General features: G+C 36.1%; 2 protein-coding genes, 5 long non-coding RNA genes and 3 pseudogenes across 11 annotated transcripts; 6 read left to right on the top strand and 4 right to left on the bottom strand.

The window, feature by feature from the left end:
• Nucleotides 1–107,729: 107,729 nt before the first annotated feature.
• Nucleotides 107,730–110,598, top strand: LOC309624372 (ADP-ribosylation factor-like protein 6-interacting protein 1 pseudogene; annotated as a pseudogene). The gene has a single exon. The product of its transcript is annotated as an ADP-ribosylation factor-like protein 6-interacting protein 1 pseudogene (transcript).
• Nucleotides 110,599–174,369: 63,771 nt separating this feature from the next.
• On the bottom strand, nt 174,370–179,798 carry LOC309624460. Its single transcript, XR_014241944.1, has 2 exons — nt 179,712–179,798; nt 174,370–179,675 (listed from the first exon to the last, which is right to left on the bottom strand). It is a non-coding gene; the product is annotated as an uncharacterized lncRNA (long non-coding RNA).
• Nucleotides 179,799–258,539: 78,741 nt separating this feature from the next.
• On the bottom strand, nt 258,540–872,819 carry LOC309624471. The gene is made up of 2 exons (XR_014241954.1): nt 871,900–872,819; nt 258,540–258,838 (listed from the first exon to the last, which is right to left on the bottom strand). It is a non-coding gene; the product is annotated as an uncharacterized lncRNA (long non-coding RNA).
• LOC309624461 lies at nt 402,832–415,096 on the bottom strand. Its single transcript, XR_014241945.1, has 2 exons — nt 414,836–415,096; nt 402,832–414,499 (listed from the first exon to the last, which is right to left on the bottom strand). It is a non-coding gene; the product is annotated as an uncharacterized lncRNA (long non-coding RNA).
• LOC309624463 lies at nt 433,665–458,879 on the top strand. Its single transcript, XR_014241947.1, has 2 exons — nt 433,665–436,835; nt 451,663–458,879. It is a non-coding gene; the product is annotated as an uncharacterized lncRNA (long non-coding RNA).
• Nucleotides 666,821–678,970, bottom strand: ISL1 (ISL LIM homeobox 1). Of its 2 annotated transcripts, none has more exons than XM_082382980.1 (6): nt 678,715–678,970; nt 677,708–677,897; nt 674,715–674,974; nt 672,598–672,884; nt 671,185–671,352; nt 666,821–669,724 (listed from the first exon to the last, which is right to left on the bottom strand). In XM_082382980.1, exons 1-6 carry the CDS (start codon nt 678,740–678,742, stop codon nt 669,710–669,712), a joined length of 948 nt encoding a protein of 315 aa, XP_082239106.1. In that variant the 5' UTR covers nt 678,743–678,970; the 3' UTR covers nt 666,821–669,709. The 2 variants fall into 2 exon arrangements, with proteins under 2 accessions (XP_082239106.1, XP_082239105.1); XM_082382979.1 differs by having other exon boundaries at nt 666,821–669,148; nt 678,715–678,960.
• LOC309624659 (uncharacterized protein) lies at nt 678,812–680,932 on the top strand (the record flags this gene model as incomplete). Its single annotated transcript, XM_082382981.1, has 2 exons — nt 678,812–680,702; nt 680,912–680,932. One exon carries the CDS (start codon nt 678,812–678,814, stop codon nt 679,442–679,444), a length of 633 nt encoding a protein of 210 aa, XP_082239107.1. The 3' UTR covers nt 679,445–680,702; nt 680,912–680,932.
• On the top strand, nt 812,057–894,498 carry LOC309624456. The gene is made up of 2 exons (XR_014241940.1): nt 812,057–812,132; nt 894,261–894,498. It is a non-coding gene; the product is annotated as an uncharacterized lncRNA (long non-coding RNA).
• A 108,905-nt stretch (nt 894,499–1,003,403) lies between these two features.
• LOC309624408 (small integral membrane protein 20 pseudogene) lies at nt 1,003,404–1,004,387 on the top strand (annotated as a pseudogene). The gene has a single exon. The product of its transcript is annotated as a small integral membrane protein 20 pseudogene (transcript).
• A 138,077-nt stretch (nt 1,004,388–1,142,464) lies between these two features.
• On the top strand, nt 1,142,465–1,146,643 carry LOC309624338 (RNA-binding protein 4B pseudogene; annotated as a pseudogene). Its single transcript has one exon. The product of its transcript is annotated as an RNA-binding protein 4B pseudogene (transcript).
• Nucleotides 1,146,644–1,153,433: the final 6,790 nt, after the last annotated feature.

Genomic DNA, 1,153,433 nt, shown 5'->3' with positions numbered 1-1,153,433 from the left:
AGCTCATGCTCCTACCCTTAGACTCTGGGCACAACTAATCTATTTCCTGTCCTTTATAAGCCTGTCTTTTCCAGAATGTCATGTAAATGGAAACATACAATATATAACCATTTGAGTGTGAATACTTTCATCTAGCTCAATATATTTGAGATGTATCCATCTTGCTGCACTTCAGTAGTTTGTTAGCTTTCATTGCTTAGTAGTATTGTATCATATGGATGTACAACATATGTGTTTTTAGACCAGTACTTGTGTTCTAGTTTTCAAATAGACCCTAAATATAAAATAGTGTTTTAAGAACATAGCAGGACGCTAGAAAGTTTTTTTTTTCTTTTCATGTTGTATAATTTAAGAAGGTCTTCAGAATAGAAAATTGCATATGTTCACCCTCTAAAAACATGAGCATCAGTACTTTTGTAGAAAAGCTCTATAATAAATAGAAAGTGCATAGGCTTTCTAATCAACATCAAAATTCGCTCTGAGTATGCTTAACTTTGAGTCCATCAGAAATGACTTTGGCTTGGCCACTGCCAGCGAAATATGTAATCTAATCAGGGAGAAGCTGATTCAGCACAGATAACTCCAGAAAAGACTGTCCAAGACCTTTCTGTATACTTGCAGGCATCATAAGTAAGATTTCTTGGCTCTGGCCTCTGTGATTTTTCCAGTGCCAGTGCTCTTGCTTCTTCCCTTTGGCATTATTCCATTTTGTAGATTTGTTAAAATCTCTGGCTCAAAAATATTTTTTTCCAACTTCTTACTGTGTTTACACCTGAACTGCTAAACACAGATACCACTTAAATATTGTTAAAGGAACAGTGATCTGTAATGGCCATTTTATACCATGAAAGCCCTGAAAAACACTAGTGATCACTGCCAAGTTTGACTCTCCCTGTAGAGCCTACTGTGTGAATTACCAAGCTGAAGACTGCACACTCCAAATTAAATTCTCCAGCTACATTAATCCACAGCTAGAGAGACTCCATTTACCTAGTTCAGCTCTATGCCAATGTCCCTTATGTTTAAATGCACAGCACAGACATAATTCCTCATCCCATAACAATTTTACAATTTCAAAGAAGGATTTTCCTTCCTACTTACAGCATTAATATTACTATTTATTAGGACTGTGTAAGGCATTGACCTTGATCTGCTAAGAGTGTTTTTTTACATTGTATTGATTATTGTGAATGCTTATTTATGTCACGGATGATAGAGGATATCTATCACACAACTTGTGCCCCATACCACCAAAGATATGACATTGTACAATTTCAGATTAATTCTGAAAGGCAGATTACCTTTAGACACAGCTATTTAAATTATGGAAGTAAAGACACAGTAGGTTTGGAATGAGAGAAAAACAAAAGAAGGAATTTCAGAATTTCTCAGAGGGTTGCAGCTTATAGCAATTGATAAATCCTGTGATTCCTTTAAACCCAAGAAATAAACCACTAGGAGGTTAACGATTTTGATAGACTCTTCCATGCTCTACTTTTAAAAAAATATAATACTAAATCTTCTTACCTATAGGGATATTGATCAATTATATATCATTGTTATCAATTAACAACTTGATAAATTTAAATTTTAATAAAAGTGCTTGCATGTTATTTCCATCCTAACTTCAGGAGATTTTCTTGATATTTGCAAAAATTCCTGATCCTACCAGTATTGTTTATTGCAACTCCAGTTTCCATGGATAACTCTAAGTCAAGTTTTATCATAGTTAAATCAGTATTAACTTCTTAAATTAACTTATTATTACAAGACTGGTGGGCATAATGAAAGATAAGGGTGGCTCTAGAAGAGAAATATTAGAGGATCGCTGATTGCATTCATGGCAATCTACTCAATGTTCCAAAATTCCCAAACAAAAATGGGGCAATGGAATTTGAAATCTGGTTTTTGTTCCTAGGTTAGCCTTGGCTCAGTAATTTTCCAGAGCATTTCTGGGCATTGTTTAAATGTGGCAAAATGCAGAGATATATGTGTTACATTAATATACTAGTGAATTTAGGGAATTAAAAGCACATCTTTAGAAAATTCCTTAAAGGGAGAAGAGATACAGAGAGAGCAGTATTTCGGGGGATGTATTTAATTTTGTGTTTTTTCATACATTAAAAAAACCTCAGTGAAATAACTATATATCTACATACACCACAGCAGCTTTTCCATAACCATAAAATCAAGTAGAGTGTAAAGGTTAGAAAATATTTTGCAAATTTAAAATAAAACTCAAAGGTTAAGGAAATAATGACACATGAATATTTTTGTCTAAAATATTCAAGTCAATAATTGATTTTGGATGAGTTTCATGATGAAATTGCTCAGTCTTCATACTGTCAAGATTATAAATTTTATTTGTACCTTTACTATAAAGTTGCTTATATATGCATATATAAGTAGAGAAATTTTTAAAGAGGAGATGAAGGAAGTCATCTTGTAAATAAGCTGATTCAGCATATTTGCATCAAGTGTTTGACAAATTGCTGGCAGACTAACGAGCAGAGGAATGTAAATTTAGATCTAACTAAGGCTTCCATAAATATACCAAGAGAGAAATCAAATGAGAAAACATAGTTGATATGGACATGGGCATGCTTATGTTAATAAGATATCAGGAACTTCTTGTATAATACACAGAGCACATCAGCAATGTCCGTATGTCATGCAGAATGCTTTAAATATAATATCCATACTTTATGTGTAAAAGATTGTACGTAGGTATTTTGTCCATATTAGTTTATTAATTATTTGTATAAACATTTACTGTATTAGTGTTTAGAGTAAAGCAAAGTTATTACATTGTTTATTTTTTCCTCTATCAAATCTATTAATTTAAAATAATTAATAATTAATTAATAATTAATAATAATTAATTTTATAATTATTTTTAATAAGAAAACTGCCTTAACAGTAATTACTTTGTTACTCATTCTTTTCATTTTATACATTTAAAAAATGCAATAATAAATGACAAATATTAGGTAAAATGTCAGTCTTAATTAATAAAGTATCGATATTAGTGATTATTTAATTCTTTTTTTTTTTCACGTAAAATTAGATATGTTAACTTAACATAAGGCAATAACATGATCTGGCTTATTGTTAGCCAAGCTGTGTCCTATAAAATATTAATAGGTGTTCCTTTAAAATAATTATATTTCAGCATTTTTCTTCTAAAATTTATTTTAAATCCATTGTAAATATTATATTACACCCAGATCTTAGTTCCTAATAGTATTCTCCAAATAAAGGAAGTCAGAGTTCCTTGGACAAATGGCTGATTCTGGGACTAAGATAGTTAATTTCAAAGATGATCTTAGAGCATCTTGTAGAGAAAAAAAACTAAGAAAATTGCTGTAAACACACACACACACAAATAATGTCAAAAGAACGAGAAACATAAAACCCAACTGAAAAAGCTCCTAAGAGCCAAAGCTAGAAAAAATTTAGCAACAAATTAAGTAATACTGGATTACAACCCGAAGTATAATACTCATATAAATAAATGACTTTATATACTGTTATAAAGAAATTATTGAATAAATAGGCTAAAAAATTCCAATCCCTTCACATGGGTTAAAAAAATAATTCTAACAAAAAACATTAAAGGCAAAAATGATAAAACTCTTAGGAGAAAATATAATTAAAAAAAATACTGAAGTGGGAAATATCGATATCTTCCAAAACACAAACACATCTCAGAAATGATAAAGAAAAAATATTGATTTCTTTATGTAAAAATGAAAAAGAAAAAACCCAACAGATAGAGCTCCCAATATAAAAATAACAACTAAATATAGAAGTAAAAGTGTATGCCAAATCAATGTTCAGCTTCACTATGGTTTAAACAAATGCGTTTTACAAAACAGTGTAAAATCATTATGCCCCATCAGATTAACACACACACACATACTCACACACACAGTCACACAAAATATGAGAATAAGGTGTAGAGCAATGACCACTTATATATAGTTGTAAGCTGATTCAGTCTCTTGAAAGTGCTATTTGGAGATACTGTTTATAATTTTAAATGAACACGTCTAGGAACCAAATAAACTTCTTCTAGTAATTTACCTAAAGAAATAAGTAATATTTGAACTCAATGATACATCCTCAAGAATAGTCACGCATCATGTTTTACAACCAAAATTTTAATAAATAAATAAAACACTACTTATGTGTCCTTCAATGGAAATAGAATAGAGAACATAATAGAAAACCGCCTTTAGAAAATATTCTGTAGCTCTTAAAATGTCTTAGATTTATATGACATAGAAAGAACTCTCTAGTAATTGAAAAAAATTTTTCAGAAAAACCATTTTAAGTGTAAGAAACTAATTATTAGGAATGGTTACCTTTGTAGAGAGATGTGGAATTGTGCAGGTGAACAGTTTATAGAACTCACTTTTGAATCTTCTATTTCTTCAGATCTGGAAGTTGTTTTGTATTGCATATGCAATTGATAAGGCAATAACATAAAACATGAATTATTATATACTTCCATACCTGGTTCTTTTACTCTTATTTATATAATAAGGATAAATAATTAAATATTAGACAAATTTTGTTTTTAATGATCCAATTTAGATGATTATAAGAAAGGTATCAGCTTACAAGGTATTTCTCTTTCTGACAAAGAAAAGCACAGACTGTTCTTGTCAATTAAATTCAGAAGCCAAAAAGAGTCTTGTTTTAAAATAAATAATGGTACTGTGTTAATTTTATGTTAATCACAATTTATTCAAAAATATTTTCATTCTATTATTGATACTGTAGTTCCTAAAAGTTTATTCAAAACCCCTTGAATACTTTTGTGCATTTTAATTAAAACAACTCCTACCAATAGCACAACTCTGTATTAATCTATATTAATCTTTGTAAGAATCACACATCCAAACAAATAACATTTGCATGCATATTAAAGTCATTTTGCCATTCTAGGCCTAGATAACTGCTTGTCTTTCCTATCTTAAAAATGCCATGAAAAATATGAATTTTTGATACTAATGACCCTGCATTATTCTAGTATACAAGCTTAACTAAAGAACTTTGGAATGAGTAGAGTATCAAGTCCCCAAATACTCCATTACTCCTCTACCTAACTCACTGTTTATTTTATCTTACGGCATTATAAAAATCCAAAGAAACAACCTTACATTAAAGATTAAATTTTAATGAATCAGAAGCAATTATATCTACCAAAATAGTGAACACCATTATAACACAGGTATAGAACTCCTCCGAATAGACTGGGGAAGAACAGAAACATCTATCAGTTACTCATCTGCCATTAAAATCTGTGCCTTTCTACATTCAGGTGTCTTGCTAATGTTTTTAAATAAAATATAAATGTACATGTATGGTATGGGTTATCCATTATTACTGAAGAGTCTTGTCAATATGTTACAATGAAGAAAGCAAATTATAAATATACATAGACTAAAAAGAGACATAAGTTACACCTTTCATGCTTTATATTTTGATTTACTGACACCTCTGGAGTATTGGCAGTGACCAAGAAAGAAAATACACACTAAATTAAAAGCATCCCTTGAAATTTAAAGCATAATGACAAAGACTAATAGATTTCATTCCTGTTTGGTCTCTGAGCTGACATCATATTTAGCCTGGTAATTTTAGCAAGGGACATTGAATCAATAACTCAATGATCTCAGCTTTGTTGATGAACAATTTTATCTTACATCATCTATAAAACATTTATCAGCAACAATTTATAATATGAATGTTTGAATATGAAGCATTTGGGTATAATATCTATTAAAATGATAAACAGCTGTTAGTTCATATATCTCTGTTAAGTAATGTTAAAAGTAAACTAAATGAATACTGCAGAATCATTCAACACCATATGCAGAGTACGTCACTTCATTATATTTTTGGCAGTCGCAACACCAGGCTAATTCAAATTCATGAGAAGTCAACCACACATCTATCCAAACTCGGATTTTTATTAAAATGAAGCATTGAGTGATTCTTGAAGAAAAAGAAAAAAAAAAAAAAAGAAGATGAAAAAGAATAAGCAGTAGCATTATATTTTTGTAAAATTCTTAAACATTATATTCTGATTCTAATTTGGACATAACTTACATTAAAGATATATACATGCCCCCCGATTCTAAATACAATATCATTTTTCCATTATGTTTGTATCATCATTCCAAAGATGTATGTTTTCACTTTTGATTTTCTTCAATTATCAATGCTTTTTAAACACTTTTTCTATAAGACTCGTTTTCCCCCAACCAGTAATAAATGTTACACACTTTATAAATTTTCCTAAATGTTAATTTTTTTACTTATTTACCTTTCCATTATAGTATTCCAATATTCATTTCTGTTTAATAGTAAAAGAACAGAATTGGACATTTTAAAGTTATAAATATAAATTGTAAATATATTTATATTGTGAATTTGTTTCAAATGTAAATATGTTTTATAATTTGTTGAATAAAATTAATATTTGTAATCTTGATTTAAAAAAACAGGGCAAAATAGGCAAGGCTTTATTTCCCATTAATTTTGCTATCTCTAGAAAAAAGTAAATTGTGTGCCAACTTTAAAAAAAGGGTTTTGATAGCAAGAAGATTAAAAATAGATTGCTGGGAGAATCAGATGAAGCAAAAAAACTAGAGGGCTGGGTTTGTGACATAAGTAAAGGCTCTAATATTTCATGATAAATTAGAGAATTGAGCTAAAGCCATATAAGAATGGGACACACATATCAAAGAGGTAGAGTGAACTCAGGTACAGGATATTTAATAAAACCTCTTAAATGAATACTTAATAGCCATCAACATAGTCTCCCATTCATCTATGCTCTCCCAACCTATTCCCATACCCATCAGTGCTCAAATGATGATTTTCCACAGAGGGAGAACAGTCTCAGAGCCAGAGATAGACACAGAAAGTCACCCACATTATATCTGAGCAAATAAAAAGCAACTTCAAGGTTATTCTGGAAATAACCTTTAATAATTAAAAGTGAAAAGAATCATTACATGAGCTATCAAAAAATGCTCAACACAGAATATCATATGCCTAAAACTAAAAGAAATTTCCCACAAATCTTTCAGCTATAGAACAACTAAAGAACAACATTTTTTAATGCAATACAAAGATGAAAAATATAGGAATCAAGTATGGAACCACAAAATAACAAATACTGGAATAAAAAGTACAGTAGAAGTACTAAGGAAAGGAGAGAACTGGAGAGAATATAGAACAAGAATACAAGGAGATAGACAATATAAAATAGAGGTTGAGATGCAAAGAATTATATCATGGCAGAACAGAGAAGGTTGGAGAATGAATCAGGAGAACACACAGAAGATTCCAGAACTATGTAGTAATTCTAAATAATGTTTTATAGCCTATACTACTACAACCAATAATAATAATAATAATAATAATAACCTTAGCTAATTTTAGGGTAAATAAGATAGAAATAAAATGTTGGGCAAATATAGCATATAAAATGGGTGATGAGAGGTAAAGGGGTCCTATATCCTTACTGTGATTAGAAGACAGATTAAGAAAAATTAAAATTAAAATTATAAGCCATCTCACTCATGAAAATAGATGCAAAAAATTTAAACAATATGTTAGCAAAGCCATTCCAGCAATGTATAAAAAATACATATTGGCATATTGTGATTATGAGAGGATTGAAAATTTTAGAATATCAATTATTATGATTAAAAATGTAAGATATTGAAAGAGAAAATATATATAAATATTTGAAATTTGCAGAAAGAAGCATATGATGAAATTCAACTTTTATTTATATTTTAAAAAACCCTTTTGGTAAACTAAAAAGAGAATTCCTCAAATAGATAAAGTAAAGCATTCTATTTGAGTTTCTGATCAAGACTATGAAACATGCTATTTTAATTTATTAATTTTTCATTTTATACATTCAGAAATTATAGAACTTATTCCTAAATAATCTCATACATCAAAGAGAAACTCATAATGAAAATTATAAATAGTTATTAGTATAGACAGTAATGAGAACACCACATGGTTCTTGATGTCTTAGCACAGGAAGACAACAAAAAAAATTTCTGTTTGTAAAACAGTAATTAAAACTAGTTATGAAGATGATATAATTGACTGGATAGAGAATACTGAAAATTTTATGGAAATCTCTTTACAAATATTAAGAAAATTTAGCAGGATGACTGGATTCAAGAAAACTGATAAAAATCAATTGCCCTTTTGTACATTATCTATAAACCATTAAGAAAAATTAGGAACATCATCAACTAAAATATCAATTACTTAGACATGATATTTACAAACATTAAAAGAACTTTATTTAAAAAAATAGAAAACTTTATTAATAGACATCAAAGGAAACCCACACAAACAGAAAACCTTACCATAAACTGAAAGAAGAAGACTCGTATATAGTAAATGCATTAAATTCTGTAAAAACTGATCAAAAATTCACAGTGGTTGCTGTGAGAATCCCAACAGGGATTTGCATGGAAGCAATAAGCTGATTCAAAAACTTACATGGAAACTCAAAGATCCAAGAATAGTCAAGATTTCCTGAAAATAAATGGATAAGGTGAGGGAATGCCTTACCACACAGCAATTTCTTATAAACCAGTAGTTATCAAAGCAGAGATATACTGGCACAAGAAGAAACAAATTAACAAGTAAACACTAACAGAAAACTAAGAAACAAGGGTAGAGGGAAAAGAAAATAATTTTTCAATAAGTTGACAACTAGTTACCTATTCGGAGAAGAAAATATGTGCCTACTTCATACCCCAGAACAATAAATTGACTTCAAAAATATTTTTTACTTAAATGTAAAAGAAAAAAATGTAGAAAATTAGCAGAAATTGGAAAAAATATTTAAAGAATTTCTTAAACAAGACACAAAATGCATAACCTTTGGGGAAAAAAGTACAGTTTCACAATGTTAAAATAATGATTTTTTATCTTAGAAGCAGCACAAAAATTTTAACAGGCTGCATATTGTAAATACCTCCTTCATTCCCTGCATACTTTCCTTGCTTTATATTTCTTCAAAATAATTATCATCTTCAAATTACTATTAGTTCACACATTTATTTTGTGTATTGTCTATAACCCTTCACTAACTGTATAATCTATGAAGGAGGCATTTTTGCCTACTTTGTTTTATATTGTGTTCCAGTAATGAGAAGAGTGTCTGGCAAGTAGTATAGGATCAATAAATATTTGTTGAATGATTACATTAATGAATCAATACAAAAAAATAAAAAGGCAAACATCTCAATAGAAAAATGACCAAAAGAAATGAGTGGCATTTAATAGAAGATGAAAGGTACACAAGGCATATAAATCAACAATGGAAAAATGTTCAAACCTACTAATAATCAGAGAAATGTGAATTGGAATTACAATGACATATAACATTTTATACTTACTATATTTGTTAAATATAAATAGTATATTATTACAAACATTGGTGAGGAGGAGTGTCAATGGGAATCCTATAAACTGCTCACTGCACTATGAATAAGTGTGACCATTTGGAAAATAGTTGGGCACTTTCCTGAAAAGCTGAACTGTCATAAACTTTACAAATGAGCAATTCAATTTCAAGGCATGTACCATAGACAATGTCCTACAAAAGTACCATAAACAAACTGCTAACATAGTTTTAACAACATTGCTCACAAGAGTAAAACAATAAAGGAAGAAACTCAAACGTCTTGATAAAAGAATACATATTTTAATTTTGTTATATTCACAGAATGGAATACTAGACAACTATTACAATAGTTATTGAGTTGCAGCCATACACAACAACAATCATAATGTAAACAAAATATTGAGAGAAAAAAACAAATTGCAGAAATCTGCTGATTTAATGTTCTCCAGAGAAAAAGAACCAATAGGATGGATTTTTTTTCAATACTTTTTGAAGAGAAATATCCTTTTTTAGATATATATTATGTATATGTAATTACTATATTTATTATTTATTATAAGGAATTGGCTCATGCAATTATGGAAACTGGCAAGTCCAAAACTGCAGAGCCAATGTCCCTTTTTGAGTCTGGTGGCCTGAAGCTTCTTTAGAACCAAGAAGAGCCAGTGCCCCAGCTTGGAGGCCATGAAGCAGAAGAATTCTCTCAGGGAAAGGTCAGCTTTTTTTCTATTCAGGCCTTCAGTTGATTGGATGAGGCCACTAAATTAGGGAAGGTAATCGGCTTTACTCTGTCCACCAATTTAACTGCTAATCTCACCCAAAACACCCTCATGACCAAATATCTGGGCACCTTGTGCCACAGTCAAATTAACACATAAAATTAAACATCATACCTGTATATGGTAAAACTCCTTTTTTATGAAACTTAAAACAAAGAAATATTAACCATTCAACTCTTTAGAAAAACATTTATATGTCATAAAACTATAACTGTAAAATCACTACAATAGTCAACACCAACAGGCAACGGACCAACACCTACACAAATCTGAAGGGAAACATTGTGATCCAAATTTGGGGAGCAGGAGGAGGGAGTCCAAAAGCTGGGGAAACTGCACTGTGCCAAATCTACAAATTTTCTATTAATTTTTAAAGCATGACATTGGTACAGAGATCAATAAGGAGACTAATGGAACGAAATTGAGAAACAAGAAAGAATTTGGTAACCCCCCAATTTACACATATTACATATATACAGATACATACATGTATACATATATGTGTACATACTTATATATGCACACAAATAATTTCATGTATTTTACATTTATTAAATATTCTTGGGGAAAAAGGAAGAAGTAAGTCCACATCTGTTCCTTCTGTGAGGTTTATAATCTATCAGAACTGTTAACAAATAAACATTGTTTAATAGACATCATGAGGGAAATAAATTGTTACATGTAATCATATTCAGGAGTAATTAAGTAATGGCATCACACAGCTTGGGAGGCATTTATCAGTAACACTGAAAATTAAGTATAAAAGGCTAGCTGTAGTCACTTAGGTAATTGAATATAGAGGAGTATTACATGTCAAAAAAAAAAAAAAAAGAATGTTTTTCTGGAGAAAATTATTTCACTCTTTTTTTTTCCTCCAGATAAGATATATATTATTTATAATGTAGCCATTTTTAGATTAATATGAAGTTTCAAGTCCAATGTTAATGCTGGAAAAATAAGCATGGATACCTGATTGTACAGTTTTGGTTCCCAGCAGTCACAATTATAACAACTATGTGAAAGCAAAAAATGTTTTATCATTAATAATAGCTTTGATGCCAGACTATATTTGGGTACAAAACAACTATAATCTCCATCAATTTACTATCTGCTGTTAAACTATGGTCCTTGCAAGACATGATGTCAGTATTTAAATGAAGAAAATATATTCCAGAAAATAATGAAATAGAAAATTCTTGAAATAGCAAAAATATTTAAGGGAAAATGAATATAACTTAGGGACAAAAGATATTTCCTTATCTATAAACCATCTGTTTGTAGTTATACATGTATGCAGAGTGACTATAGACCCTACTAACTTAAAATATTGGAGTTGTTCAGTGGTTAAGCAGCATTTTAAATCTTTTCAATGAGATATTTTTTGATCAGTTCGTTTCTTATTTTCACTTAAAATGTTTATTATTAATAAAGGTGTTCTGTGACTTGTTTACCATTTGGAATATATAAAAATGGACTTGACCTCAGAGTACCTTGTGTAAAAATCATCTACATTTTTTTATGTAGAATAAAATGACAAGCACACATCAAAGGATATGCTTAATTCACTGAGCACAGGTATGTAAAGATACAAATACACACATATATCTTCAAGTTTCAGTCAGAAAGCATTTGCTTAATGCTTACATATGACAAAGTACACTGTGGAGAGTTTATTAGAGATAACAGTTGTGAACAAAATAGAATTGATGTTTATGTGTCTATTTACTTTTAACTATTTCTGAAATTTGTGTGGTGATTAATATATTCCAGGTGCTTTATCTCTTATCACCTTGAGGTTGGTACTATCATTATCCTTATCAGAAAGAGAGGAAACTGAGGCACAGAGTGATTAAACAACTTTCCCAATGTTGGACAGTGTCAGTAGTGAAATTTGAATCAAGTCTCACTTGGAACCTGCACTATGAACAATGGTATGCATTATTACTTATATTACTGTTATAATAATGGTTATTGGTACTTATAATAATGCATATTATTCCTCTTTATTAAGATAATATTTGAAAAAAAGACACAAAACCAAGAAAAAAGTATGTACACGTTCAGCACTGAAGAAAATATTCTTAGAATTTTGCTTTGTGGCTTCCAAATTTTTATATTAATAAAATCAAATTATATTAATTTATAGCTTTAAAGTTGGCATTATAATCTATTCAGATTTTGTTACCTATCTTTTTCTGTAAATATTTACCATTATATCAAATCCAGACCCACATCATCCTTTTAATGACTGTCAAGTGTTTAATTGTATGGATACATACTATATTTTCTAACCCACATTGTTAGACATTAGGTTGATTCTTATTTTTTAGTATTATAAACAATGTTTTCAAAGATTCAGCACTAAAAGTTTAGTTTGAACAAATTATTCTCTGCTTATCTTTTTTTCTAGTGCCCAGATAACTAATCTTACAAATGGTCAGACACAAAGAATGGCATGTGCTGCTTCTAACAGCCTATACCTAGACTGGATATACATCTCCAGTCTTCTTATTTTCACATTCTTGTCATATCTAAACTGCAGTGATCAATAACTACCAAAAAAATTACGTTTTGGTTCTAAGGGCTTTAGAGAATGCTAATAAGAATTAGTTAAGTCTGTACACTAAATGAGATTTTAAAAATATCTACACAGAAAGATAATTAATGATACAGCGTGTTTAATTACAAATCACTGTTGGTAAAGACTATACACCTTCCAGTAAAATATAGTATAGTCCTTTGCATGTAGCAGTTATCCATTAAATGCTGTTGAACTAGATTATAAATTAAAACATAAGTTGCCATACATAAAATAAGCAATATTAAGTATTACTAGTGTTTACACAAAAAGAAAAATCAGAATTTTTGTTAAATGCCTCAAATGTCAAACCATGAAACTCAGACTTCATGCTATAAAAATGGAGAGCAACTAAAATATTTTGAGCAGATGAAACCGGCCATAATATTCAGGTTAAATCCACTGAATAATTGCCTAGACACAGGGTTTATTATAACTGTGAAGTATTTAATCATACTGCACCCATTCAAAATTTTAAAATCAAGCAGTAAATAAAGCCATATGGAAAGGCATTAAGCAGGAATAATCAACAAGAAAGATACACGGAAGATGGCAGAATCAAAGATGGTTGTCAAGGAGGGTGATAGTCCTTGCAGGTGGTAAACAAGGAAACAAGATAACCCCAAACAGTAAGTTAAGACTCTTCCTCTTTCTGAACCCCAGGGCATTTGTCAGAGCATGTACTTGTTCAACATGTCATCCCAGTGGCTTCAAATATAGAGGTTCTTCATTGTTCTAACATTCATTACCCAAGTCCCTGCCATCTTGATAAACAGAAGCAAACTACTTATTAATGAGCTAATTCCTTTAGAAAATTAATTCTTATGCAAATGTGTCTCCTGGTTAATAATAAAATTTATGCATACACATTATGTTATTTTTTGTCCATTCTTTTGATGATTATTAATATTATAAACACCCAATAATGCAATATGCAAAGCTGTGCCATATATACTCTAAACACTCATAAATTTTTTTGACAATCCTGTATCACTCTTTTGAATCCCAGAATCTGGTATCCAATGTGTCTTTTGCATGTCTGTTTAGACTTTGTTGTAAAAATTCCAAACTCATAATACTTTTCCTTACAAGTCAATTCCTCTTCCATTTTTGCCAGTCTTGTTGATTAAAACCATTATCAACACGATGGCTCATGTCAGAAATCTAGGAATCCTACTTGACACTTTCCTCTTTCTTTCAGGCCCCACATCCTATTCATCACAGAGCTTTGCCTATTGCTAAAATATTTCAGATTTATATACATATTTCCATTACACCACCACCATGCTACTCCAAGTTACTATTATCTTTTCCCTGAACATCTGCAGTAGGCTTGTACCAGACATGTCACCGCCACTCTAAATCCCTCTACTCAAAACTTTCTCAACACATGATGACACATTGAAAACACAAGTCTGATTGTGTAAACCCCAGCTTCTCACTACCAGATTTTCAAAAGCTATAATTGCACTAGGATAAAATATAAATACCCATTGCAAATTTAAAAACTCTTCATCTAACCCTTAAACTTATCCTTTCTCTTCCTCTTCCTATTCTTTATTCTGCAAGCTCACAGGCCTTCTTACCCTTCCTACTAATAACCATGCTCTTTTCTGCTTCAGAGCTTTCCCACGTGAAATCTCTCACCCCTTCCCCACAAAATAGCCACACAATACACTCAACACATGGATAGTTTCTGCTCGGGCCTAACATTTAATGTACCTTTTCATTGAAGAATTTTCTGATTAGTTAGTGTAGGTATGTCTCTCCTGTTATGGGTAATCTCTTATCTCCCCATTTATTTTTTATTGATGAAACTTACTGCAATTTATAGTCATGTAATATTTGTATAATGTATTAGTTTAAAATGTTTTGTCTGCTTAAAATAGAATATCTTCTAAAAGAGAATTAAAACATAAGAACATTTGGAGTTTGCTTAACAAGAGTCTGGAAGTGGTGAGTCCTAAGTAAAATTTGGTAACTCAAGATATTAAGGCTCTGGAGCCACATTTCTGCAATTCCCTTGACCATTCCTTCAATTTCCAAGAATTGTAGCCACAATTACAAACACTGTGGCCACACGTCAGCTATCCTTCATAGCTATATGCTAAGAAAGAAAATGATATTCTTCTGACAAAACTTTCTCCTTACCAGGGAAGAAAATAACTCCTTCCCTTTATGTAAGAATCTTTCCCTTTAAATCTTCTTGGTAGGAACTGGTCACATGCTCATCCCTAGACTAATCAATGGCAAAAAGGAATGAGAACGTCACAGTTGGCCTAGTTCCAAACATGATGGTAGCATTCTACATAGGAACTTCTAAAAATGTCTAGCTAGCCTTAGATAACTCTCTTGTCACTCTACAACTGCACAATTTCTAAGTGAAAAATTCCATAGGAAGAGAAGGAACTGGTACCAGAAGAAACAATGTAAGATAATTGCTTAGTGTATTAAATTTGAGAAGATGGCCATGGGTTAAACAAGTGAAAATCATAGAAAGGAATTTGAGATTTTCTAAATCACCTCCCGGTTAAGTAACTCATTCTACAACATTCTTAACTGACAATCATGTATTCTCTGCTTAAACACTTCCAGAGATGAAAATCTCATTATTTTCCATACCACTTATTTTACTTTTGAACTAAATTAATTGTTTTAAGATTATTTTTTAAATTATTGTTCTTATTTTTTTCAGAAGAAGTAATAGAATTTCAACACAGATCTGTTAGCTAGTTCTGATGTGATATACTTTTGAGAAGAGTTTCTTTTCTTGATGCTTTGTTTCTGTATACTGTAGTCAATTAATGCCTATCATTAAAAATGTGATTCCTGTAATGCACACAGACAAAAAGGAATTACCTCTTTTTTTCATGAAAGTTTTCTGTATAAAGCCTCAATCATAAATCTACATTAGTTCCACTTTGATTTTCATAGATGCTTTACACTATTAGCATACACTGAACTTGTATCCACCTCAACACTTAGCCATCTTTTACATAAACTGCTTGTAAGCCAGGTTTCAGGACTACTTTTTTGTTGGTGGTTTTGTTTTGTTTATTTTTAATAGATATTTATACAGTTCATGTATATTGAAATTATGATCAACTAACCTCTACCTATCTTTTATAATCCCCATTCATGCCAATTTTCTCATTATTAGCAGCTGTTTCTGGAATTTACAAAAATCTCAAGAGATTTTTAGATACAAAATCTATCATCAAGTATGTTTATAATCTAGTTTTGAATAAAATCTGATAAGCAGCACCTTTTTAAACATTAAGGAAACCATTGATTAGATCTTGACAAGATAGGGACAATGTCTTGTTTTAAATCACTTGAGACCACTCTCCTAAGTGAGTGAGATTCATTAATCAATACCAAATGGGCACTGCTTTTCAATAAGCTTTGAACTCGCAATCTGTACTATTAATCATCTACATTTTCCCCATTTTTCTATAATTAAGGTACTTGATCATTTGACTTGCTGAAATGAAAATACATGCATTTTAGACCTTTCCTTAGATGTGCAAGTTTAGTAAAGTTACTGTAAACAAAAAGAGAAGGAGATTTGGCTGGACTGGATGTTAATGAATTTCTCTGTGAGAGATCCACTTTACTAATTCTTCCAGAGATTAGTGTTAGGTAACCTTAGCAATGTACAGAATTTACCTCTTTGATATTGAGAGACAGAGACAGAGAGAGAGAGGATTCTATCTCGGTTTTTCTGCTATAGTTCCAAAACATTACCATTCTCAAAAATTATTGATAATGGCTTCAAACTAACATCCATAAATTCTTTCAGAATTCTAGGGTTTGAAAGCCTAGGTCTAGCAGTTCCAACCCATTATGAACTTATTAAAATTGTTTGCTTCACCCCTTGTAAAAGAAGCCAAAACATGTTGACAAATCTCCCCTTTATAATGAGTGGAAGTGATTCTCTCTGCAAAAAAAATATTCAGTTGTATCTAAAAATCATGTCTCCTATTCCTTCTTACTTCGTACCCGTAAATATATGCAAATCTAGACTGTCAAACTTCCTTTCTTAAATGAGACATTATAAAAACATTGGCCCATCAAAGTGCAAAGACATTGTTAGTCTATAAACCTATTAATATTTTCTTTGTCCCTGATTTAGGAAAATATAGAAAAGACATCTGAATAGGGTAGAAGCATAAGAACAGATTAAAAAAACAGATTAAAAAAATGTAGCTTACCTATAGTTTATCTGACTGTGACCAAATTCAACCACTGCCAAAACATATTATATGACTGAAAGCATACCACACCATTCTACAGGTTACAAACATTTCTAGGATACTAATAAACTAGAGAAATGAACTGCAGTAATTTAGATGGAGGGAACATGAGAGTCCTTTACGATCTGTTGCTCTGTTCATAAACAGCAATAATGGAGTTTGGGATGATAATTAAGCTCCAGATAGACTGGGGAGAAGGAAAAAATAGAATCAAAGGTGTATTCCTAACTCTACCGCTACCACCCAAGCAGAAAGCCAAATATGGCACTCCAAGACCCCAATCACTTTGTTTTCAAAATGTGAGGTCGGTAAAAATAATTCTAACCTTCCTTCTATCTCTAAAATCTGATAATTCTAAGTTCTCAGCTCCTTTCACATTTAGTTCTCTGATCTGTTTGTTGGATTATATTGACTCTCTGAATAATAAAAAAAAATGTAGCTGGTTAAATATTATGTATAAAAACATCGATACATCCTGTTCTTGACTTCTTTTTTTTCCCGTATTTGGCCACTACATATCTGAACTGATGAACTGAATTTAATCTATGGTACCTAACACATTCTTGCAATGACTAATCTTTATCAATTACCAAGGTTTGTTGTGCTAACTTTGAAATAGCTGTTGATAGTGTAGTTATTTCATCCAATTGTAACAAAGAGAATTTAATGAGTGTTTGAAGTGTGTGTGATTATGCTATTTGAAAATTATACATTTTCCGAGATAAGGATTAAATACAAATCAAAGGAACTCAACATTTCATTATGAATGGGAGTGATTATATGCAATCGGCAAACTTTGAAGCTTTCTGCACTGGCATACTGAATAATCAGCACTGTTGTTTTGTCATTATCAGTAGGCTTGCACTTTTGCAGCTTTTGAAATGCCTGATGTTTGCATAGTTGAAGGTAAAGAGGAAAGTTTGTTTTCCCACTAACACTTCATTGCTTGTTTGCTCTTCACTGATAGTTTGTGACACTTTACCTCCCCAGCAGCTGGACTTTTTACCTGGCTTGTTTTCATTAGGGCCTAATTGAATTTGCAATTGATGAACTCAGTGCTAGTATGTCTCTTATAAACTATTTTCTACATGGACCTTCTTCCTCCTAGTGATATTAGAATAATTGGCTCAGTATTTAAATGGCAGCATACTGAAAAAGTAAAAAGTTACTTTGAACCAATTCCGATGTGGTATTTATCCCTATCTAAAGCAAAGATTTCCTCCATCACTCCTCGCCAAGTTTTACCTCACGAAAGTTGATCATTAAAAGAAGTGATGAATGTTTATGTAACTCATTTCAGATATCAAACAATGGCTTTACAAAATGGGAGGCAATCTCAAAGCATGCAATCTAAAAACAGTCTTATAAACACTTTGATGAGTTTCAGTTCAATGTTTTCTGTTAGGTAAACCATAAAGTTTGTTTCTATGTCTCTAACTCTTACCACTAAATATTTTGTGTGTGTGTTTTTATTTTTTAAGTTTGGACTTTTCCTTGGTGACTTTTCAGCATTTAGACAATATTTTTGGCTCTTTTCTTTATGAAAAATGGTCTTTAAGTCAAAATTACAACTTGATATAGGTGGTAGCTCTTTTATCAAACTCAGTATACCTACTGCCCTATTGTAAGAAAAATACAGCATGTTTGACTTTCCATAAGAAAACCCCAAGACTTAATGAGCTAAAGAAAGTCCTAAGTGAAATCCACTGGCCTATTATTTTGTTGTCCATGGGATTTAATAACCATGTGGAAAGCATTGTTCAGCCTACTAGAGGGGTGGCCCCTTCAGGTGAAATCTTAAATGTACCAGGAAAGCAGGATGGGAACCTCCTCCCTCCATTCAGTCTTAATCTCTTTCTTTCAGGGGCACTAAATTCACAGCTTCAAGTTGATTAAATTAAAAATTCAATTAAATACATATTTTTTAAGTGGACACACTTGCTTTGAATGGAACAGCATCTTTTGAATTATAATCAGTTTTCAGAAGAAATATTCATCAGATATAACCTTGGCCATTTTTAATAAAAAGTTATTTAGCATGTTTTGAATTAGAAAATTTAATATGCACTCCAGAGATCAAAAGACCAATAGTTAAAAGCTAAATATGAATATCTTAGTGTAATTTTCTATTATTCTGTTATATCGAGAATAAAAGACTATCCAGAATGTTATGTCCAAAGAAGTATCCTTTTATCATTTCTATATTTTTAAACTTTCCCCCTGAACGAATTATTCTGTAACGCTTTGCCCTTATTTTTCATTTTAAATCAAAGTACATGATATGTAATTGTTTTACAAAATTCTTCATTATAGGAGAATATCCTGCACTTCTAATGTCAAGAATTATGTTGAAACTAGCTGAGCATTATTATTATCTTGGCATCTGAAGTAAATATACATCTAAGAGGAAAAAATACTCAGAAAAAAACTAAATGGGTCCTAAAGCTGTCTTTTAGTATCTTAGACATGAAGCAGCTTTTAATAAAATATATTTGAAACTGTGTTTTTCAAGGATGTAAATTAAGCGTAGTCTTTCCATAATTAAGTATAAAGCCAAACTAACAAATAAAGAAAAATGTTAACATTGAACTTGTCTGAGGGTTATGTTCCCAGATCTGATAACATAAATTAAACTGAGGTTTTCAGGTACTTGGATGAACAAACAGAATTCTGAAATATATCCTCAATCAATCACCTCCATCTGGGAGATGGAAAGCTCTAGCTTTCATCACACCCTGTCAAGTGGCTTAGTTTATTGAAAAGTCTAAAGTAGATATACTACAAAGTTAACACCCTGAAATACATAGAATTTAGTCGCTGAGATGATCAAAAATTATAATTGAACTTTACATTTTTTAAGGGCAAGAGTTATCTCCTCTGTGAGACTTCTAGCACTTAGTTTATTACTTAGGATTTGCTATGTGGTCAATGGTTAGTATGCACTTATTATGTTTGTTTTGTTGAACTGGTAGCATTTCTTTTCCTTTCTCTCACATATTCTTAGAGCAAATGAAATGTTTCTCTTCCTTTAGAAGAAATATTTTAATAGAATCTTCTCTATCTTAATTCTTAAAGATTTTTAACAGAAGTTTCTTGATTATATAATTAAGAGAAAATACGATGTATTATTTTTAGCTTTCTTAAATATTGTTGACTTTTAAGAGTTTTAGTTGTTATCTTATATATACTAAGCCTTATTAGATACTCAAATAATTTCTTTTTTTTTTTTTATTGGGATAGAGTTGTTTTACAACGTCGTGTTTCTGCTGTACAGAGAAGTGGAGTTCCTTGTGCTATACAGCAGGTTCTTATTAGTTATCTATTTTACACATATTAGTGTATATATGTCAATCCCAATCTCCCAGTTCATCCCACCTCAACCCCCCATCCCCCGCTTTCCCCCCTTGGTGTCCATATATTTGTTCGCTACATCTGTGTCTCAATTTCGGTTCTTCTGTAACATTTTTCTAGACTCCACATATATGTGTTAATATACGATATTTGTTTTTCTCTTTCTGACTTACTTCACTCTGTATGACAGTCTCTAAGCCCATCCACATCTCTGCAAATGACACAGTTTCGTTCCTTTTCATGGCTGAGATAATTCCTTTTGTGAAAAGTTAGAATAAATATTTTTTTAAAATTAATACCATTTTCCTTCTCGCTTTTTCACTGTTACTTCTTGTTTCCCTGCATATCAGACTTTGCCAACTGAGACCTCAATGTCTAGGTTCTCTCTTCCCAAAGATTAAACAATTCTGACAACAGAATTTATATAAACTCCTATTGAAAATTTCTTAAATGTATTATTTTTGTGAGAATTTAGGTGATAATTTTAAGTACTAGTTAAATTTTTTTGAAAATTAAAATAACTTTTTACGGTAGGATTGAGCAATTTTTAAAAAATTATTGGGCTCTATTTTATAGAACACTTCAAACTTTACAGAAAAATTGAGTAGAAAATACAAAATCTGTGTACTCACTCCCCACTCACCCCAATATAGTTTCCGCTATTGTGAACCTCTTGAATTGGTACATTTGTTATAACTTATGAACTGATACTGATAAATTATTATTAACTTAAAGTCCAGTGTTTACATTAGAGCTCACTGTTCATATTTATAGTTCTACGGATTTCTCCAAATGCATCATGTCATATATCCATCATTATCATACTATAGTCTCAACAAAATAGTTTCACATCCCTAAAACTCCCCTGTATTCCAGAACCTTTTCCCCAAACCCTGGCAATTACTGATTTTTTTATTAACATCTTTATTAGAGTATAATTACTTTACAATGTTGTGTTAGTTGCTGCTGTATAACAAAGTGAATCAGCTATACATATACATATATCCCCATATCTCCTCCCTCTTACATCTCCCTCCCACCCTCCCTGTGCCACCCCTCTAGGTGGACACAAAGCACAGAGCTGATCTCCCTGTGCTATGCAGCTGCTTCCCACTAGCTATCTATTTTACATTTCGTAGTGTATATATGTCCATGCCACTCTCTCACTTCGTCCCAGCTTACCCTTCCCCCGCCCTGTGTCCTCAAGTCCATTCTCTACATCTGCATCTTTATTCCTGTCCTGCCCCTAGGTTCTTCAGAACTTTTTTTTTTTTTTTTTTTAGATTTCATATATATGTGTTAGCATACGGTATTTGTTTTTCTCTTTCTGACTTATACTTCACTCTGTATGAGTCTCTAAGTCCATCCACCTCATTACAAGTAACTCAATTTCACTTCTTTTTATGGCTGAGTAATATTCCATTGTATGTATGTGCCAAATTCTCCTTATCCATTCATCTGTCGATGGACACGTAGGTTGCTTCCATGACCTGGCTATTGTAAGTGGTGCTGCAATGAACATTGTGGTACATATCTCTTTTTGAATTATGGTTTTCTCAGGGTCTATGCCCAGTAGTGGGATTGCTGGGTCATATGGTAATTCTAGTTTTAGTTTTTTAAGGAACCTCCATACTGTTCTCCATAGTGGCTGTATCAATTTACATTCCCACCATCAGTGCAAGAGGGTTCCCTTACCTCCACACCCTCTCCAGCTTTTATTGTTTGTAGATTTTTTGATGTTGGCCATTCTCACTGCTGTGAGGTGATAACTTATTATAGTCTTGCTTTCCATTTCTCTAATGATTAGTGATATTGAGCATCCTTTTCATGTGTTTGTTTGCAACCTGTATATCTTCTTTGGAGAAATGTCTACTTAGGTCTTCTGCCCCTTTTTGGGTTGGGTTGTTTGTTTTTTTGATATTGAGCTGCATGAGCTGCTTGTATATTTTGGAGATTAATCCTTTGTCGGTTGCTTCATTTGCAAATATTTTCTCCCATTCTGAGGGTTGTCTTTTCCCAGCCCCCGTCCGCCCTGGCGGCTGAGCAGACAAGCCTCTCGGGCTGGTGAGCGCTGCTCGGCGCCGATCCTCCGTGCGGGAATCTCTCCGCTTTGCCCTCCGCACCCCTGTGGCTGCGCTCTCCTCCGTGGCTCCGAAGCTCCCCCCCCCCCCCACACCCCCCCCCCCCCCCCCCCCCGTCTCCGCCCGCGAAGGGGCTTCCTAGTGTGTGGAAACCTTTCCTCCTTCACAGCTCCCTCCCACTGGTGCAGGTCCCATCCCTATTCTTTTGTCTCTTCTTTTTTCTTATTTCTTTTGCCCTACCCAGGTACATGGGGAGTTTCTTGCCTTTTGGGAGGTCTGAGGTCTTCTGCCAGCGTTCAGTAGGTGTTCTGTAGGAGTTGTTCCACATGTAGATGTATTTCTGATGTATTTGTAGGGAGCAAGGTGATCTCCACGACTTACTCCTCTGCCATCTTGAAGGTCCCCCCTCTACTGATCTTTTTACTGTCTCTATTGTTTGCCTTTTCCAAGACGTCATATAGTTGAAACCATACAGTATCTAGTCTCCTCAGGCTAGTTTATTTCAAATAGCAATAAGAATAGCATTAAGGTTCTTCCATGTCTTCTTGTGGCTTGATAGCTCATTTATTTCTATTGCCCAGTAATTTGCCATTTTATGGATGTTCCACAATATTTTATCCTTTCACCCATTGAAGGCCATCCTGCTTACCTCTGATTTTGTCATGAATAAAGCTGTTACAAACATTTGTGTGCAGGTTTTTGTATGGACTTAAATTTTCAACTCCTTTGGAGTTACTCTTTGGAGTTACAGCTCTTCCAGGCAATTGCTGGATAGTGTGGTAGACTGCGTTTAGCTTTGTTAAGAAACTGACAATATTCTTTACATAGTCTGTACCCTTTTGCATCCCACGAGCAGTGAATGAGGCTTTTCTCTGCTCCACATCCTCACCAGCATTTGGTGTTGTCAGTGTTTGGAATTTTAGTCATTCTCATAAGTATGTAGTGGTATCTCTTGTTTTATTTTGCAATTCCCTAATCACAGATGATGTTAACTTTCTTTCCATACGTTTATTTGCCAGCTGTACGTCTTCTTTAGTGACATATTTGTTCTGACACCAAAAATGTGTGCTCCATGAAAAAATTGTAAGTCAGGCTTCATTAAAATTAAACATTTCTGCTTTGTGAAAGACACTGTTAAAAGAATGAAAATACAAGCTCCAGATTGGGAGAAAAATTTGCAAAGCACATATCTGATAAAGGCATTCTATCCAAAATATACAAAGAACTCTTAAAACTCACAATAGGGAAACAAACAACCCAATTAAAAAGTGGGTAGGGCTTCCCTGGTGGCGCAGTGGTTAAGAATCCGCCTGCCAATGTAGGGGACACGGGTTCGAGCCCTGGTCTGGGAAGATCCCACATGCCGCGGAGCAACTAGGCCCATGAGCCACAATTACTGAGCCTGCACGTCTGGAGCCTGTGCTCCGCAACAAGAGAGGCCGCAACAGTGAGAGGCCCGTGCACCGTGATGAAGAGTGGCCCCCGCTTGCCTCAACTAGAGAAAGCCCTCGCACAGAAACGAAGACCCAACACAGCCCAAAATAAATAAATAAATTAATTAATTAATTTTTTAAAAAAGTGGATAAAACATCTGAGCAATCAAGTTTTTGAATAACAATACACATTCTATACTCGTGAATGTAAAATTCATTATATCACTTCACACAACTACAGACCTACTTAGTTTTGCACATTTGTTTATCAGTCCTTAATTTTAAAAAGATTATTTTCAAGCTAATAGAGGATTAAATAAGTCACTCAAAATTCATTAACTGGAAGAAACAACTCTAACACAGCATTAATAGAAACTAGAAAAAATGCCTTAGTATATATTATTATCAATATAGATTAAGACCAAAAGATATTGTTGATTTTTAAATTATTTTTAAATAACAGCTTTATTGAGATATAATTTACCTATCAAAAAATTCACCCTTTCAAAGTGTACAATTCAGTGTTTTTTAGTAACTCACAGAGTTGTGCAACATCACCGCCTAATTTTAGGACATTTAATCACCCCCCAAAACCCAATATCCATTAGCAGTCACTCCCTACCTACTTTCTCCTAGTCTCTGACAACTACTAACATACTTTCTGTCTCTATGATTTGCTTATTCCAGAAATTTCATATAAATGGAATTATACACCATGTGGTCTTTTGTGACTGGCTTCTTTCACTTATCATAATGTTTTGATGTTCATCCACGTTGAAACATGTATAAGTACTTCATTCCTTCTATTACCAAATAATATTCTATTGTGGTGATTTATCATTGACTTAGAAGCATTTCATGCTCTCATGCAAGTTATCTATTGAGTACTTACTGGGTATAGAAGTTTCTCTTCAGACAGTTGGTAATTCATTAAAAGGGAATGACAATTAATTTTAAAATTAGAAGTATTGTTGTAAGGGCCAGTTGTCTCTTTGATGGGATAAAAAGCAGTCTTCTCAATATGTTAATATTATTCAAGGATGCAGCAGGTATCATGGAAGGACCCAATGAGCCTTCTTTCATACAATTTACACAAAGACACTGCATGAGAAAACACACACAAAATGTGTAAATATCTATGGTTATATGTATGACTGGTGAAAATAAAGCTAATTATTGCAAAAGTGTTGGAATTATTTTTTCAATAATGTGGTAAAAGCATAAAATTATTCAAAATAATTTTAAATGTTTTCATAAATAAAGTATTGAATTTTTATAAAAAATAAATATTAAATATGTTAGGGCTATACATATATATTTTTAATATGTATATACAGTTTTAAGTTTAATCTTGAGAGAAAGCCTGTTAGGAACTCTTATGTACTAACTTGATAACTTATCTGGGTAATTTGAGTGCTATTATTCTGAAATACAAATGTGATTTTAAATGATATACATATAATTATTTTAGCAGATTAAAGACATTTATTTACTGGACCAGTATTATTAAAATAATTTGTTTAATGTATTTAATGCATAGAAACTGCATCTTTTCCCTCAGTCTCTATCCATTAATGACAAATATAAATTCCAAAGAGAATAAAGTTGGTATGAAATCTGCACTAAAGCCAATTTTGGCATTCATAAGAAAAGTTGTTAAATTACACAGAAATGGGCTTTATTGAGAACAAACTAATCAGGAACTATGTTAATTCTTTCCCCGGTGGAACCTGTCTTAGATCATTTGAACATTGTGTTGATTTGACACCTTTATCTGTTTTCATAGGTTTTTATCTGGTGATATTATTGGCTGATAATTCTAGCTTACTTTAGGGAATTTAACACTGAGAAGTCTTACTGCCACTATAGCTCTCTTGGTGTGACCTTAACTTGCCCACATTATGGAAATGTGTCACCCTAAATCAACAGATAACAGATTAACCTTTAGCATTTACATTGCTAATTACAGCTAGTTAGCAACCATTCCTAGTGATCCAGGGGTTTAATATTCATCTTATTTTATATTTGTCTATAATTTTATCATTAGAAAAAACAAACTGCCATGTGATTTGTAACATAGTACAACAAATCATTAGTGCTTTGCAGATAAAGTGAAGAATGATGATTATCAGGACTTTGAAATCTAATATCTGAAAATCATACATTTTATATGGCCCTTATAATACAGGTTTGTTCCTCTCAGATAAAAGTAATTTAATTTACTGATTCTTCATTGTTTGATTAGCAAAATTATTTTATTGCAAGTAATTTAGGAAAAAAGTTCTGAACTAAATAGAGTACTAAATTCCTTATGAAAAACATTGTAAATAACTTATTGAAGATCAATTATCATTATTATAATAACATTCTGCATAAATCAAAATAGTTCTGAAAACAATAGCAGAAAATAACCATTGATGCTGAGGTTTAAGAAAAAGACATTTGATGGAAATGGCATGAGATCTACTTAATAGTTTATATCAGAACAATCCTTGATAGATCCATGAACTTCCAGAAAAATGTAGCTCAGTCAGTAACGACTCCTGGGCAATGCACTGTTGTAAAACAAACATGTAAAAACATATCGAAAGTCAAAAGCCTACAATAGATTCTAAATTCTATGTCTTGACATTCCTTTATATATCTATAGATTTTTAAATTATATTCATATTCTCATAGTACCAAGTGTTAACTTGGAATCATTTTATAAATCGGTTTTTCCATTATAATTATATCAATAGTATTTAACTGAATGTATATACAAGTTCAAGTAGACAATTAAATGCTGGTAATGATTGACTTCCACAAAGGAAATTCTTTTGATAACAACTGCCAATCAAGTATCTTTCTGTATTGCTGAGATTTCCCAGGCTTAATTCCCCCAAACCAAAATTATGTTATTTGGACAAGGGTTGCAGATTGTTTATCAGATTATTTGAATGCACATAGAATTACTCTATTGCTCTGGATTTTAACTGCTTTGCTGTTGTATCCTCCTAGGCACAAAGTAAAACTTGTGGATTTTTTCATTTCATAGTTTTGCTAATTCTGCAAATACTTACAAATTTTATCTGCAACCTTGACCTGTATACTAAGTTCCAAATTGTGTAGCCAAAACAAACTTGGCATTTTAATTGATCCTGACTTTGGCTGAGACTTTCTAATATTTAGGTCTCACTTGAAGCATCATCATCAGATCAAGGGTCTTCCTTAATCCCCCATTTTAAGTTAATCCCTCCCACATGGTCACTCGCCATCACATTAACCTGCTTGCATTGTATTCATATCTTTTATAACAATCTGATATTATTTGTTTTCTTATTTTTTTATTTGTCTGTCTTTTCCAACAGGAAGTAACTTTCCCAATAGCAGGCATCTCTTCTGTCTGGTTCAACATTTTATTCCCAGAACCTAGAACAATGTGTGATATGGAGAAGGTGCTCTTCAGTTACTTGTGGCATGAATAATTTTCTCCTCTCACATGTCTAGCCACCACACTACTCAACCCATTTATTTTCATAGAGATGCTCCCAAACTAATTTCTATTCCAGATTTATGACCTACCTATTCGATACAACCTCTGCACCAGGTAAATTGTTGTGGGGTCTGTTACATGCATTGTGGGATGTTTAGCAACACCCTTGGCCTCTATCTACTAGATGTCAGTGGCACACAGATTCCTCCATGTGTTCTCATACTCCCACCTTAAACCAAATTATGTTCATGGTCTTTCCATAATGTCTTTCCATTCCCATTGACAGTTTATGTGCTCAAGCTCTTTTCAACATTTTTCTGGATTACTGTATTTCCTTAGCACAATTGATTGATTTGCTGAATAAAAATCCAGTACCCAGTTTTTTTCGTTAACCGTGTTTCGGCAAGCTTCAGTAACATGACTACCAGAAGAGTCTGAGACATGTTGATGCAGTCTGTCCTTTCTGAAGGAGTATCCTATTCTCTTTTCTAACATGAAGCTGATGATTTGTCCCTTTGACTCTTGAATGGCTGACATGAGCTATTTCTTCATATGAATGTTATTATTCTCTTTTATTGTAAATGACTGTCACATCACCCACCGAGTCATATACTTCTTGGTCTTCTGTCAGTAATTTTCATCTCTATGCTTGCCACTGTTGGGATTTCCCACATATCTTGAAGCCAGAGAGTCAATATAATTGGTTTTATTTTATCTAACCAAGTAATAATTTCAATTTAACTCTTTAAATTCCATCTTGTGGCAACAGATTTTGGCTGATTCATTGTTAATCACATAAAGGGTGATGCCCTGAGATGGTAAGTGAAAGCATATTGAATGTCTCATACTGACTTTCTGTATTGGTGTTTGAAAAAACAGTCTGTGTTTACACAGAAATATTTAATATTTTTAATTGCACAAAGAAATATGTTCAGAATATTTTTAATTGCACAAAGAAATATAGCATTTTCAAATCCTTGATAACTACCCATGTCCCCATGCATAAACAAACATACACATGTATAACTATTTTTATACCAAAAAAGTTGAAATATATATTTAAATGGTTATTTTCTTCAACTCTAAGACAAAAAAATTTTTAAAATGGTTGTACCAAATTGTCTTGTATTTATAAGGGCAAAATTAAGTTTATTATTCTATAACGATGGATGTATTTAGCAGTTGTTTCTTTAACTTAATTCTTCACTTTTTCTTGTTACATGTACAACTTTATAGACATTATTATATAGTGGAAAGCACATTCATAAAGTTCTTCATTTTGTATATATAAATACTTTATTACAAAATAAAATTTAACATTAATTTACTGAAGGAAAAATAAGTCAAATTATATTTTCCTTTTTAAAGACATTTCTCTAGGTAGAAATGAAAATATCTTTTAAAATTTTACAAACAAGTGCATAATGAAATGACCTACAGAAAGCATAAATTCATAATATATTTGAAGTTAGGTTTATGTCATTCAACTTTGTATCATTTATCAATTAAATATTTTAATCTGAATCATTTAATTAAAATAAGGCTAGGAAGTGGATTTCTCCAATTTTTGTGGAGATCACGTCTATCATATAGTAAAAAGTCAATGACTATTTTTTTAGCTATTAGATTTAGTATGGTTTTAGATTTTTGTGCTCATTTTAAAATTTATATTCAAATAATATTTTAAATTAAAGAAAAAATCAGTTGTTAAATTCCTATCCCAATAAAGATGAAATATACCCAACTATTTTAAAAGGAAAATAATTGCATGTTTAATTTAATAAGGTAATTAAATGTATGAAAATTTATATAAATGTGAATATTTTAGAGCATAACTTATCAAATTAAGATTTTGTGTGTTATACTAATAATTTATTATATATGATTAATTTCCCATTTGCATAAATGATATTTCCTTTGGTTAATGTTCCATATAGTTACGCAAATGGACAGATGTACATTTCTTATTTTTATTAACACATCTGTTTACAAATTAAAATTTTATTCCAAAGACTTGAGTTCCATCAAATAGATACTTTTCTGACAACAGATAATAAAATAGGTTAATTACAAATCAAAATCAAGTTATATCCATTCCATTCAAGCCCACTATGTTATAACTTTATCAAAAGATTTATCAAATATGAAAATGTTTTATTTATAAAATGGGAGATAATCCAATAAAAATGCATTGATATTCTTATAGCTAATTTTTAAAATAAAGAACCCTCAAATTCCTAAATCTCCTACTTAGTTTTCCTTTTTTTTAGATTGTCCTTTCAGGCTTCCTAACAGTTTGTATCTTTTGATTTAACATTAACATGGAAATTGAGTCAAGAGAAATAATTTAAAGTAGCAATTATATAACTAGAAAGATAAATAGTTTTTCTTTTCCACAATTAGAAAAGGTTATAAACATGATCTACCAAATAATATTTGTCCTGAATAAATATATCATATCAGTTTATTCAACTTTTGCAAAATTAATTATGGTCATTTTCTATCAGCTGTTTTCCACCTTATTTTTATTTATAATTTAAATGTTCTATAGAATTTCTTTACTACACAAACATGAGTGTAATTAATTAAGTAAAGTTCTTTGAAAATAGTTTTTTGGCAGATACAAGCAGGCCTTCAATTTGAAAAGCGCACTTGAACAATAATTATAAATAATGGTTTAGTGTCCCAGAGGGTCTTGTCAGTGCAATCATTTATCTGTGTAAGAGTCTGTCGTAAATTTTGAATGAAAATCAAGGCACTAAATGTCTGGCTTAAATGCTGACTTCTCTGAAGCTAAAAAGACATGTCTCCTGAATTTAGTTGCCTTTCTTTTATTTGGCTTTCATACACTATTTCGCCTTCATGTGACTGTCTAAAGCAGACAAAGAAAAATAGGTGCTACACTTTGAGACAGCACAAGTGACAGACATTAGGACCTCTCGACTGCATGTCTTGTGGTCTGGGGCATCCAGTGTACTGCAGGTGGAGATTATACAAGGCTGAGGAACATCTGCTTTGCCCTGATGAGAGCTGATGATAGTGCTCTGTGTTACCCTGTAACAAGCCTACCGGTATAAAAAAATATATATATGGTTGGAGAAATTTCTATTACAAACAGAGCTAATATGCCAGCAGGTGAGAGTGTAGCCCATCTGTGCATGAAGGGCTACCCAATCGAATACAATCATATTTTTCTTTCATGTAATCCACAAAGCTGAAGGGCAAAAAGTGTCATCTTGGATAAGAACATGAAAAAGAAATAACACAAACCTGATATATCCTAAGTAGCACTACCCTATCACTTCTCAGAATATGTATTAAATACTTCATTTCAGCTAGGCATGGACTGAACTATCACTAAAGAGCTGCTATGAACTGGTTTGTTGTAAATATTACACTTCACAAATTGATTAATAGTAGAGACTTATCTCAGAACTTTAAAATAATATGTTGGCTTTCTGAATGTTGTCACCTCTTGGCATATTAACCTTATGATTGCTTGGATTTATTTATTGTGACCCATGCAGATTTCCCTTTCTCGATAGACTGTAGTACTTTTGAGGCTTGGAAGGTGTTTTAGAGATCTCTAGTCACTAATGTTTATGCCTGACAAATAAGTATTTGTTAAGTGAATCTAATAATCTCAGAGGAAAGTGCTCATATTTCTCAGTGACTTTGTTTTGTTCATCAAAAAGTCAATACAAATAACCGAAAATGTGAGCCTGAAAAGATTTTGTTTTATTTTACTGGAAAACTGATGGCAAAATCTATTAAAGATTTAATTTTATTAAAATACGGCACTTTTTTAGTGTTCTTGTTACAACTAACTTGGGTTTCTATGAGGAGGCAAAGGGCATGATATTTTGAGTCAGAATGTACTGATCATCTATTGGCAGCTTCCAAAAATATGAAAAATGTTCTTGTCAAAACTGACATTGTAAAAGTGAATTCCATGTGTCTTGGAGACGCATATGAAATTCCAGCGAACATCTGCACGTCCTATTTTAGCGGTCTTGCACACTGATAAAGAACTGAAAGTGAAGACTGAAGAATTTTCTCTAAATTGATAAAAATAGGTAAAAACTCATTATAGATTTTCAAACTATATTAATACTTTAATACTCAAAATAAGATATTTATGGATTTTAAATTAAGGTAGCATAGCAGCATTTAAAATTTTACACTGACCAACATATTTTTTTTCTCATATTAAAACTTCATAAAGACATTGTATTCTTTCAAAACTAATATTGAACAATTTGGTTCAGCCGATATTGTTATACAGGATAAAATTTACGAATTGTTTTAACTTATGAATATCTTTTGTTTTTAATTGCTTGTTTAATATTTTAAATCAAAGTTCCCAAAACAGATCTTAATTTTAGGGGGGTTGATGAGGAGGTACTGATTCTGAATATTTCTGTAAGTCTTTGTACATATTACAATGCCACTCATGCTGAAATGCACTCTCTGAGCTTTTTAAGCCAATTATGAATCAAGGAGGCCAGGCTCTGCTTCCTGACCAAGAGGAAGTCACCCAAGCGCAATATTCTAACTCCTTAGAGAGTAATTTTTCCTTAATGGGTTTTACTTCAGTGACTCATGCTGATTATGTAAGATGCAACACAATTAAATATGCTTCTGTGTGGCTTTGCATGCGTGTACATGTGTATCTGGAACAATGCAACGACGTTTGCAGTTGCTTCTTTAAATAGCTTTAAAAAAGGAACAAGCAACAGCATAGAGATTACCAAGAGCCACTTGAGTGGAGAAGAGCAGGAAAGGCTGGCTAGGACAAGAAGAACTTTAGCAGAGGGAAACAGCGAGGCTCCGGAGAAGAGGTTGATTGTTTCTGTAAGGTTAGGAATCATAAGGCGGACAGGAGAGATGGGGGCTAGAGATGCAATTTGAAAAGAGTCAATTAAGTCCAGAGAGGCAGGGAAGTGGTTCCAGATGGCAGGTAAAACACAGAAGAAAGAGAAAGTGGTGGAGTGGATAGAGGTGAAGAGGGCGAGGGGTACCTCGAGAAGGAGCTTAGGGAGGCTTTTAAATCTGAATTTAATGATAGAAGAAAATAAGTACAAAGAAGAGAATGTTCTGAAACAACTTTCATTGAGAATCTAGTGTAATTCAAGATCAGAGTTTTAAGTATATTTGCAGCTATTGATGGGATCCAATAGCATTAGTCTTCACAGGAACCTTCTCCTTTCTGCCCTACCATCACCCGTCACCACTGGAGGCTATGACCTCTGTACGAAGAAACTCACGGATTATAGGTTTATAGTCCACATTTCAAAATTTCCCAGTATACTTTTCAAAATTATTTAACTCTATAATCATTAGTTTACATGTATTAACAGAAAATAGAAAACTAAGTTATAAACTTATATTTTCCAGAATTTTCCATGCCAACCTAACAATTTTCTTTATGGGGTTTAAGAGGTAGGAGAGTAAGAAACCTCTTATAAAAATGCTCTTGATTTCTGTCTTCTATTCAGATAACAGCGATGGCAACTCTTAGAATGGCAGAGCTTTCTCCAGTACAATTCGCAATCTGTTACTCCAAACAACAGATTGGAAGCAGTGGGAAGCAAATACCTCTTTGTTCCTCCTCTTGTGTGAGGAGCTCTATCAGCAGCACTGAGTAAATTTGGTTCTCGTTGAGACATTATTTATTTATTAAATACTTACCTGGTTTGAATTTTTATTGAGCATCTATTATGGATTAGGAACTGTGCTGTGTACTAAGAATATAATGATTAATTAGGCAAAGTCTCTACTCTTTAGAAGTGTATACACAAGTGATGGCATTGAATTCAGAAGATAACTACAAAGCCAAATTTAAAAAAAACTTCTGTGGAAATACAGGAGGACATACAAAACCAATGCCTCATTAGTTGTTAAGACATCAAAGATGGCTCCCATGGTAAATGGATCCCAGAGCTGTAAGTAGTCATATCATGCCCAAAGCATTGTCATGTGGTTTCCTGTAAGCGGAGAAGCAATAGCTCCAATGAGTTCCCTGTAACTATTCAAGTTGTCTAGTCTCACAACAGTGTATTTTAGCTCCTTAAAAAAATTTAAGGCCTTGGTAGTGTTACTGAAAGTGGGGTCCAGCTGCTCGCTGCTCGAAAGCCAATACTCGAGAGGCAAGGTTGGTGGAAAGGAAAGTTTGCTTTGTTCTGGAGGCCGGCAACTGTGAAGAGGGTGGACTTGTGTCCAAAGGCCAACTCCCCCAGTGACAATCAGTGGGAATGAGCTTTTAAAGGGGAGTTTCAGGGGTGTATAGACAGAGGGAGGGGCCTACATGCAGAAACAGCACAGTCAGCTCTGAAATTGATCATGCGGTGGTCTGATCAGTGGCATCTTGATTGTTTTAAGTACAGTTAGTCTTCAGTTTCCAGGGTTGGTTTGTTCTCATTTCTATGAGGCCAGTTCTCGGAATTGTGGCAGCATATGTCATGGCTACAGTCTGGTCATCATGTACTTAACTTTTTCCACCTGGTGGGGGTTTCAGTATCTATCAGATGGCTCAAAGGATACGGCTCAGAATATTATCTGTAGCCCTTGAGGAGGAACTAAAGGTCCTTGTCTTTGCTTAATGGCTAAATTATTATTATTTTGTCCTATTTGACTGCTTTCCTTTGATTCTGAATTTTCTCACTTCTCTGATTAAACTTATTCTTTGACTAAAGTTTTTCTACAGACAGAAGTCAGGCAGAGGACATGGCGGGGAAGGACCACAGTGTCCTGCTCTGTTTCAGTAACTGGTCAGTGCATCTTATTATGTCACTCTCAGAATCACCCTCTCAGTACTGCTGCTGGAGTCCAGGATGCTAGAACTTGTCTGAGAAGCCCTTGAATAACAAAAATAGTACTACAACCAAGGTAACAAAGCTTTCCTTAAAGAAATAATCTTGTGTAAGGCAGGGTAATATCATCATTTTAAAAGATCTATCAATTCCCTTTCTTGTGTGGTCTAGATCAATGGTTCCCAGACACAGTTTCACCATGTAATTGTCTGGGGAGATTTTTGTAAGAAGACAGACTTGCACACGCATCCCAGCCATCACTTGGAGACCTATCATTTAGCAGTGGTCAGTGATGAAGCAATTCCTGTGCGTATATATAAATATGTTAGATTCCATATATATTAAGTTCCCCAGATGATTTTCTTATATAAGACCAGTTTGAGATTTGGGAAACACTAGTTTAGAGGGAAACAGTTGGCATTTGGAGCCAATGATAAGTCCTTCATCTATCAGTAAATAGCTGTGTTCCCTTCCCTGTGACTCATGACCTACCATTCAGCCCTGGCACTAGACCACCCTGCGCAGAACCATTCGCTCTCCTGATCCACATGGTTTAGGTTCCAGGGCACAGCTTCTCCACATCTCTTGCCCAATACATTTAAAACAAAAGGAAACTGCATCCAAATGCCATCCATGAAGGTCTGTGAGTTTTGCTGCTGCCAACATCAGAGATCGATCATGCTTCAGAGTGCAGGGAAGACTTGAGCGGCAGAAGAGCTTGGGTAGGAGAAAAGACAAGTTAATTAACCTGTCAAACCATTCCTTTCAGAAAGCATAAATTCAATAGAAACGTGCATAATGAGATGTCATTTCCATTTTCTTGTATCTTTTTGTGTTCTGATTCATTGTTCAAGAGGTACCTACAAATCAGTATGGTTTTTGCAAAAATCACATATTTCTAGGAACTTTACAATATAAAACAATTTATATTATTCTGAAATTTGTATGTGCTGAGGTCTAGCATGAAATGTAATTCTGATCCTTTGCATTGACTACTAGGTTGATATTGAATACTAGAACTCACTAGAAGACATACATGAAAAATGTAAAAAATTGTTTACATTTACTAAATTACATTCTTAATAACGATGTATAAAACTTCATAAATTTTGAATACAATTACATTTTCATTGTTTAATCTGTTAGATCAGAGATGGGCAAACTATGGCCCACTGACTGTTTTGGTAAATAAAGTTTTATTAAAACACAGCTGGGTTTACTATTTTGTTGATAGCTGCTTTTGTGCTATGATAGCAAAGCTGAGTCACTATGAAAGACTATATGCCTTTCAAAGCTAAAATATATACTATCTGGCCCTTTATAGAAAAAGTTTGTTGACTCTGCTTATAGAATGCAAAGTATGTTAAAATTTTAATAAAACAATGCAATATTTGCATTGGAATTAAGTAAATACAATAAATATTATGGAAAATACAGTAATTGATGAATTTTCTGTTTTTTTTTTTTTCTCATACAAACATTGCCAATCAAAAGCCTCCCCAGCCATGGACAAGAATAATTAAATTAAAACCTCTTTAAGAATTTTCTGAATCATATAATGTCTGACACATCTTTTTTTGGTTGCTTGTTTTCTAAGTTTGACAGGTTAGGATGATGGACTGCATTTTATTTAACAACTGATTTTTGATATAACCTTAAATATTAAGAAATATGCTATAGGCCCCATTTGTATTATATCATGGCCTCCACAAAGTTACCACAGGGCCTCTGGGCTGTATTTCACCCCTCACTCATACAGGGAAGTGTGCCATTGTACAGAATGAGCCAGTTGTTAACTTCTGTCAAGTCCAGAGAGCAAGGTTTCCAGATTTCCAGAGCATTATCAACCAACTATGACCTGTCCTTCCCTTCCTACTCCAATTCTGTATGGAACTTGAAATCAATTTCACTAAACTGGGGACACAGGTAGGGAAAGAAGACAATGGTGGGCCATGAATGACTTCCTCCCAGGCCATCTGCACACACAGCAGACAGCTAGGGTCTGATGAGGGTGAAGGCAAGAAGCCTCCACTTTAATCAAATTTTGAGTCCTGATTTTTACCTGAGATTGGGCATTTTAATTACTGAACTGAGACTCTATTATGCAACTTAAAAGAAATGAACTTTTTTTTTTTTTTTGTTACTCAAGAATGACTAGAAAAGTAATGGGGCCTTACGGAATAAAATTAATGGAGAGGCTGAGTGACATAAATAAAAGTGTTTTATGATTACAACCCATAAGTCGTGTTCATGAAACCTAAGTGTCACACATAGACATTAGCACTTTTATAACTCCCAGTGACTTTCTATAATGTAGGCTATAGTACAGTGTTTACGATTCCAGACTCAGGCAATCTTGCCTGGGTTTATGCCCCAGCCTCACTTAACTGTGGGGTCTTTGGCAAGATATGCGTTCTCCCTATGCCTGAAAGGGGCAAAAAACAGGGGTGAGCATAATCGTAAAAGAGAATTGTTGTGAAGATTGAATGAGTTAATATGTGTACGGTGCTTAGAATAAATGCTTGGCACAGAGAAATGAGCTGTGTTTGCTATTTTTAAGTCTTAGTGTTTACTATTTATTGCAGTATAACATACAACTTTTATCTAGAACACAAGTGCACAGCTTGATGAAGTTTTACAGATGTATACACCCATCAAAATCCAGAGATCAACATAGAAAATATTTCTTGTAGAATGCTTCTTATTCTCCTTGCCAGGCAATATTCTTTCCCTACAAAGGTAACCACTATTCTGACTTATTATCACCATAGTTTAGCCTGGCCTGTTTGGAATCTTCATGACCATTAAAACTTACAGTATTCTCACTCCTTGAGGTTTGGCTACTTTTGCTCAATTTTTTTTTTTTTTTTCTGTGCGATTCATCCTTTCTGTTGCAAAGAGGGTAGTCATTCATCTCACTGTTTCATAGTCTTTCGCAGTATGAATTACCACTTTTTAAATCAATTACAATGTTGATGGATCTCTGGGTTGTTTCTAGTTTTCAGCTATTATGAACAAAGTTGCTATGAGCATACTTTTACATGTCATTTGGGGCAATAAGCATTAGACATCACACAACATATACCAAATTCTGTGGAACTTGCTGAATCATAGAATACACATGCGATAGCTTTGTCAGAAGCATTCCATTTACTTAGATCGAGACAATTTAACTCCCACAAGCAGTATATGAGGGTTCCAGTAGTTCCACCGTTTCATCAAAACTTGGAATTGATAGTCTCTTGAATTTCAGCCTTTCTAGTGTAAGTATAGAGTTTTAATAATGAAAGTCTTCAGACTGAAGACTTGAAGCTTAAAATTAAATATGCTTATTATTCATTTGGATGTCCTTTTTAGTGAAGTGCCTGATCAAGTTTTTGCCTCTTTCATTTTTGAATTTTTTGTTATTTTCTTTTTAATATGGAAGGGTCTGTATCTATTGCAGATGTGAAGTCATTTTGAATATATATATGTGTGTATGTGTGGCACATATATCCTCTCAGTCAGTGGCTTGCCTTTACAGTCTCTTAAAAAATGCTCTTTTAAAAATGAAGAACACTGTCCTGAATATTAATGAAGTCAAATGTATTATTCCTTTTTTTTATGGTTAGTTCTTTTGTCTCTTACAAGAAATATTTTCCTACTCAAAAGGCCTTGAAAGATTCTCCTTTGTTTTCTTACAGACAGTTTGTTGTTTGACCGTTCACATTTAAATTTGTGATCTTTCTTAAATATTACATATGGTGAGATGAGTTCAAAGTTCATTTTTTCAAGGTTCATTTTTATATCATTTTTTATCCAAGTGATTCAGCACCAATTGATTGACTAGACCTCCCTCGCCCTCATTGTACCATGTCTTCTTTGTCATAATTCAGGTGACATATATGTGTGGCTCTCTTTCTGGGCTCTCTATTCTGTATCATTTATTTGCTTTTCTCTTGTTGTACTAATCTCACCCTGTCTTAATTAGAGTAGTTTTATGGCAAACTTGATTACTAATAATTTAAGTCTTTTAGGTTTGCTGTACTTCAAAATTGCCTTGCAGTTCCATATAGATTTTAGAAAGTGTTTTTCAATGTACACACACACACACACACACACACACACACACACACGTACATATGCACAATTTGATTAGTATTAAATTTATTCATATATCAATTTCAATTGATATGTCAAAAATATTGACTCTTACAACATGATATGTTTCCACTGATGAGACCTTTGTTAATTACACTCATTCATATTGCTTAGTCTTTAGTATAATGTATTACACATATTTCCTCAGAATTAATACGAGCTGTTTGCATTTTTATACTATTGTAAGCCATATGGTTTTCAATGTGTTTTGTGTTGATCACTAACATATATAAATACGATAGGCAGAAATCCCCAGCAACCTTGCTAAAATCCCTTTTTAATTAAAATAGATTGTAGATATATTTTAGATTTTCCACACCATACAATCATGTCCTCTGCAAATAATGACAATTTTACTTCTTATTTAATATCTATGCCTTGTGTTTTTAGATGGTCTAGAATTTCCAGTACTGTATGTAATACAGGAGCTTATGGTAGAGTTATTCTGTTTTTTTCCCAACTTGAGGAAAAAATTTCAATACTTCTTCATTCAATATAAATTTAGGTGTTTTGTAGACACCTTTATCAGATTTAAAATGTTTCTTTTAACTCTAGTTTTCAGAGGTGTTTTGTCAAAGACATATGTTAAATTTTATTGAATTTTTAAAAATCTTTCAAGATAAGCATGTATATTTGTCCTCTATATTGGAATGTAGTAAGTTACAGATGCACATATATCTATAATTTTCCATATAATCACTATGAAAATGATACAGTGCACAAGTTTTGCTAGTTAGTACTTGCTATTTTTATCTACTGCAATTTACAGATTAGGAAATTGGCATAAAAATGTTTAACAACTTTGTTGAATTATAACATTTAATCAAAATCTGGTCTGATTCCACAGCTCTTGCTTGTAATTACTATTCTGTTTCTGTGTGTATGTGTGTATCTCATGAATAATGTAGTACTTTGTATTATAATTACACTTTACAGGTGAGGTAACAGATACTCAGAATAAAAAGTCACCCATATCTCAACACATGCTACGTCTTCTTTTTTATCAAAGACTATAATATAGGAAATGGTTTAATCAGATTTAGAGTACTAAAAAGGCAAAAATAGAACTTTGAGGTATCAGAGATAATAACTACAATTATAAGTTACCAGGTATAGGATTCGGGGGAAAGGGAAGAGTTCAGGGTTAACAGAACATAGAAGCTTAGAGAAAAGAATATGCAGAGTTGAGCTCCAGAGAGCAAGCACAAAGCTAAATTGATGTTAGTACCTCAGGGAGGTCAGGGTTGGGGCCCTGTGGAACTGGATCTTGGACAGTGAGAAAGGAGTATTATCCATTGTTGCTAATATATCTGTGACTCAAACTATGAGTGTAGACCTGTAAATGTTACCTTATATGGAAAAAGTATAATTACAGATGAGATTAAGTTAAAGATCTTGATATGGAGGCATTATCTTGCCTTACCTGGATAAGCCGTAAATGAAATCACAAGTGTCCTTGTAAGAGAGAGGCAGAGGGAGATTACACACAGACAGAACATGAAGAAGGCTATGAGAGGATGGAAGAAGAAAGAGATTTGAAGGTGTTTTGCTGTTGGCTTTGAAGATGGAGGAAGGGGCCATGAGCGGGAGAATGCAAGGAATACAGCTTAAGAGTTGGAAAAATCAAGGAAACTAATCCTCCTCAAGAGTCTCTGAAGGGAGTACACCCTGCCAACACCTTGGTTTTAGCCCTGTGAGACTACTTCAGACTTCTGACCTCTACAACTGCAAGAGAAGAAATTTGTATTATTTTAAGTAACTAAATATATCACATTTGTTAACAGTAGCTATACAAATCTAATATACAATTTGTTTTAAAAAATCATAATGTATATAGCAATTACAACAAAATCATTTTCTTGTTGTGAATTCAACGGATAAGTGAATCAATCTTTCTGAAAATTATGTAATACAAAAGTGACACCATTAACACTAAAAACATGCTGGGAATGTAAATTGGTGCAGCCATTATGGAAAATAGTATAGAGTTTCCTTAAAAAATTAAACATAGAACTACCATATGATCCAGTAATCCTACTTCTGGGTATATATCCAAAGGAAATGAAAACAGGACCTTGTAAAGATATCTGTACTCCCATGTTCATTGGTTCATTGCAGCATTCTTCATAATAGCCAAGATATTGAGACAACCTAAATGTCTATCAAGGGATGAATGGATAAAGATGTGATATGTAGCTATATAGAGATGATAGATAGATAGATAGATGATAGATACATAGAAATAGATAAGTATCTCTTGCTCTCTCTTTCTCTCTATCTGAATATTATTCATTCATGAGAAAAGAAGGAAATCCTGCCGTTTTCAACAATATGGATCGACCTTGAGGCATTAGGCTAAGTGAAATAAGTCAGACAGAGAAAGACAAATACTGCATGGTATCACTTATACGTGGAATCTTAAAAAAAAAAAAAAAAAAGTAAAACTCATAGAAACAGAGAGAAGAAAAATCATTTCTAGGTCTGGGGTGGGAGGAGAAGAATAAGGAGAGGTTGGTAAGAGGATACAAACTTTCAGCTATAAGATGAATAAGAGCTGAAGATGTAATACAAAACATGGTGGCTGTAGTTGATAACACCTTACCGTATAATTAAAATTTCCTAAGAGAGTAGAACTTAAATGTTCTCACCAACTTAGAAAAACAGAAAATAATTATGTGTGGTGATGGATGTATGAATTAACCAGGTGGGAATCCTTTCTCAATGTATATGTATATCAAATCATCATAATTTACACTTTAAATATCTTACAATTTTATATGTCAATTATACCTCAATAAAGGCGAAAATGAAAAAAAAAAAGAAAAAGATAAACCAAACAGGAAGTTAGAACATCAGTGGGTGAAACACATCAGCAGATCAGGAAGGCTCCAACAGATACATTAATAGTCTGGCACGTGGGTTATCAGGAATTGGTGTAAGATTGACTTCACTTCTCTTTTCTGATGCTTGGTTAGAAATTGGGGGATGTGGGCAGGGAGCCTAGTTTTACCTCACTCATACCTGTCGATGCTTAGCACCTTTCAGGACAGCGGGCTCACTCTCCCTCCACCTCCTTCCATGCTCCCTTTGGCTTCTACAGAAAATGAATTGTGTATTAAAAACAACTGGGGGAATCCTATGTTAAATAATGTTAAATGAACATTTTAAACCAGTGAAGTATCCTATTTGAATGTAGCAAAATTATTATTGGGTTGAAAATTATCTATCTTACTACCACCTTGAAAGGTTTGTGTCCTAGAGAAATCAAAAGTGTATAAATGACCTACTACGTATCTCTTTTCCATAGATTTATTCACGTTTTTGTCAGGCATTTGTATGTTCATTTCATATCATTTTATTCGTTCAAAAACATAGTTTTTATTTTACTTTATCTTTTTATTGGCCTAATGTATAAGTTACAACATCAAAGAATAACCTTGTTATGCTGTTATTTGGTAAATGCTGTCCATACTGTTTACATTTTAAAAATATTTAGGCAAGTCATTATCTATTATTTGTCCATGATAAAGAAGTTCTTTTTCTTATTCTTTCATCTGCCATGATTTTTCATAATAAAAGAATGTTTTTTGTTTCTCTGCTTATATCAAGATCTACCCCTACAACTACTTACACACTTTGATTCTCTGTCCCTGTATAATCTGAGCAATGTGTTGTCTTCTTTTTGAGGGTTAGTGAAATATTTTATGGTATTTTAGTTATCGGCTTGTCACAACTTAGGGGAAAAGATCTGCAGATGACTGCTTTATAAAGTACTTACCAAATATTTATAAAGTTTCTTTATCCCACCTTGTTTATATTTTATTTGGGGTGAAATTTGGTTTCTTCAAGATAAAATGTCTAACCATGATATCAGAAATATGTATTATCCAATTATTGATAATCAGATAAACTCAAGAGAAGATCATGAAGCTCTGAGTACATATCACATCACAACCCACATCTGAAAAAAAGTCTACAGTTATCCCTCATGTTGCATGTCACTGCCGTGCTCTATACCCATGAACCTGCAATCCTAGCCCAAACTGACTGGATCAGGAATTGACAGCCGTCCATGGAATGGTCATAAAAGGAGCCAGTTGCCTGTGAAAAGGTCTGACTTGAAAACTCTGAACCCTAGGAATTCCCTCTTCTGACTGGTAAATCACCAGCTTAGACAGAACTTTCTTGTCGGGGAGCCTGAACATGAATCACATAGAGAAGTAGTCTACATTAAAGTAGAACAGAAGGTGGAAGATACATAGAAACCCATAAGCAGAAGCCCTCAGGAAGAAGTGGTAGTGGAAACAGTAGTAGTTAATTGCAGTCTTTCTTCGAAGCAGACGTAGAAAAGCTGGCTCAAGAGGATGCTCCATCACATGAGGTCGTCCAGTGGGACACAGCTGCCGCTGAGGGGTCTATATTTCCTTATAACCTCATGTAGTCCTAACTTGAACATCTATCTTTTTCTTAAAATCTAAAAGAGTCCTACTAAATACTGGACATATAATTACAATGTTTTACTCTGAAAGCACTTGCAATATTTTGAGCAATTGAAATAATTGAAGACATGCCTCTGTCCATCAGCTAATCTTTTTAGAGTTCTTTGTTGATCCCTAAGAGACAGGTGGAAAACAATCTCAGCCTTAGGAATGGCCAAACTCATTAGTAGTATATTTTAAATTAGCACTGAAAGGGGCATTAAACTTTCAAATTAAGGATGTTTCAAATGTATCTGATTAACTACATTTCATCGATCCCTTTAGATGTTTGATGAAGGCACAGCGGGATAATTGCTAGCACTATAATAAATGGTGTGTTTTTATTATGTTCATTCTTAGGAAGCATAGTGTCAAATCTAATCTTATAATAACAATTATAATGCTATTAAGAGTAGAGAAAGACTCCTGAAAGAATCAGGCTGCCACTAAATTGGTTAGTGTTCTAACGTATAGTAATTTTGTAGCTCTTAGCTTAGAATTTCTTTGTTACCATATTTGTGTCTTGACCCAAAGGACACAGATTTGGTCTGAACACCAAATGATGTAAAAAGATGTTAAGAGATGTTATTCCTAACCTGGTAAAAAGGCACCATATTTCTTAAATTAAGGTCTCATTTTTCAATCTCAGGGGATTTTCTTTGTGAAACATTTACTGGAAGGAAAAATGTTAATTGAATCTTCTCATTTACACCTTCCATCTGCTTTCATTCCAGCTGTGTCTCCTTAGATACTTGAGAAGCCAGTCAGGTTTGCGCTTAATGGTTTTAACTGATTGCAGTTGTAATTTAGTAAAACGGTTACAAATCAAAGGAAAAATGTGAATAAATATTATACACTTTATATTAAATGTACAAAATAATGATTCCACCTTCCTTGGTTTAGTTCTATATGAAAAAATCAACCCAGCACATTGACTTTTTCATCTGTAGGTTATTTGAAGAGCCAGAGAGCATAGAGCATTTACATTTAGTTTATTAAGTCAAGGTTTCCCAACCCTGGCACTATTGATGTTTTGGACTCAGTATGTTTTCTGTGGTGATGGTGGTGTTGTACGCATTGCAGGATACTTAGCAGTATATCCCTGGCCTCTACTCACTGGAAACCAGAAATACCCACCCAACTCCCCAGTCATGGTAATAAAAAATGTCTCCAAACTTTGCCAAATGTCCCCTGGGAGGCAAAGTCATCCTGATTGAGAATTACTGATATAAGTAAATAATGAAAAGTGTTACAGAAGGTTGGATTAGATGCCCCTATGACTCCAGATAATTTGATAATATTTGGTGAGACAGGTCACTAGAAGCCCACAAATTTTAGTGTTTTGTTGTTATTGTTTTTGTTTTCTAGAGTGCCTAGTATATTAAAGGTGAGTAAATTTCTCCCTAGTCCTTTTATAGCCTTAGTTTTGCTAAATTATAAACATTTCACTAACCTTATAAAAATATTCAGATTTATCTACCACTTTGAAGACATGAAAGAAGAAATATAAATATTCTGTCAAGAAAGAATGAATCACTGCTAGTCTAGTACTTTCCATATAGTGGGAATTCCATAAATTTTTGTTGACTATAAATTAATGACCATAGTTCTCACTAGTCCTTGAAATCACCAGAATCAATTGAATCTAATGGTAAAAAATTAAAGAGGGAGCAACTTAATAAAAAGTATGTAGAAAATTTACAGAGTAAAAAATTAGCAAGGAAATAAGGTTAAACAAGAAACTTTTACCCTAGAGATGCTCAAACAGGAAGAAATATGACAACTTCCTCTTTGGACAAAATACAAAACTCACACTGGGATTCCCAGAAGATGTTCAGATGACATCAAGTTAGTGCAGGTGAAGTAAGAGAGAAAAGCATGATTTTCCTAGATTTCCAATAAATACGAGTGAATGAACCACACAAGTTTAGTCTTAGAGGATAACGTAGAATGCCCAGGTTTCCCAGTAAGATGGAATCAGATTATAACTATTTCCTTTCATGAGTACAATTGCCTTTAAAGTAGCCGTGGTAAAATTTTATAAACCTTCCAACTCTCTTTTGGGGGTGTGGGGAGGTGTGGGAGAAAGGGGAGGAAGACAGAGAGTAACAAAAAATTATACTAATGAAATTCTTACAAAATACGCTTTCAATAAACTTTGTGTAGAAATTACAGAACAAACCTTAAATCATTCAAATAAACAACCTTAAGGACTTATTTCCTGCAACAAATTTTTATTAACTGCCTAAGTATACCTAAGGGAAGATACGGTAGCATAATTTTAAAAGACTTTGTTATTAAATTCTTCAGATCCTTTGTGTAAGTAGCAACTCTATAGCAAGTTATTTTGTGCATAAGGTGATTCCAGGGTATCTGACAACGCCTTACAAGAACGTTGTCATAAAATCTAATTATGAGCTATTAGTAACTCATATTTATTTAAAATAAGTGGTGATAGAAAATTCAGGCCGTGGAACTCTTCAGGAATAGCTCATATCATCTTGCCGCTCTGAGAGAGATATTAAAACCATATTAAAGATAGCTACATCTATAATAAGAATAGCCCTGATTATTGATAAAATGGTAATGACTTTCTAATTTCCTAAGTGTGCTAATGATGGAAAAGACTAACTTTGCAAAAATTAGTCTAGTGAATAAATTCCAGAGAAAAGACACTTCTCTGTGGTATTTGGCAAATTATATTTATCAGCACAGGTAAAGAATGCTAAAACCACCATTCTAACGTTACATTTTAGAGGATTTTGCAAGACCATCAATGAATGTTCAAGAATGAGCTGAAATCCATCCTTCTTTGGATATGTGCTAGGACATGAGATAAATTATCTCTAATATATAATTATACAAGTTATCAAAAGCATGTTTTCATGAAGACATAGATGAATGTTGAGAAGGAATCGAGGTTGCTAATAACCTGACCTAAAAGTAGGAAGATTATCCTGGATTATCCAAGTTGGACGAACATAATCACAAGGGTCCTTTAAAGTGGAAGAGTGAGGGTGAAGAGTAGGTTAGAGTGATGCTATATGAAGACTTGACCCTTTATTGTTGGCTTTGAAGATGGAGGAAGGTGGCCAGCATCCAAGGAGTGCAGGCAGTCCATAGCAGCTAGAAAAGGCAAGGAAAGGGATTTTCCCTTAGAGGAGGCAGAAAGGAATACAGCCCTGCTAGCATCTTGATCTTAGCTCAATGAGACCGGTGTTAGACTTCCACCTACAGAACAATAAGTTAATAAATTTAAGTTGTTTGAAGTCACTAGTATCATAGCAATTTGTTACAGCAGCTGTGGATAACTAATACAGTTCTATTATAGCATTTTTATTTCCAGTAAATAGATCATCATTTACTCTTGATTATATGTATGGATTTAAAGCTATTTGTATATTCATAGCACATTTCCAGGCCAATTTCTCTATCCTATATCACCCGGGAATATTTGTGCAGGTAATTGCAAATAAATTTGATGAGAGTGTAAACAAGACTTTATTATGGAAAGAAATATCTGTAAATATATTCCAAATCAAACATCAATAAGAACGGAATTTTCTATTATGAAGGACCGTTTGAAAAGCCCTTATTTCAGTGTGATGGCAAGTGTTGTGAGAAGTAATAAATAGTTCGTATTTTAAAATTTTTCTCTGACTTAAAAAAGGCAAATAAGTTGATTATAGAATATTTGGAAAATCCATATATAAATGCATACAAATACATATATACCTAACCAAAGAAATAAATAGATGGCCTGGATTTCCAAGTCCACTGATAAACAAACATAACATTTTTGTATTTCTTCTATCCGTTCTGCTGAGGCATATATATGAAAATTTGCTTTATTCTGGAATTTTAATTAATAATGTATTCTAGACATATTTCACAATCCAACTTTTAATAGCCATTCTGCCTTACATATTTAACCATTGCTCAATTGATGCAAATTTACTTTTTCTAATCATTTGCTATTACAAAAAGTGCTTAGGTGAACATTGAATTATGTAAGTTGGCATGTTATTAAATAAGTTCCTAGAGTTTAAAAGCTGGGTTAAGGGGACACACAATTCCAATTCTGATAGTCCCAAATTACCAGACCTGAAGATAATCTACAGTAGTGTCTGTTTATCCACACTTTCCAACACTGAATATTTGTATCCATTTTCTTGAATCTGTTAAGAACAAACAATAACTAATTACACACAGTGTCAGATGTCAGATTTCATATTAGGAACTAGAGATTTTATGATGATGCAAAACACACACATTTCTCCCCGTATGGAGCTTATCGTATCATGTTTGAATTTTTTTTCTTTTAAAAATTAGTTTCTTTTTATATTATAATTTTGGTGAATTTTCTGTGCATATCATAATCAATCCTTGAGAAGATGGCGTTAGATCTCATAAATGAAGGATAAGAATGCACAATCTACAGGAGGATCTGGGAAAAGGCCATTCCAGCAGAAAGAAACTCAATTACAGGAGGTCTCTGCCTTCTTGTTTCTTACATTACAAGGACGGAGGCAGACAGTAAAATCATGAATAAAGAAGTAAAGAAAGAAAGAAAAAAAAAAAAAGATGCATAGATTGTACTAGGAAAGAATCGGGAAGCTTCTCTTGGAAGATTAGACAACGGTGAATAATTAATTGCATGTCCTAAACAACAGGATATTGGGGAAGGTCTTCTTTGATAAAATAGCATTTAAACTTGAATGTAAAAAATGAAAAGTTGTCAGGCACAGGAATGGGTAAAAATGAAAATATAAATTAACTGGACCAAGAGCCGGAGGTGATAAAGTGGTGGCACTTTCTAAGATCTGGCTGGAGGGACTGCGCTGTGTTGCGAGAGAAGTGCAGGGACACACGGTAGGGGCAGATACCGGGTCCTGGAAACCAATCTGGAAGGGCCTTTAGAATATTGCATAAAATGTATTCACATGTTATTCTTGAAGAAATGGAAGTCCCTGAATTTATTTAAGCGTAACAGTTATTTGGTAGTATCTACGTTTTAAAATGACAGCTCTGGGTACATATCCTGAGGTCTTGGTACTTTTCTCTGCCCCTGGAGCCCGCTTCCTCCGGCTGTTTTTGTAGTTCACCCTGGAACTTCCACAGATATTCACTCAAGTACCACACTCCCAGGAAGGCTGTCTCTGTCTACCCTATTAAAAATTGTACACCACCATTCCTCATTCACTTTCCATACTTTTTTTTTTTCCAACTTAGTTCTTTCAACCCTGTAAACTGTACGTATTCTACTATTATTATTTTTTGTGTGCCGGCCGCGTTAAGTTCTAGCTCCAGAGGGCAAGGATTATTGTCTATTTCATTTAATACTATTTCCCTATACTTAGAATGATGACAGGCACATAATAAATGTCTCTGTTATGGAATGAATGTTTGTGCCCCTCCCCCACCTTCCCAATTCTTATGTTGAACCCCTACCCCTCAATATGACGGTATCAGGAGGTGGGATGTTTAGGGAGGTAATTAGGATTAGATGGAGACATAAGCGTGGAGCCCTCGTAAATGAGATGAGTGCCCTTCTAAGAGTCAGGAGAGAGCTTGCTTCCTCCTCTGTTCTCTGCCAAGGGAGGATGCAACCAGAAGTCCAGAGCCTGCAACAGGGAAGAAGTCCTCATGAGAGTTTGACCATGATGCCATCCTGATCTTGGACTTCCAGCCACCAGAATTGTGAGAAAAAAAATTTTTTACAAGCCACTCAGTTTATGATATTTTGGTATAGCAGCCAAAATTGACTAAAACAGTCCCCAGTAACAATTTCTTGAATTAGCGAACAGTGTGCAAAATTCAAATCAGGAAAATCAGATAGAATTTGCATCAGTCCATGAGAAGGATTTGACTGAATTGGATTATAAAGTGTCTGTAGTTGTGTAGTCAGACACTGTCTAGGCAAAGCATGGTAAAATGGTCACTACAGTGCCACTGATGCGTTCTATTAATGTTAATTTATACCTTGAAAACATCTCCCACTGTTCTGAGAAGTTATAATCCAGGCATACATTTTGCTTAATGTAGCCATTCATATATGAAAATCCTAGGTCCAGTCTCTTAAATATCTATTGTTCATGCTACTCATAATCAGAACTCTCAACGTTGGGAAAGTAATTCCTTACCTTTTCATCTTTTAAATCCCAATAAAGAATGCTATTTTCAAGATGTTGTAGCACTGAGCATTTCATGTATCATTTCTCACAATCAGACCTCGTGAAGGGATTTGCCACAAAGGAAAAAGCAGTTGCAGACAAAAGAACTGTTTTCTTTCAAGTTAAAATTCATTGTGAAAATGGGGAATTTTGCCTCAGGAAAATACGTGGGCTTCTGTATTCAGTCCCATTTTCGACGGCAAATGTCTTTGTGGACTAATTATAGGCATTTACCATAATAAGTTTGCTTTCTTGTTTTATGCAAGTTCTAAGTCATCAATTTAAACAATGCATTTTTTGTTAAGTGAAGTAAGGGTGTGTCGTGGCTTACAAGAAATAACTAGTTATTATATTTACAAAATAACCATTTCCACTTCCTAGAGCCTTTCTTACCAGTGTCTCTCATATTTCTATTGTAAGATAAGTGCCACACTTGAATGAAGCTCATGAACCCTGTCTTCCTTACAAAACAACATTGTGAACAGGGAGACTGGAGATGTCACTCTAGTTACGATTATTCTGACTTAAATACCATAAACCTTCTCATACTACAGTACTATATCCAAAAACCTCCGAGGGAATGGTCCCTTCCTGATCCTGTTTCCCCTGTTCCTTTCAAGAATATCGACCCATTCCAATAATATCTATATTTTTCCACATTTCTCAGACTGGCTTCTCCTTTTACTCTCCAACTTTTTTCTTTTTAATTTAAACACTATCGATATCTTAGAATGCCTTAACACTGAATACCCACCTTCTTCTTTTTTTTATTTTTTCACTTTTATTTCAACCTTGTTTTTAATTCCTCTCTCACTCCAAGATAGTCATACATTTCAATAAATGTGTCTTTGGATTTGCCAACATATTCACCACTCTCTTTGATCTCCATGACTTTTTCCAGCCCACCCACCTCCTTCATTCAAAATTCATTTTCGTTTTGACCAAAACACATCTTTTGGTAAGACATCTATTAGGCAAGTGTTATTAAGTAGAAAACTTTCTCAGTCTCTGCCTGTTCGAGAATGTATTTATTTTACTCACCATTGAATAATACTGTTTCTGGCTATATAATCCTAGTTTTAAGGTTAAGGTTTTTTCTTTGCTGTATTTCATAGATATTATACAGTTGTCGTTTGTTGCTAACTTGTTGCTAACAAGAGATCGCTATCAGTCTGATTATTACTTCTTTGTAAATAATATCTTTTCTATACAGTATCTTAATAAACATTTCATATTTTGTCTTTTATTTTTCATAATTTCACTGTGCTATGTCTAAATCTAAGTGTGTTTTATTTGCTGTTCTGGACATGGTATGCTTCTTCAAAAATTCTTCTCTGTGACCACTTTTAATATCAATTCTTCTCTGTTTTTTCTTTTCTCTCCTAGAATTCATGCTCTTTATATGTTGATGATGCTAAAAAGTATTTTGCAATTCACTAATTTTCTCTTCTTGACTGGATCTTTGAGCTGTTAATTTTTTTAGGTCTGTCCATCTTTTTTCTTTTCTGGAACTTCTCTGTGTTTGTGTTTTCAAATTGATCTGTTTATTCTTTAGTCCATTATTCTTTTCCTACTGTTTGAATATTTTCTCATGCTTTTTTTTTCTTTTTTGAAACATTCTTTCAAATAGTTTTGCTATCTCTAGTTCTTTATGTATACATTATCATGTTTGTTGTTTCTATTATCTCTCTCCCATTGCTGTTCATATCTTTTGATTAGTATTATTTTTTTTTACCATTTCCATCAAAGGCTATTTTGCTTGAGGCACTCTTTGTTTATGCATAATTGAATCCTACCACTCTAATAAGTCTTTCATCTTTAATAGCACTCTCTGTTGTTAGTCTAAATTCAAAATTTTCCTGATTTGCTTTAAAACTTTAAATTTCATTTTTTATCACCATTTTTCTATCAGGAGATATTTTTTCTTCTCCTGGGGCTCCATAGATGTTTCTGCTTCAGGAATATTTTTATAATGAGCTAGTGATTAGGTCTTTCGCTCCATTATTAGTATGAATTTGAAGGCTATACCACTGGAACTTACAAGTGTAGGTTTCTGATTTCCGTCCAGTGCTCCAGATAGACGTCTAAGAACTTCCTTAAACTGGTCAACAGAGATATTATAGTCCTTGGTTTTTGGTTGAACAACCCTTCTAGCTTGTGACTCTATGCACGTAGCAAAATTCCAGCTCCTTGTCTCTCAAAGACATAGCACCCATCTCAATTTTTACAGGGCCTTCAAAATTCCAACTCCTTGTGGCTCTTAAGCCCAATATATTGTTCCAGTGCACTATGAATTATTTGGCTTCAGTTTCAATTTCTACATCAAATTCAGTTTTGGTCTTTTCTGGTTCCTAGAGTTTTCCCTATTTTGCTCTTGAATTCAGCAATATGTTCAATATCATTGTTATATTCCATTTAGTATTTCTATGTATTAAAAGTGTCAGAAAACCTTAGGAGATCTGCAGTCTCACTAATTTACCCGAAGTCCCCAGTCGTTTTCTTTTCTTTTTTTTTTAAGTCTTTATTGAATTTGTTATTGCTTCTGTTTTATGTTTTGGTTTTTTTTTTTTTTTTGGCCACAAGGCATGTGGGATCTTAGCTCCCTGACCAGGGATTGAACCCGCACCCCCTGCATTAGAAGGCGAAGTCAACCACTGGCCTGCCAGGGAAGTGCCCCCACCCCAGTTTTGTTCTATTTGCTCCTTTTCTGCTCACTTGAATGTGTTGTCCAACATTATTACTAATATCCTGATATCACCTTTATCTGAATCATGTCATCACTTATGAGTCCTCTCTGTTTAATACTATTCTTTCTTATTCTTCTAATTTAAGCATTTTCTGGATTTACAAACACCTTAAACTTTATGGTTTTATCACCATTTCAATATGGCAAAAACAGAACTCAAAATTTATTCCAAAATTTCTCTCTCCTTTCGACCTGTTTCTGGATGTGATGTTTCCACACTGCCAAATCCATGCATAATCTTGATTACTTTGTTTATGTACTAGCAATAAACATCAGCACAACATTCCTGCTGTTTAGGCTGCACCCTCTCTCACACAGTCTTTTTACAATTATACTTCTTTTCTCAACACCAAAAATTAAAATCTTTATCTGCTGCCTGCAGCTCTCTTTTTTTCATACATTTGAAGCTTCTCGTCACCCTATCTACTAATTTCAACATTCTTGGCACATGGTTTACTTGCATTTTCTACTTTTTGCTGCCTAATTTCTCCTTCTCTACAGCATTAATGCCTGTATCTTTCCCTCAGAGTTCATTAACTCTGTTCTCTGTATGTAAGACAGTGATAGTGATGGAGCTGAGTTTATCTGACCCATGTATGTATCTATAGCACTTTGGGGAGAGGTTTCTTGAATCTAGATGGAAAGTTTGGTTATGGATTATGATCTATAATGAGAAATCCAAACACAAGTAAGGTTATTGATTTAAAAATCCATTTCAGAGAAATGTTGAGAAGGCAAGAGTCCCTACAAGTAAAAGCAGGAAACAGGAACATACCAAATCTTAAGAAACTCTGATTTATTTCTATAAAGTTGATCTTATCCCATGCCACTTTGCATTTGGATTAGCAGGCTTCCAAAAATTAGAGACATCACACCAAGTATCTATTAACTTATAAAAAATGTTTCCCTTACATGTAGCTATTCTTACAAAAGATATTTTTTGCCTCCAATAATGTCTGCAAAATACTGGCTGAGTTCTTTGTTAAATCAGAAATAACTTCCAGCTTTCTCCACTCTGAGCATTCAACATATGTATGTTCTATTTTCTAATAAAGTGTGAATATTGGAAAGTTAGTATACTTTTTTTTTTTTTTAAATATCATCCCTTGGTTTTGATAAAGATAAAAATAGATAACCCTTTGGGCAGAAACCTGATTGTCCCCAGAAGTGTCATAGATCACACTATCAACTAGCCTACTCCCAAAAACCGCAGCTGGAGAATGTGTCTTTTAGTCCTGTCATATTGTTATATTTCCTGATGTAATTTGATGTAATTTGTTTCAGAATCCATTGCCAATTTACTGGCACTGACACAGAAACACTCAAATAATGGTCAGTTAGCAATAATAGTAATTTCCTTCCCTTCTATCCAAGATTTATATAAATTATTAAGGTAGGTTGGTAATACACTTAGATGAATTTTTAGTTTGAACAAGTATGTATACTTGTTTTATGTTTCCATTCCAAGAAGCATTTAATTACAACTACTTTGTGCAAGCCACTGTGAGAGACTGATAGAAAAAGATGTCCAAGCGGTAAACAGTGAATAAACAGGGCTTTTTTTTTTTTCAAAAAGATCACTATTAAGAGTTTTGTATATATTTTAAATAATCACATTGAAATGACTCATGCTACGAGGAAATGGCTTGTACTTTGTGGTAGAAAGTATCATCCATATGCTTAATATTGCACAACAACATTGCAATACATAGAGGATATTTACTATTGGGGCAAAACTGTGCCAAATGTTTCCAATAGATTGTGTAATTTCATTCCTATGCCATATTCATGTGTATTCCCATGCCATACCCATGAAGAAACTGAGGCATGAAGTTAACTCACTCACACTAGGCTAGCAAGTGGCAAAGTATCTTGTCACTTAAGGTGGGGGGAGGGCTCTACCTCTAATACCTGATTAAAGAAATTAATTATCATGACTACAATGCCTGTCAGGTTTGTAGTTCAGCTCTAACACTTACTAAACATATAACTTAGGCAAGTCACTGGACTTCTATTGCCTTCAGTTTTTCCATCTATATAAAAAAGAGATCATTTAAAAGAAAAAAAAAAAAAAGATCATTGTCCTAACTCATAGGGTTCTTGCAACAGTCAACTGAATCGCATATATTAATGTCTAATCGTTTTAAGCCATATTGTTAATTTTTACTACTACCTCTATTAATATTTACCAAGACAAATTTGAGGTACAATAGGTTTAGAGAAACTTTCAGACGAATAATGCTGTACATTGATAAGATTAGCTGCCACAAAATGTCCTATGCTTCTTATCACTAGACTTATCACTATGCTTCTTATCACTAATTTTGCATAAGACTGTTATTGCCTTGGGTGGGTGCTGGGCAAGTAAGGAGAGATTCCTTTATTCACTCACAGCGACCAGTTCATTCGTTTCCTTATGTGCTAGTTAACTGAGATAAATTCTGTAAGAAAAAATGAGAAATGAGACACAGACTGTATATTCAAGAAGCTTACTATCTACTAGAGGAGAGCAAAAAGAAACAGGCGATTTGATTATGATGGGGATACACATCATGTTAAGGATATACTCATGAGTTTATTCCAGAATGTAAGAATTACAAGGACAGAGGCATTTTCTTGTTCACTGCCGAAACCCCTATGCTTAGAAAAGTACCTTGCTCATGGCAGGCACTCAGTTAATAGTTGACAAAGAATGAGTTCTCTAGAGAGATGCTAAGCCAAAGGAAGGGGTCAGGGGAAGCTTTTTAACTGGGGTGACAAATAGGAGTAAGGTCAAGAGGAGAATGAAAGTTATTCCAGAAAGTATTTATCATTTGTAGAAAATCCTAGAATCAAATAGTTTCGAGAAAGTGTGAGTAGTTCACCATGGCTGGAGTTTAGCTCTAGAGGGGAAGTGTGAGAAGGAGAAGAAGGAGGTCTTGAGGAGCCTTGCACACCCTGTTAAGGAGTCTGTGGCTCAATGGGAAAATATGCAAGTTTGTCAACAGCAAAGTGACAGAGTTAGATTTGCCTGTTAGAAAAACCAGAATAGCTATAGTGTGGACAGTGATTGAGGTGGGCAAAAAGATAAATGAAAGGAAATGATAAATTAAATATAAATTTTTCTACAGCTTTCATGCAGATCATTTGAGCATATTTAAACATATTTAATTAGGAAGCCCCTTATGACATGTTCATGCTTAGTCTTTGCAATGCTTAGCTGAGCATAGAAGCAGACAAGTATAAATGGTAAAAATTACACTGCTAAGGCTTAATTCTGTTGATACATGATATAAAACACAGTTATGAGATTTCATAGTCTAAGAAGCATTAAATATTTAATTAGAGAAAAGCAATAGACATGTGCAACAGAGAAAAGCAACACTGTGAAAAAAACTATACCCTTTAAGAATTCACTAAAAAACTCTCCTGATTACTACTCATTACAGAAATTGACCTGAGATGAAAATTTTGGATGTAAATTTCTGAAAGCAAAATATTTTCCATTTTAGTAACAAACAGCTGAATTTCATAGGGATTTTGCTTTTTTGAACAATTTCAGCTTTAATGACTAAGAATTGTTCACAGTTTCCGGAAATTAAATATCTACTTTGAACTCAACATTTGGAACCTGGGTCCCTCTTTAGTCAATTTTAAAATAGAAAGCTTTGTGTGATAGATTTTATGTATAATTCAATATAAAGCATATAATCTCTCTTGTATTTTGATTTAATTTTTGACATCTAAAGGTTTCAGCTGATTGAGATGTTTCCAATCTATTAAAAGTGAAAAAGACATTTTGATGCTTCTATTTTTAATATCCTTGTTTCTAAAGTTCTATTTCCTAAATTGAGGGGTTTCCAAACATTACTAAAAAGAATTAAGAGTGCTACAATTTCAATCTGACTGGAGTAGGTTCACAAGGCATCTTTCTCAGGGGAATAATGTTCTTGTTAATATGTCTGCTTCCTGTTATCACTCCAAATCTGAAAGAAGGACTTTGGACATCTGTATACTGCATGCTCTTTTTTTTTTTTTTTTTTTTTAAATAAATTTATCTATTTATTTATTTTTGGCTGCATTGGGTCTTCGTTGCTACGCACGGGCTTTCTCTAGTTGCGGCGAGTGGGGACTACTCTTCATTGCGGTGTGCAGGCTTCTCATTGCAGTGGCCTTCCCTTGTGGAGCACGGGCTCTAGGCGCGCCGGCTTCAGTAGCTGTGACGCGCGGCTTCAGTAGTTGTGGCTCGTGGGCTCTAGAGCGCAGGCTCAGTAGTTGTGGCACATGGGCTTACTTGCTCCGCAGCATGTGGGATCTTCCCGCACCAGGACTCGAACCCGTGTCCCCTGCATTGGCAGGCGGATTCTTAACCACTACGCCACCAGGGAAGTCCCTGCATGCTCTTTTCTATTGATATATTACTATGTCCTAGTAAGCAACATGCATGATACCTGAATAAATATAACTGCTTCCTCTGGGGTAATATATTTGTAAATAATACAAACCCAGTAATTTGCCCTTATCTCAATTAGCAGGGTTATATAATGGTCACGGAACATATAAGAAAATGACAGTGTGAATTTTCAAATTGTGCATAGACCATGAGTACTCTAGTTGAATGATCTATCTTGCAGTCTAGAAATTATGGTAATTTCTTGGGCCATTAAAGGAGTATTACATTCTAGAAAACTTCATAGAGTTGTACAGCCCAACCTTGTATACACAATCTGCATTCATGTGCTTGCTGAATTAGCTGTATTTGTATATCATTAAGGAAAAGGAAAAACTCAAGTTAACTATTTCATACTTCTTCACATCTTTACTACTTTCCTCAAAGAGAAAAAATAATTCTACTGGTTGAAATCCAGTGTACCTAGTAAGTAACTTTACTATTTTACTGTCAAGGAGGTTGAAGTTAGATTATCCTGAATGGTCACAGTATAAACAAGAGTGGGATGATCAAACATAATAAGGAAGTGGTAGAATTTGCAAAAGTCATAGGATTTGTTTTAAAAGGAAATTTTATATTTTATTTTAGTTGTTATTGATCAAATGTACATGTCTGTAAAAATTACAATTGCAATATTTATCAAATATTCTTATTTTTTCATAATTTTGAACATTTATCCAGATATCCTGGGTGATATATGTAGCTATAGTTCAGTTTAAAAGTTGTATAGAATTACATTGAAAAGAGTGCCACAACTTATTCTAGGTTGATATCTTTTTAGCATTTTAAAGATTTTGTTCTTTGACATATTTTTTTCTGATAAAAAATCAGCTATTATTCTTATTTGGTCCTTGATATGTAATGTAGCTTTTTTTTTTTTCCTGTTTAAAGATTTTTCTTCTGTGATATTTTAAAGTTTTAATGAGATATAATTCACACAATATAAAATTCAACCAATTAAAATGTACAATCCAATAGTTTTTTTAGTATATCACAGAGTTTGGCAATCAGAACCACTATCTAATTTTACAATATTTTCATCAACCTCAAAATAAACCCTGTATCTATTAGCAGTGACTCCCATTTAACCCCTAGCCTACCAGCACTACTTAACCACTAATCTACTTTCTGTCTCTATAGATTTGCCTTTTCTAGACATTTTATGTAAATTGAACCATACAGTATGTGGTCTTTTGTGACATTTAGCATAAAGTTTTAAAAGTTCATCCATGTTGCAGTATGTACCAGTACTTTGTTCCTTTTTATGGCTGAATTATATTCTACTGCATGGAGATCTTATATTTTGTTTATCTCTTCATCAGTTGATGGGCATATGAGTTGTTCCTGCATTTTGGCTATTATGAATAATGTTGCTATGAACATTTGTGTACACATTTTTTTCCAGGCATATGTTTTCAATATTCTTTGGTAGATATGTAGTAGTGGAATTGCTGGGTCCTATGGTAACTCTATGTTTAACCTTTTGAGGAAATATCAAATTATTTTACAAAGTGGCTTCATCATCTTAAAAATCCCCTGCAGTGTATGAGGGCTTCAATTTCTCTATATCCTCACCAATACTTATCTCCCTTTTTAATTTTAGTCACACTCATGGGTGTGACATGGTATCTCATGGTTTTAATTTCCATTTCTCTGGTGACTAAGCAACTTTTTGAGCAAATTTCATGTGCTTATTGACCATATATATCTTCTTTGAAAAAATTATCTATGCATTTTTAAATTTGGTTATTTGTATTTTTTATTGTTGAGTTTTAAGTATTCTTTATATATTGTGGATATAAGTCCCTTATCACATAGAAGATTTGTAAATAATTTCTCCCATTCTGTGGCTTGTCTTTACTTTCCTCATGGTTCTGTTTGCAGCACAAAAGTTTTTAATTCTGAGGAAATTCAATTTATCTTTTTTTTCTTTGTACTTGTACTTTGCTACTATATCTAAGAAGCCATTGTCTAACCCAAAGTCACAAAGATGTAATCTTATGTTTTCTCCTAAATGTTTTACAGTTTTAGCCCTTAATTTTAGGTCTCTAATTCATGTTGAGTTAATTTTGTATATGATATGAGGTAAGAGTACAACTTCATTCTGTGCATGTAGATATCCATTTGTCCCAGCACAAATGTTGAAAAGACTATTCTTTCCTCATTGACTTATTCTGGAACTTGTTTCAAAAATCAATTTACCTTAAGTATAAGGGTTTATTTCTGGATTTCTTTAAACTTTAAAAAATTCCTTTCAAGGATGTTTTGTAGTTTTCAGCACATAATTCTTGCATCTTATTTTATTTAATATTATTGTAAATTTAAGTATTTCTTAATTTTATTTTCAGAGTATCATTATACTAATGTATAAAAATAAGTTGACTGTTTTATATTTATTGTGTATTCTGCAACCTTGATGAACCTTGAATTTATAAGTTCTAATAGATTTTTTTTTTGTAGATTCCTTTGGTTTTCTATGCAAAAGATCATGTCATCTATAAAAAGAAATAGTTTGACTTTTTCCTTACTAATTCAGATGCCTTTTTATTTCTTCTTCTTGCCTAATTATCCTGTCAAGAACCTTCAGTAAAATGTTGAAAAAAAGTAGCAAGAGCAGATATATTGAACATTATATATAGTATTCAATAACAACAAATATAACATGCTCAGGAATAATATAATCAAATATGTTTAATAATGATGAGGAAAGTATAAAATGATATTTAAATATATAGATAAGACTCAGCTAAATCTGTTGTAGGGCTCAGTGTGCTTATATAATTTTCCACAAATCAATCTATAAAGATTTACAAGCCTATTTTAAAGGACAAGTTTGTTATTTTAGAAATTGCAGAGAAAATCTTGATATTCATGTAGTATAACAAAAGGCCAAGAACAGAAAGATAATCTTGGGCAAAACAATACTTTAGATCCTATTGGTATCATATAGAAATTATATTTTTAAAACAAGATATTTAAATTGTATGATACTGGATCAGAACTATGTAAACGAATAGTGATCGTTACAAAATTATAGACAAATTGTTTACATTTGTTTAAATTAAATTAGTTCCTGTATCCCATCATAAGCAACTATCAATTCTGTGTGATTTCAGGAACTAACTTTTGCATTACTTTGATGCAGTATGTTTTTTGTTTGTTTGGTTCTTATTACATTAACTCTTGTTCTTACTTTTTATTATTTCATTTATTATAGTGACTAACATATTGAAGAAACCCAGTAATTATCTTTTCAGTGAGTAAGGCAATCAATGCCACCCAACCTGGGTTTGATGACAACTGTGGAAAACTCAGGAATCCATGAAGATTTTAGTCTATAGACTAAAATCTTAGCAGAGCAAAAGTATCAGCATTCCCTCAATTACCATGAAAATATAATCCAATCCCTAACAAAATTCCAGTGAGAGATTTGGTTGGGCCATTAATACATATTTATATTATATTAAATTATAAAGTCTTATAGATTATTTTTAAAAATATTGAGAACGATTAGAAATTTGGGTGGAAAAACTGGAAAGACTTATGCTTTTTTTTTTTACCAGCTATCCAGCACTATTGCAAACAAAAGTTTTAATACAGTAAAATATGCATTAGCATTGGCACAGGAATGGACTGACAGCTCAATGAAATAAAAAAATTCATCTAGATATAGATACAGGTATATATGGGGATTTAATGTGAGATGAAATTGACATTGGTAATAATTCGGATGAATATATGTTTTAATATCATTGGAACAACTGACCCTCCATTAAGGAAATAATATCTATCTATGGTTGGATTTCTACCTCTCTTAAACCCAAATTAGTAACATTTGAATAGAAAAAATATAAACATGAAAATAAAATGATAAAAGTACCAGACAAAACAAATGCAAACATTTTTACATTTTTTGAAGTATATAGTACAATAAGAAACCAGGGAGCAAATTATTAAGACATTTTACTATAATGGAATCTGTACAGTAAAAAAACTTATATAGGAGAGTAATTCATGAGCAAATTAAAATATTTTAAAAATGGGACAAAAATTAATATACATGGCTAGCAAATGATTAACCTTCCTTGAATATTTGCAAACAATGATTCCTCTTCCTTGTTTTATTTCTAATAACACTTATATTATTCTTCATAATTGATATATTTATTTTTTATTGTTTCCCTTCATTTAATAAAATGTGAGCCATAGGAGGGCAGTTATTTTTATCTGTTTAATTTAATGATGTGTTTTCAGTGTCCAGAACATGGGCTGGCTCACTACCGTTTTTAGTAAGTGACATCAATAAGAAATATCCATCACCGTAATATAAAAATGTGCACAGCATTAGAAGAGGAAAAAATGTTTAAAGAAGAAATACCAAGTTATCACTAATGATATGAAATATGCTCCATCTTTTTTTTTAAGAGGCAGCAGCATTTTGTTTTAATTTTTATTTATTTATTTATTTTTGGCCACACCTGGCTAGCATGCAGGATCTTAGTTCCCCAACCAGGGATTGAACCCATGCCCTCTGCAGTGGAAGTACGGAGCCTTAACCATTGGACTGCCAGGGAAGTCCAAAATATACTCCATCTTGACATTTACAAGTTAAAGCATTTACATTTTTTATTATGTATTTGTCAAGCTTTTAATAGCTTAATTATACCAATTTTTATAAGAATATGGAGAAGTATATAGTGACGAACTGCTGGTGGTAGTATGAATTGGGTAGTAATATGGCAAATAAGAAGCATGGTTACATTGGGGTGCAGATATTTGATTTCTGGACGCTTATTCTTAAAGTATAACAAGAAAATTATGCAAAAAATATCTACAAGGAAGAATGTTCAACCCTATGTGTGTTTGTTTGTGTTTGCATATGTGGAGAAAGATATAAAATATATATATGGCACCAGGTAGCAATATATACACAAATTATACATATGTACACACGCATATATATGTACATACACGCTCTGTAAAATTGTTCTTATCTGTATCTCTACATACTTTTATATCTCTAATGTATCTTGATAGTGAGATATACATACATGACTATAGACATAGTATAATGCACCCCCAAACACTAATAGTGTTAGGATTTAGAGCTATTTTCTAATTCTTTTTAGCTGTTATGTTGTAAATATTTACATTGTACAAATGCCAACATTTTATATTCTAAAAGAGAAAAGAGTTAATAGCATTTTTAAGGCGAGCCCCAAAAATCTCAGATTATTCTAAGATTTTGTTATGTTTTGTTAAGGGCAGGAATTGTCCCTATTTACCATTACATTTCTGTGACAAGTAAAATGGTTGGCACCCAGCAGGTGGTTAATAATGATGTACTGAATAAATGAATAAATAGCAAGAGGATGCTTCAAATATGTGTGTATATTCCCACCCCTTCCCTACTTTACTATCTTTGAGGAGAATTGCCTAGAAACTCAATCTGTTACCAATGGTAAAAATTAATTTACTTTTATCTAACAGATTTTTAATCTATTTTTTTTCTTTACCAATGGATATAGTCCCCAGATTTTGATTCTCCATACATGGAGTACTTTCTGATTAGTCTTGAAACTCCCTGTTGTTAGTTGAAATATGGAAGAAACTAAGGCTAGCCAACAATCTGGCTGAAAAATAAGAGAAAAACCACCCACCTGGGGTCAAATAACCCACTCTATTTCATGAAGCCATTCTTATTTCCACACTGAAGTGATTTGGATAGGTGAAAATGACAAGGCTGATTGGCTCAGGTAACTAAGGCCACAGGAGGGTTTCACTTTACAATTAGTTCCACTTGGAGACTCAGCAATGCATCCTGCTGAGAGACTTAAAGCTCCAACTTACTCATGATCCATCTGAGTGAACTGACTGATAATCTATGCTGTCACATCCTGCATCTCTGCCTCCAGGAGGGCTCAACCTATCAGAATCAACTATTCTTCTTGGATAGTGAAAGAAAAAGAAAGAAAGAAAGAAAGAAAGAAAGAAAGAAAGAAAGAAAGAAAGAAAGAAAGAAAGAAAGAGAAAGAAAGAGAGGAAGGGAGGAAGGGAGGAAGGGAAAGAAAGGAAGGAAGGAAGGAAGGAAGAAAAAATGGCACAAAATCGAATGTAATCAGAATCAATTACCCAGTCCTTTTGTTATTAATTTAAACCTCTGAATAATAGAAGTCATTTCTAAAAGATAATTGTTTTGAACCTAAAAGTGATATACTTTTTCAAAGTGATATACCTTTATACTTGAGACAATGAAACCCAGTTTTGATTAATTTAATTAATTAATTTTGATTAAATATCAATGTGAAGGAGTGTTCTACCTATGTTTTCTTCTAAGAGTTTTATAGTATCTGGCCTCCATTTTGAGTTTATTTTTGTGTTTGGTGTTAAGGAGTGTTCTAATTTCATTCTTCTACATGTAGCTGTCCAGTTTTCCCAGCACCATTTATTGAAGAGGCTATCTTTTCTCCATTGTATATTCTTGCCTCCTTTGTCAAAGATAAGGTGACCATAGATGCGTGGGTTTATCTCTGGGCTTTCTATCCTGTTCCATTGATCTATATTTCTGTTTTTGTGGCAGTACCATACTGTCTTAGTTACTGTAGCTTTGTAGTATACTCTGAAGTCAGGGAGCCTGATTCCTCTAGCTCTGTTTTTCTTTCTCAAGACTGCTTTGGCTATTTGGGATCTTTTGTGTTTCCATACAAACTGTAAAATATTTTGTCCTAGTTCTGTGAAAAATGCCATTGGTAGCTTGATAAGGATTGCACTGAATCTGTAGATTGCTATGGGTAGTACAGTCATTTTCACAGTGTTGATTCATCCAATCCAAGAACATGGTATATCTCTCCATCTGTTTGTGTTGTCTTTGATTTTTTTCATCAGTGTCTTATAGTTTTCTGCATACAGATCTTTTGTCTCCTTAGGTAGGTTTATTCCTAGGTATTTTATTATTTTTGTTGCAATGGTAAATAGGATTGTTTCCTTAATTTCCCTTTCTGATTTTTCATTGTTAATGTATAAGAATGCAAGAGATTTCTGTGTATTAATTTTGTATCCTGTGGCTTTACTAAATTCATTGATTAGCTCTAGTAGTTTTCTGGTGGCATCCTTAGGATTTTCTATGTGTAGTATCATGTCATCTGCAAAAAGTGACAGTTTTACTTCTTCTTTTCCAATTTGGATTTTAAAACTCTTAGAAGAAAACATAGACACAACACTCTTTGACATAAATCGCAGCAAGATCCTTTTTGACCCACCTCCTAAAGTAATGAGAATAAAAATAAATAAATGGGACCTAATTAAACTTAAAATCTTTTGCATAGCAAAGGAAACCAAAAACCAGATGAAAAGACAGCCCTCAGAATGGGAGAAAATATTTGCAAATGAAGCAACAGACAAAGGATTAATCTCCAAAATTTACAAGCAGCTCATGCAGCTCAATATCAAAAAACAAACACAATCAAAAAATGGGCGGAAGACCTAAATAGACATTTCTCCAAAGAAGACATTCAGATGGCCAAGAAACACATGAAAAGATGCTCAACATCACTAATTATTAGAGAAATGCATATCAAAACCACAATGAGGTATCACCTCACACCAGTTAGAATGGCCATCATCAAAAAGCTACAAACAATAAATGCTGGAGAGGGTGTGGAGAAAAGGGAACCCTCCTACACTGTTGATGGGAATGTAAATTGGTACAGCCACCCTTGAGAACAGTATGGAGGTTCCTTAAGAAACTAAAAATAGAGCTACTGTATAATCCAGCCATCCCACTCCTGAGCATATATCCAGAGAAAACCATAATTCAAAAAGATACCGGTACCCCAATGTTCATTGCAGCACTAGTTACAATAGCCAGGACATGGAAGCAACCTATGTCCATTGACAGTTGAATGGATAAATAAGATGTGGTACATATATACATTGGAATATTACTCAACCATAAAAAGGAAAAAAATTGGGTCATTTGTAGTGATGTGGATGAACCTAGAGTCTGTCATACAAAGTGAAGTAAGTCAGAAAGAAGAAAACAAATATTATATATTAACACATATATGTGGAATCTAGGAAAATGGTACTGATGAACCTATTTGCAGGGCAGGAAAAGAGATGCACATGTACAGAACCGACTTGTGGACACAGCCGGGGGAGGGAAGGGTGGGACGAATTGAGAGTAGCACTAACATATATACACTGCCATGTGTAAAATAGATAGCTAGTGGGAAGCTTCTGCATAGCACAGGGAGCTCAGCTCAGTGCTCTGTGATGACATAGAGGGGTGGGATAAGGGGCCAATGGGAGGGAGGCTCAAGAGGGAGGGGATATATGTATACATATAGCTGATTCACTTTGTTGTACAGCAGAAACTAACACAACACTGTAAAGCAATTATACTCCAATTAAAAAAATATATCAGCGTGAAAAAGTTTAGTCTATTCTACTGCTAACAGTTCACTCATTTATACGTAGTCAACATTGACATTGAATAAAGGGGACACACACATTCACGTACACAGACATCCACATGCACATGCACCTACAAACGAAAGTCTACAGGCTGAAAAGTAACAAATAGCTTGACACTGCCAATAGACTTATCAGAGTCTAGTCTGATATGAGACAGCTGAGCTGAGACAGAAAACAAAACCTTGTCAGTTCATTATCAATTCTGAGAAATGGGAGGAAACATTTATTTCCTAAATTTGGACAGAGTTGCATCTGTAACAGGGTTCACAACCAAGAACAGAGAGACTTTTTGGGAGAAGTCAGGAATCTACCTGAGAAGGAAAGAGGCTAGTAAGGAACCTGCCAAAGAGATAAGTGTTAAACCATAGAGCAGTTTAGACAGATTTGGATAATTACTTTTTCCTGGTTGGAATGTGAAAGCGTATTATAAATAGTGCATGGCTTGAACAATTGCCCTCAGATCCCTTCCCATACACTGTCACCTTGCCTTACAGGTTCCTATCCCCCTGTTTCAGATTGCCCATCTCCATATTTAGGTACAGCTGCCTTGCTATAGTATAATTCTGGATCATCCCACTGGCTTTTCCTTTGGGCTTCATACATAGCCCTAGACTTTCGGTTTGTTTGTTTGGTTGTTGGTTTTGAAATACATCTTGTCTCTTCTTATACTTCATTTTAGTCTTACAGGCTTCTGTCAGGTGGGGTGGCCCTGGGATACAGCAAAAGAGGTTGGGTTTAAGAAGGTAGGTGTTTTTACATAGAGCTCTCCCTGTTAGCCTAGATGCTGGAAAGACTTCATTCAGTCTTTGACACCAAGCACAATTTAGCCAACCATTTTGAAGCATTTTATAATGGTGAAATTTCATTCCTTTAAATGATGAAGCACATTCAACATAGTTCAAATAGATTGTGAGCTCATTAAGTCCAGGCACCTTGCCTTATTACTTACCACAATCCTTAATACACTATAGGAGCTCAGTGAATGTCAAATGAAAGAATCAAAGAAGAAGAAAAGCCAAACAAACAAATCTTACTTCTTAAATAAATTTGTTCTTTCAAACTATTTAGGTACCAGACAGATGAAAAGTTTAGCCAATTTTTATGCAGCTTTTAAAAATCCAACTATTACCTTGTCCTTTTTATTATTTCTCTTCGGACTCATGACGTAGCACTGGGATATTGCATGTTGAAATTAATTTTAAAATTTAAATCCAAGTTTCCAATATTCCAGATTTTTCCAAGGCTAATAAACCCTTAGTTTATTATTCTTTTTACAAAACTGTACCACACCCACATTTTTATCATTAGGTTTATTTTTCTAACTTACAGCTTTTCTTTCTTTTAAGAAGCATAAATGCCAAAGCTTTCCAAATCATTGGTTCCACCGTAATATTATCCCATCTAGTTGACTTTCTCATGTATTTTTTTATGTAGGTTTTTTTTTCTTCCTATTTGACATTTCAGCAATAATCTTGAAAAAAAAACCCAAAATTCTAAATTTTCTCTATTTTTAACATTACAGATGACTGCTCTTCTTAATTGTGGCATTTAATTGATTGTGTATCCATTTCCTTAAAACCTTATCTTCTGGTTTGCTTTCCAGTTTGACAATTGACAGGTAATAAAATGTTTAGATCAGCACTTTCCTGAAAATTTACAAAAAAGTCAAAGACTCAATGTCAAGTTCTCGCAGACTTATTTAATCACAATGAGTGGAAAGGAAGACGTATTTTGATTAAGACTGGCTAAACCGATCAATAAAGACCTTGAACTTGCTTAAGTCACTACTGGCTATTCCCAATAATGGTGATAGCCTAAAAGTGAACCCTCAAACCATTAACACAAAATGAACAAGAGATAACTTGAAAAGGGGGTTTTTTCCCTTATAATTATTGTTTCAAGTTTGTATACCTACATTGGTATTCTAGATACTGATGTTATTCTATTCTTGCTGTTGTCCCTGTTGGTTTTTTTCTTTTAAAAATATTTTCTCCAGCTTATCCTTTAGATAACTTTATTCCCCAAGCTCCATTAAAAGCACAAATTGGGGAAATCACAGAAGGAATAGCCAGCAGGGTATAACATTTCAGCTTACCATTTTTGCAGATCCTAATTTTGATATAGTAGTTGAAGTTCAAAAGGCAGAGAAGGTCAAGGTGAAGGTGTACTACTTCAAAATCCTCAAGATCCATTGGATATAAGACTTAAACAAACAAGAAATTACTTTCATTGATTAAATGTAGATTGAATTAGGAGGGAAAAATCACAGGCGCTGCTAAGGTTATGTCCCCCACTCATTGTTTAACTCAGCATGACTGATTCAATCTGCTGAGCCCCAAGGAAGGCCAAAGATGTCACTCACGGACTCCACACAATGCAGGAGGCTTAGAAGAGCAAAATCGAAAAGTTGCACTTTATCCATTCACAGCCTGGAGCCACTGTTCTCATTCGGTCTTGTGTTAGCAGAACAATAAATTGCAGCAGGCATTGGGCTGCTCCTCATAATTATTATAGGTATCCCACAGGCAAAGCTGTTGTTGCTTTTAAGACTTGACAGAATGTGTCTTGTAGGCATAACCTAGCAGATGGGGACTTTTTCGTTTCATCTTTCCCCGAAAACCACCTAGGTGAAATATATAAAACATCTTGATAAGGGATATATTTTCTCCTATAGGGGTAGTTTGATCACTATAAGCTGCTCTTCTTGTTCATTCACCTTAAAAATAATTGCCACTCTGTGGTAGAAGAAGTCAAGTACAGCCACAGAGGCAGGGATAGACCTTTTGCTCCATCCTGCTAATTGGTGTCACCTACTGCACTGCCTTATGTATTGATGGTAGAAAAAAAAATGAAGCAGAAAATTAAGTGTGAAAGGATTTTTTGTCCTCCTGTCACTTTGTACAACATTTAGTTCAGTTGACATGACACTGTGCCTTTTGTTACATAAAACTGTCACATTGTCCCCTCTGGTTAGCTTCAGTTGCTGCCCAAATCAATAATAACTGTCAAAGCTGTCAAATAATGAAAGGATCCTATGATATGTTGGCTGCAGTAAATGATATTTTTGACTATCCTTTTCAATGTTACCCAATTAGTTTCAAACACATATTAGAAATGAAGAAATGAGATAAGCTTTGTAAATGATATAACAAACTTGAAAATGAGAACATCGCTTATGTACACTAGTTATATATTATTGGATATAATTCTCATAATTTTTAAAAAGTCAGTTTTAGATGGATCATTTTTATATAATGAGAACTTTAATTCCTAAGCAAAGATGTAACTCAGAAACCCTGAGCTTCTATCATTTCCTCCTGTATGTAATCATAGCATTTAGTTATCAGAGGGATAATTTATTCCAGATTTACATACCTATGGAGAAGCCCCTAAGGTATGGTTTGATCATGGGAGGAAGTTGTCACTTACTGTTATTGTTTTCCATCTAGGCAATATAGCTATTGCCCTCTTATAGTGTTTGTAAGCAGGAAACAAAGTCACAGACAGCTATAGATGGAACCAATGGTCTTAAATATTCCTGGTCAGTCCCTCTAATTGAAAACCATTTGGGGAAAACTCAAGAGTGGTTCCTTAGAAGCCTTGGATGAACTAAAGAACTATATTTGTATTTTAGGTAAACTGAACTCATTCCACTTTCTTCTACTCAGGGATAACATCTCTATGTCTTCATGTTTTTAGTCTCTAACCAAGAAAAGAGCACACATACAGATGATATAATTCCCACTTCCCTGAACCAGCTGTTCCAAGCTTTTTCAAAATTTGTGTGTTAGCCTTTGAGTTTAGCATGCTCTCAGTGACCCTCTTTTCAGACCCCTCTAACCACACTTCACACCCCCGATTTTTAAATTGTCAGAAATGTTCAGAATTAATTTATCTCTTTTACATCTGATGTGACTTAGAGAATTAAGGTTCATGATACCTGTATGGGTTTACCTTGACTCTCCAGTACTATGGCCTATAGAAATCTAAAGTGCCCTCTTCCTCCATATAAAACTCCCACACATACTTAACATTGATTTGGCTCAAATGTAAAACTGAACACCTCTGAGTTCTCCAAAGAATTTATTGCTACATGGAAACATTAAGTATCTGGGTAGACTTTATTAGATATACTTTTGATTAAAGTTTATGAGTTTATATATTAAACATTTTCCAACATCCTTTCACACATATTCTCTCATACTGAGTTAGTGTCATAGACTCCTGCACATAAAGGTAACAAGAATGCATTCCAACAAATTATTATTTAGTCCCAAGTATTCCAAAGCTGTGGCATTCTTTAGTATTTTAATTAAAATTATTTAGATTTTAAAAATAGAAATGAAAAAAATCTGGCTATGGCTTCCCTGGTGGCTCAGTGGTTAAGAATCTGCCTGCCAATGTAGGGGACACAGGTTCAAGCCCTGATCCAGGAAGATCCCACATACCGCAGGACAACTAAGCCCACGCGCCACAACTACTGAGCCTGCACTCTAGAGCCCACGAGCCACAACTACTGAGCCCATGTGCCACAACACCTGAAGCCCACGCACCTAGAGCCCGTGCTCCACAACAAGAGAAGCCCCCGTAATGAGAGGCCTGTGCACCACAACGAAGAGTAGCCACCGCTCACTACAACTAAAAAGAAAGCCTGCATGCAGCAATGAAGACCCAACGCAGCCAAAAATAAATAAATTTATTTTTAAAAAAAATCTGGCTACTATCCTTCATATATGAATTTCAGTAACGGGCTGAGAGAGAACATTTAACTCTCTCATTGATGCACTAAATCAAACCTGTTCTGTAAAATTCTGCAAGGTTTCATAAATGCTTACCAAAAAAAAAAAGAAAAAAAGGTCTTGTATACAAGAACGAGTAGATAGTCAAATTTACCAAAAATGTTTAAAATAACCCTTACAATATCCGTATGCTTTTGAATAGAGTATAGTCACTTACATTGGTAAAAATAATAATACATAAAAATTAAAGATTTACTTAATTTATTATAAAATAATATTCTGACAAAATTCCTCCACTTTTATAAATTCATAAAAATGCAAATATCCTAATCCATCTAAATTTGTTGTTGTAGGAATATTTATCAGTAGAAGTCTTAGCTTGAATCTAGATTCAGGCATTTGTAGGTTAGTCTGAAGGATGCTGGGTTATGCTCACTAAAGCTCTATTTTATGATTAATTGGGGACATTTATGAATAATAATTTATCATGAAGGTAAAGCTAAAGTTGAACTCATGTACAATGAATTATTATCAAAGAGGTTACATGCTTTAGAGATTAGAATCATATCTGTTGCTGATTTCTTTCTGGCTCAGCTTTATTGAAATTATCTAAGTCTTAGGATCAGGAGTCTGCAAGAAAGTAGCAAGGGGAAACTAAGAGTTTATTCAGTCCATAAACAAAGCAGTTGCAGCACAGATGTCAGTAGCTGTAGCAGAGTTTGAACAAAATGATACTAAAAATAAAACATACCTGATTTTTTTGGAAACAGATTAAGCAGTGCTTAGAAGGGAATTTATAGTATTTTTTTTGAAAAGGTTAGTAAAATTAACAGATCTACAGCTCTATTGATCAAGGAAGTAAACAAGCAAAGGATGGCACACATTACCAATGTCAGTTATTTATAGGGGACACCACTACAGACTCCAAAGAAATTAAAAGAAATTAAGAAAATAGTACTATCTACTTTATGCCAACACATCCAACAATTAAGATGAAATGGACAAATTCCTTAAAAATACAAGTTATCAAAAGTGACTCAAGAAGAAGTTGAAGATATGAATAGCAGTATAGTACTGCATTCATTAAGTACATTTGAGTCTTGAACAGTGATATGGTTAGGGGCATCTACACCTTGCACAGTCAAAAATCTGCATATAACTTTGTAGTCTGCCCTTCGTATCTAAGGTTCCACATCTGAGGATTCAACCATCAGCAGATCTGCAGTACTGATGTTCATATTTATTAAAAAAAATCCAAGTATATGTGGGCCCATGCAGTTCAAACCCATGTTGTTCAAGGGTCAACTGTAAATTAAATTTGTAATTAAAAGCTTTCAGAAAGAAAATTAAAGGCCTTGACAGCTTCACTGGTGAATTCTATCAAATATTTAATACAGAAATAATAGCAATCATGCACAAGTGCTTTTACAAAAAAAGAAGTGGGAACATTTCTCAAATATTTTATGAGCCTGAATTATTCCAACACTGAAACCAAATAAAGATATAATGAGGAAAGAAATTACAGACCAGTATTCTTGCATAGATGCAAACAACAAGACAATATTGGCAAATAAAAAATATATATATATATAAGAATATAGTAGTTCATCGCCAAGGGGGATGTATCCAAAAATGCACGATTGATAGCCAAAAAGCAATCAATTCAATGCATTAGCAAAATAAAGGGGGAAAGGATGTGGTCATATTTATAGGTACAGCAAAAGCATTTGAAATGAATCAACGTCCGTTCATAGTAAACCTCTCAAACCAGTATAAAAAGAACTCCCTGACCTGATAAAGAAATCTATGAAAATTTACAATAGTATCATATTTAGTGTCAAAATAAAGAACGCTTTGCCCCTAATATTGGGAACAAGGCAAAGATTTTTACTCTTCTCACTTCTGTTCAACCTTTCATCAAGGGTCCTAGCCAGTTAAGGCAAACAAAGGAAATAAAAGGCATATAAATTTGAAAGAAAGAAGTAAAATTCTTTGAATTCACTGATAACATGATTGTGTATGTGGAAAATCCTAAGGCATCTAAAAAATAATCTACTAGACCTAATTACTGGGTTTATTTTGATAATAAATTTTACCTTCCTTTTTTGGGAGAAAATGGATGTTTTTATTTTTTTGTAATGCAGTTGATTTACGTTTTGTGGGAAAATGTTTTTTATTTCTATTTTTTCTTTATATTAAAGAATAGAAAATAGATTTTGTTGATGTTGGCAGTGAAAAGATAGACTTTAGTGGGTACCCATCATTTGTATCTGGCCTGACATTTTGGATCATTCCTTCAACATTTGGAAAAACGTCTCTGTATTTAAAATTCCTCATTATTTATATAGAGTAAAAAGAATCGGGCTTCCCTGGTGGTGCAGTGGTTAAGAATCTGCCTGCCAATGCAGGGGACATGGATTCGAGCCCTGGTCTGGGAAGATCCCACATGCCGTGGAGCAACTAGGCCCATGAGCCACAACTACTGAGCCTGTGCGTCTGGAGCCTGTGCTCCGCAACAAGAGAGGCCACGATAGTGAGAGGCCCGTGCACTGTGATGAAGAGTAGCCCCCGCTTGCCACAACTAGAGAAAGCCCACGCACAGAAACACAGACCCAACACAGCCAAAAATAAATAAATAAAGAAAGAAAGAAAGAAAGAAAGAAAGAATTACTATATTTACAGGCTTCATTGTCATTTGATATAGGTTTCACCTTCCAGATGAATCAAAGGAAGACTGTGATAAAAAAAAAAAAAACTATCGAGCAATCAAGTAGAGAATGGGGTATCCATCTCTTGACACTAGTGACAGCAGATACTGCATATTTCTATGGGTGAAGAAAAGCTGTGGAAGCTTCCAGCCCCTTCCCAAGGCAGAATAGTTTTGGTGCTGGAGACAGTACCAGATTCCTGGTTCTGACAGATGCTTCGTGGTTTTGTGATTGATGAGAATTTCACCTAAATTAACGGATAAAATCTGAAGTATGATGGAAGTTTGGATTGGCTTTCAGTCACTGGCTTTATTACTTACCTCAACCAGGCACCTTGCTGTGCAGCCTTCAGCCCCCTCCCATCTGCCACACCTCTCTAGGACCATCAGATCTCATTTCACTCTGCAGACTAACATTAGATGCATGAAAACACAAAAGTTGAACTTTGTTTCTTTCTCCCTTGCTTTTATGCTGCACACCCCTGCCAAGAGTTAGCAAGTATATAACCTCTTGCTATGGCCCAACTGATGAGTGTAGGGTGAATATAAACAAATTGGAAGGAGAAATACACATTGGTTTAAGTACCGAAAATTAACCCTGCCTATTTGCATACTTACATATTTGCTCCACATAAGCAAATTATACACCCTTTTCCAATCATCCATACAATACAAATATTTATTTAAAAGCACCTCCCCAAACCATAAATAAGTTATAAAGAAATAAATTGCATAACCATATTTTCTACCTACAGGAAAAGTAATGCAGAAAATTAATTTTTCTAAGTCTCAGTTGCTTAGTAATTGTAAAACATCAAATAACTCTTGGATCACAGCCCAAAATAAACTGATTACAGACTCTGAAAAAATCACTAACAATGAGAATTCTAAGTTTCTAAGTTGTAGCCAAAACGATATCCATTATACTAGAAAATTTATCCATCTTGGTGAGCATTCCAAGTCTCAGTTGGACTTCAATATATTTTTTGCAAGCTTTTAATCATTCACTTTCTTCTTTAAAGGAAATTAATCTCCATTTATATTTGTGGAAATCCTAATTCCAAAAGTTACCTCCTGTGTTCATAAAGGACTGAAATTAGGGTATAAATTGGCTTTTCCATGTTATTGTCTCAGAGCTGGCCACAAGCATGCTCTGTCATTCTGCTGCTTCCAGCTGTAATTAGATAATAGTGAAAGGCAAGTCCCCATAATCCTGAATTTCCCTGAAGTACTCTATATTTTTATCAGGTAAATGAACAACCTCTCAGTAGCTTCTTCATGTTCTCAGTTTTTCTCTGGGAAATGTTTTGCTCTACCTTTTGTCAAAGCACAGACTACAGGAGCCCTGAGAAAGCACCTCTCTGGGGTCTGAAGGCAGCTCCTTAATGCTGAGTGGGCTCTGTGAACAAATGACTTGTGTTGGAACATATATGTTTTCCAACATTTTTTAACCCATTGCATATTCCCTACCCACCAGAAACTGAGCTTCTTTTCAGTAAAATGATCCAGAAACCAATCCAAGTTAATGGCAGACCTTAAATGCCCTTTGTGCAGGTGAGCAACCTGCATCAGAAGTCGCTTTGAAGCTCTCCAGCTAGTCCTTGCTAGTCCTCCCTGACTCAAGCAAGATGTGTTCTTGGTCTTTTCAGCCTAATTCTTTGTGAAGGTGTTACTGATTCTGGAACCTCAGGCTTAGCATCCTTCTCCTTCCTGCCACTGCGGAGTGTAGAGAAGACAAATCTGGTTTTTGGAAACTTAGGAAATGTGGCTTTCTTATGCTGTGTGACGTAGAATAAGCAGCACAAGATATCGCATGACCAATTTCAAGGAGTGGAGTTTAGTTTATGGGTCATTCTATTGGAAATTATACTTCTACTGGAATCTTGGAAACTAGTATACTATATAGGAGGCATGTGAGAGACACTAGAAAACCAAAAACACAACTTTTTGATTTGGGCGAGCATTACCCTTGAAATTTATTTTCCATAATAGTTCTTCTGAAGGAACTTTCAAATTTTGGGAAGTATAGCGCATGCACATGAATTGATTTGGACACTCCAGCCTTCCTGAACACATCCCCAGGTTTCTTCCCCCGATCCATTATCAGCAAGCATGACACAAAACAATGTGACAAATATTCTACATATCAAAGAGGAGAAAGATCATTGCTCTATTAATTCCAAAGTGTTTAAATAAAAGGATATGCTGACCATCACAATGATGCCCGATCTAAACAAAAATACATATAGTATAGGAGGGAATGTAAAATACGAAGCAATGACAAATGTGTGAATTCCAATCGGAATCTACTTTTATATGAATGTAATTATGAAAAATTATTATCCTATTATTACTATATTAATGAAATAAATCAAAGTTTACTCATGTTACCTTCAACCTACTATTTATTTTTTTAAAATATAAACTATATGCAGTTATTAAATCCCTTATTAGTAGTAGTAATTATTTCTGTAATTTGTCTTAATTATACTTACAATCACCAATACTTTTGTTGTTTTTATAAAAAGATGTTTACCCCTTTGTGTCTGACGGTTTTTGTGGATAAAAAACATAAGAGGATTGAATGGCAATAATCAGTTCTATTTAGTTCTAGAAGCTAAAAATCTCTTTCTGCCATTTTGGATATAAGCTGCCTAATGCATCCTCTTCCTACTTATAATTTTATTGCTTGACTCCTTTGCTTTCCCAATTCGTGTTTCATGTATGACTTCTCCACGTAAAAGTCAAATACTCTTGATTTACAGAACTCTGAAAATATACCATATTTTGGTCTCTGCATGTTGTGCCAAGATTCCTCTGACCAGGTTGCTTTAAATTAACAAATTATAATATTCTGATTGGAAGTTCCTTTGATAGTTTATTGTCACCCATCACTTTACCCATGACAAAGTGTCAGCTTTCTCAGAATATATTTCCTGGCTTCAATGTATGTACATATTAAGTTTTTTGTTGTTATATTTTGATAAGACGATTTTGAAGAAAATGGTTTAAAAATGTGCACTCTGTGACTTTGCCTACTTTGCAGTGTTATTAGGTTTGATTTTTATATATTTTAACTGTGTGTCTAATGCACATTTTATATATATATATTATATATGCGATGACATATATCATGTAATAGTATATACCTTCTTATTTCTGTCGATAATAGAGACTATATATATTAAATATATATATTTAACAATATTAGTTCTGGAATTATGCCACCTGGAACTGAATCGAGTCCTTACCACTTAATAACTGTGTGATAGGGCAAGACAGGTAAACCCTCTATGCCTCAGTTTCCTCATCCGAAAAATATGAATGAAGGTAATAACAGCCTTTACCTCATAGCTTTGTTACGAATATTGAAAGAGTTAACCCTTAGAACACTACCAGGACTTACTGAGCACTCAGTTAATGCTTGCCATATGATTACATATTACTCCTCTCTGTCACTTTTAAGGCTTTGTACGCACAATTCTTTTTACGACATAAACACCACTTGTCTTCATCTTATTAGCATTTGCAGAGTATACCTTTTTCATTTTCTTTATAGTCAGTCTTCCATTTTGGTTTTGAATGTCTCTCTCATAGAAAGCAGAGTTTGGTAGGATTTTCAAGTTATGTTTTCCATTTCTATTCTTCCTCTGGTTAACCATTGTTATCGCTGATACTTAAAATCATTTTTTTAACCAGTTAGAAATAATAAGTATTTATTTTATGTGGGATTCTAATTCCAGGTTGTTGACTTTATATAGTCAGTTTACTGAGGAGTAACAAGTAACCATGAGTTTTATTCTTTTTCCCATTTCCACTGCTTCTTGAATCTGACTTCTTCCTCCAGTTTATTTATTTTTTCTTTTCTGAGGTTTTTCATTTGTTTGCTTGTTTTTAGTTTTGTAATATGTTCTCTGGTAAATTTTTCAGAAAAAGTTTTGTCACTTTAAAATAGTCTGAGGTTTTTTTCATGTACTAAATGTTTACTTGGCCTTCATATATAACTGAATATGGATGCCTATATTCAAAAGTGTTTTCCTTCTGAAATTTGCAAGCATTTCTCCACTATCTTGAAGTAGCCAATGATGCTGTGAGAAATTTGAAGTTAATGTGATCCTTATTCCTTTGTAAGTAATCTAGGTTATTACTTTTAGCTTTTGTTTTTATCATGGTGCCTTGTAGTCTCACTGTGACATGTCTAGGTATGTGAGTAATCAACACTTCTGCCCCACATTGGTAGGCTGAATTGTTAGATGATCTCTAAGACCTTAACCCCTTGCTATCATTCTCATGACTGTCTCATGGCAAAAGAGTTTTTGCAGGTGCAGTTAATGTTATTAATCAGTTGATTTTAAGGTAGGGAGATTATCTGGGTGGGTGGAAAGTCTCAGCTGGTAACAGAATGGAAGTTAGAGGTTTGAAGCAAGAAAGGGATTTGACAGGAGGGAGGTTCTCTATTGCTGAGGTAGAGGAGGACACGGGGCAATGTTATGATTTTGTTAAGTCAACATTTGTTGAGTAGAGCCCCTAGGTACCAGACAGTGAACGAACCGAGATTCAACAAAAGATCACAAGAGAAATTGAGATAGAGAAGTTCACAGGTTCTGGAGGAAGTACATGGCCTACAGAGAGGTCAGGGCAGGACTCAGACAGAGAGAGAATCAGGATCTAGGGCACATGCCTTTATTAGGGTAGAGTAGAGAGTTTTGGGGTTCCTAGGCTAAGGACAGATTGATCAAATAAAAAAAAGGGCAGGGTTCTGGTAAGCTCCACACGGGTCTTATATAATGGGTGCTCTGGAAGACTGAGGAGACTCCCACAAGGGCCACTGGGAAATCATATCAGGAACTTACATTACATTACTTGTGACTCTGAGGGCTGTTATCTAGAGCGTGTGTTTGCATAAGAGCCTAGTGTCAGTTTAAGGCCCCTTCAGGTTACTTGGCCAAACAAAATAGATGCTGTGGAAGCAATATCATGGAGTAGCTCAGCTAAACTCTGGACAGGCAAGGACCTGAGAGTGACTTCCAGGAGCTAAGAGCAGTCCCCAGCTGGGAGTGGACCTCAATTCCACAGCCACAATGAACTGAATTCTACCAACTACTTGAGTGAGCACAGAAGCAGATTCTTCTCAGAGCCTACGGATAAGAGCCCAGCTAGGCCCACAGCTTGACTTTGGCACTGTAAGACCCCCAGCAAAGAAGCCAGTCAAACCCATGTTTGACTTTCAGAACTGTAAGTTAGTAAAGGGCTATTGTTTTAATTTACTGCATGTATAGAAATTTTTTACATAGCAATAGAGAAATAATAAACCGCAATACATCCTCTTGGTGGATATGTTAGACATCTCTTGTGCTCTATTTTATCAGTCTATATTTAGCCCCACCATTCCATGGCAACCAGCTTTGCACAGGTGCCCCTTGTCTCAAAGGCACTTTGCATCTCTCACTTCCAGAACCAAGCCTACTCTGAAGCTGTGATGTGGGATGTCCATGGGAATGAACCTGGCAACCCAGAGGTAGAGGACTTACAGGGTACCCTTAACCACTGGGACAGGAGAGAAGCAAATTGTCCCCCAACCTTTATTTTCTAGTTAGTAAATCTGTGACATATTCTATATGGCATTTTAAAAGATCCTCAGGGGGTCAAGTTGCCCAGACTCAGGAACTTACCCTTTTGCTGATTCACTTATCAGTCAACCAGTCCTGATGTCTGCGATCACTGACCAAAATAAACAACCTTTAAGGAATCCCCTGGTTTCAGACTCTGCTTTCAGCTGAGGCAGTAGAGGATGGGCAATGACTTTCTTCTGTGTATTTTTTGGCTCTGGTTTCCTTCTTCTGGTACTAAAGAGTCAACTTGTTTTTATTATTTTCACTGAAATTGTGGAACTACCATTAATCATTTCTTAGAATTTGGGGTGGGAAGATGAGGCTGCCCTATATCTTCCAGTACAGATTCTCCCTGTGCATATGATTTAACCAAGGTGAATCATATCCCAACTTCCAGATAGCATTACTTTTTTTCTATTTTTAGTACACTAAAAATGAATAGATACCTTTGTTTATTTGAATAACTCATCTTTTTGTTGCACCAGTGTGCATGCCTGTGAGTATAGATAGCCCATTTTCTTAATTGCTCCTTGATGAAACTGAGTTAGAGGACTTTACACAGTATTTTCAAAAAGTGGCCTTTTGGATTCTGTCCTAATATGTTGGTACAAAATTATCTAAAGAGTAAGAAGGAGACACTACTTATATTTACCATTGTAATTTCTCTGTTTTTATCATCCTAACTGGCTGGTACCTGGGAAGTCTATAATGGTTTATCTGTATGTGAGATACCTCAGTTTTGTGACAGATACCATTGGTTACCTACAAAACTGACATACCCCACGCCTCTTCCCAGATCTAGAGGTGAATTCTGCTTAGTCTAAATCAGTCATGGCTTTTCCAGTCTCCTTGCCAGATATAGAATTTGCTATTTGACCCAAATTACACAATTTGGAAGTAAGGGGATATCGGTTATGGGGCTTCTAGGAAAATTCTCCTGCCCTTGACACAGGAACAGGAGTAAAGAATTTCCTTTTTACTATTCCTTCACATATATTTTTTTAATTAGTAAAATTAATTTTTCTAGAGCAGTTTTAAGTTTACAGAAAAATTGAATGAAAAGTACAGAGAGTTCCCATATACCCCTTCCCCTCTCCCCTCCTGCATAATTTACATAAGGGTTCACTCTTTGTATTATATATTCTATTTGTCTTGGCAGATGTATGGCCTATATACACCAACATAGTAGCATACAGAATAGTTTCATTGCCCTAAAATTCCACCTATTCATCCCTCTTTCTCTCCCTTCCCTTGAGCTCCTGGCAATCACCACTCTTTTTACTATCTCCATCATTTTTCCTTTTTCAGTTGGAATAATATAGTGTGTAGTCTTTTCAGACTCAGCAACATGAATTTAAGACCCAGCCATCTTGGTAGCTTCCAAGTTTTGGCAAGTATGAATAAAGTTGCTATAAACATCTGTGTGCAGGTTTTCACGTGGACTTAGTTTTCAATTCATTTGGGTAAATACCAAGAAGCGTGATTGCTGGATCATATGGTCTGGCTATGTTTAGTTTAGTTTTGTAAGAAACTCCCAAATTGTCTTCCAATGTGGCTGAACTATACTGCATTCCCATCAGCAATAAACGAACAGCTCCTGTTCCTTCACATCCTCACCAGCATTTGCTGTTATCAGTGTTTTGGATTTTAGCCATTCTAATAGGTGTGTAGTGGTATCTCATTATTGTTTTAACTTACTTTTCAGGAAAGACGTACGATGTTGAACACCTTTTCATATGCTTTTGGGCCTTCTGTATATCTTCTTTAGCGAAGTGCCTGTTATTGAGTCTTCCCATTCATGAACATGGAATATCTCTCCATTTATTTAGGCCTATGCTTTTAAAGCATACTCCTGTAGCCCCTTACTATGTGGGCAATGGAGAATTCATGCTGAGTGCAGGAATCTATCACCCTGGACTTTCTAAATTTCACCCATGTTTCTGGTTCCACATCCTGGGATATACATTGAAATCTTATTTTGACTCAGTTTTAACATATATCAGGGATATAACAGGGACAGAGCTGACTGTACTAACCCTTTGTACTGTAGTCTCTAGTTCCAAGATCACACTGCCTCTGAATTCTTCACTTAACTGCCTTTTGTGATTCATCAGGTCTTTGCCCTTGTTCAAATTCTTCACATATAGTTATAGTTTTCCTTACAGTCTGATGGGTTCACTCACTCCTCACATTAGCAGACTCTGCTATAGAGAATGAGAGAAGGGGGGAGTGAGGGAGTGTGAAAGGGAAAGCGTAAAGGTGAAAGATCCCTGGCACCTGTGTGTGGGTTGTTATTTACACTCTGAGTCTGCTTCAGTGGGCTTAGTAATATTCACTGCTTTACAGTTCACCATAAAATTAGCTAGTGGGGTAATGATTTATAGGTATCCTAATCAGGAGATTCACAGACTTAAAGCAAAAAAGAATTTTTTAAAAAATTCTACAAGCCACCACCAACGATACCCGAAGTAAGCAGAAGGACACAAAAAATATAGGAAGGTTGAGAATCATTTCCGTCTTACACAGCACAAACTTTCTATCTCAGATAAGTGATGAAATAAGCAAAAAAAGACAATACCCATATATTTTTGTGAGTTAAATAAGAATTCTATTTTATGTCAGTTCTGCTATGAAAGATGCCATTGATTGCAAAATATTTCCAAGATATTATTACATTGACAAGGAAAACAGGTCACATACTAAGTCATTTTCCTTAATACCAGCAATTGTGTTTGAAATGCATTAAAATTTTCCCAATCTGGGATTTTATTTAGGATTGATTTTCTTTCTGTGCACCAAATGGAATTATGAGTTTTCTGGAGCACAATGTGCATCTATACTATAAACAGCTGGGTCTTCTGTGTTTGCTCCATGTTCTGCAGAAAAGTAAGAATCTTGACAAACTATAAAATACAGATAATTTTGATATTCAGCCTCATTTTCCTCCTGAACCAATCAAATTCCCCTGGTCACTAACTCTAAGTGAGACCCACCTGGGTAGAATCAGGTTTAATAATCCTGGCCTGAAACCACCCTATAACAAAATCCTCCACAACAAAAACTTTCTAAAACCTAAGCTGCTTGAGTATTCAATGTGAATAAATTCATCTGGTCAGTGGCAAGTTTCCAATGAACTCAATTTAATATTTGATCTCAGCAGGTTTTTCTGGTGGTCTTTGAAGGGAATTTGATATTAATTATAATATGCCATTATGAGATTATTTTACACTACCTAAATTTTTATGCAAGTTTATAGTTCTTAAGAGTTTTAGAAAGATTTCCTTTTCCATGCATATGGTTGTATCTTTTTATATTTCACTGCTACACATGATATTAATTAGTACAATTCATCAACCAATTCCCCTATGTTTAATCTATTCCCAGTCCCATACCATGATTTTATAATTAATACTTTGTAATATAGTTTTAAAACTGATAACTGTCCTTCTTTTTAAAAATTGCCTCATCAATTTTCCCTTTTATCCTTCCACTAATAGCTTGTTAAATTTTAAGCAAAATTCTGTTCTGATTTTTATACAGATTGTACTGAATTATAAATAAATTTGGAGAAAATTGTTTGATAATGGTGAACCTTCCCACTTAGTAACCAATTTATGTTATATTTTTTCAATTCTATTTATATATTTGAGATGGGTATGGTAGGAAGAAAGCTATCAATATCATCTCCTTCAGGATTGAGTAAAGATGTAGAGAAGAGGGAATCAAGAAAAAACATAAAGACTATACAATGTGATTTTTTTAATAAACAGCATATTTACTTATTAAGGGTCCATTTGTGTAAACCACATATATTTCAGATAAATATGTATAGATGTAGGTGAATTTTACCAATATGCTAATAATAATTTATTTGGGGGTAGCAGTTAATAAGGAGTTTTTAATTATTTTACTCATATGTTTTAAATTTCTAAAATTTTCATGATTATTAGAATATTTTGTATAATAAAGAACCATAAACTATTTTATGATATTATAACATGTTATAATCTTAATAGCTATTAATATTTTATAACAAAAATTGTTTTATTTTATTTTTATTTTTCATTAGGTATAAATTAAAATAGTTTTATTTTTTCCAATTACATTTAAACATCTATTAAAATAATAGTGTATTTCATCTCATTCAATTTTTAAAATTGAAAATCATTGCTAGATTTTTTTAATGTTGAACCATTTCTGCATTCCTGAGATAAACTGCATTTGGTTATTATATTTTATTATTTTATGCAAAGATAAATATTAGTTTTCTGAGATTTTATTTGCAAAATTTGCATTGATATTCATAGTTTACATTACTTTTTTAAATATCATACTTACCTTTATGAATCGGTAGCCAGTCAAAAAGTCAAAAGATAGTTCCATCTTTTTTTCTGGATGGGTACTATTTTGATAATAAAGGAATTACCTCTTTCTTCAAAGTTTGCTAGAACTCACCAGTAAAATATACTTGTCCTGGCACCTTCTTAAGAGGTATACACTTGACCTCTTTTTCAATATCATCAAAAAGCTTAAACCATTCATTTTCTCCCTATTTCTTCAGGAAATTTTGATCATTCAATTTTTTTGGAAATGAAACAGTTAATCTAGGTTGATGGTTGTCAGCTTGGGCATCCCTGGAGGATATTTGGAAATGTGTGTAGCCATTTTTGATGTTTATAATGACTAAGTAAGGACACTAGATATTAGTGATGGATTGCAAGCATGATGAACACCAACCAATATATAGGAGAGTCTTAAACACACACACACACACACACACACACACACACACACACAAAAGCCCCAAACAATTATCACACTCAAAATTTTGCACTCTTTGAGAAATATAGGCCTATAAATGCAAATTCATTGCTGTACTGTTGCACATAATATTATTTTATACATATAAATATACAGATTTTATTTTTAAGTCTTTATATGTAGCATTTTTAATACTTTTATTTTACCTCTTCAAAACTCTCTTTCAGACTTGCAAAAAGTTTGTTAACTGCATTTGCAATTTTTTTTAAAACAGCTTTTAGTTGTAATCCTAGTTCTTCCTCTGCTCTATTAACAATTTTTATTTTGAGATAATACATAATATCAATATCAAAACCGGGACACTGACTTTGATATTACCCACTGACCTTAGACATATATCACCAATTTTATATGCACTCATTTGTGTGTGTGTGTGTGTTATATGTGTATGTGTGTTTAGTTCTATGCATTTTTATCACTTATGTACATTTATGTGACCACCACTACAGTCAAGCTATAGAACATTCTACCATAAGTAGCTACAATCACCTCTATCCCTCCATTCATCCCAAACCAACCACTGGCAACCATTAAGCTATTCTCTATCTTTATTCTTTTGTCATTTCAAGATTGTCACATAAATGAAATCATTTATGTGATTTACAGTTGATTCTTTAACAACATGGATTTGAACTGAATGGGCCCACTTATACATGGATTTTATTTTTCAGTAGTAAATACTACAGTATTATACCATCTGAAGTTGGTTGGATCCACAGATGTAGAACCTTAATATGGAACCTCAAATATGGAGAAATCAGTGAATAGGGAGGGCCAACTATAAATTATATGTGGATTTTCAACTGGGTAGAGGGTGGGCATCCCTTACCCCTGCTTTGTTCAAGGGTCAGCTGTATTTGGTATTGGCTTTTTGGTATAACATTTATATGTTATTGGCCTTATTTTTCATTTTGCATAATTCCTTTGAAATCTATCCAAGTTGTATCAATAGTTCATTCCTTTATATCGCTAAGTAGTATTTCATGATAAGGATGTATAACATTTTGTTTAACCATTCACAGATTGATGGCATTGGTTGTTTAAAGTTTTGACTATATGAATAAAACCACTCTGAATATTCATGTACAGATTTTTGTGTTGTCTTATCTTTGAGATAAATGATTAAGTGTGCAATTGCTGGATCATATGATAAGGAAGTGTTTATAAATAAGAAACTACAATACTCTTTTCCAAAGGGGTTATAATATTTTACATTCCTACCAGCAATATTTAAGTGATCCATTTTTTCCTGACTTCTTGATAGCATTTGGTGTTGTCATTATTTGTTTGTTTATTTTAATAGACCCTAGTTTTTAGAGCAGTTTTAGGTTTACAACAACATTGAGTGGAATTTACAAAGATTTCCCATATACACACTGTTCCACACAGGCACAGCCTCCCTCATTATTCAATGTCCCCCACCAGCGTGGTACATTTGTTTCAGCTGATGAACGTACATTGATGCAATTTTATCACCCAAAGTCCACAATTTACATTAGGGTTCACTCTTGATGTTGTTAATTCTATGGGTTTGGACAAATATATATACATGTAATCACCATTATAGTACCATATAGAATAGTTTCATTGCCCTGAATATCCTGTGTGTTCCACATATTCATCTCCCTCTCCCCTCTAACCCCTGGCAATCATTGTTCTTTCACTCTCTTCATAATTTTGCTTTTGCCGGAAAGTCATATAGCTGGAATCATACAGTATGTAGCCTTGTCAGACTGGCTTCTTTTACTTGGTAATCTGCATTTAAGTTTCCTCCATGTCTATGCATAACTTTATAACTCATTTCTTTTTAGAGATGAATGATATTCCATTGGCTGGCTGTACCAGAGTTTATTTATGCACTTACCTGGGGAAAGACATCTTGGTTGCTTCCTAGTTTTGGCAATTATGAATAAAGGTGCTATAAATATCCATGTACAGGTTTTTGTGTGGGTAAGTTTCAACTCCTTTGGGTAAATACTAAAAAGTGCCATTTCTGGATCATACGTTCAGTGTGTTTAGTTTTGTAAGAAACCACCAAATGCTCTTACAAGAGCATTACACCATTTTACATTCCTACCAGCAACGAATGAGAGTTACTATTGCTTCATACCCTTGCTAACATTTGGTGTTGTCAGAGTTCTAGATTTTGACCATTCTAATAGGGATGTAATCCTATTTCACTGTTATCTTAATTTGCATTTCCCTGATGATATATGATGTAGAGCATCTTTTCATATGCTTTGGCCCATTTTTTACTTGAATTGCTTCTTTTTTACTTTTGAATTTTAAGAGTTCTTTGTATATTTCAAATAACAATATCTTATAAGATATGTCTTTGCAACAATTTTCTCCCAGTATGTGGCTAGTATTTTCATTCTCTTAACAGTATCTTTTGCAGAGCAGAAACTTTTAATTTTCATGAAGTCCACTGTATCAAATCTCTTTTTTATAGATTGTGCTTTTGGTGTTGTATCTAAAAAGTCATTGCCAAACTCAAGGTCATCTACATTTCTCCCATGTAATCTTATAAAAGTTTTGTTGTTTTGAATTTACATAGGTCTGTTATCGATTTTGAGGGGTTTTTTTTGTGTGTGTGAAAGGTGCAAGATCTCTGTCTAGGTTTATTTTTTAAACGTGGATGTACAGTTGTTCAAACACCACTGGTTGAAAAGACTGTCTCTTCTCCATTGTACTGCCTTTGCTCCTTCATCAAAGATCAGTTGACTATATCTGTGTGGGTCTATTCCATTGATCTATTTGCCTATTCTATCACCAATACCACACTGTTTTGATTACTGTAGCTATATAGTAGGTCTTGAAGTTGAATAGTGTCATTCCTTCAACATTAATCTTCAATATTGTGTTGAATATTCTGGGTTTTTGTCTCTTCATATAAACTTTAGAATCAGTTTGTCAATGTCCACAGAATAACTTGCTGGGATTTTTGTTGAAATTGTATTGAATCTACAGATCAAGTTGGAAAAACCTGACATTTTGATGATATTGAGTCAAAATGAACATGGAATAGCTCTCCATTTATTTAATTCTTCTTTGATTTCTTTCATCAGAGTTTTGTAATTTTCCTTATATAGACTTGTTTGCAGTATACATTTACAACTAATTCAAGTCACTTTCAAATAACACTATAACACATGTAATGCAAGTGCCTATAGTAACAAAATAACCCTAATTCTTCCATCATTTCCCTTTTATCACTGCTGTCATTCATTTCACTTATACATAAATGTATATAAATACATTGCTGCTAGTATTATTTTGAACAAACTGTTATCTGTTAGATCAATTAAGAATAAATAAATAAATAAATAAATAAAAGTTTTTATTTTACCTTCACTTATTCCTTCTCTGATGTTCTTTGTTTCTTTATGTAGATCCAAATTTCTGACCTATATCATTATCCTTCTCTCTAAGGAGCTTTTTTTGAGATTTTTTATAAGGTAGATCTACTGGCAACAAATTGCCTCAATTTTTGTTTGTCTAAGAAAGTCTTTATTTTTCCTTCACTTCTGAAGATAATTTTTCAGGGTACAGAATTCTAGGTTGGTGGGGTTTTCTCTCAACACTTTAAATATTTCACTTCACTCTTTTCTCACTCGCATGCTCTATGAGAAGTCAGATATAGTTTTACCTTGTTGCTTTATAGAGAAGGTGTTGGTTTTTTTTCTCTAAATTCTTTCAGAATTTTTTCTTTATCTTTGATTTCTGAAGTTAGAATATGATATGCCTAGATTTCTTTTTTTTTTTTTTTTCCTGCTTGATGTTCTCTGCATTTCCTGGATCTGTAGTTTGGTATCTGACATTAAGTCAGGCAAATTCTTAGTCATTATTATTTCAAATATTTGTTCTGTTCTTTTTTTTCTTTCTTTTACGTATGGTATCCCCATTACATCTATGTTACTCCTTTTTGTAGGTGGTGTGCTGAAGACAAAAGAAATACAGCATGGGTAGTGGAAGGCAGTTACAAATATCAGCTACAACCGTGCGACTAGTTAGAGAAACAAGGACTGTAACTGTCATGAGCATATCTTCCTTATTTCGTTTTGAGTGTGTGTGTTTGTGTATAACAAATATCTATATTTTCTTTTCTCTCTTAACCCTTTATCATATAACATAAGATGCATTAACTTTACATCATAGCTTCTAATTATTGTTAACTTTATATCACAGTATTCAGGTTATAGGATATCAAGGAAAAGAATTAACATCACCCAAGGACTTTGCCTTCTCTTCTGGGGAAAGGGTTGGTGAATTTTCACTTGCATGAGGATAGTTGTATCATGTTAGGTGGAAGTATGACCTTATTATTATCTTGATTTAGATATTAAGTATGGTTTCAGGGGATGTGTGTGGATATCAAGTTGTCTAGAGGTGGTTTGTAATGGTTAAATTTATGTGTTAACTTGCCCAGGCTATGGTGCCCGATTATTTCATCAAACACTAGTCTAGGTGTTGCTGTGATGGCACTTTAAAAAATGTGATTAACATTTAAATCAATAAACTTTAAGTAATCAGGCCCACAACTGCCTGATCTCTTTTTAACTTGCTAACTGAAGCTATTTCTTTATGGCTCCTACCTTCAGAAATCTCAAACAGAGGCAAGCACCATCATCTCTGTTCACTTTTGCTCCCAAGTTAGGAAGATCTTGTGAAAGGTCCCTAAGGATTCTGTCAACACATTTTACAAGAGTAAAACCACCTGATGGGATTATAGATTCAACAAGAATCCAGTCTCCCATTAGTGTAGTCAGACAGCTTCTTTGCATGATTTTATGCAGGTCTCTCTGACCTCTTTGCTTAGAGGTGGTGAAAGCCTCTCAAATAAGGCATTCCTCACAAGGCCTATTACTTTCAGCTCTCTCTCTCCTACTATGGTGCTTGTTTGTTCGTTTGTTTGTTTTAAATGTAGACTTGAGTAAATGTTTGAGTGGTAGCTGATGGCAATAAGTCTGATTTCTGTTGCCTCTTAGTAAACCTTAGCTGGAACTTTTTTCTCTCAACTATAACTTCATTTGTAATGTGGAAAACTTAGTACCTCCTACTTTCAGCTTTAAGGTTTACCTAATTCAGTGGCAAAGAAAACAGTCTCATTCAACATCCTTGTACACTCTATAGAGTATGTTGTAAATTATTGGTATGGGATGATTTTGACAGTCTTCAGAAGCTTTTCTAAACGTGTTTTATTTAGTTTTATGTTTACTTTAGTTTTTATTATAGCCTTTTGAAGCTTATATTTCAGCTAAAGTTAACTAATTATATTGTCGGAATCACTCCATGGTGTTGTCCTTTTACATATAATTCCCTTGGCCTAAAATGAATGTTCTTAATCTTCTTGTCTCCTTTTCATGCCATTACTCAGCCTCTCACGCTGTCCACAGCTTGAACCTCTACAACCTACTCATAGAAAGTATATATTCTTCTAGTATAAGGCGGCAGAACCTCAGTTGATCTAAATGCAATGCCAATTCAGTATACAAAACTCCAAATTAAATTAAGGAGATAAAAAGCAGTATATGTTCTCTGAATTTTTTGTGTGTGCTCTTAACAAAATTCAATTTCTTCTTTGTTTCCTGAGTAGGTTGTTTGAGAATTTGTCCATAAAATTCAGGTGTTATCCCCAGTAAAATTGTTTTCTCTCCTGCAGAAAGGGAATGCCATTGAACATGATTTATTTTAAAATATTTTATTGTTTACATGTGTGTCTACATACATGCATATGTATGGACTTTGAAGAAAACTTAGAAATAATAAATGAGCAAATTAAGATGAAATGAGACATAATTGCATTACTTTACTAGTATACATTGTTAATGGAGATTAATGTGGAAGGTGATATAACTATTTCCATATTTTATTCAAAAAAGGACTATACCAGGTATCCGTTTTATTGAATCTTTTTTGTTTACTTTTAATAACATATTTGGAATACAATTTTAATTCAGTTAATTCACTTTAGAATACCACATTTTTAATAGCTGTACCATATTCAGTTGCCTAGAAGTAACAGAGTATACATATTTCATTTTCTGTTTTAGAGCAATTTGGTTATTGTTTCCAGCATTTTAAAAATTATATTAGAAAGTCTAACTGTATTCACATTTTTAACTATATCCTTACTTTTAGTTATAATTTCACAAAAATAGAATTGTACAGTCAAATGTTAATTACCATTAATTTTGTTCTGAATATATTGCAATTAGCAGGTGGTAAGAAGATATGGCCAATGCTATTGCCTGAGCTCCCAGAACAAAGGCAAGATAGAGATCACATGAGAGCTGACATGGTAACACTGGATTAGATCTTTGAGGAAGCCAAGGGAAGATGGAAAGGACAGAGAGGATAGATGGAGAGAGAAGTTTGGAGATCATGTACATTTAAGAAAAGGAAAAGAACTGGCAAGCAGACTGAAAAAGAATCTCAGAAAGAATGAGATACTGTACTTTTTTGTAAAGTAAAACAGAGAGTTTCAAGAAAGATGTGAGCAATAGTTTGAATGATATACAAACAAATATCAAGAAATTGTAAGTAAGCCATACATTCATTCACTGAGGTTTTTTTTTTTTTTAATTCTCCAAGTATTTATTGAAAGCCAATACTATGTTAGGCATTAAGAGCATAAACACATACCAATTAGACATATCTTCTTCTCTCAAGAAGCTTAGGGTTTAGCCATTCCTATTAAAATAAGAATGCAATCAACTCTAATACTGAGTAAGAAGGCAAATGTAGCAAAACAGTGACACTATTACATAATCAAGGAGTTCTGAGATTATTTAGATAAAGGAAAAATATGATAAATAATATTAATTATTTTGAGTAAATGTTTGGTATAGGGTTAAGTGGAAAATTCATGGGTAGATGAGCTGATTAAATGTTGCTTCAAAATTGTGTACTTCCCCAATACAAGTTCTCCAAAATATTGTTAATTGACTTATTTGTTAAAATATCAACAGATCTAATAATTATGTACCATTGGACAACCTTAACTATTACTGAATTGCAAAATTCCTTGAGTTTATATAAAACAAATTTGAATTTTTTGGTAAATGAGGGATAAAAAGAGAAAGACAGTGAAAAAAATCTAATAAATAAATTAATAATATAGATTAAGAAAAAACTTAACTGGATCGTTTGCATCTTTTGTTGCATTTACTAGATGATTTCCAAATATATTCTACGTTCTTCATCAGTAGAAATTATACATGCCTTAAACTTTATTGTTCTTTCTCAAAAGTCCTTTCAGAGCACTAAAAAATAAGTGTTTAACAACAAATGAACAGTTGAAGAGAAATGATTTCAGAGAAAACAATGTAAATTTTACTGTTTTTATTGCTTGAGCCAATAAAACTACTTTGTCAGTGTTTTCATATATAAGAAAAAAAGATAAATGAAAAATAAATCTGTCTGAAGGCATTTGAAAAGAGCTCTCCTTATTTGTGCATTTACATTAATTTTGTTCTCCAGTCCTCCTTATTTTAATTTAGTTTTTAATAGAAACAGTTTTAGAAATAATATCTAATTTTTCCAATTATATAGACTCAGGCAAATAGACATTTATATTTTAATTTTTACTAAACTATATAGATTCCAATATTATTCAAAGCATTAAAGCATAAAATTTTTGAAGATAATTTACAAATTTTGAGTATCAAATTTTAAAAAATGACTCCCACTAACTTTGTTGTTCACCTTAAATTTCACCAGTGAAGTGATTGACCAAGATCCTCTGTCTCCAACATTATAAATCCAGCATACTTCAATTAAAAAATAAAACAAAACTGGGAAGGAGGTAGAGAAGGTAACCATACTTACAAACTGAATAAAGACAATACAATTCAAAAAAGAAGGAAAAGATTCTGTATCTCTATAAAGGGAGGTGAACAACAAAATGAAGCATTGAAGTGACATGCTTTAGAGTTTAGCTTTAAGTTTGATGAGACTCACCATTTAGACTCTCAGCCTGTTGGTCCAAAAGCACAATACTTACCAAATTAACAACAGCAAAAGAACAGAATGTTTAAGGTTCTTAAAATAAAGAAAATGAGATTCTCTCAAACATGTGTTTTCTTTTCCATATCTGCAAAATTGTTCTGAACTCAGATCTGTATACATAATTTTGTAGTTCTTTGTTCTACAATGCAACCATTTGTTACGTCAAGGAAAATGAAATGCTTATGACATGAGTATCAATTTTGGAGATGATGGAAATTTTATACAGACCAAGGTAAGCATGTTTTAATGGAATTTCTGTGTCCACAACAAAACTCTTAAAAACTAATTATGGATAATGTGTTGACAAATTCCTTTGCCAGTGTCTTTTTTCATGCTCTTCAGTTAATGTGGTAAGGAAAAAAATTAACACAATAATTTTCTAAAAACTATACTTCTGGATTCTCATACAAGGCCCGTGGAGGACTGAGGAAAGAGTCCATCCCCAAAAGAAATTGCGGCATCCCCAAGACAATATTTAGCCCACCATTTTACCAATGATAAAGGAATTAATGTATGCAGGGTTTTGGCGTGTTTCTCTTTAGTGTCCAGCATATGTACATGTTCAATGATGACTAAGACAATGAAAGCAAAGATCTTACTTCTAAGCTAGGGTTTCTCAACAGCAGCACTAATGACATTTTGGGCTGAATACTTCTTTGTTGTGCGGGATTATCCTGTGTATTGCTGGATATGGCCTCTAACCACCAGATTTCAGGAGCCCCCTGTTCCCTAATTAAGACAACCAAAATGTCTCCAGAGTTGCCTAACATTTCCTACTGGTCAGAATCAGAGAACTGCTGTTCTCTGTTGAGAACCTCTGATTTAAACTAGTATCTCCTTAAATCAAAATAGCAAGGGCTGGGGAAAGTACCATTCCCAAAGAGAGCATGTATATTTAAATTTCTTATGCTAACAATTCTAAGAGCCTTATCTGTTGATCTGGAACCTATGTCTTACCATTTTTGTGATGGAAACATATTCTCACATTAGTCATACAGTTTGCATACAAAGAGATGGATAATAGTTGAGAGATTTGCCTCCATTTGCCCCAATTCTATAATAAAAGCAGAATTAGAATAGTATTATCAACTCTAGTTCAAGAAGTTTTCCACTAGGTGAAGTTTATAGTAACTTTTAATTCCATTCCATTTCAAATAGAATATCGTTTCAAATCAACCAAATTTCACTCTTTGCACATCCAAAACACACACACTTGGGATGGAAGGGGAGGGTATTTGCATATATTTATTCAATTTTTCACTTTAAAATATATATTACTTTATGCTACTTGAATAAAGGAATAAAAACAAAGTACATCCATAAGTTAAATCCTTCAAATTTTTAAGTGACTATACCATTAATTCCAATTAGTTTATAAATGCTTTTTCACAGATTACACTTTGAGATGGCCATAATTTAATCCAGAGTCATAATCTAAATATTCAAATGAGATTTTTAAAAATAATTTTCGAAGTGTTCTTAGGGAAAATGTTTTAATATACTACTAATAAAATAATACACATATAATCTTAGCAACAATAACATCTTTCAATCACATTTCTTTAAGTTCTTTTTTCCAGTTTTATTGTCTTTAAGTTCTTGGCTTATTATTTATTGTATCTGCATAACAATCTTCTGAAATTTACAATTTTTCCCCATTTTACAGATGTGAAAACTGGGGGGATGAGTGGTCTGCGAGGTTAAGTAATTTACCTGGAATTGCACAGTTATGAAGTTGGAGAGTCGGAGTTTGAACCCAGCTGATGTGGCTGGTATTAGAGCTGGTGTTATAATTAGTGTCCGCTATAGCCTCCACCAAAAAGCTTTTTAATTCATTTGCCTTTGCTCATTCATAAACCGTTTTTTAAGGTTTTGAAAATGTAACTTTACTTTGTTGCTACTCTCACCATGTGCTTTAAAATGAAGTTTTTATTCTTGCATTCTTAGAAAACTGAGGGACGATGTCTGAGTGAAGGGCTCTTCCATTGCCTGTTGGACAGCTAAATGCTACTTCAGTACCTCTAACAGAGGTGTAAGTGTCGAAAAGTTCATTCCTTGATGTTTAAATATGCACGTTCATTGCTCTTCTTTTGCTCTTATCCTTTTATAACCTAGATTTTATTTATGCTATATATATATTTTCACTTATGCTTATCTAACAGCGGGAGAGCTATCTTCAACCTTTAAGCTCAAAATACAATTCAGAACACATACATCCAAGATACCTAAGAGGTATGACATTTTACCCCAGATGCATAGGAGAATAGATGAGAAAAAAGATATATTTCATATACTCTATAGCAACACACACTTTTGAAAATAAATGACCTATATTTAATGCTTTGCAACTGAAAAACAAAATGAGAGAATAATTGACATTTTGGTATGATGTTCCAAGAGGCTGAATAAATTATATTTTTAATATTTAAATTAGATAAACAATTTTACATCCTGAAATTTTGATTCTAAAAATATTATTACTGTGGTTTATCTATAACATTGTATTTTAGATTTTCATGGATTGCAATCTTCTTGCCAATCAAAAATGTATTGACTGTTATTCCAATCTTATACTGTTACAAACAGAAATGTGATGGTCTCACTTGTGACACCACCACTAATAGTATTTATAATACTAACACTACATATGTAAAGCATGATTGTAATAAGGCATATTATTTATACATGTTTGATTGAGATCTTAAATTCTAAAATTTCATTCTTTATCTAAGTCAATAAAGTTATGTTTTACAAATGTATAATTCCTAAGGAAAAATGCGCCCTTTAAAGAACACAACATTTTAAACATCCACGTTAATGATTAGAAGCATACATGCATATTGAATTCACACGGCTTCAAACAAAAAGGAAAATATTAACAACAAAGTAGATTCCCTACAACACAGATTTATGCCATCTAAATACACATGGGGGGATTAGCACAATATATTCTGTTTATAAACAGAAATTTAAGTAATTAAGTAATGGCTTACAGAATAGGATGCTCATATTCTGGAAATATTTGGGAGAAAGCCTTTGACATGCTAAGATATATAAACTATATCATGGCTCAGGAATATTTAGAATATTTCAGATAGTAGAAATGACATAGTCTTTGTGTATGGTATGCCTTCAGTACAATTTAGACCACCATTTGTCCTCAAGTAGGTCTATTTAAAGTATAATTGACTGCCCTAGCAATTATTGTGAATAGCAGCTGTCTGCTGGTAAAAAGGCATATATATAATGAGGGAGAAAGGATCAAATACATGCAATAGAAAAGAAAAGCATGAAGAAAATATCTATATAAGGTATTTTAGCCCAGATTTTATGCTTGAAAGGGACAAGGCCTATTAGCCATTTCCAATTAGGGACTATAAAAAAAAAAATGAATGAAGGTACTCATCTATTTATGAAAAGCAGCTGGGACTCCCTAAATCCAAAACTAGCAAAAGTTTATTTGTTCTAAAATTGTTACAGTTTATAGCATTTCATTTATTTTCATTAGCTATGTTAGGTTTTGTGAAAACCTTTTTTGTATCATGTACCTTTCTGCAACACACAAAAACACCTTGCTTTGTTTTTCTCCTAAATAGCTACATAATTAGATGGATTATTTCATGTGTCTGAGCCTGTGTTTGCTGAAGAGAACAAGCCAGATAAATTAGCACTTAGCAGAACTCACAATAGCACATAATATGCCCTTGTGTTTCATATAAAGCTTTATTTGTCATTCACGGCTGGTTGGCAAAACTGACTTTGCTTTTGAAAATGACAGGTGGTAGGTACTCTGGTGAGCTCTGTGTGGAAAAAGAATCAACCTTCACCAAGACAGTTTCTGTCAATAGCTTCCATGATTTCGTATTCAATCTGGGCTTGTGTTTCTTCTAAAGTTCTGTTTTATTTGCATCTCTTAGGTCCGGCCTCACCGAGGCTCTTTCATAACTGGGATTCTCTACCACAAGGCTGGAAAGGCAGGCTTCCTCTCCTCTCTGCAGGCCTGATTAAAAGACAGGTGAAGTTCAGTATATTTCAATAAGCCTCAACATTCCATGTCAGGAATCAATAGCCCTCCTTCTTTTTTTAGGGGTTATTAAATTGCAGCTGTAACATTAGCCTTCTTTATCTAATTGATTGTCTTTTCACAGGGCTAAGAAAATCAATAGCAGTCAATGGGACTGCCCTGTTTTTACCTAATAGATGTTTTCTCCTAATTGGCTGCTTGGGTGGCTTCACGGAGCTCAGTATGTTTTCAGAAGTCCACAGTATGTTGCAACCCTTGTAAACTATTTTACCCTGTGCAACAGTTATTGATTTTATAATGAAATCTAGAAAAATCAATAGCAATCAGGAATATAGATCAGGATTCCTAGGTACCTTATGACAAAGGGCAAACTCACTTTGCTACCACTTCAAACTGTGATTCAATTAAACATGTCCTTAAAACATTACATTTTCCAAAGACTTTGATCAAAGTCACTTGATTTGTTGTCCAAGACCTGGCTCAAAAACCAAGAATTAAAACATGTAATTAAAAAATAACATAGCAGTTTTTAATGGACTATTTCCCTGTAAAATGAGATAAATCGAAATCATTAGGAGTAAAATCGTGAATTTGCTGGGAAAAAAAATGTGAACTATCAAAAGTTCTTGTTCACAAGATATGGTCAGCTATACTAATTTCCTGAGAATTAATAATAAAATGTATAATTTTAAGTGAAAAAATGTATTTGGTAGAATTGCTTAATTCTTTACATTTAATAGTAAGCAGCATTGCCCCAATATGGGAGAAGCACAAGTATTTTCCAACTGGTCCTGCATCACTGAATCTGTGTTCAAATTCCATCTCTGAGTGCTATTAGATTTTTGTGGCTGTATCTGTTTTAAACACATACCTGTGTAAATAAGACAATGTTATAAATCAGTTTATGCTACAATCAAGTTATGAAATTCTCAGAAACAACCGTTTCCTCTTTTTTTAAAAAAATCACAATTTAAGAGATGTGAATATTAATTATGGCTTTTAAAATTTTAATTTCTCTCCTGAGAGAAAGAAATAGTTTTTACTTCTAAAGATCAATAAGAGTCAGATTCTCTTTACATTTGTTTTTTCCACTTGCTTTGCCATTGCTGACTTCTGTTGTCTATTGCTCACTATTATAGATAGAGTTTAATTTGGAATCATAATTTTTCTTGCTATCCTGAATTCTAGACTGGATATGTTTCTCAGATATATTCTCATTGCTCATTTTTATTCCAACTCTGAGATTTGCATGTCTGTATTCTTAAATCCCACTTGTTTTGATTCCTACCTAATAATAAAACCGAGTAAAAAGTCAGAAATTTCCACCTAAAGCTTGCCATTTTGTAAACAATTCTCCTTTTCCCTTGTTATGACAACAAACTGGACATTGTCATTTTTCAAACTAGAATCATAGGCTACAAAGCAGTTTTCTAACACTTTCCAGATTAGCATGCACGTAGCTTAGTCTTTATCATTCTTCAGTGAATTGACGTGCCCTGCTGAAGTGTCGTGCCATTTAATATGCCTAAGCATGATGGGGATGACAGTTCCATAGCCTGTGACAGTCAACCCATGTGTGTGGAGCTGTCTCCAGCTCTAAAATCACGTGTCTTCTGTATATGTCGTTTTGACCTCAGCGCCACCAGTTCTTTCTCTATTATCTGGCAAATGAATAGATAAAGAAATCACATTATAAACCTAACACCATTTACAAGAATAGGACTTTCATATGTACTATTCCTAAAGAAGCCAGAGTCAAGAAAAATCAAGTAAAGATCTTTTTTTATTTCACCAATCTTTGTACAATGGGGGCAGGGATTGAGGGTGGGGAAGAACACTGAAGATAACGATATCTTTTTCAAGCCTAACAGAGACAAATGTCAAAGAAAGGCACTAAAATATCAACCAGACATTGTCACTAACGTCCACGTGCCTCAGAACATAATGCTGGTTTGTCTAGTTTAAAGAGTAAGTCAGTGTCCTTCCTTGCTTGGAAGCACAGACTAAAGAACAGTGAAATCAGCAAAGTTAGTTTCCCATTCTCTCCCCTCTGCTCTGGTGGCCTCCTCTCCAATCTCAGGCACTTAGCACCTTGGAGCTTCCCTCTCTCCTATCTCCTATTTATAGATTCTCAGGGCAGAGCATGATAAACTGATTCATGCTAAGTATGAATGACTGATAAAGTTAAATATATCACCTCTCCCAAGCCCATCAACTTTTAATATGGATCAAAGCTTAATGCTAGGAGTGTAAATCATCAGTATTGAAACACTTGATTACTGATATAGGGCCTGGAATTTTTTTAGACTCATTTTATGCAAAGCATTAGGTTCTCATAGCATTTTTGAACTAAGAACATGGCATGTCTGTATTTAGAAGGTTACAGCCCAGCATAATAGGAATACATAAGTGTACAGGAAATCAAAATATGTAAAATTGAGTTATGTATTACCAAGGATGTTGTTTTTTTGGTACAGCTATCATAGCCACTTACAAATGTGCGAAGTGTTTTTTGCCTGGAAAAATTTCTTATTTGGTTATTGTGCTAGTTAGGGCCTTACACATCATCAAATGCATTAAAGTTTATGGGCCAGTAAATTAACTTTAATTACCCCATATTACTCTTCATTTTGATAAGTAATCAACAATGTAACTTCTCGAAGCAAGAAAAAGAAAATTCTGTGTGATCAGAGTATTTTGCCATCAGTCTTTACCATTAGAAGGTTTTGGCTGCTCCTTTGATATTTCTTTCATTTGGGCATGTAGTATTCAATGAATCAAACGTAGTTCCCTTTTATCCCCAAGTTGATCTTAGCCCCTTTTAAACAGAAGCACTAACAAAGTCTAAATGGATTAAATATATATATAAATACACACATTACACATATATGTGTATGTATATGTAGTATATTTGTATATATGTTCACAGATATGTGTGTATATATATATATAAACGCATGTATCTGTATATATTTGCTAACCAAATATATGCACATGTATAAGCATCTATTCTTACAATGGGCTCTGGGATTATTCAGGCAAGACAAATTTCAACAAAAAGTTTTTTCCCCAGCATTTCCACTGAAGAGCTCATAAAAAAATGACATCACCAAGTTATAAAATAATGTTCACAGTACAGCTGCTGCTTCTCCGTCTCCTCCTTCTCCTTTATTAACATCATCACTGTCATAATTATTGTTATAAATCCAGTGTGATTATAGTTCTAATGATAAAGATGGTGATTTTGTGGCTTATTTCATTTGAAGGGCTCTAGTTATCTTTTTATACACTTTCTCACATCTGAATTAACCCAACTCAAGAGACCTCTTTAGATCCCCAAACAAAAAATATATGTATCAGAAAGCAGGAGTAAATGAAGGGAAACACTCATCCTTTTTCTTTCTTCTTTGAGTGCCCTTTTTCAGATTGGGAACAAGTATACTGCACTTTAATCCAAATAATCTAAACACTTTTTTGATTCCTTTTTTAAAAATTTCTTTACATAACAAAAAATGAACCATTGCTCTTAAGCTTTTATGGCATTTCATTTTCAAACTGGAGAAAAGAAATGTAGTTTTAAACAAAGCAGTTTTACCTGTAAGTTTAGTTGACCATCTTACATTTAAATTCTAGCATGACAGATCAGAAAAAGTAATGATTCAATCATTTTATTTGTATTTCTAAACCAGGATATATATTATGCTTTTATCAGAAACATATGAATTGGTGATTATCATACAAATATTCACTGGTTTCTGACTGACCATAATCTAGAAGAGGAACAGGCCCCAGAGTCACTCTGTATTGACAAGGTCACAAGAGATGTCCAGCAAAGGACAAGGTGCAGAGCCAAGGAGATGAATGACATATTTTAAGTGAAAGACCTCTTGCTCCCTCCATGGAAGCTAAGTTAAAAGCAGTGTATTCTATTTGGATTGCCTTTTCCTCTGCCTTCATGTACTGTGCTAGATGAAAGCCGTAAGTAATCTGAAGAAGATAACCATTAGAAAATCATGTTTATTATACTGAGAACTGAGAGGAAGAACTCTTCAAGAATGAACACGAACAAGGGATTTATCTGTGATCTCTGAAAGTAAGCCAGATGATTTAGGAACTGAGACAAAATGATGACAGTGTAGGGGCTAAATTCTAACCTCTGCAGGTTGGATTGTCACAGGTTATTGAAAAGCCTGTTGGCAACAACACAGTCTGTCTTGAGTTGGAAATAGTTACTGAATACAGGTATCTCTTTGACAACTTAATGAGCCATAATTGTTACAACACTTGGACTTCACAGGAAAATTAGAGTAACCTTATGCAGTATCAATATGAAGTGGGTGTTCATGATTTTTAAATATTGCTTAGATTTTTGCATCCAAAAGAATTATAGATCATTATAGATCATCTGTCCAGCTGGTTTATCAAGTGAAAACATGTTTGATCATGGCCCTTATTGTGAATATAGGTAGCATATTAAAATCATGAAAATAATTTCTTCCAACACATTTATTTATGTTCTGCTTATGTCACAAAGGGAACATGATTTCAAAAGAAATTAACAGCTCTATTGCGTTACCAGCTGTGACAAAGACACTCTTTGACACTGTGTTGATGCTGTGTCTGTGTTGAAAATTGATCGAATGCCTCATGGAAGACTGACATTGAGAGGTCTAATCAAGTAATTGAAGATTTTTAAACTCTCCCACATTCTCTGAAGAATCATTTAATTTTTTAGCAATTTATTTAGATATACACCAAAAGGTTTGTCTGACCTGTAAAGACAGAATTTCTTTTAAAATATGGAATAAAATTGAATGTTCTATAGAAATGGAAAAGAAAAGGCAACTCTGCTTCCAACTGGGAAAGTGATTGCTAGCTAGCCTTCAATTCCTACTAGAGCTATTCTTCCTTGGTCCCCTAGGGATTAGGATAAAGTGGGGAGAAGTGGAGATTGTGGGACTGGTGTGGGAAGTCAGAGCAGGATGGTATGATACTGGGGTAAAATGAAATCCCCTCTAGGTTCTTACTTCTTGAGGGCAATCATTCTGCCTTAACAACCTCAGCAACTGATGTTTACCAGGATATTCTTATGATGTATGATTGTTTTAATATAATTCAGATGTTCAGTATGTGTGGTGTTTTGGTGAGCTATTTGGGGGAGTTCACTAGAGCCGATGTACTCATTCATTTAACATAAACGTCCAGCATGCTTAAGTTCCGGGTGTTCTTCTACTACTGGGTGAATAAGACAAAGTCCCTGCCCTCATGAATCTTACATGGTAGAAGGTTATTATGAAAAAGAATATTATCATTATTAACCCAATCTCACTGTTTAATGACCGTGAACACTTCAGTGTGTCTCAAACCCAGTTTTAGACACTATGATATGAGAGCTTTTTTCTACTCTATTTCACCACATATTATTTAAATAAATGCTTATTAATATATGTGGATATAATTATATATACTGATATAATTATATGTTCATATAATTCTCGACTGGTAGCCAATGGTCATAAGCCAACCACCCTGCCATAAATTCAGATAACTTTTTCTATTGTCATTATGTTATTACTATTATAATCATACTTGCAAATCCTAAATTATTTTAAACTGGTCTCCATCTTCAGTATCCCAAAGTTAATCCGTCATCAAGAACTGCTATTGATTTCTGTATGTTTACTTTTATATTCTTTTACCTGTTCAGTTTTGAAGTAGACATCCTTTTCAAACTTCGTTGATAAATTACTTCACTAAGCTGCAAGCAAAACCCTGACTTAGTGTCTTCAGAAATGCCAAATGATTTCCTAAACATATTTTTGTAATATACAATGTAAAAAGTCCAACAAGCAATTGAAATTTGCCTTCACTCTATACTTAGCTAAATTTTCTGAAATATATTAGCTTTTCTTTAAATATATTAATATATTCTATTAATTTATTAATAACAGTTTTTTCCAGCTAATATTAATTTGTATACAATTCAGTGGAGAAAATTGAAAAGAAAATCCCCCCAAAAGCTAGGAAACCAAAAAATTATCCATAATACAACTGTAAATTATGATCTCTGTTAATTTTTAATGAATCAATTCTCAATTTAATTTTATACTTATAAAAACAGAGATCATGATATACATACTAAATTTAAGGTATCATTTACATAAAATGAAATGCATCCATTTTAAGTAAACAGGTTAAGAATTCTTTACCCAATTACATTGTGTGTGTTGATGGGGGAGTAGGGGGGGCAGCTCGTCATACCACCAAGCAATGTGCTGCTACATTAAATTTCCTGCAATTGAAGTCAATTCTGACACTAGTGTCAGGTCCCACAGGTTAAGGGCTCAATCCTATAAGACCTCGCCCCCCCCACACACACTTCAGATGCCAGTCACAAGTCCGGGGTGTCACTGTGCTTTTGACTAACTGGCTATAGATCGGAGGTTCCAACAGCCCCTTCCTGGGGTCCGATTAATTTGCAAGAGGAGCTCGCAAAACTCAGAGAAGCATTTTATTTACTAGATTGCTGGTTTATTATGAAAGGATATAACTCAGGAACAGCCAGATGGAAGCGATGCATAGGACAATGTATGGGGAAAGGGCTTGGAGCTTCTGGCCCTCTTTGAGTGGACCACTCTCTCCAAATCTCCATGTGTTCACCATCCTGGGGGTTCTCTGAATCTCATCATTTTTTTTTTGTGGCCACACCACTTGGCTTGCGGGATCTTAGTTCCCTGAGCAGCGATGGAATCCGGGCCCTCAGCAGTAAAAGCACAGAGTCCTAACCACTGGACCACCAGCGAATTCCCAACCTCATCATTTTGGTTTTTTATGGAGACTTTATTATGTAGGCATAATTGATTAAATCATTGGCCATAGGTCATTAAACTCAACCTTCAGCCCTTCTTCCCTCCAGGAAGTTGGTGGGGGCCAGGCCAGGGGATCGAAAGTTCCAATACTAAAATCACTTGGTTGGCTCCACTGGCAGCCAGACCCCATCCTTAGGTACCTTCAAAAAATCACCTCATTAGCATAAATCCAGTTGTGGTGACAGGGGCTTGTTATGAATGACATGACACCCATTTCACCTTTATGGCTCTGAATCTATTTCAGGAACTGAGGACAAGAGACCAAATATTATAATAAAAGGTGCTCCCATTGTTCCTATCACTCAGAAAATTTCAAGAGTTTTGGGAACTGTGAGCCAGGAACCACGGATGAAGACCAAATATATATGAGGAATATATTTCAGTCATCTGAATGACCAAACATATATTTCTTATAAATCACAGTATCACACAGGTTGATGAGTAATGATAGTTTATACACTCATGTAGTCATCATCTCAGTCAAAATATAGAATACTTACATAATCCCAGAACAGTCCCTCCTGTCAATTTTGAGCTAACCCCCCTCCCAGATTTCACCCAAGACAACCACTGATTTTTGTTACTATAATATAAATTTGTCTTTCCTAGCATTTTGTATAAGTGGAATCATATAAACTGTTTTATGTCTGACTTACTTCACTTATCATGATATTTTCTAAAGTTTTTTTTTATTGTGATAAGAACACTTAACATGAGCTCTACTCTTCTAACAAAATTTTAAGTACAAAATACAGTATTGTTAACTATAGGTACAGTGTTGTACAGATCTCTAAGACTTATTCATATCTTGAATAACTGAAACTTTATATCCTTCAAAAGGCAATTCCCCATTTCCTTCCTTGCCCACCACACCAGTCTCTGGTAAACACCATTCTGATACCTGTTTTTATGAGTTTGACTATTTTAGATACTTCACATAAATGGAATCATGCACTATTTGTGCTTTTGTGTCTGGCTTATTTCACTTAGCATGTATTCCAGGGTCATCCATATTGTCTCATATGGCAATATTTCCTTCTTTTTAAGGCTAAATAGTGTTCCATTGTATGTATATACCACATTTTCTTTCCATCATTGGACATTTAGGTTATTTCCATATCTTGGTTGTTGTATTATTATTATATTATTACTGCAGTGAACATGGAAGTGCATATCTCTTCAAGATTCTGATTTCAGCTCTTCTCGATATTACCCAGAAGCAGGATTGCTGGATCATATGATAATTCTATAATTAGTTTTTTGAAGAACTTCCATACAGGTTTTCATAGTACTGTACCATTTACATTTCTACCATTTAAAAAATGACTGAAATTAATGAATATTTAGCAAAGTCACAGGATATAAGCTCAATATATAAAAATTAATTGTATTTCTGTATCTACCAAAGAACAATTAGAAAATGAAATTGAAAATTAACAACAGTTTTAAGGCCCATGAAAAATAATAAGGAATTAGTATAAAAATATATATGCAAATATCAACATTTGAAAGTAGGCAGTATTGCTGAGAGAAATAAAGAAGATCTAAATAATTTGAGGGATATATTATGATCATGAGTTGGAAAAACTCCAAATTGTTAAAATGTACATTTTCCACAATTTGATGTGTAGAATAAAATCAATCTCAACCAGAATTTGATTATAAAAATAAAAATGCTTTTATTTCATTCTCATTTTTTGAAGGGCATTTTCTTAAGCTATAGAATTTTTTTTTAAACATCTTTATTGGAGTATAATTGCTCCACAATGGTGTGTTAGTTTCTGCTGTATAACAAAGTGAATTAGCTATATGTATACATATATCACCATATCCCCTCCCTCTTGCATCTCCCTTCCACCCTCCCTATCCCACCCCTCTAGGTGGTCACAAAGCACTGAGCTGATCTCCTTGTGCTATGCGGCTGCTTCCCACTAGCTATCTATTTTACATTTGGTAGTGTATATATGTCAATGCTACTCTTTCACTTCGTCCCAGCTTACCCTTCCCCATCCCTGTGTCAAGTCCATTCTCTACCTCTGTGTCTTTATGCCTGTCCTGCCCCTAGGTTCATCAGGACCTTTTTTTTTTTTTTTAGATTCCATATATATGTGTTAACGTACGGTATTTGTTTTTCTCTTTCTGACTTACTTCCCTCTGTATGACAGACTCTAGGTCCATCCACCTCACTGCAAATAACTCAGTTTCGTTTCTTTTTATGGCTGAGTAATATTCCATTGTATATGTGGGCCACATCTTCTTTATCCACTCATCTGTCGATGGACACTTAGGTTGCTTCCATGTCAGGGCTGTTGTAAATAGTACTGCAATGAACATTGTGGTACATGACTCTTTTTGAATTATGGTTTTCTCAGGGTATATACCCAGTAGTGGGATTTCTGGGTCGTATGGTAGTTCTATTTTTAGTTTTAAAGGAACCTCAATACTGTTCTCCATAGTGGCTGTATCAATTTACATTCCCACCAACAGTGCAAGAGGGTTCCCTTTTCTCAGCCCCTCTCCAGCATTTATTGTTTGTAGATTTTTTGATGATGGCCATTCTGACCGGTGTGAGGTGATACCTCATTGTGGTTTTGATTTGCATTTCTCTAATGATTAGTGATATTGAGCATCCTTTCATGTGTTTGTTGGCAATCTGTATATCTTCTTTGGAGAAATGTCTATTTAGGTCTTCTGCCTATTTTTGGATTGGGTTGTTTGTTTTTTTGATATTGAACTGCATGAGCTGCTTGTATATTTTGGAGATTAATCCTTTGTCAGTTGCTTCATTTGCAAATATTTTCTCCCATTCTGAAGGCTGTCTTTTCATCTTGTTTATGGTTTCCTTTGCTGTGCAAAAGCTTTTAAGTTTCATTAGGTCCCGTTTGTTTATTTTTGTTTTTATTTCCCTTTCTCTAGGAGGTGGGTCAAAAAGGATCTTGCTGTGATTTATGTCATAGAGTGTTCTGCCTATGTTTTCCTCTAGGAGTTTTATAGTGTCTGGCCTTACTTTTAGGTCTTTAATCCATTTTGAGTTTATTTTTGTGTATGGTGTTAGGGAGTGTTCCAATTTCATTCTTCTACATGTAGCTGTCCAGTTTCCCAGAACCACTTATTGAAGAGGCTGTCTTTTCTCCATTGTATATCCTTGCCTCCTTTGTCAAAGATAAGGTGACCATATGTGCATGGATTTATCTCTGGGCTTTCTATCCTGTTCCATTGATTTATACTTCTGTTTTAGTGCCAGTACCATATTGTCTTGATTACTGTAGCTTTGTAGTATAGTCTGAAGTCAGGGAGCCTGATTCCTCGAGCTCCATTTTTCTTTCTCAAGATTGCTTTGGCTATTTGGGGTCTTTTGTGTTTCTGTACAAATTGTAAAATTTTTTGTTCTAGTTCTGTGAAAAATGCCATTGGTAGCTTGATAGGAATTGCACTGAATCTGCAGATTGTCAAGCTATTGAATTTTTTTTAAGGTGACTTTTTTAGCATTGGTTTTCAGCAGTTTTAATAAGAATTGCCAGAGTATGGTTTTCTTTGTACTTAACTGTTTTGAGGTTTGCTGAGGGCTTGAATCTCTAAGTCAGTATTTCATCAAATTTGGGAAAATTTTGACCATTATTTATTGGAACACTGTTTTCTTCATTTCTTCACTTTTTTCTCCTGAGGCTTTTTAAAAGCATGTATTTTAATCGTTTGTTTTTGTACCTGAATTGCCTGTTCATTTTTCCTCAATTTCTTTTGTTTTTTAGATTGAATTATTTCTATTGATCTTTTGTAGAGTTCAGAGACTCTTTTATATGCCTCTCCAATCACCTGTCAAGCACTTTCAGTGAATTTATTTTATCTCTTTTATAATAATTTTCAGTTTTAAAATTTCCTTTCGACTCTTGTTTTATGGTTTGCATTTCTTTGCTGGTATTCCCTACCTGTTCCCTCACTAATTCTCTGACTATATTTTCCCTTATTTCTTTAACCATATTTATAATAGCTTTTTAAAAAATTTTCCTCTAAATCCAATATTTGGGCCATTTTAATATTACTCTGGAATATTTTTTCTTGACTCTAGGTCACATTTTTCTATTTCTTTGCATATAGTTATTGATTTGCCTTGTATTTTATAGGTGATATAGAGATTCTAGTTCTATTTTCTTCCTCTGAAGGATTTTGATTTTTGTTCCTGTGGTTATTTCTAATAACTGGCTGATCATCTTGATCTTGTTTTATGAGCAATTCTGCAGAAATCTGAATTTTCTCAAACCCCTCTTATTTAGAGGAACTCGACCTTCCAAATCTGTCTTCCCAGAAGATCTTGCCAGGATTCGAATTTAGACTTTGTTAGAGAAGGAGTAGAATAAACTCTACTTTAGGGCATGGCCCTTACTGTTAATTCATAGCCTTTCTGATTTCTATGCTGGTGCCCAGATTTTTCAGTTTGCTAGGATGTTAAAAATGTCTCCACTTTGCATGTGCCTGACTTGCCTTGTCCCCAGCACTGTTTAATCTATATTGCCTCTGTGCTATTCTGTTACAAGCCTACCACAGCCACTCTTTGCTATGTCTTATGTAGTTTTGCCTGCTCTTAGCCAAGGATTCGCAGAAAAGCCTCGCACAATTTCCTCATGTCTCTGTCTGCATAGACCTCTGCCATCTAGAGGTCTGTCCGGTGTTTCAGCTACTCCTAACTTTGTAGGGCTCTGTGTGGACCCTAGGTTTTTGTGCTTATGGTCAAGAAATTGTTCCCTGGTGAGGTCTGGGTAATCATAGGATCAAATCATAAGTTTCTCTTTCTTTGAGAATTATAGTCTTGTTCTGTTGTTGGAATATCTGGAAACAGATATTGGTTAAATATATGATGAAACTGTTTCATCAGTTATAGTCTTGATTAGAAAAGCTAGTCTAGTACTAGCTACTGTTATAGCCAAAAAAAAAAAAAGTCTGTATTTATGGTTTGAGCATTTTTTCACTTGTCAATAGATAATGAACATTTTTCCATGCCAACATGATTTTTTAAAATTTGCACAGTATTCCATTACAAAAGTGAATTCGTTTATATAATATATCCTCTATGTTTGGGGATTTGATTAAATCTAATAATTTTTAGTGTTTTCTATGTGCCATGCATTGGACCAAGAGTTTTACAGAGCAAACTCATTTGATCCTTGCAACAAACCTGTGAAATAGAGGCACAAAACTGAATTTTCCAAATGAGGAAAAAAGCATAGAGAATTAAAATAATTCACTCAAAATCACCAAATTAGTAAAGTGAAGCTGAGATTTAAGTCTAATTATAATATACAATTCAACTCTCATGTGTTTAACTCAATATCAAAAATCTCTTTGATGTATAAAATAATGGTATTACATTTAATTAAAAATTTATTAATACAGAGATTTAAATTTTTTATAGTTTAACTGGTCATAAGTGTTTCAAACTCTGTGACTCACTGGTTTATATCTTTTGCTCCATTTGCCCTGAGATACTCATGTTTTATTTGTTTCTAAGAACTCTTTGTGTATAAAATGCTATCTACCAATCAATTCTTATACACTACCTATGCTTTTTTCAAAAAAAGTTGATCATATTTTAAAATTATATAAATGTTTACCTGTATGTTTTTAGGGTATTTTTGTTTTTTTGTTTCCTTTAAGTTTTTTTTTTTTAATAAATTTATTTGTTTTGGGCTGCGTTGGGTCTTCATTGCTGTGCACGGGCTTTCTCTAGTTGCAGTGAGTGGGGGTTACTCTTCCTTGCGGTGCACGGGCTTCTTATCGCGGTGCCTTCTCTTGTTGTGGAGCACGGGCTCTAGGTGCATGGGCTCAGTAGTTGTGGCTTGAGGGCTCCGAAGTTGTGGCTCTCAGACTCTAGAACACAGGCTCAGTAGTTGTGGTGCATGGGCTTAGTTGCTCTGCAGCATGTGGGATCTTCCCAGACCAGGGCTCGAACCCCTGTCCCCTGCATTGGCAGGTGGATTCTTAACCACTGCGCCACCAGGGAAGCCCCTATTTCCTTTCATTTTAACCATTAATTTTTTATTCCAACAAATCAGTAACTAAAAAGATATCATTGATTTAAAATTAGAATAATTTTATTTATAAAATATTTAAATATTGGTATGTATGTTTCTGAGCTTTCTTTTTTTTTTTGTTCTGGTTGATTATATTGTCACTACAGTAGTACATTTCTTTATTTTATTTTAATTAAGATATCCTTTTATGAGGGTTGTCGTGAGTGGCTCTGAGGAAGGCCAGTTTTGGGGGCGTCTTGCACTAGCTGAGGGGTCACCTCGGGAACGATGGCAGAAGGAGATTCTCGCAGCACCAGTCTGCTGGCGGCAGAGACTGCAAGTCTGGAAGAGTAGCTACAAAGATGGGGAGAAGTGATGCTGATGGCAGATGAAGTCCTCCAATGGGGAAGAGCCTGGTTTCCACCTGCCATCATGGGTGTGGTTTCTTTGGTGTTTCTGACTATCTACTATCCAGATCCATCCATTCTGTCAGGTGTTTCCTGTTTTGTTATGTTTTTGTGCTTGGCTGACTACCTTGTTCCCATTCTAGTGCCTAGAATTTTTGGCTCCAATAAATGGACCACTGAGCAACAGCAGAGAGTCCTTGAAATTTGCAACAATCTAGTAAAAACTCGACGCAGGGCTGTGGGCTGGTAGAAACGCCTCCTTACGTAAAGAAAGAAAAGCCTAAAATGTACTTCATGACCATGATCAATTTCTCTTGCTGCAGTTGCTTGGGTGGGACAGCAAGTCCACAACCTCCTTCTCACCTACCTGATAATGACTTTCTTACTCTTGCTTCCTGGACTAAACCAACATGGAATCATTTCGAAGTACATTGGAATGGCCAAAAGAGAGATAAACAAGCTTCTCAAGCAAAAAGAAAAGAAAAATAAATAATGCATCTGCTTTGTTCAGTGTGATTAATGGTGTACACATTGTCCTTGGGGACAGTGTCTGTTATGCTGTCTGGATACTAAAACGTTACAGATGTAGCTCTTTGCTGTCCCTCATTCTGCCCTTAGTTAGTAGAAACTCCGAATTGCCAAGTAAGGCTTTATGCCCAGTGTCTTCGTGGGTGTGTTCTCATCAACTGGCCTTATATGGACAACTCATTCGTCATTACCACTTGTTTTGGTTTTTCTCACCCAGGGTTAATTGAACTCTTACTTTTAAAATAATATAGTGGTGAACTTCATCCTTTAGTACAGTTAACAGTGGCTTGGGATAACTGTGCAAGTTGATCTTCACTTTAGCTGGATACAAGATCGTGGTCTGCGACTACAGGAAGCTGGTTCTACTGGCTGCTTCCACAGTCTGCTTAAACAACTGCCTGGCTTCATGAATACAGAAACCAAGTTTACCACTTCTGATGAAGAGACCAGTTAAGATTCATTCCTCATTCTGTTTCAATAGTGTGGGAGAAGAATCCTCGTGGAATAAAATGAACCTAATTCCATGGCCTAGTATGTGTTGGCTTCTCCCTTGTGCAGAATTTAGCAATTTGTTGGAAACATTGATCCTTCCTCCCAAATGGGGAATCTGACAGGCTTAGAACTCTTGTTCCCTTGCACTTAAAGTTAGTACATCCTTAAAGGCTTTTTAGTAGCAGGCTTACACATGATGGTATTTAGGATCTTTAGCATACTTTTAATTTCAGATTTTCAGCTAACTGAAACTAAAGTACATGATAGGTTAAGAGTCATGTCTATGACCTTCATTCCAAGACCAGCCAATAAAGAACAAAACTCATCCTGTGTTCAGTCAAGATTCATTTCAGTAGAAAATCCAACTAGTTTTTCAAGACCAGAGTAAGCCTTTAAAGGTAAGCCTCAAGATTCTCATTTTATGGTAACACTGGCTGCTTTTGGTCCCCATAGATGGAGTAGTTGAAATCTGTAGGAATGAACTTCTGAGGGCTGGAAATGTGACATATTTGGGAACAATTCTTAAACTGATTAACTAGCTGTAATATAGTTTTGTGAATTTATTGCACTGATGCTATAAAACCTGGACCTTGTGGTATATCTGTTCCTAAAGAAAAGTTGTTTTCTCCCCTTCAGTATTGCTGTAAACAGTGGCACCATGTAGCATATGTTTGACTTTTCTTTTTTAATATTTCATATACAAACTACCATAATTTACATGTGTTTCCTCATTGTAAATAAGCTTGTCTTCCTATCTGGATTTTTTTGTGTATGTGTGTTCTACCAATTAACTACTTTTGCAGTTTTAATCCTGTATTATTTCTTCTACTTTTTTTGTGTAAAAGGGGAAAAATTAAAAAGCTGGAAACCAAAAAAAAAAAAAAAAGATATCCTTTTATCTACCTTATAGATTTTGTTATATTGTCTTCTTATTAGTTATTCTATGTATTTTGTATTTGAAGAAAACCCTCTAAAAGCTTTCTTTCTTTTTATTTTGGCCGCACTATGTGGCTTGTGGGATCTCAGTTCACCGATCAGGGATTGAACCCAGGCCACAGCAGTGAAAGCCCAGAATCCTAACCACTAACTAGACTACCAGGGAACTCCTGAAGATTTCCTTTTTAATTTATGTAACTTGGCACTTTTGTTTATGTCTTTTTACTAATTCTTAATCTTATGTTACAGATGCCCAAACAATATCATAAATTTTGCTATTTGATTGTCTTTGTAGCTTATATTACATGCTCAATTTCCATAAATATACAATGAGTGTTAGTAGAAAAACTATAATTCCTGCTTGAAGAGCACATTATTTAAGTTATATACCTGAAATATCAGCATGTGAATTAAATAAATAAGTCCTGGGAATGTAATGCACAACATGGTGACTATAGTTAATAATACTGTATTGTATATTTGAAAGTTGCCAAGAGGAGACCTTCAAGATGGCAGAAGAGTAAGACGTGGAGATCACCTTCCTCCCCACAAATACATCAGAAATACATCTACATGTGGAGCAACTCCTACAGAACACCTACTGAACGCTGGCAGAAGACCTCAGACCTCCCAAAAGGCAAGAAACTCCCCACGTACCTGATTAGGGCAAAAGAAAAAAGAAAAAACAGAGACAAAAGAATAGGGTGGGACCTGCACCAGTGGGAGGGAGCTGTGAAGGAGGAAAGGTTTCCACACACTAGGAAGCCCCTTCGCGGGTGGAGACTGCGGGTGGGTGTGGGGGGAGCTTCAGAGCCACGGAGGAGAGCGCAGCCACAGGGGTGCGGAGGGCAAAGCGGAGAGATTCCCGCACAGAGGAGCGGTGCTGACCAGCACTCACCAGCCCGAGAGGCTTGTCTGCTCACCCGCCGGGGCAGGCGGGGCTGGGAGCTGAGGCTCGGGCTTCGGTCGGACCACAGGGAGAGGACTGGGGTTGGCGGCGTGAACACAGCCTGAAGGGGGCTAGTGCGCCACAGCTAGCCGGGAGGGAGTCTGGGGAAAAGTCTGGACCTGGCTAGGAGGCAAGAGACCATTGTTTTGGGGTGCGTGAGGAGGGGGGATTCAGAGCGCCGCCTAAACAAGCTCCAGAGACGGGTGCGAGCTGTGGCTATCAGCGCGGACCTCAGAGACGGGCATGAAATGCTGAGGTTGCTGCTACAACCACCAAGAAGCCTGTGTGCAAGCACAGGTCACTCTCCACACCGCCCCTCCCGGGAGCCGGTGCAGCCCGCCACTGCCAGGGTCCCGTGATCCAGGGACAACTTCCCCGGGAGAACGCACGGCGCGGCTCAGGCTGGTGCAACGTCACGCTGCCCTCTGCTGCCGCAGGCTCTCCCTGCATCCGTACCGCTCCCTCCCCCCGGCCTGAGTGAGCCAGAGCCCCCAAAGCAGCTGCTCCTTTAACCCCGTCCTGTCTGAGCAAAGAACAGATGCCCTTGGGCGACCTACATGCAGACACAGGGCCAAATCCAAAGCTACCCCAGGAAATGTGCGAACAAGGAAGAGAAAGGGAAATCTCTCCCAGCAGCCTCAGGAGCAGCGGATTAAATCTCCACAATCAACTTGATGTACCCTGCATCTGTGGAATACCTGAACAGACAACGAATCATCCCAAATAGAGGAGGTGGACTTTGGGAGCAATGATATATATATATATTTTTTCCTTTTTCTCTTTTTGTGAGTGTGTATTTTTATGCTTCTTTGTGTGATTTTGTCTGTATAGCTTTGCTTTTACCATTTGTCCTACGGTTCTGTCAGTTTTTTTGTTTGTTTGTTTGTTTTTAAGTATAGTTTTTAGCACTTGTTATCATTGATGGATTTGTTCTTTGGTTTGGTTGCTCTCTTCTTTCTTTCTTATTTTTTTATTTCTTTATTATTTTTAATTTTTTAATTTTTAAAAATTATTTTTTATTTTAATAACTATTTTATTTTATTATTATTTTTTCTTTCTTTCCTTTGTTCTTCCTTTTCTTCTGAGCTGTGTGGCTGACAGGGTCTTGGTGCTCCAGCCAGGTGTCAGGCCTGTGCCTCTGAGGTGGGAGAGCCGAGTTCAGGACATTAGTCTGCCAGAGACCTCCCGGCTCCACATAATATCAAATGGCAAAAGCTTTCCCAGAAATCTCCATCTCAACACTAAGACCCACCTCCACTCAACGAACAGCAAGCTACAGTGCTGGACACCCTATGCCAAACAACTAGCAAGAGAGGAACACAACCCCACCCATTAGCAGAGAGGCTGCCTAAATTCATAGTAGGGTCACAGAAACCCCAAAACACACCACCAGACGCAGTCCTGACCACCAGAAAGACAAGGTCCAGCCTCATACACCAGAACACAGGCACTAGTCCCCTCCACCAGGAAACCTACACAACCCACTGAACCAATCTTAGCCACTGGGGGCAGACAACAAAAACAACGGGGAACTATGAACCTGCAGCCTGTGAAAAGGAGACCCCAAACACAGTAAGTTAAGCAAAATGAGAAGACAGAGAAACACACAGCAGATGAAGGAACATGGTAAAAACCCATCAGACCAAACAAACGAAGAGGAAATAGGCAGTCTACCTGAAAAAGAATTCAGAGTAATTATAGTAAAGATGATACCAAATCTTGGAAATAGAATGGAGAAAATACAAGAAACGTAGAACAAGGACCTACAAGAACTAAAGAGCAAACAAACAATGATGAACAACACAATAAATGAAATTAAAAATTCTCTAGAAGAAATCCATAGCAGAATAACTGAGGCAGAATGGATAAGTGATCTGGAAGATAAAATAGTGGAAATAACTACTGCAGAGCAGAATAAAGAAAAAGAATGAAAAGAATTGACGACAGTCTCAGAGACCTCTGGGACAACATTAAACACACCAACATTCGAATTATAAGGGTCCCAGAAGAAGAAGAGAAAAAGAAAGGGACTGAGAAAATATTTGAATAGATTATAGTTGAAAACTTCCCTAACATGGGAAAGGAAATAGTTAATCAAGTCCAGGAAGCACAGAGAGTCCCATACAGGATAAATCCAAAGAGAAACATGCCAAGACACATAGTAATCAAACTATCAAAAATTAAATACAAAGAAAAAATATTAAAAGCAGCAAGGGAAAAACAACAAATAACATACAAGGGGATCCCCATAAGGTTAACAGCTGATCTTTCATCACAAACTCTGCAAGCCAGAAGAGAATGGCAGAACATATTTAAAGTGATGAAAGGGGAAAAGCTACAACCAAGATTACTCAAACCAGCAAGGATCTCATTCAGATTCCACAGAGAAAACCTTTACAGACAAGCAAAACTAAGAGAATTCAGCACCACCAAACCAGCTTTACAACAAATGCTAAAGGAACTGCTCTAGGCAGGAAACACAAGGAGGGAAAAGACCTACAATAACAAACCCAAAACAATTAAGAAAATGGTAATAGGAACATACATGTCGATAATTACCTTAAATGTAAATGGATTAATTGCTCCAACCAAAAGACATAGACTGGCTGAATGGATACAAAAACAAGACCCATATATGTGCTGTTTACAAGAGACCCACTTCAACCTAGGGACACATACAGACTGAAAGTGAGGGGATGGAAAAAGATATTCCATGCAAATGGAAATCAAAAGAAAGCTGGAGTAGCAATTCTCATATCAGACAAAATAGACTTTAAAACAAAGACTATTACAAGAGACAAAGAAAGACAGTACATAATGATCAAGGGATCAATCCAAGAAGAAGATATAACAATTGTAAATATTTATGCACCCAACATAGGAGCACCTCAATACATAAGGCAAATGCTAACAGCCATAAAAGGGGAAATTGACAGTAACACAATCATAGTAGGGGACTTTAACACCCCACTTTCACCAATGGACAGATCATCCAAAATGAAAATAAATAAGGAAACACAAACTTTAAATGATACATTAAACAAGATGGGCTTAATTGTTATTTATAGGACATTCCATCCAAAATCAACAGAATACACTTTCTCCTGAAGTGCTCATGGAACAGTCTCCAGGAAAGATTGTATCTTGGGTCACAAATCAAGCCTTGGTAAATTTAAGAAAATTGAAATCGTATCCAGTATCTTTTCCAACCACAACGCTATGAGACTAGATATCAAGTACTTGAAAAAATCTGTAAAAAATACAAACACATGGAGGCTAAACAATAGACTACTAAATAACCAAGAGATCACTGAAGAAATCAAAGAGGAAATCAAAAAATACCTAGAAACAAATGACAATGAAAACACGATGACCCAAAACCTATGAGATGCAGCAAAAGCAGTTCTAAGAGGGAAGTTTATAGCAATACAATCCTACCTCAAGAAACAAGAAACATCTCAAATAAACAACCTAACCTTACACCTAAAGCAATTAGAGAAAGAAGAATAAAAAAACCCCAAAGTTAGCAGAAGGAAAGAAGTCATAAAGATCAGATCAGAAATAAATGAAAAAGAAATGAAGGAAATGATAGCAAAGATCAATAAAACTAAAAGCTGGTTCTTTGAGAAGATAAACAAAATTGATAAACCATTAGCCAGACTCATCAAGAAATAAAGAGAGAAGACTCAAATCAATAGATTTAGAAATGAAAAAGGAGAAGTAACAACTGAGAGTGCAGAAATACAAAGGATCATGAGAGATTACTACAAGCAGCTATATGCCAATAAAATGGACAACCTGGAAGAAATGGACACATTCTTAGAAAAAGCACAACCTTCTGAGACTGAACCAGGAAGAAATAGAAAATATAAACAGACCAATCACAAGCACTGAAATTGAGCCTGTGATTTAAAATGTTGGAACTTGTTCCTGTTGAAAAAGTATATCTTTGGAAGTCAGATTTACTATTTCCAGAAAGAAAGTTTTCGTTAGAATATATTTAAGCATTCTAAAATATAAATTGTGCCCTTTAGATGACTAAAGGCTGTTTTAAAGATGAAAAAAAATTTAAATGTATGTTGAAACTATGGTAGGTCATGGCAGGCCCTCTGTAGGTCCAATGGTACAGTGAGAAATCAAACATAGAAGGACTTATAGATGATTTAAGAAGTTACCTTACATGATAGTAGGAACACTCTTGAGTGCTGATGTTGTTCCTTCCCCACCCCAGTGGTACAAGGGGAAAGATTCCTTTGATTCTTTTTTTTTTTTAACTGAAATATTGTTGATTTACAATGTTGTGTTAGTTTCAGGTGTACAGCAAAGTGATTCAGTTATACATACATATATATCTTTTTTTTTCAGATTCTTTTCCCTTAAGGGTTATTACAAAATATTGAGTATCGTTCCCTGTGCTATACAGTAGGTCCTTGTTAGTTATCTATTTTATATATAATAGTGTGTATATTTTAATCCCAAACGCCTAATTTATCCCAGCCCCCCTTTCCCCTTTGGTAACCATAAGTTTGTTTTATATATCTGTGACTCTATTTCTGTTTTGTATATAAGTTCATTTGTATCTTTTTTTCAATCCCACATATAAGTGATATCATATGATATTTACCTTTGTCTGGCTTACTTCACTTAGTATGATAATCTCTAAGTCCATCCATGTTGCTGCAAATGGCATTATTTCATTCTTTTTTATGGCTGAGTAATATTCCATTGTGTATATATAACACATCTTCTTTATCCATTCATCTGTTGATGGACACTTAGGTGGTTTCCATGTCTTGGCTATTGTAAATAGTGCTGCGATGAACACGGGGGTGCAGGTATCTTTTCAAATTATGGCTTTCTCTGAGTATATCCCCAGGAGTGGGATTGCAGGATCATATGGTAACTCTACTTTTAGTTTTTTAAGGAACCTCCATACTGTTCTCCATAGTGGTTGTACCAATTTACATTCCCACCAACAGTGTAGGAGGGTTCCCTTTTCTCCACATCCTCTCCAGCATTTATTATTTGTAGACTTTTTGAAGATGGTCATTCTGACAGAATTAAGGTGATACCTCATTGTAGTTTTGATTTGCATTTCTCTGATAATTAGCTATGTTGAGCATCTTTTCATGTGCCTCTGGCCATCTGTATGTCTTCTTTGGATAAATGTCTATTTAGATCTTCTGCCCATTTTTTGATTGTTTGTTTGTTTGATATTGAGCTATATGAGCTCTTTGTATATTTTGGAGATGAATTCCTTGTCCGTCACATCGTTTGCAAATATTTTCTCCCATTCTGTATGTAGGTTGTCTTTTTGTTTTGTTTATGGTTTCCTTTGCTATGCAAAAGCTTTTAAGTTTAATTAGGTCCCATTTGTTTATTTTTGTTTTTATTTCCATTACTGTAGGAGATGGATCCAAAGTATATTGCTATAATTTATGTCAAAGAGTGATTCTTTTCTTTCTGACCTGGAGAGTTCTTTACTCCATGTGGGCTACACTGACCACTTAACTTCAGGCTTTAGTAGATGAAGAACAAAGGAAGTATCAGGGAACCTCATCTATGTCCTTATAGTTATGTCTGGTGTATATTATCTGCACTGCTTTATGATGATTTGATAAGAAAGCAACAGTGGAAAATCTTAACATTAAATGTTGTCAATCTTGACAATATTCAAAGTAGGATCTATCCATTATTGTCAGTCCTAAATTAGAGCATTTGAAAATGCAATTTAGAATTATATTATTACTTTATATTTGAAAAGCTTATGAATTTGTGATTTATATACAAAACTGTGTAAAATGATTGCTTATTATTCATTTTATTTCTGCTACCAGGACATATGAGTTACTGTTATATTTTGAATCATCGCACTGTCACTTAAAATATAATAGAGAAGCCATATGCAAATCATGTCCTACAGAGCTTACTGAAGTTTTATTGTTCGAGGTCTGTGACAAGTTTTATACATTTTTAGTAAAGACTTTTTTAAAGGGAAGATTTGAAATACAGTGGGCGTACTAACGTTTAAACTAAATTTTTTTCTCTACTATTTTTGAATTTTTTTTATCTTCACCAGGTAGCTGAACATGAAAGGTGAAGCAGTTATGTAACCTGAGGTAGACATAATTTCCCCCACCAAGGTATCCATGTCCTAGTACTAATTCCCATAACTGATGAATATGCTACCTTAAATGTCAAAAGGATGTCGCTAATTCAATTAAATTAAAGACCTTGAGATGGGGAGATTAGCCTGGATTATCTGGCCCAATATAATCAATTTAAGTCCTTTAAAGGGGAGAACTTTTCCCAGTTGTGGTCAGAGGAAGATGTGACTGGAAGAACTGTTAGAGAGATGCAACGCTGCTAGCTTTGTAGATGGAGGAAGGGGGCTATGAGCAAAGAAATGAGGGGAGCTTCTAGAATTTTGGAATGGCAAGGAAATGGATTCTCCTCCAGAATTTCTAGAAATAAAGGCAGCCCTGCAGACACTTTCATTTTAGTCTAATGAGACTGATGTTGGATTTCTGACCTACAGAGCTGTAAAATAATAAATTTGTGTTTTTTAGGTCACTAAATTCATAATAATCCACCACAGCAGCAGTATAAAACTAGTACACCACTATCAATGGAAAGTGCACTAAATTTATTTAACAATTGTTCAACATATATCCCCAATTTTACCACTGTAAAATTAAAATATTTTAATACTATTATTTTAATTTCCTTAGAACATGGGCCTTTCATCATAAACCTTCGTTATACTTCTTACTGGTTCCCATGAAACTGACTATTTGCTATATAAATATATGTTTGTACACAAAGATGTACATATATGTATTTACAGATTTTGCTTTTTGATTAGACTTCATTTAAAATGTAAAGGATCAGGGACACTTAAGAAAGCTGTTCTCAGAATATTTTGACTCTGTAGCCTACACAATATTGGGTAATGTAGAATTCTGTCATATACGGCTAACCAGTGTCTTTAAATATATTCCTCTTGTTTTCGTCATTTCCCACGTTCCCAATGCAGAACCTAGAAAAGGTTAATCTACAGATTCCCTTGAGGGTAGTGTGCAGACAACTGACTCAGGTTCTATTAATCAAGGCATCAATGGAAATCTTGGTTTTAGAAGCAAGCAATGTGTGGTGGGAACCCTTTATAGAGGAATTCCCTTCACAGTGGTAGAGACTTTTGGTTATCATGGAATGGCAGATGGTACAGCTTCTAGCATGCAGTCCTAAATGTTATGGATGCTGAGTGGGGAAGGCAGTGATGTGCTTGCTAGAAAGGTCTCTGTAGTTGGCATTGGCATTGTTCTTGACTGCATACCTTCTTTTTCTGCTTCTCTGGACTTACTGTTAATACCCTTCAATAAATTTATTTTTTTCTGCCAAAACGAGCCAGAGTAGATTCTGATGCTTTTAACTGACAATTCTGATTAATTTAGCCATGAAATTTTTAAATACCTCCTGCAGGCAAAATAAGGGTCCCCAAGGGGACCAAATAGGAGAAATTATCTTCTGATTGTAATCAGAAAGCTACTCTTCCAACCAGAAGGGGATGAAAGTATTTGTTAATTTATTAATTTTCTGTTAAATTTTAATTTGTTAATTTTCCATGTAAAGATAAAAGAGATGTCATATAAAAAAGGATGCAATTTGCTTCAGAAATGAATCAGGTGAAAATGCAGGGGCACTCAGAAGAAAGCATTGCTTTGGTTAATAAGCACCGTAGTTTAAATTTTGTCAGTCACATTTGTAGATATGACTCTGCAAAATGTAATAATAAACACTAGATATGAAGGGAATTTTGAGTACCCGATGAGTAATGACTGCGAATAATGGCTTGAAAAATGCAACCACCATTTTAGTACAAATTACTACCTGGCATAGGATAAAATAGTTAAGTTAAAAAAAAAATCTATAAAAATAAACTCTCTATGTTTTAGCCCAAATGACACTTCTGCAGGAAAGCCTTCCCTAATTTCTCCAAGTAGATCAGGAACCCTTGTTACATGTTTCTGAATTACTTGGTACCTATTATTAATATTGCTCAAGCCTTCTAATTATTGGCTGTGAAGGCAAAGACAGTATCTGCCTTGCTTACTGTTGTATCCTCAGCATCTACCATAGGATGTTACATAGAAAGCATTCATTTAAACATTTTTGTCTAATAGACTGAGTAAGAAGACAGCATGTCTACCGTGGCTCTATCACAAAGTACGTATATGAACTAGGGAAATTAAATTGATTTTCTGAGCTACTTTCCTCATCTATAAAACTAAGGGGATTTGAAAAATTGAATGTATTAATTCTTAGTTTCATTTCAGGTTAAATGTTTACATTTATTTATTTATTTATACATTTTATATCTTATATGTAAATGTTTCATATATACCAATGGTATAAAAATGTTTACCAAGAACTCAGATATTTTAGAACATGATGTTATAATTTCCATTTTTTTCTAAATACAAAGGTTATGTAAGTTTGTTATAAAAAATGTAAGAAATGGAAATATTCCTCACGCCCCATCCTTAATTTCTAGAGACAAATGTCATAAGTGATTACATCTGTGATAATCTTTGTGAGCCATCTCTTTAAATAAAACAGTCAGACCAAAATGCTATAACAGAAATTGAGATAATTTTCTTTCCTAGTAATTTTGGATTTTAAAAAAAGCTACAGATCATCTAGCTCAAAGATTTCCTCTGTTTTGTAAAATTTTGTGGTACAATTTTTGATAAGACCTATCTCCCCTTCCACCAAATTCCTTTACTCATAAATGTGTATGATATATAATACTATTTTTAAATGTCTTTATATTTTCAAAATTACTGCAAAGCATATGCTAATAAGTTCTTTGTCTTTTGTTTAATTTAATTTATATTTAAAAATCACTTATCAACAATACTTTTATGACAGTTTCACTTAAACTCTCCATTTGGGGAGAATTTCATCATTGCATTGGTAGAGCACAAGGTAACTGTGGCCGTGGTTGACCACCTTGATTCATCCAAAAGGGTGGCAGCTGAAGGCTGACAGCCAACTCTGCTTCCTACAGAAGGTTCTTTTGAAGGGAGTTCTGAGCAGGAAACTTCATGGCTGCCTCATCCCAAAAGAATCTTTTCAGCAACATCTAAATTAAGAAAGCGAACATATTTATTTGTCAACACGTTAAGTTGTAAATAGTTCATTTTGAATTCTCAGTATTGGAGTAATTGGAAACCACAATAAAGGCCTGAAACAAACATTGCCAATATCTTTAATTTCATCTCATTTTTCAGACACTACTTTTTCTCTCTGACCAGCTACCTCAAAAAGTCTTCATCAAGCAACTCCATCTTCCTTGAAAGCATGCTTTCACAGCCTTTCCACCATTGATACGACCCCCCCAACTTTGCAAACCCCCCTCCTGAATCAACTGTTGTTATACAAAAGAAGTTACAAATTAAAAACAAAGTCAAAATTCTAATACAATTCTAGTGCAAAACATTAATGCATCAATGGATGATGTTTTGCTGAAACCTGATCACTGTTTGCAAGGGAATATCATCCTTGCAGTTTCCTTTCATTTTGGCATACTATTTTACAGTGTGTCACATGCTGCTTTCATGTCCCCATCACTTTTTTCTATTTGACTTCTTGCAAAGCTTTGATTTGCACAATGTGTTGAGTGAGTTGTCTTTCCCTCAGGTATACAACCCATCTCAGGTATGAATAAATTGGTAATAAATCCCAATTTAATTGAAAAATATAAATGTTAACGCAAACACTGACATCTGTTATATGGTCATTAGCTGAATAAAATACTCTTATATATTTTAATATCATCAGTATTTATATATTTTAAATTTTAATATCATCAACACTAGATAAATAAAATAATTTTAAATATATAGATAAACATCTATATCTATCTGTTGATCTAATCGTAAAGATACTATGACTATACCTACTTGCCTCATATTTTGCCTCATTAACTCAGCTGGAATAGTACCACTTTCTTTTTGATTTTAGGATTTGTTGCCTGCATTAAGTAAGGCAACTTGTGCATAGTGCATTCTTTCTGAAGTCTCACAAAGACCTGTAAATCCAAGTGTTTCTGTAGCCTAAAAGTTAGAAAACCCTAAACTTTATCCTGAGTCAACAGCTAATCTGGATTACATTAGTATTTTATATTTGAAATATTTAGAGATTACAACTATTAGTAGCTAAAAGAAATCTTTCAAAGTATCTATTTCTGCCATCTCATTTTACAATAATTTACCATTGATGGGTCACACAGTTAATATTAGCAAAGGAGAAGGTTCTTTTCTTATACACAGGAACCACATGTGAAATTAAATGATTCAAGCAGTTAACAAACTTTTATATGGCTCGTTTTTTTAATCTCTATAAAGACCCCTTGTTGCCAAAAATGTGATGTCATTTGAGTGCTCATTTTCCTAGTACTACTTCCATTGTGAAAGCTGCTGAGACAATGTATGCCACTTAGATTAAAAACTCATCTTTAAATGTTGTACTTTATAGTAGGTATAAGATCACAGTTACCACATCCAAAAGGATGGACGTGTATAAATTAAGTTTTTCTCTTGATTTCTGGTGTAATTCTCTTTGATAGAGGTGGGAGGAAAACCATATGATCAAACTGAATTATTTGAAATTTAGAATATATATACATGAGTGATTGAAAAAGTAAATTAAAAATAAAGATACCTAAGAATGTTTCTGTGTGGCCTGCCAAACTCCAAATATCTGCTAACACTAAACAGGTTATTCTTTAATTGAAAATACTAGCAGGCTGTTTTTTAATGTCATAGGGAAGCAGACATCTGAAAGAACTGTACAGAAAATAATTGATGAAAAGTCGTGTGTTATCCACACTTAACATGTTTATCTAGTCTCCAGAAAACTTCATGTGGCTGAGAAAAATGATATTGTACAGATCATACCTGTTATGTAATATAAAGCAAGAATATCCATTCTTCCCCTCCTTTCTGTTTTTCCTATAACAAGGCCAACTGTGGAAGAATAGTGTGTTGCCAGCATGCCTGCCAAGTTTTAATTGAAATGTTGTGATAAATTTCACTGCCAGGTCAGATGTTATTTTCTGGTTAAGGAGGGTCAAGCTGGTCTCTTAAAGAACCACTTTTGATTTTTATAGTGTCCAGTGATTTGTTCCTGGAAGTTGATTTACCGCAGATCTGACCTCTGTCCTCTCAGTTGACCTCTGCCAACATGTTCAAGTCTCCAGTTCACCTGTGGCCACTGGTAGAAAAAAGTATTTTATTAAACTGGGCTTCTCATTTTATTAGTGTGAAAATAGGCTTTTCCTAATCAATAAAACAGGAAGCATTCACTTTATTGCTTTAGACTAGAGACTAAAGGTCATTTAACATAAATAGAATGAGGCACATAAAAAAAAAGCAGTAAATATTTGATGACTCAGCATCAACAACTTGATTAACACACAAAAAAGTCTACCCTCTTGAGTATATACATGAGGTTAACAAAAATATTAAAATTGTTGACATTTAGGACAATTATATTTTGAATGATAATCCCTACAAATGATTCACTTTAAACTACAGCTTTAGTTTGATTGCTGCAAACATCTATCCCAAGTTTCTGCATAAGGCTTAGTATTTGTTTATAAAGAATACAGCTTCTCTTCCACAAGTTCAGAGCTATAAAACTTCCTTTAAAGAAAGAGTAAATTTTGGAGAAGGATAGTAAATTGCATAGCGAGAGAAACAAAGAAGAAAATGGCAATAACTTTGCCATTTCATTGATGAAAATATTGTGGGGACTTCCCTGGTGGTGCAGTGGTTAAGAATCCGCCTGCCAATTCAGGGGACACAGGCTCAATCCCTGGTCCAGGAAGATCCCACGTGCCGCGGAGCAACTAAGCCCGCGAACCACAATTACTGAGCCTGCGCACCTAGAGCCCGTGCTTCACAACAAGAGAAGCCACCAAAATGAGAAGCCTGTGCACCACAATGAAGAGTAGCACCCCCGTCACCACAACTAGAGAAAAACCTGTGCACAACAATGAAGACCCAACATGGCCAAAAATAAATAAGTAAATAAATACATTTACAGAAAAAAAAAAAAGAAAAAGAAAATATTGTGGAAGCAACATGAGGAATTAAAGAGTGTGCACTCATTATCTTTGTCTGGCTGAGCATTCCTCAAATTGACTGAAGGTTGGTCGGCTGACTGTAATTGTTCAGAATCAAATGCCTCAATCTTATAGCCTGGGTTTGCAAGACCTACAAGATTCCATTGTTCTATTTCAAGCCTTTATCTTAAGCATCTCTGCACCTTAGTAACATTTTCAGTCTTTCATTAATACTTGAAAATATACTTATATTACTTGAACAACAATTTACTTTTACCATTTTGAGACAGCTTATTTAGGTCATTTATATAACATACCACTATATACAAATGCTAATATAATGACAATTTTTTGTCTATATTTCCAATGTTTTATCAGTATTCTTTGGTATTTTTTTTGAAATACCATGTCTTTCTATGACAAAGGTTTTAATCAACATGATAAAAATAAAAGAATGATTGAATCTACATTAAAAAGGCCTTTCTTTGAATAGCGGACAGAAGTTTCTTTTTTTTTCTTTTAACTTAGTTTCCTCATCATTTTCTTTTTCTTTTGAATTTTATTTTATTATACAGCAGGTTCTTATTAGTTTTCTATTTTATACATATTAGTGTATATATGTCAATCCCAATCTCCCAATTCATCCCACCACCACCACCCCACAGCCGCTTTCCCCCCTTGGTGTCTATACGTTTGTTCTCTACATCTGTGTCTCTATTTCTGCCTTACAAACCGGTTCATCTGTACCATTTTTCTAGATTTCACATATATGCGTTAACATATGATATTTGTTTTTCTCTTTCTGACTTAGTTCCCTCTGTATGACAGTCCCTAGGTTCATCCACATCTCTGCAAATGACTCAGTTTCGTTCCTTTTTATGGCTGAGTAATATTCCATTGTATATATGTACCACAACTTCTTTATCCATTCATCTGTCCATGGGCATTTAGGTTGCTTCCATGACCTGGCTATTGTAAATAGTGCTGCAATGAACTTTGGGGTGCATGTGAGATTTTGAATTATGGTTTTCTCTGGGTATATGCCCAGTAGTGGGATTGCTGAGTCACATGGTAGTTCTGCTTTTAGTTTTTTAAGGAACCTCCATACTTTTCTCCATAATGGCTATATCAATTTACATTCCCACCAACAGTGCAAGAGGGTTCCCTTTTCTCCACACCCTCTCCAGCATTTGTTGTTTGTAGATTTTCTGATGATGCCCATTCTAACCGGTATGAGGTGATACCTCATTGTAGTTTTGGTTTGCATTTCTCTAATAATTAGTGATGTTGAGCAGCTTTTCATGTGCCTCTTTGCCATCTGTACTTCTTCTTTGGAGAAGTGTCTATTTAGGTCTTCTGCCCATTTTTTGATTGAGTTGTTTGTTTTTTTAGTATTGAGCTGCATGAGCTGTTTATATATTTTGGAGATTAATCCTTTGTCCGTTGATTCGTTTGCAAATATTTTCTCCCATTCTGAGGGTTGTCTTTTCATCTTGTTTATGGTTTCCTTTGCTGTGCAAAAGCTTTTAAGTTTCGTTAGGTACCATCTGTTAATTTTTATTTCCATTATTTTAGGAAGTGGGTCAAAAAAGATCTTGCTGTGATTTATATCAAAGAGTGTTCTTCCTATGTTTTCCTCTAAGAGTTTTATAGTGTCTCATCTTACACTTAGGTCTTTTATCCATTGGAGTTTATTTTTGTGTATGTTGTTAAGGAGTATTCTAATTTCATTCTTTTACATATAGCTGTCCAGTTTTCCCAGCACCACTTATTGAAGAGACTGTCTTTTCTCCATTGTATATACTAGCCTCCTTTCTCATAGATTAGTTGACCATAGGTGCATGGGTTTATCTCTGGGCTTTCTATCCTGTTACATTTATCTATATTTCTGTTTTTGTGCCAGTACCATATTGTCTTGATTACTATAGCTTTGTACTATAGTCTGAAGTCAGGGAGTCTGATTCCTCCAGCTTCGTTTTTTTCCCTGAAGATTGCTTTGGCTGTTCGGGGTCTTTTGTGTCTCCATACAAATTTTAAGATTTTTTGTTCTAGTTCTGTAAAACATGCCATTGGTAATTTGATAGGGATTGCATTGAATTTGTAGATTGTTTTGGGTAGTATAGTCATTTTCACAATATTGATTCATCCAATCCAAGAACATGGTATGTCTCTCTATCTGTTTGTGTCATCTTTGATTTCTTTCATCAGTGTCTTATAGTTTTCTGAGTACAGGTCTTTTACCTCCTTAGGTAGGTTTATTCCTAGGTATTTTATTCTTTTTGTTGCAATGGTGAATGGGATTGTTTCCTTAATTTCTCTTTTTGATCTTTTTTGTTAGTGTATAGGAATGCAAGAGATTTCTGTGCATTAATTTTGTACCCTGCAACTTTACCAAATTCACTGATTAGCTCTCATAGTTTTCTGGTGGCATCTTTAGGGTTTTCTATCTATAGTACCATGCCATCTGCAAACAGGGACAGTTTACTCCTTCTTTTCCAATTTGTATTCCTTTTATTTCTTTTTCTTCTCTGATTGCCATTGCTTGGACTCCAAAACTATGTTGATAGCAGCGAGAGTGGACATCCTTGTTTTGTTCCTGATCTTAGAGGAAATGCTTTCAGTTTTTCACCATTGAGAATGATGTTTGCTGTAGGTTTGTTGTATATGGCCTTTATGATGTTGAGGTAGGTTCGCTGTATGTCCACTTTCTGGAGAGTTTTTATCATAAATGGGTGTTGAATTTTGTCAAAAGCTTTTTCTGCATCTATTGAGATGATCATATGGTTTTTATTCTTCAATTTGCTGACATGGTGTATCACATTGATTGATTTGCATATATTGAAGAATCCTTGCATTCCTGGGATAAATCCCACTTGATTATGGTGTATGATCCTTTTAATGTGTTGTTGGACTCTGTTTGCTTGTATTTTGTTGAGAATTTTTGTATCTATATTCATCAGTGATATTGGTCTGTAATTTTCTCTTTTGATAGTATCTCTGCCTGGTTTTGGTATCAGGGTGATGGTGGCCTCACAGAATGAGTTTGGGGGTGTTCCTTCGTCTGTAACTTTTTGGAAGAGTTTGAGAATAATGCGTGTTAGCTCTTCTCTAAATGTTTGATAGAATTCACCTGTGAAGCCATCTGGTCCTGGACTTTTGTTTGTTGGAATATTTTTAATCACAGTTTCAATTTCATTACTTGTGATTGGTCCATTCATATTTTCTATTTCTTCCTGGTTCAGTCTTGGAAGGTTATACCTTTCTAGGAATTTCTCCATATCTTCCAGGTTGTCCATTTTATTGGCATAGAGTTACTTGTAGTAGTCTCTTATGATGCTTTGTATTTCTGTGGTGTCTTTTTTAACTTCTCCTTTTTCATTTTTAATTTTCTTGATTTGAGTCCTCTCCCTCTTTTTCTTGATGTGTCTGGATAAAGGTTTATCAATTTTGTTTATCTTCTCAAAGAACCAGCTTTTAGTTTTATTGATCTTTGCTATTGTTTTCTTTGTTTCTATTTCATTTATTTCTGCTCTGGTCTTTATGATTTCTTTCCTTCTACTAGCTTTGGGTTTTGTTGGTTCTTCTTTCTCTAGTTCCTTTAGGTGTAAGGTTAGATTGTTTATTTGAGATTTTTCTTGTTTCTTGAGGTAGGCTTGTATAGCTATAAACTTCCCTCTTAGAACTGCTTTTGCTGCATCCCATAGGTTTTGGATCGGCGTGTTTTTGTTGTCATTTGTCTCTAGATATTTTCTGATTTCCTCTTTGATTTCTTCAGTGACCTCTTGGTTATCTAGTAACATATTGTTTAGCCTCCATGTGTTTGTGTTTTTTACAGTTTTTTTCTCTGTAATTGATTTCTAATCTCATAGTCTTGTGGTCGGAAAAGATGCTTGATATGATTTCAATTTTCTTAAATTTACTGAGGCTTGATTTGTGACCCAAGATGTGATCTACCCTGGAAAATGTTCCATGTGCTCTAGAGAAGAAAGTGTAATCTTCTGTTATCAGGTGGAATGTCCTATAAATATCAATTAAATCTATCTGGTCTATTGTGTCATTTAAAGCTTGTGTTTCCTTATTAATTTTCTGTCTGGATGATCTGTCTACTGGTGTTAGTGAGATGTTAAAGTCCCCTGTTATTATTGTGTTACTGTTTATTTCCTCTTTTATAGCTGTTAGCTTTTGCTTTATCTGTTGAGGTGTTCCTATGTTGGGTGCATATATATTTGTGATTGTTATATCTTATTCTTGGTTTGATCCCTTGATCATTATGTAGTGTCCTTCCTTGTCTCTTGTAACATTCTTTATTTTAAAGTCTATTTTATCTAATATGAGTATTGCTACTCCAGCTTTCTTTTGATTTCCATTTGCAGGGAATATCTTTTTCCATCCCCTCACTTTCAGTCTGTATGTGTCCCTAGGTCTGAAGTGGGTCTCTTGTAGACAGCATATATATGGATCTTGTTTTTGTATCCATTCAGTGAGCCTGTGTCTTTTGGTTGGAGCATTTAATCCATTCACATTTAAGGTAATTATCAATATGTATGTTCCTATGACCATTTTCTTAATTGTTTTGTTTTTGTTTTTGTAGGTCCTTGTCTTCTCTTGTTTTTCCCACTTAGAGAAGTTCCTTAAGCATTTGTTGTAGAGCTGGTTTGGTGGTGCTGAATTCTCTTAACTTTTGCTTGTCTGTAAAGCTTTTGATTTCTCCGTCGAATCTGAATGAGATCCTTGCCCGGTAGAGTAATCTTGGTTGTAGGTTCTTCCCTTTCATCACTTTAAGTATATCATGCCACTCCCTTCTGGCTTGCAGAGTTTCTGCTGAGAAATCAGCTGTTAACCTTATGGGAGTTCCCTTGTATGTTATTTGTCGTTTTTCCCTTGCTGCTTGGAATAATTTTTCTTTGTCTTTAATTTTTGCCACTTTGATTGCTATGTGTCTCGGCGTGTTTCTCCTTGGGTTTATCCTGTATGGGACTCTCTGCGCTTCCTGGACTTGGGTGGCTATTTCCTTTCCCATGTTAGGGAAGTTTTCGACTATAATCTCTTCAAATATTTTCTCTGGTCCTTTCTCTCTCTCTTCACCTTCTGGGACCCCTATAATGCGAATGTTGTTGCGTTTAATGTTGTCCCAGAGGTCTCTTAGGCTGTCTTCATTTCTTTTCATTCTTTTTTCTTTAGTCTGTTCCGCAGCAGTGAATTCCACCATTCTGTCTTCCAGGTCACTTATCCGTTCTTCTGCCTCAGTTATTCTGCTATTGATTCCTTCTAGTATATTTTTCATTTCAGTTATTGCATTGTTTATCTCTATTTGTTTGTTCTTTAATTCTTCTAGGTCTTTGTTAAACATTTCTTGCATCTTCTCGATCTTTGCCTACATTCTTTTCCTGAGGTCCTGGATCATCTTCACTATCATTATTCTGAATTCTTTTTCTGGGAGGTTGCCTATCTCCACTTCATTTAGTTGTTTTTCTGGGGTTTTATCTTGTTCCTTCATCTGGTGCATAGTCCTCTGCCTTTTCATTTTGTCTGTCTTTCTGTGAATGTGGTTTTCATTCCACAGGCTGCAGGACTGTAGTTCTTCTTGCTTCTGCTGCCTGCCCTCTGGTGGATGAGGCCATCCAAGAGGCCTGGGCAAGCTTCCTGATGGGAGCACCTGGTGGTGGGTAGAGCTTGGTGTTGCTCTGGTCACAGAGCTCAGTAAAACTTTAATCTGCTTGTCTGCTGATGGGTGGGGCTGAGTTCCCTTCCTGTTGGTTGTTTGGCCTGAGGCACCCCAGCACTGATGTCTACAGGCTCTTTGGTGGAGCTAATGATAGACTCTGGGAAGGCTTATGCCAAGGAGTACTTCCCAGAACTTCTGCTGACAGTGTCCTTGTCCTCACAGTGAGCCACAGCCACCCCCTGCCTCTGCAGGAGACCCTCCAACACTAGCAGGTAGGTGTGGTTCAGTCTCCTGTGGGGTCACTGCTCCTTCCCCCAGGTCTTCATGGCTCACTACTTTGTGTGTGCCCTCCAAGAGTGGAGTGTCCGTTTCCCCCAGTCCAGTTGAAGTCCTGCAATCAAATCCTGCTAGCCTTCAAAGTCTGCATCTCTGAGAATTCCTCCTCCCATTGCTGGCCCCCCAGCTTGGGAAGCCTGACATGGTGCTCAGAACCTTCACTCCAGTGAGTGGACTTCTGTGGTATGATTGTTCTCCAGTTTTTGAGTCACACACCCAGCGGTTATGGGATTTGATTTTATTGTGATTTTGCCCTTTTTACCATCTCACTGTGGCTTCTCCTTTGTCTTTGGATGTGGGGTATCTTTTTGGTGAGTTCCAGTGTCTTCCTGTCGATGGTTGTTCAGCAGTCAGTTGTGATTCCAGTGCTCTCACAAGAGGGAATGAGCACATGTCCTTCTACTCTGCCATCTTGAACCAATCTCCCTGGACAGAAGTTTCTAATAAAAAAATTTAGATGTTTTAGACAACTTTATTAAAGGTTATGATTGTTCTTGAGTAAATGATTGAGATGACTTCAGAATACATATAATTTGGAATTTAGAGTTGAAGAATTACTACTTTTGAATTTAGGATTGAATGAGCTAATGTACACAAAAATATAAAGCACAGTATATGTGTTATTATTTTTATTATTTCTTGGTGGATTTTGTTCAGGATGCTTACTTACTAAGCTAAATATAATGCTTGCTTTCATTACCAAAAACTGCAGCATGTGCTCTTCAATGCTCTAGTTATTTATGTAAATTATTGATGGCCATAAAAACCCAGAAAAGTTTACTATACAAGACTACAGTAGTGGGGCTTCCCTGGTGGCGCAGTGGTTAAGAATCCACCTGCCAATGCAGGGGACACGGGTTTGATCCCTGGTCCAGGAAGATCCCACATGCTGTGGAGCACCTAAGCCCATGGACCACAACTACTGAGCCTGTGCTCTAGAGCCCGTGAGCCACAACTACTGAGCCCACAAGCCACAACTACTGAAACCCGTGCGCCTAGAGCCCATGCTCCACAACAAGAGAAACCACCACAATGAGAAACCCGCACACCACAACAAAGAGTAGCCCCCACTAGACACAACTAGAGAAAGCCTGTGCACAGCAATGAAGACCCAACACGGCCAAAAATAAAATAAATAAATTTATTTTTTTAAAAAGACCTACATTATTTAAAAAAATAAAAAGAATACAGTAGTGAATAAAGTGCTGTGTGAGATTAATCTTTTTATCATGAAAGGCAAGGCAGAAATTTGTCTTTTTAACAAAGGAGCAGCATTTTACAGCCAGTGGTCTCTGGTCATTCAGAAATAATCAGTCTCAGAGGCTTCAGGTATGCAAATTCAGTTTGTTTAATATCTCTAAAATTAAAGAAATAGATTCTGTGGATCTACATGAAGGGGCACATAATTTGCATTATTCATTTTCAACCAGCTATTTGAACATGATATCAATACCACTCTGGCATGCATTAGGAGAGAGACAATGACAATGAAAAGGATGACCTTGGGTTTGATTTCCTTCAGACTGTGGGCTGAGTTGGAGGCCTAGGGAAACAGGAGTTAGAAGGTAATTTCATGAGGACCTTAATGAGCCTTGGGTCATGAGGAGTGTTCTGGGCCCAGGTGACAAAGTGTGACTGAGAGTTGTAAAAGTGTCCTTTCCAGCCATGTCTACAGGGAATCCACTACAACTTTAGTGACACTGAATGATAAACACTTGGGATCTTATAATAGCAGTGGCAGTAGAGAGTCCCTTTCAAGTAGCTTTGCTATTACTGTATGTGAAATAGAGTAAACCTAAGAAGGAAGGAAAATACATGGAGACAGTGTCATGCGGCAATTGCGGTGGGCATACTGGTGACTGATTGTCTTATAAGCAAATGTGAAGGTACATTTGAAGTCTTTCAGAAAATCATGGGGAGATGGGGTGCATTTGGTGTATGATGGTGGTGTCGTGTGCAGGTAGTGATTATTAAAAATAATATTTAATATCACAGGTAGGTAAGGCCTCAATTTGAAAGGGTCTCAAAAGTCCCTAAGTAGCAGATAGTGAGAGCAAATCATAACACAGTCACTATTCTAAGGGCTATATATAGAATGACTCATTTAATCCACATGACAACCCTATATCCCCATTTTATAGAAGAGACTACTAAGTCAAAGCTATGATAAGTAACTAAGCAAATAGTGGAATTGTGATTCAAACTTAGGTAGTTCATGTTCTGATGTGGTTAGCCCTATACATCTCATTTTTCAAATGAGGACATGAATTAAGTTTAAGTTACTTACCAAGAACACAGAATGAGCAAGCATAAAGCTTGGATTTGAACCTAGGTCATTCTGACTTCAAATTCATTGCTTTTAACCATCCCATTATCCTATAAAGTATGTGAGGAATGTCTGGAGTAGTGAAGGTTCTGAGATTCAGAGCTTTTCTGTACTCTTACCTTAGCTGATAGGGTTTCTACTAGAGGAGAATGTTATGAGTTGCTTGCACATATTTACCAAATCAGCTACAATTCAACCCACTCTGTGTTTCTTAATGTCTTAAGTAACCAGTTACCTCAAAAGTAATTTATTCTAAGTCAGCTATTGGAACCGCTATTGCCTGAGAGCCTGCGATGTATCAGGCACTATGCTAAGCCTGTGTATGCATTATGTCTGTTAGTCCTCAAGACAATGCTGAGAAAAATGTGTTATTAACTTATTAAATTTATTTCCATATGAATAAAACAAATTTGAGAAGTCTAACTCACCTAAGCCTAGCCAGCTGACAAGGAGCAAACTTAGGTCTATCTGAGGATGCCATTAGTTCTACATCACCTTCTGTATTACACTCAAATCCATTCAATCAACTCCATGTTCTGTGGTTTTAGAGACATGGGTCTTCTACAGTACAGTCTTGTCTGAACTTGATTTTATCTTGTCTGCCCTCTTATTTACCTATTTTCTTGGTTGACTTTCATACATAATCAATGACAATGGGAATGAAAAAGATCAAAACAAAACAACAAATACACAATAGTACCTATATGTACATATAAATGTATGTATACACTGTATATATATATATATATAGTCTTGTTAAAATACTTCTTGCATGCTATTATATCCCAAGGTAGATCACAAAGACCAATGATTATTTTGTGAAACAGAGCTCATGTTTTATTTAACTCACTTACTTATTAAAGGAGCTATAAACTTCAGTGTGCTTTCATATTTCTCACCCGTCTTCATATTTCTCACCTTTGTCCTTGGTTTATAAATTAATGAACTACTATTTGAAAGCATGTCTTTTTTTCCTATTTGATGTTTAGCAGATGCCACCTGTCTCCAGAGGACAGGTTGTTTGTTGTTATTAGGGCACCATACAGGGTACAGCACGGATAAACACAGTAGTTGGAGTCTAATTACTTGAGCTCTTTATAGAGGTGGATCATCTCACAGCACAATGCTCAACAGGACAAAGTCAGGCCAACTGTCTTTCACAGCATCAGCTGCAGCCCTGAGTTTGGTGTTTTGCCACCAACACCAAGTCTTCTTTGTTTATCAGTAATTAACAGTAATGACGTCTTGCTGCTTAGCTTTGTTCCTAAACCAAGACTCCTTCTTTGCGGATTTGGGAGGACTCCTAGTCCTAGGTCGGTGGCTTGACTGTCATAAGCACCAGCAGGCAATTCTGGGCTTAATTACCTCCCTTTTTTGTTCTTTACGTTGGGCAATAAACATCCAGTCTAAAGGCAATTTGTGGGAGAGAGGGGAGAGAAAGGGGGAGGGGTGCCTTCTCTTATGGCAATGCATCCATCGAATAAACTAACTTAAAAATGTTTTGACCTTGAGTTCTTAAATACTAATTCCCCATCTTATAAGGAAAATCATTTTAAAGAAAGTTATTCAAATGAAACAACCCCACAGATAGGCAGTCTGTTTATGAAATATGAGGGAATTCAATTACCCATGAATGGATGAATGGCTTTTTTTCCCTCTCTTTGTCCGGTCATCATTGTTACTGTGGATTTCTTTAACAAAAGATATCAAAATAAACAGAAATGTCTTCGAGGAACTGTGAGCCTGCAGTTAAGTGACATATCTAGGGGAGTGTGCTTCTGGGATGTATTTAGCATAGCTATGATTTTTTTAATGGTACATTATTGAATTTTTAGCAAAGTCACACTAAAAAGAAGAAATTACTACCTCAGAGTGAACAAAGATCTAGAAAAACACAATATGTAGCGTTTTTTGTTGTTACAAAAAGCAGGAATACTTATTTCATTAGACATCTTAAATAAAATTTGAGATAATTTTGGTTAAATTCTGTTGACTATAGATAAATTCATATGGAAGCGATATGTATTTGTTTGAGTAATTTTTTAATCTCAGTGACTAATTAACTATTAATTTTCAGCTTTTTTTAGTATGGAAACAATATTTTAAAATAAATGTTAGTATGTAATATTTGCTAGTAACTTTCAGTACTCATTAGTGATATTTGTTGGAACATTTCAAATGCCAACAACCTAAAATTGTAGAGGTAATTTTATTAATTATAAGCTGTAATATTATTACCTGTACTATTTTCTCTAGATAGCTCTTGTGGATAAATGACCAACCATTTAAAATGAAGTTTGCCTCTTCCATGTTTATGAAGCATTTAATTATTCTATAAGGTGTTCCACATTTTGGAATCTTTTCCATTTAATAGAATATCTGGTTTAAATTATAGATTCTGCATGTAACAGACAATATTCAGTACATATTTTAAGTAATGAAACAATTTTCCATCACATTTAACAAATTTAACAAACCTTGTATGGAAGGATTTATATGGAAAGGAAGGGCATTTGTATAGAAATGTAATTTTTTGGGAGGTTTTCTAAAGAAATTTTGTACCAAATATATTCAGTGTTGTGTAATTCCTCCATTATTATTGATTGGAAATGTTTCTACATTTTACTAATGTTCCTCAGATTTTCATGGATGGGATATGTTTCCTAAAAATGATACATAACCTTCTCCCTGATACAAAAGCAAGAAAATTACAGTTTCCTTTGGCACTCAAGTAGTCTTTTCCATTTTAACTACATTTTGAAAAATAAGTTTTACATGCTCCATTTATATGTGGATAGAAAAGAGACTATTTTAAAGTTAAACAGTATCCAACTTATTATATACAAAATATCAGAAATATGTCAGACTTTCACTGAATCTATAATTTACCAAAAGGCTATAGTAAGGCCACTGGGAACATTTACATTGAGAAAAGTGAATTATTTTTCCACTAAATTTACTCATTATTGCATTAGCATCTTTAAAATTTATTCTACTGAAAGTAAAATTAAATAAATTGTTCAAGTCGGGTAGTATGTGGAGGGATATGACTTATAGTATCAGATAGTTTTGAAACCCTATAAATGTGATGTTATATTGATAATCTACCAGAATTTATCTGCAGAACTCTTGAAATTTAGTGGTTCTCTTTCTCTTTTAATGGGAATATTTTCTGTAACCTTGAGGTTCATAGAGGAACCAACATGCTCTTCACATCAGTGTTTCATATTTGCTTCATACATGCAATAAGCATTAAGGCCTTAGACTGAATTGGCTCTTAATAAATCATAGCCATTTTGTTATTATTCATATCATAATGTTGATTATTATTTTATTTGTGCAAAGAGGAGCATTATAATTGTCTTTGGACATGTGTTGTCAACTGGGGAAAAATAATTTTACATCTAGGAAGGATAGCTGTGACTATTACTCTTGGGAAATAATGTCAACATCAACGTGGGTCTGGATGAAGGTTGAAAAGAGAAAAATGTAACTGCTTTAGTTCTAGAACCCTCCCACTTCTCTTCCAAATGACATGCTTTGGGCAATGTTTGCTTTCTACACTCTAAACTACAAAATAATGCCAGGGATGGTAAAGGATGCAATAATTTCTTAACTAAGAATCTATAATACACACTCTACAAATGTAAGAAAGAGATCCCTAACATCATTCGCACCATAGGTCATCTTTTCTTTTCCCAACAACAAAATGCTTTGGCAATCAAATGTTTAGTGAAACAATAACAGCAGGCAAGTCAGCTGATGTTTCTTTGTTTAATTCAATTCTGTGGGATGGAACCATTTAGATGTGGACTTAGTAACTTCATCTGAACATCTATAGACACATGCTTTGTTGATCTGGACAGTAAGGGTATATTCATACACACACAAAAACCCAATTAGAATATTCACAGTACTATTTAAGTATTTTTTTAAACTGAAATTAAATTTTAAACTCAAGAGTCTGAGAAAATTCACATGTGATCAAGTTTTTAGATAAGGATAAAATATCCGAGCTTGATGGAGACAGTGTACAAGTTCTTGATAACCAGCAAATATTAAAGCTGATGATTTGCACACTGACTTTTTTTTTGGCAATTCAACACCGAATTGCTTTTACGTTTTCCTTACAAACCATGGAAGAGAAAGGAAGTAATAATAATAATAATGATGATGATAATCCATTTTGACCATCTTATTATTTTCCCTTTATGCATTTGGGAGCTACAGTGAAGTCTTAACCATCCCATAAATACTTATTTAGTGAAAGGAAACAGAATATATTTTCCCTCAGACTCTCTGCATTGATGTATTGAAATAGGAGGGAAGAAAAAAAAAAAAAAAACGGTCCATAATGCTTCATTAGTTAATTGTGCAGAGTACAGCTCTTTAGGGGTAAACAAGTGAAGGACATTTGCTGAATGGCCCATCCTCGTCACGCATATTATGGCCTAATGATGCTAGTAATGGTAGGAGGCTCCTGGAGAGTCATCTGTCAAATTAGCACATTGAATTATTTATTGCCTCAGAGTAAAATTGTTGAAAGGTAGCAGCTGAGACATGGTTTTTATAAATCTAAAATTCAGGGGAAAAAACTAAAAAAAACTTGCACAGCTGCTTTGTAAGTGCATTTGCTTTTTAACGCTTGTATTTATTTATGAATATGAACACAGTAGTCCTTACTGGATAAACAGATTATTTTTACCTTTAAATCTGATATTTAGTGGGTGTATGTATGTGTGTGTGTGCATGAAATCCTGAGCATTTCATGCCATTAGTTATAATGTATTAACCTGAAATTCAAGATAGTTGTTTTTTTAAGGCTTCATAACTCATTTCTGCTACATCACCTATGTAAAGCAGAAGACAAAATGCCAATCTTTACTAGACCCTGTGCCCAGGAGCTAACATGGAGGGAATGGTTCTTAACTTCCAATCCTCAAAACTGTTCATATTTCTGTTCTTGCACAATGTTGTCTAAGATAAAAGTCTGTCTTCCTGGGACTTTGAGAAGAAGACAAACCTGTACTCAATTCTATGAAACAAGACAATAAGGATGATAAGGAACATAAATATGGAGAAATGTAAGCATCTGAAGGCCTGAGAAAGCTAATAAATTTGGGGTCTTCCAAAAAATATTTTATTATTTATTCAGTATTTATGTAGTGGATGTGGGCAAAAAAATTTTTCTGTTAATAAATATAATATAGAGAAATAAATTCACTTATCAATATCTTCCACTGACCAGTGAAGAGTCACTATTCTGGAGGGAGGATAAACAAGAAAACAGTTTACCAATTCTCTATGGCTCCTGTTATCTCTTCATTTCTTACTTTTAAAATTCTTATCCTGAATTAGACAACTCCTTGAGAAAGGTTGAAATTTTTGATGATAGACCACTAATGTCAGAAAAGAAGAGCTAAACTATGAGTATTTGGTCTCAAAGTTGTAACTGAATGACCTTCTCAAAGATACTAAGTCTGAATCACTATGTGCAATTGAAGATATATGTATAAGTGCATCCTTTTTGGTCAGAAATAGCTCCAATTTATTCTAGTGATGTTCCGGTACCCTGAGAGACTGGGACCTGGCACCTTTGGGTCAGCCAGTCTTTCATTGGGCGAGGGATCATAGAGAAACTCTCATTAGATCAGGGTCTTGAAATATACATGGGCTATTGATGGGCAGAGAATAAGACATGTACAGAGTCATCTTGGAAGATAAGCAGTCAGGAAGGGAGTGTCCTAGAATATATAAAAGAAAATTAAGCTAAAAACCAAATTTGCAATATCATGGAATGTCTTAAATGTTCTATTAATGAGTATACACTTTATTTTTAGGAAAAAAATAATCATTTTCTTTTGAACACTGAAGACACTTAAGCCATGTTAGGTACTACATCTGTAATCCAGGCAAGAAATGGGAAGAATATTTGCTAAGATAATAGTGGTAATAGTTGAAATAAGGAGATAGATTTAGCAGAAGAATCTTTAGGTAAAGATTAAGTAATGTTATGTATAGGAAAGCACTATATAAATTCTAAGAAGTTATATACATTCTGATTTTCATTGTTATCGCCACCATCACTACCACAAATACCACATGACAGTGGAGGGGATGGTAACAAAGAAAGAGAAAAAAATTGAAGTACTGAGCTAAGTAACCTCTGTCCTGGGAGAACAGTGATGTTATTAATCAGGAAAAAAAAAAAAGCATTGGGAGAAGATCAAGTTTGATAATGAAGATAAGCTTCCATTATGGAAATATTGATTTGGAGACGTGGGTGAGGTTTCAAACAGAAATGCCCAGAAAGTTGTCGAAAAGTGGAAATGTAGCTCAAAGCGGGGTGAAGGGAAAATTTACAGATTAAAATTAGAAATGACATTCATACAGAGAAGAAGTCATAGGAATAGCTAAATTGGTTATTTGCTGTGGTTTGGCCAACACAAACGTTGTTTCCGTGCATATTTTACTTTATTTTGAGAAGGTGAGTATGACATTGAGTCAGTACTTTTCTTATTACAGCAACAATTTTCTGATCAAGGTCTGTGTTTCCTGCCGCTTTTGCCATTTCATTCTCGTTTTTTTTTTTCAGCTCCCCTTTCCTAAATTATTTTTTTATTGCCTCTCCTCCTTTGTGTGTCTGTGTGTCTACCATAGCCAAAGGTCTTCATTAATTTTCTACTTCTTTTTTAACCTCTTCAAAGGAACGGTGAAATGAGAAGGTACTTATTGAGTGTTTTAGGATCTTAAGCATTTTATATGCATTATCTAATTTAATTTTTAAAATAATGGGGAAACTGCTATTCCCAGTTTGTAGGACTTGAAACTGATCCTCAGTAAAGTTAAAGACCCTTCCCCAAGTCACAGTGTTAATGAACCCAGGTCTGTGTAATTCCAAAGTTTTGATTTTGCTCTTTTGTTATTTCTACACCACATTGTTTCCTGCATAGACATTTCTCTGCATAGACACCTCTCTACTATTATTTCTAGCATCTCAGCTTTTTACTCTCATCCCTAATCATTATCCTTAATCCTTTACTTCCATTTTTTCTCCTCCTTCATTGAACTCTTATTCTAGATCTACTCCTCTCGTTGGCAGCCTTCCTCATTCTGCCAGGGCTTGGTATACTTAAATCTTCTCTTTGTCTTTTCTTATACTGATCAGCTAAAATACCATCAAGTTATATTAACTCACTAATAGTTAAAACACTTTTAGCTTTAAAACTGACAGCGGCTTTGTAAGTAGTCTCAAAGTCACCCTTCTTTCACCAATACTCAAAAGATAGTGCTGAAATCTCTTGCTTATGTTACAAAAGGCCATACCATAACAACTGAATGGAGAGTATAATTTCAGTTGTATGCCATTTGTCCAGAGAAATCACCAACAGTTTTGCTGCTCAAATGAATACATCTTAACTTGTATTGTTATTCTTCTTATCCGTGTACCTGTAATATGTGGTCCACAAAAATTTAAAGATGAAAATTTTATAAAGATTAGAACTGCTTCAAGAAATCAGATACATGTTTAAAAATATAGCGTTTTTTTTTTTCTTTTTAGAATCATTATCTACTGCAAATCCAATGTGAAAGTTGGATTTGATTAAGGTGGGAAATCCAGCTGATGCCCACTTGACATTGAGAAAACCTCAGTCTCCTCTATTGTACCCCAAACAGCTTGTAAGAGTGACCCCAGAAGCAGTGGCAGCCAAGGGTCGAAGCAGCTCACATTCAGCTCTCTCTGGAGGATGACTAAAATAATTTCGTATCTAGGAGCTTCTCTTGAAATAAATGTGGGAAAGTTTCGTAGACAAACTGGGGTTTTAGTTTTAAAGTCTATAATTTTAAAGGAAAGATATTTACATATACTCTAAGACCTGAGGGAATGGTGTTGACAGTCCAGTAGGTGGCAATCTTCTCTCAGAATATGTGTGAAACCAGGGTCCCAGTTCAGGCTTGGGATGTGCTGCTTGCCTAAATTAACACCAAGGTATTGTTTCTAATAGTTCAAAACTCCAACAAAAGAGCAAACTTCCCCTTATATATTAGAATGCATTCTACACTCTTAGAGGACTAAATTTTAGTGACTCTACTTTGCTTCATCAAACTACATTAGTAATTCTTTGGCCTTTATATTATTTTGTTCTTGTCATTATTAATATAAGGATAGCTGTATTCATGTAACATCTCTATCGTCCTTCTTAAAATAACTCATGTACTATATAGTAGAAACTGCTCTTTGCCAGAGATCTATTTATGACACTTTCCATAGAGTAAATGAGAGGCTGTAAAATGTCATTACCTTTGCAATATTTTTAAGGCAGAAAATTTAAATGATTTTGTGGACTATGTCTGACTCTCCACCATCTCCATTCCACCTGTTAAGGAATTTAGAGTTTAAGGTTTTGAAAAGGCTTGTATCAAATAGCGAAAGTGTTTCTCAGTGGGACATTTAAAAAATAGATTTTATGAGGAAAGACAAAAGCAATCAGAACACCTTATCTTGGAGAGAAAGTTTACAGGAATATTTTGTTATGCCACAATATTACATTTTTGTTGTAAAATGTTCTGGCGATGTGTAATACAATTATTACTGCTTTCATTCTGGGATTTGAATGACATTCTTCCTAGCAGCCACAAGATAGGCTAGCTGCAATCTTCAGTCTTCTTTTCACCTTTTTTGGTTTTATTTATTTATTTTTAAATAAATCCATTATTTTATTTTAAGTTAATTCTTTTGAATTTGGCTCTTAGTCTCATAAATACTAATATGGTAACATTACTACTATGCAGTCATATGTAGCTCTTTTCAACTTCTGTGTCAAAGAGGGAATTGTGTTCCCCTGTTTCCTTGATGTTTATGTGGGTGTGACTCACTTTAACACAAAAATGAGTGTGGAAGTGACATATGTCACTTCTGAGCAGAAACATTGAATCGCCAAAAGTAAGAATTTCCAGATTGTGGCTTCTCTGTCAGCCTCAGTCATTTAGTGAAGTCAAAGCAGAAGGGTGTCCCTAGTTCACCACAACAGATACATAGGGTGATCAAGGAATAGACCTTTATTGTCATAAGCTGCTGAAATTTGGGATTTGTTTGCTAGCTTTGCATAGCTTATCCTAATACCATTAAAAGGAATTGAATTTAGTAGTGTGGAATAGATGATAAGTTATATAGTAAATCATATATTCTGTTTAACTCTCCCCTTCTAGGACAAGAAAAAAATACAATGCCCACATAGACAACATATATTGTGGGAGTATACACATAGGCACTAAAATTACCTCAAATTATCAAAATGTTTTCCTAATTTGGGAGAGGTAATTGGTTCTCCATTCTACCTCACATGTAGGCAAAAGCTGGACCCTTCTGTAATTAAGCAACAGTCTTATTTTTTCAGTAGGTTTGAGAATCTTCTAGAAGATGGTATCCCAGATCAATTTTAGAAAATCAGAGATTTAACTGAAAATATAGATAAGTTAATCTTTAGGATTAAGTTCGATAAGAGATGATTATAATTAGGACGTAGCTAATACAAATGCTTGTTAGCTATATACCAAGCTATACTTCTACTGCAAGACTTCTCAGATACTTCAGTAACCATTGCAGATTTCCCAAAATGGAATATAGAAGTACTGGTAAAGTCAAAGGCTTAAAAATTTCTATGAAATGTTATCTCTTTCTGACTTGTATTTAAACAAAAAATAATGTTTTCTATAAAAATAGTAATGTATTTAACCTTTACAGAGAACATTTCCTTCATAATCATATCCTTTTAGAAGCATGCTTCTGAACGAATCGTAGAAAACTTTGTAAATGATTTTCTTGGTTTTATTTTTTAATAAATCCATGGTTGTCCCTAAATATCATGCTCTCACTCATTCTCATTCTGATATGTTTCCTGATTGGGGGAAGGGAGGAGTTGAGTTTAGTTCCTTGCAAATTGTACCACATCCTAGGTTATAGCCTTGGTGTGTGTTGAGTACCTATATTCCAGCCTCCATTCATCAGGACATCAATCAGAGGTTGCATCCTGCCTTGCTGGAGCACAGCTTCACTCCTGATTTCTATATTTGGTTAATATGTAATGGTCTAATTTACTCATTTACTCAACAATTGCTTATTGCATACCCGACATAGGCCAGACTCTATGTTAAGCACCAGAGATAACAACTTTAAAGAATGCATGATCCTTATTCTAAAAAATGTCATTTTTTAAGTCAGAGAATACTAGTGAATTCAATATACTGTCAAAAATAAGGTATCTTCAAATGCTTTGGATACCAAGACAATAAAGCTATTAATGGGATTCTAGAGAATGATCAGAAGCATAAAATTTGCAAAGGTTATGTGATATTTGGAGAACTATGTGTGATCTGCTGTGGTTCAGAATGGCCCAGGGAAATTTGGGATATAGGACTTACCTAAGAATATTTCTTGATATAAAATAAATACAACTTTACAACCTTGCTCAAAAAGAAACTCTTCAGACAATTAAAGATAGAAAATAACTAAAGATTTTTGAAGCTCACCAGGTAATATGGTGCTGTGAATACTGGCCACAGATGGTCCAAATAAGAGGCAGATTGGAATAGTAAGGTGGAGGGAAGGTGCCATAGTGGAGGTAAGGTAGAGAAATAATCATCTATCTATTGATCAAGTAGATTTTTTTTAGACAAGTTGGTCGTATTTTACACGTATTGTCACATTTCCTATTCATTACCAGCCAGTCAAGTAGGCATCCTAATTCTCATTTCACAAACATGCTCAAAGGGCTCTTGGAGAAAAAGATGAAAAAAAATCATTTTTCTTAATTATGAACACAAGCCCATTTTCAGAAAATAAATTTTATAACTGTTAAATAATCTGTTGTTTCTACTTATGATATACAGTTATAATTTGGTTTTAGAAGTTTTGCATTTCTTGTAAACTTGCTGTAACTAGGGTATTGAATTATTTCAGTGAAAAGAAGTTAACACTATGCATTATCTTAAAAAAAAACATTTTTATAGAAATGGTAACCAAAATATATACATATATACATATACATATCTATATTTTACTTAAGCATGTTTGAGGAAATACTTGTGGCCTTAAATTAACATAAACAGACTTTGAAGGGCAGAAATAGAGGTTACTTTCTTAAATGTACTCCTTAATCTGAGAGTGGATATTTCCATGAAAACAACCACTTTTATTTTTTCTCCATCCTTTTTTTTTTTCTGGCTAATATATCTTGCTATCATAGTCAGTATGGCAGGAAAAATTACTGTTAAATATCTGACATTATTTTATGCAATGTAAAAATTCTTCCCTAATAAGTATCCACCGAAAAACTCCCCCCCCCCTTTTTTTTTCAACAACGCTCATAGATGTATAAACGTTTTGACTATCAGAAAGCCTCCTGCTGCTTTTAGACCTTAAGATTGGGCAGTTTGATAACTCCTCCCATTTTCTGCCCATTTTCTTAGTCTCACTTTTTGCCATTCTCATTCACTGTGCCTAATTTCAGCCTATAGCACTAAAACCACATATAGCCAATACATTTCTCATATTCACCCAAACTTTGACCATGGCTTCAGTCCACCCTTCTTGCGCTGACATTTCTTACTTACTTTCAGTTAATGCTAAAGTTGTTCTACCACAACTTGTACACACTGATCGAAATCTCATGCACAAATATAAAGCAATATGGCTGGCTGACAGAATAGCCTATAGAGAGGCAGTATTTAGTGATAGTTAAGGCTATCTACTGCCTCTATCATAAAATATGGCTTTATAGCAGAGGGGTAAACAGCAACCAAGAGGACAGTGGCAGTAGCACCCTCCAAACTTAGTTGTCATAATCCGTACATCATCAAACTATCCCAGCTAAGTTGGGAAGACTAAGCTATTTCTCCAGTGTTCTTTCTCTCGCAGGGAACTACCTAAAAAGTCAACGAACTCCCGAAGTCCAGATTCAGCCTCTATCCACTTCAGAGAAGATGCAATAAGTTATTCCACTTCAGGGACAGGCACTTATACCCAGTGCTTAAAGATCTGTTTGACATTACTGGCAAGTTTTGCCTGTACTAGTATCTATTTTTACATGATGATACATGGGTATTTGTGGTGCCTAATCAGTCACTGGAGAATGGTCTCAGGCCATTTTGTGTGCAGGCATCTGAAAGAAGAACCAATCAAATCCTGACATTAAAATAACCCATTACAAATACAAATCAAAAAACCTGACATTTAAGCCATTCCCTCTGATTTATACTTCCACAGCAAATTTAACACTGATAATTATTGCACAAACTCTTTCCCTTCGAAATATGAAAAAAACAGTAACCAAAACACCATGTTGTAATGGATTACACTCGTTACACCTAAATATTTAAATAATTTATTGCTAATAAATGCAAATTTGAACGCTTCATTAAAAATAATTTAAAATCAACTCAAGGATACTACTGAACACAGACCTTGAAGAATACTACAGGCCCTAAAGCAGATATTGTAATATTGCTCCAAGACATCTTGATCCAAGTAGGCTATGTCATGAGTGCCTCTGCATTATTCCACTCTGCCAAATGAAAGAACTAACTTCTGGTGGAAAATAAATGCACAAACTGGTTTTATTGTTTTGCATTTTTTAATTGAATAAGAGATTCTTTCAGTTCTATAGTGCTTTACAATTTTCAAAAGTTTCACACACATGATTTTATACAATCACATAGTAACCCTTTTCTTCCTCCTACTGCTATCTTGCCCCTCCATGCTTCCCTCTCCCCGCTGGTAACCACTAGTTTGTTCTCTATATCTGTGAGTCTGCTTCTTTTTTGTTTTATCCACTAGTTTGTTGTGTTTTTTAGATTCCACATATAAGTGAATACATGCAATTCATCCATGTTGCTGCAAATGGCAAAATTTCCTTCTTTTTTATGGCTGAGTACTATTCCATTGTGTATCTATACCACACCTTCTTTATCCATTCATCTGTTGATGGACCTGGTTTACTTTTATAAAAAGAATAATGTAGACCAACTAAAAATCTCTGATCTTAGAATATTTAATCATCATTAAAATTTTTTGATAAAAATAAAAATTATCAATGCCATGAAGCTGAGAACTTCCAACCATCAACATACTGCAATAGCAAATTTAATTTCTGTTTATATTTAAGAATCAGACTTAAGCTAATTTCAGTATGGTTTGTAGAATGGGTATGTCTATAATCCCTCTATAATAATCTGCTACATTAGCTTGATGTACTATAAGAGTAGACAAAATATGTGTGATTTTACTTTAATAGGCAATTATCAACATTCATTCAGCAAATATGTATTGAGAGGTTATTAATTACTAGTCTCAATGAGACCTAAACTACCATATACCAATCCCTTAAGGAGGAAGATTTTTCTCTGCAAGAATTATGGTTTGGTTAGACATAAAATAAGTTTAATAAACATATACCTAAGATTGTAAACTGGCAGCCCACAGGCTATGATGAGAACTGCAGACATTTGGAGGGTGCATGGGGTTTTTTGATATTTGAATTGGAATTCATAAATTGACAAATTTCACATAATAATCTGGATTCCTGGCTTCTTTTGAATTATTAAAAGATGGCCACAAATAGGTGGAGCTGAATAGCAGGCCGTGTACTCTAAAGATTTCAACAGTTCCCACACTTTCTAATACCCAGCTGATTGTACACATTTCAGCTGATAGTACACATTTATGTCACAGGCCTGGCCCCCTGAGATACCTGAGTTTTAGATCCTTGTCTTAGACAAATTCTTTCACAAAAGATGGAATGAATTATGCCTGACTCTGGATGTATGTCTCCCTCTCAGTCATCCACCTCATGTAACTTTTCCTATCTCTTCTCCTATCCCAATTCTTGTTCAAATATCCCCAGGTCTGAAGTGTCTGTTCACAGTATCATCATAAGTCTGATCACATCTTATTTTATAATTAGAATGAATTGAAGGTATTATCAATAAGTTCATTGAATACACATTAGAAACAAAATTTAAATTTAGGTAATTTAAAAGTTCCATGAATCAAAACCGTTTTCTTAATCAACCATTTGTTGTTAATGATTTTATCTGCATAATTCTTTTGGTGTCAAGATATAGAATCAGCTAAGCAATGTCTCTGGATCAGGTTAAATTGTTTGGTATATCATCTAAAAATTCATCACTACAGTCTTTTCTTCCTTGTGGCAAGGGCTGATCTCAGGAACATAGGCTGTTACTTATATCCTACAATGTCAGGAAAAGTGGGAAGGTGCTATTTCCCCTGAAATGCTCATTTGCAGCATCATTTGGTACCTAAATGACAACAAATAAAACTTCATTTCATGAAGGAACAGCTTTTTTGTCATGCCAAAAGTTAAGTGTGTAATAAGCTACTAGAATGATCAACAGTAGACAGAGTCAGCAAAAAGACTCAAAAGGGGATGATGATCTGGGCACAGAGTTAGCAAAGAAACCTTTTAGAAACACAGCAATCCATATGCAGACAAGTCTGGGCAGATGAGTAGGCAGAGCAAGGTATAAGCAAGGTAACTAGATACATGGATACAGGTTTATATGCTCAACAACAAAGAAAAAAAAAGGCAAACACCAACGACCTACGACCAAAAAAAAAAAAACACCCAGGATGTTAGAACAAGCAAGTAGAGTGGTGTGCACCTGTGACAACAAAGAAAGGGGACTAGTGAGAGTAGTAATTGAGGGGAGAGTTAAAGGCATGGGGTCCAGACTGACTGTCATTGTATGAATGGCAAGGAACAAGCCAAATGGGACATCCAAAAGGCAGGATTGACCCCAGGTGTTCAGGTCACAGATGACACAATACAGAGATTTACAAAAGGTGGAGGTAGCTCCAAAGAAGCTGTGTAAGCAAAAGGAATTGTTGGATCTGAACACTATTTGGTGTGTGCTTTATTCAACCCAACTAAACAGGAAAGGCACCACCACATTCACTGAAGTTCCTTTTCTGGATTTTTCAGGCCAACCCAGAGGATTTACTCCATCCAGGGCTCAAACAACCACTTGCATTTGAGGTTCAGGTTGGTCTTCCAGAGCAAGGATAGCAAAGAGTCTTCATCTTATCAAAAGGTAGGATAGCAATGAACACATCGAGCACTAGGCTGACAGGGCTTTTATGGTCAATCACTGATGTCTACCATAAGTGTTGGACTGTGTCATGAGACACAAGTGTCTGCTGTCCCAACACTAAAAGGTATTTTCTTCCCGTTTGGAAGTAATGACTCCAGTCTATAGAAAATAAAATTTTAGCTTTTTAGGAGAAGTGTGAATGACAGAAACAACACTTTAAACCTCATTAATTATTCTTGCAGGGTAGAGCTGTTTATCTGATCTTCTCTAGGAGCCTGGGGGTGGTTTTTAATAGCTGAGAAGGTCTGTATCCAGAAACAACCTGGGAATAAACCCTTTGGGTGGAGAATAAAGCACAGACAGGGAAGGCCTGGGCCCAGAACTTCTTTCCCCTTACTTCAAGTTTACCTGTTGCTGGAAGTACAAGAAGAAACATTGAATCTGTCTCTAGAGGTCTCCAGTTTTTAAGATTTTACCAGTTGTATGTAGTTCTCTTTTGATATAGTATAACCTTTTATTAGGAAAAGTACTTACAGGAAAAACCTTTAAATTTAACATAAAGCCTAATTCTTTTGCTCCTTTTGACGCTTGGAAGACTGGATCCTTATTAGAGTGCATTTCTACAAAGAGATAAACATTTTTAAAAGTAAGCATGAATGGAATCCAGGATAAAATGCATCCATTTGTGCAGGAAAATAGCTTTTACTGAAGAAAATGGCACAAATTCATCATATGGAGAAAAATGTCATTTCAAAGCCTATTTCCAAGATCAAAATGTGGAACTTTTCATACAATATATTAGCTTTTTAGCTACTCTGAATCTACAACTTTTTCAAACCAAAGGGTTTTCTCAATCTTGTTGAAAACATTGACAATTAATAATCCCTATTAATAGAGAAATTGTTAAAAGTGCCTGGGCAGGAACAGCACATAAAAAGGGGCTTTGCCCATTTTTGCATACCAGAGACACTACATTGAGGAACAGTTTTATCAAAGTATTTTAATTCATCTTCATATATAACTGAGTACTAAATGCAAATTACTAACTTTTTGAAATAACTCACATGTCAGGACTGCTGTTTTGTCTCCCTCATGTGAAATGCAATTCAACATGCCGTGACATACAGCTAATAAAAGGGCATCTGTCACAAGGGACTAAGTACCAAAATCAACAATTTGCATAGTGAACAAGGTTTATATTGTGGCGACTCATGTTGCCTTGTACCAAACAATGGGATGAACACTCCCTTATGGCCTCTGCTAAGTACTAGACATGTGGCCTTAGAAAAAGAAATCCCCTCTCAACCCACTTTTTCCCAGTGGTGCTTTGTTGGTTCACAGCAAGGGTTTGACTTCATGCCCTGGTCTCTGTCTGAGAGGAAGTCCAGTTCAATTCAATTTGCATCTCTCTGCCTTTTAGTAATGAAACAGCGTCCATCTGAGCAGGCCCCATGATAATGCAGAGCAGATGGGCAGAGCTTTGTCTAATTAGATCTGGGAGGCCTGTTTGCTATAGTAAATGTGCATGTATTTGCTTATTTCACACTTATTTTGGTGACAACAGCTTAGTCGAGACAAGATAGAAATGAATATGGTAGATAGCCTCACTAACGAGCTACTTAATACAAATCAATATTTTTAATTTAATTACTATTTACTATCACCTATTTAATGAGTTGCTTGCAGGCTCTTTGATCTCAAAAGAATGCAAAAATTCCCTTCATAAAAATTATTTTACTTTTTAGTTTTTCTTCCTTCTTCCTTTTTTTCTTCCTTCCTTTTCTTCCCTACTTCCCTTCATTTCTTTTCTTCTTTCTTTTATTCTTTTTCTGTCCAAAGATTATTGGTAAGGTATCAGGGTCTGTAATATAGATTATTTTAAAAATCCAATTACATAATTGATTTTAAAAATTCAATACCAAGGAAGCCACCCTATTTTTTATGTACTTGTACTCCTCAAAAGGCCCATGTAGATATTTTAAAACATGCCACAGATTTGTATTTTACACATCCACCCAAGTGATATTTATCACCATCTGCATCATTATCACTCGCAGTGGTTTCCTTTGGGTATAACTGTTCACTATTCTTCCCAGTTAGAGAATCACCAAAGAGCAAGCATTCAGGCTGGAACAGTTCCAGTGCTTAATTTCAGAAACAGGATTTTCAGACTCCCAGTCTTGGCCTTTTCCCACTAACTCTGCACTTCTTTATTTTTCCTAAACTCTTCATACGTAAACACATGTACAAAGTCTGGGGACCTAGGCTAAGAGATACTGGAAATGGTGAAATAGAAAACAGCTTATATTTGGGAGGTCACAGTTTGATTCTTACTCCAATGATCTCTCCTTGACCTCCTGTCTCCTTAGTTAGCCAGTGCCTGAGGACTTTCTCTCTCCACCTTCTCAATCAAATAACTCATAATGTAAATTTAAATCAATGTTTTGCAGAGCCAAGACTGTATCCTTGTATTACATAGTAAGAGTCTATCACTTAAAATAATTTCACACTTTCAATAAAAGTAGTCATGTATTAAGACTTGTAAAGCGAGAGGAAGAAAATCTTCTGGATGAAATCTCACCACATACTTGGACTACTTGATGTGCTTACAAAGAAATGACACATAATATTAGGAAATACACATTGGAAAAGCCAGATGTTTAATTTGGATTATGGCTATTGGATCATCAGAGAAGCTCGATTTCCTGAATACATAGGGCCAGTAATATGAGTCCCATTCTTTGGAGTTGCTTATCTGTAAATATTGTTAGGCCCAGTGAGCAGACATCATTAACCAGATACTGAATGTCAAATGCTCAACTCATTTCTCCTGCTCGTGGGCTATTTCAACAGGGAACAGTAAATAACAACAAAAGCAGCAAAACAAAGCACAGTCCATAGTACAAAAGTGTGCAAGGCTGGTTTGGGAATCCGAACAGTCCTTACCTAAATCAAAAAGTGAAAGCCTCTAAAACAATTAAATTGCACTGATAACCCTGGTGAGAAGAAAATGAATCATATTCTCATCGTGGATGCAAGGAAACGTATAGGCTAATCACCTTTTTCCCATCAAGGTAAAGAGGAAGAGAGGCCCCATCTTTGGGTTTTTGTCCCAGTGTGTATTTCAGCATACACCAACATGAATTTATCGTCTGCCCCTCCTCCTCTTGAGACCTGCTTCCCTTCCAGTCTTCCGTATCTCAGTAAACGACACATCCGTTTTATGTCACACAAACCAGAAACCTTGCAGTCTTCCTTGATAACTTCCCCCCCCCCCCCGCACCTTCTCCCCTTATCACATCACTTATTTCTGTTAACATCCTTCTAAAAAGCTCCTGAATCTGTTCCTTTTTCTCCGTGTCCTCTACCAGCCCCAGAGGGGGTCTTCATTGTCTCTCATTGAGAAGAGAACAAAATCTTAGCCAGCTTCCTCAACCCTCAAATCCCACCACAATATTAATATTTCCAGAATGTAAATATAATCCTGTTTTTTTCTGCTTTACAAACTTCACTGATTCCCCATTATCAGTGGAATGAAAGCTGAAATCTATATCATCACCAGTATCTTCTAGCATCTTCTCCCTTTCCAGTACCTGAGGATCCAGCCTCACCACGTTTCTCATCAACACTCCCTAGATGCTAGACACTAGAATGCTCCCTAGGCTTGGTTTCCCTAGGGCTGCAAACACTGCTCTCTGACCTTTAAAGTCTTTTGCTGATTTTCTGGCTTGGGGAGCTTCTATTAATTTTTAATACATACCTCAAATAGACCGTCCTCTGTCACAATTTCTCTGGTCCATCCTCCACCAACTTTTCCTCGTGCCCAGCTTTAATGCTGTCACATTTTATTGTAATTGTTTACAAGAAAAGAGAATCTCTCCCAGAGGTTCTGAGCACCTGAACAGTGGAGACCATGTCGTTTGTTCACTGCAGTCTGGATGACTAAAGAAGCGATATAGAAGAAAATCAGCAAGTGCTCATTGAATCAATGACTCCATGATATCAGTGTCTCCTTTCTAAACTTTCCTTTCTTTGCTAATGTTGCTACCATTTTATTTGTCACCAGGCAGAGAACTGTGCATTTGCCTTGTAGGCAAACATTTCTTCCAGCCCTGACTCCCAGATTTATCCTAGCCTCTAGTTCCTTTACAGTTTAACTAAATTCCTAACCCTGATTAACTTTCTCCCTGTTGATGAGTCACTCTGTTTTTCCGTAACGAATAAAAAGGCTTTGTTAAAATTATTAGCAACATTTCAGAAGAGATCATAATTGATGTTTAATAACACATCTAAAGTAAAATCTGAAATTCTTCTTGTACTTTTAAAGATACAGATTTCATTTTACTTGGTACATGGTAGAAAACAGGAGACATTCTCTTCTGGTCAGAGGGAAATTCTTGAGTCAAGGAAACTACCTCTCAGTTTCTCCTGCTCTTCAACCCACACCCCATGACTCTCTCTCCCCACATCACCTCAACTACCAGATATGATATTTTCTTATCTTTCAGGGAAACCAGTATGCATTGTGGGTAGCTGATCTGCCCCTTCCAGCTTTTTCTCCTTCCAAATTAGATAAAATAATACTACTGCCAAATTAATTCGACTCCTTAATATCAACAAATAAGTGCCAAACTCCTTAGCCTACCCTTTGAAACCGTCCCTGATCTTTCCTTCATCCAACCATTTCAACTTCACCTCCCACTACTATATATAAATACAAACTGATATTCATCTCCATCCTATAACTACTATTGACAAGATCATTTACCCTCTTCCAGATATTTCTTATTCCTTCTCACCTTTTCTCTTCTTTTTTATACCACGCACTCGCTTTATCCAGAGAGCTTCTTACATCCTTGTTTTTAAATAATCGAGATATGAATCATATACCATAAAATTCACCCTTTTAAATATACAATTCAGTGTTTTTTAGTATATTCATGAAGCTGCACAATCATACTGCTATCTAATTCCAGAATATTTTTATCAACTCAAAAAGAAACCCTGTATCCACTCCCAGTCACTCCCTATATCCTTCTCCCCCTCCTCCCTAGAAACCATAAATCTACTTTCTTTTCCTATGGATTTGCCTATCTGGACATTTCATATGAATGGAATCATACAGTACATGGCCTTTGTGTCTGGTTTATTTCACTCAGTGTGTTTTTAAAGTTTATCCATGTTGTAGCGTGTATCAGTACTTCATTCCTGTGTATGGCTGAATAATATTCTGTTGTATGGATATACCACATTTTGTTCATACATTCATCACTTAATGGACATTTGGGTTGTTTCTACTTTTTTGCTATTGTGAATAATGCTAATATAAACATTAGGTACAAGTTTTTGTGTAAACATATATTTTCAGTCCTCTTGGATGTATACTTAGGAGTAGGATGCTGGGTTACATGTTAACTCTGGTTTTAGCTTTTTGAGGAGCTGACCAGCTGTTTTGCAAAGTGGCTGCCCTACGTTATGGTCCACTGGCAAGTTCTGTGTATCCTCGCTAACACTTTTTATTGTTTATCTTTTTTTATTTAGCCATCCTAGTGGGTAAGAAGTGATGTCTCATTGTGGCTTTGATTTGCATTTCCCAAATGACTAAGACGGTGAGCATCTTTTCGTGTGCTTCTTGGCCATTTGTATATCTTCTTTAGAGATCCTAGTTCATTATTAGATATGTGAATTGTTAATATCTTCTCCCATTCCATAGGTTGTCTTTTCATGTTTTTGGTGGTGTGCTTGAAGCTCAAAGCTTCCCCTGTAGCTTATCAATTAAAATTCTGCTCATTCTTCAAGACTATTTTTAAACTCAGTATATTTCTTGATAGTCTTTTTAGTGCTCTCAAATTCACAATATCTCTTTATTTTTTTGCATGGGCATAGCGGTTGGTTAATATCCGCTATTATATTTATAAAATATTACCTTCAGGAAGTCTCCATTCTCTCTACATTTGGATCCTCAAGATCGCTGACTGTGTTTTCTAGAACTTGTATGTTCCATGATATCTTTGCTTGTAGCAAGAGTCCCCAAACACATTTTGTTCATTTATTAAAGAAACAAGGGCCAATAGAGCTGAGACAGGTGGTCTACATATGGTGTAAGTGTATGTGGGTTGGAGGAGCATTTTTAAAATGACCTTCACATGAGTAAACTTTTAAGGAAGCTGCTCCCTCCCAGGGTGGGAATGTCAACATGAGACAAATATACCTGGATACCCTAAACAAGAATGCCAACAGGAATTATATTACCTGATATTTTTTAGTTTATTTCTCAGCTAGATTTTTTTTTTAAGTAAACACAGTTAAGAATGTTCTATTTATCAGCACACAACACAAACAGTTTTTGGCATGTTTCTAATCATATGTTCCTATAATTGCATTTTCTTCAACTGTTCACAACTAGAAATTTGCTTTCTTTAAATGTGTGTTTTTAAAACCATGAGTTCTTGATTGCTCACTTCTCAGGGCAAAATTAGCATTGGTCTTCTTTCCCTTATGACTAGGTAATACTGTACTAATGAAAAACAGGGCCTCTTTATTTATAATGGCCTTGGGGTCAATTATCAATTTATCATCATGTCCTGCAGATTTAAAATAAAATATGCTGTGCAGTATAACCATTGTACAGAATTGACATTAAGTAGATTCTCTGAGTTTGGACTTAATAAAAAATACAAAGAGTGCTGCCTAAAAGGTTTCTCCAACTATAAATTCTATTAGGTAGCTTTTAATACAAGACAGTAGGAAACTGAACAACTAAATTAGAGAGAATTTTTTTTCACTGCTGTTTTTTGTCTCATACATGTGAATAGTCATTGGAGGACAGTGTGCTAATTCACAGAAACAATATTTTATATCTTTATAATAATACTTCCAAAGCTGCCTAAATTTTTCCTTATGTCAATCTCTGTATTGATCTTAAAATATTCACATCCAATGTCAACCTATTTGCAAGAGACATTCTGTAACTTTAAGGAATATATGCATACGATATAAGGAGCAATCATTTCTTTTGTCAAAAGTAGCCTAAGTCCTTCACATTTACCAATTAATCCATGTATTACCAAACTCAGATCATGTTGAGACTATCCTCCTAGAAGTCTGTGAGATGACATAAAGTTTTATGTTTTAATTCCTATTGAAAATAACTCTAATTCCCACGTAGGTCTGTTACTATCCATACTGAGACTCAGGGCCTGTTTGTGTGAGATTAAGATCAGCATATCCTGCCCATGCACGTGTTATTTATTAGACGCACAGCTAAAAGCCACAGACTCAGTGAGAATGTAAAGGCAGAAACAAAGGTGAAGGTCAATTGTACCTTTGAGAGTATGAGATTGTTTGTTAATTTTCAAGGGCAGAGTCTACCTGCTAAGTCCCAACTAGTGAAAAATGAGAAAATTCTAGATACTGCGCTATCAGTCCCTCAGCAGCAGTAGCCCTATTGCAAGTGCTCCATAGGCACATGTGGCTGTGTTGGTTACTCTGTTGGACCGCATGGTTACAGAACATTTCCATCTTCATAGAAAGTTCTATTGGACAGTGTTATTCTAGAAAGGGAGGGACCAATTCCTTATACCTTAGGGTCCCTTACAAAAGTGGCCTCACTTTTGGAGAGGAACTTAGTCTGGAACTGGCATTGTTAATTCTGCCCATTTAGTATCCTTTTCTGTACCTTAGAGTTCTTGTTCTTTGGTGAGAAGAGTAGAAATGGAACATAAAAAAGAAATAGAGGAACATAAATGAAAGGCAAGATATGAGGATACAATCTTAGTGACGCCAAAGGACATTGACCCTTAGTTCAGAAATTTGTTTTTTTAAGAAAAAAGTATTAAATCCACAGAGCCCAAAAGATCCAATATAAAAGTAAATACTATATTGAGAAGTTTTGTTTGTTAGTTTTAAATGGCTGCCAGAGCAGACACATTATATAGTTTCTCAATAACCAGTTTCTTATTTATAATTTTTCATATTTATTGAGATGATAACAATCAAAGCATAAGAAAATTGGCATATATATGTAAATATCCATAGCCCTGTCATAGGAATATAAATAAAATAATATCAAGTTTCCATACTGATATTTTATGTAATTGGAAGCACTGAAAATATTTTACCATAATTCATTTTTAGATCCTCTCTAGAATTCAATTTCTAATAAATCAGTTCATAAAGCATATTAATATTAGAGTAAATAAATGTCATTTTCAGAAAAAATTCTTATTTCAGAGAACTACTTCTGGAAATGCCTGTGTTACCATGAACATCTTAGATTATTTGTGAATAGTCGTCTAGAAAATTGGTTTAAACTAAACTTTATTTTACATGAACTACACAGGTAATGGTCTTCCCCTCATTTTCCAGGAGCAGCCTAGATGGGAAAGAGGTTTGGTTGTACATATCTAGTTCTTTTTAATGATTTTTTTTCACCGTTGACTTTCCAAGTGAGTCTTTTAAAAATGATTATAACAATGTCTGGCTGCCCTGGAAAGAAAGACTTTATATATTCTTCAGGAAGGGGGATAGCTTTCCTTGAAGGAAATACATTACCCATTTACCACTTTCAGTCTGGGTCCACACGCTGGGTGCTGTTATGCAAAGCACACCAACAGGTTGCAGAAACAAGGCAGGTTTTCCAGCAGCACCTTCCGCTAAACCCTCCCAAAGCACAGCACACCCCAGCCCCTGTCTGTGCAGTTGATGAATGTACTTCAGGCAGGGCTCAGACATGGCTCAGTACAGTTCTCTAAGCGGTGATAAATGACCACCTTTGTGTGAAATGGGTTAGGTGGGAGGGCCACCCTTTGACAAGGCAGAAAATGAAATGATTACTATTGGATTCTATTGACTTGTCTGGTTAGAACAGTTGTGCCTCTTCCTAGAGGTTAATTGGACTTGAACTCAAGAAATTAAGAGGTCAGCTGAGGTCACAGTGACAGCAGGCGCACTTTTGCTGCTAATAACATTTGGCAGAAGGAGGGTGAATCTGGGAATTTTAGTCTGGGTGCAGTTCAGTTTCTTTAAGAGTAATGGTTTGTACAAATTATTAAACAAACCTAATTTTCTATCACTTACAAAAATTCAATGTGGTTTCAATTCCTACCAGGCACTCCTATATAACTGTGAATTTTCTTGAAACAGTCAACTGTAGAATACTACATATTGTATACACACACACACACACACACACACATATAATATTCTTAGAATAGTTTTATCTTATTGAAGACTCTCCATTAAGAAATTTGGATGTAAAAAGAAAAGATTCAGAAATGCTTGAAAATGATGTTCTAATGTATTTACTGAGGTCTTTCTTTTTACCCAACACCAATTGCGACTCATTTTTTACCATAGAAAATGTAAGGAAAGTAGAGTGAAGCATTTTGCAATTTATATGTAACATATATGTATATATACAGTAAGGCATATCCTAATGTATAAATTCTCTATTGCACAAGTATGTTTGCAAGCTTCAGACATTTTGATTTGAGAATATGGTAAAACACTTGAATTGTTACTGCTTCCTGAGAAGATATCCCAATTTAGTCACACAAGGTTGACTTCAACTTCACTGTTCTTTTCTTGGTTACTTTACACTGCAGGGTCTCTTGCTTGAACTATCCCTGGCACTTTCCCGTGTGGTACCCAACACACCACTGCACCCCACGTGGAGCTCGAGTGAGGGGCTGAGTCCCCAAGTGCTTTTGAAGGGGGAGGGGCATGGTGTACAAGGCGCCAGAAGGGAGACTTGGGATGGGACTGGGCGGGCGGTGTCATCCAGATGGTGGGGAACAAGACACATCCCCTAATTAATGGTGCCGCTCCAGCAGCTGTGTAACTGGGGCAACTCAGGGGGAGGCAAGCAACAGTCCTGGAAGCAGGGGTCACTGGAGCTGCTCCCCAGCCTCCAGCACTGTTACCAGTTTGTGCCAGTCCGGTGCTTGTACTGCGTACCTGAGACACTCAGGCACCAAGGAGAAATGGTTTTGCTTCTTCATCCTAAGGATAAACCCAACAGAATACAACTTTGGAGATCATACACACAGCTCCTTTTTTTTTTTTTTTCAGCTTTATTGAGATACAGTTGACACATGACATTCAGTAGGTTTAAGATGTACAAAGTGTTGATGTGATATGCTGTTATTTGGCAAAATGATTACCGACATGGCCTTGGTGAACACCTCCAATAGGTCACATAATTACTATTTCTTTTTTGTGGTGAGGACATATAAGATTTACTTTCTTAACAACTTCCAAGCATATAATACATTACTGTTAACTCCAGTCACCATGCTGTGCACTAGGTCCCAGAACATATTCTTCTTCGAACTGGAAGTCTGTGGTCTCTTTGACCAGCATCTCCCCATTTCCCTCACCCCCAAAGCCCCTGGTAACCGCCATTCTACTCGCAGTTTCTATGCATTTGGCTTTCTTAGATTCCATGTATAAGTGATATCATACAATATTTGTCTTTGTCTGACTTATTTCACTTAGCATAATGCCCTCCAGTTTCATCCATGTTGTTGTACATGGGAGAGAATATTTGCAAACTAAATATCTGATAAGGGATTAATATCCAAAATATATAAAGAATTCACACAGCTCAATTAAAAAAAAATTCAATTAAAAATGGGCTGAGGAACTGAATGGATATATTTCCAAAGAAGGCATACGAATGGCCAACAGGTACAACTCCTTTTTCTAAGGAAAACTTATATTCCCTTATATGCTACACCTTCACAACAAAGCTTCAGGAATACTATCGTATCAAAGGAGCACGGTATATTAACCAGATTCAGCCACCATGGTACAAAATCTCATTACCAGTTAACTTAATAAATGACAAAGTCCCTAAAACTATCAGGGGAAATATGTCAGGTTTTAATATATTCTATAAAGGAGAAAGTATTCCGGGCTAGAAATCAGGAAGCTTGCATTCCCTGCCACTTACTAAAAATGATCCTAGACATATCATTGAACTATACTGGTCCTCATCCCCATCTGGAAAAGGAGGACATTGGTTTCACTGATCACTAAAAGCCCTTATAGATTTGAAAATTGGCGTGTCTATGGCAGTGCACAATCTTTGTGCACATTAGAATCACCTGGGGAGCTTTAAATTGAATTAATCTCCGGGGTGGACCTGGGCATTGGCATTTCTTAAAAGTTCCCCAGGTGATTCTAATGTGCAGGCAGGGTTGTGACCTATGGCTCTATGATGTCACCAAATCCAGGCCATGCCTCTAATTATAACCCTACTCACATTTATAGGGCACTCAGTACAGGCACTGCACTTGGCATCAATGACCTAAATTATGTAATCATGGCAGCTTGCCACGGATTAGGTGTTATTAGCCCCATTTTACCCCATTTTATAAGTGAGGAAACTGAGGCTTAACAGGTGAAGTAAATCATCCAAAGATGCCCAGCTAATGAGTAGAAGAGCCAGTCGGATTTGAGCCTGAGTTGGATGCCAGGGCCTGGGCTCCTAACTATGCTGACAGCCTAGGAACGGCTCTAGCCACAGCTTCCCTAGTCAGTCAGTCAGTATCACAGCTGCAATTTGCAACTGGAAATATCAATGTCTGGGACTGGTCGCTGACATCTGTCTGTGCTGATGCCTCCAGAGACAACCTCCGTCCTCCACTTAAACCCCCAACCTTCACAGAACTCTATTTGGACAAGAGCAAGATATTTCTGGAAGCTGAACAAATAAACTACAGGATTAAGGCATTTTCCTATGAAGAAGGATGTTGTCCTGATAAAATCCTTGGAGTCTCTGGTTACAAGGCTAAAGATATCTAGTGATGCCAAGATTTGGATTCAAGCTGTTCATCAATGACAGACAGAATATTGAAGCTTCTACTTAACTTTTTTGTTTCTCATTCACAGGAGAAAAGACAGGGTGAATCCTTAATCATAAAAACTCAGTACCATACAGAGTGAAGTAAGTCAGAAAGAGAAAAACAAATATCATATAATATCGCTCATATGTGGAATCTAGGAAAATGGTACAGTTGAATTTATTTGCAAAGCAGAAATAGAGACAGTTGTAGAGAGCAAACTTACGGACGCCAAGGGAGGAAGGGGGGTGGGATGAATTAGGAGATTGGGATTGACATATATACACTACTATGTATAAAATAGATAACTAATGAGAACCTACTGCATAGCACAGGGAACTCTACTAAATGCTCTGTGGTGACCTAAATGGGAAGGAAATCTAAAAAAGAGGGGATATGTGTATAACTGATTCACTTTGCTGTACAGCAGAAACTAACACAACACTGTAAAGCAACTATACTCCAATAGAAATTAATTAAAAAAAACAAAAACTCAGTACCTCATCTTCAAGCCTATGAAGGCATAGCCTCTTAAAATTAGATTATGTAATTAGATGAAAACATATGCAAATATAGGCACATTTTGCATTTGGAGGTACAGTGAATGTACCAATTACATTCATATTCATTGAAATATATTACTTTGAAGGAAAATGTTTCAAAATATTCAGAACAATTTATAATTAAATCATCCAGTCACTTTTGAGCAAGAACGTTTTGATGTTCCAATAGATGCTTGAAAGTTTTAAAATATGTCTTTAAAGTTTTTTGCACAGTTAGAAAACTTAAATCATGGCAAGAGTAAAGAAACCTGAACTTGCTATTTTCTAGCTTCTCCCACTGGCATCTCATGGAAGGAAGGCTCAAATATTCTCTTGCTGTTAAAAATCATCAGTCGTCCTCAGCTGTGTTGCTGCTCTTTGTGCCAGGAGGGTAACCCAACTGCTTTACTAAATCCCAACTTGCTTTAGAGAGAACTGAGCATTTGCCATCTACTCAGCCTGGATGCAATTCAGAAAGAAAAGAAAAGCATCAACTCATATTTGAAGTTAGGCCCAGGTGGGCACAAATGGATGTGGACACCCATGCATCGGTGCAGAACTTCCACAAAGGAAAGTGAAGGTAAATTCCTCTCCTTTGAACCATAATGCCTCCAATTTATACTGCAGCCTGTCAACAAAGCATTAACATGTGCTTTACCACAAGGCCTGATTGAAGGTAAGACAACAGGCTACAGGCTGCCATGTGTTTATGTATGTATATATATATATATATATATATATATATATATATATATATATATATATTTTTTTTTTTTTTAACCTCAATTTTTAAAAATACAATTTACCAAAATAAAACTAGTAACTTTAGGACATAGAAGCAGGCTTTAAATGATAAAACTAGCTCATTCATTTCACAAATACTGGTTAAATACCGTCTATGTGCCTATACCCCTGTCCTGGGCACTGGCATATGCATCATAACTGCAAAATTATGATGTCCTCCAAGTCGCAAAATTTCTGTCTGGTTAACTGAAACATGTGCATAAATATTTTTGCCAAGTTTTAAAAGAGACTATTTGGTCACTGTATCAGTGAAGTCTGGACTTCTATGCTTGTATATTTATAGCACTGTTCTTTCCTGAGAATTCACAATGCTTTGTACACTTTTCTCATTGTGTCATTAAAACCTTATAACATGAAGAGGTTCTGGCAATCATATTTTTATATGTAAATTGGGAAATCTAGTCATATTGCTTTCTTGTACTTTGAAGAGCCCGTGCAACACATACCATTTATATATTACAAATGTTTAAAGAAGGAGAGATGTAGCAATAGAAGACTGTCTTTCTTTTCCTTCTGTTTCCTTCCCTTTCTTTCCTCTCCCCATCCTCCAAATTGAGCACTTGGAATGCAAGTTTAGAATTAAGACCCAGAAGGTGTTTGAGAAGTGAAGAATTTGGATGTTTCAGAGCACTAGGAGAGTGAGAGTGAGAGCAAGAAAGAGAAAGGAAGTAGAGAGAGAAGTTGGAATAATGGAATGTTCTGGATTGAATTATGCTCCTTCCCCAAATTTTCATACGTTGAGTCTCTAATGTGACTCTCTTTGGAGATAGGGTCTTTAAGGATGTGATTAAGATTAAATGAGATTATAAGGGTGGGACCCTAATCCAATAGGATTGGTGTCCTTGTAAAAGGAGGAAGAGACTCTAGGCAGTGCTCGCTGGTGCTCTCTTTCTCCCTCTCTCTCTCTCCCTTTCTCTTTGTTTCTTGCCTTCTCTTTCTCTCTTTTCCTCTCTTTCTCTTTCTGTTTCTCTTTCTCTTTCTTTCTATTTTTCTCTTCTCTGTCTCTGCACAGAGGAAAAACAGGGTAAGGACACAGCAAGAAGAAGGCAGCTGTCTGCAAACCAGTTAGAGAAATCTATCAGAAACCAACCCTGCTGGCACCTTGATCTTGGGCTCCTAATCTCCAGAACTGAGAAAATAAATTTATGTCATTTAAGCCACCCAGTCTATGCTATCTTATGGCAACCTGAGCAGACTAGTACATTGAAGGAAGGCTAGGTATAGGTGGATGAATGAAAAATTGCTGTTGGCAGGGTACCCAACATGACTTTATGAGAAGGAATGTCTTATGCGGAATTGAGAGGGTTTTTGTGCGTATGAACCATGGGATTCCACCTTGTGACCATAACTTTAGTAGAATCTGCTACAATTATGTATGCTAATTGTTTACCTTTTGTTTTGTTCCTAGCAGCCAAGGAAGGGGCAGAATTTCACACCTGGGTAGACATAATGCAAACCAGGGACAGCCCACACACAAAGAGGAGCCCAGGGGAATCCAAGCTGGGAACAGGGGTGACATTGCAGCAATTTGGGGGATAGATTTAGACTTTGGGCAACCTTATCTAGACCAAGAGATATCTATGTTAAAATAGAGATTGAATGAGGAGCCTCAGAATTTATCTCTAATTTAATCCCTTAATTTAAAGTTGAAGGAATTGGGGCTTTGAGAGGTGAGTACTAAATTCTTCTTGTGCTGCATTCTTGTGCAGCTGGAAAATAGCAACCAGGTTTTGGAACTCCAAATGCAGTGCTTTTTTGTTTGTTTACTATAATACTGCTTCTCATTTGCTTTGGACTATATAACACAATTTTGATATTTTTTTCAACCCTTAGCCCTGTACCACCTCTTTAAGCTTCCCAGTCTTATTGGCATAAATTTGATTTGAAAATTCATATAATAATTATACCCAGTGTTGTTTGAAAAACAAAATGAGACGATTAGATATGAAACTCCTTGCAAACTGTAAAGTTGTATAAAATGTAGGGTGTTATTGTTATTTATTGTTCAACTGTATAGTAAGTTCTTGTAAACATGTTCTTGTTCATCTGATGAGAGAAATGAGATTTCATTTTCAAATCAGAAACTGTTCAGACTGGGGAAATGCGCTCTTCTTAACTAGTACTGGAAACATCATTGATTTTTGTCAGAACACACATACACACACACACACACACACACACACACACACACACACACTTGTAGTAGAAACATCCAACTCATGAGGCAGAAAAATGGAAAGGTACTGGGACTTCCCTGGCGGTCTAGTGGTTAGGACTCTGTGCTTCCACTGCAGCGGGCCCGGGTTTGATCCCTGGTGAGGGAACTAAGATCCCATATATGCCATGCAGCGTGGCCAAAAAACAAAGCAAATCAAACAAACCAAAAAAACCCAAAAAAACAAAAAGGGAAGGGTACCAACTTTGCAGTTAAATGGGCCCAAGTTAATTAAGTAGTTGCTTATCCCAAACTACATTCCTGAACATCTCTATGACTCAGTTGCCCCCTCTGTGAAATGGACCAAATACTGTATTCTCAGGGTTGCTGTGGAGGATAAAGAAGTCAAAACAGATACAGTGTGGTTTTCTGAGTGTTGTTTACAGGAATACATATCTGTGTAATCCTTATAGGAATGACTAATCAATGAACTGGGAATGACAGAGTATTGTCACCACACAGTTGCCCAATACATGACAGGAGAAGCACACACATAGCAAATGTTACTTCCCTTCTCTTTAAAGAGAACCAATCCTAGGTAGACTTAATTCTGTGAAGTGAAAGAGAGCTTTATTAAAAATGACATTCCCAATTATATTAAGACTAAGTTTCCTTTATGTAATAAAAAAAGCAGATATGAGAGATAAACAAAGCTGGGGTAACAAATATATATTTATTTTGTCAAGTGGGTTTCCAGTCAGCCCTTAAAGCTGTTTACCTCAGTAAAGAACTGGCTTACAATTGATCTGATTTTCTGTCAGGGGGATTGTGTTAATGTTAACACAGCTCCACTGGGTCTGGCACATGAGAGTGGCCCCAAAGGGTGAAGGCAGTTACTGAAAGGGAAAGAATAGAAGGGCTTTTAAACTCTCCAGTTTCTAGTACATGTGAGATCATATTGGACGTGGTACAGACATTGCTTTGCCATGAACAGTGGGGCAATTCAAAGACTCATATTTTTGCATCACAAGTACCAAAGAAAATATTTACATTTTAATCCATTTCATTTTTAAGCTTTTTTGTGGACATTTAGAATACAGCAATTTTGTCTCAACCTGAGTTAATGTCAAGACAAAAAATTTTAAAGGTAAACATTCATTTCAATAAATGTTTTTTATTTCATTGGAGATTTAAACAAGAATATCCACGGTAAGTGGAAAGGTAAACCAACTTTTAAAAAACTGAAATAGTAAGAAAATAGAATTATAACAAAGGTATTTTGTTCCACATACTAACTGATGCTTGGGAGGAATTTAATTCTTGACTGGCTTTTAGATACTTAGAAATTCCTTCCCTGTATACTATTTAGCATTTGATAAAGATTCTGACATTTGGGACATAGTTTTTAATTGAGTTGAGTGTGATAAAGAGATTTTAAAGTGCCCTAAAGTTTTGTCTGAGTAAAAATATTAACTTTTGGCAGTGTAAATGTAAAACTAGAATAAATTCTAGGACATAAAATATCTGTAGCAATCTAACTAAAAATATATGTTATTCTTATATATTATTTCTTTTTCTCTTAGTATAAGAATGATTCCCTAAAGTAACATTTTGGAAAATAATGTTGTTATATTCCAAATGCACTGTACATAAAAAGCCACTGCAATAAAAACTAAAATGTGTTACCTACTTAATATTAGAAAATGTATAACTTGTTTCTTCAATATCACTCTAGTTGTATTAGCTAAATTAATTAAGAATACTTTAGGAAAGTGTAAAATACACTACTGTTTTAAAACACTTTACAAAATTAAAAAACAAAACAAAGACCAATAAAGCAAAGCAAACAATTATCTTGAGGTCAAATATATTCCAAGAAATAACATAGCCAGACAGAGGTAGGACTTAGAATAATAAGGTAGTTCTCAATTGTATCCAGTCCTCAAAGCCCGTGAGAACTCCCTTGTTACTCTGATGGACACAATATTTCCAATACCTAACAAACTAGCTAACAAAAAAAGAAAGAAAGGAAGGAAGGAAGGGAAGGAGGGAGGGAGGAAGGAAGGAAGGAAGGAAGGGAGGGACGGAGGGAGGGAGGAAGGAAAGAAGGAAAGGAAGGAGAAGAAGGAAGGAAAGGAAGGAAGGAAGGGAGGGAGGGACTAAGTAGCAGTGTAGAAATAGGCATAAAAATCAATTTTGCAACATTGTCCCAGAAATGGAAATTAAGTCCTTCTACTGAAGTTCCTAGAAGTTGGCTAAATCTAGGCTGTCAGGATAGAAGTTTTTATTCCAATAATATAAACTAAAAAGGATCCAATGTATTGTTCAGGGGAAAATTTTATCTTGAAAAAAATAAACTGAATCTTTTTATTTAAAGTGTTACTTATCCTGACAGCAATATGTTGTTGAAGTTCAGAAGAGAATCTCTCCATTGATCATCTGATCTGAGATTTTAAATGGTCTTTGACCAGCAAAAGGTCACCAGAGTAGCTACATATTGCTTTTAGGCTACCTGGAACCAATGTGCCCTTTCTAACACCCACAATTTCCATCTGTGGTATCACCTTTTCTCTGTTCTGTACCATTTTGGGAAGTTGCTATATCAAGTTGCTGAGTCCTCTCTCTAGGGAAGTCTGGTTTTTGAAAACTTCTTCTGGAGCCTTTCTGTTACCATCTGTACAGCCAAGAGGCAAGAACATGTCTTCAATACAAGCAAATGGTTTTTCTCTCTCCAAGGCTGAGGAATACAAGATTTTTTAAAATGGCTTACATTTCTCCTTCATTTCGACTAAAGATCAGTTCTTGCTTCTGAAGCTTCATCAGTTGCCTGTTTCTTCAGCATTCCTTTGAAATTCTAAGTGACTCCATATTCTTACAGTAATTTTCCCTTGGGCCAAGAATTAGATTTTTTTTCCTTCCCCGCTAGAAACTAAAAGCCATAAATGCCAAGTGTCAACGATGCAGTTAACCTAATTCTTCTCAATCCTTTATCGTCCTAGGCCAACCTTACATATAAGTAAATTTAGACATAGTTAGGCCAAGAGTTAAATTTGGCATGGAAGTGATCAAACATTACTCAGTTTCTGGTACCTGTGAGATCATATTTCATATGGTACAGACATTGCTTTGCCCTATTATTTATTGAGTGTTTGTCATGTGTCAGACACTATGATGAAGACTGGTCATGAGTTACATCATTTAATCCTTACAACAAACCTATGAAATAGGTCCTATTATAATGACCATTTGGCATATAAAAAATTGATCCTTAAATTAGGGCAGTTAAGTAGTTTTCCCATGTCTTGTGGCTAGCAAGTGGCAGACCTAGATGATAAATGCACCTCAGAGAGGAGCTAAAGAAAGTGTAAGCAATGAACAATGTGGTAAGATATATGGATAAATTTTCTCCAGAGTTTTCCTACTGTTAGAAGGAGAAATGCTTCTCTCCCCTTCCTTCTTTCCCTGAAGATAATTTCTTTTTCCTTTTAACTTCCTTGGTTATCTTTTTGGTCATGATAGCCAGATGATATGTCTGGCCAATGATAGCCAGACATTGATTCAGACTTCTCAGTTGAATAGATCTAATCTATTAAAAATTCTGACTTGAGGAATTTAATCTCTTACTCCTTAATTCTTTCTTGGGTAGGCATCTGCTCAAATGGCAGATTTTTTAACTTCTAGACCCAGAGAAAACAGACAGTTAGTGCCTTTTGGTATTTGTCCTAAGCCACAGTGTTTATTTCAACTTTTATCAATAATCAAAAAATCATTTTAATGCTCCAATCTGCAGACCTACTAGCATTATTTTTTAGTTGTTTCTCAACACAGATGAGAGAGAAGTACGGTTTTGTGTGCTTGCTCAAAATCATACATTTTACCATCTTTCAACACTCCCATTCTTTACATAAAGTTGTAGAATTTACCATTTTAATTAATATTGACTCAGACTAGAAAAATGGCCCATAAGAAAATAATTCTCACATTCCTCAGCTCTCCAAAGAGGACACCATTGGAGCCATTGATACTCCCAGCATTCAGATCCCCAAATGATAAATGATCAGCATAGCTATTTTTTTAATAGGGGAATGAGAAAAGTGGGTAGAAAATAATATAGGAGAAAATATGTACTTAAGAATCCCTAAAGTTGGCCACAACTGGTGTAATTATCTTTTCTTCCCCTGTCACCCTATGCATACGTTAAGTGATTTGGAAATTTAAATCTCTTATGAATGTGTAATATTAAGTATACACAAAAAGTGGACCCTTATCAGGATCACTTAGGAGCTCACTGGGGAATTGTCCAAGAAATTAATCCTAGAGATTGAAAGGTACATTGAAAGAATCTTTCAACTCATTAGAAAAAGAAAAAAGAGAGAGAAAATTTCAACCTATAGCTTTATATATAGTTTATGATAAGGTGCTGCTCCTACAACCTATAAACTAACCTCAACTGCCCAAAGGTAGAGTATGTCTAACTAGTTCTTAGAAAAAGAGAAGTCCATGGGTTTTCTGAGCCAGGCCGCTTACAGTAGAAAAGGGATGATTGGTATAGTTTTCTCAAGGATTATCACTAAGAAGTGTGGATTCAAACATTGAGTAGAGCTCTCCCAACTTTTCAGTCAGGAAGTTGTAGGTAACGTTCTTCTGTTTTTTGGAGAGGACAAGAAAAAGATCAGCAAAGACCAGCATCAAATGAATTATATTACCTGAGCACTTTTCCAGATGGGATCAAGGTCATTTTCTGGAGTTGAGATGGCTTTCCCTTTCTCGTTATGTTCTGATTGACTAGGTAAGCCTAGGTCATCAAATAAAGAATACAAAATATTAAGAGATGTCAGGACAATGTCAGGATAAGTTGACACCCTTTTAAAAGAAGCATTATTCAACAGCTTTTACTGTAGTCAACTAATCCCTAACTATCTAATGTCAGTGGACCAGCATAGACTGCTCACTGAGAGGATATGTTGATTTTCATGTAGAAGTTTAAACCAACTGGGAAATCAGTATATTAAAATAAGGCCACTGTTAAAGCGATGGTGTGAGTCACTATTTTCCTAGGAAGACGCCCGTGGTTGTATCAATCCATCAGAAGGTTTAGTATCACCTAATTCATCACTGTAGTTAAGGGCAGAAAATAGAGATCTTTTCCACAAGTATATCTCTTAGGTACTATCTCCTGATCATTTGGATTTTTTATTACAGTTTGTCCAAATTTTGGTGATATTAATAATAGAATGGTTTATTATACAGGCTGTACTGTTCCACAGACTTTCCTTAGAATCCTCACTGTGGACTTAGTAGTTAAATTTTTTGATATTAACTTGTTTTAGTTTCTTCATTGGTAAAATGGAGCTATAATACCTATTTAGTACAGTGGTTGTAAGGCTTAAATTAGACATCAACTGAAAACTATTCAATGTATACCAAGTACTCAATAAATTGCAGCTAGTATTATATCATTGTCATCAATATCAGAGACTATGAGTTTTAGAAGCCTTATATAAGGATCATAAGTCTTCAATAGCACTGCACAGAGATTTTAGCCTTAGGGACAGTTAAGTTACAGTTCTCTTGTGTGTCCTAAACAAAGGATTACTTGAAGAGTCAGGGTTAGAAGAGCTTGATGATCCACCAGTGAAGCCAAAGGCCAGGAGACAGCTGTAAGGCAGCATGAAGTAGTGCTAACAACACCGCATCTGGATGGGGAGGGAGGTGGAGACTTCTATACCACCTCCCAGCATTCAATCACAATGGTTAACACCGTAAATTAATTTTAAAAAATAAGATAAATAATAAAATCAAACAAAATATAAATGGAGAAGTGGAGGTATCAAAACAAAACAACAAAAGAAATATATGCATTTAATAAGCCCAGATATTAGGCAGAGTGAAAAAATCCAATCAAAAAAATGTTATATTATGCATGGTTCCCTTGATAAAAAAATTCTCTAAATGACAAAATTATAGATGGATAAGAGAGTAGTGGTTAGCAGGGGCTAGGAATGGGGAGATGGGGATTGATGTAGCATAGGAGGATCCCTTTGTGGTAATGGAACAGTCCTGTGCCTTGATTGTGGTGGTGGTTACATGAATCTGTACATGTAATAGAATATTGTAGAACTACACACACATGCACACACATGAGTGCATATAAAAATTGCTGAAATCTGAAAGTCTATAGTCTAGTTAGCAATATTGTGTCAATGTCAATTTCCTGGTTTTGATATTGTATTATATAAGATGTTACCATTGAAGGAAATTTGTTGAAAGGTTTATGAGGACCTCTGTACTATGCTTTCAGCTTTCTCTGAGAATCTAATCATTTCAAAATAAAAAGTTTAAAAATTTAAACACAAAAAGGAAGATTGAGGCAATAATCACAAAAGGCCTAAAATAAAATGTAAAATTCTTAATAATTATATAGCAAAGCCATGTAAACATAAAATTAATAATATATAAATAGATGTTATTATATAATTTTTAAACATCTGCATTTCCAAATACACCATGTATAGATTAAAAAAGGAAATATAAGCTGTGAAAATTATTTATGGCAAGATTGACAGACAAAGGGTTGCTCCCCAAAATATATAAAGAGCCCTTACTGTTAAAATAGAAAAAGTCAAAACTCTCAGAAAAAGTGGGTAATAATATGATGATACAACTAACAAAAAATTAAAAATGACAAACATACAAAAAGTATTTAACTCGTGTATTAATCAACTGTTTATTTTGAAAGTAAGAAACTTTTTATATGAATGCATATTCTCATATAGAAGCTGGTATATACACACAGAAATGGGAACTCTCATACATATGAAAATGGGAGTGGGACTGGGTACAACTATTCTAGAGGGCAAATTAGCAAAATATTTGCTAAAAGCTTAAAGAAAAACAATACAATTTTTTAATTTAAGGATTGTCTATTTAGAAATTTGTTCTACCAGAAAACAGATTTATGAACAAAACAATTCATCATAATGGTATTTTTACAAATAAAAAATTAGAAATATTAAAAACAGTGACTGGTAAAATAAATTGTATTATTTCTTTACTATGAACCCATTACAACTGATGTTATAAAAGTATATTTATTAATATAGAAAGATGTTTATGATGTTTATGTTATGAAAAGTGTAATATAAAAATATATTTTGTTAATAAAAACTTACTTCTTAGTTTCTCCTGACTTTCTCTTATCTTTATTAAAGTTAGCAGTTCCAGTATTTAAATTATATTTTGAATGACATGAATTTTATCTTATTGTTTATAATTAGTCTTTCAAAAATCATATTTTATTTTTGTTGTTTCTTCTTAAAATAAATTTTTCTAAATAAAAAGAAATTATAAAGTCATACAAATTCAATATTACAGAAATACATGCTATAGAAAGTAACCCATCACCCAATGAGAACTACTCTCAAATAAATCAATGACACTAAATTAAAATTAAACATAAAAAAGAAAATAAAATTCACCTATGATCTTTTTTCCTATCTAACATAAATATCAACCCCAAATCTTTGCTGTGTCTAGCTGAGTTAATACTCTACACATTTCTTCTAGATCTTATAAAAGCAAAGCACGGAAAAAAATCCAAAAGAAAATCCTAATATCCTCCATAATAATGTAATAATTAGATTACATATAATTGCAATCATTACAATAGAAAAATAATAATGAAACTATTAAAACAAATACTTTATATCTCCTAGTAGCATATACTTTTATTATGGTTTCTCTTGATTGACAATAAAATATTAATCTTGAAGAAAATAAGTTCAAACCATTATGGATATTATTGTTCCTTGTCATAAATTTTGTCTTTTTTTTGAACAATTGGAGAATATATGTTGTCGAGACCATGATATAATCAAGACTATGAAATAATATGAAGATTTTAGAAAGTAACATTACAGCAGAATATTTTCCTTTAATTAGTTTCATGATGCTCATAGATACTTATAAAATGGAAGGTTTAATTTAAAATACATTCTCAATAAAAGGTTAAACTTGGTGGATAACTATTTTCCGTATTTTTGAGGGTAATATAAATCTTCTATATCTACCTTTATGGAAAAAGGCTGCAGCCTTTATTCTAAATTTGCAGTAGCCTTAGTTAGCTAAAGTTTCAAGCTTTTGCATCATGGAAAAAGTTATATTTAAATAGCATCAATATTCTTATTTTTCAATAGCCAAAAATACATTATTTGTGATTGTAATACTAGTATTTTGATTATGATATTCATTAAAAGAAGCTTATCCTTACTGATAGAGAAGTGTAATATCAAAGATTGGGAAACATTAACAAGGAAGCAAGAGAAGAAAACCATACATTTTTATGGTTATTGTTATTCAGCATTAAATTTTTCTGATAATAGACATTTAGTTCTTTAGACATGTGTCTCATGTTTTTTCTCATGATTCTTTTTTCTGTTGTTCTATTATCACAGTATTCAATGAGTAGAAAACCAGAATTTAATGTAACGAATGCTCTGGAAATGTTTCTACAAAACCTAAGAAGAAACCCTGAATAGAATGAATGTAATCCCTGCATCCCACTGAAATATTCACATCTCAAAACAGCCACTGTAACAGATCCTACATTGATATGAAAAGAAGATGTCCCCTCTGTTCCTTGTGAATATTTGCAGAATAAGTTAATAATATCGTATTAAGTGGCTTTTTCAGGGAGCTAAGTCTTATTTCTCACATTTTTTTGTGGGTAAGTTGTGTTAAGGGAGGGGTTTTTTTTTTTTGCTTTTATTTTGTTTTGTTTTGTTTTTTGTGTGTTTTTTTTGCCATTATTCTACTCTATTTTTAAGAGTAAGAGAAAAACTGTTACTGCTCAAGATGACCAAAGAAGTCTGTTTGGGTCATGGAAGAAATGTGACCCTGAGGTTCTAGAACAAAAGTAGAGTCAAGGCATAGAAACAAGATCTATTGTTTTGTCAATGGACAGTAAACTGACATGGTTAAGGTGAGTTTTGTTTTTTTGTTTTTTTGTTTTTTACCCCTTTAATAAACACAGAGCCAACATATGGGCTGTTTGGAAAGTTTCTTCTTCTAGGAAATCATTAAACTATTCATTCAACCAACTTATTAAGTGTTAAACTCTGTGCAAAATATTGAAAATGCAAATATAATTAGGATATGATTCCAATCTTTTTAGAATATCATAAAGGTAAAAGAGGCAGACAATTAAGCAAATTTTTATAATACATTATGATAAATAATGAGAAAAAAATAAAAGGTACAAAAGGGAAGAAAAGGATTGTGATATCTTTTTTTTTCAGGGGAAGTTTCAGCAAGATCTATCCAAAAAAGTAAGAAAGCTTTATTTTGCAGGATAAATGAGATTTTGCCTAGCAATAGGGATAGAAATGATAATCCAAACAAAGAGTATACACAAACATAACATATAAAACAATACAGAACCTTTGGTAGTCCAGTACAGATGGAGCTTAAAAATGGTGGCACCCTTACCCCATGATCCCCACCTCCTCGTCTATACCGTTGTGTTATCCTCCTTGCTTGGGTGTGGGTAGGACCTGTGACTTGCTTTTAACCAACAAAATATGGAAAAGATGATAGATTGCCACTCCTATGATTTTGTTACGTTACCTAAGACGTCTATTTTGGTAGCAGACAGGCTAGGAGATGCTTTCTACTGGCTCGATGAGGTAAGCAGCTATTTTGAGGAAGCCCACATAGCAAAGAACCGTGGGCAACATCCAGCAGCTGTGGGCAGCCTCCAGCTGACAGCCAGCAAGAAGCTGAATGCCTCAGTCTTACAATCATAAGAAAATGAATTCTGCCAACAACCTAAGTGACCATGGAAATGGATCCCTTCCCTAGTGAAGCCCCGGGTGAGAACCTATCCCTGGCCAGTACCTTGATTGCAGGTTTGTGAGATGCCAGAGGATGCCACTAAGGTGTGCCAAACTCCTGACCTGTGGAAACTGTGAGATAATAAATTGTGTTGTTTTTAGCTGCAGGTCTTTGGTAATTTGTTATGCTACAGCAGATAATAAATACAAGACTTGTAGAGAGCCAGATCCCCAGCCAACCCCTAACTCTTCCAGCTAACCCAAGTACCAGATATAAAAAAAGAAGACATCCTAGTCATCTAGCCACCTGATTGAACCAACACTTAACTGCAATCTCCTGAAAAACTCAAAAGAATTGACCAGTTGAGTCCAGTCAACCCACAGAATTGTGACAGATAAGAGTAAATTGTTATTTTAAGCCACTAAATTTTGGGGTGCTTTATGGTGTAGCAATAGATAACTGGAATATTTATTCACTGGAAAAATGGGTTTGTTGCCTTGACTCAAACATTTGCCACCTGTTACTTCATGAAAAGGTTAAGTACAGAGGGCTGAATTTTGCTTGAATCATAATTTTAAAATTTTTTATGCACCCTCATGCATAAGCAAGAACTTACCCATGCCTTTTTGACTTTCAAATAGTTTCACTTCTCATTTGATGAGCATTTTAGCACTGGCAGAAATACTCACAAATATGATTTCAAAAATTGCTTTCTCTTGTTTCTGAAAAAAATCAAAATGTGGAATCATTCTCATAATAGATGCAAGCCTTGGACAAAATTGATTTTCTACTCAAAATTTATCCAAACCTTCAATTTTTACTAAGAAACATATCTTTCTTGGAACACTTAGTTTCTCTTACTTTCCATGCCTGCAGTGGCAGTTGGCTTACTCATCAGGACCATTTACGTCATTTGATTACTGAATACAAGAATTCAGCTTGTATATTTGAGTGGTAATGATATGCCAGACACTACAGTAGGTGCTGGGACTGGAACAGTAAACAAAGTGGACTTGGTCCCTAGTCATCTGGAGCTTACAGATTAGTGGAAATGACCATCACAGAAATTTCCAGATTTTCTCTGTTCATGGACCTCTTCTTTTCTAAAGAAGTTTCCTCATGGTGCTCCTAGACAAAGATACCTAACATTCCATTTAGTGAGTAGTGAAGTCCAAACAATGTAATGAGTACTTTTGTTCTAAAAACTTAGTACATATAAATAATACACAAAAATTTAAAGAAAAAGTAATATGTTAGTTCATTCTTGAATAACCACAACTACTTAGTAATGAGATGCATGCATGCAGCTGCCCGGCATTGCACAAGTTCTCAAACGTGGGAATCAGATCGGACACCACCACCCTCATTTCCTGTTTTGCATTGATTTATACATGGTTCTTTCTTTTTATCGTAGGAACCACTGAAAACTCAGCTTCGTTAAGATATGATGACATCATACCTACTAGCACCATCTAATGCAGAAACTGTGAACTATCTTGGGCTTATAGTTCACAGAATTCCAACAGGTGTCAACTATCACTGTGCTTCTTTCAAACTTTTAAAGTTTTTCGATTTTAAATATCCTATGGCGTCCTTGTGAGTTTACTGCAGTGCCCCAGTGCAGCTGCATGTGCAGTTTGAGAACTTAAGACAGATAATACAGAATAATATACAGTTGATCCTTGAACAAAGCAGGTGTGAACTGTGCAGGTCCACTTATACACAGATTTTTTCAGTAGTGAATACTACAGTACTAATACTGGTTAGTGGGTCAGTGGTTGTTTGAATCACAGATGGGTAGGAAACATGGATGGAAGGCTGACTATAAATTATATGTGATTAATCCCTGCCCCACTTGGTTCAAGGCTCAACTATAGCCTGAAATGTAGGTGTTCGACGACTGCATGGATTTCCCTCTCAAGTTCAGCACAAGAGAGCCGCCAGATTAAAGTTTGATGTGTATTTGCTTCATAGAATAATAACATAGCAAAGTTTATCAATACTCTAAAGTATTTGTGAATGGGCAAAATCCTGTCTATTGCACTCATGAAATCCAATGGTCAATTATATATAAATAGAGTTTGAAGTTAAATGATTAATTAGATATGACAGGAGCTATAAATGCAGAACAAAGGCTATGTAAAACATGTAGAGTACAAGTTTCTCCTCTGGATACAGCACGTTTTGTCTTTGAACATGAAAAAATTAAAAAAACTTTTCCTCACTTTTCAGGGGCTGATTATGATTGTGGAGATTAAAGTCCTGTCTGAGCAGATATGGTACATAGAAAAAAAAGAACTTTTATAACCCATTTATTATATAATATGCAGATTATAAAATATCCTATACCCACTTGGAACAAATTAGTCTTTCTTATCCAAAAGATAGCTCTGGTATTATCTACAAAATAAGATATAAGGATTGTGTTATTATACTAAAAGTAATTAGATGTACAAAAATCTCGTAACAAGGTCCTTTAGGTATAAAGACCTAAAAGAGGAAAGAGGCTTAATAAAAGAGGAAGATCTTGAAGAAGAGGAATTTATTCTATGAAACATCAAATTAAATTAGCTTATATTTTAAGAGCACTTATTATATGTCAGGCTTTTAACATGTATTTACAGCCAACAATAAAGCATTTGCTATTGTTAATCAATTGAATTGTCTAGAGCAGAAATTTCTCATTGCCAACCAGTTGGCCACCTTCACTTAGAAGTGATGTTTTCTGGCCTATACCAATTCTAAATTTATGAATGTGACATTAACACTTAAAATTGAGTTATCTTACTAGAAATCTGGGTTATGAGTTCCTTATGTACATTGGAAGATCTGATAAATTCGGCCTTGAATGAATCAGCTGGTGCTATGTGGAGGTATAGCTTTAAAGGGATGGGAAGTTCACTATCCCGTTTGTCTCATTCTCCACTGTACCCTATTTTATTATACCTGAATTATTTAACTTATTCATAATTCATGCCTGACCATGTAGGCTTTTGAGATTGTGAATCCTGATAGATGATTGTTGATTTATCCAGGTAATGTCTGTATCATAAGGATAATTGCAGAATGACAATGAATGTTTTCATATAAGGCAAATAAAATATACTCTTAGTTTAACAAAGCACACTTATAAGTCAGCCTTTGTTGGCCCCTTTGGAAGAAATGGAAAAGGGAAAAAATTAATATGCCTCTTTAATCACAAGCAAGTTTTATAAACTCAACTTGCCATGTAAACTTCTGGGATGGGAGATTTTTAGGAAAGCAATTAATTAATAAGAAGTAGCGATCATGTAGAAAATCTAGTGAAAAACCTGGATTCACTGTGGAAATTTAAAGACAACTAAAAGCAAATATCATTTTTCCCAGCAGCATTTTTCAAATTATTTAATTTGTGGGTTAAATAAAATATATGAAGATAGAAAATTCAAATGACTAAAAGGAAATAAAAATACCTCACCTCCTCCTTCCATGAAGCTTACCATCCATTCTAAATATAACATAGCATGTGTTAATTCTTATATTCACTTATCTTTGTAGTGTTATTTCTTTTAATTTTAAAAACAATTTGAGGTGATTTGTAAAATTAAGCACAATGTGCAATCGGGTCATTAAAATGCAGAAAGACATAGAACACAAGGGATTAAGCATCCTAGTTGATTCAGGATAATTATTTTATTTGTGCACTAAATTTAAAAGTAAATTTCTTGATATCTAAAACAAAAATTCATGTATATCTATAGATACTTGGTAAACAATTCTGTCTGTGATAGGATGGATACAAGTTTTTCTAAACAAACAATTCTGCATCAACTTCAAAGGAAATATAACATGCAGTGCATTATTTATAATGAGGTTTGGCTGTATATTAAAAAACAAAATAATGATAGTTTAAACAAGGGTGGTAGTTAGAATTCTAAGATGTCAATCAAATTCCCACTTCCTGATGTATGTTCTCTGTAGATCCCTTTCCACTTGAACGTCGGACTATGAGTATAATGGATTTCAATTCCGTGATTCAGTGTACTATATGACAAAGATGAAAGGATTTTGCAGGTGCCATTAAGGTCCCCAATTCAATTGACTTTGAATTAATCAAAAAGGGGATTATTCTGGGTGGGCCTGACTTGAAACAGATGAGCCCTTAAAAGAGACTGAGCCCTTCCTAAAAGAAGAGATTTGAGGCACCACACCAGGGAACCTCCTGCTGGAGTTGAGGAAGTAGGCTACCATGTTATGAGAGGGCCTGTGGAGAAGACCAAGTGGCAGAGACCTCCAAGCCATGTGCAAGATCTGAGAGCCACCCTCAGCTGATGACTAGCATGCCTTTAATTCAGCCTTGTGAGCCTCTGAACAAAGGACACAGCTAACCCATGCCTGGGTTCCTGATTAATGGGATCTGTGAGGTAATAGGTGGGTGTTGTTTTAAGTCACTAAGTTTGTGGTAAATTGTCCTGCAGCAATAAAAATCTAATACAAAAAGATAGAATTTTATTTTTCTTACATGTAAAAGCAGCCCAGCGATGAATAGTCCAGGACTAATATGTTGTCTGAATCATCCGGATCGAGGCAACTCTATCTTATTGCTTTGCCTTTCTTTTTATGTTACTTCATGATGCAAAATTGTGGCTAAAAATTCAGCAATTACATCTACAAGTAAAGAGAAGGAAGAAAGAGGGTAAGAAAGAGAGCATGTCCATTCCCCTTTAATTCCAGGAGCCAAAAACACTTGTTATAAAATATCCTATACCCACTTGGAACAAATTGCAGATTATAAAATATCCTATACCCACTTGGAACAAATTAGTCTTTCTTATCCAAAAGATAGCTCTGGTTTTATCTATAAAATAAGATATAAGGATTGTGTTATTATACTTTTATCTTTTATCTTCTTGGTCATTATTTAGCTGTACAACCATACCAGTTGCATGTGTGGTTGAGTAAGGGAAAGACTGACAATTGAGAAAAGCAGAAAGCTAATGTGTCACTAGGCTGTCCCTTCCTTTTAAATGAAAGCTATCTTAAGGGACTAGATTACAACAAACTTGTGACTATCCTATCTTATTTTTGGGAAAGGGATCCATATGCTGGCAAATTAAATTACAAAGAAGCTCAGGCTTTGTAGCAAATTGAAGTTCCACAATTTATTACGTGGCTTGAGAGACTTGCATAACTTCTCATTTGTTTATGTAATCTGTAAAATTTAGGCAATTATTCCAATGCATAGGCACTGTTGGGAAGAAAGCACAAACTGGCATAGGAGATGAAGGTGCCAGTTGTGAAATATTACACTACAGTATGAAATCTGCATTCACTTGCTAAAGAGTTTGGGTCATGAGGGTACATTAGTGAGAAGTATTATTTTTATCAAATAAGGAGTTTTACAACAGCTTCAGCATTTGAACAAATATGCAATTGAAACCACAGATTACCGCAATACATAACATGGATAGGAAAAACAATGAATAGGTGTTTTTAATCTATAACCTTGTCCACAACTTACCTAAACACTGTAGAAAAATGAAATTGAACTCCAGTAGACTTGTCAAGGATGAATTTGTTCCCAAAAGTATTGCCACATAACTGAACAAAATAATCTATTTGGCAAAGCCACTTAGCATAGCCAATTTAAATATCAAAGAATATCTTTCAAGAATAATGAATTACATTAAATTGATATTTACTTACTTTGTTGATGATTAACCAAGAATTTCTGCTGCTATTTAAGGTTTCTCCTGTTTGGATGTAGTAAACAAACCTGTTCTGTTAACAAAGAGGTCTAAGTTTCCTATTTGCTGGATCTGGTAGACATTCATCTATTTTCTTATTACACAGTGTATATTTTGTTTACTGAGAAAGTTAAAATGAAGTCAGTGTGAGGGGTTTAAAACACAGCTCTATTTTCTTCAGACAAGATATTTAAATCACGTGTTTTATTTGTCAAAGAAATCTTTTCTTTGTATTCTGATTTTAGCTGTAGTACCAGGAAGTAGGCTTGAAAATGTATTAATAGACTGAAAATTATGATAGTTGTATGATTCAGACTTGGGATAGGGATAGTTCCTGTAAGTGGAATCAAAATCTGATGAGAGATTTATGAATGCAACAAGCACATACACTCCCACACAACTATTTCAGTCTTCTCAATCATTTGCCCTATAATATAAAATAATGTATAGCACAATGATCAGAATTCGAGCAACCATAAACCAAACTTGATTCTCTCTCACACAAGATACAAGATTAAATGATCTAGTCTTGTGATTTTGTTCAAAAGAAAGGTGATGTTTTGAGGGGATATGGACAACACTAATTGCTCCTATATATTTTGGCTTAAAATGTTTGTAAATCGAGAGCATTTCTGTGGATATATATCTCTCCAGCAAAAATGTATGTATATATATTGTGTATACATATGTCTATATGTAAGTGTATAAATATAAAATACACATATTTTTCCATATATACACACATATACCTTATACATCTATGTATCTAGGTGTGTAGTACATACATTTGCATTTCAAGGATACTAGCAGTAGTAAATTCTTTTATAGCAAAGGCAAATAGAAATTTTAGGAAATTTATATACATTCATATTCTTATTAATTATTTTTCTCAATTTGTGCTTGTGTAAGACATCAAAACATTAGAGATCTAGAGACAAGAAAAAGCAAACATCAATGAAAAATAATTCAACGACAAAAAATGTTCACCTAGTAATATAAAGTAAGTGTCTATAAGTATGTGGAGAAATATCTTGCTTGATACTGATAAATCCATTAAGATCATTTTTAAAAACCCACAGAATTTGCCTAAAAATATCAGGTAATTGTGGAAAATTGAGAATGAAGTGTCACACTCATTTTTTTCCATTTTTTAAATCATGCCTTATCTTTGTTACATTGGACACGATGAGACTATAATAATTTAAAATTTGTAAATTTTCTGATTATAATTTGTTATTAATTTGCTTCCTTAATGATTATAATTTTGAGCCATTCAAACACCAGTTTTACAGAAAATCCTGTTTTTAAAGAAAAAATATTCCTGGATTATAAATAATTGGGCTCTATTATTGTCTGTGCGTGGGCCAGAGAGTAGGAGAAAGTGGAGTAGTTAGCCTTAATTATCTGGATAATTTATTTCTGTCAACCCAGCCTTGGTGCCCTTTCCTTTCAAAACTGAAAAGTTATATTAGAAATTATAGTTCGTCTTAAAGGAACTATAACATTAGAGATGACATTTCAGCACATTTGTGGATAAGTTATTTTCACTATGTCACCTTTCCCTATGGTAGTTGTGCAGCGTTCCTATCCTAGGATGGAGATTGAGAGAGCGGATGACAGGAGGGTCAGGGGACTCTTCTCTCTCACGCAAAGCCTCCTACCATGGCCATCTGCAATCAGGTTGTTAGCCTGTCAGCTCAGTCTCTCAGAATTCCCCGAATGCTGCTCAGTCAGCTGAGAGAAAATACCTTGTGTATCAGCTGTGGATGTCCCTTAACAGCACCCAATCACTCAGTCATGCAGCCTAAATGTGCCAGCAGACAGCACCTTCACACCAGTGTACGATAACTGAGCTTTCCGTCGATGTGTCTTGACCTTATAAGAAGGCACAGCAAAGGGCCCAGGGTGAAGAGCCCAGAAAGGCTTGATTGCTACTAATCTTCTCTTGTCTGTTAAAAATGGCAGCTTCTTTCACTCCAGTCAGTCAGAAACAAATGTAATAAAACAATCTTTACTCAGAAAAACCAGTAAGATGTTTCTTTTATGCAGTGATGAAATACAACCACTAGATGACACCAAGAGATAGTTTCTATATGTCTGATTAATATCCCACACTCAGTTGCCTGTTCAAAGGTGACATTCTTGTTAAGATTTTCATTGAGATCACAGATGTAGGCCAATTAAGTGAGCTGAATTTTTAGAATTGCCTTGCTTCAATATTATTGATTGCCATCTAATCAGGAAGTCAAAACAAACCCAAACAGAAACAAAAACAAAATAAAACAAAAAAACATTGGATATGGGGTCATTGGGACATCCAACCTTAAACATTTCCACTTTTGTTTCTTACTGTACACACCGTTAATAAGGTATTCAAAAGGAGGTGTTACTGTAACTGTGATTTTGGAAATATTCTGCAGGCATTTCTATTATAAAACCTTCTCAAAAAAAAAAAAAGAAAAAAGAAAAAAAACCTTCTCAGTGACTTGAAATTTAGCTCTAGTACTTCTCTCCAGTCTACATTTTATAATTCAAGTCTCAGCAATATGCATCTTTACATGGTTGTAAACAATTGACCTGCTTAAATGCCTGTATCAGAAGAGGAAATAAACCGTAAATACTAATAAGTTTGTACTCTCAGATGATTATCTATATTTCCTTCAAAAATCAACTAGTGTTTCATCTTGGATTTGGTGTGCTGATGGTTCATGGCCAAATTAATGTAATTTGTACCCTGGGAACAGGCTTAAGCTTTAAAACTGTAGTTTCCCTATATGGTAGAATACTGTTTTAGTAGCAGCGTATCTATATGAGTTGCATACAAACTTCAAAATCTGATCTCTTTACCAGTAAGAATCTTCAGAAGACTGAGATCATGAAGAAACAGTTAATATTAAATACTTCTTAATAATTCTAACAAGTGTTGCTTGAAACTGCTTGAGTAGTTTTGAAAACACAATGGATGATTTTAGTATTTAACTAGCATTGCCACATGGTAAATTAAATTGCATATTTTTCAGAAAAGATTTATCATTAGAAACAGACTGTATACTGGTTACATAAAGGAGAAAATAAATATTCTTAATTGCAAAAGTAACATTTGAGACATATAACAATTTCTAAGAAGTAAATGTGTCAAAATTAACAGAACACAAGGTCATACTCATGTATTGAACATTAATTTAGTAAGACATATGAACATCCATCAATTTACAAACCTAAAATTATAAGGAAAAACAAATACAACCTCACTTTGAAATAACTCATTATTTTTTTGAAACAAGAAACTTTATTCTGATTATTCAGTGCATCCTTTCTGCTTCCTTTTTGAATTTTGAACCATTACATATCTGATTTTTCTGTTTTAAGGGTTTTCTGAAATTATGGTAAGGTTTTTAAAATTTAAATAGCACTCATATTTTGAAATCAATATACCAAGACATATTGCACATTGAGTATCTTTGTTTAAAAATGTTGACTAATTTGCATAAGAAACATTGATACCTATATAGATTTTTTTTCTTATTTTCTTAAGTGGAAAAACTTAAGATGGACCCACTTAAAAACCTGGTTTGTTTCCAATAATTATAGCATTAACTTTTGTGTTAACATAAATTTTATGTGTATAATTTTCACAAGAATTTTTCTGAAATTCCATAAGGATATAGGAAATGAGTCACTCAGAAATGTTTGACTTTCAGAAGAAATTTTTGACTCTATTTATATTCATTTTATTTTATTGGATTGGAATATGTAGGTGAGAGAAAGCTCTTACAATTTCACACCAACTGCTTATTCTCCTTATGGTTCTATTGACTTATATCTTCTCTGTCGAATTGACTGTATTAACTTTCCATTTTTGAGAAAAAATGTGGATTTCAAGTCCATCCATGAAATAAAAAAGGCACACATACACACATGGACACACCTCATTCTAACATGTACTAAATGTATTATAAATTGCATATAGAGAAATACTGTTTTGTAATGCCACGACGTGTTAACTCTTCTTTTGTGTGGGATGTCGTGGAGTAGTGGGTGTTATCTTCTAAATCCCGATAATAGCAGTTATATAGAGACATGGCAATGGAGAGAAAAAGTAGCTTGAGATTGTGTAATTCACAGATGAAATAAGTACATTAAAGATAAAATATGAAGCTTAATTGGGAGTTTTTGTTTATCGTCATTTATTTTTCTATGTCCTAAACTTTGCAGTCACTTAAGCAGAGTTATTTGGTCATTTGATTCTATTTATGGAAAACTTTGAATTATTAACCATCTGAGTTTTAGAGGGAGACCTCACAAAGCAGCTTAAAAATAATTTGGCAAATTTATTTTTCTTCCTTTTTGTTTATTTATTTCTTGATAGAGACATTTTCTTTATTTTTCTCTCCATTTACAGGTGCAGAATTAAAGAACACGTTCGCTCACTATATTATTGATGCACTTAAGTGGAGTGTTCCAAAGCATGTAATTACCGTGTAGGCTTATGGCCCTGATGTAGCCGGGGATAGTGGTGCTGCATAGCCATGATTTGAAGGACATACAGTGATGATTATAGAGGCAGTACTCTACATCCATTCTAGCCCTTTTGTGTTTAGCTGGTTGTCATGGCAAATAATTGGATAGAATTTAAGCCACTTTCTTCCAAGTGGGAAATTCATAATTTTACCCTTCACCTAATTTTGTAGATACTTTTAAAGAATCTTAAAGTTTCTATAGGAATGACGTAGAGCAGTGTGGGAAAAATGTTCTCATATAGCGGGCATCTCAGAAATTAGGCTGCTTCTTTTTGGGGGGTTAAAGATGTCAATTTCTATATGCATCAGTTTGCTTCATTTTCTTATAACTAAGCCACAGACTTTGAGCTTCTTTGGTAAAACAAGTCCAGTGTAGTTTACTTTGACAGCTCCTGAGAGAAATGGAAAAAGAGGGTAAAAAATTGAAATCTTATTAGATTTTAGCTAAAAAGACACTCTGACTCAAGTTGTTCCTGGGAAAGGCAGCGAGCCTTTTCAGAACATGGCTGATGGAGAAACTTGCAAATAGAAATGATTTAAGTTAATAGCATGATAGGGTTGCCATGAGACAGAGAGTCAGGATTAATTAACCTAGAGGACATATAAGTCAAGTAATAATGATGTGTTTTATTTATTACTTTCTATTTTAGTTATATAATATGTTAATGCATGTTTAGTATATTAGATCCTCCTTTCAATTGTAAAATACAGTTATAAAATAATAGAAAGTTTAGATTTGAAAGATGTTCATCATCGTCCAGTCCAATATTCCCTGAGTCATTTAATCTTTATTTAATGAGCACCTATATGATGCCAGCCCCCATCAGCTATTGAGAATATGATAAACTTTTAAAAATGAACAAACACACCTCTGCCCTCAAGAAGTTTATATTCTAGAAACGATGTGAAATATGGAAGATGATGCCTACGAGAATTGTCATCACTTCATCCAAGTGATTATTTGTCTACCACACTAGACTCCAAGACTAAGTTCCAAACACTGTCATTCTTTGGACAAAAAGGCCCCTCTGTCAAAGTTCTTTGTTGTTTAATCGCTGTGTTTCCTAAGCCCTCTTATGTTTAGCAGTATGTAAATGCTAAATCCAGTGATGGAGAGCACATGTAGAAAAAGTGTGCAATCCTGGAGGATATGAAGTGTTCCTTTAAGATTAGAATTCCTGTCTGTGCACAGAATCGTTTACTAAAGATAACACAGCAGATCATTGCTACAAACAAAGTTTTATTTTACAGTGACTATTCTTTTTCAGATTCTTTTCCATTACAGGTTATTACAAGATATTGAATGTAATTCCCTGTGTTATACGGTAGGTCCTTGTTCTTTACCTATTTTATGTATAGTACAGTGTATCTTGAACATTTTGAATATGTTGTTCTCCTGTCTTCTGACTTCCATAGTTTCTGATGAGAAATTAGCTGTTAATCTTATTGAGGATTCCTTGTAAGTTATGAGTCCCTTCTCACTTGCAGCTTTCAAGATTCCCTCTTTGGCTTTCAACCATTTGATTATGATGTGTCTAGCTGTGAATCTTCTTGAGTATATTATATTTAGAATTCATTGAAATTCTTAAATGTGTAGATTAGTATTTTACATCAAATTTAGAAAGATTTCAGCAACTATTTCTTCATTTTTTTTTTTTTTTTGTCCTTTTCCCCCTCTGGTGTCCTTTGGGTCTCAGTTATGTGTTTGCTGTATATTTGCTGGTGTATCCCATGTCTCTGAGACAGTGTTTATTTCTCTTTTGGGAATACACTGCATGGAGCTCCCATGCCAAGGAGGCCCAGAAATGTCTTTTTCCACCCTCTGACCATTCTATTCACTTATGTGTGTATAGCCATTGGTCCCCAGTCAGGAGTCAGGTCAAGGGGCCTAGACCCTCTAATCAATCTTTATCTTGTGGGACCATTGTCCCAAGTGATTATAGGTCATATTTCTCATTGCCATCTTTGCCTTACAGTCTTTTAAATTCCTCCAAACTAAGGTGAACTAGGCAGACTTGTCTGACTTGTTTGAGGCTCTTTAATGTTGGCAAAACATCAGGGACTTCCATTGGCCCATACAACTTCCAAGAGTGCTGGATTAAGACCTTTGTTTTGACCCCATCAATGTTTGCTTTATTCATCCCATTTCTTAATAACCATTTAAAGATTTCCATACTGTTGGGATGAGTCCTTTGACTTACTCCTTTTTCTAGCCTCTTTATTTTGCCCATTATCTTTTGAATCATTCTGACCTTCTTTGCTGACTATTGTTTCAACATAACTTTCCCCTTTGGAAGCAGTTTTGAGACCCAGTATTAAGGTGCACTTCAATATTTTCTTTGCTTTATTTTTAACTTTACCCCTGAGACTAAAGCTTGTAAACTCAGCTGGTCAGGATCCAAGCTTGGCCCAGAGTCAGAATTTGCCTTAGTACGTTTTAATTTTTTATTTTAACTTTACCCATTGATATGAGACCTGAGATTAAAGGCTATAACTTGGAACAGCCAGAATCCAAATTATGGATGTATAAGGTATACATCCAAAGATGTATAAGGCAGAGTCTGGGAGGGTTCCAAACGTGAAGCTCTGTTGTTGCCCAGACGCATTATCCTCCTGGCACTGATATGCGACAGTACATATGAAGTACTGCTCACCAAGGAAGTTCATCAGAGACTCATTGTCCAGAATTTTTATTGGGACTTCATTATGTATACATGACTGATTGATTGATTACCCACTTGGTGGAACTCAGTCTCCAGGCCAACTGATACCACGTGACCCAAGCTTTCCCCCCCCCCTTATTCACATGGTAGGGTTCTGGTGTGACCAGCCTCTGCTCTAAACTGTGAGCTTCCTAGCAGAGTTGACATTGGTTACCTCCCAGAAATTGAGGGCAAAGGACAGCCCTCTCTTTGGACAAGGTCAAATTCTTTACTAGACACACTTGACAGGTCAATAATGACAAATCTTTGGGAATGAGGTTTGAAGGAGCTCCAACCTTATTCTGCACTCTGGTGGCTGCCGTGCTTTTGTTTTTTGCTGTGATTACGGGCTGTTAATTTTCAAGACTACCCCCTGGAGCAGCGGTGGGGATTGGGAAGAGGTCAAGTTAAAATAACCCAAAGCTCACTGTTCTTACTGAAATTTTCAGCCATTTATTTTTCAGTAGATACTCCCTGAATTGCTGCAAGCCTTTGATTAATTTCCAGAGTAGTGAAAAATTCGATCCTGATAATTTTGCCATTTTTCCTTGCTTTTATGGAGGAGAAAATTTTTGGAGGTCCTTATTCTATCATTCACCAATGTCACTCCCTCAGCCTACTTTTCTGAATAAAGGTTTGTTGGAACACAGCCATTCTCATCTGTTCACATATCATCTAGGGCTGCTTTCCCATGGCAGTGAAAAGGTGGGTAGTTGCAACAGAGACCTTCTGGCTCACAAAGCCTAAAACAACTTAAAATTTATACTATATGACCCTTTAAAGAACATTTTTGGCAGCATTTGCTCTAATGTATAGACGTTATTCTGTGTGTGTGTTTGTGTGTATATATACACATGCACATTCCATAGTCCATAGCCCTGTACCCCAAATATATCAGTGGCTTCTCAAAACCCTGGGGGAAAAGTTAGTAATATATTACAAAATTTTATTAAAAGAAGAGAATCTGGGCTATACAATTCTTCTCCATGTTGCTGTTCCTAATTGTTTTTGAACACACAATGGTTTATGACATCAGTAAAAAGGGAAAGAAAGAGTTATAACAAAAGTTCTATCAAATCTTATACTACAAAGACTTGTTAAAAATCTAGGCTTTACCTTCTTTTACTTCTCTGTTTATTTTTCCATGTACCATTTTGTCAGTTTTGTAACAGAAAAATGAAAGACAATTCTTTTTTTTCTCCACCTGTATAAGGTAGAGTTAAAAATAAAAATCTCTATGTCTGCATCTTTAAATCTTAAATACTATTCTCTACCTAATAAAAAAGTTACATTTTTATGTTAATTGATATGATCCATCATATTATTTGCTTTTAAAATTTTGATTTCATTTGTGTAAAATTTTAAGAAAAGTGATTCACTTATTAAACAAGGATTTATTTGCCTGCTCATCACTGCTCAATTATTTGAAGAGAGATTCTTTAGCTTGAGGAAGTCTCTTCCTTTCTCAACATGTCTGTTCCTCAGCCATGGTGAACACACATATCTGATGGAACTTTAGATTCACTGAACTTCTGTTAACCTCCCTAGTCAAGAAATAAACCATATTTCACAAAAGGGTAGTAAACTAGAAATTTTAAAAGGGTAAAAATAAACTCAGGTATTATAGGTTTGAATTACTGGACAAGATTTCATGTACAAAAATAAGTTGTGAGTCTGATTCTAAAATTAATAGGATCTACAACTTGCTTGCATGATTGAGTCTTCTAATTTATTGGATACAGAGTAGGTGTTGTCTTTGAAGTTCCATTATGATAAATTTAATTATCAACCAAAATATTTCTGGAACCAAGATTTAACATATGTGTCAAAATATACAACATATCTCTGCTTATATGCCATTTATATTACATTTATTATTTCATACTATAGGAAAAAATAGATAATTTTAAAATATGGCAGCAACTAAAGGAAATGCTTTACTGCTTTTTGAACTCTTCTACCAGAATAACAGCAACATTTGAAAGTGTAGAAAATTAGATTTTATTGGAAAAACACATAAACTCAGGGTATGAGAAGTCCCTTATGGGCCAGGGATCATAAGAGCATCTAGTCACCCAAAAAAGCTGCCAATATTAATGATTATTGATATGGATGTAAATTTCTACATGTGTTTACTACCCTATCTTCCTGTGACCCAAAACTCTTGGTCCACTTTCTATTGGGCCTCTCTAATGTAGACCCAGGAAGGTCACTCAGTATTTTGTATGTGATCCTCTGGGGACAACCAGATGTCCTTTTTGCCTTGGAGTGGAGAGGAAATATTTATAACAAAATTTTAATGCAGTGTTGTTTTCCCTATTCCTCTGTATTGATCTGGGCCTGAAAGTCATCACCTCTTACTGTAATTTGCACATGTACACATGCACACACAGACACAGACACACACTGTCAAATTCTGTGGTTTCAGAGCAAAATGAAACGCAATTTGGTTAGCCGGCATACCTCTGTTCTGGGTCCCCCTGCTTTGCTCGCCTCCAACCCAGAGATAATTATAAATAAGTTCACTATATTTTATCACTTGACTTTATCTGTCAAATGTTGTTTTAAAATGTATATGCCTCATATATACAATGGAATATTACTCAGCTATAAAAAGAAACAAAATTGAGTTATTTGTGGTGAGGTGGATGGACTTAGAGTCTGTCATACAGAGTGAAGTAAGTCAGAAAGAGAAAAACAAATACCGTATGCTAACACATATATATGGAATCTAAAAAAAAAAAAAAAAAGGTTCTGATGAACCTAGGGGCAGGACAGGAATAAAGAGACAGATGTAGAGAATGGACTTGAGGACACGGGGAGGGGGAAGGGTAAGCTGGGACGAAGTGAGAGAGTGGCATGGACATATATACACTACCAAATGTAAAATAGATAGCTAGTGGGAAGCAGCCGCATAGCACAGGGAGATCAGCTCTGTGCTTTGTGACCACCTAGAGGGGTGGGATAGGGAGGGTGGGAGGGAGACGCAAGAGGGAGGAGATATGGGGATATATGTATATGTATAGCTGATTTACTTTGTTATACAGCAGAAACTAATACACCATTGTGGAGCAATTATACTCCAATACAGATGTTAAAAAAAAAAAAAGTATATGCCTGCTGTTTTTAAGTCTTTCTGCATCCCAGGCAAGGTCTTTGTGCACAAAATGTTACAGTTGTGCCTTTTTTCTTTGCTATCCAGGACAGAAGGAGAAGGTAGGTAACCGTCTGTGAGCTAACGGAGAACTTCAATAACTCCCACAGAAAGAGCCTGTAGGGAGTTTGTATTTTTGGCCATGAATCCAGGGCTTTCATTTTAAGTTTCAGGGTGCATCATGCAGTTGATCACTAATTGAATGGGGGCACTGGAGGCTCTGGGGATCAAGCTGTGACATTTTTCTGAGCCTGAAGTCTGCTCACAGTTATTACTGCACAGGCCTTGCTGACTGCTACTTCAGGGGACACGGGGAGAAGGAGGTTGTGCTTCTGAGTGTGGGTGGTCAAATAAACTCTTTTAGCAGCAGCAGTTAGTCTATTTAGCCTGAAAAAGAGACCACCAGCAGCCCCCAAAGTGCTAAAAAAATTACAATCAATTTTAAAAATATATATTATATTACATAAAAGACTGTAAGAGCAAGTGCTGAGCATTGCTGCACAGAATTACCAGCTGCTAAATGAGGCAGTCACGTGTAGCCAAGCAGGATTTATCCTGTAACCCAGAGAATTGCCAGCTCTCCCACCACTCTACCCTTCTCTCAGGGGAAAGAGAAGGAAAAAAAAAAACTAAACAAAACAAAAAAATAGCAGCAGAAAACAAAAAAACACAAACCAGTTTAGAGAAAATGGGTTGAAGGGAACTACTGAAATGTAGTAGCCTTGGAGTTTATCCTCTGGTTGTAAGTATTTAGGATTTGTTTTTAAAGGGATTGTTAAGGCTCATATGTTTGCCTTATATTTAGACAGTGTTTAAGGACCAACTTACATCTGCAAATTCGTTTAGGGCGTTGGTTGTCAATACTGTTCTTTATCATTGGTGTTAACTCAGTTTTGGATTGTCTCAAAGTTTTTAAAGCCCTAAACTGTGTCCTTTACTTAATTCTATATTTAATTTAAGAAATTCCTGGAATTTTTCTAATTGCTGATTGTCACGTAATGCATAAAGGATACTTCAGCCATCATACTAAATTAAGCACTTGGTTTTTTTAATCCAAGCAATTCAAAATTTTAAAAATATGATACATATACTCTATAAATTTTTAATCAGGATTCATAAATGTGTATTAAGCACCTATTGTATATACTTATCATACAATTAAATGAATAAGACTAATTTTCTGCCTTGAAGACTTTATAAGACTATAAGCTCCATGAAGGAGGGACTATTTCTGGCTGATTCACCACTCTGACACTCAGAATCAACATTGTGTCTGTCAGACGTCAAGTCCATGATGTCCTGTAAATTAATGAGTGGATCTTGGAGAGGAAGCAGGAATTTAAACAACTAATATATTACATTGTAATTAATGCCAATCTAATTTGTATTAAAAATTATGACCACGGGCACAATTACCAAGTCTACAGAGCTTTCTGCTAGAACTTTTGCTTTGCATTTAATTTACTTTAATTGAACACTTCGAGCAAACTACATTTCATCCAGAAGACCCGCCAGACAATCAAGCACCCGGATGAACTCTACATACACTCTGTCCCAAACACTCTGTTCAAAACAGACTCTTGATGCCCAAGTTTAAACTCCCTCTTAAAAATGAAAATTTAATTTTTTTAAACATCACCTGAATATCCTCCTCTTATAACCTAGCCGGCAAAAGTTTTGTAGGACCGAAATAATGAAGAGACAGTTTCTTTAATCATAACTGTAACACTGAACTCACGAATTAATGCAGAGCCTTGTTGAATAGGAAACCAAAGAAAGAAATTGAACTGAGGAAAAGGCCAGAAGTAGGTTTGTTAATCTGATGTCCATATGAGGGCTCTTCATGCTTAAAGAACTATATCAAAGCATGCTAGAAAAGGTGTTATCTACCCTTTGGAAACTGTGTTGGCTTCTAAATGATCACTCTTGATTTTTAAACAAATTTTATTGGAGATTAATTGCAAGTCACTCTTTCTGAGTCTCCCAATCAATCTACGTATCTTTTTGGTAAACCACAGCAATATTTGTTATCTATAGATTTAGTTATTAAATCTATTTACAGGAATTTCTAAAAATGGTCTTTAGTATCTTTGGGTCTATAATACATACCCTTTTCTTATCTGGAGTAATAATTAAGCTATTTTACAAAAATCCTAAATCTAAATAATTATATCATTTTAAAACAAAATTACTATCATATCTAATTCTGAGATTACATGTAGGTTGTTTTATACTCTGCCTAATTTTTAAAACAGACCTTTGAAGACATAGTCTGTTTATAAAGTCATCTTGTGTCAAATCATCTTATAATTTAAGAAATTTATTTAGCACATAACTATATCTTAAATGTTGAGACAGTCTCAGAAACTTATTTATTTCTTTAGTGCAGTGGGTTTCTAATCTACTTTTAAGTGGCTGATCCTTTTCTTCAATGGAAATCTTATATATTTTCAACATTTTAAAAAACAACAATAACGATATTAAAAATAGTTAGCATAATAAATTTCCTGTTGTTGAATCAGATTGGGATTTGGGTCAGAAAATTCTCATCCGTCCAAATGTGTTCACATTCTTTCCATAGTTCTAAAATAGACTTTGGTTATATACAAAGCACTGGTCAAGGAAGAACTGCTTCACTATTTACTGTCTCTGGGTTTGTTAACTATTCTTTGTGTCTTCTTGACCATGAGGTTCCATAGGTCACTCAGGTGAAAGTGACCTCTCCACCAATCAGTGTCAGAACACCTAGACAGCATTTTGGTAGTATTCTCCAAAACCACTCAATGATTCAATGACAGCCATTTTATTGTGTTGACCCCTCACCACACAGAGAATACACTCATTCAGATGTCAAGTGCGTGCTGACAAAGGCCAGCTTAGTTGAGAGTGGTTGTGCTTTAAACCCCTTTTAACAGATTTATCCCTCCATCAGATGTGAATGTTTAAGTGTTTTTGAACAAGTATTATAAAAACAACTATTGTAACAAAATTTTAATCTGGTAAAATTTAATTTTTTTCAAGGTTGATCTACGTAGCTAATATTTTTATTAAATGTACAAAGCAGTATTTTTTTTTGGCTCGATAGCATTTTTCATTTTCAAGATGACTATGCAATGATATAGAATAAAATTAATTGAGCACTAGCCATATCACACAATAGCTGTTCAGTTCCTTTCAGACCTTAGTTTAAAAAAAGAAACATTTACTAACCATTAGATAATTTCCTAGAAAAAAGTAGGTGTATTATTTTATTTTTGTGTATCAAAGACCAAGTAAGAGGGGATTCTCAAACAATGGATTATGAAGAAAGGCTCATAAATCAAAAACAATTATGTGAGTTTAGAGGTGAGATAAGTTTTTATATTTGAATAGTTTAGGTGTGTTCTTGACAAAAGGAAGAAAAATTGATAAACTAGAGAATTCTCAAGATATTTTACTGACAGTCAGAGCTTACATATTTTTTTCCCAGCTATTTTACTTATAATTAAATGTGGCTTAGTTTGAAATTAGAGAGTCATTTTCCCAAACTTATCATTTCCTTTTCCAATTATTATTTCAACTAATAATAATAATAATGCCTGAATAATGTACCTCCCTTTAGGTTTTAGGGATTTATTTTTCAATGATGGTTTATTTCTGTAGTTAGGTGAATTCATTCTTTCTGATGCTGATGGCTATATCATCCAAGTAAATTTGTCTCTGTTATTTATTGTTATAGGCTCATTTATTTTTCTGTGTTTCATCAATGTATGCTTCATATGAAAAATACATGTAATAGTAAAATTATTTTATTTATGACATTTTCTAGTAAGATTTGTGATGAAAGAACTAGAAATGCTCCATCTCTTTCTCATCAAGAAATTCTATACTATCTGGAAAATATTTAATCTCATTCTCAATCTCAATTCAATGTCACATAAAGCTCAGAGTATCATCACTCTTCTCCTCCTCTGTCTTCACTGTTAAGTGTCCTTTTAAAGTTTTCTGAGAATTACTAAGTACTAAAAAGTTAAAGACATATCTCCATGTATTAGATGGAAACCTCTAATTATTAATGTATCACCTGGCTTACATTAAGCTTTATGATAACATATGAGAATGAGAGATAGTAATCTTAGCAGGGGAATGATAACATTGATTAAAATATAAAGCACGTTCATTGGCCAATAGATAATACAATAAGGCTATAGACCCTAGTGATTATTCTGCTGGCCTGGGTTCCAATTCCATTTTTGCCTCCCATTTAGCTATGTTACTTTGAATAAATTACTTAAAATCTCTGTGCCCAATTTCTTCATCCCCCAAAAGGGGATGAGGATGATGTTTCTCTCCAAGGGAGTGTGGCAAGAATGAAATAAGTTAACATAGTAATATACTCAGAACCATGATTGGAACTTAGTAAGTGCTATACACGTTTGTTATTATTATTTTTAAATGTTATGTACATTAAATTGGTATTAGAATTTTCTGGTTGTCTCTGAAAGTCATTCAAACTGAAACATCATTTTAAGATATATATATGCATATATATATATATATATATATATATATTAATATTTCTCACATGAAAACTTGGAGCACATGTAGTCAGTCAATGAATGAATGGTAATAAGGGAGTAAGATCTAGGTATTTGCTAATGGGGCAGGAAAGAAGAAAAGAGGTTGAGGAGTTGGGGGTGGAGTGGAGTAAGATTTAGAACAATTTAGCTACTTTGTTATAATAAGTCAGAGGTCAGGAAAGTTTTTCTATAAAGGGCCCAATAGCAAATATTTTAGGCTTTGCAGACCATAAGGTTTGTCCCGAGTACACAATTCTGCCCTTGTAGTGAGAAAACTGCCATTGACAATATGTAAATGAGTGAACATGGCTGTGTTTCCATAAAGCTTTATTCACAAAAACAGAGCAGTCTGACTGGCCCTGCAGACTATAGTTTACTCACCCTGCAGTAGATCCTTCAGTAATCACAACAGGGGTCAAGCCTTTTTCCTCTTCTCATTGTCCTTGATCAGGTGTTTGTTTGTTTTTTTTTTTTTTTTTAAACATCTTTATTGAAGTATAATTGCCTTACAATAGTGTGTTAGCTTCTGCTTTATAACAAAGTGAATCAGTTATACATATACAATATGTTCCCATTTCTCTTCCCTCTTGCATCTCCCTCCCTCCCACCCTCCCCATCCCACCCCTCTAGGTGGTCACAAAGCACCGAGCTGATCTCCCTGTGCTATGCGGCTGCTTCCCACTAGCTATCTATTTTACATTTGGTAGTGTATATATGTCCATGACACTCTCTTACCCTGTCACATCTCACCCCACCCCCTCCCCATATCCTCAAGTCCATTCTCTAGTAGGTCTGTGTCTTTATTCCCGTCTTGCCACTAGGTTCTTCATGGCCTTTTTTTTCTTTTTTCCTTAGATTCCGTATATATGTGTTAGCATACTGTATTTGTTTTTCTCTTTCTGACTTACTTCACTCTGTATGACAGACTCTAACTCCATCCACCTCATTACAAATACCTCCATTTCATTTCTTTTTATGGCTGAGTAATATTCCATTGTATATATGTGCCACATCTTCTTTATCCATTCGTCGATCAGGTGTTTTGACTACCCGCAGGGGTTCTTGGGCATTTCCAGATTCAAACAAATAATCAAAAGTGATCAAGAACCCTGAGAAGGAAATCAGACAGATACATCTGATAAGAATGTATCAGATCCTTAAAGAAAATATCAGAGATATTCAAAGATTATCTTCTATCACTCTTTACAGTTTAGTAATAATAAATAGTAATCTAAGGTTAAATTCCCTTACAAGACTGTGAAAGAATCAGATACAACTTCACTAAATATCCAAGTAATTTGATTCGATAATTATACATATAACAGTAAAATCTTAAATTTGCTATCATCGTTACATACTTATTATATAAACAATTTGTTTGTATGTATGTAATTTCCAAGTGTAGTTTGCAAATTCTAAACTTCTTTATTCTTCTGTGTTATTGTTCCTTTTCTTTGTATATATTTAGCTTCTTAAATGCCACTTTGGCAATCCATCTTAAATAGGATATATATTCATTAAAGCAATAACCCTACTTCATGTCATTTGTTCTACTCCATCTGTCTCTTACAATCTGAAATTAGCTGCATGATTCAGTATAGCAAATACTCCATCTAGCATCAAAGATTGTACAGACAGTCAATGAAACTAAACTAGCTACATTAGACATGATGAATAAAATGTTTTGAGAACCTATAGCATTCCTTTCCATGAACACAACTCAAGTGATTATGATTTGGCCTATTTTTTATCTTCCTGAGTGCAGTGGAAGCATTCGTCAAAGTAGAGCTACCCTCACATTAATGGGAAAATGTTCATATAACATAAGATGGAAAAGGGCCAGGGAAGACATTTTAGTCTTTGGGGAAGAGGCAAATATGTGAAGGCCAATTTTATTCCTTAAATGATGTTATCTGTGGTATTATTACTACTATCAAGCATTTAGTGAATGCCAGCAACATGGGTACCCAGAGCACCTCATCAGTGCTGATGGAAACATTTTGTTATGAAAAATAACCCCTGCTTAATGCATGTGCTATATGACATTCTTCTTGACAAAAAGAAGCTCAAGAAGGTCTCCCAAAGCACATGCATTGCTAATGAATTTCCTTCAGAATAAAACTGACCAAAAGTGTAATACCAGTAAAATATATTCAATGGCTGCATCTTTCATACTGTTTTCTTTCTTAGCATTTCTAAGTTCCCTTAGTCAATTTTTTTCTTGTATGGGTGTACACGTATGCTCCATTTCTCTTTCTCCTGCTCTCTCTCATTCTCCACCTTTCATGTATTATTTCTGACCTGCTCCAAAGGAACTCTTAAACTTTATTCTCACCTACATTCACTCTTCTCATTTTCTTCTTTTAGAATTTCTCAAATTTAGCAATACAGAAAGAAAAAAAATTATGTGATTAATATGGGGTTATCTAGTTGAAAGGTGTTATGTCTACTGACTTGATTCCAAATTAATAACCATCTTTTCAATTGGAGTATGCAATAGGGAGGGCCATTGAAAATAGTGTAGGATTTATAATGTACACTTTTGGAAATTCATATTCTTATAATATTGCTCTTCACATTATGTAGAATTACAGATTTTTGGACAAAGCACAATGAATATTTAGTTGTAATTTTTAGGTGAGAATACTAATTTATTTCTCAAAGTGATGATCGAACATATTAGAAACAAAGACCTATTTAAGTAAGGTCTTTGTTTAAGTAAGACTTAACTTACTGCGTGCTGTCATAACTCAATAGTAATCAAATTGTGTGCTGTTGCTTTTCTTCAAACATGTTGTAAGAATTAGCTTTTACATTAGTTTCTTTTAACCTAACAATCCTAGAAATATTCAAAATTTACTTTCCTTTTTCCCTTTTGACCTTGGAGCCCCATTTTAAATTCTCATCTGTGTGACCCCTATAAACCCCTCAGTCAGTGACAGAACTGTCACAGAATTCACCAAAGCTGATCTCTTTTCTCTAAGGAGACAGCTGTTCACTTCTTACAGTCTTTTGCCCCAAGCACTGACAACTAGAAAACTTGCTTCTAATGTGGTTACAAATCTTGATCCAGCTGGTGACTCCTTTTCAACAATGAAGGTTACTATGAGCCCCATGGTGGCACTTAGAATTGAAACCATGCTCTTACAGTACTTTCAGCTCCATATGCTGGCCCTTTATCCCTTATTCTGGGCCCAACCCTGGCTCTCAAGTATATGCCTACTACCAAAGTTAGTCCATGTCCCTATGAATGTTTATCTCTTTGTCTCACTGTTTCAATCTGTCTTATATATACCAAGGCAGAAAATTAAAAAACTGTTTAATTTACATTATTATATTGAATTTTTTCCTAAGATTTCTAATCTACTTAGTTGCAGTTATGATGCACAAAGATGGACGTAGAATCTGTCATACAGAGTGAAGTAAGTCAGAAAGAGGAAAACAAATACCGTATGCTAACACACATATATAGAATCTAAAAAAACAGTACTGGTGAACCTAGTGGCAGGGTAGGAATAAAGATGCAGACTTAGAGAACGGACTTGAGAACACGGGGCGGGGTGGGAAGAGGGGAAGCTGGGACGAAGTGAGAGAGTAGCACTGACATATATATACTACCAAATGTAAAATAGCTAGCTAGTGGGAAGCTGCTGTATAGCACAGGGAGATCAGCTAGGTGCTTTGTGACCACCTAGAGGAATGGGATAGGGAGGGTGGGAGGGAGGCTCAAGAGGGAGGGGATATGGGGATATATGTATACATATAGCTGGTTCACTTTGTTGTACAGCAGAAATTAACACAACATTGTAAAGCAATTATACTCCAATAAAGATATTAAAAAAAAATACACAGAATTTGTCTTAGGCTTCAGCTTACCCTGTTTCATGCTGGAAATAGCATTTGATCAAATCCCAATTCTCTTGCAACGTTTTAAGGAATTTGTTTGCTATAACATTCAGCATAGACATCACTTCTAAGAAAAAGTGAATGGCAACTGAAAACATGGTAATACAATTAAAGTTTTAACAAGTTTTTTACATTGCATAGTAAAAGATATTTGTCTTTTATAAGATCTGAATAAAAACTAATGAGCTTAAACCAGCTTCAATTTAGCAGTTGAATCAATTTTTATTTTAGATTAGTTTACCTACATTAAAAAAATGCTATTGATTCATATTCACATATATTTACCCTCTTCTATATTTATTCCATAGTTCATTACAATTGCAACATTTTATAATTCCTTAGGAAAAAGTTTTTTTGTAGCCAGATTTTTCAGTATGAAAATCATGTAACTAGTTGGAATAGATTTGATTTTATGTTTATTTAGAAACTATGATAATTACTAAACTTATTTTTATTTGAAGAGCTATCAAAGACACTAAAGATGTACCATATGTTCTCTAGAATTGAAAATGAGGTTTTTTTGTATAAACATTTGAAGCTGAAGTAAGAATTATTTTAAAATTTGCTTTACAATTCAAAATAACACAAATAAAAACAACATAAGTAAAGTTTTTTATTCCTCAGGTAAATAATTTTTGAAGTCTGAAATATTAACAAAGCTTAGTCATAATTGTGCATTTTTCTTTTGGATGATTCTTAACTATTAACTGCCTTACACATGAAAAAAATCTAGATTTTATATATATATATACACACACACATATATGTATATACATATAAAATATATGTGTATAAATGTCAAAAGAGATACCATATTAATTTTATTTTCACTTTCAATATACATATTGAGGAAAAGAATGAAAACGAGTTCAGTTATCATTCTCAAAACATTTGAAAAAACAAACTGATCAAAATTTCTACCTATATAATTAGTGGAAATGAGGAAAGGTAGTGAAAGAAAATAAGAAACTGGTTTTAATGTTATAATAGGAGACTGTGCTTCTGCAAAGGAATTTAATCTCTATTATTGTTAGAAATTTTTGATTTTTATTTTTCTTCCTTTTACATTCCTATACCAAAAATTTTATGTGTTCAACTGTGGCTGAAAAAAAGTAATACACTGTGTTCAAGACAGGTGCTGCTTGAAACATTTGTGTAAACACATTAGCACATATTTGACACAGCATGAACTGGACAAGTATTTCATCCTACTGGTAGTAAGGAAATAATAAGAAATGTGTCAGAGCCAAGTTCGTTCAGATATTGCAAAATTCAGAACAGATTATAAAAATGCTGCCACTGGTAATTAATCATGAAAATTGCTGGAGAAGTTGCCCTACTATGAAGGATATTGGCAGAATTATTTGCTGCTAATAGACTTTAAGTTTTCACCACTTGTTGAGATAATAGATTACTAGATAGTTGGCATAGAACTTTATATTTTCCCTTCTAATGTTTGATGATATCACAGACTGTTCTGGATTTTGGACTTTAGTACTGAGCTTTGCCATACATTGGTTCAATAGAAAAGTTAAGAACAACCAACTATGCTCCTGAAAGAACACTTCTATTTTCTTTTTTGACCTTTTGTGCCTTGGTTTGTTTTGCTTTGTTTTGTTTTGTTTACATTATATCTTGCTGGAATTTATAAGTTCCTGACATGTTAGTGAATTTTGAAGTTATAGATCTCATTGAATGGAGTTCTGAAACATAAGTGGTAGAATAGCCATCTTTAATTATAAAGATGTTGATGTCACAATAATATTTTCACTTTTGCCTCCATTGTGAATACACATACATATATGTATGTATATAGATGTATGTACACACACATATCTGTGCATTATATATGTATACACACATGTAATTACATATGTATATAAATAATGTATGTAACTATGCCTTTTAAATATTAAAGGAGAAATCAGGCTGATAAATGCCATGAATAGTTTGAGGCAAAGTTCTTTTTCAATATTGACTCTAATAAGTAGCAATTAATATATATATAGATATATGGAGTTTCATATTTTTCATTTTTATGATTAGAGAAGGAATATATGACATGCTTGGAAAATTTAGAAAATTCAGAAAGCTATGAATAACAAATTTAGATCACCAACAATCCCAAATCCCATTTTCTGCTTTTGAGTATCTTGCCTTAGAGTCTATTTTCAAACTAAATATTTTCACAAATTTGAGATACTACAGTACACAGTTTTGTCTCCTGATTTTTAACTTAAAAGTTTTTGTTGTCCTTTGTATTTAAATGTATTTCAAAAACATTTTTGCTTTTTATATTGTAGAATAAATATTTCTAACAATATCATTTTTCTGTATCTGATTATTTTCTTTGGATACATTCTTAAAAGTGAATTCATTAGACTATAGGGGCAAGAGATATTTTTTAAGGCTTCTAATGCATATTGTCAAATTTCTCCTCAGGAAAAAGTCACATCTCTGGCCAAAAGCAGCAAGAGAGAGCATGTCTCCTTGAGTGCTTGGCCATTTTGTATGTAGAAAATAGTCAACTTATGTTGTATTTCACATGCATTTGTTATTAATGAGAATGAATATTGGTAGAGACATTATAGTGACAAAAGCACTAAATATGTGAAGCACTTGCAGAATTTTACTAAGGACCATATAGAATTTCAGTGGCCTATTTGGGGAAATTGAGATATGAATAAAATAATTTACCTGTGTGGCATGTTGGAAACCAAAGGATCCTAAGACTTAGAATATTCAGTGGTCAGCTATACATTTGGATTGATAGGAAGAGGCTTTTTAAAATCCAGGGAAATTCTAAAATTGCTACCCGGAGAAACAAAGTACCTATAGGGAAGAGCTAAAATTTATACTTGAACAGTCCCCTCTTCCAGATACAATTCTAGATTAAACTCTTTCCTGGCTTCTCTCTTGGCCTCCTCTACTCTGACCCCAACTGCCCACCCCTTACCCCTTGCTTAATTCCTTCTCTTCCTTCTGCCCCTTCTACCCTCTTCTTTTTCCTACCAACCTTTCCTACATACATACACTCTTGTTGGTCAATACCCACATACAGTGTCTTATAACATAGTTACAGAAGATGACCAATCTTGCTGGCTTTATGGTTTTAAACCTTAGTCAAGATTAGATTTGAATTATCTCGTTAAAGACTTTCCTAACCCTCACAAGTAAAGGTAAAAATTCACCTAAAAATTTAGTATTGCCCTTTGAACATTTTGTCCAGGAGTCTCCTCTTAGGACCAAAGAAGGTCAAAACTTGATTGGAAAAATAAGAGTGAATTAATTACCAAAATGATATCAAATATATGAATCAACCTGAAACTAACACAGCATATTTATACTCCAATAAAATTAAAAATTTTTAAAATATATATGAATCAAAATTTAGCCAAGGACAGATACAAAAAGAGTATAAAGGTAGAACAAGGTCTGTTAGAGGCAATCCCTGAGGTCTTTTCTGTAAAAATTGGTAAAATATCCAGTCCTATATACAAGGGGAAAAAATGAATACATCCCAGATATTGAGACCATCTCACTAACAGTTTCAGAAAGTATCTGGGTTCCACTCAGAGAGAAGATATTACAACTGTCCTATTCACCTTTCTTGCTGACTGTCTTAAATCTGAGGCGGCAGATTTAGTAAGAAATACAAAAATAGAATGGCAGACTTCCCCATCTCTGCTCTACAAGACCTCACTGAGCATTTTGAAGATACTTTAACTAATATATATATCACTAACTCCTAATAACTCTTCAAACCTAATAACTCTTCAAATTTGGCAATTAGATAAACCTAAAAACAAGGACATCTCTGGGAATACTCTTGGAAAACAAAACAAAACAAATTAACAACAACAACAAAACCCCTCATACCTGTCAATATAGGAAGAACAGGAGACATTGAATAAACAATTGCCCTGCCTTATCTTAAAAGATAAAATCTAAAAAAGATAAAGAACAAACTTTGTCTGATCTAATGATGAATGATGCCTCCTGTTTGACCAAAGTTATCCTTAACAAAATAGGGAGAAATTCTCATACAATGGCAAGAAGAGAATATTTCATTCTTAGTTGATGCTGGAGTTACTGAGCCCTGTCCAGTAGCCATAGATAGGAGAGGAAATGTCTGTAAGGGTAGAAGTTATCTATCTTTTGGAACCTTAATGATGTTGGTGCTTTGGAAGCAACAAGGAGGTGATACTACAATTAAACATGGCAACCATATCAAAACCTAATTAAATGTCTTGCTTCTTCCAAAGGAATTGGTTATAACTAAGGTTAAGGCACCTACTAAAAAGCAGATTTAACAGCAAAGGGCTATGTTTTAGTGAATTTTAATGCTAAATGGGCTGTTTTAAAACACATCTAGACTATTCAACAGTTCAAAAATCAAAGCCAAAACTACATCCTGACTGATGCCATTAAGTCTTGATTCAATGCCAGTTTTAAGTACCTAATTCTGAGGGGGGGAAAAAAAAAGACACTTTGGTAAAGATTTGATTCTTTGTTCCACTCAGAGTGTCTCTCTGGTGGCGTTAAGACTATCTGCCCAAATAGGCTAAAAGAAAGTCTGTCAAAAATGTTATATGTTATAAACCACCACAGAGAGGAAGACCTAACAACAATTATCTTAAATAGGCTTTATTGGTGAAACTTCTGAGATTGCCCAGAATGTCTTTATGTCTTTTCTTTGTTTTTTTAAACTGTTCAAGCCCACAGTCCTAAAAACTTTTAAAGTGGGATAAGAATATAGGCTCAAATTTTAGGCCTGTTTGAATATCTACAAATAGGGTTCACTCTAGACCCTGTCCCATATGGTTATGAATATGCTCTTAATATTATCTGTTTGTTTTCTGGTTGGCTAGAAGCCCTTTTCATGCTCCTCTGTCCTTTTTTGGATTCTTTAACAATAAAACAACTGTTCTCACAGAAGCAAAGAAATTTTAGACCTTACATTTTCCACCTGGGGAAGAATCTCCTACATGTCTGGTAATATGAGTATCAATTTCACTGTGAGAGTAAATAAGGAACTCTATAACCAATAGGCCTCACTGCCATCCTCAGTCCTCAGATAAAACAGAATGAATGAATGGCATATCAAAAACTGAAACTGGCAAAATGAGTTTTCATGGTCAAAGGCTTTGTCAGTAACTCTCATGGACATTAGGTCCACCCAGCAGGAACTCATAAACTATATCTACATGAATTAGGCCCAGATATCACATGAGTATAGAAACCTAACTCCTCTCCTTAATGCTGCTGTTTAAAAGGCTGATATGATCAAATATTGTAGAGGTTTGATGTGCTATATCCAAGCTTATCATTAACAGTTTTGAGTAGCTGTTCCCAAAGGCAAACCACAGGATGGACTACGGACCCTTAGCCCAGAGACCTGAGTTACAGAAAATGGCACCAACATAAAATTACTCTTGAACCTCACCGGACAGTAAAATTCATTTCCTCCAAGGAAAATTATTGGGTATTGTTAACCGTAAACCAAACGTTGTAGGAAAAATCCAAGGAATTGATAAAACCTAATATATATAGAATCTTTCATTCATTATTTTTTATCTCAAAAAATTCAAAGGAAATTTCAAGTTATGACTAAAGGCATTAACCAAAACAAAGTTTTTTCAACTGTGGTAAATAGACATAACATAAAATTTACCATCTTAACCATTGAAAGTGTACAGTTCAGTAGGTTTTTTTAAATTAATTAATTAATTTTTATTTATTTTTTTCTGTGTTGGGTCTTCTTTGCTGCGTGCGGGCCCTCTCTGGTTGCGGTGGGCAGGGGCCACCCTTCGTCACGGTGCGTGGGCTTCTCCCTGTGGTAGCCTCTCCTGTTGCGGAGCACAGGCTCCAGGCGCATGGGTCTCAACAGTTGTGGCACGTGGGCTCAGTAGTTGTGGCTCGCAGGCTCTAGAGTGCAGGCTCAGTAGTTGCGGCACACGGGCTTAGTTGCTCCGTGGCATATGGGATCCTCCCAGACCAGGGCTCGAACCCATGTCCCCTGCATTGGCAGGTGGACTCCCAACAACTGCACAACCAGGGAAGCCCTTAGTTCAGTAGTTTTAAGTATATTCACACTGTTGTGCAGTCAATCTCCAGAACTTTTTCATCTTGCAAAACTCTATCTCTATATCCGTTAAACAACAACTCCTCATTTCTTCTTCCCCGGCCCCTGGCAGCCACCATTCTGCTTTTTGTCTTTATAAGTATGACTACCTTGTATAAGTGGAATTGTGCAGCATTTGTCTTTTTTGTGACTGGCTTATTTCACTTAGCATAATATCCTCGTTTCATCCATGTTGTAGCACACATCAGAATGTCCTCTGTATTTAAGGCTGAATAATATTCCACTGTATGTATATATCACATTTTGTTTATCTAGTCATCTGTCAGTGGATGAGTAGAGCCAGTCAACCAGGACTGTTCCAAGCAAACCAGGCCATATATTTACCTGCTAATAAACACTGGTATCCTCAGTGCCTAATATAATGTCTGATACATAATAACCACTCATTTGTTGATAAAATGATAAGCAAATGATTTAGTCAAAGCTCTGTATCACTGAATATCCTATTTTATAAAATATTTTTCTCCTAGATGCTAGAAGTATCAAACTAAAAATTACCCCAGACCCAGCCTTCTCTCATTCCCACACTTAACACCCATGTGGACTCTTAAGCTCATCTTACCGCCTATACATTCCTAATCTTTGTTATCCTTCCGTATCCCCACAATGACCTAGTTTAGATCCTTATTATCTTTCAAATGGACTGACTGGATAGAAACCTATCAGCTTTTCTTCCAGTCTCTCCTCTATAATCCATCATTCACATTGTTCTCAGCATGATTTTCCCAAAATAGAAATCTGATTACAGCATTCCTCTCTTAAATGTCCTTCAAATCTTTACACCTAAAAAATGAAGATCACGAAACTAAAACACCCACATGGTCTCATGTCAGCCAATTTTTCCAGTATCCACTTCCTACCATCCTCTCCATGTACACTTTGTTTCAGCCACACCCATATTATGCCCCATGGCCTGTATGTGCTGCACTTTCTCTTTCTCATTTCTGTGCCTTTAAACTGCAGTTCTCTCTGCCTGGAATGCCCTTCTCCCAACTGGTCCACCTTCCCTCCTCTCCACACCTCCAACCCTGTCCCCTTCTCCCAGACTCACCTTGGAACAAATCACCTCCATTTCCTTCTCACCCCCACAGTCCTAAAACAAATGAGCGAGAGACAAGGTTAGAAATGTGGCAATGATTTAGTGGACTATTAATACTTAACTCTGGATTTCAGTGAAATTTAAGGCTGTAAAGAACCCTGCTAGGTCATCTAGGCCATTTCTCTTCTTCATCAAAGACTGCACCTTCACAGCTAACTAAAATAAATATGTAAATAAATTATACAACTTAAAGGAGCATGTACATTTTGTAAACCACTCTCAGGAGCCCTTAATGATGTGTAATGAATCTGTTTGCTAAATTATTGTTTAAATTCTATAAATTTTTCATCCAGAGATTTAAACTAATTTCCTCCTCTTAATTCATGGAGAGGCTTGAGATGGGCACTGTATATTTTTAACTTGAGGATTTAAATAACTTCGAAGTTCTTGCCTCCAAGTTGAATAATTCCAGATCTTTTAACCTTTTCTTGTAGGTCTTACTTTACAACCAATTCATTATCTTTGTGGCTGTCCTCTGAACCCTCTCCAAGTTTTCACATTCCTTTTAAGATTGGGAGTCTTCTACATGCTGCAGAGTTCCAGGAAGGGTTTGACAAGTTGTCCGTTCATTAAGAAGATTACCTCATAGTTCTTACATACTGTGTCCTTCATTTTGTAACATAGCATTAACTTTGCCTTTCCAACTGTAATGTTTATACTGCTGATTGACTATACCCAGTTTCTTCTTCATACTTTAATTTTTTCCCATTGCTCCCAAATTTAATCAGTTAATTTTTTTGTTGTTTGTTTTTATTGAAGTATAGTTGATTTACAATGTTGTGTTAGTTTCAGGTGTACAGCAAGGTGAATCATACATATATATATATTCTTATTCAGAATCTTTTCCCTTATAGTTTATTGCAAAATATTGAGTATAGCTCCCCGTGCTATATAGTAGGTCAGTAGATGCTTGTTCATTATCTATTTATGTATACTAGTGTGTATATGTTAATCCCAAACTCCTAATTTATCCCTCCCCCATCCTTTCTTCTTCTTTCACGTCCATCCTCTTCTACTGTTCTCAGTAAAATTTGCCTTGATGAAGCTGTAATCTGTTTATATCTGACTGTCTTTTATATTTACTAAAGTAATATTGAATTTGAAATCTGTCTTCCAAATCTGCCATTTGTAAATCATTGTTAATCACTTATTAACTGGGATAATGGACTAGTGTAAAATAACAACAAAAAATAATAATTGTATCAGACATTTAATATAGATTATCTCACTTAAAAGTATTAACAGTAGTAGTAGTAATTATAAAATATGCAATTTTGTGGTGTCTATATTAATTCATTTATCTTTGCACTTACCTTGTGAGTTACTAGTTTTCATCACCAGGTTACGAAAAGGGGAATAAAGGTACTGAGAGTTAAATAATTTTACCATTGTCATGGACAAAAGGGCCAGAATCATGATAATGCTTGAGTCAGGCATAATTCAACCATGATTTATAATTTACCCCAAAATCTACATTCCTACACAATCATCTAGACATCTGGAAAACCAAAATCTAGCATTGAGGTTTTGAGGATAAAAAGATGCTTCGTATTCCTTAGAATCTTAAAGTTCCAGCACTAGTGGTAAATGAATTTGGATCTCTGGTTACCCTGAAAAAAAAAAAAAAAAAACTGTAGAGAGAGATAAGTGAGGGGAGAGACAACAGACTGAACACTTCTGTCTGCAAAAGGAATTACTGCACTGCTAGAGGAAAGCTCTGTTCCAGACCTTATTAGCAGAAGGAAGCAAAAGTGATGCCTTACTTTGATAAGATAAGCCAAAGCTTACAAGGATAAGCTGATAACCAGGACAGCTTTAAAATTCCCTGAAGCTTCTATGTGCTTTTGTGAGACTAGGAACTGCATTAAGGTTGTATTAAAATAAGCATTTTATAAAATTTGCTAGTTAATTAGGTAGGTAATTCATTTTTTTCTTTAATGATATTTCTATTAAGGTTAACATACAGATGGTGGCAATTATTGTTGGATTCAATTTTTTTAAAGTTATGTTTTATATAAAAACTTAATAGGGTAGAACTATCATACAATCTCTGTAATACTAATGGGATACCCTAGGAGTTAATCTAAATGTTGGAATTATGCTACCAAACTAGTCCTGAATTTCCCTTGTTGCACAGCAGAGAATACAAGCTTAAACTTTCAGAACAAAATAATAAGCCTTTAAATTCAGTTCAGTTCAAAGAACATTTTCTGAACTGTGATTCAATAAAAGACAGTCTGTTTAAATCTAGCCTTATTCAGGAGCAGAAACTATCAAAATTTTGTCTTTAATTCCATCAATTTAAAGTTTGATGACAGAAACCACAAAGGAAGTGGAATGCTACTCTTTTGTGCTGCTGATAAATACATATTAATTAATTAAGTGAATAGCTTCAGAAGGCTTATAGATGTGAAAATGACTCTAACCATATTGTAATTCTTTGATACATCCTTATTTACATTGTTTGCTATTAATAAATGCCACATTCAATGTTTTTAAGTTATCATAAGACCTTCAGGCCTTTTCTTCAAATAGTAGCTATAAGGACACTGATTTTGTCAACAATTTCCCTTAGCACTTAACTTTTACTCTCTGTTTTTAAATGTTACTATCAATTTCTCAAACCCTCATTGACCAAGTGCAGACAATCATGCTGATTTCTAAACACAATCTGTAAAATTGAAATTCTATTTTTGAATCAGCCCGTGTATTTTGAACAGTTTGTAGATTTTGATCTAATTCTAAATCTTACATTTGTAAATCTAAAAAATGCTAAGAATATTGCCTCCTATTATTAGTAGTATTATTTTTATTTTCAGCCCTATGAGTTTGCTTCTATATAAAAACATTTGCCAAAAATAATAGTTACATTTTTATGACAAAAACATTTGCCAAAAGTAATAGTTACATTGTTATGACAGTATTCTTTTATACCCACCTCTCCCCTTTAAACTCCATATATCCAGATAATTGTAGCACTGAACAGGATCAATTAATAGAAATATAATGAGCACGGGAGTATACAGGACACTGTGCTGGATGCTGGGCCCAGCTATTAAGGCTGCTTTTCTGAAGTATAAGAAATAAGTGCACGTGACTATGTGTGGTCTATATTATGAAACTTTGTCTTGACGCCTGGTATGATGGGTATTTGATTGAATAAATCACAATTCCTTCCACCTTTCATTCTAAATCTGGGGCTTATCAACCTTAATTTTAGATCTATCTTTAGTATACCAACTGTTTTTTTTTTTTCTTAATAGTGTTTATGATAGAAGTTACCCTCTAAAAATCTTATTTATTAAGATGAAAAGCAAGGAAATCTAAAAGTTTTCTGTTGATTTCATCTTATTCCCAACAAATCTGTCTCTTCCTGCATCAATAAATGGTGACTAAACTTGGTCAATACATCTCATGATTTCAATTCTTGGTTTAAAAAAAGCTATATCTCTAAAGGTAATTTATAATTGTTTAATTTTAGTACAGGGAAGGAGAACACAGTTGTGACTTACAGTTGTCTACTTATATTGGTAATGGTTTATTTGGATCCAGGTGCAGATGGAAAGAATAATCCTATTTATTATCCTCAATTTTTGAAAAAAAATAACAATTCCTCTCTCTCCAAATTCTAAGGGAAAATATTTTTATCCTTATTGGTAATAAAAATTTAAATAATAATGACATAATGGCTGTTTCCTATTAAATTTTAAAATATTTAAAACATGATAATACCTAGCACTGGGGATAAAATTGAGCAGTGGAATTGGCCCAACCTTTCCTTAGGGCAACTTCATATGTATCTGGAGACTTAAAATTCCCTTTATCCATCGTTGCAGAATTTATCCTAAAGAGATTAGAGATGTTTCCATATTGTGCACCATAGTATTGTGAATAATGTCAAAATATCAAAATGAATTTCAGCGTACAACAATTAGGAATTGGTTAAATGCTTTAAGGTCCAGCAACCCAATGTCTTTAGCAGCTCAGAAACAATGTATGTGGAAATACACCAAATTAGAAACAGCAATCGTTTCTCTATGATATGATTTCTGAGGATTTCTATTTTATTCATTTTACTTACTTTAATTAACACTCACATATTCCCTAGTAATTTTATTTTATAATTAGAAACATATAAGCCAATTAAACTGTAATTTTCTAAGTAATGGTTAGCTAAGAAAATTATATCAAGTACTTGTAATTTGACTGCTGAAACTGAAAAATCATAGGTTGTTTCAAACATTGGTGGTATTTTTAGTCTTCTAATTGTGAAGAAATGTTACAAGTAGCAGCAATAATCATGATTTTAAATATTGATATTGGCAAGTTGAGATGAAATACCTTTTCTCGTCTGCTCAAAATGCCAAATAATTTCACAGGTTTTGGCTTTTGATGTGAAAAGCCCTCTCAACTCTCAGCTCTAATACCTAGCTGTCTGCCCATTTCCCTTCTACTCTTCTTTTACCTTTATTCTCGTTTGTTACCTTCTCTATGAAGACCCAACTTCCCGAACAGTGACTCCTGTGCTCGACAGATATCCCTAATAGTTCCTGACTTCCGACGATTTCCATACTCCAATAATTATTTATATGAGTATTTATTTCTTCAAATAGACTGTGTCTTTCTTATAGTAAAGACTTTTTTCACTTTTGCATCTCTGTCACTTTGTACGTGTCTGACACAGTGTCTTGATTAAGAATACAACTGGGCATAACATTATTTTCAATAATGATAAACCATCAAGAGTGGAAATATTGTCAAAATGGAGTTAAGAATGTAATTTAAAAGATATTTGTTTATAAAATAATCTTTTCTTTTATACTAACTTACAATATTAAACATAATTATTTTACACTCACCTCCAGTGGTGGTAATAACACACTGCTACTAATGACTACTGCTTCTACCCCTAGGAAAATTGTTATTTTCTGAAAACCTACCGTGTGCTAACTGCCTTGATAATTTCTTTATACACATTATCTCTAAATCTTAAAGGAATCTTCCAAAGTTGTTGCTATTCTTCTTCTTATTAGTTCACATTTGAGGAAAATTTAATTAATTAAATATTTCATTCATTAAATATTAATGAATTTTTCCAGAGTCAAAAAGCTATAGTAGTAGGACTTAGATGCAATCCCAACTCTCTGTTGCTCTTTCAAATACCACATAATTTTCCCTAGAATAGTGTAAGAAAAGTTGCAGCTCTAAGCTTTCATAAACTAAGCAGGACTTTCAATTCTTTGCTTTCAGGGAAATGATATACGTAGTGTCTTGATATTAAATTATTTAATCAATTTACATAGTTAAAATCATTTGGAAATTACATCAGAGTGTTTTGAATTAAAAAAGAAACTCCAATAATAATATTTAATATGTTATAATAAAGGTTTTATTATAGATTTATTAGTCTTGCATTTAGGAATGTCAAAGAATAAATGCAAGTTCCTAAGTAATTAGAAAATGGGCCTTTATAGCCAATACAGAGCAGAAAATATGAGCTAAAACTTAAATGACTCAAGATCATAAGAAACTATAATTTTATATTTTTTTCAATTCAACCCATATAGTTGCCTAATTCCTGTTCGTTTTGTTTATATTGTGCACAGGTAATCATAAACTATATGGATAATTCCACCTAGAATTACTAGCAGGGAAGAAAATTCATCTCAGTATAAACCATAGAAAATGAATTTTGTTCCCCAACCAAAAATCCCTCCATAATTTTAAAACAAATGCCATACAACTTTTGTTTGTATTTCACTTCATGGAAATTAATATGCTCTAACAGTGAAGAATATTTTTCTTTAGTAAATGTCCATAATCATCCCATTTCTTTCATAATTTCTGGATAATTAGAGTACAGTTCCACAGGTTACTCTAGTTTCAAGGCACTGGTTGAACGCTTTACTTTTGCAAACCCAGATAATTTCTATCTTAGACCATCAAATGCTTGACTCAACATAATAAAAGATACTTTTGTTGTTATGTGGCTGCTCTTTCTCCCCTCCTGGGTTGGGGGTTCCTAAAGACATATGATTGCTGAAGTTAAAAATGACATAGTCTTTAGTTATTATTTTTCCACTGTCTAAAGTGACTTTCAATTCAGATTTACTTGTAAGTATTTACTTATTCTATTGCAATTGCATTTAGTTTGTTTTGGAGTTATAGCATTTTCAAAAAACAAACAAACAAACAAAAATACCCCAAAACCAAAAACCCAAAATGCCTCGGTGATAGACAGAATTTTTAAACATTCACACATATTTTTACTTAAAATAATTATCTTCTCACTCCACATCAAAGTCTATATAGACTAGAAGAAACACAGTCAAGAGGACTTTTTTCCCTGTTAACAGAGGCTACCTGACATCTTAGCTTTAATGCTAGAAAATAAAAACAGTTTGTAATGTGTCCAGAATTGCCTTTCCTTTTCCCTTGCAGAGCACTTAAGTGTCATGTTAAGCCTGAGGCAGATCTGTCTAGAATTGTGTTTACTGTATTCCTTTCAAAATGCAGCACAGAATCTTATCGGTTATCAGTGCATAAAGTCTAACAGATTGCAGACTCAAATTTCCCCTTCCAGGCAATGTTGGGTTTCACTATTGTTTGCCATGACAAAGGTTTTCATGAATTCTACAGCTTGGATTTCTGTCTTGTTTTCCTTAGCATAACCCTCTAGGCGACCAATCAGCGTTTTTCAACTTCTAGAAATTGTTCAAAATGTTACTACAAAAGCTCCACTTAAGAATTCCATGTCTTGCTTTTGACTCCTTTTTTGAAAAAAGTTATACTGGGTAGTTTCAGTTGTATTGAAAAGAAGCAGCAATTAAACATTGTCTGCAGACGACGCTACTGTAAATGAGGTTGCCTGAATTTGGTGAAAGCAAATATGTTCGCAATTCACATGTGGGCTGCAATTTCGAAAGTATAGGAGGAGGAAACTATCTTGGCTAAGCACAAACTTAGCTATGTAGACGTTTTTCTTTTCAATGTCAGAGCCATCCATGTATGACCACTTTCAGTTAATTTAGAGACACTTTACAAATGTATCAGCTGTGGCTCTGAAGAGTTTCTTAGGGCCTGAGCTAATAATTTACATCCTTCTCATCAGAGAATCAATTCCAACTTTTAGGTACTCTTTAAATCTAATACTTAGTTTATACATGGGCAGAGTACTTTCTGTTGACTGAATTACTATTTTCAGTCCATTCACATAGTCCGGGTTTTACCAAGCCCAGGGGATGTGATCGCCTAGTTATTTCTCTAATCTATCTCCTCCACACTGGCCCCCTTCTACTACCTTAGGTGAGGGCCTTGCAATTTCTTGCCAACCACTTAACTAGTCTCTTTCACTTCTAAATCATCTCCGCACTGCTCTAAGAGCAGGCCTTATAAATCCTTAATTTGATCATATCTTTTCCTCTTAAAATCCTTTAATGACACAATGTCTCCTACACTGTAAAATCCAAACTTCTTAGGAAGACCTGATGTGGCTTTCATGGTCTGACTTCGCCAACGTTTCTAAATTTGTTTCCCACAATGCCTTATTAACTCCTCTGCCACCTCAAAACAAATATGCATTTCTACAATCACATTAACTTAATTTTTCCTCATTCGAATCTTTTTGTAAATCTTGTAGATTTGCTGTTGTTCACTTAGCCGGAAATGGTCTTCTGCTATTGCTTGTCACCCTCGTTGCACCTTATTCCCTTCTATTCATCTTTTAAGTCTCAGTTCCAACGCAGTTGCCAATGGGAAGCCTTCATTAATGTTCTCTGACAAGTCAGAGATACTTTTGCTCTGTGTTTCCATAATGATAGTTACACCCCTGGCTCTTAGCATGCATGCATTATATTGGTGGAATTATTAGTCAACAAATATATACACACAGACATTGCATTAAACTGTAAACTTTTGAAAGTTTGCCAAATAGAAAGAATTTAATACATTTATTTGTTAGATAAATAATGAAAGTAATTGCCTGCTATAAACAAAAATTGAGAAACCTTTGAAGGCTACAACTCCACACATCAGTGTACTATGTCCTAGATATTCTTCATTCATACACAGATTCATTGAAGAGCAATTTATTGAATATCTCCTAACAGAAGCCCTTGTAACTACAAGAACACTGTGTTTATATGTGTGGGTAGTAGAGGTGGGGAATAAAATGAAATATAAGATGCTATCATATCCTCTGTGGATCTACAGTCTACTTTTCTTCTAAGGTCATTGTCAAACCTTAATATGTGTCTGAAATGCTTTCCTTCATCATAGTGGAATAAACTAAAATGGATACGCTATCAAATCCCCTTTCCCTACACACACACACACACACACACACACACACACACACACATATAGGCACATAGAAATGTTGGATCAAATATAATAAAAAGTAATACCTTGCTAAGTTTTAAGTAATGAATGAAAAATCTTTAAAAATGAAAGAGAAAAATCAAAGCCACAGTAGCAAAGAGAAGGCTGAAAACTTCATTAACCCATTGCAACTGGGCTAGATATAGGCCCAGGGTCTGGGCACTAAGATCTCAAGTTCTAATGATCTTACAAAATGAGGAGATGGCCACAGTTATGAATATTGGAGAAGTTACATTGGGCCCTTACCTAAACTCTGAAACTTTGAAGGCTTTCTTATTCTCAGACACTAGAAAAGTTCATCCACCAATGAAAAGAATTGGGAAAGCTTTCAGTCTGTGAAAGGATTTGGGGCCTAAACATAAGTTGTGGGCGTAAAATACTACCTCTTAAAGGAAAGGAAAAAAAAAGATAGGGCCTGTACAGAGATGATCAAGTTAAATGAAGTCACGAGGGTGGGCCCTGATCCAATATGACTGGTGTCATTATAAGAAGAGGAAATTGGGACACAGACAGGGACAGAGGGAAGACAATGTGAGGACATCTACAAGCCAAAAAGAGAGGTCTGGAACAGATCTTTCTTCACAACCCTCAGAACGAACCAACCCTGCCGACAGGTTGATTTCATTCTTCTAGGCTCCAGAACTCAGACAATAAATTTCTGTATCTAATCCACTCAGACTGTGGTACTTTGTTATTGCAACCCTAGCAAACTAATACAGCAAGTTACTAACCTTTCTGAATTGGCAGATTTCTCATCCATAAAAAAAGAAAACTAACTTACTTCACTGTGTTACTAAGAGAAACGAAACAAAAAATGTGTGTGAAATTACCAGGAGCTCAGTAAAAATGAGGGCTTTACCTCCTCTATGGCCCTTCCCATGTACATTTGTCAGTGCGTCTTTAGAAGGTCTGTAGAAGTTTAGAAGCTCTAAGTGGGTCACTTGATTCCTTAGGTTCCTGTATTTAGGAAATGTAAAGGGTAGAAGTCATCCAGTAAAAGTTCCCCATATAACAGATTAAGGATCATAGCTAAAGCCTTTGGTAATAGGCTTATAATTCCTAAAGTTTTAATTATAAATTTAAACAAATATGATGATTCTAATACTTAATATGATGACATTATCATACTTTGTTGGAAACTCTTTTCGTCCTTTTTCAGTTTCATGTGCCTGGTTTGTTTGGAGGAAATGGTCACTCCAGCCACTCCAACCCAAGAGAAAAAGGAAATATGAACACAGGGATTCTACTTGCCAGACTGTCACTCGTCTAAAGATGCTTCTAGAAAAAAAGATCAAGCCAAAAATAAGCAATGTAAACAAGCAGAAATATAATAGCTTTGACCTTCTATTTTCCCCTTTTCATCAATTGTTCTAATTCTTAGAATTTAGATTTTCTTTGAGAATACAGTGAAAACAGCCTCTCCCAAGAATTCAAAATCTTAAAGATACCCATATTTGCTTGTATTCAAAGAAGTGTCGGACAGAGTTCCCAGACTTTAAGAATTGCCAAGTAGCAGGAAAAAATTTTCAAATAGAGACTATAGTTTAGAATGAAAAACAGACTATTTGATCTTCCTCGCCTTTTACCACTCAACCTCTTCCTTTCATTTGTTGTTTGAAAGCCCAATGTAACCCTTTTTTATAGTAGATTCTTGGTTTACAGAGGACTTTCAGATGCTATTAAGAGTCAGAGGTTAAAAAGAAGTCTTAAATCATTAGACACACAAGGCTAGATTTCTGAGGTTGAACAAATGTACAAATGTTTACACACTGTCCCAGGTCTGAATGATTACATCGTCTATAACTCTAGGCTCATGGCTTGAGAAAGATTATTTTTTTCCCATATTTTCCTCATACATATTCTACTCATTTATCCTCTACTACATTGTAAATTTCAAGGACAGTAAATAAGAGTGAAAATCAAGCATTTTTCTCATCAAACTATTTGAAAATATTTTAATCATTTTTGCTTTGTGTTTTAGAAATGGAACTGTATTAACTTAATAGTTAGTAAACATTTTTATGAACACAGCTACTACTCCTAAAATGTATTTTATATAGAAAGCACAAATGGAAATATTTATACAATTTTTTTTTAACTTTATGAAAATATATGGGTCCCCGTAAAGAAAGAAAGGTATGAGTTTTACTTTTGTGACCTTTGGTGGATCCACCATTAAATTTAAAATTGTTGAAACAGTTTGCTGTATTAGAACTTAATTCCAGACTATGATTTACTCTCTCACCTTCTGTCAGGTGTCCCTTATGTGTCACCTTCAGGAGGCCTTCTCTGACTATCACATTTCAGCTCAACCCCTCCTCCCCACTTCATCATTAGACTATGCTACTACAAATTACCTGAATGAATTATTATTGTCCTCCCTGCATACATTATTTTAGATAGGTATTATACCAGTAAATAGCTGAGACAATGAATTTGAAGCTGTCTTATTTAAAATCTCTATTTTAAAACATTTCTTGGGACTTCCCTGGCGGTTCAGTGGTTAAGACTCTGCACTTCCACTGCAGGGGGCACAGGTTCGATCCCTGGTCAGGGAAATAAGATCCCACATGCCATGCAGCGCAGCCAATAAAAAAGAAAAAAAGAAAGTAAAAAAAAAAAAATAAAACATTTCTTTAGGAAACAACCCACATTCTGAGATATGCTTTGTTCATACTGCAACAAATTACTGAAATCTATCTTTTCAAACTGAATACAGCAAAGAGAGAATTTGTGTCCTCTAACATAGAGACTCAATATACAATTAAACCTTACTGCTAAAGCCTAGGGTTTGGTTGAGTCTTTATAGGAAAACTAGAATCAGAGTCACATCCTTAAATCCAATTTTAAAAACTAAGGAAAAAAAATTGCTAAACATGTAACTTTACGCAAATTTTATTGACTTTGAAATGTAAAAAAGCAGATTACAAATTATGCTATATTACTTATAGTTAGAACAATTTTGAAGAAACGCTACTAAAGAATGAATTAATGAATCTAAAGAAGACACTGGCACTACCACAGAGCCTTCTCAGTTGTGAATGAAATGTATTCCTGAGACTCGGATAAAAATTAGCCTCTGTAACATGAATCTCATATGCTTGCTGGATTTCTGTTTCAAATCAGAGACTGTAACATTAACACCACTCAAAATTTTACCTTCAGGACTTTCAAGACCTCAGCAGATTATTGTTATGGATCAACTGTCTTATAAAAATTTTTCTGTAATAACGTTTCTTATTTCGATTAATAACTTTGTAAGTTTATTCAGCAAGATAACTGACATAAACTGGGATTGACATAAAGATAGTAAAAATTATTTTCAGTTTAATCTTGTTTCCTCAGGCTGAGATCTACAGTTGCTTAGTAATAGGGAAGTTTTTCTATACTCAAAGATCAGAAATGATCTCTTATTTAAGATTCGAAAAGATGATAGTACAGGTACTGAAAAAAAATAGATGTATATTTTACATTTATTTTTGAAAACAAAAGCTAAATGTGTGAGATATTTGAAATCTAATCGATGCTCCATTTTGTTTGAGAGGTGGTATTAACACACACTAAACAATGTTTGACAAAGATAGCAGTTGTGTCCTTATTTTGCTTAAACCTAGAATTACTTGAGTCACCAAAATCTGCCAGGCTGGAAGTTGGCAAGCATTACCCTCAAATTTAGTTTTAGTAACTTAGTAAAAGTACTTGGTGTGACAGATTTGCACAGGAACTATTTCTCTGCTAAAGTTACAAAATGATTTTACAGACACAATCTGTTAGCACAATTTGTCTTATACATGCCCCAAAGAAGACACGTGTAAGTTTGCTGCAGATCAGTCAAGGGCTGGGACATATAAGGGACTGAACACACCCCCGCCACCATCACCAAATAAAACTTGAAAACCTTTCTCTTCAGGTATCTCTTACTTGCTGGATTTTTCTTTCTCACTTTATTTACAAACTCCTCTTTTTCTATTCATTTTCTCAGTAGTAGCTCCTTTGCTTTTCTCCATCCTCTCTCCTGCCTTTTTTCCATACTTTTCTTTTTGTTTCCTCATCTCTTTTCTCTTGTCTTCACTTCTCTCTTGATTCTTGGTTCACTCACACACTCACTCAACACTCACACAGACTCACACACTCCTGGGGGTTTGTTTGTTTTTAGGATTTGGATCATTTCCACTGTGTTTTTTCCTGAGCATTCAGGAACTATTTCTTTGCCATCTCTTCTTTTGTTTCCCCTTCTTTTTATAAAACCATTAAAAAGAGAGAAAGATTTGTGGGCAAATTTGTGAATCATTAGGGGGCAGAGATGAATTTGGTAGTTCTTTGTTTTTAATTTTTTTAATTTTTTAAAAATTTATTTTATTTCATTTTATTTTATTTTTGGCTGCATTGGGTCTTCGTTGCTGTGCGCGGGCTTTCTCTAGTTGCGGAAAGCAGGGGCTACTCTTCGTTGCGGTGCACGGGCTTCTCATTGTGGTGGCTTCTCTTGTTGTGGAGCACGGGCTCAGTAGTTGTGGCTCACGGGCTCTAGAGTGCAGGCTCAGTAGTTGTGGTGCACAGGCTTAGCTGCTCCATGGCATGTGGGATCTTCCCAGACCAGGGCTCGAACCCGTGTCCCCTGCATTGGCAGGTGGATTCTTAACCACTGTGCCACCAGGGAAGCCCCGAATTTGGTAGTTTTAAATGCTATGTTTTATTTATGCCCACCTCATTTACATGTTATTGTCACTGAATGAAAACAGCCAACTGAATCAGGTAGAATCATTTAAAAATAACTATTGCAAAATATCCTTATTACTTCTATCAAAATAATTTAAATTTTGCGTGCATACTTTTTTCTCTTTCTACATACTTTTTTTTCTTTCCCCCACTACCCCCAAATTTGAGAGTTGAGATCAGGCCTTACATTTACTTAGTATCCCTAAATGCAAGTCATAAGTTCCAGTATGAGGCCAAGATACATCACTATTGCCTACTGGGCTTGTTAAAAACTATTATTCCATTGAAATACTGACGCTGTGAGTCTGGAGGAGACCAAGGAATTCGTATTCTTCATAAGCTTTCCAGCTGATTCTGGCACGCAGCAAGTTCTGGAATCACTTCCAAGGCCTCAGCTTCTATCTTGTTCCAAAATGAGAGTAAGAAGTTAATAACATAATCGTGGAGATAATGGGACCAGTACTCTTGTTCTCCCTGATGAATAACCTAAAGTTCAGAAGTGAAATTACCTGTTATTGACTAAACAAGAATAACTTTAATATCTTACATGCAGGTAGGAGATGCCCCTATTATTTTTGTTTAAGTTAACATTAATATGCCAAGTAAGAAAATGTTTCATGAAATTTTATAAGTTCAGCTTATGTATTTTCTTTATTAAATTAAAAAAATAATCTATTTTCTCATGAGAAATAAATGCTTAATATTATGAACCACAGAAAGTGTTTGGCTCTGCTGTGAAGAAAAAGACCAATTAGTCAATAATTTATTTTATAAAATGTTACAGTTTTAATTCTGCTTCATATAACAAAAAACATTTTGTATGCCTAAAAGAAAACTGAAAAATCCCTAAGGGAGAACGACAAGAATTTTTGGCCTTACTGCTGAGAATTTCCATATTCACATAACCTATTTGTAATTTTCATAGGGTTTTTTTGAGGTTTAATCGACATATATTAGTTTCAGGTGTACAACATGATTTGATATTTGTATATTTTGTAAAATGATCACCACAATAAATCTAGTTAACATCCATCACCACACATAGTTACAAAATTGCTCTTTTCTTGTGATGATGATTTTAGTCAATTAGTTATATTTTAATTTTTATAAATATATAATTTTGCAATATATTTTTATTCATGTATTCCCAGATTGTGTATATGTGGGGATGCGATTTTCAAAAAAATAAAATAAGGGTGAAACTATTTTTTTTATAAGATTACAACAAAGTTCTTCTTTTGCGACTTAAAGAGTGAGGTGTCCACTTCTCATGTTTATCAAAGGGGGCTGTGCAGTACTCAGACTCCCTTTGTTGCCTTTTTCTTTATTGCTCTGTGTTATACATGTCAGCTTCTAGGATGATTAATCATTTAGCCTATTAGAGTCAGGATGGATTTGGAAGTGTGAGATGGGATGAGTGATAAGAAGACAAACACATGGAAAGGAAAAACAATTTCCTGGCATAATAAAATTAAAAATAACCCACCCGCAAAGCCAGACAGGTGTCGCTGGGTTCTGACTAATGGCACTTTTCTAATAGCACATTAGATGTGAAACAACTTCTTATATTAACAGTGAAAGATTAATATTCACTGAAAATAAACATTAGATGGCGTTAAGAATGCTATGTGTGTATATAACATATATATGAGAAGCATATATGATAGAATGCTATATATATGTGTGTATCATATTATATATGATAGAATGCTATAAATCATCATATATAGTACTCTCTTAGATAGTCTTGTCCTGACCTGATATTATACTTAAATCACCACAGGAAAAAAATCTTGAGGATTTTCCTATAATATAGAAAATGAACATGAAGATGCAACTAAATTTTAAAATAAATTTGTTCCAAGTTGCACTTGAACCATAGTGAGTAAACATGAACAAATCATTGAGTAGGGACATATATAATTAGAGAAGCCCCTTAACTAGATAATTAAGGATTCACATTATCATCTGATGGGTATCATATTCAGAAATTACCCTTGATTATGGTCTAATGTTTGTGGGGCAGAATCATAAAAATTTAGTTCTGAAAGAGACTGGAAAAATAAGCTTTTAGTGTGGGAGATGAATAAAACTGAGAGGATCAACTCTGGTTCAAAGCAGTCAGAGAGATGGGTCTGTGGGAGACGGAAGTGCGAGCTGGGCTTAAAGGTGTCCACATTCATTTCAAATAAATTTAAAAATAAAAACCTACTCTAAGGCCAAACCAAAAATATCTATTGGACCACTAGTTCATGATTTAGTCTCATGCCTTTATTTTTCCTCTAACATCATTGAGTTGTAATTTACATAAATAAAATTCCCCCATGTTAAATATACAGTTTGATGATTTTTGTTTACCTTGTACCTTTGGGTAACTACCACCACAATCAAAATTTAGAACATCTTCCTTCAAAGAGCTCCCTCAAATTGCTTTCATTTTTTTTTTTAACATCTTTATTGGAGTATAATTGGTTTACAATGGTGTGTTAGTTTCTGCTGTACAACAAAGTGAATCAGCTATATGTATACATATATCCCCATATCCCCTCCCTCTTGTGTCTCCCTCCCACCCTCCCTATCCCACCCCTCTAGGTGGTCACAAAGCACCGAGCTGATCTCCCTGTGCTATGTGGCTGCTTCCCACTATCTATCTATTTCACATTTGGTAGTGTATATACGTCCATGCCACTCTCTCACTTTGCCCCAGCTTACCCTTCCCCCTCCCTGTGTCCGCAAGTCCATTCTCTACGTCTGCGTCTTTATTCATTTTATAAGTGAGCAAACTGAAGTGTAGAGAGATTAACTGGATCTGGGATTTGGCAAAAGCTTGTTGCAGTGACTGGTTTAAAATGTATTAAATTTAATTTACAAAGCTTTCATTGTGGTCTGCTGTGCTCCAGTTACCAAGAAGAAAATAAAGGGTGGGGGAGGAGAGAGATGCGGTCACAGAGAAAGAGGTACCTGACATCCTGAAGAAGCAGAGGAAACCAGAGGAAGCTTCACTCAGGAAATGACCCTGGAGGTTAGATTTGACTCCCGAATTAATGAGTAAATACCTTCGGGAGGATTTATTTATTCATTCATATATTTATCCATTCTTTCAAGTAATATTTACTTCAGATTCAGCGTGTGTCAAGCACTGTGACAGGATCTAAGGATTCAAGGGTGAACCAAAACAGGCACAGTGTCTTAAGATTAGCAGTTAGCAGGGGATCGGGATTGGTGGGTTTAAGAATTCCTAAAGCATATACTGATAAAAAGTATGAGAAAATATTAAAGTATCGGAGAAGAAAGCGCATGGCTTAATGGTGGAAGGAGACTTCCTTGAGGAAGAGCATTTAACTTGTGATCTAAACGATTAAGTAAGATTGAATAGAACAAAAGGAGGGAGAAAATAGTCCAAGAGAAAAGAGGTGGAGACCTGAAATAGAAGAGGATATTTAGCTGAAAGAAAGCCAGTATCAAGCACGGTGATTAATAAGGAGCAGGACAAAACAAAAGCCGAAAGAGTGGACATTTCTGTTTATTCAGGATGCTGTTTAGTGCTTGTGAACTTCAGCATTAATTCTGATTCAGTAAGGCTGTGGTGGGGCCCTGGAATATGCATTTCTAATAAGGCCCCAGGTGATGTGGATGCTGTCCTCCACTTACAACACTTTTTACAGTAGCCCTGCTGTGAGCCATCTTAAGCATTTGCAAATGGAAACTATTAGAAGAATTTTAAACATGATTGTATTTTTGGTTGAAAAACATGACCTTGGCTACAGTGTGAAAGTTTTTTCTTAAGGCAGAGAGAAATCAAGTGCTTACAAAAGTATCCCTTTTATTGAACCCAAATGGAGAAATTCAGGTAAGCTCAAATCAAAGTGTACTCTTATATAAATTAAAGGGTTGGCGATCCTTAGATCTTTCATAATGTACAAGAGAGTTTTCATTTTTATAAAAACAATCATGACAGCTTGAATTTTATAAAAGTGACCAAGTAAATACTGGATTATTTCTAGGGAAAAAATTTAGAACAAGCAATGATATTATTTTAATTAAGTGCAAATACGCACATATGGACTAGTTAAAAATTAAGGGCCTCAAATTTATCTGTACGATGAAATATAGCTAGGGGAAAGCAGTGACTGAGAATATTGCCAAGATTGCTCTCACTTTCTGATATAAAGAATGGTTAATATTATTAACATATAAAGAGCTTTGACAAATGAATAAGAATACAGAGATGAAAACCTTGTGAGGGAGGTTTTCAAAGGATTTGAATGGTTAACAGAAAAAAATAAGGCAAATGTCTACTAAGTTCATAAACAGCTATCTATTTGATATAAATAATAATAAAGAGATATTAGACTAATTATCTTTTATTCCATTTAATCAAATTTGTGAAGATTAAAATTATTAATAATAACTAGTGTTGTATATAGTGTGAGGGAATAGGTATTCTTCTACACAGTTCATGGTATTCTTTTTTTTTTCTTTGAAGTATAGTTGATTTTTAATATTGTGTTAGTTTCAGGTGTACAGCAAAGTAATACATATATGTACATATCTATATTCTTTTCAAAAATTAGCTTCCATTACAGTTTATTACAAAATATTGAATATAGTTCCCTGTGTTATACAGTAAATCCTTGTTTATCTATTTTATATATGGTAGTGTATAATTGTTAGTCCCATACTCCCAATTTATCCCTCCCCTCTCTTCCCCTTTGGTAACCGTAAGTTTGTTTTCTATGTCTGTGAGTCTGTCTCTGTCTTGTAAATAAGTTCATTTGTCCTTTTTTTAAGACTCCACATATAAGTGATATCATATAATATTTGTCTTTCTTTGTCTGACTTATTTCACTTAGTATGATAATTGCTAGGTCCATCCATGTTGTTGCAAATGGCATTATTTCATTCTTTTTAATGACTGAGTAATATTCCATTGTGTGTATATGTATATATACACACACCACTTCTTCTTTATCCATTCATCTGTCGATGGACACTTAGGTTGCTTCAGTGTCTTGGCTATTGTAAATAGTGCTGCTATGAACTTTGGGGTATATGTATCTTTTCAAATTAGAGCTTTCATCTTTTCTGGATATATGCCCAGGAGTGGGATAGCTGGTTCATATGGTAGCTCTATTTTTATTTTTTTTTATTCTTTTTTATTTTTAATTTTTTAACATCTTTATTGGAGTATAATTGCTTTACAATGGTGTGTTAGTTTCTGCTTTATAACAAAGTGAATCAGCTATACATATACATGTATCCCCATATCTCTTCCCTCTTGTGTCTCCTTCCCTCCCACCGTCCTTATCCCATCGCTCTAGGTGGTCACAAAGCACCGAGGTTGCTCTATTTTTAGTTTTTTATGGACCTCCATACTGTTTTCCATAAAGGATGCATCAATTTACATTCCCACCAACAGTATACAAGGGTTCCCTTTTCTCCACCATTTGTTGTTTGTAGACTTTTTGATGCACAATGCCTTTTGGGTAATGGCATAATATCTTTGTTAGATAACATCTCCCAAAATTGTAAATGTGCACATTGCTTGATCTAGCAATGCTACTTCTAGAAAATTGTTTTATAGACACATTTTCTGTAGTATACAAAGACTTATCCTCAAATTAGTTTATTATTACCTTATTTATAATAACAAAAAGTGAAGATATAAAAGTTTATCAATAGGAAATTGGTTAAGCAAATATGGCATATCTTTTCAATACTATGCAGTTTAAAAATAATAAAAACCATATATACTGACAATAAATAATAACAATAGCTAACATTACTGAGCACATATAATAGGTTAGAAATTTTAAAACTATCTTAGAATAATGATTAATGTATAAACTGAGACACACAGAGGTTGAGTAGCATACCCAAAGTCACAAGGCAGAGCTTCAGTTTTAACCCAAGCTCTTAGTGTATACTAAACTAACCAAAATATGGTAACATTCTGTAATATAGTGTGTATATTTATACTTATAAATATATATGTATATGTGTACATATTTATATACATATATACATACCTATATGTGTAGATACATACATTCATACAATACACACATATATATATATGATCCTAATTTTGTTTAAAATAGTAAGGATATATATTTTTATATGTACATAAAATCTCTGAAGGGGTAAATAGCAAATAGATACCTTTTAATGTTTATCCCAGGAAAGTAGGATTGGAGGTTATAAGACTCTCACTTCTTATTTTCTGCACCTTTGCAACTTCTTTATTAACTTTTATTACAACTGTGCATTACTTTTATATTTAAAAATGCAAAGCTAGAGAAAAAGTGAAAGAAGTTTTTATATCTAATGAAATTACATATCAAATGGAATTTGGAAAACCCTTATAGGAAGTAACATTTTATTTTTCTTTAAAACAAATACAATTTTTTTTTAAACTATCCAAGGTTTTTTTATTTTTATTTTTTTTAAATTTTTATTTATTTATTTTTGGCTGTGTTGGGTCTTCGTTTCTGTGCGTGGGCTTTCTCTAGTTGCGGCAAGCGGGGGCCACTCATCATCGCAGTGCGCGGGCCTCTCACTATCGCAGCCTCTCTTGTTGCGGAGCACAAGCTCCAGATGCGCAGGCTCAGTAGTTGTGGCTCACAGGCCTAGTTGCTCCGCGGCACGTGGGATCTTCCCAGACCAGGTCTCAAACCCGTGTCCCCTGCATTAGCAGGCAGATTCTCAACCGCTGCGCCACCAGGGAAGCCCTAAAACAAATACAAATACAATTTTTAAAGGTTCTGGATCTTTGTAGTTAAGAGAATCAAGACGTGGCTGATCCATTTTGGTTATCCTAGTGTTATGTTTTGACTGCCATTGCTGAAATTCATTTGCAGTGGTCTACACTGATTGTTACGATGTTGCGATGAACTGTAAGGACAGCCAGGAGGTCATTCATACTATCTGCATGGATACGACCACACTACCTCATATCATGGCAACAGGAGGGAATTTCTATTGCCTTCTGCCCAATTAAATTATTAGAGCTAATTTTCTAACTGCTGAATGACACAAAATTAAGATTATGTTTACTCAGTTAGATGTAAAGTACTACAGAACAAATAGGATTATGAAACTTAGAAAACAGTCACTGAGTTTTGACTAAAGCTCTTTATGAGAGCTTTATATGGAAAAACACCTAATATTTATTGAATATATCATACATTTTATCGATAGTAAGTAGATTCTTTACAACAAACCTATATGGTAAAAATTCTTCCCCATACATCCTCCACTCTAACTCACCACCTCATGGGAATGTTCAAAGATTAAATAACTTCTCCAAAACTATACTCTAATAAGAGATTGTGGTGGTGTTTAAGCAAAGATCTATTTGGCTGCCCACTAAAATTTTCTTATGTATGTTTCCCTATTAACTTGTTATTATCCTCATTTTCATCTAATTCAATGTAATTCACTTTATTTAAAATATGACTTCTAGTTAAAAAATATACTAAGGCATTTACTCTTCATAATTTAATGAGCTAATTCATGTGAAAGTTTCTAATTAATATGAAGTATTTGAGGATCAAATTTACTTTTCTAGATAATTTTTTGGATAACATATTTTAGTATCTTATTTTTAATATTACTATTAAAATCAATATTGTCATAATTTTCCATTGAAATCATATAAAACAATTATATATGCTCAGTGCTAATGGGTTATCTTATTTCACCATAGTTGTAAAATCTGAAATTCCCTACAATGAGTAATATTAGTTCTACTTTAAAATGTGAATTTTAAAATGAAAATGTATACATACTTTGGTTTTGCATTTTAACTATGAACATAAAATTCCTTTCTGGAAAAACTGAACCTATTTATAAATGTTTTACAGTATGATATTAGTGTACAAGTTTAAATCTGAGAGCCTATTATTTATAATTAAAATTTTTCTATTAAATGTAACTTTTAAAATTGTATCTGCAATTTTAATATTTGAATAGACATTTTAATTGATGAATCAATTCATGTAATTTTAATGTTTTTAAAGTATCTAATAAGCTCATCATTTTATTTTCTAGATTAAAATATAAACAAATGCTGGATAATGAAGAGATTTTTGTTTGATCAAATGTGCTGTTTGAGTTCAGGGTAGCCTTTTAGTGTTAGTGGTGACTGCATCTGTTTGCACAAACAGCATCTCTGAGGAGTGAAGTTCTTTGTTCTGGTGGAGAGTAGGCCTGCTTACTGGCAAAGCCTACCTTCCTGCCCTATTACTGACCTCGACTTTGACCTGGCTGGACCACCCTCACAGGAATGGAGGGTAATAAAGTCCTCTGGCTGACTCGAGCCTGAGTTTAAGCTAAGCAGATATAATCAATCACCTAAAATTAAGTGTTGTGGTTTTGTGATGTGGACATTTACTGGGGACAGAGCTGAGATCACCAAACACCATTCATTTAAGTTTTCAGGGCTGTCTCAGAATAGGATCAAGGGTATTTTAACTAGTACTTCAGGAACTGTTTAACCAGATTTGGAGTACAGAGATATGATCTTACAAGCAAAAAAGCCCAAAAAACCAAAAAACAAAACAATAAAAAGCAAGCAAGCAAGAAAAAAAAAGGTTGGACTTACAGATTTGTAAACAAGGAGTTAAAAAGAGCTAAAATTCCTTCAGGAAATATTACTTTTCTAAATTTATCTCAAACTTTGGTTGGGCTAAACTCATTAACAGCTCACATTTCTCAGTTGATAAGCTATACAAAATATTTTGCTTCTTAAAATCAATTTTGCAGTATTAGACAAATGAGCGTACTGTGTTTAGATCTACTTTTCAGGATGTTATTCCAAAAGTCTTGCTCCTTCTCCCCCTACTCATCTTTCCCAAAGCATTTTAGTGCTTCTAAAGGTCAAGATTCTCTTGGACTGTTTTAAATGACCCTGTCTCCTAAATTCCAATCCTACTTTGACCTTTTCCTTTTTAACTGTACCCTCAACATCCACACAGTATTTAACAGAAAAAAAAAGAAGAATAGGAAGAACTCCTTTAACCAGGTAAAGCAAAGCTGCATGTAGCACTCTAATCCACCCAGCAAGAAGCAGGGTTATGTCTCGTGTACAGAGGTTTGGAACATCCTGTCAAATGGTTGTCACTGATGAATGTATCTTCAGCCTTGGAGAATAGAACTGAAACACCATTAGCCTATTTCTCTCTGACTGAAGTTCCACATGCTTCACTAGCAAATCACTTGCCTGGAGAACATAAGTTAAGATTTTTTAGAGTCTGTTGTGTATACATAGTTACTGGGATTGCATGTCCTTTCCTCTTGTCTAGATAGTAAGTCTTTAGAGTTTGTGTCTTAGATGTTTTTTAACACTTCCCACAAAACCTATAGTTAAAGTATGTACTGTGTAGTCACTTGGTGTATATGAATGAGTTGATGAGGTTTATTTGTTTTGAACTTTACTCACAATAGTTTTATTCTTAAATAAAGTCTGAGATTTTACCTCCATGATTTGGGGGCACTTGAAAAGCTCCCTGGCATGGTGGACTTTTAAATCAAATACTATACCATCTTGATGACAGTAAATAATTTCTCTATGCTGGTAATAGAAAATCAGGATAGACAGCTCTAGATAACACTCTTGAAAGCTGTGTTACTAGACAGTAAGAATCCTGGCTCAATAAAATCAGAAACTCAAACCTGCAGAAGTAATTGGCTCTTGGTTACAAGTTTATCAGAATTTGTAAGTGAACCTCATCAGATTGCTCCATGAACAAGGCATTATTTCTCTGAGCAGAGGGGGAGCATGTCACTTTCCCAGCTTGGTGGACTTTATATAATGCTTTCCTGGGGAACCTGACCAAAATCGTCTCAACCACCTGTTCATGAGGTCTCTGAAATAAATATGGCTATAAACGACCTCTCTAAAACCCTGAAACTTGCCTTTACATGTCACCCCAAAGTATCCAACTGGGGTATGCCGTTCCATTATGCTCTCACTGGAAGTATAATTTTTTGCCTCAAATAATCCTCCCTCTCCACATGTGTAAATCCATTTCAAACTCCCAGGGGAATTTAGGTTGTCGGTGAATGAAAAAAAGAAAGGGAAAGAGGGAAAGAGAAACTAAGAAAGAAAGAGTTTATTTGTATAGAGATTGCTGATTGGTTTATACTTTCTAAGTTTATTATAATTAAAATGAGGAAGTTATCAATTTGATTTTCTCAAAGTATTTGTTGATTTTATACTTCACAATCATCAGTAAACCCATTTTGGGTTTTTTTTTATCATGTATTTAGCCTTGCCCTTATTTATTTTTAAATAATATTTGAACTTTACTATATATTTCCTGATATAATTTAACAAAGTGGAAGAGCTGAATAAAATCAGAAGATTCTAACTAGCTGCATGGTTTGGGGGCATGTCACAAAAAACTTTGAGCCTCAGTAATTTCTTTTAAAAAATATTTTAAGGGTAAAACTAAGTAATTAAAAAAGTCCTTTCAAAGCTTCTCATTTCTATGGTCCAGATGAAATTCATAAAATCAGAGCATGGCGGTGAAACAGAAAGTAGTTTTCAGTAATTTCAATTCTGTTTTGGGCTGCTTTTTTGTGTCCTAATGTGATTTTCTCCTTTATTCATATGAATTAGGCAGAAAAAACTTTAAAAAATATGTTGTAAACACCAACCTTTGTAGTGATTAAATAAATACACCTAAATATTAAATATAATGTTTTTTTCTTCCACATGCTACCTCTATTTAAGGTCCATTTTATTTCTCTTTTAGTTTTTTCTCTTTAATGTTTACACAGTATACGTTGTTTTCAAGAGAACACAGTTAAATCTGTGTCATTTTTGGAGAGCAGTATAATATAAACTTTTCTTGACCTGTTTAACTGAAAATAACTTTTGTTAAAGTCATTCAGCAGTTTCATTCATACACACACACACACACACACACACACACACATACACATATATAACACACAAAACTGCCATGATCTGGAAGTTACTCAAATGCAATTAAGGAATAAACAATTCCACCTTCCAAATATTAATACAGAAATACTATTTAATTTAATCTAGAATAAAAAAGAACAAGTAGATTCACTGAGTTGAGGAGTCAGATATTAAGTTTGATACTGCTGAAGCAGATGGAATTTGCATGTCAGGGGAGGAATCAGCACAGAAAAGGGATTAAAAAATTGGAGGTAGAGGGTGGTGCTCCAGTCTTGGCTGAAGGCATGTACAAAGGGAGACTGCGAAATGAAGAGATCACAGGCTGTACAGAGCTGGGAGACATTAGATATCTTGACTAGATTGAGTATGGAAACCTCCTGGTCACCTCAGGCATTCAGGTGAGACCACAGGAAAACCATGCCTTCATGGTAAGACCTATGTTCTAAAGTAAGGGCCAAGACCTAAGATAAAGTGGGGAAAACAAAATAAAACTAACAAAGAATAAACCAAGCCTGAACAAATCTCCACACTTTTTAAGGGAAGATAACATAATCAAAACTTTCTATATCGTTTAATCCATTTTCTCACCTATATAACAAAAGATTTCTAGATGTTAGAAAACAAGAATAGTAACCACATCAAGAAAAAAAAAAGAGTAGCCAATGTAAACAAAATTCCAACATGACCCATGTATTCAAGAGTTAAAGGAAAACATAATGAAGATAAAAAGTTGAGGGATCTTGGCAGAGAAATGGCAAAAAATAAATAAATAAATAAATTCTACTGAAAAGTATAATAACTTACCTGAAAAGTTCACTGGATAGGTTTAACAATGAATTAAATCATGCAGAAGAAAGATTCAGTGATCTTGAAGACAGATTGAAGATAGATTAATAAATAAAAGAATGATAAAAGATTGAACAGCATCAACAGAGGCTTAGGACTAATATACACTAGTAATCGTTGTAACATATATAATTTGTATATAATCCAGGTATAATTGGAATCCAAGAAGGAGAAAAGAGAATGGTGCAGAAAACAATATTTGAACAAATAATTGCTGAAATATCTCAACTTGTAGATCTAAGAAGGTGAGCAACTTAAAGCAATATAAATAAAAAGAAAACCCTACCTAGACATATCATAGTCAAATTGATTAAAAGCGAAATAAAGAGAGCTATCTTAAAAGTAACTAGAAGAAAGGTGTACATTATATACTGGAGACCAACTACTCAAATGATAGCTGACTTCTCATCTGAAGCAATGAAGACCCCCAAACAATTAATAAACCATTAACCCAGAATTAGAGATTAAACAGGAATATCCTTCAAAATGAAGGATATATTCACATAAACAACAGCTATGGGAATCTGTCAATAGCAGACTTGGAACTATAAAAAGTGCTGAAGTCAATAGGTTGAAGAGAAAAAATGCCAGATAAAAATTAGGAACAACATGAAAGAATAAAGAGCACTGGAATGGTAAATATGCCAGTAAATTGTGTACTTCCTTATTTCTTTAAAAAGACAACTGAATACTTAAGACAAATAATAATAACATTGTGTTTTGAGGTTTATAATGTATCTAGAATTAAAATATATGACAATGGCACAATGGATGGGAGAATAAATAGAAGCCTTTTTATATTAGTTTAGTTCTAACTATACTTGATAGTTAAGGACTTGTGTTAAGGACATATGTGGTAATCTCTTATCACTACAAAACTACAAACAAACCAAGAAAAGCCTTGAAAGGAGGAAGAGAAAAACAAACAAACAAACAAAAAAAATGTGGGAAGAGAAATAAAACAAATAACAAGTTGGAAAACTTATACTCAATTAATTAAATGTAAGTAGTCAAAAATTATAATTAAAAGGCAGAGATTGTCAAACTGAATATGAAAACAAGACCCAAGTGTATACTATCTACAAGTGATATATTTCAAATATCAAGACATAGTTTGAAAGTAAAAATTTTAAATTTAAAAGATATCACATGTAAGCAGTAGAGAGCTAGAAAAGCTGCATTATTTCACACAAAGTAGACATCAAGAGACTAAGAAATACTAGAGACAAGGAGAGATATTTCTTAATAAAAGTGTCATTTCTTCTGGAAAACATAATAATCATAAAGGCATTTGTACCTAACGACAAAGCTTCAAATAATGAAACATAGGTTGAAGGATTAAAGGAGGAAATAAATAAATTTGTAATCATGGATAGAGGTTTTCACATTCCTCCCTTTGTACTTGATAGAACCTTTTTTTTAAACAAAAAAATCCAGAATATAGGAAATTTGAACAACAGTATCAACCAACCTAACACAACTATTGTTTATAAAATTTGACACCCCTAAATACAGAATACACTTTCTTTTCAAGCACAAATGTAATTGCTAAGAGCATATGGCAGACCATGAAAGAAGTTGCAGTAAATTATGAAAGTTTGATGTCTTTCTCAATTCACCTATATCTGAAATTAGAAGACTAATATCTAGAATATATAAAGAATTCAAATTAATAATAAAAAGACAACTCAATAGAAATGGATCAAAGACTAGACCACGTGTCAGTAAACTAAGGCCTACAGGCCAAATATGGTATGAAAACTGTTTTTGCATGACTCACAAACTAAGAATGTTTTTTACAATTTTGAAAAGATATTCAACATATTAGACTTCAGATAGATGAAAAATTCAAACCAGAATGCGATAGTATGCAGCAATTATATTGCTAAAATTTAAAAATTAAGCAAGACTGCCAACACCAAAGCATGTGGAACTGAAAATCTTGTTCATTGCTTGTGGTTGTATAAATTGGTACTTTGAAAAACATTTTTGTCAGTTTCTTATAAAGTTTAAAATACTTAATGGCCCAGCAATTCACTCCTATTTGTTTACCAAAGAAATATAAAAACATATATCAAGAAAAACATTTGTAGAAAAATATTTATGGTTATTGAAAGGAGACAAATTCTAAAATGTGTACACTGTTTGATTTCATTTATACTAATTTCAAGAATAGGCAAAACTAACAATGGTGAAATCAGAACAGTGTCTATGGAGGGTGGTCCTAAGAAAAATTCTGTGATGTGCTTTTTTATATTTAGATTCAGGTGTTGGTTATCCAAATGTGAATATTAGTGAAAACCTGAAGAGTATATTAAGATCTGTGCATTTTACTTTTTCAAATTTCACTTCATTAAAAAAAAACCTATTAGAATGAGATTATTGAAGTATATAGGAAAACACAGTATATTATAATGTATATGGCCAGATGATGGCTGCAAGGCTAAATTAAGACATTTAGTATAGAAGCTTTTTAACAGGAAAGTGGCATGATTGGTTTTAGGAAGATGATTTGACCTGCAAGTGCTAGAGGAAGGAGAGATGACGTATCAAGGAACGATGGAGAAGAGCAGAAAGACTGTACAATTTGGGGAATAGGGTCTGTGGCACTTAGGATGAAGAATATGGGTTGGCTATTATCAAAATGAAATCATTCAGCAGGAATTATTGGCAATTTACTCACAAATCAGGCAAAACATGGAAAGATTGCTTTGGTATTTGCTCAAAATTGCCTTGATATTTGTTATTTCAACTCATAGGCTGTTAATCTTAAATTCTAATCTTCTTATTATATGAGCGGAGAGATGAATGGATGGATGGATGATTGAATGGATGGATGAATTGATAATCATCTCTTCTTTGATTTATCAGTGCTTCCTGTACAGATTATTGATCCCTCTGAATCTCATAACTCTTGATGTACCTCTTTGCTAGAAATGGTGAAAAACTGTCACTAAGTAATTGTGTAGAGAAATAAATGTGCTGAATTTTGAGAAAATTCCACAGTTAAGTCTTATTTAGAAATAATTGTATTCTATCACCCCCTTTGAAATAGAGATAAGACTTCTATACTTCATAGGAATGATTTGCAAATTAATTCATTAAGGGCCTTAAAGTATCCTTAAAATTAAAATTACTATATTGGTCTAACTACTGCATTATTATAAACTTTAAAATCTGCCACTTTCCTGGATCTTTGTAAACTTGAAATTCCATTTCACCATTGAAATAAGTTATTTTCATTTTTCTCTTAAATTGTGCTGCCTGTTATGCCACAACAATGCATTGTGATTTCAGTGATTACAGGAGATGGACTGCTTATAGGGGTTTAAGATACACAATGTAATATTTGCTTTAAAAAGTGTGAAAAAGCCAATTAGGTTTGTAACCTATAAGTGCTTTGTCAATTTCAGAAGCACTGAAAGTGCTTTATGATTGATTAATAAAAGTCACTAGATTTAGTGTTTCCATACGCTTTTACTGGCTATCCAACAGCAGCAGACAGGAACAAAGGATAATTTGTACATTAAACAGTTGGAAATGTTTTCCCTAACCCTTTGGATACCCAGATAAGTCACTTTCAGAGGTCTTACTCTTGAGAGATAAAACTTTGTTGACTATTTTAATGTATGCGTGTTGATATGAGACTATATAAATGAGTAAATGCATAAAATAAATTCTTAATTTTATTAATTTTTAATATATTAATATAATCCTATTTATCCTTTCATAGAGCCAGACTTCTGCAGGATATTCTATAGTTGACAAATCATTTTCATACCACAGCTCCCTTACAGCATAACCTAGGATACAGGTTTATTGGCTATGTGAAATTCTAAAGCAGGTGAACTTAGTCATTAGTACCCACCTCGCTTTTCTTCTTTCTTCTCCTCTTAGGTACAGATGCCTCTTGCCTCTGTATATTTCATAGATATGTAGTGTGTCTTTACCAAACACTCATATTCTGTAAACATTGTTTTTCTCACTCTTTCAAAATTTACGTTTCTTCCTCCCCATTCTTTCAGTGTTCTGCTCTCTGCCAGGTGAGACAGTAGTTATTAAATTACCCAATATAAGCCAAGATGATAGTGCACAATAGTGTTGCCATTGTTTCTAGCTCACGTGTTCGTACTGTTGGTAGTAGGAAACAATGCAGAATGTATCCCAAAATAAAGGAATGACCCAGCTACCAAAGAGCATAAGCAAGTAGGGGAAAGATTTTTTAAAGTTTGAAAATCAACAATAAATACTGCAATTTAAAAATAAAAGCCTAATGATATTCCTGACAAGAAAGGGAAAAAATATGCGCTCATATTGCACATGGGCTGATTAAAATATTTCTTTCTAGCAGATAGGTTGAATAAAATATACCCTCCTGTACTGAAGAGATAGATTCACAGGCAACAATATTTTCACTAGTGGAAAAGAAAGAAAATAGTGAACTAAAATGTTGAACTCAAAGTGTTAGAAAAAGAACAAGGAAATTCTAAAGAAAATAGACACATCTGAAAAAAAAGTGCAGCCAGAAGTGGAAACCTGTGTTATGCAATACATATATTGTAATGTAATATATTATATATGTATATGTATATAATATGTATATGTTTATGTACATGCACGCATGTATATATACATATTTGTGTGTCTCTATTTTAAAATCATAAAAATCTATTTTAAAAACATAATATAGGAACAATAATAATTAAGATACTAATAAATGTGATGTGAACTGTTTTTAAAAATCATTTAGTATGAGTCAGGAAAACCTATTCTAGATTTTTAAAGATGATTTGCTATTTGGAAATATATTTCAAAAACATAATAGGTGAGATTAATATACAAGAACAATTGATATTAAATTCAATTATCCTTAATTTTCTGTGATGGAAGTTATTTAAAACTTATTTTCAACGTTTCATTTAATAGTACACCTCTAGTTTACCTGTGGCCCATGGCTGAATGTTATGGCATCTGTAAACTGGCTGTTGAAAAATAAAAGGAGAAGAAGGAATTCTTTTCCCTTAAATACACTTCTTGTTACTTAGAAAATTGTCTTTTAAAAATAATTCATGTCACATTATACAAATAAGGTATTACTGCTACCTTCCAAAGAAATATGAGATAACATGAAACTCCAGTGTATACAGTCAGGTAATACACAACCACTGTCCTTTTGTTTTGATATTTAGCATACTTTTCTACTATAAGAATAAAAGAAAACATACCTTGTAATAATTATTGACCTTGGATATATCTTTAAAGGGGGATAACTTAAGTTGGAAGAAGTCAGAGAAAAAGATGAGACTAAACTTATACCTCTTTAACTTGCATTACTAAATGCAGAGGAACCAAAATTTTCATTACTGCTTGTAAGACAAGTAAAAGTTGGAAATCCAAAAGAAAAAGAAATTTAGCTCTAGCCATGGGAAAGTGTGGATTATTTTTGTGGAAAAAGAAGACTTTACTAATAAAGGCTGAAACGGGATTTATTCTATTAAAGACTCTTGTCCTGGAGTTTTATGCAAGGTTGCTAATTCACAAATTGAGCAAAAGAAGTACCTTCAGATTGAAAAGTCATACCAGGTCCCCTTGAAACAATCTCCCTGGTTTGCTACTTAGGGTGAGTTCTATCAATTATCTCATAGTACAGAACAGATCACCCAAAACGTAGGTGTTTAAAACCTCTGACATGTATTATTGCTCATGAATCTACAAAGACAACTGGGCGGTTCTGTTGGTCCCGGCTGGACTCAGCGCATCTCAGCTGAGCTTTCTCAAGCGTCCAGTCGGCTGGCAGCTCATCTAGGGCTTGGCCAACGCTGAGGCAGTCTAAGATGTACAGGTCTGGCAGCAGTCCAGCTACTGTCTGGGGCGACGGGGATACCTGGACCATGGCTCTCTCATTATCCAGCAGACTAGACAGAGCTTACTTAGCAGCCGAGTGCAAAGAGCAAAAGTAAAGGGCCCAGTGGGCGAGTGCTTTTCAAACCTCTGTTTGCTTGGCTAATCCCTTTGACCCAAACAAGTTTCATGGCTAATCCAGATTCAGAGGGTGGGGAGATGATAGACTTTTTTTCTTTATGGGAGGGAGGTGGGGAGAACTATAGACACTTTTAAAATGGGTAACAATACCAAAGCAATACCTCTGTCAAATGACGCCATCTACTTCAGCATTTCTGGCATTCTTTGATATTTTGAAGCAGGAAGGTTACGGATTAATTGATAGCAGTTTCATTTCTTATAGCAACTACTATTCTCCACTTTGTCCAGCTCCTCATTTTCTTTGGTTGTATATACACTAGGTCAATCAAATAAAAAATTCAATTCAATATTACTTTATATTAACAGAAGATTATTTTCTTTACAAAAATAAGTGTAAAATTATTTTTTTTGAATTTTTGAATTTTATTTTATTTATTGTTTTATACAGCAGGTTCTTATTAGTTATCTATTTTATACATATTAGTATATATATGTCAATCCCAATCTCCCAATTCATCCCACCACCACCACCCCACCCCGCCACTTTCCCTCCTTGGTGTCCGTACATTTGTTCTCTACATCTGTGTCTCTATTTCTGCTCTGCAAACCGGTTCATCTGTACCATTTTCCTAGGTTCCACATATATGTGTTAATGGATAAAGAAGATGTGGTAATATATACAATGGAATATTACTGAGCCATAAAAAGGAACGAAATTCGGTCATTTGTAGAGACGTGGATGGATCTAGACAGTGTCATACAGAGTGAAGTCAGTCAGAAAGAGAAAAACAAATATCGTATATTAACACATAAAATTACTTTAAAATTGAAGACTTTTTTTGAGAGCAAAGAAGTCATTCTTCGAAAAGGAAGAACTTATTTAGGTTGGCTTACTTGGCAGATTTTTTTTTTTTTTTTTTTTTTGGCAGATGTTTTTGACTATACAAGTGAGACCCATTTCAAGTCCTTATAACTGACATTATAGACAGTGCTGATGAACTACAAGCTATGTTGGCAAACCTTCTTTTCTTGAACTTTCAAAGTAGAGTACAATATTGCTGACATAGTAAAGCACTATAAATTTAGCTGCAAACAGAAATGTCATATAAGGAGAAATACCACAAAATTATTTTGAAAACTACTTTTGCTCAAACAACCTTAAAATTTAACCTCGAATTTGAAGTCTATTTCCTATGACATGTCAGTGTGGTAGAACTAACCAATGATTTTGTCACCAGCCTGAGACAAAAGAAGTAATTATACGAATTTAACTCAGTCTTGAAGAAATGCAGTGATGCATGACTTGAGGTTTTGGGAGGAAGTAGACTTCCTTTATTTTGTGGATTCTATATCCCTTCCTCATCAGAACTGTCCCATCCCTTGGTCTTCTTTCTCTATCACAGGGGTAGGGACTTCTACTCAGTTTTCCCTACAGGGAAGCCGTGTTCCTCTAGGACACTGTCATTTAGTCTAGGGTGGCTGTATGGCTTGGGGATATAGCAAGAGAAACTCAGAGCCCCGAAGTCACACAAGAGCTAGAGAGTAACCTTATTTAAATGTTGATCCAGCTACGGATTCAAGTTCATCTCTTTGAACTCTCTAGTTATATGAGCTATAAACTATTTTTTTTTAATTTTAACGTACATTGATTTGTGTACAAAATAGTTTTGAACTAAAACTATTGTTTTTCTGAATTAGGGTGTTCACCACTTGTTGCCCTCAAATTAATAACAAAGATCAAATAAAATGATTGTTTTTATATCAAAGAACTTTGAAAAATTTTGAATTTTAGTGAAGTCAAAAATTTGTTTAATAACTGACCTTTATTTTTAACAACAGTAAAAAATATTTTAAGATAGTAATTTAAAAACCAAGCTATGAAAAACAGGTGAAAATAGAAGTGAATATGTATTAAATATTTTTGGAAGATATGACATAGTCTATTTAAAAGAATGGTAAACATATTTAGTAATGCAAAAATAAACACATCTATATGAATGAATCAAAACAGAAAGGGAGATATATACAACAATCATTACAATCTTGAGTTAATAGCTAACTTACATAAATAATTAAATATATAATTTTAAAAGACCTAAAAACAATAATCACTAAAAGCCTTAGATCAGTAAATGAACAACACATACATTTTACACATGAAAAAAATGTAACTAGCAAAAATGACCCAAAAAACTGTGCAAAAAATTATAACCTTCATTCGTACTTGAAGAAAGACAATAAAAGGAATCATGAGGTTTCACCCATCCAATCAACCTGAAAAGAAAAAGGGAAAATACAGTGAAACTGTTACTTTCTTACATAGTCAATGACATGTTTTAATATACATAACATTTTGCAAGGATATTTGTCAATATGTTTCAAATATTAAAAAAGTTCACATTATTTTTGTCATACCACCTCTGGGAATATACTGTATGAATCTAATACAAAATTAAGAAAAGGTACATTTAGAAAGCTGTTAACATCAACATTTTTCATAATGCTGAAAAATGAAAAGCAATGTAAAGGTCCAGATATGTGGTTCTGTTAAATTCTTATACATCCTTTACATGTACAAGGAATACCTTACAAGCTTTAAAAATGAGGATTTTGAAGACCCTGAAGCAACGGATAATTTTTGGTACAGCAGCAAATGGAAAAGTGGTATACAAATAGTATGTCTACTACAGTTATAACTATGTTATAATTAAGTTACTGTTAATACTCTTATTTAATAAGTAGCACCAGGGAATTCACCAGCTCTTTGAATATCCAAAGTAATTTGAATCCATACCTCATACAATACAACAAAAAAAACCAAAATTGCAACAAAGAACTTAAGGAGGAAAAAATAAAGCATAAAAGCTAGAAGATTAAAGTATAATATCCACTGCTTTTTGGATGGAAAATACTTGCTGAGCTTGAATATGTTGAAACAGAGGGAAGTATATTGTTCATTACAAATATAGATATTTAAACTCCTGGTTACCAAATGAAAACAGGACTAAAATTAATAGTAAACATGACAATAGAAAACAAATTGGATAATATAATAAAATTTCTTAAAATAAGAGTACTAAAAAAGAAATACTAAAAATAGATAAGAAGACACTGAGATTCAAGTAGACACCAATATAACCCACAAAATGAAATAAAAATAGCTAACATACATATGAAATATATTCAGCTTCTTATTAATGAAAAATGTTAACTTAAAAGGAAATACTTTCCTTTGTTTATCAAATCAGGAAAAGCTTAACAAATTATGTGATGCAAGGAAGGTAGAGTCAGATGGGCTCTCACAAAAGACCAAAAGTATTAACACTTGACATTACTTTTCTGGAAAGCAATTTGGCAAAATATATCAAAATGTTTGTACTCTTCCATCCAGTAATTTCATTTCTGAAAATCTAAGTCAAGGTTAAAGATTTTTGCAGTTAAAGATTTTGACACAACAATGTTTATTGTAGCAGTATTTAACTTGAAAAAAATGTAATGGTCAACACTGAATGAATGATAAAGTAAATTATAGTGTCCATATGATAGGATATTTATAAAGCCTTTAAAAACCTATAAATTTAAAGAAGTAAATATTAAACTGGAAAAGTAAGATAAGTATTTAATATTTTTATCAATCTAATAATTTTAATTTTAAAAAATCTGTAGAAAATAACAGAAATTAAAACATAAAATTTCTAATGGAGATTTTATCTGAATTTTGGAATTATGGTAAAAGTTCTCTTCTTTTCAGAAGTTTTTCAAATATGCTGTACACCATGCAATAACAGGTAACTGCTTTATGATGATGTATTTATTGTTTGTTACTATTGCATTAAAAATTTTTGAGTACACTCATAAGTAGAGACATGAAATTCTATACAAATATGTCTTCGGTGCTATTATTACAGTCCATCATATCTTCAAACTACCACCATTTCTGCATCCATGTTTTCTGAATTCTTAGTTTCAGCTCCAACAGAAAAAGTGTCCTTTAGAGTGAAAGTGACAATCTATCAATATTAGTTAGTTGAGCTTCAATTTTTGCAACGCCTTCTTTCATTTTTGTGAAAAAAAAAAATATCACTCAGAACAGCAGGAGTACTGCTATAGGAGACAAATGAAGATAGTCAAATCATATTATTGGCTTTTTATTCCATGAACATGGCTTTAAAAATCAAACATTACAAAGGCAACCCAGCATAAACCTCTTCTCTGTTGCTCTTGATACTATACCAAATGGAAAGAAACAAGGAGATGCAGACAGTGCTCTATCAGAATAAATAATTTATTCAAAAAGGATGCTATGTTATGCACCTAATGTCACCATCATTGCAGGTACCTGGACAAGCAATATATTCTATGATGGTAGAAAGTACACTACATTGCTTCCAAATGGGTGGTAACCATGCTCTCTAGTAAAATAAATATCTGTGGTAAATGACACATACCTATTTAATGACACTTTGAGTTCATGTGAAGTTTGGCAGTGTAATAAAAGTCTTATCGCTTGCTTTCACTGTTATTGCACAGATTTAAACTGCTGTCTCAGAGGCAGTTTTACTATCTTTTTCAATCTACCCCATAAAAGTGAGACTTGATTTGCTTAGCATGAGAACAGATCAATAAAAGCTCAGTTATACAGCAGATTAGATCACTAACTTGGAGATCAAAGATGTTAAATACAACTTGTATAGAAAAACTAGATCAAAAGTTGAGCTCAGACACACGGTACATATTTGCAGTACTCAAAGTAGCCTTTCCTCTGTACCAACAATTTACCTTAAGTCTTGTCGTGGTCATTGTATGTTGAAGTAGTTTACACATGGCTGACAATTTTTTAAATATACATAAAGTATGCATATTTTAAAGTATTTTTGCACTAAATTTTTGAATTCTTCCTCTAAAGCAGATGCTGAAAGGAAATGGTATTCACGAGAGCCCTAAGTTCACTTTATAAATAACTTATTAATATTGTTAAAATTTTAAGTTAGATTTTTCTTAGGAAAACAAAATATATTACTGAAATGTAAGTTCTTACTGCTAATATTATCTTCTAATTTTTATTTTATAGTAAATCTGTACAAAATTTTTGTTGAAATAAAGAAACATGGTCTGTAATTCCCAGTTGTGATTTTGTTGAATTGCTCTATCAAATACTTGCACAATTGCTTAAATAATTTAATAAATTAAGTACTGGATCTCACCTTGCCCTTCTCTCTCTACCACATTTGACTCCGTTAAGAACACGTACAGGTTCAAGTGTGATATATTCCTTTGTACCACATATGGAGAAAAACAAATAAAATCAGTAAAACAGGGCAAAACAATCACCACCACCACCACAACAAAATCCTCAAGGTATAGCCTTCTGATGTGAAAGTGTAATGTTATTAAATATTTTCACTCTGGCATATTCATAGCCCTTTAGATAGAACCCTGTTACATAAGTTCATTCAAGTAAACCTCATAGTTTCTCTCATGGAGCCCATTTCCTCACTCTGCTTTTACACTTTGAGCATTCCCTGATTCCATCTTCTCTTCAGCTTTGCAGCACAACTTAAATTCTGCAGTTCATGGCAAAAGAGGCCTGATTGCCCCAGAAAGGTCACTGGACCTCATTCATATGTTGTCAAATTCTCCATTATCTTTTTAAACATTCATTTGACATCTTGACATGCTGTGCTTTCCAGTGTTTCTCCAAGAAGATCCGTCCCCAAAATGTGACAAACACTGATGTTGAAGTACAAAGAAACAAAGATGAAAACAAATATTACCCGTAATCACGTATCCCCAAAATAATGATTCTTAACATATCATTTTATATATCTTTTTATACTGTTTTTATACATACTTTCTTCTTAAAATCACAATGCACATTTTCTCATTTAAATAAAATGACAAGATATTTAGCCCATAATATATATTGTGCGTATGTACACAGATATATAAAAGTTTACACATGTTAATAAACACACATAGGTATTTTAACATTGTCAAATGTATACTGTTCTTTCCAAAAAAATTGTAAATAAGAAAAATAGCTTGTAAATTACCACAAATATTCATTACTCAACTGAAAACCTTTTTTTTTCGCAAAAAATTTCCAAGCTATGTCCAAGAATATTTAAAACCCTGATAGATTCTAGCCAAATGGTTACTACTAATAAAGAAAATAATTCTTCTTTTAAACTGCAAAAATTTCAATTATATGTAGTTTTAGAAAACAAATATGAAAATGACAATATTTAAGAAATAAATTGAAAAGTGAAATTTTGAATTGCAATAGGCTACTTTGTGCTATGTTTGTAGCATTTTAATTCTATGTGGCCTTTGGAGGTTGGAAATATGATAGCATGTTGATAATATTCATCCAGTAGAGAACATAATCAAAAATCTGGTACACTGGTATTTTGACTTGATTTTGTTTTTTATGTATTAAGCCAACTATCAATAGTTTGCACTAGCATTAACTTAAAAAAAAATACTTTAAGTATTTTTATGTAAATTATGTAGGTGTTTTTATGTAAATCTTGTAGGCTGGTGCTATTACCTTTGCACATAAATTTCATAAATCTGGGAGATTTCTTGAAAAAATAGTCATGCAGAAATGTGAACAAATTATAATTGTGATAATCATTTCTTAAAAAATTCTAGGTCTGTATTTAGTTCTCAAATAATTTGACCTTAAAATCATCATTAGATGGTTTTAATTATTTGTAATGTATATTTTGAGTTTCTAATACTTGCATTAAAATAAGAGGTCCACTGAATACTCATCGTTTTAATAAAGTCAATCTACTGACCGAGAAGGAGATACATCTCTAAGAAAAGGAAACACAACACCAGGGGCAAGAAACACCCAAGATGAATCTTTTTTCTGCTATGTAAACCAGGTGTAAGTGGCTGATCTTGGAATAGACTCTGACAAGCGGTGGTCATGATACCAAATTGTGATTGCTTCACACATAACTTTCAGAGTGTTACCACAGAGATGGTACGTTAAATGCTAAGAATTGTTAGTTATGTTTTTGTTATTTCTTTTAAATCTTAAACTCTTTTCCTAAGGCAAACACTGTTAATTAATATAATCAAAATCCCTTTCCTTCCTCAATCACATGTATAATATTTTCCCTTTTTTCTATTACTGTGACTTGGTGTCATGAAGAAGTCAATTTGATAATATAATTCATTTCCCTCCTTGTATGCTTATTAATAATCCTGGTTTTTAATTATTTAGTATTTTTGGGGGGAATCTATAACTGAATACCTATATACATGTATTGCTTTTATGATAAAAACTTTACTTTCTAAGTTAGAGATATTAGTCCTTTCTTTTTACAAATGATTGAAATGTGCACGATGAATATATTTCCTGGCACAATCTATCATTCTGAATCTAAAGGTGTTTCAGTGGTATTAGAGGGTGGTCATCCTGATGTGATTGTGGAAGGAAGACGGTTTCACGAAAGGATTGATCGTTAAGAATGAAGTGGTCAGGAACAAAAGTAATATGCAAAGGTTGCCAAAGACTTTGCTTTATAAGAAAAGTCAGAGTTGAATTTTTGTTTGATATTCTGGCATCTTCGTTACAAACAATGCATGCCAAGTAATTTTGAAAATTCCCCTCAGTTTGGAATTAGATTAAGAAAAATAAATGACAAATTTACATTATATTAGGACTATTTCAATATTTACTTTAAAAGCCAAGTGAAAGGTGGAGTTAAATAAGCAGCTAAACTAATTCAAGAGAAAAAAATCTTTGCTTTAATTATATGAATATTTCATTACCTAATCAGGATTTTTGCTATATTTTCTTTCTCCTTTTTATTATTTTGGTCTCATTTTAGTTTCACATGAATTCTAGTTATTATGATGTTAGAGAACGTGGAATAAATGAGTACGTAAAATTTATTCCTCTGGAAACTTCACTCCTAACCCTGAAAGAAAACTTTACTATGGTTTTCTCTTAAACAGATTAGATAAGGATACTGTGCAATTTGAACTTAAAGGAGTCATATTTATAATAATTAAATAGAATTTGCTACTTATAAGCTATGCATGACAACATGTGCTGCAAATCTTGTCCATTGTCCATTATACCTCTATACTAATGTGGGATAAGCATACTTTTGGTTTTGTAGGTAGATAAGTGACATAGAATCAAAATGGAAAATTAAGTAATTACATCCTTCATTTTTATAAGTTTAGAGTGACTAGGAATAGCACTTCCAAGTCAGAAGGTAAGATGATGAAAGAATAGTATCTTCGGGGTTTTTTTGTACATGGACTAGCTATTTCATAATTACGATGAATCCAACTATTTCCATTTTGTCTTTGTTCAAATTGGCCAAATAAAAGATTCTACCATATTTTATTCCTATAGCTTTGACTGCCAGGTCCAAATATAATGTTGAATCAAATGTTCTAGGTACAAATTTCCTGGTCCAATTCTAAAGACACATCCACATTTGGTGGGAAATACCTAAAAGAAAGGACATAAACAAAATATCAAACTAATTAACATTTTATTAATTGTTCATAATTTTTATAAGAAGAGTTTTCTTTAATGAACGTTATTTGTCTTAAATTTTGATGAACTATTTCTGTAATTTAAAAACACCCACAAAACAATAAAAAGCATGGACACACTAATCTAGTATGTCTTAATTTAGAATCAACATTTACTTAGTCTATGATTATTGCCACTCCTGGCATTGTGTGTGCTAACACATTGGAACTCATTCCCATATATGTTTTATTCTTCAATCAGTCTTAAGTATTTCATTTTCAAAATTATGAGAATTAAGAATCAAAAGCTTAAGTCTAGAGGTTAAGAAGAGAAACTTTAGGTAAAGCAAACATCCTTGGAATGCATAATGGAAGATGCAGGAAAGAAAGTCTGGGATTTCAAGCTCTGCTTTAGGGTACTCTGTAAGAAGGAAGGGAAGCACACAGTTATTTAGGCAAAGTTAAACCCTGGGTTTGATGGAATGGGGTTTAGAAATGAAACCTACACATAATTGTGCCTAACCCTCCCACTCCATCTCAAACATTCAAGTTACTTTCTGTTCTGGGACCCTAGTGGGAAATGGGAATCAAGACAAACAGGTAGGAAGCAGGTGTCAGGTAATTAGAAGAGCATTGATCATTTTTACAGAGAATCAAACAACAACAACAACAAAAGCAGAAAAAAAGAGTGAATATCTCTCCTAACAGTAGTAACTAAAACAAAGCAAACATATTTACAGGGGTTTGTTGAGTTGTGGAGAGGAAGATCCCAAACAGAAAGGGAAGTGAAAACAATCACACACTGATTAATCCTGAAGTCAGATTTGCAAATACGTTGGTGGCAATACCTAAAGTGTGACCTTCTTTATTTTATTTTTCTGAATGGAAAAATATGGCTTAAAAATGTTTTTCTCCTCTTTCTATTTTTACAACTATATTTTTCTTACAATGTCTTAAGTTTTTAACCACATTTTTTTTTTTTTTTTTTTTTTACTAAGTTTATCCGGGAAATGGATGAAGGAAAGGAGTGGTGGCAAGTAGGTGGGTAGCAATAAAAAAGTATTTTTTACTGTAATCTAAACTTAAGTGTACTCAGTTATTTGAGGCTCTGAAGTGTTAATATAGAAAATTATTAGGAAAAGTAAGAAAAGAAAAATACATAGAATTTACATGTTGTTTATGTTAGCTCTTTAAACATGTAATTTTTACAGTGAATTTTAGAGTATATTTATAGTATAAGTGACTAGCTTTTGACATTAGCTCCAAGTTACTGTCTGCAAGTGTTTTTCAAGTGACAGCATACATTGGTTACATTGGTAATGTCTTTGTATTTCCATACTCTGTGGTGTCTGTTTTCCTCTTTTGTTTTCTTTTGTTTTGCTTTTCACTCTTCTGTGTACTTGCTTCATTTAACCTTAGGTGTGTATACTCACTTTGTATGGTCTATTTGTTACTGACTGGTCTTTGCAATCCACTTCCTATAAATTTGCTACTGTAAGATAAATGCTACAATAAATAACATCCAAATGACGAACTTTAATATAAATAATTTCTCATTCACATCACAGTCAATGCAGGTCAATAGGAGTGGGGGTGGGTAGGGGCTGGGTTGGAGGGGGTTCATTCTTTGCATCACACAGTTGGGCAGAAACAGTTCCTTCTATCTCGTGCCTCTGCCACCCCCTAAAAGTTGTCATGGGTATTCAGTAAGCCCTATGCATCAGGCCCTTAGATGAGGAGAGAGAATAAGGATCTTAATAATCACATAACCAGAAATGATACCCATCACTGCCACCTAAGCCCATTAATATGGACCAGCCACTTGGCTCCTCTTACATGCCAGGGAAACTGGGAAATGTAGTCTGGTCACATACCCAAAGGAAAACTAGACCACAATTACTGGTGAGCACTTGCAGAATCTGCCGAAGCTATAATCCTGATCTTTTCTGTTTTCTATACCCTTTGAATATTCCTTAACATATACATCACATATCATGAAGTTGTCCAATGTATGCGCCTTTAGGAAACTATAAATAAATACAATTGTGCAAGTTTATTTAGATTTCAGTCTTCATATTCTATGTGGACCATCATAATATCCTTTAAGCAATAATTATTCTAATTAAGAATCTATTCTATTATAATATTTTCCCCCCAAATCCATGTTCTTTGTCACAAGTAATATCATCCAGAGACTTTCTCTTTCAGTAATAATTTAATTACTCAAATTTCATACATGTATTACATGATGTCTGATTCTTTTTTGAAAAGGAGGATGAATAATAGAATTATATTTGGTTTTTGTTAAAAAGAATGTCCTTAGAACTCTTAATTATGTCTTTAAAAAGTCAAGATATTACCCTTAAGCCCTTGTTTGTCTTTTCACAAAGGAAAAAAATTATTTTAAATTTTGAAAAGTAATCTCTTTATTCCCTATGCTGATGATGAAATTCAAAAAGCAAAAAAAAAAAAAAAAAAAAATGAGAGAGTAATTCTACATTTCTTAATATGAATTGCTTTTAACCTAACGTAGCTCTTCTACATTTTAGACCTAGAGTATGAGCTTATTGCCTCATTACACAATAAAGCAAAACTGAACTAGAGAAAGGAATGAGTGAGTGTTAGAGAGGAGTTTGTAGGCTCAGATTTGAATCTAGCTTACAAAAAAGACAGAATGTAGGAGGTCATGTTGAAAAGAAATCAAGTAGGTAGACAGAAACTCGGGCTTAGCAGGGATATTGTGAACATCCCAGAGGGTTTCTTGAAAAAAATAAGAGATTTTTATAAGATTTTTGACTGCAAGATAAAGATCAAAATAACAAACTCAATAACAAACAAGCAGTTTTATTTAATTAAAAAAATTATGTAGCAAAAGATCATTTTTGAATAAACCATAAATTGACAGAAAAATAGTAATGTGGTACATATGGAAATTAAAATGTGTGTGAAAGAGATATTTACAGAGCCAATGTAGCCATGAGATATTAAACTAGTGGCTGTCAGGGGTAAATTCATACCAAATGTGATATTTTACAAATGCAGGAAATTTAGTTATCAAATTAGGAGTGACAGCTAGTGACTGAACTAATTAAGCAGGATCTCCATAAGCAATTTACTTCATTAAAGGTTTGTGGTTTTATATCCGCCACAAAATTATTCAGTACCTATTTTAAATAATAAAAGGCAAAAATCAAGTTTAATTGGCATTTTAATAGAAAGCATATCAATTAAAATTATCTATGAAAAATAAGACTCCTCCTAAAACAACTATTGTTTAAAGTCTAGCAGATCTATTTGTTATCAACTTGAAAGAACAAAATGGAACTGAATTTGATAGCAACATGGGGTGTGGGAAATTCAGCAGAGGCCCTCAATCTTCATCAACTAATTACACAGAGCATTTGGATTAATTAACTGGCATTGTTATCTATGTTACGACTAATTTATTTCATTAATTTTATAAGCTAATGCTTTTGCCATGCACTGTTGTTATTCCCCAGACCTCTTCTATTGCCTCATTCTGTGGAATGAGACAATGCATTATATCTGGAATTAAATAATCCAGTTCAAATCATGGTTCTGCTTCTTATTAGTTGTGTGACTTTTTGAGAAATTTCTTATATAATCCTCAATTGTACTAATAAGTAAAGCAAGAATAATAACAGAATTTATGACAATGAAAAGAGAGAATGCATTCAGAGTATAACACTAGCCCCATAGTAAGTGCTCTGTACAGGTAAGCTATTACTGCTTTTTGTTTTTATTGTTATTATTACTATTACTATTGCTCTGGTCTCAGATCCCACGGGATGTCTGAAAGTATAAAGTTAGTATGAGGGATTAGTATTCAATTTAGCATTCAACAAAACCAAATTGTGAATGCAAAATAGAGATAATGAAAATGCTTATATGATTAATATTAGTTGTAAGATAGAGCAGAAGCATTAGTTTCTGATTGATTGATTTTATAAGAGAACAGCAAAACTCAGTTCCCACACATGAGCTATTATTTAGGACATGTATAAAAGATGTGTTATGGAATCTTAACTACCATCTTTAAGTAAAACATCTTTGCTACATCCAAGATATTGTTTTACTTCCATTGTTTTCTATTTCTCATACCTCAAATTTCCAAAATCTCTGGTGAAAATTCACCCTTTTCTGGTGAGTCTTACTGAATTGTAATCACATTCTTATTAAAATTCAGTAGTTAGTATCCATGTTATTTATTTTCCTGGACTTGTGCATTTTTCTTTACTTTTTCCATTTGCCAAAATTTGACAACAATTTAGAGGGCACTATATTACTATATATGTTACTAGTCCAGTGTTGGGTACACAATAGCTGCTCCCCATATGTCATAGGCTGGCAGCCATCTCCATGATTTGAGCTGAAAAATTCTTCTACAGGCTTACTGCAATATTTGAAATCCCACTATCAGAGCTTCCTTTCCTAGGTAATGTGACATGATTCTAGTTGCCTGATTTTATTTGCAGATGAAAGAGTAAAACATCAGTCTCTTACCACCTACTGCTATCTTCACTTGAATTAGTTGTGAGGATAATTCTAAACTGAGATCAAGAATTAGAAATAGAATTGGCTGTACATACACTTTTGGTGATAACAGTATAGAGAAGTGATATACTCACAAAAGGGGACCCTGAGTGGACAGAGAGTGAAAAAGCTAAGTCACCTCCCACCACTGCAAAGGAGATATTTCTTCAGGGCATGGGATCATGTAATCATTGTAATTATGTTCTGTGTAAACCCTTCAATGTATTTTCCATTTTGATTATTTGGGAGCTTCTCGATAGAGAAAACATTTGTTAGTTCCTCAAATAGCTACTACATGTGTATCACATACCATTTAGTCCTTCAGCCTCCCTTGAAGAGTTCCATGTTTCAGGCATTAATATGGAAGCAGCAGGATCTAGGGGGTAAATATCAAACATGGAGATCTCTGCCTTAACTAAATTCAGACAGTATATTTTCACCTTTGCTTTACCATCTAAAAATAGAAATAAAGCTTACCTTACACAATAAATCTAAATAAGATTATTGGTGATAATAGTTTGAGAAATAAGAAAGTGCTCCATGAATCTGCAATATATGAGCTGAGAGTTCAGGAAGTATTAGAAAGAAGTGTGTTTAGCATTAGATAGATACCAGTGGTAGGAAGTTCCACCCCGAGAACTCATTCCCCTCCATTACCTCAATGGATAGGGGAAAAGTTATTCTCATCTACATCCAGCGTCCTCATAACCTGGAATTGGAGACTACATTAGTTTGCTAGGGCTGCCCTAACAAATACCAGGAACTGGGTGGCTTAAACAACAGAAATTAGTTTTCTCACAATTCTGGTAGCTAGAAATCTGAGGACAAGATGTTGGCCGAGTTGGTTTCTTCTGAGCTCCCATCTTCCTTCTGTGCATGTTTTTGTAGTAATCTCTTCTTAGGCGAACACCAACCATATTGGATTAGAGCCCACCCATAGGATCTCTTTTAATTTCTAATTACCTCTTTAAAGGCCCTATGTCCAAATACAGTCACATTCTAAAGTACTAGGGGTTACAGCATCAACATATGAATTTGGTTAGGCGGGTGGGGGAAAGATACAATTCAGCACATAACAGAGAGGGAAATAGAGAAATCTCTAGATTCTTCTCTTATGTATTTTTTGAATGTCCTAAAGAAATATTCCTCTTGTTCCAAAGCTCTCACCTTTTTCTGCAATATAAAATAATACAGCACTAAAAAAAAAAAATTAAAATAATTTATATGTCATGCTCCTCTTCCTCAGCCATTGGGGGTGACTATTAGGTAAGGTGGTAAGAGGGGTGACATATTACCCTACAGTTAGGAAGAGAATTATTCCTTTCTTCATCCAGAGCAACCTAATTCTGTTAACGGAGCCATGTAGATTGGCAAAATATGAGAGTGCACGTGAATCAAATAAGAAAGTCAAGGCAATTTTTTTTTTTTATCCTGAGTATGGCTTCAACTATTAATGTTTCAGAAATATATTATTTGCCTTTTCATCAATTCACACTTGTCTTTGTCCCTGCATAATTTATACATATAAAAGGATAAGAGTGTAGCTATTTTCCTAAAGCTGTGTTGCCCAAGTGTGTACCACAGGTACAAAATGTTTCCTTTTTCTCCTCCTGTTGTTTCAACACTACTTAATGACTAAAAACTGAATACCAAGGACAATCAAGAGCACTTAAGGCCCAATTCATAAAAAAATGATGCAAGCCATTTATGCACAAATGTTGCCACTTTCATATGGAAACAAGGTACATAAAGAATTCTCTTTTGTGATTCATAAACCCTCTTTAAGGTAATTTTGTTGCTCAGTTTTGTACCTCAGGAGAGCAAAACTCCAAAAGAGAGAAGTAAGAAAGAAAAGAAAACCTACAGATATGCTTACGGTCCTGTTTGCATAAAAAGCCACAGCAAGCCTCTTATACAATATTAATTAAACATATATTAGACAGTGGTGTGTGGATTGTATAGTCATTACCCACTTTAGTCAAGAATATAAAATATCCCTGAATACAGCCAAGATTATAAAATGGAAAACATTCAAAAACACACACAGTGCTCACTCTCTCTCTTTCAGATGGGCCCAGACCCTTTATCATTCTGAGTTGATTTGCCTACATATATTCCAAGAGAATAAAGTACTAGCATAAATACTCAGACTCCATGTCCAGTCTTTTTATTGTCTACGCTGGAAAGTTAGAGGCAGAAAAAATTTGCTTAGAATATGTCTAAGTATAAAGGTTACTGAGTCTGATGTTTGCTTTCTATGAATGCTAACACTTTAGATGCATTCAAGATTAGAAACTGAAGTGATATGACTGACAGAAAGGATTTTCCATGTCAGACATGAATACATTATTACTGACCATGACAGGATTCAATATTATTATTCAAGAGCCTAAAAAACAGAGCCAACAAAATTCCAATCGCTTCATATTTGAAATAAATGAGAACTTTGTATAATTCCACTCATTGTGGTCAATGTCACCATTCACTGACATTTCAAATCAACAGCCTTCACAATTCCAGAATAAGAAAACACAAACTGTGGTGAAACCAGAGAGCTGGCACGGCACGCAACACCTTTGGAGGGAGACCTTCAAGATGGCAGAGGAGTAAGACAAGGAGATCACCTTCCTCCCCACAAATACATCAGAAATACATCTACATGTGGAACAACTCCTACAGAACACCTACTGAACGCTGGCAGAAGACCTCAGACTTCCCAAAAGGCAAGAAAATCCCCACATACCTGGACGTGTGGCTGACAGGGTATTGGTGCTCTGGCCTGGTGTCAGGTCTGTGCCTCTGAGGTGGGAGAGCTGAGTTCAGGACATTGGTCCACCAGAGACCTCCCAGCTCCATGTAATATCAAATGGCAAAAGCTCTCCCAGAGATTTCCATCTCAACGTTAAGACCCAGCTCCACGCAATGACCAGCAAGCTACAGTGCTGGACACCCTATGCCAAACAACAAGCAAGAGAGGAACACAACCCCACCCATTAGCAGAGGGGCTGCCTAAAATCATAATTATGTCACAGACACACCACCAGATGCAGTCCTGTCCACCAGAAAGACAAGATCCAGTCCCCTCCACCAGGAAGCCTACACAACCCACTGAACCAACTGGGGGCAGACACCAAAAACAATTGGAACTACGAGCTTGCAGCCAGCAAAAACAAGACCCCAAACACAGTAAGCTAAGCAAAATGAGAAGAGAGAGAAACACACAGCAGATGAAGGAGCAAGGTAAAAACCCGTCAGACCAAACAAATAAAGAGGAAATAGGCAGTCTACCTGAAAAAGAATTCAGAGTAATGATAGTAAAGATGATCCAAACTCTTGGAAATAGAATGGAGAAAATACAAGAAATGTTTAAGAAGGATGTAGAAGAACTAAAGAGCAAACATACAATGATGAACAACACAATAAATGAAATTAAAAATTCTCTGGAAGGAATCAAGAGCAGAATAACTGAGGAGAAGAAGATAAGGAGAAGAATGGATAAGTGACCTGGAAGATAAAATACTGGAAATAGCTACCGCAGAGCAGAATAAAGAAAAAAGAATGAAAAGAATTTAGGACAGTCTCAGAGACCTCTGGGACAACATTAAACACACCAACATTCAAATTACAGGGGTCCCAGAGGAAGAAGAGAAAAAGAAAGGGACTGAGAAAATATTTGAAGAGATTATAGTTGAAAACTTCCCTAATATGGGAAAGAAAATAGTCAATCAAGTCCAGGAAGCACAGAGAGTCCCATACAGGATAAATTCAAGGAGAAACATGCCAAGACACATATTAATCAAACTATCAAAAATTAAATACAAAGAAAAAATATTAAAAGCAGCAAGGGAAAAGCAACAAATAACATACAAGGGAATCCCCATAAGGTTAACAGCTGATCTTTCAGTAGAAACTGTGCAAGCCGGAAGGGAGTGGCATGATATATTTAAAGTGATGAAAGGGAAAAACCTACAACCAAGATTACTCTACCCAGCAAGGATCTCATTCAGATTCGATGGAGAAATTAAAAACTTTACAGACAAGCAAAAGCTAAGAGAATTCAGCACCAACAAACCAGCTTTACAACAAATGCTAAAGGAACTTCTTTAGGCAGGAAACACAAGAGAAGGAAAAGACCTACAATAACAAACACAAAAGAATTAAGAAAATGGTAGTAGGAACATACATATCGATAATTACCTTAAATGTAAATGGACTAAATGTTCAAACCAAAAGACATAGACTGGCTGAATGGATACAAAAACAAGACCCGTATATATGCTGTCTACAAGAGACCCACTTCAGACCTAGGGACACATACAGACTGAAAGTGAGGGGATGGAAAAAGATATTCCATGCAAATGGAAATCAAAAGAAAGCTGGAGTAGCAATTCTCATATCAGACAAAGTAGACTTTAAAATAAAGACTATTACAAGAGACAAGAAGGACACTACATAATGATCAAGGGATCAATCCAAGAAGAAGATATAACAATTGTAAATATTTATGCACCCAACATAGGAGCACCTCAGTACATAAAGCAAATGTTAACAGCCATAAAAGGGGAAATCGACAGTAACACAATCATAGTAGGGGACTTTAACATCCCACTTTCACCAACGGACAGATCATCCAACATGAAAATAAATAAGGAAACACAAGCTTTAAATGACACATTAAACAAGACGGACTTAATTGATATTTATAGGGCATTCCATCCAAAAACAAAAGAATATACTTTCTTCTCAAGTGCTCATGGAATATTCTCCAGGATGGATCATATCTGGGGTCACAAAACAAGCCTTTGTAAATTTAAGAAAATTGAAATCATATCAAGTATCTTTTCTGACCACAACACTATGAGACTAGATATCAATTACAGGAAAATATCTGTAAAGAATACAGACACATGGAGGCTAAACAATACACTACTAAATAACCAAGAGATCACTGAAGAAATCAAAGAAGAAGTCAAAAAATACCTAGAAACAAATAACAATGAAAACGCGACGACCCAAAACCTATGGGATGCAGCAAAAACAGTTCTAAGAGGGCAGTTTACAGCAATACAATCCTACCTGAAGAAACAAGAAAAATCACAAATAAACCATCTAACCTTACACCTAACGGAACTAGAGAAAGAAGAACAAACAAAACCCAAAGTTAGTAGAAGGAAATAAATCATACAGATCAGAGCAAAAATAAATGAACTAGAAACAAAGAAAACAGTAGCAAAGATCAATAAAACTAAAAGCTGGTTCTTTGAGAAGTTAAACAAAATTGATAAACCATTAACCAGATTCATCAAGAAAAAAAGGGAGAAGACTCAAATCAATAGAATTAGAAAAGTAAAAGGACAAGTAACAATTGACACTGCAGAAATACAAAGGATCATGAGAGATTACTACAAGCAACTATATGCCAATAAAATGGACAACCTGGAAGAAATGGACAAATTCTTAGAAAAGCACAACTTTCCAAGACTGAACCAGGAAGAAATAAGAAATATAAACTGGCCAATCACAAGCACTGAAATGAGACTGTGATTAAAATTCTGCCAACAAACAAAACCCCAGGACCAGATGGCGTCACAGGCGAATTCTATCAAACATTTAGAGAAGAGCTAACACCTATCCTTCTCAAACTCCTCCAAAATATAGCAGAGGGAGGAACACTCCAAACTCATTCTACGAGGCCACCATCACCCTGATACCAAAAGCAGGCAAAGGCATCACAAAAAAAGAAAACTACAGGCCAATATCACCGATGAACATAGATGCAAAAATCCTCAACAAAATACTAGCAAACAGAATCCAACAGCACATTAAAAGGATCATACAGCATGATCAAGTGGGGTTTATCCCAGGAATGCAAGGATTCTTCAATATATGCAAATCAATCAATGTGATACACCATATCAACAAACTGAAGGAGAAAAACCATATGATCATCTCAATAGATGCAGAAAAAGCTTTTGACAAAATTCAACACCCATTTATGATAAAAACCCTCCAGAAAGTAGGCACAGAGGGAACATACCTCAACATGATAAAGGCCATATATGACAAACCCACAGCCAATATTGTTCTCAATGGTGAAAAACTGAAACCATTTCCACTAAGGTCAGGAACAAGACAAGGTTGCTCACTCTCACCACTATTATTCAACATAGTTTTGGAAGGTTTAGCCACAGCAATCAGAGAAGAAAAAGAAATAAAAGGAATCTAAATCGGAAAAGAAGTAAAACTGTCACTGTTTGCAGATGACATGACACTATACATAGAGAATCCTAAAGATGCCACCAGGACACTACTAGAGCTAATCAATGAATTTGGTAAAGTAGCAGGATACAAAATTAATGCACAGAAATCTCTTGCATTCCTATAGACTAACGATGAAAAATCTGAAAGAGAAATTAAGGAATCACTCCCATTTACCACTGCAAAAAAAAGAATAAAATACCTAGGAATAAACCTATGTAAGGAGAAAAAAGACCTGTATACAGAAAACTAGAAGACACTGATGAAAGAAATTAAAGATGATCCAAACAGATGGAGAGATATACCATGTTCTTGGGCTGGAAGAATCAACATTGTGAAAATGACTATACTACCCAAAGCAATCTACAGATTCAATGCAATCCCTATCAAATTACCAATGGCATTTTTCATGGAACTAGAACAAAACATTTTACAATTTGTATGCAAACACATAAGACCCCGAATAGCCAGAGCAATCTTGAGAAAGAAAAACGGAGCTGGAAGAATCAGTCTCCCAGGTTTCAGACTATACTACACAGCTACAGTAATCAAGAGAGTATGGTACTGGCACAAAAACAGAAATATAGATCAGTGGAACAGGATAGAAAGCCCAGAGATAAACCCACTCACTTATGGCAACTTATTTTTGATAAAGTAGGCAAGAATATACAATGGAGAAAAGACAGCCTCTTCAATAAGTGGTGCTAGGAAAACTGGACAGCTACATATAAAAGAATGAAATTAGAACACTCCCTAACACCATATACAAAAATAAACTCAAAATAGATTAAAGACCTAAATGTAAGGCCAGACACTATAAAACTCTTAGAGGAAAACATAGGAAGATCACTCTTTGACATAAATCACAGCAAGATCCTTTTTGACCCACCTCCTAGAGAAAGGGAAATAAAAACAAAAATAAACAAGTGAGACCTAATGAAACTTAAAAGCTTTTGCACAGCAAAGGAAACCATAAACAAGACGAAAATCCAACGCACAGAATGGGAGAAAATATTTACAAACAAAGCAACTGACAAAGGATTAATCTCCAAAATATACAAGCAGCTCATGCAGCTGAATATCAAAAAAACAAACAACCCAATTCAAAAGTGGGCAGAAGACCTAAATAGACATTTCTCCAAAGAAGATATACAGATTGCCAGCAAACACATGATAGGATGTTCAACATCACTAATTATTAGAGAAATGTAAATCAATACTACAATGAAGTATCACCTCACACCAGTCAGAATGGCCATCATCAAAAGATCTACAAACAATAAAAGCTGGAGAGGGTGTGGAGAAAAAGGAAGCCTCTTGCACTGTTGGTGGAAATGTAAATTGATACAGCCACTATGGAGAACAGTATGGAGGTTCCTTAAAAAACTAAAAATAGAACTACCATACGACCCAGCAATCCCACTACTGGGCGTATACCCTGAGAAAACCATAATTCAAAAAGAGTCATGTACCACAATGTTCATTGCAGCACTATTTACAATAGCCAGGATATGGACACAACCTAAGTGTCCATCGACAGATGAATAGATAAAGAAGATGTGGCACATATATACAATGGAATATTACTTAGCCATAAAAAGAAATGAAATTGAGTTATTTGTAGTGAGGTGGATGGACCTAGAGTCTGTCATACAGAGGGAAGTAAGTCAGAAAGAGAAAAACAAACACCATATGGTAAGACATATATATGGAATCTAAAAAAAAAAAAAAAAAAAAAGTCCTGAAGAACCTAGGCCCAGCACAGGAATAAAGACGTAGATGTAGAGAATGGACTTGAGGACATGGGGAGGGGGAAGGGTAAGCTGGGACGAAGTGAGAGAGTGGCATGGACATATATACACTACCAAATGTAAAATAGCTAGCTAGTGGGGAAGCAGCTGCATAGCAGAGGGAGATCAACTCGGTGCTTTGTGACCACCTAGAGGGGTGGGATAGGGAGGGAGGGAGGGAGACGCAAGAGGGAGGAGATATGGGAATATATGTATATGTATAGTTGATTCACTTCGTTATAAAGCATAAACTAACACACCATTGTAGAGCAATTATACTCCAATAAAGATGTTTTAAAAAATAAAATTAAAATTAAAATTAAAGAAAATACAAACTGTGCCCCATGGCCGTTGTATCAATGAAAATTTTGATGAAAAATTGAAATCTGTAGAGAAACAGTATATATTAGGCATTACGTGCTTGTTATGCTTCTTTCCCACCCTGTGTTCCAGCCACACACATACGTAGTCCCAGATCCATTCTCTGTCTGTTGCAGTCCTGTTCTATGCCCAGGGAGGCTAACCTTGAAGGTGGTGTCCATTTAAGTTCTGCCAATGGGAATTACTGACAAACAATGAGGGACTGGAGGAGAAAGGGTTTGGGGTCTTTCTTCCTCACTGCTTGCCTGCTCCAGGGCTGTGAATATGTCTGTGGTCCCTCAGCGAGCACAGCTCCTGTTGGCTGGTACTCCTCTAGGGCTCACCTCTCACTGGGCTCTGGGAACACCACTTTCCTTCCTTGTTCCCTCAGTCCTGAGAGTGACGAGGACCTCTTTCTGCTGCCAATCTGGAAGCGCCTGCTTATCTCTTCTTGACTCCCTTTATCTTGTCACATTGGTAAGTCATCCTTTCTTAAATATTTTTGTGGGAGTAAATTCTGGAGGATCTCTGTGTTCTGTGGGAATTTTAACTGATAGACATTCAAGATGTTGTGTTTGTAATTGATTTCTATTTCTGTATGACTAGTGTGTGGTTAGTGTATAATTGTTCTATTGTTTTAACTTTGTACAGCTTATGCTGTAAGTTCCAGGTTGAACCTATCCGAGGCCCTCATTCTACAGCACTTTAGCCACAATTACACAAAACTAAGGTTAGAGCCCATCGATCTCTCAGTAAGCAATGAATACAGTTTGATAATCCAAATGTTTAACATACGTTTAATGTTTAATATATGTTTAATCCTAATGTTTAATGCCAGTGTTTGACGATTAGATTGAAAACCAATTTATTCACTTAACAAAATCTTATTGATTGACTACACTTTTAAAGCATTTTGTAAGGACAGTAGATGAGTAGGATACTTAGATAACTGATATTAATGCTGCTGTTAATAATAGCAACCACTATTGTAAGAACTATAACACTTAATGAATGCTTTCTGTGTGATAGGCATGTGCCTTTAGCTTATTTAAACGTAGCACATCCAAATGAAGTAAGTAGTATAGTATTATTTTCATCCTTTTACAATGAAGTTGTTAGAGCTTGAAGAAATCATAAAAGTTGCCCAAGGTCACTCATCAGATAACTAGCAGAACTGGAACTTGTTCCCATAACAGTTTTTTTGTTTTTGTTTTAACATCTTTATTGGAGTATAATTGCTTTACATTGTTGTGTTAGTTGCTGCTGTATAACAAAATGAATCAGCTATATGCATACATATACATATATCACCATATCCCCTCCCTCTTGCATCTCCCTCCCACCCTCCCTATCCCACCCCTCTAGGTGGTCACAAAGCACCGAGCTGATCTCCCTCTGCTATGCAGCTGCTTCCCACTAGCTATCTATTTTACATTTGGTAGTGTATATATGTCCATGCCACTCTCTCACTTCGTCCCAGCTTCCCCTTCCCCTTCCTCATGTCCTCAAGTTCATTCTCTATGTCTGTGTCTTTATTCCTGTCCTGCCCCTAGGTTCTTCAGAACCTTTTTTTTTTTTTTAGATTCCATATGTATGTGTTAGCGTACGGTATTTGTTTTTGTTTTTCTCTTTCTGACTTACTTCCCTCTGTATGACAGACTCTAGGTCCATCCACCTCACTACAAATAACTCAATTTCATTTCTTTTTATGGCTAAGTAATATTCCACTGTATATATGTGCCACATCTTCTTTATCCATTCATCTGTTGATGGACACTTAGGTTGCTTCCATGTCCTGGCTATTGTAAATAGTGCTGCAATGAACATTGTGGTACATGACTCTTTTTGAATTATGGTTTTCTCAGGGTATATGCCCAGTAGTGGGATTGCTGGGTCATATGGTAGTTCTATTTTTAGTTTTTTAAGGAACCTCCGTACTGTTCTCCATAGTGGCTGTATCAATTTACATTCCCACCAACAGTGCAAGAGGCTTCCCTTTTCTCCACACCCTCTCCGGCAATTATTGTTTGTATACTTTTTGATGATGGCCATTCCGACTGGTGTGAGGTGATACCTCATTGTAGTTTTGATTTGCATTTCTCTAATGATTAGTGATGTTGAGCATCCTTTCGTGTGTTTGCCTACAACAATTTTGATTCTAAAACAAATCTCTTAGCCACCGTACTACCCTGGGGCTACTTAAAAGCAAACAAAACAAAGATACAATCATCTTTGGAAAATTCTGTGTCTTATATATACATTATTTTCTATTAGGGCTTTTTTTAATTAATATTTTATGAGTCTTATTTATTAAGGCTATTAAGCCATTGCTGTATCTATGGTAAATATTAGTTCCAGGATTTTTAGGGAGTTACATTATGAATCTTTTCTATGTGGTTATTTCCCTTGCTTTTGTGCTAGAGAAGTTCTTACCCATTCAAAAATGTCTTAAGTGTGATCATAAATGTTGGATTTTTCAGCCACTTATTTTATTTCTTGGAATTGATTTACCTGTATGGTAAAAGCAGGTATTTAACCATGTTCCTTTCAAAATGTCAACATTGCCAAACTTTTAATTAAATAGCCATTCAGTCTCTTTTATAAAAGTCCTTTGACCATTTTTCTCTAAAGACAATGTATTGGCCCCTAAAGACACTGCTTCTCCTGAAGCCCGTCAAGTGGTGAATGTTTTCTTCTCAAATATCTCAGGTAATATAGGTATCGAGGATCCTTAATACTGTTTTCAAATCATTCTCTTCTTCTTTCCTTGAAGGATTCCAACCTGAATCTCATGCCATCAGTTTATTTCACCCATAATCCTCTTTGCAAATACCTACAGAATTCTGAATCAGTGCCCTTTACCATTTGAAGATTTAACACTTGCTTCACTATCATTCTCTCCAATTCGACCCTTGTCATAATTCTGGTTGATTCTACTGTCCATATAGATGATTACTCTAATACCATGGCCTTTCAGTTCCTTGATCTCTGCTTCTCTATCATTTTTGTCCTCAATCCTACTTCAGCCACTTATTCCCATAATACTTTTCTAGAATTTATTGCCAATAATTGTAAATCCGGTATAATCTCAATTTTAAATCTTCTACCCTGCCATTATCAGCAACTATCTTTACAATGCCTATCTTCAATTATTGTGCCTTTTCCTCCATTCTCATGTTCTATTCTTTACCTTGCTTCTCAATCCACTTAGGAAATTGAATCAATTAGAAGTTATTTTTTACCTGCTTCTAGTACTATCTCTCCACTTACTTGCTTCTACACTCTTTCCACTTATCAAGGATGAATTATCCATGAGCCTAACAAAAGCCAAACCTGCCATTAAATCTTATCCCTTCTTACTTCTCAAGGACCTTGCTCTAGAAATTCTCCCTTCTTTTTCTTGCATAATCCTTTTTTTTTCCTTTTTAGTGAAAAAATTTCCTACAAATCTACCAAGTTGCTGTAGATCAATCTCATTCTAAAAATAAAAACCAAAAAACACCATCTTGGGTCTCTATTTCTCTCTCCAGTTACTGCCTATTCTTGCCTTCCCTTTTCAACAAATCTTCTTTTTAAAAAGCCTATATTCACTGTCTTCAATTTCTCTACTCCTATTCTATTTTAAGCCTACTCCAATCACCTTTCTTTCTCCATCACAATATTTCAGCAGCTTTTAACTAAAGCATTAACGATTAATGCGTTGCTAAATCCAGTGGAAATTTCTTTGTCCTTGCCTTTCTTGATCATCAGCAGCATTTAATTCAGCTGATGTCAGGGCACTCTACACTCCTGGATGTTCTCCTGTATCTTCATGGGCCCTTTTCCCATTTCTTCCTCATCTTCCCATCCTCTCAGTGTATTGATGCATTATTTTTCATTCTCTAAATTCTGATTTAAATGCCATCTTTACACTGATGCATTACAAGTTAAATTTCTAATCTGGATATTTCTTTCATACTCCAAGTCTGTATACTTATATCTCTAACTGCCTTGACACCTCCATGTGTATACCTGGTAACTCAAATGTAAAGAACCCAGAATTTACCTTCCAATAATCCCCCAAAATACTCCTTCCAGAGTTTCACCCAGTTGTTACTGTGGGCCAGACCCTGATATAAGTATTTTGAAACTTTGTGTCAATTTAAACCTCATAACAAGTCTTTGAGATAAGTATGATTATGCCCCAATTTTACATATGAAGAAACTGAGGCAGTAAGAGATAAATAACCTACCCAAGGCCATACTAGTGATTGAGAGAGAATCACAAATGCTGACAGTCTACCTTGTGAGATGGGGAGTTTAACAACTGCCCCATGCCACCTCTCATGGTTTCTGGCCTTGGAACCTGGGGATCTTCTTTTACTCATCCTAACCCTTTAGATGAAGTCACTCAGCAAATCCTGCTAGCTCTACTTAGAAATTTCTTAGAAGTATACTCAGAATCTGACCACTTTCTCAACACTCTTCCTATTACCAGGGACGAGTTGACGTAATTACAATGGTCTAAGGCAGCCCTGCATAATCTCCATACACCTAACCCACTCACTCTCATTTCCTCTGACCTCATCTCATACCTCCTCTCCTTGCTCATTCTATTCCAGATGCACTGGCACTGATCTTATTCTCTTCAAACACTCCAGACATGTTTACATATTAGGACTTTTTTTTTTTGGACCATTCTCAGATACTCCCATGGCTCATTCTCTGAATACTTTTAGTTGTTTCTCACATTTCACCTTTTTTTTTAAAGGCTTTCTCTGGACATTGTTTTCCAAAATCTGTCTTCCCCCAATTCTCCTCATCTTTGTTTCCTGCTTTATTTTTCTCTGTAGCATTACAAATGATATCCTTTACTTATTAATCTTATTTATAAGACTATCTCCCTGCACTAAAGTGTAAGCTACATGAGAGCATTCTCAGTTTGGTTCACTACTATATTCTCAGCTCTTATAAGGGTACCTAGCACACAGTAGGAGCTAAATTAATATTTCTTGAAAGTATGACACATGGACTTTTTCATTGATATATATTGTTTCTTCTATCATGTTTTAAATTATTTTATGTAGGGTGTGTTTCAAGAGAAATTAAAATCTTTGGTCTGTGTCACACAGTTTTCATTGTAATTTCATAATGTATTTCAATATATTATAAATTCTCTTCATGATACTCACCATAACTAAGACTTTCTCTTTGGGGACTGCAGATGCTATTGCTTTTATCATCTTGAAGGTATATCATAACATCTTCTTTTTTCAAAAATTTTGGCTCACCACATCTCTTAAATTCTGCTATGTAAAAATGATCTGCCCTTATTAATTTTCTCCAGATTTTTCTACTCCTTTTCTTACTACCTACTTAAACCCCAAACCACTTAAATTTGATTTTTATTCCTAGGATTCCACCAAAACTGTCCTTTTTGATAACTCGATCCATGATTTCCAGGTGACCATATGAAACGTACTGTTTTATTTCCTAATCTTACTTGATAATTCGACAATATTCTTCAGAATTGGTCCCTCGCTTCTTTCTGAAATATTTCTTCTGTGAGCTCATCAGTGTGTTTTTCGGTTGTCCTCCTCCTTCATTGGTTCTCCATTTTGGGACTCTTTTTCTGGCTTATTTTACTGTCTTCCAGATAGAACAGCCCAGGATTGGATAATTGGTGTACTTTTCTTCATTATAACTACAGGTATAATTCAAATATTATCTGTTCTTATTAATTCTGGAATTTATATTTCTGGCTGGATTACCAAAATAAATACATCTAATTTCTTACTCAAGCCTCCAACTATTTCACAAATATCCCAAGCACAGCATATCCAAAACTGAATTGATTTTTTCCTCTCTCAATTTTTTCTTCCCAGTGTCCCTTATACCATCCAATAAACCCACTCCCAAATACTTAAGCCAGAATAATGGGAGGCATTCTCATCAATTCCCTATTTCTCACTAGGAAAGTACCAATTCCTATAAATTCTACCATCTCAATATTTTCTAAATACCGCCTTTTCTCATTTTTTCACTGCTGGTCTCTGGTCCAAATTCCTATCATTTTTCTCTTTAACAATTGGAAGAGCATCCTAATTGATCAGTCTTCCTCCAGTTGTGTAGCTCTCAGTGAATTCTTTATACAGCAGTCAGAGTGATCCTTTTAAAAATTAAAAATCTATCCATGTCGCTCCTGCTTTAAATTCTTTAATGAGACCCACTGTTCATGGAATAAAATATAACGTTTTTATTATAGTCATGACCTGCCTCTCCAGCATTATGTCAGGCTGCTCATCCCCTCAGAACTGAAGATTAAGAGATACTGTTTCCTTTTTTCAGTTTTACCCACTAAGTTGCTTCTGAGTATAGGGCATTTGCATTTGCTTTTCATGCTTTCTAGAGTCCCTGTACCATCACAGTAAGATATTTCTCCAGTTGGTCTAAGATACATTTGTAAATAACCTTTTAATTTTGTATTTCTTACCTATGGGTTCCACATATTTCTTTTTAGAAACTTTTCTAGTATCTTCTGTGTTTTGTTGTTTTCAAAGTATAGTCTTTTTCTCATGATATTTATAAAGTGATTATTACTGGCACGTAGAAAATCCTGTTAAACTTTATGCATCTATTATTCAATTACTTTTGCAAATTTTAAGGCAATTTTCATTGATTTTTCAGGATTTTTTGTATATAATCATTATTATTGGGGGCTCAATTTAAAAAATTAATTTGTGGGAAGTTTTGAATGCTTTGCCCTTTGCTTGCTTCTCAGTGCAATATTCAGATCAATATCACTTTTACAAAGTAAAATGAGCAAAATAGCATTTAAGCAATTAATATCAATTTAACAAATCCTTAATCACAATTTAAAACATTAATAGTAGAATAGGAGAATACACAGACCAAACAATTAAGTTTCAGTCACTTGAATTTTACAAGTTAGCGTTAGTATATTACTTTATATTTTTTCTCTGCTATACACAGATATACTTACACTAGAAACATTGAAAAAGGTGTATAGCCAGCTGGGTAAATCTTGAGTTTCCCTGCATTCCATCTTTTTCAATCCTCCTCCTTGTTTGTATCTTTTGTTTCAGATTCTAGCATTGACTTTACCCTCATGACAATATCAAATAATAATAATGATAAGTAGTATCCCTGACTTGCTCTTTATTTTAATGTGACCAGCTGAAGTTAGTCAAAGTAAAAATGATCTTGACTGTTAGTTTAGAAGGATACTTTTAACATGTATATGATATGTAGGCATTTTGTTTTGTTTTATTTTGTGTTTTAAAATCAGAGATGGTAATAAATGTACCAAATACCTTTCAGGCAGCTTGAAGTGATTTTGCTTTTCTACTCTTTGATCACTGGAAATACTATATACTATTACTTGTTTCCGAGTATCACACTAGTTTTGAATTCCAGAACAAACACTGCTTATCCTTGGTTTGTTGAGTACATACTTTAGGTTTTGTGTCCCTTTTTACAAACAAAAAAGATCTTTAGTTTTCTTTTTTGATAATTTTTTTCAGGTTCTGAAACATGGCTTTTAGTAACATTGTAACATGGATCATTATTTATTTCCATATTTATTGCTGCTCTGAAATATAATAGCCATTTAACAAATTAAGGCTGGGAACTTTTTGTGTTGCTGATATATTCTGACATATAGGTACTGATCAACAGGATATGACTCAACAGACATAAGTATTTCTTTGAAAATTTTTATGAATGCTGCAAAAAAACCTATCCGGATGCAGAAACTATTTAAAAAATTTTTCAGTATATATTTTTCAGTGTCTTTCATAGTTTCAGAGACTACTAAATCTTTCTATAATTTATGATTCAATTTTACAGATTTCAAGATTCCCTAGATATTGATATTTTCATTTATTTTCAGGGTAATTCAAATTTGTTCTATTTAATATTTTTAAATAAATTAATCACTTTCAAATGTCCTCTTATATTCTTTTTATGTTTTCTAATATTTTATTTTTTTAAATTTTGATATAGTTGATTTATGATGTTGTGTTAGTTTCAGTGTACAGCAAAGTGATTCAGTTATACATATATATGAATATATATATTCTTTGTTCACATTTGCTTCCATTATAGGTTATTACAAGATATTGAGTATAGTTCCCTGTGCTATACAGTAGGTCCTTTTTGGTTATCTATTTTATATATAGTAGTGTATATATTTTAATCCCAAACTCCTAATTTATCCCTACCCCCTCCCCTTTGGTAACCATAGTTTGTCTTCTACGTCTGTGAGTCTATTTCTGTTTTGTAAATAAGTTCATTTGTATCATTTTCTTAGATTCCACATATAAGCGATATTTTATGGTATTTGTCTTTCTCTGTCTGATTTACTTCACTTAGTATGATAATCTCTAGGTCCATCCATGTTGCTGCAAATGGCACTATTTCATTCTTTGTTATGGTGGAGTAATATTCCACTGTGTATATATACCACATCTTCTTTATCCATTCATCTGTCGATGGACACTTAGGTTGCCTCCATGTCTTGGCTACTGTAAATAGTGCTGCTATAAACATCGGGGTACATGAATATTTTTGAATTATGTTTTTCTCCGGATATATGCCTAGGAGTGGGATTGCTGTATCATATGGTAACTCTATTTTTAGTTTTGTAAGGAACCTCCATACTGTTCTCCATAGTGGCTGCACCAATTTAGATCTCACCAACAGTGTAGGAGGGTTCCTTTTCTCCACACCCTCTCCAGCATCTATTATTTGTAGACTTTCCTAATATTCTAAATTCATGTGTTCCCTCTAAATTAATTAATTTAATCTAATTAACTTAAAATTCAATTTAATTTTAAATTTGCCGAAGTTTTGTGTATTTAATCTTTAAAATAATTTTAAGCAAGCTCTTAAAAGTGCATATCATGTTCATTGTTTTCTGTGTTGTAATCATTATCTACTGTTTTCATCTGTACCATATTTTTTATTTTATTTAACTTTGATTTGTTATTAGAGAGAGAGAGACATTCAGAGAGACAGAGATTGTAATGAAGATATGAAGATTGATTCTCTGGGTCATTTCCACAAGATTAACATCTGTTAACTAAAACATGACTAAATCAAATAATTGTTTTTTAAAGTGTTAATAGTTAGAAAAATTAAAAACAGTTAAACTCATGCTATTAACCACATTATTTTTTCGCCACTAAGCAAAGATTAACTAACAAACAGTCTATGGACATAATGTAGAACATTCGGGTAAAAGGATACAAATTTCTCAATACACAAGTTTCAAATTGTAGGTCAAATTAATATACTATCTAATATATTTTCCATGTCTAATATTTTCCATCTACACATTAAAAACCCAGGAAAATTAGAGAGACATCATTTACTCAACTTTGTGGTACTAGGCATACTTGGATTCTCTACAACTGCCACTGAAGACTTGAAAGTTGAGTTTGGCATCAATCACCAATATTGTGATGGATATCCTGCATATTAGTTTTCCTAATTATGAAAACTGTGACACTGGAAAATGGTAATGAATATAGCAAACATCTAATTGCTTCTCTACCAACTGTAGGAATGTTTTATTTAAAGCAATTAAGAAATTGTGCTTTGACAGGTTTCAAATTTCATCCATCTGCTTACATATGATTTTCTGGGTGGATATATGAATATTAATAGCAACTCTGTAAGCAGGTGCTACAATTTTTTTCTTTGTGAAACAATTTTGTCACATGTGCATAGCCCTGGTCATTAATGACCTAAGTTTGTCGCTTGTTTACTACCTAGTAGCTCAAATGGCAATGATCTCATTTATCCTATGGGTGGCATCTGCTCCCCACGTCATTGATATACACAATGATGTGTATGTATGTGTGAATATAAGAATATATATATATATGTGTATATATATATATATATATTCTTAGGAACCATTTTTGTAACAAACAGCAACTGGAGTCCAGGGTGGGGAAGTCAGAATCTGAGAAATGGTAATTATCTTTCTATTTGTGACACAGATATGAGGATAATAAAAACACATTCATAGTTATACACAAGTTACACATTGGTTTAATTATCTCTGTTTAATGAATTGTTTATTATAAACAGGCTTAGTGATATTCATCTTGAAATATTGAGTGCATTGAGTCACAGATGAGATTTCAGAAATTTCTCTAATTATTTGAATGTATAAATTTGACATTCCTAACCTACATTCTTTTTTCCTATTTTTATGTTCCAGTTCAGCACAAAATATTTTTCAATGTTCATCTCAACCTTAATATCATTGTGAACTTGATCTATTTTATTAAATATATCATTTGGAACTATGTTCTAGTTATTTGCATATGGTTTCCTAGATCATTAGGTGTTATTTTGATTGGGCATAAGAGAGCATCTAAGAAAATACTGTTTTATAACCATCCGATAATACACTGACAAAATTGTTCAACTATAAATGATATAGGACAGTTAATGAGATGGAGGCTGAAATGTGAATGAAGGTCATACTTCATTCACACTGCCAAAAGAAGACCGGAGGAATAATTGAGAGATTCTATTACCATATTAGGACTGGAAGACTTCAATGTTTAATCTATTAATTTGCTCCAACCAGTGCCCTGACATCATTTGACATTTAAGGAACTGACAGACACCACTAAACTGTGAGAAGGTGAATGCAAACATAATGAATAATAAACTCAGAAATCTTCAGAAATAAGTGGCAATAAAAGAGATGTTTGCTTAACGTAGACATCTTATTCTTCCACTATGTAGCATGAAGCCAAAATATCGGGCATATTTAGGATTATGATTGCAAAGAACATAAAATTCAGGTCCCTGCCTTTAAGAAGCTTGCAGTCTACTCATTTGAAAACCCTAAGGAGTTTATAGTAGGAAGGTATAAATTTTTAATGAATAAATTTTTCTAGAAATTACATACTTAATAGTTTTTAGCTTTGTAGCATGTATATAAACAAATATAACAGAAAAAATTGAATGTCAAGATGTCTTTATAAGTCACAAAATCTTATGGTTAGCATAGCCTTCAGACAGACCTTTAAAAAGGAATAGATAAAATACATCAGATTAAAGTAAAATCAGTTTTCAATGAAAAGTGAATAGCATTTGTCAAAGTATTAAATGCCAGGTAAAGAAAGAAATATTTGAAGCACTTTAAAAAATTAAATTTACTAATAATTAAAAAAAACCTATGATTTCCACTATTACTTCCTAAAAATTGGAATAAATATGACAATATCCATTGGAATCTATACATTTTGAGAGAAGAGAGAAAAGGCAGTACAGATGTAGGTTGATTGACAACTTTGGATCAATGTGATGATTGTATCAATTTCAGATTTGCTGCTAACAATAGGTGTCTGACTGGACACCACTGACTTTATTGGGAAGTGGATGGAATATAATATACCTTGCAGTGCGTTAGTTGTTTGTGTTGATTGGATGAAAGACAAATTTCACATGGAGGAGGCTCTGAATCCCATCACTATTGCAATTACATTGAACACCAGTGGAAAATGCCCTGTTGCTCCTGCAGTCTGCTGCAGATTAGTAGAATTTTTTCAAGCCATTGGCTTCAAGAATTCCACATGATTTCTTTTTCAATAAATTGACACTTGTTTAGATATGTATGCTTAATGGTAAGTTAAATAATCGAGTGTATAAAGCACGGACTGTGTCTTAATAGACCTCTCCGTCTTTCTTTCCCACTCTAAGTATTCAATAGTGTTTATCAGCTGATGGGCCCACTGGCACTGGAATAGATGTAATTGCAATAAAATACATTTTATAAACTTTTTTCTCATATCTTAAGTGATGACATAAATAAAAAATATAGCAGTAAAACCAGTAGTGTTTGTAGCTTGGAATAAGACGAAAACTTTGAAACCATTGAGAGTCGCAGCCCATATCTTCTTTGTGGCCGGTTTATAACATCTTTGCCCCAGTGTTCCAGGTAAGTGCTCTTTCTAAGAGTAAATTAAATATACCGTTTATTGGATTAACTTACCATAGTATGCAGCATAAATACCTTGTAAACAAAGCAAGACGTGATTTTTTTAAGTTTTTATTTTATCAGTTTGGTGCCATCAATGTTTATTTCCCAGATGCTTGAGGACTATTGGGATTCTGGGAAAAAAACAAAACAAAACAGAAAACTAATCTGATTGAAGCGGTTTTCTAAGCAACTTTTTTTTTAACCATTTATCAAACCTCTTTGCTCTGTTAGGCTTCACAAAATGACAAGGCTATTTTAAAGCCGTAAACCTCAATGCCCCGTGCAGTTATGGCATGCAACCAAAGACGACCGGAGAGAAAATGAAGCCGTAATTGACTACAGCTGCTCAAGCCTAACATTTCCCAACAGCATTCCCCCCAAACAGACCAATGGGAGACCCCAATAATTTATCCACCAGGGAAACTGAGGGACCTTAAGGTAATCCCTGGGGTCTCTCCGTGGCCCAAGGCATGATTGGTCTTGTCCAAAAAAGCCAATAACTGGTATGTCTTTGACTGCTATTTGCTTGTTACATTCAGTGCTCAGGATGAAAATAAAACGATAGCAATTTTCTACGTTCACGGATCATTTTTAACTTGGTTCAAGGCTTTGCCTTCAAATCTAAGGGAAGTGTTCTGTCCTTTTGAGGTTGCTATTAAAATATAGACTGCAACCATTACATTTTATTGGCTTAGCCTTTCCCTGCACTGCCTATAAAAACAGACAATGCTTTAAAACCTCTCACTAATGTCCACTTTCTTGAGGGTGGAGCTGACCTCAAGCAGTTTACTACTTGTCTGTTAGTTAAGACTAATTAACTTTGACTTAGTTGTTAGGGCACCCTAATCTGGGCTTCCATTTTAAATAAATTGAAGAAATACTGGGTTCAACCCAGCACCAGACAGTGACTCTTCAGGGCTTTATATATTGAGACTTCTTTATTTCATAGATCTTACTTATAAGAACACTTCGTAAATGTGCAATCAGTTCATTCTTTGATAATTAAATGCTCTGCACCACCGAACATTTTTTTTATAATAAGACTATGATTGTGTTGCTTATTTCTTTTAAAACAAGAAATGTGTTCAAATTAAACCTACCATGAAATATCGGAAATAACCTTGTATTGTTTTATAATTAAATCACTAGTATTGTCCTGGGATGAAATAATTTGTTCGCATTGATTTTTAATTGTAACATTAATAGCTCATTTCGTTTTTCAACTATGGAGAGGGAATCTGAGTTACATCTCATTTCTGCTAAACATAATTAATATGCAAAATAAACATGTAGAAAATATCTTGATATAGTTTTATTAAAACTACCATAGTGAATTTATATTAACTAATTTTTATAGAGAAATCATTTGCATTTCAGATAAACAATTCAGAGGTTGTGTATCTCTGAAATACAAGAACTTCAGAGTAAAACATTGTAATATAAATCCAGCCTTCTTGAAATTTGAAGAGTGGCAATGAAAGTGGTGCTTATGCAATGTCTTACTTTAACATATCAAGTAGATCAAATAACTCATTAGCATTTTAACTTAAGTAGGGGTCAAGTTAATCTCAAACAATAAAAGTTGTTATAAAGCCATGATTTTTTCAAATCTTTATTCTTCATTGTTTTTATTTAGATCCAGTTGTATGAAAAGTATTTACGATAAGAAAAAAATTATTTATAGTCTTCCCCTGTATCACAGAAAAATAAAAACTTTCCAGAAATACATCTTTGATAAAAGAGACTGTTTCTTTGAACACCATATATCACAAAGCTGAACCCTCATTGACCAATGGCCAAATCAAAGTGTGTTTTTGTCAAAATGAGGTCAGTGCTCTGAAAATAACATAAGTTACATTTCTGAACGGAGTATTTTGAATCCAAGCATTAGGTGAGATTCACGGATGATGGCAGATGCTGTGAGATGGAATTATCTGCAGTTGGCTGTATCCTCTGAATAGTTTGTTATTGCTGGTAATTAATGCTGTTACTGTTTAGAATGATTGAAATAAGCACTTGCAACAGTCAAGGTTCTCAAGAGAAATAGAATCAATAAGAGATATATATGTATCATATAAAGATATATATTATATATAATATATATGATTTAGTTTATAAAATATCTATTTTATATGATTTATTTTAAGGAGTTAGTTCACACAGTTGTGGGAGCTGGCAAGTCCTACATGTGGAGTTGAGGCTGCAATCTTAAGACTAATTTCTTCTTCTCTGGGGAACCTCAGTTTTTCCTCCTAAGGCTTCAACTGGCTGGATAAGGCGACTCTCCTTATAGAGGGTAATCTCCTTTACTTAAAGTCAACTGATTGTAAAAATTGACCTCATCTACAAAATACCTTCACAGCAACAACTAGAATAGTGTTTGATTAAATAACTGCTACTATGGCCTTGTCAACTTGACATGTAAAATTAGCCGTCAAAACACTATTTGCTTTGCTGCCTAAGGTACCTGCTATAGGGCTTCTAGGTGCATGCACTTCTTTTTACTGATTTTTCTTTTCCACTTCCTTTCATATCTAAGAGTTAGTGCACTAAAGAGTCTGTGTTAAGAATCTTTGCAGAATCTCTCTTTCCCCCCCCTCCTTTTTGTTCTATGGGTTCAGGGTATTTTTTAAATAAAACTTTTACAGTAGCACTTAAACAAAAACGGAACACCAGCATTTGGTCAAGAGATTGTTTCTGACTTGAGTTTTGCATAATTTTATTGATCATAAAGGAACAACAAGATCTCAGTAGATATTACACTCTATGCTTTTGTTACTATCTGGACAGGGAAGGCATAGCGGAACATGGAGACAGCTGCCTATATAATTGGTACACTTACTGTTGTAAGAGGAAAGAAAATTTACCAAATAATTGTTCATACCCTCTTTTTCATGTTTTCATACCCAGAATCTTAGCTTCACTTACAGTCTGTGGGCTCTAGCTTCTGTCTGCCTTGAATCTAATCACAGCTCCACCACTTTCTAGCCAGGTGAGATTAGGGCAAGTGTCCTTACTTCTCTGTGCCTCAGGTTCTTAAAAAAGTTATTTTAAAATGTTAGAAATAATACTTGGATGTTGGAAGGATTAAATAATACATCAGAAAAATATTTTTGCTAAGTCTCTGGCACATATACTTACACAATAAGTGCCAACTATTACAATAAAAATAATTCCTCTCTATTATTGCTGCATGTTTACCTTGACATGGATTAATTTCAGTGTGACACAGTGGAATAAATATAGATTTGTAAACAAAACATCTTTACTCTCAAATGACTGGCTCTGTCATTTACTAGCTGTATGGTCTTAGTTTACTTAGCCTGTCTGGGCCTCAAGTTCACCATGTGTAAATTGAGAAAAATAAATCGTTTAACGTGGTTGGAGGATTAACTACAATAATGTAAAACCACCAGTGCTTGCTGACACACAGTTGGTGTGTAAAAACAGGCCACATGATTGTTATTGTTTTTATTAAGAATTAAATGACTGAATAGACAAAAAAGACAATTTGGATCTCATGTTACACATTATTATATTCACATTTATTACATTTATGTACATTCACATTATATATATATTACATTAAGAATGATAGCTTACTTGAATTTTTGTCCCAGTATTCAAATGTAACTCAACTGTCTTGGAAAAGATTCCATCACTTGTTCTCAATAAGGTGAGGCCCTTGTAGTAAGTTCACTCAGCCCCTAAGAAGAATAGATAAGGAACGTTGTAGGTAGAGATCCTTATGCCCTCGGCACATCATTTTTCTCCTACTCTAAATGCCTTACCTGCTTATGACTTGTCTTTCCACTAATGTCTGAAGGAAAGCTTCTCCTTCCTGAGACATGAGTGTCTACATCCAGGTGATTCTTTTTAGACAAACTCCTGGCAGTTGGAAGAATTATTCCTTAGCCCCGGTTTTGTTTGTTTGTTTGTTTGTTTTTTCATTTCATTGGAGAGTATTGAACATTACTGCTAAGGAAAACATTTTTGGAAAAAGTGATCAAGTATTTTGTGCACTATTAAAGCTGTTTCTTTGGTGGTAGTTTTCTGCAAGAAATATTTTATAAAAATGGTGAAAACATCCTATATGAATTTCTTTCTCCTTCTCTCTTCTCTTTTTCTCTTTCTGTTTCTCTCTCTGTACAGGAGTGGGGGCTTAGACTCTTTATTAGCTTGGATGAATGCATGTAATTATAACCCAGAAATTATACTGTCATTGATCAAAAATTAAAATCCAAATAGGTTTTCCTCATTGAGTTGATATGTCTTCTGGATTTAGGCAGTGCTCTTCAACAATGAACTTGATTCACTTTCTAAAATAGCCAACAAGTGTCTATTCTTATTGTACATTGTTTCCTGCAAATCTAAAAATATTGTGTTGGAGTTGAGGGTCATATTCTTATAAAACCATTTTTTGTCCTATAAGTGACTTTTTAAATGATTGGCATATAAGAAAATAAAAGCCTTTATACCTGACTTATATCTTTCTGTTTCTCATGAATAAGAAACATGTAATACAGGCATACCTGGAGATATTGTGAGTTCTGTTCCAGGCTACTGCAATAAAGCGAAATATTGAAATACAGCGAGTCACATGAATTTTTTTTGGTTTCCCAGTGCATATAAAAATCATGTTTACACTATATTGTAATGTGTTAAGTGTGCGATAGCATTATGTCTAAAAAAATGTGCATACCTTAATTTAAAAATACTTTATTGCTACAAATGCTAACCACCACCTGAGCCTTCAATGAGTTGTAATCCTTTTGCGAGTGGAGGGTCTTGCCTCAATGTTAATGGCTGCTGACTGATCAGGGCGGTGTTTGCTGAAGGTTGGGTGACTGTGGCAATTTTAAAAAAATAAGACAACAATGAAGTTTGCTGCATTGATTGACTCTTCCTTTTGCAAATAATTTCTCTGTCGCATAAGATGCTGTTTGATAGCATTTACCATCAGTAGAACTTCTTTTAAAATTGGAGTCAATCCTCTCAAACACTGCTACTGTTTTATCAACACAGTTTATGTAATATTCTAAAGACTTTGTTATCATTTCAACAATCTTTACATCAGCTTCACCAGGGATAGTTTTCTCCTCAAGAAACCACTTTCTTTGCTCATCCAATAAGAAAAAACTCCTGATCCATTCAAGTATTATCATGAGATTGCAGCAATTCAGGCACATCTTCAGGCTCCACTTACAAGTTTCGTTTTCTTGCTATTTCCACCACCTCTGCAAGGACTTCCTCCACCAAAGTCATGACCCCTCAAAGTCATCCATGAGGGTTGGAATCATCTTCTTCCAAACTCCTATTAATGTTGATACTGTACTTTGACCTCTCCCCATGAGTTATGAATGTTCTTAATAGCATTTGGAATAGTGAATCCTTTTTAGAAGGTTTTCAATTTGTTTTGCCCAGACCCATCAGAGGAGTCTCTATAGCAGCTATAGCCTTATGAAACATATTTCTTAAATAATGAAACTTGAAAGTCAAAATGACTCCGTGATCCATGGGTTGCAGAATAGATGCTGTGTTAGCAGGCATGAAAACAACATTAATTTCATTGTACATCTCCATCAGAGTTCCTGGGCGACCAGGTGCATTGTCAATGAGTAGTAATATTTTGAAAGAAATCTTTTTTTCTGAGTAGGAGTTCTCAACAGTGGGCTTAAAATATCCAGTAAACTATGTTGTAAACAGGTGTGCTGTCATCCAGGCTTTGTTGTTCCATTTACAGAGCACAAACAGAGTAGATTGAGCATAATTTTTAAGGGCCCTAGGATTTTTGGAATGGTAAAAGCTTTGAAGCCAGGCATTGACTTCTCCTTTCTAGCTATAGAAGTCCTAGATGACATCTTCTTCCAATATAAGGCTATTTCATCTTCACTGAAAACCTGTTGTTTAGTGTAAACACCTTCATTAATGATCTTCTGGATAACTTGCTGCAGCTTCTACATCAGCACTTGTTGCTTCACCTTGAACTTTTACGTTATGGTGATGGTTCTTCCCTTCAACTTCATGAATCAACCTCTACTAGCTTTAAACTTTTCTTCTGCAGCTTCCTCACCTCTCTCAGCCTTCATAGAACTGAAGAGAATTAGGGTCTTGCTCTGGATTAGGCTTTGGCTGAAGAGAATGTTGTGGCTGGTTTGATCTTCTATCCAGACCACTATAACTTTCTCCATATCAGCGATAAGATTGCTTGGCTTTCTTATCATTTGTGTGTTCATTAAAATAGCACTTTTAATTTCCTTCAAGAACTTCTCCTTTGCATTCACAGCTTGCCTGTTTGGTGCAAGAGGCCTGGATTTTGGCCTATCTTGGTTTTTGACATGCCTTCCTCACTAAGCTTAATCATTTCTAGCTTTTTTTTTTTTTTTTTTTTTTTAAACATCTTTATTGAAGTATAATTGCCTTACAATAGTGTGTTAGCTTCTGCTTTATAACAAAGTGAATCAGTTATACATATACAATATGTTCCCATTTCTCTTCCCTCTTGCATCTCCCTCCCTCCCACCCTCCCCATCCCACCCCTCTAGGTGGTCACAAAGCACCGAGCTGATCTCCCTGTGCTATGCGGCTGCTTCCCACTAGCTATCTATTTTACATTTGGTAGTGTATATATGTCCATGACACTCTCTTACCCTGTCACATCTCACCCCACCCCCTCCCCATATCCTCAAGTCCATTCTCTAGTAGGTCTGTGTCTTTATTCCCGTCTTGCCACTAGGTTCTTCATGGCCTTTTTTTTTTTTTTTTTCCTTAGATTCCGTATATATGTGTTAGCATACTGTATTTGTTTTTCTCTTTCTGACTTACTTCACTCTGTATGACAGACTCTAACTCCATCCACCTCATTACAAATACCTCCATTTCATTTCTTTTTATGGCTGAGTAATATTCCATTGTATATATGTGCCACATCTTCTTTATCCATTCGTCTGTCGATGGACATTTAGGTTGCTTCCAGGTCCTGGCTATTGTAAATAGAGCTGCAATGAACATTGTGGTACATGACACTTTTTGACCTATGGTTTTCTCAGGGTATATGCCCAGTAGTGGGATTGCTGGGTCGTATGGTAGTTCTATTTGTAGTTTTTTAAGGAACCTCCATACTGTTCTCCATAGTGGCTGTATCAATTTACATTCCCACCAACAGTGCAAGAGTGTTCCCTTTCCTCCACACCCTCTCCAGCATTTATTGTTTCTAGATTTTTTGATGATGGCCATTCTGACCGGTGTGAGATGATATCTCATTGTAGTTTTGATTTGCATTTCTCTAATGATTAATGATGTTGAGCATTCTTTCATGTGTCTGTAGGCCATCTGTATATCTTCTTTGGAGAAATGTCTATTTAGGTCTTCTGCCCATTTTTGGATTGGGTTGTTCGTTTTTTTGTTATTGAGCTGCATGAGCTGCTTGTAAATCTTGGAGATTAATCCTTTGTCAGTTGCTTCATTTGCAAATATTTTCTCCCATTCTAAGGGTTGTCTTTTGGTCTTGTTTATGGTTTCCTTTGCTGTGCAAAAGCTTTTAAGTTTCATTAGGTCCCATTTGTTTATTTGTGTTCTTATTTCCATTTCTCTGGGAGCTGGGTCAAAAAGAATCTTGCTGTGATGTATGTCATAGAGTGTTCTGCCTATGTTTTCCTCTAAGAGTTTGATAGTGTCTGGCCTTACACTTAGGTCTTTAATCCATTTGGAGTTTATTTTTGTGCATGGTGTCAGGGAGTGTTCTAATTTCATACTTTTACATGTACCTGTCCAATTTTCCCAGCACCACTTATTGAAGAGGCTGTCTTTTCTCCACTGTATATGCTTGCCTCCTTTATCAAAGATAAGGTGACCATATGTGTGTGGGTTTATCTCTGGGCTTTCTATCCTGTTCCATTGATCTATATTTCTGTTTTTGTGCCAGTACCAAACTGTCTTGATTACTGAAGCTTTGTAGTATAGTCTGAAGTCAGGGAGCCTGATTCCCCCAGCTCCATTTTTCGTTCTCAAGATTGCTTTGGCTATTCGGGGTCTTTTGTGTTTCCATACAAATTGTGAAATTTTTTGTTCTAGTTCTGTGAAAAATGCCAGTGGTAGTTTGATAGGGATTGCATTGAATCTGTAGATTGCTTTGGGTAGTAGAGTCATTTTCACAATGTTGATTCTTCCAATCCAGGAACATGGTATATCTCTCCATCTATTTGTATCATCTTTAATTTCTTTCATCAGTGTCTTATAATTTTCTACATACAGGTCTTTTGTCTCCTTAGGTAGGTTTATTCCTAGATATCTTATTCTTTTTGTTGCAATGGTAAACGGGAGTGTTTTCTTAATTTCACTTTCAGATTTTTCGTCATTAGTGTATAGAAATGCAAGCGATTTCTGTGCATTAATTTTGTATCCTGCTACTTTACCAAATTCATTGATTAGCTCTAGGAGTTTTCTGGTAGCCTCTTTAGGATTCTCTATGTATAGTATCATGTCATCTGCAAATAGTGACAGCTTTACTTCTTCTTTTCCGATTTGGATTCCTTTTATTTCTTTGTCTTCTCTGATTGCTGTGGCTAACACTTCCAAAACTATGTTGAATAATAGTGGTGAGAGTGGGCAACCTTGTCTTGTTCCTGATCTTAGTGGAAATGGTTTCAGTTTTTCACCATTGAGGACAATGTTGGCTGTGGGTTTGTCATATATGGCCTTTATTATGTTGAGGAAAGTTCCCTCTATGCCTACTTTCTGCAGGGCTTTTATCATAAATGGGTGTTGAATTTTGTCGAAAGCTTTCTCTGCATCTATTGAGATGATCATATGGTTTTTCTCCTTCAATTTGTTAATATGGTGTATCACATTGATTGATTTGCGTATATTGAAGAATCCTTGCATTCCTGGGATAAACCCCACTTGATCATGGTGTATGATCCTTTTAATGTGCTGTTGGATTCTGTTTGCGAGTATTTTGTTGAGGATTTTTGCATCTATGTTCATCAGTGATATTGGCCTGTAGTTTTCTTTCTTTGTGACATCTTTGTCTGGTTTTGGTATCAGGGTGATGGTGGCCTCGTAGAATGAGTTTGGGAGTGTTCCTCCCTCTGCAATATTTTGGAAGAGTTTGAGAAGGATAGGTGTTAGCTCTTCTCTAAATGTTTGATAGAATTCACCTGTGAAGCCATCTGGTCCTGGGCTTTTGTTTGTTGGAAGGCTTTTAATCACAGTTTCAATTTCAGTGCTTGTGATTGGTCTGTTCATATTTTCTATTTCTTCCTGGTTCAGTCTCGGCAGTTTGTGCATTTCTAAGAATCTGTCCATTTCTTCCAGGTTGTCCATTTTATTGGCATAGAGTTGCTTGTAGTAATCTCTCATGATCTTTTGTATTTCTACAGTGTCAGTGGTTATTTCTCCTTTTTCATTTCTAATTCTATTGATCTGAGTCTTCTCCCTTTTTCTCTTGATGAGTCTGGCTAATGGTTTATCAATTTTGTTTATCTTCTCAAAGAACCAGCTTTTAGTTTCATTGATTTTTGCTATTGTTTCCTTCATTTCTTTTTCATTTATTTCTGACCTGATCTTTATAATTTCTTTCCTTCTGCTGGCTTTGGGGTTTTTTTGTTCTTCTTTCTCTAATTGCTTTAGGTGCAAGGTTAGGTTGTTTATTCGAGATGTTTCCTGTTTCTTGAGGTAGGCTTGTATTGCTATAAACTTCCCTCTTAGCACTGCTTTTGCTGCGTCCCATAGGTTTTGGGTCGTCGTATCTCCATTGTCATTTATTTCTAGGTATTTTTTGATTTCCCCTTTGATTTCTTCAGTAATCACTTCATTATTAAGTAATGTATTGTGTAGCCTCCATGTGTTTGTATTTTTTACAGATCTTTTCCTGTAATTGATATCTAGTCTCATAGCGTTGTGGTCAGAAAAGATACTTGATACGATTTCAATTTTCTTAAATTTACCAAGGTTTGATTTGTGACCCAAGATATGATCTATCCTGGAGAATGTTCCATGCGCACTTGAGAAAAATGTGTATTCTGTTGTTTTTGGGTGGAATGTCCTATAAATATCAATTAAGTCCATCTTGTTTAATGTATCATTTAAAGCTTGTGTTTCCTTATTTATTTTCATTTTGGATGATCTGTCCATTGGTGAAAGTGGGGTGTTAAAGTCCCCTACTATGATTGTGTTGCTGTCGATTTCCCCTTTTATGGCTGTTAGTACTTGCCTTATGTATTGAGGTGCTCCTATGTTGGGTGCATAAATATTTACAATTGTTATACCTTCCTCTTGGATAGATCCCTTGATCATTATATAGTGTCCTTCTTTGTCTCTTGTAATAGTCTTTATTTTAAAGTCTATTTTGTCTGATATGAGAATTGCTACTCCAGCTTTCTTTTGATTTCCATTTGCATGGAATATCTTTTTCCATCCCCTCACTTTCAGTCTGTATGTGTCTCTAGGTCTGAAGTGGGTCTCTTGTAGACAGCATATATATGGGTCTTGTTTTTGTATCCATTCAGCCAGCCTGTGTCTTTTGGTGGGAGCATTTAATCCATTTACATTCAAGGTAATTATCGATATGTATGTTCCTATTCCCATTTTCTTAAATGTTTTGGGTTTGTTATTGTAGGTGTTTTCCTTCTCTTGTGTTTCTTGCCTAGAGAAGTTCCTTTAGCATTTGTTGTAAAGCTGGTTTGGTAGTGCTGAACTCTCTCAGCTTTTGCTTGTCTGTAAAGGTTTTAATTTCTCCATCACATTTGAATGAGATCCTTGCTGGGTAGAGTAATCTTGGTTGTAGGTTCTTCTCCTTCATGACTTTAAGTATATCCTGCCACTCCCTTCTGGCTTGCAGAGTTTCTGCTGAAAGATCAGATGTTAACCTTATGGGGATTCCCTTGTGTGTTATTTGTTTTTTTTCCCTTGCTGCCTTTAATATGTTTTCCTTATATTTAATTTTTGACAGTTTGATTAATATGTGTCTTGGCGTGTTTCTCCTTGGGTTTATCCTGTATGGGACTCTCTGTGCTTCCAGGACTTGATTAACTATTTCCTTTCCCATATTAGGGAAGTTTTCAACTATAATCTCTTCAAATATTTTCTCAGTCCCTTTCTTTTTCTCTTCTTCTTCTGGGACCCCTATAATTCGAATGTTGGTGCGTTTAATGCTGTCCCAGAGGTCTCTGAGACTGTCCTCAGTTCTTTTCATTCTTTTTTCTTTATCCTGCTCTGCAGTAGTTATTTCCACCATTTTATCTTCCAGGTCACTTATCCTTTCTTCTGCCTCAGTTATTCTGCTATTGATCCCATCTAGAGTATTTTTAATTTCATTTATTGTGTTTTTCATCATTGCTTGATTCCTCTTTAGTTCTTCTACGTCCTTGTTAAATGCTTCTTGCATTTTGTCTATTCTATTTCCAAGATTTTGGATCATCCTTACTATCATTATTCTGAATTCTTTTTCAGGTAGACTACCTATTTCCTCTTCATTTGTTAAGTCTAGTGTGTTTTGACCCTGCTCCTTCATCTGCTGTGTGTTTTTCTGTCGTCTCATTTTGCTTATCTTACTGTGTTTGGGGTCTCCTTATCACAGGTTGCAGGTTTGTAGTTCCCGTTGTTTTTGGTATCTGTCCCCAGTGGCTAAGGTTGGTTCAGTGGGTTGTGTAGGCTTCCTGGTGGAGGGATCTAGTGCCTGAGCTCTGGTGGATGAGGCTGGATCTTGTCTTTCTGGTGGGCACGTCCACGTCTGGTGGTGTATTTTGGGGTGTCTGTGGCCTTATTATGATTTTAGGCAGCCTCTCTGCTAATGGATGAGGCTGTGTTCCTGTCTTGCTAGTTGTTTGGCATAGGGTGTTCAGCCCTGTAGCTTGTTGGTCATTGAGTGATGCTGGGTCTTGATGTTGAGATGGAGATCTCTGAGAGATTTTTGCCGTTTGGTATTACGTGGAGCTGGGAGGTCTCTTGTGGACCAGTGTCCTGAAGTTGGCTCTCCCACCTCCGAGGTACGGCCCTGATGCCTGGCTGAAGTACCAAGAGCCTTTCGTCCACACAGCTCAGAGTAAAAGGGAGAAAAAATAGAAAGAAAGAAACAAAGAAAGAAAGAAAGGTAGGAAGGAAGGAAGGAGGAAGGAAGGAAGGAAGGAAGGAAAGAAAGAAAGAAAGGAAAGAAAGAAGCTATAATATAGTGAAGTAAAATAAAGCTATTGTAAAGCAAAGCTATACAGACAAAATCTCCCCCAGAAGCATATACATATACACTCACAAAAAAAAAAGGAAAAGGGGAAAAATTAATATATCCTGCTCCCAAAGTCCACCTCCTGAATTTGGGATGATTCGTTGTCTATTCAGGTATTCAACAGATGTAGGCACATCAAGTTGTTTGTGGAGTTTTAATCCGCTTCTTCTGAGGCTGCTGGGACAGATTTCCCCTCCTCTTCTCTGTTCGCACAGCTCCTGGGGATCAGCTTTTGATTTGGACCCGCCTCTGCGTGTAGGTCGCCTGAGGGCGTCTGTTCCCCGCCCAGACAGGACGGGGTTAAAGGAGCAGCTGCTTCGGGGACTCTGGCTCGCCCAGGCCGCGGGGAGGGAGGGGTACGGAGGAGGCGGGGCGAGCCTGCGGCGTCAGAGGCCGGCGTGACGTTGCAGCAGCCTGAGGCGCGCAGTGCGTTCTCCTGGGGGATGTTGTCCCTGGATCACGGGACCCTGGCAGTGGCGGGCTGCACGGGCTCCCGGGAGGGGCGGTGTGGAGAGTGACCTGTGCTCGCACACAGGCTTCTTGGAGGCGGCAGCAGCAGCCCCAGCGTCTCACGCCCGTCTCTGGGGTCCGCGCTGATAGCCGCGGCTCGCGCCAGTTTCTGGAGTTCGTTTAGGCGGCGCTCTGAATCCCCTCTCCTTGCGCGCCGCGAAACAAAGAGGCAAGAAAAAGTCTCTTGCCTCTTCGGCAGCTGCAGACTTTTTCCCGGTCTCCCTCCCAGCCAGCTGTGGTGCGCTAACCCCTTCAGGCTGTGTTCACGCCGCCAACCCCAGTCCTCTCCCTGAGATCCGACCGAAGCCCGAGCCTCCGCTCCCAGCCCCGCCCGCCCCGGCGGGGGAGCAGACAAGCCTCTCGGGCTGGTGAGCGCTGCTCGGCGCCGAGCCTCTGTGCGGGAGTCTCTCCGTTTTTCCCTCTGCGCCCCTGTTGCTATGGGATCCGCGCTGTTAGCTGCGGCTCGCGCCCGTCTCTGAAGTTCGTTTAGGCGGCGCTCTGAATCCCCTCTCCTCGCGCACCAGGAAACAGGGAAGAAAAAGTCTCTTGCCTCTTCGGCAGCTGCAGACTTTTTCCCGGACTCCCTCCCGGCTAGCTGTGGTGCACTAACCCCTTCAGGCTGTGTTCACGCCGACAACCCCAGTCCTCTCCCTGCGACCGAAGCCCGAGCCTCAGCTCCCAGCCCCGCCCGCCCCGGCGGCTGAGCAGACAAGCCTCTCGGGCTGGTGAGTGCTGGTCAGCGCCGAGCCTCCGTGCGGGAAGTGCGGGAATCTCTCCGCTTTGCCCTCCGCACCTCTGTGGCTGCGCTCTCCTCCGTGGCTCCGAAGCTTTCCCCCTCTGCCACCCGCAGTCTCTGCCCGCGAAGGGGCTTCCTAGTGCGTGGAAATCTTTCCTCCTTCACAGCTCCCTCCCACTGGTGCAGGTCCCGTCCCTATTCTTTTGTCTCTGTTATTTCTTTTTTCTTTTGCCCTACCCAAGTACGGGGGGAGTTTCTTGCCTTTTGGGAGGTCTGACGTTTTCTGCCAGCGTTCAGTGGGTGTTCTGTAGGAGCAGTTCCACGTGTAGATGTATTTCTACTGTATCTGTGGGAAGGAAGGTGATCTCCGCGTCTTACTCTTCCGCCATCTTCTCCTGCATCATCTCTAGCTTTTGATTTAATGCAAGACATGTGACTCTTCCTTTCACTTGAACACTTAGAGGCCATTGTAGGGTTATTAATTGGCCTACTTTCAACACTGTTGTGTCTCAGGGAACAGAGAGGCCTGAGGAGAGGGAGAGAGATGGGCAACAGTAGATCAGTGGAGCAGTCAAAACACACACAACATTTAAGTTTGCTGTCTTATAAGGGTGTGGTTTGTGACGCCCCAAAACAATTACAATAGTAACATAAAAGATCACTGATCCCCAATCACCATAACAAATATAGTAATCATGAAAAAGTTTGAAATGTTGGAAGAATTACCAAAATGTGACACAGAGACACAAAGTGAGCCAATGCTGTTGGTGAAATTGTGCTGACAGACTTGCTCAAGGCAGGGATGCCACAAATCTTCAATTCGTAAAAAATGCGATATCTGCAAAGTGCGATAAAGCAAAATACAATAAAATGAGAAATGCTGTGTTATACAATAAACAGCCAAAAATATCCTAGTAATTGGGTTTCCATGTCTGTTTGAATAATATAAAAATAAATTCCATGTATAACTATATCTCACTATGAGTTAGCACCCTAATTCATGATAAATGGTGAATGAAATGATACATTTTGTATAATTTTAATTATTTTTGTAGATAATAAGAAGTGATAAACTTGCAACTTAAAATTTTCAGTTATGTTTGGGTCACCTAAGACACAAGGGAGCAATGATTAATAAAGATTGATTTTACTATGCCATTATGTAATATACATCAAGATACTGCATGTTTAAAGAAACCTTGTCATAAGCAAATTCTTAGAAAATCAGTCTTCTTGAAAGTTTTTTTTTTCCCTTCCATAAAAGCTACATCATCTTTGCATTTTCTTCTTGGAAGATGAAGTTTTGTCTAAAAAGAGAAAGAACTTTATTTTAAAATATCATTTGTAATAGTGATTAGCACTTAATTATATAATCTCCTGTTCTTAAGTTATTTTAAATACAGGTCTTGTCTTCTTGAAATTGTTTTATCTTTATTAGGAACTGACACTTTTCAAGCCACCACACATTACTTATTTCCCACAACTAAAACAATATTTGCTTGGTCTGACCATAATTTGACAATATTTTACATGAGGGATTTAATTACGCTTGTGAAAATAGAAGCTAATATTTATAAAATAATCTAGTATTTACATGAAACTTGAATAGATTAAAATGGTACAATTATATCCTCAGAATATGAAAAGTTAAGTCGTGTTTAATTTAAACGATTTTGTTTACTAGATGCATTTCTAAAAGCTTGTATAAAGGTTTTCTTAATAACTACATTTCCCTGTTTATATTTTTCATATATTTCAAAGTACAAAGAACTCAAATTAGCATAGAAGATAATAGAGTGAGAAAAAAGAAATTCTATGTATATTCATCTTAATTTTAAATAGAATTACCTTTCTAATTAAGAACAATTTTTATAAAAGACATAAATCTCCCTAAAATTTTATTCCTCTATATAAAAGAGTTCTATCTTAATTATAAAATTAGCATTTCTCAATATTATTAAATATAAAAGTGCATCAATTGTTTTACATAAAATCTTTTATGTAGAACAAAATATAGTATATACAATATAATTCTATTTTTTTTTAAATCTGCAAATCAATGAGAACAATATAATCCCACTTTGGTTGCAAAAATGCCCTATATTATGTATACATATCTGCATTTTTTTTTTTCATTAGTGTGAAGCAAAATGTGGAAAGAGACATACCAAACTCATCATATGAGGTCTGAAAATGGAGGAAAAGTTATGCATGAGGTAGGTTAAATTATTCTGGGGTAAAAAGTAATCCCCAAATCTCAGGGTTTAAAAAAAAACCCAGCGACTTAGTTTTCACTCCGACTACTCTCCCATTCAGGTTTGAAATCTTATGAGGGTTCTGCTCACATCATAGGCTGGATGATGGAGCCCCCATCTCATATGCTGCCAGCGGCTGAGCCAGAGAGAAAGAGAAGTTATATTCTTACCTACAAGTTAATGCTCTGGCCAGGAAGTGACACCTTCACTCACAACTCACAGGCCAGAGCTCTCATCTGTCTCAACCACAAAATGGCCAGCAAATGCAATCCTACCACAGTCCTGGAAAGCACAGAGCCAGAAATAATGGTGACGAACACTATAACTACCAGAGATGGGGAGCAGTTGCTAACATGTTCTTCATTCTGGTATTGCTTATACTTTTCATTAAAAATGTAAAAATACAGAGGCCACCCTGAAAATATTTATAAACCAGAGGCAGTTCTACCATTATCCTCCCTTCCTCTTCATCACTGTTGTATTAATTATACAGAAAGATAGGCAGAAATGTAAAAAGAAAACCCAGGCTTCATTAAGCAACTTCTCTAGTCTCAGACTTTGTTAGGAAGGTGCTGTGATGCAAAATACATGTCATAGATCCCCTCTCAAGTGGCTTTGATTCCAGCAGGGAAAGCAAGTGATGCAAGAACATGGCATTATAAATGCCACAAACATAAAGCAGGCTGGGAAGCCTGGCTGGAAGAGGGATAGTGAAGAAAGTGCAGGGGTTTTTTAACACCTCAGATCCTGGTCTGTCTTTTTCCTAAGAGTATTTTTAGCAAAAACTAGGAGTGATATGCCTTGTTCTGATGGAAAGAGTTGGTGTTAAGTATTCAGTTTAAGTGAAGTGGAGGACTCAGAAAATCTATTAATGACAAATAAATTTAGAAAGATTGGGGGCAGCCAAAATTTCAAAACTAAGCTTAAGAATGTGGGCTTCATAGGTGTAGTGATTATAAAGGAAAGAAATTAACAGGCATATGGAAAGAAAACTAAGATATATTGTTGGTATAAGACTACATTCCCTAGATATGAAATGGGTAATAAGAGCTGAGCTTTGCATCAATTTCTCTTCTTAAATTGCAATTCCAGGCAGTGATTTCAGTCTCAGTAATTCAGGAGATCAGGACTAAAACACTACGGGAAGAAAATCTTCCTTCTACCTACATTTCAAATCAACACGGTGCTTTGTGTGGAAGTGAGGTGAATTCAATTCATTGCTAGAGAAGCTCCATTTTCATACTGCTGCCCAGTTTCTGCCATGATTTACAAATTCACTGTCCTTTCATTACTGCAGAATAAAATAGTGAGTTTTTTAACCCATTGAAGCATAAGTCAAGGAAACAAACATCCTCTACATTCTTTATTGGATCTAGGCTTTAAAAAGATTTATAGGTATAAAGAATGTATACTTGAAATGCTATTTGAAATGTCATATGACTATTTCAAGGAAGGTAAATAGTGATTAATTTCCCTATTGTAAAAGAAATTTTTGGTCAAAGTTTGTTTGTTTAGTAACAAATTAACTGACTGAAAAAAACTCAAGTTATAAATGATGAGAATATTATATTCAAACTAACAGCCAATGATTTGCCATTTTTTGATAGAACTTGTTTTATCAGGAAGTTTGAAAATGTCTTTTAAACCAGTTTATATATGTTCTTGACTCTTTTGGAATGCTCAAATTCAAACAAAATGTTGAATTCCCATTTTGTGAAGGTTTTGGTTTATTTGCTTATGTGTTTTTACCAGATTAGAAAGGAATTATTTAACATGAAAAGAGCTTGCCTAGTTTATAAGTCCATTTTGATTATCATCTATATAATAGATGTAATTTAAATTAAGACATGCTTTCTATATTTTAGCCCCATACTATGAGGGATTTGCATATAATCCAATATCCACCATGAATAAATGTTATCAAATATATTTTATAAAATGTATAATTCTCCAAATTCACTTGATTTAAAGTATCTAAATATAATTTGAAATAGGTAATTCTACTTGGTTAAACTTTCTCCAGCTGCAAAATATCCTGATGGCAAGTGCTGTCATTAAAGGCAAGAACCCAGGACTCTTTGAAACCAGTAAGTTGGTAATACTGGAATCCCTGAGTTAAGACCCCCTTTATACAGCTCTGGACTCATCTTAAAAAATCTGATCATGTAAAAAGCTTCTTGGGTGTAGTTCTGATTTGAAATATTTAGGAAAGAAGAAATTCTTTATGGTGTGACTATGGGAGAGTTTGGAGTTTTTCTTCATGTCTGATATTTGAAGCACTCAGTGAAAAGTTAAGACACTACAAATTAAAACAACACAGTGAAGTATCAGAGTGTTGTCTCCTCTTATGAAATTAACTCTCAACTGTTATTACCAACTTTTGTGCTCAGACTCTCACTCTAACTTAGTTCTGATTTGATTTTTTTATAACATGTTAAGATCACATTGTAAGACATTCATTGGCCTTGAGCCAAAAATAATAAAATTCTGACCTGAACTGCCTCTCTTTTGAAAAAGTAGAAAAGATCCCAAGAGATTGCAATTTTAGATCTCACACATAATTTCCCATTCCCCTCCTATAAATCAGGCTTCTGTAAAATAGTGAGTTATACCATTCACATTTCTCCAGATACTAAAATTCCCCATTCATTTTCCAGCTTGCATTCTTCAAGAAAAGAGATGTTAGCAGAGATTGTTAAGAGTTGTGGTAGTTGAAAAGAATTGGCAGGATTCCAGTTTGTAGAACTTGTTGACATTCTGCCAATTCCTTTATTAACGCATGTTGCTAAGCAGAGCTGATATTCAGCCAGTGTGTTCTAGCATAGCCGTACAGATTGTTAAGATTTTGAACCACTTCAATTCCAGTGGGTAAATAGGCACTACTTCATGCCTCCTGGTATCTCCTCCCCAACCCGGGTTTACCCATTGGCACCCTCCCCAACTCCCCCTCCAGCCCAACTTGCTACTCTGCATCTACAAAATAATGTTTAACAGTGTAAGAGGCTCTAAGACCTTGGTCTTGCTAGCATATGGATGGCCCCCAGTTTGATTGGTCAGTGCTCACTCTCTAGACATTGTTGAATACTTTGAAGATAACTCTTGTTCCTAGGCCTAAGTATGTTTCTAGGCATGTGTAACAGAAATAGAAATGGGGGAAAGATGGCCATGATAATTCAGTGCTGAAGCAGCTGAGATATCTCACAATCAGAGCTGGAATATTGCCTGGATCCTGTTTGTCAACATCAACTCTTCTCCCTATAATTATCGGGTTCCCTGCTCTGTTACTCAGAGAACACTTCTTGATAGCTACTATTTCCCAGACGCTGTGGGTGCAAGAATTACATGACGAGTCGTTTGTTCAAAAAGCTGAATCAAGTAAAATAAAACTGACATTAAAAAGGTCTATGGTGGTATATTAAATGCCCAGTAGGGTGGAGACAAAGGAGAGAGTGGGAATCAGTTGGGACAAACTTGTGGGTGATGTGTTCGATTAATTTATTTATTCATTCAAAATATAATGGTGGAACATGTAATTGTTTAGGACTGGAGGTACAGAAGTAAACAAGAGAGAGATTTCTCTCCCCTCATATTATTTACAATCCAGCAAGAAAGACTCTAAAGTGAATTACATAATTACTAAATGAATAATAATACTTTGAGAACTAACTCACTTAAAATTTTAATGTGTTTGTCTATTTTTGTCTATAAAAACAAGGACCTTGATCATTATAATTCATTATTGCTTGAAAGAAATAAAGTCTTTTATAGACAATTAATTATTTCCTATTTATTGTCATTGTTTTTCTATTGATTCCATACAAATAATACACTTGGCCATTTTGGAATAAAACGTAACATTTGTTGAGTAAAGGCAACAGTACACTGTGCCATTCCTATTTATCTTGTGGTTTTCCTACTATTTGGTTAAGAGCATCTTCATCATTTGCTCTGTATGGAGAGGTAAGAGTTTACTGACTTGCTCAAGGAGACAGAATCAGTGGTAGGCCTGCATCAGACCCTTACTACCTGATTCTTTGACCCATTGTTTTTGTAGCCCACTTATCTATCATTTACTCTTAATTCCAAACAACTACGGGCATATCTCAATCTCGTTTTGCTACAACATCAGAACTGCATTCTGATCTGCATTTTTTTTTAAAAAAAGAAATGCAATCAGAGTTGTTATTTCTCTGGAGTAGCAAGGGGGATATAATTCTTTACTGAGTGACTGCAGTGTGCTAGATTATGTACCAAGTGCAGGAAAATCCCTCTCAATGACTTCGTAAGATGATATCACTCCAATTTATTCTACTTATTGAGGCTAAGGGAGATTAAGAGCTTTCCTAAGAGTTCGAGACTGCTAAGTAACACAGCCGGGCTTCAAAACCTGTCCTATCTCTCAAGACCTTTGTACTATTTCTGACGATATACTGATATATGAAAGTTGATTTTTTTGCTATATTCAATAATATTTGTAGGTACAATAATAGTATTTACCTGGAAACATTCTTCCTCTTTATTGGGTATGTTTTATATTACATTTCCCTAAAATAGCCTCCATTGCAGTGATAGAGACTACAGTAGGTATTGAAATCATGGAGTTGAAAGGGACCTTACAAAATTGATGATGTGTGGCCATGTAGTCATTGAAGCTCTTCCAATGAGAATGAGCTGAGAAGGGAGTCAATTCCATGTTTGAACAACTTCTTTGTTTTGAGTTTTGCTGTAACGCCATTAATACTACTTCCTTTTTTGGGAACAGTTTTCATTTATAGAAAACTTTGTATGTGGCACATGCTTAGCCAGTGGTATTTTCAATCATCACAACCACCATACAATGTAAGCTTAACTATTTTTATTTTTGATATTGGGAAACTGAGGGTCCAGGGACCAAAATGACAGAGGCAGTCCATGTCTGTGCTAGAATTGAGTCAGCTCCATTTGACTACAATTCTTGTGTTCTCTCCATTATGCCATACCACTACTTCATTATTAGGACAAATACAAATTCTTAAGCAAAATAGTCCTTCAAATATTTGAAAGCAGCAATCATATTTTTCCCTTAATCTTTTCTTTTTCATGCCAAGAACACTTAATTTGCCCAATATACATAGGACCTGGTCTCCAGATCATTCAGAGCTTCTGTCAGTTTGTGATACCAGAAGTCAGCACAATTCCTCAATGTTGCCCCACTAGTACATACTAGAGTGGAATGTTACCTCTTAGTCCTTGACTAAGCAGACTAAAAGCACACTTTTATCTTAGCTTATTTTGGAAGCCCCTTGGTTCATTATGTCTTCACAATAAACTAAATATCCTACCTTTTGTTTTCCATTAATTGCTATTAAGCAAAGTCTCTCAGTCCTATATTTTTCTAGTTTGACAATGAGTGTAAGAATTTAAACTTACTTCCTTTAAATTCCATCTTATTAGGCTTAGCTTGTGGTTTCTCATATAGGTGATTGACCTATTTCTCTTCAGATTTGTGACATCTGAAAAACCAATATAAACGTACTATATTTCTTCATCTGAATCTCAAACGGGGTTTTAAGTTGAGAGGTTATGTGTTAAACCCTATCCTCTAAGACAAAAGAAGAGCCTGAGGAGGAAAATAATCCTTGGCCATTTGATGAGAATGGTATGAAATTGGGGAGGATTGATAAGTCATTCTCTCAACAAAGATTTATTGATAACTTACTCTGTGCCAGGCAGTGTTTTAAGCAATGGTGTGGCAGCAGTAAACTAGATGACAGAAATCACTTTCCTCCATGAACTTATATTTTAGTGGGAATATACAGACAATAAATAAACGTGTGAGGAAAATATCAAGATATGACATGGTAATAATAATATTACAAAAAGGAATAAGTGGGGAAGCTGAGAAGGGAGTGTCAGGTGAGTGTGTGGGAGGAGGATGGAGAGTTCTCTCCCTAAGTTCTTTGCATAAACCTCTATCATACTGATTATGCTGCATTGTAATTATTTGTCCTTTGTCTGACTCTTCTTTTAGACAAATTACTTTCCAGGAAATGTTGTATGTCTTATTCATCTAGACATTTCCAGCATCAAGCACAGTGACTTGCATGCAGTAAACGTCACTAAAAGTTTAATAAATTAGTAAAAAATTCTTAAAATCTGAATGACAACAAAAATAATAGCAAACTATCAAGTGCTTGCTGTGTGCTATGCATTGTGCTATTGTCTCACTTACTTCTCATATGACTCTATGAAAACATTTTTAATTTTCTAAAATGATTATTATATTTCCCATCTTACCAATGAGAAAACTGAGCTACAAAGATACTACATAATTTGAATAAAATCACATAGCCAACAATCAATGGAAAAGAGATTCAAACCTAGGATCTCTATCTCCAAATCCCATGTCTTTCAAGTTTCTGCCACATAGTACAGAAATAGACCCCTTGTCAACCTCCATATTGCTAGAAATTTTATAAGGTACTATCAGAAATGATGATCTCTATTATATTAAAAAAAAAAGGAATTTAGGCAGAAGCTGAAGCAAGGCAAGTCAAAGTCTATCAAGCTGACAAATTCAATTCATTCACTCAAAATACCATAATATCCAAATAATTGTTTCTAAATAATAAATAGTTTCAATTATGGTAGACTTGAGAACAAAGAAATGAGAAACAGGAGGGAAAGAATGACAGAGCATTTCCATTACATACTAGAACATGAAGTACCTGCTTTTCCCTTTCTAAGGAGGTATAATGGAGGGGGATGGGGAACATCAGGCAGAGGCCACATTAACAATTGATAAAATGTATAAATCCAAACAGGGATCAAGGAATCATCAGGGTCTTATTCATTGGTCAAGCAGCAATAGGGCTGATTTTAGTGATAATTCTACTACCCTGTCCAAGCTGCATGCACATTCCTAAGGGAAATAAAATGAAATGAGGGCAGTAATAAGCAAAAGCAGCGGGGGACAGATTACACTATAGAAATGAAGAGTGCCTTGTCCCACAGTTATCTTTACTCACTGCTCAATTCTTTTGCCCGTGAATGAAGCAAAATGGCGGATTATGAGGATCAGGTCTCAACTGTGAGACTGAGAAAATGGTTGAGTGGTATCTCTGTTTCTTAGATTTAAAGCTAGAAACATTGGGAAGTCTACTTGAGTGTATGGATATTCGTATAAATATTTAATAATCACATACACTTTGTATACACTTTGCTTTTCAGATTAATATTGCTTTTCATGAGGGACATTTAAGCTATTTTATAGCAGCATTCTCAACCCGTCCCCTGTATTTTGAGTTAAATGCTTAGTGTTTCTAGAATAAAGACATTTGAAATTGTGATGCAAACATCACAATCTATGTGACTGATAAAGTTACAAATCAGAATTTCCATTATAAATATTATAATCATCTGAACACTTAAAAAAGCATGAGAACACTAAGAATATGTAAACATTTCCTCATTTTAGAGGAAAAAGGTAAAATCCACTAAACTTTAAGAATAACTTTTAGTTACATACTTTACCATGAGAATGGAATGAGATTCAAAATACAGGCCTGTAATCAAGTTTTGGGTTATTTTGCATATTTGAAGTAACACTGATATCTTTTAAAGCATAGATAAAAGTCACTTGCAAAATATTAGATGAAGATTCACTGTAATTACTTATTAGTTTGCCTGGGCTACCATAACAATACTACAGATTGGGTGGATTAAACAACAGAAATTTATTTTTCCATATTTCTGGAGGTTAGAAATAGGAAAACAATGTTTTGGCAGGGTTGGTTTCTTCCAAGGTCTCTCTCCTTGGCTTGTGGATGGCCATTTTCTCCCTGTGTCTACACATGGTCTTACCTCTATGTCTGTGTCCTAATCTCCTCTTTTTATAAGGACACCACACTGGATTAGGGCCTACCTTAATGACCTCATTTAACACATTATTTACCACTTTAAAGACCCTATCTCTAAATATAGTCACTTCTATGGTACTAGGAGTAGGACTTCAACATATGAATTTTTGGGGGACACAATTCAGCCCATAACACTTATTAATAAAGTATTCCTAAGAGACACTTGTAAGGGATTGGGGGAAACAAGACAGGAAGGGGGAACGCAACATAAGTGTGTATCAGGCAAAGTCTTGGCCTCAGCCTAGTTGTGCTCAGCGCTCCGGAGTGTCAAGGGCACCTCAGGGTTTGTCCTGACTCAGGAGAGAGAACTGTGCTTTCTGTGCTCTCATACCCTGCACCACTGGCCATTGGCCGTTGGCCACAGAAGAGGGAATGGTAGGTAACTCGCATATACTTCTAACTCTGCGTGTGCAGGCAAAGCAGATCAAGGAACCCCATGCAGAGACCTCCAGCTGTGGGCCGTTAGAAGCAAACACACACAGAATTGGTAAATAGCATTTTAGCAATGGATTTTACAGTGGATTTTGGGCAAGGCATCAACTTTGTCCACTTTAACAGATCATGTATAAGGAAAGTATTATTTATTCAGAAATATGTTTTACCATTTGTATATTCACCAGAATATCAATTTAAAGTGTATATATCCAGGGCTTCCCTGGTGGTGCAGTGGTTGGGAGTCTGCCTGCTAATGCAGGGGACACGGGTTCGAGCCCTGGTCTGGGAAGATCCCACATGCCGCGGAGCAACTAGGCCCGTGAGCCACAATTACTGAGCCTGCGCGTCTGGAGCCTGTGCTCCGCAACAAGAGAGGCCGCGATAGTGAGAGGCCCACGCACCGCAATGAAGAGTGGCCCCCGCTTGCCACAACTAGAGAAAGCCCTCGCACAGAAACGAAGACCCAACACAGCCAAAAATAAAATAAATAAATTAATTAATAAAATATATTTAGGATCTGGTAAAAATAAATAAATAAATAAAAATTAAAAAAAATAAAGTGTATATATCCAGAACATTATAATGCCTTTCTGAATTTTTAGAATGATGGCTTTTTTTTAATGTTACACACTATGCAATATAGAATAGTACAAATTTAAAAGTAAAAATACATCTAATATCCCACCACTGAAAATGTAACCATTAATATTTTTGTATATAAATACATGGAGTGATAGGTATGAATATATAAAAATGGGATCATAAAACATGCTCAGAAAAATGTCAACTATCCTCAAAATAATCTATAAATTTAGTATAATTTCAATCAAAAATCTCCATTGGTTTATTCCTGGAACTAGCCAAATTTATTCTAAAAGTGTATGGAAGAATATATGCATGACAATAGCTAAGACAATCATGAATAAGTGAATAAGGAAATATACTTGTGATATTAGAAATCAAAGTATTTTATAAAGATATAATAACACAGTGTTCTATTTACAAATAAATTAAAATATAAGCTAGTGGAGCAGAATAAAGGGCTGATATCCAAGAATACAGAGCTTCAGTATATAAGGGTGAAAGGATTTAAACAATCAGTGTAAAAAAGTGGATTGTTTGATCTTAGATGGATTAAAAATCTATATATGATAAATAAAATTGTATGATTATCAGAATAAAATACAGGTTTGCGAGGAGTTTCTTAACTAAATATTAAATTCACAAATCACAAAGATTAGCAAACGTGACTATATCAAAATTTTAAACTTTGGAGAAAAAAAGGTGCTTAAACAAAGGAAAAAATATACATAACTGGTAACGGATTAGCATCCAATTTCACAAATAAGTAGGGAAAAGAAAATAGGAATATTAAAACAACAAACACAACCAAAAGATACAGAATTATCCCGAATAGATCGGTAGAAAACAAACACACAAAAACATGTTTGTCTATGTCAAGTGCTGGTGAAGATGTGGTGAAAGGAAAGTTCTCATAAACTTTGGAGAGTTACTTGACAGTAATTTGAGGTTCTTCATACCCTTCAAATTAGAAACTGTATTTCAAGGTGTAGTTACTAAAGAATTCTCACAACTATTTTGAATGCACAGACATGCTCAAATAGATTCACTGCAGCCTTATTTGTAGTGACAAGATTTTGGAGAAACTCAAATGCCCATAATAAGGGACATGAATTATTTCACTTATGAAACAATTTTTCATTAAATTAAATATTTTTCATTAAATTAAGTATTTGTCAAACTCTGTTATAGACATTCATATATGATTAAACAAGACACAAAAATGTATGACCTCGGTAAATAAACTGTGGTACATTCATATAGTATCATACTATAAAATACTATTATGCATAAAATAGATTAATACTAATACATAACAGGATTAGAACTTTGAAAACAATGTTGAGTGAAAGAGTCAGTTGCAGAATGTTATATATTATATGAAACATTAAAGGAACATTTAAAAACAAATACAACATGACATTTATATAGATAATGGATATATTAATATTTAATAAAGATATAAATTATGTTCTTGAAACTGACACATTTTATGCTAATGGTAACTTCCTGAGAAAAGGAGGGGAATGATATTGGTGAGGAGAACATGGAACAAATTAATTTTACCTTTAAGGCTTTATTTATTTAAAAAGAAAAACAATTTGTTGAAGCAGTTACAAAATAAGCTAACATCTGCATAATTTATTTATTGATATATTAGTATATTGTATACATCTGTCAGCTATCACATACGAAATGGCAGGGTCATATCAAATTGACAGTGTCTTAATATCTGAGCTCGTAGAGTAGCTTTATTCTACAAAGGCTTCGGAGGTCCAAGACCTTTCTATATGATTTCTCTGCCATTCTTGGCTTCCATCTTGTGCCAAAATAAGTGCTTCAGCTTCTGCCATCATATTTGCTTTCCAACCAGCAGGAGGAGGAAAGGAATAAAGAGAGCATGTTTCTTCTCATTAAGAGCACAACCCAGAAACTGCACATACCACTTATCTTTGTAGCTTGTTTGCTAGAACTTAGCCGCATGACCACCCTTTGTAAATGTTGTCTTTACTTGGGTAATCATGTGCCCAAGCTAATAATTTTATTATTATGTAAGAGGTGGAGAACAGTCATTGGGGACAACTCTCAACTTCTGCCATAGGTATTTATATGAATAATTGCTTTTCTTTCAATAATCCATGTGAGTTTTCTATGTAGAAAATCATATTATTTGAAATTAAGTACAAGTGGCCTCTTCCCTTCCAATCTTTATACATATGTTCCCTTTTCTAGTTTTATTGCATTGGTAATGACTCAAGTGCACTCTTGCATAGGAGCAGTGGTGGTGGACAATTTTGTCATTCAATTCTCTTTAATGGGAACACATAAAATTTTACTATTAAATTGTTTTCAGTATCGTTTTTAAAGATTGCTCTATCTCTGTGGAGAATAGATTTCAGAAAGATGTGGCAGGAGTATAATCAGGAGATCAGTAAAGAGGTTACTTCAGAATTCCAAGTAAGAGACAGTGGTGGTTTAGACCAGAGAGTGGTTTGCAGCGAGAATGGAGAGAATTGCTTGGATTCCAAATAGATTTTGATGAGGGTGGAGAGAAGCTCTTGGGTTCAAGATAAATTTTAAAGATAGAACCAATAATATTTGCTGGTGGGTTACACTAGAATATACATGTGCAAAGTATGAGGAGAAAATAAGAATAAAGAATGATTTTCTTGTTGTGGCTTGAGAAACTGAGTAAATTGTGATACTATTATTTGAGATGGGAAGGACATGGGAAGAATCAAAGGGTGGGGAGGGAGGCATGAATTAAGAATTATGTTTTGGCCTAGTTATATTTGAGATGACTATTAGAAATGAAAATAGAGATGTCAAATCAGGATTTGGAAATTGGAGTCTGGCATTTAGGATAAGGTCTTGGTTAGATACATACTTTATGAGTTTTCAGTGTGTATATGGTATTTAAATTTACAAACTTGGATATTGGCATCACTGGAGTGAGCATAGAGAAAGAAAGAGTCAGAGGACTGAATCACTGAGGACTCCAGAACATAGAGATCCAGAAGAAAGAGAACAATCCAGTGTGTGGAAACAGAGCTGCAGTGAGGGAGATAAAAACCAGGACAAGTGGGGCTCTGAATACTTGATCAACCAAGGCCAATGTTGCTTAGATGTAGAATAAAATAAAAATTGAGAGTAGAACTTTGGATTTGGCTGAATGAGGGTTATTCACTAGTTTAGAAAGTTTTGGTTTTTTTTTTTTAGTGGAATATAGGAAATAGTAGCTTGATTAGATTCAAGGGAGGAGAAAATAGAGGGCAGTTGGAAAATGGAGACAGTGAGAATAAGGTACCTCTTCCAATAATTATTGCAACAGAGGGAAACGGAATTGAAGAGTTATCGGATGAAGGCAGATATTGGACCAAGGGAGTTTCTTTCTTCTTTTTAATAAATGGGAGACTCACAGTATGTTTCCACAATGAGAGTGATCCAGCACAGAAAATTTGATAGGGTAGGAGAGAAAACAAGAGCAGAAACATTCATCTTAAGAAGATAAGAAGGACTCAAATTGGATACATATGGAAGGTTTGGCTTTAGAGAGGAACAGAACAGTTCTTTTTTTTGCAGCAAGGAAGACAGAATATATGGGCGTCAATATGGAATACTGGATTCTGGGGTGAGAAAATAAGAACATTCTCTTCTGCTTGCCTTGGTTTTCCCAGGGAAATGAGATCCTCAGCTATGAGTGAAAAAAGGAGACGATGTAGAGGTGGGAGGATAAAGGGGAAGGTGTAAAATACTCATCCTAGACTGGGGAGGTGACGTGGATTGAATGTGGAAATATGGAAGGACTCCTGGGAAACACTGAGGGATCACGTGGGTTTGTGTTCATAGATATAAAAGGAGACAATGCATGGCAAATGTTTTTCCTCAGATAGTTTCTGCTAGTCCTATACAAGTACAGAACAGACTGAGAAAGTATTATGGGGAATGAAATTTGCTGACAATCAATCAGAGGTAGAGAGGGTTTAAGGAGTAGAGTATGTATGCAGAGAAGTGATTGGTAGGAGAGATACATATCATGTGTCCTTCCTGATCACAGCTTTCTCTTACCTCTTTGTAGGCGATCATTATCCTTTTATTTATAGTAATCACTTCCTTGCTTTTTAAAATAGTTTTATCATCTACCTGTGCACCCCTTAACAGTATAATTTAGTTTTGCTTGTTTTTGAACTTTCTATTCATAAAATTATATCATTTTATGTCGCTGCCTTAATCTAGCATTGTTTTAGTCTTGTAAATATCACTCACATTTTGTATAGCTGTAGTTCATTCATTTACTCTTGCTATACAGTATTCAATTCAATGAAAATACCACAATCTGTTCTTATGTTGATAGCTATTTCAAAAAAATCTTTTAGGCTAAGAAAAAGTTTACTAAAAATGATGAGTTTATTTTCAACAATAATAAAACCAAGTCTACCTACAAAAATTGCATAGCCTTCCAATAAAAGCAGAAAGAATATTACTAACCCCATAACAGTATAGATACAAGTAAGGTAATCTGTATATCAAAAGTGTAGAATGAATATTTACATACGTGTTATTCTTTCTTTCCCACAGTTGATTATTTCTAGTGAGAAAAGTATCTTTTCAAATGTATTTTGAAATGGCTTGAAAAGGATTTCTGAATACAGTAAGCTGTTACTGGATTAAGCCTCACATCAAAGACCTCATATTATAAGAAATCAGATCAATATTTTCAATAATGTATTATTGGAAACAACTGACCAAAAGTACCAACTTGTGTAATAAGATTGTGTTGAAGGTAGCTGAAGGCAGAACAGCACTCTGCATGACCAGTGGCACTTTATTTGTTTGATAGTCAAATATAGGATCAATTCTATTTCTTCCCCAACTAACTTCATTTAGCTATTATGTGACAGTAAAACTGATGCAACGTGCTCATTGCTGGGAATTGCTCGCCTGCTCAGCCATAACCTTTCTTCCTAAAGCTTCTCTGAGTGGAGAGAGATAATTTGCAAGTGAAAGGCATGTTAGAATCCTGGAAAGCAAAGTAGCATTCACTTTCTAGGAAATACAGCACCCCTTTACCAAAATCCTTTTTCTTCTCTAAATCCTGGAAAAAATACATATGGTGATAGTAGCTGTTCTGAAAATTGAGTATTCTGTTTAGGTTGCTGTTTTTATTAGTTTGTTTCCTAGAAGTATAGTGGCTAAATTTTGACGGGAGGAGGAAAATCAAAACTCAAATATATCAAGTTATGGTGAATTAGAAAAGCCTTCATGCCTGAACTACATACTGCCTATATATACTACTCACCAACAGAATAATCATAATACCAATAAGAATAATTATATAACATATACTGAGATGCCAGTTACCTCACTAAATGCTTCATGTGCTTTATAAAATTTAATCTTCACACAATGTTGGGAATTTGCTTTATCCTCCCGTTAATATAGATATGGAAATGAAAGTTTATCTAATACAGTAAGGACCCAGTGATATTCCAGAACAGGCAAAAGGAGCTCCAAGCTTGTGTCCTTGACCTCATTTTACGCTACTGCTCTGCACTCCAAGATCTAGTCGGTTTAATCTACTCCCTGCCTCCAGGGCACCTCAAGTCCCTCACTCTCCCTAAACATACTTCCTTTCTGGAGCCACTTCTTTGCACATTCTCCAAACAGACTTCTTTCTGCCCAGCCTTCAGGACCCACCAGCTCCCATTTCTTCCATCGTCTCCCCTGACTAACCTAGCAACTGTTGGTCTCTCCCTCCTCTTCACCTCTTCAACAATTAACCAGTAACTTACCACACAGTTTAGCCCTCCAATTGTTTTACGTGTGCTAATTCTTTTCTACCAACTGGATAATCATTTGCTTGACGGGGATAATCTTTATGGCTTGTCACCCTTTACAGTCCTAAGAATAACATTGGCTATTTCCAACATATTCACCAAACATTCATTATGTTCCAATTTCCAGGCTCCACACTATGAACCTATACAAATATAACATTTAATAAAACATGATTTCCACCCACAGGAGCTTAGTACCTACTGTAAAAAATTTATATAAAAATAAATGCCAAGTAGGACACTTTGTGTTACAGGGTCCCTTCATATGTGTGTATCATGGCATTTGGTCTCCTGGTAACCCTTTGAGGAAGGTCTTTTCTCAAAGGAGCAAGCTAAAGTCCAGTGCTCACACAAACAGTAAATGGTACCTTGAGACTTAGAGTCTAAGCCCTCAGTCTCTAGGTCACAGACATTCAACTAAAGTTATTCTGGCTTATACATGATTAAACTTCAACTTTATGCTGATCAGAACAGCCTGTTTTGTGGCTTATAGAACATGCATTGTATATCTGCTTTGGCCATTGAAGAGGAGAATGCATTTGAGAGTCAAAATGGTGTGGCTATGGTTTGGGCATCCAAGGTAAAACTGAGTGGCCATGGTGGACATGATTTTAGACACATACTTGTCTTGCTGAGAACTTGAATTTTCTCAACTATATTGGACCCAGGGACATCACCAACCATTCTCAAAGTAGTGTCTGCTGGCAGCTGCAATCTTATGATCTCAAGGTCTCCTCTTGTAACTATTTAATTTTTTTCTTGCTTTGGGAACAGTAGCAAAGAAGACAATGGAAGTCATAGCCTCTCATAAGAAGGTGCTAGATTCTTTAGCTAGAAAACGATTGGGCAATAAAATTACTTTAGATTAGATTTTAGCAGAAAAATGAGTCATATGGGTAGTGGCTAGTAGCTCATGTTATGTGTATGTTAATACCACATTAGAAGTTAAAAACTACTTAGATAAAATTAGGCAACTGACTACCTGGCTACAAGTCTCCCCAGAAGTGCCAGGTTTGGATTGTTTTTCAGCCTTATTCTCCTGAATTCCTCAAGAAATAAGATATATTTTCCAAGATTAATTAAAGTTTAGGTTGTCACTACTCCCCCTATTTCTAATTGGGTCTGTTGCACCAAAATGGTGCACCAAAGGACTAGGACCTTAATCCTACAAGACTCAGATCCAAGACTTGGAACTCAGGAATATTTCCAACTTGGTTTCCATTCCCCAGATTGAGGCAGGATGACACCCTGTTTCAGCAAGAAGTAGCCAGAGTGGTCATCATCCTGTTCCCTCAAAGATTCGGGGAAGGTTAAAACAGGAGTGGGGATTAAAACTGAGTCCCCCTAAAATCAAGTTCCCATGCCAAATTTATGATTAACCTATTTATCCAAAACTATTCTCTTTCTTGCCCCACCCCTTCCCCTTAGGGTTGAGGAATATCAAAGAAAAGAGGGGATTGAAACCTAGCAGGACCTTGCAGGGCCCTCCTGGGTACAAAAACCCCTCTGTGTCCCCCATTTATTGTTTGTGGAAAAAGACTTTAGTTTCCCAAGCCTTCCCTGAGTTCCAAAGAGCAGGCACAAGCAGTTACTAATTAGGGAAGTGAGGGAATGTAGAAACAAAGGAAAAATGGTTAAGCAAGAAAAGTAATGACAATAGTTCAGCAATAAAACAGAGCCCTAGTTCCTCTTCAAGGGGTATACATAGCAATCTGACACATATCTTTGAGTTGCTCTGCAGGAACTAAGACACCTCCTCCCCAGGTAGAGAATGGTGACTACACGTTGACCACAAGCATGTAGACTCCAGACTGTTTGGAACCAGAAGGTTGATGATTAAGATTCCTGAAACATCACCCTGTTTCCTCACCACCAACCAGTCAGAACAAAGTCATGCATCCTGCAGCTCTCACCACAAATGTTGCCTTTAAAATTCTTCCCTGAAAGCCATCAGGGAGCTTGGGTCCTTTAAGCACAAGCAACCTGTTCTCTTTGCTGGGCCCTGCAATAAACTCAGTACTTTCCTTCACCAACCTGGTGTCAATAAATTGGCTTTGCTGCACTGTGGGCAAGCGGACCCAAGTTGGGTTCAATATCAATAGTTGTAGCTGTTCATTCAACTTCTCTCTTCCTTTGTGCTTTAGTGCATGGTGACCTGGCTTCCAAATGTCAATGACTAGTGGATGTGGGGTATAGCTCCAGTTATAAAGTTGGATAACTTTGAGACGTATTTTCTACATTGGCTTTCAGACTTTCTCCAGCTGATCAAAGTGGTGGCTGACTTGATAGCCCAACCTATATTGTCTGCCTTCCTTTCTTTCCCAATTCCACAATTTCTTTAACACCCAGATAAACCATTTGCAAGATCTCTCTTAAAGTATCTAAGACTTAAAAAAAGAGCTTATTTATAATACATAAATAGAATCTGTAAACAAGACCAACATTTAATTTAATTTGAAAAAATGTTTCTTATATTTGACATATATGGTATCATATTTTCTGTTCATCTCTTTTTAACTAGTTATCTGGAGACATATAATAATGGATCTTTTTCTCTCTGAAAAGCAATCTCCTTAATATAGTAAAAAATTTGACCAAATTTCCTTCTCCATATTAAACAATTCTTTTGTATTTTATTTATATATATATATTTTCCAGCCCTTTTTGTGGTTCTTCCATGAGGAGTCATGTCATGGATGTCTGTGCTTCTGGTCCACTTTGAAATCTTGGAAGAAATTCATTCAGTCTAACTCTAGAGATCCGCCAAACCGAAACATAGATGTGAAATTGTGGAATTTTTAATCACATTATCCAGATGATTTAATACTAAAATAATTGAATTCCTGGAAAGATGTGACAAGATATTAATGACTATATGAGATTTATCTCACATTTCCAAAAATGTTCCTTCTATACATATCAAAACTACAAACATATCAAATAAACTCTCACATACACGCAGAGACAGACACACACAGACTGACAAAGGGCCATATAATCCTAGAAATGCAAATAGCACATGATCCGTGATTAGGTCTAAATTTAGGTGTTTTGTATGGTCTTTGAATTTGAACTGCAGTACAACAATGTAGCCTCAAATACATTTTGGATTCAATTTTGTAATTCTTTTTCTTGCTAATTAGCAGTAAGATTTTGAATTCCTGTTTAAAAATCAGGCTTTGTAAATGCCTAAGCCTCAATTGTATATGCAAATTCCACACATTTTCATACTGTGTGGAATAGCTGCATATGCAAACAGGTAATTTGACAGTTAATGATTCATTTGCACGTGCAAACCATCAATTTTAACATACAGATGCCAATTGGTACATGTAAATAATATTCCATGTGGACCCTATTTGCCCAGTCTTTTTTCTCTTTGTAAAGAAACCAGCCTTTAAATATTTTTTTTCCATTACAGAAAATCTGTTCATAATCTAGGAATTTTATCTTCAAGAAAACAAAATTTGATTATTTTAGTATCAAACTTACTGGATTAGCAATATATATATATATACACACACACACACACACACACACACACACACACACACACACACACGTGATGGTTGTGTATGTTTGGTTAAAAATATAAAATCATGATGCAGCTGATTCTGTATTTATCGTTTTAACACTTTTCAACCTGAAATAACATAAAAGCTTTTTTTCTTCAAAAGACCAATAGTTAAAGGGTGTTGATTTATGTAAATAATTTATCAACTTGCTGTCTTTCCTTGCTGCCAGCCAGATGCTTCTCACTTTGCTCAGCCAGACAATGTCAGCTGCAACACATAATGGCCTCTGCTTCATGTAGAAATAAGAACATAAATATTTTAAAAATCCTACTACAGGAAGTAAGGCGGGTTGGGGTGGGGGATGAGAGATTTTATTGGTTTATTGTGAGAGTAGAACAAGTCTACATATTTTATGGGTTGGTTTTATCAGGAGTGGAGGCAGGGACGTCTCTTAGCTTGATTTTTATCTCCTAACAAGGCTGACAGACCAAAGTCTTTTCATAGCAATTTGTTGAAGACATCTGGTGAAGCTTTCTAGGGGATGAACACACTGCAGAGTGTTCCTCTGGTATCAGTTGGCATGGCAACCAGTAAAAGACTATTCAACATCAGTAGGTTTCAAAAAGGTTGAGGCCTAGTTGAAAATCCATTTGGGCTCCTACCTGCAAAATTCTTTTGAAAATGCACTAAATCTTTTCTTAGGGCTCTAGAGACTGAACCAATATGTACAAGTGTGGCACCTTCAATCTTAAATAATTTTCAAAACATGGGATTAATGATTCTAGTCACCAGAGGTATTACAGAAGACCTGGAATTACTGGCACTGTGCTGGAGAGGATATTAGTAGAAATATGGTTGTTGTTTCCCTTTGTGTGTTATCATTCAGGAAACAGAAGTATTATTTTCATATTTCTATAAATTCTAAGTTAATAAGGTCAAATGAATGAAAGAAAATCTTTACGGGTTATTTTTAAAATCAAATATATTTATCCCAAAGAATTAAATATGATTTTTTTGATGCTGAAACTAAATCATCTATTTTAAAATATTTGTGGCCTCAGGACATTTTAATAAAGATTGTTTTTTCAATAACATAATACTGGAATACTCTAGTTCAAGAGACACTTTTTATAACATTATTATAAACCAGTTTAAGCAATTTGTTTTGCTGTCAATTAAGTGATAACTCTTTGAAAATCAAATAAATACTAAGTTTTTTGTTGATATACACACAGTTTTCATAAACTCTAATAAAGCTAAAGTAACATTAACTAAAATAAAAAGTTCCCATGTTCTTTTATCCAAAATACTTGTATTGCATTGTAGATTTATAGCCACGGTTCTAAAATGAAATGGAGAAAAAGTGAAAGAAATTTCTAAAAACATGCCCTAAATATATATAAATGAGAAAAATAAATCTTAACATGATACATCATTGCCCTGACCATAAGTTAGAATTCAAGTGTTTCATTTAAATTATCCATTCAACAGAGGGTAGTCATCAAACTTATTTTTAAGTAAAAGGATGTTAATTAAAATTTAATTCATAATGTTGTTCTTGAATGATTGGATTTCGATGGCCCATAAACCCTGTGCACTAGAACCCAATAACAACCACCACGACCATTGCCACAATTATTTAGAACAGATCTATACCAATGCCACATAATACAAGTGCTGTTCTCTAACCCCTCCCCTCCCAGACAGTGTGAGAATTAACAAGATGATCCAGGAAGCTCTGTTAAGTTGTTTGATATCAAGCCATGAGGCATATTCAAAGAGGAATTTATTTGTATAATATACAAATAATTGTGGTTACACTATATTACATTTTATTGCTTCAGCGGCAAAGGAAAACAGTGATTCAGTCTGCTACAAGGGACAGGAAGCCAAAAGATCTGGATATTTGTCCTGGTTCTAACCCTGATCTTCTGAATGAGAGGGAACCCCTTCCTTTTCCCAACGTCTTAAATTTCCTCTCAGGAGAATGGGAAAAATCAGGTCGCCCTTGCTGCTTTCACCGAATTGTGGTAAAGAAGGTAATTTTGGTATGACAAGGTTTTGAAAAGTATAAAGTTCTAAAGTATAAACTGACATTGTCACTAGTAAAGTCAGGCATGTATAAAATTGAAATTTTTGGATAAAAATATTTCACATAATTAAATAATACCATTTAATTTCTGAGGCACTTAGAAATTCAATACTTTCCTAGCTTCACCAGTGAGCACTGAAGAGCTTTTTCTCCTGGGTCCAAAAACAAAAGATGTTTCCTCAGCTCTCTCTTTTCTTCCTTTCCTTTCTCTCTCTCTCTCTCTCTCTCATCTGTAACTCCTTGAAAATTGCCCGGGTAACTACTACCTGCTCTGCCATGACAGCAAGACCGCTAGAAAAGGAAAGTCTGCTCACTCTCCAAAGTCCATTGATGTGGGACCACTTCCCTTAGAGTTGGCTGGCACACCCTGCCAATATTCTGTTCAATACAAATGAGGAAACAAGGCTGAATGAAGTTAAGTAATTAATCCAAAATTATAACCATCATGAAAGGACTTACCCTTGCTTCCATCTATCTCCAATGTTGTATGCATTTGAGCAAATCAGAAGAGCCAGAGAAGAGGCTTTTTCCTTCATATTTATTCAAATAAACAGTGAATGTTACCTATGGATCAATGAATAATTTATGAGTAGTAGTCAAAGGAGGAATCTGTTCTGACCTCTGGCCCTTAGACCCCTAAGCTGACTCTACAAAGCAAGTCTTAACAGCTCCCAGAATTCTAGACCACTCTTCACGCATTTAAGAGATGATAGGTCATTGCTTCTAGAAAGGTTACAAAACTCTCAAGTTAATGGCTGTGTGTGGGTTGATCTGCACCCACACCTTCTGCTGTGAATTTTGAAACCAAAAAACACTGGCAATAAATGGCACACAGAGCCTCGGTTCTTCTGCTCGGCCCCTCTTCTCATTTTCCACCCCTTGATAATTGAGCTCTCCCTCCCCCCAGCAGATGCATTCTACTCCAACTTTTTGACACAAGACCTTCAATTCAGTGGATTGAGAGACCAAAGATAGGAAGAAATAGACAATCAGCATGACATATGAACGTAATTTAATGGACTAAAATTAAATTTTAATTTACAACATATGTTGACTACATGGCCCCAGGGAACTGACATTTGTGCGTCATGGCTTGCTAAACTTGTTGCAGACATGACTGCAAAGACGGAGTTTATCTCCAAGATGCAGAAGTTCCAAAAGCCAAGGGACTTCAACTAAACTTCCTTTGAATCATTTTCCAGGATGCCAGGAATATCCTGTTACAAACCACTGTGGAGCTCACCAATGAAAGTTTGGGTGGAAGAGAAATTGATAATACGTCCTGGTATCTATTCCGTTAAATGTTAAGCCTTCAAATGTGTTATTTCATCATAGCTTCAACCACCATATGCACAGGACTAAGTGCTCCAAACCCAGACCTGAAGATTTATCTTGCACCCGAATCTACCAACCCTTCCCCCCATAATCTTTATTCTAGACAATAGCAGCGTGATATATTTAGTTTTTAGCAATTTACCACCCATAAAATGCATATAGCCCATTCAGCTAAAAAATGGAAGGAGGAGGACAGAAGTCAGCATGGATCAAAAGCACACCTAATAGATCAATAAATTGTAAAAAGGAGGGATATTATACTATGATAGTCTCAGAGTGAGTCAGGTAACAGCCCCTGGTTGTATAAGAATATGGTGGTTTCCTGGAGTTCCCTGATGGCCTAGTGGTTAGGATTCCGGGCTTTCACTGCCTTAGCCCAGGTTCAATCCCTGGTCAGGGAACTGAGATCCCTGAAGCTGGGGCTGGACACACATGCATATGGGCAATCCAAAGAGAGAGGCCGGTGAATTCCCTGGTGGTCCAGTAATTAGGACTCCGAGTTTTCACTGCCAAGGGCCTGGGTTTGAACTAAGAAGATCTCCCAAGGTGTGCGACTCCACCAGAAACAAAAACAAACAAAACAACAACAAAAAACCAGAGAGGCCAGTGTTTCACAAACACGAAAGATGAAATGGCAATGAGACAGTTTGCTCTTGCTGGAGAAAAATTGTTATATTATGAATTAAATGAGATTTTGCTATCACCCCTGAGACATGCAAAGGCATGCACTAAAGTGCATATTTAATGAAATATTCTGAGGTAATTTTTCATATTTGACCTAAAAGGTGCCCTGCCTCCCCATCAATGGAAGCATAACAATGATCTCAAATGGTTGCAGGAATAGAGCTTGAAGAGGAGAAGCAGCATGGGATGGTGGAAAAAGAAACCACTCAGGTGGACCTCCAACCCTAGTCTGTTGAGAGCTTGCTGAGAGCCTGGGCAAGTCGAGTCATGGCCCTAAGGCTTAGTTTCACTGTTTATATAAGTAGCTTGGAGATTCTGTCCATCTCTCTGAACTTCTACATCATTGTTATGGTTGTTTTTTTTGTGGGGGTAGAGCGGGCTGAGTTCTTTTGCAAAGATTTGGAGCCATATTCATATTTCTCTTCAAGTAATCATTTCTCAACTAAATAATTACTCATCAGTTGAACTGAGGGTCCTCTATTCTCCAACTTCAGAATATCTTATTCTAATGAAGTCATTAGCTTTAACTCATGTCGATCTTTGCTTTACAGTTGCAATTTTTTCTAAATGTTCAAGAGACCCTGGGTACCAAAAAATAACCTTTTTCCTACCTCTTTTTTTTTTTTTTGGTTAAAATTTTTTGTTTATTTGATTTATTTGTTCTAGAATATACATGGATTAATTTACTCAGCCAATAAAATCACACACACACACACACACACAACAAATTAATTAGAATCTTCAATATTCTTATCACAAAAGTGAGGGAAGATCAGAGTGGCCTAAATTTGAAGTTAAATCCTGGGTGGACCCTAGAATCTAACAATAAAGAATATGTTACTTTCACACTTTTATAAAGTATGAACCACTGTTATCCAGCTTAGAGACTCATTGGAACTGGAGACTCAGAATTTTACCGCTATCCCGAATGCCTTAAATTCCAATTAACAATATGAAGGTTGGGTTTCAAAGTATAGTTCTCTTGTTTTGTTTGTTGATAATTTTAAAATTTGAATTAGATTCTTCATACAGTCATACTCTTTAAACCCAGAGAACACATAAGAAAAAAATTAATAGGTTTTTACCTGACTTTGATCAACAAACATTTATTAGGTACAGAGTACATTTCATCGTATCAAGTGCTGGGAATATAGAAAAAAATAAAACCGTGGAGGCTTCTCACATGGGGCTGTATGGAGGAGGGACACCCACTGACTGCAGAGCAATGTCCCCAGTGCTAAGGGAGCATGAAATAGGAAGTGATCTGTTCTGTCTGAGAGGTCACAGAAAGGTTACCCAGAGGAAGTGCTGCAATCTAAAGGATGGATGGGCCTTAGTTGGATAGAAAAGGGGCAAGGGGAAAGGAATTCCAGGCAGAGGGAGAGGCAACTGACCAAAGAGCTGAAGGTTTGGGGAGAAGGAATATGAAGTAATCTGAAAATATATTCTAGAATATAAATTTAGAAAAATCGTCTGTGACCTTATTGTTCAGGACTTTGGATGCCATGCACGGACTTTGAGATTTATTCTCTTAGAAAATGAGGAGTGTAGGTGAGAATAGTTCTAGTACCTCAAGGAAGAAGAGATGAATCAAGAGTTTCTCTCTGCCCTGCAAATTTGAAGTCTTCATGTGGAGGACAGGGACATTGGAGAAAGCAGTGGGAAGAGCATTAAAGTAAAGCCCCAAGGATGGGGCTGGCTTGCATTCATTTCGTTCATGTAATGAATGAACCCTAAGAGCTACATCTGAAATGATGAATAAGAATTGGCCCTGAGCCACATTTAATGTCTCTGGGTCTCAACCTCCTCATCTATAAAGAGAGGGCATAAGGCTGGCTCAGTGGTTCTCAACCTCAGGTGCCCATCAAAATCAGCTGGGGAGATTTTAAAAATATCAATGCCTAGGACCCCTGTAGATCAATATTAAATCAGTGTCTTTGGGTGGCTGGGGCGGTGCAGGATGGGAGAGTTGCCCGCGTTGGTTGTTTAATGTTCCCCAGGTGATTCTAATGTGCAGCCAGGTTTGAACACTACCGAATAAAATAATCTCTGAGGTCACTTTCATTTGTGAAGTTGATATTCAAGACTAGCCCAAGTAGAAATTGCAAAAAACAGATAACCTGTTCATCGATGTCTTCCATACTGTGAGCACTTCCCGTTCCTGACCTGAAACCCAGTGTCCTCGTGCTACCCAGGAAGTCCCACTAAGATGCTTACTCATATCTTGGAAAAGTCTACTACTGAAGATTTCTGTCCATTGCCAATAAAAAAATATGCCTGGGTGACATGTGATCTATCAGAGAGTGGTCTCTGCTGAGAAGCTGTCTTTTTTGATTAGTTTTTAACAAAGGTCTTTCTCAGTTTACTACCCTCCACCTTCCTCAATTTCAGGTAAATAACTCTCTTAACTAATCCCTAATTGCTCTTCCTTATCCCTGAGTTTTTTTTGTGTAAAATTTTACATGCCCTCCATCCCCTTCATACATGCTACCTCCTATTCAAATTGTATCCAGTTTTCCAAATCCAGTTCACGTACTGTTTTTATGAAATCTGCCCAGACTTTGCTTTCCTGAATTTATATCACTATTCTCCAGTAATATTTGCATATCTCATCTATTTTATAATCAATTTTATACTTAATTATTCCCTCTCTGTGAGATCTCTTATTCTTGTCTAAACAGTTATTCAAATATTCATCAGTGTTTACCTTCTTTGGGAAGAATTAAATAGGAAAAAAATTAAACAAGAAATTAAATAGGAAAATTATATAGGATATTAAGTGTAATTAAATAGGTATAGAGGATGAAAGAATTTTTAATCTGCCAGGAGTTATAGAAATGTAACTTACAATCCATTCATTTATTTATTTGATGTATATTTATCAAGGACCTACAAGCTATTGGTCTTATTTCAGGTGCTAGAGATTCTGAAAAAAAAAAAAAAATTCCTGGAGACATGGATATGTACTAAAGTTTGGCAAGGCCACAGATAAGAATGAATGGATAGGTGGGTGGATAGAGGGCCTCTTTGGGCCGTGTGGATATCCTGGATGATTTATGTTAGGGCTTTACATAGGCTTAGCATAGTTCGTGTGAGCCCATTTCCTCATTCTTGGAAATGGTAAGACTATATCATTCTTTTTCAGAGAAAAACTGAATTGACTTATGATTACAGCAGAGTACCAAGAAAGCACGGCAACTCTATTGTACTGGCATTCAAACAGGTTATTCCTACTCCTTATCATATATCTGTAACCTTCCTCAATTTGTGTGTAGAAGGAGTTCTTCCATGTTTGATTAATATTTTGTTATAGGTATTAGATTTATTTTTGTAAGAGAAGTAACTTTAATGGCTTAAAATTTTTGGTATATATATATATATATATATATATATATATATATATATATATATGGCTTGACTTTACTAGGATTGTAAAATTTTCCTTAGTGTCAATCTCCCACAAATATTTCAAGGAACATTGCTGGCTAAACATCAATTTGAATAAAACATCAAAAAATTAAATTGAAAAACACTTCTTTGCAGTTATAATAGGATAAAAAGTCAAAAGAGGAAAATTAAATTATTTGTATTTTGATAATTTCCAAAAGAAATGGCAGACGGTACAACAGAGTTGACAATGTACACTAAAAAGTCCCGTCAAAGGTTCCTTAAAAAACTAAAAATAGAACTACCATATGACCCAGCAATCCCACTACTGGGCATATACCCTGAGAAAACCATAATTCAAAAAGAGTCAGGTACCACAATGTTCATTGCAGCTCTATTTACAATAACCAGGACATGAAAGCAACCTAAGTGTCCATCAACAGATGAATGGACAAAGAAGACGTGGCACATATATACAATGGAATATTACTCAGCCATAAAAAGAAACGAAATTGAGTTATTTGTAGTGAGGTGGATGGACCTAGAGTCTGTCATACAGAGTGAAGGAAGTCAGAAAGAGAAAAACAAATACCGTATGCTAACACATATATATGGAATCTAAAAAAAAAAAAAAGGTTCTGATGAACCTAGGGGCAGGACAGGAATAAAGACGCAGATGTAGAGAATGGACTTGAGGATATGGGGAGGGGGAGGGGTAAGATGTGACAGGGTGAGAGAGTGGCATGGACATATATACACTACCAAATGTAAAACTGATAGCTAGTGGGAAGCAGCCACATAGCACAGGGAGATCAGCTTGGTGCTCTGTGACCACCTAGAGGGGTGGGATAGGTAAGGTGGGAGGGAGACGCAAGAGGGAGGAGATATGGGGATATACGTATATGTATAGCTGATTCACTTTGTGAAACTAACACGCCATTGTAAAGCAATTATACTCCAATAAAGATGTTGAAAAAAAATAAAGTGGTAAAACAAAACAAAACAAAAAAAGTTCTGTCAAGCTCCTTCCACACACATGAGCATAGTAAGGTTTAAATTTGATGGAAAGCCGCCGGTCAGCTCTCATAAAATCAAACCCAGTTCGCCATTTCTGCTGCTGACAGGAAATGTCACTGTTAGGAAATAAGGCAACAAGCTGCCGTCTCCAAGGCATCAGCGCCTCAGAGACAGATGAGGGGGAGGGGCCCATGTGTAGACAGAAATGACCTGTGCCGCAGAAGAATACGTGTGATTTCCTGGAGCTTGTTTGTGTCTTATTTGGCTAGAAGGGCATTGGAATAGTCTTAGGGGAAAGTATTCTGCTCCTTAAGGCAAGGTGGCTTATTATCAGAAAAGAAACAATAATAAAGGGGAGAAAAAGAGACAGAGTGGTGATTTTTCAAACTCGGAGGCAGGTAATAAGTATCCCTGAGACATTTTTGTACACTGTGTGATATTGAAACTCACTTTAAAAAGTGTGTGTGTGTATGATTTGCACATAAACTTTCCCGTAATATATAAAGCACCTTGAGTGTTCTAGCCACAAACAACTGGGTGTATATTGAGAAGAAATATTGTAATTTCCTGTATGGGAGTGTGTGTGTGTGTGTGTGTGTGTGTGTGTGTGTACAGGATAAATATGTATACTATGTGAGTTTATATAATTCACATAGTCTGCATATACAGCTATAAATTCGATAAAATATTAAAATATGCAGGCTGGAAATTTTCAAGTGTGTGCACGCATCCAGTCTATATGAGAGCGCATATCTGTGATCAATTTGTATTTCATATGTCTTACCTAGGGATTTGTACTTCGGTAAAAAGGGTTACAGAGTCCATTAGATGATCTGAATTTATGACAGTACATCTCTTGATGTTCAGCTATGACAGGAATTACTCTCCTCTAATGAGTAATAAATGTGGGTAAGTCATGTGTCCCATTGGATTACTTGGCTAAAATCACATTTAGAAGATGGCTAATTGTCTAAATTTTATCCAAATCCAGTACAAATTTTATTGCCACTAATTGCCTTTGCAGGTTTTGGAGCATTAAGCATATTTACATGTATTTGTTATAGCACTCCTATGCACATGTAATGCATGAATAGAACAGTCATGACTATCCAATTTAAGCTTTTCAGCTATTTTGGTAATTTAACATTAAATCATTATGACGAAATATAACTTTCCATTTTTAGAGCTGTGACAAATTGTATTTTTAAACTAAATGTTTTTGTCATGGGTAGTCTATTATTATCGTTTTGCAGTTTTGACATGACTTAATTGTAATATCAGTGTTATCAACAAGTAAGAACATGTTGTAATACCTGTTAGTCCCATTGTAGATTTATTTGTATTGCCATTCTAAGTCAGCTGAACTATTTTACCCAGTGCCACCATACTAAATAGCTGTTTGCAAAACTTTTATATTAATCCCTTATTTGAAACTGCATATATAAAATTGGTGTTTGATGCTGAGTAAACAAATTTTTAAATCATAGAAAATATGTATGAGAGATAACATAGCTAAATATGTAAGAAAGTCTACATTTTAAAAAGATTTCTATAGGAATTTTAAAGTTTTTCCTTTATTAAACAAGTTCATAAAATAATAAAAATAAATATTCAAAGAGTTTTGGCTGAGATATTTTTATATTGAAATACAGTAAGTCCCGTACATACGAACGTTCAAATTGCAAACTTTCAAAGATGGGAATATGCATTCCCATGTCCAACCACGTAAGTTAGTTCACATGTCTGGCGTACATTACCACGTGTGTGCATCCTTTACAAGTGGTTGTGCTTTTGTGTACTTTACTGTACAGTACTGTATCGAGTACAGTAGTACAGCATCTTTTTTTTTTTTAACATCTTTATTGGAGTATAATTGCTTTACAATGGTGTGTTAGTTTCTGCTTTATAACAAAGTGAATCAGCTATGCATATACATATATCCCCATATCTCCTCCCTCTTGTGTCTCCCTCCCACCCTCCCTATCCCACCGCTCTAGGTGGTCACAAAGCACAGAGCTGATCTCCGTGTGCTATGCAGCTGCTTCCCACTAGCTATCTATTTTACATTTGGTAGTGTATATATGTCCATGCCACTCTCTCACTTTGTCACAGCTTACCCTTCCCCCTCCCCATATCCTCAAGTCCATTCTCTAGTAGGTCTGTGTCTTTATTCCCGTCTAGCCCCTAGGTGCTTCATGACCTTTTTTTTTTTTTCTTAGATTCCATATATATGTGTTAGCATACGGTATTTGTTTTTCTCTTTCTGACTTCCTTCACTCTGTATAGCAGACTCTAGGTCCATCCACCTCACTACAGATAACTCAATTTCATTTCTTTTTATGGCTGAGTAATATTCCATTGTATATATGTGCCACGTCTTCTTTATCCATTCATCCGATGATGGACACTTAGGTTGCTTCCATGTCCTGGCTATTGTAAATAGAGCTGCAATGAACATTGTGGTACATGACTCTTTTTGAATTAGGGTTTTCTCAGGGTATATGCCCAGGAGTGGGATTGCTGGGTTGTATGGTAGTTCTATTTTTAGTTTTTTAAGGAACCTCCATACCGTTCTCCATAGTGGCTGTATCAATTTACATTCCCACCAACAGTGCAAGAGTGTTCCCTTTTCTCCACACCCTCTCCAGCATTTATTGTTTCTAGATTTTTTGATGATGGCCATTCTGACCGGTGTGAGATGATGTGTCATTGTAGTTTTGATTTGCATTTCTCTAATGATTAATGATGTTGAGCATTCTTTCATGTGTTTGTTGGCAATCTGTATATCTTCTTTGGAGAAATGTCTATTTAGATCTTCTGCCCAGTACAGCATCTTTATTTCAAGCCCAGGATGTCTGGAAGCAAGCGTAAAAGCAGCAGTGATGTAGCTGGTACTGTTAAGAAGCACCAGCTGTTGTACTGTACTACTGTACTTTTCAAGGTACTGTACTGTAAGATTAAAAATGTTTATTTTTCGTGTTTGTTTTTTATGTATTATTTGTGTGAAAAGTATTGTAAACCTATTACAGTACAGTGCTATAGAGCCGATTGTGTTAGTTGGGTACCTAGGCTAACTTTATTGGACGTACAAACAAATTGGACTTACAAATGTGCTCTCAGAGCAGAACTCGTTCATGTGTAGGGGACTTACTGTATTCTTCCTTGTGGAAATATCTAAGGTAAAAAAGATTAGATTGAGAGATAACAATAAAAAAGAGAATAAAATATATAAATACATATTTTATCAACTAAAAGTTCAGTGAGATAGCAATTTGAGGTCAAATGGCAGTTTCATCCTATGTTCCTATTCCAAGCATATAGAAATAATTGATAGCTTATAAAAATATATAAATACACAATGGGGTTTTTATACCAAAAAGAGACATGACTGTGGATCAGAAACAGAGAGGGGGACTTCCCTGGTGGTGCGGTGGTTAAGAATCCTCCTGCCAATGCAGGAGACGTGGGTTCGATCCCTGGTCCCAGAAGATCCCACTGCCGCAGAGCAACTAAGCCCGTGCACCACAACTACTGAGCCTATGCTCTAGAGCCTGTGAGACACTACTACTGAACCCTCATGCTGCAACTACTGAACCCATGTGCCGCAACTACTGAAGCCCACACGCTCTAGGGCCTGTGTGCCACAACTACTGAAGCCCATGCGCCTAGAACCCGTGCTCTGCAACAAGAAAAGTCACGGCAATGAGAAGCCTGTGCACCGCAACAAAGAGTAGCCCTTGCTCGCCGCAACTAGAGAAAGCCCATGCACAGCAACGAAGACCCAAAGCAGCCAAAAAATAAATAAAATTAAAAAAAAAAAAAAGAAAAGAAACAGAGAAGGAACCCACGGTGTGAGTACAGACTGCTTACTGGAAACCAGACCTTGAAACAAGTCATCTCAGTCTGGTCCCAAAGCCCAGGTGAATATGGAGGGAGCTGGATGATCAAAACTGTAGGTGCCCCCATGAGGTCTCACTCTGTTTGCTTGTGAATAGGACCTAGAATGCCACCTACCAGGCTGGGGAAGATTCAGAGTCACCCAATGGGAATAAAAATTCCATGCCAAGATGTCCCCATGTTCCCAGATCAGCAACCTGATCTGCTACATGGTAAACCTGGGCTCTAAACAACTTAAAAACCTAATACAGGGAGAAGCACACTAGAGAAAAATCCCTGGAGAGACGAGTGACTAAAATGAATTAAAACCATGTGAGGAACTTCAGTAACATGAAAGAGAGAAGATGGACTCAACAGTCTTAACAAATTCCTATCTAAGGAAATAATGATAATGAAACAATTTGGAAAAGACTATATAACATAGACTCTTTAAATTTTCTATAGCTATAATAGAGGGAGTAGTCTCCATGAAATAAGAGAAAAACAATCCATCAAAAAGTAAGAAATTATTATTTTAAAAGTATAGGTTTCTGTGAAAAATAATCTATTAGATATATTAGTAATGAAACATATGGTCAAAATATTTTTTAAAAGAATAGATGAGTTTAAAGTCACCCAGAAGCAACTAAAGAAATGATTATTAAATTAGAAGATAGAACCTAGGATACCTGCAATAATGTACCACAAAGAGATAGAAAATCTGAAAGAAAAATTGATATTCTAAGATTAATTAAGAAGTTCCATTTCATGTTTAACATTTCAGAAAAAGAGAATGGGAATAAATTTAAATAGAAAATATTCAAAAGGTTCACAGCTAAGAACTGTCCATACTAAAATATCATCATATTGAAAAAGCCCAAAAGTAGTGTACTTATGTTCAATTCACATCTGAACCCCACATCACAACAAAATTGTAGGATATCAGAGATAAAAGAAATCCTAAAAGCCACAAGAAAGAAAAATTGTGTTGCTTACAATGAATGTCAACAAAACCAACAGCAGATTTCTCATCAGCAACTAGGATACCCGAATACAGTAGAGTGATAGTTTTAAAACCATTATGAAGAAATAAAACACATAAACTTAAATTTTTTTACCCAGCCAAATAATTATTTCAGAGAGATGGGCATTTGTTATATTTTCTGACTGCCTCTTTGTTGCTTCAAGAAGCAAGAAGTAAAATGAAAATAGGAAAACTGTGAGGCAACAGGCAATGATGAGAAAAAATTAGTAGAGTCCAAGAGTAAACTGAAATGAATAGAGACCAAAATAAATTAAGAAAATAAAATATACAAATTTGGGTATATTTAGATAAGGGAATCTTTGTTATGTTTCTGAGTTTTCTACTCATTTTGTGAATTCTCAAACCATGTATAATTGGATTTAAAATGATATTAGAAACATTAATAACAGAAATAAAACTGAAGAAAATCAAATCAAACATTAATACCAGGGGAAAAGTACAGAAAATTGAAGACTAAAGTAAAAAAGTAGGAATTGTAAATAATGAGTAAGAAAAAGATTTAATGATGATAAAAAATAACTACAGAAGAAAAAGATAGAAGATAGTCTAAACATTTACAAATTGGTGTCCCTAAACAAGAGATCAGAAAAATTAAATTGAGAGAATAATCAAAGTCACGAGAAGAGAATTTACTACCCAAGTCTTCAAATTATGCAAAGAGAATCAAAATACATGCATATCAGTTACATTTTCTGAAATTCCAGAATAAAGAGACTATAAAGAAGCAAAAAGTTGTCCTTAAAAGAACAAAAATTAAGCTTGCTTGAGACTTACCTTTTATAACATTAAATACCAGAAGGTAATGGATTAAATAAAGGAGAAAATTGCAGGACTCAATTTTCAATATTCTGTGAAGTTGTTGGTAATAGAATAAAACAATCAAAAGGTACTTTGATTTATATAAAGATTCAGAAATTATTGTGCTTAAATACTTTTCCTGAATAAAGTCTCAAAGATTCAGTGTAACTGATTGAGAAAGAAACCAGAATAAGTTGAAAATGGGAAAGCTGTATTAGAAAAGGACTGGTAATGATCATTGAAAGCAACCATTAAAATTTCAAAAAAGCTTACTTTTGTATATATAATTTCAGACAAATTTAGATGCTAAAACAAAAGAAGATAAATAATATAAAATTAAAAAAAATCACATATTCCTCTGGGTCTGGAATCTCTAAGTGAAATAAACCATACCAAGAAATAGGTGAGGAGAGAAGAGAACTCACATAAACAGAATCCAAAAATTCATATTTCATTCAGGACCTGATAGGTAGAAAACTACTGTCTTAAGGTTTTGATGAAAAGGTAATCATGAAAAGAATGATAATCAGGATCTATTTTAATCAAATCCATATAAATCATAATGAAATAAATATTTGATCCAAATTATGATTTCTGAAAATAAACATAGAAATTATGTAAAATAGAAGGCATAAGTATGTGACATACCAGTTGTGAAAATAAATATTAAAGGGTTAACACTTCCATTATAAGTTAAGAATTTCTGCCTCATTCAAAACCCAGAAATCCACCTGTAAGCTATCTATAGGAGGTAAATCTAAAACAAAACAGCATAAAGGTTAAAAGAAAGAGAATGGCAGTGACATATCATAAATGTTATATAAAAAAAAAAGTATTTGGGGTCCTATTTTAATATAGCCAAATCTGATTTTGCCTATGCCAGCTCTGGTGGGCCAGCACAGTTGGGGGATGGGAGGTGAACTGTTTTGCTCTTGTAAATGAAGAATAATATAACCATCGGAAGGAGAAAATATGCAATATGGGTAGATTGCCTACCCAGAAACCCCAAGAAATCAATTACAAAAATTTTTTTAAAAAAGGAAAGAAAACAGAGGAATGAGTTTAGTAAATTAGATGTTTCAGAAATCAAGAAGAGTTCTTAAATATCAGTAATAATACAATACAATGAGAAACATAATAGCATCACAGATCATTCTTCAATTTTCAAGTATAGGTGGGGATGCCCCAAATCTGTTGGCAAATTGCTGACAGTGGTACCCACAGGGCTAATGTGTCTAAGAAAATTTAACAGGAATGTGCTGTTGCCTGACCTGGCTGTTGCCACTGGTGACTAGCTTTTCATGCAACACAGCACAGCCAGTATGGAGGAAGTTACAGCACAGCCAGTATGGAGGAAGTTACAGCACAGCCAGTATGGAGGAAGTTACAGCACAGCCAGTATGGAGGAAGTTACAGCACAGCCAGTATGGAGGAAGTTACAGCACAGCCAGTATGGAGGAAGTCGCATGAATGTATAGAAATTTTTTTCCAGGTTTCTTGTCTACGTGGCAGTTTTCAAATTATAATTTTCATATACTTTGGTAACTAGGAATTTTAACTTATACATTCTAAAACTTCAACATATGTAGGGAAATTAAGATTATACAGCACTGAGGTAATAGGGACTGAAGGCCAGTTGAGTTGATCAATTAAGAAAAACATATTAAATTCATATATACACACTAATGGTATGGTAGATTGAAAACCATAAGCAGGAAAGAGAAGAGATTTAGATTGTGAGTCTCGAGAGAAAAAAATCAACAAAAACCTTTAGTTCGTATCTCAAGATACTGTGCATTTTGTTATTTAAAAATTTCTATATTATTATTCTGCTTTTCTATTATTTCTTATTTTTTTATTACTTATTAGTAGGATGGCAATTCCATTTGTAGTACTATATGTGAATTACTTTTGATTTTCTTTCCCTTTCAAATAATACGTGCCATTAAAACATAACAGAGATCAGAAGGGTCATTGGGATTTCTAGTCTTTGCAGTCAATTTTCTGGAGTCTTCAGCAAAAGTTTAAAGAAAAGGAGAGAATGAATATAGAGAATTCTAAACTTGCGGACAATTCACTATAATTTAATACGTGATTTGGCCTGACAATAACTGAGAATATCAAGGTTAGGGGATAAAAGGAAGAAAACAGTAGCTAAAAAAGGAAAGCTTTTTTTTTTTTGGCAATCAATTGAAACAGGTTGAGTTGCTTAAAGGAGTTGTGACTGGTTATTATAGAAGTGAAAGGTCAGGTACAATGTGATAAAAGCTTTTTGAAATACTCACATGAATTCCCTTACTGCAAACCAAAATGCCATGTATTGACCAACAGAATGTGAGTAGCTTGAAGAAATTTTGGTCAGCAACCTGGTTATCAATTCCAAATGGTGGACAAACTTGAAAAGCATGTGTTTCAAGTGTAAAATGAAGAAAAGAGCTAATCAGAAGATGGAAAATGTGGAAGATGGGCTTTTTTGAATAGAGAGAATTAGAACTTAAACATATGTAAAAAGTGATGTAATGTTGAATGACAAACATGAATACAAAGGAAAAATTTTTTCCTCTGTAAGAGAAATGCATTAGTTCAGTTAGTAGAACTAACTCACACCATACAAAATAAACAGCAATTGGTTCAAGCAGTTAAATCTAGAAAAATAAAAACATAAATATTTTAAAAGTATATACACCCATTATATTTTCTCAGAGAATGAAAGATATTTTAAAGGATATAAGATAACTATGAAAAAAGTAATCAGTCAAAAAGAGAAAAATATTAAACATTAAAATAAAAGACATAAAACACAATGGGAAAATAATTTGCATTGTACAGACCAAAGTTACTTTTACTACATGCAAAGCATTTACAATCACTAAAGCACACAGACACATATACACTGACATACAAGTGCAAGCATACACATAGAAAAATGATATATTTTCCAAAGAAAATATTCAAAGACAATAAACATGCAAACTATAGTTAACATTACTTGTAAGCAAAGAAATGAAAAGCAAAGATCAACCAAATGAGGTATTGTTTTTATGTATCAATATGGCGATACAAAATAATCAGCATTTAATGGTGGTCAAAATGTCAGGCTGCAAACATTCTTCACACCTGTGGGGTTGCATCTATCGATGCAGTTTCCCGGAAGACAATATTTGAAAATCTGTATCAAATGTAATTTTGTAACAGGACTATACCATAAGGAAACCGGAAGACCCATACAAAAATACGACCTACAATATCATACACAATAGTCCTACATAAAAACAGAGACACTCTAAATAACTGGCAGCTAACTATAATTTATATCTAAAACAGAGTATTCTGTATCCACTAATGTCATATTTAGAAAAATAGTTACATGAAAGAATATTTATGATACAGCCTTAAGTTTAAAAAATTGTACTAAAATATTTTGTAGAGTAAAATCCAAATATATTATATGTATTTTATAGGTGTGTATAGCAAAATATTAGCATACTGGTAATAGTAATTGCTGGTGGTAAATTTCAAGAATTTACTAAAGTTTGTACCATAAATAAGCAATTACTGATAATCCGTAAGTGTTATATGGTTTTTAAAAAGTTGAAATAACTTTGAATTGTATCCAAATAAAAATAGGTAGACAGAGAGGTAGATGGATACACAGATACATGACACAGCAAATGCAGTGAAATGCTAGTGGTAGAATCTAGGTGATAGGCATATGGGCCTTCACTGTAAAAGTCTTTCAACCTAGTGGTATGTTTGAAAATTTTCATAATAAAATCTCACAAAAAATTAAAAGATATAGCAACAAAATTGTGATATGCCCACTATGATGTGTTAAAATATATTTCTTTTTATTGCATTTATTGAAATATTGATGTATTTGACCTGAGCAAAATATTTTTTTTATTAGTTTTAATACTCTGCTGGTTGGGAGTCAGAGGAAAAAAAAGAGATTTTCACAGCAGCAAATTCATAGAGGATGAACAATAATAATGTTAACCAGCAAATAGTTAAAATATAAGTTCATCTCTCTTTGAAAAAACTGTAAAATGATAAGTTATATATTATAAAACTATATTTTACTAAACTCAGTTCTTTGCAAGAACACCAGGCTTAATTTTTGCTTTGTTTTCCTAGTTTTTCAAATCTGTTAATGCATATATGATCATTAATAGCTCTGAACTTTTACCTACTCAGGTAAGCCGGATAGTCCCTGCAGTGGTATTTTCCTCCCTAATTACGTGCAGCATTCTCCCCAAGTCCCTTACGTGGGACCATTAGTTGGTCTGGGTTATTGCATGCTACGAAAGCTAACCACTCCAGGACTCAGGCCCTGCACCTGAGAACATCAAAGTGCATTGAGGCTAGGTTGCCGCCACTGTCTCTTTCTTATGGTGCCACTGAGATAGTACTTCACTCTTCACATCTATGTCACCCTTGCCAATGAGGCTATTGTAAAGTGAAAACAAAACTTCCCCTTGCTCTATTAAATTCAGTTGGCACGCACAGCCATGATGACTGGCTCCATCTGAATTTCAAGAAAATGTTACCTCCACTTAATTCATTGGCATCATGCCTTCTGTAGCCTCTCTTGTTCACATCGGAAGTCTATTCCCCTTTTTACCAGGCGCTGGTGTGGCTGGAACTTCACTAGTACAACCTGAGAGTCCAGAGAGCTGGACTTCATTGCCACTGTCCCTGTCTTGGCTTTAGCCTCAGTTTAGCTGTATATACATAACCACTGCAGTGCACGTCCCTGCCAACTCACCCTGACCAACCTCGAATTTGCAGAGACAATACTCCTTCCTTCTGTTTCATGTTTAAACAGCAACATTTTAGAGATTTTAGGGAGAAAGTCCTTTGGGTTCACATTGACACAGTTATTTTCCACACTAGCAAGTATCCACTCTCACTGAACCCAAAACCACCAGCCTCTTGTGGCCCTTCCATACTTGACTGTCATCCATACTTGAATCTGCTGAAGCTCTTGAGGGATGGGAGGGGGGCAGGGATATTCATATGAAGGGTATTCAAGAAGATCAACATCCAAGACATCCATTCAGAGAGGTAAAAATAAGTTGTATAAGCATGCTCTGTGTAGATGTACCCTGTTGGGTTGAGTATATCATATACAGATGTGTTCTGTTAAACTGGAAAGACATACTTACTGTGAGTTATAAACTAAGAAAGGGAATACCAGGCAACTAAGGAATAGGTGGGCAGCCTCTCACACTTAACAGAATCTGTATATTTGATGAGATCCATCTCAGCAAGCCACGGGCAAGTGATGCCTTGTGAAATCTAGATGGTGAGTTGGTCAGCTAATCATCCTTTATGAGCTGTCTTTCTCTTTTCCATATGCACTGAGTAAATTTTGGAACTATTTTACATGTGACAATCTTCTCCCTGCAATGTAGCTTGATGGGAAGTCTCTTACATGTTCGTTACATGGGCTGAAGTCCCCCGCAGACACTGCCAGCATCTCAGTCCCCAAGTAACTGGGATAATTCAGCTCCCCACACTAGACTTATCCAAGTGCCAATTCCAGTCTAGCTGAGACTTCCCCTCCTGGTCAGGGAGCTCATGTGTCAACAGGTATAAACTAGAGCTAAGAATTTTGTGCAAAGACCTCTCTGCTGCGTTCACCTTATTGTATTAAACCTACATACCAATTAAATGTTTAGGAAATTTGATATTAGTGACCCAACTTTAGGATGGTTTATGTATTAATGGCTTACACATTTAGAAATCCTTTTTCTCCTCCTCTGATAACCAAACCTTCCCTCTTTAACATGGCTACTATAACCATTATCTCTTTTTTCCACTTGGCCTTATACAGGCTCTACATTTTTTTTTTTTTTTTTTTTTTTTTTGGTTATTAGGATAGCTACCTGGAAGACTAGCCCTTCAAATGTAGCTCCCCACCTTCTCAAAGCACATTAACTTGAGCCTCTCATCCCTCAAATAGAAGAACTCTACCTTGAAGATCCTAAAAGTAGAAACAATAGAGTCGAGTGCCCCATTGAAGTCTAGGTGTGGTTTCCCTAGAAACCTAGTCTAGAAAGTCTAGAAAGTTTCCCTAGTCTAAAAAGTTAGGTAAATAACATAAGTCAGAGCACTCCTATTTCCAATCTGTGATAAGAGCTTAGAGGACCAGGTCCTCTTCACTCTTGCACCCAACACAATGCTATTGGTACATTCCTGAAATATAACCCTAAACTAGGTGTAGATCCCAAAGACTGAAGGGTCTGCTTTCTACTACACCTGATAGATGGAAGATCTCTAATTAACCTGGTTGGAATATCCAGGAGGCTCAGTATCTGACACTTCTGAATTATTTGCATTTTATACTAAGCATTTTTATATTCTAAAATTATTGTTTCTATAAGCCAGAAGTTTTACTAAAATCATTAACAGTTATTTTTGGTAAATGAAAATATCATTTTCAGGGGATTTTAAACTGTTAAAATATATTTTTTAAATGGTAGTTTAGTCAAAATCTAACTTATATTTATACTTAAAAAATAAGTCTAAATTACTGAGTTAATCTCTGTTCATTATTTTTAATGCAACCAGAGTACATTGTGCCAAAACAAGTTTTCTAAATCAGATAAACATTGCCATAAGCACTAAAACACATATTTTAAAAATTTATAGCCATGGCTATACTACTGTGTAATTTGTAATTTGTGTTATTTGTGAAACTTCAAAATAACACTTGATTTTTTACTCTTTCCATTAAGAGAAATCCTATCTGATATCGAAAATATTGACTTCAATATTGTTTACCAAGTATGCATTATGCTTTTTTAAAAAATAATCAAATAAAATCTGAATTTGAAAACTGATTGAAGCACACCAGAGTGGAGAACATTTCCAACCACACGGAAATAACCAACTGTAATGATTTTCACTATTCTCAATCAAATTGAAACTCCACTGTCTGATTCTGCTTCATTTTAAAAACCCATTTGACTCAAACTAATTTTTCCTTGCCCATGTGCATGCCCTCTAATTTGGTCAATGGCTCTTGCTAATTCACAGTGACAGGTCTGAATGGTGTCATCACTTTTTTATTATTTCTGAGTTCATTGAAAAATATGGTGAAACTATCATAATAAGAAGCACAATCCCAGGAAAGTCTTAAATATCATTTCTAAGTTGTTTCCACTGAACAACTGTAAAATTTTGCTCCATCTTTTCTATATATTTATAGTTCAGTTAAAACCAAATAGTCCTGCCAGACCAAGGCCACAACTCATTTGGATAAGACACTGAACTCAGCAAGGTCAGGCAACAGTGCTCAAGGTCATATGACAAGTTCATAGCATAACTGTGGCTATAATCCCCCTTACTAGGGCTGCCCTGAATACTTACCCAGTGGTGTTTCATCAAAATAAAAACAATTCTGGGGACAGGCCTGTATTCATTTGGTCATAACAGTGACAGTGGTTTTTCTGGTTTTGTTATTTTATTTTATTTTTTATTGTTTTAAATTAATTTTTATTGGAGCATAGTTGATTTACAGTGTTGTGTTAATTTCAGGTGTACAGCAAAGTGAATCAGTTATACATATACATATAACCACTCTTTTTTAGATTCTTTTCCCATGTAGGTCATTACAGAGTACTGAGCAGTGTTCCCTGTGCTATACAGTAGGTTCTTATTTGTTATCAATTTTATATATAGTAGTGTGTATATGTCAATCCCAATCTTCCAATTTATCCCTCCCCCTACTTACCCCCTGGTAACCATAAGTTTGTTTTCTACACCTGTAACTCTATTTCTGTTTTGTAGATAAGTTCATTTGTACCCATATGTAAGCGATATCCTATGATATTTGTCTTTCTCTGTCTGACTTACTTCACTCAGTAGGACAATCTCTAGGTCCATCCATGTTGCTGCAAATGGCATTGTTTCGTTAATTTTTATGGCTGAGTAATATTCCATTGTATATATGCACCACATCTTCTTTATCCATTCCTCAGTTGATGGACAAGTAGGTTGCTTCCATGTCCTGGCTATTGTAAATGGTGCTGCAATGAACATTGGGGTGCATGTATCTTTCTGAATTATGGTTTTCTCTGGGTATATGCCCAGTAGTGGGATTGCTGGATCGTATGGTAGCTCTATTTTTAGTTTTTTGAGGCACCTCAATACTGTTCTCCATAGTGGCTGTACCAATTTACATTCCCACCAACAGTGTAGAAGGGTTCCCTTTTCTCCACATCCTCTCCAGTCTTTATTGTTTGTAGATTTTTTTATGATGGCCATTCTGACTGGTGTGAGGTGATACCTCATTGTAGTTTTGATTTGCATTTCTATCCCTGGTTTTTCTTTGTCTTCTCTTTTTTTTCCTCATCTGCAAAATGGAAAAGCTGTCTTCAGTGATCTCAAGTCTATCTTACATCCAAAATTCTATTGCTGCTAGAGTGGGAATATTGTCAAATGAGTCCTTTCTTTTCTTCCTTCCTTCCTCTTTCTTTTCTCTCCTTCTTGGAATTAAAATTTAGAAATGTCCACAGATAATGCTCACAACTATTTGATGAAGTTTTTTTAAACATTTTTATTGGAGCATAACTGCTTTACAATGGTGTGTTAGTTTCTGCCTTATAACAAAATGAATCAGCTATACACATACATATATCTCCAAATCTCCTCCCTCTTGCATCTCCCTTCCACACTGCCTGTCCCACCCCTCTAGGTGGTCACAAAGCACCAAGCTGATTTCCCTGTGCTATGTGGCTGCTTCCCACTAGCTATCTATTTTACATTTGGTAGTGTATATATGTCCATGCCACTCTCTCACTTCATCCCAGCTTACCCTTGCCCCTCCCCGTGTCCTCAAGTTCATTCTCTACATCTGCATCTTTATTCCTATGCTGCCCCTAGGTTCTTCAGAACCTTTTTTTTTTTTCTTAGATTCCATATATATGTGTTAGCATATGGTATTTCTTTTTCACTTTCTGACGTACTTCACTCTGTATGACAGACTCTAGGTCCATCCACCTCACTACAAATAACTCAGTTTTGTTTCTTTTTATGGCTGAGTAATATTCCATTGTATATATGTGCCACATCTTCTTTATCCATTCATCTGTCGGTGGGCACTTAGGTTGCTTCCATGTCCTGGATATTGTAAACAGAGCTGCAATGAATATTGTGGTACATGACTCTTTTTGAATTATGGTTTTCTCAGGGTATATACCCAGTAGTGGGATTGCTGGGTCCTATGGTAGTTCTATTTTTAGTTTTTCAAGGAACCTCCATACTGTTCTCCATAGTGGCTGTATCAATTTACATTCCCACCAACAGTGCAAGAGGGTTCCCTTTTCTCCACACCCTCTCCAGCATTTATTGTTTCTAGATTTTTTGATGATGGCCATTCTGACTGGTGTGAGGTGATGCCTCATTGTAGTTTTGATTTACATTTCTCTAATGATTAGTGATGTTGAGCATCCTTTCATGTGTTTGTTGGCAATCTGTATATCTTCTTTGGAGAAATGTCTGTTTAGGCCTTCTGTCCATTTTTGGATTGGGTTGTTTGTTTTTTGATATTGAGCTGCATGAGCTGCTTATAAATTTTGGAGATTAATCCTTTGTCAGTTGCTTCATTTGCAAATATTTTCTCTCATTCTAAGGGTTGCCTTTTCATCTTATTTATGGTTTCCTTTGCTGTGCAAAAGGTTTTAAGTTTCATTAGGTCCCATTTGTTTATTTTTGTTTTTATTTCCCTTTCTCTAGGAGGTGGGTCAAAAAGGATCTTGCTGTGATTTATGTCAAAGAGTGTTCTTCCTATGTTTTCCTCTAAGAGTTTGATAGTGTCTGGCCTTACATTTAGGTCTTTAATCCATTTTGAGTTTGTTTTTGTGTATGGTGTTAGGGAGTGTTCTAATTTCATTCTTTTACATGTAGCTGTCCAGTTTTCCCAGCACCACTTATTGAAGAGGCTGTCTATTCTCCATTGTATATTCTTGCCTCCTTTATCATAAATAAGGTGACCATATGTGCGTGGGTTTATCTCTGGGCTTTCTACCCTGTTCCATTGTTCTATATTTCTGTTTTTGTGCCAGTACCATACTGTCTTGATTACTGTAGCTTTGTAGTATATTCTGGAAAAGAGATTGTGATGTCTACTTCTTGTTTTCCTTTTTGTTTTGATTCCTAGGTACACTCAGCACTGGTGTAATAGTTAAAAAATTGACAACCCTTTCAGGATAAATCATGCTCAAACTAGACTATGCTGAGTCACTTATAAAGCCTTTTACTCCTGCTTTCATTTTACTCACTCCTTCCTTTCCTAAATGCACACAAACAGATATGTGACACTCTGCTAGCAGAGATTCTGATTTATGAGGTTTAAAATGGATGCCTTTTCTATATAGACACAGTCTTCAGGTTCTTGGTTTGGTTAGCAGAGGGTTACTCCATGATTCTCCCCTGCACCCCCCAAAAATAGCCTCCCTTCACTAGGCTGAGGCAGTCCTCTATGGGCCCACATATCTTAGCTCGTCAAGTGGAAGGTGGCTGGATATCAATGCCCTCTCAGCTGCTCTGACAGAGACTTTTGATCAGTGCAAAACTGCACATCAACACAACCAATTCCCCGGGAAAGCTGTCTTGTTAATATCCTTACAGATTTCTTTCCCTTCCATGTTTAAGTATGTATAGTTAAGAAAAATGACCTTAACTATACGAACTTACTCAATTTCTATTTCCAAATATTGCTTTTCCAATAATAATAACAAATTCAGGAGAAAATTTGGTTGCAAATGAATGAGAATTTCTTGATCATCAGAATAACAAAATTCTAAAACAATACTTTGGGAAATGTAACAAGAAAACAATTGACTAATCTAAACATTTTAGCTGAAGTCTAGGTACTAAATTAAATAATCTGCTTAGATCCTTTTCTTTTAGGATTCTGCTACTTAGATATACTTCAGTCTATTGCAGTATCCAAGAAATGAGGGAGATGTGGTTTAGTTTTGAATGTGCTTGAACCAGTTCTGGGGACAAGCATTTTGATTATAGATAAAAAGGAGGTTTTTCAAAAAATTAAAATTTCTGGTCTTTTGTAAGTTCTAGTGTGATATTAACAGTTTATTTGCATAATGTCAATCTTTGTATTGCGTTTACTCAATTTTATTATTATATGAAAATGGTTTTTTGAGAGCTTTACACTCTACATTATTCTTGTAAGAAATTTGAAAGGGAGAAATATGTAAAAATGACTACTTGAGATTGGATAAGTATATATGGGTGATTTTCTGATTATATTTCTAAAATATTGTTCCCAGATTCATGTACACATTTGGGTAAACTAGCTGTACATATTTATTATGTATATTTTAAATGGGAGGCATACCATTAAAGTCCACAGAGTAAATATATAGTCATTTTGTAAATTATTTATCTGGAAACCTCAAGAGCTTTTTGCTGCTGTTTCATCTGTCAGTTAAATTTGTTTTAGTGGCATAAGTAATAGTTATGTGATATTATTGTATAAAGTAGCCATGAAAATATGTACAATTTACTTGTATGAATGATCCAATAAATAGACACAAAGGTGTATCCTATCTTGATCAATGCATGTAATTCTGCAAGTGCTAATCAGCTTTTTGCTTGTTCTTCTATGTGAAAATGTACACCCTAATTTAACATATGCTTTTTTATTCATTTTAAAAAATGAATTATATTTAGCATTTTTAAAGTTTGCAGATGCATACAATCTTATACATTCTTAACCAAGTTGGGTTTAAAGAATTTTGTAGATTCCTAAAACAACTTATTGTTGAAACATGAAAAATAATGAAGCTGGGCTTCCCTGGTGGTGCAGTTGTTGAGAATCTGCCTGCCAATGCAGGAGACATGGGTTCAAGCCCTGGTCTGGGAAGATCCCACGTGCCGCGGAGCTGCTAGGCCCGTGAGCCACAACTACTGAGCCTGCGCGTCTGGAGCCTGTGCTCCGCAACAAGAGAGGCCGCGATAGTGAGAGGCCTGCGCACCGCGATGAAGAGTGGCCCCCACTCGCCGCGACTAGAGAAAGCCCTCGCACAGAAACGAAGACCCAACACAGCCAAAAATAAATAAATAAATAAATTAATTAAAAAACAATAATAATAATGAAGCAACCTAAAAATAATCCATCAGCTTTTTAAATGCACCAACCAAAATGCCTAGAGATAATGCATTTATATTAATATGTGTTAAAAGAATAAACTTAAGACTTATTGGTACCCTCTTTATTAACATAACCTAAAATTAGCAGTTTTCTATTAAATTTTTCCCTAAAAGATATAAAATTAGAGAAAGTTAAGTAACAATTCACAGGCTATTCTATGGGAAGCTTATATAAGACAATTTAAGTGTATGACCTAGGGACTTGAGAAAGCCTATAGAAAATTTGTCTTTGAGTCTCAGTTCTTATAGTTGTCCATTTCTTACCAAATCATCTGATTTCCAGGTCAGGAAGACAGAATGAGCATACCCAGAAACATCCCCATTCCAAACATATACAGATAGGATTTCCCTGGCAGTCCAGTCGTTAAGACACTGTGCTTTCACTGCAAGGGTACGCGGGTTTGATCCCTGCTCAGGGAACTAACATCCCATATGCCGCGGGGCACACACACACACACACACACACACAAATATATATATATATATATATATATATATATATATATATATATATATAATAAAAAGATAGTTTTAAAAAGTATCTCCAAATAGTGATAACAATTAAGCGATTTGCTATATGAGTCTATGGTTCAGGGGAAGAAATGAGAGCTAGAGATGTAAAGTTGAGAGCCATCAACAAATAAATGCTACTTTATCTGTAGAATAAGATTAGGTTTTATAGAGAAAGTAAAAACAGAGAGGATAACAGGAGCCAGGATGGAGGCCTGGATTAGGCCCATGTCTTTAACATTTAATGCTTAGATGGTGGAAGAAGAGGAGGAAATAATAACAACAACAAACACTGAAAAGGAATAACCACTGGAATTGGGGGGAAAAGTAAAAGAATGAGGCATCAAAAAACAAATGCAGTAAAGCAACTATACCCCAATTTTAAAAAAATGTGGAAAGTGTTTCAGCAAAGAAGGTGTTTCACTATGTCAGGCATTCCTAAGAGGTTGAAGAAGATTATAGGGACAGAGGACTGACTACTGGGTTTAGCAAGATGGAGGTCAATGGTGACACTGACAAGATCAGTTTCAATGGGAGCAGAGAGCATAGACACAAAAGTAGTATGACTGCTTGGCCAATGGTGAATACACAGAAGACATGCGTATAATCATGAATTTGAGTAAGACCAGTTGACATAAGTATGTAATGTTTTATATATATGCAATATATAATTAATTTTCTATAGAGATTTTGACCTGCTTGAGTGAAACCACATGCATTACTTTGCTGGTGCTGCCATAACAAAATACCACAGACAATGTGATGAGACAATGGAAATTTATTTCCACGGCTCTGAAGGCTGGAAGTCCAAGATCAAGCTGTTGGTAGGTTTGGTTTCTCCTAAGCCCTCTCTCCTTGGCTTGCGGAGGTCTGCCTTCTCACTGTGTCCTCACATGACCTTTTCTCTATGCATGGATGTCCCTGGTGCCTTTTTTCTTAAAAGAATATCAGTCTTGCTGGATTAGAAACCCACCCTTATGACCTCATTTAACCTTAATTACCTCCTTAAAGGCCCTATCTACAAATACAGTCACGTTGGGGGTTAAAGCTTCAATACATGACCATTGAAGGGACAGAATTTTAGTCCGTAACACCACATAATAATTTTAACGTTGTTGGTGTTGGATATACCCCAGTAGCAGAGAAAAGAAAATAAATAAAGAAGTAAGGTTATTAATGAAGCTGACTACAGAATCTAAATTTAGGAATGGGCAAGAAAGTTTTGGAGAGCATAAAAGAAGTAGGTTCAATTGATGAAATTCCCAATGAAGATGAAGAATTGTTACAACAGGTAGCATTATTGTGATAATAATAGGTAACATTTACTGAAAACTTTCCTACGTGTCACCTGGGCTTGTGCTAATGCTATAAGGAAGAGCTATTATTCCCACTTTGCAGATAAGGACACAGGCACAATGTGATTGAGTAACTTGCAAAGGTCACATATTTAGAAAGTGATGAGTCAGAATTTGAAGAATGTCAGTCTGCTTCCAGAGACCACTCTCTTCACCATGGTGCTCTAATTGATTTGGAGGATGAGAAGGAAGTGATATCCACAGAGAAGAATTCCCAAGTGGTAGCTTATTGGGCATGACAAGCTCCAAGGCTGATCCTAAAAATTACTGGATGAATTTGGACCAAGAAAAAATAACTTGAGGAGAACAGGTTGCTGAGGGACTAGGGGCATGGATCATGTATATGAAAGGGAAATCAAAAAAATGATGATAGAACGTTGGTGCTCTAAGTCAATAAGCAAGACCATTCAGAAAAAGTGTGTAGAGGACATGGCAGACAATTTACAAAAGAAGTTCCTGTGACCATTAAACTTGAAAATGTCCTATCGCCATAATCATCAAAAGATCCAAATTAAAATATGTATTTAGAAATTGATGATTTACATAACTCATGAGAAAGACTTTCTCAAACATTGCTTGTGGGAGGATGGCTTGGTATGTATACCTGTTACCCCAGTAATTCTACTTCTAGAAACCCACCCTGAATAAAACAGCGATTTAGAAAAAGACTTATGTACATGGATAATCACAACAAAGTCATTTATAATAGAAAAAAATCCTGAAAGTAACCTAAAGATTCCCAAACAGAAGAATTATTACATAAAATACCATCTCATTTCAAAATCATAATTTTTTTAAACAAGGTACTTTTTAAAAGATTGTTTTGATGTGGACCATTTTTAAAGTCTTTTATTGAATTTGCTATACTATTGCTTCTGGTTGTTTTTATGTTTTGGTTTTTTGGCTGTGAGGCATGTGGGATCTTAGCTCCCTGACCAGGGATTGAACCCCCACCTCCTGCATTGGAAGGTGAAGTCTTAACCACTGGACCGCCAGGGAAGCCTCTTCAAAATCATAATTTTGGGGCTTCCCTGGTGGTGCAGTGGTTGAGAATCTGCCTGCCAATGCACGGGACATGGGTTCGAGCCCTGGTCTGGGAAGATCCCACATGCCGCGGAGCAACTGGGCCCGTGAGCCACAATTACTGAGCCTGCGCGTCTGGAGCCTGTGCTCCGCAACAAGAGAGGCCGCGACAGTGAGGCCCGCGCACCGCGATGAAGAGTGGCCCCCGCTTGCCACAACTAGAGAAAGCCCTCGCACAGAAACGAAGACCCAACACAGCCATAAATAAATAAATAAATAAACCCAAAGTTACAAAAAAAAAAATCATAATTTTGAAGAATTTTCGTATCAGTGAAAAAGACACTTTAAAGACTGGGGTCTCAAATTATATATACCTGTAGTACTGAATTTTGAAGGAAAATAAAATACACCAAAATGATTATTAAGTAAAGGATGATAAGTGATTTTCCTTATATTCTTTTTGCTTCTCTGTATTTTCTGAATTTTGTACAATGAGCATATATTATTTAACTAATCATAAAATGTATATGTTTTTAAATAATAATTCAAAAATATTGACTAGGAATATGAAAAGCATCATGAAAAACCACCAATTGATCTATCAACCTCTATTGAATTAAATGTGAGAATAATTAGACTTTAAGTAATAGAGATGATGAATAGGAGTAGGAAAAGAATGGGTGGTGGAGAAAGAAGAACATTAAAAGCATAAAAAATGTTAAATGCAAATGAAAGTATCTAATAGAGGCAACACCCTCTTAATCACAGCACAGTTTTAAAGAGCATGTTTGGAGACAGCAAATTATAAACCACATCACAATTAGGTCTGTGGGACATAAAAGATCAAACAAAACATTCAGAAGTCCCAATCGAGTAGTACTATGTGTTGGCTGACAGGTTGCGGTGTAGGCAGGGATTTTACATCAATTATTCCAGAGATGACTAAGCCTTGTTACATTTTTCCCAATCTTTTTTTGCCTAAGAAAAATCTGTGTGTGTGTGTGTGTGTGTGTGTGTGTGTGTGTGTGTGTGTGTGTGTGTGTGTGTGTGTGTACCAATCTCTCCAGCTCCTCAGGTCTTCCCAACCTTGTAGGCCTGCACATGGTGGGATGGGGAAATGACTCTGATTCACTCTCTAGCATACAGAATCAACAATGCTCCATTTTTCTCTTCTCTTTCCCAGCTATTTTTTATGTTGTGGTCTTGGAGGAGGGAGAAAACCTACTTCTTCTGGTGTGCATATTCTTCTCAATCATTTGTTTTTCTCACAACTGAGATGTTGTGTGAACTTTGAGTAGACGTCTTTGTTCCTTGGGTTTGGGGATGAGGTGAACAAAAGTAGATGGAAAAAGTGGATGAAAACTGTATGAAATCTTCTCTCACAGTGAGGCAGATCCTTAAAATATTATAAATGGTAATTCTCAGAGAAGAGCAAACACATGTAATTGGTTTATTTTGTAAAGTCTTATTAAACTGAAAACTTTTATTTATACACTAAACAGATTACCCACAGGAATTCTGGATTTCAAATTTGACAGTTTTTTCAAAACTTTCCTTTTTTATTCTAACTCACCTGTGTAAGGACTCCAGCTAATCCACCTAGAAGATTGCAAGGTATTCCCTCTTCTTACTTTGCAGGCTGAGGTACTCACTGAAACCCAGACATATACCCACTTCTTTGCCATCTCTGTTGAAACTGTCCATGTTCTATCACAGAGAGGGATCTATTTCCAGCTCAAATTTGTGTCACTGGGCATGATAGACAACAGTCATGTTTGATGTCTTACTTGTTCTCTTATCACCAAAAAACCAGGACATAATGAATACTCAATAAATGTTTCTTGAGATCGTTTTCATGGTATTCCATTGTATTGAATTGACACTTCATGGATGGTCTTTTTTGAGGCTATATTATTTTGCTGGAAATGAATTGTCTGATCATCAGTTGCAATTATCATGATATAAAAATTCTACTAGATAAAATATCAAAAAATTGTATACATGTTTGTATTATCCATGTCACTACTCTCATCCTTTAGTATGTAATTAAATTTATCTTTAATTTTTTTTTTCAGGGATAGGGGAATTTCTATGAACTCAAATTTTAAAAGGAGATAAAAATTTATTTTCAGAAGCTTTCATATGTTAACATATACTGATTCCTCTCTCCCTCTCTCCTCTTTCTCTTTAAAGACTACATAAAGAAGATTCCCCAGTATTAATCATATGGCTGTCCTCTACTGGCATGGTGGGGATAAATATGGCAACAAGCAGCTTCTTTAAATGGACAGGACTTTCTTGGTAAAAGACTGATTTGGAATGTTCAAATGAGAAGTTTCAATATTGGATTCACATCTTGTCTGGAATGGCAGACCACTGTATAGACCTCTAGTAAGCTAAGATTTACTATGAAGAGGGCATCTTGCTCCTATTCATGTGGCACAATTAGCCACAAGCCAAAGCAGGCAGGTCCCTGACTTTGCTCTTCTAGCGTTGAAAGAGAAGTGTTTCATGGTTGAGCTGGCATAGTTTCCCATCTATTTTACCCAGGGAACATTTCAAAATTTTAATGCAAAACACAGCTTAGTATTAGCATCAGTCAAAATTGGAGATAAAATTTCCCACCAAAATGACAACATAAAGGCATGATTTGCTAAGTAATTAATAAATTATATCTATTTTTCACCAACTGCTTTTTTTCCCTTGTAGCAGTCACATGTTATGTACAAAGAGATATATGTTAATGTAAAAATTTTTAAACAATAAAACATCATATAAACTTAAGTGACTATTATCACCATCATCATCATCATTATGACTGTTATGGCATGTGAATAACGTTATCAAAGCAACTGCACTGCATCTCTGCCTATGTAGCTATTTTGTTCCTGAGGTTTGTGCCACCTGGGACTCTACCAGGTAAACAGGGGCAGGTCTCCTTTGCTCTTGCACCCCACAGCCTTTTGAGCTTTGGCCCCTGTTCAGGGCCTCACTGGAACAAGATGCAAGACCCCTCTATATGGGGCTCACTGACACCTTTGCTCAGTTATTTATTGTCCACAGTGCAGAGACTAGTTTTCTGGTCCCTAAGTGGGTAGAGTGGTCTTATTCATGATGTTCTCCAAGACTGTTAACTTTAAAATTTTGGAACTCGAAAGGCAGGGACAGATTCCCTTTCTTCCACTGTTTTCTTATATCACATCCCTTTACCAAAGAATACGCAATGCCTACCTGCCACCTGTATGGGGATGGAAAAAAATCAAGGGAAGAAAAGAGAGCACTGGGGAAAACAACCCAAATTAATATTTCAATAATAGTATCCTGTCACTGCTGTAATAAAAACTCCAGGATGCCATAAAATTGAGAGGATTTTGCCTATTATTCTGGGGTTAAAGGAATCTTCAGGGAGATTAGGGATTGGGTAATATATCCTCATAAATGGTTACTCTAAACCTACGTAAATTTTTAATTTAAAGGAGGTCTTGATCTTTGTATTTGTTACTGGGTCTCATCTGGAGGCTCTAATCCATTCCAGGGGTTCCTAGAGGGTTTAGATTCAATTCAGGTTCTCCAGAGTTTCTCCAAGATATCAACAATAGTAGCCCCTATTAACATAGAAGCCAACTGGACATTGCGGTATAACCAGAACCCCACGACCCAACAGAAGCAACCGTTAAAACTGAAACTGTGCATATAACTAATTCACCTCTCTCCTTATGCACCAGACCTGCCTTCCATATAAGGATATCCTCAGTATCTACAGCAGCCCCTGGAACATATTAGATTCTCAAGATATGCTTATTGGATTGTTTTGGAAATAAACTTAATTTTTCATGTCTTCCCTAAATCAAATCTTTAGTGTCTGCACAGCTGTGCAGTAGTTTCTAGAGGTCTTTCTACAGTAATTTAGATTTGAAAACTTTGTGCTATTGGATTTTACTGGCATGGTCAACCAGTACAAGTCTGTTGGTTCAGACGCTAGGATGTTTTCTGATTCCTGCAGGGGAGCAAAGTGATTCCCTGAACATAGAATTGCACTATTATTCCAACTCCTTTTACTTATTCTGAGAGCAGCTCAAATCTAGATGTTAAAGGAAAGCCCCAAATTTCAAACACAAGAGTGACAAGAACTTCCATTTTCTTGACATTCTCCTGGTGGATTAGTGGCTGCTATTAGGTTGGATTTGACAGCATTGATTGATTGTCAATTTGATTTAAGAGCACAATGCCACCCCCCTTTCATTTTATTCTTGCCAAGGACCCTTTAAGATTTGACTCTTTTTTTTTAATGCAGCCTTTATTTCACCCACCCCCATATCCCTCCTTCCTACTTACAGACTTGGAAAGGGGATAGTTTAATAATATGCCAGTTTGAGTGGAAGCCATTTTTAATTTTCTTTTTCCTGGGCTTTGTTGTTGGCCTTTCTATAAACACTCCTTTCTATATTTCTCTATCAAATAGGAGCTAAATGAAGCTCCTTCTGACTTAAATTATTCTTTGCAATACCTTTGCCTCGTCCCAGTCCCCAAGGATGTTCTGATCCTTAGTCCATATTTGATTTGAGTCCTGTAGCTTTCCAGTTAAGTGAAAGTGGCCTAGAACCAAGGTGAATCTCCAGAAGCCATTGAATCCCATCCAGGGCATGCAGAAAAGCTCAATTCTAGATGAATGTTGTCTTTTCTATTCTTTAAAATTTCAGGGAGATCATCCAATGTTCTTCAAAGTTATGCTGTGTCTACATGAAGTACTATGTTCCTCCCTATCTTTTATTTGAAAAATTTCAAACCTACAGAGGAAAAGAAAGTGTATGATGAATACTGTATACCCTTCACCTGGATTCACCGTTTATTAACATTATGCCGTATTTGCTTTCTCTCTCATGTTCATTCTTTCTCGTAATGTATAAATTCTCTCTTACTTATCTATCTATCTATCTGTCTATCTACCTATCTATCATCTACCCATCTGTTTGTCTATTCTGGTGAGCAATTTGAAAAGTCATTGCCAACATCATAATACTTTACCTCAGGAAGATTCTTACAAAATACTGTAGACATGTAAGTTGTTTCTCCAATGCCTGACAAACTTATTAAAAAGCAAACAAGAAACCACGTATCAGTAGGCTTATATAGAAAAAAAAATTTTCATTTAGTGAATCACTCATGTGTGTGTGTGTAGAGCAATAGTCTCTCTCTATTGATTTGGGAGCATATGGAAATAAATAACACTTGCATGAGATATACATGCATATAAAAAGAGTTATTTGACATGTGAATAAAACACGCATGAAAGTTAAAAAAGCAGGGGCATACAAGAAATGCATTCCTGAGTTTTAAAATGCATCCCTTGCCAATTGATTCTGGACCCAAGAGAATTGAGCCAGAGTTGAGCTGGCACTTTGCCATGACGTGAAGAAAACTAGGACTCTGATGAATTTTGACATAGCGGCACTTGCACTCTCCCAAGGGACTGCCATATACTGCTTTTGCTTCCTGAGGTAATAGGCACAAAACCTGCATTAAGTTATATTCTCTGTCCCAATCTTCCATACTAGAGAAATGGAGTTAAAACACATTGCAGCCCAGAAGGGAGGAGAGATAGCAAAAGTGAGTCTGCTGTCTAAGAGATGTGTGTGGAAGGGAAACAGAATCTGGTCATCAGAAAGACAGCCTTTGCCCTTTGTCAGTGAAAGAATATCTTTTCTTTCTGAGAATCTGCTGGCAGCACAGTTCTTTTTTTCAATAATTAATGGGTAACTAGAATTGTTTAACCCCCATAGCAGCCTGGGTCTCCAGGGCTTTTCAGGATCTGGAGCAATCACCCTAAGAATAACTGAGAAGTCAGTGAAACGAAAAGAAAGCAAAGTAAATGTAGGGCAGATCTGCACCAGGAACATGACTCAGACAGGTCAAGTGTGTGTCTGACCTGATGAAGCGACAAGCACCATCTCAGTGACAGCCTGAGCTTCCTCTAAACCAGCGGGGCTTCCTAGTCACCTCCTTGGAGAAATCCCTGGCTCACAAGGTAAACTTGGAAAAGGATGGCTAGGAATGTATTTGATAGAGATAGAGAAAGATGCAGGAGTAGCCTGTTGTACTAGACACCATGTTCTTACAGATGTGTCAAAGGAGGGCCTTAGTCTGCAGTCTGCAAACTGGGGTGTTTAGTTATTATTCTCTCTCTTTCTTCCTCTCACTCTCCTCCAACCCTTGGGCTGCTCAATTAAAAGTAAACTAAAAGGAAGGTCCCCAAAAGAAATTTTGTATAGTATTAGAATCTCAAAAACAAAAGCACACACACAGACACTGTATCCTTTTGCTATAGCTCAGTTAAGCCACCTAGCACAGAACTTCATAGACGGTAAATATTCATTTTCTCAATTAGTTCAAAACATGTCATCATCACCATTATCATCATCCTCCACCACAAATGTTATTATATATAGTTCCTGCCTTGAATGGACTCAAAGTATATGCTGATACACATTTACATAGACACAAATGTAGATATATATATACATGTGAAAAAGACAACACATTAAATTTTAATGACTAGATCATTTGCCTGTTGCGCTCCTACTTGCACTTCAAAAGTGATTTCTGAAAGTGCAGGTATGGTGTCTTATTCACATTTATTCTTTATGCAGTGGCAATTACATTAGGTCCTTAATAAAGATTTTTTTTTTTTTAAGAATGAAATCTAGTACAGCTGTTGAATGAATAGTATCAAACAAAACATTCTATTGGAACTCAGAAATGGAAGACAATTTTTGAATGCAAAAGTTTGGGCAAGACTTCGTGAAGAAATCATAGACGTTAAACAAGAAAGACTGAGAAAACCTGAAAAACGTGCCATACAGGGTTACTCCCTGACAAAGGTCTGAACAGATTGGAGTGGATGATTTGGAAGTTTCAAAAGATTGATCTTTAATAGCACATGAACTGTTTCGTTTTGGTTTTAAATGTAGCCTAACAAAAGTTCTTGAGAGAGAGAGAAAGAAATATTAGAATGTTTTAGGAACTCAAATTGAGTGTCACTATGCAGAACAGATTAAGCAGAGGAGATAACAGAGCCAAGAAGCTTACACATATAGACTAGGAAATAATTAAGTGCTATGGAGAGAAAAGGAAGGAACACAAAGAAGGATATAGCAGCAGATAAAGTAATAACATTTAGTGGACGATTAAGGAGAAAGACAGAAAAAGGAGTCAAAGATAGCTGAGAGCCAGAAGACTCTGAAGTATGGTGATAACATTAAGCCCTACAGGAAAATATAGTTACAGCAAGATGGCCTTGGGCTAAAGAATATAAATTTGAGTTGCTTTTGTTGAACTGTTCAGTAAAAAAATAAAGGATTCAGGGCTATTCAACATGGTAGTCAAGGCTGGAATGTATTTCTTAGAATCAGGTATACAGGGTTGGTGATCCAAGCATCTCACATTGAATCCCTTTATCATTGGCTGCTTTCTCCCTTCTCTCCATGGTGTTGTACCTGTAATGGTCTCCATTAGCAGCATGTTGGCTCATAGACTGTACAAATGATGAGACAAAGTAGTTTCTTCCACAGATATACCTCCTTGTTCTGAAATGTGCAGTTGAATCTTTAAATGGGCGTTCACAGCTTCTCCTGCCGGCCTCTCAAGATCATACATCTTATTATTTTAATAAACATATCACAGGATAAGCTTTTCCAAACAAGTGCTGCTACTCTTAATAATGTCTGCTTGTGTCCCTTGTCATCTTCATTTATTCAATTTTAAACTTCATAGTTTTGGCCAGCCTCCTTTCCCAGTTTGGCATTTGGTGTTATGGATATCTTCTTGTTTAATTGAAAATGAAGGAATTTTTTCCCCCATATATAACTTTTTCCTTTTACTGCTATTTGCCTATTTCAGGAGGGGGAAGTGAATCAGAATGCTTGTTGAACTATGTTTGAACGAAAGATTTACTTCATTTTAACTTACCTAGAGGATATTAAACGGCATAAAACTGAGGTGTGAGAGGAATTTCTAGACCCTACTTCATAAATTTCTGTATTAAGAAATTGGTCTCCCTTGAGAGCCGAATAAAAGGATCCAAAGCCCTTTTATATATCCAACCATATGAAACAGTCTGAGTATTCCCTGTTGATATCTAAATGAACAGATGTGTAACAGAAAAGTGTTGCTTTTTACTGGGACTTCTGTCACGTAGAAAACATTGGAAAGCTATCACAGCTATTTTTTGTGGTAGCAGGATTTCTCTTCTGTATCCTATAGCTGGTCCTATGGGATTTTTGAGAAGGAGGCCATATCTATTGCCATATTCTAGAAAAACACTCTCTCTGTTCCAGTATGCAAATGTTCATAGCATCATATGTGGATTATTAAAGTGGCTCAATTCAGTATCTATTAATGAAAGGCCAAGAGGGTTAAAATATATTTTGGGTGAATTATAAACCCTTTCATGCCTTTTTTGAGCAGTTGAATAAAATTTGTAATAATGAATGTGTTTATGAAAACCTGAAACTATTATCCTCTACTTAGACCAAGTTGAAACTTGAGAATCAAAGGAAGCAGAAAGTTTTATAGTAAAAACTTGATAAATAAGAGAATGAGAGAATCAGCTGTTAGGATAAAAAAATAACCAGGACTTTAATTAAATTTTTTTCATAGAGTAAGGTTATTATTTTCCCTGAGGACTTGCCTTTTCCACTATTTCATTTTACCTCCATGGTTTCCTTTTCGTGTTAAATGGAGAAACACTATAGCTTATATTTTAGTTTGGCAAAGGCTACTTATTCTTTAATAAGGACAGATAGTGGTTTCTTTGTGGAGCTAATTGACTTTCTTGCTGTGCACGTAGACGCTTAGAGCTAAAGTAATGAGTTTTAGATAAATAATGGAAGTTTCTTAACTTTATAGAAGTTTCTTTCAAAAGATGCTGGTAATGAATATGTTAGAGATCCAGTAAAGAAATTACTTTACTTATTAGAATTTTGTAAAACAAGCATTTATTTGTAAGTCTTGGTTTAAACTCAAGTGCGCTTCCTGCAAGACATATGAGTGGTTCATAGATGTTGTCCAGCACATGAATGGACTCCATAATGAAACTGACAAACATATTAATAGTCTTCATCTTAGTTTTGGATCCTGGAAAAAAGACCCATGTTCCAGAAAACAAAAACCATATGTGGTAGGTACAAAGAGTAAAATGAAGCTTAGAAATGTTGTCTACAATCACACAACTAGTAAGTTCTGAAGTGTGTAGAAATAGAAGGGGAAGTAGCAGTTGGGTTAGCCAAGGAGCATGAGTTACAAAGGAATAATGGATTTTATACAAAGCTGGAAGATACATTATCTGGAAGTTGCTTTGGACAAGAGAAAGATGTTTATACAATATATTGAGACCAAGAATATCTTTTTCATCAACCTTACAAATCAGGCTTAATAACAAGTTAAATTAAACAAGTGTAATAAAGGCAATAAATTCTCAAAAAAAAAAAAAGTACTGCTACTAGTGAGAATGTCTAACACAAACGCTGTCTAGGCTTTGAGAACAACATCCACCTACCCCAACAGCAAAAATAAATAAAATAAAGTAAAATAAAATATATAATTGGGAGTAAATCAGTATCCACTTGAATGAATTTGCTAGAAAAGTATTTTGCTTAATTGCAACTTTACAAAAATACGCTGTTTAATTGCAACATCAATAAAGAAAATTGTATAGCTATCCTAAATAATTATTTGAGGAAGACTCACTTGAATACCTAAGTCCTAGGATATTTACCACAAATTTGCTACATTATGCATGTAGACCTTATACATTTTAAGAGTGTTGTATAATTTTAATACTAATTAAGAGTTTCTAAGATTGCTGTTAAAATAATTTTGTATTTCCTGTTCATACTACAGTTAAATATAGAAGGAAAAGATCCTCAGGAACTTTGAGGTATCATAGCCCTTACACAAAGTGGTTGATGTATATGTAAAGAAACCATGATGGATAGTACTTAAAATTGATATATAACTAATATGGAGTTAATTTTTTTTCCTATCAGGTATCACCCATAAACTCAAGGTATGACTGATCTCATAATTTTACATGTAAAAAATATTATTTTAAAGATCTGTTTATATCTGCTGACACTTTTATTGGTTTTTGAAGTTGTTCCAGTTGAAATTAGAGAATTTTACTTTAGCTTACAAAACATGCTTGGATACCATTATTATATGTATTTTCTTATTTATAAATCCCAATGGTGTGCTTAAGAGTAACAGTCCACACATTTCTTGATCTTCATAGTTCCATGTTCAAAGCTTTAAACAGGGAATGCGTTTTCATTGTAAACAACCCTCATGTCAAATACCATTTATGGGGGTCCTACAGGCTCAGAGACTCTTACCTCTACTGCGGTTCTAGTACAGAAAGACAATATATAGCCCTGTAGCTTTACACTTGCCAATAAGTCACTCTACCTCTTATTCCAAGCCCTGACTGCACAGAAGGAAACATCCAAGTATTCTCAAGTATTACACTTATCTCATACTGAGAAAACACTATATTCTACTACGTGTGATGAGAGTAGTTAATCATGAAATAAAGTGAGGTTTCTCTATAAATAAAATGACAGTTCAGTACAGAGAATAGAAGCAAATCAAGACACTAGTTCTTGGTGTTTCTCCAGAAAAGAACTACATCCACATTCACTTTAAAATAGTACTCTATTATAATTATTTTGGGTCAAAAACATTACTTTCTTCATGGACTTGTTAAAATCAGTTTTCTTAAGTACACCTGTGGTAGGCAAAAGTTGACACCCATTTTCTCCCCCCAACCAGACATGTGCCACCTAATCCCTAGAACCTGTTAATATAATGAAATATCACTTCCCATGATTATGTCGTATTATTTAGCACATTTGACTTACAATAGGGGAATTTTCTGTGTGGGCCTGACCTAATCATATGTGCCCTTAAAAGCAGAAAAGTCAGCAAGGAAAGGAAGAAAGATTTGAAGCATGAGAAGGACTCAACATGCTGCTGTTGGCTTTGAAGATGGAGAGAGCCATGTGGAAAGGAATATGGGCAGCCTCCTGGGAAAAAGATGGCCTCCCCTGCAGCCAGAATAGGACTGAGGACTTTGAAAGCAGATGGTCTATTCAAGAGGTGTTGAGACCATCACCTACCCATGTGGTATAAAAAATAAAATTAGATCCCTAGTTCCCACCATGAAGCTAAATGAATTCCAGAAGTATTGAAAACCTAAATAACAAATAAAACTTTAAACTCTTAGATGGAAAAGTAGGACAATGCTTTTTTTTTTTTTTAATAGGATGGATTTCTCAAAGAAAGAATAAAATCACATGAAGAAAAAAATGATTTTTAAAAGTTTGGTGTCATAAAAGACACCGCAAACAACGCTTAAAACCAAGGATGTTAAAATACATTTGACACATATATAATGTACAAATATAATTTTCCAAAATACATAAATAACTCCTATAAATAAAAGTGAAAAAGATACAAACAATCCAGTAAATAGGAACCTGGTTAGAGTGAAAAAAAAAAAAAAACACACAAAAACATGAATAAACAGAAAAAGAAGACCTAACGGCCAAAAAAGCAGGAAAAGATCATTGACCTCACCAGCAATCACAAAAATGCAAGCTAAAACAACTAATTGTGTCATGCTTGCAACCAACAGATCTGCAAAAATTAAAAGCTGAAAATAATAAAAATTGATGAGTATGCATTATGTGCATGTGTTACAAAGGGAGAAGGGTAGAATTTGATTTCTTATTCACTGATTATGGAGTTAAAAACTGGCACAAGCATTTTAAGATGAATTTTACAATATTTAGGAAGGTTGAATTACATGAGCCCAACAATTCCACTTCTAGATGTTTTTCCCAGTTGACCTACAGAACAGGTCGCAAAGTGACATCTACAAAAGATGTTCTATGCAGAATATTTGCGTAAGGAATGACTGAAAATTATCTAAATATTTATTTATAGGCTAAGGAATAAATAAAATATAGTATGTCAGGTTCAGAAGTACTATGCTAGAATGACCTAATTAGATTTCTATGATTAAACATGAAAAAATTTTAAAACAATAAAATACAGTGTGACATCAATATCTAGTCACAAAATATTCTCTATGCTATTTATGAGTAATTTTATATAAAACTTTGGCTTTGAATTGATGCAAAACAAGCTCAAGATCATGGCTGCCTCTTGGGATGGAAGAAATGTTTAAGCCTCAGAAAGATAAAAGTAATTTAATTACAATGTAATGGTTTGCTTCTTTCTTGTATAAAAAGAAACATTTAAAGCAAATATGACAAAAGTTAACTCTTATTTTGGGTATTTGATAGATGGCTATTTTAAAGAGAATACACTTGCAGGCAACCGGCTGCTATTTTAATTCAATAAAATAGGCTGAATGTGAAGTTTGTCCCATAATTTATTTCCCTCAGACCTTTGAAAGATTAATTCCCAGTTCATAATACCTGGGATGATCAAGTAATATATGATGATTATAAAATAGCCCCAGTTTCTCATCAAATGTTCAGAGGATAGAGCCTAACTAAATATGGGGGCAGGAAGAAAGTATGGACCCCTTGACAAGAGCACATGGTACATATAGTACCCCCCTTACATCTCAAGACAAAATTCTGGAGAAATACCATGATTTTCCATAAGAAAAAGAACGTATCATTGGAACATTCATCTCTAGTCAATATTCTCTGAAGCACAAAACACATCAGCCACCTTCACGCAATTGGCAGGAACTCAACTATACTCTGGTAATTAGCTCAGGTTGAGCAAACACAATGGAGGGGATGCAGAAAGGGTTTTTATTCCTCTCTAATCAGGGAATAGCCAAGGCCCCCTGTACAGGGAGAATCACGCTTTGTCAGATTTGTAGGTTCCTAAGCACAGGATACAAACCTTATGTCCTTGAGCAACGCTAAGCTCTTTATCTTATCTTTTCTTTCACTGACACTGGAATGTCTTTGTCCCAATTGCTATTGCAATAATTATGAATGAAATTCGGTACAAAATGGTTGTGGAATTTCTGATTTACTAGATTCTAAAAGAATCCAATACTCTGTCATAATAGTGAATAGAGAAGAAATTAATTCTTTGCTGAATAGAATTGCTATTTAGCTGCTTTGTTTCTCTTTAAAGTATCACCCAAATTGGAGTAATTATCATTGGAAGTCAGGAACCTAAAGTGGCCCAAATTATTTTTCTTGTTCAATTCAGTAATTGTACTTGCATTAATAAGAGTATTTGTCTATAGAGCTCCAGACATTTCAGTTTGTTAGGAATTGTTTAAGCCAAATCAAATATTATTAATGTATGCACCAAAACAAAGGGGTAAAAGAGGTTTCAAACAAGAGAATTAGAGAAAGAAAAAAATAAAGAAAAAAATAGGCTTTTATAGATTATATCTTTGGGTGAAATGTTACAGGCATAATAGTTTTAATATTTTTGTTTTTAACCCTATCTCGACTTCATCTTCACTTTGAAAAATAACCTACATGAATTTTTCACTAGCCCTTAATGTTAGATGATTTCAGATATAATTTCTTTCAAATTGTGAAAGCAGACTATTTCCTTATATTAGCTAATGCATGTGAGTGTGACCCATAATCATGTTTGGCAGCTTCTTGGCTCATCTGCATAATGAAAAAAATTAACGTAATACCTTGAATTCTGAATTGTGTCCTTCCTCTTGTGCTGGGAAATTCTTTGCATCACCCTTTTATTACTTAACTGATCATACAAATTTCAAGGTGTATGTTTACAAATATTTTGTTGTGTTTCTCATGCTATTAGCATTCGGAAGCTTTTTCTTTCCAGGTTTCTATGGCAACAAGGGTACAGCACATTCATTAAAAAAGAAGTTCTGTTTAATTGATCTACTAATGTATTGCTTAATAGTAACTGTTAAGCAGTCTTTTGTTTCCAGGTCATATTTAGGGTTCACCTATTTGCATAAAAACATTTCATTAGCTGAAACCAATTATTAATAGTAATTTTCTTTCTTTAGTTTTAAATAACTAAACCCTCATTGAGGTTTTCTGAATAGCAAATATTTGTAGCTTTCAGAATACACTTGCTGTATGAGTTTGGCTTGCTTTGTTTCTGTGAGCAGCAAGAAAATTATAGAGCTTGAAAATTTTGATCCAAGAAGACAAAAATAGGGTGTCTCTTCTTTACAATTGAAAGTTAAATATTCAGGGATGCTAACGCTAGGCCACATCATATATTTGATAACAGTGATAGTTATTTGTTACTTCCGGTGTTAAAATACTCTAGCCACGAATACAAAATTTATATTAGAGGCTTTTATGGTACTCAAGGGAAAATCTGACACTGCATATATATTATAAGATCTATGAACATATTTTAGAATTAATGCTTGTAGGTATAAAGATTTTTTAGTAAAAGGGAAGTGCTGTTTCATTTAGGTTGAGATAATAAAGTATCTTAATGCAAGCCAAAAGCACTTATAATTGATACTTAGCTCTGAGTAAAGTGAGGTTAAATTGTGTCTGTACATAGCGTGTGCACCAGAGTTTGTAAATGTTATGCATTTTTGAGTGTTAGACAGTGATTTGGATGTATGTATCCATATGTAGATACATATTATATGCTTACTCCAAATGTTAATTCTCATCACTTTGATAAATAAGACTCATTCTCAATTATATATATTAGTTATAATATTAAAGGATGTGATTCAAAAAATAAACTAGAAAACATAATAAAATGCCAAGTATACACCTCACTCACCAGATCCCTTTCTCAATATTATCAGTTCAATTTCTTTATGTGTACTTCCTTATAGTTTCAAAAAGTAATCTAAATCTTTTATATATTATCCTTGGGGTACTCTTGTCGAGCCAGTCTCTTGAATTATGTATATTCAAGGAATTGTCTTAAAATCAGATCATGTGCCTATAAATACAGTATTAATATAGTTTCCTAAACGCAGTTACATCATCTTTCCAAACTCTCAGAAAATATAAACACACACCTTCTCTTTCTCTATTTCTCTCTCTCCCTGCATCCTTGACCTCTGTGTGTCTTTGCAGATGCATTAATAGCATTAACATTATGCTACTATTAAAAAGCTAGACGGTACAACAATGCTGCTTGGCAAGATATTTTCACAATTCTTTTTGATGTCATTCAGTTAAGAATGGCTATCCTTTGAACCCTTGTAAATTAAGTGGATATTCTCTATGGATACTCTCAGATATCTGATAGATGTTTCTATTTTATAGGGTGAAGCATTAGTCTCAGCTCATACTCAAGTCAACTCACCAACAATCTTGCTAAGTAATAATCACATACATATCACACACGTTTCAAAATTGGTTTAAAATTAAAAATATTTCTGAAATGTATGAAAGTTACGTTTGTAATTTTTTAGTGTGTGAGGTCAGTAAATAAATTAGTGAAGAATGTAAAAGCTTTTCACTCGGCTTGATTAAAAATATTTTTATACACGGCCATTAAAGTATAACTGTGTAAACGACAAAAATCTCAGTTACTCATTATATTAGATAAACATAAAAATAAGGATTCTCTGTAAAGATGCACCTTGGGGAACATCATGACTGAAAAGAAGTTTAGCTTAAAATGACAACGTGGGTGTAACTTAATGGAGCAAAAAAGAACAGTATATCAGTATTATTTGGAATTTCCTTATTTATCGAAGATTAATAATACTCTTGAAAAAATCCAAAATCTAAATTTGGACTATTATTTTTCCCAAGTTTATCATAAAACTAGGAGCAGGCTTTAACTCTAGAAGTTTCAAAAGTGAAATGGCATCCTTTAAGTTTGTGTTAAAACCCTGAATAATTTCTGATCTTGAGATTTGAGTATTTCTTTTCCTTTTTTTAAAGCAAAATTATATTCAGTACATATTTATTTAAAATATGCTTTTGCTATGACAAATTAGTAATGTAAAATTTTATTAAGTAAACTTTAAATTTCAAAATTCTCAGGGAAAATTTAGAAAAAAAAATAAACAGATTAACCTGAAGAAATTCTGATCTTCAAATATATTTCCCATTAAAAATTCTTTCTATATTCTTTATTTATGTTTCAACAAATATTTGTTCAGCCATTTATATGTGCCAGGCATTCATTGTTACAAGCATTTGGGATACAATGAAATATACACATGCACACACACACACACACACACACACACACACACACACAGATGGCTCTTCCTTCATTGCTGTTATATTTTAGCAAGGAGAGATTGAAAGTGAATGATAGATATAATGAATACATATGTTAGAAGATGACAAGTGCTTAAAAAGCTAAAAATAGAACTACCATATGACCCAGCAACCCCACTACTGGACATATACCCTGAGAAAACCATAATTCAAAAGGAGTGATGTACCACAATGTTCATTGCAGCTCTATTTACAATAGCCAGGCCATGGAAGCAACCTAAGTGTCCATCAACAGATGAATGGATAAAGAAGATGTGGCACATATATACAATGGAATATTACTCGACCATAAAAAGAAACGAAATTGAGTTATATGTAGTGAGGTGGATGGACCTAGAGTCTGTCATACAGAGTGAAGTAAGTCAGAAGGAGAAAAACAAATACCGTATGCTAACACATATATATGGAATCTAAAAAAAAAAAAAGGTTCTGATGAACCTAGGGGCAGGACAGGAATAAAGACGGAGATGTAGAGAATGGACTTGAGGACATGGGGAGGGGGAAGGGTAAGCTGGGATGAAGTGAGAGAGTGGCATGGACATATATACGCTACCAAATGTAAAATAGATAGCTAGTGGGAAGCAGCCACATAGCACAGGGAGATCAGCTTGGTGCTTTGTGACCACCTAGAGGGATGGGATAAGGAGGGTGGGAGGGAGATGCAAGATGGAGAAGATATGGGGATATATGTATATGTATGGCTGATTCACTTTGTTATAAAGCAGAAATTAACACACCATTGTGGGGCAATTATACTCAATAAAGATGTTAAAAAGATAAATAAGTAAATAAATAAATACCATAAAAATAAAAGATAAGTGTTATAAATGTAAATAAAATGAAGAGTGTACAGCTGGAGGACCAGGAGTGACATAGATGAGGGACGGAGAGGCTCAGAGCAGACCTCAATGAAAGGTGAGATGTTACAACACAAAGGATGTAAAGGAACTAGCCAACTAGATGTTTGGATGTAGTAAGTTCCAGGCAAAGGGCACAGCTAGAGAAGAGGCCCTTGGGAGGGACTATCGGGGGCAGAATTTGTGAATAGTATGGAAGCTAGAGCAGTTGTAGCTGAGTGAGCTCAGGGAAGAGGGGAGCTAACGAGGTCAGAGAATGGGACTCTTCAGGTACAGTCTTGCAGCCTATTGCAAGAGTCTTGACATTTACTCTGATGAAATGCAGAGCCACTTTATTGCAGGTTCTTCCAGTGTAGATGTAATATGGTCTCACTCAATTTGTAAAAATGATCATTCTGGCTGCTCTCTTGAGAATAAACTATAGGGAGGCTTTCAGGTTCCTATTGTTTTATAACAAATTGTCCCCAAACTTAGTAGCTTTAAGCCATTTTATGTTGCCATAATTTTGTGGGTCATAAATTCAGGATGGTTTCTGTTGGGTAGTTTCCACTTGGGGTTTCTCATGGCATTTGCATGCACAGAATGTCTGGGGAGGCACTCATGTGAAGGCTCAGCTAAGCAGGATATCAAAGAATGCCTCACTCACGTGTCTGGAAGATGATTCTGGCTGTTGGCTGGAGCTCAACTGACAACCAAAGCACCTCCATGTGGTCTTTCCAGAATGATGGTCTAAACTATTTATATGACATCTGGATTGACTCACAATAAGTGTCCCAAGAGAAGAGGACAAAGTAGTAACTGCATGGCTTTTATGACGTAGCTTCAGAAGTCATATAGCATCACTTCCTCCATATTTTAGTGCTCGAAACCATCCCCAGCCCAAACAAGCTCAAGAGAGGAGCAAAGATTTTTAGCCATTATGTTAAACTCACCAGCTGGCCCTGTGGCTACAAATTATTTACGTCCTCACAATATGTAAAATATGTTCACTCCTTGGAAGACCCTGCACTCCCAAATTCTCATCGTATCACAGCATCAGGCTCAGGCTTGAGATCCAGGATCTTATCAACTAAATCTGGTCTGGATGCAGATGAGATTTCTCAGGTATAGTTCCTTGTATACAGCTCTTTGGGTATCATTCAACTTGATCAGCAGACTTGTGAATAAAAAAACATGTCATTTAACCTCTGCCCATGTACTCACATACAAGCTGGGACAGGTGGGGGATCAGTATACCAGGCATTGCCATTGACCGTGGGGAAAGGAGAGGCATACTGCAATCACTGAGCGAAGTTCAATCCCTTTTCTTCCAATCATACCACTGGGCATAAAGTGAAGAATCTTGTGATAGTGTGCATGAGGTCCAGATATGACTTCTCTTAGTCCAGAAACCTACGAACAACAACGAAAAAGACAAGTTATCAGCTCCACTTAGTCCCTTCCCCTCCCACCACTACCACACACACGCAGCCAATATACAGTTGTGGAATAGGAACAAAAACACTGTCAGAAATGGGAAGAAAGAGAGAAACACAGTGGTCACTAATCTGAAAGAATTTAAAAATCTCCCAGGCAGAAATTGTGGGAATGGCCACTGTTCTTCATGGTCCTTACCTTTAACCTTAAGTAAGATCATTCTTTATTATCTTCCCAGACTACATATGGAATGGGTATTGGGAAATATGCTGTCCTTGTGAATTGAACACCTTTCTTAGTCTGTTTCCCTATCATTTTTCCTTTGGCAATACCTTCTAAAAACTTATTCAGCTTCCTATGTATTTTATTTCATCCAATCCATGCACTAGTCACTTCCACAACTTTTTTGAGACCTCTCTTCCTATCTATCTCTCTCATCCATCTATGGATCAACTCTTTTTCTTTCTCTTTTTTTCCTCTCTCTCTCTCTCAGCTTCATTTTGTTACTTTGACTGAATCAGTTGTCAGAAGAGAGTGAAGTCTTTTTTCCATAAGAAATTTTTTTCCATGAGAAATTTTTTCCAACTGAAAGGATTCATTGTGAAGCACCTTAATTTATTCAGCGATTGTAACAAGACGTGTACCATTAATTTTATCATTGCCACAAGACTAAATTCTAATTGGCCTTTGTTATTCGAAGATGTTCTTAGTTTTATTCGTTAAGGTTGAGAATAAATTCCTACTTGCAACCCCACAATTTTGGACTCTTGATATTCCCTTTTATATACACATGGAAAGCAGACAATTTTCTTTGACTTCCTCTCTTCCTTGTAGTACTTTTTCAAATGGAAGTAATAACAATAAACTCAAGCTATCAATATTTTATTTTCTGACATCTTTGACTCAAATGACAAGATATTTATGTCATTATTTGCCTTTCAAGTTATTATAACAATGTAACCAAATATTTCAACTTAGCATAAGATGAATGGTTGACTTAACAAGCCTCATATTTCTCTCCATCTCTTTCCCTACCCTAAAGCCATGCCACATATTTTAATTTTTTAAATGGTAGAACTCCACTTCTGAACACATTTCTGCATGAGTCAGCAGAGACTAGATATGCTTCAGTAGCAATCAATTCAGAAAACTCAAAGGCTTTAAGTAGCAAAGATTTATATCTCACTAACTCTATATGTCCCTTGAAGGGTAGCTGATGCCTCTGTTCCATATTGGGCTTGCTCTCACTCTGAGACATGGTTTGATGGCCTAGAGTAATTGTTGGTCACAGTTTTATTTAGTTTTAAGAATAAAAGCAACATTCTGGGTCTCGAAGCTTCTGTCTTTAAATAATATGCATCACTTCTATTCATATTACTTCGGCCAAATCAAGTCATATAGCCACATTGAGTTCAAGAGAGTGAAATTCCCTAATATGTGCATAGTGATGACTTTTTAGACACAAATAGACGAAAGATGTGATCCATGAAAGGAAGAATTGATAAATTGAATTTCATTTAAATTAAAAACTTCTGCTCTGCAAAAGACATTGTCAAGTGAATGAGAAGGCATGCCATGGACTGGGAGAAAGCATTTGAGAAAGAAACATCTAATAAAGGACCGTTTTTTAAAATAGGCAGAGACCTTTTAAAGTTTAGCTATAAGAAAATGAACAGCCTGATTTAAAATGGGCAAAAGACCTGATCAGACATCTCACTAAAGAAGGTATACAGATAGCAAACAAGTATATGAAAAGATGCATGATATCATGTCATTAGGAAAATGCAAATTAAAAAAACAATGAGCTACTAATACAAGCCTATTAGAATGACCAAATTTCAGAACACTGACAACACCAAATACTGGTAAGCATGTGGAGCAACAGGAACTTTCATTCATTGCTGGTGGGAGTGCAAAATGGTAAAGGCAATTTAGAAGACAGTTTGACAGTTTCTTATGAAACTAAACATATTTTCACCATATAATCCCACTAAAGATTTAAGACTCAGTTTTCTCCGTTGTGATAACAGAGAGGCACCACTTGCCTCTCTGCTGGAATCTTGACCCTATTCTCTCTGCCTTTGTGATTGTTCATTTACATGTTTGTTTTGTTCATTTTGTTTTGTTTTGCCTATTAAAAAAAACATCTTGCCAGTTTAGTGGTGTTCTGGGAAAGAGTAAGAGTAGTAGATAGAATCTTATGAAATTGATTATTTTCACCATTTTTGATCTACACAAAGAGATTTTTTCAAAGTTGCACTTAAAAATTATGATCTCTTCAATCCCAGCTTTACAAAATTTCCAATTTTTAAATTTTTTAAAATTATCATCAGTAAAAATATATTTTACACATTAGTTAAGAAAAAGCCATCATAATTAACCATGATATGCAATATAGACTGTGTAATTAAAAACACAAATCATTCATATTCCTCTTTTCAGGCTATATTTTTTAAAATACCTGATTTTTCCCAGAGATATTGTTTATTTGCTTCCTTTGTTTGATTTAAGTAATATACGTCCTGAATATTTAAATAAGCATCACCGTTGACAGGTTTTGACTAGCCCAATCATAACCAAAACTGAACCATAGTGAACTAAAACCAGACTTGCTGTGATTCTCCACATCTTTTCTCAAATACCCAGTAGTGAGACAAGTTTGGACATTCATTGTCTGATCCAGATATGGAGCAGCCAGACAAAGTTTGAGAAGTGTTAAAAATGCCCTTCTATTCCTTCAAACTATAATATGTTAATTTACTGATATTCATTGGGTAGTGTCTACCACGTGCAGGGAAAGATTGCGTCCGTATTTTCGGGGAGATAAATAATCTACCCGTTCTACAAGTACTTACTTAATAACACTTAAACTCTGCCCTTTATTAATACAGGGAGAAATAACATATTTCATGACATTAACTTGCTTGACAAACAGAAGTAGAAAATCCTGTGCACTGTCCAAGCTGTTCCTTCCTTCGCATATGAGTCATATACATGTTATACATAATCAGAAGTGGGTGGAGGGAGACGCAAGAGGGAGGAGATATGGGGATATATGTATAGGTATAGCTGATTCCCTTTGTTGTAAAGAGAAACTAACACACCATTGTAAAGCAATTATACTCCAATAAAGATGTTAAAAAAAAAAAAATTCTTTCTCCTAGCACTATTTTGTAGTTTTTGTTTTTTTTTTTTACAGTTGTTGCACCTATAGTTGGTTAAATCTACTTGTAATTACTCCATGTTTTTGGCATTTTAAATTTTAATTTTCAACAGTTTTTGATTAATATATAGAAATATAATTATTTTGTGTATATTTTATAATTTTGAACCTCTTTAAGTTCACATATTAGTTCTAGTAACTCTTTATAAATTCCTTAGGATGGTCTACCAGCACAGTCTTACCATATGCAAAGAAAAACATTCTGCTTTCAAAAAGAAAAAAAAAGAAGTGGGTGGAGAGTCAAATACTTGATTCTGCTCCCCTGTGCCACAATGCCTCAGCTCCTTCAATGGGCAGGCCTTAATTCTTGATCCTGGGGATGCTCCCATGTGACAAACACAGCATTGTTGCCAGAAAAAGAAAAAAATTCTCCGGAGCCCTCTCTATATTCCTTTACCTCCTTATCACTTATTTCTTCTAAACTCCCACTTCTTCTTTTACGCTCAGCTTCTTATATGAATTATCACTTATTTCTCATTTCCACCAACAGATAGGGCCTCAGGATAGAAGATAGGAGAGAAGGAAGCCAATTTCTCTGTAATTTAGCCTCAGGGTGAACCTTTCACTGAACCAAGATTAGCCTGGTTTGTGCTAAAGAAATTTATATGTTTTGATTAGCTTGTCTTTCATTACCAAACCCTCTTCTCTTACACTGTAAAAGTTAGGATGCAGGAGAGTGTACAAGATAGAAGAAAAACAAAATGTATACAACTTACACTTATGAAAAACATTCCAGAGGTAAAAGAGGGTGTTTTGAGGGTCTTTTTATAAGGGGAACTAATCTAATATAGGTGGTCAAGGAAGATCCCTGTGGAAGTGATTTTTGTTCTTATCTTAAAGAAAGAGTACTAATTGATGGGCCTGGTAGATAAAAGTCAGGGAAGAGTTTGGCAATCAGAGGTAGCAGCATATTTCTACCCATAATGGGGGAGAGGTAGCAGGGTGGCTGGAATGTGGTGATTTAGAAAAACAGCTAGTATAGTAGGACAAAAACCAAAAAGGAAAAGTAAATAAGATGAATTTCAAGGATGACACAAAATGAACAGTGCAAATATAGGCGGGGTATGTTAGTGGGTTTGATCTTTAAGGTAAGAATGACTAAGAGATCCATGGTGATTTTTATCGTGTTTTCTTTTTATTTTGATTGAGATGCAACTTAAATACTATAAATTTTCCAATTTTAAGTGTATGATTTAATGAACTTTGATAAATGTATAAGACAATGGAACTATCACTAAAATCATGATGTAAAGCATTTCCATCTCCCCCAAATTCCATTTTATAGTAATTTCATTTTTAGAATCTCATATAAATGGAATCCTGTAGTATGTTGTCTTTTGTGTCTGCCTTCATTCACTGATCAAAATGTTTTTGAGATTCTTCAATGTTATTAAACGTATCATGACTTCTTTATTATATTAATATCTGGATTAATAACAATTTGTTATTAATTATTCTCTGTTAAGATTTATTTAATTTTGAGTTCTTGGTCTGGAATTCAACCTGAAATTACAAAATTGTTTCTACAGAAAATGCAATCCACTTAATGCAATACACTTTATTCTGCTCCAATTTTATGATATAGATCCCAGAACGTATGAAATGCAACACATAAGAAGCCAACATCTCAAAACCAAATCTTTTGCTGAAATATTAAATAAAAATCAATGTAGTTCTTCAACAAAGATGTCAAATTTTTTTTTCAACTAAATACAAATTTCTTTTTTATGTGTTCTAATCCATTTTGCTATAACTTTGTCACCTAAATATATTCCAAAAGGTTTTAACAATTTATTCTTTAAAAGATTTTAAACAGCATGATCTATTGAAGGGCAGATCCAAAGAGAAACTTGATTATTTTCCTACCTAGAGGATTTACAGAATATGTTGTAAAAATATCATCTATAGTAAATCTATATTTTTTATTCCAGGTCATTGAAGCTGGACTTTTCATAATTACATTTTTTGTATAGATGTGAATGAAGAAATAAATGGTTGTTGAACTGTGCTTTGAAAACATAATGACAATCATTAGTGATGAAATGATACCTGTTTGCACTCATTGACTGTGATTCTGCTGGTGAGAATGACCCTCTGGGCATGAAGGAGAAATGAAAAGCTAAAATATTTTATTGGTTTACTTAGTTGTTAGTCAATATTAAATATAACAGTCAGAAAAATCCAGAAATTAAAAGTGCTTTTTCATTTAGGTTACAAAAGTTTCTTAACAACATATTTATTTATTATTGGGCACTTGTTTTAAAGAACTTTTCTGTTGCATTTCAAAGATGAATCAGAATTTATTTTCTGATGATGCTTATTGAGCACAATTATTTAACCCCTTTCCTCTCTTAAAGCCTATTAAGATGACAGGATCAATATAAAAAATGAGAAGAAAACCATATATTTCTGGAAAGTCAAAAACTGTGCCAAAGGCAAAATTGAATATTAAGGGATTTCTGGAAGATATAATGCAAACAGACTCTGACTAGTGGTGAAACTCCACAGAGCTCAGGGACTAACAACCCTTACATAGGGAACAAACAGATCTTCCAAATGAATGGATTTTCATAGGAAACAAAAACATAAAAATATTCTATGAGTGAAGAGCAGGAGATGAGACAGTGATCAGTGTTAAGTGATGGATTCACATGGAATTAAAGGACAGTGTAACAATTACACTAGTATCCATTTTCACAGGAGTTGCTATGGCATTTGCCCCAAGATGAAGTACAGTAATAGAGTTTTTAAATGAACTGGGGCATGTGCTAAAGGCTGCAGATAGCAAAAAGGAAGGCAGAAAGAGCTCACACATTTAGAAGTCAAGCTACTTGTATACCCGACTCATTTGCACGGTCCCTAAAATGAGGGTACCTATAGTCATAATCACTATTTATCGATTGTGCTTAACTTGTGCTGAGAAAATACTCTCCAGCTACCAATACTGATTAATATAGACTTTTACTTAAAAATAGAAATAAATAACCAAGAATCAGGAAACATTAGAAGTTTTTCAATATCATTTAACAGTCTGAACAGAAGATATTTACTAGCCTGAACAGATAGAAATATCTTCAAGCAAATGGAGTTAAAAATAGACACCATAATAGTAGGTAAATTCAGAGAGATTCACAAAAATACAACACCTTTATAAGAACAATAATTAAATCATAATAGCTGAAATCTCAAAAAAAGAAATAATCTGCAAGGAAACAGAGCAAACAAAAGGGACCAAATAATAAGAATTATAATAGAAATAATTAGTAAACTCAGAGTGGTACGTTAAGGTATAACATTTAGAACACATGAAAAAGAATTTTGAAAATGATTGCTGAATTTAAAATCTCAATCGATAGGCTGAATAGGAGACTAGACATGACTGAAAATTATATTATTGAGCTGAAAAACATAGCTGAAAAATTTTTCCCAGAATCCAAGAATGAATGAAGGTGAAAGAGAAGAAAGAAACTTAGAAAACACAAAAGCCAGAGGCAGGAAACCCAACAATGCTGTTATATTTATTCCAGAAAGAGATGATTAAAAGAAGATATAATCAAAGAAAGAATACAAAATTTCCCTGAAATACTTGATTATTTAGGTAACAAGGACCCACCCATTTCTTTATAGAAATATTTTAAATATTTTTAAATATTTAAAAGTAAATAATTTACATATTTTAAAATAATTATTGATAAACCTAAAAAATAATAATGATCTTTAAAAATGTAGAAATACAAACAAACAAAACCTTGAGAGAGTGTCAGAGTCAGAGAGAAATAGAGAAATTACCCACATAGGTTTTACTGTTGTTCTACATTACTACATTACGTCCTTTTTTTTTGAGCACTGCCCTTCTACATGTGTTTGTTAATCAGAGTTCTGCATCCATTGAATTTGAGCACACAAATAAATCTGGCTGGCCAAACAGCCCCCAATCCTTTGAATAAAATTATTAGTCCACAGGTGGGTATTTGACCCAAGTGGGTTTCCACAAAGTCATTTTTAGGGATAGATGAGAGTGCTGGGAGAGAAACTGTCTCTCATTTTCTTTGTTTGAAAGGTACAAAGAACTGGGTGTCAAGAGCCATGATTAGTGTTCAGATGTGTGTTGCTCTTATCTGATTTTGCTGGACCTAATTCTTTGACTTTCCAGGTTTCCTTGGCCATTTTTTCTGTATGATGCTTCTATGTTCCTCCATGAAGATCACCTGGTACCAACCACATTCTGGTAGCCACACAGGAATGGTTTTGTTCTTTACTGAAGGGAGGCTTTGGGGGGCTCCTTGGTCACCATTGTTGCATTTCAACAATGGGGATGGAATGCTACTTGCTTAACAGATCAGGACTAATGTGGGAGCTGCTCCCATTCCCTCACGTCACTTAGGCTAGGACACAACATGCCAGAGCCTTATCTCCACCTTCTAGACCTCTTGCCTTTTACCTCAGGGCTTCTTTTGATTCTGAAGCTCAAAATGCCCTATAACCCACTCAACACCCACTCATGGATACTGGCTCATCAGGCTGTTCCCAGATGCAGGCTGAAGGCCAGAAGGAGAAAGCTACTACGGGCTTACTGGCTCTCCTGTGTCCTGTGACCAGTACTGCTGTTGCTATTGCTAATTGGGAGGTTTCCCTATCAGTTGCCCAAAGTGGGGGACAGATGGTGCAACCCAGGAGGGTTGACATAATGTGTAGGAAACTTTGACCAAGGCAGTGCACATGGCAGTTGTCTCTTCTTCTAATGTAATGTCTGGAGATGCAGTTCATAAGGTCTCCCTCAAGAGAGAATGGTCACAAGAGAACAGCTATGTTTTTTGTAAAGCTTTATACAACTCTTTAGCATAGAACCCTTTTATTGCTATATTTTCTTCCCTCCCTTATTTCCTTTTTTTCTTTATTCTTATTTTGTTGACTCTCTCCCCCCAAATAAAGCACTATCATGTGGGATATTTTCTCAGACTCTGGATTCTGAAAAACCTGGGTTGAGATACTCTTGGATTTCAGTAATTCAGAACTGACAATAGTGATTTTTTTAAAAAAACAAAACAACTGTAACACCAATAAAATAATAACAATAATAGGAATAATTAACATTTATTGAGTACTTCTTATGTATCAGACATTGTGTTAAATACCTTGCATATATTAACTCGTTAATTCTCACCCATGAGATAGGGACTGTTGCTACCCCTGCTTGGCAGATGAGGAAAATGAGAAAGAAAAGAAGCTGAGACCAGGCAATGCTACAATGGCAGGGTGTATGTAGGAAAATACTACAAATGATTTGCCCAAAAGCATTAGTTCTCAGTACCCTCTGGTGGATGGTGATGAAACTAACTAGAGCTGGTTGGCAGTGTGCACATGCCCTGAAGAAAAAGGGGTCATGTAAGTGGATTGAAAGAGTTGCTTCCCCAAAAGGACAAGCACACTCAGACAACTTTGCAGGGGGCACCCATTCACATTCTAACTGCACACAACTGAGAACATTATAGTCCTTAGACTTCACGAGGGAAATGAAGTCTACCACGGATCTCAAGTGCAGTGGCAGGTTGCCAGCTCAACAGTCCAGCACCACTAGCTCTCCACATGCTGGAGGAAGAGCTTCTGCTCCGGGCTAGTCCCTCTGCAGAACTGGCAATCTGGTCCAGCCAGCGATGGTGGAGTGTTGAAGTGCTGCGTCGTCACTAACACCGGAGGAGCTGGTGCTTGAGAAATTCTTCTGCAGAACCTCCCCACCCCCAACCAAGCGCAAGGCCAAAGCAGCAGTTCTGCCTGTGCGATTCCCCCAAATGCAGATCCAGATCTCTGGCACTGGAAACCAAAGGCAGCATTCTGGTTTTGTGCCCTATTTACAGCCTCATAGACATTTCGGGACCTGGCATAACAATCCTACTGTTGTGATTGCGAGGGTGATGGGAAAGAAGCAGATTTCCAACACAGAACTTCACCTTTAAGGGAACAAGAGCTTCAAGCCATGGGTCTTGCCTTAGTTTGTTGATGGGAGAGAGCAGTAACCAGGACTTATTCAGGGGCACACAGGCACCCTTCTTTGTAATTCCTGAAAGCAAAACAAAACAAATTTTGAAAAGAACAAACTGATATTTCTGCATTTTTAAATGTAGGCGTTTAAGTGATTATATGTAGGTAATAATGGCTTGAAGATTTAAAAGTCCAGAAATTTTCTGGCTTCAGACAAGTCTGGGCCAGTTGTTTAAACATTTTGCTGGGAATCTCAAAATCTTTCTCTCTCTCTCTCTCTCTGACTTTCACTCTCCCACTCGTTGGCCAGTTTTTCTCATTTCTCAAGTTGGCTTTGCTCTATGTTAAGTTCGCATTTCAAAATTCAGAACTCAACCCCAAGGTTCTAGAATAAAGTAAGTAATTTAACGTAGTTACCAAAGTAATTTGTCTCTTAAGAATGAAGACTGGGAAAGTAGGAGCAGAAAACCACTCAGGAAAAAATTTATTCCTATACCCTTATCCATACATTCTTTGAGAAAATGAGTTGACTTTAGAGTTATTTGAATTTTAACTTAATTTTATTGTGTCTGCTTGTGTTTGCAAACACTCCTGAGAATCTTTCCATAACTCTTGCTTTCCGTCAAATTTACAGGTGAAATTAGTGTGAAAACTCTGAATTATAGGTTCTGATTGAATCAGCACGTAGCAAGCTAGCAGTAATTGATTTGACTGCAGATTAGATTTAGAACGTTTTTCAGAAATATGTTGCTATCCATGTAAACATAGCCTTAGTGTGAACTGACACTGTCTGTCAAGGTCCAGCACACTTATAAAATACAGTCTGATCACGACATAGGAAAGGAAGTTTTTGATAGATGAAACACCTAAATATATTCATGTTCTTCAAAAAATAAATCTCTAGATAGGTCATTAAAAACCATACTTCAAAATGGAAACTGACAAGCTGAGAAAAGGTAAGTGTGGCTTGATTGTTAAAGCTTGCTATAGCTCTCAAACCATTAAAAATGGGATTTTGATCTGCTAACGAAAGTGACGTTTTGATTTTACTGTCTCTTCTCACCATCCTTCTTACATTGACAATTTGTAGTCAAAAAAGAACAAATCACGCAGATAATTTGAATATTGGCTTTTGTCTTCCCTTCTGTCTACCTTTTCTAAATAGATGAACTGACAAATGATGCCTTGGTTTATCTAATCTCAACAAATCTCTTTTTGCTCTGTTCAATAATATCACTTGACACCTTTCGCAAGCTCATTTACGTTAGCATGCAGATTGTTCCTCTACACAGATTTTATATCATATGAATAAGTTATTTAGTGTGGAATTTAAACATATAATTAAAATGAAACAATATGTTAGCTTGGGCTAACCTTTAATAACTTCTAATAAAACAAATGGGCATTGTTGCAATACAATCATTTAAATGATATTTTTAAACTGTCCTTCTGTTTAACTTTCCTTTCTGTGACTTTTGCTGTTTTGCATAAAAGTTTGAATACAATCCTATGTAATGTCTTCTACCGGAATGTAAAATCTAAGTAAGTATTTCTCTGTGTGCATGTGTGAAAACATATATTATGTTTTATGAAACTGATTTCTTCATATGGTATTAGCAAAGTAAATTTTACAATTTAAAAATCATATATCTGTGTATTTAACATTTTAAATTATAATATATACATGCCACTTTATAAAGACCCTACTCCCCCTAAAAAGGTCAGCACCGTTAACTTTTTTGGATGTATGTTAGATAATCAAAAGTATCTTCATCATTATATATGTATCTTTTATTTTCCATATTTATCATAATGTTCTGTACCTGGATTTTTTCCCCTTTAATAATGTTTCTTGAGAGTTGTCTATAGTAACCCTTGGATACCTAAATTATCTTATTCCAGTAAATGGATGTAATCTAATTAATTTCACCATACACCTACAGTTAGATGTTTAAATTGTTTCTAGAGTTTTCTTTTTCTATTTCACAATAATGCTACAAGACCTATTTCTGAGTGTGTGTGTGTGTGTGTGTGTGTGTGTGTGTGCATGTCTCTAATGATTTTCAGTTACTAATAAGGATATTATGCCACAGGCTGCTGACTCTTCTTCCCTAGTTCAACCTAGAAATCTCACAGAAGTAAAAGTATATTGATTTGAAGAACTAAAGTAAAGCTCTGATAAATACTTAAGGAAGTGGACAGGGGAGAGTGGTTGTTAAGTCCCAAAGGAAGAGCAATGGCAGCCAGAGGCAGAGGCAGGCTTGGTGTCATAGTCAGCAGGAAATTGGACGGGGGAACTTCTTAGTGACCTTTTCACTGCCGTATTTCCTATGTGGATAAGTCCCTACTACCTCACTACTTAAGAGAACAGTATCAGGCCAACACAGCCTTTACCAAGTAGGTAACAGGTGAGTGAAGACACAGCCTTTACCAAGTAGGTAACAGGTGAGTGAAGACACAGCCTTTACCAAGTAGGTAACAGGTGAGTGAAGACACAGCCTTTACCAAGTAGGTAACAGGTGAGTGAAGACACAGCCTTTACCAAGTAGGTAACAGGTGAGTGAAGACACAGCCTTTACCAAGTAGGTAACAGGTGAGTGAAGACCAGCTGGTTACTGAGTGTTCTTTCCTTTTCCCCTCCTTCCAAACTATAGCTTGGCAACCATAGTGAATGAGAAAACTCCTTCAACATAGAGCAGTGTCAGGCAGGGGTAACCAAGTTCCCTGAGGGACAGACTCACTTAGTGAGGAGAGAAGAAGCTTGTCAAACCCAGTTTATGACATTTGGGGAACATCTTCCAGGGGCATGCTTCACCTCCAAACCCATTAGATACTTCACAAGCTAGGGCTTGGTACTGCTACCATTTATAATCCTAGTCAAAGTGACTGATGTGCTCTGGGGAAATAATCTATTTTTTTTAAACATTTTATTAATTAATTAATTTATTTATTTTTGGCTGTGTTTGGTCTTCGTTTCTGTGTGAGGGCTTTCTCTAGTTGTGGCAAGTGGGGGCCACTCTTCACCGTGGTGCGTGGGCCTCTCACTATCGTGGCCTCTCTTGTTGCGGAGCACAGGCTCCAGATGCGTGGGCTCAGTAGTTGTGGCTCATGGGTCTAGTTGCTCCGCGGCATGTGGGATCTTCCCAGACCAGGGCTCGAACCCGTGTCCCCTGCATTGGCAGGCAGATTCTCAACCACTGCGCCACCATGGGGAAATAATCTTACAAACAATATAGTCAGACACAGAAGAGCACAACCAAAATAAAAGAGAAACAACAAAACACTATATACTGTACTGGATAAACCAGAATTAACACAGCAGGTAAATCAAGAATTGTTTAAAAACTATATCTGTGGAGCTACTGATAAATTGAAGAAGGAATAGTCATTAAGAGGGCACACAGGTATAAAAATTATGATAGTTGAAATAAAGAACCTAATATGAGCTAAGTGGAAACAAGATAAGAGCCAAAGAGTGAGTTTTGGACCTGGAAGGTAAAACTGTAGAAGGCAGTCAGGAAAGGCAAGATAGAAAATATAAACAAAATGTTAACAGATGTGGGGTATAGGAGTAGAAGTAGCAAAGTTATAATAGACCCAGAATAATAGAAATATATAACAAAGGATCAGATAGAATGAAGAAATAACGACAGAATTTCAAAGAATTAAAACATAAAGGATGAATATCTCATATTGATGAGATACAGTGTCAAGCAGAATAGATGGAAAAGCTCTCATGTAGACAGATTAGAGTGTAATACAAACACAAGAAAAACCAGGAGAAATTCTAAAATTTCTAGTAAGAAAGACATCACCTAGAGAGAAGACATAATTAAATTGATGGCAAACTTCTCAACAGAGATAGTACAGACAAGACGACTTGGGGACTTATTTATAAAGTTTCTAAAGAAAAGACCTTTGGAGCTAGAATTTTATATATAGTCAAATTTTCCTTTAAATATAAGGGCTCAACAATGTGAAGCCATGAAAGATTTAAAAGTTTACTCCAAAAAGTCTTCTTTTAAAATACCTTTACAAAAAGAACTGCCATAAGATGAGAAAAGCATCTACAGGAATGTTATGAGACATAATGGAAAATTTATAAAGTGCCACCTGCTCCAAATAAGGTGGTCCATCAAATATATTCAGTCTATCCCATATGCAGAACTGCTCTAGCCCAATGTACCTAAAGCTGAAACTAGAGAAGACAGCTGTACTTCCTGTTGACCTGATGTAATCACTTTCAGCTTGGAGACTCCCGGGTCAGATTTGGATCTCAGAAACCTGAACCATTGTCTCCCCTAGGGAATATTGCTACATCCTGTATTTTGGCTGGGCTGACTTCTTTCCGTGTTCTCTAAAAACCCTACTTGTTTGGTCAAAAAACGTCTGTGTTTGGATTTCACTTCCTTTAATCTAATCTGATATTCCTTAATTTTCAATAGCTAATTTTAAGCCATTTATATTTATGGTGAGTGATTACTAAAATTTTGAGTTTATTTCTGCCATATTATTTTGCATTTTATTTTAAGTGTACTTTCTTCTTGACATTTTAAAAAACCATTTTCTGCATTCTGTCTGATTGAGATTAAAATTTTTTTATTTTCCGATAATTTTAAATTACATGTACTTGTTCTTTTTGAAAATACATGAGTTTATGTTTATAACAAGATTCCAGTGTTAATCACTATCTTCATTTTCCTCCCTGGAAAACAGAAGGTAGGCATTCTGGAAGCCCAGCTTTGATCTCATTCCTGTCTGAGGCACTTTCTAACCTGTTCCCTCTCAGGGTGAAAGCTAGCTCTCACCAAGTGGTCTGGCTTACTATAGGACTTATTTAGATTTCCTCTCTATTTACAGTTTATAGAGATTTTTTCCTTAGTTTTGGAACATGGCTATACACTTTTTAATATTTTCAATATTATATTCAATATTTTTCAATATTCAATATTTTATTCAATATTTTCTTTCATTTTTTTTAATGTTTCCAGTTGAGGTGGGCAATTTCAGTATATGCAAACTATCACTTTCACATGAAATTTGAAGAATTAACATCTCTATATTTTTTCAGTTTCCCTACCCCAGGATGGTATGACATCTGTATATTTAAGTATCATTTTTCTATAATACATTTTATACCTTTCTTAAATATATGACTCTACATTTTTATTAAAATATTATAAAAAGTTAAATAAGAGTTTTTGCACAAGACTTAATAACTTTTTAAAAGGAACACATATGAAATAAAACCAAACTACATATATAAAAGGTATATATATATTCATACATTATACTAAACACATTAAATTAGTTGCCTATAAATATAAATGGAAAGGGTATGAGAGATGGGATTGTAGATAAAGGAATAAAATATGTAAGTAAAACAGGAGAAGGACCTTGAACAATGATGAAAATAAAATGGGAACTACGGAGACTGGTAATCTTAATTCTTTGCACCTGATGCTTAGCATACATTTATATTGAGTGTATGTGTATAGCTAGCTAACTTATGTTATTCGTGTATTCAACCACGTAATTCACCAGTAGTATAACAAACAACATTGTATTTAAAGGACTTATTAACAAAAAGTGTTCTGAGGTGAGAGTTAGTATTTCTATGTTCATAATGACTTGTGATTATGGTGCTATTTCACATAATAAAATTCAAGGAACCTGAACTTGGTGTGGAATCTTGAGCTATCAATTCATTATTCATTTATTTCACTAAATTATGTTTTAAAAACCAACTTGTCAAAAGCCTTAGCAACTTACCCAGTGTTAATGTCAATGGTCATTAAATAGAACTACAAAAGGAAAAATCTTAAATATTTTTGGGGTCCCTAAGTAATTACAAAGCCTCACCATTCTACAACTGAATAATATAAACAATGCACATTCTTTGTCCTGGAAAGAAAATCTCAGACTTTTCAGCTGTGTTCTATAAGCTTCTGTTTGTCTAGGTAACACATTTTTCCTTTAGTTTGAGTTCAAAAATCACAATGTCAGAAGTATCTTCTAGACATTCTTCTGATTTCCATAAGAAATTTGAAGATCACATTTATTTTTTCTCAGCTTAAGATTTTAAAAACAAGCAATTTGTCCTCATTGTGTGAGTCACAGTAGTATGACATTTAAGGGTTTAGCAGTACAAATTACTTTTCCAGTAAGTACATATTGGTGGCATCAGCATACACATCCTAAATTTATTAACAAACAGGAACAAGACCCAAATCACATTTTGGACTTCTAAAAAGAAGTACCTTGGATAATATGGAAGAAGGACATTTGTGAAAGAGAGACACTTGCTACATTGGGAGCCAAGAGAACTGCATTTTAGTTTGACTGGGCTAGAAATTAACTTGTTAACCAAAGATAAATTTGTTTCTTTAACACTTCAATACAAGTGAAGGGACTTCAACATCCTTATTTGTAAAATAGAGGGACTGAGCTGGATGCTTGCTAAAGAACAGTCTCTAGTTCTATTATTTCATGAGATTATACCTTCAACTTACAAATCTTTGAGCTGTGAACCTTTTACTGGAGATTTTCTTGACAATGAAATATATGTGATAACTGGATTTGATTCTTAGTTCTAATATCCTTTAGCTCTAAGACCTTAGATATTCATCTTCTCCAAGACTCTTTCTTCAAGAGTTAAAGATAATAATATCTAACTAGCAGAGACGATTTGAGCACCAACTGTAATAGTTTATACCATAACTATAAAGAACATATTGCTTGTTTCTCGGCCCATAACATGTTCTCAATGTGTTATTAATAAATAATTATAATTTTATTCATCCATATTCAACAAATGATAGAAAAGGTACTTTTTAAAGTTCATTTTTGAAAAACAAGGTTAATTAATATATATGGCTTTTAGAATTATACAGCTGACCAGAAGTTGTGCATATTACTTAATTACAACAACTGCTAGCTATCTCATAATTTCATACTGAGGATTATCAAGCGTAGAAGTCTTATGGAACTAGAAGGAACAGGGATGGTCACATATGTATTGGTGATTCACAAATAAATTACTGTCAAATAGGAATAACAATAAACAAAACATAAACCAATACATTCTACTTTAGCTGACATTCTAGACTAGAAAGCCACGTAAGGAAATAAGGCAAATTGTCTTCCTCAAAGGGATCCAATGACATTTAGAAAAGTCTTCTCCGGTAGGATACTTATTTATCAATAGATTTCTAACCCACTGAATTAGTTTATAGTTAAAGGAATATATTGTTATAAATTTTTCTCAAACACACATGAATGCTCAATCATACACTACAAAAAATGAGAACAAATTCTTTCCAATATTAATATCAAAACTAATCCACTAATAATTTACATTTAGAATATACCTCAGAATGGCTTGTAGTAGCATAGGCTGAAAATGAACAGCTATATTTTTCTACAAATTGAATAAATGACCATAACTTGAAGAAATGTTTGAGTTTAGTTCATTCACTAATTATAAACTAATGCAAACATCACATTCTTGATAGTCAGTTCAATTACCACTGACCACATCATTTATGGATGAACCAATATGAAAAATATTAAATAATATTGAAGAAAAGGAGAAAGCCAAGAAAGGCATACTGACAAAAAATATTCATAATTATAACTGCATGAACTAATCTAAAAGCAAAATGAGTTGCTTCAAAGAAAAAGTCTCTGTATAAATGTAATAAGATGTTTTATTAAGTAGCGTTAATTATAAAAACAAGAAATAGTATTACCTTAAATTATGGGGAAAAATTAAGGAAAAATTTCCTGAAATTTTTGCAAATATACTAAAATATTACCCTGATCAAGGCATGACAAAGTCTTCTTAAAACAAGGCTTGATGAGATTCAGGGGTTGAAAAACTTTTTCCATTAAGGGCCAGATAGTAAATATTTTTGGCTTTGTGAGTCATAATGTCACTGGGGTAACTACTCAGTTCTGTAATAGGAACAGAGCCATGACAATTGTAAATGAATGGGGATGGCTGTATTTCAATAAAGCTTTCTTCACAAAAAGAGGTAGGCTGAATATGGCTCAAGACCTGTAGTTTGCTGACCTAGGATGTAACTGATTCTTCCTGGAGTAAAGTGAATGAATGCAAGGATAACTAAAAGACTTTATTGTCCGTTTACTATTCTCTCCTAATGTGGAAAAAGAAAGAACCATCGAGTTTTCTGCAACTTTTGTACTTTACATTAGGTGATTATATTATTTAATGGTTGAGGTTATGAAATGAGAACTATTATTAGGCTCTTTCTCAGTTTTTGAAAGGACTCATTCTTTTTAGTCATTCTTTTCTTTTTCTTTTGGAGGAAACCACAAAAGGAATGGACAATGAGGAAAGAAGCAGTGGATTATGAAGCTCCAGTAGCAATGGAAGAGAATCCTGAAAGGAAAGGAGTAAAATGAAAATGTATAGACAATAATATGTACAGGTTAGTGAGAGAGAGAAAGCTACCAGAGAACAAGCTTACAGTTTACTATTTCCTCCTTGGGTAGCTGAAATAGTAACGCAAAACCAAAAGGCTCTCGAGAAAATCATCTTCTCTAGGTCTTTGTCTTCAGACAAATGGATGTCTAGACCATTAACGACAGAGAGTTAACAATTCCAAATCTCTCTGGAGATTTAAAAAGTTTTGAAAGAAAACTGCAGAAGAAATGCATTTAAATATAAACCTCAGTGGTTTGAAAGAGTTAATGATCATCATATGATCTCAACATGTTACTAGGAATGACAGCTATACTTGACAAGTATACTAGGGAGAATTGGGCTCCCTAGTTGTCAGCTCTTCTTATGCTTTTATTATTTTTTTTCACATCTTAATTTTTTTTCTTAAAAAACAATTCTCTATCCTTCATCATAATAGGTTTAAAATGTAATATAAGTACTACAGCATAATGCAGTTTGATTAAAATATTTGCTAAGAAACTGCATTGCCATCTTTTCTCTACTGACATACACTAACGTACTTCAAGGGAAATTGAAGTGTCTAAGATGGCTACTTTGAAACTGTAAAACAAAGATAAGCCAAGTCTACAATTAGCACTTCAGTAATTGTTTCAAACTAAGATATAAAATAAGTAGATATAAAGTATAGGTGACTATGGTTGTCAAACAAATGAAATCATACTTGTTTAAATTTAGGTGACTATATAATGTAGTGTTCAAACTGGGACTATTAAGAATGATATCAAGACAACAGATTTAAACAGCACACATGGCCACTCTCCTTGAGCTGAAGAAGACGATGATGTTGTACACATTGGTGACCAACACATGCAACAGGAGAAAGATTATTCATTAAGGGTAAGCAGTTGAAAATACAAAATTTGTTTGCTTCTAAATCATATATACAGATATATGTATAATCACATCTTCTAAAATAAATACACATGGGTATTCAATTAACTGCAGCTGTGTAGAAAATACATTATCTATGCAAATAATCAGGAACTTACGTACGTAATAAGGGACTTAAAAAGACTAATCTTATGCAAAGGGGTATAATTAATATTCAACATAGCAGAATAAAAGATTTATTTATATTAGTTAATTTGAAGTACTCAATCTGATAAGAATGTCATAGGAGAAATTTCTTTACTAGAAAGAGGAATGGACTAGAATAGAAATCTTTTCAATGCTAAGATTTTGTGATAGTATGTTGCATCTGTTGCTATAAGAAGATTCACAAGTCTGGTCACAGCACCAGAGACTCTATTCCCCATGGGTTACAAGATGCGTTTCTGTGAGCAGAATTCATGGTAGTACTGTATCTCAGCCATATGTACGCCTTATGGCAGGACCACCTGTTGTGAGTCCTGGAGCAGAAACTTGAGTCTAACATTCTGCTTCATGCTCTACATTTTTTCACACCCACCCAATTCTTCTAGAAAGACATGCTGTCTATAAACAGTTATAAAACTCTTGCAAAAAGTACTAGCTTTAAGGACTGCCCTCAATTTCTGAAACTTCTGGTCACTATATACATCTTACACTTAATCCCTAATAACAGGTTTTTAAAAGTAAAGAAGCAAATAAATGTACAGACTTTATGGGCTCTTCAGTGACCACCTGGACAGGTTTATTGTACTTAGTATATTGACTCTGGATAAAGACCACATAAGAGGAATATAATACTGGCAAATAGTATTCCCTAACAAGAAACTGGACAATTCAGTGGTGCTTGAATTTTGCCAAAGCATCTTGAACTATTTTTTGAACATTTCAAGGCTGGCAATTCTGAAAGACACTTTTCCAAGTATTAGTCCACATATATATTTCAATGGGGCTTTAATCCATAGGATTTTAATTAATTTACATTCAAATCATCAAGATATTTCACAAGAGCTTTTGGATATTCTTTAAAAGTTCAAGATTATTTTCATTAGCTCTTTTTTGTATGAATCAGAAAACTGTGTTTCACCTTAGGTACAATTTCTAAAAGGGGTTTCAGTTGAGTTTTAGGTGAACTGAGATTTTAGAGAAGGTTCTTAACCTGCCAAAATACTTCTAATATTAAAATATTATCAAATGAAAAAGTATTTATAAATCTAGCACTGTGCTGAGAATTATAGGGGCTGCATGTGTAGTACTTCTGCTTCGGGAACTTATAATGTAAATGGATAGACAAGGCCAAAGTTCATGAAGCATATACTAAAAACTTGCAGAATTCATATCTACAGATATAGTTTTTGAATTCTGTATATCAGCATTACTCGTGTGTTTATTTAAAATGCAGGTTCCTTGGGAACTTCCTCTGAGCTTTGGATTCTCATGTATATTGATATTTGATAACACATTTGCTAACTAGTGTAATGCAGATAAAATATTCTAGAAAATCAGAGGTAAGTTAAATAAATGCTTAATGATGAGAATAATTTGGAAGATTTTGTGGAGAAGCCAGAGCTAGGGCTAACCAGCAGAAGATGGTTCTGAATATGCAGAAAAGAAGAAAGATCACATTTTTTAGATTTAACCAAAACTGTGAACTATAACATGGTGCTAGGATTCACTAACTAGTGATAATGGTGAGACCAGCCTAACTAGAGTAGAGGATTCATGTTAGAAACTGCTAGAAATCATATAGAGAAGAGCCAAGTTCTAAAGGGAGGTCTGTGCCAGACAGAGGAGCTTAGAGCATGAGCTACATAACAGAGGCCAGAATAATAAAATGGTATCTAGGATAATCAGTCCCATAGCTCTATGTAGGATGGCTTGAGGACAGAAACCCCAGTTTTAGGGACACAGCTGAGGTGATGTTTCAGTAATTCAGTTGGAAGATGATGATGACCTTGATCAGGCAGGACCAGCTACTTAATTTGTAGGTTTTAACTTATTCAAAACTTATAAATAATTTCAAGATGGTGACAGCAGAACTTTCTAAATGTGAGTTTTTTCTAAATGTGGGGCACTGAGTGTCCACACAAGGCACATACCCAGGAAGCAGGTCCTGTAAGTGGGTGCAATACAATGTTTCCACACAACGGAGCCCCTGAGAGCTAAATTCACCTTTCTAATAGGTTTTGTTTGTAAAAAAAAATTGAAGTTTCAGTGTGAATAAAACATGAATTGCTCTTTTACATGGACTGGATTACTCATTACACTGGCTACTGGGGGCATTTTGTGTGCAATCTTAGGATGGTGACAATTAATTGGAACCATAAAGGAGGGAAATCAAGCGCTCTTTTAAAGGAAGACATAATACTAGAGATAGGAGTTTGAGAAAAAGAAATTAGGAACACAAATATACAGTTTTCTAGTCTGAGTGGCTTGACCAAAAAAATTATTTGGCAGAAAAAAATAGCAAGTCTGCTTCCATTCATTTTAGATTTGAAGACAGAGAGCTACATTCATTGAAAAAATTCTTGCAGTTAATTAGAGCCATGACACCAAGGCCTGGTAAGAGATAAAGATTTTATATGTAGATATGATGATAATATCTACAAAGATGAGGTTGAGGTAAGAAAGGTGAATAATTTTTTTTCTACCAAAATTGAAAAATTAGATGCTTCAGTTTAAAAGGTGAATTCATACACAATCCATGTAGAGTAGGGCACTTGGAAACAAGACCCTGATTGAGCTAACTTGTGGAGGATGTGAAAATTGTCTTGGCATCCTTCTTTATTGTATATCTGGGTTCCTGGCCTCTCTCTGGCACCAGGTAACACCCTCTACTCTCTACAGCATCTCCCCACCTAAAATGCACACACACCTCACTCTGACTGCCACCTCATTTCTGCAAATCCTTGCTGAGGCATTAGCTGCTAAAACTAAACATTGAAGTGTTAGCTGAAAAGGGACTGGTGTATGAACTTTCTCACCTTACATTTTGACAGAGGTCTCCTAAAAATCCAACATCCATTATTTGAACCCAAGGAATGGAACTTTAATGCTGCAGGTATTAATAAAGGGCATGGGATCCTCCCCCAAATTACCTCACAGAAGGGTGGGTTTTTTTTGTTCACAAGGCCAGTAAAGCCTGAAAGTGTCAATACATACCCATCACTGTCATGTTTGTCATCTTAAGCTCATAACTTGAAGACACAAGTTCTGTTGGTTTGAGAAGAAATAATTTGTGTTCATTCAACAAGTATTAGTCAAGTTGTTCTATGTTCCAGACGATGTGGTACTTCCCGGGGTCTCCAACAACAATTAAGAGACATGAGCTTATGTCCTATTAGAAGAGATAAACAAGGAAAGAGGTCAACTTGATAAGCTGACAGGATATGCAGTGGCTGCCATGAGACATTAAGGAGGGACGACTCCACGCTGAGATGGAGATGAGGAGCAGGGGCCAATCAGAATGGGCTTCTAATAGGAGGCAAGGTTAAAATTGATATAATGTCAAATTTTCTATCCAGAACTCAATCAATGGAGAGATTTACTGCTGGAATTACCAATATATGGTTCCAAGACTACTCACTCAGATCATTAAGGCAAAATAAAACAGCACTAAGAACAAACACTATAGGTCTTCCATCTCCCGATTGCCTTTCCTTCTGCCTTTGGCTCCCTTTTACCTAACTCAGACTATGCTATTTGTCTCATCTTTGGTTCATTTCTTTGGGAGTCAACTCCCCTAAATCATTTTACATACCAGTGTCTTCCTTTCAGTCAAATTCTTAGTGCTTGTTCATTCTAACCAATCCAACCAATCTCTGATATCCTAGTCTACAAGGAATTTAAGACATTTATATTACTTGAATTTAATATAAGTACTATCACTATTTAATTGAATGCATGATTGATTAATTAGCATTTCATGAATCTAAAGGTAAAGATGGAGCATTCTAAATGTTTTAGTCCTACGTGTTTATTAGTATAACATTCTTTCTTTTAAGTAAAATCTAATCTTTATTCTTAAAGTTGGTCCACCTCTACTGATATTTCAATTTTAACTTAATGATATACGTTACAAAGGGCAAGTTGTTCAATCAGTTTTGTGTCATTATAAGAGTTAATGCTTTCTGTGGGGTCACTCTATGCCAGGTACTAGCTAAGCACATTATGGGTATTATCTAATTTGATACTTTCAGCAATCCTCTGAGGTTATCTCATTTATGTTCATTTTATAGATGAAGAAAGTGAGGCATAAAGAAGTTAAATTATTTGCTATTTGCAGATACATTAAATGTACAAGCTAGCTTTGAGTTCTGACAATCTGATTCCTGAGACCATGCTCTTAATCTCTACATTACAGTGCCTCCTTGACACAGAGGATACAAATCATTCATAGGACAGAGAAACTATATCTTAAGGAAGGATATATGAATCAGCCAAAGACCTTGGGCTCTTTTTCATTCAGAATGAATTCGTTACTAAAATATATTCAATGTAATGTTTATAATGTATTCTCAATCGCTTCTAAAATGTGATATCACATATCAATCAAGTATGGGAGTAATTTTTTAAAATATAAATTTTTTATAAAGACAAATTGTCACAAATGTTTTAGTGATATTTCGGAGATAGAATATTATAAATTTTACCTTGATGACATTTTTTTGCCAGAACAAAAGTAACATAAAGCTACAGTTCTATGTGTCAAGTTCTTAGTGCCAATCATTTCCTACCAGTAATTAAGGCTTTAAATCAAAGGAAAGATAAAAGGCATCCATATGGCATCAGTTTAAAAATCATGAATGTGGTACAAAAGTAAAAACAATATTTGGAGCATTTGGAGGGGTTTATGTAATATTAAATTTTAAGGCAAGTTAATGTGTACCTCTGTAGAAAAATAAACATCAGTAGACCCTCACATTCAGGCCATGGGTAAAAAAAAATCATTTTTAAAAATTATTTTTAAACAATTGTTTACATCTTTACTCTGACACAATATGGCATGAGAAGTATGTTTTTAGAAGAGTCTAGCCGTAAAAAGCCTCCCATCATCCCAGATAGTCATTACACTAAAAATAAAGTTATGGCTCTTATATACCTGCTTAGGTATCTCTCTTTAATGTAATTATATCTTTTTACTCAAAGCAATTTTTAGAGTGTAATTTTAAAATGACCAGACCCACATTCACCCAAGTAGCATCCAAATACAGAAAATTTTATCACAAATTTTGAGTCTAAAATTCATATGCTGAAACTCTAATATGCTGGCATCTGGAAGTGGGACCTTTGGGAGGTAACTGGGTTTAGTTGAGGTCATGAGAGTGGGGTTCCATGATGGGATTAGTGTCTTTATAAGGAGGGACCCAGCCACCTCTCGCCCTTTGTCAGCTATGTGAGAATGACCATCAGCAAGCCAGGAAGAGGGCCGTCCCACAGCCTGAACATGCTGGCTCCCTGATCTCAGATTTCTAGCCTCCAGAACTGTGAGAAATAAGTATCTCTTGGTTAAGTCATCCATTCAGTCTATGGTGTTTTGTTAGAGCAGCCTGAGCAAACTAAAACAATTTACGTATTAGGTTTACCCCAGTACTCCTCGAAAGAAGATAATATAGTTTAAAATTTTTATTTTTATTGAAGCATCGTTGATTTACAATATCTTGTTAGTTTCAGGTGTACAGCATAGTGATTCAGGTATATATATATATATATATCTTTCTTTCAGATTATTTTCCCTTATAGATTACTACAAAATATTGAGTATAGTTCCCTGTGCTACACTGTAGGTGAAAGAAGATAATATCATCTTCGTTCTTTCTTTCTCTACCCCTCATTTTCCAAATCTTTAGAATGGAGACAATAAAATCTCCTGATGAGGATTTTGTGGGAGAATTAAACAAATAAGTACACGTAAACTGCTTAGAACTGTGCCTAGCACAAAATAAGTAATAATTGTATCACTTGGCTGTAATACCAGAAAAATGTAGGAAATTGGAGTAGTTTACGAGTTAGGGCTTTTTTTGTTTGTTTTTGCCAAAAGCAACTAACAAATAGGCAAATGGAGTGTTTCAATTTCCTAGTTTTCATGACCAGGGAATTCCCAGGAATAAAGTCCAGAATGATTCTGTTAAGCTATGTTGTTTTGGAACATTTTCAATTTTATGTTCATACCTTCATTTATAAGTAGTTTTGAATATGTATTATTTATTTTAGATTATGAACTCCTAGAGGTCAGAGTATTACCTAAGCAGCTTTACACAGGACTCTGTGTAATAGACACATGAATATGTAATGTTTAAATACTACTTGAGAGCAAACACATCTATGTTTGTATATATCACAAGAAAGAAAGATACAATCTATAAGACCTACTTTTACAGTATTGAATTATGTTGACCTGGTAAAACAAATAGCAGGAAGAGTGACTAAATGAGAGTGCTTATAAAACCAGAAAGATTCTTTTTATTCAGAACACAAAGTTTCCATAAAAAGACATTCTGGAGCTTCCAGATCCTTTTACATAGGTATGGCAAGTTTTATAATGTATTAAAACATTTGAAGAGCACATCTTAGAAAGCATTTATTTCAACCCTAGCATATAATCACTATCGATTTGACTAGAGAAAATACAAGCAGAGAAAAGATCCATTGGTATGCTTTACAATTTGATTCTTTAAGCTGTTTATGAGTCTTTTTAAACAAAACCTGGCTGTTTGGAAATGTGGGTAAAGTCAAAGCTTGAACTGCTTTAAACATTTTTGTTTTGATTTATTTTACCCCAATACATTTTTTGATATTAAGGTACAATTTACATGCAGTAAAATGCACAGATTTTAAGTGTATAGTTTGATAAATTGTAAGAAATGTGTACACCCATGTAACCATCTCTCCAGTCACTACAGATTTCTATCAGTCCTACTTCTTCGATGTCAGTAACAATCCCCCTTCTACCTGCCCCCGATAGCTACTTTCTGATATCTATTATATAAATTAGTTTTACATATTCTAGAATTTCCTAAAAATGGAAATCAACAAATTGCACTATTTTGTGTCTGTATTCTTTCACTCAGAACATTATTTTGGGGACTCACCCCTAGTATTGAGAATATGAGTAGCTCATTCTTCTTTATTGCTAAGTAGTATTCCATGTTATAAACATACCATGATTTGCTGATTAATTTTCCTGGATATTTGAGGGGTTTTTTCAGTACTAGGCTCTTATGAATAAAGGAACTATAAGCATTTATAGTGTAGCCATATGTTTTAATTTTTCTTGATTAAATATCAGTGGAATTGTTATGTCACAAGGTACCTGTATTTTTTGCTTTATAAGAAACATGCAATTTTACAAAGTTATTGAATCATAAACTTCTAGTAGGAACATGTGAGAGTTTTTGGTGTTTCACATCCTCCCAACATTTAGTATTTTCAGTTTTAATTATAGCTACTCTAGTTGGTATGAAGGGGCATCTTATTATATTTTTTCAGTCTTTTAATAGAATAAAACATGAAGTCTTTCCTTAAAGGATTGCTCTTTGTTTTTCTTTAATTCCTGTTGATAAATCCCAGGCTAATGTGATATATTTTAAGTCTATGATTTCACTAATAAACAAATGTCACTATCTTGTATATTCCCATTCATCTTTGGAGTTGAAGTTTTCCACTCAGACATTGTGTTTCAAGATTTTTTATTGCATTGGGAAATCTATGGAGAAATACTTTTCCACTTTGAAGCTACATTATTAATGTCTTCTAATTGTTTTAATTTAACATCCATTTTAAAATGGAGGTTTTTAATTACAAAATATAATTGGACATAGCAAATCTGATCCTCTAAATGTAGAGGTTGTAATTGAGCATGATATAACAAATAGCAAAGGTAGTACTATGACTGGGTTTGAGACTCATTTGTAGCAGAAAGTTGATGAGAAAAAGAGAGAAATACCTCTATTTAGGACAGGTCATAAATATCAATAAATAAAACCACAAAAAATCAATAAATTCACTATAAAAATGCCTAACCAGTAAATATGGTTGCAGCTTTAGTAAATGAAAATACAGGACCACCAGTTAAATTTGAATTTCAGTTAAATGACAAAAATTATTTTCAGTATAAGCATGTTCCATGAATATTTGGGTCATAGTTATACTAAAAATCTGTTTGCTATTTATGCATATTTAACTAGATATCCTGAATTTTAGCTGGCAACCCTATCAGTAATATGTATATTATTGTATGTGTGTGTGTGTATATATATATATATATATATATATATGTATATATATATATACACACACACACACACACACACACACACACACATACATATATATATATATATATAGAGAGAGAGAGAGAGAGAGAGAGAGAGAGAGAAGAGTGTTAAATTCCAGTTGTGGCTGTTTCTGTAATGGAGAAACTACTAGTAAAGGTACTTTTTAAGTGACACTGATTCTTTTTTTAATGCATACAATATGGTAGATGAACTCTGAGGGGCTCATGAACATATGTATTCATAAAGAAAAACACAAAAGCATCAGTTGGTGAATTAGTTTGCCACAGACTGGGTTGCTTAAATAACAGAAATTTGTTATCTCACATTTTTTGGAGACTAGAAATCCCAGATCAAAGTATAGGCAGGGCTGAGTCCTTCTGAGAGCTGTGAGGGAAGGCTCTTCCCAGGCCTCTCTCCTTGGCTTGCAGATGGCCATCTTCTCCCTGTGCCTTCACATCCTCTTTCCTCTGTACATGTCTGTGTCCACATTTCCTCTTCCTGTAAGGATACCAGTCACATTGGATCAGATCTCACCCTAATGACTTCATTTCAACTTAATTACCTCTGTAAACACTATCTCCAAATACAGTCACATTCTGAGGTACTAAGGGTTAAGACTTCAACATATGAAATTTTAGGGGACACTATTGAGCCCAAAGCCACTGGGAAGGGGAATTGAAAAAGACTGAGAAGTGTGTGAACAAAACATGGATAATGGAAGAGAATAAGAATTAGAGTGTGGCTTTTATATTACATATAGGAAATGTTCCAACTTACTTAAATATGCTTTTATCTTGCCAGTATGAGTTTTAAGAGCTAGTTACTCAGGACATTTAGCAGCTACTCTCAAATTTAAATTTACTTGAAATTTCAGTGGAACCAAGATTCCCACTCTCTGTGAACTATATCTCAGTGTAACAAATAGAAGAAAGCATGTGTGTGAGATGGCTACGTGTCTAGAGGTGTTATTTCAGCTTCTTCTCTAATATTCAATGATGACTTCAAATGTAGACCAAATGTGAAAAAAGAAAGAATAAATTTCCAATCATATTTTTAAATGTTTTTCAATCCAAAATGCCTAATGGATGCATTGAAATTCACTTTGAATAATGAAAGTGATTTTTTTTCTAAAATGCTCATTTAAAGTCTTGGTTTATAAAGCAAAGCTCTTCTTCAGGGAGCTAGTCTCTACGCTCTTTGGAACAATCATCCTGGTATTACACAGAATCCTGGTCCTGCTCATTAGGACACATTAAGAATCAAATCTTTGTTTATCTCCTTATACTCTGTGAAAAAAAAGTTGAAACAATTTGATGAAGATTTAATAAGGTTTCAACATTAATTACCTTGAATGTAAACTCTGTGTGTGTGTGTGTGTGTGCGTGTGTGTGTGTTTACAACTTAAAAGTTCTTTCTTATACAATTTTCTGGTGTGTCTATGTTTTTTATTCTACACGTAACTCACCTACAGCAATGCTCATCTAAAAATAAGAAAATGCTTCACAAAGCAGAATATAATTTACATCACAACGAAGAGAAAATATTACGAGGAAAAAGCAATTGTTCATATATCTCACAGATTCTCACATTTTAAGTACAGAGTGGAGTAGATTGATCTCACTAGAATCTGCAGTAAAATATATCCATCAAATTTGTTCTTGTGATAGCACGAAACATGGATTTTAATTTTTCCCCTTTTTCCATGATTTCTCAAATCAAGAGGTGAACTGAATAAATCTATAATGTTTCCAGCTGGTTTACCCATTATTCAACCTGAGAAAATGTACAGGATGGGAAACCGTATAAATATGTCACATACCATATCAATGAAGCCTTCTTTGATGTTATCAGATGTTTGACTTTCTCTGCTATGCCTGAATACATCTATCACACTATCTAATTGCAATTAATTGTTTACATGTCTGTGGCCCCTCACTAAACTATGAGCCCACTCTTATTTACCAAAGCTTAACACAAACAGATAGCATTAACTAAGTAAGAAGTATGCTGAACAAATAAATGAATACATGAATTAAAATATTTATAGTAGTAACAGGTATAATTTACTGAGATCTTACTATGTGCCAGGTGCATGGTAATATGGATTATTTTGCTTTCTTTTCACAACAACCTATAATGGAGATATTATCATTACACATTTGACAGGTAAAAATAGCAAGACTTGAAGTGGATAGTAAATGGCAGTACAAGGATTTGAACGAAGTCTTTCTACTCTCAGAGCTTGAGAGTTAGGATAGTGTGATGGCGATAGCCTAGCCTGCTGGCCACACAGCCTAGTTTGGACCCCGAGCAATGCCTCCTCTCAGCTGCCTGCACTTGGGCAATTTATGGAAGAGCAATAAGATTCAGTATTTTAACATTTCTGTGCCTTAGTCTCCCACCTGTAAATTAGAGACAGTAGCAATGAACTATTCATGAGATGGTGTTGAGTTATAAATGATTTATTATATCCAAAGCACTTAGAACCAAGCCCGGACCATAGTAAGTACTGTGTAAGTGTGAGCATTTTTATCACTATAGATTGCATTCGTATTATACTATATAGCTAGCATTTCAACTTCTATTGCTTAATTTACCACCTTGCTTTCAGTTCTTGAATACACTGCAAACCTGCTGTATGTGCTTTACTCTGCAGTCACACTGGTACAATGTTTACATGGGCCCTAGGCACTTTTTCTTGAGAAGATCAAATCCCTCTAATACAAAGGTCAGGTTAAAATTGGTCAAGCCCCTGCAGGTGTAACGATGTACTACCTAAACAGAAGAGCTGAATGGATGAGGTGGCTGAGTATTTCTAGGCAGAAACAGAATGAAAGAATTGAATAGGCTAGGGCATCATATGTCATGCTATTACAAGGCCAATTTGTTAGTGTACTATACTTGGTGTAATATTGGGTTTTGAGCAAAGAAAGGAAATGTAAAGTAACATTAGCTAATTCACTGCAAGCATTCTCTGCATTAGGTTTAAAGCAGATTTAAATAATAATAGGATGCAAAAAAAAAAAAAAAAAGGAAATAGAGCTACATTTCAATGACATTGAATAGCAGCTCTGTTTTTGGAAGGTCTTTTTATCTTTCAGTGGTTCCAGGTGTAAGATACATAGAAGGCATACCTGAAGGACATTGCAAGAAACAATGGAAATTCTTAAACAGAGGGACTTCATGAACACTAGAATTAACCAGGATGATTTGTTGCCTTTCGATACACAATATCCATTCATTAGCTATGAAAAAGAATTAGTTCCACAAGTAATTAGTGCAATAACTCCCACTAATCTTGGTCTGTTACGCCCTACAATTTGCTCTTAATATTAAATAAAATATTAAAACGTGTGACTGTTTTTATATCATCGGCCTTAAAAAACCTCACTAAGTTATTTTAATCAATATACTTGTTTTAAGTAAAAGCCATTTAATCTCCTGACTTATACATTAACCTTCCATTAAGTATTAGTGAAGAAGTTAAATGCACCTTAGTCAATAATGGTAATGCGGGGACTGTTGTATTACCTATGGAGAAATGCGTATTCATATTATGTTAAAGTGGCTCTCCTTAACGATTAGCCATTATGTGTCAGGAAAGTGATAATGAATTTGAAATATTCCATGAGAAAATGAATTATAATGTTGAAACTGAGTTCTCTGCACTGTAATAATTTTGAAATGAGGTCATCTGCTTCTTCTGGTCAGTGCCTTTTAAGGCAATGATACTGAAGTGATGAAGCCACCCTGGATGACACTTTGACCTCACCTTGCTGTCTCACTTCTTGGTGGGTAATAAATGAGGCTGCTAATTGAAGCTGAGATGTATGAATCTATTGTATGGTGGTGTTTTAACAAGTACTGTTTTAACAAGTACAATAATACACGTATTATTTTGTGTAAATAATGTGCCAATATCTGTAAGATGCTTACAGTAAAGCAGAATTTCTTCAGTTTCCAAACCATATTACATATTTTTGTTTATCCCTTTAAGGAAAATGTGTACTCTAAATAACATTTTTCCAGATATCTTCTTCCACTGTCACAATTAAAAATGAAGATAATTATTCATCATCATTTTCTGTTTCCACATATTTTCTTCCATGTTTGTATTATTTGATGTAACAAATATGATCCCATGACTTAAGAAAAATAACTAGACATTGGGAAGTGTCACGAATCAGTTCAAATAAATGGCTTATTGTTCTTGTCTTTGTCACCTGTGGATGTCCTTGCAGTACCTTAGGAAAGAGGATAATATTTTGAATATATATATATTCTATATATTTTTAACTTCTTAAGGAAAATCTGTAAACTCTAACTGGCCACTAAAAATGTGTTCAAACTTTCTGGAGGCAAGAATAGCCCTTTGATTTATTGCTATTAGGGAAAAAACAGAAATTAATGCCTAACCTGATCATTAATAAAATATTTTAAATCCTATGGTGCTATTTTATGCTTAACAAGCAATCTGTCTAAAACTGTCCACAGGCTGATATTAACACTGGCTCTATTTTCCATGCTAATTGTTTCAAATCTCATTTCCTCCCTCTTGTAAAGTATCATTGCCATGCTTTTTGTATCATCAGTTAAATAAAAGTCATTACTTTTGCAGTTACATTATAAATGTTTTAATCACTTGTTATATATTATAAGCATAACTCCAAAATTATTTTAATTTATTATTTTATTATTCATTTTAATTATTTTATTTTTGTCATATTCTTTTATGAACATCTTGCTAACCTATAGAGAATTTATTCTGGACACCCCTAGTTCATAACCATCACTGTTATAATTTTTATTCTACTTCAAGGTGAGCTACATTATTTTTTATTTAAATATACTCTTGTCAATAAAATACCCTGGAATACTCTTGAAATTTCACACTTGGAAATCTTTTTGTCTATAAAAAGGAAATAAAGACAACAAGGACATGGAAATTGTATACATAGTATTCATAAATATTTTTATTCTATAGAGTTAGCCTGTATTATTCAATTGAACTAGTAAGAGCTATAGTTATTGAGTGCTAACCACGTTGCAGACAAAGTTTTAAGCACTTTCCATGTTTCAATTCTTTTTAGCCTCATAGCGTCTCTATTCATACCTATCTCTTTCTCTCCTGCAAATGGGGAAATGGAGTTACAGGGAAGTTAAGTAGGTTCCCCCCCTCAAAGATGCATAATGATTTGGCCAGAATTTGGAGCTGGGCAATTGACTCAAGTCCACACTTAAACAAAACCATGTAATCCCTTGATATATTGTAATGAAATACTAAGGAGAAAGGTTTCATAATAATATCAAAGATTCTTCTTTAATATTTAGTTCTTTTTACTGAAGGACACATTTGAAAAGAGACAAAAGTATGGAAAGAGAGAATCTTTGTGGGTAAATTCTTACAGAGTCATCTTGCCCCACAAAATGGAGTAAGGAAAGCAGATAATTCATTCTGCAACATATAGTCTTTATCATAGAATTTTATTCAACACAATTTACCATTTTAGAATCTTGAGAAAAATCAAACTGATGGAAAATTTTCTTTACTACATTCATTCATGAGGACGCTCTGTGAACAACAAGAGAGCAGAAAATAAGATCAAGGCGGGCAAAAGTCAGGGTACATATTCAGGGGACTAAAATTCAAACTTCATTCTAACTTGATAGGGATCAAGTAATCAGTTACTACCTAGGAAACAATGGAGATAGGCTGCCCCCAAAGATGTCAGCCTGTTTAAGTGAAAATGTCAGCTCTCTGACTCCTAGACAGCACTTGGGGAAAGACGACAGAAACAGAAGACAAAACATTGCTCTCCCATGATGCCTCTGCACCTAGAATAACTGGACACGTCCCAAGGAAAAGCAAATAATATGACCAATGAATGGAGAACCGTTCATGAAAGGATAGGTTTATCATACTAGGACTCCAAAGTATGGAGAAGGCAAGGATGCAGACGGGCTATCACCAGAACCTATAACATTATGAAAGGGGATCCAGTGTGACTTACATATCCTTTCCTGGGGAAAAGTAAAGAGAAGAGACATTTGTATCAGCTCAAAATAGCCAGTTGGAAAATAAAATGAAGTAACAGTTTAAAGAGGCAGGTAGATGCAACTCTTCATCTTATGAAATAATGAGAAAAATGTATATGGATAGGATGACAGTTATTAACAGAAAGTAGGAGGACTTTAGTGATATAGTCTTAATTTTTAAATGATCATGAATATCTATCTGGCTTTCTACAAATCAGCTGTGAGTATTACTTCCAGAGACAGAATATCAGGTTGAATAGGCCACGTTTACTCAGTATGAAATTAACTATGCCCTTATGCTTCGTGTCTTTTTTAGTTTTACCTCCATCCACAGTTCTGTGAGTTCAACCCCAGGAATTCTATTAGATTTTACACAAACTTACAGTTGCTTTGATGAGGTGGATTACATATATGTAAAACATGATGAACTTATTAAATGATGGTGATAGAAGGATAAATAGATAATACATAGATAATTATAAATGACAAAAGTGACCAATAAATTGAGGAATATCAATCTTTTCTATGAGCAATGAATTTTATCTTTATTACCAATAAGATGAACAAATTATATATATTTATATATAATTGATTATCATCAACTGTCAAGTTTTGGAAAATTATGTAGTTTTCCTTTTTTTATTTCTCCTAATGAATATTTTTTTGATAACATATGCTAGCGAATTCTTCTAGCTACTTCCTGGTTGTAAGTTAAGTACTTTTGCAGGCTATATTGATTTTCTTTCAGGTCACTAGGGTACTATTTAACAAATGGAAATTCATTCCATAATATTCTAAATGGATTTAAGTATGATACATTGAATGATGATTTAAAGGTATGAAAAGAGTAACATCATGGTGACATATATGTGTATATATATCCATTAGCATTCATACATATAAGAAGTATATCTGTTAATCAAAGGAAGATTCTACATAAAAGTATATCAGGCCGACTCTTTGTACTGTCTGTGTAGACCATTAATCTTGACACGTAATTTTCCTGTTAATAGCAGTTAGTGTGAAGTTACATAGTTTTACAATATTATTGAAATGATGATAAGACTATTTATGAAACACTAGTTTCGCTCTTATCCTCCACAGTTTCTTCCACTGCTGCCCTCTGCTTTTATTATGCTCTCTGAGCCCAAATTTAATTTTAAAAATAATATTTCCTTGATTGTCACTGTCCTCTCAGACTACCCCCACCGGCTCCTTTTTTAACTGAAGCCTAGCTTGTTCTGAAGACCTTTCCCTACCATAGAGTCGGGATCTTCCTCATTTCTCAGTGCGGCGTCTTATATTTACTCTTCTTCCCTTATTTAAAACCTCGTCTCTTGTTTCACTATTAACTCCTCTGTATTACTCCCAGCCACTTACCCTCATTCACGTCAGAGTGGAAACAGCCACTGGTCTTTCTCTTATTGCAAAGCCTAGCATGGTGTGAGAACGGTTGCTAAAAAGGGTACTCAAGCTCTAGGAGGGAAGAGCTTTGGGGTTGGTTTCATGAAATAGAAGCAGCTAAATCAGCAATTTCAGGGAACATTTGTTAGAAGGATATAGAACTTTCAGGGACCTGTTAATACTCCCTTTGACTTTATCTCAAATTACTTTTAGGTAATAAATCATATGGTCTTTTCTCCATTGTTTTGATATGTCCATTTTGGCATTACTAGTTGAAGACAAGCCACAGCACCCAGGAGTGCAAGGCTGAGATTGAGCAAGTGCCCTTCACCCTGGTGCCGAAAGGCCTGGAGCCATCTACCAGGCTACCGACTGCTCTTCCTGCTAGGTCATTGCTGGACAGTGCTCCTCCTCTGCCCTCCACTGCCCTTCATCCTGGCTGGACTTATGCTCAAGTTTTTGACTTTCTGGACACCAGGTTCCTTCCTTCCTCTCAATCCCACTTTCACCATAGCATTACTTATTGATTTCCTTCACTTTGTTTCCTTCTCATATCTTTTGATCCAACACCAGTTTCCAACTACTGTCTCCCATCTTTCCTGGTCTCCAACGCTGGTTTCCAACACAACACTCACAGAATGCCCTTTTCTATGTCCATTGCTCCCTCCTTAGTGTTTTTCCTTTCTTATCAACCCTATACCATAGTCCTTCAAAGACGAGAACCAGTATGTTCAATATCCTCATCTTTGTATTCTCCAACTGTCCCATCAGACAAAGTCTCAAAGTTGGATCAATCACTCCTTGAGCCTTGCCATTTTCATACCCCAACTGCCTGCAGGTAGAGAAAATAGAATTTCAATTGAGCAAATATTTGCCAATTACTTACAGCGTGCCAAATAGAAAACAGGAAAAAGGATGTGCTCTGCCCTAAAGGAATTTACAATTCCCTAGACATGCAGATCTTAGCTGACTTGAGCATTATTTTATAACCCTTCTTTTTTTAAATCAATCTTTATTAAACTCTCTCTTCCATTCATCACAGAAACATCACCTTTCTTTAAGCCATCAAGATCTCTCAGCAAATGACCTTTCACCTTTCTTCACTGAGAAAAATCCAGGCCAGCAGGTATAAAAATATTTAACTTTTTCCCCATCTTTTTGTTCAAGGTTAGTTCCTTTCAGGTATGTTTCAAGTTTCACCTTCTTCCCTCCACCCCCTACATCAACCTTTACTCGATCAGTTATTTCTTAGCTCTCTGCAACTTCTTTCTTGATACTGACTTTTTCTCATCAGAATATAATTATCCTTATACATTTCACATAAAATGAATCCATTTTGTATCAAATGTTAATTGAGCACTTAATACATGCCAGGCTCTGGAACAAGTCGTTTACATATCTTATTTCATTTCATCCTCACAGTAACTCAGAGATGTATAATATTATTGTCACTTTATAGATGCTAAAATGGACTTGTAGAAATAAACCACACTCACAAAGTAGTAAAACTGAAATTTGAACCCATTTAGTATTTATTTGGTGTTTATACCACTTTAGTATCTATTTACTCTTTTCTCTCCTTGATGATTTCATCTGTCACTTACATAGGTGATGATTAGTTTTATGTGTCAACTTGGCTAGACTATAGTACTTAGTTATAGTACTAGTTATAGCTAGGCTCTAGTACTCACTCTAGGTGTTCTGGGGTGGTATTTTGTAGATGTGGTTAACATCTATGGTCAGTCAACTTTAATAAAGGAGATTACTCTGGAAGATGTATGTGGGCCACATCCAATCAGTTGGAAGGCCGTAAGAGCAAAAACTGAGGTTTCCTGGAGGAGAGGAAATTTGACCTCAAGACTATAGTATCAACTCTTGTCTGAATTGCCAGCCTGCCAGACTGCCCTAAAGATGTTTGAATTGCCAGCCCCCATAATTCTGTGAGCCAATTCTTTAAAATAAATCACACACGCACACTCATACACTACTCACTGTTTGTTCTGTTTCTCTCTGCAGAACTCTGACAGGTTTGTATAGCAATGACTTTCATCTATAGTTTCAGCCCTTACCTTTCTCCTGGTTCCATATCTAGATACTTAACTGTCTATTGTGCTTCTCCATACAGATGATCAAGTGGAGACTTAGGCTCATGTCCAAATTGCTTTCCTTTCCACTCCCTTCCCAGCCTGTTTCTCCTCCTGTGCTCCAATGTAAGTGAGTGCCTCCACCTACTTAGCTGCCAGACCAGGCACCCTGCCTTTCCCCGAATCACTCATGCATGGTTTGGACAAATATTTCTTCTTTGTCTCTTTTTAATCTGTTGTCAGCCCTTCAGTCAATTTGCCAGTAACTTCATTCAAACCACCACCATTTTGGTCTACGTTTTGCCATGACTTGTTTTTTCTTGGAATGGTTTCTGTTTTTCTGAATGAATCCAAACTAACACACTTCTCAAATTATTCTCAGTTTGAGACAGCTGCCCCTTCTATGTAATCTCATATCCCTCATGGCTTACATCTATCATAGTAGCTATCATACTGGCTTACAATTGCAGCATTAAGAGCTACTTTTTTCCTAATACAGTAGTCCCCTCTTATCCATGGGGGATATGTTCCAAGACCCCCAGTGGATGCTTGAAACCTCAGATAATACCGAACCTCATATACACTATGCTTTTTCCTATACGTACATACCTATAATAAAGTTTAATTTACTAATTAGGCACAGTAAGAGAGTAACAGCAACAATAATAAAATAGAATAATTATAACTATACATTATAATAAAAGTTATATGAATGTGGTCTCTCTCTCCCTTACAATATCTTATTGTACAAATTTAACATCTTTTTCTTCCTAATTACGCACTTATCACACATTGTGGCTGTAACTTTTCCAGTTGGAGGTGTGACAGCAAAACTAGCATGAATTTCTTTATCCTTCTTCACAATTTCACAAATAGAAGATTCATTCTCACCATAGATCTTAGCAACCTCCCCATACGATTTTTTCTTCTTTCCTTAGTAAGTCTAGAACTTTCACCTTTTCATTTAAAGGAAGCACTTTATGGCTTCTCTTGGGCATAACCAAATTGCCAGCATCACTACTCTTGTGCTTTAGAGCCATTATTAAGTAAAATAAAAGTAGTTACCAGAACACAAGTAGTTACCAGAACAATACTGGGACAGTAGATCTGATAACCCAGATGGCTACTAAGTGGCTATCGTGACTAGCAGGGGATTCTTGAGATAGCTGAACAAAAAGATGATTTACGTATTGGGTGGGATGGAGCAGGAAAGCACAAAATTTCCTCATGCTACTCAGAAGGACACACAATTTAAAACTTATGAATTGTTTATTTCTGGAATTTTCTATTTAATATTTTTGGGTCAGGTTGACCGCCGGTAACTGAAAACTTGGAAAGCAAAACTACCGATAAGGGGGGACTACTGTATACTGTAAGCTTCGTGTTTTGTTCATCTTTGTATCACCAATGCCTGGTAGAGTGCCTGGTATATAGAAGGCACCAAAAAATAAAAGTAAGCAATGAAAGAATATTATTTAATATTTAAATGAAAATTGCAGAACAGATTATACATTTCAGTGAGTTTCTGTGATAAACACAGCTAGCTGCCCTCCAAATACTCATTCTCCTCTATTATTTAGTCACTGCTGGGAAGTGGTTGGCCAAACAGACATTGTATTTTGAAGCTTCCTTCTCTTATAGATGTGGAAATATGACTAATTTTCCCAATGAATTGAGGTATTTTGAGAAATGGGTAAGATTCCTCTACACTCTTTTTCTCCTTTTTTTCATTAAATGCAGGCCGTGGGTCAGGCAGAGCTGCCTGTTAGAGGGAGCCTAGGTCTCTGAGTCACCACATGGAGGAAAGCACCCTCTGACCTTATTGTATATTATGTGAGCAACAATCAAACTTAAATGCTTGTTATGACACTGAAATTTTAAAGGACTATTTGTCACAACAGCTATTTTTTTCTAATTAAGATAGTGTTCAACCTAAAATTTAAAAATCGTAAATTTAGAATATGTGATTCAATGGCATTCAGGATATTGAATCGTCTCCAAGTTATTAGCCTTTACAGTATGCATATTATGATCTCAGTCAACTTTACCTAAATTCAAGTTTAGAAGGTTGAAAAGTCACTGATTTTGGTGAGAGCATTTGGATATATTCTTACTTTTTCTCCACACCATGTGGCAGTGTTAGTTTTTGAGATCTAACACAGAGAGTTCAGCCAATTTCAAAAAACAGTTTAAAATTCAAATTTTGTCATTATCAAAAGTTAACTTATTTCTAATGCAATAATAGTTATCATGATTGGCTACCCCCAGAGATGTCATTTTTAAAGTTCTATTTGGAAATTTATTCTGAGGGAATTTATTTAAATCTTTTCTTTAGTTCAAGGGACACTCCTTTATTGAGTTGTAATCAAAAGCTAACAATGAATTTCATAAACTGAAGTAAAAATTACAAACTATTTAGAAGGAGTAATTTATTGGAAAGATCATTTAACTTCCTTTAACTGTCATATATTTTTCATATCTGTGGAATATCAAAGGCAGAAGACCAAAAAATGCTATCAACATAGTTTATACGTATAAAAGTTTATAAAAATCTATATGCACATACCATCAGTACTCATAAGTTATCTTAATGATACATGGTTCCAGGGAATATTCAAGCCAAATAAAAAGATTTAGGAAAAAATGTTGGTGGGTCAGGATGTTCTACTTTTGGTATGAAGAATTTGCACCATAATCCAGTGAATACCTGGTGAATCATTCAATCTTATCTTTAAACAAATTTTTAAAGAATGCCAAGAAAAATAAGAAATCTTATATAAGTCTGTTTCTTTGACTGAGTCAAAGACAATTTTTTTCCAAATCAAGATGGTTGGATTTCTACAGCAGAGTTCAAGGTAGTTTTTAGTGGAGAGGCACCTGGAAAGATTGTATATGTTTTACTGAAACTACCCACAATCCATGTTCAGGAAAAGCTCTTGAGAATAGCGTGCCAGAAGCTTCTTGTTCTACAAACATCTTACTTTTCTCCTAATCGCTTTGTGGTTGAAGCCAGAGTGGCAGCTCTGACGGACATAGGCAGCTAACTAATGTATTGATGTAGAGTAGACCAGTGAGCCTGTGCTTTACCTCTCTTCTATTGAATTTAAAAGATATAATGCATGTAAATCCCTTAAAACTTTTCTGGCAGAATAAGCATTCAATACTGGAAGAGGCCATATATCATAAAGTTTACGTGCACATGCTCTGGAGCCAGAATGCCTGGGTGTGAGTCCCAATTCTACCACATCTCCCCATGTGACTCTGAGCAAGTACTTAACCTCTTTGTGCCTCACGGTTTTTTTCTGTTTTTTCATCTGTGAAGTGAGGATAATCATCAAGCTACTTCATAGGGTAGTTGTGAGGATTAAAATACTAAATGCATGCTAAATGTTTACAGCAGCACCTGTCCCATTACAAGGGCTCAATAAATATTAGCCATTCTCACTTAGTATGTACACGGTGCTTAATAAATGTTAGCCTTTTCCTCCTATCCCAAAGAGAAGTCATATAATTAATTATCAGTGTAAACTCTTGGTTTCTTTTATACTATTTAATATACTTAAATGTCATTTTTCCCTTGGATACTTCACACTGGTCTTTTTTTAAATCACAATTTAAATTATTGTTATTTTTCTGTACATAAAAGATTTCCTAAACCTCCATACATTTAAAAGAAATCATTCCTATTTAGAATCTTAAAAAAATTTAGTTAGATTTACTTTTGAAATTGTATTACATTTTTAAAGCAGATTATTTCTGCTTAAGGATGATGATATAGAGAATTCATTTTGAGCCTTTAGGGTATAAACAGAGACACTATTCAAGTTTCATAAATTCTTTTAACATGCCAGATGTAAAATCAATTAGCTGTAGTAGAAATATGGCCTCATATTTTAAGGACTGCAGCATTCTAATTGCTTGGACTGCAGTTTTTGGGGTTTTTTTTAACAGTAATATAAGGGGATTTGGACTTAAACATTCTTCATTTCTAGAATGTCCCTGGTTGACTTTTGAAAGTACCCTAACATAATTGCACCAAGAATCTCCTTTGGAAATTTTAAAACAGAAAAACACATCTGTAATTTCAAAAAGACATCTCAGAAAGGTCCCTCACCCCATAATCAACAAAAGGCCATCAACAGGATTAATCTATGATCCCTAAATATTTGTTATGAGTGTTCACAATTGGAAATGCCTATACTAGAGATGCTCTAAAATTTACTATTTAAAAAAAAAAAAATTAGCAGACTGAGATTGTTCAGTTAGATTAAATATTGCCTAAGAAAAGAGAAAATAATACTCCTAAAAATACAGTCGCAGGCAGTAATATGAGATAACAGAGAGTAGCTCACTGAGTGGCAAATTAATGACGTTAGAAGGGAAAGGTCAGCTGGTTATACTGGACTTAGTTTCACTTACCTAGTCTATGTAAACCTCAGTCACATTATCAGAAAAATCAAGTATGGACAAATTGCTTGACTCAGGTGGGTAGCTCACAACTAACATCTATTAGCAAAGACTGTTCTGTTGGGCAGGTATGTTAACACTAGCTTTTTGTCAGCTTCTCACTGCCCTTTTCCAAATCAAGTACTTGCTGATTTTTAGAAAAAACTAAAAATACTTTCTACCAAAGACACTTTTAACCATGTCTCTAATCTAGATCAAAAGCAGAACATTTCTTTTTCTTGCTCAAATTTGGCAATCACTTACCTGAAGACTTTGCGGCCAGATATGTTTAGAAATTTGGGGTTTTCTATATTTTAGAGATCAAATGTGATTCATATCTACTATACTCCATAATCCCCTCAGCAAAGTGTGAAGCAGGATATTGTAATTAAAAGCATTAATATATCTTTAGCATATAGTCAGATAGATATCCACACTAACTAGAGTAAATAAATAACGTAAAATAAGTGTCACCAAATAAGTTAACTAAAAATGTTTGTTTTACAGAACATTGGAAATATCAGAATTTACCTATTGTAATACGGTATTGTGGATTAATAATAAAAAAATAATAAACTAAAAGTGATTCCTAATAATAAGTTACAGTTGCTGAATCACAAATTTTATAAATTATTAACAGAATAATGAGAGTGTAGTTTGTATTATAGTAACCGATCCACTGATAATAGTTATAAACTCTGGACAAAATATGTTTTATAAAAATTCTAGAAAGACCCTGGAAATCAACCAGCAGTAAATAGAAACTGGAGGTAATACAGTCGTTAAAAGTAGAGGACCAACTAGGTGAGATGCACAATTATACATTTTTTGGCACCTAGGGACACTTGCTAGTTCATATTTGCATACAGAAAGAGTTTGAGGAATCAGAGGTGGAATTTGAAGTAGCCACCACGATGGCTAGAAAATGGAAACGGTGATGCCAGAAAAAAGCCAGAAAGAGGAAGGGATTTGAAAAAATTCTCTCTTCAAATTCAAAGCTAATATACCTGAATGATCTATACGTGAGGTGACACAACAAGAACCAGATAAAATAATAGCTGGAGGGCTTCCCTGGTGGCGCAGTGGTTGAGAATCTGCCTGCCAATGCAGGGGACACGGGTTCGAGCCCTGGTCTGGGAAGATCCCACGTGCCGCGGAGCAACTAAGCCCGTGAGCCACAACTACTGAGCCTGCGCGTCTGGAGCCTGTGCTCCGCAACAAGCGGCAGCGATACTGAGAGGCCCGCGCACCGCGATGAAGAGTGGCCCCCGCTTGCCACAAGTAGAGAAAGCCCACGCACAGAAACGAAGACCCAACACAGTCAAAAATGAATAAATAAAGAAAGAAAGAAAGAAAGAAGCTTTCATTTAAAATAAAAATAAAAAATAAAAATAATAGCTGGAAGCCTGAATGAGTTGAAAAGAGATTTCAAAAATCTGTTGAAAAGACAGAGCTTAGATTTAAAGTTTCACTAAGTTAGAGGAGAATGATCAACTTGACTTTACATTGAACTCTGGAGGCACAGAAGTAAGAAATAAAGTCCAAATTCCAAGAAAAAGGAATTTGGCCTAAGAATAAAGGCACAATTGAAATAGACACTCTCTCGTAAAGCCTAAAGCAAGCCTTCACGTTATTAAGGTAATCTGCCAGTAAGTTAATGGCCTTTTAGAACAAAATTCGCTATTTTCCAAAGAAAGATAATAGAATTCACAGTTTCTCTAACATATTCACAATGTTCAGTATATAATCAAAAACTACTAGACATAGGAAAGAAACAGGAAAATTTAAATTCTAGACCAGAGTGGAGCAGGGTGAGAAGTAGAGATAGGAGCAGTCTGAGAGATAACAAAGATATTGAAATTATCAGACAAGATAACTGAGATGCTGAGATTAGAAGACAAGATTTTATAATAATTAAGATGAATATATTAAAGAACCTACAGGAAAAGATGGATATTATGGGTGAAGAAACTGAATTTCAGGACAGATATGGAAACTGTAAAACAGAACCAAATGAAAATCTTAGAACACAAAAATGTAATATTGTAACTGAAAAATTCTTTAGGTGGGCTTTATACACACACAAAGAATCAATGACCTAGTAATACAGATCTATAGAGATTATACAAGTGAAAGCACAAAGAGAATAGAAGACTGAAAGGGAAAATAGAGTTTTAATGATCTGTGAGTTTGAATCAGAAGTCCTAATGCATGTGGAAATGGAGTCCAAACTATGACAATGTCACTTAGAATACACCAGAAGGGAAAAATAAAAGTGCTATTAACACACCAGGGTGGTCAACAAAAAAGTCTTTCATGCATTTATTAAAAAATTTTTATTGAGTACCTATTGTGTACAACTACTCTAGACTTTGGGGATGCAGTGGTGAGCAAGAAAGACAAAGTTTCTGATTTCATGAAACTTACATCTAGCTATAGCAAATGAACACTGAACTAATTGATGACTTTTACATAGTAGTTTCAGAGTATGGTGTAGATGGAGTAGGTTGAGGAGAAATTTCAAAATGAGAAAATACAAATAGTTACTGGAGAAAAATCTTTTCAAGATTAGTTTGCAAAGCAAACAAAAAACTGAAGATATTCCTGAGGAAGGCTGTGAAGCCAAGGTAACATTTTCTAAGGTTGGAAGGTACAAAAAAGGTGGGTATGCTACTGGGAATGATCCAGTGTGGAGAGAAAGAAATTGATGGTGCAAAACAAAAGAAAAATGTGCAGGAACAAAGCTGTTGGGAAGGTGAGAGCAGTTGATATCTCAGAGTGTGGTGAAGGTGATTGATTGCTTTGGATCGGAGTCGACACAAGTCATCCACTAACCATTGTAACAGGATAGAAGGCAGAGATTTTGGCAAATTTGGGTAGGTTGGTGGGTATAGTATGGTTGGAAAAACTAGATGAATTTCATTTTATTATTTCTACTGATCCTAAGGGCCAGGAATGTAAGCCCCTGGTTTAATTTCAAGAGAATTCCATGGTATGCTCATTAGGTTTCAGTCATACTTCTTCTTTTCTGGGTTCAAAGCCAGGAAGAATAGTAACAAGAAGCCAAATAGGAAAAGAAGTATCAGCTTTATTCTTTCTGGCAGTAGAAAATCAGGGAAATTGTACAGTATGTACGGTTAGATATTTGGATCTAGAGCTCAAAGAGAAGCCTGAGATGGAGACAAAGATTTCATAGTTAGTGGTTAAAACTTTGAACTAAATGAGATCATCTAGGGGAAAACTGTAGTGTGAAAAAAGTAGAGAACTGACAATGAAACCCTAGCGAAAACTCCTATTTGAAGTGCAAGGAGAAAATGATGAGCTTCCTAAGAAGTAACTAGAACACAGGAACTCAGAATTCAACCTCCTTGGTTATGGTGTCAAATACCAAAGAAAAATTAACTAAGGTAAGAAGAGAGAAGGATATGGACATAAGGATTTTAGTGACCTTGATCTAAAGCTGGATTCTAATAGATTGAGGACTGAAAGGGAGAAAGAAAAGGTAGTGATATTGAGGTTCGTCTATTTCAAGAATTTTGGCTGTAATAGGGAAGAAGGGGAAATGAGAATAATTAGAGGGAGTGGACTTTTCGTTGCATAGGTTTTATATATTTTTAATGGTAGAAATTTAATCCAGTTTATTTGCCAAGAGCAATAAAATGTCATAAGGGGAGTTTGCAGACCTAGGGAAGAGGAACATCAATGAAACAAGTACCCCAAAGATAAAGAGGAATGGTGGCCATAAGAGAAGATGGAAGAATGAGTTTCAGACAGATCAGTGTATATAACTTGGCAGGTACTGATAAAGGAAACTCTCACCTGAAATTCTCAGTTTTCTTAGTAAAATAGGAAACAATGAAGAACTGAACAGATTAATAGAAGGAAAATAAAGTCAATTGAGGTTGATTTCTCCAAATGGCTTACCCAAGCTTATGAAACTGTTGCAATGAATACATGAAAAACTGTTGTAGGAACTGACAGTGACTAGCTTCAAATAGGGAAGTTGGAGAGGACAAGAGAACTGTCTTCAGAAAAGCAACTGTCTGCATACTTGAATATTTATTGTTTCGAGTATCATATATATTAAAAGTTAGTTTAGATAGAAACAATGGCCTATAGGACAATGGGTAATATATCACAGAATAAAAATCTGGACTCAAGATTAGGAAAATATTTTCTGACAAACAGAATTGTCAGGAGATATATTGCAAGGGATGTAGTGAGATTCCAGTTATTAAAGATATTCCAGCTGAAGATGGGAAAATACAAGGGCTGCATGTATAGGGTGGAAGATGGGGCAAGATAGCTATGAAATTCCTTTCTACCATTTGATTTTTTTATTCTACAATTACAATATAATTTCCCTCTTATTTGGTGTAGTTCATATTAGAGATTGAAATTTAAACTGTATTTTTATCTTAAAACAACTGCAGTATCACCATGCACCTCAGAGAGAAGGTTTGATCACAGGTATGTCATACATTTGAATTAAGGAATTTTGATGCCTTTCAATTTTTTTTAAATCATTTACTCACCAAACGCACACATTCACACACACACACACACACACACACACACACACACACATATTAAAGCAATTATTTTAACCTATTTGACACATACATCTCTCTCTGAAAAGACTATCATATTACTGATAAAATCAGAAACAGCTCTTTGGCCTTGTTTTACTTTGGGAAAATCTTAAAATAGAGTATTATCTATACCACCTAACATCTTTAGTCTGAACTCACCAGGAAGGCATGGCCTCAGAGGTCTAAAGCTTGTAAATACATATGGAGAAAAGAATAGAAATGAAGAAATCTCTACTTTTTTTTCAATTTTTTTTTTCTTTTAAATTACTGGTCTGAGAAAAAAAAACCACTGCTATGCTTGGCATTTCTGCTTACTGATCCATAAAAGGAAATTGCGTTGATTTTTTTTCCAGACTGAAGTATAACAAATCTATAGCTGTTTTTCTTCTTCTGTTTACCTCTCTTTTATGACAAGAATGAAGATAATGACTAAAATATATGCAATGCTTAAATGTTGTCAGATATTCGTCATATTTATATTCCTTACCGACTCCACTGTCCGTAGTGATTTAATACTACATTAAAGTCAAACCTGCGAGGACATCATAAACAGCTCTTGTTTAAAGGGCATTGTGAAGGAGAGCCTTTAATCTGATTGATGAAATAAATGGAAAGTAATCTATCCTCTATTCAACAGCTTGTTGATGATATGAAAGAATTCCTACTCAAGCAAGCAAGGCTTTAAAGAGAAAGACCTCTTTCATCCTGTCAGCCTCTCATTTTTAGAAAAAAGTTAAGTTTTTCATCATGGTTCAGGGGAGTCCTTGTAAAACGTTCATTGAAAATTTAAGAGCAATTACAGTGTCAGACAGCTAGAAAAATTGCTTTTACTGAGTGAGAGTTCTCTGACAGATGCATTGTGGGAGAATTGATTCTTTCTAAAGGATAAGTGAATTGTCATTGTTAGGCTCTTCTCGTGACATCTAGCTAGATGTCATCTGCTTTGTAACAGAAGATTTGAATCAGACAACTGTACTCAACACTAGACAGTGTCTAGATTAGTTCTGCAAAGAAATAAGGCTTTGCTCTGCATGGCATCAACTGGGCTTTTAAAGATTACAGATGAGCAAGGGTTTCAAAAAAAAAGTTAGAAAAATCAAAAACAAAGCTTTATAGCCACTTCAGAAAGCCTGGATGATTAACCTGTAAGGAAGTCTGTCAAATCCTTGTGGAAACCATATAGAGAAAAGATCAATAGGATACCTACTGGCTCCATTAGCTTGATGTAAAAAAGGGAGAGGGAAGCTGCTCTTCCACAGAGAAACTACATTATTCCAGGGATTATGCGGGATCAGTTCACTTTGCAGAGAAGAAGAAGAGAAAATGAATGAAGATTCTTGGTGGGCCAGGACTGGAGAGAAAGGGCTTGTCAGGTAATATAACTGGTGATAAGAAAGTGGCTTATTGACTGGGAGGTGTCTCTAATTAGATGTTCATTTGCATAGGGGAAGTTGCCAGTTCTAATCTGGAGTGAGGCTGGAGGAGAGAGACTCAGAAAAACGGCTGTCACTCAATCGGCTGCAAGCTAAATCTAACATAATTAGAGAACTGAGTACTTGCTCATTATTTACACTGACTTTTAGAGTGAAGGACTATACTTGCTGTGGAAAAATATGCATTTAAGTCAGTAAAATAACTCTCATCCTAAATTTTCACAATCTCATGCACGTTGACCATTGAATTAGGACTAAAATATTCAGCTATGTACACATGGATAAAAATATTAAGTATGACTTGCTGTTATAAAAGAAAAAAAAGAAAAAAGTTCCAATGTTTTTAGAAAGATTATTTCCAGAGTGAATTTATTTTTATTATTTATTATTTTATATTTATGGTTTATTATCTATTTTATATTTAAATACATTTATTTTAACATTTGTTTTTAACAAACACTTTTCACAAAATTAGCTTTTGAATATTTTCAATTAAACTAACATGGACAATACTATTGGTTAGGTAAACCATGGATAATTTATTTTGGATGAGATGGTTGGTATTAGCCAAAATATATCTGATTATTCATAGAATGGTTCAAAATTTTTAAATTTTTGTAATTGTGTTTCTCATTCCCAGTAACAATTGTGCACTTAATGGTCAATGACTTTAAAATAATATTTTTAGAAATTTACCTCAGCTTTAGCAAAATAGCAAGAGATTAACTCTATCCCCTTTCTTTAACTTTTAATTTATATTAAGATTTTTTTTAAGCCATTAAAACATTCTTAACAATCTGCGAAACACATACTGTCAGCACAACCTTTGCAAGAAAAGCTTTGTCGTCCCAAAACAGTGGGCTGCATCTGTATCCCTGTTTTGAGCATTCTTGCCATTTATGTTTCCCTGGAGCCCTTTATCAATGTTTATTTGAGTCCTCAAATGAATTGATAATGATTTCAATAGGGCAAACTCTCATTCTGCTAGTAGAGTGCAGTTAAAATTAAACAACACACAAATCTGACTGCTTTCATTTCTGGTATTTTCCTTTTAACATCTCTAACCATTTGTTTCACTCAGGTTGGCAAAGTGCATTTAAGTAGTTTACTAACAACTGAATTATTTCATGTGTCTCTACCCTAAGCAGTAATACATTATTCAGTGCATTGCCTATGTGGGGAACAGTTTGTTATCCAGTCAACGGTGTTACGATTCAAAATGTTTGGCATGATCAAAATCACACTATACACTAAGTTTAAAAAAGCTTACTTGATTTCATAGAATTTTGTAAGTGTAAATCTGAGTGTGAGATAATGCAGTTAAACTGAATGCCATGAACAAACAAATGTTGCATCTATCAGATATTTAGAAACTAATAAGCAAAAAAAAAAAACCTCTTTTTTTCAGCTTTCCTAACGAGCATTCCTATAGGGTGCTTGTGTAACCAGGTGGCTTACAGTTAGCAAATGGCAGAAGTAAATTAAATTTAATATTTTACAATATATTACAAAAGATAAGCCAATTCAAAAGTGTGTAAATAGAAACATACAATTCTTGTACATAAAATTTGTTTTTAACTTATTAGAGAACATTGCTAGATATTCCCAGTTCCAAAGTAAAGGCACTCGAAAGGGGGTAGAGCTGTGTTCGGTCATGTGATCTAAGTGCTCCTTAATTCAACAATGTGAAATAAGGAACAAACATAGTCAAGAGGCATTTACTCATCAACAATCAAGCAATTTAAGGTACTCATGAGAAAGCAAATGAGTGAACTTGTGAAATCTATTTTATCAGTAGTCTTAGGTATCCATAAGAAATACATTATGTTCGTGCGTTCTGTTAAGTAACACCGTTACTTTCCAGTGAAAAATCGATTTCACTTCCATTTTACCTACTAGCTCATTTTACCCAAAATTATTTCTGGCAAAAATTGTCAGTAATAAAGGAATATTATTTCTCCTTTCAGAGGCATTTAAACACACATAGATGAATAGAATTCTTGAGCTTTAAACAATATATGAGAAAAATATCAAATTTTGTCATAGACAAAAAAAATGAATAGAAAATAATGATTTTAATAGGCACATTTAAATTTCCGAAAAACATAAAATTATTTTTAATCTATCACCCTTAATATACAGAAAGAATCAATAAGTAACAATTGATGATTTCCTCCCTTATAAGTCCAAAGTCCTGTATTACAGTAGTCACCATTGAGATTAGATGTGTGGTATCTCACCATTGGTACTGACAACCTGCTGTATAATATTGGGGAGAATTCTGCAATTTCTGAAAAGAAAATCCCTAATAATTACCGTGAGATTTTTATGGTGACTCCATATTTATAAAGAAACAAAATAAACTCTGTGTAATATTTATGGTGGGAATGAATGGCTTTCCTCTAGCATTCAGCTGCCTTAGCTGAATATGAAATAAGTCATCTGTATCTATGTTTGTGTAACTTTACCATCTGTAGCAAAGTATATTATCTAGTGTCACATTATGAAAGTCTCAGTGGAACAGGCTTTTTACTTCCCAATATGTATAGAAGAATTACTTTAATCTTTTTCCTCTATGAGAAAAGATAAATGTTATCTGCTGTATATACCTGATGAAACACTTATCTATTCTGATAATTAATGAATCCATTTTAAGCACATGTTATACTATCCATCTTTTGTGGTTCAAAAATGGATGACAGTGTGATTATGTCTTCATGAGATAAGTAAATGTGTGTATTCTTAGATCATCTGGCTTTTAAAATACCAGCAAAGTAAAACTGTGGCAAATTAGTTGTTTTTCTTAATTTGGACTTCAAATATGTAGTTCTGTCTATATTATTGAATGAGGGTATATCATAGTTGATAATTTTAGAAAGATCGAATTGCATTGGAGTTGAATATACTAATGATTTAATATTTTATATGTTTATATATTTTGTAAAATGTGTAACATAAAGCATTTCTCTGGGCAGGGTTGATGTAGATATGAGCAAAAGATATAGTTGACTATTTACTCATCTGGGAATAAAGTGTTGAGAATAGAAGACACATGGACCTCCTCGGAGTGCCACTCATGCCAATGGTTCTAACGAGCAGTGAATTAGAACAATCAGCATTTCTAACAACCGGGTCTTCCACCCTAAGTGCAGCTAAAACTGCACCGTTTGCCAGCACAGCCGTGACCTCAGTTCTGAAGAGGCCTGAGAAACACTTAAAGTGTGTTTAAAAGTTAGAAATTTTTATTCCTAAAGTTAGAAAAATTTAAGATACCATTTTATATTCCTATATTTTACTTCACTTAGAAGGGTCTAAGAAACCTGTTTTGTATATTTAAGTTAATAAAGCCCCCCAAAGCATTTTTCTAGCATACTCTACCCCCATCCCATCCATTTAAGCATTGTCCTATCTAAAACCTTGAAAGCTCTTCCCTAAGTCCATAGAGAAACTTTGCCTCCGTATCATGTTGCCCTGTGCTTGAAGTTGAAAAAATACTAACTTCTGGAAAGCATTATAATAATGTTCCAAAATATAATAAAAGTGGATAGTGTAAGAAGTGAACGTATTTCAGACTAAAAATTGTACCAGGAACTGAACATCAAGGTTTGAATAGGTTGGAATTAAATACATCTTTAAAATTTTTTTTTTCTTTTTCTCATATTTCTTAGTGTGTAATCTGGAGACTTCTAGTTACTTAGCCACACCCAGGATATAATACACATGTCCACAGGAACTGACAGAACAGCTTTCACATAAATCTGTGGAAAGCAAAGACAAAGGGCAAAATATGCCTAGGTTGTCGATTTGTCTTTGATATATTATGGAAGTTGCAATGTCTTTTCATCGGAATATATTTTATGTGGGAGCAGGAGAGAAGAGGACTTAATATGCTCCAAGACTCACTAAATGTCTCTTTCAAGTTGCTTATGTTGAGCTCACTCACTTTAAAAAAAAAAAATTTAAGTAATATAATGGATTCCTTCCCTTTGAATCAATTAGTTGTTTTAGCAACATATAGGCAGTAGAGTGAGAACAAATTAGAGTAAAAGCAGTTTAAACTTGGAGCTTTCTCTACTTGAGCAGTTTTGTTATCACCTTCTGTTGTAATGCTGTGCTACCATCGGGATTTGCTTTCCCAAAGCGACTAAAGAATTAGAGAGATAGAAGGAAGGGAACTGGTTACAGTGGTGATAACAGACTATCTCTATGGGTTATATTTAAAGCTGTGATGGCACTAAATTCTTCCCTTAAAAATACGTTGTTCTTTGTGATGTGTCTTCCAGACTTTAAGTTTGACAAATAGTCTGTAATATCAAAAATTCCTTATATGATCATGAATTAAGTTTTTTCAATGAAAATTAGTCTCTAATTAAAAAGAGTTTTGCCATAGTTTTAAATTAAGCATGCTATCATATTAGAGGATGTCAAACATTTTAAAATGCTGGTCAAAGAAAGCTTAGGTTATGCAATGTTTCCCAAAGTCATATGACTTAGAGACTTTATTCAAAGAATGTCTACTTGGACAATATTTCAATGAAACGCGTGTTGGAAAATGCTATCCTATTACAGCAGTAGATGACAAGGTCTGTATCTTGCAAGAGACATATTGTAATACAGAAAGCAACTTGGGAAAAAACCAGAGCTTTAGATCACAGTGCAGATGGTTCTAAATTTCAGAGAAAATGAAGTTTCCCTAAGGACTTGACCTTGCTATAGAAAACATTCTAGAAGTTAGTTCTGAAAAAACTGACCAACCTGGTTTGAATTCTATATTTCATGTATAGCAAGAATTCATAGAAGTACTCTTTTTCTCCCTTCTTCCATTTCTCTTCATCATGCATTTGGCAACATATGTTTTAAAATAGTCTCTTTGCTTCAAATCATTCCCTCATCAAAAGCTGTCCCACCTGCATCATATTAAATTTTGAAGATACCACATATTTTAAGACAACATATAAACGAGGACTAAAATAAATGGTGAGGATCATAAGATCCCTAAGGAAAATAGAAATCACTACGTCCTAGAGTGCTTTGAAAAGGTCCCTAGGAGAAGTGGGACTTGAGTGAAGCCATTACACAAATGCTGAAGTAAAGGAATGTCATGGCCAGGAATATGCATGAGGAAATCTTCTCTAAAGAGTCTAAGTATATAAACTAAAATGATATGGTAATGTGACCACTGTGTGGTTTTTGGTGTTAATTTTCAATATTTGCTCACTAAAGGGTTGATGAAAATCTGAGCTAACTATGGATGAGAAGGCTGTCTCTATCCTGCCCATTCCCTGTCCTTTTCTGCATTTGACACTGAGTCTCCTTCCTGTTCTCCTTTATCAAAGAAGATCGTAATACGTTCCTGTTATACAGATCTTTAACTTGTGTCAGGAACACAATGCCCAATGGAAAGGATTCTCGTCTCTAAGTCTACAAATGCCTATGCTTGGACTTGAACTATGTTTCTATGGCCTTGCCCATTTCTGTCCCCAGAATTGTGCAAAAGAGGTATGACAAGCTATGTCTGACCCAATTTATTCAGAGAGATTTATAGAGTTGCCTTGGCTCTTTGGAGCAGAATACTATCTTGACTGGATCTTACTTTAAAGGATTTCTATTAGTCTGTTTATTTATTGTGTCACACTTTCAAATGCTACTCACCCTTAACTCCACCCAGTTTAACACCCTGAGATTTTGTTGATGAATGAGTTCACTTTTACCTATATATTGTTTTATAATCACAGCATTGCTTTGTCAACTATTGGCAATTGAACTGTGTTTAAATGAACCACATAAATTAAGGAGGTAAATAGTTTCCTGGGATTTAATCAATTTATTAATTAAGACTTGAGTAATCTTGGTCTTAAATCCCTAAATTTCCTTATGCTTTTTTTTGCTATGCTTTTCATTTTCTGTACATATTCACACACACACACACACACACACACACTACTTGCTATCTAGGCTTCAGCCTTCAGAAACCCTCTGGTTTCCAGAATTAGTCTGACATGAAGACAACCTAAGGAGAGTCTTAATGGGTCATGTGGCCCTAATGTATCTAATAATTACAAGAGTTGTTCCAAAATGGTGGAAAAATAGAGGCTGAGTTCTGATCCTTATTCTTATGGAATAATGTGGGACCCATTGTGCATTAGGTGGTGAAATCCACAACTCATATACAAAAGCTACATGGTAGACAGAAGTTTCAAGAAGGGAGGAAAGTGATCATTTGGTATGGTAAGCGATGGAGGTGAGAAACAGTGGTGGCAGCTCTGACCACAAGGAGAATGATTTATAATGAGGCTAGTGGCTGCAAGAACAGCCGTTTCTTATTCCAACCAGTGCCAGGCAGCAAACTGCAGACACTCAGACAATGGAAAGTGTTAAAAAGATAAAAGATAGAGCAGCTTGGCACTTGAGTAGATAACTTGATGCTGGAGGAGAAGCAGCCAATTGCAACCTGATACATATCCCTTAAAGGACTTCAGTGTGTCATTTGCAGACATGCCAATCACAGGAATTCAGAAGCCTTGGAGATATATGGCAGTGCAATGGGAGACAACATAGGGCTTAGTAATGCAAACCTAGGTTTGGAAATTGGCTCACTTACTTGGCTAGCTTTGTGACTTTGGGCCAAACTCTCAAGCCTCTGCTTCCACATCTGTAAATAGGAATAATATGATACCTGCCTCCTATGTGTATTATAAATATTAAATGAAACCACCTAGGTACAGTACAAAGTGAAAAGCACATAGTAAGCACTTGGTAAACAGCATTATTGTGTTATTTAGTTCTGGATTCCTGCCATTTACTAGAACCATTGATTTTTATTAAGAAAAATACTTTGGGAAATGCAACAATAAATTACTGTTTAATGAATGTGTTACTTAGAAGTAATATTGAACATGTAAAATGGAAATTGTTATTTAAGCAAAAACTGCAGAACTTCATTTATCCATTCAGTATCTTGGAGAAGGTATCCAATATGAGTGACTTAGCAGATAACTGAAGGTTATCTCTTAATATTTGTAATATATTTTGGTCAATTGGTGTGAAAAATCCTTTTTAAAATGGACACTTCCACATTTTCTTGGAAAAAAGTCAACATAATGGATTGGATGCCTGTTTGGGGCAGATATAATGGCACTATAAATGGCTACAGTTTACTGCCATTTGAGAGACTTTTCTTTGTCTGATTTCAGGATTTTTTCTTTGTCTCTAATCTTTGCTTCTCTCTTGTCATCAGTACTGTTTAGTCTATGCCTACAAAATGCAACTCAATAAAACTCCAAAGCACACATACAGTCGTCCCCCTGACACAAATGTACTCATTAACGATCAGAAAATCATAAATACCGAACTTGTTTAGATTTTTGGTAAAACACACAAAAAATGGGACTTGATGAAAAGACATGAAGACTTAAGAAGCTACACAAGCTTTGGCGTAGAGCGTTAGGATATTTATTTGACTTCTCAGGAGAACTTTTTTTCTTATCTGTAGGTTCTTAGCTGTTCCAGGTAGGCCAGATAAATGGCCTCCAGACAAGTGAATTATAACTATCTACTTGCTTTAGTTTAATTAAAAAGTTTTACTTGTCTGAAAAAGATAACATTATTTATTCATTAAAGCAAACAGTTTTTTCCTGTTATATGTGCAGAAAAGGCTAAATAGTTTTGCAAACATTTCTTTGCAACAGCTTATAGACATGTTTTTCAAAGTGTTTCTAGGGGAAAGCAATTGGCAAAAATTCACACTTGGAGATCACCCAGATGGTCTGGAAACTTACATGATTCTTCACAATAGGTCAGTTGACTATGTTGACATCGACTAGAACAAAAGATAAATCATTTAAAACTCTATAGAGCACACATAGACTATATAATATTCTGCTGAGCTTTTAGAGTTTACATCTGCTGCTTACAGAGTCCCTTGACTCTGTCACCATGAATGGCAGTCACCATGAATAAGTTTGTATCACATCCATAGTGAATTGCACAAACTGAACCTGTGTGGGTGAAACAGGTCAGTGTCTCCAACTTTCTCAGACACATTCAATACAACCTGAGTAATGCAGTGCAAATTCGTTTCTAAAACACCCATCTGATCACATTATTCCTTTCTTAAAATCTTATAAAGATGAAACATGGTGAAGTTTCTTCATTATCAGGCCACAGATTGCCATCTAGATCCATTTCTTTCACCATGACCCCCTGCCCCCAGCACCCACCGTACATATGTCAAACCAACATCCTACTCTCCAGACATATCCAAGTGCTTAGAGTCCTCTGAACACACAGATAGCATTGTGTCTCAATGCTTTTCCGCATGTAGGTTTTTATTCCTAATCAGAACCCTCCAAAGATAAAATGGGCTTTCATGGGAATTAGAGAGTTCCCAGTTTGGGCAGGTTTCAAGTAAAACTTGACAAGTAAAGAAGACTATACTGGATAGTCATATATCAGGGATATTGTAGAAGAAATTTAAGTATTTGATGGAGTAGAAAACAGAAGAGTTAAACTAGATGACCACTAAGAGCTCTCCAGCCCAAGAAGATCTTGTTTCTCCATAAATGACTGTAGCGGGAATACAAGTCATAATAGTAGTGGGAGTGGTAATAGTAATCATAGTTTTCTTTCATTGAATATTTTTTGTTTTCCAGGCTCTGTGCTTAGCATTTTATAATCCTCTCAACTAGCCCATGAAGTCAGTATCATTGTCATGTTCAGTTCATAGAAGGGGAAGTGGAGGTTTAGGGAAATTTTCTAACTTGCCCTAGAACACATCGAGAGAGTGAGTCCAGATTTAAACACAGCTATGCATGACGAAGACCCCTCCCTGTCTCCACTACTCAATGAGATAGAGCTGAATTAGTAGTCAAAACTGCAACGCACAATAATGCAAAGTCAAAATCTATGCAAGAGGGAACGTTCTCAGTCGGCTACATCTAGAAATATTTGTCCCTAATCAAGTTTACACACTGATCTCCACTCTGCCGCACTTACTAGGGAAGAGGGCAAATAAATGTCCCATATGTGGATGTGAACAAGTTATTCACTTGAGTAAGTTAAGCTCCTTAGAAGGTCCGTTAATAAGTTTTAAGAGTCTTAAGAAAAAATAGTTAATGAATTATTACTAGACTATACTAATAGGGCCAATGTGGACTACAAAATTAATTTTTCTCCCCAAGAGCTTAACCTCTATTTGAAAGTAGTTGATGCAATGGAAGAGTCTGTGTAATTTCCCTCCTCCACCTGTACATCCTCACATATACCCAAATAGGAAACATGTTATTAGAATAATCATAAAGCTTTATCTGCAAGGTAGCTAACAAATATTACTTTAGGGATGTAAAAACAGAAATATGGAGCAATTATTTAGTGTCCCCTACTTCACAAAGCAAATATCTAGCATGTTTAGGAATAATATACAGGTTTGCCTGTGCATTGAGTAAGATTTTATGACATCTTCTCTGTGCTAAAAAATGTGTGAATATCAAAAAAATAGAATGTCCTCTCTGCTCTCAATGAACTGAGAGAAACACACACATACACATACACACTAGCAAAGCAAGAGAATGTATAGTACATGTGTGTGACAAATGCATTTGGAGTTATTAGCCTAAAGTAAGAGAAAAGACTCTCTGGAGAGGATTTTGATCTATATCTGAAGGAGGAAAAAATGGCTGTGAGTGGGAGAAGGCTAATAAAGTTTTCTAGGCCAAGGAAATTAAATGACAAAGATTCTAAAAAGTGGAAGAAAGTTGGTACAGAATGAGATGAAATTAGTTGTATGATGAAGATGGGTGAAAATTCCTGATCTTTTTCACTCTATTTCCATTCTTATAAAACTCACTTCTATTCATTGTATACTCAATGCATATTCCACTGGATTATCCACACTCTTATTTTGTTCATCACTCACAGTCCTGAAAAGCTTCTGGCAGTACTTTTATATAGCTTAATGATGAATACTTATTCTAACAATGAAAATATAAAAAAGGAAGACCATGTCATATATTAATATTTTTGTATTCTGAGGCAAAATGAATATAGGTAACTTTAAGGTCCAGAACACTAAAGGAAGTTGATTAATATACAGAAAATTTTTGATACAGTAAGCATAAGATATGCAAAAGCTATCACATGCATAATCCCCTACCCTCCCTACCCCCAAATCAAAATCTTTTTCAAAATTAAAACCTTTGTATTTCTGTATTCTGGAGCCATTCCACTCCATGTCCTCCTGGAAGAGTGGAAAGTCCCCTTAAATCATAAATTTTGGTAACTCACCCCACCGTGACAATAAACTGCCTGTGAGATTTTTCCTTTCTATCTCAGACTGGTTTCAAGTGGCCACTCTCCAGAAATTCCCTGCCAGGACAGGATCGCCTCACACTCAAGTCAGGACACAGAACCATCAGACCCAAAATTGCTCAAGAGAAATGGTTGTTATCTGGTATCAATCTCAGATGGATGAGACTGAGCAGTGCCTTTTATGTTAGGAGAAGAAAATAATTAGAAAGAGAGGCAATCAAGTGTTTTAAACCCAGATGATGTCGTGAGCCATTCCACATTTGAGGAAGTAGAGGGGTAGACTGTGGGGCACAGAGAGGAAGTCTCCCCAGAGAGAAAACCTGGGCTAGGATAAGAATCAATAATGACCCTGAGGGGAAAAGGGAGTCACAGAGTAGAAGCCCCTGGAAGCAGAGAGAAGAAGTCACTCCTCAGCTAAGGACCCAGGCTTGCTTGCCTTTTAATACAGATGAGCAGCTGCTTACATTTCTAGAAGCAAACCTTGCCAGTCCTGCCTCTGTGCTTTTCCTTTCAGCCTTATTGAAGTCTTGTCTGTTCCTAGTATGTGTCCCACTTGTTTATCTCTGGGCATTTGCTGTTCCCTGAGTCTGGAATCCTGGCACTTTCCTCCTTGCCCTCTGACTAGTCGACAGCTTCACACGGTCCATTACTTTCACCAGAAGGTTTTTTTGACTCTTGCTCCCACCTTCAAAATCTGGGTTTCGTGTTCCCCCATGGCACCCTGTTCCTCCTCCATAAGGTACCTTGTTAGGGTCATGTAGGTATATTTCTGTGTCCTGTAATAGGCTAAGACCCATGATGGTAGAGACCCTGTTCATTTTGTTCACTTTTGTACCTTCACTGCTTAGCACAGCACCCAGCATATGGTAGCTGTTTAGTAAATATGAGGTGGATGAACGAGTGAATGAAGGACTTCCCTTAGCCTGTGGGTGGCCCTGTTATAAAAAATTATAGTGATAATCATAATGATAAGCATTACTCACTGCACTCTTTTGTGTATCAAGCTATTGTATGTTAAGCATAGTCATGTATTTATCTGATTTACCCCCAAAACCATATGTTAAAGACTATTTTTATCCCCACATTACAAATGAAGAGTTGAGATTTATAGAGCTGGGAGAAATTTCCAATACCACACAGCTAATAAACTTGGAAACTGGTATTTCGCTTGAGGTCTGTATAATTTCAGAGGCCAGTTCCAACCTTAATATAATACTAATGTTTTCCAGCAATTTCTTGATATCTTTAGAATACACTGATAAAGTCAATTAATTATTGGGAACTTACTACACTTGAATAGGTGTGCATGTAACTTTATTCCAGCCTTGCTTGCTTGCTTTCCTCTGTTATTAGATTCACCATAATAAAATTAGGAACTGTTGTCATAAACCCAGAGATCATCAGGGCAAAAATAAAAACAGTTCACAGAGCAGATAAAGTATAAACTCTTTTTTTAAAGTATAGTTGATTTACAATGTTGTATTAGTTTCAGGTGTACAGCAAAATGATTCAGTTATACATTTATATTTTTTCAGATTCTTTTCCGTTATAGGTTATTACAAGATATTGAATATAGTTCCCTGTGCTATACAGTAGGTCCTTGTTGTTTATCTACTTTATATATAGTAGTGTGTATTAAAGTATAAATGCTTATTCACTAAAATTTTTTTAATTTAATTTATTTTTTATGCAGCAGGTTCTTATTAGTTATCCATTTTATACATATTAGTGTATATATGTCAATCCCAATCTCCCAGTTCATCCCACCACCACCCACCCCCGCCACTTTCCCCCCTTGGTGTCCATACGTTTGTTCTCTACATCTGTTATTCACTAAAATTTAATTAAAGATCAAATGTACAAACTGCCAAATTTTTTTACTAATGAAGGGAAGACACTAAGTGTGAGTTCATTGTTGACTAAGTCCTGAGTAGCATTCAAGGGGTGTGTGTAAACAGGGTGTATTAAAGTAGTGGAATTACAGCCAAATCTGGGTCCAAAAGTGAAGAGAATAGCTATAATCCACACTTAACCATTCTTCCAGGTATTGGAAAGGTGGCGTGAGAGCAGGAGTTGGGTCTCAGCGGGAGCACCCCCGGCCCTGCGCCCCGCTGGTCTTTCAAGCTTGTGGTCTGAGGGGAAGTGTGGTTTAATGGCTCATCCACCACCTGTTGCCCTCACAATAAGTGATAGCAAGAGCCTTACAGAGTCTGATTACTAACTCTCTTTAGGAGGAAGTATTGTGAACAGAACTTTTTTGTTGTGTTTACAAAGAGATCTGTTCTGTGGATTCTGATGGAAACGTACAGAAGAGATTGGGTATCAGGATTTCAAAGAAACAGAATCTTCAGGGCTGGATGAAACAGGTAGGCGATGAAGAAGAGCAACAGGGGAAAAAGAATCTCAGAAAGCAAATTTCCTTATTTCGATCTAGGGTTTTAGGCACCCAGGATGTTAATGGCTGTGGTAATACCATAGCCTCTAGCCAGAAGTAGCTCTTGAAAACTACAAATGTGGCTTGTTTGAATTGAGATGCATTTTAAGTGTCAAACACACACTGGGTTCTGAAGACTTAGTATGAAAAAGAGTGTAAAGTTTTCATGAATAATTTTTAAGTTGATTACATGTTGAAAGAGTATTTTCGGTAGAGTGAGTTAAATAAAATATATTATTACAATTAATTTCACTTGTTTCTTTTTAACTTTTTTATGTGACTACTATAAATTTTAAATTAACATATATGGCTTTCATTAGTGGCTTACTTTATATGCCTATTAGATAGCACTGGTTTATATGATGGTCACATGGATTACGTCTATTTAACCTTACTTTAGCAGGAACTTTAATCCTCTTTAATCTCTAAATTTTAAAGAGTCTTTAAGTCTTTAAATGAATTGCAAATAATGTTATCAATCCTGAAAAATTCTACTTTTTATACTTCAAAATGTTACATAAGAAGGTTCTTCTTGTACTACAATATTTTTTGCTCAATTCGACTTTTTAAAATTTAACTCAGCAACTGTGAACTAAAGAGTGATAACATCCAGTGTGAAAAAGCTGGAGAAGTAATGGTGGCCCTTAATACCAGCAGCTATTTGTTTTCTGTGAAAAAGAATGATCTGAAATGGAACCAAGATGGGGGTGAAAGCACAGAAATCTATGAAATCAAATATTGATCCCTTGTGATTGCTATTACTTTATCATAAGGTATATTTTACCTGAGAAGGTATATTTATCAACACAAGTCAATATGAAATACTGGGTTTTGTGAATATCTGCATATGATGTACATTTAGTTTGAAAATGTTCACATGGACCATATATTTTCAAGATTTTTAAAATTAAAATTACATTCTTACAGCTTTTAGGGGTGTTGATTTTTTTTAACTTTTTGTATCAGCCTGGGGCTCTGTTGGAAGCAGAATTTTCCCTGGGTGGTTTAAATAAAGAGATTGAATAAAGGGCAAGTTTAAGAACAAAACAAAACAAGGAACAAACACTCGAGGCAGCAAGACGTCATTACCACTGCCAGGACTAATGCAGTAAGGTTGTCAAATAGTTTTACCAGAGATAAAAAAACAGCTTGAGCCAAGGCGGAGGGTGTCCTCTGAGCTACCTGTGGTCTGAAATGCAGGGCCAAGTAGGAAAGTAGACAAGAAGTATCCTGAACTCTCTCTCCTACCACCTTACAACCTACTCTATTGGAAGAGCCCAAGTGGAAGCCCACCACCTTCCTGCACAAGCATTCAGAGAAAGGTAGAGAACAGAGAGCAGACAGGAATGAACTAGAGAATAAATAGCACATTTATGAACCACTTCTTATTCAAATTATTTTGCCTAAGATCTAAAGCACTGTGAATAGGGATAGTGACCAATGGGAAAAATAAAGTGGTGTGATCAATCCTAATAGAAAGGTTGTTAATTAAATAAGAGATGCTACATTATATTAAAGTGCATGAATACAGAACAAGTTATGCAGTGGTAATGAAATCCAGGAGAGTCATAATGCTGTAGAAGGATAAAGGAATAGATGTTAGATGTAGAAAGATTGTAGTGCTTAAGTTTCTCTTTTGATTAATTTATGAATACAAATTGTAACATATTGTAATGAATAAGAATTAACTTAAAAGACAGTGTGGCCTTAATTATACATCTTGAAAATGGGAAATGTATAATTTGGGAGAAACGGCCAAAAGATTAGAATTTAATAATTAGAGAATACTATTTTCAACTTCTGACATTTGACATCTATTTTGATAATATTAGTGATTTGGGGTTCATTAAAACTATGGAGAAAATCTGAAGTCTCTAAAATAGCATAGATAATTCAAAACTTCATCACGTACCAGTACCCTGTATAATCTAATTTTATAGACAAATAAAATTAATTTTAAAAACAAAAACATATGCATAATATTATGTTTAATACTGGTATCTCAGCATTTCTCACGCTGTGAACGACCTGACCTAAACTTGAGAATGGCCATTGTCTCCCATTCCCTCAAATAAATTGGTGCCCCGCTCCAGAAAGCCTTCCCTAACTCTGCTCTCACTCCTAGCTCATTGGGAGTGAGATCAGCATCTTAGAGTAATATATATGCCATAGATTGTTGAACTAAAATGAAGACTTAGAAAAGTAGATGAATAACATATTGTTTCTGCCAGTGTTCGGTTGAGATTTTGTTACCAGTTATAGTTGCTGACCCAGAAACAACAGTGCTATAATCTACTGTATTGAATAAGGGAATGTACATACCATTTCAATATTAGGCAGAAGGCGAGGGAGCTAACAGTCTATTTTGAAAGGTCTAATCCTTGTTCTCATTCTGGTAGAAGGTCCCAGTTATACTTGCTGACTAGGCCACCATTTTCATCAAGCTTTCTTTCAACTACCCAGAAAAGTACACCATTGGATCCCAATTTCTCATTCCATTAAACATGAGAGGTTATTTTAACTTGGGCAATTTCAGTACCTGTACCAGCAACACCCCACGACCTGTAGAAAACCTCAGTCATGCTGTATGAAATATTTGGTTTAAAGCAACATCACAGGTTTATCATGCAACTACCACCTTTGAAATGTAACTCTGAATAACGGGACAATTGACCCACTGAATGAAGTTATCTAGGAGAATAGTTCTTTCCATTTCTGATATTTTAAAATTATTATTTCATATCTGTAGCCATATAACTTGGGTGTAGTTTTCTATTCAATGTTCCCCAGACTTTCCTAAGCTTAAAACATTCTAGAGATATATAATCCTCCCCCCAACAAATGAATTTATAACCCAACGCCAAGCATCTCAAGGTTCTTATTCAGTAAGTGTAGAGTGGAGTCCAAGACTTGGTATTTCCAAGAAACCCGCTTACCCCTAACCCAGAGGGCTTCCACGATTAGGCAAATCTGGAAAACAACTACAGTTGAACAACAGTTGGCAATATTTGAATTATATTATTTTAAAGATGTACTCTGAACCCCTTAATTTTACTATTTTTTAAATGAATCCCTTTCTTAAATAAAACTTGACATATATTTACTACACACGCCAGGGAACAATTATATGACTAACAATTTCCATTTTCAAAATAAGATTGCATATATGTGCTTTCAGTTAGCCAAAACTACTGATCTAGCATTTTTGTGTTTATAAACAAATTTTAAATGTTTTTTCTTGCATTTTATGGGAAAACATCCAAATACCTAGATCATTCAGAGCAGCCACCATTTAGGGAACATGGCCTTTATATAAAATATTCTTCACACATATTTGCAGTTATTCTTCACAAAAAGTGTGCATTGTTGTGCTTATATTTACAAATGAAGAAAACAAGGCTCAAAAATTTAATTAACATGTCCCAAATCCTACAGTTAATATCAGAACATTTGTCTAAAACAGACAATTCCTGCGTATAGCACTGCCTCACAGGGAAAAATACTGTAACAGACTAATTTACCCATAAATCCAAATCAATAAGGGATTTTTCATCTGTACATTTCTCTGGGCATTCATTTTTATTATATAATGGTAGTGATTTGATATTTAACTTAGATATATAAATATATAAGTAACTTAGTTATATAAATATATATATGTCAGGAATATGACAACTGATAGCTTTTTTAAAAATTCAGTCATCAGTAAAGAAGAAATGCTGATGATATCACTGATTGTGAATGGCTATTAGGATGCATACACCATAGAGAAAAATATATGCTTAAATTGATTCCTAGGGGAACATCATTCTAGAAAAAATAAGAATATCCCCAGGGTTCATAACCAAATCAATGAATTTACAATCATCTCTTGAGATGTTTAGAAACACAAGGAAGGAACCACACTGTTTAAATAGTGTCAGTTTTTTAAATTGCCATGCTTTTCAGATTTTGCTTCTGCTAGTTATATAACCATTCCCTCCTCAACAAAGTAGACAGAGAAATAGTCTTGATAAACTTTCAACTTGTCAGCAAAAATATTTCAAAAACATAGAATAACTGAGGTATGTAAGCTTATACACACATGTATAGTAGGTGACAAAATCTAGTTTTTGTGCACATACTTAAGTATAGTTATTTGATTCTAAACTGGTTCTTGACATTTATCTACTGTTTTGTTATTGATTTGGAAGAGCTTTCTTGGTACCAACTACTAAGAAACATATTTTCACATTAAATAAGTTAATTCTTCTATAAGAGAAATTTCTGGATAATTATATAGAAAATACAAAAGAAAGTCTCCTTAACTTTATTTATTCTATTTTCTAACTTGTTTTTTAATTTATTTATTCTATATCAAATAAAATATGTGAAACTTAGAGAATTCATTTGGGGGTTAATTTTGCCTGCCTTACTAAATTAAATTGTTTTCTTAAGTTTATTTAATATAATTGAAATTGCTGGATAAATCAAGACCATGAAGTATGTCTGTAACTCTACCTAGAACCAAAGAATTTTAGATAGAGAAAATAACTTAACATTAAATTAGCCCAAACCCCTCACTTTTAATTAGTAGAAAAACTGAGAGTTTTTGTTATTAAACTACTCATGGGAGGCCATATTACTAGTCAATTGTTCAGAAGATTAATCATTGACTCCAGCAGCAGGCCAACCTGAAGATCTCTTAATGTAATGTGAAGTTACTCAGACCGAAAATGAATTAAAAGTTTAAAATCAGTCTTTTTTTAGTGTCACTGATTTTGATATTTTCCAGGACATTGTACTGGTTGAAGAATGTCTTCCAAAATTTATGTCCACTAGAACCTCACAATGTGACCTTATCTGGAAATAGTCTTGCACATGTAATTAGATAAGTTAAAAAGAAGTCATACTGGATAAGGATGAGCCTTATATCCAATAAATGGCCTCGTAAGAAGGTCATGTGAACACACAGACATAGAAAGATACAAGCTGCCACAAGCTAAGGAAGGACTAGGGCACCAGAGTTGCACAGGGAAAGAAGGGATTCTTCCCAGAGTCTCTGTAGGGAGCATAGACCTACTGACATCTTGATTTCACATATCTAGCCCCTGGAACTCTGAGAGAATACATTTATGTTGTTTTAAGCCCCGCTGTTTGTGGTACTTTGTTATGGCAACCATAGGAAACTAATATAAATATATCACACAAAGTAATATTTAAATATGGTGGATAATGCCAAAAATTCTGTTTACTGAATATATTTTTGTTTTACTTGATAGTTTTATTGTGATACATTTTTGCTGTAGTCTTTGAATTTGAATTTTGAAGATGCCAAAACATAAGGACTGCTAAAATGATACTTCTTCAAAATAAATTATGTCCTTTGCAATAGTGTATTTCTAGAATCATAACCCCTTTATGTCTATGCAGCATAGTTACTCTCTTAAAAATGAATAACAAAAAGTGACCAAAACTGAGCTAAAAGTTTAAAATCACAGTCTTTTTTTTTTTTTTTTTAATGCTATTCTTGTCTGCTTACATTCTTTTTATTTATGTATGTATGTATGGCTGTGTTGGGTCTTCGTTTCTGTGCCAGGGCTTTCTCTAGTTGTGGCAAGTGGGGGCCACTCTTCATCGCGGTGCGCGGGCCTCTCACTATCGCGGCCTCTCTTGTCGCGGAGCACAGGCTCCAGACGCGCAGGCTCAGTAATTGTGGCTCACGGGCCGAGTTGCTCCGCGGCATGTGGGATCTTCCCAGACCAGGGCTCGAACCCGCGTCCCCTGCATTGGCAGGCAGATTCTCAACCACTGCGCCACCAGGGAAGCCCCACAGTCTTTTTTATATCACTAATTTTAAAGAGTGACACAAATTAGATTAGGTAAGAGGCATCACAGACTCATGGTTGATAACACAAGACCTGTTGGATAAATTTCACTATAGGAAAGAAAGTCTCATGTCAGACTTGTGAAAATTTATCATAAGATGTCACAAAAAGAGATTCTGTAGTATTGATTTTTTATACAGTTATAACAGTAAATCTCAACAATTTATATATATATATGTATATATATATATGTATATATATATATATATATATATATATATCTACATTTAACCTAATTATTATAGCTATAACCTCGGTTTTATTATTATTTAAGCATATAGACAAATATGACCTCTATCTCCCACAACCTCCATTTTTGTGCTGAGGTATTTCCAAAGATCATATATAAATTTAGTGCTCCATGAGGGAGCCTCTTCATAATTCTCACCATGGCCCATGCTTGGGAAGACCCCCAAAAATAGGCTCACTTTAAGGTTGGATTATCCTCTTAGCAGTCTGTGTCAGAATCCAGAACAATAGCTGCATCTCTATTCCCCTCCAGCTGGAAAATTTTATGTAACACCTGCTATATCAGAAAACAAAAAAGACTATTATGAAAATATAATAGATCAAAACAAAATATACAACTACATTGAAGCAAAAATACAACAGTTAATTTTAAATTATGTTGAAGGAAATAAATGTTAAGCTTGATAAAAAAGAATGTTCTCATGAAACAAAGGTGGGTTCATGGATCTACTACTTAGTCAGGAACTGAATATAAAATTACCTTTGGGCATAATTGTGTGTGTGTGCTTGATAGAACTGTTTTAGAGAGAAAGTCCACTTAAAAAAACACTCTCTGGGAAAGAATATTTGCAAATATTTATCTGACAAATAATTTGTATTCAGAATATATAAAGAACTTCCACAAATCAACAATGAAAATGTAAACAACCATTAAAAAACTGGGAGATAACTTGAAAAGAAACTTCACAAAAGAAGATAAATGATTGGCAATAAGCACTTGGAAAGGTGGTCAAAATTCTTGACATAAGGGCAATGCAAATTTAAACCACACTGTAAGAGCATTCAACACCCGTAAAATGCCTGAAATGCTCCCTCCCCCCAAAAAACCCTGACATTAAATGGTGAGGGTATAGAACAACTGGAACTTTCATACACAGTCAGTGGGAGTATAAAATGGTACAATATTTTAGATACTTGGAATGGCAATTTTTTATCCACATTATGAGCAATTTCACTCCTAGGTATTAATCTAAGAGAAATGAAAACATACGTCTATAATAATGACTTGTACAAGAGTGTTCCTAGAAGATTCAGCCATAGCAGTAAAAAACTACAAAATTCTACGTGCTCATCAAGAGGTAGAAGGATGAACAAGTTGTAGTATATCATACAATGGAACACAACTCAGAAGTGAAACAAAATGACTTACTGATACATAGATCAACGTGAATCAATCTACATACATTATGCTGAGTGAAAGAAGCTGGCCCCGAAAGAATACATTCTGTATGATTCCACTTATATGAACTTCTGGAATCAACAAAATAATCTATGATAATAGATGTAGGAAAATTGTGGGAAGTGGCGCAAGAGAACATTTTATATCTATTGTGAGTAGCAGTTAAATTGAATTAAATGCTAATGAACTGTGAATTTTATTTTTTTAATTTAATTTTATTTTTTTAATACAGCAGGTTCTTATTAGTTATCAGTTTTATACATATTAGTGTATATATGTCAATCCTAATCTCCCAATTCACCCCACCACCACCACCCCCAATTTCCCCCCTTGGTGTCCATACATTTGTTGTTTACATCTGTGTCTCTATTTCTGCCCGGCAAACTGGTTCATCTGTACCATTTTTCTAGATTCCACATATATGTGTTAATATACAATACTTGTTTTTCTCTTTATGACTTACTTCAATCTGTATGACAGTCTGTGTATCCATCCACGTCTCTACAAATGGCCCAATTTCGTTCCTTTTTATGGCTCAGTAATATTCCATTGTATATATGTACCACCATTTCTTTATCCATTCCTCTGTTGATGAGCATTTAGGTTGCTTCCATGACCTGGCTATTGTACTGCTGGCTATTACAGTGCTGCAATGAACATTGGGGTGCATGTGAGATTTTGAATTATGGTTTTCTCTGGGTATATGCCCAGTAGTCGGATTGCTGAGTCATATGGTAATTCTATTTTTAGTTTTTTAAGGAACCTCCATACTGTTCTCCATAGTGGCTATATCAATTTACATTCCCACCAACAGTGCAAAAGGGTTCCCTTTTCTCCACACACTCTCCAGTATTTGTTGTTTGTAGATTTTCTGATGTTGCCCATTCTAACTGGTGTGAGGTGATACCTCATTGTACTTTTGGTTTGCATTTCTCTAATAGTTAGTGATGTTGAGCAGCTTTTCATGTGCCTCTTGGCCATCTGTATGTCTTCTTTGGAGAAATGTCTATTTAGGTCTTCTGCCCATTTTTGGATTGAGTTTTGGTTTTTTCAATATTGAGCTGCATGAGCTTTTTAAATATTTTGGAAATTAATCCTTTGTCTGTTGATTCATTTGCAAATATTTTCTCCCATTCTGAGGGTTGTCTTTTCATCTTGTTTACAGTTTCCTTTGCTGTGCAAAAGCTTTTAAGTTTCATTAGGTCCCATTTGTTTATTTTTGTTTTTATTTCCATTATTCTAGGAGGTGGGTTAAAAAAGATCTTGCTGTGATTTATGTCAAAGAGTGTTCTTCCTATGTTTTCCTCTAAGAGTTTTACACTGTCCGGTCTTACATTTAGGTCTTTAATCCATTTTGAGTTTATTTTTGTGTATGGTGTTAAGGAGTGTTCTAATTTCATTCTTTTACATGTAGCTGTCCAGTTTTCCCAGCACCACTTATTGAAGAGACTGTCTTTTCTCCATTGTATATCCTTGCCTCGTTTGTCATAGATTAGTTGACCATAGATGCATGGGTTTATCTCTGGGCTTTCTAACCTGTTCCAATGACCTATATTTCTGTTTTTGTGCCAGTACCATATTGTGTTGATATGTAGTATAGTCTGAAGACAGGGAATCTGCTTTCTTCAGCTCCGTTTTTTTCCCTCAAGATTGCTTTGGCTATTCAGGGATTTTTGTGTCTCCATACAAATTTTAAGATTTTTTTGTTCTAGTTCTGTAAAAAATGCCATTGGTAATTTGATGGGAATTGCATTGAGTCTGTAGATTGCTTTGGGTAGTTTAGTCATTTTCACAATATTGATTCTTCCAATCCAAGAACATGGTATATCTCTCCATCTGTTTGTGTCATCTTTGATTTCTTTCATCAGGGTCTTATAGTTTTCTGAGTACAGATCTTTTACTTCCTTAGGTAGGTTTATTCCTAGGTGTTTTATTCTTTTTTTGTTGCAATGGTGAATGGGAAAATTTCCTTAATTTCTCTTTCTGATCTTTCTTTGTTAGTGTATAGGAATGCAAGATATTTCTGTGCATTAATTTTGTATCTTGCAACTTTACCAAGTTCATTGTTTAGTTCTAGTAGTTTCCTGGTGGCATCTTTAGGATTATCTATGTATAGTATCATATCATCTGCAAACAGTGACAGCTTTACTTCTTCTTTTCAATTTGGGTTACTTTTATTTCTTTTTCTTCTCTGATTGCTGTGGCTAGGACTTCCAAAACTATGTTGAATAATAGTGGCAAGAGTGGACATCCTTGTCTTATTCCCGACCTTAGAGGAAATGTTTTCAGTTTTTCACCATTAGGAATGATGTTTGCTGTGGGTTTGTCATATATGGCCTTTATGATGTTGAGGTAGGTTTCCTCTATGCCCACTTTCTGGAGAGTTTTTATGATAAATGGTGTTGAATTTTGTAAAAGGCTTTATCCGCATCTATTGAGATGATCATACAGTTTTTATTCTTCAGTTTGTTAATATGGTGTATCACATTGATTGATTTGCGTATATTGAAGAATTCTTGCATCCCTGGGATAAATCCCACTTGATCATGGTGTATGATCTTTTTAATGTGTTGTTCGATTCTGTTTGCTAGTATTTTGTTGAGGACTTTTGCATCTATATTCATCAGTGATATTGGTCTGTAATTTTCTTTTTTTGTAGTGTCATTGTCTGCTTTTGGTCTCAGGGTGATGGTGGCCTCGTAGAATGAGTTTGGGAGTGTTCCTTCCTCTGCCATTTCTTGGAAGAGTTTGAGAAGGATAGGTGTTAGCTCTTCTCTAAATGTTTGATAGAATTCACCTGTGAAGCCATCTGGTCCTGGACTTTTGTTTGTTGGAATATTTTTAATCACAGTTTCAATTTCATTACTTGTGATTGGTCTGTTCATATTTTCTATTTCTTCCTGGTTCAGTCTTGGAAGGTTATACCTTTCTAGGAATTTGTCCATTTCTTCCAGGTTGTCCATTTTATTGGCATAGAGTTGCTTGTAGTAGTCTGTTATGATGCTTGGTATTTCGGCAGTGTCTGTTGTAACTTCTCCTTTTTCATTTCTATTGATTTGAGTCCTCTCCATCTTTTTCTTGTTGAGTCTGGTTAAAGGTTTATCAATTTTGTTTATCTTCTCAAAGAACCAGCTTTTAGTTTTATTGATCTTTGCTATTGTTTTCTTTGTTTCTATTCCATTTATTTCTGCTCTGATCTTTATGATTTCTTTCCTTCTCCTAACTTTGGGTTTTGTTTGTTCTTCTTTCTCTAGTTCCTTTAGGTGTAGGGTTAGATTGTTTATTTGAGATTTTTCTTGTTTCTTGAGGGAGGATTGTATTGCTATAAAGTTCCCTCTTAGAGCAGCTTTTGCTAAATCCCATAGGTTTTGGATCATCGTGTTTTTCTTGTCATTTATCTCCAGGTATTTTTTGATCTCCTCTTTGATTTCTTCAGTGATCTCTTGGTTATTTAGTAATGTATTGTTTAGCCTCCATGTGTTTGTGCTTTTTTATGATTTTTTCCCCTGTAATTCATTTCTAATCTCATAGCATTACGGTCAGAAAAGAGGCTTGATATGATTTCAATTTTCTTAAGTTTACCAAGGCTTGATTTGTGACCCAAGATATGATCTATCCTGGAGAATATTCCGTGTGCACTTGAGAAGAGAGTGTAATCTGCTGTTTTCGGATGGAATGTCGTATAAATATCAATTAAATCTATCTGGTCTATTGTGTCATTTAAAGCTTGTGTTTCCTTATTCGTTTTCTGTCCATTGGTGTTAGTGAGGTGTTAAAGTCCCTCACTATTATTGTGTTACTGTCGATTTCCTCTTTTATAGCTGTTAGCTTTTGCCTTATGTATTGAGGTGTTCCTATGTTGTGTGCATATGTATTTATAATTGTTATATCTTTTTCTTGGTTTGATCCCTTGATCATTTTGTAGTGTCCTTCCTTGTCTCATGTAACATTCTTTATTTTACAGTCTATTTTATCTGATATGAGTATTGCTAATCCAGCTTTCTTTTGATTTCCATTTGCAGGGAATATCTTTTTCCGTCCCTTCACTTTCAGTCTGTGTGTGTCCCTAGGTCTGAAGTGGGTCTCTTGTAGACAACATATATATGGGTCTTGTTTGTTGTATCCATTCAGTGAGCCTGTGTCTTTTGGCTGGAGCATTTAATCCATTCACATTTAAGGTAATTATCGTTATGTATGTTCCTATTACACTTTCTTAATTGTTTTGGGGCTTTTTTTTGTAGGTCCTTTTCTTCTCTTGTGTTTCTCACTTAGAGAAATTCCTTTAGTATTTGTTGTAGAGCTGGTTTGGTGGTGCTGAATTCTCTTAGCTTTTGCTTGTCTGTAAGCTTTTGATTTCTCTGTCGAATCTGAATGAGATCTTTGCTGGGTAGAGTAATCTTTGTTATAGGTTCTTCCTTTTCATCACTTTAAGTATATTGTGCCACTCCTTTCTAGACTGTAGAGTTTCTGCTGAGAGTACAGCTGTTAACCTTATGGGACTTCTGTTGTATGTTATTTGTCGTTTTTCCCTTGTTGCTTTTAATAATTTTTCTTTTTCTTTTTGTCAATTTGAGTACTGTGTGTCTCAGTACGTTTCTACTTGTATTTATCCTGCCTGGAGCTCTCCTTGCTTCCTGGCCTTGGGTGGCTATTTCCTTTCCCATGTTAGGGAAGTTTTTGACTATAATCTCTTCAAATATTTTCTCGGGTCCTTTCTCTCCCTTTTTTTCCTTCTGGGACTCCTATAATGTGAATGTTGTTGTGCTTAATGTTCTCCCAGAGGTCTCTTAGGCTGTCTTCATTTCTTTTAATTCTTTTTTCTTTATTCTGTTCCATGGCAGTGAATTCCACCATTCTGTCTTCCAGGTCACTTATCCGTTTTTCTGCCTCAGTTATTCTGCTATTGATTCCTTCTAATGTATTTTTCATTTCAGTTATTGTATAGTTCATCTCTGCTTGTTTGTTCTTTAACTCTTCTAGGTCTTTGTTAAACATTTCTTGCATCTTCTCTATCTTTGCCTCCATTCTTTTTCTGAGGTTCTGGATCATCTTCACTATCATTATTCTGAATTCTTTTTCTGGAAGGTTGCCTGTCTCCACTTCATTTAGTTGTTTTTCTGGGGTTTTGTCTTGTTCCTTCATCTGGTACATAGTCCTCTGCCTTTTCATTTTGTCTATTGTTCTGTGAATGTGGTTTTGTAGTTTTTCTTGCTTCTGCTGTCTGCTCTCTGGTGGATAAAGCTATTTAAGATACTTGTGCAAGCTTCCTGATGGGAGGGCCTAGTGGTTGGTAGAACTGGGTGTTGCTCTTGTGAGCAGAGCTCAGTAAAACTTTAATCCACTTGTCTGCTGATGGGTGGGGCTGAGTTCCCTCCCTGTTGGCTGTTTGGCCTGAGGCAACCCAGCATTGGTGCCTACATACTCTTTGGTGGGGCTGATGGCAGACTCTGGGAGGGCTCATGCCAAGGAGTACTTCTCAGAACTTCTGCTGCCAGTGTCCTCGTCCCCTCAGTGAGCCGCAACCACCCCCTGCCTCTGCAGGAGACCCTCCAACACTAGCAGATAAGTCTGGTTCAGTCTCCTCTGGAGTTCAGCTCCTTCCCCCTGGGTCTTCATGCACACACTACTTTGTGTGTGCCCTCCAAGAGTGGAGTCTTTGTTTCCCCCAGTCTTGTGGAAGTCCTTCAATCAAATCCCCTGCTAGCCTTCAAAGTCTGATTCTCTGGGAATTCATCCTCCTGTTGCCAGACACCCAGTTTGGGAAGCCTGATGTGGGGCTCAGAACCTCCACTCCAGTGGGTGGACTTCTGTGGTATAATTGTTCTCCCGTTTGTGAGTCACCCACCCAGTGGTTACGGGGTTTGATTTTATTATGATTGTGCCTCTCCTACTGTCTCATTGTGGCTTCTCCTTTGTCTTTGGATGTGGGGTATCTTTTTCGGTGAGTTCCAGTGTCTTCCTGTCGATGATTGTTCAGCAGTCAGTTGTGATTCCAGTACTCTCACAAGTCGGAGTGAGCACACATGCTCCTACTCCGCCCTCTTGAAACAATCTTGAACTGTGCATTTTATTTATTTATTTATTTTTTAACATCTTTATTGGAGTATAATTGCTTTACAATGGTGTGTTACTTTCTGCTTTATAACAAAGTGAATCAGCTATACATATACATATGTCCCCATATTTCTTCCCTCTTGCATCTCCCTCCCTCCCACCCTCCCTATCTCACCCCTCTAGGTGGTCACAAAGCACTGAGCTAATCACCTGTGTTATGCTGCTGCTTCCCACTACTTACCGATTTTACATTTGGTAGTGTATATATTCCATGCCACTCTCTCACTTTGACCCAGCTTACCCTTCTCCCTCCTCGTGTCCGCAAGTCCATTCTCTAGTATGTCAGCATCTTTATTCCCGTCCTGCCCCTATGTTCTTCATGACCTTTTTTTCCCCTTAGATTCCATATATATGTGTTAGCATACGGCATTTCGTTTTACCTTTCTGACTTACTTCACTCTGTATGACAGACTCTAGGTACATCCACCTCACTACAAATAACTCAGTTTCCTTTCCCTTTATGGCTAAGTAATATTCCATTGTATATATGTGCCACATCTTCTTTATCCATTCATCCGATGATGGACACTTAGGTTGTTTCCATGTCCTGGCTATTGTAAATAGAGTTGCAAGGAACACTGTGGTACATGACTCTTTTTGAATTATGGTTTTCTCAGGGTGTATGCCCAGTAGTGGGATTGCTGGGTCGTATGGTAGTTCTATTTGTAGTTTTTTAAGGAACCTCCATACTGTTCTCCATAGTGGCTGTATCAATTTACATTCCCACCAACAGTGCAAGAGGCTTCCCTTTTCTCCACACCCTCTCCAGCATTTATCGTTTGTAGATTTTTTGATGATGGTCATTCTGACAGGTGTGAGGTGATACCTCATTTTAGTTTTGATTTACATTTCTCTAATGATTAGTGATGTTGAGCATCCTTTCATGTGTTTGTTGGCAATCTGTATATCTTCTTTGGAGAAATGTCTATTTAGGTCTTCTGCCCATTTTTGGATTGCATTTTTTGTTTTTTTGATATTGAGCTGCATGAGCTGCTTGTAAGTTTTGGAGATGAATCCTTTGTCAGTTGCTTCATTTGCAAATATTTTCTCCCATTCTAAGGGGTGTCTTTTGGTCTTGTTTATGGTTTCCTTTGCTGTGCAAAAGCTTTTAAGTTTCATTAGGTCCCATTTGTTTATTTTTGTTTTTATTTCCATTATTCTAGGAGGTGGGTCAAAAAAGATCTTGCTGTGATGTATGTCATAGAGTGTTCTATGTTTTCCTTTAAGAGTTTAATAGTGTCTGGCCTTACATTTAGGTCTTTAATCCATTTTGAGTTTATTTTTGTGTATGGTGTTAGGGAGTGTTCTAATTTCATTCTTTTACATGTAGCTGTCCAGTTTTCCCAACACCACTTATTGAAGAGGCTGTCTTTTCTCCATTGTATATTCTTGCTTCCTTTATCATAAATAAGGTGACCATATGTGCATGGGTTTATCACTAGGCTTTCTATCCTCTTCCATTGATCTATATTTCTGTTTTTGTGCCAGTACCATATTGTCTTGATTACTGTAGCTTTGTAGTATAACCTGAAGTCAGGGAGCCTAATTCCTCCAGCTCCATTTTTCTTTCTCAAGATTGCTTTGGCTATTCTGGGTCTTTTGTGTTTCCATACAAATTGTGGAATTTTTTGTTCTAGTTCTGTGAAAAATGTTATTGGTAGTTTGATAGGGATGGCATTGAATCTGTAGATTGCTTTGGGTAGTATAGTCATTTTCACAATGTTGATTCATCCATTCCAAGAACATGGTATATCTCTCCATCTGTTTGTATCATCCTTAATTTCTTTCATCAGTGTCTTCTAGTTTTCTGAGTACAGGTCTTTTGTCTCCCTAGGTAGATTTATTCCTAGGTATTTTATTCTTTTCATTGCAATGGTACATGGGAGTGTTTCCCTAATTTCACTTTCAGATTTTTCATCATTAGTGTATAAGAATGCAAGACATTTCTGTGCGTTAATTTTGTATCCTGCTACTTTACCAAATTCATTGATTAGCTCTTGTAGTTTTCTGGTTGCATATTTAGGATACTCTATGTACAGTATCGTGCCATCTGCAAACAGTGACAGCTTTAGTTCTTCTTTGCTGATTTGGATTCCTTTTATTTCTTTTTCTTCTCTGACTGCTGTGACGAAAACTTCCAAAACAATGTTGAATAATAGTGGTGAGAGTGGGCAACCTTGTCTTCTTCCTGATCTTAGTGGAAATGGTTTCAGTTTTTCACCATTGAGGATGATGTTGGCTGTGGCCTTGTCATATATGGCCTTTATTATGTTGAGGTAAGTTCCCTCTATGCCTACTTTCTGGAGGGTTTTATCAAAAATGGGTGTTGAATTTTGTCAAAAATTTTTCTGCATCTTTTGAGATGATCATATGTTTTTTATTTTTCAGTTTGTTAATATGGTGTATCACATTGATTTATTTGCGTATATTGAAGAATCCTTGCATTTTTGGGATAAACCCCACTTGACCGTGTTGTATGATCCTTTTAATGTGCTGTTGGATTCTATTTGCTAGTATTTTGTTGAGGATTTTTGCATCTATGTTCATCAGTGATATTGGCCTGTAGTTTTCTTTCTTTGTGACATTTTTGTCTGATTTTGGTATCAGGGTGATGGTGGCCTTGTAGAATGAGTTTGGGAGTGTTCCTCCCTCTGCTATATTTTGGAAGAGTTTGAGAAGGATAGGTGTTAGCTCTTCTCTAAATGTTTGATAGAATTCGCCTGTGAAGCCGTGTGGCCCTGGGCTTTTGTTTGTCAGAAGATGTTAAATCACACTTTCAATTTCATTGCTTGTCATTGGTCTGTTTATATTTTCTATTTCTACCTGGTTCAGTCTCAGAAGGTTGTGCTTTTCTAAGAACATGTCCATTCCTTCCAGGTTGTCCATTTTATTGACATATAGTTGCTTGTAGTAATCTCTCATGATTCTTTGTATTTCTGCAGTGTCAGTTGTTACTTCTCCTTTTTCATTTCTAATTCTATTGATTTGAGTCTTCTCCCTTTTTTTCTTGATGACTCTGGCTAATGGTTTGTCAATTTTGTTTATCTTCTCAAAGAACCCAAAGAACCAGCTTTTAGTTTTATTGATCTTTGCTATCGTTTCCTTCATTTCTTTTTCATTTATTTCTGATCTGATCTTTATGATTTCTTTCCTTCTGCTAACTTTGGGGTTTTTTTGTTCTTCTGTCTCTAATTGTTCTAGGTGCAAGGTTAGGTTGTTTATTTGAGATGTTTCTTGTTTTTTGAGGTAGGATTGTATTGCTCTAAACTTCCCTCTTAGAACTGCTTTTGCTGCATCCCATAGGTTTTGGGTCATCGTGTCTCCATTATCATTTGTTTCTAGGTATTTTTTGATTTCCTCTTTGATTTCTTCAGTGATGTCTTGGTTATTAAGTAGTGTATTGTTTAGCCTCCATGTGTTTGTATTCTTTACAGATTTTTTCCTGTAATTGATATCTAGTCTCATAGCATTGTGGTCAGAAAAGATACTTGATATGATTTCAGTTTTCTTAAATTTACCAAGGCTTGATTTGTGACCCAAGATATGATCTATCCTGGAGAATGTTCCATGAGCACTTGAGAAGAAAGTGTATTCTGTTGTTTTTGGATGGAATGTCCTATAAATATCAATTAAGGCCAGCTTTTTTAATGTATCATTTAAAGCTTGTTTTTCCTTATTTATTCTCATTTTGGATGATCTGTGCATTGGTGAAAGTGGGGTGTTAATGTCCCCTACTATGATTGTGTTACTGTCTATTTCCCCTTTTATGGCTGTTAGTATTTGCCTTATGTATTGACGTGCTCCTATGTTGGGTACCTAAATATTTACAATTGTTACATCTTCTCCTTGGATTGATCCTTTGATCATTATGTAGTGGCCTTCTTTGTCTCTTGTAATAGTCTTTGTTTTAAAGTCTATTCTGTCTGATATGAGAATTGCTACTCCAGCTTTCTTTTGATTTCCATTTGCATGAAATATGTTTTTCCATTCCTTCACTTTCAGTCTGTATGTGTCCCTAGGTCTGAAATGTCTCTTGTAGACAGCATATATACCGGGTCTTGTTTTTTTATCCATTTAGCCAGTCTATGTGTTTTGGTTGGAGCATTTACATTTAAGGTAATTATCGATATGTATGTTCCTATTAGCATTTTCTTAATTGTTTTGGGTTTGTTATTGTAGGTCTTTTCCTTCTCTTGTGCTTCCTGCCTAGAGCAGTTCCTTTAGCATTTGTTGTAAAGCTGGTTTGTTGGTGCTGAATTCTCTTAGCTTTTGCTTGTCTGTAAAGGTTTTAATTTCTCTGTCAAATCTGAATGAGATCCTTGCTGGGTACAGTAATCTTGGGTTTAGGTTTTTCCCTTTCATCACTTTAAATATGTCCTTCCACTCCCTTCTGGCTTGCAGAGTTTCTGCTGAAAGATCAGCTGTTAACCTTATGGGGATTCCCTTGTATGTTATTTGTTGTTTTTCCCTTGCTACTTTTAATATTTTTTCTTTGTATTTAATTTTTGATACTTTGATTAATATGTGTCTTGGTGTGTTTCTCCTTGGATTTATCCTGTATGGGACTCTCTGTGCTTCGTTGACTTGATTAAGTATTTCCTTTCCCATATTAGGGAAGTTTTCAACTATAATCTCTTCAAGTATTTTCTCAGTACCTTTCTTTTTCTCTTCGTCTTCTGGAACCCCTATAATTCGAATGTTGCTGCGCTTAATGTTGTCCCAGAGGTCTCTGAGACTGTCCTCAATTCTTTTCATTCTTTTTCTTTATTCTGCTCTGCAGTAGCTATTTCCACTATTTTACCTTCCAGGTCACTTATCCATTCTTCTGCCTCAGTTATTTTGCTATTGATTCTTTCTACAGAATCTTTAATTTCATTTTTTGTTTTGTTCATCATTGTTTGTTTGCTCTTTAGTTCTTCTAGGTCTTTGTTAATCGTTTCTTATATTTTCTCCATTCTATTTACAAGATTCTGGATCATCTTTACTATCATTACTCAGAATTCTTTTTCAGGTAGACTGCCTATTTCCTCTTCATTTGTTTGGTCTGGTGGGTTTTTACCTTGCTCCTTCAACTGCTGTGTGTTTCTCTCTCTTCTCATTTTGCTTAACTTACTGTGTTTGGGGTCTCCTTTCGCAGACTGCAGGTTCATAGTTCCCCTTGTTTTTGGTGTCTGCCCCCCGTGGCTAAGTTTGGTTCAGTGGGTTGTGTAGGCTTCCTGGTGGAGGGGACTAGTACCGACGTTCTGGTGATGAGCCTGGATCTTGTCTTTCTAGTGGGAAGGTCCGTGTCCGGTGGTGTGTTTTAGGGTGTCTGTGACCTTATTATGATTTTAGGCAACATCTCTGCTAATGGGTGGGGTTGTGGTCCTGTCTTGCTAGTTGTCTGGCATAGGGTGTTCAGCACTGTAGCTTGCTGGTGGTTGAGGGGGGCTGGGTCTTGGCGTTGAGATGGAGATCTCTGGGAGATTTTCTCTGTTTGATATTACGTTGAGCTGGGAGGTCTCTGGTGGACCAGTGTCCTGAACTCAGCTCTCCCACCTCAGAGACACAGACCTGATGCCCAGCCGGAGCATCAAGACCCTATCATCCACATGGCTCACAATAAAAGGGAGAAAAAGAGAAAGAAAGAAAGAAAGAAAGAAAGAAAGAAAGAAAGAAAGAAAGAAAAGAAATTTATTAAAATAAAAAATAATTATTAAAAATTAAAAAGATTTTTTAATTAATAAAAAAAGAGAAAGAAAGAAAGAAAGAAAGAAAGAGCAGAACAACCAAACCAAAAAACAAATCCACCAATTATAACAAGCGCTATATACTATACTAAAAAAAAAAAAGGAGAGACAGAACCCTAGGACAAATGGTAAAAGTAAAGCTATACAGACAAAATCACACACAGAAGCATACACATACACACTCACAAAAAGAAAAAAAGGTAAAAAAATATATATATCGTTGCTCCCAAAATCCACCTCCTCAATTTGGGATGATTCGTTGTCTATTGCGGTATTCCACAGATGCAGGTACATCAAGTTGACTGTGGAGATTTAACCCTCTGCTCCTGAGGCTGCTGGGAGAGATTTCTCTTTCTCTTCTTTGTTCGCACAGCCCCTGGGGTTCAGCTTTGGATTTGGCCCCGCCTCTGCGTGTAGGTCGCCCAAGGGCGTCTGTTCTTTGCTCAGACAGGACGGGGTTAAAGAAGCAGCTGATTTGGGGGCTCTGGCTCACTCAGGCCGGGGGGAGGGAAGGGTACGAATGTGGGGCGAGCCTGCGGCAGCAGAGGCCGGCGTGACGTTGCAGCAGCCTGAGGTGCGCCATGCATTCTCCCGTGGAAGTTGTCCCCGGATCACGGGACCCTGGCAGTGGCGGCTGCACAGGCTCCCGGGAGGGGAGGTGTGGATAGTGACCTGTGCTTGCACACAGGCTTCTTGGTGCTGGCAGCAGCAACCTCAGCATTTCATGCCCGTCTCTGGGGTCCGTGCTGATAGCCGCGGCTTGCGCCATCTGTGGAGCTTGTTTAGGCAGTGCTCTGAATCCCCCCTCCTTGCGCACCCCAAAACAATGGTCTCTTGCCTCTTAGCCAGGTCCAGACTTTTCCCCAGACTCTCTCCCGGCTAGCTGTGGCACACTAGCCCCCTTCAGGCTGTGTTCACGCCGCCAACCCCAGTCCTCTCCCTGCGATCCGACCTCCGAAGCCTGAGCCTCAGCTCCCAGCCCCGCCTGCCCCGGCAGGTGAGCAGACAAGCCTCTCGGGCTGGTGAGTGCTGGTCGGCACCGCTCCTCTGTGCGGGAATCTCTCCGCTTTGCCCTCCGCACCCCTGTGGCTGCGCTCTCCTCCGTGGCTCTGAAGCTTCCCCCCTCCGCCACCCATAGTCTCCACCCACGAAGGGGCTTCCTAGTGTGTGGACACCTTTCCTCCTTCACGGCTCCCTCCCACTGGTGCGGGTCCTGCCCCTATTCTTTTGTCTCTGTTGTTTCTTTTTTCTTTTGCCCTACCCAGGTACATGGGGAGTTTCTTGCCTTTTGGGAGGTCTGAGGTCTTCTGCCAGCGTTCAGGAGTTGTTCTGTAGGAGTTGCTCCACACGTAGATGTATTTCTGATGTATTTGTGGGGATGAAGGTGATCTCCACGTCTTACTCTTCTGCCATCTTGAAACTCCTCCTCATTCTCGAGCTGTGCATTTTAAAATATCCAATTGATACCTCAATAAAACATTTTCATTACAGTAATAATAAGAACGTTTAAAAATAAAAAAGTATACACATAAGTTAAATCATTAAATGTGAAAATATAAATAAATTTCACTGGTCTCATCTTCAAAGAAAAGACTTGAGATATAGATTAATAAACTTATGTTTATTATATTAAGGACAAAATTAAAGAAAGGGAACATCACTTTGCATTAACCTAATTAAATGTTTAAATTGTGAAGCTAAATGTCTCTTCCACACTCAACAACTACAAAATGGTTAGTCACAAGATATAGAAAATATCAGGTTGGCTTCCAATTTTTGGTGCATAATAAATACAATTTTAAAATGATACAACTGAACTTATTTACAAAATAAAAATTGACCCACAGACATAGAAAACAAAGTTGTGGTTAACAAAAGGGGAAAGTGGTGGTGGGATAAGTTAGGAGTTTGGGATTAACATACATACACTATTATATATAAAATAGATAACCAACAAGGATCTACTGTATAGCACAGGGAATTATACTCAGTATTTTGTAAAACCTATAAGGGAAAGAATCTGAAAAAAATAGATATGCATGTATGTATAACTGAATCACTTTGCTGTACACCTGAAACTAACACAACATTGTAAGTCAACTCTACATCACTAAAAAAAAAAAGTGAAGTAACATCAACAAAACTTTAACAGTAATATGTTCTGTATTCTATACCCAGCCACGTTATAATTCCTGTAAGAAAAATATGCAAAGATATTCTCAGATGTATCTGAACCCAGAGTATACTCCATTCCGGTGTTTAAAAAACCTCAAGAATGTTCTTTAGAACATTTTTTTTGCAAACAAGTAGTGATAACAAAGAAAAAATAATTGGGGTTTATCTCCAAGTTAAATTACTGAGCACAGCATTAAGCAGGAGTGGGATGAGGACTGGAGAAAAGTTATATTCCATAAAGACGGGTCCATTTGTATAGTGCTATTCTTGACTTTGATAAGTTGGTTTAAGAAAACTTTACAATTCCAATATAATTACATATACATTTTAACCTTAATGACCATATCCCAAGATATTTAAGGAGGTCAAAGGAAGAGAAAATAACGTCAACAAAACCCAAACACTTGGAAATTTTTATATTCATCTTATAAATAACAATTACTCAAGGAGAAAATTGGGTCAATGTTAACAGAAAGAGTAGAGAAACATGCTCACATCAGACTTATGAGATGCAGCTAAAGCTATATTCAGAGCAAATGTCATTTTCATTATTCTTAAAATAAGTGAAATATTTTAAAAGTTTACTCAAGAGATAGGAAGAAAAATAAGCAAAATCTAAATAATTCAGAAGGAAGTAATTAAGAGAAAGTCAAGCAGAAATAACTGCAAAGCAAAATTATGGAAATGAAAAATATTAGGCTTGTATAAACAATGATATATAAAAAAACTTTAATCAAATTATTTCAAAAAACAGAAAGGATATATTTTAAGAGTTATAGCATATATTTTAAAATGAGTTTCTTCTAAGAACAACTGATGCTAATATATTTAATAATCTCAAGAGAATGGACAAATTTTCTAAAGAAAAATTTATAAATAGCCAAAACTAATTCAATAAGAATTTTTTTAAAAAAAATTTAATAAAGCAAAAAAAAAGGGAAACTGTAAAAAACTTAGCACTAACAGAAAAGCATCTCCAGAGATAGTTGCTTTTACATTTGACTTTTCTAAGTTTTCAAGACACATAATATCTGTGCTACAAAAATTACTGAAAAACAGATTAAAAAAAGGAAAGTTGCCAAATTCACTTTTTTATAAAGAACTGTTCTGAAAATAAAAGCTGACATAGATACACGGAATGGAAATCTGTGTATCCAATTCTTTAAGACTGCAGACTTGGAAAATCTTAGACATCAGCAAAATGGTCTTTAGTCCAAGAATCAAACTATTCATCATGAAATCTATTAATAAAATTTATCACATAGACAAGTTAAATATAAAAAATAATATAGTCTTTCCAATTGGATACCCCAAAAGGCTACAAAAAAAAAAATCCAAGAACCATTAACTAGTATACGTTTTTTATATATAGAAATAAAAATGCTTCCTGAACATGATGGAGACTATCAAGCTTGGTCCAAGAGACAATGTGGGATTTAATCCAAAACTGCAGGAAGACAGCATTACTATTGAACAGTGTCCTAAGTCTAACTAGTGAAACTTGGAAAGGAGAAAGCAAAATAATTATTTGCAGATGATATGATGTTAAAGCTGGAAAAACTAAACGTATAAAAGATGTAAAGCAATTTAACACTTGAACCTCACTTAAAATGAAACATGCAAAAAAAAAAAAAAAGCCTAGAATACAAAGGATATCTTTGGATAGAATTGTAGTATCTATTTTTTTTGCCATCTTTTGCTGATTTCTAAATTTTCTTACGCATATGTACTCTTAACCAGTGGAAACAAACATACAAACAAAAAGTAACAAAAATATCTGTAAACCATAGCACTAAGAAAACTGGCAGGGGAACGGGGCAGAGTTCATTCCCATGATGCTGAAATCATTAGCAGCTTTGTACATACATGTTTATGACAGACACACACATGCACACACTTAACTATTTAAACGTTTCTGTGTGTGTGAATTCATACTATCTATAATGATGTTTTCAACGTAGAATGTTATTGACTTCATACATCACGGACATCATTTTATATAAATACATATATTTATCCCAGTCATTATTTCAACAGCCAGATACATGGTGGTATCTTGTGTGGGTTTGCTATAAAATTCTTAACTAGTCCCTTGTTAATGGAATTTAAATTGTTTTCAAGTCTTAACTTCTACAGCTAATGCATCCAATGGCCATTTTTGCACTTATGTACTAGTGTAATCTATTGCTGTGTAACAAACTACCACAGAATTTAGCAACCTAAAATAGTCATTTGTTTTTTCTTAAGGTTTCGAGTGTCAGGAATCTTGGGTGATTCTTCTGTTTCTCACGACATGAACGGAAATTACTCAGTGGTATTTAGATGCCAGATATGCTGGTCTTGGGGGTGCAAGGTGACTTTCCTCTTATGACTAGTGCCTTGACAAGGATGACTTGGAAGCTGGGCCCAGCTGGGACGGGTGACAGGAGTGCCTTCATGTACACTCTTCCGCATGGCAGGTCTCACAGTAGTTAGTATGTCACATAGCAGCTCAGGGCTCAAGAAAGAATGTTCCAAGGGACCCAAATGGAAACTGCAAGGTGTTTTAAGACCTAAACTTAGAAATTCTATAACATAAAGTTGCCACTTTCTACTGGTCAAGGAATCCACTACAGCTAGCCCAAAGTTAAAAGGAGGGGAATTAAACTCTACCTCTCAATAGAAGTAACAGTAAATGACTATAGCCATCTTTAATATTTAATAACATAGTGAGTCTACCTAGGGTACCTTGAAGTGTAATTGCAGGGTCAAAATGCATGCACATTTTAAATTACATTCCAAGAAGTTTATACCTAACAAATTTTAAAGAAATTTTAGAGTGCGTTTTCAAAATAGACATGTGCACTAACAAGTTAATTGTTCTTGAGTGGTCCTCAAAAACACTTACTATGTTCTATTGTGCTGTTCATTAAGAGTCAGTTGGTGGGGCTTCCCTGGTGGCGCAGTGGTTGAGAATCCGCCTGCCAATGCAGGGGACACGGGTTCGAGCCCTGGTCTGGGAAGATCCCACATGCCACGGAGCAACTGGGCCCGTGAGCCACAATTACTGAGCCTGCACGTCTGGAGCCTGTGCTCCGCAACAAGAGAGGCCGCGATGGTGAGAGGCCCGCGCAACGCGATGAAGAGTGGTCCCCACTTGCCACAACTAGAGAAAGCCCTCACACAGAAACTAAGACCCAACACAGTCATAAATAAATAAATAAATAAATAAAAGAACGTGAATTTCTAAAAAAAAAACTAAGACCTGGCGCAGCTAGAATAAATAAATACATAAGTAAATATTTAAAAAAAAAAAAAAAAAAGAGTCAGTTGGTGATGTGAAACACTCAGCTGAGCAAATGAAATATGACTTCTGATGTAAAGTATCAGAAACTTAAGAAATATCTTCAAGATAAGCAATTAGGGATTCTCCCTTATCCATAAAGCTCATTGAAACTCTAAACACACAGATTTTTTAAATGGTTTGCAGTATTGTTCAAGACTATCTCTTAAAGGCTGATAATTGATTTATTATATTGGGAGGTAAAGCTTCTAATGGTAGGATTTACCATATTATATTTAGACCTATACTGAGACAATAAATCTCTTTGCTCTCTGAATTACCTCTAAATCATCTCCGTGAATTACTTTGTAGATTTCCATTTTTTTTCCCCTTCTCTGAGGCTGGTGGGTAAGAAAAATGTGCAACCTTCCTCCACTTTGGTGGAGATGCCACCCACGTACCTAACTCTCTCCATCTAAAGGAATCATTTGCAAATAACATTGGCTACAAGTAACAGAGAACTCAACTAATAATGACTTAAAACGTAACATTTGTTGTTAACAAGACTGGGGATGTGTAGTCTCAAGACAGGCCAGTAATTCCACAATATTTTTAAGGATTCAGTTTCTTTCTATCTTTCCACTCCATTATTCTGAACTTTTGGCTTATTGTCATCATGATTATTGCCTCATGGGGGAAAAACGGCTGCTTTAGCTCCAGACACAATATTCATATACAAAATTTTTTTTAAATGGAGAATGAGCTCTCCTCTCATGTCATTCCCTTTTATAAGGTAGCAAAAACCTTCTTTAAAGCTCCCCAGTGGGCATCTCGTTGGTTTTACTTGGTCACTCTTACCCCCAGGGGGGCTGGGAAAGAGATTACCTGGCTTTCCAGTCTCTGTTGTGAGTTGTTAAAGGAAAAAGAGATTTCATGGGCATGGCTTTCTGTTAGTGAACAAACACTTCTGCCATACAAGACAAAACAGAAAGCAGGTTGAATCTTGGGATAAGATTGAAAAAGTCCACTCAAGAATGCTTCTAGAATAGAAACAAAAAATCTTTGCAGATTACATATGATCCTAATTTCCAGTACAGACCTAGAAAGTAATGGAACCCAAGACACCCAAACTCACCTTTCTTGGAGACCTAACAAGGGTAGATTTTAGTGAGCTTGCTGCAGATTAGGGAATTTAGAATTCTCTCTCTTCCATTCTCCCCTCCTTCTCCTCTAAATCTGGCCTTAGTATCTGCTTTCTATTTGTAAAATTTATGTTTTTTATTGTTGGAGCAATGGACAAAGGAAGTTGTCAGACAGGGAAACGACAAAGAGTAGAGGAAAAAACAAGAATTTGGGAGACCCTGGGTAAGGAACCAAGGTTTTATTCCTGGACCTGCTGCTAATTATGAAATCTGAGGCTCTTGCTGAACTTTTTTAAGTCTTAGTTTCTGCATCTGTAAATGAGGAAGTGACAAAAGATTGCATTCAGGGTTATAGTCTATTATTTCATTATGACTTTGTCACATAGCAGCCAAAAGCAGAATAAGCTTAAGGAAAGCTGGTTTATTACTAGTTGGAGTCACATCATCAATCGTCATCATCATCTTCATCACCATCTTCGTTGAACATGAGGAACCAGGCAATATGCAAAGTACTATTTGTGGATTACAGCATATAGTTCAATCTTTACAATAACCCAATGCTGTAAATTTTGTTTTCTATCCCCCTCTTTAGAGATGACATAGTTGAGATTAGGAGTGGTTATTTGCCCAGAATTGCTCGAAAATTTACAAGGCCAAGAATTAAACAAAGTTATACTTGACTATAGATACTAAATACTTATCCATTACACAATTGATTAGCTGAGGAAAATCTCAATGAACTATGAGACTGGTGTAATTGTTTTGATTTTCAAATAAAACTTGCTCATTAAAATAGTACCAAAATAAGAATGTACAAGCTTTTGACATTTTGCCAACATGTTCTTACAAGAATGATCTAACTCTAGGATCTGTGTTCACTTTGAATGCTTGTAAGCAGTCCACACAGATTTAGAAGACTCAAGGGCACTCAAGAATGGCATTTACAGTGTTGCCCAAATATTGATGAGTAGTATGACAGACTGATTTTTTTGATAGTTTTCTAGCTCCAATACCTGACAGATAAACTTTAAAACAGAAAAAGAACAGCCTGTGATAAGATAAAGTAATTGAAGGATTTATCCTATTCCTGTCATGCGCTAGGTAGATTAAAAGTAGCCTTGCTTAGAGCAGAATTATAGGCAACAAATCGATAGAGCGGATACAGCAGGAAGCTTGTAATAGCTTTAGGTGAGAAAGAAACAGTTTGCTTTACCAAAGGAAACTCTGCCAGTGTTACTTCTACACAAAATGGGTTGGCAGTCAGCCGGCCTTGTGTTGTTTGGGGCCAGACTCCTGTGAGGGGACGGTGTGGAACTGCTACTTACATGCTCAGAAAGTAGTAAAAGCAAGGCTGGTTCTTTTCTTTTGTTACTATAACTGCACAGCAAAATATTTTTATTTTCTGCACAAGGCTTGGAAGGGTGCTTCAGACAGCTGTGCAGAGACATTTGCACCTGAACAAAAAGAAACCAAATCCCAAAGAGAGAAAGGGTGTTGAAGTGAATAAAAATTCACCCCCGGTTTAATGGCAATTTGGTGAAAATGTCTGTTTTCTGAGACAGGGCCTCTTAAAAAGCTTAGAAACCAGCTGTTCCCAGAAGTAGATACCTGAAGCCTAACAAGCAAAGTGGGAAGTGGAATAATTTGTGAATAAAGGTTTTTCTTCCCTGCTTAAATGTAGAGTGGCAAATATTTGTATTTCCATAAAAAAAAAAAAATACGCATTCACTGAATGGTATTTCGAAACATACCAGATAGAATTGCAAGTTTAAAAGCCTTTTACACCCTTGCACATCAACAGAGCAGTTCTTTTACAGTAAGAACCACACATCTTTAATGAGTTTGAATTTGAGGATGAGAAAACAAGCAGAGAATAAAATTAATATCTCCATTGGCATAACCACAGTGTAGAATCTGCCAGTGCCAGCAGTTCAGAGGTGTGTCTAAACACTGCCTTCACTTGCCAAAGGCTTCCTGGAATTAGGGTGTGAGTTTTTGACTCAAGTAACAATCAGGTGTGCCTTGAACAGTGAGGAGAGGAGATGGAAATGGGGAGAAAAACATCCAAGAAAGGTGAGAACGAGCGCTTTCTCCTGTGATTTCTATCAATTCTTTGTTTTTGCTGATTTGGAATCTTCTTGTTGGAAAAAGAAATAAGAAATGAATCAAAAGAGCTCATTTTCTGTAAATAAGGATAACAGTAATTAATATCTTTAGACACTGAGCTACCTCAGTCTCCACTGCTTGTTGAAGAGATGTGGAACAGAGCAGTGCTTGCGAGAATGGCGGCTGAGATCTTGAGGTAGAGTTAAGTTACTAGAAAGATGAGGCAATGTCAGTGAGCTAAGTTGTAATAACCTTAATAGGTATTTTCCTGAAATAGAAATCCTGCAAACTAGGATTATGTAGATAATTTCTAGTGCTACTTAATTTTTTACAACCTGCATTGACATTTTCTAGTTACTTGTATTTCACAACCATGTTGGAAACTGAGGTGATTGCTTTTGCTTTTTCAAAAACAAAATCCATACATTTTAAAACAACTCTGAGGTCATTAGTTTTTGGGTTTTTTTCAACAATTAAAATACATTATTTCGTGGAAATAACCCTATGTCTCCTTTTTATTGGAATGTCTCAACTGGAGAACCCAAAGTTGTGCTAGTCTTCTATATATATTAGACAATTAATCTCCTAAGGGGCATGATTTGAGGGATGCCAGAAGACTCCTCAAATAAAGATGCTGCCTTCTGTATTGCCTGAGTGTCCACAATTTGGCGATTCCATGACTCACATGATCCCACCTCCAAATGTCCTCTTTTGCATGACAAATACTATTCCTGAGATAGTAAAAGCCCTGGCATAGAACTTACCCAGTGATTTTTCTCTCTACATGATCAGTACAGAAAGAAAAAGCCCTTCTCCCACAGCTGCAACAGGCAAACTCATTTTTGTCTTTCAAAATCCAGTTCAGTTGCATGACTTCAGCATTTCTACCTTAGGGGAATTCAATTGCTCTTTTTTCTTGGTCACCACAGACTTTATACTCACCATTCTCACAGCATGCATCGCCATATTTTATAATTTGTTGTTTATTGGTGTCTGTTATTCCTATTGGATTAAGATTTCCCATAGGCCAGTGAGAAGGACTGGGTCTGATTCTTATTTATCTTTATATTCCCAGAATATAGCACTTTAATATGCAGCAGATGTACAAAACTGTTTCTAAAAAGAATTAGTTTACTATCTTGTCTAGGGTATAAGTTTGTCCTGCATCTTACCATGTGTGAATTCAGTCAGAATGGTTGACTTGTTGATTCCACACACATTTACTGAGCAAAATTCAAGAAAACACATGCCCCAGATATTAGATAACCAAAATATAATAGTGTATCAGAAGGGGAGGGATGCAATTAATCTACCTGTGATCTACCCATTAAGGGATTGCATTATCCATATAGAATTTTAAAACAGTAATAAACCATCTAAATATGTCTGTATTTTATTATTGGCATGTGCTGGTAATTCTAAACGAGTTCAGTGATAACATATACCTTCCCTCTAGGCAACACTATACCCATGACCACTCCTCCTTGGTGCACCACTGCCAAAGTGTATTATCCTCGTTTACATTTATTCTTGTTTTCCAAAGCATGTTCTAATTTTCCAAGTTCATCACCAATATAGAAATCACAGATTAGGCTTTTAGGTATTTTATTGGCTTTTCTATTCCATTGGATATAAAATTTGTTTGGGAAATAATTTGAATCTCTATTTTTGGTCTTAAAGTGGCTCCATTTTCTACTACAAATTGAGTCACTTATACAATTAATTAGAAAATACAAGTTAAATTAGTTCTTATTTGGTCCCACTAAATTCACCATCAGCAAGTCAGGGGTTATGAATGCAACATTTTTTCAATGATATTTTTAATGTAGAATCTATCTTAATTTTTAAAATTTTGCAATAGAACCACGTTTTATTTATATTGACAGGACAAATCTATCAATTGATAGTATTAAGTATAAGAAATGTTTGTCATTAGTAGCTGCCCAGCTGTCCCAACTTGTACAGTCACTACAATCACAGTTGACACCATAGGAGAAAACATGCAAAATATTTTCAAGAACCTACATATACCTGTTGCTGAATTATGTGCTTAAAGAGACAAAAGCAGTGTCTCTTTACCTTCAAGAAATGTACAGATTGACAGTACAGACAGAGAAAATGTATCAAATAACTTCAAGACAAAATTTAAATAAAAGGGAATATGTGTGGCTCATACGTATTGCCAAACTGAAGACACACAGACAATTGGTTGCCAGCTATGTCATGAGAAGTATATGGCATCTTCATTGATGAAAACCTTATGGTTTAGAGACCTCCTCTTTCTTTGCAAGCCCTTCATGTATCTTTCCTTCAAAAAGTAGTTCAAACAGTGTGGCAGGTTAATATTTTGATATATTAGCCAACAGGATTTCTCCCTGTAATTATGTGTACCTCATGACCTTTCCCAGAACTCACACAGCGAGGGTCTTCCAAGTTCATTTCTCAGGGAAAGGATATAATAAGAGAGAACCAGAGCCAATAGAAGAGTCAAATTACTGGCTTTTGAGGAAGCCTGGATTTATAGGTGGGAGTGAGAGGCATGAGTCCAGAAACTTCAGAGAAGTGAGAAATGGCAACTCATTTGGTCCAGCTGGAACAGAAGACTTGTTCTGGAAAAATCAAAGTTGTGCTTTGAATATACTATGCATCAGTGTTTGAAGGCTGATGTAGATAGAGATTCAGATCTTGCAAGAAATGAGAAATAGCATCAGATAAAAAGGCAAGTGTATTTATGTAAACAAATCATCTAGTTCTGAAAAAGTCCAAGGGCAAGTAGAGTGCTTACTCTTGGCCAACTCTCCCTCCCTAAACCTTCTGGAACTATTCTATCATGAACATAACTGTGATCGAATGCTGGAGTGTAGAGGAAAATTCAGGTATATCTGAAATAGAGTCCTACTGACTGCCCTGGTTTGTACCTGGGGGAAGGTCTGAGAACGGGCTTCTGGGAAAATGCCTTACAGCAGTGATGACAAGCTACCTCTGCTGATTAAGGTATCATGGAGAAGAGCAAGTGATGGCTGAGGACAGCTTTACCTGTTTAAACTCTGAACAGGATAACCCTTCAACCAGATGCTTAGGTCTAGAGGTACCATTTACCACCAGTCCATTGGTGAAAGAATCTCACTTAATTATACACTGATTGCTAATCTGCTATTATCTAAGGAACCACAACAGCTTGAAAAGAGCAGCCTTCATGTCAAGAGACACTAGAACAACGTTGTTAACCCAGGGCTTCTGGAATCTGATTGCCAGACTTAGAATCCTAGCTCTTCTCTAGAATCATAGCAGTGTGGTCATAAGGAGGTTTATTAACGTCTCTGTGTCTGCCTGAATGCCCACTAACAACATAATTACATGCAGTTGGTCTAAGACTTGATACAGAACTTGAGAGAGCTCTCGCCTGTATTCCTGTGTGATATCATTTCTTGTGTAAAGAAAAGATACACAAAGTCATTTTAGGCTGTAAAAAGTACACTTTTAGGGCACCAAATAAGGAAATACATTCTTCTAAGGGTCAGATGGAGCCATTTGGACCTGGGAGTGGCAGCTTTGTTCAAAACCCAAGAATTCCCCAAATCTTCTGAAGATTTAATAAAGAGACAGTTTGGGAAGATGGGACATTTTTGTACCAGCACCTATTTTCATTCAGGAAAAGTTGACATGTCATTACCAGCTTTGATTCAGGCAGGATGTCATGTCTCTTGATGATGTAGCAAGCAACGTGCGAAGATGACTGAACAAGATGTTTGGTTCAGTCCCTTCACCTGCAGTAACATGTCTGAAAGCATCACTTCTGACTGAAATAATCACTTAACCTGAAGCATTTAGTGGAAATAGAAATCAAGTGGTTAACTCATGTGTCTGCTGAGACCACCCACAACTTTTTTCTCTGTTTTGTAGACAAAGCAATAGTGACCACCATAGACTATGAATCCTCCAAGAGGTAATATTAGTAAGCAAGTTAACAGAGTTCAATAAAATGACAATAGCTGGAAATAAATGAAATTTTTTTCAAGCCACACTTAGGAAAAAGTATGGAAACTATTTAATTCTTTTCCTATAGCAAAGTTGACTATTATACAGAGTGCCAAACACAAAGTAAATAAAAAATTGGCCAATCTGTGAGCAAAAAAGAAAAATTTAAGTTAATTAGACAGAAAATATAAGAATGGATTTTGTCTTCATATGGCAGTGTCTGAGCAACTGTTAAGTTCATAACAACAGGGACCTTTTTAAAAGCAAAGCTTTAGAGGTATATAAGAGAAATCAAAGAGTGATACTAAAGTCTAAAAACGGGCAAAGCATAATCATATGTGTGGTTGGTTTGAGGAATGAGAAGGAAACTGTATTGTAATTGAAATTATTTATGATTTGCACACTCTGGTTTCTGTGTGATGAGAAATAAACAGCCAAATGAATATTTGGTTTAATGAACTCATTCATCCACTGTGAAACTTGCAATCCTCTAAAAAGTGTGGAAAGTGAAATTGGAAAACATGCAAAACACATTTTTTTAACTTTTCAAAAGATACACATGCAAAGAAAATATAAACTTAGATTTCCTTTGGACTGCAAATGGCTAAGATTTTTTTTTTTTAATATGAAAGACTGTGAGTAAGTGCAAAGCTATTTTTCTTTCCTCCTAAAGCAGATTAACTAGTTGGGTTTTTCTTCGAATAGCTTAAAAGGTTCAAGTTATATCTGGCAGAGTGAATAGGTAATGATATATGCCTCATTCACCAAAGAAACAAATGTTTTGTTTCCCAACTCTAATTCTGTATTTTGTAGTAAGCTAGGGTGATATAATATACACTAGTATTATTGTAAAACAAGAGTTTATTACTCGGCTAAGTAAGTTGATCTTTGGAAAAGTGTACAAGTGCTTTGAAATAAAATAAAAACTACTTAATCCAATCTTCTCTCATACAATTTCTTTCAAGGAGAACAGACACAGCCTGTTAAAATAACAAAGAATGTAGAGTTTCCATTCATGGACAAAGTGTCCTCATTCAAACTCCCACTCTAAGCTACCTTGCCCCTCTTCTCAACTTTCTTTGCGGCAGGGAAATGTGATTCCATGAAACCTCTGGGATTTTGTTTTATGTTAACTGGCAGAGCTTTTCACGTCTCACAGAACTGGTGACACCTAAATGACACACACTTTGGATTGTCCTGTTGTGTGGAAAATGCAGAGAAAGGGAGGAGGAGAAACCTAACACAGGTGGGCGAGGGCAACGTGGCTGTCACAAATGTTCCTGAGATCAGGGCCAAGCTTAGAATCGTTAGGGAGATGGTAAAACAATTGCTTCAGTGAAATGATTTCTTAAGAGGTGTTATGTTACAAACCAAGTCCTGAGAATTCTCCAAAATCTGGCAGGCCTAGACTGAAGCTTTGCAAAGGAAAAAGTTAAATCTTCAGAATCTTTAGCCAGGCTGTGAACAGAAACTAGCAATAATTTAAATGTAATTAGTAGACCACGTCTGGCTTGCAAAGTGACTCCGGAGTTGTGTCCGCGTTTTATACAAGATGGGGACTGGTGCAAAATGCCACCATTTCCAGCAGTATGGGGGACAAGATCAAATATTTTGGAATGAAATTCTATTTGGTCACACATCTATGTTTTTCTAGAATTCAGCTATAGATGATTATTTGGTGGTATTTATCTATTTAGATTCTTTGTAAGAAATCATGAGCGATGCATGTTTTCTAATTTCAGTGATTTACAGCAGTAGATTTCATACTGATTTGATCAAAATACTCCTATGCCTTCTGACTTTCTAGCAATATGTCTTTAATGTATTCATTCCCGAAAGACTTTTTTAAAAGTGTGTTCAAATAAAAAAAATCATAAAAGGTTGAGATGTGATTTCCACAAGATTATGAAATGTAAAACAAATGTCAAAGTAAATTTTTGCAATTGCTTTTGATTACAGCATTTTGAGATTCTAGAGCATTTTAGGAAATTCTTAAACCAGACTTTTTTTTTTTTTTTTTTAGCTAAACATAACCTTCGTTGAACCTAACCACATTTCTTTCCCCTCCTGTCAGTCAGTTCCTTGTACTTCTTTTGAATCACCATTTGTAAGACAGGCCCCTAGGGCAGAAAGCATTTGTTGGGCTAGCTCTCATTATAAAAAGACTTCTCTGAAAACTGGGATCCTCTTCAGCGTTAAGAAAGCAAGGTTTCTTCTAGGAGGTCTGTTTTATCAGCCTCCTTGTTCCTACTGTCAATGTGAGTAGCTCATAACTTCTGAGAAAAAGAATGAAATCAAGTGTGAACCAAGGAGACAAACCAGAGCTTTTACAGTCAATGAGAATATTCCTTTCTTTCTCTGAAGTTCAGTAGTGGCTAGAGTTACTAATGGGACTGATCACTACCAAAACATATCTGTATCATTGGCTGGTTTTTTTTTTTTTTTCCAGTTCTGAACACAATTGTATTATACTGCAACAATAAAATGCCTCCTTTCAGCTAATGAGTTCAAAACTGAATCTAATCTTAGTAGTTATATGAGTAAAGCAGCACGGCTCATTCCTATTTAGGAGAGTGTTTCTGTATAGTATCACAAAAGGAGGGCCAGGTGGGAATAGAATGCACAGCTACTGAATCCCTTTTCAGTATTCCACCTCCTAGAAAGCACTGGCTCCAACCAGTTCCCCCCAATCGGCTGCTGATTTGACATCATGATTACATACATAAAGTCATAACTTTCTGTTTATCAAACAACATAGATTCCATGAGGATTATAATTTTGAACTTAGTCTATTTGTGCCAAATTGCCTGAAAATAATAATTAGAGATAATTTAACATAATGAGTACAGTACTTTCAGATAAATTACCCCTACAGAACATTAATTGTATTCATTATACAGAAAGGGATAAAATTCCAAGGCTGTATCTATTATGGTTTTATTTTTAGAAGTCATCTTCAATTTCTTTCTTTTTAATTCATAAGACAATAATTTAGACAGAATGAAGAGATATTTAACTAGTAAAATGATCGTATTAGGATGTTATTCCTAATTAAAATTCCACTTAAATTCACCAAAAATAACATTCTAGTTACGTTCCTAGGATGTTTCTTCTTGCATTGCTATGAGTTTAAAACCTCCTTAATATCTAAGCAGTAAAAGAGTATTTGTTTGAATTTTTTCCAGTTTTCTAGTTTCATTATCCTAAATGAATGCATATAAGAGTAAATATAGACAGAAAAGCACACTGAATTCTCCGTTGGGAAGTCTAGCTGGAACATTTTTTTTGGACATTAATGAATAGTAAAATTTAAACAGAATAAATGTCCCTAGACATTTATGAAATTAATCTACTCTTTTTGTTTTTGTAATTGTTGAACCTGGAGGATTTACGAAAGTTTAATCAAGGGAGGGATATAATCTTAATGACTGGACTGAAATATAATTTTTATAGAAAAAGCTGTGAATTGTATGTCTTTTTACCTGAAGTCAATCTGTGGTGGCACAACACAAAGAGATAGTATATATTATAAACTTAATATGGTCGGCACTAGGAAAGTTTAGAATATTTGGTGCTGAAGCAGGACTGGCGATTCATATATTTCCTAATGAAAAACCTCAAAAAATTATGAGATTCCCTTTTCTCACATTCCAGGTTCAATATGTAGACTTCTAATTGCTAATTCAATTACTGTTGCTAACTAAAAAGTGATGTCTTCAGAGATTCCCACCACGTCTTCAGCTTTAGAGTTCGATCCGTTCTTCCCAATTGGGTTAATATCTACTGTAACTACCTAAACACTTAGTCATATAAACTAAGACTGAAGTGTTAAAATCAAAATTTTACTATTGGAAACCTAGAGTTTTATCTCTATTAAAATGTCTCCTTGCTTCTAGTCTGAATATACTTATCTGCTTAAGTAATAGGCATCACAAACTAGTACAGCAAAAATAGATGTTGACTTTCAACTCCAAATCTATCTCTCCACATAATAAATGGTCCAACCATCCAGCCAATTGTTCTAACAAACAAACAAAGAAACAAACAAACACCAGAAGCCATCCTTGATTCCTCTCTTTTTCTCACTCTCACCACACAGTTAAGCAGTCCTGAGTGATTCACCTCAAAAATATAACTCATTTCAGTCCCCTCGCCATCTCTATTGGTACCCTAGTTCAAACCACCATCGTCTGTTGCCTGGACCCCTACCATAGCCAACCAATTAGTCACCCAGTTCCCTTCTGGTCCTCCACTCTACCTACTCTATGGGATTGGTTTTTTATAAAATAAATCATGTGGTGTCTTCCCTCTATTCAAAAACTTCCAGTAGCTGCCTGGTACGCTCAATAAAAGCGAAAGGCCTACAGCTCCTTATGTGATCTGCACCAGCTCTATATCAGATTTTCCCACTCTCCCCCTAGCTCACCACACCCAGGACACTTGCCTCCTTGCTCTTCCTCCAGTAACCCAGCCATGTGTGTGCTTCAAGGCTTCCGTCATTGCCATTTCGCCAGTCAAGAAGGTTCTTCCTCCGGGACTTCCCTGGTGGTGCAGTGGCTAAGACTCCACGCTCCCAATGCAGGGGGGCTCGGCTTCGATGCCTGGCCAGGGAACTAGATCCCACATGCATGCCACAACTAAGAGTTCACATGCCGCAACTAAGAGTTCGCATGCCACAACTAAGGAGCCCACATGCAGCAACTAAGACCCGGCACAACCAAGTAAGTAAAAAAATATAAAAAAAAAAAATGTTCTTCTTCCAGCTAGCTGCATCTTCCTTCCTCGGTCTCTTCTGGTTTTTACTCAAATTTTCACCACCTCAGAGATCCCTTTCATGATCACTCCAAGTAATAGAGCAATTTCTCTCTCCCACTGCTGTCTGTTCCTTTACTTGCCTTGTTTTTCCTCAGAACATTGATAATTGCCTGAAAGAGTACATACTTATTTGCTTGTTTTGACCAGTCTCCCACACTAGACTGTAAGGGCTATGAGAGCAGAGACTTAGCCTGTTATGCTCAATCTTCCATCTCCAACAGTTAGAATAGCACCAAGGGTAAAGTGTAGACAATATCAATATCTGTGTAGTAAACAAAAGAATGAATTGCTCAAGTGGACCCAGTGAGTCTGGTCTGGGCATAAGGAATTCATTTCTAATCCGATGACATCTCTTGACCCATAAAGTTTGGGTTTTGGTTTTTGTTTTTTACTTTTCTGTATTGTTCATAATAAAGTGGAACAATAGACCCTTATTTAGGTCTAATGCTTTGGTCAAGCCAGGCTGAGTGATTGTGTGTCCCCCTCCTCTTGACGAGGCTTCAGTCCTCTGTGAACCTCAGGAAGGACACCACCTGCCCCCAGTGCCTCCTAGATCTGGGTTTCCTGGTCAATGTCTCCCAAGTTCTCTTTTGAAACGTAATTCAATAGACATCAAGTAAAATTGATTACTCCCCTTCGTAGCCTTATAACCTCTATAAATAGTCTCCTCATACCACCCAGAACATTTATTGCTCTTGTTTGTTTACTGGTGCATCAATTTCTACTAGACGATAGGTTTCTGGCGATCAGACCTGTACGTTAGTCAACTTTGTGTTCCCCAGATCAAGTACTTCATTCATCCCTCAAATAATCATTATGAACTATGTTCCAGACATGAGTTCCATGTGTTTAAGTGATAGAAAGAAACCCAGTGTAACTAGAGAGGAGACAACAAAGCAGAGGTGGGAGGAGATGGGACAGACCAGGAATCAGTCATATTGGGTGTTGCAGGCAAAGATAAGAAGTTTGCATTTTATTACTCTAAGCATCAGGTGTTTCAAGTAAGGGGAGATATGATCTGATTTTTTTTTTTTTTTTTAAGATCATCTGGCTGCTGTGTGGAGAATACGCTTTAAGAGGAGCATGAAGTTAGGAGGTCTGTAAGGAAGTTCCTAAAAAAATGAAGCCAAGAGATACCAGTAGGTGGGACTAGGGAAGCAGTAGAGGACACAGAGGTAGGATTCACAGGTTTTGGAAGTAATGTACTAGGTATATTAGATGAGGGAAAGAAAGGAATCTAAGATCACTGCTCAGATTTTCAGCTTGAGTTACTAAGTGTATCGTGTTGTTGTTTACTGAGGAGTTGGTGAGGAGAAACAGGCTGGGATGGAATCAAGAGGTCTTTTTGTTTTGTTATATTTTTGCTGCACTTAATTTTAACTGCCTTTTAAACTTCTAAGTGAAGTTGTTAAGTAGGCAGTTGCATATACAAATGTAGAGCTCAATACTGATGAGTGAACAATTAATGAAAGAAAACCTTTTCAAGATTCTCAAACTAGTCTTTGTCAGGACACCAAGATTTTATGATTGCACAAATTAAATCAATGTGGTTTTTATTCAATAAATGGAAAAATGTTAATGCAAGAATTATCTCAAGTGTAAATTTTATCCTAATATATTTTTTTCTCAAGTTCCCACTTATCAATAGTAGAATCTGGGAATATATACATATATATATAAACACACATACATACATATATAATCATATATATAAATATACTTATAGATATAAATGCATACACATATATAATATTTAATGCTTTATAATAATGTTTAACCTTTAGCTCTTTATGGCTTTCTACCAAGATGGCAATGTCTTTCAATTTGAGGACCACTCTTCTGGTGAATTTAGGAGGTGTTCCAAGTACCCAGCTGTGATAATCTCCAAGATTCTGACATTTTACTTTCTATTTATCCTCTTTAGGGACTTTGGAAGCAAGTTGCACCAGAGCCCAAAATATGGAATAATTATCAGCACCATTAACGCCAACTGTGTCCTTTCTAATTATCCTTACAGGGAAATCATGGAGCCTTTGGGCCAATTTTCAGAATGTCTGTAACTGAACTTGCCATTAGAAAGTCATTGCTTCAATCACCAGGATCTTACTAATCACATGCTACCATCAAGATAGAAGAATTATATACAAAATTGGAAATTAAGAAAGGACTTTCATAAAAGAAAAAAAATACTACCCAAAAGAAAAATGAAAGTAACAAAGAGGAGATAGTAGATTTTTTTATTGGTTTATTAACAGTAGTATTAACAGTATTAATTGTTAATTCTTTTTTTTTTTTTTTTTTTGGCTGCGTCTTGTGGCATTCAGGATCTTAGTTCCCTGATCAGGGATCGAACCTGTGCCCCCTGCACTGGGAGCATGGAGTCTTAACCACTGGACTGCCAGGGAAGTCCCAGTACATTGTTAATTCTAAATGAAGCTGTTTCTGACCTCATAATGTTCACACCTGGTGCTGTACAAAATTCATAGCATTTTATGGCTGTGTCTGTCAGTGCTTCAATAATTTTGACTCACGTGTAGTTGATATTATTTTGAATGTAATTTAGGAAACATTTATCTTTTATTCAGCAAAATTTTATTTTCCACATGAGTTTTCTGATGGCCTTAGACTATTTTTAATTTCCTTGTTGGAAATTTCTAAAAACTTTCCCTTAAAAAAAGGCAATTCCAAAATTACTAGACATTGACAGTGATCTCTTTTGCCTCAGTAAAAAAGCATAAATCCAGGTAGTTTGATTTTGATATTGTAGGAAAACAATTTAGAAGCTATATTGACAAAAAAAAGAACAAAATGATGGATTACACATAAAGATCCTTTATGTGTAATCAAACAGTCAAACTGACTTCTAGCTAATATGCCCACATAGGAGAATCCCTGCTTCTTCATTCCCTGAACAGCAAAATTATGTACCTCATTCTCAGATATATTTTAAATTATAAAAACAATTTTACACTTGTTAAAAATTTTCATACATATTAAAAAACAATTCAAACACTAAGGAATTATGAAGATTAGTGGTAATATTACCATCAAATTGTACTCTATCTCATTTCTCTCCCCAAAAGTAATCACCCAATATTTTCATGAGTGTTCTGTCTGATTACTTTTTAAATATATGGTATATACATAGTATAATACATTTATTTGTATATATATTATATATACATGTATACATGTATCACAATATATGTATATATTATATATAATACATATATATTTATAAAAGTATTGTAGATATTGGGCACCTTGCGTGTTTTCAGCTTAGCAAAATATCTTTTCAACGTTTTTTTGCATATTTCACTTTTTGTATTTATCAGACAGCTTAAGTAATGCAATTTATAAACTACTGTTTGCAAATAGTTTGTGATTCCAAACTTTGTTGATGTGCAGTAAACAATACTGCTACCATTTAAATCTGTTTACTTCCTGATCTATGGAAACAGACTTATAAAGAAATATATGTTATTCTCTAACCAAAGACATATGGGCAAACAAACAGATGGACACATACACAAATAGTCAGGCAGCCCTTGCAAAGGATTCAGCAGTTGCCTTGGCTTTGTTGTAAAATATTTCTGGAAAAAATGGGATTATACAAAGGGTCCCAGATGGAGTGGAATTAATCACTTTTTTTGATATCCCATTAGATGTTTGCCAGCACAATCATGTTGTTTTTCTAGATATACACAAGAAAAAGTTATTAATTAATACTTGGTCTAAACATTTACACTTGTCATGATAAACCCAATTCTTAATTCTCTTTGTAAAGGAAGCAACTGCCTTGCTTAAATGTCATGGTCAATAAATGTCTACCCAAAAGAGCAGAATTTCTCTATATCACTCTACAGTGTCAAACACACAGCGTATACTGATTAAGATAATGTACTATCTAAAAGTCATGCACGGGTAGTAATAAGCCACATAAGCTTATTCACCAAGGAAACTCTGTGATTCAATCTTACTCCCAGAGCAGGACACTTTGTAGATAAAAATTTAATCCAGAAATTGTTAACAGGCCATTCCCTACAAACTGTGTAAACATTACTAAGATGAGAAAGCCAGGGAGGATATAGAAGTACCTCTTTTAACTCCAGGCACAAGCAATGCTGAGCAAATCAGGTTAAAAACAAAAGATGAGACATTAGTTTAAAAATCAGGAATAAAGCAAGCATTGTCATTTGAAATGCTTTCTTTATGCAGATTATTTTTATACTTCCTTCATATTTCTTTTTTTTTTAATGTTTATTTATTTATTTATTTTGGTTGCACTGGGTCTTAGTTGTGGCATGCAGACTCAGTTGCAGCATGCATGTGGGACCTAATTCCTTGACCAGGGATTGAACCCAGGGCCCCCTGCATTGGGAGTGTGGAGTCTTACCCACTGGACCACCAGGGAGGTCCCTCCTTCATATTTCTTATTTGAAATGTCAGCTCCTTCATATTTCTTATTTAAAAGTAGGTAGGAAGCCATTTAGGAATGTGTTGGGGGTGAAACAATATAGCATCATTTGGGGATGGATGTCTTCATCTTGAAAACAGCTTCTATTGTCCCATAATGTTGCAGCAATCTTGGTCATGATCTCAACACTAATGTAAGATTTTTCAGGACAAGAACTATGAAAACAACATACATGAGAATGTTTTACGTGTATTTTGGGTGACAAAATCAAATTAGGCCATCCACACCAAATGTGAGGTGACAGAAAACACACCAATTTCAATGATTTCTCAGTTAAGATGATGAAAATTTATTACAAGCTGCTATATGGATTACTGAGAGCATTAAAGATATAAAATCAAGAAACGGAATTCAACTGTCATAGAGGGGTTTATTTAAGATTGATGGCAAAAACTATTAAATTCTGAGTTTCTGAAAAAAACTTGAAATTTCCTTCCTGAGAAATATTTAAGTACATGGTGGATAGATGTTTGTAATAAGTATTTTTACAACATCCTTGCCTGTGAATGCCACTTCCTACTTTATCGTTATGGTATCTTCTGATTTCTCTCCTTGTTGTAAGTCCTCTCAACCTAGCAGCTAGTGCATTTTTTAAAATCTTTTATGTTTATGGCAATCCAAATTTACAGAGTGTTTAACTATCCAGTGACATAGATTACCAGCCATATCTATGTGTTAGAGGGTAGAAATGCTGAAAGTTCAGACACTTTCACAAGAACCAGAGTTCTTGCTGGTTTTGCTCAATGGATTAGAGGGGGGAAAAGGAACTGTTTTCTAGAGCATGTTCAAAGTTAAAAGGCTGAGTTAATATCGTGTGAGTTTTCCTAGCATTAGAAACCACAGATTTTATTTCCTAAAAATTCTGGCAATTAGTTATCTAGCTGATTAACTATCTAGCCATTCTATCTATCTAACCATTAACTAGCATTCTCAGAATTTCCTTAAGAACTGCCCATCAATATACTGCCTTAACCCAAGATCAGAAAGGATAACATTACAAGATGATATGGCTGTAGGCCAATTTATATTCTTTTTGTCTTCTTAAAACTACAGATGCACACCTGTTTAAGGAACTAAGAAGGAAGTTAAAACACTAGTCTACAGATGCGTAGAGTATCTTTGGAAGAACGTCTTGTAAACATTGACTAGTATCATCGCACATCCTTCCCAGTCACACTGCATTTTCACAAGTTATGCACATCTGCAGGCTGTTAATCATGAGTTTGGTTGTACTCTGGGAGGCTTCCAGCCTCAGTCGGAATCAATGCTCTTTCATAAGTTTATTGTATTTATCGTGAGGTTTAAAGGCAAGGGACTTCTTGCTCTTATTATGCTCCCAGTAGCAAATAGTATAAACACTGGATGTTTAATAAATCCATACTGAATTGAAATGACTTCAGTTGAATTTAAGAATGTATGCAATAAACTTATTTATCATAAACATGAGCGTTATTAGTTCTCAATATTTTAGCACACGTTTTCCTCAATGTTTCTCAGATGTCTAATGTATCTATTTGTCTTAAGTTGGGTTCCCTGGGAGGAGAGTCACATACAGGAAGTTTATGAAGAAGGCTTTCAAGAGCAACGGCAGAGAGAGAGTGAAGTTAGACTGGAGGGAAGGAGTAGTTGATCTGCAATGTAGTCACAGCAAAGACCTCATTGGACACCGCTGATGGTTCCAGAGCAGATCCCCACACTTGTCCCACTTTAAGGCAAGAGACTTGGATTTTATACCTGTTCATTGCCTGGTCTTGGATGCAATCTGCCTCCAGAAGAGGGGCCATGACCTTGGGTGAGTGAGCATTCTTCAGCCAAGGGCAATTCTGGGAGAGTCACTCAGCTAAATGCTGTCAGCCACCAACATTACCAGGAGCTGGAGGAATGAGAACTTCGGTCCATAATGGGGATTGGGGTGGTATACGCCATCATCTGCTACACTGTTTTTATTTTAATCCTTTGCAACCTGATTTCTTTACTCATTACTTTACTAAAATGTATATCTATACATATTTTCAAACCTCATTGACGATTTTCTTTTTCAACGGGCAACATTTCTAAATCTATAAAAGTGAGCAACTAGATGTTGAAAAACTCTCCACCCTTGCTTTCCATACTAAATTGATTTTCTTCCTGCCCCAATTGCTACCTTATTCTCTTTTCTCTTTACACTCTCTCTGTCAGAACATTCATCCTCTTGCAGTCTCAATTCTTAGAGTACTTGTAGAGTACATCAAATCAATGTCTCCAACTTGTCCACATTTCCAGATGATTCTTGTATCTCCAAACATACTTTGGATATTTTTACTTGAATGTTTCTCTCCATTACTCCAAAGGAAACACTGACAGTTTAAAAATTGCAAACCAATGTTATTTTATTAGAAGTAAAAACTAATGTTCTTTTCTTACTATTACTATTATTATTACTTGATGTTATAATGTCAGCTCATACTTTTGTCTTTTCCTCATAAATGAGTTCTTTCTCTTAATATCTTTATTTACTCCAATCCTCTATCTCCTGTATAACTAATCTCACACCCAAATTTATTTTGACTTCTTTCGCTCTTATCCAGTAACCAACCCTTGGATATTAATTCTTTGTTTGTAATTAATCTCTTTTTTGTTGTGTTCCATTTCCTTTTGTCCACAAGATATTGTAAATTACTGTAATGCACTCCAAAGTGGTCTTCTTTTCTTAAAACTTTGCAGCTTATGAGAATTCTGTGTATTCAAACCATAATTTGGGAAGTTAATCTTCCTACAACACATCTTCAGCATAATCTTTACTGTCAGAAAGCTTCCATCCTCTTCCAAAGCCAAGCAAACACAATTCTAAGTCTTCAGCTTAATGCTCAGGGCTTTCAAAAAGCATTTTAAAATTTGTTTTATGAATCAGTATTGAGCAATGGCTACAGGATGGGAGCACTTCTGGGCACTGGAGTACAGCAGCGAGCAATGTGAATTACATCTAACAAGAAGATGAGCCAAACCAAATAAATTAATAAATGTATACAGTATGCAAATGATACATTTGTAGTGAGAAGTGCTAAGGAAGAAAAATAAAGCAGGGAAAGGGATATTAAGTGTCAAGATGAAGGGATGTGATTTTATACAGTGTAGGATTGGCTGAAATGGTAACTACTGAGTAAAGTCTTGAAAGAGAGTATGTGTCATATGAATATGTGGAGGGGACAGCAATTGTAAAATTGATGAAGGACCTTGTCTTCATGTTAACAAAAACAAGAACAATGTGATAGGAGTAAAGTGAGTGAGGGGGGAAAGTACTAAGATTTGAGGTCAGAGAGGTGCCCGATCAGTAGAACACTGTGGGTCATTGAAAAGAATTTAGATTTTACTCTAGTTGAGAAGGAAGTCATTGAAAGGTTTTAAGCAGAGTTGTGACATGATGTGACTTTCATTTTAAAAGCTGCCTTGCTGAGAATGCACTGAAAGGTGGAAGCATGAGTTAGGAGGCTATCAGAACCCAGGAAAGGAATCAGGGTGGCTGGGATCAGGGTGGCAGTTGTAAAGGAGATGAGAAGTGGTTGCATTCTGAGTACACTTTAAAGGTAGATCCAACAGGATTTACTGATGGATTTCAATCCATCAGTGTGGCAATGAGGGGAAGTGGAAATCAAGAATGAATCTAATCCCCTGTGCAACTATAATAATAGAGCTATAATTTAATGAAATGTAGAATCCTACAAGGGAAAAAGATGGTGGTGACGGGAGGTAAAATAGGTAGTGGAAACATTTTGGAACATATTCAATTTTGTATGCTTTATTAAATATACAGGAAGTGATATCAAGTAGGCAGTTTATAACTAAATGTGAAATTCAGGGAAGTAGAGAGTGGAGATATGTTTGGGAAATATCAGCTTATATATAGCATGGAAAGCTATGTGGTTGACATTATACTACCTCTGAAATATGTATAGGAAATCAGTTTAAAAAATTAAGAAAGAGCATCCAAAAAAGAAGAATAAAAACCATACATGCAGAGTCAGGGAAGCCAAGTGATGAATTTGTTTCAAGGAGGAGGTAGTGATCAGGCTGATGAGAGGTCAGGTAGAATGATAACTATAAATTGATCATTTAATTTATACTGTGGAAGTCACTAGAGGCCATTAATGACAAACCTAATTTTTTCTTCCAAATGACTATTTTGTAAGCATTTACGAATAGTTGTTTTTCAGTCAAATTTGCCTACTCAATGTCTTATGAAAATGACATATTTGCTTATAATTTTTTCTGTACTCTTAGATATACATTCTCCAATTAAAATAGTTGCTTCTTTGCCTATTCAAAAGCTATCCATCTTTAATATTCTAATTTTATCATCCATTAAACATTCTCTCCAGTATACTTTCTATTCAATATCTAGGGCTTGCTACCACTATCAGAATCACATATTTATCAATTATCATAGAAAATATTGCTTGATGGAGTATAGACTTACAAAGAATTTAATTAGCAAACTTCAAGGATATAAATATAAATGTAGGATTCCTACATGCTTCTGATCTTGGAGTCTTTTTTTTTTTTTTTTGCTAAGTTTGCATTTAAATCAGAAAACCCATTCCATTTTAGAATTTGTAAATTTAAAGGAGTTGAAGTTCTCATTTTTATAAGTCAAGCCTTGCCTCCTTTGAACTTAATCAACCATTACTAGTGTGTCTTTTTGTGACAACAAAAAAAAATCCTCCTCTTTATTTTGTTGGTCCTGTAAATGTTTAAAAATAGATGGCTATCATGTTCCTCCAACCAATCCTCAGCCCCATCATTCTTTCCTTTTGCAGACTAAACATTCCAGTTTTTTCTAAACATTCCTTATGTGACACCATGTCTAGTCCTTTTACTATCTTGGTTGCCCTATGTATTAGGTCCAATTTGTCAATGTCTCTCTTCTAGGATGGCAAACAAAACTGAATCCAGCACTCCAGGGTGCTTCACATCCATGTACACTGCAGTGGGAATCTTCACCTCAGTATTCCAATCGCTAAATTGGTTAAGGTAATCTAAGATATCTTACCATTGGCTTGCTAATATCTTATTGTTGGATATTTCCACTGACTTATAGTCAACTAGCATAATGACTACATTCCAATACAAATAAAAGTGAATTTTTAATCATAATTGGATAAAGTTACACTCATACCCATTATTAAGTTTCCCTTTATTCCATCTTTACTCCATGGTACTTAATAACAGTTGTTAGCTATTTATAAATTCACCAGGTCAAAAACATTAAAAATGTTGTAAACTGAAAAAAGTTGAATGACATATTAAATTAATCATTCTTAAAGTCATAAAACATAAGGTCAATATAAAAATAATTTCTTAAAAAGGACATTAAAAATATGTAGATGAAAAGATGTAATACTCATAGTTTAGGTTCAAAGCCAAAAAATTTTATGTGATAAAGAGAGAAAAGGAGGACATTAAAATATGCAAAATTCTTATCTTCCAATGAATGGAGAGCTCCATATTAGTATCTATAAATGTCTTTAAAATAAGCCTGATGTTTTTAACTACAAACTAATAATAATAATCAAACTACTCTAGAAATTTACCAAGAATCATTAAATTGTACACTTACAATGAGTAAATTATAGCACAATAAATCTACCAAAAAAAAACATTGCTGACAAAGGACTTGTATGCAAAATATATAAAGAACTCTCAAATTTTATAATAAGAAAACATTCTAACTAAAAAAATGAGCAAAAGATTTGAACATACCCTTTGCCAAAGAAGATATACCAATGACAGATAAGCACATATACACATCAAATGATGCAGAGCCATTAGTCATCACAAAAATGAAATTCAAAAAACAATAAGATATCACAACACACCTATTAGAATGGATAAAATAAATAAAAACTGAAAACCAAGTGCTGGGAAAAAGTGCAGAGCAACTGGAACACACGTACAATGATGATGAGAATGCAATATAGTATAAACACTTTGAAAAACAATTTTGTGGAACTTATGTCCACACAAAAACCTATACATGAAGACAAATATAGTTTTACCATTCATGCAATCCAACAATTTTGCTCTTAGGTATTTACCTAACTGATTTGAAACTTATGTCCATACAAAAATCTGCACACACATGTTTACAGCAGCTTTATTCAAAAACTGAAAGCAATGAAAATGTCCTTCAGCAGGCGAATCTATAAACAAACCTTGGTACATCCATACAATGGAACGATATTCAGTGATGAAAAGCTATGTACTCACAAACCAGGCAAAACATGGATGAATTTTAAATTGATGTTGCTAAGTAAAAACAGTCAGTCCAAAAATGCTACTTATTCTATTATTCCATTTATACAATATTCTGAGAAAAAGCAAAACTACAGAGATCGTAAACAGATAAGTGTTTGACCTGGATTTGAGGAATAGGAAGGTCTGAATAGATGAAGCACAGATGATTTTGTAAGGTGGTGAAATTATTCTCTATGTTACTGTAATGATGTATACACGACACTATGCATTTTTCAGTGCCCATAGAAGTACAGCACAAATTATCAACCTTAGGGTACGCAAAATTTTAAAAAAAATCAAGTAATGTAGGAGGTCAGAGGATTTCAATATGGACTGCAAAATGGAACAAAATAATCTAACAATATTACATATATATAATATAACCTCACTGGAAGGTGTGGGGAAAAGTTGTTGATCTCAGTAACTTTGGAGATGAGTGGAGATTATAAGACTAAAAGCAAAAGGAACTGTACATAAAAACTGTATCCCACTTGATAAAGTTGTTTCCCACAAGCATACAAATTAACAGTTCTGTAACCACTATACCCATATGGAACTTACCAGTTAAGTAAATGGATGGAGAATGGTGGGAGCCAGATTTCTCACTATTGGAATGGGAAGGTATAGATAAACCAGGGCAAGAAGCTAGAATGATCCATGTGATAATGTAGGATGATAGTAGAAGACATCATAATCAACTATATTTAGCATAATACAGAGACAGTTACATAGAGAAGTATTTATAGACAGTCTGTAAATACAGGGATCAGTATGCATACATAGATCTCCTTGCTCTGTCAGCTGAGAGGACCTATGAGCAAGTAGTTCAACCAGCACCCACATTTTGGTTTCAAATACCATTCTCCAATTAAAGGAACTAGGCTTCCTTGGAGAAACACCTGAATCTAAAACGGGGCAAGGAATATGCAAAATGAACCAGGAACATTTTGTAGTGCCAGAAAGCAAGGAAGTACTGAGGAAAAAAATGTACAAATCCAAAAATGGGAGTATGTCAAAGAGACACAGGAACCAACTGAAAGAACTCCTAATGGCTAAAGCCAGAACAATATGAATGACAAGACAATGTAGTACTGGATTACAACCTAGAGTGTAAAATAAATTTTCATGAGATCTTATTAATATAAATAAATAAATGAATGGGGGAGAATGGACAAATCTGGGCAGAAAAAAAATCTCTAAATAATTTATGTAGATACTTACCTATCAAAGAGGCTAAGCATAACTCCCCCACTCCTTAAATGTGGGTTGTGTACAGTGACTTCCAACCAAAGAGTACAGCATGGGAAGTGGAAAAAAAGAGAAATTTTATAGTGAAGAAACTCAACAAACACTACCCCAGCCAGGTGATCAACTATGATGTCATGCTAATAATCTGTACTCTTGATAGGATACGATGAAAAATGACACTTTATCTCTGTGGTCTTCCTCCCCAAAACCCAACAACTCCTGTCTAATCATGAGAAAAACATCAGACAACCAGAATTGCAAGAGATTCTGTAAAATATCTTACCAGTACTTAACAAAACTGTCTAGGTTATCAAAAACAAGGAGTCTGAAAAACTGTCATAGTGTAGAAGAGCCTAAGGTGACATGACAAGTAAAACTAATATGATATTCTGGATGACACCATGGGTCAGAAAAGGACTTTACGTAAAAAGCAAGCACAGGGTAGGATAGTGGGAGAAGGGTGCTAGTGAGTTAATGATTATCCTTAGAGCTTCTGAGCTTATGGTTGTTACTAGTGTCTCTGGAATCGCTTTGCCATTGTGGGGAGTGAAGGATGATCATTAGAAATTGCAAGTCATTCCTTGCCAGAAGCTTTTTAATAGCCAAGTTTCAGAAAATCAAACCCTATTCTTCAATGTAGTCTGTATATACCACTTATACCTCAATTAGAAGGAAAGAAGACAAATGAAAAGTTGTCCATTGTTCTTCTCAACCCATTGTCCAAGCGTGATTAGAAGTCAAAATGCATCTTCAGGTTATACTCAATTCCTTCCACATTCTCAAGACTTCACAAGTGTCCTACAGTTAGAGTAACCATGGTTTCAGAAGAGAAAATTTGAATATTTTATGAGTTGACTGAAATGTAATGGAGAATAAGATTTTCTTTTTCTATCTATGTGAATATCTGTCTTAATCAAAGTTCAAGTAATTTTGGTTGAGTGAAAAAAACCATTTCCATTTGACAACTGTAGAAAATTTTAGTTATTTTAAAAGTTCTAGATGACTTAACATACTCTTATATAGTGCAATACTTGAAAAGCATTAACCAGAAGGAACAAGTTCTGAAAAGGTCATCAGTTTTGTCCTAATCACGATTGAAACTTCTGGATTCCAGAATCATCTCCACAGCAAAATAGTGGAAGCTCCTGATTCACTCTGTGGTCCATTCCCAAGACCTCATGACTCAGAAAATACACCAGTCTATTTTGTTTATAATATTGTGTTCACCCACGTTAATCAATACTTCATTTATAGGACTCTTCCAAGCCAAAACTAATCTTGCACATGTTTTTCAAATCAAAAAGTGTATATCTTTGTCTGGGACATTTTAATTTGGCTTTCACTGCGAGTAACAGAAGTGGTATTCCAATAATGGCATGTAGTCCTAGACTGGGAACAACTGCCAGGGGCAAGCAGAGACCTGAATAGTGCAGATGGAGAAAAAATGGCTTTTCTCCAACTAGCAAATTTCCTTTAAACATATTCTCTCAGAGCATATTAAAAAGAACTAGAATGTCTGGTTAGTGTTTAAGTCACCTTATAAGATCTCACATGTAGTCTTCAGATTGTGTACCTTAGTAGCCATATAAAAAATCCACTGGAGACTTTGATCTTCCTTAGATTCATTTTTCTGCCCATCACTCAGAAGAACTCACTTGATTTCATTTACCAGGCCACTCTGGGACCTCTCCACTTCTAGATGGCTCATAGCAGGTGAAGCCGTTTCAATTTAAAAACCAAGAAGCAGCAATGTATATGACAAGAATCTCCTGTTCAAAACCTTGGAAAACATAATACCTCATACCATGATTGTTCATTGTCAGACAGATACCTGAAACCTTTTCAAATTTCATTCCTCTACGGTAATTTTAGTTAAATTTAGAAAGCACGCTGTGAAACTTGGCCATTTTGTAGATATGTCATGAAATACTATAATCAGTCAAGGTGTATTTTGGTAGAGACGTGAATTGTTGTCACCATAATAAAATAGGTATTCCTTTAAATATTTGTAAATTTATCTATTTCAGTGTAATAACATTTTGCTCATCTTCCCAAAGCAAGGAAAAAAATCTCATTTTTTCCAAATTAATTAATAACTTTTTTCATGATCTTCAAGTGAAATGAGGTACAGAATCTTCATACAAGTTATTATGAACTTTAAAGATCTGATCTCATTGGGGTTTTATCCAAACTTACAAATCTTCAAAAGTTCATACATCACCACTTTAACTTGAATTGGGACTTCCAGCCAGGAGCAACAGAGAATAAGAGCCAAGTGAATTATAATACCTAATAGTTATTGCACTGGGAAGAATTGGTTGAAAAGCTGGGCCTAGAGCCAGGCAGCTTTTAGGTACTAACACTATACACACAAATCATGGTCCATGTTTCCAGCATAGGTTGTGGGAGTATCCAGTAGAGCTTACAGATAACTTCCCTGAAAAACTAAATCATGGTTGGCTTATCTATAATTAAAACTTGACAGAAATCACTGTGTTTCATCTGTCAATCCTCATAGTATTTTAGGAAAGCCTGTACTGGTGATTGTTAGCTCTGAAAGGTCTAATGTTACCTAAGAAAGGTTCATAATAACACATGCCTTCCATCCAAAACCATTTTACCAGCAATAAGAAGCTATTTACATTTGAAGCTTCTGGTTTTCAGTATAAGTATCCTTTTGTGAACAGAGATATTAGTTAAGTATCACACAATTACAACTTGGGATACTGCAGGCAAATAAACTTATAAATAAAGAAAATATTGCATAAATGATTTGCATAAAGACTTAATGATACAGTTAGATGTGAAGAACATTTCCCCCTTGAATTAAGACCTCATCATTACCTTTAAGCAGGCCTAATAAGACATATGAGATTTTTTCAGTTTATATTACATATTTTTAGCCCCCCTTCTCACTCACTAATCATGTAATCACAAGAACCCAGGCTTCCCCCCTAAATATAAAACTACAAAGAATGATCACCCCATCAAGTGGGCATATTGATAACATTAACAGTCATTAATCAAAATAAAAGCTTTCAATTATCCAAGAAAGAAAATACAGAGTACATATTAATATTAAAATACTAGAAGCTATTTAGAAAAAATGAATTTTATTCCACACTAAATTTGGATTCCATTTAATTCTCACCAAACAAAACAAGTCAGTTTATTTTCTTTACCTTGATTTTAGATAGGTAAATATATGTATAAAGTGAAATCAAAAGTATGTAATATTTAATTCTCTTAATAATCTTGGATGGCAAGTCTTTTCCAAGAAGATACAATGGAAACAATTCAAAATTTACTACATTTAAAAAAATCCTATACAGTAAGAAAATGTCATAAACAGAGTAAAAAGCCAAATGATGATCAGGAAATAATATTTTCAATTCATGAGAGGCAAAGTGCTATTATCCCTAATATTAAAAAAATAACTTGCAATAGTAAAAAGATTCTCAGCACAGTAGAGATATGGGAAAAGAAATAAACAGGTAATGGATAAAGAAATACAAATGCCTAGTAAACATAGGAAAAGATACTGATGAGCTCTCATAATTGAAGAAATGCACATCAAAAGCGCAATACTCTTTTTATCTATCACATTGATTAAAATTTCATAAAGGAATAGGAAAATAGGCATTTTCATACTACCCTAGTTATTGGTAAAATCTCTAAGGAGGATATTCTGTCAATACCAAAATTTGAAATACTTAAAATTTTTGACCAATGTTCCTATTCTAAAATTTGTTCTGTGAATATGTTCCCCAAGACATATTTCAGTAATAATAAGAAAAAGTTGAAAACAAGATTATTCACTTATAGAGAACTGATAAGTCATGGCACATCCATACATGGGTTTCTAAGCAAAAGGTAAAAATAATGTGATGTGTGTTAAAATGGAAAATAGCCAGAATATGTTATTAAGTGTTAAGAAGCAAATTGAGAAGAGTATATATTGTAATTATATACCATAATCCAATCTGTAATAATAATTTAAGAGGGGTGTGTGTGAATATATGGATAGAGAAAAACCTGTTAGTAATAGTACCTTTGGGAAGTGGAAATAAGGACATGGAGAGTTTTATTTTTTACTTACTTTCTTCAGTACCGTTGAATTATTTAAGCATCTCTTGTACAAATACAAAGTTTCATTTTCTACTTATTTCTTTCAAGAAAGTGTTAAATTAAATCATAATTTTTCTTCACTCTAACTTCATTTCCATGTATAGACAAATATTTTAATATTACGAATATTTAAACATCATGGAATCTCTTTGAAATCACTTTTTGTCTTTGTTTTAAGTTTTCTACAGAATGTCTGCGTGCTTTTAAAATCGTATTTTCTCTTTACAAGTACTATATTTTGTTATAGAAATTTTTCTGATTTCTATTGCAAAATAAAACTTGATCTATACATATGCACAATTTTGACATTATGGATTATTTTTCTATGTTTATGGTTAACTTTATAGTTGGTGATTTGGGACAACTTTGTAATCCAGGATAGTATCTCTTAATATTGAAATTTCATACAAATAAACTGTAAAGTAATATCAAATAAATAAATTTATCTAATAACTGAGTAGATTTATATTTTAAAACATTCTCCCTAGTTTTATTTTGTCACATAAGGGCCATTTTGGTTCACATAAATGTCGTTCGTATTAATAATGCCATAATCGTAATTGAACATAATAGAATGAAAACATTGATATGTACATTTCTCTAACCACTGTCTGCAGTCATATAGACATGATTGAACTACATTTATTACAGGTTATAGATTGTGTTTTCAGATTACTTAGGCCTTCGGTCTAGGCAGTACCATTTTTGCACAGAATGGTCCCCTTGTTGATGGGGACCAATACCTAGTTTAGTCCTCAAATGCCACTATGTAATGTTTCTTTAAATAAGTGCCTATATATATTCTTAATGAACATTTTATGGTATTAGAAACTAAGGTATAGTAAAACAGTAACCAAAAGTTTTATATATATAAAAAACAACACAGGATTAGATCCATGTGATAAATAATTAAAACACAATGAGAAAGTCTTTGTATAGTATGTGAATGACCTGACTGCCTGCTGGGAAATTTATCCTATGAAAAGTGTGACAACAGAAGTACTGTGCTTATTCAGTATATAATTTAACTTAATCCTAATGAATATTTCATAATAGTAATTGTGGTGTATGAATTGTAAAGCCTGTATATTGATACAAAAGGTCTTTTGCAATACTTCTGTTTAAAATAAGAACTTAGAAACAATACCTTTAGAAGAAAATTGTGTTTCTTTTGAGAAATATGATCTATTCATCTTTAGATAAAGAGAATAAACATTAATTGTCTAGAACTCCTAATCAATAGCTGTTTGGATTTCAGTTGTTAACGAAATGACTACAAGTAATGAGGCTAATTATCTTGAATGATATAATACCATTTTAGATTTTTCTCAGTATTCACATTACAAATCAATTTGTTGGACTCAGCTCTGCACAAAACAATTTGATACCTAAAGCGTCTTTTGAATAACTTTCTAATATTTTCTCCAATTCTGAAATACTTAGTGCTAGACATATATTAGCAAATTATTAGATACTTATAGAGTTTTAAACCTATTTCGAGTGCCCATAGCTGCAAACACTAGAAGGAATTATGCAATTTACAAAGCATCGTGGTAAATCCTTCTGAATTTTAATTTTAGAACATGGTTTATTAATTTTGGAACATGGTTTTTTAATTTCATTTCTCTCTCTTTAATACATTGCAATTAAATGCACTTGGTAAGAATAGGGTGTGCTCTTAAAAGTTTTTTGAGCTTTCTGGACCATTCATTTATGAATATGTATGAATCAACCTAAAAATTTAACACAGTGAGGTCAACACACGCACCACCCAGCATTCTGACTCTGACAAGATGCTGGGACAGAAAACAGTAAAGACTGGCCTTTCCAAGTCAGACCCCAAGGGTTAGAAAGCCAGTTCCTCCACCTACTAGACCACAGTCTTCTTAGGCAACAATTATTCATTGAGTGCTACTAGGCGCCAAGCATCTCATCATTACACCTTCCACACAAATTTACTGGGGGCATTAAATATCATAAAGGTTACTGATCAAGCAATCCACACGGTGTCTGGCTCTCAGGCAGCATTCTATACATGGTTGCTACTCTAATTTTATTATAGAAAAGGATTTCATCCTTCTTGCAATCGATTTGAACTATTCTATATTGCTCCAAAATCCATCTTCCTTTCCTTTACCAATAATCTAACATAGACCTCTTGGGCCTAAATATATCAAAACGTTTTCAAGTTATTTTATGTTCAGCCCATAGTGTCTCTTTAAACAATGAATCTAAGTTTCTTACTCACTATACAGGGCTCTTTTCTCTTAGTTCCCCATGATCCACCACAGAGTGCCACTGTATGTTTAGAATAATTGAATTCAAGGTCAATACACAGTTCTTATTGACTAATACTCATCAAGTACAACATGCCTCTCTGAATGCTTGGACTTTTTATACACTATGTTTGAAAGACTTGAAACTCTCTGTGTAAATGGGGCAAAAACTGAGACAATGTGGACTGTTGGGTCGATAAAGTGGCATCATCTAACACTCTTGATGAGTTCTCTTATTATATTGGTCCCAAAATATACTTTGTCGCACTTTGAAAGTAGTTGTAAACCTGAGCCAAAGCCATGATGGTAACAACAGCATTGCAGAATGGCGAATACTTGTGTTACCAAGAATAAACTTGTAGCAGGGTTCTAACCGGGAGATCAGATCATCATATTAAAAATCGTTGCAATGTTTCTTTGAAAATGGATTGGATGTCAAGAGATCTGGGTTCTAGTTCTCTCTGGTACGGACCAGCTGTGCTCTCTTCTACCTGATCAAGATGTTACATCTATGAAACGCGAGGTTTGGACTAATTGAATTTGAAGATCTCAGTCAGATAAAAGCTTTTCAGACCCTTATGGTTAGCAGAGCTGTTCTCTGGCTGCTTTAGCAAGCAGCTAAAACAACCTATAGACCTGGATTCTTGAACCTGTACCTATGCTGCTTCAAGAATTTCTAAATAGATGCAGAACCACGGTTTGACCCAAAGCTACCAATTATCGATAGGCCATAGTGCAATGATTAAAAATGAAGTATTTAGTAAATACAGAGGTCTTACTAAGTGCCAGATACTCTTCTAAGTACTTTAATAATTCTTAATTTATTGAATCCCCATAACAACTCTATGAAGTCAGTATTACCATAATCTCCATTTTATAGATGAGAAGACTGAAGTAAGTAACTCTCCCAAGACCATACAACCAATAAGCCACAGAGCAGAGATTCAAATTAAGGCAGGGCAGTTCTGCATATGTGCTCTTAACCACTATGCAAAGAAGTCCTCTCAGGCTCATAAAGAAATAATTCCCCTTCCTTTAGCCATTGTATTAAACTAGAATCCAAATCTATGGATTTTGGTGGTTACAAAAATCTTTTGCATTCCCCAGAAATTTTGCAACCATCTTCAGACCACTAAGAAAGAAAAGCAGAGAGAAAAGATTATACAGACTATCAAGATGAAGCCTTCAACAGTGGAAAAATATTTTCAGGGCCAAAGTTTTTGCAGGTAAAACTCATCAGAATTGTTAGTAAGCCATTTTTGGTATGGGGAAACTGATTTTTTTCTAATATCACTAGGTATGGTAACATCACACTCTCAAAAAATTGTGGTCTTGTATTTGGCCACATGCTGGTCAGTTAGGAAGGCCCAGTCTATTGAGATTATGATTCATTCAAGGAAGGTCAATTTCAAATAAGTTGAAATATATAACGTTTCTTTTAGGGGTAAAAGGGTGGGATAGAAAGAGGAAAAAATGTAGTAAGTTAAATTGCATTGGCTATTTGCTATTTTTTTTTCCTGGTGTATTGATGAGAGTAAAAAAATTAAGGAATTAATTTCCTTCCACACAGAGCCATTTTCTGCTGCCTTCATTTATGTGATCAGAGGGAAAACACAATTGCTGACCCTCTGCTCATGCCTTTTCTATTCATACAAGTGCAAATAACAACCATCGAACAAACTTGCCTTCACGGTGTCAAAAGGGCTAGAATTATTTTTAATTGTCATCATTATTTTAAAAGTCAGTTAAGTGGTGGTTTACAACTTAAAAGACTTTCCTACAGGTATTCCCTTTCATTTGGGAATAAGTAAGGATCACTGTAGCGTCTTAATTTCTGTGCTCAGCCTGGAATTCTAGTTTACTGGGCAGTGCAGCAGGCATCCTGTTGTTTAAAGGTGACTAGGCCTCCCAATCATGGGAGAAATTGTAAAAGAAAAATAACTTTTGAAAGGAAGATCTGACATTCAGGGTACTAAGTTTAATTTTCTTTCAATGAATGGAGATTTTGAAAACTTTCCCAATGGGAGAGAGGGAGCCAAAGGAAAGTAAAACACTGTGGTTAAATCTGAGTCTGGAGTCTGAGTGGTTTGATTCAAATCTTGGCCACTTACTAGCTGTGTGACCCTTGTTAACCCACTTACTCTCAATAACCCTTAGTCTCCTCATCTGTAAAATAGAGATGAGTGTCATTAATGAACTAAGGAACGTAAGTTACCCATTCAGTCCCAAACCACTGGTTAGGTACAATATAAGTCATCCTTTAGCTATCATCAGTTCAGGTCTTCTCCTCCAAATCCAATTTCTTCTCTATACATTAGAGTTTGTTCTTGTTAATACTCACTGTTCCAACACGCATAGTATTTAAAGAGGAGTAGAGGCTTAGTACCTCCATTCATTTCCTTAAGGTACAGATTTCTATGGATTAGTATCATGGAACATTATCACAAAATAAAAATTGATTAAACTATAAAATATTTTACTGACTGGTTTGTTTCTGTGTAGATAAAATGTCTCCTCACATCTCATGTTATAATTTATCTAACACTATACATATTCTCTGAAGTTGAGCCAGGAGAAAAGTGGTAGAGAAAGACTCATTGCTCAGGACTGGGGAGACTACCATTATATTTATGAAAGAGTGGACCATAGCTTCCCTGTTGTTATACTCACAGTGGAAACATAAGGCTTACACACAAAAACGAATGTAAGTTTAACGAAAAGGAGGGTCTGGACTGGGTCAGATTACAGGAAATAGCCAGGCGGTGGGGGAAGGGGGGGATAAATTAGGAGTTTGGGATTAACATATCCACACTACTATGTATAAAATAGATAAACAACAAGGACCTACGGTATAGCACAGGGAACTATAGTCAATGTCTTTTAATAACCTATAATGGAAAAGAATCTGAAAAAGACTGTATATATATATATGTATAACTGAATCTCTTTGCTGTACACCTGAAGCTAACACAGCATTGTAAATTAGCTACACTTCAATTTGTTAAAAATGGTTAAGAAAACAATTCTTCCCATGAAACAAAGCTATACGTAAATAGTTATATGTATGTAACTGGGTTCCAGAAGTTCTGGAAAGATTCCCACCAAAATAATAACACCAATTACCTTTACAGGGAGTACTAGAATTAAGATGAGCTTTGATTTTCCATTCTGAGAATATATATCCATATTTGACTTGCATAATAAAAATAAATAAAATATAAAAGAAAGTCTATATTTATCCTCAAAATGCTCATTACTTTGCTTTTCATGATGGCATAAATTTTGGAAACAACTTAAACGTTCATTAATAGGACAGTAGCTAAGTAGATTATGCTCTACCCCTATCATTTAATCACATGGTGCTATTACAGAGAATAAGGTGGCTCCCTCCATAATTACATATATGCTCAAATATATTGAACGTAGACTGGCTATATACCAATATGTTGGCAATTTTACCTTCAGGGAGAGGACTAGGAATAAATTTAAGAGTAAATTAGCAATGGAATATTACTCGGCCATAAAAAAGAATGAAATATTGACATTTGCAACTACATGGATGGACCTAGAGATTGTCATACTGAGTGAAGTAAGTCAGACAGAAAAAGACAAATATCGTATGATATTGCTTATATGTGGAATCTAAAAAAAGGGTACAAATGGACCTATTTACAAAACAGAAACAGAGTCACAGATGTAGAAAACAAACTTAAGGTTACCAGGGGGTAAGTGGGGGAGGGATAAATTGGAAGATTGGGATTGACATGTACACACTACTATATATAAAATAGATAACTAATAAGGATCTACTGTATAGCACAGGGAACTCTACTCAATACTCTGTAATGACCTATATGGGAAAAGAATCTAAAAAAGAGTGGATATATATACATATATATATATATATATATATATATATATAACTGATTCGTTTTGCTGCACAGCAGAAACTAACACAGTATTTTAAATCAACTATACTACAATAAAATTTTTTTGAAAAGCAAAGAAAATTTTTTTAAAGAGTAAATTAGGACTGAATCATTTATTTCTAATATGTACATGTGCCTATAGTGTTCAAATCTTTCAATAATAATGTTTTTATGTATTACTGTGTTAATAAAATCTATAGCAACAGAAAAAAATATGTAGCTTGGGGAAAATGAACTTGGAAAGACATTTGTTGGACTTTACTTTGAGGATCTTCTAGTCCCCAATAAGGAAGGCAAGGTTTTGCCTCCCTTTGACTTTTCAGAGGTTTTAAGGACAGTCTTGAACTGATGAATAGTATTGTTGTGAGGCCTGAAATGTAGCTTATTGTCCTGCCACAGGTGGAAGACACTTGGTTGCTTGGGAAGGCAATAAAGAGGACTCTAGAATAAGCAGACTAGGCTAGAGACCCCGCTCCAATATGTGCTAACCGTGTACATCTAAACAAGCTAAAGCACATCTCTGAAATTCAGTTTTCTCATCTATTAAATAAGGATAATTACTGTATCATATAGGGTTGATGTGAAAATAAGTAAAATATTGTTTATAAAATGCTTACCACAATACTCAGGAACCAGGGCATGTTCAATAAATGCCAATTATTGTTATTATAAGGTTATTGTGAAGGGTACTCTAACATGCTTATTTAAATATTTCCATTTAAATAAAATAAAAATTCTATTTTTATCCACATCCATTCTAAACCACATCACCATCAACTTCATCTGAGTTATTGAAATCTATGTCTGACTAGTTCTCATGTTTCCAACCTCGTCTTTTTCCTAAGTCCATCCTCCACATAGTTTTAAAACCCTGCAATGCCTTCTCATTGCTCTCAGGATACAATGTAAATGCCTTCCACTAACCTCCCTGATGCTTCATTTTGTGCATGGAAAACCAAACTGCCTTAGGGTCTTCAAGCTTAGCAAATCCCTTTGCGCAGAACATTCCTATCCCAGATAGTCATTATATAACTGGTTCCTTCCAGTCAAATACATCTTAGTAAAAATGATCGTTCTTCATCCCTTCACTTTTGTGATCACAGCATCTTGTTTTACTTGCATCATAGCACCTGATTATTTCCTCAGTTATTTAGCTGTTAGATTATTATATCCCATAACTTTCATGATAGGAAGGATGGTGTCTCTCAAATTTTATACCTCTACTGGATCTACCTCATCAATCTACAAATACTATATGTTCTTTTTTTCCAAACTTGAAAAAAAAAATCCTCTCTTGATCTTTTGCTCTCTTCTACTTTACGGCAAAACTCCTTGAAAGAAAACTCCAAACTTACTGTCTTAAGTATCTCTCCTCCCATTTAATTTTCTCTTTAACCTATTTGAATGGGACCTTTTCCCCCATAATTCTACTGAAATTGTTTTATTGAGGACACTAATGATACCCACACTTTAAAATCCAATGATTGATTCTCAGTTTTCATGTTACTTGACTTAGCATTCAACACAGTTGATCATTCCCTCATCCTTGAAATAATTCTTCACTTGACTTGTAGGATAATACACTACTCACCTGATTTTCTTTGTTTCTCACCGAAATAACCTCTCTCAGCTTCATTTACTGGCCCCTTCTCATCACCCTAACCTCTCAATGTTGCAGTTCCCCATGGAGCAGTTAGTATACCTCTTCTATTTCCTATCTACTTTCACAGCCTCAGTGATCTCATCCAAACACCTGGCATTAAATATCATTCTGATGCTCATGATAAGGACATTTTTATTCTCTAGCCCAGACAATCTCTCTGAATTCCATAGTCATACCCAGCCACTTCAATTCCAAATTAACATGCCAAAGCTGAGCTCATGATTTTTATGTCAGACCTGTTCCTCTCATATTCTTCCTCATCTAAGAAAATGATAAATTCATGTATTCAGTTGCTCAGGCCAAGATATTTGGAATCATTTCTCTATCCTCTGTTTTCTATAAAATCCCACAGCCCAGTGGTCATCAAGTTCAGTTGATGCTTTACCTTCTAAATATATCTTGAACTCAACTTCTCTCCCCTCTGGTCTGCTCCACCACCATTTCTCTGTGAATTATTAAAATAGCCTCCTGGGCTTCCCTGGTGGCACAGTGGTTGAGAATCTGCCTGCCGATACAGGGGACACGGGTTCGAGCCCTGGTCTGGCAGGATCCCACATGCCACGGAGCGGCTGGGCCCGTGAGCCACAACTACTGAGCCTGCGCGTCTGGAGCCTGTGCTCCGCAACGGGAGAGGCCGCGACAGTGAGAGGCCCGCGCACCGCATTGAAGAGTGGCCCCCACTTGCCGCAACTAGAGAAAGCCCTCGCACAGAAACGAAGACCCAACACAGCCATAAATAAAATTAATTAATTAATTAATTAATTAATTTTAAAAAAAAGAAAAAGCCTCCTAAATGGACTTCCTGCTTTCACCATTCTCTTTTCAATCTATTCTTCACCATGTAGCCAGAATGATCCCATTAAAATAAAACTCAGACCCTGTCCTTCCACCACTCAGAGCGCTTCCATGTCTTTTTATTTCCCTCTGAGTAAAAGCTAAGTCCTTATAATGTCTACAAAGGTCCAAGGAATCAGCTGCCCCACCATTTGCCCCCATCCCTCTCTGATTAGCCCCTAAGACGTTCAGCAATGCGCATTCTCCTTTGTCGTATCAGTATCCACTAGATGCCTGTTTGGTGCCCCTTGCTTTTGCTGTTTCCTCTTCCTGAATACACTTCCCCTGTGCAGCTCCATGGCTCACTCTTCACCACTTCTCTTCTCAGGCCTTTACTCAATGTCAAATCCTCCATGACGACTTCCCTAAGCCCCTTGCCAAAAATTGGAAACCATGTCACTACAACCACCACACATTTCCCACACCCCTTCCCTGTTTTATTTCCCTCCTAAGCACTGATTACCATCTAACTCCTTTATATTTTATTTATTATCCTATTTTTAAAATTTTTCCGGGCTTCCCTGGTGGTGCAGTGGTTGAGAATCCGCCTGCCAATGCAGGGGACACGGGTTCGAGCCCTGGTCTGGGAAGATCCCACATGCCGCGGAGCAACTAGGCCCGTGAGCCACAACTACTGAGCCTGCGTGTCTGGAGCCTGTGCTCTGCAACAAGAGAGGCTGCGACAGTGAGAGGCCTGCGCACTGCGATGAAAAGTGGCCCCTGCTTGCCGCAACTAGAGAAAGCCCTCGCACAGAAACGAAGACCCAACACAGCCAAAAATAAATAAATTAATTAATTAATTAAAAAAAATTGTTTTTTCCTCCTTATAACACACACAAACCTTTACTGTTGAGACTTCTGCCTTTTCCCCCACTGCTATACCTTCAGGGCCTAAAACAATGTCAGACATAAAATAGGTGCTTCATAAATATTTTTGTTTGTTTGTTTGTTTTGGCCTCCTCATGTGGCATGCAGGATCCTCCCCAACCAGGTATCAAACCTGTGCCCCCTGTAGTGGAAGCATAGAGTCTTAACCACTGGACCGCCAAGGAAGTTCCATAAATATTTTTGAATAAATAAAGGTCATGTTCAACACTATATAACTAGTACCTAGAATAGAACTTACTATTTGGGAGGCAATAAATAAATTCCTGTTGAATAATTATAGTGATCCATTATTGAATATATGCTGAAAACAAACGTAGAAATGTAAACTCTGATTCAAAGCGCAAAATCAAAATAGTCAGAAGTACTGATTTTCCACAAACCTAAATTTCAACTTTCATTAGAATATTAGATAAATTTCTATTATGTGTGAGCTCAGTTTTAATTTGGTATGGTATATTACCATTTGGTAACAAATTGTAAATGTTTTAAAGGTCTGTGTAGCTATTTTTAAGTTTGCTTTAGGTTTTATTTTCTATTTACAGATAAATTTTATTTTACCATATCAACATTACATTTCTTATAGATGGTATATCTTAATGGAAAAAGAAAAATCTCTTTATAGCATATATATGTAAGGAATAGTTTTAAATGAATGCATTCTGCCTAATGAAAGAATTCCAGGAAATCTAATGAGTGTGTCAATTTCAATTACTCCCAGGTTGAGCTGAAACCTAGAAGTGAGTAGACAATACATAAGCCTATTTTTTTTCCTAACATCACCTTCTATCTCCATTTTAGTGCACTTTCCAACTTGAACTAGACAGACAGAGGAGAAATACATGCTTTTTTTACAGTATATATATATTTTTTTTTTTTAACATTTCAAATATTTTTATTTTAATTGATTTTATTTGAATAAATGAATTAATAAAGATATTGTTTTCTTTTTTATGGCTGAGTAATATTCCATTGTATATATATTCTACACCTTTTTTTTTTTAACATCTTTATTGGAGTATAATTGCTTTACAATGGTGTGTTAGTTTCTGCTTTATAACAAAGTGAATCAGTTATACATATACATATACATATGTTCCCATATCTCTTCCCTCTTGCATCTCCCTCCCTCCCACCCTCCCTATCCCACCCTTCTATGTGGTCACAAAGCACAGAGCTTATCTCCCTGTGCTATGCGGTTGCTTCCCACTAGCTATCTATTTTACGTTTGGTAGTGTATATATGTCCATGCCACTCTCTCACTTTGTCACATCTTACCCTTCCCCCTTCCCATATCCTCAAGTCCATTCTCTAGTAGGTCTGTGTCTTTATTCCCGTCTTGCCACTAGGTTCCTCATGACCTTTTGTTTTTTTTTTTCTTAGATTCCATATATATGTGTTAGCATACTGTATTTGTTTTTCTCTTTCTGAGTTACTTCACTCTGTATGACAGACTCTAGGTCCATCCACCTCACTACAAATAACTCCATTTCATTTCTTTTTGTGGCTGAGTAATATTCCATTGTATATATGTGCCACATCGTCTTTATCCATTCATCCAATGATGGACATTTAGATTGCTTCCATGTCCTGGCTATTGTAAATAGAGCTGCAATGAATATTTTGGTACATGACTCTTTTTGAATTATGGTTTTCTCAGGGTATATGCCCAGTAGTGGGATTGCTAGGTCGTATGGTAGTTCTATTTTTAGTTTTTTAAGGAACCTCCATACTGTTCTCCATAGTGGCTGTATCAATTTACATTCCCACCAACAGTGCAAGAGTGTTCCCTTTTCTCCACACCCTCTCCAGCATTTATTGTTTCTAGATTTTTTGATGGTGGCCATTCTGACCGGTGTGAGATGATATCTCATTGTAGTTTTGATTTGCATTTCTCTAATGATTAATGATGTTGAGCATTCTTTCATGTGTTTGTTGGCAATCTGTATATCTTCTTTGGAGAAATGTCTATTTAGGTCTTCTGCCCTTTTTTGGATTGGGTTGTTTGTTTTTTTGTTATTGAGCTTCATGAGCTGCTTGTAAATCTTGGAGATTAATCCTTTGTCAGTTGCTTCATTTGCAAATATTTTCTCCCATTCTGAGGGTTACCTTTTGGTCTTGTTTATGGTTTCCTTTGCTGTGCAAAAGCTTTTAAGTTTCATTAGGTCCCATTTGTTTATTTGTGTTTTTATTTCCATTTCTCTAGGAGGTGAGTCAAAAAGGATCTTGCTGTGATTTATGTCATACAGTGTTCTGCCTATGTTTTCTGCTAAGAGTTTGATAGTGTCTGGCCTTACATTTAGGTCTTTAATCCATTTTGAGTTTATTTTTGTGTATGGTGTTAGGGAGTGTTCTAATTTCATACTTTTACATGTACCTGTCCAGTTTTCCCAGCACCACTTATTGAAGAGGCTGTCTTTTCTCCACTGTATATGCTTGCCTCCTTTATCAAAGATAAGGTGACCATATGTGTGTGGGTTTATCTCTGGGCTTTCTATCCTGTTCCATTGATCTATGTTTCTGTTTTAGTATAGTCTGAAGTCAGGGAGCCTGATTCCTCCAGCTCCATTTTTCTTTCTCAAGATTGCTTTTGCTATTTGGGGTCTTTTGTGTTTCCATACAAATTGTGAAATTTTTTGTTCTAGTTCTGTGAAAAATGCCATTGGTAGTTTGATAGGGATGGCATTGAATCTGTAGATTGCTTTGGGTAGTAGAGTCATTTTCACAATGTTGATTCTTCCAATCCAAGGACATAGTATATCTCTCCATCTATTTGTATCATCTTTAATTTTTTTCATCAGTGTTTTATAATTTTCTGCACACAGGTCTTTTGTCTCCTTATTTTCTTTTGTCTCCTTATTGTCTCCTAGGTTTATTCCTAGATATTTTATTCTTTTTGTTGCAATGGTAAATGGGAGTGTTTTCTTAATTTCACTTTCAGATTTTTCATCATTAGTGTATAGGAATGCAAGAGATTTCTGTGCATTAATTTTGTATACTGTTACTTTACCAAATTCATTGATTAGCTCTAGGAGTTTTCTGGTAGCATCTTTAGGATTCTCTATGTATAGTGTCATGTCATCTGCAAACAGTGACAACTTTACTTCTTCTTTTCCGATTGGGATTCCTTTTATTTCTTTTTCTTCTCTGATTGTTGTGGCTAAAACTTCCAAAACTATGTTGAATAATAGTGGTGAGGGTGGGCAACCTTGTTTTGTTCCTGATCTTAGAGGAAATGGTTTCAATTTTTCACCATTGAGGACGATGTTGGCTGTGGGTTTGTCATATATGGCCTTTATTATGTTGAGGAAAGTTCCCTCTATGCCTACTTTCTGCAGGGCCTGTTAGACTAGAGTATTTTGAAGAGTAGTCTATTCATTGCCCATCTCTAAAAGGTAAATGTTGGCAGTTAAAATATACTGCATCTCAATAGATACAGTATATTTTAATTGCCAACATTTACCTTTTAGAGATGGGCAATGAATAGACTACTCTTCAAAATACTCTAGTCTGAGTATTTTAAGACCCTCTAAATATATTCATGACAACTGAATCCTTTTAGATATTAAGTACCCTCACACCACCCAGACAGAGAGGAACCTCCATTTTAAAGTATTTAACAGGGAATCAAATATCACAAAACAAATAGAGTATTACTTCTATAGATTAGACTGTTATAATGCAACTTAGGTAAACTTGATTTACTACCTCAAGGCTCATGCCTGAAAGCTTTTAAAGGAGACTCATATATTTTTAAAAAATCAAAATACTCAGGACAAGGACATCTAAGTGATATTCTCCTGAATACAGAGCCAAGTCATACAATTAGAAATATATGACTCCATGACCACACAATTTTCCAGGCTGAAAAGATACAACTCATACTTAATCTACTTGTCTACCTTCTTGCTATATAAAGAACAATTCTGATTTTGAGAGCTCACATAAATTATTCTTTATTGTATTAAGTTATAGCGCTTTTCTTATTTACAATGTTAATAGATTATAGAAATTATTCTGTGACATGCATTTCAAATAATGAAGGACATTTTCTAGAAACAAGCAGAGTTTTGGAGAAAACTACAAATATCAGCAGATTTTCTTATAGCTATGTAAATCTATAAAATTAGAAGATACGTTTCCATGCTTTCAACTTTTATAATGAATAGAAATCAAAATTTTATGTATATTTAGAATATGCACTGGCTACATCAAATCTTTTTTTCACTTGTCAATTCAATCATTCAAAAAATATTTGGGATTTATATCCTTCCCACCCCCACCATTGAATTTTAGCTGTTTTGGAAGTGAGGAATAAATTATATATTAATTAATTGTATGTTCATCAGCAACCTCTACTAGCAAGATTTAAATATACATTTTTTTCCATTTAATGGGACAGAAAAAAGAGATTTTGTAGCTTTAAATAACTCACCCAAGTGAAACACATTGAATTAGTTATTATTATGGTACTATAACTTATTATTGATTCTATTGATTTTGTGATATTAGAAGCTTCCCATTCAAGGTGAATTTATTTGTTTCTATCAGAATTTTTACCTATGGACATTGGTAAATGTAAGACTGCATTAAGTTATTCACTCTTACAGCAATAAATTTTAGGCGTTAGGATAAGCAAATTTAAGCATGAAGTAGTTATATTGCTCTTTTACTTCTTTACGTGTTCATCAATATAGTTTCTACTAGCAAAAACAATGCAAGGCACTTGTAACTAGTATAACATTAATTTATAGACGTAAAGTGTATTATTTTCCATCGTCAAAATTCCTCTTAACAGCTTGCTCAAAGCCCTTCATAAAATGCATAAGTGTAACTAGATTTAAGTTGGCTCTTTACATAAAAACAACACAACCCTTTATAAAGAATGTAAAATCCTATTTTTCCTGAATTACATTTGCTCCTCATTCTCTTAAAGGAAAAATGGCTATTTCTATAATTATCACCTCTGCCTAATAAGCTCTGTAAGGTATATTTCATTTACATTATAAAATGTCATCCTGAAATAAGATAAATTGCCTAGTGGAAACTGTCAAATCACAGTGGAAAGTTAGAAAACACAAAGCAGAATAAAAAACAGGAAGGGTGGACCTAAGTCCTGAAACTAGTGTCTTTGTACCAACTGGAATCAGCGACGCAGGGCAAGGGGAATACATCTGTCCTCATTCCTGTAGGTCAGAGTTTATTATAAAAGTAGTCTACCCAAGGCACTGAGGTACCAAAATAACAAAAGGAACAAATTATAGGAGAGTTTCAACTATACGTAGTTCCTAGGGGATGGATGGTGAAGATATAGTATTTTAGACTTTAAAAATGTATCACCACGTCTACGATGAAATTATGGTTTTTAAAAACGTACTATTTGAGATTTTGACTTAAACTGGAACAATAATGCCAATCAATTAACAGATTCTTAACAAAAGCCTGTGATGTGCACTGCGTACAGAACATTTAAGAGGTTTTAGACAGTTTCTGCCGATAGAAATCTTATAGTCTCTTTGCAGGTGTATTATGCATTGTCACCAAAAAAGTAACAAGCAATAACTTCTTTGGAGTCCTGCTAATACTGGATGTATAACAACCAAAAATATAAATACACCTTTAAGAAGCAAGCCTATGTGTCTTTCATAGGGAACTTTTTAAAAAACCAACATGACCAAAAACGTTCCCTTTCTCCAAGCCCTGAATCATTCTAAATTTCTCTTTCTCCCTCTCAAAACACTTCACCATATTTTGTTAATCTTAATTGCCAGAATTTTTTCCTGTATTTATATCCTTTCCTCTTTCTCCACTCTCTATCACCACTGTCCCAATTCCGGCTTGTCAGTATCATCAATAATCACCAAAAGGTTTGTTTATCTATTTATTCAACAAAAATTTATGGAGCACCTGCTTAGTTTGCAGGCGATTGTGATGAGTAGTGAATGAGATACATACTGTTCTGCAGTCCTGGAACCTGGAAACTTCTCCCCATCACTCCCACAGAACAGCATCACCTGCAGTTAGATACCAATTTAAAGTACAAATATGATTGTGCTCTCTTCCTACTGAAAACCATTTAATGTCTTGTTACCTAGAGCACTAACTCCAAACTCCGTAAGATGAATAGAAAGCCCCCTCTCTCCTCACTGGTCCCTGTCTAGCGCCTTAGCTTCAACTTTCTAGGGTCAGGTCAGTCATCACTTCAGACTTGACACTCCAACAATTTCAAACTCTTTGTGTTCCTGCAAACACAACAGAAATTCCTGCCTTTTGCTTAGTCTATTTCTACTGAAGGATACTCACCACTTATTCTTCTATACTGAGCTAAGCTGTCCCTCCTCCAAGATGTTTTGCTGAAATTCCCAGAAGATACTGATCTGTGCGTCCAGGCATCCTGCGTGGGTTGTTACTTTCCTGTAATTTACTTCTGTATGTTGAAATTATGTTTATTTCTCTGTCTACTTTCAGAGATCATAAAATCCTCAAGGGCAAGAAGGGTATCTCATCATCCACATGTGTAGCCCTGACCTCTAGCACTTAGAGGGCACTCAACCAGTATTTATTGAATCCATTAGAACTTGTTGTGTGCTTGCTGTCTCCCAAAGGCTGATTACTTAGCTTTTGCCAACTTGAGTTAGTTGATCTAGATGATTGCATATCTCTTTTATCTATACCAAATACAACGCAAGAAAACAAGGCAACAAACAAGGGGTACAATGTTTTTACTTTCAAATGTTTAAGGGAACCAACATAAATGTGCTGGCTTTTCTTAACCTTAGAGTTATAAATCTACACATTTATCTTTTCTGCCTGAAAGCTGCAACCTCAGGAATAGTTGTTTCATGCTTTGGTGTAATTTTGAGGGACACAAGTCAATTTTAATGAAGAACACAGGACTTGAGAACCCACCTAGATCCTCTACCCATTTTTTTTAGAGTGACTAAATTAATAAAAATCTCTTCATGATCTAGCCTTAGCCTGATCCCTCTAATTACAGTTGACCCGTGAACAACACGGGGATTAGGGCCACCCAACCCTTCACATAGTTGAAAACCCGCATATAACTTATGGTCAACTCTCCATATCTGCAGTTCTTCCGTATCCACGGTTTGGCATCTGTGGATTCAGCCAACCACAGATCGTGTAGCACTGTAGTATTTACTATTGAAAAAAATCCACGTATAAGTGGACCTGCGCAGTTCAAACTAGTGTTGTTCAGGGGTCCACTGTAAATCAGACTACTCTGTTTTCCCTGAATATGTCATCCTCACGCACTCCTCTAGATCCTGACTTTTTTCCCTTGTCTGTATGTCTGCCATACACAGGCTTTTCAACCTGGTGGGCTTCTAGTGAGCTTCTCAAGGCATAGCTAAGTTATCACCTCCCCTCTCAAACATTCTTTGACCCACTAGGCAAAGTTGTGCCATTTATTAAATTCTTGTACCATGCTGTACAGATTTTTACTATTGCACAATTCCATTATATCCTTATTATTTATTTCATTGTGTGTCTTTCTCATTGGGTAGCAAACTCTTCATACAGGTTCTTAGCCCACATCTGAGTACAAAGTTCATTGTGTAAATGCTTGTGGAATCCAGGAATGGATAAAGTTGTACCTTAATTTGTTAAAACATCTACATTCAATCTTTTTGTGTCAAAATATATTTTACTTATCACGAGAGAGGAGATATTTTAAATAAACACTATCAGTCAAATAATAAAATGTCTTCAGTGTGTATGGTTGTTTTTCTTATTCAAATCAATGCATCTGCATTAATAAGCCTAGTTTAATTTACCAGGATATTTGTATTAAATATATGATTGTTTTTATTTTCATTTTATATGAGGATACAGGTGAAAGTGTTTGAACAAGCACTGTCAGAGATTCAATTAAATATTTGAAGAGGCTGTTTTTTAGTACAAATAGATTCTATTTTATTTTTCTCCACGGACTAGAGCATTTCTCCACAATAGAAAAGTTATATATTTCATTTGAGGCTATTTACAATTTGTTGAAGATTAGAAATTACCTTTCTGTGGAAATGAACAGAAATATGTGAGCTAAATATAAGTATGAGGTTCCCTAATCTCAGCACATTATTGTTTTTATTACCTTATAACCTCTTGTACGTAATTAGTTATGATGAGAAGAAAAATTTATTTTATGTAACAGTTTACTCCTCTGAAAATGGAAGGGAAAAAAATAGGTTTATATATTGTGAAAAGTTTGTTAATTATTTAGAAAACCTATTTTATTAGCAATAAAATAAATGTTTCTATTAGAAATTGGAATGTAATGAAATTGTGAATTAAATAATTCTAAATATTAAAATTCAGCAAATATAAATTAAAAATTGGCACACATCACAAGAATATTAAGATTTATTTCTTTTGGGTAAAAATCTTTAAATGTCACCCTATTAAAAAGGCTAACTTTGGTAGACAGAAATGTGTATGGGAATTGGAGATTATTTGTTCCTCAAAGGAAATTCACTTACACTCCAAAAAAAGGAGAGACATGACATCTGTCAAAGAGATGAATCAGTTTTTAGAAACCAATCACTAGATTCTAAAAGAGTAATCTCGGTTATTCCACTGTCTGTTAGATTCGGGAGGTCAAATTCACACCCTATATACTCATACTACTCTCACTGAAGGCAAGTGGAGGGCAGAGGTTGATCTATGCTGTCTGACGTTAACCTGGGACATCATTTAATAAAAGCAAAGCACCTGTTCAAACTGGGTCACAATTAGTCTGGCCTCTCAGAGTCTACAAATCCAGTCTTTTCTGGTCACAAGAAAACTAATTTTAAAATGAAATCTATTTTATCAGGATCACTGGCAGGGAAGGTAGTACCAAATAGAAAGTTCTATTTATGAAGAATTACATTTTTCATTAGAATTCTAATATGTAAAAGATTGTAGTCATAGTGATCAAAATACCATTCTCTTTCTTTTTCTCGCCTTCTGTCGATCATCTAGCTATTTACCTAACTATTTGGAAGACGGAATGCATTCTAGACTAACAAAATTCAGGAAGATTTAGGGATCAATGTGACTCAAGAGAGGACTGAATCTAAATAAAACCCAAGTAATTATTCACCTGTTTTCAAAAAATTTCCCTGAAGGAGCTTACCGAATTCCATTTGCTAACTCATAAGTATGTTAGCAACATGTAAAAGTGCAGGGGTTTAGATCAGAGCTTGAAAATTAAGTGAAGAAAATTTGTCAAATTTGAGTTACCAATAATATCACAAATAAATTCCTCATATCTAAGTAATCAGTCTCACTCTAATTTAAGACTTTGATAAAATATGCGTAAATCCTAAATAGAAATTCTCAGAATCAATTCTTTCCGTATGTAAACCTTACTATTCCACCACTATAGTCCCTGCCCCTGTGGACCCTTTTAATCCCCCTCTCATAGCTGATATTTCTTCATTGCACTCATTCATCTGATATACTATATTTATCTATTTATATTCTATTTTTCTCTCTCTGTAATGCAAATCCTACAGGCTAGGAATTTTTTGTCTAATGTATTCACTGTTTTAGTTCAAACGTTTAGCACAGTGACTATTACAAAATAGTCACAGAGCAAAGAGTTATTGAAAGAAATAACTAATTAATTGGAAAACACATTATCAATTGTCTCATAAGACTGATGTCATGTGACAGGCATATACTCAAAATATGAAAACTCATTCTATCCTTTGATCCCTAGCCAAGATACAGTTATAAGATTTAGAACATATGGGAAAGAATATATGATATTTCATAAATTAACTGAACAAGGTGACTGATTATATATGTATGGTCTTTTTACAAATGTGTAATGTTATTTTATTCCTTTAATAAATAAGTGCCAGGATAAGACTGTTATAAAGCCTGCACTGAGCATGCAGTTTAAAGGAAGCGCAGAGCCAGAAAAGGATGGATTCTAGCATTTGGACATCTATTGGTACTCTGTATATCTGTCTTAATGGTTACAGGAATGATGGTCTGATATTTCTGAGAGTTGTTTTGACACCAAGCCAGCATAATACTGAGCCTGATTTGACAAAAAAAAAATCATCCAAAAATTATTCATTTTATTTTCCTGGAATAAAATATTACCGTTGAAGCCAAATCAAAGCATCAATAGGAGTATAACTTGATTTAAGACTTACCTTTTATTTCTTTTTTAAGGAAAAAAAATTCAGCAATTGCATAGGATCATTAGTAAATATGGCATATTGAATAGCACCAACCAATCAGAAAGGACAGGGGTGGATTATCCTAGTGAAAACAGCACAAACTGGAGGGTTTAGTGGCCTTTTGACAGGAATGCCCAAGGAAGCTTCTGACCACTTACAACAGAATGTTAATAGCTCACGCCACTTCAACACTGACAGCTCTGAAGTGAGAGGCCACTAATCTCTGTTTGTAATATCCACAGTTGAAGGAAAAAAATAAGTATTTCTTCTTAAGCATGGGATAAGCATTAACTGTCTAAAAATTTCGAGAATGTTCTACATGTCTGAAAGTCAGAGAAAAAAGAAGACAGCAATGGACAAGGAATCAGTTTTTTTCACTCCTGAACCAAAATATATGATTAAAATGGAATGCAGTTTTCAAGACCAATCAATTCACCAGTCAGTTCTTATTAGAATAGCTGTATATGTGCTGAGAACAATTTATAGGTAAATTTTAATGAAAACTTAGCATCTATATGTAGACAGGGCTGTGCTAAGAACAGTCTCTATGTTTTTAATTTTTAAAAAATAAGTCAAATCATAAAAGAATCTTTGCTAGAGAGCTGATGCTTCAGATTTGAAACGGAATCTGTTCATTAGCTCAGCATTATTCAGGACTATAAAAAGGAGACATTTTAACAATCCTGGGCTCAATTAGGCATCAACTGTTATCCTGGCAGAAACCTGGCATGCGTCTTTTTCTTAGGAAGTTTGGATGGCATTATTTACAATTGGTTCCTCAGGGAATGCCCTAAAAAAAGAAGTCTGGTTGCCATCATAATTTATGTACTAACCTCATAATTCTCTATCTGACAGTTCAATTGTGCATCCTTCCTCTAATTCGATGGCTATACACTGCTGCTTCAGTGACAACCACTCACCCCTCTGCTTTTTAGAAACAAGAGAAAGAGTCTACGTTTAATTATAATACCTAAGCATCAACTTTTCTAAAGATTAGTGTAACCCAAAGGTGAGCATTGAAAAGGCAGAATCAATAATACAATTACTATAAAAAATTGATTTAAACTTGAACTTTTTCAAACATCTGTTCAATATACAGATGAATTCCACTGGAATTATTACGTTGTTCTTTCTATTATTAACCATTATTTTACTTGAGTGTTTGGGGTTTTTCCTTGGAATCTGTCCTCTTGTTTGCTGAAACAATCGTAATGATCTGACTTGCCCTTGGGGCCATATAGAATTTTGGCTTTTAGGTATTGTGTAATATTGATGTCAAGAGGTTTTTAAATGCCATATAAATACAAAATAATAAAAGAAGAAGGCTGCCAGTTGTGTCTGACAACTGATATTTTAGAAAACTGACCAGTAATGCATTTCTATTATTAGACTTTATGTCAGAGTCAACTATAGGGTTAAATTTTAGAAACTAGTTAAATTCTTTTTATTTGTGCAGGTTTTACTTATTGTTCCTTTTCCTTTCCTTTTAGTCTTACTTTAGTTCATTAGATGCAGTAATATCTCCCTTGTCTGTGACAATTTCCATTAATATCTCAACGGCAGCTATTAAGCCTCATTACCAGAAAAGATTATAGAAGGATACTGCACACAATAACCGTGAAGATAAAGACAATAGTCCCATTTTCATTTGTTTCTTTGTTCTTAAGATGTAAATCAAACTTGAAGCTCTTTTTAGCCTGCTTTTCTCAGTTTATACTTTCAAAGCTTTTGGAAAGGGAGAAATCTCCACAGCTAAATAAATTCTAGTATTTGGATTATTCCTTTCTCAAAAGACAACAAAGGCATGTACCTGCTGTCAGAAATTTGCCATAAAATCTCATTGTCATGAAATTCAGAAAAACTACTAGAGTTTCATCATTTACATAAGTTATTCTTAGGAATTAACTGTGGGCTAAAATGAAGCTAATTAATGGTTGTTGCAGAGATACTTTATAAAGTATTCATTATTACCAACAATAGTCCATCATCCCATCAAAATACTTAAAACATCAATTCTTCGACAATTATCTAAACATATCCATGAAAAATTATGTCTGAGTAAAACTCAGTCAAACCTCCAAGAAATAAAAAGTTTATAGGTTTTTAACCTGAATAGATTCCTTTGAAATAAATGTATTTGTGGTTCATATAAGAGGTTTGAAGTCCAGGTCTTGTGTTAATCTTTTTTTCCATTTGAAAGATACTAAAATATTGATAATAATTATAAAATATCAACACCAAGTGAATTAATTTCTACTTACAGAACTAAAAAGTGGCAGAATCAGGAAAATATATAGATCAGGAATTTAACTGTGATTGTCTAAAGACAAAGCAGTTTTATCCTTCTGTATTTTTTACTTATCTGAAATATTCTAATTTCCTTTTGAGCTTAATTCTAGATTATAAGCTCAATAGCATGAAGATATAATCAGTCACTTTATGTATCTCTCACCCCTTAAATAAAGGTTGAATTCTATTACTCAAATTAATAAATGATGAAAAGAAAACTTTAAGTTAAATGTTATGCCTCATAGTCAATATTTGTGATAAGAAATTCTGCAGTAAGTGCTATTTTAACTGTGAAATCAAATGTTTATGAATTTCTTTGCTAAGAATTTACAAAAGGAAATCAGACTATCCCTAAAGCCCTTCAGCCTGTGTTTCCCACCTTCCTTTTGTCCTAGAAGAATACGTGGCCCTCTTCCTTCCTGTGCTCCACTTCGGGCTTTAATCTTCATTTCTGTCTCCTTTCATCTCCTCCTTCACTTTGTGTTCATCCTCTTACATTTACAACAGTACTCACAACTCCCCTCACCCTCTCATATTCAGAATATCAGTCCACTTAAGAAGAGTTAGCTTTTGCTGCTTTTTTTTCTAACCGCACGTTCACTCATCCACCATTTGCTGCCTGATATCTGTTTTCATCATTCATCCAAAGATGTTCCCTTGTAGATCAGCATTGGCATCTCATTACCAAATTCAAGAGCCTCAGGGCAGTATGTTCCTACTTCACCCACCATGGCACAAGACAGAGGTGACTAGCCTTTCCCTCTTCTTGCCTGACACCAATGCACTCTTCTCACTCCCCTTCTTCAACTTCATTGACTGTTCCTCTTGCCCCTATGATTCAAGTTTGCTTATAGTTGTGTTTTCAAGGTTTTCAGTTTCTACATTTCTTTCCTTAATAACTCAATCCACTATCCTCACTAACTCCAAAAATTCCCCAACATACTTCCCAAGTGCCTGTCAAATACATCTATCTGAACATCATCATATTGTTCAATAGAACCCTCTCTTGTATAAGATGCTAATAGATATTTCAAGATTATAAATATACATATAATGTATAGCTAGAGAATGATATTAATATATATTATATATATTATATTATATGCAGAGAGTCAGAGAGAGAGAAAGAGAGAGAGAGAGATCCCTTGGTCCTTAATCAAGGAAAATTCTGCATACTCTTAGGTCTTTACAACGTGGATGAGAAGAGGTATTACAAAATCAATTCAATTTATTTTACACATACTTTCTAAAATTTATTTAATCATAGAATAGCTCTTTTTTTGTAGCATCTTGTGGATCAGAGCGTTCTGTGGAACACAGTTTATTTACATTAGTCTTTCAAAATCGATTCTCTAGTCACTCATACTCTTAGCCCAACAACTGCAGATCATTGTCTCCTGGGAATATTTTCCAAAGAAATAGTTATAGAAGTCATATTTGCAGTAATGGAGACCTTCATTAAAACATTTTTAAGCTACACTTGTAGACATCTTATTCCATCCCAATCGTTCAAATTTCTATCACTTGATCTCCCCTACCAAAAAAAAAACCCTTATCTTTATTAGAAATATTCAATCCTGATTCTAAGAAAAGAACTGAGTCCCCTCAGCTACAAATATTTCTCTCATGATGACAAAAAAGACTAAATATAGAATATACTTAATTTTGAAGTAGGTAGCAATTGGTTGGATAAAATACCAATGAATGAAATCGAGTTTAAAACCTCTCTTATTCTGTTCTCTCTTATTCTTTCTTATTATTTGTTATCCTACCACCTCCACTCAATTTTCTAAAAGTCACGAAAATAACTCCTCTCTCACACATTGCCCTCTAGTAGAGGACACTGGACAAAAGAGAAGTAATGAGCATGAACAACATTTATAGGCTCATAGTTAACATGTCTGAGTGAAAAATAGTGAAACTCTTACTAAGCATCTGGAACTAAGACATCTTTTGCATAAAACCAAGATCACTTTGCACAATAAGGCTGATCTCAGCATCCTCAAAAAGGGCAAATTCTCAAGGGAGCTGCCCAAGACCCAGCATGGATTACTTCAGGAATAGGGAGTCAAATGCATGGCCTAAGGATTAGTGCTTTCTGTAATATGATAAGAGCGTGACAGTATCAGAACTCTGTTTAATATAGCATGATCTTTCCCTAGAAGAAAGCAAAGAAGATTGTATTCCATCAAGGGGAATTACAAAGCTGTAAATTACATTGTGTCACAGCCAGCAGTATTAAATACCAAGTTTTTAATTAGCAGTTTTAATTTTATTTTGTTACTAAGACATACCTCTACAGTACTCAAAGGGCACTTTTTGGTGAAAACATATCTATTCAGACATAAAATCAAGGAAGAAAAATCCAGGTACCCCAAATATGATGTATGATTTGGCAGTGAATAAAAACTAAATTATCAGTAAGATAAAGTGACTTTTATTTATATTGTACCTGTTTCTAATGTACCATATTTTTTAATGTATCAAGTTAAAAGTTATAGTAATCTAAGACGTTTCTGACTCTGAGAATTCTTTCTAGAAATCTTAAAGAAGGCATTTAGAAAACATGATCCTGTGATTGTGTATCATGAGAGCACTTGTGTAGACATTCCCAATCTCTTGACTGCTATAATACTATTGGGGTTTAAGTTTATTTAAATTGAGAGGAATCAATTGTCTTGGAATCAACTCCACTACTTGATTGCCACAATAATTTCATTTCTTTGAACTTATGCTGCTGCAAAAGTGAATTCATACCATTAGCCTGTCTTCTTGCGATTCTTCAACAGGACACTACAAAGAGACAAATGGGAAACTGTATAAAAACCACAGGACATACTTGAGGCAGCTTCCAATAGAACAAAAAACATAGGCTTTGAATTGGACAATCTTGTATCTGATCCAGATTTGGCCACTGACTGGTTTTGAAAACCATGAGGCTAGATCTCATATTTCACTATTATTACCGAAATACATTCCAGAAATGTCAAAGATTTACACATAAAATCTAACAGCATGAAATTATTAAAAGAAATATATTTTGCTTTTATTGTTTTTATTGTATGATATCATGCATATACAAGAGAACATAAAAGTGTACGAGAGTTTAATGTCCAACTAGAGAGTGAAAACCTATTTAATCATCATCCAGTATAGAAATAGAAACTTGTGATTATTCCAAAGGCCCTTTTGCCCCTCACCCAATAGTATGCTGGTAAATGTTTAACAACTTGGTCTTCAGAGAAAAAAATGACTCAAAAGTTCTGATTTGTATCATTTTCTGATTTTCATGATGTAAATAATGGCAAATTTCAAGTTACCAGTGGTTGACAAATTTCTGAAAATTTAACAATCAGCTTCTGCAAGTTGATAGGAGCCACTTCTGCTCTCAATTGCAGTGGTCACAGTGATCCTGAAAAGATAGTGTCACTTTGCCTGGTTCTGCACAGTATGCAAATAGTATCATACAATGTATTCATTTGTACCTTGCTTCTTGCACACAATGTTTGTGGAAAACATCTGTTGTTACACAAAGCTCTAATTCCTTCATTTTCACATTTAACGTATGCTGTATATCATTCCTTCCTATGAATGTACCACAGATTATGTACCTACTCTACTTTAGTTGACATTTCAATTTTTCTAAGTTGTGGCTATAATGAACAATGCTGCTATGAATTTTCTAGTGCGTGTCTCCTGGTGCACACTGGCAAAACTTTCTCTAGGATGTATAGCAAGGAATAAAATTATTAAATATTACCAAACTGTTGTCCAAAGATGTTTACTAATCTACACTCCCACCAAGAGTAAAAGAATTGCTGTTGTACCATATCATCACCAATGTTTGGTACTATCAGGTGTTTATTTTTTAGCTAATAGGGAGAATTTGTAACGGTATCTCATTACAGTTTAAAGTTTTATTTCTAAGATTATTATTGAGGTTGATCTCTTCAGATTTTCCTTTCTGCTGTTTAAATGCTTCGATAAGTCATTTTCCCTTTTTAAAATTCGATTTTGGCTTTTCAAAAATCATGCAATATGCATAGTTATTTATTCTAAATACTAGTGTTTTATGTTTTGCATATATCATCTTCCATTTCACAGCTTATATTTTCAATTTATTTATGTAAACTTTTCATGAATATAAGTTCATAAGTTATCAAGATTTTCCATTATGTTTTCAGAAATCCCTTAACATCATAAAATGAAAGAACTATTCTCCCAAATTATTTCCTAAAGTTTAAAAACTTTGCCCTTCACATTTATGTTTTTAATCCACTAGTAATTGATTTTTTAGTATACTATGTGGCCAGGGTACAATTTTATTATTTTCCATGTGAAAACTTATATGTTAGTGTTATGCACAGTAATCTTATTTTAACCCTTAATAGATTATTATTTTACATATCCAATTTTGCTTAGGTGTATATCACTTATTTAGCTCTTTAATTCTTCCTTATCACACCTTTATCTGGATTCATATTTCTTATGCCTAAAGTACACCTTTGAGAATTTCCTTCAGGAAATTACATTGGTGGTCTGCTTCTTATTTTACCCTTGTTCTTAAAAGATAGTTTTGCTTGTTGTGGAATTTGAGGTTGACATTTATTTTTCATTTGAGGTGGTGGAGAAGTCAGATGTCTAAGTCTTCTTCTTTGAAGTTAATTTGTCTTCTTTGACTGCTTTTAATATCGCTTTGTTTTTTGTATTCTTCAGTATGCCTTTGATGTATCTATATGTAGATTGATTTTCTTTTTATTTCTTCCTTAGAATTTGTTGGGATTTTTTAGTTTATATAGTGTAGAATATTCTGAGTTAATATCTCTCCGGATATAACTCTGTTACATTCTCTTTCTTCTCTGGAATTCTGGTTAGATAAGTGTTAAAATATCTCACTCTATCTTCCTCATCTCTTAACCTCTTTATATTTGCCATCTCTACTTTTCTGTGCTGCATTCTGATTGGTTTCTACTAGCCTGTCATTCAGGATGTTCTAGCTATATCTACTCTGTTAAACACATCACCATTATATTCTTAATTTTAATGATCTCATTTCTGTAATTTCTAAGATTCTGTTGGATTGCTTTTCAAATTTCTCAGTGACTATTTCAGTTTCCTGTTCCCTGGATATATTTTCTGGTTTGTTTTTTAATTTTTTAATAGAGTAAGCATAGTATTTTATAATTTGTGTCATCTGTGTCTAATAATTCCCGTATCTGAAAGCTTTGCAGCTTTGCTTATGGTAGTCTTATTTCTACTGGATCTGAGTTTAGAGCTTTGCTGATGTTGTTTCATTTTATTCTGTTATGTGTTTGTTTTTTCACTTTGAGCTGCTCAGTTAGTTTACAAAATTATTTGGGCCAAGAATAAAGCCTGAGCTTTTGTTTTTTTGTCTTCCTCTCCCACAAGGCCTTGGAAACTGGATCCTCGTTTCCCTGGCTCCACAAATACCCTGAGAACAGAAAAAGATTCAGTGTTCCTCCTACATCTCTGAGCTCCCTCCTCCGTGTAGATTTTGGCTTCATCATTTCTTACTGCTGTGTTCATTATTTAATTCTTCAAGAATATTTGCAAAAAGATTTTTACCAGATTTAATCATTTTCATGGAGGATCATTTGTCCAAATATCTATGCAGTTAAAAACATAAACTTTAAAAGATAATCTTGGAGAAGAAACGGATTTTCTAAATATGAACTGAAACCTACATATCATAAAAGAAAAGCCTGATAAATTTGACTTCATATAAATTTTAAAACTGTGTACAACAAACTCTTAAAAAAAGAAATCAATTAATCCCTCTTTCTCTTTTTAATGGTTTGTTATGCAGAAGGTCTTTAATTTATATGTAGTCATATATATCCTAATACACAGACACGTATGTGAAAGCACTTGTAAGCTAGTCAGGGCCTTATGGATAAAGGATGTTATCTGGAGTTTCATGGAAGGAAGGAAGGAAAGAAGGAAGGGAGGGAGGGAAGATGGCTAAATAAAATGTAAAATAAATGCTTAGCAGTGCAAAATACCTGGTAAGTAACATATGTATCAGATGGTAAAATGAAGAAGTGGGGAAATAGGCACTCTCATACTTTATTTCAGAGATGTAAGTTGGTAAAAAGTTTTAGGAAAAAATTTGAAAATAACTTTCAAACTGTTAAATGCATTCGAATGTTTTTACCTAGCTTCTTACATTTCAGGAATTTACCTTAAAGATACTAGTAACCATGCTGAAAGATAAATGGATTGAAGTATTTTTGTAGCACTGTTTAATAGAAAAAAATGGAAAGAACTTAAATGACTATCTGAGGAAAATAATTAAATACATTATGGCACTGCCGATGCATACAATACAATTAAAACATTACTAGAAATAAATTCTCTCTTTATGCTCAGATGTGGGAAACCCACAAGATCTTTTGAGAAATTTTGTTTTTTTAAAAGCATAAGATAACAATATGTATAAAAGACCTCATTTTCTTAAATTCTGAAAGGATACATAAGGAACTGTTAATGGTAGAAATGTCTACAATTGAGATCAGGCATCTGGTGGGAAGAAAACACCTATTTACTTTAAACTTGTCTGTGCTGTGTGAGTTTTTTTGTTTATTTGTTTTTTTCATCCACGAGCAAATATTACGTTTGTAATAAAAATCCTTTTGGAAGAAAATCCAGAAATGTATGCAATAATTTATACACATGAATACTCACTATAGTGGTAAAATAAAACATTGGGAAAATCTAGTTTAAGTAGTACATTATGATATTTAACCTATTGTAATATCATGCTATCATTAGCAATCATGTTTTCAAATAATATTTGATAACATTGAAAATGCTCATGATAAAATTCAAAAGAAGCAGGGTACAATTACACAGACACATATATATATAATATGGTCTAAGTATTATAAAAATAAGAGAGGGAATGCACACGTATGTACCCCTAGTGAAAAAAATGTCCCCAAATGTTAACAATCTATCTGTGTGGAAACATTTGTTTATTCTGATTTCCTCCCTAATAGCATTCTCTATTTTCAAGGTTTTGTATAATGAAATACTCATTATAGAAATCTATAGAAAAACAAAACTATTACAAATGGGAGTGATGTATATAAAGGTTTAGAGACATAATAGGAGGCTTAATTAAAAATTACATTTTTTCTCTCAGAAAGCATCATTTTTCTGTTTTAACGTTTATAAAAGTATATAAATAACAAGAGAAGAAAAAGTGAAGCTCTGCAACAGGAACGCTGCATATTTAGAGTTCCACTGTGCGAATTCAGGTTGATCAGAAGGACTGACCTAGGAATGGCAACATTTACCTACATGGGATTATGATTCACTTGTTGCTGCTGTAACAAAAGCCTCAGAAAGCTGCAGAGCTCTCCAAGTGAACGTACAGAACCATGTTTGTGAAGTAGTAAAAGGAATAGAAGTAAGTAATGAGCCATTTCAAAGAAAAATGGTTCATGTCTCTTTAAAAGAACAATATGTTCAGATGTCTGTATACTGTTTCCTCTCTGCCAAAGAAAGGGAATGATGGATTGGAAAACTTCCGATTTAATACACTTGGGATTTTCCCCCCAGTGTGTGTTATAAACACCTCTATTTCCTATCAGCTACTAAAAATGAAGAAGGAAAAGGAAAGAGAAAAATATACTGAAATAAGAGTAAACTAGAAAGAAAAAATTTTTTGTTGTTGCTGAAACTTTCAAAGCAGTCACAATGAGGGAAGTAGCTAAAGGATTCTATGATACAAGTAAATTAAAGGTTCACATGATATATTCTCATTCTATTTGGAAACATCACAATTCTCCTGGTTTCCTGGTTTTTAATTTTGTAATGTGTTCTCTACAGAAGAAACACAGTTATATGCTAACTAGATATGTTTCAATTCTTTCTCTCTCCATCTTTCTCTCTCTTTTTCTCTCTCCTGAGAGAAACCTCCCATACAAAAATAAGCCTCTTTGTTCATTATTTTCATCCCAAGGCATAATAAGTGTCCTCAGGCAAAATTAGATTTGTTAACCATTATTCAACAAGTTATCCAAAATATTTTCTTTTAATCCATGCGTAACTATAAGAATGTGTAATTCTTTAGTATTCTTAATTTCATCTAGTTATTTTCCATGAATTTTCATATAAAATATCATTAATCATAGCTTTGTTGACAACTCAATTGCCTGCATGCAGAGAAATTCTTTGAAGCTTAACGCTTATAGTCATTCCCTGCTTTAGGGAAGTTTTAAGAGAATAATCATATATCTACCTGAGGAAAAAGTCTATCTTCAGTAAAAATAGGGCTCAAGGAGTATTTGCGAGAAAGGGGTCCCTCAGAAAAGCAAACCTGAAAACTTTCTGACCTAGGTTTTTAAGTCTTTTGAGATTGGTTTCATTGCTTTTTAAGAAGGGAATTCCCCTTCTGTCAGCAATGTCTGCATCCAAAATTCACATTTCACAGATAAAAACTAAAGCTTTATATGATTTCCTTGATAATATGGGTATAGCTTATATTGCTTATGTATTCCCTGTTGGGTACATTGTGATAGGTTCATAGATTTTTGAACAGTTAACCTCCAGAGTTGAATTCATTATCTAATCTGCCTTTATGTATTATCTACTTTTTGCTATTCTCAAATATTTGGAATACAGTAATCTAAAATTGTGTATGCTCATTTTCATCCTATTTCATAATTATATCCGTTAATACAACTTCCTTTTGCTTCAAATACTCAATAAAAGTTTGTGTAATAAATGAATAATGTTTGTGGAATGAATGAATAAAGTAATTACTAATGAACAAATGGGAACTTTGAGATAATAGAAGACAGCAATATTACCCTCTATTCAATGACTTTAAAAATAAAAAAAATACAGTAGCATCTAATTACTCTATTATTGGAAAACATATATATATACATTTCTAGATACTTATACTTGAGGAAAAAAGTATTAGATTTACTGACCATTTTTTCCTCTAAAAGTGAACTTTTGCAAATGACCCTAATATCTCCAGTTGGGGGGAAAATAATTTTTAGGAAAATTTTGAAACTGACTGGTATATTTAAAGGAACAGTCTTTGTTAATGTTTACATAGCACTCACCTGTTCAGCTAAATGACTGTTAAAACCAACCTTAAACCCATTTTTCTGTAGATATGTATACATAATTCTCCCTCATAAAGGCTACTTTTAGATGGGGAAATGTATGAAAGGCAAATATTTGAAAGTGTAAAATGTCATATTCTTTCAGAATCATGACACTTTTACCTTAGGATAATTTAAACCATTTTGGTCATGTATAGTTCCCTCTGGATTCTATTGTAGTTATATATTTGGCTATCAAAAGACTTTATTAAAAAATGTTTTTCAAAAACTGACTTGCTGCAAATATATGATATAAAATATAGTAAACCTTAGATATCTAACGTTTGTGTTTATTTGTCAAACGCTGTAGTCAAAGATAAGAATAATATATAATTAGATATAAACAGAGTAATTATCCTTAGAGGAGAAAGACATGTAACATGTTAAAATGATTTAAAGGAGTTTACAAAGAAAACTTACCTATAATTATAATTTTTTTAATTTTTAAAGGTCTTCTTACTTTTCTCTATAAATTAAATGTAATTAACATCAAAGTTTAGGATTCTGTCTTAGGACTTAAAAACACTAGTATTACTAGTATTTAATTATTTTCGTTCACTCAGTAGAAAAAGAAGAGTTTGGCTTATGTGTTAACTTGATGCCAGAGCAGTTTGATCACTATTTTTGAAAATAGCTTCTGAATCAAATAATTTTAAATTTTCACAAGTTTGGGGAGGTGGCTTTTTTAATATTGGTGTTGGTTGTTAATGATTTTTCTTTTTGACATTCAATACAATTTTCCCACATAAAGAAAAGAAAAGAAAGTTGGTAGCATTCTGCAGCCAGATCTAATGTTTTTATGCCTTTGCAAAGAAACCATAGAGGAACCAAGATGGTCAAATGGTCGTTCCGTACCTCGTACCTATTTTCTTAGGTATCTAAAATATATTCACAGCTTGCAATGTAAGACTTCTAATATGATAAACGAAGAATGTTTCACATATGCGTAACCAACACTTTGGGGAATATTAGGAAATAAAAGAAGCCAGTGCCTTATCAGGCATGGAGACGGTTCAAGACTTTTAGAAGTGAACAACTGAGCAAGTTATAGAAGGCTCACTGTGTATAAAATATCATTCTCATAAATCCTCATCAGGGGTTTACATTTAAGGGAAAAAGAGACAATTTGCTGTTTTACTGTGAATATTTTAACTTTATAGAAGCCATTCCTATAGAATCACATTAAGATAATTCTGTCCTTAACTATACCTTTGAGAAAAATGCTGTTTTCTCAGGTAAGTGAAAGATCCTACTGATTAATTCATGCCCTATATGATAGCAGTAAACCTAGCTGGATTTTGGTTTAGAATATCTGTACAGGTGAGCCTTTGTTAATGTGACTCACACCAACTATTTTTAACTCTTGGGAGAAACAAAGACAAAATAAGCCCTAAAGCAGCACACACACACAAAAAATCCCCCAAGGAATCTATAAATTCTGCTAAAACCCAAAGGTACTTGGAACTGTAGAAGGAAAAAAAATATTCTCAGATGACCAGGCTGTGTTCTTTTATTCTTTTTTTTTTTTTTTAAATTTTATTTATTTATTTTTGGCTGTGTTGGGTCTTCGTTTCTGTGCGAGGGCTTTCTCTAGTTGCGGCAAGTGGGGGCCACTCTTCATCGCGGTGCGCGGGCCTCTCACTATCGCGGCCTCTCTTGTTGCGGAGCACAGGCTCCAGACGCGCAGGCTCAGTAACTGTGGCTCACGGGCCCAGTTGCTCCGTGGCATGTGGGATCTTCCCAGACCAGGGCTCGAACCCGTGTGCCCTGCATTGGCAGGCAGACTCTCAACCACTGCGCCACCAGGGAAGCCCCAGGCTGTGTTCTTTATGCTTCAGCAATAATTTCCCCAGCATCAAGAAAAAGAAAGAAAACAATTACTATTGAAAAATGATTGTTTAATAATGAGAAAGGAAGAAAAATATAGGAAAACATTTCTTCTGCAACAAAGATTGTATTGTACTTATGGTTTTAGTGGAAAACTGTAATTTAGTTTTTGTCCCCCAAAACCATAATTTTTATCAATTTGATCATACCATGAATTAATATTTAGTAATAATTATGTTGACTTAATACTCTGCAGCCATAATGTTAAGTTGATTTAATCATGCCAAGTGCCTTAGTTCCTCAGGGCGCCATACCCAGCAGCTAGCACAAGTTTAAAACATGGTTATTATTACCAAGATGCTGACTAGTGAGGGAAAGAGATACTCTTAGAGACTGAACTTGGACAATCCAGAGCAAAGGGAAGAGAACTCTTATTATCCAGCACCAGAACATATTAAGTCTTACACAGTGGTTACAAATACTTTCAGAAAGTGACTTAAATCTGGGAAGATAAAAATCCTCTGGATTTAAAATATAAGAATATTGATATATGGACCATTGTGATAGCAAGTAAGCCAATCTAAGATTTCCTTCTAAAACTACAAATGATTCAAATCAATTTTTCTATGTTTCAACATGTTATTTTTTGTTACTATTACCCCTGCTTTTCTTTCCCTGATTAGATATGCCGAACGGAAAGCCACCACAGAAATTCACATCTCAAGCATAGCTATTGCTTAATAAAGAACTTCTGGGAATCATATGGTTTTTATTGTACAAAGTTAAGGTTTTTTTTAAGCTCTTATGTCAAAGGGTTAAAATAAAGTTCCCTGATACAGAAAACTATTTTAAGTCACCCAGATAAAGGATGAGAACAAATTGTCCTTATCTCTACGCTTTAGCCAGCACTCACCTGCATACTGTCCAACCTACTCAACCACCTGCAAAGTAATTGGACAATTTTACCCAAATGTTAAGATAGAGGTATTCCCTTATCATACAATGAACTATGAATCCTTTTGCAAATAAATAATAAATAGCATCCTTGCTAACTTATTATTTGTGACAAGAGGTGACATTTTTAAAACCTCATATATTTGAGGTTTTGAAATTAATTGCATTAATTCTTCATAATACTTTTCCTCTTCATCAGAACACCTTTTTAAGTTCATTAATGCAGATAAATTAGTCCTACACTTATTGTCTTTTTATAACACTTAAATTTTTCTTTCATCTACAAAATTATTTTTCTTTTTGTTTATGCATTTAAATATCAGGGAATTTTTTTCTGGTTGTGAATAACCAGGTAAGTTCATGCATTATTTTTTCCTGGTGTCTTGTCAACTCAATAAGTACATGCATCTATTACTCTAGCTACATGGCAGCTTTTACATTTGTATTTTGTATCACAGGTGACATACATAACACATGGTAACATGAAACTACAGGTCATAGGCTGAACTTGTCCCTTGTGAACACAGAAAAGAACCAAAGCTCAAATGGCCACTTTGCAGGAGCAAATTTCCCAGAGTGGGAGAGGAAGTGCTCCCTGGACCCTTCAGATGATAGAGTTAACACTTTGCTAGGCTCTCCTCATTATAATGAGAAAGCTCCATATAACAGGGTATTTGTTTTCTTTGACAAAGTCAAGGCACTTGACTAATACAACTAGACACTAGGAAATGATTTGATCCAAAATACTAAGTCATTATTTTAATTCTAAAATTTTGCATGATTCTTCTCCCCTAAGTTTCAACTTAAATGAAGATATTTTTTCCCCTAGTTTATCAAGTATGAGTGTGGTATTGAATGAATTATGATTTATTATACATTAATGATTGAATTAACACCATGTAATTCATAGTATAGTGAATTTCAAAATCTGGTGAGTTAGTAATTGTAACCCGGTATATCCTAGGGTCATCTCTTTTATCAGTTAGTTCAGAATCTGAAGGATTGTTTGCAAATTGAACTGTTATTGGGAATTTTTACCATTAGTTCAAATCTACCTTAAGAGGATTGATATTTCTATATGAAAAATTATTTATGGTCTATCAAATATTTGAAACAAAATACTCAGGAATATTAGTAATATGTAGAAATGCATTCAGAAGACTAATCACTCTTTACTACTCATAGATATGCATGTGTCTTAAATAAGCCTTCTTAAGTTTAACCTCTAAAATGTTAATGAGGAGAAAAAATCTTATCCTATCTGGAAACCAGGATTTTTTTTTTTTTTTATTCACAACATAGCAATACTGAAAGAAAATCAAACCTTTCAAAAAGCTAAACCTGGCTTTAAGCTCATGTCTTCATGCCCTGGTCTATTCCTCCCCAACACATTTGTTGCCACATGATGAAACCTTCACTTTTTCTAATCCAATCCTACACCTATCTCCTTTTTTTGTGTGTGTTTCTTTTGATATCTCCAACTTGGCAAATAATCTGACTCTGTCTACACAACTTTAGAGGATATGATGTTTCCAAAGGTTCTTGTCAACATTTCTATAGTTGATATGGACTTTGTGTATACAAATCACAGTGGTTTCATGAAACCTCAAATTATTTACAAACACACCAATTATATATTATATGTACATAGAGATATAAATAAATCACACCAAAAAATATATGTCTAAAAACTACTCATGGCATAGGGAAAGAACTTGATATTAGAGTCTAGACAGAATTCAGTTTAAATCCTAGATTTATCAGTTCCTAGGTCTTTGACTTGGGATCCTTTACTTAAACTCAGCCTCAATCTCATCCTCTCTAAAATGGGAACAATAGTACTTATATTTTGTGTTTATTAGAAGAATTAAATATTAAACTATATGTAAACATCAAGCTCTGTACCTCTGTAAGGGAGGGGTTCAATAAAGATAACAGCTATTATTATACATGCATGTAATTTGTTCCAAGCAACACATAAAAATTATAATAAAAGATTATCACCTCTTCAGCAATTCATATGCCAGCATCCATTGGACAGTCAAGCACATTCAATATTACACACCCATATTCAATATTAAACACATTCAATGGTAAAACACACATGTATTTGCAAGTCAGTAATTTTACTATTTCATACCCATACCCTTAATAAACGATCTCAGACATCAACTACTTTATTAGAACACATCCCCAACTTTTAAAAAATATCTGTCAGCTTATCAAATTAAATAAAATAATATAAAGGGAAAGAGTAAAGAAAATCAGTCAATATCTTGAAGGAAAAACACCTCAAGCGTTATTACAATAATATATTTGCTACTGAATTTTATGCTTTCTATCTCAGTGTTTTGTAGAATCTACCTTCATGTATGAAGACGGAGTCTTTATCAAAGATGACACCCTCATGGTTTTTAAATGTAATGTCAGCAATTCATGCCAAATGTATGCTTTGGAGGACACAACTTTATCCCAGAACTTTATTCTAAATTAGAAAAATTGTCTACATAATCCATATCCTATAGGTAATCTATACTCTGCTTCCTCTGGTGATGATTGTAAATCTAAAAAGAGTAAAAGTGGTAAGTTAGGATAAAATGGCAGTAATGATAAGGGTGTTACATAAAATAATAAGCTTGCTGCATCTGCATTGTGCAGTGTAATTATATTTATGTTCTAAACTTAAGTTAGAACATGTTAATTGCAAAAATTAAGGCACAGACTGCATAAATGATTGTTCACAAATATTTTTTGTAGTTTGTAGTTTCCTAGGATGTTACTTTAGAACAGGTTAAATACAGTATCTAATTACTAACTGCAAAGCTTTATGTTTATAAAATATGATACCTATTTTTTGCACTTGAATAGGAAAAACGGTAATCTATGTGTAAAATCATGATGACTGAGTTAGAACAGGTTCACTAGTTCTGTAGAAAATCAACAAAAATCAAATAAAGTATCTGAAAATAATTGGGAATCCTCCAAATAAAGCTGTGATTATATGAAACCCCCTTTGTTGTTCTCTTGAATATTGATATAAACATATACGTTCTCTAGGAAAAACAAGTTTTCCTTGGAATGGAAAAAGGCACTTTTCTTTACTCAAGATCATCCAAAATTTCTCAATAAAATACTGACATAGGCTGAAATTTTTCTTTCATTCTGTGGTTACACAACTTGCAAGCTTTTCTCCAAAATGAGTGTTTGAAGTCTGCTCTCTCTTATGTAGTAACTGGGGAAAGACAGAAGAAGGAACAAAGACTAATAAATAGCATTCCAAAAAAAAGAAATTTATTCTAAAAACTTGTCAGTAGACTTTAACTGGGAATTATTTAATAGTTTAAATTGTGAGCATATCACAAGGAGACAATTTTCTCCATTCCATTGTAGCCTTGGCCTCAACATGCCATGTTTTGGCTGACGGGTCCATTCTGCGGTGAGAAACGTCAGCGTGTCACCATTACTTCATCTAATAGTTACCAAACAAACTCCTCTGGGAGGTAGAAATTTCACAAATGTCCCTTTTCTATATTGTGCACAATATTTTCTTTCTTTAGAACAATTGACTGATTTGTAATCATCTGTTTTGACAGCAGTTACGTAGAAATATTGTGTTAAATATTTTTAGTCACGAGGGAGTATGGACATATGGATATAGTTGTGTGGGTCTTGTCTAATTATGTGCATTGTACGATTTACTATTGTTGGGGACCATCTTCCATTCATTTAATAATGCTTTTGCAAATTGACAGATAGCATTTGGACTAAAAGACACACAGGATATTTGCGATGAAAAAGGAAAAAAAAAACCTCCTCTGCCTTTTCTCTTGTGTAGAGCAATTTGTCAAGTAATTAGCCAACCTAATTAAATTTTTGTAGCACTAATCAAACGAATATGCTAAAATTTTCTTTGCACAGCCAGTTTGCTGTCTGCTTGCATTTAACTTGATGGTTTGAAAGGGGCCCTACTCAGTCTGCCACTCCACTTAATAACCTAATTTGCATTTTATATTGGTAAATCAAATTAAGCACCAGTGGCTTTTAGTATGATTGACTGTGGTCAGGCCTGTTCAGATGGGACTTTTTTCACAGAAAATTAGGCACATTTTAATATGACTGAGGCTGTGCTTTCTGTGTTCAGCAAACTGCATTCACTCAGCTAATTAAAAGTGCTCCCTCCACCCCACCCCACTGCATGTGATAGATTTACCCAGCTGGTGTGTCCATTTTCTTTTGTACAATTTCTTGATGGAAGTTTTTATTTCTAACTATAATAAGATTGTCTAAGCAACACTTCAAACCAATTTGCATGAAACATATAAACAACACTTTGTTAGAAAATAATTACTTTGAGAGGTGGGTGCATCTGTGTGTAAATACAGGTCCATGTGAGGGCTTGCAGGTTTTAGCTTATCTACAGAGCAGCCTCAAACTTCGAAAATTTTCAGTGATTGGAACATTAACAGTGACCCATGCTGATGGAGCTTACCTAAGGTCATATTAAGGCATATTCCCACTTTTTGTTGTTGTTGTTGTGAGACAACTATTCACATTTTAGTGAGAAAAAAAAGATAACATAAATACAACTTTTAAAACCTCCTTCTTACCCAATAAAAGCAAGAGCCATTCTTTAGTCAGAGTTAACAATATATTTTATTATAAATGGGTATTATTTCCAGTCTACGAATAGGGAAAATGAGACAGCGAGAGATTAAGTGACTTGTCCATTAATACAAGCGGATATGGGATTTGATTCTAGTTTTCTTGGCTTTCAATTTGTGCTCTCTCCAACGTCTCACAGTCTTTTGCATGTATTCTAATACCAGTCACTTTGTTTCCTAAATGACATTTACCCCACTAGAAAAATCACAAGTCCCCTTGGAATTTTTGACTCTATAATACTGAATAAAATAATTCTTTCCACATATTTCTCACTATATATTTTTATTTGCAGTAGTCAGGTTTTCAAGAAGCTCGTTTTAAGATTTTAGTAATAGACACTTGATCGTGCTTTTAACAATAGCAACAACAAAACTTCTTAACATGCTAAGCTTATATTTCTCATAAGAGAACACTAAACCTTGACAAAACTAACAGTCTAAACACCAAATTAACCTGAATCTTCAGCAAGTGAGTAAAAAACTTCTTCCACACACTTGTGGAGGAATATTCTTTAACTTGGGACTTCTCTTTAGTCAATTATGCACCCATCAGTAGCTTTGGAAAGGGACAGAAGAATGATGAACACACTATGTGTCCGGAGATTAGACAACAAAATTATGCCTGGACACCTGAAAGAAAAATGTGCTGTGTTGTCTTACTTAACCTTAGACCCTGACTTTTCCTAACAAGTTCAAGATAAGCACACTGACTAATACCAGTCTTCAACTATCTTAAAATTGATCATTAAGGTAATTCTTTAATTAAAAAGAGAATTTAAAAAAAAAAAAAGAGAATTAAGATTATGAAAGAGATGGAGTCAAACATGGCAGCAGCTAGAGACACACTTGGGTTTTCTATTTTAATTAAGGTAATGGTGCATATGTCCTGAAACCTCAGTTCAGTCCATTTTATAAAAAGTCATAATTCTGAAAGAAAACTCAAGAAAGTATCTGATGGCAGCTCTTGGGCTAAAGAAAGGCCAAATTTCAAACTTCTTAGTTGCTCAGATCTCCAGAGGTAACGGCTTCAAATGTTGTATCCATAAGTTCCATGCCCTTTGCCTCACAGGGAAATTGTCGTCACTGGTTTTCTCGGTAGATACATGAGAGGACCTCCCCTCATTTGCTCCTCTATGAAGTACAAAGCTCTGACTCCTTTTTCCCTTCACATAGATGGTGTTTTTATATCTTTTAACATTCTTATGGATTTCTAGTTCAACATGTGTTTAAAATGTTCGGACCAAAATTGCATATAACATTCTTAAAATTTCTGAGCATGAAAGGATGAATGACATCATAATATTTTATGATAGAAACATATTAAGATGTTGTATCATTAATATGTTACAGTAATAAGATGTCAGTTTTTCTATAATTGTGACTGCGTAATTGTGTGCTCTATCCCTAAGAACTTGTGGATGTATCAGAACACACTGGCTCATTTAAAGTACTGGTCCATTTAATCTATGCTGTGAAATTTATGTGTGTCTTATTCATAGTATTCCCTTATTATCCTTTTGATATCAGCACAGTCTATAGTGATAGACTTTCCTAATATTGGTAATTAGTGTCTTTTCTTTTTCCCTTTATCAGTAGTGCTAGATGTATTAGAGTTCTCTAGAGAAACAGAACCAACGGGATGTATAAATATACAGGAAGAGGTTTTATCTAAGGAGTTGATCCACACATTTGTGGGTGCTGGCAAGTCCAAAATTTGTAGGGAAGACCAGAAGTCTGGAAACCCAGGTAAGTGCTGCTATTGCAGTCTGAAGGCAGTCTGGAGGTGGAATTTCTTCTTCCTGGGGAACCTCAGTCTTTTTTTTTAAGACCTTCAACTGATTGGATGAGGCCCACCCACATTATGAAAATTAATCTGCTTTACTCAAAGTCCTCTGCTTTAAATGTTAATCACATCTAAAAAATACCTTCACAGCAATATCTGGAGAGATGTTTGGCCAAACACTAGGCATAAGGGCTTAGCCAAGCTGACATACAAAATTAACCATCACGTTAAAGTTTTGTCAACTTCATTGCTCTTTTTAAAGAATCGGTTTTGTTTCATTAGTTTGATTTTCCCTGTTAATTTCCATTTCATTGATTTCTGCATGTATCTTTATTATTTAATTCCTTCTCCTTGCTTTGGGCATATTTTGCTTTTATTTTTCTACTTTCTTGAGATGGGAGCTGAGATTATTGACTTGAGATTTTTTTTTCTAATCCAAGCACTTTAGTGCTATAAATTTTCCTCACAACACTGCTTTAATCAAGTGTCCAAAAAACTTGGTATATTGTATTTTCATTGTCATTCAGGTCAATGTATTTTTTATTTCCCTTTAGACTTCCTCTTTGTCCCACAGATTACTTAGAAGTGTATTGTTTACTTCCCAAGTATTTGTAGATTTTCTTCTGTTTCTATTTTTTATTTCTATTTTTATCCCACTGTGGTTAGAGAACAAACTTTGTATAATTCAATCCTTTTAAATTTGTTGAGGTATATTTTATGAATCAGTATAGGATCTATGTTGGTTTATTTTCCATGAGTACATGAAAAGGGTGTGTATTCTGCTGTTTTGGGGTGCAGTGTTCTATAAATGTTGATCAGATCATCCATTTAGTTATTTATACTTTTTATTACTTTGCTGAAACTTTTTATTTTCTCGTTTATTTCAAGTATATTCCTAATGTTTGATGAAGCATTTTTATAATGGCTGCTTTAAAATCCTTGTCAGATAATTCTAATGTTTGTTTCATCTCAGTGTAGACATCTGTTGTTTTTTCTCACTCGTTTGAGACTGAGTGATTCTCTTATTGAAATCTGGACATTTGGGGTATGTTATGAATGTCTGGATCTGATTTAAATATTTGTTTTAGCAGGCCTCCTCTGACAACAGTCTGGTGGAAATAATACTAGTGGATTATTACCAAGCGGGTAAGGAATCCAGGTTCCCCTCTCAGCCTTCATGGGTACTTAGAAGGGGGAGGGGCTGATAATTACCTACTGGGTAGAAATGAGTCTGGCTCCCCAGGTGGTTTCCACTGACGCCATGGTGGTGGTGGTGGGGTGACCTCATGACTTCTGGGGAGTGGTGAAAGTCCTGACTATCTAGTAGGCCTCATCTAACACTACACCAGTGAGGCAGGAGCCTTGTTACCTTCAGTTAGGTGTGGAATTCAAGTACAGGAACCCTATGTGGTCTCCACTGGCACCACACCCCAGGCTCCTTTGGAGTTAAAGGGAAAGATCTAGTCCTGAACTAAAGATTTCTTCATATTCCTGTATAATTCCCAATCATAAGCAAAAGACAGTTGAAAATTCTATCCTTTTGCTCTGCTGTTCATTCCCTCCCCCCACCACCCCTTTAACTCATTCTCTTAAGGCCCATTGTTCTTAACAGAGCTTTACAAATGTGGCCATATGACTACCTGTGGAGTGAAAAAGCTACATATCTTGTAAAGGAATTGTAGGTAATAGCCGGCATATGGAGAAAATACTTTGAAAGGCAGAGTCTTCCTTGATCCTCTGACATCCTTCCTGTGGAGAGTAAAGAATTCTAGTAGTGAAACAATTCCACTTAGATATAATTCATGAATGACACTGGACTCACTGTGTATTGTTGAATTAAAATATCTTTTGCTTTTTTAAAACCGAAAACTTCTATTTCTAGAGTTAATTACATTACAAGTTTACCATCTAACTAAAAAGTAAGTAGATTTTAGAGTGGTACAATAAAACAAGAGACATTGAATCAATGAGAGGCAGATAATACAAAGAAACAGACAAAGGTAAAGTGAGTAAGGCAGAAGTCAAAGAAGGGGATCAGAGAGCTGAGAAATGTAAATGTGAACTTGTGAAGTGAAAGTGTCATGAGGAAAAAAGGAACATCTCTGATTTCACTAGGAATGAAATGTGAAGGCCTTGTTTTTGTTGTTTTGTTTGCAACACAGAAACACGTCATCTTTGGTCTATATGAGATTCCCCTCTCATCTTACTATTTTCTTCTTCTTCATTATCAAACCTCACTCCCATTCTACACGCATTCTATTTTTATTTACTATAGGTACTTGGTAATATATGCCTTATTGAATAACATAATGCTGGTTTGTCTGTGTATGTGCTTTAATTTCATATGTGGTATCAGGCTATAAATGTTCTTTTTCTTATGTTTTTTCAGCCCACACTATGTGATCTATTCATTTTGCTGTATGTATATCTAGTTCATTGATTGCAATTCTATCATGATATCACATTGTTTGTATCTACCTTCCTTTAATTTATCGATTCCCATAGTGATAGACATCAATTTTGCTTCTGTATCCTTGGTACCACACAAAAATGTAGCAATTAACTAAGCAAAATTTTCCCTCAAGTAAATACCCAGTAGTGGAATCTTTGGATAATAGATTGTATGCATAATTAATTTAATAGCAACCTGTAAAATATATCTCATGAAGAGTAATACCAGTTTACATTGTCATATTCAATGCATAAGAAATTGCCTTCCCTCATATCGTGGCCAGTATTGGTACTGACTTTTTAACTTTCAATAATCAAATGCATGTAAATATCTAATTATTGTGTTAATTTACATTTATCTAATTAGCTATGCAATTAATCATCTTTTCATATATTTGTGAGCCATTTGATTTCTCTTCCTTCTTCTTTGACAGTTTTTATATTCAGTTTCTTGGTTTTTTTCCTTATTGATTTGCATGAGTCATATTTTAGATATTAAATCTTTGTCAGTTTTAGAACAATGCCTGATAGACTTTTAGAACAATACCAGCCTGTTACTCAATTCTCAATGCTGCCCTTTTTTGAATAAAAGTCCTTAATTTTGATGTGTTCAATTACTCATTTTTGCTTTATGGAATATCTTTTGATTTAAGTTCTAATTTTTATAGTTTTACTTTTCACATTTAAGTTTTTAAATTTACCTGAAGTATGCATTCCTATATGGTAAACAAATTTATTTTTCCTGTATAGTAAGTTAGCTGTCCTCAAGTCATCATATCCACTGCTTCAAATAAATATTTTAATGGCACAGTGAAATATAAAAATAAACAATTATGGAATGTTTTAGAAGCAAAAAGGAAACTAACGTATGAGGATGACTGTTGCAAGTAAAAAAGGAAATGTAGTTTCTAAACTTCTAGATTATTAGGTAGATAATTTTTTTCCTAAGGAGCAAATACTTATCCCTTTTCTACTTTACATCATTCCAGAAAAGATCATCGTATCTTAGTTTGAAATGACGAAAATAGGTTTAACAAACAAAAGTTATTTTAAATGATAAAAGTGATAAAAATATAAATGACAAAATGTAAGGTAAAGAGCAAATTTGGATAATTCAAGTAAAAAGTTTTTTTTTTTAAAAAAAACCCTCTATTATCTGTATGTATTGCATTTAAGAGATCAATTTAGGACTTTATTTACTGAGATAATTACTTTGGTTCTTCATTTTATTTTACTTACATAGATCCAGACTATAGGGAAGAGACTTTTATATATCTACTTGGGTAAACTTTCTAATACCTTAAACTCATTAACTGAAGCTTAACATTTTACATCTAGCTCAATTCCCCAGACACATTTTAGCCTTGCTAATGGAGTTACTTACCTACATAGGCCAAGCTCAAAGTCAGGAAGTTTATAAAACTCAGAAACTTTAAATAGTATGATCTTACAATATACATTATTGGCAGGAAACTGAGGTAATTCTATATATAATCAGGTTTAAAAAAAGAAAGATTTTATCTGAAATATACAGTACTGAGGAAAAAGTATTTTACTTCAGTTATCTGAATAATTGCCTCCATTTTCCTCCTCACTTTGCTAGTTTAGACTTGTCCTAACACAACAGAATAAATTTATGATAATAGAATTTTGAGAAAAAAAAGCAGGATTTCAAGATTTAAAGTGTCATTAATTGAAATACTGTAATCCCCAAAGAGCTAATCTTTTCAGAGACTGCATTTTTTTTCTTTCATGACATAAGTATAAGAAATTTATTTCACTGCTTGAGGTAGGAGGAACTCTTTCCTAAATTTCAAAGTAAGCTCATTTTAGTGCTTAGTAAAGCCAAGCAGAGTGTTGTCAGTTAATAAACATGTTTCCATCATGGGACATAGTGGAGAAGCCATAATATAAAATTTACCCTAGGCTCAAATAATTCACTTGCCTGACTTTGGGGTTCACTAGGTGATTGATAATGATTTAACTGTACTGAGTGGTCCTGGCTTAAAACTGTCTTTTGCTGTTGTTTTACATTAATAGCTTTATAGTGAAGAAATTGAATTATTTCAACTTACAAACTAGTGTTGTGAAGCTATCCTAATAATATTCACTAAACGACAAATAAATAAAAACATATTAATAAGGGGAGAAAGAGGAAAAGAAAAGGTTTCATTGTCCTCAAAAGAATTTGCAATCTAATGGTGGGCAGACATGGAAATAATAGAAGGGAACAAATAAAGGGGACGGAAAAGGTAATTGCTAAAATTGTGTGTGGAATTAGTCAACTTGGGAGCTGTAAATTAAAACATTTGAGTTGCAGTGTGACTAATAAATGCTCCCACAGCTGGGCTATGGGTGATAGAGAGTCTAACCTTGGTTAGGCCAGGAAAGCATGGAAGTCCACTAAAAAGGCCATTTTTAAATTTTGTTCCATCAACAAAGTCCATGGTTGAGTGCCCTTATGCTTCTGAAAACAAAAAAACAAAACAAAACAAAAAATTTAAAGTATAAATTATCTGTGCCAGGGGAAAATGGTCTACCTAATCCTGGTATTTCCAGGAGGAGGAAAACTCAACAGAGCTTAGAAATTTAAGACCTTAAGAAATGTCTACTACACAAGAAGGAGTTATTTATAATTGACTCCAAGAAGAGAAAGTTGGGTAGGAACTTGCTCATTTAATTCCTGGTGACATGGTGAGCCTCAGACATGAACCGTGATTTCACTTGCAATCTCTCTAGGTTTTAAGTACTGTCTCTCATTACCAATGGAAAACATATTCTCACAATTGAGTAATCTCTTTGAGTTATAGGTGACGAAGTATTTATCAAGATAGAAAATTTCCACACTGGGAACTACTAAAATGCAGTTTTCATGAAAGGACACATTTTAGACACCATTCTAATGATTCTAAATCTAAACAGGTTGCAGTCCCATCCCATGCCTTCAAAGATTGTTCATTTGAACAAGATTGAGTGTATTGAAGCCACCTTGTCAAGTTCAAAAACGTATGCATAGGGGCTTTCCTGGTGGCACAGTGGTTAAGAATCTGCCTGGCAATGCAGGGGACATGGGTTCGATCCCTGGTCTGGGAAGATCCCACGTGCCGCGGAGCAACTAAGCCCGTGCGCTACAACTACTGAGCCTGTGCTCTAGAGTCCTCTTGCCACAACTACTGAGCCCACATGCTGCAACTACTGAAGCCCGTGCGCCTAGAGCCCGTTCTCCACAACAAGAGAAGCCACAGCAATAAGAAGCCCTTGCACCGCAGCAAAGAGAAGCCCCTGCTCACCGCAACTAGAGAAAGCCCTTGTGCAGCAACAAAGACTCAACACAGCCTAAATAAATAAATAAATAAATAAATAAATAAATAAATAAATTTAAAAAATGTGTGCATAGGGAAGGAAATAGATCCAGTAACTATGGATTAAGGCAAATGTAAGTGGAAACTTGCTAGGAAATCTTGATCATAATGCTATACATCATACATGAGTATATGTTCATTACATCTTTTAGATGTCATTTTGAATGATGCCACCAAACGTTTATGACAGGGCTTTTTGACATTCCAAAACCATAGTATTTCTGCCATCTTGACATTCTTCAGAACACTTCCTCTACTACACAGTAGAAAGTATTTACTGTTTTCTAAAGTCACGTAAAACTAGATGTTCTGTGCTCAAAAATGGACTTCCTCTATTATTCTTCAGTAACAAACCACCCAACCCCAAGGCAAATCCTTTTCTGAAAGCAAACTATACAAACTGGCAGCCCACAGTTCCCACGTGGTCACACTCACCAACAAGCCCAGATGCAACCATCTGCTGAGCTGAGTCAGAGCTAAACCCCTTTAGATACAACACCTGCTCACTGGCTTTTCACCTTCCCTCCTGTTTTGGGTGGAATTGTGCCCCCCCAAAAAATATGTTCAAGTCCTAACCACTAGTACCTGTGAATGTGACCTTATTTGGAAATACGGTATTTGCAGATGTAGCAAATTAAAATGAGGTCATACTGGATTAGTATGCACCCTGAATTCAATGACTTGGAGTCAATGAAGTGGCCTTGTTAGGAGAGAGAGATTTGAAGATATAGACACACAAAGGGAAGAAGGCCATGTGATGATGGAGACAGAGATTGCAGAGACGCAGTTGCAAGTCAAGAGCACCAAGGCTTGCCGGCAATCACCAGAAGCTAAGAATAGGCAAGGAGTGATTCTTCCCTAGAGACTTCAAAGAGAGCATGACCTGGGATAGGGAGAGGAACAAACATTTTCAATCAAGTGGGAAGGAACCTGAGTCAAGGCTAGATTCCAATTTTTGTGAGGTTTAGTTGACATTTGACTCTTCCTTGGACCCAGTATGTCCTTCAAGGCCACAACCCATGGTGAGGTCTGCGTGCCAGTCTTTGTCTTCTGAGCACTGAAAAGCTTTAAAAAAACTCTACTCTGTGTTTCAGAGATTTGGGGATTATTTTTTTGTCCCTTGTCCTGTGAAGTTTCAGAATTCAACAGACTTCTTGAGAAAGGAACCAGCCACATACTTAAGACCTGTAAAATTTCCTTTTTTTTTTTTTTTTGTCATCATCATCCACACAAGAATGACTAAAGCTGTCTTCTCTGTCCCCAGAAAGATTCTCTGTCCCTCAAAGTGTCTCTATGTCTAAATAAAGCCTGAATTCTTAATCTCTTGTCTATGCTTCACAGAAGCAAATACCCCAGGGGAAAATTAGTTGTAAATTGTCAGCTCACTTCTGATGTCTCCCCTCCCTGGAATATTATCCCCCTAATCCTTGTTGCTTTAGCAACTCTCTTATAACTTTTAACATCTTATTTTTGTATTTTAGCCAGTGTTTCTAGTTGTTCTTAACGTTATTGTTCATCTGAAGCAAACTACTTCAGCCTATCCAGTACTTTCTTATCCTGTAATTTTGCTTATCAACTTATAGAGACAACTCCAGATTTTTATCTCCAATTCTGAAGGTCTTTTAGATATTTTAATAACTTCACTCATTCATTCATTAATTCATTTCTCAAATATGTTTTGAATTGTATATTATGTACCCGGATAGTGTTAGACACTAAGAATGCACTTATATTTTCAGTTTTCAAACTAATCACATTCAAAATGGTGCTGGTCTTTCTTGCCAATGAAACCACCTGAATTTCCCATTTTTATCAGTATTTTCAATGACAAATATGCTTTTCTCCTTTATTACAAAATTTGAAACTTGGACCAATAATTATTTGTTCAGTTCACTCTATGAGCCTGGCACTTTGCTCCTCACTTATGATTCAGAAAAAATTAGCCTTTGTTCTCTTAACAGAAACATTGATTATTTTGAGTTGTATTTTAATAACCATTAAGTTTGACCTGGACTTTTTAGATTCAAATTGTTTCAACACAGGAAAGCTAGGCAATGTCCTTGATACTTTTCTGACCTGGCTTCTGCTAAAATCTCAGTCAGTTCTATTCCTTGTGAAGACATCTGGCATTCCTGCTAAATTTCTTACCCCACTGGCCTCAACCATGCCAAACACTCAGAAATCTGTCCCCTACCTGTGTAGAGACGCTCAAAATTAGATTCCTTCACCTATCCTGGTTTCTCATACTTCATTACTTTCTTTCATTCTCTAGATATCTTTTTTCAGTTCATTATTTCTGCCCTGAAGTCATTTCTGTGTCTACCTATTTGAGCCATGTTTCTTACGAGAGATATTTTGGGTCTTTTATGAGTATTTCCAAAACCCATAACTTATATATAGAAATTTTCTCTACTACAAAAAGAGGTGCAAACATTAAAATAAACATGTGATTGGGGAAGGACTATATTCACATATCCTACTTCTAGCATAAATACCAGGGTCCAAAAACAGATACCTTCAATTTAATGATCATTTAAAATTTATTAGTTTTTTTAACTTGACTTAGAAAGAATTTATACTTATCTGTTAGAGAATCATTAGCATGTTTTTCTCTGCTTCTGTTTGTCCTTTGAATATAGATTTGATTTTTAGAAATATACCAGGAGAATTTGGAGGAGGCAGATTAAGGAAATTCAACTTCTTTATCTTTTCATATGCATGTATGAGCCTAGTAAAATCACTGAGTCATTACTAAATGTCAGAGAATGTACTAGGCAAGATGAAAATGGTACATTCCTGTCTTCCAGGTGCTCACTATATATTTGAAGACAAATTCACTTAAATCATGTGTTTGCAAAGACAGTGACATGGGTGACTTGGGAAACATGTAGGACAAGAACCGAACAGCCTGTAGGGATGGCACAGGAAGACCTCAGAATGGGGTCTTAGACTAGGAGATTGTGTAAGCCAAGTCTGGTGTATTAGTTAGGGCTCTCCAGAGAAACAGAACCAGCAGGATAGATAGATGATAGATAGATGGTAGACAAATAGATCTTACAATAAAGAAATTTATTAAAAGGAATTGGTCACATGATTATGGAAGCTGAGAAGTCCCAAGATCTACAGGCAACAAGCTGAAGATGCAAACGTTCTGATGGTATAGTTCCAGTCTGAGTCCAAAAGTCTGTGAAACCAGAATGCTAATGATGTAAGTTTCAGTCCAAGTCCAAGTCTGAAGGTAAGAGAAGACCCATGTCCCAGCTCAGATTATCCAAGTCACATCCAATCTCTAATCTAGGTCTAGCTCTACATATTGGATGAAAAGGGTGCTGTGTAATATTTGTTGATTACTATACAGATAGTGGGGAAAATTTATAAATACAAAACAGCTATTTTCCTTAATGAGTTATATTTTAATTGGAAACATAAGAGTATAAACTTCAAAAGATATATGAGGACTTAAATAACAAGTATGTTTAATAAAAGATGAGATGTAAATATAGAGGAAATAATAGATGATTAAATGAAGTAGACAAATAACTATCACAGCTAGGCAGCTTCCTGCTAAGGTGGTCAGAGAAAGAGTAGTTTCTGAAGGTGTAAGAGGGGAATTGGTTCTTGAGGAAATAAGTAAAGGTGCAATTTGCCAACAATTGGATGGGCTGTATAAATATAATGTGCTTTGAAGGCTCATGGTATCTTCTGGACTCTGGGGAACCAACAAGTTTAGTTGTAGTGACAGATGGTTAGAGATGTTAGAAAGCTGAAATGAGTTTTTAAAAACCAAGCTGAGAATGTCATTAATATTACTAAATATTTATCAGCAATGCAGAGGTGTGATCTCTAGAAGATTCTATCTCCTGGTAATTGGAATACATATATGGAAAATTTGTAAGTGAGAAGGAAGCTGGACTAGAGCAAGAATCTGCAAACTACTGCCAATGGCAAGATCCAGCTCGCGGCTGGTTTTTGTAAATAAAGTTTTATTGGAACCCTGCCACATTCATTCACTAATGTACTGCCTTGGCTGCTTTCATGCTGCAATGGCAGAGTTGAACGCAACAGAGACCATATGGCCCACAAAACCTAAAATATTTACTTTCTGGACCTCTAAAGAAAAATTTCCAAGGCCTGAACTAAAGAGAAGAAAGCCAGTTTGAATATAAATTGTTGAATAGGTGGATGTATGAATGAATGAACATATAAAAGATATGACAGGAAATAACGTAAATGCATAGCTACTGAGGAACACTGAATATGAGTCCAATTAAACTGAGGTTTTTAGATAGGAAACGAAAACCAGCAAAATTAGATCATCTATTTATTAAGCATTGCCCAGCACAGTCCTGGGTCCTTGTGAAAATATATATAATAAATGTAACACATGGTTCTTGCCTTGGAGAGACTTCATTTCAAATAAGAAACACGTTTTGCTTTAATGAAAGAGAACAGTATATAACAAAATATAATAAAGTTCTACATATTTGGTACCATTAAGTGGTTGAACTTTTGAAAAAATTATGCAATTCAGACTCTGGTCATCAAAAGAAAACAAAAATAGGAGGTCAGGAAAACTAATTGCTTGAAAATATTTCAGCATCTGTTCCAACGTGGATATCATGTGCAGCGTAACTTAAAATGTTTGCTTGGATCTATCAGTATAATGTGAACTGCTTTTAAGCAGAGTAACAAAGTCTAAATAACTTGAGAAAACTGCTCCATGTGGGATATTTTGTTTCTTAAGTTCATATCATCAACATTTCTTAGTCTTTTATATGTTTTTCTGGCAGGTCCACAGTGGAACATGGCTTCTAGATACAGTAGTTTGCAAGCCTAGATTGTTTAGTGCTTTGTTTAATGCTTCTTTTAAAAAAGTCCAATTTCTTCCTGTTCTGGTTTTTTGTTTAATCATTGTGAGTAATGGGTAAAATTATGAACTTCATTCAGAAAGTCCCACAAATTTTCTATTCTCCTAAAGTGAATGCTTTTTAACATCTTTATTGGAGTATAATTGCTTTACAACGTTGTGTTAGTTTTTGCTGTATAACAAAGTGAATCAGCTATATGTATACATATATCCCCATATCCCCTCCCTCTTGCGTCTCTCTCCCACCCTCCCTATCCTACCTCTCTAGGTGGTCACAAAGCACTGAGCTGATCTCCCCGTGCAATGCAGTTGCTTTCCACTAGCTATCTATTTTACATTTGGCAGTGTATATATGTCAATGCTACTCTCACTTCATCCCAGCTTACACTTCCCCCTCCCCATGTCCTCAAGTCCATTCTCTACATTTGCCTCTTTATTCCTGTACTTCCCCTAGGTTCATCAGAACCTTTTTTTTTTTTTAGATTCCATACACATGTCTTAGCATACAGTATTTGTTTTTCTCTTTCTGACTTACTTCACTCTGTATGACAGACTCTAGGTCCATCTACCTCACTACAAATAACTCAGTTTCGTTTCTTTTTATGGCTGAGTAATATTCCATTGTATATATGTGCCACATCTTCTTTATCCATTCATCTGTCAATGGACACAGGTTGTGCTTCCATGTCCTGGCTATTGTAAATAGTGCTGCAATGAACATTGTGGTACATGACTCTTTTTATAGTTTTCTCAGGGTATATGCCCAGTAGTGGGATTCCTGGGTCATATGGTACTTCTATTTTTAGTTTTTTAAGGAAACTCCATACTGTTCTCCATAGTGACTGTATCAATTTACATTCCCACCACCAGTGCAAGAGGGTTCCCTTTCCTCCACACCCTCTCCAACATTTATTGTTTGTAGATTTATTGATGATGGCTATTCTGACCAGTGTGATGTGATACCTCATTGTAGATTTGATTTGCATTTGTCTAGTGATTAGTGATATTGAGCATCCTTTCATGTGTCTGTTGGCAATCTGTATATCTTCTTTGGAGAAATGTCTATTTAGGGCTTCTGCCCATTTTTGGATTGGGTTGTTGTTTTTTTGATATCGAGCTGCATGAGTTGCTTGTATATTTTGGAGATTAATCCTTTGTCAGTTGCTTTGTTTACAAGTATTTTCTCCCATTCTGACAGTTGTCTTTTCATCTTGTTTATGATTTCCTTTGCTGTTCAAAACTTATAAGTTTCATTAGGTTCCATTTTTTTATTTTTGTTTCTTTTTCCATTTCTCTAGGAGGTGGGTCAAAAAGCATCTTGCTGTGATTTATGTCAAAGTGTGTTCTTTCTATGCTTTCCTCTAAGACTTTTATAGGGTCTGGCCTTACATTTAGGTCTTTAATCCATTCTGAGTTTATCTTTGTGTACGGTGTTAGGAAGTGTTCTAATTTCATTCTTTTACATTTAGCTGTCCAGTTTTCCCAGCACCACTTATTGAAGAGGCTGTCTTTTCTCTGTTGTATATTATTGCCTCTTTTATCAAAGATAAGGTGACCATATGTGTGTGAGTTTATCTCTGGGCTTTCTATCCTGTTCCATTGATCTATATTTATGTTTTTGTGCCAGTACCATACTATCTTGATTACTGTAGCTTTGTAGTATAATCTGAAGTCAGGGAGCCTGATTTCTCCAGCTCCGTTTTTCTTTCTTAAGATTGTTCTGGCTATTTGGGGTCTTTTGTGTTTCCATACAAATTGTGACATTTTTTGTTCTAGTTCTGTGATAAATGCCATTGGTAGTTTGATAGGGATTGCATTGAATCTGTAGATTGCTTTGGGTAATATACTCATTTTCACAATGTTGATTCTTCCAATCCAAGAACATGGTATGTCTCTCCATCTGTTGGTATCATATTTACTTTTTTTCATCAGCATCTTATAGTTTTCTGCATACAGATCTTTTGTCCCCTTAGGTAGGTTTATTCCTAGGTATTTTATTCTTTTTGTTGCAATGATAAATGGAAGTGTTTCCTTAATTTCTCTTTCAGATTTTTCATCATTAGTGTATAGGAATGCAAGAGATTTCTGTGCATTAATTTTGTATCCTGCTACTTTACCAAATTCATTGATTAGCTCTAGTAGTTTTCTGGTAGAATCTTTAGGAATCTCTATGTATAGTGTCATGTCATCTGCAAATAATGACAGTTTTACTTCTTCTTTTCTGATTTGGATTCCTTTTATTTCTTTTTCATCTCTTATTGCTGTGGCTAGAACTTCTAAAACTATGTTGAATAATAGTGGTGAGAGTGAGCAACCTTGTCTTGTTCCTGATCTTGGTGGAAATGGTTTCGGTTTTTCGCCATTGAGAACGATGTTGGCTGTGTGTTTGTCATATATGGCCTTTATTATGTTCAAGTAAGTTCCCTCTATGCCTACTTTCTGGAGAGTTTTTATCACAAATGGGTGTTGAATTTTTTCGAAAGCATTTTCTGCATCTATTGAGATTATCATATGGTTTTTATTCTTCAGTTTGTTAACGTGGTGTATCACATTGATTTGCGTTTATTGAAGAATCCTTGTATTCCTGGGATAAACCCCACTTGATCATGGTGTATGATCCTTTTTGTGTGCTGTTGGATTCTGTTTGTTAGTATTTTGTTGAGGATTTTTGCATCTATGTTCATCAGTGACATTGGCCTGTAGTTTTCCTTTTTTGTGACAGCTTTTCTGGTTTTGGTATCAGGGTGATGGTGGTCTCATAGAATGAGTTTGGCAATGTTCTTCCCTCTGCTATATTTTGTAAGAGTTTCAGAGGGTTAGCTGTTAGCTCTTCTCTAAATGTTTGACAGAATTTGCCTGTGAAGCCATCTGGTCCTAGGCTTTTGTTTGTTGGAAGATTTTAAATCACAGTTTCTATTTCAGTGCTTGTGATTGGTCTGTTTATATTTTCTATTTCTTCCTGATTCAGTCTTAGAAGGTTGTGCTTTTCTAAGAATTTGTCCATTTCTTCCAGGTTGCCCATTTTATTGGCATATAGTTTGTTGTCATAATCCCTCATAATTCTTTGTATTTCTGCAGTGTCAGTTGTTACTTCTCCTTTTTCATTTCTAATTCTACTGATTTGAGTCTTCTCCCTTTCTTTCTTGATGAGTCTGGCTAATGGTTTATCAATTTTGTTTATCTTCTCAAAGAACCAGCTTTTAGTTTTATTGATCTTTGCTTTGTTTTCTTCATTTCTTTTTCATTTATTTCTGATCTAATCTTTATTATTTCTTTCCTTCTGCTAACTTTGGGTGTATTTTGCTCTTCTTTGTCTAATTGTTTGGGTGTAAAGTTAGGTTGTTTTTGAGATTTTTCTTCTTTCTTGAGGTAGGATTGTATTGCTCTAAACTTCCCTCTTAGAACTGCTTTTGCTGCATCCCATAGGTTTTGTGTCATCGTGTTTTCATTGTCATTTGTTTCCACGTATTTTCTTATTTCTTCTTTGATTTCTTCAGTGATCTCTTGGTTATTTAGTAGTGTACCTCCATGTGTTTGTATTTTTTACAGATTTTTTCCTGTAATTGATATCTAGTCTCATAGTGTTGTGGTCGGAAAACATACTTGATACGATTTCAATTTTCTTAAATTTATCAAAGCTTGATTTGTGACCCAAGATATGATCTATCCTGGAGAATGTTTCATGAGCACTTGAGAAGAAAATGTATTCTGTTGTTTTTGGATGGAATGTCCTATAAATATCAATTAAGTCCATCTTGTTTAAAGTGTCATTTAAAGCTTGTGTTTCCTTATTTATTTTCATTTTGGATAATGTCTATTGGTGAATGTGGGTTGTTAAAGTCCCCTACTATTATTATGTTACTGTTAATTTCCTCTTTTATGTCTGTTAGCATTTGACTTATGTATTGATGTGCTCCTATGTTGGGTATCTAAATATTTACAATTGTTACATCTTCTTCTTGGATTGATCCCTTGATCATTATGTAGTGTCCTTCTTTGTCTCTTGTAATAGTCTTTGTTTTAAAGTCTATTCTGTCGGATATGAGAATTGCTACTCCAGCTTTCTTTTAATTTCCATTTGCATGAAATATGTTTTCTCATTCATTCACTTTCAGTCTGTATGTGTCCCTAGGTCTGAAGTGTCTCTTGTACACAGCATATATACGGGTCTTGTTTTTTATCCATTCAACCAATCTATGTGTTTTGGTTGGAGCATTTAATCCATTTACATTTAAGGTAATTATCGATTTGTATGTTCCTATCACCATTTTCTTAATTGTTTTGGGTTTGTTTTTGTAGGTCTCTTCCTTCTCTTGTGTCTCCTGCCTAGAGAAATTCCTTTAGCATTTTTTGCAAAGTTGGTTTGGTGGTGCTGAATTCTCTTAGCTTTTGCTTGTCTGTAAAGGTTTTAATTTCTCTGTCAAATCTGAATCAGATCCTTGCTGGGTAGAGTAATCTTTGTTGTAGGTTTTTCCCTTTCATCACTTTAAATTTGTCCTGCCACTCCCTTCTGGCTTGCAGAGTTTCTGCTGAAAGATCAGCTGTTAACCTTATGGGGATACCCTTGTATGTTATTTGTTGCTTTTCCCTTACTCCTTTTAATATTTTTTCTTTGTATTTAATTTTTGATAGTTTGATTAACATGTGTCTTGGCGTGTTTCTCCTTGGATTTATCCTGTATGGGACTCTCTGTGCTTCCTGGACTTATTGACTATTTCCTTTCCCATGTTAGGGAAGTTTTCAACTATAATCTCTTCAAATATTTTCTCAGTCCCTTTCTTTTTCTTTTCTTCTTCTGGGACCCCTATAATTCGAATGATGGTGCATTTAATGTTGTCCCAGAAGTCTCTGAGATTGTCCTCAATTCTTTTCATTCTCTTTTCTTTAGTCTGCTCTGTAGTAGTTATTTCCACTATTTTATCTTCCATGTCACTTCTGTTCTTCTGCCTCAGTTATTCTGCTATTGATTCCTTCTAGAGAATTTTTAATTTCATTTATTGTGTTGTTCATCATTGTTTATTTGCTCTTCAGCTCTTCTAGGTCTTTGTTAAATGTTTCTTGTAATTTCTCCATTCTGTTTCCAAGATTTTGGGTCATCTTTATTATCACTACTCTGAATTCTTTTTCAAGTAGACTGCCTATTTCCTCTTCATTTGTTTGGTCTGGTGGGTTTTTACCTTGCTCCTTCATCTGCTGCATATTTCTCTGTCTTCCCATTGTGCTTAACTTACTGTGTTTGAGGTCTCCTTTTCACAGGCTGCAAGTTCGTAGTTCCTGTTGTTTTTGGTGTCTGCTCCCAGTGGCTAAGTTTGTTTCAGTGGGTTGTGTAGGCTTCCTGGTGAAGGGGACTTGTGCCTGTGTTCTGGTTGGTAGGGCTGGATCTTGTCTTTCTGGTGGGCAGGGCTGCGTCTGGTGGTGTGTTTTGGGGTGTCTGTGAACTTAGTATGATTTTAGGCAGCCTCTCTGCTAATGGGTGGGGTTGTCGTCCTGTCTTGCTAGTTGTTTGGCATGGGGCTTCCAGCAGTGGAGCTCTCTGGCCATTGGGTGGAGCTGCATCTTAGCATTGAGACAGAGATCTCTGGGAGAGGTCTTGCTGATTGATATTATGTGGGTCCAGGAGGTCTCTGGTGGTTCAATGTCCTGAACTTGGCTCTCCCACCTCAGAGGCTCAGGTCTGACACCAGGCCAGAGCACCAAGACCCTGTCAGCCACACGGCTCAGAAGAAAAGGGAGAAAAAAGAAGGAAAAGAAAAATAAAAAAAGAAATATTAAAAAAATAAAATAATTAAAATTTAAAAATAATTATTAAAGTAAAAAAATTTTAAAGTAATTAAAAAGAAAGAAGAGAGCAACCAAACCAATTAACAAATCCACCAGTGATAAGAAGCATTAAAAACTATACTTAGATAAACATAAAAATCAGAAACAAGTTAGTCACAGAGAGCAAACCCCAAGTCTACAGTTGCTCCCAAATTCCACCGCCTCAATTTTGGGTTAATTTTGTCTATTCAGGTATTCCACAGATGCAGGGTACCTCCCACTGATTGTGGGCATTTAATCCATTGCTCCTGATGCTGCAAGAAGAAATTTCCCTTTCTCTTCTTTGTTTGCACCACGCCTGGGGTTCAGCTTTGGTTTTTGCCCCACCTCTGTGTGTACGTTGCCCTCAGGCTTCTGTTCCCACCCAGACAGGATGGGGTTAAAGGAGCGGCTGATTAGGGAGCTCTGGCTCACTCATGCCTCGGGGAGGGAGGGGTACGGTAGTTATAATTGGAATGCAGGGCAAGCCTGCAGCAGCAGAGGCCAGCGTGACTTTGCAACAGTCTGAGGCATGCCATGTGTTCTCCTGGGGAAGTTGTCCCTGGATCATGGGACCCTGGCAGTGGCGGGTTGCACAGCCTCCCAGGGGTTTGGAGAGTGACCTTCACTTTCACACAGGATTCTTGGTGGCTGCAGCTGCAACATTAGCATTTCATGCCCATCTCTAGTGTCTGAGCTGATAGCCACAGCTCGAGCCTGTCTCTGGAGCTGCTTTAGGCTATGCTCTGCCTTCCATGGCAGACAGGGAAGGAATCCCCTCTCCTCGTGCACCCTGAAACAATGGTCCCTTGCCTCTTAGGCAGGTCAAGCGTTTTCTCCGACTCCCTCCCGGCTAGCTGTGGCACACTAGCCCCCTTCAGGTTGTGTTCACACAGCCAACCCCAGTCCTCTCCCTGAGATCCGACCTCCGAAGCCCGAGCCTCAGCTCCCAGCCCCCACCTGCCCCAGCAGGTAGCAGACAAGCCTCTCAGTCTGGTGAGTGCTGGTTGGCACTGATCCTCTGTGTGGGAATCTCTCCACTTTGCCCTCTGCACCACTGTTGCTGCGCTCTCCTCCTTGGCTCCAAAACTTTCCCCCTGACCACCCCCTTTGTCTGCCCGTGAAGGGGCTTCCTAGTGTGTGGAAACTTTTCCTCATTCACAGCTCCCTCCCAGAAGTGCAAGTCCCGTCCCTATTCTTTTGTCTTTGTTTTTTCTTTTCTGTTTTGCCCTAATCAGGTATGTGGGGATTTTCTTGACTTTTGGGAAGTTTGAGGTCTTCTGCCAGTGTTCAGTAGGTGTTCTGTAGTTGTTCCACATGTAGATGTATTTTTGATGTATTTGCTGGGGGGAAGTTGATCTCCACATCTTACTCCTCCACCATCATGAAGGTCCACCAGCTCCTAAAATGAATTTTGCTTTTCTTCCTCTATCTTGTAGTTGGTCACTAAATGGGCTTTATGAATGCATTTTTTAAAATTATAAATGGAGTTCACAGAACTCTATAAAAATTACCTCATAAATGATTATATAATTAACTGGCTTCAAGAGTGTGCTACAGGGCTTCCCTGGTGGCACAGTGGTTGAGAATCTGCCTGCCAATGCAGGGGACACGGGTTCAAGCCCTGGTCTGGGAAGATCCCACATGCCGTGGAGCAACTAGGCCCGTGAGCCACAACTACTGAGCCTGCACGTCTGGAGCCTGTGCTCCGCAACAAGAGAGGCTGCGATAGTGAAAGACCCACGCACCGCGATGAAGAGTGGCCCCCGCTTGCCGCAACTAGAGAAAGCCCTCTCACAGAAACGAAGACCCAACACAGCCAAATATAAATTAATTAATTAATTAAAAAAAAAAAAAGAGTGTGCTATAAATTGCCTTGCTTTACCGCACAGTACATTGCTCAAATCCTCATCTTAAACTGGACTTTTACAATGCAGACTGAGAGTTGCTTGTGTCATTATGTTCATTTGCTTGAACATTACATCAACATTGGCAAAACCACTAAATATGATGATAAGGAGTGTGAGAACTGGATGATAGGTATTGATTAATCAGTAATTATTATCATTCAAATAAGTTTTTTTGCATTGTTATCCTTTTTATAAATTTATTTATTTTATTTATTAATTTTTGGCTGTGTTGGGTCTTCATTGCTATGCGCGGGCTTTCTCTAGTTGCAGCAAGCAGGGGCTACTCCTTGTTGTGGTGTGCAGCCTTCTCATTGCAGTGGCTTCTCTTGTTATCGAACAGAGGCTCTAGGTGTGGGGGCTTCAGTAGTTGTGGCACACGGGCTCAGTAGATGTGGCTCATGGGCTCTAGAGCACAGGCTCAGTAGTTGTGGCATATGGGCTTAGTTGCTCCGTTGCATGTGAGGTCTTCTCAGACCAGGGCTCAAACCCATGTCCCCTGCATTGGCAGGTGGATTCCAAACCACTGTGCCACCAGGGAAGCCCCTTTTATTATTTATTTATTTATTTATTTATTTTTAACGTTTTTATTGGAGTATAATTGCTTTACAATGGTGTGTTAGTTTCTGCTGTATAACAAAGTGAATCAGCTATACATATATATATATCCCCATATCTCCTCCCTCTTCCGTCTCCCTCCCACCCTCCCTATCCCACCCCTCTAGGTGGACACAAAGCACCAAGCTGATCTCCCTGTGTTATGCGGCTGCTTCCCACTAGCTAGCTACATTACATTCGGTAGTGTATATATGTCCATGTCACTCTCTCACTTCGTCCCAGCTTCCCCTCCCCACTCCCTGTGTCCTCAAGTCAATTCTCTATGTCTGCATCTTTATTCCTGTCCTGCCCCTAGGTTCCACAGAACCTTTTTTTTTTTTTAGATTCCATATATATGTGTTAGCATACGGTATTTGTTTTTCTTTTTCTGGCTTACTTCACTCTGTATGACAGACTCTAGGTCCATCCACCTCACCACAAATAACTCAATTTCATTTCTTTTTATGGCTGAGTAATATTCCATTGTATATATGTGCCACATCTTCTTTATCCATTCATCTGTTGATGGACACTTAGGTTGCTTCCATGTCCTGGCTATTGTAAATAAAGCTGCAATGAACAATGTGGTACATAACTCTTTTTGAATTATGGTTTTCTCAGGGTATATGCCCAGTAGTGGGATTGCTGGCTTATATGCTAGTTCTATTTTTAGTTTTTAATGACAGTTTTTTTTATTGGAGTATAATTGATTTACAATGTTGTGTTAGTTTCTGCCGTACAATGAAGTGAATCAGCTATATGTATGCATATATCCTCTCCCTCTTGGACCTCTCTAACCCCCCTTCCCACCCATCTAGGTCATCACAGAGCACCGAGCTGAGCTCCCTATGCTATACAGCAGGTCTCCACTAGCTATCTATTTTACACATGGTAGTGTATTTATGTCTAATCTCCCAATTCATCCCACAGTGGGGGAAGAGGAGGGTCAAATAAATAAGTTTTTTATGGGAGTTTCACCTCACATTATATGTCATGGATTTAAAAATCAAAATTAAAAAGATGATGTATCTTTTAATGATGTGTGTTATAGTATTATAAAAGTAATGAATGCTCATTATAAAGAATTTGGAAATTTGTAAAATAAATATTAGAATATCATCATCCATAACACTACCATTCATAATAACTACTACTGACATTAAGATGAATTCTGTTATGCTATTTTTCTTATTAAAATATATAAATTTAAAACTATATCTAGAAATATATAGAGAAACATAAGTATATTTTATTTTACAAAACTTGAATTATATTGTGCATCTAATTATATCTTGATTTTTCACTTAATTTTTTATATCTTTGTAATGTAATTTTTAATAATTGCATGAAACTTTCTAGTTTGAATAAAGCATAATTTAGGATATTCCAATTTTCCCCAACTATCCATAATGTTGCAAGCAACATTTTTTTAGAAAAAAAATCTGAATTTTCCCCATCACCAACTCTAATACGTTTACCCATGTTTTCTTTTTTTTATTGGACTTTGTTAAACAGCTTTATTGAGATACAATTTACATAGCAGAAAATTCACCCTTTTAAAGTATACCATTCAGTTATTATTAGTACAGTCACAGAGTTGTACAATCGTCACTCTAATTTCAGAACATTTTAATCACCTCCCCCAAATCCCTATACCCATTAGCCATCATACCTCAACACCTTCTCTCCCCAGAATCTGGTAAGCACTAATCTACTTTCTGTTCCTATGAATTTGACCTCATCAGTACAGCTCTAGTACAGTAACAAGGGATTACTGCTGAAAGAACTGCAAGTCTCAAATCCTAATAAAAGGGAGTATCTAGAAAAAGAAAATCAAGAGACAAAGATAATGAAGCTAGAGAAAATTTTAAACTCTGAAACCATGGGTATAGCAAACAGTAAATACAGTATAATTCCTAGCCAGATGATAAACATAAAACCTCATACCAAGGCTTATCTACCTCAGTTTCTTTTACCCAACTATCATGTCTGGCTTGGAACAACATATTACAAGGCATGCTTAAAGGCAAAAAATACTGTCAGAAAATACAAAACAAACATCAGAACCAGATTCAGACATGGCAGATATTTTGGAATTATCAGACTGGGAATTTTAAAATAACTGTGATTAATATGCCAAGAGAGCTAGTGGAAAAGGTGGACAACATGCAAGAACAGGTGGGTAATGTAAGCAGAAAGATGGAAACTAAGAAAGCATCAAAAAGAAATGATGCAAATCAAAAGCACTGCAACAAAAATGAAGAATACCTTTGATGGGCTCATCAGTAAACTGTACATGTCTAAGGAAAAAAATTATTGACCTTGAAGATATGTCAATAGATACTTTAATATCCTAGAAGTGTGGGACAACTATAAAAGTCCTAGTATATGCATAATGGGAACACCAGAAGGAGAAAAAAAAGGGAACAGAAATATTTTAAATATTTGAAGTAAAAATGGCTGAGAATGTTCCAAAATGAATAACAGGCATGAAAGCACATATCCAGGAAGTTTGGAGAACACCAAGCAGAAAAAATACCCAAAATTCTACACCTAGGTATATCATCATATAATATTGAGACTGTAGAAAATCAAAGGCAAAGAAAAATCTTGAAAGAAGCCAAAGGAAGGGAAAACCTTACCTATAGAGGAACAAGAATGAGAATTACATTGGATTTTTTGTCAGAAACCATGCAAGCAAGAAGAGAGTGGATGGAAATATTTAAAGTCTTAAAAGTGTAAAACCCCCCAACCTAGAATTCTACATCCAGAGAAATTATTCTTCAGAAGTGAAGGTGAAATAAATTATTGTTTATCAGACAAACAATAATTGAGGAAATTTGTCATCAGTAGACTTGCCTTGAAAGAAATGTTTAAGTTCTTCAGAGAGAAGAAAAATGATGTAGGTAAGAAATTCAGATCTACATAAAGAAAGGAAGAGTATTACAGAAAGAACAAATGAAGAGAAAATAAAATCTTTGATAGTGCTTATTCTTAATTGATCTAATAAATTTGATTAAAATAATAATAGCAACAATGTACTGGTTTATTATAACTTATGGATAAGTGAAATGAAGGACAGAAATGTAGCAAAGGATGGAAGGAAGGAAATGGGAACACTCTATTGTAAGATAGCTTCACTGCTCATGAAGTAGTATAGTGTTATTTCAAAGTGGACTTAAGATTAGTTACAAATGTATATGAAAAACTCAAAAGTAACTAGTGAAAAAAGTCTTAAAAATAAGTACAATTTATATGATAATAGAAGAGAGAAAATGGAATCATATAAAATAATTAAAACCAGAGAAGATGGGAAAAAGAGTGAAAGACAAAAAGAAAAACATGGGCAATGAATAGAAAACAATTTGAAATATGGTAGATATTAATTCAACTATATCAATAATCATTTTAAATATGAGTTGTCTAAAGATACCAATTAAAAGATAGAGATTTTCAGAGTGGATATAAACAAGACCCAACTACATGTTATCCACAGGAAACTTACTTTAAATATAAAGAAAAAGAAATATTAAAAGTAAAGTGAGGGGCTTCCCTGGTGGCGCAGTGGTTGAGAATCTGCCTGCCAATGCAGGGGACACGGGTTCGAGCCCTGGCCTGGGAAGATCCCACATGCCGCGGAGCAACTGGGTCTGTGAGCCACAATTACTGAGCCTGCGCATCTGCAGCCTGTGCTCCGCAACAAGAGAGGCCACGATAGTGAGAGGCCCGTGCACTGCGATGAAGAGTGGCCCCCACTTGCCACAACTGGAGAAGGCCCTCGCACAGAAACAGAGACCCAACACAGCCATTAAAAAAAAAAAAAAAAAAGTAAAGTGATAGAGAAAGAGAGATCAATGCTAATCAAAAGAAAGTTGGAATAGCTATAATATTTTAGAAAAAGTAGAATTCAGAGAAGGAAAAATTATCAGTGATAAAGAGGTCAATTCCCCAAGAAGACATGACAATCCTTAATGTGTATGCACCTAACAAGAGAACATCAAAATACATGAGGCAAAAGCTTATAGAACTGAGAAGAGAAATAAACAAATTCTCTAATATAGTTGGAGACTTCAAGACCACTCAATCAGTAATTGACAGATCCAGCAGGCAGAAAATCAGAACGGATTTAGTTGAATGGAACAGCACAATCTATCAGCTGGATCTGGTTGACAATTATAGAATACTCCATCAAACAACAGTAGAATACACATTCGTCTCAAGTTCACATGGAACAGTTACTAAGATAGACTATATTCCAGACCATAAAACACACCTTAACAAATTTAAAAGAATAGAAATCATACGATGTATGCTTTCAGACCACAGTGAAATTAAAGTTGAAATCAATAACAGAAAGATAGCTGGAAGATCCCCAAATATTTTGAGATTAAATAACACACTTCTAAATAATACATGGAGAAATGAAGGCTGAACAGAAATGTTAAAATATTTTTAACTAAATAAAACTGAAATACAACATATCAAATTTTGTGAGATGGAGTGAAATGAGTGTTCAGAGAAAAATTTATAAAATTGAATTTATATATTAAAAGGAATATCTAAAAATGAGAATTGTAGCATCTATCTTAATAAACTAAAAAAGAAGAGCAAATTAAAACCAAGTAAGCAGAAGAAAAGAAATAATAAAAATTAGAGCAAGAATCAATGAAATTGAAGAAAGGAAATTGATTATAGAAAATCAGTGAAACTGAAAGCTAGTTTGTTTTTTTTAAAAGATCAATAAAACTGATTAAATTGTAGCCAAGCTAACCGAGGAGAAAAGAGAGAAGACAAATGACAAATATCAGAAATGATAGGTCATTACTACTGATCCCATGGACATTAAAAGGATAATAAAGGAATATTATCAATAACTCTATGGCCATAAATTTGAAACCCTGGATGAAATGGAACAATTCCTTGAGAGACAAAATTTACCAAAATTTGCACAAGGAGAAATAGATAATCTGAATAAGCCTATATCTATTAAGGAAATTGAATCAATAATTAATAACCTTCACAAACAGAAAGCACCAGGCCCAGATTTGTTCACTGGTGAATTCTACCAAATATTTGTGGAGTAGGGACACCAATTCCATACAATCTGTTCCAGAAAATAGAAGCAGAGGGAACATTTCCTAAATCATTCTGAGACCAATATTACGCTAATACCAAAACCAAGTGAAGGCATTAAAAGAAAGGAAAACTACAGATTCATATGCCTTAAGAATATGGATATAAAAATCTTTAACGAAATATTAGCAAATTGAATTCAATAATGTGTAAAAGTAGTTATACACCATGACCAAGTGGGGTATAGTACATGTATACAAAACTGATACAACAATCAAAATAACTTAGTGTAATAATCCACATCAACATTCTACAGAAGAAAAATCATGCCATCCTATCAATAGAAGCATAAAAAGCATTTGACATAATTCAACACTCATTCAGGATTTTTAAAAAACTCAGCAAGCTAGGAATAAAGATCTTCTTCAACTTGATAAAGTACATCTATGAAAACCCAACATACAGTTAACATCATACTTAATGATGAAAAACTAGATACTTTGCCCTAAAATTGAGGCAAGGATGTTCCCACTCACTACTCTTATTCAACATCACACTGAAAGTCCTAGCCAATGTAACATGACAAGAAAAGTATACAGACTGGGAAGGAAGAAGTAAAACTTTGTTTGCAGATGCCATGATCATGTATGTAGAAAATCCCAAAGAACTGACAAAAAACTTCTAATAAGTGATTATAACAAGGTTGCAGAATATAAGGTTATTTCCATATTTAGGAATATATATTCACTTAAAAATATATTAAAGGCTGCTGCATTTCAGAATACGTATTGGAGGTGACTAGTACACAGTTGGTGCCTTCAAGGAGTTTCAAGTCAACTAATAAGAGTTATCAAACTATAGCTGGCAAAGGAATATCCTGAGTACCTTGTTTAAAAAACAGATACTCAGACTCCATGACTTGCAACTGTGAGTCTGTAGTGCCAATTTAGGCAGTCCTCAGTTTTTATAAGTACACCTATATGGCACACTAAGACCATAATTCTAGAAACACTGGTCTCAGGATAGGGGCTATGAAAACTATGAAAAAGAAAGCATGCAGTAGGTGAGAACTGTGACGCAGACATGACCTCAGGGTTGTATAAAACTGACACTTTATTCTAGGTGGGTGGCTTCCTACAGTGCAATTTGAATAGACTAAAATTCCAACCATGGCCCTGGAGTTGAGTAGCTGAGTCATACTGAGCATAATTTTGCATAGGGTGCTGTGGGGATACAGAGGGGAACTAATAGCAGGGAAAGGAAGGCTTCCCAGAAGAGACCTAAGGAATTACCTACCCAAAGAAAGAGAAACAGGAAGCCTATTCCAAAAGAAAGTACCACTTACAGAGGCCTAAAGGAAGAGACAAGCAGTCGTATAGAGAGCTAATAATTCAACTTGCCTATCAAACATTATGGAGAAAAAATACTAAGATGAAGCCTAGAGTTGGTCAGGAAACAATCACGAATAGTCTTGCATATGATATATTAAGGAGTTTTATTTCCATAGTGAGTGCAAAGGGGATCACGAAATGATTTTTAAGCAGAAGGATGTGAGTCTCAGATTTCTGCCTGAAAAGGGGTTGTAATTGGAAAACAGATTAGAAAGGCATAAACTTAGGACTTTTGCAACTGTAGCATGATGGATTTCTTAAGCCTGCCTAAATTTTTGTAGGAAGAGACCAGTTTCTAATTTGTTTGCCACCTAAATTTCCTCCTATCCAGGAATTCATTACTTTACTCCCTGTGTCATACCTTCAGTGATTCCCGAGCGGTAGAAGCTATCATTATTTTTGTCACTTGAGCCTTCCTGAGAGTTTGAAACGTACTCATTTCACTCCCTCTAATGATCATGGGTATTACTCATTAGGATAAAATAATACTTGTTAATAATCACCAATAAATGAGGTGCTGTATTTGGCTACATATAATAAAAAAGGTCATCACAATCCCTTCCCAAGTGGTCTGTATGATTAGGGCACCTCATTGGGAATGCAAAACCCCAGAACATATGGATCCTTCCTTGCAGAAATTAATCCTGATCACAAAATTAAGGCAAACCCTAAATAAAGATAATTCATGATAGTATATATCAAATATCAGATGAGTGGTACCCGCAATAGGTGCCTCAAAGCTTCCACATGCAGACTAACAACTGGAGAAGAGGATGCTGCTTGCGAGAGGTCATCTCACCAGGACCTCGAAAGGAAGACAAATAAAGACCGGGAAGTGACAGCAAGAAGAGGCAGTCTGAAGGGGAAGACTAGTGACACCTTTAAGATTGTTTCTATTCAACACTGCTGAATATATCACTTATGCTATTTTCTTTCCCATTCCTCTGTACCTTCCCACAAATGATGTGTTTGAGAGAACAGTTCTTGTGAGATCCACCCATCATTTTAACATGATATGGCTGAACTGGAGAGGAAACAGAGATGTGGCACAATTTCACAAGATTTGTTCTTTCTGAGCATTGTCTTTGTTTTGTTCATTTTTGTTTCCAAAAGCTTAGAACAGAGCCCAGCACATAGTAGGTATTTAAAAGAATGCCCATTGAATAAATGAATGAAGTCAAGAGTTATTTACAAGAAGTCTCATAATGAAAGTTATTATAAACTTACATCCAAATTTCAATTGTATGGGGATAATATCTGCGAGTAAGAACACATTGCCTTAAAAGCTCCTTTAAATACAAATAATATTCAAGAGAGAACTGAACGAATATTCCATTATTTCTCAAGAGATTCTAAATTATTTTGCTATAGACTTCGATATTGGTTATTTTTTTTAAACCCAGACAATTTTTTTAAAAATTAAAAGATTATAGCAAAAATAACCAAGAGAAAAATGATCATGATCATAGATGTCTATCAATGAACAAATAATATTATGCAAACAAGAGCTAACTGAAACCTTATTTGAAGGGCTGAACTCATTGTTCTTGGACAAGCCAAATTCCCTTACACAGACCCAGTTCTCTTTGATGAAGTCATCCTCCCTCCACCCACTTCCTGCCCCCAAAACAACTTAACTAGAAGCTGGAGCTTCATTGTAACCAGAATCCCAATTTGCACACATTGGAATGTACTGAAGTAATTCAGGTCTTTCATCTTATTTAACTACTGAGCTTGGGTTTATACAAATTCATAATTGCAATTCCACACTTCAAGAAAAACATAAACAAAATTAGAAACTCTGGACAGCAACGATAATAAATGTTCAAATGGTGCCCTACAGATAAATCATATAGATACAGGATTTCAAACATCAGCCAGTGTGTGGTTCCAAGTCCTTTGAAAAGAAAGAGTTTCTTTGTGACAAGCTGATGTTAACATTTTAATTAATGGGAAGAAGTCAAATAAAAAACGATTATTCTCTATTAAATTTTTCTAAATCAAGCCACACTACACTTATGTTTAAACTATATTTTCCATTAATAAATTTACTTTAAGCTATATACATAGCTTTCAAAATGTTGATATTTATATCATTCACTAAAGTGTATTCTGAAAACGGCACTTTCTCTAAAGTGCAGACTGCTGTAAGCTTTATGTTAACTGAAATACTTAAATACCACTTCAAGGTCATGAAGTTGATTCTCATAATAGAAAGTCCTTTTGTTAATTTTTACTTACAAATTTAGGAGCACAAATTCCATATAACACTCTGGTTCATGCCCTGAGTATCCCAGTGGCAAGAAGGAACTCTTGCTTGATGTATCTTTATTGTTTCTCTGCCACTGTTATGGCTACTAAAAGGTCAGCCAGAGCTTATGGCACCAAAAGGTCATTTTTGTTATTCTAAAGAGAGAAGTTTTGACATATGATATATTATGAAGAGAACAGAGACACTAACTGATGTACTGTAATCCTAATCATCCACATCTTTTATTTCTTTAAAAGAAAGAAAAGGGGAAATTCTTTTGATTTTAATCTGAAAAAAAAACCTTTTTAAAATATTCAAACTATAAAAGGAATGAGTTACATTCCCTGTGGTCCACTTAAAAAAAATTTATAATTTTGGTGAAAAGAAACTAGTAATCTAAGTTACAGCATTTCAGCTCATTTGCATTATTCGTTTCGTTTTTGCTTATCCGTGACACACGTTTCTATTTTCATGAGTATCAGTTTGTAGCTTGAGGAAAGCATTTTTGAAAATTGCAGGCTTATTACTAGAAGAAAAGGAAGTCAGTTCTTTTTTCACAGCTATCTTCTCCATTTTAAGTCCAGGGATTATGAAAAAATCTGAACTTGGATCCATGAGGAGCCAATTTAGTGGCCATAGGAATGTTTTTACAAACAACAAAACAATAAATCAACGAGGTGAATTCTGAAATCTTATAGTTGTGATTGTTTTTTATACATATGTATATATAGGTATGTGTGTGTGTGTGTGTGTATACATATATCTGAGAAAAAAAATTTCTGGGTTTATTTGGTTGAAGAATTAATGGTGTTACTACAATCTCTAAACACCAAACTTGAGGACGGGATCTTAATCTGGAATCTCTGAACAGACTTGATCCTATAGGAAATCTGTGAAGACTGGAAAAATACAAAAGTTTACATTAGCGGGAGCAAGTCCATAGCTTTTGTCAGATTTTTCAAAAGGAGCTATGACAAAATCCAAATTAAAAAATATTAGCAGCTGAGCTGTGATATGGAGGCCAGAAATTCCTGAACAGTCCAGTGTGTCCCGAGGAATCTTTTCTCTTTCATTCACAAGGAGGGTACCTCCTTGAATAATAAACATAACAGAATTAATAGCATGATTATTTCAGGATAGACAGTGTGCTGAGTGCTTAAATTTTGCTTCATAAATTATCTGCAAACATTTCACATATTATCTTTAATTCTTACAACAACCCTGGCAGTTAAGTATTATGATCACCATATTTTAAGTGAGAAAATTAGAGGTGTATCATTTACATTAATACTTGAATAGGACATCTAGAACCTACATTTCAAACACTTTTAGCAGATGAACTTTTTTCTCCAGATGAAAATTAACATAGAACCATAAACAGCAAATACATGAGACCGTAATTTATATGTATGCATTTTTCTTAAGTTTTAATATATAATATTTACTCTAAAGGCAATCAGTGAGAATACGAAGGTTATCTTCAACACAAAAATTCGTAAGTAGAGATTGTAGATGAAACTAGTAACTTATAACAGCTTCAACATCTAAATTATTTCTGTATTTTGTTTTGGATTGCATTATATAAAAACAATTTTGTGTCACGTAGAACAATTGCAAATTACAACAGTTTCTTAACAGCTCAAACAGAAATTCTGTGATGCTCTTCCATTTAACTCATCTGGAAGACTAAAAGAGAAATAGCAGAAAATTGTTTCAAGGCTGAATCGCTAACATTATCCAACATCTGCTCTCAACCCTTAATTGTTAAATTTTCAAGTTGAAATTGGTTGATGAACAGTTCCTCATTCATTTTAAATTATCATTCTTTGGAAAATAATTTTCAAGTGTAATTTTTATCCATTCTGCATTCAACAATGTCAGTTTCTAAAGTTAGCCAAATCACTCTGTCTCTATCAAAGTTTCTATATATATATAGATTTTACTTCTGATAAAAACTTTAAAGCTCTGTTTTGATTGCTTATACTTTATCTTCGATTTTCAGTATGTACAATGACATTGATATACAGCTAAACGGAGCTTCTTTGGCTTACCCCAAATTCTAGGAGGATATACATGATAGGGAAGGCATGTTGTATTTGAGCTAATTTTAGTTAACAAAGTTTCTTTGTTAGAAAACAGGAGTATTTCTTGTCTCACTTGAAACATTTGTACTAACACTTTGCCATGGAATAGTCAATCAATTTCCATTTTTTAAAAAATGGAAGTTTTAACACTCATTGCTGTATCACTACAAATAGCTCTGAAAAATCTGCAATTGAAAGATCAGACCTTAACTATATAATTTGTCTGGCATTTATCTATCATGGTTATGAAAAGTGATGCATCTTAAGAACTACTAGATTTATCTGTGTATTAAACAAGGATAAGAAACCTAAATACAGGAATTCCTAGGCAGTCCAGTGATTTGGACTCCATCTGCGCTTTCACTGTCAAGGGCAGTAAGATCCCACAAGACACGTGGAGTGGCAAAAAAAAAACAAAAAAAAACCACATAAATACATTTTCCTGCAACACCTTTTAGAAAAACCACTATTCCTACCTTCCTTCTCTTCAGTCACTACAGCCATCATTAGATCATTGCCAGCTTATTTAATGATGTGCGAAAATTTTATTCTTTCTATATTATGTACTTTTCCAGTGTTTTATAGGTAAAAGACTATCTTTATATTGTACTTTGATATATATTTTACAAAAACTATTGGGAAATCTGCAATACCCCTCCCCTTGCCTAGTTATATTGTTAAGATTTCATGCAATATTAGACTTCTATTTACTAATATCTTGGATGTGCACTCTAGGTTTATCTCTAGATTATATCATGAGACAACAGTACCAATTGTATTTTCATCACTGCCTGTCCACTCTCATGCTTGTTGCAGTGTCTATAGTGGAAGGCTTAATGAATATTTTTCCTAATAGTGTGTGATTCTCCCTCACGTCTGATGGACTAAGTTCTTTTGAAAAAAATCCATGAATGCATTTTAATGGACATATTTAAACTTTGTTGCATAAATATTTTTAGGACTATGTTCAATATATGTTTAAATTGATAATATTATTTTTATGCTTGTTTATTTGTGCTTCAAAATGATTTAGCAGGAAACATAAGACAATTTTTAAAATGTTATTATGTGAGACTCATTTATCCTTTAAAAAATGAGCTCATATAACAAGTGACTTTTGTGTCTTCAGCTCATTTTGTGTGAGATTTTAGAACACTGCTTCATTGGATGCTTATTAGTATAGATGGTAATAGCTGTGTATTTAGTTGATCTATGTATAAACACGGGCTCACTAGTTACTTCAATTTGAACCTAAACAATCTCATCAACTCGATTGTTAAATTTATTATTTTAAACCTCCCCTTTTAAAATATATAGTTTCAAAGAATACAATTTCACTTTACCTAACCCATGTAAAATTTTAAAATTCAAAGTGAATACAAAAGCACACCAATTTTAACTCAATCAAAAACATAGAAACAAGACAAGTAAAATCTAAAACTAAGTTCTGTGCCATCACTATCTGAGCTTGTTAGGGTTAAATACCATTGTGTATATACAGGCTATTGGACAACTTGTCTTCATCAGCACTGATAAAAATAAATATTTTTTTAGCACCTATTTGTGCCAGGACTGTGCTTCATAATGGACATAAAACAGGCAACAAAAAAGAACAGTCTAGGCTCTCATCTTGATGATTTTAATTTAAGTAAAATGTTTGTGTCACCTCTGAACTATCTCCATAGATTATTGAACAGGGATTTTTCATACCTTTCTTTTAAAGCGTAGCTTGCTCTTCAAAGGAAATTAGCAATGTCAATATGTAAATCAGATCTTCTAATTGATATCCCTCCTGCCCATACCGCTTCCCCATCTCCAACAACATTCTAAAACCCTCTAGGAATCCGTGGAACACAATTAGAAAACCACTGCTTTGGATCTATCATCTCGCTTACTCTTGACTTGGACTCTCTCATCTTTTTGGAAACAAGGATTTCAAGCATACATCATACATCACAGATAATTTTCATTGTATTAATCAATTGTCTATAATGGAGTGTTTTTTTCTTTGCAAAACAACATTTGCAGTTTGAGCCACTAGTAAAATCAACATATTCCTTAAATGTGTTATTTACAAATATTCATTTCATTGAACAGTTATTTCAGTTGGAAAGTTACAAATAATCACATCACTTTTGTTTTCTGACCACATGAAAACTTCAGTAACTAGCCTATTGATAACATCCTGAAAGAGATACCTCATTAAGAATTCTATCAGAAATTGTACCACTAAAATCATTGTTGAAATATTGAACAGAAAATAATAAAACCTATCATTATTGTTCAATAGTATATAATTAGTTACTTAGTCAACATTTGTAACAGAGAGCTGCAGAGTATGGTATTCCTATAAGAATATAGCAGTCACATAATTTTAAAAGACTAAAAAGGAAATTAAAAATATATGTCAGAGCTATTAATATAAAACAAGATCTGTACACTAGTATTTTCCAAGGATATAAGATGGAGCAGAGAAAGAGGTGTTTGCTTCTGTGTTAATATTTTCCTTTTTCTCAGTACAGGTAATTAGAGGTTTTTCTTAAACACAAAAGTGGTTTCCTCTTTCACATCAAAATGATGTTGAGAGAGAAAAAGTCATGTTAGTTTGAGTGATAAGACAAGAAAGTCAGTAGAGATGATTAAATAATGACACTTGTAGAGACTTGACTATACCGTTATGTTGCCTGGTTTAACCTATACTTAACACAGTAATCAGGTAAGTACACAAATGTGAACTCATCCAAAAACAAAAGTGCTCAAACCAACGTATTAAGTTTCACTGATCCTAAAAGAACAACAGGTTTCATTCCAGTGTTGTTCATTATAAGTTTGTTCTGAAGGGGAGAGGTGGCCAGACCTGTCAGGGGAGGACTTGTTTGGTCTCTTTGTGTGGTATTTATAGCCCGGTCTGGTTAATGTCAATCTTCACTTTATTGGTATTCTCTTAAATCCTGAAATTTTACCCCGACTTTTCCTTATAAGCCAAATCTTCTCGTAGAGAACTCTATGTATATTTTCAGCAATATAAAAGTTCCCTGCTTCTTCCTCACAATTTTTTTTCCTGTTTGCCCTCTGTTGTGATGCTTAGTGTAAATTTCACCTAAGATCTCAAGTTCAGCTTGAGTATTTGCGTTTATATACATGGGTGCTTTTTCCCCACTCTTTAGTAACCGAAATAAACAAAATCCTTTTTCAGAGTCACAAAGGCTGAATCTTTTCTGATAGCCATTGTTAGTAATGATAGTGTGAAAAAACCGATCAATCAACTGCTAGGGAGACAAGAGCTTGTAAGCAACAGCTTCTATATTAAATAAAGTTATTTCATTCTCCATTGGGATGTATAAAAATCAAATAATTCATAATATAAAAAGTCAGATATTTTGTTTACCTATGCCTCTTTATTTAAAACAATAAAACTTTGACATCTCTTTTCTAAAATAAGTACTTGGAATACTCTTAATACCTGGTGGGTTCCTTAACAATCATTCCAGAGCACTTTATCTTTCTCTTCTACTGGTCTCGGTTTGGATTACAATAGATGAAATGTCAAGAAAGTAAAACAGATTGTGTGAACCTTAATGTATATATCAGTAGGAGAAAAAACACAAAAAAGCAATCTAACATAAAGACATAGGGTACTGTATTCTACTTAGTCATTTATTTGATGTCAATAATATATTGATATACTTTTAATCAAAAAACTTGGGGGACAGAGATTTTTAGGAATACAATAAGTAGAAACTGAGGATGATTAAGATACGTTTTATTTAATTCACTATTATAAGAAATCATAAGATACTTAAAGATATTTCTACTTCAACACTTTTGCATCCAAGAAAGAAAATCTTCATATGCAGTATATAAATATAACAAAGGATTTGTTTTCATAGCATGTCACATTCAATATTCCTTTGTTTTCCTTCCCCCTAAGTTTTTTTTTTTTTTTTTTAAAGGAACGCCTTTATTTATTTATTTACTTACTTACTTTTGGCTGTGTTGGGTCTCCGTTTCTGCACGAGGGCTTTCTCTAGTTGCGGCAAGCGGGGGCCACTCTTCACAGCAGTGCGCGGGCCTCTCACTATCGCGGCCTCTCTTGTTGCGGAGCACAGGCTCCAGACGCGCAGGCTCAGTAGTTGTGGCTCACGGGCCTAGTTGCTCCGCGGCATGTGGGATCCTCCCAGACCAGGGCTCGAACCCGTGTCCCCTGCATTGGCAGGCAGACTCTCAACCACTGCGCCACCAGGGAAGCCCCCCCCTAAGTTTTAAAGTCAATAATATATTAATTATTAGTTTCTGTGGCTGAGTTTTGATGGCTACCTTTGATAGTTATATTTCTACTGATGAAACAAATCAAGTTCTTGTTTTCTAATTTTTAAAGTTTACATTTTTATATTTCATGTCACTTAATTTTTAAGTTGTAAATTATTATACAATGTCAATGAGTTAACTAAAGGAGTTCCCAGTAAGTAGGTTTGTAGCCCTTCTGGGTTTTTAGGAGGACAGACATATTAATACTTCAAGATTTGTCGTTCTTGTTCATGCATTCAATAATATGAAGAATTTTGACTGTTAAATGTCTCCATACCCCTAAAAATATATATCTTCCCATTGATTAATTTAAAACCAAACTCTACCTACCTTTTATGTGACTCAGATGTACAAATGCAATATCTGCCAATCCTTTCCCATCCACTTCTTTAGGTGTTAACGCATTTCATAATGTCCGCTCCTCTGATTGAATCAGTTCTGTTACCCAGTATTTACTTGTGATCCCCAATCATTTCTATCCCAAATGCCAGATTGTTTTTTTTTTTCAAATATGGTACTTACAGGTGTGGTAAAAATATCTAAATTGGCATTTAATCTTTGATCATTTTATCCTATGTATTCTCCAAAGCGTACAGTAAGTTATTACTGGTTTAAAGATCTTTTTTAAAAAATTCTAACTGTCTAATATCTCCATATACAGACCAGCTTTTAAGTCATCTATTGCCTAATACACAACATGCCAACCATTGGAAATACACATTATTTACTTTATAAAATAAGTCTTTATTTTCCAAAGATTTTACAAGTAAAGTTCTTGTAATAAACTCTCCTCTTGCATATGAACATAACTTGCTTTATTTTTAAAACCACTTTTCAGAAACTTGTAAATTGAACCATATCCCTCATTGAAAATTCCAAGTAGACAATCTTAAATGTAAAAGAGCCAAAAAGAAAATTCCAGAGAATAAAGAGTAGTATAGTTGTTCTCATGTTATGGACCTCAGAGTTATTGCAAGAGGTCCAAAGTGCTAAGCAATGCTTGTACAAAACTATAATTTTACCATGTATGCATCAAATTCAAAGGGCTGTAAATACCCTCATGACTACTTAAACTGAAATTGACTGAATATATTATACATTCTTCATAGCTTTGGCTTTTACATATTTTCTCAATCAATAGGCACTGTGAACTCAGAATCAAATGGGATTTTTTAAATTATTATTTTAAAAAGAGGGCTTTTTAGTTGGAAAGCATGAGAACCACTTATTTAAAGTTCATATTGTTGATGTGGACCATGTACCTGAAAATATATTTTTACTGATGAGCAGAGCTAGTGCTAATCTTCAAGTTCAAAGACACTGCAGCAGGAGCTCATGCTCTGCTTTGAGGACCCAAGGGGATCAGAAGTGTCCAGCAGTGTCTTTCACACTCTTCGTGCCACGAGGTTTGGACATTCAGGCTCTGGTTACAGAAACTGGTATACTTGGTGAATGACTTTTCACCTCTGGTCCGAAAGATTCTTGAGATTTCTTTTTTTTTTTTAATTCTCTCTCTCTCTCTGGAATTGCTGCTTGTGTGTCTGAACTGCCCTGGCGGCTGCGGACGCTTCCTGCCTGTCCAGAGCTCAGCTGTAATGTTTGAAGTGGTGTCTTGGTGTGTCAATGAGCAGGGCAGTCTGTAAAAAACAAATTTGTTTGCAAAAGATGTTTTTAAAAATCTTTCAAAGCACTTCAAAGACCGTTTCGGTTTTCCAAAACCCTTTGAACTAGCAGCGTTTCAGGATAAGAGTGAATTTCACATTATTAGAATGTCCTATGAAAAAGCTGGCCCCCAAAATGCCTCCTTTTAAAATAAGTTCAAACGTTTGTTGAAATAGTATCAAATCTTGCAACTAGTAATATCTAAGTACTGATGGATTTCTTGTGTGGAGAGTTGAACCAACTATATTGATAATCTAATGCAAAGAAATAGTTTAAATGTTAATTTTGCATATGTTAACTCATACTGTATCATTGATTTTGATTACAAAAGAATTTCAAAACATCAGGTGTGACATTTTTCGATTAAGTTTAACCTTTAGAAAAACAGTGTGACAAAACCTGTCATAATTACTTTTATCATCATCTCCAAGTGTGCCTTTCTATAAAGTTAACCTTCCCACATATAATTGTCTACATAAAAGCCTCTTATAAAAATATTTCTTTATATAACTGGAAGTCTACCATCATTCTTTTTACCTAAGAACACTTGCCCTGCATTTCTTTGCCTGAGGTCTATTTTTTCCAAAGGATCCGGCTGCTACCTTCAAATCTTTATTACATCTCTGTATCAGTGAAACTATGCACTTCACTGCACCCGTCTACATTCAGGTTCTGGAACATCTCTAAATTAAGGACAACTATGAGCTCTGGTTCTGCCAAGGCTCAGGATTTGAGAGGAAAAATGGTTACAAGTCAGGGTTAAAAAAAAAATAAAGGAGTAAAATTTAGCCTGGAATTTTATTTCAGCTGAAAAGTTATGCTTGATATTTTCTGACCAGGCTGTCCATTGAAAATATTTTTTTTTCTAATTTTCATGGGCAATAACCTCCTTTCTTTCTGAAGAGTATGACCTGATATTTCTGCACAAAATACATAATATTCCTGGAACTTCCTTGTTGCTCCTGGAAACCCGTGCCATTTCTTCTGTCTCTCATAGGCTGGATGCATTTTAATTGTTAAAAGGTCTTCAAAAATTGATTTATGTTTTCATTATGGAAATATTTCTTGTGGTTTGAGTGGAAAATATAATAACTGTGATGTGAAGGAAAGGGACAACGGAGTCTAAGAAAGGGAATAAAAATTAGTTTAATGTAACATCTTTCTTCTCTACAGTCATTCTTTTTATACTATATCTTATTTGCATCTATTTCCAGGAAAATAATGCTATCATTCAGTACGGCTTTTATTTGTTTCTTAATTGCTATGGCCACCTGAGGTAGGGGTGAGGGGTGGAGTTCCCGGTGGAGAGAGGGGCAATAAATCAAAAATTGTTTTTTAAATAATATTTAGTTCCTGTCTAGTTTTAGTTCCTGAAATTCAAATTCTTATCGCCTACATCCTTGTTGATGTCTGAGATAAGAATAAAAACTTCTTTTGGAATCCAAAAGTAAAAATCCTTATATAAATATAATATTTTTAGCAATACTTTTGCTGAAGTGTTTGAGACTTTCTCTTTATGATGTTAAACCCCATGACCAGGTAGATCATAAACAGACTTCTGGCCACCCAACCATATGACTGCTACTGCCTGAGATTTTGACTGAGCTGAAGGTAATAACTCAAGGCTTTGACATTTTGTTCATAGAGACTAAGACTAAAAGTCTAGCCCAAACCCCAAGGGGGCAAAAAGGCTAAAAATAACTCCTTTCCTCCATTGCTTTCCAGTTGAAGATGAGGGGGAAGACTGAAAGTTGAATCATATTATCACCATGTTTTAGATATGGAAAGCAGTTTCTAGATAATCCAAACTCTACATTTCATAAATAAAGAGTAGACATTACAGAGCTTTTTAGATGTTCTAACTCAACAGAACAGTGATTTTTCTACTCTACCACAAGGCTTTTGTATTTTAGACACTAAATTATTTACCTAGATTACTAAAGTAGCTTTTCAACTAGGTTGTCTTTCCCTGATCTCCTCCCTTTATACTTCATTTTACACATGACTTCCCGGTGAATAGTCTTAAACATTAATTTGATCATGACACTCTCCTACCCCACATCTTTCAATGATACACTAGAGTCAAAGCAAAATATTTCCTTCCAAGTGGGATGCTCTATCTCAGAGACTCATTCATATCTTACTCCCTCTGTGATGCCTTCCTTGGCCTCACCAGCTCAGTGACATGTTCTTAGGATTTATTGCTTAACCCAATTCCAAACTGTAATTCATTAAAGAATGAATTTTATAAACTATAATATACTGTATATGTTATTGTGATTATTATTTCCCTTGCTATTCTTCATAATGCCTTGTTACAGAAAAGTATGCATATTAAGTAGTCATTTAAATGTATGACACATTAATTAACATACATGATTTGTGATGCTGTAGTAAATTGTCAAGATAACATGATGAGAATGATGAGGTTGATGATGAAGGAAAGAAGGAGGAGAAAGCACATAACAAACATGAATTAAATGATAAATATAAAACAACCATAATTGGAGAGTTGTTCTTGGACAACACCCACGTGCTTTCTTTGGTGGTTCTTCCCATTTTCCTCAGTTACTCAATGACCTCATTCTATTTTAGCAGCCCAACAACTTAGCTCTGCAAATACTTAACTAGACTGTTGATAAGAAAAGTATGGCTTCATGTTTTCATTGTCTATCATCTTTATTAAAATTTACCCGATCTTGTTCTAGTTCTTGGTCATGAGAGTTAATTGTCTGTGTTCTTCCCTGCTCACCCATATAAGATCTAATAGAAAAGTTCTGAAAGAGCTTACCTAACCCACTGGCCAGCATTCAAGATATAATTACTGAAATATTCCAGAAAATGGCTTCTTGTACTCTTCAGTTCTTTCACTTACTTTCTGAAGATGTTCTCATTGATTTCACCCACAAGCATCAGCTAAAGTAAAACAAAGCTAGAAAAGAAATCGAAAAGTTGTCAAAGAATCACCCTCTACAAGACTTTTGACAAGATAACTTCACAGAGGAATTCTTTCCAAATTTCAGTAATTGGACATGAGTTATTCTATAATAAAAATAATTCTAGAGCACACACATTTAAAAGCCTTCAAATTAATTTAATGGTAGTTATAAATCCAAAATGTGACACAGATGAACAAATAAAGAATACTACAGACACTTTATTAGCTATATATACAGAAATTCCTAAAGTAAATATAGGAGTTAATTTTTTAAATCATTCAGAATAACTAAATAGAACTTTTAACAAGAATGGCAGAAAATTTATTCATATAACATATCAATTAGTTAAAGGAGCAAAATAAATAAATGGAGATTAAAAGAAAACATTTAATTTACCATCAATTCTTTCCAGGAACAAAACAAAGGAACTCTTAGTAACCATTGGAAAAATAGCTATTTCTTTGCCATGATCAAGAATACTTAGCCTAAGGGCTTCCCTGGTGGCACAGTGGTTGAGAATCTGCCTGCCAATGCAGGGGACGCGGGTTCGAGCCCTGGTCTGGGAAGATCCCACATGCCGCGGAGCAACTCGGCCCGTGAGCCACAATTACTGAGCCTGCGCGTCTGGAGCCTGTGCTCGGCAACGAGAGGCCGCGATAGTGAGAGGCCCGCGCACCGCGATGAAGAGTGGCCCCCGCTTGCCACAACTAGAGAAAGCCCTCGCACAGAAACGAAGACCCAACACAGCCATACCATACATACATACATACATAAATAAAAAGAATGTAAGCAGACAAGAATAGCATTAAAAAAAAATAAAAAATAATTTAAAAAAAAAAAAAAAGAATACTTAGCCTAAGCTTATAGCTGACTTCATGTTTAATGGCAAAACATTAAAGGCTTTAAAAAATAAATTTAGAAACAAGACTAGGTATTACAAATGTAGAAATTTTAGTCAATATCATAGATAAAACATAAAGAAGAAATATAGCTACTGGAAAGAAGAAACAAATATTACAATTATTTGCTAATACAAAACTATCTGTCTAGAAAAATGCTACAAATTGAACTGAAAAACTGTTAGAACTAGTAAGGTGGATTAGCAAATTAACAAGATACAACATAAATACAAAGAGAAAGCCTTTTCTCTATAGTAATAATAAATAGTTAAATTTATAAAAATATTCTATTCATAACAATAAGCATATAAAATAAAAGGCAAAACTTCAATAAGAAATATACAAAACCTAAAAGAAGAAAATTGTTAAAAATTTACTAAGAAATGTAAATGAAGACTTCAATAAAAGGGAGACTTGCCAAGTTTCTGGCTGAGAAGAATTAATAATATAAAAACATCAATACTTTCAAAGTAATTTATAATTTTAATACAAATTTTAGTATTTTAGTATATGTAGAACTTAGTAATTTTAAATTATACTTGATGAAATAAATGGCTCTGAATAGGCCAGAAAAGTTTTGTAAGAAGCAAGATTGAGGAAGGGAATATATGCCATATCAGAAATTAAAATGTACTATAAATATACTATAATCAACTGTATTTATATAACTATCAGTAGTCAGAGAGTGGAAGAAAAATGTTACCCAGAAGTAGATCTTACTTCTTAGAACAATTTAGAAATAACCTTAGAAATGAATGGAGAAAGAAAGACAGTAAAGAAATGATGCTGGAAAATTTAGTTAAGCCTTTCATTAAAAAATTAGATATTACTAGAAAATAAATTCTACCAAGGTAAGATTTTTGTCTATTTTAGTCACAGCTCCATCCTTAGCACTTAAAGTGATGCCTGGCATTAAAGAGTTGCTGCATGAATAGATTAAAGAGATTCCCCCACACTACATAATATATGAAAATAAATTCCAAATGTATTAAATATTTAATATGTATAATGTAGTGAAATATAGCATTATAACTAGAAAAATGTAAATCAGTAGTATGTTTATTATTTTAATTTCTGATATAATATACATTCTCTTTCTTAATCTTCCTTTCTCTAAACATTTTTCTGGCCAATTCACAGCTACAATTTAAAAATATTTATTGTGTTTTACATTAGGGGAAGAATTTCTAAATATAAAGCAATGGAAGAAATTAAAAGACAAAAATGTATTTGAATGTCCTTCCAACAATATTTACAAGTTTTTACAATGTATACATCATCATAATAAAATTAATGAAGAAGATGAAAAATATAAGAGTTTTTAAGAAAGGGGAAAAAGTAACATACAATTTTTATGTTTATATAAATATATTCTTTAAAATAATGGAAAAGAACACACTAAAATATTAACAGAACTTCTTTCTAGATTTTGAAATTGCAAGTAATCTCAAATTATTTCTATTTTTTGTATTTTTCCTTTTCTTAGTATAATTTATAAATAATACTTCTTTTTGTAAAGCCATAAATAAGAGATAAATTAAAACCCACAGTGCCATTATTTTAAGCGAATTCTCTGACCATCTTTACTTAAGCTATTTATTGAAGCTTATTATGCCTGGCCTTAATTCAAGTACATTTTGGAAACAGGAATTCCACAAGAAAGCATTGCCTATTACAAATTAAGAATATGCAATTTTGAACTGTTATTTATCAAATTTAAATACGTTCAAAAATGCAGTCAGGATTTCATCTTTCTATCAAAGAATCTCTCCTTTACCAACTTCACTAATATAATTAAATTTATTTTTTAATGAACATTAATATATTTTCTCTTCTGTCATTATAGTCTAAATCAAAAATTTAATAAGAATTTAGTAGTGATTCCAACTATATAACTTTTACAGTTACAACTATTTAAGTTTGGTTTCAACAAACTTATTACTATGATTCTCATTTGGTGAAATCTTACTTATTTACCCAAATAGCTATACTTTGGAACTCATTTTCCCTGGACAGCTCATTCTATTTCTATTACTCTTTCCTGGTGACAGTAATGGCTCTGGAATTTCTTTACAGAAGGCACTGCAGGATGTATCTTGAAGGTTTTTTGTTTGTTTGTTTGTTTGTTTTAGAGTGCATGTTTGTTTGATTGGCTAATTGATAGTGCAAAGAAGGACTCTCCACCAACTCTTTGTCTCCCTGGCTTGAGGTTGTAAGAAAGAAGGCAAAATTCTGATGTATTTAATTTGTTTGTTCTGTTTTCTTGAGCTAGGGGAAACAAGACTTACTTGCTTACTTTACTTATATTCATTATACTGGATAACCATTACAAATGCTAATTCTTTTCACTTTAGTTCCATGGGGCAGAATAAGCTGGTATAATGTTTTATATGGCCTAGTAAATATTCCTTATACTATTGCTGCATTAATCACAAAGAAGTTCTTTGTTGTCAAGTATCATGTTTTCTAGTGGTTCTGGATAGTACCTCATATAATGTGAGCATTTAATGACAATGATATTTCAATACACATGAAAGTTGAAATGCCCATAAAGACAGATACCACTCTTGTATGGCATTACCCTCATCATTTCCTAAATTGCATAGAAAAATAAAATGACATAGGTTCTTTTCAAAGAAACCAAATTATTTACCTTGTACTCTCCCCTTCTTTGAGTTGTAAAATCAAAACCAATGCACCATGTGCTACGTGAACCACAAGGGTGTAATCCCATGTCCTAAGAATTTTTAAATGTTCACTATTTGAACTGGCTTTCAGTATTAAGAAGCTGTATTCATATAAAGAAGAAGTACACTCTTTATGTTGATATTTTGCAGACTTATTCATAAAAAGTAAAACTGTATCCAGAATGAATTACTGTTGCTGGCTGTTTTTCTATTCAACCGTCTTTTTTTAATCATCTTTTCATTGCTCATTGAAGGAATTTGCCTATAAAATTTTAAGAAGTTACATTTAAAATAGGTACATACACTAGAACTAGCCTCTTAAATAGGGTTTAATGTGACTATTGATAGCATAACATGTAGTAATAAAAAGTATAGTTCTTACTGCAGCACAAACATATTTGCATCGTTTCATATCCTGTGTATGTTTTGTGTAAAATTTACTTCCAAGAACCATAGGAGTCAACCCTTTTTTAGAGAATTGAAGAATTGCATTGGAGTTAAAATAGTATTCCAGATTTTCATCAGTATTTTAAATATATATATCTATATTAAATGTACATTTTTATCTGTTACTGAGAAATCCATTTTTTCTTGAAAGATATGTATACCAATAAGTAAATAAATATTCAGAATTATAGTGAGTATCATGTTTTGAGCCAAGAGTATAGAATTAATAATTGAGTTGACTCTTAATTAGCCCAGATATCAAGTGAATGAACAAGGCATAGTAGATGACATTATGGAATGTTAACAAATTTAAAACATGGCAAGGTAGATAATTTTATCATATTGGGTTGTTTTTTTTAAAAAACAAAACTTTCCTCCATATCTGTATTGTTTTGTTTTTAAGGCATGCATCTAAATATGCTTTTTTAAAAACATTTTTTTCATTGTGCAATTAGTTTGTTTAATTTGCAACCTAATCCCAAAAGTCAGATGTTTCTGTGTTTAATCTACAATTTTAACCTTTATTCACATTTACCTTCATGAATTTAACTGACAGCGCTCATAAGTATATTTCTCCTCTACCAAATCATTTTGATGCCAAATTCTGCCACCTTGGTGTATATAACTAATGATAGATTTGAATTTTCAGGCTATTTATTTCCTTTTTGAACTTTCTGTAAGTTTTTGTTAACTCATGATATACTACTTATATTTTCCTTCTTCTAGATCCTTCCTACTTCACAACTGCCACCTGTCTCTCTTGGAGCATTTAGGCCCACTAATCTTTTTTATCTTATCAGCCTTTTAAAAATTACATAAAAACCCACAACCAGAAAGTCAACAACTTTTGATTGTAACCCAGTTTTTCCCTCTCCTGAAAAACTGAGGAGTCAATTTGAGTAGCTGGAAGAAATTGATGAGACAAATAAATAAGAGCAGAAGATGCAAACTAAAATGCCTAGAGAGAACAAGCAAATAATGAAAATGAACAAAGAAGACTCTGTGTGGGACATTAGGGAGTGGTAGGGACTATGGCTAATTGGAAGCACAAGTTCTATCCAGAGAGCTGCTGCCACTCAATCCCAACCAATTAACTTTAGCAATATCAATTATGAATTACTATACTTGTGGTTCTTAAAAGCTTCAAATAACTTATATTAAAAGAAAAAAAAAAACACCTTACAGGCAAAATTACATTCCTGACACACCTGACTCAGAAGAATTTTATATTCTAAAGAAATGCATAGGCCAGCCAATGATCCTATGAGTCTAGGGATACTACTTGAAAAATTCAAATCAATTAATATTCCCTGATAGCATGGTAGGCATTAACTAATGACTTTAATAAAGTAAGAAAATGATTCTTGAAACCAGTAATTAAATTTGACAACTCAAATATAAACAGAACACTAATGATGGCTTTTTTCTAATTAAATCACTTGAGGCTGTATGGGTTCTTATAGTTCATCTGGTTAACTCTCATCAATCCAAAATCTCCTTTCCTACATCCCTAAAGGAAAAATATCTTTCCTTAGCTTGAATATTTCCAGGAATAGAAAGCTGATAGCCCTTACAGCAGCCCATGCCACTAAAGAATGGCAAACATGAGATAATTTTCCATACCCTACTCTGGGATCCATCTCCCACTGGTCCCAAAATTCCTTCAGACCAATGCAGAACAATAATAATTCCTTGAGAGCCATTTATCTGCTTAACATCATAGTTAGCCCTGTACATATCATCTCATTTAATCTTCAAAATAACTCCAAGTTAGATATTATTATTCCCATTTTTGAGGTAAGAAATTGAAGCTGAGAGAAGTTAAGAAATCAACTCAGGGATAAACAGGTAAATTAAAACACAATTCCTTTTTGCTTCTGAACCTTTAAAAGTATGGAGTCCAAATCATTACACTTTTGATTCTGAATCTCTACCCAATTACATGGCATATTACTGATTTGCCACCGAAACAAAATTTGTGCCAAGAAATTTGAAGCTCAGAATTGATTTTTGCTACAATTGTGTATACACTTTGTATACATATGAGGTCTGCTAGTTGGAAAATTGAATTCAGCAAAGTCGTAAAGTACAATAAAGAGTGCAGTAAAATTTATTGAAAGTATGATACAGCATTACATCAAGTTCATAATAAAGAAAGACTGTGTTTAGCAAAAGTAGAGAAAATGTTTCTTCTTGAATATAAAGGAGATCAAGTCAGAGCCACCTGCTAACTCTACAACTTAAGCAAAATTACTTAATTTGACTTCTGGTTTCCAATTCTGCATGTAAAGAGCTTTAAGTCATCACTGCTGTCCTTACAAGAGAAAAAGTTGAACAAATTCAAAACTTTTCTTAGATTCATCAGAGAGCTGAAGCCACAAGGCAAACTGCTGTCCCCAAAACTGGTGAGACAGACAGGTGGGTAGGGAGAATCACAGCCTACTGCAGAAGCAGCCCAGGAATAGAAACATCTGGTGGAGCCAGTTCCAGGGTAGGAAAACACAAACTGTGATTGACAAATTATAAAAATTATAAAAAATAGAAAGACTTCCTTGCTTGCAGATCTGCTTTACAAGGAGCATTAAAGTTCTTCAGGCAGAGGAGTATGATACCAACCAGAAATTTGGATCTACACAAAGAAATATCAGAAATGGAATAAATAACAGTATTATAATATTCATTTATTTTCTTCTGTTTAATTGCTCTAAAACATAACTGACTACCTAAAGAAACAATAGGAACAATGTATTATATGTTGATAGCATGTGTAAAAGGAAAATTATGACAAAAATATCACAAAGATTGGGAGGGAAGAATTAGGAATATAATGCTGTAAGGTCCATACATTACACTTGATGCAGCAAAATTTTGTTAAATTTAGACTCAGATTAAATAAAAATGTATATTATAACCTTATAAATCAATACTTTTTAAGGAAAAGCGCTATAAACATGTCAACAGAGGAGATAAAATGAAATTATGAAATATGCTCCATTAATGAAAAAGGCAGAAAAATAAAATGGAACAACTAAAATACAGCAAGCAACATGATAGTTTGAGCCATTCATATCATAATAACTTTAAAGGTGAATGGTTCAAACACACCAGTTAAAAGATAAAAATTGTCAGACTGTATAAGAAAAATCAATACCCCACCATATGCTGTATTCAAGAAACCTGACTTAATATAACGCTATAGTAAAGTAAGAATGAAAGAAGGTATTCCACGCAAACACTAAGCAAATGAAAGCTGCATTAGCTATATTAATGTCAGACAATACAGATCTCAGAACAAGGAATATTATTTGAGATAAAAAGAGACATTTTATATTGATATAACATAAAACTCCTAAATGTAAATTCACCTAAAACAAAACTTCAAAATACATGAGGCAATAACTGATAGGCGTGAAAAGAGAAATAGGAAAATAGATATTTAAGGTAGCAAACAAATGACACATAAGAATAAGTAATCCCAATTCTATACAATCTCTTCCAGAAAATAGAAGAGCAGGGAACACTTCCCAACTAATTTTATGAGGACAGAATTATTTTTACAACAAAATCACACAAAGCCATTATAAGAAAAGCCAACCTCAGAGCAATATACCCCATGAACATACACACAAATATCTGCAACAAGATATTATGCAATCAAATTCAGCAACGTGTTAAAAGAAAAATATGCCATAACCTACTGAGGGGTTTCTCAGGTGTGCAAGGTCGAGCAATATAAAAAAAAAAAAAATCAAGGAATGTAATTTATCATAAACAGACTAAAGGAAAAAAAATATGATCTCTTCAACAGGTGCAGAAAATGTGTTTGAAAAGTTTAACATCTATACATGATAAATATCTCAGCAAATCTATAATGAAAGGAACTTCCTTAAACTATTAAAGGGCATCTACAAAAAAACCTATAATGGGGGCTTCCCTGGTGGCTCAGTGGTTAAGAATCCGCCTGCCAATGCAGGGGATAAAGGTTCGAGTCCTGGTCCGGGAAGATCCCACATGTCGTGGAGCAACTAAGCCCGTGCGCCACAACTACTGAGCCCGCGGGCCACAACTACTGAAGCCCATGCGCCTAGAGCCCGTGCTCCACAACAAGAGAAGCCACCGCAGTGAGAAGCCCGTGCACCACAAAGAAGAGTAGCCCCCGCTCGCCGCAACTAGAGAAAGCCTGCACGCAGCAACGAAGACCCAATGCAGCCAAAAGTAAATAAATTAATTAAAAATAATAAAAAAAAACCCTATAATGAACATCATACTTAATGGTAGGAGACTGAATGCTTTCCTCCTAAGGTCAGGAACAAAGCAAGGTTGAACTCTCTCAACACACCTATTCGACATCATACTTGAACTTCTAACCAGTTCTAAAAGGCAATAAAAGGAAGGAAAAAAGTCGTATTGATTAGAAAGGAAGCAATAAAACTATCTCAAGTTACAGATGACATAACTGCCTATGTAGAATATCACTAAAAATCTCCTAGAATTAATGTCTTTAATAAGGTAGCAGTATAAAAGGTCAATAAGTATACAAAAATCAATTTTCTTCCTATAATGACAGCAATGAACCCTTGAAGTTTCAAATTTAAACAAAAATTACAATAGCCCTCCAAAAATAAATTAACAAAATTTGTGAAGTATCTTTACAATGAAAACTGATGGTCTTATTTAGAAGACCTAAATAAGGAGAAATAGACTTTTTTTATAGATTGGAAGAAACAATGTTTCTAATATAATATATCAATTATATCTAATTGATCAATTGATCACTAATATATCAATTTTCCCCAACTTGATCTGCAGAACCAGTGTACTCACAAACAAAATCCCAGCAGGTATTTTTGCAGATTTAGAGTAGCTGATTCTAAATTTTATATGAAAGTGCAAAGGAACTAAAAGAGCCAAAACAATTCTAAATGATGAACTAAATTGAAGAATTCACAGTATACGATTTCAGGATGCACTATAAAACTATAATCAAGATATATGCATATGTTAAATGAGATATTATAGGGAACTTGGAAATTGACACATATGAACATAGTCAACTGTATTTTAGTAAGACTTTAGCTTTTCAGAGCAGTTTAAGGCTCCTGGCAGGATTGATGGGACTCCGAGGGGATGCTGAGATTACCCAGGGAAATCCAAATAAGATCTGTAGTTTAATTTGTTGAATTTTACTAATGATAATTTCTTAATTTTTATATAATTGTTCCATGATGTATAAGATGTTAACATTAGGAGAGTTTGAGCAAAGGCTATATAAGATAAAGGTATAAGGATATATTAAATAAATAAATAAGGTCAGGATTTGGGGTGCTTTCTTATCTGTGCGAAAATATATAAAATCAGATAGATTTTCCCTTAAAAGTCTTCTTTTTTAAAAAATTAATTTATTTGTTTATTTTTGGCTGAGTTAGGTCTTTGTTGTTGTGCACAGGCTTTTCTCTAGTTGCGGCGAGAGGGGGCTACTCTTCGTGTGGTGCATGGGCTTCTCATTGCAGTGGCTTCTCTTGTTGCGGAGCACAGGCTCTAGGTGTGTGGGCTTCAGGAGTTGTGGCTCGTGGCTCGCGGGCTCTAGAGCTCAGGCTCAGTAGTTGTGGCGCACGGGTTTAATTGCTCTGTAGCATGTGGGATCTTCCCGGACCAGGGCTCGAACCCGTGTCCCCTGCATTGGCAGGCGGATTCTTAACCACTGCACCACCAGGGAAGCCCTAAAAGTCTTCTTGAAGGCAACAATAACACCTTATTGATTCAAATACAAGAAATGAAATTAAATTGCAAATACACAATTTTACATTTTCTGAGCAATTTTACATTTTTCTGGCATATAATATGAAATTATCAAAATAAACAAGTTTATGGGTCCTTAACTATAATTACAACAGTCATTTTAAAAAATATGTGTTGGATTTTAATAAACCCCCAAAAGCTCACCAAGAAACAATTACTTTTACTAATTACATAGATTATCAGAAGAGCTTTTCCTTTGCAGAATCATCCAAAATATGGATTTGTGTAAAGTAATTTCAATCTATACTCAAATGAAACCTTTTTTCTAAATTTTATTTTTCCAATTCTAGGAGATGGAAGTATACTTAAGGACTGAAGCTGTAGATGCTCTTCAGATGTGAAAAAATCTTCAACAGGAAGAGGGGTTAAGAAGTTAAACCACAGTAACAATGATGCATCAGTGAAAGGCATGTTCCTTTTCTTTGGTACGGTTTAAACTAGAAAACCTGTCATTTGAAAGAATAGATGTTCTTTGAGCCATGGGTGGCAACGTAAGTCACAAGCTTATTCTGCCTTTTTAGCCTGAAGCTGAAGTCCTGATTCTCATTCTGACAATTCCCCTGCAGCTTTCTGGTATGCTCTGGTTATACATGCCATAGGGATTATCAGCCAGCAATTACAAACTTTCTTCTGTGTAGGTTCCTGATTTTTAAGTCGACTGACTTGTAATTTTAACTTTTTCCTATTGCTATCTTTAATCTCAGTTAAGATGGAATTCACAGTAGTCGAAATTAAAAACAAAACAAGACAGATTTTGAACTAAATATGAAAAATGTCTAGGCTGTTGTTGACACCAGTATTATGGAGACTGTGAGGATAAATAAATATGCAGACATACACGCAGATTCTTCTGTTGAGCTTTGCTCTTCAACAACTAGTGTCGCAACTAATAGAGAAAAGCCTCGTAGGCCATTGGAAGACTTGTTCCATGGGAATGGAATTAAAGATTGGGTTCAAATATATTTGAAACCCTGCCTAAGGATCTGGCGACCCAGATTAAAGGGGACATAATTTGACCCATTGCATGCATGGCCAAAATCAGAGTGAGAACGTGAAGTCAGGTTCTTAGCTCACTGCTCATTTGCCCACCAAAGTCAGCCTACCACATGGGATTTACTCTTGTCTTCTCAGGAAGTGTTTGAGAGGCTCAGAGGAAAAATTCTTGGAGGTTGGATCCTGTGCCTTCTCTTCAGGTCCCCTGCCAGGTGCAATGCTTTCACCTCCTCTTCTAAGTCCTATGAATTTCCCAGGGACTCGCGAGCACCTAGCCCAGGACCAGCCATGACACTCCTCCATCTCAGAACAGCTTGCTTAACTCTGCCTTGAAATTCAAACTCCCAGCACCCCATGAGGCCATACCTTCTGTGGCCTCTGCATGATTCTTGGACATTCCTTAGATACCCAGCCCTAGCCTTCACCCATAGGCCTGGTTGCAGTCAGGCCTGATTATCTGTCTGTCTTCACAACTAGGTGGCAAACTCCTTGCTGTGTTCCCTCCTCTAGCTGTGTAAAGAAAAGTAAACAAATTTTGGTGACTTGACTTTGCAGTGTCCACCTCAAACAAATAGACAAACAAAAAAATTAGATGGTGATGAGGGCCTGAAAATGATAGCAATATTTACAATACATTATTGTCATAGAGAGTAACTGAGGTTTGATTTAGATGGTGTCAAAGCTATTTTTGAGGAATGACTTCGAAACTGACAGCTTAATAAAGAGCTTGCCTGCAGGAGATCTCCAGGCAGAGAGGACACTAGTACAAAAGCCTCTAGTCAAAATAGGTGGTTTGTTCAAAGAACACAAGAAGGCCAGAGTGTCTGGAGGGCAGTACGAGGGCACTAAGAGATGTAGTTGGAGAGGTGGCCAGGAAAACAGGACATGGGACTTTGTAGGTCAGAGTATGGAGTTCTAAATGCAATGGAAAGCCAATAGAGTTTTAGCATGGGCATGACAATCTTATTTTTCTTTTAAAAGAATCATTCTGGATTTTAGGGGACTGAATACAGGAGTCTAGAAGATAAGTTCATGAAATACTACAGTAATCCAGAAGAGACGAGGTATGGACTCTTCCAAGAAAGGCAAAAGTTTGCCTCTGGGATCCTCCTTTTCCTAACTTTACACAGGTGACCAAGCCCCCTCCTGATTGACACATTCCTTCCTTAGATATATTGATGTCTTTCGTCAGGTTAAAGTCAGGTCTTGCTGGGCTCTTTTTCAGGTGCTTTTGAAAATATCTGCTTTGATCCATAATATCTTGATTTATGGTTTAACTCTCTAACAGTAAATTTATTTTCTAATTCTCAGAAGGCAACTCTGTTACAACCTTCCCGTATACTATCAACTCCAAGTATGAACAAACTAGCTAAATAAAGTTTTATAATTCCTTTTAAATATTTGTGGAAGTAGAAGAGTTAGGGATATTCTTTTAAAAATTACCCTCCCAGGTTCTCTCCACATAGTTCCACAAAATACAGTTAATAGCATTTAAATTATAACAGCCTAAGAGCTATCAGAGACCTTGGAACTATTAGCATTAATAATAATATCATCTTAAATTTCATAAGACTTAGAACCTTAAGATTAGTCATCACTTCTACTTCACCAAGCCCTCTCCCATCTAAGTTCAGAAGTCCCCTCTACAATGTTTTATTAAGTTCTTGTGTACCTCATATTGCTTCAGAGAGAGAGGAGAGACACGATTATATAAGAAACAGTCTCTGCCCTCATGAAGCCACTGTCGACTGAGGAAAGCAAACCTTATATCCAATGAGAATACAGTTTGCATGGGCCACTGCTGATCCAACCAATGCTTTTGTGCTAATTAGAAAAAAGGTACCCCTTTATCAAAATACTTTACATCCATCTGCCAAAATATTGTTGTAATACATGGCTATTTTTAGAAAAAAACAGGTTACTTCCATCTGCCTGAAGTTTGTCTAAACAAATATACAAATACATTTGTCTAAATAAATAACCAGTGTGAATGGTGTCTCCTGTGTTCCACCCGTCCTGTACAACCACACACAGCAGTCCTGGTTGGCTTTTTGCAACAAGAGGATTCCAGGAGAAGAAGGAAGGCAAGACAGAAGGGTCGGAAGGAGAAGCTGCTTGAGAGGTCAAGGAATACTTCATGGAGGCGGCACAGCTGCCTAAAATTAGATCATCTTAAGCAAAACATCTTCAAACAGTCCTTAAGATCACATATATTCATAGCACTTCTTTGTGATAGGTAAAAGAACAAAATCTCATTTGGAGAAAGAAACACTGGACATGGAAAGATCCACTGGTTTGTGTAATATTATGAAGTCGAAGCCAGGGTCCAGATATTCTGATACTCCATTGCCTACCTTCCCACATGGCTATGCTGTTTTCTAACTTTCCCATTCCTTCGCAGGCTCAAAATTAATGCTTTTAAAATATAAACACCAAGGTACACCATCCTGAACACTTAAGTCTGTGTCACTTTATAGTATGCAAATCAGAAACACTCAGCAGTATTTAAACCATCAAGGTCAGTACCATACCTACCTCTCGTAGAAACCCAAGACTCCTGACATTACTGAATTGTTGTTCCCTCACTAGGTAATGCACTGGTGCCTGAAGTTTCCTTTATGGGGAAGAAAAAGAGAGAGAAAAAAAAAAGCTTTCAAATAATTTTTAGGTAAAGAGGTAAACATAAACACTTCTCAGAAGTGAAACTCTGGCTTTCCAGATTAACAACAGTAAAATAGCAGTTGAAGAGAGTACAAAGAAGAAAACAACAACAGTATTTACCGCTGTTTAATAATGAATTGAAATATACTAGCTACCCCAATTTTCAATATTCTTGAAGCAGACAGGATTTCCATCTGGTGATGGGACTTTCAGGATTTACAAACTCCCATGAAGGCGGATGGCTCTAGGGTTAAATGTGGATAGAACCAAAAAGAGATCCCTGAAGATAAACTAAAGAAGGGCTACCTGTTTGGCTGTCTGTTCATTTCCTGATTTATTTCTTTTTACCCATAAATCTGGATAATCTCAATTTCAAAGACTACTGAATACTTACAATCAGTATTCCTCAATAAGCAACTTGTATTTATATTTGTTCAAAATTGAAATTCAGAAATGAGGGACAACATTCTAGGTTCAATGGACTGGTGTCCTATTTGTTCTAATATCTGGGACAAACATTTTTTCTATTCTAGGTTTCTATGGGTATAACCCGTCAGTCATTTTATTTTCATCTTACCTTTTCTTCCTCTGGTGCTAGTGCTTACTTTAAAAAAAAAAATGCCACTTGCTATTTTGTACCCACCTCCTGGCCCGCCACCCCAGCACTTGCCATTTTCTGTCTCTCTTTCTTGTCCTTCCTTCTCTCTGTCTCTCTGTTTCTTTCTTTCTCTCTCACACACACATACACACACTTAGCTGAATATCTCAATTCAAGGGGAGAAATTTTCCTACAAAGTTTCAACAAATAAGTTGTGATCCAGCTTCTCTGCTCATTTTCTATAGTCGTATAATTTTACCTGCCTTCGTCATTTTTTCTTTCCTACCTTTCTATGCAGAACTTACTTTTCATTTGCTCAATTTTTACTAGAAATTTGTTTCAAATATTGGGGGGTTGAAGCAAGTATCATGTCACTCAAAATAGCTATTCTCTTGCTTTTGTTTGATCATTTAGGATTATCAATTTTACACCTAATGCTAAAAACTCGCCATGATGTATTTAATAAGGATATCTTGTGATTCAATTTTTTGAAATGATTGCATGCCTGGTATTTTCAAGGACACTGTACTGCATGTGGCTTATCCCAACAGCTTTGATGTTTTCCAGAGAGACAAGATTATTTTCTGTGATGAGAGCAAGAGTGGTGGTGATGGTGACTTGACTCTATTTTGTTCATTTGCTGCATTGTACTGTTGATAAACGTTATGTTGTCAATTAAATTATAAGAAATGACAAATAAAGCTGTTCCTCAAAATGTAAACAAGACCGATGTTGGTTGATTGGTTCGTTTGTTTGCCAATGAGAGGCAGAAAGTTGGCTTTGTCACAGACTGCTGTCTTCTCTCAGGTATACATTTCCTTCTGAAGGGGTGTGTGCAATTTTAAGTGTAATTTAATGGTGTTATGTAAGTCAACTATCTTGGCCATGGCAGGTTAGAAAGTGAAACAATTTCATAACTGGTTGGATAATTACTAACCCTGAAGAGGTATCTTATTTGGGCACTAAATCAAGAGTATTAACCTGTCATGATTAGATTATCCAAATGCAAAATATGTACTACACTAGAGATTACTTTTTGAAGATAAACGCACACACACACAAACACACATTCACATACATACACATACACAGACATACACACACACGAAACCTGAACTCTGAAGCCTTGACTAAGGTTAGATAAAATGTAAAATGTCAAACAGACTACATAAGAAGGTACTTAAAACATTCTTCAGGATGAGAATGCTTGGATTATGATTGAATATGAACATAAAGACTACTCAATTAAGGAAATTTGTTGATATACAATAGTGCCTTAATACCAATACTTCCATTTGCTTAGTATTTTTAACTTCTAAAAGCACTTTCACATCTATTATATCTTTTTATATGTAATTTTATTCAACATAAAATTGCCATTGTAGTGATTGTTAAACTGCAAATAATTTAAAGAATCAATCTGTATAGGTGTATTTCAAATAGCACTTTTAAAGTTCTTTCATATATACAACACTGAAATGTTCGTATTAAAACCAATTTCTGAGAAATTAGTCTACTCCACACACAGACATACAAACACATACTCCATACATACACATACAAACACAAAGAGAAAAATATTATAATTTAGGGCCTACTTAGGTAAGATGAACTGAATAAATGATCAGGCTAAATAACAGAGAAAAACTTCTTTAAAACTTATAATATTTGCCCATAGATTTGCAAAGAACTAACGAGTAAATTGGAGTCATGTAGACCAAGAAAGGGTTGGCATCTTTTACTTTTTAAATAGTGTGGCCAGGAAATATCACAGACCAAGTAAATTACAATTTTGTGGGGTGAGACCAATCACAATATAATTTGAAGCTAGCCAGGTGTTTCTAATAAGGCTGAGAACTATGATGTGATCACATCATTTATTTTAGTGTACAACTATCACAGTTACAGAACAATATGCATGTATGAAAGTTGTATTCAAAATAAATACCATCTATATTTTAATATTCTCTGTTTTAAAAAAATCTAAATTTTACTTGGGTGAAAATATAGCATATGCAATCACTGACTGGATTACATTTTGTCATGTAGAAGAGAATTAGGTTATTGTACATTGTACTATAGTACAATGGAAACACAAAGGTTACAACCCGCCAGCCCTAACTATTATAAATTCACAATAGATCCTGAATTATGGAGGATTATCTGAGAGAAGAAATGTCCCACAAAGCAAAAAGGAAATAGGTGAATATACAAATGATCTAAAGTGCCTAAGCTTGAAAAATAAAAAGCAAAATTAATTTATACATCTGTGCTTTAAATTTTGAATAAATTTTTGACTCATTAAACAAAAACATTAATCTCTGTAGGGGGAAAATATATCTGTTTTCAATTATCTCAAGTTTGAGTTTGAAAACACAATATTAAAAATTAATGACTCTACACTTCTTTTTAAAATGAGCACCTCATCTCTGACATTCTTTGTCCTCATTTTTGACCTGAGTCACATATTTCACTTGTCCTTTACCCAGAGTCATAAATTCTAAAAGAACATTGCATTACTGTCAATCACTAGGTCAGCAAAAGCAGGAGACCAATGAGTTCTGCCTGACCTCGGCATCACAGTAAGCCAATGAAAACATTAAAAGACTGACTTCTACAATGTTCCAGGACCCAATGTCAACACTGTGGAGTTCCATCACCTGCAGACTTTGAACAGTAGTACCAGAATTTGGTCCAGAAAACTGCTGACTAGTACATCAATTTGTAGAGCTATTGTGCCTTAGGCATGGATGTATATTTTTTACTATGAACTATAATAACAATGACATTTAATCATACCTTCATTTACTTTCTGGCTCAGCTTCTGGGAACAAGTTCTATCCCACTTTCGTGATAGTTTGAATAGAATTGATTATTGGCACCATTAGCAACATAAATTGTGAACCAACGAGTCTATCAGATGCACTTAATAAAGTTAAATGCACTAAACATGGATATCCCAGATGGCTGGATCCTTGAACAGCTAATTAAGGTAAACTCTTGTTTCATATTTCATAAGAATAATCTACTCTGGACATCAGCCAGAAAAGAAGGTAGGAGAGTATTTTTCTTCATGGCTAAGAGAATAGACTATGTTTATTCACTGTGATTAGCCAAACAATTTATATGATTGCTCCCATAAATACAATCATTTCCAAAAATTAATACAGATTTTATATCTAGTACAACAGAAGTGGGATCATCCTTATGTAGTGGTTTCTGTATTAGGAATAACAATTACACATTCATATAGCACATTACATAAATGCTAAACTGAAAAAATTCTTTCATGCTTTTAATATGCTATATTTTTGTAAAGACAGTCTTGTGTATATTTCTGAGAGAAATCTTTCATTTTAAAGCCAAGACATAATTAAATACAATAAAGGAAAATCAGCATTGAATTCTTCAAAGGTAATTGGTAGACTCTTACCGATTAAATTTGAAAACACTAAAAAAAATAAACTTTATTGCACAGAACATGAAACCAAGCATTTATACTTCATTCCCAGGGATGGGAGAATCTTGAGATCTAGTTACAAGCTGATTACTTGAAACAGTTAAAAAAAAAAAAAGTAGTGACAAATACGGATGCATCCTAATTGAATTGTCCACTTCATTTTGCCCATTCTGTTCTGTAGTGTGAGCAGTAGAGTATATCCTAGTTTTAGCTATGCAGGATAAAAGTCTATCTGAAGTTGGAGTCTATAGCTGGCTTTTCACAGTAAATTGACCTTGCTCGGTGCAGCCAATGTCATAATGCTCTGTTTTATCTGGCCTGAGAGAGAAAATCGCAAATTGCTTCTGCATGATTAGTTCTGCCACTTCAAACGTGTTTCTTCCGAGTTGGCTTCCACACTTACTGCTAAAGATATGTGCCACTGGGAACACTGATCTGACTCTGAACTTCTCCAATTAAATAACCCTTTAATTGCCAGCTCAAGAAAAGATATTCAGCAGAACAAAAAGGAATCTTTCAATCAATGTAACTTAAAAGTGTTTTTCATAGGCTATAAGCATAAAAGAGAACATCTTTTTTAAAAATGACTTATTGTAACTTGGAAATCTATCAAAATCAAATTGAATGTAAAATCAGAAAAAGTTTTAAAAAGAATTGCAAGTTGAGTTTGAGATGTTGGCAAATAGATTTAATCACTGGCATAAGATATTCAGGGTTTTTTTCCCCCATGAAATATCTAATTTACTCTAAGAATTTTAATATTATAACACACTGAAAATTTATTCCCTTTACCTATAAAAGTTTACACCCTATTTTAGAAACTCATATGGGTACAATTTAATTTTCCCAGTCAAGGAAAAAAACACTGCATGATCAATTGTTATAAAAATACTAAGAGGCAGCAATTCCCAAATAGGTAAGACTGTCCATTTCATCTAATAACAATAATAATAATAGTAATAGTAACAAAAGAGCTAATGATTTACATATCCACTTAGAATATCAGGGACACAGCTCTCTAAATAAACAGTTATGCCAAAAAAATATAGTCCAAAAATCTGTTTTCCCTTCTGACTCCTTATATCACTCAGTATAGACTCTTAAAACCAGTGACATATTAATTTTACACCTCATCAAAATATAAGCATGGTGACTTTCATAATGAACAGGAATTGCATTAACTGTTACAAATCCCAGAAAACATAGGATTGAATTCAGTGACAGCACTCCAAAAAAAAAAAAAAAAAATTTCAAGAAATTTCTTTTAGCTAAGTTCACAGATTTATCTTCTACTAACAAAACCGCACTACCATAAAGACCTTCAAGACAATGAAAACAAAGCGAGGGAGAAGACTGGAATTTGTGAAAAAACATTTTGTTCTTTTGTGAGTTTTTTTGTTGTTTGCTTGTTTGTTAGTTTTCTTTAGTCTGTGAAATGTGGAAGTTCTAAACTATCTTGGGGCAGATACCTATATAAAATTGAAAGCTCTTGGTAACATGTCTTTGGTGAGTCAAATTTTAAATTTTAGATATTATTTTATATATTACTATATATTTGATATTAGATATATATATGATACATTTAAATTGAAATAGGAGGTAGATATCAAACTAAAAGAATTATACAAGTGATTGTAAGTGTTCAAGTTGGAGACTAGAATCTATCCTTTGTGTCATCTTCTACCTCATTTTTGCTGTGCTGCTGCAGACAAAAGTGTAACACATGTTTGAAAAATAAGATTCGTTGAGTGTTTTTAAGAAAGGGTAATATAAGAGGAATGCAAAATTCATGGGGCTGAACTGTGCTTAAGCCCTGCTATCAGATACAGACAGGAATGACCCAGGGTAGATAGATCCACTTAAAGGTGAAGAGGGAACTAGAAAGGTTACCTGACAAATAATTCTGCATATCAAAAGATTTTGTTAGCCAGCCTGACACATAAATGACACATGTTGTCAACTTCTATTAATGTCTTTACAAACGATGACAGCACCAAGAAACAACCACTTTTTCCTTAAGGATTGAATGGTTTTACAAAGTTCTACGCATTTTCCTGGGTCAGAAATGAAAATATTTCTCAGTAATGAAAAAATTTATAATTTCTATTTACAACCTAATTTGAAGATGTGAAAGTGTTAGGTATTGGGTAAAGATTGTTTCATTATGTGGTATCATTATTTTAACTTTTTGTGAGAAACAGCTTAAATCAGTCCTAGGCATTTTACAGGCTTGAAGATGCTAGAATTCAAATATGTTGTACATGTAGGAATGAGTTAAGTGTTACGTGAAATTATAACTTTAAAAAGGGTATTTTTAAATAAATATGAATTCTGGAATGAATTTGTTAAATCATCAGAAAAATACATGCTAATGTATGTTGCTTACTAATGAATGAAATGTTTTAAAACTTTCCTGTAAACTAGAGAAGGTATATAAATACCAGAGTGCTGTCAGTATGATAAAACATAATAACACCAGCCAATTCTTTGTTTTGCAAGAGAGGCTTCACATGGAAAAGTTGATAGATTACATTAGCGTCAATGAATTAGTATTCACAAAGGCAATTTACAATCAGATATTAATGTAGTTCCTTTAATTTCTCCAGAAGATTTTAATTATTTTATTACCCTTGATAAAATCTCTATGGTTTGCACTGAGCAAATACTAATTTTGTGTTCCCCACATAAACTGTTAGCCAAAAAAAAGCTAAAATAATCAAGATTACAAATCATGTTTGCTATGTGCTAGCCAGCATGTGAGCTGTGATGCTATGTTTTTATTCACTGCCTCGACCCATCTTCTTTAAAACCACAAAATAAGGTATGTAAAGGTCACGGGTAGGATTAGATCTCTACATGCTTGAACATCCCAACTTAAGAAAAAAAAATCACCTTAGAATCCTGGACTCAGGCCACCAAAGTAGCATTACGCCCTTGAGAAAGCTATTTGCAGCCTGGCTCTTATGAATAGACTTACCCACCACCAGCTGGGCTATGTTTAACACAAGAGCATCTTCCAAGATAGCTATTCATTAAATTAGGTTCATGCTCAATCATCCCTTTTCATCTTTCTCTTCTACTCCACCTATTTTCAACCAACCTGTGAACAGAGTAGGACTCCCTTCCCTACCCCATCCCCACCAAATAAAAAAAAAAGAAAAAGGAAAAAAAGGAAAGGAAGTTTAAATAAAATCAAAATATTTTGGCTTCATTACTCCTTGAGTTAGTATCTTATATTTCTCCTTCCATTTCCTGCCAAATTCTTTGAAGCGTGTTTTGTGTTCACCACCTCCATCACTGGTTTCTCCTCAACCACCTGCTACATGTCATTGTGCAACCCTTATCATTCTACTGTAGTTTTGTTCTACAAGGTCACTCAATCAAATGGGACAATCAATTAGTGTTTCTCTTTTCCACCTCATTCAGGTTAAGCTTTAATTTCTTTCAATATGTTTGATCACCTCCTTACAAAAATCTCTTTTCTTGGCTGTTGTCAAACCAAACACCATTCTCCTATCAATTTTGATTTTTGTGACCAGACACTATTTCAGTCCAAGAGTTGTCTCTTTAGCTTCTCCTTAGTTGTCAAAACGTATCTTCAGGGACTTTTCCACCATGGATATTCAGCTTTGACCGAAAACACTGTATGTATAAAATCCCCCTGGAAGTCTCTATGTCTATAATGGTACCAAAATGATGCAATTGATCATTGTTAAAAGTTTTGAGCCATTTCTCCTTTTCTATTTACCTGCATCCAAGTTCTAAAGGTGTCATTCCCATCCCTTTCTTCAGTGAGTGTGCCCAAATTTCTTTGTCAAGTCCAGAGCTTATATATTATATATATATTTTTATATTTACATATATTTCCAAATATAACCTGAATCTTTCTACATGCAAGCTTCACCAATACATCCAACCTAAAAATAATAAAAGCAAACAATGAGTTTACGTTTCCTCCTTCTTTCACTCAGTATTGATGACATGACCTTTCTTCTCATTACCAAGACTCAGACCTGAACATCACCTATGATTCCTAACATGTTGCTAATAATTCTTAATCTATTTTCTTATCTTCATACATTTATTTATATAAACAACATTAAGCCTTAAATATTCCAGGCAGAGTTCATTCAAAAATGAAAGGAGCAAAGTGTCCTTCTTTAAGTAACTAATTACCTAATTAGGGATTCAAATACATAAGCAATACAGTGGTATCCCAGATTAATGTGAGGTCATTATTTTGGGGACCAAATAGAAAAGACTATTAGCCAAGAAAGGCAACTCAGGATCAAAAACAAATTTTATAGGAAAGCAAACAAGCATATTTTTTTAGTATTAAAGAGATTACAGGAGGCAAAAACTGGTCTTAAACTTGGCGAATAGAAGTGAGCTACTAATATTGAGTTGGACACTAGAGAAAGGTAAGGTAAGATAGGATGATATTTCAAAAGTAAAGATAAAGTAGTGTTATAAAAAAAAGAGGGGAGAAGTGAAAAGATAACTCCAGAGAATGATGATATTTAAGGAGCAGGAAGAGAAGATAAATTAGCAGATGTGGTTAAAAGAAGAAATATGAAAGCATTCCCAATCCAAGAAACTGTCCTTTTATTCTTTTTGTACTACCATATCTCCTCCAGCTTTTTTATGCTCTATTATAGAATTTAATACATTATATTGTAAAGTTGATTTTCTTGTCTCTCTCCCTCATTAGATCATCAGTTTCTTGAGAACAAGAAGTGTATCTAGTTTATCTCTCTATCCCTAGAGCTTAACATATTGCCTGTAATATAAAACCCACTCAGTTCTCCAAAGAACATATACAGATCGCCAACAAATGCATGAAAGGATGCTCAACATCACTAATCATTAGAGAAATGCAAATCAAAAGTACAATGAGGTATCACCTCACACTGGTCAGAATGGCCATCATCAAAATATCTACAAACAATAAATGCTGGAGAGGGTGTGGAGAAAAAGGAACTCTCTTGCATTGTTGGTGGGAATGTAAATTGATACAGCCACTATGGAGAACGGTATGGAGGTTCCTTAAAAAACTAAAAATAGAACTACCATATGACCCAGCAATCCCACTACTGGGCATATACCCTGAGAAAACCATAGTTCAAAAAGAGTCATGTACCACAATGTTCACTGCAGCTCTATTTACAATAGCCAGGACATGGAAGCAGCATAAGTGTCCATCGACAGATGAATGGATAAAGAAGATGTGGCACATATATACAATGGAATATTACTGAGCCATAAAAAGAAATGAAATTGAGTTATTTGTAGTGAGGTGGATGGACCTAGAGTCTGTCATACAGAGTGAAGGAAGTCAGAAAGAGAAAAACAAATACCGTATGCTAACACATACATATGGAATCTAAAAAAAAAAAATGGTCATGAAGAACCTAGGGGCAAGACGGGAATAAAGACGCAGACGTAGAGAATGGACTTGAGGACATGGGGAGGGGGAAGGGTAAGCTGGGACGAAGTGAGAGAGTGGCATGGACATATATACACTACCAAATGTAAAATAGATAGCTAGTGGGAAGCAGCTGCATAGCACAGGGAGATCAGCTCGGTGCTTTGTGACCACCTAGAGGAGTGGGATAGGGAGGGTGGCAGGGAGGCTCAAGAGGGAGGGGATATGGGGACATATGTATACGTATAGCTGATTCACTTTGTTATAAAGCAGAAACTAACACACCATTGTAAATCAATTATACTCCAATAAAGATATTTAAAAAAAAACGCTCAAAATTTTTACAGAATTAATTAATAAATGATAGTGTTTTCAAAGAACACAGAAAAGAGAAATGTTGGAGAAGGATGATTTGACTACATAGCAGAAAGACAGAAAAAATTAAATGAATGAATTTGATTTGGGAACTCCACTTGAAGGTCATTGGTTATTCTAGGAAGAGTAGTTTCACTAGAGTGGTGAGAATAAAACCAGGTGCAAGAGAATGAAACATCAAAGACTGTTTAAGAGTAGGCAACACATGTAGACCACTCTTGGGATGGATTTGAGGGTTTAATTAAGGAAGGAGTTAGGGTGGCAGGTAGTGAAAGACCTATTTGCATCCCAGTCATATACCTGGAGAATCCTTCAGTAGGGAGTGTATGTTTTTTCTAAAAAAAAAAAAAAAAAAAAAAGCAGCATTAAAAAAAAGCAGATTAAAGTAGTGACAATGCTGAGCTCACAGGATAAGGAGCAAGGTGATGCTCTAAATTGCAAATAGAGTTTGAGATGAGAGTTGAGAAAGACCTAGAGAAGCTGAGGAAGCATTTTGTGAGAAGAGCTAGGACAGATAAGTGGTTCAGGAATTAGTTGGAGAACACTTTATTTATTTATTTACTTTTATTTATTTATTTTTTGGCTGTGCCACGCGGCATGCAGGATCTTAGTTCCCCAACCAGGGATCAAACCCGTGCCCCTTGCATTGGGAGTACAGAGTCTGAACCACTGGACTGCCAGGGAAGTCATGAGAACACTTTATGGTTCTCAGGCAGAGCTGGCGACTTTAACTAGAGAAGTCTTCACAGAATCCAGATCAAGGGCAGATTTGTTTTTCTTTTTCAGAAGGAGTGGATGAAGCCTCGAGTATGTTTTTAAGCCACAACAAGAGATTTCTTTAAAATAAGTGGGAGGGATTTCCCTGGTGGTCCAGTGGTTAAGAATCTGCCTTCTAATGCAGGGGATGCGGGTTCGATCCCTGGTCAAGGAACTAAAATCCCACATACCCTGGGGCAAGTAAGCCCGCATGCCGTGACTACTGAGCCTGCATGCCACAACTAGAGAGCCCGTGCACCACAACAAAAGATCCCACATGCCACAACTAAGACCCGACACAAATAATAAAATTAAAACATTTTTTTTTTAATTTAGAAAAAAATATAGTGAGTGGGAGATTGACGAAGAAACTTTGGGAGAAGGGTTATCTTTGGAGGGAAGGGGAAGTTGCGAGCAACGTTTTTTTTCTGAGTAGGATGAAATATTTGGTTGAGAAAGAGGTAAGCAAACATGGTCATAAGACTGAGGGAACACAAAGTTTTAATTTATCACTGAATTAGGGACTGAGATTGAAAAGAGTGGGAAAGGAATTGGCAGGTTGAGAACAGAAGAAAGAGCTGAAAACAACTTCTGCATGTATTTGGAAACGACTAAAAATGAGGTAAATGAGTTAAATGACTTTTAAAAAGACCACTGTATAGTATCAAGGGTTCAACTTAGATTGGAAATCATACGTTTATACTGAGGTCAATCCACGTGGTTCTGTAATTTTCTCCAGGTATATCCAAATTGCCTGAGAACAAGATTAGAGAAAACTGATAGTTTGGTTGAACCAGGGTGAGAATTAACTAGCAAAGTGAAACAACCGTGTCAGTGGCATTAAGAAATTGAAAATAATAAGGAAAGTAAAGACAAAATAACTGTAGCATCCATTATGATTTGGGTATGAAGTGAAACCAGAAAGAGGCTAACAGATGAGTAAAATAAAGTGTGGAACTGATGTCAGTTTAAAGCCAAAGGCATGTTTAGTAGACATGCTAGAGAGAGAGTTGTAGTGTCCAGAAAGAATTCCGAAACGTAAGATTGCAGATGTGGAACACTTTCGGTTGTTGACAAGACACATAAGTTAAGTGGGAAAGTGGAATGATGAAAAGGATGTTAGAACAATCCCTTGAAATCACCAGTAGGTAGCCAAGAGGATCCCAATCTTACCTCTTCCCTCCATGTATAGTACGGAGGTTGAAGGTTAACATTTCTGGAGTCAGACAGAACTGGATTCAAATCTTAACCTTTCCTCCTTAGGTGACTAACCATGGACAAGTTACTCTTCTGTGTCTCACTCTTCATATCTTTCAAATGGGCATGTATCTATTTCCCAAGATTGCTGGGAGGATTACATAAGATATAAGGGTTGGTGCAATATAAGCCGATAACAGGTGGTTTAGATCGTGAACTCTAGGGCAACACTTTTTCTGTTTGAATCCTAGCTCTGCCATCTACTGGTTTTACAACCTTAGGGAGATTAAGCTCTCTATGCCTCAGTTTCCTTGCATAAAATGCAAATAATAATAGGAACTAACTCATATGATTATTTTGAGGATTAAGTGAACCATATGAAGTCACAGCTCTTCATTTTTTTACCTGTAAGAATGGCAATTTCATAGGTTTGACATGTAATTTACATATGGTAATGCATATGATAATACATGTGAATTGCTTAAGATGTGTGTGACACACGGTAAGTGATCATCAAAAGTTATTATCAAGTGATAGTTACTAGTACTACTTTTACTGGTACAACCAGTAAAATAAGAATTCTCAAATGTCCATCAAAAATAATTAAGGCTGGAGAGGGTGTGGAGAAAAGGGAACCCTCCTACACTGTTGGTGGGAATGTAAATTGGTGCAGCCACTATGGAGAACAGTCCAGAGGTTCTTCAAAAAACTAAAAGTAGATTTACCATATGATGCAGCAATCCCACTCCCGGGCATATACCCAGAAAAGATGAAAGCTCTAATTTGAAAAGATACATGCACCCCCAATGTTCATAGCAGCTCTGTTTACAATAGCCAAGACATGGAAGCAACCTAAATGTCCATCGACAGATGAATGGATAAAGAAGATGTGGTGTGTGTATGTATGTGTGTGTGTGTGTGTGTGTATGTATATATATATATATATATATATATATATATATATATATATACATATATATATATATATATTACTCGGCCATAAAGAACAATGCCATTTGCAGCAACAAAGATGAACCTAGAGATTATCATACTAAGTGAAGTAAATCAGACAAATACCACATGATATCACTTATATGTGGAATATTAAAAAATGATACAAATGAACTTATTTACAAAACAGAAGTAGACTCATAGACATAGAAAATAAACTTACGGTTACTAAAAGGGAAAGGGAAGGAGGGATAAATTGAGAATTTCGGTTTAACAGATAAAAACTACTATATATAAGATAGATAAACAAGGACATATTGTATAACACAGGGAACTATATTGAATATCTTGTAATAACTTATCATAGAAAAGAATCTGAAAAATATATATACATATATAACTGAATCACTTCGTTGTACACCTGAAATATTGTAAGTCAACTATATTTCAATAAAAATAAATTTTTAAAAATTTAAAATATATATGTAAATAAACTATAGAAACAGGAAAAAAAAAACGAATTCTCAATGTGAGAAAGCCATGAAAGATTCAGGGTTAACATGAGAAGTTGCAGCTCAATTAAGGAAGGGCAGCGTAAGGAACATAAAAAAGCAACAAACACACACGCACACACACACACACACACACACACACACACACACAAGTTAAAATTCACTGTCAGTAGAATAAGGTTCTAAGAGTCATGCATTCTGCCATATCCTCTAGTTCAAATCTACATCTCCTCCAGCCTTGGTAACCACAATTTTCCCTAATTTAATTATCTGGCTTCAGTTTGTCTTCTCTAATCCCCTGAACATAATGGTCTGAAATTAATCTTCCTTAGAAGCTGTTGTTCATGCACCTTTCTTTCCTTAAAAAAATGAATGAAATCCATAGTCTTCAAGTTCATCTTCAAGAACTGAGTTGATTTGGCCCAGAACAATCCAAAAAGCCTAAATTCCACATCTGCCCTACCCAAGCCAGCTGCTTCAGTTAAACCAGGCTACTTCTAGCTTTGCAAATATGATATAAACATTTCCACCTTGTCTCCATCTGGCTCCACGCTTCAGGGCTCTTGGTTAAGGCCTCTTCATACCTCAAGATCCATTTCAAATCTACACTGACTATTAAAACATCAGCTTCCCCATTTCACTCTTATCTCTTTCATATCTGATCTCCTCAAGTAAAAAACATCCTTAACGTTACCTTTCATTTTTATTTGTGTGTGTACTCTATTTTCTCATGAGTCTGTAGGCACTTTAAAGATAGGAATCATGTCTGAAATCTCTTTGTATTATACACTGAACCACCACAATTGCCTTGTATAAAATTATTTTAATATTTATAGAGTTTCACAATAATTTTGGAATGGCAAATATTGGGAGAATTTTTAAAAAGAATGCAAACCTTTGATACACTTATGAGTATAATAAATATTCTCAATTCAGATGTGAAAAAATTTAGAGAACAATGAAAAGTTTAATTATCATCTTTCTTACATCTATGCTAGTATAAATTCTCTTGGGTTGGTCTTACAGATAGAGAGATGCGAATCCAAAAACAGGATCACAAAGGGAAAAGACTTAAGAAAACTACTGGGCACCTTGTTATTCATCCTTTTAAATAATGGAATATAAGTTTACATGTCCATGTTTGACCATAGAGGAAATACTCCAAGTGAGCATGTAGTTCTTTCTAATGAGCCCTGTGGCTAAGCTTGGAAATAGTTTAGTTATGTGCAAGATCATTGGGAAGTTATCTCACTGGGATTCTTAAAAATTTGTGTTACTATAATATTAAGAAGAATCCATAGAATTTTAAAGATAAATAAAACTTTAGAGCTCAAAGCGTACCTGTTGAACATGAGGCTCAGAAAGATTTAGTCATTAAGCTCAAAGTCAACAAACTGACTTTCAACTCTTTACTGTATACCAGTCTGTTTTTCAGTCTTAAAAATTGTGAATTAGTATGTAAATATTATATGTTCACGTGAAGTAAATAATAGCAAAAGGCTTTTTAAAAATGGGGTCATTTAGATAGTTTTCTTCCTTTTGCTTTTAATTCAATTCATAGGTATGTGACTGTATGTATATACTATATACTCATAAAGAATATATTAGTTAGTGTACAGGTTAAACTACTATAACAAAGACTCCCCAATAAAACAGATTAAATGAAATAGATGTTTACTTCTCTCTCTTGTTCCAGTTTGGGTGGCCCAGGCTGAAAGATAGTTGTGCTGCAAGTTGTCATTTAGAGGTCCAGAGTCATGCCATCTTCCTGTTCTGACATCTCTCAGAGGCTTATTCTCCTCCACATGTTTGGAGCTGACTCACAATCAAGTTAGTGTTCCAGTTCATAAGAAGAGAAAAGAGTGGAAACCCAAGTAGCTTGTCCTCAGTTGGAAATATCAAAAGAGTGGAAACTCAAGTAGCTTGTCCTCAGTTGGAAATATCAAAACATCCTTTTTGATCAGATAGGAGTGGTTTGAACTTAGTCATATGGTCAAAAGTAGCTGCAAGAAAAATTGAAAAATGGAAACTCTCTGAGAAGTCATGTGCTCATCTTATTCTTGGAGGATACTAGCAATCAAAAGGAAAAAAGAGAAAATGGAAATAGTTGATGTGTCTAACCACAGTAAGCACTTGTGCACATGCATGCATTTATATGGTAATTTATTCATTTCATCACTTCAGAAATATTCAATGAGCATCATATTATGTAGGAGACATTGTGGGTGGTGCAGAGAGAACTAAACTTGTCTCAGCCATGAAGCAGTTTATAATGCTTCACAGTGGAGAAAACTGTGAAAATGAAATGAGTCTATGATGAGAGTCAACATAATTAGTTCGTGAGAACGTTAGGTCCAAACTTTAAGCCACAGGGTGTTCATGATGACTGCAGTGCTTAATCTGTATTCATTTATCTCCTTTCTGTCTACATAAAAATTAAGTCAAGTGATTTTACGTACTCAGACAAGACTTTGCTGTAAGAAAACCAGGTAAATATAATTGGAACTAACATCTGGTTGGAAATATTCTAGGAAAAAGTCTTAATTTATAAATATTTCAAGAAACTCTTTCAGTTAATTATGTGAAATATTTAGTATGGTTGATGCAGGATTTTCAAAACAATGGCTCCAGCGCCTTCCCCTATAGTGTGTTTAGGGGAGAGCCAAACACAGCGCAGAAAGCAAAAGGTATTTCTTCCTTCATTCACATATTCTCCAGGTCTGTGTTCTGAATTGTCAGATACTCAACTGAGTTTCAATCTTAACTATTGCTTTGAGCTGCAAAATAAGCAGAAAAGCCTCCAGCTGGACACCTCCCCCTAAATATTTTATTTTCTCCAAATACTGTGACCATCATCCATCATCTTCTCCAAACATGGTGATTATCACCCATCATCCTCCCTCAACCAAAGCGAAGATTCACCTATTCCCTTTCACTCTTTTTTTTTTTTTGTCTCTTTAGATTCCATAATTTAAATCACTTAAAATAAATGTTTTGTGAAAGCAACCAAATTGGCAAAGGCTTCTTCATAAATCAAGGCATAATCCTTCCTTCAGTATGCTTCGTCATATCGTTCAAAACAGCTGTGACTTATGCAACGCAGCATTATTTCTATGTATAAGGGGGAAAGCTTCTCTCACACTCACCCCACTCACACCACCACTCTCTTGAATAAACAAAGACTGAGGATCTCAAGTCTTGTTATTTTTCCCACTTATCCCCCAAGTAAGCATATAGTTATGTATCAGGTTGTAGAAAGCATCATATACTCAAAATTAAATAGACAGGAAACCCCTTGGTTCTGCTAAGAGGACAAATCAGACTCCAGCACACTGGAATGAGCTTGGATTCTTACTTCTGATGTTGTACATCAAGCATCTGATATTGCTAAATAGCAAGAAAAGTCTGATAGTGTTAAAGGATATTTAACAAAGAAGTTCAAAAATATATTTTCAGCTCTAGACGGATTAAATGAATACTTCCCTTTGCTTTATACATTTCTAAAAAATATTTTAAGATGATGCATAATGCCATTTTATATGCTACTGATTATAGCTTCAGACATCAATTATTCCACAAATATTTATTGAGCACCTATTATGTGCTGTTCAACAGACAAATCCATAGGGATACAATGGTGAAAAAGGGAGGCATGCTCTTTTATATAATTATTGTAAAATGCATCAATTATGGGCTAGTTTTACTGTTTATTATAAATTGTTAACTCTACTCAGAAAAGTTTATTTTATTTTTAGTAATTTCTGTAACAATAACAGAAATTAGCATGCCTCTTATGACAGCAGCTTTCTTATGTTATGAAGCCATTCTTCACACTTTGAGATTCCTAAATATTTTTAAAAATCAGCTCTATTGAGGTATAACTTACTTACAAATTAGCCTATTTGAAGTGTTAGATGAGTTTTGACAAATGTACATACCCATGCAACTACCACCATAATCACTTTCAGTTTATCTTAAAAGAACTCATAATCTGGACTGCTTAATTGAAGGGTGCACAGTAATGACTACGGAGCAGATGGGCACTTAGACATCAGCGCTCCCTCCTAACGTGCTAAGTAGAGTCATTATGAAAAGTGAATAACTCTAAGGGTGAGGATATCCTCAACAACCTCACTCCTACTTGTGGGTTGAAAATTAGGCATAAGAAGGCCAACTGCCAGATAATGCTGTTGCTCTGAGGCTTGTGTACAAACTGAAAGGTTGAAGTGCACGCTTTCAGCACCAGGATCCGTTCCCAGGGGCTCCCCTCTTCTCTCCAGGGCTTACACCAGCCGAAGCAATACTGCTGCAACCTCTGAGCCCTCACCCTCACGCTCACCCCGCAGACAGGCATATTGTCCTGTCTGGAGTGTCCTCTTCACCAACACATTCCAAGCTGCTTTGGCTCGGGAGAATCTAAACTCGGGCCTGATGACAGATAACTAAAATCTTTTAAGAGAACTCTGAAAAGAAAAAAAAAAACTAGGAAGGACCTAGAGCTACATGTCAACTCACACTGTGTTGTCAGCTACTTTAGCTGACTGAGAAATACAGTTCTTTCGAATGGAAGAAGTTTCAATGATAACCTTGTTGGGAAATGATATCAAAGGACAAAAGGTGTCACTTTGAAATGTGTAACTCAGTACCATCAGCCGTGTTAATTTCTGGGGCCATTTTAACTCTTAAAACTACTGCACTGCAGGTATAACTTATGCCCGAGACTAATTTATTGGTAGGGTCCAAGATTATGTGTATGCAGAATAAGCATATTGTCTAGGTAGAAAATGTGTAATATATTGTTTAGGCTTCAGCAAAGTTAAGGTAAAAGTACTCATTAAACTAAAAATACGCACTAGCTCAGTTGCCTTAATTTAGATATTAATCTTTATTTCTCTTGGTTCTACCATTTTCATTTGAGGGCCCCAGTTTGTACTGGGAGGTTCTTATCACTTACAAGATATCTAGTAACAGTTCTAAACAGAGCAGGTGGTTTTAGTTTACTGTTTGTGTCATACCTAGCAGTCTTAGTGGAAGTTTGAAATAGTCCCTAGAAGCTAACCTTTACAGTCAGGTAAAAAATGAACTGTTAATGCCTTAGGTATGTAGATAATAAGTCAAAGGCATGTATGTGTAAGTAGATTTTTTACCCATCCAGTTGTTAGCTTGTTTTCTTTATTTTTATTTGTATCCTCAAAACGCTTTCACTCTTTGGTGCTATTCCTTTAATTTCTGAAAATTGAACTGAAAAAAAAAAAAAAAAGCCAGGTCATATGTCAAAATATTTTTAATGCCTGACTTAGATTAAAAGGTTTGTATCTTCAAACCTTCTATCATGAATAATAGACTTTTTACACAATCTATTCACCGCTTGTAATTTTGAAATATAAAGGCCTTGAATTTTTATAAAAACAAATCTCTTCTAAGTTTAATATATGAGGACTAAGATTATTTTATAATAATGTTTTTTAAAAAATAAAGTTTGCTCTAATAATTTTATTGAAAAATTGCTGTTAATAACTACAGAGGCAAAACATGTCAGTATTTCATCTTGTCTCCTTTCATTGGTGAATTAAAATATTTTAAAACTCAATTAAAATTATTTGGAAAGCACATATGCATCATTCACTTTTCTGCATTAGTTATTTTTCTAAAATAGGCATATTCAGTAAAACAATGTTCATTTAAAAAAAAAAAGGTTATTTGACTCTATTCTTAATGGTTCTCAACTTGAACTTAGGTACCTCTAAGTTTAGCATAGATACCTCTTTGTTATCTGACGTTAACTTTAACAGTAAGTGTCAAAATTCCGTGGCCCAATTTATGAGTGCATCAGCAATTCACTGCAGAAAATGTGGGTGGGAATTTTTAAAATTAACCCTTTAATGGAGCAAAAATAATCCAGAGTCCTGACTGTTCTTCCAAATTATCTACTCTCATTCAACATTCATTCAAAAGATATTTTTAAGTGTCTACTACCTGAAAAGATCCCTATTCTCCAGAGAATCTGGCCCCAGTATTAACAATGACCAAGAAAAACATGGAGAAATACGAAAAGGCAAGGAGTCTGACTCTTTTTGATCCCCAGGCAATTTTTTATTTCTTTTTGTAGCAATATGTCCTCCTGAGTCAAGAGTTGGAAATAAATCCTCTCTCTGCTTGGCCAAGAGTGAAGAGAACTATCCACCAACACCAACCCTCACAAACACACTTGCTTTAACTCACATAGTGTTCCCCGTGAATTTTTGAAAGCTGCATCTCTATCCTGAATCTGATCTGCAAGATGATAATTCCTTTTTTATTAAAAATATGGGTTAGAGTCTATTCACAGAATTCTTCTTTTAGGTCAGAGGGCTCTTCTTGGGTTGCTTATCTCTAGTGACAAATAATTACTCCCTACAAGAAGCACCTCTGTGGAATGAGATCACATCATAGGAGAGCATCAGCAAGATAGTATCTTATGGCATTTTCTCAGAAAGAGCTATGTACCAAAAAACACAATTTCTCCACTGTTTACTTGAATCATGGACTCCGTGACACCACCTCTAAAAGCCACTAGAAGAGACCATCTGGCATCACCTTCTTTATTACCAACTCAAGGGAAGTCCTTTCATTTTCAACTCTAACTCTGTTGTTATCATAATTCTTAAATAAATGCTAAATTTTCCTCTGTGTCCAATGAACACTCTAACCAGATTATATTTCATATTTCTATTGCCTCTTTTTTAAACTAAATTAAATTAATTTATTTTTCTTTCTATTCTTTTTCAAATTCTTTTCCCATTTAGGTTATTACAGAACACTAAGCAGAGTTCCCTGTGCTATAGAGTAGGTCCTTGTTGGTTATTTATTTTAAATGTAGTAGTGTGTATATGTCAGTCCCAAACTCCCAGTCTATCCCTCCCCCACACCCTTCCCGCCCTGGTAACCATAAGTTCATTCTCTAAGCCTGTGACTCTGTTTCTGTTTTGTAGATAAGTTCATTTGTACAACTTTTTTTGTTTGTTTGTTTGTTTTTTTAGATTCCACAAATAAGCGATATCCTATGATATTTGTCTTTCTCTGTCTCACTTACTTCACTTAGTATGATAATCTCCAGGTCCATCCATGTTGCTGCAAATGGCATTACTTCATTCTTTTTTAGGGTTAGAGCTACAAACGATAAATGTTGGAGAGGGTGTGGAGAAAAGGGAACCCTCCTACACTGTTTGTGGGAATGTAAATTGGTACAGCCACTAAGGAGAACAGTATGGAGGTTCCTTAAAAAACTAAAAATAGAGCTACCATATGATCCAGCAATCCCACTCCTGGGCATATACCCTGAGAAAACCTTGGTTTGAATGTATACATGCACCCCAGTGTTCACTGCAGCACTGTTTACGATAGCCAAGAAATGGAAGCAACCTAAATGTCCATTGACAGATGACTCTATTACCTCTTATATCATCTTATTATCTAGTACGAACATACTGAACAAATGTATATAATGATTTCTCAAGTATTGTTTTTCCATATTCCTTTTTCAAACTTCACCTACAATAACCAAAATTACTGTGGGAATACTTATGCATTAGAATTAGCTCTCATAGCTGAATTACTTTTTCTAAAAAAATTTTTTTAATTGCATTGAATTCTTGTTTTATACCTCGTAAAACCTACCATGGAGCTTCAGTTAGCTTCCTCAAAAAAAAAAAAAATTCCAGATATTCAAGAGCAACTATGATCCCCCAAGTGCCTCACTCTAACCTCCATGAAGATGCATAAGTTTTGCTTCATTTCTAAAAATGTAAGTACAGGGCTTCCCTGGTGGCGCAGTGGTTGAGAATCCGCCTGCCAATGCAGGGCACACGGGTTCGAGCCCTGGTCTGGGAAGATGCCACATGCCGTAGAGCAACTAGGCCCGTGAGCCACAGTTGCTGAGCCTGCGCGTCTGGAGCCTGTGCTCCACAACAAGAGAGGCCGCGATAATGAGAGGCCCGCGCACCGTGATGAAGAGTGGCTCCCGCTTGCCGCAACTAGAGAAAGCCCTTGCACAGAAACGAAGACCCAACACAGCCATAAATAAATAAATAAATAAATAAATAAATAAATAAATAAACAAACAAACCCAAAGTTTAAAAAAAAAAAAAAATGGGCAGAGAACCTGAATAGTTTTAAAAAAAAAAATGTAAGTACAGTTGCTAATATAAGTCATTCTTTTTGACTCTTAGGTATAGATAGGGAGTATAAAAGTAGAATTTTTTAAAAGCCCAAAATATTAAAAAATAATGAGAATATTTAAGAAGTCTACCACCATTATGACAATAGTACATATACCAAATATACCAAAATATACCATACATACAAAAGATAGCTTACAATTGTGTTCATTTGTATAAAAGGTAAATACAGAAAAACCCTTATTCTAAAATACTTAGAGACTAAAAATGTATTCTGTGTAGAAATTAGTGTGAAATAGAAGAAATCATTTAGTTCATCTACAGAAAAATATTGCAATTATTCCATATACTCTTTGTCTAGCTAAATATCTGATTTTTTAAAACTTTGCAATATAGCTAACACCTGGATACATCAACCCTAAAGTCATTCTTTCTTAGGGAATTGAAAACTAAATACTGCTGCTATCTATTAACTTCAGGCATTCTGAGGAGTGAGAATTCATTCAGACCACCATGATGATCACATACTTAAAAAAAAAAAAATTATCAAACACTGGTGAAATAACTGCTGTGTTCATGTATTAATCAACTTCCTAAAAGCACCTAGCCTGTAAGTCATCAATCCTAATTATGGCCAACAGTGAACCTCATTAATGTGTAAAGTTCCAATTGGATAAACATCACTATCCCTGTTTTACAGATGGGGACACTGGGGTTTGGAGAAGATAAAGAGCTCGTCCAAGATAATTTCCCTGTTAAGTAACAGAGGCAGGATTTCCACTACATTCTCCCTGACATTGAGTCTATGTGTTTTGCACTCACCACCTTGCTCCTTGGGACCTCCACAAGACCTAAGTATATTTTGAGTTTTAAATAAGTACCTAAGTATCACTGACAGCATCAATAATATCACGTCATATTCTGATTAATACAAAGAGCTAAATTGAATATCTCACAATTATGTCACCTATATATGAATGCTTCATCTTTTTCAGAATTCTTTTACAAATAGTAGATTTGTCCTTCCAAATCTTACGACTTAGGGAACAGCTTTTATTAACATCTCTGGAAATATGAAGAAAACTGAGACACAAAGAAATTAAGTGGGCTGAGTAAATCACACACAGACTAACTCAGTGGGAAGGTTGGACCCAGGCTCCCTGTTACTTCCACTTAACACAGTATCAGTACTTTTAATGACAACATAGTAGCGGTAAATAATGTTAAATATCATGACATCTTAAGATTAAGCACAAAAGCAATGTCATTAAAAACATTAAAATTTTATAAACTTAAAAAATACTGACCCAGTGACATTATCCAAAATATTTTATTTCTATGGCTATACTATAATTCAGGATACCAGTAGGATTCAAGCAAATATTGTTTCAAATGTTGGCTTAGAGAAATTCCTATTTTACTTGTACAAATTTTTACTCTGGGGCTTATCAGCTTGGATCTAGACAAAATACCTGAAAAATGAATCAATTATTAGACCTTTTAAGCAATATCAGTCTATACAACTGTTTTCTATAAAAATACATAAAAGAAGAAAAGTCATACATTCACTGTCTAAATTTGAACATGTTTCCTCATGTAAACCTTCATGAGGATTTCCTTCAATTGAAGTTGAAAGAAAGAAAGTCTGCATGGAAAAAAATTTTATTTCAGCAAAACTTGCTTTCATTATTTCTCTAAGAACAGCAAGCTGAGACGCCTTGCCCTGCATAACTCATCACTGTTCATCTAAATGGTAGCTGCCCTGGGGCTTGAAAGATGTAGGCAACTATTTTTCTTTTTAAATCTTTTTCTCTTCAAAAATTTTAGTACCTAATTAGTAGATATCTTGGAACCTTTCAGTGTAGGTCAGGGTTAAACCTGTGGGAATATATGCTGTAGGTCTGTTGTAAAATAAAACCTCTACTTTAAAAAGTATCGCCTTACGTTACATGGAAGTGAGGTTATTGCGTTCTCTTTCTTCAAGGTTTCCCTCGAAGGGAGTATGCGCCCCTCTACAATTTATTCCAAGCACCCTCTGAGGGAAGAGAGGAGGGTTGGGAAGAGAGTCCATTTTTCTACCCTGGCTTGGAAACTTAAGACTGAGAAAGGTTCTGTCTTAATAGCTGATATGTTATTAAAAATCTTTCATACTTATTTGTAAATGTGTATATGGATTTTTCATATGGAAAATATTTATATGGATTTCTCATTAGTAAAACTGCGATGGTATTTTAGTTCCTGTCTTTTTTATTTTATTAATGATACAATTAGAAATTATGAAGGAAATTGCTTCTCCATGAAACCCTTCTACTGCTCAGAGACACCCATTTTTCTATTCCTGGTTTCTGTGCTATTGTTTTATGATAAACTTCTAGTGACTCAAAGCTAGTCACCAAATTTCCAAATTGGACAAATTACCTAATATCTTTGGCCCAGTTTTGTTACTTCTAAAATGAAGATAATACTGCTAGGCTCACGGGTTGCTATAAAAATTAAATGTGTGACTATTCTTTGGAAAACATGAAATGCTGTACGCTGTAGAATCTCTTTCGTGATTCAAGTCTCTTCAGAAGGGAATAAGGCTTTTGAAAAGAGGTGGCTTTTGTTCATTTTCTAATTAGTGTCCATTGTCTAGTTATTATTATAGAAAATTCATCTATTTTAAGATTTTCAGAATAACAGGACTCACGTGAGAAATGGATAGCAACACTTTAGATACATTTGTCACGCGCAAGCAAGTGCCCGGAAGTACCGAGTCACGCTGTCTGGACAATCCCGTTCCCTGCCCGTTCCCTGCCTGTGTCCAGCACACGGTGCTGGTCACCTGCTCCCTTCCAGGCTGAACCCTGTGGATTAAGATTCTGATCTGTCAACAGTGGGGAAAATAGCACTTGGCAGCTCATTCATTTTGAAAGACTACATCTTCGGCCAAATCTACTAGGCTTTATACTATATCTACAGTAGGAACGATCTTGTTTTCATTTTTCTTTCTTTCCCAAGACTAAGCATAGTATCTTGAACATAAGAAATTAATAATAATTATTAAAGAATCCGGTTCAAAATTATTATCAATCTTTATTTTATGCTTCATTGTCAGATCAAAATGAAGAGACTGAGGATTACAGTTCCAAAGAAGTTGGATATATACACAAAATGTGCATCTCCCCGACATGCTAATGAACAATTTAGGGTTCCAAAGCAAGTCACCTGGCCTGATGACTTGGTAAAATTAATGTACATTCCAAAGTATCAATTTACATATCAGTACCTGTTAAGGATCATTTGTATCCTGCTAGGTTATTTCTGTTTTAGAACTGTTTGTTCCTCCATATTTTTAAGAGCATATTATGAAAATAAAGTGAAATTTGGATTATAATATTTCAAAACAGACTGCGTGAAGAGATAGGAGAGAAAGAAAATATAAATCTAACATTTGCTTGAATTCTAGCTTAGTGGACATTTAGCTCCATGAAGGCAAGAACTATGTTTTTGCTGACTGTTTTTGTCCCAGAACCTAGAATAATGCCAGATATATATATTAGGCCTCAGCAACATCTGAGTTTAATAAATAAGTGAATCTATTAGGTACCTGTAAGATACCATCCTAAGTGCTAGAGAATACAAGGGATAAAAAGACATAGCTGCTATGTGTATCTGTGTATCAGACTGGGAGTCATACCCTAAATCCCAGCGCTCCGACCAGAGGAAGTGCAGTCTTTGCTGGCAATCCCTCCAGGAGCCAGTCAGCCGGCCAAGCGGGAGGAGACGGATGGGGGCTTCTCCCGAAGGGTCTCTCAGGTCAGGTTTTGCACTTGCCCCGTCCTTCTGCCCCGTGGACCTCTGCTCTCTGCCGCCAGCTTGTCTCCCCACTCCTGCAGGCCAGACCCAACTGCACGGGGTCCCCAACAAGGCTGCATCCAGACTGTGTGCTTCTGTCTCTGAGTCTACTGATTCTTTCAGGGTGGTCTCTACAGCAGAACCTTTGGGTCCCCAGTGGCACAAGTCATTCTATTTACCCAGCAGTCTCCTTCCCAGGACAGAGCAGGGATGGCCAAGCATGGCGGAGTCAGGCAGAGTCACCAGCGGCCACGGCTTCTTCTAACATTTCAACCCAACCACAGTCAGGCTCTCTCCACTAACAGGTGATTTTCTCTTGGAGAGCTGCAGTCTTTTCCTCCAACTGAGTCTCCCGGGAGAAACCCACAATCCTTCAATTAGATTTGCATTTGCCTGAACCCCAGTTATGGTCTGGGTTCACATCTTCTAACACATGATTCACTGGGCCTACACAGATTACAGAATTTAGCCAGGCAGCTGTTTCACGGTCCTGAGCTTTCCATAAGTGAGGAGTTCCCAGAACAGTCTATGCCACCTAGAGGCTGCTCTGCCCAGAGCATTCAACCTAGACCTGCAGGAAAATGCCTCACTAATGCCACTTGCCAGGCTTGTGGCGTCTGATCTCTGACCCAGGCCAATGCCATTGCGTACAGAGTATGATAACTTCCATAATGCAAGTCTACTAAAGGCATGACAGGAATGCAGAGGGTGAAGCTGGATTTGAGATTTGGAGAAAGAGGTATATCAGTTGAGTCCTGTAGGATGAACACCATTTCCAGACAAGCAGATAAAGGAGGAAACAGTTTCCCATTTGGAAGTGGCAGAACAGAAAAAAAAAAAAAAAAAATGGCTTAGAGGCTGGAGGTTAAAGAGCCAGAAAAGAATATATTAGTATAATAGAAGGAGAAAGAAGACAAGATACAAAAGGGAATTTTTACATAAACTGCACATCCATGTGATGCAAATATGTAAAAGATAGAAATGTATTTATAAACATTAAGCATAATCCTTCTAGTGAATTTTAAGCATTTGTGATAAACCGTTAAGTTAAAATGGTTTAAAACTGCTGTGTACACTGTGATCTCACTTGTGGAAAAATTCAAAAATATTTGCATAGAAAAAAAGTTGAAAGCAGATGTTAAGAATTGCTATCTCTGGGTGCTAGAAATATAATAAAATTTGATTGTTTTTTTCTTATTTTTTGTTCTTTTTGTTTATGTGGATCTTGTGATATTATTATAATAAACATGTATTAATGATGACTTTAAAATAATGCTAGCAAGATGACACAGAAAGAGGGGGAGAGTTCCCAAGTACAGATTTTCTGAAACCGAGGTTCATCTCTAATTTTTACAAGGATATATTAGTAATGCAGAAAACAATATTTCAATATATGTATAAATTGTATTACTTTATGATGAGTATTGGCATGTAAATAATAATTTGGCTTATTTTTCTCTCATAAAGTAGACACTGAAAGTGACAAATATGAAAAAAGTTAAATTTATACAGTTGTAATGAATTTCTCCGAGTATGAATCCTGATGGACCAAGAAGATGAGGCCAACCTTAGTATAAATACATTTTGGTCATGATTGAGAGATTCCGAGGAAGGAGCTCTAATATAAAACAATCTCTCCCTTTCATCTGTGCTCCTTGTGGACAAAAATCCTTGCAATTTACCCCATTTTTGAAGGCAAGAGTTAACATTTAAATGCTGTCTGAGATGAGCAAGACTTTTAAAGATTATCAGTTACTTTAGCTTGCATTCATTTCCAGGTTCCTGGTGGGTAGAAGAAAGTGGAAAATGGGAAGCTTCAGTTCTGATCAGGGGCAGGGGAGAGGGAAAGCCGGGAGCAAACACTGCTTCTTTCCTTGAGTCTCCTGTCACCAGGTTGTGAGTTCCTTGAGAACAGGAACTATGTCCTACTGTGTCTTCTTTAATCGCTCGCGCCTAGGACTATGTCCAGGGCATTGTAGGAAGAAAGAAAAGGAAGGAAGGAGGTGGGGGAGAGCAAAAGAGGAACTGCTCAGGAAATTTGCTGAGAATCTAGACATATACCAAGGCTGCTGAGCACCTGCCAAGAGGCTGTCAGATGGGAAATCATCCTTACCATTTTCCCCAATCCTAATGTGCTTTGCTGCCCCATCCACATCTTTCCAGGTACAGAGAGAGGAGGATACAAAAGGGAGATAGAAGAACATTGAAGACATTTGGTTACATTATTGGCAGACTGAAAAACACACACACAAAGCAAGGAGCAAAGAAGAAGGGAAGGAAGGGGAGGGAAGGGAAGGCAAGGGGGGGGAAGGAAAAAAGGAAAAGACCTACTTGCCCACCAAAACAATTTAAAAACCAATGTAGTCCACTCTTTTCAAGGATAACAACACATTTCAATAATGTTTAGTGGAATCTAATTAACTGAAATCTTATGAAAATTCTTAGTTTAGGTTTCTTTCTTCTCTCAGAGGAAAACATACAAATTTATCATGGGTTGGGATAGGTTCTAAATCTATCTCAGAAAGCTGTACTTTCTCAGCTTTCTGAAGTTTTCTGACAAGAAAGAAGGGCGATCACAGCACACGCATGCAGTGTATTTGTCAGGCAATGGGTAGGCTCTGTACTCAAAACGTCACTAATTTCCATAACTAGGCGAGTGTAGAGATTTGTCCTCTTCTATTAACTCAAAAATACCTACTACTATGGGATCAGAAGTTCAGAGATTAGTAAACCTCTCAAATTTAGTCAGTGAAGACTCTTTATCCAGTTTCAACATGTGACTTTTTTTCAGCACACAGCCATGCCCCCTATCAAGAACATTCGACACAATAAATGCATCTGAGACCTGACAAATTAAGGAGATCTTATCCACATTATAAAAAGGGTTACCTTTGATTTTAAAAGTTTATTGAATGTAGTTTAAATGATTTGTTTCACAAAAATTCACACTTACTATAATGTTATAAAAGCCCTTGTGTGGGCAAAGTGAGTTGCATCTGTATTAAATATACTTTCATTGTTGTCAATATAATTTTTTCCTCTTAAAATATAAAATTAGTGTTTTGTATTTATGCAAAGAGTAGTGATTGATGGATAGATAGATAGATTTAGAAATGGAATGCAACAAAGATTAAGTTATTATTTGCATACTAGTACGAGAAAGGAATCAACAGAGTTTTGTGATCAGAACCAATGTAACACATAAAAGTAAAGACATCTACTCAGTCAAGGGTCTTATCCAAAGAGCAGAAGAAAAAGGAAAGAGCTCTGACACTCTATAGGTGCTTTCACAGAATTAAAGGGTAAATTTTTATGAGTTAAAAAAATGCACATTGGGTACCTAGGTTCCTAGATTCATACACAAACATTTGTGCTACTTCAATAGTTTACAAAACTACACAATCCATAGAACAATTTAACTTAGATATAAAGGGATAGTTGCTGTTCAAAAAGAAAACTAGCTAAATTGATTTTATGTTCTCAGCATATTTTCCTTTTCTTTCTTCTTTTTTTTTTTTTTTTTTTTTGATAGTTCAGATTTAAGTCTTTCTTGAAACTATAAAACTGGGAATGTATAAAGTTTGCTTGTGTCCGGTTTCAAAGATGGTCTTTTTTTTTTCTTTTCTTTCTAGTCTTTCCTTCTTTTTTCTTTTCCTTTCTTTTTTATGCACAAAATGTCTGCCAAGCCTGAAAATGATGCAGATCATGTTTCGATGTCTGTTAGGTGGCGCTTACCAAGCAGTCTGGCTCTGGTCAGGGATTTTTCAACTGCTCACTGTGGTGGAATTACAGTAGGGGGTTATGAGTGGGGTGAGTGGGAGGGAGGCTTTGTCCCCGCTGCATTTAAAATTACATCTAATCTTATCAGCGCGCTCGTCATTGTTTCTGGCGGCCAGGAGCAGGTACAGTACTGCTTTTGTTCAAGTCAGTAGCTTTGCTGAATAAAGTTGAGGGAAAAGCCAAGATTAAATAATATTCTTTCAGAAACTCATGTGCTGATTGAAAAAATGCTTTGAAAGAGAACAAGAGAAAGCTGGGGGCAGGACGAGTGACAGGTAAAGTCACAATAGAAAAGTATCAATGTAGTAAGAAAAGAAGCAGAGACTTAAAGATTAGAAGAAACTCATACAGAAAAAATTTGCTCAAAAATACTCATTTTTATTCGCTAAAATGTTCTGGCTCGTTTTCTTTGGCATAATGTAATTGTAAAATTCAGGGACCATATGCTGTCTATTTCTACTATTTGAGAAAATGGAAAGCTAAAGCAAGACTAGTTGTTGTTGTTTTGTTTTTTAATGGCACAAAGCTACACAGCGTATTTTCTCTTTGCACAAATAAATCTTCTTAAACCTTGTTTGTCCCTCGTTGATGTTTCTGACCTTTTAATATGCTAAAATATCAGTTAAAGAGTCTTTGTCACAATTCCTGAGGTTGTGCTAGACCTAAGATAAGTAAGTGGTAATAAATCCAAGTTCAAAAAACTTGCACTAACGAGCTTTGAACAAAGCAGAGACACTATAATTCTAACAACCAGAACAATATAATTATCAGCAAGAAAAGAAACCCGCAGTTTTCCATGTGCCAATAAAGATTGAAAGTTAATTCAGACAGAAATAATTGGCATTAAGATTTACAAGAGATTCCATTACTGTAATTTGAAAATTAAGATTACAAGTTGTTCAAACATGTTCAGTTTTAAAATCTGGTGAATTAACTTATTCATAGACATACTCTGGAAAATAGTTTCTACCCAAAATGACTGATTTGAAATTTTATCGTTTATAATTTAATTATATTAAAATAGCTTAAACAAATTTTCTGAAGCTCAAAAAATATTTTTCAGTGTGCACTTTCAGAAGATTAAAAATCAAAGGTGATTGAACCTCCTGATCAATAACAGTCCTATGGAAACTTTAGTGTCTATTCTTCTCATCTTTTTCAGCTTCAGTGAATACTAATTATAATACTTCATTTTAATATTATGATCAAGAAAGACCTTAAGCTATGTATTATGGAGGGATGCAAATATAAATTCTGATTAAACACATTTTAGTGATGCGCTCTTTCTCCATGCTATAATTACTGTTAAACAGACAAGTATTTTGACACTTTCAAAATAGTGTGAGGAGAGACTGCAGATATGAAAACTACAACTTAAGAGATTTTAAAATTGCAAAGGCACGTTTTGTTCTTTGATAGATCACTGTAAGTAATGTGTGACTAAAATTAACATTCACATTATTTTTGATAAATTAAAATCAAGTGTCTACTAATCAAAGTATTTTAAAGTTATGTTGTAAGTTCTTTAGCTGTCACAGTTTATTCCCATACTCATTTGTTGTGCAGATCATCATAGAACCATCTAATAGCTGCTGTGTAATCATTGTACTAAGTTGCTATAATGAATTATAATCATAATTTTATAACAGTTTTCTTTAAATCAAATATAGTCAGATATTCTATATACATTTTGTCATTTGATTGCAATTTGTCATTTTTTTAAAAATAGTAAAATGTCATCTATTTAAATGGATCATTCTTTAGTATAAAATCTTGGAGAAACTACCTTTATACGTTTGCATTCACTTTAATTTTTCAGTTAAAAAACTTTATCACATTTCGTGGTCACATCAAAAAATCACCTACTGCTGTTGATGTTATATTATTTTTTATAATTTGATTGTAGAAATCAAGAAACAAGTATACATGTCATATTTATAAAAGCCAAATTTACTAAATGTTTAATTAACAGATTTCAAAATGACGTTTTAAAAGTGATTTAGTGACCGCTTAAAATGTCCTTTTCTTGGTTGACCTTTATTCTAGATGTCTTTTTCTTCTGCTCCTAAAAATTCTTACATATCCTTTTAGCACTGGATATTGTTTCAATATTCAACAATACTGCTGCAATTCACAAGAGATATGAAATCATGATTCTCACTGTTTAGTCATAGAAAATAAAGACTTCCTCACTTTAAATTTTTTTATAGAAATGAGAAAGGGGTTGGATATTAGTTTTTGTTTACTTATCAAATTCTGAATTATGCACTTACTTTTACCTTCCTTAAATCATTTCTGTAATTTTTACTAAATAAATTCCATTTTACTTACCCTGTTCCCAAACTGATCTTACTGACAAGCTAGGCTTGAGATGGAAGGCAGAAGTGGGGGAGGAAGAGCAGAAAAGTTTCCTAAAAATAAGAATTGGGGGAAAATATAGTTTTTCTGGCTCACTTACCATTTTGGAAGCATCACCTACTTCTTTGTTCTTTTTTTCCTAAGCTGCCCTCTTTACTCCTCAATTAAATATCATAAAGCTAGATTCAGTGTAGGGTCAAAATGTGCTTGGGATTTATTACAAGGAAAATTCAGGGAAATAAGTTCATGTATCTTCAACTATACGTAGTTATGCTATATATCATTTAGAGATAGTTAAGTCTGATCATCATCATTGATTTTGAAAATAAGAAAATTACATAAGAAGATGAATTGATTTTATCATGAGCTATAGACCATCAATGATATCACCCTGAGTGCTAAATTAAAACTCCGGTTTTTAAGAGATATGCTAATTTTCTGACTATCTTGCAGTTTGAAATATAAACTTCTAGTTTTAAAAAAAAAAGCCTCTTTCCTTTCACAATTACTTAAATTATTTGCTTGAAGGGGTAACTAATTTTGTTTTTTTTCTTATTTACTGATTCTCATGAAACTATCATCTCCTAGAATAAGGGGCTACATGTTCACTGACTACTGCCATGTGGTCTCTAATGCCATTAACAAGTGCCTTAGATGGTGATGCTTAAAGCAAATCTGTCCTGTACGTAGACACAACTCCCCCGTGGACTATGGGGAAAATCATGTGCTCAAAGAATGCTCAAAACTAGTGACTTCTTAAGATGGTTTGATTTGAATAAGGGAAAGCTCAGGTTTTTATTAAGATTTAATTCATTAATAGTCAATGCCATTGTGTTCCCATGACATGCTACAAGTGCATAACCTAGCTGCAAATTTTCTTATGCCAAGTCTCCTCTGCCGGGGCCCTATCTCAGCCCCTCTCCTCTTAATTTCAAGCTGGGAGAGACCTTTGTGGTGGCACAGGAGCTTCTCACGCCCAGCCATAGGCTTCTCTACCATCCTCTGTCACACTCTGCCCCCCTCAAATTCAAGAAGCTCAACAAGAAGGAAGTAAAGGACAGGACTCAAGCCCCAGGAGTTCTACAAATTTGGCCTTTGTGGTTCAATTAATATTATTTCAGTTACAATGTGATGAAGTTGTTGAAGAGTCTTTAGAAGATAGAAACCCCCCACTCCCACAGAAAATTATAGGCTTAGTTCCTGCCAAACAATTTAGAATTTTTTTTTTGTAACAACCCCACTCATAAACTGGAAATATTTTTTCCCAAGGAAATGAAAAAATAATAAAAATTCCTAATTAAAAATGCAGTACTAATACTCAGCCACACTGCTAACAGGGTAAGCTACAACTCAAGCAGCCCACAACAAATCCAAAATAGCAAATAGCTATGCCACTGTAAAGGATGCTGTCAGACAAAAGCAAATTGCCATTCTGATATCAGGGGAATGAAAGAGAAAAGTCAAGAACTCAAAACTTGACAGTCTGTGGCTTTAGGTAGAGAGGGAAAAAAATCTTAACATTCTTCATGAACGTTAGCTTTAGCTAATTAGGAAATTTCCTAATGTGAAAAATGCTAACAGAAATGCTAGAGAAAGTGTCACCAAACTCAGCCAATATTCAGTGACATAGCGACTCTGTAATGCAAGGAATTTATTTCACAAGTGCCTACCTGTAGATCTAATATCTGATTTATTGTAAGATTCCTCTTGCTGTCATAGACTTTTTTGTTACATGTCTCTAATACAAGTTTATTTTATATTTTTCACCCAGTTTCAGAAACAGACTTCTATTTTCCAAGGGAACCAGCTTCCAAAATAATTGACCATATTTAATGGTAAATTTAAGTTCTGGTGAGTTGAAAATACAATCTGTGCATTTCTCATCTTTTCTACAAACATGGTGCTTTATCAGACCTTCTTTACACTAATTCTGTTCATTTTCACTATATAAGCATAATCAAAGCAAATGTAAATTATCTTCTTAAAAGCACTGAATGTTAACTTATTTTTCCATTATTACAACAGTGCATTTTTACATGGCAGTGTTTATGAGACAGATGTGCCACAGCAAGCTGTTTTCTTTTTTTTCACAATTTTCTTTTATTGGGGTGTAGTTTTTTATAATGTTGTGTTAGTTTCTACTGTACAGAGAAGTGGAGTTCCCTGTGCTATACAGCAGGTTCTTATTAGTTATCTATTTTACCCATATTAGTGTATATATGACAATCCCAATCTCCCAATTCATCCCATCCCCCACCCCCTGCTTTCCCCCGTTGGTGTCCGTATATTTGCTCTCTCCATCTGTGTCTCTATTTCTGCCTTGCAAACGGGTTCTTCTGTACCATTTTTCTAGATTCCACATATATGCATTAATATACGATATTTGTTTTTCTCTTTCTGACTTACTTCACTCTGTATGACAGTCTCTAAGTCCATCCACGTCTCTACAAATGACCCAATTTCATTCCTTTTTATGGCTGAGTAATATTCCATTGTATATATGTACCACATCTTCTTTATCCATTCGTCTGTCGATGGACATTTAGGTTGCTTCCATGACCTGGCTATTGTAAATAGTGTTGCAATGAACATTGGGGTGCATGTGTCTTTTTGAATTTTGGGTTTCTCTGGGTATATGCCCAGTAGTAGGATTGCTGGGTCATATGGTAATTCTATTTTTAGTTTTTTAAGGAACCTCCATACTGTTCTCCATAGTGGCTGTATCAATTTACATTCCCACCAACAGTGCAAGAGGATTCCCTTTTCTCCACACCCTCTCCAGCATTTGTTGTTTGTAGATTTTCTGATGATGCCCATTCTAACTGGTGTGAGGTGATACCTCACTGCAGTTTTGATTTGCATTTCTCTAATAATTAGTGATGTTGAGCAGCTTTTCATGTGCTTCTTGGCCATCTGTATGTCTTCTTTGGAGAAATGTCTATTTAGGGCTTCTGCCCATTTTTGGATTGGGTTGTTTGTTTTTTTGATATTGAGCTGCATGAGCTTATATATTTTGCAGGTTAATCTTTTGTCTGTTGATTCGTTTGCAAGTGTTTTCTCCCATTCTGAGGGCACAGCAAGCTGGTTTGATCCAGCAAAATATGGTGAAGAATATTGTGGTAGACGGTCTGCTCTGACACGGGTGAAAAAGAAGACAGCACAAATGTGTTTTGTGCATGAATGGAAGACCCAACCACTACAAAGCAACAGCTTCATAGCATGAAAATCTGGGCATCATCACCTCTAAATTCTATTTTCAACCGTAGAACAATTAAGGGAGAAAGAAGTACTTTTCAGCTGGATGGAGGTGAAATGAGGGCTTTGGGAATCCTGGGTTTATTCTGGTACATGTTTGCAGATCTCTGCAGTAGCCTGATTGGAGGTAGAAAAATGGTAACAGAAACAAGGTAGATTTATCAGAGGGATTATTTGCCTATTCACTTCTTATATAGGAACCAATAGTGTGTTGGTGCACTTTTATTCCTGTTTTCCTCTGCATTGCTTCCCAACCCATTTTACAAAATCTTTCATCTTACAGATCTGAAGTTGCTGATCTATGTTGGAAAAAAAAAATTTTTTTTTCTGATAGATCCAGCCACATGTGTTTCACTCTTAAGCCAGATTTTAGGTTTCTGTCCACACTCCAAGTAATTCGGGAGGGTCACGATGAGTTGAAGTACTAGCCTGTTTGATGCTTTGGTTTTTACACTTCAGCAAACAGCCCAGTCTCGTTGGCTCCTCTTTCAAATCAACCTTGGCAGAAGCCGTAGTGGAGAACTTTCCAGTGAAGCTTCCCCGTGATCCAAAATAGTTTGATTGACTCCTTTTCGAATCTTTCAGTTTTGTGTAATTTAGACTCTTTTTGAAGGAAATAAATATCCCTTTTATTGAAACTTAACCCTCAAAATTATAACAAAATGTTTCTTTTTCAGTCCAAAAGCAAATGTGTATAAATTTTCAAGGTCATCTACACCAAACTTACGTTCCACAGAATAACTTGTTGACTAGTTAGAGACCCAGAAATGTTGTTCTTCTTCTGTCTCCTGCACCAGCATTCCTCATGGCATTTAACACTCTATCCATTTGAGCTGTTGAAGCATTCTGAAATTTAGCATAAGTGCTTAAAGAGTCTTGAGCAAAAAATAGTAGAAATACATTTCAGTTGTTGTGATTTGGAAGAATATATCTTTCCTCCCCTGAGGGCTTAATAAATACTGCAACTTTCCCTGATTTTTAAAAATACACTGACAGGGCTTCCCTGGTGGCGCAGTGGTTAAGAATCCGCCTGCCAATGCAGGGGACACGGGTTCGAGCCCTGGTCTGGGAAGATCCCACATGCCGCAGAGCAACTAAGCCCGTGCACCACAACCGCTGAGCCTGCGCGTCTGGAGCCTGTGCTCCGCAACAAGAGAGGCCGCGATAGTGAGAGGCCCGCGCACTGCAATGAAGAGTGGCCCCCACTTGCCACAACTGGAGAAAGCCCTCGCACAGAAACGAAGACCCAACACAGCCATAAATAAATAAATAACTAAAATTGAAAAGAGATAAGCAAAACATTCTCTCTATAAATTTGATCTTTAAAAAAAAAAATACACTGACAGCTTTCCTAATGTTCCTTAATCACCTTTAATTTCTTAGTGGTTTTAGCTGGTAGAGTTACTGCATTTGGAAAAGATAAAAAGAATCATTTAGAAGGGTGTTTTTTTTTCTCCTTTCTTTCATTGCATATTAAAACTACAAGGCATGGGGGCTTCCCTGGTGGTGCAGAGATTAAGACTCCGCGCTCCCAATGCAGGGGGCCCGGGTTCGATCCCTGGCCAGGGAAGTAGATCCCACATGCATGCCGCAACTAAGAGTTTGCATGCCACACCTAAGGAGCCCGACTGCCACAACTAAGGAGCCGGCGAGGCGCAACTAAGGAGCCTGCCTGCCGCAACTAAGACCAGGCACAACCAAATTAATTAATTAATTAATTAATTAATTAATTAAAAAAACATCTTCCCAGCAATCAGTAAGAAACGTTAAAAATAAAAAAAATAATAAATATAAGGCATGGAGAGTGATAATGTACTGAGTTCCAACAGCTTTTGATATTCACCCACCAAATTGTTCACTAGAGAGAAATACCAAAAAGGAAAGAATAAAACGTCTGGTTTTTATCGTATTAAAACTTTATGATTTATTCTGTTTTGTCATGTAGGTGGTAACCAGGAACTTATAGCATGCATGTCGGCAAGTTGAGACCCTGAACAGACTTTCCCACAGCATTTGCTCTGGGAATGCTAAGATGTTCCAGTTTTGCTGTGCAAGTGGCTGAAATATATGGAACTGTGTTTATTTCACCTGAGGAAATAACCTTCAGAGGGGACTAAGTTCGCCTTGGGTTGAGAAACAGTGAACCATGGGATCTGAAACACAGCGTGTGGCCCATAGGCAGCCATTGCTTTCTCTATCCAGCTGCTTCTAGCCATTTCTGAACAATGTGTCATGGAAACACATGTATGTAACAGATTATTAAGGGCAAATGAGAACTACACCATCGTTCTGCTTAAAGAAGTTAACGGGATCCAATAAATTCCTTTACAATGTGTTTCCTTCTAGATGGTAAATGAGATGTTACAGCACAGTGGATCTATACATATTTGGGAAATTTGTTTTCAAATAACTAAATTTGGCCAACCTATATCTGATAGCAGATGACCTACAGGGGGATTTCCTGGAGGAAGAAAATCTCAGGTAGTGTCTGCTTCAGGACGGAAGGGCTGCTGCATAGTGTTAAAGATCCATGTTTGAATTCTGGCTCAGCCATTAATTTACTCAGCAAATACTTATTGAAAGCCTACTATCTTCCAGGCACTATAGTTATCACTGGACATATGACAGTGAATAAGAAAGTCACTGTCTTTGTCCTGTGAACTTTTGAATCTAGTAAAAGAATCAGATGAACAAATAATCAATTATAATGCAAGATGATAAAAGCTATGACAAAAAGTACAGAATATGGAACTCCCTGGGAAGAACACTGTATTAGTTTCCTACAGCTGCTGTAACAAATTGTCAAAATTTGATGGCTTAAAACAATGCAAATTTATTATATTACAACTCTGGAGGTCAGAAGTCTGAAATGCATTTCACTGGGCTAAAATCAAGGTATCACCAGGGCTACATTCCTTCTAGAGGTTCTAGGAGAGAATCCGTTTCCTTGCCTTTTCTAGCTTCTAAAGGCTGCCTGCATTCCTTAGCTTGTGGTCCCTTCCCATCTTCAAAGTCATCAATGGCCTGTAGAATCTTTCTCATGCCACATCTCTTTGACATTGACTCTTCTGCCAGTCTATTCTACTTATAAGGACTCTTGTGATTTCATTGGGCCCATCTAGATAGTCCAGGAGAGTGTCTCCATCTCAACAATACCTGATTAGCAACCTATATTCCATCTGCAACCTTAATCCCTCCTGGCCAGGTAACATAACATATTCACAGGTTCCAGGGGTTAGGACTAGAATGTGGACATCTTTGAGGACCATTATTCTGCCTGTCATAAGCAGATTGGCAGCGGGGAGGATAAAGAGTGAGGTAAAGCTAATTAGAGGATTGAAATGTGAGACAAATCTTGATGGATAAGTAGAATTTAGGCAGTTAAAGGGAAGTTTTAGCAGGGTTAAGGGTGGGCTTCTCTGCTTTGATTACAGGAACAGCATGTATGAAGGCCCAGGGGGCAAAAAGAACATGGCCCAAGAGAAGATGTGAGAAAAAAACTGAGTATGGCTTGAGCAGAGATAATGAGGGTAAGAGGATGTCTAGCAAGAGATAAAGTCCAGTGAAAACCTTGGAAAAGATGGTAAAAGCTTAGGAATATGTTACTGGAATCTAGACAGGTGGTGTGGGGACCAGCATGAAGGTGGAGAGAGGTGCTGAAGAGTGATTGACACATTTGAGCAACGCGTCCCTGGGTGGGTCAATGGAGGACAGTGATTGCTACCCCCAAGTTTGGAGGAGCATTGAAGGGGGCTGAGATGTAAACAGAACAGAAAAGAAAAAGTTGGATGTAGAAGCCTTAAGTAGAAGCACATAGACAATCCTGGGCAACTCTCAATGGAGGAAGCCATAGTAATCTGACAGATGCCCTCCTTTCAAAATGAATTCATTATGATTTTGATTAACGCTATGAAAGAGAAGTTCAGCGTGCCGAGAGAGTACGCATGGGGGACCCTAACTTAGCTCTGGGTCAGAGAAAACTTAAGGAGCAATATTTAAGCTGAGATATGAATGGTAAGTAAGAAAGAACCATGTGAAGGGGGAGGGACTTCTAGGCAGAGAGAACAAGAAACACAGGGGGGCCAATGGTGTGAAGGAGCAGGCCGTGTTCCAGAAGCCAAAAGGCCAGCACCTTCAGAGAGACAGAAGACAAGGACAAAGGAGAGTGAGACAAGTCAAGGCTGGTGGAGTACAGGATGGGGGTGGGGGCAGAATCATAGAGCTCTCTAGGGTCTATTACGGATTGAAAACTTGGTCCTGAGAGCAGTGAGGTGCCACTTATACTTTAACCAAAAGAATGGCATGATCAAATTACCCCTTTATAAGGATCACCTGGCTGCAGCATGGAACATGTATCCAAGGGGGTAAAAGTAACCTACCTGTGAGAGAGCATAGTGGTTTGCATGGACGGAAATACTGTGCACGTTGGAAACAGAAGCAATTGCTACTGGAAGTGACAACAGACTGTAGTTGAGTCTGCCTTCCAGAGAAGTGGCATAATTCATCCCCGGGGAGATGACTCTTTTTTTGAGAAAATCATCTTCATGGTATATGCTGTTTCCTTCCCTTGAGAAAGTTCAGGTCCCTGACCTGGCTGGTCCAGGCTGGATGGGTGGTGTAAGAAAAAAAAAACAAAGCTGCAATGTTACTCTGAATACTAAAGAGAGAAAAATGTGGCTTTGCTGCAGGCAGCCTAGGAGAGGGGCCTGGGACTGAGGAGGAAAAGGAGTTGCCAGGAAGATCTAGGAAAAAAAGAAAGAGGGCTCCTGGCACATAGCTGGAGGCTGGAGCATACAAGGGCACACGATCATGAAAAACTTCCAGTGGATGGGGATGGATGACAAATTACTGGGAACATCAATGTGTGTACTTGACATTTAAGTTGAAGTGTTTTCGCACCTGTAATTACTTTCTGCAACCCTCAAGTCTGCAGTAAAAGGCTGCCACTCACATGAGCCTCAGTTTGTGGTGCTTTGCTAGGGTGCAAGATGAGGGGTAGCATCTCCCACTTGTTCAGCACGGGCAGGGAGCACCCACAGGAAGCAATAGGCATGGTCAGGAGTAAGCAACAGCACATAGAAGTCACAGACGTGCACCCGCAGAGAAGCACGTGCACTCCAGGACAAACCCAGAAAGAATGGGGAGGGTTCTGGGCTTGCCACAGTACAGTTCCAGGCAGTTGATTTAGATATGAAAGTCAAGGATGACCATAGGAAACTTGCAGATAGGAAAGTAGGAAATATCTGGATTGTAGTTGTTTATATTTGGGGTTAAACCAAACATAATACTGCTTGATAGCTATTACTATTTAATATTCACTCTGAACCAAGAAAGTCTTAACAATATTTTTAAGAGATCCCCCTTTGGGGCTATTTTTGCAGATGTAACTGATAGCTTACTGAATAAAGAAACACACTAAAGTGTCAAATGTTACATAATACACAAAAATGAAATCTAGTTTTCCCTTGATCAGAAATACTCAACTGTCGAAATGCATCAACTTGCTGCAAAACGGCATGCTGTGACATCGCTCCTGCTGCTTTTCTAGCAAGTCCTGGCTAAAAGGACAAAAAAGCCTGACCTTTACATAGTAAGACTGTCACAGAAATGGCAACCAGAGTTAAGTATCATAACCAAGAAATAAGCCTCATATCATGTGGCCTTTATTAAAATACCAAAACACAGGAAAACTTTTAACAAAACATTTCTGTTCCGGGGACTTGCGCAAGCATTTTTTTTTTTTTTTTTTTTAATTTCTAGTTCACTTGAGTTTATAGAAGGATTTCATCTGCATTTGCAGATTCACTGTCATGATGAGGACATTAAGAGGCCAGCTGTTGCCCAAGAAATTTTGTGAGCATTTGCAATAAAATATGCACACGTAAGAGCAAAATAAAAATTCATGTTGCTTTGTGTGGAAAATTTTGACAAACCTATACACACAGTCATAGCTACCCAGATAAATCATAGCAAAATGTTTAATTAGAAAAAAGTTATCTAGATGATTGTGAGAAAGGCAGAACTCCCTTTCTTCCCTCTACTGTGTTAGGTATGGCTTGCTATGAAGTCCATATTCATGAAAAATGGCAACTCTTAACTTCATTAGGTTTTCTGTTCACCTGTGATTATTTAGAAAATTTTACATTCAGTACTAAGCTCAGAGTCAAAGAAATTATAAGTGGTCTTTTTCTGTAAATACTGTCTTCTTTCATTTTCCCTTATTTGTTTACATTTCAAAATGCTCAGTTCAATAATGATGGAGGCGTCCCTAAGAAAGCAGGCTTCCATGACATTAGTTCTGCACAAGGCACAAATAAATTATTCTGCGAGATAATATTATTTTTGCCTTTGCCATTCCACTACACAAACCTATCTTAATCAGAAGCTATGATGGGTCAGACAGTCAGCATGACTCTTGTAAACCAGGTGTGAATGGCTAGGGATATTCCTTGTCCTCACACATTTGTGGAGAAATGAAAGACAAGAAATGCTGTGTAGTAGGTGTTTTTGTCCTATTAAATATAAATCCATAGTTTGCTTTTTTAGCAAGAATTTATTTGGCTATAAGATTTGTGACACCACAAATTCCCTTTCTATCATTTTCTAATAACTAACAGGTCAAAGGAAGTATTAACAATGAAGGGATTCTGTTTTCCCAAGAAAATCATTGTCTATCACATTGCTGAGAGCTGAATTTCTTAATTCTAAGTTTATAAGTTTAGTCAAAGAAGATTAGAATTATCTGCTTTTATTTTCCTTTACACTAGTTTGGCTTTGGAATTCTTGCAAAAGACTATTGTACACAGTCACCTTTTTAAAAAGAAAAAAATATGATCAAAATCAAAACCAACTTACTTCATCCTTAATTACAGTAGCTAATAGGTGTTTAGCACTACTGAGGTGGTTCAGCATCTTGCTAAGCACTGTCAATTCAACAATTGACACTAATTCGCACAAGAACTCAGAGCAGTTAAGAAGCATTATCTATAGATCAATGGTTTTGAAACTTGATCATACATCAGAGTCACCAAGAATGCTTGTTCAAACACTCGCTGCATCCATCCCCAGAATTTCTGATTCAGTTGGTCTAGGGTAAAGCCTGAGAACCTGCATTTTGAAGAGGTTCCCAAGAAATGTATGTACTTCTGGTATATGGACGACACTTTGAAAACCAGTCATAGATCAGGTTTCAGAAAACTATGGCCCACAGGCCAAATCCAGGCAAATGGCTTTTCTTGTTTGATCCACAAGCTAAAACTGATGTTAGTTTTGAATAGCGAAAAAAAAAAAAATTCAAGAGAATATTTTGTCACATATGAAAATCAAAATTCAGTATTCATAAATAAAGCTTTATTGGAACACAGCGTACTCATTCATTTATACACTATCTATGGCTGCTTTCACAAGACAATAGCAGAGTTGAGTAGCTGTTAAAGAGACAACACGGCCCACAAAGCCTAAAATATTCACTATCTGGCCCTTCGCAGAAGATTTTGCCAATTCTGTACAGCATGGTGACTGTAGTTAATAATACTGTATTGTATATTCAAAAGTTGTTGAGGGTAGATCTTAAAAATTCTCATCACAAGAAAAATAAATGTAATTATGTGTGGTGATGGATGTTAACTAGACTTACTATGGTGATCATTTCACAATACGTACAAATATCGAACCATTATATTGGACACCTGAAGCTAATATAATGTTACATATCAATTATACCTCAATAAAAAAGAATTACATGAAAAGATGCTCAACATCACTAATTATTAGAGAAATGCAAATCAAAACTATAATGAGGTATCACCTCACACCAGTCAGAATGGCCATCATCAAAAAATCTACAAACAATAAATGCTGGAGAGGGTGTGGAGAAAAGGGAACCCTCTTGCACTAATAGTGGGAATGTAAATTGATACAGCCACTATGGAGAACAGTATGGAGGTTCCTTAAAAAACTAAAAATAGAGCTACCATACGACCCAGCAATCCCACTGAGAAAACCATATTTCAAAAAGAGTCATGTACCACATATACCCTGAGAAAACCATAATTCAAAAAGAGTCACGTACCACAACGTTCATTGCAGCTCTATTTACAATAGCTAGGACATGGAAGCAACCTAAGTGTCCACCGACAGATGAATGGATAAAGAAGATGTGGCACATATATACAATGGAATATTACTTAGCCATAAAAAAGAACAAATAATGCCATTTGAAGCAACATGTATAGACCTAGAGATTGTCATACTGAGTAAAGTAAGCCAGGTAGAGAAAGACAAATATCATATGATATTGCTTATATGTGGAATCTAAAAAAATGGTACAAATGAACTTATTTACAAAACAGAAATAGAGTTACAGATGTAGAAAACAAACTTATGGTTACCAAGGGGGAAGAGGGGGAGGGATAAATTGGGAGATCAGGATTGACATATACACACTATTATATATAAAATAGATAACTAATAAGAACCTACTGTAGGGCTTTCCTGGTGGCACAGTGGTTAGGAATCCACCTGCCGAGGCAGGGGACACAGGTTTGAGCCCCGGTCCAGGAAGATCCCACATGCCGTGGAGCAACTAAGCCCGTGCACCACAAGTACTGAGCCCATGTGCCGCAACTACTGAAGCCCCCATGCCTAGAGCCCATGCTCCGCAACAAGAGAAGCCACAGCAGTGAGAAGCCCGCTCACCTCAACAAAGACCCAATGCAGCCAAAAATAAATAAATAAAATAAATAAATTAAAAAAAAAAAAAGAACTTACTGTACAGCACAGGGAACTTTACTCAATACTCTGTAATGACCTATATGGGAAACAAATCTAAAAAAGAGTGGATATATGTATATGATAACTGATTCACTTTGCTGTACAGCAGAAACTAACACAACATTGTAAATCAACTATACTCCAATAAAAATTAATGTAAAAAATAAAAAATAACATAAAAAAATAAAAAAGATGACAACTGAGCAAAGAAAGAATGTGTCATTTGAGACAGCAACCAAGATCCTTAGAAATTCTGCAAAAAGCTGTAATAAAGAGGGAAAAAAATACAAAGAAAAATAAAAAAGAATTGCCAATCCCTGTCAATGGATAGAAGCGAGATACAAGATATTATAGCTAGCAGATGTTACTGTTGGGATTCACATCCAGATCAAACTTCAAAGCCCATATTTCTAACCGTTTTTAAAAGATGTAGAAATTCACTATTTTAAAAATAACTTGTGTGTGTTAGTGACATTAACAATCTCTGGCACTTCTCCATTAGTTCAGTAATTGTTTTCTTTAAAACTTTTTTTCACTCTCACAAAACCCCATCTTCCTTTCCCACAGCGCTCCCATCCTTGTTCCACTAGCATTACATCTCTGTCTTTTTTATCCAGAGGATTATTTGCATGGAAAGAAGCTATTCACCTCAAGTTGATTTAGATTTAGTGGATCTTTTGCTCAGAAAATTAGTTTGTTGCTTCAACTGCGTACTTAGGATGAATAGAAGCATATACGTTTCATAAAAGATCTCTCAGATTATTTCCATATTTCAGAGTAGTAACTTGTGATGGGAAAAGCAGAAAGGCTTCTGAAGTTCAGCCTGGATTATACAGGAATAAAAAATGAAGTAATAATGGTGACCTCATAGGTTCGGGCAAAAGGGGCTGACTGATGTGGTTACATTCTCTGAAGGCAGAGCAGGGCGGTATATTTCACAGGGATCTCTCTTCATCCGCCCAAGCAAGAGTACTGTCCACAGACAATCCTTCTAACCCATTACCCGCCTGTCAACACTGAGCCATTCAGAATGGCATCATTCAGCTTGAGATCTTTTTCTAATTCACCATTTCTTTGCTTTGAGAGGGGAAAAAAAAAAAACCTCAAAGCATTATTTAACATGCATAGACAATGATTTGAGAAAAACTTAAACTCGATTTGTAGAAAGCACTCTACGATTTCAGTAAAGAAAAGGTCTGTATGCTTAAAGGTTTGTACGTTTAAAGCTCTTTTTTAGTATCCACTTTTTGTCAACAATATTTGACCAACTCTCCTAAATTCCATCATCGTAAATAAAACATTTTACCCTAAATAATTAAAATGAGGTGGAATTAGAATTCCATCTAAAAAGAATCTGTAAGTACACAGACATTTGGGCCTGTTGATATTTTATTAACTAGTAAAGACAATAGAAATGGGAAATCTCTCCTTGCCAAGTAATTCATTGAAAGTCGTAATCAATTTCAAATAAAAACCTCACAGTTTAATTATATCGCTCTCATTTTCACACATAGTAATTATTAGCTCTTTCCTTAATTAATATTTTCAAGATTGCAGCACTTATTATCTACAGATTTTTAAGGTGGTATTTAAAAATATAAGTCCAAAAGAGACGATGCATTCCCACTGGTATTTAGGCTAGTTGCCAGTTTGTCTCCCTTCTGACAATGCTGGCTTTGAACCAGGAATAGAGAAAGGAACAGCTGACATTTGGAAAACAAAACTTCATACTCCACCAATATTTTAAATAATAGCTACAAAAAGCAGAAATAGCAACTAATTTTTAAAATTCAGCCAACATAGCATATCTGGTTAGTGTTCTACAATTCATATTCTACTTTTAAAAATGAAATTCATCCTAAACCCAGTTCTTTACAAACTAAGGAATCTTACTAGGATTTAAAAAAATAGCACATGATGATTCTTCCTGTGGATATCTAGTAATCCTGATTATTAAAACATAAGCATAAATGGCAAAATGTTGATTGTTGATTAAGCTGGGTGATGGATACATGGGGTTGACTGTACTTTCTACTTCTGGTTGTGTTTGTAAAGTTTCATAATAAAAAGTTTTTTAAAAGAAAAATACATAAACATAAGAGCTCATGTTTCTATACTGATGGAGCTATTAAAGAGATTCAATTAATCTTAAGTTCAATAAATGTTTAGAAGACCTAACTAATGACATAGCTCAAGCATTTACCTCTGAAATTCTTATTCTGAAAATGTTAATAAAAGAATTATTGGAGTTCAAGCCCAGAATGCAGTTATCCAAGTTAAAATAGAGCTTAGACAAACACGTCATAATTTTTGAAAAACTGAAAGCTCAGATTCAATGTTAGTCTGTTTTGGCTAAGTCATAATGCTAAAGAATATTGAAACTTAATGAGAGAGAAAAAAATTTACCTGGCCAAAGTTTACTGCTGCATTAACAGCTTCCTTTTTAAGGTCTTCTAACTCTTGCTGCTGTTCTCCATTGTGAACATTCTCTCTTAAAGAGGTGAGCTGTAAAAGTAAATATGAAGGCTCCAACTGAGCTATACGGTAAGACTATGCCTAACCCATTAAAATAAGCCCCGGGAATGTTCAGAAGGGTAAGAGCTTTACTGTCTTTTACCTGTGCCAAATTTGTTGCAATGCCCCAATGTCAAAATTATAGATAGGGCCCCAAATCTGTGTCCGCAAATGTTTTCAACTTCCTCCCCACACCAAACTAAATCAGAAGACTCTCAGAATTGATTAATTTGAGGAACAGCTAATAGAGCTGTCAGTGAGCAATAAAATGACCAGGAGGTAAAGGTACCAACTGGAGAGAGAGGAATCAAAGGGCGTAAATGATACCCAACTTATGTGCAATAGCAATTAGAGGTGAAAAATTCTCTTGTAGCCAAGAGAATTTTTTTAAATGCCAATAACATGAAGGCTGTAATTTACCATCTACAGGTAAATCAGGTGTGCATCAGAGCCATATTTTGGTTTCCAACAGAGAAGACATTTCTCCGATTTGCTAGGAAATTTTTCGAGTGGCTGTATAGATTGGGAGCTCAAACTGGTCAATGCAGATAGAAGAGATATCTAAAATGAAGAGAGAGGGTGAGACAGGGCTTCTGTGTGTTATTGAGAAGAATCCTGGTGGTATGGACACCAAGGGGGTAAAGTGGCTGGGGGTGGTGGGATGAATTGGGAGATTGGGATTGACATATATACACTAATATGTATAAAATGGATAACTAATAAGAACCTGCTGTACAAAAAAATAAATAAATTCAAAAAAAAAGAAAGAATCCTGGTGGTAGAGTAAATTTACATTTTATCTATGATGCATTTTGTAAAAGAGCTGACTTGTAAATGATTTTTTTCCCCTCTACCTGATCCTTTACCAAAGTATCCTCACCATGTACTTTGTTTCTCTAAACTCTCTTGGATTTGCGGACCCACCAGCAGTATAAGGGCCAAAAGATCAGCAGCCATACAAACCCACAAGTGAGCAAATATAAAGGTAGGTGTACGCATTTTCCAGTTGTTTCCCATTTTATCAAATGTGTAAAGGTTCACGTGTTTATTGCTGGTTCATTATTTGGTAAAAAGCAGTAAGGGCAAAGACAAGTTAAACATAATATACCTCAAAAAGCATTTTGCTGAGAGGATCCCTACCATTAAAGAGAAGAGAAGAGAAGAGAGGTAGAGGGGTTAATATGATATGCCCTTCACATCACCCTTCTCTGGGAGACTTCTCCCTCTGCAAGCTTGTAATTCCAAACACTTTCCTTCCTATGAGAAAGAAGGGAGGTTCCATAGAAACAGGAATTTTTTGCTTGTTTTTCTTCAGTAATATATTCTTAAAACCTAGCACGTAGTTCATGCTTAGTAAGTATTTGTTGAATGAAAAAATGAATACTCAATGTTACTGAGATTATAGAGTGATATTAGTGTGAGATCCCACCCCATTTTAAGTTTTCATAGTTTTGAATTCCATTCTATATTACATCTTCCTTTAAAGATTAGGCTTCTCAATTCAATTTCTTCTGCTAGAAATCTATGACTTAAAAGAAATTTAAGGAAATAAAATATTTTAAAAGACTTACTTTCCCTTTGTGACTATAAAATGTAGCTAGAGAGTAATTGAGGTAACTATCCTAAATTACACTTCATTTGGGATAGTCCATTAGTCCTTAATGATGAATGTTATTTTTATGTATATATATCCCAACTTGGTTTTCTCAAGCCAAACTCATCCCCCACTAGTTGGCATTCTTTTTGGCAAGGTGGGGCTGGGAAGGAGAAGTGAAGGAGTTAAATTTTTGGAAATATTTTTTCCAAGAACTTCTACTTAGTAGCACAGTTATAATAGTTACATTCTTCCAGGATAACGTCCCCACTGACTGATTTTCTTCTTTATGGATTATAAACTTGTCCTCAACATAGTTTTGGTATTCCTTTGATGATTCGTATTTAGCTGAATCTGCTACCTAACAGATGCCTGAATATTTAGAATCCCAAAGGCTTACAATATCCTGTGGTTTCAAATTCCTGAGCAGTTGATCCAGCAACTCTCATTTTATTCTTGCTTTCCTACCATCCTAGGAGCCATAGCAGATGCTCATTACAGTTTACTCTCCATTCTCATATGGTTAATCCAACTGGACTTGACAGCAAGAACTTTTCTTTTTTCTCTTCCTGGTCTGACATCGCTCAAATTATTTTTCTATAGTCAAAATTTATTTTCGTCTACCTTTGAATATTCCAATTTTTAAAAAATAATAAAAGACACTACTAGCAAAATGACACATATACAATAAATTTTAAGAGGAAAATAAAATATAAAATAGGAATTCTTAGGTTCATTAGCTGTATTCATATATGGACCCACTTACTAATTTATTCTGATACAAAGGTAAAAAGCAGGATGGAGCAAGAACTGTACTGCATGAAGGCAGATTCTCAACTGACTATAGTATTTGCATGGGGCTCATCGATGCAGAAGAGCTAGTGCGTGGAATTAATCACCTGGAAGGAACTGTCAAATCTTAAAAGAAAAATTCAGGTTCACACTATACCTGAATTCAGTTTGGCAAACAAGGTGGCTTAAACATTTGCTGAAAATAATTCTAAAATAATTCTAAAACAAAATTGGGCTAATCAATATTTCCACATTGTAGCAACTCTAATCAAGATGTAACATCTTGAGACTAAAAAATAATAATAATAATTCCAAATAAAAGTCAGTTAAGTTTTACTCAAGATTTTTAAGCCATTAAAGGTTCATTTTAATAAATTTGGTATTGTAAAGAAATATAAAATCTGTATTTGGACTATAATACTCTGAATGAAAGTGGATTCTGACACTATATAAAAGAGTATATAATCATTAGAATCAGTCTACACATTTTTCAAGAACACTAACAAGAAGAACCAAAAACTCAAATGACTAAAATTAATCAAACATTTTGCAAAGGTAAACAGAGGAAACTGGGGAGGAGCGGGCAGGGAATAGGGGCTAACTGAAGAATAAAAACTGGCTAATGCATACAGTACAATAATTAATTATACTTCTAAGTAATTATTAAAGCTATTTATTTGGGGAGAGAGTTCTATTTGGTTTATTTCCTTTAATCTGAGATGGTTCAACTAGCTACTCTTTAAAACCTTGCATTTCTGTGTCTCTAAGATTATGTGTATTGATGGTAACTGCAGGTGTGTAAATAAAACACAGCCCTGGGGAGACCAGTCTCCCTTTCCTAATGAAGTCAGGGCTAACCAATATTTCTGCATAGTAACAACTGTAATCAATATGTAACACCCTTTTTGAGACTAAAAAAGGTAGAAATTATTACTAGACCATCTCCACTAATGCAACCGTTTGTGAGTGTTTGAACTTTAGCAATACAACACAACAATAAAACAACAACACAACAATCGCTCCAGTTAACCATTTATTTATCCCTTACAACATGCCAGGCATAGTGCTAGCGACTGGGTTTACAGCAATATATGGGAAGCTAAGTTTTCTGACCACAAGGAGCGTACGTCCTAGTGGTGGAGGTAAGGGATGCAGGCGATAAATGAAGACATAACTAAATAATTTCAGGTGTTGATAAGTGCTATATACCAAACAACAACAGCAAAAAAATTGAGTAACGTGGTAGAGAGTAAGCTGAAGAGTTGGTTTCATTAGGGAACTTAGGAATGACTTCTCTAAGAAGGCAGTATTTGAATCAATACATAAACAAATGAGAAGAAGGCAGCCGTAACAAATCTTGAAACAAGCTTCCAAGCATGTGGTCAAAGCTCCTGAATAGGAAAAAATGTGACATATGTAAGAGACAGAACAAAGCCCAGGATGCTGGAACAAACTCAGTGATGAGGGACAGAAAGCAGGGAGATGAGATCTGTCAGGTAGGCTAGATCAAGAGAAGCCTTGTGAGGAATTTGGAAATGAATTTAATTGTAATGGTAAACTATTCAAAGGTTTTAAGCAGATCATGTTAATGCTTTAAAAATATCACTTTACACATATAGGTCATTACAGAGTATTGAGTAGAGTTCCCTGTGCTATACAGTAGGTCCTTATTAGTCTCTTTTATATGTAGTAGTGTGTATATGTCCATCCCAATCTCCCAAGTTATCCCCCTCCTTCATCTAAAAAAAAGTGGATATATATATATGTATAACTGATTCACTTTGCTATACACCTGAAACTAACACAACATTGTAAATGAACTATACTCCAATAAATTTTTTTTTTATTTTTTAATAAAGATCACTTTAGTTGTTAGGTGGAAAGGGATTGCAACAAGGCAAGTGTGGATGTAGAGAAACCAGTTAGAGATGGCTGTGGTCAACAGGCAAGTGAAATGGTGACTGGGTCAGGGACTGTAGCAGTAGAAATGATGATAATTGGATGGATCAAGGACAAATCTTAGAGGTAGAGCTAACTGAACTTACTAAAGTATGGGGTGTGATGAAAAAAATGAATCAACAATGATTCCTAAGATTTTACTTTTAGCAACTAGATGGAGGATGGTACCATTAACTGAGATGTAAAAGGCTTAGAGGGAGTATCAATAGTTTGTTTTCATCATGTTAAGGCTGTCATGTTCATTAGACATCCATATGTGAGGTATGGAGTTATATACATGATGCTGGAACTTAAGAGAAAGATCTGGTTGATAACAGAAATCCAAGTCTTATCAGCATATGGCCAGTCTAGAGCTGGTCTGTGAAGTACTACCTGATGAGTCTAATTATACTTTCTTAGAATAAGAATCTGCTAGAGGAAGTGGCCAGTGAGATAGCAGGAAAACCAAAATCAGGTCAATGGGTATACCAAAACCTAAGGAGGAAAAAATTATTACAAGAAGCAAGGAGTGGTCAAGCTCAGCAAACATTACTGAAGTACTGAGACTAGTGAGGCTTAGACAGGTTTTAGGTCACTGATGACTTTGATGAAAATTCTAGTCCTCATAAAAACCTGATGAAATGTGAATTATTATTTCTCACTTTACAGGTGAAAACCTTAGCCTTGGGGAGGCTTAGCCCTAACTTCCCCTAATCTTGTTGATCTTAAAGACCATTTTTTATCTTCTATATTACAGCTGCCGTAAGTCAATTTTAGAAGCAAATAGAATTAAATAGTATTTTAAATCTTGCCCACATATACTATAGACCTTAGTTTTATTTATTTAATATATTGATTGGGAAAGTATTGAACTGTTTAGTCAGTAACTGCAGACATTAAAAAAGAATATTGTAATTATCACAAGTCTCCTTTCTCAGAAGGAAGATAAAGCTCTAAGTACATGGAAAATATCATTTGAAGGTTCCAAATGTCTAAAGAAACTCTCGGGACATTTGAAGTTAAAACACTTTAGAAGGAAGTCTCCAAAAATACAAAATCAATTGTATTTCACTGAGAAAGAAAAGACTACTTTCTTTACCCCTGATTGTTTTCCTAAGAGTAATACTGCTGAACTCAAAAGAATTCATCTGGAAGAGCATCTTTAAAGTGATCATTTTTATCCTACTGTTCACAGATGTGTACTGAACAGTAGCAGGTTTGTTCATGCCTGTTGCATTCTTAGAGAAAAAAAGGGGAGTTTGGTCCACGTTTACATTTCCATGCTCATTTCTTTCCTAAAATCTCAAAAGCTAGTACACAACTAATAGAATAGAGCTATGAAAGTTGGGTTTGTTTTCTTTTTGCTTCAAAATTCTTTACTGAATTTAAATAGATGATATATTATGACTGATCTGAATATAGAGTCCTATTATGAGTATCTATATATGTTTAAAAATTAGGAAACAGAATTTTTCAGTATATTTTCAGGTTATTTCAATCACACCATAAAACAAAAAGAAAAAGGATCTAAAAATAGGATTCACTACTTTGTAAATTGTGAAAGCCTGATTCAAACTCTCACCCAGGTTGATTCAAAATTGGAGAATACAACATATATGTATACACACACACACACATATATATATACACATACATACCATGAAGTATGTTTTCAATAATTTACCATTTAACCACTCTTGAGGGAGGTTGTTAAATCATCACTATCCTTATTTTCTAGGTTCAGAAATTGGTTTAGCCAATGTTAAGAGTTATTGTTAGGGTTTTGTTGGTTTTAGATAGTAGTTGGCTAGGAACAAAGAATGCCCAAATCCTGCCCCTTCCTCTCTTCAGGAGCTTCCTGAAGAATACAGTAAATGGGACACAAAGTCATTTTATTTTTAATCACAATCATACCCATTATGCCCAATGCAGAGTCCTCTGGGTCCCTCGAGCTTAACCTGCAAGTTTATAGGGATCTCTTCCCTTTGCTGAACCAAAAACCTCCACATTAGTCTACTGAGGGAGGGGGGCTAGGGGGATGAGTGAACCTTACTTAGTTCCTTTGGGAGAAGTAGAGAGCTGGCAGGCACCAGAGTGGACAGGCGCAAGACAGCAGCCTTCTGCATCAGTTTCATACAAGGAAAGAGGAGGAGAGTGCCATAGATACAGGACTGGCTTCCCCATCTCCTCGGGGCAGTGGTCTGGTTCCCTATGAAACGTGCCACAAACAGGGGCCCCTGAATAGGATAGAGTTACATGGGTAGCTGTTCCTTTCTTCAGTGAGAGAAGAAAGGATGGGAGAGGGATTGTCCCTCGGCACCTCCCCCATGATTAGCCAGCAATAGCTCTCTTGCCTCTTTGCTCACTCTGTCCTCCGCCCAGAATGCTCAGCCCAGTTCAACCTTTGGAAATTCCACTATACTTCAAGGTCCAGCTTAATACCTAGAATTCCTAAGGTTAGGACTGGAAGAAAAATTCTGTTCCCCAAATTTCACCCACTTGGAGTTCTTAGTGCTTTCAGCACTGTCACCACACCCCTGACACTAGGGTTGTGGCAATCCCCCTTTAGAGTTCTTGTCCAAGTGTGGACAAAACTCTTGACTATTACTAACACACTTGCTGACATTGTTACAAGCACTTTACTGAATATTAGGAGAAAACAAAATAGAAATTAAAAATCTTAATGTATTAAAATAGTCTGGAGACTTCCCTCGTGGTCCAGTGGTTAAGAATCCACATTCCAATGCAGGGGACGTGGGTTCAATCTCTGGTAGGGGAACTAAGACCCCACGGGCCAGGGGGCAACTAAGCCCATGTGCTGCAACTACTGAGCCCGCACGCCACAACTAGAGAGAGAAGCCCATGTGACAGAACTACTGAGCCCTCACGCCACATTGAAAGATCCCGCATGCCGCAAATAAGACCCAACACAGACATAAATAAATAAATAAATAAACAAACATTAAAAATAAAATAAAATAGTCTGGCTTACAAAATCTAAAACATCTTCACTTGAGCACTGAAAAGCTGGCACAAATTTGCAATCTCCTGGACTGCATCCCATATTTCCCAGCTTTTTGTCTGCCTCTATATGGCTGGTGCCATCTTAACACTGACCACCAGGAAACTGCCCTCTAAGATATGTTAGGTTACATTAGGGCTGAAACATTCATATTTCTTTTTGTCTAGAGCTCACCTAGGGTTTGCTGTCAGTTGTAATCCTTAGATATATGTATTCTATTGGTAATTGATGCTTGGAATGACTTAGTCAATCCGTGAGACATTAATTACATACAGGAGTTGTCCCCAGCATAGGTCTAAACTTATTATACAGTAGGCTAATCTAGGCTAAGGTAACAAGCACCAAAATCTCTGTGGCTTAACACATAAGAATTTATTCTAATTCTCATTCACTCAAAGTTTTCTGTGGGCCTGGGAGTTCTCCCCAGAAGCTCCCATCCAGGAGCTGACTCAAGGATTCAGTGTACTTTCTCCTTACATTCCCCACATTCTCAACACATGGCTTCCAAGAAGGAGGACAATGAAGATTGCACAGGGGTTTCCCCCTGTCTCATCACAGAAGCATCACACATATGCAGAAACTCATGGTCTGTTAGCTAAAACTAGTCCCATGGCCCACCATAGGGGTCACACATAGTGATGGTGAGCACCAAATAACGCTGTTACAAATAGACCAGGGGCCCAAATTCAACGCCTTTCAGAGGCCAGGAAGGTAACAGACATGCGAGGCTTCCCCATATAATAAAGAGCACAAAATTTTACACAATTTGAGTTTACTCATTTTCAAAAAACATTTGTCTTCATACAATTCTAGGTTTAATGAACTTCTCTAAAACATAGTCAGGGAATTCTGGGACAAGAAGAACTTGCTAACACAACAATTCCTCCTCATTCAACTCCAACTCTAGGCTCATCACCCAAACTAAGCAGTTGCTGGGATGAAAAGGCAGGCAAATCATGGGAATAGGAGCCAGAGACCAAAGTGGTGTTCCCTAGCCTCCAGGGCCCTGTGAGTGAAGGATCAGCAAAATAAAGTCCCCAGGAAGGATCGAAAAGGAACAGTGCCCAGGAAGAACTTGTCATTCTATTAGCTGTAAAGTGATACCTCATTGCCATTTCATCTTAGTTTATTTATCTTAGTGTTTCTTTTTAAAATATGTTGTGAGACATTTGCGTATGTTACTTTCTCATGCCCATTTTTCTGCTGTCTTGATTTGCTTTGTTTTATCATATTGCCAAAATCAAAAATGAACAATAGGGAAATTTTTCAGAAAAGCATATTCCCATATGTTGGGACTATGTTCCAAACATTGCTGTTAAATATACATTTTTGTCACCTTTTTGGAAAGTAATCTGATAAAACCTATTAATTTAAAAATACAACTGCCCTTCTACCTAGCAATCCTATTCCTAGCAACATATCATAAAGGAATCAAATACTAGTTTATAAATCTATATGGAAAGGGCTATTTACAGATAAATTGTTCAGAGTTGCAAGGAACTTTGAAAACCAAATGAATGTTTTATAGTTGGATTCATTATGGCTAAATAAATCATGGTATATCCACAATGGAATAATATGCAACCCTAAAACAAATACATTAGAGCTGCCCCAGTTGACATGAGGATTTCCATAAGATACTGATTAACAAGAACAGTAAGAAAAGTGATCTCATTTTTGCAAAGCCATGGCCAAAAACCCTCCATACATATATTGGTATTGCAACACAAAGAATGTTGAATTTACTATATGATCCAGCAACTCCACTTCTGAGTATATACCCAAAGGAAATGAAAAAAAAGGTTATCAAAGAGATATATGCACTCTCATGTTTATTGCAGCATGATTCATGAAAGAAAAGGTATGGAAACAACCTGTGTCCATCAACGGATGAATGGATAAAGAAGATATGGTTCGGCTAACAACATACTCAGTCGTGAAAAACTGAAAACTGAAAACTGTCCCTCTAAAATCAGGAACAAGATAAGGATGCCCACTCTTGACACTCTTAGTCAACACAGTATTGAAAGTTCTAGCCAGAGTAATTCAGCAAGAAAAATAAATAAATAAATAAATAAATAAAGGCATCCAAATTGGAAAGGAAGAAGTAAAACTGCTACTTTTGTAAATGACATGATTTATAGAAAACCCTAAAGACTCCACAAAAATTGTTAGAAATAATAAATGGATACAGTAAATTTTCAGGGTAAAAAATAAACACACAAAAATCTGTTGCATTTCTCTATGGTAACAATGAGCTAGAAGAAAGAGAAATTAAGAAAATAATCTCATTTACAATCACAAGTAAAAGGATAAAATACCTAGGAATAAATCTAACCAAGGAGGTGAAAGATCTGTACACTGAAAACTATAAGAGAATGGTGAAAGAAATTGAAGAAGACATAAATAAATGGAAAGATATTCCATGCTCATGGGTTGGAAGAATTCACATTATTAAAATGTCCATTATTACCTAAAGCAATCTATAGATTCAATGCAATCCCTACCAAAATCCCAAGGACATTTTTCACAGAAATAGGACAAAAAACTCTAAGATTTATATGGGATACAAGATACTCTGAAGAGCCAAAGCAATCCTGAGAAAAAAAGAACAAAGCTAAGAGTGTCACACTCCCTGATTTCAAACTATATTACAAAGCTGTAGTAATCAAAACAGCATGGTATTTGCAGAAAAAACAGATACATAGATCAATGGAACAGAATTAAGAGACCAAAAATAAACCCACACATACATGAACAAATAATTTATGACAAAGAAGCAAGAACATATAATGGAGAAAGGAGAGTGTCTTCAATAAACAGTGCTGGGAAAACTGAACAGCAATTTTTTCATGCAAAAAAATGAAACTAGACCACTATCTCACATCATACACAAAAATCAACTTGAAATGGATTAAAGACTTGAATGTAAGACCTGAAACCATAAAACTCCCATAAGAAAACAGGCAGTATGCTCTTTGACACCAGTCTTAGCAATAGCTTTCTGGATATATCTCCTTAGGGAAAGGAAACAAAGGCAAAAATAAACAAATGGCACTACATCAAACTAAAAATCTTCTGCACACATAAGGAAACCATCAACAAAACAAAAATACAGCTTACTGAATGGGAGAAGATATTTTCAGATTATATATCTGATAAGGGGTTAATATCCAAGATATATAAAGAACTCATACAATTCAACAACAAAAAAACCAAACAACCTGATTTTAAAAGTGGGCAGAGGAGTTGAATAGACTTTTTCCAAAGAAGACATACAGGTGGAAAACAGGCACGTGAAAAGATGTTCAATGTCACTAAGTATTAGGGAAAAGCAGATCAAAATCACAATGAAATATCTCCTTGTGCCCATTAGAATGGCTATCAGAAAAGCAAGAAATAACAAGTGTTGGTGAGGATGTGGAGAAAAGAGAACCTTCATACACTGTTGGTGGGAATGTAAATTGTTGCAGCCAATATAAATTGTTGCAGTATGAGGATTCCTAAAAAAATTAAGAATAGAACTACCATATCATCCAGCTGTTCCATTTCTGGGTATTTATCCAAAGAACAAAAACATTAATTTGAAAAGATATATGCACCCCTATGTTCATTGCAGTATTATTTACAGTAACCAAGATATGGAAACAACCTAAGTGCCCATTAATGGATGAATGGATAAAGAAGATGTGGTAATACATACAATGGAATACAACTCAGCCATAAAAAAGATGAAATCTTGCCATTTGGGACAACATGGATGGGCCTTGAGGGTACTATGCTAAGTGAAATAGGTCAGGCAGAGAAAGTCTAATACCTTATGATTACACTCATACATTGAATATAAACAGCAAACAAAGAAAAACCAAAAATAAATGAACAAAGCAAACCAAACAAAAACAAGCAGGTAGTTACAGAGAACAGAGTAGTGGTTACTAGAGAGGAAGGGGTCAGGGGAGGGCAACATGGATAAAGGGGATCAACCATATGGTGAGGAATGGAAACTAAATTTTTGGTGCTAGCACTGTACAGTGTATCAAGAAGTAGAAATACAAAGGTGTACACATGAAATTGACATAGTGTTATACACCAATGGGACCGCAATTAAAAATATTAATAATTAAAAAATGAACATGCATATATTTACAATGGAATATTATTCAGCCAGGAGATAAGGAAATTCTGCCATTTGTGACAATGTGGATGGAGCTTGAGAGCATTATACTTAGTGAGATAAGTCAAAGAAAGACAAATACTCCATGATATCGCTTACAAGTGGAATCTAAAAAAGCTAAACTCATAAAAACAGAGTAAAATGGTGGTTACCAGGGACTGGAGAGTGGGGAAATAGAAGGAATGTTGTTTTAGGTACAAATGTGCAACTACTAGATGAATAAGTCCTGGAGATCTAATGTATAGTATAGTGATTATGGGCAATAGTATTATATCATAAACAACAAACTTGTTAAGAGACTAGATTTTAATTATTCCCAACACAAAAATGAAATGGTAATTATGTGACTTTTTTTTAACATCTTTATCGGAGTATAATTGCTTTACAATCTTGTGTTAGTTTCTGCTGTATAACAAAGTGAATCAGCTGTATGTACACAAATATCCCCATATTCCCTCCCTCTTGCGTCTCCCTCCCACCCTCCCTATCCCACCCCTCTAGGTGGACACAAAGCACCGAGCTGATCTCCCTGTGCTATGCAGCTGCTTCCCACTAGCTATCTATTTTACATTTGGTAGTGTATATATGTCCATGCCTCTCTCTCTCACTTCGTCCCAGCTTACCCTTCCCCCTCCCTGGGTCCTCAAGTCAATTCTCTATGTCTGCGTCTTTATTCCTGTCCTGCCCCTAGGTTCTTCAGAACCTTTTTTTTTTTTAGATTCCATATATATGTGTTAGCATACGGTATTTGTTTTTCTCTTTCTGACTTCCTTCACTCTATGTGACAGACTCTAGGTCCATCCAACTCACTACAAATAACTCAGTTCCCTTTCTTTTTATGGCTGAGTAATATTCCATTGTATATATGTGCCACATCTTCTTTATCCATTCATCTGTCGGTGGACATTTAGGTTGCATCCATGTCCTGGCTATTGTAAATAGAGCTGCAATGAACATTGTGGTACATGACACTTTTTGAATTATGGTTTTCTCAGGGTATATGCCCAGTAGTGGGATTGCTGGGTCATATGGTAGTTCTATTTTTAGTTTTTTAAGGAACCTCCATACTGTTCTCCATAGTGGCTGTATCAATTTACATTCCCACCAACAGTGCAAGAGGGTTCCCTTTCCTCCTCACCCTCTCCGGCATTTATTGTTTGTAGATTTTTTTGATGATGGCCATTCTGACCGGTGTGAGGTGATACCTCATTGTACTTTTGATTTTCATTTCTCTAATGATTAGTGATGCTGAGCATCCTTTCATGTGATTGTTGGCAATCTGTATATCTTCTTTGGAGAAATGTCTATTTAGGTCTTCTGCCCATTTTTGGTTTGAGTTGTTTGTTTTTTTGATACTGAGCTGCATGAGCTGCTTGTAAATTTTGGAGATTGATCCTTTGTCAGTTGCTTCATTTGCAAATGTTTTCTCTCATTCTGAGGGTTGTCTTTTCATCTTGTTTATGGTTTCCTTTGCTGTGCAAAAGCTCTTAAGTTTCATTAGGTCCCATTTGTTTATTTTTGTTTTTATTTCCGTTTCTCTAGGAGGTGGCTCAGAAAGGATCTTGCTGTGATTAATGTCATAGAGTGTTCTGCCTATGTTTTCCTCTAACACTTTTAAGTGTCTAACCTTACATTTAGGTCTTTAATCCATTTTGAGTTTATTTTTGTGTATGGTGTTAGGGAGTGTTCTAATTTCATTCTTTTACATGTAGCTGTTCAGTATTCCCAGCACCATTTATTGAAGAGGCTGTCTTTTCTCCACTGTATATTCTTGCCTCCTTTATCAAAGATAACGTGACCATATGTGCATGGGTTTATCTCTGGGCTTTCTATCCTGTTCCATTGATCTATATTTCTGTTTTTGTGCCAGTACCATTCTGTCTTGATTACTGTAGTTTTGTAGTATAGTCTGAAGTCAGGGAGCCTGATTCCTCCAGCTCCGTTTTTCTTTCTCAACATTGGTTTGGCTATTCGGGATCTTTTGTGTTTCCATACAAAGTGTGAAATTTTTGTTCTAGTTCTGTGCAAATGCCATTGGTAGTTTGATAGGGATTGCATTGAATCTGTAGATTGCTTTGGGTACTATGCTCATTTTCACAATGTTGATTCTTCCAATCCAGAAACATGGTATATCTCTCCATCTGTTGGTATCATCTTTAATTTCTTTCATCAGTGTCTTATAGTTTTCTGCATACAGGTCTTTTGTCTCCTTAGGTAGGTTTATAACTAGGTATTTTATTCTTTTTGTTGCAGTGGTAAATGGGAGTGTTTCCTTAATTTCTCTTTCAGATTTTTCTTCGTTAGTGTATAGGAATGCAAGAGATTTCTGTGCATTAATTTTGCATCCTGTTACTTTACCAAATTCATTGATTAGCTCTAGTGGTTTTCTGGTAGCATCTTTAGGATTCTCTATGTATAGTGTCATGTCATCTGCAAATAGTGACAGCTTTACTTCTTCTTTTCCAATTTGGATTCCTTTTATTTTTTTTCTTCTCTGATTACTGTGGCTTAAACTTCCAAAACTATGTTGAATAATAGTGGTGAGAGTGGACAACTTTGTCCTGTTCCTGATCTTAGTGGAAATGGTTTCAGTTTTTCACCACTGAGAATGATGTTGGCTGTGGGTTTGTCATATATGGCCTTCACTGTGTTGAGGTAAGTTCCCTCTATGCCTACTTTCTGGATGGTTTTTATCATAAATGTGTGATGAATATTGTCAAAAGCTTTTTCTGCATCTATTGAGATATCATATGGTTTTTCTCCTTCAATTTGTTAATATGGTTTATCACATTGATTGATTTGCATACATTGAAGAATCCTTGCATTCCTCGGATAAACCCCACTTGATCATGGTGTATGATCCTTTTAATGCTGTTGGTTTCTGTTTGCTAGTATTTTGTTGAGGATTTTTGCATCTATCTTCTTCAGTGATATTGACCTGTAGTTTTCTTTTTTTGTGACATCTTTGTCTGGTTTTGGTATCAGGGTGATGGTGGCATCGTAGAATGAGTTTGGGACTGTTCCTCCCTCTGCCATATTTTGGAAGGGTTTGAGAAGGATAGGTGTTAGCTTTTTTTCTGTTTGATAGACTTTACCTGTGAAGCCATCTGGTCCTGGACTTTTGTTTGTTGCAAGATTTTTAATTACAGTCTCAATTTCAGTGCTTGTGATTGGCCTGTTTATATTTTCTATTTCTTCCTGTTTCTGTCTCAGAAGGTTGTGCTTTTCTAAGAATTTGTCCATTTCTTCCAGGTTGTCCCTTTTATTGGCATATAGTTGCTTGCAGTAATCGCTCATGATCCTCTGTATTTCTGCAGTGTCAGTTGTTACTTCTCCTTTTTCATTTCTAATTCTACTGATTTGAGTCTTCTCCCTTTTTTTCTTGATGAGTCTGGCTAATGGTTTATCAATTTTGTTTATCTTCTCAAAGAACCAACTTTTAATTTTATTGATCTTTGCTACTGTTTCCTTCATTTCTTTTTCATTTATGTCTGCTCTGATCTTTATGACTTCTTTCCTTCTACTAACTTTGGGGTTTTGTTTGTTCTTCTTTCTCTAGTTCCTTTAGGTGTAAGGTTAGGTTGTTTATTTGAGATATTTCTTGTTTCTTAAGGTAGGATTGTATTGCTATAAACTTCCCTCTCAGAACTGCTTTTGCTGCATCCCATAGGTTTTGGGGTCGTTGTGCTTTCATTGTCATTTATTTCTAGGTATTTTTTTTATTTCCCCTTTGATTTCTTCAGTGATCTCTTGGTTATTAAGTAGTGTATCATTTAGCCTCCATGTGTTTGTATTTTTTACAGAATTTTCCTGTAATTGATATCTAGGCTTATAGCATTGCGGTTGGAAAAGATACTTGATACAATTTCAATTTTCTTAAATTTACCAAGGCTTGATTTGTGACCCAAGATATGATCTTTCCTGGAGAATGTTCCGTGAGCACTGGAGAAGAAAGTGTATTCTGTTGTTTTTGGATGGAATGTCCTATAAATGTCAATTAACTCCATCTTGTTTAATGTATCACTTAAAGCTTGTGTTTCCTTATTTATTTTCATTTTGGATGATCTGTCCATTGGTGAAAGTGGGGTGTTAAAGTCCCCTACTATGATTTTGTTACTGTTGATTTCCCCTTTTATGGCTGTTAGCATTTGCCTTATGTACTGAGGTGCTCCTATGTTGGGTGCATAAATATTTACAACTGTTATATCTTCTTGCATTGATCCCTTGATCATTGCATAGTGTCCTTCTTTGTCTCTTGTAATAGTCTTTATTTTAAAGTCTATTTTGTCTGATATGAGAGTTGCTAGTCCAGTTTTCTTTTGATTTCCATTTGCATGGAATATCTTTTTCCATCCCCTCACTTTCAGTCTGTACGTGTCCCTAGGTCTGAAATTGGTCTCCTGTAGACAGCATATATACGGGTCTTGTTTTTGTATCCATTCAGCAAGTCTATGTCTTTTGGTTGGAGCATTTAATCCATTTACATTTAAGGTAATTATCAACATGTATATTCCTATTACCATTTTCTTAATTGTTTTGGGTTTGTTATTGTAGGCCTTTTCCTTCTCTTGTGTTTCCTGCCTAAATAAGTTCCTTTAGCATTTGTTGTAAAGCTGGTTTGTTGGTGCTGAATTCTCTTAGCTTTTGCTTGTCTGTAAAGGTTTTAATTTCTCCATCAAATCTGAATCAGATCCTTGCTGGGTAGAGTAATCTTGGTTTTAGCTTTTTCTCTTTCATCACTTTAAATATGTCCTGCCACTCCCATCTGGCTTACAGAGTTTCTGCTGAAAGATCAGCTGTTAACCTTATGGGGATTCCCTTGTATGTTATTTGTTGTTTTTCCCTTACTGCTTTTAATATTTTTTCTTTGTATTTAATTTTTGGTAGTTTGATTAATGTGTCTTGGCGTGTTTCCCCTTGGATTTATCCTGTATGGGACTCTCTGTGCTTCCAGGACTTGACTGACTATTTCCTTTCCCATATTAGGGAAGTTTTCAACTATAATCTCTTTGAATATTTTCTCAGTCCCTTTCTTTCTCTCTTCTTCTTCTGGGACCCCTATAATTCGAATGTAGGTGAGTTTAATGTTGTCCCAGAGGTCTCTGAGACTGTCCTCAATTCTTTTCATTCTTTTTTCTTCATTCTGCTGTGCGGTAGTTATTTCCACTATTTTATCTTCGAGGTCACTTATCCGTCCTTCTGCCTCAGTTATTCTGCTATTGATTCCTTGTAGAGAATTTTTAATTTCATTTATTGTGTTGTTCATCATTGGTTGTTTGCTCTTTAGTTCTTTTAAGTCCTTGTTAAACGTTTCTTGTATTTTCTCTGTCCTATTTCCAAGATCTTGGATCATCTTTACTATCATTACTCTGAATTCTTTTTCAGGTAGACTGCCTATTTCCTCTTCATTTGTTTGGTCTGGTGGGTTTTTACCTTGCTCCTTCATCTGCTGTGTATTTCTCTGTCTTCTCATTTTTCTTAACTTACTGTCTTCGGGATCTCCTTTTCGCAGGCTGCAGGTTTGTAGTTCCCATTGCTTTTGGTGTCTGCCCCCAGTGGCTAAGTTTGGTTCAGTGGGTTGTGTAGGCTTCGTGGGGGAGGGGACTGGTGCCTGTGTTCTGGTGGATGAGGCTGGATCTTGTCTTTCTGGTGGGCAGGACCATGTCCAGTGTGTGTTTTGGGGTGTCTGTGACCTTATTATGATTTTAGGTAGCCTCTCTGCTAACGGATGGGGTTTTGTTCCTGCCTTGCTAATTATTTGGCATAGAGTGTCCAGCACTGTAGCTTGCTGGTCGTTGAGTGGAGCTGGGTCTTAGTGTTGAGATGGATATCTCTGGGAGAACTTTTGCTGTTTGATATTACATGGAGCCAGGAGGTCTCTGGTGGACCAATGTCCTGAACTCGGCTCTCTCACCTCAGAGGCACAGGCCTGACACCTGGTCGGAGGACCAAGACCCTGTCAGCCACACGGCTCAGAAGAAAAGGGAGAAAGAAAAGAAATAAAATAAAATAAAGTTATTAAAATAAAAAATTTATTAAAAATAAAAAAAAGTTAGAAAGTAATAAAAAAAAAAAGAAAGAAAAGGACAGACAGAACCCTGGGATAAATGGTAAAAGCAAAGCTATACAGACAAAATCACACAAAGAAGCATACACATACACACTCACAAAAACAGAAAAAGGAAATATATATATATACCTATATTTTTTAAAAAAAGAAGAGAGCAACCAAATCAATAAACAAATCTACCAATGTTAATAAACTCTAAATACGAAACTAAGATAAACATAAAACCAGAAACAAATTAGATGCAGAAAGCCAACCCCAAGTCTACAGTTGCTCCCAAAGTCCACCGCCTCAATTTTGGGATGATTCATTGTCTATTCAGGTATTCCACAGATGCAGGATACATCAAATTGATTGGGGAGATTTAATCCACTGCTCCTGAGGCTGCTGGGAGAGATTTCCCTTTCTCTTCTTTGTTCGCACACCTCCTGGGGTTCAGCTTTGGATTTGGCCCTGCCTCTGCGTGTAGGTAGCATGAGGGCATCTGTTGTTCGCTCAGACAGGATGGGGTTAAAGGAGCAGCTGATTCGGGGGCTCTGGTTCACTCAGGGCGGGGCGAGGGAGGGGCACGGAATGCAGGGCGGGCCTGCAGCGGCAGAGGCCAACATGACATTGCAACAGCCCAATACATGTCGTGTGTTCTCCCGGGGAAGTTGTCCCTGGATCACGGGACCCTGGCAGTGGCGGGCTGCACCGGCTCCCGGGAGGGGCGGTGTGGATAGTGACCTGTGCTTGCACACAGGCTTCTTGGTGGTGGTGGCAGCATCCTTAGCGTCTCATGCCCGTCTCTGGGGTCCGCGTTGATAGCCGCCGCTCGTGTCCGTCTCTGGAGCTCGTTTAGGCGGTGTTTTGAATCCCCCCTCCTTGCACACCCGGAAACAATGGTCTCTTGCCTATTAGGCAGGTCCAGACCTTTTCCCGGACTCCCTCCCGGCTAGCTGTGGCGCACTAGTCCCTTCAGGCTGTGTTCATGCCGCCAACCCCAGTCCTCTCCCTGGGATCCGACCGAAGCCTGAGCCTCAACTCCCAGCCCCGCCCGCCCCAGCGGGTGAGCAGACAAGCCTCTCGGGCTGGTGAGTGCTGGTCGGCACCGATCCTCTGTGTGGAAATCTCTCCACTTTGCCCTCCACACCCCTGTTGCTGTGCTCTCCTCCGTGGCTCCGAAGCTTTCCCCCACACCACCACCCCCCGTCTCCGCCAGTGAAGGGGCTTCCTAGTGTGTGGAAACCTTTCCTCCTTCACAGCTCCCTCCCACTGGTGCAGGTCCTGTTCCTATTCTTTTGTCTCTGTTTTTTCTTTTTTCTTTTGCCCTACCCAGGTACGTGGGGAGTTTCTTGCCTTTTGGGAGGTCTGAGGTCTTCTGCCAGCGTTCAGTAGGTGTTCTGTAGGAGTTGTTCCACATGTAGATGTATTTCTGATGTATTTGTGGGGAGGGAGGTGATCGCCACGTCTTACTCTTCTGCCATCTTGAAGGTCTCCTTCAATTATGTGACTTTTAGAAGTGCTAGTTAAGGCTATTGTGGCAATCATAGAGCAATATACAAATGTATCAAATCAAAATGCTGTGGACACAATGTTATTTGTCAAATATATTTCAATTAAAAAAAAGCTTACTCCCTTCTATGCATACTTCATAAGTAATGATGCCTCTTCCCAGTATTTGTGAACCAAACCGTGTTATTGATATGATGTCAATATTAAAGATTACCATTTGCATTCATGTGTCAGGCACTATGATGGATGCTTTACTTAAACCTTTGCAATAATCCTTCAAGGTAGAAATTATTATCCACATTTTATAGGAAAATACAGGGTTTATAAAGGGTAAGTAACTTTCCCAAAGTCATGAGACAGAACTGAGAGTCAGAGAAACTGCATTCTTTACGACATTATAAGTTTCCCATGTAAGTAAGTATGTACCTTAATGTCAAGTAATAACTAGCCTTAAGTTATAACCCTAAAATGTACATAGGCAAATATGCAAAATAGATTACCCAAAAGTGGTTAAAATTTGGAGCTGGAGTCGGATAGATACAAGTCCAAATCCTGGTACCATCCCTTAGTAACAGTGTTGCTTTGACAAAGTTATTTCATTTCTGAAGCTTCAGTATCTCATTTGTAAAATGATAATATTGGAACCTACTTCACTATCTTATAGGGTTGTGGAGAGAATTAAGTGGGAAGTATGTATAAAATGCTCAGTATAGGACTTGGAACCTATGCGTTCAATAAATATTAGAAATTATAATTTTTATCATTATATTCACTAAAATACAGAGACATTGGGAGTGGTGAAATGTATTAAAATGTATTTATTATCAAAATAACTAACGTTAAGATCTTTCATTTCTTATAAACTGACATACGAGATACTCAGAAAAAATAGTAACATTATCTTTATTTTCTTCTCCACCTAGGTGTTAATACATCCAATTCTCTTTTCTTTTTCTTTTTTTAATCATCAGTTGTTAAGAAATGTTCTCCTTTCTTCTTTTCCTAGAGCTCCAAGAAAAATATTCTGATTGCTTTGTCACAGGGACCTATTCTCATATTAGCAATTTAACTCTTCCTGGATAGGTAAGATATAATTATTATTATATCTTATTATCTTATTATATCTTATATTATTATTATTGTTATAATTCGCTTTTATTTTAAAAATGCTTCAGTTAACTTTTACTCCTTTTCTCATTATTTGCTATGAGAATATCCCTAAAAGTAAGTGGAGTGCTACAAACTCTTTTAAAACTCTTGAATATATTGCCATAATGCTTTCCAGCAAGAGTGAGGGTGAAATTCCCGAGGCATTATAGGAGAATGACCCCTTCCCTGCACCGCTGCCAATAATATCTTAGAAGTAAAAATTCTTTTTAATTTGATAGGTGAAAAAATAACACTTTGTTATTTTAACTTGTATTTTTTTCAATATTAGTAAGATTGATTTTTTTCATAGTTTTGTTTTGTTTTGTTGTCTTTGAACTTATTTGTGAATTATCCAATCAAGTTCTTTTGTACTTTTCCACTTGGATTTAGTGATTTTTATGTTCAGATTTATCACAGCACTTTACACATTGCTCATATTTTCTTTAACAGGTGGTAGGTGTTTTAAAAGTAGGCAAATGTGTAATATGGTGGTAGCTGTACAAAAAGCTTGAATGAACAAAAATTAGAAGTATCTGTGCCAATGCACATAAATTCAATAAACATTTATGTGTGTCTACCACGAGGAAGGTGCTGTAATGCCCCATTCAGTATAAAACGCATTCTCTGCTCTCAAGAGGCATCTAATCCAGTTGAAGACTCAAAACAGAACAGAATAAAGAGCTATAAGAGATGTGACTTGAAAAATAATTAATGATCAAGTAAGCAAGGCCTACTTCAGGGTAGGGAATGATCATTGTGATTTGTGTGTCAGGTAGGTTGTACTAACAGGTAAGGTGGGACTTGGGTGGTTTTGATGAAAGGAAGAAATGGGAACAAAGCAAATAAGTGGGTATATCATTTTGAGGATGTCATGAGAAAAAAGTAGAGATCAGGATTCATATGCTTTTCTAGGAAACTATGAATAGATACCTCTGCCATGGAGGAAAAGACCTTTAAGATCTATCTAAAGAGTTTAAGTTTTAATAAGCTTTCATCATTGTTGCAAATATGAGGCCTGGTTTTAGCAGTAACTTGGTATCAGCTATCGTAAAGGTTTATCTGAAAATTTTCAAAAATAAGACCTACTTTATTATTTCACTGCTCTTTAGACCTGTTCTCAGATGAAAGATTCCCTCTCAATTCAATGGTACATTTGGGGTCCAAATGTAAAGCTGACTTCTATTACGGTATCCAGTAGTAATCATACCAGTTTATTTGCAGTGGCAAAGTTAAGAAACCCTGCTGCAGAATGGCTTGAATAAGTAGGGGAATATTTTTCTCACAGGACAAGAAATCTGGAGCTGGGGGAAGCTTTTGGCAGTGGTTCAGAGGCCCAGCTATTTCAGGACCAGTACGTCTCTGATTCTCCAGCTCGTCACCTCATTGTCACAAGCTTGCTGTTACAGCTCCCAGTATCATATTCACTTCCATGACAGGGTGACTCTGGCTAGGTCTTTTCTTAGTATAAGGAAAGCAAAAACTTTTCAGGAAACCCACAACAGTATTATACTGGTTTCTAATTAGCCAGAACTAAATCACACAACCTTTCCTAAATACAAGGGAAGCTAGGAAAGCATACAGTGTAGGGAAAAGGGAGTTGAGAACTGATGTTGAAATAGCCAGCCTCAGGCTCTGCCATAGCAACATTACATGAAGGAAAGACCAAGAAATTATTTCAAGACATGAGAACTTCATGGTTAGCACTGCAGTATCATGGAAGAGAAGAATATGGGTAAGAATGCTCAGTAACTCATATTAACAGCTTTCCAATTTGGGGTGAATAAAAAATAAGTGTAGAGATTCAGATCATTCTTGTGTAGTAGAGCTAAGTAGAATGAGAGTGCTGAATGACCAAATATTTAAAGTCTAAGGTAGCAAAGACCAAAGAAGTTCTTGAAACATTTTTATTCTTTGTATTTTTAAGTGAGTTCAGTGTTGGCAGAAACCCATCACTGATATCCTACATTATTGATGGGGATATCTGCAAAGAGGCAGATGTTTTGCCAAGAAAGGGAATATGAATCATTGTATCTAATAAGATGAGAATTTTAGGAAACAGTCTACATAGCTCATGAGTGAAACTAGCAATTAATCTTGACATGTTTTGTAAAAGGTTTGGTTGCTTAACATTTCTCCCAAGGAATTTTTTTTTTAAGTTTGCTGTAGGCAGGAAAGTAAAAAGACTGACATGCAGGAAACTGAAGGTTCTTTCCTCCAAAGGCCAATTGTACCAGTTGTATATTGAAATATGAGGTGCATCACGATAGATTAGACAAAGGCGTTCACCAATGTGCCCTCAGTCCCAACTTGCTGAAGGAAGTGATGAAGTGGCGCCGTTGGAGACAAGGAGCCATGACCAATTTATTGCTCCCTTCTAGATGTTGCATATGTATGCAAAGTTTTATTTATAAAGATAATTTATGTGGCAGTTGGGTTATGTGGTAATCACCAAGACACAGTGTCTAAAACTACACAATGTCACGCTAGCATGTAGACAGAAAATCTCTTGTATGGATTTACATATGAAAGCATCCCGAGAGATGTGCTGCAGTCAGAATGCATCTGTTGACTCTCCACAGGATTCTTTGGGAAGAGAAAATGAAAACCTGCTATTTCTAAAATTCATTGATTGTTGCCATCCCCGTTTGGGTGGGTCTGCATTTTGCTAAAAATAAATGATGGAAATCTTTTGTCAATAACTCAATATAGCTCTCTTATGTTCCTTTAATTTTAAGCTTTAACTGACCTTAAAATGTTGATATTATTATTTAATATCTGTTCAATTCAAGTTTAACAGAAGTTCAAATAGAATATGCTCAGTGTTGATCAGGAACTTGGGCTAATAGTCAGAGCCACAATGTATATGTTTGATCTCAGAGCCAATATATTTATTGGCAACTTTTCTATGAAAACTGAAATGGAAATTTACATTTTGAAGAGAATTAGGGAACAACTTCAGCTTTTTGAAGCCCAGAAGTCTGTTCTCTCTGTTTTATATCTAATTTTTATATTCTTAAAATGCATAACCTGCACTGTTCAATTGCTTCCATCATATTGAAATTCACACATACCACTTCCTTAGATTTATACATTTACTCATAATTGACAAAGCACAACCACTAGAACCATCACTAGATTTCCCAAGCCAACAACAGGAAAATAACAGACAATTCAAGGATTGGAATTCCATAAATATATTCATTACTCATTGTTTTCTTTTCTCCACCCTTGCCCCACCTCTCCTCTTCTCTGGGCTTCACATTCAACCTCTCATTATTGCCATCTGTTGCTTTTTAGTACAGTATTTCACAGAAATACACACTAAGCATTACATAAAGTTCAAAGAGAGGAACATTTCCCAACATCTTATTATCAAATGCATGTAAATTTAAAACCATAGTGAGATACCACTACAGGCCCACTAGAATGAATAAAATCATGATTAAAGGATAAAATAAAGAGAAAATGAAAACCTGAATATTTGTAAATTTAACTGAGTGTTGCCATCCACATTTGGATCTACAGTTTCCTAAAAATAAATTATGGAGATTTTCTGTCAATAACTCAATATAGCTTTCTTATGTTCCTTTAATTTTAAGCTTTAATTGACCTTAAAATATTGATTTATTATTTAATATCTGTTCAACTGATGTTTAACAGAAGTTCAAATAGAATAAGTTCAGTCTTGATTAAGAACCTGGGCTAATGGAGTCAGAGTCATAATGTCTATATTTGATCTCAGAGCAAGGTTGACAATACTCAGTGTTGGTAAAGTTGTGGAACAACTGGGACTCTCATGTGTTTCCAGTAAGAATGTACGATGTTACCACAACTTTGGAAATGAGTTTGACAGTTTATAATGGATTTAAACACACACTTATAAGAGCCACACGTTACTAGTTCAGGTCCTCTAAGAAGCAGATGCCATGACTGGGTTTAGAGATGCAAGAAATTTGTTTGGGGAAGCACCTGTAAGCAATAAAGGGGTGGGACCTAAAGATGGTGGGGATTGCCTTCAAACCATGATGCAGGTCTGACACTTGTGAAAAAGAGAGGGAAGGAAGAAAGGATTGGTAGAAAGAGTCTTGAACCCTTGTACAATTCCAAGAAAGATGAGGTCAGGAGCACTCAAGTCAAACTCATTCATTGGAGGAGTCCCACATCTCACAGGCATGGGTGGTCTCTAGTTCCCCCATTGTGCTGAATCACTGGCTCGGAAACGTGGGAAGCCTGTGGTGGGCAGAATGCTCTCTGTGCAAATGGTGGTGGATACAGAGAGGTGGCAGCTGGAGCTTTCTGTCACCGTGCTCCACAGTTTCAAGGCAACCACAGCCCAGCAATTTCAATCACAGATTTTTTCCTGAAGAAACGAAAACATATATTCACACAAAGATATGTGTAATTTAATAGATTCCTTGTCTATTAGTCTCCAACACTTTATTGACACCTCTGTTATAGAACTTACCAGCTTGTGTTATTGACAATTATTATTAATCTAGTTCCATTTCTTGAATGGGAACTTCTTAAAAACATCACTTTATTTTATAGCTTTTACTCTCTAACTGCATCACCCAGGAGTTCTGAGTATGTACACACAAAGACTTATACACAAATATTCATAGAATCTTTACTCATATTAGCCAAAAACTGGAAATATGTCCAACAACAGGTGAATGGGTAAACAAATAATGGTACATCCATACAATGCAATTCTATTCCGAAAGAAAACAAAATTAACTACTGATACACATAACATCATGGATGAATCACAAAAATGTGTGCTGAGCAATAGAAACCAGACTTAAAAGATTGTATAACACATGATTCTATTTATTTAAAAATTAAAAAAACGCAGACGAATCTATAGTGACAGAAAGCAGATCAATGGTTGCTGCAAAGGGGTCGGAGAAAACTTTTGGGAGATGGTGTTCTATATCTAGATGTGATAGTGGTTACATGGATAGCTACATCTTTCAAAACTCATTGAAACATACTTTTAAAATGGGTACATTTTATTGAGTGTACATTATATCTCAGAAGATTGATGTTTTAAAGGTGCACTAGAATTTTATAAAATAACATTTTCCAATATTGGCTCTTTTGTAAATATGGAAGATTCAAGAGATTATTTGTTCAAAAAAGTGGAAGATAAACAATATAGAAATAGGTTATTCCTTCACATTTGGTCATACATGAAACTGAGCAGCATATGGTCATGCAAAGTGTTTCTATAATGTGACATGATCAAAAATAATTTTAAATTTAAAACAATTTAAAAAATCATCAATACTCACCTTTTAAATACCAGGAAAAGTAAGAGGATATCACAGAAGTTCCTGATGTAAAACAGGTGAGTAAAATTCACAACTATATATTTTTCTAATCCTAATATATTAAAGAAACACTTGTCTTTCTGTCTTATTCATGAATTAAGGGACTCACATTCTCGTTTCAGCCATTGAAAAAGGAAGAGCAAGAGGGATCTCGTTCCCAGATGAGACAGAGGGCAAAAGAGTTATTATATGGATACCTGGCTTTAGAGGAATTCTTGGGAGCATATTTTTAACAGTCAGTGCTATCGTTGAAAATACAGTTATTTTCACAGAAAGATGCAGCAGTACCAGCTTTTGGTGGCATCTTTTCCCCAATAAGCATCTTATCAATACATACCGAGAGACAAATGGAAGCCTTAAAAGAATAAGGTTTGGGCTTCCCTGGTGGCGCAGTGGTTGAGTCTGCCCGCCGATGCGGGGGACATGGGTTCGGGCCCTGGTCTGGGAAGATCCCACATGCTGTGGAGCAACTGGGCCCGTGGGCCACGGTTACTGAGCCTGCGCGTCTGGAGCTTGTGCTCTGCAACAAGAGAGGCCGCGAGAGTGAGAGGCCCGTGCACCGCGATGAAGAGTGGCCCCCGCTTGCCGCGACTAGAGAAACCCCTCGCACAGAAACGAAGACCCAACACAGCCATAAATAAATAAATAAATAAATAAATAAATAAGTAAGTAAGTAAGTAAGTAAGTAAGTAAAAGAATAAGGTTTAATTCATAACCCCTACCTGAAAAAAAACAACTAGAAATTCATACCCTACTGAATGTGGGTCACTTAAGACATTTTTAATCTAAATAGAACATGAAAATGGCTGAGCTGAAGAGTGGTCTAATTTAAGTGAGGAAAATTTCCTTTACCCTCTGCCTAGCAGAGTGTGAATCCACCAATACAAAAGGGGAACTGACGCCAATTCAGAGATTACCTATGAATGTTTTCATAGGGATCATTATATTTAAATAATTACCCAAATATTCAAGCAGAAGTTGAGTTAGGTAATTGAAGAAAACTAGATTAAAGTATCTGTTGTAATAGATCACAGTTTATGTTTCTTTCTACCTTCAAAATGCTTAGGGACTTCCCTGGTGGCACAGTGGTTAGGACTCCGCACTCCCAATGCAGGGAGCCCGGGTTCGATCCCTGCTCAGGGGGCTAGATCCCACAGGTATGCCGCAGCTAGGAGTTTGCATGTCACAACTAAGGAGCTGGTGAGCCACAATTAAGGAGCCTGCGAGCTGCAACTAAGGAGTCTGCTGGCCACAACTAAAACCTGGCGCAACCAAATAAATAAATAAATAATAAAATATTTATTAAAAAAAAAAAAGCTTAAAATCATGGTAAAGGTGTAATGTTGTTCATTACCCTTGTAGTGAAAGATAGACTGAATAAAAATGGGAATTTCTTCTTGAATCATCCAAATGTTTTTTCTACTTCCTATTTCACTTTGTTCTATCAGAATCAATCTACTTTTCTATTCTCTTTGTTTAAATTAGAAAATTGATATAATTGTATACAGTGGTTTTTGTGTCCCCCCCCAATAAAGTGACAACATATTTGTTCACTAAACATTTATTAAGCACCTACTATGTGCCAGGAAATGTGTTACTCACTGAAGACAAAACAACATACTATATAGACATCTTCTCTTCCTTTGTGGAGCTTACATGATTGGAGCAGTTAGAAAAAAAAAAAAGAAAAAATTTGTAATAATGCTATGAAGGAAAAACAACAGTCTGAGGACAAGAGTGATAGAGAGTCATCAGAGAAGGCCTTCTGGAGGTGGACCATTTAAACTGAGACCAAAGCAAGAGAAGAACCTATTTAAGTGATGAGCACTGGGATGGATCTTCCAGACAGAGAGCCTCTGGAGAGAAAGCACTCAGATCTTTTGAAAAAGAAAAACACTAGCAAGACTGGCACCTGGCAAATGAGGAAGAGAGTGGTGCTAAGCAAGGGTTGGACATGTAGGGATTTTTAGGCGTTGGTAAGAAATTTCTATTTAATTCTAAGTGCAATGGGAAATCACTGAAGGACCTTTACAAGGAAAGTGGTGTGCTCTATTAACATTTTGATAAGGTCACATTTCCTGCTGAGTGGATATTGGATTAGAAAAGAGAAAAGGCTGGTGAGGACACCTAATATTAAACTGTTGCAGTCATTCAGGAGAGAAGTAATGATGGCTTGGTTTAAGGTGATAGTGGTGCATCAGAGAAAAGAGAGAGGGTCCATATGTGTTTTGTAGATAGCATATGCAGGATTGCTAACTGACAGACTGGGGCATAGGACAAGAAAAAAATTCAGTGTTGGTGCCTAGCATCTGGCTTCAACAACAAAGTGGATGATGGTTCTACCAAATGAGTCAGAGACAACTGGGTGAGGTAGATGGGCTAAGGGCGGTGAAGAATCAAAATTTCCAGTTTGGACATATGAAGTTTGAGGTGACTGTAATACATCCAAAAGAGATGTCAGGTAGACAGTAGAATGCATGTGACCCATGTGAGGTCCACAGATATAAATTTAGGAGTCATCAGAACAAACATAAGATTTAAATGCATAAAACTTAATGAGATCACTTATGGGTGAAGTGTAGAGTAGAAAAGTAAAACCATCACTCAGCCTGGAAGAATGCCAATATTTACAAAGTGTGGTAGAGAAGAATCCAGCTAAGGAAATTGATAGAGAAGGGTCAGTTATAAAGAAGGAAAACCAGGAGAGAGGCAAGTCCTCTAAGACATGTCCTCTAAGTCAACAGAAGATAATATTTCAAGTAGAAAGAACACTATATGGAGGACGAAGAGTCAGATGTGGCACATGCAAGTTACTGGTGACATTGACAAAAGCGGTTTCAGTGGAGCAGTGAGACTAAAACTGTGAGAAGTGAATGAGAGGGAAGAAGGCAAAGACACGCATAGACAGTTCTTTGGAGAAGTTGACTCAGACTAGGAGAGATGCTTAAAAAGAATTTCTTTAAGATGGGAAATATCCCAGCATGATTGAACGCTCGTGGTAATAGTCCAGAAGAAAATGAGAGAAAATGATGCAAGAAAAATAGTGTCATCAAAGGAATTAGGAACTTGAGAAAGGTTGGAGGTGGGATCGAGATCTTTGGTGGAAAGAGAAAATTATCCTCCACAGTGACAGAAGTGAGGAAGGAGAACATAGGCAAGTTTTAGGTCTGGAAGGAGGAAGTTTAGAAATTCATGTCCAATGGTTTGCTTTTCTGTATTTTCCATCCAATCCTCCCTAAAGGCTTCAAAGTTAGTACTAAATCCATCCTGACTTGAAAGATTAGCTCCAGGAACAGATTAAATGTACCTCAAATGTAGCATCCTCCTCTGTGGTCATTCCCTAGAAGATTGTCTCTGAGTACAAAGGAATCGTTATTTTCATAGAAAATTAATATATATGGGTCACAATCACCATGCTGAAAAACACATGAAGATTTTCTAAAGAAAATTATGAACCAAATAGGACACTACACACTCCTTCTTCTCTATACAACAGATGCTTGGTGCATGTTAAGGCACAAACACGTATTATGGTTATCTGTATCATATATCAATTGAAGAAAGCTCACATTTTTATTATTATTTAGTTGAATCCAGTTAGATGACACAATACTGCAAATATCTGTGATGTGAGGGGTATGGATTAAGAGGTCATGACAAAGCAAAAATCACATGTGTCATGTATAGGCATGCTACCAATCAAGGGCTAAACCAACCCATTTTTCAAAAGGGCTTTCTCTCGGTTGTCCACTGCTCTATGAAACAAGTAGGGCCATCCCTCAAAACCTAGGAACATTCAGAGCCAGGGAATAAGGTCTTAAATCCAGGCAAATGATGGAATTACCACAGGATAAAGCTAGGACGGACCAGTTCATCTAATTCCACGATTTTCACATTTTTTCCCAAAATATTTTCTAATTTCCAGTGAAAACTTGCGTCAAACAGATAAGAATTGTGCTCAGGACCAGATGCTAGGCCTCTCCCACATATTTCTAGGACCCCCCAGTGAACCTCCAAAGAACCATAGAGCTCCAAGGAGAGAAAGAGGGAGAGAGAGAGAAAGAATGAATAAGTCTAGTTAGTGACAGTGGCATTTGGATTTCCCTCAGACTCCCACTACTCAGATTCTCAGGCTGACAGGTCCATCGTGGGAGGCAACTTGAGAATATTTATTTTGGTTCTAGGACACTGACACCAGGAGCAAAACTACGGAGTCTCGGCTGACTCCAGCTCAGAGCACGTCTCCCGGAGGCCCCTTGATGGGTTCCTGTTGCGCTCGCCCATTGAGATAATTCTCCAAGTTGTGGGAAATCTAAACCAGCTCAGGCTACAGGACGTGCACTGGAGTATAGCACGCGAGCACTGCGCCTCGCTCCAGGCACAGTGACATTAGTGGGACTTTCTTTTTTTTTTTGCACCCTTTGTAAAAAGTGAAATTAAATGGTTAGGTAATAATAGTTTTTATTTTATGTGGCATATATGTTGAAATATATAAAAATTTAAATATTTAAAATAATATATGACATGGAAAATGGCCTTTAAGTCTGTTTACATTTGGAATAATGCTCACCATAAATCTATAGCGTGAGACAAAAGAACTGTATTTTTAAAATTGCTCTTCCTGTCAGAAGACAATAGTTGAGAGTACTGATCCTATTGTTTGGGTCTGCCAAAAACAAATCTAACACAAGAATGACAGCATTTTTTTCAACATTAATGTAGAGTTTTCTATATTTTGTGGCTCCATGGTCTACAGTCTCTTCCCCCCGCTTCTCTCCCACCCCCCCTCTTCTCCTTCTCTCTCTCACACACATGCACATGCACCCAGACTCAATAATATTCTCCTTCAATTTTAATGTGCTTTGTTTGCTGTGCTGCTTCTTAGTAACCAGGGACCCTGTCATCATGGGGTGTTTCCAAATGTCTCCCATAGCATCTTATCTCTGCCCCCCATGGCTGCCCCCCTTCCGCAGTCTATCGTAGAGAATGGGGTATACTTTATAGCACCTGTCATTATCCATCATCATAATGATTAGAAAATATAAGACTTCCCTGATGGTCCAGTGGTTAAAACTCTGCGCTTCCACTGCAGGGCGCGCGGGTTCTATCCCTGGTCCGGGAACTAAGATCCCGCATGCCGGGCGGCGCAGCCAAAAAAAAAAAGAAAATATATAGTAACAATAATGATGCAATAACTTATTACATAACCATATAAGTCTACATAACCATAGAAGATGCTACAAAAAGAAACTATCAAAACACACATACACCTTTGTGAATCACCTATGTAATTCAGTCACATGCTAAGTAGAGATGGCATCTGCACTGCCTGTATAACTGTCCAAACTTCCTCTTGCTCTCTTACATGCAATTCGGCTCAAGATGTTTTTTCCACATTTGTTGGAGGTAAAATCTCCAGTTACATCCATGGGAATTGTGGGTCCAGCAGGAGAGAAGGAAAGCCCCTGAGAACTTATTCCTTTTCTATTAGACATCTAATTAGAAACTCTGACTTTAACACAATAGAGGATCATCCTTGAAGGCTACAATTTATATACTGAGGTTCCTTGGGGGAATTACTTTTACTTCAGTAAAATGATATACCACTAAAATGGGCAGATATTAATATACAAAAATTATAATGACTTTCAATAGATTGATGTCAAGGAATGTAATTCCTGAGATAAAGTGGAAATTAAGAGAAAAATCTGAACATAGTTCTGTTCTAACTTGGAATTCTTAAATAAAAAACTCCATTCCACTGGGATTTTTTAAATATATCTTTATTGGAGTATTATTGCTTCACAATACTGTGTTAGTTTCTGTTGTACAACAAAGTGAACCAGCCATATGCATACATATGTCCCCATATCCTCTCCCTCTTGCGTCTCCCTCCCATCTTCTCTATCCCACCCCTCTAGGTGGTCACAAAGCACCGAGCTGATCTCCCTGTGCTATGTGGCTGCTTCCCACTAGCTAGCTATCTTACATTTGGTAGTGTATATATGTCCATGCCACTCTCTCACTTTGTCCCAGCTTACCCTTCCCCCTCCCTGTGTCCTCAAGTCCATTCTCTATGTCTACATCTTTATTCCTGCTCTGCAACTAGGTTCATTAGTACCATTTTTTTTTTATATTCCATATATATGTGTTAGCATACGGTATTTGTTTTTCACTTACTTCACTCTGTATGACAGCCTCTAGGTCCGTGCACCTGACTACAAATAACTCAATTTCGTTTCTTTTTATGGCTGAGTAATATTCCATTGTATATATGTGCCACATCTTCTTTATCCATTCATCTGTCAATGGACACTTAGGTTGCTTCCATGTCCTGGCTATTGTAAATAGTGCTGCAATGAACATTGGGGTACATGTCTCTTTTGAATCATGGTTTTCTCAGGGTATATGCCCAGTAGTGGGATTGCTGGGTCATATGGTAGTTCTATTTTTAGTCTTTTAAGGAACCTCTATTCTGTTTTCCATAGTGGTTGTATCAATTTACTTTCCCACCAACAGTCCAGGAGGGTTCCCTTTTCACCACACGCTTTCCAGCATTTATTGTTTCTAGATTTTTTGATAATGGCCATTCTGACGAGCGTGAGGTGATACCTCATTGTAGTTTTGATTTGCATTTCTCTAATGATTAGTATTGGGTTTAACACTGTTCCTGTTTCAAACATACAAGTGTACACTACGCACCGGCTAGCCATTAAACTTAACACAATTATTATTCTGTAGTGTAGATGTTGAGACATCAATCACAAATAGAAAATCCAAAACTAACATTTTAAAAAGTGAGAATTTCCACAAGTTTGTGTTCCTTGTGTATTCCTGCTATTTTTATCCATTCTAAAAAATCAGGGTATAATACTTCTTAAAAAATCAGTAGATTTTTAATTTGTTTTCATATAAAGACTACTGTATGAATGAAGACTATGTATGAAGACTACTGTAGAAAAATTTATGAATTTTTCTTCTTGTCATAGGTTAAAGACAACTGAGTTAGTAGTTCAAATAAAGAAAGATTCTGTGACATAACCTTCACTAAATTGTTTTGAGGTTTTTCACAGAACCTTAAAAGCAAAGTGAAGCAAAAGTTTCTGTTAGTGTGCTAAAGTTACCAAAATTATGAAAGATTTTGCCATATATACTTCAATTAACCATTATGCAGAAGAGGAATTACTCTGCAACCCCCTTAGTTTCACTCCTTAGGGAAGAAAAGGAATTGTTATTCCTAGAATCTGAATTTTTACTAATAAGAATGCAGTGAGAAAAATATATGGCAAAAGAATTTTAAAGGCTGCACCTTGAACTCAGAAACAATTTATCGTATTAACAAATGCGTGAATAGAGTCCTCTATGAAGTGTTAAAAGTGAATCTGTTACATATAATGCCCACTTTTAATGAAGATGCAGGACACTGGCTGATCGTACGTGACTAGCACAGCTATAAATTGGTACATTTTTAGAAGGCAATTTGACAATAGAGATCAGAGACTTGACAACTACACATATACTTTGATTCGGCAACTATGCGTCTGGAAAAGAGTTCAAGAAAATAATAAGAGTAGTTCACAGAAACTTATGTACAAAGATGTCCCAACAGTAAGAAGTAGGCCAAATAAATACATGACTAATCAGTGTGTGGAATACTGTGTAATTTATTTAAAATGATGAAAATCTATATACCAAAGTAGGGAGGAAACAAAGTCAGCAGTGCTTAAAGCTGTTGCAACCCGGTCTTCCCCTCACCCTGAAGAGGCCAGGTCCATAGAGTTCTGGGCACACCATGCCCCCCAGCAGACACTTCACGCAGAAAAGCATCTGCTCAGTAATTCTATGTTGCTGTTTGTCTGCAGGAACATTGGGATAATTTCTTCAGGATTTGTGCAAAGGTCTTACGGACTTCAAGGGTTTAGGGCAGCCACGAAGGAAGAAATTTTTTACTTTCCAGAAGACCAGGTGCACAGAGATCCACATTGGGCTTTATGGAGAAGAACCGTTAAGACTTCACTCACAAGGAAAAGAAGGTACTTTAGCAATACATTGTGCTATTAGAAACTTCACCATCAGAAGTAATTATTGGGAGTAAACTAATCTCGCCTGAGAGAGCAGAACAGGATGAAGGGCAATGCATAAACTTAAGAAATGCCTATTTGTAAGTCCTAAGATCCTCCAAGATCATCATTGAAGATACTGCACAATCTATATTATTTTAAGCAACCAAAGGCTGTCTAATTTTTTATATATCACTTACAGCTACTGGAGTATATCAGAAATTCAAAACTAATGAGCATCCACAAAAATTCAGACTCCAACAATCATTAATACTCTCAAGTAGGTTAATTACTGGGTGCTGGAAGCACATGCCACAGAATAATTCTTCGATTGAAAGAATAATATACCAGTATGGGTTTCTTGTTCATACTGACAGGAGCTTTACTAAATACTGTAAACATAAAGACTAACAAGATCACTTGTCTCATGAAGTTCAGAGTTTGATGGAGAGGATAGACATATGAACAAATAACCAGAGCAATGAGATAAATGGTGTAAGAGGATGAGCATCTGCTTCCAAATCATAAGCACTTAGCTTTAACTGGTTAGCTGGGAAGGCTTCCTGAACTGATGATGGTATTTGAGTTAAGAACTAAAGGATAAGGCTTTTCCAGGCAAACAAGAAGCACAAAGACATTCAAGGTAGAAGGACCAGCATGTACAAGAAAAAGTACGGCCCCTTTTGAGAATTCTATGTATTTTAATTCCAAGAGACTAGCTCATGAAAGGTAGAGTATGTAAGCTAAAGAGTTTTATATATCCTGTAGGTGATGGGGCAATATTGAAATTTTACAAAAGTGTAATACCATACCTGCATTAGTCAGGGTTCTCCAGAAAAACAGAACCAAGAGTATGTACGTACATATAGAAAGAGATTTATTATAAGGAATTGGCTCACACGGTTATGGAGGTTGGCAAATCCAAAATCTGCAGGGCGGGCTGGCAGGCTGAAGACACAGGAGAGCCAATGTTCCATTTCCGGTCTGAAGGGGATCTGCTGTAGAGCCAGGAAGGGCTGATGTTGCAGACGAAGTCTGAAGGCAGTCTGTTGGAAGATTCTCTCTTGTTTGGGAGGGGCTGGTCTTTCTGTTCTGTTAAGGCTTTCAACTGATTGGATGAGGCCCACCAACATAATGAAAGGCAACCTGCTTTACTCAAAATCCACTAATTTAAATGTTAGTCTCATCCAAAAACACAGAAACACCCCAAATGCCTGACCAAATATCTGGGCCACCTGTGGCCCAGTTACGTTAACACATAAAATTAACCATCACAATACTATATCTCAAATCAAGATGGAGTTATACCATGTGAAGTAGACCACCCAGCACCTTTTATATGTTAGTACATTGCTAAAGTTTAAAACACATGTCTCTTATTTACAAGCAGCTCATGCAGCTCAATATCAAAAAAACAAACAACCCAATCCAAAAATGGGCAGAAGACCTAAATAGACATTTCTCCAAAGAAGATATACAGATTGCCATCAAACATAGGAAAGGATGCTCAACGTCACTAATCATTAGAGAAAAGCAAATCAAAACTACAATGAGGTGTCACCTCACAGCGGTCAGAATGGCCATCATCAAAAAATCTACAAACAATAAATGCTGGAGAGGGTGTGGAGAAAAGGGAACCCTCTTGCACTGTTGGTGGGAATGTAAATTGATACAGCCACTATGGAGAACAGTATGGCGGTTCCTTAAAAAACTAAAAATAGAACTACCATATGACCCAGCAATCCCACTGAGAAAACCATATTTCAAAAAGAGTCATGTACCATATATACCCTGAGAAAACCATAATTCAAAAAGAGTCATGTACCACAATGTTCACTGCAGCTCTATTTACAATAGCCAGGACATGGAAGCAACCTAAGTGTCCATCGACTGATGAATGAATAAAGAAGATGTGGCACATATATACAGTGGAATATTAGCCATAAAAAGAAACGAAATTGAGTTATTTGTAGTCAGGTGGATGGACCTAGAGACTGTCATACAGAGTGAAGTAAGTCAGAAAGAGAAAAATGAATACCGTGTGCTAACACATATATATGGAATCTAAGAAAAAAAAAATGGTCTGAAGAACCTAGGGCCAGGACAGGAATAAAGACGCAGATGTAGAGAATGGACTTGAGGACACAGAGAGGGGTAAGGGTAAGCTGTGACAAAGTGAGAGAGTGGCATGGACTTATATACACTACCAAATGTAAAATAGATAGCTAGTGGAAAGCAGCCGCATAGCACAGGGAGATCAGCTCGGTGCTTTGTGACCACCTAGAGGGGTGGGATAGGGAGGGTGGGAGGGAGACGCAAGATGGAGGAGATATGGGGACATATGTATATGTATAGCTGATTCACTTTGTTATAAAGCAGAAACTAACACACCATTGTAAAGCAATTATACCCCAGTAAAGATATTAAAAAATAAAATAAAATAAATAAAATACATGTCTCTTTATTTGGGCAAAACAGACATAGACCATCTAAATCTAACACAGGATAGCTGATCTGTCTTGATGAAAAGAGGTGGATAGACTTCTTTTTACCGTATTAATGTAAACTAATTTTCCTGTCGTGCCCATGACTTCATGGAATTACTATTTGAAAATATGTTTGGATTCTACATTACTATTATAGAAGAAATATATGTCATACTTACTAGTTTTATAATGAGTGGTTCTGACTAATGATCTAGAGGTAGAAATCCCTTCATGTTCAGAAGACCATTTTTGGAATATTTAGAATCTATATTATATTTCAATAAAGGGCAGTTAGTAACTTTGAAAAACTAGAATAAAACAAAAAATAAAATAAATAATACATTTTAGGTTTTTTAATTAAGAATTTTGATTTGAAATGTTTGATATTAAGATATTTTCAGGTTTTTTAAAGATCAATTAATTCATCTCAGAAATATGATCCTAATTATTCTGAATGAGTCTAAAAGATTCACTGATATAGAGTGGGACCCATGTAGATTTTTCACCAATAATGACAGTTAATCCATGTATAGAATTAACTATGAGCCATACACAGACATAAGATTTTCATACGTATGAACTCTTTTAATCCTCACAGTAATCCTAAATGTTAGGTACTATTGTGATCCTTGTTTTATAGATGAGAAAATTAAGACAGGAAGAGTTTAAGTGATTTTCCCAAGGTCAAACAGTATGAGGTGGACCTAGGATTTAAACTAGGCAGACAGGCTCCGTATTCCACTGCTATACCATCTCCCCCTTTTACTGATCAGAACACATGTGTAAAATGTAAACAACAAACTATGTGAGTAATATGCAGGCCCTTTTGGTTTGGTTTATACAAACAGTATTGTACCTGTAGTGAAGTACCAACTTACACCCAAGCTGGGAGTCAGATATACTTGTCTATCTCTGGCAAACTGGTGGAGCAACAACAGGGCCAACTAACTAAGAAAATGATGGAATTAGCTCAGACCCCAGCCCCCTCCACAGGTCTAGACAGGTGAGTGCTCAAAACCAACATGGCGGAGAGGTAGGTGTGCATAACCTCGGACTGGGCAGAGCACACAGCCAGGGTGACCAGGCGAAAAGTCAGCAAGATCAATCAGGCTGTAGAATAAATCAACTATATTATAGTTTAGATTTGACTCTAACCTCTTTTAGATGATTTTCCGATCACAGGGACTGATTATGGTTTAAAAAAAAACAAACAAACTACACTAAAATCTTTGATGAGTTGAGTTCCTGACTGGCGAAGATATAAATAAGTTCTAATCACCTCACAATGATCTTAACACCTCTAGATCATTTTTTGTCATAAGGAAACGAAGACTGCAAACAGTTGGAGTTGAATTATTTCATTGGTGAAGGAAATTCCTGCTTCCTGGACCCTCGAAGCTGCCCTGATTCCTTTCCTTCCAAATAACCGATTTTTTTAACTCTTCTTTCTGTTCTGGCAGCTATCCAGTATCTCTTTTTAATTCTGATTATCAAGAAGACAACCAATACAATATTATTTCCCCCTTACCTGAGTTCTCTCATTGTCTCTCCAAATCTCACCTTCATTTACAACCCAAGGTAAGTCTCACTTTGACTTCCATTGATTTCTTTCAGTTAGGAACACACTTAGGAATAAATCTAATATGGTAGTACTTTGTAAATACAGATGTGCATACTAATATTATTCTGCAATGCATAGTTATTCGATATGTTAGTATTTTTCCCCAACTATACCTATATATGGTATAGGTAAGCATTCAACAAATATAGATTGAATTGAATCATCACTATCAAATCTTATACTAGTATAATCATGTATAATTTATTCCATATAAACATTCTCATCATAATAGGAATCTTATTTTGTAGTACACTGCAAATATCTTTAGCAGAGGTCAAGATGTTTATCTTTTGGTAAGGAAAGAACACTCAATCTGGATGTCATGTTGTGGCATTAAATGCAACTTTATTTAAAAATGCATATTTTCTTTATAGCTTAAATCATATAAACGAAACATTCTACTTTTTGCATTCTTCAGTGAGACCCCTACAACTGAATGCTGAGATATAGTAACTCTTCTGTTATTTTAAGACTACTTATCTTGCAACCTAGCCTAAAATCAGCAAATAAAGAGTTCCACATCATCCAGCAATTTCACTCCTGGGCATATAACCAGAAAAAAAAAATGAAAATATTAATTTGAAAAGATACATGCACCCCAATGTTCACAGCAGCACTATTTACAATAGCCAAGACATGGAAGCAGCCCAAATGCCCATCAACAGGTGAATGGATAAAGAAGATGGTATATTTATATACAATGGACTATCACTCAGCCATAAAAAAGAATTAACTTCTGCTATTTGCAACAGTGTGGATGGACCTAGCATATATTATGCTTAGTGAAATAAGTCAGACAGAGAAAGACAAATACTGTATGATATCACTAACATGTGGAATCTAAAAAATAATACAAATGAATATGTATGCAAAACAGAAACAGACTCAGATTTAAAAAAACAAACTACTGATTACCAAAGGGGAGGGGGGAAAAGGACAAAACACATAAGCAACAAAGATATATTGTATAGCATGGGACTTAGAGCAATTTTCATCTAATAACTTTTAATGGAGTATAACCCGTAAAAATACTGAATCACTATGCTGTATACCTGAAACTAATATAATATTGTAAAGCAACTATACTTCAATAAAAGAAATACATTCCTTAAAAAACTACAAATAGAACTACCATACGACCCAGCAATCCCACTACTGGGCATATACCCTGAGAAAACCATAGGTCAAAAAGAGTCATGTACCAAAATGTTCATTGCAGCTCTATTTACAATAGCCAGGACATGGAAGCAACCTAAATGTCCATCGACAGATGAATGGATAAAGAAGATGTGGCACATATATACAACGGAATATTACTCAGCCATAAAAAGAAATGAAATGGAGGTATTTGTAATGAGGTGGATGGAGTTAGAGTCTGTCATACAGAGCGAAGTAAGTCAGAAAGAGAAAAACAAATACAGTATGCTAACACATATATACGGAATCTAAGGAAAAAAAAAAAAAAGGCCATGAAGAACCTAGTGGCAAGACGGGAATAAAGACACAGACCTACTAGAGAATGGACTTGAGGATATGGGGAGGGGGTGGGGTGAGATGTGACAGGGTAAGAGAGTGTCATGGACATATATCCACTACCAAATGTAAAATAGATAGCTAGTGGGAAGCAGCCGCATAGCACAGGAATATCAGCTCGGTGCTTTGTGACCACCTAGAGGGGTGGGATGGGGAGGGTGGGAGGGAGGGAGATGCAAGAGGGAAGAGAAATGGGAACATATTGTATATGTATAACTGATTCACTTTGTTATAAAGCAGAAGCTAACACACCATTGTAAGGCAATTATACTTCAATAAAGATGTTTAAAAAAAAAAAAAAAAAAATTTTTTTTCAGTTCCAAACAGAAGCCCCAAACTCTATGTAATAGAATTTCGGGCAAGTTATTCCCTCAGCTATAAAATGAAAATGGGTAATAATTCTAATCTGCATTATATTATATTATATTATATTATAAGCATTATATTAAGAACTAAATGAGATAAAGTTACTAAAGTGTTTCCTGCAGATCGCGACACCAACATCAATAAATTTGAGAATTAGGTTGAGATAAAACAAACTCTGAGGGTCTACTTATAGAAAAGCTTCTCAGACATCACTCAAAAAAACGTTTTACTCATCTGCTGTTTTTACAAATTCAGTTATCTATTTTCCACCCTACAACAGATTAAGAGTAGCCAATTAAAACAATGGTAGGGGAAAGCTCCAAGCAACCACTGTAAAGGTTATTCCTCCCCGCCCCCCTTTCCCCTTTGGTAACCATACATTTGTTTGTTTGTTTGTTTGTTTTTTGTTTTTTAAAATAAATTTATTTATTTATTTTTTATTTTTGTGTCTTCGTTGCTGCATGCGGGCTTTCTTTAGTTGTGGCAAGCGGGGGCTACTCTTCCTTGCTGTGCGTGGGCTTCTCACTGCGGTGGCTTCTCTTGTTGTGGAGCACGGGCTCTAGGCGTGCGGGCTTCAGTAGTTGTGGCTCACAGGCTCAGTAGTTGTGGCTTGCAGGCTCTACAGCGCAGACTCAGTAGTTGTGGCGCACGGGCTTAGTTGCTCCGCGGCATGTTGGATCTTCCCATATCAGGGGTTGAACTCATGACCCCTGCATTGGCAGGCAGATTCTTAACCACTGCACCACCAGGGAAGCCCCATACATTTGTTTTTGAAGTCTGTGAATCTGTTTCTGTTTTGTAAATAAGTTCATTTGGATCATTCTTTAGAGTCCACATAATAAATAAATAAATATGAATTTGTTTTTCACGTTATCTTTTTGTTTTTGATGTCTAATGTTAGTAAGTTGTATAACATCCTCAGTGCTCTGAATCATGTAAGACAATATTGATGTAGTTACTGGACAGACAATTCATCTTGTAAACAGATGATGTAAACTTACGGTATCATTAAATACAGTACAGTACTGTAAATGTATTTTCTCAATAACATTTTCTTTTCTCTAGCTTACTTTTTTGTAAAAGTACAGTATATATTACATATAACATACAAAATATGTGTTAATTGACTGTATATGCTATAGGCAAAGCTTCTGGTCAACAGTAGGCTATTAGTTAAGTTTGGGGAGTGTCAAAAGTTACATGCAAATTTTCCACTGCATGGAGGGTGGGTGTCCCTAACCCCTGAGTCCTTCAGGGGTCAACTGTATTTGCTGTTGTTGCCAAGTCAGAAGCAAGTAAGCTGAGAGTAGGACACATTTAGAGTTACCTTGCTGAAATTGAGGAAGCATATATAGAAACCATTAAAAAGAAATAAGCATGAACCTCCAATGCAGGTATCAGGCAAATAAAGCCCTGCACATTATATAGACTTGAGGGCCTCAGATTATTAACACACAAAAGAAGTGTGTTGAGTATACTATCAAAAGCAGTGGGTCTAGTCTCATGTTCAAATCATAGGTCTACCCCTTATAAGCTGGGTCTAGTATTTATTATCTCTGTAACCTCAGTGGCCCCAGCTATAAAAGGAAATAACAATAACTATTTTGCAAGACTGTTTTAAAGACCAAAAAAAAAAAAATGTGAAGTGCCTATTATATAACTGTATTCAGTACATTTTGTATAAGGAGGCAAAGAGGTAGATAATAAAATTTAGAATGATTTTTCGTTTAAAAATTGCCCCATGTTAAAGTTTTGCATTAAAAAAGGCTTCAATTATTTTGAAACTTTATTTAGGTAGAATTCCTCATTCTTGGACAATGCCAAATGAAGCATTACTACCTATGAATTAGAAATGCATACATCATTTTTTAAAAAATCATAAACAATTTAAAGGCAAATGAAAAAACATATTCATAATATATACTATAAAGGATTGATACCTTAATGTATAAAGATCTAAAAATTAATAAGAAAAAGTTGGGCCAAGTCATGAACAAGCAATTCAAAAAGAAGAATTACAACTGGACTATATATATATATTCTTTAATGCTAATTAAAAACAGTGAAATAATATTTTCACCTATGACCTTGACAAAATTTTTTTAAATTATTGTAATGACTACGATGTGGGGAAACAGGCTCTTTTACACACTACTGGGGATATTAGAAACAGTCTGCCTGAAAGGCAAGTTGTTAATTTATATCAAAAGGTTCAAAATGTTGTTCACTCTTTCATCCAGGAATATTAGTAAACGTATATAAGGATTAATAAAAAAGAATATTCATCTATTTGAGATATTGGAAATATCCTAAAGTTTTGTTCAATAAGGAAATTGTAAGTAAATTATAATTATGGTTCATTCACATGAAAGAGTATATATTAACGGATGCAATCCTAGTCAATGCTAAGGGAAAAGGAACAAACTACATATTGTATATTATACACTGCAATAATAGGGTATACTTTAAAAAACTATATGCATCGGTAAAAATTAAGATGAAAATGACATAAACGTGATAATATTTGTTTGGAATGATTATGGATGATTCTCAGTTACTCCTTTCTGCTTATTTTAATTTTCTGCTTTTTTTTTTAACTTCACCATGTATTGCTTTTGCAATAAGAAAACTGAAACAAATGTACACTGATTTTTATAGAACCTGAATACAAACAAGACCATTTATTCGAAAATATATAAAATATATATTTAATAATCCTACATTTACATAAGATTTTGTGTGTAACACTTTTCCATACAAGATTGTCTGAAGCCTCTGTGACATATCTATTATCATCCCAATTTAAGGATGAAGAAACTAAGTTATTTCAACACAGTCATCCCACTGATAAATGACAAGGCTTTGTCTTAAATGCAGCTCTTCTGAGTTTAAGGTCGAGGCTCTTTCTACTGCACTGAGAGCTGCCTCCCACTTAATCCCTGCATGGCAGTAAAAGAAGCCAACTAAGCATTAAAATATAGTATCTTTAGTATTTCTGCTCCAGATGCTTGTAGGAGCAAGCCAGCATATCATTATTTTTCATTTCATTGAGTTTTTTTAATGACAAATTTTGACTGCAAACTCTTTCCAGAGTGGAGAGTTCAAATTAAAATGTCAGTCTTGATTCAGTGAAGATGATTTACTTTCAAAATATTTAAGGAAAATATTTTCATTAAAACCAATATGATTGGATGTTAGAGTATATAAATGTCATGATAAGTTCCACCATTTAGCAAAAAGACTTCAAGCCTTATTAGACAAATCCTGAAACTTTGTAACACAGGAAAACATTCGTCTCATTAAAAATATACATGTGCATATATATATTTACCTAAATATTTAAAACATATGCAACAAGTACAAGATTCAGATACTTTAGTGTGTCAGTGTCTGTAACAAACAATCCAATTTGCTGACAAGCTGTCTCCAACAATTATTGACAATGATAGCATCTATTAGACTTCCGTTCACTACTATGTCTCTCACTGATAAATTGCTATGCATTTTGCTAAGCCTTATTTCTTTCCATATATTCATATTAACTCCTCTGTAGTTCTTTTTTTAAGTAGGAGATAGATACAGAATTTTGAGGTTCACTTTAGTCTAGATTGACAGTCTCCAGGCAAAACAAAATCTCTCATTAGTCAAAAACATTTCACAATTTTTGATACCCTTACCACTGTACCCCCAAATGGTAGAGCATTTCACAAATAATTTTATTAGATCCAGACCTTCTGGGCAGTTTTAATTTGAATTTAAAACTTCACCCATAATTGGACAGAGATCTCTTCAACCATGGTGCAAAGATCAATACTGGCTTAAGAGAAGTGGCTTTTGCACAAATTCCATTTCACCTCCCCTTCCTTCTCTCTTCTAGGACCTAGAATGATCCCCACCCTATCCTTTGCTCTTTCAGCAGCATCACCCTTTGCCTTTACTCGTCTCTGAAATTTTCAGTAAGGATGAGAAGGAAAGGGCTTCTTTAGTTCTTCCTCCTCTGAGAATTCCTAAGTACTCTTCTGCGGCCCATGGGAAACTGAATCAGAGCCAGAAGCTGTAAGTTGATATTGCATTGCACTACCTTACTCTCCTCTCTCCCACCTAGCCTCTTAGCTTTTATCTTTATTTTTCTGCTTCTCACAAACACCACTAACTCTCCTTGAGATTTCTCCAATATGACCTAGTTCTAAAGGAATTGAAGGTGGTCTCCCAATGACACACTCTAGATCATCACAATCTCTGTTGCTTCTTTTGTTTTGTTTTACTACTCGGACCACTGCAAGACCCCTCCTCAGACATACACATGGTTTAGCAAGGGTATTATATATGTCTTACTTGTACGTGGTATTATTGCATGTGTGAATTCATTCAAAAAGCACAATTTCAAATATTTTTAACTGATTCAATCCAATTGCCAAAACACTTAAAAACAAGTAGTCTGGGCTTCCCTGTGGAGCAGTGGTTGAGAATCTGCCTGCCAATGCAGGGGACATGGGTTCGAGCCCTGGTCCGGGAAGATCCCCCATGCCACGGAGCAACTAAGCCCATGCACCACAACTACTGAGCCTGTGCTCTAGAGTCCGTGAGCCACAACTACTGAGCCCACGTGCCACAACTACTGAAGCCCACGCACCTAGAGCCCATGCTCTACAACAAGAGAAGCCACCGCAATGAGAAGCCCACACGCCACAATGAAGAGTAGCCCCCGCTCGCCGCAACTAGAGAAAGACTGCGCACAGCAACAAAGACCCAGTGCAGCTAAAAATTTAAAAAAAAAAAAGTAGTCTACTGAATTTAACCAGATTGCTTTAACCATTATTTACACATGGCAAACCACGATTGGACAGCTCCATTAAAAATCGAAGCAAAGAGGCTTTTGGTAATGTTGAATTCCAGAAGGGTTCACTTAGTCGATCCAAAATTCAAGTAACAATGATTTATAGAGAACTTAGATTCTAGTACTATGCTAAATTCATGGAAGATTCCAATAGAAACATAAGACAAATTAGGTGAGAACTCAGGAGAAGCATACATAAAGAATTTAGAGAACAATGCAAAAATACAAAATAGTGCAAAATTAAAAGGCGATCACCAAGGTAAAAGCCAGAAATACTAAAGAAATTCTCATAAGTGAAATACTGGTAAGGGAGGGCTCCGTTGAGGATATAGAACTCAAAATGGACTATGTAGATTAAAAAAACATTTCAGGAAAGGACATGAGACAGGACACAGAGTTGGAAACTAATAACCATGTAAGCGACTGGAACTAAAAATTATAAGTAGATGACTTACATATCTGTTTCACACAATATCATATGGGGAGATTCAAAACAGCCATAAATCTTCCCTTACCAGAGCTAAAGTCTGTCTCTCCACCTCTTGGATCAGGTTGTCACTGTGGCTTCCTCTGGCCAATGGAACCTTAGCAAGCATGACACGGGCGGAGGCTCGAGAAACACTTCCACCTCGGGGCTTGCCTTTTACTATACTTGGTATCGTAAGACCACCATGGATGGAAAAGAACCCAAGCTAGCCTCGTGGAGGATGAAAGATGAAAAGACCCCAAGGAGAAGTGAGGTGACACAGACAACAATCAGACAGCCTCCAGGCAAAACCTGCCAACTGCCAGTTGTGTAGTAAGGCCAACCAGCCTGCCAGCTCGCCATGGACACGTGAGTAAGCCCAACAGAGAACAGTGGGGCCAGCCCAGACAGAGTACCTTGCCAATCCATGGAATTCACACACACACACTCTTGAGTTTTTTGTTTCTTCCTTCAAAACTACTATCATCCAATTAATCACCTCCAAACTGATGATGCAGCTTTCAGTTTTTCCTTCCAAGCTACCTTAACCACTGCTGTCAGACTAGCTTTTCAAAAAAGCACAGCTTTGATCCTCTCACTCTTCTGATTGCAAACTCCTAATAAGTATTCATTCATTCATTCAACACATTTATTGATCACCTGCTAGGTCACAGCCACTAATCTAGATGTAGGAAATACAGTTTTTAAAACATTGTACATGGGCTTCCCTGGTGGCGCAGTGGTTGAGAGTCTGCCTGCCAATGCAGGGGACACGGGTTCGAGCTCTGGTCTGGGAAGATCCCACATGCCACGGAGCAACTGGGCCTGTGAGCCACAACTACTGAGCCTGCGCATCTGGAGCCTGTGCTCTGCAACAAGAGAGGCTACGACACTGAGAGACCTGCGCACCGCGATGAAGAGGGGTCCTCGCTCGCCACAACTAGAGAAAGCCCTCGCACAGAAACGAAGACCCAACACAGCCATAAATAAATAAATAAATAAATAAAATTTATCAAAAAAAAAAAAAAAAAGCATTGTACAAACTCCCTGCTTCACAAGACTGACATTCCAGCTCATCATTTCTAGAGTAAAGGCTCTCCAGTCTGACTCCACATAAGATCATTGGGGGAGTTTTACAACTATGTACTGAGCATAAACAATGGAATGACAAATCATACATTGTTTAAATGGATATCTATAGGGAGAGGAAGTAGATAGGCTGGTGGGACAGGCTAAATTACTTTGACAATAACTTGATTTGTAAATTTAACTTTGGAAACATGTAAATATTCTACATAATTATAAAACAAAATTAAATTTATAAATTAATCTCTCAAAACGAAAATAAAATAAATGAGCTTTAATACATAACCAATTGCTGGTGCAATCAAATAGATGAACTATTCAAAGTAACTTTAAATGAGAGCAAATTGACTGTATATCCCTATTGATAGATACACTAAGAACAAAAAGATAACAAAGTTACCAGTAATAATATCATTAGAAAAGATGTTATTATTGTTAATCTGAAACTTTTGTGTGTTCACTATAGGACAAAGCAAATAGTTCATTATAAAATAGTCTCCTTCTAACATTCCTGGTGTCATTGAAAGCTGGGATTCGGGGGAGGCCTGGGGTAAAAAAGATACCAACATAAAATAAACCCTGTGGTGCTGGGTTTGAATGGAATGTATCAGTATATATCTGTGATGTGATGGTATCTTAGAAAATAAAATCTTCCCTGGTTCTTTCCATTTAAAAGGCTTAGAAACATGGCCTAATAGCAATGTAAACCACTAGTATCCAGATTGTAATCTTAAAATATGGTTTCCTAGTGAAAGATATCAGAGCTCCACTGCAGGTTTGGGACAGGAAATGTACATGATGATGCTGAGACATCTTGTCATACTAGAAAGTAAATAATGTTTCAAATACTACTAGGGTCATGTCAGAAGAACTCTGGAGCCAAACTGAAGAGGTTCCCACCAGGCAAAGAAAGAACAATCTGAGAATCAGTAACAGTAACATTGCAATGGACTGGAATATCCCAAACATGTTTAAATTCATAGTAATACTAAATAAACAAATTAAACAAATTAATTAGATAATTGAATTCACTGCATGATGCTAATGAACAAATTCATTATTTTTGAAAACTGGTAAGTAAGGGAAAGAATCATGTATCCTGCCTTTCCTGTCTAAACTGTACCACCTTTTAAGCAACTAGTAGATGAAAGGAAATGTCTCTTTGTAGAAGCATTTTAGCAAGTTAATGAAGAGACAATAGAATATTATCATTTTGCAATTTCTATTAAATTAATGGCTCAAGGCATTGCTCATCAGTGGTTGCTAACATCTTAATAAGACAGGCAAACGAATATTATATGCTCCTAATGAAAGAACACATCACGACCTAGAAATTAGTCTTGAAAAAAAAAAAACTGGAACTGAAATCTTATAAAACCTCTGGATCCAACTATCTATACATGACTAGAAAATATGTTAAATGATACCATAGGAATGAAATCAGCAAATTGCAGAGTGAGGAAAACTCTGTAGGACAATCTAGTTTCTTGAACAGAGAGAGAGAGAGAAATGGAGAGGGAACATGTATTATAGATTCAAAGAGACATACCAACCAATCTTATTGTATAGGCCTTGTCAAAATCCTGAGTCAAACGATCTGTAGAAAACTGTACACATACACACTCACATTGATGAAACAGTAACTAATTAAAACACAACTGGCTCTTTCATGATATTTAAAAAGTATGGTACCATGGCACTTTTATGTCCTCATTTAGAGATACATGCTGAAATGTTACAGATGAAATTTTATAATGTTCAAGATTTGCTTCAAAACAATACAGAAGATGGGGAGGGTGGTAGGGGTACAAGTGAAAGGAGACTGGCGGTGAGTTTACAATTGTTGAAGTTGGGTGATAGGATGGGTGTTCACTATCCTGCTCTGCCTACTTTTATATATATTTAAATCTTTCCATGATAAAAAGCAAAAAATAAATGCATTGGTACAAAGGCCCCACTCTCAGAAATTCTAATTTAATTGGCCTGGGGCTCAGGTGTGAGAGAGAGAGAGAGGAGTGGAAGAGAGGAAGAGGAGGAAAAGTTGGAGGAGGAAGAGGAAGAAAGAGAAAAGATGGAAAGAAGAAAGGAATGGAGAGAGGGAAGAAGGAAGGAAAGTAGGAAGAAGGAGAGGACTCTCCCTGTGATCCTAGGGCACGAGCAGCCTGGGCTAAGAGCCACTTGTCTACCCTCCAGCCATCCCATTACTTCCAATTACCCAGCCATGCCTGTGTTTCTCAGTCGTTCCCTCAGAATTAACTAGGATCCATGTTAAACATGCTGATTCTGGGAACATGGACATTTAGTAAGTTCCACAGGCCATTCGCTGTCAACTCAGGGTGAAACACCCGCCCCACCCCGTGCTCATCAGAGCAGGCCTTCCCATTGCTCTCTGCATGCAGCCCTCGTGCTACCTCTCCCGAGCCTTTGTTCATTCTACTCCTCCCTTCCTCCACCTGAAATGCCTTCCCCTTATCTTCATCCAAATCCTCCCTACTCTGTAACCGAGTTCAAAAACTGCCCCTCCATGAAGCCTAATCCCTTCCACTGAAGTGATTCCTTCCTCCTGTGAACTCAGTTTTTCCCCCTTGCACAGGTTTACATCAGTTTATATATAATGCTTCAGCTCCTTTACTCAACAATAAGCTGCTTTGGGTCAAAGGGCCTTTTTTTTTTTTTACATATTTTTGTACTCTCACAGAACTTAGACATTCAATAAACATACATGATATCAATGAAGCAATGAAAGCATAATAGCTGATGGCAGCCAGAATACTTATCCAGCAAGCTCTCTTCTCTTAAGGACAAGTTACCATCCCCGTTCCACCTTCAATATACAAAGAAGCACCTCTCAAGGAAAGGTGGTACTGGAAGGAAGGCAGCTCAAGTTAAATGACTATCAGCATTTCTCAAGAACCAGCTAAATCAGCTATAAAAGCTTAACTACTTTCTAAATCAAAATGCCACTCTTACCGTTTTTACAAACTAAAGAAATTGGTTTCAAGAAAAATATTTCAAAGTACTATTTTGCATAGAAAAACTGTGTCCGAAAAGTGTTAAATATCCTAAGAGGTTTTATAAAAATGTAAGTAAATATGCCTTTCTGTATAAATGTGTTGCAATTTTAGGAGGCTTCTAAAGAAAAGGGATTATGTATTTGTAAAGACCTCTACTTCAGATTCCCAAAGGAAAGAAAAAAATAAAAACTTTCAAACTCTGACTTGGGAGGGTTATCATTATAAATTAATGCCCGGCACTCATTGAGAGCCTACCATGCTCAGCAGTTTATCTGATTCTGTCTCTCAGTCTTCTCCGAGTTAGGGTTATCCATGGTTTATTGAGAAGAACACTGAGATCTGGAGAGGCTAACTGCCCAAGGTCACCCAACTGGCAGAAGTGGGATTCAAGCCCCTGTATGAGAGATTCTTTCTTTCTACAGACCTCTGTCTTCTCAGAACTCTGCTGACTATTGAGAGTAAAACCACAAACACTAGGGAAGGGGATGGGGAAGAGGAGGGAGGGTGGCTAAGAGGATGAGAGAGAAGATGAATGAGCAGAGGACTTTGCTGTGAGGCAAATCTAGGTTCATATCTTACTACCTTCCCTATACCGAACCTCTCCGATCTTCAGCTGCCTTCTTTGTAATAATATGGGCCATTTGCAGCTGTTGTGAGGAGTGTGTAAGACGGAGCATATGAGGACCCTGACTCAGTAAATGGAAGGTGTTGATAAAAACAGCCAGTGAGGTCAACTTTGGTCTTATGAACAAGATGTCCTTGTAGATTTCTCGTTACCGGGCTATCAACTCATTCAGTGAAATGAACTAACTGATATTTCACCCTTCACAGATTCTGCTGAAATCACATGATACCACCTAATTTGTTGTTGTTCTTTGGGGAATTTTCTTGTCAAATATCTTAAAGCATTATATATATTTAAGAGCGTGTAATATTTAAATGCTTCACCTTCGTTTAACCCCAAACTCACGAGCAAAACTGCTCTCAGCAACCTCAGTCTGCATGATCTGTCATTTAGGCAGGAGGCTCCACTCTGTACACAAATCTCGCCCAAAGGGATGTGGCCCAGGAAGGGTCAATACAGTACACCTGTCACAATTAGCCTCTCTAGCAGTCCTTCTGCAGCCTCCTTTGCTTCATCCAGGGATAATGATGATCATTATTTTTCCTAGAGTAATCCTTCCTAGTGGCTCGGATCCAGCAGAAGGGAATGGTCTGGGGAGGGACACTCAGCTTGCCATTTCTCCCTCATCTGTCTTTCCCTCCCTAATTTGATTGGTTTTACCCTAAACCAAGGGGTAAGTGTCAACCTCTTAGGATTCCAAGAAAAAAATTCTTTTCTAAAATCCATCCGTACCATCCATGTAGGAGGTACATAGGACGTTTTACAGAGTGGTCTGAGTCCATGGTTAAATTCTGAGGTGACACAGTACTTAAAGATGCAAACACTTCTGCCTTTAATTGGTGTGGAGTTTGAATAACTGAGTCAATAGTCAGAGGTACCAAGAGAGAGACCGAACATTGTTGATGATTTATCATTTTGTTGACCAATTACAGCCACAGACATTATTTATAGAAAAATATTTACAATCTCTACATTTTTTATGAGAAACATAAATTACTAACCAAAATAAACAATTTGTAATTTGTGGGTTTCTGTGCACAATCTAGTCCCTGAAACAAAGTGTTTCACTAGCACCTTCCTGGACCTGAACTGAAGAAAAAAGTAATGAAATTAAGTGTTTACTTATAACTTAGAAATAAGTTTACAAATATTCTGACAGAATGATTCAGATGCCCATATTAATGAGCACACATATTTTTTTCTGGAAAATAGTGTGGTTCTCCAACCTCCATGATGCTGAAAATCTCTTGATCTCTGGGGGAATCGTTCACCTACTAATTTATGAAAATACTTTTAGTCTCCCTTTATTCACAGAGAGCTAGGTTTGGAGAGCCTACCCTTTTAATGTAGTACAACATTTCTTAAAACTTAAGTTCATTTATGTTTTTCTAAAAGGTATGCACAGATGTTTACACTTTTAATAATATGGCTATTTTTTACATAAATACAGAAAATACAAGACAGAAATACGATATTTAAGACTATGTTAAAAGTATAGCCTTGCTATGGACCCAGCACTAAAACAGGATTTTTATTGTTAAAATCTCCCTGAAAGCACTCTGCATTTATGAGATTAAGCTGCTGTGAGGTCTCTTTTATCTATTCCTGAAATTATTTTGTCAGTCTTTTTAACTATCTAAGTATTTTTTACAGTTAGAATTAAAAACCCAAACCTATCATTAGGATTCTTACAAATCCTCTGTAGAAAATCTGTTTACCAAGGAAAAGAAACAGAAAATTTCTTCTCAAGCAGAGGATGTCCTATAACCAGAAATGATGTAGGAATAATGCAAATTACACATATTCCGAAATTTATATTTTCTCTCTTAGAACGATATAGAGGAAAGAATTCTAACCCATTATGTAAGAAAAACTTGGTCATGCTTCCAATACAAGGGCTTAAGCTTTCTTCAATGCTCCTGTACTGTTCTTCACTGGTTGCTAACATCAGCATAATCCTGAATTATTAAGAAAATTAGAGGTCAGATTTACTTTACAGGAGAATTCAACCTATCTATCTGAATCAGGCCTGAGAGGGTCGTAGCATTCCAGATGTGAGCCTGGTGGTAGGTGTAAAGTGCACCACATGTAGAGAATGTGCACAGTAAGGAAAAAGACAAATTACCCAGAGCTATTACTGTCATTAGTTCCATCAGCCTGGGAAGCCCTCCCACGGCATTTTCAGTGTAGTGTGTGGAGCAGGCCTGGGGCTTATCACATCTCGCAGGGGGTCGTCTTCTGCCGTGCATAGCCACATAGCTTGACATTTCAGTAAAAAAAAAAAAAGTCTGGGCCTTCACTCTCTGTGCAGGCTTCTGTTTCCCAGCTCCACAACTACTAGCGCAAATAAAGGGAGCCAGCCCACTGAAGACGCAATCATTTATCTGATGGCAGAATTGCTAGCCTTTCCAGAGGTGCACACTGTTCTTTCACACAATCAGTTCTAAGCCAAGGAAAATAAGCCTGTGCTACTGTATTGTACCAGAAGCTCCTCTGGGGGTTGTTTCATTAACCTTTTGAATATTTTGCCATAATTAAAAGGTTAGGAATCTATGCCACAAGAAATGTGATGAAATTATTAAGCATACACAATAACGTTAAATGGACTGTGCAATGGTAACCAGTGAGAAAGGCTTAAGGAACCACTGATGTTAACAAAGCCATTTTCTCAAGATGTTTTTGATTCTGAAAGTGCACATAATACTTATTACGGGATATTAAGCAGAAAGGGCATAAAACAATACATACACATTATAATCATAACTGTATGAGAATCTGTGCTTGTGGGAAGTTATATGTAAAAAAGAAATGGGTTGTGCTAGGTAGGGTGGTATGATTTTTAAAAATTATCTTTCAATCATTTGCTAAAATCCCCTTAATTCTCCTCAGTTAAAGGAAGCCACAGAAGTATATATATACAAGCATTCTCATGAAGGAAACTGTAGCCACAGAAAGGAAAACAAGTGTAAAAATATAAAAACAAGAAAAAACATACAGACTCAGTATCCATCTCAATAGGGAACAAAGAAAAAGATGCAAAGAACCAAGTAAATTCATTCACGAGAATACTTTTCTTACACCCTTCATAATATAATAATAATCCTACATAGTAGGCACACTTCAAACTAGTCCAACAAGCCATTCCTAAACATGTGGAAACAAGTTCAGAGGAGCTAAGTAACATGTCCAAGGTCAAACAGCAAGTGTTCATATCCAAGACTACTGCCTGACTCTGTCTTTAACCACTAAATTGCACCTCTCTCAATCTCTGTCTCTCTCATCATTATTTTATTAAGGTCCAGTCATAATTCTGAAATAGCCCTCTTTTCCGTTCCTCCCTTGCCCCTAATAAAGCGGTGCAATTCTCATCTGACCTTGGCAGGTCTGATACTCACTCATACTTTAATATACACATACAGTAAATAAATACTTGAGTACCTGCTCTGTATTGGGCTGGTTCTGGAGATACAGAGCTGAAGAAAATAGACCCTCTGGAGGCTTACAGGCAAGTGGGAGATAGAAACAGGCAAGCAGGCAAGTGCAGTCTGTGATGGGAGCTCATAGCTGGGGCATATGACTTCGGCTTCTTGAGGAACTGACATCTGAACCGGGAAACTGAGGGATGAGCTAGGATTAGCAGATGAACGGTGCATTATAAGAAATAATTCCTGTAGAGGGCCAGGTGGGGGAAAACAAAAAGAGGACAAAAACAAAAGCAAACAAACATGGTGTATTCCAGAAGCCGAAAGTGACCTATATAGCTGGACTTGGCGTGCAATAATAACCATAATATTTGTTGTGCCTAAACAGTATTATTTTTTGAAGACGTGGAGGGTTTGCTTTTCAAGGAAAAAATTATTCATGATGTCAAAAAGCAACATTTAAAAGTTTTTAGGTTTTCCCTCATTGCATGTCAACAATAAAAACCTCTTTGTGAATGAGTACACCTAAATTGTTTTGTTATGCAAATTACCTGTGCAATTAATTTAAATATCATTATGTCTAGTTCCACAAATTCTGAAACCTTGGGCAAGTTTTCTTGACTGGAGGTTACTTTTCTCTTCTGCAAAATGGAATGAACTTATCTTACATGTTTATGGATGAGAAAGAGAAACAATATGAAACTAGCACCTAGCCGGGTGCCTGGTACATAGAGGACAACCATTAAATAATAACTGTAGTAGGAGAGTTTGGAAAGCCTAATGCCCATAAAGTATCATTTTAGTGACAAGAAGAAGAAGGGGGGGAAAAAAGAAGGAAGGGCCATTTGCTAACCTGCCTCACACTTTGTTCCCAATACTGACTGGCTGTTCAAAAATATGATTATTTTACTAACAGCGAACTTCAACTGTGTTAATGACTCAAAAGGCTCCCTGTCTTTCCCGTACTCCATATGCATTCATGTTGCATTTAAGAATATGTGCTACAGCTCAATGGCTGCAGATCAGAATGGAAGGCTTGATCCATTGAGGATAAGGCCTCTAGGCACAGTTAGAACATCCCTAAACTTAGGAGGATGTGTCACAAAAGTTCTCATTCACTGCCTGTGTCATCTAGCCACCTATGTGGCTTATGCACAGCTTGCTATAGAACTAATGAGTTCAACGCCAAGAGGTTTGGGGACTCTTGTAGAGCGTCCAACTGTTGTGAATTTATCCTGGCATGTTTCTTTCTGAGATAGTTTACTGCAGCATGCCTTACAAAATCAAGACCTTTATTTTAACTCTACAACTTTCTAGGCTATGTTGCTTATACATTCTTGCTAAGCAATACTGACTGATGCAGGCTGCCATTCTGAGTAGTGGTCAGTGGGGAAGAAAATGATCCTCATTAACTCTCAAGTATAAAAATAGATTTATCATCGTCATTTTGAAGAGAAATGATTTTTCTCTAACCAATTGATTTCAGAAAGCCACTTTTCTGAAAATAAATGTAGTTTGGATTGCTGTGGCATTTTTTTCCACAAAGAGAAACAATCAAGACATTGTCTTTGAAAAAAGACAATTAATATCAGGTGATATCAAATTAATCTAGCTATAAGAGGTAAATTACATTTCCACTATTAATATACTTTCCACATGATGTGCATTTTGGAAAGTTTATCACATGAACACAGATGATATTTCATTCAGAAAAAAAGTCAAAGATTATATTGGAAAGTATTTTATATGCCAATTCTGGATTCTACAAGGAATAGAATAAATAAAACCTTTACAATTATGGAGGTGTCTTCATTTTATCATTTGATGCACTTTAACATAATCTCAAAATTAGAGCTTCGGGGGAAAAAGATGGAATCTCTATCATTTTAGGTGAAAATAGTATTAAAGAACTCACCAAGACTAAACATTTTCAAAACTGAGTAATTCAACGATACTTACTGAAGTCTTTTGTTTTGTCTTTACACACTTGTCCATACTACACCTAGCGCGTTTAGCTATCAGATGAGTGTTTCCCATTTCCTTTATGTTGGCCCTCAAAATCAAGTAAGGCTTTCTCTTCTTCCTCCATTCATTCCTACCTCTACCAAAGATTTTATGTTTTACCTTCTTGTGTACACAAATAAGGGGGATAATTAATCTTTTCAAAGTATTGGATAGGGGATAATTAATCTTTTCAAATTATTTTAACTACAAATAATAACTAACCTAGTGTGTTTTTATGTTACTAGATTTAGTCTTTACTTTTCCCTCTAAAGGGCCTACATTATAGGCACATCTATAGTGGTACCTATAGAACCCAGCATTTCTCGTAGAGCAAAGTAAAACTAAGAGAAACTATGAATTCTTGGTAGGCATCCATTCCATGAGAGGCAAATTGTAGCAGATATTATTACTGGTTTTCTCATCCCATGGACACGTCCGTGATGCAAAACGATATACCATCTGATTCCCCAGTGTTTTCAGACTGGCAAAGCATCAGCTAGATGATGAGTCACAATACAAAATATATGAGGACTTTGCTTCTTGCCACTTAAGTTTCTAAGGCCCAACTGATTTTTTTTTCCCCTTACTTCATGTGGTTTTCAAACCTGTTGCTCTTTCCAATAGTGTTTTCAGTTGAGTTTTTAATAGTACGATAATATAGAGCCCAAGGAATATTACTTTCTGTTGAAACATCACATACACTAACCTACCGTCAACAAAACTAAGCAAATTGCTAACCTCTCACAGTTTTACAACATGCCAATAGGACTTTTTTCTTTTAGGTTTTTGCCTAGGTTCTTATAATTACTGGATAATGACCTCTCCATACTCACTTTCTTTTGACAGCTTAGTTCTAGCCTCTGGGATTTTAACATCTAATTGGTTTGTCTGCTTAGATTGTGGATACTTGAGTCTTCCTGAACTCAGCAAAGCCAGACGGCCAAAGGGATTAAAAGCATTTTAGGTAATTCTGTCCCCCAGAGCCCTTCTAAAATAGAAGTACCAGACTCTGGTACTTCCGTCATTCTTCACAAACCTGGTAACTGGACTCAGCGAATACTTTGGTTATCAGAACAGCACTCTATAGAATCACTGCACTCAATAAATGTCCAATAACAATGGTGAAGAGTTAGATGAACTATATTTAAAATATTTCCCCCTTAATTCCCCTCCTAAATCTGGCTTCCATCTTTGCCTCTTTATGGTATCCAATGATCTCAATTCAGCCAAGTTCAAAGGCATTTTCTCTGTCCTTATCTTCCTTGATCTTTCTGATGTATGGGGCACAGCTTTTCATACCTGCCCCTTTGAAGGCTTCTGGCTTTAGTTCCTGAGACATTTCTATTGTCATTTATTTTTCTTCATCATCATCCTGATCTCTTCACTTATTTCTCACATTTCTTTGTCTTTCTTTTCTCCTTATACCTTTCCAGTCACTTTTCTTCCAAACATATCTTTGATGAATTACTGTTTTCCTTGTGTCTTCCTGCCTTTTTTTTAATTCTACAGAGATTCTTTTGTTTTCACTAAGTTGTGTAAGTTAATAATTTACAGATACCTCTCTAACATTGATCCATTTCTTTCCGTACATCAAGGACATGTTAAAACTCAAATATACAGTTTCAATATAGAATTGATACAGTACATACATTATCTCATTTTCACTTTTTCAAGTGCTCACCATGTCTTCAAAAGTCACTTCTTCTGAGAAGCTGTACTTGATCACTCTACTTCAAATTCTGTCCCCCTTTTTTTAAATCTGCTTGATTTTTCTTCATAGCATTTGTTATTGCTTTCACTGTAATGTGCATTTATTGTACGTCATCTGAATGCATAACAAAAATATAAGCTTCATGAAAGCTTCATGTTTACTGCTATATAGCCAACACATAAAATAGTACATAGCATGAAGTAACTACAAGATAAATATTAGAATGGGTTAATGAATGAGTGAGTGATTAAGTAAATAAATGCATGATTCATTCAGAATCTGTCATCCAGATTCAGAACCTTAGAATCATCCTTGATTTCTTACTACCTCAATGCTCTAGTCTATATCCTGTTGTATTAGGATAATAAGGTTAATTACCAGCCTAAGGCTAGGCTGATGCAATAAATAGACCTAACAATACTTCAGTGGCTTAACGAAGATAAAAAATATTACTTCACACTTATAGTTTGAACTGTTTCAGGCTCCACTGGGCAGCTGGGCAGCTCCATTCCCTGAAATTATTTAGAACATTAGTTATTTCCACCATGTTAATCCACCATACCCGTAGGGCACTTTCCTCATCTGTCCTATTAACGCTGGACTTTCCTGGGTTCCAGCCAGTTAAAAGGAAAAAAGAGAATATGAATGAAGCACATCCCCAAGCCCACAATAACCTACATTATTTCTGCTTAGATTCCATTGGCAAGGATGTGATCATGTGCACCCCACACACACCTGTAAGGGAATCTGGGATATAAGCCCATTATACAATAGCTTATGAAAAAAGGGAAAAACAGATTCTGATGAGACAACTCAGCCATTCTCCTCCACATCAGTCAATTTCTCAGAATATTTTTCAGACCAACTCCTTCCATTCTCTTCCTGCCAAATCTAAAAAAGTCCTTCCCTTGCCTGAACCACTATGATCCTCGACTTGTTGTTTTTCTAGCCTTTAGTCTTTCATCTCACCAGCTTATCTCATTCCAAAATCCAAATGACTTTTCCAAATTATAACTGTCATTTTTAATTTGCTGTCTCAGAATGCTGCAGCTAGCAATTCCCACATATGTCAAGTCAGAATTATTCGTTATGGATTTCAATGCTCATCACCCTCCAACTTTACTAGGGTAAAGGAGAAAAAGATTCTAAGAGATAAAAAAATAAAATAAATGAGTTCAGCACATATCACATACGCTAGTCCACATTCATGGATCTGTTTCTCCTCAAATTTTTTTAGAAAGGAGTCTTAAATTTTCAGTTATGTAACATCACAATATTTTTTTTTCTTCAAGGCCCTGGATATAGGTGACTTTCAGATCAGTGTTTGATGATGGAATTGGAAAGTCACAAAATAAAACTGCAACGAGAATTTGCCTTAAAAACAAACCTGTTATCCCTAGAACATTAACCTAAGCAATTAAATTCCCTCAAGCAATAGTTTCTCTATAATCCTTCTGTAACAGCCCATTTTTAAGGCAAAGATTCTCACTATGTGATCTGGGGACCTCTGAGGAGGTGTCTCTGAAACCTTTTCAGAGGGTCTATGAGGTCAAAACTCCTTTCATGGTAATGCTAAGACATTTTTTACCCTAATACTTTCATTCTCTCATGAGAGGACATGGACTTTTCCAGAGGCTACAGGATGTGTGATATGACCACAGTTTGAATGAGGAAGCAGATATGAGAATTAAGCTGTCTTCTATTAAGCCAGGTATCTAAAAGATTTGCAAAAATAGAAAACTATACCACTCTCTTCTTAGAGAACAGAACTTATGGTTACCAGGGAGGAAGGGTGGGGGGACAGGATAGTTAGGGAGTTTGGGATTGACATGTACACACCACTATATTTAAAATGGATATCCAACAAGGACCTCCTGTATAGCACAGGGAACTCTGCTCAATGTTATGTGGCAGCCTCGATGGGAGGGGAGTTTGGGGGAGACCATTGGATACATGTATATGTATGGCTGAGTTGCTTTGCTGTGCACCTGAAACTACCAAAACATTGTTAATCAGCTATACTCCAATACAAAATAAAAAGTTAAAAAAATTAAAAAAATTTTAAAAAGAAAACTATATCACTCTTCTTACTAGATCTTTTGCTTTGTAATCTATACTTATTTTTCATTAAAAAGTAATTTATGTGATCATATAGCACATTATTTTAAATAAATAATAAATATTTCAAAATCATCATTTAAAATTTATATAGTAAACACTGACAAATATAACTTGCATAAACCAAAACTTTTTGAGATCCTCAATAATTCTGAAGAGTTTAAAGGGGTCCTGAATCAAAAAGTTTGAGAGTCACTTATTTAAGGAGATAAATTACAGTTTTGCTAGTCAATTTCACACACCCACTGCACCATTCTGCATCTCCCCTCAATTCCTGGAAGTAAGGAGAGTGGACCTCACTGAAGATGTTTATAAAATGGTTTCCATTCTCTGATCTAATGTAGTCCTCACTGAAGCTATCAAGGACAAAGTATTGTTTCTTTGATGTTCTGCTCTTACACATATTAGGGAAAGACAAGGGAATTTTTTTAATTTATTTTTTATTTTTATTTTTTTAACATCTTTATTGGAGTATGATTGCTTAACAATGGTGTGTTAGTTTCTGCTTTATAACAAAGTGAATCAGTTATACATATACATATGTTCCCATATCTCTTCCCTCTTGCATCTCCCTCCCTCCCACCCTCCCTATCCCACCCCTCTAGGTGGTCACAAAGCACCGAGCTGATCTCCCTGTGCTATGAGGTTGCTTCCCACTAGCTATCTATTTTACGTTTGGTAGTGTATATATGTCCATGCCATTCTCTCACTTTGTCACAGACCTACTAGAGAACGGACTTGAGGATATGGGGAGAGGGAAGGGTAAGCTGTGACAAAGACAAGGGAATTGAGAATTGTGCTGAGAAACAGGTAGAGAGGTCATTAGGAAAACGGGCTCAGGGCGGCTCTCATGCATAACTAATGACTGTAAAGTGCTTTACAGATAGAAAAGTGTCATGTCATGGCAGAAACAACCACTATGCGTCTCTTGCTTTAGGAGAAACTGCCTCCTTCCCTGATATTCCCTATAAAGACGATTTAAAATATTCTTAGTCTATATAGTGGTTCTAGAAGATTTTATCTTGAATAACCAAAACAACATTCATGATGAACAACATTCATCATTTATATTCTTGGACCATCACTCAATTCTGTAATGTTACAGATTCAATTCTAATACCATCCACTTAGCCCGGCCCTTGAGAAAACTCTATGCCACGGCCAAAGGCTGCCATAATACAGGTTTCAAATGCACACATTTATCCACAAGAATGATTTCATAGAGTCCATCACCACTACAAAATGAAAACAAATAAACAAAGCATTACTCAATTCCGGTAGATAATTCATTAGAAACAAGGTCCTATATGGTGAGTAAGCAGTTTATCACCAGCTTTGGTCCTAGATCTCAATGGTAGAGAAGCTGTATTATTTGCCTGGCCTGGCAGGAATATTTCTGAACAATCAGTTAACTAATAAGGATTACTCCTAAAATTCTAAAAGGTGAGGGAAAATATTTTTAGTCCTTTTTAAAAAAAATTAATGCATTTGTTTTTAAAGTCAATTCTAATCCTACCACTTCATATGCTGATTTTCACCTGTGAGACTAATATATTATCTAGGCCTAGGTGTGACTGAAATTATTTCTTAGGTCGTTTTGGCCTTGACATACTTGCTATAAAGACATTGCTGGGTGAAATACCTCCAAGCCCTGTTTTGCAAATGACACATTAACATTAATGAGACTTATGAATCCATTGATGGGATAATAGAACTAAAAGGTGAATTTCTATTGGTGATATACAATTCTTCATCCAAGTGTTGAAATTCTGGTAAACAGGGATAAATTTGGCCATGCATAAAATGCCGCAGTGACTAGTATCTGTGAAGCTGTAAAGACTTCAAGGATATAGCATAGTCTTAAAAATACGAAATGTACTTTGATACAAAAATGAAATTCTAAGTAGTGATCTCTAAAATATTTCCATACATTACTGAAGAAAGTAAATGATTTCAGAATTTATTCAGCATTTTTATTCTCCAGAAACTGATAATCAGTTTCATTCTCCAGAAACTGACAATAATGTATTTTCCGCACTTAATCATTTTAGACATCAGCATTCATTGTTAGTGGAAGAAAATTACTGTATTTTACAAATAAAATCACTCATTTTGTTTCATGAATTAAATCTTAAATGTTATTTAGGTTGCCAGGCTATTTTTATTTCAAGTATTTCTTCTTGAGAACTTATATCCCACAACAAAAACTCTTGGACAAAATTTTAAATAACTATAATTTATAGTCTGTGAGTTTAAAATGAGATTTTAACTATTTAGCCCACAAGCACTTTCCCATTTATTGCTTAAAATATACTGTTTCAAAGTATATATGCTCTCTTCCCAAATAAAACTTCTTTTTTCTATTTCCTGCTAGTTCTCCCCCGAAGTCAGATATTCTTTTTCCTTTGCTAAACCTATTTTTAAAGTAAACCTCCTGTATATAATAAAAACAAAGTAATATTTGATCTAATAAATTATTGAAAATTTTAAGGCAAAACATGATCCTAATTAAGTGTGGGCATTTTTTTATTAATGGTAAAGAAAACTTATTTAAAACTAATTGAGACTATAAGTAATCTAAATTATCAAAATAACTGCAGACCAGAATCTGCACAAGTAGCATTTTGCCAGTCATGTCTTTACTGTGCTCTGAACAACTGTTTACAGTATGATATTACAGAACTGTGGAAAAAAAATAGATGTAACATTTTGAAGAAATTAATTAAAAAGCTATTGGGAAAAAGTAAAATCCTTCATAGCCCCTAAAAGTTCATTCCCACCATATTTTACCTTATCATATTCAGTGGCCTGTCTAGTATTATCTCCATATACCTGCTAAGTTTAACAAGTTTCAAACAACACATTGTATTTGTGACAGGTCAAAATAAACAGCAACTCTTACCCATGAGAAAAAGGAAAGTCAATGCCTGAGTTACAGTTAAGGATTATTTTCTGGAGAAAGAAAAAAAAAAATTTTAAGCTCCCTACAGAAATTCTTTGATTTCACGAAACTTGGGTTTTGTCTTTTTTCATTTGACACGTTTGTGAGACTGGGACCAGGCAAGGAAGAACATGATGTGAATTCATATACCTCCAAAGCTGGGAGATGGTGTTGTCTGTATTACCATCACATGAAGCAAATAACCAAATTTTCTGACCTCCACTGATGCTTAGTTTTCAAACAGAGGCAGCCAAAGACACACACACATACACACATAGATTGTTTGCAAACTAGAAGAATAGTAACAAGATGTAACTAGAAACTCTCCCTTCTTTTTGAAACAAGAGAAAAACCCCACAGGGAAGGACCAAAATTATAATTAACTGAATGCTACTCAATTAATTTGAAATGCAAGCCACAAAATCCTTGGTTATAAATCCCCAAGCTGGGTTATTCGTCATTCCAAAAAGGGCACTGCAAGCTCTGTCCCAATGGTCCCCTCGCTCCCAAGTGGATGGTAGTGCCAGCCTCTCTGTGGTGGAAGCCAGCTGGAGGATCAAGGCAGGCGTCCACGGTTTGCCCAGTGAACTGGTCACGAAAACACAAGAAAGTGACGCCACTTCTTGTGCTTGCTGGGAAAGAAAGGGCGCTCCGCCGCTCAGGGACACTCTAAGATGGTGACGCATCTTTCTCGGTACACGGTGGGGGGCGAAGGGGGGAGAAGCTTATTACTGAACTAAATGTTTTTATTGATTGCCCTTGAGTCAGAGCCCACTGACCCCGCAGACCGTAAGTGGTATAGCGCAGACCTGTCATTTCCAGGCAGCAAGAGGAGATACTGGATTAGTCTAGGACACCTCGCGCTGAGCTTTCTCCTACAGCCCGCCACCCCCTCGGCCTCCGAGGCGCGGATAAAGATGCGCGCCGCGCTGGGGTCTCCGGCGAGCCCTGCCCAGGGGCTGCGCGGGGGCGGCACGGGACCGGATGGCCGCGCGCGGTGGCCCGCGGGGACCGAGCGGACGGCTGGGCTGGCGCGCGTCCCACCCGGTGTCCGAGGCCCACCGCCACGCAGAACGGCCCGGCTCGGGGCCGAGAAAACAAATGACTGCTTTGCGGCCCTCCCCATTAAACAATAAAGCGAGCTGTAAAGCCTCAGGTGCCGTGTTTGTTGTGCCGTCTGCGCCGCGCTGTGGCTCCGGCCGGGGCGAGCCGAGCGCAGTGGGCCGGGGAGCGCCTCTTCGGCTGATTCCAGGGAAAGATAAGGAGCCGCCGAGCCACCAGCTCTGTCTAGACTCGCGACCTCACAAGTCAAGCGCCTTGTTTGGATTAGCCCTCCAGATCTGCCAACCTGATCAACCCCTGAAAGAGAAGGGCCCAGCAACACCCTTTTTTCCTCTCCCGGACCACGATTGTCCCTGCTTTAAGGGATCAAGGGCTGACTTGCCTGCGGGAGTCATGGGGCTGGTTAGACCGGTGTCGGGTCCCCCATTCCTAGCACCCACCCACCCCAAACCCGAGTGCAGCCCGGCTCTGCCCTGCCCACTGGACATGGGAAACGCTTTAGAGGGGAGACCACTAGGAAGACTGGAAAAATAAGTTGCCAACCCAATCAAATCCACAAATAACATCACCCTGAAATGAGCACGAACTTTTGCTCAGTGGAAGGGAAAGAGGGTCCAAGGCGTGGAGAGGGCTGAGCGGAATCTCCCCGTAGGGCTCTCGTAAAGCTCAGGTCAAGGTGCCTTTCTTCCCATCTGGTGAAAAGCAATCTTACCCCCAACTTTCCCCCCTAATCTTAGGCGTCCTCTTTTGGAGAAAAAAATGGTTTTCTTTTTAGAACGCTTTGCTTATCATTGCTGAGCGCTTTTTCAGAGGCATAATTAAGCAGGAAGATTTGCAAAATAAATGTTAAAAAACTAAAAAGAATGAAGTACTATGAAGTGCGGCTCCGGGAGAGGCTGGCTTCTCCAAGGCATAGAAACTGGCTTCTCGGAGCCAACAGCTTAAGCGCCATAAAAATTAAAGGATGTGATAGTAACAATGCTCACAGCAAACACTCAGCAGCCTTCCCTCCTGCCCCTCCCCCTCCTTCGCTCCCTGTGAACCAACTTCTCTGTCTACACTTCAGAAGTCTCCGGGAGGTGTGGAGAGATCCTCCATCACGACTTGGGACATTGTAAGCTGTGAAGTTTATGTTTGTGGCGCCTGGGCTCAACCAGCCATTCAGTGGCTTGCTCGGTTATCAAGAAAACAACAATCAGAAAAGATCAGTAAACAGAATCGGCTGCCAGCGCCCCGAATTAACTACTTACACTTTAGTTTAAAAATACCCACTCACACTGTACAAGTTAATTGTTTTTATTTTAAATAATTAATGAGAATTCAAGATTTGCAGCCATTTTTTGAAAGTAACACTTTTAAAATAAAGGCACAAAAATAATCCCCTCCCCCTTTCTCCCAGAGCCCCCAAAGAAAATTTGACTTGCCTTGTTGTGACATAATCTTTAATTGTTGATTAGCAGCGAGGAAGTAAACAGCCCTTAATGAATAGAACCCAAGCATAATTTGGATTATAAATCTCCTTTACAAAAGTTGACTAAACTGAACTTTACAGATAAGAAAACAAGTACTTTCTGCTTAGTTTACTTGTATTAGAGGGGAGATTAAACTCAAACTGGCTGGGTTCCATCCAAACTTAGCTCTTCTGGTGGTATGGACCTAGTTTTTACTTTTTTTTCCTCTTTCTTCTTTTTTAAGAAAAAGGAAAAGGCTAAGTAAATCCACATGGGGCTTATAAGAGATATTTCAATGAGATCGATCTTATGGCTTAAAAATTCAAGGTGCTAGAAAAATGCCAAGTACTTTGAGGTACCTCAAAAGCACATTGTGTCTTTCTGGCTTTTAGCCAAAAGGATAAGATAGAGCAAAAAGGGGGTCAATAGATAGGTTTAACAACTTGATCAGGGTGAAGAGCCGCAGAGCAACACAAAATCATCTTTTTAATCTTGAATTCCAAAAAAGTTGTGAATTGGGAAGTGGGTAGACACACCCACACAGAATCTCAAATAACCAGAAATGTTATTTCAATGAAGAAAAAAAATCTCTTCAAATATGATTCTAACTTAGAAAGGACCTTTTTTTTTTTTTAATGGTAAGAAAAGCCAGGTCCATTTGATGAAAGGAAAAGACAGAGACAGTAAACTGATACAGAGGGTTATTGCTCTGAACAACAGGGAGAAAAAAATCCTGTCTTTTTAGGAGTATAGATGTTGATATAGATTCCCTGATTTAAGGAGAGCGTCCTGGATGTTTTTAGTTGCATTAAATTTTAGCTTGCAGAAGCTGGAGGAAATGAGTCATAATGTCCAGAAGGAAGAATTCAGAGTAATAAGGGGAGGGAGGATCAAAGATAATGGCAAACAGGAGGAATTTCATTAGAAGAGCACCGCTCAAAATTCGGTCTCCAGAGGTGTGCAGGGAAAAGGAGAGTTATGTGCAAAAGATGGTTTGCAAACAAGAAGACATTTCAGCTACACATTGTAGAGCACATGCTGAGGAGTCTAGAAGGGAACACACCTTTCATATGAATAATACAAGAACTGGAATGCTATCGACCCATCAATCCATTCTCAGCCATCAGGCAACATATATCTTGAATCTAGCAAGTGAAACCAAATCATTCAACACTTCCCTCCCAAATTACTGTACTTAAATTCGAGCTGTGGACTTCAGAACAGACTGACATCTATATATGTAAAACATTATCTCCCCACACACAAACCTAATCTCAGAAATAAATGTCAGCATGAAAAACCATCACAAAGGTGTGTGCCTCACTTAAGTACCTCTATTGCATTCAAACCCTAAATAAAGTTTTTTTCCAAGTCCTAATGTTTTCAAAAGTGTCAACTAAAGGCTATGGTTGGGAAATGGAACTTAATGGTTTTCAAACCAGGGCTTGGGCTATCAGTAACTCTGCATTCCTGACACCAGTATTCATGTTGTACCTGCCATCCTTGCACTTATTAGTTAGTCGTCTCAGGTATGACGGTGAGCAAAAAGGGAAATCAAAGACAGGCGAATAGAAACAGTGAATGGGAATCTGGAAAAGTCAAGTCTGGTGCAAGAGATTAGAGGAGAGAGACGGGACAGAAAAGAAAAAAAAGAAGAAGAAGAAGGAGAAGAAGAAGAAGAAGAAAAAGAAAAAAGGCCTTTCTTGGAGAAGATCCGTGTGAGATAAGACATAACTCTTGTTTTTCTCAACAGATGACTACAAGCCATTATTACTGCCGGCCAAATTATTACCCCTCTGTCAAGAATTAGACACAACAATCAAAGTAATCAACGGGCATGTCTAATGCACTGTAACATTTTCAATGCAAAGTTTGTTTTCTCTCTGCCCCCACCACGTTAGAGCCTGTAATTAACCCCTTATGTAGGACAAAGCCAAACAAAAGCCTAATTGAGGCTCGTTTCCCGACTTGCGGCAGGTTTGGAGAGGGTGAAAGCGACTGGAGAGCTGGGGAGACGCGGGGCTCCCGGGGCTCCAGCCCGGCCTCTGCCCCGCTCGCCGTCAGGGGTCCTAAGGGGCGCACGCCACGAGACACACCATTAGGGTACGTTAGCTTTCGTATTTATTACGAGTTGTCAGATGTTTAAAAAGGCATTACACTCGCGCGTACAAATGCATTCAGTTTGTAGAGAGCCAAAGTATCATGGGGGGAGGGGGGAGGGGAGGAGAGGAGACAGGATGGAGCCCCAAATCCTCACTCTACACCCACAAACGAACCGAGAAGCCTGATTTCGAACAGGACCATTTCTCCTTCCCTGGGTTCTGGCTCTGGCCCAGGAGCCGCTGCTAAATGCCAGCGGGCAAGGTGTTAAGAGCGCACGTCCACGAAACTCCGACCGCACGCAACCCGGACCCCTGCCCCTAGAAGGCGGTTCCCCATCTAGTCCCCGCCGCCCCCCTCCGCCCTAACCAATCACCCTCGTAAGGTTTTGGGGGTCGGAGTTAAGAGAGAAAGAGAGAAGGGGAGGGGGGGTAGGAAACAAGTTGGAGACGGTGGGGCAGGAGAGGCAAGAAAAGACACCCACTGACTGGTCTGGGAACTGGTGAGAAAACTCCCCTCTCTCCGTCTGGTCTTCCTGCGCAAATAAAGCAGCATTTCTCAAACGGCTGACAGCCGCCACTGGTAAATAATGGTCATACTTCACTGGCTAGGCAGAAAGCCTCTCTTTTAGCGAGAGCTTATACTTGAAATATGGGTCATTTCAACGACCCTAAGCAGAAGACTTTGGTATAAAGCACTCTAAGAAGATAAAAATAGTGACTCAGGATCAAAATCCATTTTAAGCAGGACCCTCTTCCTATTTTGGGTGGGATGGGGTGGGGTGGGATGGAGGGTAGGGCAAGAAAAGAGACAGGAGGAAAGAAAGGTGGGAAACAGGACAGAGGAAAGCATCTCATTTTCAAAAAACCAGTAACATTATCACAGCTGAGAGCTAAAGGCTTCCAACCAGTTTTGATCCAACTATTGAAATGCAAACTTGCAATTTCAACCTTAACTATCTGCAATAAAATATCATACCTATTATATGTCAGTTTACCCCGATTCACATGCAGTCCTTAATTTCAGACATTTTAATGACTTAACTTGTAAACATATAAAAGAGGGACCCTGGATCATTGTGTTTATTTATTTATCTATGCCAAACATTTATTGGTGAAATAGTCCTGAAGATATAATTCTACATATGGCGCTTTGATTTCACATAATATTTAAGAAAAAAGACAAAACACATAGAATTAGACATATAATTCAAAGACCACGGTACAACCTTTATCTTTTTTTTTACTTCAGCAAACAAAAAATAATGTCAAATGACATGAAAAGTGGCAAGTCTTCCGACAATAAATAATAAATTACTTTATAATTTTTGCAATGCAAGAGCAAACAAAAAAAAAAGTTTCCTTTTTTTCCTCTTTATTTCCAGAGAGAGCGAAAACAGTCATTTTAACCAATAACTATACACATCTTTGGGGGAAAAGTTCTTGGACAGACACAAGTCAAACACAATCCCGAGACGCTTGTGGCAAAATAGAGGTAACCTTGTTGCAATGCTTTATAAGTTGGTTTTTAAATCTGAATTCAAAAACCTTTAAAGTCGCTTCAGACTTCTTGATAGAGGATGGATCTCAAAAAAAAAAAGATGGGGAGGGGCAAAAGGAAAAAAGAAATCAGCTACAGGACATGCTAGAGACCCAGGATTTCAATTAACCCCTTGTTAAAGTCAACTAAAAACATTGCAAACCAACGCAGCTCCACCTTCCTGAAAGGACTCTTTCAGCCAAAGAGGCCAGTTTCTCTTCCCGCTCATTTGCTGGAGCTCCTGTGTGGCAAGGCAATGACCAATATAGAAACAGCACCATTCAGAAAAAGATGGACTAGAAAATCTCTATTTCTGCTTTTCTCTAGATGTGCAGTGAAACGAAAATGCTTTTTTTGAGATCCTTGAATATAAATCCTCTACGTTTTAAAAACGTCTTTTTTTTTTTTTTTCAGTACTCCTAAGGTCATTGGATAGCATTATGTTGGGTTTGGGTTTTGTTTGTTGTTTTAATTCTAGTAAAATCCCATGATTGTCTTCACAGTGTTGCTACCATATCACCTTGTCATTAAAACAGACTTCGTGCGTTTCATGGAGCATTCATTTCTTGATTCAGTTTTTATTGACTGGGTCGTTAAATACTTTTGTTTCGGAGTTCAACATTATAATTTCCCACTTTCTCCAACAGGGAAAAAAATACGTCTGAATGAATGTTCCTCATGCCTCAATGGGACTGGCTACCATGCTGTTAGGTGTATCTGGGAGCTGAGAGGACATCGACGCTACTTCACTGCCAGTGGAATTAGAGCCCGGTCCTCCTTCTGAAAAATTGACCTGCATAGAAGGTTAAGAAATGAATAAAGGAGGCTGTGATCGTATTCACAAAAGGATTATAAACTTGTCCTCTGTGTGTGTGTGTGTGTGTCTGTGTGCAGAGACAGATATATAGATAGAGATATCCGCATATATAATTGAATTTTAACAGACTTAAAGAAAGCCTACAAGGAAAAGAACTTGGGAAGAAATCCTCTCGCTTTCCCATCTTCCAAGAGATCTCTGTTTTAACTGAAACTGAATTCCCAACATTATGTTGCATTGAATTATTTAAGAACAAATGTGTTTCCCACTGTAAAATGGCATCGCAACTCTACCATGCATGCTCGAAATAAAATTATCCTGCCGGCTACGTGTTGCCCTGGGAGCAGGCGAGTTCTCAGTCTCTAGGCATCAAAGCCTCTCTTCTTGAGTTGGAAAATCCATAACACGCCGCTCAGATCGTGTGACGGGGGATTCAGAGGAGACTCCACAGAACAATGATTAACTCCTCAGAGGGTCCACAGCGTGGCCTTTCTTCCTTGTTGTTGGTCCTGCTGCCTTTTGGCCTCTTTCTCTCTTTCAATCAGGCTCTTCCTTCCGAGAGGAGACCCATATATTATAATGTTATCCACACTATAAATATCTGGCTCCTTCTCTTAAGCCGAAAGTATTGTGTTGCTGTTGTAAACCTTCTTCTCCACTCTGCTCCCAACACCTCCCCATCCTCGGCTTCCCTTCCACTGCTCTCAGCTGACACTAAAGTTTCAGGAGGTGCAAACACTTGGCTGGCCTGAACCCTCCCCTTACCCGCCTTCTATGATCCAAATAACTGGTAAGATTAGCCTGACAGTAAAAATGAGTTCTTTTTCCTAATTCCAGGGTCTGCCTTCCTTGCTATCTTATTGAACTTTCCCACTGTGAGGCCAAGGGACTTCTCAAATTTGCCTCCTCTAGACTGGCCCACTTGCAAACAGACACCTGGGCCAAGCCCTTTTAACCACTGCCTGTGGCCCATTACCCAACTGTTGCCACAAAGAAAGAAAATGCCCTCCAGGTAAATGTGAGGGTAAAAAGTTAACCTCACTTCAAGCTTTATTTTCAAAGAAAGGAACAAGTTTTTCGGATGGATCTTGTTTTATAGAACAAGATCCTACAGGGCTGTTTACTACTTAAGAAAAAAAACCGTATGTGTACATATATCATCTCACAAAAGATATATACTTAATAATCTTAGTTATCTTCACCCAGGTGAAAGGTGAGTTGAGTTTTCTCTTCTCTGCATGTGTAGAACATATTAACACTAAAACCGGTTTTCACATTATTATCTCTCTGATTGGTAGAACTCAGGTTCCTTTTGCTATACATGCCCCACAGTATGTGACTGTGTATGATATTTGAACTTATACACTAAAAAAATGTTTAAGCAGTCCTACATTTTAGATTAAGATATAGTCCCAGAAAGAGATATAGTCACAAAAAGTATCAATCATATCTTTGAATAACTGAACTCTTTATTGATATATTTGAATAGTGCACGATAGGTGCCTGCTGACCATCGATAATAACATTGATTATGTATTACAACACTGATTATTATTACAATCACCTTGATTTAGGTCCTTAACTATACCATGCTCTAGGAGCTGAGAAGGGAGTAAATTTACTGGCTACTGATCAAAATGCCAAGGTGATCTCTAATGTCCCTTCTGACGCTACAAGTCGAAGATGTATGATTCTGCAATCCAGGATACCTTCCCACGCGTGTCTATTTAGTTAGGCACCTTGAAGTTAATCCCTCAGAACAGGCCTGATTGATAGAAAATTCAACCTATATGGTCAAACTATGAACTCTCACAGAAAAGACTCACGAGAGGTTTGTTTTCCTTGCGTGCTTGCCTCCTCTCTCCAACACACCCCCTTCGTCTCTCCCCAACCCTGGGGACAGGCAGCACCCTCCTCGCTAACCCCCCCAGAATCTTCCCTTGTGTGACAGTTTAACCAGAATCTCCTTTCTTTGGAGATTCAGCCTCCCCACTCTGGGAGCTGACACTTACCAGTTGCTGAAAAGCCGGCTGATCTATGTCACTCTGCAAGGCGAAGTCACTCAGTACTTTCCAAGGCGGCTGGTAACTTTGCACCTCCACTGGGTTTGCCTGTAAGCCACCGTCGTGTCTCTCTGGACTGGCGGCCACCATGGGAGTTCCTGTCATCCCCTGGATATTCTGTGAATAGGTCCCCCCCAAACCCAACATGTTAATGAGCAAACTCCCTCCCTCCATTGTCTGTGCAGGCTAAGCAAATATACCCTGGCATTATCTTATCTATATAGTGGCCTTTATTGACTCAGTTAATCTGCTACGCGTATGGATATTAGCCAGGGTTCAGTTTTGTGTTATTACGTTTTGTTCTTCTGTTTCTGTGGGCTGGACTATTAGGTCGGCTTGGACCTTATTAAGCGAAATTCTGTCTCGACTTTCTTCTTTCCCCTTAAATCCACTGTTCATCCCAATTCCGCCCGTCTGCCTTTCCAGGCCATAGCATCTCAGTGGAAAGCTGAGGCAGGATAGGCCTCCCTTCAGCCTCTAGACATGGTGGTTTTCTGGGCAGTTTGTTAGTCAGATTTGGGGGTAGATTTTCTGCAGGCAATTCTCCGGGAGCCAACCCCGACTCCCAAGCATTTGGGTCTGGCCGCTATTGTGCTATTATGCACTAACCAACTTAGAAAGTGCCCTGGCCCAGGCTTGGCGAGTCTGCCAAATTTAATGACAGCAGGTTTTATGGCATTTAAATATAAGGCCTAAGCAGTAAAAAGCACAAAAAAAAAAAAAAAAAAAAAGCAGGTTGTCGGGGGGGCAAGAAAGAAACTCTTTAGTTTAACTTAACCAGGAGGCCTGCCAGTTGGGTGCCGCTCTGGGCCAGGGATGGTAGTGGGTAATAGTGCCAGGGGCCTGACATCTCTGGAGACCTGGGCTTGACCTGGAGCAGAGGGTGCCCTGTTTTCACGGGTCACCTTGGGGCACTTCGCCCGCCTGGGGGCTCTGCTGCAGGCTGCGCACCAGGGACGCCGGGGTGACCCTGGATTAAAAAGGAAGCCAAGGAGTGGTCCCGTCCTCCTCTGGGCTGCCTGAGGAACTGATGACCGGAACTTTGGCAAAACCAGCGCCAGGCCTCACTGCCCACGGAAGGGGCGACGGCCCTTCCGGATCCGGGATGGGGCGAGGCTGAAGGGCACGAGCCCACCCCCGGGGGCTGGGGCCTCCCGGAGCAGCGCGGGCCGCGGTGTGGCCACTGGGCCGGGCACCGGTGGGGGGGCCTCTCCCCGGGGCAGGGGGGAGGGGGAGGGGCCGCCAGTGCCGGGTCCTGCTCCGGAGCCGGAGGGAAACGGCGCCGGCCCACCTGGGCAGCCGGCACGCACGCCTCCTCGGCTTCCCCCTGTCGTCCCCTGCCCGGGCCCCAGGGCCACTCACAGTTTTGTCATTGGGCTGCTGCTGCTGGAGCTGCTTCATCATGATGCTCCGCTTCTTGTCCTTGCACCGCTTGTTCTGAAACCAGACCCGGATCACGCGGGGACTGAGGCCGGTCATCTCCACCAGTTGCTCCTTCATGAGCGCGTCGGGCCGGGGGTTGGCGGCGTAGCAGGTCCGCAAGGTGTGCAGCTGCTTCTCGTTCAGCACAGTCCGCACGCGGGTGGTCTTCTCTGGCTGCTTGTGGACGTGGGGCCGCAGGGCCGGCTGCCGGGCGGAGATGGGCTCGGCTGCGGGGCAAGGGGTGCCGTGAGCGGGCCGGGCTGCCCGCCCGCGCCGCTCCCGGACAATGGGCGGCTCTCTGCAGCCTCGACAGACAAAGCAGGGGCGGCAGAGGTGGGGGTAAGGGGCGCGAAAGGGAGAATAAAATCTCGCTCTCTAATCTCAGAGGTCAATGCTCAGTAATCCGGGCCCGGAAAGCAGCCTCCGCCCCTGCTCGTGTCAACAGGGAGTCAGCAAAGGGGCGCACGTCTCAGGGCCTGTCCCCCTGCTCACAGCAGGGGCGGCATCGTTCTGCCTTTTTCTCCTCCCTCCTCGCCTTTTCTAGTACCCGGACTGGGCCCAGGTTACACCGAGTCCACCCCCCCCCCACCCCCAACTCACAGGCGGTACTAGGGAAGGAAACGCAGAACACCCCAGTGACAGCCAGAGACACTACCCCAGCGGGATGCCGGCAGCGCAAAGGCTGAGGAGAATTCTGACAGAGAGCTTGAACTTCAGTCCCCAGGGTACAGTTGTATCAAGGGGATAAAGAAATTCGGGATTTCGGCCATCTCTCCAGCCTTTGATCTTTCTTAGTCTACCTGGATCTACTAAATCTACCTGGACGTTCCTGATGTGATCTGATCCCAAGAAAAGGAAAACCGAAACTCTTTAGAGCTGCCCGGCCTCTAGAGAAAAGACAGCTGGGGAGTGTTCTGGCTCCTGACTCCCTCCCAATACTTCGGCCTCTTCTGTGCTTCCCACAGCAGAGCACAGGTTGCACCTAACAGAAGTTGCCACCTCTGGCTTTGCCCCCCTGCAAGCTAAGTCACAAATCCCCCAGGACGGGATTCTTAGAGCTGCCAGAGAGCAGAGGAGGAAGAGTTGTAGTTTTCTCACAGCCAGAACTCAGGGCGAATTGACACTTTAAAAATGCACAGGGCAGATTTATCAAGACCGGAAAGCAGGTTTGGAAACATTGTCTGCCTTCTTACCTGTGGCCCACCTCCTGGCCATCCTTGCTCTATTTCTACTCTCCTTCCTGGGGCAAAGGCCCTCAAGATCTGTTTGTTACAAATCCTGCACTTTCCAGGACCCCCGGGGGTCAGGTCAACACCTATGGGGTCAATTTCGTGTCACAGCAACAGGCCCGAAGATGAAATTCTCACCAAATCAAGTAGAATGAACGGTTTAAAGAGGGAGGCTCCCTTTTAAAAGGCAATTACTGCAGATAAGCTTGTTGACAGTTTTAAATTACGGCTCTGTGCAAAGGCTTGCAATTATTAAAACTGTATCTTTTCAGGCCCACTCTCTCACAAAGGGATACAAATAAAATTTTAAAATATTTTGGAGTGGGGGGCAGTTTGCAAGGGAAAAGGAATTGAGAGGCTGAATAACTTGAGGCCACCTAAGCTTCCTTCATTGGGTTAAAGGAGGAAGCTCCAGGGGCCCAGAGCTCCACCCCTTTAATTAGGCAGCGGCGGGCAGACTACCTGGCGGGGAGCTGAAGCCCGTTTTCAGTTAAGCCGCGTTTTGGAGGCCAAGGGGAACTGGAAGTACTGTTTGGGCGTGTGCATACACGTGTGCCCAAGCGGTGTACATTCACGGGCACCCACATCTAGACACACAGACGTGTAGCTGTGCTGGGGGGAGTCAAGGGAGACAGTGAGGGCATTGAACCTTGCTGCGAAAGAGTGAAGCGCGGTGCAAACCGCACCCAGAACCCTCCGTTTCCGACCGCAGCAACCGCCGCAAGGGTCCCAGGGTTGCTGCGGCCGCTGGCGCGCTGGCAGGGGAGGCGCTGGCCTCGCCTGGCGCCTGCCTCCCCGAGGAGGGCCTCCCTCCGCGCCCAGGAGTACCTGCCATTTGCAGCGGCCGCGCCGGGTGCAGGGGGCTGAGCGGGTCGCCGGCGCCCAGGCTGGCCCTCTCCACCACGTCGTGATCCGCGCGGCAGAAGAGCCCGTCCTCCCGCAGCGCGAACTCGTCCCCGGGGATGAGCTGGCGGCTGCAGGCCACGCAGCGGAAACACTCGATGTGGTACACCTTGGAGCGGGCGCGCATCACGAAGTCGTTCTTGCTGAAGCCGATGCTGCACTTGGCGCATTTGATCCCGTACAACCTGCGCGGGAGCCGGGCCCGGGGCGGGAGGGAAGCACAGAGAGAGGGGGGTCACTTCAGGCGGGCGCTGCCCCCGACCCAAGGTCGCTGGCAACCTCGGCCACAACGCCCGGAGACACTGAAATCAGCATTCGCAGACAATCTGGGAATGGGAGGGTGGAAATGATTAGATTTCTCTCGTTTCCCGCTCCATTTCCCTTTCCTATGAGCTTCTGTGTCTCGATCCGTACCTCTTAGTTGAAAACGCCCAGTCCAAACTAACGAAAAATGTTTGACGTCTTGGAAGCCTGGGCCGCTGCTCTGCGACCAGTCCAGGGTGGCCCTTGCCGCTCTTGGCAGGAAGGGGTCCAGGGGGACTCCGGGAGTCACTGGCCCCAAATTTTCGCCTCCCTATCCCCCAATTTCTGCTGCTAGAAACGTCTCTAAAACTGCAACCCAAATCCTCCTTTCAAAAGAAAATGAGGTTATGGAATGAGATTGTCACCCCACTCGGTTTGAAAACACACAAATGCACAGGCAGAAGAACAAAATGAAACCTCTGAGGGTTTCCAGAGCCCTTTCTGCACAAGCCCACTGCACTTTTCCCCAGCTAAAGATCTTTTCCTCAGGCAGCAATGTTAACAGAAAGTTTCCTCTCCCTTCCTCCTTTTACTATTATTTTAAAAATCTGCTTTGATTCCCTCCATCTTTTTCAAGTTGCTGAAGCATCTACCTTTATTTCAGTTTGTTTGAGAACCTTGACCGGACAGAAAAATGAAAAGACCCACTCCTAAGGTCTTCCTCACTGATGATCTTTCTTTACCAAGAGACAATCCTTGTAGGTTTCATCTAGAGGCTCTGCCCTGGCCCCCTCTCCGCGTTATCACTAATAACCAAAGCAGGAGCGTTCCTACAAACAGAGGGAATGGAGGAGAGGAAAAGACCTACACAAAGGGGGGGGGGGTAAGAGGGGGAGCCTCGCTCCCCCAAGGGGGGAAAGGCATTCGGAAATCTAAACGGTCTCTCTGTTCTGCTTTTACAACTACAGGATTTCAAAGGGACACACACACTTGCACGCGCACACACACACACAGTTGAAAGAGTGGAGAAGAAAATGTAAAAGAGATTGGTTCCTTCCACTAACGTTTAGCCAGAATTAGGCACAAGCAGGTCTGAATACAATTGAGCAAATCACTATCTCCACAGGAGTAAAGCTACTGCTGGGGTTGAGAAGTGAGCTCTCCTTCTCCAGAATCTCCAGGTCACAAACCAATCAAGTAAACAATTGAAAATGGCTCATTTGTCAGAGGTTAGAAGGTAGATTGAAAAGTTTTCCCTCCCTCCGCCTACTCTATGTGAGATCTTCCACTTCATAGGATGAGGACTTTACCTTGCCTGTGACCAAACAATTTGGAAAATCCCTCCCCCTTCCTCTAGCTCCCCACTTCCCCTCTTTCCTCCTGTTCTCCTCCCCCACCATCAAAGTATTAATAAACTTTTTTTTTCTGCACTGTTCAGCTTTATTAAAATTACAGTCTCCACTTCATGGTTTTAAAATAAGAAAAAACACTGCACACTAAGTGAGCAGGAAAATATTGTAACTGCATACTTAAATCACAGCTAAACTTTAAGGTAAGTTCTAAGCTCGATAAACTCTATGACTTACAGAGCTAATTACTTGTTAACAGCCACTGGAGAACTTATTTTTAAATATAATATTTTGATATTATTCGACATAATAACGAAGGTGTTATCTCTTTTGTTTTGTTCTTAAAACAATAATATTTTCTTTGGAAATTCTACTTCCTTCCTAAGGCAGAAAATGAAGTTTCTGACATATGTATACACAAGTCAGAAAATTTGAGATTGGCAAAGCATGAAGTTTAGACGCAGAATAAATTGAAAGAAAAAAATTCAGAAAGTTCCTTATGTGGTTTTATTCTTGACAGTAAGGGCAATTCGCTCATTTTATCAGTTACCAGATTTTAATGTGAGAAAGGAAGCTGTTCAATTATCTAAATATACCAATTGTTCGTAGACAGATGATGGGCAATTTGATCTGCTCTGTCTAATTCATCAGCTCAGATAAGATAAGAAAGAAGACAGTCAGATGTCACCAAAGGGTTAATATTTAAAAAGATTAAATTTCCGGTCTTTTTTACAGAGAATATTTGTGTTGGTTTTTAAATTTTCCAGGCAGGAGTCCTTACCCTAAAAGTAAAAGGGCAATATCTCTATTTGCTCTTTCAAAGTACATCTCTAAATATGCTTAGGTCAAACTATTTCACCTATTGCATTGACATCTCGGAAGAATCTGGAAGTTACTAATAAAATACTTAATTAAAATAAATAAAAAAAGAAAAAACATTGCATGATACAATAAACACTAACCAACCTTTGTTTTTTAAGCTTAGAAACCCCAACTTTTCCATCTTGAATTTTTTGTTTGTTTTGGAAGGGGGAGGGTAACAGAGGAAAATAATTTGAGCATCACAAATTCCAAGAGCAATTATACAAGCTTCAATGCCACATAATTTATGGGAACTACTATCGAGTTTCGCGGGGGTTTTTTTCCCTCTAAAAAGTAAAATGAACAGCATAGGTTAATTTACATATTACACTTACAAGGGTAACTTTTGCACGCTGGAATCCATTAAGGCAAACTTCACCAAAGGACAAAGCCACACGAAATAATAACGAATGGGGAGAGAGAGGGAAATCTCACAAAATTAAGGAAGCAGTATAAATGGCGTACCTGATATAATCTCTTTTACAGTAGGTTTTCCCATCTCTAACAAAGCACGTACAGCTCTCGTCCAAATACTGATTACACTCCGCACATTTCAAACATGCCGCATGCCATTCCAAATCCGGAGAAACCCTCAGAATATACTGATCGTGAATTTGATTGCCGCAACCAACACATAGGGAAATCAGACGTTTTTCTGAAATGAAAATAAATACATGATTGACTAACCGTTTACTTCCTACAGAGATAAACACACTTTTAGTGTCGTTCTCTTATAGGGCGTACTCCGGGAGTTTTTTTTTTAAGAGTATTGCACTTTGGGATGGTAATTGGAGTGTGCCATCAAAACCCTGACTCATTTTTAAAAGGAGGTGGAATATATGTAAAATGTAGATTTGAATAGTCTACATTTGTAAGCCTAGCACGCAATCAAACCCGTTCATTTTGTATTTCTTTTTCCTCCCTCCTCCCTCTTTGCCATAATCATTGGGAAAGATTATGGATAAGTCAAGTCAAAGAAAAGGTTTTGACTAGAAGCGTTAAGTGAACGCAGGGATGTCTATATTTTCCATGAAGCACGCTCTTAAATAGCACATAGGACTGGAAATTGTTAGCAAGAGCAGACATCAATACAGTTGTCACTCGTTCTCTTTTGCAAGTCTAATGCTAATTCACATCTCCGGGTATTGTACTTGCAGGCAGACCTTTGCAACAGAATAACCTTCTCGGAGAGCTCAGGATTCCCGAGGAGGAAACCACCGCTTAGCACCAGAAGGCTAGGGTTTTGGAGGGCACGCAGGAGAATTCAAACACAAGGTACGATCAGTTTCCCGAAGATCAGAACCGACAGCAAGCATGCAGGCGTGGCGGCAACAAGAAAAAGCCACCTTCTCTCTCTCTCTCTCTCTCCAAGCAATGACTCGAACTCCGAAGAGCCCTTGGCACCCTTGCCTGAGAGAGACCCCCGCACAAGAACAGCACACCGAGCCCCACAAGGTAAAATCGCCTCTTACTTTTTGGTGGATCTCCCATGTCTCCCATATCTGTAACAGGGAGTAATGTCCACAGTGAAATGGTGGTTGTACAGTTGGTGAACAGCCCACAGAGAGGATGCTGGAGCTGTGGCTAAGTGGGAAACAGTGGCCCCTAGGGTTGCCAAGGCTGAGAGAGCCGCTGCCCGGCTGCGCCGCGCCCTCGCGGATCGGGGAGTCCAATTTAAGCCGGCGGAGCTGGCGGAGCGGAGGCGCTGCGGCGGCGGCGGACTCGGCGCGGATCGGGCACCTCTCTTCCTTATCTCTTACTCAAACTTCTCTGCTCCAACTCAGCTCCATCGCCATTGGTCTGACGCAGCGCGCGGGGACGTCAGGCGAGCGCCTCGCCCATTGGCTGCGGGGCGCGCGGCGCAGCTGTTCTGATTATCATATTTCAGCCTCGCTGGTGCCGTGCGCCACTGATCGCTCAGCGAGCCCGCCGGAGAGGATTAGGGCTCCCGAGGCGAGTTGCTCGGGGTTCAGGCCGCTCTCCCCCGATGCTCGGGCGGCCCGGCCGCTCTGGCTTTTGGCTTCCTTCTCCTCCTCCTTCTCCTGCCCCCTCCCTTGCTCCTTCTCTGCCGTGTCGCCAGCGCCCTCGCCTCCTGTCGCGCTGCTCCTCTGCCCTGCGCTCCTGGGGTCCCCGCAGTCCGGCTGGCCGTGTTGCGCGCTGGGCTCACTTTTCCGCCGCCGGTGGCGAGTGGCTGGTGGGTAGGTCTTCCTGATGACGAGGTCCTTCCCGGGTTTTAGGAAGAGGGGCGACTTGGAACAGGCCGTTTGCCTCGTTTGGTTTCGCGCTTTGGCGCACAGCTCCGGGCCTGGCCGGGCTTTGCTGCCGGGGCGGGTGAGTTCCCGAACCGGCTGCGCATAGCGCGCTGGGAGCTGCCTAGGGGAAGACGAACCGGTCCTGGGATGAATAGATCCAGAGGAATTGTTCGCTGCTGCTACCCCACTACCCCGTTACCCCTGACCTCAGATCTCCAGAAACGTGGGGCGGGGGGAAAGGGGCGCTTCTTGCCTAAGCGGAAAATCAGGTTGGAAGCGCACAGGTAAAACCAAGCTGACTCCGCGGACTACTCTCTCCTTCCGACCCGCGAGGTCTGCTTTGCAGTTTAGAATTAGGAAGTGCACTAACCCGAAGCCTAAGTGCAAAGTGATCGGCCAGTAGTTTAAAGTTTGCAAAGCGATTATAGCCTGTCCAGTTCCTCTCTCTGCTGGTTTCCTGCCCTTTGTTTTTAAGCAAACGTGTGCAGTTAGCTGGTGGTGTTTGATAATTGTAAGGACAAGTCTCCACGTCTCTCTAGAGATTTTAAAAATGCGTCAGTCTAAGGGCGTGAGTTAGGGAGAGGTCTAACAGAAGAAGAGCGAAATACCTATTTCACTTCACTGGGTGTGTTTAATCATTTTCTCTCGGGAAACAACCTGGAGAGAGAAGAATGTTGGCTGCAACTCGCCGGTAAATAACTCTTTTCAATAATTTCTTACATGTTCCCGTCATATCTTAACCATCTCCCCAAAACAGTCACAGGAAGGCCACGAAGACTCCCCCCACCGCACTCCTCCAAAAGCTCCTAAATAGCTATTCCTTATCTAATGCGACTGCCAATTTTATCTAAAAAGGCCCGCAAACGCACGCAGTAGTAGGTTTAATTTCGGTGTCTTGTTGCCTTGAGAAAACCTGGTGTGTTAGGAAACTCCTTTCTTTGTATCATTCGCCAGATCTAGCCCTTGATAACAGCCATGAGCCCTTGGCCGGTCTCAGTGGCTCGGTTTACAGGGATATGCTTCTCCAGAGCGCAGAGAGAAACTAAGATGCTGAATTTCCTCCTGATATGGCTGGGGCTTTGCCAAGAACATGCATTTGTTTTGTTTTGTTTTCTCTCAAGGAAAATTTCTAACTGGATCTCATCCCTTCTGTTTTTATTGTATCAATAAGTTATATCAGAGTGCGTGTGTGAAATCGAAAGTTAGAGGTAGGTTGATACATTTACCAGATTGGGGGGGCGGGGTGTTTTTTGGTCATAGTTTCTAGTCTCGCTGGTATTATATGCGTGGAGCCTTTTGTTAGGCTGCTTTTGTAAAACTGATGCTGGTAATGACAACACGAAGCAAATCTTCCCAGCATACGGGTATGTTTCCTGTACAGATAACCAAGCTGACTCTAGTTTTTCTTTTAAAAGAGGTACTATATCTCCAGGAAGTAAATAGAGAATTTTAACCAATCATATTCCATCATGCCACCTTTATAACATGGAATTAAACAACGGAAGCTGCCAGAAGCCTGATGACTTATATTTGAGATCCAGAAAGCACCCTCACTATCCGTCCTCCTTCAAACCAGCCACGCACACAGTGTGGTATTTTAACTCCCTAAATTCATAAGCTATTCTAAAGAATTATTGCTGCTGATGATAGCAAGTCCAAATAGAAAAACTGGCATGTGGCTTGGAGGTAAACCGTTAGTAATAGGCAATTTTATCATAATGGTGAAGACAAGATGTTTTCCTTTCTTCAGCCCACACTGTTACTGTAAACAAGTATTTTCTTTAGAAGTTTCTAAGCTGTTAGAGGTAAAGGTCATGCAGAAGATACCTTCTGTCAAAGGGAGAAGTTTGAGGGAACCCAATTATGTTGTTCCATGATGGATGTACTCTGGAGTTCTGTGTGTCTGTTGCTAATACATTTTGCATTAAAATCAGTTAGGATAGCAGGCATTATTGTTTCACTTCACCTTGAAGTTCAAGTGCGATCACAGATTATTCCCGTTTGTTTAAATGATTTCTATACACACATTTAACGCATCAAATATATCTGTAAAAAAAATTTGTAATGTTTTTATAGAATACATCAAACTGTGATTAGCAATATTTCCCCCTCCCCGTATTTGATCACAGGAGCGACCTCTTGTGTTCAAAGGGGGGATTAGACCCTCTTGTCAAAAATGGATTCAATTTTGACCTTTGTATATTCTGTTAGGTCAAAAAATCTATCCTTAAAAACAGCAGTTGTGTGAATCCCGTTGTCAGCTCCTTTACTGGTGAGAGAAAAAAGAAGAATATGAGTTCTTATTAAGTATAGTTCCCATTACCTCCTGGCCATCCCAAATATATTTTAGTGTCTTTGAATATAAAAGGGATGCTAAGATTTAGTAAGTTCCACTTGAGTCTGTGGCATCCACCCACATGGGCTTGTACACACCTTCCAAAATGCAGCTTTTCCACCTAAAATGCCTGGTGGACTCTTACAGCTGCGCTTTGTGTGTTGTTGCTTTCTTTCTCTGCTTTGATTAAAATTTAAACACTCCACATCAAACAATGCCAAATACAGATTCCTAAACAAATATCATGTTCCCAAGCTATGTTTCAAATATCTAAATAGGCTTTAATTGCAATTGACAAGTAGCATTACATATTTAGGATTTATTTATTTCCCAACAACTTCTGGCAGATATAAGTGGATTTTAAGTAGGTTCTTTGGGAAATTATGTACGGTAAGGGGAGAAACTTTTTCCTCCCCAACTAACCAAGATTGGGAAGGAGAGGCAGCTTTAATCAGCTTTTCCTGAACTATGGATTTGTTTGGGAACTTATTCCCAGGGAGGTGATGCTCAGTTTAGCCCACATCAGGATCAGGCTTGAGAATAACGATTGGAATGCCGATCTCCACGAGTGAGGTGTTCAGATATAAATATATATATATATAACTGATGGATTTATATTTTCTGATATCCACAAATACATAACTTGGGGGTCAAAATGAAACATGGACATATTTTATTCACCTCAGAAGATAGGTATGGAATATATGTATATTTATCCCATTCACACTTTTTGTTTTTACTTATCCTACGTAAGATAGGAATAAGAATAAGGCTATACAAACCATCAATATCTTAAATCACGTCCAAGGGTCAGATAAAATTACAGCCGTATAAAGGGAGTCACGATTAACCATTTATATTCCACCCAGAACCGGGTGTGGATGTTTAGAACTAATTTGCCTCTCTTCCAGTTGCTGTTGGTGGCTTCATGAGGATGAATCAAGAGAATCTGCACTCTAATTTCAGAAAAAAATGGAAGGGATATTCTTTATGTACCACTGGGTATGAAATGATTGTCTTTTTTTCTCTCCCTTTACTTTTTTTTTCAATAATTCTAAGCAACGATAATAATAAAGGCAGTTGTTAACAACAACAAACCTTTAGTTGTCATTCTTATTTTATTGCCAAGGACTCCTGCTGTGATTGTAGTTTTGTTGAGTGTCAATTGCTTTATTAACCAGTTAAAACAATCTGGGTGAATTAGCAAGAATTTTCTTCTGCATGCAGAGCTTCTTAGCCTGAATTCAGGTAACCGCTGTGTCTGTCACCAGCGGTTCTGCTATTCTCTACTGGCGGACGGCAGCCAGGGAGGCAGCGTTCATGTGCGGTCTGCTGCTCGGTTCCCAGTCAAGATAGAATTCCACGCTCCCGGAAGCGGCGAAGCCGCAAACCTCAGATCAGTCTTGAGAATGCGAGGTTCCGCATCTCACTGCTGGTAGGACTTCGACCAAGCGAGGACAGAAATTTGCACCCTCCCTTTAAAATTGTGCTTTTAGAAACATTTATGATTTCACAAAAGCGCTGGCCATGTCAGGTGAAACCCTTTTCTTCCTTTTTAAAGTTTTTTTTTTTTTTCTTTTTGAAACCCCATGTGACTAGGAACAGGCAATTTTTAACTGGACCAGAGGTCTGCGTGGACCCCAGGTTGGAGTCAGTGAGTGCAATGGGCTAAGAGGTTCTGACCCAAGGACGCACTGAACCCTACCTCTGGCAAAGCCTTCATTAAATGCATCGGATTCTCGCGGGGGTAATTGGAGTCCTGAGGGGCGAAAAAGCTTATCTTCCCAGGTCCTGGGCAGTTCAGCTGAAAGCTACCACATCTGCACCGAATCTAGCAAAACACCCACGGGCCCACCCGAGCTCTCGGGAAACCCGGAGCAAGTTAACTCAAGTGTAGTTGATCAAATGACAGTCTTTCTGAAAGAAGTGACACCCTTTGCCCCACTGCAATCCTGTAAAACCGGCAGCTCTGAATTTAGCGCCAAAGGATTGATTTCCAGCGCGCGATGGAGGTTTACTGGGAACGAGTGGGGGGAAGGGAGGCGAAGGTACCTTGCTGGAGGTCAAGAGGAGGAGGAGGAGGAACAGCAGCAGAAAATTACCGGCCAAGCGGGGGAGGGAATTGGAAGCCCGGAAATCTACCACTATGCCTCAAATAACCTTCCCTTAGGTCTCAGAATTCAGTGCTCGAAAAAAACAGTCTCAGTAGGGTGTCCTCGGCTGGAGTCCTCGGGTGGGTTGCAGAGGTGATGTCAAGAGTTATAGCTACTTTCTACGAATAAAACTGGTGGCTAAAGTGTGCCGGGGCCGTTTACTGTATCTGAGAGGAGCGTGGGTGGAGGCTGATTCTAAGGAGGCGGGGTGGAGGCAATCATTGGTGGCATCTACCGGCAGATTGTGAGCGTAGAAGAGAAGGTGGTTTCGGGGCTGGAGGAAAATCTCCAAACCCCAGTAAATGGCTGGTCAGTTCGGAGGGTATGATTTTAGGGACAATCTTAAAGGTCGCCGTCTGATTCGACTCCGCCAAGGTGAATGGGAGGATGAGCTCCGGGGGCGTGTACATTTATAGAATTCTCTACGCCTCCAGATCCAGGGTGTTAAGAAAAATCATTAATTCTTTGAGACTTCAGGCTGAGGGGAGAATTTGCTTTGCCCCTCTACCTGCTAAATACCAGCTGAGAAAGGGGCCCAGGAGACGACCCCTTTCAGAAAGAACGTCATTTGATCAACTCAACCGAGTTAATCACTTGCCTCCCGGAAGGGGTCAAGAACGCCATCCCTTCCCCCTGGTGCAGCCGCGCGGCGCGAGGTCGACCGCTCTACCCCAGGTAGCCTCTCATCGAGGGCCCAGGAAACCCTGTCTGACTGTTCTCTGTAGGGCTTAGAGCTTTGTGATCACGTTTCTGGTGTTTCCTAGAACCCCACTCGCCCGCGTTCAAGCACGAAAGGTCGCTAGAAATTTAGCCTGCCCCGAGTCCAAGGATAAGAGGAGCGCGAAACAAAGAGACACCCCCCCCCCCATCTCCGTCTCTCGGCCTCCTCCCTTCCGGATTTCCAACTTGCCAACCCCTGTGCTGGAATCCCCCACCCCCGTCCCCGCGCCCCGTGTTCTGCGCTTAAGGGCATTTTTCAATTTCATCTTCCCATTGAAAGAAGTGGAAACATCGAACTGGATCTACACCCCCGGCCCTAATTCCTGCTAGACTTGGGAAAAAACCAACGTCCCGCAGACCTCTTTCCGTCCCGGTTGGCGAGCGCGGCCCCCCGAGAGAGGCCACTCAGTTCCTTAGTGTGAATCTGCTTGTCACGCACCTTTGGGACCAGAGCCCCTGATGGCCTGTCTCTGTCGCGCACTGGTGGGCCCGGGTGGGGACTCCAAAGTAAAAGTGAATCAGGTCGCCTGCCCGCGGTGCCGAACACTATAAAAGAGCAGGGGTCTCTGCCTGCCACCTGGGGGCTGCCTGCTGGGAGACCCTCCAACCTGCTAGACCCCAAGAGTGGAGAAGAAAGCACAACCCCCGACTGCAGGCTCAGAGACTAACCCTTTGGGAAGGTAAAACTTTCAGTGTTAGGTTGCCCCCTTCTCTGTCCATACCCCAATCCCCCGGGCTTCCCCCCAGATGAATACACTTGTGGAAATGAAAGAATCAAGGTAGCATTTTAATTGCTTCAAACCCTTTGTCAGATCATCTCTTTATGCCAGCTGCCAGAGGCTCAACTTGATCTGAGCGCCTACATTCCAGAAAATGTAAGGACGACATTCCCTCTGCATTTGCCTTGGTGGCAGCGTCCGGAAAGGATGGTATAGTTATTGATACAGAACATTGGAGTGGGTAGTTTAATTCTTAATATCACCACCAAACTATAGATAGCCCCAAGTATTCGTTGGCATTTTTTTCCAGGTTTATTTTATTCACTTTGTGTGGCAAATGTTTGAATTGGAAAACGAGAGAAACCCCGCAGCGTAGATTCACTTCTGTGCTCTTCTGTCAGGCGGGGGACCCACATGCGTTGATTAGCCGGAGAAGCGGACTCCTTTGTTGATTTAAGAGTTCATCAGGCAAGAGGTAACAATTACCTTGTTGCGTTTTCTCAGTTCTCTGTTGTTGACTTGTATCCGGAATGCCTCCATTGTACAAAATTCAATCCAAAAATGAAAAAAAATTAAGGCAAAAAGGTAACAATGGTAGGACAGGTCTATTTTAACTGACCTTGTGTGTGGATTGTATATACCTCACAGACATATGAAAAACATTAAAAGTATATAGCATATGTTTTATGTATAATTATGTGCTAATGATAACATTATTTAATATTTTAATATAATTCCAGAAAGAAATGTTTGAAATGCTGTTTCAGAGTACACATAACACCCTCCTTCCAAGCAAATAATTAGCAGGCTTCAAAATAATATTCAGGGTGCTTTGTAATAAGAACAAAATCTGAAACTTCATAGACCAAAATCCCATCAAACATCGTGGTCCATAACTAGTTTGCTACAGGTTAATTCTATAAAGAAATACCCTTCTGTTTTGCACAGTCTCATTTTATTTCAGTTGTGCATTTAAAGTATGTATTTTACCACTTACTATTCTGAAATTTCCAATCATATCATATCAACAAGAATTAAAATATGAATAAGTCCTACATAATGCTTAAGGAATGACTACGATTAACTTTTGTGGTTTGACAGTATTGTGCTCTTCTTTATTTAAATGTAAATATTAATATATTAATATAACTAGATAGTTTCACCATCTCATAATTTACAAGACATTCATATAGTGAAAGAGCAAGTATTACTTTCTGTAATGTCTACTTAGGGTCTATTATCAAAATATAGTAATAAGATTCATATGAGTAACAAATACGTAGCTGTGCACTCTGCTATCAGAGTGTTCAGTCTAGTTATAAAAACATTGAACTGTTATATCATGTGTGCTCTCACTTGAATGTAGTTAAATTAATGCTTTGTCATTTTTAAGAATCCTCCCCACACTCCCTAGATATGTGTAATAGCCTAGGAAGATCACTGCATCAACTGTAATGCTAGATCAGATATTATATTATTACCTATAACTAGCATCCTGCTGACTTTCACTTGAATATCAGGACTCAAATTATGTCTTACTTCAGAATGTGGTACAATGTGCTATTTTGTCTTCTTGGCTCAGTGTTAGAATTTATTATTCACTCTCCTTTTTATGAGCTGCACAAACCATTGGGGATAGTGATGAGAAGCACAGGATAAGTTTCATTGGCTTTGGAATCTCCTATGGTTTTTGACAAAATAGAAGTCTTATCTTTTTAGGTCTTGATGGTGTGTTTCTTCCAATCCTGAGATGTTGATTTAGCTGTCCCGAACATCACACGATGTGCCTCTCCATAATCCTGTACCCAAGTCATTGCAGATCTACTGACATGATTTTGGATATGCTGTGCCAGGGCAAGTATATTGTTTTGAATTATGCCAGTAGTGAGGAGGAAACATGAGTACAGCTCTCAAAGTGGAAGAAAAGGTAAGTGGGTCGAACATCACTCCTTTGAATATGGTGGTGGAGAAAGAATTGAGTGTATATGACTTTATCAGCCATCAAAGGAGAGGATGAAAATAGATGTTAGACTAAGAAGAGAAAAGTATTCAATTTTGAGAAGGGTAAGAGAAAGCTTATTGAGGAAAAGGAAAAAGTGGAGTAAATGTCAAGAGGAACAAAAGAAAGGAACAGGCCTTGATGACCCAGTTCATCTGGCACCCAGATCTTTACTAGCAGTAGATGGAATTTGGGGAAAAGATAGACTTTATAATTATTTTAATCTGGCATTTATACTTTAAAACTCTGATTTAAGGGGGGAGAATTTTTGTAGACTATTTGGCAATAATTTTAAAAAGTTGTACTGCATCTTTAAATGTCTTATGCTAGAATGCTTACCAAAAGTAAACTCACTATTGTTAAACTGAATCAGCACAGAAAATACAAACTAAAATTACTAGAAATACCACAGAATGGATTCCTACATTTTTTAATGTAACTATTTTCATTTAACAACAAGATTCAGGACTCAGAAAGGAGAAAGGACTCGATCTGAGAAGGAATTTTATAAAATGGCTTCAAAGTTTTCCAGAGTTTTTGTCAGTCATTGCCCTTTCTACAGATTGGATTATACCAGAAAGTGTGATTCACATATCTGGAACTGCTCACTTAAACCATAATAAAAACAAAAAGATGTTGTGAAAAAACTACCTATGTTCAAATTCATGCCAGGGAACTTAAAGGGCTGCCAGCAAAATCGTTGCTCTGTTAGCATTTCTGACCTGGCTTCACATTCTCCTAGACTAGTTCTTCTGATGTGAGAAGAATGTAAGCCAAAACCTCAAGGGAGCACTCTTCACACCCATGCCCTTGGGAGGAGTTGGGATGTCCAAAATGTTGGAATGGTCAGATACAGTTGTTCTCAGAATCTATTCCGGAGGTCATGGGGTCAGAATGTCTGCACATGTGCACAAACCAACAAGCCCATAAAAGCCTGATTGGAGGCAGCAATGCCCCATAAAATGTCATACCCAGCCAGAATCCAACAACATTTGAAAGGCGTCTGCTATAGAGAAGAAATATGAGACTGACAGCGTCATCTTCGGCAGTGGCAGCAGCAGTGAAGAGAGATGGATGGGGATTAATCATGGTAAAATACTGAGCAGAAGAGACAGCAAATTCTGCCAAGCATGAATACTTCTCTACTCACATGTTTCACAAAGTACACTCTTCAAAGTACAAGCTGATTGGTCAAGGTCAGGTTGATCTTTGCTAGGCTAAAAGAAGCAGCTGCTGAGCTTATCCCATGGCAGATGGAAGACACAAAGATTTTTAATGTTAAAAAAAAAAGAAAAATTATTTGTAGTTTAACAGTAGAAATACTTCTGATAACACATGGTAATCAAAATTGCGTTCCCTCTCAGCGCTCATGCCATTCACTTTGGGGAGTAACACGGATTTATAAAGATTATTGGTTGCTATTAGCCTGTGGATCTTCAGGACTTTTCATGTATATCCCTTATCTTACTAGATTTAGCATGTTGCCTCATTTCATAACCTCTCCTCATTAAGACATCATTTGTGTAAGTAAAACATTTACATAACGGCCTTTGAAGGACTGAACAGGTAGCTCTAAACGTTAGCTCTAGGCAAGGCTACCAAGACTGAAATAGCACCACAACCCTCCCCCAGTATCTATCAAGGGACACCGAATAACTCTTGTAAGGATTTACTTCTTTGACATTCATAAAAGGCTTTTTAGTCTTCAGAGGTTTTTGTTTAGTTTTGTCTGTTGGTTTTTATTTCAAATATCAAAGCTTTCTGTAGGTGATTTTTTTCCCTGTTCCTTTACCCTTTTGTGTTATTATGAAAGTTTCTATAATAAGCAGGTTGGCAATAAGAAAAGAGGAAGGAAGATGTCAAAAAGGAAACAAAGATGGTGGATCTAAAAATGAGTGATATACAATGGAATACAACTCAGCAATGAAAAGGAATGAACTATTGATACATGCTATTACATGGATGAAAGTCAAAATACATATGCTGAGTGAAAGAAGTAAAACCAACAAATGGACACACTGTATGAATCCATTTATATAAAATTCTAGGAAATACAAACTAATGTATAGTGACAGAAATTGGAGAAGTAGGGGCTTGGGGATGGGACAGGTAATGGAGGGGAGGCAGGGAGGGATTACAAAGGACCTTTAAGGAAACTTTTGGAGTTTCATTATCTTGATTGTGGTGATAGTTTCACTGGTGTATATCAAAGCTTACCAAATTATATACTCTAAATATGTGCAGTTTATTGTTCATCAATTATACTTCAATAAAGCTCTTAAAAAATCAACCTCAAAAAAGAAGCTTGAAGTATTGTGTTGCCCCATTCTTTATTATTATCATTCCTATATCCTTTTTACAGTGAGGTGATAGGGGAAAGGACAAATGCACAGCATTGTACATGATGAAATAAGGTGCTTGAGGAGAAAAGGAACTTAACCTCAGCCATTGCCCTGATTGGAGCTTTGTCAGCTGTTGATCAGGTACACCAATCTGAATTTTCTATTGCCTAATTCTATAATTTTAAGCACTTTCCCTTCCTCTTGTACTATCACTATTAGGGCGGATCCCAAGATATGCTTTCAAGAAGGTTTCTCAAATAGCCTGCTTTCCCCAAAGTCAAATTAATTCTATCATTTTTAGCACTTTGTTGATAATTTTTTATGATACATCACTTTCTACTTTGTTTAGGCATACGTCTTTCCATCACTATCAGAAAGTCTTAACAGAGAGTCCACATCCAGTCCATTATTATAAACCACTGGCTATCTACAGATCTTTGCTGAATTATCTAATGGTCTCCCAGCCAGATGAGTGTTGCTGCCTTCGGCTGAACTCCTCCAGATGTCAGTGTGTGGCTCCGCTGAACAGTATTCTTGGACACTTGGTTCTGTCACCCAGCAGGTCCTAAAGTCAGCCTGATTTATGTCTGAGCTCTTCACACCCTTCAGGCACCGCCTTCAACTCCTGGCTGCAGCCCATGGCTTTCTAGACAGGCTGCCACGTCCCTCTTTTTGTCCCTGTGGATGGATCTCTAGCACATCTCCAGCTCACTTCTTCCTTGTCAACTTAAGTTGCTGTGAGCTGACCTCTATTTCTGATCTTCAAGTAATCGCATTGGTTCTATCTTTAATCACTCAGACACACACAGACCCTTCTGTGGGGTGGAAAGAAGGGGAGAGAGAAATGATTGAATGTGGCAGTGCTTAAATGTAAGATTTATGTCTCCATGTTTTGGATTTGGGGTTTAAACATCACTCACGAGGGAAGGGATCAGCTAGTTTCTTTGCCTGTAGCTTATATTTGTGGGTCTCTCCACAGGGCAGGACTTGTACCACATGGGTGAACACATACCTCCCTTAAAGTCAGAGAAGGGTATGAGGCATTTGAGGGCAGAGGAGATGGAGCAAGATCAAGAACACTAGTATTGCCTAGAAACCTTTCTTCATACTAGTTTCTCCCATCACCATTCAAAGTTACAAAATATGCAATACAGTATTATTGACTGTAGTCACCATGCTGTACTTTATATCCCCAAGACATTTATTTTAAGACTGGAAGTTTGCACCTTGTGACACCCTTCATCTATTTTGCTCACCCTCCCAGAAAACTTTTGTGGCAGAAAAAAAGAACATTTGAAAGGCTGTTGCCAGAACAATTTTTTTTTCCTTTTCTCTCTGTGGAAGAGACTGCTGTTTGCTCACAATATCCATTCCTCTCCCACCCCGCTTCTTCCTTGCTAATAGAATCCTGTTTGGTGTTTGTTTGTTTGCCTGTTGGATATATTGCCAGCTAAATCACTCTATTTCCTAACCTCTCTTGTAGATAGGAGTGGCCAGCAAGGTGTAAGTGGAGGTATATGTGTGGGTCTTGTGGGAAAACTATTTAAAGGGTAGCAGACAACTAGCATGCATCTCTCTTGCTCTTATTTCCCCTCTTCTCTTTGACTGGAACTTGGGCATTGTGGCTGGAGCTCCAGCAGCCATATTGTATCTTTGGGATGACCATGAGGAAGAAGCCAGGCACAGTGAGCAGGTGGAAGAGTTTCCTGGATCTCTGATTATTTTCTAGAGCCATGATACCATCTCTGAAATGTTGTGCTAGTTATCTATTGCTGCATAAAAAATGACCACAAATTTATCAGCTTAAAACAACACCTGTTTATTATCTCACAATTTCCTTGGGTCGTGAGTCTGGGCATGGCCTAGGTCCTTGAGCAAAGGACCCACTTAGGGTCCTTTGCTCAAGGTCTCGCAAGGTTGCAGTCAAGGTTTCAGCCAGGCTGCATTCTCATCAGGAGGCTTGACTGAGGGAAGAATCTGCTTCCAAGCTCACTCAGGTTGTTGGCAGAATTCATATCCTCGCAGTTGTAGGACTGAGGTTTCCATTTTCATGCTAGCTGTCGGCCAGGGACTACTCTCAACATCTAGTTCAGGACTTCACCATGTAGCCATCTCCATAGTTCACAACATGTCTGTTAGCTTCCTCGAGGCCAGCAGAAGAATCTCTCTCTTCAGGAAGGGCTTCTTTTAGAAGAAGAGTCCTTCTTTTAAGGGCTTTCACCTGATGAAGGGAGATGAACTCTCCCTTGAGATTAACTCAAAAATCAACTGATTTGGGACCTTAATTACATCTGCAAAGTCCTTTTGCCTTTGCCACATACTGTAACCTAATCACTGGAGTGACATCCCATAATATTCACAGGTCCTGTCCACAGTCAAAAGGCACGTATAGCAGGAGGCTGAGAATCTTGGAGGCTGTCTTAGAATTCTGCCCATGGGCTTCCTTTACATTCAGAGGATAAACCCCTCATTTCTTTCACCATAGACAGACACATCTCTGATACTTACAACCAAGTACAATTCCTAACTGTTACAATCTCTGGAAATGTAAGGGAAAATATATAAAGAAATAACTGAGTAAAAAAAAGTAATTTCAAAATTAATACAAAAACATATGTTTGTAAATTTAAAAAAAAAGTCAAAAGCGAAAACCCTCTTTCAAACACCCCAATACCTCTTCATTCCCTAAGAGTAGAGGCTGTTAGTCACAGTCATTTTTCTGTGCATTTACAGACACACACTCCCATATGCATGTATTACATATATAATAAAACGTTTAATTATATTTTATACATATATAACACATCTATATTTATTAAAAAATTAATCATGTGATGCATAATATTGTTGTAGGATTTTTATGTCTGTTAATGCCTTCCATCCAAAGACCACCAGGAATTCACTTGCAGTAGAACAAGTCGGGTTTATTGTTCATTGCTGCAAGAGAGACTGCACACCATGGAGAACTTGGGAGTGTCTTGATAAAAGGGTATTAGAAAGAATTGAGGATTTGTACTTTAGTTGGGTGATTTGGGGGGAGGGTTCAAAGCAATGGGGGTTTGCACACTCTGGATTGGATGCTATCAGAAAGTGGGGATAATTTGGTGATTGGGTATCTTAACAATCTTTTCTAGAAGGAGGGAAGACCAGAAGGAAAATAAAGCTGTCATTGCTAAAGAAGCAGCGCTCACTTAAATGAGCCAGGAGATATTTGATATTTCTGTGGTTTGTACAGTGACTTGGCTTTTGTCTTGTGAGTAGACAAAATTATGAAGTGGTCTTGGTCTTTAGAGTCACAGAGAAACCTCGCTTCATGTTGATATCTGTGAGACTGTTTTGGTGGGTCAAACAGGAGAACACTGAGCCTTAGGTGTGAGGGCCAGGCCAGCTCCTAGCAATACTGAGCCCCAGCTGTGTCAGACTAAGTTCACAGATGTCAGGAGCTGCTTTTCTCATTCTCCCAGAGAATCTATCTACTGAGAGAAAAAGAAAGATACAAATGAGGTAATATATTGCATTGATTTGGAGGTAGAACACTTATAAACTATCCATCACATGCATAATTATATATGTAGGATCATAATGTAGTTGATAATTCTAGACTTTGAGACATTTCAATATTATCTGAAAATATCCTATGTTGGTGGGATACACACACACCACACCTACAAACATATATGAAATACATGTTTTATATATGTCTCATATATATACTTTTTAAGAGAAAGCATTACTCTAAAGGTATCTATAGACATGTTTATAATATATAATTTATATATACTTTGTTAAGAGAAAGTATTACTAACTATCACATCCTGAATCAGTATACTAGTTAGAACTTGTAGGATTTATCTTGATTGGTCTTTGTTTCACAGTTGTATAAACAACCAACTGCTGCTGCTAATATCAACAACATTTTCTAAAAATATGCTGAGTATGTTGTGTCCTTCTAAATATTTATCTTTTTTAATAATCTCAATAAGCTATATTTTGGGAAACTTTTTGGGTGGGCAAATAAATACTTCCAACTGAAACCAAATGAAGAACAGTTCAATTCTCTCTAGCGTTTATAGCATTCTTGTCTAGTAATCGAAATATCCTTGGTCCAAAATAGATATGGGCTCTAATGATTTTTCTCTCTAAAGTTGGAGTAAGTGAGATTCTACCAGAGCCAACCAGCCTGGTTTCTCATTTTTCTGTTAGAGAAAGAGGGCCCTTTGAAGTTCATTCTGAAGTTCCAACTGGAGTCATGTGTATTTTTCACATTCCTGGTCTTTCAAGTAAGTGTTGTAAGCCTTGTCTACAAAGTAGTTACAGAGTTATCTGAAAGGGACTGTGGGTTGCTTGTCTAAATTACTTAGGATGACTTGTAATTTCTTGGGGGAAAAAGTTAGAAAATGAAAGTTATCTCTGAGTGTTTAGATTGAATTTCAGTATTCAAAGGATGAAATCTTCCACAGATCTATTTAAAGTTGTTGAAAAAGGTGTAATATAAGCACAATACTGTACCTTCTTTCCTTTCCAAAACTCCTGGAAAGGTGCCATAGAACATGTGTTTACATCAAGTCTCTGCTAGAGGTGAGTAAGCAATTACCATAGATCAGTTTAGCAGCCAAAAGACACCCAGTTCATTATTCAGTTTCCTGGTCCTTGTTCCCGCCAGGTGTTCTATCTACTTCATATGCCACTTCATATCCAGGTTACCCGGTGAATCAAAGGAAAAGGGAGTAGGCTCTGTGGTCTCTTGAGAAGGCAGAATGATGAAGCAAGTTGATTTTTAGCACACCTTCCACTTCTTTTTTTTTTAATTTAATTTTTATTTTATATTGGAGTATAGTTGATTTACAATGTTGTGTTAATTTCAGGCATACAGCAAAGTGATTCAGTCATATTGGGTGGGCCAAAAGTTTTGTTTGTTTTTTTCCATAAGATGGCTCTAGTATCATTCAGTTGTCTTTAACTTCATTCGAAACAATTTTGTTAGATTGTATGTGACAGCTGTCATATCCATGTGAATTTTAAAAAAGACATCAAAATTGGTGAATTTTCGTGTAGCCATTTTAATATTGAAGATGGAAGAAAAAAAGCAATGTTTTCCGTATATTATGCTTTATTATTTCAAGACAGGTAAAAACGCAACTGAAACGCACAAAAAGATTTGTGCAGTGTATGGAGAAGGTGCTGTGACTGGTCAAACGTGTCAAAAGTTGTTTAAGAAGTTTCGTGTTGGAGATTTCTCATTGGACGATGCTCCACAATCGGGTAGACCAGTTGAAGTTGATAGCAATCAAATCGAAACAATAATTGAGAGCAATCAACACTAAACCACGCGAGAGATAGCCGACATACTCAAAATATCCAAATCAAGCGTTGAAAATCATTTGCACCAGCTTGGTTATGTGAATCGCTTTGATGTTTGGGTTCCACGTAAGTAAAGTGAAAAAAAACCTTCTTGACCATATTTCCACATGCGATTCTCTACTGAAATGTAATGAAAACGTTCCGTTTTTAAAACAAATTGTGATGGGCAATGAAAAGTGGATACTGTAATAATGTGGAATGGAGGAGATCGTGGGGCAAGTGAAATGAACCACCACCAACCACACCAAAGAAGGTGATGTTGTGTATATGGTGGGCTTGGAAGGGAGTCCCGTATTATGAGCTCCTTCCGTTGAACCAAACGATTAATTCCAACAAGTACTGCTCCCAATTAGACCAATTGAAAGTGGCACTCGACGAAAAGCGCCCGGAATTAGTCAACAGAATACGCATAATCTTCCATCAGGATAACGCAAGACCGCATGTTTCTTTGATGACTAGGCAAAAACTGTTACAGCTTGGCTGGGAAGTTCTGATTCATTCGCTGTATTCACCAGATATTGCACCTTCGGATTTCCATTTATTTAGGTCTTTACAAAATTCTCTTAACGGAAAAATTTTCAATCCCCTGGAAGACAGTAAAAGGCACCTGGAACAGTTCTTTGCTCAAAAAGATAAGTTTTGGGAAGATGGAATTATGAAGTTGCCTGAAAAATGGCAGAAGTAGTGGAACAAAAGGGTGAATACGTTGTTAAATAAAGTTCTTGGTGAAAATGAAAAATGTGTCTTTTATTTTTACTAAAAAACCGAAGGCACTTTTTGGCCCACACAATACATATATACATATCCATTCTTCCTCATATTCCCTTCTCATATAGGTCATTACAGAATATTAAGTGGAGTTCCCTGTGTTATCCAGTAGGTCCCCATTGATTATCTATTTTATATATAGTAGTGTGTATATGTTAATCCCAAACTCCTAATTTATGCCTCCCCCACCCCACCGTTCCCCTTTGGTAACCAGAAGTTTGTTTTTGAAGTCTGTGAGTCTGTTTCTGTTTTGTAAATATCATTTGTATCATTTTTTTAGATTCCACATATAAGCAATATCATATGATATTTGTCTTTATCTGACTTACTTCACTTACTATGATAAACTCTAGCTCCATCCATGTAGCTGCAAATGGCATTACTTCATTCTTTTTTTTACAGCTAATACTCCATTCTATATATGTACCACATCTTTTTTATCCATTCCTCTGTTGATGGACATTTAGGTTGCTTCCATGTCTTCACTACTGTAAGTATGGAAACGTGAAAGACCCCAAATACCCAAAGCAATCCTGAGAAAGAAAAATGGAGCTGGAGGAATCAGGCTCCCTGACCTTCCACTTCTTATAGTACTGTGGTCTGCATGCCTAAGGAGCCATCCTGCCAAACTCTGAACTCTGTGGGTGTTGTTTGGATACCCACACTGATCCTGACTGAGCTCTAGTGCCCAACATTGTGTTCTGGACTATCATGCAGTAGGTCCTGTTCTCTCAGCCCTGGCTTGTGCATTCTAGATTTGTTCCCTATTTTCATGTGGCCGGTCAGATACCCTCATTGCTCTCAACTGATGCGCCTGATGGGTTGAGGCAGCCCCATATCAGCTGATGTTTGGTTGATTTTCAAGCACCAACCCAGAAAACCCATTTTGAAGGTATCTGCTTAAGATTTCATAAAGGCACTCATGCCTGAAAGTCTATTCACAGGGAAGGTAAAGTGTAACCCTTACTTGCAAGAGATAAATGAGACATGATCTAATTTTTCTTTCCTACCCCCTGCAATGCATACCTCTATCATTAAAGATTATATTTGAATATCACAAGGTTGATGTAAACAAAATAAGGTAATGGATGTGAAAATAATTTGTAAATAGAAAGCAGTTTGGTTCTATAGGCATTGTAGTTAAGCGCAGTATAACTATCATTATTAATACTATAGTTATTATCATTGATGGTATATAGTAGTAGCATTAGGAAGGACATTGTAGATGTATGTTCCTGTTCAAGTGGCAAAAGACTTTAGAATGGGAAATACACTAAAGACATAATTGCTAGTTGATAGATTGCTGATGATTATAATTTTTCTAGCCATGTAGAAATATATAGCTTTGTTGTTTTCTTAGAGATGCCAGAGGAATATTATATGTATATACAACATGCAAAAATACTAATATAGGCACATATTTATGAATGTTGTGCATAGATTTTATAAGTACTATCCATGATGTAATGTGTAATATATCACACTACTATAATGTAGATTCCATGTATATTACAATATAGTACACATCAAGTTAAAGAGGCACTGATACCTCATACCAAAGACAAATTATCATATATATTAATTAAAGTCCTATCTTTAGTTCTCTTGTAAAGTACAAATTATTTATTACAATATTATGTAAAAATGTTAAATTGAACTTGGAAGGGCAAGCATTCATCCATACTTGTACACTTCAAGCACGTTATGTTTTACTAACGAGTACCAGTGACTCTAATGAAGGCAGCTTAGGGTAGTTCAAACAAGTAATTAGTGCAGACAATGTATGTATGAATCTTTTCTGCTCTGAATAAGCCTGTAGAGACAGGAGCCTATTTTTTTTTTTTAATTTTTATTTATTTATGGCTGTGTTGGGTCTTTGTTTCTGTGTGAGGGCTTTCTCTAGTTGCGGCAAGCGGGGGCCACTCTTCATCGCAGTGCGCAGGGCCTCTCACTGTCGCGGCCTCTCCTGTTGCGGAGCACAGGCTCCAGATGCTCAGGCTCAGTAATTGTGGCTCACGGGCCCAGCTGCTCTGCGGCATGTGGGATCTTCCCAGACCAGGGCTCGAACCCGTGTCCCCTGCATTGGTAGGCAGATTCTCAACCACTGCGCCACCAAGGAAGCCCGACAGGAGCCTATTTTATAGTTAAATGCAAGTGCTAAAATTATAATCTTAGTGTGTGTATTTAGTTAATTTTGTATTTTCACAACCCTTTGATTTGAGGCTTTTTTTTTTTTTTATAGTATGCAATATCTAGAGAGTGAAGCCTGTTCTTGTATCTTTGTTTCAGTGAGACTGTAAAACTGACACTATCGTGTCTCTATATGTAAGACTCTGTGGCATTTCCAAGAGCAGTAATGTGTCTGCAGTCATCCTCAGTTCTCTGTTCTCCTTTGTGACATTCATCTGTGAACAATGTGGAAAGAGTTGAGTTGGGGTAGACTCTGTAGCAAAATGGTAACTGAAAACAATTTTAATTGATGTGAGAAATCTCAAGCCCACTTTGGCTTTATTTCCCAGAATCTTTCATCATCTGCCTGTACAGCATAAATTAATCTTTTAGGGCTTGATATTTTCCAAAAGGAGAGAGGATTTCATGATTTCTTTGAAATACAGTTATTTGACCAATTTGAGGGGACTGGTGGAGGGTTCTTTAAATTATGCTATCTTATTTCTTTACCTAATTTGTCTAATTCAATAAAGTGTGAATGTTTGTGATTTAAGCACGTAGAGAAGAAAGTTTCTTCTTCTGGCAACTTTGACCAACTCTCACTTAGGTGTAATTAAGTGTATTAATTAAGAGTATATATAATTATTAAGTGTATATATATATATATATATATATACACATATATATTAATTATACATATATTATTAAGTATATATATATACATTATTAAGTGTATATATATATATATATATATATATATATATATATATATACACATTTAATAATCTAGACATAAAGTGACAAATGCATTTCAGATATCAGTCATTTTGGATACTTATTTTCTGTATTATAGCAAATCTCCTGAAGATTGACTAAATATTTTTGATCAATCCAGATATTTGACATTTCATTTATATAGTTTCTAAAAGCAGCCATGTTAAATAATAGTTTTGATAGATTATAAACAAAATAAATGTGCTCTTGATGGGAACATACATTTTAAAAATTAAATCCTTAAATTCTAGTTACCATTTATTTATTCCTGTAATGATCTGTTATGTCTATCTGATTGACCTTCAGTATTGCAATGAACTGTATTACTTCATGGAAAGCATTTCTCTCCACTCTTCTTTGTGCCTTTGTTAAATAGTTTAAAGTGCCTAAAACACTTGAAAGTATTTACTCTCTAAAGGTATGTTTGGTAACACTTTTTGTGGGCTTTTTAAGTGAAGGAGGATTCAGTTTTTCTAAAGTGGGGACAGACATGTTATAACTCAATTCAAAAGATGAACAAATTATAATTTTAATTACTGGTAGACGATTACACTGTCTTGAACTTTCTTATGCTTGGTATTCTTCCAGAGCACCTCAAGGAAAATGTAAGACTCAACTAATTGGGTCTTAAATGAATAGTATGAAAAAGATATTCTGTATTGAATCAGACAGTTTACCAGCAGCAAAGAAATGGCACACTCAAAGGGCTTAACTGGAGAATTATTAAGGATTTAGGGAAGTATGGGCAGGGTTAAGGGAACCAACAGGGGTAGTGAAGCATTTGGGACTAGCCACCGTGGGGTGTGACCTGCCCTAGGCCTAGGATCCTGAAGCTGTGGAAGTCAGGATACCTATTATGAATGGGGGCTGTAGGGAGACACCATCAAAGGCCAAAAATGCAGTGATCTGTGGGCGGGGCAGGGATAAACACTCTAGCGTCTCTCTTCGCCTTCCCCATTCCTGCCCGTGCCTCCATTCACTGATCTCAGCTAGAAGCCAAAGATTAGCCTCCTATGGCACACACCCAAACAGGAAAGGGTGGAAAATGGATCTGGGATGTCAGAAAGCAACAATTAGCAGAGACCCTGTTTAGTTTCTTATTTCTGCTGTAGCAAATGACCACAAACTTAGTGCCTTAAAATTACACAGGTGTATTACCTTATAGTTCTACAGCTAAAGTTCTAAACACAAGGTGTCTACAGGGCTGCATTCCTCTGGAGGCTCTAGAGGAGAATCCGTTTCTTTGCCTTTTCCAGCTTCTAGAGACTACATGCATTCTTTGATTCGTCACCCCTTCCTCAAGTCACTCAAACCTCTGCTTCTGTCATTACGTTGCTTTCTGTTACTCTGACCCTCTTGCCTTTCTGTCCTCAGGAACCCTGTTGTTACTTTGGGCCCACTTGGGTAATCCGGGATAATCTCTTCATTTTAAGATCCTTAACTTAATCCTAGCTGTAAAGTTCCTGTGCAGTATAAGGTAACATATTCACAGGTTCTAAGAATTAGGACCTGGGCATCTTTGGGGAGCCATTTTTCTGTGTTCAGATCACAGACCCCCAACTAGCTATGAATGTGAAAGAAGTTGATGCCTCTGCTCTTGGGAGATTAAAACTAGAGACTTTGTTTACACATTGTACAACTAAGAAAGAATTGCTTTGCATAATTTGAAAAGTGTTTTTTGGAGGAATGCAAAAAAAAAAATGTTAAAGTAATGTTCCATTTAGTGTTAACACTGCTGTATATGTTTAGGCCTTTATGTTTTGAATCTCTTCCAAATTTTCAGCTTCCCAAGTTATCCTCTCCACATCTCATAGCCTGAATTACTTTGACAATTTTTATTAAAAAAAAAAACTGACTTGGAAAAAAATAATAGCTAAGTTGTATTGAGTAGTTATGATTTTCTAGCTATTTTCATATATTATTTCCACAATATCCCTATGAAGAAGATACTATTATTAGCTGGATTTGAGAGATGATGAAACAGAGACAGAAGTAATATGTCTCAGGTAATATAACCAACAGCGGATATGTTGGCTATCATTTTCCATTTGCTTCCCTAGGTCAATTTTCTGTTCTCCTCTCCCCTGCTCTGGGAGGCAAAACTATTCAAACTGCATCATCCAGGCTTCCTTTTCTCCTGGCTTCTGGGAGCCTTCAACACAAGGGAGATCTCAGCAGGAGTCTTAAAAGTGAAAGAAGAGGGAAGAAGTGGTGTTATTTTTCCCTACCTTACGGCCACCCTGCTCCCTTCCTGCCTGGCTGTGGAGAGTCTGTTTCCCATACAGTCGTAGCTCCTGTTGGTGTTTCACCAAATTCTGGTAATACTGTTTCTTGAGTTCTTGGGGGTAGCAATGGCTTCCCATTTCTGCGAGTCCCTGAGTTCTTCAGTATCCCTTGTTGTTCCCTTCAACTTTCCCCCACATCTGCAAATAATTCCTCCATTCAATGATTTTTATTTAAACCCTTCTGAAGGTGCCATCTTTTTTTCTCCCTTTGGAAGTTAGCTGCAATTTGATTACAAGGATATTTGACTTAGAAGCTGAGCTCTTAATCATTTCAATGTAGTGACTTTAACAAAAACACATCCCCCAAGCAAGTGAATGTATAACTTGAAATAACTTAGTTGCATTTGGTCAACTGCTTATGTACTTGTTTACAGTAACTAATTTAAAAACAATGACTAACTTACTAAGTTCAACCAGTTTATTAATTTTCAAATGTGGACATAGCATACCTTATGTTGGATATAATGAGTATATTATATACTAAATCTCTCTGTAAATGTAAGGCCAGTTCACCCTTGTTAATTTTCTGCCATCAGCAAGCATTGTTCATAACATCTTTTCTGTCATGCTCAGATTTCATGTTTTACAGTGAGTTTGGGTTCTATTCATTAACATTGGAAACCTATCAAGTTCTCCTTCAGAGAAGGAAACTCTTTCCACTGCAACATACAATATACTTATCTTCTTTTACAGGTTTCTTTTCACTACATCCTAAGTGATCCTGATGGCTGTTTCCTTGACAACAAGGTAGTGTAAGCACTGAAATGATACTGAGTACATGTCAGATGTATTCATAAAATGAGCTGTAGTTGTTCAGAGGAAATGTATCAGAGCAACCTTGTCTTCTTTCATGAGCAAAGATGCTAATGAAGGAACTTCACGTCGCCAATGATTTCCATGGAGCTGAGGGGATAGATACACACGTTATTCAACCCTGGCCTATCATATTTTTGCATTAGCTTACTACTACTGTTCACATTTTCCCCCCAGTTATTCTATGTTGTACATACTGACCAACTAGTTTCTAACTTGAAAGCTAAACAAACACTTCATCTATTCCTTTTCAACTGTGGGGTACAGTTAAGATATAGCATGATGGTCTCCGGTGGTCTTTGCAACTAGAACATGTAGTTCAAACTGTGTTATAACAGTATAATAATTATTCTGTGACCCAACAGCAGAAGTCTCCATTAGTAGTTGTTCCTGCAAGTCTAAATGACAATGTCTATATTGATAAACGTGTGATGTAACAAGATCCTAAAATGACTTTTGCATTGTAAAAAAAAGTGTTAGATTATTTTTAGTCACCTGGATCTTAAATGTATATTGATGTGTTGCATTATTTGAAAATTGGTAATTCAAACATAGTATGTATGCAATCTCCATTAAAAAGAAAATAATTAATCAACACATTCCTTTTCTTGCTCATGATGGATAATAGAGTAGAGTTTACTCTACTTGAGTAATGATCCTCCTGAAACTAAAACCTGGGATATTGTGGTTGAAAATTAATTTATATATATGATGTAATCTTTGTCTGTGATTATGGGATATGGACATTAAGGATTTATAACTTTAGTTCTCTTCAGTATTAAGGTATCTTCCTAACATTTAAGGATGTTTTGAAATGTACATATCTACATTCCTACTGGATAAAAATCAGAATATCTCCAGAGAACTTATACTTTTCCATAAATTGAACACATCGATGATATAACTGAGTACACACAATATAATGGGTATTTCTTTCACAGACCATGAAGGTTATATCTGTTTTAGCCATTAACAAAAGTTTATATAATTTTCAGAAGTACCTAACTCACTTACTGTTGTAGATATCAGATTAAGTCCCCTGGGAAGCAGACTTTGAAATGGAAGATTAGTATGCAGGAAGTTGACTAGGGTGTTTTTTGAAAAAAGAAGGAAACGGGATTAAGTAGAAGGAGAATTTGGGCTGTGATGCAAATGCAACAAAGGTCTCAGCCAACCTCATGGCTGAAGCTGGGATGGTCCTTCAAGGTTGTCCCAAGTTAAGGTGAGGGAGCCTAGCCTTTATAACCCCATATTTACTAGTCATTGGATGGGGGCTCCTCTGAGAGGCAAGACAGCTGTCTGGCTCTCTGAAGCTTATGGTAATTCTGTGAGGGGCTGAGAACAGATCTGAAAGGCTTCAACAATCTTCCCAGCAGCTGAAGAATCATTTCTTCAGTCCTGAAAAGAGGATTTGAATAGGACAGCACAGCATCTCTCACAGTCCAACCCTTGAGCTATTTGCCTCCACTTGCTTTAGAAGAGGTCGAGAGCAACTCCTTCAGGGCTCTGATGGGCCTCTTTTCCTCGGCAAAACAAATAAGAGAAAGTTTAGTGGTTGATCTCCAGCCTCTGGTGCTGCAGCTTGTCTAAAGGCTGCAACTGATACTCAGCATCTCCTTCCTCTATTTTCTATTCTAGATTTGCCTCATCCTTGGCAACTCTGCTGGTCTAGATGGCTTATCTGGTGGGGTGGCAAGACCCTGATCTGAGGGGTACAAGGTCCTCTTACCATGCTCTTTTGAGGCTGCTGCTCTGGTCTCATGCACATCTCATTTGACAACGTGGATGCCAAATATATTCATTCATTCCTATCCCCATTGTGTAACAGCATCCCTACCTCCTCTTCGTGGTCTGGGTTAATTACTTCTGCCAGAATGGCAATTTCTCTCTTTGCTTACTGAGTACCTTGGCAAAAGTTGTTCAGAGTGCTTAGCCTATCAAGTTCTCCTTCAGAGAAAGGAGCTCTTACCCCTGCAGCTGTAGCTTAGTGTTCAGTGAGACTCTTTCTGTTTTCCCTGGTGACAGAGTTGCAGAGCTGGGAAGCATAAAGTTTCCAAGTGGGTCACTGAGAATGATGGTAGGCAGGGTCACTCCTGCTTCCATCTTTGGTTCCCAGACCCGTATACTCTGTCTACTGGGATCATTGCACTCTACAATAGTCATTGATTTAGCATGTACACTGTGTCCAGGAAGATAACACCCATCATCCTTGCAGGGTATCATCTTCCAGCTGGCACCTCAGCTGTGTTTTTAGTAGGCCATTGCATTCTCTATGAGGCCATCAACTACTGTGTGCATGGTATATGACAGGACCGGTGGACTTCATGGTCATGTGCTCACTATCAAAACCCCCTTTGCTGTAAAGTGGGCCCATAGCTCTAATGAAAAGTTATAAAGGATGATGTATCAGTGTATCAAACATTCCGTAAGTCCTTGAATGGTGGTGCTAGTTAAAACTCTGTGGACAATAAAGTCACACTCACACTTGGAATACATATCAGTTACCAACCAAGTGTGTCACTGCCCCTTCCCATAGTAGAAGGGATCAAATATAATAAACTTGCCATCAAACGGCCAATTGGTTTCCTCAAGGAGCTGTGCCCTATTAGGTGCTCAGTATTGGTCTCTGTCTCTAGCAGGTTGGGATTCTGCTGTAACAGCTTTAGCAAGTGAGGATTCATGTTGTTTAGCCATTGCTTAGCTACCATCCCTGCTACTCTGGCTACTCCATTTATGTGTCCATTGTATCAGCACTGTGGTGGTTAATGGCAGACTGGGATTGATGTCAACTGGCTGAACTGTTCTATCAATCTGGTTGCTTAGTGTTTTTTCCATGGTGGTTGTTCTCATGATCAACACTTTTGGGAGAAGGGAATGAAGCAGAATTGGGATGAATAAGAAGCTGGGCTATGGTATAGTCCCAGCAACACTTCAGGTGACCCCATGAAGGCCTTGAAGCTTTAATGGCCTTTCAGAGTTGCCCAGAATTGGGAAAAGAGAGTTTGGCTTTTATAACACTGTATCAACCAGGGCTGTGGGCTGCCCTGGGACGTGGGGTCAGGGGAGGTATACTCTTGGGCAAGGTGACTTTTTTTTCAGCCCATTTCTCAAGGATGATTATATGATGGAGAAAGAAAACTTTAACCAAGAAGACCTTGAGACTTTAGGAGAATCTCTTTCCACCAAAATTCATCCTGTAGCTTGAACTCCCAATTGACCTGGATTATGTATCCCAATAATTTTTAGCTATATGAGTATGCAGCCTCATCCACTGAGGATTGGGATCGGACTAAACAGGACTGAGACTTATGCTGCCAGATAGACTACCTTTGGGAATCAAGTCCATCTGGAAAGTTCCCAGCTGCCAGCAGTAAAAGAACAGACCATTAGTTTCCTCCCAGTGGAGGCTAACACATGCAGGGAGCTCTCCCTGGTGCTGCTTAAAAACTTGACCGAAGACTGTCTCCTCTGTTTAATAATCTTTTGAATACTGCTCCTCTGATCTGTCTCTAGTACATCTTACTTAAAAGGTGATCTTTTTTGCTTCCTTCCAACCCCACCAAATCTCTTGAAAAACCACTGTTGCAATTCTTATCTGATCTGATTCTAAACATATACCCAGTTCTAGTTACTAGCCAGAGCTACCACCCTATGGCCAGTTCCTCTATCATCAACTCACCCTAAACTGTATTGTCAAGTACAAAAAAGTTATCTGTTGAAAACTAAAGTTATATGCATTATTCTTTTTTTTAAATTAATTAATTAATTTATTTATGGTTGTGTCAGGTCTTCGTTTCTGTGCGAGGGCTTTCTCTAGTTGCGGCAAGTGGGGGCCACTCTTCATCACGGTGTGCGGGCCTCTCACTATCGCGGCCTCTCTTGTTGCGGAGCACAGGCTCCAGACGCGCAGGCTCAGTAATTGTGGCTCACGGGCCTAGCTGCTCCGCGGCATGTGGGATCTTCCCAGACCAGGGCTCGAACCCGTGTCCCCTGCATTAGCAGGCAGATTCTCAACCACTGCGCCACCAGGGAAGCCCTGCATTATTCTTTTGAAAAGCATAAAATTCATTTGATTAAAATGCAAGGTTAGTCAGTAAGGAGATTTGGGCTAGCAAATAAAACTGGAAGATCAAAATGCCTGCTAAACTCTAAGTTAAATAATTGTTCAGAATTTTATACTAAAGGAATAAAAGCCACATAGCGACTTTAGTGAATCAAAATTAAGATATGATAGGAGACATTCCCTTCTTCCTTATGTCAGCTTTTTTAATGCCACTCATTACCAATATGGATTTAGCTACCTAGCTTGTCAAGTGAATAGCCATTGTGTATCCCTTTAACATCAGACTGGAATATCTTTTCAGAGTGAGTAAACAGTTTTTCTGTCAAAAGTCTTCACGTTTGCTAAACGTCACTGTGAAAATGTTTTCAAACATTCACAAGAATTCTGACTTCCAGATGTGGTGGGAGGGCATGGCAGAGAGAGTGTGAGCATAGTAGCAGAGGTAGGAAAGCACTAGAGCACATTTGGGACATAGTGAGTAGAGATTATGGTTGGAGTAGAGATTATGGTTAGAACATCAGATATTCAGCACACTGGTGGGGGAGAAGTCAGGGAACATGTAGACACTGATAAGAGTATTGGAGACCGGGGACTTCCCTGGTGGCACAGTGGTTAGGAGTCTACCTGCCAGTGCGGGGGACACGGGTTCGAGCCCTGGTCCGGGAGGATCCCACATGCCGCAGAGCGGCTGGGCCCATGTGCCACAACTGCTGAGCCCGAGTGCCGCAACTGCTGAAGCCCGCGTGCCTAGAGCCATTGCTCCACAACAAGAGAAGCCACCACAATGAGGAGCCCACGCACCGCAGCGAAGAGTAGCCCCTGCTCGCTGCAACTAGAGAAAGCCCATGCAGCAACGAAGACCTGACACAGCCAAAAATTAATTACTTAACTAAAAAAAAAAAAAAAGAGTATTGGAGGCTGTAATGCCTAAGTAAACCGAGTAAACTGATTAACACAGGAGAGAGATACAGCATCAGTAGTGACAGTGGGGGAAGAGGAGACGCTAGAAGCATAGATATAAGACTGTTATAATGGCTTAGGTATGCATATTTGAAGGCATAATCTAGGATTTTGTCAGTAGAGATAAAAAGAAGAGAAAAAATGGGAAAGACATTTAGGAGTGAGAACTAACAGAACTTGGCGATTAATTTTAAGGTGGAGTGGATTTTCAGGGCAGAATAAGTCAAAGAAGGCCAACATTTTTAACCTGGGTGACTTAACACTACCGTATGAATGTCCATTCATTTTACTAGAACTAGAACGATTATGAAGAATTTCGTTTGGAAGTTATGGTATTTTAAATGCCAGCAAAGCATCAGGTGGGAAAGTGAACCAAACAGTTGTAAAGACAGGACTAAAGCTGGAGAGGCTGGGTTGAGAGACTAAGATTTGGTTGTGAGCTACATAGAAACAATAGTAAAACTAAATTAAATAAAAATGAAATATGTTGATCTGGTAGTCTGTTTCTTGGATCCATCTGGATCTTGGGATGATGTGTCTGTAGTTTGAAGGAATTTCCACAAGGTGGTGGTGCATTCTTATTAGGTAGCATAGACTTGAGACCAAAACAAGTATTAACAAGAATGCAAAGACAACCATTTTTTGCCCCCTCTTTGGCATTCTTCCAGAGCTACTATTTGATGTGTTATATTAAAATGTCCTTTACTAACAAAATACAACTATTTAATTTATCTTACTATTTTCTAAGGTACATCAAAAGTGTAAATATTACTTGGAATGATAATTAAATCGATAATACAAATCTAGGATGATTTAGGGCCATCCCCACTTTCCATGTGAAAAAAAGCTTGATATATTCTCAAACTTTTGGCATAATTCAATATGTAATCTCTCTTATGTTTGCTTTTACGACAGAACACTCATTTAGTCTTCTTATTTTTCAGATCAATCTTCCTTTTTCCCAGTGGTCTCATAGTTTTAAATGTAAATAGTATTTTCTTTCTGGGTTTGAAAGCATTGTTGTACCGACACCCTCAAGAAATTCAAATGCTCTTGACAGCCATATCCCGCTCATACTTGTTTATAGGTCCAAATAAGAACATGTTCTCTTCTCATGTGGGTGAGTCATCAGTGAGTCACATAATATTGCAAATATTCTGTGTCTCTAGTTATCTGAAATCTTAACCATATATTCACTATAAATACTTGCAAAAATTTTGCCACATTCATTATTGAAAACATAGTTTGATGTGCCAGTAAAAACATCTAAATTGCTTTAAGAGTTTGAATGAGAGGATGTATATAGATTGTGTTTCAGTTTAAGCTTTTCTCCTAATATCATTTTTGTCTAAAAGTACTGTGCATTATCTATTGTCTTCTTTACATTAAGTAAAAATGTCTTTTAAAAAATTAGGTGAGCCTAAAGTCCAGAAAAACCCATCCATTGGAAGAAAAATTGTAAGCATTAAATTGAATTGAGAATTGAATTGAGAGAGGAGAGCTTATAAAAGACAAAATCTGGTAATGCACTTGTCTTCATTTACCAAGCGTACAATGATTTTCTACATGTGAGAAAGTAAAACGAGAAAAAAAAATATGAAAAGTGTGGTTGGTGTTAAAAAACTGGAGAAATAACCACGTGCTGTGTATTGATAACCTCAGTCATTGTGGAATGTCATTAAGAACCATGCTGATACAGCAGAAAGAACTGAACATCTTCAAAGACCTGAAGAAAAAGGAGATGGAAAGGAGAGATATTCACAAGACCTTACCTTATGTAACTTGAAGGTCATACGTGAAGCTGCTAATACTGAAACAGTAGTGATTCTCCCCATTATATGGCAGAAAACTATTGATAAACAAAACACATGTTCAATATTGATGAAACTAGATATCACTGGAGATGACTGTCATCATGTAGGTTTATTTCAGATTTCTAGGAGGAAACAGTACCATGCACTTGAAGCATCCAAAGATAGGCTAATGTTGCTTTTAGGTGGAATTTGTTAAGCTACAAGTTGTTGGTTTATCATTCCGCAAACCGCATGGCCCTTTAGAGACTGTTGAAGAATGCTTTGCAAAGCAGATATTTAATGATTATAGGAAGTGTTATCTTCATGGTTATTCATAATGGAATACATGAAGAAGGGAAATCTTGCAAACAAGTCTCTTTTGATAATAATGTTCCCAGACATTCCTCTATTGTTATTGATTAGGAACATCCTATCTGAGTAGTCTTTTTTTTTTTTTTTTTTTTTTTTGGCTTTCTCTAGTTGTGGCAAGTGGGGGCCACTCTTCATCGCGGTGCGCGGACCTCTCACTATTGTGGCCTCTCTTCTTGCGGAGCACAGGCTCCAGACGCACAGGCTCAGTAGTTGTGGCTCGCGGGCCTAGTTGCTCCGCGGCATGTGGGATCTTCCCAGACCAGGGCTCGAACCCGTGTCCCCTGCATTAGCAGGCAGATTCTCAACCACTGCGCCACCAGGGAAGCCCTAAGTGGTCTTTTTTGCCTCTCAAATATTATGTGTAGTATCTGGTGTGACAGTCCTCCATTAAAGGATTTATGGAATAGTCTTGACATCAAGGAGTTCCTTAAAACTTATCAATCAGGCTTTGACAAATTGTAACACAACCTACAAGGAAAAAGTATGGAAGACACTCGTCTCACAGTTCATTGCTCTTTTCCAAAGCTTAAGGAAATGATCGATGCAAAGCAAAAAATCTTAGAGCTTGCAAAGATTAGACTTATTGAAGTAAATAATGAGAACGTTGAAGAACTGTTAGCTTCAAATAGCAAAGAATTTATGAGCAAGGAATTCATTTAACTGGTGCTAAACAATAGACAAAAAAGAAGACCACACATATTGGTACAAGATTTTTAAAATAAATTTAATATCGTGTAGACAAACTGATTCCTGTTGCTGGTGATCTTGATATGATGGTTCATCCACTTTGGCACCTTGAGGTACTATATTTTCTAGCTGAAACTATGAATGGAAAGGCACAGCAGACTTGGCTGGAGAATGATGCAATTACCTAGAGCTCAGCTCCCACAAGAAAGAAGGTCTGGGTCATACCACCAGGTTAGTCACTGTGGTGGTTAATTTTATGTGTCTGCTAGACCGGACCCCCCAAATATTTGATCAAGCATTATTCTAGGCATGTCTGTAAGGGCGTTTCTGGATGAGATTAACATTTGTATTGGTAAGCTGCATAAAGTAGATTGCCCTCCCTAATGTGGGTGGCCCTCAGCCAATCAGTTAAAGGCTTAAATGTAACAAAAAGGCTGACCCTGCCTCCAGTAGGACGGAACTCCTCCTCCCTGACTGCTGCACCTGAGATATTGGTCTTTTTCAGCCTTTGGACTAAAACTGAAAAATCAGCTCTTTGTGGGTCTTGAGCCTCTACTGGTTCTCAGGGCTTCAGACTCAGACTGGAGTTATGTATCAGCTCTCCCAGGTCTCCAGCTTGTCAGTTACAGAACTTGGGACTTTTCAGCCTCCATTATCGCATGAACCAGTTCCTTATAATAATTCTCTCTCTTTGACTCCCTTTATATATATATATACAGTCACCAAGACCTGCAGAGGTTGGAGATGAATAGATTTAATGACAGTGGAGGTCGGACATAATACCAGTTGTGATCCTGAGAGCAGCTGAGCTGCACTGATGAGGGCAGTCATTTGTCCCACTCATTTTCATCTTCTAGGAGGAGGACCTATGGCCAGTTCCTGAGGAGACCCCTTATTTAAAAGGTTATACAAAGAAAGATGAATCAGCCAAGGAGACTGGGGGGTAGCCAGAGAAAATCACTGGCGTGTAGCACCATCAGAGCCGATGAAATAAAACTTTTAAGGAGAAGTCCATGGAAGGTATGAGGGGCTGCTACCCAAAGATTCATAGGTAAGTGGATCTGTGCATTGAATGGAATAGGCAGTGGCAGCTGTGAAAAGAACCTTCATGGAACATAGGTCATTGACAGTCTCCAGTTACTATGTCATCAAATCTGCTATGGTGTTCATGCCACGGCCCTCTTCTCCCAGGGTTTCTCCCAGCCAGTGACTGAGCATGGTGAAGGAACTAGAGCAAAGTCATTTTTGCCTGATCTGGGACTCCTTTACGGGCAACTTTTGCCTAGGGAGTCCCCATCAGCCTAGTCAAGATTTGTTTGGAAATGCAGTGTAGCCTGAAATTCTTTTTAACCAACTCTCCTTTCTTCCTTCCCTCTTTTCAAAACTGTCATACTTGCATCACAGTCTGAAGGCTCTTCTTTCTTTCTGCTCCCCCCACCACCCCACTTTGTCCTTCACAAGCATTTTTCACAACAAATTTCTTGCACATCTGATCTCTGCTTGGCACTTACTTCCCAGAACTCCCAAACTCACATACTTACAGGCCTGAAATTTAATGCGGACAGCACATCTCATTCCATTTGGCCTCAGCTGGAGCTACACAAAGAGGAGAGACTGGAATTATCTGAAAACTGACTCACATTTTTGACATTTGAAGTTGGTTCTTGGTTATGACCTTGGCTGGGTCTGTTGACTGGAATGTCTAAATGTGGCCTCTCCCTTTGGCCTGGGTTTCCTCCCCCACTTGATTCCTGGGCCACGAGTCCTAAGAGAAAAAGAGTCAGGCAGAAGCCATATTGCTTTTTATGGCCTAGCAGCAGAAGTCACCCAGCTGCTTATCTACCGCATCCTATTGGTCACACAGAGCCAGCTCTGATTCAACACAGGAGGCAATCACACATGCACATTATTACCAAGAAGTATGAATCATTGGGGGCCATCTTGGGAGCTGGCTCCCTCAGTCTAAATGTAACACAGAAAATATATAGATCTTAAAAATATTATGTTGTATTAAAACAAAGTAAGAAGCAGAAGGAACTCTGGAGCAAAATATGTTTATAAATTTAAAATACGTGAGCACAAAACCACAATACACATCTTACAAGAATGCATTTAGGGGCTTCCCTGGTGGCGCAGTGGTTGAGAATCTGCCTGCCAATGCAGGGGACACGGGTTCGAGCCCTGGTCTGGGAGGATCCCACATGCCTCGGAGCGACTAGGCCCATGAGCCACAATTGCTGAGCCTGCGCGTCTGGAGCCTGTGCTCCGCAACAAGAGAAGCCGCGATAGTGAGAGGCCCGCGCACCGCGATGAAGAGTGGCCCCTGCTTGCCTCAGCTAGAGGAAGCCCTCGCACAGAAACGAAGACCCAACACAGCCATAAATAAATAAATAAATAAAATTAAAAAAAAAAAAAAGAATGCATTTAGGGTTTCCCTGGTGGCGCAGTGGTTAAGAATCCTCCTGCCAATGCTGGGGACACGGGTTCGAGCCCTGGTCCCAGAAGATCCCACATGCCATGGAGCAACTAAGCTTGTGCGCCACAACTACTGAGCCTGCGCTCTAGAGCCCGCGAGCCACAACTACTGAAGCCCGCACTCCTAGAGCCCGTTATCTGCGACAAGAGAAGCCACTGCAATGAGAATCCCTCTCACTGCAACTAGAGAAAGCCTGCTTGCAGCAACGAAGACCCAACACAGCCAAAAATAAAATAAATAAAATGAATAAATTTATTAAAAAAAAAAATACATTTAAACAAAGGGTTATGCCTCAAGCGTTTTTAAATGGCTGGTTATAGGAAGAAAAGCAGAATGAGGGTGGCAATACCAAGTCTAAAAACAAAATATATTTTCTTATTCTTAAATGTTTAATTTGAATTAGTTTTCCACTTACATGTAAATATTCATATTTTGAAACTCTGTGCACATGGCAATATGCAAAACACCATTGGAAGATGGAGGTAGATTACAACAACTCCCTTAGTTTCCTAGGAGCGAAAATTTCTGGCAACATGAAACTCTCCCTAAGGAAGCTTTACTACAGTTAATGGTGTTTGGTCTGGAGCTTTTGATTAAAGTTTCTCATTTATTGAATGACTGGCTTATCCACATCAGACTCTTAGGCATGATGATTTCCTGTGTTTTAAGTTCAATTACTTGTATTATATACATGTAAACTTTGAAGATAATATATAGTAATGACATATTTTGCATATAAGAAATTCCTATTAATTCATTTAGATACCATTATTCACCATTTGTGTATTTAATTTGCAGATTCATCATTTATTTATTTGAACAAATAAACATTTGGAAATAAATTTTAAAAGATTTGTGGATTGTAAGGACATACATCTTTAAACTTGAATTTTTTTTGATTGAAGTTATTTTTCTTAAAACAAAGAAGTGACAATTTATGTAGAATGATAATATATTTTCTTATCTTTTAAAGATGTAAATGAAAACTTTCTCAATAGCAATATGCTTCTCTTCATTTTAAAAGTATAGTTTCACAGAGAATTATAACAAGAGCTATACCAATTATTTATACATGTATATATTATCTTAATTCCTCTACCTTTTTAAACCTCTGCATTCAATTCTCTTTAAAAGTTCCTTAGTTTGACAGTTGGCAACTAGTCAATGCTGAACCAACTTCCTGCAATTTTGACGTTATTTTGCATGTCCTTGGAGACTGGATAATTAATGTGTAATGTTTTACTTAAAACTCTAAGTTTAAATGAAAATTCTTTGGGGTTTTAATAGAGAAGGCAGCATTTTGGTGCTTTTTTTCACTTAAATATTATATTTGCCAGCCTGTCTGAGCCAAACCACCTTCCTTTATATGTACTTAATATTGTTGTTTTAATGTTGGCGTTTGGTCTGAAAACTTTAAGAAAACTTTGTTGGTTTTTTCCTACCCTCCATTACAGTTGTTTCACTTTAGTTTGTGCTAAAGATATTATAAAACAAATAAGATACTTGTTGTCGTTTACTATTTATCCATTTCTAGAAACTAGAAAAGTACTGTTTACTATTTCCTCATAACTTCACTTATAAACACTATAAATTAAGCCTTATTTTCAAGAGCTTTTCTTTCTGTTCATCAAGGAGTCTAGTTAGCTACATATGTAAATTTTTTTTTTTTCTCCATCACCCTGACTTTCTCCTTTTTGTTACCCAGGCACTAATTCTGTTCTGAGGACCAGTTCTGTGGATGTGCAAGTCCATAAGTGGTAGGACTAAAGTTCCCCACCTGTCCGGTCTCACGCTTAAATATACACTCCATCCCCATTTTTGAGAGGTACCACAGTATTCTGAACTTGAAGCGTTTTCAAATTAATCTTTACATTCAAATAAGCTATGTTAATTTTAGCCACTCTATACTTTCCTTCCTTTTCTGCCTACAGTTCTCAGAATTGGGAAAGAATTTTAACTTATGATTTGTCATTTACTATTATTCCTACCCAAGAAAAAGTTTTACTTAAAAAATATCTGTAGTTGATAATTTGTAGTATTCAAAGAGTCTATGTAAAGCCATACGTATGAACATTTACTGAACATAAACTGGTACATTCAATAAATCTTCAAGGTGTTGATTTGTCATGGTTAGTGTGGCTGAATGGTGACCATTTCTGGAATAAACAGGTCAACTAGTTTATAGGAAAATCCAGTCATTTTCAATTTTGGCTTCAGCATCTACACTTCAAGCAAGTGGAACCTTTTAAAAAATGTTGGGTTTTGCTATTCTTTTATTATACTATAGCTAAGTGTTTGATAGGAAATAAATGAGAAGCTCTAAATTAATTGTGGTCTCTGCCAGGATTGAATGAAGGATTTAAGAAAGTGATGTATGTGACAGTATATTTAATGTACCTCACTATTGTTCTTTATGACCTGTGTTTTAAAAAAAGTGTTCACTTTTTCTTAAAGACTATAGGGCTCAGAACACTGATCTAATATACACACTTATTATTGCTATAACAAATAAATAATTAAAACAGAGATAAAAAAACACTCTATTTTTTCATGAATTTGAACCGTTATTGGGAGGTTAACTTTGTCATCCATAACAGTAAATTGTAGCAAAGTAAATACAGGGGAACATCAATTTTAAATAGTAGCTAGTAGTGTAAACCAGTTTTGAAAGCAATTATTACATTTTTCTGAAGTAAAAATAAAATTGTAATTCTTAGTTTCATAGGAATTTATCTTGACTTTTTGCCAATAGATCTTTTTGGTCAGTCATTTATTTATCTAACAAATGTATGTCAACCAGTAAGCTAAAACAGGATGTTTTTATTTAGCGTTATTTATTGATCTCAAATAGTTACTTTTAACATTAATTTAAGATCCCAATGCAACATTATGTTTTGTTTTATTTTTAATACCAAAACTCCTAAAAAACAGTTTTAAATGTATACAAAATATATGGCAATACTATTATGTGAATTTAAACTGCCTGTAACTTTACAGTGTAAATATTTTGCTAAACTTTCATGAGTTTTTATACAATTTATATGATACTGTATATGTACTTCAGTAATATTGTTATCTAGATGAGACTTTTTAGATTGAATATACATGAGCAAATCCATTTAAGATGCAAATTTGGTTAAAATATTAGTAAACAGCATTTAAGACATTTACACTATACTTTAAAAAAATAACCACGATTATATTTGTCTATATAGAATAGACAGAAAGGGAGGGAGAGAGAGAGACAGAGAGAGGGAGAGGGAGAGGAAGAAAGAATATGAATGTGTGAGTATTTGCAAAGAATTTAAGGTAGTGAATAAATTTAAAACATTAATTTGAATATTTAAACCTAGTTCAAATAATTTTGAATCTATTATATATGATAACATTGTAATAGTTTATTGAAACAGGTGAGTACCATAATCCTTCAGTATCTGCAGGTAGGATTGGCTTCAGGACCCCCATGGTTACCAAAATTTACCAATGTGCGCACAAGTCCCTTATATAAAATGGCATAGTGTTTGCCTCTAACCTATGCACCTTCCCCCGGATACTTAAATCATCTCTAGTTTACTTATAATACCTCATACAATATAATTGCTATGTTAATAGTTGTCAGAGGTGTGACAAATTCAAGTTTTGCTTTGGGAAATTTCTGGAATTTTTTTTCCAAATATTCTTGATCCACTGTGGATTGAATCTGAGGATATGAAACCCTAGGTATGGAGGGCCAACTGTACTCACATTGCATCTTTGATTTTTGGTTTTTTTACATGCACTCTATCATTTACGGTGTGTTTTCTCTAATTTCTAAAAGAAAAAGTGTGCATTCTTGTCTTTTCAATTAAATACAAATCCCTACTTGCCTGTGTCCTCCACAGAGTATATCTTATACTGGGTACACAATAGCTTAATATATATGCATTGACTAATTGAGGACTAGTCATATTTATTGATCAGGTCTTTCTTTTATATAAAAATATAATTTGGGTAGTGTTGAGTGATTTACAGTTTAATTATAATTTTCTAAAAATAGTATTTTCTATATCATGTAGAGTAGATCCTCAATTTTAAAATTACTTTAGGACTGAAGAACAAAATGAATATATTAGCACATAGAATTTATACTGGTACATACATTTTGAATATGAAATTGACTAAATTTAATTGTTACTACTCTGCCTTTATTTAAATAGATTTCAAAATATCTGGAAATTAAAAAAAATGAATTTAGTCTCTTAAAATTTCTCTTAAATATAATGTATAATGTAAGATATGTTCAAAATGTACAGTTTCTATTAACTTTACATGAAATTAATTTTACATAAAATTTATTTTACAGGAAATGGAATTTTTGTAGACTAATTATTGTTATTCATACTGTATTTTAGGTAGCATTCACTTTTATTTTTCTGGTTGTGAGCTTTCTATTTTGTGTTTGTCTATTTATTCTGATTTGGATTCATCGAGTTTCTCAGATCCATGGTTTAATATTATTCACAAAAGATGGATTTTCTTTGACCATTATTTACTCAAGGTATCATTCACTTTTAACAATGAAAAATACAGTATATTCATGTTAATATTAAAAACTAGCTTCGTGAACTGACTTTAATCTTTGCTAAGGTTGTAAATTAGCAGACTAGCAAAGCATTTTAAATTTTAGACTATCTTCTTGTATCTGCAGGATGGATATGTTAAATATATATACATATATATATTTCTTTGCTTATCTGTGCTGTTTTCTGGGTTATTTCTTAATATGTTTCTTCCACTTCACTAATCGTTGTCAACCATGTTTAATCTGATGACTAACCTGTCTCTTATATTTTTAAATTACTGTATTTTTTTCTTTCTAGTAGTCCTATTTATGATTATTTTCTGTGATTCTTTTCTAATCCACCCTGACTTTTTTTGTTATAATCTCTTGTTCTTTAGTCAGACTTTTGATTCTCTCACTTTAATTTCTTTAAAGATATCAAGCATTTCTTTCACACTCTGTTTCTGATCATTATATCTACAGTTTTTGTGGGACTATTTCTGCAGTTTTCTGTATCTGTTGATGTTCTCTCATTTGTTCTGCAACTTTTCCTTCTGAATTTGTGTTCTTTGGAGTTTTATCTGTGAGAATTCCTTGACACCAGGATTGATATACACATATATATATATATATATATATATATATATTTTTTTTTTTTTAATCTTTTTGGGCTCACCGTGCGGCAAGTGGGATCGTAGTTCCCTGACCAGGGATTGAACCCGCGCCCCCAGCGTTGGAAGCTCAGAGTCTTCACCACTGGACCGCCAGGGCAGTCCCCAGGATTGATATTATATCTTCCCAGAAAGCATTTGCACGTGCTTCCTCCATGCACTTGAGGGGTACTGCTGACACAGGACTACTGTCATCTTAATTTGGGGCTCGGAGTTTTCAGATTCTGAGGATATAAGAATTCTGGAGTCAGGCCTAAATGAAGGCTTTGTTAGTCGGCATTTTCTGGGAAGAATTTTCATTATTTTTCTTCCACTTAGAGCCAAGATCAGACAAACAAGACTTCCCTCCAGTTCCCTCTGTGAGGCAGGTTTTTTCCTAGTTTTCCCAGGGAAGGTATTGCTTCTGGGAATTCTGGCTTTGTGCAGAAGTCTCTGTTTTAATCTCTCCATTCATGAGTCCTGGCTTTGTCTTCTGACCGCTATGGTGCCTATTAAAAATAAAGTTCAGAGACACTAGGGGTCATCACATGCCCCCACAAGATGTTCCAAAACTGACTTGCCCCTTTGAATTTGAGCTTTTTCATTGCTTCTGGTTTTGGAGGACATTCCTAATTTTCCACCTACCACCTCAAGGAATACCTTCCAACAAACTTTTAAAAAGTAGTTCATTCAGAATTTTAGGAGATCTGTACTGATCCATCTTTTGCTAAAAATGGAAAAACCTGAGACAAATATTTTACAATAATTCATTCACTATTTTCGCTGATTCAAAAACAAATCTCTTTTAGCATAAATAATCATTACTAAAATTACTAATAGCACAGACTTCCTTATTATATCAGAATTAATGTTTCTAGGTTATAATTATTATTATTTTTATTACCTCTTTCCTAAAATGCATTTAGCTAAACCAGTGGTACTAAATGAAAAAAAAAATTGACTGTAAATTCTAAATATTTTATTGTCAAAAGTTTTTTTTTTTAATATTGCTTGAGCATAAACCATGCTTATGATTTTGACCTTGTTTTGTAAGGTAAAAGAAGAAAATGATCCCTTTAAGAAGATTCTTGCAAAAGAGTCCTGCAACTTCAAATCAGTTGCCTAGCATTCTGTTTTAATCAGTATTCTTTAATATTTTACTGTCATATTGCAAATTTCCAGATTCTATGGGGTAAAACAAACCCATGTCCATTCAGTATGCCGTGAAAAGAAACAAAATTGAGCTTTATTGTAACCATGAAACTGTGGCATTCCATAAATTGCAGATTATAGATGTGTTACAATACTAAATATCCAATAATCTCTTGTCAGTTTTTTTTGAACAGAAAATCTTTTTGCCAGTTAACATTAGATTGAGGCCTTTGTTTTAGGGAGGGGATAAGAAGAGTTTTGAAGACGTTTTTCAGGATTCTGGATTTATAACCCCTTCTCTTTACCAGCTTTACCATGTAATCTTTAACCTCTGGAAAACTTCGATTTAACGTGTCATCTAAAAGATATTACTTTCTGATTTGAATGCCGCAGCCAGAATGCCATGCATTTTGTGGTGCCTAGAAAATTACAAATATATCTATGTATTTAGATGAGAGGCTCCTTTCATATCTGTTTGTCTCTATTTTTTTAACTCTATACCTCAAAACACTAGAAAATATGATAAGGTATTTTTAGCAACTTGAAATTGTATTGAATTATATATGAATACTAAACATAAGAATGTTTTACTTTTTGTAATTAGGTATGTATCCTTTGAGGTTTATTTCTTACTATTAAATATGCCTTCTTTAAGGATTCTGATTAAGATTCACAGATGATTGCATTTTGGCTTTTTTTCCAAAGACTTGAATTTAGTAGTCTTTGCTTTATATGATACTTCAGAGAGTTTACATGCTATTCATGTTGGATAACCAACATAATCAATTTCACAATATTTGCTAATTTTCTTCTAAGAATTGGGCTTGAAATTTCACACCTTCAAGATGTGAAACTGCCCACGGTATGAAATAAAATCTCCAGGTTAAAGGAATTTTAAAGTGTTATAAGATTATATTTCATTTTACAATGTCAAAAGAGCCATAGAAAAATTATTCATAACAGCTAAGAAGTATGACCTTCAAATTAGTCACATGAAATTCTAGGCATAAACATTAAAATTACCTCACGAGCAACCTTTCCCTGCAAAAAAATAAATGCCATAGTCAAATTTCAAAGGCTGCTAAATTACAAAGATCTTTAAAGAACTAGTTATTCCAATTTTATGTGGAAAGTGATTCTAGAAAAGAAATGAATTGTAACATTTTGAATTAAGGGTTGACAATGGAATGGTCTCACTCTTAATTCTTGAATATGGACACTGTAACGATGTTCTTTAAGATGTTTTTTCTAACAGTGGTCGTGGCTGTGAACCTCAACCTTCTGTTGTCTCTTGCTTGGTTTTCCTTGCTACCAAAATGAATTTTAAGATTGGTAGGCAAAGACTGAGAGTACAGTATTTGGTTAAAGCAAATAGATATGGGAGAGGTTAACCTTGGCAGAAATCTCAGATCTCACTACGTTACTCCCTTGCCTAAAGAACCCTCCCGAATTTTCCCGTTGCCTCTCGTCTACAGTTGGCCAGGTCGTGTGCACAAAAGGGTCTCCACGAACTTGTTTCCACCCCCTGACCCGGCCTCCATGCTTTTATCTCTTTTTATTCTCCACCTCACTTTTAATACTTTACTGATATCAAGTATCATGGAACTCCACATATAAATCTTATTGTTTCAAACCACTCCGCCTTGCTCACCCTCTTCTGTTTGCTTGCAATGTCCTTTCCAAAGTGACATTGTAACATAGTAGTCAAGAGTGTGTATTTTGGAGTCAGGCACACAGGTTGATTTTTTAAATCTTGACTCTACTCTGGATTCTTTGAAAATTTACTGAATCTCTCCAAACCTCAGTTACCTTATTCATGAAATGAATTCAAAAGTAATTCCTGTCTTTAGATGAAATTATGAGTGTGAAGACATTAGTAGGTGTTGATCACATACTAAGGACTCAATAAATAATAGCTTTATAACCAGTTTATTAAGGAGTTATTGGGATATAATATGAGTTTATGTTTTAATAACTGATGCAAGCTGTGCTCTAGTAGATCCTCCTTTTCTGGGAATGTAATGGGTTCCCTTAATGGGCCATTTTAGTCCAATTCTACAGTTTTTCATTGACCTCTGTTTATTCAAACAGTCTCACTTAAGTTCTTAAGACTCAGTACTGTTTGTTTTAAAACTTTAACTTCATAATTGATTCACTCCACCCGCCCACCCCACCCCCATGCCTTGCACAGGCTAATTCAAGTGAAGGGGTGAGAGTGGTAGTTTGCTTGTGTTCTTTCTCTCATGCACACATGCACACACTCACTCACCCCTCTTCCTTGAATTACCTCCTTAACCGTTGGAGACAAAGGAGGGCAAGATTGTAGTCTTGTAGTCCCCTATTTGGTTGGCTGTTCTACCTTGTTGTTTGTGAGCTTGGTGTGGACAGATGTTGTTTCTAACAGGACCCAATGAAGAGGTCCTTCCTAAGAAACTCCCCAACATTTTGTGATTTCCCCCCAACCCAACCAGCCAGATATCTCAGATTCTTCTGATTCTAATGAATGTGCCTCTCTGTGCCATGCTGTGGCTGTCCCACCTAGAGTACAGCACACAATCTTATCTAACCTCCAGGGCCTCCCACCATCCCTTCCCCTCTCCCCAGTTTTTGGTTTACTATAACCTTCAGGATCCAATATCCTGTGTTCTGGGCAACTTAGAACTCGAGTGAAGGAGGTGGTGTTGGACTTTTAATTTTTTTTTTTTTTAATAAATTTATTTATTTATTTATTTATTTTTGTCTGTGTTGGGTCTTCATTTCTGTGCGAGGGCTTTCTCCAGTTGTGGCGAGCGGGGGCCACTCTTCATCGCGGTGCGTGGGCCTCTCACTGTCGCGGCCTCTCGTTGAGGAGCACAGGCTCCAGACGCGCAGGCTCAGTAGTTGTGGCTCACAGGCCCAGCTGCTCCGCGACACGTGGGATCTTCCCAGACCAGGGCTCGAACCCGTGTCCCCTGCGTCGGCAGGCAGACTCTCAACCACTGCGCCACCAGGGAAGCCCCGGACTTTTAAATTTTAAAAAGAGGGTAAAGTAATTCAGAACTTGACTTGTCAAGGATAAATAGAAATCTTAAGTGTCTTTTCTGTAAACACTAGTAAAAAGGGTTTAGCCATCTAGGTAGGTGACCTTGATTTGTTCCATCTGCTAGAAGCCCAATTTGAATCCAACCCCTTGTAACTGATGGCTTTTATGTTGTACCAGACTCAGGGCTGAAATTTTGGAATGGGAAGTATGAGGTCTCTGTGTTTGTTTGTGTGTTCATATGTATCTATATGTGTGTTGTAGATGCATGGTATTGCCAAAAATTAATTCGTAAAAGAGCTCTACTTAATTGGCTTTTAAAAACTTAAGCTCTTATATAAATAATCAGAAATAAAAACCAATCTGACCAGAATGAATTTCAGGTTCATGTCATCTGGAAATATTCAGTACTAAACTGATAACTGGTATTGAAAGTGGCTTAAGCTTGTTGGTTTGATTAATGTAGACATGTTAGAGTCATCAATGTCAAGTATAATACTTGTGTTGAATCTAGGTTTATTAGAGGTCAAATAAGACCTTATTCTATCTGTTACAAATTTGTCAACAAGAAAAGTAACTCAATGTGAAAAAACGTTTTAAGAAAGGTAAGATATATGTTTTTAGTAAAAGAAGGTGTGAAGAATGAAATATACTGAAAAGAGTTATGCATGATCAGGATTTTCTAAGATTGGATTGAATTTAGTTGGGTAAATGGATTTTGTTAGGAATGGGCTAGAACAGACTGGATTTGATTTCTCCCTCCAAAGTATTCTTGATATGCTGCTTTTGACAACAGATTGTGTGAGTTTCTTTGCCTTTAAGTGACTTGTATTTGCTTTTGAGATCTTTTGTAACTTTGGTTAAGGGATAAGTATTGTCTCACAGTGACCTATGATCTTATTTGACCAAGTGTTTTAAAACTTTTTGACAAACTTCCCAAATATCAAATTTTAATTAGGTTTCTTTTGATTTCCATTCTGAGCATCAATATCATCTTCTTACATTTATATTTTGCTTCATCTGGGTGTAATATTATCTCAGAAGTCTTCCCTAAAGCCCAAGTTGGATTAAAAAGGCTCCTTCTCTTTGCTTCTACATCACCCTTGATATTAGCATTTACCATATGAATTGGGCATTTCAGTATTCTCTAGGCTCTACCTTATAGTTCAGCCTGTGTTCCAGCAGAGCAATGACAGAACCCGAGTATTCTTTGGCTGGCTTGGATTAGGTGCAACTGGTCAGGACATTTACTGCCCCAGGCTTCTCTACGTCTTAGCATGGAATGACTATGGGAATGTGGCAGCCCTTATGCACAGGCAACCTAAATTCTCCTGAAATTAATGCAGTGGAAACACCCTTAACTGATGTGTGACTGGAGATGATAGATAAATGCTTCTCCCTTTCAACCCTTGGGGCTGACAGTTCTGGAATGCATTTCATAAGGTTCCTCAGATGATCCCAGGATTATTACTCCCTCCATCCTGTATTTCTGCTACCTGGGATCATGTTCCCATACAAATTGCTAATATTCAGGCCTTCATCCAAAAATCATCCATGATTTTTGGAGAAAACTTGGCTGAGACACCATACTATATTGAAATAATTTGATTTTGGTACCGTGTTCCCACCATTACACTGTAAGCTACTTTTATATCCCAGCACTGTACTGACACATAGCCTGCACTCCATCAATTTTTGTTGAATTAGCATCATTTACAACTTACTCTTTCAAAAATAGTTAAACGAATATTGTCACCTTCTAACCTATATAAAGACCAAGTTCAGATGACCATATCTATCCATAGTTGTTGGAAACCTAAATGTCAGATTTCTACAGACATATTGAATGGAAAGATTTCTTGAAAATCCTTCAACTCTGAATGAATTCAGAATATCTTAGCAATGTCAGATGTCTATAATATAGATTTACCCTAGTTAACAAGAATTTATTCCCTACTGTGTTTAGAGCATGGGATTAGACACTTGGAGGTGAAAAAATGGATTCCTTGGTTTGGTGGGCTTGGGGTCCATGAGAAAGGCAAGACTTGCTCCTGTTAAGTTTCTTGGGAGCAATCTGAGTATATACAATATAATGAGCAATCAGAAGATACAAAATAATGTGATATTAATTGAAAGCTGTGCATACATTATTCTAAAAGGATACCAAATCCCAAATCTGGGATCATCCACTTTATATTACAAATAGTAGCTTGATCAATTGATCTAAGTGTTTATCTATATCAACACTCCTGTTAATGTCCCTTTGTAAACTGGACAAAGCCTCCTCTGGTAATTTCAAAGCTAAAAATTATGTTTTTCTGAAATAAAAGTCTCTTCTCTTTAACACCAAATGATATAATTTTCTGGATAGAAGATCAATACATTAAAAGCGTGTCTCTGAAATGAGGCCGACCTATATTCCTAGAGGAGTTGAATACTGGACAAATTGATAAGATTTAATAATTCATCAGATCCAAATGATGAATGGCACATGTTGCTTTCCTAACTCAATGAATGTGTTGTGCTTGATGTATAAAGAAAATAATCTACTCCTAATATATACATTTTAAGCACATGCTAAGCTCTTAGGAACATACACGAGAATATTATTCTAAAAGAATCTGCTCTTAAAATATGGATTTTAACAGCACACTTCATTCCTTTTATTTGTAAACTGGAAAATGTAGATTTAGTTGAGTGATAGGGCACATGGCAATTCTGGAATTTAAGTCTCAAGAATTCTGAAAATGGGAAAACTGTTTTGCATTATTGCAGAGAGCGAGTACCATTGTCATGTAAACAAAGGGAAACCTGGTAGTAATTTAAAATGAGTTACATACTTGACAGCTTATTCCTTTGCCAGATTTTACTGTTCTTTCAGTATTAAAATAAATAATGGATTTTGCTTAATTTGCTTTTCCAAGTGAGATCTCTATTTAATATGGCCTCATGATTACAAATACATACATTTTTCTACATACAAAAATTTTAAATGTGATATTTTATAGCTAATTTAAAAGGGAATTCTATAACGAAGCAGTTAAAGTATGATAATATGGTTTTAGGTTATATTTTGGTTCGTGTGCAAATATGTTACCCAGCCTATATTTAGAGGTTTTGTTATTCAAATGAACAATTTGTATACAAGTACCATGTTTTTGTGCCAAGAGAATCCATTTCACTCCTTTGAATCAAGTCTTTCACATTTTACTAATTCATTCAACATTCTTTGGAAAAAAATACAGTGAAATCTTTTAATAATCACCTCTGAAATTGAAAAAATTCTTTTAGTAGAGAGAAAAAAGAAAATTAAACTGCAAATATCAGTAATGGATAATGAACTAGGAAGAAATTATCTATTAAAAAGGTGGTGTTTGGTGAAAGTATCTTTATTAAACTAGATAATTCAATGACTTCATTTCCTCCAGTTTATTTCCTCTGGCTATCTAGAGCTCTATTTTAAGAAAGCTAGAAAGAAGGAAATTTCTCCTGGGTAGAAATCCTAATCCAGTAGAAATGCATAATTATGTCTAATTTATAACAACTTCATGGAGATAAAGTATATTTTCAATAGTTTATACATATCTTATATCAGTTATAATGTAAATGGAATATATCATGGCTGTATAGGACAGTAGAATCACCTGAAATAATTAGTCTACAGTATTGTTAAAAATCTTAAATGACAGTATTATTCAAATTCCAACAACTATTTTATTTATCTCTAGCATTATTTAACGTCTCTATGTTCTAGGACTATACAACTGGAAACAATAACTGTATTCAATTATCTCACTTTTGAAGCTTGCCCAAAGTACATGAAATAGCATGTCTAACTCATCATGTTTTCTTAATTAATAAAAGGAAATTTCACAGATAGGAACTGTAAAGTAATATAACAGAGGTATGAGTAGATAGCAAAAGATCTATCAATAGTTTGAACTCCTTTATTAATTTAAAATTTATTTAGAAAAAATTCAGTGCTAAGAATTTTGACTATTCAAAAATGCCTATTTGTGACAGAGATATTATTATCATAAATTTTTAAAATATATGTAGCATTTGCTCCTTATTTTTATTTAATATAGTTTAAAAGCTATGGCTTTAAGACACTTTAAACTAAGCACTCTAAAAAAAAGACATATAAACCAAGTTCCAATGGGAAGAAGTCTCCTGCATCATAGGACACACATTTTCTAAATTTATTCTGAAGGTAGAGAATGCATTCAGAACTGGCTCAGAGCTTGATTTTTTAAGTGTTGCAATTTCAATTACAGCATCTTCTGCCACAATTCTCTATCAGCCACTAACTAATTGTATGGCCTTCAACAAGTTACTCAGCCTCTGTGCCTCAGTTTCTTAATCTATAAACATAGAAATATAGAGGTGGGAGTCTTGTACAACTGTACATGCTTTTCTCCCTGCCAAGGAATCCCAAAACAGAGAATTGCATGATGCCCATTATTAGCTTTGAGTCAGACCAGATATGTCAGTTGACCTTGAGTTCCTAGCCAGGAATCTATTCCCTGAAGAATATGAGGGGAGATTCCATGACCTCTACAAAGGATCACATTCTGCTCCAGTTATGGGGATGTATTTTCCATCTTTTTTACATAACCACTTTAACCTTTCCATTTGTCAACTACAACTATGTGCCCACCACCATGATGAATACTAACGTGAAGACAAAATCAATAGAAGACAATATCCCTACTGTTGAGGAGCTTAAGGTATAGTTGGTAATACCTATAGATAGCAAAAAACTAGAAGCCGAAATAAGAGTGCATGATCATGTGATAGACTGTGTGGAAATGTACCATGTGGGGCATTGGAGTAAAAAGAAAAGAATTCTGAACCTTGGGTTTCTCATCTATGGAAGGTGGAATTAATGCTCACTTCACAAGGTTGTTCTGAAGATTAAAGGTTGTAATTATTGGTATAGCTAAGAGTCAGGCACAATATATTCCCTTAATAAACGTTAGTTGAAATATCATTAGGCTTGGAGTAACTTAAAAATGTGTTTTCTATACATTCACATGAAGATCCTATTATGTACCAAGTATTAAGGACACAGTGGTGAACAAAACCAAAGTGGGTTCTACTTTCAGAGAGCTTAAATTCTAGTTGGGAAAGAAATAAAATAATTACCTAAATATATAAGAAGATATCAAACAATGATATATTAATGGACAATAAAAAAGCAGAGTAATGTGTTAGAGGAAAAGGGTTACTTTAGATTGGGTGGTCAAGGAAGGCCTTCCAAAGTAGTGATATTAAAGGCAAAAGCTCAGTGAGAAGGAGGAATCAGCTATGTTTCTATCATGTTATCATCAAAGGACAAATTTAAAGACTTCTGAAAGTACCTAATGAGCATACATTAGTTATCCAAATGATGCTGATATTGTATAGATATTGTCCATTGATATCAACTCCCGTAAAATATATATACATCCCATGATCTCCAGAAACCCAAACATGAATCTAATGCTTCCTTGGGGAATCTCATTTTTCTTGTGTGTGAGGATATATTGTATGTGTGTTTTACAAAATGCAGTTTATTGCTAACCCTCTTGATTTTCTACTTGAAATGATTATTCCATGCAATTGACCTGTCATCATGATGACACTTCTTCAGAATGTTAAGCTCTATAGATAAACATGATATTTTTATTCTCAACAATTGGTAGCACTTTATTTGAAGGTGACCTGACCATAATACAGGAATGGACACAGTTCCATAACTCTCTATAGTGTCAATCTTCCACTATTTGTTCTTTCCTGCAGCATATCAATAAATTATTTGCATGGAATGTTGTCTTGAAATAGGAGTTCTGTCTGTGGCCTTGAATTGATTTAGGAGAGGAGGGGTAGTTAAGGGATTGAAAGAAGGTGGATGTGCTAAGATACACATTATAACCTGACAATGCAGCTGCATTTCCATGGGAGGTGAGCAAGAAACCTTGTTATGAATCCATGTTGACCCTAAAGGCCCCACCCAGTTTTTGATAGTATCCTTTTATAATGTGTCCAAGAGTTTCTAAGTTCTTCACTAACCTCTTCTGCAATAATGAAATATATGGAATACTTAAATATGCAATCAGTTGTGTTTAAGAAATTTGTGAAGAGGTTCCTTTTATAACCTTAAGTAAATGGTCAGATTATAAGAATAATACAGATATTTAAGGGTGTCCTGAATAGGGCTGTTGGGAGGCAACTGGCCAACAAGCTTGAATAGGTTTATCTTCACTCAAAAAATTACTCCATTGTCTACATAGCACTGTCCTTCTGAATTAGGTAATATTACAAGATATGCCTTCGTAGCTCTTTCTAGACATAATTGAGGACATGTAATGCAAATAAGAATGTAATATGAATACTTCTCTGTATGTTCTTTCTAGTAAGTCTTTATTACAACTGTTAGGCAGCTCTATTACTGGCCCAAAGTCAGTTCCAGTTTCCCAAATGCATGTTTTCTATTTTCTATTTTCATCATTGACCTGCTGCAAAGTTGCTTTTCCACTGAACTCCGGACTGAACACCAGAGAAAATAACACAAAACATTTTGTGAATAGTACTTTCTTCAGTGGCACTAAAACTTCCAAGTGAAGAGAGCAGTGAATCTCTGAAGAATCAAACTGCTAAGTAGAGGATAAAGAACGTCTACACCTACTAAGAAAATATGAGTTTACAAAAGTATGCACAGCATCTGTTAGTAGATTGTGCCAATAGGAGTAGAGGGAACTTGTATTTGCCTTGCAGGTTTAGTTTTAGACCATTTATTACTCTTGGATTTCCATGTGACATAATGGCTTAGGGTTAGACTACTTCAAAAATATGTTGGCAGCAGGAAGTGATCATGGATGGAAGATTTGAAATTGCTTGCCCCACACTACTTAATAAAGAAGGAAACTCTTTTAATATTGAAACTTTCATATTTTAGATATGTGGTATTGTAGTGATTGAGAGAACTGACAGTTGAAATGGGCCTGTGTTAAAATTTCAGTTCTGATATTTGTTAGCTAGGTGACATTGGAAGGCTCTCTGACCTTTCTAAATTCAGAATTCTAGATTTTGATCTTTTAAAATAGATTCTTTGTTTGCAAACCAGAAAGAGAAATTCTATTTTACAGGAGTATGAGACTGAAAATAATGAAACATATCTAAAAGTACCTAGCACAAAATTGAGTAGATTTCGATGTTCAGTAGACGGTATTCGTGAAATGATCTTTGACATCTAGAAAAAGTTTTGGAAAGACTGCTACTCAATTTAATTCACATATAGTAAGCCTCTTATAATATATTTTTCCTGCCATTTCTTCTTTTTTTTTTTTTGACAAGAGATTCATTCATGTTTTTAATATTGGTCTGCCATTTCCTCTTGTGGATTATTTCTGAGATTCCTCCCTCTCTCTCTCTCCCTCTTCACACACACACATATGCACAGTTTTTTATTCTTCATTCTGACTTTCATTATAGTGGGATAGGTGGAACAGCTTCCTAATGTCATCCTCTGCTTCTCCAACTCCCCGCCCCCCTGCCCAAATCCATCTTCCACGCTGACGCCTTCAGAGTTTCCTAAAACAAAATTCTCATCTCCTATTTTAAAAACTCACTAACTTCTCATTGCTTAGCAAATAAAATCCACCTTTCTCTTGCCATCTTTCAATGTTCCCAATGATATGGTCACACCTTCCTACTGCCAGGGTCAGCTATAGTCAGCCATAGACTTTGCCACCTCTTTCTTCAGCTTAATTTTGTGACACTCTTTCTTCTATGAAGCTTACCTTTTCTAGCTTCATCTATGCCATGCTCTGTCTGCTGAAGACATTCCTATAAACTATTCATAGTGCCTAGAATGCTCTCTAGTATTCTGGTATTATTATTTTCTTTGAGTCCTTGCTTGGGTTATTAATCAATTAAAAAAAGTCAACTTCCAAGTTTGTCTGTTTCACCCTATTTTAGATTGGTTTTTCCAAAGCCAAACTTGACGTGAAATTTAGTATGCAAGATATATATTAAGGAGTGCCGTTGGAATCAATACCTGCAGAACAAAAGCAAAAGAAGAAGATTGGGCCAAGGGAGAAGTTGAAGTGCAAAGCAGGCCCAACAACAACTTCAGCTGACCCCACTGGGAGCTCTGGAGCTAAAATGACTCATCACAGTTGCCCTGAGTTAGGCTGAAATAGGCTGGCCTTTATAGTCTTGCTTCAATCTATCAGATAATATGGTCCCTGCTCTGAAGGGTGTGAACTTGGCCACGGTGGCTTTCTGCAGCTGAAGCAATGCATAAAGGGGCAGATAGGTGAAGGCTATTTGCTGACAGCATTCTAAGTAGCTCAGACTACAAGTTCTTTATTGAAGGAGGATCTGAGCAGGGTGTCGCCTTGTGTATCACTTACAAATCAAAGGCAGCATATTGAGCTAAACAATATGACCTAAGTGTTTTGTGTCTTCTATGGCCAGAATTACTTTACAGTGTTGAAAGGGGGGGATCTGTGTCCCATGCCAGAGAATGGAGAACCCTAATCGTCAGTAATCTGTGTGATGAAGCATGAACAGAAGAGTGACCTTTATTCCAGAAAATAACCCTCTTTATGTCTCGTGGGCTAGTTGAGGAAGCAGCAAGGTTATCACTGAATAACAAAGACCTTCTGTTTATAGACATATATTTTAATGTGTATTCAAATGCCAGAACAAACCACACAAAGTTTAAGGACGTATATCAGGTGCATTTTTCCTACTAACTCTTCCTTTGGCCTCACGGGTCCCAGATAAGACAACTTATCACCTCAGAATATCACACAATCACATTTCTCCCTCCAGAATACTATTGCTAATAACAATTTCAAATAGCTTTTTGAAAGTCGTAACCTTTTCAAGAATACTCATCACATTGATTTCTCGATAGTTTGAATCTCTGTCTTCTCTCTGAGTTCTAATATCTTATGGTGACATTTTCTGTCAGACAGTTAAGTATATTTATCTGGAGCTGAATTCATGCATAGAGCACATCATTCCTCTACCCAAAAACTCCTACTGGCTGTTCATTCATTTTAATACCTCTTTCAAAGTGTATTTTCAAATGCTTTTTAAAAGCCTCTCACACTTTATATGTTAGTTTTCTCATTCTGTAATCAAATGGTTGTAGTTGATGCCAATGATTTATCATATTTTGTCATCATGACCTTCTCAATTCAACAAATTCAATAAATATTTATTACAAGGCACTGTGCTAGGCACACAGGGGCATACAAATATAAACCCAATACAGACCCTGGACATTCATTGAACTGAATTTGTGGAAGCAATTTTTTGAGTTTGTAAGAAAAATAAAATATTATCAAATAGCTATAATTCAAACAAGAATGCTATTATTGTTGACTAAGGAGTTGCTAAAGGCTTCATGAAGGAGATGATATTAATGTTTGGCCTTAAAGATTGGGTGGTGATTAATCAATTAATTAAGGTATTTATTTAAATTTCACAGCTAAATATTGTACATCATAACAAAATTAGGAAATATGGAGAAGCTAAAATATCAATAAAATAAAAATTATGCACAGTCTCACTGTTCATACTTTTGTTGAGTCTTGTATTTGATCTATGCTTGTCTGTCAAAACTGTGTCAGAATATTTACTCAAATCAGGTGACCTTCATCAGCTTTATTGATAATTTGGTACTAAAACAGGATTCAGTGTTACAGCCATTTTTACTTTTCCTTATTACAGTCATGGCTGGTTCCACTTGTTTGAATTCTATATGCAAGATTACACTTTTATTTCTAGATGGCAACTGCCTCAAGCCAGGAGTGAGTGCTGTAATAAGTTTATTACCCCTCAGCCCAGGATCTTGGATACGTGACTTTCTATGACATTGAACTCAACTCACCAAAAGTTGAGTTTTCTCAACTTAAAGTTGAGTATATAGTTTTCTCCTCCAAAGTATATAGTATATACTATATACTATATAGTTTTCTCCTCCAAAGTATATAGTATATACTATATACTATATAGTTTTCTCCTCCAAAGTATTGTAAGCTATGTCAGAAAAAATGTAAGGCAATAATAACATGGAATTTTCATATTATATTCTGGGTTGAAAGTCCACACACAAAGAGAACATAAATAGATAATTTCCCAAAATTCAGACACAGAATGGTGAATAACCATTAATCAGCAATGATGCTCTTTTGTCACTTTTCTTGATTTATAGATTTTAGCATTTTTATAATTCTAAGTTGGAATATTAATATCTGAAATATGCTCAGTGCCTTATAATTTTAGATTGACTCTGCATGTGATTTCTCTTTATCCTCATAATCAGTAGGTAAAAGGATGGTATTCTCTTAATTTTACACATGAGAAAATGGAGATGCTGAAAGGTCACGTGAAAATTTGTTGTTAAGGAGCAAGTTATGTGTGAAACTTGGACTAGGAATCAGATCTCTAGCTTCATTTTCAATGTGTTCAGTTTTTTGATGCAAAATCAACCAATTTTCTTGAATAATAAGATCTGGTGAATCATCTCAGAAGAGGAGCATTTCTGTAACTCTCACCTGAATAAACTATTGTTTAAATGCTATTAGTTTTCAGCAATAAGCCTGATCTGAAGTGCTGACATATGGGAGTAGAAAACTCTTTTGCTCCTTGCAGAAAACATTTATTTTTCCTGGCAGTATATCTTCAAGGTAGCTGCTGGATGGTGTTAATAAGCTCAGGAGGAAGGATCCAGAAGGGTGGCAAATATAGATGTGAAATTCAGCTGCTCCTGATGTAAAATAAGGCCCATAGGTAGCAAAGAGCCCTGAACTGAGAGAGAGCACTGTGACTCACAGTTTAATCAAACACAACTGAAAAGTTATCTTGGGAGGTTAGGTGAAACATGCCAGTTCAACTTCAATGGTCTTCGATGTGACTTCTCATTTTAAAGTATAAAAAAGTCATCAAGTTCATAGATGAATTCTCTGGCCATATTTTTGATCATTCCTCATGAAAAATTATTAAATTCAAACCCCAAAGTTATTATAAAGCGTTCGATGTCTTCATGTTAACTACATGGAAAAATATGTTACAGAGGAAAGGGAACAAGGGTTTAGGAAAAATGATATTGCATATTAAATCTTTTGAGGGTCTGAAGTAGCCCAAAATATATTTCTGAAAGGATAAACTACAAGTTCAATTTTAGGATACAGAGGGGTAACAAAGATGATTGAAGAGCTAGAAAATAGGATTTATATGGAAAAGTGTTTGAATAGTTTAACTTGAGAAAGACATGGCTAAGGGTGACAATACAATTTTAAGTAGGTTGAATATTTTCATATAATAGTAATCATTAATTTCTCAGTTTTCCTGAATCAATAGTAAACTATATAATTTTAAATGACAATGTAAGGATTTCAGTAGGATGTAAGAACATTTTATTTAGCCACCATGTACCAGGTGCCTAGAATTTGGTAGATTTCATCGATAGATATTTGGGTTGTAAATTTGAGTGTTAAGGGTTGAACTGTGTCCCCAAAAATGATACGTTGAAGCCTTAATCTTGGGTACCTGTGAATGCGAATTTATTTGGAAATAGGGTCTTTGCAACTGTCATCAAGTTAAGATGATGTCATTAGGGTGGGCCCTAATCCAATATAAATGATGGCCTTAGAAGAATAGGGGAATCTTGGCACAGACACAGAAAGAGTAGAATTCCACGTGAAGACACAAAGTCATACAGAGAAGGAAGATAGTGTAGAGATATCATGTTGTCTACAGGGAGAGAATGGTCATGTGCAGAGATTGGAGTTATGTTGCCACAGGCCAAGGAATGCATGTGGTACCAGAAGCTGGAAGAAGCAAGAAAGGATCCTCCTCCAGACACTCCACAGAAAATATGCTCTGGCCAAAACCTCAGTTTTGCACTCCTAGTCTCCATAACTGTGAGACAATAAATTTCTTTGGTTTTTAAGCACCCAGTTTGTAGTACCTTGTTATGGTAGCCCTAGCAAGCTAACACAATGAGTAAAACACTGTCTCTGGCTCTGAGAAACTCAAAGGCTAATGGGTAAAATGAGATGGTATAATTGCATTGCCATGTGCCTGTGATGCTTCCACACTCTCCTTGAAACCTCTACCTGCAAAATCTTATCTTTCCTCCCAACTCATCTCAGATGCTACTTTCTCTGTGAGGTCTTTCTGATTTTCAGAAAATAAAGATTGCTTTCTTAAAATAGTATGTATCTTTTTGAATTCTAAAGATATGTTTTTATGTTTACTCCTCAAATACCTCCCATGAGCCATACCTAGTGCCCGGAATAATGTTTGGCACAATTCACTGAGCAATGAATAAATGATGAAAGTGATATGAGACTGTGGATCACATTCAAGAAATGGAATACCCTTATATGCAGTCTGTAGCACTACTTAACATGGAAAAACAACATGCTTAAATTTTATGTGGTTAAGTTCAATGTGGTTAGTGCTATAATTAACATATGTACAAGACATCATAGGAACACAGAGGTATGAATAATTAACTTTGACTAGAGGATTCGGTGGGGGGAGGCTTAAGATATTTCTGAAGTTTTGAGAAGTATTATAAAATGTTGCACATATAGCTGAAATGTGTAATATAACCCCAGAATTTCCTTTCTGGTTCAATGAATATAAATTTTATTAATGTTTCAACTATGACTTTTGGGATTAATAACAAAAACCTGAAGCTTAAAGAATACTTCAAGTATCACTTTTCTTTGCCAATCTCCATTTATGCATTCACATTCTGAAAATTGTCATTTGCAATTAGAGGACTGTGACCCTCCTTGTACCCTAGATGAAGAATATGCTGATATATAGGGTTGGTCACTTTCATACAAAATTTTACATTCATAATGAGCTCTAAGCCCCAAAGCTTCACCTGACCTAAAGAAGACTGAGACAGTGCTTTCATGTAACCAGCTTTGGACATCAGTTTTCAATTGTCCTTTCTAAATCATAGAGAAATTTTTAGATTACTTATGGAAGAAGAGTCTGTTTTATATTTACTTATTTATTTTATTGAAGTATAGTTGATTTACAATATTGTGTTAGTTTCAGGGGTACAGCAAAGTGATTTAGTTACATATATATATATATATTCTTTTTCAAATTTTTTTCCATTATGAGTTATTACAAGATATTGAATATAGTTCCCTGTGCTATACAGTAAATCCTTGTTGTTTTTCTACTTTATATAGTGGTATGTATCTGTTAATCCCATACTCCTAATTTATTCCTCCTCCCCTTTCCGCTTTGGTAACCGTAAATTTGCTTTCTATGTCTGTGAATATGTTTCTGTTTTGTAAATAAGGTCACTTGTATTATTTTTTTAGATTCCACATATAAGTGATATCATACGATATTTGTCTTTCTCTGTCTGACTTAACTTCACTTAATATGGTAATCTCTAAGTCTATCCATGTTGCTGCAAATGGCATTATTTCTTTTTTTTTTTATGGCTGAGTAATATTCTATTGTATATATGAACCACATCTTCTTTATCCATTTATCTGTTGATGGATACTTAGGTTGCTTCCATATCTTGGCTATTGTAAACAGTGCTGCTATAAACATTGGGGTGCGTGTATCTTTTCAAATTAGTTTTTGTCTTTTCCGAATATATGGCCAGGCATAGAATTGCTGGATCATATGGTAGTTCTACTTTTAGTTTTTTAAGGAACCTCCTTACTGTTCTCCACAGTGGCTGTATCAATTTACATTCCCACCAACAGTGTAGGAGTGTTCCCTTTTCTCCACACCCTCTCCAGCATTTATTATTTGTAGAATTTTGATGATGGCCATTCTCACTGGTGTGAGGTGATACCTCATTGTAGTTTTGATTTGCATTTCTCTAATAATTAGCGATGTTGAGTATCTTTTCATATGCCTACTGGCCATCTGTATGTAAGAAGAGTCCCTTTTTAAAGTGCTGTTCTGCTAGGCCAGTAATTTAAATTGTAAATTGTACTACCCTAATTCTCATTTTAAAAAGAAGATACCTAGAATGCTCATTAGTTCTTCCAGTGAACTCGTGTTCTCCATAGCAGCCTAGCAAGGTCATTGATAGCCACCATTAATGCACTTTAGACCTTTGATTCTAGCTGGCTAAGCTTGTACCTCAGGTAGGATGGGATGAACATCTTTCTCCTTGATTTTCCTTCTGCATCTGCCAGGAACAGTTTCCACTTCCTACAGAGGTAACACTTATACCTTTGTTCATATCTTTTTGCTGGACTCTTACTGCCTCTTGGCATGGGCACCCTAGTCGCTACAATGGCCCCTGCTGCCACTTGTGAGAAATGAATATCCAGCCCTTTTCACTTCAGATTTCCACTTTTCCATCTGCTTCTGTCCCTGGGAGAAGACACACACTCACAGACATGCCCCAGAAGATGAAAGTGATTATCTGATGTCAGGCACAAAAGCTACTGGAGCCAGGGTAGGCGAAGAGGCAACAAAATATGAGGAAGGGTGTGTGGGGCATTGTAGTGACCAATGGCTTCCTTACTGGCAAATTGTTGGTTTTTCTAGATACTAAGTAGTTTATGATCTTTGGAATCCTCCAAACCCTTCTAGGTTTTGAGCTCTAGCTAACTTGCTGCTCTTTGAGTTTGTTCAATGCTTCCATTAACTTAAAGAGCAGTTATATCTGGCTTTCTGCTTATATGCTATTTTACAGCCACTTTTTCCCCCGTGTTCTTTTTCTTCATCTAATGTTAAAAATGAATTTTAATTTGAGAAATCAGTAATTGATGGGAGTGGATGAGGGAACAAACATGGGAATGGAAAAAATGGTCCAGATGTGTGACAGGTGGCAGGGAAAAGCCAGACTGAAATTGAAAAGAGGATACAGATAATCCACAGGATAAATAAGAAATTCAGAATAAGAAAAAATTTAGTCTTTGAAAACATTTCAGTGGTCCAGGAAGAGTATTAATAATATGTTACTGGTATAGAATTTACAGAAGTTTTTTCACGGTTATTTCATTTGACATTTAGGATAATACCGTAAGACAGTCATTATTCTCATTTAAATATGAAGAAATCAAGGAGAAGAGAGACTAAGTGATTTGACAAAATTCATGGGACTAAAGATATCCAAGGTCAATGACTCAAACTCAAGTCATGTGATGTTAAGTTTAGAATGCTTATACCACTACACCCCAATGATAAAGTAAGAACCATGTGATCACATCTACAATCTTGAAACTGGAGTGGAAGAATGCATTCTGGCTTTCTAATTACTTGCAGTAGTTTCTTTAGTTTTCAAAGCCGCATACTATCTATTCCTTGATACTACACCAGCAACCATGGTTATGTTTTAATTAACCCCTTATAGAAGGGAAAGTCACGGCAAAGGTAAAAGATTGGTGGAGGTAGTAGTTATGTAGTGCACCCTACCAGGGAACCAATATGAGTGCCATTTATCCTATGTCTAATGGACTGTTTGTGTGCATGTTTGTATATATGCCTGTATATCCATGCATATGCAGAATTGAAGGAATCACTTTGCTCAAAAATACATAATGGTATTATAGAATCTCTGAGTTGGAAGAAAGTTTGGAAGTTATGAAAGAATACAGATTAGAAACATTGCTCACCTCAAAGATATACCATTTTTTAAAGTTTTACTATTGGAAATAACTTTCCTATACTGAATTGAAAATCTATCTTTGTATAACCCAAATGTTCCAGTTTGGTGCTAAAGAATTACATATTTTGTTCTTCAAATACTTGAAGATTGTCATCATTCATTGTCTCTCATAAACCTTGTCTTCTCCAAAATATTCGTAGTTCTTTCAATCATTCGAGATATGAAATAATTGTCCTTTTATATATGTGCTCTATGTTGTTGAAGCCCCCTTCAAATGTGGCATTTATCTTAATGACAATGATAAAGATGTGTTCAATTTGATGCAGACTTCAGTAGAATCATTACTTGCCTTTTAAAAGATGTATTTACTTCTTGGGCAGCTATGCCTCAATACTAATGTTTATTGGATTACGCTTAAGGAAACTCATATCCTTAGTACATGAACTGCCAAGTCATTCCATATTTGTATAGTTGTTTTGAGCTTAAAGCCACTTTCCATTTAATATTTATTAATTCCCATCTTTTAAATTTCAGCTCATTATTTCAATCTGCCCAGATTTTATGGAATTTGAATTCTGTCCTCTTGTGAACTAGTTTCCCTACTCACATTTATGTCATCTTCAAAGTTGATGAGAACACATTCTCTATCTTTGTTTTTGTGGTACATGGGGTAACACTCAAATGAAGCTTTTCTTGGCTTACCTCAAGAAATAACCATGTCAGATTGCAATCAATATAGGACTCAAAACTCTCTGGGTAATATAGTTTAACCAACATCAAATCTACCTAATGGCACTGTCTTCTGGAGCAAATGCTGTAGTGCTTGTATTTATCTAACACTAACCCCTCTCCTTTTCTTTGATAATGTAATGGTCACATTCTTTAAAGCATGGTAGTTTTGTCTAAGAATATCTTTTCTTAGCAAGAGAGTATGTTTCCCAGGCTTCTTTGAAATTTTGTGAGGTCCTGTGACTATGTGCTGATCAATGGAATGGGAGTAGAAACAATATGTATTTTCCCTTCTCTTCCCACTTACTGTGAGATTGAGCAGCTGACTTGGATCTGATGGGAGCTACATGTCAATGAAGGCAGTGTTTCTATATCAGTCTTACATTATCTATCTTTATATTTTAAGGTCATTTTAATACAGCTGTTTAACTTGTACATATAACAAGAGAGGGAGAAAAATTATCAAATGTCTTATAGGTGTACTCTTTCTTCATCTTCCAATCTAGTCATCTTATTATTCAAGAATAATTTATTCTAATAAGCACTTGTTTTACATGTGGATACTTCAGAAAGAGTTGCTTGTCAGTCATTCATGACTTGATGAGTATGAATATAATCATAGATCCAAATAAATACAGTCTTGATATTAGCAGAGCTCAGAGAATAATAAGAATATAGATCGAAGGTGAGTTGGATGAACACCAGAGATTTAGTTTTCGAGTATGAAGCACTTGGTTAAGAGTAGCCTTAGGTGGAGTTGGTGGATCTGGACAGCTATAGATTGGCCACTCTTGGGATCTGTGTGCCTGAAAGTCAGCAAAGCAACAGTTCAGAAAAAGAAATATGAGCAGAATCAAAAGCTAACTCTGGCTCCCTTACAATTTTGATCAGCTATCTAGTTGCATGCATTGTGTTTTTGGAACACATCTCAAATGTAGGGTGACATAGGTGGCCAGGCTTTGATGAAAGCCATCAAGAAAACCTCACAGACTAGAAACCTTAGTCTACCCCAGCTCAGCCTAGGCCCTTTATCCAGTAGACACACAGTGCTATCTACGCCATACCAGCATGTACAGTTTGAATGTGAGGTGAGACAAGGGGAAAGAAAGAAGAAGCAACAACAAAAACAATGAACAGAGGGATGAGATATCCACTAGACACTTGCTACTGGGGGGAAATTCATATTCTCTTATTCTTATGACTCTTCACCTTAATTCTACTCCTCTATATCCTCTTCTCTATTTTAATAAAGGTAAGCATTGCAGATTTCCCCTTTTAGTGACCTAAAAAAGTATCCTGATGAATATTAAGAAAAAGTTATTGCCTGAGGTGATTGAAATTATTTCAGAGTAAGAAAGCAGACAATGCTCTTCCATCCTAGTAGTGACGTGTAATGTATGACTACACTCCAAGTCTCCACTATCAACCCATCATTTTGAAAGAATGAGGGTACATGGTTGAACTATAAGCAAAGTAAATTTTAGGTAAAATATATGCTGCTTCCTTTCACCCCCTCAGACCCCGCCCAAGCCCCCACCCCCAATCCTGGCTTGCTCTCTCTCATTTCTGAAAGCATCTGTTATTGAAAGAGCTTGCCAAAAATGTCACTGCCAGATTTTGCTGGACATGGGCTCTGATCATTTCCAAATGACAGCAAATCAGCTGTGGGATTTATGCTCTAAGTAATCATTAACCATGGGCCTTGCATTGACTGGGTGGAAAATAGAATGTTCTTAATCTGCCTGATCTGAAAGATCAAGCTGTGCCACATGCTGCCTGCTCCCAAGGATTCAATACCAGCCACAATGACTGCAACAATAAGACAGTTTTGCCCTAGAAGGTAACACACTCCTTTCCCAGTGGTTAGAAGTACAAGTACCCATGTGACTATTCTCCACGTTAGAATTAAGGCATCAATAGTACTTTTTTCATATACATGAAAATCATGAGAAAAGTCTCAGACATTAGTTTTATGAAATAAAAGAAATGAAGGTTAGTCATTAGTCATTAGCCAACATTAGTCAGTACAGAAGTCACAATTTGCTTTATTTTATTTCTCTTCTAATTGAATGTCTACTTTTATGATATACTCATATATTCAGTCATAAGAATAAGAGAATATGAATTTCCCCCCAGTAGCAAGTGTCTGGTGGATATCTCGCCCCTCTGTTCATTGTTTTTGTTGTTGCTTCTTCTTTCCTTCTTTCCCCTTAGCTTACCTCACGTTCAAACTGTACATGCTGGTATGGAGTAGACAGCACAGAGTGGAAATATTTTCCAAACTCCCCTCAATATGTTCTTCAAATATTTATTAAACTAATATAATTCAAAATCATAATTTACTTAAAATTTCTATTTTGATAGCTATTGCCAGCAAAATATCTAAGTGTCTAATTCTTTTCTTGAAATTCAGATATTAACCATTAAAGAGGTAATGAATTGGGACTTGTGGTTTCCCATCAGCATGTAAGGAGTTTGGAAGTGGCCACTCCATCCTAACAACAAGCAAAAAGCTGAACAAACTGAAAAAATCAACAGTTCAGAGAAGGAGGTCACAGAGCGAACTACTGCCCCCCAAATTGGAGAGAGGTCAACAGGTGAACACAGGGAATCACAACTTACCTGAGCAGAAATCCCTGAGCAGAAACCTCCACTGGACTGGAGACTTAGGGTGGACAAGTCTGAGGGTTAAGAACTCCAGTGGGACCCAGTCATAGGAGGCCCCGCGCTTCAGTGAGTTTTATCTCCAGGGTTCTACCACGTCCTCACATTGAATAACGGAGAAAACTCTTCTCATGTTCCGGCAGAAGGAGGGGAAAGAGAGCCACTTTGAAATACACCAGAGCATTTTGTTCTCTTTTAAACATTTTTTTTATTGAAGTATAATTGCTTTACAACGTTGTGTTAGTTTCTGCTGTACAATGAAGTGAATCAGCTATATGTATACGGATATCCCCTCCCTCGTGGCCCTCCCCTCCCATTCCACCCATCTAGTCATCACAGAGCACCGAGCTGAGCTCCCTGTGCTATACAGCAGGTTCCCACTAGCTATCTATTTTACACATGGTAGTGTATTTATGTCAAACCTAATCTCCCAATTCATTCCATCCTCCCCTTCCCCCCTGTGTCCACACATCCATTCTCTACATCTGCGTCTCTATTCCTGCCCTGAAAATAGGTTCATCTGTACTATTTTTCTAGATTCCACGTATGGGAACGTAAATTGATATAGCCACTGTGGAGAACAGTATGGATGTTCCTTAAAAAACTAAAAATAGAACTACGGTACACCAGAGGATTTTGTTCTTAATAATGGCTGCCCTCAGGAGAAAGTATTTTACCAAAGTCTAACCTGATGAGGTTTTATCAGAGCCTAAGTTAACTTGGGGAAGGAAAATAACCAACTGCAGTCCCCTCTAGCTATACTGTCCCAACTAAAGAAGGGAAAACCTGAGAATCTCTGGCAAAGTTCACAGTCCAGGGTCCAGGCTCACCAAAAGACTGAGACCTATCGTAGTACCAGAGAATACTTCCCCTCCCCCCACACCTTACCACACATTAGTAAGGACCTATTTACCATTGTTTCTTTTATCCAGTGTATTGTGTCCATCTCTCAACAAAAAATTATAAGGCACAATAAAAAGCAATAACACAGTTTGAAGAGACTAAACAAGCATCAGAATCAGAGTCAGGTATGACAGGAATGTTGGAATTATCATACTAAAATGTTTTTAAACTATGGTGAATAAGCTAAGGGCTTTAGCTTATTAATGGAAAAAGTAGACAACATGCAAGAATAGATGGATGATGTAAGTGAAGAGGTAGACATTCTAAGAAAGAATCAAAAAGAAGTGCTAAAAATCATAAATACTGTAACAGAAATGAAGAATACCTTTGATGAACTCCTTAGTAGATTGGACAAGGCTGACAAAAGAATCTCTGAGTTTGGGGATATGACAGTAGAAACTCCCCAAACTGAAAATCAAAGAGAAAAAAGACTGAAAAAAATAACAGAATATCCAAGAACTGTGAGACTACTGCAAAAGGCATAATATATATGTAATGGAGTATCAGGAAAAGAAAGAGAGAAAGGAACAGAAGTAATATTTGAAGGCATAATAACTGAGAATTTCCTCAAATTAATGCCAGACACCAAACCATAGACCCAGGAAGCTCAGAGAATACCAAGCAGAATAAGGGCTAAAAAAAAAAAATACACCCCAAGGCATGTCACCTTCAGATTTCAGAAAATCAAAGATGAAAAAATCTTGAAAGAAGCCAGAGGGGAAATATATCTACAGAGGAGCAAAGATAAGAATTACATCTGAAGAAACAATACAAGCAAAAAGAGAATAGAGTGAAATGTTTAAAGTGTTGGGAGAAAAAGAACACCTACATAGAATTTTGTACTTCGTGAAATTATCCTTCAAAAGTGAAGGAGAAATAAGAACTTTCTCAAACAATCAAAAATTGAGGGAATTTGTTGCCAGTAGATCTGCCTTGCAAGAAATGTTAAAAAGAAGTTCTTCAGAAGAGAAAGAAAATTATGTCAGGAACTCAGATATACAAAAAGAAGGGAAGGGCATCAAAGAAGGCATGAGTGAAGGTAAAACAAAAATCTTTTATTTTCCTTATTCTTGATTGATGTCACAGAACATAGGATATATAAGCATGTATATATGCTTTTGTATGCTTATGCATAAGTAAAATGAATAACAGCAATGAAGTGAAGCCTTAGAAATATTTTGTTATTTTAAGGCACTTGCACTACCCATGAAGTGGTGTAATGTTGTTTGAAAGTAGACTTGGATTAATGGTAAATGCATATGGCAACCTCTAGGGCAACCACTGAAAAATACTTTAAAAGAAACATAATTGATATGCCAAGAAAAGAGAGAAAATGAATTATAAAATGCCCAATTAAAAACACAAAAGGCAGAAAAGGTGTGGAAAACAAAAATAAAAACGAGGAACAAGGGCAAGTAAAAAACACTGATAAATATGGTAGGTATTCATTCAATTATATCAATAATCACTTTAAATGTCAGTGGTCTCAATACACCAATTAAAAGATAGAGATATATGTGGAAACATGCAGATGGTGTTAGTGTCAAATGTCACTGGGAGGAAGACAGACAAAAAGACCAGAAAGACTTCTTGGGATATCAAACAAGATTTTCTTGTCTAAAACAAACAGAAAGAAATCAACACCATGAGTATATATAGTAGAGAGATCATCAATAGGCTCATTGATAAGTAGAAATTTGAGAATGATAACTTCATCAGTAGATTAAAAATAGAGTCTAATTCCCCTCCCTTTGAATGTGGACTTGTCTTAATGACTTTCTTAATTACTAATATAATATGATAGGGTCTTCCAAGTCAAGGTCATAAGAAGCCTTGCACCTTCTGACCAGGCATCTTGAAACACTCATTCTTAGAGCTCAGCTTCCGGTAGTACTATATGAAGAAAATTCCCAGCCTACAGCTCTAAGTTCCCAGTTGCCAGCCAACTGTAACTTTCCAGCCATATGAGAAATGGATCCTCCAGTCCTAGTCAAGCCACTTCTTCTGATACTCACAGAGAAAAGATAAGCCACCCTGCCAACTCCTGCCTACTTGTAAATTCATGAACAAAATAAGTCCTTGTTGGTGCTTTAAGCCACAACATTTTGGAATGGTTTGTTATTTAGCCATAAATAACTGGAATGACTTCTAAGTGAGGTCTCCTATAAATATAACCTTTTACTTCCAGACTGACCATTATACACATAAAGCTGGAGAAGTCCAGTATACATCCTTGCTGGGACAAATACTGCAGACATTCTCACCTGGGCCAAGTTCACCGCATCAACTTCAGTTTTCCAAGAACAATGTGACACCGCCTGCAGAATTAGAACAGGTGTCAATTATTAGATAACCTCGGGAGTCATGCTTCTGGGTTTATTCCACAGTACAAGATACAAATCCCCATTGATAGGCATAATTTGGGGAACCTTCAAGTGAGGCAGAGTTATCACTGCCAAAGATATGCCTGCATTGAAGCTAAACCCTAAAGCCTCATTTGCTATGATCTTCAAGTCTTCCACCTCACTTTCAGCCATTACTTTAGGTCCTTTCAAAACCATGTTAAATACTGAGCATTTGATGATCTGCTATTTCATCCACTAGCAAGCTTTTCATGGGGGAAACCAAGAAATAGTACAAAGATGAAGCAACAGAAAGCATCATTTTAGCACCAAACTATTGCACCTAAAAATTGGTTATCTTTTTCCTTGGACCTTTTCCTACTGTGACTCACTAATATTTTTATGTATCCAATCTCAGCTCTTCAGATAAGCTGTTCCAAACACAAACTTTCAAGAGAAATGATTGTGCAAAGCCATATAAAATCCAAATTGTACAAAGGATTTATAAACCTCTCTGCGGTCCAAATAAACTTATTTATTTAAATCATTTGCTCTTTCATGACTAGCATCTTTTCTATTAAATAACTAAGTGTTGGTGATTTGGACCCCCTCCATCAAGAAGAAGAACACCTAGCTTTTTAATTTAGATTCTTGCCTCTACTATCACTGCCACTTCTTCAATGAGTTGAGATTGAACATTTGGGAAATCGGATCTGATATGGTTATCCAGAGAGGGAGAAGTAACATCTTATCTAAGACACTCCAAAATAATAATAGTGGACAATATCAAGATACAACTCATTAGAAGCCAGAAATTCTTTTAGAAGTTTTACATGATTAACTCAACAAACTATGAGGTTAGTTTTTATTATCAACCCCATTTTATAGATGCAGAAACTGAGGCAGAGAGATACTAACAAAATTGCTCACTGTCACATAGATACTAATTGTGGGAGCTGGTATAGGAATGATCAGTTTAGCTTCAGATTCTATGCTCTTAACCTCTACTCACAGAATCCTATTGAAAGATGAGCATGTGTGTGGGAAGTTTGTTGTACATTTTTACAGTTTGTGTGTGTGTGCTAGTATCTGAGAAAGAGGCAGAGGGAAACAGGGAAGGATCAGAAGTTTTGTGCAATTATAAAAAAGGAAGGGAAAGATAAATATAATGTAGATTGTGGGCCACACACCTAGACCTATGATCTCAAATATTTTCTGAATATGACAGAATCTTATAATATAAAAATTATATGTTTTGCTTCCTGAGAAGATGACAGGAAAATACTATTATCAAAAAATAGTTTTTGAGGACTTACTACATACTAGGTGCTATAGGTATAAAGCAATCTGCAAGTGCTCACTCAAATATGGCTTACAAACCCAGTAGAAACCAAACCACACACAAGCTGAATTCCAAAGCCATACAAAATGTGCTGTGTGCCAAGGGAAAGATAGAATTTAGGTGCTGAGAGGCTGCAGCAATTTAGGAAAGCTTTGTAGGGAGGTGGTTCAGGTTGAGGTAACAAAGCCAAGAAATCATTTGGGGATGTTAATCCATCAAGGACCGTGCAGAGTGGCCTTTTTCCAGCCTGGCTTACTAAAACAAAGCCTGGAGAAGCAAGTGCCTTGGAAACAGCCAGCACCAAGGAGAGGGCCAGACAGGCCATCCGTCCAAATGAAAGTCCCTCAACCCCATGGCGTCTTGGCATGGTCCCATAAACAACAGTTGACTATTGCCAGGAAAAAGCTCAGGAAACCCCATCAGACCTCTGTGGAAGATAAGTGGCTTCTTTCCAAGAAAGCTCAGGATATAGTTCTTATTTCACCCCTACATGAAAAACATGAATTCTCTCGGACAGTAATGGTCTCCCTGCCTTTTTTAATCTGCTTGTTTGCAGCTTAAAATTGATAATGAAAAAGAAGTTTTCTTGAACTTTCTGTAAATGTAAAGGAATGGAAACAGTTTCATATAGCATTTCTATTGACTATAGGATATCTATATCTATTACGGCTTGCTCAATCTTCATGCTTTTTGGTGTAGCTAGCTTTTTAAAAAATTCCTTTCCCATATCATTAGTGAAAAGCACAAGATAAAAGTGTGAAATTTTTAAAAATTACATATTTAAAAAATTAATGCTGAAATAAGACAGTTTCAAAAAGATGAACCTAAAGAGAGAAGGGAGAGGCCTGATAAAAATTAGACACACACACACACACACACAATGGCATCTTGTTCATCATATACCCAAGCAAAACCATATAAGTTATATTAAAATATTTTTGCTAGATTTGTGGACTTTCTTATAAGTGTATAGTGCCTAAAGTGAGAAAAAAACCATAGATGTGTTTAATGAGTTTGGTGAGAATTCAGTGATCATCTCAAAAAGCATAGTGATGAGGGTAGGAATCATGAAAAGTAGTTAAGGGAAGGAGCTGATGTTTGATCAGCTAATATTCTCTCAGTCTCGATTACTGGGACTCCCTCATGTCTCCTGGCAGGTTTGTTAACCCAAGTTTACAAACCCTGCATATAAAAAACGTGATTTGATTCTCACTGATGGGAGGGAATGGTGTGTGCAGAAGCAGTAGGAGATTTTCCCCACTAGTAAATAAATTGGCGATCTTTAAAAAGATTCATGTACTGTTCAATTCCTTCATTTGTAGAGAATGAGACATATAGTTTGTCAGAATACACTGTTACTATTGTCAGCAACAAAACTGCAGTCCATACTTTAACTGCCACTCTGATACTCACTTACTGAATTTTCCAGTGCTGAGGAGATTAAGTTAACCTAGACTGGAAAATGCACTAAGAACCAAGAAAAGAAGTAGATTTGGGTATGTGAAGCACTTTTTAAACCTGATGTATTCTTGCACATTTTCTCTTATGCTGATCTATATGTTTGGAAAGCAGGCATGTAGGAAAATATGGCACCTATTAAGTACTTACCTGCTTACATGCACCATATTTGTACAAGAACAATAATTGTTCTTTCCCATTGATAAGCTATATCTGAGTTCTTGAAAGGGTGGAAAATCTTGGCTGGGGTTACAAGGTGCTTCTCTTGCTCTCTCTCACTCTGATATATATTATATGCTCATAAAGACTCTTGTACAAGTGCTAGCAAGTTTTGAATTAAAGATTTTTTCAGAAAGTAATTCATCAAATTACATTTTTAGCGCTATTCATCCTACACCACGGATCAAATGAATTGTGTTCTCGTATATTAAGCAGGTCTTGTAAGTCCTCGCCTAGGAATTGTCCAAATCTTTTGTTCTCTTCAGTAGTTCCATGTTCGTTCCTCAATAAAATTTGACTATGCATTCAGGGCCACATGCTACAGAAAGACAAAATACGTAATACCTTTCTATATATTCTCTAATAAATACTGTAATTAATAAAACCTCTCTATGTCAGGGAAACTGGGTGGTACACTGGAGGCAGATGTATGGTATTAAATGTTTGTTATCCCCAAAACATCTTAAATGTTTTGAGGGTAGTGACTTCATCTTTATTTTTGTCTCCTTCATTTTAAACCCCCATTCATATTTTTTAAATGCTAGATGAGTAACTAAGTCTTGGGCTTGGAGTTAGAAGAACTGAGTTTGTATTCAGGTTCTGCCTCTTTCTTGACCATCTTACCTTGAACACTGGGGATAATTAGTTTTAGGGAAGCCATTTAATCTGTCTCAATCTGGGACATTCGGATAATACACTGATTCATTTGCCTTGTGAGATAGCTATAGAGAGATTACCCTTTTCTTATAGGTATCTCTAAATTTCAGGCAATTTTCTTGAAAAATTGACAATTACTGTCAGTGTCACTACTGTCAATTGATGTTTATTGGATAATAATTATTTATATAGTAAGACTACGAAGAGATAACTTTGAGGCTTGTTAGAGAGACAAGATATACACAAAAAAGTCATACTTAAAACATATTTAGATAGATTGAGAATCAAATAATACAAAGCAATGAGTGGCATAGGATTTCAAAGTATCAGACCATTACCCATTCCAGTGCATTCTGGAAAATTCTTATGGGAATCCTGAGAGATAAATTGCAACTTGAAGTAAAGATAGGGCCTGGAAAAATGAAGAGAATAGAGGGCATTTTTAACACATCAAAAGGTAGAAACAGAGTCAGAAAGTTGGGGATTTTCTCAGTGTGTGTAATGAACTCTGAGGACATCAACTTGACTAGACTATGGATGATTTATATGTGATATTATTAAAAAATGAAGTTGAAAATAGTACATAGAGTCAGGAATATAGAGGGCCTTAAATACTGGGCTAGTGACTTACTAAACAATAATAATGGGAATTGCAAACTTTCTGAATAGGTATACCATGAATAATTAACTCAATCCTCTACAAAGACCCTATTTCCAAATAAGGTCACATTTACAAATACAAGAGGTTAGGACCTCAACATCTTTTGGGGGGACATAATTCAACCCATGGTGGCATCCAATTACTTTCCATGTTTACAGAGACAATTGGGAATGAATTACTTCTGATTCCAAAGTAATCAACTGGTATGGAAATAAAAGTCAGCTTTCCTGTCCTCAACAATTCATCCCTTCACTCAACTTTATTAGCATCCATTTTTTTTATAGATCATTTGCTATTTATTTATTTTTTATTGACATATAGTTGATTTACAATGTTGTGTTAATTTCTGCTGTACAGCAAAGTGATTCAGTTATAGCATCCATTCTCATATATCCCCATATCTCCTCCCTCTTGCGTCTCTCTCCCACCCTCCATATCCCACCCCTCTAGGTGGTCACAAAGCACCGAGCTAATCTCCCTGTGCTATATGGCATCCATTCTTAAATGGAGTCCCTTCACCCAAGTAATTGTTAAGGTGCAACAGAAAATCCTCAAGGTGGTACATGAGGTGTAGAACTATTCCATGGATGAAAAGCATTTGCTTCCATAGGGTTAAAGGAAGAGCTCCCAGGATGTGAAGATGGGATTTTTATTTTGCAAGGCCAGACGCATACAATGCCCTCCCCTTGAGTTATGCTGCTTTCAGTGTCAAAGACTGATATGAATTATATGTTGTTGTGTCTGACCACAAAGAGCGAAATGACTCCAGCTCCTTGTGCCATACTTGCGTGGACATTCTTGATTTTTCTCACAGTTGTTACAGATAAAAGATACAACATTGGGGGCTTCCCTGGTGGTGCAGTGGTTGAGAATCTGCCTGCCAATGCAGGGGACGCGGGTTCGAGCCCTGGTCTGGGAAGATCCCACATGCCGCGGAGCAACTGGGCCCGTGAGCCACAAATACTGAGCCTGCGCGTCTGGAGCCTGTGCTCCGCAACAAGAGAGGCCGTGATAGTGAGAGGCCTGCGCACCGCGATGAAGAGTGGCGCCCCCTCGCCACAACTAGAGAAAGCCCTCACACAGAAATGAAGATCCCACACAGCCATAAATAAATATAAATAAATAAATTTAAAAAAAAAAAAAAAAGATACAACATTACAACTGAATGTGCTTCATGATTGCCTTCTGTAATAGGAATCTAATAAGTTGATCAGACTTCAGGAGTCAGCAATGACCACCACGGAAAAACGGTTGGCCAGAGTTCTCATCTAAACAATCTAAGTAGTTATGTGTGAGCCTCGGGTATAGAGCATAATAGCCCTGTCTGGACTCAGAACTTGCATAATTGTTTATTGTTATCTTTCCTGTACTAGCTGGTCAAGCAAGTTGTTGATGACCTCCTTAATGGGCACCTCCATAACATAACCAGAACCAGACAAATCTTGGCATTCTTAAAATACAAGATTTGAGAAATCTTGCTTTTTAACACTTCAAAGTAATTGGAATAGTTTGGCTTTCATTTGCAAAGAGTAAGTTCTTTGCTGAAGGTCATTGGATAAATACTACCTCATCATTTCCTGTCTATATCAAAGGAAAATCAATAGTAAGTCAACACACATAGGCACCCACTATTTTTCAGGATGCTCTTACAGAAGAAATAGTCAATGAGACAAAGTAGAAAGATTATGAACTTTAGTCTCAAATTAGATCTGGGTTTGAATCCTGGTTCAGGTATTTGGTAAGCTGTGTGATCTCAGAGCCACACTCTAACCATATGAAAAATAAAGAAAACACCTCCATCATAGAATTGTTATGAAGACTAAATGGCATAAGATATGTACAGATGCTAAAACGGTGATCATCATAGGTAAGAATTCAATAGATGGCAGTTATTAGTTATGATTAGGATGAATCACATTGAATGTTTTCTCCTTTTAAGTCTGACATGGTAATATTTTTGGAAAAGCACATTTAGAAGCTCTTACTAAATCCATGATTTTTCATGTATTTGTATGGTCATCTTGTTGCTGTTATCATATCCATGGCCTGGTTTTCTAAAAGAAGATGACAATGTGTTTTCAGTAAACTTTACACTAGCTCACTTTTGTTGTTTAGGTTGTAGTGTCTTAGGTTGTGTTCCCCAGAATTAGACTCTGAGAAGTGAATTCATGTACAGGAGAGCATTAAGTGCTGCCAGGAGAGAGTGATAAGGAGCTATGGAATGCAGGACAGGGAAGGAGAGAGAAGAAGCTAAGAAGGGTGCCATGTCAGGCAAAATCCCATGAAGGGTAACTTTGGGCATCAGAGTTGTCCCCACTTAGGCAAGGAAGCTGGGCTTTCCTCCTCCCTCATTGATCAGTCATTGGCTAAGGCAGCAGAAGGCAGTGGTTTAAGGAATGCAAGGGGATCTGGAAGCATGCCTACAGTGGTTCACTGCAAATATATCCTGCAAAATTTAGTGGAAAACTTTTTCTACATATGTTTATACTGTGTATACATTTAAGGAATGCCTAGAGTGTATATATAAACACACATACAGATGGGGACTTCAATTTTTCAATTTCTCTGACCTCTTCAGCTTCTACAATTTCTTCAATTTCTACATCAGGAATTAGAAAGATGAAGCATGAGGTCATATATTTCCTAGGTCAGATCTGGGAAAAGAAGCCAGAGTGCCTACACAAATAACTCTTCTAACTGCTCTTAAATGTTTCTTTCATCTTCAGCAGGGATTATAACACCATTTAGCACTAGTTATGGAAAAAAAAATAACAGACCATATCTAAAAATGCAAAGCAAACCAAGGCAATTTATTAAATGTATGTAGAGATGGTACTAAACTTTTGTCATCATAACATCATTTTCCCCTTAAGTTTAAATATAAATGACTTGCTGAATTGTCTATCATTTCTAAGTCATATAATTTATAGGAAATATTATATAAACTGTTATTAATGCAACAACTGAAGTCAAGAAAAAGATTCACATTCGATAAATCCTTATGACACATTTATTTTTGGCAAAAATTAAATTTTTCAGGGCTTTTGTTCAAATTTTTTGTAAAAACTTGATCTTTTTGTAACATAGCCTCTTAGTTTGTGAAGAACTCATTCTTAATTGCCTTGTGTATTCTGTTCCAAAGATAGAACAACTTACTTATTAAGAGGCTATCCACTCTTACAGAATTGTCAAAAATGATGGTCTACAATCCTGCAACATTACAGCTCTTACAAAACAAGAAAAATAGAATGAAAGATGATAAAAACAGCACACAAAGAGATATTGTAATTTTAAGCAAGATGTGCAGGATTTTATTATCCCTGCAATTATGTGTCCCTTTTCTATTTATTATTTTCTCTTTGGTTTAGGATTACATACATGACTTCCCCCCAGTAATAAACTATTAAGTGCTCTCAACTTCCATCATTCCTTTCTCCAGTTTTTCCTGATGCTACCATCAGGTTAATCTTTCTAAGCTGGGCTTCAAACATCCTTCCTTTGCACTAAAACCTTCAGTAGCTCCCCACTGCTCACCCTCACCCTCACGTTTAAAGTCTTCTATGATCAAATCCTCTACTCTTTCAGATTTACCTTCCACTTCTCTCAGTTCCAGTTATTTAAATAACACATGAATATAGTCGTCTTTCCCATCTTTCTGCCTTTGTTCTCCCCAAATTGTCTCCACTCTGATCACTGCCTGTTAAAATTGTACCCAGCTGGTAACATCCTCCAATGTGATGATTTCCGCATGTGGTAACTTTATTGGCGTTTTTATGATGTTCTGTACTTTCTAAGATTTCTACGAGTTTGTGTTTTTTTATATTTGCCACAGAACAATAAAACTTATAAATAATATCAGTCTTCCAAGAACTTATTGCCACCTTCCTACAGCCTTCATTCCTCCTGTCAAACAAATCCCCTTCGTTTGTTTTTTTAACATTGTCCCCTCAACAGCACCTCTCCCCTCCCCCGCACAGAGTGTGAGTCTCGCCGTCCTCCGCCTCCGTCCTCCACGTTGCATTACAGCGCATGTATCAATCAATACACTGCATCCTCATCGCGGAAGTTTGTTTCTTCAGGATTTCTCCTCGGCTGTAGGGCTTGATTTATTCTAAATGTGCGGCATTTAACTCTCATGCTGGTTTTTAGCTACATGTGGATAAAAGAGAAGATTCTCAGAAGCCTCTTAATTTATATAATTTCCAGAAAATAGCTTTACGCATGTAACTTTTTTCCCCTCTACTGAAAGCATAAATCAAGCGAGGGATCTCAAGTCTTCTCAAAAGAAAAGCACTGGCGTTGGGCTCAGAGGTCGGACTTCTTTACTAGATTCTGCTACTTACTAGCACTGCAATATTGGGCCAATTAGTTAAACTTTTGATACCTCAGATAATTCATATGCAAAAGAAAGATAACATTAGCACCTACTATTCAGTGTTATAATGAGGATTAAGTGAGTTGATACAGTTAAAGCATTTAGACCAGTACCTGTCATGTGGTAAGTTTCCATTAATATTATCTGTTATTACTAGGAAATAACTTCACCCTACATCATTGTAGCATGTATTACAGCTTAACAAATGAAGGCAAAATATTAATACTGAATCAGAGCTCCTGAGTTACATAATCAAGGCATTCTTATTGTGCCTACATCATGTCAAAAACAACTTGCAAAATTTAATGCTAACATTATATAGAATAAAAAGAGGAAAACAAAACACCTCAGTGTTTTATGGAACTTGACTAAATGACTCCCCCACGACCCAATTAAAAAAAATGAACAGTTATGTGCATGTTCTTTTATTCCTCCAAAATTAGAATATCTTTATTATCTTTGCTGATTATAAACATAATAAAAGCTCGTTGTAAAATAATTTAACAATACAAAAGTGTATAAAGAAGTACATAAAAGTATTCCATGTCAAACTAAGTGTATATCTGTATATATATATACACACACACACAGCATTCTAAACATATTTTTGGTAGCCTATTCCCTATTTTTCTTTCTTTTTTATTAATTGTATATCATTAACATCTTTCTGTGTCAGTGTAAATGGGTCTCCCTCATTCTTTTTAATGGCCATATATTCATTAAATAAATGACCAATATTGTATTGACAGACATATAGGACATTACCCAGCTGTTTGTTGTTATAAGCTATGCCATAAACATCATTTCACTTAGGTTTTTTGGTGCATTTTTCAATTAATTCCTTGGGATAGATTCTAATATTGGACTCGATGGATCAAAGGGCATGCACGTTTAAAATGTTAAAAGACAAGCCAAATTGCCTTCCAGAAAATTGGACCAATTTGCACCCCTAGCAACAGTGTATGGAAGACTCCATTTTCCCACTTTTGATCACATTGGATATTATCATTATTATCCTTTTTTCGAATCTGATTATTAGGTAAAATCTTCTATTTTAATGGATCATCTGCATTTTTTCTTTTATGAAATGCCTAATAAATCCTCTGTTCCTTCATCAGAATATTAACCCCAAAGAACACAGACTGAATGTATTAATTTCTCTGGATGTGTTTATTTTAGTAATTAATTCTAATTCCTTCCTTCCATAAACACACATGCATTTTAGGGAGTTTTTGCATTTATTTGCTACTTAGTATTCCTAAAACTTTGCTCAAACATTGTGTTGTCTTTTTCCCTCCTGCAACACCATCCCTCAAGTTTCTCACTCTGTCAAGATAATGATACCTTTGACAATGGCAAAGAAATCTGAAGAACAGAGCATTTGCATCTCAGATAAAATATTGCTAATATAAAAGAACTGTTACCTCCTTTCATTAACAGTCTTGGGGCGTGTGAGGCCAGGATATTGCTAAGGAAATTCTCGTTGAGTCTAATATTTAGAGAATATTCCCGTTTCTATTTGTAATGAGGTACACAAACACAAGTTATGTTAGGATACAAGCTTAAAGGTTAGCAGTGTTTTAAAAACAGTTGTCAGACTCATGTGAAACAGCTGGTGAAATGTGGATTTTTTTTTTTTTTTTTTTGCCTGAGTAGTTCTAACATTAGTACTGCACAAATATTAGGAAGTACTATCTTTTATCAAAAATATGCTCTCTATAGAAGCAAAATAATAATAGATGATCTGTCATTAAGACATACATTTTTAATTCCTCTATATTTGATTCTTGATTCTTGAATTTGAGTGTAAGATACTCATTAAAGACGGAAAATTTGAATTGTATTAGTGACTCTATTAGTTATTGACTTTGGGCTTAGGCTAGTTACTAGTTACACACACTCTCTCCATCTCTAAACTCTCTTCATCTCCATAATGAGAGAATTACACTGTATATTATTGAAGGCCTACCCAATTTTATCATGTTACCATATCATGGTGCCATATTAACATGATGGTTTTAGAGGATGTATAGTGTCCAGGAATACAAGTGAATGTAATGTAGACTGAAAATAAAAAGCTTGAACTAGAACAGAACAACTATATCTTTATACCTAGCGTAAGCTTTTCTAACATTTGAAATCTTTAAAATCGTAATCAAAAATCTTTTTGTTAAAGGGATTGGAGTAGAGAGAGGAAGGTTTTCATGTTCTTTTTTTGAACTTCCCTGAACAGCTTTATTTTTTTCTAAGTATGCACATATATTACTTATTTTTAAATGTCAACTGAGATGATCTAGATGGTAAAATTATAGGGTGTTTTGGTTTTGTTCTTTATACATTTCTATATTCAAAAAAACTAATAAAATACTTAAATCTCTTTACAGAGAGATTTATATACATAAAAAGAGCAGGAACATTCACTGGAGTGGTGTGGTGCCGAGACTTCTAGAATGAAATCCAAGAACCTGGGATTCTCATGTCTCCTGCATTCACCCTGTGACCTCAGGAGGATCCCGTAGCTGCCTTTTTCTTTAACTCAGCAACATCTTTGTTAAGCACCTCTACTATGATGAAGCTTTAAAGCTGTATATTCTTGCAGGGAATTTCAGAGAACAAATTGCTGCAATAGTATGATAAACCACCAGTTCACATTGTAGCAACTACTTTTTACTAATCCTTGATCACAGATGGCATTATTTTATCCATTTATTTTTTTGCAGTCTGATAGGTGAAAAGTATCTCTTACTTTATTAGGTGGTGTTTATTTGATTCTGAGTAATGCTGAGGTTGAACACCTTTTTCCTAAGTTTATTGGCCATCTCTCCTTTTGTGTGTCTCTGTGTGTGTGTGATTCTCATGATTATGTCCTTTGCCCCTAATCCAAATACATGAGAACAAGAGAAGGAGGAAATTATGAGAGCCCTATCTCTGAGGTCAAGGAAGGATCTCTTCCCCAAGACTTGAAGGATGAGTAGAGATGACAGCTGTGTAGAAGATGAGAAGAGCTATAATCTCTCAGATCAAAGTCCACCTTTATATCTTCTGATTTGTGAGGCTGCGACTATAACCCTGAAAACACCATTTTTATTTTGCCCCCTGCCTGCCTGCTAGGTTTTGCCAGTGGGAAAACTGGAAGGAAACTGGGAGACAAGAGTTGGGGAGATAGATAGGATTTGAGCCTTCCTATGTACTTGCTATCACTGTCAGTATCTCCCCAGTGAAATCCCTTCACTCCGGCAGCCACTCCGGCAGTTGGTTTCAATCTCCAGCTGTTTTGTGGCATTCCAAGAACCAGCTTCATCATGACTCCTCAGAGATACCAGGAGCAGCCTGAACGTGCCCCCTTCTCAGAGAGTGCCCTTCTCTGCTCACCGCTGAACCGACTCCCGGTATACCAGTGCTAGTGGGGCAGCACCCCTCCTCACAGATCTGAGTTCATGGGCTTCCCCCTACAAAATCCTAAGTTCTGTGAACTGAGCTCAGTTCAACCCTCTTCCCTTGGTTTTTCCCAAGAAGCTGCTTATAATCTCTGTTTTGCCATTTGACATCTATTTAACCCATTATATTAAATTCTTTCTGTGGAAATACCTAGTGTGATTTTTGTTTTCCTTGCTGGACCCTGAGGAACTTCTGTGGGGAAAGATGAGGTTCATCTTTTACCTACTGAGGTTGAGGGGCTGCAGGGAAACTGGATTTTGTGACCAGTAGGCCGCTGGAAACACTGGACTGTAATTCAAAAAAAATGTTAAGACTAGAAATATCAGAATGATCTGCCTCTGCTTCCTTATCCACATAAAACTGGGCTTGGTATAAACAATCACTTCTAGCTTTGACTTTTCTGACATGTAGAAATGTGTTGATGCTTTTGTTATAAAAATAGTTTTTGCTGTAAGAGTGCCTGAACAGCTGACTTCTGGATGTCTTAAGTCATGGAGCAATAGGAAAGTGTAAAAATTGAGAGAAAAATCTAAGCTTCATGCTATCAATTAAGCCAAAAATTTTACGTGATAATGTGGCCTCTAAAGTTTTTAGAGTGGTGATAAAAGTGAAAATGTCCCATTATTTTGAGTGGTATGAGTAAAATCGGAGTGAAGGTGCTAAATGCTACCATATCCCACAACTGAAGAACTTGGAGTGGATGAGCAGTTGCCCATTATCACTCCATGAGAGGCTAGCTTCTTTCTTCCACTAGTTTTCACAAAATGAAATCTGAATACTACTGGAGCGTTTTAGACATTAGGCTAAAGCCTTCTTAGATCCTGAGAATGGAAGACCAAGAGGAAGGTTGAAAAAACAAAACACTACAAAAACCATATCATACTATTATTAAGTCATCAAAAACTTTTCAGTATACTTGAGACCTCTATTCCCCTTAAGTTGCCAACCAATTGAAGTGGCCATCTTAGTTAATAAGCTGATATGAGATGGTACTTTTGAAAAAGATACTGCCTCTGGGAAAGACCTCTGTGTACCTTTGTAAGGTAATAAGTTCAAGGGAAACCTAGCTGAGACACTCCAATGATTTCAAGGCGGTTTAAATGTAATAAATGGGCGTGAAATGCTCTTCATAAGTGCTCTTAAGTCAGGCTTCCTCAGTCTGATATTTAGAGGTTTGAAGTAGAAGAGCCTTTTTCAAATGCAACAAAACATGAGGCAGGATCAAGAATGGCTTATATAAAACCAGGCTGAGCACTGCTTGAAAGTTTGTAATGTGCTACAATAATGAAGGAGCACACTTTACAGTTATAACGGATTTTTTCATTTCTTATTTGTTTGACTCTTTGTGCTTTCAGTCTCCTCCATTGTTTCATAGTCATTTGTTGGGCAGGGAATATTTCAAGTATTTTATTTTGTTATGAGAAAAAGTCTGTCAGTTTTTCTTTGAGACTCTGAATTCATATGTTGTTTTCCATTGGTTCTGTTTCTTAGTGTGTGATTAGTTCTATTACACATGAGAATAAAAATGTTCAGCTATAGGCAGTATCTATAAATCAGATTTGAAGTGCTTTGACCTTAAGCTCTGAGATGCTCTAAGATGTTTTCACTTTAGGTATTTTTGATCTTTTTAGTCTGGATTTTTTAATTTAATATTATGAACTTTTTCCATTTTCCTATTTTTTCTTTAAATTTTATAGGCAAAGTGAATGAACAGAAACTGTAGGAATAACATCCTTGTTTTAAGTATGAAGTGAGTCCATATCTGGTGAAATGTGGGCTTATGGACTCCTGAACTATTTCTTCGTATCTAATCTTCAGTATATAATCACTGTTTTGCATTTTAATCCTTGGCCTAGAAGCAATGTTTTTAAAGGGGCTCCCTTACTCATTTAAAAATATGCAATTACATTGATTTTTTTTTTTGATGTCCAATTTTTGTTACTGGACTGGACAAAATTATGACAGCAATGACCAGCTTGGCAGAGACAGACATCCCAAAGCCACAGAAACCAGGAAATTTCCTTGTATTTCCAGGTCAGATCACTGTGTCAGTGTTGGGGCCTGGACAGAAGAAAATGAAAGAATAAGCACGGTTTACCAAAGAAAAAGATTACAATGAGGAACAGGCACAGGTGGTTCAGAATCTAGTTTGGATATGCTGATCAGACACATTCATTCTGTGTGTTTGCTGCTGAGCTAACCTAGACAATGGAAGGAATAGACTCACTCTAATAGATCTTCTTGTCAGGCAGCAATTGCTTGTGATTTTTTACCTTAATCCTAAAGAGAAGAAATTTGTCTAGAGATAATTTCAAAGGGATGTTTAATGAAAGTAAGACTGGGCTGGGAATTTGGAGAACTGATCTAAATTGTTCTTAGCTACCAGCCAGCTATTAGCTGTATGACCTGAGGAAACAAATTTATGACTCAATTTTTTTTCTATTAGATGGGAACTTAACTTTTTTATTTATTATATTAGTAGTCAAAACTTTTCAAGAAAAAACATTTATAAAGGTTTTGAAAAGTATAAAAGTTCTCAGTTGACCCAAAGCATTATTATCAAGCAATAAACATTATCATTTGGGTTATGATTAGCACTGGGTACTTCAGTAACTAGTAAGAAAAGTAAGTAATAATACCTGTCTTAATACTATAAACACAGAAACTTTAAAAGCCAACAAGGTTATGGAAAAATATGGGGAAAAATATACATGATAATAAAAATAAGAACAATTTCTAAGAAATTTAAAAAGAACTCTGTACATGTAATATAATTATGGTTACAAACTTGTTAAGTAGTTAAACGTCATTTACCCTTGCGTTAAAGGATGATTGAGAATTGACCCCTGGAGTTGGCAAGATGGAGATCACCTAGGACTTCTTCCTCTATGGAAATCATATTTTTAAAACTCTATGGGTTACTTTTTGAAGACTGGCTCTTGATATACTAAAGGGAAGATAAAGGAATATATAAAATACTCTCCTTCCCTTTCATGATGTGTGACTTTCAAGCCTAATGTCTTCTTAAAATCTTGTTTTGAATATCAGGCTCTGAATAGTAACTGTTCCTTTTTCCTTGCATTTCTTTAGACATTTTAATCTCACCACGTCTGTCATACAGAGGTTCCTTTGGTTGATTATGTACAGGGAAAGATAAGAAAGAAAAATACATTCTTTTTCAAACTATTAGCTGGATTTCTATCTATCTGTTATTTATCTTCACTCTAAATATTAATCTATTTATCTATTCATCTATCTATGATCAATCATCTGTCAATCTATGTGGTCAAATACATAGCAATACCTTCTGTATTTATACACACAAAAAGACATGTCTGGAATATTTTTCAGCAAACACTAATAACATTTTTCTTCTTGCATGGTGAAATTTTGGAGATATTTTGCTTTCTTTTTTACACTTTTATGAATTGCTTGATTTTCTTTTTATATAAGAAGAGTATATAATTTTTATAGAAAAATATTTTCTCAAAAATGAACTAAAAATTTAAAAAATTCATTGGTAACATGAGATAATAACAATAGAATCAATCTCATGGTGTTGTGATGAGGATTAAATGAGATTATAGGTATCAGGTGCCTCTCAGGATGTACTATAAGACATTGGTGACACTCACATGTATTATTATTTCAGCAATTTTTTCCTAAACATATTTAATAATTATGAACATTGTGCTTTTTCTTTTGGTGTGTACATTGAAATTCTCAATGTATTTTCTGAAATTGCTGTAAAATATTGTCTTTCATAAGGCAAATTTTTACTGTTTGAAAAGTTGTATCTAAAACAAAGTAGAGGTAACTTTAGCAACAAAAATGAGACCCCAAAAAAAGCAATTTAGTAGAGGATAAGGTCATGTTTACACAGAACAAGAATAATTCACAGATTGAGACAGCTGAAAGAAATTTAAAATTCTAATTGTGAAAAGAAAAAAATCTAACATACCTACAAATATTTTCTTCCTGCTTTATCTACAGCTGAACTAAACAATACATTATGGAAAATTTTGAACTCATTTTGGGAGGCATAGTTTCTGATAAAATCTAAAAATAATTTAACAATTTCAGTGCAAATTTGCCAATAAACCAGACAAAACAGAACTATGAGTGCTCAAGACTGAAGCACAGTAGTGTGATGTGATTTTTCCAGAAAAATTTTCCTAAACACATTTGTTTAGCTCTTTGGTAGAGCTAATGGTGGACTGTGGGAGGGCTCACACCAAGGAATACTTCCAAGAAATTCTGCTGCCAGTGTCCTTGTCCCCATGGTGAACCACAGCCACCCCCCAACTCTGCAGGAGACCCTCCAACACTAGCAGGGTGAGTTCCAGTTGCCTCCTGCCTCTCTGAGAGACTCTCTGTGATAGGAACATACATATCGATAATTACCTAAAATGTAAATGGATTAAATACTCCAAACAAAAGACATAGACTGGCTGAATGGATACAAAAACAAGACCCATATATATGCTGTCTACAAGAGACCCACTTCAGACATAGGGACACATACAGACTGAAAGTGAGGGGATGGAAAAAGATATTCCATGCAAATAGAAATTAAAAGAAAGCTGGAGTAGCAATTCTCATATCAGACAAAATAGACTTTACACTAAAGACTATTACAAGAGACAATAAGTACACTACATAATGATCAAAGGATAAATCCAAGAAGAAGATATAACAATTGTAAATATTTATGCACCCAACATAGGAGCACCTCAACACATAAGGCAAATGCTAACAGCCATATAAGGGGAAATTGACAGTAACACAATAATAGTAGGGGACGTTAACACCACACTTCCACCAATGGACAGATCAACCAAAATGAAATTAAATAAGGAAACACAGCTTTAAATGTTACATTAAACAAGATGGACTTAATTGATATTTATTGGACATTCCATCCCAAAACAACAGAATACACTTTCTTCTCAAGTGCTCATGGAACATTCTCCAGGATAGATCATATCTTGGGTCAAAAATCAAGCCTTGGTAAATTTAAGAAAATTGAAATTGTATCAAGTATCATTTCCAACCACAACACTATGAGACTAGATATCAATTACAGGAAAAAAACTGGGAAAAATACAAACACATGGAGGCTAAATAATACGCTACTAAATAACCAAAAGATCACTGAAGAAATCAAAGAGGAAATCAAAAAATACCTAGAAACTAATGACAATGAAAACACGACAGCCCAAAACCTATGGGGTGCAGCAAAAGCAGTTCTAAGAGGGAACTTTATAGCAATACTATCCTACCTCAAGAAAGAAGAAACATCTCAAATAAACAACCTAACCTTACACCTAAAGTAATTAGAGAAAGAAGAACAAAAAACCCCCAAAGTTAGCAGAAGGAAAGAAATCATAAAGATCAGGTCAGAAATAAATGAAAAAGAAATGAAGGAAATGATAGCAAAGATCAATAAAACTAAAAGCTGGTTCTTTGAGAAGATAAATAAAATTGATAAACCATTAGCCAGACTCATCAAGAAAAAAGGGGAGAAGACTCAAATCAATAGAAATAGAACTGAAAAAGGAGAAGTAACAACGGACACTGCAGAAATACAAAGGATCATGAGAGATTACTACAAGCAACTCTATGCCAATAAAATGGACAACCTGGAAGAAATGGACAAATTCTTAAAAAGTACAACCTTCTCAGACTGAACCAGGAAGAAATAGAAAATATAAACAGACCAACCACAAGCGCTGAAATTGAGACTGTGATTAAAAATCTTCCAACAAACAAAAGCTCAGGACCAGATGGCTTCACAGGCGAATTCTATCAAACATTTAGAGAAGAGCTAACACCTATCCTTCTCAAACTCTTCCAAAATATAACAGAGGGAGGAACACTCCCAAACTCATTCTATGAGGCCACCATCACCCTGATACCAGACAAAGATGTCACAAAAAAAGAAAACTACAGGTCAATATCACTGATAAACATAGATGCAAAAATCCTCAACAAAATACTAGCAAACAGAATCCAGCACAACATTAAAAGGATCATACAACATGATCAAGTGAGGTTTATCCCAGGAATGCAAGGATTCTTCAATATATGCAAATCAATCAGTGTGATACACCATATTAAAAAATTAAAGGATAAAAACCATATGATAATTTACATAGATGCAGAAAATCTTTTGACAAAATTCAACACCCATTTATGACAAGAACTCTCCAGAAAGTAGGCATAGAGGGAAGTTACCTCAACACAATAAAGACTATATATGACAAACCCACAGCCAACATTGTTCTCAATGGTGAAAAACTGAAACCATTTCCACTAAGATCAGGAATAAGACAAGGTTGCCCGCTGTCACCACTGTTATTCAACATAGTTTTGGAAGTTTAAGCCACAGCAATCAGAGGAGAAAAAGAAATAAAAGGAATCCAAATCGGAAAAGAAGAAGTAAAACTATCACTGTTTGCAGATGACATGATACTATACATAGAGAATCCTAAAGATGCTACCAGAAAACTACTAGGACTAATCAATGAATTTGGTAAAGTAGCAGGATACAAAATTAATGCACAGAAATATCTTGCATTCCTATACACTAATGATGGAAAGTCTGAAAGAGAAATTAAGGAAACACTCCCATTTACCATTGCAACAAAAAGAATAAAATACCTAGGAATAAACCTACCTAAGGAGAGAAAAGACCTGTATGCAGAAAACTATAAGACACTGATGAAAGAAGTTAAAGATGATACAAACAGATGGAGAGATATACCATGTTCTTGGATTGAAAGAATCAACATTGTGAAAATGACTATACTACCCAAAGCAATCTACAGATTCAATGAAATCTCTATCAAACTACCAGTGGCATTTCTCACAGAACTAGAACAAAGACTTTCACAATTTGTATGGGAACACAAAAGACTGAATAGCCAGAGCAATCTTGAGAAAGAAAAACAGAGCTGGAGGAATCAGGCTCCAGGACTTCAGACTATACTACAAAGCTACAGTAATCAAGAAAGTCTGGTACTGGCACAAAAACAGAAATATAGTTAAATGGAACAAGACAGAAAGCCCAGAGATTAACCCACACACATATGGTCACCTTATCTTTGATAAAGGAGGCAAGAATATACAATGGAGAAAAGACAGCCTCTTCAATAAGTGGTGCTGGGAAAACTGGACAGCGACATGTAAAAGAATGAAATTAGAACACTCCCTAACACCATACACAAAAATAAACTCAAAATGGATTAAAGACCTAAATGTAAGGCCAGACACTACAAAACTCTTAGAGGAAAACAGGCAGAACAGTGTATGACATAAATCACAGCAAGATCCTTTTTGACCCACCTCCTAGAGGAATGGAAATAAAAACAAAAATAAACAAATTGGACCTAATGAAACTTAAATACTTTTGCACAGCAAAGGAAACCATAAACAAGACGAAAAGACAACCCTCAGAATGGGAGAAAGTATTTGCAAATGAAGCAGCTGACAAAGGATTAATCTCCAAAATTTACAAGCAGCTCATGCAGCTCAATATCAAAAAACCAAACAACCCAATCCAAAAATGGGCACAATACTTAAATAGACATTTCTCCAAAAAGATATACATATTGCCAGCAAACACATGAAAAGATGCTCAACATCACTAATCATTAGAGAAATGCAAATCAAAACTACAATGAGGTATCATCTCACACCGGTCAGAATGGCCATCATCAAAAAATCTAGAAACAATAAATGCTGGAGAGGGTGTGAAGAAAAGGGAACCCTCTTGCACTGGTGGTGGGAATGTAAATTGATACAGCCACTATGGAGAACGGTATGGAGGTTCCTTAAAAAACTAAAAATAGAACTACCATATGACCCAGCAATCTCACTACTGGGCATATACCCTGAGAAAACCATAATTCAAAAAGAGACATGTACCACAATGTTCATTGAGCACTATTTACAATAACCAGGTCATGGAAGCAACTTAAGTGTCCATCGACAGATGAATGGATAAAGAAGATGTGGCACATATATACAATGGAATATTACTCAGCCATGAAATAAAACGAAACTGAGTTATTTGTAGTGAGGTGGATGGACCTAGGGTCTGTCATACAGAGTGAAGTAAGTCAGAAAGAGAAAAAAAAATACCGTATGCTAACACATATATATGGAATGTAAAAAAAAAAAAAAAAAAAAAAGATTCTGAAGAACCTAGGGGCAGGACAGGAGTAAAGACGCAGACGTAGAGAATTGACTTGAGGACACAGGGAGGGGGAAGGGTAAACTGGGACAAAGTGAGAGAGTGGCATGGACATTTATACACTACCTAATATAAAATAGATAGCTAGTGGGAAGCAGCTGCATAGCACAGGTAGATCGGCTCAGTGCTTTGTGACCACCTAGAGGGGTGGGATAGGGAGGGTGGGAGAGAGGCGCAAGAGGGAGGGGATATGGGGATATGTGTATATGTATAGCTGATTCACTTTGTTATAGGGCAGCAGCTAATACAACAAGGTAAAGCAATTATACTCCAATAAAGATGTTTAAAAAAAAAAAGACTTTTGTTTAGTTAGAGTAATGATTCCCCAATGGGAAGCAACAGAAATATGTGTAAACTAATTCTTTAGCCATAAGATTTTTGACTCATACAATTCCAGACACAATTTTAAAATTCTCATTCTTTTATTTGCTTTATCTGTTATATTTTTATTCAGGTACTCTGATTCCCATTTTCCACTCATTTTCGTAATGGCTGGCTAACTTTCTCTACTTGAAAATTCTTCTATAGGTATTACTTCCTTTATTAACTCAATTCTTAAAGATGGAGTTGCTCTAACATAAAGTGTTTATGAGTAAAGGGGTTTGCAAACTCAAGGCAAGTTTTAAAGATACCCTCTAGCGAAGGCTCCTTCATTTGCCTTTGGGTTTAAGAAATGCAAGCATAAAATACAGTAGTCTCTGGGAGGGAAATGAGGCTTCAGTTAACCCCAAATTTACAGATCTACTGGCAAAGGTCTAGTCTTAGGAGGATGATCTGGTAGACCCTCATCCTGTGTAGACTTCTTTTCAGTGTCTTGGATCTCTAATCAATTCTCAAGTTTCATGTGAGGAACACAGTCATTACTTGTCACCAATTGTATTTCTTGAACTAGAATTTTTTTATAGTGATTTTACTCTAATCATTTAGAGAGAGTCTATAATTTTCTATCCTTTGAAGTAGAGACCTGCGTTCCAGTTGTTTTATGATATGACTAAGTGGGACATTGGAGACACTCAGGAGTTGTTAGTTTTCTTACCTGTTTTCTAGACTGAGAAAATTAATGTATACTGCTCACTTTGTTAATGTAAATCTAATGAATTTTCTGAGTCACGATATTGGAAAGAGCCAAATATATACTCAGTCATTCAGAGGAAAAAGGAAGCTTTCTAGTTCCTGAGCCATGAATTTCCCATTAACATTTTAATTCTTTAATCCATAGAGGAAGCCATGGCTGGGTAATAACATAATAGAAAGTTTACCTATAAATCTTCTGAAAAATACATTGCATATATAATAAAGGTATAGTCATATTTTAAAAGTAAAACGAGAACTTATTTTATATATAACATCCTGTAGCAACATGAGACTTTTAAAAAGAACAATTATATTTATTACTCCCTTATTAATTTTACAGTGGACCTCTGGGTTAAAATAGTCAGATATGGTCAATAGGACCATCTTAGAAAAACAAAAGGATAGAGCTTATGTTTTCATCATTTCTATTTCAGGAACCACCAGGATTTCAAAGGCTTATTATTTAAATCCACTTGCTTTTGTTTCCACAAAGTAACGAAGATATGTATGAAAACCACTATTTCTCTTTTGCCACTGTGTCCTGAATATAAATGATTATAAGGATGCTTTCTCTTATTTCTTAGATGTTGGCTTATGTTTTTAGAATTAAGAAGGTACTGACATATGAAAATGAAGGAAATACTCTTGGAAACTTACTTAGAGAATGAAGTTTACTGAAATAACAAAATATAATAGAGAAGAAAGATTCTGTTAAAAACTGGTGTAGTTGGCCTTGTATAACACTGCTATTAAGAGGAAATCATTCATATTTCTCAGCTCACAGCATGTAAAAAATTAAGAGTTAAAAGAAGAACTCAGAATGAAAAAAAAAGTTAAACAATGTATCTTGATTAAACATTCCCTTTCCCTGTAAAACTTGTAAATTAGGCATGGGGACCTCCCGGGTATACCAAACACTCATTCTGAAAGCACACCGTGAGTCTTCACTAGAGCTTCCAAAGGGTTTTTATATCTCATTTAAATTTCCTTTACCCACATCTTTCCCCCCATCATTTCTTTTTCTCTCATATGCTCAGCTTGCAATAAAATCATCATAATAAATTGATAAAGTAAATGAACAACTATAACAGACAGAATACAATAAACATCTGACAGAGTAAAAATAATTTCTATTGTAGTTTCAATTTAGAGTCTCTGCATTTATTTTGTCCCCTGGACCTTATCTTTGACCCTCTTGCTGCTCAGAGTGTGGTCCTTGGACCATCAACCTCGCATCACCTGGGCGCATGGTGGAAATGTAAAATCTCAGGCTCCACCCAGACCTACTACATTGAAATCTGCATTTTAACTGGATCTCCAGATGTTTCATATGCCCATTAAATTTGAAACAACCCTGCTCAGTCTACCCAGAAAAAGATATCAAAACTGCTCCTCCTTATGTTATGTGAGCGTAGACAGAAACTACAAACGATATTTTTAAAATAATTTTATTTCATCAGGTTTTAATGTTTAAATTCAATAAAACAACCTTTTAATTATTGCTAAAATGGTGCTAGGTAATATAGCCCGTTGGACTGAATCATTCAATTTTAATTTAAAAAATTTTCCACTTCCAGATGCTGTCCAAATTCCTGTTTTCTGTTAGATATCGGCCACCAGAGTGGCGCTACTGAACTGTCTCACTTATGTTACTCACTCCACTGTGGGGAAGGCTGGAGAATTCGGGGTCCTTTCATCTTCTCCCACCTCTCCATTGATAGATGATCTCCAATTCTCACTTTCCTTTACATTTCTCTAGCCACCAGTCCAGTCTCTTCTTTACCAGAGCTCTTGGCCTCTATCCAGTCTCTACTCCTCTCACTGAGCTCCCTAAAATGGGATTTCCTGAAGTATGTTTACAGGAAGACCCGTTCTATACTATGTTAATGAAAATCACTTCCCCACAGTGTTCGGGGTGGGGTGGGGGGCAGATGTGCTTAGGAAATGCTTGATAAAGCACAGAGGATTCCTTACCAGCAGGTGGGCCATGCTTTGAATAGCATGCACACTAAAGGCAGTATAGTCCTCAATCTGGGAAAGGTTAGTGATTTTAAAAACCCCCACAAATCCCAAACTAATCCTTGACCCCAGCTTTCATAGGCTTATGGTCCTTTGGTAATCATCAATGGGCTAAATGTATAAAGTATTTCCAAACTTTATTTGACCAGAGACCCTTTTCTTCACATGGCATCTATAGAGACAGGGGCTCTGTAACTATGGCTTTAAAATGGCAAGTAGAAAAGCCTGCTTTCCTTGTGTTCTTCTAGTTATGAACTCAACACAGCTTCCTAGTCTCTATCACATCAAGTTCAAATTTCTGTTGTTTTTCCTTCAGGACTTACCCTATCTGGTTCTGCCCTATTGTCCTACTTACCCCAAATTATGTCCCCAGCTTACAAAACTCATAGTTAGCTGTCAGGAAGCCTTCCCCCGCCCCCTCCCCCCATATCTACATAAACAATACAGAACCCCACCCATGCCTTTGCTCACGACATCCTCTCTCCCTTTCAAAAGGCCACTCAAATCTGAAGCATAATATTTAAGGCCTATGTAAGTTTCCAACTTCTCTGTCTTAGACTGAGTTCCCCAAAGGTAAACCCAGAAAAGAGGATTTGTGTGAAAGTGATTTATTAGCAAGGTCCATGAAAAAGTAGGCAGCGGAAGAGGAAGTTGGGCCAGGATGAGAAGGGGCCAAGTAAGGGTGCCATAGGAGTGAAGTCCCATGGGGGTCACTTGGGCTCAGCCTCACAGGGGAGCTCTGGGGACAGTGTCATAAACACCTCCAAACTGTCTCATCCACGACACAGGTGTCAGGGTCCCCAAAGGCTGTGATTAAGGGCTGTGCCTGGTTAAGGGGAGGGGTCAAAATTCACAGGCATTTCCAGCTTCCTTCTGACAAAGACACCTGGATGCTGGCTGCTGGGAGTGGAAGCACGTGGAGCCCTGAGTGCAAGACGGGTAACGTGATGGAGATGAACAGAGCACAGACGGCGTCAGCTATAGTTTCCCTGCGTCCTCTCTAGCAGCGTAGCTCTCTGTTGATTGAACCTCACAAAACGTGTCTCTAGCATTACTTAGTTTCACGCTTACTTGCTCTTATTTTTTTTTTTTAACATCTTTATTGGAGTATAATTGCTTTACAATGGTGTGTTAGTTTCTGCTTTATAACAAAGTGAATCAGTTATACATACACATATATCCCCATATCCCCTCCCTCTTGCATCTCCCTCCCTCCCACCTGCTCTTATTTTCATATGTATCTTTTTTCTAAGTTCAGTTCAGTAAGCTCTTCCCAAGCAATGTTCATGTATGATAATTCTCGTGTAACTTGTACACTCCCAAGAAAACTCATTCATTTATTTAGGAAACATATTACCAAAAAATAAGGAAGCTTTGCTTATCAAGAATGTGAGTATCATACTGATGTGACTCCACCCCTTAATGTCTGATAGGAGAAGTAAGGTGGAAGCTGGGTTCCACTTGGATCAAGGTTGAAGGAAAGATTTATATTTTTAGCATTGAGTAGTAATTGAACTGGACTGAAATTATGAAATGAGTTTATTTCTCTTAATGTTTTGCTCATGATAAATTAGAATCCCTTGTTCTGGGTTGGATAAATCAACTAGCTTATGAGATAGGTCGATGTGAGTTAAGCTGACAATGCAATTTGGAATGAAAAGATCTGAGTCAGTGGGTCCACATCACCACTTACTTTATAATCCCTGATGGATTTAAAACATTTAGGACTTTATTTTCTTTTTCTTTAACATTGGGTTGATGGTAATAATAACTTTTCTCTATCTTTGATTTGAGGGTTAAATGAGATAATAATGTATAATAGGACTTTATAAATCATAAAGCACTGTGTCCATTTTAGCAATCATAGTAGGTATGTTATACAAATAAATAGAATAGTTGTACCTTTTACTGAAGAGCAAACAATGTTAGAGTCCAATTAAAGTTTCTTCAGGAGCCAGAAAGCACTTATTAAACTCATAATTCTAAGTTGATTTCCATTTGTGTAAGATTTTTTATAACTAGAGAATATTTAACATATAACCACTGAGTGAAAGATGGGTTGCTGTCGGGGCTTCCCTGGTGGCGCAGTGGTTGAGAATCTGCCTGCCAATGCAGGGGACATGGGTTCGATCCCTGGTCCGGGAAGATCCCACATGCCGCAGAGCAGCTGGGCCCGTGCGCCACAACTACTGAGCCCACGTGCCACAGCTACTGAAGTCTGCTCACCGCAACGACTGAAGGCTGCGCACATAGAGCCTGTGCTCCACAACGAGAGAAGCCACTGCAATGAGAAGCCCGCGCACTGCAACGAAGAGTAGCCCCCGCTCACCACAACTAGAGAAAGCCCGCGTGCAGCAATGAAGACCAAACACAGCCAAAAATAAATTAATAAATACATTTATAAAAAAAAAAAAAAAAAAGAAAGATGGGTTGCTGCTTAAAAGCTCAGAGTTGGTAATCTAGCAGTTGTTTCAGGCTGCATGTTTCAAATTGTATTGCCTTCCCATATCATTTCGTGTTTTATCATTAAGGTAGCTTTTAGCATGAGAGGCTCAAAATTGCCAATTAATTAAAACCGTTGCTCAGTTGCCTTCAGCTGCGCATATAAGCCTGACCAAGCTCTGCAGCTGGGTGAGTGCAACCCTTGAATATCAATCTCATCTCATAATTGGTTACACAATGTTATGACTCTCAACTATGAGGTCCAAATGATCCAAAGACCAGAAAGCCTCTGTTTCCCTCTACTTTTGGGGCATATAGATTTATACCACATTTAATCTCTAGGAGTGCAAATGAATATTTGGGACAAGCATTGTAGACTTTGACTTGCTCTGTTTCATATTGGGAACATCCTTCCCCTCTGGCTGCTTCAGAGAGGACAGCAAAATAATACTGCCGGCAATCCAGCCTTATTGTCTCGCTGCCAAGAGAAAGGAACGCAGCAAAGGCCTCTGAGCGGTTCCTGGGCGCCATGCACAAGTGCTGCAGCCTCTTGGCAGTGGGCTCTAATTCCATGACAGGCATCAGTGTTGTCCCCTCTCAAGGAAAGCCAGCATTCTTAGGCTTTATGAGTGGAAATGAGGCTTCCCCAGTATCCTGAACTTTCTGCCTCTTAAGTGGTTGCTTTCAACTTTGGGCCCAGAGAATCTGATAATAACAGTTACTTTTCGGTGAGCATTTACATCATGCCAGAAACAGTGTCATGCTATTTGTTTTTTTCTGATTTGATCCTACATTAATTCTAGAAATAGGTGCAATTTTGATCCCACTTATAGTTATGGAAAATGAGGTTTAGTGATCACAATAATTTCTCATCTTCATCCAGTTCTCCCTGGAGCAGAACCAGAGAGAAGAATTCTGGGGCAAGTTGTTTATTAAGAAATTGGGAGAAGCAGGGCTGGGAAGAGAAGGAAGCAGAGTAAGGAAGAAACTTGGCAAAGTCTCAGAGTGTGTCTTTCTTTAGCTTATTAGCACTGGTGAGCTCTGGAGTGTGAGTTAGCCTGGAGATGACCCAGATCTGAAGCTGGGGAACTCAGGTCTTCATACTCCCTCACTGAGCAGTCCTTTGTGGAGGCTCATTCTGGGGGGATGTACGTTTCGAGGTACATTTAACTCTGTGCCAGCAGACAAAGCCAGCTTCTGAACACCTGGGGTTGGGGGAGGTTGGGGGGTTGGGGATGGATGATGCAGTTGCTGGTAATTGGAAGAGGAAGTTCAATAAAGGAGGGCTAGAGTGGGTGACATTATCCTATGCAGTGACATAGCTAAAATGCAGTGAAGCTAAGATCTCAAACAAGATCTCTCTCTGATGCTACAATTTAGGAATTTTCCCTGCTATCCTGAAGGTTAGACAAAAGAAATCTGTTGTGTGGGCAATCAGAGTAATGGAGGCTTTGCGTATTGTGTCCCAGGAGGAGTTGTTGACAAAAGTTAACCATAAATACCCCAAAGCAGGGAAGATTAGAGAAAGAAAAGAAAGTGGTCATGAATTTTTTTGTGGGCCATCGAGCCCTTAGAAGTAGGCATTTTGAACTAGGTTGTTTCCAAGTGCAGAGAGAGAACCAGTGGTGTAAATTTCAGGGAAACAGATTGGAGCTTGATAAACGTTAAGACTTTCAGGGCAATAAGACTTTCCCAGTAATGGAATCAGCTGTTTCTACAAGGAAAAATTGGCCATACATCACAGTTTCAAACAATCCAGAATATCATCTGTCCAAGAGGTCCCATTCCATGGGAGTTGGACTAAGAGATTGACTTCTAAACTCCTCTGATTTTCTAAAATGAGGACTTCTGTTTGGAGGAGCCATTTGTCTTGTTACCTTGTCATTTCCAGGCATAAATGTCACGGTGATATTACACGTACACACCTTTGTTTTAATGCAGAAATTAAGTGAGCCAACTTCCATTTGAAATATGAAATTTAAAAAGAGTCAATTGCCTTGCCTACCCCTCATCACCTTTCCCATCACATCTGTTACTTTGTAATAAGCAAATGATGTGCAAATGTCCTTTAAATTGCTTCGGATAAATCTGAACTTCATGAAATGGAAGCTAGGTGATTATAAAATAGAGTTTAAAGAGAACTGAACATCACCACAGAGAACATGGCTACAAAATTGAGTCAAAACAACTCAAAATAACAAATCCGGTACAGACAAGTTCAATAATTAATAATCCCACTTAAGAGGAAACTGTGTGCAAGCTAGCCACAAGTATTTTTACCTATGCTTTTAAGTTTTTCAAAGACTGACACGGAAGGTCTTAAATTATTCAAACTCTATGTATTTATTTTAAAAACATTGAAAATCCTGAGAAACACACCTTTGTTCCAAAAAGAGGTTTTCTTTCCCTTTTCAAATAAAGTGTCACATCTAAATAGTCAGTTAACATGAGCACTAAAGGTAGTTAACCAACTCATCAGAATTAGTTCATATCTTTTAGTGCTCCTTCAGGATAAGCAGAGGGAAGTGGAGAGCTGAACAATTAACTGTGATTTTAGTTAACAGCATCTGTAGGTTCAAAGCTTCTGTGTTTTCCTTAATGAAAATGATTATTAACATTTTCTCAGTGATGGGCTTGACTCTAGTCGGAGACATTTATTTCCTTAATCCCTCCGCCTTTCACTGTTTCTCTTTCACTCTCTCTGCCCCTTTCTCTCTGTTCTTCCCTTGCTTTCTAGGTTACTTAAGGAAGAGAAATCCTCCAATAAAAGGGTATCTAAGTTTCTTTTCCTTGGCCAAAAACATGGGTACTTGGGTCAGACGAGGCAGTTAGTGAGACTAGAAGTACCTGAGAGGTTTTTTTTTTTTTTTTTTCTCATAGGAATATGTACCTTTGAGCAAATCCCCATTTGATAAATGGCAGGCTGGTTCATTGCAGGATTTTTCTCTTCCAAGAAATTGGTAGACTAGACTTCCTACTTTTTTTAAAGCATGTTATACCTAACTTATTGTTTATTATGTTTTTTCGATTTATCCATGTTAACAGATACATCTGTAATTAACTTGTTTTGACGGATGTGAAATAGTCCCTTGTGTGAATGTATCACAATGTATCTGTCCATTTCCAAGGCAATGAAACTTGAGCTTATTTTTAATTTTCTGCTTTTATTGACAAAGCTGCAAAGATCTTTCTTGTGTATGTCTCCTCATGCACAGGTTGGTGTCCTCAATAGACTTAGGACATGACTTTCTCCATCTATACTAGATGGTCCCATATTGATCTCTAGTGTGGCTGCACTGATTTACACTTTTACCCTTGATGTGAAGTAGCGAACAGTGTGTGTGCGTATTGTCCTTTGTGAGTTTCTCCTATAATGTGTATTAGTCAAGGAGATAACATGGAAGGACGGACTTCAAAAGGCAAGACAGGGCTTCCCTGGTGGTGCAGTGGTTGAGAATCTGCCTGCCAATGCAGGGGACACGGGTTCGAGCCCTGGTCTAGGAAGATCCCACATGCCGCGGAGCAACTAGGCCCGTGAGCCACAACTACTGAGCCTGCGCGTCTGGAGCCTGTGCTCCGCAACAGGAGAGGCCGCGATAGTGAGAGGCCCGCGCACCGCGATGAAGAGTGGCCCCCGCTCACCACAACAAGAGAAAGCCCTCGCACAGAAATGAAGACCCAACACGGCCAAAAATAAATAAATAAATAAATAAATAAATAAGTAAAGTTTAAAAAAAAAAAAAAAAAGGCAAGACAGATTGCTAAAACTCTCTTATGAGTACTTGTGTGACTGGTGGAATTAAGTATACAGTCATCCCTCAGTATCTTCCGGAGATTGGTTCCAGGACCCCCTCGGATACCAAAATCAGCAGATGCTTAAGTCCCTGATGTAGTATTTGCATATAACCTGTTCACACCCTCTTGTATACTTTAAATCATCTCTAGATTACTTATAATACCTAATACAATGTACATGTTATGTAAATAATTGCTGGCACATGGCAAATTCAAGTTTTGCTTTTTGGAAACTTCTGGGTTTTTTTTTTTTTCTTAATATTTTTGATCTGCGGTTCTTTGAATCCAAAGGTGTGAAACCTATGGATATGGAGGATATAACCTAACCGTAAAGATAATTTTGAACATCCATGTTGGTAGGCATAAAACACAGCAGAAGCCATGAAACTTAGGACAATTCCACATAGACTGGTAAACAGTGAGCTGAAATCTTCATGTTGGTCTTTGAGAAGTTGTATTAGCCTCTTCCTCTAAGTATTTCTGGTTTTTCTATACAGGTCTATGGCTTATTTATTAATACTTTTACATCTTTTAATATCTTTCTGTGTCAATCAGGCCCTTGCCTAATTTCTTCTACCAAGGTCTTAATTTCATAAGCTCTGTCAAGACCATGGTATTGTAGAACTTTATATTGAGTGGTCAGAATCAACAACACTTTTTCAATTTAATAGATATTTATCGAGCACCTACTAAGTGCTGCTTTTCTGGGTCTTGAAGATTTGGCAGTGAGGAAGACAGAGATGCTCTTTGCACATACAGAGCTTACAGTTTAGCAGGGGGAAAAGACAGTCAAAAAGAGAACACAATAATTTCAGGTAGTATTAAGAGTGTGAAGGAATTAAAATAGTGATATGAGAGTGTCTGGGGCTGGTCGACAACATATTTATTATGAACACCTTCCATGTACCATCTTAGGAAGCAGACTCTACTTATGTCTTCTCTGGGTGATAACATCCTGTCACTAGGGTGGCTTTAGAAACTTTGGGCATTTTAAAAAAAATGTTACATTATAACTTACATTTCAGAGCTAGGTTCATTAATCCTCAAAACTTTTAATTTACCTTTTCTACAAAAAAAAAAAAAGGGATCCAGTTACTTTTCTTTTTCTTCACCCTCCTTAATTCCTCTGCTCCTTTTTAAGCTGCCTTCCACCCAATTTTGATTTCTCTTCTTAGGCTCAAACCTCTCACGCCTTCCTCCTGGCTTTGTGTTCTAGGCGGCGTGGGGACAGAGTGCCGATCACGTTTTCTGATTCGCTTCTCTTCTCTACGGAGATCTAGTGCCTAGCGCGGAGCCGGCTCGGACACGGCTTGTCAGCAAAATGCCGGAAGTTTCTAAAGCCGCCCCAGAGACAGAGTTATTGCAACAACACTATCTTCCTATGGATTTCAGAAGGAAATCAAGGGAACTGATTAAACAGCAGCTCTAGTTTTCCTGCGGAATCACCTCTCTGAGAATCAGTGGGAAGTAAATGAGAGGAAAGAAACCTGCAGGGAAAGTTGTTCTTGATTAGACATCACTCCCACTGACCGCTTGAAGGGCAGCCCAGGGCTCAGCGGTGGTACCTTTTGACACAGAGCATGGGAATCGTGTGAACTGGCCCTGAAGGAATTACCAGTTAAAGGAACTGGATTGGGATTCTGTGTTAGCCAGGTCAGGAAGCCTTATGATTTGTTCACAGGTCAATATTTTGGAAGGGGAACAGAAGCTCATCATGTGGGAGAATACTGCTTTCCAAGCAGGAGTCCCTGGAAGTGTACTGACGATATATATTTCTTTAAATTATTTACTTTCTAATTGTTTTCAGTACAAAATTTCTATATATATGAATATTTTCATAACATATAAACAATGCAGAAATTTACAAAGTACAATGTTAAATTTCCCCTTTATTATTCCCCTCAAAAATAACCTCTATTAACTTATATATATATATATATATATATATATATACCTGTTTTTCATTACTCCATATATGCCATCCATGTACAATGGATTTTAAAAGTATATACAGATGAGATGATACACATTTGTATTGCTAGATTTGTGTTGCTCTGTAATTTTATTTTAAGTTTTCACTTAACATTCTTTGTTTAGATCACCAATTTAGAATTCGATATTTAACTTCACTAGTACAATGTGTGATAATTCATGCTGAATAAATTCAAAGCAGAGTTATGTAGGCTAAATTCTCATTTTGCTGGGACTGTTTTCAAAATGCAATTGGGTCTCAAATGGGTAATTCATTTGGTGTTTGCTATTTGAAATAACTTAAAATATTAACAGGGGATGATTAATCATGACATTTGATACAGAACTTAATAAATACTTATTCAGTTGTATTCAATTAATTTCCCTTCGTTTGCTATTACAAATGAAAAGTAGAGTTCTCTCAGTTAATCTATATATTGCAAGATGTCTTTCAAGGAACTGAGTCTGTCTCACTTTATCCATCAGTCTACAAATACTTGTACAAATTGACTGCTTACTATGGTCAGTCGACAAAACTCACCCACTATGATGAGTCTTTTCTTTACCAGGAGCTTTGGAGGTGGGGAGTCATTCTGAAATCAATAATAAGATCAATAATAATAAACTGTTACCTTTGTAGAGTGCTTTGCTGTTTTCAGGACACTTTCACATGCCTCATCCCATTTAACACTCATAAATTTGGGAGATGGATATCAACCCCGTTTTATAGAGAAAGAAAGTGAGCCTCTGATAGTAATTGATCGTCCCAAGCCACTGAGGACAGAAAAGTGAAAAAGCTGAGACTCAAATTTCCTTACTTCAAATTCAGGCCTCCTCTGGTATTTTTGTTTGTTTGTTTTGTACAAAAGTTACTGCACTTATAGGACAAACCTATTTAACAAAACTAATTCACACCTAAAGAGCTATTTATATAGAGTGGGAAAGAGGAGGACTGTTGGTATACAAATAACAAATTAGTACATTCTGAGGATATATGCAAATACATTAAATCAACAGTACCTTCTACCCCACCGGTTCTCAATATGTGGTCCCTTGACCAGCATCAGCATGCCCTGGAAACTTGCTAGAAAGCAAGACCCCACCCTAGACCTACTAAATTAAGATCTTCTGGGAACCCAGTAATCTGGTTTTAATAAACCCTCCAGGCTATTCTAAGGCACATTAAAACTTGAGAACCATAGTTCTATCCTGTAAACTGGCAGAAGATAAATAACTTGCTATTCAAATCTGAACACCTATGTGTCTGAGCCTTCCTGCTGAAACATATCCTATTGAGGTCAAAAGATATACCTTCTACAGAGATCAAAAGACAGCTTTCTCACTTGAAATATAAGTAGCTGCTCTCTGTGGGTCCAGGTCAGGGCTTACTGCTTCCAGGTATAGTGGTAAGATTTCACTTCCCTTCATGTATTCTCTATGTTTCTTGTTATTGTGTAAAACTAATTTTCAGAATCCTCCTCAATAGATTTCTCTATTAATTCCCAATTCCCACATAGGAATATGAAATAATTTTGTGCTTTTCACAAATTTATTAAACTCTGTGTGCTAAAAAAAACAGACAAAAAACAAACAGAATATAAATAAAATTTCCCAAATCTTAGGTACACAATTGGGCGATAACAATAACAAGCAAGATGGTTATGTTTTGGTGACTGTTGTGGACTGTTTGTGTCCCCCAAAATTCATATGTTGAAACTCTACCCCCCAATATAATGATACTAGAAGGTAGGACCTTTGGAAGGTAATTAGGATTAGGTAAGGTGTCCCTGTGTGTGAGATGTGTCCTTATAAAAGCCACAAGAGAGCTTGCTTCCTCTCTCTGGGCTCTGCCACGTGAGGATACAAGATGTTGACAGTCTGCAACCTGAAAGAGGGTCCTCACCAGAACCTGACTGTGCTGACCCCTTGATCTTGGACTTCCAGCATCCAGAACTGTGAGAAACAAGTTTCTGTTGTTTGCAAGTCACCTAGTCCACGGTAATTTGTTACAGCAGCCCCAAGAGACTAAGACAGTGACTAACTGATAGGCACATATTAAAGGCAAGTAGAGGAGGAGGATGAAAAACAAAAGGACCAGAACCATAGGTTACTGTTCAGAAACTTGTCTCACTTCCTATTATTATTTGAGCTAGCCTTCAACATGGTTGTCACTGCAACAGAGACCTGAGATTTCACTTATGTCATCCTTGTTTGGCTTAGCATCTATCTCACAGGCTAGGGATTCTTGGATACTCTATCATCAGCCTCCTGTGAAAAACAATGTGAGGGAAAAGAGTTCAGTGATAGCTGTTTCTGTTAAGTTAGAGGAGTTTCAACTTACTGTATGTGAAGATTATCATCCAAAGAGAATAGTAATTGTTGAGTGAATTAATGAACAAATGTATAAGAAGCAGATTCTGAGCACCATGCATATTTCTTCTATGGAAACGAACCAGCTAATTATGTGTGCTCTGTAAAAACTTTGATGTATTTTTTTTTTAATTAATAAACTTTAATTTTTAAAGACGTTTTAGGTTCATAGCAAAGTTGAGTGGAAAGTACAGAGAGTTACCGTATACTTCCTGTTCCCATACATACACAAACTGCCCCACTATTGATCTCGACCACAGTGGTACATTTGTGACAATCACTGAGCCTACAGGGTCCATAGCTTACATTAAGGTTCACTCTTGGTGTACGTTCTGTGGACAAATGTGTAATGATATGGATCCATCACGGTAATATCATATAGGATAGTTTACTGCCCTAAAACTCCACTGTGCTCTGCCTATTCATCCCTCCCTACAGCCCCACCCACCGCCAACCTCTGGCAACCACTGATGTTTTCACTGTCTTCATAGTGTTACCTTCTCAAAATGTCACATAGTTGGAATCATACAGTATGTACCTTTTCACTTAGTAATTTATATTTAAGTTTCCTCTAGTCTTTTCACGGCTTGATCGTTCATTTCTGTTTAGTACTAAATAACATTCTATTTCCTGGATGCAAGATAGTCTGTTTATCCATTCACCTACTGAAAGACATCTTGGTTGCTTCCAAGTTTTGGCAATTATGAGGCTTTTATACTCATCATTGTGTAGCTTTTTGTGTGGACATAAGCTTTTAATTCACGAGGATTAATACCAAAGAGCACAACTGCTGGACGGTATGGTAAGAGTATGTTTAATTTCATAAGAAACTGCCAAACTGTCTTCTAAAATGTCTGTACCATTTTGAATTCCCATTCCATTGATCTATTTGCCTGTTCTTTTGCCAGTACCACACTGAATTGATTACTGTCTTGAGGACTTGATACACTGTGTTATAGTAAGTCTTAAGAAAGTTATTCTTCTTGAAGATGGGTAGTGCCAATCCTCTGATTTTGGTCTTCTCCTTACATATAGAGTTGGTTATTCTGGGTCTTTTGCCTCTTCCCAATAATTTTAGAATAAGCTTGTTGATATCCACAAAATAACTTGCTGGGATTTTGAGTGAGATTGCATTTAATATTTTAGATCAAGTTGGGGAGAACTGACAGCTTGACAATATTGAGTCTTCTTATCCATGAATGCTGTTGAACCAGCCTTGCATATGTAGGATAAATCCACTTGGTTGTAGATTTGGTTATAGTGTATAATTCTTTTTATATATTGTTTAATTCAGTTTGCTAAAGTTTTGTTGAGGATTTCTGCAACTATGTTTAGGAGAGATTTTGTTCTGTAGTTTTCTTTTCTTGTAATGTCTTTGTCTGATTATGGTATTAGACTAATTCTGGCTTCATGGAATGAGTTAAGAAGTATTCCCTCTGCTTGTATCTTCTGGAAGAGATTGTAGAGAATTGGCATAATTTCTTCTTTAAATGTTTGGTAAAATTCACCAGTGAACGAACCCATCTGGGCATGGTGCTCACAGTTTTGGAAGGTTATTAATTACCGATTCAATTTCTTTTATAAATACAGGCCTATTCTTTTTATATGCTTCTTCTTGAGTGAGTTTTGGCAGATTCTGTCTTTCAAGGATTTGGTCCATTTCATCTAGGTTATCAAATTTGCAGGCATAGAGTTATTCACTGTATTTCTTTATTATTTTTTTAATATCCATGAGATCTATAGTGATGACCCCTCTTTCATTTCTGATATTAGTAATTTTTGTCTTCTCTCTTCTTAGTTAGGCTGGATAGAGGCCTGTCAATTTAACTGATCCTTTCAAAGAACTAGCTTTTGGTTTTACTGATTTTCTCTATTGATTTCCTACATTCAATTTCATTGATTTCTGTTCTGATTTTTTTTTTATTTAATTAATTAATTTATTGGCTGTGTTGGGTCTTCGTTTCTGTGCGAGGGCTTTCTCTAGTTGCGGCAAGCGGGGGCCACTCTTCATCGCGGTGTGCGGGCCTCTCACTATCGCGGCCTCTCTTGTTGCAGAGCACAGGATCCAGACGCACAGGCTCAGTAATTGTGGCACACGGGCTTAGTTGCTCCACAGCATGTGGGATCTTCCCAGACCAGGGCTCGAACCCGTGTTCCCTGCATTGGCAGGCAGATTCTCAACCACTGCGCCACCAGGGAAGCCCTGTTCTGATTTTTATAATTTATTTTTCTCTGCTTACTTTGGATTTAATTTGCTTTTTTTCTACTTTCCTTACATAGGAACTTAGATTATTGATTTTAGATCTCTCTTTCTTCATTTCGAATGTATGCATTTGCTGCTATAAATTTCCCTCTAACACTGCTTCTCTGCATCCCACTAATTTTGAGAAATTATATTTTCATTTTCACTTAGTTCAAATATTTTAAAATTTCTCTTGGAATTTCTTCTTTGGCCCATGTATTACTTAGAAGTGTGTGTTTAATCTCCAAGTATATGGGGATTTTTCAGTTATCTTTATGTTATGGATGTCTAGTTTAATTCCATTGTGATTTGAGAGCAAACATTGTATGGTTGCTATTTTGTTTTTGATTTGTTAAGGTGGGTTTTATGGCCCAGAATGAAGTCTATCTTAGTAAGTGTTCCTTGTGAGCGAGCTTGGGAAGAAATTGTACTCTGCTATTGTTGGATAAAGTAGTTTATAGATGCCAATTACATCCAGTTGATAAATGATGCTCCTCAGTTCAGCTATGTTCTTACTGATGTTCTGCCTGTTGGATCTGTCCATTTGAAAGAGGGGTGTTAAAGTCTCCAACCATATTAGTGTATTTCCCTTTGCAGTTCTATCAGTTTTGCCTCAGGTATTTTGACACTCTGCTGTTAGGTGCATACACGTTAAGGATTGTTATATTGTCTTGGAGTACTGACCCCTTTATCATTATGTGAAGCTCCTCTTTATCCCTGATAACCTTCTTGCTCTGAAGTCTGTTCTGTCTGAGATTAATATGCCTACTTTGTTGTTGTTGTTGTTATTGTTTTTCTGATTAGTGTTAGCATGGTATATCTTTCTTCATCACTTTACTTTTAATCTATATGTGTCTTTATATTTAAAGTGGATTTCTTGTAGACAATGTATAGTTGGGGCTTGCTTTTTGGTCCATTCTGACAATCTCTGTCCTTTAATTGGTCTGTTTGGATCATTGGAATTTAAAGTTATTATCGATATAGCTGGATTAATATATACCATATTTGTTACTGTTTTCTTTTAATTGTCCTTGTTCATTTTTTCCTATTTTTGTCTTCCACAACTTTTCTGCCTTTTGTGATTTTAACTGAGCATCTTATAGGATTCCATTTTCTTTCCTTTCTTAGCTTATCAATTATACTTCTTTTTTTTGCTTTTTTATTGGTTGCCCTAGAGTTTGCAATATTAATTTACAACTAATTCAAGCACACTTTCTAATAGCATCATACTGCTTCATGAGTAGTGAAAGTCCCTTATAACAAAATATTCCTAATTCCTCCCTCCCATCCCTTGTATCATGGCTGTCATTCATTTTACCTATATATAAGAACACATAAGCATACTCCATATATAGTGTATATATGTGTATATATATATATATGTATATACACATATATACTCTATATAGAGAGAGTATATATAATATATATGTATATATTCATATATATATACTCTAATTCATTCATGCTATTATTTTGAACCAATTGTTATTTACTAGATCAATAAGAATAAGGAAAATAAAACTTTTTGTTTTACCTTTACTTATTCCTTCCCTGATGCCCTTTCTTTCTTTTTGTTGACCTGAGTTTCTGATTTATATCACTTTCCTTCTCTCTGGGGAACTTCTTTTAAGAATTCTTACAAGGCAGAACTACTGGCAACAAATTCCCACAATTTTTGTTTGTATGAGAAAGTTTTTTATTTCTCCTTCACTTTTGAAAAATAATTTCACAGGGTACAGAAGTCTAGTTTGGTGCCTTTTCACTCTCAACACTTTAAATATTTCACTCCACTATCTTCTTGCCTGCATAGTTTCTGAGGTGTTTTTTTTTTTTTCCCCCCCTCTGTCTTCTTTCAAGATTTTTTGCTTATTTCTCATTTTCTGAAGGTTGAATATGATATGCCTAGGTGTAGGTTTTTATGGTATTTTTCCTACTTGGTGTTCTGTGAACTTCCTAAATCTGTGGTTTGCTGTCTGAGATTAATTTGAGGAAATTCTCAGTCATTACTGCTCCAAATATCACTTCTGTTCCTTTCTTTCTGGTATTCCTATTATATGTATGTTATGCCTTTTGGTGTAGTTGTCCCACAATTCTTAAATATTCTGTCCTGTTCATTTCAGTGTTTTTTCTCTTTGATTTTCGTTTTTGGGAGTTTCTATTGTTATATCCTCAAGCTCAGAGATTCTTCCCTCAGTCATGTCTAGTCTGCTAATGAGCCCATCAAAGGCATTCTTCATTTCTGTTACTGCATTTTTCATTTCTAGCATTTCTTGTTGATTCTTTCTCAGAATTTCCATCTCTTTGCTTACATTATCATCTGTTCTTCAATGTTGTCTGCTTTTTCTGTTAAAGGCCTTAGCTTATTATTCATAGTTTAAAAAATTCTTAGTATGATAATTCCAACATTCCTATCATATCTGACTCTGATTCTGATGCTTGTTTAGTCTCTTCAAACTGTATTATTGCTTTCTATTGTGTCTTGTAATTTTTTGTTGAGAGGTGGACATGATGTACTGGATAAAAGGCACTGCAGTAAATAGGCCATTAATAATGTGACGGTGAGGTGTAGGGAGAGAGGAAGTATTCTATAGTCACATGATTAGGTCTCAGTCTTTTAGTGGGCCTGTGCCCCTGGACTATGAACTGCACCAGTGCCTCTCAGTCCCTCCCCACCCCTCCCTTAGATGGGAGTGAATAGCTAGAGAGGGCTAAATTTGGGTAATTCCCTTCTTCCACATGAAAGGCTTGACAGAGCAGGAATTGGGTATTTCCCTTCCTCCAGTTAGGTTGGGCTCTGAAAGAAACCCCAGTAGTTAACACTTTGGTAAAATAGTTTCTCCTGAGGGCAGGCCTCCTTAAGAACAGAATGCTCTGCTGTATTTCAAAGTGGTTTCTTTTTTCCTTCACCAGCTGGAAGCAGAAGATTTTTCTCAGATATTCAGCAATTCAGTTGAGGTTTTCCTACTCTGGCACCAGTTCCTGTAGAAATTTCTGCTCTAGTGAATGGTTAATCTCTGTACCCTCCTGTCTGTTTCTCCAGTTTGGGGGGCAGTAGTTTGTCCTGTGACCTCAGTTCTCAGATGGATCTAAAAAGAGTTGATTTTTCAGTTTGTTCAGCTCCTTACTTGTTGTTAGAATGAAGTGGTGACTTCTAACTCATTACATGCCTGACCAGAAAGCCTGTGCTTTCTTTTCAGATGAATAAAATACAAGCTAACATTGAACTGTTTGCTTTCCTTTACATCGAACAGTATTCCACTGAGAGAGCAGGTGACATAAAGCTATATATCTGAGTAAAATTATAACAATGGAAAATCTGTGCCATATAACATAGCATAATATAATCATGTTGCTACTTGGAGAAAGATTAATCACTAATTGCAGTACAATTTTTAATTAAAAAGAAAGTGGGAACTAGATGAAAAAAATTAGGGATGTTCAGTAAGCTAGTGATCAAAGCTCAACATTAAATTAAAATGTTTTCTATGAAAATCTGAATCTGCTTATGCAGATTATCCCACTGAATTATTCCACCATCTGCAGAATTTGTGCCTTTTTGTTTGACTTATTTATTACAAGTAGCTTATCAGCAATAGCACCCACTATTAACATAAATAAGAGATTTTTCGATGATGATAGGAGAGTCATACCCTGTTAGAAAAATTAAGGAAACCAGCACTATGTTTTCATGTCATGTATTACAGTATCAATGAGAATGTGCCCTTAAGAAATCCAGCTGTATTCCAAAGAGAAAAATAAAATATTAATTGTATCATAGAGAATGTTCAGATTTGAAGATGCTCTTTGTTGATCTAGTTATAATTTTAATGCAGAATGTACATAAAGATGGAAGCCTGTTTAATGAGCAGTCTGTACTGTGGTCAGACATACTATTATTGAGAAAATGTTTAAATCATATTTTTACTTAAAACCTAGTACAAGTATGTCTTTTAAGATCTAGTATTCACAATATGATGCCTATATTGTGTATCAGCAGACACGTTAGTCTTCAGCTTTTATTAAATCATAATGAATTATTCAAGGAAGATATGGGCAAGCTTTCATAAATGGAGTACCCACTGTTGATCCCTGTGATCTATGTCTCTTTAGTTTGAGGAAATAATATGAGTGCACAAGAGGCATCAAGAAGATTTTTATCTAGGTATCTGTTTATCTTAGCCATCTATTTAGCTAGCCTGCTAGTTATCTAACATCTATCTTTGCATCTATATTTGAGATATTAAAGTGAATTTACTCTTTGAGATTCCAAATTTCCTTCCACCAGGATTGAATCTGTAAGTTCACACTTTAATGTAAATTACCTTCGGTGAAGTGAATATCGGGATCCATATCGGGGAAAAGTCCAAAGGAATAACCAGAATTTCACGTGAAGCCATAGAAAACTAGAGGGCAGGAGAAAAGACTACCACGTGTAGAAACATTGCAGAAAAGAATCTGGAGTATGACGATAATGAAATTTTCTAAATTTGCATTTTCTTCAGGTTCCTGAGTGAAGCAAGTCCTTTCTTAGGAACACCAAAATTTCCTCCATGTGCTGCCTTTAGTGCGACCCCTATTTATGGCTGCTATCTCTTCTAGATTAACAGGAAGGATTATGGACTGTAGTTTTCAAAAGGAAAATAATGCATTTTTAAATGGCTAACTGTTGCAGATATTGCTGGAAAGGAAGCTAGAGTCTACTTGACTATTGGAGAATGGAGACTCTTGTCACCATTCAATGGAAGGCCCAGAGGCCATCTTAGAGAGATCAAGTAATGTCCTTTGGGAAGCTTTGCTATGAGCCTCTGCTACATTAATGAGTCCAAGATTTCTGGAGGAGATCTAAATTTGCAATAGCTCTGGTAGGCCCCCATAATCAGAGGTGGGGAGAATAGGAAGTTTGTGTGAGACTTATGACTGCTGTTACATATTTTGTCCATAAATGTGTTTCATTGGTAGCAACAAATGGAAATGACTTCACATAAGGAAGTCTTATAGAACAGTCATTAAACATGGACATAAAATCTTGTGCTGTAGAGATCAGTTCAGGAGAGTTCATCATATCAGAAGAATGGGAAACAACAAAAATTAAACAGGATGGGGAAAACAATACCTTATGAATTCTTAGAGTTTGTTGACCTTTCCAAAGTTCAAATAGAGTAGGGAACAAATCAAATTATTGTTTTTTAATTGAATTTTTTAAAAATTGAATTTGAAATGATACAGTTACCCTGTCTACCAGTGAACATCACCAAGTAAGCATTTTAAAGTCTCCCCCACAACTGTCCTCCTTTCTAGGTCAGAGTCTCCCAAAGAGCCAAAAAAGCTGCAGAGCTCTTCATTCGAGGCTTGAGCTTTGAAACAACTGAAGAGAGTCTGAGGAGCCTTTCTGAGCCATGGGGAACACTCACGGACTGTTGGTAATGAGAGATGCAAACAGCGAATGCTCCAGAGGCTTGGGGTTTGTCACATATGCAACTGTGGAGGAGGTGCATGCAGCCACACATGCAAAGTCACACAAGGTGGGTGGAAGAGTTATGGAACCAAAGAGGGCTGTCACAAAAGAAGATTCTCAAAGACCTGGTGCCCACTTAACTGTGAAAAAGATTTTGTTGGTTCATTAAAGAAGATGCTAAAGAACATCACCTGAGAGATTATTATTATTTTTTCATTGAAGTATAGTTGATTTACAATGTTGTGTTAGTTTCAGGTGTACAGCAAAGTGATTCAGATATATATATATATATATATTCTTTTTCAGATTCTTTTCCCTTATAGGTTATTACAAAATATTGGGTATAGTTCCCATGCTATACAGTAGGTGCTTGTTGGTTATCTATTTTATGTATAGTAGTGTGTATATGTTAATCCCAAACTCCTAATTTATCCCCCCCTACTTCCCCTTTGGTAACCATGAGTTTGTTTTCTATGTTTGTGTGTCTGTTTTTGTTTTGTAAATAAGTTCATTTGTATCTTTTTTTTTTTTAGATTCCACATATAAGCAATATCATATATTTGTCTTTTTCTATCTGAGTTACTTCACTTCACATGATAATCTCTAGGTCCACCCATGTTGCTGCAAATGGCACTATTTCATTCTTTTTTATGGCTGAGTAATATTCTATTGCGTATATATACCACATCTTCTTTATCCATTCATCTGTCGATGGACATTTTGGTTGCTTCCATGTCTTGGCTATTGTAAATAGCACTGCAATGAACATTGGGGTGTATGTATCTTTTCAAATTAGAGTTTTCTCCAGATATATGCCCAGAAATGGGATTGCAGGGTCATATGGTAGTTCTCTTTTTAGTTTTTTAAGGAACTTCTATACTGTTCTCCATAGTGGTTGTACCAATTTACATTCCCACCAACAGTGTAGGAGGGTTCCTTTTTCTCCATACCCTCTCCGATATTTATTACTTGTAGACTTGGGGTGAAGTAATACCTTCTTGTAGTTTTTTTTTTTTTTTTAATTTTATTTGTTTGTTTATTTATGGCTGTGTTGGGTCTTCGTTTCTGTGCGAGGGCTTTATCTAGTTGCGGCAAGTGGGGGTCACTCTTCATCGCGGTGCGTGGGCCTCTCACTATCGCAGCCTCTCTTGCTGCAGAGCTCAGACTCCAGACGCGCAGGCTCAGCAATTGTGGCTCGGGCCTAGTCGCTCCACGGCATGTGGGATCGTCCCAGACCAGGGCTCGAACCCATGTCCCCTGCATTGACAGGCAGATTCTCAACCACTGCGCCACCAGGGAAGCCCCTTCTTGTAGTTTTGATTTGCATTTCTCTAATAATTTGTGATGTTGAGCGTTTTTTCATATGCCTGTTGGCAATCTGTGTGTTTTCTTTAGAGAAATGTCTATTTACATCTTCTGCCCATTTTTCTATTGGGTTGTTTGTTTTTTTGATATTGAGCTGTATGAGCTGTTTGTATATTTTGGAAATTAATCCTTTGTCATTCCCACTGTTTGCAAATATTTTCTTCCAGTCACAGGTTGTCTTTTCGTTTTGTTTATGGTTTCCTTTGCTGCGCAAAAGATTTTAGTAGTGGAAATAAAAACAAAAACAAACAAATGAGATTCTTTTGAACAGTATGAGAAAATTGAAGTGATTGAAATCTTAACTGAGGCTGTTGCAAGAAGAGAGGCTACAACAAAGACCTATTGTATAGCACAGGGAACTCTGCTCAATATTATGTAACAACCTAATTGGGAAAAGAACTTGAAAAAGAATAGATACATGTGTATGTATAATTGAATCACTTTACAGTACACCTGAAACTAACACAACATTGTTAATCAACTATTCTCCAATGTAAAATAAAAAGTTAAAAAAATAAAATAAAATACAGAAAAGACCATTAAAAAATAGATGACACTTTTTTTTAGTAATAAAATTCTGTAAGAGTAGAAACATTTCCAAATATCTTTTTCAAAATGCTGTGTCCATTGCAGAATTTACTTTTGAAAAGTAATTACTCATACACGTTGAAACACCCAACTTTAAATCCAACAGACAGATTACATGTGTTTATGTTTTTAAAAAATCTTGGGAGGACACTATGAGCAGTCATTGTAATCACACTAAGTTTGGCAAATTTTACATATTTAAAAGAAATATATTCTATCTTTGTGTTCAACAATTCTTTTAAGAACTTTGTCATGAACTAACCAGCAAAACTTTGAGAGCCAAAGACTTTCTTGATTTTTCCTACCTCATTTTTAAAAAAAAAGAGAGAGAGAGAGAGGCTTTGCTCTGGTAACTTTTGATGACCATGACTCCATAGACAAGACTGTCATTTGGAAATACCATACCGTGAATGGCCACAGCTGAAATGAGGAAAGCCCTAAGGAAGAGACGGCTAGTGCTTCATCCAGCCAGAGGTTGAAATGGTTCTGGAAACCTTGGTGGTGATCATGGAAGTGGTTTCGGTGGGAATGACAACTTTGGTCATGGAGGAAACTTTACAGAGGTGGCTTTGGTGACAGATGGATATGGTGGCAGTGGGGATGGCTATAATGGATTTAGTAATGACGGAAGCAGTTTTGGAGGTGGCAGAAGCTACAATGACTTTGGCAATTGCACTAATCCATCTTCAAATTTTGGACCCATGAAAGGAAGAAACTTTGGAGGCAGAAGTTCTGGTCCCTATGGTGGTAGAGACCAATACCTTGCCAAACCATGAAACCAAGGTGGCTGTGGCAGTTTCAGCAGCAGCAGTAGCTATGGCAGTGTCAGAAGGTTTTAATTACTGCCAGGAAACAAAGTTTAGCAGGGAGAGGAGAGCCAGAGAAGTGGCAGGAGAGCCACAGGTTACAACAGATTTGTGAACTCAGCCAAGAACAGTGGTGGCCGGGCCTAGCTGATACAAAGAAAACATGTTTTAGACAATACATGTGTATAGGTGAAAAAACTCGAGGATTGTACCTGTGACTAATTGTATACAGGTTATTTTAGTTTCTGTTCTGTGGAAAGTGTAAAGAATTCCAACAAAAGTTTTAATGTAGTTTTAAATTTTTTTTTTATTTTGCACCCACACTGTTGACTGCTAAGTGTAATAGTCTGATCATGACACTGAATAAATGTCTTAAAAAATGATACAATTAGCTTTTTTTAAAAATTCCAAATGTTTGGTCATTAAACCCAAACTAGTGTTCCTTTGATTCCTGAACTCTCCAGGAGAATGGTGAAGAAGGGCACGTGTCTGCTGACCAGAGGGTAGAAAATTTGGATCATCAGGATGATCTGGACTGCTGTTCATATATGGTCATATCAGACACAGTACCACACACAGAAAGAGGTTTGTAAGCAGACTGTGTCAGCAATACTATTCTTGGATGCAAAGGATTATAAGCTTAGCACAAAGTAAATAGTTTTGCTTACATCTATGGAAGGCTGGACAAAGGCTGAAGACAGTATGGGCAAAGAGCTAAATTAACTCCTCAGTGCAAAACAAGAGGGTTCTATATGTTGAAGGATAAAAGGGGATTTTGGATCTCTATACTTGAATTCTTCCAGAAATCAAGAACCACATTATGTTTGTCCATACACTGCTACTGTATACATCCACACTTGCTAACATAAACAGCATCAGGTGACCTGTACACAGAAAATAAAATGCACCTTTGGGGTTTTTTTTTGTTTTTTTGTTTTAAATCTTTATTCGAGTATAATTGCTTTGCATTGTTGTGTTAGTTGCTGCTTATGATAAAGTGAATCCCCTATATATATACATATATCCCCATATCTCCTCCCTCTTGCGACTCCCTCCCACACTCCCTATCCCACCCCGCTAGGTGGTCGCAAAGCTCCGAGCTGACCTCCCTGAAAATGTATCTTTGGTTTTAAAGTGGACTCTACAAATGTATAAAAACATGCAATTTTCAAGAACAGTGCATAAGAAAACTGACTTCTTTTCTTCTCTGATTTAGATTGTAAAACATTACTTTAATATTTAAATAGTGGCTATTTCAACTGTAATAATGAAATGGTACTCTTTTGTCTTCCTCTAATTTTCCAGACGTATCAAATGGCAATTTTATTGCTTAATTTTGAACATCCTGAAGTTCTTAAGAACCAATTGGAAGAACCTTACTTGAGTCTGGGTGAGGAAGTCTCTCATTTTCAGAATTCAGTGACCCAAACAGGTTGTGGGAATGTTGTTTTATTAGCTCAACACCTCAGAGATGTGTTTCTCTGAGAACATGATTTTGAAGAGTACTAAATTTAGCAAAACTTTCCAGTGAATTTCACCATATGAGAAATTACACATTAACACGTATGTGAAACGTAATACTTGAGAATAATAATCTTTCTGTAAATAGTACGTTAAATCTCTCACATCAGAATTGCTGTTATGAACTCTGAGGTGTATTAGCTCTTTTTGGCATCTGATGCACTGGAATAAATTACATAGTAATTTTACTATGTAAATTTACGTTGTAAATTACTATGTAATTTCCTATGTAACTAAAAGAGTTAATAGTCTTCCTAGTAAGCTAATTATAAACACCTCAAATATGTTTATTCATCTATATACATTGGTATTAAAGTGTGCTAGTTTTCTAAAAAATAGTTTCTTATAATGAAGACTTTTTTTAATTTGTAAGAAAATAAGTTTCTTGAGTAGATCATTCATTGGACAAGCAAAAGCTGAAAGAAAACAAAAAATTAAACTTACATGGAAAAACAAATGAACTATAAATGGATTCCTGGAAATGCCTTAATAATCTGACTGAAGCAACATAGGAAATATGTTTTAGTTTCCCAACTGGGACTGGATTTTATGTTCCTTATCAAAGTAAACCTTCAAAGATTAAACAAAATAAATATTTTCAGTGCTACTATTTACTGAAAGGTTTTCGCTGTATAGAGTGACAACACTGGATATTAAAGTGGACAAGAGACTTTCTACCACTGTTGTATTCCAGAATATCACTCCTTTATAGTCCTGTTACATAGACTGACCTGTTATCCTACAGATACGGAGGTTAGTTTTGGAAGATAACTTGAGGGGGAAAGGACTGTGAGCTTCTGGAGTTTTGGGATCTTTTCTGATTTTATCTTCTTATCTAAAATGCTTAGCTATTCCTTATTACACTTTTCACTCTTTCAACAAATATTTGTTGTGTGTATATGAAGAGCCACAGGGGCTCTTTTAGGTACTGGGAACCAATCAATGAAGAGAGCAAACAAAAATCCCTACCTGCATCATGGATTTTATATTCTAATTTTAAGTATTACTGTATTCAATGTCTTTTGCATGAATGTTTATTGAATGAATGACGAAGGAACAGCCATTTGGGAAAACTAGAAAAAAGCATTTTGAAATTTGTAATTATGCTCATTTTCCCATTGTCATTGTAAGGAAATTATGGAGTGTCAATAGAGCATACAAGTTACTTTGCTTGAATAATATTTTGAAGAAATGTAGCCCCCTAACCATCTGCATTTAGGTTAAAAGCCATGTTTCAAAAGCTCTGTCTCACACATGAAAAATCATTTAATCATACTTTAATATTGTATCTTCTTTCTTTGGAAAATGTTTAAGTGAAATAAGAATATGTATCTGCTGCTCTTAGATTTGGAGCTAAATCTAGAGCTCCTAGATTTATATCTCTGTACTCTGCAAGTAAATTCAAATTTTTTGGAGGAGATAGCTTAGAATAGTGGGAGGACAGGTAAAGGAGCATATTGCTTGTCTGCTGGCGCCGAGTGGTAGTCTCAAGATTAAAGGTCTTAAATCTTTCATTCATAGTGCTACAAACTGACTGTCATGGCCCATTCACGATATCTACTCTAAAGAGTAGCTAAGGAGTAAAGGAATGATGTCACTCTCAAAATTTCTCAAGATGAGAATTTTAAAAGACAGGCAAGGTAATCTGAGAAAATTAAGGATGCTTTGGATATAAAAACACATTTTGCTCTGATTTTCTTTATCAGATGGGAACACGTTACAAATAATGCCCAACACTTTCTTCCATCCTTCTGACCTAGAGGCAAATACACACTGAAGGAAGGATTAGCCTATGAATTTTAAAGAGATCCTCTTTAGAGTCATTCTGTAATGGGAAAATTTGGCTCAATGTTATAGCACATCAACTATGTCCTTTGAAATTAGCTCTTATTGCAAAAGTACTTTTTAGTTTTCTTTAGTATAAATACAATATTTTTCTTTCTAGGAAATAATATCTTAATCACCAGTCATTGTAAAATTTTGAATTATTATACGCTGCTGGCCCTTTATTATGAGAAATAATATTTATGAGTTTATGGAGTTAAGATATATTACATCTACATATTATAACTTAAATCTGTCTATAATTACACCTCAATGAAAAATAAAAATACCATACATTTACTTTTCTTCCTAGAATAACTGAAACAAGGAATCGTAAATGATTTCAAATTTAGAGATGAAAGGAATAGGTCCCTTTTAAAATTTTTGTTTTACTTGAAAAGTCTTAATTACCCTCATTGATAGTAATGACTAGGTCATAATGACTTTGAACCATTAAAAAAAAAGACTATCATAAAAATAATGACTGTTGTATCCCTGATTTCATAATTTAAAATCTTAAGTCCTTAAACATTTGAAGAGTATCTTCACATTTTACCAAAATGAAGTAAACTGTTTTCCAATTTCTCTATTATCAGAAATATAAATATAATGATAAATCTCAGAGCATTAAACAAATGTAAGACAGGCACTTTGGTTTTAGCTATTTGAAATATTTAACTTTAATATTTTAGAGGGAAGGTTGGGGCTTGAAAGCAGAACTGATTATGAGTCCCCTAAATATTGCCAACTACCTCTGAAATTCAGCCTATTCGTTTATGAAATAGGATATACTTTACTTATCTCTTAGGGCTATAGGATATACTTTACTTATCTCTTGTGACAATTAAAAGGAAGATATATGGAAAAACAACATGTAAGTTATAAGTGCTATGAAATAATATTATGGTAGTTTTCAAGTCATCTGTAGGTTTGAGCAGCCTTTGGAGACTTTAGAAAACACAACATACCAGTTCCCCAAGCATTAAATTTCTGACTCTAAATTTCCAGTGTGTCTGGAAATAAAGCCATCTATATTTTTTAAAACTCAACAGAGGATTCCAACATCCAACCCGAACTTCTGTATTTTTGTTATTGCTATCATTATTATTTTTGTTATTATCATAAAGCTGAGGTATTTTACTATTCTATCTTCCCAAAGTCTTTTTTTTTATAACTCCACCACAGGCAGAGAAAATGAGAGTTCCAGATCTCCTAAAACATTTGCTCTGCACACCATCCTTACCAAAATCAGGACAGAGATTTCTTGATGTTCTATCAACTTTTATGATGTGGTCTTTTCAAAATGAAGGTTCATTTCAGTATAATGACAATGAAGCAAAACTCAAATGTTCAAAATTTCAAGAGAATCTTAAAATCAACATTGCTTCAAATGTTGTCAATTAAGGTTTTGGGGGGGGATGGGGTAGGACATTATAGTGGATAAATATTTTCAGTGCTAAATAAGAAAGGTAAATGAGATACAATCCCCATTATGAAGAAATGGAGTCTTTTGGGGGAGGTGGACAAATAAACAGATCATTATAAGTTGCTGTTATAAGTGCTATAAACTAGAAAAGCATAGCTCGTTATTGTTGGACATGAGAATGCCTGCTAATTTTTGGTGATATTGAGGTGATCAGAACAAATTCTTAGGGGGAGGTAGTTTTGAAACTTTATTCTCAAATGAATAAAGTTTAATTATTTGAAACAGAGTTGTCCAGATGAAAGGGGTAGAGAGAGAACAAAAGCAGTCCAACAGGAGAGAGCTGTAATTGTAAAGTCATGGAGGAGGAAAAAGAAAAAGACCTTGGTGATTTGGGGGATGGAGAGAATTTTAATATAACTTGAGTATAACGTGAAGAGGGAAGAATGTAGGGCAAGACTGAGAAGGGTCCTATATGGCATGTTAAGTAACTTGGGCTCATTCCCAGAAGCTGTAATAATCCATTGAATGATTTAAAGATATGTGTGTCTTATTTATGCTGAAAAGGAACACATCCATTAATCGAGTTTTTTCATCATTAATCATACTGAGAGAAGTTGCTGAATTTAATAAAGGTCATTTAATGGCAGGGAAAGAGTGATACTTTGGGGAAAAAAAAAGACCATGGCTCATACGAATTTCCTATATAACATTGTCTTTTTGCGGTTGGCAAATAATGGAGCACTCCTACTCCCAGATGCACATGTAACTGCAATTAATGCAAGTAGGTCATCAATGAAAGATAAGAAGAAATATCTTATTCTCTTTCCCTTAACTATCTATCCAAAATGCAAACAAATCTCTTAGTTGCTGAATTTAGAGTTGATCTTTCTCTATTTGAAACAATTGCAATACCGTATAAGGCTTATTATTCCCTACCTTAAAAACAACCAAAACCAACCAACCAAACAAACAAACAAAAAACCTTTGGGACTAACAAAATAAACTAGAAATCAACTGACATCTTTGGTTCTATTGCCAGAAAACTCAATATGTAGTTGAACTTTGAGTTTAAAAATTAATAAATGCCTTAATCAATGTACTGCAAAACAATATTGGACTAAAACAGTGGCTGGTAGTTTTCATATTCAATTTCATATGTTTAAATGTTCCTAATATGTTTATTAATATCAACATTTAGTTTTGCATCCCCTAGAGTGTCAGAGCATACCTTCTTAGAATTCACATAGAAGTCTCTTATACTTGCCTCACCTCCATTTTAATGTGACTAAAATGCATAAGTGATATGTCTATAGGCAAAAATTGGACCATTAAGAATATATATGTAATATTTATTTATTAATATTTCAGAACAATGCAGACTCATAAGGCATGCCTCTCATACTTTTCCTAAATAAATTATTTTGCATATTCTAGATATAAAAAACAACAAGATTTAGAACTCAAGAAGACAGTACAAAAACAAAACATGTGGGTCAGTGTGTTAAAGAGCAGAAGTAGTGGAGGTAGTGGTGATGGTTTTTTCGTTCTTAATACTGATAGAAAAACACAGGTTCAAGATAAGGTATAAAGATAATCTTTAATAGAAAGGAAATGATATATGTAACTTCCAAATTGTTAGAGAAAAGGAAGAATTAAGAAATTGGATTTTATAGCTGATGACAGAAAATTGAGTAACAGGAAAGAGAAAAACCACATAAAATATACACAGCAGAACTAATATAAAAAATGGGCCAGGGCTTCCCTGGTGGCGCAGTGGTTGAGAATCTGCCTGCCAATGCAGGGGACACGGGTTCGAGCCCTGGTCTGGGAAGGTCCCACATGCCGCGGAGCAACTGGATCCGTGATCCACAACTACTGAGCCTGCGCGTCTGGAGCCTGTGCTCCGCAACAAGAGAGGCCGCGATAGTGAGAGGCCCGCGCACCGCGATGAAGAGTGGCCCCCACTTGCCACAACTAGAGAAAGCCCTCGCACAGAAACAAAAAGACCCAACACAGCCAAAAATAAATAAATAAATAAATAAATTTAAAAAAAAAAAAAAAAAAAAATGGGCCAAATGTCAGTTATCATAATAAATATTAATGGATTAAACTCTAATATGAAATTGCCAACATAAGATTTTATTAAGAAGTATAAATGGCTATGGGTTGTTAAGAGAGACACACCAAAAATAAAGTGGCACAGAAAAGTTGAAAAATAAGGATAAGCAAGAAGATATAAAAGGCAAAGAAAACCTTTTTAAAAAAATCATGGATGGCTACTGACAAAAGAATAACAGAAACATTAAAATTCAAAGCAAAAAGCAACGATTCATCTTTATTATTCCTTTTCCTGGCAAATAACACTCTCTATATCCAGTTGGCCATGCTTTAAACATTGGAGTTTCCTTGATTCCTCTTTCTCACTATTCACATGAAACTGATCATAAAGTCCCAAGAATTCTACTTTCTGAATGCCTCTAGAATTAGTCTACTTCTGTCCATCTCTATTGTCCCCGTGTAATCTAGACCATTGCCACTTTTCATTCTGGACTATTAAATAGTTTGTAACTTATGTCATTATGTGTATTCTTGGTTACTTTCCATCCATTTTCTTTGCTGTAACCTGGGAACTCTTTCTAAAACTTAAATGTAATTATGTTACTTCCATTCTTAATGCTTGTCAATGATTTCCCATTGTCATTTGGATAGAGTCTGATATCAAGCTCTTTTTCTAAACTTACAAGACTCAGATCTGACTCCTGTGTACATTTTGTAGTAAGGATTGTAAGTCTATTTTGATACATTGAGAGCTCTGTGAGCTCAAATCCCTGGCATCTGAAATATTCCCAGAACATACTCAATGTTAGAAGTCAATACTAGAAAACTGTAGTGGGATCTCATCCAGGAGAAGGAAACTTGAACATCTAAAAACTTCATAATGTGTAAAGATGTGTCAAAACTCCATTCCTCCTTACTCTGATACTGTCATTCATCCCCGCAGTCAGCAGAATGCTTGGTATGTACTGGACCATGAGTAAATATATAATGAATGAGTAAATGCATATGGTAAGTGCTAAAAGCTTCATGGAAGCCTGGAGCCTTTATGGAGCTCATTACACTGAGCTCAAGGACAGACACGCTCCACAAAATTCACAGAATCAAAGTCTACTAGGTCAATCAATGCTAGAAAAATATTAAATTTCTTCCATCCATTTTCTTAATTGTATATAATAGAATATAGCAGTAGGTTAGCATATCTGTGAAATTGTGAAATCTAATAATCATATAGACTGTCGTATTAAAGAGTACGTCAGTGAAGGAAATGCACAGGTAAATTTTTGTGATCCTATCCAGCAAAATTCTGCATCCTTACTTTGGGAAGTCTGCATTTTGAGGGGAAAACTTTACAAAAAGAATTAGTGTAAAGAGTATGTAGGGTATGGATGTCCATATCTGAGAACAGGTTGTAGATAGTACTGATAGATTTCCCCTTATGATGATTTTTCAACTTGAAGTGGTTAATCAAATGTGGTGTAGTGACTGGGGTAATTGGTTTCCATATAACGTGACTTTTGGGAGTGTGCTGGCTATTTTCTGCTTGTCGTTCCAGATCTATTCTCCACTCTATTCTGTGCCCCAAAGGTTGAACTTTATAACCCTCATCAGTTTGGGTCCTTCTGGCCCAGGATGAGGGGAGGAAAGAGAGAAATGTCAGGGAAGTTATTCTTCTAGCTCCTTCCTTGCTTGTCCTCAATTTGTCAGTGATCTTATTCTCCTATAGGGCACAGTTTCTGTTAGGCGTCCTTTCCTACGTTATAACTACAGCTATAGCTCTTGCCAGGTTATATTAACTGCTCCCCCCCACACACTTGTACTTACAGGGCTAACGGTGGGTAAGCCTCCCTGATTGCTACCTCTGGGTGCTGCATTACTTCTTGTTGGTTTTCCTGTAGACCTCAGATCTTTGCAAATAGTTTCTTTATTAAAATCTCCATGATAACCTCCTTTGAGTTTGTATTAAATTGAGGACTATTAACTTGAGAGAAATACCTCAAAGTACCATGAAGTAATTTGTACCTCTCTATTTTGTCTCAGTGAATTCATGCTATAAGCAACCATAGCACCAAACCATTTTTGCTTGTAAGGACTAAGCTTAATATTCTCCCCTGAGATTTGCTAGAGTAAAATTTTGCTGTTCATGTAAGTTGCTTATAAAAGGATTTAACTTTAAGTCCTTTTGAATGTCTTTATAGATTCCTTGGAGTTCTGAAAAAGATCCTTAGAGGATTTTCTTGGCTTTCCATTTGTTTGTATCAAAATAAGAATCAGAGGAATAACCCCTAATTGCTCAGCCATGGGGCAGTCAGGGCACATTTCAACATGTCTGTGATCAGCTGCAGAATCAGAAAGAATATCTCTGACATGCCCTCTCTGCCTCAACTGCCATAAAAACTGTTTTTTCATTCTATTTATCCTAAAACTCAGGGGCAGCAATATTGAGAGACAGTGCAAGAGCAATAATACCTTTAAACTTTTTCTAGGACAATTAGAGATTCAGATTATCATTAGCACACAGCAATGTATTGGCATTAGATGCTTAAAGGGAGTTAGAGGAAGAAAATACTTTCACCAGTTGAGTCGATCATAGAATTCTTCATAAAATAGGAAACATTTGTGTTAAGTCATTAAAGGTGTATATGTTATGACTATTACTATTATTAATTTTATTGTTATTTTATTTATAAGGTAAGAGGCATTATTGAAAGTGCAACTATAAACAAGGGCATTAGAGTGAGTCAATATAAATAAATATGAGAAGCATTCAGGGGATAAAGTTGAGTAAACCAGTTGAAGTAGAGGCTCATTTTAAAAGATTAGTCAAAGATATTTGATAAGATAGACTGGAATCAAATTAATAGGTATAGTAATTGAATATTTTTGAGTCAGAGCGTGACAAGAACATTGGTGGTACTGTGGGAGTTTACTCTGAAAGCATCGTGCAAAATGGATTAAGGCAGCAGACTAAGACTGTTGCAATAGTCTGTGTATGAGGTAATGTAGGTCTGAAGTGGTCTAGGTGCAGTAAGAGGTTGAATGGGAAGAAAGCATCAAATAAGAAACAGCTTATAAAAGAATCAATAAAATTCAGGCAGATGCAGTTGGTTTTAATTTCAACCCCCTTAACACTTTAGTTAAGCCATGTAGACTTTTCAATACTATGTTAATTTATTTTCAGTATAGATGATTTTACTCTTTCCTAAACTATGTTTTGTGAATGTAATATTCTGGAGCCATTTCCAAATTCCACAAGATATTAGAAAAAAAATCAACAAAAAATGATTACATAATTTGTTTTGCCTGAAACCTTTCACTTCTTTCGGGAAGAGTATAAGCTAATTACATTGGCCACACAAATATTGATTGTTCAATTGTGTGAATAAAAGCTGCAGTTACTATAGGGCTTGCAAAGAGATAAAAATTACATCACTAAACTCAAAGGAGTGATAATGACTTCACCCTCTTTTAACCCTATGATGTACATATACTTCTACATTAGGCCTTACTGTTAAGAACAAGGCAATAAATAAATAAATACACAAATAAACAAATAAGCTTATATAATGGTTTTATATAAAGAGATCAAAATTCTTTCTCAAAGAAGAAGTAGAAGGGATGTGTATATTTTGAGGGCAAGAAGCCTATAATTTTGACTTTATTAGTTCCCCAATTACACTGTAATAGTTATTTGTAAATTGTTGTAAAATAATAATTCTTTTATAAACTAGATAAACTAATACCTAGTAAAACCACATTAGATTTGTTTATTTTAAATTTTAATCAAAGATACCTCTGCAAAGTCAGTGAAGACCTGGTTGAAACTAGACTAAAACACAGAAACAGACTTCTTATAATACCTAATATTCCAGCTGCAATGCTGAAAGTAAATAAGAAATTTAAAACAAATCAACATATGTGCTAGATTTCTTAGGGTCAGATCTTGTACCTGTGAATACTCTCATTTTCCTAAGAACCCTTCATTTTATACTTGACAGAAGAAGAGTTAACACCCAGAGAAAAACAGTTCATTGACATTGGGCTAAGGTCATATCTCAAATTTCAAATTTCAAATTTCTCATCACCCATCAGTATTCAAACCTTCTTGGATAGTTCTGGCAAAGCTTGCTGAAGTAACATGACAAACGACCAGGACTGTAGTTTGTGCTTCCTGTATCCTGGCAAGTGCTTCCTCCTTATAAAAATGGATTTGGAAGACTTCCCAGATTGTGCTTTTCTGCACTCTAAAGCATGAAGTCTGTATCAGACTGCTGGATGGGATGACAGAGTGTATTCATAGCAAGCTGAATCTGTATTCCCCCTGCCCTTCTCCTCTCTCCTCTCGATGCTTATAAATCATTTTGCTAGATGATTACTATTGAGCATCTATTTTTAAGATAAATCTGGAATTTTACACAGTTGTTGATTTGCTAACGTAAGGCTCAATAGAGGACCAGTGAGATGCCATATTTATTTTAAAAATGAATAGTTTCTTTATCTTTTTTCTGGGAAACATTTGCAGATAGTATCCCTAAAGTGTAGTTTCTCTATGACAATGTATCTACTAAATGGAAAGAGCCTCTCATGGCATCATATGTCTGGATGACTGAGATATTTTCAAATGATATGTTACTGGATTACTTAAAGCAACTGTTTTAAAAATTGTTTTTACCTTTTAAAATATCTATTTCTAAGTTGTCTAATTCTAAGTTATCTTGCACCCTTTTTTTTGTCCTGACAGGAATAATAATTCACCATTTTCTTGTATCATTAAAAGAACATCACTATGAAAGAAACCTAAATGATTGCAGATACATTGTTAGGTATATTCGTTTATTGTGCACTGAGAGAAGAGTGACTCTGCATCAGTTGCTATATATTCTAGGAGGGCTCAGTGGTGTGTGTGGGGGGGGGGCATGGTAGTGAGAGATATAACCTAGCACTATAATTTGGGAAAAAAGTTAGAGTTTACTCAGTAGAAGATCTGTCCATGTTATTGTAGGGCCCCTCACAAAATATCAATAATGGAATCCATCATGGGGGAGTTTGACAGGACCTAGTGATGTTCAAGAATCCCAAGGCACAGTAAAAAGGGCAAGGCTTCAGTTCTGAAGAGGATGGAGAAATTCAAGTAGTGAACCAATGCAGAATATGGGGCTGAGTCACCCAAGCCCAAATATCACCCTAAGCCATGACTTAGAGGCCCCTTGGACATGCTCAACCCCAAGTCTGGTTGGCAGTACAGTGGATTTAGGGAAGTTGGGGAACCTAGATCCTGGGGTTGGAATAACAGGACTAAAAGTCAAGCCCTAACCCGTAGTAGGTGTGAGTTTACTGATGCACCTTGTGTACATCAGATTTGGCTTAGCCATTGAGGTCTCTTAATAAGATGTAGCTATAAGAAGCTAAAGAAAACAAAGACAGCAGAAAAAAAAGTTGGAACAACAAACATTAATACCTACTGTGTGATTTAGGGGCTACTATACTAGGCTGGGATCAAAACAATACTTAGAAGACATAATTTCCTTCATTTAGCAATATTGTTGGGAAATCCAACTTCTAAACAAATCAACCAATCTGAAAGAGGTGAAACACTTCAAATGGTAATCGAATTTTACACGTTAAAGATACATATGTAAGAGGCAAATTTTAAAAATTGTGTTTAGAATTTTAATGGGATTATTCTTGCCATTGCCACTTTCAACCTCAAAACCACATGGCTTTGTAAAAGTCTCATGGACTCTCATGCAGTGAACCTGGGAACACATCCTAGCTTTAACCTTCTACAAGTGTCTGGTTTGGTGAGAATTTTGAAAAATTTCTGGGAAAGAATTTTGAGGTAGATATGAAAGAATATGAGGGATAGTAAATACATAGGATGGACAATCTAGTCAAAGGGAATATTATTTGTAAAGTTCAAGATATATTTGTGATCCTTTTGTGAGATAGAAGAATATGACATTGGTGATTCTGCATTAGGGGAGTCTTTAACTGTATCAGACCATAATAATTGTCAGTGAGTTTTAAAATCAGTGATTATTTTCCAGATTCATTAGGAATATGGTCAAAAATATGAGTTGAACGTATGGGATGTAGTTTGGTTGCATTCAGTAGTCACCAAGCTTAAATGCCATACTCTGTTCTTAGAAGAATATGTTGATAGAGCATTTTATAAGAGCATCTTAATAAAATCATCAATTCATGTCGTTTTAAATTCTGAAATGTATCTATACACAAAAATTAACTTGTTAGATTCAAATGACAATGCCAAAGAGCTAGACTATACTGACAACAATTAATAATTAAAATTTTATCAAAATGACCAAAATTTGATTTTTAAAACTTGACTTCAGCAAGTAATCTGTCATTGAATCTCAATGCCTTGAATTAACTACCCACATAATTTTACAATTAGAATGAAAAATATTCATCTGGCCCTTTTATGTTAAGTAAGAGAAGGAAAACCCAGAGATGTGAGCTTCTGTATGTAGAAAATAACAGAATTAAGACTAGAATGTAGATTCTTAGCCTCGAGCCCTTTCTTCTCCATCAACCACATCATTTCTCTTCTTTCTTCTTTTCTTCTTTCTTCTTTCAAAGAGCTCAATGTCCCAGAAAATGCTATAACTGTTTGCTTTAATCTACTGCTGACATGGGTCAAAGGTGTTTTTCTTGTTTGTCTTCTATCTCATTTCCCACCAGTGCTCATATATGGTCATTATTTCCTCTTATCTTTCCCAAACATAGGCTACTAATCAAAGTAAGTTACCCTCAGTGCCACTATCTGTAGAATGGGGGGCTTTTATAAATACCTTACAATCCCCTAGGTTATCAAAGTGAGATAATTAAGTTGTAATGATCCTTATATGAAAGGCAAAACAAGAAAAATCTTAATTACTTTTAAACATTTTTTATTTTAGAATACACATAACATAAAATTTGCCATTTTAACCATTTTAAGTGTACAATTCAGTACCATTAATTATATTCACAATGTTGTACAACTATCACTACTATTTCTAAAACCCTTTCATCACCCCAAACAGAAATTCTGTACTTATTAAGCCATAATTTCCCATTCTCCTCTTTCCCTAGCCCTTAGTAACCTCTAATTTGTCTATTCGATATATTTCATATAAGTGGAATCATTTAATATGTGTCCTTTTGTGTCTGGCTTATTTCACTTAGTATAATGTTTTCAAGATCCATCCATGCTGTAGCATGTATCAGAACTTCATTCCTTTTTATGGCTGAATAATATTTCATTTTATCTCTATACTACATTTTGTTTATATATTTATTTGTTCATGGACTCTTCATAATTTTTTAAACTAGAAATGTCATTTTCTAATATTACATTTGTCTAAAGCCCATAGAAAAGTTAAGGTCCATTTGGTGTAGCTTTATGTCTGAACTTTGGAAAGATACGTGCTAAAAATGAAGTTATTACCACTGTCAATAATATGCAATTGGAAATAACTTCAAAGTTTCCATTAGCTGAATCACAAAATTGGGCTACTACTAATTCATTAATATTATCTAAATAGATTTTATTTTGCATGTTAAAATGTATGCTATTTAAATGAATTTTTATGCTAGTTTAGAATTATAGCCATATCAAGACAATACCTATTCTCTTTAAACATATTAGGGTCACAAATACCTGTGAATATGTCATAAAAATCTTTAACGCAAAGGCACGCACACACAATTTCTCAGATGATACTATGGTTCATGGAACTCCAAGCCCAGCCCTTCCAAGTATTGAATTCCAGAGTAAAAAATTCTAATCTTGATGGATATTTAACCCAAAGTTCTGTGAGGTACAGATAGGAGTTGCAAATCACCCCTCAACTCATTCTTCTTCTTAATGCATACTCTCACCTTTGTAGTGCCAACAGAACTCTCACAGCTTAAAATTCATGACTCATTATGTTCTAATTGTCCTATTGTGGTTGTTTTGTTTTCCCTCTTAAACTGCAAACATTTATGGTAAACAGCCATGGCTTATATTCCACTAAATTTTTCATACTCTCTAGCACACATTCTTTTTTCAATAAAAGTTCTTATTTATTTTACATTTACTAGATAGTTTAAAATGGAGATGTAATACGTCTTTTGCGTTTTCAGTAAATGCCTTTTCTTTTTTTAACAATGATACTTTAGCACCATACTTTATGTATAAAAGATAGTTCATAATTAGTTGTTAGTTTGATTTTTGTTTTAGATTCTTTCTAAAAAATCTTTATTTTTCTTGGTGTTGTGAAAAGATGGCTTTCTATAATTTGAAAGGGAGTGAAGAAGTCATGTGCCGTATTTCTTCCATAATTCTTGTTTCGGAAGAATTACACTTGAACCATTAAGTATTACTTAGCTGATATTTTTCAATATGGGTCCACTAAATATTTCTAATATTGTTAAACATTTTAAAGTTCTTCCAAAGTGTGCAAGAAAGTGGTTTCAATACTTTCAGAGAAAAGTTAATTCACAAAGGAAGCTTGTGTTTTATGAGGCTTTCCTGAATTACAGAAATTAAAGATGGAAGGACCCATTAGGTCATTCAGTTCATTCCCTTAAGAGTGCAGAATTGCTCCCTGAAGAATATACACTAGGGCTTTTCTGGAAAGGAAACATTAAAACTCAACTGCAACTGAGATAGTAAATTTGTAATTTATGCACAATAAAGGTTTTTCTCCACAGATATTCATACTACTGCATATTTTAAAATCTGGCTAAAGCATTAATAAAGTGATTAGCAAAAGTCAAGGAGGCCATTTGTTAGTGTACTTCCTGATGAAATAAAAAGCTCCTTAGGCAATTAGTTTGGAAGGAAATGAAACTGAACCCCTAATTCCTCCTCCTTATGCCACCCATCTAAGGCTTTTCCTCTTTGTTCCCCAAAATACAGTTTCAGTGTTCTGTAATTAAGGTGTAATGGTTCCTGCTTGGGAAGCATCATAGATAGAAATTTTCTATTCATTTTTCTTGTTCAAGCATAGTTTTCATGAAAGCCTGTTAGAAAGACAGTGTTCAAAATATTAATTTGACCAATCCATAAGGTCAATTTTTACAAGGATCAAAGTTGTTCATTCTCTTAGGATATCAAAAATAGTTCTTAGCATCAAAAATACTTTCTCATCAAACTACCATGGCACCTGAAAATGTAACTATAGCATTTATTTCTTAGGTTAACTTTTCCCAGCACATTTTTCATAGAACACTAGTCGAGATAATGGTTCTATGAAGAAATTTGGGAAATGCCGAATATTTTCTTTCCTCTCTTAGAGATGCATGATGTCTGACAGTGACTTAAAGACTGAAAAACCCACAATAAAGAGAGCTGCTTAACTTTGAGAAGCCAAATATTTAACCCCCAAATTTTTTTAAAAAGTTTGTGACCATCTATTAATGATCATGGAATATACTTTTGGAAATGCTGGCTTAGAATTATCTAGATTCTTCCTTCAAATTATAAATACCTTGGGTGAGGTAACACCAGTGTTTGTCTCTCAGAGGTTTAATCTGTAGTATAAATCAGTGTCTCTTTGAGGTTTTTTAGTAGGTGGTAATCTAGAAGAAAGAACTGAGGGAATAGCAGGGCAATAAAAGGACTAGTTTTGGGGCATAAGCATTGTCCATAAATTCCTTATTCACTTGTTCAACTTTCATCTATCCTTAACCATGTGGTTAGCAGGAGCCTTTACTTGGGGAGCTAGTGATCACCTTAGGCAATGCCATTGATAATTGTTCTGTTTTTTGCAAAACCACCTTGGCTCTATAACTTCCTGACTCCCTTAGGATAAAATGGTTTCATAAGATTTCTCTTTACATGGCAGATTTCTTGGTTTTGGTTAAGTCTTCAAACTATGACTAAACTGGAATAAGCACAATAGGTCTATTTCCCAAAGCTGAACTCTGGTGTTCTGCTTTCAGCTTGGGGCAGAACAGGACTCAGAAGAAGGAAACAACTAGTTCTCTTTCTTTGCCCAGATCCACAGTAGCCTTTTGTTTCCACACAATATGATAATCTTTCTGGTTCTCAGTTTCATTATGTGAAAATTAAGGAGTGGCGGGGGTGTGAAAAAAGATGACATTTTTAACTCCTTTCAAATTCATCTATGACTAAGACCTACACAGATAAATTATAGGAAACAAGTACAAGAAGATATAAATTCTTGGTACTAAAAGATGGTAAAAAATCATAAGAACAATACTATAACTAGTTGTGTGATATTATAAAAAATACTCAATTTCTTGTGCATTAATGTCCTCAGCTATACAATAAGGAATTAGCTAGTAATTAGCAAGAATATTTCCTGTTCCTAGAATCAATAAATTACTCTGTCTTGTTCAGAAATTGAATTTTACCTGTTTCTGGCCAAGATGGAGAAACAGTGACTAGATTTACCTTCCAGACTGAAATAACAACAACAAAAAGACAAAACATGAAATAAAACAGTGATTTTTAAGACACTGGCCATTACACAACAAAACATAGTAATTTCTAACAGACAGGGAGTAAGGTGAACCTTATGGCTGTCCCAGCTTTCTGCCTTGAGAGTGTATCTCGGCTGTACCACAGGAAAGGGAAACCCATTTGGAGTCTGGAGATCTCCCCAAATTGAGGAGACATAGCAGAGGATCTGGGAAGACCAAGGTGGCAAGTACTGGAGAGGAAAACACCACATAGAAAGAGAAACTCAGAGATCTACAGAAAGCCACCTAAATATTCAGCAGGCATGCATGTGGAAAAACTACCTGAGGCTATGGGAAAGAACCACCTAAAATGAGTAAAGGGAACGGTACCTACTGCTCACATGGGGCCTGGGAGAGTGACTCTTTCTACCATCCATGCTGGAAATACTCATAATTCAAGGGGCATTGGGTAGAGTACTTAGTAAAATCTTGCTTGGAAGTAAAGAATAATTAGCTCTAGAATGGGCACTGAGCCAAGCTCACCTAAAAACATCATAAAACAAGACCCAAAATAATTGAACTATTTCAAGTAAAAGCATCCCAAAACGAAGTTCAAGAATATTTACTGGAATGCAAAATATTCCTCACCTAACAATGCCTGGCATTCAATCAAAGATAGTCAGAAATGCAAAAAGCAGGAAAACAGGGCCCATGATGAGGAGAATAATCAACCAATGGAAACTGACCCAGAGCTGACAGAGATGCTGTAATTAGCAGAAAAGGACATTAAAACAGTTATTTTAGCTGTATTCTATATGTTCAAAAAGTTAAGTAGAGATTATGGAAGATATAAAAGGACCCAAATCAAATTTCTGAGATAAAAACTACAATGTGTGGGCTTCCCTGGTGGTGCAGTGGTTGAGAATCTGCCTGCTAATGCAGGGGACACAGGTTCGAGCCCTGGTCTGGGAAGATCCCACATGCCGCGGAGCAACTAGGCCCGTGAGCCACAACTACTGAGCCTGCGCGTCTGGAGCCTGTGCTCCGCAACAAGAGAGGACACGATAGTGAGAGGCCCGCGCCCCGCAATGAAGAGTGGCCCCCACTTGCCGCAACTAGAGGAAGCCCTCGCACAGAAACGAAGACCCAACACAGCCAAAATAAAATAAAATAAATAATAATTAAAGGTGCTAATAATTAAAAAAAAAAAAAAAACTACAATGTGTGAGATTAAAAAAATAAGCTGGATGGGATTAACAGCAGTTTAGGTATTACAGAAGAAAAGATTAATAAACTTGAAAATATGGCTATAGAAATGATTCAAAATGAAACAAGGAGGAAAAGAGAATAAATTTTAAAAATGAACAGAGCCTCAGAGTCCTGGAGGATACTTCAAGTCACCTAATACACACATGCTTGGAATACCTGAAGAAAAGGAGTGGGATGAAAAAAAAATTGAAATAATAGTGGCCAAAACTGTTCTAAATCTACTGACAACAATAAATCCATATATCTAAGAAGCTCAGTGAACTCCAAGCACAAGAAACATGAAGAAAACTACACCTTATAATCAAAGTACTCATAAACAGTGATACAGAGAACATCTTAAAAGCAGTCAGAGGGGAAAAAATTACATACAGAGGAACAAACACAAGGATGAGAGCAGAGTCCTCATCAGAAACAACTCAAGTGAGAAAATAGTGGAACAACATCTTGGAAGTACTGGAAAAAAATCTGTCAACCTAGAGTTCTATACTCAGCAGCAAAAATATCTTTCAAATACTAAGGCAAAATAAAGACATATGAAAGCTGAAAGAATTGATCACCAGCAAATCTGTACTACAAAGAATGTTCAAGGAAGTCCTTCAAGCAGGAGAAAAATGATACGAAATGAAATATAACTGAATGACACTAGATGAAACCCTTTGTGGATCTACACAAAAAAATATTGGAAATTAGAACCAGATATGTATATTTTCTTATTATTAAAATGACTATTTTCTTACTATTTAAATGACTTTAAAGTATAAATTGACTGTTTAAACAAAGATAAGATATTTTGAAGTTTAAAATACAGGTAAAAATACAGTGTATGACAGTAAGAGCATAAAGGCTGGGAGAGAAATGAAAGTATACTATACATGAAGTGGGATAATATCACTTGATGGCACAGACAGTGATGAGTTATTGTCTTACCATACAGCCTAACAAAATTAACTAACAAAGCGTTATAATTAATAAATGAACAAAGGAAATAAAATGGCATCATCAAGATACCCAGTCTAAAGGAAGCCAGAAAAAGAGAAAAAAGGAACTAAGGAAAAGATGGGACATATTAAAAATTATATAAGCCTAACTATACTAATAATCACATTAACTGTAAATGGTCAAAACAATTGAATGGCAGATATTGTTGGATTAAATTTAAAAAATCAAGACCCAACTATATGCTGACTATAAGAAATATACTTAACATATAAAGAAACAAATAGATTAATAGAGGGAAAATAATGATACCAATGCCCACACCAATCAAATGAAAGCTAGACTGGTTATATTAGTATAGGACAAAGTAGATTTTAGACCAAAGAATATTTCCAGTGTTAAGATAGTCATTTCATAATGAAAAGGGGATCAATTCATAACAATCACAAATAATTACTAAACAAGAGAGCTTCAGAACACATGCAGTAAAAACTGATAGAACTGCAAGAAGAAATAAATCCATAATTATAGTAATAGATTTCAACTTTTCTCTCTGAATAATTGATAGAACAAGTACACAGAAAGTCAAGTGGTATGGTAAATTTGAAGAACACTACCAACCAACTTAATCTAATTAATATTTATAAAAGTGTACCCAATAACAATAGAATACACATTTTTTTCAGGTGCACACAGAATATTTACCAAGAAATTGAATTTTAAGAAATTCAGATTTAGATCCCATTTATTATTAAGGTATTTTATTCTTCACTTTTAAATCTTCGTAGCATTTCTTTAAAAAATTAATTTACAAGCATTTATTCTACTTTGCTTATTGTAGAAATGAACTCTTCTAAACCACATTTTCTTTGGGAATTTTAAATGTAACATCCATAAAATATAGAAATATATCTAATTAAAGAGATATATTTGGTATTTCAAATATGTGTCTGGCCTAAAGAAAAATGTTTCATACCATACTAAAACCAAAGTCAAAACAGCAATTAATATAGAATACTATCACCCAGTAAAATCACTCAGTAGGTTGGAGCATGTTTATCTTTACCAAATATTAAAGATGTTACTAATTTAGGAATTAAGAACACCTTCAAAATGACGCTATTTTACAAATGTCCTCAATTTATTCATTTTAATTAATGTTTTTTGCTTTAAAAAAAAAACTGCTTAGAATATCTCTCAACATTCTTTTGTCAAAGACTGACTGCTGTTTTCAAGAGGCCTACTCAGTAGTCCAAGATTTAATAGCATCTGCTTATCTAGCACAAAGGTTAAACAGGGATAAAATTGGCAATAGCTTGACAGAAACAAGTGGAGTAGGGGAGTGAACAAATTTAGGATGGGGGTTGGCTTTAATGTTACAAACCAACTTAAAAGCAAACTTTCAATATTGTTCAGAGGCAAGCTCCTTCAAGTAAATTCTGCCAGTTCAGCCAGGAGCAGGATGGCCTGGTTTTTTATCCTTCCCCCTCCCGCCCACGTTCAAAATAGAGAATCACTTGTATGACGCAGTGTATGTGTATAGGAACAGTACATGGTTCAAGACACCACACACCGTCTACACACTTACGGGCATCAGTTTTATCTCAATCCTCACCAAAGCATGATGATATAATTTTCCATCTCTATTTAAAGGCAAGAAGTTGAGGTGCATAGAAACTCTACAATTTGTGTCAGTTCAGAAATTAGCAAGAAGCAGAGCCATTTTTCAACCCAGATCTCTAATGAACAAATCTAATGTTCTTTTCATGCTTAGACTTTGTCCTGTTTGGGGGAGTGTTATTTTGTGGAGGGCTCCATTTAGTTCCACTCTCAATAGGCTTTGAGTCAACCAGTCCTAGGTTAAGTTCTGCACCAGTTACTCACTGGTTGCTTGATCTGAGCCTCATTTTCTTCATCTGAAAAGTAGGAATCATAAAAATGTATAAATAAATTAACATAGCTAAAGTACTTATTAGAATACATGGGTCACAGAAGACACTTTTATAAATATTATTTCTCATATCAGTATCTAGACTTTTAATTCCTTGATTTTGGTACCTCTGTGTTAATAAATAAAACTCTACAAAGAGATGTTTCAGATTATTCAAGGCATCTAAATATGGTAATGGACCTAAATGTCTTTGGGGAAGGTATCAACATGTAAGAAAAACATAAAGGTAATTTGGAGCCATTCTTCATAGAATATTTCTCAGGTTAAATGTTATTTATTAGTGAATCAGTCTTAAGAATGATCTGTAATATGGAGATTTGGATTATGGTTGGAGTTTTATGACATTGATAAAGAACTATTGTCTTAATTTTTTTATCTTTGTGTAATTATTGGATTATTGGAAGACTGATCATTTTTAATCAATCAAGCTTGCTTTAGAGAATTCTTATGATCATATATTAAGTCCAGAAACAATGTTTTCATTTCTCTCACCCACTTTCCAAAGACGCTTGTTAGCTGATGATCAACAAAAGTATATGACATACATCATGAATATTTGAAATTTTGGTACCTGAACCTCTTTCTTATTTGTGTTGGCAATCTTGATTTTCTTCCTTTGATAAGTGTGTCATCAATTTATTATGATAATTAATGAAGATGTCGCAGGAAAAAAACTGCTTCCCTTAAGTAGATGCTTTTTAAATACTAATAAATAACTTTGCTATTTAAAATTTTCATAACAAATTTATCACATGCAAAACTGCACCATAAATTATAGATACCCATCATTAGTAATGTATAGACTATCCAGTGTCAGACATATTAAATAGAAAGTACCTTAAAATAGCCCTAGTTGCTGTGGTTGTATTGTTCACTGTTTGTAGGCATATTAAACATCTCTTTTCAGTTCAGTAATGTCCTACTTACTCTGAGTATTTTTTATAGAATTAGTAAGCAACTTGTAATCACTATCACTCTTAACTAGCATTACAAGGATAAGAGGCTATTAGTTTTGGTCAAGTGAAGCTGGGTTGCAATGGGTTAACTGGGATCATTACCCCAGAGAGACTGTTCATATCCTCAGACTTCACAGCCCTAGCAGAGGCTAGCTCTGTAATAAGTCTCACATTACATGCGGATTAGATTTGTAGAAATCCTGTAACTCAATAGGTACCTGCCTATTCTCTCCTGGCGTCAGCCTGCCTGCACTGCTTTGCTCTGTAGACATACCTGGCATTCCACCCATGCCTCTCACTTACTAAGTGAACTGGAGTCTGCCTACCAAAACATTGGGGGTATTGTCAGGAAGGAGAACACCCCCTGACAGACAAGCAAAGTGTGAAGCTGGGCTTGCAGGGATTTCTGGTTACCTTCCTCTGAAGTGTCCATGCTCCTCTTTCTAACTTCCTCATACCCCACAGCTCTGTTGGAGAGCTGCTGTTTCCAGGTATTTGTAAGCAGAATGCAGTCACACTCCAACAGGAAGATGGCGTTCTGGCTGCCTTTTCCTCCTCTCTTCTCTCCCCCGCCCCCCTCTGGCCTCCTTGACCACAAGGCTGACCCACCCCGATCCTCTCTGCTTTCCCTCCTAACAGTGTACCTTGACAAACATGTTTACACTCAAAGGTGGGAAAACAAAACCCAGCACAGAGCACAACAAAAAACAGGCTTGGCACCAAATCCTAGAACAGTCGGTGCACTGATTTCTGGGAGCTGTGCCAGATGCGATCAGCACTGCTATTTTAACACATAGCTCTAGTTCTCAGCACAAATCATTCATTAAATAATTAGCATATTACCTTGTTAAGAATCTTTCAAACTAAGGTAAGGTTTTCCTTCAGGAAGCACATCAGATTGTTTAGCATCTTTTTCTAATTAAGCATTAATCCCTCCCAGGAAGAATGAGTCACTCAAGCAAGTGAACTTTCAAAGATAAGGGATTTCTCCTTTGTAAACTGCAATTAACAGCTTTTAACAGGCAGCTTTGTTTCGGTTTTCCCAGCGGCTGAAGTGATTCCGATGATTTTTTTCTTCTTGCTCGTTATGCAGATAAACAAACTCCGGAAATGGAGACATGTATGACAAATCGACAGGTGAGTTGAGTAGTAAGAAACCTAAACCACACCAAACCAAACAAAACCTTGAATTGCGTTACAATCCCATATACCGTCTTTCTTAAAGGAGATTTTTCCCTCCATGGGGATACAACGTGGCATTCTGTGTGACAGCTTGGATGCAGGCTACCTTTCATAGGTGCAAAACTTCCCCTGGCTGTCAAGCTGTGACATGTGCCCTAAGTGTAAGTACCCTTTTTAAATACAAAAATTCATTTTACAGTTGTATTTAAAAGAAGCTTTGAAGTCTTCAAGTCCTACGGTTTTGTACCATTCAAATACCTATTTCCAATTTTTAGTAACAAAAGCAAAGATTAAACCTTCATCCTTCCATGTAGATATATGAATGGGGGATTTATGCTCTCTCTGATGTACCTGGTAATTCTAGAGTAGTAGTCAGTCTGTTCCGAGTGGGTTCTTACACTATTATTTATTTTTTTTTCTTTTATTCTTATGAGGGAAAAGCATAAGCTGTTGCTTTCCTGAAAGTTTTCAGGCTTCACCATTTTCAAAAAGGGATATGTGAAAAAAGGGGTGCAGGACTTGTGCTATTCAAAAAGGGAAAGCAATGCTGATTTTTTTATGCATGTTAAAAATAAACATTTTGTTACTAGGTCTGCCTCAGTTGCCTGAAGGAGCAGTTTTACCTGTGAAATTCATACGGTTGTAGATCTGTAAGGGACCTCAAAAACAATCCAATCTAACTTCCTCACTTTATAGAAAATTAAACTGAAACTAGAGAGGCAAGGTGACTTACCTAGGGTTACACACTGCTTCATGGCAAAGCCAGGACTAGAACTAGGTATGTTAACACCCAATTCAGGAAGTTCTGCTGTTTGGCACACCATGATGTTTGGGAAGAAGTCTCACTCCAGCTGTAGGAAGGCATCGCTTCCTCAGTTAATGATGGGGAATAATTCTCAGTGGTAACAGGTTTTCCTCCAGCTGATATTTCCATTGAAGAACTGCAGGTGTAACTCAAGGAGAAAGGGGACCACTGACCTACAGCAGGTCCTTTTTAAAATGACGGTCGCATAGATAGAGTGAAAATAAACAAACTGATAAATCAGCAAACTCTATCTTAAAAAGCAGAGCATGGCTGGATTTCAGGTTGCTTTTGTCACTGATGGAGGGAGCAGAAGTTCCTATTTAAGCTTCATGATTACAGAAGCTAGTCAAATACTTTCAGCGTACTTTGAAGGGAGAAAAACTTTTGTGTATTTTGAAAAATTATCTATATATTGAAGACCAACTTTTGTTCTCAGTAACTTTACACCTTATTACAGGGATAAGATAAGCATAAAAATGCACAAAAACCCAACTTATACCAGAAGTGCAAAGGAATACAGTGATGTTGGAATTAATTTAATGATATTTAGCATTGTATATGTAAAGTTGATGGTTTATAAGTTGTTACACATGTTGTATTATATTAGTCAAGCTTTTGTATTTGTTTTCTGCATTTAAATTGTTGATTAAAAAACGCACTGGGAAAATATAAATTTTAACACATACACACACACATACACACTCCTACATTCAAATCGATATACCAAAATCCTTGGTATGGTCAGAAAATAACCATGTTAACTATTCTTATTTATTCAGCCAGTATTTATTGAGATAGCTGCTGTGTAGGAAACCCAAAATGTATGTAACATGGTCAACTTTCTTTAGAAGTTTATAATCTATCTTGAGGAAATTAAAGATATAGTAAAAGAGCTAGTAACATTATAAAGATAATGTTTAATAAAATGTCAAAATGAGAGCTTCAGACAATAAGTTATAGGCATTTAGAGGAATGAAAGACAATTAGAGTTGTTTTAGTTTGGAGAAACCTTACTAAGAAATTGAGAATTAAGTTGGGCCTTGAAGATTGCGTCAGATTAGATATTATTTAGTTTCACTACGCAAGAGGGAGGAGGTATGGGGATATATGTATATGTATAGTGGATTCACTTTGTTATAAAGCAGAAACTAACACACCATTGTAAAGCAATTATACTCCAATAAAGATGTTAAAAAAAAAAAAAGAAGTTTGGGGATAGCATTTATGGAAGGAATTAAAGACAGATCTCTATAAATTCACACACAGTTTTATATACATGGTAAATAGATTGCAGTTATATTATGTGTTAACTCTTTTATCAGTAATCCATAAATTTCCTAGTCCTTCAAATCCTCCAAGTGCAATTTAAGTCCCAAATTCTTTATAAAGTCATTCAAAACAACTTCATTTAATAATGTTCCTTTCCTTTTCTAAACACTCTTAGTACTCAGTGTGTAAACTAGTTTTTACACAGCGATGTATCAGAAATATTCTGAAAAGAGAATTCTTCAGGATCTCGGGTAGGTATATTCCTAAGTGTCTCATAAAATTTTTGGAGACAAGATAGACAAATGTGAAGAGGACAACAGTACAGAGAAATAGATCCATAGTGGAATGAATCATGGGATAAAATTGAGAGCAATATTACTGAATTGCATGTTTTGTTTAAATATGAATCAATATTTAATTTATTCCATAAAAGATTTCACACAAGAACTAATCTCAATATATATTTCATCAAAGGGAATCTTAATATCTATGTGTTCAAAAGGAATTCACCACCACCTGCAGTTTCTACAACTTTTACACTGGCATTGACACCAACTATTTATCCACTCCACAAATCAAACGTAAACTTCCTAACGAGTATATTGCCATCAAAGTTTCCACCTTTGGAGACTGTACATCAGCTTTAACACCGTTGACATTATTCAAAGTATTTAACATCATCTTTTGGATCAGACTTCAGAGTAGATTCTTACCCATTGATGTAGGATCTTTATTCTTCATAGGTAAGACTAGATTTTTGGAAATAGCCAAAAGTTTGAAAAAAGTTGGCTAAAATAGAGAATTGAGGCTATAAAGTAACAGGATTTAATTTGGAGTGTTTCTCCTAAGGTTCTATGAAAGCAACTCAAGTAAGAACAATATTTTGAGTGATGGCAACGTAATTTCACCAGCTTCCCCAGGTGACTGCTTTAGAGGGAGTGTGAACTGTAGTTAAGAGCACGGACATCGAAGCTGGAGATACCTGGGTTGCTTGACCTTAATGAGCAGAAGTTTCTTCATTTTTAAATGAGGATAGTAATTCCTACCTTAAAGGGTTAGTTATTGTTAATTATATTATTGAAACATGACATAGGTTGATGGAGTTTTAAAACATCTATTACTCTACAATCTTGCCTCATATTTTTTTCTCCATCCTATTTACTTTTGTGTGTGATAATCATAAATTGCGTTACCATGTTCAACAAATTTACTTAAAATTCAAAGTATTTCACCAGGGTTTTATTTTTATGGCAAACCTGTTATTAGAGAATGATATTAGCCTAATAAGTCATAGTTAACAAAATGCCAGGTGATTCTGTGAAATACTAATCAAACTAAATTGCAGATGTTAATGAAGAGCCTTTTACGATTCCAAGGTAGGAGAGTCTGTGAGAAAAGATGAAATATTAAACATACATGATTGAATAAAATTTCTTCATTGAGCAAATGATAATCTCACACAGGTACATTAATTGGTTCAGGCTGTAACCAAGGTTATAAGAAAACAGGTGTAGATGCATGTTTTAGAAAAAAAGGTAAATGTGTCATATGGTCAGTCAGTTAATCATTAATATTTACAGAGGGCCCACACCTTCATGCATGAATGGTTCCCACCCTTTAATATTCATCCCTGGTAGGACTGAAAGAGTATAATGACAATTTTTTTAAAAAAATCTGTGGACTGAAACACTAAAATACTTTTATAGTTCACCTGACACTTGAAATGGACTTCATTTCAGAAATTAAGGACTCTATTATAGGTTTAATTTCCAATAGCACTCTGCTTGTAAAAATAGTCACACTTTATGTTTCTAATATGTTGGTAATGTTAGGTTTTCTCCCCCAGTATTCTCTTATTCCATTTTTTTTAATTTTGCAAATTTACTGAATTTTTCATCATTAAAATAATATTATCACACTATAGAAAATTCAGAAAATATATGCATAACTCTATCACTCTTGGTATTTTACAGTTCTGGTTTCCATTTATGAAATTATGTTATTTAACTTAACTTTAATCACAGTGAAAATATACTTTTTTTAAAAAATTTATCTTATTTTATTTATTTATTTTTGGCTGCATTGGGTCTTCATTGCTGCACGTGGGCTTTCTCTAGTTGTGGCGAGCAGGGGCTACTCTTCATTGCGACGCACGGGCTTCTCATTGCAGTGGCTTGTCTTGTTGTGGAGCATGGGCTGTAGGTGCGTGGGCTTCAGTAGTTGTGGCACGCAGGCTCAGTAGTTGTGGCTTGTGGGCTCTAGAGCGCAGGCTCGGTAGTTGTGGTGCATGGGCTTAGTTGCTCTGTGGCATGTGGGATCTTCCCAGACCAGGGCTTGAATCCGTGTCCCCTGCATCGGCAGGCGGATTCCTAACCACTGCACCACCAGGAAAGCCCTGTAAATATACTTTTGTATCCTCTTTTTTTTCTCATCTTGGTAAAAACTATATTGTATCTTCAGTCAAACACTGTAATGCCTTTGAGAGTTTCCATTAAATAAACACAGCATTTAAAATTATCCCCATGAAACTTGTAGTGCTGGCATATCTTCACCGGGCCTGAGATGGGCTTCAGTATGTATTATGAGATTCATTTACAGAGAAAGAATTCTGGTGGACTTTGTGGCCTGAGATTGAATCCTGGCTTGGCCACTGGGTTAATTTGGGCAAGTTGTTTAAACTGTTTAGCCCTCAGTGTCCTCCTCTGTAAATGGGAAAGTATTTTCTTATAGAGTTCTTCTGGGAATTAAATTTAAAAATTCATATAAAAAGCTCTTAGTACAATGTAGTAAGCTCTCAACCAGTATGAACAGACCCGCAGTCAGGTCTCCCATTTTATCGCCCAATCCAGTGCTCCTCCTTCTGTATCACGCTGAGAACCTGGGAGTCAACACAATGATGAACATATGCCTTAATCTCCATAGCTCCTGTACATCATTTCCTGGGCTGTGGATTATCACAATCAGTATTTCATGATTACAACTCACATTCTCTCAGAATACTTCAGCAGCTTTCACTGTGCAGGGTTGCATTTTTTTTTTCCAATGCTAAACATGATTGACAAAGAAATATAAGAGGACCACTCAATGAAATCTCAACACAAAGTGTTCAAGTTTGAAATGCTAAGACCCCCAGAACACTGAGATCCGTCATTTACAGACATCCAAGTAGATTCAAAGTACATAATTTGCTTCTTATCCCTTAAGAAGACCAAGCTTCCAATCCCCCCATCCTTTATCGCACATATATAGTCATAAATGCTGGTTTAAAAAAAAACACCATTGGCTTAACATTTCTAAGGTGAGATGGGCTTTTTGAGACTCTTCATTATTTCAGTTTGTCTGTAGGTTGAAATAGAGGATTGAATTTGCAAAATGGAGTGAGATTATGATGCATTAATCTTATTCCAAATGTTAATTTATGGGCTTCATAAGATCTACTTTGCTGTAGAGCTTAGAAGATGTTTTTTCTCAGTAGCTCAATGGCTCAATTTCCATGGCAGGGCCACTCCAAGGAAATTGAGTAGTTATCAGAATGAGGATTTTTGTTCCGTGGTGTCTGAGTATCGGGTGATAAATTTCATCCTACTCCATTCAGAGAACTGTAATTTAAACACACACACACACACACACACACACAGATAGAGTGCACTTGTGAAATAAAACCAAAAATCTCTACATTAGCAACCCAAATCTATTTTTTATCTGTCTAGGACTTTGTATATACATTGTAATTGTAAATGTGAAAATAAATTCCATCACATTTATTAAATTAACATCTTTTAAGAAAAGGACTTAATAATCATAATAAGAACAAACTATAGTGAAAGGTACACTGGATTGGAAGTCTAGTGTTCAGAGAACAAGTTAGCCCCTATCACTATTCCGTGGTGAAATTAGACCTGGGTTGCAAGATTATTTGGACCACAAGGTTATCAACTCATCTTGGTTTGACTTCACTGTCCTAATTTTAAAACTGAAAGTGTTGCATCCGAGGAAGCCTTTCCGTCCCAGACAATCTGGAACAGTTGGCCACCCTATAAAGGGTGGGAACTTTGAGAGAGCATTAGCTTGGGGAGGGAGAAAGGGAATGACTTAAACAGTGACGGACTGCAATACTGGGAACACTCAGGTCATTTTGGACTTCTGGAAGACTTGAGTTACCCTGAAGAGGAGGTATTACCTAAGGAGTGTTGCTGGATTTAAAGGCTGTGCAACATCTACAATTCTGGAACTGGACTTTCCGGACTCCTAATTCATTTAAAACCATAGCAGAAGATGTTAGCTTGTAAAAAGATACATATCTGTCAGCTCAGACCTTTCTGCTTTTAGGATTACAAGGTTACACACCTCTTTCTATGCCTCACCTGCTACCTTTGCCCCTTTTGTTTCAACTAAACCTGACCTTGACCCATTCCTGTCTTTGATCTTCTCCCTATTGCCTTTCAGGCAGCCAATGTAAACTTCCCCTACTTGCATTCCAGCTGACCTGACCACATTTTAACTTAGTTTTCCACACTTAGACATTCTGTTTCCATATCTGCTTTTGGGATTAAGCCTATATCAAGGCTTCTGATTGCTGTATCCAACATTTGCTTTTAGGATTTCCCATGTGGAAGATGGAGGCTCTGGCCCCATTTATATTTTGAAACAGCAAACACATTTATTGAAAAGGAGGTCATGCAATCATTTTCCTTTTTGCATCATTTTTTTCTTCAGAGGCTAAATTACTTTAAATAGCTTTGTCTTCATTAGGTTTTGTTAACTGAGTGCAGAAAAATCCTTCCCTATATCATACACAATGTCATGTATCAATCTAATTCACAATGTCTTGGTTAGTTTAGTTATTATTGTGGACTTGATGAACCTTTGAATTTATAAGGTAGGAAGGCTGCAACAGTCATCTCTTTATTTTAATTTATTTCTTAGACCACTTTTATTCCACAAACATTTCTTACTGCCTATTATGTGTTATACTCTTAAGGGTCAAAAGGACCTCTGAAAAGATTGGAAGAAACAAGGTGAGCCTTAGCCATTCCAAGGCCATAGTATAGAACCTATAACATACTAGGTACTAAAGTATATAACCAAGGACATATAAGATTGCTACTTCATAAAAATGTTGTTTTCATGATTTTTGTGGTATTTGTCAGCTTTTTATACGTTTTAACTTGTGACTTCTTTCAAACTCTAATTACATTAGTTCTTGTACCTAACTTTGTACTAGTAAATTATTTTTCTGTTTCTGAAACAGTGCCCTCCAAATTGTGGACCTCCAGGCACCACAATTCTTAGATCTATCTGTGCTCATTAAGAAAAAAAAAGTCAGCAAGTACTACCTACTTCTAAGCTCAAAACTTTCTGTCCTAAAAAAAAACTGTATTGAGATATCCTTTGGTTTCTACCACAGACACTGCTAGTTGCACAAAGAATCTGCTTTGTCAGAAATTAAAAATCTATTTAGACAGGAGCAATTATAAGGATTCATCATACTTTCATGGCATAAGAGATAGATATCTGTGTGAATTGAAAAGAAAATCCTTGTTAACTTCTCAAGTATTTCTGACTAACTGTTGGTATGGCTTTACTTGGGAGAGAGCTTTCTTGTGGTCATGAAAATTTTTTGTAGTTTCACCCATTCTTCTAGCAGTGGTTTAAAGAGATAGGTGAAACCAAATGGAAAAGAAGATAAAAGAGAGGGGTCTTAGCTTGTTCCCAACACTACAAGTTTGTTAAGTTACAAACCACGTGCTCTATGCATACTTCCTATAATCTCTTACTTAATGTTTTGTGACAGATTTAATATAACAAAATTAGACATGCTGCCACAGTTCTTCTGACAACTACCTGGTTTCCATGCACTAATACCACTGGCTTCTTGCCCAGTACAAATACACTTGAAAAAAAGGTCAAGGAACACACCGAGAAAAACCGGGGAGCATAAAAATAAGAAGTAGATTGCAGCATGAAAACACTAAATGCTTCTGAAGAATCTTTAGACACTTCTCAGCACTGACTGTCGTGGAAGGAAGGAAAATGACTGTGTACTTTTTACAGGTATTTAAACACTGTCGGATGTAAGGTAAATCATTGAAAATAATCTTAAATTTAAAATAATATTGCATAACTTTTTAAAATTTCATATCCAGTTAGAGTCCTTGGAATAAATTCAGATGAAATGGTTTCATAATAAATCCATTGCTTTCTACATAAAGTTGGAAAGGTGCATAAAGAAGAAATATATGAAGTCATTTTCTTTTTACTTGCATCAAAATACTTTAATCATTTTGTAGTTTACACTAGATAATCCATGGGGCATAATTACTCAAGACAAACAGTAGATTTAAAACCATTGCTTTCTCTTTGGTTCACAATCTTAGCGATAAGCGTATCTATAAAATATTAGTAAATGCCAAGTACCAACATAGCGTCACCACCTTAGGATCTAGTAGGGAAAAGTAAATATAGACTAAAGAATATTAGAAAAAAAGTCAAATTCTTGACAATTTATCCATTTGCACCACTGTTAAAAAATCCCACTGCCATATTCTTATCAGACAAGGCAATGGAGGAAAGGGGAAAATGGGACAACAATCCTATAAAATCCAACATTCAGAGGGTTACGATGACTATTAGTACTTCTTCTCCTTTATGTCCACTTATGTAAATCGTTACATTTTGGATTTACTGACTGCATCATATACTGAGCCATATTCTATATTCATACCATGTATCTGTTCCCTATTTGTATTTTCAGTGTTGGCTTTGAACACAATTTTTCATCTGATTTTTTGTGTCCCTTTGCCTTTTAATAAACCATTTCTGAGCCAATGATTCATTTAGTGAATTAGGAAAATAATACATCTTAATAGTAAATTAAAAGGAACAATTTCAATAAAATTTAAACAACCACAAATGATATAAAAATGTATTAGTTTAAATGATTGTTACTCATTTAATTACATGTTAGCCAAGATGAACTTATCTGCAGTTTTGAAACAGAAACTCAATCTTTAGGTACATAACAATTTTTTAAAATGTAACATGATTTGGGGGGCAATCATAATAAAAATACATCACACATATCAGATTAGAAAATTTAAAAATCTAGCAATAGCAATTGTTGCTGAGATTATGAAAAATGGGAAATATTATATGTTTGATGGGAATATAAATTGATACCATCCTTTTGGAAAATAATTTGTCAGTTTCTAGGAAACCTGTACTGTGCATGATCTATTTACCTAGCAATTCTACTGTACTTATACTCATTCTTAATTATTACACATGAGCACAAGAAGACACATATCAAGATGTTTATTGTGGTGTTGATTGTCATTGTGAAAAAACAGAAACAACCCATTTATTGAGATATGATGAAGTGACCCAAAACCCAGCAAATCTCAATTAAAAAGTAGACTGGCTTGTAATTCAGATATTTGAAGTTATCAGGCATGGAGTTAAAATAGCTATGATTAGTATGCTTAAGAAAATAGATGCCAAAGAGGAAAACCTTACCAGAGCTCTGGAGTCTATACAAAAACCATATAAGAAAGAAATTCTAGATATTTGAAAAAAATAATATCTAAAATTAAGAACTCAATGGATGGGTATAACAGTAAATTAGATAGACCAGAAGCAAGACTTAGTAAACGAAAAGGTTAAGTTAGCTGAAATTATACAGGATCAAGCTAGAGAGAAAGAAGGATGAAAAATGTACAAAAGAACACAAAAGATATGTGAAGTCAGGTGAAAAATTATAGTAATGTACTTATAACTGAAGTCTCAGGAAGAGAAAAAAAAGGAGAATGGAACAGAGCTTTTCAGGACTGATGAAATTATGAAGTGACATATTCAAGAAGTTCTGTAGTCACAAGGCAGGAAACACACACTCAGGCATATTTGGCAAACTGCTGAACACCAGAATCTAAGAGAAAATTTAAAGGCAGACAGAGGAAAAAAGACACTTTAACTTCAGGTGATCACAAGATTGACAATTGGTTTCTCAACAGAAATGATGGAAGCCGGAATACAATGGAATGACATTTTTAAAGTGAAGGAAGGAAGGAAGAAAGGAAGGGAGGGAAGGAGGGAAGGGGAAAGAAAGGAAGAAAGAAAGAAAGAAAGAAAGAAAGAAAGAAAGGAAGGAGGGAGGGAAGGAAGGAAGAAAGAAAGACAGGAAGGAAGAAAGAAAGCTTCCTATCTATGATTTTAAATCCAGTGAAAATATATCTCCAAAATTAAAGTGAAATAAAGATGTTTGAGAAAAAAACCAAAAAAATGAAATAATATATTACCAATAGACCCACAATAGAAGAACTAGTAAAGGGAGTTCTTCAGAAAGAAGGAAAGTGTTCAGAGATGGGGGCACAGATATTCAGAAAATATAATAAAGAGCATTTTAAAGTAGCAAATACATATTCATCGTTTTAAATTATATAGAACAGTAACCAAAATTGATATCCTGGATGATAAATCAAATCTCAACAAATATCAAATGATTAAAAATCCTGCAGATACCTTCTCTGACCATAGAGGAGTTAAACTAGAATAAGAATTCGAACATAGCTCAAAATGCCCAAATATTAAGAAATTAAGCAACACGATTATGAGTTACCTGTAGGACAAAGAAGAAATTCAATTTTATAAAATATTTTGGTCTGGATGAGAAGGAAAATATCACATATAGAATTTTAGGGAATGCAGGTAAAATAGGGCTTAGAGATATATAGGGTTAAATATTAAAAAAATAAGAAAGGCTGAACATCAATCATATAAGGATATATATGAAGAATTTATGGGTATAAAATCACATTAATCCTAAATAAATTAGAAATCAGTATATAACTAAGATGAACAAAAAAAATAATTAAACAGAAAACAAGCATAATAATGAAAATCAACAAAGACAAATATGTGTTCTTTGAAAAGACTAAAAATCCTGACAACGATTTTTTTTTAATTGAAGTAAAGCTGATTTACAATGTTGTGTTAGTTTCAGGTGTACAACACAGTGATTCAGTTATATATTCTTTTTCAGATTCTTTTCCCTTATAGGTTATTACAAAATAGTTCCCTGGGCTATACAGTAGGTCTTTGTTGGTTATCATTTTTATATATAGCAGTATTTATGTGTTAATCCCAACTTCCTAATTTATCCCTCCCTGCCTTTCCCCTTCGGTAACCATAAGGTTGTTTTCTATGTCTGTGAATCTATTTCTGTTTTGTAAATAAGTTCATTTGTAATTTTTTTAGATTCCACATGTAAGCAATATCATATGATATTTGTCTTTTTCTGTCTTGCTTTACTTCACTTAGTATGATAATCTCTAGGTCCATCCATGTTGCTGCAAATGGCATTATTTCATTCTTTTTGATGGCTGAGTAGTGTTCCACTGTGTGTGTATGTGTGTGTGTGTGTGTATCACATCTTCTTTATCCATTCATCTGTCGATGGACATTTAGGTTGCTTCCATGTCTTGTCAATTGTAAATAGTGCTGCAATGAACAGTGGGGTGCATGTATCTTTTCGAATTATAGTGTTGTCTGATATTCTGATACACTTCTAATAGAACAGATCAAACCTCTACCACCTCCCTTACACCACACACAAATTACTAACATCAGGAATGAAACAGTGGATGTCACTACATAACCTCCAGAAAATAACAGGTCAAAGAACAGGTTTAGGCAAATAACTTTGAAAGTTTAGATGAAACGAAAAAATTCCTGGAAAAAATAACACCTTAGAATAAGTAACACACACGACAATAGAAAATCCATATGGTGCAATATTATCACAAAAATTAAGAATTTTTCACAGAGAAAACTCCAGGCCTGGTTGAGTTCCCAGGTGAATTCTTGCAACTAGATACTGAAAATATAACACCAATCTAACCAACCATTTTTTCCCAGGGAACATACAAGGATGAAATAAAATATAAAAACTTTTCCAGATAATAGAAAAAGAGTAAACACTTCCCAACTAGTTTTATGAATCTGGTACAACCTTGATACCAATATGTGAAAAGACTATTGAAAGGGGAGGAAAATTTTAGGTCAACCTCTCTTTATGACCATAAATGCAAATTATAAAAATATTAGCATATTATATTAAGCAATATATTAAAAAGAACATAAAGAAATAATAAAGTGGAATTTACTCCAAAAATCCAAGTATGGCTATATATTCACAATTTATCAATTTAATTCAACACATTAACATAAAATAAGAAAAATATATGAATAACTCAATAAATGCAGAAAAAACATTTGATAAAAATCAACACCCATTTCTGATAAAAAGTCTAAGCAATTTAGGAATAGAAGAAATGACCTTAATTTATCAATATTATATTATATAGTATGTAGCAGACTTTATATTTAATAAAAGAGTAAAAGGCTTCCCCCAGCATTTGGACACAAGGCAAGGGGGATACTTTTATTCAGCTGTACCCTGGAAGTCCTAGCCAGTGCAAGAGGACAGGAAAAATGAGCGACATACATAGTGATGTAAAGGAAGATAGGAAACTATCATTATATGCAGTTAACATGACTGTGTACTTAAAAATGCAAAATAATCTACAGACATGGCCTACAGTCAATAATCTACAGACAAGATCTATAGATTAAATGAAATTTCACTCAAATTTTCAGCTGGTTGTCCTAGTGAAAACTGATAAGTCTAAAACTTACATGTAATTTGAGGACTACAAGAAGTAACACAATCTTGAAGGAAAACAAAGTAGCAGATACGAAGACATTCTAAACTCAGAAATTAAGACAGCATGAAATTGGTGCCCAGGAAAGCAATCAGATCTATGGAACAGAATGGAGTCCAGAAACAAACTGACATGTATTGTTAAATGATATATGGCAAATGCACTTCTCTAGTGCCAGGAGGGAAGGATGAACTTTTCAATGAATGTTGTTTTTGATATTAAATGAAAAAAAATCTTGATTCTTACTTCATACCACACACACACAAAACACACAGGCACACACAAATTCAAAGATGATTGTACATCTAAATTTGAAACCTAAAAGAATAAAGTCTCCAAAAGCTTAAATAGGAGAATAACTTCATCACTTTACAGACAGCAAATAGGATAGAACACTTTAATTATAAAGGAGAGATCAATTATTAGACTTTCTTGAAAATCAAGAGCTTCTTTTTATCCAAAGGCACCACTAAAACAAGCTACAGAGTGAGAGAAAATATGTGTAATATATATATTTAATAAAGGCCCTGAATCTAGAATATATAACGAATTCTTCAAATCAATAAATACCCTACAGAACCACCTCACTCCCTACCCACTTTGGGCCAATTACTTGAATGAGCATTTAGTAAAAGTGGGTATTCAAATGGCGAATAAACATGGATACAGTGGAATACTATACAGCAATAAAAATGTATGAACTATCATTACACAAAACAATATGGATTAATCTCGCAAACATAATTTTAAGCAAAAGAAACTAGCAACAAAAGGTACATGCTACATAATTTCAATTATATAAAGTTCAAAACAAAACTAATTTGAAGTGATAGAAATCATTAGAGTCGTTATCCCTGGGGAGATAATGTTGTTAGTGTTAGTTTCCTTTGTAGGTGGTTTCTCTGGTGACCATTTTTTAAAAATTCATTGTACTGTTCACCTAGGAAATATGTACTTTTCTCTATTATATGCATAAATATTTTACTTTAAAATGCTTAAAAAACAAGGCAAAAAGATGAGGTGTCTGGAAATAAAAGTACACTTTTAAGACAAAATTTTGAAAGAGGGGAATTATCTCCTAGTCAGAGAATTGAAAAAAACAAAGATGTAGCTGAAAGGAAGAATGTTGAAGTCAAAGGGCAAGAAATGTGGCTGTCGATTCATTTTAAAGAACACATTTGTGGAAGAATCCCTGAAAAAAGAAAAATTAGAAGATTCAGTTCTGAGACAAACTGGTAAATACAGCACCCGCAAGTTCCTAGGTAGGATGATTATTTGTGCATGTATTCCAACAACCCAGTGGAGTGCCTTACATGTGGTGACTGTTCAATTCTTGTTTAATTACCAGTAGAGCAGTTTTTGTTTGAAAGACAAGCATGGAGCCAAGTGGGAGAGGAAGGCAACTCCTACCACATCTCCCACATTCCTGGACCTTGACCTCCAACTTTAACATTTAAGCTAGTTCTACTCTAGACAGAGGAGCAAGTTTTAAGAGGCTAAGGAAAACACTTAGGACTTGCATCACTTTAGTTTTTTTCTCCTCTGAATAATCATTATTACATTGTGGATCATCTGTTTTTATTTTTCAATAATCTATTTTAAATATTTTTAATTGTATCAGATTTAGATAATATGATTTACAAAGAAGAATTGTCAACATTAAACTATATTATGAATGAGCAATGACCATATTATGTATTTACGTACAACAACTTAACCCTGTGAGTTTGAAGAAAATGGATAATGGACACGCAGTTAACATCATATATCCTCCTTTTCCCATAATTCTTTAAGCATTTAAACATGAACTCGTAAAGTGTGTATGTATATTCAAACATTGAGAAAACATAAATTTAGTCAACCACTTGGTTATGGTGGTGGGAGTTTTATTAATTTGTTTTGTAGACCATACTCAACCATTTCTTCCACACCATCTATTGTTTGACTATAAATTGATTTCTCCACGTTTGCCAAGACACCACAGCCATTCTGCTTTCAAATGAGAGGAGTTAGTATCAGTGTTTTAGGCTGATTCGGTTTTCTGAATGTGGTTTTAGACCAATAGATGTTCACTCTCTTTTTTTATGCACACTTCCTTATTTATTTATTTATTTATTTATTTATTTATAAATTTTTATTTATTTATTTTTTGGCTGTGTTGGATCTTTGTTGCTGCACGCGGGCTTTCTCTAGTTGTGGCGACCGGGGGCTACTCTTTGTTGCGGTGTGCGTGCTTCTCGTTGTGGTGGCTTCTCTTGTTGCGGAGCACGGGCTCTAGGTGCGCGGGCTTCAGTAGTTGCAGCGCATGGGCTCAGTAGTTGTGGCTGGCAGGCTCTGGAGCACAGGCTCAGTAGTTGTGGCGCACGGGCTTAGTTGCTCCGCAGCATGTGGGATCTTCCCGGAGTAGGGCTCGAACCTGTGTCGCCTGCATTGGTGGGCGGATTCTTAACCACTGCACCACCAGGGAAGTCCCTCTAATTTATTTTTAATCACCAAAGTTTATATAGTCATTATAAACGTACAAAAGTAGGTAAAATAAGAAGTGAGGTTTCCCTTCTCTTTATTCCCTTAAATCCCTCAGAGGTAAGAATTACTTCCAGCCTGGAATATATTTTTGTTAGGAACATTTCTGACAAAAGATAACCCTCAGTATGAAAATAAGTGCAAAGTTTAAAGTCCAACGTAAAACAATGTTAGGTCATCAGTTTTATTAGTACATATTTTAAGAGGGGGAATCTGAAATTCAGACCTGAGGCTTTTCTGTGTAGATGAGTAACCAAGAATGAGAATTGGGAGTATGGACAATTTGAAAAAGAATCAAAAATTGCAAACAAAACTAATGTTAACATTCATAGATCTTTGCTGAAATGCTTCAGTGGCCCAGAGTCTTCATATTTTCCTCAAACAATGCTTCTCTATCTTCTTAAACTTCAACAGAACATCGGTCTTGATTGATTACTTCCTCAGACAGCTCCTCTATAAATCTTAAACTTTGCATTTTCTTTTTCACTGCACTGTAAACTCGTTTAGGCAAAGACTTTGAATTATTATTCATTGTTATCCCCAGTGCTTAGCATTATGTCTGGCACTTGGTAGGGGTTAGATTAATAAATCCAGTCCTTGTAAAAAAAAAAAAAAATAGGAGAGATCTTGGGATTCAATTACAAATAATCTTGAGCTGTATGTAAGAGTAAGATAATTAAATCACTGCTACGTGACTGTTCATGCTCTCACTTTTTCCTTCAACAAACATCCTCAGAACTTACATGTGTAAAAGACTTGCCAAGAAGCAAATCAGGGCCTAGAAAAGAGAGTTAATTTAAATAACTAGTATTAAATGTGATCAAACTATCTTGCACGTGCAATGTTCTTTGAACATGCCAGAATTCCTGTCTGTGAATTATGGGAGTAGTATTTTTAGATTAATTTTCGGTTTAAACTCAATTTTCAATTTGTGGTCTCTATGGACAAATCATGTCGGAGAATATCAGTGCAACTACTCAGATGTGACCTTCACACCAGACTTCTGGCCTTCTCAATCTCATTTTGGATATTAAAAATATGTATACTATTTTCTTGTTCATTTACGTTATTCATTTTAACATCCAAATTTAGAAAGAACGCATGTATTTGCAAGTGGCTTTAATAAAATCATTGGTTCGCTCTGAAGATGTGTGTTCTTGTTTACCTCCAGTGATCCAAATCTTAATGAAGATGTCCTACACACTTCCCATATTTTGTACTTATTAATAGCAGTAAATGGGCTCCAAAGCAATTCTACAAAAGTGTGAAGTGACACATTAGTAACTTGGCATGTCTTTCTGACATAGGCTTAACTGGCTGAAAAGTTAAATGTTCAGTCAAATCACCCCAGAAATAAACTCTGTACTATTTTTTACACTAAACTGATTTTACCTGAACTCAGAGTCAATTGGCTGTAAGTTTTTAGGGAATAAAACAGATCATCTTATAAACTTAAAGGACAAATTATAGTTAGTTCATTAATTTTCATTCAATTCATTAAATAGTTATTGAGAAAATCCTTCGATAGAAGTTCAACAAGCCCAAATGGCACAGAGGGAGGAATATAAGTAAAGACAGGAGAACACTGAAAATACGTGGGGCAGCCTGTGGTCTAATATTGGATGCCAGAGAGGAGGTAGAAGGTATGTTGGGTTATGTCACACAGGGCTTTTAACTGATAAGAGTTTGTCCTCATTTCTTAAGCAATTTAAAACCATGGAAAATTTTTGTGTAGAGGAATGATGCCCTTAGAGACATTGTTTAAGAAAATTAATCTGCAAGTAGTATTAAAATCATTGGTGTTGGAGAAACTGGGGTAAAGAAAATCTAGAAGAGATAATTATAAACAATTCAATACACAGTTTATTCAATTTCTATTAGATTTGTGCCTAATTGTATTCCTGATGAACCACAGGAATATGCTTCTAAAAACAGAATATTTCAGATTCATGTTAAACTCAAATCGACTCAGCTTCTATTATATCCACATACATTATCTCATTAAACCCCTAATAGGAATTTTGCTGATGAGGAGAATTAGGAAAGATAACTTTTTCAAGATCACACAGACAATAAGCTGTGAATGTTTAGAGCAGAAGAGAGTGAAATTAAATCAGCATTTTCAGGGAAAATAATCCAAGGGAAATATACTGCATAGACCAGAGGTACAGAAAGACTGCAAATAAAGAGGCCACTGCAATCATATCTATTTGTTAATGACAGACATGAATTAACATATATTTGCTGGTCTTAGAGTACTTAAGCTAAACCTTCCAATTCTCTTGGTAGTAAAGAAATTTAACAATAAATTCCACACATTTCAGCCACTTTATTTTCTAGGTGTTTGTTGCTGTCATTGTATGTTTATTTGCTTGTTTAATTTGCGGCAAGGGGAGAAGGGTGCCTTTAATGAATCTATTTCCTAGGTTGCTGACCGGCCTATTGCTTACTTCAAGTACCCTTTAGTGAGGAATAACATTGTGATGTTCTCTCTTCCCTTTTACAATATGCAGAAATACACACGTGGTATTTCTTTCTAAAATATAAATGCTCTCTCTTAGAGTCATACTTTTGAAATGGTTTCCATAAATTTAAAAAATGAATCCAGGTGAAATATTAGGAAGTCAGATATTCCAGCCATGCTGAGAAGTTTTGTGTTACACCTCTGGAAGTCAGTATTTATCAATTAAAATTTTACATTTAAAAATAGAAGAATGGATTCTGACTTAATTACCCTTCTAAATCAAGCAGGTAAAGCTTAAACACTTTGCCATTTATTGTATAGGTGAATTTTTTTCACCAATGCCTACTACAAGTTTTGATCAACTAAACTACACATTTTTCTTACCTTGGGTTAAATCATACTTCTACTTTGCTTGCAACAAGAATGCTTATTTATAAATCAGAACTAATCCAGGGAAAATGATGACATAAATAAATGTTGGTGGGAGGGAGCTAATTGGGTAGGATATAGTACCCTGAAAGTTATAGCACTTTGGAATATGAAAGATGGATTCAGTGCAATATTTATGCTTTAGTCCTCTCCCCGCCCTAAATCACATTTCTTGTTCAAGGGTGCCTATTGGCCAAAGGAAAGTTTAGTGAATCAGGCCTTAAATTACTGCACCCAGTAATTGTTGACATATGTGTACTTTACAGTGCTAATTTATTTCACCATGAACCCAGTGTTTACGAACACACAAAAGCAGATTTATAGTATGTGAGATTAAGAACATTTTTATTCTTTACTTTTAGATTTTTAAGTTAGACAGATTTAAAAATGTAAAATACATTTGAAAATGACGTGAATCTGCCCACATGAAACAGTGAATTGTAAAACGTTATTTCTTGAGGAATTGAGAAAAAATAATTTCATTTAAAGGACATTATACCATATGTTTGAAATGTTCAGGTGATTTGAAGATCTTAGATCTAAGGTCATGTTAACAGATAAGATCTTGAGAGATCACAGGATTAAGTTATGTTTTGAGTAATGAGGCTATCTCACATTTACTGAGCCCTCATGCTTTGCCTGGCACTGTGCTAAGCCTTTCACAGAGATTATCTCACTTAGTCATCGTAACACCCATCTGAACTGGGCACTATTAATGTTCCCATAGAATAGACGAAACACTCCGAGTCAGAAAAGCTAACTGACTTCCCCAATGTCACACAGTTAATACGTGGGTAATCCAGGATTCAGCCCCAGCTAGTCTGTCTCCAGAGACCAACTGAAGTTCCCCACCCTCCATTGCTAGAATCAGGTCTGCTCTTTCCAGTGAGTATATGAGAGCTTCCCCCTCGATTGGTTTTTCCTAGAAAACAGTAACTTTTTTCCACATCCATAAATACACACTGAGACAGGATAAAATGCAAGTTAATTAGATTAAATTATAAGAGATGCAACTCACGTGAGCAAAGATCAATGTAAATATTTATTAACTTGTCACAAGGCCTGTTCCTCCCTTGACTTTATCCTTTTCCTCCTTATCTTTCTTCACCTTGATTTTCCTCTCACTCTAAATGAATAACTTAATAAAGTAATGAGAATTTAATGAACGATTACTGTACATGCTGGTCTGTGTATTGGATACCAAGAGAATCATACAGTTTATGGATGACGTCTGATCCTTACCCCAAGAGCATATAGTCTACATAAAAAGCAAGACATAAAACCACAAAAGACAATGGGCAATGATTAAATGATAAATTATGTGACGGAGATAATAAATGCACAAAAGTTCAGTTTTTGTTCTTTTTTTTTGAAAAACGATCTTATGTAACTATCAGAGGGTATAAAATATTTGAATAGATGGAGAGGAAAGGTATTGGAGAGAAGAAACTGTTGGAGGTTAAAAGAACAATAGAAATAATAGTATGGCAGTAACTATAATCACTTGTGAGACACTAAGGAGATTCACATGACGAGAGTAAAAGGTCCATTTTGAGGAAGTTTTTGAGAACTAATTCAAACAGTAAGGTTAAATTGAAGAGGGATTTGGAAAGTTTTTTAAAAAGTGATTTAATTTCATGTAAAATATAGCTGTGATTGCAGAACAGGCTAATCTCTTATATTATGCTCTCCTAATTTTTTGGCCAATCTTTTCATTCTTTTGAGCTAATCTTTCCTTTGAGGATTTAGCAGATATATATGGGGATAAACCAGGGTTCCTCAGTCTCAGCACTACTGGTATTTTGGGCTGGGTGATGGTTGCAGGATGTTTAGCACATGCCTGGCCTCTATCCACAAAATGCCAGTAGGACCCCCTTCCCTAGTGGTGACAAGCAAAAGTGTCTCCAGACATCATTGTCATCAAACGTCCCCTGGAGGATCAACATCACCCATGTGGAGAACCACTAGGATCAACCTTACCTCTTTGGACTCAAATGCCTAACACATTCCTACTTCTGTCAGGGATTTTCAAGGTACGTAAATGGCATTGTCTATTTTGGCAATGTGGAATCACTTCAAAATGTTCTTATTTGGATTTCAAAACACAGATTAAAAATTGATGCTATACAGTTTGGTACCATAAATTATGAACTTAAGAAAAAACTAGCCATTATACGGTTTCTACTGTTGTTGGAAATCCATTATTAATCACAAACAAGTCAGCTAATACTACTAGCCCCACTATTTCCCGGTCATTTAAAACAAATTTTATTTTATTCTATATTAAGTTTTCCTTGTTCTGCTTCTCCATAACAAGCTTTTTGTTGAGTCCTTTGTATGCGCTCTCTCTCTCTCCTCAACCAAACTGTAAACCACTTGAAAGCATTTTCACTTTGACACACATTTCCAAAAAGCATGCTTCAAAAAGGATCAATAAATGCTATTTGATTAAAATGAAATTATACTGTTTTATGTGATAGCATTTCTATTCATATCTATATGTAACATATACACACTTAAAATATGAAATAATTAGTTATTTAAAAGTTTTTAAATGTATGGAAAAGTATTGTTTTATATTATGGTACTTTTAGTAATAAATAGATGATGACAATTCATTTACTGAGAATTATTAGTAGTTAAGAAACAGTTTCTTTCTGAATTTCTAAATATTTTAAAATTTTTAGTTCAAACTCTTTTTAATGAATATAGAAAATATAAGTACAAAATGAGATTTTTGTTTCTTTGTTCTTGGAAATATTCTTTGCACTCTCTTACGTATTCAAGCTAAACATGTCATTCAAAAACCTAGATAGTCTATACAAACAATATGGAAAATTATAGCTTCTAAAAATTTAATAAAAATAGAATCATCGTAGTTAAGTGAATACATCAGAGTTAAGTGATATATATGGTGTTGAGAATTAATTTTGTACACATAAGAAGATAGACTTTGTTCTCTATAATTTATGGGAGTAAATACAACACATAAACTTCATCTTTTTCATTCGCCAGCTGGTGCTACCATCTGCGTACCCAGGTACGTGGAGAATGTGGGTGAAGGTCCAGGAGCGTCCTCTCAGAAACCCACCTGCCTGTTTGGCCATCTGCTACAGAAATTACAGTCAGTACTCAGTTGGTCTGCAACAGTCCCCAGGCCTGGCCCATCACAGCCATCCGCTGGGACACTCTCAGGACAAGTGCTGGTGTTAGTACTCTTCCAGGATGCTTCCTCTTTCTGTCCCACGTTCCTATTTAGATTCCTTTTTGTTTTCTCTTCCCCCATCTATGAGACCTTCCCATCTATGCCATGGGGTGTCAAATAGCCAGGCTTACATCTAAGACCAAGGTTTTTCCTATTATTTCTGTTGCTTTCTTTAATTTAAAAAAAAAATAGAGTCCTTGAATTCTGGTCTAACTTCATGAATGAAGTTGGAGTTCTTCTTACCCTTTCTTGGATTCTTTTTGTAGGTAAGAAAATGTAATAGCTCTCAAATGCATAGAAAATCCTAACAAAAGTATCCTTCAAATGGAAGTTATTTGTGGAAACCTATACGGGAAATATAGTGTCTAGGACCGAGGAAGGGTGTTTCATCGTCAAAGCACTTTATAATTGAGCATTTAGAGCACTTGGGGTTTTTTTCATCCTGTTCCGGGAGGTCAAACTGCAAAAGCCATTTAATCCAGTTATTTGACTTTCATTCTCATCAATACTGGAAGCAAATTGTTGGCATAAATGACTTTTCTTAACAGACACATTACTGACCTTTTTGCCAAGAATATGTCCATCTAGAAAAGTTCATTTTATAGACACTTTAATGGGTTTTGCTGTCATTCACCAAGTTGTGGGAGAACCCGTCCCCATATCTACACACCTTTGGAATGCTGAAACCTGATCCGTTTATCGTCGTTATTGGCATTAGTGCCATACCAAGGTACTGCCACGCAGTCGTTATATCATTTACGCTTCTGGAACGATCGATCTTCAGGCAAGCGGTGCAGAAAGCACTCCTACTCCCTTAAATATAAAAGAGCTACAACATCTTCAGCTGCCAGCAATTTTAAGCTTGCCATTTCACTGAATCCGAGGGGAAGTGCTTTAAGCAAATTAAATGACTCATTATCATTCCCTGAGTCATGACTGTATTTATCAGCAATGTGTAAGGCAAAGGAAGACATGGTTCTTTTCCCAAATTCCCAATTATGTTATTTGTGCACTTATAGAACAGTTCTCTAAATATATCATTGTACTGAAGCAACTGTTGTATGGCAAGTTACATGAACCAGGAAGGAAGAAAAAAATTCCACCCAAGTACATTGGCACAAGGGCTTCTATAGCCTCTGTTTCCTGAAAGCAGGAAAAAACTCTAACACATAGAGAAATCTAAATGGCCATTAATGGGGAAATGGGGAAGTAAATTGTGATATATTCATATAATACTATTAGATAGTCATTTAAAATTAAGTGTAGTACAAAGATAATGGCATAGGGCAATACTTATGGTATAAAATTATTTTAGAAATTCAGGATATAGTCTATTTGCCCTGATTGATCTTAACTGTTTAAAAGTACATGCATAGAAAATAAATGGAAAGTAAATTCAACAAAATGTTATCAAGGGCCATCTCTGGATATTGGGATTCTGTGTGTGATATTACTTCTATTTGTGTCTTTCAAAATTTCTACTAATGATTATTTATTAATTCAATTATTGGAAAGGAAAAGAAAACCTTTATTAGAAGATATTTTGGTAAAGAAACACTGTGAATAGTAAAAAGTCCTGCAATTTTAAATACAGAACATATTACAAATTAATTTAAGGTGTTTTGGGGGAGTAGAGGAGAGTATCATTTAAGGGATGAAAGTCTTCTTAAGACTGAAAAAAGGTCAGTTATGTAATAGCAGATGTGTAACCACTGAGTAGCCCTAGGAATTTTTGACATCTGTCTTGAGCTGACTCTTATAAGGAAAAAGATCTAGGTGAAACACAAAATGAATTCCCTACAGGGAATTCAGAAGGCATTGAGAACTTATGGAGATCTGAGCACATGTGTTTATCAATCTTTTAAAACAAAACACCAAATCCCCTTTTGATCAAAGTAAAAATTTTCTGCATCTGTATATTTAACTTAAATGCACTTAATCTGATCCAGTTCAGTTTGTTTTAGTTCAGTCTAATAAATATCTATTGAAACACATACCTGCTTGACTCTGTACTAGGTAGTAGAAACACCAGGAGAGTAAAAGAGGAAAAGAGGTCTTCACAGAGCTTACATACTAGCCATGCATGCAATCTCATTCTGTATGGTTCTGTCAGGAGAGAGGAAGTTCCGGAGGGAGTACAGGATTCTCAGAGGAACCCAGAGACCTGACACCTGGCCTGGAAGCAGCTGGTCCTGGAATAACTACAAGGAGTGAAGTAGGAAGTAGATAACGACTGCATATGTGTACATGTGTATGCACTTATACATGTGTTGGGGACCAGGAGGCTTGGGAATTGGGTTGAGGTACATAACTATATGCAAAGTGAAGAGAGAGATGGCATGGAGCTTTAGAAAAAGGTAAACAAGTTTGGTTTGGTTCAAGCTAAGAGTCTGAATTAGCAACTAAAAAGAGAAGAGATTAAAGAAGTAGAAAGAATGCCTATACAGTTTAACAATTAGAGTTCATCTTCCAGGAGATGGGAAGATATTTAAGGGTTTCGATGGGAAAATAATTGGCTCAGATCTGGTTGAAGAAGCCTAACCTGACTGCAAATGTTTTGCTTTCTGTATATTATTTTAGGAAAATAAAGGGTTTTCCTTCTAAATATGTAATTATGTTAAATTTTTTATGCTTTTCAAGTTAAACCTGCCTCATATTCTAATACTCTTCCCTAAGAGCTGGGTTTACTCTCTTAAAGTAGAGCTTAGAATTACTGATCTTTTTTTTTCTTTTGGCCAGTAATTTGAAATACCATTTATTATATGTTAAATTCACATGCAGTGTAGTCTAGTTTTAATACATGTAAAAAAAATTCAACTTATCCATTTGTTTTCCTCTTACTCTCCCAAACCTTAACTTTATGTTGTAGAATCTGATAGTTCTAATAATCTCATTTTTTAAATTATGAATAAAATCATTTTATGTTTATTGTGCTGACACCAATTCTCAGACACCAACTACCCAGAGTTAGTGCAGACCCCACAAGTCCTTCACAAGAATGCCCCCATTTCAGATGTCAGCAGCAAATTTTGGGTTTCCTCAAGCCTCTGACCTGCTTGACCATTTACATATTGAGGGCTTCCAATACTTTTTTTTTTTTTTTCTTTTAACATCTTTATTGGAGTATAATTGCTTTACAATGTTGTGTCAGTTTCTGCTGTAAAACAGAGTGAATCAGCTGTATGTATACATATATCCCCATATCCCCTCCCCCTTGCATCTCCTTCCCACCTCTCTATCCCACCCCCGTAGGTGGCCACAAAGCACCAAGCTGATCTCCCTATGCTATGCAGCTGCTTCCCACTAGCTATCTATTTTATATTTGGTAGTGTATAGATGTCAATGCTACTCTATCACTTCATCCCAGCTTACCCTTCCCCCTCCCTGTGTCCTCAAGTCCACTCTCTACATCTGCGTCTTTATTCCTGTCCTGCCCCTAGGTTCATCAGAATCCCTTTCTTTTAGATTCTATATATATGTGTTAGCATATGGTATTTGTTTTTCTCTTTCTGACTTACTTCACTCTGTATGACAGACTCTAGGTCCATCCACCTCACTACAAATAACTCAGTTTTGTCTCCTTTCATGGCTGAGTAATATTCCATTGTATATATGTGCCACATCTTCTTTATCCATTCATCTGTCGATGGACACTTAGGTTGTTTCCATGTCCTGGCTATTGTAAATAGTGCTGCAATGAACATTGTGGTACATGTCTCTTTTTGAATTATGGTTTTCTCAGGGTATATGCTCAGTAGTGGGATTACCGGGTCATATGGTAGTTCTATTTTTAAGAATTACTGATCTCAAATGAGAAAAACTAGAGAAACCTCAAATATTATGCCTAGGCATAGGGATCAGGGTCTGCATTTCTGAATTGAAATTGATGCATTTCAGCATCTCTGAGCCAGTTGAAAACACTTTCATTTTAAAGAAGAGTTAGAGAAATCTTTTATTCTTGAATAACACAAGAGTGATATAAAGGACTGTTCTCCACACACATCCCCTTCCTTTTCCATCTCCCTACCTTTCTTCCTCTCTCTTTTCCTTTTTTCTTTCTTTTTCCCTTTTTCCTTTCTTTTTTCCCTCCATCCCTTCTTTCCTCCTTTACTTCTTTGAATATTTACTAAGTTTATCATTAGAAGAGATTTTTATGATATGGAATTTATAATCTGAGTATTTAAGTGGGAAGATAAAAAAATAAATGGAAAAGATTTAATTAAGAAAAAAAGTGAGGCAATACAGCATTAAGTACCAAAATGAGTGATACAAATTTTAAGTTCTCTAATTTTCTAAGAGGAAAAGATGTTTGTGAGTGACTTGGAATTGCTGGGAAAGGTTAGATTTGACTTGATTTGATTTGACTAGATTTGACTAGGCTGGGACTAAATTTGAACCTAGAAATTTTTTAATAGATTTGTAATATGAAAAAGCCTTCCCAAGTGAGAAGCAACCATTTGCAAAGGCTGTTATTATTGTTAATAATTTGATTTTAATCTTGAAATTAAAAAGCTTGGAGACAGGAACCACATAAACTTCTCAAATTTGTTACTAGCAATGATTAGAAGGAGAAGCTATTCTCTCTGGAGTCTATTTTTTGCTAAATGGAAACTTTGAATGATATTAGATGAGCAGTTTGGTTTGAAAATATTTTCATTAATTGGAAAATAAAATTGAAATTTTTCGTCTCATGAACAATTTTAACTTCAGTCATGAATTCAGTGTAGATATTTATTTCATTAACTTGTGATGTTTTATAATATTTTGCATGAGAAGGTTTACTAATTTTTTTCTTTAGACACTATTCATAATCTTAGCATCATTATATAAGAAAAAACTTTTCTTCTGGTACTTAATAATGTTTTTAGATACTCTATGGTCTTAGAAGTCCAAAATATTCAAATTCAAAAGTTGTGCATCTGGAACATTATGAATGAAATTATTGACTAGTCTGTGTTCTATTTTCAGGGCCTCTTAATATCTTGATGCTGTTTTAATGATGACACCCTTAGAGAGTGTTAACAGCTTTATGCTCACTTTTCCAGTTTTCAGAGTACTTTTTTATCCTTAAGTGGATACTACCACTTTTTGCAATAACTGATCATCAAGCCTTGACATTTATTCATAGATACAATTCTCAACATTAATAAGTTCATTTGAAAACTTCAGATAAAATTATTTAAATATATTCTACCTAGGGCAGGATTTCTCAACCCCAGCATTACTGACTTTGGGGGCTGGATAATTCTCTATTGTGTGGAGCTATCTTGTGCACTGTAGAATATTTATCAGCTGAGCTCTATCCACTAATAGTCAGTAGCATGCTCCTATTTTGAACAATCAACAGTGTCTCTGGACATTGGAAAATGTCCCCTTGGGGAGCAAAATCGCCCCCAGTTGAGAACCACTGATTTAGCGTTACCCTTGCAGAACCGTTGGAAACTCCAACTTGGCAATTTATGACAGCAGCTTTGATCTAACCTATTGGTTTCATGAGGCATGGTACCTATGGACATTAAAGCCTGATATTAAGTGTCTATTTTTTGATGGCTTGAGCAATAAAAATTCATGAACTTAGATTTAGTCAGTTTTGTATTTCCTTTTCTTTTGTACCATGATTGAACTTAAGAAAATCCATGACAATCTAATCCTTCTAAATATGAACCTTGAGTGACCAGAGAGGTAAGAATACAGATTTTTGCAAGCTTCCTTATATTATCCTTTCTATGCTGTTATAATAACTTAGTTTTTACAAATATTTTAATTAATTAACTCTTTATTCATTTAGTCTCAGTGCAAGGTAGAGTGCTTGATTAGGAGTTTGTTACTCGGTTCTATTTTTTGCTTCCAATTGAAAGACAGTTTTATCCAGAGACTTTTAAAGCAAGTCTACCTAAAGGTTGCGTTTTCGTATGTTTAACATAACATATTTAGAAAATATAACTGGGATGGTTCAAATACCACAAAAATAATTAAGGCTGAATGTATTGATATATCTCATAACTGTTGTAGATATTTTAGGGAAGGTTCAATTTCACTGTTACAAAGCTTTAAATACTGTGCAGAAATAGCACTATGAAGCTTTTTAATTTTGAGATTCAGATAATATATGGTTCTTTATTTATATACACCAAAAGCAATTTATGTGCTAATATGCTCACTTCTGATCAGACATACTTCAGAATATGTTTAATTGTTTATATATCAGTGACGTCTTTTTCTCCCCTAAGCAGAATTTCTCTTTATTCCAGAACTCACTACCACCAACCAACCCACACATTGATATTTCTTAATGCAATGGGAATATTTTTTGTTTGAAAAAGAAGTTTTATGTTCTCTTTGTTCTGTAAGAAATTTCTGTGTCTCTAAGCATATAGTTAAGAGGAAAAAGATATGCTTGCATAGTTTCCTTTCCATAATGGATACACAGTTTATTCTAATTCTGTTCTTCTTAAATGTTTATGTGCAATTTCTTTCTAATGCAAGGAATTTCAGTATATCCAAATATTCAACACAATATATACATCTATATTTATATGTCAAACATAAACCAAGCTATCAAAAGATAATTAGGTGAGACATGCATGTTTTGTCATAATTAATATTCTGTCAATAGGCTAGATAAGAAAACTCCAAGGGTTAATGTTTTGCTGGGCTGCCAGATACTGTTGCCAGTGAATTTTTCTAGCTCACTCCATTAATCCAGTCAGCACAATGGATCAGGCTAGAGATGTGTCTCCATAAATCACTCTGAAGTGCTGGGGGTAGGAGTATCTAATTAATCAGCACTGTCATTATGTTTGACTTGTAGCTGCCTTACTGTGTTTGGGATGGAGATTCAGTGTGTTTAACCCACATGCTCTTAAACAGATCTCCAGTGGTGTGTAAATTTTAACCCATTTTCAGAAAAAGTCAACCAGTGTGATTAAACCATATTTTTCAACAGCAATATATCTTTTAAAGATATGACCCCTCATTACTTTCAGTTAATTCTTCCTGTACTATAGTAGATCTGCATTTGCAGTGTTAAAAACAAGACATATTTGAATATTATTTTGCATGTTAATATCATGGTCAGGACAAAAATATATCTTAAAATATTTTCTTAATCAATAGGATAGCACACTTAAAAATGGAAAGGACTTTTGTATTTTAGTTTGTTGTCACCACCAGTGAAAATTTATTCTGTATCTTTGATTTTTGCTCTTGAATTTCAGTATTTTTGGATCATATATTTTCATATAGTACTTTTCCTTTATATGTACTTTTTATTCACCAATGAAGCAATTACTTTATGGTTTAAAAAAATTATATAACTAGCTATTACCCATTTTACAAATGTGTAAGCTACCTCAAAGACTTGCCCTAGGGCATATAGCTAATACAAGGCTGACTCAGTCTACATCGTGTTTCAGATCCCTTAGGTTACCAAGAACACGTGAGAGATAGATTGTAAAATAGATTTTTACATATAGCTTGAGGAATCCACCATTATTTTATAATAACACCATTATCTTTTATGACAACTAAGTACAAGATAATGCTACAAAATTACAACCTTTCCCCACAAAAACACAAAATATAGGTAGTACTATTAATCTTATGAAAAGTAAATTAGTTTTGGGTTTCTTCAGTGAATCTATCTCTCTCTGTTTCTTCAGTGAATCTGTCTATCTGTCTATACACACACATACACACACACACACACACACACACACACACACATATATATGGCAGATGTTTTCCAGTAAATATGTTCATCTTGACAAGAATGTGGGAGCGTTGATCTTGGAAGAGAAACAATTATCTCAATAATGATGCAATGAGTTGTCAAATATCTCTGGAATTCCTCTTTTGATCACTCTCAGTAATGGTGAAACTTGATTCTCCAAGAATGAATTTTATTGTCAATAAGAGCCAAATGTCCTTCAGTAGTAAATATGGTGACTAGGAATATGAACTAATTAGATAATGCTTAATAGAATAAAATTGACAAGAAGAACGGCAGAACAATAAATCAACTTATCTTGTAAAATTTTACTCAGGAAGCAAATTATTTAGTACATGTGCCAGAAAAAGTAAGGTTTAGGTCTGGTAACGAAAGTGTATTAGTCTGAATCCTAAATAAAAAAAAATAATTCATACTTGGATTACCTGTGTTGTCATTTTAGCTTGATACTGGAGAATTATTATATAGATAGATAGATATGGAGATGGAGATATATATATACACATCTATATCATATATTCACATTTATATAGCATATATCTGTACAAAACATGAATACATAGGTTATATGTTTTACATCATATTATACATAGAACAATAATATTTATGTATAGTATTGAACTTAATAATAACTATTAGACATTTTCATTTAAAGCATATTTAATAAAGTTCATAATATACATATGGGATTTCTTTACTAATTTTACTACTTTTCATATATTTTTTCACTCTGTTCCTTATAATTAAAGTTGGTGCTGCTACTCCTCATCATGAAAGGATTGATTTACTTTTTGTTTTCAGTGGTCAGAAGACACCTACTAATAATTCTCCAACCTATTGTGATTAGAAGCACAGGTTTGCACGTTAAATGGGATGACAAGTGATTCTATGACAGAGGAAGTCTGTCTGATGAATCGGGGGATACTAATCGAGTCCTACACTAACTGACTGCTCTAACTCTCTGGCCTTGCAGAAAGATGTTAGAAACTGAGAAGTAACTTAAACAATATTCATCTAATAGTGTCACAGTGGCCAGAATAACAAATTCCATAAAATAATTTGCTCAAGTCATGGAAGGAAAGGCTCTATCCCCCGGTGTTCCTGTTTCCGCAAATGTAAATTTTCTGGTGGCTTTCTACTAAATGATTTGTACTTCTCAGCCCAAATCTGCAAAATGAGCAAGCTTACTTTGGACTTTTAAGAATCATCCAAAATGTAATGGAAAACAACCCTAAATATATACACTTTATTATGGCTACTAATCTTTGGGTAAAAAGAGCTTTAGGAGATAAAAATTCTTGCAGAGTGTCACACACAGAAGCAGATGTGATAGTTAAATTTTAAACTGTATTATAACATTATGTTAGTGGTGGCTTTTAAAATACTGTTTTGTGGGAGGAAGCTGAATAACTCATCCATTGTGCACTTGGACGAGTTTCTGACTATAGTTTGCGGATCTCAGTCATTAATATTTCACTTTGTTTCCAGATACATATTATTTTGAACGTACAATATACGCAGGGCACTCTGCTAGTCCCTGAGTAGATAAATGAATAAGACTCACCAAGGTTGCATTTTGTAATAATTTTCATATATATATATATATATATATGAACATGTAATTTTAAAAATTTCTTTGTTTTCAAATAACATGATTACTTATGAGAGACATGTGGGTGTTTCTCAAAGAAAATGATAAGTTTTGATTAGGATTTAACTTCAGTTTTGCTCATTTTTACTGAGATTTCACATCTTGGCATCAAAGGAAATGTATTTTATATAAAACATCTGCTTGATAATGATCATTTTGATATGACATGATCTAATAGGCTAAGAAATGTTTGGCTCTATCAAGTAAAGTATTTATACAGTTAAAATAGTTTAACCTTTGTGTAGAGTTTCTTATTCTCTCAGTAAGTAGTTTGGAGACATTACCTGTGTGATGCACACAGTGGGGAAAGAGGAAACAGGCTCTGTTAGAGCCATGGGATTAGCTGGTAGGTAAAACATAAACATGATAATCATACAATATAATATAGCACAAGGGCTAAGTGATTACTAAAAAGCAGGACATCAGGGATGAGGAAATTAGAAAGGCTGACTGAGGCAGGTTCCTAGGTGGTTTGAAGTGAGAAGGTCATTTTGAGTATGAGAAATAGTGATAGTGTTCGCAGAAATAATGAAGTAGGAATATTCAGAGGATTACAAGTAGAACAGTCCAGCTTGAGTGATGAGTGGGAGACAATGACAGAAAGTGAGGTTGAAGGGAAATTATCAAGAGCCCTGAATTCTGGCAAAGCAGTTCAGAATTACCTTATTAGCCATGGGTAGCCATGGGATACTTCTGATGACATTAGTAATAAAATGAACAATTTTTTTTTAAGGGTATCTGAGTGTGGGAGGTATGAACGCAAGGATCATTTAGGAGGCTGCTGAAAGAGAATTTTAGAGGGCAAGTGATAAGGACCTGGAATAGAGTAGTGACAGTTGGAACTGGCAAGCATGGAAGGGCTTAAAAGCAGTCGTGTAGGACTTACGTATAGCTCTTCTAACTAACGGACTGTTACCAAGTCCTGTAGCAGTTACAAAGGAGGGAGGGTCCAAAATTAACAATAAGCATTTAAGTGATTGAAAACCTGACAGTGACAATATTGAATAAAATAAGGAATTCGTAAGAAGCAATTAAAAACAAAACCACAGGTTTTATTTTAGGCATGGTGATTTAAAAGTGATATTGGGGAATACATGAATTGTTCTTTACCATAGTCATATGAATACATACACACACAGTGAATGAAGTGAATTTGGGAAAATTACCTCATTATTTTGATCAATGTGGAAATCTAATATGGATTTCAATTTTTAATTAAATTTTTGGAATTAAATGACTTAATTTGCTGTCTATAGCAGAAACCATATTTCTCAGTTATTTATCCACTATACTTCCCTGTACAGAATCAATCTGTGTGTATATGTAATTTTTGCATTGAAAATAAAAGTTTAATAGTCATAAGCATATTTTTTCACTTTTTAAATATGTATTACAGTTGAAAATAAACATAGTATATAGTAAATATCATAAAACACTGCTTCTGATATATTACATTGTTTTTAACTTTACAGAACATTTATTGGCTCAAGGATTAAACAATTTTAAATTCATGTTTACAAGAAAGGATTATTATATAAGATGTATTATTAGAATATCAAATTTAGATTTATGACCCTAGAAAAATCCTTTCTTCCATGCAGAATAAGACAAACTGGCATTAACCAATTGTATTGCTTTTTGCAGGAAGATGGCCATGATGGACCTTAATTGCACAAATAAGGGTATTCTAAAGACTTTTAAACACACACACACACACACACACACACACACACACACACACACACAGAGAGATATCATTAGGATCAAACATTGCTGATTATCTGTCAAAAGCATTATACTGAACTGACTTGTTCAGAAAGCTTTTGAAATAATTTTCAAATGATTTACTTCATAACCATCTGAACTGCAGGACAGATGTCCCTTATATTTTATAGGTACTATATGCTTTAGGCAAACAATCCTCTAAAGTCACAGGCTGTTACCATTTGTGGCAGGGAAAGCTCTTGGGTGGTCCTCAGGGGAAACCTTAGGCAAACAGTATTTCTGTAATCCAATCTGTATAGCAAATCATCATAGAACCAAGAAAAGAGAGAAATGGTGGAAATCTCCACCTAGGCCAAGATGTGGGAAAGAAATCAAATGCATTACTAGTAATACTCTGTTTAAAATAGAGGAACTGCTGTATAACTCTATTTCACTGTATCCACCTTATGCAAAATGCCCTGTTTTCTTCCATATTTTGAGAGGATAAACACATTACAAAAGCCCAATTCTTAAAAGATATTCCAACTGAAGTGGCATTCCCTAGGTACAATGAAAGAGTAAATTATCAGAATCCCTCCTGAAGATTAAGTTATCCCAGGAATTTTCCTTCTTTGTTCTCCAGTTCTCCAGTTCGAACAGCTTACCTCAAGTGAGTTTCCTCCAGGCTTGGATCTACTTAAAAGTTCAGAGGATGTGGCAATATGCTATTCCAGGTAGAGGCAGCACAGTGACGCCAACAGCATTTAGAATTAACCGCATTCATGTTAGGCTGCCTGTTCAATGTTCATTTGAAGTACTAAAAATTTCCTAGTAATTCCAGTAATTTTATGTATTCATTCATCCACTCCTTTATTAATTTGCTCATATAATAATTCATTCAACCAATCTTCACAATGACTTAGATTTTTTTTTTATTAGTCACTGTGGATAAAATGATAAGTAAAAAGGGGGACATGATCTCTTCTCTCATGGAGTTTACAGTCGCATAGAAGAAGACATTAATTGATAAAATAATCTCAATAAGAACGCACAATTGTTAGCTGAAATTATGGAAGTTCAGACAGAGAAAATGTAGATATATCATGACCTGTTTCACAAACACAGTTGCCCTAATTGCTAATATATTTGGCGACGCTATATTTATACCCTATGAGAAGTGAATGCTATTATTTATATCTAATTATTTGTTTACTAAGAGAGATATGTAACAATTACAGAGACAATATAATTTTCCTCAAGTTGTTTGTGTATATATGTTTATGGATGAACTTTAAGCCAAATTTGACCCTTAGGAAGAAATATTAAATATGAATTTATGGGAAAAGAAATGTTTTTTCCTCATTGAGAGAACATTATTAATAAAAATTGTTATTAAAAATTAGCCACTTGAGAGCAGTTTCTTTCCAAATCCTTATAGATAACTTGTAAATATGAATATTTTTCCATAAATTTTATAAATTGCAAGAACAATGTAGAATATTTAAATATGAAGGAAATCAGTGAGATGAGAGCGGCAATTTCATCTATTTTCTCAAGCATCACAATAATACAGACATATAAATATGCTTAGTGAAAATTCTGGGTTAGGTTCAATAATGTACAAAGCTATCAAGAATAAGAAAGATACTATTTCTTTTACACATCAGGTTTTCTCACGTACTGTTGAGTTCATTCCCACCAACCTGAAGCTCTTTCATGAAAATGGCAGCAGAAATGTCATCTCTTCCCTGACATCTGGACACACACACACATCAGTGGCAGGCGCACCAACCATAAGGGCATAAAACTAGCCTAGAGGTCTGGGCGCATCATCTGGTACCTGTTATAAGTCAACATAGATCCTTTGCTAAGTGGTTCCACAGATTGCACCAAGCAAGGAGCAAGCCCCAGGAGAAAAGCCAAAGGCAATATTGCTCTGAAGGGCTGTAGAATTGTGGCAGTGGTCTCAGTTAGTGACATTGATGATACTGATGACAATTAGGAGAGAGGGTTTAGAATGTGAATGGGGAGCAATTCAGCTGCTACAATATCCATCAGCAGGCTGTTGCCTAAGGCAAAAGGACCCTGTTGTCCTTTGTTTTTCTGTTCTTACTGGAAGACTGAGGGGAGGTGGGGGCAGGAAATGGGAATTTATGAAATTCATAATAAAAATTTTATGCAAAAAATTCTTGTCAAAGAGTTTAAAATGAACACTTTTAAAAAATGGAATTGGTTGCTGCTGCTAGTTTTAATAAATGTGAGCTATCCCGCTCATATCACTGGGATAGTTCTCAATTTTAAAAGAATATTGGAAGAAAAAAGGTTTATAGCTGTTCAGAGGAAGTCATCAGATTAATACTGCTAAATATTCAACTATTTCCTCCTTGCCCTAACTTGCCTTCATAATAATCCCCAACAATGTGATGGTACCTAGCCATTGTTTAGACCATTGTTACAATTTTGGTGGTCACTTGAATCACATTGAGCAAACTGTGTTTTAGCTTTTACATACAGCTTATTGTAGTTTAATGTAAATTAATGAGAATTTCACAGCTCACCAATTTTTTGAAATTAAATGTTTATTTTGTATATGCTAAGGAAGCTGGTGTCTTATTTTCATGGAGAATAATTATTTTATGGAAGGAGCCCTATGATTAGATTTTTTACGTAAACAGAGATACATACCCTGAGATGTATCAAAAAGCTGAAAAATTTCAAACTCTAGGATATATAAAATTCAGAAAGTAGCAAAAGGCAAGATTTCACTTACGTGTTATATCTGAAAAGGAAAATACAGAATTCGAGTAGCAGGTTGCCTTTCGTCCTAGAAAAAAGAAATATGTTTTGTCTTTATGTCCTAGAAAGAAGAAATACTATTCAAGTCTAATAGTGATTTTTCATCATATATCACATATTTCTTGTAATTGTATTCTATAGAAGTGCCATAAGAAATATAATTTCTCATGTTAACTGAGTAATTCTGCTTTGGGTCTCAGAACAAAAGCAAGAATTCCAAAATACATGGAGAATATTGATCAGTGCTAAGTGTTTAAAAGTTAGAATCGTTTTCCTCAGGTTTCAACAGATATATGATTTTCAAAAACAAAAATTATTTGACATATTCTCTTTAACATACCATATAGATGTTTTGTTAGACTATTTGTAAAACAAAGCTTAAGCAATTTATTTTAAAATGTTATCCTAGCTTTCATGCCAGATGGCAAGATCTGAATTAGAGAATGACAAGTTTTTCGATTTTGCAGAGAATACATTTTATTTCACACTATTGACTTTATTATATTTTAGTTCTTTATTGTCTGAGCTGATAACCTCATACATGAAGAGCTTAAATATAATGCAATAGAAATAAGATAGCTGACCCAATTAAAAATTCTGTTAGATTTGTAATGATTTTTATTATTGTTACTCCATACTTATGGCTAATTATGTTTACAAGGGAAATAACAAAAACAACCTATCACCAAGAATTCTAAAATCATACAAACTTGCACCTGAGAAGAATTTTCAGTGGGGAAACAAAATCAGGCCAACCTCAATCATGGCTTATTAAATTACAGCTGGTCCAAAACTGTTTGATATTCAAGCAGCTAATTAGCAATGGAGATGGCTAATTCAAACTCTGGGCTTTCATCTCTGGGTTCACCCAATATTTATTAGGTTTATTTAAAAAAGAATGGAGAGGAAAATCATCCTGAAAGCTGGAGGAGACAGTCTGAACAGTAGTTTACTTATAATTTACAGACTTGTGGTACTTAATATATAATGCAATAATCTTCCCTGTGCCATTTGTCATTTGGACGCGGCCACAGATTATAGCTTAGGGCACTGCATCTGTGCACAGATCTGGCAGGAAATGGTCTAAAATCTTGAACAGCTGAGCATGATGTTTCCATATAGTTGGAAAATTCAACCTCTGCTCCAGAGGTCACTGCATGCTTCTGTCCTGACAGCCCAAATTGTTAAGCATGTGACTAATATGCATACAGAACACAGGCTGCCTGACGTCTGCTACAAGCTTGATGGCTGGTTAGCGGCTAGTCTTAATTTTATGTGACAATCCTATGTAGGAAGTGCTGTGTGGGTGACTAAATGGAGCATATTGATGTCCCACTGGGTGTAGCCCCTGTTGTTTTGACAAATTCTCCGTAGCATTTATCAATCAGGCCTTCAATGGGGAGTGTGCTGAATATCTAATTCAGACATGCTACTCAGGGCTAATAGAGCAAGATAGCATGTTATTCAATTTGTACTTGTTAGCGATGTCCCACTGTCACTGGGCAATTTACCTTCACACTTCACAAATGAAAAGAGAAATTTGCTGGGCTTCAAACACTTACATGAGTTACAAGCAAAATTTTAATTAGCATGTCATTACAGCAATAATTTATTGCTTCTTTGTAGTTTTCCTAGCATACAGATTGTGCTTTTCCTATTTTAGAAGGGATGTCCTCAAGGCTAATGAAGCAGGTAATCATAAGGAAAGCTAACAAGCTTTACTCAAAGATGCATATTGATATTTTCTGTTTGTGAAGTTTTAAATAATTATTTATGCATGGAGATCAAATGGATCTTTACAATTTTTCTTTCTGTGATTCTCTCAATGTTTTTACCAGTTCTGTTTTAATGTTGTGTTTGTTTATGTGAATAGGTTCTACCATGCTTCGGTTTATTCCGAAATATCACACATGTGGGCAAACTAAAGAAGGCACACTTACCATTGTTAAAAGCACTTGATGTAAGAGGGGGACTTCTGGAGTTCTTCCAGTAGGAGCACTTGTGAATACACAAGGTAAACAAAGCAGCATCCATTGTTTTCTACCAACTGTTTATGGAGAGTTGTCTAGAAGCACAATCTTTAATCAGCTGGCAAATAAAACATGTTATGAAAGGAAGGCAAAGAGGAGAAGCTGGGACTATTCTTCATGTGTGGCCTCAGTCTGGCATCCTTAGAATACAAAAGTGAAAGAGTGACCTATATTATCCAAGGCAGAGAGAAACAAAGGAGATAAGCTGAATATACAAAAATGGCATTTATAAATGGATTAAAGTATAAGCGGAATCAAGACTTTGATCACAGTGTTGGTATATTTTGAAGGGTTATCATGGTCGAAACCTCCTTGCTTGAAAGGTGCAATCAGACCTCTTAGACAATTAATAGTTCCTCAGAGTAGGACGGTAAGTCAAGGAAAATAAACATAGCCGAGTGTTATTTTGCATATATTATCCAATCTAAAAGAGCATGGCTTGATGAGTAAATTTCCCGATTTATTTCCAAATTTATAGAAATATAACTTTATGACTACTGAATTCTGTTGCCAGTTTTACAGAATATGGCTTTAGGACCGTCTTGCACCAAACTTACTGTCAAACAGAATGGGGTCTTGGGCTGCATTTCCTCTCTATTTAAAATGGCAGGGTTGTGTCTTACCTTGATAGGCCATTGACTAATTAGCATGGGGCAGAGCATCTAGCAAGAGCGTAAAACATCACTATTGAAAGAATGAACAAATGAATGATCAAAGAAATGAGCCAAAGGAAAGAATATATGAATAAATTCATAGCTCCAACTTTTTCCTTTATCCAGAAGAATAGTTAAAAGTGTATTCGTATCTGCAGGAAATCAGAACACTCTTTATGTAAATCTAATATTTTGAGAGGTGGAAAAAGTTCTTACGGCAAAGACGTTTGCTGGCATTGTGAGCAGTGTCTGCATATTCATCTTACATTAATCTTTCCTAGTATGTATTTCAGACATAATCAGCTTTTTTTTAAAAAGCCATTTTCTGGGGCCAAATATACATACAATCTGTAAAAGACTTTGTCATAATATTGATAGTTAGACTAATCACATGATCACCGTATTTAATATTTTTAAAATATACATTGTACGTTTCGGGGGGAGGTTCTGGAATATGGTTATCATTGCCCTTCTGATTTCAGATTGTTGCATGAGTGTGTGTTTGTGTTGTGTATGTGTGTCTTCCACTGGAAGAATCTTGCCCTGCTAAAAAGAATACTTTTGAATAATAACTGCAACATAGTCTTTATTAATACAGTTCTTCACAGAGAGAATCTTGAAGGGTTAGAATGAAAACATGACACCTAACATGGATAATTAAATATCAGTAGTTAAGTAACTCTAGTGTGTATTCCAGTTTTAGAGAGGGAGGCTAAATAAGCATATCATTTTTTACATACTAAGTAAATTTCATGCAAGATGATATGGTAAGAATAATATACATTTTTAAATCAATTGATGACAGTGCCTTTCTATATTTTTTTAGATTAATAAGTAGGTAGATAGGCTCATACATACATAACACATTCAAAATCACATGTGCTCATACTGGAGCAGTATTCAGGACTATTTCATCTTCTCTTGACACTCTTTTCTACTCCAAATACCTTTGAAATCACAAAATTAACATTTAACAAAAATTTGTTTGAGGGTTCCTTTTCACTTCACTTTCCCTACTGTGTCTTAAAGAAGGCAAAATTGTAGTAGTGTGTTTTTAGAATTTGGGATGAGCACTAGGGACTTCAGTGGTTCTAGGTTTTAACTGGAATTCAATATATATTTTTAGAATATTACTGTAATCATAATACTGCCAGGTGCTACGGTGGTCAGAGACAAATATGACCATGGGATCAGACCTGTGAATATATTACGATGCCAAATAAAAGTGTCTTAATGAGGAACTAAGCATGCATTAAGAGTCAGAGGAGAGGAATCCCACATCTAGTTGAGAGTATCAGACACAATTTCATGGAGAAAATGGTTTTTGAGATGGACCTTTATGAAAAGGTAGAATTTCAAGAGATAGAGATGTGGGTATCAGAGAAGAATATATCAAGCAAAGGGATCAACAATAAAAGCCCACAAACAAAAAAGCAACCAGTAAACCCAAATGCAGACAATGTAGTGCAAAGTTGTAGTGTAGTAGTCTAGTTTAACTGAGTGTAGAGTATGTAAAAAGGGTAACTACAATGTGTAAGGCAGTGAAGATTCTGGGGCCAAATCGTGAAGGACCTAATTCCTGCTTCTCATGAATGCTTCTAATTTAATATGCAGTAGAGAAACTTTAAAGAATTTTGAGCAGGAGAGTGCAATGACTGAAGATGAACTACAGGAGGTTGGAACCGGGCAGCAATGTGTAGGATGGATTTGGAAAGGAATTGCTAGAGACCTCAGAGCAGTTAGGACTCTATTGAAATATGCAGATAAGAATTTTGTTAAGAATCCAGTGTCAGGAAAGAGATAAGATAAAACTATTTTTGAATAATGAATTCATGAATTTCAGCTACTTAATTGTACTTCAAATCAAATTCAATTTATAATAAACAGTACAAATACAGTGGTTGCATCAGAAATAAGCATGCAGTATATTTGAAAGAAATGATCAGTATTTCTTGGTTGGCAACTCTTTTTTGCAGTCTATTTAAATAAATACATAAACAATAAAAAATCTGGAAAGTACAGATCTCTGAATATATATACTCAGAGATAAAGATAGAAAGATAAAGGGGGAGGAGAGACAGAGAGACAAAGAGACAGAGAGAGAGAACACTGTACGATTGGGATCAAATTTGATGAAAACATTGAATTCTTTTTTTCCAGAGCAGAACACTCAATTTCCTTTTTGGGAAACTGACTTCAGCAGCATGTTCTCTTTGTTGTTTCTGGCCAAAAATTCAGGAAACAGATTCTTAAATTATACTTTCTTTTCTTTATTTAAATCTATTGTAGTTCAGGGGAAGTTTCTCTCAAATCGGAAGAAGTTATCTGTGTCTCCAAAGTTTGTATGAAAATTGAGATGACATCCTCCAAGCTCTTGGCTACTGATCTATTACCTTTAAGTTCTTTTGAGTAATAACCAGATAGTATATAAACACAAAGCAAAATGCTGACCTTTTTTATTCTACAGATATTAAAATCAAACTCTACTAGTGGTTTTTACAATTAAACAGTATTTTTATCTTTTATTCTTGAAATGCAAACTGGCTCTCCAGTTTTCAGTGCTTCAGTATATTTTTGTCTACACATTGTCTGGATTTAGCATATGTAAATATTATTTTGTTTAAGAAGACTGAACTATCTAACATCTGAATAATTCCATGAAGAATTATTTTGTTTCTGTTTTTTTTTTTTAATAAATGTATTTATTTTATTTATTTATTATTTTGGGCTGCATTGGGTCTTTGTTGCTGCACGCGGGCTTTCTCTAGTTGCAGAGAACAGGGGCTACTCTTCGTTGCAGTGCACGGGCTTCTCATTGCGGTAGCTTCTCTTGCTGTGGAGCACAGGCTCTAGGCGCGCAGGCTTCAGTAGTTGTGGCACGTGGGCTCAGAAGTTGTGGCTTGCGGGCTCTAGAGCGCAGGCTCAGTAGTTGTGGTGCACGGGCTTAATTGCTCCGTGGCATGTGGGATCTTCCCGGACCAGGGATCAAACCCGTGTCCCCTGCATTGGCAGGCGAATTCTTAACCACTGCGCCACCAGGGAAGTCCCTGTTTCTGTTTTAAATATTTACTATTTTCTATATAATATTTCATTCTCTTTCTAAGGAACTCAATGTCAATATTGTAATTAGTGCATTCTAATGGAAATTCAGGCATACGACAATGAAATTGTTTTCTGAAAGTCTTAAAATATTAAAAACTGAAATAAAAATGAGTCCAATCTTTATACAAGCCTTTGCTTCAAACTAATTATGTTTTCAATTTGCCTTTTCAATTTGTAATAGACAGATCCTGCTTAAACCAAATTTCAATCAAACTGGCAAGTTTTCCTTCCTTAAAAATTGCTAAATGGGGAATTGTAGCCATGGTTCTAAAGCAGCTATTGTTGTTTTTAAAATGACCCATTTATTTTTGTAAATCAGTTTGATTGAGATCTTCTAAGGAGTTTGAAGCATCTTCCTTCACATTCTTAAAAAATACCACTTCTTTTCCTAATAGGTTATAGATTTATTACTCTATCTTCACTTATAGGGAAACTGAGGTAGGTATTCACTAACATGCTGTAAACATAATTTTAATGGGAAGATTAGCAAAAATAAATGAGAAAAACAAGACAGTCATATTTCCAAGCAAAAAAAAGCATAACAATACCAAATTTATTTCACACAGAATCATTACAACATGGTAAATAATTTCTTTATGGTGAAATAAATGTTTATCTTATTTCTGAACAACTAGTTTGATCATGTTGTTGTATTAATATTCTTCACTCATATTTAGATATATGTAATGCTTTGAACTTATGTATTTTTCAAATAAGCAAGAAGAAAATAGATATAAAAAAACCATATGATAAAGAAACCAAATGGAGATGTAGATCAATTACCTACATCTTCCTAACCTTCATATCTAATCCATTAGGTCCTGTGGATTTTACCTTTTAACTATTTCTTAGTATATCCAAAATGCTCCGCGGCCATCTCTACCACCCAAACCCAATGTGCTAAGCCCCTCTCCTGGGTCACCATGGAAGACACTCTTTCAAATTTTAAATATGTTTTCTACAATGTAGCCAGAGTAATCTTTACAAAGTGCATATCTGGTTATGTCACAACTCAGTTGAGAACTGTTCAATTTCCTATTGCTTTTAGGATACTGACAAGACAAACTCCTTAATACGATTCCATCTTATTGTTCTGACCCATCTCCACCTCTGTCTTCTGGGCCCCATGGTTCTTTTTCAGTTTTTATCATTCACTGTGCTTACCCCAGGACCTTTGCACATGAAATTTTATCCATTTGGAATGCCTTTTTCTCTCCTATCGTTTAGCCAATTTTTACTTATCCTTCTACAATTCTTATGTATCCTTCCTGAGCTCTCAGCATGGTCCAGTACTCCTTGACACACTCAGAGCACCTCATGTGTAATTTCACGTTTATTTTTGTGGTTATTTGATAAATTAGTCTCTACCTTCTGGACCAAGTTATAATTTCTACAACGACAGAACTCTTTATATTTATATATATATATATATATATTTTTTTTTTTTTTTTTTTTTGGCTGCATTGGGTCTTCCTTGCTATGTGCTGGCTTTCTCTAGTTGCGGCCAGCAGGGGCTACTCTTTTCTGCAGAGCGCAGGATTCTCATTGTGGTGGCTTCTCGTTGCAGAGCACGGGCTCTAGGCGCGCAGGCTTCAGTAGGTGTGGCTCGAGGGCTCTAGAGCACAGGCTCAGTAGTTGTGGTGCACAGGCTTAGTTGCTCCGTGGCATATGGGATCTTCCCGGACCAGGGACTGAACCCGTGTCCCCTGCATTGGCAGGCAGATTCTTAACCACTGTGCCAACAGGGAAGTCCCAAGGCTCTTGTCTGTTTTGTTTGTTTCTGTATACCTGGCATATTGTAAGCAGTAAATAAACATTTTCTGAATAAATAAATGAGAGGAAACACACTGTGAATCCAGCACAGAGCCATCTATAAAAGTAGTATGAAGTCCTTTAGACCTCTCCTCTATGTGCCTCTCTGGTCTTGGTCATTCCTACCCTCACCCTGTACACTTTATCCCCTAGGAGATACTTACAGTTCTCCGAAGGGTCTGCCCTTTCCTACTTGTAGGCTTTTGTACGGGTTGTTCACTTTTTCTTGAACATTTCCTTGTACTCAGTATCCATATACCTGCCTCCACCCCCATTTTTAATTTAAATCTCTGCTGAGGAAACACTTCCTTCCCTGCCTCCAATGAGTGGATTTGGTACCACATTATATTGTCCCAGCCTGCCCCTATATAAGACCACATACATCACAGAATGTACCTGTCTGTCTAGAGTATAGCATGAGGGGTGAGGGGTAAGGGCTTTTAAAAGTCCATAATCTCTATCAACTCCTCCCCCAAATTATGCTAAATAATTTAAATAAAAGCTAGATTCTAGTTATGACATAATTTCAAGACAGATTCACTAAATCTGTTCTTCCTTAGACTTCCTTTTCCAGCTCCATCTTCACCAATGGAGAAATGAAGAACTAGGAGAAATGCTCAGGAAAATTAAATGTGTATATACTGTAATTACCAGGATCTTAAAGTTGGATGTGGCCGTAATCATCAAAGGGGCGCTTATAGTTCTCCAAGATGTTCCATCACATAGATATAAATATAATTTGGTTATGAAGTGTATCTACTGAGTATCTCTTGAATACCAACAAGGTATGAGCCATAACATTTCTTACCAATATTTAAATATTGTTAAATTTTGAAAATGAGATATATTTAAGTCAAAATGCAAGCATACTTATAAAAACTATTCAAAACAGAAGCAAGATGATTTTAAAAACTGTAAATAACTCAAATATGTATTCAACATTAAGATCTGTACCTAGAAAAAATGACTGTTAGAAAACTATAGAAACAGAAAACGCTCATGGTGTGTTAAATTTTAAAAGTAGGATAGAATATATTCGACTTTATAAAATGTGAAGAAAAATTTACATAAAGAAAACAGAATAGTGATATTATAAGTAACATTTTTTATTTTTGAATTTTCCAAATGGTTTTTCATTTGGTTATATTATTTCTATCATTTAAAAATAATATAAATGATTTTAAAGAATAAGCAAGCAAACAGAAGATAAATAGTTTAACACAAAATGCCCCCATTATTAAAATGTTTTCATAAAACTACTCAGAAACAGTTGGGTTCTCAGCAAACAATGGTCATTCTATAGTAATTTTTAGACAAGTTGCTTATTAGATGAGTGTGATACAAAATATAGAACAGCATGAAAATAGAATCTGCCAGTTACTGAATCAGTAATATGGTAAAAATGAAGGTACTTTTAATTCTGCATTCATGGTAAAATGGCATCATTTTAAAGCCCCCAAACCAATGGTCTTATGCTTTTCCTATTCCTTTTGTCTATTGTTTTCTCTTTAATTGGCAGGAGTTGTTTACTTTTTAGTTATAGGTCAAGTTACATACTCCTGTAAATGGCTTATTTTCATTAAAAGTTTGATTTCCTTTTTCTTCTGTTGATGAACTAGCACTCTGAAAGAGCTCTTTCAAAAAATAAGACAAGTAGCTATATATCGAGTATCCATCATGGGCCATATGATCTGTTCTGTTGGTTTCTAAGTCACTGTGGGATACATTTTATTATCTGCATTTTTCATATGAGGAAACTGAGACTCAGAGAGCCTTGGCTATTCATCTAACATGCCCCAGGTAAGAATCGGTGAGGTGGGAACTGGAACACAGCCCCCTGTGACTGACTCTAGCTTTCTTTTCCTTGCACCAGCTGCCTCTCTGAGAAGTTAAATATTTTGTGGTGGCCACTTTTAGAGTCCTGAAGGCGATCATGATGCTCTTAGATCTGATTTTTATTGCTAAGAAAAACATTGATAAAGCCCTAAAGAAAGAGGTCAATGGTATTATTCATGTATTTGGTCTTCCAGTCACCAAAATGAATATTTTTACATACAAAGCACTACTCTTGGTGTTCTAGATGATGCAGAGGTTAATAATATATGGTCATTGCCGTCTAGAGTCTAATAAACACTTTGGGGAGAAAAGACCTACAGTATGTGAAAGAAGCAACCATTAGAGTTTTCTGCCAGCAAGCAACACAAACTGACTCAGGCCAACTTAAGCTAAAAAATTCTTTTTGTTAGGAAATTGGAGTAACCTAGAAACCTGAAGGAAAAATCCTACAGCCAGGCCTCATAATGGACAGAAACAGAGCAACTTCAAAATTCTAACAGCCATGCTATAATATCAATAGATAACACTGATTAAGCCCATTCTCTGTGCCTGGCCTTGTCTAAGTGTTCTACACACATGAACACCTTTAATCCACACCGCAGTGCAGTAAGGTAGGTGCTATTAGTGGTAGAATTATTGGGTTGGCCAAAAAGTCCGTCCGGGTTTTTCCGTAATCCCAAATGAACTTTTGGGCCAGCCCATTACTATTATTATTATTATTTTAGTAGATGAAGAAATTGAGGCACAGAGAAGTTAAGCAGCTTACTCAGTCTCACCACTATCTTCAGCGTGCCACTGAAATAATGGCACTGAGTTCTGAAAGGTTTTCATTTTTGTGACACTTTCCTCAAGATTCAGATACAGAGGACATAATTGGGGTCATGTCCTGAATTTTAGACAAGGGATGGATAGCTTCTTTTTTTTTTAATAAAGGTTTTGTTTTTTTTTAATTTATTTATTTTTGTGTTGTGTCTTCGTTGCTGCACTCGGGCTTCCTCTAGTTGTGGTGAGTGGGGGCTACTCTTCATTGCGGTGCACAGGCTTCTCGTTGTGGTGGTTTCTCTTGTTGGGGAGCACAGGCTCTAGGCACCTGGGCTCAGTAGTTGTGGCTCACGGGCTTAGTTGCTCCACGGCATGTGGGATCTTCCTGGACCAGGGCTTCAACCCATGACCCCTGCATTGGTAGGCGGATTCTTTTTTTTTTTTTTTTTCCAAATGTTATATGTCTCAAATACACGATATTGGGGAGTTTCCATCTATCTTTGATAATAGTCTGGTTTTTTTTTTTTTAATAAATTTATTTATTTATTTATTTATTTATTTATTTTTGGCTGTGTTGGGTCTTCGTTTCTGTGCAAGGGCTTTCTCCAGTTGCGGCGAGCGGGGGCCACTCTTCATCGCGGTGCGCGGGCCTCTCACTGTCGCGGCCTCTCTTGTTGCGGAGCACAGGCTCCAGACGCACAGGCTCAGTAGTTGTGGCACATGGGCTTAGTCGCTCCGCGGCATGTGGGATCTTCCCTGACCGGGGCACGAACCCACGTCCCCTGCATTGGCAGGCGGATTCCTAACCACTGCGCCACCAGGGAAGGTAGGTGGATTCTTAACCACTGCGCCACCAGGGAAGTCCCGGGATGGATAGTTTCTTAAGGAGGTAATGTTACTAGAAGAAATTACACAGGCAAAAATAACAGATGTCCACTGAATTGTAGAGATAATAAAACTAGGCTACAGGGAGGGTGGACATTTTTACATACCCGTTGAGTTACAAGCTTTGAAGTTTAAAGATACCGCCTCCTGCTGCAACAAAAGGAGAGGCTACAACTGAAATCCTCGGATGAGAAATTCAGTCTGGGAATGCTGACGGGTAAAGATTTCTGGGAAGTACCTTGTTTGTTAGGGTCTTAGCAGGCCTTCTTAAATATCAGGGTTAAAATGGTCCTAAATGGAGCACACATGAATCTATATCTACCAATGTGGTAGAATTCCTTAATCCAATAGGATCCTTGATCCGATTGTATCTCATCTGCACCCTATCACCATGGTTCTCCCACTCACACCCTTCAATCCTGGCCTCCCTCCTGGAAGAAGAGAGCAGTCAACTTCAACAAGCCATTTCTTCTTTTGTTCATTCAGCAAATATCTGTTAAATCCACTTTACGTGAACATGACACACCGATCAGACAGTCCAGTGGGGGATACAGAACTGTAAAAAGGCCATTATGAAACAGTGTGTCACCTGCTCTCATGGGGGATATAGTGAGTGCCATGGGAGCACATAAGAGAGGCATCTAAGAGAACCCTGGGGGAATTAGGGAGGGCTTACTGAAGGAAGTGATTTTTAAAAGGAGAGCCTGAAGAAGAATAAAAGGAGCTGGAGGGAAGAAGTGTACCAAGCAGAGGGAATATTTGGGGTGAAAGTCAAAGGGTTTGTGACCTGTAGTGAGAGAAAGGGAGATGAGAAAGACACTACCTGACGCTTGGGACAGAAAATAAAGCAGGTCCAGAAGTAATCAGAATATCAGCTGGATTAAGATAAGCGCCAGAGAGAATTCAAGGAGGGTGAGACTCGATCTCAGCAGTGAGAATCTCAGACTTTGGGAGAGGGAGGATTTTCGATGAGTCTTGGAGAATGAATAGTTTCAATCAGCAGAAGCAGAGGAAAGGGCACATGTGCAGGAGGAAAGCCTGAGGTAGGCCAGGACGAACACTCTTTGCCCTGTTTGCTTTGTGCAGTATTCTTCCTGCCTAGACTGTGTCTCCCAGCCTCACATTCCCTTGTTTCTCTCTTATTCATTCTTCAAAATGCATGTGGTTACATTCTCCGTGAAGATATCCAGACCAGCAGAGATAGAAACAGGTGTTTTTCCTCCATGCTGTTGCAGCTATTGTTCCATTCATTTTTGTACCCTCCAGGACTTAGCATAGTTCCGAGAACATTTAGTGGTTTCGATGAGTCACTTAGTTTATTAATGAGCAAACCTAGGGGGAGAGTCTGGTACAGTGGTTATGAGTGTGGTTCTGGCGTCAGACTATTTGGATTCAAATTCCAGTTGGGTTACTTTCCACATGTGTACTTGGATCCATGATTTCCACCTCAGCTGCTTTATTTGTAAGAGGAAGATAATAATAAAATCTCCTCTAGCCTTCTTGGGAGAAAAAAATGTGAGGTATTTAGCAGAGCGCCTGCACCTTGTGAGCAAGCAACACGTGTTACATGCTGATAGTGTTGATATTATAATGTCATCTCTCTTACTCTGTGTACATGAATGGCAAAAATATGGGGAAAATACACAAACATTGGAAATTGGATGAAAAAGCCTTCAGACAAAGGGCAGAATGTTTCTTAACTTAGTCGAGAAGGGATGGCAATGAAGGCAGAGTAGTAGAGTCAGGCCTGTATGGCAGTCTGCTGTGTTTATTGACAGCTTGCTTAGACAAGTCTGCTCTTAGTACCAGAAGCTAATGTGCTTCCTGGATGTAGAGGACCACAGTTTTGTTATATATATATATAGTATTTGGCAAAGGTTTTATATATATATATATATATATATATATATATATATATATATATATATATATATATATATAGTATTTGGCAAAGGGTACACATATATATAGCCTTCCAGAAGGTTAGTAACAGAGGATGTCTGCAGGCACCTTCCGGCCCAGTCCCGAGTTCCCCCCACGCTTCCTGGGGTTGTTGCCACCGCTGCAGATGAGAAGCAGATGGAGAAGGGAGGCTCCGGCGGCTCCTGGGGCCGCAGGTTGGTCCTGCTCTGCCCTCAGCCGGACCTGGAGAAGGAAGCGCCCCGGCTATGCCACATGCACCACGCCTCTCGTTAAAAAGCCCCAAGGACAAGGTCGTCAGCATTTTCTACTACGGTCGTGGGAAGAGTCAGGGAAACGCGCGCAAAGGTTATATACATATATGTAGTATTTTGCAAAGGTTATATGTATATAGATGTAGTATTTTGCAAAGGTTCTCTCGCCTTGACTGAGCCAGAGAACCTTTGTGAAATAAAATATATACATATACATAAAATCATTGGAATTCCCCTGTTTTCTTCTAAACTGTGATCTTCTGCAGCCTTCTGGCCCCCTCATTGTGTGTTCACATGTTCCTTCAGGTCATCCTGAATTCTCCACTTGGACCACCTTTCCCCAGGTTTCTTACATCTGCTCCCTTCTCCAAAACACCTAATGAAACTGCATTCCCGTAGGTGGGCTCATTCACCCCTAAGTAGTAAAGAACAATATAATTAAATGAAATATCTTGTTCATCCATTCAAATATTTATGGAAACTTTATATTTGTTCCAGGCAAGGGAAATTGAGAGCCTTACTCTAACAGACATTTTTATTTCAAAAGATGTAGCCGATTAATCAACTTATATTAGGTAGCATTTCAGAGAGTGTGGGAGAGATGTTGGGAAGCCTCTGTAACAATGGATAATCATCTACTCTTGCATCCAGGTGTGACCCCAGTGATAATTTCCAGATTTCATGACTACTTCTGATGATGGTCAGAATAACTGGAAGGGAAAGAGAACTTGCAAATATATTAGTACTGTAGACATATCATACAGCTACTACCTATCATATGTTTAATTCTTGGCATATAGTGGTTACCAGCACAGGCTCAGGACTCAGACATCTTTGGGTTCAAACCCCAGCTTTCATTCCTATTAGCAATGTGACCTTGGTAAATTACACCATTCTCTAGGTTCTGTTCCCTTATTTGTACAATGAAGCTGCGGGATTGTTAAAGATTAAATGACTTTGTTTAAATAATTCTCAATATGCAGTGTTTGTTTTGGTAAAATAAGTAAATATGTCATTGAAATCTAGAATTACCCTATTGGTGCTAATTTCTCCTGTATCATGTGGATGCATGTGTGTTTCTGACATACATGCCTACACTTAACATCCACAAACACTCCCCAGAGTGCCAAAACCAAGAAATGCACCATCTCACAAAACCCTATTCCCCAATCGCATATTCATCCGTACTTACAGACATCTACATTTTATTCTTTTCCCTCTCTCTTAATGCAAAGAAACAACAGCCCATTCGATACTGACTGCCTTCTGGTGTAATCTCAGAATCAAGTGTTACTTGAGAAATTGTTACAAAGCTGAAAGTTGAAGTAATAGACATCCATAATCCATTTTAGGGGTGAATAGGAGGATACCCAGGAGCTTTTTCTCCCTGAAGATGAACATTTGTCATTGACCTACAGTATTTCTCTTTCAGATAGCTAGGGTCACCTGGGTGTCTGGAGTGGTGGAGACATAAGAATAAAAGATAATTATGAGATTATTTCATCAGTCTTCTAGCTTTCATTCTAGTATTTTCATCTCCCTTTGGATTAGTGAGAATTTGCTTGTCTTCATTCTTCAGTTTAGCCTGAAGCCATATTTTATCTCCTGTTTCTAGCTACCATACCAAACTAAGAAGTGTTGGCCATAGCAACAAAATGTTCATATAACTTTGCCAAACAATGTTTAAATGATGAATTCAAGGAAAAAATCACACCACCCATGATTTGGCATTCTGCACACAGAAAAAAACCAGTTGACTTGATTTTTCACTTTTCCTCTAGACACATGACATCATGTGAAATTTCTTGATATTAGAATTGACTATGGCAAAATGATATGCACAAAAATCTTCTCATGAATTTTCTAGACAAATTTTGGAAACTCAAGATTGACGAATAGTTTCATGCATGTTTAAGAACCAAAAAATCTGGTAAAGAAGTAGTTTATTTGAACTCAAACTACATAATTGGCTTAGAGACATTCACATATGTCCCATTCTGTGTTCATTAAATGTGTTTGAAAATCCCATTGAAAGGGAAGGGAGGTCTGCAGGAGCAGGTCCTGGTTGTGAAGTGATAGTTTTCTCCAAAGCACATTTGAATCTCAGGAGGCACCATTGTGTTGGACAGAATCTGCATGCTGCAAAGCTAAAATTGTGTTCCACTGTAATGTGAAGGTCATCAGTTTCCTTTTATCTGAGGTTTTTCCTTACAACTCTCCTTATATGAGAGTTTGTAAACAATGAATAACGTTCCTAAAGTATTATAAATTTGATATTATGACCTGTTTTCAAATTTCAGCTTTGAATATTTTTTGAAAATATTAGCTGCTGAATAACAAATATTCAAAACTATTCATTAATCATTTGATTTAGTGAGCTATATTGTTTGAATTCTCAAATATTATACATATAATATTTATATAAATTTTATAAACTATATGTATATTTATATATTTTGTATATAGATATTATATATACACATACATATATAGGATAACAGTTATGGCTATTAGTTATTGTTTTGGATTTTCTACATATTTTTATTTTTTTGTTCAACATTTCCTTAAATAAGTTATTTTCAGGAGTTATGTGTATGATTTTTATTGGAAACCAAGAATACAAAATGAATATTATAAAATTCTATCCTGTTGTATAAAGTGAGCTACCAAAAAAAGTATAACGGACAGTTAAATTTTAAGAGCTATTCCTTTGGTATATAATAATGAATTTATTAATGGGGTTATTACAGATTCCATTATTTCAAAGGCAATATGATATGTTTGAAATTTGGAAAAAAAATTTAGATAGTAAAACACTGATAAAAAGATAGTTTCTATAATGAAACCATCTATATTTCTTTTCTTTTAAAATGCCTTTAAAGCATACATAGTTGGGTTCTCACATTTCATATCAAGGATACCTTTAGATATTCTAGAATTTCACGATGTCAATGTCTTTAAAAAATGAAATCTCAAATATTTTTAATATTAAAATGTAGAGGTACACAATGCAAGCAGGTTAAGTGATTCACACAGAAGATTGTGAAACTGGACAAATTTCATTGCCATTTTTTTTCTTCAGAATCTTATGAAAGGATTTAAAAGTGGCTAAAGACATATTCTTATACCTATGTAGAGCTTTCTTTTTTTTAATGTAACATAGTTGGGCCATTTTTCTCATTGTTTGGGTGTAATTCTAGACTTTTTGTTGTTGTTGTTGAAGTATAGTTGGTTGACAATATTTTGTTAGTTTCAGGTGTACAGCAAAGTGATTCAGTAATACACATATACACACACACACACACACACACACACACACACATATATATATATATATATATATATATATACACACTCATATATTCTTTTACAGATTCTTTTCCATTATAGGTTATTGCAAGACATTGTAAGATAGTTCCTTGTGCTATATAGTAGATCCGTGTTGTTTATCTATTTTATATATAGTAGTGTGTATCTGCTAATCCCAAGCATAATGTAACCCTCCTCCTTCCCCTTTCCCCTTTTGTAATCATAAGCTTGTTTTGTATATCTGTGAGTCTGTTTCTGTTTTGTAATTAAGTTCATTTGTATCACTTTATTAGATTCCACATATGTGACATCATATTTGTCTTTCTCTGTCTGACTGACTTCACTTAGTATGATAATCTCTAGGTCCATCCATGTTGCTGCAAATGGCAGTATTTCATTCTTTTTTATGACTGAGTAATATTCCATTATATATATATATATATATGTGTGTGTGTGTGTGCATATGTATATATATATATATATATATATACACACCACATTTTCTTTATCCAGTCATCTGTCGATGGACACTTAGCTTCCATGTCTTGGCTATTGTAAATAGTGCTGCTATGAACATTGGTGTGTATGTATTTTTTCAAATTATAGTTTTCACCTTTTCTGGAGATATGCCCAAGAGTGGGATTGCAGGATCATATGGTCACTCTATTTTTAGCTTTTTAAGGAACCTCCATACTGTTCTCCATAATGACTACACCAAGTTACATTCCCACCAACAATGTAGGAGGGGTCCTTTTTCTCCACACCCTCTCAAGCATTTATTATTTGTAGACTTTTTGATGATAGCCATTCTGATTGGTGTGAAGTAATACCTCATTGCAGTTTGATTTGCATTTCTCTAATAATTATCAGTGTTGAGCATCTTTTCATGTGCCTGTTGGTCATCTATATGTCTTTTTTGGAGAAATGTCTATTTAGGTCTTCTGCTCATTTTTTGATTGGGTTGTTTGTTTTTTTGATATTGAGCTGTATGAGCTGTCTGTATATTTTGGAAATTAATCCCTTGTTGGTCACATCATTTGCAAATATTTTCTCCTGTTCCATAGGTTGTCTTTTTGTTTTGTTTATGGTTTCCTTTGCTGTGCAAAAGCTTATAAGTTCAATTAGGTCCCATTTGTTTATTTTTGCTTTTGTCTAGACTTTGATAAGTTCAGTTGTTATTCACACTTCACAGAATATTGATAAGGTGCTCTAATACATATATGTATAGGGAATTGTGCAGATGGGTCAAAATTGTGAAGTTTATGAAATAATTATATAAAGGTTTTATGATGTAATAGGAAGAGCCCTCAATAAGAAATCAGAAGAATTTTGACTTCTTAAGTGAGCTACTTAGTCTCTCTATTAACCCTTAGTTTTTCTTATTTATAAAATGGGAACCTAAAGGAAACGGAAATGGGCAGAGAATTGTTGAGAGAAACACATCCATTAAATTTATATGTATACAGAAACCAGTTTTTGAAATCCTATTTATTTTGAAGATTATATGCAAATATCTTTATTTTTTCTTGCCAACTAGAATGTCTTGGTCCATTTTGCATGTTTCATATTTGTGGTTTTGATTCAGTAATTTAAAGAGATAGGACTTCCATACAAAAGACGTGTAAAAGTTGCTACAGTGAGAATTGGTACACACACCTTGAGTAACACTGGTAACTTAGCACTATTGTTCTTTCCTTGACTTGGGTGAGAAATTGATATGAAATAGCAAAGAAGATTCTTCTCTCCCTCCTTTGAAGTCCCTTCACTCTCCCATGACAAGTCACTTAATGATTTGGGGGAATGTTGATTTGAAATTACCCATACCCTTCATATGTACACTGAACTCAGGGGGTAGGATTTTGACAGTTATAAGAATGTTAGGTTGAGCATGCTTTAAAGAGACAAACTTTCCTTTTAAGAAAAATTTGGTATGAAAGTAAACATGAGTCCCTGACTTTGAGAAATCTTATTTATGTTTTCATTGCCCATAAATTATTATAAAAATGCCAAGCATTTGACAATGATAGGCACTGCTTTGATGCCAAGGAAATTTGGAAGCCCCAGAATACAAACGATATGAACAGATTTAATATATTTAATAATCTCATCTGAAACAAAGTTTTCAATAACAGAGCTTCACTATGCCTCATTCATATAAACTGATATATATTGGGTGTCAGAAACTTAAGGGAAACCAAAGATCCTAAATTTGACATTTGTTCATTCTAAGAAATGCATTTCTTTTAAAAAATGTTAGTACAAGGCTAATTGTCATTTTCATCTATCATTTATGTTTTTCCTTTTGAATTTTCAATTCTCAAGTTCAGAGACTGTTGATTTGGTGGAGAGTTGGAACAAACACCTAATTAAAAAAAAATAAAAGTCAGCAACACCAGAAAAGCATTGTCACCAAACAATAAATAACGCTCCATCTAAAATATCACTTAAAGATGAATCCATTTCGGGAGTGGCGGCGCACCTGCGGCACAAACCTCAAATGCAAAGTAAAGACAAGTGGGTTGTAGGGTGCCTTTCCCTCTTCAAAATAAAATTCTTTACAACATACGAGACAAATGGCACAAAAGTGAAAGGGCAGTGATGCAGACTGGATAGGCTTACAGCGTAATTGAATTAAGGCTTGTGTGCCACATATGACCACAAAGCAGGCCTAAAGGCTCGGGCCTGCTGAATGGAGGTGGCTGGGCAGACAATAAAGACCCTTTAAACTGGTTAAATGCATCATAAGCGTGTGTGCAGAGAGCTTTCTAGCTAACAGGTGGCTGAGTAAACCTCAGCTGGTGCCACACAGGGCTGTCGCATTGACCTTCTTTAGGATAATTTCAGCCCCCTTTAAAAAAAAATTTGTTACTGTACTTGCTGTGGTGGAAACAATTTAGAGATGAATAATTTCTTTTGGTCTCCAGAGGCGCCGGTGGCTCTCTCTCTCTCCCCCCTCCCTTTTTTTCTTGAACTCTCCTCTCTCTCTCCCCCTCTTTTTCTCGGTCTTGAGACTGAATTAACATAAAGGAACAGTGGCAACAGCAAGCTGAAAAGCATAGCTGGTGGGAGGATTAAGTATATCATTGAAAGGAATTATGTTGTAAATGACTGGGAGGGGTCGGGGCTTCTGTTCCTTGGTCCCATCTGGTCCTTAAAGAATACCTTGTTGTAATTACCCCCAGATGGTTTGTGCTCACTGGGGTCTGGACAGCCAGGTGCCACTGTGCCCTGCTGGGTGTGATATTCATTGCTACATGCAGTGACAAAAATGGACTTTATTGAAACCTAATTTCTTCCAGAGTATTACACAAATAAGAAATGAACCTAGCTCATTGAGAGAGAGCTTTGTTTATTTCCAAGCCGAAACAGTCTCACCTAAGATAAGGCTGCCTGGTTATTTTACAACTCTCCTAAAAAGAAGAAGCAAAAACAATTCCCAATGTGTGCTGGATTTAATTCAGTTTTTTAAAATAATGGAAGTGGTCAGCATCAATGGCAGGTTTTTATTTCTTGGTGCTAGGTAGTTTTAAAAATAATAGCTAGGATATTCAAGACCATGTTTTGATCATTTTATTATCGAAACTAACAGTAAATAAAGTGAATTATAGTATATCCAAGTCTAAGCACATTTTGGTATTAGTGAGCAAATATTTATATAACTCAATACTTAATCACATATTACTCACTATAAAATATATCTCACCACTTAATTTAAGAAACACGTTTGAATATTTTTGTGTTGTACTATAGCACCAATATTATCATAGAAAAGCAACAAGGAAACTAAATATTTTTAAAAGTTAGCTGTCTTGATATATACAAAGATGGAATTTTTAAAAATTATGCTTACTTTAACTTACTATCAGGAAATTTCACTTTTAATTTTTAAATATATCTTTAAAGCCGAAATAACTTGAAAATGAAAGTTAAAGTCATAATTGTATAATTCAGTTATATTTATTTTATTCTAATTATATTGCAATAAGTCTAATAATCTTATTTGATAAATTATATAACAGAGTATCTTTTAGGTCTCGCTAATTTTAAAAACAAAATATTTATCTATTCCATGTCTTACTATAATTTTGCATGTATTAACATTGTAGCAAAGTAACTCAAATTCATTACTTTAAATCATGAATTTTTCAGTGTAGAATTTGGAAATTTTTAATATGAAAATCACCTGGGAATTAGAGTGAAGAGCAGAAAATGAATACACTTGATATTCCTTTTTTCTTTACAATTGTAAATTTTACACAGTATTAAGAAAATATAAACAGTTAATATAATATTACAAATGTTAATCTTGAGAATATTTTCCTTTAATGTATATGAGCCACATGTGTTTACTACGAAAGTGTTAGCAAAAAAGAAAACAAAATAAAATGCTTCTTGCTGCATATTTAAGAAGGAGTTAAATCCCAGACAATCAAAGAGAGGGAAATGATTTTAAAATTGGCAACTTACATGCTAGGAGCAATTGCTCCGCAACACTGAACTTTGACAACTGAGAAGAATAGGCTTTCTGTACTTTGTAAATAAAATTTTAAGGTAAAAGTCTTTAAGGTAAAAATACAGTCCCAGTATTCTGTTCAAACTTTATTGGGGGGCAGCATAATTTTGTTAGTACCTACAATATACATACAATACCTAGGAAGACCTTGACGTGAGGTGAAAGGACCCTGGAACAGGGTCCAGGAGACCTGAACTCTTAAGACCTGAACTCTAGTTCCAGCCTGATGCTCATAGCTTTGTGATCCTATAAGCTGTAGTTTCCTCCCTTGCAAAATGATTGTAAAACAGCTTGATTACAAGATCAGACTTGTGTTTTTAAAGATATGTGCATTTGATGATATGATCAGAGATACAAGAAAGAGCATGGGGACCACAGTGGTCCAAATGTTCGTGATTAAAGCTTGAATGCTGACAGGTTAGATGGAATGGAGAAGAGAGAACAGGAAGACGTTTAAAATTGGGGAGAAAGAGGAGCGGGAATTGAGAGTTTTAATTATGAAATAAATGGAGTTTTTAAGTATTTCATCAATTTTTTTCACTTTTGATACATTTGGTACATTTCTTTAGATGTTGGGCTTTTTCTAAAATAGAAGATTTCTCTTGCTCTTTTTTCTATTTTTCTCTATTTCATTCTCTTCATTGAGTGAATTATTTTTGTGGAAAGTTGCTTTCTTGATATTTTAGTCATTTGGAAACTGGAATTTGAGATTAGCATAGAAGCAAAAGAAATGCCTATGCTTCTATTCCTGACATAACACTCAGGTTTCAGGATAAACTTGCTTAAATTTTGAACAATTACCTGTGCAAAATAATGGTTTGGGGCCTCTTTGTTAAAATATTAAAGGAGGAAGTTACTCTTTAGCAAGTTGGTATAGTTCATTAATTGAGTGATATCAATGTACTGGGAGTATCACCAGAAATTCTGTTAGAGTTTCAAAATCATCAGTTTCTAAAAAGAGATAATCTGATATTATCCTTCTGTGGAATTCATAAATCTTGAATTTAGGGCCTTTCAGTTCTTCAACTCAAACTTTTTATCTCTTACAATGATTTCTTACATACATTATACTTGATAAGTGGTTACCTAGATTTTTTTATACACTTTCAATGATAGAAAGCTCTTCATATTTCCAAAGCAACCAATTTCAATGTAGAGAAGCTCTAATAAGTTGTCCTTATTTTGAGTTGAAATATGCCTTCTTATAGTTCAGTTTCTTGCTATCTTAAGAACAATTCCGTGTTACAATAGGAAGAAACACCATTGGTAACCAAGCCAAAATTAGACATCCTAGAATGAAAGTTTTTATTCCAACCCTTTCCAGATTTCTTAGCACTTCTGTCTGACAGTCTTGATATGCCCTCTATTAATCTTTTTCCCAGAATCTTCTTCCTCTAAAACATGGGAAGAGGAAAAGGAGAGAGAGATCAGTGAGGAGAAACATGCTTTCCTTGATTAAAATGTGAATTTAGACTTTGGCTTGTCTGGATTCTTTGCTAAAATACAAAATTTTCTAAAATGTCAAAAGTTTTCCTCTAAGCATGGAGAGGAAGATTGGACACTAGATCCACAGTGCAGACACCTATTTCCTCATGAGCTACAATTCTGAATACCCACTCTAACACTCTGGTGATTTGCAAAAATAAAAAATTTGAGACAAGGAAAATTTTACCTACATAGTTGTCACTGCCTTCTAACTGGTCTTTCTGTTTCAAATTTTATCCTCTTCCAGGCCTCTCCTTTTTCCCGGAATTAATTTTTTGTTTGTGTTGGGTCTTCATTTCTGTGCGAGGGCTTTCTCTAGTTGAGGCGAGCGGGGGCCACTCTTCATCGTGGTGCGCGGGCCTCTCACTGTTGCGGCCTCTCTTGTTGTGGAGCACAGGCTCCAGACGCACAGGCTCAGTAGTTGTGGCTCACGGGCCTAGTCACTCCGCGGCATGTGGAATCTTCCCGGACCAGGGCTCGAACTCGTGTCCCCTGCATTGGCAGGCAGATTCTCAACCACTGCGCCACCAGGGAAGCCCCTAGAATTATTTTTTTTTAAATATGAATTTTTCTTCCCTGTTCCAGTCTCACTGTATGTAAGTGCAAGCTCTTAAAAGGGGCTTACAAAGCCCTTTGGCATCTGACTCCTTCCCGTCTCTTTAACCTCATCTCTTTCAGCCTCCCTCCTCACCTCAGTCTTCAGCAGCACAGAGAAGAATTTTAGACCACTCTGCCTTCATACGGGAGTTGCTACCCCCATTTTAAGTCTGATGAGTTCCTGTTCTCCCCTCAAAAACCAGCTAAAGTTCTCACTTCAGCAGCACATAGACTAAAATCAGAACCACACAGAGAAGATTAGCATGGCCCCTGGGGAAAGATGGCATGCAAATTTGTGAAGCGTTCCATGTTTTCAAACTGTATGATTCCACTTTTAGGAGGAACATGGAGTAGTCAGATTCATAGGGACAGAAAGTAGAATGGTGGTTAGGCTGGAGGGGGGATGGGTGGTTATTGTTTAATAGGTAGAGTATCAGTTTTGCAAGATGAAGCATCCTGTGGAGGGATGGTGGTGATGGTAGCATCACAATGTGAATATACTTAATGCCACTAAACTGTACACTTTATATTGGTTAAGAAGGTAAATTTTATCTTATGTGTATTTTGCCACAATTTTTAAAAAACAGCTAAAATTCCAGGCTCCTTTTCTCTGCACCCATCCCACTCCCAGGGGGAGTTAGGCATTCATCATTTAACCAGTGGACTGAAATAGCTGCACCTAAGTGATGGTCAAGAACACTAACCTTGAACTCACTGCTGCTTAATACTCATCAAATACATGGTTGAACAACATAAATTTGCAAAGGATTGCCTTTGGGAAATACAGTTCACGTGTTTCTACAGACACAAAAAAATTCATCCTTGGAGTAAACCACACAAGCAGGTCTCCACACATCTGGACCATATGGTCTATTCTCTTGTAAAACTGCTTTTATGAAACATAATTTGGCATTATGTCATCATTGGCTTATGCTTAGAGCCACTGTAGGAAACAGCCCATGAAATCCATTTAGTATACAGGTGTGTTTAGGGTGGTATACTGTTCTTTTTCTTTTCTTTTTCTTTTTTCTTTTTTCTTTTTTTTTACTATCTATGAGGAAAAACTCTTTAGTTTTGGCACCAGAAATAAGTATTCTTTGTATGTAATATGAATAGAGTGATTGATTTTCTCATTCTTGTCTCCTTTCCAGAAAGCCTAGAGGCCAACCAGTGGCTTGTTCTAGCATTTTCTAGACCTTAACTATGCTATTCTGTAGAGCGATTTGCTGTTGACTTCAAATTATCCATTAAAATTTATTTTTTTCTCCGAATCCACTTCATTATTCGTGTTGCCTTTTATCTCATGTTGTTGTGAACTTTAAATCCATTCTTAAATGAGGAATAAATGAACAATTAACTAATAAATTCACCCTCTCCTCTAATTCCTACTGGATATTGCATATATTTTTATTATTGCTTGCATATATTCTATTATTTATTTGTATTTCATGTCTGCCATTTACAGTGGACAATACACTTTTTTTTTAAAGGAATTCCTTTATTTTTATTATTTATTTATTTATTTATTTATTTTATGGCTGTGTTGCGTTTTCGTTTCTGTGCGAGGGCTTTCTCTAGTTGCAGCAAAAGGGGGCCACTCCTCATCGCGGTGCGCGGGCCTCTCACTATCGCGGCCTCTCTTGTTGCGGAGCATGGGCTCCAGATGCGCAGGCTCAGTAGTTGACAATACACTCTTTTAATGCATGATACATATCTTAATATTATTATTTCAGCACAATTAGAATGTCTAGCTAATAATATGTGTATAAATAAGTCTATCAGATTGATCTGAAAAGAAATGAGAAATTCAATAACTTTGGAAAAGTGAATGTAATTTATTAATCTTTTTAACACACAACACGTCCTTTTTTTGTAAGCAGATTATAGTTTGGGGGAGTGCTAATAGTAAAAGCTAAAAACTCAGATAAATGGCTGAAAGAATTCCCAGTCTTAAATGAATTCTTGTTTATTTCTTATGACTATTAAGATTCAGCCAAGTATTCAACTCAGTTCTTTCTCTTTTGTCTGTGTGTGTGTGTGTGTGTGTGTGTGTGTGTCTGTGTGGTGTAGCAGACTACAAGTATAGTAAGACTTATAGTTGGGTAAACATCTCTCTCTCTATATATATAGAGAGAGAGACATAACTAATAGCAATATATATTCATTATATGTGTATATACGTATATATGTATATGTATTACATACATGTAATACACAAATAATAAATATATATACAATTTTGTTCTGTATAAACATATAGGCATATATACTAGTTTTATATATGCACGTAATATAAAGCCATAGGATATATACAAAACATATGTCTCTATATATACAAACATACATAGGTGAATACAAAAACATATGATGGATATGTATATATATGAGATATATATATATATAATCACAGTTATTTATGTAGATTCACAGGTATATTTAACCCCAAAACAGGTCTTACTAGTTCTATTTACTGAAATCAAATTCTCTACTCTTTTTCCACGACACAACGTTCTTTCGTTTTCTGACTTTTCGTAGTCCTATTTGTTCCTAATAGTGCTCCTTTCTTGACCTCTATAGTCAATGTGTTCCTGTGATCACTTTTCTGCTTACTCCGCAATCTACCTCTGATCAGTTGTATTCCTGTTGATGGTTTTATCTACAAAATTCCAGCATCAGGCACATATCCAACTCACCCTTGGACACGTCCACACAGGCAGCATGATTTCTCCAACTGAACTCATCATTTTCCACCCTTGGCACTCCATGGGATTGCTCCTCCTCTTAAGCCCCTGCTCTTATGGTTGGCATCTCCAGTTTCCTGTCACCCAAGCCTGACCACTGGAAGTGACTACTGTCTCATTCTCCTCTCTGACTGTTCTTCTCCACAACCAGCCTATCGCCAGCTCCTTTTCATTTCACCTCCTAAATATATCTCAAATCCCCTCTTCCAAGTCATTCCACCAACCTCATCTCCTGCACAATTTTAGGTGAGAAACAGGATTATTTCAATAACCTCCTAAAATTCATCCTTTTTATTTTGACTGCGGAGATTTAAAAGGCAAATATTACCCTGCATCCTATCTGCTTAAATTCTTTCTTGGCTCTGTACTGCTCACAGATTCATGGTTTCCTATAGTTGCTGCCTGAGGGGTAAACCTCCAACTCTGCGTTAGCCACTTGCGTTTCTTTGCACACAATACAATGCTTCAAGTCTTCAAAACTTTGCTAGCACCATTCTCTTTACCTGAGGGATCACTTCTTTCCTTCTTCAACCTTCCAGGTAATAGAAAGAATATAGGTTTTAAGATCAAACAAATCTAGGTTTAGGTTTCCGCTCCACAACTGACGTTCCTGAAACTTAAATGACAGAGAACAAGTCAAAACACTACTGATACTTCTTTGCATGAGAATCACTCCCAAGCCAACCTGTGTAATTAATTTGTAAAAAAAATGTTTTTACTTTAGCAGGAACTTTAAACTCCACTAAGTACCTGCTTATGGCTTTGAACCTTCATTGACTAATCTTTTATAGACAGTAACAGATTTATATTCTGAATGAATTGAAGGACTTGCAAAGTTTGTTAACATCAGCTATTACAGAAAATTCCACATAAATTGTAAAGGATTAGACTTTTCTTTCATATTTTTAATAAACGTGATCAAAATAAACATTCTATCTCAGGTATTAAGTAAGCAAATATTTTTACCCTTTGTCACACAGGCTACAGAGCTGGCTCTCTGTGTGTGAGTGTGTGTGTATTTAGTTGAGTCCAATGGCAGATTTCCAGATTTATATCTTGCTTGTAAATGTTTTCATTAGGGAATAGAAAAAACAGTTTTATTCTTATTGGCAGGTGTATTCCACATATATGTTTATTCTAGAATTTGCAAACTGTGATGCTGTCCTTTCAATCTGAAAATTGCAACCATATGTTTTAAAGGAATTCTGGCACTAGAGTGATCACTTCTAGTGAAATTTAGTAGGTAGAGAAACTGTAGATATCACTATGGCAATAAAGGAATTGTTAGCACAGACAATGCTACACAGATATGGAGGACCAGAAGAAGCAGTATAGCACAGTCCAAGAGATGCTCATTCCCCACCTGTTGCAGGAGCCCAGACTGAGAATTCTCCACCCATTTCAGTTGGAAAACTTGAACCTCATGAAGAGGAACAGTTCTCTTGAAATCTCCTTTTGAAATTCTTGTCTCCTCTCAGAACCAAGAAGATAATGAGATAGACCCAGAAGGAGTTCCCATAGGTCAAAAGCAACCTTTGATAACACAAAGGTCATAGTCAACTAAAGTTTGGTGTTAACTCAAAGGGTTTGAACTGCGTGGGTTCACTTATGTGCTAATTTTTTTCACTAAGTATGTACTGCAGTACTGCATGATCTGTAGTTGGTTGAATCCAGGGTTGTGGAACCACATACAAGGAGGGCCGACTGTAAAAGCTAACTCGGATTTCCGACTGTGCAGAGGGTGGGCGCCCCTAACCCCCTTGTTCAGAGGTCAACAATGTAGCAAAAGTCTCTACACAAAGTAAACATATTTTCTGTCACTTTTCACTATACATCGCTAGTGATTTTTACTTTTAATTATTTATTTATTTGTTTTGGTAGGTAGATTTGATTTGTTTGTTTGTTTATCATTGAAGTATAACTGACCTACAACACTGTGTTAGTTCCAGATGCACAACAAAGTGATTCAATAGTTCTATACATTAGAAATGATCACTACAACAAGTGTAGTTGCCACCTGTCACCATACAAAGTCATTACAATGTTACTGACTATATTCCCCACACTGTACCTTTCATCCCCATGACCCTTTATTTGTAATTGGAAGTTTGAACCTCTTAATCTCCCTCACCTATTTCACTCATTCCCCCACCTACCTCCCCTCTGTATCTATGAGTCTCTTCCTGTTTTGTTATGTTTGTTCATTTTTTTGTGTTTTAGATTCCACATATAAGTGGAATCACACAGTTTTTATCTTTTTCTGTCTGACTTATTTCACTTCACATAATACCCTCTAGGTCCATCCATGTTGTCAGAATGGCAAGATTTCATTCTTTTTTATGGCTGAGTGATATTTTATTGTATGTATGTGTGTGTGTGTGTGTGTGTGTGTGTGTGTGTATATATATATATATATATATATATATATATATATACCACATCTTCCTTGTCCATTCATCTATCAGCAGACACTTAGGCTGCTTCCATGTCTTGGTTGTTATAAATAATGCTGTAATGAACATAGAGGTTTATATATCTTTCCAATCAGAGTTTTCATTTTCTTCAGATATATACCTGGGTGTGGAATAGCTGCATCATATGATAGTTCTATTTTTAATTTTTTGGGGAACCTCCATACTGTTTTCCCTAGTGACTGCACCAATTTAGGTTCCCACCAACGGTGCAGGAGGGTTTTCTTTTTTTCCACATCCTCCCCAACATTTATTTGTTCTGGTCTTTTTGATCATACCCATTCTGACAGGTGTGGGGTGATATCTCATTGTGGGTTTGATTTGCATTTCCCTGATTAGTGATGTCAAGGCTAGTGATTTTTAAAGGAACTTTTCAACACCTTAGGGGTGTATTCAGAAAAAAATGTGTATGCCATTTCACATGTCAAAAAGGGAACATGTTATACTTAGTATATTATATTATATCTAAAGTGGGAGCAATTACTCCACTTTTGCTTGTAAACACTTTTTCTCAAATTCCACAGAAACATTTTACATAGATATCAAATAGTATCTTCTAAGCCACAAAACTAAGTTTACTTTGACTTCAAGTTACAAAGATTTGAGGTACTCAGTAATTTTTGTTTGGGGGAAAGAAAGGGTAGTAAGAGCAAGTGGGGTGTTTTGGAAAAAGTACAGAATCAAAATATGAAATATAAATTCCTTATGTGACCTTCTCTCACATCTTAACTTCCATGTTCTTTTGGTTTCTTTCAAGAAAAAGGAGGGAGTGAATGAAGAGAGAGAGAGAGAAAGAGGGGTGCAGGAAGAAGAAGAGGAGGATGCGAATGGGGAGGGAAAGAAAGAGAAAAAGAAGAGAGGAGGAGAGAGAGGAGAGAGACTGGACTAAAGAAAGAATTGTAGTGGCCTAGGGGCACCTCCAAATAGAAAAAGTTCTGTATTCAGCCTTTCAGGGTTTCGTAAGTTTTTGTTTTGCTTTGCTGACCTCCCCTGGCCACGTGAAAATACACTTTCGAATTCCACCTTCTCCAGCCTCATTTCCCCCAGAATTTCTTGGCTGCAGCTCTGCCTCTGTGTCCTCAAGCGCTTCCTCCAAGAAAACACTGGAGACTCTTAGAGCCAGGCGTTGACTAGCAGCACAGCTGGAACCTGACACCGCGATTTGACTTCCCCTTAAGAGGGCAGGTAAATTACCATTTTTGATGCATAGTGTTTTGCAGGTTGCTTCTTGGGATTCTAATACCTCTGGTAGTCCTTTGGCCCCAAATTATCATAATTCAGCATTGGAGTCGCAGTTGGGTTTTTCTTTTTTTAACATTACAAAGTAGAAAAATGTAAAATTTGATGTAAAAACACTGTCACTCAATATTGCAAATGTTAATTTTTGTCATTTTAAACTCTGATTATAGAGACAGACACACACACACACAGATGCATACACATGCACATATATATATACACTGAATGTTCTATTTTATATAAAACAATATAGTATAAATGAAGGTCCCCTTTGTTGCTTTCCTTAAATCCATTACCCACTCTTTCCCTCCCCTAACCAATGCCAAGATATTGATTAGATTTCTTGAGTCAATCTATGTTCTAATGTTTTTACAAACATATGTATCTCCACCAACAATATATTGTATTGTTTGGTGTGTTTTTAAGCTTTTTTTTTACATGAAAGCCTTTGTATAATTCAGCAAATTGCCTGATGGTATATACTTTTGTAACTCCCTTGATATATACAGATTAAGTTACCACTGCTGGTCATGATATGAATATATCACAATTTATTTAACCCATTTTCCTATTGACAGTCATTTATGTTGTCATTGTTTCTCCATTACAAACAATTTTGCAAAGAATGTTCTGGTACACAGGATTAAGAGTATGTTTACTGGCTGGGCCATAGGATATGCACATACTCAGCTTCAATAGATAGTGTCAAGATATTTTCTAAAGTGGCTGTACCAATGCATAACCCATAGGCAGAGTATGCCTACTTCCATTGTTCCATACCCTTATCAGTGCTGGACTTTGTCAGGCTTAACTTTTCTTTTCGCCAATGTGATTGCTATGGAATGATATTGCAGTATAGTTTTATTTTATTTATGTATTTATTTTTGGCTGCATTGGGTGTTCATTGCTGCACGCGGGCTTTCTCTAGTTGCGGCGAGGGGGGCTACTCTTCATTGCGGTGCGCTTGCTTCTCATTGCGGTGGCTTCTCTTGTTGTGGAGCATGGGCTCTAGGTGTGCGGGCTTCAGTAGCTGTGGCACGAGGGCTCAGTAGATGTGGCTCACAGGCTCAGTAGTTGTGGCACATGGGCTTAGTTGCTCTGCGGCATGTGGGATCTTCCCGGACCAGGGCTTGAACCTGCGTCTCCTGCATTGGGAAGCAGATTCTTAACCACTGCGCCACCAGAGAAGTCGCATAGTTTAATTTTTTTAAATTATATTGAAGTATAGTTGATTTTCAATGTTGTGGTAATTTTTTCTGTACAGCAAAGTGACTCAGTCATATATATATATACGTATTATTTTTCATATTCAGTTTAGTTTTAATTTGTAGTTCCCTGATTGTCATTAGTTAGATCCAGTGTCCTTCATTTCTTTTTTGCTCATTCAAATTTTTCTCCCTTAAATTAGAGGGTACTGTTCATGACCCTTGCTCATTTTTCTCTTGGGATGCTTTCTTTTTTTCATCCTTCCTCTCTCCCTACCCTCCCTCCCTTCTTCCTTTCTTTCTCCTTTTCCTTCCTTTCCTCCCTCTCTCCATCCCTCTGCCCCTTTCTCCTGCACCCTCCTCTCTTTCTTTCTTTTTAATCATCAGGGATTTGTCATAATAACCCTTATAAATTCTTCTCTCAGTATGAGACCTGTTTTAAATTTTATTTATAGTTTTATTTGTCATATAGAAGTTCAAATTTTGATATGAGCAAATATAATAACCTACTTACTTAGGAGTCATCCTCCTGTGTATTTCTTAAGAAATCCTTTCTTATCCCAAGTTTCAGAACATGTTCTTCCAAATATTTATCTAATATATTTTTAAGATTCTTTTCACATTTTGAAATTTAGTCCATCTGGAATTTATTTTATTTTACAATTTTATGTAAGGATCATATTTACTTCTTCTCATGTAGAAAGCCAGTTTTTCCAGCATTATTTATTGAGTCCATCTTTTCTCCCACAGAGTTGTGTTTCTATTGTACTTCTATGGTATAAAAGTTTGTATATATGTTTGAGTCTGTCTCTCAACTCTTTATTTTTTATATAGATCTTCTTATCTATCCCAGCATAAAACTCACATTGTTTTAACTAAGTATTTATTTATAACAGGCCTTAATAACTATATGACAGATCCCCTGTCTTCATTCCTCTTTTTTAGACTTTTCTTGGTTATCTTAGCTGTTTACCCTTTAATAGGAATATTAGACTTTGTTTGTTCAGTTTCAGTAAAAACCACATTGAAGTTTTGATTAAAATTGTATTGAACATTTGTAATAATGTTGGGAACTTCATCTATGAAAATAGTTTGTCTTTGTCTATTTATTCAGATCTATTTTATTTCCTTCAGTAACATTTTGCCATTTTTTCAGTACAAGTCTTGGGCCTCTTTTGTTGTATTTATTCCAAGGGACCATACAGGTTTTGTTGCTATTCTGAATAGAAAGCCCTTTTTATTGCATTTTTCTATTGGTTATTGCTTTATATAAGAACACTTTGGGTTCCTTTGATCTATGGTGATCTTGTTTTATTAGCTTATAGATTATTTTAGATATTCTATGGTAGGAAATTATAGTGTCAGCAAGTAATAACAGCTTTGCTTCTTCCTATTCAAATCTTATATATGTTATTTGTTTATCTTCTCTTCATCTTTGGTTAGAACCCTGTTTTAATGGTGAAGAGCAGCCATTTTGTAGCCATTCCCTTCTTGTTTCTGACTTTAATGGAGATATTTCCAATATTTTGCCAAACTTGGGAGTCAGATGAAGAATTTTTGTTAAATACCTTTTATCTAGTTAAAGAAATACTTCTGTTACTAATTTGATAGTAGATTAGTAACATTCTACAAAATCAATGTTGGGTTTTATTAATTGCTTTGTTGGTGTCTAGCAAGAAGGTTTTATGATTTTTCTCCAATTTCTTATGAAAATTTTCAAAGATACAGAAAAGGTGAAAGAATCTGTAGCATCTTCTATCAGTGCTTGCCTGTTTCCCTTTACCAGGCTGGAGCAACTGTACTCAACTTTTGAAATTCTCATAGATCAAGCCTTCACCCAGAAGCCTGGGAAAATTTCTCTACTGCTCAGGAGATTGATATTAACTCCCCAATACGAATGAGTACTGAGTAAAATGGTAGTGGGTTTTTATTTTTCTTGTAAAATGGATCTAATACCTATTCACGAGTGTTTTGAGAGGATTAAATAAGACAATGCATATAAAGTTGGTACCATGCCTCTAGCATGAAGTAAAAGTTCAACAAGTAGCAGCCATTTTTTGCTGTTACTGTATTAATGTCTTTCAGAAGCTGCTGCCCACCCTCAAGGTCACCTCACGACTAGATACTGGTTTGGAAAGCAAGTGTGAAACTTAAAATTTTAAATGTACAGAGCAAGATTTTGTATTTACACACAAGAAAATTATAAGAAGTAGTCAACAAATACAATTCAACTAGGAATGTTCCCCAGTGATAAAAGACAAGCATTATTAATGACCCTTTATATACTACCATCAGGCAGATGGAATGTTTAATATAAATGAATTTTCCAAATACCAAAATCCTACTGCTTAAATAACCATTTTTGATGGATATATTTCTAAAATATGTTTCAGTTTCCCTCCTTCCTAATCAGTATACCATATCTAAATCCTTTTTACTTGAATGATACCAAATTATCGGTAATTAGATTAGCCATTGTCTTCGATTTGTAGGTTTGCCCATAGGACTATGTAGGGTTTGGGAACTATTTCCATTCACAAGATGACTTCTTGTTTTTTAAGACAATCTGTTAAAGTTGTATTGGGAAGTGGGGTGACAATAGAAATGAAATGTGTTGGAAAAATGTCCACTACAGAGAGCATAATCACATTGCATAAGATTGAGTATAATTAAATCTGACAAGTGTTCCATCTTGAAAACTGGACAACTCCTGGAATTTCCCAGTATTTCTTTCTTCTGGGTGCAATAACTAGGTCCCATTCCCAGAGATTTAGTATCAGTAGCTGCATCTGTAACAAGAAACCTAGGTGACTGATGTAGATGGTGTGACACTCTAAGCAGCACTCTCTGTGCTTTCTGGGAGAGTCACTGAAATGATCTAAGGCTGACATCCTTCCTGTGGTGCCATATTTAGGGAGGGCCTTGTATCTATGGAGTGTGGCAGAACCAAGGGAGAAAGTGAAGCACTGTGGGAAGAACAATAGATAGGGAAACCTGTTCTAATCCTGATTCAGCTGGTAACTGATTGGATGACCTTAGGTATATTATTTCACAGATGGGACTTAACGTCTTCATCTGTAAAATAAAGGAATTAAAGAAACTGCTAGAGCGTCCTTAAAACCACTTTCATCAAAATTCTAAACAGGCTACCAATGAATTGAGCTTTTACGCATCTTGTAACCAGTAGTAATTAGTAATATGATCAAATTACATTATTTATTCTTCACACAGTATCCAGAAGTTTTTTGTAACATAGAAATCAGATCCTATTTCTGATTAACCCACAATGACTAACAATCAGTCTAAACTCCTCACCGTGGTCTGCAAGCCACCTGCCTAAGTTCCAGACTCACCTTGTTCCATTCTCCCTGGCCTTCACTTGCTATCCTGATCTTCAACTACAACGGACCTTCCTTTCATGTTCTACTTTTCCACTTTAAGAAGGTGGAATTTGTTGAACTCTTAGAATACCATACTCTCAGACTTCCCCATGGCTCTCTTTCGTGCCAGTCAAGTCTCATCTCAAATGTCAGGTTGTCAAGAGGGCCTTCCTGACCCAGCTGACTACAGTAATGCAACCTGCCCCCTGGCACTCTACCACATTTGTCAGCATTGCTTTCCTTAGGGCACTTATCACTTATCACTTATCACAATATGGCACTGTGCAGTTACTATTTATTTCTGTCCCATCAGACTCCCTTGTTCAGAAGTAAACTCCTTGACAAATCACTTTGTTGTACACCTGAAACTAACACAATATTGTAAATCAACTATACTCCAATATTAAAAAAAAAATTAAAAATTAAAAAAGAAGTAAACTCCGTGAGAGCAGTAGCTTTGTCCCCTTGGCTCAAAAGACAAGCTGAGTGAAGGGAGCCAAAAAGTCACCAAAACAGTGTTTTGTTTGAAATGTGACACTTTCTAGGTCTCCTTTACCTCAAATCTTTATTTATTTTTAAATAAATAAAATTATTTAGCCCTTGATTTCTCAAACTTCTTTCAAGCAAAAACAATAACAATGATTTTGAGGTGGATATGAAATATGGCTACCAAGTATTTCTGTGCTTAAATCTGACCAATGATCAAAAATGCAAAGATGATGTAGCAGCTAACTGCTAGTAACTGGAAACATCAGCATCTATTCCTTCAAATGTCTTTCAGTAATCAACATTGCCTCATGGTATGTTTTACTAGAATTATCTCTTTTCCTGAGGAGAAATGAAGGTCTTAAAAATATCGGTTGTACTCATGTTAATCTGAACTTCCTGAAGTCTAAAGGAAAGTTATCCTCTAGTGATGAAGCTTGGGTACTAAGTCTAACACTCGCTCTGGCATCTGGACCTTTCCAACCTCCCATTTGAGGTATGTTTCTCTTTCATCCTCACACTCTTCCTTGCCACCAATTTCTTTGCTGTCACTTAACTTGAAAAACTTTCACTTGACTCTGCTGCCCCCTCTAGATATTATGTATTTCTCTCTTATCCTCCTTTGTCAAAGTGAGTGGTCCGCTTTTGTAGCCTACAGTTACTTTTTAAGTCCTTGCACTCTGGCTTTGACCTCCACACCCTTACAGAACCAGGCTCTAGAAGGGCTGCTGTGACTGATCCTCTTGTGGCCACTCATTATTTTTTCTCAATCCTGATTCTCCCCCAAACTCTCTAGCATTCAACATTATCAAACTATAAAACTATATGTTATACAGTTGTCATTTCTTATAATCCGCACAATAACCTTTTAAAGTTTGTGTTATTAATCCCATGTATTCACTTCTGAAAAGTGTAGTTCAGAGGAATTAAATGACAGCCCAGAAGAAGCAGAGCCACATTTGAATTCAGCTTTTTCTACTAGGTCACATTAATTTTCAAAAGCAAAGAAGCATAGCTTCTCTACAAAAGCAAAGAGTAGGGGAGATTTAGTGTGTATATTACATTCTGATTATTTTATTTTTATAAAGGTAGAAGTCAACCTAAACACACACTGGATATAAGTACTGATGATAATCTTTGTTAACATGTATTAGACATATTAAATTATCTATGCCTAGAAAAAGATTGAAAAAATATATACTAATATATTTTTGAGTGGATAGATTTGGAGAAGGTAGGTCTATGGGTAGCCTTCTTTCAGACTTTCTACGTTTTCTAATTTTTATATCATATTATTTTTAATAAGCACTTTACACTAATAAGGAAATGAGAAAATAAGACTCATTCTTTCATTCAAATATATTATCGAAATTTCACTTAAAAACTAGGTTCTAGACTCTGGGGATACAATGATGAATAAGACACACCTAATCACAGTCTTCATGGAGTTAGTGAAGGATCCAAAGTACCGTGGTACAGCAAGAAGAGAACCAAATCCAGCCTTCATTTATGCAGGAAGGCTTCCTGGAAGAAGTGCTATCTAAATTTAGACTTGACAACTTGGGGGAAGTTAACCAGGCAAAAGGAATACCCTAGGCATAGGTAACAAAAATAAGGCCGGGTCATATGGTGTTAAAAGTTTTGTTAAGAACTTGACTATTATTTTGAAGATTGATTTAATTGGGCATAGGGTTAGGGATGATTAAGGGTCATGATCAGATTTGATTTTAGAAAGATCACTCAGGTGCACAGAATTGATACTAACCTCAGTTGTACAAAGACTTGTGGAAGTCTTATATACATCAGTATTGGGAGCTAAACTGATTCAACTCTTGAAACAAGGTCTGTGCATTGTGTGTGTGTATATACATACACATATATATGTAAATACTGGATTATTTTAGTATGCAGCCAGAATGGAGAAACACTTGATTAGAAAGAGTTCTGTGCTGGAGTCAACTCATAAACTCAAGAGAGTCAAAGATTAGTGTCACTTCTCAACTCAATATTCACTGGTATCACATTGGTAGCTTAAAATTAGTCGTGCTGTGACTATTTACCACACGGAAATTGGCAGATACTGCAAATCAGGGATTTTATTCTTTCTTCAGAGAAGTGATTGCAAAACATTTACATGCACACCACTGGTAGAAAATGGAGGAAAGACGAATGTAAAAAACCAGTTGGATCTGATGGGAAAAATTCGGACAAGTGATAGAGAGATTTTTGAAATATTTAGGTTGCAGAAACACAGAATTTGGCGATTGATGGGATATTGGATTAAGGGAATGGAAGAAGTTAAAAATTACTCTCACACTTCTGACTTGGATAATTGGATCCATGGTGTTATCATCGCCACGATGGCAAACACGTGAACGAAGTTTGTTTAGCTGGAAATAGAGGGACTAGAAAAATTTTAGCATATTGTGTCCAAGGTGCCTGTGAGGTATCTACTTGGAAATGTTCACTAGCCAGTTCAGGAAAGAGAGGTTGGGGCTAGAGGTAGTGATCTGAGCCTCATCTTCTTACAAATTATGCTTGAAGCAATGGCAGTATAAGAAATTACCTAGGAAGAATGCACAGAGTAAGAGAAGAAGGTGGCCCAGAAAGCCTTGGAGAACCAATGTTAAGGGCCAATCATAGGAAGAGGAGGCAACAGACGATTAAGAGGGGTGGTTAGAAAGAGAGGAGGGAAGGCAGAATGGAGCAGTGTCACAAAAACCAGGGAAAGAGTAATCCAAGAAGGAAGTGGGAGCTCTATAAATGCTGCTGAGATGCAAAGTAAGGTAAGGACTAGATGCCAGATTGCAGTGGGTTAGGAGTTGAAGGAATGATCAATTCTTTCAAGTCTAACTAAATGGAAATAGTACTGTACTGTAATAGGTTTATAATACTTTTCACACAAATATCACTTAAAAAACAAACACAAAAAATAAAGAAAACATTTTTAATCTTACAGTACAGTACCTTGAAACATACAGTGCAACAGCTGGCATACAGGGGCTGGCATCGAGTGAACAGGCAAGAGGAGTTACTGACTGGAGGAGGGAGAGGAGATGGGAGATGGGAGAGCTGAAGGATCATCAGCAATAGGAGACAGAGGACAAGCTGCAGTTTCACTCACGCCTGATGTTGATGGCACAGGTTCTGGTTCCTTGCTGTATCACAATTCTGTAAAATTAGCCTCACCTCTTACCTATATTTTAACCTTCCATTTTGATTCAGGGTGCCAACCCCTCAGTTTGAATGCATTCTGGTGAGAGAAGAAAACCATGTTAGAAGAGTAACAAACTCGTCCTTGGGAGCAGATGAGACTAAAAAGTGGCACAAGACTTAATTAAGGCAAGGGGACATGAGGTAGTATAATTAGGGGTAGGGGTGAATGAAGGTATCAAGAAAGTGCTGTCAGGGGAAAGACAATGCCAAAACTTGGAGAAAAAGATGAAATAGGTTTTAAGTTAACTTAATAGTAGATTGGGAATAAATGTATCAACTAACAGCATAATTGTGTTCAAATTCTATGATCTAATCTTGTCTGATTTTTAAAATATAGTAATGTTTATTTTTTTCATCTTTGGATACCTGTTCCTTTCTTCTGTTACTGAAATATCTTAGAGGTTATACACTGTGGCTCTGATATTACATTTGCAGTTTACTTTATCACTCTAGATGTAAGGGTTTCAGTTTTCTTTTCAGAAAGAATTTAAGGGGGATGATTGCAATATATCTGAGAACTAACAATAATTTTAAAAGACTGGACATCTTCTTACAGCCTCAGTACGTAGCTTAGCCTTGACTCCATTTGTTCCAAAATATCTGTTCTATATTCACGTCAATACATCATGGACAGGATTGGCTATAGCACCCTACCTACTTTGTGATTTGAATAAATGTTCCCCTGAGTGCCATCAACAAACAATGTCTATAAAATATAATAAATATAAAATACTTTGTAATTTGGTGAATTATATTGTGCCATGAAGAAAGAGATGCAGGCAAAGTAATGATTCCAGGGACGAGGAATCCAGAAACACAAGTGCTGGGGAGCACAAACGATACATGTGAAAAATGATCTCAGATCTTAGGTTGAGTCATTTAAATAGCAAAATCCCCATAGTAAAGAAGGACAGCAGATCACTGTGGCTTTATAAAAATTGACTTTGAGATGACCCAGCTTTCTTTGCCCTAATTCCAAATTCACAAGCATGGCCAGAAACTATGATGTAGATTGTGGCATACACTCCAGCACAAGCAGGGATGCTCATTTTCTGAAGATAAGATAACTTTGGCCCCACTTGTAAATTAATACGTTCGCACTGTGGTTTTATACGTTAACCTTCTATTATATTGGCTAATATACACTGTTGGTAAGAGCTGGAGTTAAAAAAAGAAGCAGTTGGTTCTAATGAAAAGACTTAAATGGAGAAAAGTGAGCAGAGATTTTGAGCAGAGATTAGGGAAGACAAGAAACAGTGAGGTGCCCCAACTAGCAACCATGTGGAGCCCTCACCAGATCTAGGGCTGAAGGGACCGGGAGAGGAGAGAGCATTGCGGGCCGTAGGGCCACTGGCAGGAGCTGTGCTCATGATGGCACAAGTTATTGCCAGGCCAGGGCGCTGAAGCAGGGAGGAATGGGGAAGAAATGCACCAACCTCAGTTTCCCCTACCCCTCCACTGCCTTGCCAATGTGAAGCCAGCTGGGAAAGGAGGCTGCAGAGATGGGTTACATTAAAAAAAAAAAGTCATTTGGACAGTGACTGAAAGGTGCCTCAGCACTCAAGCAGATTTTTCTGTGGACATAAGTTTTCAACGTACTTGAGTAAATACCAACAAGTGCAATGGCTGAATTGTATGGCAAATCTATAGTGAGAAGCCAGACTATGACCAAAACACTGCTAAGGAAGCTTGGGATCTAATAAGAGAAGATAGATAATCTGAGGAAGTGTCCTTGAACCATAAGCCGTGTGGCTGACAAGGTCTTGGTGCTCGGGCCGGGTGTGAGGCATGAGCCTCTGAGGTGGGAGAGCCGAGTTCAGGACACTGGACCACCAGAGACCTCCTGGCCCCATGTAATATCAATCGGTGAGAGCTTTCCCAGAGATCTCTGTCTCAACACTAAGACCCAGCTCCACTCAATGACCAGCAAGCTCCAGTGCTGGACACCCCATGCCAGACAACTAGCAAGACAGTAACATGACCCCACCTATTAGCAGAGAGGCTGCCAAAAATCGTACTAAGTTCACAGACACCCCAAAACACACCAATGGACGTGGTCCTGCCCACCAGAAAGACAAGATCCAGCCTCATCCACCAAAACACAGGCACCAGTCCCCTCCCCCAGGAAGCCTACACAACCAACTGAACCAACCTTACCCACTGGGGGCAGACACCAAAAACAACCGGAACTACGAACCTGCAGCCTGCAAAAAGGAGACCCCAAACACAGTAAGTTAAGCAAAATGAGAAGACAGAGAAACACACAGCAGATGAGGGAGCAAGGCAAAAACCCACCAGACCAAATAAATGAAGGGGAAATACGCAGTCTACCTGAAAAAGAATTCAGAGTAATGATAGTAAAGATGATCCAAAGTCTTGGAAACAGAATGGAAACGTTTAACAAGGACCTAGAAGAACTAAACAGCAAACAAACAATGATGAACAACACAATAAATGAAATTTAAAATTCTCTACAAGGAATCAGTACAAGAATAACTGAGGCAGAAGAACAGATAAGTGACTGGGAAGATAAAATAGTGGAAATAACTACTGCAGAGAGGAATAAAGAGAAAAGAATGAAAAGAATTGAGGACAGGCTCAGAGACTTCTGGGACAACATTAAAGGCACCAACATTCAAATTATAGGGGTCCCAGAAGAAGAAGAGAAAAAGAAAGGGACTGCGAAAATATTTGAAGAGATTATAGTTGAAAACTTCCTTAATATGGGAAAGGAAATAGTCAATCAAGTCCAGGAAGCGCAGAGAGTCCCATACAGGATAAATCCAAGGAGAAACATGCCAAGACACATATTAATCAAACTAACAAAAATTAAATACAAAGAAAAAATATTAAAAGCAGCAAGGGAAAAACAACAAATAACATACAAGGGAATCCCCATAAGGTTAACAGCTGACCTTTCAGCAGAAACTCTGCAAGCCAGAAGGGAGAAGCAGGACATGTTTAAAGTGATGAAAGAGAAAAATCTACAACAAAGATTACTCAGCAAGGATCTCATTCAGATTTGACAGAGAAATTAAAACCTTTACAGTCAACCAAAAGCTAAGAGAATTCAGCACCACTAAACCAGCTTTACAACAAATGCTAAAGGAACTTCTCTAGGCAGGAAACACAAGAGAAGGAATAGACCTACAATAACAAACCCAAAACAATTAAGAAAATGGTAATAGCAACATACACATCGATAATTACCTTAAATATAGATGGATTGAATGCTCCAACCAAAAGACATAGACTGGCTAAACGGATACAAAAACAAGACCCATATATATGCTGTCTACAAGAGACCCACTTCAGACATAGGCACACATACAGATTGAAAGTGAGGGGATGGAAAAAGATATTCCATGCAAATGGAAATCAAAAGAAAGCTGGAGTAGCAATTCTCATATCAGACAAAATAGACTTTAAAATGAAGACTATTACAAGAGACAAAGAAGTGCACTACATAATGATCAAGGGCCCAACGCAAGAAGAATATATAACAATTGTAAATATTTATGAACCCAAAAGAGGAGCACCTCAATACATAAGGCAAATGCTAACAGCCATAAAAGGGGAAATCAACACAATAACACTAGAGGACTTTAACACTCCACTTTCACCAATGAACAGATCAACCAAAATGAAAATAAACAAGGAAACACAAGCTTTAAATGATACATTAAACAAGATGGACTTAATTGACATTTATAGGACATCCCATCCCAAAACAACAGAATACACTTTCTTCGCAAGTGCTCATGGAACATTCCCCAGGATAGATCATATCTTGGGTCACAAATCAAGCCTTGGTAAATTTACGAAAATTGAAACCATATCAAGTACCTTTTCTGACCACAATGCTATGAGACTAGATATCAATTACAGGAGAAAAACTGTAAAAAAGAAAAACACATGGACCCTAAACAATACGCTACTAAATAAGCAAGAGATCACTGAAGAAATCAAAGAGGGAATCAAAAATATCCAGAAACAAGTGACAATGAAAACACAATCACCCAAAACCTATGGGATGCAGCAAAAGCAGTTCTAAGAGGGAAGTTTATAGCAATATCATCCTACCTCAAGAAACAAGAAACATCCCAAATAAACAACCTAAACTTACACCTAAAGCAATTAGAGAAAGAACAAAAAACCCCCAAAGTTAGCAGAAGGAAAGAAAGCATGAAGATCAGATCAGAAATAAATGAAAAAGAAACAAAGGAAACGATAGCAAAGATCAATAAAACTAAAAGCTGGCTCTTTGAGAAGGTAAACATAATTGATAAACCATTAGCCAAACTCATCAAGAAAAAAAGGGAGGAGACTCAAATCAGTAGAACTAGAAATGAAAAAGAAGTAACAACTGCCACTGCAGAAATACAAAGGATCATGAGAGATTACTACAAGCAACTATATGCCAATAAAATGGACAACTGGGAAGAAACGGAGAAATTCTTAGAAAAGCACAACCTTCCGAGACTGAACCTTAAAGAAATATAAACAGACCAATCACAAGCACTGAAATTGAAACTGTGATTTAAAATCTTCCAATAAACAAAAGCCCAGGACCAGATGGCTTCATAGGCGAATTCTATCAAACATTTAGAGAAGAGCTAACACCTATCCTTCTCAAACTCTTCCAAAATATAGCAGAGGGAGGAACACTCCCAAAATCATTCTATGAGGTCACCATCACCCTGATAAGAAAACCAGACAAAGATGTTACAAAAAAAGAAAACTACAGACCAATATCTCTGATAAACACAGATGCAAAAATCCTCAACAAAATACTAGCAAACAGAATCCAACAGCACATTAAAAGGATCATACACCATGATCAAATGGGGTTTATCCCAGGAATGCAAGGATTCTTCAATATATGCAAATCGATCAGTGTGATACACCATATTAATAAACTGAAGGATAAAAACCATATGATAATCTCCATAGATGCAGGAAAAGCTTTCAACAAAATTCAACACCCGATTATGATAAAAACCCTCCAGAAAGTAGGCATAGAGGGAACTTACCTCAACATAATAAAGGCCATACATGACAAACTCACAGCCAACATCATTCTCAATGGTGAAAAACTGAAACCATTTCCACTAAGATCAGGAACAAGACAAGGTTGCCCACTCTCACCACTATTATTCAACATAGTTTTGGAAGTGTTAGCCACAGCAATCAGAGAAGAAAAAGAAATAAAAGGAATCCAAATTGGAAAAGAAGTAAAGCTGTCACTGTTTGCAGATGACATGATGTTATACATAGAGAATCCTAAAAATGCTACCAGAAAACTACTAGAGCTAATCAATGAATTTGGTAAAGTAGCAGGATACAAAATTAAGGCACAGAAATCTCTTGCATTCCTATACACTAATGATGAAAAATCTGAAAGAGAAATTAAGGAAACACTCCCATTTACCATTGCAACAAAAAGAATAAAATACCTAGGAATAAACCTACCTAAGGAGACAAAAGACCTGTATGCAGAAAACTATAAGACACTGATGAAAGAAATTATAGATGATACAAACATTTGGAGAGATATACCATGTTCTTAGATTGGAAGAATCAACATTGTGAAAATGGCTATAGTGTCCAAAGCAATCTACAGATTCAATGCAATCCCTATCAAAGTACCAATGGCATTTTTCACAGAACTAGAACAAAAAATTTCACAATTTGTATGGAAACTCAAATACCCCAAATAGCCAAAGCAATCTTGAGAAAGAGAAACGGAGCTGGAGGAATCAGGCTCCCTGACTTCAGACTATACTACAAACCTACAGTAATCAAGACAGTATGGTACTGGCACTAAAACAGAAATATAGATCAATGGAACAGGATAGAAAGCCCAGAGATAAACCCATGCACATATGGTCACTTTACCTTTGATAAAGGAGGCAAGAATATACAATGGAGAAAAGACAGCCTCTTCAATAAGTGGTGCTGGGAAAACTGGACAGCTACATGTAAAAGAATGAAATTAGAACCCTCCCTAACACCTTACACAAAAATAAACTCAAAATAGATTAAAGGGCTTCCCTGGTGGCGCAGTGGTTGAGAATCTGCCTGCCAATGCAGGGGACACGGCTTCAAGCCCTGGTCTGGGAAGATCCCACATGCCGCGGAGCAACTGGGCCTGTGAGCCACAACTACTGAGCCTGCGCGTCTGGAGCTTGTGCTCTGCAACAAGAGAGGCCGCGATAATGAGAGGCCTGCGCACTGCGATGAAGAGTGGCCCCCGCTTGCCACAGCTAGAGAAAGCCCTCGCACAGAAACGAAGACCCAACACAGCCAAAAATAAATAAATTAATTAATTAATTTTTTTTAAAAAAATATTAAAAACTTAAATGTAAGGTCAGACACTATAAAACTCTTAGAGGAAAACATAGGCAGAACACTCTATGACATAAATCACAGTAAGATCCTTTTTGACCCACCTCCTAGAGAAATGGAAATAAAAACAACAAAAAAATGGGACCTAATGAAACTTAAAAGCTTTTGCACAGCAAAGGAAACCATAAACAAGACGAAAAGACAACCCTCAGAATGGGAGAAAATATTTGCAAATGAAGCAACTGACAAAGGATTACTCTCTAAAATATACAAGCAGCTCATGCAGCTCACCATCAAAAAACCAAACAACCCAATCCAAAAATGGGCAGAAGACCTAAATAGACATTTCTTCAAAGAAGATATACAGATGGCCAACAAACACATGAAGGGATGCTCACCATCACTAATTGTTAGAGAAATGCAAATCAAAGCTACAATGAGGTATCACCTCACACTGGTCAGAATGGCATCATCAAAAAACTCTACAAACCAGAAATGCTGGAGAGGGTGTGGAGAAAAGGGAATCCTCTTGCACTGGTGGTGGGAATGTAAATTGTTACAGCCACTATAGAGAACAGTATGGACGTTCCTTAAAAAATCTAAAAATAGAACTACCATTCGACCTAGCAATCCCACTACTGGGCATATACCCTGAGACCACCAAAATTCAAAAAGGGTTATGTACCACAATGTTCATTGCAGTACTATTTACAATAGCCAGGACATGGAAGCAACCTAAGTGTCCATCGACAGATGAATGGATAAAGAAGATGTGGTACACATATACAATGTAATATTACTCAGCCATAAAAAGAAACCAAATTGAGTTATTTGTAGTGAGATGGGTGGACCTAGAGTCTGTCATACAGAGTGAAGTAAGTCAGAAAGAGTAAAACAAATACCGTATGCTAACACATATATATGGAATCTAAAAAAAAAAAAAGAAAAGTTCTGAAGAACCTAGGGGCAGGACAGGAATAGAGACGCAGACATAGAGAATGGACTTGAGGACACGGGGAGGGGGAAGGGTAAGCTGAGATGTAGTGAGAGAGTGGCATTGACGTATATACACTACCAAATGTAAAATAGATAGCTAGGGGGAAGCAGCCACATAGCACAGGGAGATCAGCTCGGTGCTTTGTGACCACCTAGAGGGGTGGGATAGAGAGGGTGGGAGGGAGACGCAAGAGGGAGGGGATATGGGGATATATGGATACGTATAGCTGATTCACTTTGTTATACAGCAGCAACTAACACAACAATGTAAAGCAATTATACTCCAATAAAGATGTTAAAAGAAAAATGCAAAAAAAAAGAAGCAAAATCCAGTCTTCTTTCCCCTATAACAGACTTCTTTTTTTAACATTTTTCTGGATGAAAGAATATTTTGATTATATAATTTACTCTAAAATTTTATTTTTAGAAAAGTTTAAGTTTATGGATTTAGCACATTAATTTATCAATCAACATACAATACAAAGCATTAGTAATAAAGTATTCTATTAAAAATGCTCTTACTTTAGAACAGCTAAAAATTATTGCTTCAAAATTAATGTTCCAAACGAGTAATACCCATATTTATGAAAACTATTCCTTTAATAAATAATATTGTACCTTGTAACTTAAGACATAATTTCAAACATAAAAAATAAAAACTTTCACTAATATTGCACAGTATTTTAAAATACTCTGCAATCTATTATGCACAGGGTCAAAAAAATGAAAAAGATTAATTTTTAATCTGGGAAAAGAGAAGATTGAATCTGTTACTGAAAATAAAGCAATATATCATTCTTTGCTAAATATAGTTAGAATGTTTTCTTGTGTTTCTATTCTCCTTTGTATAGTAGAATTCATTTTTTAGGAGACCAGAAAAAGAGAAATAATATTTTCTAAAATTATGATATACTTAATGTCTTTTTCAATTTTAGTTATCTTTTAATATAAAGATATTTAATGGGAAAATGACTTTGAAAAAAAGATTCTAAATAAATAGGAATACTTTTGCCCTTTCATGAATGTGACTAAACCAACACCAAAGAAATGATGATAGATACATTACTCATGTCTTTTCTTTAGACATGGATTGTCGAAAATCTGTTTTGGACTTTAGCTATGAAATATGCTACTGAATTGTCAATTAAATATATTCCTAGTCAATATTGAAATTTAAATAAATGCTATTCCAAGTGAAAATTAGCTACTTTGACGGTACCAAATTCATCTCCAATTTTTTATCTCCTCTTTTTATTTTAACCCCACCCTCCCCTATATTGGTGGAAAGTTTTCTCAAATATAAATCTTTTCTCTATCTGAGCACCAAATCATATTTCTACACTTTTATTAATAAATGGGATATGGTAGAGCATGACTCACCTCCAACTTCTTACCAGTGTGACTGCAACATTGCCATTCTTGATGAAGTGCCAACCAGTGCTCCAAACCTGTGGGCATGGCAGTTGCCAGCCACACTTATCCTAATACCCAGCCCTTTCTCGCAATTGTAACTGTGGTCTTTCCTTGTGTCACTCTTAGGAACTGTGCCAGAAATGTCTGCTCTGTTTTGAGAAATTTGTTTTGAATTCCAAAATGCTCTTAATTTTCATTTGGATTCTTTAATCCTAAAGCTAACAATGGTTTTTCTAAAAGCCTCAAAAGTCGTGATTGTATTCATTTTTCAGTTATCATTGCCTGTAGTATTTTCAGGAAACATTGCTACAGCCTTATTCACTTCAATATTTGGTTTTTCTAGGGACTTCCCTGATGGTCCAGTGGCTAATACTCTGCGCTCCCAAGGCAGGAGGCCCGGGTTCGATCCCTGATCAGGGAACTAGATCCTGCATGCAGCAACTGAAAGATCCCACGTGCTGCAGCTAAAAGATCCCGCATGCCGCAACAAAGATCCCTGCACGCGGCAACAAAGATCCCGCATGCCACAACTAAGAGTTGGTGCAGCCAGACAAATAAATAAATAAATACTTTAAAATATATATTTGATTGTTCTACCAATCAAATTTCTTGAGTCTATGAATTTTCTTCTCCTCTAATGTATCTCAACTAAATGTCAGTTTATCTATTCTAGATTTGTGATAGCTCACAGTTGAGAATCAGAGTTTCCAAGATCTCTTTTTTTTTCTCTTTGTTTGCTAAGAAACTTTCACCATCTAATTATATCAGTTTAGTGTCCTGATATGTATTATTCTGAACTAAGAATGCTGCACTGAAAGCAAGAAAAAATATGATGAATGTAGGCAAGTCCTGAATTCTTAATCTTGCTCCAGTTTTTTCCCTCCATTTCTGTGAGAAAGTTCCTCATGAATATCTTCATGATAGTGTACCTGTTTAATTCACACTTCAGCTGTCTAAACCCACAAATAATTTCTTCTTTCTTATTTGAGCATTCTTATCAATAGCCCCCAAACTCCCAGTCCTTTGGGCTCACTATGTAGAATGAGATTTGACTTCAATCTTTTTTTTGCCCTCAGAGTCATCAGATGTTTCTAAATCTTCTGAGTCCAAAATTCTCTGAGATTCAGCTGATTCACCATTTCTTCAACTACCACTCTAATCCAAGAGTGTGTCCTTGTGCATCTGCAACAAGAGCTGCTCAGCCACTCTTCTTCTTCTTATTTTGCCTCAGTTATAAACACAAGTTGAAACAGATTTGACTTTGTTAGTCTCAGCACTAGCTATGAAACCTTCTCTCGTAAAACTGCAGGAGTTCAGCCAGTTTCTTATATTTTCCAACACAGCACGCTCATTCTCATCCAATGGTCATGTAATTCTTCTGTGGTTTCTTTCTATTGTCTCTTTTCTCTACGCTGTTAGTCATCAATTTCAATCCCAACTCATCTTTTCCTAAGTGTTACCATGACATGATGATCTTGATTTATCTTTAATTTCCTCATTATTCTAAAGAATTGGGGCTATATAATTATGTAATCATTTTCTTCTCAACCTATCTATCAGGGACTAAAATTTAATTTATTTCCTTTATTAGAGTCTTCCTTAGAGGAGAAATCTGGGCTGAGGATGAATTATAGGAGTCATTAGGATGAAGATACATTTAAATTCATGAAAATGGGTAAAATCTCCAAGAAAAATATGTAGAAAAAATAATAAGAAAGCTCAATAGTGAGCACTAAGGAATTCAAGCATTTAGAAGAAAAAAGAAAAAGAAGAGAAAGAAAGAGGGAAAAAGGGAGTAGCTTCTGGGTTGAGGAAAACCAGGAAAGCATTGTCATGAAAGTTCAAAGAGGGCAGTATTTCAAAGTAGGGAGTGGTTGACTCTGGTGAAGATTGCTGAAAGTTTAAGTAATATAAATCAGAAAGTGGTTTATTAAAATATGTCATTGGATGTCATTGTGATCTTGATAAGGACAGTTTCAGTGGAATTATAGGGTGAAAAATCACTCTGTAGTGGGTTGAGGTATGGGAGGTGAAGACATGTAAACAACTCATGTATACAACTTTTATAAAAGTTTAACTTTGAAGGGGTACAGAGAAATGGGATGATAGGTGAGGAAAAGGGATGCATTTTTATTTATGATGGGAGATACTAGACTATGTTTATATGCTGATGGGAATGATCTAGTAGAAGGGATGAAAAGAGATAACTAAAAAAGCAAGAGTCATGAGTACTGTGAGAAGAGGGACTGGGGTCCAGAGGAGGAGTGTGAGAGTTTGCATTTGATGCTGGGGGTAGCGGAGGGAGATCTCCCTCCACTGAAATAAGAGGGAAACAAAAGAAGATAGATTTCAGTATAGTTGGGATTTTAGATCTGATGGAGAAAACATGAGACATTACCTATCACATGCCTTCTGTTTTCTCAATAAAATATGAAATGAAGTCATCAGCTTATCATGAGTAGAATAAGGATGAAGAATGTTTGAAGAGAGGGGAGAATGTATATAGTAGTCTTTCAGGATGTAGGTAAAGTATGCCTTCTGTAGAAACATGATAAGATGGCTGGACATTATTAAGTGTCAATTTGTTCTTTGCGTTTTAATGTGAAACCAGCCAGCTTCAATGGGGTGGTTTCCTCCAGCAATATATAGCTGCTCCCATAAGGCACAGAGAAGGGTGATGGTAGTTGTTTTTCAAAATTGAGGTTTTGTGAGACAAGCACAATCATGGGAGAGAAATCAAGGAAGTAGAGGTATTTGCAAGGTTGTGTTAGAATGATAAATCTTAGACTTTGTGCTAAATAAAGGTGAACCTGGAGCTGGGAGAAGCAGAGGCTAATAAGAAAGTGGTGAGAAAGCACTGGAAACCTCATGAGGTAGAAGAATGGTAGTGGTGACAGTGCTTGAGCAAATGACCTAGAAATGGAGTGTTTGAAACATAGATTTGGGGAGTAAAGTAGCTGTTGATGACAAAGTACAGGATACAAAGTACAGGATACAAAATGTACAGGGAAAAGAATTGCTTAGGTAGAATGAAGCAACAGGTAAATAGAGTAGAGGAAGCTAAGGAAAGTGTTGGTGTATTCATCTTTGTGGATTTTCAAGTCATCAAGAACAATAGCAGGCTTTTGGGAATAGTATTAGACAGTAAGGTGAGAGAGAAAATATTTGATGGTTAATGAAGTGTGTGCAAGATTATAGTAGGGAAGAAGGTGCTATAGACATATATAGGGTAGTTGTCTCAAGTACCCAAGCAGAAAAAGTAATGGTAGTAACAGTCTGGAAGTCATTAGAAAAGCAAAGAGACCAACAACTCTAATTTTCTGGTCTTGACCTACATGTGGAATGAGAGAAAAAAATTGGTTCTCCCTTAAGAAAACAGCAAGGAAAGTCGTGCCTCCTCAGGAAAGCCAAATTTCAGTTAAGGTTGTTGTCCAACATTCAGATTATTTGTCCTTCCTAAAATGAGAAAGGAAAAGACTCATAATGTAGTTGTAATGGAAGTCTTTGAAGATGTGTGTTCAAAGTCTGCACTTATTCTGATGAAATGGAGGCTGTCAGCTGAGTTAAGGAAGATTGTATTAGTCGTCTGCTGCTGCGTAACAAATTATCACAACTTCAATGCCTTAAAATAATATCCATGTATTGGCTCACAATTTTATAGATCAGGATGTGGCATGGGATAACTGGGTTTTCCACAGGGGTTGAGTTTTCATGTAGAGGTTCTGATAAAGAACCCACTTACAAGCCAATCCTCGTTATTGGCCAAATTCAGTTCTTTATTGTTGTGGGACTAAAGTTTCTGTTTCTTTGCTGTCTGTCAGCCAGAGATTACTTTCAAGTGGTAGAAGCCAACTGCACTCTTTGGCACACGGCCCTATCCATTTTCAAGCCAGAAACGGGGTGTCAAATCCTTCTTATGCTTAATCTCTCTGACTTCCTCTTCTGCTCCCAACCAGAGAAAACTCTACTTTTAAAATGTTCATGTGGATTTCCCTGGTGGCGCAGTGGTTAAGAATCTGCCTGCAAATGCAGGAGACACGGGTTTGAGCCCTGGACTGGGAAGATCCCACATGCCGCGGAGCAACTAAGCCCGGGAGCCACAACTACTGAAGCCCACACACCTAGAACCCATGCTCCACAACAAGAGAAGCCACCACAATAAGAAGCCCGCACACCTCAACGAAGAGTAGCCCCCGCTCGCCACAACTACAGAAAGCCCTTGTGCAGCAACGAAGACCCAATACAGCCAAAATAATAAATTAATTAAATAAATAAATTTTTTTAAAAAAGAAGGAAGAAGAAAGGCTTTAAAAATAAATAAATAAATAAAGTGTTCATGTAATCAGGTTAGGCCCATCTGAATAATCTCTCTGTCTTAATGTTAACTGTGCCATGTAACATAACTTAATCATGGGAGAAACAATTCCCAAGGAATAGGGCAGGAAATCTTGTGGATCTTAGAATTCTTGGTAAGCAGTAAGAAAGTGCAATATGAAGGGCATCTATCCCAGAATACTTCCGCTTCCTGAATTATGTCATGTGCTCAGAACAGTTAGCAAAAGAACACATTTTAAAAGGCACCATTGAATTCCTTAGGACCAAATCCTTCGTGATTTTTATTCAGACATGCAAATATATTCTGAAAGGACTCACCTCTTTTTTTTTTTATCAATTAAATGATTAAGTTTTGGTTGGGCTTTGTGGAGTGGCTTGAAAGGGCTGATGGCTTCAAACGTTATGGTCTTACATGATTTGGTACTTCCAGCATGGAGCTTGCTAGTAAAATGGAAGCTCTGGTATCTTAGAGAGGAAGTATGATGAAATAAAGTAGTTACTCTAGGTTATGGAGCCCTATAAAATGACTCTGAATCCCAGCTTTACACTAAGTGTATGATCATGGACAAGACAGGAAACTCTGCTTCAGTTTCCTCATCTGCAAGTAGTGGTAAATGACCACCCCACTGATGGTTGTGGAATTGAGGATAATGTCTTAAAAGTGTCTGGAACATTGTAGGTTCTCAATAATGTAAATAATAAATGTGTGAATGGGAAAATAATGCTGTTAATCTAGTATTTCCAGTGTATATCCTCAGATTCTGTTTGTGTAAAATGAAGAGATTGAGCTGAAGGATCTATAGTGCTTCTTTAATCTTTATTATCTAAATGCTATATCAGACTTCCCTGGTGGCACAGTGGTTAAGAATCCGCCTGCCAATGCAGGGGACAAGGGTTCTAGCCCTGGTCAGGGAAGATCCCACATGCTGCGGAGCAACTAAGCCCGTGCGCCACAACTACTGAGCCTGCGCTCTAGAGCCTGTGAGCCACAACTACTGAAGCCCGCGTGCCTAGAGCCCGTGCTCTGCAACAAGAGAAGCCACTGCAATGAGAAGCCCGTGCACCGCAACGAAGAGTAGCCCCCGCTTGCCACAACTAGAGAAAGCCAGCGCAGAGCAAAAAAGACCCAATGCAGCCAAAAACTTTAAAAAATTAAATTAAAAAAAATGCTATAGCGTTTAGCACTTGCTAGTCACTATAGAATGCTTAAAACTTTGGAGGCCACAATACCTGCCTACAGAACCCTAAAATGTAGAGTATAAGACTCAATCTCATAAAAATGAATTATAAGATATTATGCACATCAGAAAATGCATAGTATTAATAGATTAAGAATAATAAGAATAAATATATAAGAATCTTACTGTCATTACGTAAGTGCTAGAACAAAGAAGTGTAGAGTTCTATAAACACACACAAAAAGTAAGAGTTTGTAAAGACGCCAACAAATAAACTTACTTCTGGAAGCAGGGATAATGAGAGAAATAATACACATATCAAGAAGGATGAAATAATAACACTTTGGTATAGAAAACAATTTGAGCAAAGTGAACCCTTACCTTAGCTTGGTGGTAGAAATAAGAAAAGCGCACATAAAAGACAGTGGCATCTTCATTTCTTTCAAATATGTAAGGAGATTCTTCAAAGTGTAACCAGAGGAGAATGTCAGGAAGTTGATTTTTTCCAGAGTCAAACTCAAAAATTTAGCAAGATGATAAATTTGTGTTAGACCATAAATAGAATGTGTCACTTAGAGAGATACCAAGATCGACTTGGTGAAATTGAATGGCATCTGCAGGGAAATGGAACATAAAACTAGGAAATGATTTAGATCACAAAGAGGTAGAAGCTGTGACTATTCATTATTCAATATGGAGCAGTAGTTCAGGAAGAAAAGAGCCAATTATTTTGAAGTTAGAAAAATGTATTGGCTTTTTTCATTCATTTTATTGAGTGTTTTAATATATTATGAACAAATATTTGGAGAGGTTGCATAGTGGCTGAATGAGTGGGCTCTGGAGACTTTAACCTCTTGGAACCTCAGTTTCCATATCTGTAAAATTAAAGTAGAAATAATACGTATTTCATAGGGTTGTGAGAAAATTCAAGGAGATGAAACAGGAAACACTTAGAAGAATACGTGGTATTCAAGAGCATGGCTATCTTTCTCTTTGTATTATTAGCCATGCAGTCATGACGTAGCTTGCAAGCAGAATGGAATTTTAGGGGCATCCTGAGAGTTTTCACATTTATTTCAGAATCCCTTCTTTACCCGAAGCTCTTAGGAATGAGTGAAATGAGTTTTAGAGAAACCGAGTCCCATATCTACCATCACAGAGCAGTTCAGAGGGAGTCAGGGCTCCTGTGAGTACAGTTGGTGTCTGATAGTGAGACCTAAAGAGTTAAAGATGAGCAGGGAACCACAGGGCAGAAACCTAACAGATTAATAAGTGAAAAAAAATTAGCTAATAAGTATCAAGGACTAAACAGAAAGAAGAGAATGTCAATCAGCATTATTCCTCAAAAAAGTGTTGCTGCATCTGAAAACAGTAATGAAATACTCATTGAAAGAAAAAGCAGAAGTACACAAACAAAAACTCAGAATTTGCTTCCTTCTTCAACTTTTATTTTCATCTTTGAATTTGATCTCAACAAATTCATTATGTAGGTTTGCAAGTAGGTATGCAAATATGACTCTTCTCTCAAAAGATTTATCTAGTGCAAAATTTCAGCAATCTTTCATGCCAGTTTCCTCCTGCAAACACAGATTACCAAGAAAATAGTAAAGAAAATAAGAAACAAAGCACCACACAGAATTTAGACTTGCTACTGTTTTAACTTAGACCACATTCCAAGTTTTTACAAACTAGCTGAAGTTCTGGGTATGCGGAAAATATACATTTCTCATTTGCATACATCCCAAGTCTTACTAATTTACTCATCCTATAACATAGTTCTATTGAAGTTCAATCAGATTGGCTGTTATTTTTCTTGGAAATAATAATAGTCCATGGAAGACATCTGAGTTATCACTACAATCACTAATCAAATGTTTCCCTGGACCTAATTAATAACAAGCCAGGCAAGGAGCATCCATATATAATTGTCTTGGTGTCAGCATAACTTAGTGAAGGATCACATGAAGAGCTGACTCTTCTAAATAACCGTTGAAATAACATATCGATTCTTTTTTAAAGTAACTTGGCAAAGAAAAGGCAATTGTGTGTGATTATTCAGTCTCTAGTTGAAAATCACATAAAATAGTCTTCAATAGGTCAAAACAAATTTTAATTTACACTATTTGATAAATAGCCTTGTAATAATTTTGAATGATACAATTGAGTTTGCAGACCTAAGAAGCCAATTCCTTTGAAGAGCAGTTCCAATTATTGAAGACATTTTTATCCTCTCTCTACTTGGATATTGATTCATTTCTATATAACGGGGGGAAAAGAAAATTGTAATTATAGCAGCACTGTTTGTTCTATTATAAGTAGAGGACTACCAACATTTCTATTATTAACCCCTATTGTCACTGGTTTATGATCTCAGCAGTAAACTTGGCATGGATGATACTTCCTTAGGAGTACATTTTTTTGCCGCGTTTCATAAGCCGTTTGTCTATATGAATTATACAATTGCCAGAAATGATGTGCACTCAAATAGACTTTTGATTTCCAATCATTCTGAATAAAGGTTTATGTTTTAAAATGAAGGCACTGGCTTCAAAATATTCTAGATTCCTTTTGGCATTTTTGGTTTGCCCTTTTTATTTTAATTCCCCGATCTGTTTAAGGCTAAATTTTAATAGAAATTAATAAAACCTGGTCTCAAGCAATTGGCTCACTTCACCCATGTTAACAATTGGCACAGAATGCTAGGTGGAAAAGTCAGCTGCAGTGATTGGTATCAATTGCCAGGCTGACTGAAATAACGCTGTTAGCTTTGTGACAGTTCACTTAGCCCATCAGGTCCGGGCAGAGACCTGGAGTATTAATACGCATTTTGAAACTTCTGATTCACATGCGGACCAACTAATACAGGACTGTTTCTTAGACAAAAAGTGTTACATCATTAAGAAAAAATATGAACCCTATCGCACATGTATAAAGATATGTATATTATGTACTGTTATATAGATTATATATTATATATACATTATATACAATACATGTATATAGTGCGTAGTTAAAGAAAGATAAAATAAACGCCATCATTCCACCTCAAGTTAAAGGTAGAGTGTAACCAAAATCTTTACATTCCCTAGAAACCTCTCCATTATGGAATCTCCCTCCTTCCTCCAAGAGGTAACCAGTAGCTAATTTTTAAAAATAATTTCCATACTTTTCCTCACAGATTCATCTGTAAATAACATTTACTATATTCTTATTTCAAATGTTGAAATAACTGGAATGATGCTGAGTTTATTCTTTAATCATTTCTTAAAATTTCATTCAGTTAAATGTTTGGGGGGTTCATCCAGTTTTTTTACAAGTAATACTAGCTCATTTCCATTGCTTACGGCATCCCTTTTCTTAGCCCATCACAAGTTATTTAAGCATTCTACTGGTGGTGGACTTTGAGTTGTCTCCAGCATTTTCTACACATGTTTATTTCACTAGTATATTCCCAGAGCCTAATTAAGAGCTAAACGTTATTTAAGATAATTGTATGAATATGAATTTACACCATTTCAGCGTTAGATACTTGGACATAATCTTTGTCTGAATTACCTTAGCCAAACTAGTTTCTGAATTACGAAGACTAACAGACTTGCAATACAAACTGAGGCATTAATATTCTTATTATAAAAGTATTATTTTTTTAAAAATCAGGACAAATATCTCTAGCACACGTTATGTGCGCACATAGCTTTTCTCTCATTTGTGTGCTGGCAATGAGACCATGGTGGCATTGCCCAGTAGATTTCCTTGAGAAACTCAATTACTCCCTCCATGCTGCCGATTGTTTCTAGGGACAGTACTGCAATAGAAATGCTTATTTGAAGCCAGCTTCCATTAAGGGTTCCATTAAGGGTTCCTCTTGTCTGAACAGTCCCTCTATCTCAACCTCTCTATGGTCTGGTCATCATTGAATCTGATTTAATCCCCATCTCCTTTTCCTGTCCTGGTCTGGATTTCTCTCCTACGTAAATACCTTTTGCGTTTTGTCATAAGTATTGCCTTATATACAATGCTATCCTCTAAATGTTTCTACCTTTCAAGTAATTACCTGGATATTTGTTATCTTATTTGTAAATTGCTTTCCTTATGTGTGGTTTTATTCATCAATAAAATGAGGGCTATCAATGGCTTGGTACCATCACTATTATTTATTGCATGGCTTTAGTGGGTACTATTATTATTTCTGGCTGCTTCTCAGGATTCCTGAATATTTTCCTTCTCCTTCGCCTGCCCCCTGCTCTATATTTCAGAACTTCCTTGATGCCTAGATTTTGGATCTTTAAAAATGTCACTAACTCATTCATTCATTCATTCATTTAACAAACATGCCTTGCATACCTAATATGGACCAAGCACTGTTCTAGACAGTGAGTAGACAGAACAAAGGCAAAAATGGCCCTTGCTCTCAAGCAGTTCCCAGTAGGAGTAAAAGAGTCACAAAAAGATTATTACAATCTAATACGGCAAATTAGAGTGGCAGAGATAAGCGTTAGGCATTATAGGAGCTTATGAAGTTGATATGCATTTAATAGGTGAGGGGAAATGGAGAGATCACAGAAGTCTTCCTGGATAAAAGTATTACAGAATGAAGAGCTATCAGGCAGGTGAAGGGGTAGGGGTGACCTCCTTGGCAGTGGGCACAGCAATACGTGATAAACAGGGAACAGGTTAGCTACTATTATGAATGCAGCAAGAGCAAAGACATGGACACAAAACATCTCTGACCATCTATGGTAGGAACTGCAAAAACTGCTAGAAAGTTACACTTGGGACAGAGAGGCAGAGGCTGAAACAAAGAGGCTAGAAATGAAGGCAGTGGCAAGATCTCGGGAAGCCAGTATGTTATGGAAAGGGGCTAAGGCTTTTTCTTAAAGGTGACAAAACACTGAAAAATTTAAGGAGGAAATTGAAAAGGTTTGACTACTGTTTTAGACAGACTATTTAAACATCAACCAGGGCAGATATGATGAAGTAAGAAGACTGTTGCTGCCCTGCTCTGAGAGAGGATGAGGAACTCTGAACCAAGGGAGGATGAGAATGGGATGAAGTCCTATAGCTTTCTATCTCTTTTTGTATTTTTTTTCTTCAGAGTATCTCTCCCCACTGAACACCTGGCATACCTATTTATTTATTTTATCTTCTCCTACTAGAATGCCAGCTCTGTGAGAATAGAGGCAATGTCTGTTTGGGTCACTGCTCCAAACCCGTCACCTGGAGCCGTGCCTAGCACAAGCAGCACTCAGTAAATATTTGTGGGTCCAATGAATGAATCATGTGAGAAGTGAGAACTGGATGTGACAGGGATGATTTCCAGGTTTCTACCTTGAAAGGCTCCTATGTGGACAGGGGTGACTCCAGCTGAGAGACTATAAAAGATAGAACACATTTAGGAAGAAATATGGTAAGTCAAGTCATAAAATCAATATATTGTGAGCTGGGTTGGGTGAATAATTTTCTAATCTCATGAGGTAGTTGAATTGAAATGTTACTGTCATAAGATGGTATTTGAGTGAGACCAAAATGCCAAAGAAGCTAGTGATTATTTTCCTGTTTTTAATTTTAAACACCCAGGAAACACCACAAAGACACAGTATTTGGAGACCCATCTAATCATTCCTAATGACACTGTAGCTCCTCCTCCACAAATATGTTATTCATTTATTTGATTCATTCATTTATCTTTTTTGTGTGTGCTTGCTATGAATGTGGCTCTCATATAGTATAAAAAGAAGAGCATTCTGACTCACCTTCACTGGGGAATTACATGACCCTGTATGCCAAGGTCAACCTGCTTAAGGCATCCTTCTGACCTTAAAGGTTCTAAGAATGTCTGATTGATGGAAATCAACTTGCTGACCCCATGCAGAAAGAAAATTACCTAAAGGAAAATTATTAATAAAATACACAACAAATAAACATTAAAAAGCATTTCAATTATCATTTTAAATCTTTCGCTCCAATATGGCATCTTGCAATCTAACTTGATTACTGTGATGCATTATGAATGCTTTAATCCACTTTCATATGATTCTCACAAGACAAGGCCAAAAGATTGCATGAGTTTCTCTTTTTCAGGATTTGAGTAAAATTGATGTGTTTAAGAGTAGTACTGGGGAAGAAAGTTGTTTTAGTTTGTTACCAACAGGTATACCAAACTTTACCTAAAGACAGTCAATTTGATTCAATAGAGCCTAAAGATGTTACACACTACAGAGTCTTTAATAATTTGATTAAATGTAAAAATGTATCCAAAAATTTCAGCAGGTGATTTATTTCTGTACTAACAAAAAAAAAATTTGACTGTGTAGTTTAAACCACATATGGGGGAAAAAATGTTATAGTAACTTTGGATTCTATTTGGCACACTTTTTGACAGCTTTGTCTCAGCTGAGATTCCTGATTTATTTATGAGTCTCTTGCCTTTTATTTAGTATTTTAAAGTACACCTGTGAATTTGCATAAATATTTGCAAAAATGGCAAGGTCCAGAAGAATAAACATTTATGTCACATATAGAAATTTACTTAGAAGGGCATTGCCTCCACTCCCAAATAACACAGACTTGAGAAAAAAATAGTCTTAGTATACATTCCCTTAAAGTGTTGGTATATGTTATTCATTAAGGGCAATTCTATCTAAGTTCATCTGTCAGAGTTTCAGCCACTTAATTCAGGGCTCTAAAATGAACTTCTACTACTGTAACACTCTTGCTCCCTTATCCAAAATCTTAGTAGAAGCCCCAATGGTTTAAACCAAAATTAAGCATTTTTTTCATTGATTTTCAAGTTTAACCTATTGTCATCTTAAACTTATTTTAGTTCAGAATAAAAATAAAAATGAGCTCAGGGTTTAGTCTCCTCCCTTTTCCAACACTTCATCAAAATGCTAGCAAGAAATTCAAAGAGGGGTATATCCAGGAAAATAGACAAATGGGGTAGGAGACATTGTTAGAGCGGAGAAGTATTGGCAAGTTTCCTCCAGAAGAATCCAATGAATGAAAATGGCTTACTGAATAAAACAAATTGGCGGAATCTGAAGGCCAGAATATGCAAAAGATAAATCTTACTCCATCATATGGAAATACATATTTCCAGCAGGACCCCTGAGAAGATCCAAATTTTTCCTTAGCAAATATGTAGATCATGAATGGGTAGTGGGGCAGAAAGCAGTGATTCATTGAAAGACTATTTTCAGAGCATCTGCTCTGGTCAGCTCCCTATCTTTCTTCCCCCTCCTTTGACCCAAACCAAATGGCTGTCCTGTGTGTACCCCCAGGCAGGAACTGGACAACTGTTTTCTAAAGAAATTCAACCATCTGTCTGGGAAAATCTGGTACTTGTGGTGAGGGTGTTAGAACCCCAGAGAGGAAACTCACTCTAGCATTAAAAGGGCTTTATTCGCATCAGCACTCCGTAAACATAAGTTTCTGAAGTGACATTGTCTATTCACAGAGTCCAAGGCAGCCATTCCCCTTCAGAGAAAGGCCTACTGAAAACACAGAGCTACTTATGTAATAGGAAAGAGAGCGCATACCATTTACCTTTATGAATTAGCCTATGTCTTCACTTTATATATGACAGATAACTAATAGTCGCTGAACAAAAATGCTTAACAAAAATAGAGAACTAAGATGAACAAAATTTGAGGAAACTCAATACCATGAAAAAGTAAGTTCAAAATGAATAAATAGCGTAACTAATTCCAAAGATAACAGATAATTTAGAAAAGATATTTTCAAGTTTGAATTAGTATCTGCAGAGAGATTCAAGATATATTATAGCCATAAAACAAGAAGATAATGTTATTAAAAGAATAAAATGTCAGAAACAATATAAGATCTTAGGAAATAAAAACATGATTGACCATATAAGAAGTTCAGTAAAGAGTCTGAAAGACAAACTTAAAGGAATTTCCCAGAACTTAGAACTAAATAGGTGAGAAAAAAAATAAGAGAAAATGTAACAAATTGAATCAATGCATAAAATAAGATATTAAGATAAACGGGATGGGATTTTAGGAAAAAAACTTTAAAAATGATGGGCAAAAATTGTAAAAAATAGTAATGGAAGAGTTTGCATCAAGAAAATTTCATAGTCTCTCTGAATCTTAGATTCCTCCTGTGTAAAATGGAAATAATAATACTTTCCACACAGTTCTATGGTTGAGTTTTAAATAAAACATGGATAACAGTATCTACTACAATGCCTGCTTAGTAAATGCTAGTTATGAGCATAATCTAAGTCTCATTTTGAAAATGGAGACAGTAATACCTCATAGTGTTGCTGCTAGAATTAAGTTATATCTCTATTATCTATCTATCCATATATCTATTATCTATCTAAAACACACTTGACATAAAACAGACTCCTAGGAAACAGTATTCCTCTTCCCTTTATACCTACTCCATCTTCAAGGTTTTAGTTTTTCTACTGCCTCTCCACAGTAAAACATTTGAATCTCAATGCACAGTGTAAAAGCAAACATATCCTTTTAAGGGTAGAATGAGTCTCAGTTGTTTCATTAAACAGCTATATAACCTAGAGGAAGTGACTCCCTCTGAATCTCAAGTATCTTTGTTATTAAATGGGGATAACAATACCTGCTCTATTTAGATGACAGAGTTCTGCATATCAAGTCAGCTTGCTCTATAAGTAAATGATACCTACTGGTAGGAGAGCAGCTTAACCCTTGGACATGGAGAGAGAGAGGGTTGCTGCTGACAGTACAGAATTTAAAGCAGGATGATCTTGAGGTGGATGAGGAGGAAGAGAGTGGGAAAATAGTGCATCAAGAGATGGCAAAGGCTTATTCAGGGTATCCATCAGCCAGTCAAAGGATGAGGAAACAAATCATTTAGCAGCAGGCATCAATGCTCAAGAAAGGAAATGAGCAGTGTGAAGCAGGTAAATTTGGGAATTATTATTCCTCCATCTGATGACCTCAGAGATGTCTGCTACCAGTGTATTGAGCACACCTTTTATCTTATATAGGTACCTCTCTGATCCCACAAGACTTCTCCATTGAAGGGGATTGCTGCCTGGGAGCTCTGTGTGGTTGTCTAACCCTCCCAGTAATTGATTTGGAAAGACTTATGGTACTCATAACTCTCTAACTTGTTTTAGTGCTATGAATGGGTGATTTTTCTCAAATATTTGTACTTAAGGATGGTTATCAGATCATAAGCTCTAAAAGACAAAATCTGTACCTGATTTATCTTTGCTTTCCTTTCAGTCCTTAACACAACATCTTTAAGTAGTATGTGGTTGAAGGTAATTGATTAAAATTATGAATGAAAAGACAAGCACAATGAAACATGAAATGTTAATAAAGATATATTTGTTAAAGGAGAGAAGAAGGATGAATAAAACTTAAGATTGTTAATATAAAACTCTAATTAAAAACATTCTGAATGGGTCTTATTGAAAGATTTAAAAGAACATCAACAGCTATAGTAAACCAGAATGCTAAATTGCAGTAAAAGGAGTATAAAACAGGCACTGTTTGATAGACTGAAAAGAAATCTTGAGATATGGACACATCTCACCAGAGGTGAGGGGGTGTCTATTACATGTTTCTAAAGAAAAGACTTTTGATTGGCCAACTGCAATTATTTCCCTCTGAGATAGCTGAAATACATAAGGACCATATATGAATATGACCAGTATCCTTACCCTCAATGAGTGGTCGAGAAGACAAATTTATATGCCAGGAAAAGCAAAGCATATTGGCTATTTATGTAGTTCTTTATTTAGGTGTGGTCAAAAGACATGCCAATCTTAAAATAACTCACTTCCTATCTTAGAGAAAAAGGAGATTCTTATCAAAGAATGGTGATTTGTATGCTTAGTTCAGGCACAGTTTCTACAGATGACATTATACTTGATAAGAAAAACTATGAATTTGGAAGATATGACAAGTATAGTGGAAGACCCAGAGCAAAATTGAAAAAATATATAAAAACATATGAATGGGTGGTAAGGAGAGAAAATATAATATTGATAATAGAGAAGAGATGGATGATCGAGTAAGAAATGGTATATATTTAGAGAAGAAGACAATGTAGCCATAATCAGGAATGACAATAGAGTAGAATCAAAAGCAAACTTATGGGAAATTTATGTCACCATTAGAAGACAAAGCAAGATTGACGAAACAGGTTTTGTGCTAGATTTTTTTTCTTTTATTAATGATATATGGCTTTCATATATTTTGAAGACCTTTGACAAAGGTATTCTCTCCTTGAAAAAATTTTTGAAAAGTGAAAGGCAATCAATGAGAGGAAATAGTGAAGAAGATGATAAAATATAGGGTAAAACTTGGCAGCCAATGGAAAGAAAACAGTAAAAGAAATAGTGATAGGTTGTAGAAAATAGAATTAGGACACCATCGTCTTATTTGACAAACTTCTGGTTAAAACCAAATACAATATTAAGACAGAAGAGCCTGCGCTGTAGAAGCAAGGATGTGGGTACAAACGGACAGGTTAACAGAGGGTCTGAATGTGCCAGAACAACAAAAACAAAGTGAGATTCCCTTTAGGAGAAAGGAAAGGGGTGAAAAAAATTATGTTCTTGGGAAAGGGATACTTAAGTTAGAAAAATTGGGGAAGCTATTAAATATATGAGTGTCAGAGAAAGAATTGGCTCTATGGAAAAGAGAAAAAAAAATTTTTTTTTCAAAAAAAAAAAAGAATGAAACTAGAATTAAAAACAAGGAAATTTTGAGACTATGGAGTTTTGGAGTATTCTTACTGATTTTGCTTAATAAATATAACTGGTTGGATAGAATTGAAACCAGAAAGGCCAAAGTTTAGCACGAGAACTTTTAGGAGAGCACGTGCAAGGACTTGAAACTTTTTGTTACATTTAGTATATTCTAATGGGGAGCGGGATGAAACTAAAAGATATCTGAATACATTAATCCTTTAATTTTAAAAGTAAGAGTAATACTTAAAGGACAAATTATGGCATGGAAAAAGCCAGTCATTTCACGCATACCTATCTGTATATGCATATGTGTGTACATTTGCATATATATATGCATATACATGATATATATACATTACATTTATACAGATATAGTTGTATCAGTATAGAGTTATAGATATTATTCTTTAATTTTTGAGTATGGGGCAACTGATATATGTGATAGTTAATCTATAGACACCAGCATGGAAACAGAAATTCTGTAGACAAAGTGCAGCATAAATCGTGCCTTTTCCTTTGTGACTGTCAGAAACACCTGTAGATCTTGTTGTGACTTGCAGTTTCAGTTTGATAAAATCTTTGCCCACAGTAATCCCTAACAGCCATGTTGATAGTGCAGGTTTCTTCCCAGATCAGGAAAAATGGGCATGGACTTCAATAAACAGTTTTGGAGTCAAAACTATTTATTTGCACAGCTCTTAACAAATATTTTGTTGCCCAACTATATTTCCATTTTTCCCTTTGAACCTGGGATATAATAAAGTAAGCGAAGTATTCAGGAAGACCAAGGATTTATTTCTATCCCAGCAAAATAGCTAGTCACTAAATCAGTGACAAAAGACAATCGTGTCTGAGACTCCAAATCAACTCCATAACCTTCTGACTTGAACCCTTCAGGCAATCCAACAGCCCCATGGTACATTAAGCACCACAAGTAAGTACAAAGCTGGCTCTGAATCCATTCACAGGACAAGCCATGGATCCTGAAGTGTTTGCTAGAAGCACAGCCTATATTTCAGTCTCTGACAACCTTATGGAACAGCTGCCAAGTGTGATGGCAGATATGAGAGAAAGCGCTCAAAGACACAGAAACAGAACAGGATCAGAGGGAACCGTGCCAGTGAGACACAGGAAGAGAATTAAGCACTCAAGGCGCCTGTGCACGGGAGTATCTTTAGTAGCTATGCAATGGGTGGGGAGGAGAAGAGGTGTATCCACATGAGAAACAGAAAGGCAGATTTCCATTTGCCATTAGTGAAAAGTTCCCGTTGTAAATAACATAAAAGCATTACCAGTGATATAAACAAGATGGAAGATATTTATCTCTATCAGTTAAGAATCTAGATGTAATATTCTCAGGATGATGTGATGCACCCTGGTGTGATGGGCTCTGCATCTTCATCTTGTTGCTCTCTTGCATGTCTTTCCACACTCGCAATTGCTTCATGGTCCAACATGGGTTCCGACACCACATTGCCATTCTACCTCGCATGAAGAAGAAAGCTGAAGGAGGATACCCCCCTCTTAGAGATACTCACCTCTTCTTACAGACCATTGCTTGCAAGTTGGTCATGTGATCATGCATAGCTGCATCAGCGGCCACGAAATGTAATTTTTAATCTTAACTGCCATGTGCCTACCGGGATGAGAGAGAATAGGATAATTACATTGCTGGGGATAATTATCAGTCTCTACTAGGCCAGCTAACAACTTCAGTTATGTCACTTTGTCTCTGTATCCCCCCATACACAAGAAAGTGCCTGGACAGAGCAGAGGCGCTAAGAAACTTTTTGGATGAATAATTGAATGTGACAGTGAGCCTCTCTGTGCCCCAATGCTCTTCTCTCTAAAGCAGCTGCCTTAAATTTCCACAGGACAGTTATGGAAAAAAGACATTAAAATAGAAAACATTATACATAAGCAGAATATTGGAATTGTTATGGCTAGAAGGAACTTTATGAGGAAGACCAACCCCATGATTGAACAGTTAAGAATCTGAGGCTGGGAGAAGTATTAGAATCCAAGGTCGCAGGGCCATAGTAGAAGGAGAAACAGAGTGGGACCCATGTCTTCAGACTTGTACTCTATACTCGTTTCCTAGGGCTACCATAATAAATTACTACAGGCTTGGTGGTTTAAAATAACAGAAATTTATTCTGACACAGCTCTGGAGCCCAGAAGTCCAAAATATAGACGTCAGCACATCTGAGCTCTCTCCAAAAGATCTAGGGGAAGTTCCGTTCCTTGACTGTTCCAGCTTGTACTGGTTTCAGGCATCCTTTGGCTTGTGGTTCCAACCCCTACCTCTGCTTCACGTGGCCTTCTCTGTGTCTGCTGTCTCTCCCCTGCTTGTCTCTTATGAGGACACCAGTCACTGGATTTAGAAGTCACCTAAAATGATCTGGACTCGATTACATCTGCGAAGAGCCTTTTCCCAAATAAGGTCACATTCACAGGTCCCAGGCGTTAGGATACAGACGTATCTTCGGCGACAGGGCCACAGTTAGACTCACTACACATTCCAGGTACTTTTTTCTGGCACATTGTACTGTTCCCTAGCTTTTGTTGCTATTACTATTATTATTATGTCAGCATTATCTTCTTTTAATCTGTTAGGTAATCTATCACATTTTTCTCAGAGGTAACCAAAATATATCTGTAACATAATAGATCTTTCTGTATGCATGAAAAACTCTAAATACTAAAAGTACGAAGTATAGTGGTATTAATTTAAAAGCTGGTGAAAAATCCTCTGTTTCTGACATTCCCTTCATTAGCTAACAAGGTACCTTATGGTCCCATGTAATTTGTCTTCTTCATTAAGTCTTTGAAGCCTCTGCAGGGATAGGTAGCATATTAAAAACTTATCAATCCTTAACAACTTACTGTAAATAAGCTTGGAAAACAGTTTCCCAAGGTCTGATGGAATGTAGATTGTATTAGATGTGGAGGAGAAGGAAGAGGAGGCTGAGAAGATTATCAAAGGAGAAGGACAATCACAAAAGAAGGGTGATGAAAATAGATTCTCCCAAATCATAACTGCTTAGACCAGGCTCCTTTTACTGTCACATTTAAGTTTTTGTGTATTATACAGCTGAGGAATGGAAGGGACCTACTGGTAATCATCTCTATTCTTACTTTTTCTGCAAAAATGAGATATTTTGCCCTTTCCTTTCTCCCTCTACTCTCTCCCTACTTTATGTCCCATTTGGGCCCTTTACATAGGGAATAATTTGAAGAGTAAGGTATTTGTAGGCTGTGACCATGTTAAATGTTTTTTCTGTATCTCAAGTGGCAGGGGTTGGCACAATGTTAAGGACCCTGCAGAGGCTTAAGAAAATACTTGGCTGACATATTGATTGACTGATAAGCTCATTTCAGTACTTTAAGTCTGATAGAGTAACTTTCTCAGGGTCAAAAGACCACAGTCTACTTCTGGCTTTTCACTAACTAGTTTGGGTGACTTGAATCTAATCACTTGACAGAGAAAATACACCTTTTTTTAAAAAGCAAGAATTCAATGACTTCTGGATCTGGACTTACAAATCACTACCACACAGACCTGTTTTAAGGATCAAGTAAGATAATTTAGGTAAAAGAATGCTTTAAAAAAGAATAATCATAATGTAAATGTTAGGCTGAAACATAATGAATGTAGCACATGAAGAAGCCATCAGTGTAAACACTGTAGTGAAGTACGACATGTGTCCTTTCAAAAAGTTACTTCTAAATCTCTTGCCTTATACACAAATTCAGTGGTGTCAAGAGACTCAGAATAATCTTGCTAAAGGGAAAGATCACCCTTGTCATCTAACTTTGAAAGGTTAAGAATAAGTAAGATGACATATTTTCCTCTCTGACATCTAATTAGAGAGTGCTGATGGTAGATGGCTTGGCAATTATTTGACCATTTTATCCCCATTTTTTAAGATAGAGAGGAATCACAGACATGAGATAAGCTAGGTTAAAAATAAATTTATGGATACACCGATTCCAACAATACTCCCTTTTATTCCAAACAACCCGTGGAGTTTTCCATCAATGACAGGTAACTGGCATGGTGCTAGTCCTCGTGCTTATACGTTATCCTACATAGGGTAATATTTAACAACTTCCTTCTTTACTAACACCAGAACAACGAAACAATAGCTTAAGCAAAGGTACCCACCAAGGTTCTTCGTAAAAAGTAACAGAAAAAAATCTCTGGCTGATTTAAGCAGTTAAGGAATTTCTTGAAGAAGTACTGGGAAGTTTTCCATCAATGGGAAGGCTGAAGAACTGGATGCCAGAGGGATGAGGATGGGAGGAACAGCCAGTGGTAGAGCCAAACAATACCACAAAACTGGTACCATAAGGACACGTCTGCCGCAGCTGCTGCCCCGGAACACACCGTGTGCTCCGCCAGCACTACTGGCTACCACCCTAACAGCCTCCACTGCTGCTCCTAGGAAAGAGATGTCACTGCTGCCACTGCTACTGCCCCTCACCCCCAGAGCAGATTCTCTACTACTCCTGCTTCTGGCACTAATTCTTGACTCAAAATTTGGGGCAGGGGCATCTTATTGGTTGCATTTGTGTCACATACCTGAGCCCTCACTGCAGAGGAAGCCGGGAAAATGAGGATGGTCACTGGCAGCTTATGTAATGGGAGGTGAGCAAGTAACTGATACGAAATAGGATAAAAGTCGTTAGATAAGTGCAAAGGAGGTGGGGACTCAAGAGTTCATGTCAAAGTGAGGATTGGGGCCAGACTTATTAGAAGACCTGATATTTGAGCTGCATGGGATGCATTTCAACAGATGGAGGTGGGGAGAGAGCATCCCAGCATGGCGGAGACTGGAGCATAGGCATGGGACCATAGGGCAGAGGGCTTGTATTTGATTTTGTGCTTCCATCCTATGCAACTAGCTTCTGTTATTTATCTCTGTCACTTTTGAGAAATATGGGAAATACATCCTTAGAAAACGAATCCTGAGATGTCCAGGGTCTTCTGGTGCCAATCTATTTCAAACATTATTTATCAAATTTCTTAGACGTTGCTTATTCTGACATTGAAGAAGGGCGTCACTTTAGTTAATGTGTCTGTATGCCTCCTCTTGGGCACATTCATTCAAAGATGAAGTATGGGCACCTACCTCACGTGGACATCCTACTGTAAATCATTTTGTAAGATAATGCATTTAGCTGTATAACACATCACTTGGTATTGTTATTAACTCTTTCCTGTTTAAATACTCTATCTCCCTGATTAGACTGAGAAATTTTAAGGGCAAGTCTACATGTGTACAGATTTTTTAATTTGTCAATCTCACATTGTCCTCCCTACCCCTGTCAATCCAATTCCTAAGAAATTACACAGCAATAAACTCTCCCTTAGGGTATGGAACTGAGGTTATTTGCCAACTTTTGTCTACCTTGCATTCCTGTAGAGTCAGGAAAGTGGCTATAAGACCCTGGGAAAATTATTTAGTTTCACTGTGCCTCAGTTTCATCATCTGTAATATGGGTAAAATAATACTATTTATCAGAGAGAGCAATTGTGAAAGTCAAGTGACACAGTACCAAATTAGTTCAGTGCTTGGAGTACAGTAAATGCTCAATAAATATTTGCGATTGTTATTATTAATATTATTATTATTGATCTCATAGCATGTGACCCTCCGAATTTTTCCCATCCATGCCTATGATTATTGGGTAGCCTTAAAGAAGAGGGTTTTCAGTGAATAAAAACAATACTTGGGCACAGACTAGTGAGACAAAATCCAGAAAACTCTAAGGAGCTTTTTTACTAGCAAGGCCCAGACTTCAGCAGGTATGAGGGACCCAGTCCAGCCTTTGGCCACTACTGAGGGTTACAGGCATGGCGTGTGTCAAAGCAGGCCAGAGAAGTAACCTCTCTAAAAAGAGACTACAGTGCAGTGTTTCTCCAGGGATTAGCAGCTTCATGACACAAGTCATGTGAAACTGGCTCAAGTCACATTGAAACTGGGTTAAAAATCATTGGACTGGAGGTTTGTCCATAGTGGTAGCAACCAGGACGGCCAGCAGCAGAGTGACTTAATGAAGATCACCTGAAGCTTGGTGAGCACCCCTGGTTACCACTGTGTAGGCAATATTGTGCCTCTCCTGAACCCAGCACCATATGGGAGAAAGGGTGACGGGACATTGTTATCTACACCATCTCTAGGATCTTCCCCATATTGATTGCAGAGCCCTTACCTTCTCTTCACCCCTGCACTGTAAACTCAGTGTTTGCAGAAATATGTCTGACAAATCACTCTCCCACCAGGGTTATAATGATATCTTATGCCCTCAGCAAAGATTTGTTGAATAAATGTGTTACCAAAAAAAAAAAAAAAAAAAAAAAAGACAGTGTTTGTTCATCGGGATATAAAATGTTCATTTATGGTCTTACGTGAAGAAGCATGTAAGCATAGGGTAGTTGTCAAGTTTGCCTGCAGGTAAAGCAGAAGCAGGTAATGCTGGTCTTGCAATTCTGCCCTTCTCTCCATTTGCTCTTTTATATCTCAGAGGTGAAAGGCTTTGCTCTCTAGCTTTCCCTGTCAAAATGTTAGTTCTTAATAGTGCCAGTTTATCAGATATTAGGGGTAAGGGTAGCAGGCTGGATTTTCATACTAAAGAAGAGGGATTTAAACCTTAAAGTTTTCAGGAGATTTTTCTCTCTTCGTGAACACTGGGCATTGAGATAGGCACTGGAATTAAGAGAAACGAGTGAGATTACCATGGATTTTAGGGCTTGAATTTTGTGCACCTTTGCATCAGTTAGGATATTTTCAACTGCAAGGCATAAACTGACTAAAATAGTTCGAACAACAAGAAAACGTATTATCTCATGTGAACAGTAAATCCAGAGGTTGGGCTGATGGCGGAGCCGGCAGCTTGAGGATGTCACCCAAGAGTAGGTCTTTTTCATCTCTGCTCTCTGCCATCTTTGGTTTTGTTTTTATCGTTAGGCAGATATCAAGAGCAATGATACAGGGATATTGTACATTTGTGAAAATGTCCCAAGGAAGAATAAAGACGTCCTCTGGCTTTCTTTTTCCTGAAGTGAAGAATCTTCTCACACACTCCTTTGCAGAGTCTCCCTCTATCACACCAAAATGTGCTCACATTCTCATTTCTCAGCCAGCGTTAGCAGAATAGATAACCTTAAAACCCATTAGACCTGCCTCTGCCCTGGGGGATGGAGACACAGGGCTTTGGAGGAAAGGAGTAAGAACGTGAAAAAAATCAGAATTCTTTTTAGAAGGAAGAAGCATGGAAGGTAGTCTGGAGACAACTGAGGGAGTTTTCTATATACTTTATATGATCTTCTTATTCAGAAAAACCAACAATGATATTTTAAAATAAAATAAATACCAGGAGAAAAAAAATTCTTGGAGAGAGACTTTATTTCCATAAATGAGAGACAAAGCTTTTAAAATAGCACAGGGGGAGAAATGGTTGGGAGGTAGAATGAATATTTATCTAGACTAGGAAATTGACCCAAGGAAAAGAAGAAAAAAGAGAAAGCACATATTCATGTGGCCAGTTCATCCTGCTGAGAACCTGCTGTCTGCTGTGCAATGTACTGGGAAAGGCTGTGGGGTTTGATTTAGCTAAGATTCATGGTGGTAGACAAAGTAGCACATTGCCATAAGCTTTGGGTAGTATAAAGTTTCATTGACTGGAGAGTAAGGTGTTGCAGTTCTGCAATCAGGTGGTTCATTATGCTTAGTTTCTGGAAACAGTTTTTCATTGAGAAATTCTAACCCTCTTTAAAAAAAGAAAAAAGCTACACCAGACATAAACTAAGTGAATTTTTTTTCCTGCAGCAAGTCATATGTTTTTCACCTAGACAAAATAAACACTACAGGCACGTGTCTGAAAGAAAAGAGAAACCCAAATGAATTACATTTTTAAACAGCCTTAATCCTATTTGGTCAGGAACAAGGTTCCCTAAAAACTCAAATGCTGGCTTCTGGTGCCTGTCATCAAATTACTGCAGAACATTCTACCATGCCTTGACTTCTCCTATAAGTAGAATCCAAGAAAGATTAAGTCTTTGTGGAGATGGTATCTAGGAACTTAAAAACAACAACAACAACAACAAAAAGCAGTTGCCAAGTTGCTGAGAGAGTGAATCATAAAAGTTCTTTCTCATCACAAGAAAAAAAAATTTCAACTATGTATGGTGATGGATGTTAACTAGATTTACTGTGGTGATCATTTTTCAATGCACATAAATACTGAATTATTATATTTATACCTAAAATGAATATAATGTTATATTTCAATTATACTTCAATTAAAAAAATAACAAAACAAAAAACAAAAAAACCTAGTATGTAGGTGTATTTTCCTTCAGCAAATGTTTTCTTAGAAACCAAAGAAAAGCAAGAAACCAGAGAAGATTGGTGGGAAGGAATCAACAGATCCTAGGGAAATATAGCCTACACATTTAGGTGAAATTTAGTGTGATTGACAAGAAAAGAAAAAGGAGGATATAACAACTGATTATATAACGAGTACGCCCCTCCTACCATCTCGTTGTGGTTTCTTCTTTATGTCTTTGGGTGTAGAATATCTTTTTTGATAGGTTCCAGTCTTTTTTTATCAATGGATTTTCAGCAGTTAGCTGTGATTTTGCTGTGCTCGTGAGAGGAGGTGAGCTCAAGATACTTCTACTCGACCATCTTGGCCAAATTCCAGACATAACAACTGAAAGAGTACAATTGGACTCAACAGGATGAGGTGGAGATGCCGTGTTATAGAGATGACTTAGGGAGAGAAAGAATTATGACAAATAGAGGATTCAGCTTGTTTTCTCAGATATGTTTCGCTCACATTTTTCTTCTTTCTCAGACTTCATGCTTGCAAAAGAACAATACAATTAAGCAAATATTTTTGATGACTACACTATGTAATGCAAAATAAGGAATGACTTAGGGAGAGAGATACATTTATTATTAGTTACAACACAAGGCGGAATGTTCTATAAGAAAGGAAAAGAATAATTCTATCTCTGATATTTTTAAAGTCTCAGAAAGGCGTTAATAGATGAACTGAACTTTGAAAACGTGTAGGCCATTGACAGTTGATTATGTGGATATAGAGCAGTGCAAGCAAGACAGTGGGGTGTTTCAGATATAGGAAGCATCCTTTTGGGGCTATGCCTTAAGCATTAGGTGGACATTCACATAAGGAGTACTGATAATAAAGTAGGATGGGATTAAATAACAAAGAGCTATGAAAACTTCATTCTTTGTCACATGATTAGTCATTAAAGGTTTTTTAGGTAGGAAAATAATAAGATTAAATAAGATTAGTAAAATAGTCCTGTTGTCAGTGTGGAAGACCGTTCTTCCACAGTAGGAGATTGTTGAAATACTCATAGTTGCTGGTTAGGAGAACATGAACATAAATAGAGTTGGTAGGATAGAGAAGCAGAAAAAGAAATATAGAATATGAAAAAGGTAGTAGGAGTAGGATTTGCTCACTGAATAGACAGGAAAGGAAGGAAGAGAGAAGAGTTGATGATGACTCACATATTTGGAGTCTGAGCAAAGGAAATGGATTGTTTCAGGTTTTGGATGATGGGTTCAGTTAGAGATGTATTGAACTGTGCTCATGTGCTTAGAAACTTGATTCTGAATTTTTAGAAACATGGATATACAAGGCACTTGCATTGAAGTTATCTTTAGAATTGAAAGAGTATGGAATCCAAAGAAGAACAGGAACAAGAGAGAAGAAAAAAGGACGGGAACTAAATCAATAAGGAGAAAGGGAAGCAAATAGAGACAGGTGATGTTGAAGCCACATCTTTACATATGTAATTTTTAATAGGGTTTTCCACATTTACCTTTCTCAGCAAAGCTTCAACCTTGAAATTGTGAAATGTCAGTAAACCAAATTTTGTACTTTCAAGTTCTTCCGGGGCACTGTAAAGATTAGTTGACCTCACAGATGTTCATCAATTAATCTCAATGAATGCTTTTTTACACTGCAATAGTGCTCTATAATTTGACATTGTGTTCAAGAAAACTGCAAACTATAGGTAGAATTGTGACTTTAAAGAATGTAGTTGCAATGGATAAGACTGTTGATCTACGGAGAAAAAAATTTTTTCTAAGTGATGAATTCCAGATTCTAAAATAGAAATCAGTCCTAATCACATATTTATGTGATGTGCTGCTTAAAGATGGGAAATATTTGTTGAAAAAAAATGTACTCAGTACTTCTTGACCCAGTCATATACATACATTTTCATGGTAATTAAGAGGGAGGTGGAACATGAATAAACCCACCAAAATAATTCAAACAATTTTTCAATAATTCAACAAGTTTTCAGTCAATACTTTCTACCTCGTTTTCCCCTTTCCCCCCGCCCTCTCTCAAATGCGACATAGCAAGGTGAAGGAATGGGCCATGCAGGTACCTGAGTCTCTGCGAGTCAAGAGATAAGGACTGCCCTCTAGGCTAGACTAGGAGACCCAGGACAATGCACTCTACACTTGCATCTTTCTGTGTGGAGTGAAGAGACTGATCACAACATGCTTCTGATTTTGTCCCTCCTCTTCACAGTAAAAACACATTAATCAGAATTGCCTGCCATCTTCCTAATGAGAAATTTCAGTAGAGTTTATTATGCTTTGCTTTATCCAGAAATATTTTCTAACATCTTCATAGGCTCTAAAGGACTCCCTCCCAGAAGTACGAGGAGCCAGCAGGAGAATGAACTCAATTTCTCTTAGGACATCTCCCCAGTAGAATCCTGTCCTGCCCTTTGTTTCCAAGGCTTTGTCTCTTCTTTATGCCTCCACTGTGTATGGCAAGACACAGTGCTGTCATACTTAAGCATCATGCCGTACTCCCAGCTAAGACCACCAAGCACTATCACCTATCTCCCTGCTCCACAGCCCACAACCAGGCCTGTTCATATCCCCGGTTAGGCTAACCCACCACGTGCCTCCACCACTGTTCGTGATGATTTATTTTGATTAAAGCCCAATGATTTATTTTTAAGAAAATAATGTTCGTATAATACTCAAGTTTTATACAGGTATTTTCTTCAGTATGGAGTATATCTGACTCAATTTGAACTTTGAACTTTTATTTAAATAAGGGGAAATACCTCAAAAACCATGTGCAAGTAATGGTTTGTACAGATGGAAAAGTGACATAACATTAACTTAAAAATCTATTTTAGGGCTTCCCTGGTGGCACAGTTGTTGAGAATCTGCCTGCCAATGCAGGGGACACGGGTTCGAGCCCTGGTCTGGGAGGATCCCACATGCCGCGGAGCAACTAGGCCCGTGAGCCACAACTACTGAGCCTGTGCGTCTGGAGCCTGTGCTCCGCAACAAGAGGGGCCGCGGCAGTGAGAGGCCCACGCAGTGCGATGAAGAGTGGCCCCCGCTCGCCACAACTAGAGAAAGCCCTCGCACAGAAACGAAGACCCAACACAGCCATAAAATAAAAATAAATAAATAAATAAATAAATAAATAAGCAAATATGGTTAAGAAAAATATTTTAAAAAAAAAATCTATTTTAGAAAACAGAGAGATGATCTTCTTTGATCTAAAGTTATCAAGCCACCTCATGGAAATCATCCGGTTTCATTGCATCATGAGGAGTTTAGTCCAACAAGTTGTATAGGGCAAATTAGGACATCCAGACACACAATATCCTCCTGCCCAGGTAAATGACTCCTTTCCTGTGAGCTCAACTTCTATCTAAACTCAGTTACCTGAAGTCCTCATGGGTGAAGTGTGAATTTGCAAGATGAAAACTGCAGGAACAAAAAAGAGACAGATTTGCAAAGAATTATTTTCTAAAAAGAAAACTGTTTACATGCAAGGTTTAAGTTAGGCAGGACTGCAGGTTTTCCAATCAGCTAAGGCCTAAGACTGAAATAAATAGTATAAGGGCATGACAGTGTATAAGAAAAAAATCTAATCCAAGAACAATTAATAATTAGCACTGGAGAGGACCATTAAAAAACAAAACAAAAAGACCTCAAGTGCAAAGTAGGGGGGTGTGGGGAGACTGGGAGGAGGATGAACAAACCAGTAACAAAACTGTAGAGATCTTTGTTCTTTATGATGGAGATCTTCTCTCTGGATCACAAACAGATATTTTAAAAATTTCTTTATACTCCTCTGTGTTGTCTAACTAACTGTCCTCCTTCAGGTAATTGGACTCCAACATCTGAAGTTAAAGTTCTGCTCCATCTTAAAGGGAATCTCATCCCCTTGACTAATGGTAGAGCAGTTACAGTCACTGTGTGTGTGTGTGTGTGTGTGTGTGTGTGTGTGTGTGTGTGTGTGTGTACATTGGATTGGGGAAGTCAAATTCTAGAAAGACTACAAGATTCGTGTGATTTATTTGGACAGGCAGCCACAGACATCCCAAAAAAACCTAGTTTCTCCTAATTAATTTATTTGTAAGAACTGTGTATATTCCTGAAACAAAAAATGCAGGAAATTTAAAATGCTTGTGTCTTGCAGACACAGCTTTCTAAGAAAACCTTTTTTCTTATCTTCATCTATTTGTCTCTTAACTAATTATCTAAACTGAAATAACAGTAAAGATATCATTTATATCTATATTTTTATCCTCCCCAGAGTCTGTACAGCTTAGAAGACATAAAATAAATTATATTAACAATAGTCTTTTTTTTAATGCAAATACCATGTATTCCAGAATTGTATTGCCCTGCTATTGTAGAATTCACAAAGGGATTTATACAAGTAATGTCATTACAGCTGTGATTTATCCATATCCTCCAACTCCGTGCCCTATCTGTATATAGAGGCCCATGAATCAGTATGCCCTGATATCAGCACTGATAAATCAAAAGAACAAAAACTGTTCCCAAGCTGGAATGATTTGGGAGACTATTTGAGTTCCTAATAATGTTTCGTTGAAACAAAGTGAGCGAGGATTTGGAATTATACTGGATAATTTTGCCAACATGCTTATAGAAAGGATTAACTGAAGTAGTATAATGTCTGAATTGAGTCTACAGAGTTGTTTCATTTGAGAGAACACGGTTTCTGTACTGGAAGGTGATGAAGTGCCACATAGGTGGCATACATACTCCCTGGAAAACACTAGAAATCAACTGTGCGTCTGTTTTAGGAGAGAGATTTTTTTTTTTTTTTTGGTAGTAAAGGTAAAGTGTTTTCTCAGCCTGGGAACCTCTATTTTTGGACCTAACTTTTCTTTAGTCTAATCTTTACATACTAAGCTCTGAGAAACATTTTCAAGTGCATTTTCAAATCTTTTCTTGTGTTCTGTGGTTGCAAAAAAAGGATACAATTGCAGCACAGTTAATTTTAGAGCATGCGTTTCTTATTTGCTGAATAAAGTGTGAATAATAAAGACACATCATTTAGTTGAATTAGTATTTATAATATACATAATTATGTTTTCAAAATAAAATAAAATGAAGTTCTAACAGTTGCATAAACCAGATATGCTTAGATTAAACTTAATAGACCATCAACATTTAAACTAAATGTGTATGTGTTTTTGTTTAAAAACCAAACATTTAGAGAGGTCATATTATGCATGTGGCAAGTGAGATATAATATTGGGATTCCTTATACTACGAATAAGTGTGGAAAATTAGAATACCTGTGCCAAAAATGCATGATATTAAAAAGGTAAGATTTCGTTATGATAAAGCTTTGTAAAGGGAAGATTTATATTTTTATTAGTAATTTTATTTTGCTCTCTGTAAGTATTTGAAGTTTACTTCCTAATAGTATTAACCTCAGAAATTTAACAGAATGTTCAATATCCTTTACTCAACAGCCTTGGTTAAAATAACTGATGAGCAATCTGAAATATACAGCACCCATGGTATTATATGTTTTATTCTAACAAGTTGCAGAATTTGAAAACTGGCAATATCCAGGTATAACCTGATATGAAAACTGGTCTGGCTTAATTAAACTATATTCAGTAATATATATAGCTGTTTGAGTTGGCTGATTATTTTCCAACTTTTCCCTTTTTATTAGTAGAAAGAAGGATCATTTTATGAGAGGCATTTGAATTTCCTCACCAGCTATGTTTCTGTTTTATATCTTTATTAGGCATTTTGGCATGCTATCGGTGGTCTTTGTGTGTGCAAGTGTGTGTGTGCACATGTGCACATTCGCCCATGCACATGTGTGTGCAAGGATGACTTTTCCAACATTATGTTTTTAAATCTGACAAGGTCAGATAAGCTGGTAAAAAAAAAAAAGCAAAGGGTCATCAAAAGGGGAAAAAAATAACAGAACTACAGTGAAATGGCTCTCTGTCGGCCTTGGTATTGATTCAGAGTGTGTCAAAAGGGTCTTTTGTCATGCCCCTACCACAGCATACTAATTTGCTAGATCAAGTCTGTCAGAATATCGACTGGAAGTAAAGAACTACAGTGGCAGCTTTTGTGTTTCATACAGCAGGGAGCCTGTGTGTGAAACAGGATTATCAGGGGGTCATGAAGAGAGTCAAAGGATGTCGATCACTTCCCTTCTGGTAATGTAATGGGGCGGGCGCCTGGGTGTGATTAAGATGTAGGAGATGGGAGGCATAGCGGTGAACAAATCAGAAACACACACATGCAAATCAGGTTGGCTGCTGTTAACCACATATTTTTAATGAAAAATTCAGTAGCAGACCCAACACATATCTAAACAGCTGCATTCAGCTAACCTATCAAATGGCCTATTCAACATCTTTTCTTGAAAAGCAAATCTACAAAACATGGAAATGCTTATCGGGTCTGCATTTTTCTTTAAATATCACTTTACAATCTACAAGCGTTTCTTCTGCATTCTGTGTGTTCCTGGCACAACTATCAGACTATTAAATATCAATTTGGATTTTTTTTGTAAAACAAGATATAGTATTTACCATGTCACAGCTCAGCCTTACCATCACTGTTGGTATTATAGAGTTTTGGCTTGGTTCTTTCCACTGGCTTTGTTGCATTAGCAAAGTAGCTTCCTTGAGTGGAAAAAAAAATGTATGATGGAAAATTCATAGCTCTGTACAAATATTGATGCCTAGGAAGAGGCCTTGGAATTATAATAGTACAGTAAACATATCAATACTTTGTATAGGACATAGATAAAAGACGATGTAAGAATTTTCATAATAGAAGCTAAGATTTTTTTCTATCGTCTTTATTTCTACTTCTTTAGTGCTCTGTACTGGGTATTTATTTACTTACTCATTCAAGAAATGCTGATTTAAGTTCCCACTCTCTGCCAGGTGCTAGCTACATGCTGGGGCTACAGAAATGAATAAGGCAAGTACTCTGCCTTGAAAGCTAAACGATAGTGTGGAGGCATAAAGTATTTATATTTGTAATTTTGCTGATTTCTATATCACAGTGTAGACTAAATATCAGGAAAAGGGCTGGTATGCCTCTGGATACTTTTTGGAAGTTTGTTGATTGGCCCTGCCTTAAATAAACCATCAGCTTGTATAGACTGAGTGTGAACTTGAAAGGTTGTTCTAGGCTGCATTTCCAGCTAGTTCAGCTCACTTAATGGTAGAAGAATAAGGCCTATTGGTAACAAAGATTTATCTCCTATCCAAAACACCTGAACGCAGGGGCCATATATCTGAAGATCTCTGGCTCCTATCTTAACCTTACCATCGTGGGCTGCACATAAAACGGAGTCATTCATGATCTGAAACAACCTCTTTGCCTTGCTAATGCCTGCTGAGAAAAGCTGCTGTCCCAGCTCATGTTAATGAACTTTGTGGGTATGATTATGGAGAAGAGATGTTTAGTCAATATTGGATAATGCAGGAAGAGAGACATGACTTGATGTGCCCTTCAGAAAGTAGCTATTTCTTTTGTTTGTTTTGGGTTTTTCCCCCCTCTTAATCCACCTCATCTTGGTTTTCCCTCAATCATTCATTCTCAGCTTCCCTGCTAGGACTTTTCCTCTTTATCCCAATCTTGCAAAGTTGGAGGTCCTGGATTTCTTTTCTTGTCTCTGTCTGAACCGTATCTCCATATGTCCTTCTCCATTGCCATGCTTTAAAGCGCTTTATAAGGTCAGGACATCCAGTTGTACATCTCTGGTCCAGGGCCCTGGCCTCACACCTCATGGGAACCTTTACCTCTTGGATCTAAAATTCATTTCTCTCCCATCCTTCCTTATCTCAATAAATATATCACCAAGTATTCTGTTGTTAAAACAAACAAACAAAAATTTAAAGAGGATAGAGAGACTCCTGCTTAATTCTTCAAATTTCCTCACCCTCACCAGGCAAAGGCAAGCCATTAACAAATGTTGAAGGACCTACCTCTAATGTAAATCTTCAATATGTCTATTTTCCTCTAACTCCATTGCCCCTGCTCTAGTTGAAATACCAACTCTCATCTGTATTATTACAACAGTCTCCTAACTGGTTTCCCAGTGTTCACTCTTGCCCCTCTACAATCCATTCTCCAATTATCGTTTCAAAATATAAATCTAAAAAGCATTTGGATAGATAGTTAGTGAGAAGCAGCCACATAGCCCAGGGTGATCAGCTCAGTGCTTTGTGACCATCTAGAGGGGTGGGATAGGGAAAGTGGAAGGGAGATGCAAGAGGGAGGGGATATGGGTATATATGTATATGTATAGCTGATTCACTTTGTTATACTGCAGAAACTAACACAACAATGTAAAGCAATTGTATTCCAATAAAGACGTTAAAAAAAAAAAGCATTTGGATCTAATATCTTTTTGCTACCACCAATCTATTAGGCTGCCTCAGTGAGCTTTCACCTCTAGGTTTTCCACCCTCGTAAAGCCTGGTGTGACCTACACAATTTGGTACTTTGCTGCAATCAACTATTGTCTGTGGTGTTCTCTGATTATTTTATAGACCCAAGTCACAATTGTAGATCCTTCAAATAATCATAATCATAATCATAAGGCATTGAACCCCTACTATGTCCTAGGGATAGTTCTAAGTGCTTTTCATTTTTGAACTCACTTTATCAAATAGTAGCATTATTTTTTCCACTTTAAATGAGGAAACTGGGGCATAAAGAAGTTAAATAATAAGCTTAAAAGTTAGAAAACTGGTAAATGATTTGTGATGAACATGTATGATATTTCAGTACCACACAAAATAGATTATTAATTAATACAGAATAAAACTGCAATAGAAGTAAGGATAATTCAAAGATTTATACCTTCCTGTTCGTAGTCATTCTTCAGGTGTTCACCAAAGAAAACCTATTAAAAAGAAAGAAAATCAATCAGATGAAACTGCACCATCTTTCTATTCAGTTCACAAAATATTTTTACTTTTTCATTTAAGAATTCTTAAAAATACCTTAAGATTATTAAGCAATTTAATTTTGAAGCCTTCCACTAGTCTCTGAATTTGCTTTTAATTTTTCTTTTATTTTACGTCTTTATCATACTTAACCCCATCATAAAGAAAACCTATAGAAATAATGAAAAACGAACTAAAAGTTGAAGTGATCATTTGAAACCAAGATAGATGTGTATAAAAGTAAGCCAAACAGCTTGAAAGTTCCCCTGGCAAATGGAAATTGGGGACCATTGAGGCAAACAAGCTAGAGGTTCAGCTGGGATATAAAGGAGAAATGGCTAAATATCATAAGATCAAGAGAAGAGAGTATTTTTCATGATTCTTTGATGCTATAGAAGAAGAAATGCAACTCAATCTTGTGGCGTGAGTCTGGCTCTTCCAGCTCAGACACCTGTGGCTCTTGCCTTCCGTGGTATAGCCTGCCCCCAACAAACTGGAAGATACACACATATGCTTATGTAAGAAAAAGTTAAAATTGTTGGAAAAATAAGATAATAAATTATGCTCTATTAAATAAAGCTCACTCAGTGTCTGTAAACTATTATCAATTTAGACTGAATAACATTAGTCAGAATCATGCTGGTTTCATGTCATTTATAACCAGTATTTCAATGTGAGCTAAAGTCCAAAGAGGTGTTTTCTTTAAGAGGTTCCATTTTTTCCCCCTTCTTTTTTTTCAATCACAGTGAATAAGATTAGAAAGATTTTTCCTATACATGTCTATGCTTCATCACTTCCTATGATCATGAATCCTAACTATGTTGGAATGTTCACAAAAATCTGATCCATAATTTCTCAAATGAGAACAGTTTCTAAAAGCTAACTACCAACTTAAAAGGTCCCCTGAGCAGGTTTGTGATGATCATTAACATTTTTACTTATTAATGTTTAAATATGAATTTCCTTTGGCCATGCCACATTTCGAAACTGGCTTTCCAAATGTTCATCCATGTTCCCATGAGTTAATGGAAAATATTAGTGGAGAGAAGGAAAATCCAGGCACACACCACACTGAACTTCCATTTGCGAGAGCAAGTTAGTTCCCGAGAGTCCAATCCCTTTTAAAAGGAGATCAAAGCCACACAACTCAACACATGTTTGCGATATCTAATTTATATCGGGACAGGATGAATCCAGATGCTCATTGGGTCCAACATCTTGAACTATTTGCCAAATGTTTGAGACTTAATAAAATCTAAACTCCACCTGGCACCTTTAGGTTAATTTTAAAGCAATCATTGTTCCCCAGGAAACTGAAAACATGTGCTTCTGATTTGTTCACACTTAAGTCATCAAAATATTATTTCACAAAATATTATTTGATATCCAAGAGATTTTTGGATGCTCTTTTTCCTGAAAGTAAGAAGTTTGGTTTTGCCTAAGGAATTTGGCTAATTCCTCTGTTCGGGTAGCATTTTGGGGTCATGATGAGGCAGAAAGATGCCTTAAATGATACCTAGCAGTAGCCTGGCTAGTGGCAGGCTGTGTAGCCTTCTGCATCAAACTCTCACCATCACCACCACCAGCACACACACACACACACCAGACTCCTCTCTCAAACCGAGAAACCCAAGGGCTCCATCTTCCTCAGTATTCAGAGTCATCCATAAGGGAAGATTTCCAAGTGCTAGTGGAAAGAGATGAGCTTAGCTGTGGTCGGCATTCATCCACTTACTAGCTCTGAGACTTTTGAGAAGACTCTTAACCTCTTGGGCCTTGTCTGCCTCATCTGCAAAATTCTGGTGAGAAATATTATCACTTATTGCAGGAATTAGGCTAAAGACTTTCCCAGAAAATTTTTCCTAGAAAAATTTATTAAAAAACTCAAAGTGCTCTAAAGCACAATTCCAGATGTAGTAGGATGCAGCAGAAAGGACAGTGGACATACCTGTTTTTAATTAAAATAAAACTATCAGAACAGAGGAAAACTTATTTTTAAAAACCCACAGTAAATCAATCAGAAAACTGACAGTGCATTTAAAATACAGATTCCAAGGGATTCTGAGTCCTAAAATATTATTGGGTAATAGTCTCCCTAACCCTGCATCCATCCTTGCCCTGATCCCTCTGTAGTCTATTTTCCAGACAGCAACCTATAAAAAAAGGAATCACATTATATTACTCTCATAGGTAAACATCCCAGTGGCTTCTCATTATACCCAGAAAAAGTTGATGTCTTTAACACTGCCTAGGATAAGATCCTATCAGATCTGGGTCCTGGCCACCTGCCCACCCTCATCTCCTGCCACTGTGCCCTGCGCACCTGATACATGAACTTCCTGGTCCCAAACACACTCAGGGTCTTCGTTCTTGCTCCCTTTGCCTGCAATACTCTCCTTCCAGATGGCCCCATGGCTCACTCCTTCCCTTCATTCAATTCTATGCTCAAACGGTACCTATCCCAATGGGGCACTCCCTAACTTCCATAAGTCAGAGATCATCCCAAGGTACTATCTATTCCCTTATTCTGTTTTACTTTTCTTCAAACATTTCTTACTCCTTCCATGACATTATATCTATTTGATAGTTTATAGTTTTTTTGTTCTTTATCCTCAGTACCCACAAACAATGCCTGATGATCAAGAAATATTTGCTGAATAAATGAATAAAAAGGTACAATTTAAAAATCCATGTTAACAAATTATTTCAAGTAAATTCTATCTATCTGTACATCCTGCAGTGGCATATACAATAATCATTTTTACTGCACCCTCAGCAGTACTAGGTTATTAATATGTATAATCTGACAAGAGGTATTTATATATAATTGTTGATAGAAAGCAAATGTTCATGTTTGTCTAAATGAATACCTTTTGGATATTCTTTATGAATATCTTTGGATATTCATTAGTCATTCTTCTTTTATTAGACCTGTTCTCATGTCATTTGCCCATTTTTAAGTTGGGGTGTATATCTTTAAAAAATTAATTTGTAATAACTTTTTTACAAAAGAAATTGTAATAACATATTTGACTATTTGACTGTCATATATGTTGCATTGTTTTCCAGTTTGTTTTTGTAGGTACGCTGATATGCTATTTTAAAATTTATTTGCAGAAATTTAGCAACTTTATTCTTATGACTCTTCCTTTTTTAGTAAATGAGTGTTCTTCTGGTTCTTTATAGCTCCATTCAAAGGCAAATATTTTAAAGCAACAGATGGCTATTTCTTCTAGTTTAACTTCGCAACTGAGTTATAACTGATACTTCTGTATACCAGAAATAACTATGGTGGATGGTTATGAAGTAATTTAAGAGTAAATTATTTCTAATCTAATGGGTTTATCTCAAGGGTATTTTAACAAAGAAAAGTGTATTTCTCAAGCCTTGCAATATATTCTACTCTAGAGATTCTGAAAATGTTTCTACCTTTCCAGCTCAATCATCTTTAGATTACAGGAGGGTACTTTGACCTTCTTAAACTCATATTTAAAGTTTAGATTCATTCACCTTCTTTTACAAGGGATTAACAACTCATTTTAGTATCTATTTAGTTTATACTTTCTGCAGATATTACTACTTCAGATAATAAGTTTCTGATCATATTAATTCCTTTTATCTTTCCTAAATTTAGTTTGGTCATTTTCAATATCTTTCACATTCTAAGATTTCCTTCACTTATGTGTTTATTCACTCACTTATGCAGTGAACATTTATGGAAAATCTACCATATGCAAAGTACTGTGCTAGGCACTCTAGAGGATCCAAAAAGGAACTGGAGGAGGACCTTCAAGATGGCAGAGGAGGAAGACGTGGAGACCACCTTCTTCACCACAAATACAACAAAAATACATCTACATGTGGAACAACTCCTGCAGAACACCTATTGAATGTTGGTAGTAGACCTCAGACTTCGCAAAAGGTAAGAAACACCCTACATACCTAATCGTGTGGCTGACAGGGTCTTCGTGCTCCAGCCTGGTGTCAGGTCTGAGCCTCTGAGGTGGGAGAGCCGAGTTCAGGACCCTGGACCACCAGAGACCTCCCGGCACCACGTAATATCAATCGGCAAGAGCTCTCCAAGAGATCTCCATCTCAACGCTAAGACCCAGCTCCACTCAAAGACCAGCAAGCTCCAGAGCTGGACACCCCATGCCAAACAACTAGCGAGGCAGGAGCACAACTCCACCCATTAGCAGACAGGATGACTAAAACCATAAGAAGTTCACAGACACCCCAAAACACACCAATGGATGCGGTCCTGTCACCAGAAAGACAAAATCCAGACTCATCCACAAGAACACAGGCACCAGTCCCCTATACTAGGAAGCCTACACAACTCACTGAACCAACCTTACCCACTGGGGGCAGACACTGAAAACAATGGGAACTACGAACCTGCAGCCTGCAAAAAAGAGACCGCAAACACAGTAAGTTAAGCAAAATGACAAGACAGAGAAATACACAGCAGATGAAGGAGTAAGGTAAAAACCCACCAGACCAAACAAATGAAGAGGAAATAGGCAGTCTACATGGAAAAGAATTCAGAGTAATGATAGTAAAGATGATCCAAAATCTTGGAAATAGAATGGAGAAAATACAAGAAACATTTAACAAGGACCTAGAAGAACTAAAGAGCAAACAAACAATGATGAACAACGCAGTAAATGAAATTAAAAATTCTCTAGAAGGAATCAGTAGCCTCAGAATAACTGAGGCAGAAGAACAGAAAAATGACCTGGAAGATAAAATAGTGGAAATAACTACTGCAGAGCAGAATAAAGAAAAAAGAATGAAAAGAACTGAGGACAGTCTCAGATACCCCTGGGACAATATTAAAGGCAACAACATTCGAATTAAAGGGGTCCCAGAAGAAGAAGAGAAAAAGAAAGGGACTGAGAAAATATTTGAAGAGATTATAGTTGAAAACTTCCCTAATATGGGAAAGGAAATAGTCAAAGAGAATCCAAGGAGAAACACGCCAAGACACACATTAAGCAAACTATCAAAAATTAAATACAAAGAAAAAATATTAAAAGCAACAAGGGAAAAGCAACAAATAACATGCAAGGGAATCCCCATAAGGTTAACAGCTGAGCTTTCAGCAGAAACTCTGCAAGCCAGAAGGGAGTGGCAGGACATATTTAAAGTGATAAAAGGGAAAAAACTACAACCAATATTACTTTGCCAAGCATGGATCTCAATTCAGATTCGACCAAGAAATCAAAACCTTCACACAAGCAAAAGCTAAGGGAATTCAGCACCACTAAACCAGCTCTACAACAAATGTTAAAGAAACTTCTCTAGGCAAGAAACACAAGAGAAGGAATAGACCTACAATAATAAACCCAAAACAATTAAGAAAATGGTAGTAGGAGCATACACATTGATAATTACCTTAAATATAAAGGGATTAAATGCTCCAACCAAAGACATAGACTGGATGAATGGATACAAAAACAAGACCCGTATATATACTGCCTACAAGAGGCCCACTTCAGACATAGGGACACATACAGACTGAAAGTGAGGGGATGTACAAAGATATTCCATGCAAATGGAAATCAAAAGAAAGCTGGAGTAACAATTCTCATAACAGACAAAATAGACTTTAAAACAAAGACTATTACAAGAGACAAAGAAGGGCACTACATAATGATCAAGGGATCAAACCAAGAAGAAGATAAACAATTGTAAATATTTATGCACCCAAAAGAGGAGCACCTCAATACATAAAGCAAATGCTAACAGCCATAAAAGGGGAAATCAACAGTAACACAATAGTACTAGAGGACTTTAACACCCCACTTTCACCAATGAACAGAACAACCAAAATGAAAATAAACAAGGAAACACAAGCTTTAAATGATACATTAAACAAGATGGACTTAATTGACATTTATAGGACATCCCATCCCAAAACAACAGAGTACACTTTCTTCGCAAGTGCTCATGGAACATTCCCCAGGATAGATCATATCTTGGGTCACAAATCAAGCCTTGGTAAATTTAAGAAAATTGAAATCGTATCAAGTACCTTTTCTGACCACAACACTATGAGACTAGATATCAATTACAGGAAAAAGTCTGTAAGAAATACAAACACATGGAGGCTAAACAACACACTACTTAATAACCAAGAGATCACTGAAGAAATCAAAGAGGAAATCAAAAAATACCCAGAAACAAGTGACAATGAAAACACAATGACCCAAAACCTGTGGGATGCAGCAAAAGCAGTTCTAAGAGGGAAGTTGATAGCAATACAATCATAACTCAAGAAAGAAGAAACGTCTCAAATAAACAACCTAAACTTACACCGAAAGTAATTAGAGAAAGAAGAATAAAAAAAAGCCAAACTTAGCGGAAGGAAAAAAATCATAAAGCTCAGATCAGAAATAAATGAAGGGCTTCCCTGGTGGCACAGTGGTTGAGAATCTGCCTGCCAATGCAGGGGACACAGGTTCAAGCCCTGGTCTGGGAAGATCCCATATGCTGCGGAGCAACTAGGTCTGTGAGCCACAATTACTAAGCCTGCGCGTCTGGAGCCTGTGCTCCGCAACAAGAGAGGCCGAGTTAGTGAGAGGCCCGCGCATCGCGATGAAGAGTGGCCCCCGCTCGCCGCAGCTGGAGAAAGCCCTCGCTCAGAAACGAAGACCCAACACAGCCAATAAATAAATAAATAAATAAATAAATAAATAAATAAATAAACCCAAAAGTTAAAAAAAAAAAAAAGAAATCCATTTAAAAAATAAATAAATAAATAAAGTGCAAATTATTTTAAAAATAAAGAAATAAATGAAAAAGAAATGAAGGAAAAGACAGCAAAGATCAATAAAGCTAAAAGCTGGTTCTTTGAGAAGATAAACAAAATTGATAAACCATTAGCCAGACTTATCAAGAAAAAAAGGGAGAAGACTCAAATCAATAGAATTAGAAATGAAAAAGGAGAAGTAACAACTGACTGCAGAAATACAAAGGATCATGAGAGATTACTACAAGCAACTATATGCCAATAAAATGGACAACTGGGAAGAAATGGACAAATTCTTAGAAAAGCACAACCTTCCGAGACTGAACCAGGAAGAAATAGAAAATATAAACAGAAAAATCACAAACGCCAAAATTGAAACTGTGATTAAAAATCTTCCAAAAAACAAAAGCCCAGGAACAGATGGTTTCACAGGAGAATTCTATCAAACATTTAGAGAAAAGCTAACACCTAACTTTCACAAACTCTTTCAAAATATAGCAGAGGGAGGAACACTCCCAAACTCATTCTACCAGGTCACCATCACCCTGATACCAAAACCAGACAACGATGTCACAAAAAAAAACTACAGGTCAATGTCACTGATGAACATAGATGCCAAAATCCTCAACAAAATACTAGCAAACAGAATCCAGCAGCACATTAAAAGGATCATACACCATGATCAAATGGGGTGTATCCCAGGAATACAAGGATTCTTCAACATATGCAAATCAATCAGTGTGATAACACCATATTAACAAATTGAAGGATAAAAACCATATGATAACCTCAATAGATGCAGAAAAGCTTTTGACAAAATTCAATACCATTTATGATAAAAACTCTCCAGAAAGTAAGCATACAGGGAACTTTCCTAAACATAATAAAGGCCATGTATGACAAACCCACAGCCAACATCGTTCTCAATGGTGAAAAACTGAAACCATTTCCACTAAGGTCAGGAACAAGACAAGGTTGTCCACTCTCACCACTATTATTCAACATAGTTTGGGAAGTTTTAGCCACAGCAATCAGACAAGAAAAGGAAATAAAAGGAATCCAAATCAGAAAAGAAGTAAAACTCTCACTGTTTGCAGATGACATGATGCTATACATACAGAATCCTAAAGATACTACCAGAAAACTACTAGAGCTAATCAATGAATTTGGTAAAGTAGCAGGATACAAAATTAATGCACAGCAATCTCTTGCATTCCTATACACTAATGATGAAAAATCTGAAAGAGAAACTAAGGAAACACTCCCATTTACCACTACAAGAAAAAGAATAAAATACCTAGGAATAAACCTACCTAAGGAGACAAAAGACCTGCATGCTGAAAACTATAAGACACTAATGAAAGAAATTGAAGATGATACAAACATTTGGAGAGATATACCATGTTCTTGGATTGGATGAATCAACATTGTGAAAATGACTACACTACCCAAAGCAATCTACAGATTCAGTGCAATTCTTATCAAACTACCAATGGCAGTTTTCACAGAACTAGAACAAAAAATTTCACAGTTTGTATGGAAACACAAAAGACCCCGAATAGCCAAAGCAATCTTGAGAAAGAAAAACAGAGCTGGAGGAATCAGGCTCCCTGACTTCAGACTATACTACAAACCTACAGTAATCAAGACAGTAGGGTACTGGCACAAAAACAGAAATATAGATCAATGGAACAAGATAGAAAGCCCAGAGATAAACCCATGCACATAGGGTCACCTTATCTTTGATAAAGGAGGCAAGAATATACAATGGAGAAAAGACAGCCTCTTCAATAAGTGGTGCTGGGAAATCTGGACAGCTACATGTAAAAGAATGAAATTAGAACACTCCCTAACACCATATAGAAAATAAACTCAAAATGGATTAAAGACCTAAATGTAAGGCCAGACATTATAAAATTCTTAGAGGAAAAAATAAGCAGAACTCTCTATGGCATAAATCAGAACAAGATCCTTTTTGACCCACCTCCAAGGGAAACGGAAATAAAAACAAAAATAAACAAATGAGACCTAATGAAACTTAAAAGCTTTTGCACAGTAAAGGAAACCATAAACAAGACGAAAAGACAACCCTCAGAATGAGAGAAAATATTTGCAAATGACGCAACTGACAAAGGATTAATCTCCAAAATATATAAGCAGCTCATGCAGCTCAATATCAAAAAACCAAACAACCCAATCCAAAAATGGGCAGAAGACCTAAATAGACATTTCTCCAAAGAAGATATACAGATTGCCAGCAAACACATGAAAGGATGCTCAACATCACTAATCATTAGGGCAGTGCAAATCAAAACTACAATGAGTTATCACCTCACACTGGTCAGAATGGCCATCAGCAAAAAATCTACAAACAATAAATGCTGGAGAGGGTGTGGAGAAAAGGGAACCCTCTTGCACTGTTGATGGCAATGTAAATTGATATAGCCACTATGGAGAACAGTATGGAGTTTCCTTAAAAAACTAAAAATAGAACTATCATATGACCCAGCAATCCCAGTACTGGGCATATACCCTGAGAAAACCATAATTCAAAAAGAGTCATGTACCACAATGTTCATTGCAGCACTATTTACAATAGCCAGGTCATGGAAGCAACCTAAGTGTCCATCGACAGATGAATGGGTAAAGAAGATGTGGCACATACATACAATGGAATATTACTCATCCATAAAAAGGAACGAAATTGCATCATTTGTAGAGACCTGGATGAATCTAGAGACTGTCATACAGAGTAAAGTAAGTCAGAAAGAGTGAAACAAACATCGTATATTAACGCATATATGTGGAACCTAGAAAAATGGTACAGGTGAACCGGTTTGCAAGGCAGAAATTGAGACACAAATGTAGAGAACAAATGTATGGACACCAAGGGGGGAAAGTAGTGGGGGGGGTGGGATGAATTGGGGGATTGGGATTGACAGGTATACATTAATATGTATAAAATGGATAACTAATAAGAACCTGCTCTATAAAAAAATAAATTAAATAAAATTCAAAAAAAAAAAAGAGTCATGTACCACAGTGTTCATTGCAGCACTATTTACAATAGTCAGGACATGGAAGCAACCTAAGTGTCCATTGACTGCTGAATGGATAAAGAAGATGTGGCACATATATACAATGGAATATTACTCAGCCATAAAAAGAAACAAAATTGAGTTATTTGTAGTGAGGAGGTTGGACCTAGAGGCTGTCATACAGAGCGAAGTAAGTCAGAAAGAGAAAAACAAGTACCATATGCTAACACATATATATGGACTGTAAAAAAAAAAAATAGTTCTGAAGAACTTAGGGGCAGGACAGGAATAGAGATGCAGACATAGAGAATGGACTTGAGGACATGGGGAGGGGGAAGGGTAAGCTGAGATGAAGTGAGAGAGTGGCATTGACGTATATACACTACCAAATGTAAAATAGATAGCTAGTGGGAAGCAGCCACAGAGCAGAGGGAGATCAGCTCATTGCTTTGTGACCACCTAGAGGGGTGGGATAGGGAGGGTGGGAGGGAGATACACGAGGAAGGGGATAAGGGGATATATGGATACGTATAGCTGATTCACTTTGTTATACAGCAGCAACTAACGCAACATTGTAAAGCAATTATACTCCAATAAAGATGTTAAAAAAAAAAGAGTGAAATTGATGGTTGTTAGCAACCTGTGGGATGTGGAGATAAGGGAAAGAATAGAATTAATAACGACTATAAATTTAATCCTAAGTGACAGAGAAAGATGGCTTTTCTTTGCAAAAAATAGAGAACCCAGATGGAGGTGGAGGAAGAAGAATGAAGCTTGGTGGAAGTTTGACATCCATCTCTACTGGAATGCAACATAGTCATTTGGAAATGTAGGATGGGGACTATGGAAATCACATGATGGGATAAAAAGATTTGGGAGCAATCCTCAAAGCCTTGAAAGCTCAAGCCTTGGATTGAATGCTCTTGCCAATGGATAAAATGTAAAAGAAAAAACAAAATGGTCAAAGAAGCACATGGACTGCCACATTTAGAGGAAAGCAGAAGACAGTCAGAGAGGTTTGTTTGAAGGGTACCAAGAAAACTGTCAAGAAAACCAAGGGAAGAGGTGAAAAATCAACCGGAATGCTTGAAATGCCATAAAAAGGTTGCACAGCGCTAAGTGTCATTTTATTTAGTGACTACATTGAGCCTTTAGCAAGTGTTTATGGGACAGTTTTAGCAGAATAATGCAGACAAAAGCTAGATGGCAAAGCATAAAGGGCAGAGTGGTAGTTAAAGGAAGTAGCCATGTAGAAGGCAACCCGGACTCAAGGTGTCGTAGCTGAGGGAAAATGAGAGGATAATAGATGGAGGGTGTGACAAGGTCAAAGGGATAAGCACTTTAATGATGGAGAGCCTGGAGAACTGTAGGATGTGGAGAGGAAAAATAGAAAAGAATGGCCTGAATATGGGGATAATAACCACCTCTAATGAGCACTTACTATGTCCTAGATGTCATTATGATATGCATGGATTTTCCCTTTTCCACAACAACATTAATAGGTTCCATTAAACATAAGAGAAAACAGAGGCACCATGAAATTAGGTAGGTTGACCAGAGTCACATTGTCAGGGCTGCAAGGACTCCAGAACCAGTGCCCCTACCCACAATGCATCCCCCTCCTTAGGGACAGTGGGAAGCCCAGGCAAGAGCAAGGAGAGATCGACAGAGAGCTGGAAGAAAGGGTACCAAAATATTAACGATGACCGCTTCTAGGTAATGGCATCTAGACACACTGGGGAGAAAGAAGGCATCATTTCAATTTTGATGTTATTTTTATTTTACACAATGAACAGAGTAATAAAAAATATCAAGGCTAAAAGTGACAGCCTGAATTTAAATGATGGGATTTTTGTTTTTGTTCAAACTCCATCCCATCAGCTATATAAATAAATTTCTTTTAATTATGAAAGTAACATAGCAAACAATTTAAGCCATAATACTAAGAGGTAGCCTATGAAAAATAAAATATTTTTACACCTCCAGTTTAACTTCTAAAAAGTAATCTCTGGTAATAAGTTTTATGTATTCTTTAGAATTCTATGCATGTGTAAGTGATATGTGTGTGTATTTGTACATATTTACATACCTTGATTTTAAAAAAATAAACAAAACTACATATATTTTGAACAGTATTCCACATACCACTTACTTTTCTGAGCAGCTTCATGCTAGTCTCTTATATGTATGACAATAAGATATTTAGTTAATCCCTTGCAACTGGACATTTACTTTTTGATACTTTTTAAAAATTACTTTTGCAAACCATGACAATGAGCTCTTCACAAACTTTTTTTATTACAAACCATGACAATGAACCTAATAGTATGTATTTTTGTATTTTTGTGGGAAAATCCTAGACTTATAGTTGCATTTTAAATTTGTATAGATATTACCAAATTTTTATCCACAGAGATTGTACTGATTTCCAGTCTCACTGAGACAGCCTGTTGACCCATCCCTTATCAAATTTATGTGTTGCCAAACTTTTTAAGTTTTGATGATCTGATAGGCATGAACTTGTATCATTTTACTTTGTACTTATAATTATATGTAATCTAAGAAAAAAATGATACAAATGAACCTATATACAAAACAGAAACAGACGCACAGAGATAGAAAACAAATTTGTGGTTACCAAAGGGGAAAGTGGGGGAGGGATAAATTGGGAGTTTGGAATTGACATGTACACACTACTATATATAAAATAGATAACCAATAAGGACCTACTGTATAGCACAGGGAATTCTACTTAGTATTTTGTAATAACCTATAAGGGAAAAGAATCTAAATAGATCTGTATGTATGTATAACTGAATCACTTTGCTGTACACCTGAAGCTAACACAACATTGTAAATCAACTATACTGCCATAAAAATAAATAAATAAAATTTTTAAAATAATAAAAATAAAATAAAATTATGAGGACAGTTGAACATTTTTCATGAATTTCCAGGGGCTACTGGATTTTATTTTTAATTATAGTAACAAAGATCTAAATGTACTAGACAAAAAAGAGAAGGGGGAAAGTAATTTTTATGAGTTAAAAAAAGCCTGATATAAAAAGAGTGGTAAAAGGAATGACAGAGGAGGTCAATGAACACTAACCTATTGAGGTAGAAATAGAGGGACTAGCTTCAGCAAAGAAATGCATTCCTTTTTCTGAGATGAGAGAAAGCTGGATAAAATGGAAAGGTGGTTGTGTGGTGGAGAAGCACAAAAGTTAAGGTTAGAAAAGCGATTTTTTTTTCATGGCTCTTAACTTCCGTGGCAAAAGTTCTCATACAACTTAAAAACTATTTTATAGAGTCAAATTCTTCTGTCCATTTCCTTGTCATTCCCTCAAAGACTGGGCCATATTTCTGAGTTGAATCTTTGTGTTTCTGAAAAATAAAAATAGCTTTTCGCTATTAGTGAATTTTCAGATGCCAAAGGGTATGGATGCCCATGTGGACATGTAGTTGTAATGTAATGGAAGCTTCTGCTTAAACATTAGCCCTTTAAATTAATTTTGCTCCCAAATATTGCAAAAACCTGTGGGAAATGTAGTCAATGGACTGTTCTAAGAATGATTGCACTGTCATGTCTATTTTGTAATTTGATAATTTTAATTCCCATATAAAGAATAATAATGTATCCATTGACATATCATATCCTTAACTCAAGAAACATGGGTACAATATAATTTACCTCTATTTACTGTACTGCAGACTTCAGACTTACCATGTTCCATCCACTCTGCAGGTCACTGGGAACTCAGCAGTGAATGAGTCACAGTGCCATTGTGGACAGAAGCAAATAAATGCTTACTTAACACAAAGTGTGAATTGTAAAATCAGATATTTATAAGGACACAGAATGTGTGACTCTCCCAGTATCAGGAAAAGAGAAAGATTCCTATAGAATTTGTAGTTGAACTACAGCTAAAGGACAATAAACCATTTATTTTTTAAGCACTAAAAACCTAATTCTTTTCTAATATAAATCAGTGTGTGGTAGCTACAACAAACCTACTCCTGTACCAGGTACAAGATCTAAAGTTCATTACTGGACACAAGCTCTTTAAATTTTCGTTGAGGTTCTTTGAAGTACTGAAACTGAAAGAGGGGGTGGGGAATACATAGAAAAATCTGTCCGATATAAATATTATATTCTTCCTGTCTACATTATGCTTCATCCGTAATTTGTATTAGTCTCATCAGCTTCCAACGATTCTAAGAGGTTTGATTTCTAAAATTCTAAATTCAGGTGTCATGTAATGTTACTGATGAATGCAGAATGTATTACTGCTGTTGTCATTATTATGTAAACTCATTTATCTTGTCAGGTAGTAACATTAGAAGATATAACCTATATTCTTGTTCCCTCCTCAAACCTGGCATTTTTAGGATTTACTTTGAATCGCAGACATCTCCCTGATAAAGGAATACATATTAACACTCCATGTTTGTAATAACTTGTAGAGTGTGCATTTGATCAAAGCCATTTTTTAAATACCAGGCCTCAACGTCAAGTTATAAAGGGAAAATTTTAGTGATAATATAACCATTAAAAAAAAAAAAAACTCAGAGAAAACAGTAAATCTGCTTAATGAGGATGCAATTGAAGGTAATGACCTTTATTTTTAGTGGTATTGGAAATGGCTGAAGGATACTTCCTTGTGGAAAATACCAGAACAAGGGAGGGGTAGAGAGTTCCAACATTCCATTAAAAAAAAAAAATCACTAAAATCACTGGTTCAAACCCTAAAAGGAATGTTTCAGCTTTAAGTCACAAGCCACAGACAAAGAGAATATACCCAAAGCCATTCAGAGGAGTCAATTTTAAAAAGTCTGCATCCTGACTGATGCAAGTGGCTGCAATCAGCTGTGGCATTGTTAGAAACAAATGCAGTTTATAATTAATGATCTTGGCTTGAATAGACTTTATTTCACTGATATTAATGAAGTGTGTATTTATTCATATGGAATGTTTCGCTATTAATCCCTACAAGTCATGAGTGCTCTATTATCCTTGGGATTTGTGCTGTGGGTTTTTTGTTTTGTTTTGTTTGTTTGTTTGTTTTTTGTTTTTAATAAGGCCAGTTTATAACAAACATGTTCATTTTCTTAATCTGGCTTTCAAGATCCTCTGAGGGTTTCATAATGGTCCATAATGACCTACCAGTTTTCTCTCCCACAATTCCCTGCCCCAAGCCAAACTGGACTATTCACACCTTTTCAAATAAACCATAACTTTTTTCTCCCTAGAAACTTCTTTCTCTTGTCTGTATCTGAAATTCTTTTTTTCTTCCCCCCCCCCTTGTATTTATTTAAAATTTTTTTTATTTTTAACACAATTTTAAATGTTACTTTCCATATAGGTATTTAAAAAATACTGTATCCCAGTGTTGTACAGTACATGCTTGAGCTTATCCAACATCCAACAGTTTGTACCTCCCACTCCTGCACCCCTATGTTGTCCCGTCCCCCCTCACCCCATCGTAACCCACCAGTTTGTTCTCCATATCCGTGAGTCTGCCTCTTTTTTGTTATATTCACTAGTTTGTTGTATTTTTTAGCCTCCACATATAAGTGATATCATACAGTATTTGTCTTTCTCTGTCTTATTTCACTTAGCATAATGCCCTCCAAGTCCATCCAAGTTGTTGCAAATGGCAAAATTTTTTTCTTTTTTATAGCTGAGTATTATTCCATTGTGTGTATTCCATCTTCTTTTATCCATTCATCTGATGATGGACACTTAGTTTGCTTCCATATCTTGGCAATTGTGAATAATGTTGCTAGGAATATTAGGGTACATGTATCTTTTTGAATTAGTGTTTTGAGGTTTTGTTTTTTTTTTTTTTGTATATATACTCAAGAGTGGAATTGCTGGGTCATATGGTAGTTCTATTTTTAGTTTTTTGAGAAACCTCCATACTGTTTTCCACAGTGGCTGCACCAATTTACATTCTTACCAACAGTGTAGGAGGGTTTCCTTTTCTCCACATCCTCCTAGTATTTTGTTGAGGATTTTTGCATCTATGTTCATCAGTGATATTGGCCTGTAATTTTCTTTTTTCTGCGATATCTTTGTCTGGTTTTAGTATCAGGGTGATGCTGGCCTAATAGAACAAGTTTGGAAGTGTTTCTTCCTCTGCAATTTTTTGGAATATTTGAGAGGGATAGGTGTTAACTCTTCTCTAAATGTTTGGTAGAATTCACCTGTGAAGCCATCTGATCCTAGACTTCTGTTGTTGGGTGTTTTACTTACTGATTCAATTGAAATTCTTTATGCCTTTTCTTAAGTGTTGGTTTTCCTAGGAACAGAACTTGAAACAAGAATTCATGGTCAGGGGTTTATTGAGGAAGCACTCTGCTCCCAAAAGAAACCACTAAGCAACTGGAGGAAGCGGATGAAGTCAGGCAACATGCAATCTTAGAAAAAGTCTCAGCCTCAGTCTGATCCCACAGGGGAGCTCTGGAATGCAAATTACACCTCAGAGTTTGTCCTCAATTGAGAACTTTTTTTCTCCTCCACCAGTCATTGGCAAAGTACTGGGCAAGGGGAGGGGCAAACATAAATCCTATGAACTTTCACAGGTTAAGGAAGCCAAAAAAGACAGAAACTGGGAGAGAAGGACAAAGACATGGTCACACGTACTCAGGAATCCGGACAGAGCACCAATAGTGTCATCTACAGGTACCATACAAATGCCACATTTTATTTTATTTTATTTTATTTTATTTTTGAAGTATTGTTGGTTTACAGTGTTGTGTTTGTTTCAGATGTACAGCAAAATGATTCAGTTATACATACATATGTATCTATTTTTTTCAGATTCTTTTCCCTTATAGGTTATTCCAAGATATCAAATATAGTTCCCCGTACTGTACAGTAGGACCTACCTTGCTGTTTATCTATTTTATATATCGTAGTTTGTGTTTGGTGATCCCAACCTCTTAATTTATCACTCCTCCTCCCCCTTTCCCCTTTGGTAACCATAAGTTTGTTTTCTATGTCTGTGAGTCTGTTTCTGTTTTGTAAATAAATTCACTTGCATCATATTTTAGTTTCCACATATAAGTGATATCATATGATACTTGTCTTTCTCTGTCTGACTGACTTCACTTAGTATGATAATCTCTAGGTTCATCCATGTTGCTGCAAATGGCATTATTTCATTCATTTTTATGGCTGGGTAGTATTCCATTTTGTGTGTGTGTACACACATACCACACCTTCTTTATCCATCCGTTGATGGACATTTAGATTGCTTCCATGTCTTGGCTATTGTAAATAGTGCTGCTATGAACTTTGATGTTCAATTTTTTTTTTTTTTTTTGGCTGCGTTGGGTCTTCATTGCTGTGTGCGGGCTTTCTCTAGTTGTGGCGAATGGGGGCTACTCTTCGTTGTGGTGCATGGGCTTCTTATGGCGGTGGCTTCTCTTGTTGAGGAGCGTGGGCTCTAGGCACACAGGCTTCAGTAGTTGTGGCACGTGGGCTCAGTAGTTGTGTCTCATGGGCTCTAGAGCGCAGGCTCAGTAGTTGTGGCACATGGGCTTAGTTGCTCTGCAGCATGTGGGATCTTCCCAGACCAGGGCTCGAACCCATGTCCCCTGCATTGGCAGGCGGATTCTTAACCACTGCGCCACCAGGGAAGCCCTCACTTATCTTTTTGAATTAGAGTTTTCTCTAGATATATGCCCAGGAGTGAGATTGCTGGATCATATGGTAACTCTATTTTCAGTTTTTTTAAGGAAACTTCATACTGTTTTCCACAGAGGCTGCACCAATTTACATTCCCACCAATAGTGTAGGGAGGTTCCCTTTTCTCCACACCCGCTCCAGCATTTATTTTTCATGGTCTTTTTAATGATGGCCATTCTGATGGGTGTGAGGTGATATCTCATTGTAGTTTTGATTTGCATTTCTCTAATGATTAGCGATGTTAAGCATCTTTTCATGTACCTAGTGGCCATCTGTATGTCTTCTTTGGAGAAATGTCTATTTAGGTCTTCTGCCCATTTTTTGATTTGGTTGTTTGTTTTTTTTGTTACTGAGGTGTATGAGCTGTTTGTATATTTTGGAGATTAATCCCTTGTCGGTCTCATTGTTTGCAAATATTTTCTCCCATTCTGTAGGTTGTCTTTTCATTTTGTTTTTGGTTTCTTTTGCTGTGCAGAAGCTTATAAGTTTGATTAGGTCCCATTTGTTTAATTTTGCTTTTATTTCTATTGCCTTGGGAGACTGCCCTGAGAAAACATTGCTATGATTTATGTCAGACAGAATTATCAGGATCCATGTAGGGTGTTAAATTACTCTTAAGGCACAACTCTTTTTCTGCCATGTGCTCTGTTTATTTGGGCACTTGCCTTTTAATCACTTTGAGGGCAGTGTTTATGTCTCATGCATTACTGCAGTCCTTGCCTATCCTAGTGGCTTGCATGAAGTAGATATGGAATAAAAAAATCACTGATTTGAAATGAGGTGACAAAAATGTTTAAACAGGGTCCACAGTGGCCCCATCTTGTTACCAAATTCTTCAATGTAACCAATATTCTTATGATAAAGTTCTATTGGTATTTCTAGATGAAGGAATCACCAGAAACTAAAAATAAAGAGAAGAATCATTTAATAATTCAATAACTGAAATAAAAAATTCAGAGTGAAACCCTCAGAAAAAATTGAGTTCTGAATTTTTCCAAACTCAAAAGAAGAAAGTGCTGACTTCCCAATAACTCTCTATCTTGGTAAATCCTTGCTCTTCGAAGACTTCATAAAGTTTGCAGAGGGGGATTGGGCAGAAGAGGTTTTGCCACTGAACCACAACTTTCAAGGATTTATTCACCATTAGCAGGCGATCTGCTGGTGCAGCTTTTCTCTAGTGCCCAAATCTCCAATGACTTGGCTCCTGTTTATGTAATTCTTTTTCCCTTGAGTCACTATGCTTTGTTCAATTGCCATAAGTAAGATTTGTAAGCTGATACTTCTGATCTATGGAGGAAAAAAAAAAAAAGATTCAAAGTGAGATAACCAAACATGTTACACAGCTAACACTGATCAAAGAGTGGGTTGAGTGCCCATTTTAATGCCAACTTTGGCTCCAAGCAGAATGTGCTGATAATGGTTTGGAAGAAGCTGTTCTCTGTTTTCAGATTAGAGAATCTCTAAACTCACAGAAAAGGTTTTCCACCTATTTTACACAGGCCATGTACCCTGGCATTCCCTTAATTTCTAAACCCTGATTACTAGAGGGGCTGAAATAGCAAATACAGATTTTAAACCTCACTTTCTACTGTATCCATAACCTACTGCATTAAATGGGAACAGTGAGGTTAACCTATGCTTCCTAGAACCAATGGATTCACATACTATTAGAATTCATAGAGCTACAGGATGATCTGTTTACCTAGTCCAGTCTCACAATCTTCCATTTAAAGAATATGGGCCAATAGTATAAGAAGAGGTCCAAGATCATACGAATAATCTATCCTGACTCCCAGTACAGTACTCTTTCTAGTATAATATACTATCTCCTTATTTCAAGAATTCAGAAGTAGTTTGATTAAATTACATCCTCAAAATATAATTCCATAAAGTAAAAGTTCTCAGCAAAATAGTCCCCAATATTAGGGGCAAAAGGTAATGAATAATACATGATTTTTACTTAATGAACTTAATTTTTTTTTTAAGTATTTGTTTATTTATTTATTTATGGCTGTGTTGGGTCTTCGTTTCTGTGCGAGGGCTTTCTCTAGTTGTGGCAAGCGGGGGCCACTCTTCATCGCGGTGCGCGGGTCTCTCACTATCGTGGCCTCTCTTGTTGCGGAGCACAGGCTCCAGACGCGCAGGCTCAGTAGTTGTGGCTCACGGACCCAGCTGCCCCGTGGCACGTGGGATCTTCCCAGACCAGGGCTCAAACCCGTGTTCCCTGCATTGGCAGGCAGATTCTCAACCACTGCGCCACCAGGGAAGCCCCAATGAACCTAATTTTAATATAAGATTATATCTCAGATTATACCTGTTTCTGATATACTAATACCATATTTCATTGAAACTGTGATGCTATAAATGGAAAGATATACTGTTATTTTACTCATCACTAAGGAATATCTACCTATTAAACTATGCTTCACAATTTCAGAGAGGTTTCAATGTTTAAAAAAGGTTTATCTTAAAATCAATGAAATATATTGTATTTTATATGTATTATATATGTATATATATAAATTCATTAAACTATTCTACCTTTGAAATAGAACCATTGGCAAATGGGTAGTCAATAAAAATTTTAAAAAGAGATGGTTTAGAGTTCTGAGAATATTTATAATAGTATATATTAATTTTATTGCTTTACTATTCAGGACTGAAAAGAGTTTAACTCTTGGGGGTCTTAAAATTAGTTTTAAAATTCTGCTTTTTAAAAAATGTGATTAACTAGTCACCAGTGCCAGAAAATGCACAAAGAACATTTAAAAGAAAGAGATTTGGAACCCTCTGGTAATAGAAAAAAACAAAATAAAAGCCATCTTGGTCAACATTTTGGTCAAAGTATTTACAGAATAATAATTGAGAAAAAAAAAAAAAAAACACCACAGGTTAGAACCTATGGGCTATAGTCAACATTGTCCTTAGAGGAAATTCATGGTCTTAAAATTGCATGAGAATAAAATGAAAATAACAATTAATTATTCAATAAATAGCAAGAAAAGATAAAATGTGTTGAAAGAATTAACAGAGATAAAACCAAAATCAATAAATATGCAAAGAAAGCAATCCAACAGCCAGTTGTTTGCATGAAAATCGAATATAATAATAGGTAAGCTAATAGCCACCTTATTCAAGAAACATATGAGGAAACCATAAATATGCGAAGCTAAAAGTATTGACTGGGGAGATAGCAAGTTAAAAATTAGATACAACTAGAAATTCAAGTATAAAAGATAATTAAAAAAATTAAAATTTAAAGTAAGAAAATTAATCGACATAAGTAAAATAAAAATATATTGAAAATATAAATTTTACTCTATGCAATATGGATGATTTTCTATGAAAATATAAATGAAAAAAGTAACAACAAATTAAACAAATCAATTAATACAGAAGAAACTGAGAAAATCACAATCACTCTCACATCACCAAAAACATGTGCCTCAGACAGTTTCACAAATCAGTTCATCAGTTCTTTCAAACCTACAAACAACATGTAGGTTATTTGAACAATTTTAGATCATACATAGAAAAGCAAAATTTTAGGTCTTCCAAAGTCAGTGCCAAAATCTGGGTACAACAAAGAAAAACTATGGAATATTGGTAAATAGTATTCATGGATATTGTTGTAAAATCCTAAATATAATATCAGATATGTACAAATAGTGAAATATGACCAAGTTGAGTCCATCCCAGGAGCATAAAGGCAGTTTGACTGTAGAAATTCTGTAAGTAAGTTAAAGGAGAAAAAGAAAATGGTCATCCTAATAATAGATATTTGCTTGCTACTCTTCCATATCTAGTTGGGCTTGGGGCTTGGGGAACCCCAGGAAGAGAATAGAGAGAGGAAGGAGAATGAAAATAGGGGTATTCATACCTTCAACTCCCTCAAACATCACAACTTCTCCCAAAGCAGGCCTCTCTATGTCACAGTTCCTCTTGGTTTCGTTTAACACTGCCTTCTCTTTGCAACTCAACTATAAGGGGTAACAGCCCGAGGAACTTCACTATTCCTGGTGGCTTCCGTATTCCCTAACCAACACTTTTGAAGTTAACCTTTTATTAAACCCTCCTGAATAATCTTGAGTTGTAAAACTCAATATTGTTAAGCTGTCAGTTCTCACCAAATTGATCTACAGATTCAATGCAATCCCAATCAAAATCTCAGTGGCTTTTGGTAGAAATTGACAAGCTACTTTTAAATTTCAGATGGTAATACAAAGGAGCAAGAATATATAAAGAGCTTTAAAAAAGATGAAAAAGTTAAAGAACTAACATTACTTCATCACAAGTCTTATTATAAGATAGTATGGAGGTTCATTAAAAAACTAAAAATAGAGCTACCATATGATTCTGCAATCCCACTCCTGGGCATATATCCAGAGAACACCATAATCTGAAAAGATACATGCACCCCCAAAGTTAATTGCAGCACTGTTTACAATAGCCAAGACATGGAAGTAACCTAAACGTCCATCGACAGAGGAATGGAGGTTGAGATGAATGGTACTGAAGTTGAAATAGGCAAAATGCAGTGGAACAGAATAGAGACTCTAGAAATAAACTCATGCAAAAATGGCAACTGATTTCTGAAAAAGGAGCAAAGATAGTTCAGTGGAGAAAAAAATAGTCTTTTCAAAAATGGTGTTGGAATAGCCATTTACCAATAATTGGATATCTATATATAAAAAACACACACACACACACACACAAAAGCACAAATCTAGATCCATATATAAAAATTAACTCAAAATGAATTACAAACCTAAATTTAAAAACTAAAACTTATACAATAAAACAGGAAAAAAATCTTTGTGACCTTGGGTTAGACAAATATTTCTTACCTAGAATTGATCCATAAACAAATGGACACATTGGACCTCATCAAAATTAAGAAAAACAGACTGAGAAAATATTTGCAAAGCATATATCTGCTAAAGATTTACATCCAGAATACAAAGAGAACTCACAAAACTCAATAATAAGAAAACATCCTACTAAAAAATATGCAAAAGGTTTGGACTGACATTTTACCAAAGTTAAGCAGATGGCAAATAAACACATGAAAACTTGCTTGGTGTCATTGGTCATTAGGGAAATGCAAATTACAACTACAATAAGATACTTCTACACACCTATTCTAATGGCAAACATTTTTTAAACAAAAGGTACCAAGTAAGGATGAAGATGTGGACAAATAGAACTGCCACTTGTTGCTGGTATGACAGCTGGCACGACCTCACTGGGAAGTAGTCTGACAGTTTCCCCCCCAAATTAAACATATACCTATCAGACGAGCTACTTGCTTCATTCCTAGGAGTTTAACCAAGAGAAATGAAAGCATATGTCCATAAAAATCTTGTACACAAATGTTCATAAAAATTTTATTTGTTATAGCTGGTAACTTGAAAAAACTCAAACGACCATCAATAGGTAAATGGATAAACAAATTGTTGTATATCCACAACAATGGAATACTGCTCAACAGGTAAAAAGGAATAAATTATTGATGCACACAACCACATGAATGAGTCACAATATAATTGTGTTGAGTGAAAGAAGCCAGCCAAAAAGTATATACTGATGATTATGTTTGTATAAAATTCTAGAAAATACAAACCAATCTGAAGTGATAGAAATTAGATTAGTGATTGCCTGAGGGTACTGTGGGTGGGGACAGGGCAGGAGGGAGAAATCTAAAGGGACAACAGGAAACTTTTCAGAGTGATGAATAGGTCCACCATATTGACTATGGTGATGATTTAACAAGTATATACATATCTCAACTTATCAAATTGCACGCTATAAATATGTACAGTTTATCATGTGTCAATCATTCATCAATAAACCTGTCAAAATGATTTCATATGGATCAAATATTTAAACAAAAAAATAATAATATTATAAAAGCACTACATGCAATTATGGGGAAATTTATTTATATTTCTGGGGTGTGAAAGCAAGCCCAGAATTCATAAAGCAAAAAAATTTATAAATTTAATCACACAAATAATTAAAATTTCCTTTATATTAAAACATCAAACCAAGTAAAAATGTAAGTTGTAAATCAGCAAAACATATTCCCAATACATATGGCAAAGGCAAAATCTGTTAATACCTTCTGACTCATTTTACATCAAGAAGAGAAAGAAAAAGAATCCAGAGAAGGAGGCCAGTCACAGAGAAACAGCAGGATTTATTGACATTACATTTATATGCATCACTTACTCCTCAGAGCAGCTCTGTGAATTAGCACTATTGTCTCCATTTACAGATGGGATACAGGCTCACAGAAGTATCTGCTCAAGGCTACACTGTATATAGGGAACAGAGTGGGATTTGAACTCAGATCTGTCAGATCCAAAATGCTCGACCTCCAAAGCCTCTTGCCTCCAAAGCTTTGTGGAGCCATTTTACACCCTCCCTCATCTTTCATCCCTCAGTGCTTCTGGCCATAAAATAAACCTTTATTTGGCAAATGGCAGGACAGACACTGGGTCAGGAGGACCCAATGCCCCAAATAAGGGAGAGAACTGTAAGGGTGGCCCAGCCACTCGAAGTGAGCAGTTCTGCAAGGGCCGTAGAGAAAGCCACACCAGTGCTCTGTGTCTTTGCAAAGTGGTGGAAAGAGGGTGGCCGTGTGTCCTGCTTCACCTGGACAGCTCCAGTCCACACTTGTGGTCCTGGGTAATTATTAACAGTTGACCTTTTCACACTCAAAGTGACTCTGTTTGGACGATAAATTATATGGTCATTTTGAGAATGGGAGTGGTGCAAAAGGGTGTGAGAGATGGGCAGAGTCCACAATTGGAAGTGTTGGGGGAGAGAAGAGTTTTCTGCTTATTAGTTTTGTGTATGCAGATTTTGAGAAACCGGAATGGGATTCTCAGGCAGGACCAGGAGGAGGAAGGGAGGGACGGCTGTCACCAGTCCTCGTGGATCCCCCTCAGAGCTGTCAGATTTCACCACTTCTCTAAAGGGGGCAAACGGAATGGAGGCCAAGGGCACAGACTGGAACTGACAGCCTGGGTTCCAAACCATAGCCTCTGCAAACCTGGGCTACTTCCTAACTGCCCAGTGCCTCAGTTTACCCCTCTGGGAGTGTGGCTAACGATGGTACCTTCTTCTTTGGGTTGCTATGAGGACCAGGTGAGTAAACATTTGTAAAGGGCTTAGAACAGTGTCTGGCACAGGGTCAGTGCTCTCTGAGTATTTGTTAAATAAAATAAAATGTAGTCACTGCTCTGGCTGGTGGCATCTGGGAGGAAACCACAGATGCAGTGTTAAGTCATCCCGGCATCCGCATGGCCGGATGGAATGGGGGGTCTGCTTCCTCCTGTGGGGTCCCTTCACCACACTCATGATTTGGAGAGAGGGAGGCAAGGAAAAGGCAGTCAAATCTGTGGGAAGAGAATACACTACTGTATATAAAATAGATAACTAGTGAAATTCTACTGTATAGCACAGGGAACTCTACTCAGTGATCTGTAATGCCTATATGGGAAAAGAATCTAAAAAGAGTGGATATATGTATATGAATAACTGATTCACTTTGCTGTACAGCAGAAACTAACACAACATTGTAAAGCAACTATACTCCAAAAAAAATTAAGTTTAAAAATGTGGAAAAATGTACATTCTTTCTCATATTTAAAGGAACACACACTATATAAGATATGAGTTATCACTTATCCACTTGACTAAATAGCAAAGTTTTATAATATTCGGTGTTGGCAAGAGGGTACTGTAGTGATGAGGGAATGTAAATATGTACACATAATGCGTATTTGGCACTATCAGTCTACAGTACATGGTTTTGACCAGAATTTCTAATTCAGGAACTTGTTCAAAAGTAAAACTGGGTCAAGAGAAAGATATGCATATATGGATATTGCAGCATTGCTGGTGATAATATTAAACAATTTTAAACTATATATTCATTCATATTATTGCAAAAACTATGCCACAAATGTGTGATGGAAAACTAAGTAGTTGAAAGAAAGTTACATAAATTTTGGTGCCAACATGGAAAAGTTTCAAATATATATTGTTGAACAAAACAAAAGCCAAGTTGCAGAAAATATGAATAGTGGAATCCTAGTATTTTTAAAGTATTTTAAATAAATATAGAAAATATTAATAATTATTACCTCTAAGATACAGGACTTAGGACTTAGATTCTGGCAAGAATCATATGTGTGTATGTATTTTATGTTAAATATTTTTAACCATATACATGTGTTGTTTTATTAAAATTGATTATTTTTTATTAAAAATAAAAACATTAGTAAAATAGGTCTGTGAAGGCATTCTATTTATATGGACCTTCTATGCACTTGTTGTAAGAACAACAGCTCTCAGTTTTTGGCTTTAATTTGTGCTTTTATACTACATACCTAACATTATCCTGGACTTTCACCTAGAGGTACTCACTAATTGTTTGTATATTGCATGAGTGATTGAAAAATAAAGGAATGAAGCCAAAAGGCCTGTTAAAATACTCCTAGCCTTTTCTTTAGGGTTCTAATTCCTGAACTGATTAGAGGACCAAGGAAATGTAGTGTTTTTTTCCCTCTCTCTTTCCAATGACTCATTTTTAAAACGAAGTGAAACATTATCCCTAATTATAACTGCAATCTGCTCCTCCGAGGTTTTCAACCCCCATTTAAACACCAAATTGGATTCCTCCAATAACTGTATTTCTTTATCCATCCCTCTGATTTCTATTTCAAGGCCATCAAATCACTAGGTAATTGAGTCCATTTTTAAATCCATCATCTCTCGTCACTCTTTTTCAGTGTTCGTCTCTGAGACTTATATTATCTATGGAAGTTTTTCCATTACTCCATATATTCAGTTTTGAACTATTTGTCCACTGAAACAAACCTCACCCAAAGCATCCAAATCTTCCTTTTACATATTGAATCTCAGTCTTAACTTCTGCCTTGCCCTTTAACAATTGAAAATATAGATATATAAGTGATATAAGTATAGGTATTGGTGTAGGTATAGGTACAGTTTCATGTGGATTTCAGTCTAAAGAGTGACTTGCCTTATGACTCCCTATATACTGCTGTCTTCAATGCCTCGCAAAGTAGTAAATGACTGTGAACAATTATCACCAAATATGCATTTCTCTTTGGCAGTGGGGACCCCATATGCAGTGTGTCCTTGTTGCTGTCTGGAGAAACCATGATGCTCAGAGATAAGCATCCTTGGGTCACTCCATTGTCACAAAAGCCCCAGGATAGACTAACCTGGCAGCGGGAATGTGTTTCAGTTTCCAGGCTTATTCATTTTGCTTCACATTTGTCCTGCTGCAATATTTTTCCTTTTGCTTCTCCTGTAATCAACTTGAGTTCTTATGAAAAGGTTGTTCTTCATTCCTTGAGAGTTTGGATCACTGTTCTCTGTTTAGAGGTAGAGTTTCATAGGTGTGCACCCCAGAGGCTGGGCACTTTTACATTATCTCACTGATATACACAGACAAGATTTAGCAATTGCCAGTAATAAGTTTTTCCTCCTAATAATCTAAACATTCTACATTTATATAGAATTATTTAGTGTTCAAAGTCATGTACACTCATTATGGTCATTACCTAATTTCATTTGTACTCACTTGATCACCATAACTATCCTGTGATGCAGGTAAGTCAGGTGTAATTGTTTCCTCTTTTGCTCATAAGAAGTCATCAACTAGCCAAGTGACTAGCCAAAGGTCATATGGCTCTTAAAGGGCACAAGACATATTAAAATTCAGATGATCTAACTTTACATGATATATGAATTCATTCATATTAATTAATAATCCAAATGATTTAAAAATTTCCTACAAATGTAAGACTTACTCTTATAGAATGTTGGCTTTTAGAGCGTTTACACAGAGATATCATTTGCTCTGAACATGTTTTTGTAACATCAGTTAACTCATATGTGATCATAAAAAGAAAATGATGTCAGTGTGCTGTGGACATTGAGTTGGTTCACACAAAGTAATGCATTTATCTCTGTAAATCAGGCACTTTAAGCTTTATTTACATTTTCATGTAAGCTACATTCCCATTTTTAAGATAAAATAAATCTTATATTTCATCTTTTTTAATAGGAAATTGAGTGTGTCTGCTTAACTGTGCTAGTATTTTTATTAGGATTGTTACTGGTGTGTTAAGCGTCAAGCTTAGTAGTATCTAAGTGATTGCTGATGGTTTAGCCAAAGGTGATGCAAAGAGAGGAGAGAATGAATGAATGCAAGATGTATTGTTGACACAGCACAATGGAGCTTAATGATGGATTAAATGGGCAGGGGGAAGATTGAATTGCGGAAGTCATCAAAGGTGATGCTCCGTTTTCAGAGAGGCTGTCCAAAATGCAGATTTAAGTCGTGTGGAAGTTTTGATGGTGCTGTATAATTTAGGGCATGAACAAGGGAGTAGGCAGCTAAGAGGAGGTAGAGGACAAGGACATTGGAGAGGAGGAATTCAAGCAAGAGGAGGTCCTGATGCCAAGGAGAATGAAGATAGGGGTAGAGACAGACAAGAAAACTGTGAGTCAGGAGCTTAAAAAGTCTTTAGTTGTCTCATCTGTTGGAAGTGGAGCGAAAATCACCTAAGTTGGTTGAAGGTCTCTAGTAGTCAGCAAGCTGGGACTATTTAGGGGACACAAAGATTTGTTTTTCCATTTTCTTGGCAGGGAATCATATTACCAAAGATTTGAATCTGTAAATGTACTATCAATGTGTGAATGCTCGGAACTGTTGGTATGATCGAAAAGGTTTGTTCCAGGCACCCTCTAATTTGGGAGTCAGTCAAGCACCAATTTGGGATCTAACCTGGCAAGGGATTTCCTTAGAGAGGTTTCATATTTATTTTTCCATTGGTTCATAGGCCAGGTATGGCATGATTTTTCCTGTTAGCTACTGATACTATACAGTATATTCTTAGTTCCATAATGGAAATTGGCTTCTAATCTCTGCATTCTTGCAATATCTATTCCATCACTTGAGTATACACAGCCTTGTGTTGTTCTTCAGATGTTTCGTATAGAAGGAACTAGTCTGATCTAGGCAGAGTGAAGTGTTCTGTCCCTGAGTCTCCCACAGCACTTGTTCATGCTTTGTTATATCACTTGTCACATTGTATCATATCCATCTCATCATCTTTCTACATGTAAATCTCTCTCTGGGCCGTTAGCTTGTCAGTAGTTCTTGTTTGCTTGTTTCCCTAGTCTAGCAGACTGCCTATCATATAATAGCTTCTCAATAAATGTTTGAGGAAGGGAGACAGGTAGTGTAGGGACCATGTCTTGCATTTCAGTGTATCTCTCAAAGCAGTGAACACAGTGCTATTCATTTATTCAAAGCTAGACGCTGGGAGAGAATGGTAAACAAAGACCCAGCCTCTGCTCCCACAAAGCTTACTGTCTTGTGTCAGTTTTATTATAAGTGCTTAATAAACAGATTTAATTCACTTAAGTGCTTAGTAAGTACAAATTAATTCATTTAGATACAATCACCTAAAGCTGTTTGAAGAAGTTGCCATCCTTTATCACTTAATTTCATTTGACCTTGTTTGCACATGGGGATCTTCAGAACCTCCACTCCATTTGTTTTAGGTAAAGCCACTAAGCCTTCAACTCTGCCCACAAGTGTGCTCCTGTGGACCCTAGTTCAGTACCACTTCTTGATAATGACAGAGATAATAATTAACATGTATATAATTCATTGCCGTTTACATGGTGCTCACCGAAATACCATTGCATTTCATAATCATAGCAAGTGTGTAAAGTAGGTAGGGCAGGGATTACTGTTTCTCCAATATCACAGATGAGAAAGCTGATGCAGAGAGAATGATTAAATGATGTGCTGTTTTAAAAAATGTTTTTTTGTTCTATGAAACACTAGATATCTGTAAGGCATTGCTTAGATTCACTTAGAGCCTGAACTTGTACCCAAGACTTCTGGTTCTGAATAATAGGTACTTTTCATCCCAGTATGCTGCTTCTCTATTATATCCAATAATAATCAGTGCTTATTTTTAGCACCTATTTAGTGAGCACATAAGTGCCAGACACTGCAGTAGTCACTTAATATATATCATCAATCACTTATATCTTATAAGAAAAAGATCTTCCCTATAGGGAAAAAAACCCTCTTTAGCAAATGAAAATTGGGCAATGAGGAATTAATTGACTGTGGTCTCACAACTGCAATGATGCACTTGCTTCTAGACCGTACACCTTCAATTGCAGATGTGCGGCAAATATGAGCTATAATGTTATAATTCTCTTTACTCATAATGTCCATTGTTCTTCAATGCATGTATCACACCACAGTGGTTCTGCAGAGTACACCCTGTGCCAGAAATCATCATCATTCGTGAATGCATATGGCTGTGTATTGAACTTGAGTCATCAGCCCTCTTGCAGAGAGCACCTTTTAACCCTTGGAGCCCTTTGCTGCCAACAGAGTTTAGCCAGGGCCACCCTGGGTACCCAAACACATTGTCCTAACTTTGAATCTTAGGATGGTCAATGTCTTATGGCAGTTCCCTCTTTCCCATAAACCTCAACTAACCCCACTCCCACGCTGCAATTCTGAAAACTAAAGTGATAGGCAGTATTGCTAAACTACAGGAAACTACAAAAATAAAATATGTCTTCATACCCTTTCCAAGGGACGAGTGAAACTTACATTAAACCTACACTTACATAACTGATGGAGGTGAATTAAGTGGCTCTTAATAGAACAGAAACTAGCCCTAGTTAACTTTCTGGATCTTGCGGGACTCTTCAAATCATGTTATAATTTTAGGACATATTATATTATACACCCATCACCCCATTGTATATTAAAATTTCCCAAGACCCTGCCACTTACTCTAGTTATCCAGGAGTTGCTATCTGTTCACACCCTTCACATCTTCCATGGTAATTGTATGGGCCTCAGCCAAAACTGATATGGGAATATTGAGTTTGGTCAGACTAATATAGCTGGAGTACCATGCCGATGCTGGCAGGAAGTCTAATTATTTTTCATAACTATTTCTCCATTTTTGCTAAAGCAAGCCATATATGTGTCCTTGATTTGCACACACCCTTTGACATTTTGCAATATGTGTGTGTATATATAATTTTTTTAAAAATCCATCAAAAGGGTTTTCGTTTTTGAAAGTCTAAGTGAACAGCTGCCTTCAGCTGAGACACATTTAACTTTCTGACAGGTACAAGGATTCTGATCCCTAGGGACTAGCACTTTTCTTTTCAAAGCCATCTCCTATCTTTGTGATTCTCTGGGAGAAACAGGCAATATCCATGCATTCGTTATGGATAAAGTAACCCAGAAGTGTCTACTCATTTGCTTCTTAATAGAGCAGACATGGGCTGGTAACGAGTGAAGTCTGCTTTTCTTTCTTTAGAAGTAAAGAATCTTGGTAAGGGATCTGAGAGGTATTCTAGGTTATCCCTTATAAACTAGAGACAAAGGATTTGATAAGCAATTGTAAGAAAAAAATACATTTTTCACTTTCTTTATTTGCCATATAAGGGGTATTTTCTTTTAAAACTCTTAAAAGTAATATGTAAGTGTGTGCTCATTTCTAATCCCTAAAAGAAAATAAAGTAATAGAAAACAATGGAATAAGTATTACATTAATTGTAAGTATATTAAAAACTATCACTATACAGGTTATAGTAGATGCTACAGCATAGCTTCATGAGCTCAATCCATATCATTTCGATATTATTTAAAATAGTATCCCACAGTACAGTATTTGAGTTAGTATGTCTTTTGTTAATTATGGTGCTTTTGCATATGGAAGAACTGTGCCTAAAATCAAACTTCTTAGAATTGGGCTTCTTCTGTGATCGTAACATCTCCAATAATAAAGAAAAATTACTTGGTTGCTTCCATGAGATTGAGGGGAGAAAAATAAATTTTTACTTTTAGTAAATACACTATATGGTGATATTTAATTTCTTTTTTTAATTCAAAATTCTACCGGAGAGTTGGGAGTCTTGTAATTACCTGGATAAACTGATTTTGATATTATGCTTCCTAATACATGAAGGGAATATTTAAATAAAATGTTTTGAGGCTTAGATAATATTCCTGACCCTCTGTCCTTAGGGCAGGAGTCTTGAGGTTTCCTCTTGGGCCTGATGGGGAGTTTTGCAGGTTCCACTCATACCAACTTGCTCCTGCTCTCAAGGCCTAAATCAATTAGAGCAATTCGACTAGACACAATAAATTCATCAAAAATTTTAATATCAGCATACCTCACAAAGAAATCATGTATTAAGTATTCTTGCTTAAAAGTAACTGTTTAGTTGAATATTGATTTTTAATTTGTGGGACACCTTTACATTATTTCTCAGTTTATAAACTAAAGTAGAATATTTTAAAGATGGGTAAACTTTAAGTTAATTAGAACATAAGCTAAATCATTTCACAAAAAAAGAATTAAGTATTACTGATATAATTTCTTTTAGGAATTTTTCTTTAAAATAAACATCATGATATGTCATACCATAACTAGATACACATAAAACCATATTGCTCTCTATATAAATATAGATCGTTTCTAATTGCTTCTAGATCATTTGTAATTGCTTTTATTTTTTCACCTAATTTTTATTCTATCTATTCTAGTATTTTGGTAACTAGGGTAAAATTTAAGTGATAATAATTTTTAAAATAACAATATGTTATTCTATACTCTTTTTGTTAAGGTATACAAAATTAATTTTAAAAGTTGAACCTAGAAGCAAAATTAATCAATTTTATGGAGTATAAGCTTAATAAAAAAGGAATTTTAAAAATGATGAACACTTACATCTCTTCCTTCCTCGATATCCATATGCTAATATTTCCATCTCTCCATTTCTTGGTTGATGCATAATATTAGACTATTTAATTCACTAGGCTAGTAGTTTTAATAGATTTAATATTATTTAATAATCAGTCACAATATGATGTCTGCTACACAAGCAAAGATATAGTAACTGCTTTTGAAAATATGAAGTATGCAGACTAAAAATACAGAAATGTAGGAATTATCAACCACACAGCCATTTTTAATAATGATCATAATCTATGAGCATATAAAAAGGCAGCAGAATTCTTAAATTTACTGTTAATCCCTCTGTGCGTGAGAGAGAGAAGCAGAGAGAGAGAGAGGGAGACAGAGTGAGAGGGACAGATGGGGTAACATTAATGCACCCATAAATGCATATAAATTGTTTAAAATATCTGTATCAGAAAAATGTGATGAACTTTCTCTGTAAGTTATTATATCACTAAGATTTCATTATTTTGATGAAATGCACTATGTTAATTCAAACGCAATATAATCCTAAGTAACACTTGAGTGTATGAACCGCACTTGTCAAAGTAAATGAACAAAATATTATTTTGATGTAGGGCCCTTGAACTCCTTTATGGCATTGGTTTTGTTTACATTGCAATTTTCAAAATTAAGTAATCTACATGGTTCCCTAGTGTGAATTAACAAGTAGTTCTCAATCAGTGTTTCACATTTTCTTCAGCAAGCTCATGGAGGGAAAAAGCGCCTTTCTTTCTTGGGGTATAAAATTATTGTAAACTGTAATTCCATGTTTCACTATGAAGAACATAGTTTTATAATGTATATTATACCACCATTCTAGAAGTTTTTAAAATGTATTTAACAAGAAAAAGCAAAACTACATTCAGAATAATTTCATAATTATGAACCACAGATTAATATATTCTAATATGTAAATCCTAAAATCTTTCCATTGAGGCTACTTCATACTGTCTTCAATCAGTTACTTACTGATGTAATCATGTGAGCAAACTGAAGCCATTTCAATGGGCTGCCTGAAGTTCCCTCTTCCTTCTCACCAGAAAACAATCAAATGCACATTTTCCAGCAGTCTTCATCTTTCACATCTGACAAATCTAAAATCTGTTCTTTTCCTTTGAAGGTTCATTCCTTCATAATGTAAGTAAGACTTGCCTAATGATTTCAGTAAATAAAAACAAGAGCATTAAGAATAATACCAGTTCATAAAGGTAACCTCTCTACATAAGAAAGCATAAAAAATTTAAAAGGAAGCAGTAATTTCGAAGACAAGAGGGTCATCCAGTGTAGCTTTTCATTGGTTACTATGTCTTGAGACAATTTGAGGATAAACTGAGAGAGTAATGAGTAAAATATGTGAGAGTTGGGGGGTGGGGGGACACCTGTTGCCATAGATTTAAAAAGCCATGTCTTCAAAGACTCCCTACAAAGAACAAACACAAAAATATTCATCTATTTCTCTATTCTCAAAGCCACTGGCGAGAAGCTAGAACTAACAGGAGTGATGATCCTGAACTAATTGGATTTTAAATCAAGATCAAAATGCAGTATGCATTATCCAGAAATGGAACAGTCTAATTTAGTAATTACGGGATTCGCTGCAGTTGACTCCATCACAACGCTCACTGTTTCCGGCATCAGGTCCACCCCCGCTTCCCCTGGGATAGCGCAGCCTTCTCATTTTTTGCTGTTAGGAAACTTCCATCAATGCTTTGTTTCAATTTCTCATTCTCTCTTATCTCCTTTGTATGATTCCCTTTGCTGAGTACAGTTTCCAATCAATAGAATAAAATGGTATCCGTAAATACAATTTGGAAATTATTACGCATATCCTTGTTTCCGGTAAATTGTACTTTGAGCCTGGGAACTTTAACCCTTTTATTCTTCCTCACAAATCAAATCACAGAGAAAAATAAAATACGAGAACATCATTCATCACAACATGTGCGGAGAAATAGATAGAATAGAGGTAGACCACCACTGAACTTCCAATATTGAATGGCACTTTTGAACTGACTGTAAGGTATGGGAGTGGAATTTATTGTTGCTACATCTTGAATCACACAGCATAAGAGATACTGTTTTCTGCCATTTGCAAACCTGGTGGTATTAGACAAATGTAACATCAGATGTACCAATGGCAAAAAATTTAAGATTAGAAAACAAAAGGAAATTAATATATTGGCTATATATTTAGATTTCGATTCTATACTATCTATATTCTACAAGGACGCTACATTAGAAGATGGCATAGCAAAGTGTTAGAAGGCACACACAGGCTTTGGAGGTAACTGGAGTTCAGGTCTACTGACTAGCTCTGTGACCTCAGGTAAGGTATTAAACTTCACTCAGCCTCAATTTTCTCTTCTGCAGAATGAGACAGTTAATAGGACCTGCATCACAGGGCTTCAGTAAGATAAAGAATGTGAAGCTTTTAGGATGGTGTCTAGCTCATGGTAAATGTTCCATCAATGTTAATCTTACAGTTATGATTCTGAATATCCATTCAAATCTTCAAAATTGTATGATTTCACTAGACAGACAACCAAATAATAATCCCTTTCTCTTTGGCCACAACAGTAAGGAGGACAGAAGTTTAAAGAATAGTTTGCCGTTTAAGCCAGTACAGATTTTCCTCGACTAACGATGGGGTTACGTGCTGATACACTTGCATAAGTTGAAAATATCATAAGTGGAAAATGCATTTAATACACCTAACCTACCAAACATCATAGCTCTGCCCAGCCTATCTTAAACATGCTCAGAACACTTACATTAGCCCGCCGTTGGGCAAAATCATCTAACGCAAAGCCTATTTTATAATAAAGCGCTGAATACTGTGTAATTTATTGAATACAGATGGTCCCCGACTTAACGATGTCTCGACTTACAACATTTCAATTTTATGATGGTGCGAAAGCAATACGCATTCAGTAGAACCCATACTTCGAATTTTGAAGTTTGAGCTTTTCCCGGATTAGGGTTACGTGGTACGATACTCTCTCATGAGGCTGGGCAGGGGCAGCTCCCAGTCAGCCACTCGATCACCAGCGTAAACAACTGATACACTTAACAACCATTCTGTACCGAGACCACCGTTCCGGTTTTTGTTTTTTGTTTTCTTTTAGTACAATATTCAATAAGTTACATGAGATATTCAATACTTTATTATAAAATAGGCTTTGTGTTAGATGATTTTGCCCAACGGCAGGCTATAGTAAATGTTCTGAGCACGTTTAAGGTAGGTGAGGCTAAGCTTGGTTAGGTGCATTAAATGCATTTTCAACCTGGGATATTTTCAACTCACGATGGGTTTGTAGGGTTTATAGGGAGGTAACCCCGTCGTAAGTCTAGGAAGATCTATATGCCACTCCTGAAGGGAAAATCAGTTTTCCAAGGCAGAATTTCTAGGTTGCTAGGATGAACTGGAGATTCCATTTTGTCAGTTTACTAGAGTTCATTGTTTTGGATAGTAAAGATTAAAAATAACTAAATTTTTGAAGACTTTAAATATCTAAATGAGGAAACAAAAATTTAATTTCTATTGATGTATATGCTTATATCCCCACTCAGCATCTTCACTCCATAGAGGCAAACTACATGAAGGAAAAATTGTAATGAGAAAGTTGCTTAGTGCGCATGGCTAAGAAATACAGGATTTAATTTTTAATGATTTAGCCAAAGAAAGTCTGAGTTATACACCTCCACAATAGAAGGTGACACCTACCACTGAGAGTAGCAGCTTGATCTTTCGGACCAGAGCATCTTCTCTTCATACTAAATTTAGTTTTTAAGGTTTTCCTCTTTGACCAGCATTTTTCCATTCAGATTTCTCTGATCTTTTTAAAGGATATGTTAACACATCCAATCAGAGTCTGTCAAGTATTTCTGGCTTGAGAGATATCCTCTCGTGGATGATTTTCATACTTTTTCAATGATCCATTTGTTGTTAGTTTTATAAACTAACTATAAATCCAAAGGGATTTTCCTTACTTTCAGTGTTCGTGGGCTCCTCTATGCTTGGTCCCATGTACGAAGAGAGAGTATAGTCCTGTTGTTAAAACTGTAGGCATTGGAGCCAGACTATAGATTTACAACCTGATTCTGCCACTAGCTAGCTCTGTGTCTCCACATTCACGGTACTTATTATCTCCATGCTATACTTACCTATATTATCACATGTCCTATATCTATATGATCTAGCTATGTCACCATGCTAAAGGTACTTATCATTTCTATGTTCATCTTATTTATACTTATCATCTAAGTTTCCACAACTGTAAAATGGGATAATAGTATCCACCTCATAGTGTTGAGGTAAAGGATTAATTAGGTACGCATAAAAAGTGCATAGAACAGTGTCTGGTGTATAGAAAGTATGCAGTGAATAATTTATTACTCATTATTATTCATTTTATTATAACATCATTATTGCATAATTTTACTATTATTAGTGTTATTACTATTATTTCCAGAATTCTAGTGAGAAGCCTATCAGTCCATCTGTATAATGTTGAAACCAGCCCTTTTCAACCTTAGACACTTTCTCAGAACTCACTACCACAAGGAAGTAAAGAGTAACACCTTCCAAGAAAAGATCTTTGCTATATCACAACAAACGCATCCTTGCTTGTCATTTTTTATTCATCCAGTCATTCAATTAATATCTGTTAGGCAACCTATAATGTGCCTAAGACTCTTGTAGGCACCAGGATACAGCAGCTCCAAGAACTACAGTCTAGATTTCAGCCCTTTCATGACATTTCTCAGGTTATTATTGTCATAACTAGTACAAGGAAATGCCTGATCATCCAATGTAAAAACTCAAGCCATTGGCTTACCATGAAATATCATGTATAATAAAAGTAGTGTTATTTTTCTAGATTAAGTTCACACTGCTTCCTTGATAATGTAGTTTAATTTCTACATGACTTCAATACAAATTGAAGTGGAATATTTTCACTATGTCTTAATGCTTCGGAGATAAATAAGTTAGCTGCCTTAGAAATTGGTCTCTTTGCTTACATAGCTTGACAATTACCTAGTTCAGTATATGCTTTTCCTACTGGTTCCAAATGTTAAATTTCAGGAAACTAGAAGTATAGTATTGGAGTTTATCATGTTTATAGCTTTCTGTTCTCCCAGGAAAAAACAAGAAATCCATTTTGTTGACCTTCAAGACATGATGCTCTGCCTTGCTGAAAAACAAAGTGTTCACAAAACACAAGCTAAATTTAGATTTAGGAGACATGAGTTTCTACCCATAAGGGAGTACAGGATTTTGAATTAACCTCTGCCATAAATAACTAGAAAACTGGACAAAATATAGGAAATAAGTACTTTCATACTTTCAACAACAGACAGCACAACACTGTGGTCTCTGAGAGAAAGGAAACAAAAGAATGAGATCTACAGTTACGCAAGCTTTCTGCTTACAGAAAATATCTAAATGGTAGCACAGTGAGGCGAAATCAGACAGAGCCTGGAGTCCTCCCTGAGTGAAGAAGCAGCTAGAATTTGCAGACCATTTGCAGGAGTTAGTGATGTGGCAAAAGGGTTACGAAACTATGCAGAGGCATCTTCTTGAATCTTTTACTTTAAGACCAACCTTCATATGCGTAGAGTGAAACCCCAAGATGCAAGGCAAGAACAACTTCTGAGGAAAGAAGAATTTCTGGGGAGCTAGACCAGCGAATAATTTCCAGAGTCCACACAGCCAGGGAATTGTGGAATTCCCACTAGCCAGAGTAGAGAAGTCTCCTTGAATACTCAGAACATTCAATAGAGGCCACCTAAAGGTCACTCCTTAGAAATGGGGCTAAATTAGCCATAGGGAATAAAAAAGGTAGTCTAAAGCGATCCCCAAAACTAGAAAACAAGCCTCAAAAGGATAAAATTTATTCATGAGCAATCATATTGCCTGCCAGAATGAAATCCAATGTTCGTTATTGGAATACAACAAAATCCAGCACTCACAAACATAAGAGCCACCATCCATTAGAGTTAGTTTAACCATAAAATTATCTCAAGAGGTAAATATGGAGTCATTAGTGCTTTTACCAAATACTTGTACTCTTCTCAAACACATGTTAAATACATACTTCCAACTGCACCTTAAAATTAGGTCATACTCAGCTTTCTTTCCTAACATCAGAGTGACTATGATGATCTAGGTTGTGACTACTTTGCCCATTGGGAACTTCAGTAAAAACAGAGCAAAGATTGGAGTCAATCCTCATGCGACATGCCGGGTGAGTAAGAAATAACTTTTTTTGTCTTAAGCCTCTTAAGATTTTCAGTGATTGTTAACCTCAGTATAATTTAGCCTACCTTTACTGATAGAACAGAAATAACATAATAGAAAAGAACAATTATAACATTTCTAAACTGTAGGAAACATTAGTATTTATGATTTATGTCAGCTTTTCCCAGGTCTGTTCCAGTATGCTTAGGAAACTTTGAGTTAAATGAAGTTTACCATTAAGTGGGTTCCTTATAGCCAATTCTTCTTCAGATTCTTTGTCTGCTTTGAACTCCCCAATTAAAGTCCATGTGATAAATGATGTTTCCAAATGCAATTTTCCATTAAGTCCCTTTTTTTCCCAAAATGTCTCCAGCACTAATGCTCTGAGGAACATCCTTTTGGAAATGCTGAAGTAGTCCAATACACTCATTTTCCAAATAAAGTGAAACCTTCAAACTGAGGTTAATAAATCATGTATAAATTGCACAACTAGAACCCAGATCTCTTAATTTTCAACTTTATGTTTTCTGCTAAACACTGCAGTGCATTACAGTAAGGATTAAGATTATATTTTTCCTCAAGAGGTAACTTTTCATAAAGAGATGACAATTGTAAAAATTTTAAAAAGTTAAATCTCTCACGAGCTTAGATTTCCAGTCTTTCTTAGAAAAGACGTAGTACAATAGGGAATAATTATATTTTGTAATATGTACTTCATGAGAGTTAATCTACATCGATAGAGGTAAAGACTCAACTTAAATGAAATTCAGATAAGTCGCACTGACAGTTGAGCTCATATGAGATCATTTAAAAGCTGAAGACTTCTTTCAAATGCTGTACATAAATTTGCCCTGAACTCCTTCAAGTGTGGCATAAATGCCACCTTCTCAATGAGGCTTTCTTTGAATTTTCCAGATAAAATGGCACATCCCCACCCAATCTACCTGCTTGGGAAACTCTCTGTGCTTTCTTCCTATTTTATCTTCCTTTATAAACTTATGATCTTCTGGCACACTACATATTTTCCATATTTATTCTCTTACTGCCTATCTCCTTCCCCAGTAGAACATGAGCCCCTTGAGGTCAGGGGTACTTGTAACTGTTCTCTAAGATATTCCCAGCACCTACAGGTGTGCTTGGCATATTGTAGTCACTCAGTAAATATTGTTTGAATTTCTGATAAACTTCTATTTGTCTCATATAGCTCTTAGGAATTTGGGTATAATTGTTGACATTCAAAGGGACACAACTTTTCGATGTTGTTCATGAAGCGTTGCATAACATGATAGGTAAGTTCCGCTTGCTCAATTTAACCAAATTCCAGGTATTCAGAGAAGATGCAATAAAAATAGACTGACTATTAAATAAAGTTTTCCAGAGCATGAGCTTGGAAAAGATGTAAAGTAGGTAAAATTGACCTCTAAGCTCCCTTTTAGGTAAAATATTTCCAGTGCCCTCCTCTCTCTTCCTGGTTGCCCAAATTCCCTTATTTCTGAAAACCACTCAATTTACCTCCTTTGGAAATACTCCATTTTCTAGCACATTCCAATACTCCAATCTGCTCTACATTTTGTTTGATTTGTCTTGGTCCTGGCCCTTTTTATTCCTCTTTTCTCATAAATAGAACTAGAAAGTCTTATCATCCTGATCCCATAGTCTATGCAGATCATGACCTCACCCCCCCCCCCCCAGTTAACTAATGAGGACATATTTATGAAGCATGGAGTAATATCATTATCCTTAAAACCACTTCAGTGGGGGAGAACATATGCCAAAGCAAGGCTTTCCTGAAACTCTTACTCAATTCAATGTTTAGGAAAGGTTGGAATAGAAGAAAGGAATAGAGGAAGGTGATTTCATTAGAAGATTGGGGAAAGCACCTCTGCCTAGGATCATCTTCTATCCCTAAATCTACTTTCTATTCAAATAGAAAGCTGATTATCCAAAAGCAGCTGGACAGGAAACGGCCACTGTTTTAAGTCAACTCAAAAAGTCATCGTTTACCCTCTCTGGTTGTAATACATATTCTGTAAACATCTCTCTGTGTCTAGCGAGCAGTATACATACTAAATATAAACCTTGGAAATTCTGAGAGTGAAAGAAAAATAGGAGACAAGGTGTAGAGCCCTCAGAATCTGCTTTTCTCCAGTGGATCCCACCACTGTGTGAGTTAACTGTTGATAATGTGGCTGCAGTGAGATGTCAAAAAGTCGTGATTTCCTTTCTCTACGTCTTTTTAAGACTTTCTCTTCTCTAGAGAACCTCGTCTTGAATTAGAGCAATTCTTTATTTGATATAAATGTGTTTCCAGTATCAAATTTGATGACTTTTAATTAATTCATTTTGCTGACTGCACTCTTTCAGGAAGATCATTTCCTTTTTGAATGTAAGCAGCAACCAAAAAGATGACACATTTTGTCTTATTTCTGCACCCATATGTAAATAATTATGATAACCTCTTGCTATGTGAGAGGCAGCTGTCTAGTGTGATCATTAAATTACAGCTCCTGTATTGTGCTCTCTTTGGTTAATGTTCATCCTAATTCGATAGGCTAAATTGTATGTGAGGCGGAAAATTCCTATTTGTACTAACAAAATATAGTTTAGCAAATTGCTCTGTGACACCATTCATTTTATTTCATGAACATTTGTGGTGAAAAATGAATACAGTTCTTTTTTTTTTTAACATCTATATTGGAGTATAATTGCTTTACAATGGTGTGTCAGTTTCTGCTTTACAACAAAGTGAATCAGCCATACATATACTTATGTTCCTATACCTCTTCCCTCTTGCATCTCCCTCCCTCCCACCCTCCTTATCCCACCCTTCTAGGTGGTCACAAAGCACCGAGCTGATCTCCCTGTGCTATGCGGCTGCCTCCCACTAGCTATCTATTTTACATTTGGTAGTGTATATATGTCCATGCCACTCTCACTTTGTCCCAGCTTACCCTTCCCCCTCCCCATATCCTCAAGTCCATTCTCTAGTAGGTCTGTGTCTTTATTCCTGTCTTACCCCTAGGTTCTTCATGACCTTTTTTTTTTTTCCTTAGATTCCATATATATGTGTTAGCATACGGTATTTGTGTTTCTCTTTCTGACTTACTTCACTCTATATGACAGACTCTAACTCCATCCACCTCACTACAAATAACTCAATTTCATTTCTTTTTATGGCTGAGTAATATTCCATTGTATATATGTGCCACATCTTTTTTATCCATTCATCTGTTGATGGACACTTAGGTTGCTTCCATGTCCTGGCTATTGTAAAGAGAGCTGCGATGAACATTGTGGTACATGACTCTTTTTGAATTATGGTTTTCTCAGGGTATATGCCCAGTAGTGGGATTGCTGGGTCATATGTTAGCTCTATTTTTAGTTTTTTTAAGGAACCTCCATACTGTTCTCCATAGAATACAGTTCTTTTTATTAGTTGTGTTGAGTTCTTCTGTATAAAGAAACCAAAACCTTTTAAAAGGTTTATAAAACCTATTAAAAAAATACAACCAAGGGAAATAGTAAGAGTTATTTCACCCACCTCACTAAGAAGAAATTGATATATAAATGTTGATAACTTTCTTCAACATTACACAACATATTAAGGACAGAATCAGAGACAGAAATGGCCGCCTACAATTCCTTGGCTCCCATTTTGTCTGCTGGGTCACACCTGGATCCAGCTACAACTCTTCCAAATGGTAGTTTTTTGAGCCAGACGGGCTCTGAGACATGAAGGGTTTCTTCCATGCCCTTTACCACCCTTTTGCCTCAGTGTCTGCTGAGACCTCGGTTAGCGCCTGTCTCCTCCCTGCCCCTCAGTGAACACAACACTTGTTAGCACCATACACGGTGACGTGTACATTCTGACAGTGCTACTGATCCTGGGAACCACGATTTTAGTGCCAACTTACTGGGTTGCTTTTATGGCTGCTTTTATTGCCCGTATCTATTTATTCAGAAGGTGTCATTTTGAAAATATAAACCTAAAGATGAGAAAGCCGTTGAGGAGAAAAAATAGAATGTGTGCTTCTTTGGAATGAGTTTAACAAACTGTGTATTTCAGAATGTCACCACTCTTCCAAATGTATTTCTCTGAATGCCCTTCCCACACCCACTCCAGGAAATAAAGATGTTGTATAAATAGAAACAGAGACCATCAGAGCTAGACGGAATCTTAGAATTAACCTGTCAAAAATGTTCACTGTACAGGTGAGAAACTGAGGTCTAGGGCAGGTGAGAAAGTGATTTCCCCAAAGTCATATGGCCAGTTCAGTTGTAAAGAAAAGCCAGCATAAATGCTGGAGAGGGTGTGGAGAAATGGGAACCCTCCTACACTGTTGGTGGGAATGTAAACTGGTACAGCCACTATGGAGAACAGTATGGAGGTTCTTCAAAAAACTAAAACTAGAGCTACCATATGACCCAGCAATCCCACTCCTGGACATATACCCAGAAAAAAAATATAATTCAAAAAGACACATGCACCCCAATGTTCACTGCAGCACTATTTACAATAGCCAAGACATGGAAGCAACCTAAATGTCCATCAACAGATGAATGGATAAAGAAGATGAGGTACATATATACAATGGAATAGTACTCAGCCATAAAAAAGAACAAAATAATGCCATTTGCAGCAACATGGATGGACCTAGAGATTGTCATACTGAGTGAAATAAGTCAAAGACAAATATCATATGATATCACTTATAAGTGGAATCTAACAAAAGGGTACAAATGAACTTATTTACAAAACAGAAATAGAGTCACAGATGTAGAAAACAAACTTATAGTACCGGGGGTAAGGGGGGGTGATAAATTGGGAGATTGGGATTGACATATACATACTACTATATATAAAACAGATATTTTATCTATTAGTTAAGAACCTACTGTATATTATTAGTTAAGAACCTACTGTTGGGCTTCCCTGGTGGCACAGTGGTTGAGAATCTGCCTGCCAATGCAGGGGACACGGGTTCGAGCCCTGGTCCGGGAAGATCCCACATGCTGCGGAGCAACTAGGCCCGTGAGCCACAACTACTGAGCCTGCGCGTCTGGAGCCTGTGCTCCCAACAAGAGAGGCCACGATAGTGAGAGGCCCGCGCACCACAATGAAGAGTGGCCCCCGCTTGCTGCAACTAGAGAAAGCCCTCACACAGAAACGAAGACCCAACACAGCCAAAAATAAATAAATAAATAAATAAATTAAAAAAAAAAAAAAGAACCTACTGTATAGCACAAGGAACTCTACTCAATACTCTGTAATGGCTTATATGGGAAAAGAATCTAAAAAAGAGTGGATATATCTATATGTATAACTGATTCACTTTGTGGTACACCTGAAACTAACACAACATTGCAAATCAACTACACTCCAATAAAAATTTTAAAAAAAGAAAGAAAAAACGAAAAGCCAGCTATTCCTCTGCTCACCCACTCCATCCAGCCCTACTTTGCACGTTTCTATGCCTCTCAGAACAGGTGCTCAGTAAGTCCATAGTGGTTGATAACAAACCCATTGACCCTTTGCACTACATTGATCAGGGTGCCATGGGGACAGAGAAGGGGAGTTCTGAGGATGGAAAAGATATTTGTACCTGAAAGGAGGTTTGTTGATCTCATTGTTTTGGGGCTTGACTCCTGGAAAGCTGGAAGAAGCCAATGGAGCTCATGAAAAATAGGTGGTGTTTGTTCTGTTTTCTTAGATGCTGTTATAAATATCTCACAGGAGATAAGAATCTTGGTTAATAATAATCACTCTATCCATATATCATGAAGTATTTATTAAATATATGTTTGCAGCACTATATTCCAGAAAAGTGAGATGGACCAAGGAAATCAGTGCTTGAAATGAATGGTTTTGTTTTAGTATTTCCATTCACCATCATGGACCCAGTCTTCTTGTCTGGAATGTGGGATAATAACCTCACAGCATGGTTGGAAGAACCAAAGATAAAATTGAGATTATGTAAATTAAGTAAGTAATTGTCAAGCTGTTATTGCTATATAATCAGTTTGTATTAAATTAAAAAATCTTTTAACTGAAAAAGAAATGTATGTTTATAAAGCTGCAAAATGTGGAGTGTCTAAGGCAAAAGAAATATATATTTGAATATGATTTTATGTGCTCCTTGTTGAGGCTCCTTACCTAGGTCTGGACTCCCTTTGAAAGCAAATTGTCCATGACATTTTTAAGAGAGACCTCACATTATTGTAAACAACTCATTTTCCTGTTAGAACTTTGGCTCTGAAATTTTCAGTTCATACATACCTTATCTCTCATGTCCTATAAAACTTACTAAAAATGGATGTCTACATTTTTTCTTTAGTTAAATATGACCATTTTTGTTCATTGATCTTGATTTTTTTATTCCATGATGCTTGCTTACTATAGGAATTACTGACATGTAGTTCTCAGTCTATCATGTATTTCTACCTAAGTCAGCTGGTTACCCAATCTAATAGCTAGAACATAAGCTTCAAGAAAATATTGTGGAATTTTTAATAAAGTACATATTTTTAAATCATTGAGTTAAAAATCAGTGACATTAAAAAAACAGGATCTTTCATTTTTCTACTAGAAAACTGTTTTTACAATTACTTGATTTTGAGTTTGAAGTCATTACCTTAAGAGTGAATTTCTGTCCATTTTAATCAATTTAAGCATTTCAAACTAGATGAAAATCAAATATTTTTGGTTTTCAGTTTTTAAAAATGAATATTTTTTAACTTTAAATTCAATATAAAATGTTTTATATTTTAAAAATTCTCTTCAGACATTTTTTTTAATCCTCCAGTAAGTCCCATTTACCAGATCATAAATGGTATATAAACAATATGTATATAGTATATACATATTCAATATTTACACAGAATTTTTAGAAATAGGTTAATTTTGTATATTACATATACACATATATAATGCATTTATATTAGCATATACTTAAGCATAATACATATTTACACACACATGTAGAGAATGAAGACCCTCACCGGACAATCTCTGAAGCTACAGAAATGGATCCCAGAATATAGCATGCAAGGTTTTCAGATAAAATGTAAGTGAAGTTAGTTTTCAAACTATAATTGTTATACAATCAGATTTTATTATTACCAAAAAAAATCATTAAAAAGTAATGTATATTATATACATAATATTTTTACTTGTTTGTTCAACAGCTGGGGTTTTTAAGGATTTTATTTGCTTATTCCATTTCATTTAATTCAATAACAAGTATCTGGTCTCTACTGCATAAGGCAATCCCCAATATATCTCACAACTAACAAACTCACGACAATTTGTTTTGAGTCTGTTTTTATTACATCTATTCTACATGCACACACACACACACTTTGCTTGGCTTATTTCTTCCTTAATTTTGCAGTTCTGTCTCTTTAGGTCTACTGTAGCTCTGCTTTGGAGATTTGCTCTCTTCGAATCTTTCTCTGATGTTTCTGCATCTCACAGCCCCCAGTGCCATGCTCTTTTCTTTCAGAATAGTTCTCTGAACTGTAGCTGTGTGGGAATTGATTAGGAATGCATCTGTAGCTTGGCACTCAGCGGGGAAGTACTGCCAACCAAGTCATCAATATGGGCTCTCACACAGCTCGCCACTCTTAAGTCCACTCTAAGATTCTCCACCAGAAACAGCAGTGAGAATGCACGTTAGGAGTTGGGACTCTGCCTCCCTGTATTTTTTTTCTTTACCTCTCCTGGTCCTGGGAACAAGCCTTGCAGAAAATAAATCTGAGATGTAAGCAAGAAGACTAGAAAAATTAAACCAAGCTCTATCATCACCAGTTGATGTGCCTATAAAAATTTGGAGCAATTACACTGTTAATGACTTCACTGAGGGTAAGCCAGCCTCCCAGAGACTCTGATCAGAGGATCACAATGGCTGCAGCTGTGGAAGGCTGGTGGTTTCAACTTTCAGGCAACTCTTTGAACATAGTATTTTTATTTCCGTTTATATCTCCCGAGTTTCAATATGAATAAACTCTAAGACTCAAAGCAAACCTCAGCACACTGAGAGTTAAGAACGATTCCATGTGAAACCAGAAATGTCCCAGAATGTGTGCAGAAGGTGACCCAGGTTCATGGAGAGACATTCAGACCTCTACAAGCCATCTAATGAAACTGAGCTGCATATTGAATGGTATTTTTTTTAGAAAAAGTGGTGAGTTTTGCCTGATTTGGGGTTTCACTGCCATAGTTGTGCACAGATGTAACTATGACTGTGGATTTTATTAAGGGAATGTATTTGCTCTTCACCAGTTTTGATCATATCCACCTTAGGCTTGAACTTAAGGGAATAAAAAGCCATCATGTTAAAAATCTTGGGAGAAAAATCAGTGTATGTGTTAAGAAGAAAAAGCAGTCTTGTGGCCTTTGCAGCAAATAAACTCTAGGGAGATCATGCTCAAAAACTGAAAGCGCGTCATGTAGCCTGGGTTTGTATTTCTGCACGTGAAATATTAGAAATCACAAATAGGAATTAAGCCCTAAGTTTCCTCACAATTTGAGTTCCTATTTATTTAGACTCATAAAGAAACAAGAAGATGAAAGGTCAAATTATGAGTGTATTACTAGGAATCTACTAATAGCATTATAAAAATTAAATTTGAAGGGAAAAAAAGAGAAAGTTTTACTGCTTAAATGTATTTCCCTGGGCTTTGTGTTGTGGTTGTTGTTTTATTGATGCTGATGTCATTGGTTTCCAAAGTCCATATTTGAAGCCTGAACATGTAACCCAAGAGTCTTTCAAAAGTCAGCATTTATTCAAGGGCTTTATAAGAGCGGATTTTATGAACCTTGTTTTGTTCTAAGTCTCTGAATATTTTAAGTTCCTCCTGTTCTATCAGCTAAGAAATAAGCAGGTTAGCAGATAACCACGATGACCAATTAGTTTAGCTGTATGCAATAAGAACAATTATTAAAACATGAAATGGAAATTTATCTCATTTAAAATTTGAAATAGTTTTAAGAGAAAAATTATTGAATCCAACACAAGTCTTTTCAAAATTCATTTGTTCTTGAATGTTGAAATGCATGGTTTGGTCTCAAATATAGCAGCGAGGCATTAAGTAAAGAATATGGAATCACTAAATTAAAAATGATCGCTAATGCTTAAGCACTCTAGAAAGTCGTGACTTAGGGGGAAAATGTGAGTATTTTAGTGGATATTTATAGTCAATCTTGCAAAGCCCTATATCAACTGAGAGAATTGTCTATGGACATAAACACATTTTGAAAATTCTAAGTAGCTTATATGGAGAACAAACAAATTGATTTGGATTTGTGTAAGGATTATGCTTGCAGTAAGACTAAACAGTACACTGCAGGATGAAGGTAATTCATAAGGAAACACTTTAGAATATAAATACTATATCCAGTTTTAAAACATGCATAATGCACTGTACTTGTGATTCCATGATAATCATATTCACTCGCAGCTCTGATTCTTTCTTCACCTCCTTCTAATCACTGTACCATAGAATGAGAACATAGCCTAGCCCCTTCACTTTACAGATGAGAAAATAGAGCTAAAATAAAATTTAAAATACAATAGGGCAACCCAGTGGGAAAATTCTCTAAGCAGTTAAGAGTAATATGCTTAACATGGAGACCTTGATTCCTGTGATTCTCCTTTGTGATAAAAGTATCTCTGCTGTGCTGGAGATAAATCTGAAGGGACACCCTGAAAGTACAAAGACAAGGAAATAAATAAAGAATTGTAAATATAAAGGCAATGCAAAACATATGCAAGTGATATTTTTGCTTGTATTACTTCAGGTTACCACAGAATTAAAGAGCAACAAGTTTTGTGTGCGGAAACTGAAATTCCAGCCCCTGGTTCTATCTATAATACATCTGTTCATTGACTAATTTGTGCTCTCTTGGTCTCTGTTTCCTTACCTCTGAAGTAGGCCTATTAAGACCTACCCTGCCCATGTTACAGGGCCTTTGCGGAGATCCAATGAGTTGATGGATTTGAAAGGCTTTGTAAATTCCAAAGCACTACAAAATGATTGTGCTATTAGTGTCGGTGCCACTTATAAATCCGTATTGCTTTAGGTCAGACTTGTTGCCAAATGACACCAAATTGAGGTTCTGGAGGACAGCCAGTTGATAAACATTGAAACTAAGGTATGGTTTCAATAAGTCACACCTGTAGTCATTTCTCACTGTTCAATTGACAACTGGGCCCTGCTTCACATTACTTGGCAAGGCTCACTTCTCCAAAACCTTTTCTGGAACAATGTAAGGCTGCCAATGCCACTGTGAGTCCTCAGCATGAATACCCATCCTCTACCTACCTCTCTGTCTTTTTGAAGCTCTTTGTTTCTCATTTATATATTATTTTTTAATTGCATCCCAACCTTGCAACCTGACACTATGCTGCTCTGGGCTTTTCAAACAAAACAATAACAATATAAAAGGGTAAAGGCAACAAATTCTATACTGAAAGAGCTACCATGGTGTATAGAGTAAAGTCTGCAAAAAGCAGATAACCAATGTCTGCCAGAATGACAGGGAGGAGACGCTAATATAACCGGACTCTTGGCTTACAAAGGAGTTAAAGATGAAACAGCGCCAGCTTAAAATCAATATGAAATTCTATAGGCAGCCTTTGCAAAGAAATCAAGGCAAGCATAATATGATCTCAGCGGCTCACTCTTGGGAAGAAATGATCGTGCAGCTCTAGCTAAATGCAAAAGCCAAGTTCTTCTGAAAGCCCCCCCAAAATGGAATTACTGCAATCAGGCACTGTGGTCAGGAGGGCATGGATGAGATTGATGAGATTATCAAGAGACAAATAAGGAGTAAGTCTATACAAATTGCGGGGCAGAAAAGAAAAACATCTTCCCATAGCATATCATTAACAGTTTTCTTTCTAAGGATAGAATCAGATTTCTATTTAACCTATCAATGGGCTTCCAAATATGCAGGTTCAATTAAACAAGAGCAGGAAGTGGGACCACCATCCCACTCAGAATGTCTCACATCAGCCTGAGTCTGTCTTCTGAGTGACGGTCGCAAGCTGCCCTTCCTTTCTGACTTCAGGGCGCTACTATGGCCCCTCACAGCTCGGCTGGGCTGTCCTGAATATAGAAAAGCAAGGAAAGGAAATATCCACTTCACCTAGCTGTATGCACATGTATTTAAAAAAAAAACAAAAAACAAAACGACTTGAGGTAAATCAGAGACATTGAGAAGTCAAAGAATTGACATTTTTGAATTTTTTTTTATCAGTTTCCTTATTGTAGACCTTTTTTAAATAGTTAAAGCTGCTTCCTTTGGACAAAGCTTTTTAAACATAGACTTTTACTGTTAGGAGAAACCCCAGAGAGTACTCTAGCTTGGATTCCTCATTTTATAGCTGGGAAACTGAGGCCCCTGAAGCTGTGTACCTGATTTCAAAAAAGTTAACACTGGAGTCCAGCCAAGAACCCATCTCTCCTAATTTTCTTGACTCTCAGCCCAAAGTTTTTCTCTCTTGCCTCTTGTCCAGAGTTAGCATATTTCTAGGCTCACCAAAGCAATAAACAATGACCACAAAAGCTTTAGGTAATTAAAACATCTCTAGATGATATTTATAGACATGATCGACCAGAACTATATTTCCTTATCAGTAAAACATGTGACACGACAGCAAATTTTTTTAAGGGAGAGAGGGGTAGAAACTTTTTCATGTTAAAGTTTAGCTCCAGGGAGAAATGATTCTAAATTTATTTCAGAGGAAGCCCAAGTTTTATTTCATTACATGAAAACATAAGCTCTTGTCAAATTTCGAAGTGTTTTAAAATATTTCTTTGAAAATGATCTTGGGATTCCAAGACTAGACTGCCAATTTTGTCCCCTTCATAGATGTTTATCAACATAGACATCAAGAGGACCTAGAGAAGTAACTTTACCTGAATTAAGAATGTGTTTCTTCCTTTCGGATACTTACCAAAGAGGAATGGCATCACAGGGGAAATGTTGAGAGACAAATATAATCCATTGCCTTGATAAGCCAGTCAGGATCAGTATTCCTGGAACCCCTTGACTTCTGGGGAAAAGGAGGAAAAAAACAGTTAATCCAATTTGTTGTCTCTGCTCTTACAGCAGCAGAAGAGAAAAAGAACCACTTTCCCCTTTCTTCTACGTCCCTTTGTATGGCAGCTAAGGCCTCCTAGAAAAGTAGGACAGGGAAGACTGCTGTCAAGAGGAGAGAACATGTATGTGGGGAACCACATAAGCCCAGAGAAGCTCACAGTGGAAGTGAAATCCTAGAGAAGATAATCAGCATCCTACTGAATAAGATATTCCCCAAATTGGATATTGGGGATTGGTTTATATAGGGTTTCCCATGCCCTCTCCTATTTTATTTCATTTCCCCTGCTTTAAAACTTCATTTTCACCCATTCCACAGTTTTCCGGTATGACATCTCTACTCTTTTGGAAGTGACATATTATAATACATTAACAGAATAAAACCAAAAATCAAATTAACTTAAACTGGAAAGCAAACCATATTTATTTTTACACATTTTCTAGAACCGAAGAACACATTTATCTTAAGCCTTTATTCTAAAAGCTGTTTATATCATAGTTAATATTTGTGATATATGACTTGAGAGAGATGTGTTTTTTTTTAATTGCAGCTTCATTTTTTCCTGTAAAGATGATTTTGATAAGTGATCTTCTTTGAAAGTTGGGAACCTAGGGGAAGATTAATCTAGCCCAGTAGAGGAACTAAAGTGGCAAAAATTGATTAAGGCATTAAAATACCTACAGTATGTCTAGAAAATATGAGCTGTCTCTAAATGGTCCCAGTAAATCACAGGCCAAACTCAAAGGAAGCAGTTAAGAAGAGCTTCCCTGAGTAATAGAAAAGTTTTCAGGATAAAGTATTTTGAAAGTGTCATTTTATTTTTATATGCTGTGTAATCAGAGAGAAATATTTATACAGCTACAGCCCAATCTTTTCTCTCTAGCTTTTCAGGAAAGAAAAATATCCATAATGCACTAGTAATATTTATTATATAGATAATCGTATAGATATTGTACATATACACATATAAAAACACAAATATATTTTATATTACTTGTAGCCAATTATGTGATGTGATGTGATATAAGGAATCCTTCAAAATCCACTACCCACATAAGTTGCCTCACAAGCCCCCCATCCTACTTGAAACTCCCTGGATTTTGTATTTCTCTTCTAAGATTTAGAAATATTTTCTAAATTATCCTATTGAAAAATAATGTTTCTTTGGGAGGAATGACAGTCAAAAGAGCTTGTAGGGATAGGGAAAGCAGTTAGGATGCCTTTTTATATTTGCATATTTACCATATTCATTTGGTATGATGCAAGAAACAAGTGAAATTTGGTTTTGGAGGTGGGAAAGGTTTGAAACACGTTTTTTTTTCATGAGGCAAAGGGTCACTGTATGACCTCACAGTGGCAGTCCAGAGAGAAAGCAGAAAAGTTGTGAGCATTTGGGAAATTTCAAAGTAGGTCAAAGCAGCCTAAAAATAGAATTGAAATCAGTTTTCTCACTCAAACTGGGTTCACAGTGGCTGTCTCAAATCTTTTGATTTAACTCTTCCTTAGACTCATATAAATATTCTCCCATATTGCTCACAAAAACAATTCTAAACATCTCAGCTCTATTCAATCTCCAATATACCCCTCCTCTCTTTCACTCTGAACAGATTAGCTCATCATTTACTTTCCTTAGAAAAACAAAACCATCACAGTGAATTCCCCGTTCATACTCAGGACTAAGACCCACTTCCAGAGCTCCCCTTGTTTCTTTATAATGATCGCAGCACGATCTGTTAGTTATCACCTAGCTTTTTCTCATGGGGAACCTCTCCCTCTTATTCCATTGCCTGCATATTTTTTTTTCCATACTTTGGGGAAAAAATGTTCTTTTACTCAAGCCTGAAATTCTTCTCTTTTCCATCAATTTTTCCCCTCTTCTTTCCCTGCTAGACTTTTAAAATAGTTGTCTCTACTGTCTCTACCTTCTGTCCAATTTTTCCATTCTGGCTCTGAAATCTTCTTTCCCTACTTGCTAGTCCAAGAAAACAAAATAATATCTTTGATCCACGAGCCAATTTTATTGAATATTTAATAATTACCTGTTGTATATATGAACGTCTTCATAAAGTGAATATGCTCGAATTTCCCTATTAAATTTGTTCTGTAACACTTATTCCCAAGTCTAAATATTTAGCTGGAATAATAAGCTCAGAGGTTTTATTAGGCTGAAACGAAATGAAGTTTTTCTCTAATACTATAAGTAGCCTCCATTATAGTGCAAAGAATTCAAAGCACTCTGTTCCAACTGTCTTCTGAGAGGTTTTCCCACTAACCACATCACAACTGATCCAGGCAAGTCCAAACATGCCCCGAATGTTCCATGTTCTTTACAGTTGTGATAGAAGACGGGTTATCCCATCTTGTGACATCGGCTGCCAAGAAGCCAGAAGTACCATGGTAAATGGGCAGAATATTCTCTCAAGCAGACTCAGCAGAAAATGCATTACTTTTTTTTTAAGTAATGCATTTTTTTTTTTAATGAATCATAGAAATTCTCAATGGGAAGTCCTGAGATTGAAAAGTATTTACCACAACAATGGAGATTTGGGGCCATAGTTGCCAAGAGAATAATTTCAGTAAGGGTACATAGGCACAAATTTTTCTGGATGACTGAGTAACTTATTTCTCCTGAATCTGTAGCCATTTGTCAGTCTCTGTATGCTCTCGAGATAAAAGAATGGTCTCTGGCTAGAATCAGGGAGGCACAAGATATATATATATATATATATATATATATATATATATATATATATATATATATCATGTGCCTATATATATATATATATATATAAAGATGGCCCCTTTACCTCCTGAACTATCTAAATTCTCTTCTGAGTGATGGATATCTACCTCTTCAGTTAACAAAAAGGAAATTCTTTCTATCCCAAACTGCGTACATAAGGGCTCGCTGGATTCAGCATCAAACTCTTTACCAACTTTCTTCTCACTAACTACTGAGCGCTGGGTCTCATCTCCTATGTGAGCGGCAGGCAGACTTCAGTCACAGCTAACCTACTGATCACTCAGTCGCTTTTTTTACGTCACTGAGAAAATCTTTCAGAACAATTGCGATATTTAATTCTCTATCACCATCTTTGTTTCTTTTTCTAAATCTACAGATGAGCCAAAATATTGATAAAATATTAATTTTCTTGAAAAACGTTCATCATAACACCAACCTTGTAATTAAAATAGAAATTGGTTATCAGCAGTAGGTCAAGTTCTCTCAAATTATCTAATCAGAATGTTCTTTACTATCTTTACACTTGAACTTTTCTGTGGTCAAGTTAATATCATATTTTTGAATAATTAGGTACAAACATTCCTTTCATAACAAATGTAAAAATAAATATTCTCTCTGCACTGATAATAGCATAGAGACGTATATTTCATGGTCGGACTCCCTTAATTCAGAATTCCTCTTAAGAAGTTAGTTCACTTATTGGTTACTTAGAGTCAAAAATAAATGTTCAATATCAATGATGCCGAAATCACACTAACTTTATCTTCTTCCTCTTTATGTCTTTCGTGATCGCCATCATCATCATCACCATCACCTTACGTCTGTTTTTCATGATGGTCTGTCCAGAACACACTGTTACTTTGGCTATGTCTACACTTCTGGTTTGAGTCATTTTTACCAAACTGATCCATGACTTGCTCAGTTAAAACAGCCAAAGCGGATGTGTTTTCAGAACCAATTAAGAGCACACATCTTATTTTAGATATTGCACATTTTAAAATCTGTTGTGTGATCAACTATTTTGTCTCATCATTATATTTCTTAATTATCTTAAAGATAGAGTCTAAACTTCTAATAGCATGTTCTATACAAATAGAAGAATATTTTATAAAATCATCAGTTCTAAATCCCCTGAAGAGGCCCTCATTTTTTATAAGAGAACACCTAGTGATCTTCCATTGTCATATGAGATAATTCCAGTAAGGATGTAGGAGAAAGTAGCACAAGTTTCCTTATTGGTTGTACTCTGAATCAACCACCTTTCTACAAATAACCTAATTATTTTATTGTACTTAATGTTTTATCTATTGTTTTGTCATGTGAGTTCTAACTTAAATATCTTGACTTTTTAAGTAGTATTTTCCATGTCTCGTCAAAGACCTTTTAGACTAAGGGATATAACTAACTCATATATAAATTATAGTCCTATCGACATATTGGGAAATAATATGTCCCAAGCCAATTCTCAAGTTTAGAGTTCTTTGAAAATAACTAAATACCTGATTTAGTAGTAGATATTTCTATAACAAATGTGAAGGAAATAGATTTGCTTTCATAGACAATGCACATGTCTGCAGAATACATACATGCTGTCCATTAGTGACAAAATTACCATGGCAAGTTCTGATTTGCTTCATTAAAATACAAATTCATTATTCCCTTGAGCATTTGTATTCTAATACCATAAATATTAGCTAATTTGATGTTGTCATAAGTGTGTTTTGGTATTGCCACACAGGAAAATAATAAGTTTTTGTTGAAGATAAAATTGAAGGAATGCACATTGTGAAAGCAACACATCTGAAAAACCTTTAAAACACGTTGGACAAGCCTGCCAATGGCTCATGGGGATATTTTCCTTTCTCTTTCCAGCACGTTTTGTTTATTTTCAGAGCAGGTGTTGTATTACCACTGCGGAGTCTTGAAAGAACCCCATCACAGACAAAAAATATCAGTGCCATCACACTGTCAATTCCTGGAAATAGATGATTTTTTTCCCCCTCTTTCTCTAAAAGACCATCTGGGAGCCCAAGAGAAAATGTTTAACTGGAGCTTTATACTTCCTATTAAATGGGTACCCTGCATGGAGGCAGGTAGAGGGTGTTACGGCACAGGAAGTGCTACTGTTAGAGTCGGTCATTTCTCTACCCTTTTCTCTGGGATGGCTCCAAAAGTGCGCTGTCACATGTCACCATATGTAGAGCATATCATATATCATCAAAACAACTGTTAGTCCTGGTTGATGAGAGAAAGATACTTGATTGGGGTGCTGAGGCCTTTTCATCTGTTTGTTTTGAGTTTGGACTGGCCTGCATTTTATTTAGATAAGCATAATGATACATAAGACAGATTGGCTCCTATGCCCACGACCCCACATCCTGTTCCCCCACTCCACCACACCCAGCCCTGTAGCGTAAGACTTTTGACTATATTTCTGTAAGAAATCATTTGGGTTTGGCCTCTCTCACAGCCAAGGTCTCTCTCTTCCTGGGAATCTCTGCAAATAGCTAATGGTATTAAAAACACATGAAGACAAAATATGTGGACAAGAATTTAAAGTCACTGATTAGTAATTTTTTGATGTTCACTTGATAAGTCAAACTTGTCAATTTTGACTCATCAAGTTTGATGATAAAATGAAAGATGTCTCTCCATCCCCTATTTTCCCTCATCACTACCCTCCCAAAGTGAATGAACGAGGTCATCTGGTTTAGAATGTGTAGTTCTTTATTTAGTTTAATAATGAGGAAGCCTTATATTGAGAGGTTTTTGGTTGATTCAGTTCTTGGTTGGTTGTTTTCTTTGGGGGGTTTTGTTTTGTTTTGTTGCTTCTGCCACTGAGCTGCCTGCGTTGTAAACAATCTTAGCACAGAGGTTGAAAGAATACAATAACGCTTTAAGAGTGAAAATTATCCAAATGCCTAACGAAGGTTCAGTCTTGTAATGACAAGAAGACACAAACCAATTGTTTACTTTTTCCTGACTCCAGCAATATTTTTAGCTTACCACGTATCTTTTTCATATGGATGTGATTTTTCCCCAATGAAAAATATATGCTAAGAAGAAGAATGTCTGCAATTAACTAAAATAAAAGAGCAAACTACAGTATGTGCTCCATCGTGCAATAAAGGCAAAAGGGCTCTTTGTGAAGAGACATTGCTCCAGGAAAATTCTTTTCTCTAACTGTGATGCATTTGCTTCTATTCTACATTGGAAACCTCCTGAAAATAGAAACTTTATGTTTAATTGATTTATTTGTAATGAATCTAGCTCGGGGTAAAGACTCTTTGAAGCTGATTGATTACTGCAACAAGCTTAAGATTTCATACCACAACAAACCTTTTTGTACTAATAAACAGTGGGACAATAAAGCTCTGGGGCATGGTGTTTCCCTTCACATTAAAGTGAGGATTTGCAACTTAAGTATGTGAGGGACATAGTTTATGTGCGCCCTAGAAGCAGACATAATGAACTATTTCTTTTAATGGCAGATTATCCCTGTTTCTATTTCCTGGAGTGAAGACCTCGCAAATTGATGTATCTGTCCTCTGAGGTTTTCAGAGAGGCATTATGGCATTTTAAAATATTAATATGAGAGTACATTTAGCTGAAAGTAGCTAGTCTAGGAGTCTCATGTGGCTGCAATGCAGGTCACCAGAGACCTCCTGTCTCTCAAGGCAAATGATTTACTCTAAGTGTATCATTAAGATATACTTTTTGGGAATTTATGATGGTGCTTTTTCACCAAGTTATACCTTTCCCATAAAAATTTAAGTATTTTATGCTTTTTTCCCTCACTCTTATTCCTTAAAAACCTGGTCAGTGTCATGGGCAAATTGTAAGTGCCACCTCCTTCACTGCCACTGTGGGTTTGGGCTGAACACTGATTAACCAGGACCGGATGTCACATCCTGTTACAACTTTGCAGAGCAGAAGACTATTCTAGGAGATTTGAAAAGAACAGCAATTATTCCTCCAATAAGGAAAGGGGGTGGGGTGGAAAGAAATCCAGATTCAACGCTTGAATTGGATAATAGAAAATTAAGAATCCAATATATAGATGCCAAAGAAACTCTTCAGGAAACTTCCTGTGACTATTAATTGTTAAAATAATCTCCATATACTTTTAAAGTTCCCTTTGAAATAAGAGGTGACTTGGTTCAGCCCCCGGCTTTTCAGATTTTAAGAAATCAGGAGATAAACTAAGCAGCATATCTGAGGTAGAAGAGAAAGGGACTCAATCCCAGATTCTCCTACGTTGTTTATTATTCCCAAAGACCGTTAGATATTATGGCTTTCCAACCTGACTGATATCAAAAAGTAAGCTTTTCTGCACCACAGTGAGACAGGTTGGGCTGTAGCCTCCATAATTTAGTCACTCCTTAAGTAATCTTTTTAGTTATCGAAATGATTCAAGCAAATATGATGCCTTTTATTGTGTGTGTCTGTGAGAGGCTGTCTGCAAGCGTACCTCAACTTCTGCCCTCAATTTGATTCTGAAGTTACTTCGGCATAAAGACACCCTCGTTCTCTCATCTTGTTCCCACAGGCATTGTGCTACTGTAATGACAGGCTAGAACAGAAGTGTCTGTAGTGCTTTTGTCTTTGTCTGATCATGGAGGTTAATTTAAAAACTTCTACCGGTAAAGATGTAATTTGATTTACAGACTAGACCCAAAAGGAGAAATCTTTTAAAATAGTAATGAAGACTCCAACTTACAAAGTCTTGATTTTTTTTTTCTGACAAGGGACAAATCATTTCATTAATTTATTTAGGTTAGAAATCCATTGTCACTTGAAATAAAGCTAATATAACATCACAGCAGTAAATATGAAACTTCTTAAATGTGACTCTGTAGGGCTCCCTGTGAAGAGATGATCATTTCACTAATGATAACCATCAACAGCAAAGGAACTAGTGAAAAGCAGCCAAGGATTGCTCTTCAGGCAACATTTCTTAAAATAGTCTGCCTGATTCTATTAGCAGTGTCTCTAAATGCTATTTTCAAAGGAGTATTGCAAACTTCCTTGAGTAGGGAGATTATGACTACTGTATATGTATCCTGAAAATGTATTTCAGCTTACCCGTAAATTGATGCACGATCACAAGAATGATGAATGAAAAAGAAAATAATCTTATTAAATGACAAAACGTTATCTGTTCTATCTGCAAACTTAGTTACCTCAGTTGACTCTTTCTGTTGGATAGACACAAGTGTCAAGAAAAAGATACCAAAAAAATGATTGAAGGATGCAATTGTATTAAATGGCAATAACCATTACTTTATACAGAAATTGGCTTTTTCTTATAACATGAAGTTTGTATTTTTAAAAAATGGGATTGTTAAATATAAGCTTACTCTGTATAGAATATTCAAAGGAATCTTATTTAAAATTTTATTTAAGGCTAATACAATCTTAGGAAAATAAAGATTTATATTTCAAAATCTAAACCAGTGGAACCCAATCACTGGGATTGTTTGCAAAGAGCTGTCAGCATCTACTTCACTAACCAAATTTTACTACTTTCTGTCTAGACCAGATTCACCTAATACTTTATTGATAAAAACATTTTGTATTTATATCTTAATTCTCATTTAGAAAACTTATAAGGCTTCGCAGACATTACCTCATTCAAATGTTTACAGTGCCTTTACGAGGCAGAGAGGTGACAAGCATTATAAATGTTAATGATGATAATAATACCAATATTTATATAGCAACCTTTTTTTCATGAAGTTCAGAGAATTTCTGTTATATATCTGGCTTTATTCCTCAGAAAGCCAAAATGAATGTTGTATACATATATTAAAAGCGAGAATTATTGATTCTAAAGTAGATGTGATTTTCTTCATATGTGCTACTTTCTAAATATGGTAGGAAGTTAGGAGACACACTGAGCCTATGGAATTGACAATATGGGGATTTGGTTGGATTTATTTTGATAATATTTGTAAACGTCTTTAGGAATATATCCTTATTCTTTGCATTCCTAGCAATAATTATGTCCTTAATGATACCGCCTTGCCTGAGTTAGTCTGCTTCCCTGAGTGCCTATAATTCTCCTCACCCAGAACTTTACATTATTGAAGTCAGAGGACTCGGGAGTGAGGACCTGCTGGACCTCATCTGAGTTTTTGCCTTAGTGAAATCACTGAACGTTCCTTAGCCTGTTTGCTCCCATAAAAATAGGACTATAATATTTGCCTTAGTTCCTAGTAAGGTTGTTTGGGACATCAAACCAGATAATATTTGGGGAAGCAAGTTGTGAATTCTAAAACACTTTTCAAATGAAAGTTATGTGTATATATGTAATATTATCCAGTACAAAGTCTGGCTTCTACAGGTAATGAACCTGTAATTTCACTTCTATCATTCATATTATCACAGTTGATATGCTGAATTGAACTGGTTGGAAATAAATAATAAATAAGCCTTTAAAAACATCTTTATATTAAGATATAGGAACTTATTGAAAGACCTCAGTAGGTTATTGTAAGAATCAACTGATACAAAACACAAAACAGGTATCAGTATTTGTAATTTCAGTTGTAGTTATTTCTGTAGTAATTATACTAATTTACTTGATTTATATCTTTCCCAAAACATTATCAATGTTTTTTCCCAATGGAAAAAGTCAAATCAAAACTTGTCTGGTTTTGTATTTCATAACCAAGATTAACTTATGAAAAGGGCAAAATTCATAAAATTTGGGGAGATTTGGCTGTGTATTGCTCACTACCCCTCATTATGATAGAAAATTAAAGATCATCAGCAAAACACGATTTGTTAAAATTAGTGTTCCCTTATTTTCTTAAGCAACTCCATGAGAACCTACTGTAAATCAAATGTAACTGGAAAAAAAGAGTCTAGGAAAAAGTAGCTTTCATAATTTATCTTGCCCAAAATTTAAAAAACGTAACTAATTGCACTATTTTGAAGTTGCATAATGTTCTTTCCGTTATTTTCTTCCATGTTTTTCTAATAGGATATACAAAACAGCTTGAAATCTCCGATCATGGTGCTGTGTTTTACATCAGAAGTAGACACTGTGAAATAATTATTATAACATAGTTTACTCTCCTGTTTTCCTTATTTTGGTTGTAAGTACAACAAGCCCTAAACTTACGGTTTTTAATAAAGTACATCTGATCACTGGGTGGATGAGTCATCTAATCTTTCCCCACAGTTTTCTTTTGAAAAAAAAAAAAATCTCTTCAAAGGTAGTTTCATTTGTGTCTTATGTCATTCAGTTATGTATAGAATTACACTTTGTAAAATCTAAGAAAATATCCAAATATAAACAGTATATGCTTATAAAGAACTATGAAATCATTTAAAATGATTTTTAGAACAAATGTAAATTCAGTGTTTCTTAATTTACTTTCAATCACTTAAGTACCAATGTTTACTTAAGTATAAAATTTTTTTGTGTGTTTCAATGAACAGTTGCTTCATCATTGTAAAAATTATTAAATTGTCTAATTTCCCCCAGTGTTAGCAGGTAGTCTATTATTAATTACCATATTTTATCAGGGTTTTAGAAGCAGTAAATTAGGAGAATCTCAAAACTGAATCAAAATGGTGAAGTGTTACAATTGCAGAAAGGATGAAAATTTCTGTCTTGACTTTTACTTTAGCATATTAATTTTTTCAGTGATACTGTTTACAGAAAATTTAGCCATAAACAGAATTCCAGTGTTCTTTATAATGAGTCTGTACCTACCAAGCCAAACTTTCCCCGCACAACCCCTACTGCGGGATTTAGAGGTTGTGTAGTTTACATTTGAAACCTAAATCTATTACGTGTTCTCTTGATCAAGAATCTACATGATTCATATCCCTTTTAGAGAGCCACCTAAAAGTAAAACCAAAAAAAAGCAGTTATAATCATTATTGGTAAATGGGTTCTGATGAATTATACCTGAACTTCCTGGAATTAAATTGTTAAACAAGAGTGATTTAAGATAATTCCCAATCAAATGAGACAAATGTTGGGTTCAACTGATGAATTTCTTACCAAATTGCCACACCTAATAGCTACTCTGGGTGCAAATCATATTTGAATCATTTTTCTCATACCAGACAGAGAGCTCAGGTTAAAAAAAAGGTTAGTAGTTTCTGTTTAGTTCTGAGCCAGTTAAATTAATCGTATCCAAAAGGGAATACTGGCCATGACAATCTGTCATCTTAGCTCTAAAAAGAACACCAAAGACAAACGTGCAAGTGGGTAAAAATACCTTCTTCATTCATAAGAAAGGGATGGGGGTGGGGCAAAGCATCCACAGACCAAAGTGTAGTTGACATCTAGAGCTTATTAATAAATCTTATAACTTTGTAAAGAGAAATATTTCTTCACAAAGACTCCAGACACTAATTCAAGAATCATTACATGATAGATAAGGATCCTTGGAAATACCAAGTGGCCAGAGAATAAATATAGAAGGAAGGGTGACAATGCCTAAGTAATGTATTCATGAGAAACTCTAAAATACCATTGGAAAAAGAGATCTTATGTTACTAATTCTCCAATATCTACCCTTAGGCAAACTGACTTGAGAGCACTGTAACTAGGTCACATTTTACTATTTATTTTAACAAATGGATAGGATTGCATTAGCATAGGACAAAGTATAATTATTGATTTGAGAACCTAGAGCATACAATAAAACAGCAACCTTTCTAACCCTTTTAAAGAAATCCAGTCATAAATAAAGTTCTCCTCCACTGTATTTTTTTTTCAGAAAAACAATTGATACATAATTCATCCATAAAGTATCTTCATCATTATCTTTACTGATCAATACCCAAATGTCCTAGTCATAATAACATTACAGCATATAGATTGCATTTGTCTACCCTTCTAAAAGGGTATGTTTTACCATATACAGCAACCCTGTTTTATTTATGGCACAATCTATAAGGGCAACTTTTAATAGTTCCACATGAGCTGAGTGCTAAAAGACAGAGTGACAAATGTTAGTATTATTCTAACCATGATAAAAATAAAATCAATAATTGTGCTTTTGGAATCAGGAAAAATAACATTGAACTATTCCAGGTCATGTCTTGTTCATTTATCTCATATATTTCTGTACCAAAAAAATAATCCAGCTGAGAATATTAATGTTCTACAACTATAAATAATTATGAAATGTTTTGATTAAGTAATCTTTAAGTAAATAAAATCCATCACAATATTTGCAGTGGCAGCACTGCAAACACACATGAGTATTAAACTAGCTTAGACACTTGCTGTGAGGGCCTACTATGCACCAGACATTCAGCAAGGTCCAGAAGACTTAAGAGAAATAAGATATGATCTTTATTCTCTAGGAATTTACAGTCTCATTGCTGGACATGATGCTTAAAAAAATATTTACACTACTACTCTGATAGGTAACCTGTGGTCCTCCGTGACTCATTTCTTTCTCTTACAAGCTACATCCAATTAATCAGCAAACATTGTTATCTCTATCTTCAAAATATATTCAGCCACTTCTCACCGCTTTGACTTCTACCATCTTGGTCCAAGCTACTGCCAAGTCTTACCTGGATTATTGTAATAGTCTCTGCCTTAAGTAAGGGCATATCTAATACCAGGTTATAAGACTCCAAATACAAGGTCACTTGTAATGCAGCCTGGACATTCACCAGAGTCCTTTGCTTTTCTGGGTCCCACTCAAACTTGGCAGATTTTCCTTTCATCCAGGAAATGCATTGGAGCAATAGTCCCAAGAATAAAATATGTGGTCTCTAGAACCTACAGAGACCTGTGCTTCCTTTTAGTGGCGGGAGGTGCAAGATGCACCTCCTTTAATTTAGAGGGGATGTCCTGGTAGGTACCAGACCACTGGGCCCCTAAAAACTTTACTGATATTCAGAATGTCTATCAGCACCCTGTGTAGCACATAAGTCTTACCCAGGACTCCAGTGTACCTACTCCTTGTTCATTTTGTCCAGTTAACAAAATGTTAGCAATACAGTGGATCAATATGATCATCTGTAGAATATCCAATGAGTCCAGCTCCCTTTTGACTATATTATGACAAAAGGCAGGAGAAATAACATACCCATGGGGCAAGACCTTATGTATATACTGTTGGCAACCCCAAATGGATACAAACTATTTCTGATCTCTGATCAAACTATTTCCTTTCTTACAGGGATGGCAGAGAACTATATACCATGTGTTTGTGGTTGTATTAATATATTTCAGCAAATTTCACACATCAGCCACAGCCTTTCCAATTAGGACTACTACCTGGCTAAATTTGTGGTAGGACCCTGTCATCCACCAGAATCCATCTGGTTTTGTAGGAGCCAGTCTGATAAATGAAAGAGGTATAGGATGAGAAACACCTCTGCACCCTTTATGTCCTTAAAGATGTCACTAATCTCTACCATTCTCCCTGGGATGTGATATTATTTTGGAGTTACTACATTGGCTGGAGGAGAGGTAGTTTTTTTTGTTTTTTTTTAACATCTTTATTGGAGTATAATTGCTTTACAATGGTGTGTCAGTTTCTGCTTTACAACAAAGTGAATCAGCCATACATATACTTATGTTCCTATACCTCTTCCCTCTTGCATCTCCCTCCCTCCCACCCTCCCTATCCCACCCCTCTAGGTGGTCACAAAGCACCGAGTTGATCTCCCTGTGCTATGCGGCTGCTTCCCACTAGCTATTTTACGTTTGGTAGTGTATATATGTCCATGCCCCTCTCTCACTTTGTCACAGCTTACCCTTCCCCCTCTCCATATCCTCAAGTCCATTCTCTAGTAGGTCTGTGTCTTTATTCCCGTCTTACCCCTAGGTTCTTCATGACCATTTTTTTTTCCCTTAGATTCCATATATATGTGTTAGCATACAGTATTTGTTTTTCTCTTTCTGACTTACTTCACTCTGTATGACAGACTCTAGGTCCATCCACCTCACTACAAATATCTCAATTTTGTTTCTTTTTATGGGTGAGTAATATTCCATTGTGTATATGTGCCACATCTTCTTTATCCATTCATCCGATGATGGACACTTAGGTTGTTTCCATGTCCTGGCTATTGTAAATAGAGCTGCAATGAACATTTTGGTACATGACTCTTTTTGAATTATGGTTTTCTCAGGGTATATGCCCAGTAGTGGGATTGTTGGGTCATATGGTAGTTCTATTTTTAGTTTTTTAAGGAACTGGAGGAGAGGTAGTTTTAGAGGCTTCTACCTGGCCTTGTCCACAATGATAGCAAAGATATATTTGATTATGTATGCTTATGTATATATCTATCATATCTGTATGTATATTCTAGTATATCCTTATGTATGTTTGTATATAAGTGAAACAAATAACGGCAATGGTACAAGGCGCAGGAGAAAGGAATTATGATTATTTTGTTATTATTATAAGGTACTCACACTACCCATGAACTGGTATAATGTTATTTGAAAGTGGACTGGGGTTAGTTGTAAATGTATATTGGAAACTCTAAGCAACAACTCAAAAAAGTCAAAAAAGAAATATAACTCATATGCAAAGAAATGAGAAAATGGAATCATTTGAACTGCTCAGTTAAAACCACAAAAGGTAGAAAAAGAGTATAAGCTATCACGAACAAAGGGCATTACATAATGATAAAAGGTCAATTCTTCAAGAAGACATAACAATTCTTTTTTTTTTTAACGTCTTTATTGGAGTATAATTGTTTTACAATGGTGTGTTAGTTTCTGCTGTATAACAAAGTGAATCAGCTGTACATATACATATATCCCCATATCTCCTCCCTCTTGCGTCTCCCTCCCACCCTCCCTATCCCATCCCTCTAGGTGATCACAAGCACTGAGCTGATCTCCCTGTGCTATGTGGCTGCTTCCCACTAGCTATCTATTTTACATTTGGTAGTATATATAAATCCATGCCACTCTCTCACTTCGTCCGAGCTTACCCTTCCCCCCTCCCCGCGTCCTCAAGTCGATTCTCTATGTCTGTGTCTTTATTCCTGTCCTGCCCCTAGGTTCTTCATAACCTTTTTTTTTTTTTTAGATTCCATATATATGTGTTAGCATATGGTATTTGTTAATGTGTGTGTGTGCCTAACAGCAGAGCGTCAAACTACATGAGATAAAAACTGATAGAACTGCAAGGAGAAATAGATGAATCCTCTATCATAGCTGGAGACTTCAACACCATTCTCTCAGGAATGGACAGATCCAAAGGGCAGAAAATCAGTAACGACATAGTTGAACTCAACAACACCATCAATCAACTAGATATAATTGACATCTAAAGATTACTTCATCCAACAACAGCAGAATATGCATTCTTCACAAGCTCACATGGAATATTCAACAAGATAGACCACATTCTGGTTCATAAAACACACCCTAACAAACTGGAAAAAAAAAAAGAAAGAAAGAAATCATACAGTGTCTTCTTCCATTTGCAAATAACGTTTGCAACAGTTCCTACACTTTACATAGGTGTCCCTCTTCAGTAATCGCCCTAGGCTCCTACACCCAAAAGTGTGCCCCTTCCCTGAGGACAGCCTTCATCCAATGATTGGTTGATGTGGAGATGCAAAGGCTTGGCCTCAACTGGGGACATCCTTGAAGGGCCATGACAGATCCTGAGTTTCCTTTGTGATTATATGAGACCTTGATTGTGACTCCATTGCAGTTCAGCCCTTCCCTGTGACCAATGCTTCTTCTCTCACTCTCTCATAGATGTTCACAAGACCACTCCTCTGTAGTCTTCCTGCATGACACATCTCTGTCTCAAACTCTGTTTACCAGGGAACCCCACCTAAGACATTCAGTCAATAAATGACTATGCAATCAAGGAAAGTGATGCTCTACCTTATATTTACTGACAAAGATAGTCACAACCTACTGTTCCCCAAGAAAAGAAAGCTGTGGACAATGAGTCATTAGTTTACCTCTTTATGTAAAATATAAATGTGTGTGTGTATGCATTTAAAATATGAGCACACACTCACATATAACCGTATTCACAGAGAAATATCTAGAAAGATGTCAGCCCGAATATTACACAGTGCCATTATTATAACAGCAGGTACCATGCTAATTTTGCTCACTGCTTTAGTGAAGTACCAACTCACTAGATCCAACTATAATGCCTTGGGCTTAGAAGGTGCTCAATAGATGTTTATTGAGTAAAAGATGCAATTAATTAATTAATTAACATAAAGACAATAGAATTTCAGATGATTACTTTTGTCTTCATATTTCCCAGAATTGTTTCAAGCTGTTACAGTGATTATGTAACAAAAATCTATTAACATTTTAAAATATATATGCACATGTGTACATATGTATACATGTGCATATTTATATATATGCATATATATTTCAGTTCAAACAGTTTGGTCTTCCTGATCAAAAAGAAATTGTCTTGAGGAAGAAGAGAATGACAAAGGAGCATTTACTGACAAAGTGTTTTATCATTAAATACCCAATAGAAGCCACATACAGTCATGTTCAATATTCGTCCAGTGGTGAAAGAAGATAGTCAAAGTATATGTGAAGAATCAGATGTTTTGGAGAATGTGTTATATTTTATAATGGAAAATGACATCAGTTATCTTCCTCTACACTCAGGAATTTATCTAGTCTGCAACAGACCTTCCTAATACTCTCCCTCCCCCCGCCCCCACCTCCTACAGTAACAGGTAGTGGTCGATGGTTAAAAGATGGCAATCTGCTATCAGTAACTTGGGGTCAAAATTTTATTATCAGGGACATTTTAATCATTTTATGGCTGCATGTTGTTGTGTTCACAATGGGCCTTAGTATTCCCTATAAAGCAATGCATTTGAATAAGACTGTGTTTCTTGGGAATGCTTGCCCTTCACATCTCAATGGGAGCTTGCATTGAAAATTTTATGATACAGTTATTTATATAATAAAAATAATGAAATGAGGAGGAATAGTTAAGGCAATATGAAAAGGGTGTCAGCAATTTACTATTTTGAAGGACTTCTTTTGTAATGATATAAAAATAGCTGGGGAAAAAAGCTGTTATAAGATTATAAATAATCTTAGTACTCTGAACAGAAATAGAAACTGAATCATCATGAAATAAATTCAAAAACATCAAAAAAAGATTCCCAACCTTCCAGTCTCCCTATAAAGTGACCATTGGGAAATCATCTAATAAGAAAATGATTTGAATTTCAGCCCAAGCCACATTATGCATTATTTAAACAAGTTTATTTTTCACTGGACATCTCCTTCACTGGCTTTCCTTGCACTGATCTGAGCCCTGGGCTGATGCTTCTCTGAGATGCCAGGCCATCTGGCAAGTAGCCATTATGCTCAACACAACGAAGGACATTTTTGGAAAACCTCTGTGTCTTAGTTGTCCTATTTTCCAGTAAAGATAAGAAACATCTTTAACTTACCCTTAATAATCACCTTGACTCTTTCATCCATTGCTTTAGTCAAACTCTCCTTGGCTAGAAAATGATTCATCAAAATTAACCCAATCAAAATTAGCACGATAATACTTATGAAAAGTTGACTCTAAGCTGTCACTTTGCAAATTGAGAAGTGCAGCTAACTTGTTCAGCCTCAGAAATCTTTAAGTCCAATATCTCACATGTATCCTTCTCTCTCTCCCTCTTCTGAAAATAGAGGTGTCCCTCTCCTTTCAAATGTTAATTCCTCTTCCTAGCTCTAGATCTTCACGGTCCCTTCTGTAACTTGATCTGATGTTTATCCCTTTGTCTCCTGTATCTTCTAATTCTCCCTCTCTGTTAACTCCTTGCCTAGTCATGCTTAAGTCTCTTCCATCCTCGGCAGAAAAAATCCACTCAACTCTCTCACCTCTAAATAATATTCTACCTGTCTCCCTTCACAGGACACCAGTTATACTCAATCTTTCCAATTTCTCAATCCCCATTCACTTCTCAAGCCACCAGGCTTGTTATCTTACCTCCATTATGACATTAAATCTATTGTTCTAATCATTACCCAGTCATCTAAGCCAAAGAACACTGGTGCATTTAAACACACTTTCCATCTTCGTCTCTTTTCCCTTAGCATCCCAGACAGCACTCCAACAGAGCAGTTGCATTAACTCACATATTTGATTATTTCACTTTATGCTAAAAGGCTATCAGAAGCATATATTAGCCGCAGTATGAAATTTACATTCCTTAACATGTAGCTTGTCTAACTTCTTTATAATTATTTGTGGTTATTCTATGCAGCTGCTGCAATGGATGGGCCTTTTCTTAGACTACTTCATAGTTTAGAGAGAGAGAACTGGACCCTCAGATTTTACTATAGACACCAATGTGAGGCCAATGGTAAAAGATTCATAGACTGTGATGCTAGACCAATTCTGCTGTTGGTGCAGAAGCAGGGAAGACTCTCTCCTCTTGGGTTCATACTTCTGCGCCTCTCGTCAACATTAGATCTTTCAGAACCAGACAATCAATATCAGGATTTGGGCATAAAGGAGAAGGTCAGAGTTACCCACCTTACTAGAATCTAGCCCAGTATTTTTTCTATAAGAATATTTTATTTTATTTTATTTTATTTTTAATTGTGGTAAAAATCACATAATGTAAAATTCACCAACTCAACCGTTTTCAAGTGTATAGTTCAGTAGTGTTAACTATATTCACATCGTTGTAAAATGGATCTCTAGAACTTTTTCATCTCACAAAACTGAATTCTATACCCATTGAACAACAACTCCTTATTTCCCCCTTCCTTCAGCTCCCAGCAACCACCATCCTACTTTCTGTTTCTCTGATTTTTGACTACTTTTTTTTTTTTTAAATCTTTATTGGAGTATAATTGCTTTACAATGGCGTGTTAGTTTCTGCTGTATAACAAAGTGAATCAGCTCTACATATACATACATCCGCATATCTCCTCCCTCTTGTGTCTCCCTCTCACCCTCCCTATCCCACCCCTCTAGGTGGTCACAAAGCACCGAGCTGATCTCCCTGTGCTATGCGGCTGCTTCCCACTAGCTATCGATTTTACATATGGTAGTTTATATATGTCCATGCCACACTCTCACTTCGTCCCAGCTTACCCTTCCCCCTTCCCCATGTCCTCAAGTCCATTCTCTACATCTACGTCTTTATTCCTGTCCGGCCTCTGGGCTCTTCAGAACCATTTTTTTTTTTCTTATTAATTCCATATATATGTGTTAGCATACGGTAGTAGTTTTCTCTTTCTGACTTACTTCACTCTGTATGACAGACTCTAGGTCCATCCACCTCACTACAAATAACTCAATTTCGTTTCTTTTAATGGCGAGTAATATTCCATTACATATATATGCCACGTCTTCTTCATCCATTCGTCTGTCGATGGACACTTAGGTTGCTTCCATGACCTGGCTATTGTAAAGAGAGCTGCAGTGAACATTGTGGTACATGACTCTTTTTGAATTACGGTTTTCTCAGGGTATATGCCCAGTAGTGGGATTGCTGGGTCATATGACAATTCTATTTTTAGTTTTTTGAGGAACCTCCATACTGTTCTCCATAGTGGCTGTATCAATTTACATTCCCACCAACAGTGCAAGAGGGTCCCCTTTTCTCCACACCCTCTCCAGCATTTATTGTTTGTAGATTTCTTGATGATGGCCATTCTGACCGGTGTGAGGTGATACCTCACTGTAGTTTTGATTTGCATTTCTCTAATGATTAATGACGTTGAGCATCCTTTCATGTGTTTGTTAGAAATCTGTATATCTTCTTTGGAGAAATGTCTGTTTAAGTCTTCGGCCCATTTTTGGATTGGGTTGTTTGTTTTTTTGATATTGAGCTGCATGAACTGCTTGTATATTTTAGAGATTAATTCTTTGTCAGTTGCTTCATTTGCAAATATTTTCTCCCATACTGAGGGTTGTATTTTTGTCTTGTTTATGGTTTCCTTTGCTGTCCAAAAGCTTTTAAGTTTCATTAGGTCCCATTGGTTTATTTTTGTTTTTATTTCCATTTCTCTAGGAGGTGGGTCAAAAACGATCTTGCTCTGATTTATGTCATAGAGTGTTCTGGCTATATTTTCCTCTAAGAATTTTATAATGTCTGGCCTTACATTTAGGTCTTTAATCCATTTTGAGTTTATTTTTGTGTATGGTGTTAGGGAGTGTTCTAATTTCATTCTTTTACAGCTACATGTAGCTGTCCAGTTTTCCCAACACCACTTCTTGAAGAGGCTGTCTTTTCTCCATTGTATATTCTTGCCTCCTTTATCAAAGATAAGGTGACCCTATGTGCATGGGTTTATCTCTGGGCTTTCTATCCTGTTCCATTGATCTATATTTCTGTTTTTGTGCCAGTATCATACTGTTTTGACTACTGTAGCTTTGTAATATAGTCCAAAGTCAGGGAGCCTGATTCCTCCAGCTCCATTTTTCTTTCTCAAGATTGCTTTGGCTATTGAGGGTCTTTTGTGTTTCCATACAAATTCTGCAATTTTTTGTTCTAGTTCTGTGAAAACTGCCATTGGTAGTTTGATAAGGATTGCATTGAATCTGTAGATTGCTTTGGAGAGTATAGTCATTTTCACAATGTTGATTCTTCCAATCCAAGAACATGGCATATGTCTCCATCTGTTTGTATCATCTTTAAGTTCTTTCATCAGTGTCTTATAATTTTCTGCATACAGGTCTTTGTCTTCTTAGGTAGGTTTATTCCTAGGTATTTTATTCTTTTTGTTGCAATGGTGAATGGGAGTGTTTCCTTAATTTCTCTTTCAGATATTTCATCATTAGTGTATAGGAATGCAAGAGACTTCTGTGTTTTAATGTTGTATCCTGCTACTTTGCCAAATTCATTGATTAGCTCTAGTAGTTTTCGGGTAGCATCTTTAGGATTCTCTATGTATAGTATCATGTCATCTGCAAACAGTGACAGTTTTACTTCTTCTTTTCCAATTTGGATTCCTTGTATTTCTTTTTCTTCTTTGATTGCTGTGGCTAAAATTTGCAAAACTATGTTAAATAATAGTGGTAAGAGTGGACAACCTTGTCTTGTTCCTGATTTTAGTGGAAATGGTTTCAGTTTTTCACCTTTGAGAATGATGTTGGCTATGGGCTTGTCATATATGGCCTTTCTTATGTTGAGGAAAGTTCCCTCTATGGCTGCTTTCTAGAGGGTTTTTATCATAAATGGGTGTTGAATTTTGTCAAAAGCTGCTTCTGTATCTACTGAGATGATCATGTTGTTTTTCTCCTTCAGTTTGTTAATACAGTTTATCACATTGATTGATTTGCACATGTTGAAGAATCCTTGCATTCCTGGGATAAACCCCACTTGATCATGGTGTATGATCCTTTCAATGTGCTGTTGGGTTCTGTTTGCTAGTATTTTGTTGAGGATTTTTACATCTATGTTCATCAGTGATATTGGCCTGTAGTTTTCTTTCTTTGTGACATCTTTGTCTGGTTTTGGTATCAGGGTGATGGTGGCCTCGTAGAATGAGTTTGGGAGTGTTCCTCCCTCTGCTATATTTTGGAAGAGTTTGAGAAGGATAGGTGTTAGCTCTTCTCTAAATGTTTGATAGAATTCGCCTGTGAAGCCGTCTGGTCCTGGGCTTTTGTTTGTTGGAAGATATTTAATCACAGTCTCAATTTCAGTGCTTGTGATTGGTCTGTTTATATTTTCTATCTCTTCCTGGTTCAGTCTCAGAAGGTTGTGCTTTTCTAAGAATTTGTCCATTTCTTCCAGGTTGTCCATTTTATTGGCATATAGTTGCTTGTAGTAATCTCTCATGATCCTTTGTATTTCTGCAGTGTCAGTTGTTGCTTCTCCTTTTTCATTTCTAATTCTATTGATTTGAGTCTTCTCCCTTTTTTTCTTGATGAGTCTGGCTAATGATTTATCAATTTTGTTTATCTTCTCAAAGAACCAGCTTTTAGTTTTATTGATCTTTGCTGTCTTTTCCTTCATTTCTTTTTCATTTATTTCTGATCTGATCTTTATGATTTCTTTCCTTCTGCTAACTTTGGGGTTTTTTTGTTCTTCTTTCTCTAATTGTTCTAGGTGCAAGGTTAGGTTGTTTATTTGAGATGTTTCCTGTTTCTTAAGGTAGGATTGTATTGCTATAAACTTCCCTCTTAGAACTGCTTCTGTTGCATCCCATAGGTTTTGGGCTGTCATGTTTTCATTGTCATTTGTTTCTAGGTATTTTTTGATTTCCTCTTTGATTTCTTCAGTGATCTCTTGATTATTTAGTAGTGTATTGTTTATCCTCACTGTGTTTGTATTTTTTACAGATTTTTTTCCTGTAATTGATATCTAGCCTCATAGCATTGTGGTTGGAAAAGACACTTGATACGATTTCAATTTTCTTAAATTTACCACAGCTTGATTTGTGACCCAAGATATGATCTATCCTGGAGAATCTTCCATGAGCAAGTGTAATCTGCTGTTTTTGGATAGAATATCCTATAAATATTTATTAAGACCTTCTTGTTTAATGTATCATTTAAAGCTTGTGCTTCCTTATTTATTTTCAATTTGGATAATGTCCACTGGTGAATGTGGGTTGTTAAAGTCCCCTACTATTATTGTGTCACTGTCGCTTTCCCCTTTTATGGCTGTTAGCCTTTGCCTTATGTACTGAGGTGCTCCTAGGTTGGGTGCATAAGTATTGACAATTGTTATATCTTCTTCTTGCATTGATCCCTTGATCATTATGTAGTGTCCTTCTTTGTCTCTTGTAATAGTCTTTATTTTAAAATCTATTTTGTCTGATATGAGAATTGCTACTCCAGCTTTCTTTTGAATTCCATTTGCATGGAATATCTTTTTCCATCCCCTCACTTTCAGTCTGTATGTGTCCCTAGGTCTGAAGTGGGCCTCTTGTAGACAGCATATGTATGGGTCTTCTTTTTGTATCCATTCAGCCAGTCTGTGTCTTTTGGTTGGAGCATTTAATCCATTTACATTTAAGATAGTTATCGATATGTATGTTCTTATTACCATTTTCTTAATTGTTTTGGGTTTGTTATTGTAAGTCTTTTCCTTCTCTTGTGTTTCCTGACTAGAGAAGTTCCTTTAGCATTTGTTGTAATGCTGGTTTGGTGGTGCTGAATTCTCTTAGCTTTTGCTTGTCTGTAAAGGTTTTAATTTCTCCATCGAATCTGAATGAGATCCTTGCCGGATAGAGTAATCTTGGTTGTAGGTTTTTCCCTTTCATCACTTTAAATATGTCCTGCCACTATGTTCTTGCTTGCAGACTTTCTGCTGAAAGATCAGCTGTTAACCGTACAGGGATTCCCTTTTATGTTAATTGTTGCTTTTCCCTTGCTGCTTTTAATATTTTTTCTTTGTATTTAATTTTTGATAGTTTGATTAATATGTGTCTTGGCGTGTTTCTCCTTGGATTTATCCTGTATGGGACTCTGCACTTCCTGGACTTGATTAACTATTTCCTTTCCCATATTAGGGAAGTTTTCAACTATAATCTCTTCGAATATTTTCTCAGTCCTTTTCTTTTTCACTTCATCTTCTGGGACCCCTATAATTCGAATGTTGGTGCATTTAATGTTGTCCCAGAGGTCTTGGAGACTGTCCTAAATTCTTTTCATTCCTTTTCTTTATTCTGCTCTGCAGTAGTTATTTCCACTATTTTATCATCCAGGTCACTTATCTATTCTTCTGTCTCAGTTATTCTGCTATTGATTCCTTCTAGAGAATTTCTAATTTCATTTATTGTGTTGTTCATCATTTTTTGTTTGCTTTTTAGTTCTTCCAGGTCCCTGTTAAAACGTTTCTTGTATTTTCTCCATTCTATTTCCAAGATTTTGGATCATCTTTACTATCATTACTCTGAATTCTTGTTCAGTTTGACTGCATATTTCCTCTTCATTTGTTTGGTCTGGTGGGTTTTCACCTTGCTCCTTCATCTGCTATGTATTTCTCTGTCTTCTCAGTTTGCTTAACTTACTGTGTTTGTGGTCTCCTTTTAACAAGCTACAGGTTCATAGTTCCCATTGTTTTTGGTGTCTTCCCCCAGTGGGTAAGTTTGGTTCAGTGGGCTGTGTAGGCTTCCTGGTAGAGGGGACTGGTGCCTGTGTTCTGATGGGTGAGCCTGGATCTTGTCTTTCTGGTGGGCAGGACCATGTCCAGTGGTGTGTTTTGGGGTGTCTGTGACCTTATTATTATTTTGGGCAGCCTCTCTGCTAATGGGTGGTGTTGTGTTCCTGTCTTGCTAGTTGTCTGGCATGGGGTGTCCAGCACTGGAGCTTACTGATTGTTGAGTGGAGCTGGGTCTTAGTGTTGAGATGGAGATCTCTGGGAGAGCTCTCACTGATTGATATTATGAGGGGCCAGGAGGTCTCTGGTCGTCCAATGTCCTGAACTTGGCTCTCCCACCTCAGGGGCTTAGGCCTGACACCTGACCAGAGCACAAAGACCCTTCACCCACATGGCTCAGAAGAAAAGGGAGAGAAAGAAAGAAAAAATAAATAAAATAAAATAAAGTTATTAAAATAGAAAAAAAATATTAAAAATAAAAAAGTAATAAAGAAAGAGAGAAAGAAAGAAGAGAACAAACCAAAAACCAAATCCTCCAATGATAAAAGCACTAAAAACTATACTAATAAAAAAAAAAAAACAAGGGACAGTCAGAACCTTAGGACAAATGGCAAAAGCAAAGCTATACAGACAAAATCACACAAAGAAGCATACACATATACACAAAAAGAGCAAAAGGAAAAAATATATATATATATATATAAAATTTAAAAAGGAAGAGAGCAACCAAATCAATAAACAAATCTACCAATTATAATAAGCTCTAAGTACTAAACTAAGATAAACATAAAACAAGAAACAAATTAGATGCAGAAAGTAAACCCCAAGTCTACAGTTGCTCCCAAAGTCCACTGCCTCAATTTTGGGATGATTCGTTGTCTATTCAGGTATTCCACAGATACAGTGTGTATCAAGTTGATTGTGGAGATTTAATCCACTGCTCCTGAGGCTGCTGGGAGAAATTTCCCTTTTTCTTCTTTGTTCACACAGCTCCTGGGGTTCAGCTTTGGATTTGGCTCCGCCTCTGCATGTAGGTTGCCTGAGGGCATCTTTTGGGAAATCTGAGGTCTTCTGCCAGCATTCAGTAGGTGTTCTGTTGGAGTTGTTCCACATGTAGATGTAGTTTTGATCTGATTTTTGACTACTTTAGATGCCTCACACACATGGAATCACATAGTATTTGTCTTTTTGGTACTGACTTATTTCACTTTGCACAAAGTCCTCAAGTTTTATCCATGTTGTAGGTTGTGACAGGGTTTTCTTCTTCATTAGACACTGAATAATATTCCATTGTATGTATACACTACATTTCCTTTATCTGTTCATTCATCCATGGTCACTTGGGTTGTTTTCACCTCTTGCTTATTGTAAATAATGCTGCAATGGACATAGATGTGCTATCTAGCCTAATTCTTGATCCTTAATGGGAAAAAGAAAAGTTTTTTTTGTCTTACAAGTGGTCTAACTAATTCCCTGGGGTGGAATTGGACTTGAGAATCTAATCATAAAAATATGCATTCGCTCTTCCGAGCGGGGTCATGATACCGCCGGCGGGATCTGTGTTTCCGAGAGTGAGGGCTGCTCGGCGGGTCAGGGCGGCTACCAGCTGGAGCCATGACCCCGAACCTGCGCACCGTGCTGATTTTCGGCGGCTTCATCTCCCTGATCGGCGCCGCCTTCTACCCTATCTACTTCCGGCCCCTAATGCGGCTGGAGGATTACCATGGGGAAACTGAGGCTCAGCGAGGTTGTTCAACATGCCCCAGGACACACAGCTAAGAAGGAACAAGCCATAAATCGAGCTGGTATTGTCCAAGAAGATGTGCAGCCCCCAGGGTTAAAAGTGTGGTCGGATCCATTTGGCAGGAAATGAAAAGGCTATCACCACCTCTGAATATGAAAGTAGACAGAGTCTTCATGCTTTCAGTTCTGCAGCAAGTACAATAAATCACCTGGCTAAAGAACGATGGCTGGAGAAGAAAACTCTAGAAGGCTGTAAAGAAGAGTACTGTGCACCAGGATTAATTCCCTTCTTAGTATCAGAAGAACCCTGAAACAAATCACACCATTACGAAGGTTTTCATGATTTGGTTTCCTTTCTAAAAATGAAGCTTTCTCACCCAGCTGCATTTGGAGGTGATCTACTTATTATTCAGTCTCTACCTCTTACCCACCTGAGCTGTGATATGAATACAAGCAACCAGTAGACTTGGGAAGATCCTAGTCTGTTTTGCCATCTTCCAAATAAGAAGTTTAGTGAAAAACCACCATATTGAGCAGCCTCATAGGGCTCTTTGAAAATGTTAAAGTTGATAAAACTCTTTGAGGACAAGGTACATTGTACTCTTTAAGAATAAACGGTTCAACTCAACTGTCTCATTGGGAGGGTTGCTGCATGTTGAAAAATAAATAACTATGAAGCAAACCAAACTAAATTGGTATGCATGCCTAGTAGAAATCATGTTGAATTAACTGAAGTGAAAATGTGTATATTAAAATGATTTCTTTTTCCTTCAAAAAAAAAAAATATGCATTCATCTGGAATTGTTTTTCTGTCTCCCCAGCACCACTATCACTACCCCCACTTTTGTGGGGGGGCATTTACAGGGATAGTAGAGCAAACCAGTCCACTTACTCATAGAGATACGATAATATGCAACATCCAACTTTATCTGGCCTTGCCTGTTTCCTAATCAAAATTAATACATTGTTTTATTAATTATTGTTTATTGAACTTGTTAAGGATCCAAATGCATTGACCACATGGTAAAAATAAATTCTAGATTTTGTTATTTTTTGGTACATTATTTTACTCAACATGCATGATCTGATTGCCTAGTCTATCCTTAAACACTAGAAATACAAAGAAGAGTAAGACATTGTTCTTCCCTCAAGAAATGCAAAATTCAGTAGTAGAAATTGAGATATGAACAAATAATTATAATTCAACATGACAGTGTGTGGATAGAATAACACACTGAATATTGTAGAAGAACCTAAAAGAGGTACTTTTCCTTTCAGAGAAAAGTAGGGAGAAGGTAACACACAACGGTTTCTGGAAGGAGATGGCACTTGAGTCAAGGATTACAGGCATGATAAGAAAGAGTGATGTGTAGGGGAACACCAGCAAAGCAACTGCATCAAAGACTTCCAGTAATTTAAAGACTAAAAAATGGATATCGAAAGATTGGTCAGCTTAGGAAGTGCTAACTCTTAAGCATGAAGGTAAGACAGAAATATGACTTTGAGAACTGAATTGGAAGCAAGTGAAGAGGAGGCAACTAGGGTAAACTATCTAAAAGCCAGATTTTTTTAGTGGTTGTTTTAGTATACACAATTTGGGTCAAAATTGTATCAGGGAGATAACCAAACCAGTCTAATAGATGAAGAATAATCCTTTCAATGACAAGAACCCCCTACTCACTATAAATTACTTAATGGCATATTCACATCAACCCACCAAGTATTCACTATTGCAGTGTCACCCTCAAAATACTTTTCTAGATAACTCATACTAACATTTCTTTACTGAGGCATTGCCATTTAAGATGGGGGGTGGGGGGGAGGTCTTACTGATTGGAGTGAGACAGAATAAGAGAAAATTGAGGAGAATATTTAAGTGTTTCCTCGGAGACTATCAGAGAACAAGGAGAAAGTGAGATAGAATAATCAAGAGCCGGACCCAAGTGACTTAAGGAGTTTAAAAGGACAGTGGATAAAACACTCGGGAATATGTAAATGTGACTAATCTTGTATTGGCCAGGAACGGTTTGATAACCTAGCAGGTCTTTCTGTTTGGCAGTTAGCAGAGCTACAGTTCCCACCGCGGCCGCACTGAGGTGTGCAGTTGTTTACTGGATGGGAAAGCAGATGACATCATCCAACACCCCGATAGCAAAGTGATCATTTCCAGTCACTTTTGAGCGTTGCGAAACTGTTGCCTGATAATTCTTTCCATGTGGTGGAATCATCTCAGGAAGAGAATTGAAAGAGAAGACAGAATTATTCCTGAAATGTGCTGGTCGTGTGGCTGCAAATCCCTGTGTTAAATATGGAGTTTTATTGCTATTTTCAGAATTTTTAAAATAATGTCCATGGTCCAGAAATAAAACTTAATGAATAAATCAATAATAGAGCTGAGAGGCTTGACACAAGAATATGACCAAGAACCTTTCTGCAGACATCACAAAAGAACCTTCTTTACATTTTCTTGAACATTTTTTAATTCAGAAAAAGAGAGGCAATGACTGTTTTAGTGGCATTAAAGTGCTATTGTGGCTTTTTTGTTGTTTTATTTTAAATGTTTTTATACCAGTGAAATAAGATCTAAACAAACTATTTGTTTCTCTTTTTTTTTCATCCTCCATCTTTCCACATGGCTGGTATGCAGCTGACACACATTCAGGTTGATATGATTTTAATGCCAGGCCTTTTTAATCTCTTACAACCTTGTTCATTTTCTCACCTTTGAGGAATTTCACACTTGCCTCACAGATTTCTTCTCCAACCCACCCCATAGCTAATTTCAACATTATAGGGGACAACTTTTTCAACATCTGAGACCTTCACTTCCTCCACGTTGATTTATTCTGCGCTGGAAACCCACATGTTCGAAGCCATGCATCACATCCTATCATCACCTGAACATTTTCTTCTTCGACCAGCATGCTCACAGATGCCGAAGCTGACCAGTCCACTCGAAAAGTAATGCCCTGTCCCTCTGCCATTTCTACTCCTTCTCACACCTACTAACCCCGTTCCTTGTCCTTTAGACTCTCACTTTGTCTCTAGACTCTTCCCTCCTCCCTGCCCTCCCCTGTTCCTCAGTCAGCTTCTTGCTTTCATTGGTTCACTTGTTTGTCTGCCTCGCCTGAACGCCGTGGTCACCCATTTCTCCTCCCTCACTGATAACCAAGAATCCTCTAACCCATCTTACACTTCCTCTGCAGCTGTCCTGCCAATCCCCAGGGTTGGACAAATCCAGCCATATGTTTTCTCTGCTCTTGTCATCCTAGTGCCAAGTAACACTGGAAAGAGTCAAGAAACTGCCAGTTGGCTCCCCTACAAATTTATGATATCTAATCTAAGTTGGCCCCTCAGGACTGTTTAGAAATCCTTTTATTCACAGTGAATTCTTCAAATTCTTCCAAACGACCTCCATTCTCCTCAAGCCCTTAAGTCCACTCCTTTCACCCACTGTCGGCAAATGACCTCATCTTCTACTTCCCTCAGGAGATTGAAGTCATCCAACATACACTTTGTAAGCTCTCTTCATAGATTTTTTTCCATCTGATCCCTTTCCCTTAATGCAGAGCATAAAACTAGAGGCAGATCAAGCTACTACGTTTCACCAGGAATGGGGGAGGGAAGGAGAGTAGTTCTTCTTACATGGGGTTACAGAATACAGACACCAAAACTGGAGGCCAAACCCAAGCTGAGTCTCAGTACAAGGGAATCAATGGACCAAGAATGCTGAGAAAGATGATGAGCTTCACCAGTGGGAGGTGGTCTGGATGAATCCCTTCGATAACGTTGCAAAGACCTGAGACAGGTTTTTAATATAACGGTACCCTTGTATGATGACTGTGAAATTAGTTAAATTCATTTCAAAGGATTAGAGGCTGTCCTACAAATTCTCAATCCCTAATATTTCATAGGAAGCTGTGTTCATCTTTTTTTTAAAAACCAACACTTTCCATCTGCATGTTAGAGCCAATCTCCAGCACCCCCCCACCAAGAAAGTTATTCTATTTTTCACATTGTCTTTCTGTTGTACCCTCATCTAGTTCATTGTTTGCTGCTCCTTGTTGGCCTACTGTATTATTTGTCTCCAAAACACTAAAAAGAAAAACAAAAGTGAAAATCCCAGCCCTCCTCAGCTACTTACCTATCTCTTCTTCTTGCTATTCAATGGGTATAAAGTTTCAGTTATTCAAGATGAAAAAATTGTAGGGAATTCTCTGGCAGTCCAGTGGTTAGGACTCACACTTTTATTGCAGGGGCCCAGGTTGGATCCCTGGTTGGGGAACTAATATCTTGCAAGCCGCATGGTGAGGCCAAAAAAAAAAATGATGAAAAATTCTAGAGATCTGCTGTACAACTTTGTGCCTATAGTCAACAATACTGTACTGTACACTGAAATATTTGAGAGAATAGAGCTCATGTTATGTGTTTTCTACTACAATTTTTAAAAAAGCAAAGTCTGTGCTTGCCCTCCTCCCACCCTGCAATGCCTAACCCAGCCTATGGACTGCTAGCTTTTCTCTGTAACACTTATTGGAAAACTGCCTTCTCAAAAGATATGAATTCATTCTCAAAGGCCGAATCCCCTGGCCTGTTATCAGTCCTTGCCCATCTTGGTCTCAGTGCTGGTGAACACATCTTTCTTATTGGCAGGATCTGCACTCTCGAGTTCTGCGACAAGACACTCACATTCCTCTCCACCAGCACCTCTGATCACACCTGAGTCTTGCCTTGACTCACACACCACTTCCAAGCACTGATGAGGAAGGTTTTGTAAGTTTCAATCCTCAGTCCTCTTCCTTTGTCATTCTACTTTCACTCCACCCATTGTTCATGTTACTGACTCTCATTTCCACATCTCTACCTAGGACCTCTCTCCCACCCTTCAGAATTCCAGCTCTACCAATACAGAAACTTCCATGTGTCCCAAGTCAAATGCAAGGGTAGGCGATATAAAGTTAAGAACACATTCTCCTGAACTATATTATCTGAGTTCAAATTCTGACTCTGCGTCTTCTTAGTAGCTGTGCAACCTTGGCCAAGTTGCTTAAGTTCTCTGTGCCTTAATGTCTTCATCTGTAAAATGGAGATAATGAGAGTACCTATATCATTACTCTATTGTGAGGGTTAAAGGGTTAATTCACACAAAGTGCTAGAATGATCCTGGTATAAATGCTCAGTAAATATTAGCTGTTGTTATTATCACTTACCCTTTCTTGCATAAATCCTGTTCTTTGGGTTGTATTTTCCTTCTCATTTAACGGCAGCAGCAGCAGCTCAATCATCCGTACTAAAATCCTCACAGTCACCTTCTAACCTCTTTCCACACTCAGCTTGCTTTATATCCAGTTTCCACCAACTACATAAACGTTTAGTCTTCCATTTTCTTTCCCTCTGCTGATGCCCAAGCCCAGAACTTCATCCTCTCTCACCTGAATTATTGCAATAGCTCCCTTGTGAACTGCTTGCCTTCCATCTTTACCCCCCAGTTCATCTTCAGCTCAGTGTTCTTTTCTAACCACAGATATCGGCTTAAACCCTTTTCTGTTTTATTAATCACCTTCAGAAGAAATTGCATTGTTGAGCACTATGTAGGTAATTTTCTTTCTTACCTCCGATCAGTTACCTCTGCTGCCTTCCCCAGCTGCTCAGGAACTCTCGGAACACACCATGGACTTTAACTCACCCAAGTGTTTGCAAAAGCTCTTCTCTGTGCCTCAATATCTCATCTACCCCACGTTATTTATCAAATTTCTATTTATCTTTTGAGCACCAATTTAAATAACATGTTAGTAAGGCATCACTTTTGTATCTCCATTCCCTGAAAAAAATGATAGATAGATGATAGGTAGATAGATAGATAGATAGATAGATAGATAGATAGATAGATAGATCTTAATTACTTTTCATGGTATTTATTTGTTTATATTTCTATTCTTAATTATATTGTGAGCTTTTTCAGTTTGGTGAAATGATATCCATTTTTGTATTTCTAGTCCACAACAGAGCTCTAACACATATTGTGTCCTATGAAATGTTATTGAATAAATCACTATTTCTCCCAAATTCCCAACACCTATCTCTGTCTTTTTCTAAGCTTATAGAATCTATTGCAAAAATACTTTTCCTTTTAACCCTTCCTTTCCAATCTTACTACTTTGCCTAGTTCACAACTTCATCACCATTGGCATAGATTATTACAAGAGCCCCTCCTTTGATCACCAGCTTAGTTTTTCTTGCTTTTAAAGCCATCCATTATATATTGCTTCCAGAGATATCTTGATTAACAACAGATTCTATGGTGTTATTCCATGGTTCATACCCTTTCAAAGTCTCCTCTTGACTAGATGGCAAAATGCAAACCCTTAGCCCTGCCTCTCTAACTCTACAGCCTTATCTCAGATATATTCTCCTCCACACCCACCAAATACACAAGCTACACTCCAACATCCTGAACGATTGGCTATTCCTTTAACCCAGGATGCCCATACTCCAATATATTGGTATCTTATCCATCTGTCAAAATCCAACTGGAATGGACTCTCTCCCATAAGGCCTTTCACAAACCCCCTGGTTAGAAAAAAATTGCTTCTCATTTTGTCTTCCCAAAGCTTACAAAAAGGTGTTTGTTTTAGCATGTCATTGTCTCCCTTCTGTATCAGTATATGTTCTTCATACTACAGAATTACAGATACTACTTCAATAAATTGCAAGTCACAAGTCTCTTTGTAGGCAGAAATTTTGCCTGTTATATGCGTTATACAGAATGCATTATACAGAATGGATATTAAAAAATAGTTGCTAGCTGAATCAAGAGGGTGTATCAAAGATAGTGGAGTTAGAATGTACAGAGGCCAGAAAGGAGAAGGCATCTAAGAGATGGGGCCATGTGAATGTGTCTGGGCCTGAGGACTACTGTCAAGAAACAGTGAGAAGCAGAGGAAGATACATCTGCAAAGTTGTTTGTGGAGACCTTGAATCTCAAGCTGAGAAGTTCAGGAATTATCCTATTGTTACTTGGAATATGGTATAGATTTTTGAGTAGGAGCATTATGTGTTATACACACTGTTTTAAGATTTATCTGATAGTTGATTTCAGAATAAATTGAAAGGAAAAGAACCTGAGGACAGAGATGCCAGTCAGAAGCCTTTTGCATTGATCCAGGTTGAAGTGCCCTCAACTAGGGCAATGATAGTAAGAAGAAAAAGATCCTAAAGACATAGCAAGGGAAGAAACTATAAGACTTGGTAAAAAAATCAAATGCAAGAAATAAAGAGAAGGGGGTTGGGTCATTCATACATTTGCTAGACATCTCCTTCAATGAAAAGAATATCTAGCTGTTTCTTAATGTTTCTTGGTGACAATTTAATATCTCAAAGTGTAGAAGAAGTGGCAGAAGATATTGCCACCACTCTGACTTGCTAGGAGGAGAGTATAAGTGAAGCAAAAGGAACAGTAATCTTTTTTGAAAGGAGTCATTCTCAAATTTTAAAAAATAGACTTGGTAAATTAAAAGTTCATGACAATGAAATATCTTATGTTTATTACTATTAGTAGTATTATAATCTCAGAACTTGTGATAGACAGGAAGTCAGACATGGATTATAGACTCTAGAAAAACAGATTTCAAAAGATTCCAGAGGAAAAATAGTCTCTGATCCTGAAAAGGGTTGTTCAAGAGAGGCTCTTACACAGAAACCATGATAATTCTGTTTTACCTAAAAGAAGATGGCAAGCAAGCACCTAAGAATCCAGTGTAGCAAGAAAGGAGCTCTTCCACAGGTGCAGGTATTAAATGGGGTTGCACAAAGACAGAATGAAGAGCACCCAACCGAGAATGATAATATAAGATGTCAGAGTTAAGGGATTATAAAGAATAAATTGGGACATGGAAAAGGAAAACAAAAAAAGACTATTTAGCTTTGTGCTGAGTTAAGAAAAGGATAAGAAAAGGATAAATTCACTATTTGGAGCCAAATAGGAAGCACAACTCCAATTCTGTGTCCATTTTCTCATTCATTCACTAATTTACCAAACGAACATTAAGCCAGGCCTTATGGATACAAAAGAATGACACTGATCCTGTGCTCAGATAGCTCACATTCTTTACCCAGGATATAGTCCTCAGACTAGAAAGCAGAGGGAAAAGTTTGGCAAGAGGCACAAACCAACAGAGCAGAGGAGATCATAAGGGAACTCTAGCTGAACTAATTGAGTTCAGCACTTGACCTGGATGAAACACATTCCAGGATTGAGTTTGCAGAAGTTAATGGCACATCACACCTAATAAGATTAAAAATCAAAGACAGCAGGAGAGATGCTAGAAATCATAGCATATATGAGCAACACTGCAGGGCTTTTGTTTTTTTCCACTATGATGAGTTAATATAAGCCAATGGTGTGGCATGATTAACCCCAAAGACAAGACAAGCCTATATTATCTTAACAGAACTGATAGTCTCACTCCACCCTGAGCTGTGCAGACCATCATTCTAGACTATTGCAAGTACATCAGCCTTGTCTTAGTGTCTAGACAGAGTGAAAGAAAACTTAGCTGAGGCTGAAGACTGAACAATGGTAACCAGAGGGGTGGTATGGAAAATAGTCAGAAAAAAATTTCAGGGAATGGTCAAAGAAATAGAAGGAGACAAATAGAGATATATATCCTTTGTGGGGTGGAGGGGGAGTATAGAAGAGTTTTTAGGAGTGTGTAGTCAGAGCTCTTTTTTTTTTTAACCAATTTTGAAAAGAGGCTCACTCTAGGCAGACAAATTATAAAAGGGTGGCCTTTCTGGGCAGACTTCACCCGAGGTGCATTCTGCCTTGTGAGTAAAAAATGGCCCCTCTTCCTCTGGGTGGATACATTCCTTCTAGAGAACACCTGGGGTGCTGGAGCAAGGGAGCAAACCAGACACCTCTACCTGGCCCATGTGTAGTCAACACTTCAGAGAAGTCCATGAAAATGATGACAGAGGAAGGCAACAGAAGAGGTTTGGCAGTTGTGTCATTCAATTATGCTGTTTCATTGGAGAGGTGAAGACCACTGAGTGCTGGATCACACTGCTTCCCACTCATGTCCATGAGAATTGCTTCCATTTGTAAATCACTCCAGGCCTTTTCCTGTCCCCTAACTCTCTCCTCCAGGGGTGGAAGTCGGGAGAAAAATCTGACTGGTGAGTCCAGAAGAAAAAATGGACTACTTACAGATTATTTCTTGGTATCCATTTGCCTGCAGACAGTGTCACAGCCAGGCCACAAGCAGTGTGGGATAGGCGCTATCACCTTCCCCATGACACACATACACTGAAGTCGGTATTTGGGGAGACTAAGTTGAATTCAATATCGCTATCAAGTTAAAGTTCATATGTAAGCATATAGTCCAACATTGTTTTTACTGATAATAAAACTGACATTTTGATCTCTTTCACCCTGACCCATATTTCTGTCCCTTAATTGGCACCAAGTTCCAGGGAAAGGAGAGAGAGGAACTATTTGTTAGCTCTGCAAAACACCAGCAGGACGAATTAATGAGTAGACTCTCAGTAAATGAAGAACACAAGTATGGATAATTTTTTGAGCTATTTTGGCCATAAAAAAATAAATAATGAGAAAGAACAGTGGGGACTTCAGGATGCAGTGGCTTGCCCAGAAAAAGGAAAAAAAAAAAAAGTAACAGAGTGAGATCATTGAGAGGACAAATTTTGAGACTAGAGTCAAGGAATGAGGTTGATGGCACAGCACAGTAGAAATGAGCAGGAGAAAATAAATTTCTTCCAATGAGATTGAAAATAAGGATGAGAAAATGGAGAGAGATAATAATTCTCAGCCCCCATGAAGTACCAGGCAATTGCATTGGCCTAATTAAACCCATTTCACAAATGAGGAAATTAAGTCACATTAGGGTAGGTAGCCATTATTGTTTTTACTATACACCTTGGAGTACACGCTAAGATGAAAAAGAGGCAGAGGAGGAGTCTCATGATGGGGAGGTTGAATGAAATGATGATGAGAAAAAATTGTGGGAAGCCTAAAACTCAATACGATTGTGAAGGTAATCTGTGTTTGATTTGCAAACCGTTCAATCTGGTTGTGTATTAAAGTCACCTAGAGATGCTTGTTGAAGACGGAGATTCTTGGTCTCCCCACCTGGAAATTCTGATTCAGTATATCTGAAATGGGCAGCTGAAATCTGTATTTTTATCAAACCCCTAAGGCAGTTTAATGCAGACCAGCTTTGAGGATTCGACAATCTTAAATCATTGCTTTCAGCATATCATTCCTTGCTTATCAAACTAGAATTGCTTCCATCTTCACACTCCATTGTATATATGTAAAATTCTCTACTTACCTTAAGGACTTTTCATAGTATAGTATCACATGACCTAGCTAACTTTATCACACAGAATTTACCAACACAAACCTGCTTGCAGTCAGGAGGTCTCCTCAGCATCCAGCTAGGGACTTCCCTCCACTCCTCTACACCTACCAAACTTCTGCATAGTCTTTAAATTCTGGTTTAATTAACACCTCTTCTCCAAAGGCACCTCCAGCTAACATCACCCCAAAGGTCTCTTCCTTCTCCTGACTCACTACATCTACGGTCTGTGTCTTAGCACTTAAGATTTAAATATACACTGGTGTTTGCTGCTTTCTGGGTCATGGGTGTTGGTCTTATCTATAAAATTAGCATGTAAGATACCTCTTTGTATGCACACCATTTCCTACCATGCTCATGGGTTCATAATGGGCACTGAGAAATCAGTGTAGTACGAGAGAAAGGGAGAGGAAAAGAAGGTATGTTTTGGCAATACAACTAAAGAATCAGGCACATCAGCTCTGCTTCCCTCAGAATTAGCTTCACTCTTAGGTAGACCCTTTTAGGTAGTGGCCCTCAGCAGCTCCGGGTTTATTGCCTACCAGCTAAGTCACCCTAGTAGAAAAGCTTTTCTTTATCAATTGTTGCAGCTGAAGTCCCAGCTTTCATCTTCATTGGCCAAGGGTACATCTCTGTAACCAGAGCAAAGGCCAAAATTAGCCTCACCCAGATCACAGGATCACTGTGAAGAAGGGTGATTACTCAAAGGAAAATTGAGTGACTGTTACAGAGAGCTAAGGGAAATAGTCCCTGGGAGGGAAAAAAATAACAGATATCTGTGTCTCCAGATTAGACGTCTAGTTTTACATAGGAAATGCAAAATTGGAAGCTTGTAAAGAAGTAACTCTTTCAAAAGATAAGAGTGGATAAGAATCCAAAGAAAAATGAGAAATATGGAGTTTTAGAGAACTTGAGTTAGAAACCACAAGTACTTGATGTATAGTGTGGGTAAAGAAACAGTTCTTAGACATATGCCTCAGGTTATATGCAGTAAAGGGGGCATCTAGTTAAGGGAAATTTAGGAGGATGAATATGAGAAAGTTACCCAAACTGGCTAGAACTGCTGGAATTGGGCTCCAGATAAAAATAACTTTATCTCCACCTTGTCCAGAGTGATAACTAGAGAGTCTCAATTGGCCACACAGAGACATTAGGGGCAGTAGGACTCGGAACGTGGAGTTGAATATAAAAAGCCTGACGCATCAATCCAATGGGATCTACAATGTAAAATATGGCTTAACCAGGCAAATCTGACTTTTTCACCTGAAATGACTTGGTAACAAAATCTCTAAATAGTTTAAACTTTCAAGAACATATGCTATCTAAAAACAAAGCCATATCACCTTATTCAAGATAATCATTTCCAAATCCTGAAAAGGCAAAGCCATAGAAGCACGCATGTGTATCACTTCTTGACTTGGAGCAATCGGCATTATACACTGGGAACTGCTTTTAAATGAGGGTATAGTGGGGTCCACTCTATAAAGGTTTTATGAAGTGCATTAACTCGTGCAAAGCCACACTTGATGAAATTTATACCTTTTCTCTTTTGGCTTTGTTGTAACAAAGAGAAGTTCCTTTAAAGTTATTGTCAACAGTATGATCATTTTAGCTGAAGACAGGAAGAGTATCATTTCTTTGATCTTCATTTGTGACCCATTCTGCCCATCCCCTAGAGATGAAGTATTTTTTAATTGGAGTATAATTATATACATCATATTAGTTTCAAGTGTACAACATGATGATTTCACATTTGTATACACTGCAAAACGATCACCACAATAGGTGACACGAAGTAGTAAAATGAAAAAAGAAGGGAACAGGGATTCCCTTGATTTAAAATGTAAAAATCTACAGAGTAAATTTGACAGTGATAATTAGATAGAAAGATGGAAATTTCTTTATATGGAGTGTAAATGGATTGAGCCTCTAAGTCTCTCCAGTAAAAGTATCCTACTTGGATGCAACTAGCATTTGACCAAAGCTTGAACATAACATTCACTGGTGTTCAGCTGCATTGATACATAGTCACATAGGTACTGAACATCAGAATTTCCTCTTGCATTAACCAGTAGTGGATTTTTCTTTTGTATTTTTTTTTTCTTTGCACGAAGGCTACGTTTAGCTTAGTTACACTAGATAAAAAGCAAAATCTAAATATCTTTGGGACCTGGTTTCTTCCATGTTTACAGGATGCTTTAAATCTGTGAAATAATAAGCCTAATTCTCTAAAGTGGGTTGGAAAATATCTTACATATGCCTATACAATGTGAGCCAATACGGTCATCCATATGACCTCACATACATGAAGGGTCTCAGATACAGACTTTTGACATTATTTTCACATAAAGTTACACAAATTTTCCCAGAGACAAACTGCTAAAATGGAAAGAAGTTAATGTTCTTCACACAACTTTAGATGTGCATGTCATTACCAGATCATACCACCCACTACATATTATAAATTAATATATTTAAAGATAAAACTTATAATTATTATTTTGTGCATAGCCTAATTATGTTGTCTTAAATTTGAGTGGTTGAAAGTATTGTCAAATACAAACTTTTACTTAAAAAAATTTTGTAGAGTTATGATTGACATACAAAAAGCTGTACATAGTTAATGTGCACAACTTGATAACTATTAATATGTGCCTGTGAAACCGTCACCACAATCTGTGCTGTAAACATATTGATCACCTCCGTTTCTTCTTGCCCTCTTTGTTTTATTTTTATTTATTTATGTTTGTGTGTGATAAAAACACTTAATGTAAGATCTACCCTCTTAGCAAAATTTCAAGTATACAGTAGAGGGTCATTAACTACAGTATAGGCACTATGCCATACCATAGATCTCTAGGATTTTTCATCCTGCATAACTGAAACTTTAAGCCTTTTGACTAAAACCTCCCTGTTCCCCCCTCCGCCCTAGCCCTTGGCCATCACCATTCTACTCTGTGTTGCTATGAGTTTGACTATTTCAGATTCCTCATATAATTGGGATCATGTAGTATTTGCTCTTCTGTGTCCGGCTTATTTCAATTAGCAAATGTCCTCCAGGTCCATCCATGTTGTTGAAAATGGCAGGATTTCCTTCCTTTTTAAGGCTGAATAATATTCTATTGTATGTAAATACCATGTTTTCTTTATCCATGCATCCATCAACGGACATTTAGGTTGTTTTCATATTTACAATGTCTTGGCTATTGTAAACTTTTAATACTAGATGCTTTAATTTTTTCAATCCTGTGTTGGCTTTTCTCAATTTTTTTATACTCAGAATCTTCTGACCCAATGCTATTGAAGAGGTTACACTTACTTACAGCAATAGAGAAAAGCACTTTGCAGACTTGTTTAAGGAGGAGAAGGCAGTATGTCATCCATCAGAACATCTGCCCCACAGCACAGCCAGGTACCTATGTCACGTGAGTGGGAACTGCCTCACTGTGTCTCCTTTGGGGCAGCAATGGACTTTCCTGGAGGGAATGCAACCTGACCGTGAAGGGAAGTGGACGGTTGCAGAAGAGAAGCTAAGAAAGCTGGGAGCAAACACCTCCAGATTTCTTCCTGGTAGGTAGCTGTGATGCTGAAAGCATACATTTCTTAGAAAACCCCTGTCTCTGAATATGACACTTACAGTCTGAAAATGGTTGTGTGTCGTGGATTTTCTAAGGCAATCTTAATTTCAAATATTATATTATGTTTCTGAATCTGAAGTTCAAATGCATATATATATATATATATATATATATATATATATATATATATGGCATCTTATGCACAAATAAGAGGAGTAAAGGTATGTTCTGGAGCCAGAGAGGGAAAAAAGGACAGATATATTATGTCCATTCCCTCTTACAGATCATAGTATGAAAATTGGAACTTCTCAGTAAACCTTGAAGAGTCGGGGGCAGGGGTAATCTCTTATTTATACATATATGAGCTCAAATGGCTTGGCCGTATATACGTAGTTTCACTTTGATAGCAGAATAACCTTTCAAGAATTCGGAAATATAAATAAGCAATCAAATAAAAATGATATAGCTCCCATTAAATGAAAGCAAAGTGTACAACAATGTAACACAAAGCATTGCTTCCAAGGATCTGGTAACAAATCACTTGAGCCTTGCTCTTAAGAATTATCTCAGATCTGGAGCCCCAAACCAGAGTTATACATTCTATTGCACATTTATTTATCAGTTAGGATAATGCAGGGTTGATCTCTCTGAAACAGCTGTCCATTTTGTGCCTTCATATTTTCATGCATCTTCAGGACATAGCCAACCAACCAGCTTAAATCTTCTCTGGGCAGGCCAGCATCATAACTTACTTTAACATTTCCTCTAGTGATTTTTTTTTCTCTACAGTTGATGTGCATGTCAAATAAAGTCTGTCATAGCTCTTTCTCATAACATAAATTCCAGATGTTTTTGGCTTTCCCAAAAGGAAGATGTAATAGGTTTGCTTTTACTAATACACTGAGATAATGAAAATAGAAGTATGGCTATAAAGTCCTTTTATATGCTTTTCATGTTGAAGTATGTAAGCCATAATATGTGTTCCTATTCTTCCTAAATGAGGTCTATATACAGGGGGGAAAAAAAGATTTAAAGTGAGAAGAAAATGGAGTTGGTATTCAGCCAAGCTAAAACATAGCTACTTGTGATGAAAAAAAAAATCAAAAGGATAAAATATACTGTAACTTTACACTTCACATGGTCTTCATTCATTCTATATTTAGGACTCATTTGTTAGGAATCTATTGTGCACTCAGCACTATGCGATAAGTGAAAGGCAGGGCAACTGTTCTATAGAAGGAGACAGGGCTTTTATCCGCCTCCCCCCCCCCCCAAATTAGTGAAATAGTCAAAGGCAACATATAAGCAAATGTAAGACAGGCATCATTAACTAAACACCTGAGCAATAAAAAATATCAGCTGAAAGGAAGAATCCCTTGGTTTGGGGTTCGTCTAGGAAAACACTAAGGCAGACGTAGTCCAGCACGTGGACTTTGGACCAGCCCAGCCACAGCAACATCACATGGGAACTTGTCAAAATGAACATTTTGAGAGCCACCCAGATCTGAGTCAAACTCTGGGGCTGGAGTCCAGCAACGCGTATTTTAGCAAGCCCTCCAGGTGACTCTGAAGCCCACTCTTCAGGGGGAGAGCTATGGCAGGGTGGAGCTCCACGTGAGGGACACCCACTTGCCCCTTGGCTGCCACGAGCCACCATTACGTATCTAGTGTGAGGAAAACACAGGGTCTTCAACCAAATTATCCGCAGAAGAGCCTCAGTACCAAAGCCCTTTCACTTAAACCTTCTGTCGAGCACAGCTACACAGAAAACCCGACTTCAGGCAAGGTCAGCACAGAATGTTTTTTTTTTCCCTCCCCAGAATGTCATGAGGCTGAGTGCCATGTTGCTCCCCGCTGCTCTGGGATTCTCATCTGTGACTGATGTGAGTATAAATTGACCCAACTGTAGATTTTAGTCTCTCTGGGAAGGTTTTCAAGACAGCTCATGATGTGTCTACTAAATTCATATGGGCTCTTTCAAAATGTGTCACATTCAAATTATGTGGTCTTTGACCTAAAGGCGGAGTCTCTCTGTCTGTCTGTCTCTTTCTCAAACCCATTTGCACCATACTTGCATTTCTTCTTTCAGTCTCAAAACATTATTTAAAACTCAGATTTACTTTCTCCCTGGAATTCTGAAGTTTTATGCACTTTAAGAGTCTTTTTTTTTAATGGAATCAGGCTATCACAAATTTCTCTTTTGACCTGGAGATTTTTTCAATTTAGCTGAACCATTTGGTGATTATGTGCTACGAAATATAAAAAGTTTCTCATTTACTTTATCTTTGTCCTTTGAATGTCCTGACTATACGATCTATTTTTGGTTTAAGCCACTGGTTCTCAATCAGGTACAATTTTTGATCCCCAGGGACATTTGGCAATGTCTGGAAACATTTTTAGTTATCACAGCTCGGGGGTGGTGCCACTGGCATCTAGTGGCTGCAGATCAGGATGCCACTAAACATCCTACAATACACATGACACACAAACAGTTCTCTTCCCAAAACGTCAGTTGCGTGGAGGTAGAGAAACTGCTTTACTTGGATTCCACTCTGTATAAAAGAGAAAAGTGAACAATCACACACACACACAAAAAGCATGTGGTAGGATTTAGCAATGTGAATGCACCTGAATTTTCAGGGGTTCTTTTCTGAGACTTTTGTTGTGCCTAGCAACCTCCCTTTTAAAATGAAAATGCTTTCTCTTATTTAAAAAAAAAAAATGGGGGAAAAAGAAGAGAATTATTGCCAGACACTTGTGGAAAAAATTGGCAGTAGAACTTCTTAGTCACAAAGCCACCCGGTCACAGAACTTTTGAATTATAAACTCTTCAGAGCTCCTGTAATCCATCACCACCACCACCATCATTTTACAGATTGAGAACAGAGGTGAGATGTCCAGTTAAACTGCTTGCCCTGGTGATGGGTCATTCAGGTCTCTCCATCGTCTCTATGTTCCTCTCCCTCCCTCACCAATTTCTCTCCTCTTGCCATTATAGTCATCCCTTGGTATCCTCTGCGGATTGAGGATACCAACCCTCCCTCCCCCTGTCCATGGATACCAAAATTCACAGATGCTCAGGCCCCTTAGTCGGCCCTCCATATCCACGGATGTGGAACCGTGGATGCGGAGTGCCATGTGTATATTCTTATTATTTCCCCTCTACCTCGCTTCAGTGGTCTCCTTTCCCATTTCTTTCCTCTCTCCTGTCTCTCCCTCTTTGCCCAGGTTCCAACACACTCTCAACCCTTATTCTTTTCTTCTGCACTTCTCACTCTTAAAACCAGGCACCTTTGTATATGTGCAGATATCCAGATTTGTGTAATGGAAGCAGAGTTCTTCTTTGCATAGACTTGCACATAACTCGGAATCACTCAGAAATTACAATTACTTTAATCTAGTTCTGGCTTTGAAAATTCTCTGTTTGCTCTCTTGCTCCAAGTAGACTACTATCCTGGACTTTGTACATGGGAAAAAGAAGATCCGAGCCTAGCATTAAAATAACCTCGTACGCTTGTTTTAGGAAAAAAATCAGGAGGTAGATGGGTGCTTCTCAGTGAGCTCCCCTCATCCTAATCCCCATGGCAAGAAAAAAAATGTTTTAGATTAAAAGGAAATTAGCTGTTCATTTGTTATTTGTCAGTAACAGAGAGGAGGAAGTTTGCATGTGCCAGGCATCTAATGATAACAATCAGTTGAATGTTCAACAAAATAATTGACTTCCATTTTTTTGGCTATCTATTTTCTTCTTTATCATTACTCCCAGCTAAGTTCCATCCAGGTGTTTTCCCTTTTTTTTTTTTTTTTTTTTTGGTCCACTGTGCTGAATGCATATTTAAAATTATGCAAAGCCAAACACTGATAAAGATCAGTAATTATTTAATTAGAATTATACCAAACTACATGGTATATGTTATGTTTGCACTGAGTTCTGTATTTTGATGCACTATGTTTTATATTTTCCATTGCTATAGAGCATGCTCTTCACAATGGCAAAGAATCGTCTAATCTGCCATCTTCTTAATATTAATATTGATGATACTGGCTTGTATTTGCTTGGGTCATGAAGATTTAATAATTTAACAGTAGGTCATTGGAGTTCTGTTGTGTCATCAAATAATTATAGAATTTATGTTTTATCAGTGGCAAAACCACATAGTATCCTAAATTCTGCTTATTGTCCTTTAGCTTAATGCTTACTGTTACCCTTTCTTGACATGTTTTCCCATCATGAAAATTAACCCACTCTATATCTTTCTGGAAGGAAAATAAACTGCTCCCTTGCCAAGCCATTCATTATGCTGCTTCTCTCCTTCATGAATTGTGATCTAACAGTAACCCAGCAAAAAGCCCAAGCCTTTGAAGTGTTGTGCTAATTTGATTAATACATAGTTACATCCTGTTATGATGCACTTTGCCTTATGCATTTTAAATGGAAAATGCAGAGTGGATTACATTTGTGTTAAAAACACAGCATACTAAACGAACAGTAGTGAAAGCAGTCTATAATAACAAGCTCTGTAACCACTTTAAACATGCAGAAAGGTTGTTGTTTGTAGGTTAATGATAATTATATGAAAATACATGTTTTTACAACAATTAAGATGTCAGTAAAAATACTGATGAGGTTAATACAGCTGCACTGAAAAATATTTATTCTACCAGTAATTTAAAAGTAATTCTATAAATATTCTAATATAATTGTCTAAATTATGTGTGTATGCACCTATACATGTATATAAACCATCCATAAATGCTTTGGAAAAAATTGCCAAGTCAGTCCTAAAATACTTATGACATCAAAGAGTAAGAGAATACTTTCCTAGAAAGAGGTTCATGTTTTCATGCTAATTACTGAAAAGAAACAGCAAAATGCTAGGGTTGCTAGAAATGATAGTTACTTTTGTGTGGAACTTACTAAGATTCAGTGGTTCAGGGTGGGTTGAGAAAAGGAAGAGAATGAATCCAGATTTGTCCAAAGTTCTTCATTTTGTCTCAGCCTGAGTTTTATCTCTACAGGGATTTTAAAGCAGCCAGTCACTGCATTCTTAATATACACTTAAAGTGGATGCTAATGATTTTAAGGATGCATACAAATGTGTCTTTATAATATGGTAAAAAGTTGATGAATATCTTATATCCCCATTTTTGAAGACATATGTTCAACTATTTTTCCATTTAGAACACACATCTTTATGGTTACAAAACGTTTTTTCCCTTCCATTTAAATTGTTACAATGACTAATAGTGGTTTACAATAGTTTACAGTGGCTTAAAATGACTTACTGTCTTTAAGTACTTTCATTCAGACTTTTTGCAGCTTCCACGCCAAGCTTACTGATTCCTGCCCCCAAATCTATTGAATAAACCCCTTGGCAGTTGGTTAAAATTCATGATTGCGCTTGCCACTGGGTCCAATAATCCTAAAGAGCTGCAAAAGGGCAGCAAATGCTTTTATGGTATCTCACCAAATTCACTGTCTGGTAATTCCTGTCTGTCCACTTGTTTCTGTCAACTAGAATCAGTTCAGAAGAGAGAAAATCAGCAGCTACCCTTTTCTTCAATATGAAAATAGTTGCCGTTACTTAAACCTACAATATGACTAGAAGAAAATTTTCTACGAGTATACTTTCTTATTTGTCTCGTCTGTAAAGTCATGTACAAAAGAATCTATGAGGTAGCAAGCTCTTCAACAATTTTTAAAGTTGAAGCAGAATCTTTTCTCCATATTCAACTGTAAAATATTTAAGATTGAAGTGAAGCAGCAGTATAGTATAGTAAAGTTTACAGGGAGTCATTAAATTTCTATGTCCTCTTCTCATTAGTTCTGTGGCTTTGGGGAAAGATGTAGTTTTCCTAGACTTCTGACGTATCATTTTAATGGCCATCCATTAAAATGTGTTTTATAGTGATCTTTAAATATTTTTGACTACTGTCCACAACAAGAGATACATTTTACCTGGTTACCCAGAACACACACACACACACACACACACACACACACACACACACACACACCCCACATACAACTAAAGCAATATTTTCATAAAACAGTACATACTCTTGTAACTTGCTATGCTATTTATTTTAATTCTGGTTAAATCCTATTAAGTTTTGCTCTTAGTGTTGAAAAACACTGGCCTAATGATATCTAAAGCACAGTCCATCGCCCCCTCCTGGCAATGGTCTATGTGAATGTGCTGTTTCTGATAATATATTTGCTCGCTTTTGCCATGAATGGCATTACACTGTATCAATTCTCTTTGGGCTCAGGATGCATTTCCTATTTTTCTATTTACAATTGATCTGTCTTAGCATTATAACTACCTGGTCAAGGCTGACAGTTATTGGTCTCTATTCACAGTGTATCATTTCTTTATATAGAATTGGTAGATTATATTGTGTTTTTTAATATTCCTTTAAAAATGTCAAAAGAAAGTTATTATAGAAGTTGAAAGTTGTTTATATCATGGAAAAATTATTTCACTTAATAATCTACAGAGAAATAAATGACCTACCTGTGATACCTTAAGAATTTAGTACTTGGCAAACACAGATCAATATGAGTCTAATTTCATCATCACATTCTTCCCCAAGAAAAAACAAATATATAGCATATTTGTTCCAACTATTGACAATTCATCTATTCTAAGCAGTAAGATTTGACACAAGGTTAGCCTGATACTTGGCCCACCTAAGCCCAAGAAGGAATGTAGCTAATACTCTCAGCAATAGAGAAGGAGAAAAGAAAAGAAAAGGAAATAATTCTGAGAATTGATTTGAAAGAGTCATTATGGTAAGAACAAACTGGATGCAGATGTGGAGCATTTAGCTCACCTAATTCATAAAGACACAACCTCTGTAGTGTTACATGTTCTTGACATTGCCCCACCGGTTCTGCTTGGACATACTAGGTCTAATAGACTGAATATCTTCATTGTCTCCTATTTGCCATCTCCCCTATAAAATATGAACTCTTTTCAGCATGGAGCATCACATAGTACAGTGCCTTGCACATAATAGGTGTTCAATAAATACTTGTTATTTAGATATGATTTATCTCCTGAATGTGTTCTCAAACACTAAATCTCATCATGTCAGCACATGCAAAACCATCTCCAAAATTTTCTCTTGAACTAGTGAAAATCACCCTAAGACTATGAAAACTTATAAATTTTCTGGATAGTCTGGTGTAGACAGGAAAAAAATGGGTTCAAACCAAATTATCTATAATTTAATATTTCTGCCATTTCCTGTCCCTGTCCACACCACCCAAGCCCTAGCTGCCTCCTAAACTGTAGCTTAAGTCTATGAGTTTCCTACTTCATTGTAAATTAGCTTTATAATTAAGTTAGGGTAAGAGTAAATACTGACCTAGACTTTTACTGTCTGAAAGGGCTGTTTAGTTCTTTTAGATTGGTGCTATCCAATAGAAATATAACACAAACCTCATGTGTATTTTTAATTTTCTAGTAGTCCCATTTTTATAAACTAAAAAATTACAGTTGAAATTAATTTAATAACATTGTATTTTGTCCAATATATCCAAAATATTATGGTTTCAACATATGCAATCAGATGTAATCAACATAAATTATTAATCAGTTGTTTTATATTCAAAATGCAGTGTGCACCGCTCAAATTGGATTAGCCACATTCAGAATGCTCAGTAGTCCTGTATCAGTCACTAATGGCTATCTTTTGGACAGTGCAGTACTGGACCATTCCACCTGATGACATTGGGGATGAACCAGGGCTGATCTCCTTAGATAGAGTAACATGTTAAATTTTCAAAGTTTAAAAACAAACTTTGGGTTAGTTATTGAAAGACAGAGATCCCTTGTCAACACTGAGAGATTATGTCTTCTCCCCCACACACACATCCTTTCCAAATTTCCTATTGATTACTTCCCCAGCATGAAAGAGTCAGGAAACAGGAATATCCTTTCATGGATGTGGTTCCCATCTTGACTGGTGTGGTTAGCACTAAATCCATTAGCATTAATACTCCTCTTAAGAAGCTTTGGATAAGTAGCTTTAAAACTGTGGATAATCAACTGAAGAAATAGATTTTCTTGGGGGGAGGGTGAAATTGTTAGAAGAGAAGGCAGGAAGGAGGCAGAAGTGTTGAGTCACAGTACACAAAATTGATCCTGAAAAAGAGGCAGGGATAATTGAAGTAATAGCCAGCCCTGCCTCCTTATCGGTCCCATTTTCTCTCTTCTACCCTCCCTGCCTCTCTTAGACCCATTCAGCCTATGAGCAGCCACAGGAAGTTGATGGGCTGTGTCTGAGCCAGGTGCAGTGAATGTGTCCAAGGTAACTCTAAACTAGATTCTTCTTTTTTTTTAAAACTAGAATTTTGGCTTGTCAAGGTGGTCCCCTACGTTGAAATCAGCATGGATCCCATAAAGCAGTACATCTCAAACTTTAGTGTGCCTAAGAGGCATCTGGGAAATCTCATTAAGATGCAGATTCTGATTCTGGAAGTTTGGGGTGGGGCTGGAAATTCAATCTCCCAGATGATGTCTATGATATTGGCCCTGGGACCACACATTGAGTAGCAAAGTCCTGTATCAGTGGTTCCTAACCCTCTCTGCACCTTAAGATTACCTACAAAGCTTTTTAAAAACAACTAGTGCTCTTTCCCAGATCAGTTAAATCAGAACGGGGGAGAGGGATGTAGTGAGTGGAGCAAGGAATAAAACTTTGTAAAAGCTCCCTAAGTGATTAAAATGTGTATCTATGTTTGAGACCCACTGGTCTATATCCTAATGCTAGTGAAATCAAATTTTCCTCATTTATCTGCCCCATTTCACCAGCTGCCAAGTCTTCATAACAAGTTACTAAATCCCTCTTCCCACTCTCTGGTACTTGGTCAGCTCAACACACAGTTTCTTACTCTCTGTTACATCATTCCTCTCCCTCTACTGGTTTTCAATTCAATTCAACCACATACGTATTAATTAGTTGCCTGACACGTACCATGGAGGAATTAGGAGAATCAAAATCCCTACATCCTAGGAAAGTTGCATCTTATTGCAAGAATTTAGAAAATTATTGTAAAGTACTGAAAATTTCCATACTCAAATCCTACCCAGAATAGTGTTGTTGATTTCTAGGGAGTAAAGGTCTTGACTAAGTTTTTTAGGAAAGCTTTTTAAATCTGGTGGAACTCGAAGTCAAAGATACCTTTGAACCTCACAAGTGAGTGCTCAGCCAAATTAACATGGGAAAGTTCAACAATTGAATAAGGGCTTTTAAAATCAGTTCTGAGAGTTTGAAGCTCCTGGGAAGCTTAGAACACAGTTGCTAGAAGGGAAAAGGAAAAGGGATTGCTAAGAGATATGGGGAGGGGGTTCTAGAAAACATAATCATTGTTCTAGATACTCCTGATGGCTTCAGACGGGGAGAATGATTGTTGAAGACAAGTGCACATTGAAGAGGACTGGACTCAGGGACATCTAAGGTAAGTTTGGGAGACTTGAAGGGACTTGGAAGAATAGATAGGTTTTGGATAGGGCAAGAAAACATATGGGTTATTTCTGGGTATGAAATCTGAATTCCGATCAGAAATTGGAATTATGTGTACAGGGCTCAGGAGGGAAAGTGATATGGTTGGAACCAAAGGACACTAATGTAAGACGCGAGGAGCCAGACTGAAGAGATCTTTGAAAACTAGACTTTGTCAAAATTGGAGCTAATCACAAGTATTATATTATTTCAACTTCTGAACATGAAAATATTTTAGTCATATGAAATGTATGGCAGTTTAAAGGCTCAGTAGTAGCCGAATTGCCTGAAAAAGACGGCTAGTTACAAAAGCAAATTTGAAATATTGAAACCCTGGTAAGGTAGAAATGACAGCAGGATGCTGGGCTGATGGCAGATTGGAAAGATGGAACAGAGGGGTAAATGCTGTGAGTTATTGGGAACATCTCCATGACTTAGAAAACTAGTAACAGCAATCCCACAAAGGGACACTGTGAGAAGGAGGGTTGACTTGGGTGAAAACAAAGTGAGTTCTGATTTGAATATGCCAAATTTGAAGTGACCTCCAAAAGGAAGTACACTGAAGATTTTTTAGTATGTGCATGGAAGATATCTGGGTGAAGATAAAGGATGTGCTGACCCAAATAACTCCAAGTGAGCAACGTGAATGATTTAGAAACATAGGGATAATGGGGACGATTCCAAAACATGAGGCAGAATCCTTGAATCCTGCCTGTGTCCTTCTCCTCTACCAGGATGTAAATGAATTCAGTCCATTGATCCCACTATCTTTCCAAAAACTAAAAATGAAGGGATCCTATGATAATTTCTGCTTGGTCTCTCTTAGATACCAGTACTGGTATATCTGGCCAATGTAGACCAGTAGCATTCACCCTAAAGAGACTTTGCACCCATGCAAGGGGCTTCCAGTGGCCTCAATTTTTTAATTAAGTGAACTCAGCCTTGTAATTCCCATTTTTCAGCTCGTGGTTCTACACTTCATTATCTTAGACCAAATGTCCACAGTCCATCAGGGCATTTTGCTCGCTGGGAAAATGTAGCCACCAGGGTTTTCCAATGCCCAAACTGATATAATTATTTATATATTCATTCTCTCTTTCATTTGACAGATTGAAATGTTTTGGACTAACATTCATCATTTTCCTTTTCTCTTTTCTTTCCCTGGTGAGTAGGGAGATTAATAACCATGAAACATCTTGAGTAGAGAGATGTGGTATTTGGTAGAAGCCAACATATAGTCAAACCATTTTTCCTCCTCAATCTCTAGCTGAGTTATCTTGTTTTATTTTTCTGTGTCCACTTGTAGCACTTATCCTTTACTATTTCTAGGAGTAATCTGGCTCAAAACCAGGTATTGTTTGCTGGAGAATCTGGTTTTGTGGCCACATTAATATAGCTACACCATAATAGGAGTAGTACCTAATAGGGTCAGATAGTAGTTAAAATTTCAAATAATCCTAATTTTCAGTCATTATTGGTCCTCACTGCTTTTGACACCATGTCCACCAGCACACTGTATTAATAAGAGATCAATGCATCCTGAGTATTTCTATTTTTATACTCTAAGAATTTCCATAGTAGAATTGTTTGTTCTTCAAACAAGATAAACATAATTTAGAAAAGAAAGTTAGTAAACATTGAAAAATACAGAAAATTAATGTAAGTAAAACATCTTTAATATATGATAGCAGCTCACACTGAATTTTTGCCAGTGACATAAAAGTGCAGAAATTACACCAAGCACTGTGGGAGAAACACACTGTTAATCAAATATGTCAATGTATCTTCATGGCTGATAGCTAACAAGCAAGTACTGACCTAAATTTTACTGGAGAGCATTTTAAAAGCATTAAGCATATGCTGTTTACTTAGTTGATGCAATAAATATAAACATGCTTTGAGTTCACAGTAAATCCAAAGTACAGACCTTAAATAATTCTAACATTTTAAATCAAATTGATTAATCACTAAAATACATTAGAAGAAACCGTTTCAGCAAATTTTTTGTGAAACAGGTCTTTTAGTCAAATTCGGTTCCTCCATTTCTATCCACTGCATGTGTAATTCATGAACCTTTAAACAGTATGAGATTATAGATAGCTAAACTGACATTTATACTTTCACTTAGCAGCCTGAATAATCGGTACACTCTAAGCTTTTTAAATGTTAAAGCAATCATTGCTTTGAATTCATCTTGTGATGTCATTGCCACTAACAACTGTTATAATAAATTTGAAGTATATGAAAGCTTGGAAAGAATATTAGAAATATGTCTCATTTTAAATACATAACAATTAAATGATATACAACAAGAAGTGTGTTCTGATCCATCTATTAATGAAACGCTCTTTCAAAGTGTGATGTATCACTGCTATTTTTGTATGTCTGACCTTGCAGAGATTTTCATTTAAATGTGCTGTGCTTTTTGTTCAGCCAGAAAGAGCAGTATTACTCTATGCATGATAAGAATGTGTATACAAGTGTAAATGAATTTGTGTTAATGGATGTGTATACAAGTGATAACTACTTTTGCAACCCATGGAAGGAACACCAAAGGCATACACAATATTTGTATTATACTAGGCCCAAAATTATAAATCTCATATTCACAGATTGAAAGGGATAATAGCCATTAACTATTCCATGCTGAAATAATTTGAACTAGTTAGCCATGGACTTTTTGCTCTTGAAAGCTGTGTGTGTGTGTGTGTGTGTGTGTGTGTGTGTGCCCATGCTTAATTTAGAAGTTGAGCATATTCATGGATAGGACTCTTTTCACCAGTTAAATAGGGCCACCCATGTAGTCAGGATTCTTCGAGTAAATCCATTTATCTCTGCTATGAAGATGGGCAATAACCAGCCATTTGGAAGAGAAATATAATAGTCCCATTCCCATTATCATCAGAGGTGTTTGGCAGACACAGCATGGTTTACTTACTTCTTCCCCACCCACATGGGCCCAAGTAGGGCATGTTTGCACAGGATTTACTCTACTGGTCCAAGTTCCCATTAATAAATAAGCAGACCACCAGATGTCTTATCTATGTTTTTGTCTGTCATAGTAACAAGGGTATTGAGGCGGTCGGGAAGAATATTTTAAAGAAAAGTTTAAAGATACTCTTGCATGATGAGAAGATTAAACTCTAGCATGTTCCATTATCCCACATTCCAAACATCTTAAGCCAATGGGTAAAAGCATATAAACAATAGAGCCAAAACAGCCATACAGGATTATAACATTTCCTATATGAAAAATTTGAACAACTTTGCAGAGTTAAACCTGAACATAGTCTTTTATTGTCTGAATTCTTATTCCAGAGCTGATATTTCACATCTTATACCAACTCTAAATTGAAAAGATATTCTTTTATAATCTAGAAATTTTCTACATTCTCCCACCCCAATCATCATGCAGTTTGACTTTCCAAATTTTTGACATAAAATATGAAAGAAGGTGGAATTGGAACCTTTTTTATTGAAGTATAAATTGATTTACAATATTATATTAGTCTCAGGTGTACAACATAGTGATTCAATATTTTTATAGATTGTACTCCATTTAAAGTTATTACAAAATATTGCCTATATTCCTGTGCTGTACAATATATCTTTGTAGCTTATTTACTTTATACATAGTAGTTTGTGCCTCTTAATCTCCTACCCCTATCGTGCCTCTTCCCTTTCCCTCTCCTCACTGGTAACCACTAGTTTTTTCTCTATATCTGTGAGTCAGTTTGTCTTGTTATACTGATTCATTTGTTTTAGTTTTCAGACTCCAAATATGTGACAACATACAGTATTTGTCTTTGTCTGACTTATTACACTAAGCCTAATACCCTCTAAGTCCATCCATGTTGTTACAAATGGCAGAATTTCATTCTTTTTAGTGGCTAAGTAATTTTCCATTGTGTATGTATACCACATCTTCTTTATCCATTAATCTGTTAATGGACATTTAGGTGGCTTCCATATCTTGGCTATTATAAGTAGTGCTGCTATAAACATTGGGGTGCATGTATCTTTTCGAGTTAGTGTTTTCTCTTTCTTCAGATATATACCCAGGAGTGGAATTGCTGGTAGTTCTATTTTTAGTTTTTTAAGGAACCTCCATACTGCTCTCCATAGTGACTGTATCAATTTACATTCCCACTAACAGTGCACTAGGGTTCCCTTTTCCCCACATCCTTGCCAACATTTGTTATTTGTGGTCTTTTTGACGATAACCATTCTAACAGGTGTGAGGTGATATCTCACTGTGGTTTTGATTTGCATTTCTCTGATGTTTAGTGATTTTGAGCATCTTTTCACATGCCTGTTGGCCCTCTGCATATTTTCTTTGGAAAAATGTCTACTCAGATCTTCTGTCCATTTTTTAATCAGGTTTTTTGTGTTTTTTTGACACTGAGCCGTATGAGCTGTTTATATATTTTGAATATTAACCCCTTATCGGTCATATTATTCACAAATACTTTCTCCCATTCTGTAGGTTGTCTTTTTGTTTTATTGATAGGATGGTTTTCTTAGCTGTGCAAAAGCTTTTATGTTTAATTAGGTCCCATCTGTTTATTTTTGCTCTTGTTTCCTTTGACTTATGAAACAGGTCCAAAAAAAATATTGCTATGATTTATGTCAAAGAGTGTTCCACCTATATTTTTTTGTAAGAGTTCTATGGTTTCCAGTCTTACATTTAGGTCTTTAATCCATTTTGAGTTTATTTTGGTACATGGTGTGAGAAAATGTTCTAATTTCATTCTTTTGAATGTAGCTGTCCAGTTTTCCCGGCACCACTTATTGAGGAGACTGTAGCTTTGTTGTATAGTCTGAAGTCAGGCAGTCTGATTCCTCCAGCTCCATTTTTCCCTGAAGGCTGCTTTGGCTATTCAGGGTCTTTTGGGTCTCCATACAAATTTTAAGATTTTTTTGTTCTAGTTCTGTAAAAACTGTCATTGGTAATTTGATAGGGATTGCGCTGAATCAGTAGATTGCTTTGGGTAGTATAGTCATTTTCACAATGTTGATTCTTCCAATTTAAGAACATGGTATATCTCTCAAACTTTTGTATCATCTTTAATTTCTTTCATCAGTGTCTTATAGTTTTCTGCATACGGTCTTTTGTCCCCTTAGGTAGGTTTATTCCTAGGTATTTTATTCTTTTTGTTGCAATGGTAAATGGGAGTGTTTCCTTAATTTCTCTTTCAGATTTTTCATCATTAGTGTATAGGAATGCAAGAGATTTCTGTGCATTAATTTTGTATCCTGCAACTTTACCAAATTCATTGATTAGCTCTAGTAGTTTTCTGGTGGCATCTTTAGGATTCTCTATGTATAGTATCATGTCATCTGCAAACAGTGACAGTTTTACTTCTTCTTTTCTGATTTGTATTCCTTTTATTTCTTTTTCTTCTCTGATTGCCATGGCTAAAATTTCCAAAACTATGTTGAATAATAGTGGCGAGAGTGGATATCCTTGTCTTATTCCTGATCTTAGAGGAAATGCTCTCAGTTTTTCAACATTGAGAATGATGTTTGCTGTGGGTTTGTTGTATATGACCTTTATTCTGCTGAGGTAGGTTCCCTCTATGCCCACTTTCTGGAGAGTTTTTATCATAAATGGGTGTTGAATTTTGTCAAAAGCTTTTTCTGCATGTATTGAGATGATCATATGGTTTTTATTCTTCAATTTGTTAATATGGTGTATCACATTGATTGTTTTGCGTATATTGAAGAATCCTTGCGTCCCTGGGATAAATCCCACTTGATCATGGTGTATGATCCTTTTAATGTGTTGTTGGATTCTGTTTGCTAGTATTTTGTTGAGGATTTTTGCATCTATATTCATTAGTGATATTGGGTGTAATTTTCCTTTTTTGTAGTATCTTTGTCTGGTTTTGGTATCAGGGTGATGGTGGCCTCATAGAACGAGTTTGGGAGTGTTCCTTCCTCTGCAATTTTTTGGAAGAGTTTGAGAAGGATGGGTATTAGCTCTTCTCTAAATGTTTGATAGAATTCACCTGTGAAGTTATCTGGTCCTGGTCCTGGACTTTTGTTTGTTGGAAGATTTTTAATCACAGTTTCAATTTCATTACTTGTGATTGGTCTGTTCATATTTTCTATTTCTTCCTGGTTCAGTCTTGGAAGTTTATACCTTTCTAAGAATTTGTCTATTTCTTCCAGGTTGTCCATTTTATTGGCATAGAGTTGCCTGTAGTAGTCTCTTAGGATTCTTTATATTTCTACAGTGTCTGTTGTAACTTCTTTTTCATTCCTGATGTTATTGATTTCAGTCCTCTCCCTCTTTTTCTTGATGAGTCTGGCTAATGGGTTATCAGTTTTGTTCATCTTCTCAAAGAACCAGCTTTTAGTTTTACTGATCTTTGCTGTTGTTTTCTTTGTTTCTATTTCATTTATTTCTGCTCTGATCTTTATGATTTCTTTCCTTCTACCAGCTTTGGGTTTTGTTTGTTCTTCTTTCTCTAGTTCCTTTAGGTGTAAGGTTAGATTCTTTATTTGAGATTTTTCTTGTCTCTTGAGGTAGGCTTGTATTGCTATAAACTTCCCTCTTAGAACTGCTTTTTCTGCATCCCATAGGTTTTGGATCATTGTGTTTTCGTTGTCATTTGTCTCTAGGTATTTTTTTATTTCCTCTTTGATTTCTTCAGTGATCCCTTGGTTATTTAGTGACATATTGTTTAGCCTCCATGTGTTTGTGTTTTTTACGTTTTTTTTCCCTGTAATTGATTTCTAATCTCATAGCATTGTGGTCAGAAAAGATGCTTGATATGATTTCAATTTTCTTAAATTTACTGAGGCTTGATTTGTGACCCAAGATGTGATCTGTCCTGGAGAATGTTCCATGCACACTTGAGAAGAAAGTGTAATCTGCTGTTTTTGGATGGAATGTCCTATAAATATCAATTAAATCTATCTGGTCTATTGTGTCATTTAAAGCTTGTGTTTCCTTATTAATTTTCTGTTTTGATGATCTGTCCATTGGTGTAAGTGACGTGTTAAACTCCCCCAATATTTTTGTGTTACTGTCGATTTCCTCTTTTATAGCTGTTAGCAGTTGCCTTATGTATTGATGTGCTCCTATCTTGGGTACATACATATTTATTATTGTTATATCTTCTTGGACTGATCCTTTGATCATTATGTAGTGTCCTTCCTTGTCTCTTGTGACATTCTTTATTTTAAAGTCTATTTTATCTGATATGAGTATTGCTACTCCAGCTTTCTTTTGATTTCCATTTGCATGGAATATCATTTTCCATCCCCTCACTTTCAGTCTATATGTTTCCCTAGGTCTGAAGTGGGTCTCTTGTAGACAGCATATATATAGGTCTTGTTTTTGTATCCATTCAGCGAGCCTGTGTCTTTTGCTTGGAGCATTTAATCCATTCACGTTTAAAGTAATTATCGATATGTATGTTCCTATTACCATTTTCTTAATTTTTATGGGTTTCTTTTTGTAGGTCCTTTTCTTCTCTTGTGTTTCCCACTTAGGAAAGTTCCTTTAGCATTTGTTGTAGAGCTGGTGTGGTGGTGCTGAATTCTCTTAGCTTTTGCTTGTCTGTAAAGCTTTTGATTTCTCCATCAAATCTGAATGAGATCCTTGCCGGGTAGAGTAATCTTGGTTGTAGGTTCTTCCCTTTCATCGCTTTAAATATGTCATGCCACTCCCTTCTGGCCTGTAGAGTTTCTGCTGAGAAATCAACTGTTAACTTTATGGGAATTCCCTTGTATGTTACTTGTCGTTTTTCCCTTGTTGCTTTCAGTAATTTTTCTTTGTCTTTAATTTTTGCCAATTTGATTACTATGTGTCTTGGCGTGTTTCTCCTTGGGTTTATCCTGCCTGGGACTCTCTGCACTTCCTGGACTTGGTGGCTATTTCCTTTCCCATGTTAGGGAAGATTTCGACTATAATCTCTTCAAATATTTTCTCAGGTCCTTTCTCTCTCTCTTCTCCTACTGGGACCCCTATAATGCAAATGTTGCTGTGTTTAATGTTGTCCCAGAGGTCTCTTAGGCTGTCTTCATTTCTTTTCATTCTTTTTTCTTTATTCTGTTCCACAGTAGTGAATTCCACCATTTTGTCTTCTAGGTCACTTATCCGTTCTTCTGCCCCAGTTATTCTGCTGTTGATTTCTTCTAGTGTATTTTTCTTTTCAGTTATTGTATTGTTCATCTCTATTTGTTTGTTCTTTAATTCTTCTAGGTGTTTGTTCTCTAATTCTTCTACATCTTTGTTAAACATTTCTTGCATCTTCTCAATTTTTGCCTCCAATCTTTTTCCGAGGTCCTGGATCATCTTCACTCTCATTATTCTGAATTCTTTTTCTGGAAGGTTGCCTATCTCCACTTCATTTAGTTGTTTTTCTGAGGTTTTTATCTTGTTCCTTCATCTGGTACATAGCCCTCTGCCTTTTCATCTTGTCTATCTTTCTGTGAATGTGGTTTTTGTTCCACAGGTTGCAGGATTGTAGTTCCTCTTGCTTCTGCTGTCTGCCCTCTGGTGGATGAGGCTATATATATCCAGCTTTGTTCTTTTTTGTCAAAATTGCTTTGGCTATTTGGGGTTGGAAACTTTTTTCTTAATGAACTGAGAAAGTAAACTTCCATTAAGCTGAAAATCATCCTAGAATGCTGACTACTTAGATATCAAACTTAAGCTAATTAGGAAGTCTCTTTTACAGTCAGATAATTCTCATTTTGGACAGAATTTTATTGATTCTGATTCAGTAGGATCTCGTTCAAAATTCTTCAATCATTCTCCCTGAAATGTTGTTCAAATCCATCCCTATCATTTTCAGTCCTACTGTTCTTATTTCCCACCACTGCCCTACAGGGCCACCCACCCATGCATATACATACCACACCTAACTGACTTAATCCCTTCATTGTTCTTGGTCATTCTTCCAAAGCCTCTCACACTTCAACTTTACTTACCAGAATTCTACTTCATTCAAATCCCAGTTCAGTTTATTCCCCTCTGGCTGCTCCCTTTCCCAAAGGGACCATACTATATCAGTTTGTTCTTGCTATTCATAGATCTGTGTCAATCCATCTTAGATTATTATTATATCATGGTGATGATTAATCAGTGCTTGTGGTTGTTGAGGACAATGATGTCAAGGACGATGATGATGATGATAATCAAAGAAGCATAGGAATACAGGGTGGCTGGAGATGTTTTTCCTCTCAATATGAATGTCCGTTAATATGTCCATGAGCACACACAAGGCTATCAGATCCCGTTTAAATGAATCAAGAAGCTCACATAAAAACTGGGGGGAAAGTATACTCTCTTACATAACACTGGATGTTCTAGGACATTAAAATCAAGTTAAGAATATACTCAGTTTAGTGAAGGGGAAAATAAAGTAACTCATACTTAAAATAACCTACCGCTTAGAGCTTATGATTATATCTCTTTTCTATGGAAATCTTTTAAGGTATACATAGTTCACTGCTTTATATAGAAAGAAAATATTCACCTTTCCTTTCATTTATGAGTTAACAATTATTAAACACTATCTATATTCCAGGCTCTGTGCTATCAATTCTATATTTATTATCTCATTTATTCTCCAAAATAATTTAATAAAGATAAATAAAATTGTAATCAAACTCTGATAAAGATGACCTAGCACAAAGAATTAAACAATTCTCCAGGGTCACACAGCTGGATTAGGTGAAAGGATTCACAGATGTGTCTGGAACAAAAGGCGATTCTTTTAATGGTGATTCTAATCTCCAGAGGAATGGTAACAAGAGACTTTTTATCTCATCACATTTTTGAAGGGTGTATTTTACCACCTCTGTGACAGTGACAGGTTCTTTAACCTCTCTGAGCCTCCATTTCTTCATCTATACAATGAGAGATGGTGATATGTAAAGTTTATTATAGTTCCTCAACCATAGAAGATTTTTAGATGCCTGATAAATGTATTTTCTATTCTTCTGCTATAATAAATCTGAAATCAGTTCTCACAGACCTAAATTTTTACTATGTCATTGCTTTTCACTAAACCTCAATTCTCTCTTGTTGTGTTGATACTTAAACCAGCAAAATAATTTCAGGCAAGTGTAAGTTTTGGTCAGATCAGTCAGCATGGTGATATATCAGTAAGGCAAGAGAATATTGACTAAGAAAACATGCAACCAAAGAAGTATACTCTCCTGATTAGTTGCATTTAGGATGATTCTGTGAAACATTCTCGGCACAAGCATAGACAAGTATCTCCCTTAAGTATTTTCAGTCTCATGTAAGTGTGAGTATACATGGGAAAGAATATTTAGTAGTTTATACCATGACTCATTACACAAAGGATTTAAGAAAAATTACAACAGACTAAATATAATAAAATTAAGATAAAATAGAAATATGAAAAAAGTATTAAAACTTATGTAAGCTGAGGCAAAAATTCTAGACCATGTAAACTTAGAAGACAAAAAAAAAAAAATCAGAGTGTAAAAGCCAATGTAAACACAATAACAGAATTTCAAAGTTGTCCCTGATCACTGTAGGCACTAAAGAGTCAGGTATGTAATGCACAATGTCTTTAAAGAAGAGGAAGAAGAAGAAGAAAAATCAGAAGGCATGAAGGAATCTTCTCAACTTTTTGAGAAAATGAAAATTTGTCAATATTGACGGATACAGTGAACAATGTTTTTGATAACATTTCTATAGCTTCTTGGGTAAATGGCTGAGCTTGTGCGAGTTTTGTACTTTTACATGTTAGCATACTTATTTATACATGAACATGAGTTCCTAAATGTATGAGTGTCATGTGTGGGTTTATATGTAATATGGAAACAATAGGGAGGTTTAATATCATAGTCTTTATACTATACCCTCTCTGAACCAAATCTTTTTGTTTGGTTCATATTTTGTCCCTATTAACAACTGAAATGCTTTCAATCCCATTGAAAATAAATGATTATTAGACAATCTAAACTGCATTAAAGTATCCCCAAACTTATTATATCTTAACCAGCTAGTGTCTGTTTAATTTGATTATATTAAGATTACTTGAAAGATTTTTCACAGTAAGAAATCAGAATCGTGAAAGCTCTACTAAACAAGAATGAAAGTTAAAAGTTGGTTAAAAGTGACACTTTCAACTAGAATCAAAATTATTCACTGATGATCCTCTTTCTCCAGACAAGTTCCAAGTAGTTCTTACTAGGCTTCCGTAGCATTAAAATAGAGGTCAAATGCAAATTGTAGTTTAAGCACTTACAGTCATCGTTATATATTTGAATTGATTGTATATAATTCACTGACTCAAACCTGAACTTTGATTCTACTTTATCTATTTATTCAATCAACAAATATGCACTGAGCACATACTATGTGCCAGGATGGACATATAAGCATAAATAAAACATAACGCCTTTTATCAAGTCTCTTGGGAAGGCAGACGAGTAAACAGAAGGTTTCAAAAGAGTGCATTTGTGCTTCCATGGATAAGAGAGACATAGAGACCCAGCCTCAGGTGTCAGGGAAAGCTTCCTGCCATTTAATTGGAACCCCTATGAAAAAAATATGAGTTATCCAGATGAAAATGCAGGGAACAGTGTTCTTCACAGAGGAAACAATATAGACAAATATACAAACAATGCTGGGAACACTTCAAATGGATTAAAGCATCAAATGATGGCAGGAGTATGTGATGAGACAAGAAAGGAGCACAAAGCAAAGGCCAGGTCAGGAAGGGATTTACATGCTGTTAATAAGGAATTTTGATTTTTATCTTGAGTAACATTATTGAAGTGATTGAAGGATTTTTTTCTGGGGATTAATAGAAGATTCTCATTTTGGTGACTTGTTTATGAAACACAAATTAAAAGAGATTGAGGCAGACACTAGTAGTTTCCTACCTAAAATCCTTTCTCCCACTTTTGTTTTAAGGTAAATGAACTGAACTAAAACAGTTAGCTTCCAAGACTCTCTTGCAGCTAGAAATGGCCATGTGATGCAATTTTGTGTGTAGCTGAACCACACTGACTACATTTTGTCAGCTCCATCTTATGCCTGCAGTCCTAGCCCTTCCCCTTTCTATGTGACTGAGCTTTAGCCTACTCACAAGGAATTCACCCAAGCAAGATAAGTTCCATATCAACTTTAACCCTTGCCTTCATCTGATATGAAAACTGGAAGAATGCCTTTTTCTGACACAGACAGTTAATAATGATCATCAAGCAATAATGGTTATGACACCTCCAAGGGGAGGAAAAACTGCTGGTCCCCATCAGTTTGGATTTGCTTCTTCCTTAGTAGTCAGAGTCTGTCTTTAGCTTTGGCCTCTTTAAATCCCCCTGCACCATTTTCAGTGGAGCAGAGTGCAGCTTCGAATGCTTCTGGATGGTCATCCCCTCCCCCCACACCACCCTATATGTAAGTTACCCACAATAAAATTCACATTTGTATTTTATGGTTCCATCTCAGTTCAGAATATATTCAATCTCTCCGCCTTCCAACATTTTAACTAATCAGATGTAGGCAGAATTCCCTTGGAGAGGGCTTCCCTTGCTAATTAAAATAGCAAAGCTTCAAAAATAAGGGGATTTTGGCCTTTCCTCTTTCTCCCTTCCTTCTTCTTCTTTTCTGAGATGTATGTGATTCTGAGGATATTGGAACCATCTTGCATTCATGTGGATAAAAAACACAATGAAAGATTACAGAACGATAAAAGATAGAGATATAATTTTTTGTAAAATATCAATGTTTTAGGAATGAATGGAGGAACTCCAGCCTACTATGTACATGGAGAAGGAGCTGTCATAGAGGTAAGAAGAAGACAGTGAAAGCGCATTGCTACTGAGGTCAAAGGAAGAGAACATTCAGGAAAAAGGTAGTGGTGAATAGCATGAAAAGCAACAGACATCAAGAAAGGTCATGAACAGGGATCCTCAGGAGTACAAAAAAAATAGGAGATGTTTCTCTTCTCTATTTTTTCATCAATGATCTAAACTTTTCCATGAGCCCTCACCCTGTTGAGGAAAAGGAAATTTACACTTTCCAATTAATGATATCACCAGCTCTTCTAGTTCAAAATTTCTTCTTATTTTTATAAAAGTTCCTTTCAAATAAGTTCTCAGTCTCTCAAATTACTTCCCTCCCAAACTTTATCCTTCAGAAGGTGCGAGTGCACAAGAGCTTACTGGGTCTTCATAGTGGAGTAGAAAGAGGGATCTTGGACCTATACTCTGTACTTGTGGCTCTGTGGTGAGGGTCTACTTTATTCCACGCTGGGACTGGTCACTGCCAAGGTACAACTGATTGCATATGGACTTCTAGACAAGCACCAGCAACCACCACTGCTTGATACAAAAACTGCTTCCAGTTACCAAGGTCTGTGCCCTCAGTGTCCTGCTCTTCTTGCCCTCAAGATTCACCTGGTCTAGAATTCTCAGCTGTGCTCTCAGGTCACCAATGTGGAGTGAGATTTATAAATTGGCCTCAATGAACTTGAGGCTTTAGCCCCTTCAGAACCACAATTTGTCATGATGCGTGAATCTCCCCAGGTTTTGCCTGGAGAGGCACCCGACTCATTCGCTCACCTTCCTCGCAATGCTCTCTGGAGGTTTCTGCTACACCCTTTGGCTCTTGATGTTCCTTACTCCCATCCCATCAGCAGAAACAGAACAAATCAAAGATTTTAGAACTTACAAACTTCATTCACCCCTACGTCTTTTCTATTTTCCATTTTCTCTTCCTTCCTTCCTCAGTGGTTATCAAACTTTAGCACACATCAGAATAACCTGGTGGATTTATTAAAATCCAGATTTCTAGGCACCCCCCTCTAGAGTTTCTGATTCAGTAGGTTTGGGTTGGATTCGGAGAATTTGCATTTTTAACAAGTTTCCAGGTACTGTTGATAATGCTGGTCCCAAAACCACACTTAGAGAGCTACTACTGTTCTACAGCTGATTGGTTGCAGATTGAGGGGAAGGGGGTTGAATTAAGCCTCAAGGCAACTCAGTCTTAAATTTGGAAGAGACATTCTCTCTAAACAGTGAAGAAAACTATTTTCTGAAACCTTCAATGTTGGCTCTTCTTATGGGAGCTAACGGATGGAAGTTAGGGATTACCAAAGACAAAAATATATTTTTGTAATAGTCCAAAGATTTCTCTCCATTACAGCAAGACAAAAGTTCCTTTGTGGCTTTGGAGAGTGCCATTTCATTAGAAAGAGGGAGCAAAAGGCAGATTCCAATGAGTTAACAAGTGAATGGAAGGTAAGGAAGTAGTAGACAGTGAGTATAAACAATGTTTTCAAAATCTTGACCGTGAATGGGAGGATACAGAGATGGGCCCTTCTCTCTCTCTCTCTCTCTCTCTCTCTCTCTCTCTTTATGGGGGAATAGCAGAGACTTGAAAATGTTAAAATGTTGCTGGCAATGACTAGCAGACTGGTTTGAAGACACAGATGAGAGTTTAAAATCGATGATCTAAATTCCCTGATGAGAGGAAGGAAGACAGAATTCAAAGCCCAGGGAGGGTGACTATGTTAGGAGGAGACAGAGAGAGACGGTGCATCCACGGCGAGAGAAAGGACAGAGTTTGTATTGAAAGTGAGGAGTTTCAAGTTGAGTGTATGGGGAGGCACATGGTAGGGTAGGGAGTTTTAGACATCTGGAGAATATTTGCAAGAGCCATTCTCCAGAATGAGAGTAGACTAACAAAGAAAGATGAGAGGGTTGAAGTTCCAGTTGCCATTACTAAAGATTTAATGGTTTCTGTGTCTATCCAAACTCCATTTAGTCTCAGATCTATTCTTAGGCATTCTCTTCTTTTGGCAATAGCCCTTCTGCCTCTGTCCCTCCAGATTAGGTGCAAAGCAGCTTCCTGCTTTTGCTTATCTCTGAGTTTACCTGCAGTTTCAGGTGGGTTTTCAGTTCTTGGTAACCAATTCCCACATGAAATTCCTTGTTTTAAATTGGTTTCTAACTTCTGGCTGGACCCTGACTCATCCAGCACTAAGCCCTTTGGTCGTGAGATCCTTCAATGGATGTGGACGATTGAAATAGCCTCTGAGCTATTGCCAAGAAGGAGTGATGGTGGAGCAAAGGGACAAAGGAAGTGATTAATGGCAAGACACTGATTACAGCAATAGATCTTTCATTTCCGGTCCAATTCAGTAACGCCATGCCAACACCGTGTAAAACAAGAAAAGAGACATTGGCAGCCTGAAACCATACAAAATAAATTCTCCTCTATATCTTGATGACTTAGAAATCAGGTCTAGGTGTTTTTTAAAACATCTTGCAGGTGATGTAATTGCTTAAAACAATAGTCACATGACTTAGATAATTATTTTTACATTGAACAGGCTCTGGAACTTACGACAAAAAAGGTTTATCTCAGAACTCCACTCTCTAATATTCTTGGATTCATGGGTGGTAGAAAAGAAAAAGCTCATTTTTTTCCCTTCTACTTTCAGTGGAACTGTAGGATTTGAAGATTTATTTTTATCTAACTGAGCCCCTAAGGCAGGAATCAGACATAGTACTTTTGTTTTCTCAAAGTGTTAGGACCGTCTGGGGTAATGGTGGATGCAGAAGTTTACATGACAGCTCTGAGCCTCATCCCCATTTCTCTTGGCTCCTACGCAGCCATTTGTTAGCTCTATTGCGTGTGTGTGTGTGTGTGTGTGTGTGTGTGTGTGTGTGTGTGTGTGAGAGAGAGAGAGAGAGAGAGAGAGAGAGAGAGAGAGAGAGGGAGAGAGAGAGAGAGATTCCAGTTTCTTGGGCCAGGATGTTGAGTAATAAGTGAGATAAAGCGGTATGTGTGATATGATGAGACCAGCACAATTTGAGGGGTTGCACGTATGCAATCAGTTCAAACTGATAACATATATGGATGTGTGTGTGTATGAATTATAACCTACATTTTGAGGGAGAAAGGAAATCTCAAAAGGAGCCAAGAAAAAGTCTTCACAAGGTTTTTTCCAACAATAACAATAGAAGAATAACAATGCCACTAGGTATTTAATACTCAGTTTTTAAACTTTTCTAACCTAATAAATAATTGAAAATACAGGCCATTATTCTACCATAGCTGTGTCAAGGAATTGATATTTGCTTAAATATTTTCTGTGTTTTCCTGATGTGATTACAAGATTTAAAAGCCTTTCCTTACACAAAATAATCTTCCAGGGGAAAGGTAAACAACTATATAGAGAATCCTAAGTCTCTTAGTTGCTTTTAGACAATCAGATTTCTTTTTTTTTTTTTTTTTTTTTTTTTTTTTTTTTTTTTTTATGGCTGTGTTGGGTCTTCGTTTCTGTGCGAGGGCTTTCTCTAGTTGTGGCAAGCGGGGGCCACTCTTCATCACGGTGTGCGGGCCTCTCACTATCGCGGCCTCTCTTGTTGCGGAGCACAGGCTCCAGACGCGCAGGCTCGGTAGTTGCGGCTCACAGGATCAGTTGCTCCGCGGCATGTGGGATCTTCCCAGACCAGGGCTCGAACCCGTGTCCCCTGCATTGGCAGGCAGATTCTCAACCACTGCGCCACCAGGGAAACCCTCTTAGTTGCTTTTAATGGTAACATTTACAATGATAGGTTCAATTGACCAAAATAATCTATCAAATGTATATATTTTTTAAATGCTTTCAAGACAGTGGACACATTAAACAGATAGTTCCATGTTTCTTAAACCAGAGAACTTTTGAGAGTTGAAGAGTCACTTGTGGGTTTTTGTATTATTTTCTGCCATAATTCATTTCTATCTCTTTTTCCTATAATATTTATTTTTCCCACAGAAGCACTTAGGGAAGTACACCATCATGAAATTTGTTCTTTCATTGTTAAGCCTCTTTTCTCCCTAATTTAACAGATAATTCAGATTAATGTATTGTTCAAAATGCCACATACATTGCTCTTACTAGCTAGTGAAGCTTGGAGCATGACTGACACATATAAATAAAAATGATTGTGTTCTAGTGTATTAAAAACAACCCATCTCAAGAATTAGTTCATTGTTCTTTCTTGCTGTGGCCATTAACTAAAATCAAATATGAATGTGACACTAATTTTATCATGTATTAGTCTCTATTGCTGTGTAAGAAGTTACCACAAATTTACCAGCTTAAGGCAACACCCATTTATAGCTCAGTTCTGTATGTGGGAATTTCCGATATGGTCAGACTGGGTTCTCTGCTCAGGGTATGACAGGATGGAAAGCAAGGTGTCAGCCAGGCCATTCTCATCTGGAGTCTTTGAGGAAAAATCTACTTCCATACTAAGTTTTGTTATTGGCAGAATCGAGTTCCTTGCAGTTATTGGTCAGAAGTCCAACAACTTCCAAGGAAGCAGGAACTGCTCTAAGCTCCCACTGGCTACCACATTCCTTTCCATGTAACCCCTTCCATCTTCAAGCCAGTAATGCTTGGTCTCATGCTTCAAATCTCTGGTTCCTGGCTTTGAACTCAAAATCCATATTTAAAGGACCCATGTGATTATCAGGCCATCTTGATAATCTTCTTATCTTAAAGTTAACTGATTGGGACCTAAATTACACCTGCAGAATCTCCTCATAGCAAATGTAGGTTAGTGTTTTGAATAATTGAGAGAAAGTGCATATATCCCAGAGGCCAGGAATCTTAGGAGCCATCTTAGAATTCTGCCTACCACATATTGATTCTTCTTTCACCTCATTTCCCTACAGAATATACCCTGTCTTGCCAAAAATCATGTATAACTGAGTTCATAGTTAATTCATACCGAGGACAGAAACAGTGGTCTTGAACACTTAACATTAGACCGAAACCAAATTCTCCTCTACCTCCTTCATTTATTCAATTGTATTTATTGATCATCTGTTCTGATCATATCTAATTAGAAAAGAATACTGGTGCCATTTGTCCCCAGAATATCTTTTCTAGATTATTTTTTCTGTATGGTCAAAATTTTAGCTAAACTACTCCATGGTTTTGCTGCCTTGGCATCCATTTTGTTTGGCCAAAGGGCCTGAAAGGGACCTCAAACTGACACTCGAGCAGCCTGTGAAGGTTCATGTGGCAGAGAACTGAGGTCTCCTCAACAACCAGCACAAGAACCAATACCTGCCTGAAATCCACATTCTTCCATTCATTGCCTACCTTTGTGTTTTTCCAGAGATAGGAGGATCCAAGAGAGAGCAAGGCAGAAGTACAACAGCTTTTAGGATTAGTCCTGGGTCACACCCATCACTTCCACCATATTCTATCTGTCAAAAGTAAGTCACTGAACTTAATAAACAGCCCACATTTAAGGGGAGTGAAATTAATCTCCACGTTTTTAAGAGGAGCAATTGATTTGTGGACATATTTTAACTACCATTGGAGATTATGTAAGAATTCCAAAACAATTGTCCCTAATGAGGACAATGCTGAAACTCAGATAAAGAGAGTCTAAGAATTTCATTTATTTCCATGAGCAAACACAAATCTGCCTTTAAGGGCCAGAAATTCCATTTGGAAAAAAACCACTGATTCTTAAATATGCACACATATTTTTAAGAATAGAAAGTCTTTCTTTTAAAATAACAGTAAGCTTGATTCCTAGGTGACCTTGGAATTGCATTATTTTTCAATAATTTATATTCATTGATCAGCTGAACAGTTTGACACCTTATTTATGGGCTACTGTGATGGATCACATCTGTTCCCAAAGTAAAGTAAACAAATTCTCAGTTTAGATAATTAGAGTGAGAGACCAGATTTGATTATATTTTCTTTTATACTACAGGAATATTTCAGTTTGGAGAGTATGTTTGTTTTCTTTTGTTACTGAAAAATTAAACACCATCCTTGAGTACATCATGTTATATAGCTTTAAAAATCTAAAACATAGTTGATAATATTAGTAGACCTTTAAATATACGTATTATTATTTATATATGCATATATGTCTTTAAATATTTTTACGTTTTTCCTAAAAAGGAGCAAAGACTCTTTCCTAACTTGTGATTGTGACAATGTCAAATACATAATCTTTGTATGAGGGAGTGAGTGAGTGTGTGCATGTGTGCGTATATGTGGAAAGAGAGAGAGAGTTAGTTCTCATCATCCATGCTTTAGATGTCATGTGAAATTTATCTAACCCACTGGCTTCTTGTAGTTGAACTTCTAACAAAGTATATATATCAGCAAAGCACTGACAGATGCAAGCAAAATTCATGGCATCCAGCATTATATCCTATTCACGAAACGCAACCCTTTGCAAACATTTTATTGAGTCTGATCTAGCTTGCATAAGAATCATAACTTATTAGTCTCTCAGTTATAAAGGAATGAATTCACCTTCATATGTTCTTTGGTACATAAGCATTCCCACAGTCTCATAGTACCATAGGCCATGCTTACCTAGAAATCTCTCCAGACCCTCTGAAATTAAGTATGCATAATTTAAGGCCAATTATTTTCCTAGTAAACATGACATTGAAACATCATAATGTTTGAGACTGAAAATTACAATGGTTTAGATATAGAATGTTTTTCTTTCCTTCTTTTCCTCCTCCTTTTAATCCATATCCAATAATGGTGGGGGGCGGTGATTGAGGTTTATGTGCCAGAACTGGGCATATTGCCTCGAAAATGCTTTGTCAAATCATCTGTTATCTCTATATACATTCTTGTGCCAGGTGCCTGCAAGGACTCATTGATAGCAAGTGCCACATAATCTTTTGAAATGTTAATAATTAAGAAATTATGTACTTATACACATATTATTACATATATTATATACAAGGAGATAAGGCAGAAAAGATCTCACGTCTTTAATATTATTTTTTTATCCAAATCTGTCATTACATGCTTCTTAACTGATGCAACACATTAAACTAATTTTATTCTGACTCAAGCAATTTAAACCAACGAACACTAACTCATGAAGTACTGGGAAAGGTAGAGATAATAAAATGTGATTATTAAGCCAGGAGATACTGCCACTACCTTTGATAGCAATAATTAACCCTTATCTTATATGGGCTGCTGCTCATCAAAACTCCATACATAGACACAACTGTGAATAGTACTGTTTAATATATGTAAAAAATTGAGGTGCAAAGGTCAGTTATGTGTCTAAAGTTGATTAGCAAAGTTAAAAATAGGCCCCTTTTCTCTGACACTTGGTTTTGAATCCAGGCATCCTAAGCAGACCTTTCCTCCTAGCCTCCAAAAATTGCGTTATGATTAACTTCAGACAACAAATACCAAATTGCTACCAACACAAGCAGGAAATGATGCAGAGAATTAAGCCATACAACTGTGCATGTTTCACGGTATCCAGTGCTTAATTTCAAGTGAAAATTGTGATGTCTACATAATGGATCTGTATGAAACCACATCCAGGTTTGGAGTAACAAGGAGCAGAGCACTTGCCTTAATATAGACACCCACCTTCTCCTCCTTCCAGAGAACCCTGCTCAGCAAAATGCAGTCATGTCTGCAGAGAGAGATTAGGTCACTGGCAACAGTTTGGGCAGTCTGTCACCAATAAAAAATATTTCCCTCTGGAGTGGTTTAAGAGTAATAAACAGGGTTAAAGTTAAAGTCTCAAAGGAAAGTAATTAAATGCTTTTGAGCATTTAATTGGGGATCTCTTTTTTTGCAGCTACGAAGGTACAAATATCTACACGCTAGACCAAGTTCTTTACTTGGTTTAAATTCTGTTGGAGGTGAGAGAAGTACCTCAGGCCAAGTGCTTTCTTAATTTAAATAGACAAATGATGCAGAATGCTCCCTTTTCAACCATTACTGAAGTTGTTGTAGAATAATCTTAAAAAAATTCATAGCTCTAGCGATAGCAACCATTTTTGAAGTTGTTGTAGAATAATCTTTAAAAAGTTCATAGCTCTAGCGATATCACCTCTAGCAAAGCTTGGAAACTTCGAAGGAAGATCTAAGTAACTCAGGAAAACACAGTTCCTTCTTTTCCCGTGACAGCAAGCTGGGGATGAGGATGGGGAACTTGTCTCTCTTGTTGACTGGTGTATTCCCAGTGACTATGCTGAATTCAGCACAGAACGATACTCACTAGATATTTACTAACATTCTACCAGGACGGCTTCTTACCAAACCTATAAAGGAAATGAGTTCTAGACAAAAAGATGGACAAAGTTTTGGCCACACAAAAGGCAAAGTCAGAGGTTACTGATTTCAAGCTATTTAGGAGCACTGAAAAAGTTCCACTCCTCAAAAAACCGTATGTCTTATGACCAGAAATAAGGACTAAACTTTTATAATTATGGGCTCACAACTATTAAAATTCTACATCCAATGAGACAATGGGCCCGATAACCATTTGTATTTCCTTGTAAGGAGTGCTCTCAATATGCCTACCTACGGCAGTTTAGAGACAGAAACAGACGGAGAGGGTTCACTTGTACTTAAAACTCAGCTCCTCCAAGAGGGAAGTCACTCCTAACCTATGTCCTCCATCCCATCCAAGCACTATCCCACTAAATAGTAATTATCTATTTACGTGTCAGACTGCTTAGGGCCAACTGACAGTAAGCAATAAGGCTTTGAAATCCCATGCCATCTTGTTCATTGCTGTATTCCTTATTTAAAACCATATTTTTGATGCTGTATTAGGGTTCTTCAGAAACATAGAACCAATAGGAGATATAGATATATACATGAGACCGAGAGAGGGATAAGACACTGATTATAGGATTGTCTCACTCAATCTGCTGTCTGCGAGCTGGAGAACCAGGAAAGCCAGTTGTGTATTCAGTCCAAGCCCAAAGGCCTGAGAACCAAGAGCACTGATGTTCAAGGACAGGAGAAGATGGATATCCCAACTCAAGCAGAGAGAAAAGATGCCCTTCTTCCACTTTTTTGTTCTATTTAGGCCCTCAGCAGATTGAATGATGCCCACTTGCACTGGTGAGGGTGGATCTTCTTTCTCAGTCTACCAATTCAATGTTAATAACTTCTAGAAACACCCTCACAGACACACCCAGGAATAATGTTTTACCAGCTATCTGGGCATCACTTAGCCCAGTCAAGTTGATACATAAATTTAACCAACATAGATGTTAATTAATTATTTAATAAATAAATATTGAATACCAAGGGTACAATTCTAGACAAAGGGAGGTAGCCATTGCAGGTGATGAGAGGATGAAAGAAAAAGAGAGAAAACATTGCAAAGTTGACAACAGTGTCTTGGCCCACCCAGAATAGATAGCCTTCAGTGAAGGCTCCTAGAATTCAGTAGTACAGTGGGGCCTTGCTCCCCACAAAGGCTCTAAGGGAAAGACTTTCCTTGCTTCTTCTAGTTTCTAGCGGTTGCTGGCAATCCTTGGTGTTCCTTGTCTTGTAGCTGCATCACTCCAATCTCTGCCTCTGTCTTCACATGGCCTTCTCCCCTGTGTGTCAATGTCTCTGTGTCCAAATTTTCCTCTTCTTATAAGGAGGGCAGTCACATTGGATTTAAGGCCCATCCTTATCTTAATTTGATTACATCTACGAAGACCCTATTTCCAGATAAAGTCACATTCACAGGTTACAGGTGGACGTAAATATTGGAGGGGTACTAGCGTAGTAGCTAAACAAACACAGAAACTAATCTATGCTTAGTTGTTGGCCTTCACAATTTACAAGATTTTCTGTTATATTCTACAATGCCTTTATCACCAAAGAAAGGGGAAATAATGTACATTTAAGGCAGTTGCAGACTGTAGAGCAGGCAAATCTTGGAAAATTTGCCTTTTAATATCTGTCAGATTACATTGCCAGAGATTGGTGGATAACGAAATCTGATTCAAGATTTTATCATTCAGAATAATTAATATTTCTTCTTGTCACCAAATCAATTGCTACAAATGTTCATGTAGGTTTGTGCTATAGAGAAGCTATGTAGTTTAACTAGGAAATACGACAGACCACAGAGCCCAGGGTCAAGTTCAACCTCCACCACTTACATTGGGTCGGGGGAGGGGGGTGGGAATTAATTGACTCTCTGTGCCTCAGTTTCCTCATCTGTGAAATGGGGGTAACAGAATCTCCTCATATTGGTATAGGATTTAGTGAGTTGATATATATGAAGTGTTTAGAACAATGCCTGACAAACAAGCAACGCTCTCCAAAAGTTAGCAAAGATTATTAGAAAACTTCAGGGGAAAACACTCATACAGAGATCACCATCACAACCGTTAATACCTGTGTGTTTCTTCTAAGTTATTTGATAGCAAACCTTTTTTTTAATGGCACTTTTTTGTCCTAATCATTAATTTGAAGACAAAGATTCACTTTTTTTATATCCATCGGTGCAATTTTAGATTGAGATGGTTAAACTTTTTTGGTTTCTATGGAGATTATCTACTGAATAGTTTACTTACTGCCCCTGAGCTGTCAACGCATACTGTTTAATTTATAAAGCTGATCTAAACCTCTATGGGGGAAAAAGCCACCAATATTTCTCCAGACTTACTTGGATTTATTTTCAGTGTCAGACAAGACATAACATTTATTATGATTCACCTTAGCATGATGACATTTCATTTTTCTTGTTGAAGAAGATGTTCCAGAAAAAAGAAAAAAAGTTCAAAATCTCTTTAGTCTTCTGGATGTCTCATAATAAATGAGAGGCTCTGCTTTTCCTCAGTGCTTCAATAGCAAGAAGTGTTTATATTTCAAGACTAAGCCCCCACCGAATATTTACAAAATTTGTTGCAAGGTGTTGAACTATAAATCTAAAGTTTGAAATCTACATCAAATATAGGCGAAAAGCCCATTTAAAAAAAAGTATAAAACAAAAAGTCAGAAGTAAAAATGTAAATATTTTAAAGGCTTATTTAAATCTTTAAGTGTCTTTCTCATAAATAACACATAAAACTTATTTTATCAAATGTTCTTCAGTCTTGTCATTCTGAATACAAGATGTTATCTTAGAAGGCTGAGGGACACAAAGTTTAGGTTATTAGAACGTTAGAGATATTAGAGGATTTAACACATGCATAATGTGAAATTATGAAATTAATTTGTATGAACTAGGTTTTATGGTTTTGAAAAGGAATCAAATCTTACATTTTGGGTTTTTATGGATGAATTCATATCTGAAATAGTATTTTATAAAGAGCTTGTGAAAAATTGTACTCTTCATCTTAACATCTAAATGAAGGCTGGAGCCTGGCTTAGTAAAACCTATCCACTGGATATTCAAAAACAGTGATATGGAGTCAAATTTTCAATGTTAAATGTGTTGTACAGTGATGGTATAATATATGCATCTTCCATCCTGCTCTCATTCTGAACTCAATGTTGCTAATAAAACCGTACCTTCCCATATCTGCCCAGAGCAATTTAAATAACAGAATATTATTTACTAAGTATTTTGAGTTCTTAAATGTTATGGCTCTCGAGAATATTCCAGGACTTCTACTTTTTTGAAGCCAGGAACATTAGTAGCTTTGTAACAAATGCTTGTTGACACAATAAACTGAATAGCAGTACAGATTCTCTTAATTGCCAAATAAATAATGAATGGATTGGAATGAGTTCACATAAATGGAAACCTCATAAAAATTTCACGTTCTACGTCATCGTTCACATTTACTAAAAAGAAGATAAGACAGAGACAGAGAGAGAGAGATTGAAAAAAACAAAACAAAAACAAAGGCAAACCAGTTCCAGAGAGGATGTTTAGTCAATTCAATGGTTTTTATCTTTTTTTTTAATTTTGTTTGTTCCTATAGAACAAAACAACAGATAAAGAAGATTGTTCATCTGTACCACTGTCATTCCAAACTGGTCTGATAAGATGTCCCGCCAAAAACTCAATCTACATTAAAATGGTAAATTCCATGATTGCATACAGGCATGGCCTTTGTGTCTTAGAACATTCTCCCAGAAGTCATTGAAAGTATGTTAATAAATTACCATGCTATTTTAAGAACAATTTATACATAATTCATTTCCTAAACAATAGAACATGAAAAATTACACATATGCTTTACCTTCCTTTGGAAGTAGTAAGTGAGGTTCGTATTATAGGTATTCATACTTGTTTTCTAATTAAACATATTTATCTCTGAAATACATTTATCACTTTCTCTACACTGTTTGTTCATGAATCAACTCAATCTAACTTGCCCTTCCAGGGTCAAATTATATCAAAAGCTGGAAGTGAAACTTAAGCAATAGCTAGGCATTTTGAAATGATATGAGGAGGAACAGGGCTTTGAAGGGAGCAGGGAGAATTTGATTAGGAGCCAGAAGAACTGGGTTCTTGTTCCTGCTGTGATTCTAACCAACCAACTCTGTGTGACTGTGAGTAATTCACTTTCCTTCTCTGAGTCCCAGCTTCCTCATCTCAGAAACAACAGTTACCAATATAATGTGCTGTTGTGCGTTGACTAAATAAACATCCATGGTAATGGGGATGAACTGTCATTTGCAGAGACCAGAAGGCATGCACGTGACAAAGAAAATAGACGTGCTAAAGAATGACCAGAAAGACCCACCAAAATATATCTTTTTTTACAAAAACGAAAGCAGTACTTCAGCCATCTTTGATTTGCTACTGACTCACTACTTACATTATTCAGACCCATATTTCTGAAAAAGAAAATTACCTCAGAGTAAAAAGCAGGATTTTCTCCGCTCTGAGCAGTTATTTTTCTGTAATGCTGCAATGATAGGGACATGGTTTCTGTTGGCTAAATAGTGAATCACAAGATCAAACACAGCAATGCCCTCAGTCTTACATACCTCAACCCACTGACAACTCAAGCATACCCAAAATAGGATTTCTTTACAAAGAAGTCTTTGTTCTAATAACTACATTTTGAGTGAGTGTTTTCTCTCTCCCAGGTTATAGTGGCCCCATTCTAAGCAATCCTCTAAAAACTCAAATATTTAAACAAGAAATGGGACATATGGAACTTCGCCTGCCAAGCTGAGCTTATGGTCAAGATTACTATCTCAGTTTGGGAACACTTCAGCTAGCATTACCTGGAAAATTTTGAACTTATTCACCGGTTTATATTTCCAGTTTACAAATGCATGACCAATAATACAAACCAAATTAGGAAACTTAAGTTTGATTTAAATATCCCTTAAATAAATATGTTCAAGTTTTCCATCTCTGAAGTAGTTGTGGACAAAACTATGCTAAGAAATTGAGAATTCTTATCAGTCAACATGCACCACTACTTTTGGAGCAATAGGGTAGCAATCTGCCTTCCAGGAAAGAGTGGAAATCATGAAATTTTAATTTAAAAATTTTAAAGTTATTTTTGCATTAGCATATAAACTTTAATTAGAACAACAAAATGCAGAATAAAGAATTTAAGGATATTCCCAAGCAATTTGTTTTTTTAGTTTTCCACATTTTTCTCATTGATGCCTGATGTAGACAATTATTCTAATTTGCATCGTTTGCTAGTAATGGGTCAACTCAGAGAAGCTCCTATTTGAATTAATACAAATTCCAAGATAGTGGGTCCAATTTCTATAATGGGGTTTTACTATATATTATATTCTTTGCAAAACTCCTGGAAATTGAGGAGATTGTCGATACAAAGGATTTGGAGTCATTCTGCTAAAAGTTCTGAGAGGTACTGAAGAGATCTTTCACCTCATGACACTTTGGGGCATAGGGTTCTGGCCAAAGCTCAGATTCTATCAGCCTATTCAGTTTGGATGGTGATCTGAGGAATGTAGCATGGAGAAACAAACCCAAAGAGACACAACAGAGCTGACACTAGGCAAAGTCTTAACATAGCTAAGGTTTGTACTTCGCTTGCATTTTTATAAACCCACTTCCTGGATGGCTGGGTTCTCATCTATTAACCTGGGAACTCCAGGCTTCACACAGTCCATGACAACTTCACTACCTTCCTGACACTGAAAAAGCCATGAGACTTTTCTGCCATCCTGCCCATCCACTAAAACCGACCTACTCAGTGCCCCTTTGCTTCAGGGCTTTCTCCATTAAAGCTCATCCGGTAAACTAAACTAACGGATTCCTGGAAAATAATGTATCAGTAGTACAGCTAGACAAGTTGGCAAAAGAAGTGGAGGTAATTTTAGGCACTGAAGCATCCTGGTGAGGAACGAGGCTACAGTCAAGGGCAGAGACAGAGAGCTGTCCCGAGTTTTGTATGATCCACTGAAATTTTCCAGGTGGCACATGCTAGGGCAGCTTTGATCCACACTATTTTCTCTTAATTGCAGGTGGATCAGGTTGTGTTTAAGTGTGCACACCCGCCTGACGGAATGTGGTGTGTGTGTGTGTGTGTGTGTGTGTGTGTGGACTAATAGCCAGTTTGATTGAAGTTTTGAATCAGTTATTTTATGTCATGTAAATAGAGCCTCATTTGACCTTCTCCCAACTGCTCAATATGCAGAAGCGGATAAGCGGCAAAAGAGTTCTTTGGCTTTTTCTATGCTTAGTGCTAGCCAACTGAGGAAATCTAGAAACAATGATGGAAAGTGACCTCCCAAATTCATATGTTGAAATCCTAACACCCGATGTGATGATATTTGGAGGTGGGGTCTTTGGGAGGTAATTGTGTCCTGAGGGTGGAGCCCTCATAATGGGATTAGTGTCCTTAAAAGAAGAGACAGGAGAGCTTGCTTCCCTTCTCTCCACCATGTGCAGATACAGCAAGAAGGCGGCTGTCTAATCCAGGAGGAATTCCCTCATCAGACGCCAGATCTACTGGCACCTGAATCTTGGCTTTCCCAGCCTCTAGAACTGTGAGAAATAAATGTTTGTTGTTTAGGCCACCCAAACTATGGTATTCTGTTATAGCAGCTCAAAATGACTAAAATACAGGGATGATTTTTTTCTCTTTTACTGACTAAGAGAAATCTTCAGTGCTGTCCCAAGTACGAAAGGGAGAGCTATTTTATTAAAAAGTTCAATTCAGAAAAGAGTAATGACTTCATGAAAACTTCAAACTTCCAAACTGGATCATTAATCATACGTCAATGTTTATGATTGCAAATCTCTACTAAAGACATACCAGAAAGGAAAACACTCCATTTTTTAAATGAAATGTGACCAAAAATTAAAATGAGATATATTCATGAGTAAATCAATATGTAATAGTGATTGCAAGAGTGATTTCAACATCCAAGGTGGAGATAAAAGGCCAAATAATTCTTCATGCAATCAATTTTAGCAAAGGACCTAAAATAAAAGGCCAGTTATAAAAATAATTTGGAAAATATTAGTAAAAAAAAACAAGTAAAATTTCAAGGAAACAAAATGATATAATTCTGCCTTCATAGCTGGCAAAGAAAAATAATTTCTTCTGTACAAAATGGTATGTTTAGTAAAGCAGCAAGTATCTCTAAGTAAAGCGAAGAGGAAATACTCCAAAATATGACATATCGAGTGCAATAAAAAAATAGATAGCTGATGGGGGCTTCCCTGGTGGTGCAGTGGTTGAGAATCTGCCTGCCAGTGCAGGGGACACGGGTTCGAGCCCTGGTCTGGGAAGATCCCACATGCCGCGGAGCAACTGGGCCCGTGAGCCACAACTACTGAGCCTGTGCGTCTGGAGCCTGTGCTCCGCAACAAGAGAGGCCGCGATAGTGAGAGGCCCGCGCACTGCAATGAAGAGTGGCCCCCACTCGTGGCAACTAGAGAAAGCCCTCGCACAGAAACGAAGGCCCAACACAGCCATAAATAAATAAATAAAATTTAAAAAACAAAAAAAAGTAAAAAAATAGATAGCTGAGAAATAATTGAGGGAGTACCTAGCAAAATAATGAAGGAAAAAAAAGTTTTTAAAATTTCTGTAAGCCCAATGTTACCTAAAGACTCCGATGTGGTTTGTGGGATAAAAATGGGAGGCTAAACGCAAAGCACTATATCCTGCCCAACCTACCCCTGCCATCTCACCCCATCCCACCCTGAAAATCCTTAACATCACTGGAAAACAAAGAACTAATGTTAGGGGGTCAGAAATGTTTAGGGATCCCTGAAAGACAGAAAACAAATGGGAAAAGAAAATGGGGGGAACCACAGCTTAAAACTGTTGCAAGTGTTGAGAGCAGTTTCAGGGCTGTTTCCGTTTCAGCAACAAGAGAGGCAAGACTCAGGAAAAAGTTCTGGGCAGACCATTAGAAGAGTTGCTCTAGAAACCACAATGAAAAATTTAAGACCAGAGCTTCCCAAACCTTTTCTGTTCACACCACTCTTCCCATCTCAATAATTTTTTTCAGCCTACCCCCAGGTCAAAAGAAATACACCACTTAATAAATACAGTTGTATTTATTAGGTAGTTAGATACAAACAACTTAAGTATTTGTGTCTTAACAACTTAATAGCCACTCGAATAGTATGACTGAAAGAAAAAATATTTGTATTTCATTCCTAAATAACCACAAATATTTACTAATAGGATGTGTATCTGTATTGGGCACTATGCAACTCTTCAAATCTGGAACCATATTGGACACTGTCACCTGTATTTCCTGTCCCACATTGATTTTCACATGGTACTCCCCCTTTGTTACAGTAAACTCCAAAATGCCAGCTTCACAAAAATATGGCATCATCTAAAGGGATATAGCATGATCTAATGTTGAGAATGTGATCTAGTAGTTTTTGCTGTGTCTATCAGATGGTGAATATCACTGTTTCTCTCAAAATATTCCATGGTGCCCCTGTGAGTTTCTTGTGGTGCCCAGGGCATTTGAGTACCAGGTAGCTAGGCAGTCAGAAACCTCCTCCTCTCCTCCTTGCGGCAAGAGGGGACAGCAGAAACATTTGTTACCAGTGCCTGTGGATGCGTGAGTTGTAGAAACAGTGCTGCATCCTGCTGGCAGATGAGCCCAAACATAACGGTGATGTTTTGAGCTCAGACGATGGAATACTTACACACCCCACCCCGCAGCATAGCCTAAACCTTCCTTGCAACCAGTGAAGGCAAGGTGTGTCCACACACAAATAGGGAAACTCAGCTACAAAGACAAACACATAGCCAAAATTCAACATGAATTTGGGCAAAGACAGAACCTTGAAAGCAAAGTTCCCAACTCTAAAGTCTGAAGAATCTGTGGGGGGTGGGGGGAAGTTTCCAAAACAAATAGAGCTTTCAAAATATCTGTGTGATCAATTTCCTACTGGAGATAAGAGAAGCGACCACATCCCTAAAACAAGCACAGGCTATTAATGAAAAAAGAACAAAATCAAGATCTTGTACCCTGATTGGCAACATGCAGCCAAACAGAGAAGAAAGTAGCAAGCTGGAAATTTGAGCTGAATAATTTCCCCAAAAATGTACTTCATGAATATGACTGATAATACTATTGAATGGAATAGTATGTATAGTATGCCTGACACAAGGTATGGCCCACAGGAGGTGGTCCTTCCTTGGACCTTTAAATTACATGGTCTAACATGAGTCTCTCTCTCTCTCTCTCTCTCTCTCTCTCTCACCCACACCACATAACAGTTATAATAAGGAAGAAAGAATTATCTCCATTTAACAGATGAAGAAATAGACAAGGAACAACTTAGAGGGTTTTATTATAGTCACACAGCAAGTTATAATGACAGAGCTTGGCCCAAATCCTCAGATTGTTGGCCTTTTTCCATCCTTTCATATACATTAAATAATCTGTAAAAACTGCACTTAAAATGGAAGAAAAATGATGGTAAAACTGAAGAATTTCTTTGCTTTGAAATTTACTGAAGGCTTTGGAGAGTGTCTGAGTCATCATAGTTATAGCAGGACAGCATAGTCAAGAGTTAAGTAACAAGTAGGTCATAAACCTGGATGGAATGATATTCAAATATTGTTTTTAAAAAGTACCTTAAATGTGAAATTGAGAAATTTGGAGTGACAATATAATAATTTCTCATGCAAATCCTCATGCACTGTAGTTCTGATGAGTTGCTAGCAAAATGCCATCTATAAAAAAATTAAGAGAGATAACCAGGGAGTTCTGTTTCAATTCCTAGCAATTAGAGAAAAAATATTTGAATGCAAAGGATCCTTTTTTAAAAAGCATCAGCTATTAGAGGAAAGGCAGCATGGAATATATAAAAAAAAAAATCATGACCCAGTAATAGAAAAGCATTTTTAAGAGGGCTGGAAGAGTCTGTGTGAAGAAGAGGAAATTAGGAGATATAATTTAGGTAGATGTTTAAAGGGACATTTGTAAAAGCATTTTAAAAAACAGCTTTGTTACCATGAATGAATAAAGCATTGCCTTAGATTCTAGAAACCAGATATCTCTAAATTCATATCTAGTCGAAGACTCAATGATTCCACAATTCTTTGATCTTCAAGTTTTCTTCCAACTCCACAATTCAGAGAAATGCGAAGGGTAAGTAAACTATCTATAAGCAGAGACGTGTGAAAAATGAGGTCACCAAGAGATCAGTGATGGATTGTACCTGATTTTAACTTTGTTTAAAATAATTTGTAAAAAGAGTTGCACAGTGCAAGCGCCAATCTCTACGTTTATATTAAGTCCCTGAGCATAAACAACTTTAATGAAATGTATTTAGGGAAAAATAACTTCAAATATATTTATAAGAGGAAGAATTCTAAGCGCTTAGCTACAAGCAAAGAAAAAAGGAACAGGTGTCTCTATACTCCATCCCCTAAAAGTTTCAGCCAGAGGACGTCTATGCTAAAAATGGTAGCAACTAATGTATTTTTTAGCACTAAGTGCCAGACACTGTGCTAAATCTTCGGCTTGTTTTATCTGATTTAATCCTCCAATAGCTCTAGAGGTAGGAATTAAACTTTTACAAAATTTAGATGAATTCATCTCTGAAGTAGTGGATGTAATCCTGTCCACCATACCAGAAAAACCTAACATAAAATCTTAGGTGATGGGCAACTGTTATAATCAAGAGATTAAAATTTTTTCTCTGGGGTCAGCTAAATAAATTTGGTAGTTCCTTTCACTAGGGAAAAATGAGAGTTAATAGAATTAGGAACAAAGACTATAAAATAATAAAATACACGTTCTCACCAAATAGCAGAATTCAGCATCTAAAGAACATTCAACTAAATTGTACTGAAACACCAAAGAGCACAATACATTATAGGGGTGGTGAACCAAAACTATAATTAATTTCAAGAATAGCTTAGATGAATTAATTTTTGATAAAAGATGGGGACATTTGTAGTATTTTGATTAGTTCATTTAGAAAATAATTCTCAGTCACTTCTAGAGTCTAGACACTGGGGATACAGTGGCAAAGTTGCTGTTTGTTGAAATGTTTGAGCAGATGGCCATTGAGTGGCTACTGTTACCAAGAAGATGTAACTGGCCATTGCCAAAAGACATGGCTGGATGCCTTTCCCAGAAAGCTCTTCAGCGTCCAGGGTTAATCCTCAGTTTTGCAGGACTGAAGAACTTATTTCTTAGCAAACCGAGAGCAACTGTGTCACTCAGCATAGAATCACTTTGACCAAAGTCATTAAGACTAATGTTAAAAGCAGAATGACCATGGAGGTTGATAGATAGATGATAGATAGATAGATAGATAGATAGATAGATAGATAGATAGATAGATATGTATCTCAGAGACCTCAATAATCATATTCTCATGACTCAGCAGATACATACAGCAAGCTAGATTATAATTAGGAAATTGCTTAGTAAACATAGAATTATAATAATGGGAATTGGGCTGGAATTTCCTTGGCCCAAATCTCTTCTGGCCTAGCTGATGATCAGATGAGGACAAGCTATCATTTGTGCCTATTACTCTTTTTTTGCCAACCCTTCAATCAGGTTACAATATAACTTTTGTCATCCGGGAAGACATTCTACCTCTTTTCTCTGATTCATTCTATATTGATCTGTAGCTTAATATTTGGAGGACAAACATTCGTAGTTTATTCCAAATCCCATTTATTAACTCACTTCTGCTCCCATGATACAAAGACAACATCATGGAAAAGCAAGAGGGTTTTCTATCAATTTATCCTTTTATTCCAAAGAAAGAGACTATATTCTGGTCCAGATGTAGCATTGGTGTGCCAGGGTTTTTATTATAATCTTAGATAAGGGCAACTTGTGTTCAATGGTAAAGACAAGAGTAAAAGAAGCCACCTTGAACCCAGTGGAACAGCTGTGCCCTGAAGTAAGGTTGTTGCCTCAGGGCTTTCTTTTGTTTACCCACGGGCTTGTTGCCCTTAGCATCTCAGACAGCACCTGCCACCTCACCTTAGTGTCCGTAGTTACCGCCGAAAGCTTGGTATAAAGAGATACTACACCCAAGGATAACTTTATAAATGATAAACCAAATGGTCCAGGCAAAAATCAAATTTGTCTCCAAAATATATCTCATAACTAGTTCATTTTTATAAATTTCAAATGCCATGGAATCTGATATCTGCTGAAATAGACAAAACTCTTGATCCATTTTGAGATGCCCATTGTTTGACTGGTGGGTGAATTGTGATGAAGGTTTTTTACAAGATTTTCTTAAGTGGACAAGTGGTCCTCTGGTCCAGTTTGCCAGCACCTGGCCTAGGGTAGTGTGGCCATGAAAACCTAAAATTGGCAGCCAAACATTTAAAGAGTAATTTTGAGAGCCTTACAATTTAAAGTTCATTTTGTGGAATAAAACAATAAATAAATAAAATTAAATTAAACTAGAGGATGCTTTCTGAGGAAGCCACCATCACCAAACTACCTTTGAAATTTTTCTGTGTGAATTTTAATTGGGGTAATAATAGGATCATCCACAAACTCCACATCACTCAGCCATATTGAATCATGATTTAGCCTAGTGAAGAAATCAATAAATAAACCAGTGAGACCCAATAAGGAACCTGAGGCTATTCAAGACCAGAATTCAGGTAAGCATCATATGGCCAGGAGAACTGAAGTGACTACATATTATCTGTAGTCAGGGCAATGAAACGACACAGTATCTCTGGGCTGAGCGAGACGTATCTTGTAATGCCTGGAGGTAGAGGCTGGGCGACGTTAGGCACCCCCCACCCCCCTTCAACTATGGTATTTTTTAAAAGTCCAACGAAGGCAGAGGGCTCTTTGAGTTAATTCAGAGGCTGCAGAGGGTCCGATCTGTCACAACAGCTTCCTTGTAGCGCCCTAATGCGGGCCGACCCTTTCTGCATCAGGTGGCTCCTCTAAACGTCCTGTCCTTTGAGTACTGGGCAATTAATTAATGCAGGAACGCAAATCATGAATCCTGGGCTGAAAACGTACAAACTGATTTGGTAAACAAATGATATGTAAAATCTATACACTGAGAGTGGCAAGTGACAAAGGAAATTGCAAATGCCCCTAAACACTCTTTCCCATCGATTGGCAGAGAGAATGTAACACATACACAAAGGAGATGGAGCGTAAAATTGGGCGGACTGATTCAGAGGTTTGTTTTGATTCTTTAAATCATTTATGAAAAATAAAAATGAGTGTGCGTACGTGTGGGGAGGGGGAAGCAAGATTCCCTAACACGAAGAGGCTGTCGGCAGACGATGTACAAACGAAAGCGTGCTCTCTAAATCTCCAAAGAACTAAATGTACAGAAATGCGCAATTATCGTGGAACTCGCCCGGAGAAGGCAGCGTCGGGAGTTGAAGGCGATCCCGTCCCTGCCAGAGGAAAGCTAACGACTGGGCTGGAACTTCCTGCGACCGCCTGAGGTGAGCTTCTGGAGGGGACCGGCCACGCAAAGTCGGAGACTGTTTTTAACAGGAGAACCCGCCCGTGCCCCGCGCTGGGTCGGCGGGCCGGCGTCCCGGCAAAGACACCCCGCAGGAGAACGGGGGAGCCCCCGGGGCTCTGCGGTAGCCACAGGCTGGACAATGAACTAAGATACTAGTAAGAAAAATAAAATGGTCTGCAGAGCAGGCAGAACCGGAGTTCGCCCTTTAATGCGGGGGTGCGGGGCGTTCAGGGTCCCAGGGAGGCGATCCTCCCCCACCCGCGGCGACGTCTCTTCTGAAGGCGCGTCCTCCGGTCCTGGGGGGAAACAGAGGCAGAGACTCGGCACGGAGAAATCGAGCGCCACCTCTTTTCCCCAGGAGCCCCCTTGGCCCAGAAGCCCTTGGCACGTGCGCGCTCGCTGGGGACACGGCGAGTCCCGGGGCTCGCGGCTCCGCGGCGGGAAGGCTCCCGCTAGCACTCGCGTGGCCCCGGGGCTCTGTCCCCCGCTCCCGCAGGCCCGGGGATTGGCTGCATCTCGAAGCTGTGGTCCAGCTCCGGAGCAGCCGCGCTTCGTCTCATTCCTTCTGATGCTCTCCCTGATACTTTTTCCCCCTTTGCCAACTGGGCTTTATTAATTTTTACGTAGTCAGCTGTTGGGGGCAACAGTGAGGACCTCCCGTATCCGCTGATAATCAGCTAACCTCACTCCCGCCTTTGTATTCCTGCCTCCTCAGACCCCACAAATATTGGTGCCCCCTCACGGAGAAGGCGTTCCTAAGTCTACCGCAACCTGTCCTGAGCCAACCTCAGGCCAGATGGGGGTCTCTTGTGTCCCTGCAACAATTAAACAGAGACAACTAGGTTTGGGGTCGCTGGTTGCTTTCGTTTGAGGGATATGTGTATATTTTATGATTTTTTTTTTCTTTTATCGTGCAGCAAAGGAAAACTCTCAGTGTTTTAAGAAAGCTAATTATTCTCCTCCTCAGGGACACGACTTCCAGTCCTGGACACTTGACTTTCTTCCTCTGCTCTTTCCCTGCCTGTGTCCAGTTTCTTAACTATAGTTTGTCCTTGATCTTTTTCCAAATTGTCCCGCCCCTGGTTGCCCTAGCCCCTCCTACGATTTGCTCCTCTCTTTAATTTGTCTTGTATGTTAGCCCTGGGTCAACGAGCCTTTTGTGCTGTGGTCCTGGACCAGTGTGCATGTGTGTAGCGTGTTTCTTTTGTTATTTTCTCCCCTAACACTGCAGAAATGAAACACACATGCAGCTCTGTCACCTCATATTTTCAGATGTTTTTCACACTATTGTCTGCTCCAGCCCATTGAAAGTGCAAAGTGAAAACAGATGCATCCCCCCCAAAAATTTTTTTGAAAGGGGACAATCTTAGGATGGAGACTAACCCCTCAAATAAAGATAGGCAATAAATATAATATCAGGTTTATAATGTGCATCGAGCACTCTTGATTAGCACCAAGGTGAGCTTTTTATTTTTATCATTTCCATGTGTCTGGACTACAAGAAGAAATCAATGGGGGAAGAGCTTTATAAATCAGCATTTATGTCAAGACAAATCAAAATAATGCCTCTATTATTTCAATCAATAAACCATTTTTATTCCCAACATCTGATATACACGGTGCATGTCTGTCTGTTTGTGTTTAGAATTGGCAGCTTTGCCTTATACCAAAACAAACCTTTCAAAGATGTGTCAATAAGATTAAAAATTTAAAAAGAAGAGCCCAGTGGATCTCTCCTCTTTCAAGCCACTCTATTCTCCCCTTTTTAAACCTGGCACCCTAAGTCAGCAGGAGAGCTTTGCAAACTCTGTGAAGCATAGAACTGCTCAGAGAGAGGACAGAGAAAAGAGGTGGCAGGCATTGGTTGATAAGAGAAACTGAAAGTGGCCACGGGCAATGACTCAGGCAGAGGAAAGCCTGTCTGGTTTCTGGCTCCAACATATTCCTGAAGAGGATCCTACAGGGGTTATAGGCAGGTTTGACAGGGTGCCTCCACGCTCTGCTGAAAACCAAACCCACGACTTCCCTCCACCCCACCAAGATCCCCCCAGCAGGTGTAAGACTGACTTGCTGTTGGGGGCTAATTTGGGCAAGGCTAGAAAGATGGGAGAAGGGAGGGTGAGAGGGAGAGAGAGAGGAGAAGAGGGAAGAGAAAGAGGCGATCTGGCTGACTAGAGGGTTGCTTTGTTAGTTTCAGGCAGATGTGAAGCCTTATTTCTCAAGATGTCCTGCAGTTTTGGCTTCCTAGGCAGCTTGCTAGATGGGGCCACAATTCTTGATCCATGAGAGGAAGGTAGAGAAGGAAAGAGATAATTCATTTACGAGTCAACATTGTAAATATCTCCGGAGTGTTGGTATCTTTATCACTTCCTTAGTTATTTTGTTTGTTTCCAAATTTGTACACCTAGAAACCAAATCTCAATCATCCTTTTGTTGCTTAAGGTTCATTCTTTCGTGTTTCATCTGTCTGCCATAAACGCACAATTTTGACGAGCCCATTCCTAATCCGTTTCTTTCCACTGCAATGGGAAGGAGAGGAAAAATCCTCCTAGATGGAACCCCAAACAGCGTGGAGTCCAGTATAGTCTTTGTTTGCATTCAACAGCTGTCTGCCCACCACGCCTTCTGTCCCCAAGACCAAAGCGCATTCTCGGGGTTTCATTTGGGAAAGAGGGAAAAAAGAAACAGTGTAAAAAAAAAAAAAATCGGTATATTTACAAGCAGGATTCCACAATCATTGGGAACTTTGAGACTTTAATAATCTCTCAGGCTAAATTATCACTCCAACAACTGTTTCCAAATAAGTCGATGCAAAAGGAAAAAAACATGTTGGTAATCTGGATGCGCAGGTTTATTTTTTTACCCTGAAAAGCTTGTTGGTTTTCTCTCCCTGACTCCCTCCTTCCCTCCCCTCTCAGCCACGGTGCTTTGTGCGTTGAAGGGGCGGGGGAGGGAGAGAGGGAGAAAGCTTAGGCGACGCGAACCTCGAGGCCGAGAGATTTCAAGGAAGGAGAAATAAACCAGGAGGGGAGGTGCGGGTTCTCTGTTCATTTCTCTCTCTAATGCATCTCTCCTCCGGGTCAGAGCGCTAATGATGACCTCGTTCCTACGATTTAGGACGCGGGTACCTTCAGACAAAGGATACGGGTCCTCTTGCTTTTCCTCGTTCGCTCCCCTAGCTTCTTTTTCCCTTCTCCTTTTCCTCCCTCCCTCCCCAAGGAACTCCCCCCCGCCCCAATACACACACACACGCACGCACACCCACACTCCTCAATCTAAAGCCCTTCCTTCCTCCTCCCTACGTGCCAGTCCTGTGCTATTTCCCACTCCTTGGCCGGCTACTTTCCAGACGGGATTTCTAAATGCATTATATTGCTGCCTGAAGGGCACGCTCCGATTTCCGGAGATCGTTTGCTGTTCCCGTTCTGGACTTGGATTCAGGAGTCCACGAAAAAATCTACAGCTTCTCTCCGGACCTTTCGGATTGGGCGCCTTTCAAGGGCCCCGCCTCAGTCCCACTCTTGCTTGCCTTGCCTACATCGGCTTAGAAACATTTCCCGGGGTCTTGTTCTTTAGATATTTTCTATTTCTGAACATGCCAAAGCGCACAAAGAACTCGAGACGCAGTGCAGGAACTGTTTTTCCTGGAGAAAAGTGATGGGGATGAGGGGTGCTCTCCTCACTGTGGGTTCTGAAGAGGGACAAAGAAGGATACACAGCCGAGATGACCCAACTGGCCTGCGACGACCTGCAGCTTGTTCCCAGTGGAGATCCAAGGTCCCAGCTCAGGCTTGGCCCGCTCCGCCCCTTTACCAGGCTCGTCCGCGGCTTTCCGCAACCCAGCCGGCTCCCGAGGAGACCCCCTCAAGCCCCCAAGAAGGAGGCTCCAAGAGCCCCCAGGATACCCGATCTATCTGGTTTTCTACCAAGATAGGGCCGAGCAACTGCAGCTCTCTCCAGAAATGAGTTTTAAGGGTCACTTGAAATTGAGGCTCTGAGAGCGCGGCGCTTTGGGGAGCAGGGTTAAAACAGAAATTCTCAAACCCCTGGGCCCTGCCCGGGTGCTAAGAGGCACCTTACGACCCCAAGACGGGAAGGGTTCTGAAGCACCCGATTTTGAGATGCAAGCCTGCTCCCCAAGTCCTGAACGCCTGCCTTGGAAAAGTACAAAGAGAAAACTGCTTTCAAATCCAAAAACTCTTTCCCCGTCAACGATTTTCGAAAACTCAACCATAGACCCTTCCCCCGCCTCGCCTACCAAAATCAAGAACTTTCATAGATTTTAAGTGAAAGAAAGATACAAATGATTTATTCCTTTTCCGTTTAAATATCTACATTCTCAAATTGCTCCAGGCAATTTCTGAAGGAAAAGGAGGAATTTTCTGGAGGGATATAGTTGGGATTGTTTGGGGGGGTGGGGTGGAGTTTGATTTGGTCTTTATTTTTTTGGTTTGGCTTTAAATATTTTTCTTTTGGGTTTCTTTGTTATTCTGAGGTTCATTTGAAAGACTCGGGACTGCACTCTGAATAAAGCATTTTTTTGTTGTTTCAAAATTTTAAACTGACATAAGTGTTGGATCATCAGTTTTCCCTTTGTCTGCCCTGGTTGTAAATAATGGCTTTGAGATTAGCTAATTAAGGGGCATTAATCATTGATAGAAAGGGAATAAATCAAAGCCTTGTTCTACATTTCAAACTTGCCTGTATAGATGTGCATAGCTACTCTATCTGGAGCAGATAGGTGCTGTTTGAATTACTGTTTTTCAGAGTAAACCAAATCCACTTCACTTTTAAAAAGTGAGTATTGTATTTATACAGCCCGGTTGTGCCGTTAAATTACGGCCCCCTCCCATTCTTATTCCATTTCATAAACAAAGTGTAGACCGGACAGTTACTTCGGGTTAAAAGAGCAAAGTCTTAGCTTTTGCTTAGCATTGTGCTTACCTTTAGGTACGACGTTGGGGGGCTGGGGTCGGAAAAGGGAGGAATAAGCCCTAAGCGGATACAGATGGAAGGAGGATAAATAGATTTGTACTGAGGTTTGTTTTTAATCAGAATACAGTTTCTGTGGAAATTCTTCAACGCCTGCAGTATTTCAGGTGTAATTCTCCAGACCGCATTCCCTTCACCCTCTGCATAAGACATTAAAAAACATTAGGTTCTGGTTTGTGAAAAAGAAAAGCAAGCAGTGTGTGTGTGTGTGTGTGTGTGTGAGAGAGAGAGAGAGAGAAGAGAGTAAGGCTCGCCTCTCCACGGCGTTTTGCTGCACCACTGATGCTCATTGCGTTCCGGCTTGTTCCATGCTCATAGCCCTGCTATGTATTTGGGAGCTTGGACCATTTCAACACCGACAAAAGAGGCTTTAAATAAGTACATGCCATAAAACAACAAGTCAGTCCTTGGGAGCAAGTAAAAATTTATTCGTTTCACGTAAAGCCCTCCGAAACAGTAAACACAGAGCAGGTAATCCGGAGCCAAGCAGGGGATCTGGCCGCCCTTGGCTCGGCGTCTGTGCGGGCGCGCGCGCGGCTGTGCGCGCATCTCGGCCTCTGTGCGCGCCGCTCCCCCTACATCCCCACAGCTGCAGGTAAAGACTTGTGTGTTGAGATTCCCCACACTCTCCTCCCCATTTTGGGGCCGTATCTCGTTTTCGCAACGACTCTCAGCCGAGGGCTCAGTTCCAGACTAATGCCTGCGAAATGTGCGCGTCTGGAGGGCAGAGTGGGATCCTTGGGGGTGAAATTGGTTAGCCGCTCCTTCCTGCCGAAAGAGCGCCCACCCTGGGTGTGCACCCCAAGAACAACTGGTTGGAGAAAATGCCTCCTCCCAACCCCTAATTCTCCCCACACAGCAGGTTCTGTCCTTAACTGGTCAATACTGGCTGCCAAAAGCAGGTGCCAATTCCCTATAGGCTAAATCCTTCTAATAGCCTCGGCCTACACAAACCCCTCCCCTCCTTAGGTTGCTACTGATAATCCTTTTCATGTACTTTTATTTTTTAAAGTCAAGAACTTTATCATTAACTTTAAGGTATCTAGTGGACAGTGTCATTAAAAGGAGGCTCGCGGGCGCCAGAGCCAGAATTGAGAGGGTAGGGAGGGTAGCTGTGGGGAGAGGGATCCCGCTAGGCAGAGGGGCGGCAGGCGAGGGAAGGGACATTTGCATAAAGCTTTGTCTTTAGTGCTTCTTAGGCTGCTGAGGGTTATAACGCTAATTACACAAGATTAATGTGGAGATTGTTCTCCATTGCTCACCAAGATTTATTTAAACAGTGAACTGCTCAAGATCCAAAGTCGTAAACCATCCCGCCCCGCCGCCGGGCCGGATCTCTACCCCTGCGGGAAGTTAAGTTTTTCCAAGTCCAAAGGCTGAAAAGAAGGGGAGCTGCCGGTGGGTCAGATGTGCCGAAAAGCCAAATAGGTGGATATTGTTTAAACGACCACTTGCCGGCTCTCGGATATGTAAATACGTAAGGTGCAATTCCCTGTCTTCTCCCTCTCTGTTGGCTTCCAAATGAACGCCTTTTCTGCGGTGCTGTCATTTTACGGGGGGTGGGGGGATGAGGTGGCCAACGAGTAAACCCGGTGCCGGAGCGCCCCCTACTGCGCCCAAAGAGGAAGAGACGCCGTGGAGGAACGCCTGAGTTTCAGCGGTCCGATGCTGTCCCTTAGCGGGCTAAAGTGGGATAGGGACGAGAGCTGAGGCTCATACTAGAAACACCTAGGGAGTTTAGTATAGTCGAGCCTAAAATGTACATACAAGCACGCACGCGCACACACACACACACACACACACACGCCCCCGTCTACCTTCAGGGATCCTGATATTCTGATTCATTGATTTTAGGTGGGACTCAGGCACCTTTCCCCCACCCCAGATAAGTTAATGTGCAATCAGGGTAGAGAACCAATATTTGAGAATTTCTGTGTCTTCCCAAAATAATTACTGGTTAGAGTGCAAGTGGAAGAGTTCATTGGCTTAACACTAAACTTTTATATATATCCTATGATAATCGCTAATTCTACTTGGAAACCATGGCTCATCATTATCCCCAAACTACTTGGGAGATGTTATTTCAAAGATTTTTTTTTTTTTTTTCAGATTATTGGAAAGCCTTGCTCAGAATTTTAATGTCAGATTGTATCTTGAAATAATTTAAGATTTTTGAGACTAGGTTCTTGTTTTCTTCCTTCCTTTCTTGGTATAAACATAGGTAGTGAGAGCTTCAATAATGATGAAAATAATGTTAATATAAAATTGTAATTGTGAGAAAGACTAGAAATAGCAGCTGGTTCAAAGCTAGAGACTGGATACCAGTGTCCACACTGCAGTAAGTTGCTGTCTCACATTGGGCAAATCTTTTAGTCAAGCTGTATCTCAATTTTCTCTTCAATAAATAGAGCAATCCCACTGGATAATTTTAAGGCACTTGCTAGACCTAGTGAATTTATAAACACACCAGAAAAAGCAGGATTCTGTCAATGAAAAAGTTCTATATATATATATGTGTCACTATTTGTTGTATTCGTTCTCCTAAATGACAATTATTGTCAATGCAGAATCCTGAGATGTGGCCTTTTCAGTAGTCACAGTATAGTTAGAAATGTTTGCATTGTACCAAAAAAAAAAAAATCACATATATATGTTAAGGAAAATATACCACTAACAATATACCAAAATAAAATTAGTCAACTTATTATTATCTCCATTCACCCAACCTAATCCCTAGTCCTGCAATCCAAGAATACTGTTTTTGACAGTTTTGTAATGATCTCCACAAACGAATTGATATAAAGGAGGGAATAGACAGCTGAATTTTGAGCCTCTGGCTAAGCGGTGAGCCAAGGTTTGTGATTGCCCTTTGAGGGGCCTCTGCATAAAATCTTTGAAGCTTTTTCTTAGCTTCCCTTCCTCAAAAATCAGATCAATGTCACTGATGGAAGCTTTAGCAGAAGAGCCTGACATTATTAGTAACAACAGAAGGGTGTGTTTGGAGGAAGCAACTAGAGATGAAGTATCTCAAAAGAAATAGAAAAAAAATGTAAACAGCAACAGAATGGAGGTTCTCACTTCATCTATTCTCACCAAGAATCGTAACATAATTTTGCATTTAGGTGATCTGTAGTTACACTCACATTCATTTTGTTAAGATCTTTTAAGTAAAAAATAAAACATCAAGCATGTAAAATACAGATTTTTTTTTTTTAATCATAAGAGGCATTTTTTTAAGGTTACCGTAAGAACGAACATTTCAAAGACACAGCACTGAAACTGTTCACACCCCATACCTCATTCATGATAGCAACTTCAGGACTGGCTTATCTGTATTATGCTTCCCAGCCTTGTGAATTTTTTCCTAGTAAATAAGCACCAGTTTGATCAAGGTGCTTGCTTTGAAGTTTTGTTGATATATAAGACTTTCACAGTATCCCTGGCAACTTGGTTAAAAAAATGTTGTTTTTCATGGTTCCTTTAAAAAAAAGAACCTTTCATCTGTAATGTTTAAGCAAAATAACAAGCATCCATAATTTGCTTTCATTTTGTAATAATTTTTCAGATAACATAAGAGAAATATAGAAGAGAATGTGAGTGTGTATGAATGTGTGTGTGGCAATAGTAGTGGTAGTAATATACACATCTGGGGGTAAAATGACACCCACTCTGAGAACTCCACTTCCAGCCACAGACTTGAACCTGGGCAGCCATGTTTTCACTGCGGAAGCCAATCTGACTCCAAATACCCCTAACCCTCCACCTCCCCACAACTGACCAGAAAAGAATGAATCTCTTTTTCAAGGATGCGGAGAGAAATCAGAGTCTCTCTTTCAAGAATATGACACTGAATTCAGATAAATTTAACTAGATAGTCTTTGCAGCTAGAACAGAGAACTGTGGCCAACTGGGAGCTGCAGCATGACCATCTCTACTTCACCTTCTATGCTCTACTGTTGGCATCTGCCCATAGTCATACCTTGTTAATTCTCCAAGGGATTTTGCTCCATCTGAAGGCAGAATGTTATATAACTAGGAATTTTTGACACTGAGGCTGTCGGTGAGGGAGGTGTTTTGGAGACAGTCCTCAAAATACCTCAACATCTTTAGGAATGTTCCTGAAGAGAGAAAAGAAATAGAATTTATTAAGTAACTAATATGAGGCAAGTATTTTGATACATTGTCATATTTAATCTTCACACGGCCTGGTGAGACGGGGTATTCTTAAGTGCTCACTTCACATTCAAGAAACACTGACTCAGGGAATTTCATAACTTGGACAACATCACACAGTAATTCCAGGGCTGAAATGGCATTTGGAGCTCAGTGGGGATGAGGCCATGACCTAAAATCATTCTACTATGAGACTTTCCTTCTGTCAGTCGTTTTAAATGTCTTGGGAAGCACTCAACTCTATCCATTACCCATCGGCCTATTGGACACCAACTGCAACAAATGATATGACAGCTGAAATGTAAAGAAATAAAGTCTAGTCTTTTGCAAAAACTGATCTACTAGGACCATCACTTTGGTTTTCTTGGGAACCTAGAAGTTGTTTCTTAATATTTGAGTCCCCCTGAGTTTTAGTTGTAAGTAGATCCCTTGTATTATAAATATTCACAGACTGTCACATTTCTTCCTTCCCCACTAACTTCAACAAATTGAGGCACATTTTTGTAGTATTTTCATCATTCCTATTTTTAGATACTTTAAGAAGATCCAGAGGTTCTGTGCTCTTTTTTCTCATGCCATTGTCACATTTTCAAAGAGCCCATCTATGCCTAATATTCTTTCATGTTTTCTTCACTTATATCCTTTCTTTGAACGATATTAATATCCTTCCATTATTATCTCTTCTGAGCCAAGAGACAAATCACCTACCAACTGGCACATTTCCACACTGGTCTGAATGATAATTTTTGTAATAAATATTGCATGTCATGTCTTATTACAAAAACCTCTCTTCAGCATAAATGTCCATTTTGTAAGAGGATTAGTTGGGCTTTGTTGTGGGATACTTGTATTTTCAGTAAGCATTTTCAATCCTTTCATTTAGTCAAAAGGTGATTAAAATGACACAAAATTATCTAAACTTAATTATCATGATCAACCTTCCCACATGCTTTCTTTTTTGTATCAGATGCTTTACTCAAAGGTAAGAAAGCAATCACAGTTGAGTGCCTTCTCTACCTGCAACCTGTCAAAATAAGTTTTTCAGAATTCTCCCAAATATACTTGCTGAAGTCACTTTCTCTTACAGCATCCTTTGCTGCCACCTGCTGATCATTCTGCATTTATGAACGTTGTAAATTCTATCTATGGTTGATGGTATATTTGCTAACCTAAGGGATGGGTGCAAAGAAAAAAGGCTGATTCATCCTGGACTCTTTCACATGATCACACTTCAAGATGCTCTTTGAACCTCTTACTGCGTTTAATATTTTCATTCATTGAATTCCTTTGTCACAGCCTTTCTTCCAAATTAATAGCAAGATAACACGAGAAACCCCATTTCTTTTTCTTTTCAAGTACATCAGACTGCTCATTCAGGCAATTAGTCTTTAAAATTTTTTGAGTATCTACGATGTGCAAGGCCATAACTATACGCTCAGACCACCATTTGTAATAGTAAACCACTAATTAGTAGCATTTCTTTTGTATCCCCTGCATCCAGCTACCCTATCTTGACTTGGTACTCAGTGGTTGCTTATACTCCTGGCTGTCAACTCTTTGACAGGAGATGTTGGGCTGCAGCAAATGTTGCTTCATTGCTGTCTCTTCTTCTCCCTTTGTGCTACTTTACTACTTAGTAAGTTCAGTTCTCGAACTCTGGAGTTATAAATTAGATTGAAAATAGAGACTAAGTATATGCCATCCCCAGATCCTTTTGTGGATGCTAGGTGGTTAGCAATATATAATGTTATTTTTTTCTTCTAACTATGCCCACCTCAGGTAATTCATTTAGCAGAAAGTCTCACCCTAACATTGCTGGAGCACCCACTAATATTTTTAGTGCGTCTTCAAGAGATAAAGCATTTGGGACAGAAGTTGCATGGGCTGATTTTCTTTTTAATTTTATTTTATTTATTTTTTTATACAGCAGGTTCTTATTAGTTATCCATTTTATACACATCAGTGTATACATGTCAATCCCAATTGCCCAATTCATCACACCACCATCCCCACCCCCCCACGGCTTTCCCCCCTTGGTGTCCATACGTTTGTTCTCTGCATCTGTGTCTCTATTTCTGCCCTGCAAACTGGTTCATCTGTACCATTTTTCTAGGTTCCACATATATGCGTTAATATATGATATTTATTTTTTTCTTTCTGACTTACTTCACTCTGTGTGACAGTCTCTAGATCCAGCCATGTCCCTACAAATGACCCAGTTTCGTTCCTTTATATGGCTGAGTAATACTCCATTGTATATACGTACCACATCTTCTTTATTCATTCATCTGTTAGTGGGCATTTAGGTTGCTTCCATGACCTGGCTATTGTAAATAGTGCTGCAATGAACATTGGGGTGCATGTGTCTTTTCGAATTATGGTTTTCTCTGGGTATATGCCCAGTAGTGGGACTGCTGGGCCATATGGTAATTCTATTGTTAGTTTTTTAAGGAACCTCCATAGTGGCTGTATCGATTTACATTCCCACCAACAGTGCAAGAGGGTTCCCTTTTCTCCACACCCTCTCCAGCATTTGTTGTCTGTAGATTTTCTGATGATGCCTATTCTAACTGGTGTGAGGTGATACCTCATTGTAATTTTGATTTGCATTTCTCTAATAATTAGTAATGTTGAGCAGCTTTTCATGTGCTTCTTCTGTATGTCTTCTTTGAAGAAATGTCTATTTAGGTCTTCTGACCATTTTTTGATTGGGTTGTTTGTTATTTTAATATTGAGCTGCCTGAGCTCTTTATATATTTTGGAGATTAATCCTTTGTCTGTTGATTCATTGGCAAATATTTTCTCCCATTCAGAGGGTTGTCTTTTCGTCTAATTGCAGTTTCTTTTGTTTTCCAAAAGCTTTTAAGTTTTATTAGGTCCCATTTGTTTATTTTTGTTTTTATTTCCATTACTCTAGGAGGTGGATCAAAAAAGATCCTGCTGTGATTTATGTCAAAGAGTGTTCTTCCTACATTTTCCTCTAAGAGTTTTACAGTGTCCAGGCTTACATTTAGGTCTCTAATCCATTTTGAGTTTATTTTTGTGTATGGTGTTAGGGAGTGTTCTAATTTCATTCTTTTACATGTAGCTGTCCAGTTTTCCCAGCACCACTTATTGAAGAGACTGTCTTTTCTCCATTGTATATCCTTGCCTCCTTTGCCATAGATTAGTCAACCATAGGTGCATGGGTTTATCTCTGGGCTTTCTATCCTGTTCCATTGATCTATAATTCTGTTTTTGTGCCAGTACCATATTGTCTTGATTACTGTAGCTTTGTAGTATAGTCTGAAGTCAGGGAGTCTGATTCCTCCAGCTCCTTTTTTTTTTTTCCCTCAAGACTGCTTTGGCTATTCGGGGTCTCCATACAAATTTTAAGATTTTTTGTTCTAGTTCTGTAAAAAATGCCATTGGTAATTTGATAGGGATTGCATTGAATCTGTAGATTGTTTTGGGCATGGGCTGATTTGATTGTGACACTCTACACGTTTAACTGGAAAGAAATTCAACATGGTACTGGGCTTAAAAATATATATAGGACATGATCTCTTGCTTTCTTCTTAGGTTCATCATCTGTCTTAGTCCATTCAGACTGCTATAAAAAATACCATAGACTGGGTGGCTTATAAACAGCAGATATTTATTTCTCACAGTCCTGTAGGCAGGAAAGTGCAAGATAATATGCTCCCAGATTCAGTGTGTGGTGAGGACTGGCTCCCTGGTCCATAGATGACAGTCTTCTTGTTGTAACCTCATGAAGCAGAAGGTCAAGGGAGTTCTCTTTTATAAGGGCACTAATCCTATTCATGAGGACTCCATCCTCATTACTTAGTCACCTTCCAAATGCCCCACCCCCTAATACCATCACCTTGAGGTTTCAAATTTCAATATATGAATTTTAGAGGGACACAAACATCCAGTCTAAGCACCATCCTTTTCTATCAAGCTCGTCAGCAGCAGCAAGTACCTTACAGTTACTTCTAGAACCCTGTGACTGATTCATCTTGTATAAATGTTCACTTTCCTCATGGAAAAGTCATTTTTTTCAATTGTTACTTTCAGGCCTAGATAAGTCACCCAATCCAACCAAGCATTTCAAAACCACCTGTTATCCTTAAATATTCCCGTGACCAGGCTTCCAAAATCCTGTAGGGCAAAAATCTAACAAAGAGAAGTCATCCACAAAGGTCACCGCTCCCAAGCTCATCTTTGGCAGGAGGCAACTATGTGCTGACATTGAAAACTGTTTCTAAAGTACAAGATACAGTTCTGTTTCATGCAAAATTTCCAAATCTGATTTGTCTTTCAAATTTATTGCAACATTTCAAGGAGTGGTTTTGGCGACGGCTCAGGGGGTGATAACAGTCAAAAAGCTGTGGAAATGATTTAATGATCCAGGACTTTGAAGTGCCTGTTAAAGACATTTAACTAACTTCATATTTCTCCCTACATTTTCCCCAAAATGTGTATGTGTGGAAGTTTTCCAAATTGCTTTCCTTTAAAACACAGGGGCCATCATTTTTATGTTGGAGGGAGGAAATTTATTATTTTACAGGTTCCTTGCTTCCATGTGTTTTTCTTCAAAACTCACCGAAGTTACTCCTTTTCATCGTTTGCTAACAAATTAAAAGACTTTGTTTTCTTAATTTATTTTAGGATACATTATGAAGGTGACCCCCTTCCCCTATAAATCTTCTAGTTACTTCAAGTTCAGCAGCAGGCTATATGAGTCTAAGACAGGGAGTTGGGGAGTAAGGCAGGGAGGGAGAACTAAGATTTTAATTACTTATATGATGCTAAGCATGGAATGAGTGCTTTATTTCATCTAGATTTGCTCATTGCAGGCATGCATTCATTTGATAAACATTTATTGAGAATGGACTAAGAGCTGGGCATTATTCATGGGACTGAAATCTAGCCATCAATTTATTCTTGGTCTAGTAGGAAAAACATACAAGTAAAAAGTAAATATCAATGCAATATCAAATGCCTTTGGAGAGACAGTTAGAGTGGTGAGAGTATGGGCTTTCGAAAGCAGATTGTCTGGGTTTGAATCTGAGCTCTGCCATTGACTAGCTGTATAATCTTGTGCAAGTTACAATACTTCATTCACCTTTCCACGTTGGTCTCCTCATCTGTAAAGTGGGAATAAGAAGAGTATCTACTTCAAGAGGTTGTTGTGAGAATAAAGGGCATTAATACACAGAGAGTGCTCGTAAGAGTATCTGTACTGAGTTTATATGTCTGACTACTTCACGATATTTAGATTTCAAAACTCAAATGCCATGTACTTGACTAGGATTTCCCCATCTGCCCACAGGGTGTCCTCAAGAGTCACTCATTCTTATCAGGTTCTTTGGTTCCCTATAGTCCTTATCACTATGTGGAATTCTTTTTATCCTTTTGCTTGCTTGTTTGTTGCCTCTTTTGCTCCACTAGAGTATACAAAGCACCAGAGCAGAGATCACTCTGATTATATTCATGGCTGCATTTCCAGACCCCAGCACAGTCCCTGGCACATAATTATTTTTCAGTTAGAATTTGTGAAGTGCATTGTTGAATGTTAAGAGCTCTGACAGGGGTAAGCCCAGAGCTCTCTTTGGGAGTATGAAGGTGAGACAGTTGACCCACTTTCTCATAGTATCACGGGGAGCTGACAACCTTCAGGGACCTGCAGACTGTCCATCACCAGTGACAGAGGCAAGGGTAGGGCACTTCAGAGAGGCCAGAGTAGTATCCCAGCAAGAATATGCATTTAATCCTCACATTGACTAAGATGGGCATTTTTATCCCCATTTCCTGAGGTGAGAAAAAGAAGTGGAGAGACAGCTATAGAAACATGCCCAGAGTCCCAGAGTTAGTAAGTGTCAGAGCCAGAATTAAATCATCCCACTGCACTTAGCTGCAAAGGATATTACTATAAGGGCCTTGAAATCAGAAATGGTATCTAATGCCTGAAATTGTTCTTCATGGACCTAATTCACTCAGAGACGTTGCTGTGATATTTTTCCTCTGCTGTAAAGAATATAACAACACGCCACTCCTCGCTTCAGATAAAGAGGAGCCTTCTCTGGTTCCACTTCACTGTCCGTTCGGTGATGTAACTTTAGAGCTGGCTGCCTTTGTACAAACACAGGTCATACATTCCACACTGCATGGAAAATAGAAGAGAGATTTTCGACACTCAGAGAATTCACACACAGAAAAACCCCTGATGGTACTTTAGAGGAAAGTGAAGCTGGGGCTGCTTAATGACGTGGCTGAAGCCCTGTCCAGGCCATGCTCCGGATAATCAGACTCGGACAGCCTTACCCCTGGGCGCTGTCTCCTGCCTAGTGGGTTCAGCAGCTCACCATCCTTCAGAAATTCTGTAAAGGGGCTTTTTCCTAATAGATTTAACGCTGCCTTTTCTCACTGTGCAGTAAGAATGGCGAAGATGGAAAAGAAAATTGAAGAAAGTCATTCTTAGAAAATCGTGCTCCACGTTTAGTCCCATCCTTGTTACTGTGGCATTTTTTTTTAATGGCTGCAAATTCCTTGTGCCTCCTCCCATTGAGAGAAGGGGGTTTTTGTCTGTTCCCCGTGAATCTGGGTGGGCTTGTGACTGCTTCTACAAGTCACTATGGGATTCCAAGGCTAGGTCAGAAAAGGCCATGTTGCTTCTGCCTGGGTCACTTGACACGCTTGCTCTTGTGATGTTCTCTCTGGGACTCTGGCCCCCGTGCTGAGAGAAGTCCAGGCAACATGGGAAGGCCGTGGTTAGGTGTTCGAGCTGATCCCCCAGTTGAGCACAGCCCAGGCAGGACGCCTGGAATTTGAGTGAAGCAGCCTCCAAATGATTCCAGTCCCCCCATGATGAAAGTCACCCCCAACCCTTTGCATAATCATACCAGCTGAGGCCCCAGACACCATGGAGCAGAGACGAACTATCTCCACTGTGCCCTGTCTGAATTACTGACCAACGCAATGCGTGAGCCTATACAAAAGTTACTGTTCTTACCACTAAGTCGGGGTAGTTTGTTACACAGCTGGAGTAACCAAAGCAGTTGTCCTCCATCTGCATTTACTAAGTATCTGTGTTATAAGGATCATTTGAAAGGAGGGTAGACTTCTTAGGCAGAGCTTCTTAAGTAAACTCCTTAGGAGTTTAAAAACTTCTTAAATTAGCTCAGTCAACATCCATTCCAACCCGCCTTCTCTTTTGTCTTCTCCAACAGGCTGGAGAGTAAAATTCTCAAATTCCAAGGCTCTCTTGTGGTTGGAGGTGGCCTTATGACACAGTTCTGGCCAATAAGATATAGAAAACAGTCCCTGCATAAAGCTGCCCTTCCCTAATAAAGGCTTAAGGGGGGGAAAATCCCTTATTTGCCCCCTTCCTCCCACCTGGAATGTGGATGCGTTACTTGGAAGTGTGACAGCCATCTTGAGACCATGAGGATGAAAGCCACATACTGTGGTAGAGCATGAAGAGAGAAGCAGCCTGGTTCCTTGATGACTTCCTGGAGCAGCTACACTCACCCTGTGTTGCAGGGGTTGCCTTCCTCCAGAATTATTGTTACATAGGAAAATAAACAACTTTTTTAAAGCCATTATTTGTCAGGTATTATATAACACATTGATGAATGTATCCTTCAATGATTCAGCTATGCATAATATTATATATTACATTACATATACCCAATATGTGATATTTATACATTTGAACTGAAGTAAGAGGAAAGACATTTATTTGCACCTAAACCAAAAAAAACAGAAAACCAAAAAAAAAAAAGGAAGAGAGTATTCTTTAATCACATACCTAAAACCCAGACATAAGATTTACATGGAGGGAGAACATTTGATGACTGAGCTTCTTTTCCTAGACCAGCAGTATTGGTGCTACCATCAAGCTCATTCATAGCAAGGTTGTTTCTAGTATGATAAAATAGAAATAACCAAATATTTTATAGACTTAAATTCTCCAATATGATTGTCTTCCTTCAGCATATCTTAATTTCCTGTTACAATCATGGATAACATTTCAGTCAGTTTTGTATTTTTCTTTTTATTAAGACCTCATTTTTTAGAGCAGTTTTAAATTCACAGCAAAATTGAGAAGATACAGAGATTTTTCCCTGTGTCCCCTGACCTCACACATGCATAGCCTCCCCCATTATCGACATTTACCACCAGAATAATACATTTTTAATTTTTCTTTTAAACAAGAGAAAACATCAATTCTCTTAATTCACTTTGTACTGATTCACTGATTTGTTTGAATCAGTTGTATTCCTCTTAAGCCTCCACTAAGGACAATTTCTATGTTGGTCTTATATTTATACACATACATATGCACTTCTGAATTATCATTTCTTTCATCCAACATAATTATAACCACTATAACCAAGTAGTGTGATGACTTAGGTATAGTAATTAATATTAGGCAAAATATGTCTAAAAATAAAATCTCCAGTGTTCTAAATCCTGCTAATTGCCATCTCTTTTGCTTCATAAAATAGTAAATGCATATAATTACTGGTTATTTTTGTGTGACAGTTATTAACCTTGCCATATAATATACAAGTTGAAAAGTGAAGCATAAAACAATAATTCCAAAGACAAAAGAAAAGAGTGATTACATATGAATGAGCAAAAAATCAAAGAACAAAGAGCATTTTGAATCTCTCCACTCCCCCTAGAGTACCATTTCAGGTTGTAATTTATTTTAAAAGTACCGTGCTTCAAATGCATTTACTCTCTCAAAGGCATTTGTCTCATAATTCTTTAAAATCTGCAAGTAGATCTTGTAGTGTACCCATTCAGGCTTATATTAGGTGGCTTGAATTATATATTGTGGGACAAAGTGATCTTCACAAGTCAGGAACACTATAAATCCTCTCCACATTCAATATTCTTTATTATAAAACTTTTCTGGAAAAGCTGTCCCAAAAAATCTTAACTCCTTTATGGGCACCTACTCTTCTTTGTTACATGCTGTGTTCTTCAAGACTGACTCCCAGCTTTGTTCATCTTTATTCCCCCAGCTTCTACTCTGCTTTGCTCATTCATTCATACATATTAGGCAGCAAGTACCCAGGATGTGTTAGGCACTGCATAATGAACAAAGTATAACTGATCCTCACCCTTTAGAACATGCGTTTTGATCAAGGAGGTAAACATAAAAATATAATTACACGAGTAATTATTTGATTTCAGAGCTGATAAATGCAACAAAGGAAGGAAGTAAAATAGAGAATTAACCAGATCTGGGTCGACAGAGGGCTGAGGTAGAAAAATTTAATTTGAAGCCTAAGGATAAAGCTTTCAAGCAGAGGAAATGCATGTGTATGTGCTGTGAGTTGGACAGATGTTGGTGCATGTTAAATATTTGGCTATTCCAATAATCATGGAGACTGAGAGTGGTACCTGACTACTTATCCTTGAGCATTCAATTTCAACTCATTTTTAAAATACCAGTTCAACCCCTTCTACACCATTCTTCTGGGATTTCTGGCATCCTTTAAATAATATTAAATGCAAAACACAGCCATTATTTCAGCATATTGTTTTCAACCATTTGTAATTTTCTGCATCAGTCTTCAGATTATATGTTCTTTGAGCACAAGAGCCATAGTTTAAAATCCTCCATGTCCCAGTCCAAGGTCTAACACGTTGTTGAACAATACATACTTGCAAATTGGGTCTTTGATTGATTTTTTTTCCTTGCATTTGTTTGTAGTTTCCAATTATACTAGTTTGAAACTATCTCTGGAAGTTAAATAAATAGTAAAGTTTAATGTGTGAAAATTATATGTAGTTTCCAAATATGACTTGTGAAACTGTCTCATATCTATGAGAAAACTAAAAATATCATCATGGAATACAAAATCAACTTAGAAACTGGGACAAAAAGTGCTAAATCATTTCCAAGTGATCTCAGTAAACAATGGGGCACAGGCTTGTTCAGGGACCCCCAAGTGAGTTTTAGCAATCTTTCTTTTTTTAAAAAATTAATTAATTCATTCATTTATTTTTGGCTGTGCTGGGTCTTCCTTGCTGCACGCAGGGTTTCTCTAGTTGCGGCGAGCGGGGCTACTCTTCATTGCGGTACATGGGTTTCTCATTGCGTTGGCTTCTCTTGTTGCAGAGCACAGGCTCTAGGCACACCGACTTCAGTAGTTGTGGCACTCGGGCTCAGTAGTTGTGGCTCGTGGGCTCTAGAGTGCAGGCTTAGTAGTTGTGGCAACAGGCTTAGTTGTTTGGCGGCATGTGTGATCTTCCTGGACGAGGGCTCGAACCCATGTCCCCTGCATTGGCAGGCAGATTCTTAACCACCGTGCCACCAGGGAAGTCCCAAGTTTTAGCAATCTTGATGGTAATAAAACATACATAAAGAACTGTAATCGTGGGCTTCCCTGGTGGCGCAGTGGTTGAGAATCTGCCTGCCAATGCAGGGGACACGGGTTCGAGCCCTGGTCTGGGAAGATCCCACATGCCGCGGAGCAACTAGGCCCGTGAGTCACAACTACTGAGCGTGCGCGTCTGGAGCCTGTGCTCCACAACAAGAGAGGCCGCGATAGTGAGAGGTCCACACACCGCGATGAAGAGTGGCCCCCACTCGCCGCAACTGGAGAAAGCCCTCGCACAGAAACGAAGACCCAACACAGCCAAAAATAAATAAATAAATAAATAAATTTATAAAAAAGTGAACTACATTTGAAATTTGTTTAAAAAAAAAAAAAGAACTGTAATCGTGTGCATGAAGATAAAGTTAATACTTCTATTTCATTTACTATAAAACCAGTTTGAATAGTGGGGCAAAAGCAAAGGTGTATCTTGTCTCTGGCTAAAATAAACTATGCAAATCTATAGCCAGATCATTTGAGCTCTGTTTGATTTAAACTCAATTCTTTTCGTTGATAAAAGTCTATCACAATGAAATCTCTCCCCAGTCTGATAACTGTTCACATTCTCAAGATGAGGAATAAGAATAAGGTGGTCATGAAAGAGCACTTACTGCTGAATATTCAGGGACCAAACAACTTGAACAGTCTATGCATATACTAGATTCTTTCCTCAGAGGAGATAAGTTCACTAAAATCATCATTGATATACAAATATGCTTCCATTATCTGAGCAACTACTAAGTACAGCATCTTCTGTTAAACCCAAGAGATAACTTCAAGAAGCAACACACAGTGGTTCTGCCCTCAAAGATTGTACAGTCCTCTCCAAGAGAGGTCGTTTATATAGAATACAACATGAATGATGTCACCTCACGCTTTGCAGCTGGGTGGCCCTAGATAGGACGTGGTCAGAAAAATGACAAATAACTATATAACATATGCTAAGAGCCAAGAAATACTAATGAGGTGTGTGGCACACAGTAGGAGCTCAATAACCATCTGCTGAGTGAACTGTGAAACTGGAATTGTCAAAGAGACAGGTCAGCATGTGTTGGTGAGGTGAGGAGAGTCTTCAGAGAAAAACAGACTTCTATGTTCTTCAGCCAGGACACCTGACACCAACAATTAATGACGCAGTGAGACATCTTTGAGGAAGACTTGGGTATGAGAGCCTATGGCCAGGAGACTGAGTATCTCTTTGCTCTCTTATCCAGAAAAACTTTCTGCTATGAAGTCTCTTTCTTCCTATTCCTTCTCCGAATGAAGCACTTCCACTGATTGTATTAATTTTGAGGAGTCATTGATGCTAACCAAGAGGTCAGTAAATAGACTTTGAAATCTAGGTATCCTACAATTGACAGATGCTAAAAACAAAACAGTGGCCTCTGGGGAGTATTCATTCCCAACAGCACACTTCAGTGCTCAAGCTCTGAGATGGCTTGTATATATGTGTATTTTTCCCCTACAAAAAGACTGGGCCTTTTGTGGAACTAGGACACCCCAGCCGTGGGTTCAGCTCTGAAGGCACCACACGAGCAAAACCTTGACCTTTTTCTCCTCGCTTGCCCAGAAGAGTCTCCACAGCCACCATCAGACTTCACCTTGTGCAGCTGCTGTATTCTTCTTTAATTTTCTCTCTCAGCAGGCTGGCCCTGGCCGCTCGCCAGCCTGCACTGAGAGGCCAGTGTGCTGACTTGGTGCTACTGCACATTTGTTTTTGTAAAGAATCATCCATAGAAGATGGGTTTCAGTTTCCTTACATAAAGGCATTCTCTCCCACAGCTAGGCTGTATGTGTATTCAAACCAGAGCGGACATGCTTTAGCTGCTCCTGAGCAAAATAGTTCCCAGATTTTATTAGCTTGGAGTCACACGATTTCCACGTCAATTCCTTTGCATCCTTAACCAACTGAACTAAATAGATGTGTTTCTAATAAAATCTTTATTTTGATCTCATGTGCCATGGGCCTGAAAAAAATCAAAGTCTCTGCTCACAGATATATTATTTTCTTGTCCAATATCAATATATCAACATCTAAAATATCTGGAGTAAGAAGGCGGGGGGAAACTGGTATTTTTTGCATCAGTTTAAATATCAGATGATCTGGATCTTTAAAATATCAAAACAAATATCTCTTGTTGAAATAGCAAATAATAATAATAATAATAACAACTAACCTTCATGGTTATTTGTTGTTAGTTGCTTGGCCATATTTCCATTATCACTTAGTTATATTGCAAAAATTAATTTTAAATGAATATGTAAAAATTTTTAAAAATTAAAACTGAATATTTAAGAATTTATCATTGAATTAGTTTGGATTCCTCTCTGAATTATGTGTTGGTGCATCATGTAAGATAACTAGTTTTGCTTGTCTATAATAATAATGTCAATAAAATAATAATCATCTACATTAAGGAAGTTGGTTTCCCCTGTCAGTCAGATGCTGCAGGATATAAGAGCCCATTGAGTATTAAGGCTACTCATGTCCACCCCAGGTGACATACAGGCAGAAGTAGATGGGAGGTCAATAGCCCAGTAACGAGAATAGCTAAAGAGACTCCTTCTCCCAGATGACCTGTAACTTTGCTCCAAGGGAAATGAAAAAGCTTATTTTTGAAGAAAGAAAAACTCAACTTAGACTAGATCTTGCTTTTTGATTCTTTTATTTCAAGTTTATATATTATTCATTTTTGTTTATACTTGTCCTGGGGTCACTGTGGATAGCTCTGACTAGGTAGTAGACAGGGAAGGCACATAGATTATGTCAAGGTATAACACCTGCCACCCCCAGCAATGAACTTTTATATTCATGAAATGTACTTTCACTTTCATCCACATGTTTCATCTGACCATCCCTCAGCCCTTGAAATGGAGATGGGGATTGGGGAGGAAATCAGAATTCTGTCCAGAATTTATACCTCCAAGAGTTGCTCTGCATACCAGGGTACTTTTGGCTGTGAGACCCATACTATACTAGGTCCTCAAATGTGGACTAAGTGAGGTCATGGATATCAGATGACCTTTTCATTAATGTGGCCTCAGGGTCACTACTTGGTCCAAGGTTAACTGTGCAGTGAGGAGGTTCCTCTATACCTCATCTTCTTAACCCAACCAAAGTGGAACCCACGGCATTCCTGCCCAAACATCAAGAAAGAAGGAGAAAAAGCCAGTGCATCATTTCTTGTGAACTTTTTAGACATATGCTAGGAATGCTGCAAGTTGACTTCTCCATCATATGTTCTAATTAAAATTCCTCCAAAGTTTTTTTGAATTTTATTTTATACAGCAGTTTCTTTTTTCTTTTTTTTTTTTAATGGGAATTATTTATTTATTTATTTATTTATTTTTGGCGGTGTTGGGTCTTCGTTTCTGTGTGAGGGCTTTCTCTAGTCGCAGCAAGTGGGGGCCACTCTTCATCGTGGTGTGCGGGCCTCTCATTATCGCGGCCTCTCTTGTTGCGGAGCACAGGCTCCAGACGCGCAGGCTCAGTAATTGTGGCTCACGGGCCTAGTTGCTCCGCGGCATGTGGGATCTTCCCAGACCAGGGCTCGAACCCGTGTCCCCTGCATTGGCAGGCAGATTCTCAACCACTGCGCCACCAGGGAAGCCCCAGCAGTTTCTTATTACTTATCTATTTTATACATATTAGTGTATATATGACAGTCCCAATCTCCCAATTCATCACACCACCCCCCGCTTTCCCCCCTTGGTGTCCATATGTTTGTTCTCTACATCTGTGTCTCTATTTCTGCCTTGCAAACTGGTTCATCTGTACCACTTTTCTAGATTTCACAATATATGCATTAATATACAATATTTTCTTTCTCTTTCTGACTTACTTCACTCTGTATGACAGTCTCTATGTCCATCCACGTCTCTACAAATGACCTAATTCCGTTCCTTTTTATGGCTGAGTAATATTCCATTGTACATATGTACCACATCTTCTTTATCCATTCGTCTGTCAGTGGGCATTTAGGTTGCTTCCATGACCTGGCTATTGTAAATAGTGCTGCAATGAACATTGGGGTGCATGTGTCTTTTTGAATTACGGTTTTCTCTGGGTACATGCCCAGCAGTGGGATTGCTGGGTCATATGATAATTCTATTTTTAGTTTTTTAAGGAACCTCCATACTGTTCTCCATAGTGGCTATATCAATTTACATTCCTTACAACAGTGCAAGAGGGTTCCCTTTTCTCCACACCCTCTCCAGCATTTGTTGTTTGTAGATTTTCTGATGATGCCCATTCTAACTGGTATGAGGTGATACCTCATTGTAGTTTTGATTTGCACTTCCCTAATAATTAGTGATGTTGAGCAACTTTTCATGTGCCTCTTGCCCATGTATGTCTTCTTTGAAGAAATGTCTATTTAGGTCTTCTGACCATTTTTTGATTGGGTTGTTTGTTTTTTTAATATTGAGCTGCCTGAGCTGTTTATATATTTTGGAGATTAATCCTTTGTCCGTTGATTCATTGGCAAAAATTTTCTCCCATTCTGAGGGTTGTCTTTTCATCTTGTTTATAGTTTCCTTTGCTGTGCAAAAGCTTTTAAGTTTCATTAGGTCCCATTTGTTTATTTTTGTTCTTATTTCCATTACTCTAGGAGGTGGGTCAAAAAAGATCTTGCTGAGATTTATGTCAAAGAGTGTTCCTCCTATGTTTTCCTCTAAGAGTTTTATAGTGTCTGGTCTTACATTCAGGTCTTTAATCCATTTTGAGTTTATTTTTGTGTATGGTGTTAAGGAGTGTTCTAATTTCATTCTTTTACATGTAGCTGTCCAGTTTTCCCAGCACCACTTATTGAAGAAACTGTCTTTTCTCCATTGTATATCCTTGCCTCCTTTGTCATAGATTAGTTGACCATAGGTGCATGAGTTTAACTCTGGGCTTTCTATCCTGTTCCATTGAACTATATTTCTGTTTTGTTCCAGTACCATATTGTCTTGATTACTGTAGCTTGGTAGTATAGTCTGAAGTCAGGGAGTCTGATTCCTCCAGCTCCATTTTTCTCCCTCAAGGTTGCTTTGGCTATTCGGGATCTTTTGTGTCTCCAAACAAATTTTAAGATTTCTTGTTCTAGTTCTGTAAAATATGCCATTGGTAATTTGATAGGGATTACATTGAATCTGTAGACTACTTTGGGTAGTATAGTCATTTTCACAATATTGATTCTTCTAATCCAAGAACATGGTATATATTGCCATCTGTTTGTGTCATCTTTGATTACTTTCATCAGTGTCTTACAGTTTTCTGAGCACATGTCTTTTACCTCCTTAGGTAGGTTTATTCCTAGGTATTTTATTCTTTTTGTTGCAATGGTGAATGGGATTGCTTCCTTAATTTCTCTTTCTGATCTTTCGTTGTTAGTGTAGAGGAATGCAAGAGACTTCTGTGCATTAACTTTGTATCCTGCAACTTTACCAAATTCACTGATTAGCTCTAGTAGTTTTCTGGTGGCATCTTTAGGACTTTCTTTGTATAGTATCATGTCATCTGCAAACAGTGACAGTTTTACTTCTTCTTTTCCAATTTGTATTCCTTTTATTTCTTTTCCTTCTCTGATTGCCATGGCTAGGACTTCCAAAACTATGTTGAATAATAGTGGCGAGAGTGTGCAACATTGTCTTGTTCCTAATCTTAGAGGAAATGCTTTCAGTTTTTCACCATTGAGAATGATGTTTGCTGTGGGTTTGTCGTATATGGTCTTCATTATGTTGAGGTAGGTTCCCAAAATTCCTCCAAATTTTTAGAAGCTCTTGTTAAATTTCTCTGTCGGTTAGCTCCTTGGACTTTTGCAAATAACCTAAAGGGAGTATTCCTGTAGCAGGTAGCTCTCAGAACTCCATCCCTGAGCTGAGTGTATTTTCACTAGGAAACCAAATGAGGTGCTCATTTGTCCACGTACTAAACAACTATATTTGACTTTGAATCTCAAGTGTATACATTTGAACATAAGGGAAAAAACCAATGAGGGTGAGTAGGGAAGAAAAAACTTAGTACCTGGGGAGAGGGCAGGGGACTGCAGAGTGGGTAAACTTGTCAAGATTGTTCTTTTAAAAAGATTTGTGTGCAGCAAAAATCTGCACTTTGGACTGATTTCACATCTATACTTAGTCATCTTGAGATCAGGACAGTAACTCTGCTTTAAAAAAAAAAAATGTAATGCTCAGGTAGATACAAAATGGTCAGCTGAAGGCAGAAAGGGTAGGGCAATGAAAATTATCTTTAAGCTCTCTTCTTTGACTCAAGAGAGAGAAGCCAAATTCTACCAGTGAAAACTTGGGACATAAAATTGAGACCAGTAAAAATTTAAAGAGACTTCTTAGGTAAGCCAGAAAGAAAACCCACAGTTTTCTGAAGCCAAGGCCAGTACCATGTGGTCTAGAGGAGCCAGCTCAGTTCAATGGCTCCTCTCTTAATCCAGAGATTGAGAGGGAAAGGAGGGCCTGGCAGGAGCTAAGAGCCATACTACAGTTCCCGCTGTCTTCAGGCAGAAGGAGACGCCACTCGCCTCCTCTGTTGGTGATTCCCAACCTTCCAGGAGATTTCTTCCAGACTCTGCAGTTGCGCAGCTGGAAGAGGAATGGTCCCAGTGCTGGAAGAGAACCAAGATCTTGGGATACAGGAATCCCTAAGAGAGGGAACAGGACTTGCCTCATGATGTCTAGGATCATCTGGTCAAATTTGGAGAACTCCAGGATGAATAGAGAAAAATATGACTCTGATACCTAACATCTACGTTCTTAGAAATTTAGTGTCGGAAATGGGAAGAGAGTACAAGGTTTAACAGGAAGAGAGTAAAACAGGTATAGTATTTTAAAGTACCTCCAAATTTGGGTTCTCTTATCAGTAATTAAATCTCACTTTTATATCTACATCCAATCCAACATTAAACTTTAGTCATAAGGCTGAAGCTGAAGCTGTGACCAAGGAAGATAGGATCTAGAGGGATGAAAAAGAAGCCTATACTTTCTATCTTGGGAGATAACAGAGAGAAGGAAGACATGCAGGTGCTGATATCCCTTTTCTAGGTTTAAGCCCAGAAGTAATTTGACGGGGAGTGGGAGGGATCCAGAGTGCCAGTAACATCCAACAGAAGGCTGAGTCATTGGGATGCTTCACAGGGAACTAATGAAACCGAGAGAAAAACCAGTCAATGCCTGGACCTGAGCTGAGATGCCAGCAGGGCAAGCAGGGTAGAGAAAGTCATCACCATGGAGATGAGAGAAAAGTACAAGGATATCACATGGATCTCTGGATGCTTTCTTCCCTGATGCAGTGAGGACACAGTTAATTTCACCCACCCTTCGTGTATCTGATGCCATCTTAGAGAGCTGCAGGGGAAGGGGGATGGAAATCTGGAAGACTGATTATTTTTATCTAAGAAGGCCAAGCATTACCTAAAGGGATTGTTTAAGTTGCAATGAACTAAAGTTACCAGGTTAGTTCTTGGGGTTCCTTTTTGGTTCATGAGGAAGACCAAAACAATTTTAGAAAGAAAAAAATCTATTTTTTCTCTACATCTGAGAGGAGTGTGGAAAAACTTACAACATTAAATTTTATGGACTGCTAACTGTGCATCAGGCATCCATAGCACCCATAAAAGATAGATGTAATTATCATCCTCATTTAACACACAAGGTTACTAGGACCTGGGAAAATAAGTCCCTTGCCCAGAGTTACATAATCAGCAAGTGGAAGAAGCAGGATTTTAGTACAGGCTATTTTAATGTCAGAGCTCGTACTCAATAGCTACCATGCTATATGGTCTTCCTTGAAGTATACCGTGGGGTAGCCAGAGCTATTCCTAAGCCATGCCTTGTATTATTATTGAGTGATGTGAAGTAGAGGCTCTTGAAGAGATAATACCTAAGCGTCCTCTATGTTGAGTTAGGTCACTACCTGTAAGTTGTATGGATTCTGCCTTTTGAAGAATATTAATGATTAAGAATACTTGCCCTGAGTAAATTAATTTTAGGGCACAATTAAATATAATAGAAAGGAAAATCAAGAGAGTGACTGTGTAGCAATAGTTGAAAACTTTTTTTCTCCCTAACTCTAGGTTGATTTAAAATAACTTGGAAAGGCTTTTTTTGAGAGAATGCAACCCTCAAAACCACTTCAAGGGACGTCCCTGGTGGTGCAGTGGTTAAGAATCCGCCTGCCAATGCAGGGGACACGGGTTCAAACCCTGGTCCAGGAAGATCCAACATGCCGCGAAGCAACTAAGCCCGTGCACCACAACTACTGAGTCTGCACTGTAGAGCCTCCGAACCACAACTACTGAGCCCACGTGCCACAACTACTGAAGCCCGCGCGCCTAGAGCCCGTGCCCCGCAACAAGAGAAGCCACTGCAATGAGAAGCCGGCGCACCACAACAAAGAGTAGCCCCTGCTCGCTGCAACTAGAGAAAGCCTGCGCACAGCAACGAAGACCCAACGCAGCCAAAAAATAATTAATTAATTTTTTTAAAAAGCCACTTCAAGAGCTCCAGAAGGACCTTTTTGTAATCACCTTCAGATATGACTGAGAGTGATTCACAGTTACAGAACTGGTTAAGGATTTAGCTAAGAATTGCCAAGAAAAGAACAAGGGATGCTGGAGACTCTGCACAGGCTGGCAGTAAAGAGGGGCTTCTGGTCACAAGCCAAGAACAGTAAACATTATAGGTTTAAACAGTTCCCCCTCCTAAGAGCTGCAGGAAGACGCCAGGAGTCAGGGTCATTGAATCTCACTGCTGAGAGAAGCTGATTCTGAGAGTAGACTACTAATTTGAGAAATCACTAAAAGCAGGGCAGCCGCTGCCACAGAGAGTTGTCGAGAGGCTCCTCTGGAAATAGTGGGAGGAAAAACTGCTGAGAGTACATAGGAGGAAGATACCACTTATGGGCGGAATCGAGGGAGCTCCTGAGAGAGAGTGGAGACTCCCAGAAGTGGGCCTCTCTGTCCTCTCAACCAAAGCTTCTTGGAGAGAGACTAGCAATGGGACAGAGGGAGGGGCAAAAAGCAACTCCATTATTTGCTTGTTAATCATAAAGCATGTACACGATGTGATGTTAAAGTATTGCTCAGTCGGAAGACAGAGTAATCATTTACTTATAAGGCTACCGGATTGAGCTGGAGATCCAGAAATTCTGGGAGTAGTTTGAACCATCCATAGAAAGAACAGCTAAAATCCAACCATCTAACACTGTGAGAGAAATGCAACCTGGGAAAGAGGATTATAGACAATTACATTTTAAGAAAGACTGCACTGTTACAACAGTTTGTATCTGACAATCAATATATCCACAGAACTCTGTAAGGAGATCAGTGCAAGTAACACATTTTATAGGCAGGGAAATGACAGCACAGAGCACAGTGGGAGCCATATTGTGAATCAGGCCTTGAATCGGTTACAGAGCTAAGAATAGACCCCAGTGTTGTTTAGCAGTGGAAGACAATCTCTGACAACACCCTAAAGGCTATTAGGATTTTCCCAGCTTTAGATAAATTTATCATCAGAGAAGTATCTTGCACTTCTGAGGAACTGTAATTTAGTACGGTGACTTGAATTTGATTATGTCCCATTGGTTTCCCAGATTAAGGAAAGAGTGAAGATATTTGAAATCAGTCTTGAGATTACAATTCCAACATTGTGTGAATTGCTGTGGAGAGGAAGTTGAGGAAGCAGCCCAGCTAAAGAGATTTTTATGAAAAAAAGAAGAAAAGATATAAATATTTTCATTTTGATCTTTCAAAAGTTTTACACAAATTTGCACTGTATTTTTTCCAAAATTTTCCTAAATTTAGAAAACATTTTTAAGGGGCCAGGTGAAGTACAAATCTCATTATAAAATAATTTAGAAATGTATTTTTCCATGACAAAAATTGGAAGAATCTTACAGCTGAAAGGAACCTTAGAATTTATCTCACCCAACAACCTATCTCATATATGAATCCCCTCTGCCTCCCCCCAAGGTCATGCATGAACTACATGTCTCTAAACTCAGTAGACATTAGAGAGTCTTGACTTCTCAGATGCATGCAACATTGTTGACTTCTTGCCACTTCTTAAAATACTCTTTTCTCTTGGTTTCTGGTAAATAATAGGTTTCCCCTTTGTCTCTGATGGCTTCTCTTCAGATTTCTTAGCAAGCTTATACTCTTTTGCCCAGCCACAAAATAGTGAAGCTTCTCAAGACTCGGTCCTCTTCTCACTCCATAGACTGTATAATTCATTCCCAATGCTGTGATTACAATCTATATGATTTGATTCATAAATGTTAGCTTTGGTCTGTATTACTCCTCTCAGTTCCAGATGAGTATAAACAAATCCCTGGTTTATATCTCTTCTTTACTCCTTTAAAGGCACCTCAAAGCCAAGGTATCTGCATCCAAACTCATGATCTTCTCTCCCCCCCACACCCTCACATTTCATCTAACAGTCCCTCTATCTGAGTTGCAAGCACCTCAGTCACCCTGAAGTTCTCCCACACTGACACCAGAGCCTCCTGGTTGACTTCTCAAGTACTTTTCAATTCTATCCCCTTCTGTCCATCTCCACTGCCACCAGCTAAATCCAAGTAGGCAACACCTCTCTCTTTGATTATTTTATTATTCAAAATATTGTATCCACTCCCCACATCCACTCTTGCTCCAGTCCAATAAATTCTCTACCTCATCATTCACAGAGTGATCTTTTCAAAACCCAAATCTAATCATAATACTCCCTTTAAAAAAAAATTTTTTTTTTAAGTCTGTCCCAGTGTTCTAGGGATAAAAAACAAAAACAAACACCAGATAATGCTTAACATAGCCTGCAAGATCATACCAAGTCTCACCACTGATTGCCCGCTTCACGCTGCACTCCCCCTCATTCTCCCTGCTCCTATATTGGCTTCTTTCAGTTTCTTGAATAGGCCATACTTGCTTCTACTTCTATTGCTTTGCCTCTATATCCAATATACCCAATTAGCTCTTTCTTAGCCTTGCATCTCAACTCAACTGTCACCTCCTTCCCTTGACATTCCAGACTAAGACGGCTCTTGCGTCACGTGCTCACCTGGTCCCACCTCTTTCTACTCCTGCAAAGCGGTAATTAGAACATCTATTCAATTTGGGTCTGTCTCCTCCACTAGCTTGGATGTTCCATGAGGGCAGATATTTCATCTGGATTTATTCACCGTTTTATTCCAGTGCCCACACAGCATCTGATGCACAGGTTAGAGGCAGGCAATAAATATTTGTTGAGTACATAAAGGAATTCCTTCCTGTTCTTGAATATTCCCAGTGAGAGAGATAAATCACAGCCTCCTGAGTCAGTTCATCTTCTTTCTTTTTTCCTTTGGGACAGTTTTGATGGAAAATTCTTTCCTATATTTAGGCTCAATCTATCAGTTCATTCTTTCCTCTGTGAACGTATAAAATTATTCTATTCCTTTCTCCATATGATAGTTTTCAAATATATGATTTCAAAATCATGATGCTATACCCTTCCCTTCTCACTCTTATTTTTTCCTCCACATTTGCCATCTTCTTTATGCTCTTTAACATATAACTTTAGTCTTCTATTAAGATAAATAAATAGGTAATTTTATTAAACACCTAATAATTGGCTTATTTTTATGTAGACAAACTGTCTTACCTCAATACTCAGAGGCAAAGTTATTGGCTAGATTTCTAAACACTGTCAGTATCGAGAGTGTTCCCTAAAAATTTAAGGATGATTTTGAAGTTAATTGCCATATTAGTATGAATATTTTCTATTTGAATTTTATTCAAAATAACTTAGAAGTATAGATTAAAATATAGTCCTTGAAAACACCCATTCAATTGACCATGTCAACATTTATTTGAATTAAAAATATTCCACTTTTTATGCTCTGGCAATGAAATGAGAGCATTACTGAAAGGCCAAGTGTCTTGGCAAAATTCAGTGCACATATTTTGGTTTATTTGTATTTTATATTATGAAAATGGAGGATTTTGGTTCATTGCCATAAAGACTGATTTTGGTGCTTAGTATAAGATCAGCATATCAATCCTCAGTGAATGCTTTTTGGAGGGAGGAATGCACAATACAAAGATAAGATGGCTTTTTACTGTTGGAAAAGTTGGTGTATCTGAGGAGTTGCTCTGAGAAGCTAAGGACCATCTTCTTATTTGTGAGTTTCATTTGTAAACAATATTTAGAAAATTATTGGGAAATAGTCATGACTTAATTTGTACGCAAACTGATCCTCTGTTATCAATTCCAGAGAATTTCATTTCTCAAGTTTAGAAAAAAATGGCATTGAAGACATATTCAAATTCTGCCTTTAATTCTCCTTTGCTCAAAAAATTATCCTAAGCTCTATGGGTTTACTCCCTTACATTATGAATTTATGCTCAACATAGATTAGAATTTGGCCAGATCCAGAAATTATATATTTAGGATTAAAACATTCAAATGGACTTTTAAGGGATCAATACTTTTCAGTTCTAAAACAACACAAAAAAATCATATACTTAGAAAAAAATTAAAGACCCCAAAATTTAGTTTTGCTGACTCCACTTCCTTCCTCAACTGATTCTCAAATCTAAGCTCCTTCCTTATCCCTACTTCCCACATATAAAAGTTCATGCTAGAAAAGAATTATTAGAAAGAAATATTAGTAAAGAAAGAAATACTATCTTTGTGTGTTTACCGGTTTGATTAAAATTGGAGTAAGAGTGTTCTCCATTTGTGAAATGTATGGTATTCATGAACAGAGAAAGTTGTGTGTTTGAGGGTGGGTCTGAAAGAAAGATTTCCAAGGAGGTGCTGACTTGAAATAATACAACTTATTCTGATTATGTGCTGAACATTGACTTTTAACAACAGCAAAAAAAAACTTTATTTATCTTAACTTTAAATTTATACTATTTTTGAAAATATAATTGCCATATTATCTTTTTTTCCCCATAAACTGTAGAAAACACAGCCATTAATATTCTCATGTATCTTTTTTTCTTAAAAAATCTTATTCAACACATTTAAATTGCTAAGAATATAAGGAGACTAGATTTAGACTGAACAAGGATTACTGCTGAGGACAGTCAAAGCTACATCTGCCATGTTCACTGATGTCTGTTTTAAGAAAAAAACCCAAACCCTTTTATGCTTCAGCTTGAACTGTGGTTATCATGGTCCTAATCATAGTGCTTATAATCAAGCCTTTTTTCCTCTAATTTTCTCTTTCCTTCAGGAAAGCACCCTCACTTCAAGTCGAGTTCATTCCACAATCTCAGATTTCAGATGCCTTGGCTGGAGGATGTGTCATGTTGTGTTGGAGCTGAGAAGAGGCGGTGCTCGCCAATCAGCATTTTCCGTGTGCTAATCCTCACCCCAGTTAGTTGATTTGGTCCTCTGGATTGTGACCACTGCAATGGTCAATCACACAGCTGCTCTATTCAGCCTCATCATCTCCCTATTCTTATAGATTATTCCATCATGGCCACCAAGACAAAAAGAGAGAAAGGGCATCGAAAATCATCAAAATCATGTGTCCTGAAAGAAATACTCAACGTGACCAGAATTTTTTATCTAATTGACAGGATGTAGAAGATGATTTCTACCAAATACTTGGCAGTCAAATGCATATGATTATAAGAAGTCAGAAGTTGAATGTTGCTGTTGTGGTGGTGGTGATTTGCTGTTTGCTTTGGTTTTCATTCATAATAAATCCTAACCTCGCCTTTTTATTGTGAGGCCATTTCTCTAACCCTCAATAAATCCAGTATTTATTTAAACCTCATGCTAAGAAAGCAATGACTTCAGGAACAATCAGTGTTGCCCTACTTATAATATGCCCAACACATTTTTTCACTCTGAGGCTGACATTGATTTAATCATTCTGTGAAAAATTATTTATCACCTGCCAATTGATTTCTGCAGTAATGGGAATCATCTGGCATTTTGCTGTCTTATCAAATTGCAAAGAAATATAATGCGGAATCACTTATTATAAACATCTTCATTATATTTATGAAATATTTGTTAAACACTTTAATGTTTGTGACAATGTCAGGAGTAATTACTGCAAACATCTTACTGAACTGAGCTCATGACGATCAATTTTTATTACATAATATGTGAAACAGTATTTTCTGTGAAAGAATGGCAAAGTCTTTTGAAATAAGTTTCTATAAAGAGTTTACTTTTTATCTCCTTATCTTGATGAAAAGAAATTTCAGCACTAGGTAGAAGTATTTGCTAAATCTTTCTCCTTAGTGATAAAATGATCCTTACAAAGACGGTTTTCAAACAAAAACAAAATTTCATTTTCTACCTCTTAACTTCTCAGCAGTGCATTTCATCATAAATGCAAATGATGATAAGATGTGGAAATCCCTCTCCTATAAAGAATATTAAAATAAAATAGTGTCAATTAAGATTGTAATTTATTCACAACGAGTCTTATTTGGTCTTTTCTTTACATCACTTTCTCCTGGAAGTCCAACTCCATATTCCAAAGGATTTGCTATGAGCACAAGATTTATAGACATACTGAATCTGCAAATCGAACGTTTCTTTTCTTTTCTTTCTTTTCTTTAAACAGATTTAAAATAAGTGACATTCTCTTAAGTGCATGTTACTTGAGGGGGTGAATGGCACATAATTCCAGCTATGAAATTCTTAGTGATGTACAGAAGGTAGAAAACTACATTTGATCACATTTCCAACGACAACCCTCTGCCTTAGTAGAAAAGAACACATCAGATCTTCCTTGAGGATAAGGTTTGAAAGCTAATAAAATGGAGCAATCCAAAGGTCAGTCAGCACCTGTGGGGATGACATAGTTCACACTGGGAGAATATGTCTGTGGAATGAGTTAACTGCCGTTTCTAATTGTTACGTTTTTATACAAGGTGGACCATCCTAGGTGTTTCCTAAAATGGTGAAATTTGCTGACCTCTCTTTCAGTGTTTTCTCACTACGAATGATAACTCTGCTGCGGAATAGGCAGTGCTGTGTTCATTTACATCATTTCCTATGCCTGGGAGATACTTCCTCCTCCTCTTTGTAGTAAAGTAGACAGCGAGACTGAGTTCTGACCAACGGGATGTGCGTAGTGGTGGCGCACGCTGTGTCCTTTGGCAGAGATCATGGATGCCGCTTCTGAGAAGGCAAAACAAGGTGGAAGCAACCTGGATCCTTCTGTTACCACATGGACAAAAGGTGTCTCGAGAGTCACCTGATCTACATTGGCAATCTTGTGAGTGAGAAATAAACCTTGTTGTGTAAAACCATTGAGTTTTCCAGCTATATCATTTACTTCAGTAAATGGAGTAATGGACAGTATTATTTAGACTGTCCTTTTTAAAGTCATATTTGGTTTCCATGTTTCTATAGTTGCTTTCTCCTAGTCAGTAAAGTGCTATTTTAGCAGGGAAAAATAGAAGAAGAAAGAATATCTTTTTGTCCAAACATTTTGAACAGTTATAATTCTATCAAAAGAAAAGATTATAAAGTGATTTATTCTAACAGGTGCATGCACCAAATAACTTAGCTTCTTAAAATAGTTCACAATGAAATCATTTGGATAATAGGCATTGTGTGAGTTCACTATTGTGCTGAGAATCCTTTTGTGCTTCTCTCTATGATACCTAGGTTCTTACAAACAAATTTCAGACAGCAGGTCACAGTTTTTGAGTTGTTTTCTCTATAGCTCCATCCATTTCAACTGCATCCACGAATTCCCAAGTCTGTTTATTTTGTCATTAGGAACTGTAAGAAATATTGACTCTGACAGTGTGGCAGTTTGGAAAGAGCATGACTTTTAGCATCAAACCTTGGTTTAAATATCATTCTGTCATTTACTAGCCATATAAGTTTCATGGAGTAAACCTAGAGTTTCAATTTCTTTGTATGTTAAAATAAGGGGAAAAAAAACTATCCCATAAGGATTGTTAGATTTGTTTACAGATACTACTTATAAAGCCACTAGCACACTGCCTGGTAGATAATAGAAACTCAACATACAAGAATCCATTTGAGAATTATTCTCTATAGATAAATAATTAATGTCAAAAATGCACAGATTTTAAGATTGTGATAATCTATACATCCATGAAACCATCACCCAAAACAAGATCTAGAGCATTTCTATCACACCAGGATGTTCCTTCAAGGCCCTTTCCAGTCAGTCACATTCTCCTCCCTCCCTACCCCACCGCCATTTAGGCAACCACTTTCTGATTTCTGTCATCATACACTTGCCTGATTTTGGACTTCATATTAAGTTGAATCACAGAGTATATACTCTTCTGTGCCTGGAATCCTTTGCTTAATTTAATGCTTTTTGAGATTTAGTCATGCTGTTTCATGTAGTAGTTAGTGTTTTTCATTGCTGTATAGTGTTCCATTGCATTACTATACCACAATTTTTTTATCCCCTCATGTGTAATGGACATTTGAGTTTTCATGGACTTACATTTTCATTTCTCTTTAGTGAATACCTAGAAGTAAAACTGCTGGGTCATAGGGTAGATGTATGTTTAACTTTAAAATAAATTACCAAACAGCTCTCTAAAATGGTTGGACCATTTTATACTCCTACTCACAATGTATGAGAGTTTCAGATACCCTACAGCTTTGCCAATATTTAGTGTTATCAATCTTTTTGATTGTATTCCTTCCAATGGTGTGAAATGGTATCTCATTGTAGTTTTACTTTGAATTTCCTTGATAACTGATAATAGTAAACACCTTCTTGTATGTTTATTGGCCTTTTGTATATTTTACTTTATGAAGTATTTATATTGCTATCTTTTTCCTGGGTTATTCATACTTTTGTTGTTGACTTTATATATTCCAGATGCAAGTCCTTTGTCATATATATACTTCAAATATTTTCCCCAATCTGTGGTTTGTATGTTTTCTTCATAAGATTTTTGATGAGTGCATTTAGTTTTGATGAAATCAAACTTGTCTTTTTTTTCTTCTATAGTTATTGATTTTAGTGTTCTGTTCAAGAAATCCCTATCTACCCAAATTTTTCCTCTACGTGTTATGCGTTATGGTGCTGGGATTTACATTTGTTTGTGATCCACCTTCACTTAACTTTTGGGTATGGATTAAGAGATCAAGTTTTATTTTTTTTCCACACAACTAAGGATGATAGTGATTTAATGCTGGGTTTACAAGCTTAGGTCTCTTTTTTGTGTGTTTTGACTCTAGATACAGCAAGGAACATAACATTGTCTTCAGAGTCCCTAAGGTAATGTTAAAAGATTTCAACAGTTTTTGAACAAAGTTTAATTGTATTAGTAAAATCTCTTCTCAGAAATGTTATAAAATAACCATATTTAAGCAAAATTGTCAAGTTAGTGATGATTTCCATGGAATTTGCATTAACTCCCTCTTCATTCCCCAATTTGGTTTTCTATCGCCAACCTTTAAAGTCTTCCTCTCAAACTCTTGCCCTGTGTGGTCATCTATGTGGATTAGGTCTCCACAGGCAGGTCCTTATTCCAGACATTTCACACAGTGTATCCTCTTCTCTCCTGGCTCTTCTCTGTTGCAGATGAGAGCAAACTGATCTGATAACTAATAGAAACAAATGTGTTGATGTTTATTACCCCATTTAGCTAACTTATCTCTAGCTAAACAAACCATATCTTCTGGATGTGATGTCAACTCAAAATGGGAATTTAATGGTAGAAATTTCAGATGCCGTGTAAGTTGATGGGAAGATAAGTTTGGGGTCAGTCAGCTCTGTGATAGTTCTGAAACCCTTCTTTTTGGGGGGTACCCATTGTTTGACTTTGCTTCAGCCTGGTCCTTGTGTTCTAATATAGAATGACCTTTACTTTCATCTGTACATTCACCACGAAAGGTACTTATTCTTGATTTGATCAGAATGATACTAGTTTGATTACATATTACATTATTTACAGTCATTTTTTGAAAGGCCACAGTCTTGCAAAATGAAATAGCTGTTACTTTGGCTGAGTCTTTAAAGTTAAAAGTGAATTCAAGGACTGTTAATTATCTCCTGATTGCTTATTATGTGGTGAATGTGAATACATAGAAAGTCAATCTGGATAATTTTGTACCTGTGCCAGAAAAGAAATTTCCAAGGTTAGTGAACTTCAAAAAGTCACTGTGATGGGAGTATTTTCTCTAAAATGTTCACATTTATTGCCTATACAGTGTTGACTCACCTCGTTATTCATGACCCTACATAAATTTGGTGCTGCTAAAAGTCACTAAAATCAGCAATTCAATCCAAATGTTAATATTTTAATACTTAATACACCCCTTGTTAAATTTCCAATTTATCTTTCATTTTAGTTCACAAGCAATTTTATAATTTGGTGACATTTTTGCTGAGAACATTTTCTTCATAAGCCTAAAGTTCTCAAATTCTTTCTTTTCATGCACATTTTCTATTGCATTTTTACTACCCAAAAGACTAATCAGGCAGCCATTTCTTATCAACAGCTTCTTTTCCTGTTACAGAAGAGTTGAATGACTACATCCATTTGTTTCACTGTTTCTGAGGGAAGACACTCTCCCTTGAGCATTGCCCCCTGAGGCATTCTGAGGACATTTTTTATAAATCAAAACCTGCCACTAATTCCCTGCCCAAACCTTCCTGGAGCTGTGTTTGCACCCAGGGAAAAACAGGGACAAGAACAGCAGCTTCAATATCTTCAGTAATTTGGATAAAACCCATTCTAACTTTAAAGTAGCCGCGTTCCTCTTTGACAATTCTCACATGTTTGCTTTGCCTCATATTCTGATTTTATTCTGCCTATAGATCTACTCTACTACTTTGGGACTCCAAATGCTCTTGAATATTACCACGTTCTTGCTACCAAGAAGGAAAATGACATGATAAATTGTTCTATATTATAATTAGCTTTGGGTATTATTATTCTTCAAATAAAGATGTTTACATATTTTAAACTCCCTTCCAATTTAAAGGTGATCCATTGGAGAGGAGATTTCTAAACTCAGAGTCTCATGGCGGGTTTTAGTCACGGGGAACTCTATGGGAAAGGTATCAAGCAAGCCTAAAATCACACTCCATCTACACAAAGCTAGCCACACTTAATGTAAACCAATTGTAAATGAACCTAGCTAGAATCTCACTTTACTACTCTCACATTAATGAATAATGCTGCTGATCATGTTAATACTACTGATGATAACGATGATGATGATGACGGTGATAGAAGTTCATATTTATTAATCACCTTGTGTCAAGCACTGTTCTGAGTGCTTTCAAAATATTCTTTTTTTAAAAATCTTCACAACAGCTCTCTGAATCAGATAATATAATTATCCCCTTTTTTACAAATAAAGAAATTGAGGCACAGGGTAGTTAAGTCAGTTGTCTAAGGTCACACAGTTAATGATGAAAATATTTTGCTCTTCTTGTCCACTTTCTACAGGCACTAATGTTAGTGCTTTCCATGTCTTTTGTATCATGTCTTTTGTTCTCACAAACCTGATCAGAAAGCACTGGAGACTTAGGGAGATTAAATCATTTGTCCAACATCACCTTGTAAGTAGAAAAGACTGAAAGCAGACACCAGCTCTGTTTGGTACCTAAATTTATCCTACTAATTACTATGCTGTTTCACAATAATGTACAAAATTATTGCAGATGATTTTTGCTGATATAAGAGCAGGAAATGGCAGTTTCATCTTGAGCTCACAGAGGAATATGTTATGGGGCTGATGTATGAATCACAGTCTTTCCATTTCTCAACACAAATAAGCTTTGTGGATCCCACTGCAATATGTTCCTGAAAATGTCAGTTGCCCCAGTGAGCAGTTTGCTTTGGGATAAGATAGCAATAGTACAACAAAGGAAGAGCCAGAGAGGAGGAGGACTGGAGCCCAGGAAAATGGCGCCTCCATGGCCACAGCTCTCTCCAGCTGCCTGACCTTTGAACTTTCCCCAGCCTAACAAAAAGACAAAGATCCTTTCTGACAAGACAGAATGAAATTCAGCTAAGGTTATGGTCAAGAACTTAGCCATGTGAGGCCAATATAAACAGGCTCTCTTGAAGAATTGGACAGTAGGGAAATTTATCCATCAAAGCTGGAGCCTGTTATCTGATCCAGTGTGTTATTTTTCAAAAATACTTTTCTTTCACTAAGCATTGATCCATGTAAGATGCAGAAGATAAGGCAAAATGGCAATAAGCTAAACATTAAAACATATATACAGGTATATGGGACTGGTAGAGAGCCACAGATACTTTCTCTGGTTTTTCCACTTATCATTTAACAAAATATTTTCTCTTATAATTATATTTATTTTTTTCTATTTTCTTCAAATCACAAGCCTCTGACTTTGTAACAAAAGTCACAATATATATTATCTTTCCTCCATGTTTTAGGGTATAATTATTTCCAGATATTCTACTTAAGCCTGTTAAAAATCATGGTTAGCTTACTCATTTTTCATTGTTTATGTTCATTTATTCTAATTTTGACACATTTTGCATTTTCTTACTTGAGATGATACATTATAGTAAAGAACTCTGTCAGGTTTTTGTTTTCTTTCTTTGCTTGTTTGAGGTAGGGGCAAATTACTTTTATTCCTTTGAGCAACCTTACCAGAAATTATGGCATCTTTTTAAAAAATTCTTATTTTGAGAGTCACATAGTTACTTTTTATGTTAGCATCTGTTCATACAAGCCATGCACCATGGAGCACTTATTTGATGGTTCTATTGGTTGAATCTCTTTATCTTGAAATATATAAACCATGAAGCAAAAATTCTCATGTGTTAAAAACTGAAGTGTTAGGAAATTACAAACACAGAAGCTACATATTTTTTTTCATCTTCATAATTTTCCCATGTGTTATGTTCTTTGTAGCTTAATGGAAGGAAGGCATATAACAGTGAGGAAGGGCTCAGATCTGACAGAATCATTATTCTAACACCTTTAAGCTGCTGACTCCCCATCTGTAAAATTCTGGCTATGATACCTATGTTGCAGAAAGGCTACTTTAGAGATTTGGGATAATGTAGGTAAAGTGTCACATAGTCAATGCTTAATAGTAGTAATACTATGGATACTTCATTTTGCATACTCACCCATAGCTGCCCCATTGCTACATACCCCAAGGGTATGACTGAAACCACAGATGGTATTGAATCCTATATACACTATGATTTTTCCTATGTATACATACCTATGATAAAGTTTAATTTATAAATTAGGCACAGTAAGAGAATATCCGGGGGCTTCCCTGCTGGCGCAGTGGTTGAGAATCTGCCTGCTAATGCAGGGAACACGGGTTCGAGCCCTGGTCTGGGAAGATCCCACATGCCACGGAGCAACTAGGCCCGTGAGCCACAATTACTGAGCCTGTGCGTCTGGAGCCTGTGCTCCTCAACAAGAGAGGCCGCGACAGTGAGAGGCCCGCGCACCGCGATGAAGAGTGGCCCCCGCTCGCCGCAACTAGAGAAAGCCCTCACACAGAAACGAAGACCCAACACAGCCAAAAATAAATAAATAAATAAAAGAGCCTTCCCTAAATTAAAAAAAAAAAAAAGAGAGAATATCCGAATTGCCAGCATCGCTTCTCTTGCTCTTTGGGGTCCTCAGTCTGATAACTAAGACGGCTGCTAAGTGACTAACATGACCAACAGGGGAATATACTGGACAAAGAGACGGTTCTCACATCCTGGGCAGGACAGAGCAGGATGGCTTGAGATTTCATCACCCTACTCAGAACAGCATGCAATTTAAAAGTTATGAATTGTTTATTTCTAGAATTTAATATTTTTGGACCGTGGTTGACCATAGGCAACTGAACCCACAGAAAGCAAAACCATGGAGAAGGGGGCAACTACTGTTTTGGGGAACAGACAGTGTGTTCATTTCCTAAGGCTGCCGTAACAGAACACCACAAACTGGGTGGCTTCAAACAACAGAAACTTACTGTCTCGCAGCTCTGGAGGCCAGAAGTCTGAAATCAAGGTGTCAGCAGAGCCATGATTCCTCTGAAACCTGGTGGGTGCCTGTAACCCTTGGTGCCCCTTGGCTTGTAACTGCAACACTTCGGTCTCCGCCTGTGTTGTCACATGGCTTTCTCCCCTTCGGTGTCTATGTTTCTGTGTCTCTTCTCCTCCTCTAAGGACACCATGTATAGAGGGTTAAGGGCCCAATCTACTCCATTAAGACTTCATCTTAAATAATTACCTCTGCAGCAGCCTTATTTCCAAATAAGGTCACATTTTGAGATACTGGGAGTTATGATTTCACCGTATTTTGGGGGGAAATACAATTCAACGCATAATAGATAATAATAAACCCATTATATAAAATATTTAAGTTTTATGATACCTATCTCTTAAAGAATAATATACATATCCCTTTGTCCAATTCCTTCTGGAAAAACTTTCCTCCCATAAAGGGCATTATTTTCCCTAAAGTTCTAATTCCAATTTAAAGCAAAATCACATTATGACTTTGCAGTCTGTTGCCACTTCTCTTCTAATACAAAAGCCTCTTGCTAGTTGATTTTCTTATAAATTGTGTAGAATCACTTGACCCTTTCTGAGCACTATCAATTCATTACAATCAGTGCTTTTTCTTTACGCTCATAACATAGCTGGAAAAATCATGTTCACTGGCCAGGTGAGCCTCTTAGGTATGAAGTCTCTTCGGTAATTGTCTTCCCTTTTCTACATCCCACTCAAACTGTGACCTCTTTGAGGTGCTACTTTCTTTAAGTAACAGTTATAATATGAATTATATGAGATGCTGTAATCAAAATGATGTAATAAGAAGTTCAAAAACATACTTTTCAAATATTATTTATAGTCATTTTTATAGTTATATTTTATATCTTTATTTCCATCTCCAGCTATCTTTTTTTTTTTAATTAATTAATTAATTTATTTATTTATGGCTGTGTTGGGTCTTCGTTTCTGTGCGAGGGCTTTCTCTAGTTGCGGCAAGTGGGGGCCACTCTTCATCGTGGTGCACGGGCCTCTCACTATCGTGGCCTCTGTTGTTGCGGAGCACAGGCTCCAGACGTGCAGGCTCAGTAATTGTGGCTCACGGGCCTAGTCGCTCCGCGGCATGTGGGATCTTCCCAGACCAGGGCTCGAACCCGTGTCCCCTGCATTGGCAGGCAGATTCTCAACCACTGCGCCACCAGGGAAGCCCTCCAGCTACCATCTTATTTCTCCTTCCCTTTACAACGAAACTCCTTGGGGAGTTGTCTATACTCAGTGTCTGCAACTTCTCATGCCCTCCACTCTTTTGAACCCACTCTAGGTTTATCCCCATCAAATGACCTTATCCCATCTCATGGCATTAAATATCATCTGTATGCTAGTGATGCTCAACTACTTCATGAGCCTGAATCTTTCACCATATAGTCTAACATCTTCACTCAAATGCCCAAAGACATCTCAAATTTAACACATATGAAACTGAATTACTAAACTCACCACCACTCCTAGGCGTGGGACAGGGGAGGGGAATCTTTCCCTGCTTTAGTTAAATATTCCCTACTTTAGTTCAATGAAAACTGTTACTCCAACACAATTAACCCAAAACCTTGGGGTCATTCTTGATGCCTATATTTCTTACACACTCCATATATATATGGTCACACTATCTTGTTGACTCCAACTGCAAAAAAAGCTTGGCTGTTTACCACTTCACCAGCATCATACCTGACATATATCAGTCATTGGGACAGCCTCTCAACTAGTCTCCCTACACTTTCCCTTGCCATACTGCAGTATATTTTAAAGACAACAAACTGATCCTATTGAGACACAAGTCATGTCATCTTGCTGCTCAAAAAATTCCAGTGACTTTCCATGTCTTTTAGTGTAAAAGCCCAAATTCTTACAATGACCTATAAGGCCATGTAAAATCAATTGCAAAGGTAATAGATGCCTCATTGCCCCTCTAATCTCTTTTATTCACTCCATCTTGTTCTCTCCACAACAGTCATATTGACCTCCTTGTTATTCCTGGAACACTTCAAAAACAACCCTACCTCAGGGTCTTTGCATTTTCTATTGCTTTTGCTTAGGAGTCTACTTGTCAAGATATCAGCTATTTCCCAGATATAGTGGTCTGCTTTCTTCAGGTGCTTACTAAAATATCATGATCTCAGTTAATTTTACCCTGGCACCTTATCTAAAAGTTCACACACACTCCCCAACATTTCATACCCCCAATTCTGCTTTATTATACATCCTCTTAGCAATTATTGCTGTGTGGCATGCTATATATTTTATTTATCTTACATATTTCTGTCTTTATCAGCTAAAATGAGGACAAGGAATGTTTTCTTTTTAGTTCATTACCATTTCCCAGCTCCAGAAATAATGTCTGGGACATAATAGTGTTAAAAAATTATTTTGAATGGTCTGTTTTATTCACCAACATATCCCCAGAATTTAGAATAAAGCCTGACACATAGTAGATGCCCAATAAATATTTTTGAATGAATAAATGAATATCCTAAAATACCCATTGCATTGTCTTTTACCTGGTAATAATTTGATAAATATTTCTTGAGTTATTAAAGGTTTCCAAAAATAAAATTTTGATTTTATTTAATTAAATAATTATTTCCTTAAAAAGTTGTCTGAATATTTTTTTAAAATTATTCTAGGTGGTTTTCCTCTCTATTATTTTGATTTGTCTCCAAAATTAGAATGATGGTATTTCTTTTTTCTAAGCAATCAATACCTTCAGAATTTAGCTATCAAGAAAATTATTACAAAGTGAAGTAAGTCAGAGAAAGACAAATATCATATGATATCACTTATATGTGGAATCTAATTTAAAAAATGATACAAGTGAATTTATTTACACAACAGAAACCAACTCACAGGTCTCAAAATCAAACTTATGGTCACCAAAGGGGAAACGTGGGGGAAGTGATAAACTGGGAGACTGGATTAACATATACATACTACTATATATAGAATAGATGACTAATAAGGACCTACTGTATAGCACAGGAACTCTACTCAATATTCTGTAATAACCTATATGGGAAGAGACTCTGAAAAGGAATGGATATATATATATATATATACATATGTATAACTGATTCACTTGGCTGTGCACCTGAAACTAACACAACAATGTGAGTCAACTATACTCCAATAAAATTTTTTTTTAAAAAAGGATTATAAAAGCTAGAAGCTGTATTAAAATCACTTAGACATAGCAATGTTGTTATGTGAAATTAAAAGAAAAAATGCTTCTTTTGCTGAAAAAATCGGTGGTTCTAGGGCCATCATCTAAAATAAAATAAATGAGATTTCTACCAGAAGACTGTCTTGAAATAAATAATATCTTAAGTTCTTCAGCAACACTCACTTCACCATTTCTAGACTTTTATTCAGTATGGTGGTATTTCAGACACAAATTTATAGGAGCTGATTTAAAGACATACAATGGCAAAAACTAAGATTAAATTAATAAAATAAGTAATCATGTGTTTTCTTCCTTAACTAAAAATTCTATTTATACAGAGCAGTGAGTGCCTCAGGACATTCATATTCCATTTTATTGTATTTTTTATTATAGGAATCGTGAAAAGCGAAATAAGCATTGATTGGATTTGTCATACTGTATACAAAACATGAATGCACAATCATCACACTGCTGAAATGCCTATTCTGGAAACATACTGCTCTAAACATTTACCAAAACAAATCCACTCACTCTACTAAAATAAGTTTATTTGCAGATGATATATAGATAAGATACACATAATCTATGATTAATAGATGCTACTGAATGTCTACCTTGAGAATTTAGTGCCATGACTGATTTTTATTTAATCCCAGTGTTCTATTGATCTCATTTTACAAATCTTTTCCACAGGAAAGGAAGGGAAAAAAACAAAAGCGTTCTATAGTCTAGTCAGAGAGCTATCTCTTTTAGTGTGTTTTATATGCAAAACAGCAAACAGCCACAACCTAGAAAAGGGGAAAATGCATTCTAAAACCCAAAGTGAAGAATGTGCAAAAGAAGCCAGATGAGTTTCTCAAGGCACAGACATTTTTTCAATTACAAAGTTAATACCAGGTCATTGTTTAAAACCCAAAAAGAACAATACAGAATTATACATAGGAAAAATTAAAAATTTCCTTCTCAACCCCTGTCACCATCCCCATCTCTGCCACTCAACTTCTTTCTCCAGAGCTAAGTACTATATACAGTTTCTGTATACCCTTCTAGAACCTTTTCTATATATTATATATAAATATATATATACCCTTCTAGAACCTTCTAGAACTTTTTCTATGTATTTATATATAACATCCTGGAATCTTCTAGAACTTTTTCTATATATATTTTTTAACAGATGATTTTATGCTATCTTACATGAAAGCTACTTCCAAACAATACTTAAGCCAAATAAAGAAAATGTTTTGGCAGACTTCAGAAACCAAGTCAGTCAAATAATTAAGCAACTTGTATATTATATCCATCATTTTTCAAAAGAAAGCAGCAGTAAATTATGAGCAATGCTACCTGATGGGATTAAATTACCAAAAATAACTTTTTTCCCCTACATGAACAAAATTTATCAAAATCTACACACTGAAGAATTACATAGAATAAGTTAATGCCACAGGAATCCATTCTAAGTGCTCATTACTTCAATAATCACAGAGGACATGGCTTGGCAATGCACCTTAAAACACATCAGGAACTCCCATTGCCCTGACAGTTTGAGGACATCAAGAGTCAAAAAAGACCTACTGGGCTTCCCTGGTGGCGCAGTGGTTGAGAATCTGCCTGCCAATGCAGGGGACACGGGTTCGAGCCCTGGTCTGGGAAGATCCCACATGCCGTGGAGCAACTGGGCCCGTGAGCCACAATTACTGAGCCTGCGCGTCTGGAGCCTGTGCTCCACAACAAGAGAGGCCGCGATAGTGAGAGGCCCGCGCACTGCGATGAAGAATGGCCCCCACTTGCTGCAACTGGAGAAAGCCCTCACACAGAAACGAAGACCCAACACAGCCATAAATACATAAATAAATAAATAAAAAAAAAAAAAAAAAAAAAAAGACCTACTTTTGTCACTTGCCAAGTGAAATATCCACATAATGTTCTTAGATACATGTATGATGGAATAAACAAAAGAATTTTAAGGTAATTTGTACAAATTTTCAAAATCAGATTGGTTTTACAGATTGATAATTTGACAATAAGTAAGAGGATATAGGTGATCATCCACAATTGTTAATTTTATCCAACAATGATAGCCCCAGTCTTCCATCTCCTCTAATATGTTATCTGCACCATGCATGCTATTCTTTTTTAATTTAAAAAAAATGGCACTTTCTGGTAGAGGTGGGGTTTCTCATTTCAAGGTCACATGCAGAACCTCCTCTCACTAATTACGTTCTAACATCGGAGACAATGTGCAAATGAATTCTACTTTCTTTGGACAATACCCCGATCACCTTGTTTGGAGCCTACTTTTCAGGGTAACCACGAGAAGGTTTTCCTTGCACAATCAACGTTCAGTGCATCCTCGAATGGTCACTGAACCACGTACAAGCTGATGTGACTCCCACTGGGCTTCCTAGCATTGGCAAAGATGGTGCTTGACGCGGTAGCTCTTAGGCAGTCTCCCAGAACTGACTGGGGACCTTTGGATCTCTTCATATATTCTTCCTCTATGATATAAAGTTCAGACTTTTGGCACTCAAAATATCCAGGTTCATTTATTTGAAAGCTATAGGTTCTGTCGTCCTTGTCACTAGTTTATTTTGAGACTCACAGTGAGCAATTACTCAGTAGTTTTGCAATGTCAATAGTGCCCCGAGGGCAGGGCATATAACAAAGCCTTGGCTGTTTCCTGAATAGTCATAGGAAGTTCAGGAGGAAAATAGAAGCTTGGGAAAGTAAAGACTGGAACAAAAATGTATGACGGCTAAGGCTGACTTCATAATATTTGCTAATCAAAGAACAACGACTGCCATAACTTTCTTATAAATGTTGTGTGGCATGGATACAGCCTTATTTTAAGGATGGCGATGATGGAATTTTGGCTCACTCTTATGTGTATCAGAAAAACAAAACAAACAAGCAAACAAACAAACAAACAAAAAACCCAACAACCTTGTAGAGACTTCTTTGAACAAGAATTTAATTTTAAAAGAAAGATTTAATAATACTACAGGAAATAGGAATTCTCCTCCAGTTTCTCCTCCTATTAGTATTCCACAAACCTTCCAGTGCTTTTATTTGTTCATCCATTAGATTTTGAGCTCCTGGTGAGTAACAGTACTCTTTTAGAGCCTGAATAATTATCACAGATGCTTAGACAGGATTCAGAAGACAGGGGCTGCTATTAAAGGTACTGCCTCATTAATTGATTAACCCAGGTCATAGAACAACTATAACAACAAACACTAAGCTCTGAATGAGCTCCTGTGTTTGCTTACTTATTGCACAAACTTCCTTTGGACTTCTTTGTAATTCAAATTTAAGCCAGGATCCTAAAGAAAAAGAACAGCTCTAAAGTCTTAGAAGACTACCTATGCTGTTAAATAAAAACTTTATCGTTTTCCATAGGACAAATAGTCACATTAAGTAATAAAAGCACAGCAGTAATGAATGACAGTGGTTCACTCCTTCACTGGATATTTCCTTCGGTATTTAAATCTTTCCTATTTTTAAACAAACAAGCAAAACAAATTTTAAAAATCTCATTGACCTCCTTTCTCCTGAAGCTAGAGTCCTTTCTTCATCCTCTTTTTCACAAACTTTCCAAAATGCTGTCTATATTACAATATTTCTATTTCCTCACCACCCTTATTATCTCACCCAAACAGTTCTTTGTAAGACCTTCAGAACACAGCTGACATCTTCAGAGCTCATATTTTTTGGCTTCTTAGTATTTATTTATACTGTGAACCATTCCCTTCTTTTCAAAATATTCTTTTCTTGGCCTCCTTGCCACACTTTTTTCTTTCAGTATCTCTGGCTACTAAAAGTCTTCTTTGCAATATTATCCTGCAGAACTAAGCACTGAAGAATCTGATATCTTAGATTGTTTCGTACATACCCATGGCTTCAATTACCTTTTACAGGTCAATGAGTCTGTCTCTGTGTAGACCTACATTTTTAGCTTCGAATCAGTACATGCAACTCTCTACCTGATATCTCTACGTGGTTGTCTAAGGCTTTTCCTAACTCAAATTTGTTCACTTTTGGCCTCCACTGCTAATACTCAACTGTGTACTGCCCACTTCTCTCTCCAGGATTACGGCATTGCATTCCTAACTGGTTTCCACATTCACTGTTGCCCTCTCCAAGCCCAGCCTCCAAATTGCAGGTTGAATAATCTTTCCAAAAAAGCAAATCTGATCACATCAGTCATTCCACCTCTTCTCCACCCTACAACACCTTAAAAACCCTTCCTGAGGTCTCAGTGCTCTTAACAAAAAGACCAAACATTTACAGGGCCTGGTTACCTCTCCAGGCTCATCTCAATTCATTCCCTTTCTGAATAGCTACACTCTAGGCAATCATATTCTTTCAGTTCCTTGAATCTTCCCCCTTTCCTTCCACCCCCAGGCATTTGAGAAGGATGCAACCTCTGTCAGCAATCTTCTTTCCTATTACCCCTGTAGCAGACTCTGATTTCTTCGTATGCTACTTCCTCACGGAAGCATTTCCTGACCTCTGCTATGTAACAAATTATGATAAACATAGAGGCTTAAAATAACCCAAACTTATTATCTCACTGTTCCCATGGGTCAGGAGTCTGGGTTCAGGTTAGCTGAGTCCTTTTTATAGAGTTTCTCTAGACTGAAATTAAAGTGTTGATATGTACAGCCTCACCTAAGGCTCAAGATCCTATTCCAAGATCATTCATGTTATTGGCAGAATTAATTTCCTTGTTGTTATAAGGCTGAGGTGCTCATTTTCTTGCTGGCTATCATCAATAAGTGAATGGGTAAACATATCATGGTGTATCTATACAGCTGAATACAATTCAGCAATAAAAGCAGTGAGCTATTAGTACACACAATAATATGAGTGAAACTCAAGCTATCTATTCTGAGAGAAAAAAAGCCAGACAAGTAAAGAATACATACTATACGATTTTATTTATATAAACATCTAGAAAATGTAGTCTATCATGGCAGAAAGCAGATTGGTGGTTGTTTGGGGATGGAGCTGGTGGAAATGGGAAGGAGAGTTACAGATGGACAAGAGGAAACGTTTGGGAGTAATGATAGGTTCGTGATGAAATTGTAAGCTTTAAATATGTGCTGTTTATTATGTGTCAAGTATTCCTCAATAAGGCTATAAAAAAGAATCATCATCATCATCACCACCACCATAGGATGTCTTTTATGCCTTAAATCACTTTGCTTTCTCTCATTTGATCTTGGTCAGGAACCTAGGTCTTCTTTGAGTATCTTTTGAGACATGGTCTTGGGGGTACTTAAGGCTACCAGATGACCAACCATTATATGAATTCCCAATTAGAACGCTGGCAAGTATGGAGCCTGAGGACAATTTGAAGAAAGGAAGAACATGCTTTTAAACATGTCTGGCAAATTTTCATCCTTACCAAAGAGACCTTTTCATACCTCTAAGTCAAGAGGCACCTTGTGTAAAAATAGAGAGTATGCTATAAAGCTTTGCTGAAGGTAGCAGTGAAATCAAACTCAATTTCTAAAATTTATTTTATAGTGACCAATAAATCAATTCAAACTAAGCTAAGAGCTTTCTAAGTATATACCCAATAAATTAATTTTAATTGATATAAAAGTTATGTGTTTTCTGAAACCACTGAGAAGAGCAGAACTAGAAATGTTAAAATGTTACCACAATACTGAACTTGAACTTAAGTTTATTTAGCTCAAGTGGTCCAGGTTCCTGCCCCTGACCTTGCTCCCCTTGTTACAGGTAAAACAATGCCCATGGTTTGTGGACATATCAGTGGAGCTCCAACTGGATGATATCTTGGTAGAGAAAAATTAGTATAATTCCCCAAGGTGCATGGAATAATTCCCTAATAACTACAACTGATTAAATTCTAGTTAGAGCCATACTGGGCTTCCAATAACCACAATTAGTAGAGTGCAGTTTCACCTCCCAAATCTGAAGAAAAATACCTGTATTGAAGAAAACTCTAGTTACTGTCAACTACATAAATGAAAGTACTTGAATACCACAGCATGTACACAATTAGCTAATAAACTTCAACTCAATAATTATCTGAAATTAGGAAAGCATAAAAGAAAGGAATGTGCTGCTTACCAACTCTACGTTTTCCCCTAAAAGCATTGCTCTCCAGTGGTGACAGTCACAACATGTTTAGGAAAATGTTATTGGACCTTGTGGAGTTAAAGATGTAGTGTGGCTTTCAGCTAGAAGGAGAGCTTTAGAGCAGAGTCATAAGAATATAGTGGTAATTGCGTTCAACACCAGGGAAAAGACGTAAAACAGCGAGATGCTGAGAATAATACGTTTTAATGGAAAGAAACATACAACAAACTTCACAATGGTGCCCTTTTAATATGCTCAAGATAGCTGTTAATTTTGAAAAGGTAAGTAGACTGTTTATAGCATATTCAGAAGTAGAAGGTAAATGTTAAGAAGGGCTATTCGGGGATAATAGAAAGTATGATACTAAATCTTAAAGTAGTAACTGCTTAAAATCTTGCCATTTTCCAAATTTAGTCTATGACCTAAAAAACTTTAACAGCCCAAAGCCTGTGAGCATCCTTAAGCAGATCGAAGAATCAGCCACGCATTTGGAATTTATAATCAGGATAATGAATTCTGCACAAATTAAAGATATCAAAAGGTGGAAACAAAGAATTATTAAAATATGGAATGAATGGAATCATTAAAGTTATAGAAGTTTAGAGCTAGGAAGACCTTTACAGGTAATATCATACAATTCCCTTTTCATACAAATAGAGAAAACGTGGCTCAAGACATTACATGCCATGCTCAAAAGCACATAGCAGAAAACCTTTACAATCATGACTTTCTACAAGTGATTTAAATGCCTGGAACTCAGGAGATCATTAATAAATATTTGCTGACTGAATATATACAAAAGTCCTTTAGCCTTGTATTAAATATTTAATTATGCATAGCCAAATAGTTAGCAAGTAATGCCAGTCTGCATATTAAGATTTTTTGAATACATAGTACTCTTTAATTATTAATTTCATAACACGGTATTTGTAACCATTATGGCCAAGATTAGGGTCTCTGACTCTGAGAGCAGCCACCTACCAGCTCTAAGATCACCAAGGGTTATACGCCCTGAGGATAAGGTGTTCTTTGGATTCAAACTCCACTGTAGTCTCCTTATGAAGTGTGCTGGGCCATGCCCAAGTCCTGAGCATCCCTCATCACTCTGGCCTGTCCTGTGCCCTCTATTGTCGGTCTTCATCTTGATTTCCACCAGTGAAATGCAAGAAGCCAAGAGCGGTATTCACAAAACAGGGACTACAGTCGGACAATGAAAATATAAGGAGGAAAAAGTGGAAAGGCTTCAGAGCGCACAGGATTGATAACTATTTGTGAGTAAATTGATGTCTGGTTTTTCTAAAAAGGGGTAGAGCCAGAAAAACACTGATATTCTACCTTAAAGTTCTTAATGCACAGTTGATATGGCCTAGAAAACATGGTGTGTTAGTTTGCTAGGCTTGTTGTAGCAAAGTACCATAAGCTGGGTGACTTAAAAACAGAAATTTGTCTCACAGTTCTGGAGGCTGGAACTCTAAATTCAAGGTGTTGGTTTCTTCTGAGATTTGTGAGGGAAAGATCTGTTTCAGGCCTCTCTCTTCGGCTTTTGATGACCATTTTCTCCTTTCGTCTCTTCCCATCATCTTCCCTCTCTATGTATCTGTGTCTGTGACCAAATTTCCTCTTTTTATTTAAGGACACCAGTCATTTGCATTAGGGCCCACACTAATAACCTCATTTTAATTTAATTACATCTGCAAAGACCCTGTGTCAAAATAAGGTCACATCTGAGGTACTGGGCATTTGGACTCCAACATACCATTTTGGGGGACATGATTCAACCCATAATACATGGGTTACATAAAAAGAAAGATTTAGCTTTTACATTTTTCACTTGAAAAGTACAAATGAAATTGTCAAGTGGCCATAACATCATTACTTTTGGAGCTAGATGTTACATTGAGTTAACAGTTTGCCTCATGAAAACTTGCTCACCTCTAACTTGCCATTGACTTTGGCAAGAAAGTCTTGTGTTAATTTTCTGCTTGTTTCACAAGATCTTGGACTTACATAAAGCCTAAGAAGCCTCCTCTATTGTTAACATTTTCATTTATGCGTAAATGACACTTATTTTTTGTAATGGTGAGAATCTTGCTCAGCAAAAAAAAAAAAAAGTGATTTCCAACATTTTAAAGACTGACTAGAAATTGGAGAAAATTAAATAAATGTAGCACATTTATTTGCTAAAATATTTATGAAGAATTATAAACAAGGTACCACAGTGACTAAGAGATGCCTTTGGAGTCTGATGGATCCAGATTTAAAAGTCTGTCATTCGCTAATTTATGACCTTGAACAATTATCCTACCTCACTAGGCTTCAGTTTACTGCTCAGTACATTTGTATTATTATGTATTATTATGATAATACTAACCTTATATGCATACTGTGAGAATTAAATTAGAAAATGTGTATAAAATGCTCATAATAAATACCTAGCTCCTAATAAGCCATCTGTCTGATAGCTCTTGTTATTAAGTAAAGGATGAGAGTTGGAAAATTAAATTACTATGTAAATATGAGCCCAATATTATGATATTAATAAAGAACTATAACATTCAAAACTTGTGATGTACTCAGAAAACAACAATTTGGAACTTTCATTTCACATTTCCTTCTGAATTAGAATAATTTGTTCAAGAAACACACACATCCTTTTTACCTAGATTATCAATTTGAAGCCAGTCACTTGTATTCACTCTTGAAGTAAAATTTCTCAACCTGTATTCTCTTATTTTTATTGGTAATTTTCTATCACAAAAATAGTAATTATAAAATTATATGTTCAAAAAAAAAAAAAAGCAACAAAGAGTAGCCCACACTCACCGCAACTAGAGAAAGGAAGCATGCGGCAACGAAGACCCAACGCAGACAAAAAAAGGAAAAAAATCATATGTTTCTAGAAATTGATATTAGAGATAATTTTGTTCAGCCCTTTCAATTTGCTGATGAGAACACTGATATCCAGAAAGGTTAAGGGGCTTTCTTATTATTACATATTTAGTTCATAACGAACCAAGGCTTTTTGATTACAGGCTGATAGTCATTGAAGGCAGTAACCCTTCAAAATAATACTAACATGTATTATATTGAACCACATAGTGTTGAACTTCCAAATTTTTTTTACTTAATTCTACCAAGAAAGAATATTTCACTGAATTTACCAATTGACAATTAAGTACAGCTCTAGCACCTGATACCGTTTAATGTGTCCCCATATGGCAAGAGTTTATAAATCCCTACCTTTTGGGTACATAAGCAGGTATAACTAATCCTATCCAATTGAAATCTAAAATAAAACCATACTAACCTTGATTTATTTAAAAAGTAAAGACGCTTCTAAACTGACAGTATAACGAAATGAAATTAAATTGGTGGTGCAGCCTTTGGCTAAATTCACCTGATGGATCAACATGAAAAACTCACTTAAAGATAAGAGACATTAGTTTTTAAGATAATCTGATCTGTGCACATTAACTCCTCTTGGAGACAGAAAACCCACAATGCTTTGCATTATTTGTTTGCTTCTTCACTGATCAAGAGATTAAAAGAAACTGATGTAATATCTATTGACAAGATTTCTAATCACTTTCACATCTCTGCTTTCCCAAGGGTTTCGAGAATAATAGCTAGAAGAACTAGATGAAAATTTAAGTAGTGGTGCCAATTTGGGGGAGAATTTGTCTGTCTTCTTTGGGGAAAAGGGAGTAGGAGAGAATAGTCTGGTTCTTGTCAAAGACATGCTCCTAAGGATGGGTAAATTGTTGACATTCCAGGTACTTTTCCCAGGGCTAGAGGAATTGCAGAGGGCACATTTTAACAGAGGGAGAGGTCAGTGGACACTAATAGTAGGAGGAGCAGGAGAGAGTCAGAGACAGGACTTCAATGGAGAGACCATGTAAGTATGTGCCAAAGACCCACTGGGGTCATGTCACAGCATTAACTATGGGCCTACAATTGTGGACTGGATACACAGGCAAACCTGTTAGGGGAAACAAACAAACACAGTCTCTATGTTGGACTGAGGAAACTTGTATTTGTAACATCACCAACCTATATTGTTTGTTTTTTTTCTTGTGTTTAGAGTTTGCAATTGGCCACATTTTATTTATAGATGTGTTCACAGCGAGTGGGTAGACTCAGCCTAGTTTACAAAGCAATAGAAATAGAAGCTGGTTCTAGTTGTATGCATTTCATCTTTAAAAGTAAATATAGCCAGATGCATATTGGTCTTTAAATTTAAGATCTTCCTAAATAACCTTCTCATTACTTTGGTCTGGTTGCCTGGAAGGCCTGCTGGAACTGTCCTTCTGAGACACTATTCCATGTTTCTTAGATCTATTTTTGTCTCATTTTGGTTTATTTCCTTATTTTGTTGGAGAAACTCTTCCAATAGCTACCCATGAGAAAGGATCTTAAAATTTATTTCTTTAAATTTATACCTGACTGATAATTTAGTTGATTTTAGAATTTTAGGTTGCAATTCATTTTCTTTCAAAATTTTGATTCCTTTGCCCCATTATATTCTAGCTTCTAGTGTTGCTGCTGAAAAGTCTATTATCATTTTGATTCTTTATCCTTTCTGTGGGGAATATTTTTATTTTCTTTCAAAGCTTTTAATATTTTTTTTATTCCCATTATCTGAAATGTCACCATAACATGAGTTGGTGTGGGTCTTTTCTCACTTATGATGCTGGGTTCATTCAAGTTGGAAACTCATGCCTTTCAAATAAGAAATAATGATATTATTATCATCACCATCATTATTAAATTTTCCTTATTCTCTTTTATTTTGGAACTCCTATTATTTGAGAGTTGAATATCTCATATTGATCCATCTCATATTGATCAAATTTTCATTTATTTGGACTCTTCTATTTTCAATGTTTTTAGTTTTACTTTTTTGAAATATATCTTCAGTATTATATTCCAAAATTATATTCAATTTGTTTACATGAGGAATCATTTTTATTTTTCAAAAGTTCTTTTTTACTGTTATTTGCTAATTTGTAATAGTCTTCTATCATTCCACAGATATAATACTTTCTTTTGTCTCCAAGGAAACTGATCACAGTTCTGATGTTTCCTTATATTCCCAGCATTACCTCTGTTTCCTTCAAATTCCTTTTCCTCTCTGTGCTTGTTTTCATCCCTGTCTCTCAAGGAGGGACTTTCCTAAAATTAATAAAACACTAATTCAGAATCTCTTGTGCTTTGGCAAAACTTTGCAATTGGTAGACTTCAGCACAGAGGGACTGCGTAGAAATCTGACCATTTCATCAGGGCAATTTTCCAAATGCCAGTAGCATTCGATCTTTTTTTCCTTTGAGAGTATTTGTTTTCTCCAGAGAAGAATCTTCCAGTCCTCTGGCTGGAATATGTGCCTGGTTCACAGTATTCTTGAAACTGAAGAGTGCAAGGTTGCTGAAGAGTTTCATTTCAGTTTGTAGAATTTCAATTAATTCTCCTCTTTCCAGGATAGTGTCTCTTCCTTCCCTTCAATGTCCCAGGTGTCCCCTCATGCTGAGCCCCTCTAGTTCGATTTTTCTGCAGAATCTCAAATACCCTGCTGGGGTGGGGGAAGAATCACCTGGCTTTACAGCATGGGACCCGCACGGAGCTCCAAGCAAACTGCCCAACAAGGTCCCTGTGTTCTGCCGCCTGCCTGGCTCTACCTTCAGCCAAGTGTGATGACACATCCTGAGCCTCTTCCTGAGTCTGCAGTGGGGATTGGCTTGCTTCTCTCTGTTAACTCCTTGCACAGTGTTTTCCTTCACTACCTACATGGGTTTAACACATCTGATAAGGTTTTATATAGGATGTGGGCCTTTAGCAAGACAGGAGCCTAAGTTCAACACTTAAAATAATGGAATGAGGAGAAAAAGAGCATTGCCTGCAGGGAAATATCTTGACTAGAGTCACAGAGCTGAAATGAACTGGGGTTATATGTATGCGTTGGGTGTGTAGGGGGCAGATGCAATGGGAAAACCAAAATGATGAAAAAGGAAGAGATCCTTTGAGGAACAGGGATGCAATGGGAGCCAGTTAATGGGGGCCTTGAAGGCTGAGCTGCAAGATTTGAAATAAGTACAAAAGGCAGGAAGGAGCCATTGTCAACTGATTTGGAGTGAATGTTTCATGTGATTGGACAGGCAGGCTAGAGGGAAGTGCCTTTTCTATAAACCATTTGAGAGCCAAAGTACAACTGGGAAATCCCAAATGAACTGGATATGAAACGTGAAAGAATGCTATTGGGGGACGCTCTCAGGAACCCCAGTTCTAATTGCTACAGTGTAGGCATCACCCTGTTATTGTAAGGTCTCTTTAAAATGAAGAGTAAGATTGAAGGATCCAAGGTTTGGCTTTATGATTCTGGAATATTTGCATGAAAAGTAAAGTGTTATTCAGTTATTCAAATATATCTGGGAACAAACATCTAGGGAAGATCTGAAAGATGAACAAAAGATTACACACTTATGATAATAGTAGATTTATAAATATTTAAGCCAAAGTCCACGAGAAGAGAGAATACTTCATAGCTTTAGAAGAGAAATCTTTATAACCTAAAGGTCATCTTTCCATATGCAAAAAGAGTTCCTAAATGCATCCCATGTGCCTGGCATAGAAGTGATGCTGAAATGACTTTATTAGAAAAGTAGGTTTGGATGGCAAAGTTAATTCTTAAAATGCTACCTGATGTAAGAGGATTGATTGCTAGTACAGTTTTAGACATGTAGTTATTATTATAAAGCTTATTTGATTATGAATAAAATGAACTTGAGAATAATTATAGACTTATACTGGTTTTACAACAACAAAACAGATTTGAGGTTAGGCATATTCAAGTACAAAAAAGGGTGAACAACTATAGAGAAGATTTTGTCTTCGGTTTTGTGCATTTGGAGACATTCAGGCAAAAGTCCTATTTCAGGTATAAACTTATGCTTCTTAAAATACATTTTTGCTCTGGTCAAACAGAAGCTTTTCTCCTGAAATTACAATGGCCATTTAGACAGACACAGTGTAATCACTAAGTTAGCATTTGGTAGGAATATTCAGAACAACGCCATCCCCAGGGCAAATAACCGTCAGTTATTTATGGAGCTTAGTTCAGGTGCTCAATTTTTTTCTCATCTGAAGGCAGCCACCTCAGCAATTCAGTGTCTCTTGCCACCACAGCAGGACCTTGATTAGTTTGATACTGAAAAAGAAAATGCCACCCACGGAATAATCAGTTCTATTTCTTTATTGGTGGCAAGAGGTTATCTGCTCCTCACCTGGCTTCATGTGGAGAAGAAAGCCATCTGACAGTCTGTTCTTCCTGCTGGACCCACGTCACGCTCTTCCCCCACCTCCAGAAAGAACCAGTGGACTACAGCATCTGCTGCCTCCAGGGGGTCCTCACTGACCTCAGCTGCAGAGCCACTCGGAGTTTTATAGATGGGAGGGACCTGGGAGCAAGCTACGGGGAAGGCCAGTTCTGGGCAGACGTGTTGGGTAGAGAAGTCAGGTCTCAACATCCCCCCCAACTTCTTCGCCCACCAAACCTTCCTTCGTTAAATTAAAGATGTATCGGGTCACTTTTTACATCAACTTCAAAACCTTTTTTCCTGGGATTAATCCTTAAAAAAATAATCAATATAATCATTTCAGTTTTTAAAGCTTGTCATGATTGTCATTTTTTTAGATTAAAATTCAAAATTATTATTTTGGGCTAGAAGAGCCGCACAATCCAACCACTAAACCCCCGGGGCAGCCTCATCCCCCATCACTCCCCACGCTGGTCAGTCTGCTCTGGCCAGACCCCCGAGCTCCTGCCCACCCCGTTTCCACCTGGCTAATTCTGACTCACCTTTATATGCCAGCCTATGCCACTTCCCAGGGAGGATGCTTTTACTGCCAAGTTCGATTCAATTCTGCTAATATGCCCTCTATAACCTCTGTATTTTTCCTCCATGGCATTTAACAAAATTGTTGTGATACAGTGATTTGATATATAATTCTTTGTTTACTGTTTCTCTCTCCTACCTCATGTGAGCCCCATAAGAGCAGGAACAATATCTTCTCTGCCACACTGTACCCCCAAATCTCAGCACGGTGCTTCATACATAATCAAAGTGCACTAAGTATTTGGTGAATGTAGAATGGCACCAAATCTTTACATAGCCTAGTAGGTCCCCCCAAATAGAAATACTGTTAACATCCACACATCCTCTCCAAAGTAAGTACTGAGCTCCCTAGACCTTATTTCTAATGGCTATTATTCTCTGTCATTACAGGAGAGTGGAAAATTTAGACCGGACATTATTTAAATGGCATTCGTATTCTTCTTCTAACTTGCAGAATATATATGAGAAATTAAAGCAGTGTTATTTTGTAATCTTTTCACTGAGAATTTGAGCTGATGCTTTTTGTGTTGTTTAATTGTTCTTTTGGCCAAAAAAATCCAGATGTGAGAACGTCCACATTTTTGGTAGATTTTTCTACTCAATGTATAATTATGAAGTTTGTCAGGTCAACTCAGCCAACTCTGTTTTCAACCAGAATGACAGAAACTAATTCTAACTATATTCTGGTTGTTTATAACCACCTAACAAACCATCTAAAGCTTAGTGGCTTAAAACAACAAGTATTCATTTTGATAAAAAATATGTCTGTGGACCACTCATCTCTGATCTTCAAAGCATAAGCTGGAAGTGGCCTGACCAGGGGTGGAGTTTCCACCTCTGTGATGGCTCATCTGCACGGAGGCAGTTGTGCTGGCCGCCATCTGGGAACTCTGCTGGGGCTCTCAGCCAGGGGTCTTCACTCCTCTCCTGTGGGCCTCTCCGTGGGACTGCTTGAGCTTCTTCAAATAGGGTGGCTCAATCTCAGATGTGAATGTAAGAGGCAGTGGAAGCTGCCAGTCTCTTACAGCATCGGCCTGGAAAGTGGCACAGTGTTACTTCTGCTGGATTCCATTGGTCGGTGATAAAGACTGAATGTTTGTGTCTCCCAAAACTCATGTTGAAATCTGATCCCCCATGTGATGGTATTTGAAGGTGGGGCCCTTTGGAGATGATTAGGTCATAAGGGCAGAGTCCTCACCAATGAGATTAATGCCCTTATAAAAGAGACTCCAGAGAGCTCCCTCACTCCTGCCATGTGAGCACACAGAGAAAAAATGGCAGTCTATGAACCAGGATGTGGCCTTTACCAAACACCCAATCTGCTGTCACCTTGGTCTTGAACTCTGCAGCCTCCAGAACTGTGAGAAATAAATCTCTGTTGTTTAAGACCTATAAAATTTTTGTTATAGCAGCCCAAATGGACTAAGACATCAAGGCAGTTACAGCATCCCCTAGATACAAGGGGAGGGATGTGTCAAATAATTTGATACATCCCTGGCCTTGTCCCTGAAAGGAAGCAGTTGAGTAATCCATACCCATGTTGGTCTCCTAGGCACTGAAAGAAGCAGCAGAAGCCCAGCCATCACTTACTGCTGTTATTGCTTTTGCCTTATTTCCCACTCTCCTTGCTTAGGGTTTTGAAGAATCTTTTGAAGTAGTTGGGAAAAGAGTGTTGTCAGCAATTTGGAAATAGATCGTGACTCTATTTAGTCCATCATTTCATCATCTCTAGGTCTGATTTTTAAAATTATCAATTAAGATAAAATTATTCTGTATTTTTACTCTGCCCAACCTTTTGTCCCAAGTAATACAGATTTCAGCTGGACTTTAAGAAAAAGAGTCCAAAACACTTATTTAAATGGTAGGATTTACAAAGTTTGTAGCAAGACTGAAGTTCTGCCTTTAAAAGTCATCTATGACAGTATTGCAGTGCCAGAAGCAGAGTACAAAAACTAAAAGTTATTGATGTTGAGAGAAAACAAGGCTACTGAGTCTCCATCAGGCCATAACAGAGGCTGCTTGGAGAGGGTGAGGTTTTGATTCAACCTTTCAAGATGGCAACATTTGAGATGTGTGGAAAGGTAAGAAGGGCAGAGATTATTCTAAGCGGGGAAGATGTGTTGGGTTAAAGAATAAATTTAGCCTGAACAAAACGTTCCCATGAGGAGAGGTAGGCAAACAAGCCTGGAGGAGATTGGGGTCAGACTCTTGACCTTGGATGGCAGCCCAGGACTTCGAGCATTGTGACTGCGGCCCCAACAGGAAAAAGAAGTGAGCGCCTGAGGCAGCAGAGGCAGAAGCAATGGGAGTGGAGGCTGGAGAAGGGACCAGATGACTCTTGGCAGCAGAAGCTGCACCAGCATGAGGTGGTCTACCCTTCAGTGGAAGACAGACACAGACCGGCAATAGGAAGGGATCAGAAGCCCAGGCTGATCTGTCAGATCATTGCACAGCCTCATGGAAGTGCCTAAAGAAAGAGTGGAGAAAAAAGAGTGCAAAAGACTTTGGCGTACACAGTTGACGACCGCTGAGAGGCAGATGTTGAGTCTAAACAGTATCTATGACCTTGACCTTCAGACTACCTGTGTCAAGTAGTGGGAGCTATAGGTTTTTGAGCAGGGACATGGCAAGCTAAGAGTGGTCCTTTAAGATTCACCCTGTGGGTAAGCCAGTGAGTGACATATATACTCTGAACCAATGAGATCTGTCATCACAAACTGCGCTGTGACCACCACGTACCAGAGATGTTGAAAGTAGTTTTCTATCTGGGTACAGTGCAGGGGGTGTAGGGGTGTCTTCACAACAATCTGATGAAATGATTAGAATCAATATTATTCTTCCCTCTTGGCCAAGGGGGAAAATGTGAAATTGACAGTGTAAGTAGCTTGTCTAGAGTAATAATTCAAATTAGTGTCAGAGCAGGGAGTAAAACTCTTTAGTTCTCAATCTCTTTTCATTAAGCTGATTATGGTTAAGTGTAGTCTGGGGCCTGTCAGTTTAAGGGGTGTCTCACAGGCTGCTCGTGGAGCCAGATGATCCTTGGTCAGAGGGACCCACCTTTCAGTCCTTGTGTGTTGTGGAGCCCACAGGTGCCCCTTTACCTGCAGAGACCTGAAACTTCAAGTAAAGACCAGAGGTTGCACATGCAGCCAAGTCCACACACCTGTCATGATGATAATTCAACTTTTTATTTTAAAATACCTTTTGTGGAGAGTGGCCCCAGGAGCTCATAATTATAGCTGAAAAAAGATCTTATAGGCACATAATTTCTCACACATGGTAGCCCCATCATTTCATAAAAACTGAAGATCTGCGATCCAGAGAGGTCAAGTGACTCGTGTAAGAGTACACAGCCACTCGCTGGTGGATCCAAGACTAGAATCTGGGTCTTCTATTTTAAGTTGTGGCTTCAATAATGAGCCTTAAAAAATTCAGATTATCCTGTGAGAAGGTTTGAAAAGTCAGAAAATGAATCCGGAATCATTCTTTATTGATATCTTAAATTTCCCTCAGTCTAATAGCATTCTATGTGGCTGCAAGTTCTAATACAAACAAAAAACATTATCATTTTCTGACTGATTGGCTCAAATCAGTCTCGCAGAAGAAGAGCTAGTCACACAGAGCAACAAACAGTAATAGATGGCCGGAAACAATCAACTGTCCCCTGACCTGACCTGACCTTCCTTAGGGTACTCTCAAAAGTCCTTGAGGTCAAATCATGGCATTTTATGTTTCTCTATGACCTTAATGCTGAGTTTATAGGAGATACTCAGTAAACACGAACTTATCAATTGAGGAGGAGAAAACCACTCTGAGTAACCCAGTGCTGGAAAACAGTTATATAGAGTAATCCAGCCTGGTCCAAAGGCTGGCTTCCCAAAGCTATAAGCTGCAAGCTGACAACAGCGGCGGTAAATGCAGGAGGTTAACCATCTCTCCTGATGAATGTGTGTTTTGGTAAATAAACTTGTGAGTGGAACGTGAGGATGCATTATGAGGATGCAAAACTTGGGAGTTTTCAAGAACTTCCAAATTCACTTTGAATCATTGTAATAGCCTGAGACAAAGCAGGGCTGGTGGTCCTCTAATCGTTATCATGGGATAGTGTCCGAACATAAAGTTCCTCTCCAAGTCTCCTTGAGAGACAGCATTCACGCACAGGTGAGTTTGAATGGAGCCAGAAGAAGAGCTTTTATAACTTTAACATCTGTTAACAGATGTGTTTGAGGTGAGCTTTGAGTTGCTAGTGAGGCCACATCTTAGAGAAGGTCAGTTCTTAAAGACAGAACTTCAGGTAAAGAGCATTTAAATGGGACTCTGCTGATTTAATTAACTTGGGGGAGAAAGTCACTGTGTTTGTTTTTGTGTTACTGCTTTCAGTGACCCTTGAGAAGGGTCACTCATGGGCCATTACCAAGGGGACAGTCCTGATACACGTCGGCCCCATGAGGACAGTCAGACCTTAGAAGGGACGGTGAAGACAGGAGAGGTATAGCAGTGCCATGCCAATTTCATTCTGCTTCCTTGTGCTCTGGCTTCCCTGGTCAAAATCCCAGGTAAGTCAAAATGCTTTAGACTTGGAGTCATAAAGCCTGGGTTTGCTGCCACTGGCCAGCTTTGACTTTTGGGAAAAACTCCTAACCTTTCTGTCCATCAGGTACCTCCTCGGTAAAATGGGCATAATATCCATTTCAGATGTTAGTTGTAAGGATTAAATGAGATAACGGGTAAAGAATGCCTACTCGGGGAGCAGCAGTGTAGGAAAACTTAAGCATTTATTATCACTAATTGTCACTGTAACCCTTCGAGGGTGGGCTCACTTTGGAGATAAGGAAACTGACGCTTAGAACAGCTAGCAAATGCAGCATCTCGGATTCAAACCCACATCTCCCAGAATCCTACATCCATGTCCTTAACTGGTATATAATATTGTCTCCTTGACACTTGATACATTGTTTAAAACTCTCCATTCTTCCCCAGAGGAAGGACATTTATCCCACATGATTCTCAGCATTCAACATAGTCTCTTTCATGGTAAAAATTATATCACATTTATGAATATTCCAGCAGAGTGCCTGATATGTTTTGGCATTCTGAATTTTCCTTCCTTCCCCTTCTCTCTCCTTCTCTGTCTCCCCCTCTTTCTTCTTCTACTACTTTAATGCACCTAGCTCTTAAACTGTCATTATGTCTATGTATTTCTACAGAACACAGGGACATTGTGGCTCCAGCAAAGAGAGTAATTAAAAAATATGGAGGAACTCTCATCCCACAGTAGAGGTGGTGATTCTGCAATTCATTTTCAAGTCATATCCATACATCTAGCTTGGTGCTTTAACACACACAGACACACACACACACAAATTGTATCTTGAAAAGAAGTCCTCTAGTTTTTAGAACAATGGAGCTATTCCCCAACACTCTTTGTCTCCTTCAAGGTTCTCCTAAGGCTAGTCCTAAGCTATCCTACTAATTCCATGTAAGGTAACCTTTTACACTATTTCTGATTCACTTTGTTTCTCCAGCGGAAATCTTTGGTTCTGCATCCTTGTGTCTCTGCCTTTTTCTTTTGACTCGTCTAGCAAGCTGGGATTTATGATTGACGTAACCTTGCACAGGCTATCAAAGATGTAGGTGTATTTACCATCCTCTCTCTCCCAGTGCTCCTACACACCTTTCATTTCTCTGTGAGGGCACTTCCACCACTGGTAAGAACTTCAAGAAAGTCTCCATTCAAGGGGCTCCTGGAACACTTCAGCAAACACAAATCAGATTTTCAACAGCTAAATTATGTCTTTCCAATGTTCAGTCACTGATATATACCAGAGGCAAGTTTATAATAGATTTTGGGTCCCATACCTAGAGGAAAGATTCATTTCAGCACACCGTCTTTTTTTTTTAAATCCATAGTAAAAAACCTACTGTTTTGAAATCCTGTCTTAAGAAAACTGCCCATTTGCACTTCAGTTGATAAGAAAGATTGTTAACGAATGTTGATTTATAATAAAAAACATACAGACAATAAATTCTATTCATAGGGGAAAACCAAAACAAATGAATTAGCTACCACAATTTTTTTGTGTGTGAATGCTTTTCAAGAAGGAAGAGAACAAATGTAAGATATTTCTAGCTTCACAGAAATATGTTTCACACCCAGAAACATTGCATCTTGTCCAGATGCCTCATTTTACAAATGCAAGTGAGGTCCTGAGAAGGTAACAGATATGACAAAAGCCACCTAGCCATTGAGTGACACTTCTTATTCAAGTGGACAAGTCCACCTGGGATGAAAAATAAACACCGTGGTTTATCCTTTGGTTACTATTTGCAAAGCGATTGCTCTGGAAATAGAGCCCTTGCTCATATGGTTGCAAGTTTTCTTACACCTAACCAATCATGGGTACTAAAGGGGTCACTTTAATGCTATTTACCCAAAGTTCAGTGAGTCACTACTCATCTCATGGATGTCAATCTTACACGGTTGTAGTTTGAGGTCTCCAGATATTGCTCCTAAATTCATCTGCCTGCACCATTTTCCTTTTGGTAACTACTGACCTGACCCTCAAGGGTCAATTCCAAGTGTCCTTGCACTGCCATTGCTCACGGTCCCCTCCATCAGAGCCCTGTCTATGCCAAGGATGCTTCCATGTTAATGTGTACATGCCTTTCTCCTCTCTGAGCTGCCCTTTGTCACTGAGAACCACTGGAGCACAACTTGTGAACTCAAGTTTCTGGTACATCTACTTCACTCTTCAGCTCTTTTTGCTTCCCTTTCACAAGACAGACTATATTGTTGTGATTACAATGGTTTATATGATTCAGTCCTGTCGAGAGACTTCCTGGTCATCCTGGAATTTCAATTCCAGATTCTCAAGAAAGAAAATCAGACTGACCTATCTTGAGTAGAATGTCCTATCCAGGTCCAATCAGCCATGGCTGGGATTATAGAATACAAGTATATCTGCAGGGCATCAGCCCCTAGGGGATGGCAGTAAATCTGAAAGAAGGGGAAAAGACCGGTGGACTGAACAGATAGCCAATGGGTCCACTATGGAACCCCCTACCTGAGTCAGATACCATGATGCCCATCCCAGTTCTTTCCACTTTTTCTACACAAATATTTTTCTCCATGTGAATCAAAGAATGTGAGTGAATATATGTGTGCTGCCTATTTTACCAACTTATCAGACATTCCTCAACATTTCTGAATCCCAGGAATGAGCTGACCTTCGGCTCAAGCTTACATAAATTAGCCTCCCAATATTTAAAATAATAGCTGAATAGTTCACCCAGAAAGTCTCATCCAATATAATAACAGGTATTGGACTAACTTGCACTGTTTAGCTCTCTTGCTTATCAGAGAAAATATCCAAAGCCAATACACATTGTATGTTAGGTAATGAAAATTATCCTATAGTCATAATTTCTCCACTCTGCAAAATCTACCCTGAGATTCTTAGTCTTTGAACCATACATTTGAACCACAGCTTCTCCTCATATCCAAATACTTCAAAAATCCAAGTATAATTTTAAACATCAGAGTGTAATTATCTCCAAATTAATTCTCCTGTGTTTACTGGGAGAACATCTTAACTTGTTTTCATAGTGCCAGAGAAGAGGAAATCTTTTATCTCAAAATCCAGATGTCCATAATAACTGTATATTTCACTTTTTATTTGAGGCAGAACTTTTTCAGTCTACCCAACCCAGAGAGTGTGTGTGGGGCTGTGTAGCTCCAGAACAACAATGATTTTGCCACGGGTGCTGGGTTCTGGCTTTCAATGTGGACTATGCAGGCCAAATCGACTCTCCAAGAGAAGAACAATTTGGAGAGAAATTCATCTCATTTATTGTAAAACATGAAAATGCAATTATGTAATTTGCAATTAAAATGAGGCTTTCAGTCTTTAAATTTAAATTGCTTAATCACTTAGCTTGGTGCTTACACATTGCCTTACACATTTTGTATTTCCTGTGATTGTGTCTCTTCTTCCCAGTGATGGCAAAGACCCTGCATTAAACTTTGCAAATCTTCCACAGCTATTTTTGTGGTACCTTATACATAGTAACATCTATTGCCTATCAACTGAAACACAAAGCACTTAACATTTTAATTGCATTTTTTAGATTAAATTGAATCTTCCAACCAAACACTGAAGGGCACAAGCACAATGCTATTTACCATTCCTTATTTTGTGGGAGTCTGGTTTGAATTTTGAAAGATCTTTATAAAATGCTAAACCTCCATCTTTCTACAACATTTAAAATATTTTAAGTAAAATAGAAGACAAAATTATGCCATGCCTCAGGTAAAATTTGCCGTCAGCAATCATAGGTTCTGTCACCAGCTTCACCTGAATTTATCCCTGCCTCTGAAACAATTTTCCCTAATCAGAACAATCTTCTAAGAGGATAAGTAGCATCTCCTGCTGAGAGATACTGATCAGGATTCTTCTGGTAAATGCTATTAAGGTAAACACTTGGTAGAGACTATGTCACTGAAACTCTCATTATCTGCTCAGGGACATTCTCGTCTTGGGTCTTTAATCATCACAGAGCAACCTGGACCAGGTCACAGTCTAAGGCAAGAGTCAGAAGGAAGAACCAGTGTCTTCCTGGTTGTACAACATCGTTGGAACATTCTTAGAAGTTACTGAGGATGCATCTACCTACTCAACTTCTCCCTTTTTTTTTTTCTTTTTTTTTTCTGAGCAGAAGAATGAATGCCAGGGAAGAGCCCAGCGTTCTTCTGCGAAGCAGAGGTGGGAAAGATGAGAGGGCCATTGCTACCAGGGCATATTTTGCACTGAATGTACCCCTGATACGTGAAGTAGATGTCAGCACAAGTAACTGATCATTATTTGGGTCATCAATGACTGCAGCCTACGTCACTTAACAGAGACCTCTGAAACTTGCTGCCTTTCTTCATCTATTACTAATCCTTTCCCAAGACAGCTATTTCTTTGTCCAGTCCTTCCTTATAGAATACTTTTAAAAAATATGCTTATAAAGAAATCTACCCTTCAAGCTCCAGTAAGCATCCCATCTTTTCCACAGCATTTTCATTAATTAAAAGAATTGAAAGAAATATGGAAACAAAGTGTCAGTCAACAGATGAATGGATTTTTTAAAATGTGGTATTTGTGTACAATGGAATATTATTTAGCTACGGAAAAGAAGGAAATCCTCCATTTGCAACCACGTGGATGAACTGGAGGACATTATGCCCCGTGAAATAAGCCAGACACAGAAAGACAAATTCTGCATGATCTCATACATAGAATCTAAAAAAAGATGAACTCAGAGAAGCAGAGAGTAGAATGGTGGTTTCCAGGGCCTGGCAGGGGGGTGAGGGAAATGGGAAGGTGTTGGTCAAAGGATACAAACTTTCAGACGTAATATGAGTTAGTTCTGGGGATCTAGTGTACAGCATGGTGACTATAGTTAGTAATCCTTGAAATTAGCTAAGAGAGTAGATCTTAGGTGTTCTCATCACACACACACACACAAAGGTAACTATGTGGGGGAATGGATGTGTTAATTAGCTTGATTGTGGTAATCACTTCACAATGCATACGTATATCAGAACATCATTTTGTACACCTTAAATATATGCGTTTTACTTGTCGATTAGGGTTTACTCTAGAGCTTTACCCCTAGTATTTAGGAAATAAATATTTACATACTTATAAAATGTCTAATTAATAGAGATACATACACATATGCTTTACTAAGACTAAAAACAATAAAACTAATAAAACACCTTAATACATAGAATGCAAATACATGTTCTCTCAAAATCTTTTTCTTGTGGTTACAGTGTACCTTTGCACAAATTTCCCATCATTTCCAGGAACCAAATAAAGTTTTTTTCCTAGAATTTTGGACCATTTTTAATACAGTGGAAAGTTAGAGATAAGATTCATTTTTAGAAAACTGAAATATTGCTTTGCCACAAGCAGACATCCCAAGAAGTCTTGCTCCTGTGTTGTTCATATGAACAACATTACTTACTGGGACTTCTATAAAGAGAAAAGCCAGGGTAGAATTTTTAGCACAAAAAAAACAGTTGCTCAAGAAATCTCTTACATATGGTAATTACTCAAATCTTTTCAGATTTGAAAAGATTTAAAATAGCCATGTTCTTAACAGGAAAAAGAAAGAGTGATTCAAGAAAAACAATCTGAAATCTTTATTTGTACTTGCAAAGTTAGGGAATTTAGAGTTATTTAGGGGAAAGGGGGGCTCTGCTTCCTTGTTTGTGTGTGTAAATTTGTCTTCAGCTGGTACACTGTTGAATCACTTTAAATTCCATCTACAGATGATGCAGGGGCCAAGGGCAAGGAGACCAGACTAGATGGAATGGCCAGCAGAGTAGAAAAGATCAAGCAGACCAATCCCAGATCCCAACCCACACATCTGGTAGAATGGAGGGTATCCTCCCATTCATTCATGCATTCACTCATTCATTTATTCCCAATTATCACTGAGTACACAACCAGAGACACTGCTAGGTACTAGGTCTACACCGATAAGTACAAAGACCACCAGCTACTCTAGAAGAGCTTCTAGTTTAGTGAGGCCAGTCAGGCAATAAAATAATCAACAGACAACTGCAAATAAAAACCATATTCAGTTCAGGCCATGAGAAGGTTTCTCCTTATGAGATTATGTAGAGAGGTTTAACTTAGGGCAGTGTGGTTAGAGAACATTTTGCAGAGAAAGTCACAGTTTTTACTGAAAAACGAAAGGAGTCAGTAATATCGGTGGTGACGGTTGGGAGCGTTCTGGGCAGAGAGAGGCAAGAAAGCCTTGCGTTGGAGAAGATGTTAGTGCCTGGGAAATGGAAAGAAGCCAGTGCACTGGGGCATGGAGTCTGAGGGCATGACGTGGAGATGAGGTCAGAGAGGCAGAGGAGAGACAAATTATGTAGTATTTGTTTAAGTCATGTAAGGAGCTTTGATTTTTTTTTTCACAAAGTGAAATGAGAAGCTACTGAAGGTTTTAAGTAAGGGGGAATCATGATTCCATTTATATTTTCAAAAGATTATTGAAGCTCTTGTGTTGAGAACAGAGGGGAAGAGTGGATGCAGGAAGACCTGTTGAGAGCTGTTACCATCATCAAGGTCTATAGGGGGAAGGAGGGTGGTCTGCGCAAGCGGGTGGCAGTGAGGCCAGAGAGAAATGGATGGGCAGGAGCTATATGTCGAAGGTAGAAACAACAAAACTCAGTGATAAAGCCACTGTGGAGGGTAACCGAGAGGAAAGAATAAAGGATGCTGCTTAGGTTTCTGATTTGATGGTGACACCATTTTTGCCAAGGTGGGGCAAACTAGGTAAGGAATGGGCAGGAGATTTTTTTTTTTTTATTAATTAATTTATTTTTGGTTGCATTGGGTCTTCGTTGCTGTGCGTGGGCTTTCTCTAGTTGCAGCCAGCGAGGGCTACTCTTCGTTTGGGGTGCGTGGGCTTCTCATTACGGTGGCTTCTCTTGTTGCAGAGCACGGGCTCTGGGTGGGCGGGATTCAGTAGTTGTGGCTCGTGGGCTCATTAGTTGTGGCTCGCCGGCTCTAGAGCACAGGCTCAGTAGTTGTGGCACACTGGCTTAGTTGCTCCACGGCATGTGGAGTCTTCCCACACCAGGGCTCGAACTCCTGTCCTCTGCATTGGCAGGCAGATTCTTAACCACTGCGCCACCAGGGAAGTCCTGAGCAGGAGATTTTGAGGTGAGATTAAATGTCACAATGCTTTTTTTTTTTTTTTTTTTTTTAATTAATTAATTAATTTATTTATTTATTGGCTGTGTTGGGTCGTTTCTGTGCGAGGGCTTTCTCTAGCTGCGGCGAGCGGGGGCCACTCTTCATTGCGGTGCGTGGGCCTCTCTTGTTGCGGAGCATAAGCTCCAGACGCGCAGGCTCAGTAGTTGTGGTTCACGGGCCTAGTTGCTCCGTGGCATGTGGGATCTTCCCAGACCAGGGCTCGAACCCGTGTCCCCTGCATTGGCAGGCAGATTCTCAACCACTGCGCCACCAGGGAAGCCCATAATGCTTTTTTTAAATGTTATTTTTATTTTATATTGGAGTATAGTTGATTTACAATGTTGTGTTAGGTTTAGGTGTATAGCAAAGTGATTCAGTTATACATATACACATACCCATTCTTTTTCAGGTTCTTTTCCCATATAGGTTATTACAGAATATTGAGTAGAGTTCCCTACAGTAGGTCCTTATTGATTATCTATTTTATATATAGTCCTTTTTTATAAACAGAAAAAGCGTAATACAGACAAAATTCATGTAAAACTCCTCTCTCTCTCCTTTCCCTCTCTCCCATGCACTTTCTTTCTTTCATACACAATTACCTGTGAAAAACTACACATTTAGAATATTTTGGAACCTGTTCTTCAATTGGTAGCAGGTACCAATGCAGCCATAATCTCTAGCATAAAGGTTTGCAAACTTTCTCAGTTCATTGTGCCCTTGGTGTAATTTTTTCATGGCAGCAACAAGGCCAAAAGAACTACCTAGTAGTTTTTTAAGTAGCTTAGTCCAAACAAATTAGTATTTTTGTTCCAGCAACTTAATAGTCACTTAAGTACACACACACACACACACACACACACACACACACACACATAAATACACACAAACATATACACATAAACTGGAAGAAAAACTTTATTTCATCCTTAAATGACTAGAATTATATACTAATGCATTGGATGTATGTGCCTCTTGGGTACTGCACTGCTCCTTAAACCCTGGAATCAGACTGAACACTGCCACTTTTATATCCTCTTTTATATTCATTCCTGCATGCTACTTGCTTTTTATCACAGCAACCTCAGAACACTCAGCTTCTTAGATATGACATCATTAAAAGGAATGTAGTACAATTTAATGTTGAAACTGTGAAAGTCCTTAAGTTAATAATTTGCTTGTGTCTGACAGATAGTAAGCATTGCTGTGTTTTCCTTGAAAATTTAAAATATCCTGCTATGACCCTGTGAGTTCCCTGAGGTGCCCTGGGGCCCTGTAGTAAATAGTGTGGGAAATGTGGCTTTCATGGGTTGCAAGAAATTTTATGTAAACCTTAACCCAGGTTCTCAGATTAGGGCAGGCACTAGCTCGGTCCTGATCTTTCCACAGATTATTGTAAAATAGTCATGTAAATAAGTGCATTATTTAATCAGTATTCTCAGAGTTTTATGTAAATGAAGTTTTCTCAAAACTGACTTAAACCCATATGTATGCTGAAACTTAAAAAAAAAAGGAAATCAATCTATTTGGAAGTTTTCTAAAATATTCCTCTGAAGTATTTCTGAAATACTTTCTAAATATTTCTCTAAAATACTCCTCTGCTCTCTTAAAGAGAGGCTACCAAATATAAATTAAACTAGTTTGACTCAATATTACCAATACAGACACCACTCCCCACCTTTGTCTTGTCTGTCATTGTTTCTCCTTGGAACTCTCTCCCCTTAAATCACAGGGAGAAGACCTACAAGCTACCTAGTATATAGCCTCTCCTTTCAAGTAAGAGTCTGTTCACCAACACAATATATTATGGCCTGAGAAGGCACATACGTGGGCTTAGTGAAGAGCAAAATAATAAATTAGGACAAATGAGGCCACACACAATGGCTGAAATCATAAAGCACCAGTTATAGGTCAGGGGATTTGCAATAGGTATCTCAAGTTATCAGAGAAAATATTAGCTTTTCTCATACTTTGGAGTGTATTCTGAAGATCTGATATCACCCATATGTGAACTACAGAGAAACAAGCCCTTTCCTTACACTTACAATAAGATGTAAAATCGGCACAGGTAGGGGCCAGTAGTGAAGAATCCACTTGCACCCACATACTGTTGTTACTCCATTTCATTGTTTATTTGTTTATGCTTCCAAATTTCATTTGAAGGAAGGGTTCAAGAAGCTCCCACCTCCAAAATGTGAATCCCTTCCATAAAATGGCATTGGGATAGAATCATACATGGTACATGATGGATTCAAAACACCAAACTAATGGCAAGAGGTCATGTGGTATGGTTCTGTGCCTCCAAGAAAGCAAACTTTCACAGTACATAGCCAGTCTCTGGGTGGCCTTCTTGCATGCGTTATATAGCTGGCACATGTGGAAGAGTTCATTATAACACGGACTATTCCCACATTAACATGGCTGTCTGGCAGATCAGCTGACAACACTACCTTCATTGGAGGCCTAAGAGTGGTTAACTTACAGCGAGAACATGAGCCATGCTCTTGGACATAGTGTCACAATGAGTTGTCACCACTGTATTTTAAAATCCACCTGTGATGGTTAATTCTATACATCAATTTAGTTAGGCTATGGTACATAGTTGTTTGGTCAAACACCAGTTTAGGTGTTGCTGTGAAGGTATTTTTGGATGTGATTAACATTTAAATCAGTAGACTTTGAGTAAAACAGATTACCCTCCATAATGTGGATGGGCCTCATCCAATAGGCTGAAGGCCTTAAGTGCAAAGACTGAGGTCCCTGCAAGAGAAAGTAATTCTGTCTTAGACTGTCTTTGGATGCAATACTGCAACATCAACTCTTCTCTGGGTCACCAGCCAGCCAGGCTGCCATGCAGATTTTGGACCTGCCAGCACCCACAATCACATGAGCCAATTCTTTAAAACAGATAGATGATAGATAGATGGCAGATAGATGATAGATAGATAGATAGATAGATAGATAGATAGATAGATAGATAGATAGATGGATAATAGATAGATATAGAGATAGAGATACATTTCCTCTTGGTTCTGTTTCTCTGGAAGGCCCTGACTACTTCTAATCTAGCTTCTCTCTCTGGTTAAGTGTGGATCTTCCTTTTCAAGTATAGAAGCTAGATGACCACAAGTCTTTAAAACTTGACCTTTAGCAGTCCTACCTCCTGGGTAACTCCATTCCAAAATAGCATAGTATTTATTTAAAGTAAATAAAAAAAAATCAGAACAGTAACACTGCACCGACAGTGCCCTCTAGGATACATAAATATATTAATCCATCCTAAGACAAAGAAAAAAGCTCTTCCAATTTCCAATAATAATGCTACTCATTACATCTCAGATGTAATGAGAAGGCTAATGGACATTTTCATGTTTATGTGGATAGAAAACCAGATCATGCTAGAAAAGATCTACTGTGGCTACCTGAGGAGGGTTTTACCAAAATACAGGTGTTAGGGGCTGAACCGTGTTCCCCAAAAATTTATATATTGAAGCCATAACCCCCATTATTTCAGAATGTGACTGTATTTGGAGATAGGACCTTTAAAGAGGTGATTAAATTAAAAAGAGACCATTAGAAAGGGCCCTAATCTAATATGACTGATGTCCTTATAAGAAGAGGAAATTTGGACACACAGAGAAACATTAGGGGCGCATGCACCCAGAGGTGAGACCATGCATGAACTCGTGAGAAGGAGGCCGTCTGCAAGTCAAGGAGAGAGGCCTCAGAACAAACCAAACCTGCCAGCACCTTGAGCTCAGACTTCTAGTCTCCAGAACAGTAAGAAAATAAATTTCTGTTGTTTAAGCTACCTGGTCTGTGGTGTTTTTTTATGGCAGCCCAAGCAAACTAATACAATGGAAAATCAAAAGTCCTATTTAAAACTCTACTTCTATAGAGCAAGAAATACTGCTCTTGCTTTTTTTTCCACACAAAGACTTACGATGTTTTTTCTGATAGAGTCCTGACAGTCTTTTCAGATGGTAGACTATTGAGTCAGATAAATCTGGTCTTTTCATTCTTTGATTACATTTCTTCAGAGTAACGAGGAAGAAGAGGAATGTGGAAAGAAGGGGATAATGCCCAGTTCCAAAAAGTTTTGAAGTCACCCACAGAAATGTAGTACATGACACATAGTAGCAGATTGACCAAAGGGAGATGGGGATTATATGGATGAAGAGGATGGGTGGAAAGAAAAAGTAAAACTAAGAAATTAAGATAATGGTGGAAAAGGAAAGCAAAAACTCATCACCATTCTAAATCCAGAAGCCTATAAGCATTTGAAAACCTTGAAGTAATTTTGTTTGGTTTTGTGTCAGACCAAGCAGTTGAGGCCATATTTTTTCTTCCCAAAATATAACCATCAGTTTTGTTATGATCTTCAAACCATGCGAGTAAATGGTTGGGTGAAATTCATTTAATCATGTAAGAGTTTATGCTGAAATTTACTTCAGGCAGAAAAGTTAGAAGCACAAGGAATATGTCAAATTCTCCAGTGACTTATGATAAATTCTTAGAGTGTGAAACTACTCCTCTCTGTTGTTTGTAGATAAGGGCTGTTCAAAGTGGTCTGTGCATTTGATAAATAAAGTGAATGGAATACTTCTCTAAGTAGGGCATATTTCTGATGACTAAGATTAGTACATTATGTCTACTCCAAACTAAGTCAATAATGGATTGTTCCCAGATAAGCACACAAAAATGGGTCATATGTAACTTAGAGCTGAAATAGCAGACATAAATTTACTAATTTAGCTCCCTACAGAACTGGTCCAAAGAAACACAAAAAACTCCCCAAAGACCCCCAAAATAACTGACTAAGATAGCATGACTTTCATCACGTGATCACATTAAGGTCATTTATAATTGCAGGAAATGACTAACCCATTCATAACTTTTGTGGAACAGCGAAGAGTATAGTATCAAAATTGAAAAATGCTGTTTAACTTTCAAGTTTTTTTTCATGATCCAAGTGAAAAATTAAGTACTCATCACATGAGAAGAAAATCAAGCTAGAGAATGTCACAAATTTATAGAGAGCTATATTGGAAGATACATCTTGAAAGTGACACAGCTATGACTAATGAGAAAAATCTCTTATGTTTAGAACAGTTCTTCATTAAAGATTTTAAACCTTGTGATTTTGTTTTAAACAAAAGTGCTACTGTGTTTTAAAAGGTCTCAGAGAAGTTTGAACAGCAATTTCCAAGTTCCAGAGAAATTGAATTCAAACACTATTTTATCTAGAATTGAAATGAGCATATTTTGCCTCCTTCCTAGGAGAACCTAAGACAGTAGGGCCATGCATTTCATTATGTTTTAAACTATAAACATTTGAAAATGCTAGAGTTTTTCTAAGTATATATAAAACTATAAGATGGAAGTTAAAAAAATCACAACCTCCCTTTCATGAAAATGATAATTATAGGTTACTTGAAACTCTTTCAATTAGAATGTATAAGATGCTTATACAGCAAAAGTTGGGGGTGGGCTAGATTCTTGGAGTGGAAGCTGGGCCAGAGATGAAAACAGAAGTTCTCTCTCCTCCCAAGAGAATTGTTCCTTCAGGAAATATTTTGTGTTGTAAAAACATATTCCTAGGGCACTTACTAGTATTGGTGTAGTCAGTAACAAAGAAGAAATCCATTCTCTGGAATGTAAACCCAAGAATTCAGGGGATGAATCAAAATCCTTGCATTGAAGCTCTGTCTCTTTTATTGTGCTCTTTGTTAGTATTCTCACACAGGTTGTTTCACACATCTATGCTTCAATATTTACATTGGCAAGGTAGAAAGTCTCTTGTCTAAATATTTATTAAGCTGAGAAAAAGAAAACCGGACATATAAGATCGCAAAGTTAAAACATGCTACTTTGTTGCAATATTTTAATGCTTTGATTCACCTATAAAATGTCCTCCACCTTATTTAGACCTTGCAGTTCTTCTTTTTTTTTTTTTTTTCTTACCTCAATAGCAAGGCAAATGTTCCATAAACTCCGATGGAGTAAAGAAACTTCTCTGTCAGGTTCCTGGATTTTCTACTGAATCATGTTTTATCAGATCAAGGCAAACTTGCTTCTCTGGAGTTAGGGATCCCGTTAAAGAAAGTGTAACCAAGTGTTGGCTGGAGGGTTGTGTTCATATATCAAAGCCACAAGGACCACCCGGAGAACACAGGAAAATTCTCTTCACAACTTCTTCACTTAGGATAGGTGCACAGCTTTCATCTCAGATTCATTTGAGACAACCTCTTCAACTCATAAATTTTAGAACAAAAACCAAAATTATATTGTCTTAGTCGAAGTAGACATATTTTCCTGTCAGGATCCCTTTCTCTTCTGTCAAGTTAGGGCTGGAAAGGCCTTTAAATCATCTAGTCCAGTGGTTTCCAAACTTTTTCATGCAAAAGGGCTCTTTTATCAAATGAAGTCTTATCCCAAACTCTGATCTATAAGATGATCTAGAAGTGGCTCTGTCTTGGTTGAGACAGGGAAGAAGGAAGTCTACGCACCCTGTCTCTCATTCCACCTGGAACCACCGTCACGTCTTCAGAACCATAAAAGTCTGTGGAATGTATTTTGAAAACAACTGATCTCCTCTTTCATTTTCCAGACAAGGAACGTTAATTTGCTCCCATGGTGAGAAGATGAGAGCCCACATCTATTGAACACATCTATTAAACACCTGTGCTCTTTTTATTACACTATCCCTTTTGATTTTTTCCATTGTCCTCTAGTTTCTTATTTCCCACAGCATAATTGAGTTGGTTACCTCTGTGGGTCTGTTCCACACACTTGGGGAACCTGGGCGTAGGGGGAGAGTCACGGTTTGTGGACAAAGTAGAACAGAAAAATGTAAAGTGTAGCTCGTATATAAGAGTTAGCCACCCAAAGGTAAATTATAGAAAGAGGAGACTAAATTAGGGTAGAAGAAACTCAGAACAGCCGTTCTCAAACTTCTGGTTTCACTTCAAGATGTTCAAAGTCATTAAGGACTCCAAAAACTTGTAGTTCATGTAGTTAAACATCTCTTTGATGTTTACTGTTATAATAAGTAAAACTGAGAAGCGATAAATATCATTTCAAGTAAATAAGCAAAAACCAGGCAAAGAGGTAGAACTTACTGCCACCACTCTACTTGCAAAATACAAAAGAAGGTTGTTATTACATGAAAGAAAAACCAGCAGAAAGATTTCATAGCCTTTGCACATCTTAGTTCCCTAGAACAGGCAAAGTTTCTATGATTCCAACATGGAATTGCTGTGAACAAATACAGTATTGTAAGAAATCTATTTTACTTAGAGAGAAACTAAGCTCTTTAAAAGTTCTTGTAATTTGTTACAATCTGTGATTATTTGGGGTTCTAGGTACTTTCACCATAAGCATCTTTGCGGTAGATATCTTTGCTGGGATCATTTTCACTGCATAACTAATTGCCATAAGGCAATTTTACTGTAAAAGATAAAATAACTGTATGACACTTTGGTTTCCTTCCTCCATTGACCCAGTGCTCCCATTTTTGTATTACATAGATCTGGGACCTCATAATGGTCTCTACAGTGATGAGTAAAGATGGTGGTCTTAAAATAGTAGATAACAACCACGTATGTCAACTTGATAGGAAACACGGTGATAAAACTTACTGGAAGTGCGAAATAAGAGGGTAAAGCCAGATTGCATACCTTACAAGAAAATGATAACATACCAGTTCGCAAATCCTTCAGCTGATTTGAAGGTTCAGAGTTGAACCCACATTTCCCATAGGACTTTGGAACATCCATCAACGGACAGGTGACAACATGCCAAGAACAAACAATATGTAGAGGCTCTCACAACGCAACACCTCAGTTACAAATGTGCATCCTGGTGTTTGGAAACTGATACCTCTCTTAACGAAGAACTTTTAACAACAAAGAAAAAGTGTGATGCTGAACAAGGAGATGAATCAACAGCAAAAAAAAAAAAGTAGAAAATACTATAAATGAACAAAAAGACTTGGAAAACAAGTGCTTAGGTTCAACCCACAAAATAAAATCAGTTACTTGCACAGTATTGCCATGAGTCTACACACATTTTAAGTGCATTCAAATATTTTGTATTTTGCAGCAAAGTCTTTTTAACTTTGTTATTCACTTTTCATGTTCCAGTATGTCTTTTTTAATGTCCCTCTTTTATTTTTCGTTATTTTATCTTTTACAGCAAAAAATGTCTACAGCAAAGATGCTATGGCAAAAATAGCAGACCGGACCATTCTTATGTGCTCCATGCCAGGCATGTTAAATTCCATAGTCATCTTTAGAGTGACTTAGGAATCTGCCCACTGTAGTCTCTGAACGTCAAACCTTCTACCATTCTCTTTCCTTTCGAAAATGAGTTGCATGTTGAGCCGATCCACTTGCCACCATTCTCCTAATGTTTCCTTTGTGTGCTCCCCACAGCAAACTCTCAAAGCTGTACAAAGACAGGTGCCCGCAGAACAACCCAGGTCTCTGCAGGGCACAAGGATGAACAACTCAGCCCAGGAATGCTGGACCCATACACACACACACACACACACACACTCACACACACCAGACTTAGCCTCAAGATGTTTTTGTTTTGTGAAAAGGATGCTTTCCAAAATTTCACTCTGTTCAGGAGAATAGCCGTAATGCATTTTAAAATCTGAAATGTAGCCATATTTTTTTCTGCACTAATGCCTAAGAAAATGATAAATATAAGGAATGACACTGTATTAGAAATTCAACTCATACAACCCTAGGTAAGAAAAAATCAATCATGTGAAACCATACACATTTTTTCAAATTTTCCTTTTCAATGCACTGCAAATAATACATCTTCAGTATATTACAAATAATACCTTGTTAGGGGAAATAAAAAGAAGAGAAGAAAAATAAAAGTAGGAGTAGGAGAAACTGCATACATAAAAACTTTTTAAGAATACAATCATTTCTCTTGCTTCTACCCTCTCTTTGTAAAACCCAATCAGCCAATTAAAAAAAATGGTCTTAAAGTTGAAAGAAAGTTATGAGAAGTATCTCTATGATTACTTTTGAAGTTTCCAGCCTCCAGTACTCATTTCTATGATTTGAATGTTACTGTGACAGATACAACATTAACATTTGCAGAATCTGATAGAGATACCAAGAGTGAAATAACGCAACTGTGCACAAATAGAATGTCCCCACAAGAGGAACGCATCAGGTGAATAGTGACATATACCAGAATACTGCTGGCATTTCAGGACTCGTGTAATATGGAAAAACTAGTGAGGCATACAGGAAAAAAATAGGTTAGGTGAATGTGTCCTAGAGAAATGCTAGTCTGGAAAATTTACATTCCCCTTTTCATTTTTCTAAACTAACAATACACGGTGTGGTTTGACTGGAAACATGTGTGTGCATATTTTTAATAGGAGGCACTGGTCTGCCATGTAAATGACCCATCAGGGAACACAGGAAAAAGGATCAGCTATAGAGTTAAAATGACCTCATGGAGGCTAACACAAGACAGAGGTGAGAATTGGCTGTGTTCTGTTATTGGTGCCCACTGAGTACTAGCAGAACCCTCTCCCCTCCCTGGTTAGTGCCCACAGCAACGGCCCCTAAATGGTCTTTCTGGGGGCTATTTAAGCAACTGAGAAAATGTGAGTATAAATACATTAAACCTGACGGGAGGGCAGGGAGGCAAAGAACTTGTGTGCTAATCTCAAACTGAGTAGTTCTAGCCATGTGGCCTTGGGCAAGTCTGTGAACCTCCTTATTTTATCTGTGATAATAATACACCCAGGAGCATCGAGATAAAGCACAGGATGTAAAGTCTTTCTTTCTGAGATGCCAATCTCCTAACGTCCTTTTCTTCTCTAAGGGCTATCTGGTCTTCTCTGGGCATCGATTCAGTGACAGGTTTGTTTGCACACCAAGTTTCACAGGTTTTTATAGAATTTTATTAGAATCCTTAACCAAGACTTATAACAAATAAAAGGATCTGCTTCATAAATATAAAGCTAACATAGAGTCCTCATATTTAAGATTCACTCTAGTACATTTTCATGGGCTACTAGAAAAGTCTGAGTGTTTAGCTGTTTTTCAGAGAGAATTGATCAATGTTCTCTCTCCGGAGTCATGGGGACATGACTGGGACCTAAGGACCTAATTTCTCTTGACTTCCCATTCTGTTTTCTTTTTAGATAGTTTTTCCCTCTTCTGGCTCCAGAGGGCTTTCCTCTTCTCTTTGACAAATACTTTTAACAGCACTCAGCCCTTGAGGGGTGTGTGTGTGTGTGTGTGTGTGTGTGTGTGTGTATGTGTGTGTGTGTGTGTGTTTATGTGTGTGTGTGTGTGTGTGTGTGTTTGGGCCAGCAACTGTATTCTCTTTTATTTTTTCTGTATAGCTTATGAAGTTTCCATTTTTTGTCTTGTAACCATTTATGTGAGTTTCTGTTCTCAGCTTGCAAATAACTCTTGCGCTTGGCTCACCGTTTCTATTGTGAAGCATGAAACTCACTTGCCCTGGAGTTATACACACAGTCATAGATCTGCCTCAATCTGCACCAAAACCTGCCCTCTGGAGAACGGAATGCTTCTGGGGTTTTTTTCCCAAGTAATTCTTGGCAGAGCTGAAGGCTCTAGTTGTCCCTAAAGAAATTCTGTTGTCTAGGCTTCCTGGCAAAGGGCCTCTGTGTAAAGCACACCCTCCAGGAAACAAACTTGCTCTGCTGGAACTTTCTGGTTTCATTGGTTTCAAACATCCCTCTCACAGCTCAGAGACAGAAGCAATAGGGCTACTTTGGGAAGCTGCTCTTTTTATCTCATACTCTCTCCTATCTGGGCATTGTTTATAAAATAACGCTGAAATTTATAAAATGCTGTAATATTTGAGTTATTTTTAAACTACCATTGGTTGTGTAGCAATAAAAATACAGGCAGTGATGAGGCAACATTCAATAAAACAGCATTTTATTGCTATAAAACTAGCCAATGGGAGCCTTCCTCTGAAGTCTGTAACTCTAGGGAACCAACAACAAAGTACACCAAGGAAACTCCGGTTTTTACATAATTCCTCTTCCTTCATTAATTAAAATGTGATTTTTAGGCTGTCTGATAAATAGGCAACATTACGTAAGACTGAGGGGAAAAAAACACCTGGAAGCTACTACTACCATAATTTGTATTTATTCCCTAATATGGTGAGCATACTATTTCTGGTCTTGCTTTTTTTTCCACTTAATTTACCCCCCAAAATATTTTCCACGTTTCTATGAAGTCTTTACAATTGTCATGTTTAATAGTAACACAACTGTTTTCCTCACTTCAGGAATGGGATTCCCTTTTGTGACTCCATTTTTGAGTTACCCTAGTTAATATACAATTGTGAGTTCTCTCTCTGATGTATTAAGCAAAGAAGAATTGTTATTTTATTCAGTCTATAGCTTTGATGAAGACTTAGAAGCACAGACCAAAAAACAAACAAACAACAATGGAGCAATGGCAGAGAGCTCTAAAGGATTTATTTTAGCAGTATGCCCACTACCACAGAATCCCTTCCTGGTGTTTCAAGACGGCAATACCACACTGACACATTTGTATGCTCAGAGATGATTACAGAGTTCCTGGCCTCCAAAAGAGTAGCAAAAAATGACCTTGGTTCAGCCCTAGAGTGCCTAACAAAGACTAACACCTGTGAGGGAAACTGAAGGAGCCATAGTGCACACTTGTTTGTCTTTCAAAACTTACCTAAATTCGAATCAAGACGCTTGAAGTATTAACTTCATTGATATTTCAGCAGAGCTGATTTCTGTTGCTAAGCTTCCAATGGTGTGTTACATGATAGGAGACCTGGTAAGATGGTTCAACCAGTATCCTCTGACAGCCCAGTCGAGGAATCCATCGGTCCGGCTCCCGCGAGAGTGAGGGGCGGGGCAGCGCGCACTCGCGCGTGCGTGAGCCGGCGCGCGAGAAAGGGCCCGGTCTCGCTGAGGCTCGAGCGGCCGTCGCCATTTTGCAGGGCTCTCTCTGACGCGGGAGCTGCCGCCGCCGCCGCCGCAGCCACCCGGAGGCTCTTGTCAGGATGGTGAAGCTTTTCGTTGGAAACCTGCCCTGGGAGGCCACAGAGCAGGAGATCCGCTCACTCTTCGAGCAGTATGGGAAGGTGCTGGAGTGTGACATCGTTAAGAACTACGGCTTTGTGCACATAGAGGACAAGACGGCGGCCGAGGATGCCATACGCAACCTGCACCACTACAAGCTGCACGGGGTGAACATCAACGTGGAAGTCAGCAAGAGTAAGAGCAAAGCTTCAACCAAGTTGCATGTAGGCAACATCAGTCCTACTTGTACCAACCAAGAGCTTCGGGCCAAGTTTGAGGAGTATGGTCCAGTCATCGAATGTGACATCGTGAAAGATTATGCTTTCGTACACATGGAGCGGGCAGAGGACGCAGTGGAGGCCATCAGGGGCCTTGACAACACAGAGTTTCAAGGCAAACGAATGCACGTGCAGTTGTCCACCAGCCGGCTTCGGACTGCCCCTGGGATGGGAGACCAGAGTGGCTGCTATCGGTGTGGGAAGGAGGGGCACTGGTCCAAAGAGTGTCCGGTAGATCGTACGGGTCGTGCGGCGGACTTGACCGAGCAGTATAACGAACAGTATGGAGCAGTGCGCACACCTTACACCATGGGCTACGGGGAATCCGCGTATTACGACGACGCGTATGGAGCGCTCGACTACTATAAGCCTTACCGAGTCCGTTCTTACGAGGCAGTGGCGGCAGCAGCAGCAGCTTCCGCGTACAACTACGCAGAGCAGACCGGGTCCCATCTGCCTCAAGTCCAGAGCACAGCTGTGACCAGTCACCTCAACTCCACTTCTGTTGATCCCTACGACAGACACCTGTGGCCAAACTCAGGCGCTGCTGCCGCTGCCACCACTTCCTCCTGTGACAGAAGGGACAGGAGCCCCCTGCGTCGTGCTGCAGCTGTGCTCCCCACAGTTGGAGAGGGCTACGGTTATGGGCCAGAGAGTGAGCTGTCTCAGGCTTCAGCAGCTGCGCGGAGCTCTCTGCATGACGTGGCCCGGTATGAGCGGGAGCAGTATGTGCACCGAGCACGGTACTCAGCCTTTTAAAAACTGGAGGTAGGATAACTGCGGACTGAACCCTCGGGCTGCGGTCATATACGAGAACTTGCTCCGCGCGGTCCCCTTTGCCGGGATGTTTCCATTGCTTCATGTTTCAGTAAACAAAGGAGTTTGTGACCAACTATGTTTTCTTTCTTAGTTCTTCTAAGTTGACTTTTCTTTCCTCCTGATACTAGTCTCTGTAGCCTTTCACTCTATTCCTTATGTTCTCAGCCTCTGAGCAGCCCTAGGTAAGGATTATGCTGGCATCCCCTTTTTCCTGTACAGTGGAGTCCCTCTTATCTTGCTTTCCTTAGGAGTTGAACCCTTCTCCCTGTCTACCTGCAACATCACCTTTCCCTTTAAAATGACCGTGTAGTGGCAAGCAGCCTTTTACTCTTCTCTGTTAGCTCTGGACTCTAACATTGAAGCTAATCTTCTGAAATCGCTAGGACCATTGGGGTTTTGGTGGTTGTTGTTTTGTTTGTTTTGTTTTGTTTTTTTATGTCTGACCTGTGATCATGGTACAGCATTAGCTGAAATTTAGCCTTGTTTTACTCCACTTCTCCCCCCCCCCTTTTTTTTTTAAAGTTTGACAAATAAACGTTTCTAACACTTAAGTAAAAAAAAAAAAAGGAATCCATCATCACCCACATAAGTTTTTCAGCATGGCCATTTTCCTGGGTGTAACAGTGCAGGCAAAGTTCCCTTCCCATCATCCTCAACATGAACTGCAGACACATTGAATGCAGACACATTGTTAGGAAGGCTGGTACTGCTAATCCATGGAGTAAATAAATGATACAGTCTGTCATTTTTGCAGCAAGATTTTGTACTGGCTTAGAGAATATTTGGAAACATTTTCAAGTCTTCAACACAGTCAAGAATTCTTCCCCTAAAAACATAGTTCCAAGAATTTCTCCTCTAAGTCTATAGAAAAATATTAAATCTAAATATTAATATCTAAAATATGACACAAATGAACTTATCTACAAAACAGAAACAGACTCACAGACATAGAGAACAGACGTATGGTTGCCAAGGTGGAGGAGGGGAGGGAGAGGGATGGACTGGGAGTGTGGTGTTAGCAGATGCAAACTAGTATATACAGAATGGATGAACAACAAGGTCCTACTGTATAGCACAGGGAACAATATTCAATATCCTGTGATAAACCATAATGGAAAAGAATATTGAAAAGAATATATGTATATATATAACTGAATCACTTTGCTATACAGCAAAAATTAACACAACAGTGTAAATCAACTGTACATCAATAATAGAAAAATATTAATTTGAGGTGGCTAAAAGAGTTAAAAGTAAAATAAAATGATAAAGTCATTTAAAAAATCTAAAAGGAATTATGTACAAATGTTTACCTGATATTTCGATAGAGAAAGACTGTTTATGTTTTACATAAGGGAAAAAATCATATGGAAAAACTATCAATGGATTTAACTCCATAAATATTAAAACTTTTATATTTCAACATTGTGGACAAAACTAAAAGTCCATCAAAAAGCTGGTAAAATATTTGCAACCAAATGACATTGTTAATAACCTTAACTATAAATAGGTAATGAAATAAAAATAGCAATGATAATTCAATATTTGAATACATAAAGATAATAAACAGAAAATTTATGAAAGAATAGGACCAAAAATCTCACCAAAAAAATGAGGATCAAATCAACTTCTATTTCCCAGGAGATGGAGTAGATAGTATTTTCCCTATTCCTCGACTAAGTACAAATGAAAACACTGAACATTCTATATGAGACAAATATAAGAAGTCTATGGAAGGTGAACAGAAGAAAGACTCACTAGAGACCTGAGGATCCAAGGGACAAAATAGTGGTGAGTTCTCTGGGGTTTTTTGTCTTTTTCCCTCATATATCACAGAGCTGAAGAAACTAGCAACCCAGAAATGTCAACAGATGCAGACAAATGAAGCCCCAACAAAAGCCCTCTCTCCCTAGCCAAAGGACCAAGAAAGGGGCAGCGTAACAAAAAAGAGAAGTTTTAGATAATAATCGTTCCATCGTAAGCATCACAGAAAACACACACACACAAACACATACACACAAACATACAAAACCAAAAAAACAAAACCGTCTGGTTCCACCCTGCCTACACCAGCAAAGGCCTAGTGGAGAGTCTAGACTTCCATTCCCACCTGGCAGTCATGAAGTATCCCTTCCACTCCCCAGGTAGGGTGTTGTCTGAGGATACCCAGTTGTCAGAGCTTTCATCATTGCCCAGGGAGTGTGGACAGCCTCCCTGTGTGGGTTTAGTGGTGGTCTTATAAGGAGCAGTTGCAAGGCACTCCTACATCGGCCAGCCAGGGAGGCATTAGTGGAGGCCCAGTGTGGAGGCAGAACTCCCACTCCATCCAACAGCGAGGAGAAGTCCACTTGCTCAGGTGTCTATGAGGCTGAGTGGGGAACCTGGACTTCCACCCTCACCTGGTAGTAATGAGATGACAGTCCAACATTTTCATCACATTCTCAAGGGCCCCAGGACCCAAAGATGTTTAAACCATAGCAATATCTTCAATGATAAAATCACTCATATTAACCCCTTAAGCTGGCTTAACTTCTTCAAGGAGTTTCTTCTTCTGGTGGACAAACTAGAATAAAGAGGTAATCATTTAAGAAGATGAACATTTTATCATTTAAATTCCTTGGTAAGTATCCTAAAGAGAGCTGATATATAGTGGCCGGGTAGCTGGTGAAGAGCCAGTGAGAAAATCCCAATGACAAACTGGCTGAAAGGATGGAAGAACTTGCTAATGTTGACATGGAAATCATTTGCATTGCAATGCAGCACCTGCCTCAATGCAAGTGTGGAAAATGAGGAAATGACTGAGTTCCATGTCTGAATGTAAGCATGTATGACACAGAAACAGTACATGTCAGGCTCTAGGAGGTGAAGGTGACCTGCTCACATGAACAATCCACAGAAATCTTGAGTCAGGCTTTGGATTTCCGGGTTTCCCTGGTGGCGCAGTGGATTTCCATAAGGTTTTGACCTAGGCATTTAAGCCAATCATATTTAAAGTTCAAGGAGGGCTTCTCTAGTGGCGCGGTGGTTAAGAATCCGCCTGCCAATGCAGGGGACACGGGTTCGAGCCGTGGTCCGGGAAGATCCCACATGCTGCGGAGCAACTAAGCCTGTGCACCACAACTACTGAGCCTGAGTGCCACAACTACTGAAGCCTGCACTCCTAGAGCCCGTGTTCTGCAACAAGAGAAGCCACCATGATGAGAAGCCCGCTCACCGCAATGAAGAGTAGGCCCTGCTCGCTGCAACTAGAGAAAGCCCACGCAGCAACGAAGACCCAATGCAGCCAATAAATAAATTTAAAAAATTAATTTTAAAAAAAAGTTCAACGAGTATGGAGGAAATAAGATATTTGTAAAAATCCTTTCAAAGCAGGTGGGACCACAGAATCTTTGTGCTTCACAGACCCAAATCATCATGATTTGCTTTTACTCTTCCAGATGCACAAGTAAAATGGGTCAGATGTTGCTTCCAGCAATTGGGGCTATAAGTATTAGTATTCTTAGCAAAGTTTCCAGATTAACATGGTTGTAAAACCACGGCTTCCTGATACCCTGCAGTTTCTTTTCCAATTTCTACGTGATTCTAGTCTGTACATGACATTTTTTTGTGGAGTTTTAGGCAATTGGCACATTGCGGCCATCTGGCAGGCAGTGGAGAAGCACACTTTTGACATTATAAGATGATGCATCAGTGATTAAAAACAAACCAAAAGGTGGTTGATGTTTATTGTAATGGAGCAGCACAAACCCTGAGGGGATTAACTAATCCGTATTCACAAAGGCACCTTCAGACTGAAGCACCCACTGTTACTGAAAATCATTTTTAACTAGATGAAATATTTCAGCAACAGTTGCTTTTTGAAACAAAAATAAACAACAGACAAACAAAGAAGGTAGAAATTAAGTAATCATAAAATGCTCGCTTTGGTTTTGCAATAGGTATATCACGGGTAGCAAATTTGTGTGTGTGTTTATGTAATTTCCTTGCTTGTAATTTTTCAGTAATTCTGCAGGATAAATCCAATTCCTTAGTTTGGCCGTGAGGCCCTTTGTAGTCTAAATCTCACCATCTTTTAATTCAATTTCCACAATTCTCAGGCAGTAATCTTATGTCCAACCCATGAAGAAATACTAAGTAGGTCCCTAAGCACTCATATCTTTCTCTTATCTTCTTGTCTTTACTCACGTGGTTTTTGATTCTTGGAAAGCACATTACCTACTGTTGACCTGAAAATTTTGCCTTCAAAATTCAATTTCCCTAAACTCTCAGATACACCAAGAACTTCTTTGTCTTTTGTATTCCTGTGGTATATATCCATTTTATCACCCCTAATGTATATGTTATAATCATCCATATATTTGTTTGTCTCCCTTTATTAATTTATTTGTTCATTTAACAAATATTGAGCAATAAATATGTGTGAGACTCGTTCTATGCATAGGGAATACACATCTGTAGTCAGGGTCTGGAATAGAAAGCACTTTGAGTATTTACAACAGAGGGGATTCAGTGCAGGATATTGGTTACTCGAGTGATGGAGAAGATTAGAATCCAAACAGGGCATGAGGAAAGGGTCCAGAGGTTAATAATATCAGTTAGCGTGCAGTGCAGGAGCTAGCTGGAGCCACGAAGGAGAAACAACTTCTGCTGGAGAGGCCGCCAGAGGAACAAATGGAGGGAGGAATACCCCACCTTCTCCCTTCTCGTGTTTGCCAATCTCCTGGTTTGCTTCCCACTGTCCAAGTCCACCTGGAAGGCGGCTGACGCAGGAGCATGAGAAACGAAGTAGGCTCAGCTCCCCCTGCAACGCAGAGCAGTGGAAGAGTGCAGAATGGATCTGAAGGCCAAGATGCCCAGGACTGGCACAGAGGTAAACAAATAAAAAGACATTTCCCTGTCCTCTTGAACATATGAGCATTTCATTGTATTTCATCTCTGTATTCCTAACTCCTCACATAGTAACTGCACGTGATAGGTGGCCAATTTACATCTTGAATGCCTTAATTGATGAATGAAAAAATAATTCAGAACAAATCATCTTTATGATGCTATGGTTCCCTCCACAACTGACCAACAACTTCATGAGAAAATACTTTGGGTGGCAGCTTTATCTCTTGATACCAGATTTACTTCCCGCATGGGTATCTGTGATTCTTATTACAGACTATTTTCTGTGGTGTTTTGCTCTGGACCTCATAAATCTGATACATTCCAAGGCTTTAGAGTCCTGAGGATTATCAAGGTTACTGTATTCCAGGAGATGTGAATTGCTGTGACAATTCTTGGGGTTTGTTCTGTTGTATTTTGCAGGGCATAGTCTGTAACAACAGCTTTTCTGGCAGATACCGTACTCAACATTCTGTGAGTGGAGCAATTAGATTTACCTTCAGCAGCCTGGGCAGGGGATAGGGCATTGGAACTGACCTCAAGCGCTTCTGGAGCAGACATATCCAGGATTCTACTCAACTTGTTGGCAAAACTCTGTAAGTGTTGTGCAAAGTATTTGTATTAGCAGCTGTTCTTCTTACTCTATAAAGATCCTTTCAGTGGCGAAGGTCTTTTTCTGGGCCATTATAAATGCCAAAATTAGTTCAAAGGGCATAGGTTTCATAAACACTGTGTAGAAAGAGATTTAGTTCAGCAAACACTTTGGCATGTTGAGCCTGTGCTTGGAATTGTGCTTGCTGATCAGTGGGTGAGAGAGACAAAATCACAGAGCAGTTAAGCATCTGAGCTCAAGTTGGATGGCCTTGGTTCCACCATTCACTGAGATGTGACCTTGGCCAAATTCCTGTGCCTTTCTGCTTCAGTGTTCCAATATGTAAAATGCGGATAATAATGGTATCAACCTCAGAGGTTACTGTGAGTATTAAGTGAAGTGAGAACATTGCCTTGTATGTAGTGTTAGTAAACATCATCATCATCACCACTCTTACTAATAAGCACTCTTATTAATACATTCCTGCAGGACTGAGGCATCTTCCCCTTTGTATCCACCTAGTGCCCAGTGGAGAACCTGCAGCACGGTAGCTACTTAGCTTTTTTAGAGATATTAAAATGCAGTGAAATGCCTCAAGTTGCTTCCTCTATCCTATTAGAAATGCCCTAATTTCAACCCAGATTCATTCAATCGGGGAAAATCTGTACCATAGACAGCATCTCAGCCTCTAGGGTGTCTCCTAGCTCTCACTCTCTGTCCACCCTCACTTTGCATTTCAGGATAACAGGAGCTCAAAAGAAAGAGTGGAGAAGATAAGGGAGAAAACAGAGATAAGAAAGGGAAATTCAAAGTGGATGGAGCGTGGCCAAAGCAAGACACAGAGCAAGGCCCCCAAGGGGAATAAAATTAACAGAAAACTATACTCTTCTCCTGCTTATGCATTGTGCACTCTGTTTCCACTCTCATGGGGCCCTCACGAAGGTCCCCTTGCTTAGTAGAGGGCCTGCCTGCTCCTTCCTCCAGGCACTCAAATCTAACCATCTCTGTTGGTCCAAGGATGTGCTCCTCCTTGGGCCCATAGGAGAATTTTCAACACAGAACATAATTCCCTGAGAAGCTTGAGTAGGTATTGCTTAGAGGCCCAAATGCGATCTTGCTGTTTTCACTCATTAATTCATACTGCACTGGGTAACTTGCTCGTTTACGGCATATTGAGTGTCTTGCGCTGTAGCAGCCACTGGATTCAGGTGCACAGGACAGACGTATAAGTCTAGGGCTTTAGCGTCAGAAGACACAGAGAGACATCAGTTTAAATGAATAATTATGTTAGTGAGAGAACTTTAAACAAAAGTATATACGGGTGCCTTCCTCACACCCTAACTTTCTCATTCTCTTCTCTTCATGCTCAGTTAACTGGTCAATTCAGTTTGCCTATTCAGTAATTTTTTATTGAGTACTTTCTATATACTGAACGTTTCAGAAATTTGAAGTATAAATAATATTTTCTTTCTCCCTGGGTCTTTACAAAATATTAGGGAGACAAAAAAACCTTAAGAAGCCCCTCTTAACATACATTACAGTCTGGAAAGAGTTCATGGAGGAGGTGGAGCTTAACTTGAGCCTACAGGTAGTGGATTGGAGATTGGTTGGTACCTGGAAGTCAGAAGAAGAGAAACTTCTAAGCAAAGGGAGAAAGTTGGGGCCCTCAGGAGAGTGGACAGGCTCACGGTGCGTTGAAGGGACAACGGGAAAAAACTAATGGCTGAACTCAGGGTGTTGGGAGGGGGAGGTAGTGGGAGATAAGGTTGGATTGATGGGAGAGGTCAAATTATGCAGGACCTAGAAATCCCAGGAAAAAAAAGTCTAATTAATTAGGGTATGTAGTACATACTCTGCCCAAGACCCCATTCTCCACTTTGTGGGAAAACAAAGGGCTAATGAATGAATTACAGGTTTTCTTTGGCAAATTGAACACACTAGATAGTTCTGTTGTGAAGAGAAGTTGATATCTTGTAGCCTGGACTTAATATTTAACTTCTTGCCATGGCCATCTTTATCAAATGTCAGTCCCCACTGCTGCCTTTAAACCTGTTCACTTTGGTATCTCTGTCGTTGTGAGATCTCTTTGTGGCTGCATAGAACATCGTGGTTACCTGGATTCCTAAATTGTGCTCACGTTGCTGCCCTTTGTCTGCAAGTCCTAAGAGGATGACAGCTTGTCAACAATGTCACAACCCAATATGGGCCAACCTTTCACCTTCTCACCTTCCAGAATGAGGCTTTTGAAAATATGTCAACACATATGCATTGGAGTGTGATTGTGGAGATAGAGTGTGGGTAAAAGTGCAGTTTCAGTCACGCTGAGGAAAATGCTTATTTACGTGGATAAATATGAAAAATAGCAGATGAATAGAAACATACATTTTTTTGACTTGAGTAGCTACACAACCTGAAAGAAATAATAGCAGCAGAGCTACAGAGAAAAACCCAGTGAGTTACTAAGCATTTAAACAAAAGTTGAATTTTGTTTATAAAAAGTAGCATGAGAAATGTGTGGGATAGAGTCAGGATTAATATGATTTCTCTAGCTAGAGGGCTGAGAAACAAATTTCTCTTGGAATTCTTCTTGGTTTCAGAAGGCTCCCACAT

Source organism: Balaenoptera borealis, assembly GCF_965194805.1.
Source record: "Balaenoptera borealis genome assembly, chromosome: 2".
Lineage (NCBI taxonomy): Eukaryota > Metazoa > Chordata > Mammalia > Artiodactyla > Balaenopteridae > Balaenoptera > Balaenoptera borealis.
This window is presented reverse-complemented; position numbering and strand designations above follow the sequence as displayed.

What these genes read in the sequence shown, in the direction of transcription:
- ISL1 (XM_082382979.1), bottom strand. Translation starts at nt 678,742, where the DNA reads ATGGGAGACATGGGAGATCCACCAAAAA. An exon ending in TGTAAAAGAGATTATATCAG is followed by an intron (nt 674,975 to 677,707) that starts GTACGCCATTTA and finishes GCTCCCGCGCAG; the next exon opens with GTTGTACGGGATCAAATGCG. An exon ending in GCGGCCGCTGCAAATGGCAG is followed by an intron (nt 672,885 to 674,714) that starts GTACTCCTGGGC and finishes CTTGCCCCGCAG; the next exon opens with CCGAGCCCATCTCCGCCCGG.